Genomic DNA, 1,153,433 nt, shown 5'->3' on the forward strand with positions numbered 1-1,153,433 from the left:
GGGGGAAGGAGTGAAAAATGTGTTTGGTGGTGAGATCCCACTGGAGATTTACAGCATCCCATTGGAGATTTTCTCTTGTTTCTAAATATATTGCTTGATTAAACATTCCTTGTTATTTAAATAATTAATTATGGGTTACATGTAAAAGTACGTGAATTGCTCCCACATGATATGTGTGCACAACACACACAAAATGCTGGTGGAACGCAGCAGGCCAGGCAGCATCTATAGGAAGAAGTACAGTCGACGTTTCGGGCTGAGACCCTTCGTCAGGACTAACTGAAAGAAGAGATAGTAAGAGATTTGAAAGTGGGAGGGGAAGGGGGGAGATCCGAAATGATAGAAGGCAGGAGGGGGAGGAATGACCCTCCTGTTTTCTCCCATCATTTCAGATCTCCTCCTCCCCCTCCCAAATCTCTTACTGTCTCTTCTTTCCTGATGAAGGGTCTCAGCCCAAAACCATCACTCCAATGGCTTACTGAAAACAAAGTTAACTATTGTTTTAAGTTTAAAAATGCTTAATTGCATTAGTGCTTTAATGAATGACCATGGAGAAAATGACAAACTGATTGACCCAGCAGGAAACAGAAGGCAAAGGCAAACTTTCTTCACAAAGATCTCAACAATAACCAGCAGAATCATGACGAAAGAACACAGAACCCTTCAAGTTAAAGAGAAGGTAGTTCCACCTGAATGATATTCACACACAAGTATATATATCTCAAAAATACACTGCGAGAAAAGTCAAAATCAAAACCATAGAACAATATCTTGTTCAGCACACTGTTTGTTTAAGTTTGATACAATGCCTTGAAACAATCAAATGAAGGAAGATTCCTGTTGATTATTAAGACAGGCAGGTTACCTAAACTTCCCAATATTCTAAATTTACAGTTCAGTGTGCAAGGAAATGGCAATGAAAACAAATAAGAGTTAACTCTGTGAAACATTGTGAGTCAATCCACCAACTGAAAACAGATAAAGCTCAGATTGAAAAATAGCCACACAATGAGATGATTTCATCCAAATCTTCCTTTTGAGAAATATTGGTAGTTTTACAAGAGTGGAGAATAACAAAGTTTCCGTTCGTAACATTGATCTGTTGAATCTTTGGCTTCCCTGTTAAATATCATTTTTTTTAAACAAAAATCTTCATGTGCAAATCTTGTACTTGCATAAGTACATCACTTAGTTAATGTTTCTGCATATAGTTGGTCTCTCGAGAGGTGCCTTCCATGGTCTAGCACTGTGCTTGGGAACAAGAGGAATACAAACAGAGGAGCACAAAGCTATCCAAAAGAAGCACGGCGTATAGAAATCTTTGGGCGTGCAAGCTTGGAGCTTTCTGAAACCGAATTAGCTGTAAAGCTAATAGGAAAAAGAAAGTTGCTATGTTTAAAATTAAGAACACTCTTGTGTATGAAGCTGAAAGGGATTGTGCAGTACTTCGAACAGTGGTTCCTGGTTTGACATAACCATGTCTTATATTTCTGTTTGTGCCTTGTTCCTGTTTTACATAACTATCATCCACAAAATCAAAAATCTCCCTCATATTATCATTTCTCTCATCAGAGGTTTCTTCTCGCATTTGCTGCAATAATTTCTGTCGCTCTCTTTTCTCAGTCATTTCAATTTGTGCAAATATATTTGGAAGGGCATTGGGAAGCTTAACTCCATCGCCTTTCCCTTTTTTAATCTTTTTTGTCTTGCTTTGTTCAAATGAGACAGAGAAAAACTTTTCAATGGCTTCCTCCGTCTTCCTTTTGTCCGATTGTTTTAGAAGACGCTCAGCGGTCTTTCGAAAGTTGTCGGTGTTCAAGACTCGGGTCAAGATCTGTTTCTCCAGTTGCTGAAAAACTGACTTTGCGTGCTGAAGATTTCCCTCAACGACATTCGCATAATCTTGCGCTTCCTGCAGTGAAACATCCCTGATTGCAGAAGCCCTGTCAAAAACAATTTTCTGGCGGTCGGCTAGTACCATAGCAAAAAGTGGTTTCACGGCAGTCTGCCCTGTCAAGAGGTATACTGTATACGTTTTCTCATTTGTTGCTAAAAATATATCCACTCGATCCAAATCCCCTCGAATGCTAAAGCTTTGAATCTCCACTGAAGGTCCAAAGAAGATATAGGCTGTCCTAGTCACTGGGTACCTCAATGTGGTTGTAACGTTCACATAATGCGTTCCATTGTATGAGTACCCGCGAGGGTAGGACTTGAACGCCAGCATGGCCTTTTCACTTCTGCCTTTATCATCCATCCAGAACATTCTATACCGGCCATCCTTTTGCTGAACAAATGCCCCATTCACCCCATCTCTTGAGGTTTCCTGAAAGCCCACGTCTGTGTTGTGGAAAAAAGCACTCATTTTCTCAAGCGAGCTACCTTCTTCCAAGTGGATTTGATCCACTAACAGTAACAGCTGTGGCTCTAGGAGCAGAAGGTTCCTCTGAGAACTCTTCAGCTTCAAGCCCGGGCTATAAGCGCCCACAGCCTCTCCTCGGATAAAGACCACACCACTCTGCTCCAGAGCCGCGATGACCTGGCCGTGGCAATCCCCAGAAATGCCGTTTTTATACTTCAACCACTTTGAGTTGCACGCCTCTGTCACTTGCCCCTCCCAATGCTTGAAACAAGTGTCTGATGTGGTTGGAGAGAACATCAAAGCATTGTTGAGGAAGGTGTACTTTGGGCCGTATAAGGCCTCTGTGATAAAAGGCACGCCATTAGGCACGAACGTGAAAGAGTTCTGATCAGGGTGTTCATGCCCGGCATTGAAATTCGTCCATCCGCGAATCCACTGCGAATACTTCTTTTCATGAACAACGTCGTAAATCGCATGGCCTCCCAGTTTGCCAGATTTGAAGGACAGGAAGGGCCGATTAAGTCCTGCTGGTAAAGCACCTCCATAGGTCACGACCCCCCAATCTTCGAAGTAATGTAATTTCGGTAACCCATAATCTGCAGGTGGGACTGGAGGCAAGGAGCTGTCGTACCTGACAACAAATGAAGAAGCACCAGAACATTAGCAAGTTATTAAGCAAAACTATTTTCCAAAACATAGACAAAATAATCTAGATTTTTAAAAGTTATCCTTAAACAATTTGTAGGTACAATCAACAAAACTATTTTCAAAATGTGAATTTCAAAAAATCCACGATTTTTAAAAGTAATCTTTAAGTAATATGTAGGTGTGGTCAAAAAAACTATTCTTCAAAACGTGAATAAAAAAATGTAGAATTTTTTATAACTGTCATTTAATAACATGTAGGTACAGGGTGTTGGAGTTCAGTTCTGACGTCATCTGTAAGGAGTCAGTGTGTTCTCCCTGTGAAATTATGGGTTTTCTCTGGACACTCTGGTTACTTCCCACAGTCTGAAGACGTACCAGTTAGTAAGTTAACTTGTCATTGTAAAATATCCTGTGATTAGGCTAGGGTTAAATCAGGGGTTGTTGGGCAGGCTCAAGGGTCAAAAGGGACTGTTCCGGCACTGTATCTCAATCAATAGAAAGTTAGAAAGACTGATAAGTAAGTACAGTCAATAAAACTATATTTCAAAACGTGGATAAAAAATCTAGAATTTTAAAATGTTATCTTTAAATAGCATACAAGTATGGCTAACAAAAAATACTTCTCAAAACATGGCCAAAAGAAATCTAGATTTTAAAAAAAGTTATCCTTAAACACTCGGCGCAGTTAACAAACTCTTTTTCAAAACATGGATAAAAAAATCTAGATTTTTAAAAGCTTTAAATAACTCATAGGTACAACACAACTTCTGAACAGTGATTTTTAATCAGTATAAACAGAATTGGGTGGCGGGATGGAGACACATCTCTACTAAAAGAGGTAAAAGGTGCTCCTTCCCTCCACTAGCCTGCAGGTCACCCCTGGGCAAGGTGTAGCATCTGCATAGTCCTTGATCAGGGTCATGCGAAGCCATGGTAGCAGGTGATGCATAAAACAAATCCTAGTAATGCGACCACTGACGCCAGGCAGACAATCTCTGAAGCATGTGGTAAAGACACTGCCCACAAGAAGGCAATGTCGGAAAATTTGCCAAGAACAATCATGGTCATGGAAAGACCATGATCATTTACATCAAACAACACATAATGATGATGAATTAGATCCATTCTGCTTCAAACAGACTTACTGTTTTCTCTAGAAATATTCTTTGTTCATTTAACTGATCTTGAACTTGGAAGTAAATGCTTCATTTCATGTCTGTAGCCTAGTATCTTACTCATCCATTTTAGCAGGAAGTGTAGCATAGACTAGTAAACTTGCTGCTCTAAAAGCAGTCCCAGCCCCAGCTACACATCGCCCTAATGCTTGGTGTAAACCATATCTACTTCCCACAATCTTGCAAGATGAGTGGAAATTGGCAGTACTTCTGGCTAATAGACAATAGACAATAGGTGCAGAAGTAGACCATTCGGCCCCTCGAGTCTGCACCGCCATTCTGAGATCATGGCTGATCATTCACTATCAATACCCAGTCCCTGCCTTGTCCCCATATCCCTTGATTCCCCTATCCATCAGATATCTATCTAGCTTCTTCTTGAAAGCATCCAGAGAATTGGCCTCCACCGTCTTCCGAGGCAGTGCATTCCACACCCCCACAACTCTCTGGGAGAAGAAGTTCTTCCTCAACTCTGTTTTAAATAACTGACCTCTTATTCTCAATCCATGCCCTCTGGTAATGTTAGCCTGCTCGATGATCTCCACAGGCCATACCCCCACAGCACTCCTTATGGAGCTCAGCGAGGAGTGCATGCCACCACAAGACCATCAGAATCTGAACTAGGTTTGAAATCATTGGCATGAAATTTGGTGTTTTGTGGCAGCAGTCCATTGCAATACATAATAATAAACTGTAAATCACAATTAAAATATATAAATTAAATTTAGATAGGTAGTGCGAAAAGAGCGCAAAAATAGTGCAGTGGTGTTCATGGATTCATTGTCCATTCAGAAATCAGGTGGTTGAGAGGAATTTTTCTTGTGATCGCAAGACCCTGTTGAACAACGTGGAATGCTATCAGTCGATCCACTGATTGTGGACCAAGGACTTGGTTCTGGTGAGGACTAGGCCTCAGAGCCGTCTGTTCATAGTCACGTAGGAGGGTGGTGTCCAGGCTGGAGTTGGTCCTGCCCCCTGGTGTTCACTTGGCAAAAGGCACACATATTGAGTTTGACAGCAGATTCTTGTGACATTCATGGACTCGGGGCCTCGGACTTTTGTTTTGTGTGTCTGCATTTTACTGATATCTTATATGCGCTGGCTAGAAAGGGAGACCAACAACACTGTTCCCACTGAAATTAAAAATAAGTTTCTTCGTGGTGTTATGTAAAAAATGCATTTGAAAATATTTTTATCAATAAGCCTTACATGTTACATGTCATTTCTGTTAAGTGATGGACATGAGTAGTGCACAGGTGCACGTACGTTCTCAAAATAAAAAATGCGCTCCAGATCAAATAACGCGCTCCACATACTGGCGCGCTGTCACTGTTCTGTCCTTGTGCTGGTCGTTGTTGAGTTTTGGCACAGGGGACAATTGAATAAGAAGGAGCAGGACAAGTAGACCTGCATCTCCTACCGTTTTTGAAATAAAGACAGTCAGGAGGAGAGTGATGATGATAATATCTTGAAGGATAACAGAATTTTCAGTGCTTTAAAATAATAACTGTTACTATTAAAAAAAGCTGTATTTTATTCATTTAATTTTCAGTGTTTTAAAAGTCATTTCAATAAATAGCTAAATACCATGGGACTTCAAAGACCGATATTTTGTTGTAATGCATTTGTTCATTTTCAACTGAAATTAAAGCACATGTTTTCTACATATCCCATGATATTTTATTTTCTCTTATGAGGTGTATTACCAAAACACTCCGTCCATCTGCTCCTGGTCCGGCCCCCCTGTCAAATTTTAGAACTCTTTGTGGCCCACAAGTCAAAAAGTTTGCCCACCCCTGCCCTAGCCTGTCCAAACTCAGTCCCTTTGATCCTGGCACAAGAATATATTAAGATCAATGAGGTTGAAAGAGTAGAGAGAGAATTTTGGAAACATAGAAAACCTACAGCACAATACAGGCCCTTCAGCCCACAATAATGTGCCGAACATATACTTACTTTAGAATTTACCTAGGGTTACCCATAGCCCTCTATTTTTCTAAGCTCCGGGTACCTATCCAGGAGTCTCTTAAAAGATCCTATCATATCCACCTCCATCACCGTTGCAGACAGCCCATTCCATGCACTCACCACTCTGCGTAAAAAACTTACCCCTGACATCCCCTCTGTAGCAACCTCCAGGCACCTTAAAACTGTGTCCCCTTCTATCAATGCCTCTCATCATCTTGTACACCTCGAACAGGTCACCTCTCATCCTCCGTCACTCCCAGAAGAAAAGGCCAAGTTCACTCAACCTATTCTCATAAGGCACGCTCCCCAAATCCAGGCAACATCCTTGTAAATCTCCTCTGCACCCTTTCTATATTTACCATATCCTTCCTGTAGTGAGGTGACCAGAACTGGGCTCAGTATTCCAAATAGGGTCTGACCAGGGTCCTATAAAGTTGCAACATTACCTCTCAGCTCTTAAGCTCAATCCTGCTGTTGATGAAGGCCAATGCACCGTATGTGTTCTTAACCACAGAGTTAACCTGCACAGCAGCTTTGAGTGTCCTATGGACTCGGACCCCAAGATCCCTCTGATCCTCTACACTGCCAAGAGTCTTGCCATTAATGCAATATTCCACCATTATATTTGACCTACCAAAATGAACCACCTCATGCTTATCTGGGTCGAACTCCATCTGCTACTTCTCAGCCCAGTTTTGCATCCTATTAATGCCTCACTGTAACTTTTGACAGCCCTCCACACTATCCACAACACCTCCCAACCTTTGTGTCATCAGCAAATTTACTAACCCATCCCTCCACTTCCTCATCCGGGTCATTTATAAAAATCACAAAGAGTAAAGGTCCCAGAACAGATCCCTGAGTCACACCACTGGTCACTGACCTCCATGCAGAATATGACCCGTCTAGAACCACTCTTTGCCTTTTGTTGGCAAGTCAGTTCTGGATCCACAAAGCAATGTCTCTTTGGATCCCATGCCTCCTTACTTTCTCAATAAGCCTTATATGTGGTACCTTATCAAATGCTTTGCTAAAATCCATAAACACTACACCTATGGCTCTACCCTCATCAATGTGTTTAGTTACATCCTCAAAATATTCAATCGGGCTCATAAGGCATGACCTGCCCTTTACAAAGCCATGCTGACTACTCCTAATCATATTATGCCTCTCCAAAAGTTCATAAATCCTGCCTCTCAGGAGCTTCTCCATCAACTTACCAACCACTGAAGTAAGAAGCATAGAAAAGCTACAGCACAATACAGGCCCTTCAGCCCACAAAATTGTGCCGAACATTCTCTACCTTAGAAATTACTAGGCTTACCTTTAGCCCGCTACTTCACTAAGCTCCATGTACCTATCTAAAAGTCTCTTAAAAGACCCTATCGTATCCACCTGCACCACCTTTGCTGGCAGCCCATTCCATGCACTCACCACTCTCTGAGTAAAAAACTTACCCCTGACATCTCCTCTGTACCTACTACCCAGCACCTTTAATTTGTGTCCTCTTGTGGCAACCATTTCAGCTCTGGGAAAAAGCCTCTGACTATCCACACGATCAATGCCTCTCCTCATCTTATACACCTCTATCAGGTCACCTCTCATCCTCCAAGTTCACTCAACCTATTCTCATAAGGCATGCTCCACAATCCAAACAACACCCTTGTAAATCTCCTCTGCACCCTTTATAGACTCACTGGTCTATAATTTCCTGGGCTATCTCTACACCCTTTCTTGAATAAGGGAACAACATCTCCAATCCTCCAGAACCTCTCCCATCCCCATTGAAGATGCAAAGATCATCACCAGAGGCTCAGCAATCTCCTCCCTCGCCTCCCACAGTAGCCTGGGGTACATCTCGTCTGGTCCCGGTAACTTATCCAACTTAATGCTTTCCAAAAGCTCCAATACATCCTCTTTCTTAATGTCTATATGCTCAAGCTTTTCAGTCTGTGGTAAGTCATCCCTACAATCGCCAAGGTCCTTTCCAGTGGTGAATACTGAAGCAAAGTATTCAAAGATGGTGCTGAGACATGAAGGCCTGAGTTAGGTTCGACACGTTATCCGCACTATTGTTGTAACGTGTGGTTATACAGACCTTAAGACATAGGAGCAGAATTAGGCCATTTGGCCTATTGAGTCTGCTCTGCCACTTGATCATAACTGATTTATTTTTCCTCTCAAACCCATTCTCCTGCCTTCTCCCTGTAACCTTTGATGCCCTGATTAATCAAGAAGCTATCAACCTCCAGTTTAAATGTACTCAGTGGCTTGGCCTCCACAGCCACCTGTGGCAATTATTCCATAGATTCACCACCCTCTGGCTAAATAAATCCCTCTTCATCTCTGTTCTAAAGCAACATCCTTCTATTCTGAGACTGTGCCCTCTAGTTCTAGACCCTCCCACTATTGTAACATCCTCTGCACGTGTACTCTATCTAGTCCTTTCAATATTCCGGAGGTACTGTATACTTGTGGGTGGTGGGGTGGAGATCTGTCTCCAACAAAGAATTGTAAGGAGCTCATTACCTCCGCTAGCCTGCAGGTCACCCTTGGGCAAGGTGTAGCACCTGCTTCGCCCCCCAATCAGGGTCACGCGAAGCCATGAGTAGTGGATGGTCGTATGTGCAACTGGTTACTATCACAAGTCCTAGCTATGTGACCACTGGCTCCAAGCACACAATCTCTGAAGAGTATTGATGATGGCTGGGGTCACCCACCTTGTAAAGTCACTGCCCAGAAGAAGGCAATGGCAAACCACTTCTGCAGAAAACTTTGCCAAGAACAGTCATGGTCATGGAAAGACCACGATCACCTACGTCATACAGAACACATAATGATGATGACTCAACTTCTCTGCGCGCACCCCCCCCCCCACTACCTTTCCCAAAGATACTTTTCTCCCCCTAATCCTTTAAGAATTTCAGGACCAAATTGAGAGGTTGGACTACAGCCAAATGTAAAAGTAACTTCTGCCAGTAAGGATTTCAGTTTTGACTGTGCTGTCATTGAAATACCCAGCAATGTCATCCACCTCACGCCAGGCATATCTCTTTACTGGTGACCTTCACACAAGGACCTGGGCTGTGTGACGACAGGATCTGCTGCACAGAACTATAAGTGAGCATCACAAACATCAATATATTTCTCTGATGGAAATAACCCATCTCCCTCCTTCCACTGTCCTGAAAACAGATATTGTACATACTAAAAAAAAAGGCCAAACCTTGGCAAGAACAGACACATGCTAAGATAGACAGGACCTGGTGGTGCTGGGGAAGTGGTTAGCTACTGCTGAAAACCCACAGCTTAGGAACTTCAGGATTTAATGCAACAAACTCCCAAAATGTAGGAGGAACTCAGCAGGTCAGGTAGCATCTATGGAGGGGAATAAATAGTCGATAAAACATAGACACTGCTCGGATAGTCTCTATAGATGCTGCCCGGCCTGCTGGGTTCCTCCAGTATTTTGTGAGTGCCGCTGAAGATTTCATCCCATCTCGTCTCTTGCAATGGGATTTAAAAATAAAGTTCAAAGTAAATTTATTATCAAGGTACGTATATGTCTCCATATGTCTCCTGAGGTTAATTTTCTTGCAGGCATTCACAGTAGAATCAATGAAAAACTACACCCAAATAAAGACCGATGACGAACCAAAGTGCAAAAGAAGGCATTTTGTAAAAATAAATAAATAACACTGAGAATATGAGTGGTAGAGTTCTTGAAAGTGAGTCCATAGGTAGTTTGAAGTTCAAAGCTCGAAGCTCAAAATTCAAGTTCGAAGATCAAATTTAATTGGCATTCAACCATACATGAATACAGATAAACAAAACAGTGTTACTTTGGGGCCAAGCTGCAAACCACAGTACCTATAGTTATAGCATAACCAGAGACACCACACACCCCGGCCACTCCCTGTTTGACCCGCTGCCATCCAGCAAAAGGTTCAGGACACTAAAAGCCAGAACAAATAGACTGAGGAACAGCTTCTACCTCAGAGCTGTGGCCTCCATCACACCACTCCCACAGAACAATGACTGAAACTGTGAGCACACATATGGACTCAAATACTTGCACTAACGGCACTTTGTGCATTACTGTGATATTCTGGTACTGCTGCAACTTATTTTCTGCTACTTATCTATTTAATTCTGTTTTTCTATTACTGTCTTGTTTTTATCTACCGCTTTGTTTAATTGCCTGAGAGGAAGCCAGACAGAGTTTCATTGTATCTATGTATAATGACAATAAAGATCATTCATTCATTCATTATGCACAGAACAAGGCACATATAAGATAGCAAACACATATAAGTTTTCAGTAAAATACAGTCACACAAAAATGTATAGTCAAAAATGCTGAGTCCATGACTGCTGCAGAAAGTTGCAGTCAACTTCATACAGCCTGGGCTTTGCTGAGCGAACACTGGGGGGCAGCACCAACTCCAACTTGGACGCTGCACCACACCACCTCTGATGGGACACACCGAGTCTGACACCTCTCTCCTGGGCGGCTGTTCACAAGCAACACTGCGGCTTGAAGCCCAGCCTGTGCTGTGATTGAGGCCATGCAGCTCCCGCACCGTCCACCATGAATCAATGAATCAAGCTTGCAGCTTTCCACATTAACAACATCCAGCAGGATCTTGTGATTACTTGCTGTTAGACTGCACACCGACTTCCGACCCCTCTCTGACATGGACAGCAGTACCGTCCGTACTGTGGTGATACAAGGTGCAAAGATGTGCCAGTACATGATTGGACAGAGCACTGAGCATGCTCAAGATTGTTAGAATGTTCCAGCACATGGCTGGGTTAAGACATGTTTGTTTATTACAGTAAATAAAAGTTCTCTAATTCTTCCAGAACACGATTCTTCATTGTTAACCCACGATACATTTAGGCAGAAGCAACATAACATGGCATCAGAAGTGGGATTTTGTCTGGTGCAAAGGAAACAAGCTGTGTGTGAGCAATTATGCGAATGACTGATGGAGATCCAGTTGAATGGTGGAACAATTGCCAATAAAGTTGACTGGGCAAGAGAAAAGCGGGAATAGCAGGTTCCTATCAGTTCCGTATTCAAGGTGAGATGATTGACGTCATTGGTGTAACCAAGGGCCATGGCATCTAGGGTGTGACAAGCAGATGGTACACAAAGAAACCGAGGAAAACTCACAAAGGTCTACGTGAGGTTGCCTGTTGCCTGGTGTCCTGCCCATGTGGCTTTCCCTGTTGCTCATGCTGGTCAGAAGGGTTACCACCACCATACTGAGATTAACAAGAAGATCTACCGGATAGGAGTGGGCTTCCAGAAAAAGGATGGGAGACTAGTGAAGAACAATGCTTCTACTGAATATGATCTGACAGACAAGAGCATCAATCCTCTGGGTGGATTTCCCTGCAATGGTGAGGTGGCCAATGAATTCCTGATGGTGAAAGTTGGTACCACGAAACGTGTGCTCACTCTGCATAAGTCACTGTTGGTTCAAACAAGCTGTCGTGCTTTGGAGAAGATAGACCTGAAATTCATCGACGCCCCTTCCAAGTTTGGTCATGCTTACTTTCAGACTATTGAAGAGAAGGAGGCATTCATGGGACCACTGAAGAAGGATCGGATCGCAAAGGAAGAAGCTGCATAAATCTTGAGCCAATGACTGTAACTGGTCAATAAATAATGCATTTAAAAAGCAAACACATAATTCAACAAGACTCTATCAGTCTCTCTGTGGGTTTATGAACATGAGTAGACCTTCTAAGTGGTACATACAGTTCTTGTGTTTCCTTCTTATTATTTACATGTTTTGTCTTGTCTTCATCAGATAACTGAATCTCTGAAGTTGGCACTTTCTTAAGGTCTTTGTGATTTCTTCTTAAACTTGCTCCCTCCTCTGTTTGGACCATTTATGATCTGGGTTGTACTTCTTCAAGTACTGTAGCTTTCTGTGTCCATGTGTTCACTTTGTCTTGTATCCTCCTTGGTGCAGTTCAGGTAGTGGACGAGAACATTTGTCAAAGTATATTTTCTGCTTTGCTTTGTGTTCATCTTTCCATCTTTTCACTTGTTCACCTCCCTCTGTTCTCAGAAGGCTCTCATCCATTAGCAAATTAGATCTCAAATGTCGTCCCATCAAGAGCTGAGCAGGCAGCAATATGATCTATACCAAGTCCAACTCCTTCAGTTTCTTTGCCAATGGGGCAGACCACAGAACCATAGAACCACAGAACACTACAGCACAGTACAGGCCCTTCAGCCCTCCATGTTGTGCTGACCCATATAATCCCTAAAAAAAAGTACTAAACCCACACTACCCCATAACCCTCTATTTTTCTTTCATCCACGTGTATGTCTAAGAGGCTCTTAAATACCCCTAATGTTTTAGCCTCCACCATCATCCCTGGCAAGTCATTCCAGGCACTCACAACCCTCTGTGTAAAAAACTTACCTCTGATGTCTCCCCTAAACTTCCCTCCCTTAATTTTGTACATATGCCCTCTGGTGTTTGCTATTGGTGCCCTGGGAAACAGGTACTGACTATCCACCCTATCTATGCCTCTCATAATCTTGTAGACCTCTATCAAGTCCCCTCTCATTCTTCTACGCTCCAAAGAGAAAATCCCTGCTCTGCTAACCTTGCTTGATATGACTTGCTCTCCAAATCAGGCAAATCCTGGTAAATCTCCTCTGCACTCTCTCCATAGCTTCCACATCCTTCCTATAATGAGGTGACCAGAATTGAACACAATACTCTAAGTGCGGTCTCACCAGAGATTTGTAGAGTTGCAACATGACCTCTCTACTCTTGAACTAAATACCCCTGTTAATGAAGCCTGGCATCCCACAGGCCTTCTTAACTACCCTATCAACCTGTACAGTGACCTTGAGGGATGTATGGATTTGAACCCCAAGGTCCCTTTGTTCATCCACACTCTTAAGTAACTGACCATTAATCCTGTACTCAGTCTTCTGGTTTGTCCTTCCAAAATGCATCACCTCACACTTGTCCGGATTGAACTCATCTGCCATTTTTCTGCCCAACTCTGCAGCCTGTCAATATCCTCTTGTATCCTTCCACCACCTATAGCTCCATCCACAACTCCTCCAATCTTGGTGTCATCTGCAAACTTACTCACCCATCCTTCCGCCTCTACATCCAGGACATTTATAAAAATCACAAATAGCAGGGGTCCCAGGACAGATCCCTGCGGCACTCCACTAGTCACTGACCTCCAGGCAGAATACTTTCCTTCCACAACTACCCTCTGCTTTTCTTCCTTTACAGACCTGCAGTACTTTAAGTTCTTCATGTGCAGCAGGGTCTTGCGATCGTGAAAAAAATAAGTTTAAAAAAAGACAATGACACCTTCTGTTGGCCCCATAGATGCTGCTGCGATTGGACGCACCAACACCTTACCATACATCAATTAATGAACAATCGACCAGTCATGATTCTGTCTTTATCCCAATACCCCAGATAAAGTCTGGACTCGTACAGTGCAGGAGCACACCCTTTGCCCCACCATGTGGTTCTTTTTTTTTCCCCTGTGATGAATTGAGACTGAGGCCTTGTATCTACTCCAGCTGCTGCCAGCTTCAGGTTTGTGGACTCCATTTTGCCCTGAATGCCGATGCTTGCTTACTGTTGGCATGATTTGTTTTATTTCTCTCTCTCTGTCTATTGGGTATCGGTCTTTCTTTTGTTTTTAAATCGGGTTCTTTCAGGTTTCTTACTTTGTGGGTGCTTGCAAGCAAATGAATCCCAAGGTTGCATAACTTACACATACTTTGATAATAAATGTATTTTGAACTTTGAACTTCACCACATTAAGACTATATCCTTCTTGGTGTCTGACCAAATCTTAAGCTGAGTGACTAGATCTGGTTCCACCAACTCCTCTGGCAAGCGTATTCCAGATATCAAGAGTTCTCTGTCAAAACATAACCCTCTGATCCCTGATTTCCTGGATCATTAACTTACCACAAGAACTCTGTGTGGAGCGTGCACCATCGCTGTGCTTTGGCAGGTGACCCTGTTCCTCGCTGAATCCGATTCTTCCTGACCTGCTCTGCCAGCCAATTACCACTGCCATTGCGCATGATGTAGGTATCCAGAAACACCAGTTGGCTCTCTGGCCCGTAAAACCAGTTGTAGTTTGAATCAGCAATGCCCACAGTCCTTTGAAAACCTAGAAGACATTCCAAAAATTAAAACACAAAACTCCAATGAAAATTGAAGCTACACTCAGAGACCACCACATTATATATCTCCTGTACTTAACAAAGTGGCCCCTGAGTGTTCATTCATGGTCTTCAGCTGCTGAAGCCCATTCAGTTCAAGGTTCAATTTGTGCATTCAGAGATGCTCTTCTGTTCCCCACTGTTGTAAGAGTTACTGTCGCCTTCATAAGAGTTACTGTCGCCTTTCTGTCAGCTTGAATCAGTCTGGATATTCTTCTCTGACCTCTCTCATTATCAGGGCATTTTCACCCTCAGAACTGCCACTCACTGGATGCGTTTCACACTATTCTCTGTAAACTTTTTGTGTTTGTGTTTGAGACTGTTTGTGAAAATCCCAGGAGATCAGTAGATTTTGAGATACTCAAACCACCCTGTCCGGCACCAACAATCATTCCACAGTCAAAGTCACTGAGATCACATTTCTACCCCATTCTAATGTTTGGTCGGAACAACATCTGAACCTCTTGACCATGTCTGAATTTTTTTATGTATTGAGTTGCTACCACATGATTGACTGATTAGATATTTGCATGATCAAGCAAGTGTACAAGTGTACCGAATGAAGTGGCTACTGAGTGTAAAGCCCTGATCCGTTGCCTTGCAGCTATACCCACTCATGGGGGAGGCTTCGGGAGTAAACCCCAAGGGTAAAATCCAGAGCTGGAGTCCCTAAGGCAGTCCTTCATTGAGTTGTACGACGCTGTTGTTACCAAACTGCTGCTCCTTTGGCTTCATCAGTTGCATGGAGAGGCGCAACAGTTTGCACTCCATATTGTACTGTCAGGCTTGCATATCTAGACATGGTCGACACTGACCGATGGAGACCTCAGACACAGAGAGTGTAAAATGATCATCTAGAACCAGTAATGGAAGTCAGCAACCCAAGCCTCGAGTTCTCCTCCTACGGAATGGCCACAGACTCACTGTCCTCTCATGACCACGTTCACTGTTCACTACCTGGATACCTGGCTGCCTTGGACCATCCCACCGGGTGGGCACTCTGCAAACAGTGAAAGGTCACTCCATTAGAAGTGGAAGGGTGGGTTGGTAAGTTTGCAGATGACACAAATGCCGGTGGTGTTGTGCATAGTGTAGAAGGTTGTCCAGGATTACAATGGGGCATTGACAGAGATCGGCTGAGTAGTGGCAGATGGCGTTCAACTCAGAAAAACGTGAAGCAACTCACTTTGGAATTTTGGATTTGAATGCAGGGTCAACGGCAGAATTCTTAGCAATATGCAGGAGAAAGTGAACATGGGGTCCACACCTATTAATTTCTCAAAGTTTCCACAAAATCTGGTAAGACTGTTAAGAACGTATATGGTGTTGCTCTTCTCTAGTCAGGGGACTGAGGTCAAGACACATGAGGTAATGTTGCAGCTCTATTACACACTGGTTAGATCACACTTGGAATATTGTATTCAGATCTGGTCACTTCATGATTGGAAAGATGTCGATGCTGGGTATAGAGATTTACCAGATTGGAGAGTATGTCTTATGAAAATGAGTTTAGAGTGCTAGGGCTTTTCTCTTTGTATTGAAGCAAGACGAGATGTGACTCAATAGAGGTGACATCTTCATCATCATTACGTGCCATGTTGTATGACTTAGCCAGTCATGGTCCCATGACCATGATTGTCCTCGGCAATTTTTTCTACAGAACTGGTTTGCCACTGTCTTCTTCTGGGCAGTGTCTTTACAAGCCAGGCGATCCCAACCATTACCAATACTCTTCAGAGATAGTTTGCTTGGCGTCAGTGGTTGCACAACCAGGACTTGTTGATATCCAACACCTGCTCCCAGGGCTTCATGTGACCCTGATTGGGGGGGCGGGGGGAGCTAAATAGGTGCTACCCTTGCCCATAGGTGTCCAGCAAACTAGCAGAGAGAAGGAGCACCTTACACCTCCTTTGGTAGAGACATATCTCCACCGTGTCACCCAATAGATGAATGGACAGCAGGAGATTTTTTTCTCAGGTGGAAATGGCCAATATGAAGGAGTATAATTTTAAGGTGATTGAAGGAAAGTGTAGAGGTAAGTCTTTTCTTTACACAGGCTGGTATGTACATGGAACACTCTGCCAGGGTGGTGGAAGAGGCAGATATATTAGGGACATTTAAGAGACTCAGATAGGCAGATGGATGATAGATTTTTCTATGTGGGCTGTGTGGGAGGGAAGGGTTAGAGTAGGTTACAAGGTCAGGTCAACCTCGTGGGCCAAACAACCTGCACCGTGCTGTAGTGTCTATGTTCTTGAGCAGCCTAAACCAAAGCCCACACAGGAACACTCTGATGTTCCTTTGTCCCAATAAACAGTCAATTAAAAACAGTTAAAATGTAGCTCTGTGATTCAACATTAATTAAAACAAAGGTTAAAGCACAGTTTCATTGTTTCTTGACCACTGCAATGAACAGGGCAGTGCTAGACCTGCTGATCACAACCCACATGAAATTGAGGCCAGGCACAAGAGTTTCCGGCCTCTTGGCTCAGGATGATCATGAATTTTCCCAGGACTCCAAAATGTCTGGTCTGCAAAATGAGTGCTGAGGAGGTGGTGCCTCAAGAAGGTCCCTCACCAGCCAGGGCATGCCCTCTTGTCATTGGAGAGGAGTACGGGAGCCTAAAAATACGCAGAAGCAACCTTTTCCCCTCTGCCATCTGATTCCTGAATGGCCCATGAACAGTGCCTCATTGTCCCTCTTGTACACTATTTATTTAAACATAAAGAATAAGGATTACTTTTATGTAAATGTACTCTTTATATACACACACACACACACACTCACTTGTCATGCTCTGTCATTATGCCTCGTGTACACACCTCTTTCCCGGTGTATCTCCATGAGGGCTGATACTCTCAGGTTGGCCTTCTGATGCCTTTCCCCCCACTCACAGAGGAATATTCCATTTCTTTGTTAATGGGGACGTGTATATGTTTGTATACTGTATTTACAGTAGAAAATAGTTTATTTTGTAATGTGATTGTAATTACATTGCGGGGTGCATCATATTCCAATTCATGTGTAGCTTTACATTAACTCTGCGGGTAATTAAGGATGGTGTGTCCTGGTGCCTAATAAATGGGGCTCATTGCTGTCAGTGGTAGAGGGAGATTGAAACTGCCAGGGACCCACACTGGACAAAATTGTACGAAACTATTATTGTGTTTTCTGCTAGATACCTTTTTGTAAATATTGGCAGTTTTCTTTTCACTATCTTCGACAATTTTTGTAGGTTTAATTCGTGATGTACCTGTAAACACCGTTGCAGGTAAGTGCTGACCATTTCCCAGCCATTTTTCCTTTGGTCATAACCCACGTGTCTAACACAGAGAAATGCATCACTTGCATCAAATCGAATTAAGTCAGCAAGGACTGTGCTGGGGACAGTCCGAAGGTGTTGCCACACTTCCAGCACCAACATAGCATGCCCACAGACTCGGACTGTGTCAGGAAACAGGAGCACCTGAAGGTAACCTACCTGACCATGGGGAGAACATATAAACTCCTTACAGAGAGCGGAGAGAATTGAAACCCAGCTGCCACTGTAAAAGTGATGCCCTAATCACAACGCTCACTAGTACAGTAAATAAATAACATTTAAGGAGTGGGATTAGAGATTTAGAGGTAATTTGGGAAAGATATTTGAGAAATGCAATGAGGATCAAACTGCTCCAAGAGGCAATGGAGACAGCTACTCTCATGTAACTTAGGTAATTAGAGTCATAGAAAAGTACAACACATAAACAGGCCCTTCAGCTCATCTAGTCCATGCCAAAACATTCAGTCTGTCTAGTCCCATCGACCTGCACTGGGACCACTGCTCTCCATACCCTTACCTGTCCAAACTTCCCTTAAACATTGAGATTGAGCTAGTATGCAATACTGTCACTGGCAGCTCATTCCACACTCTCACAGCCATCAGTGAAGAAGTTTTCCCTTATGTTTCCCTTAAACATTTCAACTTTCACCCTTTACCCATGACCTCTGATTGTAGTCCCAATGAACCTCAGTGGAAAAAGCCTGCTTGCATTTATTCTATCTGTCCCCTCATAATCTGTATACCTCTATCAAATCTCCCCTGAATCTTCTATGTTCCGGAGAATAAAGTCCGATCCTATTCAATCCTTCCATATAGTTCAGATCCTCCAGTCCTGGCAACATCCTTGTAAATTTTCTCTGCACTCTTTCAGCCTTATTTACATTTTTCCTGTAGGTAGGTGACCAAAACTGCACACTGTTACATACCCCGTGGGTATCTTGTGATTGTCTTATGACCATGATGTAATTGAGTATCTTGAGATGGTGGGGTGATGTAATTTTCCCGCAAGTGTGGGGTCACATGATGTAATTTTCCCACCAGTGTGTGGTCACATGATGTAATGTTTCAACAGGTATATAAGGGGAAACCCTTGTTGTGACGCAGGTTAGTTCATTGGTTAGTTCGATAGTCAGTTCGTTCATTAGTGTTGCTGCGTATTTGTCTCATGACAGTTTCGTTTTAAAGTGGAGTTTTTACTTTCTATTGTAAGGAGCAATAACCATTGTGCCGGCAGTTTCGCCAATCGCTGCCGGTTCTGGTTTGTTGCATCTTTGATTTACCTTTACAGTCTAGTTGGAGAGTGGAGACTTTGCCAAAGTACAGGAACCCGAAGGATTGAGTAAAGTTGGTGTTGTTCGGCGGTTTTGTAAATGATCGACCTTATTGAATCTTTGTTCAGGAATAGTGACCTGCATCTGAGGTAACCCCTGCAGGATCAGGAAGGTTTGTGTAGTGTTCACCCTCCAGCAAAAAGGTCAGTTCCTTTAAGCCATTTTATTTCCTTCGTCGTGAATCCTTTGGACAAAGCATCACTCGGCTGTAGGATCAGCAGAGCATCGTTACTTCAAAGAAATCAGTTTTCAGGGAAGTCTCTCCTTACTGACTGTATAAATCACTTGGACTTTCGAATTTACCACTTTAAGACTGTGTTTGAATTTAAGAACTATTCCAGAGTTCAGCTGTTTGTCAAATTGCCGTACAGCAGTTAACTTCCGGTTAAGTTAGTCATTTGTTCACTTTGCACTTCTGTTGGGCAGAGTTTAATAAATGTTTATGTTTGTTTATAAAACCTGAGTCAATTTTATATTCATTGTCGCCGGCCACATAACAACACAATACTCCAAATTAGGCCTCACCAATGTCTTATACAACTTCAACATAACACTCCATCTCCTGTACTCAATTCTTTGATTTATGAAGGCCAATATACCAAAAGCTTTCTTTATGACCCATCTATCTATAATACCACTTTCAATTAATTATGGACCTTTATTCCCAGATCCCTTTGTTCTACAGCACTCCTCAGTGCCCTACCGTTCACTGTGTAGGACCTACCCTGGTTGGTCCTACCAGAGTGAGAAACCTCGCACTTGTCTGCATTAAATTCTACCTGCCATTTTTCAGCCCATGTTTCCAGCTGGTCCCAATCCAGCTGCAAGCCCTGATAGTCTTCCTCACTGTCCACCGCACCCCCAATTTTGGTGTCATCCGGAAGTTTGCTGATCCAGTTAGTCACATTATCATCCAGATCATTGATATGGATGACAAACAACAATGGACCCAGCACTCAGCAGGCCTCCATCTATGACCACTCATTGGCTTCTTCCACAAAGCCAACGTCTAACCCAATATCCTATCTCATCATGAATGCTGAGCAACTAAGCCTTCTTGACCAACCTATAAAGGACCTTATCAAATGCCATGTAGATAACATCCAATGCCTTGCCTTCATCAGTTTTCCTGGTAACTTCTTTGAAGAACTCCATAAGATTTGTTAGACATGACCTATCATGCACAAAGCCATGCTGACTATCCTAAACCATTCCATGTCTAGCCAAATACTTATATATCTGGTCCCTTAGAATACATTCCAATAACTTTCCCACTACTGATGTCAAATTCACCCTTCACAGATGACATCTAGTAGTAGTCCCACCCAACCTCAGTGGAAAAAGCCTGCTTGAATTTATTCTATCTATACCCTTCATAATTTGCATATCAAATCTCCCCTTAATTCACCCTGAAGTTTGAGAAGGAGAAGGTCAGGTATATCAGTATTACAGTGGAGTAAAGGGAATTACAGAGGTTTGAGAGCTGGCCAGAATTGATGGGAAAAGAACACTGGCAGGGATGATGGCAGAGCAGCAACGGCTGGAATTTCTGGAAGCAGTTTGGAAGGCACAGGATATATACATTGCAAAGAGGAAGAAGTATTCTAAAGGTACAATAACTGTGGCTAACAAAATAAGTCTTGTGGTCTAAATCTTCTACATTCCAGGGAATAAAGTCCTGGCCTATTCAATTGTTCCTGTACTCAGTACTTCGATTTTTGAATGCCAATGTGCCAGAAGCTCTTTTCACATCACTTAGATGAATACTTGGCCTGGAGGGCTGCAGGCCAAGTACTGGAACATGGAATGAGTATAGACAGAGACTTGATGGCCAACATTATCTCAGTGGACTGAAGGTCCTGTCTCCACATTAGATAGCCCAATAACAATGACATGATGACCCTTACCTGGAAGCACAGTCCTATAATAGAACGCAAAATGCTGCTTAACCCAGGGATGACTGAAATGGCTGATGTTGAAATGCCTTTTCACCAGAAACATGTACTGGAACAGAGATCTTGTGGTGTAACTGCCATAAGCCACACCTTCGTTCAAGGATCCATCCTTAATGTCCTTTAGCAAAACCATCGACCTCTCCAGAATAACGATAACCTGTTTTGCCCATAAGTAAGCTTCTTGGAGAAAACCTGAAGGGGTTAAAATAAGAAAGAAGCCATTGAGTAAGGCAACATAATAACTTGCTCAATTTGGCACTTTCAAAGCATACCCAATACTACTTGTGAGCAGTTGTGGAATTTTCTGTTCAGTAACATTAATTAGAAATGGGAGGAGTTCCAGAGAACTGGGAGGTTGATCATCTCATTCCCGTCTTCAAAATGGAAGAATGAACAAGCCTGAGAACTCTGGAAAACTTTTGTAATGCGACTGCTTAACATGAAAAAGAAAAAAATCTAACCATGCCAGTAACCTTCCTGTAATACCACGAGCTCTTAACTTGGTAAGCAGCCTCATGTGTGGCACCTTGTCAAAGGCCTTCTGAAAATCCAAACATACAACATTCACTGCATCCCCTTTATCTATCCTACAAGTAATCTCCTCAAAAAATTCCAATAGTTTCATCAGGCAGGAACCTTAAGGAAACCATGCTGACCTTGTCCTATCTTGTCCTGGGTTTTGTGTGTGTTGCTCAAGATTTCAGCATTCACAGACCCACTTGTGATTATATTGGGTAAAAATAATCCTCACTGAAAGATGTAATAGAAAAAAGTAGCCATGAACTAAAAACATGATATATTTGACCATCTCAATGATTTATTTTAAAGAAAAAGTAAGTTTATTCGAAGGTAATGTGACATTCTTTCAGTGTCCACTTTAATGGGTATCTCCTGTACCTAATAGAGTGGCCATTGGGTGTAACTCTGTGGTTTTCTGCTACTGTAGCCCATCTACTTCAAGTTTTGACATCTTGTGCATTCATAGATGCTCTTCTTTCCACCACTGTTGTAATGCATGGTTATTTGAGTTACTGCCACCTTCCTGGCAGTTTGAACCAATCTGGCTATTCTCCTTTCACCTCTCTCATTAACAAGGCATTTTCATGCACAGAACTGCTGCTCACTGGATGCTGTTTGCTTTTTGCACCATTCTCTGTAAATCACAGAGAAAATCCCAGGAGATCAGCAGTTTCTGAGATACTCAAACGACCCAGTCTGGCACCAACAATCATTCCATGGTGAAAGTCACTAAGATGACATTTCTACCCCATTCTGATATTTGGTCTGAACCTCTTGACCATGTCTGCATGCATTTATGCATTGAGTTATTGTCAGGTGTACCTAATAAAATGGCCACTGTGTGTATATGTGTGACACTGTGTGTCACATGGTATGAGTAGAATCACCTGCAGCTTAATGTGAAAAAGACTAAGGAGCTGGTAGTGGACCTGAGGAGGGCTAAGACCCCGGTGACCCCTGTTTCCATCCAAGAGGTAAGTGTGGACATGGTGGAGGATTACAAATACCTGGGAATACGAATTGACAATAAACTGAACTGGTCAAAGAACACTGAGGCTGTCTACAAGAAGGGTCAGAGCCGTCTCTATTTCCTGAGGAGACTGAGGTCCTTTAACATCTGCCGGACGATGCTGAGGATGTTCTACGGGTGGCCAGTGCCATCATGTTTGCTGTTGTGTGCTGGGGCAGCAGGCTGAGGGTGGCAGACACCAACAGAATCAACAAACTCATTCGTAAGGCCAGTGAATTTGTGGGGGTGGAACTGGACTCTCTGACGGTGGTATCTGAAAAGAGGATGCTGTCCAAGTTGCATGCCATCTTGGACAATGTCTCCCATCCACTCCATAATGTACTGGTTAGGCACAGGAGTACATTCAGCCAGAGACTCATTCCACCGAGATGTAACACTGAGCGTCATAGGAAGTCATTCCTGCCCGTGGCCATCAAACTTTACAACTCCTCCCTTGGAGTGTCAGACACCCTGAGCCAATAGACTGGTCCTGGACTTATTTCCTCTTGGCACGATTTACCTATTATTATTTAATTATTTATGGTTTTTTATTGCTATATTTCTACACTATTCTTGGTTGGTGCAACTGTAACAAAACCCAATTTCCCTCGGGATCAGTAAAGTATGTCTGTCTGTCTATATATTCTGTTTGTGGTTTCAGAAAACCTTTGATAAGTATCATGTTGTAATGTCAATATGATTGCAGTTTATGACACAGATCTGAACATGCGATAGTAGTCTGGAATTAAAGAACTGCAGCAATTTAGCTACAGAGGCGAATGCAGATGAAAATGTCTAAATGAGAATCAGTGCTGGAGCCACTGTGGAGTTGTCGAGTCAAATACCTACCACTGTGCACTACGTGTCTATTCTCACTATCACCAACAGGCTGGAGATGGGTCCAGAAACATCAGGCCCCGCATCACCAGATTCAGGAATAGTTATTACCCTACGACCATCAGGGTCCTGAACCGGCATGGATAACTGTACTCTTCACGACTCTGAACTGATTTTACAACCTACAGACTCACTTTTCAGGACTCCTTACAACTCAAGTTTTCAGTATTATTTTTCTATTTGCACAAATTGCCATCTTCTGCACGTTGGCTGGTTGCCATTCTTTGTTCATGTATTGTTTTTTAAAATTCTATTGTTTTTTTTTATTTTCCTCCAAATGTCTGCAAGAAATGAATCTGACTGTAGGATATGGTAACATACTCTATGTGTACTTTGATAATATAATACTTAGACATTTGATACACTGGAATCCAAAAAAAAGTGAGTTCCTCTCCCATGATGGAGAAATTTCATTATGAAATCTCACTTCACCTCACAACCTAATTTTTTGAATGAGAATCACATGGAAAGTACTATCAATTCTGGCAGTTATGTGTTAAATAATGGATGGCCCAATAATTTTTCAAGTATGGTAATTTGTTCTAGAATACCATATTTTGGGATAAATATCAAGTCACTTTCAGGCACTCTTCATCTCGTTCTCAATATTTATTGCTTATTTATTTAGTACACTAGTTGAGTGCTCAAGTTGGTGTGGTCTTTCATTGATTCTGCTAAGGTTATTATTCTATTATGAATTTTTGAGTATGCCCGCAAGAAAATAAATCCCAGGGTGTCATATACATATGTACTTTGATAGTAAATTTATCTTTAAACTTGGAAATATTTTAAAAGGTTTAATTGATACATTTTTGGTAAAATATATCCTTTGTTGATTGTTGTGAGATGGTATGCTTTGTGAAAATAGCAGTAATTAAAAAGATATGCATATTTCAAGGATAGTTTCCTGGCCAGTTTCTGTAAGTGGATTCCTTCCCTTGAAACAAACTTTGAACTGAATGGCCCAGTACTGCGTTCCCAATGTAACAGCAGCACCCCCTAGTGGTATCTCTTCTTTTTATCTTTTCACATGTATCACAACTTTTGCAAAGATTTGAAGTGAACTGATTAAACAGTTCACAGAAATGCATTAGGGGTAAACATATGAGAAGCATTTGGTGGTTCTGTACCTGTATTCACTGGAGTTTAGAAGAATGAGGGGATAGATCTTTTGAAAGGCCTAGATGAGTGGATGTGGAGAGGATGTTTCCCATCTTGCAGAGAGGAGGGGGTGCTTGAGGACCAGAAGATACAGGCTCAGAATACAAGGATGTCCCTTTAGAACGAAGATGAGCTGGGGGTGATGAACGTGTGGAATTCATTGCCACAGACAACTGTGGAGGCCAAGCCATTGGGTATATCAGAATCAGAATCAGACTTTAATCGCCAAGTACCTGTGCACATACAAGGAATTTACTTCCAGCAGATGTTGTCTCTCTGCTCATAACAGATGATAAATATAAATGAAAATATAGATTATGCATACAAGTAGTGCAATCCAAGCAATAGTTAGCCGACAGTTAACCGGCAGTTAACTGTTCAGCAAAGTGACCGCAGTAGGGAAAAAACTTCTCCAGTACCTATTAGTCTTAGTCTGGAGGGATCTGAAGCGCCTACCAGATGGAAGCAGTTCAAACTGTTCGTGCGCAGGATGGGAGGAGTCCTTTATGATGTTCCCTGCCCTCTTCTTCAACCTGGAAGAGTACAGGTCCACAATAGAGGGCAGGGAGGCTCCAATGATGTGCTCGGCAGTCCTCACTGTGCGCTGTAGTCTGGTTCTATCCTGCTTGGTGGCTGCTCCAAGCCACATAGTGATGGGGGTGCACAGGACAGACTCAATGACTACAGTGTAGAACTGCAGCAGCAATTCCTGAGGCAGACCATATTTCCTCAAGAGCCGCAGGAAGTACATCCGCTGCTGGGCCTTCTTCAGGATGGAGCTGATGTTCTGCTCCCACTTCAGATCCTGAGAGATGGTGGTTCCCAGGAACCTGAAGTTCTCCACGGTGGACACAGGGCTGCCAAGGACTGTGAGGGGGGACATAACGGGGGGGATGTCTCCTGAAATCCACTATCATCTCCTTTGTCTTGAGCGTGTTCAGCTCCAGATTGTTCCGACTGCACCAGAGCTTGATAGGTTCTAGATTAGTAAGGCTATTGAAGGTTATGGGGAGCAGGCAGGAGAATGGGGTTGAGAGGTATAATAAATCAGCCATGATTGAACAGTGGAACAGACTCGATGAGCAAAATTGCCTAATTCTACCTCTAACTGTACCGCAGCATTAAGGCCAGGACCAACAGGCCTGGACAGCTTCTTCCACCAGGCCATCAGACTGATTAGTTCATGCTGATAACATTGTACTTCCATGTTATAGTAACTGTACATACAATCTATTATAAATTACTATAAATTGCACATTTAGACAGAGACGTAAAGGTTTTTACTCATGTATGTGAAGGATGCAAGTAATAAAGTCAATTCAATATCCTATGGTCTTATGGGAAAGGTGTTTTCCCTACTTTAAGCACTTTAGGAACATATGCGAGCGATGTTAAACCTGATTCTGATATGGGTCTCTATTGTGGACTGAGAGTGGGAAGGGGGCAGGGAGAGGGGAATCATGGTTGCTAAAAGGGGAGGGGAGCGGGTAGCACCAGAGAGGCATTCAGAAAGGATCAGAAAAACAATTGTTTGGAATCAAATGGCCTTGCCTATTGTCTCAGGGCTGGGTGTATCTGCACCCACACCACCCCCTGTCCCTGGCAATCCTTCTCTGCCATCTGCCCCACACCCCTCCTGCAGTACTCCAGTCTCGCCATTCCCAACATCCTTTGTTCTCACCAGATTTACAAACACATTGGCTGCAACATGTTGACAAATACAGTACTGTGCAAAAGTCTTAAGCACCCGAGCTTTATATTTGTGCCTAAGACTTTTGCACGGTATGGTACGTCAGTGATATTAAACCTGATTCTGAAGTGACGTCAGACTCAAATCATTTAGCCAAGGTTCTGATCACACTCTCCCATGACAATGAACACAGCTCGGCATAAGACTTAAAACAACTTTTAGGTAAACTAATTGAAATACTAATTATTTTAGATCCTGCTGCTTCCATTTTAAACCTGACTGCTTTGTATTCCTTATTGGATAGGACAGATCGGTCATTTGCTTCTCCAGCCCGGATTTCTAAGCTGCTGTCTGGGAGGAATAGGATGCCAGTGCCCTGGTATCCGTGGTGGGACATCGACCTCTTTGTTGCTACTCCCGATGCTGTCGTTTTGTCAGGGCCTTTGCACGACTGAGCCGGGTACCTTCCTACCTTAGGTGGGTCTCTACTAATACAGTGAGAGATGCCGAACCAATATATCAATTCAGCAATGCAGTTTTAATAGAATACACAGTGTGTTGCCACCGGGCAGTAAACTGAGCTGACTGTTGTTTTAGCTCATGTCGGACTCACACGAGAGTTAGAGATAAAGTGCTGCTCTGCAGATAATCTCATCCCTGAACCCTATGTTAGAGCATCTAGGGGCTAAGGGAATGGCTTGGTACACTTCATTTGAATGAAGCTAACAGTCCTGTGCAACTAACTTCAAAGTTCAAAGCACATTTATTATTAAAGTACATGCATGTCACCATAAACCCTGAGATTATGTCTTCTTATGGGCACGCTCAATAAATCCATATAATACTACCCATAACAGGATCAGTGAAAGACCCCACCAACTTGGGTGTCCAACCAGTGGGCACAAGACAACAAACAGTGCAAATACAAAAAGAAAGGTAATAATAGTAAATAAATAAGCAACAAGCAATGAGAACGTGAGATGAAGAGTCCTTGAAAGTGAGTCAATAGGTAGCAGGATCATTTCAATGATGGGTAAGTAAAGTCTACTTTACACAGCCTCAGAATAGAGGGACATCCTTTTAGAACAGAGATGTGGAGGAATTTCTTTAGCCAGAGAATGGTGAATCTGTGGAATTCTTTGCCACAGGAAACTGTGGAGGCCAAGTCTTTATGTATATTTAAAGCAGAGGTTGACAGATTCTTGATTGGTCAGGGCGTGAAGGGATACAGCAGAAAGCAGGAGATTGGGGCTGAAAGGAAAATTGGATCAACCATGATAAAATGGCAAAGCAAACTCGATGGGCTGAGTGGCCTAATCCTGTCCGATGTCTTATGCTCTTAGAATGTCTGAATGATTTCACTCCATTTTAAGTATTTAATTATTTCTTAGAATTCTAGACTTCATAATTATTTAAAGGTGACTAGTCTTTAAATGTGGCTGACTATTAGAGACTATTATAAAACCTCCAATTTTTCTGCCAAGTTATCTAAGACCATCAGAGTGGTCTGGGGCAGTGGCTCAGCCATAATGCTCAGGTTGCATTGTGGGTTACCTCTTAGGTGTGGTCAAGAAGAAAATCTAGGCAGGTGATTGCTGCAGGTCACCAACTTATGCAGCACAGAAACAGGCCCAACGGTCCAAGCCAACCTGCCTCATCCAAGTCAGTCACATTTGCCAGCACTTGGACCATAAACTTCTTAGCCATTCCAAAGCATGTACCTGTCCAGCTGTCTTTTAAAAGTTGTTAATCTGCATCCCGCAATCACTTCCTCTGGTACCTTGTTCCACATAGATGTCACTCTTTGTGTTAAAATAAAAGTTAGCACTCAATTTTGTGTTAAACCAATGCCCTCAGTTTTTTCCCCAGGTTTGGGGGATGAAGAACTAGAGTGCATTCACTCTGTGAATTTATACACTTCAAGAAGATCACCCCTGATTCCTACGCTCTAATGCCTTGCATGCCCAACTTCTTCATATAACTCAATCCCTCAAATCCTGGAATAAACCTTGGAAATTTTTTTTGCACTCTTTCCAGTTTAGAAACATCTTTCCTACAGCAGGCAACCAAAACGGAACACAATATTCCAAGTGCAGCCTCACCAACCAGTGTTCTATACATCCACATCATGGCCTTCTATTCACAAGACAAAGCCTTCTTCACCATATTGTCCACCAGTGACATCACTTCCTAGCAACCTTGTATCCCAAGGTCCCCTGCAGATGTTCTGCAGGGCCATGATGTTCACTGTGGAAGTCCTACCTAGATCCGACTTTCCAAGATGAAATATCTCTCACTTAACCAAATTAAATTCTATTTGCCATTCCTTGGCCACTTATTCAGCTGATCAAAATTCTCCTGTAATTTTTATAACCTTCATTCTCCACTATACCAACTATTCTAATGTTGTCTTCAAATGTACTAACCAAACTTACATTCTTATCCACATCATTGACAAACAACAATAGGTCCAACAGTGATCCCCGAGGCACACCACAACTCACTGGCCTCCAGTATGAGAAACAACCTTCAACCATCACCCCCTCTCCTCTCTACCACTGAGCTAATTCTGTACCCATTTAGCTTAGTCCCCATGGATTCCATGCGATGCAACCTTCCAGAGCAGCTTACCATATGGAATCTTATCAAAGACCTTAAAGAAGCCCATATCAACTATGTCTACCAACCCATCCTCATCAGCTTTCTTGGTCACCTCAAGAAATCTCCAAGAGAGCCACCACCTCGTCGTAGTGTTTGGAGGCTTGCGTGCCTCCATGACCTGGAGAGCTATGTTGGCTGGAGTTAGAGCCTTGTGCTTTGAATCTTGGTAGGGTCACCCATACCAAACGGGTCAAAGGAAAGAGATCAGCCTACGAGTGGTCCACCAGTCCTCAGGTTTAGGGGTTCATCTCAGGACTAACAACCCTGACTGGTCAAAAAAAATTGCTATGGAAACAGCAATGAGGAATCCTTTTATACAGACAGAGTTGAAGGACCTTCATTGCTGCCCTAACTACCAGAGGTGTAACAGGCAGTAAGTCAGTCTACAAGAAACTCAATCAAGTTTGGAAGACATGATCTTATATACATGAAGACACTCTACGTCTAATCAACAGCTGTCTTTACAGATGTATCCCTCAGAATCCTCTCTAATAACTTCCCTACCACAGACATTACAGCCTGTAGTTCTCAGATTTTTCTTTGCCTATAACAGGTGAGGAATCAGTGCAACAGGATAGGTTTAGCATATTTGGCTCCTTAAGTTATCAATAGTCTTTTTTCTCATTGTGCTTTGTGTTAACTCCCCCATCATTAGAAACACTTGGTTAAGAGGTTTATTAAACCCCACCTATTCCAATATTCTCACCGGTTTACTAAATGAGCTTTTGGACACTGCACAATAACAACACATTTGCAGACTATGTTTCAGAAAACTATGCAAAGTGAAGTAATTCAATCAGGAAAAATATTTTCATTTAAAAGGTAACTGGAACTTTCAAGTCTAAAATCCAGCAGCTCTAAGTACTCATTTAAGAATCTTATAATAATCCCATTTTCTTTTATTCTCCCCATTTCCAAAGCAACTCGCCTAAGGTTTTACGATCGCTTGCAGACGAGGGATAATTTTGCGGTGACCCACCAACCAGCATTTCTTTGGGATGTGGGAAGGAACTGGAGAACCTGGAGGAGATCCATAGGTCATAGAGAGAAAATGCAGACTCTATACAGACTCAGCCAGCGTCAGGACTGAATGCTGTTCTCTGGCACCGTGAGGCAGTGGCTCCACCAACTATGCCACCCAGTCCTTCCTGCAACTTCTCTCTACATTACTTACTACCTTTTTAATTGTCAGAATCTGCCACAGTCAACTATTTCTTGCCAAAACCTACAAGTAAATATTCCTTTTAGACCAGGAGTTCCCAACCTGGGATCCACAGACCCATAAGTCCATAAGGCATAGGAGCAAGATTGGGCCATTTCGGCCCATTAAGTCTGCTCTGCCATTTAATCATGGCTGACTTATTTTCCCTCTCAACCCCGCTCTCCAGCCTTCTCCCCAAAACCCTTGACATTCTGCTGATCAAGGACCAATCAAGCTCCACTTTAAATACCTCCAGTGACTTACCTCGATAGCTGCCTGTGCCAATGGATCCCACAAATTCACTACCCTCTGGCTAAAGAAATTCCTCCTCATCTTGGTTTGAAAGGGAAGTCCCTCTATTCTGAGGATGTTGTATCTGGTTCTAGACTCTCCCACTATTGGAAGCATCCTCTCCATGTCTGCTGTATCCAGACCTTTCAATATTTGGTAGCTTTTAACAACATCCCCTCTCATTCTTCTAAACTCCAATGAGTACAGGCCCAGAGGCATCAAACGCTTCTTATACATTAATACTTCCACTCCTGGGATTACCCTCATGAACATTTCCTCTGGACCGTCTCCAATGCCAGCACATCCTTTCTTAGATAAGCAACCTGAAACTGCTAAATGTGGTCTGACCAACACATTATAAATCCTCAGCATTACATTCCTGCTTTTATATTCTCATCCACTTGAAATGAACGCTAACATTGCACTTGCCATCCTTAATAAAAAGTAAATTATACGTAAACTAATATAAAATCTGTAATGAGTTTGTACGTTCTCCCCAGGACCACATGGGCTTCCTCCAAGTGCTCTGGTTTCTTTGTATATTCTAAAGACATACAGGTTAGTAGGTTAATTGGTCATATATGTATAATTAGCCAGAATGGGCTCATTGGGTGAAAGGGCCTGTTACTGTTCTGTATATATCTCTAAATAAATAAAATGTAATCAAGTGGGTCCAGTAAAAAAGTTATAGAGAGGTGGTTAAACTTCTTGGTTTAGTTTACAATAAACTGACATTAGACGGCAGTCTCTTGCATTTATTTTGGCGAAGATTTTGGAACTTTAGTAAAGTGATTTACGTGGTATTTCCATCTGAGGCGTAACTGGCAGAAGCTAAGAGAGATAAGGTTCTTAGGAATTAATTGCACATCCAGCACTGAAACAAACGCTCTCCATCAGCCTTTCTGTTGGTTAATTGCCATAACTGAGCTGAGGGATGGAACAGAATGCACACAGCAGCCACAGCAGTGCATGTGGGAGTTTTGTTGGTTCCTCATGTGTCAGGGACGACCACAGGCATAAGCTGTTGTGACGGCTACTCCACTCCCAGAGATCTGGGGCGTGACTTTAATCCCCAAAAACCTGTGACTTTATCCACGCCTTTCCTATGATTGTGCTTATTCCTAATTCTACCATCTCTAACCCTCTTAACTCAGAATCAGAGTCTGGTCTCACTGAAATATGTTACAAAATTAACTGTTTTGGACCAGAACACACAGGAGCAGAATAAGGCCATCCAGCCCATTGAGTCTGATTTATGACCCCTCACTCCATTCTCCTGCCTTCTCTCTATAACCTTTGACCCCTTGATTAATTAAGAAACTATCAACCTCCACCTTAAATATGCCCAACCACTTGGCCTCCACAGCCGTCTATGGCAAAGAATTCAACAAATTCACCACCCTTTGGCTGAAGAAAATTTTCCTCATTCCTGTTTTAAATGGGACATTCCTCTATTCTGAGGCTGTGCTCTCCACATCCAATCTATCCAGACCATTCAATATTTGATAGGTTTTAATGAGATCCCTCACTTTCTTCTAAACTCCAGCAAGTACAGGCCAAGTTCCGAATGGTCCTCATATGTTAACTTTTTCATTCCTGGCATCATTCTGGTGAATCTCCTCTAGACGCTCTCCAATGCCAGCGCACCATTTCTCAGATAAGGGGACCAAAACTGCTCACAATACTCAGTCAATAAGTTCAGTCTGTCCAAAGCTTCAGCATTACATCCTTGCTTTTGTATTCTAGTCCTCTCAAAATGAATGCTAACACTGCACTTGCCTTCCTTACCACTGACTCAACTAGTGCTCTCGGGTCCTAGGCACATCCACTAACGAAAGGCCTAGATAGAGGCTGGTGGGGCAGTAGGTGACAATGTAGTGAGGCAGATGTGCGCAAAATGGAAGAGATTAGGTTGAGGGTAGTGTTGATGGTGGTGGAAGAGAAGCCCTTTTCGTTGAAGGAGGACATCTTCGTTCTGGAATGAAATGACTCATCCTGAGAGCAGATGCATGGAGACAAGAGAAATTGAGAGAAGGGGATGGCACTGTTACAAGTAACAGGGTGGGAAGAGGTATAGTCCAGGTAGCTGTGAGAGTCCATGGGTTTATAATAGACATCAGTAGATAAGCTGTCTCCAGAGATAGAGACAGGGAGATTGAGAAAGGGGAAAGGAAACAGCATTATGAAGGGCCCCATGCACCCCTCATACAATCGCTTCTCCCTCCTGCCGTCTGGGAAAAGGCTCCAAAGCATTTGGGCTCTTACGACCAGACTACGTAACAGTTTCTTCCCCCAAGCTATCAGACTCTTCAATACCCGAAGCCTGGACTGACAACTTGCCCTACTGTCCTGTTTATTACTTATTGTAATGCCTGCACTGTTTTTGTGCACTTTATGCAGTCCAGTGTAGGTCTGTAGTCTAGTATAGCTTTCTCTGTATTTTTTTTATTACGTAGTTCAGTCTAGTTTTTGTACTGTGTCATGTAAACCATGGTCCTGAAAAACATTGTCTCATTTTTACTATGCACTGTACCAGCAGTTATGGTCGAAATGACAATAAAAGTTGACTTGACTTGAAAATGGACCCAGTAAAATTGAGGGCAGGGTGGATGTTGGAGGCAAAGTGGATGAAGTCGTCGAGCTCTGCTTGGGTGCAGGAAGCAGCAGCACGACGGCTGTCAACGTAGCATAGGAAAAGCTGGGGAGTGATACCAGCGTAGGTTTGAAACATAGAATGTTGACATAGCCAATAAACAGGCAGGCAAAGCTGGGACTCATGCGAGTACCCATGGCTACACCTTTTGTTTCAAGGAAGTGGGAGGAAGCAAAGGAGAAATTATTGAGAGCGAGGACAAGTTCCACCAGATAGAGGAGAGTGGTGGTGGAGGAGAAATGGTTGGGTCTGGTGTCCAGAAAGAAACAGAGAAGCCTTCCCATGGGGGATGGAGGTGTATAGGGACTGGACATTCATGGTGAAAATAAGACGCTCAGGGCCAGGGAACTTGAAATCATTGAAAAGAGTGTGTGAAACGTCACGGATGTAGATAGGAAGGGCTGAACCAGGCAGGAACAAAACTGAGCTGAGGTGTGCAGATATGAGTTCAGTGAGGCAGTTCACACATCTGCTCTCACTCCCATCTTCCTGCTGCCCCACCAGGGATAGGGTTCTTTTTGTCCTCATCTCCCACCCCACAAACCTCCATGTCCAGCTCACTATTCTCCAGAACAGCATCAATGGAAAAAAGTACAGTCGATGTTTCGAGCCGCCACCCTTCAGTGGGACTCCTTTCCATAGATGCTGCCTGGCTTGCTAAGCTTCTCCAGCATTTTGTGTGTGTTGCCAAGCATATCTTTCCCTCTCCACCACTTTCTGCTTTCCACAGGGACCACTCCCCACACAACTACATTTTCCCCACCGCTCTCCCTCCTGGCACTTATCCTTGCAAGCGGAACAAGTGCTGCACCTGCCCTTGCACCTCCTCCCTCACTACCATTCAGGGTCTAAACTGTATACGGCACTTCGCCTGTAAGTCTGTTGAGGCCATTTACTGTGTCCAGTGCTCCTGGTTTGGCCTCTTGTATATTGGTGAGACCTGACGTAAATTGGGAGATCTTTGATGAATGCCTACACTCCGTCCGCCAGAAAAAGTGAGATCTCCCAGTGACCACACGTTTTGATTCCACTTCCCATTCCCATTCCAACATGTCAGTCCATGGCCTCCTCTACTGTCACGATGAGGCCACCCTCAGGCTGGATCTGGACCTTATATTGCACCTGGGCAGCCTCCAACCTGATGGCATGAACATTGATTTCTCAAACTTCTGGTAATTCCCCTCTCCTGCTCCTTCACCATTTCCCATCCACTTTTCCCTCTCTCCCCCTATCTCTTTACCTGCCCATTACCGCCCCCTGGTGCTCCTCCCCCTTTTCTTTCTTCCATGTCTTCTCCTATCAGATTCCTCCTTCTCCAGCCCTGTATCTCGTTCAGCAATCAACTTCCCAGCTCTTTACTTCACACTTCTCCCCTCTCCCAGTTTCACCTATCACCTGTGTGTCTCCCTCCCCTCACCCCCACCTTTCTAATCCTGACTCCTCATTTTTTTCTCTCCAGTTCTGATGAAGGGTCTTTCTTGGCCCAAAACGTCAATGGTTTACTCCTTTCCATAGATGCTGCCTGGTCTGCTGAGTTCCCCGAACATTTTGTGTGTGTTTGTTGACAGGGAATCCAATGCCATCACAGCAGGACCAGTTAGGCAGCAGGTCAGAGAACAAACACTTTGGCATTGGGATCTGATACAAGTTTGGGCACAGGCAGCTGAGTTCTGGATGAGATCACATTTCCACTGTTTGAAAGATGCGGACAGCATTGGGTCTCAAGGTGATAAAGGCACAGATGAACCTTGCAATAGAAAGTCGACTGGGTTAGGTCAAGAGGCAGGCAAAAATAACGACATACAAGGAAAGGACAGGCAACCAGCCATATATTTCTTTAACACACAGAAAATGCTAGAGGAACTCAGCAATTCAGGCATAATTGGTGGAGCAGAATAAACACTGAAGTTTGGGACAAATGTTCCAGTGTCTGCAGAATCTATTATGTCACCTATTTATCTCTATGGGATAATACAAGGATCTCTCAGGATTCTGGCAAGTGACACACATATAGCCTGAATCTTTATCTCTTTCAGCTTGGAATAGGGTTGTGAGGGGCAGAGATCTGGCTGGAACTCAGCCTTTCAAGTTATTTATGTCTCCCTCTGCCTTGGCAGGTTAGAGACTAGGCTCCTAGTGCAATTTCTCACCAGGTCTGTGAGCAATTAAAATGAAGCCTACACAGTTATGGTGCCACAAATAGCCTCATCTAAACATTTCCTACACATTAGCTTTCTTTTGATACAAAATGCACATAGATTTATGAGTGTAATCTCAATGCTGTACAAAAATATTTGGAAAATCTATTTCCATTTTGCACAAGTTTATGCCATCTGTTTCACATAAGCAATCATTACCATTAGCACTTTTATGCCAGAGATTTCAAAAGGAATTAAAAGCTTTAAATTGTATATGCTCAAGGGAATGCAACACATCAAATAGGCGGAGAAATCATAGCTTACCAAGACACCAATTTGCAAGATGCACTTTCTCTCTCTCCGCCTCCCTCTACCTCCTCCGCTCTCTCTTTCTCTCTTCCTCACACTCGCTCCTTCCTTGCCCCTGTCTCCCTCGCTCCTCCACCCTCTCTCTCCCTCACTCTCTCTCCTTCTCTCCCTCTCTTTCCCCCTCGGTCTCCCATACTCCCTCTCTCTTCCTCCCTCCCTCTCTCCCCTTCCCTCCATCTCCATGAGACTCTTCTATCTTTTTATTGCCAATGTAGAAATAGAAGATATTTTTACTGACACCTCCCCAAGAAAACACTTCATGTAAATGATTTCTCACACTGCTGTAAATGCTGTTGAAGTAGTACAATTTTCAAGTTAGAATGCTCACACCAGTGAAATCTGTTTCAGAAGTTTACAGAAATCCAAACGCTTAATTTGTTACTCCACATCCATGACACAAGCAAAATGTGTTTGCGGATGGCGCGAGATTGATAGGAGGAAAATGTTGATCCATAACGTGTCAAATTTCTTCTAAGAGCACATCAGGTATTTACTCAAAGAGGACAAAAGCCTTTTGTAGACGAATAATCCAGTGGGCTCCATTAATCTTCGCACATGAGACTCTGCTGCACACTGTACAAGGATTTGTTAAAAGATCCTCTCAAAGAGCTTTATGTACACTGGAAATAGATAAGACAATAAGACATAGGAGCAGAATTAGGCCATCTGGCCCATTGAATCAGCTCCACCATTTGACCATGGCTGATTTATTATCCCTCTCAACCGCATCCTCCTGCCTTCTCCCCATAACCTTTAATGCCCTTGCTAATCAAGAATCTATCAACTTCTGCTTTGACTAATCTGTTGGAGTTTTTTGAGGGTGTAACAGGGATGTTAGACGAGAGTAAGCCAGTGGATGTTGTGTACCTAGATTTTCAGAAGGCATTCGATAAGGTGGCACATAGGAGATTGGTGAGTAAAATCAGAGCTCATGGCATTGGGGGCAGGGTTTCAACATGGATAGAAAACTGGTTGGCAGATAGAAAGCAAAGGGTAGCAGTGAATGGGTGTTTCTCGGACTGGCTGGAGGTGACTAGTGGGGTACCACAGGGCTCTGTATTGGGACCACAGCTATTTACGATTTATATCAACAATTTAGATGAGGGCATTGAAAACTATATCAGCAAGTTTGCTGACGATACTAAACTGGGTGGCAGTGTGACATGCGAAGAGGACATTAGGAGAATACAGGGAGACTTGGATAGGCTGGGTGAGTGGGCAGATACTTGGCAGATGTCATTCAATGTGAATAAATGTGAAGTTATCCACTTTGGAAGCAGGAACAAGAGGGCAGAGTATTGTCTGAACGGTGTAGAGTTAGGTAAGGGAGAAATGCAAAGAGACCTAGGAGTCCTAGTTCATCAGTCAATGAAGGTGAATGAGCAAGTGCAACAGGCAGTGAAGAGGGCAAATGGATTGTTGGCCTTTATTACAAGGGGAATTGAGTACAAGAGCAAGGATGTCCTTTTGCATTTGTACAGGGCCCTGGTGAGACCACACCTGGAATATTGTGTACAGTTTTGGTCTCCAGGTTTGAGGAAGGACATTCTGGCAATTGAGGAAGTGCAGCGTAGATTCACTTGGTTGATTCCTGGGATGGCAGGGCTGTCTTACGCAGAGAGATTGGAGAGATTGGGCTTGTACACACTGGAATTGAGGAGATTGAGAGGGGATCTGATTGAAACATTTAAGATAATTAAAGGATTTGATAGGATTGAGGCAGAAAATATGTTCTAGATGTTGGGAGAGTCCAGTACCAGAGGGCATGGATTGAGAATAAGAGGTCAGTTATTTAAAACAGAGTTGAGGAAGAACTTCTTCTCCCAGAGAGTTGCACTGGAATGCACTGCCTTGGAAGACGGTGGAGGCCAATTCTCTGGATGCTTTCAAGAAGGAGCTAGATAGATATCTGATGGATAGGGGAATCAAGGGATATGGGGACAAGGCAGGGACTGGGTATTGATAGTGAATGATCAGTCATGATCTCAGAATGGCGGTGCAGACTCGAGGGGCCGAATGGTCTACTTCTGCACCTATTGTCTATTGTCTATTGTTTATCTATAAATATACCCAATAACCTGGCTTCCACAGCAGCCTGTAGCAATTAGTCCCACAGATTCGCCAGTCTCTGGCTAAAGAAATTCCTCCTCATCTCCATTCAAAAGGGTTATCCTTCTATTCTGAGATTGTGCCCTCTGGTCTTAGACTCTCCCACTACAGGAAACATCCTCTCCATATCCACTCTATTTAGGCCTTTCAATATTCCACATCTATTCCATCTCGGCCTTTCAATATTCAATGAGATGACCCCTCATTTTTCTAAACTCCAGCAAGTACAGGCCCAGAGCCAAACATTTCTTAAACATTAACTCTTACATTCCTGGTGTTAATTATCTCTGAAGCCTCTCCAATGTCAGCACATCCCTTCTTAGATAAGGGGCCCAAAACTGCTCACAATACTCGAAGTGTAGTCTGAACTCTGATTTACAAAACATTAGATACATACTCTTTCTAAAAAGAAAATACTATTTTATGATGGTATAGCTTAATTTCAAGATTCAAGATCACTTATCATCGTTCTTCTGTAGACGACGGCAAAGGAGATCAAAATGATTGTTACTTTGGCTCTGATGCAGCATTAGAAAAAACATAATAACTAACTATAAAAAGAACACAATAAAAAAAAAGAACAAAAAAACACAACAAATAAATTGCTTGAAGTCTCCTGCAATTACAAAGAGATGGTGCAGATGCTTGTTTTGCAGAGAAATGATGATACTGTACAGCTGTCGCAGTGCATCCCTGGAGTTAGTGCTCGAGGTTATTGTGACACCATTACACCTTGGGCTGTTCCGGAGTTCAGAATTCAATTCCGGCACCATTCCGTACGGAGAACGTGGAATGTGTGAGCTTTCCCACAACTGTTCTGGTTTCCTCCCACAGTCCAAAGACATGACAGGTAGGTTAACTGGTCATTGTGAATTGTCCTGTAATTAGGTTGGTCGGGTTTGTCGAGGGCTGCTCACCACACATTAGGCCAGAGTCTCCAGTGCATAGTTGTCACTTATTCTTGCAGAAATCCCTGCTCATCATATCTCCAAAATGATGGCACCAGCGTAGAAACATGGAGAATAAAAAAGAAAATAATTTAAAAATAAACTCAAGAGATTCAGCAGAAGCCGGAACTCTTGAGCAACACACACTAAACACTGGAGGAACTCAGCAAGTCAAGCAGCATCTGTGGACTGGAATAAACAGTCGATGTTTCAGGCCAAGGTGCGTCATCAGGACTCCATCAGCATCTTTAATCGTTTAAAAAATGCTATTGTTAAGCATCTTGAAATGAAATCAGAGAAAGCACTGTCTTGCCACTTAAAATAATTTATGATGATACAGTTATTACAGCGCAAATGCCAAGAACTTGTGTGCAGACATCAAAACATAAACTGATATCATTTGGATTTCATTTAAATGTTGGAATTGACTGGTATGCACAAATTCACTTTGAAAATCTGAATTAAAAACTGGGTAAACAGTTAAATCAGAAGTAAACAAGAATCATTGGTGTTTCCAATTAATTGCCAGGCCCAGATTGACAATAAATGGAGTTCAAAGTAAGTTCATTATCAAAGAATGCATTCCATATTCAACTTTGAAATTCATCATCCTGCAGACTCCCACAAGATAAAGAATCCATGAAAAACCACAAAGACTGACATCATCCAATGTGCAGAAAAAGAACAAATAATAAAAAAGTAAAGAATTAACACTTAGAACATGTACTACCAGGTCCCCAAAAGTGAGGATTGTGAATGTGGAGGTGGAAGAGGCTTCAAAGGAATATGTTTAGGCTGGGTGAGTGGGTGGGAACATGGCAGAAGGAATGTAAAATAGTAAGTGCTCATCCACTTCGGTTCTCATGAAAGAAAAATGAAATGTTTGTCAAATGGTGAGAGATTTGTCTTGATGTTCAAAATGAGCTGGGTGTACTTATACACAAATCATTTAAGGCCCACATGGAGATGTAGCAGGCAAGCAGGAAGCCAAGTGAGCTGTTATTCTTTACATCAATGCTTCTTTACTCCAGAGGGTGGTGTATCAGTGGAATTCATTGCCACAGACAGCTGTGAAGGTCAAGTCATTGGGTCTATTTAAAGCGGAGGTTGTTAGGTTCTTGATTAGCAAAGTTGTCAAAAGTTACAGGCGGGGTGGGGGCAGGCGAGAAGGCAGGAGAATGCTTTTCACTGTACCTCAGGATGTGACAATATTAAACCAACTTTACTTCTGATAACCAGCACAACATACCTTGATTCAAGAGAACCAGGCTTCCTGTCAACAAGGCCACACAGTTGGTGGGTTGATGATTGTGCAGATACTGAAATCCCCATCCACGACTGAAAGACTTCTCGTACATGTACTGGGAGGCGTCACTGATGACTTCTAAATACCTTTCCTGCTGAGTTTTGTTCAGTCGGTCATACAGAAAGTCATACGCAGTGGCAAAACCCACGAGTGAGTGAGCGAGTGGAACCTCATCCCATGCAGCGTCCTTGACAAGCCTTTGAAGGAGAAAAATATCGTGAACATAACGCAGTGCCAAAATCATCACATTGTTTGACTTTATTGTGTTGGAGTCTGATAGTTCTGATCTGACGTTCCTTCAGAAGTCAAGAGGCATAAAACTTCACTATCATTTCACTAAGCACTAAAAAAGGAAAGAGAATTGAAAATGGGGAATAGTGTGAGGCAAAGAGGTGAAGGAGAAGAAGAAGCAAAGATGAAAGATGGTGCACCAACATGCTCGGCCTTTCTTACACCACAGATAAGAGACAGTCCATTCAAATTTGAAGGTATGAGTTAACCAATCAGATAGCCCTTATTCAAATAATGTGACACCAAAGAAACTTCCAGAATAATACAAATAAGTGTAACCACTAGGAACAATTGTACATACATACTGTGACCTCTGGGAAACATACTGAACAATTACATGTATATAGGTTGTTATATAAAATACAAGCAAGTACAAATTGTTAAACTGCAAAAAAAATTATACAGTTTAATCCAACATTTGTAACGTGTTGCTTTTTATTTGCTAAATCAAAAATAGGCATGAGTTGTTTCATCAGTAATGTGCTAATTAAGGATAATTGTAAACTCACAATTCACAGCAAGAATGACTGGCAATGTAAGGCACTCCAAATCTTGTGGTTTGTCTCCATCACTGCCCAAAAATGAATTTATTCTAATATGAGGCATCACCAAAGCAATGAATTAGGAGGAAAAATTGAAAGGAGGAGAAAACTTTGTAGCTGTTTTTTTTTTTGGACTTTATAGTTTTTTTTCCAGAAAGAAATTGAAACAAAAATAGGAAGGTTTAATTGATTTTTTTTCTTTAATATCAGTGAATTAGAGTAGAAAACATTATTCACCCAAATCTGGAACTCTATCAAATGTTGAAAGACCTTGACTGGATGTAGAAAGGACATTCCCTATAGTGGGAGAATCCAAGACCAGAAGGCACAGCCTCAGAATTGAAGGATGTCCCTTTAAAATTGAAATGAGGATGGATTTCTTTAGCGATAGGGTGGTGAATATATGGAATTCATTGCCACAGATGGCTGTGCAGGCCAAGTCATTGGATATATTTAAATAGTAGTTTAGTCATTTCTTGTGCCAAAGGTTATGGGGAGCCAAAGGTCATGGGAAGAAGGCTGGAGAATAGGGTTGAGAAGAATAATGAATCAGCCATGATGGAATGCAGGAGAAACTCAATGGGCTGAATGGCCTAATTCAATTAGTGTTTAGGTGGAAAATACCCTTCAGCCTACAGAACACTGCTATTGTGATTTATTTTAGCAGAATATCATTGTAGTGAGCTGTCCTTGGTGGGCGTACAAAATGCTAGATAGATCATTATTTGACTTCTCCACTAGTGAAGGAAACATGACGAGTGTACTCTTTATCAGAAGCAGTGCTGTGGCAAATGAGATGCTGCAAATCAAGATGTACTGAAACCAAAAGAATACAACATTTTGAATATAAAAGCGAGGATATAATGTTGAGACTTTATAAAGCACTGGCAAGACCTCACTTGGAGTATTGTGAGTAGGTTTGAGCCCCTTATCTCAGAAAGGATGTGATGAAACTGGAGAGGGTTCAAAGGAGGTTCACAAAAATGATTCCTGGTTTGAATGGCTTGCCATGTGAGAAACGTTTGATTGCTCTGGGCCTGTATTCACAAAAATTCAGAAGAATCAAGGGTGACCTCATTGAAATCTATCATATAATGAAAGGCTTTGATAGAGTGGATGTTTCCTGTGGTGGGAGAGTCTAAGACCAGAAGACACAACCTCAGGATAGAGGAGTATCTCTTTAGAGCAGAGATAAGGAGGAATTGTTTTAGTGAATCTGTAGAATTCATTGCCACAGGCAGCTGTGGAGGCTGAGTGTTTATGTATATTTAAGGCAAAGATTGATAGATCCTTGATTGGTCAGGACATGAAGGGATAAAGGGAGAAGGCAGGAGATTGGGGTTGAGAGGGAAAAGGATTAGCCACAATGAAATGTTAGAGCAGACTTGCTGGCCCAAATGGCCAAATTCTGTTCCTATATCTTGTGGTCTAAAAGACACAATGCCAAATTCACCCAAGTTCTTTGCATAGTTTTTACTTATGGCTCGGACAGATTTCATTCACTATTAATGTGAACAACTCTCTGGAAACTGGTGTTCCTCCAACATTAGCACTCAGCATTCTAACTTCACTACTTCAGAGTCAGGCTCAGTTACTTAACACACGGACATTGAAGATCACAGTGAAATGTGTGGTTTGCGTTAACAAGTAACACAGCTGCGGACGTCTGGAGGGTGGCAAGCAGTCCACAAAAGTCACCACACGTTCCAGCATCAACATAGCATGCCCACAGTTGTGTATTTATTAATTCAATAATATTTGAATAATCTTGTATATATATTGGTTGATTAAGCATTCTTGTTTGTTTAAATTATTAATTTTGCTTTATATGTATAAATATGTGAATTGCATACGTCATCACACTACCAGCTGATCTGCACAAGTCTCAATTAAAGTAAAAGCCGAAGTTAGACTTGAGGTTTGCTCCCCTGTGTCTGCCTTTGAGTTAGTTTAATATTTTGAAGTTAAAAAACAAGACACCCACAGTGTTCAGCAGAACAGCAACACAATAGCACCAAAATAACCACAGCAAAACAAGTCCCTTTCTTCCCTCTCACATACCAACCCACCCAAACTCTCACTCACACAGACACACATTATGTGTGAAAATCCCAGGAGATCAGCAGTTTGTGAGATTCTCATTGCATTCTCATTCTGAGATTCTCATGACATGCATTGTCCAGCATGTCATTCCAAGGTCAAAGTCATTTAGCTCGAATTTTTCCCCCATTCTGATGCTCAAAGTTCAAAGTAATTTTATTATCAAAGTACATATACAGCTCTGAGATTCATTTTCTTGTGGGAATACTCAATAAATCGAAAGAATAATAACCGTAACAACATCATTGAAACATCGCTCAAGTTGGGTGTTCAACCACAGTACAGAAGACAATAAATTGTGCAAATACAAAAAGAAGAAACAATAAATAAACAAATAAATAAATAAGCAAGCAATAAATATTGAGAATGTGAAGTGAAGAGTCCTTGAAAGTGAGTCCATTGCTTGTGGGAACATTTCTATGATGGGGCAAATGAAGTTAACCACTTTGTTTTGAGATCCTGATGGTCTGAACAACAACTGAATCTCTCGACCAAAGTTCCCTCTAAGGCATGCGCTTGCACTTGTCTTTCGCTCCTAGCGCACAAAGAATTTAAACTGCACACAAAAGGTTGTCACCCTCTACCTCGTTGGCATGTTAAGTATATTCCACAATCATACACAATCACATTTCCTTTTTTCATTTCTGACACGGATGGCACTGACAACACGGAGTTCACGATAATTTGTCTGCAGATTTTAGAACTGGCTTATTTATACTGCTTTTATTGAAGAAACTATTCAGTGCACACATTGTTGTCATTGAACAAAAAAAAATGAACAGCACAAGATTTTCGCACGCACTTGTCCTTATTAATTAGAGGGAACATTGTTCTCAACCATGTCTGCATGTTTTTATATATTGACATGCTGCCACATGACTGGCTGCGTAGATATTTGAATTAACGGTGTGTACCTAATAAAGTGGCAATTGAGTGTAAATGGAAGGGTATGCTGAATATATCACAAATATTTTCCCGACAACATTAATATCTCAGTCAAACAGAGTTCGAATGCAAGACCACAACTCTTTGCACTGCCATCAATGGAGGCCCATTTCACTGTTTGCAAACAAAATTCATCTGGCTTGTTGAGTTCCTCCAGCATTGTGTGTTGTGGCTGTGTGAGAGAGTGAGTGAGAGAAATGGGAGAGGGAGTGAGAAAGAGAGAACGAGAGTGAGAGTATGAGTTTGTGAGTGAGAGTGTGAGAGAGTGATAGTGAGCATGAGTGTGAGTGTGTCTGTCCCAGTTACATCAAATTAGATTTGTCTTTTCTTTCTTCCCCACAAAGTCTGGCAATGAATACAATGAATGCACTATGTTTGCGAGAAACATATGAATAATACAGGACCAGTGACTTATATAATGGGTTTCATTAGCCCAGAAAGATCATTTCACACATGTGGAGAATGCAAGATTTATATAACACTGTCTATTCTTTCCTATTCCTGGAGCACATCTTTCCAGAGCATCACAAAATAGAGTGCTCAGTTATCCTGTTTATAACTAAAAGTATTAAATAATTCAGAGGACTACATTGGTGGTGAAAGATATCTGACTTGGATTAATGGACAAAAATGCATTTATGTAACACCTTTCCTAAACATGTCTCAACTGTTTCACCTCCAGATGAGCTCAATGCCTTCTACGCTTGCTTTGACTATCAAAACATGGAGGAACCATCACAAACTCACATAACCCCTGATGATTCTGTGATTTCAGTCTCTGAGGCCGACATTCAAAGTAAATTTGATTATCAAAGTACATATATGTCATCATATACAACACTGACATTCATTTTTCTGCAGGCATACTCATCAATTCTATAGAATAACGATAACAGGGTCAATGAAAGATCAACCAGTATGTAGAAGACAACAAACTATGCAAATGCAAATTATGAGAACATGATAAAACAAGATAAAGAGTCCTTAAAGTGAGATCATTTGTTGTACTTGTGGGAACATCTCAATGGATGAGCAAGTGAATGCAGTTATCCTATTTTGTTCAGGAGCCTGATGGTTGAGGGGTAGTAACTGTTCTTAAACCAGCTGGTACGAGTCTTGAGGCTCTTGTACCTTTAACTTGAAGGCAGCAACAAGAAGAGAGCATGGGCTGGGTGGTGGGATCTCTGATGATGGAAGCTGCTGTAATACGGCAGCTTTTCTCAATATGCGAGCATCCTTCAGGAGGTGGAACCCATGAAAAACAACCAGCCCAGACAAGGTATCTGGCCAAGTACTAAAGGCTTGTGCTAATCAATTTACTGTATCTTTAATCTCTCACTGCAGCAGTATGACACACCACCTGCTTCAATCAGGCTTCAGTTAGACCGGTGCCTAAGAATGTGGTGAACTGCCTCTACGACTATCATCCACAGTGATGAAGTGGATAGGGTCTGGTAATAAAACATATCAACACCTGCTGAGAAGTGACTTAAGTCTGCTTCAATTTCCCTACCAGAACAACAGGTCCATAGCAGATGACATCTCATTGGCACTTCACTCAACCCCAGACAGCAAAGGTACGTATTTCAGGATGCTCTACCTTGACTCCAGCTTAATATTCAATACCGTCATCCCCTCTAAGCTCATCAGTAAGCTTCAGAACCTTAATATCTGTTTGTGCAATTGGATACTTGATTTCCTCACTTACAGACCACAGTCAGTTTGGATTGGCAACAACATCTCCTCCATGATGTCTATCAGCACAGGTACATCACAAGGCTGTCTGCTTTACGCCCAGGGCTGTGCTCCAATGCGGTAAGCAAATTTGCTGGCGACACCACTGACATAGGCCTGATCAAAGCCCTAGCAGATTCACAAACCACACATTAGCGTTAGGGTTTTTATTTATTATTATTTAAAATCAATTAATTATTTACATTAATCTTGATGTTTTACAGTATTTCTGAACATTAGTGATAGTTAAGCATTACAGAACAGTACAGGCAATGTGGCCTGCTGTGTTGTGCCAAACTTTTAACCTAGTCTGATCAAGCAATCCTTCCCTCCTACATAGCCCTCTATTTCATCCATGTGCCCATCTAGGAGTTTATTAAATGCCCTTAATGTAACCTGCCCCTAGCAAGGTGTTCGACGCACTCACTGCCCTGTATAGAAATGGTACCTCTGACATTGCCCATATACTTTCCTCCAAACACCTTAAAATTATGCTGGCTTGTCATAAGATCATAAGATCTAGGAGAATTAGATCATTTGCTCGATTGAGTCTGCTCTGCCATTTCATCATAGCTGATCCAATTTTCCTCTCAGTCCCAATCTCCTGTCGTCACCCTGAATCCCTTCATACCCGGACCATCAAGAATCTTGCAATGTCAACCTTAAACATACCCAATGACTTGCCCTCTATGGCTGTCTATGGCAAAGAATTCCACAGATTCACCAGGCCAGACTCAGTACTAGAGACTCAACCAGAATCAGAATCAGAATCAGGTTTATTATCACCGGCATGTGATGTGAAATTTGTTAACTTAGCAGCAGCAGCTCAGTGCATAATATAGCAGCAGCATAATATAGAAGAGAAAAAAATTAGTAATAAATAAATAAATAAATTGCAGTATACATATATTGAATAGATTAAAAAACGTGCAAGAAACAGAAATACTGTATGTTTAAAAAAAGTGAGGTAGTATCCAAGTATTCAATGTCCATTTAGGAATCAGGTGGCAGAGGAGAAGCTGTTCCTGAATTGCTGGGTGTGTGCCTTCAGGCTTCTGGGTCTCCTACCTGATGGTAACAGTGAGAAAAGGGCATGCCCTGGGTGCTGGAGGTCCTTAATAATGGACGCTGCCTTTCTGAGACACCGCTCCCTGAAGATGCCTTGGGTACTTTGTAAGCTAGTACCCAAGATGGAGCTGATGAGATTTACAATCTTCTGCAGCTTCTTCACAGGAATACATCACAGTCTTGCAGCTTAGGATAACCTACCAATAAAATTAATTGATGTTTAAGGCACAGACTGTGTGCCAATTATGCCTTTCAATTTACTCCCTACTGGAAGCATGGAGTAAATTTTTTGAAGAAAATATGGAAGATTTGTGGTAAACTGGATCAGCAAGCTTATGAATGACACCAAGATTGGGAGTGTATCAGACAGTGAGGAAGGCTATCAAATCTTGCAGTGGGATCTGGACCAGCTGAAAAATGGCAGATAGAATTTAATACAGACAAGTGTGAGATGTTATACTTTGGGAGGACAAGACAGGGCAGGACATCCACATGGGCACTGAGTAGTGCAATAGAACAGAAGAATACAGCTTCTCAGTTCCCTCAAAGTGACATCACAGATTGAGTACATTGTTCTTCATAAATCAAAGTATTAAGCACAAGAGTTGGAATGTTGTATTGAAGTTGTATAACTAAGGCCTAATTTAAAAGATTGTGTGCAGTTCTGGTCACCTACAACAAGAAAGGTATTAATAACTTTGAAAGAATGCAGAAACAATTTACAAGGATGTTGCCAATACATGAGGACCAGAGTATCAGGAAAGGGTGAATAGTTTAGGACTATTCGCTGGAGTTTAGGAGAATGAGGGGAGATATGATAGAGCTATGCAAAATTATGAGGGGGACAGATAGGGTCATAGCAGCATCTCTACTTTCTACGGAGGCTGAGAAAAGTCCATCTCCCACTCCCCATCTTCACCACTTTCTACAGAGGATGTATCGAGAGCATCCTGAGTAGCTGCATCAATGCCTGGTTCAGAAATTACACCGTCTCAGATCGCAAGACCCTGCAGTGGATAGTGAGGTCAGCAGAGAAGATCAACGGGGTCTCTCTTCCCGCTATTACAGACATTTACACCACACACTGCTCCCACAAAGCTAACAGCATTGTGAAGGACCCCACACACCCCTCACACAAACTCTTCTCCCTCCTGCCATCTGGTAAAAGGTACCGAAGCATTCAGGTTTTCATGACCAGACTGTGCAACAGTTTCTTCCCCCAAGTCATCAGATTCCTCAATACTCAGAGTCTAGACTGACATCTACATCATTTATTATTATATTGAAATTTGTCCTCTACTGTGCCTATTGTCTTGTTCATTAATGGTTGTACTGTCCTGCACTGTTTTGTGCACTTTATACTGTCCTGGGCAGGTCTGTAGTCTATTACAGTTTTTATGTAGTCTAGTGTAGTCTTGTGCTGTCTCACATAGCCTAGTGTAGTTTTCTATTGTTTAATGTAGCACCAGGGTCCTGGAGGAACTTTGCTTCATTTTTACTGTGTACTGTACTAGCAGTTTATGGTGGAAATGACAATAAACTAGACTGGACTTGATATCATGATGAAGTGTCTCTGCACCAAACATTGACTGTTCACTCTTTTCCTTCGATGCTGCCTGACCTGCTGAGTTCCTCCAGCTTTTTGTGCATGGCGCTCTGGATTTCCAGTATCGGCATATTTTCTTATGTTTGTGATTTATTATTCTATATCCATATTTTAACCTCTTAACTTTAATTTTTATATTTTTTTATAATTGTTGAATGTTGTTTTGGTGTTGAATGTCACACCGACGCACCACAGCAAATTCCTAATACTTGTAAGTGTATATGACAAATAAAGATGACCCTTGATCCGCACCGTTCCCCCGTACACAGGCCATAACCCCCACTCCCAGTTTTTCTTCATCCACGTATCTGAGAGTCTCTTAAATATCCCTGTTGTATCTGCCTCTACCACCAGTACGTTCTCGGCACCTCTGAAAAAAAAAACTACCTACCTCTGTCATTTCCCCTCATTTTTCCTCCACTGACCTTAAAATAATGCATCAGAGTGAAGACCAGTAGATACTGTATAGGAGCAGATTTAAGCCATTTGGTCCATTGAGTCTACTTCGCCATTCCATCATGGCTGATCCCGGATCCCACTCAAACCCCTACACCAGCTTTCTTGCCATATCCTTTGATGTCCTGACCGATCAGGAAACTATCAACTTCTGCCTTAAATATAAGCACAGACTTGGCCTCCACTGCAGTCTGTGGCACAGCATTCCACAGATTCACTACTCCCTGGCTAAAAATGTTCCTCCTTATCTCTGTTCTAAAAGGTCAACCCTCAATTTTGAGGCTGTGCTCTCTGGTTATGGATACCCCCACCATAGGAAAAAATCCTCTCCACATCCACCTTATCTAGTCCTTTCAACATTCGGTGGGCTTCAATGAGATCTTCCCACGCATTCTTCTAAATTCCAGTGAGTACACACCCAAAGCTGCCAAACGCTCCTCATATGTTAACCCCTTCATTCCCAGTATCATCCTCGTGAACCTCCTCTGGACTCCCTCCAATGACAACATGCCCTTTCTGAGATATGGGGCCCAAAACTGTTGACAGTGCACCAAGTGTGGCCTGACTAGTGTCTTAAAAAGGCTCAGCATTATCTCCTTGCTGTTATATTCTATTCACCTTGAAATAAATGCCAACATTGCATTTAGCCATTACTTTACCACAGACTCAACCTGTAAATTAACCTTCTGAGAGTCTTGCACGAGGATTCCCAAGTCCCTCTGCACCTCTGATGTTTGAATCCTCTCCCTATTTAAATAGTCCGCACTATTGTTCCTTTTACCAAAATGCATTATCGTACGATTCCCAACACTGTATTCCATCTGACACTTTCTTGCCCATTCTTCCACTTTGTCTAAGTCCTGCTACAATTGCATTGCTTCCTCAGCACTACTTACCCCTTCACCTGTCATCGTATCATCCACAAAATTTGCCACAAAGTCATCAATTCCATTATCTAAATCAATGACAAACAATGTGAAAAGTAATGATGCCAATACTGACCCCTGAGGAACACCACTAGTCACTGGCAGTCACCCAGAGAAGGTCCCCTCCTGCCTGTCAGCCATTCCTCTATCCATGCCAGTATCTTCATCTTGTTAAGCAGCCTCATGTGTGGCACCTTATCAAATGCCCTCTAAAAACCCAAGTAAATGACATCTACTGCCTCTCCTTTGTCCACCCTGCTTGTTACTTCCTCTAAGAACTCTGCCAGATTTGTCATTTGAACTAATGCATCGGTTCAAGAACCTGATGGCTGAGGAGTAATAACTGCTCCTGAGCCGGGTGATGTGAGTCCTGAAACTCCTGCACTTTTCTCCTGATTGCAGCAGTGAGAAGGGAACTTGCCCTGAGTAATTGGGGGTCCCTTGACGATGGATGCTGCTTCCCTGTGATAGCACTCCATGTAGGTGTGCTCAATGGTGGGGAGGGCTTTACCTGAGATGGACTGGGCCATATCCACTACCTTTCGTAGGATTTTCCATTCAAAGACACTGGGTTTCTATACCAGGCTCTGATACAGCCAGTCATCTATAGAAGTGCAGTCTTCCGGTGCAACATAGCATGTCTATAACTCACTAACCCCTAACCCCTAAGTATGTTTTTGGAATGTGGGAGGTAACCAGAGCACCCAGAGGAAACCTACATGGTCATGGGAGAACAGATTCCTTACAGACACCGGCAGGAATCAAACACCAATCAGTGATCGCTGGTGCTGTAATTAGCTACGTTGCGGCGTTAAGACCTCAGTAGCCATTCCCTCACTGGGCTGCTGAGGAATCCCACACACAGACCAATAACGGACCAGACTGACAGGTGGTTTATTAAATTTAGATTTCACAATGAGTCTACTTGTCTTTGGGATTCATTGATAAAGGAACTTCTAAATGTCAGTGGATGCAAAGAAAATATGCTTCAAACACAGGAAATCTGAACCTAACCAGAAAATGTTGAAAACACGCAATGAGTCAGACAGCATCTGTAGGAAGAACAAAGTTAACATTCCAGGTTGATGATTTTTTATCAGAATATAAAATCTTGCGGAAAAATATTTAAGGCTGCAGAGAAGAAACAAAACCTAATGTAAATCTGAGAAAGTTAATCTTCCACAGAGAATTATAGTCCTCAGAATTCAGTAACCGACAATTCCTGTTTTCTTGTCAGAAACAGTCAGTTTTGACGGAAAGCCACTGAGCATTTTTTCTCTCTCTTCAGCAGCCGTCTGTTTCTCACGCTCTTTTTGGTTCTGGATTTCCAGTAATCACCATGGTCGGCATTACACACTTACAGCACATTTCTCATGATCATTATTCATCTCCTTCTGTTTACAGATGTCCTAACAGATCGCCCATGGTCAACAAACATCCATTACCCTCTCAAACAGCATTACCAGCACTTGTGTCACTGGTCCCCATGGTCCCCAGTCTATCACAGGGATCGCAGGAGGCGGCAGTGGGTTGTTGACTCAGCTAGCACCATCACAGGCACAACTGCCCCCACCCCACCCATCATCGAGGACATCTTCAAAAGACATTAAGGACTCTCATCATCCAGGATCTGCAATCTTCTCATTACTGTACTGTTGTGTATTTGCAACCCATCTTAGTACTGAAATAGATAGTGCATATATCAGGACAGGATGCTTGATGCTCTGAACGTGTCTTTATTTCTCATTCTCACTTCCATGCTCCCTCACATCACGTGTTGCTCAGTCCCAGGCTGATGACATCATCACTATACTTGCCAAGTGTCGGACTGCATTAACTGACCGTACTATTTCAATACATGACATGTCCTGCCATCAGGGAGGAGGCACAAGAGCAAGAAAGCCCACATTCAGTAACTTAGGAACAGCTTCTTCCCCTCCACTATCAGATTTCTGAACGGTCCACTTTATCATTTCCTGTTAGAGTCACTTCATGTACAGACACTCCTGCACCTGGCATCACTTAATGTACATACAATCAGTCTATGCAAGTAAGCTTATCTTATCTATATACGGCCACACTCAAACAGTTCCTTGTGCATCACAAACACAAGAAAGCCCGCAGCTGCTGGAGCAACGCAGCATCTATGGAAATCAATAAGCAGTCGACTCTTTGGGCCCTGACCCCTCATCAGAACGGGGATGAAGGGCCTGAAGAAGGGTCTCAGCCCGACACATTGACCACCAAGAACCAAAATATAAAGCCCTGAATCCAGCTAGCACAGTCCTCCAGGTCATTGAAGCTCACCAGCCAACAAACCACGGCAAGTTTGTGGATCCAACAGAGCTCTAAAATAACCCAAACTCCAAAATATTCAGTCCTGATGAAGTGTGCCAACTGTTTACTCCTTTCCATAGATGCTGCCTGACCTGCTCAGTTCCTTGTACATTGTGTTTTATAGGATTACTTTTAAATTTATTGCATTTCTATGCTTATGTTTTTTTGATGCCGCATCAGATCTAGAGTAACATTCATCTTTACACTTGTGTACTGAAGAAATACAATAAACAATTCTGAATCTTGAACACTTTGTTATTCCTTGTCTTTACACCGTTTATATATTGTTGTAATTTAAAGATGTTCACCTTTTTGCTGCAGTATTACAACAAAGTTCTTGTCATATGTTAGTGTTAATGAATCTGATTCTTTTTCCCCATGTTGACTTCAGCCATCCTCTCTGCAACGTTAAGCACACTTACATTAAGTGGCCATGCTATTAGGTACACTAGTTCATTAATACCAATATCTAACCAACCCATCATGTGGCAGCAGCTTACTGCACAAGAAGCAGGCAGACATGGTCAAGAGGTTCAATTGTTGTTCAGACCGAACATCAGAATGGGGAAGAAATGTGATCCAGGTGACTTTGACTGTGGAATGATTGCCAGTGCCAGACGGGGTGTCTGCTCATCTCAGAAACCGTTTTGCTCTCCTGGGATTTTAAATGCACAGCAGTCTCTAGCGCACTGGTGCCCAGCCGTGGTTCATGGCATGATCCAACAAGCAAGGGGTCTATGGACCCCTGCTCTAGAGTTTACAGAGAAACAAAAAAACACACATCCAGTGAGAGGCAGCTCTATAGGTGAAAACACTTTGTTAATGACAGAAGTCAGGGGAGAACGGCCAGACTGGTTGAGGTAGACAGGAAGTTGACAGTAACTCAAATAACCACACATTACAACAGTGGAGTGCAGAAGAGTATTTCCTGAAGGGGACAGGCTACAGTAGAAGACCATGAACATACACTGAGAGGCCACATTATTAGGTACAGGATGAACTTGATAAAGTGGCTACTGAGTGTATTTGTCCACTTTCACAGTTTTGATGAAAAATTCTGATCCTGGAATGTTATCTCTCTTTTCTTTTCCCATAGATATTACCCATCTTGCCGAGTATTCCCTGCATTTTCTATGGGTTTGTTCTCGAGTATCTGTAAACTTTCCTCTGGAATAGCCAAATGCACACAATTGGAATGCTCTAAGCTAGTACTGTCACAGCAGACTAGCTCCTTAACAACTGGGAAGGACAATACTGGCACATAAGGTATTTGTCATACCACCAGGGAACACATTTGGCAAAGAACACACACAAAATGCTGGTGGAACACAGCAGGTCAGGCAGCATCTATAAGGAGAAGCACTGTTGACGTTTCGGGTCGAGACCCTTCGTCAGGACTCCTGACTTTGTCAGGTCTCGGCCCGAAACGTCAACAGTGCTTCTCCTTATAGATGCTGCCTGGCCTGCTGTGTTCCACCAGCATTTTGTGTGTGTTGTTTGAATTTCCAGCATCTGCTGATTTCCTCACATTTGGCAAAGAGCGGTATTAAATTACAGCAAGCCCAAAGCTGCCTAGCTGAGTAATATAAAATATTACGTTAAAATAAACTTAACAGAATCATAGAATAATTCAGAAAAGAAAGTTATATACTTAAGTGGGACCTTTGACAGAGGTAACTATTACTACTTCTGCCATTCTGAGAATATCAATATGTTATTTGACATTTGATTCATTGAAAACAATTCATCATCCCATCATTATGTGCCGTGCTTTCTGATGTGGGGGATTGTGGTCTCAGAACCATGATTGTTTTTGGTAAATTTTTCTGCCATTGCCTACTTCTCAGCAGTGCCTTTGCAAGATGGGTGACCCCAGCCATTATCATTACTCTTCAGAGATTGTCTGCCTGGTGTCAGTGGTTACATAACCAGGACGTGACGTGCACCAGCTGCTCGTACAACCATCCGCCACCTGCTCCCGTGGTTTCATGTGACCCTGACTGGGGGGTCACTGCAGGTGTTACCGAGGGTGACCTGCAGGCGAGCGGAGGGAAGAAAATGAACCTCAGGGTAGTATACACTGTTCCCTCTGAAATGAGCAGCTGCACAGCCACACAGTAACTGAAATGCTCCTGTGCACAAAGCCTCTGTTGCTGCACAGCTGGTAGTTTTTTTTAATATAATGTTTTATTAAAGTGCTGCACTGTTTTCAGGCCATGTAAACATTTCCTGCTCAGAGCAATAGTTGGTCATTGAAATTGTAAAAAAAAAAGTATTTTGTGACAAGTACAAAATGCTAGAGGAAGACGGAAGGTCAGGTAGCATCTAGGGTCAGTCAACGTTTCGGGCCGAGACCCTTCATCCGAACTGGAAAAAGAGATGAGACATCAGAGTAAGGGGGGGGGAGGAAAGGTAGCAGGTATAGGTGAAACCGAGATGCAGTGGGGGTGGGAAGAGGTGAAGTAAAGAGCTGTGAGGTCGGTTGGTGGAAGAGATAAAGGGCTGGAGAGGGGGAGTGTGATAGGAGAGGACAGAAGGCCGTGGTGGAAAAGGAAGGGGGAGGAGCACCAGAGGAAGGTGATAGGCAGGTATGGAGATAAGGTGAGAGAGGGAAACAGCCTCTTAAAAGTTTCTTCTCCCGGGCAGTTAATCTGTTCAACCATTCTAGTTAAAGCCCTCATCCCCCACCCTCTATGTATTATCCCAGTCACTGTTCTGTCCTGTAAACACTTTAAATCCCTTGTTATAATGTTCTTTACATTGCAAATACATCCTGTTATTTTTGCACATTTTATTCTATTGTCTTCTAACTTTATTTTACGGGACTGTGCAAAGTCATATATTTTAAATAATTTTATGTATTGTACTGTACAAAAACATGAAAAACAAATTTCATGACACATGTGAGAGATGATAAAAAACCTGATTCTGATATGGATCTCTATTGTGGACTGAGAGTGGGAAGGGAGCAGGGAGAGGGGTATCATGGAGGACAAAAAGGGAAGGGAGAGGGGAGGGAACATTACTGGGATCATTATTGATCATCACAGATCAGTAAACCATTTGCTTGGAATCAAATGACTTTGCCTGGTGACTCAGGACTGGGTGTGTCTGCACCCATGCCACTCCCTCCCCCAGTACTCCTTCTCTCTTCCCAGTCCCTCACTCCACCCTTGCCAATCCCAAATTATCCTGATATCACCACTGATAAAACTTCAATTCCAATCATCTCCCTAACTCCTGAAACTAACAGCAAGAAATTAAGTGTTTCCCATCCTAGACAATATCTGAGCTGTTCCACCGACCCCACCTCCCCACAGAATGTTCTGAGTCCTTCCTGTCACCACAAAGACACTAGGTTAGTAACTGCCTATGGATCCAGTGACCATACAATCAAGGCCACTGTCACTTTCTCCTCTAACAGTACCTCCTGAAGTGTGTCTGTATGATATTACACAGCCAGAATTTTAATTGATTTCACTACTGAGACACACTGATAAAAGCTTCAAACCAGACGAAATTCTAATCCGCCTTTACATTAGTATTAGCTTACATTTTTAGAACTCCGTTATGAATTCCAAGAAGAAACATGAGTATCTGCTTTGACGTATAACTGAATTAAGTGTACTTAGCTATCACTGAACCAGGAAGTTAGTGAGGCCCTCCCCTACTCGAGGTCAACCAAGGATGATGCATCCGAGCTATCTACAGTTATTGGTGCAGAGGCTGACGAGACCAATGCAAGACCAGCAGTCTCTGTTGCAAAGGTTGCATCTGCAAGGGTTCTCAGCTCTGCTGGAGATACAACGGTCCTTTCTATGGGCCCGTTTGAATTTAGCGGCCCCCACCCAGCAAAGGCTCCTCTTATTCCTACTCTTTGCTTCCTGCCAGTCAGATAATCTTCAATCCATACTGGTATCTTTCCTGAAATACCACAGGCTTTTATCTTGTTAAGCAGCCTCGTAAGTGGCATCTTGTCAAAACCATTATGAAAATCCAAGTGTACAACATTCACTAATTCTCCTTTGTCTATCCAGCTTGTTATTTCCTCAAATAATTCCAACAGATCTGTCAGGCAAGATTCCCCCTTAAGGAAACCATGCTGACTTTGGCCTATTTTATCATGTGCCACCAAGTACCCTGAAACCTCATCATTAACAATTGACTCCAACATCTTTCCAAGCACCAAGGCCAGACGAACTGGCCTATAACTTCCTTCCTCCTGCCTCCTTCCTTCTTAAAGAGTGGAGCAACATTTGCGATTTTCCAGTCCTCAGGAAACATTTCAGAATCTAGTTATTCCTGAAGTATCATTACTAATGCCTCCTCAATCTCTTTCAGAATCTTTGTGCTAGATTATCTGGGAGAGTCTAGGATTCATGTTCACAGCCTCAGATTACAAAGATGACCTCTTAGAACTAAGACAAGGAGGAAATTTTTTTAGCCAGAGGGTGGTGAATCTGTGGAATTCATCAGCACAGGGCAAGTCATTGAGTATACTTAAAGTGGAGGCTGACAGGTTCTTGATTAGGGAGGGTATCAAAGCAGGAGAATGTGTTTAAGAGGGATAATAAATTGAATGATAGGCCAAATGGCCTAATTTGGCTCCTTTCACCAATGCTGAAATCTGGAGCAAAATGACCTCAGCAGTTCAGGCAGCATATGTAGAGGGAAATGAGCTGTTGCTGTTTGGAGTGACACCTTCCATCAGGAGTTTAACGTTTATTTTATTTATTTAGTGATACAGCCTGGAGTAGGCTATTCCAGCCCTTCGAGCAACGCCGCCCTAATAACCCTGAATTAACCCTAGCCTAATCGCCAGACGATTTACAATGACCAATTAACCTATCAATTATTCCTCCTGCTGCTCTGGACTGTGGGAGGAAACCAGAGCACCAGGAGGAAACCCACACAGTCACGGGGAGAACATGCAAACTCCTTATGGGCAGCAGTAGTGGAAATTGAACCAGGGTGGCTGATACTGTAAAGCATTGTGCTAACCAGTACGCTACCGTGTCGCCAAGAACTTTCTAAGTTAATATTGCCCCATCATTCAGTGCCCTCATGCCTTCATAACTTGAGCTTATATTTCAAAGCTAGCGCCTTGCAGGATTTACCTCAACATCTATTCAAAAGTTCAAAGGTCAAAGTATATATTTTTTTTTATCTATGTACACCATAGTGTATGCAACCTTGAGATTCATCTTCTTGCAGAAAGCCACAAAGCAAAGCAACATAACAAAATCTGTGAAGAACTCCAGACACAAAGCACCCAATGTGTGAAAAATAGAACAAATTGTGCAAAGAGTAAATAATCCAACACACAGAATGTGACCAGCAGAGTCCCCGAAAGCGAGTCCACAAAAAGTCCAGGAGCCTGATGGTTGTAGGGCACACCAATAGATCTCTGATACCTTATTTACAGTAACCAACTAAATCCAAATCAAATCAGTTCTGGTTGCTTTGTTATAGTTGTGGAAAGTTGTTAAAGAGGGCAAAGGAGATTTAACAGGGTTTAACAAGATATTTAAGAGGTGGCTTCCTCTTGTGCAAAGATAAGGCCACCCTCGGTGGAGGAGCAACACTTCATATTCTGTCTGGGTACTTTCCAACCTGATGGCATGAATACCAATTTCTCCTTCCGGCAAAAAAATGTATTCACTTCTTCTTTTTGCCATTCTTTTGCCTCTTCTCACCTGCCTCCTTCCTTCCATTCTCCTATGGTCCAGTCTCCTCTCTCCTATCAGACTTCTTTACCAACTCTTTAACTTTCCTGTCACCTTTTATTTATCCTCCTTCCCCTCCCCCCACCTTTTTTAATTCTGGCATCTTCCCCCTTCCTTCTCAGTCCTGAAGAAGGGTCTCGGCCTGAAAAGTTGACTGTTTATTCATTTCCACAGATGCTACCTGACCTGCTGAGTTTGTTTATGTTACTTTGGATTTTCAGCATATGCAGACTTTCTCATGTTTATGACTTAACAGGAGGTTGCTTAGATTAAAGAGCACCTTGAATGAGCTGGAGCTGGAGCTTTTCTCTTTGGAACGAAGGAAGATGAGAGTTGACTTGATAGAGGTGCACAAGATGGACAGCCAGCACCTTTTCCCCAGAGCAGCAATGGCTAATACAAGAGAACATGACGTGACGGTGATTGGAGTAATGCATGGGGGGGGATGTCAAAGGTATTTATTTTTTATTTACATAGAGTGGAATGGACTGCCATTCCATAGAGGGGAGTGGTAGAGACAGATGCATCAAAATACATTAGGGTGGCACAGTACCACAGTGATTAGCACAACGCTTTACGGTGCTAGTGACCCGGGTTCAATTCCCACCGCTGCCTGTAATGAGTTTGTACATTCTCACCATGACAGCATAGGTTTCCTCCTGCCACAGTCCAACGACATACCAGTTGGTAGGTTAATTGGTCATTGTAAATCGTCCTATGATTGGGCTAGGGTTAAATCAAGGGATTACTGGGCAACATGGCTTAAAGGGCCAGAAGGGCTTACTCCTCGCAGTATCTCTCAATAAATAAATAATCAGAATCAGATTTATCTTCACCAGCATGTGTCCTGAAATTGGTTAACTTAGTAACAGCAGTTCGATGCAATACATCATATAGAAGAGAAAAATAAAATAAAATACTAATAATAAATACATATAGTTTATGTATAATGAATAGATTAAAAATCGTGCAAAAGCATAAACACTATATATTAAAAAAGTGAGGTAGTGCTCAATGTCTATTTAGAAATCAAATGGCAGAGGGGAAGAAGCTGTTCCTGAATTGCTGAGTGTGTGCCTTTAGGCTTCTGTATCTCCTACCTGATGGTAACAGTGAGAAAAGGGCTTGCCCTGGGTGCTGGAGGTCTTTAATAATGGATACTGTCTTTCTGAGACATTGCTCACTGATGGTACCCAAGATGGAGCCGAGTAAATTTACAACCCTCTGCAGCTTCTTTTGGTCCTGTGCAGTAGCCCCCAACCCACCCCCCCCCCCCCCCAATAGCAGACAGTGGTGCAGCCAGTCAGAATGCTCAGGAGTCTCCCAGATAGGAACATAGATAATAGAAAAACAGAAGTATGTGTGGGTGGGAAATTTTAGATTGGCCTTTGAGTAGATTAAAAGGTTAGCACACCATAGGCTAAAGGGCCTGTACTGTGTTATGTTCTATATTTTCTCTCATGTAAACATGCAACAAAATCAAACAAGCTTTCAAACGGAGGCAGGCTGAGCCTCTTAACCCTGCTTTCACTGGAAAAGACAAAGTCAAGGAAGCTTTGAGACGATAGCCAGCAACTGTGGTACCTCAAGGCTTTCTCTTCTTCCCAAGTGAATCCTCGCACACCAAGAATAATCCTTGCTGACAAATCATCAAAATTAATGAATGACAGCAAGAATGAAAGTAAGAGTCAGAGTCAGAAATCCATGAGTTTCACATGAAATTCTGGGTAAATTCTACACTGTCACTGTTGAAGGCTTGCTGTGGCAGTACTGGAGGAAGGTCCTGCTTGCCCGTCCAGATGAGTACCAAACATGGCATGTTAACTTAATGTCCTGACGTGTTCTCCAGCTCATATTGGATATGTTTCTGAGAGGTTTCATCAAATGACTTCCCACCTTTGGCAGTTATTTAATATGTCTCCATTTCTGATATCCAGATTTCCTGCAACTTTAAGGGTGCAACTCATTAGCTACTTTAAGGGTGTATTTGTCCACTTCAAATCACTCCAATTTCTATGTGAACCAATATGTAGACGTAATGGATAAATTACTAGTTTTTAAATACATCTAAGTATTTTCTCTAGTTGTCTGCAGCAGTGATAAGAAAATTAAGCTTTGAGTTGTAATTTTGCATTCCTACACAAGCCAAACAAAAAGCTTAATGTACAGACTAACCTTCAGGCTAAACGAAGAGAAAATCATTTATAGTGTAGATACGAAACAAGCTGATGTCAATTCAAAACTTCCTCCTGCTTTGGTCATTCTGAATTCTTTTCAAATAAATGCAGACTGGTATGGTAGCGTAGTGGTTAGCATAACACTTTACCATACAGGCGACCCGGGTTCAATTACCACTACTGCCTGTAAACAGTTTGTACTATCTCGCCATGGCCACATGGGCTTTCTCTGGGCACTCCAGTTTCATCCCTACGACGCACCAGTTAGTAGGTTAATTAGTCATAGTAAATTGTCCCATGATTAGACTAGGATTAACTCGGGGGATTGCTCAGTGGTGTGGTTCAAAGGGCCAGAAGGACCTATTCCGTGCTGTATCACAAAAAATACATTAACTGGGAAGTGTACAACATGGTGACATTGAAGAGGATTCAAAGGAAGTTCACGAAAATGATTCTGGGTTAGAAACTTTCGTATGAGGACTGTTTGATGGCTCTGCACCTGTATACACTGGAATTCAGAAGAATGAGGGGTGTCCTCATTGAAAGCTGTGGAATGGTGAAAGGCTTTGATAGAGTGGATGTGGAGAGGATGTTTCCTGCAGTGGGAGACTGGGGCTGAGAAGGAAATGCACCAACCATGATGAAATGGTGGAGCAGATTTGATGGACCAAATGGCTTAATTCTCCTCCTATATCTTGTGGTAAAAGACTCATTTGTGCATGTAGCAAAATTAAGCCACTCCATAAAACACATGCTTCAAAAAAATCAAAACAAGAATCTACCAACTAGGCTGAGATGCCATCCTCGCCATGTAGTCCATGGCAAGCTCCACAGCATCTGTTCGCTCCGGAAACAAGACACAGAACATAGACAAGACGCCCAGGTTGTTGCCATAGATTTCATTCCATCGAGCGCTGAATTGTTTGGGGTCCCAGGGAGGCAGATATTCCTTTGGGTTTGATAGCATGACCTGTATGGCGTCCCAAATACTGTTCGCAATGTGCCGGTGAGTAGTTTTAGCCTTGAGTCGCAGATCTTCCACATCGCCTTTACTGAAGTACAGCATTGGGTGACCATCGTAATTCCCATTCATAAAGTGGATGCTGCCACCAATTGTTGTCTGTGTCAAAAGGGAGAAGTAACTTATCAAAATTATCACTGGTACTCCATGTGTGTAAATCTTCATTGTGGCAGCAGCTCCCCAAATCCCACTTGCAACCGAATCATCTTCAGCAACCCTAGAAAAGAAGGAAAAAAGAGCACATCACAAAACAATACTACCATCCCATGTAGTGTTCAATGTTTCAAGTCAAGACCCTTCCTGATGAAGGGTCATCATTCCTTTCCACAGATGCTGTCTAATCTATTAGACAGATTCTGTGACAGAATCTGTCTAATAAGTTCCTCCAGCATTTCATAAACACCAGCGGTTTTGCAGATGTTGGAACTCCAGAGTAATACATACAAAATACTGGAAGAACTTAGCAAGCCAGGCAGCATCTATGAAGAGGAATATTCAATGTTTTGGGCTGAGACCCTTCCTGATGAAGGGACTTAGCTCAAAATGTTGACTCTTTCTTCCTCTCCGTAGATGATGCTTGACCTGCCGAGTTCCTCCAGCATTTCATAAACACCAGCGATTTTGCAGATGTTGGAACTCCAGAGAAATAGACACAAAACACTGGAGGAACCCAGCAAGTCGGGCAACATCATCCATGGAGAGAAATAAAGAGCCGGTATTTCGGGCTGAGATCTTTCATCTGGACTGATGAAGAGATTAGACATTATATTACCTGTGGTTTTTATGGCAAGTTAGTCAGAAGTCAGCTGTTTCATGGTGCAAAGGTATAAAGTTGGAATGTGGTGAGGGTTTAAGAAATAGACCAGTGCAAGAGCAAGGGGCTCAGATGGGGTGGAGTTTGTTAGGTGTGTTCAGGAAGGTTTCTTGACACAATATGTAGATAAACCTACAAGAGGAGAGGCTGTACTTGATCTGGTATTGGGAAACGAACCTGGTCAGGTGTCAGATCTCTCAGCAGGAGAGCATTTTGGAGATAGTGGGAATTCAAAATCTCCCACAATGACAACTCTGCTTTTATTACACCTTTCCAGGATATGTTTCCCTATCTGCACTTCAATATCCCTGTTACTATTGGGTGGTCTATAAAAAAAAACACCCAGTAAAGTTATTGACCCCTTCCTGTTCCTAACCTCCACCCACAGAGACTCCGTAGACAATCCCTCCATGGCATCCACCTTTTCTGCAGCTGTGACACAATCTCTGATCAACAGTGCCATGCCCCCACCTCTTTTGCCTCCCTCCCTGTCCTTTCTGAAACACCTAAAACCCAGCACTTGAAGTACCCATTCCTGTCCCTGAGCCATCCAAGTCTCTGTAATGGCCACCACATCATAGCTTCAAGTACTGATCCACACTCTAAGCTCAACCGCTTTGTTCACGATACTCCTTGCGTTAAAATAGACACATCTCAAACCATCGGTCTCAGCGCATCCCTTCCCTATCACCTGCTTATCCTCCCTCTCGCACAGTCTCCAAGCTTTCTCTATTTGTGAGCTAACCTCCTCTTCCCCAGTCTCTTCAGTTTGGTTCCCACCCCCCAACAATTCTAGCTTAAATTCTCCCCAGTAGCCTTAGCAAACCTCCCTGCCAGGATATTGGTCCCCCTGGGATTTAAGTGCAACCTGACTTTTTGTACAGGGCACACCTACCCCAGGAGAGGTCCCAATGATCAAGAAACTTGAATCCCTGCCCCCTGCTCCAATCCCTCAGCCACTTATTTATCCTCCACCTCACTCTATTCCTATACTCACTGTCGCGTGGCAGAGGCAGTAATCCCAGGACCTTTGAGGTCCTGCTCTCAACTTCTTTCCTAACTCCCTGTGGTCTGTTTTCAGGACCTCTTCCCTTTTTCTGCCTATGTATGGATGTTTGAATGTATTCAGGTAAGGCTGAATGACAATTAAATGTGAATTGAAATGTGATCTGAATGACTTGACTGTGGAATGGTTGTATCTTAGTTCCTGCTGGTGTCATGGGATTTTCACACACAAGAGTCTCTAAAGTTTATAGAAAATGGTACGAGAAACAAAAAAAAAACAGCGGCACTTCTGAAAATGCTTTGTTAATGACAGAGGTCAGAGGCAATTGGCCAGACGTTCAAGATAAGAGGAATTGACAGTGTGGATAGTCAGAGGCTTTTTGCTGGGGCTGAAATGGCTAACACGAGAGGGCACAATTTTAAGGTGCTTGGAAGGTGACAGTAACTCAAATAGCCACATGTTATAACAGTGATGTGCAGAAGAGCATCTCTGAAGCCATAACAAGTCAAACCTTGAAGTAGCTGGGCTACAGCCGCAGAAGACCTCACTGGGTTTCATTTCATTCCTGTGCCTGATAACGTGGGCACTTTCCAACTTAAATTTCCAACTTAAGTCAAATGATGGTTATGTACATACTTTAAGGAACTGACTGTTCCAATGAACTTTTCAACTCCAGTCTGCCATCATATTTGATGAATAACTTTTCCATTTCTACATTTACAGATTTTTGTTGTTCATTTTCTATGGTACTCACTTCAAAAATAACTCGACCATGTACTCACTAATTTTTCATAATAAGTGCAAATACTGAGTAGTTTTGTGAATTTGCAATGCTGGCATTTAACAGTCAGCCAAGGAGCAAGTCAGGAATTCAGCCAAACCACTGGAATTTTTCACCTATTAACATTCAAAAAGGTGGTGAATTGTATAATGCTCACCGCCCTCTGCACCTGACTTCCCAAAAAGTATTTCTGGCACAGGAGACTTGGAAGTTAAAACAAAATGACGCACTTCACCAAGAGGACCACAACCTTGTTGTGGGGTTTGGAGGCTTGCGTGCCTCAGCGTCCCAGACAGCTATGTTGGCTGGTCAGGGCCTTGTTCTTTGACTCCTGATGGGTGATCCAGGACAAAGGGCAGAGGCCAGACTAAGAGTGGCCCACTCGTTCAGGGGTTCAGTTCAGGGCTAACAACCCTGACTGGTAAAACAAAATTGTTGTGGAAACAGCAATGAAGAATCCTTCTACATCTGAGTGTGATGGCATGGACAGACAGGGATGGAGGACCTCCACTGCTTCCCTAAATGCCAGCGGCATAATGGGCAGTAAGTAAACAGGTGGGTACACAATGCAAGAAAAATGGAGGCTTGTGGCAATGAGGGAAGGTACAGATTGATCATGGAGTAGTTGATATAAATCAGTGCAACCTCGTGGTGGAAAGGCCAGTACTGTGCTGTACTGATTCAAGTTCTATGTCCTAGTTCCTTCAACTAGCTGCTCTCTCCCTAGACTAAGACTTACTCTGAATCAATAAGAATACCCCTTATTATCTGAACTTCAATGAATATAAAGAGAGTTTAAAGCAGGGGTAGGCAACCTTAAGCACAAATAATTTTCTAGCATGCATTATTCATTAATTCAAGGCAATACATAACTAGATGTATCTAAGTGGTTAATTCCCATTTTTCAAGTTACTTATGGCATTTATCTGGCCTTCCGTATGCTCATTAATACACGATCCGGCCCAAGGAAGCACAAAGGTTGCCGACCCCTGGTTTAAAGAGTAGCCTCATTTGTCACATTGTATATTGAAATATAGCATTAAACGTGTCACTTGTGTCAACTACAGTCTGAGGATGTGCTGGGGGCAGCCTGCAAGTGTTGCCATGCTTCCAGCACCAACATAACATGTTAACAACCTAACATCTTGGGACTGTGGGAGGAAATCCACAGGTCATGGGGAGAACATAGAAACTCTTTACGGACGGCGGCTGGATTTGAACCTCAATTAGTAATCGCTGGTGCTGGAAAGTGTTGCTCTAAATGCTACACTACCATGCACCCAGCCTATTACACACACAAACACAAGAGATTCTGCAGAAGTCCTGATGAAGATTCTCAGCCTGAAGCATTGACTGTTTGCCCTTTTCCATAGACGCTGCCTGGCCTGCTGAGATCCTCCAGCATTTTGCCTGTGTTGCTTTAGATTTCCAGCATCTGCTGATTTCCTCATGCTTGAGATTCTGCAGAAGCTGGAAATCCAGAGAAACAAACACATAATGGAGGAACTCAGCAGGCCAGGCAACATCTCTGGAAAAGGGTAAACAGTCAGATTCATCCAGTGATCTTTCTCTCTACTGCCTTCCATGCAAGTAGAACCCTCTGGAAATAACAAGACCAAAACTTACATGCAGTCCTCCAGCTACAGTACTACCCAAACCGTTGTAGCTGGACTTACAAACCTTGGTGCTCTTATTTTTACTAACAGGGTGCTACAATAGGCTTAGTCTCTCGATTAATAAAGATAGCAAACATTTGCAGACTAGTTATGATCTCCCCCCCCCCAGCATCCCATTAATTAGTTTGCCAACTTAAAAATCGCCCAATTATCCTAGTTTTCTGTAAGTTTGCCAATCCTCGAATGCATGCCAATCAAAGGAATTGAAGAGGCAGAATAAATACTTTCCTGCCATCTCGTGGGAGGGTAGTTTGAGATTTCCATAACGGGAGTTGCAGCCTATTTTCCCAGGCTACAGCCCAGCTCCTTTGGTAGTTGTCTGGAGTCTTACTCAAAAATTCCATATTAAATCCATGAGGAATACAATCTGTAAACTAGCCTCATGTTCTACGCCAGTAACAAACCAAAATAGGACAGCCTTGGATGATATAATGATTTCTGTCAGTTCAAGAAAATCATTAAAAAGACAAATAAAGAATACTTTGAATTATTACATTGATTCCAATTTAGGCATCTCTTTTATTGGGTCACAGAAACAAGCTCTTCGTCCCATCTAGTCCATGTTGAGCCATTAATCTATCTAGTCCCATCAACTTACACCTTGACCATAGCCCTCTCTGCCCTTCCTATCCATGTATCTATCAAAAATTTCTCTTAAATATTGAAATTGACCCCACATCCACCACGTGCTGGCAGCTCATTCCACACTCTCACCACCCTCTGAGTGATGTTCCCCTCATGTTCCTCTTAAACTTTTTACCTTTTACCCTTAACCCATGACCTCTAGTTGTAGTCCCACCCTATCTCAATGGAAACTTCCTCCTCTCTCCCCACCTTCTTACCCTGATTTCTCCCCTTCATTTCCAGTCCTGACGAAGGGTCTCAGTCTGAAACGTCTACTCTATTACACCTCTATTAAATTTCCTTGCAATCTCCCCCTTTGTGTTATTTTAATTTCAGAGACACAGCACAGTAACAGGCCCTTCTGGCAGAATTAACCCACACCACCAATCACACCCACATAACCGACGAACCTGTCTGTGGGAGGAAACCAGAACACCCGTGGGAAACCTACACATTGACAGGGAGAATGGACAAGCACCTTGAGGACAGCATCGGCAAGCATTAGAGGATTGATTGGCTAACCAGCATAAAACTGAAAGTTGGGATAATTAGGCCATTTTAAAGCTGACAAACTATAATCAGATGCTGGGAGATCATAACTGATCTGCAAAGCTAACTATCCTTACTAATCAAGGGACCAATTATGGTAGCATTCTATTGGTAAAAATTATAAGTCGCTGGTACTAATACAGCATTGTTCTAACAACTATGCTCTTGCTTTGTCTCCTTCCAGAGTCGTTTGAAACTGTATATTCCAAATATCAGCCTCGGACAATGTGAAGAGATATCAGGTGCACAGGTCAACAGTATTTCTCAAACACCTTTAAAGGTATGAACAGATCATTAATCTCGGCGATTAGTGAGACACTGTTACTGTAAATCAATTACTGATCTAGCAGATGATATATCTCAAATAGGGAGCATTGCTTTGTAACTTCAAAAATTAATCTAATTCAGAGGAAGACCTGTTGACATCTGTTGGACTCTGCTGCTCTTCTTGTTCTGTTGATAATTATCGAGTCTGTCTATACGTTCACATGTATTTAAGTTTGATTATTGACCTTGACACACATGACCGTTCTGCTACATGTTGATTGCTCAAGGTTGTTTACACTATTGTAAATTGTTGGTTGTTATTGTGTTGTTTGCTATTGTATTGTACTATGTTTAATGCCTGACATCGAACAACAATCAATTCTGGTATGTTTCACATACTGGTAATAAAGTGATTTTGATTGTTATAAACAAAACCTAGCCGCTAATTCTTATTGTAAATTGAAATCAGCAATCAGTTTGATGTTGAAGTCAGAGCTTTGCAAAGTAAAGTGACCAGGAGACTCATCTCCATTGGTCAAACGCAATACAGTTGGGTTATAAACAAGAGAAAATCTGCAGAAGCTGGAAATCCAAGCAACACACACAAAATACTGGAGGAACTCAGCTGGCTAGGTAGCATCTATGGAAAAAAAGTACAGAAGATGTTTTGAGCAGCGACCCTTCAGCAGGACTGGAGAAAGATCTTAGGCCAAAACATCGACTGTACTCTTTTCCATAGATGCTGCCTGGCCTGCTGAGTTCCTCCAGCATTTTGTGTGTGTTACAGTGGGATAATGTCACTTAGCATATCAGACACGATTACAAATTGGGATAAGGCTTAAAATTTTCTTTTATGTTTACGGTTTTGAGGACAGGGAATCCAATACAATCACAACATGACCAGTTAGTCAGCAGGTCAGGGAACAAACTTCTTGGCATTGAGATCTGATACAAGTTTGGGCACAGGCAGCTGAGTTCTGGATGAGATCACATTTCCACTGTTTGCAACATGTGGACAGCATTGGAATAGTTGGGTCTCAAGATGATATGTTTCACATACTGGCAATAAAGTGATTTTGATTCTGAGGTTTAAATAAATGCAACTGTTTTCTATCTGAAAATGGAAGACCTAGTAAAAATCAAGTCATTAACTTACCGACAGAAAGCTGGCAGATATTAGGTAGAGGACAAGATTTACAACCTATCAAGTTAACGAACAATAAAATCTCTTACTGATGATAAATTAGACTATTCAAAAAAGTTTAAAGAGCTGCAAAACACCTCAAAAGGAATTAAAAGTTAAACATATAAATGCCAAAGAATTTTAATGCATGAACTGATGCCTGCACCATGAAATTATATTCAGGGTCTTATCATTATGGTTGAACCCTCATTTGTATATTTTAGTAGAACTCTCATCTATACGAGGAGGTCAGAGCCTCTATGAAAACCAAAATGTCAGGAGAACCAGACTGGAACAGAGCTGTACTCTAAAATTGCTACACACTGTTTCACAAGCATCTGAAGGAAAGGAACAGTGTTAATTATTTGTTACAACAGGCATTTAAAATGAACACAGAAGTACTTTGTTAACAGTTCATGTAAAGCAATCATGGGTGTTTGAATGTTTTAAAAATCAACTTAATATGTCACCTCCAACACTGTTGTGTTAATAAGCAGAGTCTGTCTGAACGCGATGGCATGCAACTTGATTTCCACCCACTTGATGTATGAGCAGACAGCAAAACATGGGAACAATTACATTGTCAAGGTCATTACTTTCGGTTTATATACCCCAGCAGATCAATTTTACAAAGGCTATGCAATTGCCATTTTTTGGCTAGTACATTAAATGTTTTCCCATGGCTTGTATGTTGTGTAATTAAATGATAAGCTTTTCAATAAGTATTTTTTGCTTTCAATAAACCTCCTCCCTCACCTCCATTCATGCCCCAAACAATCCTTTCAGATGAGGCAACATTTCTCTGGTGACCTGCTGGGACAATCCTGTCCAGCACTCCCAGTGTAGCCCCCTCTACTTTGGTGAATTAGGGGATTGCTTTATCGAGCACCTCCGCTCAATCTGCCAGAATTTTAATCCCACTTCCCATTGCAACATATTTGCCTCCTCTTGTGCCATGATAAGGCCACCCTCAGGGATGGAACAGCCTGGGTATATTCCATCTGGGTAGCCTCCAACCTCATGGCATGAATATCTCCTTCCAGTTAAAAAAAATTCACTCCTGCTCTTCTCTTCTTCTAATACCCACTCTGGCTCCTTACCTCTTCTCATCCGCCCATCATCTCCCCCTTCCTTTTCCCTCCTTTCCTTTACCTTTCCCACCCACCTGGCTTCACCCATCACCCATCACCTCTTTCCCTTCCCCCCATGTTTATTCTGGCATCTTCTCCTTCCTTTCCAGTCCTGGAGGGGGACTCGGCCCAAAACATCAACCGTTTACTCATTTCCATAGATATGCTGCATTTAGTACCTTGGTCCCAGAGGAACATTGCTTCATTTAGCTGTATTCATGTCTGCGTTGAATGACAATAAACTTGGACTTAAACCGGACAATGTGCAGTGTGGAACTGATGACTATATGAATTTGCAGATTCCAAAACCACCCATCCCCATTCCATATCATGTTCTTGCCATAGCTCAGCTGCTCCTGAAACTGCATACATTCCATAGTAACATTCAACAATCCTGGGTACCACATCTGTTCCTATTCTCTCTAACCTACTAAATGATCCTCTCAAAGAACTTCAGGCATACTGGAAATAGAAAAGTCCGTAAGACTTAAGAGCAGAATTAGGCCATTCAGCTCCAAGAGTCTGCTCTGCTATTCATGACTGAGTTATTCTCCTTCTCAACCCCATTCTCCTGACTTCTTGCAATTCCTACTAACGTAACGCTCTGGTAAAGGTTTCACTGGTGATGTAATGGTTTTTGTGTAGCAGCAGTATTTGGGTTATGGCTAGAGATAACGGGGGCTTTGGAATGTGTTTTGTCCAATGAGGGGAGTGTTGTTTTTCCTCATTGTGTGCCCAAGAATGAGGTGATCCGGCAAGAGATGAAGAGAGAAGACACTAGAAAAGAGAGGTTGTCAACAGCAGGATGGAGTGGACTTGGTGTGGGGCTGGGAGTCGATGAAACCCAGGCCAATCGATGGAGGACCTGCAGAGGGGTAACTATGAGCTCCAACATGCACATTAGACTGTTTCATTAAAGTGGGCCTTTTTTTTTGTTCTACTTTACTAACCCTTTAGTCAAATTAAGAATTAAAGAGTTAGTACACTAATTGCGTACAGTGTACTGTCGGTTATTTCGTGGTACTGATTTGTAATGGGGGAATAGATCACACAGCATCCACACAAACAAGAGGTTTTGCACCTCAGATTTCACACGTTTGGTGGTGCCAGAGACTGTCTTCCCAAGGCTAACATTCTGGCCAAACCTGAGGGTTACACTAATTAAAAACCTATCGAACTCCACTTTAAATTTACCCAATGACTTGAGCTCCACAAACATACATGGCAAGGAATTCCACAGATTCACCACACTCTGGCCAAAGAAATCATTCCCATCTCTGTTCTAAAAGGACATCCTTGTATTCTGAGGTTGTGTCCTCTGGTTCTAGACTCTCCCACTATTGGAAACATCCTCTCAAACTTCTCCAGACAAAATCTCTGCTCTTCTCCCACCCAAGCTTTGTGAGTATCCCTGATTCTAGTTGCTCATTGCAAATAACTATGCCTTTAGCTACCAACATCACAATGTCTGGAATTCCCTATAACAACCTTGAACCTTTTGTTTCTTTCTTTGAAATGCTCCTGAAATCTGACCTTTTTGACTAAACCATGGTTCACTTGCCTCGATATACAAAGGTATCTCAGTGCTACGTTTGGCACCAGAAGGATGCCGACACTTGCCCGTTGCTCCCAGCACATATCCAGACTGTTGGCTGTTAACACAAAGGACACTGTATGTCACATTCATGGTGTATTCCATTCATAAAGATTCTGCAGCTGCTGGAAATCCAGAGCAACACTCACTGCTGGAGGAACTCAGCAGGTCAGGCAACATCTAAGGAGATGAATAAACAGTTGATGTTTTGGGCCAAGTCCCAATGAAGGGTCTCAGCGTGAAATATCAACTGCGATGTCCTCTCTTTAGATGCTGTCTGACCTGTTGTGTACCACCAGCATTTTGTGGGTTTCACTGTATGTTTCATTTACATATCACAAATTAGCCTGAGGTAGATGTGTAGTGGAGAGTATACTGACTGACTGCATGACTGCCTGGTAGGGAAATACCAATGGCCCTGAATGGGAAATCCTACAAAAAGTAGTGGATACAGCCCAGTCCATCATGGATAAAGCTCTCCCAACCATTGAGCACAGCTACATGAAAAACTGTCTCAGGAAACCAGCATTCATCATCAGGGACACTCACCACTCTCTTCTCACTTCTACCATCAGGAAGGTGGTACAGGAGCATCAGGATTCACACCACCAGGTTGGGGAACAGATATTACCCCTCATGAACCAAAGGTTCTTCACTTACCCAATCATTGAAATGTTCCCACAACCATGTTCTCAATATTTATTGCTTACTTATTATTATTATTTCTTTCTTTTTGTATTTGCACAGTATATACGTTGATAACAAAATGTACTTTGAACTTTGAAATTAAGTTAGTCTTAACTTAGTTTATTTTTAAGTAGTAATGTTACTGAAAAGCACAGAGACATTTTCCTGTTACAGGGAGATATTGCTGGAAATTGTTCTGCTTCTCATTCCCCATGTGGCAGCTATCTGGAGCTGTCAAAACAAGCTGATGCAATCTCTAAATTAGTTTCATTTATGTGTGCTGGCAAATTAAAACTTTACTTTCAAACAAGCTAACACCACTCATCATAGTTTGGTCGCTGCGCAAAAACAAGATTCCACAAATCTATTACTTTAATTCTATTGAACATTAAGTTCTGACAAAAGAAAAATCATTCAGATCGCAATGCAAACTTCGAATGTGTGCTCTGCATTCCTGTTCTGACGAAAGCCAGAAATATGGGCTGGAGCTTATCTGAAATTCAACTAAGATCTTAAAAATATATCATGCAAAGATCATTTTAACAAACACAGGATGCATTTTCACACACTCATTTATGGCTTGAAAATGTCAACATTATTTTTCCAGCGCAACATCTTGAATGAGCAGATTGGAACGGAGATACAACTTCAAACAATGAGTCTGACCCCTTTAAATAAAGATCGTCAGTCCACTGATGATGCCATAGCTTCCACATTTGTCGTCGCCATTTCCCGCCTGGAAAATGGTGTCTCATACACCAGGATGCTGTTTATCAGCTTTAGCTCAGCAGTAAGTATGACCACCCCTCAGAAACTGGTAGGTAAACTGTCCTCATAGGGACTTGACGCCTCTCTCTGTAACTGAAAGACAACAGTGAGACTGTACTGGCAGTAACATCTCTAGATCCATCACACTGAGCACCAGCACTCACCAGGTCTGTGTGCTGTTCATGTTACTGATTCATGGCTGTGCTGTTAGATCCCTGATCACACCGAATCATCATGTTCGCTGATGACACAAAACAGTGGCTGGCCTCACCAATGACAACGAGACAGCATACAGAGAGGGGATAGAGTGACTGGTAGAATGGTGCGAGCACAACAACTAGAGTCTCAACATGGACAAGACCAGGGATGATTGCGGACTTCAGGAAGGTCCAGGCTGACCGTTCCTCATTGCACACACATGGCTTCTCCGTAGTAAGATTTACGAGCACCAGGTTTGGCGTGCACATGTTCTGCATATGTTAATCAAAATGGCTTCTTTGTTTGTTAAAAGAAAAACTGCTTCTTTGTTATGCTAACTGCTGAGGGAGTGTTTCTTGCAGAGCATTCTCTAAGCTTGTTGCAGCTGGTTTAGGTTTAAATTGTATTCATTTGTTAACCAATTGGGTTGGGTGTTATTTTCTCCTGTGGGTCTGGGAGCTGGGATTTCACGGTCTTTTCAAGAGTCGGGGAGAAGATGGCGAAGAAGGTGGACGTGTGCCGCACTGCTCGGTTGACCACTGAGGGTGGTCTCAGGTGCAGGGTCGTGGAGGTCGGAGGAGAGCGAAGAGAGGTCGAACAGTTCGATGGTTGAGCTCCAACGATGTGCACTAAATTGACTGAACTCTGATAAGTTTTGGCACCTTTTCTTTATTTTCTTTTCCTTCATATATACTATATCGTTATTAATCACTTAGTTCGAGTGTATTTCATAAAGTGTATTCTGTAACCGTACCCAGTGTGAGCTTGATATTGTGTGTGCGATGTTGCGTTAACGTGTATTCCACAGCATCTGCGAATACAGGAGGGGGTGTTTGGCAGGTGGCTGGAATTTTCTCCCTAGACATATACCAGCCTGGCGTGTAAGCGTTACACACATAATGGACAACCTCACTGGTCCCTCGACGTAACTTCTTTGGTCAAAAGGGTCGAGAGAGCATTGCGTCGTCTTCACTTCTTGAGGGGATAGAGATGAGTGAGGTTCAAAGCCCACCCCCCCCCCCCCATAATTCTAACCAATTTTCATAGCAGCAACATCCTGACCAGCAGCTTCACTATGTGGTACAGGAATCGCAAGACCCTACAAAGGGTTGTGAGTACTGCTGAGAGGATCATGAGTGTCTCTCTCCATCCAGGAGCACTACGTATACAAGGCCCTCAGCTTTGTCAATGATCCCTCCTATCCATCCAACAATCTTTTAGACCCACTACCATCAGGCAGAAAATACCAATGCATTAAAACAAAACCTGTTAGGATGGGAATCAGCTTCTTCCACCAGGCTGTTAGACTAATGAACTCCCTGCCGCCATTCAGGTCTCATCACACATGAAGCGCCAGTAGGGTTATACTGTTCACTTTTTAACTTGTGTAATTACTTGGTGATGTGTTGTGTGTAAGTTATACGTACAGATTGACAGGTTTACGATACACCGTCAGGATAGAGTCTCTCAAAGAGCAGAGGTGGAGGAGTATGCCTCGTGATCAACTCTTCTTGGTGCACAAATATATCAGTCACAATGAATTGCTGTCCCCCAATTCTGCTCACCAGACCTGGAATATCTAGCAGTTAAGTGCCGTCCTTTTTACCAGCCACGGGAGTTTTCTGGGGTCATTTTAGTAGCAGTATACATTCCACCTCAGGCCAATGTCAAGGAGGCTTTAGATGATCTGAGCAATGGGATCAACATGCACGAAACAGAGCACCCTAATGCCTTCACCATCGTTTTGGGAAATTTTAACCAGGCCAGTCTGAAAAAAATCACTAAGCAATTACTATCAACAGATGACTTGCAATATCAGAGGAAGCAACACACTGGACCATTGCTACACCACCATCAAGAATGCCTACTGTGCTATTCCACGCCCTCACTTCAGGAAGTCTGATCACCTGGCTGTACTTCTACTCCCTGAGTACAGGCAGAGACTGAAGACTGCAGCATCAGTAGTGAGGACCAAGAAGGTATGGACAAGGGAAGCACAGGAGCACCTACAGGACTGCTTTGAATCAGTGGACTGGACTGTACTCAGGGATTCATCTTCAAACACGGATGAGTTTGGTTTAGTTGTTACCGATTTCATTAAAACCTGTGTGAATGAGTGTGTGCCTACAAAGACTTACTGTACATTCCTAAGCCAAAAGCCATGGATGAACCAAGAGGTACATCACCTGCTGAACACATACCAATCCTCACAGAGGGAGCAGAAGCAGAGAGAATGACTAGCTTCAAGTTCCTGGGTGTTAAGATCTCTGAGGATCTAACCTGGTCCCAACGTATCGAAGTAGTTATAAAGAAGGCAAAACAGCCTTCTTTATTAGGAGTTTGAAGAGATTTGGTACGTCAACAAGTACACTCAAAAAGCTCTATAGATGTATCGCAGAGAGCATTCTGACAGGCTGCATCACTGTCTGGTCTGGGGGAGCTACTGCACAGGACCAAAAGAAGCTGCTGAAGATTGGAAATCTAGTCAGCTCCATCTTGGGTAAAAGCCTACAAAGTACCCAGGGCATCTTTAGGGAGCGGTGCCTCAGAGAGGCAGCATCCATTATTAAAGACCTCCAGCACCCAGGGCATGCCCTTTTCTCACTGTTACCATCAGGTAGGAGGCACACATTCAGTGATTCAGGAACAGCTTCTTTCCCTCTGCCATCCCATCCCTAAATGGACATTGAAGCTTTGGACACTACCTCACTTTTAAAAAAAAATATACAGTATTTCTGTTTTTGCACATTTTTTAATCTATTCAGTACGTATACTGTAATTGATTTACTTATTTACAAACATTTGTATTTATTCCCCCCCCCCTCTTCTTATACTATGTATTGCATTGAACTGCTTCTTAGTTAACAAATTTCACATCACATGCCAGTGATAACAAACCTGATTCTGATTCTGTGTTGAACACTTTGGCTTGGAGGAATATTGTTTCACTTGTTCGTATAGATGCGCACAATTGAATGACAATAAACTGAACTTAAAGTTACAGGAAATGGAGGATAAAGTTGCCAGGTTCAGGGCTGGGAGCTTTCTAGCTTGGCCTCTCATACATTCTACTTCTTCTTTACCCCTCCAACCACCCCCCCTGCCAATATTACAAGACTCCTATTGTCTTCTCCTGCACTTCAACCACATCTGTTTGATCAGTCATTAGCACCAAAACATCGTGGATGTGTGACATCATCATTCACATTAAAACCAGCCTGAGAAACATAAATCCACATACTCCAATTACAGCGTCCTGGTGAAAAGTACTTCAAAAGAATAGTAAAATTCTCAAGAAAACAATAAGTATGTACATCATTACCAAGGAGAAGTGCTGCTTTGTAGGCAATAAGCACAAGTAGAAACTTGTTTTAAAGGATTAAGGCTGGTATTCAACATTTCACAATGTCTTTACTCAAAAGAAAATCCTCTTGACATATAATTCCAGCAAGTAAAAAAAACTCAGTGTTCAACATTCCAGCAAACTTCTCTCTTTTGCTATTGAAATCAGCACTGACACATCACTGAGTTTTCATGGGATTCAAGAAAACAGAAAAAAAAGAACAGTTGACAATGAAAGGAAAGATTCAAATTTCAAAGTAGGCAGTATACAACCCCAAAGTTTATCTTCCTCAGATCTTACCACTGGTGCTGTAACAGTGGCTATCCCTATTACGGCCACTGTAAATGGTCTTCGGTATGTAGGTGAGTGGTAGAATTCAGGGGCTTACAGGAATGTGTGAAAAATAAATTGATACTAATTTAAACCAATACTCAATACACAGTGCAGCATTGTTGAACCAAAAGGACTAGAGGCACAGAATTAGCAGAAAGCAATGAGCTGTCCAGTAAGATGGTGGCACATTCAATCACAGCAGCTTTTACAGGGTCAACCAAAGGTGTTATTGTTCATTTTAAACATTTTTTTTACCATCGCAAGACCCTGCTAGACATTAAGATCATAAATGACTACAGGTCTGCCCCATTAATGAGTCACCCATTACCGTAAAAACTGAAGGAGCTGGACCAGGTGTGGACTGTACTGCTCCCTGCGTCAGAGGAGTCAGTCGGCAAAAGTGATGTGCAGTCTAACAGCAGGTGATCACCTTAGTGACTTTTTGTGTGATTGCAACACCCTGCTGAACAGTATCAATGTGGAATGCTGCAAGTCTGACTTGCTGATTCACTGGCGGACGGTGGGGGAGCTGCCTGACCTTAGTCGTAGCGAGGACCAGGCCTTGAGCCGCAGTCTCGCCTGTTTACAACTGCCTAGCAGAGAGGCGTCGAAGTCAGTGCTCTCCACTGCTTTCAGAGACGGTATGGGGTGGCATCCAAGCTGAAATCGGTGCAGATACGAGTGTTCGCTTGGCAGTAGATAAGCTGTATTGTGTTTGCTTGCAGATTCATGGACTCAGGCACTTTTTTTTTTGATGTCACAGTATTTTACCGATATCTCATATGTGCTTTGCACCTAGGCCCTGGAGTAATGCTGTTCCAGTCGGCTGGATTCATGGATGGTTGAATGACAATTAAACTTGAACTTGTTCTGACGAAGGCTCTCGGTCAGAGTGCTGCCTGGCTTGCTGAGTTCCTCCAGCACTTTGTGTGTGTGTGTGTTGCTTAGGTTGCCAGCATCTGTGGATTTTTTTCATCTTTAACCTTGAACTTGACTTGTCTGCTACAATTTTTTAAATATTCAGAACCATTTAAAAGAGAACAATCGAAGCATGCCACTACAAAAATGTTTGAAAGCTGAAACAAACCACAACAATTTTAAGACAAGCCAATTAAAACTCGCCTAGTTCCTTGTCGCTGCTTCTCTGTACAGAAACAAATTATTTGGGTAGATTCCCAAGCTCAAGTGCATGACAATTTCTGAAACTTCCACAGATAGTCCAACACAGAATGCTGGGGGAACAGCCATCAAGTTTTGAACTTCCATTTTTCACAAATGCAAGGGTGAAGAGTCCAAACATATTAGCACATGGAGAAATGCTGGCAGTCCCAATGGTACCAACAAATGTACCAACAGAGAAACTGTGTTTGAAAAATCACAGTCACGTTGTTGTGACTAATGCCACCCTCTGGAAATAGCTGTTCTGGAACCAAGGTACTCAACCTTACTTAGAGAAACCAGCAACAGCATAACTTAAGATGCTCTACTTCATTAAAAGCAATAGGGACTGCAGAGTATCACAGTGGTTGGCATAACTTTTACAGCACCAGTAACCTCGGTTCAATTCTGAAAGGAGTTTGTACGTTCTGCCTGAAACCACTTGGGCTTCCTCCTGGTGCTCCGGCACCTTCAAACATCACAAAGACACACGGGTTAGGGTTAGTGAGTTGTGGGCATGCGATGTTCATGCCAGAAACAATGCAACACTTGCGGGTTGCCCGTAGCTTATCATTGGATTGAGTTGGTTGCTGATGCAAATGACACATTTCACTATCTGCTTTGATGTTTCAACAACGCTAATCTTTAAAACACCATCTGGTTCCAATATCTAGCTTCATGCATTCCGTAGAACTGAAGAAATGATTAGCAAGGTAGCATATCAACATAAAACTTAAACAGGAAGAAGTCTGCAGATGCTGGAAATACAAAGCAACACACACACACAATGTTTGAGGAACTCAGGGGGTCAGAGAGCATTTACAGAAATTAGTAAACTGCCAACGTTTCCTATTGAAACCCTTCTTCGGGACAGGAAATGAAGGGGGAAGATGCCACACTAAAAAGTGGGGGAGTGGGGAGGATAGCTGGAAGGTGATAGATAAAACCAGGTGGGTAGGAAAGGTAAAGGGCTGGAGGGGAAGGAATCTGATAGGAGAGGACAGTGCACCGGAGAAAGGGAAGGAGGAGTGGATTGGTGGGGGAGGGGGGAGTAGGCAAGTGAGAAGAGATAAGAGGCCAGAGTGAGGAACAGAAGAAAAGGAGAGAGAAAAATCTTTTTACCAGAAGGAGAAATCAATGTTCATGTTGTCAGGTTGGAAGCCATTCAGACGGAATATGAGGCGCTGAGTATATTCATCCATAGAATATGACACACAGGTGAACTAATAATATAGCCTTGCCCCTTACAGGTTTTTCAGCTTATTCAAAAGAAACACTGGGCAGAAAATTGCTTTTCATCTGATTTTAACTTTTTTTTAACTTAAAGACCTTTATGGATGAAAACAGGCAACAGGACTGTGAATACTTCTTTTTAAAAAATGTGCTTACAAAGCAAAAATTTCCTTACCTTTTCTGCATACTCATTGTGACTGGCCATTGCAAACCAGACCGATGACACAGTAGTTCAATAGTTCCATTCAATATCAGAGAAATGGACACAATATACATCCTAACATTCTTATTTCTTTCCAGAAATTCTCGAAAAGAGTGCCCCAAAGAATGAGTTAAAATGTTAGAACCCCAAAAGCCCCCCCAAACTCTCCCCATCCTGCATACAAGCAGCAGCAAAGCAAATGCATTCCCCCCCTTCAGCAAAAATGGCAACAGCACCCTTCCACCCACTAGGCAAGGCCCCCAAACAAAGGCCATGATCTGCCAATCTGCCCTACAACCCGACAATTTGACAAACCACAGGCTCTCTCTCTCTCTTCCTAATAAAGGGGAAAGGAGGTGTCCCCTTTCACAGTGAGAGGGGAGACACAAAACAACTTGCTGACAGTAATAAGCATCTATAGAATTAATACTACAATCCTTGTTTCCTGGAACTCATAATGATTACCTCAGAGACAGGCACGTCTAACTATACTGAGAAAAGTCCTTTAATTCTTGTGGCACAATTATGCTTTTGTACTTTCATGAACCTTGCTTGAATTAAAAGATTAAAAATTCCATCTATTATTTTAATGAGACATGAGAGCAGATTTAGGCCATTTGACACATCGAGTCTGCTCTACCATTCAATCCTAGCTGATCCTTTTCCCCTCCTCCTCAATCCTACTCCCCAGCCTTCTCCCCGTAACCTTTCATACAGTGTTCAATCAAGAACCTATCAAGCTCTGCCTTAAATACACCCAACAACTTGGCCTCCACAGCAGCCTGCGGTAATAAATTCCACAAATTTACCACCCTCTGGCTGAAGCCATTTCTCTGCATTTCTGTTTTAAATGGACATCCTTCTGTCCTGAGGCTGTGCTGTCTTGTCCTAGAATACCCCACCATGGGAAACATCCTTTCCACATCTACTCTGTCTAGGCCTTTCAATATTCACAAGGTTTCAATGAGATCCCTCCTTGTCCTTTCAGCGAGTACAGACCCAGAGCCATCAAACGTTCCTTGTACGATAACCCTTTCATTCCTGGAATCATCTTGTGGACCTCCTCTGAACCTTCTCCAAAGCCAGCATATCCAAATCTTTTCTTCAATGGAGAACCCTAAACTGTTCACAATACTCAAGGTGAGGCCTCACCACTACCTTATAAATCCTCAGCATCACATTCTTGCTCTTGTATTCTAGACCTCTTGAAATTAATGCTAACACTGCATTTGCCTTCTTTACCACTGACTCCACCTGCAAGTTAACCTTTAAGGTGTTCTGCACAAGGACTCCCAAGCCCCTTTGCAGCTCATATTTGGCACTCTAAAATGCCATCTCATCGGCATTCAACAAACTCACCATCTTGAGACCACTGACAACCCAATTTTCCCAATCGATCTGCATGTCAAAATCTCCAATGACTATCAGAACATGCCTTTTCTATTTCCCATTGTAATCTTCAGTCCACATACCAGCTATTGTTTGGAGGCCTGTGTATAACTGCCATCAGGGTCCTTTTACCTTTGCAGCTTCTTAACTCAATCTACAAGGATTCAACAATTTTCCAATCCTATGTCACATCTTTCTATTGATTTGATGCCATTCTTTACCAGCAGAGCCACACCACCCCCTCTGCCTACCTTCCTATCCCTCTGATACAACGTGAAGCCTTGGTCATTCAGTTCCCAATTATAACCATCCTTCAGCCACGACTCAGACATGGCCACAATATCATGCCTGATGATCTGTAACAGTACAAAAAGATCATCCACCATATTTCTTACCTTGCATGCATTGAGATATAGCACTTTGAGTATTGTATTTGCTCCTCTTCTTGATTCTGAATCCCTAATGTACTGATACTTGCCCTGCTGGCTGCAATTTTGTCCTATCATCTGCCAACCATTCCTGACAACCTGACTGCATGCTTTTTCACCATCCGTACTATCCCGAGTCCCTTCACCCCTATTTATCACACACACATCGAAACATGCAGTGAATGAAAAGTGTTGTTTGCATCAGTCAGCAACAATCTGAAGATGTGCTGGGGGCAGCCAGCAAGTGTCGACACACTTCCAGTGCCAACAAAGCATACCCACAACTGATATCTAACTCGCACATCTTTCACAAGTGGAAGCGCCCAGAGGAAACCCACATAGTCATAGGAAGAACATACAAACTCCTCACAGATGCTAACTACTAAGTTACCCTGCTGCTTATTTCACTGTAACTCCTCCGCAATATGTGGGTTAACTTCCCAAGACTCAGTAATCACATTCTGATTTTTAATTAATTGTCACATCTAACACTTAACCAATCGACTGTCTTAACAGTATAGCTGCATTAGCTTCCATTCAGCTAGCAAACTGAAGATGCCACAATTGCATCATGTTTACTAAGATATCGTGCGAAATTTGATCAACTTGAGCTTACAATTAATTGATCAGGCACCAAGCAGTAAGAACATGACATGATAAATGATTGAGAACAGGTTAAAGTTATCATGGTTTGGAGGTGAAGAGAGGTAGGCATTTGGCCCTATCAGTCTCAAACTGGTATTTCAGGGAACAACTTCCTGAGCAGCTGCATCACTGACTGGTTCGGAAACTACACCATCTCAGATCGCAAGACCCTGCAGCGGATAGTGAGGTCAGCTGAGAAGATCATTGGGGTCTCTCTTCCTGCCATCACGGACATTTACACTACACACTGCATCCGCAAAGGAAACACCATTATGAAGGACCCCATGCACCCCTCATACAATTTCTTCTTCCTCCTGCCATCTGGGAAAAGGCTCCGAAGCATTCGGGTTGTCATGACCAGACTATGTAACAGTTTCTCCCCCCAAGCTATCAGACTCCTCAATACCTAAAGCCTGGACTGACACCTTGCCCTACTGTCCTGTTTATTATTTATTGTAAATGCCTGCACTTTTTTTGTGCACTTTATGCAGTCCTGTGTAGGTCTGTAGTCTAGTGTAGCTTTCTCTGTGTTGTTTTTTTTATTACATTGTTCAGTCTAGTTTTTTGTACTGTGTCATGTAACACCATGGTCTTGAAAAACATTGTCTCATTTTTACTATGCACTGTACCAGCAGTTATGGTCGAAATGACAATAAAAGTGACTTGACTTGAACTTTATTCATCAACAATTTGCATCATTTTGGCGTGCCATGTAACAAAAAAAAACAAGATTCAACAATTATGAAGAATAAAGTTCAAAGTAAATTTGTTATCAAAGTGCATACATGTCACCATATACAACCCTGAAATTCATTTCTTTTTGGGCATACTCAATAAATCCAAGCAAGATACAGCAATGGAATGATTGAAAGACTACACCCAACAAGTCGGAGAAACAATCGATAAGCAAAAGACAACAAACTGAAATACTAAAGAAACAAAAAAAAGATAAACAAGCAATAAATATCAAAGACATGCAATCAGGAATCCTTGAAGGGATTGTGATAAACAGTTCAGAGATGGGGCAAGTGAATTTGAGTCAAGTTCAGGAGCCTGATGGTTGAGGGGTGGTAACTGTTACTGAACCTTGTGATGTGAGTCCTGTGGCTCCTGTACCTTTTTCCTGATGGCACCAGCAAGAAGTGTACATGTCCTGGGTGGTGGGGATACCTGATGATGGATGTTGCTTTCCTACAACGGCACACAGTATAGATGTGCTAATAGTGGGAATGACTTTACCCATGATAGACTGGCATGTATCTACTACATTTTGTAGGATTTTCCATTCAAGGGCATTGGTGTTTCCATGCCAGGCTTGATTCAACCAGTCAATATACTCTCTGCTATGCATCTATAGAAGTTTTTCAAAGTTTTAGGTGTCATGTCAAAACTTCTCAAACTTCTAAGGAAGTAAAGGCGCTGCAGTGTTCTCTTCATAATTGACCAGAACAGATCTTCTGAAATGATAACACTGAGGAATTTAAAGATGCTGACCCTCTCCACCTCTGATCCCCCAAAGAGGCCTGGCTCATGGACCTCCAGTGTCCTCCTGAAGTCAATAATCAGCTCTTTGGTCTTTCTGACATTGAGTGAGAGGTTGTTGTTGTGGCACCACTCAGAGATTTTCATTCTTCCTTCTCTATGCTGATTTGTCACCACCTCTGATTTGCCCAATGACAGTGGTGTTGCAGCAAACTTAAGTATGGCACTGGAGCTATGCTTAGCCACACAGTCATAAGTATAAAGTGAGTGGAGCGGGGGGCTAAGCACACAGGCTCGTGGTGCACCTGTGCTGATGGAGATCGTGGAGGAGATGTTGTTCCCAATTCGAACTGATTTGGAGTCTGCAAGTGAGGAGATCGAGGATCCAATTGCACAAGGAGATTTTGAGGTCAATGTCTTGAATGTTAGTTTTGAGGTAATGATATTATTGAGTGCTGAGCTGTAGTCAATAAAATGCATCCTCATGTGTGCATCTTTGTCGTCCAGATGTTCCAGGGCTGAGTGAAGAGTCAATGAAATGGCATCTATTGTTGACCTGTGGTGCTGATAGGCAAATAGGAACAGATCCAAGTCACTTCTCAGGCAGGAATTAATGTGTTTCATCACCAACCTCTCAAAACACTTCATCAAAGTGGATGCAAGTGTTACCGTATGGTAGTCACAGAGGCAAGTTACCACATGCTTCTTAAACACCTGCAGAATTCAAGGCTGCTTGAAGCAGATGAGTACCTCAGACTGCCAAAAGCAATAAAGAATTATATAAAAATAATGTTAGAAGTAATGAGTTTATTATTCAGAACTTAAGTTCACAGCCTCAGTTCAGTGCAGAGATGAGTAAACCTCACTGAGCAGCAAGCCGAACACCAGTCTGTCCCTCACCTCTGGCCCAACACCCGAACCTTTTCAATCTGGCCTGGCACTTTGGCCCATACCCAACCTTTCCAACTGTGTTTAAAAACTGGTCAAATGTTGGCTCATCCCTCGCTCTTGGGCATGGGCCCTGCTGCCCTGCCTTGGCTTGCCTTGGATCCACTGCTCCAAGTCTGCTTCGGCAACGGCCATACATTGACTCGTTCCTCACTCTCGGGCCCAGACCCCAACGGCTTGATTCAGCCTGTACCTGTCATGCCGCAACGGCCCTACACCTTCAGTACTTCAACTCACACCTCAAAAATGCAGGTCGTACAGGTGGAGGTGTTGATCAGCCAGACAGTTTGGGGAAAGTAATTATTACTGAGTCTGGTGGTCCTGGTGTGGATGCTATGTAGCCTCCTCATGACCAGAACTTTAATGAACTATTTAAATTTTAATCTTAGTGCATGGGAAGATGAAGGATGCAATTTTCAAGTACTCTGACATCAGACCCCTTCAGTTTATCTTCTAGATAACACAATCCAAACTTTATAATTTACTATATTATCATTGAGCATGGATATTCGCTGCCAACTCTAGCATATGTAGACAAAGGCAACATGCCTGGAGATGGAGTCTAAGCTCAGCTGAAAGCAAAGTGACTGCATGGTGGTCATCTTCTGCACCAGAAGCTTCCAGAGAAAGAACATATTACAACAGATTTTTCTGATTTCCCTTGTATTAAAGGTACATTATAATTTCACGTGCAATTCCAAACCAAGTATCCAATCTGATTTCCAGAGAAGATGACATTTCATAGTTCCAACATTTTCCTTCCCCGCCCCATTATCTCAACTAGCATTAGCAGCGCCTGGATTATTCGGAATCAGAATCACTGGTACATGTCATGATGTTTGATGTTTTGCCACAACAGTAACAGGCAATACATAAAAAAAGATACAAGTTACGATAAGAAATAGAAAATACAAATGAGTAGAGCAACATAGTAGTGTTCATGGACCATTCTGAAATCTGATGGCAATTATCTTTGCCAGTCTCCCCTTCTTTGAAGCTTCAAGCACTTTCGATTTCGAATTTTTCTAGGTTCATATGATGACAAGTGATCAACTTCCACAGATTCTACTGAACCTGTTACCAAATATTCCAAAATGGTTCACAAGAAGAGAAAGCTTAATTAACTAACTAGTCAGTGTACTGATAATAATACTCTGACCTAAAGAGAAAATTAAGTGCAACAATATTAACATATTTAGAAAATTTATTCTAATATAGTTCCCCATGCAGTTTTTATTCAACCTTAGTTTTCCCATAAATAAGCTGAACATACAAGTTGCATTCTATTTAAATCTAAAAGCATTTAAAAATTCCTCAGTCACAGGAGCAGGACTATGTCCATCGAGTCTACTGCAAGGCTGATTTATTATCCCTCTCAACCCCAAGTCCATTACTGGGAGAAGGTAGTCTTTGACACTCTGATTAATCAAAAACCTATCAACAGCGTTAAATATACCCAATGACTTGGCCTGCATAGCTGTTTGTGGCAATGAATTCCAGAGATTCACCTACCCTCTGTCTAAAGAAATTTCTCCTCATCTTTGTTCTAAACGGATAAGCCTCTATTCTGAGCCTGTGTCCTCCGCTCCTAGATTTGCCTACGATAGGAAACATCCTCTCCATGTCCACTCTGTCTAGGCCTTTCAACATTCGATAGGTTTCAATGAGATCAACAACCCCCCACTTCTAAACTCCAGTGAGTACAGGCCCAAAGCTATCAAATGCTCCTCATATATTAACCCTTTCATTCCTGGAATCACTCGTGAGCCTCCTCTGGATGCAATGCCAGCACAATTTTTCCTTCGATAAGGGGCCCCAAAACTGCTCACGATATTCCAAATGCAGTCTGATCGACGCCTTATAAAGCCTCAGCATTACATCCTTACTTTTGTATTCTTGTTCTCTCAAAATAAATGCTAACATTGCACTTGCCTTCCTTACGACTGACTCAACCTGCAAGTTAACCTTTTCTGCACAAAAACTCCCAAGCCCCTTTACACCTCTGATTTTTTAATTTTCTCCCCATTTTGAAATAGTCCATGCCTTTATTCCTTCTGCCAGACTGCATTACCATGCACTTCCCAACACTATGTACAATCTGCCACATCCTTCCCGTTCCTCCGATCTTCTGCAGACAAGCAGCTTTCTCAGCACTACCTGCTGCTCCACCTATCTTCGTATCGTCCGCGAGCTTGGCCACAAAGCCATCAAATCCTTCATCCAATCATTGACATATAACATGAAATGAAGCAGTCTGAACACCGACCCCTGCAGAACACCATTCATCAATGACAACCAACCAGAAAAAGCCCCCTTTATTCCCACTCTCTACATCCTGTCAATCAGCCAACCTTCTATCCATGGTAGTACTTTTCCTTTAATACCAGCCTCATGTGTGGTACCTTGTCAAAAACCTTCTGAAAATTCAAATAAACAATATTCAGTGACTCACCTTTGTCTATTTCCTGTTTGCTATTTCCTCAAAGAATTCCAACAGATTTGTCAGCCACGATTTTCCCTTGAGGAAACCATGCTGACTATGGCCTATTTTACAATATGCCTCCAAGTACTCTGAAACCTTATCCTTAATAATAGACTCCAATATCTTCCCAACCACTGAAATCAGGCTAAATGGCCTGTAATTTCCTTTCTTTTGCCTCCCTTCCTTCTTGAAGAGTGGAGGGACAATTACAATTTTCCAGTCCTTAGGAGACATTCCAGAATCTAGTGATTCTTGAAAGATCACTTTTAATTTTCAGCTAGTTCTTTCAGAATCCTGAGCTGTAGTCCATCTACTCCAGGTGACTTATCTACCTTCAGGCTTCCCAAGCATCATCTCCTTAGTGTTAGCAACAACACTCACTTTTAGCCCTTGACTCTCTCACATCTGGCATTTTACTGGTCTTCCATGGTGAAAACTGATACAAAATATTTACTCAGTTTGTCCACTATTTCTTTGTCTCCGCCTACCCTCCTATTACTACCTTTCCAGCATCAATTTCCTGTGGTCCAATATCCAGCCTCATCTCTCTTTCACTCTTTATATATCAGCAACTTTTTATATCCTCTTTTATGTTATTGGCTAGCTTACCTTCATATTTCATCTTTTCTCTCTTAAATGTTTTCTATATTTTATATCCTCTCTTTTGCTTTTACATTGTTTTTGACTTTCCTTGTCAGCCATGCTTGCCTCATCCTCCTTTTATAATATTCTTCCTCTCTGGACTTAAAATAATTTTTGCATATTTTTCATAATTTACTTTGCAGTTATTTCCTGATGCAATGTTGTGACACCAAACCTCGACAGTACCTGCCTCCCAGAAGATGCTGCTGGTCCGGCTGAATTCATCTAGCACATATTTGTGACTGCAGTACAAAGTATTTTGGGTACCACAGGGTGATACACATTAGGTAGCATCCAAATTATATGCTGAAAGCCTCAGTATTCCCCGAGATAGATACATTAAGGGCAATTACTACTGGATGAGAACAGCAACTCTGACAGTCTCAAAATGGAATAAAAGTGATTTTTTTGGCTTCCTTACAATTTACTGGTAAAACATGGAGGAAAACTTTTTGATGTTGAAAATTAGTTTTATTGAGGGATAAAAATAGATTAAGCTACAAACACCTGGCAGATTTAGAATACATCACAACCTATTGACAATTTTCACCTGGATGCAGTAATCCATTTTGGAGTATAGCGTTTTGAAACGTGGGAAAAGTTAATTCAACAGATTTGCGCCACTACCTACCACCACCTACCACCACCAAGGATGGCAGGCACATGGGAACACCAGGACCTGAAACTTCCCTACAAAGTTCAAAGTTAATTTTATTATGAAAGTACATTTATGTCACCAGATACAACCCTGAGATTCATTTTCTTGCGAGCATATTCAATAAATCTATAGAATAATAACAATGACAGAATCAATGAAAGACTGCCCATCTAGGGTGTTCAACAAAAGTGCAGAAGACAACAAACTGTGCAAACGCAAAAGAAAGAAATAATAATATAAAATAATAGAGAACAGTAGACGAAGAGTCCTTCAAAGTGAGTCCATTGGCTGTGGGAACACTTCAGTGATGGGGCAAGTGAAGTTAATCCATTCTGTTCAAGAGCCTTATGGTTGAGGGTAATAACTGTTTCTGAACCTGGTGGCGTATGTCCTGAGGCTCCTGCACCTTCTTCCTGATGGCAGCAGTGAGAAGAGAGCATGACCTGTATTACAAACATCATGTTTGTAATATGCTGCTGTACCTTCATTGTCACTGGGTGCGTTCATTGTAACCTGCAACATGAAGGGCTGAGAGGCTGGCCGTGGCTCACATTAAATCCAGCCTCTCACATAACTTCAACCCACTGCCGATATAGGTCCATGGCAAGATGTCAGCTCCGGGCCCTCCCTACACTCATCTCTGGACCATCTGGACAGTAAAGACACCAATGTTAAACGACTGGTTATCTAGTGCAGCTCATTCCAAGTAAACTCATCTCCAAACTCCTTGTCCTCATGGATTCAGCACCTCCCTTTGCAACTGGATCTTGGCTTCCTGGCCAACAGAGCCCAGTCAGACAGGGTCAGCAGCTCGGCCATGATTACTCTCAGCATTGGATCCCCAGCCTCCCACTCTGCTCCCTATACACTCATGGCTGCATGGCCGGATTCCTCTCTTGCATCTCAAATAACGATGAATCAGAACTTGGAGTTAGACAGCCTGGTGACATGGTGTCATGACAACCTTCCTCTCAATGTCAACCAAAAGAGCTGGTCATTGACTTGAGGAGGTGGAGTGGTGCACATGCTGTTGTTCACATCAACAGTGCTGAGATCTACAGTGTTCATAGTTTCAAGTTCCTTGGAGCAAACATCATTTATCGCCTCTCCTGGCTCTACTATGTTAATGCCAGGAAGAAGAAATCTCACTAATGCCTCTACTTCCTCAGGAGCTATAGAAAATTTGCCAATATTTAACAATGCACTATAAAAAAATATTCTATCAGACATATCATCATCATGCTGTGTCATAAGACACGGGCAGTCATAACCTATCACCATGATTGTTCTTGGCAAATTCTTCTACAGAAGTGGTTTGCCAGTGCCTTCTTCTGGGCAGTGTCTTTACAAGACAGGTGACCCCAGTCACTGTAAATACTCTTCATAGATTGTCTGCCTGGTGTCATTGCTTCCATAACCAGGACTTGTGATAGGTACCAGCTGCTCATATGACCATCCACCACCTACTCGCTGATCGGAGGGCTAAGCAGGTGCCACACCTTGCCCAAGGGTGATCTGCAGGCTGACAGAGCGAAGGAATACCTTACTTCTCCTCAGGCTGAGACATAGCTCCATCCCACCACCCAATCAGACATATCACAACTTGGTACAGCAACTACAGAAACCAGTTTCACCTCCAAGGTGTGTGTCTACACTTCTTGCTACCTTGATTAAGCAGCTAGCAAAATTAAAGATGTCACTGATCCAGATGTTCTCCACCATTTGATCATGATTGACATAATATTCCTCACAACCCCATTGGCCTGCCTTCCCTCCATACTCTTTTCTCCTTCAGAGGCGGAGTGAAGTCAAGATGGCCCTAAACAGTGACTCCTTTGCTTGCATCTTCGGAAACAGCTCTAATTCTATCTTTGATACCTCATTTTTATCCCTTTCAAGGTTCGTTTGAAGTTACCTGGAGTTACATGCTGACATCAGTTCTTTATGGGAATGAACCCGCTCTCAGGGCCTCATGACCGGCCATTTTTTGATATCCCCAAGGACGCAGCCTGGAAGACGAGCACGCCTTCAGGTTTCTGATTTCCATGGCTCGGGAGACGTGCTGATTCTAGGCTGGTGCTTCTGACTGAAGCGCCGCGGGAGAAAACAGAACATCGTGAGCAGCGGGTCAGCTGCCGGGGTTGTGTGACTGTAGAGCTGCGCCTTTCTGGGCGTGATGCAACAGACTTTTAACATCATAAATCAATGAGTTGTTTATGTCTTATGATGCCACAAGCTCAGGGAGACCTTCATCCCTCTGCTACAAGACTATTGAATTGTTTCCTGTGATGATGTGATTCACACTTGTTCTCACAACCTAACTTGCTAGGACCTTGCACCTTATTGTCTACCTGCACTTTCTCTGTAACTATTAGATCATAAGATATAGGAGCAGAATTAGGCCATTTGGCCCATCGAGTCTTCTCTGGCATTTCATCATGGCTGATCCATTTTCCCTCTCAGCACCAATCTCTACCTTAAATATACCCAATGACTCAGCTGCCACACCAACCTTTGGCAACGAATTCCACAGATTCACCACACTCCTCATCTCCTTTCTAAAAGGACACCCTTCTATTCTGAGGTTGTGTTCTCTAACCTTAGACTCCCCCACCACAAGAAACATCCTTTCCACATCCACTCTATCAAGGCTTTTCAACATTGGATATGTTTCAATAAGGTCACCCCTCATTCTTCAGAATTCTAGTGAGGAGAGTCCCAGAACCATCAAATTCTCTTCATATGATAAGCCTATCGATCCCAATATCATTTTTTTGAACCTCCTTTGAACCCTCTCCAATGCACATCCTTTCTTAGATGAGAGTCCCAAAACTGCTCAATGCAAGCAACGATAAAGCAATTTACCATTTATGCAGAGCTCCAAAGTTTTCAATAGTGTAATTAGTGATGGAAAATAAATACTGAGCTTCTCATAAGCCTCAAACCACTAAATTAAAAAACAGAAACTTTGGGATTGGGAATGTATTTGAAGCAAAAATAGGAAATAATCTAGTTCATTCGCTTGCTATACTGTGTTCATTGACGTGGGCGATCATGGTGTGTCCATGACTATGATTGTTCTTGGCAAATTTTTCTACAGAAATGGACTGCCACTACCTTCATCTGGATGGTTAATCTAGTCGGTGTTGGATGAGTGAAGAATAGATTGTGGGGGGGGTGGGGGTGAGAAAGACTATTGTAAGTTTTCATACAAGGTTGAACTCTTATTAATCTGAGTGTATATAAAATGGCAAACGATGAAAATCTGCAAGTATTGAGAAACATTGAGGCAAGTTATGTTATTTTGGGTTGGAGATGTTCTATCAGAAATATGAAAATTATAAATCTATGGCAGTGCTGGCTTTATGTAGGATAAAATACATTCACCTGAAGTAAGCCTGAGAGGTAATTTCTCTGCACTGAAGGTAGGGAGTACCTGGAACAATCTGCTGGAGGAAGTGGGCAAGGTAGGTACAATTTAAGAGGTATCTGAACAGCTACAAGGAAGGGAGGGTCTTGGAAGATTATGGGCCGAACAAGGGTAGCTGGAACTGGCAGGATGGATGCTGTGGCTGGCATGGGCCAGTGGGATGAAGGGCCTGTTTCTGTGTCGTATAACAACATGGACTCTACAACTCCAGACTGAATCAAAGAAACTTTAAAAAAGTCAAATACCAGATCAGGTGGCAGAAAACAAAATCAGAAATTCAGAAATGTGACTTCAGATTGGACTGCTTGATTATCTGAAAGTGCTGAATTTGGTGTTAGTTTCCTGGGGCTTAGCCAAAAGGACCACAACCTTGGTGTGGTTTGAAGGCTACATGCCTCAATGACCTGGAGAACTATGTTGGTTGGAGTCAGGGCCTTATGCTTTAGCTCTTGGCAGAGTCAATTATGCCAAACAGATCAAAAGGTAGAGGCCAGACTAAGAGAGGTCCTTCGGACCTCCAAGTTTGGGGGTTCAGCTCAGGGCTAACAACCCTGACTGGTAAAACAAAACTGTTACAGAAACAGTAATGAAGATCCTTCTACATCTGAGTGCTGTAGTATTTCTGGGTCTCCAAATGGGACCTGCATGACTGACGTAAGTAACAAGATGAAGGAAGCCCTGAACACCACCAGAGATGGAGGATCTCTACTGCTGCCCTAAATGCCAGTGGCGTAATAGTAAGAATTCTATTTTATACTTGAATAACCACCCTCTGGATTTCATGAATAAAGAGTTGTGAATCTTGAGCAATACACACAAAAAGCTGGAGGAACATGCATTTCATGGACACGCATTTAAATTAAAAGCAAAAGAAAGAAACTCATACTTCGATTTAACACCACCAGAGAAGAAGGATATTCATTACTGCCCAAAACGCCAGGAGCATAACAATTAACATGACAGGCATCCAGAAATTCATGGTCATTTTGTGTAACATATAGAGGCATTGTGGAAAGCAGTAACTAATCTATCTTGTGTTTCAACTTTAGATAGTATTGAGGGGAAGACCTACTGGGGGAAGCCACAGAGACCAGGTCTCTGGCACTGAGTCTGGTGCTGTGGCTCAGAAGAGCAGAGAGATGAAGGGGACTGCAGTGTTGATAGGAGATTCCTTAGTCAGTGGAACAGAGATGAGGTTCTGTGGGCACAATGGAGAAAACCAGATGGTACGTTGCTGGATCAGGGATGTCTCAGATTGAGTCCATGGCATTCTCAAGAGGAAGTATCGGCAGACAAAAGTCTTGGTACATATTGGCAATGATGACATAGGCAGACAAGGTGAGGAGGTCCTGAAGAGAGATTTCAGGGAGCTAGGTAGAAAGAGAAGAAACAGGACCTCCAGGGTAGTAATCTCTTGATTGCAGCCTGTGCTACACGCCAGTGATGGCAGAAACAGAATGATATGGCAAGTGGATGTGTGGTTGAGGAACTGGTGCAGGGAGCAGGTAATCAGATTTATGGATCATTGGGATCTCTTCTGGAGAAGGTACGAACTCTACAAAAAAAGGGACACCTGAACCAGTGGGGGACCTTTGCAGGCAGGTTGACTAGAGTTGTTCAGAAGGATTTAAACTAATTTAGCAGGGGATAGGAACCATAGTGATCGTACTAAAGACGAGGTAGTTGGTTTACAAGCACAGGCAATGTGTAGTGAGGAGATGCTGTTGATTGGGCAAAATTGCAGTCAACTGGATGAGTTGCAACATAAAAGGCGGTCAGAATCAAAAAGGGTGAATACAGGACTGAAGGTGTTGTATTTGAATGCACGCAGTATACGGCATAAGGTATATGAACTCATAGCATAGTTACAGATTGGCAGGTACGTTGTTGAATCATGGTTGAAAGAAGATTACAGTTGGGAGCTTAATGTCCAAGGATACTCATTGTATTAAAAGGACAGATTGGAAGGCAGAGGGGAAAGCATTGCTCTGTTGGTAAAAAATGAAATTAGAAGAGGTGACATATCAGAAAGTGTTGAACATTGCGGACAGAGCTAAGGAGCTGGATGGGTAAACCCAAAGAAAACCTGATGGGAGTTGTATACAGACCACCCCCAAACAGTAGCAGGGAGACAGAAAATGCATGCCAAAAGGTCAACAGTCATGGGGGTTTCAATATGCAGGAAAATTGAGAAAATCAGGCTAGTGCTGGATTCCAAGAGGAGGAGTTTCCAGAATATCTACAAGATGGCTTTTAGGAGCAACTTGTGATTGAGCCCACTAGAGGATCAGTTATTCAGGAATGGATGTTGTGTAATGAACTGGAACTGACTAGACAGCCTCGTAAAATAACCCTTAGGGGCAAGAGATAATAATATGATCAAATTCGCCCTAAAATCTGGGAAGGACAAGCTAAGGCCAGATGCATCATCATCACAGCAGAGTAAAGGGAATTACAGAAGCATGAGAGAGGAGTTGGCCAGGATTGATTGGAAAAGAACACTGGCAGGGATGACAGCAGAGCAGCAATGGCTGGAATTTCTGGAAGTAATTTGGAAGGCACAGGATGTATACATCTCAAAGTGGAAGAAATATTCCAAAAGCAAGATGACACAATTGTGATGAACAACAGAAATCAAAGACAAAAAAAACAAAGAGAGGGTATGTAATAGAGCAAAAATTAGTTGAAGTTAAAGGATTGGTAAGCTATTAAGAACCAACAGAAGGTAACTAAAAAGGACAATAAGGAGGAAATGATGGAATATGAAAACAAGCTAGCTAATAATATTAAAGAGAATACCAAAAGATTCTTCAGATACATAAAGTGTAAAAGAGAAGTGAGGGTGGATATCAGACTGCTGGAAAATGATGCTGGAGAGGTAGTAATGGGAGACAAGGAAATACCAGATGAACTGAGTAAGTATTTTGCATCAGTCTTCACAATGGAAGACACTAACAGTTTGTAAAAGTTCCAGGTGTTGGGGACATGAAGTGTGTGAAGTTAACGTTGCTAGAGAGAAGGTTCTTGGGAAACTGAAAGGTCTGCAGATAGTCGTCACCTGGAACAAATAGTGTATACCCCAGGGCTCTGAAAGAGGTGACTGAAGATATTGTAGAGGCATTAGTAATGATCCTTCAAGAATGGTTCTGGAAGACTAGAAAATTGCAAATGTCACTCCACTCTTCAAGAAGTGAGAGAGGCAGAAGAAAGGAAACTATAAGTCAGTTAGTCAGACCTCAGTGATTGGGAAGCTGTTGGAGTCAACTATTAATGATGTGTTCTCAGGATACTTGGAGTCATGTGATAAAATAGGCCATAGTCAGCATGGTTTCCTCAAGGGAAAATCTTGTCTGATAAATCCGTTTCCAAAATTCTTTGAATAAATAACATGCAGGATAGACAGGGGAGAATTGGTTGATGTTGTGCACTTGGAATTTCAGAAGCCCTTTGACAAGGTGGCACAAATGAGGCTGCTTAACAAGTTATGAGCCCATGGTAATACAAGAAAGATTCTAGCATGGATAAAGCAGTGGCTGATTGGCAGGAGGCACAAAGTGGGAATGAAGGGAGCCTTTTCTGGTTGGCTACGAGAGACTAGTGGTGTTCTAGAGACGTCTGTGTTGTGACCAATTCTTTTTATGTTATACGTCAATGATTTGGAAGGCTTTGTTGCAAAGTTTGCAGACAATATAAAGATAGGTGGAGAGGCAGGTAATTTGAAGAAGTAGAGAGGCTACAGAAGGTCTGACAGATTGGGAGAATGGGCAAGGAAGTGGCAGGTGGAATATAGTGTTGGGAAGTGTACAATCATGCACTTTGGCAGAAGAAATGAAAGATGACTATTTTCTACATGGAGAGAAAATACAAAAATCTGAGGCAGAAAGGTACTAGGGAGTCCTTGGGTAGGATTCCCTAAAAGGTTAATTTGCAGGTTGAGTCTGTGGTGAGGAAGGCAAATGATGTTAGCATTCATTTCAAGATGACTAGAATATAAAGGAAGGGTGTAATGTTGAGACTTTATAAAGCACTGGTGATACCTCACTTGGAGTATTGTGAGCAGGTTTGGGCCCCTTAGAAAGGATGTGCTGAAACTTGAGAGGGTTCAAAGGAAGTTCATGAAACTGATTCCAAGATTGAATGGCTTGTCATATGAAGAGTGTTTGATGGCTCTGGGCCTGTATTCACTACAATTCAGAAGAATGAGAGAATGAGGGGTGACCTAATTGAAAGCTATCAAATGATGAAAGCCTCGAGAGTGGATGTGGAGAGGATATTTCTTTTGGTTGGAGAGTCTAAGACCAAAGGACACAGCCTCAGAATAGAGCCTTAGAATGGAGATGAGGAGGAATTTCTTTTGCCAGAGAGTAGTAAACCTATAGAATTTTCTATCACAGGCAGTCATGGAGGCCAAGTCTTTAAGTTTATTTAAGGCAAAGTCAGATAGATTCTTGATTGGTCAGGGTATGAAGTGTTACATGGAGAAGGGAGGAGTTTGGAGCCAAGAGGAAAATCGGACCAGCCATGATGAAATGGCAGAACTGACTTGATGGGTCAAATGGCCTAATTCTGCACCTATATCTTGGGGTCTTATGGTCTTTCCAAATGCCGTACATTAAATTAGATGTTCAACAAGCAAGTTACTAAGTGTGCTTGGGACAAATTGAAGAAAGACAGAGGAGATAAAAATCAAAATTGAAAGAAGATAAAAGTATCCCAAAGTTATTTTTGGTATTTTTCAATTTGTATGGACAGACGGTTTTAATCTATCCAAGGCAGTACAAACAAAACAGCAAAATAAGGCACAAATGAATGCAGAAGTGATCAAATTAGGCTTTATAGAAAAGCCGGCAGATTGTTCCCGGCTCAGTCTCTGGCACATTGGATTTCAGTCTCCTTATACTGATATCTCCTCTCGACGTGCCACAACGTGCCTCGTTTACTTGGCAATCTTTTCAATCTCCCTGGGTCATTAGCTTTTGTTCTCTCTGCCCATCCCATTTTCTCTGTAACCTGCTTAATTTCGACCTTTTCTTGATTTTGATCTATAATATTAAATTGGTTCCCTAAGGTTGTCATAACCAGGGGAGGCTGTGAGGACAATCTCCCACTACCTATTAAATGGTGTGCGCCTCAAATAGCCTCTGACAACCAAGTCCAGCTCCTGGCCTTCACATGTGGCTTAGCTACCAAGCCTGGCGGATCTGTTTCTACCGATAGGAGAAGGGGCAAAGGCGGGTTACCGGTGTCTTTAAACCAGTTATTTCAGGCAGATGAGGCTTATCAGTCATAGTTGGCAGCTCATTTAGGAGAAGGAAAACTGATTTTAAACCTCCACTGCCTTGCTGCTATACCTGCTTATGAGTACAGCTCAGGGAGTAAACCCCAAGGGAAACGTCTGAAGTTAGTGTCCCTAAGGCAGTCCTACATAGAGTTCTATGCTGACTGGCAAATCCTGTGATCTTGCTGGTGCCAAACTGTATCGGTCTCTGCCATTCCTTTGGAACCGTCAGCTGCATGGAGAGGTAGAGCCTGCAACAAGGGCAGCAGCTTGCCTTCCACATTGTACTGCCCAAGCTCGTGTTTCTAGACAGCTACGATGCAAATCCATGGTCAACCCTGGCCAACGGAGGACTCACTCAGTGTTAATTCTGATTCTCTCTGCCGATGCGTTCATTTCCAGCAACTACTGTACGTTCCTGTTGAATTTTGAGAATCTTGTCTTAGCCTGAATTCACCACTGAAATACTATAGTGTAGCCGATTCTCATTTACTATTGCAATCAAGCACTTTCCTTGTGGTTTTGAATATTCTGTCTGTATGGATGCCCTAGGCCATCGCTGTAAATTATAAACACAAGAGATTCCACAGATGCTGGAATACCAGAACAGGGCACACACTGGAGGAACTGGACAGGTCAGCCAGCATCTGTAGAGGATTTTGGACTGGCCTGAAAGGCGGACTGTTTATCCCCTTCCATAGATGCTATTAACCTACTGAGCAGCTCCAGCTTTGCGTGTATTACGGTAAATCAGAACTTTTTTTTTGTTTAATAGCGTTTCCAGTACACAAGAACAAAATAATTGTTACTCGGGAACCGACGCAGCACAGAAGAAACACCAGCTATATGTAAGACAGTTGATTTACATAGATAGTCCATAAAGTGAATCTGCATAAAGGAGTGTCTGCACATAAGATGACTCTGACGGGAAATAATAAAGTATGGTGGTGGGCTGGTTTAGTGGTTTAGTTGGTGAGCCGTACTGCTTGGCGAAAGTGACTGGTGGTCCTGGCGTGAATGCTAACGTAACCTTTTCCCGATGGGAGTGGGACAAACAGTCCATGGGCAGGGTAGGTGGGATCATTCAGATTAGAGGCTGGAGAAATAAAAGCTATTCAACGGCTGTGGCAAGTTTAAGATGTCCTTCGCACCGTTCAAGGGATAGGTATAAGTTTTGTCCGCGTCCCTGCGGTTTACACGGTAGCGAAGAACCAGCATAAACACAGAAGAGCGAAAGTCCCCCTTGGTGAAACGCAGGCTTCAGTAGCTCCACATGCTGAAGACGTTGTTAATACGGAGCAGATGCTGCCATAGGATTTCCCGTTCCATTTATTTCTACAGTACAACTCCATCTCCCTAACAGGATGGAAAGTGTAAGCCAAGGGGATAACTGCAAACGTCAAGCACACTGTAGAACCGTGCACTTTAAGAAACATTTGGGCTCCAAACTTTCACAACGATCTGCTCTCTTCATGCGATCAAGCTCTAAAAATGGGTAAACTACCTATGGGGGGGGGGGGGTAACCCTCTCACCCTTTCCTGCCCTGCCACATATTCTCGGCACCAGACCGCGGAGGTCCTTAATGTTTATTTCTCAACCCACGGTCAAATCAGAACTCCGGAGTCTGTACGTCTGGGAGGAATCTCTGCCCCCCCCCCCCTTTGCAAGGCTACCCTCCCGTAGTCCACCCGCAGCCGTGGCGACTGCTCCCCACCGCAAACAATCGGGGGGTAACAACCGAGTCCGCGTCTCCCCGCCTGAGCCAGCAACATCCACCGCAATCCCCTCTCCGTCGCCGAAACCCAGTCCACAACCCGCGACCTCCAAAACAGGCTGGAGCGAGCCCGCGTTAACCCGTTGTGCGCCACGAGTTGCCGATTTAAAAGGCTTACGGCGAAAGTTTGGTCCAGCTGGCGGGGAAGCCCGGGAGGAGGTGGTGGTAGTGGACAGGGTGGATTCTGCCAAGTCCCCGGGGCACCATCACTTCTTTCACACGGGAAGACGCACTGTAAAACGCGCGCACACAGACAGACACTCACACTCAACTTGGGAGGGGGGGTGAACGTGGACGCAAAACCCCCGGCCCACTAAACACATCACTGGAGATTCTCGTTACCTTTCTTATTTTTCTCCTTCCGCCGCGGGGATGCGAGCTGAGGTTCGTTTGACAAGTGGCGTCGCCCCCGCTGCCGCCAAGAGCGGGACTTAAGGGGCGAGAAGAAAGGTCGTCGGTCGCTGCCATTCCCGAGGACGGGACATTTTTCCAGCTGATGGTGAAGAGCGGGAGCTTTTCAAGGAGGAGTGAGGGGCTGAGGAGGAGGAAGAGGGAGGCGACGTCACCCTCCGGTGATTGGTGACTAGAGGGAAGGTGGGAGGGACGGAGGGCGGGTGGTGGGGAAGATCTCCCCTTACATCGCCACTTCGATCGGGGACGGGTGCGAGTAGGAGTTATAGAGTCCGAGACTCCCCCCGCCCCGTCTAAAACTTCAGGAGGTGAGAGTAAGGTGCTGAAGTTTAGCAAGAAAGGGCAGGTGCGGATGGGCGAACTGATCTGGGGTCGGGGATTCCGCGGGAAGGGATGTTAGGAGCCAAAACCAGAGGGCAAGGTGACCATCAGTATTAGGAAGAGAGATTGGTTGGGGGAGGGAGAAGGAGGCAGGGAAGGGCCAACGTGAGCACATATGTCGGGAGAAGGTCCTGATCAAATTTCAAAAACAACACGCTAATATGTAAATAAAAACAACAGAAGGAGGCATTGGAGATCGAAGAAGGCGACCCCCATCGCCCAAGATATGCCCTCTTCTCATTACTACCATCTAGGAGGAGGTATAGGAGTCTGAAGGCACACGTTCAGCGTTTTAGGAATAGCTTCTTTTCCTCCACCAACAGATTTTTGAATGGACAATGAACTCAGTATTTTCCCTCTCTTTCTGCACTCCTTTATATATATATGTATATATATATTTCTTATCGTAATTTATAATGCTTTTATTATAAATTGCAATGTACTGCTGTGGCAAAGAAACAAATTTCATGACATGGCTGTGATATTAAACCTGATTCTGATTAAGAAATAATGTCTGCAACGAAATGATTCGTGAGGCAGATAGAATTGTCCATTCCAAGAAGAAAATATGGTGGATTGTGAAAACTCGGAATTAAAAATAAACTATGTGGTTGTCAGTACCTGGGGAGATGGAAAAGCTGATATTTTAGGGATTTCAACAAGGAAACTGCAGATACTGGAAATTTGAAATCACCGGATCCGGCAGCATCTGTGGAAAGAGAAAAAGGATATAGAGACAAAATATTCATCAATATCTACTAACCACAGCCACCACTCACTGTTGCTCACACTACACCAACATAGGTGCATCCTAGATTGGCCACCCCGAGGAAGCAGCAATAGAAAACCCTTTAGGAAAAGGGGTCCTCATCAGGGGGTCAAAGGTGGAGGGGGTCAGCAACCGTAAATTCTTCAGTGTTGCCATTTTTTGAGAATCTGTCCTGGGCGCTGCACATAAATGCAATTACAATGAAAGTACAGCAGCACCTCTTCTTTCTGAGAAGATTGTAAAGATCCGGCATGACATCTAAAACTTTGAGAAATCTCTATAGATGTGTGCTGCCAGTATATTGACATCACAGTTGGTATGGAAACACCAATGTCCTTGAATGGAAAATCCTACAAAAAGTGGAGGATACGGCCGAGTCCATCATGGGTAAAGCCCTCCCCACCCATGACTGCAGCTATATTTCATCAGGAGTATGAGGAGATTCAGTATGTCACCAAAGACACTCGCAAATTTCTACAGATGTATCATGGAGAGCATTCTACCTGTCTGCATCACTTTCTGATATGGTGGGTGGGGAAGGGGCTACTGCACAGGATCGAAATAAGCTGCAGAGAGTTGTAAACTTAGTCAGTTCCTTCAGGATATCTTCAAGGAGTGATGCCTCAAAAAGGCAGCGTCTATCTTTGAGGATCCCCATCACCCAGAGCATGGGCTTCTCTCATTGCTACCATCAGGTAGGAGATACAGAAGCCTGAAGGCACACACTCAGTGATTCAGGAACAGCTTTTTCCCCTCTGCCATCTGATTTCTGAATGGACATTGAACCCATGAACACCAAACTCATGTATTGGTCACTCCTATTTTTTGCACTACTTATTTAATTTAGCTACTTAATATATATACTTACTGTAATTCACATTTTTTTCTATTATTTGCATTGTATTGTACTGCTGCTGCAAAGTCAATAAATTCCATGACATATGCTGGTGATATTAAACCTGATTCTGATTCTGATTCATTCCTTTGCATCACTTAATTCCACTGTTCCTGAACTATTTTTCAGCACATGCAGTTTTCTTAAAGCATGGGACAAACCCATTGAGCCAACATATTCACACAGACCAAGATGACCATCAAGCTAGTCCCATTTGCCCGTGTTTGACCTATGTCCGTTATGAGCCCTGTGGGCCTGTTTGTTAATTATTATCTAGAGCCATTAAGCCTTTGTGCTTTCTGATTATGTTTATTTTGACTGGCACGGGTTTTCAGTGTACTGTGATTTTTTTTAAAGCGGACTCCCAATTTGCACATATTGTGGGGTCCTGGTGTTTCAAGAATGATTTATTTCACTGTTTCGCTTGGCCAAGCCATCGATGGAATTCTTGTGAGTAATCTCTTGTTTTTGTCTCTACCTGGGAGTCTGTCACTGCTCTGTACCCGGGTTTATTTATTTGTCAATATCCCTCTCAACCATTCCTATCCATGTACTTGTCCAGATATCCTTTAAATGTTAATATTGTTCCTGCCTCAATCGTTTGCTCTGGCAATACACACCAGCTTGTGTGTGAAGAAGTTGCCTTGAAAACCTATCTGTTATCTCCCTTGAAACCTGTCAAATATTGAAAGCTCTAGATAGAGTGGATGTTTCCATTAGTGGGAGAGTCTAGGACCAGAGGACATAACCTCAGAATAGAAGGAGGTCCCTTTGCAACAGAGATGAGGAGGAATTTCTTTGGTCGTAGGGTGGAGAATCTGTGGCACTCATTGCCACAGAGGGCTGTGGAGGCCAAGTCATTGGGTATATTTAAAATGGAGGTTAATAGGTTCCTGATTAGTAAGGGCATCAAAGGTTACAGGGAGAAGGCAGGAGAATGTGGTGAGAGGGGTAATAAATCAACTATGTTGGAATGATGGAGAAGACTCAATGGGCTGAAAGGCTTAATTCTGCCTCTGTGACTCATGGTCTTATGGTCTAGTTGTACCTCAGGTGTTCTTGAAATAGTTCCCTAATCAACTTGAACTTCTGCCCTCCAGTTTTTGATACCCTTTCCACGGGAAAAAGATAGTTTGCATGTTATTTTCATACATTTTTGGTGGCTCAGTGAGTCTGATAATAATGAATGTGATCATATAAAAGCAAGGATGTAATGCTGGGGCTTTATAGAGCACTAGTGAGCAGTTTTGGGCCCCTTTTCTAAGAAAGGATGTATTGGTATTGGAGAGGGTTCAAAGGAGGTTCATGAAAATAATTGTGGGATTCAAATGCTTGTCATATGAAGAGCATTTGATGGCTCTGTGCCTCTACACTGGAATTCAGAAGAATGAGGGGCGACTTCATTGAAACCCATTGAATGTTGAAAGGCCTCAAAAGAGTGGATGTGAAGAGGATGCTGGTGTCTAAGACCAGAGGACACAGTCTCAGAATAGAAGGGTGTCCTTTTAGAATGAGGATGAGGAGGAATTTATTTAGCCAGAGTGAGCCTTGTTTTTGAAACTGTTGGACCCTGTGACTTACAGTCTGTAGTTTGATCGAGTGAACTAGTGCTCTGCTGTCCCTGAGAAATCTCCAGGAGAGAAATGTCTGCCAATAAGGAGAAGCTCAGAGAAGAGACAACAGTCCATGATCAACTTCATTTCTTGCCAATTAAAGCACTGAGGAAATCTGAAACATCGAGGCAAATGCAGAGGAGAGCGAGTGGGTTCTTGGAGAGCTTGCTGGTTCATGTCACTTTCCTCAGTGCCATTGGAGGGGCCTTTGATTTGAGTCGCTGTCTTCGGAGGGGCATCTGGCTGAGGTCGCTGCCCTCAGAGCGGCTACTGTGCCCCAGTGATGTTATCAAAATTCTGAGATTCGTGAATTGGGCTGTAGAATAAACTAAGTGTAGTTCATATTGGCCCCTTTCAGTTCTATGGATTTTTGGGTGTCTCGCCCATTCTGTCTTGTTCCGGATTGGTGGGCTAGGAGTTTGGGTGATCTGTTAGATTTTGTGTGAGGGAGGACTGGGGGTGTTTGGGGTTGGTGAGTTTTTGTTTCCTTTTCATTTCGCACAGGGGGAAGGATTGATGTCTTCCTTTCAACAACTTACATGATTTTCTGTACTCTATGGATATCTGGAGAAGGCAGATTTCAGAGTCATTTTCTGCATACACACTTAGGTCATAAAGTGAACTTTTGTATCCTTGAACCTCTGGAAGTCATTGCTACAAGCAGCTGTGGAAGCCAAGTCATTGGGTATTTTTAAGGTAGAGGTTGATAGATTCTTGATTTGTCAGGGAATTAAAGAATACAGGGAAGAGGCAGGAAATATGGGAAATGAATCTGACGTGATGAAATGGTGGAGAAGACTCAATGGGCCAAATGGCCTAATTATTCCCCTATATTTTATGGTCTTATCATTGGGGAAAAAGAGAGTTAAATATACAAGATTCTGCAAATGCTGGATATCCAGAGCAACATACACAGAGTGCTGGAGGAACTCTACTTAACCTGCTGAGTTCATCCAGTTTTGTGTGTGTGTTATGGGGAGGTTTTAGATTATTTGGCTACGGCTGTTTTCCTGACAAATTTGTACCACAAAGGCTGCCATTTTCCCCTTCACAATTTTGCAGTATTTCCTACTTCCATTTCAGCAGTACTGCATCTCACACAGTGGTGGCTTTTCCCCATGAATTCTTCAGTTTTCATGATGTAAGTCTATCACTATTTTAGGTATTTGTATAGTTCTTCTATCAGGGCAATGTTTTCCCAAATGAGTGCAAAAGATAAGCAACTCTGAGTTCACTACTTGAAAGAAATCTGGCTTTAGAAAAATTGGCAACTTTATTTGTTAGCTCTCTGCTTCCAAAACAAATTGTTTACAAAATCACTTGAATGCAGGATATCTAGGAGAACAAGTCACAGAATTGGAAGACTCCATTTTCATGTCTTTCTATTTCCTCACTTCTGATGGGATCTCATAGAGTCATAGTGTACTACAGCAGAGAAACAGGCCCTTCAGCCCATCTAGTCCATGTTTCATTATTCTGCCTAATGCCATCTGCTCTTAGACCATGGCTCTCCAGACCCATTCAGTCTATGTACTTATCCAAACTTCTCTTAAATGGTGAAATTGAACCTGCATCCATCACTTCCACTGGCAGCCCATTCCATATTCTCATCACTCTCTGTGTGAGGTTACCCCTAATTTTCCCTTAAGTATTTCACCTTTCATCTCTAACCCATGACATCTAGTTCTAGTCTCACTCAATCTGAATAGAAAAAGCCTTTCTGCATTTAAGTCAAGTCAAGTAAAGTTTATTGTCATTTCAACCACAAACTGCTGGTACAGTACACAGTAAAAATGAAACAAAGTTCCTCCAGGACCCTGGATTTACATGAAACAACACAAGACTACACTAGACTACATAAAACAACATAAAAACTGTAATAGACTGCAGACCTGCACAGGACAACATAAAGTGCACAAAACAGTGAAGGGCAGTACAATAATTAATAAACAAGACAATAAGCACAGTAGAGGACAAATTACAAAATAATAATAAATGATGTAGATGTCAGTCTAGACCAGGGGTGGGCAAACTTTTTGACTTGTGGGCCACAAAGGGTTCTAAAATTTGACAGGGGGGCCGGACCAGGAGCAGATGGACGGAGTGTTTTGGTAATACACCTCATAAGAGAAAATAAAATATCATGGGATATGTAGAAAACATGTGCTTTAATTTCAATTGAAAATGAACAAATGCATTACAACAAAATATCTGTCTTTGAAGTCCCATGGTATTTCGCTATTTATTGAAATAACTTTTAAAACACTGAAAATTAAATGAATAAAATGCAGCTTTTTTAATAGTAACAGTTATTATTTTAAAGCACTGAAAATTCTGATATCCTTCAAGATATTATCATCATCACTCTCCTCCTGACTGTCTTTATTTCAAAAACGGTAGGAGATGCAGGTCTACTTGTGCTGCTCCTTCTTATTCAATTGTCCCCTGTGCCAAAACTCAACAACGACCAGCACAAAGACAGAACAGTGACAGCGCACCAGTATGCGGAGCACGTTATTTGATCTGGAGCACATTTTTTATTTTGAGAACATACGTGCACCTGCGCACTACTCATGTCCATCACTTGACAGAAATGACATGTAACATGTAAGGCTTATTGAAAAAAATATTTTCAAATGCATTTTTTACATAACACAACGAAGAAACTTATTTTTAATTTCAGTGGGAACAGTGTTGCTGGTCTCCCTTTTTAGCCAGCGCATCAAAGTCTGGATTTAGTTTTGTTGTGGCGATTCTCAGGATGGATCTGAGGTGTTGGTCAGTTAACTTGGATCTGTGGCTGGCTTTGTTGATGTTCATGACATTGAACGCCTGTTCACACAAATAGGTCGAGCTGAACAAAGAGTAAAGCGCAAATGTGGAGTAATACGCTGCACCTCAACAAAGGTCAATGTGTAGCGGTGTGCTACATGCAGCGCTAAAATTACGACACAGAGTCGGTAACTGCAGTCGAAGAAAAAAACTTTATTCGAAATCCCCAGCCTCACTTTTAAGCCTCCCTCAACCTGCCCCCCGTGGCGCAGAGGCTCCAAAGCCCTGTGCTCGCAAAATCTCCCTTAGCCGGAACGCTGGCTAATTGTGATCCGGTTCGGATGTGCCAGGAAATGGGTCGCCACAAATGTATATAGAGTGCATCATCTATTGGGAAAACGCCAGAATTGCGGGGAAAAAAAACGTTAACAAGGTTTATTAATATAATTTCATCAAGTTCTGCGGACCGGATTAAAAAGCTTAACAGGCCGCATATGGCCCGCGGGCTGTAGTTTGCCCATGCCTGGTCTAGACTCTGGGTATTGTGGAGTCTGATGACTTGGGGGAAGAAACTATTGCACAGTCTGGTCATGAGAGCCTGAATGCTTCAGTACCTTTTACCAGATGGCAGGAGGGAGAAGAGTTTGTGTGAGGGGTGCGTGGGGTCCTTCACTATAATGTTAGCTTTGCGGGTGTAGCGTGTGGTGTAAATGTCTGTAATAGCGGGAAGAGAGACCCCGATGATCTTCTCAGCTGACCTCATTATCCACTGCAGGGTCTTGCGATCCGAGACGGTGCAATTTCTGAACCAGGCAGTGATGCAGCTACTCAGAATGCTCTCGATACATCCTCTGTAGAAAGTGGTGAAGATGGGGAGTGGGAGATGGACTTTTCTCAGCCTCCGTAGAAAATAGAGATGCTGCTATGACCCTATCTGTCCCCCTCATAATTTTGCATAGCTCTATCATATCTCCCCTCATTCTCCTAAACTCCAGCGAATAGTCCTAAACTATTCACCCTTTCCTGATACTCTGGTCCTCATGTATTGGCAACATCCTTGTAAATTTTTTCTGCATTCTTTCAAAGTTATTAATACCTTTCTTGTTGTAGGTGACCAGAACTGCACACAATCCTTTAAATTAGGCCTTAGTTATACAACTTCAATACAACATTCCAACTCTTGTGCTTAATACTTTGATTTATGAAGAACAATGTACTCAATCTGTGATGTCAGTTTGAGGGAACTGAGAAGCTGTATTCTTCTGTTCTATTGCACTACTCAGTGCCCATGTGGATGTCCTGCCCTGTCTTGTCCTCCCAAAGTGTAACATCTCACACTTGTCTGTATTAAATTCTATCTGCCATTTTTCAGCTGGTCCAGATCCCACTGCAAGATTTGATAGCCTTCCTCACTGTCTGATACACTCCCAATCTTGGTGTCATTCATAAGCTTGCTGATCCAGTTTACCACAAATCTTTCATATTTTCTTCAAAAAATTTACTCCATGTAGGGAGTAAATTGAAAGGCATAATTGGCACACAGTCTGTGCCTTAAACCTCAATTAATTTTATTGGTAGGTTATCCTAAGCTGCAAGACTGTGAAGATCAGTTCCCCATCATTCACTTGTTCATTATGCCAGAGTTTTAAAGAGATGCAACATCACCTCACAGCAACTGAACCCAGTACCCTGTCTATTGAAGGCCAATACACGGCAAGTTTCCTCTCATTCTAGAAGAAATAGAAAGCAAGCACAGACTATTTTGCCTTTCAAGCCTGTTCTACCATTCATGAAGATCATATCCGATCTTCTAACTCAACCAAGACTACTTTATCAGTCTGAAACATGCAGAGTTGCCTGAATGTAGGACCAGTCAAGCAACCTGTCTACCTGCTTAATCAGCAATCTGAAATATAGGCGTAACTGGAAAGGTGGAAAGGGAATGGTAAGTCTGGTGATCAAAGCAGAATCAACAAATTGTATTTATATAAATCCTTTAATGAAGTTAAATATCCTGAGGGACTTCAGACAAGCACCAACAAGCAAAACATGACTAAGCTACATACGGAGAATCTAGAAGACACTAAGCTAAGTCAGTTAGATAGGTTTTAACTGTGTGAAAAAAGAAAGCAAAGCATAGAGTTTTAAGGAGGAAATTCAAGTGTTTTGGCAATGGAATATCTTAAAGTCTTTGAATAAATAAAATAAATCATATAGTCAGGATCTCCAGGAACAGCTTGAAAGACATGGATGGTGCCCTGTAGATGACCCAGTTCCTTGCCAATGTCACTGACTGAAGTGCCGTTGGAGATCGAAACATTGAAACAGCAGGCACACACAGCCTCTCTCTCACTATCTCTCTATCTCCCCCTCAGCCAATTCATAGCACAGCAAAAAATAATGCATATAATTTGTAAAATTCGGTCTCTATAGGTACACAGTTGAGTGAATTCTGTGATAATAACTATTAGAACATTTTCTGGATGTAGAGTGTATAGAAAAACTTCAGCAACTAACTTCAGCCACCAATCCTCAGATCTGAATATGGACTGTAGATTAACTTTAATCTGGACATACACTGTAGCTCTGGACAATGGATTCCTAAGAGTTGTGTATCATAGTTAATTGGAAGACCAGACAATGCTATGGTACTTATGGTATTGATATAGATAGAGAATTGGTTGGCAGACAGGAAGCAAAGAGTGGGAATAAACGGGACCTTTTCAGAATGGCAGGCAGTGACTAGTGGGGTACCGCAAGGCTCAGTGCTGGGACCCCAGTTGTTTACAATATATATTAATGATTTAGATGAGGGAATTAAATGCAGCATCACCAAGTTTGCGGATGACATGAAGCTGGGCGGTGGTGTTAGCTGTGAGGAGGATGCTAAGAGGATGCAGGGTGACTTGGATAGTTTAGGTGAGTGGGCAAATTCATGGCAGATGCAATTTAATGTGGATAAATGTGAGGTTATCCACTTTGGTTGCAAGAACAGGAAAACAGATTATTATCTGAACGGTGGCCGATTAGGAAAAGGGGAGATGCGACGAGACCTGGGTGTCATTGTACACCAGTCATTGAAGGTGGGCATGCAGGTACAGCAGGCGGTGAAAAAGGCAAATGGTATGTTGGCATTCATAGCAAAAGGATTTGAGTACAGGAGCAGGGAGGTTCTACTGCAGCTGTACAAGGCCTTGGTGAGACTGCACCTAGAATATTGTGTGCAGTTTTGGTCCCCTAATCTGAGGAAAGACATTCTTGCCATAGAGGGAGTACAGAGAAGGTTCACCAGATTGATTCCTGGGATGGCAGGACTTTCATATGAAAAAGACTGGATCGACTAGGCTTATACTGACTGGAATTTAGAAGATTGAGGGGGGATCTTATTGAAATGTATACAATTCTAAAAGGATTAGACAGGCTAGATGCAGGAAGATTGTTTCCGATGTTGGGGAAGTCCAGAACGTGTGGTCACAGTTTAAGGATAAAGGGGAAGCCTTTTAGGACCGAGATGAAGAAAAACTTCTTCACACAGAGAGTGGTGAATCTGTGGAATTCTCTGCCACAGGAAACAGTTGAGGCCGGTTCATTGGCTATATTTAAGGGGGAGTTAGATATGGCCCTTGTGGCTAAAGGGATCAGGGGGTATGGAGAGAAAGCAGGTACAGGGTTCTGAGTTGGAAGATCAGCCATGATCATACTGAGTGGCGGTGCAGGCTCGAAGGGCCGAATGGCCTACTCCTGCACCTATTTTCTATGTTTCTATGCTGACTTAAAATTAATTTGTGTGTCTGTGGTGTGGATGCGAAGAAGGAATTGTGAAAGTTATGCAGTATCTAACTCAAAGGAAAGCATTGTAGATATATTGTGAATATACAATTGTCCTTTGACCTTTTAGCATCTAAAATGTCGTGTAATATTGGGTTGAGCAGGCCTCTTCCTCTGAAAGAGTTTCAACATGATGCCTAAATTTTAGCCTGTATAGACACACAGTTGAGTGAATTTTGTGATAATAATCAATTAGCTGTACTTACTTAAGTCTATCACCCCTACTGGGGTATAGGCCCCCAACAGCAGCTCACCAGAGCCTGGCCCAGTCTTTCAAGTTGTCCCCAAGTGTACCCTATCTTTGAAGATCCTTCCTCTCCCAAGGCCAAAGTCTTTGGAGCTTATGTTCAAAGATCAAAGTAAATTTATTAACAGAGTACAAATATGTCACCACATAAAACCCTGAGACTCATTTCCCTGCGGGCATACTCAGCAAATCTATAGAATAGTAGCTATAACAGGATCAATGAAAGATCAACCAGAGTGCAGAATACATCAAACTATGCAAATGCAAATATAAATAAATAGCAATAAACAATAAGAACATGAGATAATGAGATAAAGAGTCCTTGGTTGGGAGATCATTGGTTGTGGGAAGATCTCAATGGATAGGCAAGTAAGTGTAGTTATCCCCGTTTGTTTTAGAGCCTGATGGTTGAGGGGTAGTAACTATTCTTGAACCCAGAGGTGTGAGTACTGAGGGTCTTGTACCTTCTACCTGATGGAAGCAGCAAGGAAAGAGAATGATCTGGATGCTGCTTTCCTACAACAATGTTTCATGTAGATGCACTCAGTGGTTGGGAGGGCTTTACCTGTGATGTACTGGGCTGAAGCCTCCACCTTTTGTAGTTGGCATTTCTGCAGCTCTGGGTTTTTACAAGGTGGGGTTGCTTGCCCCGTGCCCAACCCTCCTCCTTTCACAGCCAGGTTTGGGATCATCCGTGGTGGAGTTAACTCTCTACTGTACTTCTATAGAAATCTGCTGGAGCCTTTGGCGACGTACTTGATCTCCTTAGCTGACAACGAAGCAGAGCTGCGTGGGTGCCTTCTTCGCAATTGCATTGAGATATTGGACCAACGACAGATCCCCTGAGATATTGACGCCCAAGGTTTGAAGCTACTTTCCCTTTCCACCACTGACCGCTCAAGGCAGATTACATTTTTAGTGTCCTGTTTTCTTTGGTTGGTCCTCATTTTCTAAAACTTACATCAGGCATTCTCGCTATTGTGTGTCATATTGGTGTTTTCTGCAATAATTTGCAGTGCTTTCCTTGCAGGCTCTTCAATTCCACGACTCTTCCACAAAAAGATTGGTTTTGTACATTTGAGTGCAATTCCCATATGCATTTGGGCAGGTCTGTTTTGATTCCCGGCATGTGGTTTATTCCAGCTGTTTTTTGGAATGTATATTCTGGCAGAATATTTGCCAATTTAACAAGATGCTCAATTTTCCAGGTGAGATTCAATTTCCACCATTGCTTTGTTGAGAAAGGCTCTGAAATATTTTACTTTCTTGAAACTGAAACAATGATGTTATGCACTGTGTTGTATGATGTGGGTGATCATAATCTTTCCATGATCATGATTGTTCTTCATAAATTCTTCTACAGAAGTGGTTTGGCATTACCTTCTTCTGGGCAGTGTCTTTACAAGATGGGTGACCTCAACCATTATCAATACTCTTCAGGGATTGTCTGCCTGGTGTCAGTGGTCACATAACCAGGACTTGTGATATGCACCGGCTGCTCATACGACCATCCACCACCTGCCCCATGGATTCAAGTGACCCTGACCGAGGGTCAAGCAGGTTCTACATCTTGCCCAAGGGTGAACCGCAGGCTAGCAGAGGGAGAGAGTGCCTCACACCTCCTTTGGTAGCAATGTACCTCCACCTCACCACCCACTTTGTTGGTAAGATACCAATTTTTGTCATTCCAGCTGATTGGGCACAGACCTCGATAGGATAGTAACATGAACGTAGGATTAGCAACAGGGTCATCCTGCTTCAGTGCTGTTGGTGACAGAGCTGAGACCATTGTCGTAATCTCATTTCACTATTAGAAGCAAACATAATTGCACAGGGAGATCTTCGGATGGTTTATCCTCAGATCATCATTCAGAGAGCCACAGGAAAGGCTCTCTCCACCTCTGTGCACATCTACAAGGAGCACTGCCGCAAGAAAGCAGCATCCATCATCAAGGAGACCTCCACCCAAGTCTTGCTCTCCTGTCATCAGGAAGGAGGTACGGGAGCCTTAGGACCCACACTGTCAGGTTCGACAACAGTTATTGCCCCACAACCACCAGGCTCCTGAACCAGTGTGGATAACTTCACTCATCTCAACTCTGAACTGATTCCACAACCTATGGACTCACTTTCAAGGTCTCTACAACTTATTCTCTTGGTGTTATTTATTTTGTACTTGCACAGTTTTTCTTCTTTTGCACGTCGATTTGTTATCAGTGTTTGGTGTGTAGCTTTTCATTGATTCCATTGTTTTTCTTTGTTCTATGGTGAATGCCTGCAAGAAAATGAATCTCATTTTATATAGAAGTATATTGTTCAGCCTCTATTTTTTTATCCTTTGCTCTTCTCACTTCATAAATCTTTTTCATTTCTGCTGCAGTTGGAGGCTGTCCTTGTTTGGAGATGGAATAAAGGGAGTGTTATGCTTCTTCAGTCCTAACACCAATTGGCCAAAACCTATAAACTAAATCCTTTTCCCTCATGTTGACATCGATAGAAGAAATCAGATATGTGCCCAGTAACGTTTCATGAGAGAGATGTGCTATTGCAAGAAACTCTGTGAAGCAGTATCCAAATTTTAGTTCTACTCTTATACACAGAAAAATACTATCTATTTTGTATATAAGTCTTGTAGTAGAGTTTAATACTGTATATAAAAATCATCGTTAACAAAAAACTTCAGTGAGTTCTGTGACAGGTCATGAAACTACGTTCTTTAAATCAAGTCCAGATTTAATAAAGATTAAAATTAGCATCCTTTAATTCCTCATCACACATTCAGTTACAAACAAGATTTTCTGAACTCTGAGAAAGGATTCACGATGGAATTATTAACTTGGCTTCTGCCTTCACTGCTACCGAGTGGCTAGTTGTGTATTTTTCTGTTTCTATTCAGATTTCTGGCTTTCGTGGTATTTTGATCTCTGCTCATATTCTCTTCATCTGGTATACTGGCAGCAGAGCACATTATCCTGAAATTAATCTGCTCAATCCTGTGTTATGCCAAACAAAACCAATTTTTTTAAAAGATCAGTCCTTACAAACAATATTTTCCAGAAGCGGACTTCTCCAGAAATGGAACAGAGAGGCTGACTTTTCTCTTTCTATCTGTTTATTATAGTAAAATAGATTATTTTCATCACTGTTTCTTAAAAGTTTCTTTTATTAGACATGCTAATTTTTGTTCTTCTATTGTTATTAACACTTACGAGTAAATTGGCTTCATAAGACCATAAGGCATAGGAGCAGAATTAGGCCATTTGGCCCATCAAGTCTGCCCCGTCGTTCAATCATGGCTGGCCCTTTGCTCCCCTCCTCAGCCTCACTCCCTGGCATTCTCCCAGTAACCTTTGATGCTGTGTCAAATCAAGAACTTGTCAAGCTCTGCCTTAAATACACCCAACAAACTGGCTCCACAGCTGCCTGTGGTTATAAATTCCACAAATTCACCACCCTCTGGCTAAAGACATTTCTCTGCATCTCTGTTTTAAATGGATGTGCCTCTATTCTGAGTCTGTGCCCTCTTGTCCTCTGTGTCCCCAGGGATATCTGCCAGAAGAGAGATTGGTGGGGAGGGATGAATGGACGAAGGAATCACGGAGGGTGTGATCCCTGCAGTAAGTGTTTTGTGATCGGATCCCATTGAAGATACTGGAAGTTGCAGAGAATGCTGTGTTGGATGCAGAGGGTCATGGGGTGGTAGGTGAGGATAAAAGGAACTCTATTCCTGTTAAGGTAGCGGGAAGATGGGTTGAGCACGGACGTCCGGGAAATGGAGGAGATGCGGGTGAGGGCAGTAGTAGTGGTAGAGGAAGGTAAATACCATTCTATGAAGAAGAAGGACATCTCTGATGTCCTGGAAAGGAAAGCTGATCTAGGGAACAGATGCAGTGGTGATGACAAGGGAATAGCTTTTTGACAGGAGACAGGGTGGGAAGAGGATTAGTCAAGATAGCCATGGGGATTGATTGGTTTATAAAAGATGTTGGTAGACAGTTTGTCTCCAGAGATGGAGACAGAGAGATCGAGTAAAAGGAAAGAGGTGTCAAAAATGGACCAAGTGAATTTAAGGGCAGGGTGGAAGTTGGAGGCAAAGCTGGTGAAATTGACGAGCTCAGCATGAGTGCAAGCAGCAGCACAGATGCAGTCGTTAATGTAGCGGAGGAAGAGTTGGGGAGCCTTACCAGGGAAGACTTGAAGCATGGACTATTTGCGTGGCTAGCGAAAAGGCATGTGTAACTGGGGCCAGTGCAGGTGCCCATGACTACCCCTTGAATTTGGAGAAAGTGGAAAGAGCAGAAAGAGAAATTGTTGAGGCTGAGGACTAGTTCTGCGAGACGGATGAGGCTGTTGGTGTAGGGGAACTGGCTGGAACTTTAGTTGAGAAAAAAGGGGCTAGCTTTAAAGCCTTCTTGATGAGGGATAGAATTCTGCAGGGACTGGACATCCATGGTGAAAATGAGGCTGTCAGAGCCAAGGAATTGAAAATTGTTGAGGAGAACAACAGCATGTCAGGTGTCATGGATGCAGGTGGGACAGGACTGAGCCAAGGCGAATAGGATGGAAGCAAGGTATGAGGACAACCAAGGGGATAGAATAGAATCAAGGTGTGGAGACATGAGTTCAGTGGGGCAGGAAGAGCCAGAAAAAAATAGGCCTACCTGGACAGTAGGATTTGTGGATGTTTGGTAGCATGTAGAAAGGAGAAGTGTAGGGTAAGGGAACTATGAATTTGGTGGCAGTGGATAGGAGTTTTCCAGAGTTGTTAAGCATCTCCATCTATCTGCCAGAATTGAGATTACCCAGTGGCCAAATATTTTCATTCCTAATCCCATTCCCATTCCAACATGTCGCTCCATGGTCTCCGCTTTTGTCAAGATGAGACCTCTTACCTCTTCTCCTCACTTGTCTATCACCTCCTCCTGGTGCTCTTCCTTTCATTTCTCCCATGGTCCATTCTCCTCTCCTATCAGATTCCTTCTTCTCCAGCCCTTTACCTTTCCCACCCACCTGGCTTCACCCATCATCTTCTAGCTTATCCTCCATCCCCTCTCATCACCTTCTTATTCTGGCATCTTCCCCCTTCCTTTCCAGTCCTGAAGAACCATCTCATCTAGCAGAAGTGATGGGCCAAATGGCCCAATCCTGCTCCATTGTCTTATCCTGAAACATCAACTGTTCATTCATTTCCGTAGATGCTGCCTGACTTGCTGAGTTCCTCCAGTGTTTTCTGTCGGTTGCTCTGAATTTCCAGCATCTGCAGAATCTCTTGTGTTTAAAATTTTGCAGTATTTGACAGGAGTTTTTAAAGCTGATTGGTCAAAGGAACCTTTGATTTTTAAAAGTGATTTAGCAATAGCTAAAGTTTGCATGTTCCAGCAAAGTTCTGGATGACATGAAAAAATAATTATGGTCGAGTAGCACTTACAGTATATCCACAGTGGGGAAATGTTTTGAGAGGTGGAGAGGGTCAGCAATTTTAAAGTCCTCAATGTTATTATTTTAGAGTATTGATCCTGAGCCCAGCAGCACCTATATGCAATATCGATGAAAGCATGGCTGTGCCTCTACATCGTTAGGAGTCTGCGAAAATTCAGCACGACATCTAAAACTTTGACAAACTTCTATAGATGTGTGGTGGAGAGTATATTGACTGGCTGCATCATAGCTTGAAACACCAATGCCCTTGAATGAAAAATCCTACAAAATGTAGTGGATGTAGCCCAGTCCATCATGAGTAAAGTTCTCCCCACCATTGAGCACATCTACACAAAGTATTGTTGCACGAAAGCACCATCCCCCACCACCCAGGACATGCTCTTTCCTCGCTGCTGCCTTCAGGACCCATAGCACCTCTTTCAGGAACAGTTATTACCTCTCAATCATCAGGCTTTTGAACCAAACTTGATAACTTCACCCAGCTTCACTTGCTCCATCATTGAAATGATCCCACAACCTATAGAGTCACTTTCCAGGATTCTTCATCTCGATATTTATTCATTTTTTGTTATCATTATTTCACAGTTTGATTTTTTTTCACTCTGGTTGAACACTCAAGTTGGTGTGGTCTTTCATTGATTGTCCTATTGTTATTATACTATTAGGGATTTATTGAGTATGCCCACAAGAGAATGAATCTCAGGATTGTATACAGAGATGTATGTGTGTTTTGATATTAAATTTACTTTGAGCTTTAATATAGAGGATCTGGTAGTGAAAATGAAGGAAGCATCAGTCAGCTAAAAGCAGTTGAAATCAAGTGAATCGCTGAGGGAATTTAAGGGATGCAGGAGTATAGTCAAAAAGGACAAAATTACAGTATCTAGTGGTTCCAATGTGCAAATTTACAAGATGCATTGTAGTAACTCATCCAGGGCAAAAGTTACTTTAGCAGCAAATCCTCTGCTTGAGAAAAGCTAGTTATAATCATTTGTGAGCTGGAGGAACGCCTGTGTGGATGAGTGTGTGCCTACAAAGACTTACTGCGCATTCCCAAACCAAAAACCATGGATGAACTGGGAAGTATGTCATCTGCTGAAGGCTAGATCTGTGGTATTTATGTCTGGCGACCCAGGCCTGTACCAGAAAACCAGGTATGATGTGCAGAGGGCTATTTCAAGGGCAAAAAGATAACTTCTAACAAGATTGGAGGTGACATCCGATGCACAGCAACTCTGGCAGGGCTTGCAAGACATTACTTCCTGCAAAGCGAAACCCAATAGCATGAACAGCACCAATGCTTCACTACCAGATGAACTCAATGCCTTCTCTGCCCACTTTGAAAGGGAGATCACAACTACAGCTGTGAAGATTCCTGCTGCTCCTGATGACCCTGTGATCTCTGTCTCAGAGGCCGAAGTTAAGCTGTTTTTAAAGAGAGTGAACCCTCGCAAGGTGGAAGGTCCCAACGGAGTACCTGGTAAGGCTCTGAAAACCTGTGCTAACCAACCAGACATCTTTAACCTCTCACTGATATGGGCAGAAGTTCCCACTTCCTTCAAAAAGGTAACAATTACACCAATGCCTAAGAAGGATAACGTGAGCTGCCTTAATGACTATTGCTCGGTAGCACTCACATCTACAGTGATGAAATACTTCGAGAGGTTGGTCCTGCCTAGAGTCAACTCCTGCCTCAGCAAGGACCTGGACCCATTGCAATTTGCCTATCACCACAATAGGTCAACGCAACGGCAGGTGCAATCTCTATGGCTCTCCACACGGCTTTAGGCCACTTGGACAACACAATCACCTACGTCAGGATGCTGTTCATCGACTATAGCTCAGCATTTAATTCCGTCATTCCCATGTTCCTGATTGAGAATTTGCAGAACCTGGACCTCTGTGCCTCCTTCTGTAATTGGATCCTCAACTTTCTAATCAGAAGACCACCTTCTGTTTGGATTGGTGATAATATCTCCTCCTCGCTGACAATGAATGCTGGTGCACCTCAGGGGTGTGTGCTTATCCCACTGCTCTACTCTCTATATACCCATGACTGTATGGCTAGGCATAGCTGAAATACCATCTATAAATTTGCTGATGGTAGAATCTCAGGTGGTGACAAGATGGTATACAGGATTGAGGTATGCCAACTAGTGGAGTGGTGCCACAGCAGCAACCTGACACTCAACGTCAATAAAACGAAAGAGCTGATTGTGGACTTCAGGAAGGGTAAAACGAAGGAACACATACTAATCCTCATAGAGGGATCAGAAGTGGAGAGAGTGAGCAGTTTCAAGTTTCTGGGTATCAAGATCTCTGAGGATCTAACTTGGTCCTAACATATTGATGCAGTTATAAAGAAGGCAAGAGAGTGGCTATACTTTATTAGGAGTGTGAAGAGATTTGTTATGTCAACAAATACACTCAAAAACTTCTACAGGTGTGCTGTGGAGAGCATTCTGACAGGTGGCATCACTGTCTGGTATGGAGGGGCTACTGTACAGGACCGAAAGAAGCTGCAGAGGGTCGTAAGTTTAGTGGGGTACCAGGCTACAAAGTACCCAGGACATCTTCAAGGAGTGGTGTCTCAGAAAGGCAGTGTCCATTATTAAGGACCTTTAGCACACAGGGCATGCCCTTTTCTCACTGTTACCATCAGGTAGGAGGTACAGAAGCCTGAAGGCACACACTCAGCCATTCAGGAACAGCTTCTTCCCCTCTGCCAACTGATTCCTAAATGGATATTGAACCCTTGGACACTACCTCACTTTTAAAAAAAAATATTATTTCTTTTTTTTTGCATGATTTAAAATATATTCACTATACATATACTGTATAAAGTGTATTGAATAAGAATTATTTATTATTACCATTATTTTTTTTTCTAGATTATGTATTGCATTAAATTGCTACTGCTAAGTTAACAGATTTCACGTCACATGCTGGTGATAATAAACCTGATTCTAATTCTGACTAGTAAAGGCAGAGACCTGGGAGAAGCACCGATCTTCTATTTCTGCCCTGAATAAATAAAGTTTAACATGTCTTTCAAAGAGCTTATGTTTCATCCATTTTACTGGACAAGCCACTTATTGAAGACTGAAGCAGATAGTCCATTCTGAGGCCTGTTATAGCAAATAACTGGCAGAGGTTGGGAAGCAATTATATTGTCTGAGTAGCCTCCAACCTGACGTCATGAATATTGATTTCTCCTTCTGGTTAAAAAAAAACTCCTTTTCCTCCCATCTTTGATTCTCCACCTTGGCCCCCTTCCTCTTCTCACCTCCTGGGTCCCCTCCTCCTTTCCTTTCTCTCATGGTCCACTCTCCTCTCCTATCAGATTTCTTCTTTCCCAGCCTCCCCACCCACCACCTTTTTATTCTGTCACCTTTCCCCTTCCTTTCCTGTCCTGAAGAAGTGACATGGCCCAAAACGTTAACTGTTTATTCATTTCCACAGGTGCTGTCTGACCTGCTGAGTTCCTCCAGCATTTTGTGTGTGTGCTTCTCTTATCACTTTCTAGCAATCTTCCATTCCCTCCCTATCTTTTCATTCCATTGTCTTCCCCCTTCCTTTCCAGTCTTGACTTCTCTGCCTGCGTACAATGCTCCTTTGGTCGACATCTACTGTATAGATCATGAAACCATGTATTTCACTTCTTTTATGTCCTTTATGTTTGTTTTTTGTTGAATGTGATTCTGGAACTGTTGGGAGCCTTTGATTTGCAGTTTGGAGCACGCTTAGGTGTCTCCAAGAGGATTCCAGGAGACAGAGCAGCGTGTATGCATCTCATGGCAAGAAGACTGTCGGATCGTGTGCAAGCCAATTTTCAACTGCATTTCTCCGACTATATTAATGGGGGAGATTGAAACATTTAGGCGAATGTGGAAGATGAGCACCAGCTGCCTGACTTTTGATCACTGGTGGGATCGCTCTGCTAACGGAGAGGGGAGACTGCCTTTTGATCGCTGGTGGGATCGCTCTGCTACTGGAGAGGAGGAAGGCTGCCACTGTGCCCGGAGAATGTTACCCAGTTTATCTGCATTTTGGATATGGACTTGAACTATAGATTTTTTTCAGGCTTATAGTTCCCTTAAATTCAGTGTTTATCGCCCGATCTTTCTCATATTTTTGTTTGCAAGGGAGGGGATTTGGGGGTTGATGATCATGCTGCCATTCTTTCCTTTCTTGGTATCGTGGTTGTCTGGCGGCTAAGAATTTCAGTGGTGTATACTTAGATAATAAATGAACCTTTGAACTTTGAACCTTTCAGGGTCTCGGCCCGAAACGACTGTTAATTCATTTCCTTAGATACTGCCTGACCTGCTGAGTTCCTTCAGCATTTTGAGTGTGTTTACAGAGGCAAAGATTTAAGTGTGTATTGAAAGCTTCCTTGAAGGACATGACCTACCCCATGGCAGTAGGGATCCCTAGACCAAGAGGATTCAAAATGAAAGAAGAATATGTGGAATGGCATTGACAACATGTGAATCTATCCATTGGGAGCATTCAGCGTTTTGTTCTTAAATATCAACTCTGTATCTCTTTTTTGACCTGCCTTTTTTTATTTCATTTCAGCAACTTAGATTTTTGTTTGATTTTTCTGTCACTTCAGGCAGTACCTTTCAATGAACTGAAGAATTAACTGTTGCTGATCAATCTCTCAGACACCTATAAATATTAACTCATGTGGAAGCTTGTCCTTCAGAATTTTATTGTAGACTTTATTAAAACTTAAGTTACTGTTCATTCACACAAAATGCTGGTAGAACACAGCAGGCTAGGCAGCATCCACTATGCTGCCTAGCCTGCTGTGTTCTACCAGCATTTTGTGTGTGTGTTGTTTGAATTTCCAGCATCTGCAGATTTCCTCATGTTTACTGTTCATTCATTCGTTTTGTGCCATGTCGTGGCTATCATGACCATAATTGTTCTTATAGACAATAGACAATAGGTACAGAAGTAGACCATTTGGCCCTTCGAGCCTGCACCGCCATTTTGAGATCATGGCTGATCATCTACTATCAATACCCAGTTCCTGCCTTGTCCCCATATCCCTTGATTCCCCTATCCATAAGATACCTATCTAGCTCCTTCTTGAAAGCATTCAGAGAATTGGCCTCCACTACCTTCCGAGACAGTGCATTCCAAACCCCCGCAACTCCCTGGGAGAAGTTTTTCCTTAACTCTGTCCTAAATGACCTACCCCTTATTCTCAAATCATGCCCTCTGGTACTGGACTCTCCCAGCATCTGGAACATATTTCCTGCCTCTATTTTATCCAATCCCTTAATAATCTTATATGTTTCAATTAGATCCCCCCTCAATCTCCTTAATTCCAGTGTGTACAAGCCCAGTCTCTCTAACGTCTCTGCGTAAGACAGTCCAGACATCCCAGGAATTAACCTCATGAATCTACGCTGCACTTCCTCTACAGCCAGGATGTCCTTCCTTAACCCTGGAGACCAAAACTATACACAATACTCCAGGTGTGGTCTCACCAGGGCTCTGTACAAATGCAAGAGGATTTCCTTGCTCTTGTACTCAATTCCCTTTGTAATAAAGACCAACATCCCATTAGCCTTCTTCACTGCCTGCTGCACTTGCCCATTCACCTTCAGTGACTGATGAACAAGGACTCCTAGATCTCTTTGTATTTCTCCCTTACCTAACTCTACACCGTTCAGATAGTAATCTGCTTTCCTGTTCTTACTCCCAAAGTGGATAACCTCACACTTACTCACATTAAACGTCATCTGCCAAGTATCTGCCCACTCACCCAGCCTATCCAAGTCACCCTGAATTCTCCTAACATCCTCATCACATGTCACACTGCCACCCAGCTTAGTATCATCAGCAAATTTGCTGATGTTATTCTCAATGCCTTCATCTAAATCATTGACGTAAATCGTTGGAAACTTGGAAAATTGTTCTGCAGAAGTGGTTTGCCATTGCTGCCTTCTGGGCAGTGTCTTTACAAGACGGGTGACCCCAGCCATTATCAATACTCTTCAGATGTCTGTCTGGCATCAGTGGTCACATAACCAGGACTTGTCATCTGCACCAGCTGCTCATATGACCATCCACCACCGACTGCCATGGTTTCACATGACCAGGATTAGGGGGCTAAGCACTTTGCCCAAAGGTGACCTGCAGGCTGGTGAAGAGAAGGAGCATCTTACCTCTCCTTTGGTATAGACATACCGTATCTCCATCCTTCTACCATAATTACTGTAAATATCACAAATTTAACTTACATTTCTTTTCTAAATCCAAGCATCCCCCTTTTTCCCTTAATTTATTTGACATTTCAAGATTCAAGATTGTTTAACATTGTCAAGGGTATATTTAAGGGAGAGGTTGATAGATTCTTGATTAGTCAGGGCATGAAGGGATACGGGGAGAAGATATTTTTTGGACTCAGCCAAAATAAAAGTTAACTCTGCTAAATGCCTTTCTGAAGCAAAATCTGGTGCTTGGTTAAAAAAATGCCTCAAAGTACATTATGTTTGTGAAAAAAAAAGTGATGAATATAATTTCCTCATTCTTTGACATTTAACGTAAACTGCATTGGAAGTTCTATGATTGGTTAAGCTTGGCAAACGCTGGCAGTAAAATAAAGATTACAAAGCTCTTATTCACAAATTGCGACACAGTGTGTGCAATCACAGAGAGCTAGAAATTATAAATCATTCAAGTCAGGCATTTTAACTACAAAGTACTGTATTTGTGGATATTTTCTGCTTAATGTGTAATTTACTTTTCTGTAATGTAGATTTTATTTATTTATTGAGCGGGGAGTGGGCTTTTCCAGTCCTTCGAGCCAGGCTGCCAGCAATCCCCTGATTTAATCCTAGCCTTGTCATGGGACAATTTACAATGACTAATGAACCTATCAACCAGTATGCCTTTGAACTGTGGGAGGAAACCTGAGCACCTTGAGGAAACATAAGCTGTCTCGGTGAGAACTTGCAAAATCCTTACAGAATTGAACCCAGGTCACTTGTACTGTAAAGCATGCTAATCACTATACTACCAAGATGCCATACTTAGGACATTGTCAGAGTGGTGATATTAAGGCTTTAGCTCTTTGGAGTTTCGAGAAGAGAGGCTTCACTCAGAGAAGACAAAGCTCAAGGTTTTTCCCTTGTCTTCTTTATACTGCTCAGCTACGACAGTAAAAATGCCAGGCAGGATAGTGCAATGCTCTTCCTGCGGGATGTGGGAAGGCAGGGAGACCTCCAGTGTCCCTTATGACTACAACTGGGAGAGGAGGATCCAACTGCAGCTTCTAACAAACAGCGTTAAGGAGTTGGAGCTGGTACTGGATGAACTCTGGATCATTCGGGAGGTTGTAGGGCTGATAGATAGGACATATAGAGAGGTAGTTACACCCAAGGTACAGGACACAGGAAACTGGGTGACAGTCAGGAAGGGGAAAGGAGCCAGTGCAGAATACCCCTCTGGCCATCCTCCTCAACAACAGGTATATCACTTTGGATACTGTCTAGGGGATGACCTAAGAGAGGAAAGTCACAGTGGTTGGGTCTCTGACACTGAGTCTGCCTCTGTGACTCAGATGGGAAGGGGGAGAAGGAGGCATGCTGTGGTGATAAGGGATTGTTAGTTCGGGGAACAGGCAAGAGGTTCTGTGATGCAAGAACAAAATTCCCAGATTGTATCTTGCCTCCAGGGTGCCAGAGTCCAGGTTTAATCATATTGAGTTCTCAGCATTCTTAAGTGGGAGGGTGAACAGCCAGAAGTCATGGTCCATGTAGGTACCAACAACAAGAGTAGGGCAGATGATGAGGTTCTGCATAGGGATTTCAGGGAGTTTGGTGCTAAGTTATAAGGCAACCTCCGGGGTTGTGATCTCAGGATCGCCACCAATGTCATGTGCTAGTGAAGCTAGAACTAGAAAGATTAGACAGTTTAATATGTGGTGAAGGAGTTGATGTAGGAGGTAGGACATGAGATTTTTGGGTTATAGGTTTCTCTTCCAGGAAACCCGGGACCTATAGAGAAGGGGCAGTTTGCACCTTAACTGGAGTGGGACTAATATCCTATCTGGAAGGTTTGTTAATGCAGCATGGTGGGGTGTAAACTAGAGTTGCAAGAGGATGGGAACCTGAGTGCCAGAACAGTTAGTGGAGTAGTTGTGGAGGCAGATGTTGGTAAGACTTCAGACAGAGTTAGGAGTAGGTAGATTTGAGAAAGCAGAGAGGCTACAGAAGGACTTAGATTAGGAGAATGGGCAAAGAAGTAGCAGATGGAATACTGTGTCAGGAAGTGTGTGGTCATGCACTTTGGTAGAAAAAAATGAAAGGATTGACAGTTGTCTAAATGGAAATAAAATACAACAAACTGAGGTGCAAAGGGACTTGGGAGTTCTTGTGCAGGATTCCCTAAAGGTTAAATGGCAGGTTGAGTCTGTGGTGAGGAAGGCAAATGTGATGTTAGCATTCATTTCCAGAGGAATAGAATATAAAAGCAAGAATGTAATGTTGAAACTTTAAAAAGCACTGGTGAGGCCTCACTTGGAGTATTGTGAGCGGGTCTGGGCCCCTTAGAATAATAATATTAAGTGTTTTATTGATCCCGAATGGGAAATTCTTTAATTACAGCAGCATTTAAAAACACACCTAACAGTGTGCAGACTTAACTGATAATAAAGTATAGAAAGGATGTGCTGAAATAAATTGGATGCTAGATTTAAGGACTGGACAGCTAAAGGAATAACAGTTCTTTGCAACATAATGAAAGAAGGAACACTTCAGTTTTGAAATGCTTAAAGAGAAACACTTATTAGAAAAACAAGATTTTTATCGGTATTTACAGATGCGACAATATGTTAATAAGACGCTTAAAAATGTAACCAAGGCAAATACATGCTTGATGGAGCTCTTTAGAAAAGCAGATAATTCAGATAACGGTAGTAGAATTATTTCAAGCATGTATAAGGGGTTGTCAAATCTTAAAACACATTTGACTTCATACGTTAAAACAAAATGGGAGAAGGAGGGAGGTATAATTATATCTGAGGAAGAATGGACAATAATATGGAGGTAGCAATGTAAGTGTACCAGTTCACAGAAATGGAGGGAGTTTGGATGGAGAAACTTGATAAGATATTTTATTACACCCTCTCAGAAATCCCATTATGATAGTAACCTCCCTGTTTGCTAGAGAAATTCTGGAAATCAAAATGCAAATCATTATCATATTTTTTGGGACTGCCCGGTTATCAAAGACTATTGGAGGGGGATATACAATGCCCTACAAGACATCTTTAAATGTGAAATACCCTCAGAGAGTAAGACCATATATTTTGGATATATACCTCAAGAATGGTTGAAAGATAAATATTTAATGAACGTACTGTTGGTGGCTGGTAAAAAGACTCTTACTAGGAAATGGTTATCACAGGAGAGCCCAACTTTAAATGCATGGATGGAAATTACAATGGATGCTTACAAAATGGAGAAGATAACAGCATCTGTTAATCATAAGCTGAAACAATTTGATTCATACTGGGGAAGAATGGTTTAACTACATAATGCCTCATAGGCCTGACTTTATTCTCACAAATCAATGAATCTGTTGTAAAAAAAAATCACTCCCTACTTGTACATAGTTCTTTCCTTTTGCTTGTTTTTTCTTTCCGCTCTTTTCTATAAGTGTATACCTCAGATAAGTACTTTGTGGAGATTTGTGATATATATGATTATATGATATTTATGTACAATGTCTGAAATACATCTTATGGAAATGTTTGTTTGATGATGAACTTCAATAAAAAAATAAATTGCAAAAGAAAGGATGTGCTGAAACTGTAGAGGGTTCAAAGGAAGTTCAAATGAATCCACCATTGAATGACTTGTCATATAAAGAGTGTCTGATGGCTCTGGGCCTGTGTCCACTAGAATTCAGAAGAATAATGGGTGATCTCATTGAAACCTATTGAACGGTGGAAGACCTTGATAGGGTGTAAGTTTCTGATGATGGGAGAGTCTAAGACCAGAGGAACAGCCTCAGAATAGAAGGAGAAGGATAAGCCTTTAGAACGGAGATGAGGAGGAATTTCTTCAGTCGGAGGGTGGTGACGCTGTGGAATTCTTTGCCAAGGGCAGTTCTGATGACTCCAAACAGTGGAAGAGCATGCAAGGTAACCACAATCACCAGGATTACCTTCTAATTGTGGATCTTTTCAGATTCCAGTAACATTTCAACAGAGAAGCAAATTAGATCAAACTTTAGTGCAAGCCTGTAAGACTAGAGGAGCTGAATTAGGCCATTCAGCCCATCAAGTTTGTTCTGCCTTTTAATCATGGCTGATTTATCCCAACCCCATTCTTCTGCCTTCTCCCCATAACCCTTGATGCCCTTACTGATTAAGAATCTATCTACCTTTGGTTTAAATATACCCTATGACTTGGCTTCTGCAGCCATTATGGCAATTAATTCTACAGATTTACCACCTTCTGTATAAAACATTCCTCCTCATCTCTGTTCGAAAGGCTTATCCTTCTATTCTGAAGCTGTATCCTCTAGACCTAGACTCTTAGAAATAATCATCTCCTCGTTCACTTTATCCAGGCTTTTCAATATTTAGTAAGACTTCCACCCACCCATATACCTTGGCAAAAGACACAAACTAAAAGTGCACTCTTTATCCCTCAAGGTCTATCTGAATGGTGGTTTGCTGGGGTGAATTATATGATGAACTTGTATTACTTTCTGACGATCCATGCTGAAACCAAATAAAAGGTGATGATGAGAAGGTGTACAGGAGCGAGATATACCAACTAGGAGTAGTGTCATAGCAACAACCTTACACTCAGTGTCTGTAAGACCAAAGAGCTGATTGTGGACTTCAGCAAAAATAAGATGAGGGAACACAGACCAGTCCTCAGAGAGCCTTCAGAAGTGGAGAGAGCGAGCAATTTCAAGTCCCTGGGTGTTAATATCTCTGAGGACTGAACCTGGTCCTAAGATATCGATGCAGATATAAAGAAAGGAAGACAGCAGCTATATTTCATTAAGAGTTTGAGGAGAACATTCAAACTGGCTGCATCCCTGTGTTGTATGGGGGAGCTACTGCACAGGATTGAAGTGAGCTGCGGAGAGTTGTAAAATTAGTCAGTTCCATCATGGATACAAGCCTCTGTGGTATCCATGACATCTTCAAGAAGTGATGCCTCAAAAAGGTGGCGTCCATCACTAAGGACTCCCAGCACCCAGGACATGCCCTCTACTCATTGCTACCACCAGGAAGGAGGTTCAGAAGCCTGAAGGCACACACTCAACAATTCAGGAACCGCTTCTTCCTCTCCATCGTCTGATTTCTGAATAGACGTTGAACCCATGAACATTAAACCTCACTACTTTTTTATTTTTATTTTTGAACAACTTATTTAACTATAGTGGTCCTGCCTCTGGCACAGAGGTTGAACCCTCAACTAGAAAGGGGAGGAGGGAAGAGAAGAGAGCGATAGTTTTAGGGGACTCTATAGTTAGGGGGGCAGATAGGAGATTTTGTGGGGCAGATCGGGAGTCTCGGATGGTATGTTGCCTCCCTGGTGCCAGGGTCCGGGACATCTCAGATCGGGTGCAGGCTATTCTTGAGAGTGAGGGCATGAACCCAGATGTAGTGGTCCATGTAGGGACCAATGATGTAGTAAGGTGAGTGAGGGGGTCCTGCTTAGAGAGTTCAGGGAGTTAGGAGTGAAGCTGAAAGGCAGGACCTCCAGGGTGACAATCTCGGGATTGCTACCTGTGCCACGTGCGAGTGAGGCGAAGAATAGAATGATTATGCACATCAATACGAGGCTGAGAGCATGGTGCAGGAAGGAAGGGTTCAGGTTTTTGGATAATTGGTCTTTGTTCCAGGGACATTGGGATCTGTTTCGAAGGGATGGTCTACATCTGAACCGGAGGGGTACTAACATTCTTGCAGGAGTATTTGCCAGTGCTGCTCGGGGGGGTTTAAACTAGATGTGCAGGGGGCAGGGATCCAGATCCAGAGGGTTAGTCAGAAAGTGCATGGGGTTAAATGTGTACAAGGTTTGGGTGATCTTGAGAAGGTCATCAAAATTCAGGGTGCAATTTGCCCGATGGAAGTTCAAGGAGCTGGGTTAGGTACAGTAGACAGTGTTTTAAGCAAAGAGAGGAGGAATGGGCTAAGAATTCTATACTTGAATGCGCGTAGTGTCAGAAATAAGACAGATGAGCTTGAAGCTCAGATGAAAATGGGGAACTACGATATTGTTGGGATAACGGAGACATGGCTGCAAGGGGATCAGGCCTGGGTATTGAGTGTACCAGGGTATACGTGCTATCGTAGAGACAGAAATATGGGAAGAGGGGGTGGGGTGGCCCTGTTGGTGAGGAATGAGATTCAGTCCTTAGCAAGAGGTGACTTGGGAACAGGGGAAGTAGAGTCTGTGTGGATTGAGCTGAGGAACAGTAAGGGTAAAAAGACCCTAATGGGTGTTGTGTACAGGCCCCCAAACAGTAGCTTGGATATTGGGTACAAGTTGATTAGGGAGTTAACATTGGCATGTGCTAAAGGTAATGCAGTCGTTATGGGAAATTTCAACATGCAGGTGGACTGGGAGAATCAGGTAGGTGCTGGACCCCAGGATAGGGAGTTTGTGGAGTGTCTAAGGGATGTATTTTTGGAACAGCTTGTGCTTGAGCCAACCAGGAACGAGGCTATTTTGGACCTGGTGATGTGTAATGAACAGGAATTGATAAGTGATCTTGAAGTAAAGGAGCCATTAGGAAGTAGTGATCATAACATGATAAGTTTTTATCTACAATTTGAGAGGGATAGGGGCAGATCAGAGGTGTCAGTGTTGCAATTAAATAAAGGAGACTACGGAGCCATGAGGGATGAGCTGGCCAAAGTTAAATGGGCAGATGCCCTGGCAGGAAAGACAGTGGATCAGCAGTGGCAGATATTCTTGGGCATAATACAAAAGATGCAAATGCAGTTCATTCCAATGAGAAGGAAGGATTCAAAGAGGGGGAAGGGGCCACAGTGGTTGACAAAGGAAGTCAGAGATTGTATAGCATTAAAGAAAAAGAAGTATGACAGGGCTAAGATGAGTGGGAATACAGAGGATTGGGAAAGTTTTAAGGAACAGCAGATCTTAACTAAAAAAGCAATACGGAGAGAAAAAATCAGGTATGAGCTCAGAAATAGCCAGGAATATAAAAGGGGATAGCAAAAGCTTTTTTAGCTATGTGAAGAGAAAGAAGATAGTTACGAACAATGTTGGCCCCTTGAAGAATGAATTGGGAGAAATTGTTATGGGAAACAGGGAAATGGCAACAGAATTTAATGCATACTTTAGATCTGTCTTCACCAGGGAGGACACAAGCAATCTCCCAGATGTATAGATGGGCCAGGGTCATAAGATATCAGAGGAATTGAGACAGATTGACATTAGGAAAGAAACTGTGATGAGTAGACTGGTAGGACTGAAGGCTAATAAATCCCCGGGTCCAGATGGTCTGCATCCGAGGGTTCTAAAAGAGGTGGCTCAGGAAATTGCGGATGCATTGGTAATCATTTTCCAATGTTCCTTAGATTCAGGATCAGTTCCTGAAGATTGGAGAGTGGCTAATGTTGTCCCACTTTTCAAGAAGGGAGGGAAGGAGAAAATGGAGAACTATCGCCCTGTTAGCCTAACGTCAGTCGTGGGGAAGATGCTTGAGTCCATTATTAAGGACGAAATAGTGGCACATCTAGATGGCAGAAATAGGATTAGGCCGAGCCAGCATGGATTTACCAAGGGCAAATCATGCTTGACTAATCTGTTGGAGTTTTTTGAGGGTGTAACAAGGATGTTAGATGAGGGTAAGCCAGTAGATGTTGTGTATCTAGATTTTCAGAAGGCATTCGATAAGGTGCCATATAGGAGATTGGTGAGTAAAATCAGAGCTCATGGCATTGGGGGCAGGGTTTCAACATGGATAGAAAACTGGTTGGCAGATAGAAAGCAAAGGGTAGCAGTGAATGGGTGTTTCTCAGACTGGCTGGAGGTGACTAGTGGGGTACCACAGGGCTCTGTATTGGGACCACAGCTCTTTACGATTTATGTCAATGATTTAGATGAGGGCATTGAAAACTATATCAGCAAGTTTGCTGACAATACTAAACTGGGTGGCAGTGTGACATGCGAAGAGGACGTTAGGAGAATACAGGGAGACTTGGATAGGCTGAGTGAGTGGGCAGATACTTGGCAGATGTCATTCAATGTGAATAAATGTGAAGTTATCCACTTTGGAAGCTGGAACAAGAGGGCAGAGTATTGTCTGAACGGTGTCGAGTTAGGTAAGGGAGAAATGCCAAGAGACCTAGGAGTCCTAGTTCACCAGTCAATGAAGGTGAATGAGCAAGTGCAACAGGCAGTGAAGAGGGCAAATGGAATGTTGACCTTTGTTACAAGGGGAATTGAATACAAGAGCAAGGATGTTCTTTTGCATTTGTACAGGGCCCTGGTGAGACCACACCTGGAATATTGTGTACAGTTTTGGTCTCCAGGTTTAAGGAAGGACATTCTGGCAATTGAGGAAGTGCAGCGTAGATTCACTAGGTTGATTCCTGGGATGGCAGGGCTGTCTTACGCAGAGAGATTGGAGAGATTGGGCTTGTACACGCTGGAATTGAGGAGATTGAGAGGGGATCTGATTGAAACGTTTAAGATAATTAAAGGATTTGATAGGATTGAGGCAGGAAATATGTTCCAGATGTTGGGAGAGTCCAGTACCAGAGGGCATGGATTGAGAATAAGAGGTCAGTTATTTAAAACAGAGTTGAGGAAGAGCTTCTTCTCCCAGAGAGTTGTGGAGGTGTGGAATGCACTGCCTCGGAAGACGGTGGAGGCCAATTCTCTGGATGCTTTCAAGAAGGAGCTGGATAGATATCTGATGGATAGGGGAATCAAGGGATATGGGGACAAGGCAGGGACTGGGTATTGATAGTGAATGATCAGCCATGATCTCAGAATGGCGGTGCAGACTCGAGGGGCCGAATGGTCTACTTCTGCACCTATTGTCTATTGTCTATATACTTATTGTCATTTGCTGTTTTTCTCAATATTATCATGTATTGCATTGAACTGTTGTGACTAAGTTAACAAACATCACGATTTATGCTGGTGATATTAAACCTGATTCTGGTTCTATAAAATTACACACCAGAGGTGAAAAGATTTCTCTTGAAGATTTAATTTGGAACACATTTTTTAGCCTTTTTATTTTAAGATAGAAAACCAAAAATGAAGCTGATGTTTACATGTTGATTGAGACAGCTCACATCACCTTAACAAATTACATTGGAAACAGAGTAACTGTTACAATGCTTTGTTGACCATGTTTAGACTTAACGCAGTTACTGAGACTTGAAGCAGACTACAATATGTGCATCCAACAATTGCAAGATCAATATTTTTCTACAAATACTAAAGTTTAATCAATTATTTGTCAGATCTATTCACTAAATATTGAAAAATACTTCTATCAATGTGAAAAGTCAATACTTGCAAACCTTCTTATGTAGCACAATACAGTTGTTTTGCCCTTGTGCTGGAACACAGCAAAAATTATCACTGAAATGACATTTGGTCCAAATATAGAGTTTCATGATCTACGTTAAAGAGTTAGCAAAATAATTATCCTGTCCCCAACATTACAGCAGTGTCTATAGAGAGATGTTTATTTTACACTGTATTTTACATTCTACATCCATAAAATATTTGACAGTGTAATAGATTTCTAAATAGACAACTCGGTCAGTATCCATGTGGCAATGCAATTGATGCCATTTGATTGGAACATGAGTAATATGGTTCACAGGGAAACATTTCAATTTGATTCCAATGTAAATACCAGTTGACCATTGCACTTTACTTGAAAAAAGTACATGGTAAACACTTTGAAAGAATTAACAAGCTTACAACATGATCAAATCAATCACACCAAAACACATTATTGCATTACTGCTGTGTGAGTTTATTGTGACCAAAATGTCACCACAGTTCTTCCAACTTCACTTCCTTGTAAATCAAAAAAGGTTTGCCAAATATTCTCATTAATATAGTGCCCCTGTTTAAATGGAGTTACATTACTTCCACCAGTGTCACAATCACCAGGCTTATACTATAGTTAGACTGATTTATGCTACTCTTACAACCATTAACACTGAAAGAGGAATTAAAAAAAATAAAGATATAACAGCTTTTTTTTAAAAAATAAAACCATTAGTTTAGCTGATTCTAAATGCACTTAACAGTACGGAAACGTCTCTTATGGAGGTAATGCACAGTAGCCACACTAGGGACAAAACATGTGTTGCTTTGGAGAGGGTCTTGCTTTTCTTCACAAGCTGAGATAACAGCTCTCGCATGCTTATTCTTGTGTGATTGGTTCACTGGATCTTGGAACGAGGGGCACGGGTGGCCTTGGATAGTATCCAGTGGATCTTGGCTTACCTGGACAAAACCTGGGGAACTTGTGATCAAGTGACAAATCTGCAAAGAAACAAGAGTTCATTGGCACAGTTGGATATATTATGTCTAGCAGACTTAGGTTTTGCAGTTAGAGACAGAAAGTGAGAATAGCAACAGTATATTTCCAAGTCAGAGTTAAAAGTTGAAATATTATACTTACACTTTAAGTACCCCGCTTGTTAATGCAAATATTTAATCAAACTTCAAAGTAAATCTATTATCAAAGTATATACATGTCACCATATACCACCCTGAGATTCATTTACTTGTGGGCATACTCAATAAATCCAAAAACAATAATAGAATCAATGAAAGACCACACTAACCAATGTGCAAAAGACAACAAACTGAGCAAATAAAAAAAATAATAATCATAAATAAAGAAGCAATAAATATCGAGAACATGCGATGAAGCGTCCTTGAAAGATGATTCATAGCTGTGGGAACATGTTAGTGATGGGGCAAGTGAAATTGAGTGAAGTTATCCGCTTTGGTTCAAGAGCCTGATGGTTGAGGGTTAATAACTGTTCCTGGTGTGAGTCCTGAGGCTTCTGTAATGTCTACCAGATGGCAACAGTGAGAAGAGAGTATGGCTTGGGTGTGGGGGTTCCTGATCATTGCTGCTTTCCTGCTTCACAATGATGCAGGAAAATCAGCCAATTATATAGTAACAACTCAATGCATAAAAGCATGCAGATATGGTCAAGAGGTTCAGTTGTTGTTCAGACCAAACATTAAAGTGGGGAAGAAATGTGATGTAAGTGACTTTGACTGTGGAATGATTGTTGGTGCCAGACGGGGCAGTTTGAGTATCTCAGAAGCTGCTGATCTCCTGGGATTTTCACACACAACGGTCTCTAGAGTTTACAGGGAATGGAATGAAAAACAACAGAAAATCCAGTAATTGGCAGTTCTGTGGGTGAAAATGCCTTATTACTGAGAGAGGTCCGAGGAGAATGACCAGACTGGTTCAAGCTGACAGGAAGGTGACAGTTCACATGTTACAACAGTGGTGTGCAGAAGAGCATTTCTGAAAGCACACCACTTTGAACCTTGAAGTGGTTGGGCTACAACAACAGAAGACCACACTCGGTTCCAATCCTGTACCTAATAGTCACTGAGTATATAAGTACTTCAATAATAAATTTATTTTGAATATAGTGGTGCTAGAAAGTTTGTGAACCCTGTAGGATTTTCTCTGTTTCTGCATAAATATGACCTAAAATGTGATCAGATCTTCATGTAAGTCCTAAAGCTAGATTAAGAGAACCCAATTAAATAAATAATGCAAAAAACATTATGCTTGTTCACTTATTTATTGAGAAAAATGACCCAATATTACGTGTACTTGTTGGAAAAAGTATGTGACCCTTTGCTTTCAGTAACGTGTGTGACTCCCTTGTACATCAATAACTTCAACAGAAGGTTTCCAGTAACTGTTGATCTGTCCTGCACATCGGCTTTGAGCAACTTAAGGCCATTCCTCTTTATAAAACTGCTTTAGCTCTGGGATGTTGGTCTTTTGCAAACTTGAGACATGCAGCAATTTTTTTTGGAGAGCAGTGGTTTCCTCCGTGATGTCCTTCCATAACATCATTATTATTCAGTGCTTTTCTTTTAGTAAACACATGAACAGAAACTTTAGCAAGTTCTAGGGATTTCTGCAGGTCTTCTGCTGTTACCCTTGGGTTCTTTTTCACCTTCTTCAGCTTTGCATGTTGTGCTCTACATATGATCTTTGCAGGATGCCCTCTCTTAAAGAGAGTAGCAACAGTACTGAGTTTCCTCCATTTGTAGACAATTTCTCTTACTATGGACTGATGAACACTCAGGTCTTTAAGAATGCTTTTGTAACCTTTTACAGCTTCATGCATCTCTACGATACTTTTCCTAAGGTCCTCTGAAAGTTGTTTTTATCGAAACATGGTGCACATAAACACATCTTTCTTGAGAAGTGCAGGCTCTGTCAGTAACCTGACTTTGTGTCTTTTTTTATAGGGCAGGGCACCTCTACACCTCCAATCTCATCTCATTCATTGGAACAATTGACTCCAAATAGCTTTTGTAGAAGGCATTATCCCAAAGGCTGATATACCTTTTCCAACAAATACATGTAATATTGGATAATTTTTCTTAATAAATAAATAAACAAGTATAATGTTTTTGTGTTATTTATTTAATTGGGTTCCTTTTAACTAGTTTTAGGACATACATGAAGATTTGATCATATTTTAGTTCATATTTATGCAGAAATAGAGACCATTCTACAGGGTGGACAAACTTCCTAGCACACACTGTACCGTATAGCAGCACCACTGTACTGTTATACTATATAGTATAGCACCACTGTATTTCCTGTCTTGAGAGGAAATACTCAGGAAGACATTGCAGCATTATTGAAGAGATAAGTAGTTTACAGACCTGAAAGATGTTATACATTTAACAACTTATTAAGAAGGTACAGAGACAGTGAAAAGTAGGAGAGGATAAGGAAAAGAGTTGAATTTTTGATTGGTTTGTAATAGTATTCATTAATAATCCTATTCATTGTGTGATAGGATTTTTTTTTGTTTGGCATAGAATTAAAGCAAAAATATGCTCAAAAGCTAAACTCTAAAATTAAAGCAACTGCCTTGAATTATGTAGATAACTGACTACTCTTAGAAGTTTGATGGAGTTCAGATACATTGCCTTTGAAGGAGAACTTGTGGGATTCTGATATGAGATCACTTGAACTTTGTCACGCATAATAAGTGTATTCTTTTCAACTTTCCACAAGTATGACATAGCCAACCTTTCTCATCCTGTTCAGATTTGACAGATTCAGTTCAGACTAAAATCAGGGGGCTAACTGTTGGAGCTGTGTCAAGATACTTGTTTCAAATGATTGCTTTATTCCAGTATTCTTTCTGAAACATTTGAAATGAAGATTTCAGAGTTGGGTGCAACAAGTATTTAGAATGGGCTGTAATACTTTAAATTCTTTGCAAGGATATTGGTAAAATCCTAGGAAATTGACAGGTCAAGATTTGTATTGAAGTAGTAAACACAAGAGGTTCTGCTGATGCTGGAAATCAGAGCAAAATGTTGGGGGGCCTCAGCAGGTCAGGTATTTCTATGGAGGGGAATAAACAGTCAACATTTTGGCCAAGATCCTTTCTTAAAATGAGGATGAAGGGCCTGATGAAGGATCATAGCCTAAAACATTGACTGTATATTCCTCTCCATAGAAGCTGCCTAGCCTGCTGAGCATTTTGTGTCTGTTCTTTGGTACTTACGTTCTCACAGTGTGGCAACTTTGCACTCAGTTTGTGAATAAGAAATTTGAAAAAGAAATTGGCAAGGGGTTTTCTTGAGCATTCCCAATAGCAGAGTGCAGTCACTTAACAAGTTTACATTATACTGACAAAGTTATTGAATCAATAAAATTAAATCAAATCAAGTTTAATTTTCATTCATACCATACATGGATACAGCCAAACTAGATAGCAATAACCAGAAGACATCAGCCATTGCTCTTTAATAGGTTGTTAGTAAATTTTAGATGTTATTTGTGTGTTGTTTGATTCCTGAACCTAAACCTTGAGACATCCTATCTTAAAAGGTACCGGTTTTGGGAATTATTGATTATTATTATATTTTTTTGTATTTGCACAGTTTTTCTCCTGTTACACACTGGTTGCTTGTCAGTCTTTGTTTGTGTGAAGTTTTTCATTGATTCTGTTGCATTTCTTTGAATGCCCTTGGATGAAGTCCAAGCTTCATGAGTTTTATTAATTATGTTATAGTGTGCACCTATTGTAATAGAAAGTTGGATTTACTGTTAGGCCTGTGGACGATCACTTTACTCTGAAATCAGGACCCAGCTCTCCCCACCATTGAGCACATCTACACGGAGTGCTGAAGCAGAAAAGCAGCATCCATCATCAGGTAGCCCCACCACCCAGGTCGTGCTCTCTTCTCACAACACCAGGTCCAGGAACAGTTATTACCCCACAACCATTAGGTTTTGAACCAGAGGAGATAACTTCACTCACCCTATCACTGAACTGTTCTCACAACCTGTTCCCTCACTTTCATCTCACTTTATTGATGTTTATTGCTTATTTAAATTGTTTTGTATTTGTACAGTTTGCTGTCTTTTGCATGTTGGTTGTTTGTCTATCCTGATGGGTGCAGTGTTTCATTGATTCCATTGTGATTCTTGGATTTACTGTGACTGCCCACAAAAACAAATCTCATGGTTGTATATAGTTCTTTGATAGTACATTTACTTTGAACTTCTGAGTTTTTTACTACGTTACTTAATTAAGCCTTCTTGTTGCCACCATTTTATTATCAAAATGTAGTTTTACTGGTAATATCATCACCCTGAGAATGTAAAAGCTGTATTAGATTCCTGCTCAGGTAGATCAGATTTGACTGGTTTCCTGGTGTGCACCAGTTTTTAATGAATTCCCTGTTATTTCAAACACCAAATCTGTGTGATATTTCTGTATCTCCTTCCTGATGATAGAAAGACTACCATCAAGGAGGAGATACAGGAGCTTGAAGACACCCACTCAACATTTTCAATGTGTTAGGAACAGCTTTTTGCCATCCACCATCTAATTTCTGAATGGTCCACGAACCCATGAACACTACCTCAATATTTCTGCTCTATATTTTGGCGCTACATATATACTGCATACAGTATATACTACTTACTTAAAATTTTCTATGCATTTCTTATTGTAATTCATAGCATATTTTAGGTACTGCACTGTACTGTTGCAAAACAACGAATTTCAGTGATAATAAACCTGATTCTGATTTGAAATTGGAAGTTTGGCTCCATTTTTGCCAATGTGCTCTAGACTATTGTGTTAAATTAAAACCAGCTGAGATGTTAAGCTATGTTACCGTACATAACTGTGTAATTGTTATGTCCCTGTGATTATCTTGTTAACAGTTAGATTGCTTCTGATCTGAGGATTACTTAAGGCACAGATACAGAGGTAGATATAACTCCAATATAAAATTCCGACGTTGATACCGAAGAACTGGTAAAATGTCAACTAAAAACAGAAAAAGGATACACTCAGCAGGTCTGGCCATATTTGTGTGCAGGGAAATACAGTTAACACTTCAGGAGGAAAAATCTTGGTCAGAATCTTTTTAGGATCTGCAGTTGCTTTTCATTCTCATTTACTTGTAAGATTCAGAATCTGGCAAAGTTCCAAAAATAAAGTACTAATAAAAATACAACTGAAAAGGAGATCAGAGGTAAACAGCATTCTTTAAGGCAAGTAATTAAGTTAAAACCCTTCATATTATTTTGGATTCCGGGAGCTGTTGTAACATGGTTTAGTAAAGGAGCAAAATCCTGAAGTATATTGAAGCACACAAATGCAAATACGAATTTTCAAAGTCAAAGGAAATTTATTATCTAAGTAACATATACCAGATGTTACAAGACTTCTCTGAGATTCAATTTCTTGTAGGCATATACAGGAAAATAAAGAAATACAGTAGAGTTTATGAAAAACTACGCACAAAGACTGACAGACTACCAGTGTGCAAAAGAAGACAAATCGTGCAAACAAACAAGTAAATAAATAAATACAGAGTTCCTTGAAGTTGTTATAGCCGGGGGTGTTAATGGGGATAAACTCCCACTACCTACTTCATGCTCCCAACGGCGTGCATCTCAAATAGCCTCTGACAACCAAGTCCAGCTCCTGGCCTTCTCATGTGTCTTAGCTACTGAGCTCAGTGGAACTGTTTCTAGTTACAGGAGAAGGGGAAAAGACAGGTTACTGGGACCTTAAAACTTCGGGGCTCGTCAGCTGTGGTTGGCAGCTCATTGGGAAGAAGGAAAACTCTGATCTCAAACCTCAGCTGCCTTGCAGCTATACCCACTCATGGGGAAGGCTTCAGGAGTAAACCCTAAGAAAGAATATGGAGTTGGAGTCCTTAAGAGAGTCCTGCTTTGAGTTCAATGCTGATTGGCAACTCCAGCAATGCTGCTGTTCCTAAACTGTATCAGTCTCTGCCATTCCTTTGGATTCATCAGCTACATTGAGAGGGGGAGCCTGTTGCCTGGGCAACAGCTTGTTCTCCCTATCCTGCTGCCCTGGTTTGTGTATCACGAAGACAGCTGGAACATAACATTTATTGTCAATCCTGGCCAACAGAGGATTTCAGTAAGTAAATACTGAGAAGGTGAGTTGTAGAGTCGTTGGAAATGAGTCTGTAGGTTGTGGAAATGAAATTATCCACACTGGTTCAGGAGTCTGATGTTTGAAGGGTAATAACTGTTCCTAAACCTGGTGGTATCTGACTTAAGTCTTTTATAGCTCCTGCCCGATGGTAGCAGTGAGAAGAGAGCATGGCCTGGATGGTGGGACTCCTTGATGATGGATGCTGCTTCTGCTGCTGTAGCCCATCTACTTCAAGGTTCAATGTGTTGTGCATTCAGTGATGCTCTTCTGCACACCACTGTTGTGATGCATGCTTACTTGGGTTACTGTCAGCTTAAACCAGTCTGGCCATCCTCCACTCATCTCTCTTATTAACAAAGTATTTTCATCCACAGATCCGCCACTTGCTGGATGGTTTCTATTTCTCACACCATTCTCTGTGAATCCTAGAGACTGTGGTTGGAAAAATCCCTGGAGATCAGCAGTTTCTGAGACACTGCAAACCATTCTGTCTAGCAGTGACACTCATTCCACAATCAAAGTCACTTAGATCACATTTCTTCCCCATTCTGATGTTTGGTCTGAACAACAACTGAACCCCTTGACCATGCCTGCATATTTTTATGCATTAAGTTGCTGCCACATGATTGGCTCATTGGATATTTGCATTAATGAGCAGGTGTACAAGATGTCACTTAAAAATTTTCAAAAATGGGAAAAAAATTAGATAAACAAATTTGTCCAGTTTTAATAAAAACCAGGTCTAGATGAAAGGTCTAACCTGAAACATCAAATGCCCACTTCTATTTGCAGAGCTGCCTGAACCATTGATTCCCTCCTGCAGCTGCTTTTATTTACCAAAATGTTAACAATTACAATCTCCACAGATGCTGCCTGACCTGCTGAGTATTCCAGCATTTTCCATTTCTAGAGCCACTGCCTTTTTTAAAGATCAATAAACAAAAAGCAATGCATTAAGATAACATAAAATATGCACAATTCTATTAGCTGTAAAATATGAAACATATGGACAAGTCAATCAGTACCTGTAAAACTCTGAGGTACATATATATCTAGGGTACCTAAGACTTTTGCACAGTATCGTAGTAATTTTATGTATTGCATTGCACTGCTGGTGCAAATAAAAAACAAATTTCATGACATATGTGAGTGATGATAAACCTGATTCTGATATGGGTCTCTATTGTGGACTGAGAGGGGAAAGGGGCAGGAAGAAGGAAATCATGGTTGGGAAAAGGGAGAAGGAGTGGAGTGGAAGCCAGAAGCACTGGAGAGACATTCTGTAATGATCAATAGACCAATTGTTGGAAATCAAATGACTTGCCTGATGTTTCAGGGCTGGGCGTGTCTGTACTTGTACCACCCACCTGCCCCGGCACTGCTTCTCTGTCACTTAGCCCATAACTCTCCCACGAAGCTCCACCCATGCCATTCCCAACATCCTTTGCTCCTGCCAGATATACAAATTCACTCTCCATTCCACGTTGACAAATGCAGCACTGTGCAGATATAAAGAAATGACAGTATCTCATTAACACAAGAGATTCTGCAGACGCTGGAAATCCAGAGTAACACATACAAAATACTGGAGGAACTTAGCAGGCCAGGCAGCATCCATGGAGAGGAGTAAGTGACCAATGTTTTGGGCCAAGACCCTTTATCAGGAGTCCCGATGAAGGGTCTTGGCCCAAACTGTCAACTGTTAATTCTTCTCCATAGATACTACCTGACCTGCTGAGATCCCCCAGCATTTTGTGTGTGTTGCTCTGGATTTCATTGTACGATCTTAGTTTTGAACATACAGATGCTATTTGTTTAATAGAAATTTACTGCAGTACCATCCCCACTGTACGAGCCATGCATTTTAGTTTTGTCATTGCTTGTTATAAGTAATAGCTGTGGATGCTGAAAGTAGAAAGGTAGTCAAAGATTTATTATATTAAGAACCACAGGAAATCCTACTTTTATCTTTCCATTCATCTCATAATTTGTTAAAATTAACTTTAGCTTGTAAATGCCATGATGCATCATAGACTATATCGGAGGCTTAAAATACCACCACAGTCTGGATTGAGTTAACTACAATTCCAGTGAAGTGCTATAGATTGTAAAATCATTGTGGGAATCTCACAGTTTCAGCCTTGCTAGTCAACACTTGTCTATTATGAATAAAACATTAAATAAAATGTCCAGTAACCTCGATTATCAGGCTAAGTTGTGTAGACCGTGGCTAAAGTAAATGCAGGGTGGTCACAAAAGTTGAAACACAGAATGCTTTCAGATCCAAGATTAAATCCCAAAGGCACTGGAACATTTTTATTATGCGAGGTTATTAGATGACTTGGTGCTAATTACATCCACAATAAAGAGACGATAAGCCTCGTGATGAATGCAACATTGTTTTCCAATATTGCAGATATCTTCCCAGCACAGTTTATTTAGATTTTATCAGTTATTAATAGATATAAACATTTTTAAAGGTCATTTGCAGATCTGAGAAGGAATTAATGCAAAATACACAGAAGTGGTGACATTTAGTCTAATTTCATGATTCAAGGTTGTTTAATGTAATTTTCAGTACTCAAGTGTAAAGGAGAATGAGATAATTGTTGCTCCAGATCCAATGCAGCACAAAAAAACACAAGATAAAGAACATAATATTAAAAATACACAATAAATACAGTAAACATGAAAAAATCTGCAGATGCTGGAAATTGAAGCAACACACACAAAATGCTGGTGGAACACAGCAGGCCAGGCAGCATCTATAGGAAGAAGCACTGTCGACCTTTCGGGCCGAGACCCGAAAACGTCATGGCCCAAAACGTCAAATGTACTTTTTTCCATAGATGCTGGTTGACCTGCTGAGTTCCTCCAGCATTCTGTGTGTGTTGCGAATGGTGGGAATGTTAGGAATGGTGAAGGTGGAGCACTGCTGGAAGGGTGTGGGACAGGTGGCAGAGAAGGAGTACCAGAGGAAAGGGATTGCGCAAGTACAGACACAATGAGCCCTGAGACACTAGGCAAGTAATTTAATTCCAATCAATTGGTCTATTGATCATCACAGAATATCTCTCTGGTGCTTCCTGCTCCCTTCCCCTCCCTCCCTTCCAATTTTCCCAACCATGATTCCCCTCTCCCTGCCCCCTTCCCACTCTCAGTCCACAATAGAGACCCATATCAGAATTAGGTTTATCATCACTCACATATGTCATGAAATTTGTTTCTTTTGTAGCATCAGTGCAGTGCAATCCATAAAATTATGATGGTACTATACAAAAAGTCTTTGGCATTCTAGCTATATATAGCTAGGGAATTCTGGGATGTAAAGGAGGCTGCCCTCAGGTATTGAACAGAGATGTGAAAGTAAAGTTATTTGAAAATAAAAAAATAGGTGTCCTTGTTGTTTGAGGGTTAACAGTGGTAGCAGAGGATGGCTTCTAATTATAGGATCCCATCAGTTTATTATTTATTGTAAATGTCTGCACTTTTTTTGTGCACTTTATGCAGTCCAGTGTAGGTCTGTAGTCTAGTGTAGCTTTCTCTGTGTTATTTTTTATTTCGTAGTTCAGTCTAGTTTTTTGTACTGTGTCATGTAACACCATGGTCCTGAAAAATGTTGCCTCATTTTTACTATGTTCTGTACCAGCAGTTATGGTTGAAATGACAATAAAAATGACTTGAGTATTTGATGAGAGCAAGCCCTATGAAAGCTGGAAAAATGAATCTGGAATATGGATGTGTTATAGAACTGGTGAAAACAAAGCAAGCCTTGGCTGTTGTGTTGTCGTTTTCGGGAAGAGCAAGAGAGACTGCGCTGGGAATTTTGGTGGAAGACTTAAACAAAGATGATGTCATGAATGTGCTAATAAATACACTTGACTCTGAGGTTTTGAAGGAAGAAAAGGATTGGAATAATGAGGCATATTCAGACAACAAAATTTATAGAGAAATTCTAAAAATATGGCTGATGATATTATCAATTTTGAACAAGAGTGCAGTTACATGTGTAAATACAGAATAGAACTTCCTGATGCTGTATTAGCTCTTAAATTGTTGGGTACTGTGTGTCTAGACATAAAAGACAGATTGTGGGCATTAACTGTATGTACAGAACTTACACTTACATCAATGAAATCAGCACTGAAGAGGACTTTTGGAGAAAAGGCCACTAAGACAACAGTCAGAATTAACTTGAGTCAGGAAATGGCATACTTCATTGAGCAGAAACAAGAGTATAGCAAGCGTAGATCCCAGAGTGACCAGACAAGGGTACCATTACCTGGCACAAATCTATTAAACAAGTATGGCAGGAGATTGAAAAGTGTGGTTTTTCAAAGTGCTTACTATTGGGCAAGAAACTGCACAGCATCGAACAAGTTAGGCCTACTGCTGAAAATAATAAATCTGAAATGTAGAAGAGTGCCATATTATATTGTTTGTGAAGGAGTCACTTACTAATGCAGAGACATCTAAGGCAGAGATTTTGATGATAGAGTCCCAAGGATCTGCTGTTATTGACACAACATGCACACCCAGAGTGTGTGAAGAAAAACGGCCTGAAAGCTATGTAAGTGAATTAAACCAGGATGAAGTGCAGAAATTGGTGAACACAGATATATCTAGTAACAAAGCATTCCAATTTGGAGATGGAAAGATTGTACATTCCACCAAAAGAACGAAAATTCCCGCAAAAATAGGGCAGACCAAATGTTACATCGAAACAGAGGTGACACCAGTGAACATTCCATTATGACTGAGTAAATCTTCCCTAAAGAAAGCAGGAGCAGTACTGGATATGGAGAACGATCAAGCAACAATGTCTCAACACCTCTTGAGCTCACCAGTCCTGGACACTACTGTGTGAACATTCTAGATAAAGGCATCACTGAGAACCAATGTGAGAATGAAGTACTAACTGTCACACAAAACATGGCCACAGATGAGAAATGCAAAGTGCTGCTCAGACTTCACAAGCAGTTTGGACACACTTCAATGATAGACTTCAGAAACTGCTCAGGAGTTCAGGGAACAAAGATGCAGATTATTTTTCCTTTCTAAAACAGATAATTGACAGCTGGAAGTCTCACCTGCAGTTGGTCTGCACTAGCATCTGAATACAATGAAACAGTAGCTGTAGACCTACATGAATTGGAGCAAAGAGTGTGATATCTCCGCATCATTGATGAGTTCACATACTTCAGTGCTGGTAGCACTGTAAATACAAAGAGACCCTCGGAGATAGTAAAAAACTAAATGCATTCCTGGATATGGCAGAAAACTTCAACATCGAAACAAAGACAACAGTGGCATATAGTCCTTGGAATAATGGATTTCTGGAGTGACACAATCAAACACTTACTGAAATAGTGAAGGTAAAGAAAAGCAATGACTGTGATTGGAACACAGCCCTACACTGGGCCCTTATGACAAAGAATATCATGCACAATGTACATGGCCATAGCCCGTATCAATTGGTGTTCGGCCAGAATCCAAACCTTCCATCTGTTCTGGTTGACAGATCACTTGCTCTAGAGGGCCCTACAAGGAGTGAATGGGTTGGGAAAAATATTTCAGCACTGCATGCATCAAGGAAGGCTTACACTGAGGCAGAGTGTTCAGAGAGAATTCAAAGAGCAGAGAGGACACAGGTCCGTCCTACAAATGACAAATATGACACAGGGGACAAAGTATATTACAAAAGAGCAGACTGTACAGAATGGAAAGGTCCTGGTGTTGTCATTGGCCAGGATAGAGTTGTGGTATTGGTGAGACATGGAGGTACATATGTGAGAGAGCATCATTCCAGACTACGTAAAGCACAATCTGAAAACTATCTGAACTCCATAGAGAATGAAACAAAAAATGAAAAGCACTTACCTGGCACACAGTCACATGGAACAGAGAGGGTTGAGGAGAGGGCAGCTAAGGACACAACAGAGTTGCTCAACAGTGGCATAGACAGTGCTGAAGCCAGTGCAGTTGGGAACTCAATAGAGATGCCTGAACAGAAATTATCACAAGTGCAAAGACAGCATGGAAGTTTCAGCCTTAAAATAGGACAATCTATGAGATTTGTAGACCAAAACACTGGTATCTAATACAAAGCTGAAGTCTTAGGACAAGCAGGTAAAGACATTTGGAGAAACAAAAATTGGTACAACTTGAATTACCTAGAACCAGTCACGCTTGCTGGCACTGCAGGGTCAGTCGACATGTTACGTGTAGACGAACTTCATATAGAATCAAGTATAAAGCAGGCTGGACCATCTGAGAAATATCAAGATGAAGATGTCCTAGTAACTAAAGAGGTGCCGTCTGAATCAGCAAAACAGAATGGAATCAGAAGTTGGAGAAATAATGGAGTGTTTGAGGAAGCTAGAGAGAAAAGACAATGTCTACAAGAAACCATGTGCCACCCAGCAGGATGCAGCCCACACTGAAGCTGAAATGAGCAACTTAGGTCAAATATAGATCAGACAAGGTAGGACAGACCTGACATCATGTTTGATGTCTGCAACTTAGTACCAGCACAAAAAATGCCACAGTACAAACTTTACATAAGGCCAACAAGATAGTGCCAGAATTCGATCTGACAAAGTAGCCTTCAAACAGCTTGGAAAAGATAGTTCACTGAGGCTCGATGCCTCACTTGGAAATCTTCCTGATGGAGGTACTCAAGGGGGGCATTTTATTGTACTGATGGGAGAAGAGGGAAGATTTTCACCTCTCTGTTGGCAATCAAGTGTTTGATTCATTTTCTTCCCCAAAGATGTCACCTTAAAGCAAATTTATTCACTCTAAATTTAATACTAACTCTAAATTATACTTATACAGGCACAAACTGTGGGTATATATGTAAACTGAAGGGATATCTTGCTCAAAACATGTCTTTATGAAGGGTGATTTTGCAATGACACCCAAGTCTGAGTAACAGACCTGGAGGTCATGATGTACAGTAGTACCCTGTAAGAGACTATTTTCTACTCATTGACCTCGGCAGAAAAAAAAATACATGCACTTGTCAACATTACAGATGATCACTAACTATTCTTAACCTACCACTGTCCCACCAATCTCATTGCTACCATCAGGAAGGAGGTACAGAAGCCTGAAGGCACATACTCAATGATTCAGGAACAGCTTCTTCCCCTCTGCCATTAGGTTTTTGAATGGACAGTGAACCCATGAACACTACCTCATTCCTTTTTCTGTACTAGTTTAATATATATATTTATATCTACTGTAATTCTCAATTTTTAATATTATGTATTATATTGAACTTCTGCCACAGAAACAACAAATTTCATGACATATACCAGTGATATTAAACCTGATTCTGATTCTACTCCTTTATCCAGAGTTCAAAGTAAATTCATTATCAAAATACACTTATGTCTGCCACAACTATAATGAGCTATTATAGAATACTTCAACCATAGCTTTTAGTAGCAAAGTGGCAGGGTGGAGCTATGTCTCTACCAAAGGTGGTGTCAGAAGTGGTGTCTGCTAGCCTGCAGGGCAAGGTGTATCACCTGCTTAGCCCCTGATCAGGGTCACATGAGGTATGGGAGCAGCTGGCGGATGCTGCACATCAGAAGTCCTGGTTATGCGACTAGTGATGCCAGACAAGCAGTCTCTGTACAGTACCGATAATGGGTGAGGTCACCCATCTTGTAAAGACACTGCCCAGAAGAAGGCAGCCCATTTCTGTAGAAAAATTTGCCAAGAACATGCATGGTGATGGAAAGACCATGATCACTCACATCATGTGACACTTCATAACGACAATGACGGTGTATATGTCACTATATACTATCCTGAGATTCATTTTCTTGTGGGCATTCACAGGAAACATAATAATGAAAAACTACACACAAAGATATACAAACAACCAATGTGCAACCACTCCTAATGTAAAGAACTACTTTTTTCTTTATGTTCTTTCACTGAGATTTCTTCATCTGGATTAGGTTTAGCTTTATTCCCCTTGGGCTTGAATGACCTGCTGACTCCAGTTTCCATTTTCTGTTGCCCTTCTGCTACTGATAGAAATGATAAGGTTCCTTCAGGGCTCCTGGCAGTAGGCTTCTGTAAACATGAGTATGGTGGAGGTTACTTACCTTCCTTTGGGAGATTCCTCCACTCAGCACAGTGCAAACCCTTATCATAAATCATAATTAAACTCACACTAATCTTACTAATGTGGGTCACATTCCTGAGGCTATACAGTATGCTAGAAATTGCAAACAGTTGTGTTTTGTATACACATTATGTGAAAGCCTTAATTCTATCTCTCCAATCTGTACAACATTTCCGACACAGCTTAATTGAGAAGTGAAAGCCAAGTTGGCGAAATTGGACATGGTCTGTTGAGCTGAAGATGAGCTTGCTTAGAGAACACAAGCTGTGCTTCTGCGCTCACTGCGTAATGGAACAGGTAGGTAGGGTCACACAGAAAGCTTTTGGCATGTTGGCCTTCATAAATCAAACTACAGAGTACAGGAGATGGGATGTTGTGTTGAAATTGCATGAGACATTCATTTTGGAGTAAGTACTGTGTGCAGTTTTGGTTTCCACCTACAGGGAAGATGTAAATAAGGTTGAAAGAGCGCAGAGAAAATTTACAAGGAAGTTACCAAGATTGGCGGGTCTGAGTATGCGGAAAAATTGAATAGGTTAGGACTTTTTTTCTTGGAATGTAGAAGATTTGAGAGGAAATTTGACAGAGGTATACAAAATTATGAGGGGTATAGATACAGTAAATGCAAGCAGGCTATTTTCACTGAGGTTGGGTGGGACTACAACTAGAGGTCATGGGTTAAGGGTGAAAGGTGAAATATTGAAGTTTAACTCAAAGGGAAACTTCTTCACTCAGAGGGCAGTGAGAGTGTGGAATGAGTTGCCAACACAAGGGGCATAGGCGACCTCAATTTCAATGTTTCAGGGAAGTTTGGATAGGTACATGAATGGGAGGGGTATGGAGGGTTATGGTCTGGCTGCCGGTTGATTGGACTTGTTTTGTTGTTCCACTCCGTGCCTTGTGGCACATCGGGTGGGAACTTTGCTGTATTTTTTTAATGAGGCTGAGTTGCTAACTCAACATTCAATTCTGCATGTATAGAAAGCATGCAAGGAGCTGGCTGCATTCAAACCTGGGGCCATTCCCCTCAAAGTCTGGTGCAGATGTCACTAAACCACCGGCTGGCTTGGGTCAGTGGGAGGAGACAGCTTAAATGGTTTGGCATGGAGTAGAAGAGTCAAAGGGGCTGTTTCTGTGCTGTACTTACCTAGGAGTCTGACTCTATTACAACTGCAGTTGGATATGGAAGTAACAAAAAAGGTTATCAGAGTAAGATCTGATGAGTTTGGTACAAGGTGTTAAGTAAGAATGTCATACAAATCTGATTGCCACAGTTCAGCTGACCAACCACAGTGTGTTTCATTATCAGATGTTTGAAATTCATACCATCGGCAGTTGTGATTCTACCTCAAATGCATCCCAGCATATGTCTATAGTCACCCTTATCTTCATTGAATTAGGATGGTGGGGTGGAGATAAGTCTCTAGTAAAGGAGGTGTAAGGTGCTCCTTCCCTCCACTAGCCTGCAAGTCACCTTTTGATATGGTGTAGCACCTGATTAGCACCCCACCACAACCCCGATCAGGGTCACTTGGAGCCATGGAAGCAGGTGTTGGATGGTTGTATGAGCAATTGGTGCATATCACAAGTTCTGGTTATGTGATCACTGACACCAGGCAGACAATCTCTGAAGAGTATTGATAATGGCTGGGGGTCACCCGTCTTGTAAAGACACTGCCCAGAAGGCAGCAATGGCAAACCACTTCTGTAGAAAAAATTGCCAAGAATAATCATGGGTCATGGAAAGACCATAATCATCTATGTTTTAAGACATGGCACATAATGAATAAACAATAATTGAATTAATTTTAACTGTGGGTGGAAAATTCGGAGACTAGTTAGGTTTCCTTGTAAAACCCATTTTTCTGCGATCAATACATCATGTTAGTGAGTTGTTATAGAATATTACAATCTTAGCTTTTAGTAGCAGTGGATTTCAGGGCCTGACCTGCAGGTAGCATTTTAGTGACTTAACTGAAATCATGGGGGGGTACGATAATGTAGTGGCTAGTGCAAAACTTTACAGTGTCAGCTGTAAGATCAGGGTTCAATCCCTGCTGCTCTGTGTAAGAAGTTTGTAAGTTCTCCCCATACAGACTTCCTTTGGGTGCTCCAGTTTCCTCCAACATTCCAAAAGGGGTGCAGTGGTGCTAGAAAGTTTATGAACTTTGTAGAATTTTCTCTGTTTCTGCATAAATACCACCTAAAATGTGATCGGATCTTCATGTAATTCCTAAAACTAGATAAAGATGACCCAATTGAATGAATAACACAAAAATTATACTTATTCATTTATTTAAGAAAAATGAACCAAAATTCCATGCATTTGTTGGAAAAGGTATGTGCTCCCTATTGTGATAGATGTAACAATGGAAAAGCTTCACTGATTCATATGTTTTGGACATGCCCAAGTCTTGAAAAATACTGGAAGGAAGTATTTCAAACTTTCTCTGTATTTTTCAAAGTAGATTTTAAGCCTAACCCTTTGACTGCCTTATTCGGTATTGTTGGAGGAAAAGATATTATTTTGAAGACATCCGATCTGCACATCTTGGCTTTTATTTCTCTTATAGCTAGGAGGGCGCTTTTGCTTAAATGGAAGGAGATAGTTCTGCCTACTCATGCTCAATGGTTACATGATGTTTTTTATTTATATATATATCATATAACAATTACAGCACGGAAACAGGCCATCTCGGCCCTTCTAGTCTGTGTTACGTCACGCTTAAGTTTAGAGAAGATCTGCTGTTCAATTTCTGAATCTAGTCAAGACTTTCAAATATTGTGGGGACTATTTTTGAACTATTTTCAAAACCTTTGATTTGCTGTTAAAGTACAGATGTTGACTAATAACATATTTTACTATAGGATAAGGATTTTTTTCCTTTTTTCTTTCTTTACCAAACAGCTTCGATCTTGGTAGGGGGCTTAGATTCTTTTTTTGTATAATAAAATTATCACACTTCAATATTACGATTTGATTTAATTTAATTTAATTTACATGAATATAGGGTAATGAGATTGCAAGTGTGATTCAAATATAATGTATTTGGTATTATTTTATCTTTTTTGACTTACAATATATATCTTCTTGTACTCTGTATTCTTCTATGTAGAAATTAATAAAAATATTGAAAGTGGAAAAAGTATGTGAATCTCTGAGGTAATGCCTTCTACAAAAGTTATTTGGAGTTAGGTGTTTCATTCAATAGGATCAGATTGGAGGTGCCCTGCTCTATAAAAAGGACATATTAAGTCAGGTTACTCAAGGATCTGTTTATGTGGACTATGCCGTGATCAAAACAACTTTTAAAGGATCCTAAAAGAAGAATTGTAGAGATGCATGAAGCAGGAAAAGGCTACAAAACCATTTCTAAAGACCTGGGTGTTCATCAGTCCACAGTAAGAGTAATTGTCTACAAATGGAGGAAACTCAGTACTGTTACTATCCTCCCTAGGAGTGGGCATCTTGCAAAGATCACACCAAGAGCATGACATACAATGCTGAAGGAGGTGAAAAACAACCTAAGAGCAACAGCAAGACCTGCAGAAATCTCTAGAACTTACTAAAATCTCTGTTCATGTGTCCACAATAAGAAAAAACTGAACAAGAGTGCTCATGGAAGGACAACATGGAGGAAACCACTGCTCTCCAAAAAAAAACACACTGCTGTATGTCTCAAGTTTGCAAAAGACCATCTGCATGTTCTACAATGCTTCTGGGACATTGTTCTGTAGACAGATGAGACAAAAGTTGAACTTTTTGACAGAAATGCATATTGCTATGTTTGGAGGAAAAAGGGTACTGCACGTTCACACCAAAACCTCATCCCAACGGTGAGCCATGGTGAAAGGAGCATCATGGCTTGATTCTGCTTTGCTGCCTCAGGGCCTAGATGGCTTGTGATCATTGAGGGAACAATGAATTCAAAATTGCATCAAGACATTTTATAGGAGAATGTCAGGGTAGCAGCCCGTCACCTGAAGGTTAATAGAAGTTGGAGAATGCAACAAGACAATGATCCGAAAGACAAGAGTAACAGTAACAACAGAATAATTTATAAAGAAGAAAATTTGTGTTTTGGAATGGCCGAGTCAAAGTCCTGACCTGATTCCTATGGAAGATTGTGGAAGGACCTGAAGCAAGCAGTTTGTGCAAGCAGTTCACCAACATCCCAGAGCTGAAGCAGTTTTGTAAGGAGGAATGGCCTAAAATTCCTCCAAGCCGATGTGCAGGGCTTATTCACAGTTACTGGAAATGTTTGGCTGAAGTTATTACTGTATGAGGGGGGTTCACACCAGTTACTGAAAGCACAGGTTTACATATTTTTTCCAATAAATATATGCAATATTGGATATTTTTTCTCAATAAACAAATAAACAAGCATAATGTTTTGTGTTATTTATTTAATTGAGTTCTTTTTATCTAGTTTTATGTAGGAATAGAGAAAATTCTACAGGGTTCACAAACTTTCTAGCAGCACTGTGCAGGTTAGGTAGTAAGCTGCAGGATGCTATATTAGTACTAGAAACTGTGGACTGCACTGGTGTCACAAAAAAAACAAATTTCATGACATATGTGAGTGATGATAAACCTGATTCTGATATGGGTCTCTATTGTGGACTGAGGAAAAGGGTGGGGGGGGGAGGGGAATCATGGTTGAGAAAAGGGGAGAGGAGCAGGGAGGGAACAAGAAGCACCAGAGAGGCATTCTGTTGTGATCAATAAACTGATTGTTTGGAATCAAATAACCTTGCCTGGTGACTCAGGGCTGGGTATATCTGCACCCACACAAATCCTAAGTCCTGGCACTCCTTCGCTGCCAACGTGCCCTTACCCTTTCTGCAGTGCTCCACCTTCACCATTCCTAACATCCTTTGCTCCTGCCAGATTTACAAACTCACTCTTTGCTCCATGTTGATAAATACAGTGCTGTGCAAAAGTCTATGCAATTTCCCCCCCAGGATTACAGTCCTCCATTCAAGGCATCATCCTGGTGAATCTCTTCTGCACTCTCTCTGTTGCTACCACATTCTTCCAGTAGTGTAGCGACAAGAACTATACACAACTGTGTGCACAAGTGTGTTCTAACCAATGGTTTGTACAACTACAATGGGACTTCTCACTTGATACTCAAAGCCATGGCCTCAAGACAAGTGTATCAAATATCTTCTTCACTACCTATCTACCCGTGTCTTCATTTACTGGGAGTTCTGCATTGGACTCCAATGTCCCTCTCTGATCCTAAGATCCCTGAAATTTACTTGATTATTTCCTACTAATATTTGACTTTCCAAAGTGTGTTACCTCACATTTGTTTGGATTAAATTCTATTTTTACCTTAAACACTGAGGGAAAAATAAAGACTGTTATTTCTATTTTCTTTGCATGAATTGCAGCGGTGACTGTGCTATTAGCTCTAACAAATTAGCAGTGGTGTGAAAATAACCACAAAAGTTAATCATCCGAATAATTGATGCCTTTGCCATTTTTGAACTCAGCTATGTGGAAGTTCATTCCTGTTTGCCAATATGAAATGCACATTATAACTTACTGGAATGTATTTTTTCATCTCTGAAATTTGTTATTATTGAAATCAAAAGATTGTAACTGGAATGGGCTTCAGAAAGGGTTTTCTTCATAAAGAAACACACACCAGTCCTCAGAGAGGGATCAGAAGTGGAAAGGGTGAACTATTTCAAGTTCCTGGGGGTCAATGTCTCTGAAGAGTTATGCTGGACCCAACATATCAATGCAGCTACCAAGAAGTTATGACAATGGCTGTTTTCATTGGGAGTTTGAGTTTGTCTTCAGAGACACTCACAGATTTCTACAGGTGTACTGTAGAGAGCATTTTAACTGGCTGCATCGCGGTCTGGTATGGAATTGGAGGGGGAGCTACTGCACAGGATCAAACTAAGCTGCTTAGAGTTGTAAACTTAGTCAGTTCCATCATGGGCACTAGCCTCCTTAGTATCCAGGACATCTTCAAGGAACAATGCCTCAGAAAGGAAGCATCCATCATTAAGTACTATTAATACCCAGGTCATGCCTTGTTCTCATTGCTACAATCAGGAAGGAGGTCTGTGAAGAAGTTCTATTCGAAGTGGGGACCTTTCTTGTCATATTTTGGCAGTGTAAAGGAATTACCTACTAGTTGAGGGCATCTGATTGTACTTGGGAAGTTGCCTCTCTTTTAACACGCATATGGTTTACGTCACAGGGCGGTTGATGAATTGTAATATGAGTGTATTCTGAATCATCTGACATGTTGTGGATGTGTGTGGGCCTTCATCTTGAAGTAGTGTGGGGGTATGGCTGTGAAATGTCCTTACTTGTATTTGTGAAGTGTTGTATTGTAAATACATTAGCTGCCATGGTATGTTCGGGGAGAGCGGGTGAGAGGACGTTTGTTTAGGGGTAAGATACAAAAGCAAAATGGATTAAAATGTAATCCATTATGTATTCTGTATTGTGTCATTCCTTCAATAAAAATATATTAGAAAAAAAAAGGAAGGAGGTACAGAAGCCTGAAGGCACACACTCAATGATTCAGGAATAGCTTCTTCCCTCTGCCATCAGATTTCTGAAAGGGCACTGAACTCATTAAAACACCTCACTATTTTTTATATCTATTTTTGCACTACTTATTTAATTTAACTATTCTACACACACACACACACACACACTCTCACTACAGTATGTTTTTTCTCTATTATTATGTATTGCATTGGACAGCTGCTACAAAGACAACAAATTTCATGACATATGCCGGTGATATTCAACCTGATTCTGATTCTGAAGTAAGTTAGGGTTGTAGTTTTCTCATCCATCAATAGAAAACTGTGTATGATTTTGTAAATGCAGTGTAATGAGTAGCCATGACGAATTGCACATTACTGCTACCAACCAACAACATATCTTCACCCAAATCTCCTGAAAAGTATAAACAGTTCCGGCTTGAATCAAAGCTGCCAGCTATTGATAGCAGCTGGGGAATTCGCTTCAAATACTGTACATGCTGATCCAACCTCCTAAGCATGTGAAATATTGCCTACGTACAAAAGAGTTAGAGTTCTGTGGGAGGATGTGCATAGCACAAAGGTAGGAAGGGAGGGGCAAGAAACAAGCAAGAGCAGCTAAAAATGAACAGTTGACAACTTACAAACTAATTTAAGATTTATTATTCTGAAACTGGTTTGGAGTTGAAGAGGTGACATGGGCCATGTCCATGTCTCATCTCTCTCTCTCTCTCTTACATCTGGCAGCTGCAGTAGTTCATCTTTAGAAATCTTGACAGAAAAGAAAAGTCACAGTGACGTCTCTGAAGACTGATCAGATGAGGGGATTCTTAAGAAATGCAGGGAAAATGTCTAGACATGCATGGTGGATTATGAAAGCTGCACAGACATTTTTCATTTTCTAGAAATGGGAAGGAAAGCAAAACCCTGCCTGTCAGGTTTGCCTGCAGCAGCGGAATTCGATATTTTGCAGAACTAACCCTACAATAGAATCCTCTCCTGTAACATCAAATACTGAAGAATACTGATGATTAAACTGTTAAGTTTAGAATGTGCTGTCTGTGGTCAAATTTTCGATTTACCATTGTATGTCCAAGGAATGTAATTCTGGCCTAGGCAAGCAGAAATACTAAAGCCCCTCCAGCCCCATCAACATCTCCAGCCCACCTTCCCATGCCTGACAATAGTGTATCCTCAGGTTTACCGAAGTGAAGGTTGTGAGTCTGAAAAACAAACAGGCTCCTTGTTTTTCTTGGAATTGGAACCAGTTCAGTATTGTCACATGTACCAAGGCACAATGGGAAGTTTAGATTTTTGTGCCCCACCATACATTACATTTCATCACATTAGTAAATTTCACTAATTATTGTAAATTTATTTATTTTTATTATTTTACTATCAAAGTCCATACATGTTGCAATGTACATTGCTGAGATCCATTTTCTTACAGGCATACTCAGCAAATCCATAGAATAGTAACAGAATCAATGAAAGGGCAACAACAGTGCAGAAGCCAACAAACCACACAAATGCAAATATATAGTAATAAACAACAAGAACACGAAATAAGAAGATAAAGAGCCCTTACATTGAGAGCATTGGCTGCACTGTTGGGAACATCTCAAAGTGAGAATAGCCACCCCATTTTCTTCACACCTGATGGGTGAGGGGCAGTAACTGTTCTTGAACCCAGTGGTGTCATTCCTGAGGCTCCTGTACCTGATGGAGAGAAGAGAATGGCTGGGGTGGTGGGGATCTCTGATGATGGATGCTGCTTTCTGTTTGTATTTGCAGTTTGTTGTCTTTTGCACACTGGTTGGTCACTCAAATTTGTTCGGTCTTTCATTGATACTATTATGGTACTATTTCTGCTATGGATTTATAGAGTATGCCTGCATGAATGGATCTCAGGATTGTATATGGCGACATATATGTAATTTGATAATAAATTTACTTTGAACGTAGAAAAAGGAAAAGCAATAACAGAATGTAGTAAAAAACACAAAATGCTGGCAGAACTCAGCAGGCCAGACGGCATCTATGGGAGGAGGCAATAACGACGTTTCGAGCCGAAACCCTTCATCAGGTCACCCCCACCCCCGATGAAGGGTTTCGGCCCGAAATGTCGTTATTGCCTCCTCCCATAGATGCTGTCTGGCCTGCTGAGTTCTGCCAGCATTTTGTGTTTTTTATTTATTTCTAGCATCTGCAGATTCATTCGTGTTGCCAACAGAACGTAGTGTTACAGTTACAGAGCAAGTCCAGCAAGAGGTAGACAATAAGGTCCAAGGGCCCATGAGGAGGTACATTCTGAGGTCAAGAGTTCACCTTTAATGAATACAAGGTCCATACAATGGTCAATCAAAAACACGAGGAAGTCTGGAGATGCTGGAAATCCAAAGCAACACATGCAAAATGATAGAAGAACTCAGCAAGTCAGGCAGGATCTATGGAAATAAATAGTCAATGTTTTGGGCACAGCCCCTTTTTCAGGACTGAGGAGGAAGGGCAAGATGCCAGAGTGAAAACGATGAGGGGGGGGAGGGGAAAGAGGCTAGCTGCAAGTTGATAGGTGAAGCCAGGTGGGTGGGAAAGGTAAAGGGCTGGAGAGGAAGGAATTTGTTGGGGAGGAGAGTGGACCATAGGAGAAGGGGAGAAGGGGAGCCAGGGGGTAGTAATAGGCAGGTGAGAAGAAGTACCGGTAAAAGTTCAGAGTGGAGAATAGAGAAAGGGGGAGGGGATTTGCTCACCAGAAGGAGAAAACAATATTCATGCTTTCAAGTTTGTAGCAACTCAGATGGAATATAAGGTGTTGCTCCTCCTCCCTGAGGGTGGCCTCATTTTGGGACAAGTGGAGGCCATGGTGTGACATGTCAGAATGGGAGTGGGAATGCAATCGAAATGTTTGGCTACCGGAAAGTCTCACTTGTGGCGGATGGAGTGGAGGTGCTCCACAAAGTGATCCCCTAATTTACCACAGGTCTCACCAGTGTAGAGGGGTCCAGTGCATTGGGAGCACTGGACACAATAGGCAACCCCAGCAGATACACAGATTCACTTGGAAGGACTGTTTGGGGCCCTGAATGCAGGTGATGGAGGAGGTGAATGGGCACATTCTCCCTCAACAGTCTTTTAACAGCCAGATAGAAATAATCTTCGAGCATGGTTCTGTATATTTTGCATGTAGTTACTCCAGATTACCTAGTAAATGCAAGGCGAAGCTCATTTGTACTTCAGATAATGAATTAAATACTCTGTTCCACATTAACAGGTTACATTTCAAAGGGTTTCCTGTCATTCAACACAATTAACACAATGTCAATGTACTGAAAGAACATGAATTTCATTGGTGTGGAGACATCTTGAAACAAGTTTTTTGATGGACTGAAGCCTGTAGTGGAAGAATTTTCAGTTCAACAGTCTGCTGGAGGAGCTCAGTGGGTTCTGTGGGGGAGGGGTGGGAAAGGAATTGTCGATGTTTTGGCACTAAACAGTGATTGTTTATTCACTTCCACAGATGTTTGCACAGTAGCGTAGCAATTAGCGCAATACTATTACAGTGACCCAGGTTCAATGACACATATATATTTATATATCTATCTCAGTATGCACTGCGTGGCTCAGTAATATAGTGGTAACTATTACAACGCAAACAATCGGGGTTCAATTCCCACCGCTGTTCATAAGGGGCTTGTACGTGTGGGTTTCTTCTGGGAGCTCTGGTTTCCTCCCACAGTCCAAAAATGTGTGGGTTAGTAGGTTAATTGATCACATGGGTGTAAATGGGTGGTGTGGCCAGTTACTGTGTTGTAAATCTAAATAAATTGCTGAGTTCCTCCAGCCCTTTGTGTGTGTGTGTAGCAGCTCCTATTTCCATTTTCTGTCATTTTGTTTCTTACCTGCAATAGCCTGCAGGCTGGGAATGGCGATGGTGCTGTAAGTGTTAATGTTGCTGCTGCACCATGTGTGAACCTGGGTTTCACCTTCACCTTCGAGCCCTGTGACACCATCCACAAAGTAGGAGCCCCACCGCTCAGACACCACTGGCCACGTACTCTGTCTCGTGCCCTGTGAACAAGATAACAGGGTGAATGACTGACAGTTTTATAAAGCTATTTACTGTTTTAGTTATTTATCTATCAGCAATAAATAACTAAATCATTTAATTATAAAGATGGCACTGTAAATGGTGACTATTTGCATACAGCTCCAAAGGGAATCATCAAATATTCCCACACTTTGCTGTTTGCATTACTTATTCAACCCCATTGAAAGCTTTCATGTTTTATTGTTTTACAACATTGAATTACAGTGGATTTAATTTGGCTTTTTTTGGACACTGATCTACAGAGGAAGACCCTTTTGTGTCAAAGTGAAAACAGATCTCTACAAAGTGATCCAAATAAATTACAAAAATAAAACACAAAATAATGTTACAGCTGTATAAGACCTTATTTGGACCCCATTTGGAGTATTGTATTCAGCTCTGGTCACCTCACCACAGGAAGGATGTGGATACTATAGAAAGAGTGCAGAGGAGATTTACAAGGATGTTGCCTGAATTGGAGAGCATGACTTATGAGAATAGATTGAGTGAATGTAGCCTTTTCTCCTTGGAGCAACGGAAGATGAGAGGACACCTGATACAGGCATATAAGATGATGAGAGGCATTGATTGTGTGGATAACATAGAAAACCTACAGCACAATACAGGCCCTTCAGCCCACAAAGCTGAGCTGAACATGTCTTTACCTTAGAACTACCTAGGCATACCCACAGCCTTCTACTTTTCTAAGCACTATGTATCTGTCCAGGAGTCTCTTAAAAGACTCAATTGTTTCCACCTCCACTACCGCCGCTGGCAGCCCATTCCATGCACTTACCACTCTCTGCGTAAAAAAGCTTACCCCTGACATCTCCTCTGTACCTACTTCCAAGCACCTTAAAAATATCCCTTCTTGTGCTAGCCATTTCAGCCCCAGGAAAAGGCCTCTGACTCACGATCAACGCCTCTCATTATCTTGTACACCTCTATCAGGTCACCTCTCATCCTCTGTCGCTCCAAGGAGAAAAGGCCAAGTTCACTCAACCTATTCACATAAGCCATGCTCCCCAATCCAAATAACATCCTTGTAAATCTCCTCTGCACCATTTCTATGGTTTCCACATCCTTCCTGTAGTGAGGTGACCAGAACTGAGCACAGTACTCTAAGTGGGATCTGACCAGGATCCTATATAACTGCAACGTTACCTCTCAGCTCTTAAACTCAATCCCATGATTGATGAAGACCAATGCATCGTATGCCTTCTTAACCACAGAGTCAACCTGCGCAGCAGCTTTGAGTGTCTTATGGACTCGGACTCCAAGATCCCTCTGATCCTCCACACTGCCAAGCATCTTGCCATTAATGCTATATTCTGCCATCATATTTGACCTACCAAAATGAACCACCTCACACTTATCTGGGTTGAACACCATCTGCCATTTCTCAGCCCAGTTTTGCATCCGATCAATGTCCCGCTATAACCTCTGACAGCCCTCCACACTATCCACAACACCCCCAACCTTTGTGTCACCAGCAAATTTACTAACCCATCCTTCCACTTCCTCATCCAGGTCATTTATAAAATTCACAAAGAGTAGGGGTCCCAGAACAGATCCCCAAGGCACACCACTGGTCACTGACCTCCATGCAGAACATGACCCGTCTACAACCACACTTTGCCTTCTGTTGGCAAGTCAGTTTTGGATCCACAAAGCAATGTTCCCTTGGATCCCATGCCTCCTTACTTTCTCAATAAGCCTTATATGTGGTACCTTATCAAATACCTTGCTGAAATCCATATACACTACATCTACGGCTCTACCCTCATCAATGTGTTTAGTCACATCCTCAAAATATTCAATCAGGCTCATAAGGCACGACCAGCCTTTGACAAAGCCATGCTGGCTGACTATTCCTAATCATATTATGCCTCTCCAAAAGTTCATAAATCCTACCTCTCAGGATCTTCTCCATCAACTTACCAACCACTGAAATAAGACTCACTGGTCTATAATTTCCTGGGCTATCCCTACTCCTTTTCTTGAATAAAGGAACAACATCCACAACCCTCCAATCTTCCGGAACCTCTCCTGTCCTCATTGATGATGCAAAGATCATTGCCAGAGGCTCAGCAATCTCCTCCCTCACTTCACACAGTAGCCTGGGGAACATCCCGTCTGGTCCCTGGTGACTTATCCAACTTGATGCTTTCCAAAAGCTCCAGCACATCCTCTTCCTTAATATCTACATACTCAAGCTTTTCAGTCTGCTGCTAGTCATCCCTACAATCGCCAAGATCCTTTCCATAGTGAATACTGAAGCAAAGTATTCATTAAGTACCTCTGCTATCTCCTCCGGTTCCATACATTCTTCTCCACTGTCACATTTGATTGGTCCTATTTTCTCTTCACATACTTGTAGAATGGCTTGGGATTTTCCTTAATCCTGTCCGCCAAGGCCTTCTCATGGCCCCTTCTGGCTCTCCTAATTTTATTCTTGAGCTCATTCCTGCTCGCCTTGTAATCTTCTAGGTATCTATCAATACCTAGATTTTTGACTAAATTTTAAACAGTCTTTTTACACCACGGTTCCTGTACCCTACCATCTTTTCCCCGTCTCATTGGAACGTATCTACACAGAACCCCACATAAATATTCCCTGAACATTTGTCATGTTACTTCCATATGTTTCCCTGAGAACATCTGTTTCCAATTTTTGCTTCCAAGTTCCTGCCTGATAGTCTCATATTTCCCCTTACTCCAATTAAATGTTTCCCGAACTTGTCTGTTCCTAACCCTCTCCAAAACTAAGGTAAAGAAGATAGAATTGTAATCACTATCTCCAAAATAATCTCCCACTGAGAGACCTGACACCTGACCCCGTTCATTACCCAATACTGGATCAAATACAGCCTCTCCTCTTGTGGGCTTATCTACACATTGTGTTAAGAAACCTTCCTGAACACACCTAACAAACTCCACCCCATCTAAACCCCTCACTCTAGGGAGATGCCAATCAATATTTGGGAAATTAAAATCTCCCACCACAACAACCCTGTTATTATTACGCCTTTCCAGAATCTGTCTCCCTATCTGCTCCTCAGTGCCCTTGTTACTATTGGGTGGTCTATAAAAAAACACCCAGTAGAGTTATTCCTACTCCTAACTTCCACTCACTGAGACTCCGTAGAAACCCCTCCATGACTTCCTCCTTTTCTGCAGCCTTGACACAATCTCTGATCAGACCACCAGATCTCTGATGCTCCCACCACTTTTGCCTCCCTCCCTGTCCTTTCTGAAACATCTAAAGCCTGGCACTTGAAGAAACCATTACTGCCCCTGAGCCATCCAAGAAATGGCCACAACATCATAGCTCCAAGCTTATCTGCTTTATTCATGATACTCCTTGCATTAAAATAGATACATCTCAAACCATTGGTCTGAGTGCATCCCTTCTCGATCACCTGCCTATCCTCCCTTTTGCACCGTCTCCAAACTTTCTCTATTTGTGAGCCAACCTCCCTTTCCTCTGTCACTTCAGTTTAGTTCCCACCCCACAGCAATTCTAGTTTAAACTCTCCCCAACAACCTTTGCAAACCTCACCAACAGGATATTGGTCCCCCTCAGATTCAAGTGCAACCCATCCTTTTTGTACAGGTCACACCTGCCCCAGAAGAGGTCCCAATGATCCAGAAATCTGAATCCCTGCCCCCCGCTCCAATCCCTCAGCCACACACTTATCCTCCACCTCATTCTATTCCTATTCTCATTGTCACGTGGCACAGGCAGTAATCCCCAGATTACCACCTTTGAGGTCCTACTTCTAAACTTCTTCATAACTCCCTGTAGTCTGTTTTCAGGACCTCCTCCCTTTTCCTACCTATGTCGTTGGTACCAACATGCACCACGACCTCTGCTTGTTCTCCTTCCCACTTCAGGATATCATGGACGCGATCAGAAACATCCTGGACCCAGGCATTTGGGAAGCAAACTACCATCCGCCTTTCTTTCCTGCGTCCACAGAATTGTCTGTCTGACCCCCCAATATAGAGTCCCCTATCACTGCTGCTATCCTCTTCCTTTCCCTACCCTTCTGAGCCACAGGGCCAGACTCTGTGCCAGAGCCTTTTTCCCAGGGTTGAAATGGCTAATGTGAGGGGAAATAGTTTTAAGGTGCTTGGAAATAGGTACAACGGAAATGTCAGAGGTAAGTTTTTCACACAGAGAGTGGTGTGTGTGTGGAATGCACTGCCTGCAATGGTGGTAGAGGCGGATACAATAGGGTCTTTTAAGAGACTCTTACGGAAATGAAGATTAGAAAAATAGAGGGCCATGCGGTAGAGAAATTCTAGGCAGTTTCTAGAGTAGGTTACATGGTCGGCACAACATTGTGGGCCGAAGGGCCTGTAACGTGCTGTAGATTTTCTATATTCTATGTTCTAATTGTTTACATAAGTATTCACCCCCTCTAGTACAATATACAAAGTCATCACTGGTACAGCCAATTGGTTTTGGAAGTCACCTAATTAGTTTAATGGATATCTGTCTTTGGAGACTTGTGTGCATTCAAGGTGTTTCAACTGATTAGTGAAAATACACCTGTATCTGGAAGGTCCAACTGCTGGTGGATCAGTTTCCTGGCAAAAACTACATCATGAAGACAAAAGAACACTCCAAGCAACTCTGCAAAAAGGTTATTGAAAAGCACAAGTCAGGAAAAGGATGCAAGAAAATTTCCAAGTTGCTGAATATCCCTTGCAGTACAGTTAAGTCAATCATTAAGAAATGGGAAGAATATGGCACAGATGTAAAACTGCCTAAGGCAGGTTATCTCCCAAAACAGAAAGACCATGCAAGAAGGGGACTAGTGAGGGAGGCCACCAGGAGACCTATGACAACTCTGGAGGAGTTCCAAGCTTCAGTGGCTGAGATGGGAGAGACTGCGCATATAACTGTTGCCTGGGTGCTTCACCAATTACAACTTTATGGGAGAGTGACAAAGAGAAAGCCACTGTTGAAAAAATCTCATAAGAAATCTCAGCTAGAGTTTGCCAGAAGGCACGTGGGAGACTCTGATGTCAGCTGGAAGAAGGTTCTATGGCCTGATGAAACCAAAATTGAGCTTATTGACCATCAGATTAAACACTGCACATAATCAAAAGCACACCATCCATTAAGCATGGTGGCAGCTGCATCATGGTAGGGGGTAAAATGAATGCAGCAAAATAAAGAGAAATCCAGGAGGAAAACCAGATGCAGTCTGCAACAGAACTGTGGTTTGGGAGAAGATTTGTTTTCCAGCAAGACAATGACCCTAAGTATAAAGCCAAAGCCACACAGGAATGGTTTAAAAACAATAAAGTTAATGTCCTAGAATGGCCAAGTCAGAGTCCAGATCTCAATCCTATTGAACATTTATGGCTGGACTTGAAAAGGGCTATTCGCTCATGATCCCTACGCAATCTGACAGAGCTTGAGCAGTTTCGCAAATAAGAATGGGGAAAAATTGCAGTGACCAGATTTGCAAACTTGATAGAGACCTACCCACACAGACTCGCTGTAATTGCTGCCAAAGGTGGATCTACTAAGTACTGACTTGAAAGGGGTGAATACTTAATGCAATCAATTATTTTGTGTTTTATATCTGTAATTAATTGAGATCACTTTGTAGAGATCTGTTTCTACTTTGAGAGAAAAGAGTCTTTTTCTGTTTATCAGTGTCAAAAAAAGTCGAATTAAAAACATGAAAACTTCCAAGAGGGCTGAACACTTTTTATATGCACTATACTACCCTGAGATTCATTTTCTTAGTAACATATGTTAATTATATTAAACCTGATTGTGATTACTATTATTAATTCCAAATACAAGAAAATCTGCAGATGCTGGAAATCCAAGCAATACCCACAAAATGCTCGAAGAACTCAGGAGAAAACGGTTTGGGCTGAGATCTTTCATTATGAAGGGTCTCGGCCCAAAACATTGACTGTTTACTCATTTCCATAGCTGCTGCCTGACCTGCTGAGTTCCTTCAGCATTTTGCGTGTGTTACTATTATTATTTTATTTGTATTTACATAGCTTATCTTTCGCATGTTGGTTGTTTGTCGGGCTTTGTGTGTCATTTTTCTTGATTCTATTGTATTTCCTCTTTCTACTGTGAACGCCTGCATGAAAATAAATCTCAGTGCAGTATATGGTGACATACACATACTTCGGTAATAAATTTACTTTGATCTTTGAAGGATGGCTACTACATTTTGACCTTTCTCCCTCGCTGAAATATTGGATTACTTTAAAAATTGTATTTATGAGCAGACTGTTTGCCATCATCATTATGTGCTGTGTCGTATGACGTGGATGATCATGGTTCTTGGCAAATTTTTCTGCAGAAGTGATTTGCCATTGCCTTCTTCTGGGCAGTGTCTTTACAAGACGGGTGACCGTAGCCATTATCAATACTCTTCAGAGATTGTCTGCCTGGCATCAGTGGCCACATAACCAGGACTTGGGATATACACCAGCTGCTCACATGATGACCGCCACCTGCTCCCATGACTTCATGTGACATTGATCAGGCGGAGGTGGGTGGGGTTGCTAAGCACGTACTACTCCTTGCCCAAGGATGACTTGCAGGCTAATGGAGGGAAGGAGGGGCCTACACCTCATCACACACACACACACACACACACACACACACACAAACCCCCTCCCCCTCCCATATATGGTACATACTTCGATAAGAAATTTACTTTAAGTTTGACATTTGACATAATCATTTCTTTGGAGTTACGTAATTTGGAACTATACTCAGATATGGTAAAAAGACATTCTAAGCGATAGACTCAAGAAATATTTTATATGGCAGTTAAATAATATGTTCACTGCAAAAGTAAAAATAAAGTCCACTTCCTGGTTTTTAGTCCTGGAAGTTATAAAAGTGATGAAGTATTGCAGTAAAGAAACCTCAAGGACTGAATTAAGCGAAACCACTTACACACTCCCTATGGAGTTCAATACAATCATACAAAAATGTATTGGCACCTGATTAATATTTCTAAGTTCCCCATCACTCTGAAGCATAGGAAAATAGGAAGGTATATAATGCTTATCTAACAAGCTAGAAACAAGGGAAAATTGCAGAAGGTCTCTGAAAGGATTAGACTATTGGGTCGAAAACAGTTTCTTTCTGTAACGTGCTTTCTGAAGTTGTTTTATCATTGTACTAGCTCAATTATTTCATGTAGCAGCTATTCTGCTGCCATTATGTTTGTGTCATTATCTGAGAATGTAAACTTCCCACAGCTGGGAATAATCAATTGCACCTTATTAGAATGAAGGCAGTTTAAATAAATTACATTTCTCTGTCAGGCCATGGGTTTTGATCGTGCCATATGGATTATATATTAGACTAGCTTTATTTGTCACACGTACGTTGAAACATACAGTGAAATATATAGTCACGTGTTAACAACCAACACTTTCCGAGGATTGTGCTGGGGGCAGCCCACAAGTGTTGTCATGCTCTGGCGCCAGTGTAGCATGCCAAGAGTTCATTAGACCTAACCAGCATCCTCTTTGACTTTCTACCATCAGGAAGGAGACTCCAATGCATGAAAACAAGAAAAGTAGGGATGGTAAACAGTCTCTTCTCTCAGGCCATTAGGTTTCTGAACTCCCGGCCGCATCACATTCAAAGTGTCACTGGTTAACCTGTTCTGTACTTTACAGTATTTAATTTATGCACTTCACTTTGTTTGTTTATGCATAATTCATCTGTAGATTTTATCCTTTCTTTCACAGGTTATTGTGTTATATGTACAACTGTGCTTTGCATCCTGGTCTGGAGAAACATTGTCTCGTATGACAGCCTACATGTACAGAGTTAAATGACAATAAATTTGACTTGACTTCTTTGGGAAACGGGAGGAAACCGGAGCACCCAAAGGAAATCCACGTGGCACAGGGAGAACGTACAAACTTCTTACAGACAGCGGCAGAGTTGAACCTTGATTGGCGATCGCAGACACTAAAGTGAATGCGCTAACCGCTGTGCAACCATGCTGCTTTTAAAGGAACATGCACATCTTTTTCAAAGTCACGGTTTGAAGAATACTTGGTGTTTTTGTGTAGTTAAATGTAATGTAGAGGAAGGCATGACAGACTTCAATTAAATGAATGGCCAGCAATTCCACTTTACCTGATATTAGTATGGGAAGAAATGTTAGAAAGTACTCATTCTTACACTTCACTTGTTAATATGGGGTTGCTAATGTTTACATAAACAGCAAGATCAGGGAAAAAAGGTCCCAAAATACTGTGCTTCCTCAGAACCAGATATTTATACTCAAAAATATCATAGCAAACAACATTTTTTAAACACAAGAGCCTCTGCAGATGCTGGAAATTTAAATAACAAACACACACACACACAAGATGCTGGAGGAACTCAGCAGTTCAGGCAGTGCCTATGGAAAGGAATAACCAGTCGACCGTTTAGGCTGATGAAGAGTGTAGGCCCAGAATGTCGAGTGTGTATTCATTTCTATAAATGTTGCCTGACCTGCTGAGTATTGTGTGTGTTACTCGAGATTAAAAAAAACTTCTATGAATGTGTTATGACCTGTACAAAAAGGATGGGTTACTCCTGAACCCAAAGGAGTCCAATATCCTAGCAAGCACGTTTAATAGGGCTGTTACGGAGGGTTAATTTTGCAGGGGGATGAGAACCGGAGTGAAGGGGAAAACAGAAATAAGTCAAAGATAGCATGCAACAGAGATGATAGAAAGGACAGGCAGGAGATGACGCATAATCACAGCCAGTGGATTGAATTACAGGACGATAGAGGTGTGGTGCAGTTAAAACAGAAAGCAACAAATACTGGACAGAAAGTGTTGTATTTGAATGCATGCAGCAGAAGAAGTACAATGGAGGATCTTGAAATTGAGCTATAGATTGGCAAGTATGACATTGTGGCCATCTCTGAAACTTGGCTAAAGGATGGCTGCCATTGGGAGCTGAACGTCCAAGGATATACGGTGTATCAGAATGATAGGTTAGTAGGCAGAGGGGGTGGTGTGGCTCTGTGTATAAGTAATAATATTAAATCATTAGAAAGGGATGACATAGGTTTGGAAGGTGTAGAGTCTCTATGGGTCGAGTTAAGAAATGGCGAGGGTAAAAGGACCCTAATGACAGTTGTATACAGGCCTCTGAACAGCAGCTGGGATGTGGATTACAAATTACAGCAGGAGATAGAAAAGGCGTGTCAGAAGGGCAATGTCATGATAATCGTTGGGGATTTTAACATCAAGGTGGATTTTGAAAACCAGGTCAGTACTGGACCTCAAGAGAGAGAATATGTAGAATGTCTAAGGGATGACTTTTTAGAACAGCTTGTTGTTGAGCCCACTAGGAGATCAGCTGTGCTGGATTGGGTGCTGTGCAATGATCTGGAGGTGATAAGAGAGCTTAAGGTTAAGGAACCCTTAGGGAACAGTGATCACAATACGATCGAGTTCACTTTGAAATTTGAGGAGGAGAAACTAAATTCAAATGTGTCATTATTTCAGTGGAATAAAGGAAATTACAATGGCATGAAAGGGGAAGTGGCCAAGGTTGACTGGAAAGGGATACTAGCAGGAAGGACAGCAGAGTAGCAATGGCTGGAGTTTCTGTGAAAAATGAGGGAAGACAGATATATTCCAAAAAAGGAAGAAATTTTCGAATGGAAGAAGGACATTACCATAGCTGACAAGTGAAGTCAGAGCCAAAGTACAAGCAAAAGAGAGGGCATACAAGGAAGCCAAAGCTAGTAGGAAGATAGAGGTTTGGGAAGCTTTAAGCACCTTCAGAAGAAAACTAAGAAGGTCATTAGGAAGGAAAACATGAATTATGAAAGGAAGCTGTTGACTAATATCAAAGAAGATACGAAAAGCTTTTTTGAATATATAAAAAGAGAGTTGAGGGTAGATATAGGACCAATAGAAAATGATGCTGGAATATTGTAATGAAAGATACAGAAATGGCAGAGGAACTGAATGTGTATTTTGCATCAGTCTTCACAGTGAAAGACATCTGCAGTATACCAGACATGCAAGAGTGGCAAGGAAGTGAAGTACATGTAGTGAAAATTACGACTGAGAAGGTGCTCAGGAAGCTTAATGTGGATGGATAAATCTCCTGGACCTGATGGAATGAATCCTTGGGTAATGAAGGAAGTAGCTGGAGAAATTGTGGCGGCATTAACAATGATCTTTCAGGAATCAATAGATTCTGGCATTGTACTGGATGACTGGAAAATTGCAAATGTTACTCCGCTATTGAAGTAGGGTGGGAGGCAGCAGAAAGGAAAATGTAGACCTGTTAACCTGACATCAGTGGTTGGGAAGTTGTTGGAATCGATTGTTAGGGATGAGATTTCAGAATACCTGGAAGCACGTGATAAGATAGGCCAAAGCCAGTGTGGTTTCCTGAAAGTAAAATCCTGCCTGATTAACCTACTGCAATTCTTTGAGGAAATTACAAGCAGGATAGTCAAAGGAGATGCAGTGGATGTGGTGTACTTGGATCTTCAGAAGGCCTTTGACAAGGCGCCGCACACAAGGCTGTTTAGCAAGATAAGAGCCCCTGGAATTACAGGGAAGTTACTTCCATGGGTGGAGCCTTGGCTGTTTGGCAGAAAACAGAGAGTGGGAATAAAGGGATCCTATTCTGGCTGGCTGCTGGTTACCAGTGGAGTTCCACAGGGGGTGGTGTTGGGACCGCAGCTTTTTCCAATGCATGTCAATGTCTTGGACTATGGCGATTAATGGATTTGTGGCTAAATTTCCTGATGATACATAGATTGGGGAGGGGTTAGTGTTGAGGAAACAGAGAGCCTGCAGAGGTACTTAGAATGGGCAAAGAAGTGGCAAATGAAATACAATGTTGGAATGCGTATTGTCATGCACTTTGGGTGGAAGAAATAAATGGGCAGACTATTATTTGGATGGGGAGAGAATTCAAAATGCTGAGGTGCAAAGGGACTTGGGAGTCCTTGTGCAGGATACCCTAAAGGCTCATCTCCAGGTTGAATCGGTGGCGTAGAAGGCGAATGCAATGTTGGCATTCATTTTTAGAGGTATAGAATATAAGAGCAGGGATGTGATGTTGAGGCTCTATAAAGCACATGTGAGACCACACGGAGTATTGTGTGCAGTTTTGGGCTCATTATTGTATACAGACATTGGAGTGGGTTCACAGAAGATGCATGAGAATGATTCCAGGAATGAAAGGGTTACCGTATGAGGAATGTCTGGCAGCTTTTGGGCTGTATTCCCTGGAGTTCAGGAGAAATAGGGGAAATCTCATAGAAACATTCTGAATGTTAAAAGGCCTGAACAGATTAGATATGGCAAAGTTATTTCCCATGGGAGGGAAGTCTAGGACAAGAGGGCACAACTTCAGGATTGAAGGATGTCCATTTAGAACAGCGATGCGGAGAAATTACTTTAGTCAGAGGGTGGTAAATCTGTGGAATTTGTTGCCACAGGTGGCTGTGGAGGCCAAGTCATTGGGTGCATTTAAGGCAGAGGTAGATAGATTCTTGATTAGCCAGGGCATCAAAGCGTACGGGGAGAAGGCAGGGGAGTGGGGATGACTGGAAGAATTGGATCAGCCCATGATTGAATGGCAGAGTGGACTCGATGGGCCAAATGGCCTACTTCTGCTCCTATATCTTATGGTCTCACCCTGTCTGGCACCAACAATAATCAATCCACAGTCAAAGTCACTTAGTTCACATTTCTTCCCCATTCTGATATTTTGTCTGAACAATCACTGAACATTTTGACAGCAGCTGCATGCTTTTATGCACTGAGTAGCTGCCACACGATTGACTGATTAGATATTTGCATTAAAGAGTAGATGTTCAGGGGTACCTAGTACAATGGCCATTGAACGTAGATTCTTTAAAGATTCAATGCTATTTTAGTTTCTACATTCACCCCATATATACGCTCCAATCTTTATTATATTTCCTGTAAAATTGTAAAAATGTTCAACGAAATTGACTTTTACTTCTCGATTTGCCTTCTCTGAGAAGTTTCAATTTGATTATCTGCTAAAGCAGTTTGTTGACATGGCTTGTTTTAGATGTCACACATCAGCAAGGGAGCACAGCTTAATTCTTTTGGCATATATCCCTTTGAACTCATTGGGAGTATGCAGACTGGAAAATCCAAAACATAATCTTCACATGTAAACTACAGCTCTTCCTGCTTTGTTTGTCCAAACCAATTATAATTATATTGTTTTGGATACTTACTTCATATTTTCCTTTCTTCTCCTGTGGCTGAGAGTCTTGCCTTTCCACTGTAACTTGTTGACTGGCTTCAACTTCCAGCTCCTCCAGGACCAGAACTGTTTCACAGTTGTTGTAGCTGTGGGCTGGAAAAATATCTGAGCGCATACTGTCACCAAAGTAAACGACCTGTGGATTGAACATCAGATATCACTTTGACATCTCATGAGAATAAGACCAGATCAATGATGAGTAAGAAAGATGTTTATAACTCGTAGATTTAAAAAGGAGACCAGAAAACCAAGAGGCTTATTTTCCGATTGTAAATTGATCCATAAATTGGTAGGCCAAATTTGTTGTATTGTGTCCATTTCTAGTGTCTTCCCTACAGAAAAGATGTCAGTAAGATTGAGGGAGTCCAGAGAAAACTTACAAGGATGTTGCCAGGACTTGAGGACCTGAGTTAAAGGGAAAGATTGAATAGGTTAGGACTTTATTCCCGAGAGCGTAGGAGAATGAAGGGAGATTTGATAGAGATATACAAAATTATGAGGGGTATTGATAGGCAAAATGCAAGCAGGGTTTTTCCACTGAGGTTGGGTGGGACTACAACTGGAGGTCATGGGTTAAGAGTGAAAGGTGAAATGTTTAAGGGGAACATGAGGGGAAATTTCTTCACTCAGAGGGTGGTGAGACTGTAGAACGAGCTGGCAGTACAAGTGGTGCATGTTATTTCGATTTCAACATTTAAAAGAAGTTTGGATAGGCACATGGATGCTGGGGGCATGGTGGGCTATGGCTCAGGTGCAGGTCAATGGGAGTAGGCAGGTTAATAGTTTGGCAAGGACTAGATGAGCTGAAGTTCGTATTTCTGTGCTGTAGAAATGATTGATGTAACTATATGGAGCACGGGGCAGCACAGCAGTGTAGTGGTTTACACAACGCTTTACAGTAAGTGACCCAGGTTCAATTCCCATCACTGCCTGTAAGGAGTTTGTGTTCTACCCGTGACGGCTGGGATTCCTCCAGGTTTCAGTTTACTTTCACAGTCCCAAGACGTACCAGTTGATAGGTTAATTGGTCATTGTAAGTCGTCCCATGATTAGGCTAGGATTAAATCAGAATTGCTGGGCAATGCGGTTCAAAGGGCCAGAAGGGACTATTTTGCGCTGTATCTCAATTTAAAAAGAGGAATAAAGGTAGTTTTCTATGCAGGTGACCTATATGGCCAGGTAATTATTACTTTGCTGAAGGACCTCCAATCTGAAACATTATTTCTGTTTTTCATCTGTCGATGCTGCCTGACCTAATGAGTGTTTTCAGCATTTTCTGTTTCTGTTTCAGATTTCCATCATCTGTACTTTGTAAAATTTTACTTATTCTATAAACCATATAACCATATAACAATCACAGCATGGAAACAGGCCATCTTGGCCCTCCTAGTTCGTGCCGAACTCTTAATCTCACCTAGTCCCACCTACCCGCACTCAGCCCATAACCCTCCACTCCTTTCCTGTCCATATACCTATCCAATTTTGCCTTAAATGACACAACTGAACTAGCCTCTACTACTTCTACAGGAAGCTCATTCCACACAGCTATCACTCTCTGAGTAAAGAAATACCCCCTCGTGTTTCCCTTAAACTTCTGCCCCCTAACTCTCAAATCATGTCCTCTCGTTTGAATCTCCCCTACTCTCAATGGAAACAGCCTATTCATGTCAACTCTATCTATCCCTCTCAAAATTTTAAATACCTCGATCAAATCCCCCCTCAACCTTCTACGCTCCAATGAATAGACTACTTGCATGATTTTCCTGCAGGTGAATATTAAGCTTTGCAAATGAAAATCTTTCTTTATTCCAGCCTTATTCCAGTTAATATTACACTTACCATGTGCAAATCAAATGAATGAATATGACATATTTTTATAATACTGTTTACATTATAAAAACTGTACATGGTGATATTTATATATTTATGCAAATTTTATTTCATATCTACTTTTAACCTTTTTTATCCTTTATAATTATTGAATGCTGTTGTTTTTTGTTGTATTTTCCACCAACATATATATGCACTGTGTATAGCAAATGAAGTTGAAATTTGATGCTTATTGGAAAGAAATATTTTCGGTACCTTTAAATTGGAAGTTTTTTTTGTTTGGTTCCTGTAAGTGGCAAAATGTCAGCTTTCAATTTTTTAATGAAAACAACAGCTGGCTAAAAGTTTTAGGAAAAGAACTTCTTTGAGAAGATGAGCATTTCAATTCAACCAAAATTACACAGAGCACTTACACATTTGCATGAAAAACAGGGAAAGGCCCAAACCAGCAGGTGAAGTCATCTGAAATGCTCACTGTCATTTATTAGAAATGCAACTACAACTTCTGATATCGGCAGATGATTAAACTTTGCAGATTTAAGCCTGTTCCCTGAGGTGGGATACTCAACAATAAAAACATTTGGCGGTTTGGCTCTGCATTCAGAAGTATTGAGCAGTACAAAGTTCCCAAGCTAATTTTAACGCAGAAAGTTAAAATTTGTTCACTTCAGTCAAAAAAAAAATTTCAATTGGCAGAAAAAAGCCTTAGTTACTTCCAGTATTTTAGTTTGTCTTTTTCATATTCTCTTTATTTTATTTCAATATCTCTGCCTAATATAAAATTAACTCACACAAACCATGAGAATTATAACCAAACACCTCTAAGCCAAAATCCTGTCTAAATATTCACTGAATTCAGAATTGGCATTTTTCGTTTTACAATTTGTCACTGTAATTGGCTTCTTCCCCTTTACCATCAGATTTCTGAATGGGCAATGAATCCATGAACACTTCCTTACTTGTTTTTTTCCCCTCTCTTTTTGCATTACTTTTAAAATTTAGTTTTTCATATATACTAAGTGTAATTTACAGTTTTATTATTAGGTATTCCAATGCTTTTTCAAAACACCAAATTTCATGATAGTTTGTCACTGGAATGGCACCATTAATTTCAGTTTTCATGGTTCACAGATGAGCTCTCTGATCACCGACTCCGGTTACCACTTTGCAAAATAATATTAGCAGTAACAGAAGACACCATTCACTGGTTGGACACTGCAAGCGAATGAGCTAATTCACATACCATGAATGGAACCAGAATAATCTCAGATTCAGAATCAGAATCAGGGTTAATATGATCGGTATACATCATGAAATTTGTTGCTTTGAAAAAGCATTGGAATACCTAATAATAAAAAACTATAAATTACAATAAATATTTAAACATATATGAAAAATTAAATTTAAAAAGCAGTGCAAAAAGAGAGGGGTAAAAAACAAGTAAGGAAGTGTTCATGGATTCATTGCCCATTCAGAAATCTGATGGCGGAGGGGAAGACGCCAATTACAGTGACAAATTGTAAAACGAAAAATGCCAATTCTGAATTCAGTGAACATTTAGACAGTATTTTGGCTTAGGGTGATAATCCTCATGGTTTGTGTGAGTTAATTTTATATTGGACAGAGATATCGAAATAAAACAAAGAAAATATGAAAAAGACAAAATAAAAAGAGATAGGCAGAGAATATGTGTGGTTTCAGGCTCCTGTACCTCCTCCTCGATAGTAGCAATGAGAAGAGGGCATAGTGATGGGGATCGTTAATGATGGATGCTGCCTTTTTGAGGCACTGCCTTTTGAAGGTGTCGGCAGTGCTGGGGAGGCTAATGCCCATGCTGGAGCTGGCTGAGTTTACAGCTTTCTGCAGCTTTTCCAATCCTGTCCACTGGCCCCTCCATACCAGATGGTGATACAATTAGTTATAATGCTCTCCACAGTACATCTGTAGAAAATTGCAAGTGTCTTTGGTGCCATTCCAAGTCTCCTCAAAGTTCCAATATAACTGCAGTTGTGCCTTCTTTCTAATTGCATCAATATGTTGGGCCCAGAATAGATCTTCAGAGATGATGACACCCAGGAACTGGAAACTGCCCAGCCTTTCCAGAGCAGGTGATAGAGAGGAACTATAAACAAGTAGTCACACTGGGATCTTGGGAGACAGATAAGTGGGTAACAGTCAGGAGAGGAAAGGGCAGGAGTCAGAGGCTAGAGAGTACCCGTGTGGCTGTCCCCCTTAACAATAAGTACTCCTGTTTGAGTACTGTTGGGAGGAGGCGGGGTGGCCTACCTGGGGGAAGCAATAGTGGCCGTGCCTCTGGCACAGAGTCTGGCCTTGTGGCTCAGAAGGGTAGGGAAAGGAAGAAGGCAGCAGTTATCGGGGACTCTGCGGTTAGGGGATCAGACAGGTGATTCTGTGGACAGAGGAAAGAAATGCAGCTAGTAGTTTGTCTTGCAGGTGCCAGGGTCCGGGATGTTTCTGATCGTGTCCACGACCTCTTAAAGTGGGAAGGTGAACACCCAGAGGTTGTGGTATGTATCGGAACCAACAACATAGGCAGGAAAAGGGAGGAGGTCCTGAAAACAGACTACAGGGAGTTAGGAAAGAAGTTGAGAAGCAGGACCTCAAAGGTAGCAATCTTGGGATTACTGCCTCTGCCACGCCAACAGTGAGTATAGGAATGGAGTGAGGTGAGGGATAAATACGTGGCTAGGGATTGGAGCAGGGGGCAGGGATTCAAAAAGGACGGATTGCCCTTGAATTCAAAGGGGACCAATATCCTGGCAGGGAGGTTTGTTAAGGCTATTGGGGAAAGTTTAAACTAGAATTGCTGGGGGATGGGAACCAACTTGAAGAGATGGGAGAAGGGGCGGTTGGCTCACATATAGAGAAAGCCTGGAGACAGTGCGAGAGGGAGAATAGGCAGGTGATAGAGAGGGATACGCTCACACTGATGGTCTGAGATGCGTCTACTTTAATGCAAGAAAGATCATGAGAAAAGTGGACGAGCTTAGAGCGTGGATCAGCACTTGGAGCTATGATGTTGTGGCCATTACACAGACTTGGATGGTGCAGGGGCAGGAATGGCTACTTCAAGTGCCAGGCTTTAGATGTTTCAGAAAGGACAGGGAGGCAGGCAAAAGAAGGCATTTTCAGAAGGCATTTGATAAGGTCCCACATAGGAGATTGGTGGGTAAAATCAAAGCTCATGGCATTGGGGGGAAGACATTGACATGGATAGAAAACTGGTTGGCAGATAGAAAGCAAAGGGTAGCGGTGAATGGGTGTTTCTCGGAATGGCAGGTGGTGACTAGTGGGGTGCCACAGGGCTCGGTATTGGGACCACAGCTGTTTACAATTTACGTCAATGATTTAGATGAAGGCATTGAGAATAACATCAGCAAGTTTGCTGGTGATACTAAGCTGGGTGGCATTGTGACATGTGATGAGGATGTTAGGAGAATTCAGGGTGACTTGGATAGGCTGGGTGAGTGGGCAGATACTTGGCAGATGACGTTTCATGTGAATAAGTGTGAGGTTATCCACTTTGGGAGTAAGAACAGGAAGGCAGATTATTATCTGAACGGTGTAAAGCTAGGTAAGGGAGAAATACAAAGAGATCTAGGAGTCCTTGTTCATCAATCACTGAAAGTGAATGAGCAAGTGCAGAAGGCAATGAAGAAGGCTAATGGAATGTTGGCCTTTATTACAAAGGGAATTGAGTACAAGAGCAAGGAAATCCTCCTGCATTTGTACAGAGCCCTGGTGAGACCACACCTGGAGTATTGTATACAGTTTTGGTCTCCAGGGTTAAGGAAGGACATCCTGGCTGTAGAGGAAGTGCAGCATAGATTCACAAGGTTAATTCCTGGGATGCCAGGACTGTCTTACACAGAGAGGTTAGAGAGACTGGGCTTGTACACGCTGGAATTAAGGAGATTGAGAGGGGATCTGATTGCAACATATAAGATTATTAAGGGATTGGACAAGATAGAGGCAGGAAATATGTTCCAGATGCTGGGACAGTCCAGTACCAGAGGGCATGGTTTGAGAATAAGGGGTAGGTCATTTAGGACAGAGTTAAGGAAAAACTTCTTCTCCCAGAGAGTTGTGGGGGTCTGGAATGCACTGCCTCGGAAGGCAGTGGAGGCCAATTCTCTGGATGCTTTTAAGAAGGAGCTAGATAGATATCTTATGGATAGGGGAATCAAGGGATATGGGGACAAGGCAGGAACCGGGTATTGATAGTAGATGATCAGCCATGATCTCAGAATGGCGGTGCAGGCTTGAAGGGCCGAATGGTCTACTTCTGCACCTATTGTCTATTGTCTATAAAAGAGGTGGGGGTGTGGCACTGCTGATCAGAGATTGCGTCACGGCTGCAGAAAAGGAGGAAGTCATGGAGGGATTGTCTACTGAGTCTCTTTGGGTAGAAATTATAAACAGGAAGGGGTCAATAACTCTACTGGGTGTTTTTTTATAGACCACCCAATAGTAACAGGGACACCAAGGAGCAGACAGGGAGCCAGATTCTGGAAAGGTGCAATAATAACAGGGTTGTTGTGGTAGGAGATTTTAATTTCCCAAATATTGATTGGCATCTCCCTAGAATGAGGGGTTTAGATGGGGTAGAGTTTGTTAGGTTGTCAGGAAGGTTTCCTGACACAATATTTAGATACACCTACAAGAGGAGAGGCTGTACTTGATCTGGCATTGGGAAAGGAACCTGGTAAGGTGTCAGGTCTTCCAGTGGGAAAGCACTTTGGAGATTGTGATCAGAATTCTACCTCCTTTACCATAGCATTGGAGAGGGATAGGAACAGACAAGTCAGGAAAGCGTTTAATTGGAGGAAGGGGAAATATGAGGCTATCATGCAGGAACTTGGAAGCATAAATTGGAAACAGATGTTCTCAGGGAAATGTACGGCAGAAATGTGGCAAATGTTCAGGGGATATATACATGGCATTCAGCATAGGTACGTTCCAATGTTACAGGGAAAGGATGGTACAGGAACCGCGGTGTACAAAGGCTGTTGAAAATCTAGTCAAGAGAAAAGAAAAGCTTACGAAAGGTTCAAAAAACTAGGTAATGATAGAGATCTAGAAGCTTATAAGGCAAGCAGGAAGGAGCTTAAGAATGAAATTAGGAGAGTCAGAAGGGGCCTTAGCAAGCAGGATAAAAGAAAACCCCAAGTCACTCTACAAGTATGTGAAGAGCAAGAGGATAAGATGTCAGGGAACAATCAAATGTGATAGTGTTGAAGTGTGTATGGAATCGGAAGAGATAGCTGTGGTACTTAATGAATACTTTGCTTCAATATTCACTATGGAAAAGGATCTTGGCGATTGTAGGGATGACTCACAATGGATTGAAAATCTTGAACATATAGACATTAAGAAAGAGGACATGCTGGAGCTTTTGGAAAGCATCAAGTTGGATAAGTCTCTGGGACTGGACTGGACGAGATGTACACCAGCAGTTATGGTCGAAATGGCAATAAAAGTGACTTATTGTGAGGGAGGAGATTGTTGAGCCTCTGGCAATGATCTTTGCATCATCAATGGGGATGGGGGAGGTTCCGGAGGATTGAAGGGTTGAGTATATTGTTTCCTTATTCAAGTAAGGGAGTAGAGATAGCCCAGGAAATTATAGACCAATGAGTCTTACTTCAGTGGTTGTTATGTTGATGGAAAATATCCTGAGAGGCAGGATTTATGAACATTTGGAGAGACATAATATGATTAAGAATAGTCAGCATGGCTTTGTGAAGGGCAGGTTGTGCCTTACGAGCCTGATTGACTTTTTTGAGGATGTGACTAAACACATTGATGAAGGTAGGGCAGTAGATGTGTGTATATGGATTTCAGCAAGGCATTTGATAAGGTACCCCATGCAAGGCTTATTCAGAAAGTAAAGAGGCATGGGGTTCAAGGGGACCCTGCTTTGTGGATCCAGAACTGGCTTGCCCATGCAAGGCAAAGACTGGTTGTAGACGAGTCATATTCTGCATGGAAATCAGTGACCACTGGTGCGCCTCGGGGATCTGTTCTGGGACCCCTTCTCTTCATGATTTTTATAAATGACCTGGATGAGGAAGTGGAGGGATGGGTTAGTAAATTTGCCAATGATGCAAAGGTTGGGGGTGTTGTGGATAGTGTGGAGTGCTGTCAGAGGTTACACTGGGACATTGATAGGATGCAAAACTGAGCTGAGAAGTGGCAGATGGAGTTCAACCCAAATAACTGTAAAATGGTTCATTTTGGTAGGTCAAATATGATGACAGAATATAGTATTAATTGTAAGACTTTTGGCAGTGTGGAGGATCAGAGGGATATTGGGGTCCGAGTCCATAGGACGCTCAAAGCTGCTGCGCAGATTGACACTTTGGTTAAGAAGGCATACGGTGTATTGGCCTTCATCAAATGTGGGATTGAGTTTAGGAGCCAACAGGTAATGTTGCAGCTATATAGGACCCTGATCAGACCCCACATGGAGTACTGTGCTCAGTTCTGGTCACCTCACTACAGGAAGGATGTGGAAACTGTAGAAAGGGTGCAGAGGAGATTTACAAGGATGTTGTCTGGAATCGGGAGCATGCCTTATGAGAATAGGTTGAGTGAACTTGGCCTTTTCTCCTTGGAGCGACGGAGGATGAGAGGTGACCTGATTGAGGTGTACAAGATAATGAGAGGCATGGATCGTGTGGATAGTCAGAGGCCTTTTCCTGGGGCTGAAATGGCTAGCACAAGAGGGGATATTTTAAAGGTGCTTGGAAGTAGGTACAGAGGAGGTTTCAGGGTTAATTTTTAAACGCAGACAGTGGTGAGTGCATGGAATGGGCTGCCAGTGACAGTGGTGGAGGCAGATATGATAGGATCTTTCAAGAGACTCCCGGATAGGTACATGGAGCTTAGAAAAATAAAGGGCTATGATTACTCAGATAATTTCTAAAGTAAGTGCATCTTTGGCCAGCATTGTGGGCTGAATGGTCTGTACTGTGTTGTAGGTTTTCTATGTTTCTATGTTTCCACTGCTGATCCCCATTGAGGACTGGTGTGTGTTCCCTCTACTTCCCCTTCCTGAAGTCCACAGCAACTCCTTAAGCTTACTGATGTTGAGTGCAAGGTTGTTGGTGACACCACTCAACCAGTTCATGTATATTTCTTCACCAACTGAAATTCTGCCAACAATAGTAATTATAAACAGCATTCGAGCTGTCCCTTGCCACACAGCCGTCATCTCTTGGATACTTACACAGCACTACAGCAGCTCTGTAGCGCGGATTCTTTAAGTATACTTTCCTCGTACCTCTGCCAGATCCCACAGATCTAGTACCAGTGGGTGAAATTTGCAAAGTAGATTTCAGGACCCATGCTAGTATGGAAAAGATAAACAAGTGGTTGCCAGACAGGTAGATTTATTCACTAAAATGTCTATGAGTTATAGAAAGAAAACAGTATGGTATTGAATGCTTAAGCTCATATTTATTTGGACTTTTTCCAGAATGCTGTTTTGAGGGGATTCTGGAAAACATGTAATCAGTTATAAAACAGAGTCTTTAATTTAAAATTGATTATTTTGCTACTGGTGTGTTTAGTACATTCTACGCAAATCAGAAAGTCTGGTTGTGACCAGTCCCTTTTTAAAATAAGAAACTAACTCTGTTCATGTTAGACAACACAGGAAGCTTCCTGATGATTTAGTGAGTTTATCCTTAAAAGCAGCTAAAACTAGAGGCCAGAAATTTCCAGATATATGTTCGCACTGATTGATGTCAACATTTCTTTAAAGAAATATAATAATTAACTTGAGCTTTCCTGGATTTAATGAGGGGATATTTATCAAAATAGTCATTTCTGTTCATAATTTATTTAGTGATATTGTGTAGAGTAAGCCCTTCGAGCCACACTGCCAAAGCACCCCCGACACATGCAATTAACCCTGACCTAATCACAGGACAATTTACAATGACCAGTTAATCTTCCTGGTATGCCTTTGGACTATGGGAGGAAACTGGAGCGCCTGGAGAAAATGCACGCATTCCCTGGGGAAGGAATACAGAGACTCCTTACAGAATGGCGCTGGAATTGAACTCTGAACTCCGGAATGCCCTGAGATGTAACAGCATTGTGCTAACCGCTACGGCAAAATGGTGCCCAATTGTTCATTATTACAATGAATAATTGCTGTGAGCACGTATGGATGAAGAGACGTATTTGAGGTCTTAAGGACGAAGATGAAGGCACAGATTCAGTAAGTTTAAGGAGGGAATTCTAGAGTGTGGAGCTAGAACACCGAGGATTCATTGCCAATGTCCTCGGTAAAGGACAGAAGAATGGCATAGATAAGAGTAGATAGACAATATCTTTTTCCCATTAAAATGTCTATTACCAGAGGGCATGCATTTAAGGGGAGAGGGGGTAATTTCAAAGGAGATGTAAGTTTTTTTTTACTCAGAGTGGTGGGTGCCTGGAATGTGCTTCCTGGGGTGTGGTGCAAATATAATAGGGACTTTTAAGTGACGTTTAGATAGGCACATGAATGTGAGGAAAATGGAAGGAATCAGGATCAGCTTTAATATCACTGTTGGGACATTTGTTGTTCTGCAGCAGCATTACATTGCAATGCATAATAATAAAAACTGTTAATTACAGTAAGCTTATATTTTAAAAAAACTTATATCAGTAGTGAAAAAGAGAAAACAAAGTAGTGAGGTAGCGTTCATGGATTCAATGTCCATTCAGAAATTGGATGGCAGAGGAGAAGATGTTCCTGAATCGTTGAGTGTGTGCCTACAGATATGGACAATTGATAAACAGAAGAGATTAGTTTAAACGGCCATTTGATCACTAATTTAATTGGTTTGTCACAACGGGCCTGTGGGCCTTTCCCTGTGCTGTATTTTCTCTGTTCTGAGGATAAGAATGGGGAGGCTTCGCATAGAAATTTCAACGTATACATACTTTGAAATAGCCACAGCTTTGGATGACAGAACCAGATGTCAACATTGACTAACCAAATCTCGAAACAGAAAAGCATGCTTTGATTTGGTCCAGTCATCTGAACCTTCGATACAGTCAAAGAGGCAGTCAGTGCACATCGGCAAAAATCCTTTAAAGAATTGTCTATTTGTGTCTAATTGTCTGCATTGTCTATTCTTGTCTCTATCCCACAGAAAACCAGCTGGTCCAGCCTGGCCATCACCAGAGCAGTAAAGAATCAAAAAAAGCCATAGGTCAACATGGCTTGGGAGCAGACAGTATGCTTGCCTAATTTCAAACCTCAGAGAGGAAATTCTGTGATAAATTTCCATATCCAGGTAGATGGGGATCGCAGAAATGGGGATGGGGATCATGACCACCTTGAAGAAAGGAGACATATTAATGGAATGATCCAGATTCATTTGGTTACCACACGAATAGTACACTGAAACATACAATGAAATGTGTTGTTCGCCTTAACAACCAACACAACCTTAAGTACACGCTGTCAACTTAGCCAGCCCACGATGAAATTAGCTAATGAGCTGTCAGCAGAAGTGGTGGGTGTGGGTTTGATTCCAACACTTAAGATAAATTTGAATACATACGTGGATGGGAGGGGTATGGAGGGTGCAGGTCGATAGGACTAGGCAGAATAATAGTTTGGCATGGGCTAGATGAAGAGAAGGGCTTGTTTCTGCGCTATATTGTTCTATGATTCTATGACTCCACACAGGTTTCTGCTTTTCACAAACTAATTTTCTTTTTTTTTACTTTAATTTGCTGCAGTGTGATGCCATGATCAACTTTATAGCTATTTTGCACAACTTAACAAAAGACAATTTACGACCTGCAAAAATCCTATTCTTTCTCCCACTTAGATGGTCAAGGCAACAACTTCAAAGGGTCAACCACTATCTTTAAGTTTTAATTGATGTATCTATTGTGGATCTTCCTTATCTTTGCTTCAGGGAAAGCCCTAGTCAGGGTCCTTCCCAACCAACTCTATCCAGCAGCTGAAACACTGCTCCCCAAACTGCAGTGAGTATTCTGTTCATTTTGTAGCACCACTGATATAATCCACACCGTGCATCATCTTCAAGTAAAACACAGGTACTTTAATGCACTTCACTGTATTCTACATTCAGTCATTTTTTATTCCTTGTGTACTATCTCAACTTAACTTGGATATTAACAATCTGTCTAAATTAAACATATATTTAAGTTATATGTTTACAGTTTCAGTTAACTATCATTCAAAAAGATTATAAGATATAGTGATAGAATTAGGCCTTTTGGCCCATTGAATCTGCTCTGCTGTTCCATTATGGCTGATTTATTATTCTCTTAACCGCATTCTACTGCCTTCTCCATATAACCTTTGGCATCCTTATAGTTATGAACCTATCAACCTCCACTTTAAATAAACCCAATGGTCTGGCCTCTATAGCTGTCCATGGCAATGAATTCCACAGATTCATCATCCTCTGGCTAAAAAAAAATCCACCACATCTCTGTTCTAAAGGGACGTCCTTTTATTTCTGAAGATGTGCCCTCTTGTCATGGACTCAAGCAATACAGAAAACATCCTCTCCATGTACACTCTTTCGATATTTGATAGGTTTCAATTAGATCCCAGCAAATTCTTTTGAACTCCAGTGAGTACAGGCCCAGAGTCATCAAATACTCCTCATTTGCTAACCTTTCCATTTCTGAAATCACTCTCATGAACATCCTCTGGACCCTCTCCAATACAAGTCAAGTCAAGTCACTTTTTATTGTCATTTCGACCATAATTGCTGGTACAGTACACAGTACATAATTGCTGGTACAGTACACAGTAAAAATGAGACAACATTTTTCAGGATCATGGTGCTACATGAATCAATACAAAAACTAGACTGAACTACGTAAAAATAACACAGAAATAAAAGCTACACTAGACTACAGACCTACCCAGGACCTCATAAAGTGCACAAAACAGTGCAGGCATTGCGATAAATAACAAACAAGACAATAGGCACAGTAGAGGGCAATAAGTTGGTGTCAGTCTAGACTCGGGGTATTGAGGAGTCTGATGGCTTGGGGGAAGAAACTGTTGCACCGTCTGGTCATGAGAGCCAGAATGCTTCAATGCCTTTTCCCTGACGGCAGGAGGGAGAACAGTTTGTATGAGGGGTGCGTGGGGTCCTTCATAATGCTGTTTGCTTTGCAGATGCAGCATGTAGTGTAAATGTCTGTAATGGTGGGAAGAGAGACCCCGATGATCTTCTCAGCTGACCTCACTATCTGCTGCAGGGTCTTGGGATCCGAGATAGTGCAATTCCTGAACCAGGCAGTGATGCAGTTGCTCAGAATGTTCTCGATACATCCTCTGTAGAATGTGGTGAGGATGGGGGGTTTGGGGGGGGGGGGGTTGTAGATGGACTTTCCTCAGCCTTCACAGACAGTAGAGACACTGCTGGGCTTCCTTTGCTATGGAGCTGGTGTTAAGGGACCAGGTGAACCCCAAGAAATATGGTGATCTTAACGATCTCTACTGAGGAGCCGTCGATGTTCAGCAGAGAGTGGTCGCTCCGTGCCCTCCTAAAGTCAACAAACATCTCTTTTGTTTTGTTCACATTCAGAGACAGGTTGTTGGCTCTGCACCAGTTCGTTAGCCGCTGCACCTCCTCTCTGTATGCTGACTTGTCATTCTTCCTGATGAGACCCACCACGGTCGTGTCATCGGTGAACTTGATGATGTGGTTCGAGCTGTGTGTTGCAGCACAGTTGTGGGTCAGCAGAGTGAACAGCAGTGGACTGAACACACAGCCCTGGGGGGCCCCCGTGCTCAGTGTGATGGTGTTGGAGATGCTGCCTCCAACCAGCATATAAAAAGTATTCACCGCTCCCCCCCCCGGAAGTTTTCATGTTTTATTGTTTTACAACATTGAATCACAGTGCATTTAATTTCACTTTTTTGACATCGATCAACTGAAAAAGACTTTTCAGTCAAAGAGAAAACAGATCTCTACAAAGTGATCTAAATTAATTACAAATATAAAAAAAGTAATTGCATAAGTATTCATTCCCTTTAATATGACACACCAAATCATCACTGGCACAGCTAATTGGTTTTATAAGTCACATAATTAATTAAATGGAGATCTGTTTTTGGAGACCTGTGTACAGTCAAGGTGTTTCAATTGATTATACTAAAAATACGTCTGTATCTGGAAGGTCCAACTGCTGGTGAGTGAGTATCCCTCAAACCAATACCATGAAGACAAAAGAACAATCAAAGCAACTCCACAAAAAAGCTAAGTCAGGAAGATGGATACAAGAAAATTTCCTAGTCACTGAATATCCCTTGTAGTACAGATAAGTCAATCGTCAAGAAATAGAAAGAATATGGCACAGCTGTAAATCTGCCAAGAGCAGGCTGTCCTCAAAAACTGAGACACTGTACAAGAAGGTTAGTAAATTTGCTGATGACACAAAGGTTGGAGGTGCTGTGGATAGTGTGGAGGGCTGTCAGAGGTTACAGTGGGAAATTGATAGGATACAAAACTGGGCTGAGAAGTGGCAGATGGAGTTCAACCCAGGTAAGTGTGAAGAGGTTCATTTTGGTAGGTCAAATATGATGACGGAATATAGTATTAATGGTAAAACTCCTGGCAGTGTGGAGGATCAGAGGGATCTTGGCTCTGTGGTTAAGAAGGCATACGGTGCATTGGCCTTCATCAATTGAGGGATTGAGTTTAGAAGCTGAGAGGTAATGTTGCAGCGATACAGGAGCCTGGTCAGACCCCACCTGGAGTACTGTGCTCAGTTCTGGTCACCTCACTACAAGAAGGACGTGGAAACCATAGAAAAGGTGCAGAGGAGATTTACAAGGATGTTGCCCAGATTGGGGAGCATGCCTTATGAGAATAGGTTGAGTGAACTCGATCTTTCTTCCTTGGAGCGATGTAGGATGAGAGGTGACCTGATAGAAGTGTATAAGATGATGACAGGCATTGATTGTGTGGATAGTCAGAGGCTTTTTCCCAGGGCTGAAATGGCTAGCACGAGAGGACACAGATTTAAGCTGCTTGGAAGCAGTACAGAGGAGATGTCAGGGGTAAGTTTTTTTACGCAGAGTGGTGAGTCCGTGGAATGGCCTTTTGGCGATGGGGATGGAGGCGGAAACAATAGGGTCTTTTAAGAGAATCCTGGATGGTTACATGGAGCTCAGAAAAACAGAGGGCTATGGGTAACCCTAGATAATTTCTAAGGAAAGGACATGTTCGGCACAGCTTTGTGGGCTGTAGGTTTTCTCAGGGGACTAGTGAGGGAGGCCACCGAGAGACCTATGACAATTCTGGAGGAGTTAGAAGCATCAGTGGCTGAGATGGGAGAGAATGCACATACAACTGTTGCCCAGGAGCTCCACCATTTGCAGCTTCATGGGAGAGTGGCAAAGAGAAAGCCACAATTGAAAAAAAATCATATGAAATCTCAGCTGGTGTTTGCCAGAAGGCATGTGGGAGACTCTGAAGTCAGTGGGAAGAAGGTTCTGTGGTCTGATTAAACCAAAATTGAGCTTCTTGGCCATCAGATGGAAGTCTATGTTTGGTGTAAGCCAAACACTGCATATCATCAAAAACACACCATCCCTACAGTGAAGCATGGTGATGATTGATCGTGCTGTGAGGATGCTTCACTGCAGCAGAACTTGGAAGGCTTGTGAGGGTAAAGGGTAAAATGAATGCAGAAAAATAGAGGGAATTCCAGGAGGAAAACCTGATGCAGTCTGCAAGAGAACCGTGACTTGGGAGAAGATTTGTTTTCCAACAAGACAATGACCCCAAGTATAAGGCCTAGGCCTCACAGGAATAGGTTAAAAACACCAAAGTTAATGCCCTGGAGCAGCTAAGTCAGAGTCCAACCCTCAATCCAATTGAGAATTTGTGGCTGGAGTTGAAAAAGGCTGTTCACTGACGATTCCCATGCAATCTGACAGAGCTTAAGCATTTTTGTAAAGAAGAGTGGGGAGTTTCCAGATGTGCAAAGCTGATAGAGACCTATCCAAACGGACTGTAATTGCTGTCAAAGGTGCATTTACTAAATACTGACTTGAAGGGGGGTGAGTAATTACGTAATCTATTATTTTATGTTTATAAATTTAGACCAATTTATAGAAATTTGTTTTCACTGCGACACAAAAGTTTTTTCTGTTAATCAGTGTTGAAAAGGTCAAATTAAATCTGCTGTTATTCAATATTGTAAAACTATAAAAAACATGAACATTTCTGGGGTGGGGTGGTATGTCTTTGGACTGTGAGAGGAAACCCACGATATCACAGGGAGAACGTACAAGCAGCGGTGGGAATTGAATCAGATTGCTGGTGTTGTAAAGTGTTGTGCTAACCACTACATTACAGTTCTGTCCTGTTTGCAGATTGAGTTCCAAGTTATTGTTGACTGGATACTGTGAAGGCTATGGGCCTGGACAAAATCCCGGTAATAGACCTGAAGACTTGTGCCCTAGAACTTGTCACACCAGTACAGCTACAACACTGCCGTTTAGCCAGCAATGTGGAAAATTGTCCAGGTATGTTCTGTACACAAGAAACAGGATGCCCAACCTAGCCAATTACTGCCCTATCAGCCTACTCTCAATCATCAGCAAAGTAATGGAAGGGGTCATCAACAGTGCTGTCATGCAACACCTACTCAGCAATAACCTGCTTACGGATGCCCAGTTTGGGTTCTGTCAAGGCCACTCATCCTGACCTCATCATCTCCTAGGTCCAAACATTGACCAAAGAGCTAAGTACCAGAGGTGAGGTAAGAGTGATAGCCCTCAACATCAAGACAGCATTTGACCGAGTATGGTATCAAGGTGCCCGAACTAAAATAGAGTCAATGCGAATTAGAGGGGAAACCCTCTGCTGGCTGAAATCATACCTGACCCAAAGGAAGATGGTTGTAGTGGTTGGAGGTCAATCATCTCATCCTCAGGACATCACTAAAGCTGTTCCTCAGGGAAGTGTCCTCGAACCAACCATCTTCAGCTGCTTCATCAATGACCTGTCTTCTGTCATAAGGTCGGAGTGCAGATGTTTTCAAATGACTGCTCAGTGTTCTGCACTATTCATGACTCTTCAGATACTGAAGTAGTTCATACCCAAATGAAGCAGGGCCTGGACAATATCCAGGTTTGGACTGACAAGCGGCAAGTACATTCGAGCCACGCAAGTGCCAGGCAATGATCATCTTCAACAATAGAGACTCTAACCATCATCCTTTGACATTCAGTGGCATCATCATCACTGAATGCCCTACTATCAACTTCCTGGGAGTTACCATTGACAAGAAACTGAACTGGTCTAGCCATATAAATACTGTAGCTACCAGAGCAGGACAAAGGTTAATAATCCTGTGACGTGTCACTCACCTCTTAACTCCCTAAATCCTGCCCACCATCTACAAGGCCCAGATCAGGAGTGTAATGGAATACTCGTCACTTGCTTGGATGAGTGCAGCTCTATCAACACTCAACAAGCTTGACACAATCCAGTACAAGGCAGCCCACTTGATTGGTACCCCTTCCACAAGCATCCAACCCCTCCACCATTTGAGGAACAATTGCAGCAGCGTGTACTATCTACGAGATGCACTGTAACAACACACCGAAGTTTCTAAGGTAACACCTTCCAGACCCATGATCACTACCATCTAGAAAATTTCGAGAGCAGCAGATACCTGGGAACACCACCATTTGGAACTCCCCTTCCAAGTCACCACTATCCTGACTTGGAAATATATCGCCATTTCTTCATTGTCGCTGGGTCGAAATCATGGAATTCCCTCCCTAACAGCACCGTGGGTGTACCTACACCTTGGGGATTCCAGCAGTTCAAGAAGGCAGCTCATCACCACCTTCTCAAGGGTAAATTGTGATGGGCAATAAATGCTGGCTTAGCTGGCGATGCCCACATCCCATAAATTAATAAAGAAAAGTCACTCAGACATCGAAGATACTGGGTTTTACATTCACAAAACAAAGTCCTCAACCAGCCTGCCCTGTATGGATAAACTCCTACAATGTTTAACACCAGATATATCATACCTCAAGTTTCAATTGAGATTGTGATGTACAGAAAGACATAAACAAAATACAATTTACAAGTCTAAAACATCTTTTTATATTGCAGACTGAATCAGTGCTGAATTATTATTACTGGACTATTCTTATTTCGTGAGCTTTTTAAGCAGAAACCAGCTGTTCCTCTTGGCATCTGAGCTAAGCACAATAAAGACATAAGAGCAAAGCTAATTAAATAAAAGCAGTTTCTCCAGGAAATGAATGAAAGCAGCAGATATAACATATTACCAGGTAGGTGACAAAAGGCATTTGCTGATCTTGTGAACTGCATGGCACCTAATTCCAACAGCGGAGCATAATGAACTTCCACTAGCTGTATCCTTTCTATTGCTTACACCTGGAAGTTCAATGAAGGGGAGACTGGGTGGCTGGAGGTGAAAACTGATTCTATTAAAAAAGCTAATCACTTCAATTCTATAAGTGGCTTGAAAGCTGTGCTGATGACTCCCCTTTCTCTTTCTTCTATGGTCCACTGTCCTCCCTCTTCAGATTCCTCCACCTCTTCTATTATCACCTCACCATTTCTCACTTCATCCCCTCTCCTCCACCCACCCTCCCCCTCACCTGGACTCATCTATCACCTGCAGTTTGTACTCCTTCCCTCCCCCCCCCCACCCCACCTTCTTATTCTGGCTTTTGCCCCCTTACTTTCAGCCTGCCACATCAGCTGTTTATTCATCTACATTGGTGGTGAAAATGATTCTGTGATTGAAAGATTATTATTATGAGGAGCTTTGGAATTCAGAAGAATGAGGAGGGATCTTCTTGAAACCTATTGAACGTTGAAAGGCCTCAATAGAGTGGATGTGGAGAAGATGTTTCCTATGGTGGGTGAGTCTAAGACCAGAGGAAATAGCTTTAAAATAGAGGAATGTCCATTTAGGATGGAATTAAGGAGGAATTTCTTTAGACAGAGTGGTGAATCTGTGGAATTCATTGCCACAGGCAGCTGTGGAGGCCAAGTCCTTATGTATATTTAAGGCAGAGGCTGACGGATCCTTGATTAGTCAGGGCATGAAGGGATTTGGGGAGAATGCAGGTGATTGGGGCTGAGATGGAAATGGATCAGAGCAGACTCGATAGGCCAAATGACCTAATTCTGCTCCTATATTTTATGGTCTTATAGATGCTGCCTGATCTCCTGAGTTCCTCCCGCACTTTGTGTGTGTGGCTCTGATCACTCCTCCTATTTTTCACTTTTAGGCTCATGATTGCCATACCTCAGGGTCCATATAATTTGATTTTAGCAAATCCTCTGATATTTGTGATGCATTGCTTGGAGTATTTTCTTGATCTCCTACTGGTATGGTGGCTGAATGGTTGCAGAAAACTAGTGTCTGTATCTGATTGTGCTGAAGCTGTTCTTTGGATGGATTTCAGTTTATCATATTTGTCCAAGGATCATCACCTCTTCTCTGAGGATCAGAATCTTGTCATGGTAGAGAGGCGAGTGAGTTTCTGCGATCCTGAGAGAGATGCTGATTGGAGCTTAGCAGTAAGCAAGCTATAAGACAGATAATGGAGGCTACTGGGACCGGATCAAAATAAAGTTCAGAGACTTGTAAACTTAGTGAGCTCCATCATGGGCACGAGACTCCAAAGCATACAGGACCTGCCCTCTTCTCATTGCTACCATCAGGGAGGAGGTACAGAAGTCTGAAGGCACACACTCAATGATTCAGGAACAGCTTCTTCCCTTCTGCCATCGATTTCTGAATAGACATTGAATGCTCAAACAATACCTCACTACTTTTTATATTTTTATTTTTGCACTACTTATTTAACTATTTTATATATATATAAACTATGAATTACAGTATTTTATATATATACTTACTGTAATTCATAGTTTTTTTCTATTATTATGTATTGCATTGTACTGCTCCCATAAAGACAACAAATTTCATGACATATACTGGTGATTTGGTAAACCTGATTCTGATCAACATTTCCACCATCTACCCTGGCCTTCCACATCACCACTACTTTATCACTTCCCGTTGGTCACTTTATGTACAGACACTTCTGTGGCATCAATTTATAGACATATAATTAATCTATGCATATAAGCTATTTTATGTATTTATATTTATTGTTTTTTAAAAATTATTATGTTCTTTATTGTGCTACATCGGATCCAGAATAACAATTATTTCGTTCTCCCTTATGCTCGTGTATTGGAAATGACATTAAACAATCTTGAGTCTGAGCTTCTGGTAGGGTCATCCATGGTGATAAGGTCAAGGGGAGGTTCCAGACAAAGAATGGTCCAACCAAGACCTCGAGCTGGTAGAAGATGATGGCAGTGAAGGCAGAAGAAGGCTGCAGTAGTGAAGGATCCCCAGCTGTCTTGCATTCTGTGCTTCTGGACACTGATCCCAATCTGTCAAAGACTATGTAATGGCTGTCCATGCATAAGCCTCCCCACTTTAAACAAAATCACAGACTGGTGCTCTCCATTTAGGGAATCCTTCCCAACGTCCTGGATTCAGTCCCATGGTGATCAGCATTTCAATCCTTTGCAGTAGCCTGCCCCTACCCAACATTTCCAGATGGTGATGAAGCCAGTTAGAATGTTCTCCAAGGTACACCTGTAGAAATTTGTGAGTGTTTTTGGTGACTCTGAACTGAACCCTCAATGTGCAGAGTGACTTTCACGGACTTTTTGCAACTGATGTTCTCAGTATTATTTATTTGCACAATTTGTCTTCTTTGCACATCAATTGTTTTTCAGTCTTCATTTGCTTATAGAAAGCAAATACATAAATGCAAAGATTGACAAACCAAATAGAAACTGTGTAGATTCTATCATTCTATCATAAATTATAATTTTTTTAATACTTTCTGTAAATGCCTGCAAGAAAATGAATCTCAAGGTAGTACTGTAAATGGTAGCATAAACATACTTCGATAATAAATTTACTTTGAACTTTGATGTGCAGAATTTGTGCAAACTCCAAATGCCTGGAAGACAAATCCCCACAAAATCAAATTTGTGATGAACATCTCCAAGGCAAGCTATTTGAATTAACCTGGTAAAAAACTGAAAGGCAGATCAGAAGACAAGTTAATGAAGGGCGTAATTGTATTGGGCTTACAGTGATTCCAAGTGAATAGGCAATATGGCCAGCTAACTGGAAATCTTATTAAGAGTAGAATAATTGAACAAGGAGTATTGGTCATGTCAATTAAAGACACATGGTATTATAGTAGCTCATCATTCTGCAGATGCTGGAAATCCACGTCAACACACACAAAATGCTGGAGGAACTCAGTAGGTCAGGCAGGAATAAACAGTTGATGTTACTGTTGTGTTTTTCAGAATCAAGTTTAATGTACCCAGCATATATTGTGAAATTTGTTGGCCCTGATTCTGATTCTGAAACACACAACAGTAACACCGAATGTTTATTCATTCCCATAGATGTATTTAATATTTCAGTAGAATTTACATAATAATGTAAATATACGGTTTGATTAAGCATTCTTGTTTGTTTATATAATTTATTACAGACTATGTGTAAAAATAAGTGAATTGAATTCGTCATCACACCACCATGTGATATGTATTTGCCTCACTTAAAGTAAAAACAATCCAAGACTTGCATCTCTCAGTTCCCTTGTCTTCCTTTCAATTAGTTTTATGTTTTAGATTTACAAAACATAAGTTTTGGGTTGAGGCCCTTCTTCAGGACTGGAGAGGAAGGGGGAAGATGGCAGAATAAAAAGACTGGGGGGGGGGGCGGTAGGAGGATAGCTGGAAGGAGAAAGGTGAAGCCAGGTAGGTGGGAAAGATATTCAGCCGGAGAGGATGGAATCTGATAGAAGAGGACAGTGGACCATCACCTCCTTCTGGTGTCCCTCCTCCTTCGCATTCTCCTATGAGGACTTGAGTTACAGGGGAAGTTTGAATAGATTAGGAGTTCATTCCCTAGAACACAGAAGATTGAGGGGGAATCTGATAGGGGTATAAAAAATTATTGGGTGTACAGATAGGGGAAGTGGAAGTAACCTCTTTCCACTGACATTGGGTGAGACTTGAACAGAGGGCTTAGGGTGAAAGGTGACATGTTTAAGACCATAAGATGTAGGAGCAGAATTAGGCCTTTTGGACCATTGAGTCTACTTGATGTTTTATTCATTTCCGGGGAGGGGATCATGAGAGGAATCTTCTTCACTCAGAGGGTGATGAGAGTGTGGAACAAGCTGCCAGCACAAGTGGTGGCTGCAGGGTCAATTTCAACACTTAAGAGAAATTTAGATAGGTACATAGATGGAGGGCTATGGTCCCGGTACAGGTCAATGGGACTAGACAGATTAATGGTTTGCATGGACTAAATGGTCAAAAGGTCCTAACTCTGTGCTGTGCTCACCTAAGGATATGAGGCAAGAGTCACCATACATTCCAGTGCCAAAATGACATGGCTACAATGTTCTACAGAACAACAACAAACAACAAACAAAACTAACTATGGATGAACACAGCTGAGCAGATTAGTGTTTCTACCACACGGTTATATATCCTTCATTACATTGCAGTTCAAAATGTGACAGTCTGAGTGATTCAGTGTAGCAAACTTCCTTCAGCTAGGCTTCCCCCATGCCTACCACCATAAGGAATGTGAGACAGTGGAACCACTGTTATCTGCATGTGCCCTGTCAAGTTACACGCAGTCCTAAAATTTTCTCCCTGTTATTACTGAAAGAGAAACTTCAGCGCAGCTACCATGGTGGTTAAATGGGAAGACCTATCTTCATAGGGAAACTTTAACTGGCACCTATATCTGACGAAAAGTACTTGTTCATTTGGAGATACAGTATTATAATAGGTCCTTCCAGACCAACAAGACTTCACCGCCCAATTAAACCCATGTGACCAATTGACCCAGTAACCTGTATCTTTGGAACGAGGGAGGAAACTGGAGCACAAGGAGGACACCCTCGCAGATGCAGGGAAAATGTACAAACTGATATTTTGTAACTTCAAAACATTAAACTAATTCAAAGGAAGACAAGAGAGTCCAGGAATGCGAGTCCAACATTGTATTTACTTTAAACAAACTGTGGTAGTGTGATGATGTATGCTATTCACTTATTTTTACATATAAGCTGTAACGAATTACTTAAACAAACAAGATTGCTTAATCAACTATACACACACACCCATATAAAACACAAGATAACTCTCTTATTACACAGCACAAACTTCTTACAGACAGTGGAAGAATTCAACACGGTCTCTGGCGCTGTAGTAGTATGCGTCCTTGCCGCCCCATCCTACACTGAGAACTGATATACTGACTGACTGTCTGAACTGAACTGACTCAGTGGCCACTTTATCAGGCACCTCCTGTACCTAATTAAATGGCCACTGAGTGTAGCCTCATGGTCTTCTGCTGTTGCAGCCCATCCACTTCAAGGTTCACTGAGCTGTGCATTCAGAGTTGCTCTTCTGCACACCACTGTTTTAATACATGTTTTTTTTTTTGAGTTACTGTCACCTTCCTGTCAACTTGAACCAGCCTGGCCATTCTCTTCTGACCTCTCTCATTAAAAAAGTGTTTTCAGAACTGCTGTTCACAGGATGTTTTCTGTTTTTCACACCATTCTCCGTAAACTGTAGAGACTGCTGTGCATGAAAATCCCAGGAGCTCAGCAGTTTCTGAGATACTCAAACCACCCCATCTGGCACCAACAATCATTCCACAGTCAAAGTCATTTAGATTACACTTCTCTCCCATTCTGATGTTAGATCTGAAGGGCAACAACTGAACTTTTTGACCATGTCTGCATGCTTTTATGCATTGACTTGCTGCCACATTAGATTTTTGCATTAATGAGCGGATGTTCAGACATACCTTGGAAAGTGACCACCGAATATAGATAAATCAATTCTCAGTGTCTGCTGCTGTCTCAATGTGACAGCTGTTTTATTACAACAGCATTACTGTTGTGAGATTCATTTTATGCTGACAGAGTCTTCTGGCTTCAACACACACACACTTCTGGCAATTAATTTCAGTTTACAGAGCTATTATGCTCTTAAACACTTGTTTACAGAATACAAGTCAAACTTGCTCTGAGTAGGCATTACACCAAAAACCTTTCCACTAAAATGATCCACTTCATCCCAAGGCAAACTAATATATTTAACATTGTTCTTCATACATGATTGCATTGATTCGTTCAGCAGCTTGGATGAATTCCAATTGTTGAAAATATTCACTTTATTAAGAGCACACTGAGGGATAAATTATATGACTTTTTCTCTTTCCATTCTAACTACCTTGACAAGCAACCAATTCATGAATGCTTCGACCACAGCAATGCAAGTCATCAACTGAGTAATCCCAGTTTCCCATCAGGTTCAGACTGGATACCAAAGTTCAAAGTTCAAGTTGATTGTAAAGGATGTGGTTTTGGGGTACTTGGAGGCATAGTCATAGTCAGCATAGTTTCCTGAAGGGAAAATCTTGCCTGACAAATCTATTGGAGATCTTTGAAGAAATAACAAGCAGGGTAGACAAAGGAGAATCAGTGGATGTTGTGTACTTGGGTTTTCAGAGGGCTTTTGACGAAGTGCCACACAGGAGGCTCCTTAACAAGTCAAGAGCCCATTATAGCATGGATAAAGCAGTGGCTGGTTGGCAGGAGGCAAAGAGTGGAAATAAAGGGAGCCTTTCCTGGTTAACATAAGAACATAAGAAATTGGAGCAGGAGTAGGCCATCTGGCTCATCAAGCCTGGTCTGCTATTCAATAAGATCATCACTGATCTGGATATGGACTCATCTCCACCTACCTGCCTTTTCCCCATAACCCTTAATTCCCCTACTATGCAAAAATCTATCTAACCTTGTCTTAAATATATTTACTGAGGTAGCTTCCACAGCTTCATTGGGCAGAGAATTCCACAGATTCAACCCTCTTGGGGGAAAGTAGTTCCTCATCTCCACCCTCAAACCTTGAGGCATGTCCTCTAGCTCTAGTCTCACCGAGCAGTGAAAACAACTTTCCTGCCTCTATCTTATTGATCCCTTTCATAATTTTATGTTTCTATAACATCTCCTCTCATTCTTCAGGTTGGCTGCCAATGTCTGGTTGTGTTCCACAGGGGTCTGTGTTGGGAGTGCTTCTTTTTACGTTATATGTCAATAACTGGATTGATGGAATTGATGGTTTTGTTGCAAATTTTGTGGATGATACGAAGGTAGGTAGAGGGGCAGGTACTTTTGGGTAAGTGGAGAGGCTACAGGAGGACTTGGACAGATTAGGACAATGGGCAAAGGAATGGTAGATGGAATACAGTATTGGGAAGTGTATGGTCATGCACTTTGGTAGATCAAATAAAAGGGTAAACTATTTTTAAAAGCAGAGAAAATTAAACAATCTGTGGTGCAAAGAGACCTGGGGAGTGCTTGTGCAGGATTCCTTAAAGATTCATTTGCAGGTTGAGTCGTTTGTGAGGAAGGCACATGCAATGTTAGCATTAATTTCAAGAGGACTAGAATATAAAAGCAAGAATGTAATAGACAATAGACAATAGGTGCAGAAGCAGACCATTCGGCCCCTCGAGTCTGCACCGCCATTCTGAGATCATGGCTGATCATTCACTATCAATACCCAGTCCCTGCCTTGTCCCCATATCCCTTGATTCCCCTATCCATCAGATATCTATCTAGCTCCTTCTTGAAAGCTTGTTGAGGTTTTACTGGTGAGGCCTCACCTGGAGCATTGTGAGCAGTTCTGGACCCCTTATCTTAGAAAGGGTGCTAACACTGTAGAGAGCTCAAAGGAGGTTCACAAAAATGATCCCAGGATTGAATGGTTTGTCATATGAATAGCATTTGATAGCTCTAAGCCTGTATTCACTGGAACTCAGAATGAGGAGTGACCTAATCGAATGTTGTAAGGCTTCAATGGATTGGATGTGGAGAGGATGTTTCCTATGGTGGGAAAGTCTCAGACTAGAGGACACAGCCTCATAATAGAGGGGATGAAGAGGAATTTCTTTAGCTAAAGAGTGGTTAATCTGTGGAATTTGTTCTCACAGGCAGCTATGGATGCCAGGTTTTTAACGTATATTTCGAAATCAGGTAACTTAGAAGCAGCAGTTCAATGCAATACATAATCTATAGAGAGACAGAAAACTAATAATAATATAAAATAAAATATAATAATACATAAACAAGTAAATCAATTACATATATTGAATAGATCATTTTAAAAAAACAAAAACACTGTATATTAAAAAAAGTGAGGTAGTGTCCAAAGCTTCAAAGTCCATTCAGGAATTGGAAGGCAGAGGGGAAGAAGCTGTTCCGGAATCTCTGAGTGTGTGCCTTCAGGCTTCTGTATCTCCAACCTGATGGTAACAGTGAGAAAAGGGCATACCCTGGGTGCTGGAGATCTCTAACAATGGATGCTACCTTTCTGAGATACCGCTCCTTGAAAGATGTCTTGGGTACTTCGTAGGCCAGTGCCCAGAATGGAGCTGACTAGATTTACAACCTTCTGCAGCTTCTTTCGATCCTGTGCAGTAGACCCTCCATACCAGATAGTGATGCAGCCTGTCAGAATGCTCTCCATGGTACAACTATAGAAGTTTTTGACTGTATTTGTTGACATGCCAAATTGCTTCAAACTCCTAATACAGTAAAGTGGGTTGACAAGTTTGCAGACGACACAAAGGTTGGTGGTGTTGTGGATAGGGTTGAGGATTGTCGAAGATTGCAGACAGACATTGATAGGATGCAGAAGTGGGCTGAGAAGTGGCAGACGGAGTTCAACCCGGAGAAGTGTGAGGTGGTACACTTTGGAAGGACAAACTCCAAAGCAGAGTACAAAGTAAATGGCAGGATACTTGGGAGTGTGGAGGAGCAGAGGGATCTGGGGGTACATGTCCACAGATTCCTGAAAGTTGCCTCACAGGTAGATAGGGTAGTTAAGAAAGTTTATGGAGTACTAGCCTTCATAAGTTGAGGGACAGAGTTTAAGAGTCACGGGGTAATGATGCAGCTCTGTAAAACTCTGGTTAGGCCACACTTGGAGTACTGTGTTCAGTTCTGGTTGCCTTACTATAGGAAGGATGTGGAAGCATTGGAAAGGGTACAGAAGAAATTTACCAGGATGCTGCCTGGTTTCGAGAGTATGGATTATGATCAGAGATTAAGGGAGCTAGGGCTTTACTCTCTGGAGAGGAGAAGGATGAGAGGAGACATGAGAGAGGTATACAAGATATTAAGAGGAATAGATAGGGTGGACAGCCAGCACCTCTTCCTCAGGGCACCGCTTCTCAATACAAGATGACATGGCTTTAAGGTAAGGGGAGGAAAGTTCAAGGGTGATATTAGAGGAAGGTTCTTTACTTAGTGAGTGGTTGATGCGTGGAATGCACAGCCTGAGTCACCAGCCTCTGGATCCAGCATATTATCCTTCACAACTTCTGTTACCTTCAACAGGACCCCACCACTAAGCACATCTTTCCCTCTATACCCCTCCCTGCTTTTCACAGGGATCGTTCCCTCCATGACTGCCTGGTCTACATGTCCCTCCCCACAGATCTCCCACCTGTTACTTATCCATGCAAGCGTTGCTACACCTGTCCCTACACCTCCTCTCCACCATTCAGTGCTCCAAACAGTCCTTCCAGGTGAGGCAACGCTTCACTTGTGAGTCTGTTGGGGTCATCTATTGCATCCGGTGCTCCCGGTGTGGCCTCCTCTACATCGGCGAGACCGAACGCAGATAGGGGGACTGCTTCGTCGACCACCTCCGCTCTGTCCGCCACAACAGACAGGATCTCCTGGTTGCTACCTACTTCAACCCTGCTTCCCATTCCCATTCAGATATGTCCATACATGGCCTCCTCTACTGCCACGATGAGGCCAAACTCAGATTGGAGGAGCAACATCTCATATACCGTCTGGGTAGTATCCAGCCCCTTGGTATGAAAATCGAATTCTCCAACTTTCGGTAATTCCCTCCCTCCCCCTTCCCCCATCCCACTTTCACTCTGCCTCCTCTTCCAGCTGCCTATCATCTCTCATGATTCTGTCTCCTTCTACTACCCATAGTGCTTTCCCCTTACATTCCTTCTTTACCTCTCCGGCCTATCCCCTCCCTGCTTCCCCTCCCCCACCCCTTGATCTTTCCTTTGATTGGTTTTTCACCTGGCACCTTCCACCCTCCCCCCACCTTCTTTATAGGGCCCCTGTCCCCTCCTTCTTCAGACAGATTCTTGATTTGTCAGGGCATGAGGGGATATTAGGGCTGAGAGGGAAAATGGATCAGCCATGATGAAATGGTGGAGCAGACCTAATGGGCCAGATGGCCTAATTCTGCTCCTATATATTATGGGCTCATGGTAAATATATTATCTAAATATGTACATGTCACCATATACAAATCTAAGATTAATTTTCTTGCAGGAATTCTCAGTAGATACAAAGAAATACAGCAGAATGAATGTAAAACTGCACAAAAACAAAGACTGATAAACAATCAATGTGCAAAAGAAGGCAAACTGCAAATACAAAAAATTACAAATAAGAATAAATAGATGAATAACACTGTGAACATGAGTTGTAGAGTCCTTGAAAGTGAGTCCATGCTTTGCAGAATGAGTTAAGTGTTGAGGTGAGTGAAGTTATCTACAGTGAATCAGGAGCTTATTACTTGAGGGGTTATAACTGTTACTGAACCTGACAGTGTGTGACCCAAGGCTTCTGTACTTCCTTCCCAGTGGTAGCGGTGAGAAGAGAGCATGTCCTGGATGATGGGGTCCTTGATGATGTAGTCTGCTTTCTTGTGGCAGTGCTCCTTGTAGATATGCTCAATGGTAGGGAAGGCTTTGCCTGTGATGGACTGAGCTGTAACCATTACTTTTTATAGGCTTTTCCATTTTTGGGCACTGATGCTTCCATACCAGGTTGTGATGCAACCAGTCAGCATACACTACACTATGCATCCACAGAAGTTTGTCAGGGTTTCAGATGACATGCTGAACCTGCGCAAACTTCAAAGAAAGTAGAGGCATAACCTCAGCCCATTGATTGATCATGAAAAACACTTTAACACCATACCAATCTATACACATGGTGGTGAGGTTGAGATACTTCTCTAGCAAAAGAGTTATAAGGCACTCCTTCCTTCCTTCCTTCCACTAGCCAGGTGCAGCACCTACTTAACCTCCCCTGCCCCACCCTGAAGCCATGGGAGCACATGGTGGATGGCCATATGAGCAGCTGGTGAATATTACAAGTCCTGGTTATATGAACACTAATGCCAGGCAATCTCTGAAGATTATTTATAATGGCTGGGATAACCCATCTTGTAAAGACGCTCATGGCTCTTGACAACCTTTTTTTACAGAAATGGCTTGCCATTGCCGTCTTCTGGGCAGTGCCCTTACAAAACCATGATCACCTGCGTTATATGTCGTGGCACATAATTATGATGATTACTCAGAAGGCCTATGAGTGGAATAGAGTTAACGGGCTGGAGATTGTGCTTTGATGGCTCCAATCTAATGTACTAGGTGGAAATTTAATACTCCCAAGAGGAGGCAGACGTCTTGATTTTCCACACATGCAGTCCAAGGAAGTTCACAAACTTCCACAGATTACGCAGCACTTAAACGGATTTTGCCTGCTGCACTGGTTCATCCAGCCTTTTAATTAAGCAGGAGGATAAGGCAGTGGTCCAAGGTTTATTTATTGCTCATTTATTGAAATACTGCACTGTATAGGCTCTTGTGGCCCTTTAAACTCTTCAAGGCCTTCAAGCTGCGCTGCCCAGCAATTCCCTGATTTAATCTGAGCCTAATAATAGGACAATTATCAATTTACAAAAAACAATTAACCTACCCACCAGTACGTCTTTGGACTGTGGGAGGAAACTGGAGAATCCGGAGGAAACACACAGAGTTACGGGGAGAATGTAAAAATTCCTCACAGGCAGCAGCTGGAATTGAACCTGCTTCACTGGTACTGTAAAGCAGTGTGCACTACCGTACCAGCGCACTCAGAGGAAACCTATGCGGTCAAGGGGAGAACGTACAACTCCTTATAGGCAGTGGTGAGAATCGAAGTAGGATCGTTTGTCCTGTTAGGTGTTATACCAACTTAATTTATATATGATCTAATAGAGGTGACTTAATTTGCTTGTGTTGTTTTCCAGCATTTCTTATGTTTTCAAATTTTTCTTGTTTATTTTACTGTTTATTACTTTAGTTTTAACAGCATTACAGTATTTTAAATTTGTTTTTGAATGTCACAGACATTCAGATGCCATAAGACCATAAGATATAGGAGCAGAATTAGGCCATTTGGCCCATCGAGCCCGCTCCACCATTTAGTCATGGCTGATCCAATTTTCCTCTCAGCCCCAATCACCTGCCTTCTTCCCCTATCCCTCCATGCTCTGACCAATCAAATATCTATCAAACTCTGCTTTAAAGTATACATAAACACTTGGCCTCCATAGCTGGTCTGTGGCAAAGAATTCCATAGATTCACTACTCCCTGCCTGAAGTAGTTCCTCCTCATATCCATTCTAAACAGACACCCCTCTATTCTGAGGCTGTATCCTCTGGTCTTAGACTCTCCCACCATAGGAAACATCCCCTCCACATCCACTCCATCAAGGCCTTTCATTTCTTCTACCGAAGTGCATCACCATACATCTCTCAACATTGTATTCCATCTGCCATTTCTTTGCCCATTCTCCTAATCTGTCTAAGTCCTTCAGTAGCCTCTCTACTTCCTCAAAACTGCCTACCCCTCCACTGATCTTCATATCATCTGTAAACTTTGCAACAAAGCTATCAATTCCATCATCCAAATCATTGACATAACATAAAAAGAATAGGTTCCCTGTGGAGCACCATTAGTCACAGGCAGCCAGTCAGAAAAGGCTCCCTTTATTCCCACTCTTTGGGACAACCTGCCAACCAGTCACTGCTTTATCCATGCTAGAATCTTTCCTGTAATACCATGGCCTCACAACTTGTTAAGCAGCCTCATATGTGGCACTTTGTCAAAGGCCTTCTGAAAATCCAAGTCCACAACATCAATCGATTCTCTATTGTCTATTCTGCTTGTTATTTCTTCACAGAATTCCAACAAATTTGTCAGGCAAGATTTTCCCTTGAGGAAACCAAGCTGACTATGGTCTATTTTATCATGAGCCTCAAGTACTGTGAGACTTAATCCTAAATAATCAACTCCAACATCTTCCCAACCACTAAGGTCTGACTAACTGGTCTATAGTTTCACTTCTTCTGCCACTCTCCCTTCTTGAAGAGTGGAGTGCCATTTGCAATTTTCCAATCTTCCGGAAACATTCCAGAATCTAAACCTCTTCAGCATTGTTTTCTACCTGTCTGATATCCAGTCTCACCTCTCTTTTATCCCTTATGTATCTGAAGAAACTTTTGGTATCCTGTTTAATATTATTCTTTAGCTTACTTTCGTATTCCATGTTTACCTTCTCAATTAATTTTTAGTTGCCTTCTGTTGGTTTCTAAAATCTTCCCAATCCTCTAACTTCCCACTAATTAACTTCCACATTGTGCTAGATTTTCCAATGCATTAGGTAGTAATAAACAGGTTCTTCTGGCACGCTTTTCACGTTGGACAGTGCAGCCCCGAATTTCATCGCAGCTTCAGCAGCATGGGTGAGGAGGATGGGAGAGCTTGGGATCTGTCATACCATTTGGGGCTCCTAACCTGGGGTCCACAGATTCCTTGCTTAATGGTATTGGTCTATGGCATAGAAAAGGTTGGGAAGCCCCGCTCTAAGAAATGATAAGTGATGCCCTGAAACAAAAGAGACAAAGAGGAATATTCTACTTTCTTGTGTCATTTATCTGCAATAAATTCTCAGCATTACCTTTGGCTCAGCCTTTCCAGTTATCTTCTTCAGTAGTTCATTAAGGTGACTCCAGTTGCCTTGTGAGTACCAGCCAGGTTGCTCAAGAGAGGGAAGAGGCTCTCGTTCCTCATCATTAACTGTGAATGAATCAAAAGGTACATCAAAAAATATTACATTTCAGAGTCAGAATCAGTGACATACAGTATGTCATGAAATTTGTTGTTGTGGGACAGCAGTACATTGCAAGATGAAAATAAGACATAAATATTACTGTAACTTACAATGAAACAGAAATTAAATAAATAGTGCAAAAGAGGACAGTTCATGGACCATTCAGAAATCTGATAGCAGAGGGGAAGAAGCTGTTGAGTGTGCATCTTCAGGTTCCTGTACCTCTTCCCCAATGGTAGTAATGAGAAGAGGGCACGTCCCAGAGAGTTAGTGTCCTTAATGATAAAAGCCACATTCCTGAGGCAACACCTTTTGGAGATGTTCTCGATATTTGGGAGAGTTGTGCACATAATGTAACTGACCTAGCCTACAATCCTTTGCAGCCTCTTTCAACCTTGTGTATTGGAGCCTGCATACCAGGTGGTGATGCAACTAGTTAGAATGCTCTCCATGGCACATCTGTCGAAGTTTGCTGAAGCTTATGAAGTATAGTTAATGAAGTACTTCCTTGATTTGTTTACATAACACTGATGCTTGGAATTAACAAGTTGTTTAAGAAGATCAAATTGCTTCATCCTTCACAGTTTGTGATATACTCTCATTTGAATGCTGCAAAGATGAATCATTCCAAGCATTTTGACACTTGTGAATTCCACATTTACACCAGAGCAATACTCTGGCTATTTAAGATGTCTTTCGCTTGCTGAGTACCTTAATCTATACTTCCTACCTTTTAAGATCTAGGCATTGTGAGAATATTACAGCACACTGATCATCAGGCTTTGATACAGAAAGAAACTGAAGCCCAAAGGGTCTATAATGGTTCAATTGTTCAAAGGTTCCATTCAATACCAGAGAATAGATACAGTTTACAACCTGAAATTCTTTCTCTTCACAGACATCCATGGAACAGAAAAAAAAACAAAGAACGAATGACAGGAAGATGTTAGAACCCCAAAGCTCTCTTCCCTCCTCCTATGTACAAACAACAGCATAAGCATTAACCCTCCCTCCTCCCCCTCCTTCCACCTCCCTCAGCAAAAGCATCATCCCCCCCACCCCCAAGCACGCAAGCAAAAGCAAAGTCTCAAAGAGATCGTGGCCTAGAGTCATCAAAAACCACAGTTCATCCCAACAGTTCAACATGCCACAGACTCTCTCTTTCTCTCTCACAAACAAGGGAGAGTTACCGCTCCTGCGACAGTGAGAGGGGAGACCAACAGCATGCTGTTTTAACGTTACAGTCTGCAGTGTCGTTTATTTCATCAGCAAATTCAAAGCTCAAAGTAAAATTTATTATTAAATATTACTATATGCTATCCGGAGATTCATTTTCTTACAGCCATTTACAGGAAAATAAAGAAATACAACCCATAAACAAAGTTTGATGAATAACCAATGTTGAAAAGATGGTGCAAATAGAACATAAGTTGCAAAAGCCCTTGAATATGCATTTGTAGGTATTGGAATCAGTTCCGAGTTGTGAGTGAAGTAATTTTCACCTGTTTAAAAGCCTTATGGTTGGGGGTAATAACTGTTGCTGGACCTGGTGCTGTGGTATCTCCTGCCTGATGATTGTAACAAGAAGAGAGCATCAAGGTTAAAGTCGAAGTACATTTATTATCTAAGTACGTACATAGAATACAACTCTGAGATTCGTCTTCCCACAGGCAGCCACAAAACAAACACCATGGAATCCATTCCAGAAAACATCAAACACACAATACATGAAAAAAGAACAGATTGCACGAACAGCATAAAGCAAGTATATGAAACATCAAAACAGGAATCACGTAGCATTCCATTTGGTTCAGTTCGGTGCTGCACCAAGAGCCAATGCAGACCGCAGAGCCATTCTTCACCGAAGCTCCCAGGTGTGCATCCATCACTTTGTCCAAACTGCTCAAAAGCAGCAAAAAAAAGAGCAGCCAGAATTCAGAAACCTTATAGTCCCCCAATGAGTCCACAGACTCACAGACCAATCCCTGCAACATGGATCCCAAGACGCCTGCATTCTCCTCCGACGGCACCAGCAAGGCAGAGAGGAAGACCAGCCAAACGCAGGCAGATGGCGCTGAACACCCGCCCATCCTCCACTGTCGTCGACTTCAGCCTTGCTCTACACCTCATTAGAGAGAAGCAATGTAGCCCAATCATGTGATCGTGTCCCATCTCCAGGCTTCCAGGCCTCCTGGCCACACATTTCACCCCAAGCCTCACCAAACTCCCTCAGAGACAGCAAAACATCGGATCGGTCAATCGGCCCAAAAGCACGCCATCAAAATCAAAATGTAACTCACAAGCTCCAATTGCACACACAGCTTTGTTGTAGAATCATATCTAAAAGAAAAGGAGTGAAAGAAGTAGTTTCGTGAACTGTCTGCAGGATGCCACCATTAGTCACTTTGTTTGCTGGCACCATCTTGTAGCGTGGCCTGGATGATGCATCTCTGATGATGGAAGTTGCTTTCTTGTGGGAATTCTCCATGTACACGTGCTCTATGGTGGGGAGGGCTTTGTTTGTGATGAACTGGCCTGTATCCACCACTTCCTGTAGATTTGTTTATTAATACAAAGTCTATTATTTGATATTTTGTTTGCTGCTATTTGGTTGTGTGTTTAAACAAGCGGATCAACAAATTCATCGAATTAACTGTAACTGGCAAATGTATAAAGAGTCTAACCCAGTATGTCAATTAAAAATTTTGAACCGTTTACTTAAAAAACTGGAGCTCTGCAAAATATTGTAACTGACTTAGAAACATACGGATTTGGCACTAGAATTCTTACCTAGACTTGATACAATTCTTACTTGCCAGGTCTTGCTAAAATGTTAATCAGTCTGCATTTCACAGCAGGCTGAAGTGGTCCTGTGGAATGCCAGTGTCCAGTCCACACTGGAGGTGATCCTTGGTTATCCTGTCAGGATTTAAGCCTGGCGACTGATCCAACTCCATCCCTACCCATACAAAACTTGCTGCTAGCTAATAGTCAAGGTAATAATTCTGAATCTTACTCAGTAATACATAGATGATTGTCTGGCTTGCATTGCAATAATGTGCTGGAAAATGGCCAGTAATATAATTTGTCCCACTCCCATCAGGGAGGAGGCTACATCGCATCTATGCTAGGACCCAGACCCCAAAACATTTACTTACCCCAGTAATAAGGCTGATTAAACCCTCCACCCACTAACACACCCCTCCACACTCACTAACCCACAACTCCACACTTACTAACCAACCTCTCCACACCCATATTTGTCATCTATATCAATGATTTGGATGATAATGTGGCAAATTGGATCAGCAAATTTGCTGATGCTACAAAGATTGGAGGTGTAGTGGACAGTGAGGAAGGTTTTCAAAGCTTACAGAGGGATTTGGACCAGTTGGAGGAATGGGCTGAAAAATGGCAGATGGAGTTTAATGCAGACAAGTGGAAGGTATTGCACTTCGGAGGGTCAAACCAAGGCAGAACATACAAGGTAAATGGTAGGACACTGAGGAGTGCAGTAGAACAGAGGGATCTGGGAGTACAGATACATAATTCCCTATAAGTGGCGTCACAAGTATATAGGGTTGTAAAGAGAGCTTTTGGTACATTGGCCTTTATAAATCAAAATATTGAGTATGAGTTGGAATGTAATGGTGAGGTTGTATAAGACATTGGTGAGACCGAATTTGGAGTATTGCGTGCAGTTTTGGTATTACAGGAAGGATATTAATAAGGTTGAAAGAGTGCAGAGAAGGTTTACAAGGATGTTGCCGGGACTTGAGAAACTGAGTTACAGAGAAAGGTTGAATAGGTTAGGACTTTATTCCCTGAAGCATAGGAGAATGAGAGGTGATTTGATAGAGGTGTATAAAATTATGATGGGTATAGATAGAGTGAATGCAAGCAGGCTTTTTCCACTGAGGCCAGGGGAGAAAAAAACCAGAGGACATGGGTTAAGGGTGAAGGCGGAAAAGTTTAAAGGGAACATTGGGGGGGCTTCTTCATGCAGAGAGTGATGGGAGTGTGGAATGAGCTGCCAGGTGAAGTGGTGAATGTGGGCTCACTTTTGACATTTAAGAAAAACTTGGACAGGTACATGGATGAGAGGTGTTTGGAGGGATATGGCCCAGGTGCAGGTCAGTGAGACTAAACAAAAAAAAATGGTTTGGCACAGCCAAGAAGGGCCAAAAGGCCTGATCCTGTGCTGTCCTGTTCTATGGTTCTATGGTTCTACCAACTAACCCACCCCTCCATACCCCCAACTACTTTATCATTTCCTGTCAGAGTCACCTTATGTACAGACACTTCTGTGCCTGGTGTTATTTTATGTATACAGTATAAGCCATCTTACGTATTTATATTTATTGTGTTTTGTTATTAATATTGTGTTCTTTATCTTATTGTGTTTTTTGTGCTGCACTAGATCCGGAGTAACAATTATTTTGTTCTTTTTTACTCTTGTGCACTGGAAATTACATTAAACAATATTGAATTTGAATCTCGCTAAGACAATTCTACAGAGTGATTTATTTGACTTCAACACACATTCTTTATTTTATTTACTGAGTGAATATAAATTATATCAAGTTTCTTATGTGGTAATACCATCAGAAATATCAACGTGTGATAGGATACTGAATATAAAACATATTTTGTGATGTGTCTTAGTCATATTTCTGGGGAAAATGCAATTAAACCATATCATGCTCTCATCGCATTCCACAGACCCAAAAGAATTCTGAAGCAGTTTAACATTCTTTCGGGCAGTCAAAAATCTGGCTGAGTGGTGTGTGTACAAAATACTGGTTAACTCTTTGTCTCACATTGGTCTGGCATTTTTCAGATAGCAATCAATCTCTCTTGCTTAGGTATTGTATTGTGGAACTCATGTCTGCCTGCAAGAAGGCACATAAACTTCCCAGCTTTCCACCTCTTTCCTTCACCCCATCCTCCTCTCCTGGGTTCACCTATCATCTGTCACCTTGTAGTTCTTCCTTTCTTCCCCCACGTTCTTATTCTGACTTTTCCTCTTCCTTTTCAGTACTGAAGATGGGTCTTGGCCCAGAACGTCAACTGTTTATTCTTTTCCATAGATGCTGCCTGAACTGCTGAGTTCCTCCAGCATGTTGTGTGTGTTCTGGATTTCCAGCATGTTGCTAAGCATTTCCAGTATCTGTAGGTAATCTCATGTTTTTAAGGCATATTAATAGTTAGGCGGGACTGGTACATAACTGTTACGTGTCCAAAGGCCATATTTCTACTCTTGATTGTGTTAGTGCTGTCTGAAAACTACAGGAATGGGTTCTTTCACTGTATTCAAACTGCATCTTCTGAAACATACTAAATTCATAGTTGTTCACCCATTAGCAATAGAATGATGGAAGTAAGAAACACTTAATCCGAGCTAACTTGATTGATCTTATCTTTGATTTAAAGTTGAAATCCTCCTGGTTTGTTCATTTTTGTGCTCTAAGAGGCTTTAACTTAAATACTAGGCCAAAAGGGAATTTCTGCTTTTTCTATCTTTTAAGTATATCAGATATTCAATTTTTAATCCGAATGCCAATGGAATGTTACCATGAACATAAGATGTAGGAGCAAAAATAGGCTAGATGGCCATTTGAGTTTGCCCTGGGTCTTGGTTGACTTAACATACCGCTCAACACCATTCTCCCGCCTTCTCCTCATAAGCTCTAATGCCTAACTGATAAATCTCCAGTTTAAATATACCCAATGATTTGGCCTCTACAGCTGTCTGTGGTAATGAATTCCAGATTCACCACCAACTATTGGAAACATCCCCTTCATGTCCACTCTATCGCGTCCTTTCAATTTTTTTCAGGCTTCAATGTTATTCCCCTCCCCCATTCTTCTGAACTCCAGCGAGCAGAGTCCCAGAGCCATCAAACACTTCTCATATACTAACCCTTTCATTCCCAGAAGCAGTCTGTATGGTGAAGATATGAAGAGAGCCAGTTGTACAAGATATGACCCTATAATGATATTGTTCCAAGAGAGAATGGTGAATGATTTGCACAGAAACTTGCAGGTGCATCTGCTGTTCTTGTTCATCTTAGATGTTGTGCAGCAACACATAAAATGCTGGAGAAACTCAGCAGGTCAGGCAGCATCTATGAAGGGAAAAAGACAGTTGGTGCTTTGGGTTGAGTCCCTCTGTTTAAGTGTTGTGGATTTGGAAGGTACCATCAAAGAAGGCAGATGAGATGCTGGGATACAATTCAACTGATTTTGAAATTATATTCTGCATTCCTGTATCCAGAGAAGAATAAGCAAAGATTTGATAGAAGTATATGAAATAATGAGGAATACAGATAGGGTAAATGCTAACAGGCTTTTTCCACTGAGTTTGGGAGAGACTGGAACTAAAGGTCCTAAGTTTAGGGTGAAAGGTGAAATATTTAAGGGGAATGTTTTGGGGCACCTCTCTCAGAGTGTGGTGTGGGTATGGAATGAGCTGCTAGCGCAAGTGGTGGATGTTAGAGAGATTTGGATCATGGATGGAAGAAGTATGCTCCAGTGTGTAAGTCGATGGGACTAGGCAGAGCAACAGTTCCACACAGACTGGAAGGGTCAAAGGGCCTATTTTTGTGCTGATAGATAGATAGATAGTATTCCAAGCAGTCTTCTGAAGAACGCCACAATCAGTTGGAAAATATTTGTTCATAGTGAATTACCGCTTTTGCTCCTTTAGCCAGATTTTTATCTGTATCGTCACAGAACCTTTTACTCCACAAGCTGACCAATATTTTATCTGAAGCTATGCCAAACACCTGAAAAATCACATAAATGACCATTAATATTCCACCACTCTCTTGACTAGTGCCTTGTGGATGGTGGAAATACTTCAGAGAATTGGATCAGTGAGTCACTTGCTGCAGAACACCCACCTCTCTCCACAATTAGATGAAAATTTAAAAACTGCAGATTCTGTAAATTTGATACTGAGAAAACTGGAAATGTTGTATTAGGATGGGCCACTTTTGCTGTAAGTTCACCTGTAATATCTGTTTAGTTTTTTTTCTATCAAAATATCACTGTCTGATCTCAGAATTCGAATCAGTTTTATTTTCACTGATGTAAGTTGTGAAAATTTTGTTTTGTGGAAGCAGTACAGTGCAATACATAAACTGACTAAGTTACAATAAGAAATATGAAAAAACAATAAGAGAGCAAAAAGTGAGATAGCATTCATTGCCCATTCAGAAATCTGATGCGGGGGGGTAAGAAGCTGTTCCTTAAATGTTGAATGTCTGTCTTCAGGCTCCTATGCCTCCTCCCTGATGGCAAATAATTAGAAGGCATGTCCTGGATAATGGAGGTCCTTAATGATGGATGCTGTCTTCTTGAGGCATTGCCTATTGAAGTTGTCCATGATTCCTGGCCACCTCCAGAATTATTCATCTGAGAAACAGCTCTTTTCTGAATTTCACAGCATGAGTTAGTGCTAGAGTCAATAACCATAGCTAATCAATTAGCAAAGTCTGGTAGGGAGGGGCCACTGGACAGGTTCGGAAAAAGTTGTAGGAAGTTGTAAACTCAGCCATCCCCATCTTGGGCACTTGCTTTGCACCAGTGAGGACATTTTCAAAAGGCAATGGCCTCAAAAAAACTGGCATCCACCAGTAAGGACATTCATCACCCAGGACATTGCTACTCATTGCCACCATCAAGGAGGAGGTACAGGAGCCTGAAGACACACGTTCAACATTTTAGGAACAGCATCTTCCCCTCTGTTGTCAGATTTCTGAATGGACAATGAATCCATGGACAATACTTCACTATTCTTTTTCTCTTTTTGCTCTCTTAATTTATATATATATTTCTTATTATTGGCGCGTGGCCTAGTGGGCAAGGCATCAGACTAGTAACCTGAAGGTCACTGGTTCGAGCCTCAGCTGAGGCAGCGTGTTTGTGCCCTTGAGCAAGGCACTTAACAACACATTGCTCTGCGACGTCACCGGTGCCAAGCTGCATGGGTCCTCGTGCCCTTCCCTTGGACAACATCGGTGGCGTGGAGAGGGGAAGGCCTGCAGCTTGGGCAACTGCCAGTCTCCCATACAACCCTGCCCAGGCCTGCGCCCTGGAAACTCCAGGCGTAGATCCATGGTCTCTCGAGACCGACGGATGCCACCACTAATATTTCTTATTGTAATTTATAGTTTTTTTTTATTACGTATTGCACTGTACTGCTGCCACAAAACAACAAATTTCATGACATATGCCAGTGATATTAAACAAGATTCTGAGTTTCAGTAGAACTAAACCGAGTCAACATAGTTCTATAAAGGACACATCACTTTAGATAAATCTGCTCGAGTTCCATGAGGATACCATTGCCAAAGTAGATGGAGAAGAATCTGTAGATGAGATGTATTTGGAACTCAAGAAAGTGTTGACAGGGTACAGGGTACAAGTTAAGAGCTCACAGTACTGGGAGAATTGTCTTGGCATGCATTGAAATTACTTATCACATTGAAAACATGAGACATTCTGTAGGAGCAGAATTAGGCCATTCAGCCCATTGAATGTACTCCATAGCTAATGTATTAATAAATAATGTATTAATCCTCTGAACCTTGTTCTCCTGACTTTCAAACAAAACTGGAATAAGACCTTAACACCATAAGATATAGGAGCAGAAGTAGGTCATTTGGCCCTTTCAGCCTGCTCTGCCATTTAATCCAATTCTTCCAGGAATCCCCACTCCCCTGCCTTCTCCCCATACCCTTTGATGCCCTGGCTAATCAAGAACCTATCTATCTCTGCCTTAAATGCACCCAATAACTTGGCCTCCACAGCCACTTGTGGCAACAAATTCCACAGATTTACCACCCTCTGACTGAAGTAATTTCTCCACATATTTGTTCTAAATGGACATCCTTCAATCCTGAAGTTGTGCCCTCTTGTCCTAGACTCCCCTCCCATGGGAAATAACTGCAGTATCTAAGCTGTTCAGGCATTTTACCATTTGGAATGTTTCTATGAGATCCTGCTCATAGGTCAAATAGGAGATTCCAGGACTTTTCATCAGGTACAGCTTAATTTACTTATTAATCAATTGTACATCGAAATATACAGTGAAATGAGTTATTTGTTTTGATAACCAGCGGCAGCCTGCAAATGTTGCCACACTTGCCAGTGCCAACATATTATTGGTTTTGGGATTGGTTATTATTGTCACTTGCACCAAGATACAGTGAAAAGTTTGTTTCACATACTGTTCATACAGATCAAATCACTAGAGTGCATTGAGCTAGAGTAAGGTAAATCAATAACAATAACACAAAATGCCATCTTACCACGGCAGCAAGATAACGTGTTACCTTTCTGAAAAGACTCTAACTTTTCTTAGTCTGTGGGAATATTTGACAGTGAGCCTATTTTTATAAACATAAGAAAGTCTGCAGATCCAAAAACAACCCACACAAAATGCTGAAGGAACTCAGCAGGTCAGGCAGAGTCTATGGAAAAGAGTAAACAGCCAAGGTTTCGGATCAAGACCATTCATCAGGACTGAGGAGGAAGGGAGAAGATGTCAGAATAAGAAGGTGGGCGGAGGGGAAGGAGTCTAGCTAGAAGGTGGCAGGTGAAGCCAAGTGGGTGGGAAAGATAAAAAGCTGGAGAAGAAAGACTGATAGGAGAGGAGAGTGGACCATATGAGAAAGGGAAGTAAGAGGAGACCCAGGATAAGTAATAGGCAGGTAAGAAGTGAAAGGTCAGAGTGCGGAATAAAGGAAGGGAAGCGGGACTTGTCTTCACGATCATTCAAATTATTTCCAAAATTATTCAAAATGTTCAAATCACTGTTTTCACAGAGACATTTAAACAAAGACAAAATGTCTATTCTTCCCATTTAATATAGCTAGACTGCTTTTCATTTGAACACCATGTAGCACTTTATCTGAGAACTGACATTGGAGAGGGTCCAGGTCCTGAGGAGGTTCACAAGAATGATTCCAGGAATGAAAGAGTTAACATACCAGGAGAGTTTGATAGTTCTGGACCTGTGCTCACTAGTATTTAGAAGAATGATGGGGGAAATCACATTGAAAGCTATTGAATATTGAAATAACTGGATAATTTGGACGTGGAAAATATGTTTCCTATAGTGGGGGGGGGCACAATTTACAAAATTGTGAGGGGTATAGATTGGGTAAATGCAAGCAAGCTTTTTCCTCAGAGTTTGTGTGGGACTACAACCAGAGGCTATGGGTTAACGGTGAAAGGTAAAAAGTTAAGGGGAATGTGAGAGGAAACTTCTTTAATCAGAGGATGGTGAGAGTGTGGAATGAACTGCCAGCACAAGTGGCGCATGCAAGCTCAACTTCAACATTTCAGAGAAGTACATGGATGGTAGGGGTATGGAGGGCTATGGTCTGGGTGAAGGTCAATGGGAGTAGGAAGTTTAAATGGTTCAACATGGACTGGATGGGCCAAAGAGCCTGTTTTTGTGCTGTTCTTTTCTATGACTCTTGCACTAGATGGCACAACCTCAAAATAGAAGGATGTCCCTTTAGGAAAGAGATGAGGAGGAATTCCTTTAGCAAGAGGGTGATGATCTGTGGAAATCATCACCACAGACAGCCATGGAGGCCAAGTTACTGAATATATTTAAAGCAGAGGTTGATGGGTTCTTGATCAGTAAGGACATCAAAGGTTATGGGGAGAAGGCAGAAGAATGAGACTGAAAGAGATAATATATCAGCCATAATTGAATAGTGGAGGAGACCTGATGGGCCAAATGGCCTCGTTCCGCTCCTATGTCTTAAGGTCTTTATACAAGCTTGAACAGCAGTAAATGTAAAAAGTATGAATTTTTCTTTCATAAACTTTGACACAGTAAGCTCAAATAACTGACGTCATATTGGTATTAAAGACACCCTTCTCTTTGCTTGTGGGTTTCATATTGTTACAAGAGCCATATGCTGCTCGGAGACAGCAGCTGAGCTTTTGATGCATTGGAAAGATTTTCAGGCACAGGCGTACATGATGTGGTTGGGCTGTACGGAAAACCATTTGGCCTGCTGCACAATAAGGTTTTGAGACTTGAGGTCAGAAGCAGTGTAGATGATCCAGACCTCAGCCGCACATCTGGAGTAGATCAAACCATAGTTCATGTGAATGTAGTCTAAATGCAATTATATTAACCTAAGGAGCTTCCCTGATAAATATTAATTAATATGCTGTTATCATTTATTCACAAGTATCCCAGAATATAAGAAAATTATGTAGTATTTTTACTTATTTATTTAGAGATACAGCATGATAACAGGACCTTCCAGCCCAACAAAGCTGTGCTGCACTACTGAACCCATGCAACCCATTAATCTACCAATTCGTATGTCTTTGACCATAACACCATAAGACATAGGAGCAGAATTAGACCATTTAGCTCATCGGGTCTGCTCCATCATTCGATTATCCCTTTCAACCTCATTCTCCTGCCTTCTCTCCCAAAACCTTTGATGCCCTTACTAATCAACGATCTATCAACCTCCGCTTTAAATATATGCAATGAAATGGCCTCCCCAGCTGTCTGTGGTGATAAAATTCCACAGGTTCACCATCTTCTGCATAAAGAAGTTCCTCCTCATTTCTGTTGTAAAGTTTGGGTGCTCCAGCGCTCGGCAGTCTCCAAGAGAGTCTGGGTAGTAGAGGCTGCGTGTGCACACTTTATAGCGGGCAAGCTCCAGGATGGGTGCAAGCTGATGTTTGGCTCTATTTCGCCAATTATAGCTTCCATTGTTCACCGAGCAACGAGAGACATTGAAGCATCGAGGTGAGTGCAGAGGATGAGTGCTGGCTGCACCCAGAGAGAGTTGTCTAAAACTTCTTGTGTATTTTGGATTTGGACTTTGGACTACTCGGCATGGACTAGAAGGGCTGAGATGGCCTGTTTCCGTGCTGTAATTGTTATATGGTTATATAGGCTCTTTTTTATCAGTCTTATAGTTTTTCTATGTGTTTTATCACCCGATATTTTTTGCCTGATCCGTTTTATTTGCTTTTTTTTGTACGGGAGGAGGGATTTGGGGGGGGGGGGGGGTAAATGTGCCTATCCGTTTTGTTCTATTATTTTTGCAGGCAGGAGGGGTTTGGGGAATTGATGATCACGGTGCTTTTCTCTTCTTCCTTGGTTTCATGGTTACCTGAAGAATTGAAGAATTTCAGAATTGTATACTTTGATACTAAATCGACCTTTGAACCTTTGTTCTTATTTGATGGATGTCGCCCCCTGACCAACACAGCAGCAAATTCTTAATACATGTAAATATATATGGTGAATAGAGTTGATCCTGTGACAGGAGACCTAGTGTGAGGACAGTTAGGACCCAAGTGCTGAATATCCAAGACTAAAATGGAGACAGGGTTCTAAACTAGACTCTAGATGAGAATCTAAAGTTGAGCTGATGACTGATCACCGCACCTCAGTTCATGTGCTCTTTAAGTATTAAAATCCTGGCGCCAAAACATGGCCGCCAGTTAGTAGGGCAGGCTGGATCTTTACAGGGGTCACATCCGCAATCCATATTACTGAGAGTTAAGAGCATCTAAACCCTTTAGGTTGGCACGGTTGGGGTGCGTGTCGTAACAGATCCTTGATGATAGCAATTTGAGAGCCACATTCAAGCAGAGAGTGAAGTGGAAGAAGCCAGAAGTATTTGGAGCTCAATTGAAAGAGCAGTGTTCCAAATGGGCCCTCACCAAAACGTCATACAGAAACACAATCTTGCTCTTTGTTTCGTGTTTGATAACATGTTCTGGAATGACAACAAATTGTACAATGAACTGATTTTTAAGTAGAAGTTTTCTTTACTGTTTCATTCAAAATTGCAATAAATCTGGCATGTAGGTTACATTAAAACAATTAACATACCAAACATTTGAGTGTAACGCAGAAGGCAATTAGTGCTACAACCGGATGGGGAAAAAATGACCATTTACAAGTAAATGTCTACATTCCTCATTCTGTGAGTTTGAACTGAAGGTCAAACACACCATAAATATTGGCAGGGGGTCGAGGCCAAAACAAGCAGATGCTCACAGCTGCTTAATGTCTTAGTTTCTGTCACCCAGCAATCTCAGCAAAGCAATTTGCCAGAATGTTATCCTGCCTAACTATTTTGATGTTTTTAGGATCCTAGGAATTGCAGAGTGTTGAAGAATTCTAACTCCAAATTATGAGGGTATAGATAGGGTTAATGCAAGCAGGATTTTTTTCCACTGAGGTTGGCTGAGACTACAACTAAATGACATGGGTTCAGGGTGAAGGGGGACTCAAGAGGGAATTTCTTTACTCAAAGGGTGATGTGAATGTGGAGCAAACTGCCAGAGAAGTGGTGGATGCAGGTTTGATTTCAATGTTTAAGAGAAGCTTGGACAAGTACATGGATGAGAGGGATATGGAGGACTAGGGTCCAGGTGCAGGTCAACGGCACTAGGCAGATTAATGGTTCAGAGTAGATAGGCCGAAGGGCCTGGTTCTGTGCTATAGTTCTCTATGACTCTTTAAGGGAACCTGAGGGGGGACTTCTTCACTCAGAGGGTGGTGAGCGTTTGGAATGAGCTGCCAATGGATGTGGTGGATGTGGGTTTGATTTCAACATTTAAGAAAAGTTATGGGTAAGTACATGGATGGGAGGGATATGAAGAGTGCAAGCCAATGGGACCAAGCAAAATAACAGTTTGGCATGGACTAGATGGGCCAAAGGGCCTGTGTCTGTAATGGCTTATGACGTGTGCCTTCAGGCTTCTGTACCTCCTTCCTGATGACAGCAACGAGAAGAGGGCATGCCCTGGGTGATGGGGATCCTTAATGATGGACACTGCCTTTCTGAGGCCTCAGTCATTGAAGATATCCTGGACACAACGGAGGCTAGTGCACTTGATGGAGCTGAAAAATTTTTCAACTCTCTGCAGCTTATTTTGATGCTATGCAGTAGCTTCACCAACTCCCCCCCCCCCCCCCCCCCACCATACAAGACGGTGATACAGCTTGTTAGAATGCTTCTTCACCACCACCCCCCTGGATAGGGCGCCAGTCCATCGCGAGGTTAACCCCCAGCATTTAGCAGGTACCCATTTTCAGCTGGGTGGACTGGAGCAATGTGTGGTTAAGTGCCTTGCTCAAGGACACAACACACTGCATCGGCTGGGGCTCGAACTCACGACTTTCAGATCGCTAGTCCAACGCCTTAACCACTTGGCCACACGCCATACTAAATATCCTCAAACTCCTAATGAAATATAGTCTCTGTTGGTATCCCAACAGCAACAAGTTTTGTCATAAAAAAAAGGAATTTAAGTGCCCGAAAAACACCAGGATTCTTCTAAATGTGTTAATATTACTGGATAATGAATCATGCCATAATGTCCAGTCATCATTGTGAGCCGTGTTGTATGATATGGGCGATTATGGTCTTCTCTCTATCCACGACCATGACTGTTCTTGGTAAATTTTTCTGCAGAAGTGGTTTGCTATTGCGTTCTTCTAGGCAGTGTCTTTACAAGATGGGTGACCCCAGGCATTATCAATACTCTTCAGAGAATATCTGCCTGGTGTCAGTGGTCGCATAACCACGACTTGTGATATGCACCAGCTGCTCATACAACCATGGTTTCATGCGACTCTGATCAAGTGGGGATGGGGAAGGGGCTAAGCAGATGCTACACTTGTCCACGGGTGACCCGCAGTCTAGCGGAGAGGAGCTCCTTAGACCTCCTTTCTCCTCCACCCTGCAACCCGATTCCAGTCTCTATCTCTCAGTGAATTACTTTAATCCTGTCTCTTCAATATTCTTATTCTATGTTAAAGACCATTTTCTCTTGCTAACGCATTGAAAATTACTGTGTCTTTTCCACCTGCTTTCATGTATCCACCCATAAAATTGATTTTAAGGTTTCTTTTCGTCAGTGCAAACGGTCTCACTTCCCCTCATAATTCTGGTCTCTCGGTGGAGCCGGAGGTAGATATAGGAAAAGTGAGGGACCAGGATAAATATAGTTAAAACTTTAAAATGAACTGTTCAAATTTTGCTGTCTTGGAGAGCAGGCACCAGGGCAGAGGTAATGATGAATAGAACTGATGAGGGGCAATAGTAATTGGGACAGATATGCTGTTTTTGTGCTGGTTCAATACTCTTAACCCTCCAGGTGCGTTTTCACTGGGCAACACCACTATTTCTACAAAAAATGAAATTATATTCATTTACAGAATTAGCTTTGAATTGGACCAACCGGATTTATTATAAAATTCTGGTCACAAAGTCAGTCAAAATAAACTGAATTTCTTAAATACAAACAGATTAGCTGTTAGTCCTTAGCCTCCTCTGATGCCAGGATGAGGCCATCCTCAGAATGGAGGAGCAACATCTTATATTTCGTCTGAGTAGCATCCAACCTGATGGCATGAATGTTGATTTCTCTTTGAGGTAAAAAACATTCCCTCAAACTCCCCTCTTCATCTATTCCCCTCTCTGGCCTCTGACCTCATCTCACTGCATTTCACCAACCCATGTATCCCCTCCTCCTTCCCTTTCTCCTAGGATCCACTGCCCTCTCCTAACAGATCTCTTCCTCTCCTGCCCTTTATCTTCCCTACCCACCTGGGTTCATCCACCACCTTCTAGCTATCCTTCTTCCCCTCTCCCCTACTTTTAATTCTGGCATGTTACCCCTTCCTTGACAGTCCTAAAGAAGGGTCTCAGCCCAAAACAGTGACTGTTTATTCATTTCCATAGATGCTGCTTGACCTGCTGATTTCCTCCAGCATTTTGTGTGTGTTGCTCTGGATTTCCAGCATCTGCAGACTTCCTTGTTTTTAAAGATTAGCTATATTCGTCACATGCAGTTTCTTAACTCTACACACAAGACTTCATCTTCTAATCCTATGTCATGTCTTTCTAAGGATTTGATTTAATTTTTTTTTTACCAAGAGAGCCACCCCACCCCTCGCTACCTACCTGCCTGTCTTTGTATATTCTTGGATGTTAAGCTCCCAACCATGATCTCCTTTCAGCCACTAATCAACGATACCCACAACATCATAACCTGCCAATCTCTAATTATGCTACAAGATCATCAACTTTCTACCGCACACTGCGTGCATTCAAATATAACACCTTCATATTATTAAGCTCTCCTGATTCTTTGAATAAGTACTACTTAGTATAACCTGGGTGGTACAAAAAATATTGAGATAGATGTGGAAGCAGAAGACAGACTTCTAAGATATGTGAAACCACATTTTCACTTTTCCATGTAGATGGCAAGGAATTCTATATTTGAATAACATCTGAAAAACAAGAGTTAAAGATTTGAAACAGATGCTCTGTTGTGTCTGCATTTCATTCTGAAAACTTTTAAGCCATATCAACTTGGTGCCATTGAATTTTAACTCAAAGCTAGGCGCCTCACATTTACGTTGGATTTGACTTTTCTTGTCAACCACGGTTGTGTCATCCTGTAGCGGTGTGCTACAAGCAGCGCTAAAATTACGACACGGAGTCGGTAGCTGCAGTCGAAGGAAAAACTTTATTCGAAAACTTCAGCCTCACTTTTAAGCCTCTGTCAACCGGCCCCCCATGGCGAAGAGGCTCCAAAGCTCTGTGCTCGCAAACCCCCGTAGGCTATCTAATTGTGAGTCGGTTCGGATACGCTAGGAAATGAGGTGCTACATAACCCCCCCCCAGAACCGGCGATACACCCCCCAATGTCCACAGCCTGGGCCAGAACCTGCTTGGGAGGTCGGCCTCTGCGCCGAGGCGCCGGAAACTCGGCCGGTTGCGCCAGGTCCACATGGGCCGGCTTGAGGCGGTCCACCGTGAAAACCTCCTCCTTCCCCCCAACGTCCAGCACGAACGTGGACCCGTTGTTCCGGAGCACCGTAAACGGCCCCTCGTATGGCCGCTGCAGCGGTGGCCGATGCCCGCCCCTTCGTACAAACACAAACTTACAGTTCCGTAGGTCTTTGGGTACGCAGGTCGGGTGCCGCCCATGCTGTGAAGTGGGTATGGGGGCCAGGTTACCGAGCTTCTCGCGAAGTCTGCCCAGGACTGCAGCGGGTTCTTCCTCTTGCCCCCTCGGGGCTGGTAGGAACTCCCCGGGGACGGCCAGGGGCGCGCCGTATACCAACTCGGCCGACGAGGCGTGCAGGTCGTCCTTGGGCGCTGTGCGGATGCCGAGAAGGACCCAGGGAAGCTCGTCCGCCCAGTTGGCTCCTCGCAGGCGGGCCATGAGGGCCGACTTCAGGTGACGGTGGAAACGCTCCACTAGCCCGTTCGACTGCGGGTGGTAGGCAGTGGTGTGGTGCAGCTGAGTCCCCAAAAGGCTGGCCATAGCTGACCACAGGCTGGAGGTGAACTGGGCGCCTCTGTCGGAGGTAATGTGGGCTGGTACACCAAAGCGGGATATCCAGGTGGCGAGCAGGGCTCGGGCGCAAGATTCGGAGGTGGTGTCGGTGAGCGGGACCGCCTCTGGCCATCTCGTGAACCGGTCCACGATAGTCAGGAGGTAACGCGCTCCGCGCGACACTGGCAGGGGGCCCACGATATCCACATGAATGTGGTCGAAACGCTGGTGGGCGGGATGGAACTGCTGCGGTGGGGCTTTGGTGTGCCGCTGAACCTTGGCCGTCTGGCAGTGCATGCACGTTCTGGCCCATTCACTGACCTGTTTGCGGAGACCGTGCCAAACGAACCTGCTGGAAACCAGCCGGACAGTTGTCCGGATGGAGGGATGCGCCAAGTTATGAATGGAGTCGAAAACACGTCGCCGCCAGGCTGCGGGGACGACTGGACGGGGCTGGTCGGTGGCGACGTCACAGAGTAGGGTCCTCTCACCTGGGCCCACGGGGAGGTCCTGGAGCTGCAAACCAGAGACTGCAGTCCTGTAACTCGGAATCTCCTCATCTACCTGCTGTGCCTCTGCCAGTGCCTCAAAGTCTACCCCTTGGGAAAGGGCATGAACGGTAGGGCGAGAGAGCGCATCCGCCACGACATTGTCCTTACCCGAGACGTGCCGGACATCCGTTGTGTATTCAGAGATGTAGGACAGGTGGCGTTGCTGGCGGGATGACCAGGGGTCGGATGCTTTCGTAAACGCAAAGGTAAGCGGTTTGTGGTCCGTGAACGCGGTGAAGGGCCGACCTTCTAGGAAGTACCTGAAATGCCGGATTGCCAGGTAGAGCGCCAACAGTTCCCGGTCAAAAGCACTGTACTTGAGCTCGGGTGGCCGCAGGTGTTTGCTGAAAAACGCCAGGGGTTGCCAGCGACCTGCGATGAGCTGCTCCAGCACCCCACCGACTGCCGTGTTTGATGCGTCCACTGTGAGGGCGGTAGGGGTGTCCATTCTGGGATGTACTAGCATTGCGGCGTCAGCCAAAGCTTCCTTCGTTTGAACGAAAGCGGCGGCGGACTCCTCGTCCCAGGTAATGTCCTTGCTCGGACCCGACATCAGGGCGAACAGGGGGCGCATGATCCGGGCAGCTGAAGGGAGGAAGCGGCGGTAGAAATTGACCATACCTACGAATTCCTGAAGGCCTTTGATCGTGGTGGGTCGGGGGAAGTGGCGGACCGCATCTACCTTAGCGGGCAGAGGGGCTGCCCCGTCTTTAGTAATCCTGTGGCCCAGGAAGTCAATGGTATCAAGTCCGAACTGGCATTTGGCAGGGTTGATTGTAAGACCGTACTCACTCAGTCGGGCGCAGAGTTGACGGAGGTGGGACAGATGCTCCTGACGACTGCCGCTGGCTATGAGGATGTCATCCAAATAGATGAACGCGAAGTCCAGGTCCCGTCCCACCGCGTCCATTAACCGCTGGAACGTCTGTGCGGCATTCTTCAGGCCGAACGGCATGCGGAGGAACTCGAAGAGGCCAAACGGGGTGATGAGAGCCGTTTTGGGGACGTCGTCAGGATGCATCGGGATTTGATGGTACCCTCGGACAAGGTCGACCTTGGAGAAGATCCGGGCGCCGTGCAGGTTTGCCGCAAAGTCCTGAATGTGCGGCACAGGGTAGCGGTCCGGTGTGGTAGCCTCGTTCAGCCTGCGGTAGTCGCCGCACGGTCTCCAGCCCCCCGTCGCTTTGGGCACCATGTGCAGGGGGGAAGCCCAGGGGCTGTCGGACCGCCGGATGATCCCCAATTCCTCCATTCTCTGGAACTCCTCCTTCGCCAGTCGGAGCTTGTCCGGGGGAAGCCGCCGAGCACGGGCATGGAGGGGTGGTCCCTGTGTCGGGATGTGGTGCTGTACGCCGTGCCTGGGCATGGCTGCTGTGAACTGCGATGCCAGAACCGATGGGAACTCCGCCAGGACCCTGGTGAAGTCGTTGTCGGACAGCGTGATGGAGCCGAGGTGAGGGGCTGGCAACTGGGCCGCGCCCAGGGAGAACGTCTGAAAGGTCTCGGCGTGTACCAGTCTCTTCCTGGGCAGGTCAACCAGCAGGCTGTGAGCTCGCAAAAAATCCGCACCCAGAAGCGGTTGGGCTACGGCGGCCAGTGTGAAGTCCCACGTGAACTGGCTGGGGCCGAACAGTAGCTGCACCTGACGGGTGCCATAGGTCCTTACTGTGCTGCCATTCGCGGCCCTCAGGGGGGGACCCGGTGCCCTGCTGCGGGTGTCGTAACTCGTCGGAGGTAAAACGCTGATCTCAGCCCCAGTATCGACCAAAAACCGGCGTCCCGACCTTCTATCCCACACATACAGGAGGCTATCCCGATGGCCAGCCGCCGTAGCCATCAGCGGCGGCTGGCCCTGGCGTTTCCCGGGAACTTGCAGGGCGGGCGGCAACGGCGGGCTTCTGCGCCCCACCGCTGGTGGTAGAAGCACCAGTGGTCATTGGGCCGGGGGTTAGTGGGCTCTGCGGCCGGGCCTGGACTGGTTTGCTGCCGGGAGCGTGGCTGGGAGATCTGTGCGATGGACGCCCCGCTCACCTTTTTGGCGTTCCACAGCAAGTCCGCCCGGGCTGCCACCTTCCGGGGGTCACTGAAATCCGCGTCGGACAGCAGCAGGCGTATGTCCTCGGGCAGCTGCTCCAGGAATGCCTGCTCAAACATGAGGCCTGTGTGTCCCTCGGCCAGAGACAACATCTCGTTCATTAAAGCCGATGGAGGTCTGTCGCCCAAGCCACCCAGGTGCAGTAAACGGGCAGCCCGCTCGCGCCCTGAGAGTCCGAAAGTCCTGAGGAGCAGGGCTTTGAATTCCGTGTACTTGCCGTCTGCCGGGGGCGACTGTACGAACTCCGCGACCTGGGCAGCTGTGTCCTGGTCGAGGGAGCCCACCACGTAGTAGTAGCGGGTGTCTTCTGAGGTGATCCGGCGAACGTGGAATTGGGCTTTGGCTTGCTGGAACCATAGGTCCGGGCGCTGTGTCCAGAAACCCGGCAGTTTCAACGAAACCGCATGAACAGAGGCGGCGTCGGTTTTCTGGTCCAAAAATCGTTTGGACCGTCGGGGTCACCAATTGTAGCGGTGTGCTACAAGCAGCGCTAAAATTACGACACGGAGTCGGTAGCTGCAGTCGAAGGAAAAACTTTATTCGAAAACTTCAGCCTCACTTTTAAGCCTCTGTCAACCGGCCCCCCATGGCGAAGAGGCTCCAAAGCTCTGTGCTCGCAAACCCCCGTAGGCTATCTAATTGTGAGTCGGTTCGGATACGCTAGGAAATGAGGCGCTACAATCCTGCCTTTAGAATACTTCCTTCTTCTCGGGATGTACATATCCTGCACCTTACGAGTTGCTCCCAAAAGCTCTAATAATAGCTGTTCTGCCATTATCCGCGCCAATGTTCTTTTCCAATGAATTTTGATTAGCTCCTCTCTCATGCCTCTGTAACTCCTTTTACTCCACTGTAATACTGATGCATTTGAACTTTGCTTTTCTCCTTTTCAAATTGCAGAATTCTATTATATAATGATCATTTCCCCCAAGGGTTACTTTACCTTAACCTCCCTAATCAATTCCAGTTCATTGCACAACACCCAGAACGGAATAGCTGATTCTGCCCCCCCACCCCCCACAGTGGGCTCAACCATGAGCTACTCTAAAAAGCCATCTCATGGGCATTCTAGAAATATGCCCTCTTGTGATCCAGCACCAACCTGATTTTCCCAATCTATCTGCATATTGAAATCTCCCATAACATTATCCTTTTGGCATGCATTTTGTTTCTCCCATTGTAATTTGTAGACCATGTCTTTACTACTATTTGGGGGTCTGTATGTAATCCTCATCAAGGTCTTTTTACCTCTTAGCTGTACCTTGCTAGCAGTCTCACGACACACTACCTAATCCTCAGCACTATCAGTCTGGTTCCCATCCCCCTGCCAAATTAGTTTAAACCCTCCTGAACAGCTCTAGCAAACTTGCCTGCAAGGATATTGATCCCTCTTGGGTTCAAGTATAACCCATCCCGTTTGTACAGGTCAGACCTTTCCCAGAGGACATTCCAATGATCCATTAATCTGAACCTCACCCCCTCTGCACCAGTTCCTCAGCCATGTATTCATCTGCCAAATTATCCTATTCTTACCCTTACTGGCAGGGGCAGCAATCCAGATATTACTACCCCGGAGGTCCTGTTTTTCAGCTTTCTACATTGCTCCCTAAAAGCTCTCTTCAGGACCTCCTATCTATGTCACTGCTGCCAATATATACCAAGTCTTCTGGCTGATTACCCTACCCCTCCCCAAAGGAATGCCATGGACCCTATCCGAGATATTCCTGACCCAGGCACCAGGGAAGCAACATTCTATCTGGGTCTCTCTATCACACACACAGAATCTACAGAATAAACCGCTGCACATTACCAATGACATGAAGCATCATTGTGATATACGCATCACCAGCAGACCAATTACCATACCTTCTCCATATGTACCACTTCTGGGTCTCCCAGGAATGTCCTAACTTTTTAATGCTAGAGGAAAAAAAAACGCATGGAAATGCAACAGAGCACCTTTAAAAGAGCAGTCCCATTCTGACATGTCGGTCTGTGACCACCTCCACAGCCACAGTGAGGTCACTCTCAGATTGAAGAGCAACACCTCATATTGTGTCTTCCAACCTGATGGGGTGAACACACCTTCCAACCCTGTCATCTTTTTCTAATGATTCAATTTCATTTTTTTTTACCAATATTGCAATGCAGCCCCCCTGCCTTCCTGATTATCCTTTCAACACAATGTGTATTGTTATGAGTGATGAACAGACCTGATGGACAAGAGTTAACCATCCCCCCCGAGAACCACAAACTATTACTGTTGCTATGCTGACCATGAGAAAGAGACGAAAAACAAGCAAGAACATCGGCGACAGATAAGAAAGAGAGGGACATTGCTGATTAACCGTATTGTGACTCCTTTTTGAATTATTGCCTGTTTCGCTGTAAGGACATTAGTTTGCTCATTAACATTCCTCAGGTGATAGTAGGCCTTATTTGACGGACACAGTCATTCAGGAGTGATGGATAGCTTAGACCCCGTGAGTAAGGGATAAAAGACAGGTCTGGAGAGACACTCTCCAGACATGCCAGTGGACCAAGATTGAGTGTTGGAACCCACAAGAAAGGTGGGGGCTTCGGAGACCGAACCAGGAGATCGGTCAGTATAACTCACAGTGTCAAAGCAGGGCCGGTGGGGACGTGTGTGTGTCCACTCATGCCAGAGTGATGAGTCCACCACAGAAGAACGGTCTAGCAGAAGGACAGAGAGGTCATAACTGAATGACCACACCAATACAACAGATTAAGAAAGCAAAGGAAGGATTGCCTGACTGTAGCTGTTACATCTCGCTTGCTCTCTCTCTCTCTCTCCAACGATTACAATACAACCATAACTATGCCAGCACTCATGAACTAAACTGAACTTTATACTATTCTATGACAATTCATTTATACGTTTCAATAAGATCCCCCCTCAATCTTCTAAATGAGTATAAGCCTAGTCGATCCAGTCTTTCTTCATATGAAAGTCCTGCCATCCCAGGAATCAATCTGGTGAACCTTCTCTGTACTCCCTCTATGGCAAGAATGTCTTTTCTCAGATTAGGGGACCAAAACTGCACACAATGTTCTAGGTGCGGTCTCACCAAGGCCTTGTACAACTGCAGTAGAACCTCCCTGTTCCTGTACTCAAATCCTCTTGCTATGAATGCCAACATACCATTTGCCTTTTTCACCGCCTGCTGTACCTGTATGCCCACTTTCAATGACTGGTGTACAATGACACCCAGGTCTCGTTGCACCTCCCCTTTTCCTAATCGGCCACCATTCAGATAATAATCTGTTTTCCTGTTCTTGCAACCAAAGTGGATAACCTCACATTTATCCACATTAAATTGCATTTGCCATGAACTTGCCCACTCACCTAACCTATCCAAGTCACCCTGCATCCTCTTAGCATCCTCCTCACAGCTAACACTGCCGCCCAGCTTCGTGTCATCTGCAAACTTGGAGATGCTGCATTTAATTCCCTCATCTAAATCATTAATATATATTGTAAACAACTGGGGTCCCAGCACTGAGCCTTGCGGTATCCCACAAGTCACTGCCTGCCATTCTGAAAAGGTCCCGTTTATTCCCACTCTTTGCTTCCTGTCTGCCAACCAATTCTCTATCCACATCAATACCTTACCTGCAATACCGTGAGCTTTAAGTTTGCACACTAATCTCCTGGTTGAAGGATAAACAGGTTGAAACAGGTTGAAGGATGACTTGTGAATTCAGACTGTGTGAATGGGTGGGAACACAGACAGAAAACAATGTATAAAAACATGAGTAATAGTAGATTCAAGCGAATTCTGTTGATTTCTAGAAGTTCCAGATGAATCAGACTCACTGGTCATCTGGATTTGGTTATGCCTCCCAAATGATAGTTAGCTGAAGCTTTAAATATTTTAATATAAGCAATCATTTACTTCAGCCCCTGCATTCTGCATAACTACCTTGAGAAGAGAGATTTGCAGTGTGTTATTTTGGCTTTGTCTGCTTTCCTATTCATTTAGTAATTTGGGGTGAGTTTGTCCTGATTACTCTTCTGTACAAACAGCTGGAACAGGTCACTTGCCCATTAAAACGGATTCTGATTCTGAATTTGACTAATTAACCTACAAACCAGTACATCTTTGGATTGCAGGAGGAAACCCAGAAGCAACACATGCGGTCATGGGGAGAATCCTTAGAGGCAGCGACAGGAATTGAACCTGGATTACCTGTACTGTAAAGCACTGTGCTAACCACTAAGCTAAAGTGCCGCTCCTAATTTTTCTATCAGGGAAATAACTCCTGCCTGAGAAGAGACTTGGATCTGCTCCAGTTTGCCTACTGGCACAACAGGTCCACGGCAGATGCCACTTCATTGGCTCTTCACTCAACCCTGAACAATCTGATCAGGATGCAATTTGTTGACTACAGTTTGGCATTCAATACTGTCACACCCTCAAAACTAATCAATAAGTTTCAAGACCTTGGCATCAATACCTCCTTGTGTAATTGGATCATTGATTTCCTTGCAAACCTCAGTCAGTTTGGATTGGCAACAACATCTTCCCCATGATCACTACCAGCACAGGTGCACCACAAGGCTGAGTGTGTAGCTCCCTGCTCTACTCTATACTTACGACTGTGTGGCTAAGCACAGCTTCAGAGCCATTTTTTAGTCTGCTGGCAACACCACTGTAGTTGTTTGAATCAAAGGTGGTGACGAATCAACATAGAGGAGGGAGAATGAAAATCTGAGTGGTGTCACAACAACTTCTTACTCAATGTCAGCTAGACTAAACAGCTGATTATTGACTTCAGGAGCAGAAAACCAGAGGTCTGTGAGCCAGTTCCCATTGTGGAATCAGAGGTGGAAATGGTCAGCAACTTTTAATTCATCAGTGATCTCACTTCAGAGGATCTGTCTTGAGCCCAGCACATGTGCAATTATGAAGAAAGCACAGCAATGCCTCTACTTTCTTAAGAGCATGAAGCAGGGGAAGAGAATCAGAGTCAGGTTTATTATCACCAGCATATGACGTGAAATTTGCAGCAGCAGTTCAATGGAATACATAATCTAGCAGAGAAAAAAAATAAGCAAAATAAAAGTAATAATAAATAAACAAGTAAATCAATTATGTATATTGAATAGATTAAAAAACATGCAAAAACAGAAATACTGTACATTAAAAAAGTGAGGTAATGTCCAAAGATTCAATGTCCATTTATGAATTAGATGGCAGAGGGGAAGACACTGTTCCGGAAGCTGACCAGATGTATAACCTTCTGCAGCTTCTTTTGGTCTTGTGCAGTAGTCCTTTCATTCCAGACAGTGATGCAGCCTGTCAGAATGCTCTTCACAGTACAACTATAGAAGTTTTGAGAGTATTTGTTGACATGCCAAATCTCTTCAAACTCCTAATAAAGTATAGCCACGGTCTTGCCTTCTTTATAACTACAAAAATATGTTGGGACCAGGTGAGATCCTCAGAGATCATGGCACCCAGGAACTTGAAGCTGCTCACTCTCTCCACTTCTGATGTCATGCAGCAGCAGTTCATTGCAACACATAATTTTAAAAAATTTAAATTACTGTAAGTAGTATACATAGCGGCACACCTGAGGACTGGGAGAAACTCAGAGTCCAGCAGAGGAGGACAAAGGGCTTAATTTGGAAAGGGAAAATAGATTATGAGAGAAAGCTGGCAGGGAACATAAAAACTGATTGTAAAAGCTTTTATAGACATGTGAAAAGAAAAAAGATTGGTTAAGACAAATGTAGGTCCCTTACAGTCAGAAACAGGTGAATTGATCATAGGGAACAAGGACATGTCAGACCAATTGAATAACTACTTTGGTTTTGTCTTCACTAAGGAGAACATAAATAATCTTCCAGAAATAGTAGGGGACTGAGGGCCTAGTGAGATGGAGGAACTGAGGGAAATACATGTTAGTAGGGAAGTGGTGTTAGGTAAATTGAAGGGATTAAAGGCAGATAAATCCCCAGGGCCAGATGGTCTGCATCCCAGAGTGCTTAAGGAAGTAGCCCAAGAAATAGTGGATGCATTAGTGATAATTTTTCAAAACTCCTTAGATTCTGGATTAGTTCCTGAGGAGTGGAGGGTGGCTAATGTAACTCCACTTTTTAAAAAAGGAGGGAGAGAAAAACCAGGGAATTATAGACCAGCTAGCCTGTCATCGGTGGTGGGGAAAATGCTAAGAGTTGGTTATCAACGATGTGATAACAGCGCATTTGGAAAGAGGTGAAATCATTGGACAAAGTCAGCATGGATTTGTAAAAGAAAAATCATGTCTGACGAATCTTATAGAATTTTTTGAAGATGTAACTAATTGAGTGGATGAGGAAAACCAGTGGATGTGGTATATTTGGATTTTCAAAAGGCTTTTGACAAGGTCCCACACAGGAGATTAGTGTGCAAACTTAAAGCACACAGTATTGGGGGTATGGTATTGATGTGGATAGAGAATTGGTTGGCAGACAGGAAGCAAAGAGTGGGAATAAACGGGACCTTTTCAGAATGGCAGGCAGTGACTGGTGGGGTACTGCAAGGCTCAGTGCTGGGACCCCAGTTGTTTAATATATATTAATGATTTAGATGAGGGAATTAAATGCAGCATCTCCAAGTTTGCAGATGACACAAAGCTGGGTGGCGGTGTTAGTTGTGAGGAGGATGCTAAGAGGATGCAGGGTGACTTGGATAGGTTAGGTGAGTGGGCAAATTCCTGGGATGGCAGGACTTTCATATGAAGAAAGACTGGATCCACTAGGCTTTTACTCACTGGAATTTAGAAGATTGAGGGGGGGGATCTAATTGAAAAGTATAGAATTCTAAAGGGATTGGACAGGCTAGATTGTTTCCGATGATGGGGAAGTCCAGAACGCAGGGTCACAGTTTAAGGATAAAGGGGAAGCCTTTTAGGACCGAGATGAGGAAAAACGTCTTTACACAGAGAGTGGTGAATCTGTGGAATTCTCTGCCACAGGAAACAGTTGAGGCCAGTTAATTGGCTATATTTAAGAGGGAGTTAGATATGGCCCTTGTGGCTAAAGGGATCAGGGGGTATGAAGAGAAAGCAGGTACAGGGTTTTGAGTTGGATGATCAGCCATGTTCATACTGAATGGCTGTACAGGTTCGAAGGGCCAAATGGCCTACTCTTGCACCTATTTTCTATGTTTCTATATATACTGTATTTAACAAGTTAAATAAGTAGTGCTAAAAGAGAATAATATTGACAAACTTCTACTGATGTGTGGTGCAGAGTATATTGACTGGCTGCATCACAGCCTGGGATAGAAACATCAATGCCCTTGAAAGAAAAATACTACAAAATGTAGTAGATACACCTCAGTCCATCATGGGCAAAGCCCCCTCTACCATTGAGCACATCTACATGAAATACTGTCGTAGGAAAGTAACATTCATCATCAAGGACTCCCAAGATCTAGGTCATGCTCTCTTTTCACTGCTACCATCAGGAAGAAGGTACAGGACTCTCATCACCAGGTTCAGGAACAGTTATTACCCCTCAAGCATCACACTCTTGAACCAGATGGAATAACTTCACACAACTTCACTTGCCCCATCACTGAACTGTTTCCATATGCTCTAGTCTCACTTTCAAGGACTTGTCATCTCATATTCTTGATATTTATTACTTATTAATTTATTATTATTATTATTATTTCCTTTCTTTCTTTCTGTTTGTACTTGTGCAACCTGTTGTCATTTGCACACTAGTTGTCTGCCCTGTTGGCATGGTTTTTCATTGATTCTATTATGGTTATTTGATTGATTGAGTATGCCTGCAAGAAAATTAATCTCAGGGTTGATTATGGTAACATATATGTACTTTGATAATAAATTTAATTTGAACTTCAAGTTTCACAAACATATATAAGAGAGTGTTTTCTTCAAAATTATTTCCATTGTGGGTTTAATACACGTACTGATACTGAGGCTGTATTGTGGTAAATAGTCTGTATTCTTAGATAACAAATATTTTAGTGGAATTAATATAGAGAAGATCAAAAATAACAAAATGGACTATCTGACAAAGTTAATCACACTGAGAACCTCCTAAACCTAATGGCCAAACTGCAAAAACACATTCCTCTCTGTCTTTGGGTTGACAGCCAGCCAGTAGGACAGACAGCCTTGTCTATTTAGTTGGCAAGATGGAGAGTCTATAGAGGAAGCCACAGCCAAGGTCCTTGGAAAGGGTTATACTTGGAAGTTCACTCCCACTCATCCTAAATTTTGAATAAATAACCCATCGAAAGCAAATTAACGTTAAAGCTCTGGAGAAACCACAGAAATGGCAGGATTGAAAGCTGTCAAAACAAAATAAATTAAGAAGAATGTTGGAGTAACTGGGCAAGCAGACAGCATCTATGGACGGGAATAAACAGTCAACATTTCAGATTGGGGCTCCTCATATAGTCCTAATGAAGCGTGTCAGCCTGAAATGCTCCGCCATAGATGCAGTCTGCTTTCCTGAATGACCTCCAATACCTTGTGTGTAGTTGTCAAGATTTCCAGCATTTGCAGAATGTACTGTCCTTCTGAACAAAATACAATCTTCACATTTAACACTCATAAGGAAATATAAATAAGACCATTAGACATAGGAGCAGAATTAGGCCATCTGGCCCTTTGAGTCTGCTCTGCCATTCAATCATGGCTGATCTTTTTTTTCCTCCTCAACCCAAGTTCCCAGCCTTCTCTCCATAACCTTTGGTACCACGTCCAGTCAATAACCTATCAATCTCTGCCTTAAGTACATCCAACTACCTGACCTCCACAGCTGCATGTGGAGGGGCCACTACAGGGACCATTTATTGATGCAAAAACAGTTCAAAGTTCAAAGTACATTTATTATCAAAAGTATGTATAAATTATACAACCTTGAGATTCATCTGCTTACAGGCAGCCACGGAACAAGAAACCTGAAAGAACCCAATTTTAATAAGAAGACCAACACCCAATGCGCAGAGAGAGAGAAGTAGAAAACAAATCATGCAAACAATAAAGCAAGCATCGGCATTCAGAACAAAACTGAGTCCATAAACCTGAAGCCGAGAGCAGCTGGAATAGGCCCATAGTCTCAGTGTCAGCTCATCACACAGAAGGGCAAATCGCCAAGAAGCTCGCAGACTCTAAGCACAGAGCAGCCAGAGTACAGCACAGCCTCAGCGCTGATCGCTGTGCTGAGTGCTCTTAAAATTTGTATTGTAAGAAGATCTTACATTTGCTGAGAAGGTTTTTGGTGGCTCATTCCTGAGATTTAAACTTCTTTTTCACTGTTGTTGTTGTTGTTATCACATTTACAGAGCATCTGGGGTGTGGTTTTCAGACTGACATCACTGGTGACGTATGAGGTCTTTAGCAGATAATATAAATGCCTGTACACTGTTGGATTCAACAGGCAAGCTGACTGCTTATCTCTCTTGTCAGTTTAGCAAGGGCAGTAAGGGACAAAGGAAAACCGTATGACATAGGAGCAGATTTAAGCCATTCAGCCCATCAAGTCTGCTCTGCCATTCCATCATGACTGACTTATTTTCCCTCTCAACCCTATTCTCTTGCTTTCTTCCCATAACCTTTGATACCCTTACTAATTAAATACCTATCAACCTCCACTTTAAATGTACCTAATGAGTTGGCCTCCACAGCCTTCTGTGGCAAAAGATTCCACAGATTCACCACCCTCTGGCTAAAGAAATTTCTGCTCATCTCTACTCTAAAAGGACCCTTAATCTGAGTCTATTCCCTCAGACTCTTGCACTATTGGAAACATACTCTCCACTTCTAGGCTAGGCTATTCAATGTTCAGTAGCTTTAGGAGCATGTACAAGGTCCATAAGTATTAATTTTTCTGGAGGCTCGTAGAACCACCAGCAGTTAGTCATTGGAATAACCCCAAGTCCAGGAGTTCTGTCAAATATTATAGTCCTAGCTTCATTGACATATTTAAAAAGCTGTATCTATTACTTTGATGCATTGCTAGAATTCCCTCTTTGTTCCTGTTACAAATTAAGATTGTAGTGGGATGGAAGAGGACACAGCTTTTGATGCAGATGGTGGAACTATGAATAATGAGCCAAAGGAACAGGTAAATTGCTTACTTCCAGGGGCCTGCCTGATGAGGTGACACTTCACCTGCGAGTCTGTTGGGGTCATCTACTGTACCAGGTGCTTCCAGTGAGGCCTCCAGTACATAGGTGAGAATCAACATAGATTGGGAGACCGATTTGTCGAGCACATTTGCTCCAACCGCCACAAAAAGTGAGATTTCCCAGTGGCCACCCATTTCAATTCTACTTCCCATTTCCATTCTGACAAGTCAGTCCATGGCCTCTTCTATGCACTCCGGTGGAGAAGCAACACTTTAAATTCTGTCCAGCCTAATGGCATAAACATTGATTTCTTGAACTTCCTTTCACCATCCCTCATTATTGTTTTCCTCTTGCCACCTTCTCTCCTTACTTGCCCATCACCTCTCTCTGGTGCCCCTCCCCTTCCATTTCTTCCACGGTCTTTTTGCCCTCTCCAATCAGATTCCCTTTTCTCCAGTACTCACTATTGTCTGCATTAAATTCCATACCTACCCCAATGATTCCACCAATCAACTTCCTAGTTCTTTACTACACCCCTTACCCCTCTCGCAGTTTCACCTATCACCTGCAACCTTGTACTTCTTCCTTCTCTCCCTCGCCACCTTCTTATTCTGACTTCTCCCCCCATCCTTCCTAGTTCTGATGAAGGGTCTCAACCCAAAAAGTGGACTGTTTATTCCCATCTATAGGAGCTGCCTGGCCTGCTGAGCTCCTCCAGCACATTGTGTGTATTACTTCATATTATTTGGCTTTGGTGTGATCTTTTCAATTATGTGCTTTAAGTTTATCTTTAAATGTTTATTTTTCAATTTCCTAATGTGGTTAAATGGATCAGCAAATTTGTGGATGACACCAAGATTGAGGGTTTAGTGGAGAATGAGGAAATCTATTATGAATTGCAGAGGGATCAGCTGGAAAAATGGTAGATGGAATTTAATATAGACAATTGGGAGTTGTTGCACTTTGGTAGGAACAACCAGGGTAGGTCTTAAACCGTGAATGGTAGGCCACTGAGAAATATGGTACAACAGAGGGATCTGGGAATACAGGTAAATAATTCATTGTAAGTGGTGTCACTGGTAGATAGGGTCATAAAGAAAGTTTTTGACACACTGGCCTTCATATATCAATGTATTGAGTACAGAAGATGGGATGTTATGTTGAAGTTGGATAAGACATTGGTGAGGCCTAATTTGGAGTTTTGTATGCAGTTACGGTCACCGACTTACCTACTTACAGGAAAGATGTAAACAAAGTTGAAAGAGGGCAGAGAAAATTTACAAGGATTTTGCCGGGTTTGGAGGACCTGAGTTATAAGGAAAGTTTGAATAGGTTATGACTGTATTCTTTAGAATGTAGAAGATTGAGAGAAGATTCAATAGAGGGATACAAAATTCTGAGGGGTATAGATAGGGTAAATGCAAGCAAGTTTTTTCCACTAAGGTTGGGTGGGACTACAACCAGAAGTCATGGATTAAGGGTGAAAGGTAAGAAGTTTGAGGGGAACTTGAAGGGAAATTTCTTCATTCCGAGGGTTGTGAGAGTGTGGAATGAGCTGCTAGCACAAGTAGTGCATGTGAGCTTGATTTCAACGGTTAAGAGAAATTTAGATAGCTACATGGATAGAAGGGATATGGAGGACTATGGTCCTGGTGGAGGTTGATGGAGGTAGGCAGTTTAAAAAGTTTTAGCATGGACTAGATGGCCCAAAGGTCCTGTTTCTGTGCTGTATTTCTCTATGACTTTAAACATTTGAATAACTTCTATTCTTTTTAGACCATAAGACTATAATCTTTAGCTCCAACATGTTGAGCACAGGTACCCAACAAGGTTGTGTTCGCAGCTCACTGCTGACTGCATTGGACCAGTCCTGATGAAATATAGCTACTGTCTTGCCTTCTTTATAACTGCATTGATAGGTTTTGACCAGGTTATAGCCTCAGAGATACTGACACCCAGGAACCTCATTCTTTCAACTCCTGATCCCTCTGTGAGAGTTGGTGTATATTCCCTTGTTTTGCCCCTTTGGCTCATTGTAAATTGTCCCGTGATTAGTCGGGGGATTGCTGGGCAGCGCAGTTTGAAGAGCTTTCTCCACCCTGTATCTCAATTAAGTAAATAAATAAAATTGAAATTCTTGGGAGTAAAAGAAGCAATGATACAAGTGAAGGAGAAGCAGGCAGACAATAATAATTCATCAGCAAACATAATTAAAAACATTTTATCTGCTCTTTACCATACCGCAGCTTGCTTTGAATAAATTAGCTGTGACATTTCCTGCATTACAACAGTAAGTACATCTCAACATCTCCAAAGTACTTCACTGGTTGTGAAGCTCATGGTGGCATTCTGAAAGGAACATAGAAGGACGCAATATAATATTTTCCTTTTGTTTTTCAGACTGGAAGGAAGTTTGCAGTAGTATCCCACAGGAATTAAAATTAGAACCACATCTCTTTGGTTTTTACAAATAATGAGGACTCTGGCAGAGGCAACATAATATCAGAGTTCATTCAGGACACAATGCTTGGAATTCTAGTAAACAACGAGGAGGAGAGGAATAGGTTTCAGTGATGGTATTTAAAAATTATTCATCAAGCTGCTAACTTCAAAATTCTGAATGCCCTGGTAATTTTTTTAAAACTATTGAATGTTAAAAGCAGGGCATCTATCAAACAATAGATTGCTGACTGCCTGAGATGTTTCTTTAGCTTGAATCTAATTGTACTTTGGGGATAGAATAAATATTTTAATTGTTCATGGAAAATTTATCTAATTGCTTATTTCACTGGAGACTCGTTACGCTTGAAAATCCTGTCTCTTAAGGTCCGAATCCAAATGTAGGATTTTCAACTGCAACAGTTTAAAGAAATGTGCTTTTGTTACCAGCTATGACTAAACAAGATATTAGCACACTTGTCTTTGAATTAGATGCTTAGTTTTAAGTCCTACTCCAGAAGTCAGCATAAAATCTAAACAAATGCTTCAATTCACTTACGGTAATATAACTTTTGTAACTTATAAAATTTAACTTTGAACAATAACTTACAATAATTTCCCCTCTCCACTTCCTCTGTTCCCCCATTCTGGCTTCCCTCTTACCTCTTCTCTTCTCACCTGCTTATCACCCCCGATGCCCCTCCTTCTTTCCTTTCTCTCAAGGTCCACTCTCCTCTACTCTCAGATTCGTTCTTCTTCAACCTATCACCTTCCAGATTCTCACTTCCTACCCAAACACGCATGGCTGTACACCACTTGACCCTCTAAGAATTTGGATGCTGACTTAAAGGCAACACAGACCTGTAATTGCTCAGTCTTTACCTTTTCTCTTCACTTGGTTTCACCTATCACCTTCTAGCTTGTACTCCATCCCTGGCCCCCATGTTCTTACTCTGGCTTCTTCACCCTTTCTTTCCCGTCCTGATGAAGGGTTCCGATCTGAAACATCGACTGTTCATTCCTTTTGATAGATACTGCCTGACTTGCTGACTTCCATCATCTTGTGTCTGTTACTCCAATGCATTGTTGGAAAAGTGTGGCATTCTGGTCAAAATTTTGAACTGTGGCCCCCAAAAACCCATTTGTGGATGAAGCACAATGTTGAAAGAAAAGGAAGTATAGAGATTTGCATCTTTAAAAAGTTCACAAAAATCAGATGATATGATCATAATTTTATTGTTATTTGCAAGGCAATGGCTCGGCAATTGTATAACCTACTAAATATCATATATAAATTTGTATGTTTCTATGTTTCTGAATGGTCCATCAACTCATAAAGACTATCTCGTTATTCTTCTTTTGCATTATTTATTTTTGCAACTTATAGAAACTTTTATGTCTTGTACACTACAGCTGAGATAAAACAACAATTTCATGACATCAGTGGTACTAAAACTGATCTGAAGCAGCCTTTGTTGTTTTTACAATGGAAAGCATCTATTAATTCCTAATAAACTTTGGAGATAAAATTACAGATTAATGACAAGAGGAAATCTGTAGATGCTGAAAATCCAAAGCAACACACATAAAATGCTGGAGGAACTCAGCAGGTCAGGCAGCATCTATGGAAATGAGTCAATGTTTCGGGCCGAGACCCTTCTTCTGGACAGACTACTGAACTTTGATTTCTTCTTTTGGGAAAAATATTTTCTATCCTTTACCTCTTCTTCTATTTCTTACTCTGGCTTCTTAACCATTTTCCCCTCCCACCTGCTGTACCCCTTCTTCCCCTTTTCATCTCCCATTAGATTCCTTCTTCTCCATCCCATTCCCACCCACATGGCTTCACCAGTCGCCTTCCAGCTATCCTCCTTTCCCTCCCTCTGCCTTTTTATTCTGGCGTCTTCCCCCTTCCTTTCCAGTCCTGTAGAAGGCTCTCGGTCCGAATTGTCGACTAGTTATTAATTTCCATAGATGCTGCTTGATCTGCTGAGTTGCTCCAGTATTTTGTGTGTGTTGCTTAATGAACAGGTTCAGTTTTCTGAAAATTTTCTTTAAGGACTAGGAAATATTGTTTGGCTTATTGCAGTAGTAGACATAACATCAGAATGACTACATGTAGTACATATTCCTCGCGGGGGCTACAAAATGTTAGAATATTAGGATCAAGGGTACTAAAATATTTTTTTAAAACCAACATTTTGCTTATAGTGACATATCAGATCATGAATCTCATGTTTTGTATGCATTCATTTCTTTTCATTGGTATTCTCAGCAAGTAAAGTAAATTTTAATTTGCCCTGTCTCTTAGACTGCTGGGAAGTGTACGGTAAAGATCCCCAGGAGTATTCGAGGGCCAGTACTTTTCTTAATGCATAACATATCTTGGAGTTGGGTGTACAGGACATAATTTTTAAATCTACTGACCTCACAAAATGTGGAGGCATGGCTATCTGTGAGGAATGTAATCTGAGGCACAGTTTTAAAATAAAAGGATGTCCCTTTACAGCAAAGATGAAGAGGAATTTCTTTAGCCAGAGGGTGGTGAATCTGTGGAATTCAAGGCAAGTTACTGGGTAAGATTACAGGGAGAAGGCAGAAGAATGGGGTTGAGAGGGATAATAAATCAGCCATCATGGTCAGCCTTATTCTGCTTCTATGTCTTATGGAAATCAATAAACTTCAAGTACAAACAAGACGGCGAAATGAAGAGAAAGATTGATGAGTAAGCAGACAAAATGTTATGTTTAAAAATGTAAAGTCGGTGGAGGAAGTGGAGCAGGCATGAGTAAGAAAATAATAAAAATATTATTATTAAAAATGGTTCAAACACACACAAAATGCTGGAAGAACTCAAGTGTCCAATACTAAAAATGTTACAAGATGGAAGTTTGGGAATACATTGCATAGTTCTTTGAAAATGGTAGGACAAGTTGAGGAACTCTGAGCTTTATAAGTAGAAGCACATGAGTAAGAAAATCATAAAAATATTATTATTAAAAAAACTGGTTCAAACACACACAAAATGTTGGAAGAACTCAGGCAGCATTAATGGAATTGAATAAACAATTGAGTTTTCAAGCCGAGACACAACTGAGTTCTTCATCCAATTCTGTGCACTGGATTTTAGGAAAGAAGTGAAAACTTTACAGATTGTGCAGAAGACATTTACTAAGACTATTTCAGGGGTGAGAACTTTCAGCTCAATGTGAGTTGCCCTGAGAATCTAGCCTTGGTTTCCTTGGAAAGAGGAGGCTGTGTGGAAACCACACATAAAGGCATTTAAATCATGAAGTATTATGGTCAGGGTAGGGTGGATATAATCTGCTTGTATTGCCATAAGTGTTAAGAATCAAGGGACAGGGAAGACATCTGAATAGTAATAATATCAAAAGTAAGATGAGGAAAATATATTTACATGCTGATATACTTGCAAACCTCCCCCCTGGAAAACTGCCTTTTCCACCAGCTCCCTTTAGGAAAGTACTATAAGACCATTTAAACAGAAACTTCACACTATCTTAAAAGTTTCTTCCCACAGGCAGTTAATCTAATCAACATTCTCATTAGCCCCTTCCCCTTGACCCCTCTATCTATTACCTCAGTTACTGTGCTACACTGTAAGCACTTCAAACCATTTTAAACCCAGGTGGTTAATCTGGGCAAGAATGTGGCAAGTTAAACACAGTGTTGGAAAATACATGGTCATGCACACTGGTAGAAGAAATAGAACAGCAGGCTTTTTCTAAATGGGAAGAAATCCAAAAATCTGAGATGCAAAGGGTGTGGGAGTCATCATGCAGAATACTCTGAAGGTTAACTTTCAGGTAGAATAAATGCAATATGAACATTCATTTCAAGGGGTCTAGAATACAAGAGCAGGGATGTGATGCTGAGGTTTTATAAGGCACTGGTGAGGCCTCACCTTGAGTATTGTGTACAGTTTTGGGCTCCTTAACAAAGAAAAGATATACTGGCATTGGAGAGGATTCAGATAAGATTCACAAAGTTGATTCTGGGAATGAAAGGGCTATCACATGAAGAACATTTGATGGCTCTAGGTCTGTACTCATTAGAATTCAGAAGGATGATGGAGGATCTCATTGAAATCTTTTGAATGTTGAAAGACCTAGACAAAGTAGATGTAGAAAGGATATTTCCCATGGTGGTGGAGTCTAGGATATGAGAGCAGAGCCTTAGGATAGAAGGGTGTCCATTTAAAACAGAGATGCAGAGAAATATTTTCAGTCAGAGAGTTGTGAATTTGTGGAATTTACTACATAAGATCATAAGACCATAAAATATAGGAGCAGAAGTAGGCCATTCAACTCATCAAGTCTGCTCCGCCATTCAAGCATGGGCTGATCCAATTCCTCCAATCATCCCCACTCCCCTGTCTTCTCCCACAGGCAGCGGTGGCGGACAGGTCATTAGGCGTATTTAGGGCAGAACTTAATTGGACACAACATTAAAGGATACAGGGAGAAGGCCGGAGAGTGGGGCTGAGGAGGGGAAATAAGGATCAGCCATGACTGTACGACGCAGCAGACTCAATGAGCCAAAAGGCCTAATTCTGCTCCTATGTCTTATGATCTTATAGTCTTATGATATAAATAAGCATCTGAAAAGAGGGAAGTGGAAGGGGTTATGTGAGACCAGATAATTGCTCTTGTATAGAGTTTGTTTGGACTTAACTGGTTGCATTCCATGCTGTGACCGGTTTGCAATTTGCGCTTTATTTTTTTTCTCAGTTTGACTATGACTTACAGATGCTGGAAAGAAAACTACTAGATTGAGCATTCTGAATATGGAGATCTCACACCACATTTCAGCAGCACTATTAATAGGCAAAAGTGGTCCAAAGGAGTTTTGCAGTTTATGCAATCCATAAACTGGCAGATAAGGCTGCACACCAGAACCACTCACGCAATAAAATTATATTTACTTTACATCGGGAAATAAAGAGGGCTGAAGTAAAGCAGATAAAAAGTGCAAATGAAATACAGAAACAGTAAACACTAATTAGAGGAAATGCCATTTACTTCCTGAGGAGATTGAGGAAAACCCAATTTTTAAAGGAAGTTTGGGAATATCTTGACCCGCCATATCACCATCTGTTATGGGAATTAGAACATAAGCCACAGGAGCAGAATTTGGCCATTTGGCCCATCAAGTCTGCTCTAACATGGCTGATCCAATTTTCTTCTCAGCCGTAATCTTCTGCCTTCTGCCCGTATCCCTTCATATTGTGACCAATCAAATATCTATCAATGTACATAATGACTTGGCCTCCACAGCTGCCTGTGGCAAAGAATTGCACAGATTCACCACTCTCTGCCCGAAGTAGTTCCCCCTCATCTCTGTTCTAAACAGACACCCCTGTATTCTAAGGCTGTATCATCTGCTTAGACTATCCCACCATAGGAAACATCATCCCCCCCCCCCACATCCACTCTGTCAAAGCCTTTCACCATTCGATAGGTTTCAATGAGGTCACCCCTCATTCTTATGAATTCCAACGAACATAGACCCAGAACCATCAAATGCTCTTCATGTGACAAGCCATTCAATATTAGAATCATCTTTGTGAACTTCCTATGAACCCTCTCCAGTTTCCTTTCTGAGAGAAAGGGCTCCAAACTGCTCACAACACTCCAACTGAGGCCTCACCAGTGCTTCATAAAGTCTCAACATTACATCCTTGCTTTTATATTCTAGCCGTCTTGAAATGAATGTGAACATTGCATTTGCCTTCCTCATCACAGACTCAACCTGAAAATTAACCTTTCAAAGGTTTCAAAGGTAAATTTAATGTCAGAGAAATGTATACAATATACATCCTGAAATGCTTTATCTTCGCAACCATCCATGAGAACAGAGGAGTGCCCCAAAGAATGAATGGCAGCTAAATGTTAGAAACCCAAAGTCACCCCCAGCTCCTCTCCCTCCTGCCTGTAAGCGGCAACAAGCAACAATCTCAACCCATCAGCAAAAATCCTGCACAAGGACTCCCAAGACTCTTTGCACCTCAGTTTTTTGCATTTTCTCTCTACTTAGAAAATAGTCAACCTTTTCATTTCTTCTACCAGAGTGCATAATGATACATTTCCTGACACTGTATTCCATCTGCCATTTCTTTACCCATTCTCCTAATCTAAGTCCTTCTGTAGCTTCTCTACTTCTCTTTTACACTTTGTGTAGCTGAAGAAACTTTTCATATTATAACTTTTCATATCCCCTTTCATATTATTGACTAGCTTACTTTCGTATTCTCTATGAATTGAAAACCATCTGACTGCAAGACCCTACAAAGGACTCTGACTGTTGAGAGGATCATAAGGGTTTCTCTTCCATCCATCCAAGATATTTATCAGGAACACTGCATATACAGGATCATTAGTATTGCCCACGATCCCTCCCATCCATCCAACAATCTCTTTGACCCCCCTACCATCAAGCAGGAGGAACTGGAACACTAGGACAAGAACTCTTAGGATGAGAAACTGCTTCTTCCCCCAGGCTGTGAAATGACTGAACTCCCTGCCACCACTCAGGTCTTAATATGTATGAAGCGCCAATAGCATTTATTACTGTACTGTTACTTTCTGACGTATTGTAAATGTGCCCTATTATTTGTTCATTTATCTGTGGTAATATTACTTTTGTGTTTTGTGTGAGTTATATGTACTGTGTTGTGCATCTTGGTCTGGAGGAACGTTTTGTTTGACGGTATGTATGTATATGGTTGAATGACAATACACTTGAACTTGAAACAATTCTTTGATGTACAGGAATAGCTCTGGTAGTAGCAATGGGATTTCATGTGAATTTTCCTTTCTTGTTTTAACCAATTGATGGTGGCATATAGATGGCATGAAGAACAGTGAACCAAAGTAGTTTTCCTGGTTAACCTACTGAATATTGAAAGGCCTAGATAAAGTGGATGCTGCCTATAATGGGGGAATCTAGTACCAGAATGCATTGCCTCAGAATAGAGGGATGTCCATTTAGAACAGAAATGAGGAGGAATTTCTTTAGGCAGAGGGTGGTGAATCTGTGTAATTCATTGCCACAGTTGACTGACGAAGCCAAGTCATTGAGTACAATTAAAGCAAAGGTTGATGGATTCTTGATTAGTCAGGGTGTCAAAGGTTACAGGGAGAAGGCAGGAGAACTGAGTTGGGAGGGATAATGAATCCAGCATGACGGAATAGAGATGCAGCCACAATGGACCAAATGGCCTAATTCTACTCCCACGTCTTATGTCTTAGAGTGAGGAAGAGGTTGAAGCAAGAATGTTTACTGTAATGGCATCTGCTCAAGGGATATGCTGTTAAAGAACAGGGAAGGGTACTTAAATGAGTGATACACCTATGTTTAACTTTAAATATTTGTGGCTAATGTTAAAGCAATTTCACTGTTATGTGTACATAGATGTTCTTGTAAAGTTCATTACTGATGTAAACCACTCGTTATCTCTTAGTTCTTAATGGAAATTTGCTGAAATACTTAGCCACATAACTTCTTTGACACTGAAATTTACTTTTAAGAATATGCATTCTTCTTGTTTTAGATTTGAATCACGATTTGAGATTTTAGAAAAAAAGTATATTGATGGACCTGCTGAGAAGTTTCAAAATACAAAAATACTGAAGATGGAAATCTGAAATGAAAACGTGGCAAGCAGCCAACAGGTCAGGCAGTAGAGTTGATCCCCCCCATAAGGGTTAAGGAAATTTGTCCTTACCGAATTCACAAATTACTATCCAACAATACAAGATCTGGAATAAAAATCTTTCCTATGGAATTTATGTCAATAATAAATTGACAGAAACAACAATTTTTACTTTCAGTCACTAAATACTGTGATGGAAGTAAGATTTGGAAATAACACCACCTTCCTGACTGGGTTGGTAGTCACAGCCAAATCCCTCCTTTGCTGCACACTTTCCAGTCAATGGAGATGTCAACAGATGTCCCAGAGTGCAGCTCTGCAACACTGTATGTATGTTGAGGCAGTTTTACTGACGCACTACATTCAGATATATTCCCACTGCTGCCTGTAAGAAGTTTGTACATTCTCTCCATAACCACATAGGTTGCCCTGGGTGTTCTGGTTTCTTCCCACATTCCAAGGACTTGCAGATTAATAAGTTGTCGGCATACTGTGTTGCCGCAGGAAGCATGTCAACACTTGCGGGCAGCCCTCTGCACATCTCGGACTGTGTTGGTCATTGACTCAAATCACACATTTAACAGTATGTGCGGATGTGCATGTGACAAATAAAGCTAATCATTAATCTCTACATACTTGTCTTCAATGCCATTCACTTCCAGATCCAGAGGTTTAAAACTCAACCTCTTCAACTAGTCCCTACTTTAAACACAGGCACCTCACTCAGTACTTTCCATCACCATCAAAACCAATTCACATATTAGTATCATGTCCTTGTGAGAGCCTGTTTGTTCTGTCCCCATATTAACAACACTGACAGAATTAAATAAGCCTTTTCATTAAAGAAGGAATACTTTGCTGTCACTTACTCTTACGTTGACTAATAAACACGAGAAAGGCACAATGTTCCTTTGCTTTTAACTTCATTGCAAAGTAAAACCACTTTATGCTGGATTTGTGGCATTTTGTGTGGCAGTTGTAATATAACTTAGTATTAGGTTGAGAGAATTATTCAAACTGGAAAATGACTCTTGCTGGTATCCTTATGTGGTTTGAGATGTGAGTCTTATTTGATTACACTCCTCACTCCAGAAGGATGGTTACCTGTCATGTAGCTAAGTTTCAAAGTTCAAAGTAAATTTATTATCAAAGTATGTATATGTCACCCTGAGATTCACAATGTGATAAAATATCAAGTAGAATCATTGGAAAAACTACACCACACCAAATAATAAAGAATTATGACTAATCTGTTATTACTGACAGGACAATCCATAATAACTATCTGTATATATTACAGGATAAAGAAACAAGAACAACCTACCTAGCCACTCCAAACAACATAACATACAGAAATCAGTAAGTGAAAAACACCGGAAATATGCTGAATTAAAAGAGAAAATTGAAGGACCATGGAACTTGAACATAGAATACATTGCCTCAATAGTAATCTACAATTAGACCAACACAGCAATATTTATGTAAATCTCCAGAGAAGTACAATATTAAACACCACTAGAATAGTCTGAAAGTTCCTGGCTATTGAGAAATGGGTGTGCTTGGCTATGCCCATACCTCAGGTTTTACCAGCTTGAGCTGAGAAAAAATAAAAATAATAATAATAAATTACATATTCATATTCTGTATAATACTGAAAATGAGTTGTAGAGTTCTTGGTTCATAGGTTGCATTCAATATATATCAACCAAGAGATTTAACAGCTGAACAGAATCTTACAAAAAGAAAACATATACCTGTGAAGCTAACAAGTCAAGAATATCTTGGCAAATGGAAGTACACTGATATGCAGGCTTGTCATTTAAGCGGAGTGTGTATGCAACAATCCTTTACTTGCAAGAAAGCATTAGTTAAGAGAATTCATTCATTTCCTCCATTTACTACTATCTATTCCCTCCTTTTTTGATCTTTAACTTCCCTTTCAATGCCTTGGAATCAGAAAGGAATATTGTTGTACTCCAATGTAGAGCAGCCAACAGCAGCTGATAGTGCTTACACACTGGTGACGTTGTAAATTTGGCAAAGCTTCATCTCATGGATCTAATCCAACGTTTTTTTAAATAATCTGAATAGACCTCCTCACAATACTAACACAAGGTACAGTTCCAGGTCTATGGCATAATGATTGCAGCCTGTGACACTCACACTGGGATGAAGGAAACAAGAAGTTCTCCAGTTTCAGGGAATTCATTGACGGGGGTTAAAGGCCCTGTCTATGCTTACTTACGTCAATCAATCCACTCAGAATCCTTGTAACACACAAATAACATGCATGACATTCTCTTCAACCCATTCATACAATTTACTTCAATGGTCATTCCAAATAACTTGTTCATAAATCTAATTTCTTTCTCTAAGCTGGTGGTTCCCTACCTTGGTTAATCATAGGGGTCCCTGGCATAAAAAAGGTTTGGAACTCCTGCTGTAAGCCCAATAATATTAAGACAATATAGTGGAAAGGAGCTATTTTCTAAGAATTGATCAAAATGACAGTAACAGATTTTTTAAAGATGAGACTCTGCAGATGCTAGAAATCAGTATCTTCAGGCATCAGGCATCTTCCACCTTCCTTTCGGAATCAGAATCAGGTTTATTATCACTGGCATATGTTGTGAAATTAGTTAACTTAGTAACAGCAGTTCAATACAATACATAATATAGATGAAGAAAAATCAATCATAGTATACATCTAATTAAAGATCGTGCAAAAATAGAAATAATATGTATTAAAAAGTGAGGTAGTGTCCAATGTCTTCCGGTTATGAAGTTGAGGATCCAATTGCAGAAGGAGGTACAGAGGCCCAGGTTCTGTAATTTCTCAATCAGGATTGTGGGAATGATGGTGTTAAATGCTGAGCTATAATCAATGAAGGGTCCTGATGAAGGGTTTTGGCCCAAGATGTCAACTTGTTACTCTTTTCTGTAGCTGCTAACTGACCTGCTAAGTTCTCCAGCACTTTGTGTTAATTTTAAATTAATTTTTATTTTTTTTTCTAGAGATGCAGCACAGTAACAGGCCTTTCTGGCTCAATTGCAACCATGTGACCAATTGAACTACGAACCCTTTCGAATGCGGGAGGAAACCAGAGTAGCAAAGGAAACTCACGAGGTCACAGGGAGAACGTACAGACAATGTCAGAATTAAACCCGATCGTAGGCTCTATAATATCACTATGCTACCATAACCTCTAGCTGTAGACTCGCCCAACTTCAAGAGAAAAAACCTATTCACCCTATCTATACCCATGAAATTTTTGTATCCCTCTATAAGATCTTCCCTTATTCTCCTACACCCCAGGGAATAAATGAACCTATTCAACCTATCCTTATAACTCAGTCCTCAAGTCCTGTCAACGCCCTTGTAAATTTTCCCTGTATTCTTTCAAGCTTTTTGATATTTTTTCTGTAGGTATGATGTTAACAGGGGAACAGCTGCAGAATGGCAAACACAACACAGATTATGGACAAATGTGGGATATAAATAGCAACATAAAACCTGTGGTGAGGCCGTATTTAGAGCAGGAATGCAGTCATCCATTGTCCCATGCAGGAAATATGCCCTTTAAGTGATATTTTTTGGCAACACTGACTATACTTCATGCTCGCCACTCTCTAGGTGCCTCGATGGCTTGAGGACAGTCGACAGTACTGTGCAAAAGTCTTAGGCACATTTATATACAGGATGCCTAAGACATGCCCAGCACTGTAGTAATTTTATGTGTTGCACTGTACTGCTGCCATGAAAGAAAATTCATGACATATGTGAGTGATGATAAACCTGATTGTGGTTAGGGTCTCTATTGTGGACTGAGGGTGGGAAGCGGTAGGGAGAGGGGAATGAAGGCTGAGAAAAGGTGAAGGGTGAGGGGAGAGGGCAGGAAGCACCAGAGAGACATTCTGTAATGATCAATAAGCCAATTGCTTGGAATATGATGAGCTTGCCTGGTGTCTCCGGGCTGGGTGTGTCTGCACCCTTGCCGTGCCCCACCCCTTGCGCTCCTTCTCTGCCACATGTCCCACACCCTTACCGCCACTCCCAACATGCTTTGCTCCTGTCAGATTTACAAACTCGCTCTCTGCTCCACATTGATGAATACAGTACTGTGCAAAAGTCTTAGGCACCCCAGGTACAGAAATGTGCCTAAGACTTTAGCACAGTGCTGTATTGAAATTAAATTTTTAATGACCCATTATATAGTAACTATTGCAGATTTCCAAAGCAGCAATAGTAAACTGAGGTTAGAGCTGATGGTAAATTTCTGAATATGCATTCCCTGTGGGACTCTTGCCTTCTGACATTGGATGTTCTGCTGTGCGTTCTGTATCCAGTCAGAGATTCACAGAGTGCAGAAACAGGCCCTTCTAGTCCACGAGGTACTGTTAATCTGACTCATTCCATTGACTGACAGCTGGACCTTGGCCCATCATGTCCTCCCATCCACGTGCTGATCCAAACCTCTGAGAGAAGAAGCTCGCCCTCAGGCTCCCCTCAAATATTTTACCTTTCATGCTTAAGCTATGACTTCTCATTCTAGTCTCACCCAACCTCGGTGAGAATAGCCTGCATGCATGTTTTTTTGTACTCTTTTAAAATAATGATTGTCGGTCACGGCAGGATTTTTGATAAGAAGGTAAGAAACAGAAGCAGAAGAAGGGCAGGCAGCTTCTTTTCCCTGTATCACCGTTCAACTAAATCACTGATCTTCTACCTCAGCACCACTTTCGTCTACTAATTCCACATCCTTTCATTCTCTTAATATCTAATAGCTTATTGATCTCTGTTGAATATACTCAGCTACTGACACTGCATGGACCTTTTGGACTGTGAATACAAAGATACAGTGTCTTTGAGAGGATCATCGAGGTCTCTCTTCCACCCATTCGAGATATCTATCAGGAGTGCTGCGTATGTGAGGCCCTTCGCATTGTTAAGGATCCCTTTCATCTGTCCCACAATCTCTTTGACCCCCTACCATTAGGCAAGAGGTACCGTAGCGCTCCGACAAGGACTGTTAGGATGGAAAACAAATTTTTCTCCCAGGCCATAAGACTACTGAACTCCTGCCATCACCCAGGTCTCATCACTTATGAAGTGCCAGTAGTGTCATACTGTTTACTTTTTAGCTTGTGTTATAAATGGATCGTATGCTAAATGCCATATGCTTCTGGAATATATTTAATTATTTGCTCATTCATTTGTCGTGATATTACTCAAGAGTTGTGTGTGTGTTTACTGTATGGTGTTGTGCACCTTGTATATGGTTGAACAACAATAAATTTGAACTTAAAGTGTAGAACCATAGAACATTACAGCACAGAAACAAGCCTTTTGGTCCTTCTTGGCTGTGCCGAACCATTTTTCTGCCTAATCCCACTGACCTGCATCTGGCCCATTGCCCTCCATACACCTCTCATCCATGTACCTGTCCAAGTTTTTCTTAAATGTTAAAAGTGAGCCCTCATTCACCACTTCAACTGGCAGCTCATTCCACACTCCCACCACTCTCTGTGTGAAGAAGCTCCCCCTAATTTTCCCCTTAAACTTTTTCCCCTTCACCCTCAACCCATGTCCTCTGTTTTTTTTCTCCCCTAGCCTCAGTGGAAAAAGCCTGCTTGCATTCACTCTATCTATACCCATCATAATTTTGTACACCTCTATCAAATCTCCCCTCATTCTTCTGTACTCCAGGGAATAAAGTCCTAACCTATTCAACCTTTCTCTGTAACTCAGTTTCTCAAGTCCTGGCAACATCCTTGTAAACCTTCTCTGCACTCTTTCAACCTTATTAATATCCTTCCTGTAATTTGGTGACCAAAACTGCACACAATACTCCAAAGTCGGCCTCTTCAATGCCTTATACAACCTCACCGTAACATTCCAACTCTTATACTCAATACTTTGATTTATAAAGGCAAATGTGCCAAAAGCTCTCTTTACGACCCTATTTTAGTATACTTTCTTTTGGGCTCTATAGTTCACATTATGATGTGTTCCTGGCTTCTTCTAGTGGCTCCTTCTTTGTTGCTATTCTGTGTGATTTTGAGTGGGTCAGACTGGCTGTGCGGCCTGCAGATAACTAATGATGCAGCGCCAGATTGAACTAAACTGATGCCTCCACTCTTCTGATGACTTTGTGGTTTTGTGTGTCATATTCTGTTTTTTTTCTCTCATTTCTTTTGCTGTTTGCACAATTTTTTGTGCGCATGGGGGGGGGGGTTACTGCTTTTTTGAATAGGTTCTATGGTTTTCTTTGTTTCATGGCTGTCTGTGTGAAGAGAAATCTCAGGGTTGTACACGGCATACATACTTTGATTCACAGCCTGAATGCCCAGCCCCTCCCCCACCCCGTTTTGAGTCTCTGACGCTTGCTTCTAGGCATCACCGTGAGGAGAAATATCTCTTCAAAGCTCCATGTTGAGTGAAATCACCATTTACTCTTTTATATAGTCAAAAGACTAAAAGCCTCCTGCTTAACTTTCCTCCAAGGACAAACTTCCCATGCCAGGAATCAATGTGGTGAATCATGATTGTAACTAATCTCTACTGTAACTATATCCGACCTTTGGGAGGTGAACATATCTGTATACGTAATTCCTGCTGCAGGCTGACCAAGCTATAACTTGCCTTTATTCCAGTACTCAGTTAATCTTTTCTCATTGTTTGTGTACACGATCCCCCCACTTTCCAATCAACAATCTTTCACCATTTAAAATATGCTTTGCCTTCCTCTCATTTTTTTACCAAAGCAGATGACCTCACATTTGTCCATATTATATTTCATTTGCTAGGTCATCAGCAAATTGCCGATATTCATTTGAATTCTCTCTGCGCTCTTTTCACAACTCTCAAAGCCCTTCAGCTCTGTAACAGCAGTAAATCGTTAGATATATTACACTCACAGCTGTGGTTCTTGTAAAAATTGTCTCATCACATTCTTCCAACCTGTCAACGACTCTTTCAGTCCACACCGTTATTCCATCCATTAACCATTTCTTGATCCACTTACCTACTGATCCTACAGCCTCCAATTTTATTAAATAACCACTTGTGTGGCACCTTATTAATGGCTCTCAGATGAAATAAACCACGTCTACCTCAGTTTGTTATTAGTAATATATGTTTCTCAGAGTCAAACAAACCTCCAAGAGGACCACAAGCTTGTCATAAGGTTTGGAGGATTGCATGTCTCAATCACCCGGAGAGCTATGTTTGCTGGGGTCAGAGCTTAATGCTTTGGCTCTTGGTAGGATCACCCATGTCAAACAGTTCAAAGGGTAGAGGGCAGACGAAGATACAGGGCCTCCAGGATTGGGGGTTCAACTCAAGGCTAACAAGCCTGACCAGTAAAACAAAATTGTTACAGAAACACCAATGAAGAATCCTTCTACATCTGAATGTGATGGTATTCCTGAGTCTCCACCTGGAATAAGCATGAATGACAGTGGTGAAAACTGAGCTACTGATATGACGAAGGAGGTCCTGAACACCACCAGGTATGGAGGATCTTCACTGCTGCCCTAAGCACCAACCGTGTAACAGGCAGCAGCAGTAGTAGAGTCAAACAACAACCAGGAAAAATAGTTCTCAAAAATGATTACAAAGAGAAGTTAAAATCAATCATATAAAAAGGCTTGTAACACTGCCAAAAATACCATCGTCTAAAATTGGATACATTTCAGCAAAGGAAGAGCAAGAGTTTGAAAACTGAGAAGGAAAGAAATGAGGCGAGAATAAAAATAAATGGCAAAAAAACAGTTCTGTAAATTAGCACAGGATTAGCGTTGATCCCTCTTTGCAGCTTTGCACTGTGAATATTTCCATCATTTTCTCTTTCTGTTTCAGGTTTCTAGCATATTTCGTTTTCTGCTTCTCAATAAGAAAAACTACAGATATATCTTTAGATTTGTTTTTTTTTTACATTGTCTCCTTTCCCTCCATCTGATCTTCAAAGAGACTAAAATCATCATCTTCTGTTACTCTTCTCCCCTTTTCCCAAAATTAAAACAATTTTCAACTCTAAGTTACACCATTTCTAATGAAAGGAGACTAATTTCAAACCTTAAAATTTGTTTCTCTCTCCACAGATGCTGCCTGGCTTGCTGAGTATCTCTAGTTTTATTTTAGATTTTAGACCATAACACCATATGACATAGGAGCAGAATTAGGCCATTTGGCCCATCAAGTCTGCTCTGCCATTCAATCATGGCTGATCCTTTTTTTCCTGCCTCTGCCCCACTGCCCGGCCTTTTCCCCGTAACCTTTGATGTTGTGTCCAATCATGAACCTATCAAGCTCTGCCTTAAATACACTTAATGGCCTGCCCTCCACAGCTGCCTGTGGGAGCAGGCAGGGGAGTGGGGATGACTGGAAGAATTGATTGAATGGTGGAGCAGACTCAATAGGCCAAATGACCTACTTCTGCGTCTATATCTTATGATCTTATGTTATAAATTCTACAAATTCACCGCTGTCTGGCAAAAGAAATTTCTCTGCATCTCTATTTTGAATGGATGACCCTCTATCCTGAAGCTCTGCTCTGTTATCCTAAACTCTCCCACCATGGGAAACATTCTTTCCACAGCTACTCTGTCTACTTGCAAGTTAACCTTAAGTTGTTCTGCACAAGTCTCCCAAGTCCCTTTGCAACTCAGCTTTTTGGATTTTCTCCCCAGTTGGAAAATAGTCTGCACATTTATTTCTTCTACCAAAGTACATGACCATGGATTGTATTCCATTTGCCACTTTCTTGCTCATTCTCCTAATCTGTCTAAGTCCTCCTGCATCCTACCTGTTTCCTCAACACTACCTGCCCCTCCACCAATCTTCGTATTATCTGAATATTTGGCAATAAAGCCATCTATTCCATCATCTGAATCATTTATATACAGAATAAAAAGAAGTGGTCCCAACACCGATGCCTGCAGAACCTAACTCATCACTGGCAGCCAACCAGAAAATAATCCTTTTATTCCCACTCGCTGCCTCCTACCAATCAGCCAATGCTCTAACCATGCTAATAATTTTCCTGTAATACCATGGGCTCTTAACTTGATAAGCAGCCTCATGTGTGCCACCTTGTAAAAGGCCTTCTGAAAGTCCAAATATACAACATCCACTGCATTCCCTTTATCTAGCCTACTTGTAATCTCCTCAAAGAATTCCAACAGGTTCCTTTAAGAAAACCATGTTGACTTTGTCCTATCTTGTCCTGCGTCACCAAATACTCCATAACATCATCCTTAACAATTGACTCCAACATCTTCCCAACCACTGAGGTCAGGCTAACTGGTCTATAAATTCCTTCCTGTTGCCTTTCTCCTTTCTTAAATAGAAGAGTTTGCAATTTTCCAGTCCTCTGGCACCATGCTAGAGTCCATTGATTTTTGAAAGAGCAATACTAATGCCTCCACAATCTCTAACGCTACCTCTTTCAAAACCGTAGGGTGCAGTTCATCTGGTCTGGGTGACTTATGTACCCTTAGGTCTTTCAGCTTTCTGAGTACATTCTCCCTTGTAATAGTAAATGCACCCACTTTTCCCTCACACCCTTCAACATCTGGAGGACTGTTAGTGTCTTCCATTGTGAAGACTGATGCGAAATACTCATTTAGTTCATCTGCCATCTCCTTAGACCCTGTTATTATGTCTTCAGCCTCATTTTCTAGTGGTCCCATATCCATTCTCAACTCTCTTTTATTATTTTACCTACCTGAAAAAGCTTTTACTATCCACTTTGATATTGTTTGCTAGCTTGCTTTCATAGTTCATCTTTTCTCTCCTAATGATTTTTTTAGTTGCTCTCTGTAGGTTTTTAAAAGCTTCCCAATCCTCTGTCTTCCCACTAATTTTAGTGTTGTTGTAAACCCTCTCTTTTGCTTTTACATTAGCTTTGACTTCCCTTGTCAGTCACAGTTGTACTGTTTTGCCATTATTTGTTTTTGGAATACATCTATCCTACAAGTTCCTCATTTTCCCAAAAACTCACACTGTTACTGCTGTGCTCTCATCCCTGTCAGAAGCTATGCCACCCTCTGTCTACTTTCCTATCCCTCCGACACAAATTGTAATGTAGATTTTCAGCATTTCTGGCAGTTCTTGCCCTGGTAATTGGAAATGAAGTCTTTTAATGGTGAGACACAAATCAGGCAAGATCACTGTCAAATTCCCAAAATACCCTTATGCATATTCAGAAACTGTATAAACATACTACAGGTTGAGTACACATTATCCCAAATGCTTGGGGTCGGAAGTGTTTTGGTTTTCAGATTTTTGAATATAGAGTTTCTGACTCTGAACCTAGGCACTACTGGTAAGTTGTCTTCGACTTTAAAAAGTTCAGTGTTCAAAGTACATTTATTATCCAGGTATGTACATTACATAAAATCTTGAGATTACAGGCAGCCACATTACAAAGAAACCCAAAAGAAACCATTAACAAGACTGTCAAATACCCAATGTGTAGAAAAAAAATCATGGAAACAACAAAAGCAAGCAAATAACATTCAGAACTGAAGCGCATGAGTGAGTTCACAGCCACAAAGCTCATCTCAGCCGATCCAGCAGCCTGTTAATTGTAGACAACGGCCTCATTTTAGCACAGAGGCGAGTAAATCACGCAGGCAGTGAGCTGAACACCAGTTTGTCGATCTCCCCTGACCCCAACACCCTGACTAGTTCAATCTAAACAGTGGGTTGTTCCTCACTCTTGGACCTGGACCCTGCCACCTCAATATGTTGTGAGGCCTGGGACCAGCCAATTGATTATTGAAAGGAATAGGAAATTCTCAAGCAGTTTGTTTCTTTTAAAAACTTCCTGTTCTATATCTAAGCATTTCTTGATATGAAATCTAGTTTGCTGGTTTATGAGAAAAATTGTTCCAACAGTGAACAAAGATCAAATAAATAATGGAAATACTTCTATAAACAGTTTAAGCAATTTTAAAAATTGTTTAAAAAATAGCTCTACCTATAGACTAATTGTCTTCCTGTGGTATTTGTAACAATTTACTTATTTCAGAGTAACTATCACCCCTTTACTATAAACATCCTATAATTGCATTTTTTTCCACATTTATTTTCATGTTTTCCTCTGCTTCCTTCAGGCATTTACTGAATAGTGAAGTAAATGTTCTTCAAGCATGTCTGGGAATAATGTTAAGGAAAAGTCTGCAACACCTTTATTGATTTATTGAGATACAGCACAAAACAGGCCCTTCCAGCCCTTCGCGCTGTGACGCCCAGCAATTGCTCGATTTAAACCCAGCCTTGTCATAGCACAATTTACAATGACCAATTAAACTATCAACTGGTATGCTTTTGGACTGTGGGAGGGAACTGGAGCACCTGGAGAAAACCCATGCGTTCATGGGAAGAATGTACAAACAATGGGGTGATGTGAACCTGGGTCACTGGTACTGTAAAGTGTTGTGCTAATCACTATATTACCCTGCTGCCCATTGGACTGTTGCAGTTCATTAACTCCACAATGAGCCATAATTATTAAACACAAAGTACACTGCAGATGCTGTGGTCAAATCAACACGTATAAACAAGCTGGATGAACTCAGCAGGTCGAGCATCATCCATTGAAACGAGCAGTCAACATTTTGGGCCAAGACCCTTCGTCAGGATTGAAGGAGGAGGGGGCAGAGGCCCTATAAAGAAGGTGGGGGGAGGGTGGAAGCTGCCAGGTGAAAAACCAATCAGAGGAAAGATCAAGGGGGTGAGGGAGGGGAAGCAGAGAGGGGATAGGCCGGAGAGGTGAAGAAGGAATGTAAGGGGAAAGCACCATGGGTAGTAGAAGAAGGCAGAATCATGAGAGATGATAGGCAGCCAGAAGAGGAGGCAGAGTGGATGGGGGGAGAGGGAGGGAGGGAATTACCAGAAGTTGAAGAATTCGATGTTCATACCAAGGGGCTGGAGACTGGCAGACAGAGCAGAGGTGAGACCCGACGCAGACTGTGGGACCGCTTCATCGAGCACCTCCGCTCAACAGACAGGATCTCCCGGTTGCCACCCACTTCAACTCTGCTTCACATTCCCATTTGAATATGTCCATACATGGCCTCCTCTACTGCCATGATGAGGCCAAACTCAGGTTGGAGGAGCAACACCTCATATACCATCTGGGTAGTCTCCAGCTCTGCACTTTGGCTTTATTCTGTATTCTGTTATTCTTTAACATTGTTCTACCTCAATGATTTGAGGTGTATGAACAGTATGCAAGACAAACTTTTCACTGGATCTTTTTACAATTATCAGTCATGAACTAATTCCAATTCCAGTTCCAGCTCCGAGAAAGGAAAGTCATCAATGAATAAGCTATCAGAAGATTATTTCTATTGGTTGCAAGCAGATGTCTGCGGTGAGTTTTTTTTTACGCAGAGAGTGGTGAGTGTGTGGAATGGGCTGCCAGCAGCTGTGGTGGAGCTGGATACGATAGGGTCTTTTAAGAGACCTTTGCACAGATACATGGAGCTTAGAAAAATAGAGGGCTATGGGTAACCCTAGGTAATTTCTAAAGTAAGTACATGTTTGGCACAGCATTATGGGCCGAAGGGCCTATATTGTGCTGCAGGTTTTCTATGTTTCTATGTTTTCTATGTTATATGACTTTGCCTAAGAGGAATCTGGAGTAGTGGAAAGATTCTGAAAGCAATATTTTGATTTCGAAGCAGAACTCTGGATGTTAAAGAAATCAGTAACAATTCTAATATAAATAATTCACTTAATGTAAAGACCTTGAAAAACCAAATTCACAATAAAGAATCAAATTTCATGCATAATGCTTTAGTGAACTATTTTTTGGCTAATTTGCATTTCAAATATCTAAATATGGTCCTATTCATATACGCTGGAGACACAAGAGATTCTGTAGATGCTGGAAATCTTGAGCAACACATACAAAATGCTGGAGGAACTCAGCAGGTCAAGCAGCATCCATAGAAGGAAATAAATAGTTCAGAAGTACAAAGTTTAAAGTATCTTTTATTATTAAAGTATGTATTTTTTTCAACCTTGAGAGTCGTCTCCTCACAGGCAGGCACAAAACAAAATAGAATCCATTAAAACCAAGAGTCTATCCAAACACCAAGTGCGCAGAGAGAAAGGAAATAAACAAATTGTGCAAACAATAAAAGCAAGCAAACAGTATTCAGAACTGAAGTTCACAAAGCCAGGCATTAATGCAGCCATGTCAAAAGTCTGCTGGTTGCAGGTCGCAGTCTCAGCCCAGCAGAGTCGAGCAAATCCTATGGAGCAGCAAGCTGAACTGTCCTGTTTCTCACCTCCAACCATGACACCCAACGATTCCAATCTGGCCCAGCGCTTAAATCGTTCCTCACCACGGGCTTGGGCTCCACCACTTCAATACGGCCAATACCTAACCTCTTGAATTTGGCTTAGTTCTTAAATCGATCAAACCTCGCATGTTTCCTCCCCTCACGTCATCTCCACTGCATCAAATTTCCTCCAAGTGCACTCTAGCAACTCCAATCCGGACATGCTGCAATTGTCCTGCCCCAGTGAGAGTCCAGCCACACCACCAAAATGCCAGATTCAGCTCAAGGTCCAACAGGGAGGTTGCAGGCCATTGTTTACGGCATCCTTTACCAAAGAAGTGTGAAAAGTAGATGTTTCTGCCCACAGAAAAACAATCTCACTTGGGTTGCACTTGGAGACATATATGTACTGATAATAAATTTTACTTTGAACTTCTTTTCCATTTCTGATTATGGGTCATGGGTCGAATCTCCACAGATGCTGCCTGACCTGCTGAGTTCTTCCAGCATTTGTTGTGTGTGTTGTTATACACATTGGTTTGAATGACAATATAAATTTTAAAGAAAACTGTTTCCAGTGTTTCAGTAGGTAGGGCCGGTAAAATGGATGGAACTTAATCATTACAATTCAGAACCAAGATGAGAATTTTTCAATACAAGTTTCAAACGGAAATTAACATTAACCTGAAAAACCCTCCCTAACATTTTTTAAATATAGTCATAGTATCATAGAAAAGTACAGCACAGAAACAGGCCTTTTGGCCCATCTAGTCCATGCCAAACCATTTAAACTGCCTGCTCCAATCAACCTGCATAGCCCTCCATATCCCTACCATCCAAACTTTTCTTAAATGCTGAAATTGAACTTGCATACACCTCTTGCACTGACAGCTTGTTCCACACTCTCATGACCCTCTGAGTGAAGAAGGTTCCCTTCATGATCCCCTTAAACTTTTCACCCTTCACCCTTAACCCATGACCTCCGGCTGTAGTCCTGCCCAACCCCAGTGGAAAAAAAGCCTGAAATGTGCCTGGAGTTCAGGCCGATTAAGCACCTTATTTTACCAAAAAGGATCCCTTGCAATGAACTTAGAAGAGACAGAACAAATTCCTCCCATTTCTTCATTGTATTGGAATTACTTTGGAAATAATAAGATAATTTGTTAAACAAGATTAACTTGTAAAAACTGCAGAGAAACAAGTCTCAGAAATGCTCCAGAGCAGCCCATCATGGTATTTTAGAAAGACTCAATATTTAACACTTCTTATACATTAAAATGTTTTCACAGTCATAAAGCTAATAACTATGTTTTGCTGTTGGACCACCACTTATGAGAACCTCACAAAAATCTATTGCCAATCTGCTACCTTCTAGCAAAGTACTGTATGTGCTGTGATTTACAATGTGTGCCAGTTCATGCAAATTCCTAAGCTTCGTTTTTTCAGAAAATAAAAGCTTCAGTCCATTTGCTACAAAACATAAGGGTTGTTTTTTTTACACACTGCAGCCAGCTGCCTGCTGGGACTTGTACATGCAGCCCAGGTCAGGAATTTGAATCATTTCCTTTGCCAGGGAAGCCCCAACCTCAAGTAAATGTGGGAAGAATATTCATTGGTACAGAGCAGTCAAACAGTGCACAGATAACCAAGAGGCAGGAGATGCTACATTCAACAAGATCAGTTTAACAACTGCAATAATAAAATGCTGGAAGAAATCAGTGTCTACAGAGGGAATAAATTGTCAACGTTTTAGGCCGAGACCCTTCAGCCCCACAGTTCAGGCCGATCGTGGTGCCCACCTAGCTTGTCCCAATTTCTTACAACACACACAAAATGCTGGAAGAACACAGCAGGTCAGGCAGCATCTCTGGAGGAAAATAAACAGATGACACTTCAGGCCATGAGATCTGATGAAGGGTCTCAGCCTGGAACATCAACTGTTTATTCCCTCTATAGATACCGCCTAAGATCTAATAAACCAATACTCCTTATAATTTTGTATACCTCTGTAAGATATCATCTCATTCCCTACTGGTTAAGAAGCCATACAGTGTATTGGCCTTCATCAACCGTGGAATTGAGTTTAGGAGCCGAGAGGGAATGTTACAGCTATATAGGACCTTTGATCAGACCCCACTTGGAGTACTGCGTTCAGTTCTGCTCACCTCACTACAGGAAGAACATGGAAACCATAGAAAGGGTGCAGAGGAGATTTACAAGGATGTTGCCTGGATTGGGGAGCATGGCTTATGAGAGAAGGTTGAGTGAACTTGGCCTTTTCTGTTTAGAGCGACGGAGGATGAGAGGTGACCTGATAGAGGTGTATAAGATGATGAGAGGCACTGATTGTGTGGATAGTCAGAGTCTTTTTCCTAGGACTGAAATGGTTAACACAAGAGGACACAGCTTTAAGGTGCTTGGAAGTAGGTACAGAGGAGATGTCAGGGGTAAGTTTTTGTATGCAGAGACTGGTTAGTGCATGGAATGGGCTGCCGGCAACAGTGGTGAAGGTGGATACAATAGGGTCTTTTAAGCGTCTCCTGGATAGGCACATGGAGCTTAGAAAAATAGAGGGCTTTGGGTAATCCTAGGTTAATTTCTAAAGTAAGTACATGTTCGGCACAGCATTGTGGGCTGAAGGGCCTGTATTGTACAGTAGGTTTTCTATGTTTCTACTCTCCAGAGAATAACGTAACATGGATAACTTTGCTAAATTTAACACTGCACTAATTCCACAATTTATGAACCCCCCCCCTTCAAGGATCTACAACCAGTTTTCAGCATTATTTACTTTACTCATTCGTTTACTTATTTTTTGCTTTTGCATATTTTCTCTTCTTTTGCATATTTGTTGTTTGCCATTCCTTGTGTAGTTTTTTCATTGATTCTACTGCATTTCTTTGTTGTACTTTGTGAATGCCCGTAAGAAAATGAATTTCAGTGTAGTAAGTAGGGAAATATATGTACTTTGATAATAAATTTACTTTGAACTTTGAAGCTATTCAACCTTTACCAATTACTCAGGTCCTCAAAGGCCAGCATCATCCTTCTAAATTTTCTTTGTCCTCTTTCAATCTTATTAATATCTTTACTTGAAACATTTTTGATTCCGTTACCTTGTTCGATAGGATATTCCAATCATTTATCATTGATTAAAGGAGTGTCTGGGTTGGCTTTGTTGCGAACCCTGAGCCCGTGCACACAAAAGCCACCAGTCTGCACATTCACCCATTTGGGACCTCCTGTCGCACCTGTGATTCAGGATGTGGGTTCTGCAGGGCTCACAGAACTGAAACTCAAACCAATCATCCTCTAAACGAAACTAATGCCTAGCAAGGACTTTGTTTTATACTTCCCTTTCAGAAATTTTTACCTTACAACATCATAAATGTCCTTTAAACATATTACTTGACAAAAGGAACTGAACATGTAGGACAAAAGATTCAGGGAAAGCTAGGAAAATTAAATATAAATCGAAAACAACAGTGGTGGCAGCGGATACAATAGAAAACAATTGAAGAACTAGCATTAATACAGACATGGATTTTGTGAACACGTCAGGCAGGATCCGAGACCTTTTATCAGTCCTGATGAGGGCTATTGTTCATCTCTCTCCATAGATGCTGCCTGATCTGCTGAGTTCCTCCAGCATTTTGTATGTGTTACATTGGTGAATCTCTTGCACAGCATAATCTGTTTCTACAGCACCAGAAAGAAGCTGTCAATGTATTAGATGATTGAATCAGCTAATCTTTAATGAATTATATAAAATGATCCCTTATTTGTGCCATCAATTAAAAACATACTGGATAGCAAAAGCTATACTCTAGACCTTAAGGAACACAGGTCTCCTTACAAAGGTGACCAGCATCTGAAATTAATGGAATATAACAGCCAAGAAGTCCCAAATATTTGTTGTGGTGTTGACAGGCTGTTGTATCCTTAATTTTCAAGAGAATTGAAGGCAAGCTTTCCAAAACACAAAATACACTCAATGGTCACTTTACTGGAATGAAGCAGTCACTGAGTGTATGTTCACGGTCTTCTGCTGCTGTAGCCCAACAACTTCAAGGTTCAACGTGTTGTATGCTCAGAGACACTGATCTGCACACGGCTGTCGTAACACGTGGTTATTTGAAATGCTGCTGCATTCCTGTCAGCTTGAATCAGTCTGCACATTCTCCTCTGACCTTTCTCATTAACAATGCATTTTTTGCCCACAGGACTGCTGCTCAGATGCTTTTTGTTCCTCGCACCATTGTCCATAAACTCTAGAGACTGTTATGAGTGAAGATCAGCAGTTTCTGAGATACTCAGACCACCCTGTCTGGCACCAACAATCATTTTACAGTCAAAATCACTTACAACACATTTCTTCCCCATTTAGATATTTGGTCTGAACAACAACTGAATCTCTTGACTATGTCTGCATGTTTTAACGCACTGAGTTGCTGCCACATGATTAGCTGATTAGATATTTGTATTAATGAGCAGGTGGACAGGTGTACCTAATAAAGAGGCCACTGAGTATATATTGTAGTTAACACGAAGAAATCTGCAGATGCTGGAAATTCAAGTAACACATACAAAATGCTGCTGGAACACAGCAGGCCAGGCAACATCTATAGGAAGAAGCACTGTCGACGTTTCGGGCCGAGACCCTTCGTCAGGACTAACCGAAAGGAAAGATAGTAAGAGATTTGAAAGTAGGAAGGCGAGGGGGAAATGCGAAATGATAGGGGAAGACCGGAGGGGGTGGGGTGAAGCTGAGAGCTGGAAAGGTGATTGGCAAAACGGATACAGAGCTGGAGAAGGGAATGGATCATGGGACGGGAGGCCTAGGGAGAAAGAAAGGGGGAGGGGAGACGTCAACAGTGCTTCTCCCTATAGATGCTGCTTGGCCTGCTGTGTTTCACCAGCATTTTGTGTGTCCTGCATATATTGTAGTTTTCTAACTGAGATAAAACTGTTTCTGGTTAACAAAACTAGAGACTCTAAGGTACTTGTAAGGACTTGTTAAAGCATTGCTCTGAAAGCATTCCACATTGAATCCCTCCAAAGCTCTTGAAAACAGAGGTCTCTCATGTACAAGGGTCATTATGACAGAAACAAGATCCGGCCTGCAGTTGGGCAGAGGGTGACTGGCAATTGGTTGGCAGGGGTTGGCCTTTTAACTTTTAATTGTATTCATTTTTTGTGGTTCTCAGTCAGTTCATGTGCTGACAAGTTGAATGTGATTTACATATTTTTGATTGATGAGGCTAGGTTTGATTCATAAATTTCAAAAGGGCCTAAACTAGTTTTATTTTCATACAAGAGTGAAAGAGCCAGAGAGAACTGTTAGAATCCACAAACATATGCAGCCATTACGGACTAGGCAAATTAGTAGTTTGGCATAAACCAGATGGACCAAAAGGCCTGTTTCTAAACTATGTGTTCAATGACTCTTCTGCGACTCTATAATTCCACGGCCTCAGCATTACAGTTGAATTAGCAGGACACTAATGAGGTCAGTTCCTTGATATGATTAAAGACATTACATTAATTTCTGAGGATTTTACAACTTACCAAGAGTTCGAAAAGGTCTTTGCTGCGGTAATTGTGTAAAGAATCCTGGTTTCAAAGCATTTGTGATTATGATATCAAATATTTCTTCAAAGTCTTCTCTGAAAAAGGAAGTAAAATACTTAATCATCAGTAAGTATTTCAATCCAATCAAATTATAAAAATTATAAATCAACATAATCTGAAATACATTATTAATGATAGATTAACAAAGATATGGCCAAATTAATGCTTCTGTTGGCTATACTGTTCGTATATTAAATACACCAATTTTATATTAACATTCAAAATAAAAATTTATAGATACTGTAAATCTGAATGTGCCAGAAATAGTCAGAAGGGTGGACGCTCAAAGTTCAAATTTATTATCAAAGTACCTATATGTTACCATATAGAACCCTGAGATTCATTTTCTTGCGGGCATTCACAGTAAATACAAGAAACACAATAGAATTAATGAAAGATCACACACACCCAGCAGGGGGACAAACAAACAATGTGCAAAGAAAAAAACAACAACAAACTGGACAAATACAAAGAGAAAGAGAAGGAATAATAATAGTGATATACTGTAAACAACTAATAAATATCAAGAACATGAGATGAAGAGTCCTTGAAGGTGAGTCCAAAGGTTATGGGAACAGTTCAGTGATGGGACAAGTGAAGTGGAGTGAAGTTATCCCCTTCATTTCAAGGGGTAATAACTATTCCTGAACCTGGTGGTGTGGGTCCTGAGACTCCTGTCCCTTCTTCCTGACGGCAACAGTGAGAAGAGAGCATGATTAGGTTGCTGGGGGGGGGGGGGGGGGTCATTGATGATGGTGCTGCTTTTCTGCAACAAGTCTCTGTGCAGATATGCTCAATGGTGGGGAGCACTTTACCCATGATGGACAGGACCACACACACTACTTTCATTGTCAGATTTCCTGTACAAGGATGGTGCGTGGCCAAGCGGTTAAGGTGTTGGACTAGCGATCTGAAGGTCTTGAGTTTGAGCCTCAGCCGAGGTAGCGTGTTGTGTCCTTGAGCAAGACACTTAACCACACATTGCTCCAGTCCACCCAGCTGAAAATGGGTGGGACTGAAAATGCTGGGAGTTAACCTCATTATAGACTGAAAATGGGTGGGACTGAAAATGCTGGGAGTTAACCTCATTATAGACTGGCATCCTATCCAGGAGGGAGTCTTGTACTCTCAGTCGCTTCAAGCATCAGGCATAAGCACCGGCCTGATGAGCCTATAAGGCTCGGGACAGACTTTCACTGTACAAGGGCTTTGATGCAACTAGTCAATATACCCTCCACAATACATCTGCAGAAGCCTGTCAACATCTTAGATGACATGCCAAATCTTCCCGAGCTCAAAGAAAGTAGAGATGCTTTCTTCATAATGGTACTTACATGCTGGGCCCAGGACAGATTCTCTGAAATGATAACTCCAAGGAATTTAAATTTGCTGATCTCCGACTGAGGACCGGCTCATGAACCTCTGCTTTCCTTCTCGTGAAGTCAATAACCAGCTTATTAGTCTTGCTGACATTGAGTAAGAGATGGCACCACTCAGCTAGGTGTTCAATCTCCCTTCTATAGGCTGATTTATCACCCCCTTTGATTTGGTCAATGATAGTGACGATATGGACATGGAGCTGGCTTCACCTCACAGTCAGAAGTATAAAGCTTAAATGTTGATGCATTTTTGACAATAATACATCTAGCTATTCATAGTTTCCTTTTCAAAACGTTATAAAGATTGGATAGCTTACATGAAATAGAATCATAGAGTCACAGAGCACTGCAGAGCAGAAACAGGCTCCTTGGCCCATCCAGTCAATACTGAACCATTCACCTGCCCAGATGCATCCATCTGCTCCTGATCCAAAGCCTTCCATACTCTCCCATCCATGTACGTATGCAAATTTTTCTTAAATATTTAACTTGAACTTGTATTCACCACTTCCACTGGCAGGTTGTTTCACACTCACACGACCCTCTGAGTGAAGAAGTTGCCCCTCATGTTCCCCTTAAACAGTTAACCTTTCACTCCTAGCCCATGACCTCTAGTTGTAGTCCCACCAATTTCAGTGGAAAAGGCCTGTTTGCATTTACCCTATCTATACCCTTTATAATAATGTGGTATACTTCAATCAAATCTACCCTCAATCTTTTACATTCTAGGGAATAAAGCCCTTACATATTTAACCATTCCCTATATCTTGTGTCCTCAAGACCACGGAACATTCCCTAGAGTGCAGGAAAATGAGGGGAGATTTGATAGTGGTATACAAACTTATGAGTGGTATAGCTAGCAGAAAGCAAGCAGACTTTTTCCACTGAGGTTGAGTGACACTAGAACTAGAAGTCAGGGGTTAAGGGGAACATGAGGGGTAACTTCTTAACTCAGAGGGTCATGAGAGTGTAGAATGAGCTGCCAGTGGATGTAGGATTGATTTGAAGTCGTCAAGTCACTTTGTATTGTCATTTTGACCATAACTGCTAGTACAGTACATAGTAAAAATGAGACATTTTTTCAGGACCATGGTGTTACATGACACAGTACAAAAACTAGACTGAACTATGTAAAAAAACAACAGAAAAAAAACAACTACACTAGACTACAGACCTACCCAGGACTGCATGAAGTGCACAAAACAGTGCAGGCATTACAATAAATAATAGACAAGACAATAGGGCAGGAAGGTGTCAGTTCAGGCTCTGGGTATTGAGGAGTCTGATGGCTTGGGGGAAGAAACTGTTACATAGTCTGGTTGTGAGAGCCCGAATGCTTCGGTGCCTTTTCCCAGACAGCAGGAGAGAGAAGAGTTTGTATGAGGGGTGCGTGGGTCCTTCATAATGCTGTTTGCTTTGCGGATGCACCGTGTAGTGTAAATGTCTGTAATGGTGGGAAGAGAGACCCCGATGATCTTCTCAGCTGACCTCACTATCTGTTGCAGGGTCTTGCGATCCGAGATGGTGCAATTTCTGAACCAGGCAGTGATGCAGCTGCTCAGGATACTCTCAATACAACCCCTATAGAATGTGATGAGGATGGGGGGAGGGAGATGAACTTTCCCTGGCCTTCGCAGAAAGTAGAGACGCTGCTGGGCTTTCTTTGCTATGGAGCTGGTGTTGAGGGACCAGGTGAGATTCTCCACCAGGTGAACACCAATAAATTTGGTGCTCTTAACGATTTCAACATTGAAGAAAAATTTGGATAGGTTCATAGATGGAAATGATATGGAGGGTATGATCCAGGTGCAGGTCGATAGAACCAGGCAGATTAATAGCTTGGCATGCGCTAGATAGGCCGAATGGCCTGTTTCTGTGATGAGGTTCTCTAAGACTCTATAGGTCTACGACTCTAGATCATAGGTCAACAACCTGTAATGTTATCTCTTTGACCTGTTAGGTATTTCCAATGTTTTCCTTTATTTTAGATATCAGCAGTTGCTGTGTTCTGTCTCCCAGAGTTCCTTTCTCCTCCAATCTCCTACATTTTCTTCAATTTACATCTCTTCCAGCCACATTATCTGTAGTGAACATCTGTTTACCAGATCCTCTCAGCACACACCATCATCTATGTATCATTCAATCTCTCTTGATCTCCACTACCTCACAGACTTCCCTCTGTTCCCTCCAGTCTTCCACCCCTTCAAGGATCAAGGATTGACTTTATTCACTCTATATATTTACATGCAGCAGGAATTTGCTGTTGGCGCAACCTGTAACAGAAATTATTCACAACTATAAAGAATACAGAATTATATAAAAAATAAAGTTAGAGTTTAATCAAGACGTACAAAAAAGCTGGATGAACTCAGCAGGTCGGGCAGCATCCGTTGAAAGAAGCAGTCAACGTTTCGGGTTGAGTGTTCTGACGAAGGGTTGCGACCCGAAATGTTGACTGCTTCTTTCAACGGATGCTGCCCGACCTGCTGAGTTCATCCAGCTTTTTTGTACGTCTTGATTTGACCACAGCATCTGCAGTGTATTTTGTGTTTACTAAAGTTAAGAGGTGAAAGTACAGATAGGGAATAAAATGTACATAAATACATACTAAATACTACAATGTAAAGAGCATTATAAAAAGTTGAAAGTGAAAGCTTTTCTATAGCTTATGAGAATTTATCAATTGGTCACCATGGTTGGAATTTGACCTAGCATTTTTTGTTTCCAGTTCTGATTTCCAGCAGCTGTAGATTTTGCTTGTTCATCTTTGGTGAATAGAAAGGTCCCACCACAGTGAAGATTTTAGATGATTCTGATAACATTCTTAGACTGGTACAGGTAAGTTCAACTCATCATCACTTTTGATCCTGAGGTGACTACTGTTGCCTTCCAAGTCGATTTCCAAGTTTGTTTACTCTTTCCAGGGAATACTGCCCAGAGATATGCCTGAACTCTTGAAATATCAGAACTTCATTGATTTAAGAACCAAGCTGAATTGGAAGGGTTGGGTCCTGCCCTGAAGGAGGCAATGGAGCACAAGGATGAGCAAATACCTGAGGCCTGGATGAGTTAAATGCCAGGCAAGATTGAAATGATTGGGGTTTTGGTGTCGGAGGCAAGAGTCAGGCCAGTTTGGCTTACTGCTCTGCAAAGTTTCCTTATCTCTGTACTGGACTATCTCTGCCTTCTTGATAGAGTAGAGGGATAGATAAATATGGGTATAGACTAAGAACAATGATCATCTAATGATCAATACTGTCGCTGGGCAAGTCAGAAAGAAACTCTACCCAGCAACAGGTGATGTACTAGACATTGTTCTCTGAAAATGCTAGAACATTTTGAGGTTTAACTAAAAATGGGAAGGATAGCATAGGGCACAGAACATTCGAAAGAAAGGGGTAGAATGCAGGACTGAAAGTGCTGTATTTAAATACAGGAAGCACTTGGAATAAGGTAGATGACCTCATGGTGCAATTAAAGATTGGTTGGTATGACATCGTGGGCAACACTGAGTTGTGGCTGAAAGAAGGTCATAGTTGGGAGCTTATCATTAGAGGATATCCTTTGTATCGAAAGGACAGACAAGAAGGCATAGACCGTGGCATGGCTTTGTTGGTAAGAGATGGAATTACATTTTTAGAAAGTGGTGACAGGGTCAGAGAATGTTGTATCTTTGTGGGTGGAGTTAAGAAATTGCAAAGGTAAACAAAACATGAGAACCACATATATAGGCCTCCAAATAGTAGCCAAGATGTGGGATTGAGATTACAAAGGGAGCTGGAAAAGGCATGTAATAAGGATAATGACACAATTGTAATGGAGGACTTCAATATGCATAGGGATTGGAAAAATCAGGTTGATGTGGGATCGTAGTAGAGAGAAATTGTGGTATGTCTTCATGATGGCTTTTTAGAGTAGCTTGTGCTTGAGTCTACTCTGGGACAGTCTATCTTAGATTGGATGTTGTGTACCCAGATCTTATTAAGGGAGCTTAACATAAAGGAACCCTCAGGAGGCAGTGATCATAATATGATTGAATTCATTCTGCAATTTGAGAGGGAGAAGCATAACTCACATGTATCAGTATCATAATGGAATAACGGAGATTACAGAGGCATGAGAGAGGAGCTTGCCCAGGTGGATTGGAGGAAGATACTGGCAGGGATGACAGCAGAGCAGAGATGGCTGAGGTTTCTGGGAATATTTCACAAGGCAGGCACAAGATAGATATGCCCTACAGAGGAAAAAGTTCTCAAATGGCAGGGGGAAGCAACCGTGGCTGACAAAGGAAGTTAAGGACTGCTTAAAAGCCAAAGAAAGGGCATATAATGTAGCAAAAGTAACTAAAAAAGCTATAAGAAGAGAAAAGATGAAATATGAGGGCAAACCAACCAATAATATAAAGCAAGATACTAAAAGTTTTATCAATTATATAAAGAGTAAAAGGGAGGTGAGAGTTAATGTTGGACCACTAGAAAATAATGCTGGTGAGGTAGTAATGGGGGACAAAGAAATGGCGGATAAACTTAATGCGTACTTCTGCCATCACTGTGGAAGACACTAGCAGTGTGCCAGAGATCCATGAGTGTCAGGGAGCAGAAGTGAGCGCCATTGCTATTACAGAGGGAAAAGTGCAAGGCAAACTCAAAGATCTTAATGTGTATAAGTCACCTGGGCCAGATGGACTACATCCCAGAGTCCTGAGAGAGGTTGCTGAAGAGATAACCGATGCATTGGTCATGATCTTTCAAGAATCATTTGATTCCGGCATGGTCCCTGAGGACTGGAAGATTGCAAATGTCACTCCATTCTTTAACAAGGGAGGAAGGCAAAAGAAGGGAAATTATAGGCCAGTTAGCCGAACCTCAATGGTTGGAGAAGTGTTGGAATCTACTATTAAAGATGAGGTTTCAGGATACTTGAGAATAATAATAAAATAAGTCAAAGTCAGGATGGTTTCTGTAAAGGGAAATCTTGCCTGACAAATCTATTAAGAGTTCTTTGAGGAAGTAACTGGCAGGGTAGACAAAGGAGAGGCATAGATGTCATTTACTTGGATTTCCAGAAGGCGTTTTATAAGGTGCCACACATGATGTTGCTTAAAATTCTATAGCGTTACAGGAAAAATATTGGCATGGATAGCAGAATGGGTGACAGGCAGGAGGCAGCAAGTGGAAATAACAGCTGTTCTGCATCCAGGTAGAATGCTTTCTATGGTGCAGCGATAACATTTCAAATTAAAAGTGTTTCTTGTCTATTAACTGCAGTTAAACAATTTAACTACATCAAAACCACAAAACTCCTTCTCCTTCCCCTTTCCTAGTGTATCAGCATATATTCACTTGTCTGATTTTCCATTTGACACTACTTCCTTATTTCTATTCTGCAACGTATAACGGATTTTGTTTATGACAGCAGAATTTCCATAAATAACTTGTGATATTAAGACAGATGCAAAATGAAATTCAATACTCCAAAAGTTAATATTGACCAATTAGAAAAATTTAATGGCAAACTTTCATCAACAAGGTACATTTCCAAGATGTATGTTTGGATGTGTGGTCAGATTTAGTAGACAGAATATAAGTAATCTCTCAGGAAACTACGAGCAGAACTGATCAGATAGGCAATTTATTAATCAGTTATATTATAAATAATTTCACTCCCACGGTGTCAGAGGCTTCGTGCATTTTATCAGATGGATAACTTCACTCACCTCAATACTCAACTGATCCCACAACCTGCAGACTCACTTTTAAAGACTGTACAACTTAAGTTCTCAGTATTAAATATCTATCTATTGTATCTTATTTTTATTTGCACAGTTCACCTTCTTTTTCACATTGGTTGTTTGTCAATGTGTAGTTTTTCATTGATTCTATTGAACTTCTTTGTTCTCCTGTGAAAGCCTGCAAGAAAATAAATCTTGGGGAAGTATATGGTGACATATATCCCTGTGCCTTAACAGCTGGGGAAAAAGCCTCACAGATAGCAAAGCCACAGCACCAGCTTGCCATAAGACCATAAGACCGTAAGATATAGGAGCAGAAGTAGGCCATTAGAGTTTCATTAGAGTAGGTCATTCAATCATAACTGATCCAATTCTTCCAGTCATGCCCACTCCCCTGCCTTCTCCCCATACCCTTTGATGCTAATCAAGAACCTGTCTATCTCTGCCTTAAATACATCCAATGACTTGGCTTCCACAGCCATTCGTGGCAACAAATTCCACAGAGTTACCACCCTTTGACTAAAGTAATTTCTCTGAATCTCTGTTCTAAATAGATGTTCTTCAATCCTGAAGTCGTGCCCTCTTGTCCTAAACTCCCCTACCATGGAAAATAACTTTGTCATATCTAATCTATTCAGAATGTTTCTCTGAGATCCCCCCTCATTCTCCTGAACTCCAGGGAATATAACACAAAAGCTGCCAGACGTTCCTCATACGGTAATTTTCTCATTCTTGGAAACATTCTTGTGAATCTTCTCTGAACCCTCTCCAATGTCAGTATATCCTTTCTAAAACAAGGAGCTCAAAACTGCACACAATAATTCATGAAGTCTCACAAGTGCCTTTTAGAGCCTCACCATCACATCCCTCCTCTTATATTCTATACCTCTAGAAATGAATGTCAACATTGCATTCGCCTTCTTCACCACCGACTCAACCTGGAGGTTAACCTTTAGGGTATCCTGCACAAGGACTCAGAAGTCCCTTTGCATCTCTGCATTTTGAATTCTCTCCCCATCTAAATAATAGTCTGCCCAGTTATTTCTTCCACCAAAGTACATTATCATACACTTTCCAACAGTGTATTTCATTTGCCACTTCTTTGCCATTCCCCTAAACTATCTAAGTCTTTCTGCAGGATCTCTGTTTCCTCAACACTACCTGCTCCTCCACCTACCTTTGTACCATTAGTTCATTTAAATGTCCTGGCCACATCAGCCCATTTCTTCTCTTGAGACACCTCTCCATACAGCACGCAGGATTTAAACCAGCAAGAACAAGAGCTGGCAAGCTCATGGAACCTGAGTGGTGAATGCTGACAGGAATAATTGAAAACATATAGGGTGGTGTGGTAACATAGCACAGCAGATCTCATTGAAATGTGGTGAATATTGAAATGCCAAGATATTGGATGATTCCAATATTGGGGGAGCCTGGATCCAGAGGGCACAGGCTCAGAATACAAGGATTTCCCTTTAGAACAGAAGTGAAGAAGAATTTCTTCAGCAGAGGGTGGAGAATCTGTGTATTCATTGCCATAGACGGATGTAGGGGCCAAGTTATTAGACATATTTGGAACAAACATTCAGAGTTTCTTAATCAGTAAGGGCATCAAAGTTTATGAGGAGAAGGCAGCAGAATGGGGCTGAGAGGGATAATAAATCAGCCATGATGGAATACTGGAGCAGACTCAATGATCTGAATGGCCTGATTCTGCTCTATGTCTTATGATTGCAGTTGGTGCAGTGCTTTATAATGACAGTGATGATTGATCGGGATTCAATTATAGGTAAGGAGTTTGTACATTTTCCCTGTGACTGCGTGGGTTTCCTCCAGGTTCACTGGTTTCCTCCCACATTCCAAAGACGTACAGGTTAGGGTTAGTAAGTCGTGGGCCTTCTATGTTGGCACAGGAAGTGTGGTGACACTGGCAGGCTCAGTCCAGCACACCCTTGGACTGTGTTGGTTGTCGATGCAAATAATGCATTTCACATTGTTTTGATGTTTCAATGTTCATGTGACAAATAAAGCTAATCCATCTTATTGGCAAAGGCACGATAGCATAGTGGTTAGCACAATGCTTTCCAGTACCAGCGACCCAGGTTCAATTCCTGCCAATGTCTGTAAGGTGTTTGAATGTGGTCCCTGTGACTGCATGGGTTTTTTCCCACAGGTTAATTGGTCATTGTAAATTGTCCCGTGGTTAGGTTAGGGTTAAATTGAGGTTTGTTGGAGGGTGTGACACAAAGGGCCAGAAGGGCTGATTCTGCACTGTAGCTCAATAAATAATCAATCGATCAACCCTCTCTTCTTGCTGCTGCAGGATCTTCATTCAGATGTTTCATTCAGTGTTTCCAGGTGTTGTGTGGCACCGGTTCAGCAGGTAAGTTTCCAGGTGCTGGGGTAAGCAACTGCAGTAGTTCAGGCTGACCTGTTGGATTCCATGTGGAGGTCAGCTGTGGATCGCGGCTGGAAAATCACAAACCAGCTTGGTTAGAATCTTCGGGAATGTTGCTTTCAGTCCAGCTGACACAAGTGAGGGGTAATTGCCAACAGCTTGCTACAGAATTGCTGGAAGTTCCCTGTAAATTGATTCCCTGTAACTCTGCGTTTCTTTCCACATATATTAGCTGGCTTGCTGGATATTTCCATTTGTGTTAGTTGCGCAAATGCCTGTGGATCAGCTGCTTTTAGGCGGACACTGTTCTTCATTAGTCAAAATTTGTGTTTAATCCAATGTTCCTGTTTGTTACAAGGATTGAGCGAATCCTCCTGAAACTCTTTCTGACATCCAAGGGAATCACAGAACAAATTTCTGATCCTGTGCAATGAAGCCTCCATCGCAGATGGTGATGCAACTGGTCAAAATGCTTTCCACATTATATCTACAGAAACTTACAAGAATCTTTGGTAACACACTAGGTCGACTTTATGATTTTGACAAAGAACAGCTGTGATTCAGGCTTTATTCTGAAGTCACACATTGTGATTTTATTTTTGCACTTTTACTAGATAAACATTTATAGCCCATGTCACTCTGTCACAATTTTGTCCAATCATCCGAGAATGACAGCCCTGCAGCACGTAAACTCAATGAGAAGAGTGTAATTGCAGTCTGGCATGCTTTGTACAGGCATCTTCCATTAAAAAAGTGGATACATGCATTCATAATGGAAGCAGAAGAAAGGAACTGTGCTATGGAGAGTGTGTGTAAACACACCCCTTACACACACACATACACAAACAAATATTGCCTTGTCACTCTACTGTTGTTGTGCTGAGTATACGCACTTCAGTGTCTTCACCCGTATATTCTAATAATGGGTCCTTTATGGTGCCTTTCCCGCCATTCACGGCTGAGTATTTCATTTCTTTAGCAATGAGGATGTATGGATATGTATATATTGTTTGTATACTGTATTTAAGGTAGATACTTCTATTTCTTTTGTTATACGATTGTAACTACATTGTGGTTCATAAAAATGGCCTGAAGGATCATTGGGGACTCGAGTCACCCCAACCACAAACTGTTCCAGCTGCTACCATCTGGGAAACAGTACTGCAGCATAAAAGCCAGAACTAACGGGCTCTGGGACAGCTTCTTCCACTGGGCCATCAGACTGATTCACTCACACTGATATTTGTATTGTATTTCTATGCTATACTGACAGTCCTATTGTGCATACTATTTATTACAAATTGCACATTGCACATTTAGACAGAGACATAACATAAAGATTCTTATTCCTCATGTATATGTAGGATGTAAATAATACAGCCAATTCAACCTGCATCTAGCACTTCACTGGCAGTTCGTTCCACACTCACACCTCCCTCACAGTGAAGAAGTGCCTCCTAAGCTTTCCACAGCAATAGCTTATTATATGAAGAAGACTAAGCAGCCAGTTCTTCGGCAACAAAGCAGGAAGGAAGCATAACATTTTAATATTTTCAGAAATTGTGGAATAATATGAAACCATATAAGAGCTGAAATACCAGTAATGTTTAAAGGATAGTGATTTTTTTTTTGCTATTTTAAAAAGCACAAGATTTTGAAATAATTATCGGATACTGCTGATCCCAAGGGATTGCTGATGAAATATTCCATAGTGGGTTGATTCAAGGTCAAGGGGAAACGTCTGAGTCATCTGTTTGATTTTCATCTGCGGCATCTACACACTCATCAGTCCAACCATGACTGGTCTTCTGACCCTGCTGAAGGCAGATGCACTCTGGCACTTTTTGACTGAGTTGTACTTGGAGTTGAACACAGACATCGTGAAGAACATGACAGGGAGAAAGACAGGAAAGGAATGGAGGGTTATGGACTGAGTGCGGGTCAGTGGGATTAGGTGAGTGTAAGCATCGGCACGGACTAGAAGGGCCAAGATGGCCTGTTTCTGTGCTGTAATTGTTATATGGTTATATCAATAAAGCAGCCAAGGATGCTGGGACTGAGGACATTCTTCTGAGGAAGCTGAAGAGCACTTCAACAGGAATGAAATGAAAGGAAGAGAAGAAAACACACACACTTACACACATCCACACAGTACTTAAAGAGAAAATAAAAAGTTTGAATAAGAAACGCTGAATAGATAAGTGTGACATATCAAACCCCATGGTGAAAAACAAACCATTAAAGACACTTAGGAGATGCAGGGAGTAGCTGAAGAGATGGTAAGTGAAGCAGGAGAAATAGAAACAAATGGAAATTAGCAACAACTGTAAAAATCTCCATTGGCACTACCTTCCATTGGTCCTTCACAAACACATTTACCCATTCCCACTTCTCTCTCTTCTACCACTTATGCAAGATTTCCAAAATGCCTACTATGTGCCTTTACAGAGATCAAAGGTTCAATTTCAGTAATGAAACATAGAAAACCTACAGCACAATACAGGCCCTTCAGCCCACAAAGTTGTGCCGAACTTGTCCTCATCTTAGAAAGAGCGTTACCTGTAGTCCTCTATTTTTCTGAGCTCCATGTACCTATCCAGGAGTCTCTTAAAAGACCCTATCATATCCACATCCACCACCGTTGCCAGCAGCCCATTCCATGCACTCACCACTCTCTGCATAAAAAACTTAATGGATGGTAGGCAGGTCCCATATCATGGGAGTTATCTACAGGCTCCCAAACAGCAGTCTGGATGTAGGGTGTAAGTTGAATGAAGAGTTAAAATTGGCATATCGCAAAGGTAATGATACAGTTGTCATGGGGGATTTCAACATGCAGGTAGACTGGGAGAATCAGAATGGTACTGGACCCCAAGAAAGGGAATTTGTGGAGTGCCTCCGAGATAGATTCTTAGAACAACTTGTACTGGAGCCTACCAGGGAGAAGGCAATTCTAGATTTAGTGTTGTGCAATGAACCGGATTTGATCAGGGACCTTGAGGTAAAGGAACCATTAGGAGGTAGTGATTATAATATGATATGTTTTAACCTACAATTTGAGAAGGAGAAGGGAAAATCGGATGTGTCAGTATTACAGTTGAACAAAGGGAACTATGGAACTATGAGGAAGGAGCTGGCCAAAGGTCAGTGGAACAATTCCTAGCAGGGAAGACAGTGGAACAAAAATGGCAGGCATTTCTGGGAATGACGGAGAAGGTGCAGGATCGGTTCATTCCAAAGAGGAAGAAAGATCCCAAGGGGAGTAAGGGGCGGCCGTGGCTGATGAAGGAAGTAAAGGGCAGTATAAAAATAAAAGAGAAGCATAATATAGCAAAGATGAGCAGGAAACCGGAGGGCTGGGAAGTTTTTAAAGAGCAACAGAAGGTAACAAAAAAGGCAATACGCCAAGAAAAAATGAGGTACGAAGGTAAACTAGCCAAGAATATAAAGGAGGATAGTAAAAGCTTCTTTAGGTATGTGAATTGCAAAAAAATAGTTAAGATCAAAATTGGGCCATTGAAGATAGAAACGGGTGAATTTGTTATGGGGAACAAGGAAATGGCAGATGAGTTGAACAGGTACTTTGGATCTGTCTTCACTAGGCAAGACACAAACAATCTCCCAGATGTAATAGAGGCCAAAGGAACTAGGGTAAAGGATGAACTGAAGGAAATTTATATTAGGCAAGAAACGGTGTTGGATAGACTGTTGAGTCTGAAGGCTGATAAGTCCCCGAGACCTGATGGTCTGCATCCCAGGGTACTTAAAGAGGTGGCTCTAGAAATCGTGGATGCATTGGTAATCATTTTCCAATGTTCTATAGATTCAGGAACAGTTCCTGCTGATTGGAGGGTGGCTAATGTTGTCCCACTTTTCAAGAAAGGAGGGAGAGAGAAAACAGGGATTATAGGCCGGTTAGCCTGACGTCAGCAGTGGGAAAGATGCTGGAGTCAATTATAAAAGAGGAAATTATGACACATTTGGATAGCATTAGAAGGATCAGTCTGAGTCAGCATGGATTTATGAAGGGAAAATCATGCTTGACTAATCTTCTGGAGTTTTTTGAGGATGTAACTATGAAAATGGACAAGGGAGAGCAAGTGGATGTAGTGTACCAGGACTTCCAGAAAGCTTCTGATAAAGTCCCACATAGGAGATTAGTGGGCAAAATTAGGGCACATAGTATTGGGGTAGAGTACTGACATGGATTGAAAATTAGCTGGCTGACAGGAAACAAAGAGTAGTGATTAACGGGTCCCTTTCGGAATGGCAGGCTGTGACCAGGCTGGGTACCATAAGGTTCAGTGCTGGGACCGCAGCTGTTTACAATATACATTAATGATTTAGATGAGGGGATTAAAAAGTAACATTAGCAAATTTGCTGATGACACAAAGCTGCGTGGCAGTGTGAAATGTCAGGAGGATGTTATAAGAATGCAGGGTGACTTGGACAGGTTGGGTGAGTGGGCAAATGTATGGCAGATGCAGTTTAATGTGGATAAATGTGAGGTTATCCACTTTGGTGGCAAGAACAGGAAGGCAGATTACTATCTAAATAGAGTCAAGTTAGGAAAAGGGGAAGTACAACGAGATCTAGGTGTTCTTGTACATCAGTCAATGAAAGCAAGCATGCAGGTACAGCAGGCAGTGAGGAAAGCTAATGGCATGCTGGCTTTTATAACAAGAGGAATTGAATATAGGACTAAAGAGGTCCTTCTGCAGCCATACAGGGCCCTGGTGAGACCCCACCTGGAGTACTGTGTGCAGTTTTGGTCTCCAAATTTGAGGAAGGTCATTCTTGCTATTGAGGGAGTGAAGCGTAGGTTCACAAGGTTAATTCCCGGAATAGTGGGACTGTCATATGCTGAAAGATTGGAGCGACTGGGCTTGTATACACTGGAATTTAGAAGGATGAGAGGGGATCTGATTGAAACATATAAGATTATTAAGGCATTGGACACGCTGGAGGCAGGAAGCATGTTCCCGCTGATGGGTGAGTCCAGAACTAGAGGCCACAGTTTAAGAATAAGGGGTAGGCCATTTAGGACAGAGAGGCGGAAAAACTTTTTCACCCAGAGAGTGGTGGATATGTGCAATGCTCTGCCCCAGAAGGCAGTGGAAGCCAAGTCTCTGGATGCATTCAAGAGAGAGTTAGATAGAGCTCTTATAGATAGGAGGGTCAAGGGATATAGGGAGAAGGCAGGAACGGGGTACTGATTGTGTATGATCAGCCATGATCACAGTGCATGGCATTGCTGGCTAGAAGGGCCAAATGGCCTACTCCTGCACTTACTGTCTATTGTCTATTATTGTCATATTTCCTTTTTTTAAATCACTGAGTTCGTATCATTTAGACCAAAAGATCGTAAGACACAAGAGCAGAATTAGGTCATTTGGTCCATCGAATCTGCCCTGCCATTCCATCGTGGAAATTTACAACTCCTCTAAACCTGTTTCATACAATGTCTAGGACATAGTTGTAGGACAAAGACTAACTCACTGAGCATGTGCTATACAGGACCTTCTATAATACAGTGACTGTGAGTTATAAGGAAAGATCGAATAGTTATGACGTTATTCCTTGGAATGTAGAAGATTGAGAGGAGATTTGATAGAGGTATACAAAATTATGAGGGCTATAGACAGGGTAAATGCAAGTGGGCTTTTTCCACTGAGGTTGGGTGGGACTACAACTCCAGGTCATGGGTTAAAGATGAAAGATGAAAAGTTTAAGGGGAACATGAGGAGAAACTTCTTCACTCAGAGAGTCATCAGAGTGTGGAACAAGCTGCCAGTGCAACTGGTGCGTGCAAGTTTGATTTCAACGTTTAAGAGAACTTTGGATAGGTACATGGATGATAGAGGTATGGAGGCTGTGGTCCTGGAGCAGGTTGATGAGAGTAGTTAGCTTAAATGGTTGAGCATGAACTAGGTGGGCTTATGGACCTGTTTCTGTACTGTACTTTTCTATGATTCTATGACCCTATAACATATCAAACCCATCCCTAACATCTCGGACAAGAGGGCGCGACTTCAGCATTGAAGGACATCCATTTAGAACAGAGATATGGAGAAATTACTTTAGTCAGAGGGCGGTAAGTTTATGGAATTTGTTGCCACGAGTGGCTGTGGAGGCCAAATCATTGGGTGCATTTAAGGCAGAGATAGATAGGTTCTTGATTAGCCAGGGCATCAAAGGGTATGGGGAGAAGGCAGGGGAGTGAAAGAATTGGATCAACCCATGATTGAATGGTGGAACACAGTCGATGGGTTGAATGGCCTACTTTTGCTCCTATATCTTATGGTCTTAATGGAAGGACAATCTTGGCACCAGTTACAATAGTTAAAAATACATTGTTAGAATTAAGGGCAAATATTAACAAGTATTTTGTAGCCCTATTTTAGGAGATATAAATAAGTAATTAGTCACGTGACATTTATATCTTAACCAAAACTATCACCCTCACCATCAATATCCTAGGATTCACAAGTAACAGAAGATCCACATACACATCTAAATACACAAGGACACAGATTAATATATCATGGAAAGCAGCGGAGCTTCCATAAACTCCATCTACACTTACTTCTGCTTCAGAAAAACTGCCACATAATAAAAAACCCAACCCACTCCAGACATTCTGTCTTTCCCCTTTCCCACTGAGCAGAAGGTATAAAATTCTGAAAGTACATACCACCAGGCTTAAGTACATCTTCTATCCCACTACTATAAGACTATTGAAGGGTCACCTAGCACAATAAAATGCACACACAATCTAATTTGCACCGTTCTGCCTACTTGCACTGCACTTTGTCTGTACTGTAACATTTTATTCTGCATTCTGTGATTGTTTTACCTTGTACTACTTCAATGCACTGTGTAATGAATTGATCTGTATGGACTTCATGGTAGCCCATGCTTCTGTAGCCCATTTACTTCAGGATTCGATATGTTGTGCATTCAGTGACGCTCTTATGCACACCACTGTTGTAACACGTAGCTTTTTGGGTTACTTCACCTTCCTGTCAGCTTGAACTAATGTGGCAATACTCCTCTGACACTACATTTTCGCCCAAAGAACTGCCACTCACTAAATGTTTTTTGCACCATTCTCTGTAAGCTCTAGAGACCTGACAGTAAAAATCCAAGATCAGCGGCTTCTGTGAAACTCAAACCACCCATCTGGCATCAACAATCATTCCACAGTCAAAGTCATTTACATCACATTTCTTCCCCCATTCTGATATCTGGTCTGAACAACAACTGAACCTCTTGACCACATCTGCATGCTTTTATGCATTCAGTGCCAGCGATCCCGGATCTGGGTTCAATTCCTGCCTCTGTCTGTAAGGAGTTTGTACGTTCTCCCTTCCACTGGGTGCTCCAGTTTCCTCCCACGTTCCGAAAAACTTGCAGATATGGTTAGTGAGTTGTGGGCATGCTATGTTGGTGCTGGAAGCAGGCTGCCCAGCACAATCCTTGATTTGAAGAAAGTTATATATTTCACTGTATGTTACAATGTTTTGACGTAGAAATAAACCTAATATTATAATTTTATATCAAAGTTCATTATAGTTTGACCCAATTTTTAAAACATTCCATATGTTAACAACTTCAGTCAAAGCAAGATAAAATCCACAGCTGATGATATTCTAACTTGATTAGTGGCTAAACTTTTGCACTTTTGAAATTGTCAAATTGCATGAACAATGGTGGGATGAACTTGATCTTCAAGGAATTTAAGACAGGTGACGTAAAATCACAGATCAGCCCAATTACTGCAATTAATATCGCTCAGTAGTTTGAAGAGTTCTATGTTGATAATCTGTGAAGGGTGAAAAATGCAGCTTAAACCTACAGCTGTACAATAGTGAGGGAAACTATATTTGATAGCCCACAGAAATGTGTACCTGTTCTTAATTTGAGATTAACTCATCTTTTGACTGCAATGCTGGTTGCTTAATAATAAGGTTAAGGTCGACCATGGATGGAGAGTGGCAAATCTGTGGAATTTGTTGCCACGAGCAGCTGTGGAGGCCAAGTGATTGAGTGCATTTAAGGCAGAGATAGATAGGTTCTTGATTAGCCAGGGCATCAAAGGGTATGGGGTGAAAGCAGGGGAGTGGGGATGATTGGAAGAATTGGATCAGCCCATGTTTGAATGGCAGAGCAGACTCGATGGACCGAATAGTCTACTTCTGCTCCTATATCTTATGGTCTTATGAGTCTGCTCTGCCATTCCATCATAGCTGATTAATCTTCCTTCTTAAACTCATTTTCCAGCCTTCTCCTTGTAACCTCTGATGGCTAACCAAGAACCTATCACCCTCCACTTTAAATATATTCAATGACTTGGCCTCCACAAGTGTCTATAGTAATGAATTGCACAGATTCATCACCCTCTGGCAAAAGAAATTCTTCTTCATCTCTGCTCAAAAGGGGCTTCTTTCTATTCTGAGGCTTTGTCTTCTGGTCTGCGACTCCCCCACTATTGGAAACATCATCCCCATGTCTACTCTGTCTAGGCTTTTCAATATTAGGTGAGTATAACACAGGTCAGAAAGGGAACATCACAATCTTCCTGGCCATCTTCACTGTTCACAGGACATGCAACATTTCTCTGCCTCTCACACCTTTCCATCACATCCTCTCCCCAACTACCCACCATCTTGCACCACTGCTCTGCACAATTAAATCTTCTTGATGAAGCTCAGGAGAGGTGAGAAGTACTTTTGATTTTAAAATTCTTAATGAACATTCAGTACTAGGTTAAACATGGAAAGAACTACTTGGTACTCTCCAATATCAGGAAAAGTCTGGAGACACAAGAGACTGCAGAAACTGGAACATGAAGCAACACACAAACCATTGGAGAAACTTAACAGGTCAGCCAGCATCCATGGAATAAATCTCAGAGACCTCCTTTACACAATAAGGGAAATGTAACTGAGATACAAGAGCCTCAATGATTTAGGAATAGCTTCACCCCCTCCGCCATCAGATTTCTGAATGGACAAAGAACCCATGCCACCCCCGAGTCCTTTTTCAGGAGTCCTTGATCCTGAAGTGAAATGACACATGATGTACGTATGATAAATAAATCTGAATCTGAAGAAGTCCTGAAGATGGGTCTTGGCCTAAAATGTTAACTGTTTGTTCATTTCTATGGATTTCTGCCTGACCTGCTGAGTTCCTTCAGTATTTTGTGTGTGTTGATTTAATGTTGTATTTTCATCATATTTTAATACTATTAAACATTTCAATGGGCAATTTCCTCAGGCAGCAAACGGACCACAGCGGTCACACTATATCTTTTTTCTCCTTTTTCTCTTTTTGCCTTACATATTTATATATTTATTTCTTATTGTAATTTACAGTATATATTTTCCTTATTATGTATTGCAATGCACTGCTGCCACAAAACAACGTTTTGCCACATATGCCAGTGTTATTAAATTTGATTCTTATTCTAATGATTTGACCACACTGGCTCCAACCAAGATGAATGAAATTTTGTTGCCTCGGTTACAATGTCAGCTGCTGTCAATTACTGATAGGCTGTATTTGTCACACGAATATTGAAACATACAGTGAAATGCCACATTTGCAACAAATCAATTCAGCAAGGATATATGTATGTCACCATATGCAGCCCCGAGATCCACTACGCTTGCAAGACCATCACAGCATGCCCACAATTTACTAATCCTAAACTGTACATCTTTGAAATGTGGGAGAAAATTGGAGCACCTGGACGAAACAGGGAGCAGGATTTATTGCCGATTTTACAGCTGCTGGTGCTGCAGTAATGTTAACCCAGGTGCTATGCTACCACTCTACCTTGTGCTCATAATGATGCGCTTGCCACTTTGGTGCTAGAGAGTGGTTATGGCATCAGGAACAGTGACCTGAATATCCTGAAGAAATATTACAGAACAAAATGAAAACCAATCTGTTCATCGATGATCCAAAAGCAGCTTCGTATTAAACAGTCTGAGGATCGACCCTGTGCCCAGCATATTGATGTGGTTACAAAGAAGGCACATTAGTGGTTATACTTCATTATGAGTCTGAGAAGATTTGGTATGTCACCGAAGACAATCACAAATTTCTACAGATGTACCGTGGAGAACATTTTAACTGGCTACCTCACTGTCTGGTATGGGGTGGGGGGGCTGCACAGGATCAAAGTCAGCTGCAGAGAGACGTAAACTTGGACAGCTCCAGCTCCGTCATGCGTGCTAGCCTCCCTAGCATCCAAGACATCCTCAAGGAGCGATGTCGCAAAAGGGTGGCTCCATCATTAAAGATACCCATCACCCAGGACATGACCTCTTCTCATTGCTACCATCAGTAAGGGCATACAGAAGCCTGAAGGCACACACTACTTATTTAACATTCTTTCTTTCTTTATATAAATTAATTACTGTAAGTATAGATTAAAATTAGTGCAAAACATAAAGAATATAAACAAAGGTGAGGGTTTAATGTCCATTTAGGAACTGGATGGCAGAGTGAATTGTTGAGTGTGTACCTCCAGGCTTCTGCTCCTCCTTCCTGACAGTAACATTGAAAAGTGGGCATGTCTTAGGTGATAGAGGGTCTTTAATAATGGATACTGCCTTTTTGAGGCATCACTCCTTGAAGATGTCTTGGCTACTACAGAGGCTTGTACCCAAGATGGAGCTGACTAATTTTACAACTTTCTGTAGCTTCTTCTGGTCCTGTGCAGTAGCCTCTCTCCCTTATCAGACAATGATGCAGCTTGTCAGAATGCTCTCCACAGAACATCTATAGAAGTTTTCAAGTGTTTTGGGTGACAAATCAAATTTCCTCAATCCCTTAATGAAATATAGCCGCCGTCTTGCCTTCCTTATAGTTACATTGATATGTTGGGACCCGGTTAGATCCTCAGAGATCCCTCGTCTTACCCTTTCTGAAGTCCATAATCAGCTCTTTGGTCTTGCTGACATTGAGTGCCAGGTTGTTTCTGTGACACCACTCAATCAGCTCCTGTATACCCTCACTCCTGATAAGATTTCACTCCTGTATACCCTCTCATCTCCATTTGAAATTCTACCAACAATGATTGTATCATCAGCAAATTTATAGATGGCATTTGAGCTATGCCTAGCCACACGGTCAAGGATTTACAGTGAGCAGAGCAGTGGGCTAAGCACACCTCCCCCACCCGTGGCGTGCCAACATTAATCATCAGCAAGGAGATATTATTACCAATCTGCACAGATTGTGGTCTTCTGGTTAGGAAGTCAAGGATTCAATTGCAAAGGGAGATAACGTGACCCAGTTTCTGAAGCTTATCAATCAGGACTGTCGGAATGATGGTATTAAATGCTGAGCTACAGTCAACGAACAGAAAATAGGAAACATAGAAAATAGGTGCAGAAGTAGGCCATTCGGCCCTTCGAACAGCACTCTGATATAGGTGCTTGTATTATCCAGGTGATCTAAGGCCGTGTGATGAGCCATTGAGATTGAGTCTGCTGTAGACCTATTGTGGCAATAGGTAAATTGCAGTGGGTCCAGTTCCTTGCTGAGACAAGAGTTCATTCTAGCCACGACCAACCTCTCAAAACATTTAATAACTGTAGATGTGAGTGCTACTGGATGAGTCATTAAGGTAGTTCACACTACTCTACTTAGTCACTAGTACAAAAGTTACCTTTTTGAAGCAAGTGGGAACTTGCAATCGTAGCAGTGAGAAGTTAAAAATATCCTTAAATATTCCCACTAGTTGGTTGGCACAAGTTTTCAGAGCCTTACCAGGTATTGCACCTGGGCCTGCCGCTTTGCATGGGTTCACCCTCCTGAAAAACAGCCTACCATCAGCATCCGAGACAGAGATCACAGGGCTATCGAGTGCAGCAGGGATGTTCACAGCTGTAGTTATATTCTCCCTTTCAAAGTGAGCGTAGAAGAGCTCATCTGGTAGTGAAGCATCGCTGCCATTCATGCTATTGGTAAGAAGTAATGTTTTGCAAACCCCACCAGAGTTGACTTGCATCCGATGTTACCCCCAACCTCACTCAGAATTGTTTCTTCACTCTTGGAATAGCCCTCCACAAGTCATACCTAGTTTTCAAGTACAGTCATGGTTCACCAGACTTAGATGCCACAGATCTAGCCTTCAGCATACAACATACTTCCTGGTTCATCCACGACTGTTGGCTTGGAAATGTACAGCAAGTTTTCATAGGCACACATTCATCCCTACAGGTTTTAATGAAGTCAGTAACAACTGGGGCATACTCATCCAGATTTGAAGAGAGATCTCTGAATACAGTCCAGTCCATCGATTCAAAGCAGTCCTGTAAGCGCACCTGGGTTTCCCTGGTCCATACTTCTTAGTCCTCACTACTGGTGCTGCAGTCTTCATTCTTCGCTTCTCCTCAGGGAGTAGAAGAACAGCCAGGTGATCAGACTTCCCGAAGAGTGGGCGTGGGATAACATTGGAGGCACTCTTGAACTTAGTGTAACAGTATATTGTTTCCACAGTTACTACAAGTGATTTGCTGGTGGTAATTATTTAGTGACTTTACTCTTACTGTAATTCAGTTTTTATTATTATGTATTGCAATGTACTGCTGCATATAACAACAATTTCACGAGATATGCTAATGATATTCTGTTCATAATTACTGAGTCGGACATCCTTGTTGGCTGTTCTTGTTTCAGGTTCGGATTCAGATTCAAATTTATTTATCACATATATATTGAAACATACAGTAAAATACATCATTTGCATTAACAACCAAATGTGGTGAACTACGTGTGCCTGTCTGGACACGCCCCCTGCTGACTGCTCCTGTGGCTCCTCCCACAGACCCCTGTATAAAGGCGATCTGAGGCCTGACGCTCGGCCTCAGTCTCCAGGACGTAGTATGATGGTCACTGCTTTCTGGTTCCTTCTTCCAGTCAATAAAAGCCGATATCTCGCCTTACGTCTCAGAGTGAGTTATTGATGGTGCATCACCAACACAACCAAGGATGTGCTGTTGGTAGCTCACATGTGTCGCTACATTGTCATTTAAAGTAAAATTGGATAGGTATATGGACAGGAAAGGAATGGGCTGAGTGCAGGCCAGTGGGACTAGGTGAGAGTAAGCGTTTGGCACGGAATAGGAAGGCTGAGATGGGCTGTTCCCATGCTGTAATTGTTATATGGTTATATGTTATATGGTTACACATTCCTATGCAAGCACAGCATGCCTACAATATTGAGCAAATGACACAAAAAACAAAACAACAGCAAAACAATTCCTTTCCTTACCCACCCAGCTACCAATTCACACACACAAAGACAGGTCTGCAACTTAGAACAGGCCACCTCTGGGCCTCCAGTCCTTTGCTCCGGACTTACATCAAGCTTCCAACCACAGATTTCACCTCAGGGTCCTGAATTGGACCTTTGGACCTAACACCCCTGGACTCGCCAATAACAGGTTTGACTGATAATGGTTTTCCTATTGACTGAAACTGTAATTTTATATGAAAATATCTTTTCTGGGAAGTATTGAAAATTCTACTCACAAGGACAATAAATTCCAGCAAATGAAATCACGCAGCATTTATGCAACAGTAATCTCATTACTGTGGCATTGAAGACCTCAGCATGGGTGCTGCACTGTTTGGCCCTTAAAGTTCCAGATTACTATATCCATTATTTTCCAAACCAATTCATCCATATATTTCAGAAACTGTACTAATATGCTTCTTCTCTACTTAAACAGGTAGATTTATCTGCTTGCAGATTTATGTCATGTGTGTCACTAAATGCCCATGATTGACTCCATATCTCACTGATCTCACTGATTAAAGCACTGAGGAAGATTGAAATTAACAAGGATGAAAGCAGAAGGTGAGCGGGTGTCCAGAACCATCTACCTGCGAGTGACCAGTCTCTATCTTGCTCTCATCTGCTGTTCCAGGAGCAAGGTGCCTGCAGTTGATCGGTCTCTCTCTCCCACTCGCTCAATGCTGTCGGAACCTGGTGCTGAAGTCCTGGGTCTTGGGCGAGGTTTAGTGGACACAGTTTATGGTTTGGGCTCTGTAGTTCCTGTTATCACGTTCTCTGGTTTCTGTTTGCTTCTCTTTTGTTTTTAGCTATTTTGTGTGATTTTGATTGAGGCAGACTGGGTCTGCAGCCTGCAGTCAACGAACGACACAGCACTAGATTAAGCAGAAATGAGCTGAATTGAATATGCCTTGGCTGCTTTGATAACTCTGTGATTTGAGGCTTTATATCAGTGTTTTTCACTGCTTTTTTGCCATCTGTACAATTTGTTCTTTTTTTTGTGCACATTGGATGTTTGATGTTTTGCTTTGAATGGGTTCCGTGGTATTTCAGATAGAGGGCCGTCCTTTTAGAACAGAGATCTGTATGAATGTCTTTAGCCAGAGAGTGTGGAATTTGTTGCCATAGGCGGCTGTGGAGGCCAAGTCATTGGGTGTATTTAACTCGAAAGTTGATAGATTTGATCATGTAAAGAAGGTACTGTCTTTTTACTGTCTTATTCCCTTTTATGGTTAAAGTGTAGCGGTGTGCTACATGCAGCGCTAAAATAACGACACAGAGTCGGTAAACTGCAATTAAAGATGATTTTATTCAAACTTCACAGCCTTGCTTTAAAGCCTCCCTCATCCCACCCTCCCCGGGCGCGGATGCTCTAAGGCAGGGGTGTCAAACTCATTTTAGGTCACGGGCCGGATTGGGCAAAATGCAGCTTCATGCGGGCCGGATCAGTCGGGCGCGTGTGAACGCAGCTTTCATTGCCTCCGTTTTTTCAGCCTGTTCTCGTGTGTCTTAGTCTCTGCTATAACTACTAAGTGTTTCACTTCACAAATTCCATTTCTTATGAAGAAGACTGCTGAGCAAGCATTATTTTTATGATTGGTATTAACTTACAATCATAGGCTTCATATTGCCGGGCCATTAATAATTAAAATAATAGATCTATCTAAAATGATCTCGCGGGCCGGATATAATTGTATGCCGGGCCGGATATGGCCCGCGGGCCTTGAGTTTGACACCTATGCTCTAAGGGACACATACTCACAAACCCCCGCAGGCTTTTTCCCTTTGTTGCGGACCTGGCCTTTGTGCCTGCGCGCTGGCTATTTGTGAACAGGTTTGAGTGCGCTAGAAAGTGGGTCGCTACATAACCCCCCACCCCCAGAACCGGCGATACATCCCAATATCCAAAGTCTGGGAGGTCAGCCTCTGCGCCGCGGTGCCGGAAACTCGACCGGTTGCGCCAGGTCCACATGGGCCGTTTGAGTTGGTCCACCGTGAAAACCTCCTCTTTCCCCACAACGTCCAGCACAAACGTGGACCCGTTGTTCCTGAGCACCATGAACGCAGGTCGGGTTCTGCCCATGCTGCGAAGTGGGTATGGGGGCCAGTCACCGAGCCTCTCGCGTAGTCTGTCCAGGACTGCTGCGGGTTCTTCCTCTTGCCCCCTTGGGCTGGTATGAACTCCCCGGGGACGACCAGGGGTGCGCCATACACCAACTCGGCCGACGAGGCGTGCAGGTCGTCTTTGGGCGCTGTGCGGATGCCGAGTAGGACACAGGGAAGCTCGTCCGCCCAGTTAGCTCCTCGCAGGCGGGCCATGAGAGCCGACTTTAGGTGACGGTGGAAACGCTCCATTAGTCCGTTCGACTGTGGGTGGTAGGCAGTGGTGTGGTGCAGCTGAGTCCCCAAAAGGCTGGCCATAGCTGACCACAGGCTGGAGGTGAACTGGGCGCCTCTGTCGGAGGTAATGTGGGCCGGTACACCAATGCGGGACACCCAGGTGGTGATCAGTGCCCGGGCGCAAGATTCGGAGGTGGTGTCCCTGAGCGGGATCACCTCTGGCCTTCTTGTGAACCGGTCCACGATAGTCAGGAGGTGCCGTGCTCCGCGCGACACTGGCAGGAGGCCCACAATATCCACGTGAATGCGGTTGAAACGCCGGTGGGTGGGGTGGAACTGCTACGGCAGAGCTTTGGTGTGCCACTGCACCTTGGCCGTCTGGCAGTGCACGCACGTTCTGGCCCATTCACTGACCTGCTTGCGGAGTCCTTGCCAAATGAATCGGTTGGCTACCAGCCAGACAGTTGTCCTGATGGAGGGGTGCGCTAAGTTATGAATGGAGTCGAAAACGCGGTGCTGCCAGTTTGTCGGGACGATGGGATGGGGCTGGCCGGTGGCGACGTCACAGAGTAGGGTCCTCTCACCTGGGCCTACGGGGAGGTCCTGGAGCTGCAAACCGGAGACTGTTCTGTAACTAGGGATCTCCTCGTCTGCCTGCTGTGCCTCTGCCAGTGCCTCAAAGTCTACCCCTTGGGAAAGGGCATGAATGTTAGGGCGAGAGAGCGCATCCGCCACGACATTGTCCTTACCCGAGACGTGCCAGACATCCGTCGTGTATTCAGAGATGTAGGACAGATGGTGCTGCTGGCGGGACGACCAGGGATCAGACACCTTCGTGAACGTAAAGGTAAGCGGCTTGTGGTCCGTGAATGCGGTGAAGGGCCTACCTTCTAAGAAGTATCTGAAATGCTGGATTGCCAGGTATAGCGCCAACAGTTCCCGGTCGAAAGCACTGTATTTGAGCTCGGGTGGCCGCAGGTGTTTGCTGAAAAACGCCAGGGGTTGCCAGCGCCCCTCGATGAGTTGTTCCAGCACCCCACCGACTGCCGTGTTAGATGCGTCCACTGTGAGGGCGGTAGAGATGTCCATTCTGGGGTGCACTAGCATCGCGACGTTCGCCAAGGCTTCCTTCGTTTGAATGAAAGCGGCGGCGGACTCCTCGCCCCAGGCAATGTCCTTGCCCAGAGACGACAGCAGGGCGAGCGGGGGCGCATGATTCAGGCAGCTGAACGGAGGAAGCGGTGGTAGAAATTGACCATACCTACGAACTCCTGAAGGCCTTCGATCGTGGTGGGTCGGGGGAAATGGCGGACCACATCTACCTTAGTGGGCAGAGGGGTTGCCCTGTCTTTAGTAATCCTGTGGCCCAGAAAGTCAATGGTGTCGAGCCCGAACTGGCATTTGGCCGGGTTGATTGTTAGACCGTATTCACTCAGTTGGGCGTAGAGTTGACGGAGGTGGGACAGATGCTCCTGACGACTGCTGCTGACTATGAGGATGTTGTCGAAATAGATGAATGCGAAGTCCAGGTCGCGTCCCACTGCGTCCATTAACCGCTGGAACGTCTGTGCGGCATTCTTCAGGCCGAACGGCATGCGGAGGAACTCGAAAAGGCCGAACAGGGTGATGAGAGCCGTTTTGGGGACGTTGTCCGGATGCATTGGGATTTGATGGTATCCTCGGACGAGGTCTACCTTGGAGAAGATCCGTGCACCGTGCAGGTTTGCTGCAAAGTCCTGAATGTGCGGCACAGGGTAGTGGTCCGGTGTGGTAGCCTCGTTCAGCCTGCTGTAGTCGCCGCACGGTCTCCGGCCCCCTGTCGCTTTGGGCACCATGTGCAGGGGGAAGGCCCATGGGCTGCTGGACCGCCGGATGACCCCAATTCCTCCATCCTCTTGAACTCCTCCTTCGCCAGTCGGAGCTTGTCCAGGGGAAGCCGCCGAGCACGGGCGTGGAGGGGTGGTCCCTGGGTCGGGATGTGGTGCTGTACGCTGTGTCGGGGCATGGCTGCCGTGAACTGCGGTGCCAGAACCGATGGGAAATCCGCCAGGATTCTGGTGAAGTCGTTGTCGGACAGCATGATGGAGCCGAGGTGTGGGGCTGGCAACTGGGCTTCTCACAGGGAGAACATCTGAAAGGTCTCGGCGTGGACCAGCCTCCGCCTCGGCAGGTCGACCAGCAGGCTGTGAGCCCACAAAAAATCCGCGCCCAGAAGCGGTTGGCCTACGGCAGCCAGTGTGAAGTCCCACGTGAACTGGCTGGAGCCGAACTGTAGCTGCACCGTACGGGTGCCGTAGGTCCTTACCGTGCTGCCGTTCACGGCCCTTGGGGGGGGACCCAGTGCCCTGTTGCGGGTGTCGTAACTCGTCGGAGGTAAGACGCTGACCTTGGAACCGGTGTCAACCAAAAACGGCGTCCCGACCTCTTGTCCCACACATACAGGAGGCTATCCCGACGACCAGCCGCCGTAGCCATCAGCGGCGGCTGGCCCTGGCATTTCCCGGGAACTGGCAGGGCGGGCGACAATGGCAGGCTTCTACACCCCACCGCTGGTGGTAGAAACACCAGTGTTCGTTGGGCTCCCCACCCCTGCCTCGGGGGCTAGCGGGCTCTGTGGCCAGGCCTTGACTGGTTTGCTGCTGGGAGTGTGGCCTATTGATCTGTGCGATGGACGCCCCACTCACCTTCTTGGCATTCCACAGCAAGTCCGTCCGGGCTGCCACCTTCCGGGGGTCGCTGAAATCCGCGTCGGACAGCAGCAGGCGTATGTCCTCGGGCATCTGCTCCAGGAATGCCTGCTCAAACATGAGGCAGGGTGTGTGTCTGCCAGCCAAAGACAACATCTCATTCAGTAAAGCCGAAGAAGGTCTGTCTCCCAAGCCATCCAGGTGCAGTAAGGGGGCAGCCTGCTTGTGCTGTGAGAGTCCAAAAGTCCTTAGGAGCAGGGCTTTGAATTCCGTGTACTTGCCGTCCACTGGGGGAGACCGTACGAACTCCGCAACCTGGTCCGCTGTGTCCTGGTCGAGGGAGCTCACCACATAGTAGTAACATGTGTCCTCTGAGGTTATCTGCCGAACGTGGAATTGGGCTTCTGCTTGCTGGAACCATAGGTGAGGTCGCAGCATCCAGAAGCTTGGCAGTTTCAACGAAACCGCATGAACAGATACGGTGTCGGTCATCTCCGGTTCAAAAATCGTTTGGACCGTTGGGGTCACCAATTGTAGCGGTGTGCTACACACAGCGCTAAAATAACGACACGGAGTCGGTAAACTGCAATTAAAGATGATTTTATTCGAACTTCACAGCCTTGCTTTAAAGCCTCCCTCATCCCGCCCTCCCCGGGCGCGGATGCTCTAAGGGACACGTACTCACAAACCCCCGCAGGCTTTTTCCCTTTGTTGCGGACCTGGCCTTTGTGCCTGCACGCTGGCTATTTGTGAGCCGGTTCGAGTGCGCTAGGAAGTGGGTGGCCACAAAAGGATATTAAGGCTAAAAGGTTGATAGCTGTTCTGCTAAATAAGCAATTTTTAGTTAGTCACGTACATGAAGTATGGTAGACTGTACTGTTCCCTTTTTGTTTAAGATTGTTCCTGCTTTGTCATTAAACTGTGGTCAAAACTGACTTGAGCGGGCATTTGCACCGAACATATGGACTAATACTGTCAGCTTGCTGTGCTGAATGCCTAAGGGGAAGTACTTCGAATGTTGTCATAATTGTTAGAAGTTCTTCAAAATACCTGTATAATAGGGATGGTATCTGCATGTAACATAGAGATCCTGGGAGGTCCGGTCCACAGTAGATCTCAGATCTCTCGCCGGCTGAAGTTACAATAAGAAGAAGAAACGGTTGATTGAAATTATACGGTGTCTGACTTGACTTAATTCCACGGATTCTTGATTAGTCAGGGTGTGAAAGGTTATGGGGAGAAGGCAGGAGATTGGGGCTGAGAGGGAAAATAGATCAGCCATGATGAAATGGCAGAGTAGACTCTATGGGCCAAATCTGCTCCTGTATCTTATGGTCTTACAGTTTTCTGGTTTTAAATTGCTATCTGAGTTTGGAGTATTTGAGCTTTATATTACATAAAAAGGGTTGGGATTAGATCCATAAATCAATCATTTCAACTGAGCAGATAATAAAGCTCTAGAAATCACAGCTATAATTGATCCAAGGTGAGAACTAACTCAGGTGGCAGGCAGTTTTTCTTCTCTCAAAGGATTACGGATGACATAGAGCGGGTCAACAATTGGCTTCACATGCAATGATTTGGTTACTTTACAGGAAATCTACACCCATTTCTGTATAGGCAACAGTCAGCACATTCAAAAACTTGCTGGCATTTGGGTGGAAACAAACGTAGCGGTTACAGCCCAGTCCTTCACTGGCACAGCCCTCCCCACCATTGAGCACCGATACAAGGAGCACTGCCATAAGAAAGCAGTATTAGTCATCAAGGACCCCACCCTCCCGGCCCTCACTACTGCCACTCTGTGTCAGTTTTTGTTTATGTGTAGTTTTGTGATTCTATTATAGTTCTTAGTTCTACTGTGAATCATCATTATGTGCCATGCCTTATGATGTGGGTGATCATGGTCTTTCCATGACCATGATTATTCTTGGCAAATTTTTCTACAGAAGTGGTTTGCCATTGCCTTCTTCTGACCAGTATCTTTACAAAGCAAGTGACCACAGCCATTGTCAATACTCTTCAGAGATTGTCTGCCTGGCATCAGTGGTCTCACACCCAGGACTTGTGATCTGCACCAGCTGCTCATATGACCATCCACACCTGCTCCCACGGCTTCACGTGACCCTGATCGGGTGGGTTAAGCAGCAGCTACTCCTTGCCTGAGGCTAGCAGAGGAAAGGGGTGCCTTTTATACTTCCTTTGGTAGAGATGTATCTCCACCCCACCACCATTCACTACTGTGAATGTCTGCAAGAAAATGAACCTTGGGGCAGTATATGGTGACATATATGTACTTCAATAATAAATTTACTTTGAATCTCTATATCAGGACTGAGACTGGTTGGGAGGGGGCAGATCCTGACAATTCCTTTTTGCTCACAGATGCTGCTCAACCCACTGAGTTCCTTCAGCAAATTGCTTGTTACTCAGAATGTCAGCATCTGCAGTCTCTTGTGCATACATTCAAAAGCTCGTATGTAATGCTCCTTTTTAAATTCAGTTTTGGCGCATGGACATTTTTGGCAAAACTAGTACTTATCACACATGCATATATAGCTCTAGCTGTGTGAAGCCAATGTGAGCGGATATTGTTGGGTTTTCAGGTGTAATTTAGCTCTTCTTGAAAATGGAACAATGAATCGTGACTAGTGTTAGGCTGTATTCATTAGCTAGGGTATATAACAAATATTAAATTCAACAGCAGCCAGTCTTCAGATTTGAATATGGATGCAGATTGAATTTAAAACGTAGCTCAGAACAATGGGCTTCCTGGAGCTGCAGGTTGAGGGTCAATCGCAAGCAAAGAAACACTCCACTTCGACCTCAAATGTCTGCATATGCATGAATGTGGCCCTGTGTCGGAGGAGATTAACGGTCATTTTGGGCATTTTGGAGTGTGGGTGCAAAGATGAGGTGTTTGAAAATGATCTGTAATTCAAAGAAAGCATTGTAGATACATTGTAACTATAGAATTGTCCTGCTATTCCCTTTGATCTTTAGCATATAAAAATGGTATGCAATATTGGGTCATGAGGCCTCTTCCTCCAAGAATGTCTCAATATGATGCATGCTGCTCATTGTTGTTGAGTAAGACACTCCTGTATCCACTAGCTTCAGTGTCTTTCCCGTGGCTTTGTTCACGTTACAATTAGATTGCACAATCAATAATGACTAGATGTACTGTAATACTAGAATGGTGAATTATGTTAAAAACAGGCAGGATGAATTAATGGGCCACATCCTACACGGTATGCATTGTTCATGAATGCAATCACTTGATCCCCATTGGCTGAGTATCCAAAATTCTTACCAATGAAAGCAGATCATTCAACTTTGGCTGTAATAACTGCGATGGCTGTGAAACATCTGCACTTCACATCATCGACATTTCGCTGAAATCACTCCTGTTCCATACATTACTCATTGCAATACAATGCGATATCCCCCTTCAGGAGGCACACAGCAGAAACAGAAACTGACAAGTTTCACTGGACATGCATGTGACGGATTTACAGCTCAAGGATGGAAATTAGTGTACTGAAAGGAGACAAACCTTTAAACAAAGGCTTTGCAAATTGATTTGTTTAGTGGGTCACAAGGAATAAAGACAAGTATTGCAATGAAAAGTATAATCCTGAAACAAAAGATGATTTCCACGAAAAGAAACTTTTCTAAGCATTCATTCATAAACAGCAATATCTTAATGATTCATTTGCTCACTTAATACAATTTTGTGGAAGACTGGCAGAAACCCCGGGGAAATGCTGTAATCTGTCCAACTACATTACAAATATCAGAATAAATTTCCACAGTACCACAGGTGCAGAACAGGAAAGCATTTGAAAAATGGTATGGTTCGTCATTTACATCATTTCTCCTGGGACTCTGCCAATCATCCAGCAAATTTATGACAGGAAATTGGGGAAAAACATGGCAGAAATTACTATTGTATAAGGGAATATACTGTATCAGGACCCTGAAGAAGGCTCTCAGCCTGAAATGTCAACTGTTTATTACACCCCATACTTCTGGCCTGATCTCCAACATTTAACAACACACACAAAACGCTGAAAAGGTCAGGCAGCATCTATGGAAAAGCACAAACAGTCAACGTTTCAGCTGAGACCCTTTTTTCACAAACGGAAAGGGGAAAAGAGACCAGACTAAAAAGGTGGGGGAAGGGGAAGGAGGATAGCTAGAAAGTCATAAGTGAAGCCAGGTAGGTGGGAAAGATAAAGGGTTGGAGAGGAGGGAATGTGACGGGGAAGAGAGTGGACCATCAGAGAAAGGGAAAGAGGGGACCCGGGGGGAGGCGATAGGCAAGTGAGAAGATGTAAGATGCCACACTGAGGAATAGAAGGATTTAGTGTGTGTTTTTGGGTTCAATTCCCACTGCTGTCTGTGAGGAGTTTGTATGTTCTCCCCGTGACCATGTGGGTTTCCTCCGGGTGCTCCGGATTCATTCTAAACAGTTATCTATTGAGACATACAACGTGGGACAGACCTTTCTGACCCAATGAGACACACTGCTCAGAAACTCACCTATTTAGCCCAAACCGAATCACAGGACAATTTACAATGACCAATTAACATATAACCTTTGTCTTTGTACTGCGGGAGGAAATCGGAGAAAACACACGCACTCACAGGAAGACCATACAAATCTCTTGCAGACGATGCAAGAATTGAACTTGAAACTCGATACCCCAAGCTGGAGTAGCACCATGCTATCCTACAGTGGTGCTCATATCGGCCCAGCGTGATAATGATTGTTCCTACACTAAGAATTCTTGCAACTTCTCTGAATGACAATTAAGCACAGACCTGTGAGGAACTACTTCCTAAAAACTGGCTGTGTTCCCACACTAAGAATTCTTGCAACTTCTCTGAATGACAATTAAGCACAGACCTGTGAGGAACTACTTCCTAAAAACTGGCTGATAGCTGGTTAATAGCTCATGTCATCTGGGAAAGTGATTGAAGTCAAAGGTTTGTTATTTTTCAAAAACATCAGCTACACTGATGTGATATGAAACAACTGCTTGCCAGAAGCAATCAAATTTGGTGTCTGGGCAACATTGAGTGAGAGTCTGATTTGAAACAGGAAAATGATATTAACCTCTGAATAATTCCAATTTTAAAATTATCTTATAGCTTTTCTTAGTTATTTTCTTGATGAATGCCATATGGAATAGTTGGAAATAACAAGATAACTTCAAGTGTGGAAGTGGGGATACTGTTATCAACATTCACAACACGCTGGAGGAACTCAGCAGGTTGGGCAGCATCTGTGGAAACGAACAGTCAACGTTTCGGGATGAGACCCTTCCTCAGGACTGAAGAGGGAGGGGGGCAAGGGCCCTGTAAAGAAGGTGGGGGACGGTGGGAAGGAGAAGGCTGGTAGGTGTCAGGTAAAAAACCAGTAAGGGGAAAGATCAAGGTGTGGGAGAGGGGAAACAGGGAGGGGATAGGCAGGAAAGGTGAAGAAGCAATGTAAGGGGAAAGAACTATGGGTAGTAGAAGGAGGCAGAAGCATGAGGGAGGTGATAGGCAGCTGGAGGAGGAAGCAGAGTGAAACTGAGATGGGATTACCGGAAGCTGGAGAATTCAATGTTCATGCCAAGGGGCTGGAGACTACCCAGATGGTATATGAGGTGTTGCTCCTCCAACCTGAGTTTGGCCTCATCATGGCAGTAGAGGAGGCCGTGTATGGACATATTCGAATGGGAATGTGAAGCAGAGTTGAAGTGGGTGGCAACCGGGAGATCCTGTCTGTTGAGGCGTTCGGAGTGGAGGTGCTCGACAAAGCAGTCCCCCAATTTGCATCGGGTCTCACCGATGTGGAGGAGGCCGCACTGAGAGCACCGGATGCAATAGATGACCCCAACAGACTCACAAGTGAAGTGTTGCCTCACCTGGAAGGTCTGTTTGGGGCCCTGAATGGTGGTAAGAGAGGAGGTGTATGGATAGGTGTAGCACTTACACTTGCAGGGGTAAGTGCCAGGTGGGAGATCTGTGAGGAGGGACGTGTGGACCAGGGTGTCATGGAGGGAATGATCCCTGCAGAAAGCGGAGAGGGGTAGAGAGGGAAAGATGTGCTTAGTGGTGGGGTCCAGTTGAAGGTGGCGGAAATTGTGGAGGATAATGTACTGGATCCGGAGGCTGGTGGGGCGGTAGATGAGGACAAGGGGAACTCTGTCCCTGTTGTGGTGACGGGAGGATGGGGTGAGGGCTGAAGTGCAGGAAATGGAGGAGATGCCGGTGAGAGCTCCCGGTGCGGCATCCTCTACATCAGTGAGACCCAACGCAGATTGGGGGACCACTTCGTCGAGCACCTCCGCTCCGCCCGCCACATTAGACAGGGTCTCCTGGTTGCCACCCACTTCAACTCTGCTTCACATTCCTATCTGGATATGTCCATACATGGCCTCCTCTACTGCCATGATGAGGCCAAACTCAGGTTGGAGAAACAACAACTCATATACTGCCTTGGTAGTTTCCAGCCCCTTGGCATGAACATTGAATTCTCCAACTTCCGGTAACTCCCTCACCCTCCCTTTCCCCATCCTAGTTTCACTCTGCTTCCTCCTCCAGCTGCCTATCACCTCCCTTATGGTTCTGTCTCCTTCTACTACCCATAGTGCTTTCCCCTTACATTCCTTCATCACCTTTCCTGCCTATCCCCTCCCTGCTTCCCCTCCCCCACCCCTTGATTTTCCCATTACTGGTTTTTCACCTATCACCTACCAGCCTTCTCCTTCCCACCCTCCCCCACCTTCTTTATAGGGCCTCTGCCCCCTCCCTCTTCAGTCCTGACGAAGGGTCTCAGCCCGAAACATTGACTGTTCAATTCCACGGATGCTGCCCGACCTGCTGAGTTCCTCCAGCGTGTTGTGCGCGTTGCTTTAGCCCCAGCATTTGCAGAGTACTTTCTGGTATCAACATTGGCTGCAAAGTTGTAGGTTGTAAAGTTCTACTCAAAGCATGGCATTTTATTTCATAATTTAAAAGTCTTTTTTAATGTAAAAGGAACAGAAATAAAGAAATTGTAATGAAAATTCCATTATTGACTATGTTGTTGGAGGTTAAGTACAAAGACAATTAGTCAGTGCTGGGAGCCCAAAGGAGTGTCCTGGGTTTGGAAGAGTGTCTGTGTGGATGGTGTGTGGGAGCGAGGGAGTGAGGGAGGAGGGTGTGTGGATGGTGTGTGGGTGTGAGTGAGGGAGGGAAGAGTGTCTGTGTGGATGGTGTGTGGGAGCGAGGGAGTGAGGGAGGGAAGAGGGTCTGTGTGGATGGTGTGTGGGAGGGAGGGAGTGAGGGAGTGAGGGAAGAGTGTGTGGATGGTGTGTGAGAGGGAGGAAAGAGGCTTGTTTTACTGTTGCTGTTTCGTTGCTTATTATGTTCACATCTTTAAGCTGTCCTGCTTGTTAATACAAGCGACACATTTCGCTGCATGCTTCCCCATAATAAATAAATTAATCTGAATATTAATTGCCCTGCAAATTTTAGCCATAACACATCCTGAATTAGACTCATCTTGAACTGTATGGCTGCACGGTGGGATGAGTTCAATGGATCACTGGTGGATGATAAAGAAGATACAACTTCATCAAAATTCAGCACATTAGTTTAGTATGCTCAACTATCCACTCCTGTTTATGTTTACTGTATTGTAAGATGACAGGGTCACAATCCTGTACCGAAGTTATAAGCAGGGGAGAGGAGAATCAAATCTGGAGATCTCTGCAGAAGCAAATGTGTGAAGTATTCAATAGCAACATCCACAAAATGGAATATGAAGAAGGGAGTGCTTAGTGATCTACAAGGAAAAGTAAATCAAGTAACAGATTTAAGCACGGAGCTAGATTACAAAGGTTAATCGAGGCCAAGGGTGAAGTACATACAAATCGATGTTCAGCTCCCTCCGTGAGGCTTTACGCGGCTCAGCATTAAACTGACTCTGCGGCTATCGGCACGCGTCTCAGTAACTGTGGACTCATTTTCAGGGACTCTACAGTTTATGTTCTGTGTGGTATTTATTTACTGTTTTAGTTGTTCACACAACTTGTTTTTTGCACACATTGGACTTTTGACGGTCTTTGCTATATGAGGTTCTTCGTAGATTCTTTTGTGTTTCTTTGTTTAGTGGCTGCCTGTAAGGAGATGAATCTCAAGGTTGTATCTGGTACACACACTTTGACAATAAACGTAATTTGAGTAAGTTGTCCTTTGCCATTAGGCTATGTTGGGTTTCTGTACTCACCCTAGAATGTGCTCACAGAGCAGTCTGCAGTAGTCACTGTGCGAGCTGGTGATCAACAGCAACACTTTCCCAGCGTTTTTCAGTCTCCTCAGCCAATCTTTCACTGATTCTGAGCAACGGAGTAAATATTTTTCTGGATTCTTTTTCACCGATGGAAAATATATTCCAGAATCTTCTGTTTTAATAGAAAAGACAGATTACAGCCATTATTAAATGATTCATTGCAATGATGTTCAAATTACTATCTTAACTGGCACATTGAACTCTCTAAACATATTTGATATCTGGCATGTCAAATATACTTTCTACCCAGAGTCACAAAATTAACTCTGTAAGTTTTCTTATATTACAGTGTGACTGTAATATTTCATTGTTAGTACGCCGTCAGCATCTATAATATTCAGCTGAGGATATCAACAAGCAACCATGCTCATCAGGGTTATGGGTATAAGACATCTACTTTCTCAGAAGTTTGGGAAGATTCAGAAAGACACCTAAAACTTCAACAAACTTCTATAGATGCGCAGTGGAGAGCACATTGACTGGCTCCATCACGGCCTGACGTGCAAACACCAATGCCCTTGAACGGAAAATCAAACAAAAAGTTATGGATACAGCCCAATCCACCACGGGTAAAGCCCTCTGCATCATCGAGCACATCTACAAGCAGCCTCCCACCATCAAGAACCCCCACAATCCAGGCCATGCACACTCTCACTGCGGCCACAACAGGAGCCTCAGGACGTCACCCCGAGGTTCAGCAATAGTTGTTACCCCTCAGCTATCAGGCTTTTGAACCACAGGGGATAACTCCACTCAACCCAACTTGGAACAGATTCAACAACCTATAGATTCACTTTCAAGGAACTGATGTTCTCAATATTTGTTGTTTATTTCTTTATTATTATTATATTGTTTTTTCCTTGTATTGACACTTATTTTTTTAGCACATTGATTGTCTTTGACGTGTGCAGTTTTTCATTGATTCTATCGTATTTCTTTGTTCTACTGTAATTGCTTGCAAAAAAAAGAACTCAGGATAGCATATGGTGACACAGATGTACTTTGATAACACGTTTACCTTTGAACTCTGAACTTTAATGTCAAAGGCTATATCTTCTAGATGAATGTGATTTCATGAAGAGAGACAATAAAGAAGTCAACAAGGTTTCCTTAAGGAATAATCTTGCCTGACAGATCTTTTGGGATACGTTGAGACAAAGGACAAGCAGAGGATGTTAATTTCTTGGATTTTCTTAAGTCTACTGATAAGATGCTACAATTGAGGCTAGTAAAGGCCCATGGTATCACAGGAAAGATATTAGCATGGGTGGAAGATTGGCTGATTGGTAGAAGCAACAAGTGGGAATAAAGGGGGCCTTTCTGGTTGATTGTTGGTGACTAGTAGTGTCCTGCTGGGGTTGGTGTTGGGTCTGCTACTTTAGCTAGAGGGTGGTAATTGCTACAGGCAGCTGCGCAGGCCGGGTCAGTGGGTATATTTAAAGCAAAGGTTGATCGGTTCTTCATTAGTCAGGGTGTCAAAGGTTATGGAGGGAAGGCAGGAGAATGGGTCTGAGAGGGAAAATCAATCAGCCATGATCGAATGGTGGAGCAAAAGCAATGAGCTTGGGCTGAATGGTCTAATTCTGCTCCTATGGTCTTAAGGAAAGGGGCTTGTTACTGATTTGAATTGAATTGAATTGACTTTATTACCTACATCCTTCATATACATGAGGAGTAAAAACCTTAGATGTGCAATATGCAATTTATAGTAATTTATAATAAATAGTATGTACAACAGGACAGAAACAAGATGTTTAAATATGAACAGTCAATATAACATAGAAATACAGTTCTGTCAGCATGAATTAAGCAGTCTGGTGGCCTGGTGGAAGAAGCTGTGTCAGAACCTGTTGGTCCTGGCTTCTATGCTGCAGTACCACTTCCCAGATGGTAGCAGCTGGAATAGTTTGTGGTTGGAGTGACTCGGGTCACTAACGATCCTTTGGGCCCTTTTTACACACCTGTCTTTGTAAATGTCCTGAATAGTAGGAAGTTCACAACTACAGATGCGCTGGGCTGTCAACTCCACTCTCTGAAGAGCCCTATGATTGAGGTAAGTAGAGTTCCCATACAAAGCAGTGATTCAGTTAGTCAGGATGTTCTCAATTGTGCCTCTGTAGAAAGTTCTTAGGACTTGGCGGACCCATAACAAACTTCTTTAACTGTCTGAGGTGAAAGAGGCACTGTTGTTTATTTCCAAGCAACTGTACAGAAAGAAATGATGAATTTTCACAGCTCACCTGAAAATTAAACATTCCTGCTCATGATCATGAAATATGTGCTCCTTTGCATACCATTTCTAGTCAGGTGATGTAGAGTTTAGACCATAAGATATAGGAGCAGAAGTAGGCCATTCGGCCCATCAAGTCTGTTCCACCAATCGTGGGCTGATCCAATTCTTCCAGTCATCCCCACTGCCCTGCCTTCTGCCTATACTCTTTGATGCCCTGGCTAATCAAGAACCTGTCTATCTCTGTCTTAAATGCACCCAATGTCTTGGCCTCCACAGCTGCTCATAGCAACAAATTCCACAGATTTACCACCCTCCAACTAAAGTAATTTCTCTACATCTCTGTTCTAAATGGACGTCCTTCAATCCTGAAGTCATGCCTTCTTGTCCTAGACTCCCCTATTGTGGGAAATAACTTTACTATATCTAATCTGTTCAGGCATTTTAACATTTGGAATGTTTCTATGTGATTCCCCTTCATTCTCCTGAACTCCAGCAAATACAGCCTAACAGCTGCCAGACGTTCCTCACACGGTAACACCTTCATTCCTGAAGTAATTCTTGTGAATATTCTCTGAACTCTTTCCCAATGTCAGTATACCCTTTCTAAAATAAGGAGCCCAAAACTGCACACAATACTCCAAGTGTGGTCTCACGAGTGCCTTATAGAGCTTCAATATCACATCCCTGTCCTCATATTCTATACCTCTAGAAATGAATGCCAACATTACATTTGCCTTCACAACTGACTCAACCTGGAGGTTAATGTTTAGGGTATTTTGCTCAAGGACTCCCAAGTCCCTTTGCATCTCTCCCTTTTGAATTCTCTCCCCATCTAAATGATAGTCTGCCCATTTATTTCTTCCACCAAAGTGCATGACTATGCACTTTCCAACATTGTATTTCATTTTCCATTTATTTGCCCTTTCCCCTAAACTATCTAAGTCTCTCTGCAGGCTCTCTGTTTTCACAACACTATCCACTCCTCCACCTATCTTTGGATTATCAGCAAATTTAGCCACAAATCCGTTAATCCCATAGTCCAAATCATTGACATACATTATAAAAAGCAGTGGCCCCAACACCGATCCCTGTGGAACTCCACTGGTAACCAGCAGCCAGCCAGAATAGGATCCCTTTATTCCTACTCTCTGTTTTCTGCTGATCAGCCAATTTACCACCCATGCTAGTAACTCCCCTGTAATTTCACGGGCTCTTATCTTGCTAAGCAGCCTCATGTGCGGCACCTTGTCAAAGGACTTCTGAAAATCCAAGTATACCACATTCACTGCATCTCCTTTGTCTATCCTACATGTCATTTCCTCAAAAAATTGCAGTAGGTTGGTCAGGCAGGATTTGCCTTTCAGGGAACCATGCTGGTTTTGGCCTATCTTGCCATGTGCTTCCCGGTGTTTAGGAATCTCATCCCTAACAATTGATTCCAACAATTTCCCAATCAATGTTGTCAGGCTAACAGGTCTATAGTTTCCCTTCTGCTGCCTCCCACCCTTTTGAAATAGCAGAGTAACATTTACAATTTTCTAGTCATCCGGTACACTGCCAGAATCTATCGATTCTTGAAAGATCATTGGTAATGCCTCTGCAATCTCTCCAGCTACTTTCTTCAGAACCCGAGGGTGCATTCCATCAGGTCCAGGTGATTTATCCACCCTCAGACCATTAAGCTTCCTGGGCATCTCCTCAGTCGCAATTTTCACTGCACTTACTTCTCTTCCCTGACACTCTTAAATGTCTGGTATCCTGCAGATTTCTTCCACTGTGAAGACTGAAGCAAAATACGCATTCAGTTCCTCTGCCATCTCTGCATCTCTCATTACAATATCTCTAGCGTCATTTTGTATTGGTCCTATATCTACCCTCAACTCTCTTTTTATATATTCAAAAAAGCTTTTGGTATCTTCTTTGATATTAGTCGCCAGCTTCCTTTCATAATTCATCTTTTTCTTCCTAAAGACTTTTTTAGTTTCCTTCCGCAAGTTTTTAAAAGCTCCCCAATCCTCTGTCTTCTACTAGCTTTGACTTCCTTGTATGCCCTCTCTTTTGCTTTTACTTTGGCTCTGATTTCACTTGTCAGCCACGATAGTGTCCTTCTTCCATTTGAAAATTTCTTCTTGTTTGGAAAGTATCTGTCTTGCACTTCCCTCATTTTTCGCAGACACTCCAGCCATTGCTGCTCTGCTGTCCTTCCTGCAAGTGTCCCTTTCCAGTCAACCTTGGCCAGTTCCCCTCTCATGCCGTTGTAATTTCCTTTATTCCACTGAAATACCGACACATTGGAATTTAGTTTCTTCTTCTCAAATTTCAAAGTGAACTCAATCATATTGTGATCACTGTTCCCTAAGGGTTTCTTAACCTTAAGCTCTCTTATCACCTCTGGATCACTGGACAACACCCAATCCAGCACAGCTGATCCCTTAGTGAGCTCAACAACAAGCTGTTCTAAAAAGCCATCCCTTAGACATTCTACAAATTCGCTCTCGAGGTCCAGTACTGGCCTGGTTTTCCCATTCCAGTTTTATGTTAAAATCCCCAATGATTATCATGACATTGCCCTTCTGACACACCTTTTCTATCTCCTGCTGTAATTTGAAATCCACATCCTGGCTGCTGTTTGGAGGCCTGTATACAACTGTCATTAGGAATTTCTTAACTCAACCCATAGAGGCTCTATACATTCCAATCCTATGTCATCCCTTTCTAATGATTTAATATTATTTCTTATACACAGGGCAACACCACCCCCTCTGCCTACTAACCTGTCAAGAGTTTGCACTGGCTTGGCTGGAGAACTTGTGCTCCTGTCTCTGTGATTATGGACAGCCAAAATGCTCCACGTACCTTTTAGAGTCATAGAAAAATACAGCACAGAAACAGGCCCTTTGGCCCATCTAGTCAGTGCCAAACTAGGGCCTTAAGATCAATCTACTCCTGATCCACACAGCCCTCTTTCTTTCTTTCATCTATGTGCCTCAGAATCTCTTAAATGTCACTAAATGTCTCTACCACTACCCCTGCATTGAAAAGTTAATACTTAATATTTTCATTACTTTGATCAAATTTAGGAAAATATACCATAAAGGCCGAGACTCTTCATCGGGTCTCATATAAAGACAACATTCAAAATAGTTTCTACAGCCTGCACAACAAAAACAAAAACTATGTAATTCATACATCAACAAACCTTGTATGCAATTAGACAGAAATAACTATATGGAAACAGCAAACACGTGGAAATCTGTAGATGCTGGAAATTCAAACAACAACACACACAAAATGCTGGTGGAACACAGCAGGCCAGGCAGCATCTACAGGGAGAAATGTCAACAGCGCTTCTCCCTATAGATGCTGCCTGGCTTGCTGTGTTCCACCAGCATTTTGTGTGTGTTGTTATATGGAAACAGACTGGTTAGTGCAACCAGGAAATGTTGGTGAATATCTATTATTTATTTATTGAGATACAACGCAGAACAGGCCCTTCCAGCTATTCGAGCTGCGACATTCAGCAGTCCCCCGATTTTAATCCTAGCCTAATCATGGGACAATTTACAATGACCGATTAACATACCGATAAATACGGGTTTGGATTGTGGGAGGAAGCCGAAGCACCTGGAGGAAATGGGAAGAACTTACAAATTGTTTGTGGGCAGCGGTGGGAATTGAACCTCAATCGCCGATACTGTGAATTGTGCTAACCACTATGCTACCATGCTGCTCCAACTGTATATGGGGGCTGGACTCGTACGCATTCCTAGGCAGGACAACCCACCACAAACCAATAGAGACAGGAGATTCCTGATCTATGTTTTGGCTGTGAATACAGTTTTAAATTCTGTAGATAATTGACTACATTTGGTTGTGATTTAGGCTCACAATCTGTCACAGGCTGTGGCTTTTTCATTTTTCTAAAATGTTGAAGTGACTCATCTGGCTTGTATTCAAACTGTTTTCCAAAGCAGTCACTTAATATGGTTCTGATAATGAGGGAGGTTTAACAAACATTTTTAAAACAGATAGTCAGCACAAATAAAGCTTTATATTATATCTATTTTTCTTCAGCACTTTTCCTCAATGTTAAAATCTTTTTCCTCCATGTTATTTTCTTCTTCTTCTCCTGAAAGGAGATGAAGCATTTCCTCAATTAAGTGGCTAAATGGTTAACCCATGAAGTGCTCTGTTCTCATTACCACCATCAGGGAGGAGATACAGGAGACTGAAGAGCCACACTCAATACTTTAGAAACGGCTTCTTCCCCTCCACCATCAGATTCCTAAATGGACAATAAATCCACCCGTGAACACTGAGGTCGAGGTTGAACACGGATGTTGTGTCCTATCTGTCTACATGATACACAAGCCAGGACAATACAATATGGAGTCCAAGCTGTTGCCCATGCAGCTGATGAATCCAAAAGAGCATCAGAGACTGACACAGTTTAGCACCAGTGTTATTGCAGGAGATGAAATGAACATAGATCTGCCTTAGATACTCCAGCTCTGGAGTTTTCCTCGGCGTTCACTCCTGAAACCTTCCTCATGAGTGGGAGTAGCTGTGAGGCAGTGGATGTTTAAGATCAGAGTCTCCCTTCTCTTCGATGAGCTGCCAACCACGGCTGACGAGCCCCAACTGCCTGAAGCAACTGGTTTTAAGGCACCAATAACCTGCCTTTGCCCGGTCTCCTGTCAGTAGAAACAGTTTTGCCAGGCTTTGTAGCTAAACCACATGTGAAGTCCAGCAGCTAGACTTGGTTGTCAGAGGTTAAGACGCACACCATTGGGATTATTTAATAGATAACGGGAGCTTATCGCCACTCACCGCTACCGTGACACTGTAATTTCCTTTGGGACCAATAAAATATCTGTCTATCTATCTATCCATCTATCTATCTATATATCAGTCTCCCCGGCGATGATATTAAACCATGAACATTACTTCACTAGCTTTGCTCTCTTTTTGCACTAAATTTTAAAAATATATTTCTTATTGTAATTTTTAGTTTTTTATGTATTGCACTGTACTGCTGTTGCAGAACAACAAATCTCATGACATATGTCAGTGATAATAAACCTGATCCTGATTCTGAACCTTTCCGATACTGTTCCGAAGCAAAGGGGCATGGAAGAACAGAGCATGTCCTTTAGAAATCACATCCAATTCTTCCTACCATTCTTAAAGGTGTTTTTTGATGCTGTGAGTTGGCCCTCTCTCAAGAGGTTATTTAACAACGTTCACTTGGACATACAAATATTTTCCAGCAGGAAGCACTGGTTAGCAATCACAGATGTGAGTTGTTGGCAGTTATTGTTACCCTGAGAGTCAATGGAATTTCAGCCAATTCCTGCCAGCACTGAACACCTATTGAAAGATCAACCAACCAAACACTGACAATGCACCAGACCAGGTTTATACTATCTCACCAGAGTACCTCTGGAGCTGAATATTATACACTGATTTGTTGCCAGGAAACAGAGTAGTACAGCGTGAAACCAGGCCACTCGGCCCAACAAATCCATGCTGTCTTGGGGCCAGAGAGGGGAGTTTGGAGTCAGGTTGGGGTTTAGGGACAAGAATGTGGGGGAGTTAGAGCTCAGGCCAGTGCCTAGGCCTCCAAACCACAACTGCGTTCGAAGGCTGGTCACAGGGACATGTGACAAAGAATATTTGTTGCATGATGGGCTAGTCATAGAATCATAGAAAGGTACAGCACGCAAACAGGTACTTTGGTTTATCTAGTCCATGCTGACCCATTTAAACTGCCTACTCCAATCGACCTGCACTGGGACCATAGTCCTCCATACCCCTCCCATCCATGTATCTATCCAAACTTCTCTTAAACATTGAAATTGAGCTTGCATGCACCCCTTCTGCTGACAGCTCATTCCACACTCTCACAACCCTCTGAGAGACGAACTTTCCCTTCATGTTCTCCTTAAATCCTTTCACTTTTCACCCTTCACCCATGACACCTGGTTGTAGTCTCACCCAACCTCAGTGGAAAAAGCCTGCTTGCATTTCCCCTTTCTATGTTCCTCATTACTTTCTACACCCCTATCAAATATCCTTTCAATTTTCCATGTTCCAATGAATAAAATCCTAATCTATTCAATCTTTCCTCATAACTCAGGTCCTCCATAAATGACAACATCCTTGTAAATTTTCCCTGTATTTTTTCAACTTTATTTACATTTTTCCTGTAAGTAGCTGACCAAAACTGCACACAATACTCTAAATCAGGTCTCACCAATGTCTTATACAAATTCAAGATAGCGTCCCATTTCTTGTACTCAATACATTAATTTTATGAAGATCAGTGTGTCAAAAGGTTTCTTTATGACCCTGTCCATCTGTGATAAATTTACTTTCAATGAATTATGGACCTGTATTCTCAGATCCCCCTGTTGTGCCACTCTCCTCAATGCCTTGCTGTGTAAGTTCACTGTGTAGGACCTACCATGGTGGGTCTACATTAAACTCCATCTGCCATTTTCAGCGCCATTTTAACAGTTGTTTCAAATCTCGCTGCAAGCCATGATGGTTTTCCTCACTGTCCACTACATCACCGATCCTCATGACATCCGCAAGTTTGCTGATCCAGATTGCTGACCACAGATGACAAACAACAATGGACCCAGCAGCGATTCCTGTGCCACTCCTCTAGAAGGATAGTGAGGACAAGGACAAGTACCCCCCCTCCCCCACCAAACCCACAAGGCAGCAAGTTGTCAGCGAGTTTCAGAGATCATAGTTCTGTACAGGCAGAATGCATGGTTGACGGTGACCCCCTAAGTATGCAAGAGTTCGAGCCTCACATTCAGCAAGTCTAGAGCTCGAGGCCTGGAATTTGGGAGTTTGAGGTCCTCATTCATCACTATCAGCGAGTCCTGAGGTTGATACCTAAGACCGAAGCCCAAAGGGTTGATCTGGAAGTCGAGGCCCAACAGCCACAATCATGAGTTTGTGACTCCACTGGGGAAGTCAAAGACTCCTTGACTGCAAATCTGCGAACCCACGAGTCCATTGGAGGTTGGGGGCCAGAGACAGTCTGTCCTGTGTTTGATGGACTGTCTGTACTCTCCACAACAATGTGACTTATTTTGCTGTTGTTGCTTTGTTGTTTGTTGTGCTCTGTGTTGTTCTGCCGAGCACAGTGGGCATGTTATGTTGGTGTCAGTATGTGTACTGACATTAATGGGGTGTCCCCAGCACATCATTAGCTTGTATTAGTTGTTAATGCAATTGACGCATTTCACAGTATGTTTCGATGTATGTGTGATAAATAAATGAATCTGAATCTGAACAGTGGGCATCATTTGGTACCAATGCCATCACACAGCATTTGATTCATTATCCCCTTTGCCTAAGGGATTCAAGTGTTCATCTTGACACTCCTTAAATGCTGTGAGCAACTCCGCGTCAACCTCCCTCTCTAGATCTAAAAGTATGTTTTTCCTCATTGGTGCAGGTTTACCTAGAGCTCAACTTTGTGCAGATTCCAGATAGTCCCAATGATAACCTTAAATTTGAAATAATACATAACAAGATTCAACCTTTGACAGAACATTTTGAACAACTAAAAAGTCAATGCATTTATTTTGAGGCAATAGATTTCCTCTAAAATGGCAGCACACTTGGTTGCAGCGGCATCTTGGGGGTCAACCTAAGGTGTTACTGTCCTTTTTTAATGTATTTTCTACGCTTGCAAGACCCTCCTGGACGTTAAAAATTTAAAAGTACTGCAGATCTACCCCATCAGCAGGCTGGTTGTTGGTGGAGAAACTGAAGGAGCTGGACTTGGTGCAGATTGTGCTGCAGCCTGCACCAGACAGGCGATGGAGGAAGGTGCGCGAAGGTGGTGTGCAGTCTAACAGTGGGAGATCGGGTTAGTCGCTTTTCTCGTGATCACATGACCCCGTTGGACATTGTTAATGTGGAATGCTGGAAGTTTGATTCACTGATTCATTAGCAAACGGCGGGCAGAGCTGTGTTGCCTCATTCATAGAGAGGACTGGCTCTCAAGCTGCAGTGTCACCTATTTACAGCCACCCAGGACAGGCATTGGAGTCAGTGTGCTCCACCAGAGCCGGTGTGAAACACTGTTGACACTGGAACCAGTGCTGCCCCCAAGTGCTCACTGCAGGTCCTGCAACATTCATAGACTTATGAAGGAATTCTAGTGAATACTGGCCCAGAACCATCAAATGCTCATAATATGCTAAGCCATTCAATCCTGGAATCATTTTTGTGAACCTCCTTTGAACTCCCTCTAATGTCAGCACATCCTTTCTTAGATACGGGGCCCAAAACTGTTCACAATACTCCAAGTGAGGCCTCACCAGTCCTTAATAAAGTCTCAACATTATATCCCTACTTCTATATTCTAGCCCTCTTGAAAAGAATGCTAACATCGCATTTGCCTTATTCATGGGTATTCATGTACGGCAGAATGACTGTCAAATTTGAACTATGAACTATGAACATTACACTCCAAAACTGTTGTTACCTTTTTGATGTTTACATATGGGAAGTTTAATATGGAAACCCTGAAGTCATTGTCTGCATTTTAGCAAAAGTTCAGGAACATATGAATGGATTTCACTGTAAAATTTCCTACAATAATACAATTTAAGGTATATGGTCTAATCTGGTTTTTCATAGTGCACACATTGTAACTATTGCTCACAAAACATGATGGTTCTAATCAACACATTTTATATATGTCAACTATTATTAATTCAAATACTGTAATTGTTTTAAAATATGACATTTTAAAATAACTATTTCACATTTGAGTAGTTTGTGATATTTCAACTTCTAACTTAAGTTGATATTTGTTTAATAATTTGTAAAATTTTCACTAAAACTATGCTTTTATCTTCCAGCTTTCAGTCAAGTTGATGAATTAGATAAATGTGATTGGCAGTTCAACACGTTGAGGATACCCTCCCTGGTAGATGCAAGTGATCCAACTGAACTGACACGATGGCAAAAGAAGTCAAAATGGGGATGTTGTCATGCAGCATTCGTAAAACCTAAAGTGGAGGTCAGTACTTTAAAACCGACCGCATGATTAATAGCATTTAAAAATTCCTCTTCTTCTTTTTGGTGATGGGTTTAAATTGTAGCTTTTCATGTTACCAACACAAGCTAGTGGAAATAGTTTTTCCAAATTCACATGATCAAATCTCCCCAAAATTTTGAATTCCCATTAGATCTCCTCTATGAATTTTTCACTAATTAAAACTGCTCTAGTTTCCCGTATATTCTCACAACTAAAACTTTCCTTTGTAAATATCCAAATTGCTTATTTAAATGCACCTCACCTCCTTCATTTTAAAGGAAACACCACAAGACACCAGCCATCTGCAGGATGTAGTATCAAAACTATATTATCTTCAGGTACTTCAACTCTGAACTGATTTCACCACCTACAGACTCACTTTCAACAACTCTTTCAATGACTCTTCATCTCATGCCTTTGATATTTATTATTATTATTATTATCTTTTTTCTTTATGTAGTTACACAGTTTGTTTTCTGTTGCACATTGGTTAGGGTCAGTCATTCTTGGATTCTTTGTGATTCTAGTAATGACTGTGGTTGCCCACAAGAAAATTAATCCTCAGGGTTGTATATGGTGCCATATATGTACTTTGATAACTAAATTACTTTGAACTTCGAACTTAAATAAAGCTTTCACTTAGTTCTGTTTAGGGGAAATTGTGAATAATCATGCCCATACCTCATTATTGTGCATCAATCATTCTCAAGTAAGCCCATATCATCAGGTCTATAGTGTTGCAATGTGTACAAATGGCTGATTAGACCAATCTGGGTTTCAAAGTTCCTTCCATACTGGTAGCATCACTAGTTCCTGATTTGAAAGATTCTCCTTTCCTCTTTGCTTGCTCTGTTCCGGCTTCCTCACACTGAATGAGCAAACAGTATAGTCCCTGCTCTCTCCCCCAGTCGTATGTATCAGTCAACATTCCCTCTAATTCTTTTGTACAGCTGCACGGAGCAACCCTTGCACTGTGCAGGAAATTGTTACATGGCCTGAAAACTTAAATGATTTTTTTTGTGTGGACGGCATTGGGATTCAGTGGGCTGGCAGTTTATTAGCAATAATCTACTGACTTCATTTCTGTGTTTATTGTTGCAATTTGTAACAGTGTTGTAACTTAAAACACTGACAGTGTAAATATGTTGAAGCTATAAAAGATTTCAAAGTAAAGGTTGTGGTACATGTATTATTTATAAAATCTGTGGATTATATTCATTAACACATAAGTAACTACAGGGTATTTTACAATTGCATTAACTTGAGATCTCAAAATTATATTAGCATATTTTCTAAATATATTAACATTATATTGAAGAAATATTGTTGCAGCTGTGCAGCAACGAAGGCTATGTGCATAGCAGCATTCAGCTACCATGCAGCCACACACCCGCACAGTGGTATCAATGTTGAATTTTTCGTAGAGTCTGTAGAGTATCTTTTCTATCCGTCAGTCAGCTTGCCACGGTATTCTATCATCAGACATCCGCCCCACCTGATCAGTGATCTTCCAGCAATGATGGGAGGTTTGTATGTGACAGATTTGGTGTGTCTTGAATCTTTTCTTTTAATTAGTGGAATGTTCACAGTGGAGATCTAATGAGGATTCAACATTTTGGGGAGATTTGATCATTTGGAAAAACTATTTCCACCAGCCTGTGTCGGTAACATAAAAAAAAAGTTTAATTTAAAACCGTCACCAAAAGTAAGATTACAACTCAGGTAATTTTGTGGTCAGTTACGAAGGTTAATCTCCAGTTTGGTTTCTGAATAGATGTTAAGTACTCTGCACAGACAAGTCATGTGGAAGTGCTTAAGTAGTCTGACATGTCTGCTGGTCATACCTTATCGGTGTCACAGCCAAAAATCAATTTCAGCAAGTGAAGTGTAACAACTGTGTACAGTAATGCAGCAGTAGCATTCACTGGTAGCGCATTGTGGAAGCATGCCATACCTGCTTGCAGCATGACCGAGACAGCATCCAGGCTTGGCCTTGCAACACAATGTGTCAGTGTCGGCAGTGGAAAGGGACAGCAGATTTAGGATCATTATCAAAGATCAACTTTATTTCCTATCTAGATTTACATGTATTAGGAATTTGCTGTGGTGTGTCGGTGCAACATGCACCAAGAGTATTCAACAATTATACAGAATAAAGAATTATATAAAGTAAATTTAAAAGTACGGATATGGAATTAAATGTGCAAAAATGCATAAATAAAATGCAGGGAACATTATAGGTTTAAAGTGTTTACAGTGCAGTGACTGAGGCAACAGATAAAGGAGGGTGGAGGTTGGCTAACTAGAATGGTTGATCAGATTAACTGCCAGTGTGGGAAAAAACTTTTAATATAGTTTTAAGCTTTTGTTTTAACACCACTACAGTGCTTTCAATATCAAAGCAAAATGAGGGAAGACTCAAAACTACGGAACTGTGGTTTTTGAGAAGAATGATGAAAATATCATGGAAGGACAGAGTAACAAGTGAGGAAGTGTTGTGAAAAGCCAGAATAAGAAGAGAGCTGAAATCATCAATCAGGAAATAGCAGCTAGAATGGCTGAGACATATACTGAGGATAGAGAAGCTTGAACATCTTTCAGTGATGGGAAAAGCTGATGAAAGTAGCAGTCAACGGCAAGGGATGGACAGTCATGAGTTTTGAACAGTTTATTAGGACTTCTCAGATTAAAGTCAGATGGAAGGCTATGATCATCCGTCATACAACACTGCACACGATGATGAGGATGAGTGCTTTCTAGAGAGGAGCTTTACAGGGTGGGTAGTGTCTGCAATGTAAATCATTCGGAATGCCTAGCCAATACATTAGATAGGTCTTTGGTGACATATCAAATCTCCTCAAACTCCTAATAAAGTATAATGCCTGGCATGCCTTCATGATTGCAGCAATAGATTGGGCCCAGTATATATCCTCTGAGTTGTTGATGCCTAGGTTCAATTCTACAGTGCCATCATAGTCCTCATGTCATCCTCGCATCAGCCATTACTGGTTTGGTGCAGTATCTTCTTACAGTATATGAAAATTCAGTTCCAACGAAGGGTCTTCAAGCGGAAATGTTAAGTTTGCTTTTCCTTTCACTGATCTTCCCAACCTGCTGTGTGTTAGCGGCACTTTCCATTTATTAGATATACATAATTATGAAGGGTATAGATAGAGTTGATGCAAGGAGGCTTTTTCCACTGAGGTTGGGTAGAACTACAACCAGAGGTCATGGGTTAAGAGTAAAAGGTGAAAGGTTTAAGGGGAACATGAGGGGAAACTTCACTCAGACGTTGGTGAGAGTGTGGAACGAGCTGCCAGCAGAAGGTGGACATGAGTTCGATTTCAATGTTTAAGAGAAGTTTGGATAATGGATGGTTTGCGTATGGAGGGCTATGGTCCTGCTGCAGGTCAATGGGATTGGGCAGTTTAAACGGTTTAGGCATGTACAAGATGGGCCAAAGGGCCTTTCAGTGCCGTACTTCTTTTATGACTCTATACTTCAGCATTTGGAATAAAATTCATCACTTGTATGGCGGAGAATTAAAAAAGAACCCTTCTTAAGAGGAATTAGATAATCGCACTAAATGCAGGCTTTGTTGGGGATACACATATCTATAGGAAGGAGAAAAAGAAAGCTCTCTCAGGCCTTTCAAGACAATTAACAATGAAAACTTTCTTGGTTACCACAATAATGTTGTCTGTGGGATTTTCCCTGTTCTCCAAAATGCAAAGATTGGCCAGGTGCTGCAAACAGCTGCAGTTGTAAATTGTTTAAATTAAATTCCAAACACGAGCGATTCTGCAGATGCTGGAAATCCTGAGCAACACACACAAAATGCTGGAGAAACTCAGCAGGTCAGGCAGCATCTATGGAGGAGGGGAATAAACAGTCAATGTTTTGGGTCAAGACCCTTCATCAGGACTGGAAAGGAAGGGGGCCAGAAGTCAGAATAAAAGAGCTGGTAAAAGGGGGAAGGGTACAAGCTGGCTGGTGATGACTGACTCCAGTGGGTAGGGGAGAGGGATGAAGTGAGAAGCTCGGAGGGGATATATGCAAAAAGTAAAGGGCTGTAGAAGACGTAGTCTGAAAAGAGAGCACAGTGGACCTTCAATGAAAGGGAAGGAGAAGAACCAGAGGAAGCTGAGAGGAGAAGAGCGAAAGGGTAACCAGAATAGGGAATAGAAAAAAGAGGAATGATGGTGGGAGAAATTTCCAAAGAAAGAAAAATTGATGTTTGTGTCATCAGTTTAGAGGCTATCAAGACAGAAAATGAGGTGTTGTTCCTGCAACCTAAGAGTGGCCTTATCATGGAAGTAGAGGAGGACATGGATAAGAATATGAAGACAGACCTGATGAAGGGTCTTGAACCAAAACATCAACTGTTTATTCCCCTCCTCCATAGATGCTGCCCAGCGTGCTGTGTTCTTCTAGCATTTTGTGTGTAAATTAAATTCCTAATGCCCCTCCAATTGGACCAAGCTTACATGACAAATACTGCAATTTTTTGTGTTGTTAGTGCACTGCACAAGCTTCCTACAGTAACTAGTCAAACACTAAAGGTTTGACAGAGTTCTCCCTTCCTTTCCAGTCCGTGAAAGCACCGACAGTTCGTTTATTTCCATAGATGCTGCCTAACGGCTGAGTTCCTCCAGCATTTTGTGTGTTTGCTATGTACAATAGCTCCCCTCAGTGGCATGAATGTAAACTTCAAGTGCACGTGCACAGAATGTGTGGACTGTGATCACTGAAAGAGAAAGTTTGAACTGGACAACTCACACTCCATTCAGCCAATCCCCCACACAATCATTAAAGTGCTATTCATCAGCTACATATTTACTGCCACTCCAGGGAACTGTTAATTTTATTTTGTGTTTCTCTAAGTGATTCAACAAGCAGTATGCACATTAAAGCTCTAGTTTACAGGCTATCATGAGGAAATCAATATCACAGATTTGTAGCATGTTGCTCGGGGTGGGGGGAATTGGGGAGAGGAGATGGGAAGTGCAAGCCCATGATACAACTAAAATTACCACTTCTATTTATTTTTATTTACACATACAGCATAGTAACAGGCTCTTCCAGCCCAACAAGCCCTCACTACCCAATTAAATCCATGTGATCAATTAACCTGCTACCCCCTATCTCTTTGGAATGTGGGAGGAAACTAGAGCACCCAGAGGAAGCCTTTGTGGTCACAGGGAGAGTGTACAAACTTCTTAGAGACAGCTGAGAACCGAACCTGAGTCAGAATCAGAATCAGGTTTATTATCACCAGCATGTGGTGAAATTTCTTAACTTAGCAGCAGCAGTTCAATGCAATATATCATCTAGTATGGAAAACAAAATAATAATGAATAAAATAAAATAATAATAATAATAATAATAAATAAATAAATAAATTGCATATATAGAATAGATTTAAAAGGTGCAAAAACAGAAACACTGTACTGTGTATTAAAAACATGTGAGGTAGTGTTCAAAGATTCAATGTGCATTTAGGAATCGGATGGCAGAGGAGAAGAAGCTGTTCCTGAATCACTGAGTGTGTGCCTTCAGGCTTCTCTATCTCCTACTTGATGGTAACAGTGAGAAAAGGGTTTGCCCTGGGTGCTGGAGGTCTTTAATAATGGACGCTGACTTTCTGAGACACTGCTCCCTAAAGATGTCCTGTGTACTTTGTAGGCTAGTACCCAAGATGGAGCTGACTAGATTTACAACCTTCTGCAGCTCCTTTTGGTCCTGTGCAGTAGCCCCTCCATACCAGACAGTGATGCAACCTGTCAGAATGCTCTCCACGGTACAATTATAGAAGTTTTTGAGTGTATTTGTTGACATGCCAAATCTCTTCAAACTCTTACTAAAGTATAGCCACTGCTTTGCCTTCTTTATAACTACATCAATATGTTGGGACCAGGTTAGATCCTCAGAGATCTTGACACCCAGGAACTTGAAGCTGCTCACTCTCTCCATTTCTGATCCCTCTATGAGGATTGGTATGTGTTCCTTCGTCTTACCCTTCCTGAAGTCCACAATCAGCTTTTTGTCTTACTGACATTGAGTGCCAGGTTGTTGCTGCGGCACCACTCCTCTAGTTGGCATATCTCACTCCTGTACACCCTCTCATCGCCACCTGAGATTCTACTAACAATGGTTGTATTGTCAGCAAATTTGTAGGTGGTATTTGAGCTATGCCTAGCCACACAGTCATGTGTACACAGAGAACAGAGCAGTGTGCTAAGCACACACCCCGAGGTGCGCCAGTTTTGATTGTCAGCGAGGAGGATATGTTATCACCAATCCGCACAGATTGTTGTCTTCTGGTTAGGAAGTCGAGGATCCAGTTACAGAGGGACATACAGAGACCCAAGTTCTGCAACTTCTCAATCAGGTTTGTGGGAATGATGGTATTAAATGCCGAGCTATAGTCGATGAACAGCATCCTGACGTAGGCATTTGTGTCACTGGCACTGTAATAGTGTTAGACTGACTGCTATGCCACTGTTGCTGCCTGATAGATACATGGGTACGAACAAAGGGAAAAATGACTGGAGTTGCTTAGTACAAGGATATGCAAGGATATTTATTAGGTACATCTAAAATCAAACTTACAAAAATAGTGAAAACAGTGAAATGGTACCAACATTTACAAAAAGATATCAACTATGAACTCAACTCCCATCATCCGTCCCTCCTGATTGGTTATTCCTCAACCTATCAGGTTTCCGCCATCCCACCTTGACTTTGACAACACTGAATTATTGTGTTGACCAATGGCTTTTGGGACTGTCAAGTGAAGGGAGACATAGAAATAAGACTAGAGAATAATCAGGACCATGTTGGATTCAAAACTGTTCAGACTAACAGGAAACCGACACATTTGAAATAGATACCTGGACTCTTGAGTGCAGGGTTACTAAAAGCTGGATATATAACAGCAGCAAATTAGAGGCTCGCAATCTTGTCCACATTCTTGGGAATCTACACTGTACTACTTATATTTTCTCAAGAGAAGTGGGTATTACATGCAGGATTTGTCAGTAATACCTTCATTTTGCAATAAAAAAAAAGCATTCTAATGGAACCTAATTAAAACCAAGAGAAAATCTGCAGATGCTGGAAATCCAAGCAATACACACAAAATGCTGGAGGAACTCATCAGGCCAGGAAGCATCTATGGAAAAGAGTACAGTTGACATTACAGGCTGAGACCCTCTGGCAGGACTGGAGAAAAAAAGATGAACAGTAGAGTTCCCCCTCCTGGAATCACATATCACCTTGTGTTTCTCCCTCCCCTCCTTTTAACTTTTAACTCTACTCATCTTTTTTTCTCAAGCCCTACTTAAGGAACTCGGCCTGAAACATCGACTGTACTCTTCTTTCATAGAGGCTGCCTGGCCTGCTGAGTTCTCCCAATATTTTGTGTGTGTTTCTAGTGGAACCTGCTGCCCAAGCCAATTTCTAGGATTTAATATTTAGTGTAAACCCCACACAGTTTCTGACATCAGGTCAAAGATTTAAATTAAAAGTATATCTTATTCTTGTTTCTGTTTCAAAGATTATCATACAATGTGACTTAACAGCAGCGTTACAGTAAGAGCTTAGCTTGGAAGCAGAAAGTGACGGATTCCAAATCCATATCTGCCTGTTCCTCAGACATCTGATGCATTCTCAACATGCACCATGTGAAACAATCTACTATTCCATGGAGTTGGGCCTAACTCCCAAATAAGCCTACATTTATCTTGGTGGGTCACCTTTATAACTTCTCTTTGTGCAGCCTGCATCCCTTCCTATTGTCTTTCACAGTTTGTCTACTTGAGCAGCAGGTGACTTTCAAAGGCTCGACTGCCTTCTTTGTTTATTTCCCATTCTGTTTTTAAAAGCCTTTAGCTTCTAAAAATCATAGTCATAGAAAAGTACAGCATAGAAATAGCCGCTTTGGTCCACTTACTTCGTCCTGAACTATTTGAACTGCCTACTCCCATGGACCTTATCTCTCCATACCCCTACCATCCACGTATCTATCCAAACTTCTTTTAAACATTGAAATCAGGCTCACTTATACCATTTGTGCTGGCAGCTCGCTCCACACTCTCACGACTCTCTGAATGAAGAAATTTCCCCTCATGTCCTCTTTAAATTTTTCACCTTTCACCTTTAACTCATAATCTTTGGTCGTAGTCCCATCCAACTTCAGTGGAAAAAGCCTGCTTGCATTTACCCTATCTATACCTCTCATAATTTTGTATACCCTTATCAAATCTCCACTCAGTCTTCCACGTCCCAAGGAATAAAGTCATAACGCACTCAATCTTTCCTTAAAACTCAGGTCCTCCAGACCCAACAACATTAGTGTGCAGGATTTTAAATATGACAGTGAGAGGCGTCTTTTTCAAAGTCCAAAACAAATAAAAACAAAAGATCTGGAAGAACAGAATACTGGACTATCCAGAGTAACACACTCAAAATGCTGGAGGAACTCAGTAGGTCAGGCAAAATCTATGGAAAAGAATAAACAGTTGACATTCCAGGCCAAGCTGATGTAATTGTCACTTACAGAATCTCTTGAGTTTATGTCTGGACCATCAAAGCAGGTTAAGCAGCTTTAGTGATATATATAGAAATACTGACATTTTGAATGTGGACTTTTCATAACAAAGTTATTGTATGAATACAAACTTCTTTGTTTATGTTAAGATTTTCACTCACTGCCCTACAACATTGAGTTGATTAACGATCCCAGCTAAATATTAGCAACTTGCTTCAACTCCGTCTGATTGTGCCTGCCTATAAAACTGATCTCTCTATAAATACTTCCTGCACCTTCCCCAGGCTACAGACATGTACCCAAATTCCACACCCACACCAGCTACGTGCATTTCTTCCAATGAAATCTGGCCCTGTTGGACAACACATGTTGAATATAATTGCCTTCTCTCAAACTTGCCAAGACGCACATCTGAGTACACACAGCAACCCTCAACTTCATCGCCTGAACTCCTTCAAAATGTAACTATAAATAAATATCCAATGCCTACAATATTTTTGTGAATATAAATCCTGACAAAAGATCCAGTTTTATGCATTGCATTTGCAACAAAACCAAAATAAATACAGTACTGTGCAAAAGTCTTAGGCACACATATATAGCTAGGGAGTGGAAGACTTTTGCACAGTACTGTAGTAATTTTATGTATTGCACTGTACTGCTGCTGCAAAGCAAAACAAATTTCAAGACATATGAGTGATGATAACCTTGATTCTGATATGGGTCTCTATTGTGGACTGAGAGTGGGAAGGAGGCAGGGAGAGGGGAGTTATGGGTGGGAAAAGGGGAAAGGAGCAGGAAGCACCAAAGGGACATTCTGTAATGATCAATAAATCAATTGTTTGGCATCAAATGACCTTGCCTGGTGTCTCAAGGCTGGGTGTGTCTGCACCTGTGCCACCCATCCTCCCTACCCTTGGCATTCTTTTCCTGTAACCTATCCCTCGTCCTTCTCGCGGCGCCCCGCCATCACCATTCCCAGCACCCTTTGCTCCCATTAGATTTACAAACTTGCTCTCCGCTCCACGTTGGCAAATACAGCACTGTGAAAAAGTCTCAGACACCCTAGCTATATACATGAGCCTTAGACTTTTTCAGAGATGTATATATTCAAAGTTTTGCACGTTCATTTTACAGAAGAAAGTAGTCATGACCACAGACATGAAGGATCATGCTCCTGAACCAGTATGGATAACTTCACTCTGAACTGATTCCATACTCAATGAACTCACTTTCAAGTTCTCAATTTTTTTATTTTCTTCTTATTATTTTATTTTGTATTGGCACAGATTGCCTTCCTTTGCACATTGGTTGGCTGCTAGTCTGTGTGTGTAGTTTTCCAATGCTGATCCACTGTGAATACCTACAAGAAAATCTGCGGAATTCATTGCCACACGTGGCTGTAGATGCTATATCATTGGGTATATTCAAGGCAGAGGTTGATAGATTCTTAATTGGTCAGGGCATTAAGGGATGCGGGGAGAAGGTAGGAAATTGGGGCAAAGGGAAATGGATCAGCCATGATGAAATGGCAGAAGACACTCGATAGGCCAAATGGCCTAATTCTGCTCCTATATCCTGACCTATATGGTCCAAAGCCAATCAGGGTAGTGTATGTTGAAGAAGACTGACATTAATACTGTAATAAATTTACTTTGAACTTTGAATATTGTATTCTTCCAATATCTGCCGTTCCCTTCCTTGGGTGATTATTGTTGCTGCACTGGCAAAGTTAAAACCTCATCCGTACAAACAGAAGATGCATTCAGTAAATGAAAACATATCAGGACACACTGATTCCACTTCAACCAAATGAGATGTTCTAAGGGTTCCAATTACTGTACTTAAGAAGCACAGAGTGACTGTAAATAGGAAATAGTAACCTCACGGACAGGAATAGTGAATTCTTGGCACAGAGAGATAATTGGATGAGGATGTAGTAAAGAGATATGGAGTTTACTATCACCTACTACAGCAAATTTAAGGTCAGGTGCTATTAAAAGAAATTCGGCACCATGTTGGATCCTGATGCTTTTGAGATACAAAGGTTCTTCAGAAGTTAAGAAAGGGGCATGAAACTTGTTGCTTCCGATCATTTAATTGTCACAAGAACACAGACAAAGGGAGAAGAAGCACAAAGAGAGAGCACAAGGTATAGGAACAGTATTATGCCATCCAGCACATCGAGTCTGCTCTGCCATTTCACTCTGACTGATTCACTTCCTCAGCCCCAATCTCCTGCCTTCTCCCCATATCCCTTCCTGCCCTGACTAACCAAGAACCTATTAAGTTCTGCTTTAAATATACCCAATGACTTGGCCTCCACAGCCACCTGTGGCAATGAATTCCACAGATTCACCACTCTCTGACTAAAGAAATTCCTCCTCATCTCAGAGCTAAAAGGACAGCCCTCTATTCTGAGGCTGTGTCTTTTGGTCTTAGATTCCCAGCAGAGGAAACATCCTCTTCACATTTACTCTACTGAGGCCTTTCAACATTCAATGGGTTTCAATGAGATCCCCCCTCAACTCCAGTGAGTACTGACCTAGAGCCATCAACTGCTCAGAGAGAATGAAGGGGGGGGGGGAGGAGGAGGGAGGGAGGGAGGGAAATGTGGAGAGAGAGAGAGAGAGAGAGAGAGAATGAAGAGAGAATGAAGAGAGAATGAAAGAGAAAAAATGAAAGAGAATGAGATAATGAGAGACAATGAAAGAAAATGAAGAGAGAATAAAAGAGAAAGAAACGAAAGGGAGATAAAAAGAGAATGAGAGAGAAAGAAAATGAAAGAGAGGAGAGAATGAAAGAGAGAATGAGTGAGAATGAAAGACAGCAAATGAGAGAGATATATAGAATGAAAGAGAGGGAATTAAAGAGAGAGGGAGAATGAAAGAAAGAATGAGAGAGAGGAAGGGGGGGTTAGGGAGGTAAGCGTAGGGGGAAGATCAGGGAAACAAAGGTGATCTGGTTTTACACTAAATTCCATTGACAGCCAGATTCAAGTCATATGATACCCGCCACTGCAATCTCGATGTTTCCAGAAAAATACATGCGCAGCTGTAATCACCGAAAAACTCCCAGAACAATCACATGAATACTGGTGATTATATAGAAACAGAAACATATCGGTGCAGCTACAAAGAAGGCACAACAGCAGCTATATTTCATCAGGACTTTGAGGACATTTAGTTTGTCAACAAAAACAAATCTCTACAGATATACACTGGAGAGCATTCTAACTGTATCACTGCCTGGTATGGGGAGGGGGCTACTGCACAGAATCGAAAGAAGTGACATTGAGTTGTAAACTTAGTCAGCTCCATAATGGGCACTAGCCTCTGTAATATCCAGGTCATCGTCTATAACAGGATCAAAAATGAAAGAGCAAATAGAGCATAGAAGACAACAAACTGCAAATGTAAATACAAATAAATAGCTGAATCAGTGCCTTTACAGTCCACTTGTTAATCCACATGCAGAATGAGCAATCTAGGGTTGTAAAGGACTCTTTATACAAGTGTTAGGGGAAATTCACCCAAAAAGGAACTAAAAAAGTTAAAAGAAATTTAGTGACAATGTCAGACAGCAGAGGAGCAAACCCCTACTATTCGCTTGCCCCCTCTCCACCTTGATTCAGAGTCACAACATGTAAATGCAATTAGAAAGAAAGCACAGCAGTGCCTCTACTTTCTTAGGAGTTTGTGGAGATTCAGCACGACATCAAAATCTTTGACAAACTTGGATACATGTGTCATAGAGAGTTTACTGACTGGCTGCATCACAGCCTGGTATGGAAATGTCCTTGAACGGAAAATCCAACGAAAAGTAGTGGATTTGGCCCAGTCCATCACAGGTAAAGCCCTCCCAACCATTGAGCACATCTACATGAAATGTTGCCGCAGGAAAGCAGCATCCATCATCAGAGATCCTCACCACCCAAGCCATGCACTTTTCTCGCTGTTGCCGTCAGGTAAAAGTTTCAAGAGCTTCAGGACTCGCACTACCAGGTTCAAGAACAACTACTGCCCCTCAGCCATCAGGCTCTTAAACAAAAGTGGACAACTACACTCACTTGCCCATCCATTGAAACACACGCAGAACTTAGCAGACCAGGCAGCACCTATAGAAAAGAGTAAACAGTTGACAGTTCAGGCTGTGACCCTTCATCAGGACTGGATTTCCAGTATCTGCAAATTCTCTTATGTTAATGCCCTTTCATTGAGGTGCTCCCACAACCAATGATCTCACCTTAAGGACTCTTTAATCTTGTTATCTCATGTTCTTGTTATTTATTTGTATTTATTTTTGCATAGTTTGTTGTCTTCTATGCTCTACTCGATCTTTCATTGATATAGAATAATTACTATTCTGTAGGTTGGCTGAGTATGCCCGCAGGAAAATGAACCTCAGGGTTGGGTTCTATGTGGTGACATGTATGTTCCGTGATAATAAACTTTACTTTGAACTTTGAACAACTCCCAACTAGTCCTAGTCACAACTCTGCCCCCAAAACTGCCAGTGCAAGACAAGCAACACAACATATGGAAAGGGACACAAACATTGATTCAAACATCAGCTGACATCTAATGTCCAAATATTGAAAGCAAATTTCACAACCAACATGTCAAAATCACTTCGAAAAAGTGTTAAATAACACTCATCTGAGAGGAACAGCTGGCTTCTTTTCTCCCCCAACAAATGGCTACCAGATGTGTGATTAAAGCATTTGGAGGAGAAAGGAAATTTAATCCTGGGAAAACAACAGAGAAAATGTTTCCAGGTAAATGGTGTTTGTACTGGCATTCCAACATTACTGCACTTTGATTTCAGGAATGACATATGGTCCATTAGCATGTTTAACCTCTTCAACACTTGAGTTGTTTTAAAACCGGTTTGTTTTCTGTCACAAAATGACAGTGCGGCACTGTTAGCTCGCCTTGCCTCTCACTCAAGGAAGGCTGCACATTGTTATCACATCCAGAGATACAGCAAGCTGTGGCCCTTCCATTTTGTTTGGACAGGCATTAAGGAAAAACAGACCTGTGCAATAAAAACAAACATTATGTTCCTTTAAAAGAGGAAAAAGGCTCTTAATGTATTTTTGAAAAAAAAAATGAACATCGGGAAGTACGAGGGTAATAGTCATTCAGTTCGTTAAGATGGACATTTCAGAAAAGCAAGCACATACAATAAAAACCACAAGATACAGTAATAGAATGAGGCCATTTGTCCCATTGAGTGTGCTCTGCCATTCCATCATACCTAATTTATTACCCCTCTCAACACCATACTGAATGGTTCAATTTCAGGTTGTATTCTGTATATACACTCTGATACTAAAATGAACCATTGAACCCCATTCTCTGGCCCCTCCTCTTCACCTTTGATATCCTTACAAATTATGTAAGGATACCAACCTCCCCTTTAAATATACCCAGTTACTGGGCCTCCATAGCAGGCATTGCAATGAATTCAACAGATTCACAACCCTCTCTTAAAGCAGGTCTTCCTCATCTTTGTTCAAACATTATATTTTTCCTTCAGAAGTGGAAAAAGGCTCCTGATGTATTTTAAGACCTTATGTTTAAAAATGGACACTGGGAAGTAGAGATGTCAGTAGCTAGGGAAGGGAACATAGATCTCAGCATTAGATAGAAATGAAAACACTCCAGAAAATATTTATAAGTGGTGGGGATGTGGAACTCACCACCTGAAAAGATAGTGGAAGTAAAATCCTTTTCTACACTCAACCGGACACTTCAAGACACATGACACAAGAACATAATATATAGGAGCAGAATTAGGCAATTTGGCCCATCAAGTCTACTCTGCCATTTCATCATGGGTGATTCAATTTTCCCTCTCAGCCCCAAACTCCTGCCTTCTCCCCATATCCCTTTATGTCCAGACTAATCAAGAACCTATCAACCTCTGCTTTAAATATAACCAATGACCCCACCGCTGCCTGTGGCGACGAATTCCATAGATTCACCACTCTCTGGCTAAATAAATTCTGCCTGATCTCTGTTCTGAAAGCACGCCCCTCTATTCTAAAGCTATGTCTTCTGGTCTTAGACTCCCCAACCATAGGAAATATCCTCTCCACATCCACTCTATCAAGGCCTTTCACCTTTTAACATTTGGTAAGTTTCAATGAGATCACCCCGCATTCTTCTGAATTCCAGTGAGTAGAGGCCAAGGGCCATCAAAGTCTCCTCATATTAACAGCCTTTCATATAACCATATAACAATCACAGCACGGAAACAGGCCATCTCAGCCCTTCTAGTCCGTGCCGAACGCTTACTCTCACCTAGTCCCACTGACCCGCACTCAGCCCATAACCCTCCATTCCTTTCCTGTCCATATACCCATCCAATTTTTTTTTTAATGACAATATCGAACCTGCCTCTACCACTTCTACTGGAAGCTCGTTCCACACAGCTACCACTCTCTGAGTAAAGAAATTCCCCCTCGTGTTACACTTAAACTTTTGCCCCTTAACTCTCAGCTCACGTCCTCTTGTTTGAATCATTCCTACTCTCAATGGAAAAAGCCTATCCACGTCAACTCTATCTATCCCCCTCATAATTTTAAATACCTCTATCAAGTCCCCCCTCAATCTTCTACGCTCCAAAGAATAAAGACCTAACTTGCTCAACCTTTCTCTGTAACTTAGGTGATGAAACCCAGCCAATGTTCTAATAAATCTCCTCTTTACTCTCTCTATTTTGTTGACATCTTTCCTATAATTGGGTGACCAGAACTGTACAGAATACTCCAAATTTGGAGTATTTTCAAAATCAAAAATTCCAAATTTTCAATCCTGGAATCATTTCGTGAACCTCCTTTGTACCCTCTCCAAGATCAACACATCCTTTCTTAGATAAGGGGCCCAGAACTGCTCACAATACTCCAACTGAGGCCTGAACAGTGCTTTATAAAGTCTTAACATTACATCCTTGCTTTTATATTCTAGCCCTCTTGAAACGAATGCTAACATTTTCCTTGTGGCCCATTGAATTGAAAGTGGGATTAAGAATAAAGATTAACTTTATTTGTCACATACATCAAAACATACAGTAAAATGCGCAATTCACATCAAATCAGATCAATGGGGATTGTGCACTTCAAGTCAAGTCACTTTATATTGTCATTTCAACCATAACTGTCTTTTGGGACCATGGTGCTGCATGAAATGATACAAAAACTACACTGAACTATGTAAAAATAGCACAGAGAAAAACTACACTAGACTACAGACCTACCCAGGACTGCATAAAGTGCACAAAACAGTGCAGGTATTACAATAAATAATAAACAAGACAACAGGCACAGTAGAGGGCTTAGTAAGTTGGTGTCAGTCCAGGCTTCGGGTATTGAGGAGTCCGATAGCTTGGGGGAAGAAACTGTTACATAGTCTGGTCGTGAGAGCCCGAATGCTTCGGTGACTTTTCCCAAATGGCAGGAGGGAGAAGAGTTTGTATGAGGGGTGCGTGGGGTCCTTCATAATGCTGTTTGCTTTGCGGATGCAGCGTGTAGTGTAAATGTCTGTAATGGCAAGAAGAGAGAAGAGAGACTCAGAGGGAACCCACAGGGTCACAGGGAGAACATACAAACACCTGACACATAGCAGTGGGAATTGAACCCTGATCAGTGATCGCTGGCACCGTAAAGCGTTCAAGTAATTCAAAAGTATATTTAAGAGAAATTGTGGAAGAATTTTCTGCCGCTCATAAAAAGTTGTCAATGATCTTAGGTCCCACCAAGTACTTTAAAATAATGTGCTAACCACTACACAACTGTTGTGCCCTTGAATTGGCAAATGAATAAGAAATAGTTTATTGTGCATTAACAGCACAACATTATCTAAAGTGATAACTGGAAGTCAAACATGCAAACTTGAATTCAGAGCCTATACTCATTAGAAATGTTGGAAGGTACTTCCTTTTTAAGAAAAAAATATTTCAACTGTTGCTTTCCTTGTTATATTTCATTCTCAGTACATCTTAGATATCATTCAGATTAGTAAGCCATGGACATGAGAGATTGCAGTTGTTGGAAATCCAAAGCAACACAGACCAAATGCTGGAGGAACTCAGCAGGTCAGGCAGCATCTATGGAATTGAAACAGTCAATGTTTCAGTCCGAGACCCTTCTTCAGGATTGGAAAGGAAGGGGGAAGATGACAGAATAAAAAGGTTGGGGGGGGGGGGGAAAGGACTGGAGAGGAAAGAATCTGATAGGAGAGGAGAGTGGATATAAGAGAAAGGGAACAGTGGGGAATCGAAGAAGAGAGGAGGGGGCAGAGGGAATTATTTTACCAGAAGGTGAAGGAAGGTAAACTATTTGTCATAATAAGCATCACACCTTTGAATTTCTTTATTAATATTTAATAATTTTAATAATATTTCAGTAATTCAAAAATATTAGTCAGAGCTTTTAATTCTGCACAATAGTTCCATTTCATTTGTCCTGTTTAAGTTTGATCCACTCCCGGCCACAAGGTGGCGGTAGAACATAAACTGAACTCATGAACTATGACGAGTCCCCGGGGTGTTTTTTTGGTGAGAAATCATTCTTTCTATGTGGTGTAAATTGTCAGTCAAATTCCACTCTAATATTAAACTCTATTTCATGCCATCTACCTTGTTGCTGAACCAGGGCCTTCTATTTATAATCGCTAGGAGATGAGAGGGGAGTAATACTGTGTATTACTTTTAACCATTTACAATTTTTTTTGCCCGAGTTCTCAAGATCAGGATTGGGTTTAATATCACTGACATATGTTGTGACATCTGTTGTTTTGCAACAGCAGTGAAGGGCAATAAATAAAAAAACTGTAAATTAAAACAAGGTGTGTGTGTGTGTGTGTGTGTGTGTGTGTGTGTGTGTGTGTGTAAAGAAATTAAATAAGTAATGCAAAAAAATAGTGAGGTAGTGTTCATGAGTTGGTTAAAAGTCCATTCAGAAATCTGATGGTGGAGAGGAAGAAGCTGTTCCTAAAATGTTAAGCGTCTGTCTTCAAGCTCCTGTACCTCCTCTCCAATGGCAGTAAAGAGAAGAGGACATGTCCTGGGTGAGTTATGAGGAACATTAGGATAACACTCCTTCATCTATCCTGCCTGCACTCCCAGAGAGGTGTAAAGCAGGGGTTCCCAACCTTTTTTATGCCATGGCCTAATACTATTAACCACGTGGTCCATGGACCCCAGACTGTAAACTCCTGGTTTAGAAGGATATGGCCCAAACACAGTCAAATGGGACTAACTCAGATGGTTGTCATGAACAGAGGGACTGTTTCCATGCTCTAGGACTCTATGACTCAAAGTGGGGTTAAGGCAAGGGTCTGATAGATGGATTGGGACGCCAGGTATGAGAAGAAAACAGTGACTCAGAGTAAGTTGAGGGAATTTATTTGCTGAGAAGGGAGGAGGCAGATTAGGATTTAGCATTAATCTTTGGTATGGAAACAGACGTAGAAGAAGCTTATCCTATCTCCTCACTCCATATTCAGCCATATACCTTTTAAGGTACAATACTGTGCAAAGTTTTAGGCACATATATATACCTGGGGTGCCTAAGACTTCTGCACAGAACCGTAGTAATTTAACATATTGCAATGTACTGCTGCCAAAGAAAAGAATACAAATTTCATGACATATGTGAGTGATGATAAACCTGATTCTGATATGGGTCTCTACTGTGGACTGAGAGTGGGAAGGGAGCAGGAAGAGGGGAATCATGGTTGATAAAATGGGAAAGGGGGAGGTGGGGAAGCACTAAGTACCAGGGAGACATTCTGTAATGATCCACAGATTCACTGTCTGCCGCAAGAAATTCCTCCTCATCTCCATTCTAAAAATACACCAACTATTCTGAGGCTGCGTCCTCTGATCATAGACTCTCCCACCAGAGGAAACATTTTCTCCACATTCACTCTATCGAGGCCTCTCACCATTCGATAGGTTTCAGTTAGGTCACTCCTTATTCTTCTGAATTCCAGTGAATACAGGCCCAGAGCCATCAAATGCTCTTCATATGACAAGCTGTCCAATCCTAGAAACATTTTTGTAAATCTCTTTTGAATCCTCTCCAGTTCGAGCACATCCTTTCTAAGATAAGAGGCCAAAATCTGCTCCCAATACTCCGGTAAAGCTTCACCAGTTCTTTATAAAGTGTCAACATTACATCCTTGCTTTTAATTTCTAGTCTTCTTGAAATGAATGCTAACATTGCATTTGTCTTCCTCACCATAGACTCAACCCGCAAATTAAACTTTTGGGAATCCTGCACAAGGACTCCCAAGTCCCTTTGCACCTCAGCTTGTTGTATTTTGTCTCCATGTACAAAGTAGTCAACCCTTTTCACTTCTTCTCCTTGAGTGGACGACCGTATACTTCCTGACACTGCATTCCATCTGACATCTCTTTGCCCAATCCCCTAATCTGTCTCTCTACTTCCTTAAAATCACCAACCCCTCCTCCTATCTTCGTATTGTCTGCAAAGTTTGCAACAAAGCCATCAATTCCATCACCCAAATCATTGACATACAACATAAAAGGAATTCAACTGTTGTAAAGCTGGATAAATGCCCAGGGAAACCCAAATGGGTACACCAATGCTTGCACCAACAACCATCTTTGTGAACAATACCTTTGCCTCCAACAGGTCCAAGTTTCACCCTTTTTTAACATTCCGAGTGGCACATTTCTGGCATGGAGTCTGCTTGCATACCCAGCTCACCAAACTGGATAATTCAGCATCTGTGTACGAGTCTTAAAAACTGGACTGGTACCAGAAAAGTTCATGCCTCTGTTATTTGAATTTCAAGATTGTTTTCATGAGTGATTTTGACCATGGAATGACTGTTGGTGCCAGATGGGGTGGTCTGAGTATCTCAGAAACTGCTGATCTTCTGGGATTTTCACTCACAACAGTTTCTCCAGTTTACAAAGAATGGTGTGAAAAACAAAAAAAAAACATCCTGTGAGTGGCAGTTCTGTGGGTGAAAATACCTTGTTAACTGGAGAATGGCCAGAGGAATCAGGGAAGAATGGCCAGACTGGTTCAGTAACTCAAATAACCACAATTTGCAGAAGTGGTGCATAGAAGAGCATCTCTGAGTGCCCAACACGTCGAACCTTGAAGTGGATGGTCTAAAGCAACAGAAGACCACGGACATCACTCAGTGGCCACTTTATTAGGTACAGGAGGCAGTTAATAAAGTGCACACTGAGCGTATTTCACTCAACAAGCTGAACGTTATGAGTTACTCTTTATGCTGGTGGCGAGGTCCATTTCTGTCGGTGACGACTGAATCACAGCATGACATAACCTCCTGTATTTATACCATGATGAAAATAGTTTTCAGACAGGGTGGTGAACATGTCAATATAAAATTATAAATTACAGAAAATAACTCAGACTTCAAGGAGTAGTCCAAAGGGCTGAAGACAAGGAAAGATGAAAGAATTTACTACTGTGGTGAATACAGAGATTAGGAAACATAGTCAATTATTTTGCAATTTCCATGTTTATTCTTATAATAGTGGAAAAATAACAGTGAATTCTTTACCCATCTGTTGCTTTTCTGTGTCAATGTTTGAAAGGTGTCTGCTAAAAGAGAAAAGAGAAATGAGGAATATATTTGAAATAACAAGAGATTGAAAGTTGTTGGTGTTTGGAGATACCTGGGTTCCTCCTGCAAGTTAATTTCCAGGTTCAGCAAGCAATTAGGAAAGCAAATGGCCTTTAATTGCAAGAGAGTTTGAGTACAAGAGTAGAGAAACTTGCTTGATTACATGATTTATACTCTACTCCTGCAGTCATCAAGCTCTGGTAAGACTGCAGCTTCAATGGAAGGGTGCCCACCAGCATAGTGGTTAGCACAATAGTTTTACAGTGATTGGGTTTTGATTCCTGCTGCTGCCTGTAAGGACATGGGGTTTCATCCATGCCCTGATTTTTTCCTACATTCCAAAGACATACATAGCTAGGGTATGTTGTATGATATGGCCTCCTCTTGTGCCACAATGATGTCTCAACCCAAAACGTCAACTGTTTATTCATTTCCATAGACGCTGCCTGACCTCCTGGGTTCCTCCAGAAATTTATATGTGTGTTGCTTCATATGTCCAACATCTGCAGAATTTCTTCTGCTGATAATCCATTAACCTCTTTTTGAATAGGAATACATTTTAGATAAAACAGTAGAAAGCAAACTTACTTACGCAAGAGGAATAATGCAATTATATCCTGTGCACTCAAGTGGGCTGATTAGACCTTGTGTTAATGAAAGATGGCGGCTCAGTGTTTTTGCTGTCATCCTCAGTGAGAGCTTGCTGTGCAAGGAGGGGAGGAGGTATATCTAAGTAGGTTTTTACAATTGCTATCAATCTCCATAGGTTAAAGGGTGCACTTGAATGGTGCTTTAAGAAACATATCATGACTGAGTTGCCGCATACAACTTACCTGAGGATCATTGTCTTGTGGTGGAGAGGCTTGTGAGTTCCTAAGATCCCAAGAGCGATGCTGTCGGGAGTTTAGATCCTGGCAGCGTCACGCATGGCGGTAAGGTCAAGCGGGAGGCTCCGGACAAAGAACGATCCAACCATAACCCCAACAGTGGAGCTGGTGGAGGATGAGGACACATCACAATGGCAGTGAAGGCAGAGGAAGGCTGCAGCAGGGAAGAGTCACCGGACCCTGACCCTGACCTGTCAAGAACCGTCTGATGGCTGCCTGTGCATCAGCCTCCCCATGTTACACAAAGCCAGCCCCAGGTGTTCTCCATTAAGGGAATTCACTGACAACCTCTTAGGAGAAAGTCATACTCGACTCGAGTGATTGCAAACATGCATGCCACCATAGCAATTACGGAGTACCCAGTAGGCCACTGTGGTCCTCAAGCCCGATGCACGACAGAATAAGTTCACGGTGGATCTGACTGTAACCCTAGATTCACAAAGTCCTCTTTCAGCCTTACCTACCTCTGTCTTAAAATCACACAATCACCCTCCTTCCACATCTAAAGCATTAAAACTGTAAAACTGCACTAGCATACTGAACCACTCACTTGAGAACTATAAAGGGAAACAGAGAACCTTTAGGTTTGAAATTCAACCTTAGGAGAGGCAAAAGTTATACTCACAAATCAGCAGAGGCATGCAATGTGTGGCTAATTTTGTTATTACGAGCTTTGTACCTTTACTGAGTTTGAATTTAACTCCTATATTTCTTTCCTTTGCACACTGGTAGTTTGTCAGTCTTCGTTTGTGTGTAGCTTAACCATGATTCAGTTGTATTTCTTTGATCTATGTGAATGCCTGTAAGAAGATGAATTTCAGGGTTGGACCTATATGGTGACATATCTGTACCTTGATAATAAATATACTTTGAACTTATATTTTGCAGAGAGTTGCTAGTTCTAAAATTTGGAATTACCCAATCATAAATTGATTCTCTTATGTAAAGATTGAGAGATGTAATGCAAATTGGGAGTGAATCTCCTCAAATATTTTAATGAGCCCTGATATAGGATCTCAAACCAACACACTGACTGTCCCTTTGTCTCCGCAGAGTTTCAGATTCAGAATTAGATTTATTTATCACAAGTACCTTGTAATGTACAGTGAAATGTGTCGTCTGTGTTAACATCCTATGTACCCAGTGATGTACTAAGGAGCAGCCTATAAGTGTCAACACACATTCTGGCATCAAAATAGTATATCCACCATGTTTAGTAGAACAACACAGAACATACTAAGTGACAAAGCAACAACAAAATAATACTGTACCCGCTTCTCCCTCTCACCTACCCATGCACATGCACTGTTTTCTAACCCCAGGAAAGCCCGCCTTCACCCTCCAGCAGAATCCTGGATTCACAGATATCAGGCCTTCAACTTCCCCAGCAGACCCACAGAGATTTACAGATACTGGCCTTTGGGCTTCTCTAGTAGACTCATAGGTTCACAGGTATTGGAACTTCAGCTTCAAAAGTAGACTCACAGAGATTCACAGATATTGGACCTTGGGCTTCCCCAGTAAACCCGTGGATTTGCAAACATTGGTCCTTTGATTTCCTCAGTGGACTCACAGAGATTCATTGACCCAGGTTCTGGCATCAGCCCTTGACTCCAGGACTTCCAATCTGGCCTCAGCTTCCAGCCAATTCAAAGTGTTTCTTCACCCTCTAAGTCCTTCCAACAGTTTGTTTGTTTTTTCTCCAGTTTCCAGCGTATACAGCGTCGTGTATCTGCACAATTATTTTCCATCCTCACCAGGATTTCCATGGTGGTTATGGTAGACGTTGACGAGTGGGAGAATTCCCCGAAGAGATTCTCCCTGTGCAGTGACTATAAAACCATAAGACACATGAGCAGAGTAAGGTCATACGTCCCTTCAAGTGCTCCGCCACTTCATCATGGCCGATTTATTATGCATCTTAAACCCATTCTCCTGCCTTCTCTCCACTACCTTTCATGCCCTAACTAAACAAGAAACTACCAATCTCAGCTTTAAATATAACAAATGACTTGGCCTCCAGAGCAGCTGTGAATTCCAGATTCACCACCGCCTGGCGAAAGAAATTCCTCCTCATCTCTGTTCCAATTCTGAGGCTGTGCCTCTTTGCCATAGACTCCCCCACCACAGGAAACTTTCTCTCTACATCCACTCTATCTAGGCCTTTCGGTATTTGATAAGATTTCAATAAGATCACCCCCCCCCCCTCATTCTTCCAAATTTCAGTGAGTAGAGGCCTAGAGCTATCAATCATTGCTCATATGAAAAGTCTTTCATTTCCAGAATCATTCTTATGAACTTCCTCTGAACCGTCACCAATGTCAGCACATATCTTCTTAAATAAGGGACCCAAAATTGCTCACAATACTCTGTGAAACATCACCAGTGCCTTATACAGCCTCAGCATTACATCCTTGCTTTTATATTCTACTGCTCTCAAAATGAATGCTAACATTGCATTTGCTGAGGAAAGCAGTGAAGAGGAAATCACTGTCTCAATCTGCAAATTAACCTTCAGGAAATCCTAACATGAGGACTCCCAAATCCCGTTGCACCTCAGATTTTTGAATTTTCTCCCAATTTAGAAAATAGTCTATTCTTTTATTCCTTCTTTCAAAATGCATGACCATACACTTCCTGACACTGTATTTCATCTTCCACTGGCCATTCTGCTAATCTGTCCAAATCCTTCTTCAACTGTCCCTGCCCCTCCACTCATATTGTCCACAAACTTGGCCACAAAACCATCAATTCTATCATCCAAATCATTGACATACAATGTAAAAAGAAGCAGTTCCATTAATAACCCCTGCAGAACACTAATAGTAACCGGCAACAAATCAGAAAAGGCTCCCAGTATTCCCGCTCTTTGCCTCCTGAAAATCAGCTGAAGCTCTACACATGCTAGTATCTTTCCTGTAATATCATGGATTCTTAACTTGCTTTGCAAACTCATGTGCGGCACCTTATCAAAAGCCTTCTGAAAGTCCAAGTACACAAGTTCCACCGATTTTTCCTTTGTCTCTCCTGCTTGCTATTCCCTCAAAGAATTCCAATAGATTTGTCAGGCAAGGTTTTCCCTTGCGGAAACCATGCTTATTATGGCCTATCTTATCATGTTCCTCCAAGTACTCCAAAACCCCATCCTTAAGAATTGATTTCAACATCATCCCAACCACTGAGGTCAGACTAATTGGCTTATAATTTCTTTTCTTCTGTCTTTCTCCCTTCATATGATGTGTAGTTTTTCAGTCCTCCAGAACCGTTCCAGAATCTGGTGATTCTTAAAAAATCATTACTATTGCCTTCAGAATCTCTTCAGCCACCTCTTTTAGAACCCTGGAATGTACACCATCTGGTCCAGGTGATTTATCTACCTTCACACCTTTCAGTTTCCCAAGCACCATCTCCCTGGTAAAAGCAATTGCATTCACTTCTGTCCCGTGACACTCTCAAACTTCCAGCATACTGTTGTTCAAAGATGCACCAGGAATTTGTATTGTACAAAAGCATCAGCAGCTCAACTACGGCCACAGGATGGCAGCACATCCTTGTCTAAGCCCATGCATGTTTGGAGCGACAAGCCTCAATGCCAGTCACAGACAGCAGATGGCGCTGTTGTGCTGTGGTATCATATTTCATTGTTAAATCCGCTATATCAACAGATCATCTGATTTTGCCGTTCAACTCAATATTTTTCATTTTTATATCACCTAATCTACTGTACTTTCTTCTTTACAATTTAGACCATAAGGCAGAATTAGGGCATTTGGCCCACTGAGTCTGCTCCACCTTTCATCATTGCTGATTTATTATTCCTCTCAATCCCATTCTCCAGCCTTCTGTCCGTAACCTTTGACACCCTGACTCTGCTTTAAATATACACAATGACTTGACCTCCACAACTGTCTTTGGATCGGATTCCACAGATTCACCACCCTCTGGCTAAAGAAATTCCTCCTCGTCTCTGTTCTAAATCGACTCCCCTCTATTCTTAGGCTGTGTCCTCTGGTCTTAGACTCCCTCACTTTAGGAAAAATCCCCTCCGCATCTACTCTATCTAGGCCTTTCAATATTCGAAAGACCTGGATAGAGCAAGAGCTATTGCATATTCTACTTCAGTTCACAATGGTAGAGCAGATTTGACAATGGGATATAATACCACAGCACAATAGCGCCATCTGCTGTGTGTCACTGTAAAGGCAGGCTTGAACCTCAATAACAAGCTCTACATCTGCAGCGACTTGACACGGATGTGATGCCTTACAATCATACCACACAGTAACATGGAAGGTAAAGGTGAAAATATAAACACCAGAGATTCTGCAGATGTTGGGAATCCAGAGCAACACACACAAAATGCTGGAGGAACTCAGCTGCTCAGACAGTATCTATGGAGAGGATCAAATAGTTGATGTTTCAGACTGAGAGGAAAGTGAAAGGTGGATCTCATGAATTTTAATATCAATTCACCCAGCGCATTCCAAAGTATATTTAGTATTTAAGTAACATATGTAACTGTATATCACTGAGATTCATTTTCTTGCATGCATTCAGAGTGGATACAAAGAAACAAACAGAATCAATAATAAACTGTACACAAAGACAACCAAATGTGCAAAAAACAACAAATTGTGCAAATACAGAAAGAGAAACAAAATAATAATAATAAATAAGTAATGAATAATATTGATAATGAGTTGTAGAATCCTTGAAAGTTAGTCGAAAGGTTGTGGAATCAATCAGTTCAGAGTTGGGGTAAGTGAACATAGATCTTAGAAAACCTACAACACAATACAGGCTCTTCAGCCCACAAAGCTGTGCTGAACGTGTACTTACCTTAGAAATTACCTAGGGTTACCCAAAGCCCTCTATTTTTCTAAACTCCATGTACCTATCCAAGAGTCTCTTAAAAGACCCTATCGTATCTGCCTCCACCACCGTCACCGGCAGCCCATTCCACACACTCACCACTCTGCATAAAAAACTTACCCCTGACATCTCCTTTGTACCTACTTCCAAGCACCTTAAAACTGTGCCCTCTCGTGCTAGCCATTTCAGCCCCGGGAAAAAGTCTCTGACTATCCACACGATCAATGTCTCTCATCATCTTATACACCTCTATCAGGTCATCTCTCATCCTCCTTCGCTCCAAGGAGAAAAGCCCAAGTTCACTCAACCTATTCTCATAGGGCATGCTCCACAATCCAGGCAACATCCTTGTAAATCTCCTCTGCACCCTTTCTATAGTTTCCACATCCTTCCTGTAGTGAGGTGACCAGAACTAAGCACAGTACTCCAAGTGGGGTCTGACCAGGGTCCTATATAGTTGCAACATTACCTCTCGGCTCCTGAATTCAATCCCATGATTGATGAAGGCCAATGCACTGTATGCCTTCTTAACCACAGAGGCAATCTGGCCAGCAGCTTTGAGTGTCCTATGGACTCGGACCCCACATCCCTCTGATTCTTCACACTGCCAAGAGTCTTACCATTAACACTATATTCTGCCATCATATTTGACCTACCAAAATGAACCATCTCACACTCCATTTGCCATTTCTCAGCCCAATTTTGCATCCTATCGATACCCCGCTGTAACCTCCGACAGCCCTCCTCCACACTATCCACAACACCTGCAACTTTTGTGTCATCAGCAAACTTACTAACCCATCCCTCCACTTCCTCATCCAGTAATTTATAAATATCATAAAGAGTAGGGGTCCCAGAACAGACCCCTGAGGCACTCCACTGATCACTGACCTCCATAGTTCTGGTTCCCATCTATTTTCTGTTTACATGACATTAAAATGCTTTTTATCTGCAGGCAAAATGGAGATAGGCATTTGTGAAGTACAATATTTCTATTCCATCATACAAATGCTGAATTTCAACCTCACCGAGTTCCTGATCACGATGGAAAAGTATTGGCAGAATCCACACAGCTTCCCTCAGGAGATCCACCTGCGACCATTAGGGTATTGACTGGCGTGGTGCCATTTGCTAGAGAACAAGTCACCCATTTGTCCCCTCCTGAAGGAATGCTGAAAGTCCCTGTTGGATCCTGGCAATAAGTAAATATTTGAACCATGCAGGGTAGGGAATGATTAAAAAAACTCATCTTATTAAACCTGGGATACCAAGCAGTCAACAAACTGCTTTATTTTAAACATATTAAAATCACTCGTTCAGACTCTGACATATGAATTGTGTATAGTTTTAACTGCTCAATGAAAGATCTGTGACTTTTTTTCATTTGATTTAATATTGCTATAATGACAAATAATCACAGGAATTTGCAGACAGAAGTTAGAACATAACAGGAAGGCACAAAATAAGACTGTTACTATCTGCTTATTCTCCAAGGATTCTTTTCACAGTATATAATTATATAAGCTATTTTAGATATATAATTAAATACTATTTTATTTAATTAACTGTTATTTAATTATATAATTAAATGCTACTTTATTTAATATTAAAAATTGAAGTATATAATTATACTTTTATTATTTTTAAATATTTCATTTACTTAAGAACATAAGAGATAGGAGCAGGAGTAGGCCAATCGGCCCCTCAAGCCTGCTCCGCCATTCGATAAGATCATGGCTGATCCAATCTTAACTCTTTAACATACAAAACCACAAGATATAGGAACAGAATTAGGCTATTCAGCCCACCAACTCTAAACAGATTACAAGAAATAGGAGTTGGAGTAGGCCATTCAAACCTGCTCCACCATTCAATAAAGTCATGGCTGATCTGGCCGTGGACTCATCTCCAGCTACCTGCCTTTTCCCCATAACCCTTAATTCCCCTACCATGCAAAAACCTATCCAACCTTGTCTTAAATATATTTAGTGAGCTAGCCTCCTCTGCTTCATTGAGCAGAGACTTTCACAGATTCACCATTCTCTGGGAAAAGTATTTCATCCTCATCTCCATCCTAAATTTACTCTTCCAAATCTTGAGGTTATGTCCCTAGCTTTAGTCTCACCTACCAGTGGAAACAACTTTCCTGCCCCTATCTTATAACCATATAACCATATAACAATTACAGCACGGAAACCGGCCATCTCGGCCCTTCTAGTCCGTGCTGAACGTTTACTCTCACCTAGTCCCACTGACCCGCACTCAGCCCATAACCCTCCATTCCTTTCCTGTCCATATACCCATCCAATTTTTTTTTAAATGACAATACTGAACCTCCTTCTACCACTTCTACTGGAAGCTCGTTCCACACAGCTACCACTCTGAGTAAAGAAATTCCCCCTCGTGTTACCCTTAAACTTTTGTCCCCTAACTCTCAAATCATCTCCTCTTGTTTGAATCTCCCCTACTCTCAATGGAAAAAGCCTATCCACGTCAACTCGATCTGTCCCCCTCATTATTTTAAATACCTCAATCAAGTCCCCCCTCAACCTTCTACGCTCCAAAGAATAAAGACCTAACTTGTTTAGCCTTTTCCTGTAACCTTGATGCTGAAAACCAGGTAACATTCTAGTAAATCCTCTCTGTACTCTCCAATTTTGTTGATATCTTTCCTATAATTCGACGACCAGAACTGTACACAATACTCCAAATTCGGCCTTACCAATACCTTGTACAATTTTAACATTACATCCCAACTTCTATACTTAATGCTCTTATCTTATCTATTGTTTTCATAATTTTATATATTTCTATAACATCTCTCATTCTTCTGAATTCCAGTGAGTACAGTCCCAGGCGACTCAACCTCTCCTCACAGTCTAACCCCCTCATCTCTGGAATCAGCCTGGTGAACCTCCTCTGCACCGCCTCCAAAGCCAGTATATCCTTCCTCAAGTATGGAGACCAGAACTGCACACAGTACTCCAGGTGCGGCCTCACCAGTACACTGTGCAGTTGCAGCAAAACCTCCCTGTTCTTACATTCAAACCAATCCCTCAAGAAATGAAGGTCAACACCCTATTTCCCTTCTTGATAGCCTGCTGCACCTGCAAACCAACCTTTTGTGATTCATGTGCAAACACTCCCAAGTCCCTCTGCACAGCAGCATGCTGCAATGTTTTACCACTTAAACAATAATCTGCTCTTCCATTTTTCCTTCCAAAGTGGATGACCTCACATTTAGCTCCGCCATTCTGTGATGGCTGATGTAATAGACCGATAACTAGGGGAAGTCAGGAGATTGGGGCTAAGAGGAAAATTGGATCATCCATAATGAGGTGGTGGAGCAGACTCGATCAGCCAAATAGCCGAACTCTGCTCCCATGTGTCTAAATTGTAATTTCCTAAGTAATGGTGACTATGGCTCTCAGTTAGTCAGAAAGAAACACAAGTAGAAACCATAGAGTCATCAGGATACTTACAGGCCCTTTGGCCACTGACTCCCTGCTAGCCATCAGGCAACTAATTCCACTTCCCAGCACTTATAATGTGTTTATGCCAATGCATTTCACCTGCTCATCTAAATATTTCTTAAATATTGAAAATTACCTGGCTCCACTATTCCCTCAAGATGACCACCCCCCAGCACTACATACTGTACACATTACCTAGTGTCACTTTATGTACATTAAATCAGTCTATGTACATTGTGTTCTATAGGATTGCTATTTATTTATTGTTTTTTATAATGTTATTGATTGATTGAGATACAGTGCCCTTCTACCCTTTGAAATGTGCTGCCCAGCAGCAGCTCCCCAAGAGTGTGTTTTTTATAAGTTGCGTTTGATCTGAGTAACAATCATTTCATTCTCCTTTGCATCTGTGTACTGAAGAATGGCAATAAACAATCCTGAGTCTTGAAATGCATTTCAGATTTAAACCACCCTCTTTAAACTTTCATACAATTGTCTGAATAGGTATATAGATTTTCAATTAATCAGGGCATTAAAGGTTGTGGGGAAAAGGCAGGAGAACGGGGTAGAGAGGGGTAATATATCAGTCATGATAGAATGGGAGAACAGACTCGATGTGTTGAATGATCTACTCCTGCTCCCACGTCTTATGGTCTTAAAAGAAGTTTGACTCCTCTCTAATCCCCTAAGAAAAGAATTTTTCCTACTCTTTTCTCTATCTCTACCCTATAATTTTGAGTACCTCAGTGAGGTAACACCTCAGCCTCCTCTTCACCAAGGGAATCAATTCTAATCAATCCAATCTCCCTACACAACTGAAATGCTCCATCCCAGGCGACATCTGCACCCTCTCCAGTACAATCACACAGTTTCTATACTGTACTGAACAGAACTGCTCATAATAGTTCAGCTACAGAATAAAGTTATACTATAACATCCTTGCTCTAACATTCAAATGAAGGCAAATATCCTGTATGCCTTCCTATTCACCTATGTTATTGCTTTCAGGGATCCTTGGACATGTGTGTCAAGGTCTCTCTGTTCCTCAGTACATCCTAGAGATTTATCATTTATTCTGTATATTCTGGGCAAGTTTCTCTAAAGTTCAACACTTCATATTTTTCCCTGTCCAACCTGACAACTCATCAATATAGTTCTGTAACTGCAGTTCTGTCTCCTCACTACCATAAGACCACAAGACATTGGAACAGAATTAGGCCATTCAGTCCATCAAGTATGCATTCAATCATTGCTGATTTATTTTCCCTATCAATACCTTTCCCCTATAATCTTTGACACCATTACTAATCAAAAACCTATCAACCTCAGTTTTAAATATGACTTAGCCTCAATACCACCACCAATTTCGAATCATCTGCAGATTTACTAGTCATACCTCCGGCATTCATATCCATTGTTCAGTTGTAATTTATGACTTGGAGGCAATGTACAATGACCTGTGCTTGTTATGTTGTAGATTTATTCTTTCATTTGTTCAGTATCTGCAGTATATCATAGTCTAGGACCAAAGGGCATTGCCTCAGAATAGAGGAGTGTCTATTTAGAACAGAGATGAAGAGGCATTTCTTTCAACAGACAGTGAAATTTGTTGCCACAGACGGCTGTTAATGGGTATATTTATGGCAGAGGTTGATAGGCTCTTGATCATCAAATATATCAGCCATGATGGAATGGCTGAGCAGATTCGACGGGCCATACGGGCTAGTTCTGCTCCTATGCCTTACGGTCTTATAACTTGAAGCTTTCTAAGTAGAAATAAAATCTGAACAGGTTGACTTAAGACAATTCACTAAGCTAAATCTAGACAGTGGCCACACACAGTTGTAAACCACGTGACGTTTTGATCAATCCTCTCACTTTCTCTAGGCTTGAGGGGTAACCATGGGCCCCAGTTCTGCCTGCCACTTCTCTGGCTATGTGGAACAATCCATATTCTGAGCCTTCTGCAGTAATACTCCCAACTCTTCCTCTGCTACGTTGACAACTGTATTGGTGCTGCTTCATGCATCCATGATGAGTTTGTTAATTTCATCAACTTTGCCTCTAACTTCCACCTTGCCTTTAAATTCACTTGGTCCATTTCTGACACCTCCCTCCCCTTTTTTGACCTTTCTGTCTCCACCTCTGAGACAAACAGTCAACAGACATCTTTTATAAACCTACCAATTCCCACTGTCCTCTGTAAAAAGGCTACCCTTTTCGCAGTTCCTTCACCTCGGCCACATCTGTTCCCAGGATGTGACTTTCCATTCCAGGACGTCAGAAATGTTCTCCTTCTTCAGAAAACAGGCTTTCCCATTCGCCACTATTGACCATAAGATATAGAAGCAGAAGTAGGCCATTCAGCCCGTCATTGAGTCTGCTCTGCCATTCAATCATGGGCTGATCCAATTCTTCCAGTCATCCCCACTCCCCTGCTTTTGCACCATACCCTTTCATTCCCTGGCTAATCAAGAACCTATCTATTTCTGCCTTAAATGCACCCAATGACTTGGCCTCACCAAGTCATTATTGATGCTGCCCTCACCAGCATCTCCTCCTTTACCCAAACATCCACACTCATCCCATCTTCCCATTACCTTAACAGTGATAGAGTACCACCCCATGAGATTCCACATCCAACACATTATTCTCCAAACCTCGTGCCATCTCCAAAGGGATCATACAACCAAACATATCTTTACTTCTCCCCCTTTTTCCACTTTCCACTAATCGTCCCTCCCCACTAATCTCACCCCCGGCACTTATCCCTGCAAGCTGCCTAAATGCTACACCTGCCCGTTCATCTCTCATCTACATTCAGGGTCCCAAAGAGTTCTTCCCGGTGAGGCAATGTTTCACCTGCTGGGGTAATGTATTATATCCGGAGCTCCCGATGCGGCCTCCTCTACATTGATGAGACTGGTTCTAAATTGGGGGGGGGGGGGGGGGGGGACACTTCATCAAGAACCTCTGTTCCATCTGCCAAAAGCAGAACTTCTCATGGGCAAACAATTTAATTCCAGTTCCCATTCCCATTCGGACATAGTGATCCATTTACTCCTCCTGTGATTTGGATTCGGAATCCTGACTAGTTTATTGACAAAAAGCTGACCCTTGGCATATTTGAAGAAACAATCTTCTTCTTTTGTCATTTAAACTCCCAAGTAACATTCAGTAAAACTTTGTGGCACTACCCACACTATTCAAAAGACTAAAGAAACCCTCTCTCGCTGCTCCCCATCTATAATTTCTTCGGCCCTTCAACTTTTCGATCATATTTTGACCCAGACCCTTACAGCCCTTTTGCCAATCACCTTTCCAGCTCTTAGTTTCATCCCTCCCCCTCCTGTCTTCTCCTATCATTTCGGATTTCCCCTTCCCCTCCCCCTCCTACTTTCAAATCTCTTACTATCTTTTCTTTCAGTTAGTCCTGACGAAGGGTCTCGGCCCAAAACGTCAACAGATGCCACCTGGCCTGCTGCGCTCCACCACTTTGGTAGAAGAAATAAACGTGTAGACTATTTTCTAAATGGAGAGAAAATTCAAAAACATGTGGTGCATATGGGTCTAGTGCAGAATTCTCTAAAGGTTAATTTGCAAGTTGAATTGGTGGTGGGAAGGCAAATGCAATGTTGGTCTTCATCGCAGGAGAACTAGAATATAAAAGCAAGGATGTAATGCTGAGGCTAAATAAAGCACTGGTGACGCCTCACTTGGAGTTTTGTGAGCAGTTTTGGGCCCCTCATCTAAGAAAGGTTGTGCTGACACTGGAGAGGGCCCAGAGGTTCACAAAAACTATCCCAGGAATGAAAGGGTTAATGTATGAGGCATGTTTGATGGCTCTGGGCATGTATTCACTGGAGTTTAGAAGAATGGAGCTGGTGGGGGGGGGGGGCATCTCATTAAAACCTATCGAATATTGAAAGGCCTAGATAGAGTGGATGAGGAGAGAATGTATCCTTTCGTAGGGAAGTCTAGGACCAGAGGGCACAGCCTCAAAGTGGAGGGACATTAGGATAGAGATCAATCCTGATGCTAGGTTTGCCATAACTGTGATTCTTCTGTAGTTGGCACCATTGCCATCACACTTGGAAACATTTCTGCGGAGCCGGAAGAATGGACGAAATCCTCATTCCAAAGGACTAGTAAACAGATGTGCTGTCAGAACGACTTGCCCCTAGCAGCTTCCCCACAGGAAAGGTCATATACAGCCAGGAGTCCGTTTATTTTTATTTCTACTGTTTCTGAATGACGTCTTTTTAATTGAATTCCTATTCCTTCCAAAGGCACTCAACTGCCAGGTACCTTGAAAATATTTTCACTTTTGTGTCTAAATGCACAGGCACTGCACAATTCTGAGGCGGAGTGGTTTAGAAAACGTTAACTTTTATTCTTCCAGTTATGGTAAAATCATTAGCCAATACACTCTACATGGTAAAGTCTCTAAGCTGTAAACTAAATCACCAGCAAGGAGCGGGAGGAGGCCACTCAGCCTCTCAAGCCTGGCCTGTCATTCACTATGATTCAAAGATTCAAGGTAGATTTATCATCAAAAGTACCTACATAGAATGCAACGCTGAGATCCAACCTCCCACAGGCAGCCACAAAACAAAGACCATGGAACCCGCTCAACAAATTATCAAACACCCAATGCGCAAATGAAGAACATATTGCACAAACAGCAAAAAGCAAGCAGGCAAGACATAGATTATCAAACAGGAGTCCAGCAGAGTTCAGTTTAGCGCTGCGCCGCTAGCTCACTGAAGTGCCCCAGTCAACATAGATTACTTCAATGACAAAACAGAAAATAAAATAGTAAACAGAATCCAGGAACACATGCAACTTAAACCCCCTAAGTACACAAAAATGGGTCCACAGCCTTTCAAGTCAATCCTTGCAACATGACTCCTGTACTTTCCTCTGACACCAGCTAGCGGGAGGGAGAGGAAGACCCGTCAAACGCTGGCAGGCGGTGCCGAACACCCGCCCACCCGGTTCTCTCATCCTCGTTGACTTCAACCTTGCTCGCGCCTCAATCAGAAAGAAGCAATGGAGTCAATCATGGGCTCATGCCTCGTTTCCAGGCCTCCAGGCTGCACACTCTACAGCAAACCTCAACGAACTCCCTTGGAGACAGCAAAACCCTAGATTGCTCAATCAGGCCAAAAACACACCATCAAAATTTAAATTACAGGTTCCAATCACACACATCTTAGTAGTAGAATAATATTTGAAAAAATAAGTAGTTTTGTAAATAGCCTGCAGGATGCCACCATTGGTGGCTTGTTCGCTGGGGCCATCTTGAACCATCTTGAAACATGAGGTGGGTCGTGTCTTGTCTGTCTCATCTTCTCTTCATTGCCTGTTGCCATTGCCCTTGATTTTATGATGTCTCAAAAATAAAATTACCTACTCCAGCTTCAAATACACCTATTGATGCAGCCTCTAACAGCCTCTAGAGTAGTGAATTCTGGGGATTCAGCACCTTCTTGAGAGGGAAAATATAACCATCTGTGATGGAATGGTGGATGGAGCAGATGAATTAATCACAGTCTTATGGTCTTCCAAAAGAAGGAATTCCAGCCTGCACATTGATGACTCATGGGCCTGAAGTCGAGTCCTACTGTTCCAAACTATTCACTCAGTCACCACTTGGTTAGATCAGCTTGATGACAGATTTGGGGAAGCATTTACCATCCAGCCTCTCATTATTCCACAGCTCAAAATTAAAAGGAGAATGAGAATAAATTATTTTCCTGCTTCAATGTGTTGTGCCTAACACCTTTGGGACAGTAATGAAAACACTGCAGCTAAACGTTGGTAGTGCAGCGGTTAGCATAGAGCTGTTATGGCACTGGTGACCCAGGTTCAGTTCCGGCCACTGTCTGTAAGGAGTTTGTACATTCTCCCTGTACCTGCATGGGTTTCCTCTGGGTGCTCGGGTTTCCTCCCACAATCCAAAGGTGTATGGGTTAGTTGTTCACATGTGTAACTGGGCACCACAGGTGTAACCGGGCGGCACAGGCTTATTGAGCCAGAAGTGCCTGTTACAGTCCTGAATCCTGAATCTTTCAAAATAAAAAAAGTTCCATGTTTGTTTCCATTTGAAGTAACGAAAGTCAACCACAAGTACCATTCCAGTACAAGGTGTTCTCCCTGTTCAAAGCCTCAAACCAGTGTTGGAGCCAATGAAGCATTTTGGAAATACAGTCATTGTTGCATGTTGGGAACAGGATAAAGAGCTGCATTCCAAGTCTTACATAGCTGAAACCAACAAGGGAAATTGGCTGCGATTGCTATATAAAATAGAAAACTCAAACTGCACAAACAGGATGAATTTTCACTCTGGTGCCAGGTTTGCAACAACTGTGATTCTTCTACAGTGAACACTATCACCATCACGTTTGGAAGCATTTCTGTGAAGCCGGAAGAATGGCTGAATGGGAGTGATAATGCCCTGGACCGACAAAAAGCTGCAGAGGGTTGTAAACTCAGACAGCTTCATCATGGACCCAAGCCTCCCCACCATTGAGGACATCTTCAAAAAGTGATGCATCAAAATGGCAGCATCTGTCATGAAGGACTATCGCCATCTGAGGCATGGCCTCTTCTCGTTACTACTATCAGGGAGGAGGGACAGGAGCCCGAAGATCCACACACCACATTTTAGAAACACCTTCCAAACCCCCGCTATCAGATTTCGGAACGGTCCATAAACCCATGAACACCACCTCACTATTTGCTCTTCTATAATTCATATTGTAACTTATCATAGTTTTTATGTATTATACAGTGCCTCTGCCACAAAACAACAAATTTCACAACATACTTCAGTGATGATAAATCTGATTCTGAAATCTGCATTCTAAAGTAGCTGTAAGCAGGTGTGTTGACAGGACGGTTTGCCAAAGGAATTTGCAACTTCCCACAGGAAAGGTCATTTACAGCTAGGACACAGCTGAAACATTTGAAACCATAAAACTGGAAGTTACTGACTGGATATAACAGTCTTCTTTCAGTAAATTTAATGCTTTTATGGCAGTGAAGGGTGTCAGCCTGAAACATCAACCCTTTACTTGTTTCCATAAATGCTACCTAACCTGTTGAGTTCTCCCAGCATTTTGCGTGTGTCACTCTGGATTTCCAGCATTTCCAGAACTTCTTGTCTTTATGACAATGATGTACTTGTTGGGTGGGGGTAAAAGGTTTGATTAAGGTCTGATACTGTCAAATATCCTGCATATTTGCACACCTGTGGTTATCAGGAAAACTAAATGAAGCTTGTACGACCATCATAACACAGTGTTTTATTAATTATTTGGCCATCCCTGCCTGCTACCTGTCCATAGGACCAGAATTAGAACATTCACACACTGAGTCTGCTCCACCGTCTCTTCATGGCTGAGCTATTATCCCTCTCAATCCCATTCTCCAGCCTTCTCCCCATAACCTTTGACACCCTTACTCATCGAGAACCTATCAATCTCCACTTTAAATCTACCTAACACTTGGCTTCCACAATGAATTCCACAGAATCATCACCCTCTGGCTAAAGAAATTTCTCCTCACCTCTGTTCTAATGGGACGTCCCTTTAAATCAAAGTCAAAGTAAAATTCATGTACGTATGTGTCACCATCTATACATGAGATTCATCTTCCCACAGGTATTTTACAGGAAAATAAAACAATACACTAAAATTTATGAAAAACTTTACATAAAAAAGACTGAAAATGATCAGTTTGCAGAAAAAGACAAATTCTGGAAATAAGAAATAAATAATACTGAGAACTGAATTGTAGAATCTTCAAAAATGAGTCTGTAGGTTGTGGAATCAGTTCAGAGTTGGGTTGAGTGAAGTTATCCTCGCCGGTTCAGGAATGTGATGGTTGTAGGGTAACCATGATGGTTGCATTCTGAGGCTGCGCTCTCTGGTAATTCAGGACTGTGACAGCAAACATACACCAGAAACACCAGGGCTTTGGTGTCATGAATTACCTTGCCTGGCATCTCAGTGTTTCTTCCTTAAAGTTCACATTTCAAGCTAAATTTATTGTCAAAGTACACAATATGTACTTTGTTGGTGATGTGTTGGTGCGTGGTCTAGTGGGCAAGGCATCAGACTAGTAACCTGAAGGTCACTGGTTCGAGCCTCAACTAAGGCAGCGTCTTTGTGTCCTTGAACAAGGCACTTAACAACACATTGCTCTGCGACGTCACTGGTACCAAGCTGCATGGGTCCTCGTGCCCTTCCCTTGGACAACATCGGTGGCGTGGAGAGGGAAAGGCCTGCAGCTTGGGCAACTGCCGGTCTCCCATACAACCCTGCCCAGGCCTGGAAACTCCAGACGCAGATCCATGGTCTCTCGAGACTGATGGATGCCACCACACAATATGTCACCACATACAATCCTGAGATTCATTTTCAGTAGAATAGTACAATAGAATATATGAAAACTACATGCAAAGACTTACGGACAACCAATGTGTGGAATAAGACAAACTATGCACATATGTACAAAACAAATACCTTAATAATAATAAATACTATATATAGTAAATAAATAACACTGAGAACATGAGTTGTAGAGTCCTTGAAAGTGAGTCTGTAGGTTGTGGAATCAGTTCAGAGTTGAGGTGAGTGAAGTTATCCACACTGGTTCAGGAGCCTGATGCTTGAAGGGTAACAACTGTTCCTGAACCTGGTGGTGTGGACTAAGGCTCTTGTACCCACTTCCTGATGGCAGCATTTCCTGGGTGGTGGGGGGGTCTTCCCACCATCCAAGCCATAAGTGAAAGATGCAAAATGCTCTAATGTTAAATTTGCACACCGAGCTCATCAGCACAAATGGCCCAGCTCCTGATGAGGCCAAAAAGACATTATGCTCTGACCCTGCCTCCTGTCCAAAACAAAGACAACTGATCCTCCTTAACAGAAACCAAAGGTACATGGACCTCTGAAAGGGTTTAAAAATTCAAACAAAAAGAGCTGGAAATATTCCGAGAGTCAGGCAGCTTCTGTGATAAATGAAATAGCATGAACGTTACATCCAAACTTAAGGAAGAAAGAAGTACAATGTATTTTAGACAATAGACAATAGACAATAGAAGTTACTGAGATGGCTCATTTAACAGGGAAGGAACTGGGAAATCCTCACATTCCATTGGCAAACAAAGTTAAAAGTTAATATTCTAAAAGCCTATATCCCAACTTTAAGTTGGAAGGCACATCATCTGTTTGCCCGACACCAATTTCTTAGAGTAAGCACCATATGGCAAGAGGGTTCCAGGAAGACCCAGAATACTCTTTGAGCATGTTCACAACATTTTCATCAAAAATAGCCTCACCAATTCATGGAAATTCTTGGCTCATGAGCTCAACCATAGAATCAAAACACAAAAAGAAGCCACTGCCTGTTCCATTTGAGAAAAAGCCTAATGATAATAATAAGTTAATAATAAATAGCAACCGAAGGAAGCCAGCTGGCCACTTATGCCTACTTATGCTCTGTGGCATCTACTTCCAGATGACCAGACTCAATCTCATTCCAAACACAACTTCTCCATCTTCCATGAGATTCTCCAGAGCTGGGGAATGCCTTCAACAAGATTTGAAAACATTGTTGAAACCTTTGCTCTGCCCATTTTAAAACAATTGCCACAACTAGTTTGGAGTAACAGGTCAGATTGACAAATCCAGACATTAGGTTTGCCTGTCCGTTAGAGATGGCTTAGTGGAATTACAGCCTGGAACAGGTTGATCACGTGTTAGAAAACGTGGCTTTTGACCAAAGAAAGAAAATGGCTGAAGTCGCTGAGCACCTTTGTGCAAGGGTGGACAATAGGTGCATCAAAAATCAAACTTACAAAAAATTAGTGAAAATAGCAAAACAAAAACTGCTAATATTTACAAAAAATATCTACCTTTTAAAAATTACCTTAGAAAAATAGAGGGCTATGCATAACCCTAGGTAATTTCTAAAGTAAGTACATGTTTGCCACAGCATTGTAGACCCAAGGGCCTGTATTGTGCAGTAGGTTTTCTGTTTCTATGTTTACCAAAAAAAAATTATAGCCACATACTTTGTCCAGTATGAACTCCTTGACCTCTTACTCCCTTATTAAGAACGAGGTGCCCATTTATTTTAGGTGTCAGGACATGTCATCTTTAATTACTCACAAAGTTAACATAAGATGACACATGAATTAGAATATGATGCATCCCACAGTGTAGTTACAATCACATTACAAAATGATCCAAAGTATCTACCTTAAATATAGTATACAAACAATATATACTCATTCACACACAAACACTGGAGAAACCCAGCAGGTCAGGACGCATCTATGCAGAGGAATGAAAATCCTTGACCCAAAATGTTGACTGTTTATTAATTTCCACTGGCACCTCAAAACCAGTTGCTTTGGGCAGGTGGGGCTTGTCAGCCCTTGACGGCAGCCTGCCTAGGTGAAGGAAAACACTGAATTTAACCCTCCGCTGCCTTGCGACCATACCCACCCATGGGAAAAGCTTCAGGAGTAAATCTGCAGCAGGGGTCCCTTAGGAAGTTTGATGCAATTTCATTCTGGCAACCTCTGCGATGACACTGGTGCCAAGCTGTATCAGCGCTTGCCCTTCCCTTGGACTACATCAGTGATGTGGAGAGGGGGAACCCGCTGCATGGGCAACAGCCGGTTCTTCAAATCTTCCCACCCAGGCTTGCACCCTGGAGAGGAAACAGTCCACCAGAGACACAAACCTGTGATCCCCTGGGATCGACGGCTGCCTCCAAGAAGACATAATGAGCATTCTATATTTACTTCCAAGATATCAGTGATTTAATTTAAACTGTATTAAAAGACTAAAAGAATTAAAGGGAAAAGGAGTGATTTTGTTTCACCCAGAGAGTAGCAGAATCTTAAACTCTGAAAGGATGGTGGAAATAAAAACCATCATATTGAAAGAGTACTCAGATGTGAACCTTATATTGACCGTGAAACACTCTGGGACACATTAGTGGTCAAAGTTCCCATGAAAATAACTTGCTTTTGAAAGAATAATGTGTACCACTTTAGTTATTGGATGAATGAACAATTATATAAGCAGCTATTTAAGTATGGAATGTATTCTTTAGCATATCACGTAACAAGATTACAAGAGCAAAATAATGTGAACAAGATGTGGACTACTTGTCTAAAAGTTTTGGAGAGTATTCTGATTGAAGACATGGGTTGTCCCCTGCTGGGCTTATTGGTCTGCCCACCATCAACAACAGCTTTCATCATCACGCCAGACAGCACTATATAGAAACCAAAGATACAAACCAAAAGGCAAAACTGGTTTTGGGAAATGTGGCAACATGTAAAAACAATGAATGTACTGAAGGGCAGAAATACCAAATGAAAGAAAATACATGAACATCCTTGTTTTGTTTCAGCTTTATAAAACCCCAGCTAGGCCACATCTGGAGTATTGCCTACAGTTCTGGTTGCCCCATTAAAGGAAGGATGTTGAGGCTTTGGGGAAGGTGCAGAAGACAATTACCAGGATGCCGAGTGGATTAGAAGGCATGTCCTATAATGAGTGCTTGGACAAACTTGGGTTGTTTCCTAAAGAGCGGCAGAGGCTGAGGAGAGATCTGATAGGAGTTTATAAAATTATGAGAGGCATAGATAGACAGACAGCATCTTTCCCAGGGTTGAAATGTCTAATACCAGAGTGCATGGATTTAAAGGTGGGGGGGGGGGGGGTGGTAAGTTCAAAGGAGATGTAAGGGGCAAGTTTTTTTTTACACAGAGAATGGTGGGTGCCTGGGCAGATACGTTAGAAGCTCCTAGGAAACGGTTAGATAGACATATGAATCTTAAGAAAATCAGGCTATGGACATCGTGTAGGCAGAAGTGATGAGTTTAGTTAGCCATTTGATTTCTGATTTAGGGCCTATTCCAGTGCTGTACAGTTCTCTGATCTATTTTCTATGCTATCATAGGAATTTAAAGAGAACAGATCTACCCCAAAAGCTGCTGATGAACCTTTATTGATGTGTAATAGAGGGTACACAGACCTACTGCATAACAGTATGGTAAACTAGCTGCAACAAGATTGACCAAACTTCACCTCAGTGAGTGATCAAGACTGCACAAAACACTTTAGGACACAACCACCAGATATGGAAACCATCTACAACTCACACTGTCTACAGCAGGCTCCCAGCATCACAACCAACTCAACCCACCTAGCAATTGCCTTTTCAGTCCCCTACCATCTGGCAGGAGCTCCTGAGACATCTCTGCAAGGACATCCAGACTGAAAAACAACTTTTTCCCCTGGGCTGTTGAATATCTGAACAATGCTCACACCCCCACCCACCTACCCAGAGTCCATTGGCACGATGGACAATCTCTTAAGTGCAATACATCGGCATGTGAAATATTTGGGGTTAAATGGGGCAGTTAACTTTCTTTGATTTCAGAGCTCTTTTAAAAAAAACATCTCAGCTTTCATTCTTAATGCTGTTTATATTAAACATTGTACTTCATAACATGACCATGTGCAACCAAGGCAGCCACTGTTTCTTTTTTTAGAGTTGATGTTCTTAATGCAGTTGTAATTTAGATCCCACTCTAAATATTTTAAGTGTAGTCATTGTGCCAGTGCGATGTTTTGCATGGATTGGACAGGCACTGCAATCTACTTGTCCTCAGAAATGACAAGAAAGCTCAACTAATTCAGTTCTATTTCATGCTACGTGGAAGAGAGAGAAACAAATGGCAAAATTTCAGTACTGAAGCGAAAATCAAGAAATGGTGTCACTAAGAAATCAATAAACAAGAGCATAAAACAAAGGAGCAGAATTAGGCAACTTGGCCTGTCGAGTTTGCTCCGCCATTTCATCATGGCTGATCCGTTTCCCTCTCAGCCCCAATCTCCTGCTTTCTCCCCGTATCTCCTTATGCCCTGACTAATCAAGAATCTATCAACTTATGCCTTAAATATCATGAAACACAACAACATTCATTACTAAACAAGGTTATGCCATTGTAATAATGATACAAATGTTCAGAAATCATTAAAATCCCTTGAATAGGGAGGGTATTAAAATACATTCATATGGTATTTCCCGCATTAGTTTGACAGTAAATGTCATAAGCAAATCATGTGATGTAAGTTCAAAGTTCAAAGCAAATTTATTATCAAAGTGTCATCATATCACCATATAAAATCCTGACATTCATTTTCTTTTAGGTATTCACAACAGAACAAAGAAATATAATAGAATTAATGAAAAGCTACACACAAAGACCACTGTCTATTTGAAATACAACTATGTCACAACATTGAATGTTATTTGTGAAAAATATTAAGGAGGATATTTTTGTTCCTGACTTTTCATGGCAAAACACACAATACTCAATTTTGTAAAGGCGTGACCACACAAAACTGATTAGAGATGACCTCTTTCTTTAAGGCTACATGATGTCATTGAAGTGGATTCCTGGGATTGATTCAGCAATCATAAGAAATCTAAAAATCTGAATGGGTGCAGGGAAAGTAATATTCCTCTTGGGACAGATTTCATGGATTGAAGCATTCTGCTGCGGCAATGTATTATCCACCTCATTTGATGCCTGACAGTAATTATGGTTGTTGTTGTTCCCTTTCTCACCTTCTGACACATTTGGTTACATTTTTGCTGTTCCGTAGCATTTGACTGCTTTTTACAAGGCCGAGTTGCTAGCTTGACACTCAACTCAGCATGGATGGTAAGCATACAAGGAACCGGCTGGATTTGAATTCGGGACCTTTCATCTCAAAGTCCATTGCTAATGCCACTACACCACCAGCCAGCTAGTAATTATGGTGTTGCAAGGTAATCAGAAGCCAAGGCCAACAAAACACTGAATAATGAGATCTAGATGTGAGACAAATTCAGAAAAGAATCACATTCTGACATAGATGATTGATTCAGTGCCAATATCTAGGAAACCATACAATCAGTGGTGTAAAATGGAGGTAACATTGTGGCAGCCAATAGGATAGTTGCAATGGGACAAAAATGGTTGAAACGGGGGAGACTGGAATAGGGTTATTGAAGTAGGGGTATGGAGTATGGAGTGCTATGGTCCAGGTGAAGATCAATGGGACCAGGCAAAATAACTGTTTGGCACAGACAATACAGTGTTCTATGACTCTGTGAGAATAGAAGGAATAGGTGGGAGCTGAGTCTTGGGAATGGGATTTAATTTTTAATCAAATTCTGGAACTGAGATTGCAAGTACGAGTCACAGAAGTCATAGAAAAGTACAGCACAGAAACAGGCCATTCAGTCCATCTAGTCTGTGCCAAACCATTTAAACTGCCTACTCCCATCGACTTGCACCAGGATCATAGCCCTATCCATATACCTATCCAACTTTGCTTAAACATTGAAATAAATCTTGCGTGCACCACTTGCGCTGGCAGCACGTACCACACTCTCACCGACCTCTGAGAGAAGTTTCCCCTCGTGTCTCCTTAAACTTTTCACCTTTCACCCTTAACCCATGACTTCTAATTGTAGTCACACCAAATCTCAGTGGAAAAACCATGCTTCCATTTACTCTATCCATCGCCGTTGTCGTCTGTACCCTTAGTGCCTAGGTGGCAAATGGGGCCTCACTCTATCTATACACCCTCCTAATTTTGTGTACCTCTAGTACTGATCTAGGACCAACACTTGCAAGGAGAGATGCTGAGTCTGGGATTTCAGTGCAAGGGAATTGGCAAAGATCAGGACTGATTACCTTATGTCTTCACAGGTAACATACTGTGATGTATTGTAATATACTGTGCAAGGTATGATTGTGTAGTGTATACATTGTCTTTGCAATTAAGTTTTACCTGCTATTTACATACTATGAAACATTTGTTGGATTTATACATCGCCGGCAACAATCAAAGCAATTCAAATTTCTAAAGTTTAAAGTACATTTATTATCAAAGTATGTATACTATATACAAGCTTAAGATTTGTCTCCTCACAGGCAGCCACAAAACAAAGAAACCCCATGGAGCCCATTAAAAAAGAACACCATCAAACACCCAATCTGCAAAAAAAAGGAACAAATCATACAGAACATAAAAAGTAAGCAAATAAAATTTAGTTCATTTAGAAATTTTAGAAAATTTAGTTCATGGAAGTGAGTTCACAGCCGTGAAGCCAGTCACCACTGCAGCTAGTCAGGAACCCGTCAGTTGCAGACCACAGCCTCAGTTCAGCGCAGAGAAGAATAAATTTTGTGGAGTAGTGAGCTGAACAGGCCCTTTCCTCGCCTCCAAACCCGACCTTTTCAATCAGGCCCGGCGCTTAAATTGGTCAAAACACTGGCTCGTTCCTCATACCCAGGCCCTGCCACTTCGATGCGCCCTCACATCCCATCAAATCGATTCAGCCCATACCTGAGCTTTCTGACCTGGCCCAGTACTTAAATCAGTCAAACATCGGCTTGCTCTTCTCTCGGGCTTGGGTCCTGCCGCCTTGATTTGGCCTTGTCTTGGCTCTACCATTTCAAATCTACTCCAACCATGGCTAGTCATTGGCTCATTCCTCACTGTTGGGCCCGGGCTCAGCCCCGCTGCCTCGATTCAGCCCACATTGCAACTGTCATGCTTCTTTGAGACTTCAGCTCACACCGCAAAAATGCCAAGTCGTACAGGCGGTTCAAAAGCTCAACTCCAAAAGGGAAGCTACAAGCTATTAAATTGCAGTGACAGTTTCCTGATAAAGTATGATTAATAGAGTAGTTCATAGTTTTAATGTAGTAGTATAAGGCAACTGCCTTGTAGGGAAAATGTTTTAAGAGGATTATGTGTATTTTCCTTCTTACTTATTAATATTAATGTTTAGAATTCAGTTCAATTCAGCAGTCATTCTAATCTGGTAAGGTACAACTTGCAATAAAAAATGGGTTCAAAGCAGACTTCTATACATTTTTTAATAAAAGGGACCCACTTCAAAGTAAGAATTTATTTTTATTGACCTGCAAAGCATAGCTCAGTTATGTCATGATTAGTCCTTTCATCAAACTCTGAGGTGTTATAGATTTGCAATCTTTCTCAATTCATGGCTTATTCCTGGTTATTTTGGTTCATCTAAGCTCTCCTCTTCCTAATCATCCTAACCTGCGTCCCCAAACATAAGTACAACCTCATCACATAGAATGAACAAAGAAAAAGAAGTCCTTTTTTTCACCATCAAACCAATCCCAGACTACTACTTAATTGTGCACATTGTCCATGAAGTGTCTGCTCATGGAGTGAGACAACAAAAGTTACATTAAACGTTAACTATATTTGCTTGGCATTGTGGCTATCTATTCAAGGTTCCCAATAATTGCAGTCCATGTGCTGTAATTAACTATGAGCCATCAAGTCTTCCACATGCGGGTGCCTACGATGATGATACCATTGATGGTCAACAGTATGACTGAATGGACCCATTCCAAACCACAGAAATCCATAACCTAAACACAGGAGATTCTGCAGATGCTGGAAATCCAAAGCAACACACACACAAAATGCTGGAAGAACTCAGCAAGTCAGACAGCATTTATGGAAGGGAATAAATGGTTGACGTTTTGGGTTGAGACCCTTCACTGGGGCTCATAACCTAAGTTGTTTTGCTTCCAGTGCAGTGTGTTCTGAGTGTTTAACAATACCCAAAACAAAATCCATACATTTGATTCTTTTCATTATTACTTTGTGCAAATTGACAACAACCATTAGGACTGTGATATAGATTCATTTATTCCATACTGATTATTTATGTGAACAGTTGTGGCAAGTTAAAGCTTCCAGCAATAAATTTTTACTTCAGATATTCATTTCAGTTTTGAAATAATGTAAAAATACACATTGAAATTGCTTTTGATAGAATTAATAAAATTCTTAATCATTAAATTTTAAACACATTGCAATAGTTCTACTGACTGTTTTTGATGAAAGGTCATTGTCCTGAAATATTAATTCTATCATCTCTCACTGGGTCAGTGGTGGCATTCTTTGTTTAATTCCTTCTGGCAGTTGACTTTGCAATACCTCATATTCTGTCTGGATTGCCCTCAGACTGATAACATCTTTTCTCTAACTTCTGTTAATTTCTACCCTCCCTCTTCTCTATTTTTCAATTGCCCATTCTGGCTCCCCTGTTACCCCATCTCTTCTCACCTGCCCATCACTTTCCACTGGTGCCCTTCCTCCCCAGTGGTGCTCTCTCTTCTCCTATCAAATTCCTTTTTCTTCAACCCTTTACCTTTACCACCTATCACTTTCCAGCTTCTTATTTCATTCCCCTTGCCCCACTCACCTATCTTCCCTCTTACCTGGTGTCATCTATCACCTGCCGCTTCTACAGCTATCACTCCCCCCACTTATTCTGGCTTCTTCCCCTTCCTTCCCAGTACTCGGCCCGAACATCCGATGATTCCCCTCTTATAGGTGTTGCCTAACCTGCTGAGTTCCTCCCCCATTGTGTGTGTACATTTCTGTACATAATTAGCCATTTACAAATCAATTTAAGCTTCATCCATGCATTAGGGATGGGCAACAGTTCAGGGATCATATTTGTGTGTCTCCTTTTTCAGCAGGGCCTAGAAATGCACCACAGAAATACAGAAAAGCACACTTAAAGGATATATATTCTTAAATTTATCGCTCTGCCAAGTGGTGAGTAATTAAACTGCTCCACTTTCTTGAAGTGTGAGGACTGTGTCATTCTTCATTGACTCATAATTTTCAATAAAATGTTATAATTGACCATTTTAAAGTAAAATAAAATATCTAAAAGACTGGAAGTAATGTACTGCATGTCAAAAATTAATACATTCTGGGACAATGCCTTCAGACCATCAGACTAGATTAGTAATGAATGTGCTACACTTGTACATGGTTCCTTCAGGTTGTCGCAGCTGGCTGTGGAGGGAGGCAGTGAGGACAAGCTGCCACTACCTATTAAATGCTCCCAATGGCGTGCGCCTCAAATAGCCTCTGACAACCAAGTCCAGCTCCTGGATTTCACATGTGGCTTAGCTAACGCTGACTGAACCTTTTCTACTGAAGGGAAAAAGGGGCAAAGTTTGGTAACTGGTGCCTTAAAACCAGTCACTTAGGGCATTTCAAACCTCCACTGCCTTGTGGTTATACCCTCTCATGGGGAAGTCTTCGGCAGTAAACCCCGAGAGAAATATCTGAATCTGAAGTCCCTAAGGCAGTCCTACTTTGAGTGCAAAGCTGAATGGCAACTCCTGCGATGCTGCTGCTGCCAAACTGTATCAGTCTCTGCTGTACCTTTGGTTTCATCAGATGTGTGGAGAGGGGAAGTTTGCTACTAGGACAACAGCTTGCTTTCCATATTGTACTGCTCTGGCTTGTGCATCTAGACAGCTAGGACACAACATCCACGGTTGACCCTGTCCAACAGAGACCTTAGAAATTTGTACATACCATTCCACACAATACTGATCTCCATCACTGTCATAACACCTGGACACAAATAATACAATGAAGGAATACTGACAACACAGCTTAATTTCTGACTCTGTACTTGGGTGAATGAAAAACACTTCTCCTCAGGGATCACAAGATTGCACGATTAAGCCTTGACTATTGTGTGCCAGATCGCTGGGTTCAAGTCACCTGCAGGGAATCAATGCCCAGTCAAATGCAAAGAAGTTAAATCACCACTGAAAACGTGGAATTCAACTACCCTCCAAATTATACTTCCCTTTAATTGGTGACTGGAAGCAAATTCGTATTGCTAGTTGGTCCCTCTGTTGCCCTTGGATCTATGCTGAGAATCTGAGTGATGTCCACCATCAGACTCCAAGTGTGAATGGTTCATCCTGAACAAGCAGTGAAATGACAGATAACACACACAAAATGCTGGAGGAACTCAGCAGGTCAGGTAGTATCAATGGAAATGAACAAACAGTTGACATTTTGGGCTTAGACCTTCAGGACTGAGAAGAAAGGGGAAAGAGGACAGAATAAGAAGGTGTGGGAAGGGGAAGGACAATAGCTAGAAGGTGACAGGTAAAGCCTGGTAGGTATGAAAGTTAAAGGGTTGGAGAGATGGGAAAAAGAGGGGATGGGGAAGAAATTATCTAAAATTTTACAACTCTCTGCAGCTTATTCCAATCCTGTGCAGTAGCAACCCCACCCCCCTTGCCAGACAGTGACACAGCCAGCTAGAATGCTCTCCACAGTACATCTGTAGAAATTTGCAAATGTCTATATTCAACATGTTGCCCTGATCTAACAAAATACAATAAATGGCTACTTAATAAGGTACACCGGTACCCTTGCTCATTAATGCAAATACATAAATTGCCAAACAGGTGGTGGCAATTCAATGTATTAAAAAAATGCAGACACAGTCAAGCGGTTCAGCTGTTGTTCTGGCCGAACATCAGAATGATGAAGAAATCTGACCTTTTGAAATGTGATCATTCCATGGTCAAATGTGACTTTGAACGTGGAATGTTTGTTGGTGGCAGACAGGATGGCTTAAGTGTTTCAGAAATTGCTGAACTCCTAAGATTTTCACACACAACAGTCTCTGGAATGGTACAGAGAATGGTGTGAAAAACAAAAAAAAATTCAGTGAGCGACAGTTCTGTGGGCGAAAATGTCTTGTTAATGAGAGAGGTCAGAAGAGAACGCCCACATCAAGCTGACAGAAAGGCGACAATAAATCAAATAACCATGCGTTACAACAGTAGTGCGCAAAAGAGCATATGTGAATGCACAACACATCGAACTGGAAGTGGATGAGCTACAACAGCAGAAGACCATACCAGGTTCCATTCCTGTACTGAAGAAAGCGGCCATTGCGTGTACGTTTGAAAGAACAAGAGAAAACACTGGAGGAAACTAGGAGAGGAAAAATGATGCATCAAAGGAGAAATACATTTATTTTAATGACAAAACTACATTACACAGTCTGTTGTCTTTGATATCCAATGGCAACGTATACACATTTCAAAAAATATCACCACCCTATTCCCAAAAAAGCAGAGCACATATCCATTTTTATAAAAGGGTGGAGTGAAGTAATGGATTGCAGTATGGTTGAGAGTGAGCACGACAAAATATTCAGACATATTAATTAACTAGATTGCAAAAGAAGGAACTGCATCCTAGACTCAATAATGAATACTTAAGGCGCATGTCTCAGTGTCTGAGGTATGATAAATAAGTGGCAAGAACATGTGATTGCAGTATGTGCCAGGGTGAAGCGGTCTGTAGATTTCAAGCAACATCATTTTCAACTTCTCCGCACAGTGAAATAACTTCAAAAGCGCTGCTCTTAAAGTTTTATTTATAAGAACCAAACATTAGGGAAAAAAGTGCTCCTGTACAAACTAACTGGAGAATGATTTCTAACTTGTAAAGGTTAAAAAAAAGATAATTTCAGGACAACATTTCTAGGTTGATGTCAGACAACCTAGTAATGCAACAATCCTGTTATAGGTAGCAGACGCTGAATGGGAACATGCCCAGTCTAATCACATTTTGCTCCACCTAAAACTAAAGACATTTAATGACAAGCCTGCAACATGCCCAAAACTGAATGCAAAAATGCATAATGTCAATGTTGAAAGCTGAAAATCTGAGCTAAGATATCCATCACTACCGGTACTGACAATTACAATACAAATCCATTGGCACCTTCACAATGCTGTACATCACTAAAGATGTTGAGATGCTGCGAGTTTTTGAGTGAGACTTTGCCAAAATAAGCTGACTGATGAACAGTAAATTCTTTTAAAATACCAATCTTTCTCCTTTTTAAGCAAGTTATAGTTAAACAATTTTTAAACAAATTGAGAGGCATAGATACTGTTGACAAACAAAATCTTTTTTCTAAGAGTTGACATGTCTAAGGTACAAGTGAGGTGAGGGGATGTGAGGGGGAAAGATTTTTACATAGAGAGTGGCGGAATGAGTTGCCTGGGGTGGTGGTAGAGAAAGATACATTAGACTTCTAAGAGACATTTAGAAAGCACATGAATGTGAGAAATTTGGAAGGATACAGACATTGTGTAGGCAGAAAACATTAGTTAATTATTTGATCACTAATTCATTTTGGTTTGGTCAGCCATTAATTTAGATTACTAACAAGGTTTGCAGCATCATGCAAATGAGTGCACACCACACCAGTCAGGTTGGATTAGTGTCTCTGGACACCTACCCATGTCTTTGAACCTGTTTCATTCCAAGAGACGTTTAAAGCTCTATCAACCTCTGTGTTCAATATTAAAATTATTTTGATAGTCAGAGAGATTCCAGGGAGGGATAGCACCTCTGGTGAAGGGGCTTGTTGTGTCCATTCTGGGGAAGCTCACTCACCTTTGCTCTGCACCAAACACTCAGTTCTCACCTGTGTCTCAAAGTACGGTAGTTGTTGCATGCGACAGCGACAACAGCTCAGTACCACTTCAACCGGCAGCTAAACCAGGTAAGGGTAGTCAGTGGCCTCATACTCCAAAGAGATAGGGACATACCTGTCCTAGCATGCAAAGTCAGCTCCAGTGGACTGGGCAGATGAGATCTACAGAGATATCCAATGGCAAGGAAGGTGATACTGCAATGCTCCATTGAGAGTGAAGGGCACGACAAGGCACAGAAGATGTCATGGTCATCCACTGAAACCAAGGAAGGCCTCCAGTCTGTGACACGGTATACCACTGGATTGGACTTCTGAGGTTGAGAGAGCGGAACTGCTGCAGTTCAAAGGCGTTTCCACTTTAAAAACTTCTCTGGTACAGGTTTCCTGTCATTGTCAGACACAATGAACAACCACCACTGAAAATGGTTATTAATCCAAAAGTGAAAACTCTGCTGGAACTTTACAGTCAATTAGATCTAACAAGGTACAATTTGTTGTTTGGACTTAAATACAGATCAAAGCATTAATCTGGTGTGGGACCACATTGCACAGCTTCAGCCGATGATACCAAAGTTCAAAGTAAGTTTCTACAACCCTGAGATACAGTTTCTTGCTTGCAATCACAGTAAATTCAAGAAATACAACAGAATCAAAGAAAGACTGCTTCCAACAGGATGGCAACAACCAGAGTATGTAAAAAAAAACAAACTGTGCAAATATAAAAAAGAAAGAGAAAAATAATAATAATAATCATCATCATCATAAATGGAAGAGTTGAACACCTGGCTCAGAGTTGGAGACCTCTTCCCAGAAGCAGTGACAATACAGAACCACGTGATTGACACAATTCTTCAATCGCCCTCCTGTTCAAACCCAACCTCAGCACACCAGTCCAGATGCAGAGACACCCAATGCTCCCTCAGCACCAACTCCTCCCCTCTTACCTCCTCACCCCTCCAGTTCAACACGTGGATGAACAACCAAGGCTACCTCTGTCTATGTTCCCTCCCTGCTCTGCACCTACCATCCACACCTCCACATGCCAACTGTTACTGCCCTGATTTTCACCTCCCACCTTCCACCAATCGCTCTGTCATCATGGACTCACCTTCACTACTGAGCAGGTGAGAAGGGCTCTGGGGAAACTCAGATGCAGCAAAGCATTGGGATTGGATGGTGTGAACTCCAAGGTTCTGAGCTCTCCAGCGCATTTTCAATCGGAGTCTCAGCTTGGGAGGTTCCTGACTGTGTGGAAAACATCACGTGTGGCCCTAGTACCCAAGAAGGGCCAACCAAAAATCCTGAATGACTACCGTCCAGTGATCCTGACCTCACACATCATAAAGACTCTAGAGAGGCTGGTCCTGGCTCACCTCCAACCCCTGGTCAGATCAGCCCTCAACCCCCTACAATTTGCCTACCAGGAGCACACTGGAGTCAATGATGCTATCATCTACCTGCTGAACAGAGCCGACTCCCATTGGGATAAACAGGATAGCACTGTGAGGATCTTTTTTTTATTTCTCAAGTGCCTTCAATACAATACAGCCCTCATTACTGGGGGAAAGCAATCACTCCCTCAGCAATAACCAAAGCAGCTGGTTGTGGACTACAGGAGGAATGGAGACAGGCTAGCCCCTATTGACATCAATGAATCTGGGGTTGACAGAGGGATCAGCTTTAAGTTCCTCCGCATAAACATCACTGAGGATCTCATGTGGTCTGTACATACTGGCTGTGTGGTGAAAAAAGCACAACAGTGCCTCTTTTATCTCAGAGGGTTGAAGAAGTTTGGTATGGGTCCCCAAACGCTACGACTTACTACAGGGTCACAAATGAGAGCATCCTGACTGGCTGCATCACTGGCTAGTATGGAAACAGTACCTCCCTGAATTGCTGGACTCTACAGACAGTGTGAACTTCACACTATTCAGGACATTTACAGAGAGGGGTGTATAAAAAAGGCCCAACCACAAACTGTTCCAGCTGCTACCATCCGGGAAACGGTACCGCAGCAAAAAAGCCAGGACCAACAGGCTCCGGGACAGCTTCTTCCACCAGGCCATCAGACTGATTAATTCACTCTGATACAATTGTATTTCTAGGCTATACTGACTGCCCTGTTGTGCATACTATTTATTACAAATGACTATAAATTGCACATTTAGACAGAGATGTAACATAAAGAGTTTTACTCCTCATGTACGTAAGTAATAAAGTCAATTAATTTCAAAAGCTCCGTTCAGTACACATTGGCACTTCCATTGTATCTAGGATAATGGACTACCTGACTGGCAGACCACAGTATTTGTGACTTCAAAGCTGCGTGTCAGACATGGCAGTAAGCAGCATGGGGGCTCCACAGGGGACTTTATTGGTTCCCTTCCTGTTTGCACTGTATACCTCAGACTTTAGATACAACACTGAGTCATGTCATCTGCAGAAATTTTCTGATGACTCAGCAATAGTTGGGTGTATAAAGGGAGAATGGGAAGATGAATACAGGGCCCTGTTGGAGGACTTTGTCAAAATGGTGCAGCTCAACATTAGTAAGATAAAGGAGATGGTGATGGACTTTAGGAAGACAAAGCCTGCACTGCTCCCTTTTACTATTGATGGTCAGGATGTGAATGGGATGAGGATCTACAATTACCGGAGGGTGCACCTGAATGACAGACTTGAGTGAAGCACTAACACAGAGGCTGTGGACAAGAAGGGCCAAGTCGCCTCTACTTCCTGAGGAGACTGAGGTCCTTTGGAGAATGCAGGCCTTTCCGTCACATGTTCTACCAGTCTGTTGTCACCAGTACAATCTTCTATGCAGTGGTGCGCTGGGGCAATGGCATCAACATGGGTGATGCCAACAGGCTCAATAAACTGATTAGAAAGACTGGCTCTGTTATAGGAGTCAAACTGGACACACTGGAGGCTGTGGTGGAACAAAGGACCCTCTGGAAAATCCTAGCAATTCTGGACAATGTTTCTCACTCTCTGCATGCCACCTTGGCTGAACAGAGAAGCACTTTTAGTAATAGACTAGGACAACTGTGTTGCTCCAAAAAGTGCTATATGAGGTCACTCTTACCCTCGGCCATTAGGCTCTATAATGAGTCAACCTATAGCCGGGGAAGTGATAACCCCCTCCTGTTAGACTGCTTATGGTAACTTACTCTTTATTCTTTCTACTACTCTTCTAAGATTTATATCTGTGCTCTTGTAATTTCCTTTGGGATCAATAAAGTATCTATCTATCTATCTTATAAAAGACTAACAAATTCAAGATGATAAATGCAAAAAATGATCCAAGAGAAACCAGAAACAATCCAAGACATTACAGGATCCTACAGCAGTTTAACTCAATCTGATTATTTACTCATGCACAATTATGTGGTAAAAATCATTCACCAAAATCTTGCTTTAAAATGCATACTCATAACAGACAACGTACCTTACTATAAATGCAGGCCTAATCCAGTTTTAGATTCAGAGTCCTACAAATTAAATTACAACCCATTCATTATTACAGATAGAGCAATCCATAATAACTGTCTGGATATAATAATACAGAATAAACAAGCAAGCACAACCTACTTAATGGATGTAGCTATTCCAAACATACATAACATACAGAAATCAGTAAGTGAAAAACACCAAAATAATGCTTTATTAGACATGGAAATGGAAAGACTATGGAACACGGACAGGGTATATACTGTCTCAATAGTATTATCTACAACTGGTATCTTCCCAAATGCACCACACAATAGCATTAAACAATTAGGCCTACACAGCAATATTTATGTAAATCTCCAGGAAGTCACAGCACTAAACACCACTAGAGTAGTTTGAAAGTTCCTAATAATTGAGAAGAGTGTGCTTGGCTACACCGATACCTCATGTTTTACAAGCTTGAGCTGAGAAAAAGTTAAAATAATGACAATAGATAAGCATTAAGTATCAAGAACATGAGCTGACGAGCAGCATATAAAAATGTACACCAGAAAAGATGAATCCATATTTTTATTTTTTATTTTATTGAGATACTGCATGGAATAGGCCCTTCCAGCCCTTCAAGCCACACCACCAGCAAACCCCTGATTTAATCCTAACCTAATCACAGGACAATTTACAATGACCAATGAACCTACCATCCGATATGTGTGCGGACTGTGGGAGGAAACTGGGGCACACATTTTAGAATAACACGGGGAGATTTCACTGAAACCTACTGAATGGTGAAAGGACTAGATAAACTGGATGTGGAAAGGATGTTCCCTATGGTGGGATATCCAGAACCGGAAGGCACAGTATCAAAATTGCAGAGTGACCTTTTAGAGCTGAGGTAAGGAGGAATTTTTAGCAAGAGAGTAGTGAATCTGTGGAATGCTCTGCTGCAGACTGCAGTGGAGGCCACGTCTATGGGTATATTTAAGCCGAAAGTTGATAACTACCCGATTGGTCAGGTCATCAAAGGACATGGGGAACAGGCAGGTGTATGGGGTTGAGTGGAATCCGGAATCAGCCATTATGGAATGGCAGAGCAGACTCGATAGGCTGAAGGCCTAATTCTGCTCTTATGTCCTATTGTCACCCAGATGAAAACCACGTGGTCAGGGGAGAACATACGAAATATTGTAGGAATTGAACCTGAAGAAGAGAAAATGGGCAGATGCTAGAAATCCAAGTAACACATACAAAATGCTGGAGGAGCTCAGCAGGCCAGGCAGCATCTATGGAAAAGAGAAACAGACAGACAGACAGACATACTTTATTGATCCCGAGGCAAATTGGGTTTCGTTACAGTCGCACCAACCAAGAATAGTGTAGAAATATAGCAATATAAAACCATAAATAATTAAATAATAAGTTAATCATGCCAAGTAGAAATAAGTCCAGGACCAGCCTATTGGCTCAGGGTGTCTGACACTCCAAAGGAGGAGTTGTAAAGTTTGATGGCCAAAGGCAGGAATGACTTCCTATGACACTCAGTGTTGCATCTCCGTGGAATGAGTCTCTGGCTGAACGTACTCCTGTGCCTAACCGGTACATTATGGAGTGGACGTGAGTTATTGTCCAAGATGGTATGCAACTTGGACAGCATCCTCTTTTCAGATACCACCATCAGAGAGTCCAGTTCCACCCCCACAACATCACTGGCCTTACGAATGAGTTCGTTGATTCTGTTGGTGTCTGCTACCCTTAGCCTGCTGCCCCAGCACACAACAGCAAACATGATAGCACTGGCCACCACAGACTCGTAGAACATCCTCAGCATTGTCCAGCAGATGTTAAAGGACCTTAATCTCCTCAGGAAGTAGAGACAGCTCTGACCTTTCTGGAAGACAGCCTCAGTGTTCTTTCACCAGTCCAGTTTATTGTCAATTCATATCCCCCAGTATTTGTAACCCTCCACCATGTCTACGCTGACCCCTTGGATGGAAACAGGGGTCATCGGTGCCTTAGCCCTCCTCAGGTCCACCACCAGCTCCTTAGTCTTGTTCACATTAAGCTGCAGATGATTCTGCTCACACCATATGACAAAGTTTCCCACTGTAGCCCTGTACTCCACCTCATCTCCCTTGCTGATGCATCCAACTATGGCAGAGTCATCAGAAAACTTCTGAAGATGGCAAGACTCTGTGCAGTAGTTGAAGTCTGAGGTGTAGATGGTGAAGAGAAAGGGAGACAGGACAGACCCCTGTGGAGCCCCAGTGCTGCTGACCACTCTGTCTGACACACAGTGTTGCAAGCGCATGTACTGTGGTCTGCCAGTCAGGTAATCAATAATCCATGACACCAGGGAAACATCCACCTGCATCACTGTCAGCTTCTCACCCAGCAGAGCAGGGTGGATGATGTTGAACACACTGCAGAAGCCAAAAAACAGTCGACATTTCAGGCCGAGACCCTTCATCAGGACTGCCTGATGTAGGAATTGAACACAGGTCGCTGCTTCTGTAAAGTATTGTGCTAACCACTACGCTGCCGTGTCTATGTCACTCTACCACTGGAAACAGTGGTATGCAGCGACTTAGAATCCAAACTCTGTTATTGCTTCGAACTTTGAACAATAAGTATTACACTCTAATGTGGCTTTCTGACTCACCACAAACATTAATGTAGGTCAAATTCCTCTCAGGTGATTATGAATTTTCTAGGAGCTAGATGGGTCAACAGTGGTAAATCTTTGTTTCATTACAGATTTAGATAAACACCTCATAATTTAGAGAAACTGCACAACTAACTTAGCAACCACGAAAGACTGCAAAAAAGTCAAATATGAATTATGTTGCCCAGAAAAATTGAGTACAATTTTGCCGCTTTGGGAACAGTTCTTTTTTCTTCCCCTTCTTGCTTTGCACAAAGATTTTAAAGAGATTAACTTTGTCACATGTACATTGAACGTGTTGTTTGTGTCAGCAAGATCTGTGCTGGGGGCAGCCTGTATGTGTCACCACGCTTCCGGAACCACATAGCATGCCCACAACTTTCTGACTCTAACCGTACATCTTTGGAATGTGGAAGCAATCTGGAACTACTGGAGGAATCTCACGCAGTCAAGAAGAGAACATACAAAGTCCTTACAGACAGCAGTGGGCTTCATAGAACCTACAACGTAGCAATCTACAGCACATTACTAGCCCTTCGGCACACAATGTTGTTGTAATCTACTCTAGAAACTGTCAAGAATTACCCTAGCACATAGCTCACTACTGTTTTTCTAAGCTCCATGTACCTATCTAAGAGTCTCTTAAAAGACCCTATTGTATCTGTCTCCACCATCATCGCCAGCAGTTTTATCCACGCACCCACCAGTCTCTGCGTGAAAAACTTATCCCTGACATCTCCTCTGCACTTACTTCCAAGCACCTTAAAACTATTCCCCCTCATATTAGCCATTACAGCCCTGAGAGAAACCCTCTGACTATCCACACGATCAATGCCTCTCCACATCTTATGCACCTCTATCAGGTCACCTTTCATCCTCCGTCACTCCAAGGAGAAAAGGCCAAGTTCACTCAACCTATTCTCATAAGTCACAGTCTCCAATTGAGGCAACATCCTTGTAAATCTCCTCTAAACTCTTTCTATAGTATCCTCATCCTTCCTGTATTGAGGTGACCAGAACAGAACACAGTATTCCAAGTGGGGTCTGACCAAGTTTTTATATAGCTGTAACATTACCCCATGGTTCTTGAAACTCAATCCCACGGCTGATGAAAGCCAACTCATCAAATGCCTTCTTAATGACACTGTCAACCTCCGCAGCAGCTTTGAGTGTCCTATGGACACGAACCCCAAGATTGCTCTGATCCTCCACACTGCCAAGAGTCTTAACAGTAATACTATATTGTCTTCAAATTTGACTTACCAAAATGAACCACTTCACACTTATCTGGGTTCAACTCCATCTGCCACTTTTTAGACCAGTTCTGCATACTATCAACATCCCAGTGTAACCTTTGACAGCCCTCCAGACTATCCACGACATTGCCAACCTTTGTGTCCTGAGCAAACTTACTAACCCACCCTCCTGATGAAGGGTTTCGGCCTGAAATGTCGTCACTACTTCCTCCCATAGATGCTGTCTGGCCTGCTGAGTTCTGCCAGCACTTTGTGTTTTTCTTTAACCCACCCTTCTACTTCTTCATCCAGGTCATTTACAAAAATCACAAACAGGAGGGGTCCCAGTCAGATCCCTGTGGAATGAGCCTTGCATGGAGAACCTTAATGCCTTACTGAAATCCTGCTCTATCTTCATCAATGCATTTTGTTACATCCTCAAAGAATTCAAGCAGGTTCATAAGGCACAACCTGCCCATGACAAAGCCATGCTGACTATCCATAATCAGATTATGTCTCTCCAAATGCTCATAAATCCTGCCTCTCAGGATCTTCTTCAACAACTTGCCCATCAATGAAGTAAGACTCACTGGTCTATATAATTTCCTGGGTTATGTCTACTGCTTTTCAACCCTCCAATAGTTCTCCTATCACTATTGATGATGCAAAGCTCATAGCCAGAGGCTCAGTTATCTCCTCCCTGGCTTTCCACGGTAGCCTGGGGTATATCTCATCTGATCCTGGTGACTATCTAACTTAATGCTTTTCAAAAGCTCCAGCATTTCCTCGTCCTTAGTGTCTATATGCTCAAGCATTTCAGTCGTTATAAGTAATCCCCACAATTGCCGACCTTTCCCCTGTTGAATACTGAAGCAAAGTATTCATTAAGTACCTCCACTACCTCCGTTGACTCCATACACATGTTTCCACTGTCACAGCTGATTAGTCCTATACTCACAGCTCGTCCTTTTGCTCTTCACATAGTTGCAGAATGTCTTGAAGTTTTCCTTAATCCTACTCACCAAAATATTCTCATGGCCCCTTCTAGCTCTCCTAATTTCATTCTTAAGCTCTTTCCTGGCAACCTCGCAATTTTCTAGAACTTTACCAATACTTAGTGTCTTGAAACTTTGATAAGCTTTTCTTTTCTTCTCAACTAGATTTTCCACATCCTTTGTACACCATGGTTCTTTTACCCTACCATCCCTTCTTGCCTCAATGAAATGTACCTATGCAGAATGCCATGCAAATGTTCCCTGAACATTTGCCACATTTCTGCCATGCACTTCTCTGACAACATCTGCTCCCATTTTATGCCCCAAGTTCCTGCCTAGTAGCATTATATTTCCCCCTACCCTAATTAAATGTTTCTCCAAATTGTCTGCTTCTATCCCTCTCCAATGTTACGGTAAAGAAGATAGAGTTATGATCACTACCTCCAAAATGCTCTTCCACTGAGAGATCTGACACCTGACCAGGTTCATTTCACAATACCAGATCAAGTACAGCCTCTCCACTAGTTAGCTTACCTACTTATTGAGTCAGGAAACCTTCCTGAACACACCTAACAAACTCCACCCCATCTAAACCCCTCAAAGAGATGCCAGTCAATGTTAGGAAAGTTAAAATCACCCATCGCAACAAGCCTATTACTATTGCACAGTTCCAGGATCTGCTTCCCTATCAGCTCCTTGATGACCCTGTAATTATTGGGGGGTCTATAAAAAACACCCAGTAGTTATTGCTCCTTTCCTGTTTCCTGAGAAGAGAGAACATTTGGGGTGTTGGGGTCTTTGATTATGTTGGCTGCTTTATAGCATCCATGGAGGGGAGTCTGGTTTCCATGGCGTGTGGAGCTGTGTCCACATCTCCAGTTTTTTGTGGTCATGTACAGATCAGTTGCGATACGAAGCAGTAATGCAGACAAAAGGACACATCTATAAAAATTGTTAAGGTTCAACAGTGACACGCCAGAATTCTTTAGTCTCCCAAGGAATGAGTGAATAGTAGTGGTTAACTGGTAAAAGATTCAACAATCATATTGTTTCATTCACATCTGTGCAGTATACTATTGAATCACAGTGGGGTCTGACTCAGTCAAGTCAATAATTTACCAGAACAGGATATGAATATTCTGAATGTGACTCAGCATAGGGTCTCAGCAACATAAAGATCGAAAATCTAAACAATGTTGAACACAACATTTAATTAAGCAACATTTTACTGGGAAGTTGGCCATGGAACAGGTCAAACATATAGTTTGAAAAATATTCACATATTTCTGCAGTGTGTGCCAGTAACTTCACAACAGAAATCTTGACCATAATTTATTAAATATTATAAAACATGGTGAGAACAATATTAATACTGCAACACATTTTTCCATTCTGATATTTTGGGTTGTTAATCTACAGAAAATTCACTATTTAAATTCAAGTTATTGTGATGATTGTCAGGCTCGGTAAACAATGTACTTCTTGCGGTAGTTGGTAAAATTTCATCTGCACCACAATACAAAGGTACAGTTCTACACTGTCATAGAAAGCATCCTCATATCAGCCATTACTATCTGGTTTGACATAGCATCTTCTCACAATATATGAAAACTACAGTCAACTGTCAGAAACATGAGAAAATCTGTAGATGCTGGAAATCCAAGCAACACACACAAAATCCTGGAGAAACTCAGCAGGCCAGGTAGCATTTTCGGCAGATACCCTTCATCAGGACCGGAAAAAAAAGATGAGGCGTCTAAAATAGTACAGAACAAAAATAATACACTAATCTTGCTTGAAATGTTGAAAAGAAAGTTTCGTCTTTAACTTTAGGATTTTTGGAGATCAGTTCATCTTCTACTCACTTAACTATTCACAGTAACAGAAACTTTGACCAGGGGTGCCCAAACTTTTGCATGCCACTGTATATGGCTATATGGAGCATGGTCAGTATCATAATACTGTTTACTTTTAACTTGTAATGTAAATGCACATATTATTTGTTAATTTGTTAGTGGTAATGTTATGGATTATGTATGTGTACTGTGTTGTGCACCTTGATCAGGAGGAATGTTGCTTTGCTTGGTGGTACACATGTGTATGGTTGAATGAACTTGAAACCAAAGCCCCTGTCAGAAACCTATGCCCTACTCTATTGCCCCACAGTATATTACAAAGGTACAACTCAAAAGGGTTTGTAACAGCAAAGATGGATGCAACAGAATATTATTAAAAATCAGAATCAGAATCAAGACCAGGCTTATAATTACTGGCAAATGTCATGAAATGTATTGTTTTGTATTACTGAGGCCCTCCAATGGTCGAAGTCAATCACGACTGCTGCGCAAGGCCACATGACATGTAAGACAGGACGGTACAATATGGAGAAAAAGCAGCTAATAAATACAAAGGAGTGGCAGAAGCCAATACAGTTTGGCACCAGTGGCATCGGGGTTTCATCACAAACACCATCTGCCAGGGGTGACTGGTTTTAAGGCACCAGTAACCCAATTTTACTCTTTCTCCAGTCAGGAATAACAGTTTTGCTGCAATTAGTAGCTAAGCCACACATGAAAGCCAGGAGCTGGTCTTGGTTGTCAGAGACTATCTGAGATGCACACACACTATTGAAAGTATTTAATAGGTAGTGGAAGCTTCCCCCGATTACCACCCCCGGCTGTAGGTCCATAGGTTGTGGAATCAGTTCAGTGCTGGGATACACGTGTGTATCCACACTGGTTCAGGAGCACTGGTGAAAAAGCTGAACTATAAATATGATTGCAAAAGTAATTCATGAGCTATCAGCTACCCCACAGAGGAAGTGATCCAGGCTCAGAATGGTACAAGAATTGCTGGTCATACATTCAACTTTGTTCTGGAAAGTGATGAGGATTTTCACAGTGCAAGGAAAATTCAAGGAACTTAACCAGGAATTGAGTCAGACTGGTGAAGAAGATTTACTTCAGTTGTCACACATACGTCGAAACATCAAGACGTATAGTTGAATATGTCATTTGTGCCAATTCCCAACACAGTCTGAAGATTGTGCTGGGGGTAACCATATTCCCAGTGCTAACATAGCATTCTCATAGCTTACTAACCTGAACCTGCATGCCTTTGGAACGTGGGAGAAGTCCCAGGTGGTCACTGGAGATAATGTACAGATTCTTTACAAACAACAGTGGAAATTGAACCCCAATCAGTGATTGGGGTAAAGAATGCTGTAAAGTATTCTACTACAATACAGCTCCAAGTTATCATCTGGCCTGGATAAGGAAATAACAAATTCAACAATCTCCTTATTCTAGGGAATTTCACCTTGTTCACCAGTTCAATGAAGTCATCTGTCCTGCAGTTTTTTTTTCCTTTTTGGACTATAGGACATAAGACCTAGATACAGAATTAGATCATGTGGCCCACCGAGCCTACACTGTCATTCCATAATGGCTGATTTATTATTCCCCTCAACCCTATTCTCCTACCATGTTGCCTGGATTGGGGAGCATGCCGTATGAGAATAGGTTGAGTGAACTTGGCCTTTTCTCCTTGGAGCGATGGAGATTGAGAGGTGACCTGATAGAGGTGTAAAGGATGATGAGAGGCATTGATCATGTGGATAGTCAGAGGCTTTTTCCCAGGGCTGAAATGGCTAGCATGAGAGGGCACAGTTTTAAGATGCTTAGAAATAGGTACAGAGGAGATGTCAGGGGTAAGTTTTTTATGCAGAGAGTGGTGAGTGTGTGGAATGGGCTGCCGGCGACAGTGGTGGAGGCGATTTCAATAGGGTCTTTTATGAGACTCCTGGACAGGTACATGGAGCTCTGAAAAATAGAGGGCTATGGGTAACCCTAGGTAATTTCTAAGGTAAGGACATGTTCAGCACAGCTTTGTGGGCCGAAGGGCTTGTATTGTGCTGTAGGGTTTCTGTTTCTATGTAACCTTTGACACCTTGATTAATCAAGAACCTAACAACCTCTACCTTAAATCTACCCAATGTCTTTTTAAACCCTCCATTACTGCTAAGACCTAATCACAAATGAACTCATCTTGACCTGGTCACTCCATCCAAGCTCTTCTCCAAACTGTCACTCTGGGCTTCTCTTTTTATTAAAACAAAATGCTTGGACTACACCTGCATTTTTTTCACCCCGACATACTGTAGCATGTAGATATCAAAGTATTACTCTGCTGCTCACAGAAAACTGGCCAATAGTAATGATAAGGAGGGTGAGATGGGGGTAATTCCAACGGAGATGCGAGCAACAGCTTTTTACACAGACAATGGTGATGTTTGGAATGCGCTGCCTGGGGTAATGTTGGAAGCAAATACATTAGGAACTTTGAAGACAGGCACATGAATGTGAGGGAAAAGAAAGGATTTGGACATTGTGTAGGCAGAAAGGATTAGTTTAGTTGGCCATTTAATAACCATTTATTTAGTTCAGCATGAGACTGTGGGCCAAAGGGCCTGTTCCTGGGGTGTACTGTTCTACATTCTATTAAAGTAGCACACTGGACCATACCACAAAGAATTTAAATTAAATTTTCAGTCATCAATTTAAACTGGAATTAACTATTCCTCCTGTTTACAGGAGGGAGAGATAGACCTAATTATTATAAGGTTCACAATAAATAACACCGAAAGTTTTGATTGCAACACCCAAGAAAGATTTTTGGAAGGAACAGTGGGAATGATTAATGGTCTGTGTCTTCCTCTGCGGTGAGGACAAGCATATTCGGACATGATTGAGAGTTGCCAAGTTAAAGTTGCAATTTTCTGCTTCCTGCATCATAAAACCAGCAAGCAATTCCACTGTATATTTGTTCTGCATCTATATAACAAAATTTTTATGTCTGCACCATCTCTATATTTTTTACAAGAATTATTCCCCTGGGAATGAAAGACTAAGTATGAGGATAGTTGTCATTTCTAGGCCTTTACTCGATGGAGTTTAAAAGGATGAGGGAGAATCTCTTTGAAACCTACCAAATACTGAGAGGCCCAGATACAGTGGTCACAGAAAGGATATTTCCATTAGTAGGAGTGTCTAGAATTTGAGGGTACAGCCTCAGAATAAAGAAAAGTGCCTTTAAAAACTAAGGTGAGGAGATTTGTTATGTCATCAAAGCAGATGTTAGCAGATTTCAACAGATGTTCAAAGAAGAACATTCTGACTGGTTCAACACACACAAAATGCTGGAGGAACTCAGCAAGTCAGGCAGCTGCTATGGAAATGAACAGAAGGGGCACAGGAGAAGGTGACTGGCAGGTAATGGAAGAGCTGAGAGGCCTGAGTAGGGAATGGAAGGGCGGTGGGGGAAAGGGAATCCATTTTTTACCAGAAAGAGAAATTAATGTTCATGCCAGCAAGTTGGAACATGACACATTGCTCCTCTTTAAGGACCTCTCCACCCAGGTTATGCCTTTTTCTCATTGCTACCATCAGGGAGGAGGTACAGGAGCCTGAAGACACACCTTTTAGGAACAGCTTCTTCCCTTCCGCCATCAGATTTATGAATGGTCTATGAATAATACCTCTTTTTGCACTAAACCCATTTTAACTTATATTAATGTTTTGTACATATTGCATTGTACTGCTACCACAAAACAACAAATTTATTGGATTTTAGGGTTTTTAAATCTGATTGATTGAGATGGTTGTTCCCAGTCTACGGTGGCTTGAATGATATAGAATGGGTGATGGTGAGAGTGGGTCCTATAGGTGTGCTGCAAATGACTGTCACGGAGAAAGCTGTATGTTTAGAGATTTGATTAGCTCTTCAGAACATAAGAAATATCAGCAAACATGGGCATGTACAGTAGCTGCTTGAGCCTATTTCTTCTTTCAAGTTGGTTTGATGGCAGCAATTCAATTTCCTCCTGTTCATGACAATTTCCAATGACCAGTTAAGCTACCAACCGGTATATTTTAGGAATGTGGGTGGAATCTCATGCCATTACATGGAGAATGTACAAACTCCTTACAGCAGAGTGTATGTGAGAGATAGTAACAAAGGATTAGAAAGATGGCTGATTGAAATTAGGTTAGGGGGGGCGAGGAAAAAACAGAATGATAAAAATAAAAAGGCCTTGGAGACATGTGGACCAACGCACAACAGTAGATGAATTGATAGAGAACGTGTCCCAGAATGTATAACTATGGGAGAAATCAGAGGCCGGTCCAAGTTACAAACAGAGGTCAGAAAGCAGGAAGCACTAAAGAATCTGAAGTCAATGTCTGAAGATCTGTGGCAATACTAAACCATTTTATAGATGGCATAGAGTGACCACAAACCAGTGTCGGGACTTGGAGACAGTTGTGGAGAGGCAATGGATTCATTAGCCATCAAAGGAGCCGTGGGTGGATGGTTTACGCAGAGTGAGAACATGAGAAGAATTTAGCTCGCTGATCTTCATGTCCCCAATTCCTGATACCTGCTACCATCTGATGCTGGATTAGCCTTTCAGAAAACAAACTAAAATACCAGATTACATCAGTTATGTTTTAAATTACTGAGACAATTCCTAAATACAAGATGCTGGAAATCTAGAGCAACACACATGAAATGCTGGAGGAACTCAGCAAGTCAGGCAGCATCTATGGAGAGAAAGGGAGAGAGAGAGAGAGAGAGAGAGAGAGAGAGAGAGAGAGAGAGAGAAATCTATTTATTTATTTATTGTGATATAGCACGAAGTAGGCCCTTCTGGCCCTTCGAGTTAAGCTACCCAGAAATCCCGATTTAATTCTAACCTAATGGCGAGACAATTTACAACCTATGAACCAGTACGTCTTTGGACCATGGAAGGAAACCAGAGCACCCGGAGGAAACCCATGCAGTCACAGACAGAACATACAAACTGCTTACAGACAGCACTGGGAATTGAAGCCAAATCACCTGTACCGTAAAGAGTTTTGCAAACCACCTCACTACCGTGGCACCCAAAAAGGATGGGAAACCCTGATTTGGGGTACAGTGTGGAACAGACCCTTTAGGACCAGCAACCCAAGCCTAACAATAGTACAATTTACAACGGCCAATAAAATTACCAACTGGTACACCTTTGGACTGTGGGAGGAAACCCATGCAGTTCACGGGCAGAACATTCAAACTCTTTACAGACAGCTCCAATTTCACTTTGGGCCCCACAAACATTGCTGCCTCTTGAATCAATAAATAAAGTCCACTCTTGTGCCTTCAGAATTATTGCCTTGTAAAATGTAATTCTCCAAACAGGCCCCTGAGTGATTCAGATTCACTGTGGAGAGCAGAACAAAGAGGATACATTTTGTAGACGTGGTTGTACATATATTTATTAATATCTGTTGGTTGTCCATCGTATCCAACCATGACAGGAAACTTGTGCAGGAGAGGTTTTCAGATTGATTGCCTTATAAAATGCATTTCTCTGAACAGGCCTCCTCCACATTGGTGAGACCTATCATAAATTATCGAGCTCCTCTTCTCCATCTGCCACCAGCGGAACTTTTCAGTGGCCAAGCATTTCAATTCCCATTCTTATTTCAACATGTCGGTCCATGGCCTCCTCTTGGACCAAGATGAGGGGGCACCCTCAGGATGGAGGAGTAACTCCTTATATCCTGTCCGGGTAGCCTCAAACCTCCTTTCAGTAAAAAGATATTCCATCCAAGTTAAATGGTTTGATAATCAGACTGAATTTTTGATAAGCAATGTAGCATACAAGGGAAGCACAAATTCAGAAAACTAACCATTCATCTACACTTAGTTCAATGAAAGTTAATTTAAGGTAAAGTTGCTCTAAAAATTAGTAATCCTCTGTTCACCTTTGACTAGAATCCAAATCAAATGGCACTAAAATTATTTAGGACTATCTCTTAAAATTAGGCCTTAATTTATGTGTTGGCACCCAGTATTATCACAGTGGAAATCTGGCTGCAATTTCTATTGCTTTCAAGTATATTACATTTGCTGGATTTCAGAGCAATCTCACAAGACCCATTCCTCCAATGACGCCTCTGTAATCCATTTTCCACATGTCCATCAAATCCCACACCAACCCAACTCCTCAAAACATCTGAAGCCGTGCAGACTTGGAGCAATCTACAGTAGCCACGTAACCTACCAACCAGCATGGGATCTGGGAGGAACCCAGAACATACTGAGAGAACCCACACGGTTGTAAGTAGAATGTGAAAACTACATGCAGGCAGAACCAGAACTAGAATCAGTAGCATATGCCATGAAATTTGTTGTTTTGTGTCAGCAATACATAATAGGAAAACGATAAATTACAACAAGAAATATATAATGCCTAAAAAAAGTATTCACACCCCCTTGGAAGTGTTCATGTTTTATTGTTTAACAACATTGAATTATTGTGGACTTAATTTGGCTTTTTTGACACTTACCAACAAAAAAACTCTTTTACCTCTTTTGTGAAAATAGATCTCTGCAAAGTGATCTAAATTAATTATAAATATAAAACACCAAATAGTTGATTGCATAAGCATTCACTCCGACCAAATCATCTCTGGTGCAGCCGAAGGGGTTTAGAAGTCACATAATTAATTAAATGGAGATCTTTTTTTCAAGACCTGTGTGCAGTCAAGGTGTTTCAATTGATTGCAGTAAAAGTACACCTGTATCTGGAAGGTCCAACTGCTGAAGAGTCCATTTCCTGGCAAAAACTACACCATGAAGACAAAGGAACACTCCAAGCAACTCCACGAAAAGATTATTGAAAAGCACAAGTCAGAAAATGGATACAAGAACATTTCCGAGTCAGTGAATATCCATTGGAGTATAGTTAAGTCAATCATCAAGAAAGGGGAAGAATGTGGCTCAGATGTAAATCCTGCCTACAGCAGGTCATCCTCAAAAACTCAGTGACGGTGCAAGAAGGGGACTAGTTAGGGAAGTAACCAAAAGATCTGACAACTCTGGAGGAGTTACAAACTTCAGTGGCTGAGATAGGAGAAACTGCGCATACAAAAACTGTTGCCCAGGTGTTTCACGAGTCACAGCTTTATGGGAGAGCGGCAAAGAGAAAGCCACTGTTGAAAAAAAAAATCACATGAAATCTAGGCTAGAGCTTGCCAGAAGGTATGTTTGCCAGACTCTGAAGAAGGTTCAGCTAGAAGAAGGTTCTATGGTCTAACGAAACCAAAGCTTTTGATCATTAGAATAAATGCTATGTTTGGCTTACACCAAACACTACACATCATCAAACACACACCATCCCTACAGCATAGTGTATGCATCGTGCTGTGGGGATGCTTCAATGCAGCCAGCCCAGGAAGGCTTGTTAAGGTAGAGGACAAAATGAATGCAGCAAAATACAGGGAAATCCTAGAGGAAAACCTGATGCTGTCTGCAATAGAATTGTGACTTGGGAGAAGATTTGTTTCCAGCAAGATAATCACCCCAGCATAAAGCCAAAGTCTCACGGGAATGGCTTAAAAACAAAAAAGGTTAATGTCCAGGAGTGGCCAAATCAGATTCCAGACTTCAATCCAATTGGCAATTTGTGGCTGGACTTGAAAAGGGCTGTTCACTCGCAATCCCTATGCAATCTGACAGAACTTGAGCAGTTTTGTAAAGAAGAATGGGGAGAAGTTGCAGTGATGTGCAAAGCTGAGTGTCTTTAGGTTCCTGTACCTCCTCTTTGACGGTGGCAATGCAACGAGGGCAGGTGCTGGGTGTCGGGGGTCCTTTATGATAGATGCCTCCATTTTGAGGCATTGACTTTTGAAGGTGTCCTGGATGTTAGTGCCCATGATGCACCAGGCTGAGCTGGCAACTTGCAGGCAGTTACCCAAGACCAGGAACAGGATTAAATGCAAGGTGTTATAAAGCAGTGACTTGTCTGAGTTGCTATGCCATTTTCAGCAGACTTTGGCAGATTCACAATCTTTTATGAGGGACAAAAATGGACTAAAGATAGCGAATATGAATTGCCTCATAAAGATACTGTAAACAGTCCATAGTCTCCTTTACTGCCAAGATGAGGTCATTCTCAGGCTGGAGGAGCAACACCTTATATTTGGTCTGGGTAGACTCCAACAAGATGGCATGAAGATTGATTTCTCTAACTTTTTGCCATCCACCCCCCCCAACCCACTTTCCAACTTCTTCCATTCCCCATGCTTTTGGCCCGAATCATCAACTGTACTTTTATCCATAGATGCTGTCTGACCTGCTGAGTTCCTCCAGCATTTTGTGTGTGTTGCTCGGATTTCCAGCATCTGCATATTTTCTCTTGTTTCTGGCTCCCCTCTTACCTCTTCTCTTCTCCTTACCTCGCCCAGTAGCTCTCCTCCTTCCCCCTCTCCCAGGATTCTCGCTCCTCTCCTATCAGATTCCTACTTTTTTCAGCCTCTTTCCACCTATCACCTCCCAGCTTCTTCCTTCATATCCTTCTCCCACCCACCTGGCTTCACCCATCACCGTCCAGCTCCTATTCCTATCCCTTCTCCCCCATTCTCTTCCTGGCTTCTTCTCCCTTTCATTCCATTCCTCACAAAGGGTCATGACCCAGAACATCAACCGTTTATTCATTTCCATAGATGCTGCCTGACCTGCTGAGTTCCTCCAGCATTCTGTGTCTGTTACTTTGGAAATATACTTTTGTTCTTACACTGTTGTTTCGTGAAATCCTGGAACATCCCATGACCTTTGCCATGCAGACTGCACTGGTTCAAGAAGATGACCACCATCAGCTCCTCAAGAGCAATTAGTGATGGACAATAAATCCTGGTCTTGCAAACATCACCCACATCCCATTAAATAAGAAACTGTGAATTTAACTTGGATCAGAATCACTGTATTCAGACCACCGGAAAGGCCTCCTCCACATTATTACTCATGTCCTGATGCAATGGAATGTGTGACCAGGTTGGAAGTGTTTAAACAAGCATTTGACTGACAATAAGAAATGGAAGTTTATTGCTTAACTATGAAACTCCATGTTAAACCAACCATTAAACAAGTAAATTGCACACATAAACCAAGAAAACTAGGAAGAGATAAAAAAAACAGCTTCAAAAAATTAGCAATCAGAGATTTCTAACTTATATAAGTTCTGATTTGTAACTTGAGCAGTCAACATCTAGGACTTTGCTTTACTGGTATGGAAGTTAAAGCTTTATTGATCTACCTAATTAATTTAGTTAATTTGTCGCTTTAATTAATAGTTTATTCACTTATCTATTTATTTATTCTTTTCCACTCATCTTTATATATTTATTTATTTATCTATTTCTTTCTTTAAAAAATACAGCGTGGAACAGGCCCTTCTAGCCCAACGAGCTGCACCATCCAATAAACTACTGATTTAACAGTGACATAATGACAGGACAATTTAATAAACTATTGGCTGGTATATCTTTGTACTGTGAGTGGAAACCAGTGCACCTGGAGGAAACCCACGATGTCTCAGGTAAAATTTGCAAACTCCTTACAGACGACAATTGACTCCAAACTCAGGAACATTCGAAAATGTAACTGAGTCATGCTAACAGGAAGCTTGGAATTAGTCATCATATGCGGTCACCCTCACAGTTTTGCTTAATCGAGATTAAAGTCTAATTGTCATTCAGGATTGTAGTAGACCAACCAGACCCTGACCTTGCAGAATTGCTTCAGTAATCCAATTCACCGTTCCCTCTCCAAACCCACTAAACAGAGACTGCGCCCTTATTCATCTAATTTCTTTTCAATGATGATTGTATTCACCCCCGCCAAATAACATTTTAACTCCTCAATATCTTCAATATTCCAGCCATTTCCCAAATTCTAGCTACCACAGAATAGAGAATAAAGAGCATGTTTTGTGCTGAGGCCCTTCATCAGGACTGGAAAGGAAGAGGGAGAACTCCAGAATAAGATGTGGGAGGGGAAGAGGAGAAGTTGGAAGGCAATAGGGAAAACCAGCAAAGGGGGAGGAGATTGGGTGGGGGATGGGGGGAATGAAGTGAGAATCTGGGAGGTGATCTGTAGAAAAGGTAAAGATTTGAAGATAATGAAATCTGGTAGAAGGGGAGAGTGGACCACAGGAGAAATCCCTTTCCAGTTCTGATGAAGGATCTTGGCCCAAATTATTGGCTGCCTATCCTACTGAATTCTTCCAGCACTGTATTTTGAATGTGTTGCTCTGGATTTCCAACATCTGCAGAATCTCTTGTGTTTATGGTTAGGCTACTCTTTATGCTTTTGTTCAATGGATTCACTCTCTTTGTTCACTCTCAGTTAATGTCCTCTCCAGATCTGCCTAATGGTCAGGAATAAACTTGGAGCATTTGTGTAAAGGGGATTTCTTCTTTTTTCTTTGTTACTATGTATGTAATCAAAAGGGCTTCTTTTGTTTTGTTAAAAGCAGGAATGTTTCTTTGTTGCGAGAGAGTGCTGGGAGAATTGTATTCCTTTGTAAACCAAATGGGGATTAATGTTCTTTCTTCTGAGTATGTAAGCTTTTGTTGACGGGCTTTTGGGGAGATCGGCGCGAGGGGGTCGAGAGAGAGGACGCAATGCTGTAAGCTGGGCGAGGATCGGACCCCAGCGAGGGTCCGAGGCCGGGAGGTACTCCGAGGAGGGGTGGGGGGGATGAAGCTAGATGTGCTTGGTTGACCACTCGGAGGGTCCTGAGCTGCGAGTCGAGTTCAGAGGGGATTGAATGGTGGCCAGAAGACTTCAGAAATTGAGCTCCAACAGTTGTGCACGAAGTGGTTTGGACTTTGATAAGTTTGGCGCCTTTTCTTTATTTTTCTCTTCATATATACTGTATCGTTATTAATCACTTAGTTATAGTAACCTTTATAAATTGTACTCATTTAATCGCATATGGTGTACTGTCTGTTTTTGGGCGAGGCGGGGACATCACACAGCATCCACACCAGCTGATTACCCAGTTTGGCAGGGCCGAAGGCTGCTTCCCCCCCAGACGGAAACGAGCTGAGCGAGCCTGAGGCGACCCGGGGGTTACATTTGGGAAAGGCATTATAGCATAATTGCTTAAAGAGTAATTGTCTTAATATTTTTTATTACTCGGATTCCTTTCCACATACAGTGCTGTGCAAAAGTCTTAGATACATCTATACAGCTAGGAAGCTTAACATTTTTGTACAGTACTGTCGTAATTTTTTGTATTGCATTGTAATGCTTCTGCAAAAAAAAAACAAATTTCATGACATACAGTGGCATGCAAAAGTTTGGGCACCCCGGTCAAATTTTCTGTTACTGTGAATAGCTCAGCGAGTAAAAGATGATCTGATTTCCAAAAGGCATAAAGTTAAAGATGACACATTTCTTTAATATTTTAAGTAAGCTTACTTTTTTATTTCTATCTTTTAGTTTCAAAATAACAAAAAAGGAAAATGGCCCCAAAGTAAAAGTTTGGGCACGCTGCATGATTGGTACTTAGTAACACCCCCTTTGACAAGTATCACAGCTTGTAAACGCTTTCTGTAGCCAGCTAAGAGTCTTTCAATTCTTGTTTGGGGGATTTTCATCCATTCTTCCTTGCAAAAGGTTTCTAGTTCTGTGAGATTCTTGGGCTGTCTTGCATGCACTACTCTTTTGAGGTCTATCCACAGATGTTTAGGTCGGGGGACTGTGAGGACCATGGCAAAACCTTCAGCTTGCACCTCTTGAGGTAGTCCATTGTGGATTTTGAGGTGTGCTTACGATCATTGTCCTGTTGTAGAAGCCAACCTCTTTCCATCCTCAGCTTTTTTACAGCCGGTGTGATGATTGCTTCCAGAATTTGCTGGTATTTAATTGAATTCATTCTTCCCTCTACCAGTGAAATGTTCCCCGTACCACTGGCTGCAATACAAGCCCAAAGCATGATCGATCCACCGTCATGCTTAACAGTTGGAGAGGTGTTCTTTTCATGAAATTTTGCACCTTTTTTTCTCCAAACATACCTTTGCCCATTGCGGCCAAAAAGTTCTATTTTAACTTCATCAGTTAAAATCTAAATAAGCCTGATACATTTTGGAAACAAGTCCTGTGGACTGAGTAAAATGCAATATAATAGCGAGAAAAAAACTGAATTACAGTAAGTATATATAAAAATAATTAAATAAAATACAAAAATAGTGAGGTAGTTTTCATGGGTTCAGTGTCCATTCAGAAAACAGAAATGACGTCCAAACAGATATAAAAACCAAACATTCCGAGGACACACCACAATCAAGAGCGCACCAACGATATTTTTCATTTTATTTTATTTTATTTATTTACAGAGATACAGTGTGGAAAAGGCACTTGTGGCCCTTTAAGCTGCAGCACCCAGCAATCCTCCAATTTAATCCTAACTGAATCATGGGACAATTTACAATGACTAACTAACATTCCAAGTGGTACGTCTTTGGACTGTGGAAGGAATCTAGAGCACATGGTGGAAAACCACGTGGTCGTGGGGAAAATGTACGAGCTCCTTACAAGCAACGGTGGGAATTGAACACAAGTCGCATGCACTGTAAGGTGTTGTGTTAACCACGACACTATCATGTCTCCCAATGTCTCCTAACTGTTCAGGAAGACTTATAGTATGAGCACACTGATGACATCTCCTCACATGGTGACAAAACGTTTGTAGGTAAATTGCCAAAATCGGTGAACAACTTAACTCAACTCCCATCAATGTCTTCTGCCTCTTAGCTTCACTTGGACTAAATCCATACCTTAATTTTCCAACATAATATCATCTCTGCCTGTTGCATTTCGTTCCTTACTAGCATCACCCCATAACCTTAGACTTATGCTTACTAGATACAAATATCCTTAGTCACTCTACTGTCATGGCTCTGTCATGTTAATCACTTCACATCCATTGGCAATATCCACCTCATGACAAATGATTCACATATTTAGAAAGAGCACCTTAACAGTTTCCTTAACTTTTTAGACATTTCTGTTTTGTACTCTGGATCTATTTGACACATTGCAACTTTTTCTTGCCTGAATTTAATTTGTTAATGCACTTTTTTTTTTGTATATTCTGTCCTCTCTTGACACAAAGCAATTACAAACAACATCCACTGTACTTTTTGAGTTTTGTGTTTAGCTTTGATCTGACCAAAGTGGTCTCTCTACTGGGAAAAAAACCCCTCCCTCAGACGTTTGTGGTTGAATTTGGGGCTTTAAACCAAACAATCATCATAGTTCATATGGCTAACTGAAGAATACATTTGAATTTGCGCTGTGACCTTTATGCATTCTATTTTTCAATTCAAATGAAAGGGATACATTAATGTCATAAAATCAAGGAGAAAACAGAAGCAAACCCAGACAATGTAGTTTTGACTTCACCACATGGGAAATAAGCTGACAAAGCAGAGAGCTCCTTGCCCATAGTGAACTCTTCTCATTTCAATGAAATATCAACTTAGAGCATAGAACATAGAAACATTAAAACCTACAGCACAATACAGGCCCTTCGACCCACAATGATGTGCCAAACATGAACTTACTTTAGAAATTACCTTGTGTTACCCATAGTCCTCCATTTTTCTAACCTCCATGTACCTATCCAGAAGCCTCTTAAAAAACCCTATCATATCCACCTCCACCACCATGTCCAGCAGCCCATTCCACGCACTTATCACTCTTTGCATTAAAAAAACTTACTCCTGACATCTCCTCTGTACCTACCTCCAAGCACCTTAAAACTGTGACCTCTCATGTTAGCCATTTCAGCCCTGGGAAAAAGCCTTTGACTATCCACACAGTCAATGCCTCTCATCATCTTATACACCTCTATCAGGTCACCTCTCATCCTCCATCACTCCAAGGAGAAAAGGCCAAGTTCACTCAACCTACTCTCATAAGGCATGCTCCCCAATCCAGGCAACATCTTTGTAAATCTCCTCTGCACCCTTTCTATAGTTTCCACATCCTTCCTGCAGTAACGTGACCAGAATTGAGCACAGTACTCCAAGTGGGGTCTGACCAGAGTCCTATATAGCTGTAACATTAAAGCCAATGTGGATTTAGGGCTGGAAGAGCAAATACTGACATGATTTTTTTACTTTGAGGCAACTTCAGGAGAAGGAGGTAGAATAGCAGCAACCATTGTACATTGCCTTGGTTGATTTCTCACAAGCATTTGATACAGTGGACAGAGAAATACTCTGGGAAGTGCTCAAAACTTATGGCTGTCCAGATAGGCTGGTTACAATGATCAAGTTGTTTCATGAGAACATGTCTGGCAAAGTATCTATCGGAGGAGACATCAGCGAAGCCTTCGTCATCAACCACAGGGTAAAACAGGGATGCGTTCTTGCTCCAACCTTGTTCACACTGTATTTTGCTGAAATAATGGACCATAACTTGGACAAAGGTGTGTACATCAGGACTCACTCGATGGAAAATTGTTCAACCTGTCAAGACTCAAAGCCTCAACCAAATCAAGAGAGATAAGTATCAGAGAGCTTCTGTATGCAGACGACTCAGACCTGGTTGCTACTGATATTAATGTGATTCAAGAATTGTAGATTGCTTCTAGTTTGCTGCCACTCTTTTCGGCCCAAGAATCAATGTCTCCAAAACCGAACTTATGTACCAGCCTCCTCCTCTGTGTAGTCCCAGTGACCCCAATAGCCTTTCTGGCCATAAAAACTTAATTTCACAATTGTGGAATCTTGCTTCTTCAGTGCCTTTTGTTAATAAAAATGAATATTTTATTTGTCTTTATCTCTTTTCTAAATACCATTTACCTTTCTATCTCTCTATATATCCAGCTGAACATGGATCATATTTAATACACTCAATGGCCACCTTATTAGGCACACCTGTACAGTGGCTCATCAATACAAACATCTTATCAGCCAAACATGTAAAGGCAACTCAATGCAAAAAAAGCATGTAGACATGGTCAAGAGGTTCTGTTGTTCTTCAGACTAAGACCAAACATCAGAATGGGGAAGAAATGTGATCTAAGTGACTTTGATCATGGACTGATTATTGGTAACAGTAACTCAGAAACATGTCAAACATACATGGATGGGCTACAGCAGATGACGACACACTGGGTTCCACAGCTGTACCTAATAAAGTGGCTAGTCATTATATATATTTCCTGATTTCGATACACTAAGCTTTGGTGAACATTTTTTGGTCCACTTTATTGAACAATCTTGTAGATCCCTTCCCAGCTCTCACAGGCGTCCTCCAGAACCCACCTTGTTAATTTGGACATGCCCAGAGCAAAAGCATCATGCATGATGATGCTGAATAGCACAGCAGGCACTAGGACCAAGTGGCCTACTCCATCTTTATTCCTCTTCTTATGTCCCCAGTGTAAGCAGCCAACTGATGCATCAGGACTCTACCACTGATTAGACAATTGTCTCTGGAGCCGACTCCACTGGAATATGCAGTGGACAACAAGGTATCATGAATGGGAACGAGCCTGGGTGTAAGATATTCCCCCAGGATATTTATTTGTTTTTGTTTATTCTGAAACAGTCACGGGAAGAACGTACAAGCTCCTTACAGGCAGCAGCGGGAATTGAACCCAGGTAGCCTGTACTGTAAAGCATTGTGCTAACCACTATGCTACCATACTGCCCCTAGTAAAAATGATCAGTCTTTACTGAAGGAATCTTATCATCAAAGGAGGGTTGAATCCAGGCTACAAGGTAAGCGCGCCGTTATTACAACTTGGGTGTCAAAATTCGGAGTGCGATCCTGGTGTCCTCTGTAAGAAGTCTGGGTTTTCTTTCAGTGGAATGTGTAGGTTTTCCCCGGGTGCCCAGCTTTCTTCCCACAGTCCAAAGACATACTGGTGAGGTTACCTGGTTATTGTAAATTGTCCTGTGATTATTGATATTGTTCCTGTAGGTAGGTGACCAGAACTGCACAAAATACTCCAAATTTGGCCTCTCCAATGTCTAATACAACTTCAACATAATATCCTGACTCCTGTACTCAACATTCTGATATATAAAGGGCTTTACAAGCCTATATAACACAGATGCAATTTTCAAGGAATTATTGATCTGTATTCCTAGATCCCTTTGTTTTACTGCACTCCTTAGTACCCTACCACTCACTGTGTAAGTCTTATCCTGGTGTGTCCTGCCAAATCGCAACACCTCACACTTGTTTGTATTAAATTCCATCTGCCACTTTCAGCATATTTTCCCAGTTGGCCCAGATCATGAGTCAGATGGATGATTAATTTCCCATATGGCTCTTCTGCTCAGTCAATGAGAAGACTGTACTTTTGATCGAGATTATAACAAGAAAAGTGAGAAATTCTAAACAGATTAATAATTTATTTTATTTTACAGATACCATCTGACCCTCTGAGGTATTCCAAGATATTCTATTTTTATTGCAGGTTTCTTAGTATAATTTTTGCATTAATTCCTTTTCCCACTATTGCGGCCAAACCAAAACAATTGTCACTGCCTATGTTCCAAAGTCAAAGGTATGCATTCAATCCTTTATTAACAATTAGCAAACATACAATCTTGAAGTGATGAAACTTAAGTGTACCCAAGTGTAATCTAAGCATAACTGAGCGTTATTGAGTGGTCAGCAAAAAATATTACATTTGCCAGTCCCCAGCTACCTACAAAATGCAACTAACAAAGCATGAAGACATAACTTATTCCCTTGGCTTTTACCACACCCACAATCATGTGACTAGTTACTTGTTAATTAGCAGTGTCATGGTGTTGAAGGATTTGATCAGTCCATCGTGGAAAAGGGCATCACCATGCATTTGACACAACTGACAAAATAAAATCGGAAAGCAGGGGTAACAACACGGACAGAGGTCAATTAGTGCAGCACCCCTTTGATTATTCTATTTAGTAAGTCCTTGGTGTTGTTTTGCAATTAATCAACGTGGCAGTACAGCAGTTTGCACAAGGCTTTACAGTGCTAGTGATCACTGATCAATCATTGGGGGTACAGTTCCTGTTGCTGTCTGCAAGAAGTTTGTATATTCTCGCTGTGAGCATGTCATTTTTTTCTGGGTTCTCTGAGGACAGCACCATAGTGCAGTGTAGTGGTTAGCATAATATTTTACAGTATAGGTGATGTGGGTTCAATTCCTGCCACTGCCTATTTCCCCGTGACCTTGTAGGCTTTCTTTAGGTGCCCTGGTTTCCTCCCACAATCCAAAATCATACTAGTTAGAAGGCCAATTGGTCTTTCTAATTTGTCTTGTGACTAGGTTAGGATTAACCCAGAAGATTGCTGGGCAGGGTGGCTCGATGGGCGTATACCATGCTGTATCTCGAAACTCAAGTAATGCAAAAAGAGAGAAAAAAAAGTAAAGAGGTAGTGTTTATAGGTTCAATATCCCTTCAGAAATCTGATGGCAGAGGGGAAGAAGCTGTTCCTGAATCATTGAGTGTGTGTTTTCAGGTTCTTGTACCTCCTCCCTGATGGCAGTAATGAGAAGAGGACATGTCCTGAGTGAGAGAGCTCTTTAATGATGGATGCCACCTTCTTGAGGCTTCGCTCCTTGAAGATATCCTGGATGATGAGGAGCTTACAGGTATTATGTATTTGTAATCATAAATTGTGTGGAGAGTTGAGGCTTGATGATGAGCACCTGAAAAGTAATGTTGACGGTGATATGTAGTAGACTTGAAGCAGTGATTTCCTCAAGAAATCCTGATCTTGTTAAAGGAGGGGTTAGGAGTTTTTGTAATTATCTCCAGATTAGTTGCACAAACCAGACTTCGCCATGCCCTTCTGCTTCAATGGCATTGTGGTTTTACAATTGTTTTTGTATAATCCAGTGGGAATGGGTGTGTTGGGAATCCTTTTTTAAAACATTTTTTTAAAAAACAATGTTTTCCAGAATTAAACACAAATTTAACACCAGCCAAATATATTTGAAGGCTTAGTTCCTGCCTTAAAATCCCTTCAGAAAATCCAAATGTTGCTATAAGGTTCCCACCTATGCAAAGTTCAAATATATTTATCATCAAAGAATATATACAACCTTGAGATTCATCTTCTTGCAGACAGCAACAAAACAAAGAAACACCATAAGAGCCGTTTAAAGAAAACACCCACACAACAAGAACATCAGACACGCAAAAAAGAGGAACAAATCACGCAAGCAGCAATGAGTGAATAAATAACACTCAAAATGTTAAATATCAAACTCTGTACTGGACATGTAAGAAAAATCTTCAAATTAAATGATACTTGTATAGAAGTGGTCTATGTTATTCTGCAAGATCAGTCGTGATATAGAACATAGAACAGTACAGGGCTGACAATGTTGAGCTGACCCTTTAACCTAATCAGAATCATGTTTAATATCACCAGCATATGTTGTGAAATTTGTTATTTTTTTCTCAGCTCAAGCTGATAAAACCTGAGGAACCAGCAATTGCTTGGAACCTTCGGATTATTTTAGTGGAGTTCAGTATTGTGGCTTTTGGGAGAATTACATAAATATTGCCATGTAGGTTTAATTATTTAATGCTATTGTGTAGTGACTTTGGGATGATACTAGCTGTAGATATTACTATTGGGACAATGTATTCCATAGTCTTGCAATTTCCTCTTTTAATTCAGCGTATTTGTGGTGTTTTTCCACTTACTGATTTCTGAATGTTGTGAGAGTCTTGGAATGGCTATACCTATAAAGTAAGTTTTTCATCCTATATTTATTATTATTATTTTTATTTGCACAGTTTATCTTCTTTTACACATCAGTTGTTCGGTCAATCTTTTTGTGTAGTTTGTCATTAATTCTATTGTATTTCTTTGCACAACTGCGAATGCCTACAAAAAGTGAATCTCAGAGTATTTTATGGTGACATATGTATTTTGATAATAAATTTACTACGTTTTTTTGAACTTCGAATTGGTTGTTCATTTAAGTAAAGTCTCTGCTATAACAAAGCATTTCTTTATTATATGTCATTGTTTGGTTTTGTCACATAGAAATCAGGCAAATATATTTGTGATGCCGCTGACTTGAATGCTGAAATGACCTGAATGAACAAAATGGATTCCAAAGATTGCCTGCCTCTGAAAAATCAGACAGTGATGTTAATCCAGCAATAATATGTCACTGTAATGTATCAAAAGTCTATTGATAGATAAGGAGACTTATGTACACTGACTGGTAACTTTATTGGGTACATCCTGAACCTAATAAACTGGCCACTGAGTGTATGTTTGTGGTCTTCCGCTGCTGTAGCCTGTCCAATTCAAGTTTTGACATGTTGTGCATTCATGGTCTTCTGTACACCATTGTTATAATGCGTAGTTACTGTCACTTTCCTGTCAGCTTGAACCAGTCTGGTCATTCTCCTCTGAACTCTCTCATTAACAAAGTGTTTTCACCCACAAAACTGTGGCTCACTGGACATTTTCTGTTTTTTGCACCATTCTCTGTAAACTCTAGAGATGGTTATGTGTGAAAATCTCAGGAGATCAGCAGTTTCTGAGATAATCAACCAACCTGTCTGGCACCAACATTCATTCTGTGGTCAAAGTCACTTAGATCACAGTTCTTCCCCAACCTTATGTTTGGTCTGAGGAATAACTGAACTGCTTGACCATGTCTGCATGCTTTTATGCATTGAGTTGCTGCTACCTGATTGGTTGATTAGATATTGGCATTAAGTTGCAGGTGTACCTAATAAAATGGCTACCAAGTGCATATCTCTGTGCAAATATTGTTACTACACACCTTCAGGGGTGCATGAGCCCCTACCTCTGCAGCAACCTGGCATCCCTCCACAGACCACCCTCGTCTTCTGAACACACTGGCCTCCAGGTCCCTATGGACCAATTCTCCAGTGCCAGCAAAGGAAGCGTGGGGCAAAAAAATAAATAAATATTATAATTCCAAGGTTGGGAGAAAAAGAAAACAAAAATACATACAGAGCCCTTAAATGGCATTAAACAGTAGTCTGGAAAATCTGTGGTGCTTTTAATGGCTCTTCTGCCTGTACGCCTACTAACTTCCCAACCATTTCCTCCCTGCTTTAAATTTAAATGAGCCGTCAAAGTCACCAATATCACCTCATATATTTACACAGGCATACTTAACTATGTCAATATTCCATTTATTTTAGCCTGCCATGGAAGCACAGTACATACAAATTATTTCTAATTCCTATCTCGTCATCCCTTCAGAAAAAAACCATAATGTTTTATTTTTCTGCTGTCCTTAGTCTACAGATTCAAAACACAACCACTAAAATAATGCAAAGGTAAGATCTGCAGAGTTGCTTTGATTGAATTTATCTTTAAAACTGCAGTTTGGCCTTTCAGTTTGATCTTTAAAGTGACAAGGCCAATATTTATTTTTCATTTCTAATTACCCCTGAAAAAGTCATGCTGAATCACACTCATAAACATCAAAGTCCTCTAATGAAATACTTCCAAAAGCTTTTTGAGAATCCACTACAGGAGTTTGAGTGACAGCAAATAAGGAGCAATGAGAGAGTGCTGTCAAATTGTGTTCAAAGTGCACGTGATGATGGTGTCATATATCTGCTGCCCTAATCCTTCTTACTGGTGTAGATGATCACAGTTTCCTCTGAGCTGTACTGGTGCACAGTCACTCAGTAACTGAAATACCCCCACGCACACAGCCGTTGTTACTGCGCAGCTTGAAATGTCTTCTTATAGAATTTTGAAATCTATGTTAATGTAATTGTGAAAAACTCTGTAATTATGTTAATAAATATGATTTTTAAAGTTTCTAAATAATAAACGTACCACAAACTTTGCTCTGAAACATTTTAGAGCTTCAACGTATTTACAGTGTCAGTGTTTCAAATTACAAACTGTGACAATAAACACAGAATGGAAGTTGGTCGCTCATTGTTAATAAACTGATTACCGACACCATCTGATCAAAACATTTTACATTTGCCATTGTCCCTGTGTGTTGTTCCGATTACTTGAGATTGTTTACTTACGTTATGAGTTGTGGTTTGTGTTTATTTAATGTGCATATTACAAGAAAACCTTTAAAGTGCCATGCAGTTTTCAGGCTGTGTAATTCTCTTCGTTGCTCAGACCAATGAAGAGAATGTCAGAGATAATTGATTTGAAAGGAGTTGCTGAAGGCTAGATGGGTAACTGTGAAGTATTTTCAGTTATTTCCATATTGTTCCTGCATTTCTGTTTTAAGTATCACCCCTTCCCCCCACCCTTATGACCAGCCCATCACCTCCCTTTAATTCAGCACCTCCTTCCCTTTATTCTATGGTTCATTGTCCTCTCCGATCAGACTTCTTTACTTCTCTCACCTATCCCCTCCCATCTTCTCACTTTATCTACCCTCTTCCACCCACCTACCTTCCTCTCATGCCTGGTTTCACCTACCACCTGCCCACACCTTCTTATTCTGGCTTCAGCCCCCTTTCTCTTTCAGTCTGAGTGTCAGCCCAAAAAGTTGACTCTTTATTCATTTCCATAGATGCCACCTGACCTATGGAGTTCCTCCAGCATTTTGGGTGTGTTGCTCAAGTTTTCCAGCATCTGCTAAATCTCTTGAGTTTCTTTCTTCACATTCTTACAGCTACAGGTCATAGTTTCATGGTTTTGGCCAAATTTGTGCAAAAATAAATAATTTACACGGTATACAAACCTACCTCAAATCCATCCTGCAAAAGTACTTTTCAAAAAGAGCTGGGTGGGAAACATAAAATTAAATTTTGCCAAGAACAGTATGCAATTGCTGGTTAGAAATAAACAGATGCCTTTGGTTTTCTGAGCTTTCAATCACCATTGCAGACTTCTTTAATTTTTCTGTACCTAAAATAGTTCATGATTTTTAGTTGTACACACAATCGTGACCACTTAATTCTGAGTTGATTTCCATTGACCAAAACACAGAGTTAAATCATCATTTGAGTAAAGATGATAGTAAACATTTATAATGAAAAATTAAAAGCACCTAAAGTCAAAAGAGGAAACTACCAGGTGATAAGACATGAAATAAAAGCGGTAGTATGCTGAGATGGACAATTGCAATTTTCCATGCCATGAACAAGTTACAGGTTGGACTGCATAATTTCTAATGTCTTTATGAGGCCATAAGACATAAGAACAGAAATAGTCTATTTAACCAATCACGTCTGCTCTGCCACTCAATCATAGCTGATCCCTTTTTTCCCTGCTCAGCCCCACTCCCCGGCCTTCTCCCCATAACCTTTGATGTTGTGTCCAGTCAAGACCTATCAAGCTCTGCCTTAGAACACGTCCAACAACCTGGCCCTCCACAGCTGCCTGTAGTAACAAATTCCACAAATTCACCACCTTATGGCTAAAGAAATCTCTCTGCATTTCTGTTTTAAATGGATATCCTCTATCCTGAGGCTGTACCCTCTTGTCCTAAACCCCCACCCACCCAACCATGGGAAACATCTTTTCCATATCTACTTTGTTTAAGCCTTTCAATATTCAAAAGGTTTAAATGAGATCCATCCTCATCCTTCTAAATTCCAGAGAGTACAGACCCAGAGCTATCAAACACTTCTCATGTGATAACCCCTTTGTTTCCAGAGAGATCCTTGTGAACCTCCTCTGAACCCTCTCCAATGCCAGCACATTTTTTCTTAAATGAGAAGGCAAAAACTGTTCACAATACTCAAGGTGAGGCCTCACCAGTGCCTTTTAAAGACTCAGTACCAGATCCCTGTGCTTGTATTCTAGACCTCTTGAAATGAATGCTAATATTGCATTTGCCTTTCTCAACACTAACTCCACCTGCAAGTTAACATTTAAGTTGTTCTGCACAAGGACTCCCTAGTCCCTTTGCATCTCAGATTTTCTGGATTTTCTCCCATTTGGAAAACAGCCTGAATATTTACATCCACTACCAAAGAGCACGACCATGCATTTTCCAACATTGTCCTTCATTTACCACTTTCTTGCACATTCTCATAATCTGTATATGTCCTTCTGCAGCCTACGTGTTTCCTCAACACTACCTGCTCCTCCACCAATCTTCCTATCATCTGAAAATTTGGTAACAAAGCCATCTATTCCATTATCTAAAGCATTGATATACAGCATAAAAAGAAGTGGTTCTAACACCGACACCTGCGGAACACCACTAGTCACTGGCAGCCAATCAGAACTCACTGCTTCCTACCAATCAGTCAATGCACTAACCATGCCAATAACTTTCCTGTAATACCATGGGCTCTTAACTTGATAAGCAGCCTTATGTGTGACACCTTGTCAAAGACCTTCTGAAAGTCCAAATTTACAAAATCCACTGCATTCCCTTTATCTACCCTACTTGTAATCTCCTCAAAGGATTCCAATAGCTTTGTCAGAAAAGATTTTCCCTTAAGGAAATCATGCTGACTTTGTTCTATCTTGTCCTGTGTCAACAAGTACTCCATAACCTCATCCTTAACAATTGTCTCTAACATCTTCCCAACCACTATGGTCATGCTAACTGGTCTATAATTTTCTTTCTACTGCTTCCCTCCTTTCTTAAAGAGTGGACATATTTTTTCTTTCAGGTTGCTTTCGTTTAACTCACTGGCATATCCATTCTCTTAATAGAGTAAAGATTAGTGAGCTAAACTCCATTTTCTCCCTCCACAGGTGCTGCCTTACTTGAATAATTTTAGTACTGCACACAAAATGTTGGAGGAGCACAGCAGGTCAGGCAGCATCTATAGAAAAAAGTGAACAGCCAAGATCCTTCTTCAGGACTGAAGAGTATAAACTCATGAAGGGGATAGATAAGAAAGAGGCAGGAAAGTTGTTTCAACTGGTAAGTGAGACTAGAACTAGGGGACATAGCCTCAAAATTTGGGGGAGTAAATTTAGGACAGAGATGAGGTGGAACTGCTTTTCTCAAAGAGTGGTAAATCTATGGAATAAACTGTCAATGTTTCAGACCAGGACTCTTCATCAAGACCCGATTCCTCTCCATTGATGCTGCCTCACTTTGTCAAGTTCCTTCAGCGTTGTGTGTATGTGCATGTGTTGCTCAAGATTTCTCTTGTCTTACTGAATATTTTCAGCATTATTTTTTATACCCAAATCTTTAAGCTTCTATATTTAAAGTCTCACTCATTATCCAAAGTGCTCAAACTTAATGTAACCTGAGTGAAGTCTACAGTTAAATTACACAGTAAATTAGAGATGATAGTCTAACCAATTGGCTCAACATTTTTCCTTAAGAATGAACGATTAACATCAATAGCAAATAAAACTTTACAACACACATGAAATGCTGGAGGAACTCAGCTGGCCAGGCAGTATCTATGGAAAAGAATAAACAGTCGATGTTTCGGGCTGAAACCCTTCATGAAGACTAGAAAGGAAGGGAGAAGTCAGAATAAAAAGGTAGGTGAGGAAGAATTACAATGTGGTAGGTGATATGTGAAATCAGAGGGGAGAGGGATCAAAGTAAAGTGCTGGGAAGTTAATTGGTGAAAAAGATAAAGGGCTGGAGAAGGTGGAATCTGATAGGAGAGGACACAAGACCATAGAAGAAAGGGAAGGGGAGGAGCACCAGAGGGTGGTGATGAGGTAAGATGAGAACGTGTGAGAGGGAAACAAGAATGGAGAATGATGAAGGGGGTGGAGGGACAATAACTGGAAGTTCGAGAAAATTTTACAAGTTCTGTTGGCATGTGGTAATTGTCATGCATGGTTTCAGTTTGTCAATTGGCAAGATACAAATTGGGGCTCGGCATTTCATTTCACTTTTCCTATCACTAATTAGAGAAAATCTAATATGATCAACCATTACACTCTTATATCATTTTTAATGCAACACATTATGAAGTTACAATAAATTTATATTATAGATTTTACATATAGGATCCGGAACCCTAAATTATTAAGAGTATGCTTCCAATTTGACTAACATCACTTGTGCTGAAATAGACCTATAGGTCTATCTCATTGATTCATGACATCAAAAAATGAAAAATGCAGACCTTCCATCTGATCTCTGTATGAGGACTTAGTAGGACAATCTTTCACAAATCTATACATACCATGCTGGCATAAATCTATTTCAGCAGCAACAGTAGTTGTCCTCATGATCTTCTCATTGAGTCCAGTGCCACAGTGGGCACCACAGTATGTAGTGTAGTGGTAAACACAAAGCTAATACAGCTTGTCACGTCAAGAGATCAGAGTTCAATTCTGACATGGTTTTCTAAAGAGCCTCTGTACATCATCCCAGTGACCACGTAGGCCTTCCCTGCATGCTCCTGCTTCCTTTCACAGTAGAAAGATGTACTGGGTATGTTAATTAGTCACAAGGAAGAACTTCAATAGACAATAGACAGTAAGTGCAGGAGTAGGCCATTTGGCCCTTCTAGCCAGCACCGCCATTCACTGTGATCATGGCTGATCATACATAATCAGTACCCCCTTCCTGCCCTCTCCCCATATCCCTTGACCCTGCTATCTATAAGAGTTCTATCTAACTCTCTCTTGAATGCATCCAGAGACTTGGCCTCCACTGCCTTCTGGGGCAGAGCATTCCACATATCCACCACTCTCTGGGTGAAAAAGTTTTTCCGCATCATTTCTTTAGCTGGAGGGAGGTGAATCTGTGGAATTTGTTGCCACAGGCAGCTGTAGCGGCCAAGTCAATGGGTATACTTAAGGCAGAGGTTGATAGATTCTTGATTAGTCAGAGCATAAAGGGATAAGGGAAAAGGCAGGAGATTGGGGCTAAGAGAGAAATGTATCAGTCATGAAAAATGGCAAAGCAGACTCGACGGGCCAACTGGTCTAATTCTGCTCCTATATTTTATGGTCTTATTGTAACTGGTTCTTTGATTTGGTTAGGGTTAATTGGGATTGTGGGGTTATTGGGGCAGCGTAGTTCAAAAGGACAGAAGGACCTACGCTGTACTGAATCCCCATATGCCTTCGTGCCCTGACCACTGTATGTTTTGATGTACATGTGACAAATAAGGCTAAAAAGAATAGCTTCAACACCTTTGACTGCTTACCCAGCTTATCCACCTCTGGTCAAATTCTTCAGCAGCTTTACATGACAAGGATCTATTGATTACTATGATAGGTAATCAACTGTTATAAATTGGGATTTTCCTTGTTTTAGCTAAAGTCAAGTTTAAATAGGAGTCACAATTAGGGAAGGTATTGTACCTATGTCAGCTGGAAACAAGTTCAACAGAATGATAATGGTCACAAAGAAAATCAGATTTAAAGAAAACTAAAAGGAATATGATCCTAGGAATTTGAAACAAAAACAGAAAATGCTGGAAACAGTCAAGCAGCATCTGTGGAAAGTGAAACAGTTACCATTTCATGTCTGGGGTCCTTCATCAGAATAATAATGGGTCAATGAATGGGGAGAAGTCTGTTCTTGTGAACCTTCTGAACAGGTTCAGGAAGTTATAACCCCTCAACCATTAGGGTTCTTGAACCGGTGCGTTTTACTTCACGCACCCCAACACTGATCTGATTCCACAACCTATGGAGTCATTTTCAAGGGCTGTACCATTCTTGTTCTCAGTTTTTATTTATTACTTCAAGTTCAAGTACAAGTTTTATTGTCATTTGACTATGCATACGTATAACCAAATGAAACACTGTTCCTGCTGAAGGATTTTGGCCCAAACCTTTGAATGTGCTCTTTTACATAGAGGCTGTCTGGCCTGCTGAGTTTCTCCAGCATTTTGGGTGTGTAGCTTGGATTTCCAGTATCTGTTAATTTTCTCTTGTTTGTTAAACAATGATCCTCTAGTCTACAATGCAACCACAAAACATAAATCACACACAACACATAAAGCAAGATATTAACGCAATAATTTAATAAAATATAATTTTATTATACTATTATCTTGATTTTTCTTTTTGTATCTGCACAATTTGTTGTCTTTTGCACATTGGATGTTTGTCTACCTTTTGTGTCTCCTTTTCATTTATTCTATTGTGTTTCTTTCTATTTACTGTGAATGTTTACAAAAAATTAATCTCAGGGTAGTATATGGTGACATACACAGTACTTTGAGAATAAATTTACTTTGAACTTCTATCTACCAGTTATATGATTGTTTAAAATTAACCACGAATATGCAGAGAATCAGTCTATTACACAGCGTTGCAAGACTGTACAATAACAATAAAATATTACTGGTTTGGACAATAACAGTAAAAAAATTGAAACTTCCATGATAAGGGCTACACTACAAGATGTTCTTCACCAGACCCTCTGGTTCCCATCTCTTAAGTACATCCTTCTGCAGATTCCAGTGTCACAGCACAGCCAATTAAAAGTCAAAAGTGTAACATAATTGGGCTGGTTTGGATACCTCTCTGGAATTCTTCCAAACCAAGTGGACCTCAGAAACCAATGGTGGATAAAAGCTAAGACAGGAAAACAAACAGTAGTCTGACTAACCAGATGTGAGAATTAGGATAGAGCTTCTGGAATTAATGGAGACACAGTATTGCCCATGTTTACCAAAATTATAGCTTTTGCTTTTTGGTTGCACCGCCTCTAAGACAATCTGCCATCCATTGCAGATGACCGTAAGTCAAGGATATAACTAGTGAAGATGGCCATTTAGTTTCGCAGTTCACTATGGTCACAATCTTCTTAAAGGCTGCTTCTACTTCACTCATGAACACAGAGGACAGTTATGGTTGGTGGAGAAGGGATCACTTGTCCTATACATTCCACAGGTTTTAATCTTTGAGACATGAAATTCCTCTGGGAGCAAACGTAATCAAAATATGAAACACGATCTTTGTTAGCTAGTTATGATTTTGTTTGGCAGATTAGACGGAAGAAACCGCAGGCGAGAAATTCTCCTGAGTAGCACAACTATGTTATGGGCCACACGACATATTTTATCTTAAAACCAGCTGTCTTCTGTACATGTATAGCTCACCTAGGTAAACATTAGTGTGGTCCTCCATATGTTACTAGGTGATGTATACACAGTAGCTACATCAACTGGCTGCAATTGATAATGTTGCTGTGACATTTCCACATGAGGTTTAGGAGATTTGGTATGTCACCAAAGACTCAAGCAAATTTCAGCAGATGTACTGTAGAGAGCACTCTGACAGGTTGCATCACCTGACACGGAGAGAGCACAGCACGCGATCAGGAATAGCTGCAGAGGGTTGTAAACTTAGTCAGCTCCATCATGAGCATTAGCTTCCCCAGCATCGGGGACATCCTCAAGAAGTCAGCATCCATCAATAAGGACACCCTCCACCCAGTACATGCCCTTATGCCCTTCTGTTATCACTCAACTTCACTTGTCCCATCATTGAAATGTCCTCACAACCAATGGATTTACTTTCAAGGACTTTTCATCTCATATTCTCGATATTTATTGCTCATTTATTTATTATTATTGTTTCTTATTTTTGTATTTGCAGAGTTTGTGGTCTTCTGCACTCTGGTTGAATAGTCTAGTTGGGCAGTCTTTCATTGATTCTGTTCTATTTACTATTCTATAGATTTGTTGAGTATGCCCACAAAAAAAATCTCAGGTTTGTATATGGTGACATACATACTTTTGATAATAAACTTTACTTTGGACAGTGAACTTTGAGAGAATATAGGCGCACACTCAATGAATTAGGAAAAGCTGCATCCCATCCGCCATCAGAGTTTTGAAGAGACAATGAACCCAGGAACACTAACTCATTATGTTTACTCTCTTCTACTTATTTAATTGTAGTTATATAATTTGTCACTGACAGAAAAGTTAAAAAGATTGCAGATGCTGAAAATCCAAAATAAAATTGGAAACATTCATAGGTGAGGCAGGATCTGTACAGAAAGAAATAGGGTCAATGCTTCAGGTTGAAAACTCTTCATTAACGAAAAACGTCAACTTTGTGTAGTCATGAAGGATTCCTTCTTTTGACCATAAACCATAGGAGCAGAATGAGGCTATTCAACCCATTGAGTCTCTCAGCCATTTCATCATGGCTGATCCAGTTCCCTCTCAACCCCATTCTCCTGCCTTCTCCCCATAACCGTTCATGCTCTGATTAATCAAGAATCTATCAACCTCCACCCTAAATGCACCCAATGACCTGGCCTCCACAGCTGCCTGTGGCAACAAACTCCACAGATTCACCACCATCCAGCTAAAGATATTCCTCCTCATCTCTGTTCTAAATGCATGTCCCTCTATTTTGAGGCTGTGCCCTCTGGTCCTAAACTCCCCCACCAAAGGAAACATCCCCCTTCACATCCACACTTTCAAAATTTGATAGAATTGAATGAGCTCCCCCCACCCACCAATCTTCTAAACTCCAGTGAGTAGAGGTCCTCAGCCTTCTTGAGTGATTTATCCTTCTCTCAGCTTGAACCATGAACATTCACAACCTCGGTTCCTATCCTTAATTAACATTCTAACATCAAAGATTCTTCTTCATTAGGATCTCTGATGACATACCTCCTGCTGTTGAAACTCTCACATTTGCATTTCATGTTCCCAGGTTTACTCCACTGCTCATCTGCATGATTCTCTGTCCTGAGGTTTTCCACCATCCATATTACCATCTCGCACATCCCACCTCTTATCCATTGTCAATAAATTGCACTGGTTCTTGCATCACCCTCTTCATTGTCTCACCCTTCCCTATCTCTGTAACTCAAAAATAGGGGCCTGACTCTCTTTATCTCATTACTGACATCCATTCTCTCCAACATCCACACATCAAACTCTCCCTCTAAACCCCTCCATTTCACATTGTCAACCAACTTTTCCCAAATTTCCTCCTATTCAGCCCATCAAGCTTTTGCCAGCTCTATAAGCAATGCGATCAATTCTATCTCACATCCCCACCTCCTCTTACTTACCTGCAAGCCAATCTTCCTTATACACCATCTATTCCATTCTGATCTTTCTACTTGCACGATATACTGTGAATATTCACAATCACTAATTAATCTACAAGTCAACGTGACTATAGCATATGGGAGGACACTCAGCACATAAGGGAAATCCAAGCATTCACAAGGAGAATATTCCCTCTCTCTTCCTTCTTAAACTGGGTTCTGCCCTGTCTTTCTAGCCCTGATGAAGGGTTTCAGCTCAAAACATCAACTGTTTATTCCACCCATAGCTGTTGCCTGACTTGCTGAGTTCCTCTAACATTTTGAGTGTGATGCTCAGCATTTCCAGTATCTCCAGAAACTCCTGAATATATGACAGGGAAAATATAGAACAGGTTTGATCACCCCACCCAATAACCTGGTCTCTGCCCCATTGGTGTTTCATCTGGTTAAGCCTGCGTGAAATATCTTGCGGGTGTTCACTCGTTCGTTATGTGCTATGTCATATGATGTAGATGATCATGGTCTTTCCAGGACCATGATTGTTCTTGGCAAATTTTTCTATAGATGCCACTGCCATCTTCTGGACAGTGTCTTTACAACTATTATCAATACTCTTCGGAGATTGTCTGCCTGGTGTCAGTGGTTGCATAACCAGAACTTGTGTTGTGCACCAGCTACTCATACGACCATCCACCACCTGTTTCCATGGCTTCACGTGACTCTGATCGGGGTGGGGGGGGGGGGGGCGAAGAGGTGCTAAGCAGGTGCTACATCTTGCCCAATGGTGACCTGCAGGCTAGTGGAGGGAAGGAGTGCCTTACACCTTTGGTAGAGACGTATCCCAACCCTCCCCTCCACTACCTTGGAGTCTTACCTGGATAGAAATCATCATGTACGACCTGACCTTTGCTGAAGCTGTTGTTTATATGTCTAATAAATTCTTTAGTTTACACATATGTTTTCCTAAGATGGCCTTTGGATGGATGGATGTTATTATTTACAGATCCACAGATGAAGATGACTAGCTTCTAAACCAGTCTATGGATCTTGAGATGAATTTGGGACCTATCAACTTCACCAGGTGGAGCAACAGATACTAGACAGGGCAGGTAGCTGTGTAGAAAAGGATGTGGTGCACACTTCCAATCATCTTAGATATGTATCCATGAGCACCAGGAAGTGTCTTAAGATGCTTGCTGTCTTTCTGTAGACTCCTTCTCCCTTTTGATTGGCTTTGGACCAGACTTACTAACAGTTATGTGAGCACATGACATTTTCTTTCAAGCAAGGTGTGAGAACATCCTTGAAGAATTTCCTCTTTCCACCAAGCCTTGTCCTGCCTTGATAAGAGTTCCGAGTCAAGATTTTTCTTCAGGAGCCTAGCACCGTTCTTGATTAGCAAAGGTGTCAAGGTTATAGGGAGAATGCTGGAGAATGGGGTTGAGATAGAAAATAAATCAGCTATGATTGAATGGCAGAGCTGACTTGATGGACTGTGTGGCCTAATCTTCTCCTGTGCCTTATGGTCTGGGTGGCGGTGTGGAGATATGCCTCTACCAAACGAGGTGTAATGCACGGCACTCCTTCCCACTGCTAGCCTGCAGGCCAGTCTTGGGCAAGATGTAGCAACTGCTTAGCCCTCCGATCAGTTATGGGAGCAGCTGGTGAACATCACAAGTCCTGGTTATGTGACTACCGATGCCAAGCAGACAATCTCTGAGGAGAACTGATAATAGCTGGGGTTACCCGTCTTGTGAAGACACTACCCAGAAGGAGGCAATGGCCAGTTTTCCAAAGACAGTCACGGTCAAGGACCATAGCCATACGACACAGCACATAATGAACAAATTAATGCCTTATGGACCCTGGAGCAAAATGGCCTGGCCATATATGCTGACTGAGTGTAGCTAGGAGCTCAGTGCTGAGGATGTGGGCCTGGGAGGGAGCACTGATTTTTGTTCACATATTCAACCAATGCATGTTGGATGACTTAGTAGATTCAACACAAAGGCACCTCTCCAGTGCTCTGACCTGTCTGCTGTAGGTAGCCTACGTCTTAAAAGCATACTGATGGGGAAGCAATTACAACTGCCTGGTAAACCATGTTGAGTTTGAGGTTTTGTTCTTTAAACACTTTTCCTCAGACAGCCAAGAACTGTGTTGGTTCAGTGGAGACAGTGGTGAATTTTATCATCAGTGTCTGCATTTACTGAGAAGTGGCTCCCAAAATGCTGAAACTGGTCCACACTTTCTGAAGTCACCTTGTGCACCTTTACTTTAGGAGGTACTGTTCTACAGGCGGGACAGGTTGGAAGAGATCTCTTGTTTTACAGATATTCAGTGATCTCTCATCTACTCAAGAAGTCAATGGCAACTTGAGAAAGGTCTCAGTCTGAAATGTTGACTCTTTATTCCTCTTCATAGGTGATTCCAGCATCTGCAGAATCTTTTGTGTTTATAAACGGTAAGTTACAGCTTGGCCTTTGAGCCTGCACAAATACAAGCATCATCTGTGTACTAAACACAAGAGATTCTGCAGATGTTCAAAACCCAGAGTAACAAACACTAATGCCAGAGAAACTCAGCAGATTAAACAACATCTATGAAATGGAATAAACAGTCAACATTTTGGGCCAAGACTCTTCATCATCTGTGTCCCGAAGTTCAATAAGTGGATTTTTGGAAGTTCTGAGGTGCAAGCAACAAAGATTGTACAGCTTCCAAATAGTTCAGCTCCAGCAGGAAGTTTGTTGGATGTGAAGGGCAATACTGAAGCTCGAAAGATTAAGTAGATTTATCTGATAACAAATTCTTGCTTAACCCAAGGCTGCACTGACCTTTGGACTTTGGGACATGGTCACTGGAACCATGGCTGGCACATCATTTTGTGGTACCAGCAACACAGCAGTAAATTTCCTGGAACAATCACATTTGATAATCACAGTGCCTCTAAGCTGCAAACTGAGCATTTGAAATCCTGGTTGTTCTCTGCTGCAGGAATAATGAGCTAGATTTTCCTGTGGGTACACATTGGGCAAGAACTTTCACCAGCAACACACACAAAATGCTGGAGGGACTCAGCAGGTCAGGCTGTATCTACAGAAAAGAGTAAACAGTTGACGATTCGGACTGAGACCCCTCTTCAGGACTGAAAGGAAGGGAGAAGAAGTCAGAACAAGAAGGTGGGGGAGGGGACGAAGAAGTACAAGATGGTAGGTGATAGATGAGACCGAGAGAAGGGGAGAGGATGAAGTAAATAACTGGGAAGTTGATTGGTGACAGAGATAAAGGGCTGGAGAGAATCTGATTGGAGAGAACAGAAGGCCATGGGAAAAACGGAAGGGGGAGGAGCACCAGAGAGAGGTGATGGGCAGGAAAGGAGATAAGTTGAGAGAGGGAAACAAGAATGGAGAATGGGCAATTACTGTAAGTTAGAGACATCAGTGTTCATGCCAACAGGTTGGAGGTTAACTAGACAAAATATAAGGTGTTGCTCTGCCAACCTGAATGTGACCTCATCATTTTTCAACGTCTGCAGATGTTCTCGTGCGATGAACCTTCACTAAGCCAACTCTATTGAAATTAATAGTGGCTCTGATTGCAGTTAGAAAATATTAGAAAAATAGTGAAAATCAAAAAAGGCATGTCATATTAGGGAAAGCAATATCTAAGTTAACAATACTGAGGTTCTGACTGAAAATATTTTTTAAAACTGCAGCTGGTGGAGATGTCAATCAAAAACATTAAATGCTGCCGCATTTTCGACCATCTGACATAGGAGCAGAATTAGGCAATTCAGCCCATTGATTTTGCTCCATTTACTGGTTATCATTAACCTCAATGTCATTGATAGTCAGACGATGCCCCTTACTTAGTCAATTCACAGTTGATTCATGCATACCTCTTGCCAAGCTAGAAGTAGAAAGAATGTTTTAGAAAAAAAAGTCCTTTGTCAAGTTATTAATCTTAATTGGATATCTGCAGAAACTTGTAGCTAACTGTGTCATTCTACTGAGTAGTCACCCCGGAGCTCTTTAAATCCTATGTAGGTTGAATGAAACAAAGTTTGTTATGAAAAGATTTGAGCAAGTTTCTATCTTTTCATTTGAGTAATGTTCCAGACAGCCACACAGGGTCAAGGTGGACCAAAATACATAAAATAACATTGACTTACGAGTGTACTAATTGAGTATTAATTTTAGAAATTTTATTGAAACATTAAAAATGTTACTACAAAGATCCGAAAAACTGATTTTGATGACATGCACATAAATAGCATTTGAGGGAAGCTCTCTATAATAGAATCAGGCCACATTAAAGAACTTATTTATGATATTCCACTTATATTGACCATTAGGTGGTGCCAACAGGAAAAAAAGCAATAGAACAGATGGGTAACACAGTCTAGACTCACTTTTTACGTACGCAGGGAGTGTTGTTAGCAAAGATGATTTTGTACTCCTTTATTTCATATTCTAGTTGCGAAATGCCTTCTCAGACACAGACGTGCAATTTTTACCAGACTATAATTTAGGGTTTTAGCACATCTTAATTAAAACTACACACAGGTCATGTGAAAAGTATCCCCAATCTTCCTGTGATGTTTGGAATTTTCTTTGAACAGAAGATTTAAAGACACATTTAATTCCCTCAAATTTTAATTTAAAAATATTTAGGTTTCTTGTTCCCCAGCAGAATAGAATATTTGATTGCAATGCTTACAGGCACTCAAAGCCCACTGAGTAGAACCATAGAACCATAGAACATTACAGCACAGAAACAGGCCTTTTGGCCCTTCTTGGCTGTGCCGAACCATTTTTCTGCCTAGTCCCACTGACCTGCACCTGGACCATACCCCTCCATACACCTCTCATCCATGTACCTGTCTAAGTTTTTCTTAAATGTTAAAAGTGAGCCAGCATTTACCACTTCATCTGGCAGTTCATTCCACCCTCCCACCACTCTCTGTGTGAAGAAGCCCCCCCCCAATGTTCCCTTTAGAAGAATTGTTTATTTTATCAAACTTAAGTAGGTTCTTAAAAGTTACACAAGCTACAACTTGGAACCTTAACGTATGTGAAATTTAATCTAACTAATTAATTATAGGAGGGCAGAGCTTACGATGATGGCACCTAACAGCGACTCCTTTGCCTGCATCTTCAGAAACAGCTCTATTTCTATCTTCAATATCTCTCTTTTCCCTTTTCAAGGTTCTTTTTAAGACCCTGACCTGGAGATACACACTGACTTCAGTTCTTTGAGGGAATGGGACCTGCTTTCAGGGTCTCACAACCAGCCTCGTTTCGATATGCCAAGGATGTGGCCCAGAAGACTAGTATGCCTTCAGGATGCCGGATTTTCATGGCTCTGGAGCCCTTCACTGTGAAATGTGGACATCCGTACCCCAAGTAGCCTTTGGGTACTGCAAGTCTGTGTCTTTATTGATGCCTTGCTGCACACTTGAGTGCTCGGGGGAGGGTGCCAATGCTTTTTTGCTGGTGGGTGAGGAGGGGTCGTCACTTTTCTGCTGCTTATGCATGGGAGGGTGAAGCTGCGGGGGACTTCGGGATTCTAACATTTAACTGTCCTTGGGGCACTCCTCTGTTTTCGTGAATGTTTGCAAAGAAAAAGAATTTCAGGATGTATATTATATACATTTAGAAACACAGAAAGCATACAGCACATTACGGGACCGTCGGCCCACAAAGGTGTACCAAACATGTCCCTACCTTAGAACTACCTAGGCTTTACGAGCCCTCTATTTTTCTAAGCTCCATGCAGCCATCCAGGAGTCTCTTAAAAGACCCTATCGTTTCTGCCTCCACCACCGCCGCCGGCAGCCCATTCCACGCACTCACCACTCTCTCCATAAAAGACATACTCCTGACATCTCCTCTGTACCTACTTCCAATCACCTTAAAACTGTGCCCTCTCATGCTAGCTATTTCAGCCCTGGGGAAAAGCCTCTAACTATCCACATGATCAATGCCTCTCATTATCTTGTACATTTCTTAAACATTAAATGTACCTTTTGAAACCTAACCCATAAAAAATCATGGTACCCTCTCTTAAATGTCCTTGAGGCCCTCCGTTGGTTGGGATCGACCATGAATATTGTGTCCCTGCTGTCTACATAATATACACATCAGGGCAGTATGATATGGAGAACCCCGTGTAGCAGGCTCCTTTTCTCCGCATAGCTGATGAAGCCAAAGGAACGGTGGAGACCGATACAGCTTGGCACCGGTGGTTTAGCAGGAGTTGCCAATCAGTGTTACACTCAAGATTGGACTGTCTTAGGGACTCCAGCTCTGGATTTGCTCCCGAAACCTTCCCCACGAGTGGGTATAGTCACAAGGCAGCGGAGGTTTGAGATCAGATTTTTCATTCTCCAAGATGACTTGCCAACCTCAACTGACAAGCCTGGTCTGCCCAAAGTGACAGGTTTTAAGGCGCCAGTAACCTGCCTTTGCCCCTTCTCCTGTCAGTAAAAACAGTTCCACAGGGCTAAGCTACACGTGAAGGCCAAGAGCTGGACAGATGTCTGAGGCTATTTGAGATGCATTCCACTGGGAGCATTTAATAGGTAGTGGGAGCTTATTCCCCCAGCTATAACAACCTAAATGTCCTTTATATATCATAATCACACAAATTAACTAACAGTACTGGCCCAAATTGATATTCAGTGTGCAACCAATTTAATATTTAGTTGACATTCATTGTGCAACTGGTGTATAATTGCACATAGTGTATCTATCTATTTATTTACAAATACAGCATGGAACAGGCCCTTTTTGGTCTTATGAGCTGTACCGCACAGCAGCCAAACTATTTAACACTCGCCTAATCACAGGACAATCTTAAACTGCTAGCCAGTACATCTTTGAAATGCAGGAGAAAACTGGAACACCCAGTGGAAACCCATGCGGTCACAGGGAGAACTTACCACCTCTTTACAGATGGTGACAGAATTGAACTCTGAACTGGAAACTGTAAAAGTGGTGCACTAACCTTTATACTACAATGATGCCCCTGCTTTGAAGATAGTTCAGAGAAGAAATGTGTCATCACTACCTGGGAAGTGAATATCAGATCCTCTCAGTATTAATTGAGTGACGTAAGGTGCTATCAAGCAACACTTGCTCAGCTGTCTTGATCTAGTTACTTCAGCCAGAGGATGGGGCTTAGGGATGGTCACTGATGATGTACAATGTTCAACTCCACAGTAAATGAAACAGTGCATGTCTGACTGCAGCCAGACAGGGCTAATATGTGGCAAGTAATATTGGTGCCACAAAAATGTTAGGCAACAATTCTCTCTAATAACAGAGTCTAACCACCAATGCTTGAAATTCAATGGCACTACCTTCACGGAATCCCCCACCATTAAAATCCAGGAGTTTAATATTGACTAGAAATTCAAATGGACCAGTCACATAAATATTGTGGCTACAAGAACAGGTCAGAGGGTGTGCAACCTGTGGTGACTGACTCACCTTCTAACACCACAAAACCCTTACACTGTCTACAAAGCATAAATCAGGAATGTAAGGAATACTGTCCATCTGCTTAAGTGAATGCAGCCCCAACACAGTCTAGAACAAAGCAGGCCACTTGAATGAGAACCCTTGAGCATTAATTCTGATCACCAACAAATCACTGCAGGCATGCGCATCATCTACAAAAAAAGCAATGCGTCTGTTCACCTAAACTTATCAGAAAGCAATCCTTGACCTCAACCATCAAGTAGGGCAATTTCTCCCACATCTAGCAGTTTCTCCCCCTCCACATTTTTCTTTTTCCTTTCCCAATTTGGCTCCCCTTTAACCCTCTCTTTTCACCTGCCTATTACCTCCCTCTGGTGCCCCTCTTCATTAACATTCTCCCATTGTCCATTTTCCAATCCTGGTGGCACTCCAACCTTTCTCTTCACCTCCTCTGCCATCATGACCTGCCCATCACCTTCCTCCAGTTCACCACCTCTACTCCTTCCCTTCATTCCGTGGTCCACTGTCTTCTCCTATTATATTCCTTTTTCTTTGGCCCTTTTACCTCTTTCACCAATCTCTTGGCAGCTTCTCTCCTCATCCCCTCACTTGCACACCTACCTTCCTCCTCACACAGTTGTACCAATCACCTTCCAGCTTGTACTCTTTTCCCTCCCCCTACCTTATTCTGACCCCTTACTTTCCAGTCTTGATGAAGGATCTTGACCCAAAATACCAACTGTTTACTACCCCACAACCACCAGGCTCTTGAACAAAGGAACTAATTACACTCATTTGCCCATCCATTGTGATGTTTGCACCAATGATCACACTTTAAGGACTCATCACATTATCTCATGTTATTGTTATTTATTGCTATTATATTTGCATTTGCACAGTTTGCTCTCTTCTTCACTCTAGTTGATTGTTCATTGATCCTGTTATAGTTACTATTCTATAGATTTGCTGAGTATGGTTGCAGGAAAATGAACGTCAGGGTTGTATATGGTGACACAAATGTAGTTTGAACTTTCCATAGATGCTGCCAGATCAGCTGAGATCTTGCAGCATTTTTTATGCGTTACTCTGGAGTTTCATCTCCTGCAGAACCTCTTGTAGTTAGAACAATGACAGTGGTACTTGGGAAGATTATTTGTAGCTCTTGACTTAATACTACGCTCTCCTGAGTTGTAAGTTCCTTCAACGTCTCCAGGTCTACTCGTGGGACCTTATTATCCAATATTCCCCAGTAAACCTGCAAGGTTCAAGAAGGTGGCTCTGCATCATGCTCTGAAGAATCAATCAAGTCAAGTTTATTGCCATTAAACTATACTCATGTGTACCGTCAAATGAGACGTTTCTCTGAACCAGGATGTAAAAACACCATAACACCATAAGACACAGGAGCAGAATTAGGCCATTCAGCCCCACGAATCTGCTCCACCATTCCAACATGGCTGATCCCAGATCCCACTCAACCCCATTCACATGGCTTCTCACCATATTCTTTGATGTCTGACTGATCAGAAAACTATCAACTTTCACCTTAAACATACCTACAGTGTTGGCCTCTACCAGAGTCTGTGGCAGAGCATTACACAGATTCACTGCTCTCTGGCTAAAAAAAAATCCTCCTTACCTCTGTTCTAAAGAGTTGCCCATCAATTTTGAGAGTACTGCACATAACACACAATAACTTATGAAAGTAAGAATAAAATCTACAGAGAAATTACACATAAATAAATTAAGTATATTAAGTACATGTTGTGAGGTCCAGAACAGATTAATCAGTTACACTTTGAATATGATGCAGCAGGGAGCTCAGAATTGAATGGCATGAGGGAAGAAACTGACCATTTTTGTTTCTATGCATTGGAGTCTCCCTCCTGAGGATGCTGTATGGATGGGTGGGATACTTGATAATACTGAGATCCCTGCATACGCAACAATCCTGATAAGTGTCCCCGAAGGATGGTAGGGAGACCCCTATGATCCTTTCAAATGCTCTGACAGTCCTTTGTTGGGACTTCAGGTCCGATGCTTGGCTCCTCCCATATCAGATGAAGATGTAGCTTGTCTGGATGCTCTCAATGGTTGTGTGTGTGTGTGTGTGTGTGTGTGTGTGTGTGTGTGTGTGTGTGTGTGTGTGTGAGAGAGAGAGAGAGAGAGAGAGCGCTCAAGCCTTTCCTGAGGAAGTGGATTTACCACTGTGCCTTCTTGTTCAGGGAGGTGATAGTGAGGGACTGGTGAGGTCATCCATGGTGTGGACTCTCTCTGCAGAGTAGTCATGTATTCACAGAGGGGCTGGTTCCACCTTCCTGAAATCCATAATGATTTTCTTTGTCTTCTCCACGTTCAAACTTTAGTTGTTCTTTTCAAATCAGTCCACCAGATGCTCCACGTCCTCTCTGTACTCTGTCTCATCATCGTTCAGAACAAGCAATAAACGCAAGTCTTGCCAGCAGTACTCACATTGCATTAGTCACATTCCTTGACGGGTTCCATTGTTTGAAGTCTGTTCAGTTCCAATAACCACCCATTGGATTTATCAGATTTTCCCTCAAGCATTCAATTCCATTAATGCCCACACAATTTTTCTTAGGAGGGTAACACAACTTATTGCTCATATTTCAGCATCTGCAGAAAGGCACATTTGTGCTTCCAATTCTCAACTTAATTAATTTTTTAACCCAGACTAAACAAAATATAAAGAAGTATGGTTTAATACAAGATACATAAAATCCCAAGTTAATGTACTCACATATGAATCTATACAATACTTAGTTTATCTTACTTCATATCTAGTAAATTTGAAAATAACAATGGACTTTGTTGGTTAAAATACAAGTACACTTTTGCATTCTATGAGCAACACCATAAAGTTATGCATAAATCATAAGGCAATTTAAACATTTTTAGTCTGTCATCTGTTGACAGACAACGAATGGAAGGGAAAAACAAATTGCAGGTCAGCCCACAAATCTTACACAGAATGGAACATTGATGATAGCCTTTCACTTGCCAGAAAACAGCCAGAGGCAAAGTTAAATATAGTGCTAGAATCTTTGGCAGCAATCAAATTTATATAAACTGGTAGATCTCCTGTGGTAATGTTCACAGGCAGTCTAGGATGTGGAGTGTGGCCTCTGGTATTTACCACAGTCCTGTCACAATTTAACTAAGACAGCAAATCAGCCATTGCTCTCCATAATAAAGTTACTGAAGCAATGCGAAAGAAATATAGGAAAAATACTGCACTCAATGATAATACAAAGTAGATGCTTCACAAACATCGCAAGTAAAGAAATATAATTTCTTTTTACTTTACAGAACTTGCTCAAAATATACAAATCTATTTCAGTTTTCCTTCCCTTGAGGCCACAGTTGGCACAGCTCGTAGGGCTGCTACCTCACAACTCCAGGGTTTGATCCTGACCTCGAGTGCTGTCTGTGTGGACTTTGCACATTATCCCTGTGATCATGTGGGTTTCCTCCGGATGCTCCAGTTTCTTCCCACATGCGAAAAATTGTGTAGGATGATCGGTTATAACTGGCTGCAATAGTTTGTCCTTTACGTGTAGGTGACTGAGAGAACCTTAGGACAAAGGAGAGGGTTAGGGTTAGGGTTAGGGAGAAAAATGCTTTCACACATGCTTTGCAGGTATGAAGATTAACGATCACCCTCTTCTATGCTTCAATCAGAGGTGTCATTGACTTGGTGCTAAACCTGCAAATGTACACATGCAGGAGAGTCTGACACATCCTGCAAGGTTGCCTGCAGGGTCATGGTGATTTTTAAAGTTCAAAGTAAACTTAATATCCAAGTACATATTTGTCAGCATATACTCCCTTCAGATTCACTTTATTTACAGGCATTTACAGTAGAACAAAGAAATACAATTGGATCAGTGAAGAACTACACACGAAGACTGACAAATAACCAATGTGGAAAAGAAGACAAAATGTACAATTAGTAATAAATAAATGAATGAATGAATGCTGAGAACACGAGTTGTAGAGTCATTTGAAAGTGAGTCCATAGGTTGTGGAATCAGTTCAGTGAGTGTTGTGGTGAATGAAGTTATCCATGCCAGTTCAGAAGCCTGATGTTTGTGGAATAATAACCTTGATTCTGGAATGAGGGTACTTTAGGCTAACAAATTTTCCAGTGGTCCTACATATTTAAAATCAAACAGGACGCTTGATGGAGATGACCTAAAGAATTGTGGCAAAGAAACTTGATAAATATGTTGGAACAATAACATAGCCTTGTTTGACACCAGACTACATTGAAACCAGATCTGTTGCACACCCACTGGTAAAGACTATGACTAACAGTACATCATAAATAATTTCTGGAACAACTCAACTATGACAGAGCTAAATAGTTTGAGATTGAAGAAGACCATGGTGCTGCACCTAGTAATCTATTGCAGCCAGCATGCCTGATGAGCATGTCTACTATGCCTCTGGATGGAGAGTACCCACACTGTAATTTCAGGAGAACCTTTTTGACCACTGGGAGTGTGTGGGTGAGGAAGACTGTGACAATAACTTTCCTTTCTATACTGATCACAAACTGAGGATCCATCATTATGGTATCTCCACCATCTCCTGCAAGACCACACCTGGGAAGAGAAAGAAACTGAAGCTGCAGATTTGTGACTGAAGCTTCTCACCAGTCAGTCTCGAAACTACACAGAGATACTGTCTACTCATGAGGCCTTCTTGTTTCTCAGTTGGCATTTGACCTGTTTTGGACCTGTAGGTCAGGGGGGCAGCGAACTTGATGGATTGTTGTGGGATGGATCAAGGCCACTAAGGATAGGGTTGCAGTTGATGAGATTTTCAAAATGCTCCATCTTACGGATGTTAATAGCTCCATATTCTTGTAAATGTACTTTGTACTCTTTGGGCTTGACCTTGGGAGTGTTGGGGATTATTCTGAAGTTATGACATTATGGATAGCATAAGTAAAAATTAAATGGAATGAGAACCAGTCTTCAGGAAGTAAAAGTTGTCCACAATTTAACTTCCAACTGATATTTTGTGGCTAGTGAAACCAAACAGTGGGTGTGGGACATTCTGATTCTGTCCCACTGAATCTTGTCAAGGAAAGACAATAGATCAGGGCTTCCAAACCTTTTTTTATGCCAAGGCCCTCACCGTTAACCAAGAGGTCCGTGGATCCCAGTTTAGGTACCCCTGCAATAGATGAATATTCCAAAAACAAGAGATTCTGCAGATGCTGGAAATTCAGAGCAATACGCACAAAATGCTGGAGGAACTTAGCAGTTCAGGTAACATCTATGGAAATGAATAAAACAATTGATGTTTCAGGCTGAGACTCTTCATCAGGTCTGTTGTTAGCATACTGTTAAAGGTACCCTGCCCAATTAATCTACAGTTTAGGAATGATCTGTTTTAATACCAGAAGACTATAAAATATAACAGCCGAATTAGGCCACTTGGCTCATTGAGTCTGCTCCACCATTTCAAGGCTGATCCATTTTCCTTCTCATTCCCAGTCTCCTGCCTTCTCTCCATAACCCTTCATGCTAATCAAGAATCTATCAACCTCTGCCTTAAGTATTCACGTTGCCTGTGGCAACAAATTCCACGGATTTTCTCACTTAATCTTCTGGTTAGCCGAACAACAATTCAGTAACGAAAGGGGTATATTTTGGGTGCAACGCACACAAAATGCTGGAGAAAATCAGCAGGCCAGGCAGCATCTTTGGAAAAGAGTACAGTCAACGTTTCAGGCCAAAATCCTTTGGCAGGATCAATATTTAGGGTTTCAGCCCGAAACTTCGGCTGTAGATTTTCTCTTGTTTGTATATTTTGGGTGACTGACTTTTGGAACAGAGACCCGTACTGAATATTCAAAGTGGTTCTGCTAGTTGGGACGTGCTACCATTTTAAATATGTAAATACATAAATTTACCAGACAATACTCCAAGTGTTAAAGTTATAACAATTATAATTATAGCAATTGAAACTGGCACAGTTTTCTTGGGATAAGAATGGTTTGGTACTTTTTATATGAACAAAAATAGATATTGATCAGCTTTACAAATTATGGAAAGACTTGTTTTCATAAAGTGCATTTTTTTATTTTTCCAAAATACTGTACAGCCTCTGAAGTGGTTTTGAAGTGTATTCATTGTTTCGGAAAATAACTTGCATTGACAGCAAGTTCTGAAGGTAAAAGGCACAATCTTTCCTTAGTGACTGAATACGTTTGGAGCAAACCATCCAGGAGAACTCCTCTGAACCACAGTCAAATTGATGTGCCAAAAGGCCCCTTTCTCTGCTGTAACTGTTCAATGATTCTCTTCAAAACGAGTCCAAACATTAATTTTCTTCCATCTCAAAATTATCAGTATACCACCACTGAAAATTAGACCAAAGGGTAATAAATGAATTCCTGGGAATTTCTCCAAGGAAAAGAGTAGACTGGGGAATGAAAAACAGAATACTGAAAGAACTCACTGGGTCAAGCTGCATCTGTGGAAGCAAAAAGTGCAAATTGATAGCCCTGACCTATTGAACAAATCATCCAGAACTCCCTTTATCAGAATTATTACCAACAAACTCTGCATGAATGGTCCAACTCTAAAATAGATATCAATAGATGTAAAAAATTTATAAGACCATAAAATATAGGAGCAGAATTAAACCACTGAGTATGCTCCACCATTTCATCATGGCTGATCCATTTTCCTCTGAGTCCCAGTTTCCTGCCCCCTACCCATATCCCTATAAACAGATCTGAAGTCAAGTAACTGTTCTATTTAGTGCAATCATTTACTGAAGGAATATTAAACATACTTACAATGTTGGGAAAGCATGTTTCTTCTCTGCACAAAAAACATTGACAAGTAATGCCATATTTAAATAAATCAATCTATACGCAGACTTTAATTGTAATTCCCATCTATACAAATGCATGATGAATATCTATTTTCACAGTTTCCCACATTATGCTTTTATTTTTAGGTTCCTATCGCTGAATTGACATTTGTCCATAATGTGAGCGCTATGGTGCCTGCTAATTTAGAAAGTCCAGGAATCAAAGCCCAGGCTTTTAAAAAGATACGGTAACATTATAACATATTACTGTAAAGCAAGCATTAAGATGGTATTCATTTAAAGGATAAACTGTAACTTTATATGTGGTTCGGGCACTACCCTTTGATGTTTTTAATGTTTAAAGCAAAACCACATACCAATTTAGTTTTGGTTCTCGGAAACAGTCAAAAATGATTGTTATTTCTGAAATAAGAAAAATACATTTTGACCATAAAAATTATTTAATTGTCTCCCTAAGCAACAGAGCCAACAAGAGTTAATTGCAAACATTCTTCATTTCTTCTCTCTCTCTATGCTTCTAATAGAGATGAGACCTGGCAGTATTATTTGACACTGTTGCCATCAGGAAGAAGGTATAGGAGCCTCAGGACTCACACCATCAAGTTCAGGAACAGTTATTCAGTTATTGCCCCTCAACAATCAGGCTCTTGAACCAATGGGGATAACTTCACTCCTCCCATTGCTGAAATGTTCCTACAACCAAGGACTCATTTTCAAAGACTCCTCATCTCACATCCTTGATATTAATTGCTTATTTATTATTATTGTTATTTCTTTTTTTCTATTTGCACAACTTGTTGTGTCTGCACGCTGGATGAACACCTGATTTGGCACTGTCTTTCATTGATTCTGTTATAGTTATTATTCTTTAGATTTATTCAGTATGTCTGCAAGAAAATGAATCTCTGGGTTGTAGCTGGTGAGATACATTTACTTTGATAATAAATTTACTTTGAACTTTGAACTATTTTTTTTCAGATTCAAGATTCTGGTTTCTGCATGAGTGGGCAATAATTCCAGTGGCTTCTTCACATAGATGTTAAGTTTCTCAACCTTGTTTCAAAGCATTCTAACATTATACATGAAAATTGATAAAAATCAAGTATTTAGTTTGTGTATCTTTTTAAAAATTTGCCACTAAATTAGATAAACAAGGAAGATATTTTATTATTACGTCCTTTCTTTTACCTTCCACAAATGCAGATTATAAAAAAACCTTCCATCTCCATGACTTATTGGATTTCCTTATGTGTGAATAAATATTTAGCAGGATATTTTTAGAGCTGTTTTACTGAAATCATTCAATAATACCAAACAACTGGACTGTACACCAGAGACAAACAACAAGCTCAGCTTCAAATGTGTAATTATTAAGCTTCAAAACACTACTTTAGGTTTAGGCAAAAATTCACCACAGTGAGGTCCTATTTGAAATATGGAAGCTCTCATCAACAATCTTCACATGGTTAAATGTTCTGTTTCAAAGTTAGTTTACAAATATTTATAAAAATAAACATAATTGCAATATAGGTTGGCTTCTAATTTTGGTGTGGTTGAAGACCAACTTACTGGAATCTTGTGGCCTAATGATCTTTATCTTGGCACCTATTGACCTTCTGTTCCTGGCATTTATCATTAAAATACACTAATATTTTTGCTTTATTTCTGGTGGTAAGGGATGAGGGGTTTGAAAAGCAAAGTTTTTATTTGAATGCATCTTGGTTCAAATTCTGGTATATTCACAACTGATTTGTATCAAACAGAAGGTATACTTTGAAGAATGGTAGGTGGATCCCAAAACAGGGATGGTAATGGGTAGCATCCAACCCGATAGCATGAACTTCGATTTTTCTAACTGAGCAATTTCACCCCCTTCCCCTTTCTCTCATTTTCCATCATCCATTCTGGCTTCCCCCTTACCCCTTCTCCTCATCTGCCCATCATTTCCCTCTGGTGTCCCTCTTCCTTCCCTTTCTCTCACAGTCCACTGTCCTCTCCTATCAGATTCATTCTTCTTCAGCTCTTTTAACTCTTCCATCAATTAACTCACAGCTTTTCTCTTCATTGCCTCACAACCAACCTACCCACCTTTCCCCTGACATGGCTTCACCTGTCAAGATTGTACTCCTCCCCTTCCTCCTACCTTATTCTGTCTTGCTTTTCCTTTTCTTTCCAGTCCTGATGTAGTCCACAACATTGACTATTTATTCCTCTCTATAGATGCTGCCTGTCCTGCTAAGTTCCTCTAGCATTTTGTGCTTGTTGCTCTAGATTTCCAGCATCTGCAGAACCTCTTGCATTTATGGTAATTAAATGCCAGCTCTATCAATAGAATGAATAATTTACATGTTCACAGATTACTGTCCATTCCATTAGGCCAGACCACAAGGTATAGGAGCCCATTGATTCCAAATTGCCCTGAACAAAACAGTTTGCATGACACTTAGAGGTGCAGAAAGTTGTGACTGACAACTGAAAGCTGAAAGCTGTTGATTAACTGGTAAAAAATGAAATCAAATGAAAGAGGTGACATAGCGTAGGAAAGTGTGGAATTATTGTGGATACAGCTAAGGAACTTCAAGGGTAAAAAGATCCCGATGTGAATTGTATACAGACCCTCCAAACAGTAGTAAAGATGTGGCAATGGGAGAGAGAAAATGCCTGCCCATAGGGCAATGTTACAATAGAGTCATGAGGGACTTCAATATCCAAGTACACTGGGAAAATAAGGTTGGTGCTGGATTCCAGGAGGGTGAGTTTCTAGAGGGGAGAACATACAAACTCTGGTTTGTATGGTTACCAGTTTTAAGGAGCCAGTAACCCGCCTTTGCCCCTTATGGTACTATAATACTAATTCTAATGCCCTTCCCTTGGACAGCATTGGTGGCGTGGAGAGGGGAGACTTGCAGCTTGGGCAACTGCCGGTCCTCCATTAAAATAAAACCTTGTCCAGGCTTGCACCCTGGAAACTTTCCAAGGTGCAAATCCACGGTCTATCGAGACTAACACTACACTATAGTATAGTAATAATACATAAATATTAATAATACTATAGTATAGTAATAGTATTCACAATACTATTTGTAATCAGAAAGAAGTGGTATGATTCTTGTCCATTAATTTTCTTGTTGCTGCTGTCCTTCAGTCCATGGTAGAGATCCACAAGTCTCTAGAATCTGGGCCAAAAGATTTAAGTACAATAAAAATCCCAACAACTCCACAAAGACAATGTCAAACATTTGTTGATTATTAAATCTTGAAAAATAAGAGCAGATGTTTTCTTCCTAGTACCGTATCGTGTACACTGACACTATACCAAATGGGTATGGATTAGGAGCTGAATCAATTTGAGCTCTCATTTAATTACTCATGATACTGTAGGATGTTAATGCAAACTTTCATCAATTTTATTTTACAGCAGAAGCATAATCTCTACTCAGTGTTAATATTCCATCTAAAAAAAATCCAGATTTTTAGTAGTTGAAGGAGAAAGACAATTTTAAAAATGGTACAGTACTGTGCAAAAATCTTAAGCATATATGTCGAACTAAGGTGTCTGACTTTTTCACAGAACTGTAGTAATTTTATGTATTACACTGTACTACTGTCACAAAAAAATTACATTTCATGACATATGTGAGTGATAATAAACCTGGTTCTGGGTCTCTATTGTGGACTGAGAGAGGGATGGGAGACATGGAGAGAGGAATCATGGTTGGGAAAAGGGGAAGTGGGGAGGGAACGGGAAGCACCAGAGAGACATTCTGTAACGAACAACAAACCAAGTCTTGGAATCAAATGACCTTGCTTGGTGTCTCAGGGCAGGGTGTGTCTGCATTAATGCCACCCTGCACCCCTGGCACTCTTTGCCAATTGTCCCACACTCATCTCGCAGCGCTCCACACTCGTCATTTACTCAAGCCAAATTTACTCTCGCTCTCCACTCCACGTACTGTGCAAAAGTCTTAGTTACCATAACCATATTACTGTATGTGTGCACAGTACAGGCAGTCCCCGGGTTAAGTACGAGTTCTGTTCCTGAGTCCGTCTTTAAGTCGGATTTGTATATAAGTTGGAACAAGTACACCCAGTATTATTTAGCGTCAGTTAGTCAAACGTTTGTCTTAGTATATAGTATATATTTTACCTTTCTATGCATATAAAACACGTAATTATTGTATGTATTCCAATAATTAAACCACTGCGTTGCTTAACAATAATTGTAGCTTTTATCGGGACAGGGCCTTTCACGTGTTCCATTATTCTTACTTTATCCGTTATCCTTTAAAATTGTTCCGATCATTGACCTAACTGTAGCCTAACGCTTTTTCAATGACCGATGGCGTTTCACCTCTTTCCAAATGCTTTATTATTTCTACTTTATTTTCAATCACGATCGCTTCCCGTCAATGGAACAGAAACACTGCGGGCAGCAGGTCCCAAGCTGTGCCGGCTCCTAAGGTCCGCTGGGTCCTAAGGACCACCGCACTAAGACAGGTTAAATGGGACAAGTGGGGTCTGTGCTGGGTTTGGGTATTTGATCTTCCACAATATTCCACGTGGGAATTTAAAATGGAGGTGGCAGTGTTTTTTTTTACGAGGTTGAGTTTTGAGCTCGATATCAAGGATGGTATGGGAGTCACTGGATCAACATCAACCCGGCACAGGAGTGGTCTGTCACTGGATTGAACTCAAGTCCGGCACTGATCTCACTGCGCCACCAGCCAACCGGAACGGGAGGGCGGGATCAGGGTGAATCTTACTAAGAAAAATTTAAGCCAATACAAAGTTAAACACTCAACGGCAATGACTTAAAATGGCGCACAGTGTCGCAATCCAACTTAAAATGGCGGACAGCATTGTGTTCTGACTTAAAATGGCAGACGGCGTTCTCCTTCCTCGGTTCGTAAGTATGAGTTGTCCGTAAGTCGTACGTTCGTAACTCGGGGACTACCTGTATGTGTATGACTTTACCACAGTACTGTATTTTTTTCAGATGAATGAGATAAAGCTTAACAAATACTATAACAAAATACTGTAATTCTCTGTTAAATCTGAAAGCCTATTAAACTAAGACTCAAATTAGTACAGTGCAAGGTATTGGAATTTAACATTTAAATTGCTTTACTGTTGACAGAATATTAGATGTAGTTGGGCAGTAATTACAGGTTAGCTTTAAGCTGAAGATACAATCTGCTCAATGCTGTAGTGAACTGATTGTATAAAGGGGTGGCATAGTAACGCAGTGGTTAGCGTAATACATTACAACACCAGTTAAGAAACACCAAGGTGCAATTTCTGCTGCTGTCTGTGAGGAGTCTGTAATTTCTCCACATGACTGTGTGCGTTTCCTCCTGGTGCTCCAGTTTTTTCGCACATGTCACCAGAAGCACGGCGGCACTTGTGGGGGCTACACCCAGCACGTCTTTGCATTGTGTGGGTCACTGACACAAATAATGCATTTCACTGCATGTTCTGATGTTTTAATGTACATGTGACATATAAAGCCTATTTCCTCTAAACCAAGTTACAATTGCATTGTTTAGTAAGAGTGCAAAACCGGTTGAAAATGTTGAAGTTCAAAGTAAATTTATTACCAAAGTACATATATGTTACCATATGCAACTTTGTGATTCATTTTCTTGTGGGCATACTCAGGAAATCCATGATAGACTAATAAACATAATAGAATCAATGAAAGACCGCACCAACAGGACAAACAACCAGTATCCAAAAGACAACAAACTGGTCAAATACAAAAAGAAAGAAATAATAATCAATAAAAAAGCAATAAGTATTGAGAACACAAGAGTCCTTGAAAGTGAGTCCGTTGGTTGTGGATTATTATTAGGCAATAATATTAACAATATGTAAAAACCTTTTAGATGACACTCAGATCTGAAGTAAGTTGCGTAAGGCAAGTCAAGGGAAGAAAAGCATGAAGACCCATTAAGTGCAACGTGAAACCAAAATACGGAATCTGTTGCTTAGAGACAGATGCCAGACTGTAAACTGCTGACAGTGAGAGACTTCAAAGTACGTTGTAGGTGTTTCAATGTTATTTGCACCAAGGTTTTCTAACTGCATTTACAATGAGGTTAGAGGACAGTGAAGATGTTCAAAAAGTTCATTTACTTATTTAGAAATTAAGTGCGGGACAGGCCTTTCCTACCCTTCAAGGCACAAAGCCTGCAACCCTCAATTTAACCCTAGCCTTATCACAGGACAATTTAGTATGAACAATTAACCTCGTAACTGGTATATCTTTGGATTGTGGGAGGAAACTGGAGCACTTGGAGAACACCCATGCACTCACGGGAAGGATTTATGGACTTTTTACAGAGGACACTGGGACAGAACTCCGAACTCCGACGCCCCATGCTATAATAGCGTCACACTAAACTCTACACTACTGTAGCGGCCCATCTTGATTCAATATATATTTTAGCCATGCTGAAGTACAAAGATGAAAGATCCAAAATTGCTTTAAATATATGGAATATGGATATATAATTTCATAAAGTTCTATAAAATAACACAAGGATCAATTAATCAGAGTAAATAAAAGGAAATGATTGTCAATAGAACAGCCGTCCATCTCTCCATCAGATGGGAGTAACCATAATTATTTCAGATCACACTGTTAATTTACAATTCATCTGCTGTAACTGTATCATTATCATCAAAACCTTCATATCATCTTTTGTTTGAAAAAATCCAGTAATGAAATAAGATCTTTTTTTTAAAGTCACAAATATGAGAAACTCTGCAGATGTTGCAAATCCAAAACAACATAGATAAAATGCTGGAGGGACCCAATAGTAGGCCAGGCAACAGGTTACAACAGGATTCGCAAGATTAGAACAGGATTGGAAAGTACAAAGGGAAAGAAAAAAATTACATTTAATTATTCAAGTGTTTTATTGTTCTTGATTATTTAAAAACAGATAATAATGAGTAAGGATAACCGTAGTAACAGGAACCTACAAAGAAGTAAAGAAATAGAAGGCTTATAGGGCCTTTGAGCTGATTTATTCATTTTATTAAAGCACAGCAGGAGATCATTGGCCTCAATTCCACCTTCTGTTTACTTCACACTTCCTGAACCATCTACCTGCCATCAATCTGAATGAGTCCCAGGAATGGTTGGGAGTCATGAGGGCTGGTGACCACCCCACCTCCTCCTGGTCACTGGGGTCAGACATCTGTACAAGTCTGGAAACAAAGTTCCCTCTAATTTTTTTCTCACAGCTGCGCAGACCAACCATTGCTCTGAGCAGGAAATTTTTACATAGCATGAAAGCTGCGCGATACTTTAAACTTTTTGCATTATGTATATCATGAATATTTAAAATAAAATTGAAAAATCACATGCTTTTGATGTTTATTATTTCTAGCTGCTTCCAATTGCAGCTGCACAGCAACAAAGGCTTTATGTGCAGGAGTATTTTAGGTACTGCGCGGCCATGCACACACGCAGCTTAGAGGGAACTGTGTCTGGAAGTCAAGGCTCAAAAGTAGAGGTCCAAAGATCAAACACAGCAAAATCTGGAGGACAAAGCTGCAAGTTGAAGTCTGAAGGTTGAAGACAGAGGTAGAGGCCTGAAGCTCCAAAGGAGACATGAGGGCGCAGGTCACCAGCGCCAGAGGTCCAAGCAAATCCAGAAGTCGAGCCTCGAAGATCAAACCCATGATTAGTGTCCTGGGGTGAAGTCTGAAGTTGGAGGCACGATGTCTGCAGTCTAAGAATCAGGGCCCAACGACTAGAGGCCAGAGGGAGCCTATCCTGGGGTTGTGGTGAACTATGTGCCTGTCGGGACACGCCCCTGCTGACTGCTCCTGTGGCTCCTCCCACAGGCCCCTGTATAAAGGAGACCTGCGGCCTGAAGATCGGCCTCAGTCTCCAGGACCTTGTATGATAGACACTCACTCCTGGTTCCTTCTTCCAGTCAATAAAAGCCGATATCTCGCCTACGTCTCAGTGTGAGTTATTGATGGTGCATCAATTTTATTGACTGGAAGTTTTAAAACATGGAACCCGTTTTGCGTCCGGACCGGTTGGATTTGGACCCTCAAGACCCTGACGCGGCTCTCGCTTTTGAACACTGGCTTGCATGCTTCCAATCGTCCTTGGCGGAGCTTCGTGCGACTGAACCCGCCGTTATGCACAGAATCCTACTCTCGAGGGTCTCCTCCAAAGTTTACTCCTTTATCCGGGACCTGCCGACCTACGAAGGGGCACTGGACGCCCTCAAACGACAGTACCTGCGGCCGGTGAACACCGTCTACGCAAGACATCGCTTAGCTACCCGGCAACAGCGGCCTGGCGAATCGTGCGCTGAGTTTCTCCGAGCACTACAGACACTCGTCCGAGCTTGTGACTGCAAGACGCTCACGGCAGAACAGCATGCGGAGCTGCTGGTGCGAGACGCCTTTGTGACGGGACTGAGGTCAGTGTACATGCGCCAGCGACTGCTGGAGAACTCGGATCTTACCTTAAGCTCGGCGATAGAGAAGGCCAATGCTCTAGAAGCTGCGCGGCATAACGCCGACGCTGTCCAGTCGCGCGATTCCCCGCCGGTTTCGTGGACGCCTCAGACCCCGCCACCGCCGGCTCCCGGGAGCGAATTCGCCAACGCCGCCGCCAGTCGCCATTCCACGAGCTCCCCGACCCAGACCACGGCTGTGGCCCGTAAGAAACTCGTGCTTTGTTATTTCTGTGGCCAAAAGAAACATCCTCGACAACGCTGTCCAGCGCGAGAAGCGACCTGCTCCAGCTGCGGAAAGCGGGGCCACTTCGCCAAGGTCTGTAAGTCTCAACCTCGAGCGGAGTGCAGCGCTGCGGGTGAAACGTGGGGGCCGCCATCTTGCATGCCGGGATGTGGGCGGCCATCTTTGTCGACGTCAGCACGCCCCGCCCCCGATCCTCGGATGCTGACCGGGTACCCCGGATGTGAGCGGCCATCTTTGTCGGCGTCAGCATGCCCCGCCCCCGACCCTCCGATGCTGACCGGGTACCCCGACGGCGATCCAACTCTGGCCACTGTGACTCTCGACCAAAGCGCCCCACACCAGCTTGCAAGATCCATGATGGACATCCAGGTGGAGGGGCATTGGACTGGATGCCTGTTTGACACGGGCAGCACTGGGAGTTTTATTCACCCGGACACAGTGCGACGCTGCGGACTTGCAACGCGGCCGGTCAGTCGGAGGTTCCATTTGGCCTCTGGGTCGCAGTCCGCAGACATCCGGGCGGGTTGTGTAGCGACTTTGGTGGTGCAAGGCACAGAATATCGGGACTTTGAACTGCTGGTCATGCCTAATCTGTGTGCACCTGTGCTATTGGGGCTGGACTTCCAGAGCCATCTCGAAAGTGTGACTATGGTATACGACGGGCCCCTCCCACCACTCACTGTCAAGAATCCTCAGTTTTGTGGGACTTCTTCACATGCCCCGCTACTGACCACACACACACACGGACACACACATCCCATCCAGAACCAGGCCAACAGCTGCGCTACCGACACTTGCAGCCTCTCCACTCTCAAGATCCCTCCCCCACCGCTGTTCGCCAACCTGACCCCCGACTGTAAACCTGTGGCAACCAAAAGCAGGAGGTACAGCGCGGGGGACCGGGCCTTCATTCAGTCGGAGGTGCAGCGGCTGCTCAGGGAGGGGATCATTGAGCCGAGCACAAGCCCTTGGAGGGCCCAGGTGGTTGTTGTTCGGACTGGGCAGAAAAATAGGATGGTGGTGGACTATAGTCAAACCATCAATAGGTTTACGCAGCTTGACGCATACCCCCTACCCCGCATCGCGGATATGGTCAACCAGATTGCTCAGTATAAGGTGTACTCGACAATAGATCTGAAATCCGCTTATCACCAGCTCCCCATCTGCCCAGAGGACCGCCCCTACACCGCCTTCGAGGCGGGCGGCAGGCTCTATCACTTCCTGCGCGTCCCTTTCGGTGTCACGAATGGTGTCTCTGTCTTCCAGAGGGAAATGGACCGGATGGTGGACCAGTACCAACTGCAGGCCACATTTCCCTATCTGGATAACATCAGCATCTGTGGTCATGACAGGCCAGATCACGACGCCAACCTCCAACGGTTTCTCCAAGTGGCCGCAGCTCTGAACCTTACTTATAACAGGGACAAGTGTGTTTTTGGTACCACCCGCCTTGCTATACTTGGGTATGTCATGGAAAACGGGGTTATTGGGCCTGATCCCGAACGTATGCGCCCCCTGTTAGAGCTCCCTCTTCCCACCACTCTCAAGGCCCTCAGACGGTGCCTGGGGTTTTTTTCCTATTACGCCCAATGGGTCCCCCATTACGCAGACAAGGCTCGCCCCCTGGTCAAGTCTACCTCGTTTCCCCTCTCTGCTGAGGCCTGCGCGGCCTTCAACTGCATTAAAGCGGACATTGCCAAAGCTACGATGCATGCAGTGGACGAGACCGCTCCCTTCCAAGTGGAGTGTGATGCCTCCGATTTCGCTCTGGCTGCTACCCTTAATCAGGAAGGCAGACCAGTAGCATTCTTTTCTCGCACCCTCCAAGGCTCTGAAATTCGGCACTCCGCGGTGGAGAAAGAAGCCCAGGCCATAGTGGAGGCTGTTAGGCACTGGAGGCACTATCTTGCTGGCAAAAGATTCACTGTGCTGACCGACCAGCGCTCGGTTGCGTTCCTGTTCAGCAACCAACAGCGGGGCAAGATCAAAAATGATAAGATTTTGCGGTGGAGGATAGAACTCTCCACCTACACCTATGATATCCTGTACCGGCCTGGCAGACTCAATGAGCCCCCTGATGCCCTATCCCGGGGAACATGTGCTAGCACACAGCTCGACCGGCTGTACGCCCTTCATGCACAACTTTGCCATCCGGGGGTCACCCGATTTTACCATTTTGTGAAAGCTCGGAACCTGCCGTACTCCCTGGAGGACATCAGGACGATGACCAGGGACTGCCAAATTTGTGCCGAGTGCAAACCGCACTTCTACTGTCCTGACACGGCACAACTTGTCAAGGCCACCCGCCCTTTTGAACGCCTGAGTGTTGACTTTAAGGGCCCCCTTCCCTCCACTGACTGCAATGTCTATTTTCTCAGTGTTATTGACGAGTTCTCACGGTTCCCCTTTGCCATCCCCTGCCCCGACACCACTGCCACGTCCGTCATAAAAGCCCTGCGCCAGCTCTTCACTCTGTTCGGGTATCCCTGCTATATCCACAGTGATAGAGGGTCCTCCTTTATGAGTGAGGAGCTGCGCCAGTACTTGCTAGCTAGGGGCATTGCTACCAGTCGGACCACGAGTTATAATCCCCGGGGTAATGGCCAGGTAGAGCGGGAGAATGCCACAGTGTGGAAGGCCACACTTTTAGCCCTTAAGTCCAAAGGGTTGCCGGTCTCTCGATGGCAGGAGGTCCTCCCTGAGGCACTGCACTCTATCCGCTCTCTGTTATGAACGTCCACCAATGCCACCCCTCACGAACGCCTATTCTCTTTTCCCAGGAAGTCTGTCACTGGGACCACCCTACCAGTTTGGCTGATGTCCCCGGGGCCAGTGCTGCTCCGGAAACATGTGAGGAGCAATAAATACTCCCCGCTGGTGGAGAGGGTTCACCTTCTCCATGCGAACCCCCAGTATGCTTACGTGGTCTTACCTGATGGGCGGGAGGACACGGTCTCCATCCGCGACCTGGCACCCGCAGGTGCAGCAGACCACTACCCTGAAGGCTCTCCGGTAACTGTGAACCCCGCACCAGAGGTGACACCGTACTCACCAGGCCCTACACAGACTCCTCACGACACTTGTATACCGGGCGTTTCGTACGCATTTATACCAGGCGCCTCGCACATGCATGAGGGATCACCGGCGCCTAGTGGGCAAGAACACGCGCAACCCCCGTCCCCTGTGCAATCGCCAATGTTGCCGGCACCTATGCGGTCACAGCCGGTGCTACGTAGATCGCAGCGACAGATTCGACCGCCTGATCGGCTTGACTTGTAAGAACCTTCGCTACATGAGGACTTTTTCAAACGAAGGGGGGGGTGAATGTGGTGAACTATGTGCCTGTCGGGACACGCCCCTGCTGACTGCTCCTGTGGCTCCTCCCACAGGCCCCTGTATAAAGGAGACCTGCGGCCTGAAGATCGGCCTCAGTCTCCAGGACCTTGTATGATAGACACTCACTCCTGGTTCCTTCTTCCAGTCAATAAAAGCCGATATCTCGCCTACGTCTCAGTGTGAGTTATTGATGGTGCATCAGGGGTTGAAGGTCTATCTGGGCTGTGCATGCGTGAAAGATGGGTGGGGGGCTTGATTTGCTATTGTTGTTTTGTTTTGTTGATTTTGTGTTAACCTGCTGAACGCTGCGGGCATGCTATGTTGGCACTGCAATGTGTAGCAACATTTGTGGCCTGCTCCCAGCACATCAACATATCTTATATCGTTGTTAATGCAAATGACACATTTCACTGTATGTTTCAAACAAAATAGATCAATACAACAGAATCTGAACCTACTTAGTAGTTAATAACCACAACCATAGAAAAATACATGACCTTCTGAGTAAATGTTATTCCACCCCTCTGTCTCTGAGACTATGTATAACGGCAAAAACTAATCCAAAACAATTGTCGCAAGCCTGCGATCACCACAGGGTTGTTATACTTGAATGACACACCCTCAAACCCAATGAAATGATTGTTTCAAAGAGTCGAATTCCTTATTTTGATCCTTTATTAGCAACTAGCGAATATACAATTAAGTATTATTGAGCAACATTAAGCAGTCAGCAAAGATATGACTTCCACTGGACCCAAGCTACATTCTACCACAAAATAAATGAGGATATGTAACGTATTCTCTTAGCTTTTTCCATAATAAACGCACAACAGAGAATACAAAGCAAATAGAGAACAGACACATGACTCCCCTCACTTATGCTTGCATATTCTTGACTCCATTTCCAAAAAAAACATTGTCACTGTATCTACCTTGTCAAACTTATCACCCTGTCTCATCCAATCCCACTCCAATACTTCATCGGCTTCAATACTTTTTCTCCGTATTTCTATACTCCAGAGAGAACAAACTTAACCTTCCTTCACAAGATAATTGCTTTCTCCTTGGAACCAATCCAGTGAACATTGCCTGCGCTGCAAACTGCTTTGGAAATACCCTTCAGGGAAAAAAATACCATGTGCCATGATTTTCTGGTCTGGCCTTCATGCAACTGAACTTGCCTGCCCTCTAAAACAGCTCAGTCAGCGTTTCTATTCAAGAAACAATGTTGTGTATACACCCCAAACCTTTTCTCCATCTTTCTCACAAAAATGCAGTACCTCACCTCCACTAGATTAGCGCTGCAGTGAAGCTAATCTACAGGGAAAACTGCTCAAACTTCAACACAAGAGATTCTACAGGTACTGGAAATCAAAGCCACACACACAAAAGGCTGGAGGAACGCAACAGGTCAGGAGAAGAATAAACAGTCCATGTTTTGGGCCGAGGCCCTCCTTCAGGACTAGAAAATTAAGGGGAAAAGGCCAGAGTAAGAAGATGGGGGAGGGGAAGGAGTATAAACTAGGTGAAGCCGGGGGGGGGGGGGGGGGGGGTGGAAGAGGTCTTGACCCCGAACTGCTTATAAACTGTGAAGGTTTATACATTTCCATAGATGCTGCCTGACATGCTGAGTTTCTCCAGCATTCTGTGTGTGTTGCTCTGTTCAACCTACATTGCTTCCACTACAGAATGAACTTCAGATTTAGAACTTGTCCTTTTGTCTATTCATAAGCCAAACTCCAAGTCACCAATGACAGATATAACAGAGATTTTTTTTTGTGTGCTATACTCTGCCAGAGCCTCAGCGACCTCTTATTTTTTCAAGTGGTTGTCTTGGAGGAAAGATTCCGTGAGTGGTCCCCCATGTCCCTCTCACAGCGCAGTGTTTTTTTTAAGAGGTTGAATTGCGAACTCAGCACTCAACCTGGCACAGATGGTAAGCATGTCCGGGAGCGGCCTGACTGGATTCCAACTCGGGAACCTTTGCTCCGGAGTCTGGCGCTGATGTCACTGTGGAAAAAGAGATTAGGCTTATATCAAACATCAAAAGCTTCTCGTGCCAGACTGTTGCCACAGCACAACATAGGCCTAAAACAATAAAAGCAAACAACAGCACCACTTCCTACATCTTGGCAGCCACCACTCAGTGAAAAGCATACAGTGAAATTTATTATCACTTCCAATGGGTCAGAACAGTCTTTGGCAGTTTGAAGAAAAGAGCATTGGAAGATTAAGCCCTCAAAATTAGCATAAAGCTCATGGTCTACTGGGCAGCAAGGATCCTTTCTGGGTCTTGGACTCGCAGACACCTTAAAGCACTGGAGAGGTACCATAAATGTAGTCTCATACAGAAACTATCAAATCCACTGGGGGGGGGGGGGGGGGGAACAGATGACCTGATGCTCGTACCCTCTCTCTGACCTAAACTAAGGTTCAAATCCCACTCAACTGGCTCTGATGAACAGATAGCATGCTCCCATGGCCAGCACCAGACTCAGAACAGGCACTTTACTCAGAGCTGGGTCATGGCTATGGATTGCCAGGAATACAAAAGAAACACTTGAAAGATGCTGTCAAACCTTCCTTGGCGAATGGCACTGACTCATATAAATCCCTGGCTCCTGACTTCTCAAGATGACAGTGGAGTATCCACAATGGAACTGAAACCCCAAAGGCTCCTGGATAGGAAAATACAGAAAGCCAGCCCAAAAAAAAGACAAGTGCACCACATCCTATGCCATCTACACACCTTCTCTTCACCCATGCTCATGGACAATGTCATCAACCAGAATCCACAGAACTAGACCATAAAAAGAGTGTCCTCTAGTCCAGGGGTTGGAGGATGGGGGCAGGGCTGGAATATAGACAGAAAGAAGGGTGTGTGTGTGTGTGTGTGTGTGTGTGTGTGTGTGTGTGTGTGTGTGAGAGAGAGAGAGAGAGAGAGAGAGAGAGAGAGCACGTGCACACAAGCAAAAGAGAGAAGGCAAGACAAATAAGAGGAAAACACAATATTAAATTATATGTAAAAAAAACTATAAAGAAATGTTTGGTTTCCTGAGGTTTCCTTCAACTAAATAATTAGGTTTTTTTAAACAGGAAAAAAACAAGACAGGAACTTGGAAACAGGAGATTCCGTTCCAGTTTTGTGTAAGTTCCAATCACAGTCAATATTAAAGAAACATAATTGAGATCTTACAATTTTTAGCATGAAATAACTCACACTTCACTCTTTGAGATCCTTAGCTTTTTTGCTTCCAGACAATCCTCTCAAATTCCAGAAAATCTGTGGAATTCATTGTCACAGGTGGCTATGGAGGCCAAGTCATTGGGTATATTTAAGGCAAAGGTTGACAGATTCTTGGTTAATCAGGGCAAGAAGGGATATGGGGAGAAGGTAGGAGACTGGAGCTGAGAGGGAAAAGAATGGCTCAGCCATGATAAAATGGCAGAGCAGACAATGGGCCAAATGGCCTAATTCTGCTCCTATATCCCAAGGTCTTAAAAGCAACATTTGCTAGCATTATTATAAGATGAAATCCAAGTGGTGGTTTACTCCATTCACATTGCAAATATTACCACAGAATAAGCCAGAACAATTAGAAAACACATTTCCAGTGATTTTTGAATATGAACGAGAAAGGCATATGTGTAATTAAACAGCTGTGCTGAATGTTTTCCATTTGGGTTTGGGAACATTCGAGCAAAATTTTATATTTTCTCCATTCTAAAGATAAAGATTAACTTTACTTGGAAAATTGAAACATACTGTGGAATGTGCCGATTGTGTCAACGATCGCCGTAGTCCAATGCTGTGCTGGGGGCAGCCCGCAAGCATTACCATGCTTCCGGTGCCCACATAGTATGGCCGCAACTTACTAGCCCTAACCTGTATGTTTTTGGAATGTGGTAGGTCTTTTAAATGTGTGAAGAAACCAGAGCACCCAGAGGAATCCCATGCGGTCATGGGGGGAGAAAGTACAACTTTTATTTGTACTCTAGACTGTAAATAAAAACTCCAGATAGCTTGGTTTTCAATGTGAGGCAAAAGCCTTAGGTTTTCAATACCGCTAAAGGCAACATTGGTAAAGTCAGTCAAATGGTAAAAGGAAAAACAGATGCTTTTCAGCATGCTCCTGACACTCACCCTCAGTCCTCGTGCCAATCCCACATCCCTATGTTATGGTTCAATGCTCACTGGCAGTGTTCTGGTACCTCCTAACACAATGTCTACAACCAAGTATCAACAATTTATTCATGTCCAAGTTAAATATCTTTTGCTAACATTATCACAGAGACTTGCGTTTTCTCTCAGATTCAAGTTTCTAAGCATTTATATTCACAGCATCTAATGGAATTAAAAAGGATTTTAATACTGAGATGTCTTCTCAAAGCTCAATATTCAATGTTATCAAATACGTGTATACAATATACAAATTAGGAGCAGGACTATGTGACCCAGCCAGCTTCATGACATTATTACATGACGTTATTACATCTTGAGGCGTTGGAGCTTGGAGGCCCATTCCAGTGTCCTCTGTAGGAAAGCTTGTGCATTCCTTCCCATGTATGCATGGGTTTCCACCAGGTGCTCCAACTTCCTTGCATAGTCCAAAGATGTACTGGTTAGAAGGTTAATTTGTCATTGTAAATTGCCCTGTGATTTTGCTAGGCTTAAATCAGTGAATTGCTGAGCAGCTCGGCTCGAAGGGCAGCAAGGGCCTATTTAATGCTGTATCTCTAAATAAAATTAATAAAATGAAAAGGTAACTTTTAATTTGATTGCACCCTTGTCATTGCATTCCTATTTTTCCCAGTAACTATTCACTAATCAAGATTCTGGCTTAAAAATACCAAAATCACTGGTCCCACTGTCCTGAGGAGTAGAGTTCCAAAGACTCCCAATCTTCTAAGAAAAAACAGCTATCGGATATAATCTAGGAGCAAGAATTTCTGGAGATTTTATACCCTTCACGTACTTAAATAGATCAAAGGCCAATTTATTCACACACTGGTCATTATACAAGTAGATTCTAAGTTGATACATTTACGAAAATCTTCTACCATATGCACGTCATCTAATAAGAAAAGTCCTGTGCAAAATGGTGATGGGCTTGCTATATCCTAGAAACAATCAATGCTGTCTGAAGGACAGACTAGCAGGAAGCTTGCCTGTAGTGCAAAGATATGGAATCCACTTATTGCTGATGCAACATTCTGACATGTCCAACAGGGCCAGTTGCCTATGTCTGGCATCAGGCAAATCAACACATCAATACAAATTTACTTTTAATAGACCTGGTCAGTTATGAAAATGACCTGGTATGGAAACACCAATGCCCAGGAATGGAAAAGCTTACAGAGAGTGGTGGATACAGCCTAGTCCATCACAGGAAATGCCCCTGTGCTGTCACAAAAAGCAACGTCCATCATCAGGGACTCCCACCATGCTCTCTTCTTGCTACTACCATTGAGAAGGACGTACTCAAGCCTTATGTTCCACACTAGGTTCAGGGATAGTTATTACTCTACAACCATCAAGCTTCTGAACCAGTTTGGATAACTTCATTCACCTCAACTCTGAACTGATTACAGACTCACTTTCAAGCATTATACAACACAAGAATACAATTCATGTTCCCAATATTATTTATATTTGCAAATTTTGCCTTCTTTTGCACATTAGTTGTTAGTCTTTGTTTATATATTTTTTCATAAAGTCTATTGTATTTCTTTATTTTCCTGAATGCCTACAAGAAAATGAATTGCAACATCGTCTATGGTGACACAAACATACTTTGACAATAAATTGACTTTGACAGTACCGCAACAGCTGGTTCGGAAAGATTACTCATTCTAACACTTGGAGCAAATGACAAGACAGAGCAGAAACTCATAACCTGATATAATCTGGGCCATGCTGCAAACATGGTCATAGAAATTGAAGCATAGAGCAAAAAGGTCAATCCTCTGTGGGTTGACCTGATTTACCATTCGTTTGCTATGACTGAGTCAGTCAGTTTTGCTGTTGAGGCAGATAGTGGTTACTCCACTTACATCAGATGAAAATGTTGTTGAACATTCAAAGTAGAATTTACAAAAGCCCATCAGGAGTTGGAAGAAGGAGGATGAGAGTAAATAAAATTAGAAAACCACAAGATTGGTGTTGCAGATAATGTTGCAAAATTGTAAGAACTAGCTAAAAAACAGCATAAATATGCTTGTAAAACATATCTTAAAAATGCACAGTTAGGTAACAAAGCACATTGCTTGACATCACCTACAAGAAAAAACCTGCAGATGCTGGAAATCCAAACAACACATACAAAATGCTGGAGGAACTCAGGCCAAGCAGCATCTATGGAAAAGAGTACAGTCGACGTTTTGTGCCGAGAGCTGATGAAGGGTCTCGGCCCGAAATGTCAACTGTACTCTTTTTCATAGATGTTGCCTGACCTGTTGAGTTCCTCCAGCATTTTGTGTGTGTTGCTTGACCTTGTTACTTGTTTCTTTAAAGAGTAATGTGTAGTGAACAAAGCTGGATTTGCCTTGCGGTTTGGGACTACATGCTATGAAAACATTTATTTCTCTGTTACAAAAGAACAACATGGTAGATTCCATTCTGGAACATCCAAATATTTATGCTCCCACTGAATGGCTTGAATTTTTCATTACCCCATTTCGAAAGCACTACAATAGCATTGTAAGTGATCCTAAGAACCCTGAAGAAGTTTGCAGAACAGTACTGCAGGGTTTTGTCGCAAAAATAACACTGGCAGTTAAGAATATGGTGTTCCCCTGAAGAAGTTTAAATCTTCTCCAGCCGGGTACAGGTATCGATTTTAACTAATGTTTTGATGACAAACTCTGCAATCTTCATCAGAGATGATGCCTAGGTCTGTCTAGTCCGGTGGTATTTATACCCTGTCGTCAGTCCTTCCTGATTGGTTAGTCTATACCCCCATCACCCATCCTTCCTGGTTGGTTGGTCCTCATCCAGTCAAGTTTCCACTGTCTGACCTTGTTTACAATCGAATTCAAGTTTTTACTTAGAACGAGTACCAGGAGACAAGAGGGCTGACTATTCCAGGTGAAGAGCCAGTTGTCTATTCATGTTGATGTCCAGAGCAGAATGATGCTCTCAAATCAATACTTGGCTAGCTCACTGTAGAATGCATTTAGCCACCAGAGAAACCACCCCGGAATGCAACCTCACGGACTTAGGGATGATGTCCTTGTTCCGGAATCTCAAAAGGAAGGCTAAAGTACAAAGAAGCCTTGCCTTCTCTTTACCCAATGATTCAAAGTGACAAATATTGCAATGAACTTCCTCCCCGTAGAGGTCAGTGATCAAAGATCTATTGCTTTCCTAGTGTATATGATGAATAAACCTTCCCAGGTCTCCAGTTGGGTACAGATATCCATTTTAACCAACGTTTTGATGATAAACTCTGGCATCTGCATCAGAGATGATGTTTGGGCATGTCTATTTCACACCACTTATTTATTTATTTATTTTTTACACTGTATATTTTTTATTGTAATTTATAGTGAATTTTATACATTGCCACAAAACAACAAATTTCACGACATATGTAGTGATAATAAACCTGATTCTAATTCTTAAAAGACAGCAGAACAATGAGGTAGTGTTCATAGATTGATGGACTGTTCTGAAATCTGATGGCAGAAGGGAAGAAGCTGTTCCTAAAATTTCATTGTGTATCTTCAGGATGATACATTTTCTGATAGTAGAGATGAGAAGAGGGAATGTCCTGAATAGCTACAGTCCTTGAAGATGGATGTCAATTTAACAAAGGGCGCCAGAGAACGGCGACTCTTTGTATGAAGTTCCTATTTGAAATCATCACAGCTGATCTAAGCTGTCTGTGGGATGGAGAATTTCACTAAAATACCCAGATTGTGCAACAATTGTTCCACTCCATTCAATCAATTGTCAAAGGAACAATCCTGTTTTATTTCATAACAAAAACAAAAAATGCAGGAAAAAACCCAGCTAGTCACAAAATCTGTGGAAAATACTAAAGCTTTGAGTCTACAACCTTTCATCAGAACGGGGATGATTTAAATTTTGTTTAAATTTAAGTTAAAGGACTTTTTGGTCTGAAGACTCTTGATACTGGACTTAAGTTATTCACTGCCAAGGTGAACAGATTCAGAGAAACAAAAGTCCTTTAAGCAAAACCACAAACAAGTAACAAAACATTTCTAACAGATCTTGCATGGTTAATTGTTCTTTTGACCACTGTTACATATGAAACGTATGTTTAGCATTTATAAAAAAAGAAAGCTAAAGTTGGAAAGGAAAACAGAGGAGGAACTGAGATGTTACAAACTAAGCATTTAACCAATGGGGCTAACATAGTCAGTGTATATTTATAAATGCATGATATTTTCATAGCTTCATACCAAAAATTATAAAATGTTTCAACAAACCTCTAGGATTGAAATGAGCTGTAAAGAGTTGTAAACTCAGTCAGCTCCATCATGGGCACTAGCCTGCGTAGTATTCAGGTGATGCCTCAAAAAGGTGTTGTCCATCATTAAGGATCTCCACCACCCAGGTCATGCCTTGTTCTCATTGCTATCATCAGGAAAGAGGTACAGAAGCCTGAAGACACACACTGAACAATTCAGGAACAGCTTCTTCCCCTTTGCCATCAGACTTCTGAATAGATGTTGAACCCATGAATACTACTTCTCTATTTGTTTTTATTCCTATTTTTGAAAACCTTTAATTTAACTATTTATTTACAGTTTCTCTTTCTTCCCTCCTATTTTTTTCTCTATTTTGTTTTTTCTCTTTTGTGTATTTTATGTATTTTTTCCCCTTTTCTTTAACTTTGTTGCACTTTTAAACCTATGGATGATCTAATGTGTTTTCTTTTAATTCTGTAAAAGCAATAAAGAGATGTTTAAAAAAACTAGGGAAATCAAGAAGGGAACATCTGAGCAGTGGCCATTCATTATGTTTCATAAAAATTAATTTAAACATGTTGCCCAGGTACTATAACTGGACAATTATTTAAATTAAGCTTAATTTTATGTATAAATTAGAATTTCAGTTTTGTTTAAATAAATGTAGAAACATTTGAAAAAAAGATGTGAAATGCAACAATTCTAAAGAGAAGTTTAGATATATTTTCTGCAAATGAGAATTAACTTGAAGCATAAAACATACAGTAACTGTCATAACTGGAGGGGGTGTGGAGGGTGTTAGTGGGGATCAGTTCCCACCACCTATTAAATGCTACCAGAGACCAGTATCAGCTTCTGGTCTTCACACAGACTTGTTGGCTCAAAATGACATTCTTTTCAACCATAAAGATGGAAGCTCTGGAGGATCTCAGGAAGAACACTATTGGCTTATTCATATTTTCAGAATAAATCAAAACACCAAATAGCAAGCACGAGGAAATCTGCAGATGCTGGAAATTCAAACAACACACTCAAAATTTTGGTGGAACGCAGCAGGCCAGGCAGCATCTATAGGAAGAAGTACAGTCGACGTTTTGGGCCAAGATCCTTCGTCAGGACTAATTGAAAGAAGAAATAGTAAGTGATTTGAAAATGGGAGGGGGAGGGGGAGATCTGAAATGATGGGAGAAGACAGGAGGGGGAAGGATGAAGCCAAGAGCTGGAAAGTTGATTGGCAAAAGGGATACAGAGCTGGAGAAGGGAGAGGATCATGGGATGGGAGGCCTAGGGAGAAAGGGGGAGGGGAGCACCAGAGGGAGATGTGAGACGACACTTCACCTGTGAGCTGGTGTGATAGACTGTGTCCAGTGCTCCCGGTGTGGACTTTTATATATTGGTGAGACCTGACGCAGACTGGGAGACCGTTTCACTGAACACCCACGCTCTGTCCGCCAGAGAAAGCAGGATCTTCCAGTGGCCACACATTTCAATTCCACGTCCCATTCCCATTCTGATATGTCTATCCATGGCCTCCTCTACCGTCAAGATGAAGCTGCACTCAGGTTGGAGGAACAATACCTTATATACCGGCTGGGTAGCCTCCAACCTGATGGCACGAACATTGATTTCTCTAACTTCCGTTAATGAACCTCCTCTTCTTACCCCATCCCTAGTTTATTTATTTGTTTATTTACTTATTTTCTCCCTTTTTTCTCTCTCTCTTTTTCTCTCTCTGTCCCTCTCACAATCACTCCTTGCCTGTTCTCCATCTCCCTCTGCTGCTCCCCTCCCCCTTTCTTTCTCCCTAGACCTCCCGTCCCATGATCCTCTCCCTTCTCCAGCTCTGTATCCCTTTTGCCAATCACCTTTCCAGCTCTTAGTTTCATCCCTCCCCCTCCCACTTTCAAATCTCTTACTATCTCTTCTTTCAGTTAGTCCTGACAAAGGGTATCGGCCCAAAACGTCGAATGTACTTCTTCCTATAGATGCTGCCTGGCCTGCTGCGTTCCACCAGCACTTTGTGTGTGTTGCACCAAATAGCAAAGAGGCATTTGTGAAATTAACAATACTTTAGTATGTTCTCAGGGTGGCAAATTTGACAAATTCTGGACTGTCTACATAATGTATGGGAAGACATGTTTGTGAAATAAAGCAGGAACATAAAGTCAAAAACTATGAGGTTACCCAATAAATATAACAGGACTTCAAAAGATAACATTTGTTTGGATCTAGAATCAAAATTGTTAGAGTGTGGACTTTGGTTCAATTAGAGCAATTTTTGCCTTTTAATATTTAGACAATAAAGCTGAAAAGTTTTATAAATAGTAATGCGATCACTCGAGTTGAGTTTGATGTTCTCCTAAGGGGTTCCTTTGGAATATTTTTTCTCAACCAAGGAAAAATTTCTTTAGCCAGAAGGTGGTGAATCTATGGCATCTATTGCAAAGATGGCTGTGCAGGCAAAGTCATTGGGTATATTTAAGGAGGTAGGTTCTTGATTAATCAGTGCATCAAAGGTTACAGGGAAAAGGCAGAAGAATGCTGTTGAAAGGGAAAATAAATCAGTCATGATTGAATGGTGAAACAGACCCAGTGGGCTGATTGACCTAATTCTGCTGCTATGTCTTATGGGTTCTCTATTGGTGGACCTTCAGGTGCCTGTTGAGGACAAATCGAGATCCACACATTTTGGTGACTGGGGCTTTCAAACCCCACAATACTTCCCCCTTCAAAATTTTAAGTTAAAAGTAAATTTGTTATCAAAATACATATATGTCACCATAAAGAACTCTCAGATTAATTTTCTTGTGGGCAATCAGGAAACACAATACAATCAATGAAAAACCACACCTAACAGGATTGACAAGTAACCAATGAGGAAAAAGGAAAAAGAAAGAAGGAAGGAGGAAGAAGAAAGGAGGAGGGAGGAGTAGGAAGAAAGGACGAGGAAGAAGGGATGATTAGGGAGGAGTAGGAGGGAGGAGGGAGGGGGAGAAGGGGAAGGAAGAATAATAAGCATTAAGTATCAATAACATGAGATGAAAGGTCCTTGAAAGTGAGTCCATAGGTTGCAAGAACAATACAGTGATGGAGCACATATTAATAAATTTACTTTTAATTTCAAAGTTTGAAGGGGGAAGGATTGTGAGGTGTGAAAGCTCCTCTAAATCAAATGCCTGATGATTGAGGGGTAACTACTGTTCCTGAATCTGGTGGTGCATGTCCTAGGGCTCCAGTAGCTGCCTTCTGATGGCAGCAGTGAGAAGAGAAAATGGGCTGGGTGGTAAGGATGCTCTTTTCCTTTGACAATGCTCCATGTAGATAGGTTGGGCTTTAACTGTGATAGGCTGGGCCATATCCAGAACATTTTGTAGGATTTTTAATTCAAAGGCATTGGTGTTTTCATGCCAAGCTGTGATGCAACCAGTCAATATACTCTGCACCACACATCTACAGAAGTTTGTCAAAGTTTAAGATTTCATGTTGAATCTTTACAAACTACTAAGAAAATAGAGGTGCTGCCGAGCTTTCTTTGTATTGGCACTTACGTGTTGGACCCAGGACGGATGATCTGAAATAAAAATACTGAGGAATTTAAAGTTGTTGATCTTCTCAACCTTTGATCCCCCAATAAGAACTAGCTCATGGACCTCCAGTTTCCTCCTCTTGAAGTCAATAATCATGTCATTGGTTTTGATGAGACTGAGTGCAAGGTTGATCTGGCACCACTCAGCCCCAGATTTTCAATTGTCCTCCTATATGCTGATTCAGCACTATCTTTGATTCACCCAACGACTGATGTTGTCATCGAACTTAAATATGTCATTGGAGCTGTGCTTTGTCTCAGAGTCATATAGGTAAATCAAGTAGAGCAGGGGGCTAAGCACACATCTTTGTGGTGCATCTGTGCTGATGGTGATTGTGGAGGAGATTCTGTTGCCAGTCCAAATTGACTGGGGCCTGCAAGTGAAGAAATCGAGGATCTATTTGCATAAAGGGATATTGAGGCCTAGGTCTTTAAGTTTATTGATTAGCTTTGAGGGGATGATAGCATTAAATTCGAAGCTGTAGTCACTTGCTGATTGCCATGGAACTTAATCTGGGATGTTCGGGTTAATTGATTAAATGGAGAAGACCTGTGTGTGACTTTGTTTAATGTCAGGAGATTAATAAGTGGTCCTTGGCAGATCAGGGTCAGGGTTCAGTGGCTAGGAATGCAGCCTTCTCCCACCTTCACTGCCATTGTGCAATGTCATCATCTTCCACCAGCTCCACTGCTGAGGATCGCTCATTGCCAGGAACCTTCTCCTTGCCAATGATGACCAAGGAGCTAAACTCCAGATAGCGTCGCTCTCAGAATCTCAGGAACACACATGCCCTTCCACCATGACACAGTGACAATCCTCAGATGGTTGGACTTCAATATTTAGTACTATAAGTCTGATCTAATCCAAAGCTTTGACAGCAATAAAGCCTATTGAACTATTTCACAAAATATAGTCAAATGAAAATTTGGAAATCTATCTTTTTATGTGAATGATAAAAATTCCCATAATGAATTTTAGTCATCAGAGATCCCCACCATCCCAGCCATGCCCTTACTTTTGCTGCTGCCATCTGGTAGAAGGTACAAGAGCCTCAGGACTCAAAATCAGAATCAGATTTATTATCACCTGCATGTGTCGTTAAATTTGTTAACTTAGCAGCAGCAGTTCTCAAACCACCAGGTTCAAAAACAGTACTAACCCTCAACCATCAGGTTCTTGAACAAAAGGGGATAACTACAGTCACTTGCCCCATCCACTGAGATGTTCCCACAACCAATGTTCTCACTTTAAGGACTCTTTATCAGGTTATCTCTTGTTCTCATTATTTATTGTTATTTATTGGCATTTGCGAGTTTGTTGTCTTCTGCACTCTGGTCGATCTTTGATTGATCCTGTTACAGTTACTGTTTGAGAGATTTACTGAGTATGCCCACAGGAAAATGTATCTCAGGCTTATATATGTGTAGCTTGATAATAGAATTTACTTTGAACTTTGAGAGCCATCACAATATGCTTCACATACATCGATTAACTGCTGTTGTGGAAGTGAGCACACACAGTGGCAGTTTCGATAAACTCCACTCATCTATTTTTCTGTTGATGAGGACTAGGACAGAAATGTTGGTTGGACATAGCATGAAGCCACAACATATTTTAAATTGAGAGACTAACATTTTACAGCATATGAATATCATTAATCATTTTCTGAACAACCTTGGTCATATTCCAGATGATAATCAATATGGTGTAGCATATGCCTTTCTGAGTGGGAGATCTGTTGGTTTTTGTGAGTGGGAGAGGGGATTGGGATTTGGTGCTGTTGGCACTGTTCTTTTTTGCGGGGGAGTGGGTTGGGGTTTTGAGTTCCAGCTACTGTTTTCTGTATGGAGGATCTGTTAGATTTTTAGTGCAAGGAAGGGGATGGGGGCTTGGGGTTTGTGGGTTTTGTTTCTTTTTCCTTTTCCTGTGGGGGAAGGGGTTGATGTCTTATCTATCAATGATTCCCATGGTTTCTGTATTTCATGGCTATCTGGAGAAGATGAATATCAGAGTTGGATTGCACATGCATTCTTTGACAATAAAATGAACCTTTGATTTGACAACCTACCAAATTTCTCAACTGCTCTGCTTAATGGGAAGATTATTAGTCTTTACCAGGTACTAAGAGTTCCAGTGGCCCACGTACAATCCTGAGCCATACTGCTGAGTGGAATTCGCACACTCTCCTTGGTTGAAACAAAAGAGAAGATTGGTACTTCAGGTTGGCTGCTTGTTTGAAGGTTTGTTCGCCAAGCCTGGAGGTCACAAACATTTCACAAACTGGTCGAGGTGACATCATCAGAGTATAATTGAGTGTTATTTCTGCTGAGTGCTTGCGTTTATATTGGCCTGACTCATTGTTCTAATTGGTTGACTGTCTTGCTGGCTGCTAGCCCCTGCTAGGTCCTGGCCAACCAGATAGCTGAACGACCTCCACTGGCCCGGATCCCTGGTTATCAGTCATTATGGGCGTGGTTCCTCGGATGTCCATGGCTCACTCCTCAGCCCCGAACCCACAGGCACTTTGGTTTGTAATTTGTGTCCAGTTCAACATGCTTCTTAAGAGATTCTCATTGATCTTCCTGCATCAGTTTTCTCAAGATACTCAGGTTTTCACATCCTGTTAGGATTGGCGGGGTTGAGTGGTGGGAAGGAAGGGAAAACTAGATGGGCACATGCAAGGAGCGAGTTACAGAGGAAAAATACTGGAGGACTGAGATGAGGGGATTGCTTTGAGCACCTGCACATACCTACTAACCAATGAGCTCATTCCCTCTCATTAGTGAAAACCTACTGTACAGAATCCTATTCTTACACCTGGAAATATATAATGTGTCAGAATGTTCTAAAAGAGTTGTAATAGCAGCAACAAGTCACAGAAAGAAAACTCATTCAACATGACAAAATGGGAGTATAAAAATGACAATGAAAACAATAAAACAACACACGCAAAACACCGGAGCAATTCAGCAGGTCAGGCAGCATCTATAGCAATTAGTGAACAGTCAAGACCCTTCAGGTCAAGACCCTTCATCTGGACTGAAGGAGGGGGGGAAATGCCAGAATTTAAGGTAGGGGAAGAGGGATTGGAGGCTAGCAGGAAGGTGATAGCTGAAGCCAGGTGGGTGGGAAAGGTCAAGAGCTAGAGAAGAAAGAGTCTGATAGGAGAGCAGTGTGGACAAGAGATGAAAGGAAGGGAGGAGAGGACCCAGGGAAAAGTAAAAGGCAGGTGAGAAGAGGTAAAAGGACAGAATAAGAAATAGTGGGAGGGGAGGGAATTTTTGTTCACCCGAAGGAGAAATCGATATTCATACCATCAAGCTGAAGAGTACCCAGACACAATATAAGGTATTGCTGCCTCATCTTGGCACAAAAAGAGGCCATGGATCGACACATCGGAATGGGAATGAGAATCAAAATTAAAATATTTGGCCACCAGGAAGTTCATCTTGTGGCGGATGGCTACAATAAACATTATCGGAGTGAGGTAGTAAAATAAACAAAATTTAAGTAAAATTATATGTGCATTAAAACAGTTCCCTACTATACATTGGTTATCAACACTTGTAATCGGTAAACCAATGGAAGCTATCATAATTTAGGAGTATCACAAAACGTGAAGAACCAATACAACGTCAATCAGATGTTGGTAATACATTCAACTTAAAGTTTAATACATTCAGTTTAAATTTCAAAATAACTTTATTATCTAAGTACATATATACCACTATATAATACTTTAAGATCTTGCAGGCATTTACAGGAAAATAAAGGAATGCAATAGAATTTATGAAAATCTATGACTGACTTATGAATAACAAAGTGCAAAAGAAGACAAATCAAGCAAATGATAAAGTATATATAGATAAAAACAGTATACCTCCCCGAGATTTATTTTCTTGTGGACATACTCAATAAATCTATAGACTAATAACCATAAAAGAATCAATGCAATCAATGAAAAAACACCCAGCTTGGGCGTTCAACAAGAGTGCAGAAGATAACAAGCTAAAAATACAGAAAGAAATAATAAATAAGCAATAAATATCAAGAACATGAGATGAAGAGTCATTGAAATGGAGTCTATTGGTTGTGGGAACATCAAAAGAAGTAAATACATAATACTGAGTTATAGAGTCCTTGAAAGAGAGTCAGTGGTTGTGATACTTCAAAATAGCCTCCAGCTTGTCCTTTCTATAGTTTGCTTTCCTTTTATCACCTGCAATTCCCATTAAACAATAATACAAATAATTCTATGCTACATGCTGACTGCTCATTCACGTTTGGTATTTGGCTTTGGGCAATCAAAAGTCAAAATCTAATCTGATATCTTTTTCACTTACTGATTAACTAATACAGAAAACAGAGTTGAGCTGAGGAGACCCAGACCTTAAATAAAAACTTCATACATTGGCACTCTGGTAATGTAAAAAACTGAGTCCTATCAAAAGCTCGCAAATTCAAAGTGGAATTCATAAAAGAAAAAGTAACATTTTATAATAAATAAACAGCTAGGTGAAGATTTTGGCCACAAGTGCAGTAATCTGGGAATAAAAAAATATAATTTTAACAATTTGCTGAAGTCCTGGAAACTGCTGCACAGATCAAGACTAAGATGTACGCTGCCCGTGACTTAACCATCATTAAAAGTATTGGCCAAAAAAAAATCATCCTTTTTTGTAGTGAATCTGTGGGCTAAACTGTAGCTCATGCATTTATTAATCCCGTACATCGGCAAATTATTTTTACTAAAATTAGCATTAAAAATGAGTTACATCTTCCATTTTCTCATCCATAAAGTACAATAGTTCAGGCCACAGAATTCCCAAAGAGCACTGATAGGGCTCTCTCCCTATAATTGCTGTATTTTCCATTTTAACCCACACACTGCTTCTGCCCTCCTTTCCTCAACCTCCGTGAAAAGCTATGATGGATCCAAGTGGCTTTAATAACCCATTAAAAGCCATTTTCCTTTCACAATTAAACATTCTGGAAAGTATTTCCATCTATTGGCACAACCCCCACTAACAAAGCTTTGCACTTTGTCCTAGATGATGAACTGTCCCATCCCTCAATCCCTTAACCCTGCTGATGTGCCTTTTCCACCTACTTCATGTGTAGTACTTCTCTTCCTTGTTCTTTCGGTTTCTCTCCCATTTCCCCGTTTCTTTATAATTTTGTCTCTTACCAAAAGACTATAAGATATGGAAGCAGAATTAGGTCATTCAACCAATCAAGTCTGCTCCACCTTTCAATCATGGCTGATTCCCAGGAATGTGTTTGAATCTTACATTTCTCAGGGACACTGAGCATGTTCTTGAATCTTCCTCTGTCCAGTAGCAATCTTTTCCTGAAACAAAGCTCAGAACAGAGCATCAGAATCTGGCCTGCGAAAGGACCCCAATGCTGGTTTGCTTGTCCTTTCAGAAAACTGACGATTTTTGCAAACACAACACTAAAAGCATTTATCCAGCACCCCACGGTTCTTGCTGAAGTTAGTGCAGACATCAGAAGTATACAGTACAGTGGCATAGAGGTTACTGCGATGCACCTCAGGGGTTTAGAGCTTGGAGCTCAATTCTGGCAGCACAGTATTGTTTTCAATTCTGGTCTCCTCATTATAGGAAGGATGTGGAAGCTATGGAGAGAGTGCAGAGGAGATTTACCAGGATTTGCCTGGTTTGGAGAACAAGTCATATGAAGCAAGGTTAGCAGAGCTCAGACTTTTCTCTTTGGAGTGTAGAAGAATGAGAGGGGACTTGATAGAGATCTACAAGATTATGAGAGGCATAGATAGGGTGGATAGTCAGTACCTGTTTCCCAGGGCACCAATAGCAAACACCAGAGGACATAGGAACAAAATTAAGGGAGGGAAGTTTGGGGAGACATTACGGGTAAGTTTTTTTACACAGAGGGTTGTGAGTGCCTGAAATGACTTGCCAGGGATGGTGGTGGAGGCTAAAACATCAGGGGTATTTAAGAGCCTCTTGGACAGGCACATGGATGAAAAAAAAATGGAGGGTTATGGGGTAGTGTGGGTTTAGTACTTTTTTTTAAGGATTATATGGGTTGGCACAACATGGAGGGCTGAAGGGCCTATACTGTGCTGTAGTGTTCTATGGTAAGGAGTTTGTATGTTCTCCCTGTGACCAAGTGGGTTTCCTCTGTGTGCTCTGATTTCCTCTCACAGTCCAAAGACATACCAGTTAGTAGGTGAATTGGTCATTGTAAATTGTTCTGCGATTAGGGTAGAGTTAAATAAGTGGGTTAATGGGCAGCATGGCTGGTTGGGCCATTAAGGCTAGTTCTGCATTTGCACCTCTAAATAATTAAATAAATAAAATGAATATAAAAAGCTATTCCTCAATTGTCCCCATTAGCATCCAAACCTCTGCCCTCTTTTTCGTACTTGTCTTCATTCACCCCTTCTCCTGGATACTGATTACTCTCTGCCAAATTACCATCTGACAGTCCACTGATTTCTCAGCTGATCATGCCATTGACAATCCATCCAGATAAAGAAACTCAAATTGTAACTGTTCCTCCATGCAAGGTGATGAAAGTCTGAGGAATGCCTTATAATATCTATTTCTGTGACTTTTATGGCCCGATCCTGACCCATTGGGTGCGGCTTTAATTTTAGGAAGAATCAATTCCTTTACGTCTTTTTCTTACAAAAGTGGTTCTGCTACTATTGGAGCCTGTGACCCACATTTTGGGGGTGCGCTTTCAGGCTGATTGAGCAATCCAGCATTTATTGTCTCTGAGGGTGGCAAATAGCTTTGAGAACAAGAAGCCTGGAAATGGGGTGTGAGCCAATAATCCACTTAATTTCTCACTGATTAAAACAACTAGGAAGACAGAAATCATCAAGGCATGAGCAGAACGTGAGTGGGTGTTCAGCACCATCTACCAGGTCACTGCTGCTGGAGGAAGGTGTCTGCATGTCTCATTTGCTGCTCTCGGAGGAACAGCTCTGCATTCGAATGGCCTCCATCCCCCACAGTGTTGTTGGAGGAAGGTGCAGGAGTGCTAAATTGAACTAGAAGTGAGTTGAAATTGAATGTGCCTGGACACCTTCAATGACTTTTGTCAGCTGGTGTTTTAAATTCTGTGTGTTTTACCCCTTCTTTTTGCCATTTCTGTGCTTTATTTTTTTGCACGGGTGGGGGTGGCGGTCTGATGTTTTTCTCTGAATGGGTTCCATGGTTTTTCTTTGTTTTGTGGCTGTCCATGGGAAAATGAATCTTGGGGTTGCATACTGCCTACATGTATTTTGAACTTTGAATAAATTGATTGCAATGAGCAGCTCACCCTTTGAATAGATTATCTTTTCCAATAGCGTAGAAAGCTGGAAGTGAACGTTACGCCTTGTAATTCATGAACAGGCAGTGTGATAAAGCAAAGAAGGAATGTGTCCTCGGTTGCTAACCACACACAAACAAATTAAAAACAGTTCTTTATTGCATTCTCATTTCTGAAATCCACAATGCCATTGACGTCAGAGCCTACATTTCTGATGAGTAAAATGCATAACCAATATTGTACCACCTGTAAGGCACTGGAACTGAGGAAGAAATCGAGACATGCAAGTCTGAGGCATATGCTGTCTGTCTGAATAGTTTGATTATTATCTCTTGTTTTGCGTTAAAATGATTTAATTACTTACCGCATCTGCCCGTGACTAATAGTCATGCCGTGAATCTGGACTTGACTGAAGTTCAAGTTCAGAGTAAATTTATTACCAAAGTACATCATACCTGTATGTTACTATAAATTATATAGAGATATTTGTTTTGCAGGCATTTATAGGGAAAAAATAAAAAATACAACAGAATATTCACCAAAAATTACACTTAACCAAACAACCAATGTGCAAAAGAAGCCAAACTGCGAATAAAATAAATAATACTGAGAACATGAGTTGTAAAGAGCCTTGAAAGTGAGTTTGTAGGTTGTAGAATCAGCTCTGAGCTGTAATTCATACTGGTTCAGGAGCCTGATAGTTATCAGGAAATAACTGTTCTTGAACCTGGTGGTGTGGCACCTAAGGCATCTGTACCTCCTTCCCAATGATAGTAGTGAGAAGAGAGCAAGGTCTGGATGGTGGGACCCTTTTTCCAAGATACCTTCCTTCAGCTTTTGTACAAGCATCAACTCATACAGCTTTCCCCATTCTATGATTCGCACACATCTCCTCTCCCTTGAGGATTATTTTTCACTAATCCTGTTTGGATTATTACAAACTTGTCATCTCTGAACTAATGATCTGCTCCATCATTCTTCCCCTAATTTCAGTAAATGTTGGCTCTCATGTCCCTAGTTAATCTCTAGTCTTTTATCTCTAAAGAAGTCCATTATATGTAAGTTTCGCTTCACAAATCAATACTTGTCCTAAGGCTTTTTGTTTAATGAAATCATGTGCAATAGACATGACGCTATTGATTATTCCATTAGACACTTGATGTGTCTACAGTGCAATGCAGTGACTGAGGAAAAAGATAGAGAGGGCAGTGGTGGTGGTTAACTAGAATGGTTGATCAGATTTCTAAGATAATGTGAAGTTTTGTTTTAATAGCCCTATAGTGCCTTCCAGAAGGGAGCTATCACAAAAGGCATTTTGCTGGCAGGGTGGTGTTCGCAATGATATTTTCTATCCGCTTTCTTATCCTGGACACATGGAAAGACTGTGGTGATTGTAGACTGCACCTAATAACATTTTCTTGAACATTTATTGCAAGGAACAAAAAAACTTGCCCCCTTTATCTCATTTCAGCTAAGCTTTTCCCAACGAATTTTCTTTCCTGGTGACATTGTTGGGTATAGTCATCTTCATTATGCAAGTTCAAATCTACCAACCCCAACATGCTTTACAAACTGCTACAGCTGAAGTTTGCTGGGTCTGTTTTCAAAGTCCTAAGTGTATTGTGGACTCTCTAATCTGTGGTTATCTCCACAACACCTCCAAATTATAATCCTAATGGGTTTCCTCAGAAAAGACATGAATAAATGAGACTACAGTACAGGTGACTCAGGTTCATTTCCCACCGCTGCCTGTAAGGAGTCAGTACATTCTCCACGTGACTACATGGGTTTCTTCCAGGTGCTCTGGTTTCCTCCCACATTTCAAAGATGTACTAGTTGGTAAGTTAATTAGTCATTGTAACTTGTTCCATGATTAAACTAGGGTTAAATCAGGGGATTGCTGAGTGGTCAGAGGGCTGGAAAGGCCTATTCCACGATGTAAATAAATAAATTTAGTTTGCAATATGATAGTAAAAGAGAACAGATATAGAAACATAGAAACACAGAAAATAGGTGCAGGAGTAGGCCATTCAGCCCTTCGAGCCTGCACCGCCATTCTGTATGATCATGGCTGATCATCCAACTCAGAACCCTGTACCTGCTTTCTCTCCATATCCTCTGATCCCTTTAGCCACATGGGCCATATCTAACTTCCTCTTAAATATAGCCAATGAACCGGCCTCAACTGTTTGCTGTGGCAGAGAATTCCACAGATTCACCACTCTCTGTGTGAAGACGTTCTTTCTCATCTCGGTCCTAAAAGGCTTCCCCTTTATCCTTAAACTGTGACCCCTCGTTCTGAACTTCCCCAACATCGGAAGCAATCTTCCTGCATCTAGCCTGTCCAATCCCTTTAGAATTTTATACGTTTCAATAAGATTCCCCCTCAATCTTCTAAATTCCAGTGAGTATAAGCCTAGTCAATCCAGTCTTTCTTCATATGAAAGTCCTGCCATTCCAGGAATCAATCTGGTGAATCTTCTCTGTACTCCCTCTATGGCAAGAATGTCTTTCCTCAGATTAGGGGACCAAAATTGCACACAATACTCTAGGTGCGGTCTCACCAAGGCCTTGTACAACTGCAGTAGAACCTCCCTGCTCCTGTACTCAAATCCTTTTGCTATGAATGCCAACATACCATTTGCCTTTTTCACCGCCTGCTGTACCTACATGCCCACCTTCAATGACTGGTGTACAATGACACCCAGATCTCGTTGCATCTCCCCTTTTCCTAATCGGCCACCGTTCAGATAATAATCTGTTTTCCTGTTCTTGCAACCAAAGTGGATGTAGGTATATCATTACTGAATATGAAATTAGGTTTGAGAGGGGAAGAGTAGATTCACAGACTAAAATGTTAAATGAAGTTCAAAGGATAACAAAATAAATGTAGAGTAAACGAAGTTGATTATTAATATAAGAACAATGGGCAGTATTAATTAAAGTTCTTGGTAAATGACAAAACACATATACCTTAAAAGTAAAAAGACACATTCTGTATCACAATCAAAATATGATGTGAGATTAACAATTGATAAGAAAAAACAGGCACAAATGTAATGGAAAATGGAAAGTAAAAAGATTGAATGGAAAAATATGACATAACATGACAAAATAAGAAACAAGTGGTTCTCTATATGCATATTCAGATTCAGATTTATCACATGTGTAGTGACTACTTGAAAAACAACAATAAAATCATTTGACTTTTCTTGCAAAAATAATTGGATCAAAGATTAACATAATTGAATGAAATTCAAACAGAGATGAATGGTAAAAGCTGAGCGTAATTGGATCAAATTCAAACAAGAATGAACAGTCATGTCACCAAGCAGATGAACTGGTGATTATATTCGTATTATTTGAACCATCACCCATCACCAAGCATTGCATGCCACCCAAACCCATGTAACAAATCACACCTTAACCCAGAGTGAGGATACGCAACATAAATACAATACAGACTGACAAGTCGATACACAGCTCCTACAACATGTACTTCAAAGCCTACAGTGAAATGCATTGTTTGCTTTGATGACCAACATACCCAAGGAAGTTCTGAGGGCCGCCCGCAAGTGTCACCACACATTCCAGTGGCAACATAGCAGGCCCACCATATGTTCTTCAACACGTAGTTCTAAAGAGTGTGTTAATCATATTTGTCATCACCGAGAGTGAACATACTCTTAGACACGTGAGATCCAATAAAACAAAATCATTAGGTGATAATAGAAAAGTACATCCAATCCAAGGAAGACATATCAGAAAAATTTGATCAAGACGTGCTGTGATATTGAGAAATGTGGAGGGGTTCAATCATCACCAAGTGAGTAGCATTCATCATTTACTCAAGTCAAAAGATTGCAGGCTTGAACACCATTCTTGAGACTTGTGCACACAACAATCTTGGCTGCCATCACACAGTAATAGTGAGCAGACACTGCAATGTGGAGGTATCAGCCAATAGATGTATTTATGTCTTAGTTCCATGGATGTTGATGGAAATTAATTACAGAAACAAGAAAACTGCTGGTCAATTCCCTTGTGACTTAGAACATAGAATAGTACAGCACATTACAGGCCCTTCGGCCCACAATGTTGTGCCGACCCTCAAACCCTGCCTCCCATTTAACCCCCCAGCTCAAATTCCTCCATATACCTGTCTAGTAGTCTCTTAAACTTCACTAGTGTATCTGCCTCCATCTGACTTGTTAGTGACCATCTCTTTCTGTTTCTTGTTACACTCCTTGTTCTCACATAATCATAATTTTGTTATGGCAACCGTGCAACAAGGGAGCATGCATTGAATGGCAGCTAGTTTTGATCAAGCAGATTGGAATTTCCACATGCATAACTTATATATATTTAGATTACTATGTCTGAGACAAGCTTTAATAGATCTGTGGTAGTTCCCACTATGCTTCACAAGTATAGTTGATGTTTAAATCCAATCAAAGTATGCAAGTCATTCACAACTCAATCCAAAAAGCTATTCCACATTTGTGTCTGCAGTAAGGAGAGCAATGCCAATGAAGGCAAGGCAACTCAAAACCAAAGAAACCACAGACCTGATAAAACCTGTCAATGGGAAAAACGAAGCAGCATAATTGGTATTTCCACTTGAAAGGAGGAGCTTCTGAATGTACTGTTGTGTGAGTAAGCATTCTCTTATAAAAAGCAACATGTATAGTTTCAGAAAAGATTTCTTCATTGGACACCCCACTATTTCAAAGGATAAATTATTGGGTGACTGCACTGAATCAAGATTTTGAAGATTTTAAAATGTCGGTATGTTTATTAAACTTTAATTGTCATTCTAGTTCTATGGTACTACATTACTTATTAACAGAATAATAGGTTTCTCAAATTTAAAGTACTCTACATACCAAATACACTGAGAGACCACTGTTAAGCAATAGATAAGAGAGTCTGCAGATGCTGAAAATCCAGAGTAACACGCACTAAATGCGGAGGAGTTCAAGAGGTCAGACAGCATCTACGGAAAGGAATAAACAGTCAACATTTCAGACGAGACCCTTCTTCAGAACTGATAAAGTTCACACTTACTGAGTCTTGATGAAGGATCTCAGTCCAAAACGTTGACTGTTTATTCCTTTCCATAGATGCTGCCTAACCTGTTGATTTCCTCCAGCATTTTGTGTGTGTTAGCATAAGAACTTAAATGTTGTCATTGTTAGCAGTTTTAAAACTATGATATTAACTTTTCAAATATTGAAGAAGGAGAATGCAACAATTCACAATTCTTGCAATGTATTATTTTCTTACAGATAATTTATATCCTGCAATAGTTTTATCTTGAATACAGTGCTATTCTGGGTTTATAAATAACTACATTGGTTCACAAATTCCTTTCTATCAATATTCAAAATATCTATATTACAGATCTTAACAAAAAAGATGGCTCCAAAAGAGGCTGGTGCATATCTGTTGCTATTAACTGCTACCTTGGTCAATGGACTTGGATATCATAGATATACTAATGGTAAGTGTTTATGTTGTAGTCATTGTGAGTTTTAATAAATTAAATCATTCAAAATGACAGCTCTGTGCAGCTCTGTTGAATCTTCGGGTCTTTGTTTCTTTTCTCTGAATGATAGTTTGGGCAACTAATTTTAATTTTAATTTTCTTCCCATGAACTTTATTTTTCTATATCCTCGATGCAAGGTCCTCAGATTGCACATAGCTAAATTGAGCAGAGAAACCTTTAAAGCATCTATCTGCTGATGCACTTTTCCAGACAACATGGAATATAAAAGGGCTCAGAATGGCATATTCTGTCCCTCCTGAAACCAAACACTTCACCAACTCCTCAGACAACTAGGGTGAGACTGGGTCACTCCTGCACAAACTTGCAGCCAAGTAATTACTGGTATAACAGGCAGGCACTCTGCTTCATCCATCCATATTATAATTCCAATTGTCTTTGTAAACATAGGCAGAATGAAATGGTCGACCACCACAATTGGCAAATATCAAGCAACGGGATATTATCCTTGCAGATCAAAGCCCGTAGCAGCAACTTTCTTAAGTGGACTATGTTAATGCTGTGCAATTCTTGTGATAAGTAACTAAGAAAGTTATATAAAAATAGATTTTCTTCAGATACTTTGTCATCATATTGGCTTATTTAAACTTCAAAAGTCTGGAAGATCTTCAACAAAGCTTTACTTTTGAAATGGCAAAAGTCATTGCTAATAAACTGATGAATGTCTGATACTGAATATGATGAAAGGTCAGAGGTTGCAATAAAATCATGATAAAAGTAAAGGAAAATCTGTGTCTGCACAAATCGAGTCGTATCTATTTTTAATGTAAATTCCAATTTGAATTACGTTAGTTCAAACTCTGTGCTACAAAACTGGCATACACATGTCAGAAAAAGGTCAGCTCATTGGTGTTGAATAATGAAGAGAGCAGGTTAGGTATTAAATGGTGTTAGGTTCGATACTGTTCAAATTTAAATTAGTATGGCTCGGTCACAGAATTTGTTTTCTAATTGAAAAGTGCAACTGGATGTTTTACAGTGTTAAGCATGCCACATGGCACATGTTGTCATTGATGTACATAATCCATAGGGAGCGACTTTATTGTTGAAAAGTAACTCATCTAAGCTAAACCAAATGTATTTACATAACAGCAAATTGCACCATACTTGATAAAAAATATGTAGCTTACTGAAATCTAGTGTAAAATCAAAAAATAAATTCTGAATTGTACTTATCCTTAGGAAAGAATTATAAAAAGTATCTGAGAATTTCCGCAACTCTGGTTAAGTAGGACCAGGACAAAATTTCTATGTTACTTACACCCAATGTTCCAAGACTTAGACGAGAGGTATAATAACTTAATTTCAACACTGTTTTGGCAAAGCTTTCAAGAAATTTTATCCAAATGGCTTTAAACAATCATAATGCCACAACCGAGGAAAAAGCAAATCAAGAAAAGCAACATGTTAGTAGCACTGACACATTCCTAAACTTAAAATTATCTTTCAATTACCTCCCCAATACAAGGCATAAGCATCACAAACCATGGTCATTGCTGACTGCTCTGCATTAATAATGTGATTAATTGTGATACTCTATTTGTGGGATGTAAATTTGCCGCGTGTTTAAAGATCAAACAAAATTTATTATCAAAGTACATAAATATAACCATATACAACCCTGAGCTTCTTTTTCTTGTGGGCGTACTCAATAAATCTATAGAATAATAACCATAACAGAAACAATGAAAGACTGCCCAATGAAAGCATTCAACCTGAGTGCAGAAGACAACAAATTGTGCAATTATAAAAAGAAAGAAATAATAATAATAAATAAATAAACAATAAATTCTGAAGACAAAAGATGAAGAGTCCTTAAAAGTGAGTCCATAGTTGTGGGAACATTTCAATGATGAAGTTGAAGTTGAGTGAAGTTGATGACTGAAGGGTAATAACTGTTCCTGAACTTGGTGGTGTTGGTCCTGAGGCTCTTGTACCTTCTTCCTGATGACAGCAGTGAGAAGAGAGAATGTTCTGCATAGTAGGGTCCTTGATGATGATGCTTTACAAATCCAAGTCTTTCAGTTTTCTTTCCAAATCCAAAACATGCAGTCCTGACAAAGGGTCTCGGCCCAAAACATCGACAGTGCTTCTTCCTATAGATGCTGCCTGGCTTGCTGCGTTCCACCAGCATTTTGTGTGTGTTGCCTGCTGGTTATTTGTTTTTTATTAATGTTCCTGATAGAGTTGGGTTGCAGATGAATCATTTAGTGAGATGAACACAGTTAGATGCAAATCCTTATTGTGAACATTCTGAGTTCTATCAGGGGCAAGGTACTGAACAGATGCAAGACCATTAACAGGGGATAACGAACTGAGTATGATATTTACTTATTACAAAGTGGTAAAAATAAGAGGCACAGTTCCACCCTACTATTAACCATCATTGAAAATTAGAGTTTGGTAGTGGTTTATTATTGTCACATGTACTGGGATACAGTGAAAAGTGCTGCTTTGTTTGCAGCCATCCAAACAGAATCCACATCATTATTAAAAAGGAAAATAGATTACAAAAAATAGTATTTCAGTTGCAGAGAAAGTGTAGTACAGGAAGACACTACATTATAAGGCCCACAACAAGGTACATTGCCGGATCAAGTATTTATCTTTCAACATAGGAGAGATCTGATAGAAGTGGGATAGAAACTATCCTTACACGTGGTGGTACATGCTCTCAAATGTTTATATCTTCTGTCCGACAGGAAAGAGGGGAGGGTAGAGGAGAATGAATCAGCAGGGAGTTCGGGGTCCCAGTTTCTGTTGGCTGTTCTTTTGAATCTGCAGTACGCAAAGACAGAGCAGATGGAGGGCAGGCTGCACTTCACAATGGGCTGGGCCGCATTCAACACTCAAAAATCATAAATCAGTGCACAATAGATCAGGATCCATTTAGAACTCACAAATCACACATCAGTGGATCTCCATGGAGGGAGGAGGTTCTTGTTTCTGTTGGCTGTTTTTCTGAATCAGAAGGAACTGTAGACAGAGTGGATGGAGAACAAGCTGCAGTGCACAATGGAATGGGCCGCGTTCATAACACTCTTGGGCAGAACAGTTGCCATACCAAAGATTCAAAGTTGAGGTTATTGTCATATGCACAGGTCCAATGAAAACACTGAAGCAGCATTAGAGGCATATAGTGTCGTGTAAGCAGTTTTCATAAGAAAAACATAATTAAACATTAGCTATACACTATTTTTACAAGAAGAAAACAATTATAATAAAATTGCAAAGGATATTTTGGTGCAAGATAGTCAAGGAGTTGTTGAACTGTAGTGATAAGGGCCTGCTGGTTGATTCAAGAATTGAATGGTAGAAGGGAAGTAGCTTTTCTTAAATGTAGTGGTGTGGGACTTCAAGCTCCTGTACCTCTTGTGAAAAGATGGCATGGCCCAGATGATGGAGGTCTTTAATGATGAACACTGAGGCACTGCTTCCTGATGCTAAAAAGTTGTAAGGCATCCATATAGTGGGCTTTCTATGGTGAGTCTGTAAAAATTGTTAAGAGTCATCCAGAACATGGTAATTTTTTTTTAATCTTCTGAAGAAGTAGATGTGCCATAAACTGATACCAATAGCAAGCTGTGTCCATGCTGGACATGTTCATCAGGAACAGACACAGAGGGTATATCTTGTTTTCCCTCTGCACCTTGATAATGGGCAGCAATTACTAGGCAAAGCTGAAAGTGGGCTTTGTTTCCTGTTAAATCTTTGAAAAGTTTTAAGAAATACTTCTAGAAGCTATTAAGAGTAAAATAATATTTTGTACATAGTTAATTAAATCTTATTGTAATTATAAACCATTAAAATGTTAAAGGAACATAATTTTTAAAAAAATAATGGCCAATAATCGCTACAGAAATGAATGAAGTCATCAATCCTACATCAAGACCCAAATACTATGCAAACCTGAAACAAAAGTAATACAGGCAAATTAAAGAAACAAGAAGTTTACAAAATAATAGGTACCATATAGATATTAAAACTTACAGTGAGGCATCAGTTGCTAATAATCAGTTATTGTTAATGACCAGAAGGAAAAAAACTACCATGGCAATAATGAAACAAAATAATTGTGTTTAAAGTTCTTCTTAAGTACACACTTAATTTAAATTATAAGACCGTAAGATACAGGAGCAGAATTAGTCCACTTGACCCATCAAGTCCGTTGTGCCATTTCATCATGGCTGATCAACTTTCCCTCTCAGCCCCAATCTCCTGCTTTCTCCCCATATCCCATCATGCCCTGACTAAGCAAGAATCTATCAAACTCTGTCTTAAGTATATCTAAGGACTTGCCCTCCAAGTTGCCTGTTGCAACAAATTTTAGAGATTCGCTATTCTATGGCTAAATAATATTTCCTCATTTCTGTTCTAAATGGATGTCTCTTAATTTTGAGGTGATGTCCTCTGGTCTTAGACTCTCCCTGCCACAAGAAACATCTCCACATCCACTCTATCAAGGCCTTTATTTTTTATTATTTTGCAATATTTCTAGGAGTAATTATTCTGGCTGAATCTTATGGCATCATCCAGCTGCAATATCTTGGTTTATTTTCAACAGCTTGAGTAACAGACCTTGGCCTTTCAGCTGAGTTTCTCAAATGAAACTCTTTCCAAACAAAAGTAATGTGCTCCTATTAAGAATAAATATGATCAAACTTACTATTATAATACTATTTAGTTTGCTTTGAAAAAATCTAACATAACCAGTGTGCTTTGCAGTTATTTTAGATTAGGGAATCTAATTATTGTTAAGAAAGAATATTTTATTAGTTCCACATAATAGATTCATGAATGGCAAGTCTTTCCGCTGCTCATAATTGGTTAAATATTAACCCACGTGATCCTGACGTGGCTTAGTCAGAAGGGTGTGGTGCAGTGTTCATGGTCAATCCAGACAGTCCAGTGTAACGAATGTGGCTTTGCCAGTGGTTAAGATATCTGTGCCTGTGAACTCAATTCAACCCAAAGGCATTTTGTTTATTAAGGAGATAAAATAAAAACTAAAAAAATGTAAAACAGGTTGCGTAAGTATCATTAAAATATAAAAAGAATTGTCAATGGTAACCTTGCTTTAATTAACTAAAAACATAATTCTTATTATATACATAATATAGTCTATTGTATTTTACGTCTAACAATATATTCTTAATATCTAACTTTAACCATAAAGAGAGAAAAAAATAGAAGTCAATATTAGTTCTTCATTGCAGGTTTGAAAAGAACTGTATGTAAAATATGGGTTCATTTTTTGATTTTCTGTTTACTTTTTATTCATATACAGCTTGATTAAAATCAGCACTAAAATAATTTAGCAAGGCAGGGAAATGGCTCAAGTAATTGGGTCAAAAATGTTTTACTACAGAACTGATACCAACTTCAGCCATTGCTTCTCTGTTGTTATCTCTGCTAGTGTCCACTACCAATGAACTTTGATCAGCTCCTCTCACATGCCTCTTTTTACCCACTGTAATACTGATACATCTGACTTTAGTTTCTCCTTCTTAAATTGCAAGGTGAAGTCTATCATATTACACTCACTGTCATCTAAGGGTATCTTTACCTTAAGCTCCCTAATCAAATCCGGTCCATTTCACAACACCTAATCCAGAATAGCCTTTTCCCTAGTGGGCTCAACTACAAGCTGCTCTAACATGCTATCTTATAAGCATTCTACAAATTCTCCCTCTTGGGATCCAGCACCAACCTGATTTTCTACAATCTACCTGCATATTGAAATCCCCCATGTGTATGGTAACATTTCCCTTTTGACATATGCTTTCTGTCTCATGTTGTTATTTGTAGCCCATATTCTGGGTACTGTTTGGAGGCCCATATATAACTTCCGTCAGAAATTAAAGGTCATCAGGGAGTTAAAGTTTGAACATAAATCAAAAGTTGGCTTGGCGATCAAAAGATGTACCCTTTTTTTAATGAGTTACTAAATACAAACTTTTAATGCAACATTAGTTACATGCGAGGAGGTGAGAGAATTTTAACCATGATATTCATATTTCTTCTTCACTAGGAACATGAATGAACATAAATTATTGCAGAACTGCCAAAAGATCATTTGTGGCAATCCAGTTCTAGATATTACTTCTGTGCTTGTATGTGAACCCAAAGTAACAAATGAAAATATTCATCAAGTTCCATAGTGCTTTGTTGACTTTTCCAAAACAGGTCAACGAAGCATAGATCGAAGTTCTGAAAGTTCGGAAGAAAACCGCGTGTCTATCCCCGGAGGTGAGAAGTAGGCTTGTATTACACAGAGAATTGCATTGTCCATTAATAATTCTTAATAGAAGTAAGATTATTGTAGGGGAATAAGAAATCTAGTTTATTTACATGATGTGTTCTTGTCACATCAACTCCAATTATGCCCTTAATTTGTTAGTAAACTTTCCTATCAATTTTACTCACTTAATGACTCACTTAATTTTACTCACTTAATGACTTCCTCAGAACAATTTACTAAACAAATGTGCTGCGCCACTTATCATTGTAATGTTAGGTAAATGATTTAAAACTCCAACTTTCCAGATTTCCATTACTATCAGTTTTCTGTCATCATCTCTCGTCTCTGCAAACACATCTTTCCACAATTACCAGTTCTTCTTTTTACCATTAGATCACTAATTATAAAACACTGTCACTGAGTTCTTGGAGTCGCAAAGAAATTGTGATTTGCCCCAACTATTAAAATCGGCTACAATATTCAAAGTTCAAAGTAAATATAGAAATATAATAGAAGTTTACAAAAACCTGTACAGAAATAGACAAAATGTATCAACCAAGGTCTAAAAGAAGGTGAACTATACAACTAAAATGATAAGTCGTTACTACATTGTTCCTAGTGACAAAGTGTTAGGGGAGCATTAAAGTGGATGGTATGTTGCTGCTGAGTTATGCTTTGTTGAAACTGTTAGCTGTTAAGGTATGCTTGGATCAACATCAGCATCCTATGCTTTGTTTTGCTGTAAAACTGTTAACACTGTTAAGGTATGCTTGGATCCTGTGCTTTCTCAATGGGAGGAATTTTCTTTCAATTTGTTTCACTACTACTAGACTTCTATTCCTCAATACACTCTACCCAGTCAGAATAGGGGGACATCAATTTAAAACAGAAATGAGGAGGAGTCTCTTGAGCCAGAGGGTAATGAATTTGTGGAATTCATTGTCACAGATGGCTGTGGAGGCCAAGACTTTGGATTATATTTAAGGCAACATTTGATAGGTTCTTGATTAGCTAAGGTTATGGGGAAAAAGCACGATAAAGGGGTTGAGAGTAATAATAAGTCAGCCATGATGGAATGGCAGAGCAGACTCAATGGGCCAAATGGCCTAATTCTGCTCTTAAGATCAATACTCTATGTACTTATGGATCACTTGATACCCACAGCAACTAAAAAGTATAGTGAAACATGAAATCTGAAGTAAAAACACAAGATTCTAGAGATACCTGCCATAAATCTCCAGCAATTTCTGTTTTTGTTATGTCATGTAGCTTTAGCCTAGTGACAGTCTGAACAAGACAGAGAAATAACAGGACACAGAAACTCAAATGTACTGACAGCTTCATCTAAAAAGCAAAGCAAGCCAACTGGAGCTCATTTTGACATCAAAAATCAGAGTTGAAATTTTCTCATTTGGATGGCACTCAGAGCAAGAGTAAGATTTCAGGTCTCAATATCGCAACAAGACTATGAAATCTTTGAAGGGGGTGCGAAGTAATTTACCAGGATGATAACAGAACTTGAAGATTTTCCACTGTCAAGAAGACCGAGCAGACTGAGGCACACTTCTCTGAAGAAGACAAAAGGTAAAACCAACCTGGTACAGATCCATAACATAATGAAACGGTTTAACTGGGTAAACTTGGAGAAGTTTGCCAACAGTTGCAGCCATCAGTTCCTGGACTTCTGGCCAGATGCATAGACTATTAATCAGGGAGAGCTAAACAAGTAGTTATGCATCATGCTGTGGCCTTTTTCTGTGCTGTTGCAACAACTTAACTACTAGCACTATATCATAGGCAGAGGTGGGGAAAGTGATCACAATGATGAACAAAAGGGAATAAAAATTTCTAAACACAAAGAGATTCTGCAGATAGTGAAAATATTGAGCAACACACACAAAATGCTTGAGGAATTCAGCAAGTCAGGCAGCATCCATGCAGGGGAATGAATAGTCAACGTTTCAGGCCGACACCATTCATCAGGATTCTATTCTAGCATGGGGCAGAAAATTACATCTATGGACTGCTGTAAATTTTCAATCAACTAAGTATTTATTAGACTTTGTCACAGGTGTTATACAGGTAATAATGAAGGCAATTTCTGCAGAGCCAAGTTTCTAAAAACAGTCATGTTGTCGTGATGAGATACATTGAAATTTGAGGTATAATTATTGCCCAGGATATCCTTTGGTTCATTCTGAAAAAGAACAATGGATCTTTTCTTCCCCAAAGACACAGCCTGACCTGTTGAATTCCCCTGGCTTTTTGTGCTTGCTGCTAAAGATGAACCGGATCTCTGTATAATATCATGGTTAAATGAAGCCACCTCTGACATTCTGGTAATCCCACAGCACCACAGTGAAATGTCGGCCTATATATCCACGCCCAAGTATCTGGACTGGAAGTTGGCCTCATAAGGGGAAGGGATACAAACCTGGCATTAATATACAATTCCTTCTACGTATATAAACCTGGGAAAGTAGAACTTCTAAATTATTAAAACCAAATCTGTTACAAGAATTTGTGTAACAGCAGAATAACTGTCTCAAGTTCTTCCAATAAACTTACTCATACTCCATTATTTTTTATAAAGCTGCTAAATATCTGCTTCTTTACTGGTATAGCTCATGCTAATAAGTTACTAACTTTTGTAAATATGTAAGAAAGAAAAATCATCATAAGCCTCACATTTCTGTGCATTTCTATTCATTTCTTGAAATAGACCTTACGGTCATAAGATACAGGAGCAGAATGAGGCCATTTGGCCCAACACTTCCACTCCGCCATCTCATCACGGCTGGTCCATCTCTCTCTCAGCCCCAATCTCCAGCCTTCTCCCCATATTCATTCATGCCCTGACTAATCAAGAATCTATCAACCTCTGCCTTAAATATATCCAACGACCTGGCCTCTACAGCTGACGGTGGCAACAAATGCCACAGATACCCCACTGATTGGCTAAAGAAGTTCCTCTTCATCTCTATTCTAAATTGACATCCCTCTATTTTGAGGCTGTGTTCTCTGGTCTTAGACTCCCCCACCATAGGAACCATCCTCTCCAAATCTACTCTATTAAGGAGTTTCAACATTTAATAAGACCCCCTTCATCCCTCTGGATTCCACTGATAAGTTTTGTGAACCTCCTTTGAACACTCTTTAATGTCAGCACATCCTTTCTTAAATAAGGGGCCCAAAACTGCTCACAATACTTCAAATGAGGCCTCACCAGCGTCTTATAAAGCCTTAACATTACATCCTTGCTTCTACATTCTCAAAGGTTCAAAGTAAATTTTATCATCATAGGACAATAAGATCACCACATCCAATCCTGAGATTCTTTATCCCGCAGGCATACTCAGCAAATCTATGTAATCCTCTAAAATGTACATCCTTAAAAAGGGTAATATTGAAATCAGTACAACCCTTATAATGTAGCAATATAAATATAGTCAATACCATAATCTAAACTAGATCTCTTCATTTTGTATTAACAGTGAGATGGCATCGAGGACCACAAGGTCCACGAGGATACCCTGGTCCACCAGGTCCACCAGGATACCCAGGAAAACCAGGTGCTGGAATTCAAGGTCCGCCAGGCCCAACAGGGCAGCCAGGCCCACAGGGGCTGCCAGGCATAGGGAAGCAGGGTGCTCCAGGACCACCAGGAAAGACAGGTGAAAGAGGCGACCAGGGACCAAAAGGCAACTTGGGATCTCCTGGCATGCAAGGACAGAAAGGTTCACCAGGTCCAAGAGGATTTCCAGGGCCAAATGGATTGTCCATTCCTGGTAAACCAGGCGCGCCCGGGCCATCAGGTGCTACAGGACCAATAGGTCCACCTGGTGAGAAAGGAGAACCAGGGAACCCTGGTCCAATTGGTGAAAAGGGAGAAAGAGGAGTTGGAATACCGGGCCGTGCAGGTGAAAGGGGTCCTCCTGGACCACCAGGACCACAAGGAATTCGTGGTGAAACAGGATATGGAAAACCAGGAGTGACAGGCCTTCCTGGAAAGCCAGGAGAGAAAGGTGAAAAAGGCTCACCAGGTTCACCTGGATTTTCAGGTGCACCAGGTCAAAAAGGGCCCCCTGGGTTACCTGGACCACCAGGTATTGGAAAGTCTGGAGAAGATGGTAGACCAGGGTTACCAGGACCTCCTGGACCTGATGGTCCACCTGGTGCCCAAGGTGTACCCGGTGAACCTGGACTTCCAGGTTTTGGGAGACCGGGTCCACCAGGACCTAAAGGGGACCCAGGTACTCCAGGCCCTGCCGGATATCCTGGAGAGAAAGGCGAGAAAGGTGTCGCGGGTAATCCTGGAGCCTCTGGACTTTTAGGACCATCTGGTCCACCTGGGCCTGAAGGTCTACAAGGTGCACCCGGTCCACCTGGAGCACCAGGAGCTAAAGGGGCACAGGGCTCAGCAGGCGCTCAAGGTTATCAGGGACCAAAGGGTGAGATGGGTCCAGGGGGTGCCCCAGGCAAGTCAGGAATTCCAGGAGAACCTGGTCTGCCAGGACCTGAAGGTCCAATGGGACCACCTGGCCAAAAGGGTGCCATTGGACCCATTGGCCCACCTGGAAAAACAGGTGAACCTGGTGCTCAAGGTCTTCCAGGGCCACCAGGATTTGCCGGTGAGGTTGGAATGGATGGGCCCCCTGGACCTCCTGGTTCAAGAGGCCCTCCTGGTTACCAAGGACCACCAGGATTCCCTGGTGAAAAAGGAGATCCAGGACCTCCAGGGCCACCAGGACTACCAGGTCTTTCTGCTGGCTTCCTTGAAAAGTTACCTGAAGGAGCACCTGGTCCTCCAGGTCCAGAAGGTCCTCCAGGTCCACCTGGCCCACCTGGTCCACCTGGGCCTCCGGGGGAAAGTGCACAAACAGGAAAGTATGGGGGCTACAATGGCTTCACAGAAGCAGGTGGGGCAAATTCATATCCAGCTTTTACAGCCATCCTTTCAGAATCCTACCCAGCAACACGACAACCAATAGTATTTGATAAAATATTAGCCAATCAAAACAATGACTATGATCCAACAACTGGAATATTTACGTGTAAAACGCCAGGTATCTATCAATTCACTTACCATTTACAAGTCAAAGGAGGAAATGTTTGGGTTGGACTGTTCAAAAATCATGAACCCATAATGTACACATATGACGACTATACAGAGGGTTACGTTGATCAAGCCTCAGGGAGTTCTATAATACATTTACGTGAAAATGACCAAGTTTATGTTGAGTTACCTTCAGTTGAGTCCAATGGCTTATATTCATCTGATTATATGCATTCATCCTTCTCGGGATTTTTAATTAGTCAAACTATTTGATGCATGTCAATTATACTGGCAACTTTCCTGGTCGCCCACATCACCTACAAACATCCCAACCCCCACTGCAGCAATGAGTAGTTTCTACATGTTTGTGGAATGCTGCCAATTCACACAGAATACTTTTCAAAAAAGCTTCACAACTAAAATGTTCTGGGTGGCTTGCTGGATGGAGCCTGTGGGTGAACATTTCCCAACCCTCTTCTATCCAAGGTGAGCTAATGCTGAAACTCCTTTCCACAGCGCTTTATGAAACTGCCCCATTACTGTCTGTGGCTAAATGACAATTAGACTTTTCACTATGATCTTTAAAGTTCAGGGAAAATATATCACTAAATTCATATCTATTGCCCACTGTTTCAAAGGAGAATTACTGCCATTCAGTCAACACCACCCTAGCAAAGAAAGACAGCAGAGAATTGATGTAATTTCAAATGTCTTAGTTAAAAATGTTTCTTACAGAATTTATCACAGTCAATCACATAATGGCTCACTGATCAATGATTATTTTCATCCATAACCCTTCAGATAGAACATACAGGGTCTTTCCAAATATTTACAACATGCAACCATTCCTCCTGGCAGCAAGAGAACCCAGAGTGTTACAATGAATTAGGTTTCAAGCAGCAAGTGCACATGTTTTGAAATAAGCTGACAAAGAAGTTTGACTTTGCTATGTTAAACTGAAGTATCACAATAGATCCTCATTTTTTAAAAAAGCTAGTACTTTAGTATTTTCCACACAGAACGACTCAAAACCAATCTATTCAACGCCAATTATTATTTAAAGGTTTGTCAAATTCTTAATTTACAAATGAATTATTCCAGAATTAAATCACAGGGAGGTGCTATGGATAATAGAAACCCATTTATAACTATAACAGGACTCAGCTGACAATATTGTACAGAAAACAAGTATGTTGAACATTTTTTATAAACCCAAGGGCTTACTACCAAAAAAATAAAAACTGTATTGAAATGCATTAATAGTCACAAAGCATTTTATTATTTCAAAATATGCATAAAAATAAAACTGTTTATGATGTTACTCTGAATTCGGCTTGCTTCTATTCATCGAGAATTACACAGAATTTGGCCATGCTGAGCCACATATTGGCAAGATGGGTACATGGCTTCTGAGAAAGTATGGGGGAAGTTAAGTAGAGGTGGAGGGTAGAGATGAACATTTCGATGACTTGCATTGAGCAGGTAGGAATGGATGAGCCTGCTGGTGGAGCTCACCTGCTCTCAGGGGTTCCCAACCTGAGGTCCACAGATCACTTGGTTAATGGTAGGGGCCCATGGCATAAAAGAGGTTGGAAATCACTGCTTTAGATGACATTGGTCACTTGCAAGGTCCTCTACTCAGTAGAGTCTACTGCACTGTGCTCAGCAGCTCCTGTGATTACTTTTTACCATTTGGTTGAAGAAGCTTCATTTTCCAAGAAGAGGAACAAACTAATAAAGCTCAGTCTAAAACAAGACAATGTCCAAAAACAACCTAACTAACTAAAGGAAATGAAGCTTTACAAAGTGAATTTACCAGAGTAAAGGCATTCATCTAGATGTCATCAGGTGTTATATGATAAGATAAAATGTTATTTATCTCAAAAGAAATTATTGTTGCAATAAATAATCTCAATTATTTATTGAGATACACTGTGGAACAGACCCTCTGGCCCTTCAAGACGTGCTGTCCAGCAATCCCCTAATTTAATCCTAGCCTAATCATGGGGCAATTTACAATGACCAATTGACCTGCCAACTGGTACGTCTTTGGATTGTGGGAGGAAACCAGAGGACCAGAGGAAACCCATGCAGTCAGGGGGAGAATGTACAAAGTGATGTTTTTGAAAATATTTTAGATATTCAATTGGTTTTTGAAAGATCAGTTGTATTTGACACATGTACATTGAAACTTCGGAACATACAGTGAAATGTATTGTTTGTGTTAAATCAAATAAGCAAAGATTGTAAGGGGACAGCCCACAATAGCATGCCCCCAACTTACTAAATCTAATCATAACATCTTTGGAATGTGGGATCAAACTGCAGCACCTGGAAGAAACCCACATGGTCAAGTGGAGAATGAGCAGACTTCACAGACAGTAGTGGGAATCAGTGATCACTAACACTGTAAAGCAATGCACTAACTACTACACAACTGTGCTGCTCTTAGATGTTTGATTATTTCTGATCAACAAATAAATTATGCACCATGACACTATGCACAAGGATTGGTCAGGAACATCACGATTCAAACCATTTTCACTTTGTTAATTTTCACCTTGTGCAGTACCTCACTAAATGCCCATGTGAACTCCATAAGAATGTTCTCAAATATTTAAAAACTTCATATGCTGGAAACATGTAACACAAGCAGGAAGCGGTCACACAGCTGGTCAGGGGAGAGAAAGGGAGTTAACATTTCAGGCCAAAGACGTTTCAGTTGAACTGGGAGGGGAGAAAACCAAGCTAGTTTCTAAGTTACAGAAAGCATGAGGAAGAAGTGAATATATCGGATAATGTAAGGCCAGGATTACACTGGATATTAGTGGTACACAAAATCCTCCAGCTAATGAGACAATGGAGGTAAGAATAAAAACACAAAATGCTGGCAGAACACAGCAGGCCAACCAGCATCTATGGGAAGAGATAGTGACGACGTTTCGGGCCAAAACCCTTCATCAGGAGTGAAGTAACATGGGATGGTCGAGGGAGGATTAAGAATTGGGGGGAGGGATGAAGTAGAGAGCTGAGAAGTGATAGGCTGGAGGGAAATGGGCTGGGGGAAGGTGGAGAATTATGGGAAATAAAAGAGAAAGAAAGGTAGGACTGGGGGTAGATTATAGTAAGGGGGGAAAAGAGAGAGAAAGAGAACCAGACTAAAATTATAGATAGGGATGGGGTAAGGGTATCAATGGAGTTCTGTGAGTTGAATGTTCATGCTGGCAGGTAGGAGGCTACCTAGGCGGGAGATAAGGTATTGCTCCATTGACCTGCGTGTGGCCTCATCTTGACGGTAGAGGAGGCCATGGACAGACATACCGGAGTGGGAGTGGTCTGTGGAATTGAAGTGTGTGGCCACAGGGAGATCTGCTGGAGGTAAGAAACACATTTTCTAGTAATTCATCAACAAGATGACCTCTTTTACAGCTTAAATCTAGTTACCCTAAATTCCCTTTGTACTGTCCATCCTTCACTCTCACTGCAACTTACAACTAACTCAATTTTTCTCTGTCCCAATTCAAAAGGGTCGTCAACCTGAAGTATTATCTACTTCTCTCTTCACTAATGCTTACAACCTGCTGTTTCTAGCCTTTCATGCTCAGACATACTGTATCTGCACCTCCATGCTCTAATTTAACTCAGATTAGTCTGACATTACTACCTTTAAAGTCAATTCATGTTACCTTGCATCAGCTCATATTTATTCAAGTACATAGTTATTATTCCTCAACCATCAGGCTTTTGAACCAGGTGGGATAATTTCACTAAATCCAACACTGAACTGTTCCCACAACCTATGGACTCACTTTCATGGATTCTTCATCTCATGTTCTCAATATTTATTGCTTATTTATGTATTATTATTATTTTGCTCGATATTTTTATCTTAATATTTAATTATTGGTTGTGATTGATTAATTGATTGAGATGCAGCATGAATAGGCTCAATTGGCCCTTTGAGCCACAACACCGAGAAACCCACCTATTAACCCTCATTGAGCATTAACCCTAGCCTAATCAGGGGGAACTTACAATGACCAACTAACCTACCAACCAGCACATCTTTGAACTGTGGCACCTGGGTGAAACCCAAACAATCATGTGGAGAAAGTACAAACTCCTTTGAGACAACATTGGGAATTGAACCCAGGTCATTGGTACTGTAAAGCGTTGTGCTAACCGGTACGCTAACATGCTGTCTTTTGCACACCTCGTTGAACACCCAATTTGGCACAGGTTTTATTGATTCTATTATGGTTATTTTTCTATTATAGATTTACTGTGAATGTCCACAAGAAAATGAATCACAAGGTTGTATATGGTGACATACATGTGCTTTGATAATAAATTTACTTTGATCTTTGAAGAACTCAAGCACTTTCCTCCTGAAAACAGATTCCAAGCATCTTCCTGGAACTAACAAAACTGAAAGATATACATAGAAACATAGAAAATAGGTGCAGGTGTAGGCCATTCAGCCCTTCGAGCCTGCACCACCATTCAGTATGATCATGACTGATCATCCAACTCAGAACCCATTACCTGCTTTCTCTCCATAGCCCCTGATCCCTTTAGCCACAAGGGCTGTATCTAACTCCCTCTTAAATATAGCCAATGAACCGGCCTCAACTGTTTCCTGTGGCAGAGAATTCCACAGATTCACCACGCTCTGTGTGAAGAAGTTTTTCCTCATCTCGGTCCTAAAAGGCTTCCCCTTTATCCTTAAACTGTGACCCCTGATTCTGGACTCCCCCAACATTGGAAACAATCTTCCTGCATCTAGCCTGTCCAATCCCTTTAGAATTTTATACGTTTCAATAAGACCCCCCCCCCCTTCAATCTTCTAAATTCCAGCGAGTATAAGCCTAGATACAAGAGAAAATCTGCAATGCTATAAAACCAAGCAACACACACAAAATGCTGGAGGCACTCAGCAGGCCAGGCAGTATCTATGGAAAAAAGTACAGTCGGTGTTTCAGGCCGAGACCCTTCAGCAGGACTTCATAGGGTCTCCGCTCAAAACATTAACGAAACTGAAAGATAGATAGTTCCGCCTTCATTTTACCTTAAAATTAAAAAACTGCATTAACTTTTTTGTCAAATCAACAAGCATTAATCTCATGAACGTTTAAAAAAAAAACAGAAAATTACAGACTAAGCATCTGCAATGTCATTTCTACTACCCTAAGGTGCAAGCAATCAGATCTTGGATATTTGTCTCCCTTATATCCCATTACTACATCAAACACCATTTTGTGCCTTTAGCCTCCTTGTGCAACTGGTGCAATCCTGTTCCACTGTGTAAAAGTTATGCATGTAATATATCAAACATTTTCTTTTATAGAATATGGTATTGAATACTACTTTGACACAATTGGTTCACATTACCCTAGCTCTCCTCATATCTATGAAAACTTTTAATATAGGCTTTCAGAACTATTGTAAACTTGCTCACTTCACTCTAGTTCCTTTTTCTGTGTCCCTCTTTTTCTGTATTGATAGGAAAATAGATCAGCCATGATGAAATGGCCGAGCAGATTCGATTGACAAAAAGGCCGAATTCTGTTCCTATTTCTCTTCACTTCATGTACAGGTAGTGGCAATGGAAATTGGAATGAGGTAATAGTTAGAAGGTTAAAATGACAGCACAAAATCAAAATCATTGGTACAAGAGCACTGTGGTTAGATGAATGAACTGTTTTTCAGTGACTTGGAATATTAATGCAAATCAAGTTCAAAACCCACCAAAACAACTACGAGATTCAAAGTCAAGTAACAATGTAAGTATTGAATGAAAAGTTGGTTCTTTATAGACAGTAGGTGCAGGAGTAGGCCATTTGGCCCTTTGAGCCAGCACCGCCATTCAATGTGATCATGGCTGATCATCTACAATCAGTACCCCATTCCTGCCTTCTCCCCATATCCCTGTTGATGATGTCATCCTTTCAATGATGACAAAAATGATCATAACATCCATTTGGTTTACAAATTCCCTACAGGGAAAAAAACCTGCTGCTCTCCGTGTGACACCAGATCAACACTGGCATGGCTGTTTTTTAATGGCCCTTTGAAATGGCCAAGCCAGACACAGAAGTCAAAGGATATATTGGAATGGGAAAAGAACATTGGCCTTGCTGCAATCACTCAAGAAAAAGAAATTAAAAACAAAGTCAGCATATGATTAACCCACTATATCATAGGAGGGTGCCACAGTAGTGTAGCATTTGTTGAGTGCCATCAACCTTACGACAACCCCATGGATAGTGTAGTTGTCCACAGGGTTTTTGTGGCAAGATACGGAAGTAAATGGCCAGGCCTTTCTTCCATGGAGATACTGCCTGAGGTTAGGACCCACCCCGATTCAAACACAGGCCCATCTACCCCAAAGCCCTGATGCTGCTACACCACTGGGCGGCCCAAGCGTACCAGTTAGTGTGATGCTATTACAACGGAATTCAGAGTTCAATTCTGATGCCAGCTGTAAAAAATCTTCACCGGGTGCTCTGTTTCCTCCCACATTCCAGAGACCCACCACTTTGTAGGTTAATTGTAAATTGTCCAGTGACTAGGCTAATGTTAAAATGTGGGGCATTGGGCAGTGTGGCCCATTGGACTGGAAGGGCCTGTTCCACATTGCATCTTTAAATAAAATGACATAAAAATACATCAGACTGTGCAGAAACAGAATATTGGTAAATATGTTTGACTTCAATTGAAAAAAGGTATGAATATGGTTTACCACAACTCACTGCTAAATCTCTTGGTATGCATGAATGGCTAGCGACTCTTCAAAGTTAAGAATTTAAAATCTGAAATCACAATACATATAGATTTTAAAAATGCTATATTGCCAAGGGAGATAGTTGAGTGTGTTTAAAGAGCCAGTCAGTTAGTTTAGTGGTTTAAGATGAAAGGCTAATGTTGCATTCTAATGCCAACAGGTGGGAGATCATAAATTTTGGAGCTAAACCAGTGATACAGAAGACACTCAATGGAAAAATTCTACAGGATGTAAATCAGCTGGAACATCTAAAAAACTTCAAATGAATAAGACCATAAAATACAGGAGCAGAAGTAGGCCATTCAGCCCACCGAGTCTGCTGTGCCATTCAATCATGGACTGATCCAATTCTTCCAGTCATCCCCACTCCCGTCTTCTCCCCATATCCTTTGATGCCCTGGCTAATCAAGAACCTATCTATCTCTGCCTTAAGTACACCCAATGACTTGGCACCCACAGCTGACAGCCACTCATGGTAACAAATTCCACAGATTTACCACCCTTTGACTAAAGTAATGTCTCCGCATATCTGTTCTAAATGGACATTCTTCAATCCTGAAGTTGTGCCCTCTTGCCCTAGACTCCCCTACCATGGGAAATAACTTTGCCATATTTAATCTTTTCAGGTCTTCTAACATTATGAAATCCCCCCTCATTCTCCTGAGCTCCAGGGAATACAGCCCAAGAGCTGCCAAACATTCCTCATATGATAACCCTTTCATTCCTGAAATCATGCTTATCAATCTTCTTTGAAAGGTCTCCAATGTCAGTATATCCTTTCTAAAATAAAGAGCCCAAAACTACACATAATACTCCATGTGTGGTCTCACGAGTGCCTTATAGACATCACACCCCTGCTCTTATATTCTATACCTCTAGAAATGAATACCAACATTGCATTTGCCTTCTTCACCACCGACTCAACCTGAAGCTTTAGGCTATCCTGCACAAGGACTCCCAAGTGTCTTTGTATCTCTGCATTTTGAATTCTCTCCCCAACTAAATAATAGTCTGTCCATTTATTTCTTCCACCAAAGTGCATGACCATACACTTTCCAACATTGTATTTCATTTGCTACTTCTTTGCCCATTCCCCTAAACTATCTAAGTCTCTCTGCAGGCTCTCTGTTTCCTCAACACTAGCTGCTCTTCCACCTACCTTTGTATCATCAGCAAATTTAGCCACAAATCCATTAATCCCATAGTCCAAATTATTGACACACATTGTAAAAAGCAGCAGTCCCAACACCGATCCCTATGGAAATCCACTGGTAATGGCAGCCAGCCAGAATAGGATTCCTTTATTCCCACTCTCTGTTTTCTGCCAATCAGCCAATGCTCCACCCATGCCAGTAACTTCCCTGTAATTCCATGGGCTCATATCTTGCTAAGCAGCCTCATGTGTGGCAGCTTGTCAAAGGCCTTCTGAAAATCCAAGTACACCACATCCACTGCATCTCCTTTGTCTACTCTGCTTGTAATTTGCTCAAAAAATTACAGTAGGTTTGGCAGGCAGGATTTTCCTTTCAGGAGACCATGCTGGCTTTGGCCTATCTTGTCATGTGCCTCCAGGTACTCCATAATCTCATCCCTAACAATCGCTTCCAACAACTTCCCTTTCTGCTGCCTCCTACCTCCTCCTACTGGAAAATGTAATAGAGGAATTACATTTTCCAGTCATCCGGTACAATGAAAGAAGTTATTGATTCTTGAAAGATCATTGTTAATGCCTCCGCAATCTCTCCAGCTACTTCCTTTAGAACCTGAAAGTGCATTCCATCAGGTCCAGGAGATTTATCCACCCTCAGACTATTAAGCTTCCTGAGCATCTTCTCATTCGTAATTTTCACTGCACATAATCCTGATACTCTTGAACGTCTCTTGAACATACTGCATATGTCTTCCGCTGTGAAGACTGATGCAAAATACACATTCAGTTCCCCTCCCATCTCTGCGTCTCTCATTACAATATCTCCAGTGTCATTTTCTATTGGTCCTCTATCTACCCTTGACTCTCCTTTACCCTTTATATACTTAAAAAAGCTCTTAATATCTTATTTGATATTAGCCACCAGCTTCCTTTCATAATTCATCTTTTCCTTCCTAATGAACAGAACTTAAAAATCTGAATATAAAAGAATTAAAAGTATGTTTGGCTCTACAAACAACTCCATAAAAATTAATGATAATTCTGCATAAAGCATGTACCTCAAAACATGAAAGCATACAAAGAAATGTATAGTTTGCGTCAACAACCAACACAGTCTGAGGATGTGCTGGGGCCAGCCTGCTAGTGTCACCATGCTTCTGTCATCAACATTCTATATCCTCAACTTATTAACTCCAAACTATATGTTGTTGGAAGAAGGGAACCAAAGCACACAAAGGAAAAGCACACAGTCACAAGGAGAATTATGAACTCGTACCACACCATGATGGGAACTGAACTCCATTTGCTGCCATTATAAAGTGTGCTATTATGCCATTATGCTCCCCTGAAAGGGGACATCAATTTTCAATTGTTAATGAAAAGACAAAGGATAAAGCCCAGAGAAATTTCTTAGTGAAAGGTAGCCAGATACCACATAAGGAAGTGCAGGAAGAGACCTTTGTCTTATTAAACTGAGATACACCCTATCAGTGAGTTTGCCATGGTGTGAGTGCAGTGGAAGTTATTTGAGCATTGGCACTCTCTGAAAGCGCCGTGATTACTGCCAACAAATTGGGTTTGGATCTCCATGGCTTGCTGGTTGTGATCACAAATAAGTTGTATATTGAGCAAATAGAAGCTGTTCAAAGACGATGCTGACCTATGATAGTGAGCAGGTAGTGACACTACAGTTGGTAAAGTTATAGAGTGTGACAACTGATGGAGAAAATCCTCAGTAATCAGACAGCAGAGCATTTCTGCGGTTTTGTCCACTTTATTCCCCTATACCGGGGGTCGGCAACCTGCGGCTCCCGAGCCATTTGTGGCTCTTTCACCTCTGTGCTGCGGCTCCCTGTGGCTTTGGGAAATAATTGGTCAGTATTTAATTAAAATGTATTTTATGTTAGTTTGTTAGCTTTTGAAATGTAATTCTAAATTTGAAGATTATGGTGATCTTGTACAATCTAAGTGTGGCGACACATTTCCTGGCACATCCAAAACGGCTCACAATTAGCCAGCATTCAGGCTAAGGGAGATAGCCTACGGGGGTTTGTGAGTACGCGTCTTTTGCAGCATCTGCGTCCATGGGGGCTGGGTTGAGGGAGGCTTAAAAGCAAGGCTGTTTAGTTCGAATAAAGTTATTCGACTGCAGTTTACTGACTGCATGAGCACACCGCTACAACGTGTTTTTATCGCTATTAATATACGTCACCACTGCCAATACCTGACACCCGCCAGTGCGCGATTTCTTTAATTTTTCGATCCATGGAGAATTCTAAAAAAAGAAAAGTGACTGAAGAAAACAGAACGTTTAATGATACGTGGACAGATTCATTTGCTTTCACTGTTGACGAGACTGGTTTACCGGTATGCTTAATATGCAATGAGAAACTAGCAAACAACAAAAAGTCAAATGTCGCAAGGCATTTCCAGAATAAACACGCAGCCTTTGCTCAAAAATATCCGGATGGAGATGAGAGAAAAAAAGCCGTTTCGGAACTGATGCGGAAGGTTGATCTGAGCAAAAATCATTTCCAGAAATGGATGAAGTCTGGAAAATCAACGACATACGCCAGTTATATTGCCGCTCAGGAAATAGTCAGGCACGGGAAGCAGTTTACAGATGGTGAATATATAAAAGAATCTTTCATTAAGATTTCAGAACATCTATTCACGGACTTTAAAAACAAGAGTGAAATTGTGCAGAAAATCAGGGATATGCCCCTCTCTGCAAAGACTGTCAAAGACAGAACCATAAAAATGGCAGAAGACATCACAAGACAGCAAATTAAAGACATCAATTCAGCTGTGGCCTACTCGATTGCCTGTGACGAGTCTAAAGACAAAGGTGATATTGAACAAATAGCGTTGTTCTGCCGGTATGTAAACTCTGCCGGGCCACAGGAAGAACTGATTGAGTTGATACCTCTAAAAGACCAAACACGGGGGGAGGACATCTGTGAGGCTGTCTTGAATTGTTTAAGAGCCAAAGGAATAAAGACCACCCATCTGGTGTCAGTAGCTACTGATGGGGCGCCGAATATGACGGGAACGCACAAGGGATTTGTGGCTTTACTGCAGAAGTCGCTGGACAGAAAGCTGCTGACTTTTCACTGCATCTTGCACCAAGAGGCACTGTGCGCTCAAACATTTCCTCCGGAATGCACAGAAGTAATGGATGTTGTCATTCAGATTGTCAATAAAATAATGGCAAAAAGTTTAAATCACCGTCAATTCCGTTTGTTACTGGACGAGCTGGAAAGCGCATATTCTGATCTCCTGCTGCACAACAAAGTCCGGTGGCTGTCCAAAGGGGAGGTGCTGAAACGCTTTGTCGCGTGTCTGGAAGAAGTGAAAACTTTCCTGGGCAGCAAAGGGCTCAACTTTCCTGAGCTGGAACAGCCAGAGTGGCTGGAAAAGCTACACTTCATGGTAGACATGACAGCGCACCTGAACACGCTGAACACAGCTCTTCAACGGGGTAAGGACGTACAGCCCTGCACATGTTGGAGGATGTTTTGGCATTCGAGCGCAAGTTGACGTTGCTTGCCAGAGATTTACAGAAAGGCACATTGTCTCACTTCCCCAATTTGAGAGAGTTCAAACAAGGTCACGACATGATAAATTCGGAGTATTTACATTCTGCAATCATCGCAATGCAAACATCGTTTGGGAAACGCTTCTGTGAGTTCAGAGAGGAAAAAAAACACATTATCCTTCCCGGTCACTCCCCTAAGCATCGATCCATCCCTACTAAATACGACTGCATTGTCAGGTGTGAGTCAACCTGAACAAGTATGATAAATATTTTAATTGCCTATTATTTTACGTATATTCATGTTTTCATTGTTCAGTGAAATAGTCCTTTTATTTTTCAGGTTGACAGCTGGCTGACGTTATTTTTGGTTTGCTGCTGGCGGCAAATTTAAGTTTGGTGTTTTTCATAAATACAAGGACTCAAATAGACGTTGAGTATTTTACTTAAAAGTAACCTTCAACCCAACGTCTTTTTTTCGGAGTTCAAAATGTTTTTGTTGCATGCAGAAATGTAATTTCATTTTCTCTGCAGGAGTTCATCAATTTCATAAATGCAACACATTATAGTTTGTTTATACATAGCATAAAGGCCAAACAAAACGTTGTATGCAGTGTTATTTCATTTTAAATGTCAAGCGGGTTTTGCGGCTCCCAGTGTTTTCTTTTCTGTGGGAAACGGGTCCAAGTGGCTCTTTCAGTGGTAAAGGTTGCTGACCCCTGCCCTATACCTTACATTTTAATTCTCATTACCAGTACATTTTATTTAAATTTTGTTTCAATCGGCCTGTTTATCATTAAAGCAAGGTTTGAGGTTTAGGTTAAACACTGGTCAGACTGATGGTATGAAAGTTCCTTCTGTCCACTAACACTATTGGCCCATTGTGCAATGAGCTGAGATCACCTCAATCCAATTTCAACAATAAATTAAAGCTAATTCCAAACTATTTAGCAGTAACACATGAAGAGGCCACCCAATAAGGGAAATGGAAGCCTATGTTACACTGGCATAGCTGGATACTGACAGAACATAAAGAAAAGAATCAAGATTCATTTATTATCAAAGAATGTATAAATTATACAACCATGGAATTTGCTTCCTCACAGGTAGCCACAAAGCAACAAACCTGAAAGAACACGGTTATGAAGAGAGAAATGACCATCATGGAGAGCAGGTGAAATCAGTTCTGATCCCAACCAACCCCTTCTTTCCAGTCTATCTGGGCCAGCGTTAGAATTGACCCAACAAAGGATCAGCGAAAGGCTCTGCGCTCTGGAGAGATGCTTTAACCTAGATCTGGTTATGGTGTGGCTGATGGAGTGGAAATGGGAAGAGTTTCACTTTCCAACAGTAAGTAATAACCTCACAATATGTGAAAGTGCAACAATTTTATTTCACAATAAACAATAGAGTTAGATTAATATCCAGTTATTAACACCAAGATAAAGGGAGATAATCTTTTGAATTAAATTGTTTTTTCCAATCATGATTACTTTAAGGTACACATGTAACAGAACTGAAGAATGCTTATGGAATTAAAAAAGTTGAGACTGGGTAATAGAAATGCCAGCAAATGTGATCACTGAAGCAAGCTCATTTCAGCAAAATAAGATAAAATTTGAAAATCTTTGCTGAGAACATTAGGAGTGCAAGAGTGAGTAGATAAGGGAAGAAACATAACTGAATATTTATACAGAAATAATATAAATTATATATTTGAAATACTCTGGTTTCCTCGGCTGAGTAAGTCAAGGGACCCACCAGAAGTGTGAGATTGAGGCGTGAGCCCCCTCCCCAACCCCGTTTGTGTGGATGCTGTGAAATTCACTACCCAGTTACAAATTAATGCCACAAAATTACAGACAATACGCTGCATACTATTAAAGAAATTATATTTATGAATCTAACTTGGGGGTTAGTAAAGAATAACAAAAAGAAAAAGGCCCATTCTAATTAAACAGTTAGATCTGCACAAGTTGGAGTTCATCTTGAACTTCTCTGTCACTCACGCGCTGGGCCCTCAGTCAACGTGAAAGCACACACCGCCTTCCGAATGTTGCTCGCAATCCATCTGGATCGTATGCTATGACCGGTTCTCCCCAGTGTCCTCTCTCTTTATCTCCTCGTGAACAAAAGCCCAAGACCAACCTTATCGTCCCTCACCAAGAGAAACCTCCCGCTAATTGGACGGCACACATTCCACATTATCCCTTATTTTCAATAATAATCCAAACAAGCTGAAAGCAGAACAAACAGCTCTTACAGAGCTGCTAAATGAAATAACTACAAGTATAACAGTAAAAGTGTCAACCAGTGCACTTCCTATATTATTACATAGGATTTAGAATCCTAAACACCACACCCACAAAGTGCTGGAGGTATTCAGTAGGTCAGGCAGCATCCATGGATATGAATAAACAGTCGATATTTCAGATCAAAGGATTATCTCCCTTTATACAGAGGGATGCTAGCCAATAATATAAAAGAAAATAACAAAAGTTTTTTCTGTTATATAAAAAGAGGGCGAATGTGGGTATCAAACCACTGGAAGATTACGCTGGAGAGGTAGTAATGTGGGACAAAGAAATGGCGGATACACTTAATAAGTATTTTGTGTCAGTCTTCATTGTGGAAGACACCAGCGATATGCCAGAAATTAAGGCGTATCAAGTGTAGTTGCTATGACTAAGGAGGTGGTGTTTGGGAAGCTGAAGATCTGAAGATAGATAAGTCACCTGGACCAGATGGACTGCACCCCAGGGTTCTAAAAGACATAGCTGAAGAGATTGTGGAGGCATTAGTAATGATCTTCCAAGAAATTTGGGAGTAGTTCAGGAGAACTGGAATATTGCAAATGACACTCTACTCATTAAGAAGGGAGGTGGAAGAAAGGAAATTATAGACCAGATAACTTGAGCTTAGTGGTTAGGAAGATGCTGGAGTCTATCATTAAAGGATGTGGTTTTGGGAAACTTGGAGACACATGACAAAATAGGCAAAAGTCAGCAGTTTCCTTTAGGGGAAATCTTGCCTGACTAATCTGTTGGACTTCCTTGAGGAAACAACAGACAGGATAGACAAAGGAGAATCAGTGGATGTTGTTTACTTGGATTTTCAGAAAGCCTTTTGACAAGGTACCACACATGAGGTTGCTTAACAAGAGGCCATATTATTACAAGAAAAAATACTAGCATGGATACAAGATTGGTTGACTGGTGGGAAGCAAAGAGAGAGAATAAAGCAAACCTTTTCTGGTTGGTTGCTGAGCACCGATGGTGTTCCTCCCAGATTGGTGTTGGGACCATTTCTTTTTGCATTATATGTCAATGATGGAATTGATGGTTTTCTGGCTAAGTTTGCAGATGTTATAATGACAGGTGGAGGGGCAGGTTGTGTTGAGGAAACAGGGAATCTACAGAAGGACTTGGACAGATTGGGAGAATGGGCAAAGAAGTGGCAAATAGAATATTGTGCAGGCAAGTGTATGGCCATGAACTTTGGTAGAAGGAATAGAGGTGTAGAGTATTTTCTAAATGCAGAGGAAATTTAAAAAAAAACAGAGGTGCAAAGTGACTTGGAAGCTCTTGTGCAGGATTAACTTGCAGGTTGAGTTGATAGTAAGGAATGCAAATGCAATGTTAGCATTCACTTTTAGACTAGAAAATAAAAGTAAGGATGTAATATTGAGACTGCATTTGGAGTACTGTGAGCAGTTTTGGGCATGTTATCTGAGAAAAGATGTGCTGGCATTGGAAAGTCCAGAGAAGGTTCACAAGAATGAATCCAGGAAAGAAAAGGTTAGCTTTTGAGGAGTGTTTGATGGCTCTGGGCATGTACTCATTGGCACTTCAAAGAATCGGAGGAGACCTCATTCAAAGCTATCAAATATTGAAAGGCCTAGATAGAATGGATGTGGAGAGGATATTTCTGATAGTGAATGAGTCTAGGACCAGAGGATACAGCCCCAGAATAGAGCAGAGGTTCCCAACCTGGGGATCACAGACCCTCTTGCTTAATGGTATTGTTCTAAGGCATAAAAAGGCGTGGAATCCCTGGAATAGGGGGATATCCATTTAGAACAGAGATGAGGAGGAATTTCATCAACCACAGGGCAGTGAATCTGTGGAATTTATTGCCACAGATGGCTGTGCAGGCCAAGTCATTGAGTATACTTAAAGCATAGGTTGATAGGCTTTAAATTAGTTAGTGTGTCAAAGGTTACGGAAATAAGGCAGGAGAATGGGTCAATGACGATGGTGTGGCGGAACAGGCTCAATGGACTGAATGGCCTAATTCTGCTCCTATGTCTTATGATCTTAATACTCAGCTTTATTTAATTACAATTTACTATATACTTATTATTATTATTTGTTTTTTTTATTGTATCCCCACAGTTTGTCTTCTTTTGCACAGATTGTTTGGCAGTCTTTGTTTCTGTGTACTGTAATGCCCTGGTTAAAATTTCTACTGCTATGCTGTGAGGTATTTTATTTTAGCAGTTTTCTGTAAAGGCAGCACGTCCTGTGGGTAAGAGTGTTTTGGCTTCAGCTAAAGATAAGGAGCCTTGTTGTCCAATTTTGTAATGTTCTGTTGGCCAATTATAAGTTACTGCCCATTGGAAGATTTGGGAGAGCTGTGCAGGATCAGATTTATTAAGGATAGTGGTTTGGTTTGGGTCTTTTTGCAGGAGCTGCTGAGTGCAGCACAAGTGAAGATGCCGCAGAATGCCATTCAAAGGCGTACATCTGCTTGTAAGAAATTATTTGTGCAGATGAATGGCTCCAAGAAGGAAGTGCCAATACTCCTGAGTGAGCCATTTCATTCAAAATCATCTTCGAAGGAAGTTCGAACTATGGTTGGGTACCTTCACACAGAATGTGGGTTCAGCACATATGTAAAACGAGATACCTGACTATTCCAGAAATGAGCTCCAATGTTTACTTTGATAATAAATTTACTTTGAACTTTATCAGCTAACTATACATTATGTGGCATATACTTAATTGCTGAAACCTGAAGTGCAATTTTGTTTGTGCCTTGCCAAGTTTGGAGCTATATTCCACAGTATCTCATTCAGCCTTTCCTCACTGATTCAGAATGCTGCTTTTAATCTTTCAAATGAGAATTTATGCTTTAGATCAAAGAAGTACTTTTGCTACGTTTTCTCATTCCCTTTGTCACTTTGTAGAATCTTAGCAAACTAGACCACAAAACAGGCCCTTCGGCCATATAGTTTGTACATAAATGTTATTCTGCTTGGCACCAATACCATGGCCACCATACTCCTTCCATCCATATACTTATCTAAACATTTCTCAAACGTTGCAGTTCAATCTGCATCGACCACTTCCACTGACAGTTCGTTCCACTCACCAGCCTCTGAGTGAAGAAGTTCCTTTTAAATATTTCACTTCTCACCCTTAACCTTTAGCTCTAGACTCACCCAACCTCAGTGGAAAAAGCTTGCATGTATTTACCCTATCTGTACCCATCATAATTTTGTATACCTCTATCAAATCTTCCCTCATTCTCCTACACTCCAGGGAATAAAGTCCTAACCTATTCCCAACCTTTCCCTATAACTCAAGTCAAGTCCCAGCAAGATCCTTGTAATTTTTTTCTTATTGCACACAAGGATCCACATTTGGCCTCACCAATATCACACACAACTTAAACATAAAATCGTGACTCCTGTACTCAATACGCTGATTTATAAAGACCAATGGGCCAAAAGCTCCCTTGCCACCCTATCTACCTATGACATAGCTTCCAAGGCATTATGGATCCGCATTCCCAGATTCCTTTGTTACCAGAATTTATGCTTTCTCTCATTTCCATTCCGGCTCCCCTCTTACCACTTCTCTTCTCTTCAAAGTTCAAAGTAAATGTATTATTTGTTTAAGGCACAGTGACGTAGGCTTTACATTACAGGGCGATCTTGGTTCAATTCCCATACCTGTCTGAAAGGAGTTTGAATGGTCTCCGGGTGCTTGTAAATTGTCCCGTGATTAGACTAGGATTAAAACTTCGGGGGGGGGGGGTGCTGCTGGGCAGCGTGGCTCAAAGGGCTTAGTCCATGCTGTATCTCTAAATAAATAAATTATCACACTATCTCTCTGGTGCCCCTCCTCCTTCCCTATTTCCCATGGTCCACTCTCCTCTCCAATCAGATTCCTTCTTCAGCTTTTTAACTCTTCCGCCTATCAGCTCCCAGCTTCTTACTTCATATCCCCTCTTCTCACACAGCAGCTTGTACTCCTTCCCCTCCCTCACCTTATTATTCTGGCCTCTTTACCCTTCCATTCCAGTCCTGATGAAGAGTCTCAGCCCAAAATGTTGACCATTTATTCCTCTCCAGGGACGCTGCTTGACCTGCCAAGTTCTTCCAGCATTTTATGCTTAGCCCTTCCATCGTGATATAACATTAAATAATTGAAATCTGTATCAATGTGGCAATTTAATTTGCCTCAGCAGACATATTTGTGGTGTCTCTGTGTAATAAGGCTAATTGAGGACAAAATTATCAGTAATTTTCTTTCTCCTTCATGCACATTTTGGCTGAGTGCAGCCAAATCCATTTTAATTTGATCTTTTACATCATTACAAGGAAGTTATTTTCATCCTACTCATTTGACGTTATTTAGAACCAGATTCCAGGTGTGGAATATATTTAATTGATCCCTCTGCAAATTGTTTTCATAGAATACTGCCAGTCCAGTTGACTTGATCATTGGTAAGATGGAAGGTGGGGAGCTGCGTGGCCTCAGTGATTCTGAAGACCAGGCCCTTATGCTGTGGTGTTGTTGCAGCCGCCCAGGGGAGGTGATACTGGAGGCAGTGTGGTTCAGCGAGCATCGATGCTGGACTGGGGGGGCTGGCCCCTCCAGTGTTAGTTCAGTGGAAGACATATGGATTGCCATCATCTGTGGCTGCACTGGTGCATGATGAGGACTGCTGTATGCTCATTCTTGCAGAAACGTGACTCCAGGACACTGTTCCATGAACTAATAACCTACAGGCCAGGACATTCAGGGACTTGGGCCGTATGACATGTTTTGATGACTGTTATATTTTACTGCTACTGTAATTATATCTTCTGTATGTGCTGTGTGTACAGTGCAAGGTTGTTGCTGCGACACCACTCCACTAGTTGGCAAATCTCACTTCTGTACACCCTCTCATCTCTCTCTGAGATTCTCCCAACAATGGTTATATCATCAGCAAATTTATAGATGGTATGCCTAGCCACACAGACATGGGTACAGAGAGAGTAGAGCAGTGGGCTAAGAACACACCACTGAAGTGCACCAGTTTTGATTGTCAGTGAGGAGGAGATATTATCACCAATCTGCACAGATTGTGATCTATTGGTTAGGAAATCGAGGATCCAATTGCAGAGGAAGGTACAGAGGCCCAGTTTCTGCAGCTTATCAATCAGGATTGTGGGAATGATGGTCATAAATGCTGAGCTATAGTCAATGAACAGCATCCTAATATAGGTGTTTGATTGTCCAGGTGGTCTTAGGCTGTGTGAAGAGCTATTGAGATTCCGTCTTCTTTTGACCTATTTTGGTGATAGGCAAATTGCAGTGGGTCCAAGTCCTTGCTGAGGCAGGAGTTCAGTCTAGTCATGACCAACCTCTCAAAGCATTTCATCACTGTAAATGTGAGTGCTACTGGGCAATAATTATTAAGGCAACTCGCATTATTCTTCTTAGGCTCTGCTATAATTGTTGCCTTTTTGAAGCAAGTGGGAACTTCCGCCCTTAGCAGACAGAGAACCTGTCCCGGACCCAGCATGCAAGTGCAATTACGAAGAAAGCACAGCAGCACCTCTACTGCCTTATTACTTCCTTATTATTTCAGGATTACTCCCTAAAACCTGGCTGGTGTGTTTATGGTCATTTTTAATCTCTCCCTTTCCCACTGTGTAGTGCCCTCCTGTTTCAAATGGTTCATCATTGTTCCTGTACCTAAGAAAACCAAAGTAGCTTGCTTGAACGATGGTTGCCCTGTCACACTCATCTCAATCATAAGCAAATGCTCTGAGAGGCTGGTTAAAGTCTATATCTGCAGCATGCTACCATTCACATTGGACCCCTACAATTCACCTAATGAAACCAATCTACCAATGACAACATAGCGACAGCACTACACACCTTCCTCACTCACCTGGAGAAGAGGGATGCATACATTAGAATGCTGTTCTTGGACTATAGTTCAGCATTCAACACCATAACTCCCTGCAGACTTGACAGGAAGCTCAGAGACCTTGGCCTGCACCCTACCTTGTGCAGATGGATCCTAGACATCCTTTCGTATAGCTGACAGGTGACAAGGATAGGCTCCCTCACCTCTGCCCCTCAACAAAGGTACCCCCCCCAGGGTTGTGTTCTGAGTACCCTCCTCCACTCCCTTACACCCACACTGTACTGCCGCACACAGCTCCAATCTGCGGATCAAATGCGCAGATAACACAACCTTGATCGGCCTTATTTCTAGTGGTAATGAGACAGCCTACAGAGGAGAGGGTGACACTCTGACACAGTGGTGCTGAGATAACAACCTCTCCCTCAATGTCCAGGAAACAAAAGCGATGATTGTGGATTACAGGAGGAATGGAGACAGGCTTGACCCAATCAACATCAATGGGTCTGCAGTTGAGACGGCGAGTAGTTGAAAGCTCCTTGGTACAGGTGTTACCCGCTTTACAAATGTTCACTTTATGCCACTTCGCTTTTACAAAAGACCTATATTAGTAATCTGTTTTCGCATTGCAAAGAGGATTTTCACTTCTACGAAAAATTTTCCCATATAAATTAATGGTTCTTCACTTTACGCCATTTCAGCTTAAGAAAGGTTTCATAGGAACACTTTACCTTTGTAAAGGGGGTGTATACACATCACCGATGATCTCACCTGGACTGTACACAACAGTTTTGCGACAAAAAAAAAAGCACAATAGCGTCTCTTCCACCTCAGGCAACTGAAGAAATTCAGCATGAGCCCCCAAATCCTCGAGACCTTCTACAGGGGCACCATTGAGAGCATACTGACTGGCTGTATCACACTCTGGCACGGGAATTGCACCAAACTTGATCACTGGGTACTGCAGAGAGTGGTATGGACAGCCCAGCACATCTGTAGATGTGAACTTCCCTCTACTGAGAACACTTATAACAGCAGGTGCAGAAAGTAGGCCTGGAAGATAATCAGGGATACCAGTCGCCCCAACAATAAACTGTTTCAGCTGCCTCCATCTGGCAAATGCTACCGCAGCATTAAAGCCAGGACCAACAGACTACAGGACAGCTTCTTTCTGCAAGCCATTAATCTTTTAAATTCACATGTCTGTACATTACAATGGAGGCATAACGCAAAGATTTTCACTCCCTCATGTTGTGGGATGGATGTAAGATTTAAATAAATTCTAAATTCTATTGGGCATGACATTTAAAACTTTGACAAACTTCTATAGATGTTTGGTGGAGAGTATTTTGACAGGCTACATCACAGCCTGGTATGGAAACATCAATTCCCTTGAATGGAAAATCTTACAAAAAGTAGCAGGTACAATCCAGTCCATCATGGGTAAAGCCCTCTCCACTACTGCACATCCACGGGGCACTGTCGCAGTAAAGCAACAATCCATGTTCAATGCAAAGGACATAGGACATATAATTCCTATAGTCAGATGAAGGTTTTTATGCAAAATGTAACAGATCCAATAAGTGTCGCTGGTAATAGTGGGGGCGTGGGGGAGTGTGAAATGCAATTTCTAATCCAGTTTTGCAAAAAACACCGATATTACTTGGTTTATGGTCAAGAAATGTGAACTTTAAGGTAACAGAACAGAAGACATTTAAGAAATGATTCAAGAAAGTCAGAATGAACATGTTCTTTCACAGAAAAAGGTTTGTATTGTCAAATCTGAAGTCCTTTGGATTACAAAATATACTGAGGATAGGTGTGCAGATACATAAAAAAGCCAAAAAATAGCAAGGGTCTTGCCCTTAAGCATCAATTGCTTATTCATTTCCATAGATGCTGCGGGATCTGCTGATTTCCGACAGCATTTTTTGTGTGTTGCTTTGGATTTCCAGCATCTACAGGCTTTCTCATGTTTATAAATAATATTTTTTTCTATAGTTAAGGTACAAAAAGTACAAAAGGGATATTATGTTGAAATTGTTTAAAATGTTGGTGAGGCCTAATTTGGAGTAGTGTGTGCAGTTTTGCTCATGTACCTACAGGAAATATGCAAATAAGGTTATAAGAATACAGAGAAAATTTACAAGCATTTTGCTGGGAGTAGAGGAACTCAGTTATAAAGAAAGATTGAAAAGGTTAGGACTTTATTCTCTACTATGTAGAAGACTGAGGAGAGATTTGATAGAAGCATACAAAATCATGAAAAGTATAGATAAGTTAAATGCAAGCAGGCTTTTTTCTACTGAGTTTGGAGAACCTGAGGGGGAACTTCATTTAGTGGGTGGTGAGAATGTGAAGCAAGTTGCCAGCACAAGTAGTGGATGCAATTTTGAATTGAAGGTTTGAGAGAAGTTTGGATAGATACATGGATGGGAGAGCTATGGAGGACTACGGTATAGGTGCAGGTCAATGGAAGTAAGCAGTTCAAATGTTTTGACATGGACTAGATGGGCTGAAGAGCCTGTTTCTGTGCTGCAGTTTTTCATGATTCTTAAAAACAACTTGTGTGTGAAAGTGGGGATAAGTGAAAGGCTCATATGAAATATTTCATAATTGTCTCAACAAAGGAGGGGGATGATATCAATGCTATTTGTGAAATGGAACTATTGTGAAATGTTGGATTGGATAAGCATAGTTAACATAAAGGATGTATGAAGGAGCTTGATATCTTTGACAATGAATAATTTGTAGGTCTGGATGAAACTGCGGAGGCTGTGAATACACATTTTCAAATCCTGTAAGTACAGAGCATTGGTGGATTACTAATGTTGTTTAAAAAGGGAAAAAGGAATAAACCAAGTAATTACTACTCTCTCTACACTCATGACTGTGTGGCTAGGCACAGCTCAAATGCAATCTATAAATTTGCCGATTACACAACTGTTGGCAGAATCTCAGATAGTGGCAAGGAGGTGCAAAGAAGTGAAATAGGCTGGCTGGTTGAGTGGTGCTGCAACAACAACCTTTCATCAGTAAAGACCAAAAAAAATTGATCATGGACTTCAGGAAGGGGAAGTTGGGAGAACACACATGAGCCCTCATTAGGAGGTCAACAGTGGTAAGCGTGTGCAACTTCTGGGTGTCAACATCTCTGAAGATTGATCCTGGGCCCAACATATTTTCAAAATTACAAAGAAGGCATGCCAGTGGCTGTATTTCATTAGGAGTCTGAGGAGATTTAGTACGTCACCAAGGGCTCTAGCAAATTTCTACAGATGTACCATGGAGAGCATTCTAACTAGTTATATCTCACCAACTGGTATGGAGGAACCACTGCACAGGGTTGGAAAAAGCTGCAGAGGGTTATAAACTTAGCCATCTCCATCATGGACACTAGCCTCCTCACCTATCAAGGACATTTTCAAAAGATGATCCCTGAAGAAGGCAGGATCCATCATTAAGAACCTTCAATATGAATGTTAAAAGCCCTAAACAGATTAGATATGGAAAAGTTATTTCCCAAGATAGGGGAGCCTAGGACAAGAGGGCATGACTCCAGGATTGAAGGACATCATATAGGACAGAGATGCGGAGAAATTACTTCAGTCAGAGGGTGGTAAATCTGTGGAATTTGTTGCCATGAGTGGCTTGAGGCCAAGTCATTGGTGCATTTAAGGCAGAGATAGATAGGGTCTTGATTAGCCAGGGCATCAAAGGCGAAGGCAGGGGAGTTGGGGTGACTGGAAGAACTGGATAAGCCATGATTGAATGGTGGAGCAGATCCAATGGGCCGAATGGCCCACTTCTGCTCCTATATCTTATGGTCTTATGGTCTAACATCCAACACGCCTTTTTCTCATTACCACCAGGGAGGAGGCAGAAGAGGCTCAAGGCACGCACTCAATGTTTTAGGAACATCTTTTTCCCCTCCGCAACTTAGATCTCTGAGTGGTCCATGAATCCATGAATAGGATCTCACTACTTTGCTCTTCTTTTGCACTATTTAATGCATATTTCTTATTGTAACATAGTATTTTATGGATTGTCATTGCACTGTACTGCTGCCTCAAAACAGCAAATTTAATGACATACTCATAGAGACCACTTTATTAGGTACATATTAACGCAAATATCTAATCAGCAACTCAATCCGTAAAAGCATTGAAACGTAATTAAGTAGTTCAGCTTTTGTTCAGACCAAACATCAGAATGGGGAACAACTGTGATCTAAGAGACTTTGTTCATGCCAGATGGGGAGTATCTGCTATCCTGGGATTTTCACACATAACAGTCTCTAGAGTTTGCAAAGAACAAAGCAACATCCATTGAGTGGCAGTTCTGTGGGTGAAAATGCCTTGTTAACAAGTGAAGTCAGAGGAGAACGGCCAGACTGGTTCAAGCTGACAGGAATGGGACAGTAACTCAAATAACCATGCGTGGCAATAGCAATGTGCAGAAGAGCATTTCTGAACACACAACACATCGAACCTTGAAGTGGATGGGCTACAGCAGCAGAAGGCCACAAACCTATAAAATGGCCACTTTATTAGGTAGAGAAGGTACATAATAAAGTGGCCTGTATATTATTGATTACAACTTAAGTGCAGACAGGCACAACAAACAGTAGACTGAAGATACAAAATATGGTTGTGTGGTCACCAGTGAAAACAGTTCTTGATAAATGGTATTGGGCAATACAGTCAGGGGAGTGCAGCAAGGAGGGTAATACAATAAAATGGAGGGTTTTGCTTGGTGCAGCAGAACAGGGAGACTTTGAAGTGTGTGCCCATGGATCCCTTAGGGCAGCAGGACTGGCTAAAAATATGGTTAAAAAGGAACAACGGATGTTTTATATCTTGGTAGTGCAAAAAATGGGAAGTTATTCTAGAACTCTATACTGCATTTGTTAGGACACAGCTGGACCGCTGTGCTCCATTTTGGTCACCACATAACAGGAAGGATGCGATTGCATTGGTCAAAGATTTTGCTGTGTGGCCATGAGGGAAGCCTGAATAAGCTATGGTTGTTTTCTTTGGTGAGGAGGCTAAAGGGCATTTAGATGAAACATATAAAAATTTGAGAGGCCAACTAGAGGAAATCAGAAGATTCTATTTCTCCATGCAGATGTGTCATAAACCAAAGAAATTAGATTTAAAGTAATTATAGGAGTTCAAAGCAAAATGAGGAAAGCTTAAACTATCAGAATAAGTGGTAGTGGGAGAAACCCAAAATAAATTTGAACAATGTGCTACTGAAGACCTGCGACCTGGATGGAATACAAACTAGGTGCTGAAAGCTGGGACCAAGCTAGACTGTCCTACTTGACTGACGGTGGTCAAATGGCATTCTTCTATGTTGTGCATTTTATGATTCAATAAAATACATTTGCTACACAAGCTTCATTCTTTTGATGGCACTCATAATTACTTCAGCAGTGGTTAGTGAATCAATATGATCAGCAACATGTAAATTAATTTGGTCATTAATATCATTTTTTGTTGCCCTTAATAAGAATACTCCATTCTATCAATTCCTCTTCTTCCCCCAACCTACATCTTACATCATCACTCCATGAAATCATGATTTCCTTTTCTTTTGATATCTTTTACCGGAATTCAAAATTCTCAATCATTCCTTTTTACCCTGCACAGTATTCAGATATTCAAATTCCAATTTTGCATTAGAATGCATTATTTTTTCATTTAATTGACATTTCCCTTTCTTCAGCCTTGGCTCAGTTACACAAAATTAAAAACTTGAAAACAAAATGTAGTACATTAGACCAGCTACTGCTCTAGGTAAATATTGTTATGCTTCATACTGCTGGAGAATACAAACATAATGATGTGTGGGCTATGAAAGCTCATTACTTAGTTACATTTCTTTCACAATTAAGCAATTATTTAGACCACCCATTTAACCTATTTGTGGATTTACCAGCCATAAACATGTTCCTGTAAACATGCTTTGTACCCCAAGGTCTGAAATATAATCTTACGAGAGTTCTTTGCTCTATAAAACTGCAGTGAAAATCAAAGGAGCTATTGCAAGTTGCTCCTGCAATGAAACATAAAATACTGTTTGCAAGATCAGAACACAGAACAAGGAAAATTACAGCACATTAAAGGCCCTTTGATCCACGTTGTTCAATGGTTCATTTTCATATCAGAATGTATACAGGATACAACCTGAAATTCTTAGTCTTTGCAGACATCCAGGAAACATAAAAAAACCCAAAGAATGAATGACAGAAAGACATCATTCTCAAAGTCGCCCTTCACCCTCCCCCACGTAAGCAGCAGTAAATGGTTCAATCCCTCCCCCACTTGCTAAAGCAAAAGCATTAACCCCCACCACCCACCATGCAAGCAATAGCAAAGCCTCCAAAGAGATCATGATCTAGAGTCCATCAAAAGAATTGCTGTCCATCCCAACACTTTGACATCTCAGACAGGCTCTCTCTCACTACAGAGGGAGAGACAGATATTGCTCCTGTTGGTTTTGCTGCTCCAATCTGTTGCATCAGTTCATTGAGCCCCCTGATCACCAGGCTCTCAATATGCTGATCTTTTAACCTACAAGATCAACTAATTTCACCCTCCCATTTTCTTTTATCTATGTCTTTAGTTGTTTCTTAAATGTCCCTGATGTATCTGCTTCTGTAACTGCCCCTGCCAGGGTGTTCTACACACTCATGTCTCTGTGTTAAAACAAAACCTCTGGCATCCCCTCTATGTTTTCCATCATTCACCTTAAAATTTTGCCCTCTCATTTTAGCCATGCCTGCTCTGGGAAGTTATTGGTTGTCCACTCTATCATATTATGCACTTCTATCATGTCACCTCTCATCCACCTTTACTCCAAAGAGAAAAACCTTACCTTACTCAACCTATCCTCATAAGAGATTTTACTCAGTAAGAGTCATTACTCCAGGCAAAATTTTTCAAATATTGCTCTATTTACAAAATCAGCAGTCTTCCTTAAAATAAAAGGATTACCACAGTTATGTAAACCAGATGAGTATTTGGATAGGTATTAAGACAGTGAAACACACTAATAATTGCTCTAATTAATTTCCCTATCAAATATCAGTGTTAACTGAAGCATCTTGAGGTGAACATCTCATGAGTTTGAAACTGCATGATATTGATACACAAAAGCTCATTTCCTACCATTCCTTGATCAGCATTTAATGATTCTATGCACAGATCATACCCATGTTCAGTTCTGGTTGCCTCATAAAAGGAAAGATATGAAGGCTTTAAAGATGGTACAGAGGAGACTTAAAAGGAAGCTGCCTGGATTAGACAGCATGCCTCATGAGGATGGGTTGAGTGAGCTAGGGCTTAACTCTTTGAGTGAAGGAGGCTAAGAGGTGACTTCACAGAAGTGTACAAGATGATTAGAGGTATTTATTGCCTTTCCCTTAGGGTGGAAATGAATAACGTTGGACAACAAATTTTTCATGTGTTGCTTCCTCATAATTCTTTTTGTTTATGATAAATCACTTGAAGCTGAATACAAATAGAGTTTCAGACAACTTGTATCATATAGGAATTTGGAGAAAGAAGGAAAAAAATTGAACATTATGCATTTAATTGCATTATGCTGCTGACGCTGTTCAATAGTTCAACTAAACTTAAAATGTTTTGTTGATGATTTTCATTTGTACTCAGTGTCTTAAACTTCTCGCTTAAGTGTCCTACAATAATCAGCCAGCATTGATGGATCCCAGCCGCCTTGATACATGTTTCTCCATGTCCTGGTGAAACCTTTCACCATGCTTGTCACTGACAGCGCCAAGATTTGCAGGGAAGAAGTCTAAATGCGAATGTAGCAAAATGAATCTTCAGTGACACTTTAGCAAGGTAAGTGGGTAAGTGGACTTTTTTGATTTGTGGACTTGCATTTTTTGAGGAACAGAGACCAAGTCTGTCTGGTTAGTACTTTGCTCTGGGTGTCAGATGTGGGAGTCCTGGGAATCTTCCGGTCTCCCAGATGGCCACATCTGCGCCAGATGCACCAAGATGCAGCTTCTGAGAGACCGTGTTGGGGATCTGGAGCTGTGGCTCAATGACCTACAGCTTATTTGGGAAAGTGAGCAGGAGAGAGATAGGAACTACAAGGAGTTAGTCACCCAGAGGCTGTAGGAGTTAGATAAGTGAGTGACTGTCAAGGAAGGATGGGAAGAGCTCAAATAGCAGAGAGCACCCTGTGGCCATAGACAACATAGAACATAGAATAGTACAGCACAGTACAGACCCTTTGGCCCAAAATGTTGTGGCGACACTTAAACCCTGCCCTCTATATAACTCCCCACCTTAAATTCCTTCATATACATGTCTAGTAGTCTCTTGAATTTCACTAGTTTACTTACCTCCACTACTGACTCAAGCATTGCATTCCACACACCAACCACTCTCTGAGTAAAAAACCTCACTAATTGTTATCTCGCTTTGGATGCTGTTGAGGGGGGTGACCTGACAGAGGATGACCACACCAATTGGGTCTCTGGCACTGAGCCAGGTTCTGTGCTGCAAAAGGGAGAGAAGATGATGAGGAATTTGGTAATGATAGGGTATTGGGAAGGTTTTTAAATCTTGCAGAAGGAAACTGTCATTCGGCAGAGAAAGATGAATTATGAGAGGAAACTGGCAACTAATATCAAAGAGGATACTAAAAGCTTTTTAAGTATATAAGGGTAAAAGACAGTTTAGGGTAGATATAGGACCAATAGAAAATGACACTGGAGATATTGTAATGGGAGACACAGTCTTCACAGTGGAAGACATCTGCAAGCACACTAGACATTCATGGGTATCAGAGAAGTGAGGTATGTGCAGCGAAAATTACAACTGAGAAAGTGCTCAGGAATCTTAATGGTCTGAGGGTGGATAAATCCCCTGGACCTGATGGAATGCACCCTCGGAAGTAGCTGGAGATTTCGGAGGCATTAACAATTATCTTTCAAGAATCGATAGATTCTGGCATTGTACCAAATGACTGGAAAATTGCAAATGTTACTCTGCTATTTAAGAAGGTTGGGAGGCAGCAGAATTGAAACAACAGACCTGTTAGCCTGACATCAGTGGTTGGGAATTCATTGAAATTGATTGTTAGGGATGAGATTATGGAGTACCTGGAGGCACATGACAAGATAGGCCAAAACCAGCATGGTTTCCTGAAAGAAGAATTCTGCCTGACTAACCTACTGTAATTTTTTGAGCAAATTACAAGCAGGGTAGACAAAGGAGATGCAGTGGATGTGGTGTACTTGGATTTTCAGAAAGCAAGTGCACATGAGGCTGCTTAGCAAGGTAAGATCCCATGGAATTACAGGGGAGATACTAGCATGGGTGCAGCATCGGTTAATCAGCAGAAAACAGAGAGTGGGAATAAAGGAATCCTACTTTTGGTGGATGCCAGTTACCACTGGAGTTCCACAAGGGTCGGTGTTGGGACCGCTGCTTTTTATGATGTATGCCAATGAGATAATGGACTATCGGATTAATGGATTTGTGGCTAAATTTACCGATGATACAAAGACAGGTGGGGGAGCGGGTAGTGTTGAGGAAAAAGAAAGCCTGCAGAGAGACTTAGATAGTTTAGGGGAATGGGCAAAAGGAAGGACAAGCCAATGATTGGTTATGAATGCAGACAGAGCAAAGAGCTATATTGAAGCAAAATGTAAAAGGGTGAAGAATGCAGGACTGAAGATGCTGTATTAAAATGTGTGTAGTATTCGGAATAAGTGGACAAGCTCATGGCGCAATTAGAGATCGGTTGGTACGACATTGTGGGCATCACCAAGTCGTGGCTGAAAGAAGGCCATAGCTGGGAGTGTAATATTCAGATAGTTGGTACCTGAAACTTCCTTTCTCTCTGGGTCTCTCTAGAAAACCGTCTTGTTAGCCCCTTGCTAACAGCCACTGGATTCCACAATGATAAACCAACTTTCTCCAGCTTCATCCGTCTAAGGTGCGTACAGCTTTGGTCCCGCCAACTCTGAGAGTTTGAGATGTCTCAAACACCCAAACCCTGGTTTGTGTGAATGCTGTGTGATTTACTATCCCCGGCAAGAAATAATAGATCATACACTGCATACAATTATAAAGAAGTGTATCTAAGAATGTTAATCTTAGCAAGGTTATTAAATGAAAGAAAGAAAAAAACAACAAGAGCCCATACTCTTAAACAGTCAAATGTGCACTGAAGTTGGAACTCATCTTGAACTTGTCTGTCACTCACGCGCTGGACCCTTGGTCTATGTGAAAGCACACACCACCTTCTGACTGTCGCTCGAAATCCATCGCGAACAAACAGGTCTCCTTGAAGCCTTGCATTTGCATGAAGCACCTTGTGCAACAGGGACGGCATCTTCAGCCATTTTTTTTGTCTACTCCCAGCTCCCACCAACAAAGACCTCTCCCTCCAAACTCTATCATTCTACCATCTACAGGGCTGACACCACATTCCTAAGTTGTATAACAAGCATCTTATCTCAACTCAAATCAAATCATGCTGAAAGCAGAACAGATGGCTAAAATGAAATACAGTCAACCTTCACTAATCCAACTACCTGTAATCCGGTTCCTTCGATAATCCAACACTGATATCAAATTTCTTGGACCACCGTACCAATCTGCTGCGCATTGTTTTGGTTGCGCTCGATCTGTACACATGTTGGCACGCTCTTGTAAGCACAGACAGGCAATTCCTGCTTGTTTTCCTGCATTTATTAATATCATTTGCTCTATTTTAGCCCCAATTATGGCCCCAGTGAGTAAAGGAAATGCACCTCATGCTGAGAAGCAAAAAAAATGCACACTATCCATTAAAGATAAGGCTGAACTCTAGAAAAATTTGACAGTGTTGTATCGCTGAAAAGCTTGTGCGAGTGTTACAACATTGGCTCTTCCACAGTGTACGATATAAAGAAACAGAAAGAAAAAACTGCTCAAAGAAACAGATCTGCGTAAGAAAAACAATGAAAAATAGAAGAAGTTCAGAATTAGATAAAGTTCTGATAACGTGGTTTAATCTTCGTGTAAGTGAAGGTGTTGAATTCTCTGGAGATATGGTGAAGGAACAAGCAAAGATGTTCCATGAAGAACTAGGACTAGATTATAACTGTGACTATAGTGAAGGCTAGCTTCATTGGTTCAAGCAGTGTCATGGCTTACAGTTTTGTGCAGTGTGTGGTGAAAAACATTCAGCAGACAAGGAAGCAGCAGCAGAGTTTGTTGAACACAAGGAAGCAGCAGCAGAAACAAAGAAAATAAGTGCAGGAGTAGGCCATTCAGCCCTTCGAGCCTGCACCACCATTCAGTATGATCATGGCTGATCGTCCAACTCAGAACCCTGCACCTGCTTTCTTTCCATACCCCCGATCCCTTTAGCCACAAGGGCCATATCTAACTTCCTCTTAAATATAGTCAATGAACCGGCCTCAACTGTTTCCTGTGGCAGAGAATTCCACAGATTCACCCCTCTCTGTGTGAAGAAGTTTTTCCACATCTCGGTCCTAAAAGGCTTCCCATTTATCCTTAAACTATGACCCCTCGTTCTGGAATTTCTCAACATCAGAAACAATCTTCCTGCATCTAGCCTGTCCAACCCCTTTAGAATTTTATACGTTTCAATAAGATCCTCCCTCAATCTTCTAAATTCCAGTGAGTATAAGCCTAGTCGATACAGTCTTTCTTTATGAAAGTCCTGCCATCCCAGGAATCAATCTGGTGAACCTTCTCTGAACTCCCTCTATGGCAAGAATGATTTTCCTCAGATTAGGGGACCAAAACTGCACATAATATTCTAGGTGCGGTCTCACCAAGGCCTTGTACAACTGCAGTAGAACCTCCTTGCTCCTGTACTCAAATCCTTTTGCTATGAATGCCAACATACCATTTGCCTTTTTCACCGCCTGCTGTACCTGCATGCCCACCTTCAATGACTGGTGTACAATGACACCCAGGTCTTGTTGCATCTCCCCTTTTCCTAATCGGCCACCGTTCAGATAATAATCTGTTTTCCTGTTCTTGCAACCAAAGTGGATAACCTCACATTTATCCACATTAACTTGCACCTGCCATGAATTTGCCCACTCACCTAACCTATCCAAGTCACCCTGCATCCTCTTAGCATCCTCTTCACAGCTAACACCGCCGCCCAGCTTCATGTCATCCGCAAACTTGGTGATGCTGCATTTAATTTCCTCGTTTAAATCATTAATATATATTGTAAACAACTGGGGTTTCAGCACTGAGCCTTGCGGTATCCCACAAGTCACTGCCTGCCATTCTGAAAAGGTCCCATTTACTCCCACTCTTTGCTTCCTGTCTGCCAACCAATTCTCTGTCCACATCAATACCATACCCCCAATACCGTGTGCTTTAAGTTTGCACACTAATCTCCTGTGTGGGACCTTGTCAAAAGCCTTTTGAAAATCTAAATATACCACATCCACTGGCTCTCCCCTATCCACTCTACTAGTTACATCTTCAAAAATTTCTATAAGATTCATCAGACATGATTTTCCTTTCACAAATCCATACTGACTTTGTCCAATGATTTCACCTCTTTCCAAATGTGCTGTTACCACATCTTTGATAACCGACTCTAGCATTTTCCCCACTACCGATGTCAGACTAACCGGTCTATAATTCCCCAGTTTCTCTCTTCCTCCTTTTTCAAAAAGTGGGGTTACATTAGCCACCCTCCAATCCTCAGGAACTAATCCAGAATCTAAGGAGTTTTGAAAAATTATCACTAATGCATCCACTATTTCTTGGGCTACTTCCTTTAAGCACTCTGGGATGCAGTTTGTTGAAGAAACTATTGTGCCAGTTTCAGCACCAGTTACTGATGCTTCACTTATTTTTCAAGATGAAGATGTTGATGATCCTGACAACCCCACACTTGCAGACATGTAACTTTGCCTGAAGGTATATTAAACTTCTCACTTTAGAAACGGAAGTGCTCAACTTTTCCTGTAATTTTACCTGTACCCTTTATTTTAACTGTGCCTGTACAGTATATTACTTAATTAGAATTTCACTTGCTACTCATTTAATATTTCTATTTCATTATTATCTAACTTGTACTGATTTACATGATATTTTAAAGGTACGATGAGGCGGTTAGCTGTTGCTTAATATGATGCTTCTGTAATTCGGCATTTTCACTAATCGGGAACTCCTCAGCTCCCAGTGATGCAGGATTATAGAAGGTCGACAGCAAAGCAGTGAAAATCTTAACCAGAGCGTTACATATGGAAAGGACAGGCAAGATGGCATAGGCGGTGGTGTGGCTCTGGTGGTAAAGGATGGAACTACTTTAGAAAGAGGTAACTTAGGGTCAGAGAATGTTGAATCTTTGTGGGTGGAGTTAAGAAACTGCAAGGGTAGAAAAAAACATCATGGAAACCATATATAGGCCTCCAAATAGCAACCAAGAGGTAGGGTTGAGATTATAAAGGGAACTGGAAAAGGCATATAACAAAGGTAATGAAACCATTTTAATGGGGGGGCCTTCAATATACAAAGGGATTGGGAAAATCAGGTTGGTGTTGGATTGCAAGAGAGGGAATTTGTTGAATGCCTACAAGATGGCTTTTTTGAGCAGCTTGTGCTTAAGCCTTCTCGGGGAAAGGCTATCTTAGATTGGGTGTTGTGTAATAACCCAGATCTCTCTCAGGAGCTTAATCTAAAGAAACTCTTTTGAATACTGTGATCATGATATGATTGAATTCATACTGCAATTGCAGAGGGAGAAGTACAACTCACATGTATCTGTATTACAATGGAATAAAGGGAATTACAGAAGCATGAGAGAGGAGCTTGCCCAGGTGAATTGGAGGAGAATGCTGGCAGGGATGACAGCAGAGCAGAGATAAGTGAAGTTTCTGGGAATAGTTCACAAGGTGCAAGATAGATATGTTCCATAGAGGAAGAAGTTCTCAAAAGGCAGGGGTTGACAAAGGAAGATAAGGACAGCACATAAGCCAAAAAAAAGGGCATATAAGGTAGCAAACGTGAGTGGGATGTTGGATGATTGAAAAGCTCTTAAAATCCAACAAAAGGCAACTAAAACGCTAAAAGAAGGGAAATATGCAATATGACGGCAAACTAGCCAATAATATAAAGCAGAATACTATTATTAACAATGAGGTTTTGTGGTACTTGGAGACTAATAATAAAAGATGTCAAAGTCTCTATGGTTTCTGTAAATGGATATGTTGCCTGACAAATCTGTTAAGAGTTCTTCAAGGAAGTAACTAGCAGGGTGGACAAAGGAGAGGTAGTGGATGTCATTTACTTGGATTTTCAGAAGGCATTTGATAAGGTGCCACACATGAGACTGTTTAATAAGATAAAATCCTATGACATAACAGGAAAGATACTGGCATGGATAGAGGAATGGCTGACAGCCAGAAAGGGGCTTTTCTAGTTGGTTGCCAGTGACTAGTGGTGTTTCTCAGGGGTCAGTATTATGACCGCTAAATTTCACATTGTTTGTCAATGATTTGGATAATGGAATTGACAGCTTTGTGACAAAGTTTGCTGATGATACAAAGATGGGCGGAGAAGTAGGTAGAGCTGAGGAAACGATGTAATTTCAGCAGGACTTAGACAAATGGGAAGAATGGGCAAAAAGGTAGCAGATGGAATACAGGGTTGGGAAATGTATGATATTGCATTTTGGTAAAAGGAGCAATAGTGTGGACTATTATCTGAATGGGGAAAAGGTTCAAACATCAGAGGTGTAGAGTAACGTAGGAATCCTCGGGAAAGACTCCCAGAAGGTTAATTTACAGGTTGAATCTACAGTAAAAAGGGCAAATGCAAATTTGGAATTTATTTCAAGGGGAATAGAATATAAAAGCAAGGAGATAATGCTGAGCCTTTATAAGACATTAGTCAGGCCCCACTTGGAGTATTTGCCAACAGTTTTGGGCTAATTTCTCAGAAAGAATGTGTTGTCATTGGAGAGAGTCCAGAGCAGGTTTATGAGGATGATTACAGGAATGAAGGAATTAACATACAAGGTGCATTTGGCGGCTTTAGGCCTGTACTCACTGGAATTTAGAAGAATGCAAGGATCTCATTGAAATCTACCTAATGTTGAAAAGACAAGATGTGGGTGGATGTGGAGAGGATGTTTTCTCTGGTGGGGGCACTCAATACTAGAGGGCACAGCTGCAAAATTAAGAACAGAGGTAAGGAGGATTTTTTTTAGCCGGAGAGTAGTGAATCTGTGGAATTCTCTGCCACAGACTGGAGTGGAGGACGTCCATGGGTATATTTAAGGCGGAAGTTGATAGTTTCCTGACTGGTCAGGGCATCAAAGGATATGGGGAGAAGGCAAGTGCATGGAATTGAGTAGGATCCAGGATCAGCCATGATGGAATAGCACAGCAGACTTCATGGGCTGAATGGCGTAATTCTGCTCCTATGTCATATGGTCTAAGAAGAAACTGAGAGCATACAACCGAGGACCAAAGGACCAGGTAACATCCTGACTGTTCCATTGAACACCTCGATTGGGGAGGTATAGCTGTAAAGGTGAGTGTTCCTAGAATGTAAGGGCAGAGAGTGGGAGCAGTACAGTTTGAAGGAGTGGCTGAAAGTACTTTATGTGTGTTGGTCCGGATTTCCAGCATCTGCAGAATCTCTTGCTTTCACCTCAGACCCAGCTGCAGTTAGGCCAATTGGCCAAAAATTACCCGGGTATTTCCTGTTCTCAAAAAGCAGAGCTAATCGATGATTACTTACTAACCAGCTGAACATCAATCGTCGGCAATGTGACGGAACATAACACTTGCAATACAATAACCCATGCCTATTGCCAATTTTCACATTTGTTAAGACGACTGACTCCTGTCTCCATTGCAGCCTTGATCCATATGTAAACCAAGAAGGAAGTGAGATGATAATGATAGCACTTACCACAAAGGCAGCACTTGATTGGGTGAGATTTCAAGTCAGTGAAGCCAGTTCATCTATAAGTTACCCAGAGATTGGAGATATGGCTTCCACAAAGGAAAACAACTGTAGTTATTGGACCTCAATCATAGAAACCACTACTGGAGTTGCTCAGGGATGTTCCCCAGACTCAACTATCTTTAGCTACTTCATCAATAACCTTCCTTCAGCATGAGGTCAAATGTCCAGGACTATTGCAGGTACAGGAACAGTTATCACCCTTCAACCATCAAGCTTCTGAACCAGTGTGAATAGAATCATAGAAACCTACAGCACATTACAGGCCAGCCCACAATGTTCTGCTGACCATGTAACCTACTCAAGAAACTGCCTAGAATTACCCTACCGCATAGCCCTCTATTTTTCTAAGCTCCTCAACACTGAACTGATTCCACAACCTTGAGACTTTCAAGGCCTCCACAACTCATGTTCTCAGTATAACTTATTTATGTACTATTGTTTTTGTTTTGTAAGTCTACATTGGTTGTAAGTCTTTGAGTGTAGTTTTTCATTGATTCTACTGTATTTCTTTGTCCAACTGTGAACACTTTCATGAAAATGAATCTCAGGGTAGTATGAGAATAGCTATATGACTTTGGATACAATTGTGAGGGATGACCTACCAGGGGAATTCCACAGAGACTGGGTTATTGGCACTGAGCAAAGAAATACAACACAACAGTCAATCTAACTTAGAAATACAATTGTATCAGTATGAACTAATCAGTCTGATTGCATGATGGAAGAAGCTGTCCTGGAGCCTGTTGGTCCAGGCTTTAACGCTGCAGTACCGTAACTCGGATGGAAGCAGCTGGAACAGTTTGTGGTTGGGGTGACTCAGGTCCCCAATGACCCTTCGGGCCCTTTTCACACACCTGTCGCTGTAAATGTCCTAAATAGTGGGAAGTTCACATCCAGAGATGTGCTCAGCTGTCCCAACAGGTATCACCTGTTCAATGGTGATGGTTTGCACCTGAACCCGAGGGGAACCAATACTCTTGTGAGTAGGTCTTCTGGAGCTGTTAGGGAAGGTTTAAACTGATTTCATGGGGTGGGGTGGGGTGGGGCAACCGGAGTGAAGAGACTCAGGATAGGACTCAAATTAGCTAGTTTGATTATCATATTTAAATCAGTAATTTGTGTAATTTCAGGTAAATCAGCAAATATCAGCAAAGATACTTATCAAACTATGTGAATAAAAGACTTCTAATCTTATAGGGTGGCACGGCAGCATAGTGGTTAGCACAACACTTTACAGTACCAGTGACGCAGGTTCATTGCTGTCTGTAAGGAGTTTGTACGTTCTCCCTGTGACCACGTGGGTTTTCTCCAGGCACTCCAGTTTCCTCTCACAGTGCAAAGACATGCCAGATGGTAGGTTAATTGGTCATTGTAAATTGTCCAGTGATTAGACAAGGGTTAAAAGGGATTTGTTTTCTGATTAGCCAGATGCTATAAGGTAATTAAATGTTAAAAGAAAAACTTACGTGGATTAGATTAATTAAAAACTGAAGAATGTTTTCAGTAATGTCTTTGTGAGAAAGTACTGAAATATTGCAATATGGTCCCTCAGTACTCAGAATTTGAAATATTGGGAAAAAATATTGAAGATTTATCACAAATGCAGAAAACTGTCTGCATAGTAATGTTGGACACCAGTCTGAAAGGAGACAACATACCAGAACAAAACCACCAACCTGATGCATTTTTAAAGTTAAAAGAAAACTGCATAGTTATTACCTCCATTTAAAGGGAGGAGTTTTAAAATTCACAGTTGTCTATGTCGTAGTCTCTCATATATAAGTACCAGCATTTATAATTTTGAAAGCATTTCTGCTTCAGATGTTCCAAGATATCAGGGAATAATTCAATAGGGATGCAAAACTGAAACACGGTTCAGAAGAGAAAACATGCCGGTATGTTGCATTTCAATTTTTAATTATGTTAGCATGCAAAGGAGCAAGACACCTTGTCACAGATTTCAATTAGTTTCAAATGGGTTGGATTACTTTATATCCATATTTCTCCCTTTATAGTTCTCTGCAAATTTATTTTGAAGTGATGATTGGAAACATAGACACTAAGAGAGATATCAAATGAGGTGATGGTTTAATTCATCTGTCATTTGGCCTAATCAAGACTTTTCAAAAATCTATACTGTATCTTATGGATGATGTCTGGAGTAGTGGTGCACTGCCTAAGGTGGTGGCAGAGGCAGATACATTCACAACTTTTAAGAGACGCTTAGATAGGCACATGAATGTGAAGAAAAATGGAAGGATTTGGCCATTGTGTAGGCAGAAGAGATGAGTTTAAATGGCCATTGAGATATATATATATGTTTTATTGTCATTTCAAATTTTCATTTTGATAGTAATCTTCATTATGCCATTAAATATTAATTATTCCATATGTAAGTGATTATAAATAAATTTCTATTAAAACCTTTACAGACTATGTCTTCAAGTATGATTTCAAAGGAAATTGTTGCACTTCTGATGTCTATATCGGTTACCGTGGTTTATGGAGTTGGATATAAAACCTACAATCAATCACCCTATAATACAAAAAGTCTTGGTAAGTTTTCATCTCTTAAGGAAACAACTGTCTGAGATTGCTGTCATTTACACTAATTATAAGATGAACCAATTTCAGCTACTGTACTATGTAGTATAGCCCCAGCTGAAGTTACTAGTTTACAGTCAATCTGGATGATATTTTTGTTTTAAATTTTACATATGATAAGATTTAGTGAAAATGATTCTTCACTCCGCCCTTGCTCAAATGAACTAATAGGTAAGGCACTTACAATTTCACCTCACTCAAATTCTAATTTACGTATTTCCCAGGAAAACCTGAAGATCCTATTCCCAGGAGATTCTCTGATCTCCTAAAAAAATGACTTGAATTATATGAATGAATATAAATAACTTCACATATACATCTTCTGCTGTCTAGTTGGTGGGAGTTCAGAGATTAATATCAAATACAATCAATACCTTTGTTTCGTTTCACAGCAACCCAAAGTATTTTTCTTTAAAGGTTTCCTAATTCTACGAGGTGCATACCTATTTGCCATACAAACAGTTGCTGCTGCTTATGCGGAACAATTGTTTTTTAACCTTGAGCATTCAAGCTCATGAGAGCCTCACCACATGTTTCTGCACGCACCTGGTGAAGAGGCATCCGGCTTAAATGATTTACTGTGACAATGGCAAATATTGATTTTATAAGATGAAGGTCAGATGTGCAAAAGGCCCTGCATACTGGCAGGATTACATCCACTGCACCCCTGTTGCTTCTTTGCTATGGAGATCTTGTCTACTGGTCCGCCTGACAGATGTGTTCAACCTCCTTCAAAGCTCCATAACACTTAAGCCATGGCAACCATTTAATGACCAACAATGCTGAGCAGTGTGCAAGCTGTTCTCAATATTATTTAGTACTTATTAGTTTTTTTGTATCTATACAATTTGTCTTCTTTTGCAAATCAATTGTTTGTCGGTCTGTGTTTGTGTGTAGTTTTTCATTTACTGTGTTTTTTCATACCTACTGTGAATACCAATAAAAAATGAATCACAGGGTGACATATACATAGCTTGATAATAAATTTACATTGAACTTGGAACTTTGAGTACAATTCTTGTGTACAATCATAAAATGAAGCCTTGTGCTAGTCTGTGTGTACACTCTACACCATCATCTATTCATGGCAATGTTGCCTAATATCTTTTATGACCTCACTGGATCCAAATAGGCAATTAAGAAAAACATCTTATTTAGGATTCCTCAGGCATTTCATATCTCAGTGAGCATCTGAGGCACCAAAGCAGAGGCTCGATATGGTAAAACCTTCTTAGCCTGTCCTTCGGCATCTTTTACCACTATTTTTCTGAACCCTCTGGATCTTCCTATTTTTATCCTGAACTCTCGGAGACTTCATTTGTGCACTCCATAAGAAAACACGGAGAATTCCCCCACTCACCATTGATGTCCGTACCTGGAATTTGTATGTTCTGCTGGCTACTAGTATGAACTGCTCAACATGTTTTGGAACATACCAAGTTACCAAGAATGTGCTGATCACAAATAAGAGGAAATCTGTAGATGCTGGAAATCAAACTAATACACACAAAATGCTAGAGGAACTCAGCAGGCCAATCAGCATCTATGAAAAAGAGAAAAGAGTTGACATTTTGGGCCAAGACCCTTTATTAGAACTAGAAAAAAGATTAGAAGACTTCTAATATCCTTGTTCCAGTCCTGATGAAAGGTCTCAGCCCGAAACTTTGACTGTTTACTCTCTTCCAAGAATGTGCTGATACCTGATCCAACCCCTGGAAGAGTGTGTAACCTGACAGTATACTGCATATTCACAGTTATGTTCTTTTGTAGTGCAAAGTCCAACCCCACCTTATGTATAGACAGGAAATTAGCAGACAGCCCAATTCTTCATGTTATTAGTAAAACAACTTGTCCTACCAATCACAAGCTATGTCCACACTAGACTGGATAATTTTGAAAAAGCCGGTTTCGCGTAATAACAATAGGTGTCCACACCAAGTGTTTTTGAAAATACCTTTGTCCACATTAAAACGGGTATTTGGGCGCATCTCCTCCTATTGGGCAAGCACAGGACACATCTACAGAAAACGAGCGACATATTTGGTGTTGAATCTCGCCGTAAAAGACTTGGTGCGCATTTGTCCAGTTACAGACTAGAAAAACTTCAAAGGAAATTGCCAAACGACGGACAGCTGTTGGCTCTCACGCATGAGGACTTAAAACAAAAAAAAATACTGGTGCGTATGTAGGCAACCGACAGGGAGTTCACAGACAGTATGACTCCGCTGAAGACAAACATTGAAAAACTGACTAACTCTGTTGCAGAAGGATTTGCCACGATGAGGAATATGATGGCTCCCCACCAGTACTTTTCACTGCCACAATACCAGCCTCACAGCCTCTACAATAGCTACACATACAGACACACAGACCCCGGGTGGCCCCACCAACATCTTCCCCACTCTCACAGAGAGATCACCCTAGAAACATTTCCTGCAGCCATAGTCTCTTCACCGATGAAAGGGACGACAGCTACAACTAAATGCAATAAGGCTTGTTACTGGGCAAAAGTGAAATTTGATGTTACCTCATTTGTTTGCCTTTACTTTTGCCATGTCTTTCTGTATTATTTTGCTGTATTAACATTTGCAATAAAACAAGTTACTGGGCAAAAGTGATTTTATTTTTACCTGAGTAAAAGTGAAACTTACAATTTTCCTTTTTTGGCCTTAACATTTCATGTCTATGTCAAGCATAAGCTACTACTTAAAAATGACATTTTGGAAGTAGTGACAATTGCATCTATTGAATGTTTCAACAAGCAATATATTAATAAAGCACCTTGTTAAATGTATAAAACATGTCTGCATCAGTGTTATCTTGTATTTCCATACAATGTTACATTAGGCAGTTACACATCTCTTGTCAGAGAAGCACTTGCATAAATAGGTAAACCAACTTCATACGAGCAAGGACAGAAAAGAGGGCAAAGTGAGTATACTTATTTATTCAGTAAGTTATGGGTCAAAGTATTTCGTGAGTACATTCTGAACTCGTCTGGTTTCAGTCTTGTTGCCGTCTGTTCTGAAATTGTTAAGTTTTGTGGGGGGTTGAAATTCTCTGTTCATACTGCAAAGCTGCAGTAACATTCTGCTCAGGGACAGTTTCCTGGAGCCGTCCGCCATTATTGTGGTGTTGGAGGTTGCATTCAAGAAAACAATAAAATGCCGCACTGCCAACACCATCTGTTCTGGCATGTCATGTCAGCATTTTTAAAAAGCTTTGGTTACCCCGTACACACTAAGCCGCTCAATCGGCGTTTTCATATTTACATACTCCAGACAGCATTTTAGAAAAGCTCCATTTTCAGGGTAGGAAAACGCTGTTTCAGTGTGGACGGAGGGTCAAAACAAAAAGACAAAGCTTCAGCTATGGACTTATCAGGTCTAGTGTGGACATAACCTTAGGGTTAATAAATTGTGGGTATGCAACGTTGATGCCAGAAGCATGGCGACACTTGCAAGCTGATCCCACGTCCCCAAACTGTGAAATATCACATTTCACAGTATGTTTGGATGCTTCAGTGTACATGCGACAAATAAAGCTAATCTTTATCTGGATTAGCAGATCAACAGCTCCCTTCCAAGAAAATCTTAAAATATTAATGAGAACCGAGAGCATTTAACTGACTCATGCCTCAGGCTACCAACATTGTGGAGGCTTGTTTTATCTTGTGGAGTCTCTCTTTCAGAAAGTAGCATTTCCCTGAACAAAGGATTTAGCACTCTTCATTCAGATTTGGAAAGTAATCTGTGAAAGCTCTGAAAACAGAATTTATGTTCATTTGTGATCAGCAAATTAGTAAAATGAAGAGGAGATATCTCAAAAGTCACCTAAGATATGTAAAAAGCCTGAAAAGAGCAATGCCATGAAGTTAATTTTTTTCTAGAAATGTTACTGGTATTAAAGTGTAATAATTTTAAACAGGTAGGAGGTAAAGCATTGTAGAAAAATGTGAGCACAACAACTTGAATCTCAGTGTGGTCAAGACTAAATACGTAGATGATTGTGCACTTTAGTGAAGTGCAGGCTGATAACTCCTCACTGCACATGAATGGCTGCTCGCTGGAGACTAGGAACACCAGGATTCTCCTGGTACCTCAACCCACTGCTTTAATCAAGAAAGCACTGCAGCATCTCAACCCATGCCCCACACCATTCTAACCAATTTTTACAGAAGTACCGTTGAGAGTGTTCTGACCAGTTCAGTCTCAGAAAGGCAGCTTCCCTTATTAAGGACCTCCAGCACCCAGGGCCTGCCCTTTTCTCATTGTTACCATCAGAAAGGAGGTACAGAAGCCTGAAGGCACCCAATCAGTGATTCAGGAACAGCTTCTTCCCCTCTGCCATCCAATTCCTAAATGGACATTGAATCTTTGGACACTACCTCACTTATTTTTAAATATACAATATTTCTGTTTTTGCATTTTAAAAAGTCTATTCAACATACATATAGTGTAATTGACCGATCTATTTATTATCATTTATTTTATTATTATTATTTATTTCTCTGCTAGATTATGTATTGCATTGAACTGCTGCTACTATATTAACAAATTTCACATCACATGCCGGTGATCATAAACCCGATTCTGATTCTATCTGGTATGGGAACTGCTCGGCATCCGAACACAAAACCCTATAGACAATTCTGAGGACTGCTGAGAGGATCATCATAATCAGGTTTAATATTACTGCCATAAGTCATGAAATTTCTTGTCATGCAGCAGTCATACATTGTAATTCATAATCATAAAAGCTGTAAATTACAGTAGAAGTGTATATATATAAGATAATAAGATAAAGGAACAAAATTAGGCCATTTGTACAGAGGCTCAGGTTTTTGGAGATTTTGATTAGAAATGCAGCTATGATTGTGTTAAATGCTGAGCTATAGTCAATAAATATCCACCTGACATCACTGGTGTCTCTCTTGCACACATACAAATCTTTTTCGGGAGCGCTAGGTACTCAGAAGTCTTAGCATTGTCCTCCACAATTTCTTTGACCCCCTACCATCAGGCAGGAGGTAGCAGAGCATTAGGACAATAACTGTTAGAATGCAGAACAGCTTCTTCCGTCAGGCCATCAGACTACTGATCTCCCTGCCACCCAGGTCTCATCACTTATGAGGTGCCAATAGTGTTACACTATTTACTTTTTGACTTGAGTTGTAAATGTACCTGATGCTAAATGTCAATCTTCTGGAATATATTATACTATTCATTAATTTGTTTGTGGTACTATTACTTCATTTATTGTATGTCTGTTATATGTACTCCGTTGTGCTCTTTGGTCCGGAGGAGCATTGTTTGCTTTGGCAGTATACATATATACGGTTGAATGGCAATAAGCTTTAACTTGAAGTTTTAGCCAAACTATTTAACACAGGTAACCTAGCAATAAGTGTGCCCACTTTGGCTTATCACTGATTGGGAGATATTCCTTCTCCCACTCAGTTCTTCAGTCCTCAGGTGTTTTACTCTTGAGCCAGTTACACAAAAGATCTTCAAATCTGCTGAAAATCTAGACAGCAGGATGAGGTATTTGTAAGATTCCAATGTATAAGCTGGTTACTGGACAATATTAAAAATTTCAAAGGAGTAGTCTGTTTAAAACTCAGAATGAAAAAGCAAAATGAAGTAAACATAGAAACATAGAAAACCTACAGCACAATACAGGCCCTTCAGCCCACAAGGTTGTGCCGAGCATGTCCCTACCTTAGAAATTACTAGGCTTACATATAGCCCTCTATTTTAATAAGCTCCATGTACCTACCCAAAAGTCTCTTAAAAGATCCTATCGTATCCACCTCCACCACCATTGCCGGCAGCCGATTCCACACACTCACCACTCTCTAAGTAAAACTCTTACCCCTGACATCTCCTCTGTACCTACTCCCCAGCACCTTAAACCTGTGTCCTCTTTTGGCAACCATTTCAGCCCTGGGGAAAAGCCTCTGAATATCCACATGATCAACGACTCTCAACATCTTATACATCTCTATCAGGTCACCTCTCAACCTCCGTCACTCCAAGGAGAAAAGGCCGAGTTCACTCAAGCTATCCTCATAAGGCATGCTCCTCAATTCAGGCAACATTCTTGTAAATCTCCTCTGCACCCTTTCTATGGCTTCCTGTAGTGAGGCGACCAAAACTGAGCATAGTACTCCAAGTGGGGTCTGACCAGGGTCCTATATAGCTGCAACATTACCTGTCGGCTCCTAAACTCAGTCCCACGATTGATGAAGGCCAATACGCTGTATGCCTTCTTTACCATTGAGTCAACCTGTGCAGCTGCTTTGAGCATCCTATGGACTCAGACTTCAAAATCCCTCTGATCCTCCACACTGCCAAGAGTCTTACCATTAATGCTATTTTCTGCCATCATATTTGACCTACCAAAATGAACCACTTCACACTTATCAATGTCCAGTTGTAACCTCTGACAGCCCTCCACACTATCCACAACACCTCCAACCTTAGTGTCATCAGCAAACTTACTAACCCATCCCTCCACTTCCTCATCCAGGTCATTTATAAAAATGACTAAGAGTAAGGGTCTCAGAACAGATCCCTGAGGCACTCCACTGGTGACCGACCTCCATGCAGAATATGACATGCCTTCTGTGGGCAAGCCAGTTCTGGATCCACAAAGCAATGTCCCCTTGGATCCCATGCCTCCTTACTTTCTCAATAAGCATTACATGGGGTACCTTATCAAATGCCTTGCTGAAATCCATATACACTACATCTACTGCTCTTCCTTCATCAATATGTTTAGTCACATCCTCAAAAACTGTAGTTGCAAAATCTTTTTTGAGAGAAAAAATTTATCTATATTCTACCTTTTTAAAAATGTTTCATATTAACCTGAAATAGGTATATATTAACCAATATGTACATCCAGAAAGGAAATAAAGTGGTAATAAACTGAAATGCATGACAAACTGAAAAACTGACAAAAATGTTGATGTCATGTGCCAGTTCTTATTCAGAAATTTAATCATATTGTGCTGGTTTTCAATGAAATATGTTCATGCAGGTTATGAAGTAAAAGGCAATCAGTACCAGAATCCAGAAGAAAATGCAAAGGGAATCATGGGTAAGGAACATCAATGTTTAAAGGGGAACAAATGTAAACTTTTCCTTGAAATATTTTTTGTGAAGCTGTGGATGCTTTTGTTTAAACAGTGTATGACAAGCAGTAAGACGTGGTTTCTTGAAAGGACATGGTGTTTGACAAGTTGACTACAGTTTGTGGAGTATGTAATAAATTAAGCAGGTAAAGGTAATGAGTGGTTCAAGTATATTTCTATCTCCATAAGGCATCTGATAATGTGCCTCAAAAATGGTTATGCAGAGGGTAAGAAAGTTGTGGGTTATAAAATTACTGGGATTGCAATTTAACAAATTGACAGTAGTCAGATATAAATGGGTCATTTTCAGATTGGCAGTCAGAAACCAGTGGGTGCCACATGGCCTAGCACTGAGACCTCAGCAATGCCCTATCTATATTAATGACTTCGATGAAGGAACTAAAAGTAGTGTGGCTAACTTTGCTTCAGGGTCAAATATAAGTAAATCCTCAAGTGGTAAGGAGGTACCTCCAAAGCCCAAAGGGCTCGAGATCACTGAAGATCCTAAGTCCTCTAATAAATAAATAAATCAGCAGAGTAGTGCACCTCAGAATGTCCAATTTATCTTTACAAGATTAACAAATTTAGTTTCATACAGCTACCACAATGTATTCATTAAAATAATCCAAAGCATTATTCATAATCTTAGTAAAAAAAATACGTGTCCAATTGTTTCCAGGGCCACAAAGACATCCTCTGGAGCTATGACTCAAAACACCTCCAAGATTTTCCCTGAAACTACAGTTTACCCTATCTAAAATCAGAAGATATTCATGTTGAGTCCACTGCATCACTTGTCCTCATATCCCTGATCTCTCCAGGCTGACGGATAAAATATGCCATCCTCCCTCATTGCCTTCCCACTTAGCCAACTCTATTAGATTGCTTCACTCTTCCTTAAATGCACTCATCACCTTTTCAATGGAATTTCTTCTACCATCATAGTCAACCCTGGATTTCCCCAAGGATGTCATCCTGGCTGCCATCCCATTACATACCTCCTGACATCATGCACAGGAATGGATATCATCGGCCTCTGTGTATGCTGACAACATGCATAGGTAACTGCACAGACCTTGTCTACACCACATCATTATCACCATGGTCTTAAAAGTGTCTGACATCAATTTGCGGAAAATTGATTCTAACTGAATGCTGAATCCACTGAAGGGTGTTCTCTGTTGCTAAAGATTCCATTGCTCCCGCTGGCCAGACGCTGAGGTTGAATCAGACAGTTTTATAATCTTGGCATCCTGTTTTACCCAGGCTGAGTCGCAAACTGCATACCATATTTATCAAGACCCTGTGCCCTGCTGCTGACTTCAAATGTCACCTCTCCTGTTGTTCAAACCCTTCTAAATGTATTCCTTCTAAATTCACCATGAAGATACTTAAAATACAGGTGAGAGAAATGCAGACTGCCCTTCAAACTTGGGGCATGGGTGAATTCACACATACCATGGTCAAGGATACGTAAACATCCTGTGTACTTATGGCTAGCTGACTCATCTGTAATCTGCTCACCAACACCGTTCAGCTTCTGCCAACCGTACTGGAGTCAAGACTTGAATCCATACACAGACATTATCAGAAGCATGAGAGTAACTGACCTAAATATCAAAGCAACAATTGGCTGAGTACAGCGCAAACTAGCAAATGAGATTTATTTTAAAAAATCCTTCAGTGACTGGAATTTTAGAAGTTTCACAAAAAAAGAAGCAGTTGGCAAAGTTAATCAGCACTGTGACGATTTTTCACCAGAGTGTCCCTGGGCCAATCATCATCAGCTACTTCATGAATGACTGTCCATCTGATGGGAGTCTATCAGGAACTCCCAACACGGGGGGCACAAACACCTTGCTAAATGGCATTGGTCCATGACATTAAAATGGTTGGGAACATCTAGTATACCTGACAATACTATTGCATTTATCTTATCAATAACCAATTCTAGTAATGAAGCAGCATTCACCAATAAACAAAAGGATATTAATTAACCCCAAGTTGGGTCAACAGATGAGATGAATTTTATCTGTTCCTATGTGCCAACATTAACCATACCCAATATGAATGCCAAATAACGTGCCCCTGACCTGCATAATGTCATGTCATAGCTGGAGCACCTAAAGGCACAGTGCCTAGAAAAAGTATTCACCGCCTCTTGGAAATTTTCATGTTTTATTGTTTTACGACATTGAATCACAATGAATTTAATTTGGCTTTATGACACTGATCACCAGAAGAAGACTCTTCCGTGTCAAAAGGAAAACAGATCTTTACAAAGTGACAGAAATTAATTACAAATATAAAACACAAAATAATTGATTGCTTAAGAAATCAATCCCTCTAATATGACACACTAAATCATCACTGGTGCAGCCAATTGGTTTTAGAAGTCATATAATTAGTTAAATTGAAATCTGTTTTTGGAGACCTGCACAGTTAAGGATTTTCAATTGAATATAGTAAAAATACCCCTGTCTGTGGAAGATCAAACAAGTCAGGAGATGGATACAAGAAAATTTCCACGTCACTGAATATTCCTCGGAGTACAGTTAATTTAATCATCAAGAAATGGAAAGAATATGGCACAGCATAAATCTGCAAAGAGCAGGCCATCATCAAAAACTGAGTGACCGTGCAAGAAGAGGACAAGTGAGGGAGGCCACCAAGCCAGAGGTATGACAACTTTGGGGGAGTTACTCGCTTCAGTGGCTGAGACGGGAGAAACTGTGCATACAACTGTTGCCCGGGTGCTTCACCAGTCGCAGCTCTATGGGACGGTGGCAAAAAAAAGCCACTATTGAAGAAGCTCAAAGGTTTCAAAGGTACATTCAATGTCAGAGCAACGTAAACAATTTACATCCTGAAATGCTTTTTCTTCACAACCATCCATGAAAACAGAGGAATGTCCCAAGGAATGAATGACAATTAAATGTTAAAACCCTAAAGTGCCCCCAGCTCCCCTCCCTCCCGCGTGTAAGCGGCAACAAACATGATCCCCTTTCCTCCAAGGGCAAAACTAAAGCACTGGCACCCATCACCGAGCACTCACTGAGCAAAATCAACAGCGAAGACACAGACTTGCAGTACTCCAAAGACTACGTGTTCACCGGTATTTGATATACCACAGGTTTTCCCTCTCTCCCTAATAAGGGAGAAAGAAATTTCTCCATTTCACAGCGGGGAGACATATCAATCAACTTGCTGGTTTACGATGTTAAAAGTCTGTTGCGACGCTTTTTCCGAACTCTCTGCCCACAGACCTAGGGTCTTTGGGCACACAGCCAAAGATCTTCAGGCTCCCACAACACACTCACTGAACACCGACCTTCGATCCGGCCATCTCCAGAGCCCCGAGATCCTAGGCCTCCATAGGTGAGCCAAACTCCTAAGCCGTGCCATTGGCATGTCAGATAATGGCCAGTCATGAAATCCCGAGAGTGGGTTGCATTCCACGTAAAGAACTGAAGTCAGCATGCAACTTCAGTTCAGGGTCTTCAAAAGAACCCTGAAAGGGGAAAGTAGAGATATTAAAGTTGGAAATAGAGCTGTTTCTGAAGATTCAAGCAAAGGAGTCACCGTTTAGTGCCATCTTGACTAAGCTCTGCCCTCCGAACTCACATGAAATCTTGGCTAGAGTTTGCCAGAAGACATGTAGGAGACTCTTAAGTCAGTTGGTAGAAGGTTCTATGGTCTGCTAAAACGAAAATAGAGCTTTTTCACCATTAGACCAAACTCCGCACATCATCAGAAAAAAAAACACCACCACAATGAAGCATGGTGGTGGCTGCATCATGCTGTGGGCATGTTTCACTGTAGCAGGCGCTGGAAGGCTTATGAAGGTAGAGGATAAAATTAATGCAGTAAAATACAAGGAAATCCTGGAGGAAAACCTAATGCAGTCTGCAACAGAACTGTGACTTGGGAGAAGATTTGTTTTCCAGCAAGACAATGACCCCAAGCATAAAGCCAGAGCTACACAAGAATGGCTTAAAAACAACAAAGTTAATGTCCAGGAGTGGTAGGTCAGAATCCACACTGTAGTGATATCACGTGTCAGAATGTGATTGGACAGAGTTTGGAGCATGCACAGAAATAACAGAATGATCTAGAAACTTGTATGGTTAAAATGTGGTTGCTGTTTGCTGTTAAATAAAAGTTCCAGTTACGTTCTTCCAGAATATGGTTTGTTCATGGTACATATAAAGAACGCAACATAGAATCAGAAGTCGGTCTGGGAGAATAATACGGAAACAGGATAATTGAAGATAATCGAAGAAAATAAAGAGTGCGAACAGCTTTGGTGTTTGCTAACAGCTTTACAAATGGAAGGGTTGCAAACTCCAAAAACTCTTCAGCTAACTGGTAACGTAGCACAGAACTGGAGAAGATTTGAAATTTATTTATCAGCAATCAGCGCAGATAAAAAATCGGAAAAAACGAGAGCTGCCATTCTACTCCACATGATTGGTGGCAATGCAATTGAGGTATATAACCATTTTACTTTTGAGAATGGAGATCATTTGAATCTAAAAGTGATTATTGACAAGTTTGAAGCATTTTGTATACCAAAGTGCAATGTGACGTATGAACAGTACAAATTCTTGACCTGTCGGCACAGAGCTGGTCAAACGATTGATCAATTCATTACCGAGCTGAAAAACTGCAGTAAAACATGCGAGTTTGCAGAACTGACAGACTCTCTCATTAAAGACAGAATTGTTTGCAGCATTCTGGATAACGCTCTGAGAGAAAGACTCATAAGAGAACCAGATGTAAATTTGGAAAAAGCTTTGATTCTCTGCAAAGTTTCGGAATCCGTGACGTCGCAGGCTAAAGAGCTTTTTATTGAGAGCTACGTAGACGCTGTAAAGGTGCAAACCTATTAGAAAAAATAATGAATCAGCAACAAAACTGACAGAGAGCAAAGCGTTGTTTGAAAGAAAAAAACATTGTCATCACTGTGGGCAGGAGCACTGACCTAAAAAGTGTCCAGTGTGTGGAAAAATATGCAATCACTGCGGTAAGAGTAATCATTTTTCACGCTGTTGCAGAAATAGAAAGGAAATAAAATACATTAATGAAGCGCTTGAAAATGAACTTGAGGAGTTTTATATAGATGTGCTTTGTGAAAATAAAGTAAGAATGACTGGACTATTCTATTGCAAGTGAACCAAAACAATATTCTGTTTAAATTGGATACTGGAGCACAAGTAACCATTAATTGTAGAATCTGAGTTCAATGCATTAAAGCCAAGACCAATGTTACATCAGACAAATATAAAAGTGACTGGGTATTCAGGTGCAGACATTCCAGTTTAAGGAACATGTGTGGCAAAAGCATCACACAAGAATATTGTGCACACACTTTTATTTGTGGTGGTGCCAAAAAATGAACAGTCAATACTGGGTTTATCTGCCTGTGAGAGACTGAATTTGGTGAAGAGTCTTAGTCCTGGACAGTGACACAGAGTCAGAATACAGTGACTTGACAAAAGAGCGAGAGAGAACAGAATTTGATTCCAACGTGGCAAAAGTAAAAGAAGTCATAAAGAAAAATCCCAGACCCATCCCTTTGTTACCAGAATGTGACAAAGCACTGCCACCAAAACCAAACTTGCCGGTACAGTACAATACTGATCTGAAGCCAAAGAGTAACAAGAATCAGGATCCAATTGAAGAAGTGAAAGCACGTGAAGAAATCAAGAATTTTATTGAAATTATGAAGTCTCAGCATAAAAAAGAGATTACACAGTTAATGAATGAATTGCGATTTCTTCTCAAAGACCTCAAGAAAGAGCAAACTTCAGAGTTTCAGTTAACTGATGCAGACCAGACAAAACATGAAATAACGAAACACAAGAACTGTGTGAACCACTTAGAAGGTCTACTCATGTTCGTAAACCCTCAGAAACTGATAGAGGCATATTAAATTATGCATTTGTTTTGATTAAGGTTGCTAAGGCTTTTCAGTTTAAGGAAAGGAAGATGTGGTGATATCATGTGTCAGAACGTGATTGGACAGAGTTCGGAGCATGCGCTGAAATGACAAAATGATCTAGAATCTTGTATGGTTAAAATATAGTTGCTGTATGCTGTTAAATATAAGTTCTAGTTATGTTCTTCCAGAACATGGTTTCTTAGTAACACACGGTACATATAAAGAACGTATAACCCTTACCCAACAGGCTGGTATATGTCTAGGGGAAAAGGAGATCCTGCCACTCACCAACCCCACCTCCCGTACACGCAGGTGCTGTGAGAATCAAGTTTATGCCACGCGCACACACACAATATCAAACTCACACCAGATACCGTTATGGAATACACTTTAAAGATTTTACTAAAACTAAAAGAGTACTATGCAATACAGTATATATGAAGGAAAAGAAAATAAAGTAAAAGGCGCCAACTTATCAAAGTTCAGACAGTTTAGTGCACATTGTTGGAGCTCATCCATCGAACCATTCGACCCCTCGTCACTTTCCTCTGACCTCCAGGTCCTCGCACCTGGGACCACCCCGGTGGTCGACTGAGCAGTGCAGCGCACGTCCACCTTCCTCGGCATCCTCTTCCCGACTCCTCTGAAAAGTCCGCGAAAACCCCCAAGCTCCCAACCTCACAAGACAAAATAACATTCCCCACTGGTTAACAAACAAATACAATCCCGATATCAGCAAGTCTAAAGCTAAACAACTGCGAGAGAAAGCACTTATCATACAAAGAAACATTCCTACTCTTAACAAAACAAAGAAGTCATTTTGATTAACATATACAGTACATTGTACAAACGCAATGCACACCTCAATCCAGTTGAGAATTTGCAGCTGGACATTTAAAGCGCTGTTCACTCAAGATCTCTATGCAATCTGAAAGAGTTTAAGCAGTTTTGTAAAGATACATGGGGTAAAATTGCACTGTCCAGATGTTCAAAGCTGAGAGACCTATCAACACAGATTCAAGGCTGTAATTGCTGCCAAAGATACAACTACTAAATAATGACTTGAAGGAGGTGAATACTTATACACTCAAGTATTTTGTGTTTTATATTTGTAATTAACTTATATCACATTCTAAAGATCTGTTTTCACTTTGACACAGAAGAGCCTTTTTCTGGGTAGATCAGTGTCAAAAAAGCTAAATTAAATCCACTGTGATTCAATGTTGTAAAACAATAAAACATGAAAACTTCCAAAAGAGGTGAATACTTTAATAGGACTGTACATAAGTACATACATCCAGATGAACAGCACCCTAGAGTTCTGAAAGAGGAAGCAGTAGACATTGGGAAGGCATTAATAATGATCTTTCAAAAATCACTGGAGTCTGGCATGATTCCAGAGGACTGAAAAAATTGCAAATGGCACTTGACTTAACACAAGTTCTTTAGACAGATTAAGAGAACCGGCAAGAAAGTGGCAAATGAAATACGCTGTAGGAAAATACATGGTCATGACCTTTAGTAGTAGAAATAGATATACAGACTACTTACAAACTGTGGAGAAATCCAAAAATCTAAGATGAAAAGGGACTTGGGAGCCCTTGTGCAGAACAAGATAAAGTTTAAGTTGCAGGGTGAGTCGGTACTGAGGAAGGCAGATGCAATGTTGGCATTCATTTCAAGAATACAAGAAAAAGGATGTGATGCTGAAGCTTTATAAGGCAGTGGTGAGGCCTCACCTTGAGTATTGGGAACAGTTTTGGGCTCCTCTCCTAAGAAAAGAAGTGCTGGCATTGGAGAGGGTTCAGAGGGATGTTAACAAGAATGATTCCATAAGACCATAGGACTATAAGTCATAGGAGCAGAATTAGGCCATCTGACCCATCGAGCCTGCTCCACCATTGAATCATGGCTGATCCTCTTCTTATCTCCTCTTCAACCAGTTCCCGGACTTCTCCCAGTAACCTTTGATGCCATGGCTAATCAAGAGCCTATCTATCTCTGCCTTAAATACACCCAGCGACCTGGCCTCCACAGCTGCACATGGCAACAAATTCCACAACTTCACCACCCTTTGGCTAAAGAAATTTCTCCACATCTCTGTTTTGAAAGGGTGCCCCTCTAACCTGAGGCTGTGCCCTCCTACCATGGGAAATATCCTTTACATATCTACTCTGTCTAAGCCTTTCAACATTCAATGAGATTCCCCCCCATCCTTCAGAATTCCAGCGGGTACAAAACCAGAGCCTTCTTGTATAGTTACGTGACCATGGTTTCATTTACTGTGCGTGTCACTTTAAAATGTCTGGATGAGGCGGGACTATGACATCAGTATAACAAGTTGCAACAGACCGCTGGGACATTCAGAAGAAAGAAAAGAGTGTGGAGGCTTTGGACCGCAAGCTGCTGGAAGTAGCTTGCTGCAACGATGGGTAAAGTCTGATACTTTCCCATGCCCAAAGGACTGGGTTGATAAACAGCACACCTTGCACATTGGATATGTGACTGTCACTTTGTATGATCCATACGTGGATTTTGTTGGAGTATCCTGTGGCAACCATTTTTGTTAACCCTTACATGGTTCTGGGTATGTTATGTGGTAACCACTTGTGCTAAAGGAATATTCCGTGACTGTCAACTTTGTGATATTTCTACGTAGATTTTGGGATGACTTGACAGATAGGATCTTCAGCAACTGTTACTTTGGTTTCCCAGTGTGGAACCTGTGGAATTCTTCGTGATCCTCCTCTCTATACAATAAGGTGGATTTACAAGTTTCTCCCCTCATTTATTTCATGGATTACTGGACCTTTCTAGTTTGCCATCTCAAGACTTTTAAGAACTGTTCCTAAGCTTGACAGTTTGGGAGCCACACACATACTGTTAACTCCCATTCATTTCACTTAGTCGCTTATATTTTAAGTAGTAACTAATAAATATAGTGGTTTTAACATTAAAACCTGACTCAATTTGTGATTTATTGCTGCTGGTATGTAACAGTATCATAACCCATTCATTCCTGGAATCATCCTTGTGAACCTCCTCTGGGTCCTCTCCAATGGCAGCACATCTTTTTGAAGGTGAGGGTCCCAAAACTGTTCACAATGCTCAAGGTGAGGCCTTTCCAATACCTCATAAAGCCTCAGCATCATATCCTTGCTCTTGTACTCTTGAAATGAATGCTAACACGGCATTTGCCTTTCTCAACATTGACTTGACCTGCAAGTTAACCTTTAGGGTGTTCTCTACAAAGACTCCCAAGTCCCTCTGCATCTCAGATTTTTGGATTTTCTCACTGTTTAGAAAATAGTCCGCCCATTAATTTCTGCTACCAAAGCAAATGCATGGGTTATCATTTGAGGAACGCTTGATGGCTTTGGGCTTGTATTCACTGGAATTTAGAAGGATGAAGGGGGATCTCATTGGAACCTTTTGTGAGTTGAAAAGCCTAGACAGAATAGGTGTGGAAAGGATGTCTCCCATGTGGGGGAATCTAGGACAAGAGGACACAGATTCAGGATAGAGAGGCATCCATTTAAAACAGAGATGCGGAGAAACATCTTTTGCCAGATGCAGGTGAATTTGTGGAATTTGTTACTACAGGCAGCTGTGGAGGCCAGGTCGTTGGGTATATTTTAAGGCAGAGATTGATAAGCCATGATTGAATGGCAGAGCAGACTCAATGGGCCAAGTGGCCTAATTCTGTTCTGACATCTTATGGTTTTATGGTCTTATATCTATCGTTTCTCTGCATTAAACCGCTTGGAACATTATCTTCATTAATATCATAATGAAAGAGGACAGGCAAGATGCACTAAAATGAGTCTCTCAAAGACTCCACCATCCACAAGATAAAAAGATGAAGATTAGCCTCATTTGTCACACATACATTGGCTCTTAAGGTTGTCCTAGACAGGGTAGTGTTGGGGATAAGCTCCCACTACCTATAAAAGTGCTCCAAATGGTGTGTGTCTCCAACAGCCTCGACAACCAAGTCTAACACTTGGCCTTCACGTATGGCTTAGCTACTAGGCCCGGCAAAACAGTTTCTACTGACAAGAGAAGGAGCAACGGCGCCAAGAGAGAAGCAGACCAACGGCGCCTCAAAACCAGTTGCCTTTCATCAGCCTAGGATGGCAGCCCGCCTAGGAGAAGGAAAACTCTGATTTTAAACATCCACTGCCTTGCGGCCATACCCATCCATGGGAAAGGCTTTGGGAGTAAACCCCGAAGAAGAAATCCAGAGCCGGGGTCCCTAAAGCAATTTGATGTTGTTTACAACTTCAGTCTGGCAACCTCTACAACAACACTGGTGCCAAGCTATATCAGCACCTGCTCTTCCCTCGGACTACATCAGTGACATGGGGGGGGGGGGGGAACCTGCTGCATGGGCAACAGCAGGTTCTTCAAATCTTCCCACCCAGGTTTGCACCCGGAGAGGACACAGTCCACAAGAGGCGCAAACCCAAGACCCCCTGGGATTGACGGCTGCCTACTACATTAAAACATGCAGTGAAAGGCATCGTTTGCATCAATGACCAACACCGTCCAAGAATGTGGTGAGGGGAAGCCTGAAAGAGTCGGCATGCTTCCGGCAGCAACATAGCATAACTGTACATTTTTGGAATGTTGAAAGAAGCCAAAGGACCTGAAGGAAATCCACCTAGTCACGTAGAGAACATGCAGATTCCTGACAGCAGTGGAATTGAACACCAGTCATTAGCACTGTAAAATATTACACTAACCACTATGCTAATGCACAAGCCAGAAGTTTTAAGATGTCTTCAAGGTGCTCAATGTTCTTCACATTGACCCTATTTACTGGATTGACCAGACTGACACCACTCACTGTGGTGTTCATCATGGGAGCATTGCAGCTTCAGCAAACATATGTAGTTTTCTACATTTTCTGTTTTCCTGGGACTCTCGTGGGGAAATCTGAATCAATTAATCCATATATGTCAAACTCAAGGCCCGTGGGCCAAATCCGGCCCGCAGTGGAATTATCTTTGGCCTGCGAGATAATATCTAATTACTATTAAAGCTGGCCCCAGTAATCGAAGCGCCTATGGCGTATGATATGGCTAATGCTGAGTTTATTCAGGTACCAGGTTTTCAGGGTTTTTAGTGTTTATTCGGCAGTCTTCTTCATAAGAAACGGAATTTGTAAAGTGAAACACTTTGTAGTTATAGCAGAGACTGAGACACATGAGAGCAGGCTGAAAAAACGGAGGCAACGAAAGCTGCGTTTGTACACGTCTGACTGATCCGGCCCGCATGAAGCTGCATTTTGCTCAATCCGGCCTGTGACCTAAAATGAGTTTGACACCCCTGAATCAATCAATAAATAAATAAATATAAAGATAAAAATATCAAGCAAAAGATTGAAAGATCAGAGATTAAGGGAGCTAGGGCTTTACTCTTTGGAGAGAAGGAGGAAGAGAGGAAACATGATAGAGGTGTACAAGATATTAAGAGGAATAGACAGAGTGGACAGCCAGCGCCTCTTCCCCAGGGCACCACTGCTCAGTACAAGAGGACATGGCTTTAAGGTAAGGGGTGGAAAGTTCAAGGGGGATATTAGAGGAAGGGTTTTTACTCAGAGAGTGGTTGATGCGTGGAATGCACTGCCTGAGTCAGTGGTGGAGGCAGACACACTTGTGAAATTTAAGAGACTACTAGACAGCTGTATAGAGGAATTTAAGGTGGAGAGTTATACGGGAGGCAGGGTTTGAGGGTCAGCACAACATTGTGGGCCAAATGGCCTGTACTGCGCTGATTTGTTCTATAACAACTCCACTTCTCCCTTCAAAGCTCACTAAGCTTTCCAAACATGAAAGAACCACAAAAGTTGCAACACCTCACAAAGCTAATACAAACAGTCTTCCACGGTGTTCCCTAAATCTCAGGATTAAATTAAAACCTGTTGTAGGGTTTGGGGGCTTGTGTGCATCAATCACCCAGAGAGCTATGTTAATTTGAGTCGGGGCTTCTTGCTTTGCTCTTGGTAGCATCACTCATGCTAAACAGGTCAAAGAGTAGAGGCCATTCTAATAGTGGTCCACTGGTCCTCAGGTTCGGGAGTTCAGCTCAGGGCTAACAACCCTTACTGGTAAAACAAAATTGTTACAGAAACAGCAATGAAGAATCCTTCTACATCTGAGTGTGATGGTATTCTTGAGTCTCCAGCTTGGACTTGTAAGACTGACTGTAGTGAAAACTGAAAGGAAGCTACTGACATGATGAAGCTGCCACAGATGAAAGACCTTCATCGCTGCCCCAAATGCCAGCAGCAAAACAGACAGTAAGTAAGTAAGCCAAATAAATGCGAAAGAGGTACTCTAGCTTAAATGCATTCTATGATTTAAGGAAAGTTTCTTAAGAAAAGTGATGGTGCTAACAGCAACTGATACCTTACAGAGATACTCAGCCCGTATTAAATACAACTCAAAGTAGCATGAGGAAAAGAAAATTATAATTGCCAAGGATGCTTTGTGCACTAAACTAATTATTTCTTTTCCTTTGGCTGTCCTTGCAAAGTCACTGAGTGTTCATGCATTTCCTCCAGATCAGTGGTACTTTGTAATGGAGGTTGGTATCTCCTGTTACTTTTATTTGCCAACTTCCCTATGGGGTTTTCAGTAAATATCCCAGAACAAAGTCCTCCAGTGTCTCACTACTTCTGTCAAACTTCCTAACCAAAGGAAGAAACAGGATGCTTTCTGTCGTCTTGAAGGATCAGTACACAAATTCCTAAACAATGGTGTTGCTTTCCAAACCACTACATTTTACCCAGAAACTGCCACAGTCCAAATTCCATATTGCACTGTTTTTTTCACATTTGAACCTTATGCAATGATGCTGAAACCAATGATGCTAAGCACGTTCACGGACAGTTCTTAGTTACTGCCTGGTACACTGCTGGCGTTTAGGAGAGCAATGAATGTCACCCATCTCTGTCTGTCCTTGGCCATCTTCTCTATTGTGCCCCAGGTGTGGCTCAGGGTTTCAAGGCTTCATTCATTGTGCAAGTAGCTTCCTCTCAATTTTCACTACTGTCAGTCATGCAAACCCTGAATGGAGACTCAGGAATACTCTCACACAGCTATATGGTTCTTAGAACATAGAAAACCCACAGCACAATACAGGTCCTTCAGCCCACAAAGCTATGCCAAACATGTCTTTATTCTTTGGAGCGTAGAAGGTTGAAGGGGGACGATAGAGGTATTAGAGATACCTTGATAGAGATTACTATCTAAATGGAGTCAAATTAGGAAAAGGGGAAGTACAACGAGACCTAGCTGTTCTTGTACATCAGTCGATGAAAGCAAGCATGCAGTTACAGCAGGCAGTGAGGAAAGCTAATGGCATGCTGGCCTTTATAACAAGAGGAATTGAGTATCGGAGTAAAGAGGTCCTTCTGCAGCTGTACAGGGCCCTGGTGAGACCCCACCTGGAGTACTGTGTGCCGTTTTGGTCTCCAAATTTGAGGAAGGACATTCTTGCTATTGAGGGAGTGCAGTGTAGGTTCACAAGGTTAATTCCCGGAATGGTGGGACTGTCATATGTTGAAAGATTGGAGCGACTGGGCTTGTAAACACTGGAATTTAGAAGGATGAGAGGGGATCTGATTGAAACATATAAGATTATTAAGGGCAAACACGAGGAAATCTGCAGATGCTGGAAATTCAAACAACAACACACACAAAATGCTGGTAGAACACAGCAGGCCAGGCAGCATCTATAGGGAGATTATTAAGGGATTGGACATGCTGGAGGCAGGAAGCATGTTCCCGCTGATGGGTGAGTCCCGAACTGGAGGCCACAGTTTAAGAATAAGGGGTAGGCCATTTAGAACAGAGATGCGGAAAAACTTTTTCACCCAGAGAGTGGTGGATATGTGGAATGCTCTGCCCCAGAAGGCAGTGGAGGCCAAGTCTCTGGATGCATTCAAGAGAGAGTTAGATAGAGCTCTTACAGATAGCAGGGTCAAGGGATATGGGGAGAGGGCAGGAACGAGGTACTGACTGTGTATAATCAGCCATGATAACAGTGAATGGCCTACTCCTGCAGCTACTGTCTATTGTCTATTAAAATAATGAGGGGGATAAATCGAGTTGACATAGAAAGGCTTTTTCCTTTGAGAGTAGGGGAGATTCAAACAAGAGGACATGATTTGAGAGTTGGGGGCAAAAGTTTAAGGGTAACATGAGGGGGAATTTCTTTACTCAGAGAGTGGTAGCTATGTGGAATGAGCTTCCAGTAGAAGTGGTAGAGGCAGGTTCAGTATTGTCATTTAAAGTAAAATTGGATAGGTATATGGACAGGAAAGGAATGGAGGGTTATGGGCTGAGTGCTGGTCAGTGGGATTAGGTGAGAGTAAGTGTTCGGCACAGACTAGAAGGGCCGAGATGGCCTGTTTCTGTGCTGTAATTGTTATATTGTTATATATGTCCTTACCTGAGAAATTACCTAGGGTTACCCATAGCCTTCTATTCTTCTGAGCTTCATATACCTGTCCAGGAGTCTCTTAAAAGACCGTATCGAATTCCCCTTCACCACCGTCGCCGGCAGCCCATTCCATGCACTCACCACTCTGTGCATAAAAAATTTACCCCTGACATCTCCTCTGTACCTACTTCCAAGTACCTTAAAACTGTGCCCTCTCATGCTAGCCATTTCAGCCTGGGAAAAAGCCTCTGACTATCCAAATGATCAATGCCTCTCATCATCTTATATACCTCTATCAGGTCACTTGTCATCCTCCATCGTCCAAGGAAAAAAGCCGAGTTCACTCAAACTATTCTCATAAGGCATGCTCCCCATTCCAGGCAACATCCTTGTAAATCTCCTCTGCACCCTTTCTATGGTTTCCACATCCTTCCTATAGTGAGGTGTCCAGAACTGAGCATGGTACTCCAAGTGGAGTCTGACCAGGGTCCTATGTAGCTGCAACATTACCTCTTGGCTCCTAAACTCAATCCCACACTTGATGAAGGCCAATGCACCATATGCTTTCTTCATTGCTATTTCCATAACAATTTTTTTGACCAGTCAGGGTTGTTAGCCCAGAGCTGACTCCTGAACCAGGAGGATCGGTGGACACCTCTTAGTCTCACTTCTACCCTTTGACCAAGAGTCAAAGCACAAGGCTCTGACTTCAGCCGACATAGCTCTCTGGGTCATTGAGGCATGCAAGTTTCCAAAGCCTATGACAAGATTATGTTCCTCTTGGAGGATGGACAATTGACTGGACATGTAATCTGCTTGCACTGTGTAGTTTTTGGAAGATTCAATGAAGAATTTTCCATAAAAATAGATCAGCAAAGTATTAACAACATATATTTTTCAGGAATTGAACACGAAATTAGGCAGGTCATGTTCAGTACTACAGTGCATTCTGTGCACTTCACCTGCAAATCTGCTGGGATCATCCATGTGTCCAGTGCACCCAATGTGACCTCCTTTACATTAGTGAGACCCATCGTAAATTGGGGGACCACTTTGTCCAGCAGTCCACACTATCCGCCACGTGGGACTTTCCGGTGGTCCAACATTTTAATTCCCATTCCAGTTCCGACGTGTTGATCCATAGCCTCCTTCACAGTGGAGGAGCAGCATCCTTATATTCCATCTTGATACCCAGCAACCTGTTAGTATGAACACCAATTTCTCCTTCTGGTGAATATATCTCTCTCCCCACCTTCTTTCCACAATCTGACCTTTCACTTCTTCTCACCTGCCTATTATTTCCCCATTCCACCCCCCCCCCCCCTGGGGTCCCCTCCTCCTTCCCCTTCTCCTGTAGTCTACTCTCCTCACCTTTTAGATTTCTCCTTCTCCAGCCCTTGACATTACCCACCCATCCGGTTTCACCTAACAACTTTCAGCTAACCTCTTTCCCCTATCCCACCCCCCCCCCCCCCACACACAACTTTTTATTCTGGCATTTCCCTTTCTTCTCAATCCTGAAGATGCGTCTCAGCTCAAAATATCAGCCGTTTATTCTTTTCCACATGTGCAGCCTGACCTGCTGAGTTCCTCCAGCATTTTGTGTCTGATACAATGCATTGATGAGAAAATTTCTGAATTACTTTCCTTTTCCTCAATTAAGAAAGAATGAGAATGGGAACAGATTACATAAAGGCTTACTAGACTAATAACAGGAATATGTGGGTTGGATTCTGAGGGCAGATTAGAAGAGTAGCAAGTGACTTCAATTAAATTCACAACATCTTGTCTGGTCTTGATAGAATGGACATGGAGAGGGTGAAATATACAAGATCCTCTGTGGTCTTGATAGAGTGCACATAGAGAGGAATTTGCCTGCTGTGGAAAAATCAGAAGTAGATGTCACTGTTAGAAAATTAAAGGTCACCATTTAAGAGAGTTGAGACTTTTTTATCTCAGAGGACCAAAAGTTTTGGAAGTTACAAAGAATGCTGGAAGAAAATATCTTAAATATTTTTAAAGTGAAAGGTAGATATGTTCCTGACAAGGAAGAGAATAAAAGGTTCATGTAGAAAGATGGAAAGTTGAAGCTACAATTGGTCAAGTTCATTTGTCATTCAACCGTTCATAAGCATCTATGAATACTTTACATCCAAAGGAAACAGTGTTACTCCAGGGCCAAGGTGCAAAACATTGTACAAACAGTCATTCACAGCACAAGACATATATAACACATGTAAAACAGTAGTAAAATACAGTCACACAAAAAATATATAGTCCAAGTCACTGAGTCTTTGAATCAAGCTTGAGTTCATTCATTGGCAAAGGATGGCCAAAGTTGAAGTGGCCTACACCCAACTTGAATGGATTGTGATTCTCTGAGAAAATATAATTTCCAAATTCAACATTATCTTTCATTTATGATACGGTAAATTGTACATAAAGCAAATTAGTGATGCATTTTTCAAAGTTCAAAGTAAATTTATTATCAATGTTCATATATGTCACTATCTACAACCAGAGATTCATTTCCTCATGGGGATATTCAGTAAATCCAATAACTATGATAAAATCATTGAAAGACTGCATCAACAGGGCTGACAACCAGTGTGCAAAAGACAACAAACTAGAAGGGAAAAATTAATAGGAGCTCTATGACTCTAATTAATAAATAAGCAATAAATATTGAGAACAAGAGATGAAGAGACCTTGGAAGTATATTTCTGTATTCAACTTCTAATAAATGACCATATTAAACTTAACTACTAGCTACTGTTATGCTTTAAATTATATACTTACACAAGTCAAAAGTTAATATAATCACTTAGATCCTTTAAGTAAACAGAGCAAGACTGAATAGTTATAGCTGTTAAAATTGATATTTTTCATAGAAATTCACATGTGATTAATAAAAACATCATAAACAATGCAATATAAAGTGCCTAAAGGCCAATTTATACTCCTGCGTCGAATCTACGCCATAGGGTTACGTACATCTCCCCAAAAAGTAACTCATGCATCGCTGTGACACAGACTGCAACAATTGTGATTGGTCCGCTTGATAGCATCGCATTTCCTCCTATGCATTTCTGGTTGCTTTTTCTCCGCCATGTCTGTACACCGATGCGAAACAGCTGAACCAACTCGTCAAATCTACCTGCCGACATGCAAAAACGTTTGAAATGCATTTCCTCGTCCATGCCTCTCACGAAGAAACTCAACACAGTGGCATAGAAACCCCACCGCCAACTAGTGTTTTGGTGCTCACCAACGCGTGCTCGCTACGGCGTAGAGTCTACGCAGATGTATAAAGCAGGCCTATGTGTAGCCCATACGCAGAAGTATAAATCAGCCTTAACAGAGAACATAATACAAATGTGTAAAAGTCAATTGCACATTGCAGAAATGTGACACAGAAAAGAACAGTAAATGCTAAAATACACTTACTCAGGCAGCACCCAGAAAGAGAAAGACAAAGTAACACTTCAGGGTTGCTGACTTTTACCAGAACTATGCAGATTGTCTTTTATTAATTTAACATTGCCTTACTTCCATCTAATCCCAGACCTAGCCACATCTTTTTCATTCCCTTTCTTCCCACTTAAAATCTATAACGTCTATGTCATTCCTGTTCTGATGGAATCATCTCCACAATTAGTAGGATCAAAAATACAACATTGACAAAATGGACAACAAGTAACAATCTAGCAAGAAAATACAGTACTCTGCAAAAATCTTAGGCACATATAATGTGCAAAAGTACAGTGAAGGAGCTTTAGACTTGCACAGTACCGCAATCATTTTATGTATTGCATTGTATTGCTGCTGCAAAAAAAACTAACCTACTGTATGTGTGTGTGTGTGTGAGTGTGTGTGTGTGTGTGTGTGTGTGTGTGTGTGTGTGTGTGTGTGTGTGTGTGTGTATATATATATATTTTTTAAATGTATATATATATATATGTACATACACACACACAAACACCCACACCCACCCCTAAGACTTTTGTAAAATACTGTAATATCAAAACACCCTTAAAAATTACTTTAGCAGATGTAATTTATAGAACTCAAGCTCTCTCAACTTTATAGCACAGTATGCTGTTTAAGCATTTACTTTATTAAATTTTTGTTAAACAATTTTTAAAAGCTACATTTCAACAACAAGCTTTAACTAATTGAGTACACAATTTTTATTTTTTGCCTATATTTTCCCACTTTGCATAGAATTAGCTTGTTTTGGGAAATTGGCTTCCATATCTAAGATTGAAATGCAGTTGATTAGCATGCTACTAAACATAATATTCTCCCTGGTCGAGTGAAAGTAGCCTGTTTTTTGACAAAGTAATTTATTTTTAAAAGACAGCTGTATTCTCTGATTTTAAATTTGAGCTTTATTAAGGGTTAGAATGAGTTATCATGCAAAATCAAGGTGTCTATTTTAAATAATTGAAAATTCCTGTAGAATAACCATGTAGAAGCCCCATTTATCAGTTGCACTAGCTTGATTACAAATAAAAGCTTTCAAAATATGTCCATCAGAATCTTGGAGCTGAATGAAGTTGCTCCTCAAAGGTCCATAAAATGGTATTTAGTTGTCCATATGGTATGGGAAATTTTGTGGGCAAGACTGGTTCCTCATGCTATAGTTTTTAAATAATGCAAAAGGCTAGAGAAATTCAGACAGTACTTAAGGACATTTGAGACTGCCATTCCATAACCTTTAGACGACAGGCAGCTTGGAATAAAATAGTACAAAAAATCAATACAAACAAGCAGAAAATCTTGCACCTTAGTTCTAACATTGTTCAAATTGTGTTTTAAGTTTTACACTTCTCAAATAGGTATTCTTCTCACTTGCCCATGATCTCCCTCTGTGTCCCCTCCTCCTTCCCCTTCTCCCCGGTCCACTCTCCTCTCCAATCAGATTCCTTCTTGTTCAGCTCTTTAACTCTGCCACCTATCATCTCCCAGCTTCCTACCTCATTACCCCCCCCCCCCCAATTTGTGTCTCACCTGGTCTCATCTATCACCTGCCACCCGTCCAGTCCAAAAGAAGGGTCTTAGCCCAAAATATCCGTGTTTATTCTTCTCCATACATGCTGCCTGACCTGCTGATTTCCTCCAGCATTTTGCATGTGTTGCTCTGAGTTTCCAGCAACTGCAGAATATCTTGTGTTTATGAAAGATGACTTGTTTTAGTTTTGCTCATAATTCTAGTTTAAACTAGAATCAAAATTAACCATAAAAACAGGCTATACTGAGATGCATCTTTCTAACTTCAACAGTGAGGGGAGATCCAGGGTTACCTGGACCCCCTGGACCTCCAGGACCACCCGGACTCCCAGGCCAAGTGGGATATCCAGGCAAGCCAGGTGTTGGGCAGAAAGGAGCTCCTGGCGATCCAGGACCACCAGGACCACAAGGACTCAGCTTTAAGGGAATTCCAGGTACTCCAGGTGCACCAGGACAGCCAGGAAGAATAGGATATCCTGGACCAAAAGGTGATCCAGGAATTCAAGGGATACAGGGGCAGAGAGGCAGTCCAGGGCCCCCAGGAAATCCTGGGCCAGCTGGGCTGTCAGTGGTTGGTAAACCAGGTCCACCAGGTGCAGGGGGATCTCCAGGAGCCCCTGGGCTACCTGGAGCAAAGGGACATCCGGGTTATCCTGGTCCTGCTGGGCAAAAAGGGGAAAGAGGAATTGGTATCCCAGGGCCTACAGGCGAGAAAGGACCTCCAGGTTCCCCGGGGTCACCAGGAATCCCAGGACCAGTGGGATTGAGTGCACCTGGAGCACCTGGTCGTCCTGGGGAACCAGGAAAAAAGGGTGAAATGGGGTCCCCAGGCCCATCTGGTTTCACAGGTGCACCAGGTCAAAAGGGGCCACCAGGACCACCTGGACTACCTGGAATTGGAAAGCCTGGAGTGAATGGTTCACCAGGATTACCAGGAACCCCTGGTCATAAAGGTCATCCTGGCTTACAAGGTTTGCCAGGGGCACCAGGCTTGCCAGGCATTGGAAAGCCAGGTCAACCAGGATCCAAAGGAGAACCTGGTCCAGTTGGTTATACTGGTTATCCTGGAAAGAAAGGAGAGATGGGACCAATCGGCAAACCAGGTCTGCCAGGATTAATGGGACCAGCTGGTCTACCAGGATCAGAAGGTCCCAGAGGTTTACAAGGGATCCCTGGTTCACCAGGAATGAAAGGGGCACAAGGGCATATGGGTATACAAGGGTACCAAGGGACAAAGGGTGAGAGAGGTCCAACTGGTAGTCCAGGTACATCAGGATTTCCAGGGAAACCCGGTCCACCAGGTCTACCAGGAATAATTGGATCTGCAGGCCCAAAAGGTGATCCTGGCCTTCCTGGCCCATCTGGTAAACCAGGAAGCCCTGGTGCTCCTGGTCCTCAAGGTCCATTGGGCTTTCCAGGTCCAATAGGTCTGAGGGGACCTGTGGGAGCACCTGGTCACAAAGGCTTGCCTGGTCTGCAAGGTGCACAAGGGCTTCCGGGAAATAAAGGTGATCCAGGAACTCCTGGCCTCCCAGGACCTCCAGGTATTGTCAGCAGACAGTTAATCACGGGATCACCAGGAGCACCGGGTAAAAATGGAGAAGTAGGTCCTCCAGGTCCACCAGGACCTCCCGGCCCACCAGGTTTACCTGGTGAAATTTTTGTCCAACCAGAAAAATCTGTACAGCCACCATCTGGATTATTAAGCCCTATTCCAGCTTTTACAGCCATTCTATCTCGGCCATATCCACCAGTAGGTCAACCAATTATATTTGACATATTAGTGACCAATTCAAATAACAACTACAATCCATCATCTGGAGTATTTGTGTGTGAAATACCAGGGCTTTACCAATTTAGCTACCATGTACAAATCAAGGGGGCAAATGTCTGGGTTGCATTATATAAAAATGGAAAACCCATTCTACAGACATATGATGATTACACCGCAGGGCATGTTGATCAGGCCTCAGGTAATGCTATAGTACACCTACATGAAAATGACCAAGTCTATGTATTACTACCTTCAGAGCAAGCCAATGGTTTATATTCATCTGATGAGAAACAGTCAACTTTCTCAGGGTTTTTAATTAGCCCTTCATAATTTGCATCATGCTAATACATCTGAACAGGTTTGAGACAACAAACACCACTCAATAAACAATGCAACCTCATTAAGGAAACAATAGAGGCCAAAAAGGGACAATTACTTATAACAACAATCAAACTAATACCACCTCTGTTATTTTAATATGAGGTATATCTGTATAACACTTCATATACTGCACTCTAAATCTAAGTTTACTAAATATAATATAATTTATATATGCACTGATGTACAAGATACACAAAATGAACCAGAAAACTTGTATGCATTTTGAGAGCTTGTTACCTTCCTGAAGAAAAAACATGTCGTAAAAACTAAAAAGGTGTTCAGCCTGTATGATATTTTTATTTTCCTCTTCCAAATCAGAATCTTTGAGGAAATTACATTAAAGTAAGATGTATGTTTGATCACATGATATTAAGTATTTTGTACCCTAAACAAGATTGTAATCATTTTCAGTGATAGTGTTGCTCATGGAATTACACTAATTATTTTATTTCCATATTTTCTCTCTTTCATCATTAATGTACACTAGTTCAGAGTTCATCAATTTTAGTTATTTGGTTTATAATCAAAAGCTGTTTTTTTCCGTTTAAAATACTTTAAATGTGTTTATTCCAAAGAAAATGCAACTTTTTTCATGAGTAGCTTTTTTTAATGTAAAGAAATTTTCTTTGTTCTTTTTTGTCATTGCCATTCATGGAATCTTCAATAGGTACATTTAATGTCTGAGAACTTTATACATTCTGAAATTCTTTTTCTTGTGTTCGCTGGTTATCCATCAGCCAACTTGACAGTGAACATCCCTAATCCACCAATGGCAATTTCAAAGTAAATGTATAATCATAGAATGCATATTGTGACCCATACAGTATGTACTTTAAACTTTGAATGTATATGTTACCATACACTTCCTTGAGACAGATTTTTTTGCAGGCATGTACAAGAAAATAAAGAAATACAATGCAATTTATGAAAAACTATACATAAAGACTGACAAACAACCTTTGTGCAAAAGAGTTGGACGAATTACAAAAGATAACACTGAGGTCATGAGTTGTAGAGCAGAAGGTGAGAGGATGAGTAAATGTATTGGTCTCAGTATTCTAGATCAGAATTCGAGTGAAGATTGTGGGAATGTGCATGCGCCTTGCACCTTGCAAAAGAAGGCAGCCTAGCAATTGTTCGACTACTTTCAATAACATCTGGAGGCACAGAAGAAAGACCAGCTGATTCAAACTGCAGAAAAGCTGCTAGCATTGATGGAACAATATTTCAGATTATCAGAGATAGAAAAGAAATGCACATGGAAAGCTCGTATAAGTTTAACAACATCCAGCATATTGTTTTGTATTACCATACTTATATATTTATTGCAACGTCAAATAAATTTTTAAAATCTAATCAGCTCTTTATTCGTCCATTCTTTACAAACAACTATTTTAAAATTATGAATTCACCAGTTTATTCATAATACCGATTGTCACCTTGAAATCATAAAATTTCTCTGCTTCTTATTGTAAATGTAGAAATTCAATGAAACGATCAGATTTCAGAACCATAGACACAAGACTTTCTGCAGATGCTGGAAATCTAGAGCAATGTACAAAATATGCTGGAGCTCAGCAGCTCCGGCAGTATCTATGGATGGGAATAAACAGTCAATATTTCAGGACTGATCAAAAGTCTCAGACTGAAGCATCAACTGTTTATTCCCTTCCATAGATTCTACCAGACCTGCTGAGCTCTTCCAACACACTACAGTAACCACAGTGACATTCACAGAAGTTATACTTCATTTGCACAAAAACAACAAAAATGGAACATAAGTGTTTAGAACAATAGTTATCCAAGAACAAATCTAAAGCAAGCATTACCTAGGTTTGTATAGAATGGCCACCCCAGTATGTACAGTAGGTATAATTGTTCAGTTCATAATGATTTAATGCCTTTAATAGCACAGACAGAGGAAATCATTTAATTGGTTGTGCAAATCTTAGAAATCCAAATACATCAAATACCCTTTCCAAGTTTTGAACAACAAAATGATTTCAAAGAATAAAACAGCACAGAAACCGGGTAGAATTGAGAATGGGCTGCCTGAGGAGAGTAAATTTGAACCAGTGAAAAACTTGCTTGCATACTGTTCAGACATATTGGTTCATTACAACTGTGCATTGAGGTGGTACAGGGTAAAATAAAAATTAAGTGGAGAATAAGGTGTTACAGTTACAGAAAAAGTGCAGTGCAGGTACATAATAAAGAAAAAGATCGCCGTGAGGTAGAGGTAGATTGTGAGTTCATAAGTTCACCTTACTGTAAGACCATGAAACCATTAGATATCAGTGCAGAATTAGGCCCATCGAGTCTACTCAGCCATTGAATCATGGGTTGACCATAAAACATAGAAGCAAGATTTAGCCATTCAGCCCATCAAGTCTGATCCACTATTCCATCATGGCTGAGCCCAGATCCCATTCAACTCCATACACCTGTCTTCTTACAATATCCTTTCATGCCCTGATCAATCAGGCAACTATCAGCTTCCACATTAAATATACCCATGGACTTGTCCTCCAATGATGTCTGTGGCAGAGCATTCCACAGATTTACTACACTCTGGCAAAAAAAAATCCCTCTGCACCTCTGTTCTAAAAGGTCACCTCAGGTTTACGGCTGTGCCCTCTTGTTCTGGATACCCCTAACATAGGAAACATCCTCTCCACACCCACCCTATCCAGTTCTTTCAACATTTGGTAGGTTTCAATGAGATCCCCAGCAGTCTTCTAAATTCCAGTGAGTACAGGCCCTCATATGTCAACCCCTTCATTCCTGGAATCATCCACATGAACCTCCTCTGGACTCTCTCCATTGACAACACCTCTTTTCTGATATATGGGGCCCAAAACTGTTGGCAATATTCCATGTGTGGCCTCACTAGTGTCTTAAAAAGTCTCAGCATTATCTCCTTTCTTTTATATTCTACCCCCCTTGAAATAAATGCCAACATTGCATTTGCCTTCCCTATAACATACTCAACGTGTAAATTAACTTTCTGGGAGTCTTGCACAAGGACTCCTAAGTCCCTCTGCACCTCTGATGTTTGAACCTTCTCCCCATTTAGATAACACTCTGCACTATTGTTCCTTTTCCCAAAATGCTTTATTAAATATTTCCCAACACTGCATTCCATCTGCCACTTTTTTATCCATTCTTCCAATCTGTCTAAGCCCTGCTACAATTGCACTGCTTCCTCAGCACTAACAACCCTTTACCTAATTTCATATCATCTGTAAGCTTTGCTACAAAGCCGTTAATTCCGTTATCCAAATCAATGATAAACAATGTGAAAAGTAGATTTCCCAGTACCCTGAGGAACACCACTAGTCACTGGCAGCCAACCAGAAAAAGCCCCCTTTATTCCCACTCGCTGCCTCCTGCCTGTCAGTCATTCCTCTATCCATGCCAGTATCTTTCCTGTAATGTCATATGATTTTATCTTGTTAAGCAGCTTCATGTGACACACCTTATCAAATGTCTTCTGATAATCCAAGTAACTGACATCCACAGCCTCTCCTTTGTTACTTCTCGAAGAACAGGATCGTCAAGCAAGATTTTCTTTAAAGAAACCATGCTGACTTTGACTTATTTTATCATTCGTTTCCAAGCACCCGAAACCTCATCCATAATAGTAGACTCCAACACTTTCCCAACCACTGAGGTTAGGCTAACTGGCCTATAATTTCCTTTCTTTTGCCTTCCTCCCTTCTTAAAGAGTGGAGTGAAATTTGCTGATCCATTTTCCCTCTCAGCGCCAATCTCCTGCTGTCTCCCTTATCCCTTCACGCCCTGACTAATGAAGTAGCTATCAACCTCTGCCTTAAATAAACAAAATGACGTGACCTCCACGGCATTATGTGGCAATGAATGCTACAGATTCACCATTCTCTGGCTAAAGAAATTCCTCCTTATCTACATTGTAAATGGACATCCCTCTATACCAGGGGTGGGCAAACTTTTTGACTTGAGGGCCACAAAGGGTTCTAAAATTTGACAGGGGGGCCGGACCAGGAGCAGATGGACGAAATGTTTTGGTAATACACCTCATAAGAGAAAATAAAATATCATGGGATATGTAGAAAACATGTGCTTTAATTTCAATTGAAAATGAACAAATGCATTACAACAAAATATCTGTCTTTGAAGTCCCATGGTATTTAGCTATTTATTGAAATGACTTTTAAAACACAGAAAATTAAATGAATAAAATACAGCTTTTTTAATAGTAACAGTTATTATTTTAAAGCACTGAAAATTCTGTTATCCTTCAAGATATTATCATCATCACTCTCCTCCTGACTGTCTTTATTTCAAAAACGGTAGGAGATGCAGGTCTACTTGTCCTGCTCCTTCTTATTCAATTGTCCCCTGTTCCAAAACTGTGACAGCGCGCCAGTATGCGGAGCTCTGTGCTCGCAAATCCCCGCAGGCTATCTCCCTTAGTCAGAACGCTGGCTAATTGTGAGCCGGTTCGGATGTGCCAGGAAATGGGTTGCCACAAGGTCCCAAAGTAAAGTGCAAATGTGGAGTAATACGCTGCACCTCAACAAAGGTCAATGTATATAGAGTGCGTCATCTATTGGGAAAACGCCAGAATTGCGGGGAAAAAATGTTAACAAGGTTTATTAATATAATTTCATCAAGTTCTGCGGGCCGGATTAAAAAGCTTAACTGGCCGCATATGGCCCGCGGGCCGTAGTTTGCCCATGCCTGCTCTATACTGAGGCTGCATCCTCTGGTCTTGGACTCCCCCCACCATAGGAAACATCCTCTCCAAATCCACTCTATCAAGGCCAGTCAACATTTCATAGGTTTCAATGAGATCATCCCTCATTGTACAAGGAAACAATTCAATTTCCTTGTTACAGGTGGGTAGAAGCTGTCCTTGAGTCTGGTGGAATGCCTTTACAGGCTTTTTAAGGAAATAACTGGCAGGATAGACAAAGGAGAGTCAGTGAATGTTGTTCATTTGGATTTTCAGAAGGCCTTTGACCTGAGGCTGCTTAACAAAATACAGCCCATGGAATTACAGTATAGGAAAGGTACTAGCATGGAGGCAGAGAATGGGAATAAAGGGAGCCTTTTCTAGTTGATTGTTGGTGACTAGTGGTGTTCTACAGAGGTCAGTGTAGGGACTGCTTCATTTCACGTAATAGATCAATGATTGGATGAAGGAGTTCATGGATCTGTGGCCAAGTTTGTGGACGATAACAAGACAGATGGAGGGGCAGGTAGTGTTGAGGAAGCATGGTGTCTACAGAAGAACATAGACAGATTGGGGGAGTGGGGAAAGAAGCAGCAGATAGATTGAAATGTAGGGAAGTGCACGGCCATCCACTTTGGCAGAAGAAATAAAGGCGTGAACGACTTTTTAACTGGGGATAGTGGGGGGGGGGGGGACTTCAAAAATCCGAGGTCCAGAATTCCCTACAGGTTAATTTGCGGTTTGAGTTGCTGGTAGGGAAGGCAAATGCAATGTCAGTATTCATTTCGAGAGGAGTAGAATACTCAAAGCAAGAATGTAATGCTGAAACTTTATAAGGTATTGGCCAGACCACTTGGGGTAGTGGGTAGTGTGAGCAGTTTTGAGCCAGTTATCTAAAAAAAGATGTGCTGGCTTTGGAGAAGGCCAGATTATACAATGTACCTCCAGACAATTGTGCATAACACAGTACATATAATTCACACACAACACATTAAATAATATTACCACAAATGAAATAGTAAATAATAAAATACGTTCTAGAAAATATGATGCTAGCATAAGGATATTCCAGAAGACTGATGTTAGCATAAGGGAACATACAAAATTTCTTAGCCTCCTGAGGAAGTAGAGGAACTGATGAACTTTCTTGGCTGTGGCGACTACACGGTTAGACCAGGAAAGGTGTTTGTGACCATTCCTGTGATTAAGCACTCTTTACAAATTTGGCTCCAGTTCCGCAACTTTTTTAATCTTAAAAAAATTTAAACTTTGTATTTTAATTTATCGTAATTACTTTTGTAAACCTTCTTTGAGTGATCCAATTTTTTTTACTTTGGAAAAATAAAGGTATTAATTCTTTTTTGGATTTACTTAAAGAAGGCAGATTGATGTCTTTGAGCATTAGTTGATAAATATTCTCTCTCTTATTCACACTTTTTACAATACCTTCAAGTTAGACATTTTTTACAAAAATATTTAAGTAGTTTTCCTTGCATATTAAAGGCTGACCTGTTAGATACTATTATGAGTATGAACCCTTCGATGAAGGGTTCTATTGGAAGAATTTATAATTTATTATTACAATGGGATAAGCCTCCTTTATTTAAGATTAAACTGGATTGGGAAAAGGAACTCAATTTGATTTTTATATGGGAGGACTGGACGCGGATTCAGAAGCTGGTTAACTCTTCTTCGATCTGTGCTAGTCATTCACTGATTCAATTTAAAATTGTACATCGTTACCATTTGATGAAGGAGAGACTCTCTAAAATATTTCCCAATGTTGATAGTTATTGTGATAGATGTAAAACTGAGATAGCTACATTGACACATATGTTCTGGTCATGTTCTATACTGGAATAGTTCTGGAAGTCAGTCTTCTCAACAACTTCTAAAGCACTCAGAATTAACCTACAACCTAATAAATTGACTGCGCTTTTTGGAATAATTCCTCAAAATATCCATGGTATTTCTGTATCTGACCAACATGTTATTGCATTTGTTACACTGATAGCTAGGAGGGCCATTTTGTTGAAGTGGAAGGATATCAGCTCCTACTTTGTCAAGTGATGTCTTAATTTGGAGAAAATTAGAAGTCGAACCTTTGAACCTTTATTTGATTTTGAGAAAAGATGGGGCTCATTTGCTTGCTATTATCATTTGAGCTAATTGATTGATCTTCTCCATGATCTAATTGTAAATTTTTTTGATATAATTTTCTTTCTTGCTGGCAGTTTGATGTTTATTTTTAGAAGCTTTTTGTATGACGCATGGCTCCGGGGTTATACTCTTAATGGTTTTTTCCCACTTTTTTGCTTAGTAGGGTTTTTTTGAGGCTCCTGTGCCTTCTTTCTGAAAACAGCAGTGAGAAAGAACATGACCCGGCTGTTGGTGGTACTTGATGATGACTGTTGCTCTCCTGTGACAGCATTCAATGTAGATGGGTTCAATGGTAGGGAGGGCTTTAACCATGATGGACTGGACCATATCCACTACTTTTTGTAAGATTTTCTATACAAGGGCAGTGGTATATCCATACCAGGCCAGGATGCAACAAGTAAATATACTCTACATCACATATCTAGAAGTTTGTCTATACTAAAAAAGGCCAGAAGCAAAGACATAGAAGTGCACAAAGGGAGGTCTACTGCTTTGAACCCAACCCAAGATCATTAATGCAGATGGGACATGACACAAGATCATAAAAGATGAACTGGCAAAGGAAGAAAAATGACTATGGGAATGGGATGAGGTGGTTGCATGAGGCTGCAAATGGCTGTATCTCTATAGTGATTTAAATACATTGATTTCACATTTAAAGTGTTAAGTGGAGGGGACTAGTTAGGTCCAAGAGCATAGGGTAGGTGAGTGAGCAAGACATGACAGAATTGGGAAAGAAAAGGTTGATTTTCCTTCTCACTGCATCAGATACCTGGATCAGCACAGACTAGGAATAGTTAACAGTCCTTCAGCACAACCTAAAATAAACATCAGTTTGCTGCACCTCTTAATCACCCACGAAAATCAACACTCAGACTTCAAAATAATCAAGACGGCTTCCGATAACCTAAAGACAAAGGATGGAATGAAACATGAGAAATTATAACTTTAAAGGAATATTTTAAAATACTCTAAACTGCAGAGGTAATGGAGAACAGAACAGGCTCATGAGTACATTTATTATTGGGAAAGTAATTCGGGGTTGAATTAACAATTGAATATGCTCTGGGGAAAGAGGTCGATAAAAAGGATAGAAGGCATGAGGACTGAGCCAATATTCACTAAATAGGGTGTGCCATTGAGGTCCAATGTGCTTTTCTTGCTCCTAACTTTGCAATATTCCAACCACTAACTCAAACAACTTGGAGTAAAAATAGGTAACATCTGTAAAAAGTTAAAAATGCAGTGACCAAACTTTTAAAATTTGCTTTTAAATAGCCAGTGCAACTTCAATAGTTCTCTACCAATTAACAGCTCAAACAAGTGAATTTCCCATTAATTTCGACTGATTTTAAATCGCAGATATAGAATGCTGGATCAGTATTCCGTACTCTCCCTTTAGAGACACTAGGTTGCAGATATGAGTTGTAATATCTGAGGAAATTAATGCAGTAATAATCAAGAAATATGTTTTGAGTGATATGTTAAGTAAGACTGCTATCTGGCTATTCACAAAATAAGTAATTTCTGCTTCCTCATTGACACATCTAACTAAAAACAGCAAAAATGTATTGTCTGGATTGGGGAGCATGCCTTATGAGAAAAGTTGAGTTAACTTGATCTTTTCTCCTTGGAGCGATGGAGGATGAGAGGTGACCTGATAGAGGTATATAAGATGATGAGAGGCATTGATCATGTGGATAGTCAGAGGCTTTTTCCCAGGGCTGAAATGGCTAACACAAGAGGGCGCAGTTTTAAGGCGCTTAGAAGTAGGTACAGAGGAGATGTCAGAGGTAGTTTTTTTTATGCAGAGAGTGGTGAGTACGTGGAACGGGCTGCCGGTGACAGTTATGGAGGCAGATACGATAGGGTCTTTTAATTAAGAGACTCCGTGATAGGTACATGGAGCTTAGAAATATAGAGAGCTAGGTAATTTCTAAAGTAAGTACACGTTTGGAACAGCACTGTGGGCCGAAGGGCCTGTATCGTGCTGTAGGTTTTCTATGTTTCTATTAATCGCAAGGTTTAAGCTTTACATAAATAATGATTACCCCAACAATAATGACACAACAAGTTATAAGGCAGCATAAGTGTAATAGGATTATTGCCCTGTGTGCAGACTGGACTTTGACAACCTCCCACCGTAACATCAGCAGATGCTGCAAGACTAGAGGTCTATGATCAGTACTCATCAAAGGATCACAAGTGGAACGAGTCAGCAACTTTAAATTTCTTGGTGTTATTATTTCAGTGGACCTGCCCTGAGCCCAGTTCATAAGTGCAATTAGGAAGAAAGGAGGGCAATGCCTCTACGTCATGAGGAGTTTGCAAAATTCAGCCTGGCATCTAACATGTTGACGAACTCTAAAGATAGACTGGATGCATCACAACCTAGAATGGAAACACTAATGTCTTTAAGCAGAAAATCCTACAAAAAGTAGTTTATATCACCCAGTCCAAAAACCCTCCCCACCATTGAGCACATTGACAGGAAAAGTTGCCACAGGAAAGCAGCATCCATCATCAGGGACCCACATCACTCAAGACATGCTCTCTTCTTGCTGCTGCCATCAGTAAGAAGGTACAGGAGCCTCTGTACTCACATCACCAGGTTCAGGAACAGTTACTACCCATCAACCATCAGGCTCTTGAACCAAAGGGGACAACTTCACTCGCCCCATCACTGAAATGCTCCCACAACCTATGGACCAATGGATTTTTTGACAGAGATCAACAGAAAATGACTCTTTCATGTCAAAGTGAAAACAGATCTCTACAAAATTATCTAAATTAATTACAAATATAAAACACAAAATAATTGATAGCATAAGTATGCACCCCCTTCAAGTCAGTATTTAGTAGATGCACCTTTAGCAGCAATTACAGTCTTGAGTCTCTGTGGATAGGTCTCTATCAGCTTTGCACATCTGAACGCTGGAATTTTTCTTCATTCTTCTTTACAAAATTGCTCAAGCTCTGTCTGATTGTATGGGGATTGTAAGTGAGCAGCCCCTTTCATGCCCAGCCACAAATTCCCAATTAGATTGAGGTGTGGACTCTGACTTGCCACTCCATTAACTTTGTTGTTTATAAGCCATTCCTGTATAGCTTTGACTTTATACTTGGGGTCATTGCTTGCTGCAAGACAAATCTTCTCCCAGGTCATAGCTCTCTTGCAGGCTGCATCAGGTTTTCCTCCAGGATTTCCCTGTATTTTGAAGTATTCATTTTATCCCCTACCTTCCAAGGCCTGCTGCAGTGAAGTATCCCCACAGCAAGATGCAGTCACCACCATGCTTCACAGTAGAGATGGTGTGTTTTCGATGATGTGTGGTATTTGGCTTACGCCAAACATAGCATTTAGTCTGATGCCCAAAAAGCTCAATTTTGCTTTCATCAGACCATAGAACCTTCTTCCAACTGACTTCAGAGTCTCCCACATGCCTTCTGGCAAGTACTAGCCAAGATTTCACATGAGTTTTTTCCACAATGACTTTCTCTTTGCCACTCTCCCATAAAGCTGCGGCTGGAGAATCATCCAGGCAACAGCCGTTGTTTGTGGAGTCTCTCCCACCTCAGCTGCTGAAGAGTTTAACTCCTTCAGATTTGTTATAGATCTCTTGGTAGTCTCCCTCACTAGTCCCCTTCATGCCCCGTCATTCAATTTTTGAGGACGGCCTGCTGTAGGCAGATTTACAGCTGTGCCATATTCTTTCCAGTTCTTGATGATTGATGTAACTGAAATCCAAGGGATATTAAGTGACTTGAAATTTTTCTTGTACCCATCTCCTGACTTTTGCTTTTTAATAAGCTTTTTGCAGAGTTGCTTAGTGTGTTCATCTTCATTGTGTAGGCTTTTCCAGGATACTGATTCACCAGCAGTTTGACCTTCCAGATGCAGGTGTATTTTTACTACATTCTATTGAAACAGCATGACTACACACAGGTCTCCAAAATCAGTTCACCATTGAACTAATTATGTGACTTCTAAAACTAATTGGCTCCACCAGTCATAATTTCGTGTGTTATAATAAGGGGGGGGGGGTGAATATTCATGTAATCAATTATTTTGTGTTTTATATTTGTAATTAATTTAGATCACTTTGTAGAGATCTGTTTTCACTTTGACACAAAAGAGACATTTTCTGTTGATCAGTGTCAAAAAAGCCAAATTAACTCCACTGTGATACAATGTTGTAAAATAATATAACATGAATATTTCCAAGGGGGATAACAATTTTTTACAGGCATGGTGTACATATATTTATTGCCTTATAATATATATAAATTATCAGGCCCTTAAGTTAATTGAACTTTTAAAGGTTAGGATTAGTATTCAAGGGTATGGACTAATGACTGACAAATTAAGTTTGGGAGCACAATAGTCATGGTAAACTTGAATGATTAGTCGTTCAATGGTGACCTACAAGTGTCACCACATACTGAACTATTGATGCTTGTGTGAGATATATGTTGGCTTAACTTAAGCTGTTGGGCATAAAGGTATTTGAGACACTGTATTATTCAACACTCTCACCTAAGTAGAACTAAAATATAAATATATTAAAGATTATATCTATCAATGAAAATGCTTTTAGTATCATGGCTCTTATTTGTAGAAAAGTTTGTACAGCACATTGTAAAGGCTGACGTATAACTTACAATTTATTTTAAGTCAAGGGCACCACCAACTGGTGTCTTTCTTAAACTGCTAGAGTTAAATTCAGCATTAGTCATTTTTGGAATATTCAGTCATAAATTGTGCAACAATATAATTACAGTATCAATGCATTTTTGATATTAGATATCATGAAATTAACTCAACAATAAAGCAACAGCCAAAAAAGACAAAAATTAGCATTTCTTTATATAAAACATGAATTAAAATATCTCCAATATTTATAGATTTATCAATATAGTCTCATACCATTGTGAATTTCATTAAATTCTGCTGTCCTAAATCTTTGTTTAATAGCTTAGTTTCCTTTCATCCGTTACAGTATTCTAGTCACCCAACATAGTTTTGTTTTAACTACATATGTGTTTTCTCATAATATTTGCACTTTATTAAAGTCACAATCTGCCTTTTATACTGAAAATCCTAATAATGTCTCAATATTTTCTGATACTTATTTCTTGAAGATGTGGTACTGCTGTTTGAATTACTTCCAACAAAATAGTAATTTCATTCTTCTGTCCGGAGTCAGTAAAAAGAAATAATACATTCAAAAATGTAATATTAGGCAACCACAATAAGAACAAATTGAATAAAGGAGAGCTACTATCAAGTGTCAACACCTGATATGCTGTCATCCAAGATTAATGTCCTTTGGTAAATAAACTAAATAGGGCACATGACACATGTAATGCAAAATTCATAATCAATGATAAGTAAACTAGATTGGAAAATTAACTTCCTAATCAATACAAGACTGTAGGAAGTTATTGTCTTCAATAGCACCATAAACATTATATTAACACTATGTTACATGCATTCAATCCATCAAAGTTAACAATGCTTGAACATCATTCTGTTAAGTTTTTTCTCTACACTGGTAACAGGTACTTATTCCAGACGGTTACCTCCATGCAAATCTTCAACAACATTCATATATTTAAGGTTCAAAGAAAGGTTATTTTTTCACATACAGTATATATCTTCTGGAATAACTTCATATGTGCTGAAGAGCATCTGCATTTCTGAAATACAATTTTAAAAAAACAGTAACTTCTACTTCATAGCATTTTCAGTTTATTTCACCAATAATGTTCTGGCAAAACTACTTAAAATGCTGAAGCTACACTATTGGAGAGATTTACTCAGTCTGCATCTGTGCTTTGGAATTAAAGAAGGTTGTTGCTCAATGCCATGCTACTGTTAGGCCAGTTAAACATAAAGAAATTAGACAGGCTGGAAAAGTGTCATATTTGGTTTCAGAATTGCAAAGATAGAGGAGGTAATTCTTCCCAGTCCTTACTGTAATTAAAACTTCTTCAAGTGAAAACAATTGAACATTGAAAACAATCTTCAAGCGTAGATTGATTTTCAGTAGGTCAGGGTAGGCAATGGATTACATGTAATGAATGCTTATTAAACACTTTGCTGAATACCATGAAATCTCTCATAATAATTAAAATTTCATCCTTCATTTTCAAAATCATAGACAAGAAACTTCAGGTATTCAGCACCGGTGAGACTATACCCCATTTCAGCCTTAACACTTTGAAAGAAAGGGAATGGAGGAAAATGTTTCAGGTTGAGAGCGGAGATGGATCATTTAGCAATATCTACCACTGTTCAAAACTTGTTTTTGGAGAAAATGATTTTCATGAAGCATAAAGTGCATATTCTGCCTTTTCATGCCTATATTCCTCCAGGAAGTATGGAAAACATAAAACCCAAATTCATCCTCACCCATGTCTATGCTCTACATGAATCCCCTTTTACCATCTTCATCTTATTCTGTAAATCATGACATTTCATCCTTTTCTACCTTATTTTGTTGTTTAATATTCTCTTAACTACATTTATATTCTTTGCCTCTAATATACCTGGTATAAGTTTCATACTCTAAACACAGTTTATCCAGAATGTTATGTCAGGGATTAATATTGATATATAATCATCCTCAGCTTTCAAAATCAAGCAGAAAGTGCTTTTGTTTACTATTTCAAAACTTTTCTTAATATTAAAGATTTGCGTCAAGGAACCCCCCCCCCCTCAGTTGTATTCCGTTCAAAACGCTCTCTGTACCGCCAATTTATTTTACACCTTTGATTATTGTAGTGACTATATGTACAGTGATTCAAACGTGGTTAGTTATTTATAATTAAGGTAACGGCTTGTCTTCCAGTTCTACGTCTCCAGAAATGAACAGTAAAGCTTTGTCTTTTATCGCTTTATAAACCAATTTCTCTACTTCAAGTGACCTGCATATTGCTACAGAATAAAAGAAAGCAGTTTATCTATTCTTTTTACTTAATGCATCATCTCACATGAATTAATTAATTCTGAAAATAGTTTATCAATTTTCTGCTGTTTGATTTGTGTCATCATTTAAAATATTTAAATTGCTTAAGGAAGAGTTTTGCATTAATCAGCAATTAACAAATTCAATTTGGAAATTTGAATAGCACATCGACTGTGTGATTTCGACAGATCAATTTTCACAATTTCACTCAATGGTAGCTTTGAACAAAAAAGTATTTTTATTAGAAATACAATCAGGAGTTGCTTTGAAACCACTGTTCCTCATTTGAATTTGTAACAAGTCTGCATAAGGTGCAACCCAATGCCAAAGGAGGCAGGGGAAGCTCAAACCACAAGAAATCCACTAACCTGATTTAACTTTTCCATGGTAAAAAAATGTATTCCATAATTAGCACTTGCACTTTTCAAAAGGAGGAGTTGACAAATTTAACGACATGTCAAGAACTCTCTCCTATATAAATAGAGCAGTGGGCATCATTTTGGAAGCACTGCTCCAACTGACATTCCACAATTTCAGAAGATAATCCATTTGGGATACTACATTGCCTGTGGAACCAAATTATGCTGGTAAGTTTGAACTTTCATTTGTAATCAATTCTGTAAGCATACAAAAAAGCATTTACGAGTAAGGGTAACGCTGCTCATGATTAACGAATCTGTGATGCTATTCTGTTGAAACTTGAATTTTCAGTTTAGCTTGTAAACTTTCTGAATCAATTTATCATAGAATTATTATGCAAAAGCATATTAAAATTGGCCATTATTACTAAGGCCTCTCAGAATTACTTCAAATCGTTCCTAATTAGAATTACAGCATGCAGTATAAAAATACCTTGAACTTTGCAATAATTTTGGACATGATTAACAAAAAATTTGATTGATTAAAAACAAAACCACCCTATTTTCTAATATTTTCTGTTAATGTTCTACAGATTTAAGCTTCAAACATGGATTCAAAACAGATCTGTGCTCTTTTGTTGTTGGTATCGGTGACTCTGGTCTACGGAACAGGATTTAATAGATATGCTTATTTACGCAAAAATATAAAAAGGCAAGGGGGTGAGTTAAAAGATTTCACCTTTTAAATTTTTGCTATACTTTATTTTATATTTTGGTAACCCAAGTGAGACGAACTTAGTAAGTTTAATTTTAAATGCTTCTTATGTCAAATTCTGCCTCATATATCCAGTTTTTTGTTGGTTCCTCAAATTACTTCTGTGACTCTAAGTTGTGAGACAAAGATATTTAGTTTCTGTTCTGTTCAGCTCCTCAGTCTTATGTTGACCTCCACTATAGAATTTCCACACTCACATTAATATCAGTTTAAGTCCACTGAGATCGAGAAAGTGAACACCATAGAACAGGAGTAGAGATTTTGCATAGTTGTTTTGTAGCACTGAGAGCAAGAACTCCTGCACTTGTCCATGCCTAGACCATAACTTATTTAAACGTCAATGTGGCTTGTGGCTGTGTTTACTTTACGTTCCTCAGTAAACATTCATGACATATTGCAAGGTGCAACACATGATGACTGCAGCAGTATAAACACATGCATGCAAACACACTGAAGGGCTTAGACAAGTTAAATAATATAAGCAAGAATTTTAACATATTAGAAACACATTTAAATAGCAAAATAAATTTAATTATGCAATTTCTAAATTAGTTAAACTCTTGTGTTTCTAATATGTTAAAATTCTTGCTTATATTATTTAAATGTTAGCAAATATTATAGAAATATAACTTATTAAATTATCAATTTTCCATTTTGTAGGGGGCATAATATTTAAATGAACATATGCAAAATAATCTATATGGTATGCAAAATTAATCCAAGCTATATAAAATATGTGAAAAATAATAATTATTGACCTTCATTGATAAATTAGTAAATAATTTCCATTAGATTTCAATTAGTAGGAACTAATTGAAAATGCTATAATTTTCATATTTATCAAAGCTGGGGCCCCAGATATCTTTTGCATTGAAAATGACAAAAGAGTATCCTTCAATAAAATACTGAGGGATCACAATCAAAGTGCTCAAAAAGATAGGAAGTGCAAGCAAGGTGCTCTGAAACATTTTTTGATAAAGTATGGTCTGAACTGAGTTGAATTCAGCTCTCACACCCCATCTGTCTGCACAATTGTTTTGGCCCAGATGTGGATGATGGGATAAAATTAACTCTATACTGGGAAATATTTAGCAAGGACTTGGTGGCAAGTAAGCTTTGGGCAGTGCGCAGTTAACTCCCCACCCAGGAATGCCCCCAAGACACTTTAATAGGAGGCAAGGTAACATGGGGCAGCATGGTAGCATAGTGGTTAGCACAACGCTTTACAGTTGCTGTCTGTAAGGAGCTTGTAGGGTCTCCCTGTGACCCTGTGAGTTTTGAGTTTTCTCCAGGCACCCCAGTTTTCTCCCACAATCCAAACAGGTTAATTGGTCTTTATAAATTGTCCCCTGATTATGCTAGGGTTAAATTAATAACTTGCTGTGCGGCGTGACTTGAAGGGCCAAAAGGTGCCTACTCCACACTGTACCTCAATAAATAAATATATAGAGGTTGGTGGGCAGAGCCTCAACTTCCTGTCAGTCAATGAAGAAAGTATAAAAACTCGGTCTATCATATTCAGAGTCAAATAAACTATTAAAATTACTGGAGAATAGATTTTGAAATGCTAAAAAAATTAAAATGTGAAATTCTATTGCTCACTAGTCAAGTAAATACTATTGTCGTACCTACAGCCGTCAGAATCCCAGTTTAATGTTGGGGAATTCCACCCCCTGCTGTTGGACTCTATGTGGAGTTTATCAATGGAATGACAGACGTTCTACCACCTTTTCACTCAACACTCTCCACGTGTATTTACTCTGGAAGGCCTGAATTCTGGCAGATCATTTCAGAACTGCCAGTCACAACCAACATAATTCAATCCAATATTTCTAAAGATGTCCAGAGCAAAAAGTTTTTTTATTAAGTGCAATTGTGAACAATATCCAATCCATTAATTGATTGTCTTCATCTTTCCACTAATATGCACAGTAGAAATAAGAAAATAAAATATTCATAAGTATGAGTTAGTTTCCCGTTTTAGAATAAGCACAATCAGCTCCTTTTCCAATCTACAGACTGGAAGCAATTAGTAATAAAAACTTGTAAACAAACTGTTGCACTAGTGAATATCAAACATTTTACAGTCAGCTTTGGCTCAATGGCAATAACTTAGCTTCTGAAGCATATGGCCATGGGTTTAGGCCCTGAGTTTACAACCCAGACCCACATTTCAGTGTACAGATGAAGGAAAGATGAATTTTCAAAAAATGGATGAGCAGTTTAATAGAAAATCTTACTTGGTGTTATTTTTTAAAACTTGAGGTGTTTTGGTTAATATTTGTCTTTCAAGCAGCAGCCTTAAAATAAAATTATCTCGTTTGTCTTGTTGGTGTACATGGCAGTTTGCGAACACTGGATGCTGTATATAATTTAATGTGTCTGAAGTACTTTTAAAATGCACCATTGTCATAAAAGATATTATTTAAATAGCACTTTACTCTTTATTCGTTAGCAATTTTATACATCATTGCCTCTTCTAGCAAGTCAAGGAATGGACTCACTTGTTGACTTTAGTAGCTTACTGTTATTCTTAGACAATAACTGCATAAAATAAAAGTCCAGCAGGTATCACTTTCATTTTCTGCTTAATGGTGAATGGAACATAAAATTAAATGTTTACGTTTCAATTAAAAGAATTAAGCCTGGGTAACTAAATCAAATGTTGTCATAAGTAGGTCTAAATTGGAGTCACATCAAATTAATAGGATTACTATCAGCTGAAGCAAAACTTGCCTAGAGGCATTTATGCATTGCTAAGAGAAGTATTAGCATAAATACAAGATTTTTTTATCCTTTGGTCCCCATTATTTCTATAACGAGTATAATTAGCCAGAATAAATTAGCATTTTATAAAATATGTAATAATCAATTATGACTTCAAACATAATGCAAGTGGGAAACATATTACCCGTAGATGAAATTCATACATATGTACTTTTCTTTATGCTCTGATCTTTACTTGAATGCAGATCTGTACACAAAGTGTCATGATAAAGTTCAAATATATTCTCTGTAAAATTTGGCATATTTAAGAAAGCATTTTATGCATCTTTGTAGCAGCATTCTTTGGCATTAGGGTTAACCAAAAAGCCTTGGTATATAGACATTTGGATTTCATTTAGGGTTCCATTTAGGGTAGATACAATGTTCATACTAATATGCCAATATTTGGATTTACTACTACTTAAGGAAGATTTACTAGCACTGTATTAAGAAAAAATCCTCCTGACGAAAGCAATCCAGATGAGAATGTTTTTTTTTATTTTCTTACTGAGATACAGTGCAAAATAGGCCCTTCCGATCCCTTGAGCCACATTACCCAGCAAACCCCAACTTAACCCTAAGCTAATCGTGGGACACCCTCAAAAGAACCACAACCTTGTCACAGAGTTTTGAGGCTTGCACGCCTCAGTGACCCAGAGAACTATGTTGACTGGAGTCAGGGTCTTGGTAGGGTCACCCATGCTAAACAGGTCAAAGGGTAGAAGCCAAAGTAAGAGTGGTCCACCCGTCCTCCATATTCAGGGGCTTAGCTTATCATAAAAATTAGCTGATCATAAAAACTGTTATGATAATAGCAATGAAGAATTCTTCTGTATCTGTGTGGAATGGTATGGATAGACAAATGCAAGACCTTCAGTGCTGCCCTAAATGCCAGCAAAGTAACAGGCAGTAAGTAATCATGAGGCAATTTACAATAACGAATTAACCTACCAACTGGTACATCTTTGAACCATGGTAGAAATCCACAGTACTCAGAGGAAACCCACACAACCACAAGGAGAAGATACAAACACCTTACAGACAGCAGCAGGAAGTTAACTTGGATCACTGGTACTATAAAGCGTTGTGTTAACCACTAGGCTCCAGTGCCACCCTATATATGATGGAAGTCCCATAATGCCTAAAGATAACATGCAATCTTTCTTTAGAACAGTACAGGATCCATTCCTTTAGTATAAAGGCTGAAATTTGACGAAAACATGATGTCTACCACAACGATGGCAAATGGATGAAAGAAAAATAGAGGGTTGTGCGGGAACAGTTAGATTGACCCCCTTCTCCAGCCTGTTATCTCCTTCACCAATCAACTTCCAGCTCTTTACTTCACCCCCTACCCCCTCGTTTGCCACCTTCCTCCCCTCCCCCCATGAACTTACTCTGACTTTTTTCTTCCCAATCCTGATAAAGGGTCTCAGCCTGAAATGTCAACGGTGCGCTCTTTTCCATATATGCTTCCTGTCCTGCTGAGTTCCTCCAGCATTTTGGGTGTGTTGTTTGGATTTCCAGCATCTGCAGATTTTCTTGTATTTGTGGAGATTCAGATTGCTCTTGGAGTAGGTTAAAAGGTCAGCACAGCATCATGGGCCAAAGTGCTGTGCTGTACTGTTCTATGTTCTAAATTAATCTGTGCTTTACTGCTTAGGTAAATAGTAAAATCACGGTGCTGGTATTGGAGGAGGCATGGATTGGCGACCTTGCACTGACTAGTAACTAGTGATTAGTGAGCCATTTGAGCTTGATGTTCACCCCCCTTTGGAGCTGTCCCTCGCTGTAGGCTGCATATACACTCATTGACTGGAAAGCCAGTACCCATTTGATCAAACAAGTTCAGTGAGCTGCAGCATTTGGCCAAATACAAATAACATGGCTCCACCTTAGAGTTTACCAGCTGCTAAAGCTGTCATTTAAACTGAATGTTTGTAAGTGTCCTGGACTATTCCTCTTCCCACCCTGTCTCTTGCAAAAATGCTATCCCCTTCTCGCAATTCCTCCTTCTCCGCCGCATCTGATCGCAGGATGAGGCTTTTCATTTCAGGACGAAGGAGATGTCTTCCTTTTTTAAACAAAGGGGATATCATCCACCATCAACTCTGCTCTCAAACACATCTCTCCCATTTCATGCACATCTGCTCTCACCCCATCTGCCCACCACCCCACTCGGAATAGGGTTCCCCTTGTCCTCACCTAATCCAGGTCCAACATATAATTCTCCATAATTTCTGCCACCGCCAATGCCCACTACCAAGCACACCTTTCCCTCCCCCACTCTTTCTGCTTTCCGCAGGGATCGCTCCCTATGTCTTGTCCATCCATCTCCTCCATCCCTACCCACTGATCTCCCTCCTGGCACTTATCCTTGTAAGTGGAACAAGTGCTACACCTGCCCTTACACTTCCTCCCTCACCACCATTCAGGGCCCCAGACAGTCCTTCCAGGTGATGCGACACTTCTCCTGTGAGTCGGCTGGTGTGGTATACTGTGTCCGGTACTCCCGTTGCGGTCATTTATATATTGGTGAAATCCGATGCAGACTGGGAGACCATTTGGATCTCCCAGTGGCCACACATTTTAATTCCACATTCCATTCCCATTCTTATATGTCTATCCATGACCTCCTCTACTGTCAAGATGAAGCCACACTCAGGTTGGAGGAACAACACCTTATATTCCGTCTGAGTAGACTCCAACCTGATGGCATGAACATTGATTTCTCTAACTTTCGTTAATGCCCCTCCTCCCCTTCTTACCCCATCCCTTATTTATTTATTTAGTCCCCCTACTTTTTTTTCTCTCTCTGTCCATCACTCTTTGCCTGTTCTCCATTTCCCTCTGGTGCTCCCCTCCCCCTTTCTTTCTCCCTAGGTCTCCTGTCCCATGATCCTCTCCCTTCTCCAGCTCTGTATCCCTTTTGCCAATCACCTTTCCAGCTCTTAGCTTCACCCCACCCCCTCCGGTCTTCTCCTATCATTTCGGTCTTCACTTAAAATTTTAAAGGAGTTTTATTAACATTTTATTTAAAAATTAAGTATTAAAATGTTAAACATTAAAGTCTTAAAATATTTCTGCAAAATTAAAGATATTTAAATAAAATGGATCAAATTAAATAAAAATACCTATAAACACCAGAGATTCTGTAGATGCTGGAAATCTTGAGCAGCACACACAATATGCTGAAGAAACTCAGCAGGTCATTCAGCATCAATGGAGGGGAATATAACCAGTTGTTGTTTTGGGCCAAGTCTCTTCAGCAGGACTGGGAAGGCAGGTGGCAGATGGCAGATTAAGATGGTGGGGGGAATGGGAGGAGTACAAGCTGACAGGTGATAGATGACACAAGGCATCGGGGGAAGTGGCTGGGTAAAGGAAGGAGATTGAAGCAAAAAGCTGTGAGCTGGTGGGTAGAAGAGGTAACGGGCTGAAGAAGCAGGAATCCTGGACAGTGGACCATGGAACGAAAGGAGTCAGGGCACCAGAGGGAGGTGATGAGCAGGTAAGGAGAAGGGGTCAGAAGGGACCCAATAAGAGGAATGGGAAAAAAACAGAAATGGAAAAGGGGAGAAATTACCAGAGTTAGAGAATCAATATGCATTCCGTCAGCTTCGAGGCTACCCAGACAAAATATGGGTGCTGCTCCTCCAACCTAAGAGTGGCCACAACATGGCAGTAGAGGAGGCCATGAACTGACATGTCAGAATAGGAATGGGAAGTCAAAATTGAAGTGGAATTCCTGCCTTTTATGGCAGACAGGCAGAAAGTGCTCGATGAAATGATCCCCTCTTCTAAGTCAGTTCTCACCGATGTAGAGGAAGCGGTACCGGGGAACTGGATATAGATATTTTTGGAGGAACGACTCACCTGAAAATGACATTTCAATGCCCGAAACATTCATTCCAGTGAGCAACCAACCACAAACACACTGCCCCTTTCCCTTCTGCCTCCTTTGTCAATTCATGGAGCTAGTTATTGAAGTCCAAAGTGAAAATAAATTCAGCTTCTTGCTGAATTCAACAGTCAATACCAGCTACCTTTACATTGTGCTTTTGTTTCTAAATTACTAAGCATATTCTGACAATCTGTAAATGCCCAGGTGGAAACACCACTCTCACTAACGTTTGCATGATAAATTAACACTAAAACAAGAAAAAAATGTGAAGATAGCCTAAGAGACCGAAAAACATTATAACTATCCTTTCTTCAAACCAAAGACATAAAGATGTATCAGGGTGAAGCACAAAGAGTTAAATTAAAGTAGGTGTTTCTGCTGGGTTTATAATGTTTTGTTTTCTACTCACGGCGACCATTTAAAAGCTCAAAGCATCACTTAAAAATACTGTAAAAATTGTGCATTTCGTATCTACAATTTCATCTTGTTGAAACAGATTTTGAGAGAAATACTTTTGCACTTCAACAGGAATCTTTTAGTGGTGAACAATGTAGCAAACAGCAACCAGGCATCGCATAACCAATATAGATCACAACACCAGCAGAGAATACCAGGCCAATGTCATCTCAACAGTCATGGCACTCATTTCCTTAACAGACCTTCCCTCCACAGCTTCCAATCTTAGCCAATCAAAGCCTGTTTCTATTTTCTGCCCAAAATCCACAAAGAGAACTGCACATTGTTTTTGAAATTAGTTCTTCCTACCTTGACTCTATCTATTCTCCTCTAGTTTGGCCACTTCCCACTTATACCCATGGCACCTCCAATGTCCTCCACCATTTTCACCATCTCCAATTCCCTGGTCCCAACAAATTTGTCCTCATTATGGGCATACAATCTCATTACACCTCCATCCCAAATTGGGATGGTCTGTGGGCCAAACTGTTCCCTTCCACCTACACCCTTTCGCCTGGTTCTCATTTTAAACAATTTTTCACTCATCTCTACTCATTTCCTCCAGATGTAGCTAAGACTACTTACAAGTTCTGCCTGTCTTTTTGTGGAACATATTGAATGGCCTTTATTTCAGTCTTTCAGCTCTTTTTCTAGCTCATTGATGACTGCAACACAGCTGCCTCCTGCATTCAAGTAGAATCCAACAGCTTCATTACTTTTGCTACCAATTTCCACCATACCCTCATCTTCACATAGTCAATTTCTGACTCTACTTTTCTTTTTTTCTGGCGATAGGCCAGCTATTAACATCTATTACAAGTCTACTGACACCCACAGCTATCTGAATTACCTTTTGTGCCACCCTACCTCCTGCAAGGACCCTAATCCATTCTCCCAGATCCTCTCCTTCTGGCATACAATCAGGTACAGGAAGTACCTAATAAAGTGGATTCTGAGGTATGTTCATGGTCTTCTATTACTGTAGGTCAGCCACGCCAATGTTTAATGTGTTGTGCATTCAGAGATTGTCTTCTGCACACCACTGTTGTAACACATTTGGGTGACTGTTGCCTTCCTTTCAGCCTTAACCACTCTGGCCATTCTCTAAACTCTCATTAACGAGTGTTTTCACCCACAGAACTACCACTGACTAGATGTTTTTTGTTTTACACACCATTTCTGTAAACTCTAGAGACTGCTAAGCATGAAAAACCCAGGAGATCAGCAATCCAGCAGTTTGAGATAGTCAAACCATCCCACCTGGCACCAAATTCACCATCAAAGTCACTTTGATCAATATTTTCCCCATTTTTGATGTTTGTTCTAAATGCAAACTAACCTCTTGACCATATCTGCATGCCTTTATGCATTCAGTTGCTGCCACATGATTGGCTGATTAGATATCTGCATTAATAAGCACATGTACTGGTGTACCTAATAAAGTGGCCACCTGGTTAAGTTGCTCCATCGATGAGAGTTTCCATACAGGTGCCTCTGACATGTCTTCTTTCTGAACAATGAATTCCCTCTACCAGTATTAACAAAGCTTTTGACCACACCTCTTTGATCAGCACATCTCCTCCAAGAGAGAACAAGGACAGAGTTTCCTTTGATCCTCACATTCCATGCCACCAACATATAACATATAACAGATCATTCTCCATGATTTCCAACAATTTCAAGCAGATTCAACCATCAGACACACCCCCTTTTCCCCAGTCAACATTTTGCAAGGACCCCCCCCCCAGGACTCCTAAGGGTCACTCTTCCATTCCGATCAAACACCTTTTTATGGTACTTTCCCTTGAAATGCTAGGGATGCAACATCTGTCCATTCATTTCTTCCCTTGCACCATCAAAAAACCTGAACAGTCTTTCCAAGTGATTCATGTCCACATCTTCCAATCATGTGTACTTCTTTCGGTGTACACAATGTAGTCTTCTCTACACTGGAGAAAGCAAACTGGATCATCACTTGTGGAATTTCAGATAACTTGATTTCGCAGTCTGTATGAGTCATCCATGTGTAATATTAGGTCAGCTTGTTTTTTTGAACTCTCTAGGACTGAAGGAGATGCCTAGACCAACCTGCTGGGCGTCCTCTTGCTCTGCATTTCATAACTGCTTTTGACTATACTCGCACCCTCTAACTGTACCGTTCACCCACTGACCAGATAGCCTTGCTCAAAAACCTTCTTTATAAAAGATAAAGCATCACTCAGAGCAGTGTTTTGAATACAGGATTGTGAGGTGTGAGGTGCAGATTTTGTGAGATTCAACATGATGGCAGGATTCTTTGCAACATTTATGAAAAGGGTTATCTTGGGATCCTTAAAAGTGACTGCACAGATTGATCGGGTTGTAGAGAAAGGGTATCAGCACTTAGTTCAAGAGCCATGAAGTGACTTTATAGTTATATGAAGCTCTGATAAGGCCATATTTAGGGTATTGTGTTCAATTCCTTCATTAAAGAAAGGACGAGGCAGCTTTGAAGAGGAAGGAAGCTGCAGAGGAGGCCTACTAGGATGCCAACTGGTTTAGAGGACATGTGCTGTGAAGGGAGGATAAATTAGGGCTGTTTAGATAGATATGTGATGAGACAAGATTTTATATGTTTATAAAATTATGTGTGGCATAGTTAGATAGCTAGTATCTTTTTGAAAGTATAGAAATGTCTAGTACAAGAAAGCATGTATTTAAGGTGAGAGGGAGAACAGTACAAAGCAGATGTGCAAGGCAAGTTCTTTTTGTTACAGAGAGTGCTGCGGACCTAGAATGCATTGTCATGGATTATGATAAAGGTAGAGAGAATACCAGCATTTAAGGGACTGTTAGATAGGCACATGAATATGCAGAGAAGAGAGAATATGGTCAATGTGTCTGGAAAGGGGATTTGATCATATTAATCAGAAGTCATTAGTATATCAAATCACAAACTGAAAATCTGCAGATGCTGGAAATCCAAGGAACACACACAAAATGCTGGAGGCACTCAGCAGGCAAGGCAGCATCTATGGAAAAAAGTACAGTCGACATTTCCACAGATGCTACCTGGCCGGCTGAGATCCTCCAACATTTTGTGTATGTTACAGTCATTAGTTTAATTAGTTTGGCACAATATCACAGGCCAATAGACCTTTCCTATATTGTACCATCCCATGTTCTACTTTCCAAGAGCTAAATAATTTGTATAACAATCCTGTTCACAATGTATAACAAAGCAATCTTGCACAGAATCATTTCTGATATCACTATATCAGTTATTTCACTTACTAAATTCAAGCTAAGTTTGACACATACTAGAGCTATATTACAGACAGCAATAAACATTATTGGCAGTAGCTGACCTTGATTTCAAAGTGCAGAACAATGGATTATCTCACAGCATGAACCTGTGGAAACTACTTTGAGAATTTGGCCTAACATTATTAAGAGCCTTCTGTTTCTTAAGGAATTTCAAATGGGGTGACCAACACAACAAAATCAGAACAAAAATGATATTCAGTTAGTCACATCCCAATGCAATGAATGGATCAGAACCTTCCTTCAGATGTGAGCTGACAATGCATGGAATTCAAATTGGTTTATTACTGTCACAAATACCGAGCTACATTGAAAAGCTTATCTTGTATATTGTTAATACAGATCAGATCATTACACAGTGCGCTGAGGTAGAACAAAGTGGAACTAATGATGCAGAATAGAGTAACAGCAACAGAGAAACAAAAAATGCCAACTCAAAACTGATGTAAAAAAGAAATATGAATTTGATATTTTTACAGGTCATTCCAATAACGATTTAGTGGGAAGACCCATCTTGTTCTAAAATTGGGAGGATGTACTGGTCATGATCTTTCAAGAATCACTTGATTCTGACATGGTCCCGGAGGACTAGAGGATTGCAAATACCACTCTTTAAGAAGGGAGGAAAACAAAAGAAAGTAAATTATAGGCCAGTTAGCATAACCTCAGTGGTTGGGAAAGTATTGGAAACTATTATCAAGGCTGAGGTTTCAGGGTACTTGGAGATTAATAATGGTGTGCCTCAGGAATCTGTTCTGGGACCCCTACTCTGTGATTTTTATAAATGACCTGGATGAGGAAGTGGAGGGATGGGTTAGTAAATTTGCTGATGACACAAAGGTTGGGGGTGTTGTGGATAGTGTGGAGTGCTGTCAGAGGTTACAACTGGACATTGGTAGGATGCAAAACTGAACTGAGAAGTGGCAGATGGAGTTCAACCCAGATAAGTATGAGGTGGCTCATTCTGGTAGGTCAAATATTATGGCAGAATATAGCAGTACCGGTAAGACTCATGGCAGTGTGGAGGAGCAGAGGGACATTCAAAGCTGCTACACAGGTTGACTCCGTGGTTAAGAAGGCATATGGTGCATTGGCCTTCATCAATCGTGGGATTGAGTTTAAGAGCCAAGAGGTCATGTTGCTGCTATATAGGACCCTGGTCAGACCCCACTTGGAGTTGTGTGCTCAATTCTAGTTGCCTCACTACAGGAAGCCATAGAAAGGGTGCAGAGAAGATTTACAAGAATGTTGCCTGAATAGGGGAGCATGCCTTATGAGGAGAGGTTGAGTGAACTCAGCCTTTTCTCCTTGGAGAGACAGAGGATGAGAGGTAAGCTGATAGAGATGTACAAGATAATGAGAGGCATTGATCATGTGGATAGTCAGAGGCTTTTCCCCAGGGCTGAAATGGCTAGCACGAGAGGGCATAGTTTTAAGGTGCTTGGAAGTAGATACAGAGGAGATGTCAGGAGTAAGTTTTTTTTTACGCAGAGAGTGGTGAGTGCATGGAATAGGCTGCTGGCAGCGGTGGTGGAGGTAGAAACGATACGGACTTTTAAGAGACACCTGGATGGCTACATGGAGCTTAGAAAAATAGAGGACTACGGGTAGAGCCTAGGTAGTTATAAGGTAAGACCATGTTCGGCTCAGCTTGGTGGGCCGAAGGGCCTGTATTGTGCTGCATGTTTTCTATGTTTCTATAATAAAATAAGTCAAAATCAGGATGGTTTCTGTAAAGGGAAATCTCGCCTGACTAATCTGTTAGAATTCTTTAATAAATTAACAAGCAGGGTGGACAAAGGAGAGGCAATGGATGCCACTTACTTGGAAAATCAGTAAGTATTTGATAAAGTGCTACACATGAGGCTGCTTAACAAGATAAAATCCTACGGCGTTACAGAAAGGTTAGAGAAATGGCTGACAGGCAGGAGGCAGCACGTGGCAACAAAAGCAAAGATGTGATGCCGAGGCTTTGTAAAGCACTAGTGAGGCCTCACCTTGAGTATTGTGAACAGTTTTGGGCCTCTCATCTTCAACAAGGTGTGCTGGCATTGGAGAGGGTCCAGAGGAGGTTCACAAGGATGATTCCAGGAATGACAGGGTTATCATATGAGGAACGTTTGATGGCTCTGGACTCACTGGAATTCAGTAGGATAAGGGGAGAATCTCACTGAAACCTTTCGAATGTTGAAAGGCCTAGACAGAGCAGATGTGGAAAGGATGTTTCCATGATGGGAGAGTCTAAGACAAGAGAGCACAGCCTCAGGATAGAGTGATGCCCTTTCAAAACAGAGATATGGAGAAATTTCTTTAGCCAAGGGGTGGTGAATTTGTAGCATTTGTTGCCTCATGCAGGTCATTGGGTGTATTTAAGGCAGAGATTGATAGGTTCTTGATTGGACATGGCTTCAAAGGTTATGGGGAGAAGGCTAGGAAATGGGGTTAAGGAGAAGATAGTAAAAGGAATCAGCCATGATTGATTGATGGACCAGACTTGATGGGCCAGATGGCCTAATTCTGCTCCTAAGTCATATGACCCTATGGAAGAAAGGGGGCCTTTTCTGGTTGGCTGCCAGTGACTATTGGTGTTCCTCAGGGGGTCAGCACTGGTGCCGCTACTTTTCACATTGTTTGTTTCAAGCAGAATAGAATATAAAAGTTAGCAGACAATGCTGAAACTTTATAAGACACTAATCAGGCCACACTTGGAGTATTGTCAACAGTTTTGGACCCCATATCTCAGAAAAGATGTGTTGTCATTGGAGAGAGCACACAGGAAGTTCAAGAGGATTATTCTGGAAATGAAGGGGTTAACATATGAGGTGCATTTGGCAGCTTTGCACTCACTGGAATTTAGAAGAATATGGAGGGATCTTATTAAAACCTACCAAATGTTGAAAGGACCAGCTAGGGCAAATATGGAGAGGATGGTTCCTGTGGTGGGTATCCAGAACTAAAGGGTACAGCCGCAAAATTGAGGGCGACCTTTTAGAATAGAGATAAAGAGAATTTTTTTTCAGCCAGAGGGTAGTGAATCTGTGGAATGCTCTGCTACAAACAGTAGTGGAGGCCAAGTCTGTGGTTATATTTAAGGTGGAAGTTCATAATTTCCTGATCAGTCAGGGCATCAAAGGATGTGTTGAGAAAGCAGGTACATGGAGTTGAGCGGAATCTGGGATCAGCCACGATGGAACTTTGGAGCAGACTCGATGGGCTGAATGGCCCAATTCTACTCCAATGCCTTATGGTCTTATGGATTATCTTTGTGTGAATTAATGCCAAGTGGTGGAGAAGCCAGAACAAGTCCTGTTCAGAGAACGGCTGAAAAATCCCTGACAGCTCTCTAGGCGATGCCCCAAAATTTCTCAGCAATCTAAAGAACCATAGAACACTACAGCACAGAAAACAGGCCATTCGGCCCTTCTAGTCTGTGCCGAAACTTTATTCCGCTTGTCCCACTGACCTACACCAGTCCATTACTCTCCAGACATCTCCCATCCATGTAGCTATCCAAATTATTCTTAAAACTTAAGAGCGAGCCTCAATCCTAACAGTTGAGATGCCTATAAAAACACAAAATGCTGGCAGAACTCAGCAGGCCAGACAGCAACTATGGAAGGAGGTCGTGACGACATTTCCAGCCGAAACCCTTCATCAGGAGTTGAGATGCCTAAATGTTTTTGAATCAACACATAAAAAGCTATCAAAATTCACTTAAACAATAAAAAATGCTTAGAACAGTTTTAATGGTTAAAAACATTACAAACTAAAATTTGCAAATTAATTCAAGCCTATACTTGTCCTTCAGGCACTCCCAGTCAGCTGAATGAGTTCAATCATCCTCAATCAGTGCCAAGATGCTGAAGGCTCAGCAGGCAAATTCCTCAGTTGAAAATTTACTGTGAAATTTGAGAAATTCATATTCTGTTGCTGCTAGACTCCATAATGAGTTGGAAGTTAACAGGAGCAATCTAGTGGCATCATGTTAGTGCTACCTCAGATGACAACTGCTTTAAGTCTGCCTAATCTCTGCATGGTTCTCCAGTTTCCTCACAATTCTTAAAGATACACTGGGAGATTAATTGTTTTGTGTAAGCAGAGTTGTTGGGTATCAGAGAAAATGAGAAAAGTTTTAGCAAACAGGGAAATCAAGTGCAGAGGAATGAGAGAAATGGGATTGGTCTACTGACAGCCTGAATGGACTCAATCAGTCAAATGCCCTCCTTCAGTCAGGTACACAGCTGGGAAAACTGCACAAGAACCCTGCCAGCAGGTTTGAGGCTTCTGTGCTCATGGCAAGGTCCTGAACTTGCTTACATGCACAAGAGAAAATATGTGCAGCTCTGCACACTCTGGTCTTTTAACATTCAAAAACACCCCAAGATGTGCAAATAAATTCTTGTTAAAATATTCAAAATATCCTAAATCACTCAAGTAACTATGAGAATTCTGAAATGGTTCTTGGACAATTTTAAATATGTACGACAAATTAATTGTTCATCAGAGAGCATTTTAGAATCAATTTTAAAAATAAAATCAGAGGTTCATGCACATTCTCCTATTATTGTTTCTTACATCTGTTATTTTGGTCTCTACGAAATTCACAATTTAATTGTCTGGCATAAATTAAATCTCCACCCCAGAAGTCTAGCAGCAATTTGTTCACAGCATTCTTTCTCTCACTATCACTCCTTCACAAAATTTGAACCATTCTGTTCTTGATTATTTCACATACATTAAAAATGTTGGCTCAATTCTCTGCAGTACTTGTAAACAATCTCATGACTCAATGTAATACTGGAGCTTTATTTTCTGTAATCTGATTGTCACTGGTATTGCCACCACTCATTGTTCATCCTTCCGTGCAATAGGGAGTGGGTAGCTGATGAAGATTTTTCTCTTAGTGTTGGGTGAGATAGCAAGATTTACCAGCAGAGACAATGATGGCATGCCAAAAGTTATTTGTTTTCAGACAAGGCATTACAGCTCAGAAAGGCCCACTTCTCTCACATGCCTTAAGCTATTCCTGATGCCTCACTACTTTTAGTATTTGTCCAGATCTGAGTGTTCTGCCTCATCCATCCTATCAGGTAGAGCTGTGCACCTGCAGATATGAAGCCACAGATGACAGATCCTGACTACCTGCGACTGGACTACATTGATGGTCTGATGATGGTGCACTTCCTTCAAAGGCTTTATCTAATCGTTTTGAAATATTTCTGATATTTAAAAACAAGATGAAATACAGGTTTCCCCCGCGATCCAAAGGTACAGCGTTCCTATGAAACCGTTTATAAGCCGAAATGTTGTAAAGCGAAGAAGCAATTACCATTATTTTATATGGGAAAAATTTTTGAGCATTCCCAGACCCAAAAAAATAACCTACCAAATCATACCAAATAACACATAAAACCTAAAATAACACTAACATATAGTAAAAGCAGGAATGATATGATAAATATACACCCTATATAAAGTAGAAATATTGTAAGTAGTGTAGTTTCACTTATCAAAATCGGGAAGACAACGAGCCAAAATCGATTTGGAGAAAAAAACCGGCACATATACGCATATGCACATACATGCATGTGCAAAGAACAGCCCGCACAAGGCTTCACGGTCATTGTTGTCTTTCTCAGGGTAAATACACGTATAAAGTGGGCGTCTTTTTCTCGTAAAAGCGAAAATCCTCTTTAGTTAGCGAAAACAGGTACTAATGTAGGTCTTTTGTAACAGCGAGTTGTCATAAAGCAAACATTCGAGAAGCAGGGGACACCCGTATATTCAAATAATGAGGATGTATTTTAAAAATCAATTTACTGAAAAATTGGGTTTAATTGATGGGAATTAATTTAAAACATTAAGGCTACATAAAAACAAGTAAACAAGCTAGCACTTGCTATTTTTAACCCAGTTCATCACTCGACACATGCCAGTCAGCTCCTCCAATACACACATCTAACTTCCACATGGAGGCCAAGAACAAGATGGTTTACAAACAGTAGCTGGTTAGCAGTTCTCCATGGAACCACTTGCTAGCAAGTAGCACTGTCTGGCCAATAAAAATAGAGCCTCTGCCTATTCTGAAAGAAATGTTGAACTTTGTGAAGAGGAGAGTGTTTTTCTTAAACTTTGCCACCAGTTGTTCTCAAACAACATTAAGAATAAGTTAACCATTCAATTCAAAGATTGCTGTCTGCAACTTGGCAACTGGATTTTATTACAGATAAGCATTTTGTAACATCCTTGTATGGAAAATGTGCTATACAGATACAAGATCTTTACACTCTTATAGAAACAATAGCTTTATAAAAAGGTTGTTCTTTTTTGTGGTACAAACCTTTTTCCTGTCTTTTCCAAACTAGATTATCATGTGAAAGGATATGATGCTCAATATTCTGAAGAAGAAGAAGAAGGAGAACGAGAAGACAGTGATGATAGCAGAGGTGGGTAACACTATATATGTTTCGAATAAATGATCCATCAAAAACCACGAGGAAGACATACATAAAAAACAAGAAATAGGAGCGGGAGTCCACCATCCAGTTCATCGAGCCTGCACTTCCATTCAATAAGATCATGGCCGACCTGGCCATAGGCTCAGCTCACTCCACCTGACATTTCCCCATAACCCTTAATTAACCTGCTATGCAAAACTCTCTCATTGAGATACTTGGAACAGATTTTCAAACTCGCATCCAGAAATCAAACTGTTTGCAAACTGAGCAATATTCATAATTTCTGAATAAATTATTCTAAATTAATAGTTCTATCTGTAATGTACATTCACAACTCAAAAATTGCATGATTCTATTAGACTGCTTTTAATGGTAGGCATGATAAAATATAACCGCTTTAATTTCTTAATTACAGATTTTGAAGCTCAACAAGGACCATACGGCATACGAGGGCCACAGGGCCCACGAGGACCACCAGGCCCTCAAGGCCCAATGGGTCCTCCTGGAATAAGTGGCAGGGGGGCACCTGGAGCCCCTGGCAAACCTGGAAGTCCAGGGCCACCAGGAATTTCGGCTGCGGGAAAGCCAGGAATCCCAGGTGCACCAGGAAGACCAGGTGTAACAGGAGCCCCAGGAGCAAAAGGCGACAGAGGACCCCAGGGGATTCCAGGGCCAATTGGCAAAGCAGGGCCCATGGGATATCCAGGGCCAGCAGGGTTATCTGTTGCCGGAAAACCAGGGCTTCAAGGGCCTACAGGGCCTACAGGAGCACCTGGACGACAAGGGGAAAGGGGAATGACAGGACCCATGGGTCTCCCAGGTGCAAAGGGGGATAGGGGAGTGGGAATGCCTGGGCTTCCCGGCGGCAGAGGAGAAACAGGTCCTCAGGGGCCACCAGGCCAACCTGGACCAGCAGGAAGAGGTGCACCTGGCGCACCTGGTCACCCAGGTCTAATGGGTGAAAAGGGGGCCAAGGGTTCACCTGGTCCAACAGGATATACAGGTGCACCAGGCCCTAAAGGACCAGCAGGAAGTCCTGGATTACCTGGATATGGAAAACCTGGAAAACCAGGTGCACCAGGAATGCCTGGAGCTCCTGGATACAAGGGTTCCGCTGGTCCACAGGGCTTGCCCGGTGCACCTGGACTGCCTGGTTTTGGAAAACCAGGGCTACCAGGGCCCAAAGGAGAAGCTGGTGTTGCAGGTGTTCCTGGTTACCCTGGTGAGAAAGGAGAGATGGGCGCAGCTGGGGCAACTGGAGCTCCTGGAGCCAGAGGTTTACCAGGACCAACCGGATCACAGGGCCCAAGAGGCTCAGCAGGTGCAACAGGTGCACCTGGAGAGAAAGGTCCTATGGGGCCCATTGGTCGGTCTGGATATCCAGGAGCCAAGGGTGAGATGGGTCCTGCTGGTGCCCCTGGAAAATCAGGAATGCCTGGAATGCCAGGTGCACCTGGCCAAGAAGGACGAGGGGGAGCACCTGGAGCCAAAGGCAGCATGGGACCAGCTGGTGCACCTGGTAAACCAGGAAGCCCTGGCCGTCCTGGTAGTCAAGGACCAGTCGGGTACCCTGGTGAAGCAGGGGCAAGAGGAACGGCAGGGTCACCTGGTCCAAGAGGTCCAGCTGGACCAGCTGGTTCTCCAGGGTTTCCTGGAGAGAAAGGAGATCCAGGACGTCCTGGTTCACCTGGTCCTCCTGGACAATTTTACGGGAAGATGAGCAGTGGCGCACCTGGACCAGAAGGACCACCAGGCCCTCCAGGTCAACCAGGTCCTCCTGGCCCACCAGGTCCACCAGCAGAAATGATTATGTCCCCAGGAAAGTACAATTATAATGGTTACATTAAATCAGGAGAGCCATCAGGTGGGATGCTCAGTCCATATCCTGCCTTTACTGCTATTCTTTCCCACTCATATTACCGTACCGGGGAACCAATCGTGTTTGACAAATTAGTGACCAATTCAAATAGGAACTACGATCCAACAACCGGAATTTTCACATGTGAAATATCTGGTCTCTATCAGTTTAGTTATCAGGTGCAAGTCAAGGGAGCAAATGTTTGGGTTGGATTATACAAAAATGATCAGCCTGTGATGTATTCATATGATGACTACACAGAAGGTTATATTGATCAGGTCTCAGGAAGTGTGACCTTGTACCTAGATGAAAATGATCAAGTCCATGTTCAGTTACCTACAGAAGAGTCTAATGGTTTATATTCTTCAGACCTCATGCACTCAGCATTCTCAGGGTTTCTAATTGTTCACTCATGATGTGCACCAGCTTGGAAATATCCAATGGTGTGCTGAATACTCTATTCTGAGTGAGGAACAACACAATGTAGTTAACAGAACAAATTCATAAAGGATCAAACATACTTATTGTTATATTAAGAAGTATCCTGTTCTGACCAGTAAACAGTTGTGTTGTTTTCATTTACCAAACGTCATCTGTCTGAAACAAAGCCTTCAGGTTTAGGATATGCACCTTGGAAACAGAAGTATATTGTTCTTCTGATGAAATAATTATCCAAAAAAATTCTGAATATATGCATTAAATTCTTTTACTAAAAGGGTCTTGTCACTTCAAAATTTAATTGTTCCTTTGAGTTAAACATTTTGATTGCCCATTTTTGCAGAAAATGTTTGTATAAAAATGTATTTTGGTGCTTGAAATTTATTTTATCACCCTTAACAACTAACCACCTCAGTCCGATTCAGCTAAAAATAATCTGGAAATTTCTGTTATTTTCAATGCTATTACACACATACAAATATTTCAGTGTTTGTCTTTTAACTGTGTCAAGAACTGTCTACCACCATTACTTCATGTATTTCAATAGCAAATTACTTATTACGCTATTCAAACTGTAAAAAGCATATTATAAATTCCGGATAAATTTAATGACATTGATAATATATGCATTCTCCAAAAATATACATACATTTGAAATACAAGCATGTAAATTTTACTGCAGCAGATAATAAGATATTTTGTTTTGTAATTGACCAGTTAAAAAGTGGATTTCTCAAATCTGGCAAAATTACAAATGCATTTTTGTTACTGTGCACTTAAATAAATGATGATTGTTACAAATGTTATGACTTCATTGGAGATTCTCAGAAGCACAACATCACTAATTAAATTCATAAGTTGGCCTCTGTTCAGGAGGATATATCATGCCAATATTGAGTTAAATAATTGCAAAACGTGGATGGTCATTACGATTATATTTTTCATCACGTACACGCCCTTACAAAACCAGCTTAGATTCTAGAACAGGGGTTCCCAACCTGGGATTCATGGATCCCTTGCTTAATAGTATTGGTCCATGGCATTAAAAAGGCTGGGAACCCCTGTTCTAGAACATAAATTACATGAATGGTGTTTTATGATAAATATTAGCTGTTGTATTTCACTTAGAAAATCTAAAATAATAAGTTAATAGACACATCTTTTTCCTCTAAATCAGTATTGCAGAATAGGCAAACATGAATCTCGAAAGCACAACTTTCTGGTATTTCTCATCACTCCAGGACCAAATACAAAATGAAAATAAAATTTTTCATCAAGGTAGGAATGATGAAAAGTTTCTGTTCATTCTTCGGCATTCCATGTTGCAAATGAGACAGGAATCAAAATGTTGACCTTCATTTGAAAATAAGTCACTGATGGAAACTACAATGCTAATCCCAGCAGGCCCCCAATTATGCTCATATAATTGAGTAATATGTATTCATGTAACACCTTCAACAAACAGAACTATTTCCAGTTGTCTCACAGTTGTATAACTATACACAATTTGTCACTGAGCCACAAAGAAATGCATCAAGGTAGGAGTGGCAAGATTACAGATGTAGGATTAAGCCATGGAAGAATTTTAAAAGGAGACTGAGAATTTGATAACTTAGGTAATGTCCAGCAGGGAGTCAATGTGCATCAACAAACACAGAATGATAACAATGAGACTAGGTACAGGCAGGGTTTATATGAACTTGAATTTTGCAGACGATAGAAGATAGAATCCCAACAGGATGAACATTGAAAGTTGATTCTTGGAAAACAAGCATGGATAAGGGGTCACCAGAGAATGAGGCACCCCACCCCTCTCATCTCAAAAGTATTAGCAACTCCTTCATTAATTTTAAAATATATCGATCTAGCAAATATGATTAGAAGAGGGAAAAATTCTTGCCTGAGTTCTAATGTTTCTATTGCCACCACAATTTTGAGCTAAAATGATGGAATGGATGGTCCAAAAGATCTTAATATTTGTTATGCCTCATACAGATGACAACATAATGCCAACAAATGGCAGCACCGGGAGTTAATATGTTGCCATGAGGTCTTATCTTTTGAGAAGGAGGACCACACTGTTGGAGTTAGCCTTCCATACTCGCTTCTTTGTTGATCTCGATTTCTAGGTAACTACAGCTTTTCCATGACATTCAAGTGTACCCAGAAAAGTTGTGAGAAGTCAGAATGGGGAAGAGAGCTAAGGAAATGAAAAGGAAAGAAAGGGACAGAATTTTGAACAGGCCAATTTTGATGGCATCAGAAATAAACTGGCAAGTGTGGATTGGGACAAGCTGTTTTCTGGCAAAGGTGTATTTGGTATGTGGGAGGCCTTCAAAAATGAAATTTTGAAAGTACAAAGCTTATACATGCCTGTCAGCATAAAAGGTAAAGATAACAGGTGTAGCTACCTTGGTTTTCATGAGGTATTGAGGCCCTGTTAAGAAAAACAAGGAGGTACATAGCAGGTATATGCAGGTAGGAACAAATGATGTGCTTATGGAGCATAAGAAATGCAAGATAACACTTAAGAAAGAATTCAGGATGGCTAAAAAAAGGCATAAGGTTGCCCTAGCAGACAAGGTGAAGGAGGATCCAAAGGGATTCTACAGATATGTTAAGAGCAAAAGGATCACAAGGGACAAAATTGGTCCTCTAGAAGGTTAGAATGATAATCAATCAAGGGAGCCAAGCAGGATGAGGTGGGTGGAGGATCTTGAATGTTTTTTTTTTGCATCTGTATTTACTCAGGAAACAGACACAGAGTAGGGTAGTAGTGAGGCAAAGCAGCAGCGAGGTCATGAACCTATACAGATTACAGAGGAAGAGGTGTTTGCTGTCTTGAGGCAAATTAGGCAGGATAAATCCCCAGGGCCTGACAAGGAGTTCCCTCGGACCCTGTGGGAGTATGGGAGACAAGTGCAAAAATTGCAGAGACAGTTTCATAAATATTTAAATCATCCTCGGTGACAGGTGAAGTGCCAGAGATATGGTGGATAGGTAATGTTGTCCACTGTATGAAGAAAGGCTCCAAAGATAAACCAGGAAGTTGTAGGCCAGTGAGCCTGTCATCAGTAGTGGGAAAGTTATTGGAAGGTATTCCAATGGACAAGATATATGAGTATTTGGATGGACTTGGAGTGATTAAGGATAGTCAGCAAGACTTCATGTGAGGTATGTCATGTCTAACCAATCTTATAGAGATTTTATTATAGAGTTACCAGAAAAGTTGACTAAGACAAGGCAGTGGATGAGGTAGTAAATTGGATTAGACATTGGCTTTGTGGTACTAGATGGTTGCCCCTCTGACTGGAGGCCTGTGACTAGCGGAGTGTTGCAGGAAGAAGAGAAAATCTGCAGATGCTGGAAATCCAAGCAGGCCAGGCAGTATCTATAGAAAAAAGCACAGTTGACATTTCAGGCCGAAACCTTCCGGCAGGACTGGAGAAAAAAAAGCTGAGGGGTAGATTTGAAAGGTGGGGGGAGGGGAGAGAGTAACACCAGGTGATAAGTGAAATTTGGAGGGGGAGGGATGAAGCAAAGAGCTAGGAAGTTGATTGGTGAAAGAGACAGAAAGCCATGAATGAGAGAAAAAGGGGGAAGGGTAGGAGCACCAGAGGGAGGTGATGGGCGGGCTAGGAGATAACATGAGATAGAGATAAGGGGATGGGAAATGGTGAAGAGAGGAGGGGAAGGCATTACTGGAAGTTTGAGAAATCAATGTTCATGCCATCAGGTTGGAAGCTACCCAAACAGAATACAAGTGTGGCCTTATCCCACAGTGGAGAAGGCCATGGATAGACATATTGGAATGGGAATGAGAAGTTGAAATAAATTGGGTGACAACGCCGAGGTCCCACTTGTTCTGCAGACAGAGTAGCAGTCTCTCAATCTGCGTCGGGTCTCACCGATATATAAGAGGCCAGACCGGAAGCACCAAACACAGTATATGACCCCAATAGACTCACAAGTAAAGTGTTGCCTCACCTGGGAGGACTGTTTGGGGCCCTGCATGGTAGTGAGGGAGGAGGTGTAGGGGCAGGTGTAGCACTTGTTCTAGCACATAATTCTCCGAAACTTCCACCACCTCCAACTGTATCCTAACACCAAACACATCTTCCCCACCTCCCCCTTCCCACTTTCTGCTTTCCACAGAGACGGATTCCTACATGTCTCCTACGTCCATTCATCCCTACTGATCTCCCTCCTGGCACTTATCTTTGCAAGTGGAACAAGTGCTACACCTTTTATAATATTTATTTACTTCCTGTAATTCAAAGCTTTTTTCTCTATTGTTATGTATTGTATTGTACTGCTGCCGCAAAGACAACTAATTTTATGACATTTGCCGGTGATGTTAAACCTGATTCTGAAGTTTGGCATGTAACTCTCACCAATTTTTAGAGATGTATCATAGAAAACATTCTTACGCATCACAGATTGGTATAGTAACTACTCTGCTCAAGACCACAAGAAACTGCAGAGTTGTGGACCAAGCCCAGTCTGTCATGAAAACATCCTCCCCTCCATGCCCTCTGTCTACAATTCCTACCTGGGAAAAGTAACCAGCATAATCAAAGATCTCTCCTCCCATACACGTCTTTTCTTCCCCTTCCATCATGCAGAAGATAGAAGATCATGCAAACCACCACACCCAAGGATAGCCTCTATCCCACTCTTACATGCCTCTTGAACTGATGAAGATGAATTCTCAACCTCACAATCTACCTCATCATGGCCCATGCACCTTACTATCTACCTGCAGTGCACTTCCTCTGTAACTGTAACACCTCTGACCTCTCCCTATACTTTCCTCCAATCTCCTTAAAATGATGCCCCCTTGTATTAGCCATAATCATATGATCATTTATCAAATATATATTGTTATGAACCCCGTAACTGGGTGTCTTACCAGCAAAGATAGGAGTGTCCATTGGAGTCTGGTGATACTATTTTCAACAGTATTTATTAGTAAAAATACACAAAAATAATATCAACGCAAATATACAGATAATATACGTCATCAATACTAAACCTAAAAGTGCGGGTATAATAATAATCAATAAGAAATAAGCTCTATCGTTGTCTAGGCGATAATGAATTGTCAGATGGAAATATAAAGTTCAGTTCAGTTCATGCAGGCAGTGTTGATCGCTGTGTTGCAATTGTTGGAGAGAGAGAGAGAGAGAACAGTAACAGCTATTGACTTGCCGACTTTCCTTTACGATCTTGATCCGTCGATGCGTTGTTGTTGTGGCCATTCACGCATGATCCCTCCGTCCAGTAGCTAGACAGTTCCATGGTGGACTCGTCACCCAGGCAAGGGTGGACACACACACAAGCCCCCACCGGTTTGGTGGCATCTCTCCTGGTGCGTCTGAGGGGTGTTCCCCAGACCCTACTTTTCTCCCCACTCACGGGGTCTCAGGTGTCAATCAGGTTGGGATGATACAACCCATCAAACCCGCCCCCTCTGGTTGCCCCCTGAGGGGTTTCAATGAATAGAACAGTACTCAATACACAATCCTTCTCCAAGAGACAATAGCAGTAATCAGTGCTTTTGTTAGGAGGAGACATTCCACTTTGTGTATCTCTACGTTGTCTCTCTCTCATTAACTGACATTAACTGACAATAACAACTATCTTTTGCTGTTATCTCTTTCATTTCCTTGGTATCAGACCTGAAATAGTAGTGATTTTGCAATTCTCAAAAAGGGGGGGGGGGGGCGACTTTGCACCTTTCTGCCCATCAGAGTTGCTCCTCATTCGTAACAATACTTATGAGACATACTAACCTGTGTGTTCAAATCTTCATCAAATGTTATGGTTACATAAAGGAAATGCACTGCCAAGTGGGCTAGCCCTTAAAATTTAACCCTTATATATATTTTTTAATAGAGCCATCGGGATGTTTTGGGGACAGTACATGGATTGAATGGCTAGGTTGGGGTTTAGGGACAAGGATGAGAAGGAGTTAGAGATCAGAGGCAGCAGATCAAGATTTTGAGTCCAGGTTGGAGCACTCTACAGTTGAAAATCAATGAACCCCAAGTTGGTGAACCCCAGACCAGGTCAGAGGTCCATATGAAGCAGCTAATCCTGGGTACAAGTGGTGGTCACAAGTTTTGGTGACCCCACAGGTCACGGGGTGAGAGGTTGGTGTCTCTGGAAGAGGTCTGGAAGTCAAGGTCTGTGATTAGCGAGCTGGAAGGTCAAACCCATAAGTCAAAAAAAGTTCTGTGGTCAAAACCTGGATGTCGGTGAAGTTTGCAGGGCAAAGCTGAAGGTTGACGTCTAAAGCACAGTGAAAGTAAAAGACCAGAAACAAGAGAAAATCTGAAGATGCTGGAAATCTGAGCAACACACACAAAATCTTGGAGGATCTCAGCAGGCCAGACAGCATCTATGAAAAAAGTACAGTTGATGTTTTGAGCCAAAACCTTTCAACAGGACTAGAGGAGAAAAAGCAGAGGAGTAGATTTAAAAGGTGGGGAGAGGGGAGAGAGAACCACCAGGTGATACGGGAAACCTGGAGGGGGAGGAATGAAGAAAAGAGCTGTGAAGATGGTTGGTGAAAGAGACAGAAGGCCATGGAAGAAAGAAAAAGGGGGAAGGAGCACCTGAGGAAGGCAACGGGCGGGTAAGGAGATGGGTGAGACAGGGAAAAGGGAGTGGGAAATGGAGAAGGGGGTGTTGGACAGCATTACTGGAAGTTTGAAAAATCAATGTTTGTGCCATCAGGTTGGAAGCTACCCAAACAGAATATAAGGTGTTGTTCCCCCAACCTAAATGTGGCCTCATCACGATGGTGGAAGAGACCATAAATGGACAAATTGGAACGGGAATGGGAAGTGGAATTAAAATGGGTGGCCATCAGGGGATCCCATTTATTCTGGAAAATGGAGCACAGATGCTCAACGAAGCGGTCTCCCAATCTACGGCGGATTTCACTGATGTACAGGAGGCCACACCGGGAGCATCGAACACAGTAAAGGACCCCAACAGACTCAGAGTTGGTGTCGCCTCACCTGAAAGAACTGTTTAGGGTCCTGGATGGTTGTGAGGGAGGAGGTGCAGGGGCAGGTGTAGCACTTGTTCTGCTTGCAAGGTAAGTTCCAGGAGGGAGATCAGTGGGGAGGAACCTACCACCCCACCAGCCTCCATGTCTAGCACATAATTCTCTGAAACCTCTGTCACCTACAACTGGACCCCACCAGCAAGCACATCTTCCCCCCTCCCCCACTTTCTGCTTTCCGCAGGGATCGCTCCCTATGCAACTCCCTTGTCTGTTCGTCCCTCCCCACTGTTGTCCCTTTATTCGTCATATATGCCGGAAAAGCAGTTGGTCCTTTTTCAGCTAGATTCAGATTTATCACGTATACAGTACATTGAAACATGCAGTAAAATGCATCATTTGTCTTAACAACACATCAATGAAACAGAAAATGCTAGAGGAACTCAGAAGGTCAAGCAACATCTATGGAAAAGACTAAAAGCTGTCGACATTTCAGGCTGAGAAGGAAAGGGGAAGATGCCAGAATAAAAAAATATGGGAAGGGAAAGGAGGCTAGCTGGAAGGTGCTAGGTGAAGCCAGGTATAGGGCTGAAGAAGGAATCTGATAGGAGAGGAGAGCAAACCATTGGAGAAAGGAAAGGAGGAGACCCGGGGTAGGTAATAGGCAGGTGAGAAGAGGTACAATGGAAATAGAAGAGGGGGGCATTTTTTTTAATCAAAAGTTGAAATCGATATTCATGCCATCAGGTTGGAGGCTACCGAGACAGAATATAAGGTGTTGGTCTTCCAGCCTGACGGTGGCCTCATCGTGACACAAGCAGAGGTCATGGAGCAACATGTCAGAACGAGAATGGGAATCGTAATTAAGATGCTTGGCCACCAGGAAGCTCTGCTTGTGGCAACTAGAATGGGGGTGATTGACGAGGTGGGTCCCCCAATTTATGATGGGTCTCACCAAAGGAGAGCAGGTTGCATTGGAAACACTGGACACAATAGATGGCCCCAACAGATTCACACTATAGATGTGTTGTGGGCTGCCTCCAAGTATTGCCACATATTCTGGCACCAACATAGCATGTCCACAATGCTCGCTAGAACACAGAATCCAACACACATTCCAACAAGTTATATGTACTGTGTTGTGCACTGTGTTCTGGAGGGATGTTGTTTCATTTGGCGGTATACATATGTACGGTTGAATGACAAAACAAAACAGCAAAAAGAGCCCTGTTCCTCCCTCTCAACTATCCACACACTCAGACAGTCTTCCAACTCCAGGACATGCCATCGGGCCTCAAGTCTCCGGTCTCCATGCTTTGGGCTTGGACTTTGACTTCTGGACCTCACAATGACACCATTGGTGACATTAATTTTAGCCTCCAATCTAACAACTTGAACCTTGTAATCTGTATAACTGTGGGTGTGTCCTTCCTCAAACCTGGAGACCAAAACTGTACACAATATTCCAGGTGTGGTCTCACCAGGGCCCTGTACAAATGCAAAAGAACATCCTTGCTCTTGTATTCAATTCCAACATTCCATTTGCCCTCTTCACTGCCTGTTGCACTTACTCATTCACCTTCATTGACTGATGAACTAGGACTCCTAGGTCTCTTTGCATTTCTCCCTTACCTAACTCTACACCATTCAGACAATACTCTGCCCTCTTGTTCCTGCTTCCAAAGTGGATAACTTCACATTTATTCACATTGAATGACATCTGCCAAGTATCTGCCCACTCACCCAGCCTATCCAAGTCTCCCTGTATTCTCCTAACGTCCTCTTCGCATGTCACACTGCCACCCAGTTTAGTATCATCAGCAAACTTGCTGATATAGTTTTCAATGCCCTCATCTAAATCGTTGACATAAATCGTAAAGAGCTGTGCTCCCAATACAGAGCCCTGTGGTACCCCACTAGTCACCTCCAGCCAGTCTGAGAAACACCCATTCACTGCTACCCTTTGCTTTCTATCTGCCAACCAGTTTTCTATCCATGTTGAAACCCTGCCCCCAATGCCACGAGCTCTGATTTTACTCACCAATCTCCTATGTGGCACCTTATCGAATGCCTTCTGAAAATCTAGGTACACAACATCCACTGGCTTACCCTCGTCTAACATCCTTGTTACACCCTCAAAAACTCCAACAGATTAGTCAAGCATGATTTGCCCTTGGTAAATCCATGCTGGCTCGGCCTAATCCTATTTCTGCCATCAAGATGTGCCACTATTTCGTCCTTAATAATGGACTCAAGCATCTTCCCCATGACTGACGTTAGGCTAACAGGGCAATAGTTCTCCGTTTTCTCCTTTCCTCCCTTCTTGAAAAGTGGGATAACATTAGCCACTCTCCAATCTTCAGGAACTGATCCTGAACCTAAGGAACATTGGAAAATGATTACCAATGCATCCTCAATTTCCTGAGCCACCTCTTTTAGAACCCTCGGATGCAGACCATCTGGACCCGGGGATTTATTAGCCTTCAGTCCTACCAGTCTACTCATCACAGTTTCTTTCCTAATGTCAATCTGTCTCAATTCCTCTGATATCTTATGACCCTGGCCCATCCATACATCTGGGAGATTGCTTGTGTCCTCCCTGGTGAAGACAGATCTAAAGTACGCATTAAATTCTGTTGCCATTTCCCCGTTTCCCATAACAATTTCTCCCAATCCATTCTTCAAGGGGCCAACATTGTTCTTAACTATCTTCTTTCTCTTCACATTGCTAAAAAAGCTTTTGCTATCGCCTTTTATATTCCTGGCTAGACTGAGCTCATACCTGATTTTTTCTCTCAGTATTGCTTTTTTAGTTAAGATTTGCTGTACCTTAAAACTTTCCCCATCATCTGTATTCCCACTCATCTTGGCCCTGTCATACTTCTTTTTCTTTAATGCTATACCATCTCTGACTTCCTTTGTCAACCACTGTGGCCCCTTCCCCCTCTTTGAATCCTTCCTTCTCATTGGAATGAACAGCTTTTGCATCTTTTGTATTATCCCCAAGAATATCTGCCACTGCTGATCCACTGTCTTTCCTGCCAGGGCATCCGCCCATTTAACTTTGGCCAGCTCTTCCCTCATGGCTCCGTAGTCTCCTTTATTTAATTGCAACACTGACACCTCTGATCTGCCCTTATCCCTCTCAAATTGTAGATAAAAACTTATCATGTTATGATCACTACTTCCTAATGGCTCCTTTACTTCAAGATCACTTATCAATTCCTGTTCATTACACATTACCAAGTCCAAAATAGCCTCGTTCCTTGGCTCAAGCACAAGCTGTTCCAAAAATACATCCCTTAGACCAGGGGTCAGCAACCTTTACCACTGAAAGAGCCATTTGGACCTGTTTCCCACAGAAAAGAAAACACTGGGAGCCACAAAACCCATTTGACATTTAAAATGAAATAACACTGCATACAACGTTTTTTTTGCCTTTATGATATGTATAAACAAACTATAATGTGTTGCATTTATGAAATCGATGAACTCCTGCAGAGAAAACGAAATTATATTTCTGCATGCAACAAAAACATTTTGAACTCCGAAAAAAAGACGTTGGGTTGAAGGTTACTTTTAAGTAAAATATTCAATATCTATTTGAGTCCTTCTTGTATTTATGAAAAATGCCAAGCTTAAATTTTCCACCAGCAGCAAACCAAAAATAACGTCAGCCAGCTGTCAACCTGAAAAATAAAAGGACTATTTCACTGAACAATGAAAAAATATGAATATACATAAAATAATAGGCAATTAAAATATTTATCATACTTGGTTAATGGGATTTCTGCTCCTGGACCTCAGCGCACAGCGTCTGCACATTAGGGCTGTATGACGTCACCTTCATCTTTACACAGGATCGCAAGCTGTCATCTGTGAGGCGTGCGCGATGTTTGTCTTTAATAAAGTTCATGTTGGAGAACACCTGCTCACATACATATGTGGATCCAAAGGTCGACAGGACTCCAAGCGCATACTTTTTAATGTTTACATAAATGTCAGGGATAGCATTCCATGTGTCGATTAGGGGAGGTTTTCAATATCACTCCATTTGTGATTCTGAGCAAGAACGGCCTTCTGACGGGCAACATCTTCAAGGTCTGCTGTCAAGCGTCTAAACTTCAACACCCATATGTCTGTCGGCTATGTCGGCCAGTTTTATCTCAAGATCAGGTTGACTCACACCTGCCAATGCAGTCATATTCAGTAGGGATGGATCGATGCTTAGGGGAGTGACCGGGAAGGATAATGTGTTTTTTTCCTCTTTGAACTCACGGAAGCATCTCCCAAACGATGTTTGCATTGCGATGATTGCAGAATGTAAATACTCCGAATTTATCATGTCGTGACCTTGTTTGAACTCTCTCAAATTGGGGAAGTGAGACAATGTGCCTTTCTGTAAATCTCTGGCAAGCACTGGCAACTTGCGCTCGAATGCCAAAACATCCTCCAACATGTGTAGGACTGTACGTCCTTTCCCCTGAAGAGCTGTGTTCAGCGTGTTCAGGTGCGCTGTCATGTCTACCATGAAGTGTAGATTTTCCAGCTACTTTGGCTGTTCCAGCTCAGGAAAGGTGAGCCCTTTGCTGCCCAGGAAAGTTTTCACTTCTTCCAGACACGCGACAAAGCGTTTCAGCACCTCCCCTCTGGACAGCCAGCGATAAAAACACGTTGTAGCGGTGTGCTACACGCAGTCAGTAAAATGCAGTCAAAGATAACTTTATTCGAACTAAACAGCCTTGCTTTTAAGCCTCCCTCAACCCACCCCTCATGGGCGCGGATGCTCCAAAAGACACGTACTCACAAACCCCCATAGGCTATCTCCCTTAGCATGAACGCTGGCTAATTGTGAGCCGGTTCGGATGTGCCAGGAAATGGGTCGGCACAACATTTTATTTAGATTGTACAAGATCACCATAATCTTCAAATTTAGAATTACATTTCAAAAACCAACAAACTAACATAAAATACATTTTAATTAAATACTGACCATTTATTTTCCAAAGCCACAGGGAGCCGCAGCACAGAGATGAAAGAGTCGCATGCGGCTCCAGAGCCGCGGGTTGCCGACCCCCGCCTTAGACACTCCACAAACTCCCTATCCTGGGGTCCAGCACCTACCTGATTCTCCCAGTTCACCTGCATGTTGAAATTTCCCATAACGACTGCATTACTTTTAGCACATGCCAATGTTAACTCCCTATTCAACTTGTACCCAATATCCACGCTACTGTTTGGGGGCCTGTACACAACACCCATTAGAGTCTTTTTACCCTTACTGTTCCTCAGCTCAATCCACACAGACTCTACTTCCCCTGTTCCCAAGTCACCTCTTGCTAAGGACTGAATCTCATTCCTCACCAACAGGGCCACCCCACCCCCTCTTCCCATATTTCTGTCTCTACGATAGCACATATACCCTGCTACACTCAATTCCCAGGCCTGATCCCCTTGCAGCCATGTCTCCGTTATCCCAACAATATCGTAGTTCCCCATTTTCATCTGAGCGTCAAGCTCATCTGTCTTATTTCTGACACTATGCGCATTCAAGTATAGAATTCTTAGCCCATTCCTCCTCTCTTTGCTTAAAACACTGTCTATTGTACCTAACCCAGCTCCTTGAACTTCCATCGGGCTAGTTGCACCTTGAATTTTGACGACCTTCTCACGATCAGCCAAACCTTCTACACATTTAACCCCATGCTCCTTCTGACCAACCCTCTGTACATGTAACTTTTCCAACACACGTTCTGCCTCACCTTTCTCCTTTACACAATTAATATTTGGGAAACGTGTATTCCCCACCTGTCCCTTATCCTTCATCATATCATCTTCTCTTGTAATCTGGATCCCTGCCCCCTGCATATCTAGTTTAACCCCCCTCCCCCGAGCAGCACTGGCAAACATTCCTGCAAGAATGTTAGTACCCCTCCGGTTCAGATGTAGACCGTCCCTTCGAAACAGATCCCAATGTCCCTGGAACAAAGACCAATTATCCAAAAACCTGAACCCTTCCTTCCTGCACCATGCTCTCAGCCTCATATTAATGTGCATAATCATTCTATTCTTCGCCTCACTCGCACGTGGCACAGGTAGCAATCCCGAGATTGTCACCCTGGAGGTCCTGCCTTTCAGCTTCACTCCTAACTCCCTGAACTCTCTAAGCAGGACCCCCTCACTCACCTTACCTACATCGTTGGTCCCTACATGGACCACTAGATCTGGGTTCATGCCCTCGTCCTCAAGAATAGCCTGCACCCGATCTGAGATGTCCCGGAGCCTGGCACCAGGGAGGCAACATACCATCTGAGACTCCCGATCTGCCCCACAAAATCTCCTATCTGCCCTCTGGACTATAGAATCCCCTAAAACTATCGCTCTCTTCTCTTCCCTCCTCCCCTTTCTAGTTGAGGGTTCAACCTCTGTGCCAGAGGCAGGACCACTACAACTCATTCCTGGTAGGTCATCCCCATCAACAGTATCCAGTACGGTATACTTATTGTTAATGGGAATGGCCGCAGGGGTGCTCTGCTCTCTCTGCCTACTCCCCCTGCCTCTCTGGACCGTCACCCATCTGTCTACATCTTGGATTTTTGGTGTGACTACCTCCTGATAGGTAGATACCTACCTCTATCTATCTCTGCCTCTGCCTCCCGAATGATCCGTAGTTCATCCAGCTCCCGCTCCAACTCCCTAACTCGGGCTGATAGGAGCTGCAGCTGGACGCACCTTTTGCAGGTGTGGCCATCAGGGACAACTGTGTTGACCCTGACTTCCCACATACTGCATACGGAGCACACCACTGCTCTAACTGTCTCCCCCATACCTGAACTGGATTAATAGAATAAGTCTAAAAAGCACCGAGCGACCTTACCTTCTACCCCTCAGCGAGCAATCACACAGGCTTACTGAAGTCCCCTTATGCCGAAGCCCACTTAGCCAAAGCCCAGGACTCTGCTTCCACGGACTCCGCTGCCCGCTCTGAAAAGAAGTCCTGCCTTATAAAGTGCACACTCGACGCTGACGTCACTCGTGCCTGCGCAGTTCCCCCTCCTCCACAGGTATTGACCAGGTAGGCTTAAATCCTACCTACAACAGTCGAATTCTCTGAGCTCCCAGCTGAATCACAAGCTGTTAACTCCCGATTCAAAAAGTATAAGCCTAGTTGATCCAGTCTTTCTTCATATGAAAGTCTTGCCATCCCAGGAATCAATCTGGTGAACCTTCTCTGTCCTCCCTCTATGGCAAGAATGTCTTTCCTCAGATTAGGGGACCAAAACTGCACACAATACTCTAGGTGCGGTCTCACCAAGGCCTTGTACAACTGCAGTAGAATCTCCCTGCTCCTGTACTCAAATCCTTTTGCTATGAATGCCAACATACCATTTGCCTTTTTCACCGCCTGCTGTACCTGCATGCCCACCTTCAATGACTGGTGTACAATGACACCCAGTACCCAAATGAATCTGGTACTGTTAGATTGACTGTTATGTATTTCCCAATGAGTAACAGAGTCATGGAACAAGAAAAGGCTGCTTTGGCTCAGCTGATCCTTGCTGACCAAAATGCCCAGATAAGGTAGTCCCATTTGCTCATGCTTGACTCATATCAAAATCTTTCCTAACAATATAATTGTCCAAGCATCTTTCCAATCAATCAAACTATGCCTTAAATATACAAAACCTTGACCTCCACAGTTGGTCTGTGGCAAAGAATTCCAAAGATTCACCACTCTCTGGCTAAAGAAATTCCTCCTCATCTCCATTCTAAAAGGATGCCACTCTGTTCTGAGACTTGTCCTCTAGTCTTAAACTCCCCCACCATAGGAAACATCCTCTCCACATCCACTCTATCAAGGCATTTCACCATTCTATAGGTTTCAATGAGATCACCCCTCATTCTTCTGAATTCTAGTGAATGTCTAGGGCGGGGGTCGGCAACCCGCGGCTCCGGAGCCACATGTGGCTCTTTTACGTCTGTGCTGCGGCTCCCTGTTGCTTTGGGAAATAATTGGTTGTGGCAACCCTTTTCCTGGCACATCCGAACCGACTCACAATAAGATAGCCTACGGGGGTTTGCGAGCACAGAGCTTTGGAGCCTCTGCGCCATTGGGGGGGGGGGGCAGGTTGAGGGAGGCTTAAAAGTGAGGCTGAAGATTTCGAATAAAGTTTTTTCCTTCGACTGCAGTTACCGACTCCGTGTCGTAATTTTAGCGCTGCGTGTAGCACACCGCTACATGGTCAGTATTTAATTAAAATGTATTTTATGTTAGTTTGTTAGTTTTTGAAATGTAAATCTAAATTTGAAGATTATGGTGATCTTGTACAATCTAAATAAGACGTTGTGGCGACCCATTTCCTGACACATCCGAACCGGCTCACAATTAGCCAGCGTTCAGGCTAAGGGAGATAGCCTACGGGGGTTTGTGAGTACGTATCTTTTGCAGCATCCGCGCCCATGGGGGGCGGGTTGAGGGAGGCTTAAAAGCAAGGCTGTTTAGTTCGAATAAAGCTATCTTTGACTGCAGTTTACTGACTGCGTGTAGCAACCGCTACAACGTGTTTTTATCGCTGGCTGTCCAGAGGGGAGGTGCTGAAACGCTTTGTCGCGCGTCTGGAAGAAGTGAAAACTTCCCTGGGCAGCAAAGGGCTCAGCTTTCCTGAGCTGGAACAGCCAGAGTGGCTGGAAAAGCTACACTTCATGGTAGACATGACAGCGCACCTGAACACGCTGAACACAGCTCTTCAACGGGGTAAGGACGTACAGCCCTGCACATGTTGGAGGATGTTTTGGCATTCGAGCGCAAGTTGACGTTGCTTGCCAGAGATTTACAGAAAGGCACATTGTCTCACTTCCCCAATTTGAGAGAGTTCAAACAATGTCACGACATGATAAATTCGGAGTATTTACATTCTGCAATCATCGCAATGCAAACATCGTTTGGGAAACGCTTCTGTGAGTTCAGAGAGGAAAAAAACACATTATCCTTCCCGGTCACTCCCCTAAGCATCGATCCATCCCTACTGAATACGACTGCATTGTCAGGAGTGAGTCAACCTGACCAAGTATGATAAATATTTTAATTGCGTATTATTTTACGTATATTCATATGTTTTCATTGTTCAGTGAAATAGTCCTTTTATTTTTCAGGTTGACAGCTGGCTGAGGTTATTTTTGGTTTGCTGCTGGCGGCAAATTTAAGTTTGGCGTTTTTCATAAATACAAGAAGGACTCAAATAGACGTTGAGTATTTTACTTAAAAGTAACCTTCAACCCAACGTCTTTTTTTCGGAGTTCAAAATGTTTTTGTTGCATGCAGAAATGTAATTTCGTTTTCTCTGCAGGAGTTCATCAATTTCATAAATGCAACACATTATAATTTGTTTATACATAGCATAAAGGCAAAACAAAACGTTGTATGCAGTGTTATTTCATTTTAAATGTCAAACGGGTTTTGCGGCTCCCAGTGTTTTCTTTTCTGTGGGAAACGGGTCCAAGTGGCTCTTTCAGTGGTAAAGGTTGCTGACCCCTGGTCTAGGGACATCAATTGCTTTCAATCCATTCAAGCCATTCAATACTAGAATTATTTTCATGAGCCTCCTTTGAACCCTCTCCAGTTTCAGCACAACCTTTCAAAGATAAGGGGCCCAAAACTGCTCACAATACTCCAAGTGATGCCTCCGCCAGTGCTTTATAAAGTCTCAACCATACATCCTTGCTTTTATATTCTGGTCCTCTGGAAATGAAGCTAATATTGCACTTGCCTTCCTCACCACAGATACAATAAGTAAATTAACTTTCAGGGAATCCTGAACAGGGACTACCAAGACCCTTTGCACCTCAGTTTTTTCTATTTTCTCTCCATTTAGAAAATAGTTAACCCTTTCATTTCTTCTACCAAGGTGCGTGACCATACACTTCCTGACACCGTATTCCATCTATCATTTCTTTCCTCTTTCTCGTAATCTGTCCTTCTGTAGCCTCTCTACTTCCTCAAAAAACTTACCTTCATATCGTCTGCAAACTTTGCAACAGAGTTATTAATTCCATCATCCAAATCATTGACATATAACATAAAAAGAATCTGTCCCAACACAGGCCCACGTGGAGCTTTCCCAAGCTGTTGCCTTATCCCAGTCCCTCAGTCCTGGCAACATTCATGTAATTCTTTTCTGCACTCCCTGCAGCCTAGTATCATCATTCCACAAGCAGGGTGACCAAAACTGAACACAATACTCACTAGCATTATGTCGAGCAACGTAATATCGTAACACCTGTACTCAGTGCTCTGACTGATGAAGACCAGTATGGCAAAAGAATTCTTCACCACACTTAGACTGGACTGCACCACATTATTATGGGTCTAATGATGAAGGAGCCTCAGTCTTTTGACTTTATTCAAGAGGATCAGGATACTGGTTGCCTCTGAAAATGTGAACAAGACTATTACAGGAATAGACAATTATAATATGTCACCAAAGTAGAGAAATCAATTTAATATAGGGGATTGAGAAGAAATCCTGAACTGTCAATGCAGGATTGGCAATTAGTAGGAAAAATATAGTCTGAATCGATACTGTGCTGTGCAGTTAGAAACATGAATCCAAACCACAACACTGCCTATCTGCTGCCAGTATTAGCACATTACCTTAGGATAGGAAGGACTTGATATTTTAATACTTTTATTTTAATTGACACCTAACTAATTACCATGGATAATTTGTCCACATAGGAGCTAATAACATGCTAACAAGAAAATTCGCCCAGGGCGTGTGAGGAATAAAGGTGTAAATTACTAAAGCTGGAAATGGTATATGATTTGGATTAAATGGTATATGATTTGAACTATATTCAAATTAGCACAAAATAAAACAGATTAGAGGAATTAATTGAGTGATTCAAAGAATGGTATGGTAGAAAGTAGTTTTGATTTAAGGACACAGAAGTGGTATTGGTGAAGTCCCATAAAGACAAACTTCATTTTAATTGAGTTGTGATCAGTGTTCTGACAAATTGAATAAATACAGCTAAGTGTGTGTGCACATGTCTAATACTTTACCTTCTTATTAATGGTTCAAAGACCATCAACAAGCTGGGGTTCCAGGGATGTGGTGAAGTTAGCTTCTTCAACAATTATCTCCCAGATGCACACACATCACTGTGATGAAGTGCTTTGAAAGGATGGTCATGGCCAGAATCAACTCAGTCCTAAGCAAGCATCTGGACTCACTGCAATTTGCCTATCACTGCAACAGGTCTATAGCAGAGGCAATCTCACTGACTCTCCACTCAGATTTGAATCAACTATTCAGGTTGCTGTTTATAAGACTAAAGAATTGATTGTGGAATTCAGGAAGGGGAAGTCGAGGGAACACACGTCAATCCTCATTTTGGGATCAGCAGTAGAAAGGATGAGGAGTTTCAAGTTCCTGGATGTCAACATCTCTGAAGATCTATCCCAGGCCCAACATAGTGAGGATATTTGGTATGTCACCAACAACAAACAAATTTCTATAGATGTACTATAGGGAGCATTTTAACTGGTTGCAACACTATCTGGTATGGAGGGGCCACTGCACAGGATTAGAAAAAGCTAAAGAGAGTTGCATACTCAACCAGCTCCATCATGGGGACTAGTCTTCCCATCACTGAGGATACCTTCAAAAGGTGACACCTCAGAAAGGCAGATATTGATAAACCCTTCTTTTGGAAACTGCAAAGCCATTTCTCCATTAACACATATAATTAGCGCATTAATTTACACTAATATTAATTGACAGCTGATTTAGTTACTAAGGAAAACCCACTGTACAGCTAATGCAATGTCATTGATTAAGGATTTAACATACCAGTAATGTTAATCTCATATTCCTACAACACACTGTTAGAACTGTACAACAATACAGACAGTTGAGAAGATACATGGCAATCTAGACACACTGCAAATTTCTACAAATGTACGGGTCTAGAGCATTTACGATGGTTGCATCACAATGTGGTAATGAAGTTTCAATGGACAGGATTGCATGGGACTTGAGAGGGTGTGGATTCAGCAGCTTCATCAAAGGCACGATTCTCCCCCTCCCATAGAAGTGGTATCTCAAGGAAGTAGCATCCATTACTAATGACTTTCACCATCCAGGACATGTCTATCCATGGAAGGAGGTAAAGCAGCCTGAAGTTCCACATTCGATTATTTAAGAACAGCTTCTTGTCATCCACCATTAGATTTCTGATTTCTGAATGGTACACAAACCCATGCACACTACCTTGTTTTCTTCTTCTTTTTGTTAGGTGCCTGGCAAACCTGAATTTTTCACTACTGTTATATATCTAATTATTTAGGGCATACAGTTATGCATTTCAACATTCATTACATATTTTAAGTGATCTCCAATTTATTTTTAGAATTATAAGATGTGGGACAACAAAACTTAGTAAAATAAAGGGTGATAGGTAAGCCTAGTAATTTCTACGGTAGGGACATGTTCGGCACATCTTTGTGGGTCGAAGGGCCTGTATTGTGCTGTAGGCTTTCTATGTTTCTATGTTTTAACTTACAGTTGTACTACATATTTAAAGGTGACTAAATAATAACATTAGCACAACTAAATAAAGTCCACTAATTTTTGCTTGAACTGATGATGTAAGCATAATTTTACATTCTTGATGTGATTTATTGCTTATTCAATTTCAGTTCCTACACCAAAGATTACTCTATATGTTTTAAAGAAAACAAAAACCCCTCACAATCCCACATACTAGTTAGCTCAACTGGTACCCTAGCAGGTATGAAAGATGGTGCATCCAATCAGAACTAGTAAATTGGAACAGCTAATGATTAAAATTTTGAGTGCTATTAGTGAGATCTTAGCTTGAAAATGACAAACACAAGAGATAATGCAGATACTGGAGATCCAGAGTGCTGGAAGAACTCAACAGGTCAAACATGATCTGTGGAGAGGAATAAAGAGCCGAGGGCTGAGACCACAACTGTGACTAAATGCAATAATAGCCTCTTAGTGCTTTAATTAATGGTTAGTTGAACACAATTAAATTGCCTAATATTTTTAAACTGGAAGTCATCTACCAGTATCTACCATGTATTACAGTAGTTCAAATGGATAACAATTGAATTGAATAAAATTGAATTAATTTTATTATTTACTTCCTTCATGTACATGTAAAAACCTTTAAGTTACGTCTCCATCTAAATGTGCAATGTGCAACTTATAGTAATTTATAATAAATAGTATTTATAACAGGATAGTCATCATAACTTAGAAATAGAATTGTGTCAGTTTGAATTAAGCAGTCTGATGGCCTGGTGGAAGAAGCTGTCCTGGAGCCTGGCTTTTATGCCGCGGTACCGTTTCTCGGATGAAACAGTTTGTGGTTGGGGTGATTTAGGTCCCCAATTATCCTTTAGGCCCTTTTTAAACACCTGTCATTGTAAATGTCCTGAATAGTGGGAAGTTCACATCTACAGATGCACTGGGCTGTCCGCACCACTCCCTGCGATTGAGGTAAGTACAGTTTCCATACCAGGCAGTAAGGCAGTCAGTCAGGATGCTCTCAATTGTGCACCGACAGAAAGTTCTTGAGATTTGGGGGCCCACACCAAACTTCTTCAACCATCTGAGGTAAAAGAGGCACAGTTGTGTCTTTTTCACCACACAGCTGGCATGTTCAGACCATGTGAGATCCTCGGTGATCTTTATGCTGAGGAACTTAAAGCTGTTCACTTTCACAACCCTAGATCCATTTATGTCAATTCTGGCTAGCCTGTCTCCATTCCTCGTGTGCCAGCTCCTTTGTTTTTGCGACATTTAGAGAGAGGTTGTTTCCTTGACACCACTTTGTCAGGGTAATGACTTCTTCTCTGTAGGCTGCCTCATTATTATTTGAGATTAGGCCAATCAGTGTAGAGTTGTCAGCAAATTTAATTAGTAGACTAGAGCTGTGTGTGGCGACACAGTCATGGGTATACAGAGAGTAAAGGAGGGGGCTTAGTGCACAGCCCTGAGGGGCACCTGTGTTGAGGGTCAGAGGGGCAGAGATGAGAGAGCCCACTCTTACCACCTGCTGGCAATCTGACAGGAAGTCCAGGATCCAGCTGCACAAGACAAGGTGAAGGCCGAAGTCTCTGAGCTTCTTGTCGAGCCTGGAGGGAATTATGGTGTTGAAAGCTGAGCTGTAGTCCAGGAACAGTATTCTCACATAAGCATCCCTCTTCTCCAGATGTGCAAGGACAGCGTGTAGAGCTGTGGCTATTGCGCCATCTGTCGATCGGCAATGCAATGATATCCACGTGGAGGTCCATGAGCTAGTCCTCATTGATGGATCAGAGATAGAGAGGGTCAGCAACTTGAAATTCCTCTGTGATAATATTTCAGAGGACCCTGTCCTGGAATCAGCAAGTAAGTGCAATTGCAAAGAAAGCATGGCAGCACCCCTATTCCTCAGGAGTCTGTGGAGATTCCGCATGACATCTAAAACATTGCGAAATTTCTATAGGTGCATAGTGGGGAATATACTGACTGGCTACATCATAGCCTGGTATGGAAATGCCAATGTCCTTGAACAGAAAAGTCTACAAAAAGTAGTGGATTTGGCCCAGTACATCACAGGTAAAGCCCTCCCAACCACTGAGCACATCTATATGAAACACTGTCACAGGGAAGCAGAATCGATCATCAGAGACCCCCGCCATGCAGGTCATGCTCCCTTCTCACTGCTTCCATCAGGTAGAAGGTACAATAGCCTCAGGACTTGTACCACCAAGTTCAAGAACAGTTTCTACCCCTCAGCTATCAGGCTCCTAAATAAAGGGAATCACTACACTCACTTCCTCCATCATTGAGATGTTACCACAACCAGTGATCTCACTTTAAGGACTCTTTATCTCATTATCTCATTATTTATTGCTAGTTATTTATGTTTGCATTTGCACAGTTTGTCGTCTTCTGCACTCTACTTGATCTTTCATTGATCCTGTTATAGTTACTATTCTGAAAGTTTGCTGAGTATATCCACAAGAAAATAAATCTTAGGGTTGTACATGATGATATATATGTATTTACTCTGCTAATAAATTTACTTTACTTCACACAACAAAAGGGCATGTATTAGAAATTTGCTGTGGTGTATAGGCCAGGGTGTGACATGCAACAAAAAACATTCAGCAATTATAAAGAATAAAGAATTATAAAAAAAAACAAAGTAATAGGTTAAAGGATGGATATGGAATAAAATGGTCATAAATACATAAATACCAGCATGTATTTATAAGTATTTATAATGTAAACAGCATTATAAAAAGTGTTTTAAAGTCTCTCTCCTTTATGACCTTCAGTTTTTGTACATAATTTTAAATTATGGGACAAGAAGAAGAACATAATTTAAATTGTAATTAGGGTTCCGATTTTTTTAAGAGCACTAAATTAAACTGGATTTGTTTTTGCATTAATTTGCAACTTAAGATCACAAACTAGAACATGAGACTTGAGAAATTAAGCTCTAAATAGGATGAAGCATAGTCTTTACGAAGACTGTACTTTGTGTAAAATAGTACCAGTTCATCTGTCATTTGGTTTTCAACATTTTTATGTACTTGTCTTTAATTTGTTCAGGAGGTAAAAACAAGCTGCAATGGTTTGTATATAGTAACACATCCCAGCACAGAATTTAACCAGATACTCACAAATGGGATGTGTTTTGTTTCATAATGTAGCCTGTGGGACAAAATACAAAAAGCAAAATTGGAAAAGGAGTAACTACATAAATTTAAATTCTAGATGCATATCGTCATGCTCTAGAACGGGTACTCAGTATATCCCACAGAACTTAGAGATTCAGTTCAGAAATGCATCAAGAATATTTATCTCTGTAATTAAGATTCCAAAAAGACATTCAGCATATGATCCAAGCTACAGAGAAATATGAATCCATGCGAATAAAGGAGACCCATTGGTATTATGTATTTCACCACGATTTGTAATATTACAAGAATTTCAAAATTTCAAAAATTGATTCTTTAATATGAATCCAAAGTAATCATTTAACTTCATCCATTTTAGAATTAAATTTATTTCTATACCTGAGACTTTGCAGTCATTCAAAGTTTAGATAAAGCTTTTAAGTTTGAACAGAATTTAAATATTAATGCAAATTAGCAAGCCACAAGTAACTTATTCCACCCTATTTATGGGTGATTTCACCATTATAGATCACAGAGTACAGCATGATGACTCTAACTCCAACCCACACTACTTTAAAACGCTTTTGCTCCTTCATCCATGTAGAATAATTACTTTTTATTCTAGAACTAAATTCTGATATCCCCAAGATATGGATTTCAAAAATCATTACCAGTCAGTGGTGCTGACACACTAGATAGGAGATGAGATACAGATTCAGAATAATTTATTTATCACATGTACATCAAAGCCAACAGTGAAATGCACTATTTACATTAACAACTAACACAACCTAAGATTTCATGTCACCATTGGACCCCTTATCTAAGAAAAGGTGTGCTGGCATTGGAGGCTCCACAGGAGGATCATGAGAATAATACCAGGAATGAAAAGGTTAACATATGAGGCATGTTTGATGGCTCTGGGCCTGTATTCGATTGAATTTAGAAGAATGGGGGGGGCCCAGGGGTGAATCAGATTGAAATCTACTGACTAATGAAAGTCTTAGATAGAGTGGACATGGAAAGGATGTTCTCTGTAGTGGAAGAGGCTAGGACCAGAGGACACGGCCTCGGAATAGGAGATCCCTTTCAAACAGAGATGAGGAGGAATTTTTTGGGCAGATGGTGATAAAGCTCTGAAATTCACTGTAATAGATAACCGTAGAGGCCAAGTTACCAGGTATATTTAAACGGGTAGTTGATGGGTTCTTTGACAAGAACCTTAGAAGTGCAGGAGTGATTCGGTTCTTGATTAGTAAGGGGGTCAAAGATTACAGGGAGAAGGCAGGAGAAAGAGGTTGAGGGAAACTAAATCAGCCATGATCAAATGATGAATCAGGCCCAATGGACTGAATGACCTCAAACAAGAGAAAATCTGCAGATGCTGGAAATCCAAGCAACACACACAAAATGCTGGAGGAACTTGGCAGGATCAATGAAAAAGTATTAGTTGACGTTTTGGGCCAAGACCTTTCAGCAAGACTGGAGGAAAAGAGCTGAGGAGTAGATTCAAAAGGTGGGGGAAGGGCAGAGAGAAAGACAAGGTGATAGATAAAACTTGGAGGGAGAGGAAGCAAAGAACTAGGAAGTTGATTGGTGCATGTGGTCAAAGAGTCGAATGGCTGCAGAGATCACAGCGGGGGAGCAGTGAGAGAGGGTTTTACTGAACTCCCGTCGAATGGAAAATTTTAACTTCTTCAGGGTAGACTTCCTGGAGAGACTTTGCAATGTAGCGTGACCATGGGCTGAATGACCTAATTCTGCTGACATGTCTTAAGGACTTACGTTCATATTAAAAATCAACAGACACAATTACCAAAAAATACAATTTTCTTTAATGTTGTCAAGACTTTAGAAGGATGGAAATGCATGATTATTAAATAATTTCTATTGCCAAAGACTACTCCTAAAGAATGCAAAACAACACTGACCACGAGGAACTCCCTAACTTGATGCAACATTTTGATATTTTTAAAAAAAGTACAGACTTCCTAATTAATGCTTCCATTTTAACAGGAGGAGCCATGAAATTAGCTGTAGAACCACCTCTATATAAATACAACGGGATTCATCTTTTTAAAGTATACTTAAGATACTCTTCATCCAGGTCAATTTGTTGGAAATCTTTTACAGAAGCAAGTCCACGAAGACCACAAACACTGGTATGTTTGTTTAGAATTTTGTTCAGGGTTTTGTTAACATGCAGAAGAATATGGAAATCTGGGTTTTAGTTCACTAACTTCATCAGCATTACATTGTGTGTCCTTTAAACACTCTTAATATGATCATGTGTCAAAATCTTGCAGCCAAACTATTGAGTACTGACATTTCGCTTAGATATTAATGTTCTGGGAAACATAGGTTGTAAAATCATACCCGGCACATAACATCTTTCAGATATGATTATAAATACCATTAATTGTTTCAAAGGGCACCACATAAGAGACACAAAATAAAACAACTTGTAAGGGCTTTCAAATCAAAAGATTTAGATTACTCAATCTCTTGAATTTTCCTCTTTCCATTGATGTGACTGAAATACCAGGCAAATTTTGAAAAAGGCAACTGTTCATCACAGTCATTTTTGCTTGTGTAAAAACTGGAGGGAAATACATTCCATTCAACTAATTTGTTAATCCAATATCCTTGAATCATGTTTTCCTTTAACACTTCTCAATATTGTTTTTCTTTACATTACAGGTGCAACATGGTTTCAAAAGAAATTAGTGCACTTCTGCTGTTGCTGCCACTGCACCTGGTTTATGGAACTGATCTTATCAGATATGTATATCCAGCTTATAATATAAAAAGCTATGGGAGTAAGTCTATACCTTATACTTAAATATTTCTATGGAACAGTTACATCTTAACTATTCTGATAGGGAGATAAAGATGACAAAATTAGCTGTCATCTCAATGCAAGCTGATCACTGTTCTTCGTTTTAACTGTCTGTCTAGGTACCATATCCGATGCGGACGTTGGTGACCATGGTTTTCCATACAGATCTATCCCTTGTTCTTTGGATGACTTCCATTTCCTCGATGTGTAGCCACCTAGCTAGGCTTTTGATGTACATAAGCCGAGGTCTTCCTCTAGGTTTGCTTCCCTCGATCTTTCCAGAGAGTATGAGTTTTTCTAGTTCATCTCTCCACATGATGTGTCCTAGGAATCTGAGTTGTCTTTCTCTTATTGTTGGTATGAGTGATTTAACTCCTTGAGCTCTTCAGAGAACTTCTTCATTTGATGTGTGTGTAGTCCATGATATTGTTAACACTCTCCTATAGAACCATAATACAGCTGCTTCTAGTCTCTTTTCCATTGCTGGGGAATGGTCCAGCATTCCCTTCCATAAGTCAGGATAGAATAAATGTAGCACTGCAGTGTTCTGTTTTTAGTGTACATGCTCATCTTTCTGTCTGTTAATATGGTCTTCATTTTTGGGAAAGCTTCTTTCGCCATTGCGAAATATATATTTGATATCTGTGCCACACCTGCCATCACGTGTTATTTGGCTGCCAAGATACCTGAATTCGTTGATTTGTGTGATGTTTGTATTTCCGATCTTGATCACACATTGTGGGATGTTTGTCTTTCTGGAGATGACCATGCTTTCTGTCTTCTTGGTGTTGATTGAGAGGCGTCTGCAATTACTTTCTGCTGCCACTGTAGTGAGTAGTTGGCATGAAGGGATACGCACAGATCGAAAGAGATTGGGGCTGAGAGGGAAATTAGATCCGCCACGGCAGAGCAGACTTGATGGACCAAGTGGCCTAATTCTGCTCCTATATCTTATGGTCTTATAGAAATATACCACCTGGCTGGGTGCTTGTGGGTTCTAACCTCATTCTTAAGCACATTACAAAGTCACGTACAGTGTACTTCAGTGCAGTACAGAGGAAATGCTGTATTGTCTAAGGTGCTACTTTTTGTATAAAATTTTAAAATCAGATTCCAATTCAGAAGAATAAAATTAAAACTGGACCCAAGTACAGCTAACCCAAAATTAACTTTGACCCGAGAACTGGGATCATTTCTAAATCTAATCTGACCATCAATTATGCTATTAATCTGTTTGAAATGATAGCGACAAATCTGGTCATTCAAAGAAATTATCCATGGATAAAGTACTGAGCCTGGCTGAAATAGCAGAGTCTGACTCAACCCAAATCAAACCTAAACATTTCAACATACACATTGTCGACTTGAACACAAAATATGTACTGTATGCCATAGGGTTCCACCTGGCTCACTTAGTGCTTACATAGTTCTGTGTAAAAGAAGAGTGTTGTTCTAATAATATTCTGGACAATTTGTATCGCTCAATTAATACTGTCAAAACAGAGTTACTAACCACGCATGCTTCACTGAGTAAAAGTTAACTGATATACTTACTAGCATAATCACTGCAATTATATTCCAGTGATTGCTAATAAGCTGCAAGTGTTTTAAGGCATCCTGAAGATGAGAATGATATCTTAGTTCTTCATTCTTTAATATAGTTTTCAGCAGGCAAGCTTACAGTTACTGTTATAAACACAAGAGATTCTGCAGATGCTGAACATCCACAGCAACACACATGAAATGTTGCAGGAACTCAGCAGGTCAGGTAGCATCTATGGAAATTAATAAACAGGTGGTGTTTCAGGCCAAGGCCCTTCATCAGCACAGAAGGGTCTTGGACAAAACTGTCAACAGTTTATTAATTTCCATAGACTCTGCCTAATCTGTTGAGTTCCTCCAGTATTTTGTGTTACTGTCACTGTGATCAGTTACTTTTGACTACAAACTGTACCTGTTCATAACTATTTACATACACAAATCACTCATAAATACCATTGTGCACATGCTTTAAATTGTTTGCACCCACCTCCAATCAGGACTAGTCCAATCACAATTCACCCTGGTAGAGGAGCCACTTTTCTGCTTTCACATGATCAGATAAACACATGTATGGGCATAGCATGACTTCTTTCCTTTCTGACAGAAACCATGCCATGTTTATGAGCTACAACCTTTATTTTTCTCTAGCTATATCACAAGGAGCAAACTATGCAAGGGGACATACATGTATGGAAGGATCCTTGATTGGATTGTTTCTATAAGCACTGATTGCCACCCTTTTGATTTTATTTGCTGAAATTGCAGCTTCTCTACCTTGTCCACCTTACAGGACCCTGATTCCCTCCCTTTCCCCTGTTTTTCCTCATTGCCGTAGCAACCTACAAGGTTACCATGGAGAGTGCACTTCAACAAAGCTGAACCACTTCCTTCAGCAAAGAGTATGCAATTCATGCAAAAGCTACAGACTCTGCAAGCAATTCGTTTCTGCAAATGAACAGATTGTGTTCTATCACTTCTAAACAAGAAGGAAACAAAAATAATTCCGTATCATGAGAATTTCCAAAATTTTGTCGGAAACCCCAATTTAGTGTTAACATCATAGAGAAAACATATTTCACATGTCAATAAGCTGTGAACTTCAGTTTCTCGGCCACTGAGAAAATTGGACACCAACATGCAAAAGAATTTCTAATTTTCTAATTTCCTTGGCTGAAAAATTATAAAATACCATAAAATGCCTATAGAGTAGCTTCCTGTAGTAAAAGATTTGTAAGCTTACATTAACTCTAAGTACTGTTAAATTACATAAGGGCAATTAATAACATGAACTAAACCTTCATTAAACTAATACTTGATCTTAAAAGATCAATTTTTGCAAAGATAAACAGAAAATTAACGTATCTTCAATCTGTATATATTCCCAGAAGTAAAGCTAGAATAAAGATAAGTAGGTTTAATAAGGGACCTAAAAATTCACAAGCTAATTATGTATCTCAAAAATAAATAAAATCAAGAGTTTTCACAAGTCATAAACACAAGAGATTCTGCAGATACTGAAAATCCAAAATAACATATACAAAATGCTGGAGGAACTTAGCAGGTCAGGCAGCATTCATGGAAAGGAATAAACATTCGATGTTTTGGGCCGAGAACCTTCATTGGGATCTCCAAATGGTCCTGAAGAAAGGTTTCAGATCTAAACGTAAAAGTGTTAGTTTTTTCCATAGATGCTGCCTGACTAGCTGAATTACACCAGCATTTTGTGTTTTCACAAGTCTAATCAAATTTGTTGATGCAATTTTACCCCAAAGAAAATTAAATTAAATACTTTTTCTTATTTTGATTTTAATTATGGAATAGTTTAGCTTTAATGGGAAGCTGACACTGAACACCTATGCTCTGTCCGCCAGAGAAAGGAGGATCTCCCAGTGGCCACACATTTTAATTCCACATCCCATTCCCATTCTGATATGTCTACCCATGGCCTCCTCTACTGTCAAGATGAAGCCACACTCAGGTTGGAGGAACAACACCTTATATACCGGCTGGGTAGCCTCCAACCTGATGGCACGAACATTGACTTCTCTAACTTCCGTTAAAGCCCCTAACCCCTTCTTACCCCATCCCTGATTTATTCAGTTTTTTCCCCTCCTCTTCTTTTCTCTCTCTTTCCCCATCGCTCTTCCTGTTCTCCATCTCCCTCCGGTGCTCCCCTCCCCCTTTCTTTCTTCCTAGGCCTCCCATCCCATGGTCCTTTCCCTTCTCTAGCTCTGTATCCCTTTTGCCAATCACCTTTCCAGCTCTCAGTTTCACCCCACCCGCTCCGGTCTTCTCCTATCATTTCACATTTCCCTCTCCCCCTCCTACTTTCAAATCTCTTACTATCTTTCCTTTCAGTTAGCCCTGACGAAGGGTCTCGGCCCGAAACGTCGACTGTGCTTCTTCCTATAGATGCTGCCTGGCCTGCTGTGTTCCACCAGCATTTTGTGTGTGTTGCTTGTAACATTAGTTATTCCTTTATCCATGGGTGCTGCCTAATCTGCTGACTCTTTCCCAGAATTTTCCATTTTCATTTCATATTCCCATTTACAGTTTATATTTTCATTTTTGTTTTGATTTTAACCTGATCCACTTTAGGGCTCTGCCTACTAAGCTGAGTGATATTTTCCATTACTAGCATAATTTTATAGAAAAAAACAATGTCCATTCAATGGTCCAGAACTATATAAAAAAGTGGTTTACTTTTTGTGAATCAGAAAATGTTGACTTGTAGGTCCTGATCCACAGAAGTGAGGCCCAATGCAACAGGAGCAACAAAGTGGGTTTAAGACAGTTGCCACAGAAGGGCTAAAATGCCTTTAACAGTTTGCCATTAAACCTATCACATATCAAGTGCTATCCAAATTTAAAATCAATTAAATAAAATTATTATTGAAATTAAAAAAGTTAGATCACAAAACACCTTAAAGCACTGAAAAGTTAAAACATTAAAATAAATTCAGTTAGAAAATAAGATTATATTATCCTCATCACTCACAGCTATTCCACGTCATTTAATTTAATGCAATCACTTGTTTTCTGCCATAGTTTCAAAAATGGCTCAGGGGCTCTGATAAAATTCCTCAGTTTAAGTATGGGGAAACTGCTCCATTACTGGACTCAAAAAGTACGATGTCACAGTGAAACTCAAGAAACACCAGCAATTCTCATACACATACGTGGGGCTTCTTCATTCAAAGAGAAATCCCATTCTCAGTGGCACTCACCCCAAATTGCAATGATAGATCTGAGCAGAATTGTCAATACTTTGCACAAGATTCTGTTTAATGTGACACAGAAAAAGTAACAATGATCAAACATATGTCACATAGGTATTCTAAAGCAATCAGAGCAAATTCCTTTTCTATCAGTCCCATCTAGAGATAAATGTGTCACAAAGGTGGTATATCGTGGTGGAAACTTAACTGTAATACAGTGTTCCAAACAGGAATGGCATGGTAACACTTTAAAGCAAGGGACAAGATACTAAATCTCACACAGATTTGTCAATTAAGACCTTAAGACCATTAAGAAAAGTAGCAGAATTAGGCCATTTGGCTCATTGAGTCTGCTCCAACATTTCATCACAGCTGATTCATCTTCCCTCTCGGCCCCGAACTCCGGCCTTCATGCCCTGACTTATCAAGAAGAATAATCATGTAAAATAACCATGTTGCAATGTAGTCTTATTGTAGCTATTTGATCATTTTTTTTACAGACATTAATTACAGCCTTATACAAATGAGATTATCCAGAACACAATAAAGTGTTAACGATAATTGACTGGTGACAAATTTCTATGACATTTAATTTTGAGAAAAAGTTTGAACAGATTATTAAAAATGTTTATTCATTTCTGGAATAACAAACTGACAAAAATCAAAGGGATAAACTATTTAAATCACAGCAAAGTGCAGTAAAGCTCCTGAATTATTGTAGCTTATCACCAGGTTATACAAAAATAGTTTTCCTCAATAATGCTTAATATTGAACTTATAATGGTCCTTTGTTAAAAATCAAACCACTAAAAGATTATAATTAAGAATATGTAGTTATGTAATTTTATATCATTAATATTTTATATCATTAATTATCTATAGCCTGAGGTATCAATTAATCAAAATTCAGGCTCTATTACACTGCTCAACTGCCATTATATGTCTTGGTGAAAGATGAAAGAACTCATAAGGCCCTGGCAGAATTATTATTTCATTTCAATTTGAGGTGTGTAACATCTAATTTTTAATGATTTTAAGACTCAAGTTTTCCCAGACTTAGAAATACTACATTTTGCATGCACTACTATGGTATTCTTGCAGGAAAGGGTGACTAGACAGAAAATGCAGCATTCATACCTAATCTTACCCAGAACAAATGTTTTCCTTTGACAAGAAGATGGCCATATCTATAAAACTGCCAAGTGGCTTCATGATCATCGTGATGCCCTGGAGATCTGGAAGTTCATGGCTGTCTAATTAACTAGAGATTACACTATGATTTATCAGAATCAGAGTCAGTTTTATTATCCAGGGCACGTATCGTGCAATTTGTTAACTTAGCAGCAGTTCAATCCAATACAAAATATAGAATAATAATAATAATAAGTAAATCTATTATAATATACATATATTGAATAGATTAAAAATCACACAAAAATATTTAAAAAGTGAGGTAGTCTCCAAGGGTTCAATGTCCATTTAGGAATCAGATGGCAGAAGGGAAGAAGCTGTTCCTGAATTGCTGAGTGTGCGCCTTCAAGCTTCTGTCCCTCCTACCTGATGGTAACAGTGAGAAATGGGCATGGCTAGTGTGCTGGAGTTCTTTCATAATGGAATCTGCCTTTCTAAGACACCGCTCCTTGAAGATATCCTGGGTACTTTGTAGGCTAGTACCCAAGATGGAGCTGACCAAATTTACAAACCTCCGCAGCATCCTGGGCAGTAACCACAACCCCCCCCCCCCCCACCCCCAGACAGTCATGCAGCCTGTCAGAATTCTCTCCATGGTACACTTATATAAGTTTTTGAGTGTATTTGCTGACATGCCAAATCTCTTCAAACTCCGAATAAAGTATAGTCGCTGTCTTGCTTTCTTTATAAATGCATCAATATGTTGGGACCAGGTTAGATCCTCAGAGATCTTGATACCCAGTAACTTGAAACTACTCACTCTCTCCACTTCTGATCCCTCTGAGGATTGGTATGTGTTCCTTCATCTTACTCTTCCTGAAGTCCACAATCGGCTCTTTCGTCTTACTGACATTGAGTGCCAGGTTGTTTCTGCGACGCCACTCCACTAGTTGGCATATCTCGCTCATGTATGCCCTCTCATCACCATTTGAGATTCTACCAACAATAGCTGTATCTTCAGCAAATTTATAGATTTATTTTCCTAACTAACTACTTTTTGCAACAAAGAATCCTAAATCAAAATCCTTATTAATAGAGATTAATATTACTGCAGTGTTTATTTGAAATAAGTAGCTAAATTATGCTCTTTGCAAATAAGTCTAATTACAGAAAATATGGCCTGGTTTAAGAATTTTAAGTTAGCATCAATGGGAAAGGTAATTTACACAAATAATCAATAATAAAACTAATTAAAACATTTACAAGTTTAGTTGATTGCCGAGCTTGGCAAAACATTTACAGATGTTTTGGGCTCCACACAAGAGGCCATCATCAGTGCACAATTGAGGGTATTGTCTCCTTAGAGTGCTGGCTTATATACTCCTCTGGAGTCCAAATGGATATTGATTAAACATTGTGATCTGGTTGGCTGGTTCAAAACACCGTGAAATGTTGAGCAGTAGAAGATTCCGATTGGCTAGCTTCGAGGGAGGTCCATTGGCTGTCCAGATTCCAAATGGACCTCCCTCGAAGCTAGCCAATCAGAATCTTCTACTGCTCAACATTTCACGGTGTTTTGAACCAGCCAACCAGATCACAATGTCTGATTAATATCCATTCAGACCCCAGAGGAATATATAAACCAACATTCTGAAGAGGCAACACCCCTAACTGTGCACTGATGATGGCTTCTCGATTGCAGCCAAAACATCTGCAAGTATTTTGCCAAGATAGGCAATCAACCAAACTTCCAAATAGCCAACCTGAGCTACTGATATTCCATAATAAGTCAAAGTAAAGCACAGCTGTTTATACTGGGCCTCAATTCTCTGAGAATATTATAGCAGATTCACAACTTTTGTTAATGCTTTTATTAACAATTTTAAGAAAAGCAATCAGTGGCATGGATGACTTGAGTTATCACTGTCTTGTACTTTTTGTAACTTGCTGCCCCATAAAAATACAAACATCACTGGATTTATAATTAAATTCAAATCACACTCACTGCAATAATCCCACAATTTCTCAAAAAGCATTTATCTCAGAATTTTTAGTAATAGCGTAAACAAGACTTGGGAACTTGTTATAAGTTTCCCAGAAAAATGAGGACCCATTTGTAATTTCTAAACCTGACACGCCATTTAGAAATGGAGGCTCAGAAATTAAAGATTCCGGAAGACTGTAAATAGTTTCTAAATGTTTCTTTCCTGTTCTTTTCTCCCTTTATGTTTAGTCTCTCCCCAATTTCATCTTTCCTACCATCTACTTTTCTGATTTCAATCTGGGAACAACCCATTTCCTTCCAGGCAGTTTCAATTTTTTCTCTACTTATTACCTTCATTGATTAAGGAGGAAAGTCTCAGATTGCCATTAACTTTATCACATTATTATTACTTTACATCTCCAATGTCTGGTGGTAAATAAAAGGTAAAAACCAATCCTCATCGATAGATAAGATACTTTATTGTTCCCAAAGGAAATGCAATATGAAGTTACATTACAAACTCATACATTTCAATCTCCATAAACAGGATAAGTGGAAAATAAACGTTTCAGAATCAGAATCAGGTTTATTATCACCAGCATGTGACGTGAAATTTGTTAACTTAGCAGCAGTAGTTCACTGCACTACATAATCTAGCAGAGAGAGGGAAAATAATAATAAAATAAAACATAATAATAAATAAACAAGTAAATCAATTATGTATATTGAATAGATTATTAAAAGATGTGCAAAAACAGAAATACAGTATATTTAAAAAAGTGAGGAAGAGATTCCACCTGATATTCTACCAACGATGGTTGTATAGTCAGCAAATTTGTAGGTGGTATTTGAACTATGCCTAGCCACACAATCATGTGTATATAGAGAGTAGAGCAGTGGACTAAGTACACACCCCTGAGGTGCACCAGTGTTGATCATCAGCAAACAGTATGTTATCACCAATCCACACAGATTGTGGTCTTCCGGTTAGGAAGTTGAGGATCCAATGACAGAGGGAGGTACAGAGGCCCAGGTTCTGTAAATTCTCAGTGGGAATGATAGTATTAAATGCTGAGCTATAGTCGATGAACAGCATTCTGACGTAGGTGGTTGTGTTGTCTAAAGCCGTGTGAAGAGCCATGGAGACTGCATCTGCTGTTGACCTATTGTGACTATAGGCAAATTGCAATGGGTCCAGGACCTTGCTGAGGCAGGAGTTCAGTCTAGTCATAACCAATCTCTCAAAGCATTTTATCACTGTCGATGTGAGTGCTACCGGGTGATAGTCATTAAGGCAGCCCACATTATTCTTCTTAGGCACTGTTGTTGCCTTTTTGAAGTAAGTGGGAACTTCTGCCCATAGCAGTGAGAGGTTGAAAATGTCCTTGAATACTCCCGCTAGTTGGTTGGCACAGGATTTCATCTTACTTTAAATATCACCAGTAATGGCAGAGATGCATAACATTGAAATACTTGCATTGTCAGTTAATGAGAAGGGAAAAGAATACTGGCAATGATCCCAGGAACGGAAGGGTTAACTAGGAGAAGCATTTGATGGCTGTGCCTGTACTCACTGGAGTTTGGAAGAATGAGTAGGAATTTCACTGAAACTGGTGACCACTCAGAAAATTACAGGAGCATGCTGCCCAGAATCTCAACTTTATCTTATTCTTTGTACTCTGGAGCTTTTGATTAGAGAAGGTGTTTACCTTAGATTTTATATTTTTCAAAATTTCTTCCTGTAGTTTACTGATAAATCTCAACAAAAATTGGAACATAAATCCATTGCCTCGACTGTCGCAATGAGGCCACACTCAGATTCAAGGAATCCATGACCTTCTCTACTGTCACAATGAGGCCACACTCAGGATGGAGGAACAAGACCTAATATTCCGTCTGGGTAGTCTCCAACCTGATGGGATAAACTTTGATTTCTCGAACTTCCAGTAATGCTCCCACCCTACTCGTTCACCATTTCCCATCCCTTTTTCCCTCTCCAACCTTAACTCGTTGCATGCCCATCACCTCCCTCTGGTGTTCCTCTCCCATTTTCTTTTTTTCCATGGCCTTCTCTACTCTCCTATCAGACTCCCCTTTCTCCAGCTCTGTATCACTTTTACCAATAAACTTTCCAGCTCTTTACTTCATCCCTCACGGTCCCGGTTTCACCTATCACTGTGTATTCCCTCTCCCACCATTTAAATCTACCCCTCATCTTTTTTCCTCCAGTCCTACCAAAGGGTCTCAGCCCAAAACATCAATTGTACTTTTTTCCATTGATGCTGCCTGGCCTGCTGAGTTCCTCCAGGATTTTATGTGTGTATTTTGGGAACATAAGAACTTGTTTATTCTTAACTGAACAAAATAACCACTTTTTCAACTAAATGAGCTACTTCATATCGATATTCTGAAAGTCATATCTGAAAAAAATTGTTATTCATCAGGAATGTTAAAAGTCCTTCCAAAGTTGTATAACAAATTTACATACACCTATAACATGGAGCAAAATTTAAAAAATAAAATAGTAACTTGTCTTGTGTTTATGTTTTCAAAAACAGATAATGAAATAAATTTGCACCATTCAGCAAGTAACGAAGACAGTGGGCATAACAGCAACTCAAAATCTGCAAGTAAGCTACATTCAATATTTATTAGCAGGGCTTATAATTGAAAATTAGCATCTCTGCTTCAGGGTAATGTACCTAGATTAGACAGGGATGAGTTTTTAGGAGGCTGCATTAATGTGGATTGCTTCATATTTTGAAAAAAATGGAAAAGCAGGAATACTACAAACTGTGGATTGCAGACCACATCAACAAAACAGACCCATTGAGGCTAAAATGGTGGTAGATGTGTAATATTTCATTGAATTAATTCCTAGGATGACAGGGCTGTCCAATACAGAGACAGCAACTTAAATTGGCATAAATTCTTGGGTGACGATTAATTTATGATTTTATTGAAACATACAAGATTCCCATACCAACGACATGCTAGTAGATGTTTCCTAAGAGGCAAATATTCAAGGGGCCTTCCAATCACAGACATGAGAAAATCTGCAGATGCTGGAAATCCAACTAACACACACAAAGTGCTAGAGGAACTCAGCAGGCCAGTCAGCATCTTTCGGAAAGAGTACTGTTGACATTTCAGGCTGAGACCCTTCAGCAGGACTGAGGAAAGAAAAGGTGAGGAGTCAAGAGTCAGAGGATGGGGGGTGGGAGAAACACAAGGTGTTAGGTCAAACTGGTGGTGGGGGGGCAGTGAGGGGTGAAGTAAAGAGTTGGTGAGTTGATTTGTGAAAGAGATACAGGGCCGGAGAATGGGAAATCTAAGAGGAAAGGAAAGAAGGCCATAGAAGAAAGAAAAAGGGGTAAGACACCAGAGAGAGGCGATTGGCAGGCAAGAAGATAAAGTGGAAGAGGGAAAAGGGGATGGGAAACAGAGAAGAAGGGGGCATTATTGGAAGTTCGAGAAATCAATGTTCCTGTTGGAGATGGTGGAGGTTAGAGAAAATTATGTGCTGGACACGAAGGCTGGTGCAGTGGTAAGTAGGACAAAAGGAACCCTATCCCTGGTGGGGTGGTAGGAGGGTGGAGTGAGGCAAATTTGACTTTTCTAGTCATCTGCTTTCTTCCAAATTCCATCCAAATAACACAGGATTCTGAACTCAGGTTTTTGTTTGGTGCAAAGCTTTACAGTCATAGAGCATGCAAGAAGGTTCCTCTCATTTTTCACCTCTATGTAGTGATTTGAAAATTCTGACCCATATTCACACATTTTTCAGTGTGACATCTATCTCTTCCACGGTCAGTCTCTGCTTGCAACATCTACAGCTCCAGCTCAACCTAGTACGTGTGGTCCATTGCTTCACCAACATCAGAGCCTGCAATCAACTTCCCCATATATCCTAGAAACTTATGTATTTATTTATTTACTGAGATACAGCACAGAATAGGCCCTTCCAGCATTTTGAGCTGTACTACACAGCAGCTGCCAATTTAACTCTAGCTCAGGGGTCAACCTTTTTCTTCATTCCATGGAGCCTTACCATTAACTGAGGAGTTAGAGGACCCAGGTTAGGAACCCCTGGCTCAGCCTAATCATGGGACAATTTACAATGACCAAATAACCTACTAATTGGTACATCTTTGGACTGTGGGTGGAATCCAGAGCATCTGGAGGAAACCTCTGCGGTCAAGGGGAGAACATATAGACTTCTTACAGACAGCGATGGGGAATTGAACCCAGGTTGCTGGGTTGTGCTAACCACTATGCTACCATACTGCCGCATGTATCCTTTGATCCCACTTCCATGCTTACTAAAATGACAACCCAAGTAATGTCCAGATTGAAATGACATCCTAAAAGCCTCAAGTTCAAAAATCAGCCTCTCTAGTTTCTCATTTATGGTGTTAATGGTAAGACTCTTGGCAGTGTGGAGGATCAGAGGGATCTTGGGTCCGAGTCCATAGGACACTCACAGCTGCTGCGCAGGTTGACTCTGTGGTTAAGAAGGCATACAGTGCATTTCCTTCATCAATTGTAGGATTGAGTTTAAGAGCCGAGAGGTAATATTGCAGCTGTATAGGACCCTGGTCAGACCCCATTTGGAGTACTGTGCTCAGTTCTGGTCGCCACATTATAGGAAGGATGTGGAAACCATAGCAAGGGAGCAGAGGAGATTTTCAAGGATGTTGCCTGGATTGGGAATAGGTTGAGTTAACTCGGCCTATTTTCGTTGGAGCAACGGAGGATGAGAGGTGACCTGATAGAGGTGTACAAGATGATGAGAGGCATTGATCTTGTGGATAGTCAGAGACTTTTTCCCAGGGCTGAGATGGCTAGCACGAGAGGGAACAGTTATAAGGTGCTTGGAAGCAGGTACAGAGGAGATGTCAAGGGTAAATTTTTTTACACAAAAAGTGGTGAGTGCGTGGAACAGGCTGCCAGCTGTCGCGGTGGTGGAGATGGATACAATAGGGTCTTTTAAGAGACTTCTGGATAGGTACATGGAGCTTAGAAAAATAGAGAGCTATGGGTAACCCTAGGTTATTTCTAAGGTAGGGACATGTTCGGCACAACTTTGTGGGCCGAAGGGCTGTATTATGCTGTAGGTTTTCTATGTTTCTATGTTTCATTTTACTCCAACTCAGGCATGGCAAAGCCAGTAAAGTACTTTGGTAGTGCAGGAAACAGAAACATAGAACCCTAACCACAGAGTCAACCTGCACAGCTGCTTTGAGTGTCCTATGGACTCGGGCTACAAGATCTCTCTGATCTTCCAAACTGTCAAGAGTCTTACCATTAATACTATATTATGCCATCATATTTGACCTACCAAAAATGAACCACTTCACACTTATCTGGGTTGAACTCCATCTGCCACTTCTCAGCCCAGTTTTGCATCCTATCAATGTCCCGCTGTAACCTCTGACAGCCCTCCACACTATCCACAACACCTCCAACTTTTGTGACATCAGCAAACTTACAAACCCATCCCTCCATTTCCTCATCCAGGTCATATTTAAAAATCCCGAAGAGTAAGGGTCCCTGAACAGATCCCTGAGTCACACCACTGGTCACTGACCTCCATGCAGAATATGATCCATCTACAACCACTCTTTGCCATCTGTGGGCAAGCCAGTTCTGGATCCACAAAGCAATGTCCCCTTTGATCCCATGCCTTCTTACTTTCTCAATAAGCCTTGTATGGGGTACTTTATCAAATGCCTTGCTGAAATCCATATACACTACATCTACTGCTCTTCCTTTATCAATGTGTTTAGTCACATCCTCAAAAAAATGTAATCAGGCTCGTAAGGCATGACCTGCCCTTTACAAAGCCATGCTGACTACTCCTAATCATATTATACCTCTCCAAATGTTCATAAATTCTGCCTCTCAGGATCTTCTCCATCAACTTACCAACCACTAAAGTAAGACTCACTGGTCTATAATTTCCTGAGCTGTATCTACTCCCTTTCTTGAATAAGTGATCAACACCCGCATCCCTCCAATCTTCTGGAGCCTCTCCTGTCCCCATTGATGACGCAAAGATCATCACCAGAGGCTCAGCATTCTCCTCCCTCACCTCCCACAGTAGCCTGGGGTACATTTTGTCCAGTCACTACTACAATCACTAAGATCCTTTTCCAATCACTAAGATACTTTTAGTGATCTAAGAAGTTAGTGTCTTGAGTTCATATTCTATGACACTGTAGGATGTGTAAAACTCTCAGTGATTTCCAAAAGGAAATGGTGAATGGCAGTGGTTACGTACATTTCCACCGCAGGCATTAGTTACATTGGCCTAAGGATAGGCACCAGCTGTCACTTCCCAATTTGTCTTCTGTTACCACATCAGGTTTTGGTATGACGAAAATTCCATTTTTAGACACTATAAATACATAATCTACAAAGTTTTTTCCATTAAGGTACCTTAAAATCAATATTAAATCTCACAAAAAAGTCAGAGGTGCTTTTGGAATGTGTATTTTTTTTTCAAAAATAACAATCCACACATTGAAGCATGCCAGTTACTTGTAATTTAAGAAAAGAATAATGCTGCCATTTTGTGAAAAAAGTCATCCCAATGATGAACTACTGGAGGATCAAGGTATCAAACGTAAACCATACCACCTGTGCCAAATAAATCAGGAACCCAATCCACCACAATTTACAAACAAAAATAGTTGACAAATCATCATGTAAAGATGCTTCCCAACATTATAGACATTTATGTTTGTAGACTCCTGTAAATAAAAACTGCTTTGATAATCAAAAACAAGAGAAAATCTGCAGATGCTGGAAATCCACACACACACACACACACACACACACACACACACACACACACACACACACACATACACACACACACACACACACACACACACACACACACACACACACACACACACACACACACACACACACACCACCCCCCAAACATTAACTGTACTCTTTTCCATTGATGCTGCCTGGCTTGCTGAGTTCCTCCAGCACTGTATGTGTGTTGTTTTGATAATCGATTTGGTTTAGGTCAAGATCTGGCTATTCAATTTCATGACTACAGACTGCAAGTCTATTACATCCAATAAATTGTGTAAAACTATCACATAGTTGCTGTAATATCTTCATGTGTACTTCTTACTTTTCCAAAAAGCAATTCAGTTCATGTTTAATGCATTATTATTAACATGCAATTCTAGGTGGTAAAAGATTTATAAATTAAACAACCTTGAGATTCATCTCCTTACAGGCAGCCGCAAAACAAGAAACCCAAAAGAACCCATTAAAAAAAGACCAACAAACACCCAATGAGCAGAGAGAGAGAGAGAAAACAAATTGTGCAAACAATAGAAGCAAACGACATTCAAAATGGAAATTTTGTTCTTTAATTTTTGATCTTTAATACAAAGAACGTGGAGTCATACAGCATGGAAAGAGACCTTTTGGTTCATTGACTACTATGGGCACCCATCCCTTACTGATCCTACCTCCCAGCACTTAGTCTGAGACCTTCTTTGTCTTAAGAACTTTAAATGCTTGTGTGGACACTTAATGCCATCAGCTTCAACCCCCCTCTCTGGCATTGCATTTCAGACATGTACCACTCTAAGTATTTAAAGGTCCCCCTAAATTCATTCCCCTTACCCAAAATGTATGTCCTTGAGTTCTATTCACATCTGACCTAGCTTCCTCAGGTCCTCATGAGAGTTATTGGCTCGAAGTACTGACTGTTTATTTCCCTCCATAGATGCTGGCTGGCCTGCTGAGCTCATCCAACATCTTGTGTGTGTGTGGACATTAATCAATCCATCTTCATGTATCTTCTTTATTCCTGGAGACCTGCACTGAAATTCATCACTGAACTCTCCAAAGTCTACTTCCTTTGTGAATGATGTATAGATAATCACTCCTATACTTTTGGCTTTACACACAGATTGCTCAAGTTGTCTGATTGGGTCTTACTTTTTCGCCCAGGTCATTCTTCTTCAGCACCTTTAAATTCACCTTAATTCTGACTACCCATGATTTCCTTTGACTATCATATTCCTCCTAATCTCCTCTTAAAGCATTTCCCTGCACTTTTAATACTTCAAAGTCCAAAGTACATTTATTATCAAAGTATCTAAACATTATACAACCTTCTTTACACATCCCTAAATATTCAGGATCCCTATACTTACTTTTCACTCCCTCCACACTAGCTTTTACCCATACTGGAAAATCTTGGCCTTGAAATTTTGCTATTTCTTCTTTACTAGCTGACCAATGAGCAGATGAATCAAACCTGCAGGTAGATGCACCCAGTCCATCTTTACCAGGTTCTCTCACATTAATGAAATTGATCTTCCCTCAGTTTAAAGGGAACACGAGTGAATCTGCAGATGCTAGAAATAAATAAAAACACAAAATTCTGGCAGCACTCAGCAGGCCAGACAGCATCTATGGGAGGAAGTAGTGACGACGTTTCGGGCTGAAACCCTTCATCAGGAGTGAAGTAACTTTTTTGCCCTGGTTATTCTTCTTCAGCCCCTTTAAATTCACCATAATTCTGACTACCCATGATTTCCTTTGACCATCGTATTCCTCCTAATCTCCTTTTAAAGCATTTCCCTGCACTTTTAATACTTCAAAGTCCAAAGTACATTTATTATCAAAGTATCAAAGTACTTCACTCCTGATGAAGGGTTTTGGCCCGAAACATCGTCACTACCTCTTCCCATAGGTGCTGTCTGGCCTGCTGAGTTCTGCCAGCATTTTGTGTTTTTATTCCCTCAGTTTAATACATTTATACTGGACCAGGGTAGGGTGCAGATATGTCTCTACCAAAGGAGGTGTAAGGTGCTCCTTCCCTCCTCTAGCCTGCAAGTCACCCTTGGGCAAGTATAGCACCAGCTTAGCTTCCCTCATCAGAGTCACATGAAGCCATGGGACAAGGTGATGGAAGGTCGTATGAGCAGCTGGTGAATATCACAAGCCCTGGTTATGCAACCACTGATGTCAGGCAGACAATCTCTGAAGTATATTGATAATGGCAGAAATCATCCACCTTGTAAAGACACTGCTCAGAAGAAGGCAATGGCAAACCACTTCTGCAGAAAATTTGCCAATGATCGCCCACATCATACGGCATGGCACTTAATGAACAAACGAACGATGCTGGTCCATCTCCATCTTTTTCCACAGAATACGGTCACCGTCTCCAAAATGATCTCATGCAGACACTCCCCCCCCCCCCCATTTGACCGCAAGATAAGGTCAAGTAATACTCCTTCACCCACTGTTCTATCTAAATACTGCATGAAAATGTTCTCCTAGACACTTCAAAAATTCAATCCTTTCTGAGCATTTGAAGCTTATTCAATTTCAGTGTATACTTGGGTAATTAGAATCCCACAGTATATTAATTTATTTTACTGAATCTCTCTGATATGTGCCTATACTAGAGAGGATGAGAGGTGACCTGATAGAGGTGTTTAAGATGATGAGAGCCATCAATCGTGTGGATAGTCAGGGGCTTTATCCCAGAGCTGAAATGGCTAACATGAGAAGGCACAGTTTTAAGATGCTTGGAAGAAGGTACAGAGGAGAGGTCAGGGGTAAGTGTTTTTTTATGCAGAAAGTGGTGAGTGCGTGGAATGGGCTGCCGGTGACAGTGGTGGAGGTGGATACAATAGGGTCTTTTAAGTGATTCTTGGATAGGTACATGGAGCTTTTAAAAATAGAGGGCTATGGGTAACTCTAGGTAATTTCTAAGTAAATACACGTTCGTCACAGCATTGTGGGCTGCAGAGCCTGTATTGTGCTGTAGCTTTTCTATGTTTCTATATCCAAACCTGTACCTTCTGTAAACCGTTAGGAGGTCTGTAACATAGCCCGTGCAAAACAACAACACACTTTGTTTTCCTAATGTCAACCTACATGGTCTCGCTTGAGAAGCATTTTACGATATCCTCCATCAATAGTGCAATCTTTGACTAACAGTGCCATACCTACTTCCCTTTTATCTACCCCTCTGTTGTTCCTTCACCCATATCTCACTGATGGAACCCTGTTTACTTAAAGCTTTGAGTTCATCAATACTTTTTGTATTAAAATATATGCAATTTAGCTTGGAGTTCACTTGTGCGCACTTAGATATATTGTGCCAATCATAATTTAAGACTCACAAAAGAAAATATTTAAATGCCAGTCAGTGCCCTTTCAGTCTTCAGGTCAAGATTTCTGCCCACTTATAGAGCACATAACAGTACAGTACTGGACAGGCCATTAAGCCCATGTTGTTTTATTGATCCTGATGCCATATTCATTACTACAAGAGAGGTCCTTGCAAAGATGGGCCCCACAAAAGCATTGTGATTTGCGCAACATTATTACAGCTCAGGACATCAGAGTCACTGTAAGGAGTTTCTGTATGTCCTCCTCATGGAATGTGTGGGTTTTCCCTGGGTGCCCTGGTTTCCTCCTAGAGTCCAAAGGCATACTGGGTAGATTAACTGGTCATTGTAGATTGACAGGGTTGTCAGGAGTTGCTAGGGCAGTGTAGCCCAAAGGGTCAGAAGTGCCTGTTTTGTGCTATATCGCTAAATAAATAAATAACCTACATCATCCATATCCCTCCATTCCTTTCATCATTGTCCCTATCTAATTCTACCAAAGTTTTTTTCCTCGCTCTGGATAAAAAAAACTCCCACCCTCAAACCCCAATCTTAAAAGCATTTGCTCTGGTATTTGACAATTCTACCCTGTTGAAAAGATTCTGACAGACTACTCTCTCTATGCCTCTCATCATTCTAAAGACCTCTGTCAAGTTTGACCTTGGCCTGTCTGCAAGAAGATGGATCTCAGAGTTGTATATGGAATACATACATTGATAATAAATGTATTTTAAACTTCGAACACTATTAGGGAGAACAACTTATGTTTGTCAAACCACTCCTTCTATCTCATACCCTGTAAATCAGGCAGCACCCTGGTAACCCCTTCTGCATTCTCTCCACCTTCTCTTCATCCTTCCTAATGCAGAAACTAGAACTATACACAATACTCCAAATGAGGTCTGACTAAAATTTTATATAGTTGCAGCATAACTCTATTACTCTTATACTCACTGCCTCTTCCAAAAAAGCCAAGCATGCCATATGCCTCCTTATCTTGTCATTCTAGTATTTTATAGTTCTCGTTAATAAAACTGTAAAGTTACTCTGGTGCAACACTGGATTTAATGTCTGTGTTACAGCCTAGAAGTAAACTCAGGCCAACATACATGTTTTACCTATCTCTTTTTCTTGGATGAATCTCCAAAATCACCTCAACTTCCTAACTTTACCTGAAGCTGTGCAGAATTAAAACTATCTTATCATTAAGGTTATAATCTCTTCCCGTCCTGCCAAACCTAACGTCTTCAAAAGAACTAAACTGTACAAATACTTGTGAGAACTAAACCTTACAAATCTTTCCTCAACTGACCCTTGCACAGTTTGGACACCCCGTTACAGGAAGGATGTGGAGGTTTTGGAAAGTGTACATAAGAGGTTCACCAGAATGCTGCCTAGGCTAGAAATTATCAGCTAAGCAGGAGAGACTAAACAAACTTAGATAGTTTCCTCTGGAGTGACAAAGGTTGAGGGGAGGCCTGATAGAAGTTTACCTGTAGTGCACTTTCTCCGGAGCTCTACACTTTATTCTCCATCCTGTTCTCTTTTTTTAACCTGGTTCTACCTCAGTGCACTGTGTAATGATTTGATCTGTAAGAACAATATGCAAGACAAGCATTTCACTGTATCTCAGTACATGTGACAATAATAAGCTACTTCCGAGTTTTAAATTTATGAGAGGCAGAGATAGTCTGAGCATTTTCCCCCAGGACAGAAATGGCAGATACTAGAGGAAAAGCTTTAAGGTGTGAAGGGGAATTTATTTTACACACATGCAGAATGTAGGCACCTGACAGCACATGAACGTGGAAAGCAGACACATAATGGGGTTTAATGAGCATTTAGACAGCACATGAATATGTGGGGAACGAAGGGATATGGATCATTTGAAGGCAGATGGGATAGTTTAGTTTGGCATTACGACCGGTGCAGATATCAGAGACTTAAGTGCCTGTTCCTGCGCTGCTCTCTTCAATGTTACGTGATTTTGTATTTAGAGAAGGGAGGGAGTTAAAAACAACAACAACCTTATTTTGTTTTTCTTCCTCAAAATAGGTAATGAATTAAAAGGACGTGGAAACAATGGCCACTCTAATTCTGCAAGTAAGATCCATTCATTAATTATATTATGAGCTATGCAAATAAAAACTTTCTTACTCTTCTTCACTCTCAAAGATCAATTAAAACACATTCCTCTTAATATTTATATCAACTATAATTAAAAAAAACTCATGCTTTTGGCTATGTTTTGTTTCTTTCATAAAATAGGTCATGAAGTAAAGGGAAAGTATGCGTTCAAGATTGATGACAATTCTGAAAGTAAGTAAGCTTTAATTTTGCCTGTACCATAAATTTAATCATTGATGAAGACTCATTTTTCTCCTATAGTAAAGGCTTTGCTTACCAATTGTAGATACAAAACATCAGAAGAAATAAAGAAATTTTAAATATTAGTCAGGTTTTGTGTTTTTTTACCTGTCCATTTCCAGTAGGATTTGTTTGAGGTGCAATCTTAATCTGCTCAAATATTTCCTCATATTAGAATTTGAAATGTGATGGAGAATAAAACTGCAAAGTAGGAATATCTTTTCCTGTTTTGCATTTGTTTAACAATCCTGATTGCCAGAATTTACATTTTGAATCTGCTTTGACAGATATGATACTGTACCTCAAATCCATGCTTAGGTACTTGTCCTGAATCTCTGAATGAAAGGAGGTAAAAACATATATTGTACCTTTTGAGCAATTAGTCAGCACCAGCTTAAGTGACTGGCCATCAAAATTTTACCAGACCTCATCTTTCACTTACTGATCACTTTGAACTCCTGTTAACCCCAAGTACCACACCAGGAGAGAGATGACTTTGAGAAAACCTTCTGGGTTCAGCAATATTATGTTAGGATTAAAAAATATCAATATTATTTAACAAAGGGAAAGAAAATTAGTTGGATATCGACAATGACAACCTTCCAGGCAATCAATTTTATCAATTGATAAAAAGAACTAGCATGCATTTGTGGTTTGACAAACTTAGTTGAATATTTTGAGGAAGTCACTGGCATGGTGGGTACTGGTGTGCTCAGGATGTTGTCTATATTGATTTCCAGAAAGTATTTGATAAGTTACCAAAAACTATCAATAATAATTATTTTGCATGTATGCATTCCAAGCCAAGCAAGAGCATTAAAGTTGACTGGCATCCGCACATGGAGCTTGTCTTGAATTTAGTCAGTGAGCACTCTTTGACAATATATGCTGATAGGCATCACATCTGCAGCCTGGATTTTCTCAACAATCCCTACAATACCAAATGCAAAAATATCGTGATTGTTCAGGTAACACACAGAAGGTGCTGGAGGAACTCAAAAAGCCAGGCAGCCAGCACCTACGGAAAAGTAAATAGTCAACATTTCAGGTCAAAACCCATCATCAGGACTGGAAAGGAAAGGGATGTCAGACTAAGAAGGTGGGGGATGGGAGGAAGTAGTAAAAGGGGGTAATGTGGGAGGGGGAGGGGTGAAGTAAAGAGCTGGGAAGTTGATTGGTTAAATAGATAAAGGGCTGGAGAATGGGGAATCTGACAGGAGAGGACAGAAGACCATGGAAGAAAGGGAAGGCCTCTTGAAAGTTCAAGTACTGTTTCAGAAGAGTATAGTGAAAACTAAAGGAATACTTGAAATTAGGATTAACCTTGTGATATAAATTTGTTTATGATTGGGAAGTAGAGGGAAAAAAAACTGGACACCAGGTTGCAGGATGGACCAAAAGTTGTTAACCAAGGATCTGTACCAAGATATCAGAAACTCATTAAATTTGCAAACAATACACAATTGATAATCACAGTGTTATATTGGTGGGAAAGGAAGTTTAACAGATGCATAGATATACTAATTAGGCTAACCATGACAAACGGAACACAATATGAGCAAGCATGAGTTTGTTGGTTATAAACCTAAGAAAGAATGCTTTCTTAACAGCGAGGGGCCAGCAGCTGTGAAAGCAAAAATGATCAAAGGTTCAGCTTGAAAGGCTCGTTCCTACATTTCCCTATAAGGACACTGTTCATAAAATCAACCCAAGGACTTTGAAATTATTACCTTATATTTGATAATTAATCTTAAATTTCAAAGTTCAAAATTCAAAGTATAACTTATTATCAGAGTGCATACATGTCATCACATATAACCCTAAGATTTATTTTCTGTGGAGTATTTGATTAATTTACGTTGAATAGGAACATAGAAATCATAGTACTGAACTTTCTGAACAACGTGCATTATTAATTTCCATCATTTCCCATCATTTCATCATCAGAATCAGGTTTATTATAAACCAGCATGTGACGTGACATTTATTACCTTAGCAGTGGCAGTTCAATGCAATACATAATATAGAAGAGAAAATATAAACAAATACATACATACATACATACATACATACTTACATACATAAATAAATAAATAAATAAATAGGTTCGAATAACTAAGTAAATGAGTTATGGAAAATAAAGATTTTTTTCTACAGCACTGAAAAACAATAGAATGAACAAAAATAAACATATTTTTCTAAAAGAGATGCTCAGGTAACAATCACAACACACACAAAATGCTGAAGGATCTCAGCAGGTCAGGCAGCATCTATGGAAATGAATGGACCATCGACGTTTCAGGCTGAAACCTTCTCAAATCATTTCTGTTTCCCCTGAAGATTAATCAATGGTCACAGAACTGGTTAACACAATACTAAATGCATAAAGGTTTGAGTTACTATTCGTAACTGTTCACATTATGTAACTTTTCTTTATTTTTTATAAAATAAATATGTAAAAACATCAAACCTATTATGAAATTTTAAATGAAATATTATTAGTAATTACATATAACAGATTGATAACAAAGTCCAATATCAAAACCTATACAGAAAATAAGCAGATAAAGAATTCTAATTTTACTTTGCACAATGTGGCAATAGATCATTCCATTTATTTTAAGAAATATGTTACATTTTGTATTCATGATAAATATAAATAACCACATCAAAATATTAGTGGTTTCCAGAACCGAATATACACCAGGATTAGTGCGTGGGTTGGTGATTTACAAATGGACTTTTCTTTCCCTGAACTTTTTGAAACAGGTTATTCAGTTTTGCATAAAGCACTGGCTCATGACCTGAGTTCTATTTCAGTCCTTGGACTTAAGTGCTTAAGTATGATTCACCTTCACTACTTCTTGCCAGTTTCAATCTATCTGGTTACTAATTCTGCAAGCGTAAAAGGTAACTTAAATTCAAAGGCACTTTTGTAAATGGAACACCCACCAAGAAGGAAGTAATAACTACCACAAAATAAATTGCTGTAGCCCATCCAATATCTGATGTCAATGTTTCAAGCACTCACTCAGTTACTGAAAACTTCTATCAGCAGTAAAGTTGGGTTTACCCTACCATGTTCACAAATTAATGCCTTGGCCCCGGGACCACTTTCCAGCTCATGATAACCTCTCATATTTAGATCCATTATCTCCTAAATTTTCTAGTTTAACTCTATAACTGAACTGCTGATTGATATGCTCTGTAAAGGCAATTTTCCTTATCTATCAATTGCATTTGCGGCATCTTTCAATCCTCTTTATGTATTATCCAATGAGGGAAAAAACTGCATACATATGCCGTTTTTGTCAGAACATTCATAGACAATAAACTCTTTTTGAAAAGTGGTTTATAACACTGAGAATTGGTTCAGGCCTAGGGTACTCAGTTCTTTCACCCAGCTTTGCCTTTTAATTAGATCATAGCTCTTGACCTTTGGCTTCAACTCTTCTTTCAGGCCAAGTCATCAAAAATATAATTCAATCTTGCATATATTTAATGTTTTGCATTCTAAGATCTTTGAAGGGGAAAACTGCAGGGAGTCACACTTTGAGAGCAAGATTTGTCACACTAAGCTCAAAGTCCAAAGTAAATTTCAATGTTCAAAATAAATTTATCACCCAAGTACATAAATGTCACCAAATACTATCCTGGTGTGAGTTTCTGGGAAAAGTGAGGAAGGTACAGGATAGATGCATTCCAAAACAAAGAAATAATCGAGTAGCAAAATAGTACAACCATGGCTGACATAGAAACCTATCAGCAGTAAAGTTGGTTTTACCCTACCACGTTCACAAATTAATGCCTTGGCCCCGGGACCACTTTCCAGCTCATGATAACCTCTCATATTTAAATCCATTATCTCCTAAATTTTCTAGTTTAACTCTATAACTGAACTGCTGATTGATATGCTCTGTAAAGGCAATTTTCCTTATCTATCAATTGCATTTGCGGCAGAGCATATCAATCAGCAGTTCAGTTATAGAGTTAAACTAGAAAATTTAGGAGATAATGGATTTAAATATGAGAGGTTATCATGAGCTGGAAAGTGGTCCCAGGGCCAAGGCATTAATTTGTGAACATGGTAGGGTAAACCCAACTTTACTGCTGATAGAAGTTTTCAGTAACTGAGTGAGTGCTTGAAACATTGACATCAGATATTGGATGTGCTACAGCAATTTATTTTGTGATAGTTACTGTGGGCCCTTCGACCCACAATACTGTAACCTAATCCAGAAACTCCTAGGATTACCTTACTGCCTAGCCCTCTATTTTTCAAAGTTCCATGTACTAAGAGTCTCTTAAAAGACCCTGTTGTATCCACCTCACCACTGTCACGAGCAGTGCATTCCACACACCCACCACTCTCTGTGTGAAAAACTTACCCCTGACATCCCCTCTGTACCTACTTCCAAGCTCCTTAAAACAGTGCCCCCTTGTGTTAGCCATTTCAGCCCTGGGAAAAAGCCTCCGGATATCCACACAATCAATGCTTCATCAAAGTTATGTAAAAGCAAAGGCATACATAAAAGCAAAAATTAGCAGGAAGATAGAGAAACTTTTAAAAACCTACAGAGAGCAACTAAAAGAGGGAAAAGATTAAATATGAAAGCAATTTAGTAAACAATAGCAAAGTGGATAGTAAAAGCTTGAAGAACGTGAAAAATAAAGAGAGATGAGAGTGGATATAGAGCTGCAAGAAAATGAGAGGAGAAATAATAACGGGGGACAAGGAGATGGCAGTAAAACTAAATTAATATTTTGCATCAGCCTTCACTGTGGAAGACACTAGCACTGTGCCAGATGTTGAAGGGTGTGAGGGAAGAGAAGTGGGTGCAGTTACTATTACGAGGGAGAAGGAGCTTAAAAAGCCGTAAGACTTAAAGGTACATAAGTCACCCAGATCAGACGAACTGCACCCTAGGGTTCTAAAAGAGGTAGCAGCAGAGATTGGGGAGGCATTAGTAATGATCTTTCAAAAATCACTGGACTCTGACATGGTGCCAGAGGACTGGTAAATTGCAAATGTCACTCCACTCTTTAAGAAAGGAGTAAATTTGCAGACAGGAAATTAGAGACCAGTTAGTCTGACCTCAGTGGTTGGGATGATGTTGGAGTTAATTTTTAAGGATGAGGTTATGGAATACTTGGTGACACAGGACATGATAGGACAAAGTCAGCATGATTTCCTGAAGGGAAAATCTTGCCTGACGAACCTGTTAAGAGTTCCTTGAGGAGATTACAACATAAAGGGGATGCAGTGGATTTTGTTTATCTGGACTTTCAGAAGGCCTTTGACAAGGCGCCACACATGAGGCTGCTTACCAAGTTAAGAGCCCATGGTATTACAGGGAAGTTACTGGCATGGTTAGAGCAACAGTCCCCAACCACCGAGCTGTGGACCAGTACCATGCCGCGAGGAAACGATATGATTTGGCGATGTGAAACAATATGAGTCAGCTGCACCTTTCCTCATTCCCTGTCATGCCCACTGTTGAACTTATTGCCAGCTGGTTACCCGAGGCCAATCAGTGATCCCTGGCACGAGGGTATCACTGCGCCTAGGCAACTGATTACCTCGCGTGTGTTCAAGTGCCGTTGCTACTGGCCTGGAGCGTGGACAGATGGGAGCAGCCTCTAAATCTGTTTAGCACAATGAGCACTCGTGGGGAACTCAGTGCTAAAGTAATCTCAGACTACCTAATTCGGGCTCAGAATTTCATAAGTAGCAGAGCGGCTACCTCGCTGCAATCTACTGAAAGTCATCCCTTGAGCCAAACTTTTGCCGGCCGATAGATCCTACCTACCTACAAGGGGGGCAGGTGCGCACCCTGTTGCACTCCTAAATCTGTCGGTTGCTCTCTCCGGACTGCGACAGCCGCGGCCCTGGCACGGGGACCTCTGGCCCTTACTTTGTCCTCTCACCCCACCCACAACCAGCCGCACCTGGCCAAGGCATCTGGCGGGAGACAGGAGGCTGGAGTTCAGGCCCAGAGGCTGTCTAATGAGACAATGAAGCCCTCAAAACTGCTTCGGCATCTTGAGTCCAAGCACCCTGCAGTTAAAGACTGTTACGTTTTTTGAGCAAGAAAAACGTGAGCAAGCGAGACAGAAGCTAGAGGTGAGAGCAATGAAAACTAAATTGCAGAATAGACTGGACATAAGGAACCCCCTTCGAATATCGCTGTCTCCCATCAGTCCACAATGGGACCATCTTGTTGCAAGGAAACAAGCCCAGGGCTCCCACTGATTCAGCAATATTGGTGTGTTGCGATGATTTTATATGTTCATACGAGGAAAATATGCGCTGTGTGTTTAATATCCAAATGTTACTTAAAATGTTATGCTGCTATTGACTTATAAATGAGTTATAATTGACTTATCACTATATCATGCAAGGAAAATATGCGCTGCGTGTTTAATATTAAATTTGTTAGATAAACCCTTTTCGAAACGAAATTGAGTGCATTAGCCACTTATAAGTGACATAGTTGACTTATCACCTATATTCCGGTCATGATTAACATGCCCCCCCCCCACCCCCCATCGGCTGGTCTGCAAGAATACTGTCAATATTAAACCGGTCCGTGGTGCAAAAAAGGTTGGTGACCCCTGGCTTAGAGCATCGGCTGTTTGGTAGGATGCAGTAAGTGGGAATGAAAGGATCCCTTTCTAATTGGCTGCCAGTGACAAGATGGCTTTGTTGTCAAGTTTGCAGATGATATAAAAAGTGGTGTTGGGCCAGGTTAGTGTTGAGGAAACAGGTAGGTTGTAGAAGGATCTAGATAGATTAGTAGAATAGGCAAGAGAATGGCAAATGAAATTCAATGTTGGAAAATGCATGGTCATGTACTTTGGTAGTAGAAATAAATGTGCAAGCTGTTTTCTAAACGGGGAGAAAATCCAAAAATCTGAGATGCAAAGGGACCTTGTGCAGAACACCCTGAAGATTAACCTGCAGGTCAAGTTGGTGGTGAGGAAGGCAAATGCAATGTTAGCATTCATTTCCAGAGGTCTACAATACAAGAGCAGGGATGTGATGCTGAGGCTTTATAAGGCAAAAGCGAGGCTTCACCTTGAGTATTTTGAATCGTTTTGGGCTCCTCATTTAAAAAAAGATGTGCTGGCATTGGAAGGGGTTCAGGGGAGGTTCACAAGGATGATTCCAGGAAAAATGGGTTATCATATGAGGTACATTTGATAGTTCTGGGTCTGTACTTGTTGGAATTTTGAGGGATGTGGGGGGAATCTCATTTCAATCTTTTGAATGTTGAAAGGCCTAGACTGAGTAGATGTGGAAAGGTTGTTTCCCATGATGGGAGAGTCTAGGGCAAGAGGGCACAGCCTCAGGATAGATGGGTGTCTATTTAAAACAGAAATGTGAAGAAATTTTTTAAGCTGGAAGGTGGTGAATTTGTGGAATTTGTTACCACAGACAGCCGTGGAGGCCAGGTTGTTGGGTGTATTTAAGACAGAGCTTAATGGATTCTTGATTGGACATGGCATCAAAGGTTATGACGAAAAGGCCGGGGAGTGGAGCTAAGGAGAGGAAAAAAGGATCTGCTACAATTGAATGGCAGAATAGACTTGATGGGCCAAATGGCCTAATTCTGCTCCTATATCTTATGGTCTAAGGTGGAGCAGGAATATACGGGAGTTGGGCAGACTGTTTATTAGGGAGACACCACAAGGATCAGTACTATACCCTCAAGTTTGCTGATATACAAATCAAAGTAGCAAAGTGAGCTGTAATGCTATAGAGAATCTGGTTTAAGATGGCACTGGTAAAGCACAGAGACGACTTGCTGGCAGCAAAACAACTGTTAATTACTGTACACTTTTTCTCAAAAATGATCACTGTGATCAGAAGCCTGTAACCTTCCTTTTGAGTTGAGCTTTTGAATCACCTGTAAAACCTTGGCATTTTTTGCGATGTAAACTGAAATTTTGAAGGTGCAGGGCAGGGTGATTGCAGCATGGTGTATACAGACCAAATCAAGGTGGCGGGGCCTGGGCCTGAGACTGGGAAACAAACCAATGTTTGTCTGCTGGAGTGGACTTGGAGGCAATTCCAAGCGGCATAATAGAAACAAGGCAGCAGAGCCCAGGCCCGAGAGTGATGAACAAGCAGAGGTTTGACTAATTTAAGTGAATTGGAAAGGTCGGGTATGAGCCGAATCGAGTTGGTGGGTTCCAGGCCTGAGGGCATATCAATGTGCAGGGCCTGGATCAAAGAGCAATGATTAACTGCTGTTTGGCCGTTTTATGTGCCAGGCCAAATTGCAGCAGACAAAAGATGTTAGCTATTACTGAAGGCTGCTGGAATACTAAAGAAAGGAAGTCTAGCTTATAATTTAGAGACTTTTTTGTGTGAAAACTTTGATATATTTGTGTGCACTTTAGTTCTCTACCTATAGAAATATAGTCATCCTGGAGGACACTCATTAGATTAACCCTTGGGATGAGGATATTGTCTTATGAATACAGAAAGACAAATCAGGGTCTATATTCATGGAACTTAGGAGCACATGATCTCACTGAGAGCTACAGCACTGTGAGCAACTGACAAAGTGGATCTCAAAAGCTGCTCCCTTCAGCTAGACAGACTAGAACTACAAAGTAGAGGCTCAGGACCAAGAGCTGACCATTTACCAATGAAATAAGAACTTTTTCTAGTCAACAGTTATAAATTTTTAGTCTTCACTACTATAGAGGGCACAAAGGGAGCACAGGGCAGCAAAATAGACTTCAGGTACATGATCAGCCATGATTTTACAGAATGATTGATTAGGCTTGAGGGACCATGTAGCCTCTTCCAGCTTGTCAGTTCTTGAGTTCTCAGATGTAAGGTTTACTATCAAGTCAGAATAGTATCAATCCTGTTCCTTGGAACTATCCTTGATTTCAAAGATCCAAGTAAAATCCATGCTCAGTTATAAGTTCAATTCGCTCCTTAAAGTCTTAAAAATTCGACAGAATTTTTCTGCTACTCATAGCACTATTGGGCAGGCACAGATTAGTTTCAATAAACAACTTCTATGTGTAAATATGAACAATGATTATAAACAAGCTGTTTAATGACAAGTTCTTGGGAATAGGATCCCAGCTGATTTATCACTGAACTCATAGCGCCTGCAAATATACACTCCTTCCAGCAGATGTCAGTATCTCACAATGAACCTTAACCATCTCTGAGTGTTCAATATACTGCATCATCCATACTATCTTACTAATCTAACAGTTAACATGATTACTAAGTTATGATTCCATTATACTGCACCATAACCATGTATATTTCCCTATCTATTTATTACGTATAATTGTTCTTAAGATATGCTGATAAAAAGGTTGATCTTCCCTTCAGTATTCAGGAGCACTGATACCAATCATCATGAAGTGCATCTGAAAGTGCTCTGAGAATGGCACATATCAAAAACTCCATTCCTGCCATACTGGACACTGACTACAATGACAGAACCTCTCTACAATAGGTGCCAAAGCATCTATCATGCATCTGGCCCTGACACACCTAGAAAAGAAGGATCCATCTTATCCCTTTTCTCTCTCTTAATACCCATTGCCTTCCCTTTCCAGTCCCAGTCCTGATACAGGGCCTTAATTCAAAACACTGATGATTCCTTATAGTCCAACACTAACAAAGGCTGCTCGACCTACTAAATTCCACTGGCAGTTGGGTTTTTTTGCTCCAGATTCCATTCTTCTGTCTCAAGTACAAGATCTAACAAGATATTCTTGGACATATTTGCAAATAAGAATCCTGGAAGTAGCTGTCTTCATAGCTAGTCCATTGAAAATAGTACCTAGTGAGAGATTACAGAGGAAACTTAAGAATTAATAAAGAGATTATATGTATTTTCCAAATACATCCACCTACACACCCAATATAAACCAACTTTTCAAAGTATGCAAGAGCAAAGAATAGTGCAAGATGATTACTGAAAAACAGCTGTTAACCCTACCTTATGCAGCAAAGGCATTGAAAATGTATTAACTTTTCATGTTAAGTTTGGCTGACTGTTTTTATAAAAGTGTGTGGAGTAAATAATTGTCCCACAAATGTCAATTCCAACTTAGATTAAACATTAGATAAAATAAAAATAAATCAATTCAATGCTTAATTGATATTTGAAGAGAAATGGTTCTGAAACAATAGTAATAAAATCACAAAAGGTTTCTCAAGAAAATGGGAGAAAGGTTGCTTCAATTCTGGCAATAAGTAATGTGTCATTTTAGTTATGTAACAGTGTTCTTAAGATCATTGCACAGAATAAAGTAATAAAAGAATTATAAAGGGTCTGCAACTTACCAAATTTGCCTCCTATCCCTGATCTCTTTGGTCAGCAAAAATTCACCCACTTAAAATTTAAACACTGGTGAGCAGGAACCATTATATTTCTGTGTTTACCACTTGCGTGCAGACATTTTCATTTTGTGCTCTAGATAGAGAATTACTTTACCAATGTGCTGAGGTTATGGTGCTGCACTAATAAATAATTTTGCAAGATCATGTTCTACTACATCAAGCTGAATTCAATTGTGATGAAGTTCAATGGAACACTGAAACCCTTCTGGAAAAAAAGATCACCACCACCTTTTCGCAGCCTGCCGCATAGCAGATCCCAGTTCCAAACTGTAGTTAATATTTTTCCTTCTCTGAATTCAATAGGCATGCTATCCAGTTATAAGTAACTTCAATGGAATTGAATAATAACAGAAAAAAAGATAAAAAAAACCAACAAAGTGGTCATCAAGAAAGGGGGTTAGCAATCTCAGTTTGGGGCTGACAACCATTTGGGGAGAGTCATCCTATCAAATGTGCAATTAGAACACATAATCCAAACTGAAGTCTGCAGCTGTGTGCAGTTTTGGTCTCCAAATTTGAGGAAGGACATTCTTGCTATTAAGGGGGTGCAGCATAGGTTCGCGAGCTAAATTCCCGGAATGGCAGGACTGTCATATGTTGAAAGATTGGAGTGACTAAGCTTGTATACACTTGAATTTAGAAGGATGAAAGGGGATCTGATTGAAATGTATAAGATTATGAAGGGACTAGACACGCTAGAGGCAGGGAACATGTTCCCAGTGTTGGGGGAGTCCAGAACCAGAGGCCACAGTTTAAGAATAAGGGGTAGGCCATTTAGAACGGAGTTGAGGAAAAACTTTTTCGCCCAGAGAGTTGTGGACCTGTGGAATCTCCTGCCTCGGAAGGCAGAAAGAGTTAGATAGAGCTCTTAAAGATAGCGGAGTTAAGGGATATGGAGAGAAGGAAGGAATAGGGTACTGATTGTGGATGATCAGCCATGATCACAGTGAATTTCAGTGCTGGCTCAAAGGGCCAAGTGGCCTACTCCTGCATTTATTGCCTATTGTCTATTGAAGTCCATAAATCAAACTGGATAGATGCATATGATACAATTTATACTTCTCTAAAAAACACAATGACAAATTGTTATACCTGAGGTTTCATGATATTACACTGGGTCATTTATAGTATCAAACTACATTGGAGACTTACAAAAGGTTGTACACTAACTATATTTATCAAAACAGGTCAGCAGGTGAAGGGTCAATATTCAAGGAGATCCTCTGAAGAGAATAGGCAGAATGGTCACTCCAATTCTGGCAGTAAGTATCACATTATTTTGTCAGTTACAACATAATTATCGTTTATGAGACTCTTGACATTAGATATTTGCCAGGCATTCACTGTGAAAGTGAGGTAAAATTGTGTGAATTGAATGCGAACTTAAAGACTGTAGGGTAGCCTAGTTGTAATAGTATTCTACAAGTAACCATATATGTTGCAAGTTCATACTCCATGAGAAGTTTCAAAACTGAACTGGTATTGTCATCAAATCACTTAGACTGTTTAGAGAAACCAATACCTCACTCAGTGCCCTCAGGAAAGGTCATTTGCATCCTCCTTCTCAGTCCAGCAATGCTAGTGATTCCAATCATCTCTGAAATAGCTGTGGACACTATGCAGTTATAAACAATTGCATGAGAATAAAACCTGATGAACTTAAAGGTATCTGTTCCATGGAACACAAGAAATTCCACCCCAGTCAAACTATCAAGAACAGGTCTATATATTCACATTAGGAGAGCCACCTGCAGATTTGTGCATTATAAAAATCTTTCCAATGTAAGTCTGTATCTAAGATATAATACTGTAAAAATTATTGAGCTCATAGCTGTTAGAACATAGAAATCTACAGCTCATTACAGGCCCTTCAGCCCACAATGTTGTGCCAACCACGTAATCTACTCTAGAAACTGCCTAGAATTTCCCTACTGCCTAGCCCTCTATTTTTCTAAGTTCCATGTACCTATCTAAGGGTCTCTTAAAAGACCCAGTTGTATCTGCCTCCATTGGCTGTGTGAAAAACTTACCCCTGACATCTCCTCTGTACTTACTTCCAAGCACCTTCAGCCATTTCATTAGCCATTTCAGCCGTGAGAAAAGCTTTCTGGCTATCCACATGACCTATGCTTTTCATCATCTTTACCTCTATCAAATTACTTCTCATCCTCCGTCACTCCAAGGAGAAAAGATCAAGTTTGCTCAACCCATTCTCATAAGGCACGCTCTCCAATCCAGGCAACATCCTTGTAAATCTCTCTCTATAGTATCCACATCCTTCCTATAGTGAGGTGACCAGAACTGAGCACAGTACTCCAAGTGGAAGTATGGTCTTATTTAGCTTTAACATTACCTCATGGCTCTTGAACTCAATTCCACGGATGATTAAGTTCATCACACTATACACCTTAACAATAGTCAACCTGCACAGCAGTTTTGAGTGCCCTGTGGACACGGACCCCAAGATCTTGCTGATCCTCTACACACTACCAAGAGCCTTACCATAAATATTATACTCTGTCTTCAAAATTGACCTGCCTAAATGAGCCACTTCACACTTATCTGGGTTGAACTCCATCTGCCACCTCTCAGCCCAGTTCTGCATCCTATCAATGTCTCACTGTAACCTTTGACAACCCTCCAGACTATCCACAAAACCCCAAACTTTTGTGTCATCAGCAAACTTACTAACCCATCCTTCTACTTGCTCATATCATTGATAAAAATCACAAAGAGGAGGATTCTCAGAACAGATCCCTGCAGAGCACCTCAAGGGAAGTTAGTGAATTAGTAAAAAAGTTGACAAATGCTCAAACCTAAAGAGAAATGCACCAATTGTCAATTTATTTCACTTTCAGGTCACCAGGTGAAGGGCCAGTATTCAAGGAGATCCTCTGAAGGAAATAGACAAAATGGTCATTCTAATTCTGGCAGAAAGTAGCATGTTATAGAACACTTTCCATGATGAGAGAGTCTAGGACAAGAGGACACAGCCTCAGGATAGAGAGGTGTCCATTTAAAACAGAAATGCAGAGAAATTTCTTTAGCCAGAGGGTGGTGAATTTATGAAGTATATTATCACAGGCAGCTGTGGAGGCCAAGTCATGGGTGAATTTAAGGCAGAGCTTGATAGGTTCTTGATTGGACGCAGCATCAAAGGTTGTGGGGAGAAGGCTGGCGAGTGGGGCTAAGGAAAGGAAAAAAGGCTTAGCCATGATTGAATGATGGAGCAGACTTGATGAGCCAAATGGCATAAATCTGCTCCTATGTTTTTGTGGTTTCTATGTCAGTTTGGACATGATTATCCTTTACAGAAGTCTTCATGTTGGATGTTCAGCACCAGTACAAACAAATATTCACTGTACAAGTGAGATAAATTTGTGTTAAATCAGAGTGAACTTTGACCCCAGAGTAGCCTAGTGGTAACTACCAAAAGAAGTTTCAAAACTGAATAGGATTTCCAGCAATTAATTAGAACAAATATGAGAAACAATACATCAATTCCTTCAAGAAAACAGCAGCCTTCCTATGGATCCCAGGTTGGGAACTCCTGCTCTAGTGGTTCTTTGTAAGAACAATTCCTACTTATACTATTTTTTACTTGTATATACCTGAGCAAATAATTGTTGGCAAAATTAGTTAATTAATGAAAAACTAACAAGTATTCAATCCAAAAGAGAAATTCACCAATTACACTTTCAGGTCACCAAGTGAAGGGCCAATTTTCAAGGAGATCCTCTGAAGAAAACACGCAGAATCATCACTCCAATTCTGGCAGTAAGTAACATGTTATTATGTCAGCTAGGTCAAGACTGTTCCTTACAAGAGTCCACATATTGGATGTTCCGCGTCAGCACAAATATTTACCGTGTAAATGAGGTAAATTTTTGTGAAATGAATGTGAATGCAGAGTAGCCTAGTAGGTTAAAGTACTATATCCATATGTTGCAAATTCAGGCCCCACCATGAGAAATTTCAAAACGGAACTGGGATTTTCATCAATTCGTTTGGACTGTTACATGAAAATATCTCGGCCCCATCAGGAAAGAAAGCTTATATCTTCCTTCTCAGAACAGCAATATTAGTGATTCCAAATTATCTTTGAAATAGCTGAGGAGACCATCCAGTTATAAGTCACAGAGAGGAATAAAACCTAAAGACTCAATGAAAATGTATCAACACAATGAAAACACAAAGCAATTCCATGCCAGTCAAACTGTCAAGAACTGTGGTGTACTATCTATTCACAATTATAGAGTTGCCTACAGATTTGTCCATTCAGAGCCCTTTCTAAAATAAGTTTGTCAAACCAAATACTAACATTTTCTGCTGTAAATTACATTGGGCAAGTGGTTACTGGTGAAAAAAAAACAAGGGGAAAGTTCACCAACTGTCAACTTATTACGCATTCAGGTCACCAGGTTAAGGGTCATTATTCAAGGAGATCCTCTGAAGAAGGCACCCAGAATAGTCACTTCAATTCTGGAAGTAAGTAACACTTCAAATTAATCAGGATAATTTGACAGTTAGGATATGAATATCCTTTACAGGAGTGTACACATTGAATGCTTAGCACCAGTTGACACAAGTGAGGTAACTATGTTAAATTAACGTGAACTTAAAGACTGCAGAATAATCCAGTGGCAATGGTACTACATAAGCAAAGGACAATATGCAAATTCAAACCCTACCACAAATAGTTGAAAACCTAAATTGTAATTCTCCTCAATTAATTTAGACTAATGAGAATCCAGAAACAGTTCCTTCAGGGAAGACAGCTAATCCCCCTTCCGAGTCTGGCACTGTCAGAGATACACATTACAGTATCTCCAATAAGTAACTATATAACCATATAACAATCACAGCACGGAAACAGGCCATCTCGGCCCTCCTAGTCCGTGCCGAACTCTTAATCTCACCTAGTCCCACCTACCCACACTCAGCCCATAACCCCCCACTCCTTTCCTGTCCATATACCTATCCAATTTTACCTTAAATGACACAAGTGAACTGGCCTTATATAGTTATATAGTTATAACTCATTGTGCAGGAATGACACCTAATGACCTTAAGGGTATCTGCTCTACGAAAATGCAAAATCAGTCCCATCCGAGATAAAATGAAAAGAATTGGGTTACCGTTCAGAAAGGACAGGGAGAGAGGCAAAAGAGGTGGGGAACTGTTGATCAGGGATTGTGTCACGGCTGCAGAAAAGGAGGAAGTGATAGAGAGGTTGTCTCTGGAGTCTCTGTGGGTGGAGGTTAGGAACAGGAAGGGGTCAATAACTTTACTGGGTGTTTTTTATAGGCCACCCAATAGTAACAGGGACATCGAGGAGCAGATAGGGAAACCGATTCTGGAAAGCTGTAATAATAACAGGGTTGTCGTGGCGGGAGGTTTTATCTTCCTAAATATTGATTGGCATCTCCCTAGAATGAGGTGGAGTTTGTTAGGCGTGTTCAGGAAGGTTTCTTGATACAATATGTAGATAAGCCTACAAGAGGAGAGGCTGTACTTGATCTGGTATTGGGAAGTGAATCTGGTCAGGTGTCAGGTCTCTCAGTGGGAGAGCATTTTGGAGATAGTGATCATAATTCTATCTCTTTTATAATAGCATTGGAGAGGGATAGGAACAGACAAAGGTAAAGGTTTAATTGAAATAAAGGGAAATATAAGGCAATCAGGCAGGAATTTGGAAGCATAATTTGGAAACAGATGTTCTCAGGGAAACATACAGAAATGTGGCAAATGTTGAGGAGATACTTGTGTGCGGTTCTACATAGGTACATTCTGATAAGACAGGGAAAGGATGGTAGGGTACAGGAATCGTGGTGTACAAAGGCTGTTGTAAATCTAGTCAAGAAAAAAGAAGTGCTTACGAAAGGTTCAAAAAACTAGGTAATGATAGAGATCTAGATTATAAAGCCAGCAGGAAGGAACTTGAGAATGAAATTAAAGGGAGCCAAAAGGGGCCATGAGAAGGTCTTGGCGGACAGGATTAAGGAAAACCCCAAGGCATTCTACAAGTATGTGAAGAGCAAGAGGATAACACATGAGTGAATAGGACCAATCAAGTGCGACAGTGGAAAAGAGAGTATGGAACCGGAAAAGATAACAGAGGTACTTAATGAACACTTCCCTCAATATTCACTATGGAAAAGGACCTTGGCAATTGTAGGGATGACTTGCAGTGGATTGAAAAGCATGAGCATGTAGATATTAAGGAAGAGGTTGTGCTGGAGCTTCTGCAAAGCATCAGGTTCGTTAAGTCACCAAGACCGGAAGGGATGTACCTCAGGCTACAGTGGGAAGCAACGGAGGAGGTTGCTGAGCCTCTAGTGATGATCTTTGCATTATCAATAAGGACAGGAGAGGTTCTGGAGGATTGGTGGGTTGTGGATGTTGTTCCCTTATTCAAGAAAGGGAGTAGGGATAGCCCAAGAAATTATAGGCCAGTGATTCTTACTTCAATGGTTGGTAAGTTGATGGAGAAGATAGAGGCAGGATTTATAAACATTTGGAGAGGTATAATATGATTAAGAATAGTCAGCATGGCTTTATCAAAGGTAGGTCGTACCTTATGAGGCTGATAACATTTTTTGAGGATGTGACAAAATACATTGATGAAGGTAGAGCTGTAGATGTAGTGTATATAGATTTCAGCAAGGCAGTTGATAAAGTACCCCTGCAAGGCTTATAGAGCAAGTAAGGAGGCATGGGATCCAAGGGGACATTGCTTTGTGGATCCAGAACTGGCTTGCCCACAGAAGGCAAAGAGTGGTTATACATGGGTCATATTCTGCATGGAGGTCGGTGATCAGTGATGTGCCTCAGGGATCTGTTCTGGGACTCCTACTCTTCGTGTTTTTTATAAATAACCTGGATGAGGAAGTGGAAGGATGGGTTTGTAAGTTCACTGATGACACATAGGTTGGGGGTGCTGTGAATAATGTGGAGGGCTGTCAAAGGTTACAATGGGACATTGATAGGATGCAAAACTGGGCTGAGAAGTGGCAGATGGAGTTAAATCCAGGTAAGTGTGAAATATTTGAAAGGTCAAATATGATGGCAGAATAGAGTATTAATAGTAAGACTCTTGGCAGTGTGGAGGATCAAAGGGATCTTGGGGCTACGCAGGTTGACTCGGTGGTTAAGAAGGCATACGGTGCATTGGCCTTCATCGACCGTGGGATTGAGTTTAAGGGCCGAGAGGTAATGTTGTAGCTATATAGGACCCTGGTCAGACTCCACTTGGGAGTACTATGCTCAATTCTGGTCACCTCACTACAGGAAGGACGTGGAAACCATAGAAAGGCTGCACAGGAGATTTACAAGGATGTTGCCCGGATTGGGGAGCATGCCTTATGAGAATAGGTTGAGTGAACTCAGCCTTTCCTGCTTGGAGCAACAGAGGATGAGAGGTGTCCTGATAGAAGTGTACAAGATAATGAGAGGCATTGATTGTGTGGATAGTCAGTGGCTTTTCCCCAGGGCTGAAATGGCTAGCATGAAAGGGCACAGTTTTAAGATGCTTGGGAATAGGTACAGAGGAGATGCCAGGGGTAAGTTTTCTTAAGCAGAGAGTGGCGAGTGCGTGGAATGTGCTGCCGTCGGCAGCAGTGGATGCAGATACGATAGGGTCTTTTAAGAGACTCCTGGATGGCTACATGGAGCTTAGAAAAATAGAGGAATATGGATAAGCCTAGGTAATTCTAAGGTAAGGACATTTGGCAAAGCTTTGTGGGCCGAAAGGCCTGTATTGTGCCATAGGTTTTCTGTGTTTCTATGTTCACAGCAGAACTACCTACAGATTTGAACATTAAAAGCTGCTCTATCCATTGGAAGCTTGTCAGAATAAATACTAACATTATCTGCTATAAAATTCATTCAGCATATAGTTATTGGTGATAAAAAGGTAAAAAATGAACAAATGCTCCAACCAAAAGATAAGTTCACCAATTGTCAATTTATTACACATTAAGGTCACCAGACTAAGGGCCAGTATTCAAGGAGATCTACCGAAGAAGACACCCACAGTAGTCACTTTGATTCTGGAAGTAAGTAACATGTTGATTTAGTCAGTTCAGATATAATTATGCTTTAAAAGAATCTACATATTGAATGTTTAGCACTAGCTGAAACAAGTATTTACTGTGTAAGTGAGGTAACTTTGTGCTAAATTAAGGTGAATTTAAAGACCGCAGAAAAATGCAGTGGCAATGACACTACATGAGTAACCCACCCTACCATGAATAGTTGTAAAATCAAACTGGGATTCTCCTCAATTAGTGTGGACTTATGACACAAACCTATATCCCGTTCCTTCAGGGAAGACAGGCTGGAACCTTCTTACCAGTGACTCAAATTATCTCCAAAATGGTTGATGCCAAAATGTCATTGTGCAGGAATAAAACCCAATGATCTTAAGGGTATCTGCTCCATATAAAAATCAATCCCATCTCTGTCAAACTGACAAAAACTGGCTATCTGTTCATAACAGAACTGCCTACAGATTTGTATATTAAAACCCACTCTTGCCAATGGAAAGCAACACACACAAAATGCTGTAGGAACTCAGCAGGTCAGGCAGCATCTATGGAAATGAGTAAACGGTTGACATTTTGGGCCAGGACCCTTCTTCAGAACTAAGAAGGAAAGGGGAAGATGCCAGTATTAATGGAAGTTTGTCAAAACAATTACTACTGAGTTTAAGAGCAGAGAGGTAATGTTGCAGCAATATAGGACCCTGATAAAGACCCCACTTGGAGTACTGTGCTCAATTCTGGTCGCCTCTCTACAGGAATGATGTGGAAAGGGTACAGAGGAGAATTACAAGGATGTTGCCTGGATTGGGGAGCATGCCTTATGAGAATAGGTTGAGTAAACTCGGCCTTTTCTCCTTGGAGCGATGGAGGATGAGAGGTGACCTGATAGAGGTGTACAAGATAATGAGAAACATTGATCATGTGGATAGTCAGAGATTTTTTTGCAGGGCTGAAATGGCTAGCACGAGAGGGCATAGTTTTAAGGTGCTTGGAAGTAGGTACCAAGGAGATGTCAAGGGTAAGTTTTTTTACGCAGAGAATGGTGAGTGCGTGGAATGGGCTGCCGGCGGAAACGATAGGGTCTTTTAAGAGACTCCTGGATGGATATATGGAGCTTAAAAAATAGAGGGCTATGGGTAAGCCTAGGTAGTTCTAAGGTAAGGACATGTTCGGCACAGCTTTGTGGGCCGAAGGGCCTGTATTGTGCTGTAGGTTTTCTATATTTCTATGTTTCTACTTATACTAACATTTTTCACTTAAAATCCATTGAGCAAATAGTTTTATTGGTAAAATGAACAAATAGGTGAATAAATAATGCTTAAATTAAATGAGGGAAATTCACCAGTTTTCAATGTATTACACTTTCAGGTTACCAGGTCAAGGGTCAGTATTCAAGGAGATCCTCTGAAGAACACACCCAGTATGGTCATTTCAGTTCTGGGAGTAAGTAACAAAATTTGGCAAATTTGTTTATAATTGTCATATATAACACCAAGGTACAGAGAAAAAAAAACTGTCTTACAGGTAGATCACAGTAAAAACAATAATAGAATGCACATAAACTGGTACAATTACAGAGAAAATGCAGTGCAGTAAACAATTCCATCTTTCCATATAGTGGGTGTAACGTCAACCTGAAAACACAAGTCGTTGAGAGGCTAAGTGAGGGAGTATTGCACTGTACGGCACATTTCCAGTGAACTGAATTCCAACTCAAAAAAGTACATTTAATCCTTTATTACATGATGATGACATCGACTCAGGCCTGAGAGGCCAGTGTTGAATATTTTCATGCCTTATAAGGCGCAGAACGAAAGACTCCTCACAAGACATTTCGCAGTATTTTATTTATTTTATGAGGTCGAGTTGTGAGCTCAACTGGATTCAAACCTGTGAACCTCCGTTCCGGAGTCCAGCACTGATGTCACTACGCCACCAGCCGGCCAATTTGATGGTTATTACAAACCATCAATAAAATCATTTGATTCTTCCCATAAATCCAGTGAAACAAAACGAGTGAGGTGAGCGTAACTGGATCAAATTCAAACAAAGATGAGCAGTCAAAAATAAACATAATTGGATCAAGTTCAAACAAATACAAGAGTGGTTAACAAAGAAAATCTGCTTCCCACTCATCCCCTCTCTGTGCCACAATGAAGGTAAACAGGTGACTATATTCATTTATCTCTAACGCCACCTAAACCCAGGTAACAAATTACCTTAACCTAGAATGAGGATGTGCAACACAAATACAATATAGACTAACAATAAATAGATACAAGGCTCCTACAATGGGACAGCATCTGTCTTCTAGCCTGGTGGTATAAGCTTTCAGTTTTTTTTCTGCCCAATGAGAGTGGGGTGAGGGGGAGGGATGGAGAGAATATTGGATGGAGGGGTGGGTGGGGTCATTGATTATGCTGGCTGCAAGGAGATCCTGAAAGGGAGACTGGTTTCTGCTATGTAATAAGCCATGTCCACAACATATTGCAATTTTTCATGGTCACAGGCAGAGCAGATGCCAGACCAAGCCAGGATGCATCCAGATAGGAAGCTTTCTATGGTGCATTGACAAAAAATTGGTAAGAGTCAAAGAGACATGCTCAATTTCTTAAGCCTACTGAGGAACCTGAGGTGCTTTTGAGCTTTCTTGGCAATAGTGTTGTGTGGACAACAACAATGTTCATTCTTAAGAACTTGAAGCTCTCAACCTCGTCACCACTGATGTAAATAGGAGTGTGTACCACAAACTTCCTGAAGTCAATGACCAACTCCTTTGTTGTGCTGACATTGTAGGAAAGGTTGTTGTCAAACCGCTTTATTTCAGTTTCAATCTCATAAATCACTAACAAGAGAAAATCTGCAGATGCTGAAAATCTGAGCAACACACACAAAATGCTGGAGGAACTCAGCAGGCCAGGCAGCATCTATATAAAGAAGTACAGTCGACATTTCCGGCTGAAACCCTTCGGCAGGACTGGAGGAAAAAATGCTGAGGAGTAAATTTGAAAGGTGTGGAGAGAGGAGAGAGAAACATCAGGCAATCAGTGAAACTCACTTCCCCCGGTGCCTCCCCCCACCCCTTTTCTCCTTTCTTCTGTAGCCTTCTGTCTCTTTCACCGATCAACTTCCTAGCTCTTTGCTTCATCCCTCCCGCTTCTAATTTCACCTATCGCCTGGCGTTTCTCTCTCCCCTCCCTCCACCTTTCAAATCTACTCTGCAGTTCTTTTTCTCCAGTCCTGCCAAAGGATCGTGGCCCGAAACATCGACCGTACTTTTTTCCAGAGATGCTGCCAGCCTGCTGAGTTCCTCCAGCATTTTGTGTTTGTTATTCTCATAAATGTTAGTTTTATCAGATGCTGCATGGTTTTGGATTAGTACCAGAGCAAACAAGAATTTACCATTCAAGAATAGTATACATGTATGCGATGATTAAGGTAAGTGCTGCATAACAGCCCATTGTCATGGCACAATGCTCGTTTGCAAACCCTATTGTAGCAAAGCAGAATTCAATTCAAATTATTGTAAAAACTATCAGGGAAGGAAACTGCCATCTTTACTCCATTAAATGCAAACCAATCCAGGTTGGCACTAGGTAATTAACCTAAAATAACCAAATAGGCCAGTAATTTATAGATATTGCAAGATAAGGTGGTCATATTACTGGAATGGTAACCGGAAAAGTGAACCACTGATCTGGAGATATAACTGCAAATCCACCAAACCAACTGGATAGCTCAAATAAAGACCAGTCTATCACATGTTCATCACTTCCTTCCATCCAATCTGTCTTCATGGTGTGTTGCTTCAGGAAGACTAGTATAATCATCAAGGATTCCTGTCATTCTGGCTATTCCTTTTTCTCTCCTCTACTTCCTGGCAAAAGATACAGGAGGTTGAAAGATCAGACATCCACACTTAAAGAACACCTTCTTCGCCACTGCTGTCAAACTCTCAAACCCATCAACTCTGTCACACTCCTTTCCTGGTGTTGCTGCCACATTCTCATTCACTTTACTCTACCTCTCTTGGTAGTTCTGCTATTGACACTTCTGGTACCTTTGTATTGCATTACTTTTGCAGTCCATCAGATTGCCTGAGGAACTCTGGATCACTTTGCTGTTCTGTGCTTTTATTGTACTTACGGTTGTATTTAATTACCATGTAGACGGTTTACTGTGAGCATCATGCAAGCAATGATTTTCATTACACTCTGGTTTATATTACAATACACTATTCTAGTCAAATCTAAAAATAAAATTTGACACAAAGGTCCATATCAGAAACGATGATCATGAAACTTCACACCACATTAAAAACCAATCTGATTTATCTATACATTTTGTGGAAGGAGAACTACATACATAGTTAGACTAACACATGATTCTATCATTACTAATGCAATTGAATCTTAACTATCTTCTAAATTCAGAAGCAATCAGGGATTATCAATAATTGCCAGAATTGCAGCAATATCCGTATTCCATGAACAAATAAAATAAATGTCTTCAGCGTGCACCCATTTTTGCATTAGTAAAAAAATATATAACCCCAGTGGACTTGGTAAATCCTAGACATGTTGGTAGAACAGCCTGTCAGAGAGGCACTTGAAAATTTGAAATTCACCACCTATAATAGATTAAAGGCAATTAATTCAAAGTTCAGTTCAAATTTCAAAGGAAATTCATTATCAAAGTACATAAATGTCACAAATACAACCCTGAGATTCATTATCTTGCAGGCATACTCAATAAATCCAATAACCATAATAGAATCAATGAAAGACTGAATTTACAAAGTGGACAAACAGTGTGCAAGAGACAGCAAGCTGCAAATATGAAAAGAAAGAAGGAAAAAATAAAGAATGAATGAATGAATAAATAAATAAACAAACAGTAAATACCCAGAACATGAGATGAAGAGTTCTTGAAAGTGAGTCCATAGGTTTTGGGAACAGTTCAATGATGGGGCAAGCGAGGTTGAGTGAAGTATCCCCTTGGGTTTAGGTCCAATTGCTTGAAGGATAATAACTGTTCCTGAACTTGTTGATGTGATTCCTGAGGCTCCTATACCTTCTTCCTGATGGAAGCAGCAAGAAGAAAACATGCCCTGTGTGGTGGGGGGGCCTGATGATGGAGACTGCTTCCCTGCAAAAACATTCCATGTGGATGTGCTGAATCGTGGGGTAGGCTTTACCCATGATGGACTGGACTGTATCCACTATCTTTTGTAGGATTTTCCATTCAAGGGCACTGGTCTTTCATATTTCAAATTTTGCTACTAAAGTGATTGGTCATGAAACAACCTTTTGTTTCAGCTTAAGAATCTTACCTTATGTAGTATATATTGGCAAATGTTCAAACTAGAATCAAAGGCTTCTTCAAATTTGAACTTATTCTACTCTCCAAAAACAGCAAATCCGGAAAAGGGCCACTATTCAAGGAGATCGTCTTCTGAAGAAAACAATCAGGGTGCAGATGCTAACTCAACAAGTAAGCTTTTTTTTCAACAAAATAAAATGTCAAAATCTGAAATTAAAATGCAAATCTGAATACTATACTATCCTTCTACATGACAACTGACATGTTCTTTTAGATTTCAATTGTTTTACATACAATTCAAAGCACAGACTTGGTCTACACTATCTCTTTTATACAACAAACTCGGTGTCCAAAGCATTAATCTACTGAATATTTCACTGCACCTTTTTCCTGTGATAAATATATCAATTGGAGAAAAGAGTTCCAACTGTATTCCAGTTCCATTTTCACAAGTACAGTAATCCGTATAATCCAGATAAGATGACTCCACTCTTGTACTCAAATCCTCTTGTAGTCAATGCAATCATACCATTTCCCTTCTTCTGAATTGCTTGCTGTACACGTTTGCTAACTTAGTGATTCCCATACAAAGAATCCAGCTCTCAATGAGCACCAACACCTTTTAATCTATCATAATTTACAAAGTACTCCCCCCTTTATATTTTCTCTATTTAAGATGACTTCACATATTTTTCACTTTGTATTCCAAATCACACATCCTTGCCCATTTATTTTATCCCCTAAAGAACTTCTGCACTCCCCTCACTGCAACTTCACTTTCTTCATGTCAGATAGTAAAGATGGAAATAATAGTTGATCCTCATCCAAAACACTGATATAGAATGCAAACACCAAACTTCAGTACAAATCCCAGGAACATCCCACTGGTCACAGCTTCATAACTTAAAAGTTACCAATTTTTATTCTCTTGTTACCAATATGCAATGCATATCAATGTTATCCTGCAGTAATCTGTTCTCTAATTTTGTTTAATAATCAAACATTTGCTTAAGTTATGGTAGGATCAGTATGAGGTGCAATTAATGAAGTCACAATTCAATGTCACATTATGTTTAATACTCCCTCAAGATTCTCAGGGCACACCTGGCAGTGGATTAACAATCTGTTCTATGTTGCAACTTCTCCAAATCCTTTCTCACTATTGATAACTCCCAAGGTCCTCTGAATCAATTACAATAGCATAGAGTAAAAAAGTAAAGATGATATTGAATGAGCCGAGAAACTGTCTGATAAATGAACTTTTGTGCCACCATAAATTCTGGTGTGCTAAGTAATAACTTCTTAATTCTCCCTCAAGGAGAACATATACCTCTCAGTTATACTTCCAGTGTTAAAGGTCTTGTGCTTCTCACTTTGAATCAAATTTATCACTGATATATAAGAACACAAGAGATTCTGCAGATGCTGGAAAGTCAGAGCAACATACACAAAATGCTGGAGCAAACCAACAGGCCAGGCAGCCTCTATGGAAATGAATAAAGATCCTTCATCAGGACCAGAAAGGGAGGGGGAAGATGCCAGAAGAAAAAGGTGGAGGAGGGGAAGAAGGACAAGCTAGAAGGTGATAGGTGAAGCCAGCTTGGTGTGGGGTGGGGGTGATTGAAGTAAGAAGTAAGAAGTTGGGAGGTGTTTGGTGAAAAAGTCAAAGGGGTGAAGAAGGAATCAGAAGAGTGGATGATGGGAGAAAGGGAAAAGGAGGAGCAGCACCAGGGCAAGGTGATAATTAGGAGAGGAGAAAAGGTAAGAGGTCAAAGAGGGGAATAGAAGATGAGGGAAGGGGGAGAAAAAAACAGTAGTACTGGAAAGAGAAATCAATGTTCATCCTATGAGGTCAGAGGCTACTGAGACAGAAGTAAGGTGTTGTTCCTCCACCCTGAGAGTGGCCTCATTATGGCAGAAGAAGAGGCCATGGATAACATGTCAGAAGGGGAATGGACATAGGAATTAAAATGGTTGGACACCAACACCAGGAAATTCTGCTTTTGACGGATGGAGTGCAGGTGTTCAACGAAAGTAGAAGAGGTTGTATCAAGAGCACCAGATACAGTAGACAACCCTAACAGATACACAAGTGAAGTGATGCCTAACACTGATATGATCAAGAGCAAAGCCTGTTCAACTATCTCTTAAAACATTGCAACTATTTTTTCAGTTAACCAATTTGGCTATATCGTGCTTTAGCAACCAAATCCACAATTTTCTTCTCAAAATTAATGCTCCAAAAAGAAGTAAATAACTAAAATCAATATTTGCATTTTAGTTGATAAACATTAAGTACAAAATGCTTCTTTGTTTCTTTCTCAAATAGGTGACGAATCTAATGACCAAGATTCAGAAGACAATGAAACTAATAACGATTCTGATTCCTCTTCCTCGTCTTCCTCAGGTAATAAGATACAAAACTGTATGCAGAACAGAGGAGATTTTTTAAACAATATTAAGATCATATATTAAGAATCCATTGCACATTCTCTTTTTACTAACTTGATTAACTGATCAAGCATCCACTTCTCTGAAAATTTAAGAAGGATTCCGCTTATCTTTTTCATTATGGATTCAAATCAACATTCAACCACTTCAGAGTTCCTCTGAGTTTGGAGTAAAATTTTCAAGACTTGTTTTTCCAAGCACTAGCCTTACCCCAAGAATGGGAATGGGGAAATCAAAATGTGATAAATATTTAAGGGCACAATTAAATACAATATAAACTTAGAAAAACAAATAGAAAATAGAAGTAGTGGAAAATCTAAGCAGAGTCAAAGAAATCATTGTCTGTCAGACACTTTACAAAGTATAGGCTAATATGCTTTTCACATTAATTGTATTCAAAGCTACCAAGTGGAAAGGTGATAGCAGCCGAAAGAATAAAAATCAGAATCAGAATCAGGTTTACTATCACTGGAATGTGACATGAAATCTGTCAACTTAGCAACAGCAGTTCAATGCAATACATAATATAGAAGGAAAAACATTTAAAATTAATTAATTATTTTTTTCTTTTAAGTCCGGTAGTGTCAAAGGGATCAATGTCCACCTAGGAAGTTGAGGCTAATGTCATGGGGAGGTATTCTCCCCACCCATCCCATCACCCAAGGGTAGAAAATGCAAATGAATAGTACGATTGGAAGAGGCCATGAGGATGTGGTCAGAGTAGCCTTGCAAGTCTATGTACATATCATTTCAATTCCTAATTGAGGTATGCTCCTGGGAGAATAAAGACCATAAATTTGGTCAGAAACCAAGTACATCAAATCATTTTATACCAGATGAATGCAACAGAATATATTACAAACCAACAGAGTCTTAGAAATGGCGTTAATGGGGATTATCAGCAAGGCATCTCATTCCCCAGACTCTATATAGGGGATGCGGCTCAAAACACTACCTATTTTAACTTTATTAATACTTGTTACCTAACTGGGAAGGTAAAACCTAACCCTCTTTCCCACTTGGTTAAAATAAATTTAAAAACCAACAAACACACCGAAATGTATGGTTAACTTCTAAGATGTCAACCAAAGGAGGTTTCTTATTAAGTACTTCAACACTAAAAAGTTTGCTGTACTACTTGCAAATATTACATACTTGCATCATGTCCTATTCATCCTTATTAAATTGAATTCACTTCAGCAGTAAACACAGACATTTTCATTAAAAATACTTTATATGGCACACACAGGCAAGTACAGAAAAACATGCACAATTTAGTAACAGTGTTCTAAAGTGTTAATCTAAGTGAACTTTATTTCTTTTTAACAGAAGAACAAGATGGAGAGCCAGGACCACCTGGCCCACCTGGGCCACCTGGTCCACCAGGATACCCAGGAAAGCCAGGATTTGGGCTACCGGGGCATCCTGGTAAACCTGGGCCACCAGGGCCACAAGGATTATCAGCTGTTGGAAAACCAGGCCATCCAGGAGAAGCAGGAAGGCCAGGTGTGCCAGGAACTCCTGGACGAAAAGGGGAAAAGGGAGCCCCAGGGAAGCAAGGACCAAGAGGGCCTCCAGGACCGAGTGGGCCTCCTGGACCAGCTGGGTTATCTGTCATTGGTAAACCAGGTGCTAAAGGAGAACCAGGTCAACCAGGAACACTTGGATTTCCTGGAAGAAAAGGGAACCCAGGATATCCAGGTCAACCTGGGCCAAAAGGGGATATGGGTATTGGAAGTCCAGGGCGACCTGGTGATAAAGGTCCTCCTGGACCACGAGGTCCACCAGGTCTACCTGGACCACAAGGTAAAGGACACCCAGGATTGCCTGGTCCTAAAGGTGAACCAGGTCACAAAGGTGAAAAAGGATCACCAGGAGAGTCAGGAAGGCCAGGAAAACCAGGCCAAAATGGTCCACCCGGACCACCTGGAAAACAAGGGATTGGACTACCTGGAGCAAGAGGACCTTCAGGAATTCCTGGGAAGAAAGGCCACCCTGGTCTACAAGGCTTGCCAGGTACTCCTGGACTACCAGGCTTAGGAAAACCAGGACTGCCAGGAATAAAAGGACATCCAGGTTTACCTGGTGAAGCTGGAAAACCAGGAGAGAAAGGACAGCATGGCTCACCTGGAGAACCTGGACCACGAGGTTCAGTGGGACCAGCAGGGTCACCAGGACCAAAAGGCCCAAAGGGTCCACCTGGTGCAGTTGGTGCACCAGGAGAAAAGGGTCATCCAGGATTGATGGGTCCAAAAGGGCAGGCAGGCTCAAAAGGTGAGCCAGGATCAACTGGAGAGCGAGGACCACCGGGGCCCCCTGGAAAACCAGGATCAAAAGGTGATAAAGGACTACCAGGTCCAGAGGGTAAAAAAGGTGATAAGGGACTTATTGGACCACGTGGAAAACCAGGCAGTGCAGGTAGAATAGGGCCTCAAGGACCTCAAGGCCATCCAGGTGAACCTGGAAAAAAAGGACTTCCGGGAACACCTGGCCCAAAAGGCTTAATTGGGCTTCCAGGCTCTCCAGGCCATCCAGGAGTAAAAGGAGATCCAGGGGTTCCAGGAACACAAGGTCCTCCAGGCCCCCCAGGTAAATTTAATGGAAAAGTCATTGAAGGACCACAAGGTCCACCTGGACCAAAAGGACCAAGTGGGCCACCAGGCAGTCCAGGACTTCCTGGTCCAGCAGGCCCACCTGGTGAAATTATTATGCACACCGGAAAATATTTAGGCTATCATGGCTATATCAACTCAGATGATGTAGTGAATCCTGTTCCAGCATTTACTGCCATTCTTTCTCAGCCATTTCATTCAACGGATGAACCAATAGTCTTTGACAAAATATTGATCAATTCAAATAACAACTATAATCCATCAAATGGAATTTTTACATGTGAAATAACAGGCATCTACCAATTTTTTTATCACGTACACGTCAAGGAGGCAAACGTTTGGGTTGGTTTATATAAAAACAATGAGCCTGTAATGTATACATATGATGAATATTCACCACAATATGTTGATCATGCCTCAGGAACTGCCATTTTACATTTAAATGATGGTGACAAAGTGTATGTAAAACTACCAGCAAAAAAGTCTAATGGCTTATATTCTTCTGAATATATGTATTCATCTTTTACTGGATTGTTAATTACACCATCATGATGTGTGTCAATCTTAACAGGCAAAGTTGTGAGTCTATATCTGACACAGTCAGATGACATTGTAGGGTGAATTTATGAAAGTGACATAAATACCCAAAGAATGGCAAACCAAGAAATCATTGCAGTATTTTTAAAGGACAGGCATGCATTCCAGGGAACTAATCATTCCTATAAAGATCAAAATAATATATTTGCTGACAGCATGACAATTTATTTCTAATTTGTGTGTACGTTATGAAGAAAAAGTATGATCATTTGAGAAATATAGAATCAAAAATTATATGCCTTCATGACCATCCATTTTTTAAAATTTAATGTTCTAACATTGATCGTGTTTATGGCATAATTCACTGTTTAAGAACAGGATAATTTTGTTAATATCTTTGCAAATGACATCAATATGAAAAACATTTTTTCTAGATATGTAATACTAGCTTTTGTATTGCATTTACACTTCAACTGCAACACTGGTGAAATTAAGTTCTGTAAATCTGGAAGTTTAATATCAGCTTTCAGGACACCATCAAGATAAGCCTAAGGTTCTGAATTTCCATTTCAGTGACACAACTCTTTTGCACAAGTGTTACGGCACTGCACCCTCATAAAACGTCTCAAAGCTTCTTTCATTGTAATCCACCTAAAGTAGTTTGCAATGTTTATTATTTGTAATTTAATGCTTGAAATTCTAAGAACTTCGGGGATTAAATTAAGTTGTACAATTTTCACATTTTAGTGTATTACTATTATTTCCGCAAAACAATAAACACCCTGAACAATACTATGATTCAATTGTTCCATTTATATCTTTTCTGTTCAACATTAAACCAAACACCAAAAGAAAACTGACAATTTTTCATGGTAAAATTGTAATAATGCTCCTAAAAGAATAAACAAAAGATTTTCACACAATATTGCTAACACCTTCAATAAGCATTTTTTAATTGTTAAAATATTATGGCAGGTCTAAATGTTTATATGTTCATTTTACTTCCAATTGCAAAAGTCTCTATCTCAATTATATGCTAATCAGCATGTGATTATTTAATTTTACAACAAACTGAACATGTACTGGGTAAATTTCAATAATATAGAGGCTCAATAGTTACTGACAGAACTTACAGAAATCACATTTTATACAAATTCTCCCGTTCATTTTAAAGCATTTTTCAAGATGGTAATAATAAACTATTTCACGTTCATGATCACGAACATCAACTGACTGCAAAGTGGCATGACTAGTCTTTACCCATGAAGATCAAGAGGGGAACAAATTCGACTGGACATCGGTGAAAGTCATGAAATAAGCAAACATGCAGCATGCAAGAGAAATCCTAGAAGCATGGTTATCCGCAATCAATTCCATAAACAGACATGTAGACCTCGATCCCAGTTATAAGCCAAGGCGGATAAAAACATTTCCAGATGACTAGTTCACCAGGCGATCAGCAACCAGATCCCCTCCCTACGTCACAACTGGGTTCCCATAATGATGACCAATCAACTACTTCATTAAGTATATAAACGCCAAGCATTCAAAGGACACATCACAAGTGAATAGCACACCGATGATGTCTCCTCATTTGGTGACGAAATGTTTACAAATGGATTGCCAAGATCAGAAAACAACTCAACCTAACCATCAACCACCTGAGCTACACATTTTCCATGTTAGTTCCATATTTCATAGTGCTTATAACTGACTGAATACAATATGTATTCCATGTGTTGAACTATGAGTAGTGTTAGACTGAATAACTGATGGATGAAAGAATTAAAGCAAGTGTATGTAAAACGATACAATATGCTCGGGTAAACATACATTTCTGACTTGCAGACAGTTCTCTGGAACAGAACCCTTACATAACCTGGATACTGCCTATGCTACCAGACTGAAGTGACCTCAGAAAGTTTGTTGTTGCTTTTAAACCACATGACTTGGTGACTTTACAAACTTTTAAATTTACAAACCCTGCGCAAGTTGCTTATCTTGGGCAATTTGTTCATACTAAATAGTATAAATAACTAGCCTATATCCACAAAAATAATCAAAGATGCCATATAGATCTGAAACATCTTTTCCATGCACAAATTGGTGAAAGCATCATCACATGATGATGTATTTAAGAATCTTTACTGGAACACTGAACCTTAAGTAACAGATTTCAATAAAGCTCTTAATCAAATTAATTTTAAAAAATAAACAAAATACTTCAATAATTTCTGCATTTCCTTCTAATGAATGTAACTTTTTACATATGTTCACCATAAATAACAAAGCAGTTTCATGGATAATATTTTGTTCTGTTACCATGGATATTTCATTTTTTATTACTCTATTGCTTTGCTCTGCATTTAACATGCTGCATGTATAAAATTATTGGACAATCTCCTGCAATGTCAAATTCACAGAGAGCAGATTTTAAGAAAATTTGAGCCCAGATGAAATTAGCCTCCATTTGCAACAATTTTCTGCCAGATTATTTGCCCATTGACAGCACCTAAATACTTTAAATAATGAAATAAATGAATGGAAAGCCGAAAATTATGTTAAAGCAACAGAGTTCCACAGTCAGCTACAATAGAAATTAAAAATGAAATAGGCAAAAACATTCCATAAAAGACGAGAAAAGTAATACTTGCCTATTTTTACCCATTTTTTCTCTCTATTATTATGTAATTGCAATGCACCGCTGCCACAAAGGCAAAATATTTCATGACATATGCTGGTGATATTAAACCCAATTCTGTTCTGGTTCTGGTACAATTATTTAACACATTTCATCCTTTGTCCAACTTTCACATACCATATAAGGTCCTAATAAAAACAACCATTAAGAGCTTTGAAGCTGTACACATTCAAGCTAGCCCAATATAAAATTCAAGCTAATAGAGATCATATGAATTATAATACCATTATTATCTTATTCTTGATTACATAAAGTAATTTAAGTGCAACTTGGAGAAAGATAAATTGTTCTTGAATGGGTGAACTGCCATCTTGTTGGGTCCCATTCCAACTTTTGCTACATGCTACACTTTACAGCCAAGCAATTTTTTGTAATACATTTCTAATGCATATTTAATTTTTCAAATATTATTGCTCTTATACTTACACCCATTTTCCACAACCAGCACTTTCACAATGATTGAAAGAGAGAGCACATCCAAAGATGAATAAGTGAACAAGATTGAATGAGAATGAAAGAACAGGATATCAACATAAGGAGGACACACAAGACTGGATCACCAGGGATGGAATGCATTTGCAAGTGAAAAATAATTTTATTTTCATGAGAACATATGGAAAAATGAGAAATAAAAGAAAAATCCATTGTGTTAAGTAATACCCAGCTTACATAGATCATACATCATTCAGTAAATGCGAAATCCCAATAGATTTGAAATGATGTTCACAGAAGAAGATCACACTGAGCCGTTACTGTGGTTTTCTGATCATTAACTTTCTAGCAACTCAATTAGAATCACAGAGTAATGGGACAAAAAAAAAATCACTCCAAATGAGACAGGATATGATGATACATATTGCAATGTACTGCTCCTACAACATATGCCAGTGATATTAAACCTGATTCTGTTCCTGAACTGGTCTTCCAAAATCAACCTTTCCATTTTTTTTGTCTTACAGGAGCCATTTTTGTTGAAAATTGGATGATATTGGGTGGCCTCTGGGCTGCCTCCATTGCATTATTCTGGAGAAATCAGGTTATTGACTATGTTTGTAACCATACCTTCTTCCTCTGTTGTTCATGTTGTCTAACCATACTGTCAGAGATGTTCACTGCATTCTAAATATCAACTTGTACAACATAGAAACAGAAGATATAGATAATTCATACCTTTGATATTGTAGGGAAAGTGGAACATAGAACATAGAAAACCTACAGCACAATACAGGCACTTTGGCCCACAAAGCTGTGCTGAATATATCCTTACCTGAGAAATGACCTAGGGTTACCCATAGCCTTCTATTTTTCTGAGCTCCATGTATCCATCAAGGAGTCTCTTAAAAGACCCTATCGTATCCACCTCCACGACTGTCGTTGACAACCCATTCCATACACTCACCATTCTCTGTGTAAGAAACTTACCCCTGACATCTCTTCTGTACCTACTTCCAAGCACCTTAAAACTGTGCCATCTTGTTCTAGCCATTTCAGCCTTGGGTAAAAGCCTCTGACTATCCAAATGTTCAATGCTTCTCATTATCTTGTACACCTCTATCAGGTCACCTCTCATCCTCCGTCGCCCCTGAATCTATTCTCATAAGGCATGCGCCCCAATCCAGGTAACATCCTTGTAAATCCCTCTGCACCCTTTCTATGATTTCCACATCCTTCCTATAGTGAGGTGAGCAGAACTGAACACAGTACTCCAAGTGGGGACTGACCAGGGTCCTATAAAGCTGCAACATTACCTCTTGGCTCCTAAACTCAATCCCACGATTGATGAAGGCCAATACACCATATGCCTTCTTAACCACAGAGTCAACCTGCACAGCTGCTTTGAGTGCCCAATGGACTCGGACCCCAAGATCCCACTGATCCTCCAGGCTGCCAAGAGTCTTACCATTAATACTATATTCTGTCATCATGCTTGACCTACCAAAATGAACCACCTCACACTTATCTGGGTTGAACTCCATCTGCCACTTCTCAGCCCAATTTTGCATCCTATCAATGTCCTGCTGTACCCTCTGACAGCCCTCCACACTATCCACAATACCTCCAACCTTTGTGTCATCAGCAAATTCACTAGCCCCCTCCCAGTCAGGGTGTCATCAGCAAATTTACTAACCATTTTACAAACTCTCACATCCTTGCTATGTACTTATATATTTTCTGCTGTTATTTCAGGTTTTTTTTAAATTTTACTTTATTATATGCTTTGTACTTTTCTGCAAGACACAAGTTAATTTGCACTATTTGCAAACATTCAAATCAGTCCTTCATGACCAAGAACAAGATTTATCACTCTCTGTGGTTTTTTCCATTATTAAAGTAAGATTTTCTGTACTTGACATAAGGGTACTATCTTTCAATGATTCTGTCTTTGGTTTTAAGATCAGTATTATTACTATTTCAAAGGCCTGTTACTGCAAGACTGAAATCATGTCGGTCTTCTACAGACTAATTTAAAATTTTGACAATGTATTTTTTGTTGTAGTCCATAAATTAACAGATTTATTTTGGTCTCACATGCAATAGTGTTAGATTTAAACTACCTAAATCTGTGTATTAATTGTGTACAGCAGGAGCTTCTCACATTTATTGCAACTGATTTGTTTCTCTCCAATTGATGTTCTAGGTTCATGATGGAGTTTTGGCTGTTGTGCTGGTGACCATGAACTTAATTTGTGCTTTTAATTTGACTTCCACATGATAATGAAGATGCCTAGGCATTTAATTATTTTGTGTACTACTTGCTACTCCCGTGATGAATATCATAATTAAATGATTACAAAGTGATACATACCTTTTTTACATTCTATTAAATAATAGTCATTCAATTATGCTTTATCTTAAATTATTTAAATATTCAAATAGTCTTCAGACACTAAATAATATTAACTGCTAAATACCTTATTTAGTTTATTTTGAGGCAAATTCAAGTCTGGAAATTTGAGAGAAATAAAATGTTAAGTTACAAAGTACTGTGATCAGACTACAAGTAATGCACACTCAAGGAACACAATATATTTTTAAATAGAACAACAGTTCAGAAAAACTATATTTCAGTTCACCAAATCTAGCTTAACCTCTCCAAACGATACTAATTCCCTTTTACTCCTTGGCCAAATTCAGATAACATTCCAATGTTAGGCAATATAAGAACAATCCAAATCACTGTTCTTATCTGCCTTCAGATTTAAACACCACTTCCACAAAAATGCCTTTAGCATACCTATAAGGAAAACCTATTCCACACTACATTTGCCCCTTTAAAGCCAATATTGGCTTTGGTTAACTCATGAATTAATTTTCCATTGGTCTGACTTCCACCTTTTAATGATTTATTTCCCAATTTCTGCTGCCACCAGAATATTTTCAGTACTCAATTTCAATCTTAACGTGACCAGGTCCCAAAAAGGCATGGGTTCCCAGCCTGCAGTCCACAGACTTCTCAGTTAATGGTAGGGGTCAATGGCCATAAAAATAGTTGGGAACCCCTGCTCCACCATTCTTTTTTCTAGTTTAATGTGTTTTATCTTCTCTCACTTAGATCCACTTAACATGGTACATGCATTGGTAGTTAAGTAACAGACCTATCATCCAATGGCCCACGAATTCATTGGAGATTGCCAATGGAAAGACTAACTAGCATCAGATCGGGGCATATGTATGTTCCAATGAGGTAGGGAAAGGATGGTAGGGTACAGGAACCATGGTGTACAAAGGCTGTTGTAAATCTAGCCAAGAAGAACAGCTTACAAAAGGTTCAAAAAATTAGGTAATGATAGAGATCTAGAAGATTTTAAGACTGGCAGGAGGGAGCTTAAGAATGAAATTAGGAGAGCCAAAAGGGGCCATGAGAAGGCTTTACGAGACAGGATTAAGGAAAACCCCAAGGCATTCTACAAGTATGTGAAGAGCAAGAGGATAAGACGTTTTGAGAGAAAAGGACCAATCAAGTGCGACAGTGGAAAAGTGTGTACGGAACCGGAGCAGATAACGGAGGTAATTAATGAATACTTTGCGTCAGTATTCACTATGGAAAAGGATCTTGCCGATTGTAGGGATTACTTACAGTGGTCTGAAAAGCTTGAGCATGTGGAAATTACGGAACAAGATGTGCTGGAGCTTCTGGAAAGCATCAAGTTGGAAAAGTCACTGGGACCGGACAAAATGTACCCCAGGCTACTGTGGGAGGTGAGAGAGGAGATTGCTGAGCCTCTGGCGATATTAACTGCATCATCAACAGGGATGGGAGAGGTTCCAGATGATTGGAGGGTTGCGGACATTGTTCCATTATTCAATAAAGGGAATAGAGATAGCGCAGGAAATTATAGACCACTGAGTCTTACTTCAGTGTTTGGTAAATTGATGGAGAAGATCCTGAGAGGCAGGATTTATGAACATTTGGAGAGGTATAATATGATAAGGAATAGTCAACATGGCTTTGTCAAAGGCAGGTCGTGCCTTACGAGCCTGATTGCATTTTTTGAGGATGTAACTAAACACATTGATGAAGGTAGAGCAGTACATGTAGTGTACATGAAATTCAGCAAGGCATTTGCTCAGGTACCCCCATGCAAGGCTTATTGAAAAAGTAAGGACGCATATGATCCAAGGGGACATTGATTTGTGGAAACAGAACTGGTTTGCCCACAGAAGGCAAAGAGTGGTTGTAGATGGGTCATATTCTGCATGGAGGTCAGTGACCAGTGGTGTGCCTCAGGGATCTGTTCTGGGACCCTTTCTCTTAGTGATTTTTATAAATGACCTGGATGAGGATGTGGAGGGATGGATTAGTAAATTTGCTGATGACACAAAGGTTGGGGGTGCTGTGGATAGTGTGGAGGGCTGTCAGAGGTTACAGTGGGAGATTGATAGGATGCAAAACTGCGCTGAGAAATGGCAGGTGGAGTTCAACCCAGATAAGTGTGAGGTGGTTCATTTTGGTAGGTAAAATATGATGGCAGAATATAGTATTATAAGACTCTTGGCAGTTGGAGGATCAGAGGGATCTTGGGGTCCGAGTCCATTGGGCACTCAAAGCTGTTGAGCAGGTTGACTCTGTGGTTAAGAAGGAATACAGTGCGTTGGCCTTCATCAATTGTGGGATCAAGTTTAGGAGCTGAGAGGTAATGTTGCAGCTATATAGGACCCTGGACCCTGGTCAGACCTCACTTGCAGTACTGTGCTCAGTTCTGGTCGCCTCACTACAGGAAGGATGTGGAAACCATAGAAAGGGTGCAGAGGATATTTACAAGAATATTGCCCGGATTGAGAATATGTCGAGTGAACTCGGCCTTTTCTCCTTGAAGCGATGGAGGATGAGAAGTGACCTGATGACAAGATGATGAGAGGCATTGATCATGTGGATAGTCAGAGGCTTTTTCCCAGTGCTGAAACGGCTAACATGAGAGGGCACAGTTTTAAGGTGCTTGGAAGCAGGTACAGAGGAGATGTCAGGAGTGCATGGAATGGGCTGCTCCACTGGTGCAGGTGGATAGGGTCTTTTAAAAGACACCTGGATAGGTACATGGAGTTTAGAAAAATAGAGGGCTATGGGTAACCCTAGGTAATTTCTAAGGTAAGTACATGTTCAGCACAGCTTTGTGGGCTGAAGAGCCTGTATTGTGCTGCAGGTTTTTCTGTTTCCATGTTCCAGATCAACACAATCTATCCAGATGGATTGGCCAAGCAAACTTGAATGCACCTCTCACATTCTTTTAAGTTATTTTGTAGAAGGAAAATAACAAACCAGAATTGAAAATGTGAACCATATAAATTACTACTGATGAGAGGAACCAGAAAATTACCAATGAGCATCCACTAACAATTTAAGTAAAAATCCAACTCAACTCTAACCAGTCCAAAATGATGAAGTGCAAACCTATCAATAAAATAACTGAAATAATACAAGTGCATTAATTGATCTCTTGTGCTATTAGCTTTCTTGAAAATGCAGAGAGATTTGTCAGGATGGTGCCCAAATTAGAGAACATGTTTGAGGCTGAGTGATCTTTGGAGGAAGATGAGAGGCAATTTGATAGAGATGTATAAGATTCGAAGAAGCATAGATAGAGTGAGCAGTCAGAGCCTCTTTTCCAGGGTGGCAATGGTTAATATCAGAGGGCATAGTGAGTGATGGAAAAGTTTGGAGGAGATTATACACAGAGAGATTGTTAAGAACCTGCAATGGACTGCTGGGGGTGATGGTGAAGGCTGGTACAACAGGGACATTTAGGAGATTCTTCAATATTGTAGGTACACAGTCGAAAGAACAAAAGAGGGTTATGGACTATGTAGGAGGGAAGGGATAGATTGATCATAAAAGGTCAGCACAACATTGTGGGCCACACAGCCCATACTCTACTGATGTCTCTGTTTTATGTTCTTAAATTTCTTAAAATCATAAAATGGTGAAATATAATCAGGGAATACCTCTACCAGAGATATCAAGTTAAATCACCAGCATCTCAACATCCCTGGAGCAGACTTAATCAATCTGCTCTACAATCAGCAGTCCGAGCAAGACCAAAGTTCAACTGTTTCCATTATCTGCCAGTGCCAGTAGGATCTGCTAGGGTAGCTACTAAGACTATTTGAGGAAACTTGGAGGTCTAATTTCAAAAACATTATCCAGAAAAGCTTATACTGAAAATACTTAAAGGTTATTTGTGTGTAAGCTTGTGGGTCATTTTGACTTTAGGTAATGGAATAGAAAACCAGGCAGCAAACCTAACACCACCCACTTTCCACTATTCCAAAATCAAAATGACCTTATTGAAGGGTAAATGAGTGGGCAGACAAAGCATCCCTTCAACATCTTCAACACGTACTTGCTGCAGATTATATGTGTGTCAAAGTTCTGATAAAATAAAATTTGAGTCTTTGCAAAAAAAATATTTACTGGACAATCTTTACAACATTTCAACTAAACATTTTCTTTTAGCTATAAAAATGTATCAAGTTGAAAGGCAAAGATAAAGATAAAGACATATTCAGAGAAAAGCACATCATGATGCATGTCAACAAACCAACTACAAATACTGAACCTAATGTGTCCAGAGATTGCTTAGAAAAATTCTAACATTGTACAGCCAGATATAAGTCTATCCAGCAGATTACTAAAACCAAGTTTATAATTGCTGCCACAATGCTCTCTGGGAGATTCTGCTGTGCACAAATTTGTTGCTGTATATCCTTTATTGCAACATTGACTACTACACTTTAAAAGATGATCTGCAAAGCATTCTGATCCTTCAAACCTTAAGCAGTGAATTACATCATAATCACTAGACTCCATACTTTCCAGGATATCTTCAAGGGGTGATGCCTCAAAAAAGGCAGCATCCATTATTAAGGACCCCCTGCCCTGTTCTCATTCCTACCGTCTGGAAGGAGGTACAGTAGCATGGATGCACATGCACAATGACTCAGGAATAGCTTCTTCCCCTCTGCCATCCATTTCTGAATGAGCAATAAACTCATGAACACTACATCATTACATTTTTAAGTATTATATATATTTAATACTTGAGGTATTGATCATGGGGATGAAGAATTGATTGTGTGGATAGTCAGAGGCTTCTTCCTAGGACTGAAATAACTAGCAGAAGAGGACATGGAAGTAGGTACAGAGGAGATGTCAGGGGTAAGTTTTTTATACAGAGAGTGGTGAGTGCATGAGTGCTGGCAGCAGTGGTGGAGGCGGAAACGACAGGGTCTTTTCAGAGACTCTTGGATAGGTCGATGGAGCTTCAAAAAATAGAGGGCTATGGGTAAGCCTAGGTAATTTCTAAAGTAAGGACATGTTCGGCACAGCTTTATGCATTGCAATGTACTGCGGCTACAAAGTCAACAAATTTCATAACATATGCCAGTGATATTAAAACTGATTCTGATACGAACCCAATCACATTTCTACAGTGGGCTAAAACTTGGTAGAACTGAAGAAGAAGATGAAGTAAATTAAATAAAACATGTTTAAACATAAAAAAAGAAATGACAGTGTGCCTTTGCACCTGCACAGGGAATTTCTGTCAAATTTCTACAGTCTATTATAATTAAAATAATGAGCCAATTAAATGATTTACAGAAGTTCTCACTGTTATAAAAGGATGAAAGAAATTATGACTTGCTGCATGAGCTACAAGTGGCTGCTATTTCACTGTGGAAAAATTGCTGTTGAAACAATCTACAAGCTCTTAAAAGATATTATTTATACATATAGTTATTCTTTCAAATAGCACAAAATTTCACAAGCATTTAAGAAATATTTTTAAAATGTATGTGAAACTTCCCCTGCATCTTAATTTTATGAAGTGTAGTATTGATAATGCTTAAGTAAATAGCAAAATATTTAACAAGTTAACGGAGCTTTTCAGCTTTGCTGTTTGCAGTCAGAATATTGAATGTGATTGGGTGCACAGGCATTTTGATGTCAACATTGTAAACTGATGACTAGTGTTTCTTCTGAACTGGTACCCAATTACCACTGTTACTTTGGGAATATGAAATCATACCAATATCTCTGATAAATCTTTCACTCCAGTTTTCATCAAGGTTAGAGGCGAGTGCTGTCATTCACTGTTGAATGCAAAGTCCACGCCAAAGTCTTTCAAGCAATATCTATCCACATTATAATAGCAGTATAATTTGCCAAAAGCTGCGTGCCAGAAGTTAGAGTTGAAAAGTAGTGAACAGAAATGAGAAAAGGCAATAACAACCTTTTGTATGCATGCTACAGGTTACACATACACAAACATTATAATCAACCTCCCTTTGCCAAAAGGAAAAAATAACACTTACAATGTAATTAAGCAATTTTGAAAACTTGGGAATTATAACAGAAAAGATCTTCCTGTATTGTAAAGGATCATTATGTAACACAAATAGCAGCATTACAAAAAAAGAAAAGCAGAGAACTGAAAAACAAGGGAAACGGAAGACTGTACAACACAGTAATAACATCTCATTACTTCAGTACATCAACACAATCCAACAATATAGTCCATTCCAAATAAAACTGATATATATAATCTCTAAGCACATCCTGTCTTATATTGAAAGTCACACTTACTGGTTAGATTTGAAAGGTAGCATACCTTTCATATTATTTTTTAAAGTCATCCAGATAATACACTTTAACCCTCAACTTTCTGATTATCAATTATTTTGCAGTTACGTTATCTTTAGAGCAAACTGAGAGACTGGCAGAAATTGATATGTTAAACTTTGGTTTCAAATACTTTTTCTTCTCTATAGTTACCTTCCCTGATACATTTGTTTAACTAGCAGAAGCAGAGTCACAATGCAAAGTTAGTAACTGATGGAATCATGCCATTAAAGAATGAATGACAAAATTAGAATACTAATTCATTTCTGTGTGAGAAAAAGCCTCACTAATCCAGCCCAACATCCAGGTTTAAAATCAATATTTTCACTGCTTCCTAAAATAGTTAAAAATGATCTGCCCCCTATTTGGATGATAAACTAACTGCACGCGATAGATACTAATCCTTAAGATGGCAAGGAAGCTCTAACCACAAGCAGCCCACTAGGCTGACCTCACCTTCTGACGCAAGAAATACATGTAAACATAAAATTCATAATTAGCACTTATGTTTTGAAAAGGAGGAGTTAAAAGATTTCAGTTGTCCAGAGCTAAAGTCTCCCAGATATAAATACATGACATTCTGCTTAAAAGTCAAATCTCCATTACCCATTGCAGAGATCAATCACCAGGGAAAACTGGACTGAAGCAAGGTTCTGAGATCTAAATTATGCTGGTACGTTCGAACTTCATTTTATGCTACTGTTTACTTGGAGTACCAGGATGCCAAAGATCAATTTCTGTATGCATATGTTGAGATTAACACACCAATCAGTCTGCTTGCTAGCACACTGCATTATGTGCATCAGTTCAGGTTGCACGCAGCCATACAGTTCAGCTGGAGGGTGCAGAAGTGTATTGGTAAAGTAACATTTTCAGCATCTACATATTATCTGAGTGCAAGTGAGACCTTTCAGAATACCTTAAAAGCTTTATTGCAAAACGTAAAGAAATAAATGTTTTCTTAAATTGGTAATGTATTCAGAATCAAATTTAATATTACCAGCAGATGTTATGAAATGTTTTATTGTGCAGCAGCAGTATAATGCAATATATAATAAATTATTACGGTAAACATATATATATATATGAAAAGGTTAAATCAAACAAGTGATGCTTAAAGAGAAAAAAGAATGAAGTAGTGTTCATGGGTTCCATGTCTATTCAGAAATCTAGTAGCAGAGGGGAAGGAGCTCTTCCTGAATCATTGAGCATGTATATTCATTAGAGTATAGAAGAATGAGAGGGGATCTCATAGAAACATTTCAAATGTTGAAAGGGTTGGACAGAGTAGATGTGGAAAGGCTGTTTCCCTTGGTGGGTGAGTCCAGGACCAGAGGCCACAATCTTAGAATTAGAGGGGACCCATTTAAAACAGAGATGAGGAGAATTTTTTTTTAGCCAGAGGGTCGTGGAATTATGGAATTCATTGCCACATACAGCTGTGGAGGCCCGATCATTGGGGGTGTTTAAAGAGGAGATTGATAGGTATCTAATTAGTCAGCGTATCAAGTGATATGGGGAAAAAGCCAGAAATTGGAACTAGATGGGAGAATAGTGGTGCTCATGGTGCAGTGGCGGAACAGACTCGATGGGCCAAATGGCCTACTTCTGCTCCTTTGTTTTGTGATCTTATGATCCTGTATCTTTTCTCTGATGGTAGCAATGAGAAGAGGGCATGTCCTGGGTGATGGAGGTCCTTTATAAAGGATGCCACCTATTTGAGGCATCTCTCCTTGAAGGTGTCCTGGATGCTGGGCAGGCACATGATGGAGTTGAGTCCACAATTTTCTGCAGCTTATTTCGATCACAATACCACAATACCAGACGGTGATGCAGCCAGTTAGAATGGTCTCCATAGCACATCTGTAAAAATTTGCGAGTGTCTTTGTTGACATACGAAATCTCCTCAAACTTCAAATGAAATATAGCTGCTGTCAAGCCTTCTTTGTTGGAGCCTGGATAGATCCTCAGAGATGTTGAAATCCAGTAACTTGAAATTGCTCACCTTTCCACTTCTGCTCCCTTGATGAGAACTGGTGTATATTCCCTTGTCTTACGCTTTTTGAAGTCCACAATCAATTCTTTGGTCTTAGTGACATTGACTGCAAGGTTGTTACTGTGACACCACTCAACAAGCTGATGTATGTTGCTCCTGTACACCTTCTCATCACCATCAGAAATTTTGCCAATAATAGTTGCCTTGTCAGCAAATTTATGGATGGTATTTGAGCTGTTCCTAGCCATACAGTCATGGGTGTAGAGAGAGTTAAGCGGTGGGCTAAGCACATATCCTTGAGGTGTGCGAGTATTGATTATCAATGAGGTGGAGACTTTATTTCCCTTGGCAGTCTATGAGGAGGAAGTCAAGGATCCAGTTGCAGAGGGAGGTACAGAGGCCCAGGTTTTGGAAGTTTTTGATCAGAACTGTAGGAATAACTGCGTTATAAGCTGAGCTGTAGTCAATTAACAGCAGCTTGTTGTAACTATTACAATTGTCCAGGTGATCTAAGGCCACGTGAAGACTCAATGAGATCTCATCCGCTGTGGATCTATTGTAACAATAGGCAAACTTTAGTGCATCTCGGTTCCTGCTTACACAGGAGTTGTTTCTAGCCATAGCCAATCTCTCAAAACACTTCACCATAGATTTAGGCTAAAAGATCTAATAATCAATTCTATTTAAGCTCAACTCATGCATTTCTACTGAATATACTTAAATTACTCTGGACCTTGTTTTATTAATATTTGCAAAATCATTTATCAACTACAGATCTGATCTACAACCATGGTATCAAAACAAATTATTGCGCTTTTATTACTTCTCACCCTGACCTTGGCCTACGGAAAGGGCCACAAGACTCACCAATGGAAAACCAACGGGGGTAAGCTTGAACTTAAGACAAATGATACTTACACTGGTTCATAAAAGTCAAAACTGAACAAGCTGAACTTTATTATTTTGTCAATGACACATCTTAAACATTCAAAAATAAAATTTAGTTGACAAAAAACAAAACTGTTCCACTACAATAGGTTCTCTACTCAATTCAAAAGTTCCTTTGTATAGTACATCCCTTACTGATATTCTCCTGCTACTATACTTAAATCACTATCACCATTTGAAATAGCTAATAGATCAAGAGGGATATGTACAGGAAGAAAATAAAATTAATGTCTTGATTTAATGACCTTTTATCACAACTAATAATAAATAATTCCATATACTGGATTTCTGAAAACAGTTAATTTTTTTTTTAAACCTTAATCCCTTTCATTCTTTACAGGTGGTGCTTGACCTGGTGACATTTTCAGCATTATATAATAACTTTAGACTTTCAGCTTCTGTAGTATTTCACTTTTCTTTTACCATGGGCAGTACGTATATGCATTTTGTACTCCAGGCATACATTATTCAACCAATTTTTTTGATATGCAGAGTTATACGTACTTCATTTATATACACACTATCCTATAAATACATTATTATATACATAAGGCAACAACTTTCCACCACTTTACTATTCACACATACTGTACAGATTATTTGCCTGGGAAGACTGGAGGTAACTTTTGTTTCATACTAACAATGTGAAACAGAAGTGGAGATATGAGCAGTGTTAAGGATACAAAAAAAGATCAAAGTCAGTGCATGAAAAACAACATGGCAGCCAAAATACAATGTGCAAAATGTAAAGTTATCCATTACAGTAGTAATAAACAGAAATATTTAAAACATTTGAACCTGAGATTGGGAATGGCTGATGATCAAGAACTGAGTGTCCTTCTACATAAGTTACTGAAAGCTAACTTGTCAGGGAGTCAGGCAATTAGGAAGCAAATGATTTAGAATCATGGAAAAGTACAGCACAGAAACAGGTCATTCAGCCCATCCAGTCCAGGCCGAACCATTCAAACTGCCTACTCCCATCGACCTGCACCAGGATGATTGGCCTCCATATCCTTACTATCCATCTATCTATCCATACTTTGCTTAAACATTGAAATCAATCTCACATGCACCACTTGCACTGGCAGCTCACAGCACACTCTAAGTGAGAAGTTTCCCCTTATATTCCCCTTAAACATTTCACATTTCACCCTTAACCCAAGACCTCTAATTGTCGTCACATCAAATCTCAGTGGAAAAAGCATGCTTGTATCTATACCCCTCATAATTTTGTTTAGCTCAATCAAATCTCCTCTCAATCTTCTACCTTCCAAGGAATAAAGTCCTAAACTATTCAGTCTTTCCTTTTTAACTCAGGTTTTATTGCAGTAGGATTTGAGTACAAAGGTAATTTATTCTCAAATTCATCTTTCTGCAATTGTGTCGGGCTTTGATGAGATCACACCTGAAATACTGATAACAATTTTGATCTCCTTACCTTAAAAATGGATTTGCTTTCTAGCCAAGGGTACAGCAACTGTAAATGTATCATAAAAGATCAGATTAAGTAGTCTGAGTTTCTATTTAAAATAAAGGAGAGAGGTGATTTTATAGAAACATAAAAATACATGATGTCTCAGTAAGGCAGATTCTGGGAGGATACCTTGACTCAAATTAGAACCAGGGGTCACGATCTTAAACCTCCGTACCAAAAAAATATTATGGAGTCTCAGTTATTGGTGGCATTCAGAACTGAGGTTGATGCATTCCTTATTAACAGATAGTAATGGAAAAAAAGAAAATGGTAATGGGCAGAAGATTGATTAGCCATGATCACATGAATGGCAGAGAGACTCACAAGTCCAAATGGCCTACTTTTACTCCTATTTCTTACGTTCCCATGTTTGTACAGACACTCAGCATTCTTTGGCATTAAATAGTCAGGATCGAAGATTCTAAGTTATTGATAAATAGAAATGATCTTGGGATCCTTTACCCACTTAACTTATGGTTACTTTCATCAACCAGATGCACGTGTAAGAGTACGAGACAATGATCACACTTGCAAAAATCAGGAAGCACTTATAACAGGGGTTCCCAGCCTTTTTTAATGCCATGGGCCCTTTACCATTAACTGAGGAGTCCATGGACTAAAAGTTGGGAACCCCTAACTTACAAAAATTGGACATCATCCAAAGTACTTAAGAAGCCAGTGTTATGCTTGCATTCTAGTTACACAAATGAGTTATATATCACTGAATTTGGCTACATCTCACTGGCCTTTTTTCAAAGCCTAGCTTTTACGTTTTGTAGTTAACGTTTTCAATGCTTGCCAACCTCCACAAACCCTACCGCCAGAAATGTGAGTGTGAGCACGTCTTACTTTATTATAATCTATCATGCTTGAACTGGGTACTAAGATGGTCCCCACAAATATTACACAGTATGATGCCTTTCTTTGCTCCAGCAAACTACATGAAAACTAGAATAAGTGAATATTATATTCTAATTAAATACTTAAGAAGGTGCTGCTTAAGATTTTAGCTTTAAAAAATTTTCAAACATAACAAATAACAAATTTTTGATTAACTTTAATATTTTACTTATTTTCTAAAATGGGGTGATTCAGATGGAAATGATTCAGGTGGAAGTGACTCGGGTGAAAATGACGCAGATGAAAATGAAACAGATGGAAATGACTGGGATGGAGATGATTCAAACAGCAACGAAGGTGGTAAGTTTGACTTGCATTGTTTGAATCTTCATACAAATACTACATTATTTTTAAATGTAAATAATAGTTTTCTATTATAAACCACAGTGTGGATTTTGCAACTGCAACAAAATCAAAACTATCAATGTTAAACTATTAAACTAACATTAACTTCAGAGTTTCTGAGTTTGTATTTGTAGAATCCCAAAGCTGCTTCAGATATTTAATGTCTCTCCATTGTCAACATAGCTTTGCACCTTTCTCCAAAAAAAAATCAAAAATGTTATGCTGTGCATGTGGGATAATAGTTTAATGTGAAAGTAAGCATTTTCCAGTGATATTAAACCAGATTCTGAAACATCTTGGTCATTTTTTTTATCCCCAACACTAATATTATGCACAAAGAACACAATTTCCCATTTTCTATTTTCCTTGGTTGATCAGGCAGTTTGATGACATCATCCCTGCTGAACACATGTAACAGTTTTGAATAGACACCTAAAAGACATGGGAAAAGCAGAAGTCGAAAACACAAAGATTGACGTTAGAAAGAAAGCATTGCCTCGCCTATTACAGTTTAATTCCCTTCTATCCTCAAACAGTAAAATAATTACAGATAGAAAACAAAACCAGATTTTTATTGTGGCCAATAATTGAACATTTCAGCCCTCAGGGCTGTGTACTAAGCCCCCTCCTTTACTCCCTGTATACCCATGACTGTGTTGCCACCCACAGCTCTAATTTGCTAATTCAATTTGCCAATGACACAATATTGATTGGCCTAATCTCAAGCAACAAACGAGGTGGCCTAAAGTCATCCCTCTGACACAGTGGTGTCAAGAAAACCACCTCTCCCTCAATGTCACAAAAACAAAGGAGTTGATTGTGGATTACAGGAGGAATGGAGACCGGCTAACCCCTAGTGACATCAATGATTTGGGGTTGAGAGGATAAACAGCCTTAAGTTCCTCGGCATCCATATCACCGAGGATCTCATGCGGTATGTACACACCAGTTGTGTGAAAAAGGCACAACAGCGCCTCTTTCATCTCAGACGGTTGAGGAAGTTTGGTATGGGCCCCCAAATCCTTAGAACTTTCTACAGGGTCACAATTGAGAGCATGCTGACTGGTTGTATCACTGCCTGGTATGGGAACTGTACCTCCTTAATCACAGGATTCTGCAGAGAGTGGTGCGGACAGCCCAGCGTATCTGTAGTTGTGAATTTCTCATGATTCAGGACATTTACAAAGACAGGTGTGTAAAAAGGGCCCGAAGGATCACTGGGGACCTGAGTCGCCCCAATCACAATCTATTCCAACTGCTGTAATTCCGGAATCAGTACCACAGCATAAAAGACAGGACCAACGGGCTCTGAGATAACTTCTTCCACCAGGCCATAAGACTGATTAACTCACGCTGCTTTGAGTGTATTTCTATGTTACATTGACTGTTCTATTTATTATAAATTATATTATACATTTAGACGGAAACATAACGTAAAGATTTTTACTCCTCATGTATGTGAAGTATGTAAGAAATAAATTCAACTCAATTCAAAATTCAAAATAACTGAATTGGCAATAATTGGCACGAAAGTTTTCTTTTACAACAAAAAAGAAATTCCAATGCAATGTTGCATATGTAGCCTAAACATATCAATTTCATATTAATGATGATCAGGTAAAAAAACCAATAGAAGTGTGAGCAAAATAAAGCAGTAGATGCACAATTATTTTGTTGCAAGACACTAGTATGATGCCAGTCACAGAGTATGGAAACAAGCCCTGCAGACCAGTTTGTCCCTACTGATCAAGATACCCATCTCAGATAGTCCTGTATGCCTGCATTTGGCCCACATCTCTCTAAACCAGGGGTTCACAATATTTTATGCCATAGATCCCTACCATTAACCAAAGAGCCCTGCTCTAAACAATTCCTATCCATGTACATGTCTAAATGTACTTAATATGTAGTTATTGTACCCAGCTCAGCCACTTTCACTAGCATTCCATTTCATAGGTACAGAGGAGATGTCAGGGGTAAGATTTTTATGCAGGGAGTGGTAAGTGCGTGGAATGGGCTTCAGGTGATGGTGGTGGAAGCGGATACAATAGGGTCTTTCAAGAAACTCCTGGACAGGTACGTGGCACTCAGAAAAATAGAGGGCTATTACCCTAGGTAAGGGCATGTTTGGCTCAGCTTTGTGGGCCAAAGAGTCTGTATTATGCTGTAGGTTTTCTATGTTTCTATGTACACATGCACCACCCTTTTGTGTGAAGAAGTGACCCCTCGGGTTCCCTCCACACTATATCTTTTCATATTTGATTCCCTTTTCCTGAGGTTAAATCTGTGTCCATTTTCCTTACCCATACCTCTCATAATAGTATAGACATCGAGAAGGTCATCATTTCTCAGGCTCCTATGCTCCCAAGACTAAAGTCCTACCATACCCAACTGTTCCTTATAATTAAGACCCTGGAATCCTGGCAAGATTCTTTGCACTCTTTCCATCTTAGTGGTATCTTACCTAAAACGGACAACAAACACAATTCCATGTGCAACCTCATCAAAATCTTGTACGATGCCAGTGCCCTTAAAACTCTATTAATGGTAACTGCAAACAGAAAATATTATGCATTATTTGATTACTCAATGATTTCTTCAATCTTCCAAATGGTAAGCAGGGTTCTTACTCTGACGTAGTCACAGGTAGATTTGGTTACTTATCAGGTTAAGCTGCTCCCACAGGATGAACAACAATAGAGGATTATCATCTATGTGGAAAGTAAAACCGATTCTTTATCATGTATTATTCTTACTCTTTAATCAATTCCATACAACCATAACTGAAACACATAGCAATTTAAATCACAATGCATATTGATTCTTCTTTTATATACACGACGTAAGAACCACCACTCTTTGGCTTTGGGAAGAGCTGTTCCTCCTTGGCTCTATCCTAAATTTACTCCGCCAAACCTTGAGGCTATGTCCCCTAGTTCTAGTTCAGTGGAAACAACTTTCCTGCTTCGATCTTATCTATCCCCCTCATAATTTTATATGCTTCTACAAGATCTCCTCATTCTTCTGAATGCCAACAAGTCCCATTCAACTCAATCTCTCCTCATTGTCTGACCCCCTCATGTCCGTAATGACTGCACAAATACATTTATTTTTACTTAAAAACTGTAAAATTTAAGCTGCTCAGAAGGAAAAATAAATCATGTTTATTCAAAACATTTAAACAACATATTTCTCAAATACTTACTCCTCCACTGAAGAAAAAGATGGCCTTCATATTCCCTAAAGTTACGTGAATCTTCATTTAATGTGGGAAATCCGTAGAATGACAAAGAAAAATTAAATTATGACTAAATCTTCAATGGTACCTTTGTGCTCTCTCAAAATCACGTTTAGTTTTGCATAGAATTACAACTAAAGACTTAACCATGGATATTCAAGAAAATCTGTTAATTTCTGTTAATCTATTAATATTATTCAACAATCTCACTCCACATGGAGAATTAATAACAATCTTCCTTTCATATCCTTGGACTAGAGAAAGGGTAATTGAACTTCAGCTGTAACTGTAGGCACCAGTGGGGGCAAAAATAGACCAAAAGGTTGGAATGAAAGGCTATATAAGAAAAATAAAGTTGTAGTCCTGTCACACTGCAAGGGAAAGGAATCACAAAAATCAGAACATGATTGTGAGCAGAAAGAAACAACTACGCTACTGTAAGGACAAACCACAGCATGATTTTTAAATTAAACTTCTAAGTAACTAATACGATCTGCATTTGATTGTTTAAAAGCAGCTTTAGAAAGAATAGAAGGCAAAATCACCAAATGAAGTGAAATTAAACTGAACACTTACTGAAAATAAATTGAGAGAAAAATTGGAGAAAATTAGACACAATTTTTGACAGAAACATTGAAAGAATATTTCTACAAACAATATGTCGTTAATGAAAAAAATTAGGTTCTATGAGGCAAGTTAATTTAGAAGTGAATTTCCATCAGGAAATAAAATTAATTTGCTACACCACTTACAAAATTTGAATAAAATGCAAGCATTTACTAACCCTGACTTTTAACAATATCGCTGAGTACTTTTCATAATCTGCTTGATATCCAGTTTACAACTGCATGCAGACCTGTAGTTTTTTTAATCAACCATTTTGATTGAGAGCAAAATATTCTTTAATGCACTGGATGGCAAACAACATTCAATATAAACAGCCTGAAATTAAATTTCAAGAGATAAATGGGAGATGAAGCAAAAGTGGAACCTCGATTAAATTAGTTGACACCCATAACAAAAAGGTGAGAATTTATTGCTGGGCATAGTTTTCGTCAGAAGAATTTATTCAGCTATACTAGCCAAGGGAAGAAAGAGTCACCAGCAAAACAAGCTTTGCTGGAGAATGCTATGGATAGGTGTGTGAAAAACTGCAGATAGGTTCAGAAGAACGGCTTGGGCTGAAATCTCTTCAGAGCTTTGGAATGTGCGGACAGTATCTTAGAGACTTAAATATGGAGCTAAGCTAAAGAAAAGCATGGGGATGGGAAAGTGACATTATCAACAACTTTAAAGAGGAAATGTAGATTGGAAATGGAGCAGCAATATTCAGTGTGTAAGTGTGTTTATTTATAACGGAGTGATGGTGGTTTTAAAATGAATGAATAAGTAGATCCTGAGAGGAACATACTATTTACAACGGAAGGAAAGGGTTAGCCAATAAGCTCAGGCAATATGTTCTAGCCTCACGAGCCAATCCACATACTGTAACAGGATTAAGAAATAATTCTGTTTCCTGTTCATATTTTAATGGTAACTACCACATCACCATTCAGAATTAGAATAAGGTTTAAAATCACCATCATATATTGTGAAATCTGTTAACTTTGCAGCAGCAATACAATGCAATATATGATTCATATAGAAAAAAAGCTTGTGAATTATGCATATTCAATTGTTAACTTAAATAAGTAGTGCAAAAACAGAAATAAATAAGGAGTGAGGTAGTGTTCCTGGGTTTAATATCCAAAACAAGAACTATGACCAGGAACTTGGTCAAACCAGTTATATAAAGCTCATGGTGTGGGGGGGCGGAGGTAGAGAGAAAGGTCAAGGGAAGATTTGAGAGTTGGAATTCTGATGCCCACACAAAAACAGCTAAAGGAACAATAACTAATAATGGAATGATGGCAGAAATACACCTCACCAAGAGGCACAATCATCAGACCAGTGCTGAATTGAATTTCTGCTGATGACAAATTTTTAGGAACGAACATAAGAAGCTTAATTTCAGGCTTGAGATGAATTTAAAAAGCAGAGTGCTGGTATTTTATGGGTAAAACAATTCACAATAACTGTGACTTAGATCAGGAATATTTTTTTAAAATAACAAATAAAAATTATTATTTTGTGAGTAAATCTAAAGTATATTTTCTTTCTTTCTGCAAAAGGAATAAAACGTGGACCACGTGGACCACGTGGGCCTCGTGGGCCCCCTGGTCCACCAGGGTCACCTGGTCAAGCTGGAAGACCAGGTATCGGAATGCCAGGACCTCCTGGTAAACCTGGACCACAAGGACCAGAGGGAAAATCATTTCCAGGAAAACCAGGCAGTCCAGGAGCCCCAGGAAAACCAGGTGCAAGTGGATACCCTGGAGAGAAAGGTGACAGGGGATCTCCTGGGAAACAAGGAGAAAGAGGCAGTCCAGGGCCAAGGGGATCTTCTGGGCCTCCTGGATTGTCAATTCCAGGTAAACCAGGTCCCCAAGGAGCAAGAGGTTATCCAGGAGCAACAGGGTCACCTGGAGAGAACGGAAAACCAGGAAGTCCCGGTCATCCAGGGCCAAAGGGAGAAAGGGGCTCAGGAGCTCCAGGGCACCCAGGAGTTAAAGGTGCTCCAGGACCAACAGGGCCTCCGGGTGAACCCGGATCAAATGGAATTGGACGTCCTGGGCTTGCTGGTTCCCCTGGTAAAACAGGTGCAAAGGGTGAAAAGGGTGCTCCAGGTTCCCAGGGAATGCCAGGAGCACAAGGCCAGAGAGGACCACCAGGACCATCTGGACAACCAGGACATGGAAAGCCTGGAGCAAATGGAAGACCAGGGCCAACAGGAGCTCCAGGACCAAAGGGCTCAAGGGGTAAAGAAGGTTTGACAGGTGCACCTGGATTGCCAGGCATTGGAAAACCCGGAAGTCAAGGTCCAAAAGGAGAGCGTGGTCCTGCAGGTGCAAATGGTTACCCTGGAGAACAAGGGAAAAAAGGAGAAAGAGGACAGCCTGGAGCTCCAGGGGCTGCTGGAAAAGCTGGTTCACCAGGAGAACAAGGTCCAAGAGGGTTACCAGGACCTGCTGGTGCATCAGGATCAAGAGGTCCTCCAGGACCATCAGGTCCACAAGGGTATCCAGGATCAAAAGGACTACCAGGGCCAAGTGGCGCACCAGGAACACCAGGGTCTCCAGGTCAACCTGGAAGGCCAGGCTCACAGGGACAACAAGGTCCACCTGGTCAAAAGGGTGACACAGGTGCAGCTGGATCACCAGGTAAATCAGGTATCCCAGGTTCTCCAGGACCTTCTGGGCCACCTGGATTTCCAGGTAAAGAAGGAATGAGAGGTGCCCCTGGACCGTCTGGTCCACGAGGACCATCTGGATCACAAGGGTCCCCTGGATACCCTGGAGAAAAGGGAGATCCAGGTCCTCCTGGGCCACCTGGAAAACCAGGTGAATATTATGGAAAAATACCTGCTGGGCTACCTGGTTCACCTGGACGACAAGGCCCCCCAGGCCCTCCAGGACGTCCTGGTCCACCAGGCCCACCAGGAAGAATGATTGTTCGATCAGGAAAACATGATGATGACGATGATGATGATGATGACTCCAGCATGTCAGAGGAAGCTAGTTCTATTCCAGCATTTACAGCCATGCTGTCTAGTTCATATTCATCAACAGGCAAACCAGTGAAATTTGATAGAATATTAATTAATTCTAATGATAATTATGATCCATCAACTGGAATCTTTACATGTGATGTACCCGGCATCTATCAATTTTCTTATCACATACAAGTCCAAGGAGCAAATGTCTGGGTTGGATTATACAAAAATGGTAAAGCTGTAATGTACACATATGATGACTATAAAAAAGGCTACATTGATCAAGCTTCAGGAAGTGCTATATTACATCTGCACAAAGATGATCAAGTTTATATTCAATTACCTTCAAAAGATTCCAATGGGTTGTATTCATCACAGGATAAAACTTCTTCCTTTTCAGGGTATCTAATTGCCCAATCATGATGTACATTAACTGAAATGGGAGATGGAAATGACTAATATTGTGACTCTATTTTGATCAGAAGAACAGAATCCTGATTAGAGATGAAATTCAGATGAATAGCAGTGGGAAAGATCATATTAACAATGTGCTTTTGCACGGAGCAAAAGTTTGTTCTGCTGTCATTATTTCTGTTAATAAAATGTTTCTTAAAACAAAATCCTTAAAATATCATGAACTTTTCAGTTGTTTTACAAATACTGAATGCTAGTTGTACTGCCCTCACTGAGGTGTTGCAACATCAGCTAGACAGTCAGCCAAACTCCTTTCAAAAATGACATGAGAGTAAGGATATAGCATCCTAGCTCCTTGGGTTTATTGCAGAATCAATGGCATGACATAGTGAATAAGGAGTGAAATTGAAAAGTGACAAAAAACAGTATAATTAAAACATTGTTCCATTCACACAAGAAAATATACACAGAGTAAGAACTTAGTCCTGCAGGTAAATATCATAAGATTCTGACAAGTAAATACTACAGGAAAATAGTATGTGTAAACCATTACCATTTAAGTGAGTGACTAATAAACTCAAATTTAACATTCTATACAGAAAAAATTTATTGATACATTTAATAAAATGTATCTACTAAACAATCTAACATCAACTTACAAACAACGCTTCTGCTGGAGAAACAACAGGATAGATTTAGACAGACACTGCCTTAGTTCCTAACATAAATCTCTGGCCTTCTGCCTGGCAAGTAACACAATGCAGATCTGAATCTGTTCATTTCAAAATAAAAGCTGAGTGTGCTAAATTACACAGATAAAAATAAATCAATTTCCAGAAGGGCAGAATGCAAGTTATGTTCGGTGCACTCCTATTGATAGCTCTTCTATTCCAGCAGTATCAATTAATACAGTTTAACAAGTGCTTTTTAAAGATGATGAGGTGCAGTAGTTTTTAACACTTCATTCATTTTACTACAAATAGAAACATAGAAAATAGGTGCAAGAGTAGGCCATTCAGCCCTTCGAGCCTGCACCGCCATTCAGTATGATCATGGCTGATCATCCAACTCAGAACCCTGTACCTGCTTTCTCTCTGTACCCCCGATCCCTTTAGCCACAAGGGCCATATCTAACTTCCTCTTAAATATAGCCAATGAACTGGACTCAACTGCTTCCTGTGGCAGAGAATTCCACAGATTCACCACTCTCTGTGTGAAGAAGTTTTTCCTCATCTTGGTCCTAAAAGGCTTCCCCTTTATCCTTAAACTCTGACCCTGTGTTCTGGACTTCCCCAACATCGGAAACAATCTTCCTGCATCTAGCCTGTCCAATCCCTTTAGAATTTTATACGTTTCAATAAGATCCCCCCTCAATCTTCTAAATTCCAGTGAGTATAAGCCTAGTCGATCCAGTCTTTATTCATATGAAAGCCCTGCCATCCCAGGAATCAATCTGGTGAACCTTCTTTGTACTCCTTCTATGACAAGAATGTCTTTCCTCAGATTACGGGACCAAAACTGCACACAATACTCTAGGTGCGGTCTCACCAAGGCCTTGTACAACTGCAGTAGAACCTCCCTGCTCCTGTACTCAAATCCTTTTGCTATGAATGCCAACATACCATTTGCCCTTTTCACCGCCTGCTGTACCTGCATGCCCACCTTCAATGACTGGTGTACAATGACACCCAGGTCTCGTTGCACCTCCCCTTTTCCTAATCGGCCACCGTTCAGATAATAATCTGTTTTCCTGTTCTTGCAACCAAAGTGGATAACCTCACATTTATCCACATTAAATTGCATCTGCCATGAATTTGCCCACTCACCTAACCTATCCAAGTCACCCTGCATCCTCTTAGCATCCTCCTCACAGCTAACACTGCCGCCCAGCTTCGTGTCATCTGCAAACTTGGAGATGCTGCATTTAATTCCCTCATCTAAATCATTAATATATATTGTAAACAACTGGGGTCCCAGCACTGAGCCTTGCGGTATCCCACTAGTCACTGCCTGCCATTCTGAGAAGGTCCCGTTTACTCCCACTCATTGCTTCCTGTCTGCCAACCAATTCTCTATCCACATCAATAACATACCCCCAATACTGTGTGCTTTAAGTTTGCACACTAATCTCCTATGTGGGACCTTGTCAAAAGCCTTTTGAAAATCTAAATATACCACATCCACTGGCTCTCCCCTATCCACTCTACTAGTTACATCTTCAAAAAATTCTATAGGATTCGTCATACATGATTTTCCTTTCACAAATCCATGCTGACTTTATCCGATGATTTCACCTCTTTCCAAATGAGCTGTTATCACATCTTTGATAACCGACTCTAGCATTTTCTCCACCACCGATGTCAGACTCACCGGTCTATAATTCCCCGGTTTTTCTCTCCCTCCTTTTTTAAAAAGTGGGGTTTCATTAGCCACCCTCCAATCCTCAGGAACTAATCCAGAATCTAAGGGGTTTTGAAAAATTATCACTAATGCATCCACTATTTCTTGGGCTACTTCCTTAAGCACTCTGGGATGCAGACCATCTGGCCCTGGGGATTTATCTGCCTTTAATCCCTTCAATTTACCTAACACCACTTCCCTACTAACATGTATTTCCCTCAGTTCCTCCATCTCACTAGACTCTCGGTCCCTTACTATTTCTGGAATAATAATAATAACAATATTATTAATAATAATAATGCATTAGAACAAAAAAGAATTTTAGCTTGCATCTTACTGAACACATACATTGAGAGAAATATATGCAGCAGGTCAACAATTAGACATTGCACCTCAGCTCACACTTTCATTCTTACACTTCCTGAACATATAAACTAATTACACTGGAGCTTGGAAAGTCCCATTATGAACTTAAGCAAACAGGGTATACAACTGGACACTTTTTAGAAATTACTGCTAAAGCGTATTCACTTTTCAACAAGTGACATGGCCAGTAGATATTTGCCATGCTTAACTGTCCTTAAGGAGGTTTTAAGCCACCTTCTTGAACCATTGCAGTTCAAATGTTCTGGTGAACTTGCTCAAGAATGTTGTTTGGTATGGTGTCTTCTCATACATCAGCTGCCCTTGTCCTTTTTCATAACAGAAGAAGGTGCTGGTTTGGAAAATGCTGTCCAGCAGGTTTGTAGATGATGCATTGATGACAGAGGGAATAAATGTTCAGGATGATGGATAGGGTGCCAATCAAACACCCTACTTAGGCCTGGTGTTAAATTTCTCGAGCACTTCTGGAGATGTATCAATCCAGGCATGTATTAAGCATCATAGCACTCCCCTGAAAGGTTTTAGGGTTTCAGGAAAGTCACCTACTACTATATAGCTGGCATCTGATCTCTTCTCATAACAACATTACTCATATAGGTAGACTACTTACTTACTTACTTAGATATATGGCATGGAACAGGTCCTTCCAGCACGACAAGCTGCACCGCCCAGCAAACCATCTAGTCTAATCAGAAGACAATTTACAATTTAAAATTAACTCTCTAACTAGTATGCATTTGGAATATGGGAAGGAACAATAGCACCTGGAGGAAACCCACACACTCACTGGAAGGATGTACAAACTTCTTAAAGATGACATTAGAATTGAACTCCAAACTCAATGCCCCATGCTGTAATAGTGTCTCGCTAACCACCATTGTGCCCCATTTGAGATTCTGGTCAAGGGATGTTGATGGTGGGTACACCAGCAAAAGTACTGTCATTGAACATCAAGAGTGTTTAGAGAGACTTGCTCTTGTTGGAGGTAGTCATTGGCAGGCAACTTTTTTGGGGCAAATATTCCTCGCCTTTCACCCTAATGCCCATACTTACTGTTCATTATGCCACTGGCATTTAGGGCAGCAATGTAAGTCCTCCCTCTGTATCTGTATCGAAGGATTCTTCATTGCTTCAAAATTCCGCAACATTTTTTTTGACCAGTCAGGGTCAAATCTGCAGGGCTGATGGACCATACTTTCTGACCCCTACCCTTTGACCTGTTTGGCATGGGTGACCCTAACAGGAGCCCAAAGCATAAGGCCCTGACTCTGGCCAACATAGCTCTCTAGGTTATTGAAGTGTGCAAGCCTCCAACAAGGTTGTGGTCTTCTTGGAGGCCTAATGCCCTTGCCTGAACATTATCGAAGTCATGCTCAAGTAGGTGTCATCTGAGGAATTGTGTCTTGAATGGAACATTGATTGATAAAACAGCTTAAAATAGCCGGGCCTAGGACACTGACCAAAAAAATCTCAACCTGGTCACTGAATGAGAAATAGAGAATAATTAAGTATTGATTTAAATAGATTAATTTATATTAACCTAGACACAAGTAGAGAGTGAAATAATGAAACTGTGGCCATGTGAGAGATGGTAGAAACAAAGACAGACAAAGATGTTGCTTGGACTAGTAATGTCAAAACTATACCATAACTGAGTACAGTTGTTGTCTAGCATGCAAATGTAGCAACATCATATCCTTCAAAGCTAATTGCAATGGTACATCTCACTCTGCCATCACAACCTTCTTCAAGTCAGTGTAAACTTTAATAATTGATAAATAATAGCATCATTAGTCTTCTCAATATTTTCATCATAAAACCTGCCCTATTATTTAAGTACAAAGCATACAGAAAGTGGCAGATCATTGATTTTATTTGACAGGTTCATGTTATATTTCTTTTGCTGTTTTTTTGCAGTATATTAACTATTCTTTAAAAACTATGTCCTCAGACCTTAGGACAGGTGACCATACTTCTACTAATTTCATGGGAAAAGCTAGCACTGGTCCTCAAGTTAAAATCCTCAGCTAGGGAAAGGCTAATTTCAATGGCATTTTTCTGCCACTATTTTTACCAACAAGATAAATGAAATCATTCCAATTTTTGACAAGTGTCTCAATTCATCTACAGTTGGAAATTTGCACAAAATGATTACCATTTTCATCTGTATAACAATTATTATTTCTCAATATGATCCATTGCATTTAGAATTTTGAAGTGTTTAAGATCCAGTAAGTACAGAAAAGAGCTCTACTCTTCTATAATTGTACTATTTGATTGTGTTTATACTTAGGTCAAATGAAATAGGAATGCCGCAAATACAGATTATATTCAGTGCAGTTACTTAAGTATTCAATGTCTTGAAAAGCTATAAAAGTTTAATCATTTCAAGGTTTATTAAATCAGCCAGCTGGTGGCATCCACACTGGACTTCAAGGTGAGTGGTCTGAGGTTCGAATCCGGCCAGCTCCTTCCATGATTTCCATGATTGCTGGGTTGAACATCAATCTAGCAACTCAGCCTCATATGAAACAGACAAATCATAGCATTATAGAATCATAGAAATCTACAGCACATTACAGGCCCTTCAGCCCACAATGTTGTGCTGACCACTGATGTAACCTACTCAAAAAACTGCCTAGAATTACCCTACCGCATAGCCATTTTTCTAAGCTCCGTGTACCTACCTGACAGTCTCTTCAAAGACCATAATGTATTCACCTCTACCACTGTCGCCGGCAGTGCATTCCACACACCCACCACGCTGTGTAAAAAACTTACCTCCAACATCCCCCTTGTATGTACTTCGAAGCACCTTAAAAATATGCTTCCTCGTGTTTGCCATTTCAGCCTTGGGAAAATGCTTAAGAAACAGCAAGGTTACAACCAATTCACCACAAGGCACGGAGAAGGAACCAAAAAAAAAAGTTTATTAAAGCCAAATGGTCAGAAAATATCTTAGTGTTTAAGAACCTGTAAATACTGCCTACTAAAAATAAACTCCTATAACAGGTAACGATCAGCCATATATGACTCCAGCTCAAGTAGTTTTAAGTCAGAGTAAGAAAGCTGTGTAGTAATGAGGATGCAGCAGCTACTAATAAAAATGGTTAGCACTGAATCATTCTTTCCTGATTACATAGTTATTCAAAAGAATCAGAAAAGAATGTAACAAGACTCATTTAGTCAAACACACTTTGTGGAAAGACAAAATAGTAACAAAATAGTACATGTAAAGATAAAATAACTTTTCTGGCTTATACCATATTTCTTAATAAATCTGAAAAAGATAATACACTAGAAAGTATTATCTCCAGGGACTATGAGCATAAGTAGTATCAGAGGAGATTACAGAACAAAGCTTAAGAATTCGCTATGGAAACAAAAGAAGCAGTGTTTTTATTTTATTTATTTTTATACTGAAAATAATGTTACAAATTTAGAAAGCTCCTTGATGTCTGTCTCCTGTCTGCCTAGTAGGCTATCCCAAGGCCTCTGGATCCAATTTCAGAATCAGGTTTAATATCACCGGCATGTCATGAAATTTGCCGACTTTGCAGCAGCAATGCAATGCAATACATAACAATAGAGAAAAAAATGAAACATATGCACTGTATATATGTATAAATTAATAGTTAAATTAAATACAGCAAAATAAGAAGTGAGATAGTGTTAATGGGTTCAATGTCGATTCAGAAATCAGATGACAGAGAGGAAGAAGCTGTTCCTGAATTGTTAAGTGCATCCCTTCAGGCTTCTGTACTTCATTCCGGATGGTGGCAATGAGAACAAAGCATGATCCAAAAGTCTACTTACATATCCTAAAGAATGTCATGTTATTCAACACTTGAATTACTCTTTTTACTGTGGTTGTCACTAAAATACCTAAGATTCACCAAGCAACAGCCAAAAGGACTATTAAGTGATGATCATGCAACATCAATACTAAGTAGATGTGGTGTAATTACAAGGCAGGTGGAGCTGCATGACAAACAGACTGGTTGCTTTGTCTACAAAATAAACAACTCGAAGCACCATTGCATGTAGGCGCCCACAAGTAATTTGTGCCTTGAACAACCTGATAGAATTCAGCCCATTAATAAGTATTAACAAATGTTGATTCCACTTTGTCCTTACAGACAAATAATATTTTCATTGCTACCAGTCAAAACTTATTAATATGGGCAAAGCAAAATGAGAGCATTGGGTACTTACTTTTCTAGACCTGCTTTGTCCAGAGAGGAATTGTGAATAATTAATTCTGTACATCCTTCTGGTGTACAGTGACGGACATTGACAATTAAGGGTGGGAAACAAGCAAAGTTCAGCAAGTTAAAATCTGATAAACTTTTAAAATTATAAAACAGGTTTTCCTCATTTGTCGTGTATCAGCTTCAACATTAACAGGAACATCTGTATTTTTTTCTCCAAATCTACAGTTTTCAATTATTTTATACTTATTTAAGCAAGACAAACACTTCAAGGTTTCACATACATTTATGTCGCACATGCTACTTCAGGCTCACCAAGATTTGCGAAAAGTACAGCAGTTATTATAGATTTTGTTTTGTACTTCAGAAGTTTAGCAATGAAATAATCAAGAAACAACAATCAAGCTCAAAATCAGATTTATTACCACTGACTTCAATGGGAAATTTATTTTTTAAATGGCAACAGTACAGTGCAAATACAAAAAATTACTGTAATTGTCAAGAATAAATAAATAGTTCAAAGAACATAATGACAAACTGGTGTTCATGGACCATTCAGAAATCCAATGGCAGAGGGGAGGAAGCTGTTTCTGAATCATTGGTGTGGGTTTTCAGGTCCCTGTACCTCATTCCCAATGGTAGTACTATGAAGAGAGCATGTCCTATTGGTGAGGAACCTTAATGATGGATGCCACCTTCTTGAAGCACTGACGCTTGAAGATATCTTCACTGGTGGGGTTGTTTATGCCCTCAATTAACTGAGCTACCCACTGCAGTATCTTACAATCCTGTGCATTGAGGCCTCCATACCAGGTATGAGGCAGCCAGTCAGAAGGCTCACCACCATACATTCATAGTCTTTGGTGACATACTGAATTCCTCAAACTCCATTCTAATAAAGTAGAGCCACGAGTGTGCTCCCTTTGAAATTGCATCAATATGTTGGACTCAGTATTGATCCTCCAAGATGCTAATGCCTGGAACTTGAAGCTTTCCACTACTGACACCTCAACATGTTTTTTCCACGTCTCCCTTCTTGAACTCCATAATCAACTCCTTTGTCTTGCTGACGTTGAGTGGAAGCTGATATATTGTTATGGTACCAGTCAACCAGTCGACCCATCTCACTCTTACATGCCTCCTCATCACCATCTGAGATTCCACCAGCAACGGTGATTGCATTGGTGAATTTATAGAGTTTCGTTTAGTCTCATACTCATGAGAGTAGAACAGTCTGTTAGGCACACAGCCTTGTGGTGTGCCTTCCCCCATTTAATTGTTACTTTAATAAACCTGATTATTAATTTGTAAATACATTATCCAAAAATTTAAAAATGAATCTTACATCAATTCCACCCCATAAATTACATTGACTCCAAATATTCATAGGTTCATTTTATTTTCAAGGTACGCATGTACAACTCCAGATAGCCATGAAATACAGAAAAAACATGGGCTTACTGAAAGAAAAGACATCAACTCCACCCCCCACCCCGGCACAAAAATGAAAAAGAAAAAAAACTCACAAACCCCGAACCCCTCTCCCTTGCAGAGAAAAAAACAGCGACAATAACATAAAATCCCCAAACCCCTCCTCTTCAGAAAAACAGTGACAATGCCTCAAATTCCCAACACCCTCCTCCTCAGAAAAAAAGGTAACAACAGCAGCAAGTCCCCAACCCCCTCACTCGCAGCAAAGAACAGTGAAAATATCATCACATCAGAGAGTAAACACATTCTCCAAAAGAAATAAATTTGGATCAACTTAATACTAGATGTAATGTGCCTAATACTTGTAAAGCATATTACTAACTTGTTCATTTGTATCTCCATTATTTGCAAAAGTGCTAATTCCTTGCATAAAGGTCAAAGGCTAGTTCCCCACTGACTCATGGAGCGGTGAAGCAAAACCTGCTTTGAACCATGGTCACTACTCCTAGTAGCCTATTAAGTCCCTTGTGCTTGTAGGTATATCTAGAACTATGTATTTTATTAACCTGAATGTAAAGTAAATACACAAACATGAGAATATCTGCAGATGCTGGAAATCCAAAGCAACACACACTAAATGCTACAGGAACTCAGCAAGCCAGGCAGCATCTATTGAAAAGAATAGTGACAGGATATAATCACGAAATGTTATCCAACAAGACAAGCCCTGCCTATAAAACAACTGAATAAAACAAACATCTCTCTACACCACTGCCTGACGCCAAGCTGGTTGACAATTACGTCTAAAGCTTCATAGTTTTAACACACAAAGCCCCAGCATTTTGTGTATATTGAAAAGTCAATACAGATTTGCCAGTGTTAATTTGCTGGAGAGATGTCCTGATCATAAAATGTGAGGTTCTTAATGGTGGAAAGACATAATCATGAGATGTTATACAACATAATCACCTACAGACAAGCCCTGCCTATAAAACAGCTGAATAAAACAAACATCCCTTTTAACCACTACCTGAAGCCAAGCTGGTTGACAATTACATCTTAAACTTTAAAGTTTTAACTAGAACAACCATTCAGATATTCACAAATAATTCAAAATATAACATTAATTAATGGTTAGTTAATTCCTTGTCTTTGCTCTCTATTGGAACAAATGGACTCAGTGTTCCTGTGCCAGGTCTCATCTGGTAAACCCTTGGAAACTGCAACATTCACTCTCTGTTTCTTCACCGGGCTCCACGGATAAAACCACAGCAAAGTACAGCCAACAAGTTCAGGACATTAGCATTCATGTAGAATCCACAAAACTATGCAACTTGCCAGCATTCCCTAGCAAGCTCCAGTCCATTGAGAACTAGAGCAATATGGTAGGACCCAACAAGTGTACATATTTGACATTTAAAAGGGAATCAAAAGTGCTAATTTTCATATATGCTTGTCTCTTCATCAGGATTTCCTCCTTCAGTGTGGAGAGAACAACTAAGAATCAGATATTTTACAAAGTATTAAGTATTTGACCTCATTCACAACAAAGCTCTCCAATTTCCTACTATAACCCTAACAGTGTTCGACCATTATTGCCTGAACATGGATAACATCAAGCCTGTTATCTGGTTTGATATATTATGACATAATAATGTTTTAACCATATTTACAAATAAAGTTCACCAAGTCAAACCAAAAACCAAACTCAATATGCTTTATCAGCAAATATGGGCACTTAGAGTTGGAATATCCCTGGGAGGTTGTAATCATGAAGGTCCACCCATTCTCTTCACAATCAAATAATTTTGTACAAAAATAAATGAAAGCAAACAAAAATGAGCCAAAGGAAATGAAAGAACTCATACAATGATGAAATTTAGGATTCAAAGTTTTCAACAATCATTCATGCACAAGGTATTATATTCTTAAGCATTTGCAATCACATCAAAGTGTCAAGTTTATAGAAGCGTATACTGATGTGCCAAACAACAACTAGCCAAAGAAAATGCAATAATTTTTTTAAAATCCACTTAACAAGTTAACAACAGAAAATTGATATTTATTGCTTATCTAAAATTAAATTATAATGAGCCAAGATATAATCAAACATGGGGGCATATAATACAAACAAAAATCAGATATAATGCCAAGAAATTAATCAATTGCGCACACACTTCTTCAATCTATTGAGTGAAAAGTAAACAGTGCATCACAATTAAATCATTCTCAGATAAAAATTAACAAGAATTCCACCATCGTGTTTTATTGTATTACTAGAATAAACAAAAAGTGGAAACTATTCCTTTGTAAATGTCAAAATTACTTAAATCAGTACTTTTTCACATGACATAACTGACTTGTACAACAGCACACGATTTAATGCATTTGACATCTGATGCAAAGGTCCTTATTCACAAGGTATGTCAAATGTATTATCAAAACTGGTCCTGAAAGGAGATCCAATCATAAAACTATATAGAACAGCAAGAATAGCCAAGCTTCAAATAGTCTTCAAACCACCAAATAAAATTACTGATACAATATTCATCTGAAATATTGCCACATCAAGACCTATTTGCCACAAAATTTGTGAGTAATTGTGTATTATTAAGAGGAAATAATGTCTTACCTTTGAAGGCAGAAGCTTTGTAATTGAATTCAATGGAAGCAATAACATCCTTCCAGAATTCATATTTCTTCACATTTCTATTCTGTGAAAAAGCAATGATTTAAAGTTTTAACAACCTGCTCAATGGTTCAATTATTAGTGTTCTCACAAGCAGCTAAGATCAAGTTAACTGTATTTAAAAAGTGGATACATGATCTGAAAGATTGAAAGTTAGAAATCACTCCATTAAATGGTTCCAGCCTTTATAGGTAGCGTATATGTGTTCCATGAGTATCCAAAATGAAGGATCAGATTAAATCTATTACACAGCAAGTACCTCCCGTAACAATTGACAAATGTACCCCATCCACAATATTTGCAAAAACCTACTCCTCATAATTAGAACTTTGAGGTTGTGGAACACAACAGGATGAATGAGATCAAAGCAAATCAATACACATTGCATTACTGTCCTCTAATGTCAAGATGAAACCACACTCAGGTTGGAGGAACAATACCTTATATTCTGTCTGGGTAGCCTCCAACCTGATGGCATGAACATTGATTTCTCTAACTTCCGTTAATGCCCCTTCTCCCCTTCTTACTCCATCCCTTATTTATCTATCTATAAAATCCATCTATCTATCTATCTATCTATCTATCTATTTATTTATTTATTTATTTATTTTCCCCCTTTTTTTTCTCTCTCTCTCTCTGTCCCTCACACAATCATTCCTTGCCTGCTCTCCATCTTCCTCTGGTGCTCCCCTTCCCCTTTCTTCCTCCCTAAGCCTCCCGTCCCATGCTGCTCTCCCTTCTCTAGCTTGCCCTTTTGCCAATCAACCTCCAGCTCTTAGCTTCATCCCTCTGCCTCCTGTCTTCTCCTATCATTTTGGATCTCCCCCTTCCCCTCCCACTTTCAAATCTCTTACTATCTTTTCTTTCAGTTAGTCCTGACAAAGGGTCTCGACCCAAAACATCAACTGTACTTCTTCCTATAGATGCTGCCTGGCCTGCTGCGCTCCACCAGCATTTTGTGTGTGTTGCTTGAATTTCCAGTATCTGCAGATTCCCTTGTGTTTACATTATATTACAGTTAATTGGAAGACATCGGAACCAGTACTTCATGGCCCAATTACAGCTACCACAATTAGCTGAAGTTTCATGAAACTAGGTAAAAAGGTATTAAAAAAAATGTTTAACTGGTCAACAAATTATGTACTTAAAAGGAATATAGAATAAATTAGAACATTGCCAATATTACAATAGCACTAGAACTGTGTATTAATTCCTAATTGTTATCGATGGTGGAATTCATGCAGTATATGCCACATTCTGTTGATTGACTGTATAGCTATTTACAGATCCCGCATAGTCAGCAATGGGTAGGCAACCACCTCCCTGAATATGCTCCAGTTTGTGTTTTCGGAACAGTCCTGTAATGTTGAAGTGGTTTTTTCTGGCAAGATGTTTATCTCCCTTTGAGCTCCACCCACCGTAGCAATCACCTATTCTCCAAATTGTCATCAGCGAAACGCTACAAGTCCATCATCACCAGGATGACACATCATCTCCGAAGGTTTCCTGTAGCTAACCAGCTTCTCAACAAAACTCACCCAGGTGTAATACCCTAACAGTCCCTGCACGACATCCGTTAAATGGTCTTTCCTGCTCTCCTTGTTCTGTTGATTCCTTTAATCAGTAGTCTGCTTGCAGAAATTTAGCATAATAGATAAGTGGCAAGAGTATACAAAACAGGAGTGAGGAGCAACTTTGTAAAGACCACCATGTTGGTGTAAATCAGGGCGAATATGTTCTCAACTCTGGAAGCAAAGTCAACATGCTGACAGAATTTAGGCAGGACTGTTTTTAAATTAACATGGTTGAAGTTAACGAACTGGCTAATTTTACAAGTTTCGGCAACTTACTTTGATCTTGTGCAATATCTGCCCGCCACCCCAATGCAGGCAGTCAGAGGCTCTCCACAGTACATTTGTGGAAGTTTTTGAGTGTTTTAGGTGACAAACTAAATCCCCTCAAGCTGCTAATGAAATATAGCTGTTGTTTTGCCTTCTTTATAGGTGCATCAATATGCTGTGTCCACATTAGGTCCTCAGAGTTACTGATACCCAAGAATTTGAAATCGGTCACTCCTCCACTTCTGATTCCTCTATGAGGATTGGTTTGTGTTTCCTCATCTTACCCTTTCTGAAGTCCATAATCAGCTCTTTGGACTTGCTAACATTGAGAATGGTATCAACTTGGAGATTAATACTATCAAGACAGTGGAAATGAGGACTGACTTCTGCCAACAACACCCTGTGGTCGAGTTATTCAAATTCCTAGGAACGATCGTTACCAATGAAATGAAGTGGGCCAAGCATGTTACGCTCATCACCAGGAAAGGTCAACAGAGATTGCTCTTCCTACGCCAGCCTAGGAAATTCAACACCTTGGGGCACACCCTGATGAATTTCAATTTAGCCATTATTGGGAATGTTGCAACCAGCTCAATCACTGTTTGGTTTCACATCACCTCCTCTCTCTCGATTGCAGTGAGTGGTCCACTCAGTGGAGAAGATCATTGACTATCAGCTACCAATTACCAGAGCAAAGAAAAAAGCTGAAAAATTACTGCTGACTCCACCCACCGTGGCAGTCAACTATTCTCCAAATTGCCATCAGCGAGACACTACAAGTCCATTAACACCAGAAAGACAAATCATCTCCGAAGGTTTCCTTTAGCTATCCAGCTTCTTAACAAAACCCACCCAGGTGTAATAGTTAACTGTCCCTGCAGAACATCCGTTAAATAGTTTCTCCTGCTCTCTTTGTTCTGTTGACAATTAATTTCTCCGTTCATATGTTCATGTTTATTTCAGTTTGATTATTGACATTTGTGTTAATTGGTGATTGCTCAACAATTATTTGCATTATTATCTTGTAAATTGTTGGTTGCTATTGTGTTCTCTGTTATGGTATTGTCGTGATTTATGCTTGGCATTGAACCACAATCAATTCTGGTATGTTGCACATACTGGCAATAAAGTGGTTCTGATTCTGATTCTGAAAGGAAGAAGAGCGTTATAATATTTTTAGTCCCTGGGATTTGTGCTTAGAAGCTCTTTGACTAGTTACAAGTAATCAAATATTCAAAGATGTTCTACAAGTTGGGATGTGCTACCATTGTACATTTGTAATTCTGCAAAGTTACCTGACTATATTTAAAATCTTGAGATTAAATAGGTGATTAAATACACTGTAACTGCAGTTAATTGTTCATTGTTATCTTTGTGTTTAAAAGGTATAAAATATTGTGTTACGACTGTGAAATGTTCTTAAGACTTTCTCCCCAGAAGTCCTGCTGTGTGATTAAAGACTCTTATACTTGCCAATTACAGCTTCTGTGTGGTTCTCAAGAACATTTAGGAGTTTGTCCAAGGTACATTTGTGACTCGCTATGTGGCCAGCAACTTCAATAGTCTGAGGGACTGCATATTTTTAATAGCTCCTTAGATCTATACAGGCCAACAATTATAGGGCATTAAGTATTAGAAGATGGCAGTGGTGAACTGGCAGATATAAAAGACTGTTTCTGAGTGTACACACACATAATCAAATATCAGACACTATTTAGTAGTTTGGTGAGACAGGGCAATGAGTTGCAAAAGGTTGTTACTGACTATTCAGCATGTCAGAAGGTTGTGTGTGTACACGTTCAGAAAACAGTAAAAAAGTTTGTTCAAACATTATGTGCCATGTTGCATATAATGGGCAATCATAGTCTTACCCATGACCAATGTTCCCTCTAATTTGTAATTACCAGTGTGTGTAAAAATCTTATGCTGTGCAATTTTTTGCCCTGTGATAACAACACGAGCACAGTGAATTGTATATATAGAGGTATTCATATTAACAGCTACCAGAACACTGTCAATAAGGACTTTGATCTCTCTTGGTTTGATCGTTTTCTCGCATTCATCTGCACTTTCACAGCCCTGTAGTGTGTAATGAAAGATTTTCTTGCTACACATGTTGCACATTGTCCATATGATTTGCTTGCTGAAGGACCAGCCGCCACCTGCTCCAATGGCTTCAGGTGACGCTGATCTGGGATGGGGGTGGGGGACTAAGCAGAGGTTACACCTTGTTTAAGGGTGACCTGCAGGCTAGCAGAGGGAAGATGTGCTTTATACCTCCTTTGGTAGAAACGTATCTCCACCCCGACATCTTGTATAGTTGTATGTGTGAGGGAGAGTGTGGGAGAGTGAGGGAGAGTGTGAGAGGTGAGTGATAGTGTGAGGGAGAGAGTGTGGGGGGACAGAAAGGAGGCTGTCTTAATACGCACGGCAGAGGATGGTGCTCGGAGAAGCTGTGCCGGAGGAGATGGTCGTTGGCTCGGAGGTTCAACAGACTCAGAGTCCTTTCGACAGACTCAGGTTGCTTTCGGTGTGTGCTGAGTCTGCGAGGCTGGTTTCAACGGAGCTTCCACTGTGGCTGCGTCTGCAAGGCTGAGTCGGGCAGCGCCTTGGAAGTCCATAGCGGGGGTATTCCCTTCTGCCGCCGATGTGGGATGGCAAGTCTGTCGGGACCCTGGGAACTTGTGGAAACTGTGGCGATTTCTTTTGAACTTACAGTCCTTCAACATCTTGGACTATTTTTACTGTGCCCATAGTCTGTTTTTTTATCAATTATGCTATTGTTTGCACTGTTGTAACTATATGTTGTAATTATGTGGTTTTGTGCAGGTCTTATAGCTTTAGTTTTTGGTCTTGTTTTTGTCTAGTGGATTTGGAGCTCCTTTCCGGGGAACGCACTAGACAGTAGCGCGATAATAATACGCAGCAGCCTTTCCGGACTCTGGATTGGGGATTGCTGAACGTTACATGGATTTTCTGGTGTAGTCTGTTTTGTCATATGCTTTTGTGATATCATTCTGGGGGAACGTTGTCTCATTTTTTAACTGCATTGCATTTGTGGTTTCTAAATGACAATAAACTGAATCTGAATCTGAATGGGAAACTTCCTTTCCACATCTACTCTGTAAAGGCCTTCCAACATACAAAAGGTTTCAATGGGATTCCGCAGCCCCCATCCTTCTAAATTGCAGCAAGTATGAACTCAGAGCCATCAAACATGCCTCATATGATAACCCTTTCATTCCCAGAATCATCCCTGTGAACCTTCCCTGAACCCTCTCCAATGCCAGCACATCTTTTATTAAATAAGGAGCCTAAAACTGTTCACAATACTCAAAGATTGGCTTCACCAGTGCCTTATAAAGCCTGAGCATCACATCCCTGCTCTTAAATTCTAGACCTCTTGAAATGAATGCATTTGTCTTCCTCACCACTGACTAAACCTGCAAATTAACCTTCTGCAGAAGGACTCCGGAGTCCCTTTGTATCTTAGACTTTTAGATTTTCCCCCCAATTACAAAATAGTCTGCACATGTATTTCTTCTATCAAAGTGCGTGACCATACATTTTCCAACATTGTATTTCATTTGCCACTTTCTTGCCCATTCTCCTAATCTGTCTTAGCCTTTCTGCAGCCTACCTGTTTCCTCAACACTACTCGCCCTTCCACTAATGTTCATATCATCTGCAAACGTACTAAAAAAGCCATCTATTCCATCATCTATATGCATAAAAGGAAGCAGTCCCAACACCAACCCCTGAGGAATACCACTGTTCACTGGAAACCAACCATAAAAGGATCCTTTTATTCTCCCTCACTGCCTCCTATCAATTAGCCAATGCTCTAACTACGTTAGTAACAATCCTGGAATACCTTGGGCAATTAGCTTGGTAAGCAGCCTCACGAGTGGCATCTTGTGAAAGGCCTTCTCAAAACATCCACTGCTTTACCTTCATTTATCCTACTCGTAATTTTCCCAAAGAATTCCTACAGGTTCATCAGGCAAGATTTTCCCTCAAGGAAACCATGCTATCTTTGTCCTATCTTGTCCTGTGTCACCAAGTACTCCCTAACCTCAGCTGTAACAACTGACTCCAACATCTTCCCAATCATTGAAGTCAGGTTTAACTGGTCTATAATTTCCTTTCTGCTGCCTTCCTCTTTCCTTAAAGTGTGGGGTGACACTTGCAATTTTCCAGTACTCCAAAACTATGCCAGAGTCCAATGATTCTGGATTCTGGAAAGATCATTTCTAATGCATCCAAACTCTACCACTACCTCTTTCAGAAGCCTAGGGTGCAGTTCATCTGGTCCAGATACCTATCTACCTTCAAGTCTTTCAGCTTTTTTGTAATAGTAACTACACTCACTTCTCTTCCCTCACCCCCTTCAATACTTGGCACACTACCAGTGAATTCCACAGTGAAGACTGATACAAAATACTCATTTAGTTCACCTGCCATCTCATTACCATGCCACCCCCATTATTACTTCTCCAGCCTCATTTTCTAGCAGTTTTATCTCCCTTTTATTTTTGATATACTTTTTCTATCCATCTTGATATCATTTGCCAGCTTGGTTTCATGTTTCATCTTTTCCCTCCAATGCTCTCTGTAGGTTTTAAAACATTTTCCAATCCTCTATCTTCCCAATAATTTTTGCTTTGTTGCATGCCTCCTCTTTTGCTTTTAGCTTTGACTTCCCTTGACAGCCTCAGTTGTACTATTTGCCATTAAGCATGTCTTTCTTTTTGGAATACATCTCTCTTCCACCTTCCTCATTTTTCTCAGAAACTCATGCCATTGCAGCTCTGCTGTCATCCCTGCCAGCATCTCCTAAGGGTTCCTTTACTTTAAGCACCCTAATCGCCTCTGATTCATTACACAACACCCAATCCAGTAGGCTCAATGACAAACTGCTCTAAAAAGCCATCTCATAGGCACCTAACAAATTCACTCTCTTGGGATCCAATGCCAACTGATTTTCCCAATCCACCAGCACATTAAAATCTCCCATGACTATCATAACATTGCCCTTTTGACATATCTTTTCTATTTCCCATTGTAATCTGTAGTCCACAGCTCATCTACTGTTTGGATGCCTGTCTAAAACTGCCTTTTGCCTTTTACCTTTGCAGTTTCTTACCCATAAGGATTCAACATCTTCCGATCCTATTTCACATCTTTCTAATGATTTAAAGATTTATTGGCAGAGCCACACCACCCCCTCTGCCTGCCTTCCTAATCCTCCGATACAATATGTAACCTTGCACATTCAGCTCCCAACTACAGCCGTGATTCAATGATTGCCACATCATACCCGAGAAACTGTAAAAGTGCAACAAGATTATCCACCTTATTTCTTATATTCTGTGCTTGAGATATAACACTTTGAGTACTGCTATTTGCTAACCTTATTGATTCTTCATCCCTAATACACTGATACTCAGCCTGCTGGCTGCAATTTCACCCTAGAATCAGCCTCCCCTTCCTGACAGATTGCACACTATATTTCTATTCTTACCATCTGTCCTATCTTGAGTCCCTTCACTCCAGTTCCCATCCCCCTGCCTGATGAGTTTAAACCCTCCCCAATAGCTCTAACAAACCTGCCTGCGAGAATATTGGTCCTCCTTGGCTTCAGGTCATACCTCCCCCTGAAGAGATCCCAATGATCCAAGAACCTGAATCCCTTCCCCCTGCACCAGCTTTTCAGCCACACAGTTTATCTGCCAAAACATCCCTGTTTCTACCCTCACTGGCTCGTGGCACAGGTAGCAATCCAGAAATTAATACACTGGAGGTCCTGCAACTCAACTTTCCACCTAGCTCTCTAAATTCTCTCTTCAGGACTTCATTGCTTTTCCTTCCTATGTCATTGCTACCAACATGTTAAAATAGACATGGGGGACTTCAATATGCAGGTAGATCAGGATAATCAAGTTGGTGCTGGATTTCCGGGGGGGGGGGGGGGGCATTTTTTTCGAGCAATTCATGGTTGAGGCCACTAAAGGATTGACTATTCAGGATTGGGTGTTGTGCAATGAACCAGAATTGATAAGAGAGCTTAAAATAAAAGGGCAAGTGATCATCATATGATCGAATGCACCCTGAAATTTGAGAAGGAGAAGTTAAAGTCAGATGTATCAGTATTACAATGGAGTAAAGGGAATTACACAAGCATGAGAGAGTAATTGGCCAGAATTGATGGGAAAAGAACACTAGCAGTGAATACGGCAGAGGAGCAATGGCTGGAATTTCTGGAAGCAATTCAGAAGCACAGGATATATATATATCTCAAAGAGGAAAACATATTCAAAAGAAAAGATGACTCAGCCATAGCTAACAAGAGAAGTCAAAGCCAATATAAAAGCCAAAGAGAAGACATATAGAGGAAAAATTCTTGGTAAGTTAGAGGATTGGGAATCTTTTTTAAAAACAGCAGAACGCAACTAAAAAAGTCATTAAGAAGGTAAAGATGGAAGACAAAAGTGCTAGAAAATAAGATTTTTAAAATTATATTTATTTATTAAATTTTAGAAAATTACAAAGAATAAATGTGATGATAAAAAAAGTGAGAAAAATAATATTGACCCTCCCCCCTCCCCTTAACCCTCCCCCCCTTAACCCTTATCTAAAGAAAGGAAAAAAAGAGAGAAAGATTGCCTGGATATCGAAGGATCCCCACATGCTCCATGGAGTTCAAAATAATTTAAATATTTATTTTTACTTTCCCCAATTACTTTATAATTTTATCTTCAAAGGACCTATGCATTTAATCCTATCTTTTGTAAGTATGGGAGCCAAATTTTCAAAAATATATCATATCCATTTCTTAGATTGTATGTGATTTTTTCAAGTGGAATACAACTATGTATTTCATTATTCCAATGATCCATAGTTAAATATAAATCAGATTTCCAAGTAACTGCGATAACTTTTTTGGCTACTGCCAATGCAATTTTTATTAATTTTTTCTGATACTTATTCAATTTAAGTTTCGGTATTGTCCCTTCAATGTCTCCTAATAAAAATAATACTGGACTATGTGGGAGATGTATTCCAGTAATTTGTTCCAATAAAAGTCTTAGATTTATCCAAAATGGTTGAATTTTAAAACAAGACCAAGTAGAATGTAAAAAAGTACCAATTTCTTGATTACATCGAAAACATTGGTCAGACATATTTGAATTTAATCTATTTATTTTCTGTGGTGTTATATATAATTGATGTAAAAAATTATATTGTATTAATCTAAGTTGAACATTTATTGTATTTCTCATATTATCAGAACATAATCTTGACCAGTTTTTTCCATCAATTTTAACATTCAAATCAGATTCCCATTTTTGTCGTTTTATGAATTCCTAATTCAATTGTCTGTTTTTGAATCAAATTATACATACAAGATATAATTTTTTTAATTTTTCCTTTTTGAATTAATATTTCTATTTCACTAGATTTTGGCATCAACATTGTTTGACCCAGCTTTTCTTGTAAATAAGCCTTTAATTGAAAATAACAGAAGAGTATTATTTGATATTTTATATTTAGTTTTTAATTGATCAAATGACATCAATATACCTCCTTCAAAACAATCACCTACATATTTAATCCCCTTTTGGAACCAATTATGTAAAAGTTTATTATCCATTGTAAAAGGAATAAGCCTATTTTGAATTAAAGTACTTTTTGCTAATAAAGATTTCCTTATCTCATCGTCCATATTTACCTTATTCCATAAATCAATCAAGTGTCTTAATATAGGAGATTCTTTTTTTTCCCTTATTCATTTGGATTCCCATTTATAAATAAAGTCTTCTGGTATGTTTTCTCCTATCTTATCTAATTCTATTCTAATCCATGCCAGTTTTTCTTCATCAAAAAAAGACGCTATAAATCTAAGTTGATTTGCTTTATAATGATTCTTAAAATCTGGAAGTTGTAACCCTCCTAAATCAAATTTACATGTCAATTTTTCCAATGATATTCTTGACATCTTTCCTTTCCAAAGAAATTTCCTTACATTCAGTTCTTGAAAAAACTTGTGAGGTAATTGTATTGGTAAAGTTTGAAATAAATATTGCAATCTAGGAAATATATTCATTTTTACAGCATTAACTCTACCTATTAATGTTATTGGTAACATCATCCATTTATCAAGATCCTCTTTTTTTTAATAATGGCAAATAATTTTGTTTATATAAATTTTTTACATCATTATCAACTCTAATACCTAAATATTTATCCCGTTTATTGACCATCGAAATTGAGTTACTAATTGACATTAATTATAATTTCCTTTAGTAAGGGGTAAAATTTTACTTTTATCCCAATTTACTTTATACCCTGATACTTTCCCATATTCTTCCAATCTAAAAGATAATCTTTGCAAAGATTGCAATGGGTTTGTTAAATAAATCAAAACATCATCATCAAATAAATTAATCTTATATTTTTCTTGATTAACTCTAAAGCCCCCAATGTCTGAATCTGTTCTAATTAATTCAGCTAATGGTTCTATTGCCAATACAAATAAAGCATGTGATAATGGACAGTTAATTGTCTAGTTGACCTCGTTAAGCAAAATGGTGTTCAAATCTGACCATTTGTAACTACTTTAGCTTGAGGATTAGTATTTAAGGTTTTAATCCATTGTATAAAAGATTTTCCTAACTCATATTTTCCCAATACCTTAAATAAAAAATCCCATTCCAATCTATCAAATGCTTTTTCTGGATCCAAAGCAACTGCCACACTCATTTCCTCTCTCTTTTGTGCCAAATGAATTATACTAAGTAACCGGGTAATATTATCCATTGATTGTCTGTTTTTAATAAAACCTGTTTGATCCATATGTATTAATTTTGGTAAATATTTAGATATTCTATTAGATAAAATTTTTGCTATTATTTTATAATCTGTATTCAACAAAGAAATAGGCCTATATGATGTTGGTTTTAAAGGATCTCTATCTTTTTTTGGCAATACAGTTATGATCGCTGTTAAAAAAGATTGTGGGAGTTTATGCATTCTTTCCACTTGGTATATTACTTCCATAAAAGGAGAAATTAATAAATCTTTAATTTTTTTATAAAATTCAGGAGGAAAACCATCTTCTCCTGGGGATTTATTACTCTGAAGTGATCCTAACACTTCTTCAACCTCTTTTAATGTAAACGGCATATCTAATCCTTTCTGTTCTTCCAAATTTAATTTTGGAAGGGTTATTTGTGATAAGAATTTATCTATCTCAGCTCTTATTTTGTGATTCTGATTGATATAGTTCAGTATAAAATTTTTTTAAAGTTTCATTAATTTCTAAAGGTTTATAAGTAACCTTATTTACACTTCTTCTAATTGCATTTGTTGTTTTAGAAGCCTGTTCTTTTTTCAACTGCCAAGCAAGAATTTTATGTGATCTTTCACCTAATTTGTAATATTTCTGTTTAGTTCTCATTAATTACTTTTTCTGTACGATATGTCTAGAGTGTATTATATTGTAGTTTTTTATTAACAAGTTGTCTTTGTTTTTCTTCTGACATATATCTTTGAGATATATGATAACTTTATGATATCTTTTTCCAATTGATCTATTTCTGCCATGTATTCCTTCTTAATTTTAGATGTATAACTTATAATCTAACCCCTTATATATGCTTTCATCGCTTCCCATAATACAATTTTATCCTCAACTGAATATAAATTTGTATCCAAAAAAAATGAATCTGTTTTTTCATAAAATCACAAAAATCTTGACATTTTAATAAAATTGAATTAAATCTCCATCTATAAATCGATTCCTCCTTATCCATCATTATCATTGTCATTATCAAGGGGGAATGATCTGACAGCATTCTTGCTTTATATTCCACACTTTTCACTCTATCTTGAATATTTTTGATAATAAAAAAAATCAATCCCTGAGTAAGTTTTATGTCTATTTGAATAAAATGAATAATCTCTTTCTCTTGGATTAATTTTCCTCCATATATCAATCAGGTTTAAATCTTTCATTAATGATAAAGTTAGTTTTATTACTTTTGATTTTATAGCAATTTTAGTTGACCTATCCAAAACTGGATCTAAACAAAAATTAAAATCTCCACCTATTAATATTTTATCATGTGCATCAGCCAAGTTCAAAAAAACTTCTTGTATGAATTTTGCATCATTTTCATTTGGTGCATAAATGTTCATAAAAGTCCATAATTCTGAAAAAAATTTGACAATGTATAATCACATATCTCCCTCCAGAATCAATTATTACATTTTGTATCTTAATTGGTAAAGATTTATTAACCAAAATTGCAACTCCTCTCGATTTTGAATTAAGTGAAGCTGCAATGACATTTCCAACCCAATCCCTCTTTAATTTCTTATGTTCTGTTTCTGATAAATGTGTTCCTTGTAAAAAAGCTATATCTCCTTTCATTTTCTTAATATATGTTAAAACTCTTTTTCTTTTCACAGGTCCATTAATTCCATTAACATTAAAACTTAAAAAATTAAGTAAATTAATCATTCATAATATCTTGGGAACTCTTTAAAATTCTCCATGTTGCTATGAGTTTCTCCCCAACCATCCAGGCAAAAAAAATAAAAATAAAAGAAAGATAACTAATATATAAGAAAAAAAAACAAAGTACCCCCCACTAATGTTGCGAATAAAAAGAACACAACATTACCCCCCCCCCCCATTTTATGGGTCATGGCAATCACCATGATTGTACACGTGAAACTCGCAGCCATCGATCAGGAGCTCTTCCAGCTCCCCCGCAAATAAAAGCAAATATATTAGTGAAGAAAAAAATAATCAATGTCTCTACTCCCAATTAATACTCAACTTTTTTTTTATATAAATGTCCCTCAAGTCCACCTTGTTTCAGTCTTCATCATTAGTCCATTTCATTTCTATAATTCTTTACTTCTCTTCGTGGACATCAGGAAGTTCTTGTACAAATTTCTCCGCTTTCCGGTAGTCAACGAAAAATCTTCTTTCTTTGTTATCCAGGAAAATTATCAATTTTGCTGGATAGCTCAATAAAAATTTATAGCCCTTTTCCCATAAAGATTTTTTCACTGGATTAAATTCCTTCCGCCTCTTCAGAAGATCGTAACTTATGTCTGGATTTAAAAAAACACTCTTTTCCCTCCTATTATCAATGGCCCATTTCTCTTTTTAGCACCTTGAATAGCTGCTTTCAAGATCATTTCTTTATCTTGGTACCTTAAACATTTAATCAAAATTGATCTTGGATTTTGATCTTGTTGAGGTCTTGGTCTTAAAGCTCAGTGTGCTCTTTCAATTTCAATTACTTGGCTTCCTTCTTTCATTTCCAACATTTTCGGAATCCATTCTTGAAAGAATTTTATTGGATTTTCTCCCTCTGTACCTTCCATAAGACCAACAATTTTGATATTATTTCATCTACTAGAATTTTCAAGCGCATCTATTTTTTCCAACATCCGTTTTCTTTCTATTGTCCAGACAAGATTATTATCTTCTATCTTATCTATTCTTTCAGTGTTTTCTTCCACTTTTACTTCCATCTCTTTAACTTTATTATCCATCTTCATTTGTTTTTCCACCACATTATCGAGTTTTTTCTGCATCCTTCTTATAGCTTTTAATTCATTCATAATATATATCAGGATATCTTTTATGTCTCCTTTAATCTCTTCCTTCTTTTCCTCTTCCTCTTCCTCTGAATTTCCCAAAGAGTCTGAGTCCACTTCCGATTCACTTCTGGTTCCACTTCCAGCCATAGCTGGGATTTGCAGTTTTGTTAATATCTGTTCATGCATACTTTCGCGCATGCGTTGTTCTTGCCGTTTCTTCTTAGAGACCGCCGACATTGCTGCAACTTCCTGTCTCGCATCATCAGAAGTGCATCACGTGATCGCCGGAAGGCGATCCAACTTGAGTCCGAGGCTTCGCTGGGACGGTTAGGCTTTTTTCCCCGCCGATTTGCGTAGTCTTCGAAGTAGTAGCTTTCTTCTGTTTCGGTTTAGGAGCCATATCAAAAGATAATCCTGAGTTACTTATAAATAGTTTCTAGTAGACATTTGTTAACTCTTCTTCATTTAAACCCTATTTCATTACTTTTTACGAGGGAACTGGATTCCCAACGTCTCGACCCTACGTCATCACGTGACGCCCCCATGCTAACAAATAATATTAAAGAAGATACCAAAAGTTTCTTCAGATACATAAAGTGTAGGAAAGGGACAAGAGTAGACATTATACCACTGGAAAACAATGCAGGAGAAGTAATAATAGGGGTCAACAAAATGACATATGAACTGATAAGTATTTTGCATCAGTCTTCACTGTGGAAGACACTAGCAGTATAATGGAAGTTCCAGGTGGCAAGGTTCATGAAGTGTGTGAAGTTACCATAATTAGAGAGAAGTTTCTTGGGAAACTAAAAGATCTGAAAGTAGATAAACCTCCTAGGCCAGATAGTGTACGCCCCAGGGTTCTGAAGGAGGTGGCTGAGGAGATTGTGGTGGGATTAGTAATGATCTTTCAAGAATCACTAGATTCTGGAATGATTCCAGATGAATAGAAAATTGCAAATGTCAATCCATTCTACAAGAAGGGAGAGAGGCAGAAGACAGGAACGTATAGGCCAGTTAGTCAAGTCAAGTCAAGTCACTTTTATTGTCATTTCAACCATAACTGCTGGTACAGTACATAGTAAAAATGAGACAATGTTTTTCAGGACCATGGTGTTACATGACACAGTACAAAAACTAGACTGAACTATGTAAAAAACAACACAGAGAAAAAAAACTACACTAGACTACAGACCTACCCAGGACTGCATAAGGTGCACAAAACAGTGCAGGCATTACAATAAATAATAAACAGGACAGTAGGGCAAGGTTTCAGTCCAGGCTCCAGGTATTGAGGAGTCTGATGGCTTAGGGGAAGAAACTGTTACGTAGTCTGGTCGTGAGAACCCGAATGCTTTGGTGCCTTTTCCCAGACGACAGGAGGGAGAAGAGATTGTATGAGGAGTGCATGGGGTCCTTCATAATGCTGTTTGCTTTGCGGATGCAGCATGTAGCGCGTAGTGTAAATGTCCATGATGGCGGGAAGAGAGACCCTGATGACCTCAGTGGTGGGGAAGATGTTAGAGCCGATTATTAAGAATGAGGTCTCAGGGCACTTGGAGGCACATGATAAAATAGTCTGTAGTCAGCATGGTTTCCTCAAGGGAAAATCTTGTCCAACAAATCTGTTTGAATACTTTGAAAGAAGTAACAAACAAAATAGACAAAGGAGAATCGGTTTATGTTCTGTACTGTACTTAGCTTTTCAAAAGGCCTCTGACAAAGTGCCACCCATGAGGCTGTTTGACAAGCTGTGAGCCCATGGTATTACAGGAAAGATTCTAGCATGGATAAAGCAGTGGCTGATTTGCAGGAGGCAAAGGTTGAGAATAAAGGGAGCCTTTTCTGTTTGGCTGCTGGTGTCTAGTGGTGTTCCACAGAAGTCTGTGGTGGGACCAATTCTTTTTATGTTATATGTCAGTGATTTGGATGATGGAAAGTTGGCAGGTGGGATGAAGATAGTTTTGAGGAAGTAGAGTGGAATTAGATGGACTTAGACAGATTAGGAGAATGGGCAAGAAAACTGTAGATGGAATACATTTTTGGGATTGTCTGGTCATGCAGTTTGGTAGAAGAAATGAAAGGATTTACTATTTTCTAAATGGAGAGAAAATACAAAAACCCAAGGTGCAAAAAGGGATTTGGGAGTCCTCGTGCAAGATTCTGTAAAGATTAATTTGCAGGTTGAAGTCTGCTGAAGAAAGCAAATGCAATTTTAGCATTCACTGCAAGAGGACTAGAACATAAAAGCAATTTTGAAACTTTATAAATCACTGATGATGCCTCACTTGGAATACTGCAAGCAAGTCTGGGCCCCTTATCTTAGAAAGGATGTGCTGAAACTGGACAGGTTTCAAAAAAGGCTCATGAAAATGATTCCAGGATTGAATGGCTCGTCATATAAAGACTGTTTGATGGCTCTGGGTCTGTATTCACTAGAATTCAGAAGAATGAGGGGTGACCTCATTAAAACCTATCGAATGGTGAAAGGCCTTTATAGGATGGATGTGGATAGGATGTTTTCTATAATGAGAGTCTAAGACCAGAGGACACACCCTCAGAATAGAGGGGTGTCCTTTTCGAACGAAGATGAGAAGGAATTTCTTTAGCTAGAGATTGGTGAATCTGTGGAATTCTTTGCTACATGCAGCTGTAGAGGGCAACTCTTTACGTACATTTAAGGCAGAGATTGACAATTCTTGACTGGTTAAGACACAAAGGGATACAGGGTGAAAGCAGGAGATTGGAGCTGAGACGAAAATTGGATCAGCCATGACGAAATGGTGGAGCAACTTCCATGGATTTAATTCTGCTCCAATACCTTCTGGTCTTATATACAGCTTCTATGAGGCTCAGTTTAGTCAATTACAACACTGGTCTATTTATAAGATAGACAGAGAGGTAAAAGAGGTAACAAAAGACTGGAGCTTTGCAGCTGAAGAGGAAATACCATTTTTCAGGTAGCAAAGTTAAAAATAACACAAAATATCTTGGGTGTGGCATCATTTGATGGAGCTTTAAATAGAAAATAAAGTTGCTCCTTAGTGAAAAGCTTTGTCAAATAGTCAAGGTTTGAAATTCCTGATGGGTACCCAGGCACTCAGAAAAGCATACAATATTATTGCTCTTCAAATAGGCCATTTTTCTTTTAATCAACAGTTGTGCAAAGTAATTTTCAGCCATTAAAATAAAGATTAGAATGACAAGTTAGACCTTCCAGTTTTAATTTCTGAAAACTTGGACAAGATATGTGCAATCTCAATTCTCATTTCAAGATGATATGTGAACGTTAACTCTTTAACAACAAAATCTGAAGGCGTATAACACTAATTGTCTTAACTAGTTAAGTATAATTTTGCTGATTTTCAGTATTTATGCCTATTGTTTATATCCCAAATTTTAAAATTATAGGAAAAAAATATAAATGGTTAAAGATTTCAAGAGTCGTGCTTTCTTTACAGCTGTAGTAGAATATTTATACAAAACATGCTGCTTTTCTAGGATCAAAATCAGAATCAGAATAAATGATTTAATTTACAGTAAGTAACCAGTATGAGATGATGGTATGGATAGCCTTTAGAGTGCTGCAACTTCCATGACTCAATGAGGAAAAAGTGTAAGAACTTAAAGCCTTTCTCACCTGATCTAATAGATCCACTACCCGTGCACACAGCAAAGCTCCTGGCAGATCAAAATAATTATCATAGAAATGATATTTGCCTGAGAAAAAGGAGAAAAAAGGCCAATCAAAATCTCTCTTTTATATATTCTTCTTTATTGTGAAATATAAGTAATGCATTGCAAACTTGTCAAATTAACTATCTCTACAATTAATTCTTATCTGTAGAAATAAATAATTACATTAATTCAGAATTGTACTCTTTTTGAGGAAATTTATTTCCTTCTGTTAACATTTAAATTAAATACTTAAAGAACCTTCACAAATGTAAATAGAGTGGATTCCAGTCAATTGGGCTGTTTATTTGGGACACCAGACCATTTATTTGGGGCAGGACACTGTTGCAGAACAGTTTCCAACTAGCGTAAGTGGCATGCACTTGAATGGCTGTTAGACTCTACACTCTGCTTAGGCAATCAATTTTCAAATAGCTTGTGTTTGTGTTCAAAAAGCAGTGATTTTTGTCACTGATAGTAGGCAAGAAATAAGCAGTAGGACAATGTGGAACTGTTCTGCACACTATGGTTTCAAGCATTCAATGACTTGGAGATTTCAGAAATGGCTGAGAGTGAAATTGAAAGGATTGCACTAGTTCAGCAAGTTAGGATTTACAAAGGTAACGACAATCATCTTGATTGCTACAATGAAAATGAAGATTTGGAAGATGCAATCATCTGAAGTATTGTGTTATGGCAGTCTATTATCTACAATAGGTGACTGTGCAAATTGTTTATTTATAGTCAATCCAAAAGAACATGGCAGATGAATTTCTGCATGGATAACTATTAAGAACTAATGCACAGTTTTATGGCACTGTTGAGGTATTGGTTGGGTTCCAATTTGTTCTGTATTTCATGAAAATACATAATTTGTTACTCGGTTAAACTGTAGTTTGTCCTTTTTTTAAATATCTTTGAACTATTTCCATACAACTTTGACTAATTAGGGCAGCTGCTTAATTGGGTCAAACTGCAAACACGAGGAAATCTAGGAATTCAAACAACACACACAAAATGCTGGTGGAACACAGCAGGCCAGGCAGCATCTATAAGGAGAAGCACAGTTGACGTTTCGGGCCGAGACTCTTCGTCAGGACTAACTGAAAGGAAAGATAGTAAGAGATTAGAAAGTAGTAGGGGGAGGGGGAAATGCGAAATGATAGGAGAAGATCAGAGGGGGTGGGATGAAGCTAAGAGCTGGAAAGGTGATTGGAGAAAGTGATACAGAGCTGGAGAAGGGAAATGATCATGGGACTGGAGGTCTCAGGAGAAAGAAAGGGGTGGGGAGCACCAGAGGGAGATGGAGAACAGGCAGAGTGATGGGCACAGAGAGAGAAAAAAAAACAAACAACTAAATATGTCAGGAGCAGGGTAAGAAAGGGAGGGGCATTAACGGAAGTTAGAAAAGTCAATGTTCATGCCATCAGGTTGGAGACTACCCAGCCGGTATATAAAGTGTTGTTTCTCCAACCTGAGTGTGGATTCATTTTGACAGTAGAGGAGGCCATGGATAGACATATCAGAATGGGAATGGGACGTGGAATTAAAATGTGTGGCCACTGGGAGATCCTGCTTTCTCTGGCAGACCAAGCATAGGTGTTGAGCGAATCTCTTAGTATCTTTCCTTTCAGTTAGTCCTGACGAAGGGTTTCGGCCCAAAACATCAATAGTGCTTCTCCTTATAAATGCTGCCTGGCCTGCTGTGTTCCACCAGCATTTTGTGTGTGTGGGTCAAACTGTACTGGTCCCAATTAACCAGAAACTGCTCCTCATCTTTTTTCCTCCAGTCTTGCTGAAGGAACTGGAGAAACATCAACTGTACTCTTTTCCATAGATGCTGCCTGGCCTCCTGAGTTCCACCAGCATTTTGTGTGTGTTAACCAGAATCCACTGTACTTTAAAAAGTGAAATCAATTAAATGCATCCTTTTAGTCATCTTGCTTCATACCTGAACGTGCAAAAACACCATTGATGGTTTTGAAGTGTTTCCATTTTCTCTTCTTTCCATATGTTTCCAATATCTCTTCTGCTGTTAAAATTCTTGTGCCATGACTAGCCCTATTTGAAACAAGTGAGATCCTACAGTTCTAGATTTCATTTGTACAAAAAGCATATAGCATACTGCTTGATTACTAAATTCAATACAGTCTTGCTGATAAATAGAACAGATAATTTCTAGGCTTTCTAATTTATAAATTATAATTATACTGACACACAGGAACCAATGTAATAGTATTGAACACATATTCCATGCTCCTCAGAAAGCAGATTTTCTGATTCAGCAGCATGGAAAAAATTGTCTAACTCGAGTCAAGAAAGAAGTTCAGTCCTAACTTGTCATTTCAACATTAAAAACAGTAGGGATATATATAATTTAACATGAAACACAAAAAAAAATCAGTTAGTTGCCTTTTTTTTATACCTTGCAATTTAATAGAAAAGGGTCTCATACTCAAAACGTATTCACCCCACCTTGAAAGATTTTATGTTTTATTGATTTACAGCATTGAATCACAGTGAATTTAAGTAGGCTTTTTTGACACTGATCAACAGAAAAATAGACTTTCATATCAAAGTGAAAACAGATCTCTACAATGTGATCTAAATGTATTACAAATATAAATTACAAAACAATTGACTGCACAAGCATTCACCCCCTGCAAGTCAGTATTCAGAAGATGCATCTTTGGCAGCAATTCAACCCAGATAAGTGTGAAGTGGTTCATTTTGGTAGGTCAAATATGATGGCAGAATATAGTATTAATGGTAAGACTCTTGGTAGTGTGAAGGATCAGAAGGATCTTGGGGTCCAAGTCCATAGGACGCTCAAAGCAGCTGCACAGGTTGACTCTGTGGTTAAGAAAGCATACGGTGTATTGGTCTTCATCTGTCGTGGAATTGAATTTAGGAGCCGAGAGGTAACGTTGCAGCTACACTACAGGAAGGATGTGGAAACCATAGAAAGGGTGAAGAGGAGATTTACAAGGATGTTGCCTGGATTGGGGAGCATGCCTTATGAGAATAGGTTGAGTGAACTTGGCCTTTTCTCGGAGCGACGAAGGATGAGAGATGACCTGAAGAGGTGTACAAGACAATGAGAGGCATTGATCATGGGGATAGTCACAGGCTTTTTCCCAGGGCTGAAATAGTTGCCACAAGAGGACACAGGTTTAAGGTGCTTGGGAGTAGGTACAGAGGAGATGTCAAGAGTAAGTTCTTTTATGCTGAGAGTGGTGAGTACATGGAATGGGCTGCCAGCAACGGTGGTGGAGGCGGATAAGACAGGGTCTTTTAAAGACTTTTGGATGGGTACATGGAGCTTAGAAAAATAGAGGGCTATGGGTAAGCCTAGCAATTTCTAAGGAAGGGACATGTTCAGCACAACGTTGTGGGCCAAAGGGGCTGTATGGTGCTGCAGGTTTTCTATTTTTCTATGTTTCTAATTACAGCCTTTTGTAAGAATGAGAGAAAATTGCAGTGTCCAGATGTGCACTGATAGAGATCTATCTACACAGACCCAATTGTTCCCCATTCTTCTTTACAAAACTGATCAAGCTCTATCAAAGTGAAAGTAGATCTCTACAATGTGATCTAAATTAATTACAAATATAATAAACAAAATAATTAATTGCATAAGTACTCACCCCCTTCAAGTCAGTATTTAGTAGATGCACCTTTGGGAGCTAGACTTGCACATCTGGATACTGCAATATTTCTCATTCTTACAAAACTGCATAAGCTCTGTCAGATTGCATGGGGTTCATGAGTGAACAGCCCTTTTCAAGTCCAGCCATAATTTCTCAATTCGACTGAGGTCCAGATTCTGACCCGGCCACTCCAAGACATTAGCGTTCTTGTTTTTAATCCATTCCGGTGTAACTTTGGTTCTATGGGTGGGGTCATTGTCTTGCTGGAAAACAAATCTCCCCAGTCTTAGTTCTCTTGCAGACTGCATCATGTTTTCCTCCAGGATTTCCCTCTATTTTGCTGCAATCATTTTACCCTCTACCTTCAGAAGCTTTCCAAGACCTGATGCAGTGATGAATCCCCATAGTATGATGCAGCCACCACCATGCTTCACAATAGGAATGGTGTGTTTTTGATGATGTGCAGTGTTTAGCTTACACCAAACATAGTGTTCAGTCTGATGGCCAAAAAGCTCAATTTTGGTTTCATCAGACCATAGAACCTTCTTCCAGCTGACTTCAAAGTCACTCACATGCTTCTAACCGAGATTTTATGAGATTTCTTTCAACAGCAACTTTCTCTTCGACACTCTCCCATAGAGCTGCCATAAAGGTGAAGCACCCAGTCAACAGTTGTTGTACGTGCAGTCTCTCGCATCTCAGTTTACAACTCCTTTATAGTTGCCATAGGTCTCTTGGTGGCCTTATGGTTTTCAATAACCTTTTCGCGGTGTTGCTTTCAATGTTCTTTTGCCTTCATAGTGTAGTTTTCACTAGGATACTGACTCACCAGCAGTTGAATTTTCCAGATACAGGTGTATTTTTACTACAATCAATTGGAGCACCTTGACTGCACACAGGTCTGCAAAAGCAGATCTCCATATGACCAATTATGTGATTTCTAAAACCAACTAGTTTTGATTTGGTGTGTCATATTAAAGAGAATAAATATGCATGTAATCAATTATTTTGTGTTATATATTTGTACTGTGGTAATTAATTTAGATCTCTTTGTAGAGATCTGTTTTCACTTTGACATGAAAGAGTCTTTTTCTGTTAATCAGTGTCAAAAACAGCCAAATTAAATTCACTGTGATTCAATGTTGTAAAACGATAAAACATGAAAACCTCCCGGGGAGGGGGAGGGGTGTAAATCCTTTCATAGGCATCGTATAAAACAGGCTCAAGGCATATCCAAGCTTCTTTACAAAATCGGACGTTCTCCCTTGGCATTTCAGGACTACACCATTAGAGAAACCAAAACCCAAATAACATTGAATTGCATCAGAAAACAATACCTTTAAAGTGTGCCAAACAGTTAAGGACATACAAATAAATTGCAACAAAACTACAGCAAAACGGTCAGAGAATTAGCACTTAAAATTGAATAAAGATTAATTTAAGAAGGTGTATTTTGGTCATAGGGATGGAGAAAGGCAACATAATCTTATATAGTTCTGTCTGTAAGCCAATTTCTCTGTAAATCAAAAACATCCATTTCCATACTGACCCATATTGTATACACTCGGTACAAATCTTTCATTTCAATGAATGATTACGCTTAGACACCCATAATGAAAGTAATGGAATTTATCCTGAATTCAGTCATTAACTGGTACCATGAAGCAAAATCCAATTATCATCACTAGAGTCATAGACATAGAGTCATAGAAAAGCACAGCACAGAAACAGGCCCTTCAGCCCTTTTAGCCTATGCCAAACCATTTAAACTACCTAGTTCCATTGAGCACACCCTCCATACCCCTACAATCCATGTACCTATCCTAACTTCTCTTAAACACTGAAATTGAGCTTGCATGCACCAGTTATGCTGGCAGCTTGTTCCACACTCTCACGACCATCTGGGTGAAGATGTTTCCCCTCATGCTCCCTTTAACTATTTCACCTTTCACCCTTAACCTATGACCGCTGGTTATAGTCCTACTAGCTTGAAAGAGTGCTTTAAAATGTATGAGAAAATTTGTGCTAAGTCACGCTTCTGTAAATCCACGATACAGTCGACTCTCTTTATCCGCGGGTTCCGCATGCGCGGATTCAACCAACCGCGGATTGGGAAAACCCGGAAGTTCTCTCTCCAGCACTCATTGTTTGAGCATGTACAGACTACTTTTTCTTGTCATTATTCCCTAAACAATACAGTATAACAACTATTTACATAGCATTTACATTGTATTAGTTATTATAAATAATCTGGAGATGATTTAAAAATACAGACAGTCCCCGAGTTATTAACTAGTTCTGTTCCTGAGTCTGTCTTTAAGTCGGATTTGAAGTCAGAACAGGTACACATGGTATTATTTAGTGTCAGTTAGTCAAACGTTTGTCTTAGTATATAGTATATATTTTACCCTTCTATGCATATAAAACACTTAAGAAATGTATGCATTTCAAACCACTACGTTGTTTAGTAATAATTGTAGCTTTCATCGGGGCAGGGCCTTTCACATGCTCCATTAAAATTGTTCCGATCGTTGACCGACTGTAGCCTGAGGAATAGATAGAGTGGACAGCCAGCGCCTCTTCCCCAGGGCACCACCGCTCAGTACAAGAGGACACGGCTTTAAGATAAGGGGAGGGAAGTTCAAGGGGGATATTAGAGGAAGCTTTTTCACTCAGAGAGTGGTTGGTGCAAGGAATGCACTGCCTGAGTCAGTGGTGGAGGCAGATACACTAGTGAAATTTAAGAGACTACTAGACAGGTATATGGAGGAATTTAAGATGGGGGGTTATATGGGAGGCAGGGTTTGAGGGTCAGCGCAACATTGTGGGCCAAAGGGCCTGTAATGTGCTGTACTATTCTATGTTCTATGTTCTAACGCCTTTCCAATGACCAATGGCATTTCACCTCTTTCCGATAGCTTTATTACTTCTTTATTTTCAATCGTGATCGTTATTATTTTTGTGAACAGAAACACTGCTGATTCAGAGCTGCGCTGGGTCCTAAAGTCCATCACACTGAGACAGGTTAAGTAAGGTCCGGGGTTCCGCTGGGTCCTAAAGACCACCACACTGAGACAGGTTAAATAGGGGACTTGAGCATCTGCATTTTTTGGTATCCGCGGGGGGTCCTGGAACCAATACCCTGTGGATAAGGAGGGCTGACTGTATATGAGCAGAAAGACACCATTCAGCCTATTGAGTCAGCTGTACCATTCAATCATAACCAAAGTTTCATTTCTCAACCCATTTCTCCCATCTTCTCCCCATTACCCTTAATCCCCATACCAATCAAGAATCCAGCAATCTCTGATTTAAATGCAGCTAATGACTTAACCTTAACAGCCCTCTGAGGCAATGAATTCCAAAGTCACTACTCTCTAGCTAAAGTCAGGTCATTCATCACCCCAGGAAATTCTGTTTCTCCTTACCTAGTGAAGTGCAATATTCTGATAATACAATTAATTCCAATAAAGTTATCACATCATGAGTTGGATATGTACTGCTATTCCTCCGGCATCACAGATCAAGATTTTGGAATTTCTTAACCTTTCCTGCCTTCAACAGAAAACTGCAGCAGTTCAGGAGAAAAAAAAGTACTATCACATTTGGAGAAAAAAATAGGAGTTAGTACAATTTAGCATAGTGTTGCAGGCACCACTTTAGTCTTTAACCCAATTACATTTTAATGAAGCTAGAAGTTACGTGGTAGTAACACAACAGTGAAAATATAAAATCACAGTACAACTAATTTCATGAAATTCCTTGCTCATTATAAATAAGACAATCAAGTAATAATTACCTCAGAACAGTCCCATCTTCACCTAGCTTCAGTAAATTTCCATCTTCCAAGTCCAAAAGCAATCCTTTGAAACTGCCATAAGAATAAATCACATTAAAGGGTGACAAAGTGGAAATCTAAAATTTTGATCAAGAGATTTGATGACTTCAATCTATTTAGTTTTCTCTAGTCTTGACTTCATCATTTCAGAGCTAGATGATGCATCACCTTTATAAACATTTTGCCCAATACAAAGTCAATGGGAAACACACTATAAATAGCTCAGAAACATGAAAGCTACACTTGTATGATTGCTACAGTACTTCATGGGTTTTTTTGCAACACTGTTCAAATCATCATCAGGACCCAATTTTCTTCCAAATGGAAGGTCCCTGGCTTTAGTAATATCACTCTAATTTGTTTCAAAATTTCAATACAAAAATGATTTTAAATTTTGAATACTTGACTTTATCAACTACAGTTTATATAAAATAATTGAATTTAGATTCTGAGTTTGGCCTCTCAAAGTCAAAACCCTACTGGCCTGTCATGAGAGGTGAAAACATCCAACAGGGCTGTATCCTAAGCCCCCCCCCCCACCGCCTTTACTCTCTGTATACCCATGACTGTGTCGCCACCCACAGCTACAATCTGTTAAGTAAATTTGGAGGATCAGAGACAAGCTCACCCCTAGTGACATCAATGGATCTGGGGTTAAGAGGGTGAACAGCTTCAAGTCCTCAGTATACATATCACCAAGGACCTCACTTGGTCTGTACATACCAGCTGTGTGGTGAAAAAAGCACAACAGTGCCTCTTTCACCTCAGACAGTTGAAGTTTGGCATGAATCCCCAAATCCTATTGAATTTCTTCATGTGTAAAACTGAGAGCACACTGACTGTCTGTATCTCTGGCTGGTATGGGAACTGTACTTCCCTCACTCGCAGGGCTCTGCAGAGAGTGGTGCGGACAGCCCAACACATTTGTGGATGTGAACTTCCCACTAATCAGGACGTTTACAGTGACATTTGTGTAAAAAGGGCCCAAAGGATCATTGGGGACTCAAGTCATCCCAACCACAAACTGTTCCAGCTGCTCCCATCCAGGAAATTGTACCGCAGCATTAAAGCCTGGACCAACAGGCTCCGGGACAGCTTCTTCCATCAGGCCATCAGACTGATTAATTCATGCTGACACAATTATATTTCTATGTCATATTGACTGTTCTGTTGTACATCTTACTATTCATACAATTTATTACAAATTACTCTAATTTGCACATTGCACATTCAGACAGAGACATAAAGATTTTTACTCCTCAAGTATGCGAAGGATGTAAGAAATAAAGTCAATTCAATTCAATCAATTTTCATGCTAGAGTTCACAACAATAGTTGTTCTATTGATATTAGAGATGAACCAAAGATTAATACGATCACTCTGACTACAGGCAGTGTATTCCTTAACAAATATCCACTATTTCGATAACCTTTCTTTAACATTTGAAATGCAACACAAATTTGAATACAACACACATACATTGGACCATGAGGAAATAATCCTGTACATTGTTCCAAATCACGGAGTATCCTATTTATAAATACATTACTGAGTAACAGTGGCATTGTGGTTACATTCTACAATATTATAATCTTTGACTAATCAGCTAAAACAAGTGTACAAATTCTATCACAGCTGCTTCAGAATTTAAAATCAGCATTAGTGTCCATACTCAAGTACTTGCCAAATTCTATCTGGTTAGCATATTCCCACTGATCTACCTCAGACACAAGTGTGACAAGAGCTAGACCTGCCTTTACACTTCTTCCCTTCACCTGCGTCCACTGGGGTCATCTACTGTAGGCAGCGTGGTCTCCTCTACATTGGTGAAAAATAACACAGATTGGAGGGCCACTTTGTCGAGCACTTTCATTCTATCTGCCACATAAGGCAGGATCTCAGTGGGTTACTTATTTTAATTTGACTTTACATTCCTATTGAGACCACCCCCTTTGGTGGTGCCAGAAGGCCAAATTTAGATTGGAGGAGCAACATGTATTCTGTCTCAGTAGCCTCCAACCTGATGGCATGAAGATCAATTTCTCTAACTTCTGGATATTCCTCCCCCTTTACATACAACCTCTCATGGTCTCAGAACACATCCAGCACATTGGCGGCTGGAAAATGCAACCATTGAACATCCATTCTCACGTCATTCTACAGACGCACAGCAGAGAGCATCCTCGAAGCTGCATCAGTGCTTGGTATGTATGGAAAATGCATTGCGGCAGACAGAAAGATAATACAACAGGAAGTCAAACTGCCCAACACATCACTGGCACCAGCCTACCCGCTCGTCAGACATATAGACACAAAGGTGCTGGAAAAGGGCCAGTAACATCATGAAAGTTTACACACACTCTGCTCATGTCCCACTGTAACCTCTGACAGCCCTCCACACTATCCACAACACCTCCAACCTTTGTGTCATCAGCAAACTTATTAACCCATCCTTCTACTTCCTCATCCAGGTCATTTATAAAAATCACAGAGAAAGGGTCGCAGAACAGATCCCTGAGGCACACCACTGGTCACCGACCTTCATGAAGAATATGACCCGTCTACAACCACTCTTTGCCTTCTGTGAGCAAGCCAATCCTGGATCCACAAAGCAATGTCCCCTTGGATCCCATGCCTCCTTACTTTCTCAATAAGCCTTGCATGAGGTACCTATCAAATTCCATGATGAAATCCATATAACACTACATCTATTGCTCTACCTTCATCAACGTGGTGAGTCACATCCTCAAAAAACTCAGTCAGGTTCATACTACCTTTGACAAAGCCATGCTGACTATTCCTAATCATATTATGCCTCTCCAAATGTTCATAAATCCTGCTTCTCAGGATCTTCTTCCATCAACTTACCAACAACTGAAGTAAGACTTACTGGTCTGTAATTTCCTGGGCTATCACTACTCCCTTTCTTGAATAAGGGATGAACATCTGCAACCCGCCAATCCTCTGGAACCTCTCCCATCCCCATTGATGATGCAAAGATCATTGCCAGAGGCTCAGCAATCACCTCCCTCGCCTCCCACAGTAGCCTGGGGTACATTTCATCCGGTCCCGGTGACTTATCCAATTGATGCTTTCCAAAAGCTCCAGCATGTCCTCTTTCTTAATGTCTATATGCTCAAGCTTTTCAATCTGCTGTAAGTCATCCCTACAATCGTCAAGATCCTTTTCTGTAGTGAATACTGAAGCAAAGTATTCATTAAGTACCTCTGCTATCTCCTCTGGTTCCATACACACTTTTCTACTTTCACACTTGATTGGTCCTAATCTCTCAGGACTTATCCTCTTGCTCTACACATAGTTGTAGAATGCCTTGGAGTTTTCTTTAATCCTGCTTGTCAAAGCCTTCTCATGGCCCCTTCTGGTTCTCCTAATTTCAGTCTTAAGCTCCTTCCTGCTAGCCTTATAATCTTCTAGATCTCTATCAATACCTAGTTTTTTGAACCCTTCATCAGCTTTTCTTTTCTTCTTCACTAGACTTTCAACAGTCTTTGTACACCACGGTTCCTGTACCCTACCATCCTTACCCTGTCTCATTAGAACATACCTATGCAGAATGTCACATAAATATCCCCTGAACATTTGCCACATTTCTTCCATACATTTCCCTGGGAACATCTGTTCCCAATTTATGCGCCCAAGTTCCTGTCTGATAGCTTCAGATTTCCCCTTACTCCAATTAAACACTTCCATAACGTCTGTTCCTACCCTTCTCCGATGCTAAAGGAGATAGAATTGTGATCGCTATCTCCAAAAATCTCTCCCACTGAGAGACCTGACACCTGACCAGGTTCATTTCCCAATACCAAATCAAGTACAGCCTCTCCTCGTGTAGGCTTATCTACATATTGTGTCAGGAAACCTTCCTGAACACACATAACAAAATATACCCCTGCTTCTTGATGTCCCTATTACTATTGGGCGGTCTATAAAAAATACCCAGTAGAGTTATTGACCCCTTCCTGTTCCTAACTTCCACCCACAGAGATTCAGTAGACAATCCCTCCATGATTTGCTTGTTTTCTGCAACTGTGACAATATATCTGATCAGTAGTGCCATACTCCCACTTCTTTTGCCTCCCTCCCTGACCTTTCTAAAGCATCTAACACCTGGCACTCTAAATAACCATTCCTGCCCCTGAGCCATCCAAGTCTCTGTAATGGCCACAACACCACAGCTCCAAGTACTGAGCCACGCTCTCAGCTCATACACTTTGTTCATGATGCTTCTCGCATTAAAATAGACACATCTCAAACCATCGGTCTGAGCGTATCCCTTCTCTATCACCCGCCTATCCTCCCTCTCATACTGTCTCCAAGCTTTCTCTATTTGTGAGCCAACTGCCCCTTCCTCCATCTCTTCAGTTCAGCTCCGGTTTCTCTCCAGAAAGAAAGAAAAAAATCATGCCAACAATAAAAATAAGAAAATTGCATTTAGTACGCAAATTAATCCTCAGACATGGAGCCTGGAGCAGGCTCACAGCCTCACTGTCACCCTCAGTTCAGCACATCATGGAGTAAATGTTGCGGAGCCCGCCGACAGGGAGGCCACAGCCTCAGTGCAGTGAACAGTTGAGTCAACATCACGAAGCAGCAGGCAGAACCAGCCTGAGCCTCGCCTCTGCTCCTGACAACTGACCCGGCGTTTAGAGTTGCAAGAAAAAGTTTGTGAATCCTTTGAATTACACGATTTTCTACATTAACTACTCATAAAATGTGGTCTGATCTTCATCTAGTATTAGACAAAAACAATCTAACGCACAAACACAATTGTACTTTTCATGTCTTTATTGAACACATTGCTTAATCATTCAAAGTCCAGGCTGGATAAAGGATGAGAACCCCTGTACTGTTGATTTACTTTTTGATCATTGTCTTGTTGCATCATTCAACTTCTATTAAGCTTCAGGTGATGGACTGCTATACTGACATTGTCCTGTAAAATTAATTGATACAATTTTGAATTCATTGTCCCCTCAATGGCTGTAAGCTTTCCAGGTCCTGAGGCACCAAAGCAGCACCAAACCATGATGCTCCACCATGCTTCACAGCTGGGGTGAGGTTTTGGTGTTGGTGTACAGTGTCCTTTTCTCTCCAAATAAATTGGTGTGCATTTCTGACAAGAAGTTCACCTTTTGTCTCATCTGTCCACAGACCATTGTCCCAGAAGCATTGTGGAACATCCAGATGGTATTTTGCAAACTTGAGACGTGCAGCAATGTTTTATTTTGAGAGCAGTGGTTTCCTCCATGGTATCCTTCCATGAACACCATTCTTGTTCAATGTTTCTCCTATAGTGGACTCATGAACAGAGACTTCAACAAGATCTAGAGATTCCTGTAGGTTTTTGCTGTTGCTCTTGTGTTCTTTTTCACTTCCTTTTTGTTTTTTCACATCCTTTTTGCATGTTGTGCTATTGGTGCACTCTTTGCAGGATGCACATTCCTAGGGAGAGTAGAAACAGTACTGAATTTCCTCCATTCATAGTTAATTTCTCTTACAGAGGACTGATGAATATTCAGGACTTCAGAAATGCTTTTGAAGCCTTTTCAAGCTTTTTGCATCTCTACAATTCTTCTAAATTCCTCTGAAAGTTGTTTAGATTGACACATGATGCACATTCAAAGATCTTTCTTGAGAAGAGCAGGTTCTGTCAGTAACTTTGAGATTTGGAACGAAGTACAGAATAGTTCCTCATGGTCTAATGTGTGTCTTTTTGATAGGGCAGGGCACCTTTACAACCCACACCTCCAATCTCATCCTGTTGATTGGAACACCTGACTCCAAATAGTTTTTGTAGAAGGCATTACCCCAGAGTTCACATACTACTTTGAACCTAGACTGTGATTGTTTAAGTGGTGTACTCAGTATTGACAAGAGAAGTACAATTGTTTGTGTGTTATTAGTTTAGGCAGATTGTGTTTGTCTATTATTCCGACAAATGGAGATCAAACCACATTTTATGAGTAATTAATGTAAAAACCCAGGGTTCACAAACTTTTTCTTGCACCAGTAAATCATCCAAACATTAGATCATTCCCTGCTCTAAGATCAGGGCCCTGTCACTTCAATATGCTCAGGGCCTAGACCCCACCACTGCATTCAGGTCCATACACAACTTTTCCAAATCAACCTGCCACTTATATCGACCAAACATCGCTTTCTGTTTAGATGGATAGACCCCGAATCTCCTCCACTTTGCACAACCTTTCTCCATCTCAAATATGCCTCGACCCTGTTCGAACTTCTCGAACACGCCTTGACCTCTCTCTAACTCCACCTCGTACACGTACACTTACACTTCAGCTCTCAACTCAGCCTCTTCATTGTTTGATCATTTACCATAATCTGACTCCCTCCAGTATTTTGCGTGTTGTTGTAGTTAACACATTATGTTTAGAGACCAAGCGTCACTCTTAACCTCTGGAATGCATGACTACATAACTCCAATACCCACATTTCCTGAATAAATGTAAAAGAAAGATTTTCAAGGTGACTAAATCACCACAATAAGCCAAATTCTATGCTTACCAAATGATACTTCAATGGTTTTACGAAAAGTATTGTGGCTTTGACTTATCCGTTCTTTCACCATGTTAAATGGCTTCAAAAATAATTATTTTTGCACCTGCAGCTAGCACTGTAAATAAGACCGGTATAGCGATGTGCTACACACAGAGCTAGAAATAACGACACGCAGTCTGCAAGCTGCAATCGAGACTAGTTTATTCAAACTTCGCGGCACTGGCTTTTACGCAGTTCCGTTCCTGCCCTCTCCAGGCGGAAATGACGTCAGAGGTGCATTACAAAAGTCTCTTCCCGCGAGCGGGTTTTCTCCCCTTGCTGGTGAAGAAGAAGGCCCAGCGCAATTTTGTGAGCTGGTTCGCCTGTGTAGAAAGTGGGTCGCCACACCGGCTCATGAAATGGTCTGACTGATGACAGATGCTTGCTAATGTCACAAGTACCAGGCAAAATTTGTGGTAGCAAACTATCATTTTCCTCTCTGGGAAGGCAAAATTTATCACTAAGCCCTCTAACTCAAGAGAGAGTTAATTTTCCACATTTGTCCCTACTCACAGCTAACTACAAAATGTACTCCTAAAGGACAAACAGATAAGGGTTGCAAAAAGCAGCAAATCAGAGATAATGGATAAAAAAAGCAGCAGCCCAAATTTAAGTAGCATTCCAACTTCTAGAACACCTTTTCCTATCTTCAGGCCTATACAATCCACCCTTTAATTGGATTTCAGCTTTCTCCACAACCAGTGATTTATCCCACCACCCCACCACAGACATTACCCCTATCACTTTACCTGTCCATTCTACAGCCTTGAATGTCAATGCAAAATATTCTGATGGCCACACCTCACCCTCTTCAATATTACCCCTCAACTGTAGCTTTCTTCACATTTTAGTTACCAAATATTGAAAGCCTCTGAACCAGGGGTTCCCAACCATTTTTTTATGCCATGAACCATTAAGCAAGGGGTCCATGGACCCGAGGCTGGCAAACCCTGTTTGCCACGCAGCCAATCAGTGACAAGATTTCCTCCACACATCACAACTGAATTTCCAAAATGACGCCCAATCAGCTAATTGAAAAGTATATGAAGGCCAAACATTCGGAGGACACACCACAATCAACAGCACACTGATGATGTCTTCTCGCATGGTGACAAAAAGTTTGCAAGTAAATTGCCAAAATCAGAGAGCAACTCAACCCAAGCTCTGCTCGAAACAGACATATGGAAGTCATGCATAACCACTGTTCATTTTAAATCAGAGCAGTACCCGTAAATGTGAAAGGAACAGTTGCAAAATTATTAAAATACCACATTGAGACAGCAATTTAACTCTAGGACAATGCCTCGAGTTCCCCAGGACAGTTTCCTAGCTTATTCAATTGCTTCAAACCTTCTGGCACATCAAAGACACAAAGCCTAATTATCTTGCTGTATATTTAGTGAGAGGAGTTGACAAAGAAGCTGAGAGATTAATTCCACCTTTTAAATAGAAAAATACTTTGGTTCTAGCCACTATAATTTTTGCCTAATGCTTGAAATTATCATCATCATTACCACTGTAATTGCTTGTTTGGGTTTACAGTTTATCTGTAGATGTAATAGCTTACTTAATACTTTCAAAACTACTAATATTTTCAGAAACATGTGGCATTGCCACAGAATGGATGATATGCGTGATTTTTTAATGAGAAAAAGAGACTGAAACATAAAGCTCAAAAATCTGGCAATTGTGCAGGATTATAAACCAAGTGATCTTTCCTCCATCACACTGTCAATTGTGAGGAAACATTTTGTTTCTTTACTAATCATTACATACTGAACCAATCTTTGCCCTGACGCCACAAAGACCAGATTCAAAGTTCAAAACTTTTAAGTAAATTTATTAGCACAGTTCATATATGTAATCATATACAATCCTGAGATTCATTTTCTTGTGGGCATACTCAATTAAGTCCACAACAGAAAAATAACCATTATAGAATCAATGGAAGACTGCACTAACGTTCAACTGGTGTGCAAAAGACAACAAACTGCAAATACAAAAATAATTAAGTAATCATAATTTTAAAAAAGCAATAAATATCAAGAACATGAGATGAAGAGTCCATAAGTTGTCTTCTCTGTGGATTGTTACCTTGTTGTGGTGGAGCAGCTTGTGTGGTCCTGAGATCCTGATAGCGATGCCACCTGGAGCATTGCTCCTGATAGGGTCACCCATGGCAGTAAGGTCGAGGGTGAGGTCCCTGACAAAGAACAATCCAACCAAGACCTCAATGGTGGAACAAGCGGACAAAGTTACTTTGAACTCAATGGCTGTGAAGGCGGATGAAGGCTGCAACAAATCCACCAGCTCCAATCGTCATGGTTTCCATGCCAATATAATCAGTTGCTTGATTTGTGAAGTATCGTGTGCTTCTTGGAGTGCAACATCAAGTACATGTTAAACAAATACACGCACAGGCGTCTTCACTCTGTGGGATCAACGGAACGAAGACCATCACCTTCGACCTCAAGGGATAACCATGACAACCATAGGTTGTGAGAATATTTCAATAATGGGACAAGTGAAGTTGACTGAAGTTATCCCCTTTTCTTCAAGAACCTGATGGTTGAGGGTAATAACTGTTTCTGAACCTGGTTGTGTGATGCCCGAGGCTCCTGTACCTTCTTCCTGGTGGCAGCAGCAAGAATCAAGCACAACCAGGGTTGTGGGGGTCCCTGATGGTGGACACTGCTTTCCTGCAACACTTTGTGCAGATGCGCTATATGATAAGGAGGCTTTACCTGTGATAAATATTAAGATGGGTAATGTTCATATTGCACAACTCCAGACAATGGCCACCTCTTGCAAGCATATTTGAACTACTTCCCCTGTCATTTAGTGACTTTATCATTATCAAGTCCGACATCAACAATATTCTGCATTGATAAGCTGATTCGAAGGATGAGCCACGCTAGTGCACCACAAAGCTGAAGCACAACGTGCTTCAGACAGGGTTGCAGTCAGAGATGCAGTTGGAGAGGAATCGTTGTGGAAGAGTTTCAATGCCCATCCGCCTAACCCATGTGAGAGGGAGGATCGCTCCAAGTACCAAGCTAATTTGGTAAAATTGAAAATGACTTCAAGCCGGGCGACCCAGACGTTTCACTGTGCCGGGGTCCAGGCCCTACAGCAAGGCACTCCCTGTGCTTGGGCAATTTAAACACTGGTCAGAGTAGACTGGAAAGTCTGAGGGTTGGGACCGGAGGCGAGGGTCAGGCTGATTCCACTCGCTCTCCCATGTTGTTCATTCAGCTCTCGGCGGTGAACTGCTTCTGTTGCTGTGCTACTGAGACTGAGGCTTAGGCTTACTCCGGCTGCTCCAAGGAACCGACCTAAGGACTCAATATGAGTCAGACGCTGTTCCTTGGTTATATTGTTTGCAAGTGTAATGCCCTGGGAAAGGTTTCACTGCTAGTTGTAATGGTTTCTTTGCAGCAGCAGTGTTTGGGTCACGACTAGAGATAACAGAGGCTTTGGAATGTGCACTGTCCAATGAGGAGAGGGTTTTCTTTCTTGTGTGTCCGACAGCAAGAAATGTTTTTGTTCGTCGGGAGATGAAGAGAAGATGCCGGAACGGAGAAGTTACAGACTACAGGGCGGATGAACTTGGAATGGAGCCGGGAGTCGACAACACCAGGGGGAAATCGATGGAGAATAGACAGGAAAATCGTGAGCTCCAATGTGCACATTAGACTGTTTCCTTAAAATAGGCCCTTTTCCTTTTTGTTTTCTTTCCTAACCCTATAGTCAAATTAAGAATCATAAAACTCAATTGTCTAATTGCACATGGTGTACTGTCTGATATTTCATGGTACTGATTTATAACTGGGTTACACATCACAGCATCCATACAAACGAGCTTTCACAAGTTTGGTGGGGCCGGAAACTGTCATCCCTTAACTAACACTGCTGGCTAAACCCAAGGATTACAATTGTAGGGTATCATTCTGGGATTGATTTCGTTGAATGCTGTGTGATTGCCCTAAGGTAGGTTGTGTGTTTAAGTCTATGCTGGTATGGATGCTGCTGGGGTGGAGCGTGGTGTGCCTCCGTGGGGTTACCAATGACTAATGCATGCGTGTTGAGTGGGGTAGGTATTCATACTCCAGATGAATTGCTAATTCGACTGTTAAGTTCTGTTAAAGTTGTCAGCAAAATTATGATTGCAGGGTGAAGGTATGACAAAATGGTGGGCACAGACCTCGTTTTACTTCAGACTAGCGCTGACGTAAGGGCAATGGAGCTGCCTGATACTATCGGCACCCCAGTTGAAAGGGAGTCATAGCCTGTCCGTACTTTCAAGGAGGAGGAGAGCACAACAGAGTGAGCCAAATCACAAATCAAATTTCCCTTAGCTGGGGGCGGAGACTTCAAAGACAGGGTTCTATCATTTCTGAGGAGTAAGGGGAAGCTGTAGTTGGATTTGGAATATCTAATTAGTCCCTGTTCCCCAGGGAGGAATGAGAATTCTGAGTTAGTATCTGCTCCTACCTCTCTGGTGAATAAATGGAAAAATGCCCAGATCTGAAGTCCCAGCTATGGTAAGCTCAGCCTATTCTCAGGAACAAAGCCCACTCCTAAAGGGGAAGAGGAGTATGAGACTTGGGCAGAGCAGACCTCTCAGTTGCTCTGATGACGTAAAGCGGCAGAGATTGCTTGAGAGTTTGAAGGAGCGGGTTTGTTACGTACCCCATAACTGGGTCTCTGACCAGCAGAGAAAGACGAATCCGTTGGAGTCTGGTGGTACCAAACTAAAGGTGTTCATTAGTAAACTACACAATACAATATCAAAAATGCAAATACACATATAAAACAAGTTAGCAGTAATAAACCTAAAAGTGTAGGAATAATAATAATCAATAATAAACAAGCTCTATCGATGTCTAGGGGCAAATGAATTGTCATAGGAAAGTATAGAGTTCAGTTCATAAATGCTGAGGTGGTTATGATTGTTGCATTGAAATCGTTGGAGAGAGAAAGAGAGAGCGAGCAAGATGTAACAGCAACAGCTGCGGCAGGCAAACCTTTTGTGGCTTTCTTAATCCGTCATGTCGTTGTGGCCATTCAGTTATGACCCCTCCGTTCTCAGTGAGACCGTTCTTCCGTGGTGGACTCGTCACTTTGGCATGAGTGGACACACACACAAGTCCCCACTGGCCCTGCTGTAACACTGTGAGCTTTACTGACCGATCTTCTGGTTCTGTCTCCAAAGCCCCTACCTTTCTGTGGGTTCCCAACACTCAGTCAGTGTCCACTGGTGTGTCTGAAGGGTGTCTCTCCAGACCTGTCTTTTATCCCCACTCACGGGGTCTCAGCTATCCATCAACTCTGAATAACCGTGTCCATCAAATCAGGCCACTCCTGCTATCTCCTGAGGAATGTTAATGAGCAAAGTAAAGTCCTTGTAGTAAATAATCCAGGAAGAGTCACAATACAGTAAAGCAACAGTTTCTCTCCCCCTCTTATCTGTAGCAAATGTTCTTGCCTGGGCTTTATCTCTCTCTCTCATGAGCAGCACAGCAACAATAGTTCGTAGTTCTCAGGAGGGGAATTGGGAATGGCTAACCCTGCACTCCATTGACTATCAGGTCTGTCATCACTCATAACAGGTTGCTTACGTTGTGAGCGCCGTGAAGTCCCGGTACCCCCAGCCAATGCTGCCGATTACAAGGGAGCACTGGAAAATGCATTTGTCACGACAGGAAGCCCAATGGACCTCATGACGGGGTTTCAGAACATGCGTCAGGAGAAGGGGGAAAAGCTTTCTGCCTACACCTTTCAGCTAGAGAGGCCGCTAAAGTGCTTGCGGCACAGAGGGGCCATTCAGGTGGCTGAGGTGGATCAGTTAAGAATAGACCAGATAGCAAAGGATGCCCAGTCCCAGGACCTGATCACTTGGGGTCTCTGACTGTTTCGTAAGAGGCGCTCCCCTCCCTTGTCTGTTGAGCTGATCAGAGAAGTACAAGAGGAAGAGAATGCATCAAAGGCGTGGGAGGCCTCCATCAGCAGGGTACAGTCGCTGCGGTGAAGTGACCACGATAGCCTGGCTAGGGAGTGATAGAGGAAGTTGCGGTAGAGTTAAGAACTCCAGTTGTTATCAGCGGGTGTGAACCCACACCCCAAATATCATGGAGCTGATATGGAGGCAGGTCTTCTAAGGGGATGGACTATGCGGAGGGCTGCTAGCAGCCAGTGTCACGTGAGAAGGGGAGCGGACAGAGTGTGAAGAACAGAAAAACCCTTGGAAAGTGAGTCCCCGGGTACCTAAGCAGAGAGTCATTAGGAAAACTTAAAAGAGACCCAGTGAGGGGGTGGCTGGTGCATCGGGGTGGGGGAGGGAACACATTCCCTGCAACAGATCAAGGAACACCCTCCAGTAAAGAACCATATTCCTGAAGGCTTAGTGGGCCAAGCTCCAGTATATCACTACAAATAGTGGGTATTTATGCGAGAGCCATACTTAACATAAGGTCACAGGTCACTTTGCAGTACCATTCATTTTACAACCAATATTTGTGTATAAGATGATGAGAGGCATTGATTGCATGAATAGTCAGAGGGGGTAAGTTTTTTTTAACACAGAGTGCGTGGAATGGGCTGCCGGCAACGGTGGTGAAAGCAGATACCACAGAGCACTACAGCACAGTACAGGCCCTTCAGCCCTCCATGATGTGCCGACCCATATAATCCTTAAAAAAAAGTACTAAACCCACACTACCCCATAACCCTCCATTTTTCTTTCATCCTTGTGCCTGTCCAAGAGGCTCTTAAATACCCCTAATGTTTTAGCCTCCACCACCATCCCTGGCAAGTCATTCCAGGCATTCACAACCCTCTGTGTAAAAAAACCCCTGATGTCTCCCCTAAACTTCCCTCCCTTAATTTTGTACATATGCCCTCTGGTGTTTGCTATTGGTGCCCTGGGAAACAGGTACTGACTATCCACCCTATCTATGCCTCTCATAATCTTGTAGACTTCTATCAAGTCCCCTCTCATTCTTCTACGCTCCAAAGAGAAAAGTCCCAGCTCTGCTAACCTTGCTTCATATGACTTGTTCTCCAATCCAGGCAACATCCTGGTAAATCTCCTCTGCACCCTCTCCATAGCTTCCACATCCTTCCTATAATGAGGTGACCAGAACTGAACACAGTACTCTAAAGTGCAGTCTCACCAGAGATTTGTAGAGTTGCAACATGACTTCTCTACTCTTGAACTCAATCCCCCTGTTAATGAAGCCTAGCATCCCATAGGCCTTCTTAACTACCCTAAAAACCTGTGCACTGACCTTGAGGGATGTATGGATTTGAACCCCAAGATCCCTTTGTTCATCCACACTCTTAAGTAACTGACCATTAATCCTGTACTCGGTCTTCTGGTTTGCCCTTCCAAAATGCATCACCTCACACTTATCCGGATTGAAATCCATCTGCTATTTTTCTGCCCAACTCTGCAGCCTGTCTATATCCTTTTGTAACCTTTGACAACCTATAGCTCCATCCACAATTCCTCCAATCTTCGTGTCATCCGCAAACTTACTCACCCATCCTTCCACCTCTACATCCAGGTCATTTATAAAAATCACAAATAGCAGGGGTCCCAGGACAGAACCCCGTGGCACTCCACTCCTCACCAACTTCCAGGCAGAATACTTTCTTTCCACAACTACCCTCTGCTTTCTTCTTTTAAGCCAATTTTTTATCCAAACAGCCAAGGTTCCACTTATCCCATGCCTCATGACTTTCTGGATGAGTCTCTCATGAGGGACCTTGTCAAATGCTTTGCTAAAGTCCATGTAGACCGCATCCACTGCCCTACCCTCATCAATTTCTTTTGTTACCTCTTCAAAAAACTCAATCAGGCTCATGAGGCATGAACTTCCCTTCACAAAGCCATGTTGACTATTCATGAGTAGACTGTACTTCTCCAAATGCTCGTAGATCCTATCCTTAAGAATCCTTTCCAGTAGTTTGCATACCACCAACGTAAGACTCACCAGTCTATAGTTCCCAGGTTTCTCCCTATTACCTTTTTAAACAAGGGAACTACATTTGCCATTCTCCAGTCCTCCGGCACTTCCCCTGCAGCCAAAGAGGATTCAAAAATCATAGCTAATGCTCCTGCAATCTTTTCTCTCAATTCCCACAACAACCTGGGGTGTATCATATCTGGCCCTGGGGATTTATCAATCTTAATGTATTTAAAAACATCCAGCACTTCTTCTTCCTTAATCTTCAACTTGTCCAGCACACAGGCTCGCTCTACTTCGACCTCATTCTGATCAAGATCCTTTTCACTTGTGAATACTGAAGCAAAGTATTCATTTAGGACCTCCCCAACCTCCTCCGCTTCCAAGCACATGTTGCCCTCTTTATCCTTTAGTGGTCCCACCTTCGTTCTCATCATCCTCCTATTCTTCACATACGCATAGAATGCCTTGGGGTTCTCCTTAATCCTACAAGCCAAGGCCTTCTCATGCCCCCTTCGAGCTCTCCTAAGTCCTTTATTTAGCTCCTTCCTGGCTACCCTATATTTCTCATAAGCCCCTCCTACTTCCTGCTTCTTGTATCTAACATATGCTTCCTTTTTCCTCTTGAAGAATTGCCTCACATGTTTCATCAGCCATGGTTCCTTTTTCCTACCAGTTTTCCCTTGCCTCAGTGGGACAAACCTATCCTGAACCCAGCTCAAGTAGTCCCTAAACTTCTCCCACAGTAATTCGGTGCTTTCCCCTTTGAGCATCTGTTTCCAATTTACTCTCGGTCGTTCCTGTCTCATCCCTTCAAAGTTAGCCCTTCCCCAGTTAAGCACTTTACCATTTCATCTGATTTTATCCCTTTCCAAAGCTATGCTGAAGCTAAGGGAGTTGTGGTCACTCCCACCAAAATGCTCCCCCACCAAGAGGTCTATCACCTGACCAGGTGCATTACCCAGAACTAGATCCAGTATAGCCTCTCCTCTCATCAGCCGGTCCACATACTGTGTCAGGAATCCTTTTTTTTGAAAACTTTTTTTATTGCATTTTTAAATAGTTACAAAGTAAAGTATGAAAAAAAATGTATATAACCCTTACCCCCTCCCCTTAACCCCTCCCCCTAACTGCCCTATAGAAAAAAAAAGAGAAAGAAAGAAAAAAGAAGGAAGAAAGAATGCCTGGTTGTTGGATCTCCACATGCTCCATGGAATTCGTAATAACTTTAACATGTATATTTATTTCTTTCCCCTAATAACCAATTGTTTCATCTTCAGAGCATCTATATATTTAATCCTGTCTTTTGTAAATAAGGGCTCCAAATTTTCAGAAATGTTTCATATTTATCTCTTAAATTATAAGTAATTTTTTTTAATGGAATACAGCCATAGATTTCTTTCTTCCAAGAGTCTATACTTCAATACGTATCCGATTTCCAAGTAACTGCAATAGCTTTTTTGGCTACTGCCAGTGCAATTTTTATAAATTCTTTCTGATATGTATTTAGTTTGAGTTTCGGTTTTATCCCTTCAATATCACCTAGTAAAAGTATAATTTGATTCAAAGACAGGCAATTAAACAAGGAGTCCATAAGTCAAGACAAAAATGGGAAAGTGATTTGAATATTAAAATTGAAGAAACAAATTGGTCAAGACTATGTCTTGATAGTATGACAAATACAATAAATGTTTGGTTAAGATTAGTGCAGTATAATTTTCTACATCAATTATATATTACACCACAAAAAGTAAAAAAATTAAATCCAAATTTATCAGATCAGTGTTTCCGATGTAACCAGGAAACTGGTACTTTTTTACATTCGACATGGTCTTGCTCTAAAATTCAACCTTTTTGGACAAATTTAAGACTTTTACTGGAACAAATTACAGGAACACAATTTCCTCATAATCCAATATTACTTTTACTAGGAATCCTTCTTGAACACACCTGACAAATTCAGCCCCATCTATCTCCCTTGCACTCAGGAGGTGCCAGTCAATATGAGGGAAGTTGAAATCATCCATAATTACTACCCTGTATTTTGTGCACCATTCTAAAATCTGCCTACTTATCTGCTCCACAGTATCCCGAGGGCTATTTGGCGGCCTATAGACTACTCCCAGCACAGTGATTGATCGCTTCCTATTTCTGTCTTCCACCCAAACCAACTCAGTGGACACTCCCTCTGCAGCGCCTTGCCTTTCTATAGCCGTGATACTATCCCTGACCAGCAATGCCACTCTCCCCCCCCCCCCTTTTCTACCTCCCATCCTCCTCCTTTTAAAACACCTGAAGCCCCGGGACCTGCATCATCCAATCCTGCCCTTCCTCCAACCAAGTTTCAGTAACGGCCACAACATCGTAGTTCCATGTACTAATCCATGCTCTAAGTTCATCCTCCTTGTCCCTAATACTCCTAGCATTGAAATAGACACATTTCAACCCCTTTAACTGGCTACAATTATGTTCTGCCCCCTGCCTTGTCCTTCCTCATCAACTCAGAACTCAGAATACGATAAGATCTTTTAAGAGACTCCTGGATAGGTAAAAAAATAGAGGGCTATGGATAACCGAGGTAATTTCTAAGTAAGCACATGTTCAGCACAGCATTGTGGGCAGAAGCACCTGTATCATGCTGTAGGTTTTCTATGTTTCTATGTTTGACGCTTTTACCATTGACGCCATTCAGTGCACTAGAGATCTGGGGTCTTAGTTCTGGTGACGATCTGGATGATGGTTATTTCTCAGTGAAGCTGGAGTTTTCAGAGGCCAATGTGAGAGTGGCTGAGGCCCTTGATACATTAGTGCTAGATTGTCTGGACTCCATTGAGAAGGGCAGAGTTTCAATTCTTGTGGGGACCAACACTCCTACTGTGAAAAGCCTCGTAGGAACCTGCAAGGAGAAAGCTGGAGAGAGCTTCCTGAGAATATTGTCCGTTCGCCCAGTTTTTTGAGTTGCTTTGAGGAAGTGCATGGCTGCATTGGACTAGATAATGAGTTTAGATGAGGGACTGTCTGGTTCACCCAGTCCAAGCCAATCATGCTACGGCCCGGGGAAGTAATTTCCCAAATTTCCCAGAATGCCCGAGGGTGATCCTCTTGGTGGATGCTCCAGAAGACCATGAAGAGGAGTCAGGAGTGCCGGCTGGGGTACTGGTTAAGTCCGAACTGCTGAAGCCCTTGGTTGTACAGGCGGAGAATCTCACCTGGTTCCTCAACACCAGCTCCATAGCAAAGAAAGCCCAGCAGCGTCTCTACTTTCTGCAAAGGCTGAGGAAAGTCGATCTCCCACTCCCCACATCCTCATCACATTCTACAGGGGTTGTACTGAGAGCATCCTGACCAGCTGCATCACTACCTGGTTCGGAAATTGTACCACCTCGGATCAAAAGACCCTGCAGCTGATAGTGAGATCAGCAGAGAAGATCATCGGGGTCTCTCTTCCCGTCATTATGGATATTAACACTATACACAGCACAACCCCTCAACACCCCTCAAACACTTCTCCCTCCTGCCGTCTGGGAAAAGGCACCGAAGCATTCGGGCTCTCACAACCAGACTTTGTAAGTTTCTTCCCCCAAGCTAACAGACTCCTCAATACCCAGAGCCTGGACTGACACCTTACTGCCCTATTGTCTTGTTCATTATTTATTGTAATGCCTGCACTGTTTGGTGAACTTCATGCAGTCCTGGGTAGGTCTGTAGTCTAGTGTAGTTTTTTTTTCTGTGTTGTTTTTTACATAGTTCAATGTAGTTTTTGTACTGTGTCATGTAACACCATGGTCCTGAAAAACATTGTCTCATTTTTGCTGTGTACTGTACCAGCAGTTATGGTCGAAATGACAATAAAAAGCCACTTGACTTGAACAGGATGACAGTGATTGCCAGGAACACTACGAAGAGGGAGGTCACTTTCAAGCAGGCAATGCTCTGGGTGCATCTTCTCCCTGTGACAGTAATGTCTAGTGAGACAAGCCAGGAAGAAACTATTGGAAAAAGGGGGAAAGTTGACAGCTGAGTCATCCAACTTCAAGGACTCCCCGGTACCTGCAGGTTGGAAGAGGAAGTTGGTAGAGAAGATGTTGAAGCTGGAAGGTATCTTTTCCACTGACGAATTTGATGTGGGCTGTTTCAAGAGCACTCATCACATTATCCCGGTGGCCAAGGACACCCAATTTGAGAGAGGTCACGGCATCTGGTCCCTGCAGCGTTGGAAGATGTTCGACAGCATTTCTATAAGTTGAAGGAAGCTGGGATCAAGACCGAGTCCCTAAGCTCCTATGCATCCCCAATAGTAATAGCCAGAGAGAGGAAAGAGGAAGTACGGATGAGTGTGGACTATAGGACTCTGAACAAGCGTACCGTCCCCGACCAGTATACGGTCCCAAGAATCGAAGACGCACTGGCCTGTCTGAGTGGTGCAAAGTGGTTCAGTGTGCTCAACTTGAGGAGTAGATATTACCAGATCCCCATGAGTGAGGCTGACAAAGAGAAAACGGCATTTATATGTCCACTGGAATTCTTCCAGTTTGAAAGGATGTCCCAGGGCATATCGGGAGCCCCTGTAACCTTCCAGCGGGTCATGGAGAAAACAGTGGGGGATATGAACTTAATTGAGGTATTGATGTATCTAGATAACCTCAGAGTGTTTGGGTCCATCTTGGAAGAACATGAAGCAAGGCTGCTGAAGTAGCTGAGCCACCTGAAAGCTGAAGGGTTAAAACTTACCCTGGACATGTGCTAGTTCTTCAAGATGTCTGTTAACTATGTTGGGCACATAGTCTCACGGGATGGAGTCGCTAAATATCTGTCTAAGATAGAGGCAGTGACCACCTGGCCAAGACCCCAGACTGTGAGCACCAGGCACTGGTTCTGTGGTTACTATCAGAGGTTTGTGAAGGGCTACGTGAAAGAGGGATCTTGGGGACTGAGTCCATAGGACACACAAAGCTGCTGCACAAGTTGACTCTGTGATTTCAAAAGCATATGGTGCACTGGCCTTCATCAATCATGGGGTTGAGTTTAGGAGCTGAGAGGTAATCTTCCAGCTATATAGGACCCTGATCAGACCCCACTTGGAGAACTGTGCTCAGTTCTGGTCGCCTCACTACAGGAAGGATGTGGAAAGCATAGAAAGAGTGCAGAGGAGATTTACAAGGATGTTGCCTGGATTGGGGAGAATGCCTTATGAGAATAGTTTGAGTGAACTCGGGCTTTTCTCCTTGGAGCGACTGAGGATGGGAGGTGACTTGATAGAGGTGTACAAGATGAGAGGACTTTGATCATATGTATAGTCCGAGGCTTTCTCCCAGGGCTGAAATGGCAAGCATGAGAGGGCACAGTTTTAAGGTGCTTAGAAGATGGAGGAGATGTCAGAGGTAAGTTTTTTTACACAGAGAGTGGTGAGTGCGTTGAATGGGCTGCCAGCGACAGTGGTGGAAGCGGATACGATAGGGTCTTTTAAGAGACTCCTGGACAGGTATATGGACAGGTACAGAGGGCTATGGGTAACCCTAGGTAAATGCTCAGGTAAGGACATGTTCGACACAGCTTTGTGGGCTGAAAGGCCTGTATTGTGGAAGCTTTCTAGATTTCTATGTTTTTATGAAAGTGAGTCACCCGTTGAATCAGCTTCTGTGTGGTTACCCTCCCTTGGGGAAGGAAGGGAGGAAGGCAAAAGGAGAGGAGGGTAAAGAGTAGCTTCGCCATTGAGAGCCTTTTAAACTGAGGTGGGATGTGAAATGTGAGGAGGCCTTTCAGTCGCTGAAGGACATGCTGACCCAGGTGCCTGTGCTGACTTTTGCAGAACCCTGATTTCCATATGTACTGCATATGGATGCCAGCAGAGAGGGCTTAGGGGGTGTTTTGTATCAGGATCAGGACACTGGGTTGAGACCTTCTGTGTTTGTCAACCGGAGTCTGTTGCCTTCTGAGAAAAACTATCCGACGCACAAGTATTGAAATGGGCTGTGGTGGATAAGCTGAGAGACTACCTCTGTGGTGCCAAGTTTGAGGTGAGGACGGACAACAATCCCCTTAACTTGTATCCTGAACTTGGCAAAATTGGATGCCACAGGCCATCGGTGGTTAGCGGTGTTGTCTACCTATGATTTCAGCCTGAAGTATTGGCCAGGGAGCAGGAACATTGATGCTGATGCTTTGTCCCAACGTACACATGAAGGGCTGGACAGGGATGACGGGTGAGAGAGCGTTCCTGCCCTGGGGGGGTGAAAGCCAGATGTCAGTTCACCATTACGGTGAAGGCAGATGGAAAGCAAGGGCAGGGTCAAGAGGTAGATCAATTGGGAGCTTCTGATGATGCCATTCCACAATTTTACTGTAACCTGACTGCTCTGAAGACAAACCAGTTGCTGGAATAGAGTCCTGGGGAAGTGGCAGCTGCTCAGTGAGATGACCTGGACATCAATACCATTTGGTCAGCAGTCGAAAGGAAGACATGGATCAGGCACAGAAGATGAAACATGCGTGGGTACCTCCATTTGGCCTAGGTTGGAGTTGCGGAACCAGATCCTATACCGCGTCAGGTCACCTCCGGACCTACCTCGGCATTCCCAGCTGGTTCTGCCTGAGAAGTATCAGAGTGTAATGAAGAAACCATGATTTGGACATTTGGAGGTTGAAAAGACCTATGGATTGCTCAGAGACTGGTTCTACTGGCCCTAAATGAAGCCACAGGTCAAGGAATACTGCAAGTCGTGCATTCGATGCATATGGTAGGGGCCTATGTGCAGAGTGCGGAGCCCCTGGACCTGGTGTGCATGGATTTCCTGTAACATGGCGAATATCTTAGTCATCACAGATCACTACACCAGGTATGTGTAGGGTTTCCCTACCAAGGTAAAGTGTTATGGGAGAAGTATTTCATCTATTATAGCCTCCCCTGGTGGATACACACTGATCAGGAATGGGATTTCGAGAGTAGGCTCATCCGTGAGTTACTGACTATGCTTGGAGTCAAGAAGTCGAGGACTTCTCCCTGTCATCTGCAGGGTGATCCCCAGCCCAAGAGGTTTAATCGGGCTTTGCTAGACATACTCGGGACCTTGGAGATCAGCAAGAAGATTAACATATTAGACCAAAATGAAGCTACGGAAACTTGCTGTATATTCTGCTGTTTGGGCGCAAGGCAAGGTTGCCCACTGACCTTTGTTTTGGGACTGAAGAGGGCGACCTACCAGCGAAGACTTATCTGAAGTTTGTGTCTGATATGAGAAGGGAGTTGAAAAAGGCTTATGCATTAGCTGGGGCCGCAGCTGCCAAGCAGAATCAAGGAAATAAGAGGAAGAATGATCAAAAGGTAAGGTTCTCCCAATTCCTTCTGGAATTCCTCCTTGGAGCCTACACCTAGTAAGAGGACTCTGTGGTGATGCGGGGCGACTACAGGACCAACAGCAGGAGAGATTAGGCCAGCCTCCACCCGAGTGGGATACTGATTCGGAGGATGAGGACATGGGGGTGTGGTATATGCTGCCTTTTGTTAACTCCCCACCAACTGAGGAAGAGACCTCCAACCCCCTCAACCCCCTTCTCACGCAGAGTTAAGAGAAATTGGGGTGAGGGGGCTAGTTATGGACAGCCTGGGGTGCAGTGGGACCCTGCATGGGATGAAGGGAGGCTCAGCCAAGGGACAGAGGATTCCAAGTTGCAGGTGGGCACAAGAGATAGGCCGGAGGAAGCCTCGCCAGGTAGACCAGAAGTATCCCAAGTAGTGTAGGAACATGAAAAGGTATCTGAGGGGGGAATGGAGGTCTCAGAGAATTAGGAAACCACCGGATAGGCTGGCCTCTGTAGAACCAGGGTCCACAATGTGGCTCCTACCGCTGTGGGGAACTATGTCACTGCCTTTTACACCTGGGATGGACTTTGTGCTTTGCAGGAAGCATTGGCAAGTTATCTCAAAGTTATGAAGGCAGGACTAAATTTGGTAGGGGGGTGGGGAGTATAATGTCTGGGAAAGGTTTCCCTGCTAATGTTATGGTTTCACTGTAGCAGCAGTGTTTGGGTTAGGACTAGAGATAACGGGGGCTATGAAATGTGTGCTGTCCAATGAGGGGAGTGTTTTTTTTCTTGTGTGCCCGAGAGTGAAGTATTCATGTTCTTTTGTTCCGTGGAAGATGGAGAGAGAAGATGCCAGAATGGAGAGGACAGCGTGGACTTGGAATGGGGCCGGGAGTCGACAATGCCTGGGAGAAATGGATGGAGAACGAACAGACATGAAAACCATGAGCTCCAATGTGCACATTAGACTGTTTCATTAAAATGGGCCCTTTTTCTTTTTGTTTTCTTTACTAACCTATAGTCTATTTAAGAATTATAAAGCTCAATCATTTAATTGCATATGGTGCATTGTCCGATATTTTGTGGTACTGATTTGTAACAGGGTAACACATCATGCAGCATCCACACAAACAAGATATCACAAGCTTGGCGGGGACAGAGACTGTCTTCGGCCGCTGGCCGAATCTGAAAGTTACACGTGATTTTTTTTTTCTCTTCCCTGTACAGTGGTTTTTGTCTTTCTTTTTATTTTAAATTGGTTTCTTCAGATTTCTTGCTTTTGTGGCTGCCTGAGAGCAGGGAAATCTCAAGGTGTATAAATTAAAGATCCTTTGAACCACAGAACCTTAGAATATTACAGCACAGTACAGGCCCTTCAGCCCTCCATGTTGTGTCGACCCATATAATCCTTACAAAAAGTACTAAATCCACACTGCCCCATAACCCTTTATTTTTCTTTCATCCATGTGCCCGTCCAAGAAGCTTTTAAATATCCCTAATGTTTTAGCCTCCACCACCATCCCTGGCAAGTCATTCCAGGCACTCACAACCCTCTGTGTAAAAAACTTACCTCTGATGTCTCCCCTAAACTTCCCTCCCTTAATTTTGTAGATAATCCCTCTGGTGTTTGCTATTGGTGTCCTGGGAAACAGGTACTGACTATCCACCCTATCTAAGCCTCTCATAATCTTGTAGACCTCTTTCAAGTCCCCTCTTATTCTTCTACACTCCAAAGAGAAAAGTCCCAGCTCTGCTAACCTTGCTTCATATGACTTGTTCTCCAATCCAGGCAACATCCTGGTAAATCTCCTCTGCACCCTCTCCATAGCTTCCACATCCTTCCTATAATGAGGTGACCAGAACTGAACACAATACTCTAAGTGCAGTCTCACCAGATTTGTAGAGTTGCAACATGACCTCTCTACTCTTGAACTCAATCCCCTTGTTAATGAAGCCTGGCATCTCATAGGCCTTCTTAACTACCCTATCAACCTGTGCAGTGACCTTGAGAGATGTATGGATTTGAACCCCAAGATCCCTTTGTTCATCCACACTCTTAAGTAGCTGACCATTAATCCTGTACTGAGTCTTCTGGTTTCTCCTTCCAAAATGTATCACCTCACACTTGTCCGGATTGAACTCCATCTGCCATTTTTCTGCCCAACTCTGCAGCCTGTCTATATCCTTTTGTAACCTTCGACAACCTACAGCTCCATCCACAACTCCTACAATCTTCGTGTCATCCACAAACTTACTCACCCATCCTTCCACCTCTACATCCAGGTCATTTATAAAAATCACAAATAGCAGGGGTCCCAGGACAGATCCCTGCAGCACTCCACTAGTCACCAACTTCCAGGCAGAATACTTTCCTTCCACAACTACCCTCTGCTTTCTTCCTTTAAGCCAATTTTTTATTCAAACAACCAAGGTTCCATTTATCCCATGCCTCATGACTTTCTGGATGAGTCTCTCATGAGGGACCTTGTCAAATGCTTTGCTAAAGTCCATGTAGACCGCATCCACTGCCCTACCCTCATCAATTTCTTTTGTTACCTCTTCAAAAAACTCAATCAGGCTCATGAGGCATGAACTTCCCTTCACAAAGCCATGTTGACTATTCATGAGTAGACTGTACTTCTCCAAATGCTCGTAGATCCTATCCTTAAGAATCCTTTCCAGTAGTTTGCATACCACCGACATAAGACTCACCGATCTATAGTTCCCAGATTTCTCCCTATTACCTTTTTTAAATAAGGGAACTACATTTGCCATTCTCCAGTCCTCCAGCACTTCCTCTGCAGCCAAAGAATTCAAAGATCATAGCTAATGCTCCTGCGATCTTTTCTCTCAATTCCCACAACAACCTGGGAATGTATCCTACATCCGGCCCTGGGGATTTAGCAATCTTGATGTTTTTAAGAAGAACCAGCACTTCTTCTTCCATAATCTCCACATTGTCCAGCACACATGCCTGCTCTATTTCGACCTCACCTTGATCAAGATCCTTTTCACTTGGGAATACTGAAGCAAAGAATTAATTTAGGACCTCCCCAACCTCCTCTGCCTCCAGGCACATTTTGCCCTCTTTATCCTTTAGAACCTTTGTTCTCATCACCTTCCTGTTTTTCACATACGCATAGAACGCCTTGGGGTTCTCCTTAATCCTACATGCCAAGGCCTTCTCATGCCCCCTTAGAGCTCTCCTAAGTCCTTTCTTTAACTCCTTCCAGGCTACCCTATATTTCTCATGAGCCCTTCCTACTTCCAGCTTCTTTTATCTAACATATGCTTCCTTTTTTCTCTTGACGAGTTGCCTCACATGTTTCGTCAGCCACGTTTCCCTTTTCCTTGCTTCAGTGGGACAAATCTATCCTGAACTCAGCTCAAGTGGTCCCTAAACTTCTCCCACATTACTTCGGTGCTTTTCCCTTTGAACATCTGTTTCCAATTTACTCTCCGTCATTCCTGCCTCATCCCTTCAAAGTTAGCCCTTCTCCAGTTAAGCACTTTACCATTTCATCTAATTTTATCCCTTTCCATAGCTATGCTGAAGCTAAGGGAGTTGTGGTCACTCCCACCAAAATGCTCCCCCACCACGAGGCCTATCACCTGACCAGGTGCATTACCCAGAACTAGATCCAGTATAGCCTCTCCTCTCGCTGGCCAGTCCACATACTGTGTCAGGAATCCTTCTTGAACACACCGGACAAAGTCAGCCCCATCTATCTCCCTTGCACTCAAGAGGTTCCAGTCAATATGAGGGAAGTTGAAATCACCCATAATTACCTCCCTGTATTTTGTGCACCATTCTAAAATCTGCCTACTTATCTGCTCCTCGGTGTCCTGAGGGCTATTTGGCGGCCTATAGACTACTCCCAGCACAGTGATTGATCGCTTCCTATTTCTGACTTCCACCCAAACCGACTCAGTGGACACTCCCTCTGCAGCGTCTATAGCCGTGATACTATCCCTGATCAGCAATGCCTCTCCCACCCCCTTTTCTACCTCCCATCCTACTCCTTTTAAAACACCTGAATCCCCGGGGCCTGCATCATCCAATGCTGCCCTTCCTCCAACCAAGTTTCAGTAACGGCCACAACATCATAGTTCCACGTACTAATCCATGCTCTAAGTTCATCCTCCTTGTTCCTAATACTCCTAGCATTGAAATAGACACATTTCAACCCCTTTAACTGGTTACAATTATGTTCTGTCCCCTGCCTGTCCTTCTTCATCAACTCAGAACTCTTAGCATCATGCCCTACATTAATTCCTGCACTCACATTCTGATTTCCACGCCCCTGCCAAACTAGCTTAAACCCTCCCCAACAGCTCTATCAAACCTGCCCACCAGGATATTGGTCCCCCACGGATTCAAGTGCAACCCGTCCTTTTTGTACAGGTCACACCTGCCCCAAAAGAGATCCCAATGATCCAGAAATCTGAATCCCTGCCCCCTGCTCCATTCCCTCAGCCACACATTTATCCTCCACCTCATTCTATTCCTATTCGCACCGTTGCATGGCACCGGCAGTAATCCCAAGATTACTACCTTGAGGTCCTGCTTTTCAACTTCCTTCCTAACTCCCTGTAGTCTTCTTTCAGGACCTCTTCCCATTTCCTACCTATGTCATTGGTACCAATATGTACCACGACCTCTGGCTGTTCTCCCTCCCACCACAGGATATCTTTAATGCGATCAGAAACATCCCGGATCCTGGCACCTGGGAGGTAAACTACCATCCGAGTTTCTTTCCTGCATCCACAGAATCACCTGTCTGACCCCCTGACTATAGAGTCCCCTATCACTACTGCCTTCCTCTTCCTTTCCCTACCCTTCTGAGCCACAGGGCCAGACTGTGCCAGAGGCATGGCCACTGTCACTTCCCCCAGGTAGGCTGTCCTCCGCCAACAGTACTTAAACAGGAGTACTTATTGTCAAGGAATACTCTCTAGTACCTGACTCTTCCTCTTCCCTCTCCTGACTGTGACCCATTTCTTTGTCCCCCGTTGTCCCAGAGTGACCACCCGCCTCTAACTCCCCTCTATCACCTCCTCACTCTCCCTGACCAGACGAAGTTCATCGAGCTGCAGTTCCAGTTCCCTAACATGGTCTCTTAGAAGTTGCATCTCAATGCACTGGTGCAGATGTGACCATCCGGGACGCCGGGAGACTCCAGGACCTACCACATCTGACACCGACCACAGAAAACCAGCCTCACACACATACTATTTCCTTTTGCAATCAACAACCACCTCGCCTCATCCCGTTACCGCCGAAGCCCATTGAGCCGAAGCCCATTGAGCCAAAGCCCTTTCACTCTGCTGCCTCTCACTCCACAGCCCGCTCCCAACGCTGCCCGCTGGATATAGCTGCCTTCTTTTTAAACTGTTCACGTTCAACTGGCGCATCTGCAGTCAGGCCTCTCTCTTCCCCTGAGAACTCAAAATGTCTTCCTGCTGGAAATCCTTAGGTGCTCTCCCGCTGCCTTCATGTTCCGAATTATTTGGTAATAAATAAACGTTGAATTTTTGATTAGTGTAAGAAATAGTTGTTTACACGTCTGTTACGATTCAGCAACAATGAATATGGAATTGAGACAGGTTTTTTTTAATGAACAAGTAAAACTTTTATTAAACACTGCTCAAAAAAAATCCAAAAGTAAACAAACGACTAACTTAACCATAAGTCAGCTGCTATACGGCAGCTCGAACAGTCCTTAAACGAGAAATGCGAACGCAGTTCTTAAAAGTAGTAAATGCAAAAGTCCAAATGATTTACACAGTCAATTAGGAGAGATTTTCCTAGAAGTAACGAATTCCTCGACATCACGATGCTACTGCTGATCCCAGCCGAACTATATCTTGCCCGAAGGATCTACGACAAAGGAAGTAAAAATGGCTTTAATGGCTTTTCCTTTTGGTGAATAGCTCACTGCTCCAGTCCTTTCTGCTCTTACAGCAGGGACCATTGTGGATGCAGGTTACTACTTTCTGAATGAAGATTCCATAAGGTTGATCCTGTATTACTGCCAACACCAACTTTACTTGATCCTTCAGCTTCCCGAACTTTGATAATTCTTCACTCTCCGACTGGACCTTAGCTGGCAGCGATTTTCAGAACTGCCGGCAGAACGATTCTTACAGTAGAAATTAAAACTCCACTTTAAAACGAAACTGTGTCATAAAATCAAATATGCAGCAGAACGGAGTCACTAACGACTTAAGCCACGAACTGACCTGCGTCACAGCTAGGGGTTCTCCTTTTGTACCTGTTGAAAGAGGCCATCACATGACCTCTCACTGGCAGGAAAATTACGTCACTCTGCCATCACAAGACCATTACAACATGCCCAGCAGAGCCTCATTTACATCATGGTCATGTGACAGACACAAGATGCCCACGGGTTATGTAACATGTCACCAACATTAAGTTATTTGATAAATGTTAATAGCGCAGATAGTGACTTAATAATCTTTCAAAGATTTTCTATCAAAAAGATTCTGTTAAAATGGATCTGACATCAGCTCAGAGTAGAAAAGGTTACTTTGCAGTGACTTGAGCCAGAGCACCTAAACCAAATAAAAGGAGATCAAAGCAGTGAGGCAAGCAGTGGGTGCAAACAGGTGTTGGATTTGTCTCTAGACATATCATTGTTCTTGTAGTTAAACATTCCTACATTTGTTTGTGTTTTTATATAATCATCTATATACATGTGATTGTTCAGGATGTTTCTCAGTGGTTACGGTTGCCTCTCTATTTTTCTGAAAGCTTCTTAGTTTCAGTGGCAGCAGTCACATTACTTGAATCTGGCTGTTTAATTGGTTAATTGTTACCTTTTGGAATTTCAATGGAATCAGTGATCAGGTATAAGAAGACAAGTCCATCTTTGTTCATTCTCTTTTTTTTCTCCTCCATAGGCTCTCTTCCTCTGCTTGCTCTTCTCTTTCCTGTCTCTCACCATGCTTCTCCTTTTATCGCCTTTGTTCTTAAAATTATCGGAAGCCACAAGTTTCATGCCTTATTCTTAATTTGCAAAGAATCTTTGGATCACAAAAGTAGCAGAATTCAGCACAGGTACATGAAATTTTCAGCCCTGGTTGAACACATTTGCCCTCATCTAATAACTTACTTCCATGATAAAGTTTCATTTAACTGGTTTCATTTTCATCTATAATGTAATTAAAAAATCTCAGCAATTAATTATTTTCCAACACTAATCTGGAGTCGTCCAAAGATCTATCCTGCTTAAGTAGTTAGTGAAAACAAGTGCTCTCGCAACAGTTAAGTACCACCTAGATGAGCGCTTGGAACACATAAAAAGCAATAGACCAAGTGCTGGTAAATGAGATTAATCTAGATAGATACTTGATGGTCAACGTGCTAGGCCAACATGCCTGTTTCGGTATTGTACGTCCGCTTCTCCCCATCCAGCAGCCACAACTCTTAACAAAATTGATCCCTCAGAGACATGTAATTGCACTTTGCACTGAAGTTTCCAATTCTACCCCACCTCCATTATCTTAATAAGAACATAAGAAATAGAAGCAGGAGTAGGCCATCCGGCCCATCGAGACTGCCCCGCCATTCAATAAGATCATGGCTAATCTGTCCATAAACTCAGTTCCATCTACCTGCCTTTTCCCCATAACCCTCAATTCCCTTACTATGTAAACCTACCAATTATAGGCCTGTCAGTTTGACGTCAGTGGTGAGTAAATTAATGGAAAGTATTCTTAGAGATGGTATATAAAATTATCTGGAAAGACAGGGTCTGATCAGGAACAGTCAGCATGGATTTGTGTATGGAAGGTCATGTTTGACAAATCTTATTGAATTTTTTGAAGAGGTTACGAGGAAAGTTGACGAAGGTAAAGCAGTGGATGTTGTCTACATGGACTTCAGTAAGGCCTTTGACAAGGTTCCGCACAGGTTAGTTAGGAAGGTTCAATCGTTAGGTATTAATATTGAAGTAGTAAAATGGATTCAACAGTGGCTGGATGGGAGATGCCAGAGAGTAGTGGTGGATAACTGTTTGTCAGGTTGGAGGCCGGTGACTAGTGGTGTGCCTCAGGGATCTGTACTGGGTCCAATGTTGTTTGCCATATACATTAATGATCTGGATGATGGGGTGGTAAATTGGATTAGTAAGTATGCAGATGATACTAAGGTAGGTGGCGCTGTGGATAATGAAGGTTTTCGAAGCTTGCAGAGAGATTTAGGCCAGTTAGAAGAGTGGGCTGAATGATAGCAGATGGAGTTTAATGCTGATAAGTGTGAGGTACTACATTTTAGTAGGAATAATCCAAATAGGACATACATGGTAAATGGTAGGGCATTGAAAAATGCAGTAGAACAGAGTGATCTAAGAATAATGGTGCATAGTTCCCTGAAGGGAACCTTACACCTTACTAAAATCCATATAGACAACATCCACTGTCCTACCCTCATCAATCTCTCTCATCATATTGTCAAAAAACTCAATCAAGTTGGTAAGGCACAAACTGCCATGCACAAAGCCATGGTGGCTCTCCCTAAATAGCCATGGGTTTCCAAATGTTCATATATCCTACCTCTAAGAATTTTCTCTAGCAATTTCACTACAATTAATGTGAGAGCCTTTGGTCTATAGTTCCCAGGATTTTCTCTTATTCCCTTCCTAAATAGAGGTACAACATTAGTCACTCGCCTCTTCTCCAGGTCCTAGCCTGTGGCTAGAGAGGACACAAAGATACTGGTCAAGGGCCCAGCCATCTCATCTTTTGCCTTCTTCAATAACCTGGGGTAATTCCCATCAGCCCCTGAGGACCTCTCCACTTTTATACTCCTTAGGAAGTCCAACACTTCCTTCTCCTTGAATTCTAAATGTCCTATTGTATTTATACACTCAGCACTGATCTCCTGGTCCTCCATGTCTTTATCCTTGATAAACACTGAAACGAAGTACTCATTAAGTACCTCACTCATTTTCTCTGCACCCAAGCAAATTTTCCCCCTTCATCCTGGAGTGGTCCCATCCGCTCCCTAGTTATCCTTGATGTATGTACAGAATGCCTTAATCCAACTTGCCAAGGACCCTCCTGGCTATCCTAATTCTCATTAGTTTTTTTCTAGCTTCTTTATATTCCTTTATATGTCCTTTTTGATCCTGACTTCTGAAGCTTTATATACTTTTCCTTTTTCTTGACTAAATTCATCAGCTCTCTGGACATCCAAGTTTCTCTTATATTCCTGTCCTTCCTTCTAACAGGAATGTACCTTAGACACCCTCCACGTATCTGACGTGAACTTGCTAGTAGAAATCAATTAGTGTGCCCTTTAAAACTTTCAATCCGATCAAGATTGAACCTCTATCTGAATAGAATATTCTTACACTTTCCACATATTTCTGATGACATTCATACTAGAAGTCTACTACTTCTTAAAATGTTTTCTTCAATATGAATGGAACTTGTTTTCACAGATGTCCTTAAGTCAATTCTGCCCAGAAATTGGAACTATTTCATAGCCATTCTTTCATGCCTGTGCAATGAATGACATCAAAATTTGGCAAGACTGATTTGAAAGGAGAGAGGGAGAGGGGGAGGGGGAAAGAAAGAGATAAAGACAATTAATTTAATCATTCACAGGAATTTGCCTGTCTTCTGAATGTTACAGTATTATGGAAGCTCATCTGTATGGATAGGTGTCCATAAAGCTAGGCAATTGTAGCTAGTGGATGGCTTGTATGCAGCAACTTGAGCTTTGGTGATAAATTTCTAAAGATTTCCCACTCCCTGTGTGAAGACATTTCTCCTCAATCAGTCTTAATTATCTAATCCTTGCCTAGACCAGGGTTTCCCAACCTTTTTTTATGCCAAAGACCCCCACCATTAACTAAGGGGTCCGTGGACCCAAGGTGGGTATCCCCTGCCCCAAGCAGTGATTCTGGATTGAGTACAGAAGAGCACAGCTCAGCACAAGGCTCTTAAGCAACCACGATGCCAATATAAATTAAGCACATTTGTATGCACAAGGTCCAAGATATTAAAATAGCTCGTAAATAGTTGAGGCCTCATAATTAATCCACGTAGCACTCAATATCAAAACAAAAATAACCCATTGATTCCAACATTCTCTGACAGATGGGTAACTTTATTGTACGACTACAGTGCAGAAGTCTTGCTACATTATACAGGATGTTTGAGTGACATCATTTAGAAGTAATGTGTATTGTTCTGAACTCCACACCGAAGTTCAAAGTCACCATATACAACCCTGAGCTTCTTTTTCCATACTCAGCAAATCTACAGAATAGTAACTGTAAACAGGATCGATGAACAACAAACTGTGCAGATATAAATAAATACCAATAAATAACGAGAGCATAAAATAACAAGATAAAGAGACTTAAAGTCAGACCATTGGTTGTGGGAACACCAGAAATAGATATGAGTGCAGTTAACCCCTTTTGTTCAAGAGCTTGATGGTTGAGGGGTAGCAACTGTTCTTGAACCTGATGGTGTGAGTCCTGACGCTCTTGTTCTTTCTACCTGATGGCAGCAGTGAGAAAAGTCTGGGTGGTAAGGATCTTTGACGATGGATGCTGCTTTTCTACGGCAACATTTCATGTAGATGTGCTCAATGGTTGAGAGGGCTTTACCAATGATGTACTAGGCTGAATCCACTATCTTTTGTAGGATTTTCCATTCAAAGACATTGGTGTTTCCATACCAGGCCCTAATAGAGACTGCACACTTTCCATCACACATAGAAACATAGAAAACCTACAGCACAATACAAGCCCTCTGGCCCACAAAGCTGTGCCGAACATCTATAGGTTTGCCAAGGTTTTTAATGACATGCCAAATCTCCGCAGACTCCTGAGGAAGTAAAGATGCTGCATGCTTTCTTTGCAACTACATTTATATAATGTGTCCAGGACTGGTCGTCTGAGATAGTAACACCCAGGAATTTAAAGTTACTGACCCTCTCCATCTCTGATCCTCCGATAAGTACTGGCTCATGGACCTCTGGTTTCCCTCTTCTACAGTAAACAATCAGTTCCTTGATCTTGTTGACATTGACTGAGAGGTTGTTATTACACCAAATTTTCTGTCTCTCTCCTGTATGCTGATTCACCACCACCTTTGATACAGCCCACAACAGTGATGTCATCAGCAAACTTGTATATGATGTTGGAGCAGTACTTAGCCACACAGTCATAGGTGTAAAGCAAGTAGAGCAGGGGCTAAGAACACATTTGAGCTGATGGAGAATGTGGAGGAGATATTTTGCAAATTCAAACTGACTGGGGTCTGCAAGTGAGGAAATCTAGGATCCAATTGCGCAAGGAGGTATTGAGGTCCAGGTCTTCAAGTTTATTGATTAGTTTTGAGGGATGACGGTATTATGTGCTGAACTGTAATTGATAAAGAGCATCCTGACGTATGCATCTTTGGTGTCCAAATGTTCCAGAGTTCCGTGAAGCCAACGAGATGGCATCTGCTACGCACTTGTTGCTTCGGTAGGGAAATTGGAGCAGTCACCACTCAGACAGGAGCTTATATGTTTCAACACCAGCCTCTCAAAACACTTCATCACTGTGGATACAAGAGTCACTGGGTGATAGTCATTGAGGCAGGTTAGCAAGCTCTTCTTGGGCACCAGTAAGATTGAAACCTGGCGGAAGCATGTGGGTACCATATGGGAAGCATGTGGAGTGAGAGGACAAAGATATCTGTGAACACACTAGTCAGTTGGTCAGCACAAGTTTTCAGTACTCAACCAGGTACTCTGTTCGGACCAGATGCTTTCCTTGGATTCACTCTCTTAAAAGCATGTCATCATCAGATACTGAGATCAAAGGATCACTGGGAGATATTGGGGTGCGCAGTGGTCTCTCCCTGTTCTGGTGATCAAAGCAAACATAGAAGGCATTGAGCTCATTTGGAAGCAAAGCTCTGCTGTCCCCCATGTTGCTAGATTTAACTTTCTAGGTTATGGCATTCAAACCCTGGCACAGCTGTCAAGCATCCTCATTTATTCCAGTCTAACCCAGAATCTCCACTTCACCCATGAGATGGCTTTCCTGAGGTCATATCTACACCTCTTGTAGCTTTCTTGATTTCTATACTTGAATGCCTCTAAATTGGTCCTCAACAATTTCTGGATTTCATGGTTCATCCAACGCTTCTGTTTGGGGTAAACGCTGAACGCTGTTTTAATAAAGTCTGTTACAACACAGGTGAAGTAATTCAGATATTCAGACAAGTGCTTGAACACAACCCAGTCCACTGACTCAAGGCAATCCTGTAACCGTTCCTCTGCCTTGCATGACGACCTCTTAGCTAAACACAAAGTACACTGCAGATGCTGTGGTCAAATCAACACGTACAACAAGCTGGAGGAACTCAGCAGGTTGGACATCATCCATGGAAACAAACAGTCAACGTTTCAGGCTGAGACCCTTCGTCAGGACTGAAATGTTGACTGTTTGTTTCCACAGATGCTGCCCAACCTGCTGAGTTCCTCCAGCTTGTTGTACGTATACCACCTCTTAGCTGTCTTGATCTCTGAAGCCTTGCTTTTTAGGCTGTCTGTATGCAGGTAGTAGGAGTACAACCAAATGATCTGATTTGCCAAAATGTGGTCTAGAAAAGGAAAGATAGGCATTCCTTATCGTACTGTAGCAGTGGTCTAGAGTGTTGGGACCTCTGGTGCAATAGGTTACGTGCTGGTGATAATTGCACAGGGTTTTCTTCAAAGAGGCCTGGTTAAAATCACCAACTATAATTTGAAATGCATTGGGATGGGCTGTAACTTGCCTGCAGATGACATCTCGCAGTTTTGCAAGTTTTAGAATTAGTATGGCATTGATCAAAAGATTAATTCCTCAAATAAAAGACATGTCCCACAAAGGGAGAATGATTAAGATTGCCAAAGCTCACTGGAGATCATAAAAAAAAGTGATCTGATTGTGATAGGTTTCTTTGGAATTGATGAGGTACATGGCAAAAACCAGCTCTTCTAGTTGGAGAGTAAAAAAATATCAGGAAGATTTTACTTATTTATTTAGAGATACAGTATTGGACAGGCCCTTAGAGCCCAATGGGTACATCACCCAGCAATCTGCCTAATCACAGGACAACCTACTAACTGATATATCTTTGAACTGAGGGAGGAAACCCACATGCTCATGGGAAGAACGTACAAACTTCTTAAAGACAACAATCGAATTGAACTCTGAACTCCAATGCCCTGAGCTTCTATAATGTCATGCTAACTGCTATGCTACTATGGCACCCCTCTATAGAAGTTGGCCCTCTAGAAATGGGAAATGAAAACTGTCTTGACATCTAAATTTGTAAGTTTTTTAAAACCTCAGATGATTTCAAATGCTCAGTGAGTATAGTTGAATCAGGATATGGAGATTAGACAATGAAGTATGCAAGATACAGGATCAGTGAAGGTCATACTAAATGACAAAACTAGCTCGAGGTGAAATATTAGACAATCGTGCATTGAAATCTTACATTCTTAACTTCATGCCAAAGACTGAATCATTTAAAATTGTTGCCTATCATTAAATCTTTGCTTAAAAACAAGACAATTGCAACCAATGAAACCAACACAAGCCGTGATTTTGCATTAAAATATCACACATTGAATAGCTCCATTCATTCTACCTACATTGTGGTTACACTACCCATACATGCACATCCAAAGATTCTAAATACATTTATTATCAAAGTATGTATAAATTACACAACCTTGAGATTTGTTTACTTATAGGCAGCCACGAAGCAAGAAACCCAAAGAACCAAAGTAAAGAGAGGCCTACAGTACGCAATGCACAGAGAAAGAGGGGAAAAAAAACACAAATCATGCAAACAATAGAAGCATTTCAAACTAATTCGAATTTCATAGATTCAATTCCACAGAGCAGTCAAAATAGGCCCAAACCTCGATCTCAGTTCACCATATAGTGAAACAACTCACAGCAAGGCTCACAGACACAAAGTACGGTAACCAAAGCAGTTCACAGCTTCAGCACCATGGAGAGAGGAGTGAACAGCATTGGAGCAGCGAAATCAGCCCAACTCTTGCCACCAGTTCCGACACCCTGCTTTTCCACCCTGGACAGGCGTTTAAATTGCCAGACACTGGGTAGTGCCCTGCTGTTAGACCTGAGCCCAGCTCTGGGCCTAGACTTTGTAGCCCAACCCCAAACAGGTTTAATCTATTAATTTGCTAAAATTAGAAAACATTGAAAAAATTATACTAGATTATTGGAAGTAACCCCAAGCGAAATTCTCAAAACTACAAATGTTGCTATCATGTTCATCATGTCGGTAAAGCTGTGCCCACAACTTGTAGGCAAAATAATATTGACCTTATTGCAATGATGATGATAATAATGTGTAACTCATTTAGAAATTTGTAAGGAAGAGATGGGCATAAAGCAGAAACAGACATAAATGGCTTGGATGGATTAAAAAGGCATGGTGTCTCGACTTGAGGCGAGGTCGAGCCAGTTCTGTTCACTGGTCCATGCCATTTACTTCGCTCTCCACGGCACAGAGCCTGAGGTTGTGAGACGGTTCCAGCTGCTCTAGGTTTGTGTCTGCAAGTTCCACGACAATTTGCTCTGCTGTGCAATGACCTGAGGCCGAGGCCTGCCCTGGGGGCTCTAGATTCCATGGTTGCAAGCTCTGCGACTATTTGCACTGCTGTGTGATGAACTGAGGCTGAGGGCTGGCTCTGGCTGCTCGGGGCTTTGTGTCTATGGAGTCATTTTTGGTCTGAAACCATTGCTTGCTTTTATTGTTTGCACAACGTGTTTTTTTTTCCTCTGTTCGCATTAGATATCCATTAGAATTTTTTAATGGGGTTTTTCCAATTTCTTGTTTTGTGTTGCCTGTAAGGAGATGAATCTCATAGTCGTATAGTTCATACATAAACAATATATGTACTTTTTTGAGTTTCACTCATCTTGAAGAAATGGCAGCTCACTAATACTGTCTCTTTATCCTTCAAGCAGTTGGACATTTACTCAATTAATACTAATTAAATTTGCTGTTGAAAACAAGGATTTAAAAACACAAGAATATAGAACATATAGATGCCCAAGACATTACAGGCCTTTGAGCCCACAATGTCGTGCCGACCATGCAGCCTACTCTTAAAAACTGCCTAGAATTTCCCAAGTGCATAGCCCTCTAATTTTCTAAGCTTTTAAAAGACCCTACTGTACCCTCTTTCACCACTGCTGCTGGCAGTGTATTACATGCGTCCACTACTCTGTGTGGAAAAACTTACCCCTAGCATCCCCTCGATACCTATTTCCAAGCACCTTAAAACTATGCCCCCTCGTATTAGTTATTTCAGCCCTGGGAAACAACTTCTGGCTATCCACGCGATCAATGCCCCTCATTATCTTATACACCTCTATCAGGTCCACCTCTCATCGCTCCAAGGAGAAAAGGCCAAGTACACTCAACCTGTTCTCATAACGTACTCTCTCCAATCCAGGCATAGTAAATCTCCTCTGCACTCTCCCCATAGTATCCACATCCTTCCTGTAGTGAGGTGACCAGAACTGAACACAGTATTCCAAGTGGGGTCTAACCAAGGTCTTGTATACCATTAACATTACCTCACAGCTCTTAAACTCAATCCCACAGATGATGAATGCCAACACACCATACACCTTCTTAACAACACTGTCAACCTGCGCACCAGCTTTGAGTGTCTTATTGACACGGACTCCAAGATCGCTCAGATTCTCCACACTGCCAAGAGTCTTACCATTTGTATTATATTCAGTCTTCAAATTGGACCTATCAAAATGAACCACTTCACACTTACCTGGGTTGAACTCCATCTGCCACTTCTCAACCCAGTTTTGCATCCTATCAATGTCCCGCTGTAACCTCTTACAGCGCTCCATACTATCCACAACACCTCCAACTTTTGTGCCATCAGCAAACTTACTAACCCAGCCTTTTACTTCTTCATCCAGGACATTTATAAAAATCACAAAGATAATTGTTACCAGAACAGATCTGTGGAAATCAATTAGTCACCAACCTCAATGCAGAATATGGACCATCTACACTCACCCTTTACCCTGAAGAAGTTCAAATCTTCTCTTCGACGGGAGTTCAGTGAGACCCTCGCTCATTGCCCACCCTCCATTATCTCTGCCTCTCTCCATCTCTTCAACCACATCCTGACCCAGACACCGTACCATAGCCATGTCTCGTTTTTGGGAATGTGTCTCCGCTGCCATCTCATACTGAAGGGATTCCAGCTTCGGTTCCAGGCTTCCCAGTTCGGGCCCAGCAAGGATCCCAGGTACCGCCATTTTGTTAAACGACGCTCCCTCTGCTTCTCCCGTCGGATTCTCCAAGCCACGCTTACCGCCATGCAGAGATACCTACGGTTCCTATCATTGTCTCTGCCACCACTCCTAGCCAAGGTACAGGACCTCCCAGTTGCCACCCACTTCAACTCTGCCTCTCATTCCCATCTAGATATGTCCATACATGGCCTCCTCTACCACCATGATGAGGCCAAACTCAGGTTAGGGGAGTAACACTGAATTCTCCAATTTCCAGTAATTCCCTCCCCCTTCCCCTATCCCAGGTCCCTCTCTACCTCTCTCCCCTTTCAACTTTCTGCTTCTTTATCTCTACAGTTCTTTCATGCTTATCCCCCCCCCCCTTTATCTTTCCTCTGATTGGTTTTCCACCTGGCGCCTCTAGTCCCTACACCCTCCCCTATCTCTACTACTGGGCTTCGGCCCGCTCTTCCCCCCCATTCCTGATGAAGGGTCTCGGCCCGAAACGTTGGCTACTCTTTTCTCACAGGTGCTGCCTGACCTGCTGAGTTCTTCCAGTGTTGTGTACGTATTCTCTGTCACCCTTTGCCTTCTGTAGGCAAACCAATTCTGGATCCACAAAGCAAGGTGTCCTTGGATTCCACGTCTCCTTGCTTTCTGAAGGAGCATTACATGGGGAATCTTATCAAGTGCCTTAATGAAATCCATATACACTACATCCACTGATCTATCCATGTGTTTGGCTACATCCTCAAACAATTCAAACATGCTCATAAGCCACAACCTGCCCTTGACCATGTTGACCATCCTTAATCAGATTATGTCTCTCCAAATGCCCATAAATCCTGCCTCTCAAGATCTTCTCCAACAACTTGCCCACCACTGAAGTCAGACTCACTGGTCTATAATTTCCTGGGTTATCTCTACTCCCTTTCTTGAACAAGGAAACAACATTTCCAACCCTCCAATCTTCCAGTACTAATCCCATCTCTATTGATGATGCAAAGATCACTGTAAGAGGTTCAACAATCTCCTCCCTCACTTCCCACAGCAGCCTGTATATCTCATCCAGTCCTGATGACTGATCCAACTTAATGCTTTTCCAAACCTCCATCACGTCCTCTTTCTTAATGTCTATGTGCTCTAGCATTTCAGTTCACTGTAAGTCATCCCCACAATTGCCAAGGTCTTTTTCCCTGGTGAATACTGAAGCAAAGTATTCATTAAGTACCTCTGCTACCTCCTCTGACTCCACACACACGTTTCCTCTATCACACCTGATTGGTCTTATTCTCTTACGGCTCATTCTCTTGCTCTTCACATACTTATAGAAAGTCTTGCGGTTTTCCTTAATCCTGCTCACCAAGGCCTTTTCATGGCCCCTTCTGGCTCTTCTAATTCCATTCTTAAGCTCCTTCTTGGTACCCTTGTAATTTTCTGGAGATCTAACAGTACCTAGTTACTTGAACCTTTTGTAAGCTTTTCTTTTCTTCTTAACTAGATTTTCTACCTACTTTGTACACCATGGTTCTTTAACTCTACCATCCTTTCCCTGCCTCAATGGAACATACCTCTGCAGGACACCATACTAATGTTCCGTGTACACTTCCCTGAGAACATCTGCTCCCAAGTTCCTGCCTAATAGCATCATATTTCCCCTTACTCCAATTAAATGTTTCCCCAATTTTCTGTTCCTATCCCTCTCCAAAGTTGTGGTGAAGGAGATAGTGGTCACTAACTCCAAAATGCTCTCCTCCCAAGAGATCTGACACCTGACCAGGTACATTTCCCAATACCAGATCAAGTACAGCCTCTCCTCTAGTTGGCTTATCTACATATTGCACCAGGAAACCTTCCAGAACACATTTAACAAACTCCACCCCACCTAAACCCCTTGCACTAAAGCGATGCCAATCAATATTAGGAAAGTTAAAATCTCCCACCACAACAGCCCTTTTATTATTTCACCGTTCCAGAATCTGGTCCTCTATCTGCTCCCTGATATCTTTGTTACAATTGGGGAGTCTATAAAAAACACAGTAGAGTTATTGCCCCTTTCCTGTTTCTGATTTCCACTCACACTTATTCAGTAGACCATCCCTCCATGACTTCCTCCTTTTCTGCAGCCATGACACTATCCTAATTTGCAATGCCACGCCCCCACCTCTTTTGCTTCCCTCTCTGTTCTTTTTGAAACATCTAAAGCCTGGTACACTCAGCAGCCATAATGTTAAATGCTTTGTCTCCCCCTACCACCTTCCTGCCCCAACTAAATATCATTGCTTTCACACAACAATCCTTACACTTCAGTCAGTAACGATCAAAATGAAAATATTTAACTTGGAATTTGTTCTTATTTTGGTCTCACCCAAAATTTTTGTAATTTTTATAGAGTAAAGGCAAGTAGCCTTTCTTTTAAGCACCTATAAACAGTGAAGAGAAAAAGACTTACCAAAAATCCCAAGAGTCTGGAGTCACTGTCATAAGCTTCCGGTCATAGCCTTTCTGTTCAACTAAGTACTGAGCAAAGCTGTCATATATTAGCTGGAATAAAAACAAAGTTTACAATAAATACTGGCAATATCATGTGTCTTTGATGATATAACAAGAGTGCTAACTAGAAATTACAGAGTAACCACAAACTTGTGTCCTCATGAAATACTTCACTTTGTATATATAACTTTTTAGAGACAAGACTCATTTCAGAAGTTTTTGTTCAGCTGTTTGCAATTTTGAGAATAATCTTAACACTGTAACTACTATTTCACACTTCTATTTGGTAATAATTTGTAGTTAATAATATAAATAATTATTCTTTTATTTCTTATCAATAAGGAATACTTAACTAAATCAAGAGGAACATACTTACATTTTACAACAAACTTTTTTACAAAAAGTTTGTTTTGTGATTGTAATTGAGCCTCTCAATTGAAATATTTGAAATTAAAGAACATTTACAGTCTCACAAATTAGATGCTACTGTGGTGCTAGAAAGTTTGTGAACATGGTAGAATTTTTTCTATTTCTGCATAAATATGACCTAAAATGTGGTCAGATCTTCACTCGTCCTAAAACTAGATAAAGAGAATCCAATTAAATAAATGACACAAAAACATTATACTTGTTCATTTATTTATTGAGGAAAAACAATCCAATGTTTTTGGACTGCTGAACACTCAGGTCTTTAAAAATGCTTTTGTAGCCTTTTCCAACTTCATACATCTCTACAATTCTTTTTTTAAGGTCCTCTGAAAGTTATTTTGATCAAGCCATGATGCACATTCCATGCATTTGTTGGAAAAAGCATATGGACCTTTGTTTTCATTAACTGGTGTGACCCCCTTGTACAGCAATAACTTCAGCCAAACTGTTGATCAGCCCTGCACATCAGCTTGGATGAATTTTAGGCCATTCCTCCTCACAAAACTGATTCAAATCTGGGATGTTAGGGGCTTCCTTGCATGAACTGCTTGCTTCAGGTCCTTCCATGACATTCCTGTAGGATTAAGGTCAGTACTTTAACTCTGCCTTTCCAAATCACAAATTTTCTTCTGATTAAACCATTCTTGTCATTAATTTACTTGTCTTTCAGATCATTGTCTTGTTGCATTATCCAATTTCTATGAAGCTTCAGGTAACAGACTGCTACCTTGACATTCTCCTGTAAAATGTATTGATAAAATTTGAATTCATTGTTCCCTCAACAATTGCGAGCTGTCTAGGCCCTGAGGCAGCAAAGCAGCCCCAAACGAGGATGCTTTTTCCAGTATGCTTCATAATTGGTATGAGGTTTTGGTGTTGTTGTGCAGTGCCCTTTTACCTCCAAACATAGCAATGTACATTTCTGCCAAAAAGTTGAGTTCTTGTTTCATCTGTCCACAGAACATTGTCCCAGAAGCATTGTAGAACATCCAGATGGTCTTTTGCAAAGTTGAGACATGCAATTTTAAGAGAACAGTGGTTTCCTCCACAGGTACTTCCAATGAGACCATTCTTGGTCAGCGTTTTTCTTATAGTGGACACATGAACTGAGACTTTAACAGTTTTAGAGATTTCTGCAGGTCTTTTGCTATTATCCTTGGGTACTTTTTCACTTCCTTCAGCATTGCACATAATGCTCTTGCTGTGATCTTTGCTGGATGCCCACTCCTAGGGAGAACAGCAACAGTACAGTTCCCCCATTTGTACACAATTTCTCTTATTGCAGACTGCTGAACACTCAGGTCTTTAAAAATGCTTTTGTAGCCTTTTCCAACTTCATACATCTCTACAATTCTTTTTTTAAGGTCCTCTAAAAGTTATTTTGATCAAGGCATGATGCACATAAACAGAGCAGGCTGTGTCAGTAACCTGACTTTGTGTGTCTTTTTGTATAGTGCAGGGCACCTCGACAACCCACACCTCCAATATCATCTTATTGACTGGAACACCTGACTTCAAATAGCTTTTGTAGAAGGCATTACCCCAGAAGTTCACATATGTTTTCCAACAAATACATGTATTATTGGATCATTTTTTCCTCAATAAATAAATGAACAAGTAAAATGCTTTTGTGTTATTTATTTAATTGGGTTCTCTATCTAGTTTTAGAACTAGTTTTAGTTTTAGGACTTGTGTAAAGAGCGGATCACCACTGCACATCCAAATGGCTACACATGCTGAAGTTCAAATCCACATTTTCCCCAGCAAAGCCAAGATGCAACAGAAAAATCTACTTTCCACAAGAGCATGCACATCCCTTGAAGCTGTGCCAATACTGTTTAGGCCCTCAAAATTTTAAACAAATATAAAATTGTACACTAGGAAGTTCTTTGTGTTTCATCTGGAAACTACATTTATCAGTCCAAACTATTTGGATGAAATTTGGCCTCTCTACAGTGGCTTTAAATGAATGTCTATGCTAAACCATTATAGAAAATAAAACTGATAATTTTAACTGCAGACAGGATAGTTCCAAGGGTTTAATAATTGTGGTACTTAAAAACAGGATCATTCTCTACACTGTAAAATATTCAACTCTCAGATAATGATTTGGGAGGAAGAATTGGCATCCCTCATTGTTATAAACAGATCAAGAGTTTAAAAAAGAGAAATCTACATATAAAGACCTGAATAACTACATCTAAAATACTTTTCTCTAGTTATATAATTTTAAAAATGAATCTTTCACTTTTAATTAAAAGGCACCCACTCAAGAGCCAAATGATTGTTGTATCATTGTATGACTACGCCACAATGATGTCAGTATCCAACACATAAGAGGCATGCATCTTCTATTACTATTCCACTTTTAAATTGTTTGGACAATACAAGAGTTTGCAACAAATGTACCTACCCCAGATAATCTCTCTTCTCACCTCCCATCAGGTGAAGCCTGAAAGCACATACCACTGGGTTCAAGAACAGCTTCTACCCTGCTGTTATAAGACAATTGAATAGTCCTTTTTATGATTAGATGAACACTTGAGCTTACAATCTTCCTCATTATGGTCTTGCAACTTATTGACTGCCTGCACTGCACTTTGTCTGTAACTGTAGCACTTTATGCTGCTTTCAGATATTGGTAGTACCTCAATCCACTTTTGTAATGAAAAAATCTGTACAGATAACATACACAACAGCAGTCTTCCAATATAACTCAGTACACATGACAATAATAAACTAAGTACTAAACCATTCAGGTGCCACATAACAATTCTTGTTGAATGGCTGATACAATTATCAATTATGTTACTGCTGCTTAACTCTAAAGCAGGGGTTCCCAACCTGAGGTCCTTGGTTGGGAACCCCTGCTCTAAAGGATCAATTCCATCTTAAAACAAATTTTCCCACTTCAATATATTAGTTGAAATTTGCAAGAAATAAGCATTCAACAAAAAAAACTGATGAATTAATTTCTACTTTTCCCATTGGTGTCTTCTTGGAAGGCCTTCCTGTAAACAATCTTAAATAAAAATCTTTTACAAGACAAATCACTACTGAGTGACAGTCTAACAAGTATTACCCCAAGAAGATATTGAAAATTATGATTAAAAGAGCTGCAGATACATAAAAATACTTGAATACTTAATGATCTTCAAATATGGATGACTAGACACTTACATCTTGCTTGAAACTTATGAAATTTCAATTATATGTTCAAGTACATCAGTTCATAATTACTGCAAGCAACTGGAAGAGTTTCACATTCTCCTCATTAATTAATGCAAGCTCTGTTGCCTGGAAACAAGTTTCACTGATATAAAATTATGAAAGCCAGAATTCAACGCATGACCTAATGGTACAAAATATACACTCTAATATTATCATAAAGCCAGGGGACCAATCTCAGGTCAACGAGTGGACAAGATGATGCCAGAAAAATCAACAGGCATAGCTAAAGACATTCAACAATTTTTTTTGCTTGAGCGTATAGACATTAAGAAAGAGAATGTGCTGCAGCTTTTGAAAGATATTAAGCTAGATAAGTTGCCAGGACCAGGTGAGGTATACTTCAGGCTACTGTGGGAAGCAAGGGAGGAGATTGCTAAGCCTCTTTGCATCATCAATAGCTACAGAAGTATTGGAGGATTGGAGAGGTGCAAACGTTGATCCCTTGTTCAAGAAAGGGAATAGAGATAACCATGGAAATTATAAACCAGTAAGTCTTACCTTAGTGGTGGCAAGTTATTGGGAGAAAATCCTGAGAGGCAGGATTTATGAACAATTGAAGAGACATGATCTGGTTAGGGATAGTCAATATGGCTTTGTCAAGGGCAAGTCGGGCCTGATTGATTTGAGGATGTAACAAAACACACTGATGAAGGTAGAGCAGTGGATGTAGTGTACATAGATTTCAGTAAGACATTTGATAAGACTCCCCATGCAAGGCTCCTTCAGAAAGTAAAGAGGCATACGATCCAAGGAGGCCTTGCTTTGTGGATCCAGAATTGGCTTGCCCACAGAAGGCAAAGGGTCATTGGAGATAGTTCATTTTCTGCATGGAGGAAGGTGACCAGTGCTGTTCTGCAGGGATCTGTTCTGAAAACAATTCTCTTTGTGATTTTTATAAATGACCTGGATAAGGAAATAGGAGAGGGGGCTAGTAAATTTGCAAAGAAGTTGGGAGTGTTGTGGATAGTCTGGAGGGTTGTCAGAGGTTACAGCAGGACAGCAATAGGATGCAGAACTAGACTGAGAAGTGGCAGATGGAGTTCAACCCAGATAAGTGTGAAGTGGTTCATTTTGGTAGGTCCAATTTGAAGACTGAATATAATATTAATGGCAAGACTCTTGGCAGCATGGAGAATCAGCAAGATCTTGGGGTCTGTGTCCAAAGGATTCTCAAAGCTGCTGGGCAGGTTGACAGTGTGGTTAAGAAGGCATACAGTGTGATGGCCTTCATCAACCATAGGATTTTCAAGAGCCATGAGGTAATGTTAAAACTAGATAACACCTTAGTTAGATCCCACTTGGAGTACTGTATTCAGTTCTGGTCACCTCATTAAAGGAAGGATGTGGATATATAGAGAGAGTGCAGAAAAGATTTACAAGATGTTGCCTGGATTAGAGAGCATGCCTTATGAGAATAGGTTGAGTGAACTTGGCCTTTTCTCCTTAGAGTGACAGAAAGCAGCAGGGCTGAGAACAAGGGTAATTATAGAGGTACTTTTTCAGACAGAGAGGAGTGAGTGTATGGAATGCACTGCCAGCGAAGGCAGTAGAGATGGATACATTACTGTCTTCTAAGAGAGTCTTAGATAGGTATATGGAGCTTAGAAAAATAGAGAGCTATGTGGTAGGGAAATTTGAGGCAGTTTCTCGAGTACGTTATATGGTCGTCACAACATTGTGGGCTGAAGGGCTTGTAATGTGCTGTAGATTTCTATGTTCTATCATCCTTGGATAACTTCCATGCACTTTTCTCTGGTCCCACAAGAAGTTCTTTGAAGTGCCTGTCAATGATGAACTGTTTGATTTGTGGACCAACAAAAATGCCTTCTTTTATCTTGACATTGGTTATTCTGAATTCTTGAATTATCAATTGGAATAACAAATACAAGTGATTTTTATAAAATAGTGTGCCTCTTTAGGTCTAGTATAGGTCTAGTTTAGGTCTCAACTTAAGTCTAGTATACTGTACAATTACAGTATATACTTTATTGATCCTAAATGAAATTACAGTATCACAGTAGCATTACAAGTGCACAGATAAACAAATATTAGAAGTGAAGTGAGAAAGAATAAAAAAAAATAAGTTACATCTAACAGTGTAACAGAAGGGGATCATCCCTTCCCCGGCTATAGGTTGACCCATTATAGAGCATAACCACCAAGGATAAAAATACCCTCATATAGTGCTCTTTGGAACAGTGTGGTTGTCTAAATCTATTACTAAAAGTGCTCCTCTGTCCAGCCAAGGTAGAATGCAGAGGGTGAGAAACGTGGTCAAGAATTGCCAGGATTTTACGGAGTGTCCTTTGTTCTACTGCAGCCTCCATTGAGTCCAGTTTGACTCCTATAATAAAGCCAGCCTTTCTGATCAGTTTACTAAGCCTGTTGGCATCACCCATGTTGATGCCATTGCCCCAGCACACCAATGCATAGAAGATTGTACTGGTGACAACAGACTGGTAGAACATGTGAAAGAGGCCTGCACACTCCAAAGAACCTCAGTCTCCTCAGGAAGTAGAGGTGACTTGGCCCTTCTTGTACACAGCCTCTATGTCGCTGCTCCAAGTCTGTCATCCAGGTGGATCCCCAGGTACATGCAGGTCCTCACCACATCCACATATTCAACAGAAACAGGGAGCAGTACAGGCTTACTATTCCTAACGTCCAACACCATCTCCGTTGTCTTACTGATATTGAGCTGCAGATGATTCAGCTTGCACCATTTGACAAAATCCTCCACCAGGTCCCTGTATTTGTCCTCTCGTCCTCCCTCTTTCACCCAACTATTGCTGAGTCATCAGAGAATTTCTGCAGATGACATGACTCAGTGTTGTATCTGAAGTCCAAGGTATACAGGGTAAACAGGAAGGGAACCAATACAGTCCCCCATTGGACTGTCATTCTCTAGGAATACTCATTAAAATCACAAATTTCACAGCTGAATTTAAGTAAAACTCCATTAATCTGCTGATTGTTCAGCATCAGCCTCACAATGTGCCAATTCCCATGCTCCAGCAAGCTGAGGGCCAAGTTCACACGCTCCTTTTAAATGCTCTAGGAATTCAGAATCAGGTTTAATACCACAGGCATGTCGTGAAATATGTCAATTTAGCAGCAGCAGTACATATAATACATGATAATAGGGGAAAATAAATAAGTAAATCAATTACAGTAAATATATATATATATATATATATATATATATATAAATAGTTACATTAAAAATAGTACAAAAACAGAAATAATATTTAAAAAATGGTGAGGTAGCAATTAAGGATTCAATACCCATTTGGTAATCAGATGGCAGAGGGGAAGAAGCTGTTCCTGAATCGCTGTGTGTGCCTGACAATAACAATGAGCAGGCATGTCCTGTGTGAATTGAATTGACTTTATTTCTTACATCCTTCACATACAAGAGGAGTAAAGATCTTTATGTCTCCGTCTACATGTGCAATCATAGTAATTTATAATAACTTACAATAACTAGAACAGTCAATCTAACATAGAAATACACTCAAATCAACATGAGTTTATCAGTCTGATGGCCTGGTGGAAGAAGCTGTGTCAGAACCTGTTGGTCCTGGCTTTTATGCTGTGGTACCGTTTCCCAGATGTAGCAGCTGGAATAGATTGTGGTTGGGGTGACTTTGGTCCCCACTGTTCCTTTGGACTCTTTTTTTTTCCACACCTGTCTTTGTAAATGTCCTGAAACATGGGAAGTTCACAACTACAGATGCACTGGGCTGTCCGCACCACCCTCTGCAGAGTCCTACGATTAAGGGAGGTACAATTCCCATACCAGGCAGTGATGCAACCAGTCAGGATTCTCTCAACTGTGCCCCTGTAGAAAGTTCTTGCGATTTGGAGGTTCATACCAAACTTTCTCAACCATTTGAGGTGAAAGAGATGCTGTTATGTACCGTGTGGTATCAGACATCCTAGTTAAACAAAAGGACATCAGGAGAAAAACCTTCTAACTGTTGCAATCATACCACTGTTTTGGATTTCAATCATCTCAGTCCCAGGAAATCCCTTCAAAAATTCCTCAGCCCTACCATCAATGATTTTTATTCCATCATGAAATCAAAAATATACATTTGCAAATTGTTGCACTCCAGATATGCAAAATCCAGAAAATGCTCAAGCATGGCTAATAAGTGGAAAGCAACATTTATGCCACTGGAACTTCATATATTGACCATCTCTTTAAGAGTGAATCTAACCACTTCTAAAAGAATTTTCTTCAGAGACTGGCATGTATACACTTCCACATCCATTAACATCAATATTTGAGGAATTATCATGAAACTCAATTGGCCAGTTAGATAAATACAGCAGATGTGAAAGCTAATCTAAAGCAAAATGACCTTTTAATAAAAGGATCAATGCATTTCCACCAGCTACAATTCATGTCACATGCATGAAGAAATACTCTCCACTTGCTTGAACAAGTGCTGCTCCACCACCATCCAAAACAAAGCAACCCACTTAGTTTAGTTCCCATCCACCATAACCGTGTTGCAGATTGTGGTTAACTCCTTGCCCTATAAACTGCAGTTACTAATCAAAATTTACACAGCATCATCTCCCAGAACAATGACCCATACCAGCAAGGAGACCAGACACATAAAATACTTGCCTAGTTCCTTTCTAGCTCATAGACCATCTTGACCTAGGAATGTATTGCCATCCATTCATTATCTCCAGGTCTAAATCTTTGAACTTCTATCTGAATGTAATGTGGGAGTACTTTCATTGGAAAAGTTAAAAAGGCTCATCAACATCTTCTCAAGAATATTGAAGAATGAGCATTACACACTGGCCTTGCCTGCAACATTCACATCACATACAACTTCTTCGCCTCTGTCACTTTTGTGGGCCATATCAAAGGTGATGATAAACCAGCATACAGGAGATTGAAAATTTGCCTGAGCAGTGCCATAACAACAACTTCTCATTCAAAGTCAGCAAGACCAAGAAACTGGTTCTAGACTTTAGGAAAGGAAACCAGAGGTCCATAAGCCAGTACTCATCAGAAGATCAGAGTAGAAAAGGGGTAGTAAATTTAAATTCCTGGACCATACTATTTCAGAGGACCTCTCCTGGACCCAGCCTGTAAATGCAAATGCAAAGAAAGCATGACAGCACCTCTACTTCCTTAGGACTCTGCAGAGATTCAACATGACATCACAAACTTTGAAAACTTCTAAAGATGTGCAGTGGAGAGTGTATTAACAAGCTGCATCACTGCCTGTTATGGAAACACAAATGCCTTTGAACAGAAAATCTCACAATAAGATTTTTTTCGGCCCAGTACACCACGGGTAAAGCCTTCCCAACCACTGAGCATATCTACATGAAATGCTGTCATAGGAAAACAGCACCCAAAATCAGAGATCCTCACTACCCAGGCTATGCCTTTTTCTTGCTGCTTCCATCAGGGAAAAGGTACAAGAGCCTCAGGACTAGCACCAATAGGTTCAAGAACAATTAATAGCCCTCAACTATCAGGCTCTTGAACAAACAGGATAACTACACTCACTTGAGATGTTCCCACAACCAATGATCTCACTTTAAGGACTCTATCTCATGTTCTTGTTATTTAATGCTATTTATTTATATTTGCATTTGCACAGTTCATTGTCATCTGCACTCTGGTTGATCTTTCATTGATCCTGCTATAGTTGCTATTCTATAGATTTGCTGAGTATGCCCACAGGAAACCAATATCTGAATGGACATTAAACCCATCTCTACTTTTTATCTTTTTCTCCTTTTGCACTACTTATTTAACATTATATTATATATATATATATATACTGCAAATCAGCTTTTTATTATGTATGGTAATGTACTGCCACCTAACAACAAATTTCACAACATTTGCCAGTGATATTAAACATGATTCTGATAGAATGAATAATAAGTATCCCAAGTGCAGGACAGTATGGACCAGAACTAGCCATACTTTTAACTACAAAATTAGACTATTCCAAATGCAATACCCATCCACTGAAACCTTCTAAATGAAATGCAACTGTATCACAGCAAAACAGAGCACTACCTGTCAGATTCTGTACACAAAAAACTGGACAAATCCAATCTTACCAATTGATGCCTTATCAGTGGACTATCAGCAAACGGAGAAGCTTCCAGCTTTACTTATCAATAAAAGGAGAAATTCTACAGTTGCTGTAAGTCCAAAGCAACACACACAAAATGCTAGGGGATCTCAGCAAGTCAGGCAGCATCATGGAAATGATTAACAGCCGGCGTTTCTGGCCCCCGTGCTTCTTCTGGACTCAATGACTTGCCCACATGAAGAAATGTTAAAAATGCACCTTTAATCCCTACCACCGATGCCGCCGTTTGAGTGACCTTGTAGTGTATAACTTTCCTACTATATTGGGAGTGGAGTTCAAGACAAATCAATTTACCGCATAACTGGATACTCCGGGATGTGCACCGGATTGATCAACTAAGCCCCAACCACCATTCATTCTTGCGTTCCACTTTCGCTGAAAATATTGTGCAGTAGGGGCAGGTGCAGGCAAAGCAACTACAAGAGAAATAGTTCAAAGGCTTTGAAGAAATTTAATGTTACCCCCTCCCACAACCCTATCCTCGCCGTTGGAGATCTAAAACATGTCGAGTAATGGCCTGTCGCGTACGAGTAACAGGACGTAAAGTTGGATTCGGTGCTAAAATTCCTGTATTGCTATGGGTGGGTGGGAGATGGAGGGGGCGTGGTAAAGGGTGTCACGTTTATAAATTCAGTTACTTTCAGTAAATGCTCCGGTCTGATATCAGAGGGAATCTCGAGGGGGAAACGACTGCAAAACATAAACAAGCCGAGCCTCGCCGACGGTGTTCATGTTGCCGCGCTGCTGATACAGGCGGCAGCTGCTTGTATCTTCCCCGTCGCCACCGCCGGTACGGAGCAGGGCCGCGCTGCCGCTTCCTCAGCCCGCCGGGCTCGGCGCTTCAGCCGCGGCTTCAGACGTTACCCGCAGTGTGGGCCGGGCCGGAGGTGGGGAGCAGCACCCCCGCCGCCAACAGACTCACCGCAAAGGTGCTGGTCACGTTGTACCGGCACAGGGTATGGTCCAGGTCGAAGCCGATCACATCACAGTCAGCCAGCGAGAAGTATTCGGCCATGGCGACGGCGGCCCACAGCAAGCTCCCTCCCTCCTTCCTGCCCGCCCGCCCTCCGCACTGACTTGACTGCCGCAGCACGCGCGTCAACGCCACCGTGGGAAGGAGGAGAGGGGGGAGGGGAGGGGCCCCGAGTACCGCGGGAGGGGGGCCATGTGACCTGTGCACTCACACCTGCCATCATCCTCTCTGCCCACAGCAACAGGTGGGTGAGGCCCGAGTGCTCTGGGTGAACAGCGAAGGGAATGGCCAGGACGCCAGAAATGTGGCCCTTGTTGAGATTACTGTCACACTGCACAAGTAGTGGAGTGAGGCGTTCTCTGGGATCAAGGACTCCAGTGAGAAGGGTCCAGATGATTGGTGAATGGGCATGGGATTACAGCCAGAGCGCACAATGCTGGTACCCCTGAGTACAAAAGTGTTGACGGGGCATCTCGTGGAGAGGATTCTGCATCAAGGGTTGCCAGCTGAGAAAGTGGTATTACAGAGGGAGTATCATTACTGGATGTGTGATCCTCATTTGGGAAAGGTCTTTACCCCCATGGGAAGGTCTTAATTAACCAATCCAGTGTAGTGCCTGAATACTCTAGGCTGAGGACTCTGCATCTGACAGTCTGGAAGCAAATTAGGAGATCGATGGATACAGGATTTGGTGTTTGGGTACTGGATGAACATCCTCCAGGGTAAGTGTACTTTGCATCCGAGGGTATGTTCAAATGGGAAGTGGCCACTGCATCTACTAAAACCGTTCCTGAGGAACTACCATCAGGATCTGGCCTGACACCGGCGATACCTCTCTTTTTTAAAAAAAAAATGATGTCATGAGATGCTTACAAACATAAAAAATATAATTATAAGACAACTAAACCTGGATGGAGTTATGTCTTTACCATAGGAGCTGGAAGGTGTTCCCTCCCTCTGCTAGTCTGCAGGTCACCCTTGGGCAAGGTGTAGCATCTGCTTACAGCACATTCCCCCACCTATCCTAAATTGTGAAGCCATGGGAGCAGGTGTTGGATGATCATATGAGCACCTGGTGCATATCACAAGGTCCTGGTTATGTGACCACTGACACCAGGCAGACAATCTCTGAAGAGCACTGATAATGGCTGGCGTCACCCATCTTGTAAAGACACTGGTTAAAAGAAGGCAATAGCAAACCACTTTGGTAGAAAAATTTGCCAGGAACAATCATGGTCACTGAAAGGCAATGATATCCTACCTCATATAATATGGCACATAATGAACAAAAGAAATCTGAGCCAAGACTCAATGGAGGTCGCAGCTCAATGCCATTGTGAGAAAAACCATTACTACCATTAGAGTGAATGAACAAATGAAAGAATAAATCTGACAGCACAACAAGCACAGGTACATTGTACAAGGTACAAGAAAAAATTGTACAGGTAGAAGGAACACATACCAATCCTAATTGAGGGATCAGAAGTGCAGAGAGTGAGCGGTTTCAAGTTCCTGGGCATCAGGATCTCTGAGGATTTAGCCTGGTCTCAACATATCAATGTAGTTATAAAGAAGGCGGGGTGGCAGCTGTGCTTCATTAGGAATTTGAAGAGATTTGGCATGTCAACAAATACACTCAAAAACTTCTATAGTTGTTGTATGGAGAGCATTCTGGCAGGCTGCATCACTGTCTGGTATGGGGGGGTGTGGCTTCTGCTCAGGATCAACAGAAGCTGCAGAGTGTTATAAATTTAGTCAGCTCCATCTTGGGTACTAGACTACAAATTACCTAGGACATCTTCAGGGGGTGGTGTCTCAGAAAGGCTGTGTCCATTATTAAGGACCTCCAGCACCCAGGGCATGCCCTTTTCTCACTGTTAACATCAAGTAGGAGATACAGAAGCCTGAAGGTACACACTCAGCGACTCAGGAACAGCTTCTTCCCCTCTGCTATCTGATTCCTAAATGGACATTGAACCCTTGGACACTACCTCACTTTTTAATATACAGTATTTCTGTTTTTGCACATTTTTAATCTATTCAATATATGTATATTGTAATTGATTCACTAATACTTTATTTAATTTATTATTGATATTTCTGTATTATGTATTGCATTGAACTGCTGCTGCTAAGTTAACAAATTTCACATCACAAGCCAGTGATAATAAACCTGCCTCTGAATCATAAATTACAACACCCGAACAGTGGATATGAATGTTGCAGGTGTTAGTAAGTCTGCAAATGAAACAAAATGGTGGTGGTATTGAGGCTAAGTCATTAGGTTGACTTTATGTACAGGTTGATGGGCTCTTGATTGTTAAGGGTGTCAAGTGTTATGGGGAGAAGGCAGGAGAATGGGATGGAAAGGGAAAATCAATCAACTATAATTGAATGGTGTGCAGAATCAATGGGTCAAATGGCTTAATTTTGCTCCTATACCTTATGGTCTTCTCGTCCAAGGGCATTTCTAACACTATGCTGGAATGTATAACACAAAATGTATAAGGAATTTACCAGGTCAGGCAGCATCAATGAAAGAAAATAAATACTGTATGGAGGTTGTACTTCCCACTCTCACTGCTCCCCATCTGTGAACTCTGCTGCCCTCTTACTCACCCAGACCCACTACCACAGCCACATATCCTTCCAGGAAACTTGTAAATTCCTTCTTCTCCAGCCCTTTATCTTTTGGCTTCACCTATCACCTTCTAGCTAGCCTCCTTCCCTCCACCCACCTTTTTATTCTGAAATCTCCCCCCTTTCATTTTAGTCCTAAAGACAGATCTGGGACTGAAACATTGACTGTTTATTAATAGGTTCTGCTTGACCTGCTGAGTTCCTCCATCATTTTGTTTGTGATGCTATGGATTTCTAGCATCTACAGACTTTCTCATGTTCATGACGTTGAGGTAGGTTAGAAATTCTGCCCGTGGAAGCTCATAGTTGACAATATGCACATCTTGATGCTATAAGTTGACCCTTTAGACCATAAGGCCATAATACATAGGAGAAAAGGCCATTTGGCCCATTGAGTCTGCTCCGTCATTCTATCATGACTAACCTTTGATGCTATGTTCAATCAAGAAACTATCAATCTCTGCCTTAAATACACCCAACAACCTGGCTTCCACATCTGCTTGTGGCAACAATTCCACATCCTTTGCTAAAGAAATTTCTCCACATCTCTGTCTTGAAAGGACGTCCCTCTATCCTGAGGCTGTGCCCTCTTGTCCTAGACTCTCCCACCATGGGAAGCATCCTTCCCACATCTACTCCATCTAAGTTTCACTGAGATCCCCCCTCCCCCCCTTCCTCCTGATTTCCAGCGAGTATAGACCTAGAACTATCAAGCGTTCCTCATATGGTAATGCTTATGTTCCTGGAATCATCCTTGTGAACCTCCACTGGACCCTCACCAATGCCAGCACATCTTTTCTAAGATGACTGCCCAAAACTGTTGACAATACTCAAGGTGAGGCCTCACCAATGTTGATGCTCTTGTATTATAGACCTCTTGAAATGAATGCTAACATGGCATTAGCCTTCCTCACCACTGACTCTGCCTGCAAGTTAACCTACAGGGTGTTCTGCATAGGAACTCCCAAGTCGCTCTGCATCTCAGATTCCTGGATTTTCTCCCTGTTAAGAAAATAGTCTGCACATTTATTTCTACTACCAAAGTGCATGACCGTACATTTCCCAAAATTGTATTTCATTTGCCATTCTCTTGCCCAATCCCCTAATCTGTCTAAGTCCTTCTATATCTTACCTGTTCCCTCCACCAATCTTCATATTATCTGCAAACTGGGCAACAAAGCCATCTATTCCATCATCAAAATCATTTATATGCAGCATAAAAAGAAGTGGTCCCAACACCAACCCCTGTGGAACACCACTAGTCACTGGCAGCCAACCAGAAAAGGATCCTTTTACTCCCTCGCGCTACCTCCTACTAATTAGCCAATGCTCTAACCATGTCAGTAATTTTCCTGTAATACCATGGGTTCTTAACTTGATAAGCAGCCTCATGTGTGGCATCCCATCAAAGGCCAAATTACAGTATCCACTGCATCCCCTTTATCTATCCTACTTGTAATCTCCTCAAAGAATTCCAATAGGTTCGTCAGGCAGGATTTTTCCTGAAGGAAACCATGCTGACTTTGTACTGTCTTGTCCTGTGTCAAATACTCCAACACCTCATCCTTAACAATTGACTCCAACATCTTCCCAACCACTGAGGTCAGGCTAACTGGTCTATAATTTCTTTTCTGCTGCCTTTCTCCTTACTTAATTAATTTTATTAACGACCTGGATATGGTAGTAGAAGGGTGGGTTGGCAAGTCTGCAGATGACACAAAGGTTGGTGGTGTTGAGATAGTGTAGAGGATTGTCGAAGATTGCAGAGAGACATTGATAGGATGCAGAAGTGGGCCGAGAAGTGGCAGATGGAGTTCAACCCAAAGAAGTGTGAGGTGGTACACTTTGGAAGGACAAACTCCAAGGCAGAGTACAAAGTAAACGGCAGGATACTTGGTAGAGTGGAGGAGCAGAGGGATCTGGGGGTACATATCCACAGATCCCTGAAAGTTGCCTCATAGGTAGATAGGGTAGTTAAGAAAGCTTATGGGGTATTAGCTTTCATAAGTTAAGGGATAGAGTTTAAGAGACACAATGTAATGATGCAGCTCTATAAAGCTCTAGTTAGGCCACACTTGGAGTACTGTGTCCAGTTCTGGTCGCCTCACTATGGGAAGGATGTGGAAGCATTGGAAAGGGTACAGAGGAGATTTACCAGGATGCAGCCTGGTTTAGAGAGTATGGATTATGATCAGAGATTAAGGGAGCTAGGGCTTTACTCTTTGGAGAGGAGGAAGATGAGAGGAGACATGATAGAGGTGTACAAGATATTAAGAGGAATAGATAGAGTGGACAGCCAGTGCCTCTTCCCCAGGGCACCACTGCTCAGTACAAGAGGACATGGCTTTAAGGTAAGGGGAGAGAAGTTTAAGGGGGATATTAGAGGAAGGTTTTTCACTCAGAGAGCAGTTGGTGCACTGCCTGAGTCAGATACACTAGTGAAGTTTAAGAGACTACTAGACCGGTATATGGAGGGATTTAAGGTGGGGGGGATATATGGGAGGCAGGGTTTGAGGGTTCAGCACAACATTGTGGGCCGAGGGGCCCGGATTGTGCTGTACTATTCTATGTTCTATGTTTAAAGAGTGGTGTGACATTTGCAATTTTCCAGTTCTCTGGTACCATCATCTTGGAAAGATCATTTCTAATACCTCCACAATCTATAACACTACCTCTTTCAGAACCCTGGGGTGCAGTTCCCCTGGTCCAGGTGGCTTATGTACCTTTAGGTCTTTCAGCTTTTTGAGCCCCTTCTCTCTTGTAACAGTAACTGCACCCGCTTCTCTTCCTTCACACACTACAACATCAGGTATACTGTTAGTGGCTTCCATAGTGAGGACACTTCAGTTGCAAGAACAACATCAGGAGACCACTTGCCTCTACCAGAATGGCCAACGAGAAGAATATTGAATGAGCTAAATGGGTTTGATGAGCTAAATGGTATGCACCTTCTCACACCACAGGAGATTCTGCAGTTGATGGAAATCTAGGTGAACACACACAAAATGCTGAAGGAACTCAGCAAGTCAGGCAGCATCTATGGTGGGGAATAAACAGTTGACATTTTAAGCCAAGACCTTTCCTCAGGACAATTACAGAGTGCAGGTCCTGATGAAGTGTCACAGCCCAAAATGTTGACCATTTATTCACCTCTATGGATGCTGCCTGGCCTACTGAGTTCAAACATTTTGTATGTAGCTGCTTCTCTCTTCGTCTCTATGAAACTTCCCAATAGGGTCACATTTCTCTGATTAAAAGACTGAGAAGACTGGACAGTGTGACAAAACCTGGGTTTTGTAATCAACTATAACCATGGTTACCAGCAGCACCAACACAACTGCTCAGAATGACTGCGCAAAAATAAAACAACTTAAAGGTTTTCTGTTTCATTGGAAACATTGATACAAAAGACATCCTTTTGTTAAATCTTCAGATTTAAATTTTACAAGTTTTTCACTTTCAGACAATTAGTTCCTATAGGACAGTGCCAAAAGCAGAAAGATGTTTACTGTGTTTTTAGTTACAACATGGTGTTGTTAGAACAGCAAATAGGAGGGAGATTGAAAATCTGGCTGAGTGGTGCCACAACAACAACTTACCAAGAACAAGATTATTGACCTTAAGAGGAGAAAACTGGAGGTCAATAAGCCAGTGTTCATTGGGAATCAGAGGTGGAGAGAGTCAGCAATGTCAGCAACATTAAGTTCCTCGGTATTACCATTTCAGAGGATTTGTTCCTGGGCCCAGCACATAAATGTCATTAGAAAGGAAGAATTTGTTTGTTTATTTATTTATTTATTTTACAGCTGCATGGACCAACCACTGCTCTGCGCCTGAAAACGGCGTGGCACTTTAATTAAACATATACAAAAGAAAATTCCAGCAGTGCAGCAACAAAGGCTATACGCATGGAAGCATTTCAGTTACTGTGCAGTCACATGCCTGTGTAGTTAGAGGGAACAGCAGTCCTCAGCCCTTTCTACTCCCTAAATACTCATGACTACAGCCAGATTCTCCTCCAACTCCATTTGCACATTTGCAAATGACCCCACCACAGTGGGCTGCATCTCAAGTAATGATGACTCAGAGTACGAGATGCAGATAGAGAGCTGACTGACATGGTGTCATGACAACACCCTTTCCCCAATGTCAGCAAAACATTGCTGACTTTGGTTTTAGGAAGTTTGCTGGTCCCACACTCCTGTTTACATCAATGGTGCTAAGCTCAAAAATTCTGTGAGCTTCAACTTATTCAGAGTGAACATCTGCAACAGCTTGCCATGACCAAGAAAGCTCAGCAGTTCCCTTACTTCCTCAGGAAGCTAACCACCAACTTTTAATGTTAAGAAAGATCTCTCTTGGAGCGTCCCAATCTGGGGTCCATGGACCCCTTGGTTAATGGTAGGGTCCATGCATTAAGAAGAAGTTGGGAACCCCTGATCTATCTGGATGTATCATGGTTTTTGTATGACAATCAGCAGAAAACTGTTGACACTCTAGGTGACAGAAAACAACTTCCCCTTAGTGGATTCTGTCCTCACTCCTCGCTGCCCTGGAAAAGCATCCAGCATAATCAAAGACCCCTGCCCACTTTGAGCATTCTCTCTTCTCCTCCCTCCCATCAAAAAAAAGATACAAAAGCCCATACCAACAGGCTCAAGAAAAGCTATCCCTCTGTTACAAGGCTGTTGAATAGTATAACATAGCTGATCCACCTCGTTATGATCTTACACCTTATTGTCTCCATGCACTGCACTTTATCTGTAACTAACACTTTATTCTGCACTCTGTTTTTGTTTTACTTATTACTAGCATAATGCCCTGTTAGTCATAGAGAACTACAGCCCAGAAATAGACTCTTCAGTCCACCTAGTCCATGCCGAGCCATTTAAACTGCCTATTCCCATCAATCTTACCTGGACCATAATCCTCTATACCCCACCCATCCATGTACTTATCGAAAACTTCTCTTAAACTTTGAAATCAAAATCACATCCACCATTTGTGCTGGCAGCTCATTCCACACTCTCACCACCCTCTTGAGTGAAGAAGTTTCCCCTCATATTCCCCTTGAACTTTTCACCTTTCACCCTTAACACATGACCTCTAGTTGTAAACAAAACACACACAAAATGCTGGAGGCAGTCCAGGCAGCATCTATTGCAAAAAAATACCATCAATGTTTCGGGCAGAGACCCTTCCGCAGGACAGGAGAGAAAAAGATGAGGAGTAGATTGTAAAGGTCGGGGAGAGGAGAGAGAACCAGCAGGTGATAGGTGAAACCGGGAGGCGCAGTATGAAGTAAAGAGCTAAGAAGCTGATTGGTGAAAGAGATGCAGGGCTGGGGAAGGGAGAGTGTGATAGGAGAGGACAGAACCATGGAGGAAAGAAAAAGAGGAGGAGCACCTGAGAGAGGCGATGGGCAGGCAAGGAAATAAGCTGAGAAAGGGAAAAGGAGATGGGGAATGGTGAAGTGGGGTGGGGGGGGGAATGCCTGCTTGGATGTACCCTATCTATAACCCTCATAATTTTGTATACCTCTATCAAAGCTTCCCTCAATCTTCTAAATTCTAGGGAATAAAGTTCTAACCTAATCAATCTTTCCTTAAACTCAGGTCCTCCAGTCCCAGCAACATCCTTTATCAATTTTATTAAAGTACAATTAAAATTGCAGATCAATTACTTTCCTCAGAAATGGAAACTGGAAAGAAAAGTTTTAAGTTGTAAAGAGGTGAAGAAATGGCAAGAACAAAGTGAATATCAGTGTAAGGATGGTAACCAATTGTCCAATGCTTTCAGAGCAATCAAATTAATATATAGAAGAGTCATAGAAAAGTATAGCTCAGAAACAGCCCCTTCAGCCCATCTAGTCCATGCCGAAATCATTTAAACTGCTTACTCCCATTGACCTGCAAGGAGAGAAAAAAAGCAAAGAACAAGCTGCATTTGTCAGAAAACGAACATAGAATTTGCCAGAAATCTGAAACAATGCTGTAATAATACACAGCAGCATTTTTGGAGGGAAAAATAACAAATTAATGTTTAAGGTGGATGACCTTATAACAGAACTAACTCGTAACAACGCAAACAGGAAGTGCTAATTATCTGAAATTTTTGACATATATTAATTCTAAGATGCTCTAAAATGTCTAGTAATGGCGCTGTACCTAACATTGAGATTCGTTGAAATAGCACAGCAGGCCAAAAACTCAGAGACTGGAATTTGAGTGGGATGGAGAATAAAAGTAACAAAAAAAAGTTTCCTTGTTCTAGAAACATAGAAAACCTAAAGTGCAATACAGGCCCTTCAGTCCACAATTCTGTACCAAACATGTACTTACTTTAGAAATTACCTAGAGTTACTCAGAGCCCTCTATTTTTCTAAGCTCCATGTACCTATCCAGGAGTCTCTTAAAAGACCCTGTTGTAGCGGCCTCCACCACCATCAGCGGCGGCCCATTCCATGCACTCACCACTCTCTGTGTAAAAAAACTTACCCCAACATCCCTTCTGTACCTACTTCCAAGCACCTTAAAACTGTGCCCTCTCGTTAAGCCACTTCTGCCCTGGGAAAAAGCCTCTGACTATCCACACAATCAATGCCTCTCATCATCTTATACACCTAAGATTAAAGACATTTCTGATTAAAGTTGGACTCAAAACATGTAGTACTTAGAAGTCTTTTATGTACTACATGTTTTGATTAGGCACCATGTTTTATTAATTAGGCATCTGTGAATGCATTATGTCAACTGGCCAACTTTCCTCTTTCTCCAATAGAAAGTACTAATACTGATAATAATACTGTTAACTGTTACACAAACACAAGAATATCTGCAGAAACTGGAAATCCAAGGCAAAACACACAAAACACTAAAGCATCCTGACTGGCTGTATCACTGCCTGATAATGGGAACTACACCAATCTTGATTGCTTGGCACTGCAGAGAGTGGTACAGACAGCTCAGTGCATCTGTGGATGTGAACTTTCCTCCATTGAGCAGCAGGTGCATAAAGAAGGTCTGGAGGATCATCGGGGACACCAGTCACCCCAAGCACAAACTTTTTCAGCTGCTTCCGCCTGGCAAACAGTACCAACAAGCGATGGGACAGCCTCTTTCTACAAACCATTAGAATTCTAAATTGACATGTTTAAACATTATAACAGAATCATAACAGAAAGATTTTTTACTCCCTAATGTTGTGGGATGGATGTAAGATTTAAATTCAAATTCAGTTCAGGCAGCATCTATGGAGAAGAAGAATGAAAATTATCCACTTTTCCACTGAGGTTGGGTGACCAGTGGTCATGGGTGAAAAGTGAAATGTTTAAGGAGAACATGAGTGCAAACTTCTTCACTCAGAGATGGTGAGTATGTGCAAGTGGTGCATGTAAGCTCAATTTCAATGTTTAAGAGAAGTTTTGGATAGGTACATGGATGGTAGGGGTATGGAAGACTATGATCTCTCTGCAGGTTTATGGGAGTATGCAGTTTAAATGGTTCAGCACAGAGTAGATGGGCCAAATGGCCTGTTTCTGTGCTCTACTACTCTATGACTCTGTGTACCTATATTTGTTCATTGAACTGAGGATGGCAAGCATGGTTGTTCCCTGTGGAGATCGGCTGCAGAGGTTTCCCAGCCAAATCAGCACAGCAGTAGTTGTCAACTCTGGGCCTGGATGAAAGGAGCAAAAAACTAGCAGCTCGTAGGATGGGGGAAGAGGCAGAATGAGCCTCTTGTTGGATTTGGAGTAGGCGAGAGGAGGGAGGCTGGAAGCCAGGAGCAGATGGGCAGTGATTTGCCCACCACTGCCGGCCCACCAACTGGAGAGTGTCGTGGTTAAGGGTTGAAACACTCTGTGAGGTTGGGAACCACCTGATGACATCTGCTCCTGGCTGAAGGCTAGTTACCTCATAAAGTGTTTGGAGATTGCACCCTAACAGGTGTATGTAACAAGGAAGTTTTCATTTATTATTGTTTTATGGCATTGAATCACAGTGCATTTAATTTGGCTTTTTTGATAAAAAGAAAACTCTCTTTCATGTCAAAGTGAAAACAGATCTCTACAAAGTGTTCTAATTTAATTACAAATATAAAACACTAAATAATTGATTGTATAAGTATTCATCCCCCTTTTAATATGACACACCAAATCATCACTTGTGCAGCCAATTGGTTTTAGAAGTCACATGATTAGTCAAATAGAGACCTGTGTGCAGACAAGGTGTTTCAATTGATTGTAGTAAAAGTGCACCTGTATCTGGGAGGTCTAACTGCTGGTGAGTCCTTATCCTGGCAAAAACTACACCATGAAGACAAAAGAACACTCTAAACAACTCCACAAAATGTTATTGAAAAGCACAAATCAGGAGATGGATACAAGAATATTTCCAAGTCACTGAATATCCCTCGGAGTACAGTTAAGTCAATCAACAAGAAATGGAAAGAATATGGCACAGCTGTAAATCTGCATAGATTAGGCCAGAGGTCGGCAACCTGCGGCTCCGGAGCCACATGCGGCTCTTTCATCTCTGTGATGCGGCTCCCCGTGGTTTGTTAGCTTTTGAAATGTAATTCGAAATTTGAAGATTATGGTGATCTTGTACAATCTGAAAACTTTGTGGAGACACCATTTCCTGGCACATCCGAACCGGCTCACAATTAGCCACCGTTCCGGCTAAGGGAGATAGTCTATGGGGGTTTGTGAGTACGTGTCTTTTGGAGCATCCGCACCCACGGGGACGGGTTGAGGGAGGCTTTAAAGCAAGGCTGTTTAGTTCGAATAAAGTTACCTTTGACTGCAGTCTTTATTTTAGCGCTACATGTAGCACACCGCTACAACGTGTTTTTTTATCGCTAGTAATATACATCACAACTGCCAATGCCTGACACCCGCCAGTGCGCGCATTCTTTTAATTCTTCGATCCAAGGTAGGCTAACTATGGAGTAACCTTCAACCCAACGTCTTTTTTTTGGAGTTCAAAGTGTTTTTGTTGCATGCAGAAATGTAATTTCGTTTTCTCTGCAGGAGTTCATCAATTTCATAAATGCAACACATTATAGTTTGTTTATACATAGCATAAAGCCAAAAAAAACCCGTTGTATGAAGTGTTATTTCATTTTGTGGCTCCCAGTGTTTTCTTTTCTGTGGGAAATGGGTCCATATTGGGTCTTTCAGTGGTAAACGTTGCCGACCCCTGGATTAGGCTGTCCTCAAGAACTGAGTGACCATGCAAGAAGGGGACTAGTGAGGGAGGCCACCAAGAGACCCCTGACAACTCTGGCGGAGTTACAAGCTTCAGTGGCTGAGATGGGAGAGACTGTGCATACAACAACTGTTACCTGGGTGCTTCACCAGTCACAACTTTATGGGAGAGTGGCAAAGAGAAAGCCACTGTTGAAAAAAAAACTCCCATGAAATCTTGGCTAGAGTTTGCCAGAAGGCATATGAAAAACTCTGAAGTCAGCTGGAAGAAGGTTCTATGGTCTGATGAAACCAAAATTGATTTTTTTGTCCATCAGTCTAAACGCTACTTTGGCATAAGTCAAACACTACACATTATCAAAAACTCACCGTCCCTACTGTGAAGCATGGTGGTGAATGCGTCATGCTGTGGGGATGTTTCACTGCAACAGGCCAAGGAAGACGTGAAATTAGAGGGCAAAATAAATTCAGCGAATTACAGGGAAATCCTGGAGGAAAGCCTGATACAGTCTGCAAGAGAACTGAGTCTTGGGAGAAGATTTGTTTTCTAGCAAGACAATGATTCCAAGCATAAAGCCAAAGCTACACAGGAATGGCTTAAAAACAATAACATCCTGGAGTGGCCAAGTTAGAGTCCAGATCTCAGTCTAATTGAGAAATTGTGGCTGGACTTGAAAAGGGCTGTTCACTCATGATGCCTGTGCAATTTGACAGGGCTTGATCAGTTTTGTAAAGAAGAATGGGGGAAAATTGCAGTGTCCAGATGTACAAAGCTGATAGAGACCTATCTACACAGACTCAAGGCTGTAATTGCTGCCAAAGGTACAACTACTGAATTCTGACTTGAAGGGGGTGAATGCTTGTGCAATCAATTATTTTGTGTTTTATATTTCTAATTAATTTAGATCACATTGTAGAGATCTGTTTTCACTTCGATATGAAAGAGTCTTTTTCTGTTGTCAGTGTCAAAAAAGCCAAATTAAATCCAATGTGATTCAATGTTATAAAGCAATAAAACATGAAAACTTCCAAGGGGCATGAATACTTTTTATAGGCACTGTAGCAGGAATCAATTCATTGTCTTCACACTTGTATGATGTACTCAAATACATCATTTTCATGTACTTTTGGGTAAATGGAGCTCGTCAGCCTGGGAAAGCAGTCCATCTAAGAGAGGGGAAACTCTGATTTCAAACCTCTGCTGCCTTGCGACCATACCCACTCATGGGAAAGGCTTAGGGAGTAAACCCTGAGGACAAATCCAGAGCTGGAGTCCCTAAGGCAGTCCGACGTTGCCTTCAACCTCATTTTTGGCAACTCCTGTAATGACACAGGTGCCAAGCTGTATCGGCCCTTGCCTTTCCCTTGGACAACATCGGTGTTATGGAGAGGGGAGACTCACTTCATGGGCAACTGCCAGTCTTCCATGCAACCTTGCCCAGGCCTGTGTCCTGGAGAGGACGCAGATCCATGGTCTTGTGAGAATAACGGATGCCACACAATGATGTATTAATGTATATTAATATCTGTCTTTGACAAAGAAGATGCTTTGGGTAATTTTTTCATTTCATACCAAATGCTGTTTTGGATTACAATCTTTCACTACTTCACCACAATTCCATTGCTGAGTCTCAGATTTATCCACCCTGACTTGTTCATTTAGTCCATAAGACATAGGAGCAGAATTAGGCCATCTGACCCATCGAGTCTGCTCTGCCATTCAAACATGGCTGATACTGTTTTTCTGAGTTCTCCTCAACCCCAGTTCTTGGTCCTCTCCCTGTAACTTTTGATGCCATGTCCAATCAAGAACCTATCAATCTCTGCCGTAATTGCACCCAATGATGTGAAAGAGGCATTAGTCATAATTGTTTCACTTGTCTTGAATCATTAGCTTTACCTCAGTTGTTGCTCTTCCACCCTTCCCTTCGTACTGAGCTGTACCAAGTTCATTAGTGTCCAAAGACAATGGTTCAAGTTTCTTTCAGTGGTTCCATTTAAAATAAGAGAATGTAGACAATGAAATTCTTACTCTTCACAGACATCCACGGAATCAGAAGAAAGCCCCAAAGAATGAATGACAGAAAAACATTAAAACCCCCAAAGTCCCCTCATCCCCCCACACACAAGCAGTAGCAATGCATGAACTCCCCCCTCACTACGTCCCCCACTTGTTCCAGCAGGAAGAATCAGGTACCACCATCCATCAAACAAGCAATAGCAAAGCCCAAAAGAGAGACTATGATCTGCAGATTAACAAAATCTATTGTTCACCTGACAATTTGACAACGATTTGAAATTAAAATGGTAATAAAATTTAGTGTTATATGGTAATTGAAGAAAAAGTCATAAAATCCATGATTTATTATGAAGTAACCGAGGGACACTTGTTTCTTGAAGGCTACTTTAATGCCTACATAAATCTCTACTCCATTGGAAGTAGGATGAAAAGAAAATTACAATGACTATTTGATACTATGAAATAGCATAAAATTCTCAAACAAGTCTGAATATGGTCTAATGTTGGCCTTAAATTCTTCTGGTATTCCAGTACAGCAATGGTTCATCCCATTCTCTCCATTACCCCTATTGAGGCATAGACCACTGACTGCAGCTCACCCGAGTCCTGTGTCCTGGGCCAGGCTTTCAAGTTGTCTCCAGGTGTAGCCCATCTTCTAGGATCCTTCCTCACCCAGGATTGAGGTCGTTGGAGCTTCTGCTGTTGTTTCTGCAGCTGTGAGTTTTTGAGAATGGGGTTGCCATCCTGTGCCCAACCATCCTCCTTTCACAGCCAGGCTTAGTAGAGTTCGTCTCATTATTTTACTGATATACTCCAGTGTTGTGTAAGTACTTATATATCTGTTCCCAATACATTTGCAGTGCACGTCAAGGAGAACAACTAATTTTGTTTTGACATGCACTCCTTGGAATGTCTAAACCAGCAATGGTCATAGTGGTCCCTTGTGAACTATTGGTCTGCATTAAGGCAAACTGACGCCACTTCTTCAAAATTCTCAGCAATACTTGACCTAAAAACTCCTGGGATGTAATGCTGAGGCTTTACAAGGAATTGGTCAGACTACATCTGGAGTATAGTGAGCAGCTTTGGCTCCCTTATCTAAGAAAGGATGTGCTGGCATTGAAGAAGGTCCAGAGGAGGTTCACAAGAATTATCCCAGGAATGAAAGGGTTAACAAATGAGGCGCATTTGATAGCTCTGGGTGGGTGTGTACTTGCTGGAGTTTCAAAGAATGAGGAAGGAACTCAATGAAACTTTTGGAATATTGAAAGACGTAGATAGAGTGGGCGTTGAAAGGATGTTTCTAATTGTAGCAAAGTCTAGGACCAAAGGGCACAGCCTAAGAATACAAGGAAATCCCTTTAGAACAGAGATGAGGATGAATTTCCTTAGCCAGAGGGCAGCGTATCTGTGGAAATCATTATCGAAAATGGCTGAGAGACCAAGTTATTGGGTATATTTAACTGGAAGTCAATAGGTTCTTGATTTGTAAGGACCTGAATGTGTATGCTGCAGTTGTTACCAACTTCATTAAAACCTGTGTGGATGTGTGTGTGCCTACAAAGACTTACTGCACATTCCCAAATCAAAAACCATGGATGGATCAGGAGGTACATCGAATGCTAAAGGCCAAATCTGTGGCATTCAATTCTGGTGATCCAGGCCTGTACCAGAAAACCAGGTATGATCTACGGAGGGTTATTTCAAGGGCAAAGAGATAATTTTGAATGAGATTGGAGGTGACATTAGATGCACGACAACTCTGGCAGGGCTCGCAAAACATTAATTCTTACAAAACAAAACTCAATATCATGAATAGCAGCGATGCTTCACTACCAGATGAATTCAATGCCTTCTTTGAAAGAGAGAATACAGCTATGAAGATCCCTGCTGCATCTGATAACCTTGTGATCTCTGTCTCAGAGGCCTATGTTGGGCTGACTTTAAAAAGAGTGAACCCTCACAAGTTGGAAGGCTCCGACAGAGTCCCTGGTAAGGCTTTGAAAACCTGTGCCAACTAACCAGTGGGAGTATTCAAAGACATCTTCAACCTCTCAATACTACAGGCGGAAGTTCCCACTTGCTTCAAAAAGGCAACAATTTATACCAGTGCCTAAGAAGAATAATGTGGGCTGCCTTAATGACTGTCACCCAATAGCACTCACATCTACAGTGATGAAATGCTTTGAGAGGTTGATTATGACGAGACTGAACTCCTGCCTCAGCAAGGACCTGGACCTGTTGTACTTTGCCTGTCACTACAATAGGTCAACGGCAGACACAATCTCAATGGCTCTTCATGCAGCTTTAGACCACCTGGACAACACAAACACCTACGTCAGGATTCTGTTCATTGACTATAGCTCAGCATTTAATACCATCATTCCCACAAACCTGATTGAGAAGTTGCAGAACCTGGGCTTCGGTACCTCCCTCTGCAAATGGATCCTCGACTTCCTAACCAGAAGACCACAATCTGTGCATACTGGTGATAACATATCCGCCTCGCTGACAATCAACATTGGTGCAGCTCAGGAGTGTGTGCTTAGTCCACTGCTCTATTCTCACTGTACCCATGACTGTGTGGCTAGGCATAGTTCAAGTACCATCTTATGATACTCAGGTGCTGATGAAAGGACGTACAGGGGTGAGATATGCCAGCTAGTGGAGTGGTGTCTTAGCAACAACCTGGCCCTCAACATCAGTAAGACGAAAGAGCTGATTGTGGACTTCCAGAAAGGTAAGTCGAAGGACCACATACAAATCCTCATAGATGGATCAGAAGTGGAGAGAGTGAGCAGTTTCAAGTTCCTGGGTGTTAAGATCTCTGGGGATCTAACACTGGTCGCAACATATTGGTGCAGTTATAAAGATGGCAAGATAGTGGCTATACTTTACTAGGAGTTTGAAGAGATTTGGTATGTCAACAAATGCACTCAAAAACTTCTATAGATGTACTGTGAGAGCATTCTGACAGGCTGCATCACCGTTTGGTATGGAAGGGCTACTGAACAGGACCAAAAGAAGCTGCAGAAAATTGTAAATCTAGTCAGTTCCATCTTGGGTACTTGCCTACAAAGTACCCAGGACATCTTCAGGGAGTGGTGTCTCAGAAAGGCAGCGTCCATTATTAAGGACCTTCAGCACCCAGGGCATGCCCTTTTCTCACTGTTACCATCAGGTAGGAGGTACAGAAGCCTGAAGGCACATACCCAGTGATTCAGGAACTGCTTCTTCCCCTCTGCCATCCGATTCCTAAATGGACTCTTGGACACTACCTCACTTCTTAAAAAATATATAGTATATCTGTTTTTTACATGATTTTTAATCTATTCAATATACATATACTGTAAAAAGTATACTGGATAAGATTTACTTATTATTATTATTGTCATTATTATTATTATTGTTGTTATTTTTTTTTCTATATTGTGTACTGCATTGAACTGCTGCTACTACGTTAACAAATTTCACATGACATGCCGGAGATAATAAACCTGATTCTGATTCTGACATCAAAGGTCACAGGGAGAGGGCAGGAAAATAGGGTTAAGGGGGATAAAAAAGCAGCCATGCTGAGATGGTGGAGCATACTCAATAAGTCAAAGCTCCTATGTCTTTTGGTCTTATCACCTTCATGTTGATGATACTAGAATGTTTTGTATGCTGTTCATATAAAATATATTTTCTGAAAACACCTGGGGCAACAACTCAGTGTGCGTTGGTCAGATGACTACACAGTCTTTCCATTGTTGTTTGATTGTAAGCCTCCATTGGCACATTATTTATTTATTTATGATTTTTTTTTCTTCTATATTATGTATTGCATTGGATTGCTGCCTCTAAGTTAAAAAATTTCACGACACATGCCAGTGATAATAAACCCGATTCTGATTCATTGATTTTGTTTACAGTTACTGTTCCATAGATTTGTTAAGTATGCCCGCAGGAAAACAAATTATCAGGGCTGTGTGTGGTGATATGTATGTACTCTGATAATAAATTTTACTTTTACTTTTGAACTTTGAAATTCTGGAAATCCAGACCCACGCAGAAAATGCTGGGGGATTGCAGCAGGACAGGTAGTGCCTAAGGAAAGGAATTAAACAGATGGCGTTTCAGGCCGAGACCGTTCGTCGGGACTCAAAAGGAAGGGGGAGAAAACCAAAATAAGAAGGAGGGGGTGAGAGGACGAGTACAGCGAGCAGGTGATAGGAGAAACCAGGTGAGGGGGAAGATGGGTGGGTGTGGAGGGGTGGGATGATGTGAAAAGTTGGAAGATGATAAGTGGAAGAAATAAAAGGCTGAAGAAGAAAGAATTTGATAGGAGAGGAGAATGGACCACAGGAGAAAGAGAATGGGGAGGTAAGGAGAAGAGAAAGGGTAAGAAGGGGGCTAGAAAATGGAATGGAAAGACAGAGTAGGGCAAGAGTAGAAATGACTGGAAGTTACAGAAATTGATGTTCATGCTGTCAGCTTAGAGGCTACCAAGATGGAATGGGAGGTTTTGCTCCTCTAACCTAAGAGTGGCCTCATCATTACAGTAGAGGAGGCCATGGAATCACATATCGGTATGGGAATTGGAAGTTGAATTAAAATGGGTGGCCACTGGGAAAACCACCATTTGTGGTGGATGGAACGAAGGTGTTTGACCATTCATCTGGTGTCCATGATCATATTAACTTTTACTAAAAATGTTACGACTCATATGCTATAGGACAAATAAGTTAAACTTTTCCTACATTGATGAAGTCTTTCCTGTTGCATGTTTGTTGAAAATCGATGCTCTTATGAAGTTGGTGCAAGCACCATTCTAAGTTGGCAAAATCTAGAATAATGATGATTCCATCCCAGAAAGAACCAAACCAAAGCAATATTATCTGAATTTTGTATTGCATGAAAACAGATTGTTATCCATTAGCGTCTACCTAATGGATGAACAATAAATTCCTAAAACTAAATGAAGATAAAATTAAAATACTTCTGGTTGGTCTCAAGCCAAATGAGATAAACTTGGGAACTTGGCTCCGCTTGCAAAAATCAGAAGTAACTGGCCTGGGGATTACTCTTGATTCATATTTGAATTTTAAATCTCACATAAAGAAAGTGACCAGAGCAGCATTTCTATACTTCAGAAATATTACAAAGGGATATCCATTTTGGTCACATAATGATGCTGAAAAACTAATTCATGCCTTTATATCGAAAAGACGAGATAACTGCAATTTACTGGCCAACAGAGGAGCTGAAGGCAGTGTGGACAGGGCCAACGAACTTAACCTGTTCTTCAACAGATTTGACACTGTGGCCCCTGCCCATCCCCCACACAATTCATCTATTGTCGGCCCCCAACCAACACATACTCCACTCTCCCCTCCTACCCCTCCTCACAGCCCCACACCCTGCTCTCATGAGTACACCCCTCCTACACCCGAAACCACCACGGTGGGCTTCACAGCTGAACAGGTGAGAAGACAGCTGAAACGTCTCCACCCAAGCAAGGCTGCGGGCCGAGATGGTGTCAGCCCCAGGGTGCTCAAGGCCTGTGCCCCCCAGCTATGTGGAGTACTTCACCATGTCTTCAACCTGAGCCTGAGTCTCCAGAAGGTTCCTGTGCTGTGGAAGACGTCCTGCCCCGTTTCTGTACCGAAGATGCCGCGCCCCAGTGGCTCCAATGACTACAGACCTCCCACATCATGGACCTTGGAGAGACTTGTTCTAGAGCAGCTCCGGCCTATGGTTAGGCCACACTTAGACCCCCTCCAGATCGCCTATCAGCCCCTATCAGGAGTTGAGGATGCCATAGTCTACTTGCTGAACCATGTCTACGCCCACCTAGACAAGCCGGCGAGTACTGTGAGGATCATGTTTTTTGACTTCTCCAGTGCGTTCAACACCATCCACCCTGCTCTGCTAGGTGAGAAGCTGACAGTGATGCAGGTGGATGCTTCCCTGGTGTCATGGATTATTGATTACCTGACTGGCAGACCACAGTACATGCGCTTGCAACACTGTGTGTCAGACAGAGTGGTCAGCAGCACTGGGGCTCCACAGGGGTCTGTCCTGTCTCCCTTTCTCTTCATCATCTACACCTCAGACTTCAACTACTGCACAGAGTCTTGCCATCTTCAGAAGTTTTCTGATGACTCTGCCATAGTTGGATTCATCAGCAAGGGAGATGAGACTGAGTACAGGGCTACGGTGGGAAACTTTGTCACATGGTGCGAGCAGAATCATCTGCAGCTTAATGTGAAAAAGACTAAGGAGCTTGTGATGGACCTGAGGAGGGCTAAGGCACTGGTGACCCCGTTTCCATCCAAGGAGTCAGTGTGGACATGGTGGAGGATTACAAATACCTGGGGATACGAATTGGCAATAAACTGGACTGGTCAAAGAACACTAAGGCTGTCTACAAAAAGGGTCACAGCCGTCTCTATTTCCTGAGGAGACTGAGGTCCTTTAACATCTGCCGGAAGATGCTGAGGATGTTCTACAAGGCTGTGGTGGCCAGTGCTATCATGTTTGCTGTTGTGTGCTGGGGCAGCAGGCTGATGGTAGCAGACACCAACAGAATCAACAAACTCATTCGTAAGGCCAGTGATGTTGTGGGGGTGGAACTGGACTCTCTGACGGTGGTGTCTGAAAAGTGGATGCTGTCCAAGTTGCATGCCATCTTGGACAATGACTCCCATCCACTCCATAATGTACTGGTTAGACACAGGAGTACATTCGGCCAGAGACTCATTCCACTGAGATGTAACACTGAGCGTCATAGGAAGTCATCCCTGCCTGTGGCCATCAAACTTTACAACTCCTCCCTCGGAGTGTCAGACACCCTGAGCCAATAGGCTAGTGCTGGACTTATTTCCACTTGGCATGATTAACTTATTATTATTTAATTATTAATGGTTTTATATTGCTATATTTCTTCACTATTGGTAGGTGCGGCTGTAACGAAACCCAATTTCCCCTCGGGATCAATAAAGAATGTCTGTCTGTCTGTCTGTCTGTCTGTCTTCCAATACAGTCTAATGACAAAAATCAACTCATTCAGAACAACACTGCTACACATTTACCCAAAATTGAGATGAGGGAAAACATCACTCCCATCCTAGCTATTCTGCATTGGCTTCCTGGATCTTTTAGAATTGATTTTAAAGTTTTATTATTTGTTTCTAAAGCTCATACTGGTGTGGGACCAGAGTATATCACAAAATATCTTTCATTTTATAATTCTGTTTCTTCCACCAATTTCTTAAATAAACAATCTCCCTCAAAAGAAAATTAGCAGGTTATCTTCTTTGAACTATGCTCCTAAACTGTGGAGTTCCATACCTAAAGCTATAAAGTTCAAAGTAAAATTATTATCAAAGTACATATATGTCACCATATACAACCCTGAGATTCGTTTTCTTACAGGTATCACATTTTCTTGCTGGCATACTCAATAAATTCATAGAATAATAGCCAACATAGAATCGATAAAAGACTGCACCAAAAGGGCAGACAAGCAGTACGCAAAAGACAAAAGATTGCGCAAATATACAAATAAATAAATAATAATAAATTAAAAGATAGTAAATTACAAGATTTAAAAGTACATTGCTTAAAGGGAAATTACATGCTGCTGATTGCTGTGAGAGTAATTCGAAAGAGGTATATTTAGAAGAATTGACCACAGCCGGTAGAACAGGAATGCAGAATCAGTTGACACTTTTAGACGTCATCTCAAAACGTATTTTATTTAGCCTTGCTTTTAACTAACATCCTTTTGTCTTTTATTCTCATGTCTATTTTTATATTTTTAATTTTATTTCCATTCTAAGCCATTGTAAAACACGTTGTATGAAAAGTGCTCTATAAATAGGCATCCGTTAGTCTCGTGAGACCATGGATTTGCGCTTTGGAAAGTTTCCAGGGCGCAGGCCTGGGCAGGGTTGTATGGGAGACTGGCAGTTGCCCATGCTGCAAGTCTCCCCTCTCCACGCCACTGATGTTGTCCAAGGGAAGGGCAAGGGCAAGGGCCAATACAGCTTGGCAATGTGTGGTTGACTCCCTTGCTCAAGGATACAACATGCTGCCTTAGCTGAGGCTCGAACTAGCGACCTTCAGATCACTAGGCCAACACCTTAACCGCTTGGCCACGTGCCAACATGCTGTATAAATAAAGTTATTAATATTATTGTTATCTTCAGAATAAGATACACCACCTCTGCACCTCCCACCCACCCACCCACCCACCCACTCATGCACAGAATTATGCCTCCAACCCCAGGGCAGGCTGCCTCTAGGTCAACCATGGACTCACAGGCTCACAGACATCGGGGATATAGTGTTCAGATTGAACACAGGTCTGGACTAGCTGGAAAATAAAAGTCTCAAGAATATTGTTAGAACACTATACCCATCACTTTAGACCACGTTTGTCCCAGGACTCTGATATCCAAGTATTAAATCAGAATCAGGGTTGTTATCACCGGCATGTGTCATGAAATATATTAACTTACCAGCAGCATTCAATACAATACATAATATAGAAGGAAAAAAAAGTAAAAATAAATAATAAGTAAATCAATTACAGTCTATATATATTGAATAGATTAAAAATCATGCAAAAACAGAAGTAATATATATTAAAAAGTGAGCTTGTGTTCATGGGTTCAATATCCATTTAGTAATCATATGACAGAAGGAAAGAAGCTGTTCCAGAATCGCTGAGTGTGTGCCTTCAGGCTTCTGTACCTCCTACCTGATGGTAACAGTGAGAAAACCATATGGAAGGTTAGTTAGGAAGGTTCAATCGTTAGGTATTAATATTGAAGTAGTAAAATGGATTCAACAGTGGCTGGATGGGAAATGCCAGAGAGTAGTGGTGGATAACTGTATGTCAGGTTGGAGGCTGGTGACTAGTGGTGTGCCTCAGGGATCTGTACTGGGTCAATGTTGTTTGTCATACATTAATGATCTGGATGAGGGGGTGGTAAAATGGATTAGTAAGTATGCAGATGATACTAAGGCAGGTGGCGTTGTGGATAATGAAGTAGGTTTTCAAAGCTTGCAGAAAGATTTAGGCCCGTTAGAAGAGTGGGCTGAACGATGGCAGATGGAGTTTAATGCTGATAAGTGTGAGATGCTACATTTTGGTAGGAATAAACCAAATAACACACACATGGTAAATGGTAGGGCATTGTAGTAGAACAGAGTGATCTAGGAATAATGGTGCATAGTTCCCTGAAGGTGGAATCTCATAGGGTGGTGAAGAAAGCCTTTGGAATGCTGGCCTTTATAAATCAGAGCATTGAGTATAGGAGTTGGGATGTAATGTTAAAATTGTACAAGGCTTTGGTAAATCCGAATTTGGAATTTGGAGTGCACAGTTCTGGTCACCGAATTATAGGAAAGATGTTAACAAAATAGAGAGAGTATAGAGAAGATTTACTAGAATGTTACCTGGGTTTCAGCACCTAAGTTACAGGGAAAGGTTGAACAAGTTAGGTCTTTGTTCTTTGGAGCATAGAAGGTTGGGGGGGACTTGATAGAGGTATTTAAAATTATGAGGGAGATAGATAGAGTTGACATGGATAGCTTTTTCCATTGAGAGTAGGGGAGATTCAAACAAGAGGACATGAGTTGAGAGTTAGGGGACAAAAGTTTAAGGGTCACTCGAGGGGGAATTTCTTTACTCAGAGAGTGGTAGCTGTGTGGAACGAGCTTCCAGTAGAAGTGGTAGAGGCAGGTTCGGTATTGTCATTTAAAGTAAAATTGGATAGGTATATGGACAGGAAAGGAATGGAGGGTTATGGGCTGAGTGCGGGCAAGTGGGACTAGGTGAGAGTAAGCGTTTGGCATTGACTAGAAGGGCTGAGATGGCCTGTTTCCGTGCTGTAATTGTTATATGGTTATAAAATGGCATGCCCAGGGTGCTGGGGGCCCTTAATAATGGACGCTGCCTTTCTGAGACACCGCTCCTTGAAGATGTCCTGGGTATTTTGTAGGTTAGTACCCAAGATGGAGCCAACTAAATTTATGACCCTCTGCAGTTCCTTTAGTCTGTGCAGTAGCTACCCCATACCAGACAGAGATGCAGCCTGTCAGAATGTTCTCCACAAGTTTTTGAATGTTTCTGTTGATATACCAAACTCCTTAATATAGTCACTCTCACTCTCTGCACTTCTGATCCCTCTCTGAGGATTGGTATGTGGTCCTTTGTCTTACTCTGCCTGTAGTCCACAATCAGCTCTTTCGTCTTACTGACATTAAGTGCAAGGTTGTTGCTGCGATATCCCTCCACTTATTAGTATATCTCGCTCCTGTACGTCCTTTCATTTCCATCTGAGATTCTACCAACAATGGTTGTATCATCAGCAAATTCATAGATGGTATTTGAGCTATGCCTAGCCACACAGTCATGGGTATAGAAAAAGTAGAGCAGTGGGCTAAGCACACACCCCTGAGGTGCATCAGTGTTGATTGTCAGTGAGAAGGAGATATTATCACCAATCCGCACAGATTGTGGTCTTCTGATTAGGAAGTTGCAGAAGGAAGTACAGAGGCCCAGGTTCTGCAATTTCTCAATCATGATTGTGGGAATGATGATATTAAATGCTGAGCTATAGTTGATGAACAGCATCCTGACATAGGTGTTCGTGTTGTCCAGGTGGTCTAAAGCTGCGTGAAGAGCCATTGAGATTGTATCTGCTATAAACCTATTGTGGTGATAGGCAAATTGCAGTGGGTCCAGGTCCTTGCTGAGGCAGGAGTTCAGTCTAGTCATGATCAACCTCTCAAAGCATTTCATCACTGTCAATGTGGTTGCTACTGGGCGATAGTCATTAAAGCAGCTCACATTCTTCTTCTTATGCACTGGTATAATTGTTGCTGTTTTGAAGCAAGTAGGAACTTCTGCCCATAGCAGTGAGAGGCTGAAAATGTTCTTGAATATTCCCACCAGTTTGTTGACAGAAGTTTTCAGAGCCTTACCAGGTACTCCATTTGGACCTTCCGCCTTGCGAGGGATTGCCTTCTTTAAAGACAGCCTAACATCAGCCTCTGAGACAGAGATCACAGGGTCTCTGGGTGCAACAGGGATTTTCAGTTGTAGTTATATTCTCCCTTTCAAAGTAGGCATAGAAGGCGTTGAGTTCATCTGTGAAGCATTGCTGCTATTCATGCTATTGGGTTTCACTTTGTAGGACGTTAACCCTGCCAGAGTTATAATGCATCTGATGCTGCCTCCAAACTCATTCGAAATTGTTATACCATTTTAATAGGAAGAGAGAGTTGGCTGAAACACAAGCAATGTTCTCAGCCTGTAACAAGGCTTGCATGTTATTCACATTCCATGTGCTGAGGATGCAGATGCAATTTATGGCCAACAGTAATGCTTATGTGGGGAAAGGAAATGTACTGTGGATGAATGGGCTGAAGTGAGGGAATCAAAGAAAGTGATTTTCCTCACAGAAATATGTTCCAAGGTAAATTGGTCATTAGTTTAATATTTCCACAGAAAGCTAAAGACATGCCTCATGCAGAAATAGTACAAAGTGTCTTAACTAACAGCAGTTTGAAATGGTCGAGAGCTAAATTTGGCACACCTAATTAGAAAATAGAAGAAGTGGGTAAATTGTTAAACTGAAAGATCTATCAAGCATTGCAACTCAGGAGAATTGTAAGTTGTATACTTTGAGGTCAATTCATATGCAGTGAGTGATCTCGGTATTAGAATTAGAATCAATTTGGATCAAGCTGAGCTGTTGGTTCAGACGGTCACTCTGAAAGATGGTTTTAAACTGGAAAGAGTGCATCAAAGATGGACAAGGACATTCAGGATCAGGTTTAATATATTATGAAATTTGTTGCTTTTCGGTAGCAGTACAATGTAATATATTAAAATACTATAAATTACAATAATATTAAATTAAGTAAGTTGTGCAAAAAGAGATCAAAATAATGAGATAGTGTTTGTGGTTTATTGTTCATTCAGAAATCTGATGGCGGGTAGGAAGAAGCAATTCCTAAAATGGTGATTGTGTGTTTTCTGTCTCCTCTACCTCCTTTCTGATAGTAATAAAATGCATGTTCATGTACTTTGGCAGTAGAAATAAATGTGCGGACTATTTTCTAACCTGCCAGAGCTCTTTGGGAATGTGACTAGAAGAATAGATAAGAACATGACAAATGGTCCTTTAAGTTAGTCCTGACGAAGGGTCTCGGCCCGAAACGTCGACAGCACTTCTCCCTATAGATGCTGCCTGACCTGCTGCGTTCCACCAGCATTTTGTGTGTGTTGAGATGGATTAAACAATTACTTTGCTGCCTTCACAGACAAACCTGCCAGGCATATAAGAGACAACCAAGAGAAAATCTGCAGATTCTGGAAATCTGAGTGTAATGCCCTGGTTCATATTTTACTGTTATGCTGTATGTATTTCATTTTAGCAATTCTGTAAGAGCAGTCTGCTCTGTTTTCAGCTTGTTTGTGTTATTGTGTTAAAGATAAGAGGTGAGGAGAATTGAGTGCCATCCAATTAGGATGGTCGAATTTAGTGGAAGTTTCTCTGGTGAGGGACACTAAAGCTGGGCTTGGGGCTTTTGTTTGAGAGGGGATGAAGAGGGACGATGCAGGAGAGAAGAGGTCATAGGATTCACCCCGAGCGGGACTGTGATTTGATGAAGCCCGGGGTGTGGTCAATTGTGGATCGATGATTTGGAGAAACTGTGAGCTCCAATTTGTGCATATTAGACTGCTTCATTAGAATGGGACCTTTTCTTTCTTTGTTCTTTTCCTTACTAACCCTTTAGTCAAATTAATAATCATAAAGATAATCTTTTAATTGCATGCAGTGTACTCTCTCTGTTATTTCATGGCACTAATTTGTAACAGGGTACCAAATTACACAGCATCCACTCAAACAGGGGTTTGGGTGTGGCAGCACGCCTCAATCTCACGAGTTTGGCAGAGCCAGAGGTTGGCATCCCTCGACTTATGCAGCCAAGGAAACCAGGAGGTTTCACGAACAACACACATAAAATGCTGGAGGAACTCAGCAAGCTGGCAGCATCTATGGAAAAAAGTACAGTTGACATTTTATGCCGAAATCCTTCGGCAGGAATATATAAGAGAATTTAGATTCTAGTCAGAGTAATAGATTAGTCAACAGATAGCTGAAGAGAAATTGGTAAGCTTGAAAACTGATACACCCCAAGAGTCTGATTTTTGAAAGAGTTGCCTTTCGAGATAGTGGAGACTATGTTTAAAATCTTCCCAAATCAAATAAATTCTGAAGTTATTCCTTGTGGATCCTTGTCAATAGGGAAGTAATCACAGACAGGGGCAAACAGATGGAGAGGGGGTAGAACATTAGTTCAACCTCTACTCCAGGGTGAACACTGTCATCACCTCAGCCCTGGACACCATTGAGCCGCCAACAAAGAACTGGGTACCGAGCAGACCCTAAAGGAGCTCAGGAAGATGATCGGCAACTTGACACCAAGCAATGATGGGATTCTCCAAGGCCTGATCAAGCACTGCATGACTCCCCTACTGCACCCACTGCATGAAGTCCTCTGTCAGTGCTGGCAGGAAGGAGCTGTACCGCAGGATATGAGGGACACCATGATTTTTACACTCTACAAAAACAAAGGCAAGACATAGAAGCACCTCCAGTTATTACCATTAATAAATTCAAACTAGATGTTGTTCATCAGTAACAACCCCTCCTTTGATGCAGAAATTGACCAGTACATCAGGAAGGCTGCAACAACTCTTGACCACCTCACCACGAGTCTAGGCGAACTCTCGTCAAAACAAAGATGGCAGTGTACAATGCTTGTGTCACTAGCACACAGCTGTACAGCAGTAAGACCTGGACAACATACACCGAGCAAGAGAGAACACCTTCCATTTAAGGTGCCTTCATCTCATCTTGGGCATCTCTTGGAGAGACAAAGTACCCAGTGCTAAGATTCTCTCTTGTGCCAGGCCACAGGCAGTGCTGCAGCAACAATATTAATAGTTAAAACACAACATTCAAAGGAAGCCAATGTGAGCCTATTAGTCAAAAAAAAGGAAGAGAGAAAATAGGGAACAAGTCTATTATCAGTGGTAGGGAAATTGCTGGAATCTGTCACAAAGGATGTAGTGACAGATCAGAATGTAATGAAAGAATAATACCTAGATCCATCATTATTATTTTCCATGTCGTGTGACGTGGGCGGTCATAGTCTTATGATCATGATTGTTCTTGGCAAATCTTTCTACAGAAGTGGTTTGCCAATTATAAAATGCCTGACTCCAGCCATTATCAATACTCTTCAGAGATTGTCTGCCTGACATCAGTGGTCTGATAACCAGGACTTGTGATGTGCACCAGCTGCCCATACGACCATCCATGGGCAGCTGGTGATTGTGGGGCTAGGCAGGTGCTACACCTTGCTCAAGGGTGACCTACAGAGGGAAGGAATGCCTTGCACCTCCTTTGGTAGAGACGTATCTCCACCCTGTCACTCTATCAATTATATTAAATAATATAAATATGGATTTAGTGAATGGTGAAGCAGTTGGAATATTGCTAAACCTAATTCTTACACTCGTAAAGAGACAAAAGAATCTAATCCCATAATCTTTACAGTTATGTAATGGTGCTCAGCCTCTGGCTTATGTAAACATTATGGGAATTCACAGCTACATATAGCTGCAGACGCTATGTCATTGGGTATATTTAAAGCAGTTAGATTCTTCATTAGTCAGGGCATTAAAGATTATGGGAAAAAAGCAGAGGAGTGGGGTTGAGAGGGAAAACAAATCAGCCATGATCGAATAGTGAAACAGACTTGATGGGCTGAAAGGTGTACTTTTGCTCCTGTGTTTTGTGGTCTCATAATATGTTCTGGGAATGAAAAGTAAGTGGGAGGAAGAGTAAGAAGGCGAAGGGAGGGGAAGGAGTACAAGCTGGAAGGTCGGTGGATGGGGAGAGAGGAGATGAAGTGAGAAGCTAGAGGGTAATATGTGGAAAAGGTAATGGACTGAAGAAGAGAGAATCTGATAGAAGAGGAGAGTTAACCATGGGTGAAAGGGAAGAACTGGCAGAGAGAGAGGAGATGGGCAGATGAGGAAGTTATTCCTCTCTATAGAAGTTGATCCCATGGGTTTCCTCTTGGTGCTCTGGTTTCCTCCTACATTCAAAGACAGATTGATAAGTAGGTTAATTAGTCACATGGGTGTAATTGGGTCTTCTGTCCAATAGAGAGGGGATATTGAATACTGAAAGGCCTAGATAAAGTGGATGTAGAGAGGATGTTTCCTATAGTGGTGTCTAGAACTAGAAGGCACTGTTGAATTCGATATTGTGGGAGAGTGCAGAGCACACCAGGATTGCAGCCTTACAGGATATTTAACTGAACTTTATTGATAATGCTGCTTGTACAGTATGTAAACTCCTCTAATGTGGGAGTGGCTAACTTAGTGGCATAGAATAACCCTATTAACTACCACCACATCATCCCCTCTTGAAAAAAAATGAAAACTAGGTATGTACTTCCTGTCTATAGAAGTGCATTGAAGTTATAGTCACGTTGAATGATCCAGTTCACCTTACCCCCAGCACATAACTTATGTGCCTTACTGATGCGCCATCAATAACTCACACTGAGACGTAAGGCGAGATATCGGCTTTTATTGACTGGAAGAAGGAACCAGGAGTGAGTGTCTATCATACAATGTCGTGGAGACTGAGGCCGAGCGTCAGGCCGCAGATCTCCTTTATACAGGGGCCTGTGGGAGGAGCCACAGGAGCAGTCAGCAGGGGCATGTCCCGACAGGCACATAGTTCACCACACTTACATAAACATAAGAAAGAACTGCCAACATAATAATTATTTTTCTCTTTGTTTTAAGTCACTCTCTCTTTGTTTTCCTCCTTTTTTTCAAGAACAGTCTCATTTTGTAAAATATTTTCAACATCAGAACTCTTAAAAAGTCACTAAATCTAATGGAGGTCAGGGTCAACTACCTGAACACTCCAACAGAGTGAGAGGATTATTCTGCCTCTTTAGTCATTTGCCCTAAACTATTAGGTTATGGAGCATATCTCTGTGGCAGGACAAATAAACGACCCAATCTGATGTCAGGTCCTGAAAGTTATGGAGCAAATGGAGTTTCTTGAACACCTGAGTCCACTTTAGGTAAATGGTTGTCATAAAGATCAGGCCACTCTATTTCTTTCCATACCTTTTGTTAAGTTTGAAGGCACATGAGCACGTCTTTTCCACCTGATTTCACCTTGAGATGTTCTGATCACAAACAATTGTGGTTCATGCTGCCGAACTATTGTTCCTTTGGTGAATTGGTCTAAAACCCAAACAGGTTTACCACTCCTGAGGAACAACAAAGATTTTGCCCTGTGAAGGAGATCATGCACGCTCTTCATTTTCACACGCAGTTGTCTCAAAATTTCTCGCTTTGTCTAAGTTTGTAAGTGAGTTTGGAGAAGAGAAGGAAGAAAAGACGGACCTGTTGTCAGTCTCCGGCCCATTGACAGCATTCCCAACAGGTGTGGAGCAATAAACTAGCAGTGCTCTATAGAAGTCTTTTGCCTTCAGCAGGAGACGCTTAACAGTTTACACTGCTCTTTCTGCTTCTCCATCTACCTGTGGGTCGCATAAACTGCTTGTCTGGTGTTTGACCTCATCGTCCTTATCAAAGTCTTTGAATTCTGAGCAGCTGAATTGTGGACCATTGTCTGAAACAAGTGTCTGTTATTTCCTGGTGACCGAATACAGCTTTCAGGTGCTGTATAACTGCAGATGAGGATGTAGAAGACAGCTTGGACACCTCAGAATTCCAAGAGTAGTAATCTACAGTGAGATGAGATTTAATCACAAACAAAATAAACTCTGTAGATGCTGGAAATCCAAGTGACACACACAACATGCTGGAGGAACTCAGCAGACTAGGCAGCATCTATGGAAAAGAGGTCCTTCTGAAGGGTCTCGGCCTGAAATGTCATTCCCCTCTTTAAGAAAGGGGGAAGGCAGCAGAAAGGAAATTACACACCAATTAGCTGGATCGCAGTGGTTGGGAAGATGTTGGAGTCAATTGTTAAGGATGAGGTTATGGAGTATTTGATGACACAGGACAAGATAGGACAAAGTCAGAATGGTTTCCTTAAGAGAAAATCTTGCCTGATGAACCTGTTGGAATTCTTGGAGGAGATTACATGAAGGATAGATAAATCTTCTTAGACCTCCTGAAGAATTTCTTTTGTTGGACAGAGCTCTTTGACGTGAAATGGAAACTTGCTGCATCTCCTGCAGCTGGACATTCTACCTACTGCTGGTTTCACTTGCCTGTTTTGTTTGAGCTGATTTCTACTGTCACCTGTTTCTGTAGAGTTTCTGAGTGCACCTTGCTTGTATCCTTTTTGTACAGCTTCTGGCTTTACCTCATTTTTGTGCCTGAGTTCTGTCTGTTACTGACAAATGTTCTAACTTAACCTGACATTAGTAATATGTTTCTCTAGTGTGAGATTTGCCTGCAACTGAAGTCTCTCTGACAATTTGGTGACAACACTCCTGTCTCCAATGAACTCATCTCTCAGATCTCCAAACGCAGGGACAGGGTTTACATTGCTGTGATGAAGTAATTTATTCTTTCAGCTGACTCCTGTTTCCTGGAGTTGAACTTTGTTGTCTCATATACGCTTTTCTATGAAGTATTCTTTGAAAATGTCCTGCACTCTTTTGTATTCCTTTTTCTGAGCATCTGCCAGTCCTAATCCACCCATGGTGTCATCTGCTTTTTCACCCATATCAGTATATATTACTTGATGTTCTTCTGAAGCCTGAGTGAGATTGTTTTTCAACCCAAATCTCCAAACCATCTGAGCCATCGCTCAAAGTCCCCTGGTTTAGAGAAATCAAATGTCTTGGTGGTTAGGGGGTGGGGTTTATTAGGTTGTATTAGTTGTGGGCATTTGCTCAATTTTCCTGATTGTTTGTTTATTATTTTATTTATTTGAAGTACAAAAGTCTTCTTTGCTTTCGCTGAGAGTTTGTCTGATTTCTCTGCTGTGTCTGTGTCTGTGTGCATTTCCCCAGGCTAGTGGCCCACAGGTTACTACAACATATAGACTTTTGAGTCTAGCTAGAAGACAACCCTGACACTTTCTCAGCTCAGCTTTAGCCTTATGGTACATGCTTTCAGCAACTAGGCTAATAACTCTCGGGATATTTTTCATAGATTTTTGTGAACAAGAACAGACTTACTGTAAATTCTTTCTTGTTGGGGATCTCACTTGGTCTGTAGCACCAATTCATTCATCATCATCATCCATTTCTGACACCTTGTTGTCCTCGATATTGAGGGATAGTGAACACACCAGGACACCAGCACGCAGGATATTCAATTGAACTTTATTGATAATGTTGCTTGTACAATGTGAACTCCTCCCATGTGGGAGTGCCTAATTGAGTGGCAGTGGAGTAACCTTTTAACTACTACCACAGAATACAAGGTTATCACAAAGATAAGGATGAATTTCTTTGGGCAGAGGGTGATTATTCTGTGGAATTCATTGCCACAGATGGCTGTGGAGGCCAAGGCATTGGGTAGATTCTTGATTGGCAATGGTGTTAAAAGATATGGAGAGAAGGTATGAGTATGGGATTGAGGGGGTTTAATAAATCAGCCATGATGCAAAGGCGGAGAAGGTTTTTTGGGCTGAATAGCCTAATTCTGCTCCTATGGCCCTATGGAGAAGGGAGCCTTGCGCTGGCTGCTTTACTGAGGCAGTGAGAAAAGTAGAGAGTGTCTTCAGAAGGGAGGCTGGTTCCTGTGATGTGCTGAGCTGCATCCACGACTCTCTGCAGTTTTTCGTAGCTGAGTCCATAACTCTTGTCAATATTGTTAGTAAAGAATCTCTATATGTATAATTCCTCAAAAACCTTTAGTGCTGATTCCATTAGTGCTCTTATTCCTGAGATCATATTGTGAGAGCTCCAAGTAAGTATGATCCAAACTGACCAAGAACAGAGTAAAGGGGGTCAATAGCCCGTCATGTGCCATCCTTTAAATAACAATCCACAACAATTTATCCAATTTATACTTACGGACTCTATCATGCATACTGCTTGATTCCACTCCTTACCCAATGTTACCCAATTTCCATTTAAAATATGTACTCAGACTTCAGTGCTCCAACAACATCTTCGATGATTATTCACCCAGCAACTTACCTTCAATGATTTATTCACAAATTTATACACCCATGCTCTACCCCCTTGGTCCTGTGTGGCTTAGTATTCATCCATCTGATTTTTAAAAATCATCTTTGTTGTGATAACTTTCCCAAAGGCTTTCCACAGCTTGTTTCAACCAGGACATTGACTGTCCCTTGTCTTGGGGATTAAGAGGAAGTAAAAATACCTTTTTTGATTTTGCCTTTGTAATGAAAGAAATATGTTTCTTTCAGATATTTCAAATTCACATTAACTACATGGATATATTAAATTCTTTATTTTACACTTTTCAGAATCAGAATCAGGTTTATTATCACCGGCATGTGACATGGAATTTGTTAACTTAGCAGAGGCAGTTCAATGCAATACATTATCTAGCAGAGAGAGAAAAATAATAATAAACAAGTAAATCAATTGCATTGATTGAAAAAACATGTAAATACAAAAATACTGTATATTTAAAAAAAGTGAGGTAGTGTCCAAAGATTCAATATTCATTTAGGAATTGGATGGTAGAGAAGAAGAAGCTGTTTCTGAATCGCTGAGTGTGTGCCTTCAGGCTTCTGTACCTCCTACCTGATGGTAACAGTGAGAAAAGGGCATCCCCTGGGTGCTGGAGGTCCTTAATAATGGACACTGCCTTTCTGAGACACCGCACCCTAAAGATGTCCTGGGTACTTTGTAGGCTGGTACTCCAGATGGAGCTGACTGGATTTACAACCTTCTGCAGCTTATTTCAGTCCTGTGCAGTAGCCCCTCCATTCCAGACAGTGATGCAGCCTGTCAGAATGCTCTCCACGGTACAACTATATAAGTTTTTGAGTGTATTTGTTGACATACCAAATCTCTTCAAACTCCTGTGTTATGATCCCAGCCCCCTCCTTTGTGAGAATCGCAAGAGCACCCGTCGAAAGGGGTGGGGGTCAGTAGACCCAGTCGGAGAGAGAGAGAGAGAGACGTGCCAAATTGCAGGTACCACCAGGGATACAGAATAAAGACAACAGCGACTATTGTCTCATGGAGACCACGTGAAAAGCCCTTAGGCAAGGTGGGCTGGTTGAGAGAGAGATTGCATCATCCCAACCTGATTGACACCTGCGACCTCGTGAGGAAGTATAAAGGAGAGTCTCAGGGGGACAGCCCTCAGACGCACCCAGACACAAGAGAGTGATCCCGCAGTAGCGGGATGCCATTCATAAGGAAGCCACGTGCGTTAGATTCCGGGATTGGAATTTGTGGCTGGAATCACAGAAAACCGCTTTTAACTAACATCGGGGAGAGGAAACCAACGCTCCCCCGATTTCACGGAAGATTCATCAAGACTCGGCAAGTTCTATCTCTTCTCCCCCCAATCTCTCTCTCTCAGTCGCCCCACGCAAAACGCAGCGATTTTTCAAAGGGCTGAGGCCCGCAGACTTTCAGAGTGACTTTTATATTTCCAACGGACAATCTATTAACCCCTAGACACCAGCAGAGCTCACTTCTAAATGATGATGATTACTATACCCGCGCTTTAGATTGAATGTTGACGATGTGCACTATCTGAATGTATGTATTAACACTACTTTTGTGTCCCTTTATAAATAAAAACGTTTGAAAATAGTGACAACAGACTTCAACAGACCTCTCTATCTTTGCTGGTAAGTTATCCAGTTACGGGATACGTAACACCTGATAAAGTATAGCCACTGTCTTGCCTTCTTTATGACTACATCAATATCCTAGGACCAGGTTAGATCCTCAGAGATCTTGACACCTAGGAACTTGAAGCTGCTGACTCTCTCCAATTCTGATCCCTCCATGATGATTGGTATGTGTCTTACCCTTCCGGAAGTCCACAATCAGCTCTTTCGTCTTACCCTAGAGAACTCCCATGGTAGGTAAAAAGGATGGCACTTTAGTGCTGGATATTCCAGGTCTGGTGAGCAGAATTGGGACGGCACTGATATATTTGTGCACCAAGGAGAGTTGATCATGAGGCATACTCCTCCACCACTGCTTTTGGGAGACTCTATAGATCTATCCTGATGGTGTATAGTAAACCCGTCAATCTGAATCGCTGCATCCAGTATGGAAAGGGTTAACCAGGATTCTGTGAAACAAAGGACACATGCAGTCCTAATGTCCCTCTGATTCAGCACCCTGTCTCTGAGATCATTGATTTTATTAACCAGAGACTGCATTTTTTAAAATACATATTTTTTTTGCTATCTGAGAACTCTTCTCGGATTGGCTGGTGGGCCAGCTGGATAAAGAGCTGAAACCCAACAGAAGCCATCCTCAGGAAATGTTAGCCCCACAGCAGAGGATTTGCTGGATCTTTGTATGCAACTTTCTTTGATGTCTGCAATATTTGCTGTTATTTTGCCCTAATGACATAATCCAGGCCATTGAATAATTGCCCCTAATAAAGAACAGGTGAGGACCATCCAAAAACGCTTACAAGAAGAAGAGATAGATACCTATAGAAATACTAAGAGTGGTTGGGTCACCTCAACCAGAATCATGTCAGCCATTAACCAAGAGTAAGATCATGAGGTGAAAAACTAGATGATGAGCTCAGAAAGATTGTAGAATAAGAATCAAAGTTTTAAAAAGTAAGTGTGGTGAACTATGTGCCTGTCGGGAAACGCCCCTGGCTGACTGCTCCTGTGGCTCCTCCCACAGGCCCCTGTATAAAGGAGATCTGCGGCCTGACGCTCGGCCTCAGTCTCCAGGACATTGTATGATAGACACTCACTCCTGGTTCCTTCTTCCAGTCAATAAAAGCCGATATCTCGCCTTACGTCTCAGTGTGAGTTATTGATGGTGCATCAGTAAGTTTATTATCAAAGTACATATATCTTACCATATACAATCATGAAATTCATGTTTGGTGGCACTCATAGTAAAAACAAAGAAAAAACAATGGAATCAGTGAAAAATGGCACACAACTTGATGGACAAACAGCTACTGTGCAAAACATGACAAACTGTGTAAATACAAAATAATAATAATAAATAAGCAATAAATGTCAAGAACATGAAATGAAGAGTCTTTGAAAGTGAGTCCATGGATTGTGTTCAGTTCAGTGCTGGGATGAGTGAAGTTATCCCCTTCAGCTTTAAGAGTCTGTTGGTAAAGGAGTAATAACCGTTCCTGAAACTGGACTGTTTTAATAAAATTGACTGTTGCTCGCAGTACTTTCACAAGTTGATAGCTGTCTTGGTTTCGTTTTTAAAATACCTTGTCGCCAATGTTATGTTTTATAACTTCAAAATGCTAAACTAATTCAAAGGGTCCAAATTGCAGGTCTGACTTAAAGTTTACTTTAAGTGAGGCACACACGTATCATTTGGTAGCATGATGATGTACGCAATTAATGTATTTATACATTATTTAAACAAACAAGAATGATTAATCAAACAATATATCGTATATACAAGATTACTGAAAAATTACTAAAATATTAAATAAACAACAATAGATAATAGACAATAGGTGCAGGAGTAGGCCATTCGGCTCTTTGAGCCAGCACCGCCATTCACTGTGATCATGGCTGATCATCCACAATCAATACCCTGTTCCTGCCTTCTCCCCATATCCCTTGACTCCGCTATCTTTAAGAGCTCTGTCTAACTCTTTCTTGAAAGCATCCAGAGAATTAGCCTCCACTGCCTTCTGAGACAGAGCATTCTACAGATCCACAATTCTCTAGGTAGAAAAGTTTTTCCTCAATTCTGTTCTAAATGGCCTACCCCTTATTCTTAAACTATGTCCTCTGGTTCTGGACTCCCCCAACATCGGGAACATGTTTCCTGCCTCTAGCGTGTCCAGTCCCTTAATAATCTTATATGTTTCAATCAGATCCCCTGGAACTTCTAAGTTCCAGTGTATACAAGCCCAGGAATTAACCTTGTGAGCCTACGCTGCACTCCCTCAATAGCAAGAATGTCCTTCCTCAAATTTGGAGACGAAAACTGCACACAATACTCCAGGTGTGGTCTCACCAGGGCCCTGTACAACTGCAGAAGGACCTCTTTGCTCCTATACTCAACTCCCTTTGTTCTGAAGGCCAACATACCATTAACTTTCTTCACTGTCTGCTGAACCTGCATGCTTACTTTCAGTGACTGATGAACAAGGACACCCAGATCTCATTGTACTTCCCCTTTTCCTAACTTGACACTATTCAGATAGTAATCTGCCTTCCTGTTCTTGCCACCAAAGTGGACAACCTCACATTTATCCACATTAAACTGCATTTGCCATGCATCTGCCCACTCACCCTGCATTCTCATAACATCCTCCTCACATTTCATACTGCCACCCAGCTTTGTGTCATCTGCAAATTTGCTAATGTTACTTTTAATTTCTTCATCTAAATCATTAATGTATATTGTAAATAGCTGCAGTCCCAGCAAAAGCCTTGCAGTACCCCACTAGTCACTGCCTGCCATTCTGAAAGGGACCCATTAATCCCTACTCTTTGTTTTCTCCCTGCCAACCAATTTTCTATCCATGTCAGTACCCTACCCCCAATACCATGTGCTCTAAATTTGCCCACTAATCTCCTATGTGGGACCTTATCAAAGGCTTTCTGAAAGTCCAGGTACACTACATCCACTGGCTCTCCCTTGTCCATTTTCATAGTTACATCCTCAAAAAATTCCAGAAGATCAGTCAAGCATGATTTCCCCTTTGTAAATCCATGCTGACTTGAACCAATCCTGTTACTGCTATCCAAATGTGCCACTATTTCATCCTTTATAATTGACTCCAGCATCTTCCCCACCACTGATGTCAGGCTAACTGGTCTATAATTCCCTGTTTTTCTCTCTCCCTCCTTTCTTAAAAAGTGGGATAGCATTAGCTACCCTCCAATCCACAGGAACTTATTCTGAATCTATAGAACATTGGAAAATGATTACCAATGCATCCACAATTTCTAGAGTCACCTCCGTAAGTACCCTGGGATGCAGACCATCAGGCCCTGGGGATTTATCAGCCTTTAGTCCCATCAGTCTACCCAACACCATTTTCTGCCTAATGTGAATTTCCTTCGGTTCCTCCGTTACCCTAGGTCCTCTGGCCACTATTACATCTGGGAGATTATTTGTGTCTTCCCTAGTGAAGACAGATCCAGAGTACCTGTTCAACTCCTCTGCCATTTCTTGTTCCCCATAATAAATTCACCGGTTTCTGTCTTTAAGGGCCCAACTTTGTTCTTAACTAATTTTTTCCTCTTCACATACCTAAAGAAGCTTTTACTATCCTCCTTTATATTCTTGGCTAGCTTACCTTTGTACCTCATCTTTTCTCCCTGTATTGCCTTTTTTGTTATCTTCTGTTGCTCCTTAAAAGTTTCCCAATCCTCTGGCTTCTTGCTCATCTTTGCTATGTTATACTTCTCTTTTATTTTATACTGTCCTTGACTTCCCTTGTCAGCCACGGTCACCCCCTACTCCCCTTAGAATCTTTCTTCCTCTTTGGAATGAACTGATCCTGCACCTTCTGTATTATTCCCAGAAATACTGTCATTGTTGTTCCACTGTCATCCCTGCTAGGGTATCCTTCCAGTCAACATGAGGGAGGCTCCTCCCTCATGTCTCCATAGTCCCCTTTGTTCAACTGTAATACTGACACTTCTGATTTTCCCTTCTTCTCAAATTGCAGATTAAAGCTTATCATATTATGATCACTACCTCATAATGGCATAGGTTAAGGGTGAAAGGTGAAATGTTTAAGGGGAACATGATTGGTAAATTCTTCACAGAGTGTCGTGAGAGTGTGGAATGAGCTGCCAGTGGAAGAGGTGGATGTGGTGTAGATTTCAATATTTAAGAGAAATTTGGATAGATACATGGATGGGAGGGGTATGGAGACCTGTGATCCAGGTGCAGCTCGATGGGACTATACAGATTAAAGGTATGGCACAGTTTTTGCTGTGCTCTAGTGTTTGATGACTCAATGACTAACAAATCTACATGTTCATTCAAAAATTATATAGCATAATGAGAACTGAAAAACAGAAGAGTGGAAACCTCTAAGAAACAAAAGTACGAAGAATGCAAACATCCAGAAAGGACAAGGTACCCAGAACATCAGACAATTATGGTGGACAGATGTGACATGATGTTTATTGCTCTGATGTTGCATTGAACATCGACCATAAAACAGCACAGTGTAGGACCTTCGGTCCACAATGTTGTACCAATCTTAAAACCTGCTCCAAGATTAATCTAACCCTTCCCTCCTTTGGTGTAGAAACTCAATTTTTCTGTCATCCAAAAGTTCAAAAGTAAAATTTATTATCAAAGTACTTATTCAATATTCATTTTTTGTGGGGTTACTCAATGAATTCATAACAGAATAATAAACAAAACAAAATCAATGAAGGACTGCCCTACTGGAGTGTTCAACCAGAGTTCAGAAGAGAACAGTCTGTGAAAATAGAAAAATAAGAAATAATGATAATGTTAGAAAAGGGGAGAAAGTTGACTACTGAGCTATTCAACCTTGGGGACTCTCCAGTTCCTGCAGGTTAGAAGAGGAGATTAGTAGAGAAGATGTTGAAGCTTGAAGGTGTCTTTTCCACTGATGAGTTCTATGTGGGTTGTTCCAAGAGCATGTGTCACACTATTCGGGTGACTGAGGATACCCCATTCAGAGAAAGGTCATGGCGACTGGCCCCTGCAGAGGTGGAGGATGCTTGGCAGCATTTGTGTGTAAGTTGAAGGAAGCTGGGATCATCACCGAGTCCCGAAGCTCCTATGCGTCCCCAATAGTAGTGGCCAGAAAGAAGAATTGGAAGGTACGGTTGTGTGTGGACTATAGGACTGTGAACAAGCGCACCATCCCTGACCAGCATACTGTCCAGAGGATTGCAGATGCGCTGGCCTGCCTGAGTGGTGTGAAATGGTTCAGTGTGCTGGGCTTGAGGAGTGGATATTACCAGATCCCCATGAGAGAGGCCGACAAAGAGAAAATGGCATTTATACATCCTCTGGTATTTTTGCAGTTCGAAAGGATGCCCCAGGGCATCACAGAAGCCTAAAACCTTCCAGCGGGTCATGGAGAAGACAGTGGGGGATATGAACCTGCTTGAGGTATTGGACCTCATAATATTTGGATCCACCTTGGAAGAACAGGAAGCGAGGCTGCTGAAGGTGCTGGACCACCTGAAAGCTGAAGGGTTAAAACTTTCCCTGGACTTACTCTGGACAAGCGCCAGTTCTGCGAAATGTCTGTTAGCTATGTTGGGCACATAGTCTTACGGGATGGCGTAGCTAGTAATCCAGCTAAGACAGAGGCGGTGACCACTTGGCCAAGACCCCAGACTGAGTGCTTTGCACTCGTTCTTCGGGTTCTGTGGTTACTATTGGAGGTTTGTGAAGGGCTAAGCGAAAGTGAGTCACCCATTGAGTTAGCTTCTGTGCGGTTACTATCCCTTGAGGAAGAAAAGGAGTGGGAGAAAAGGACCAGGAGGGTGGAGGGTATCTTAGCCTATCGGAGCCCTTTGGACTGAGGTGGGATGCAAATTTTGAGGAGGCCTTTCAGTCACTGAAGGAGCTGCTGACCCAGGCACCAGTGCTGGTTTTTGTGGACCCTCAATTGCCATATGTACCGCACACAGATGCCAGCCTAGAGGGTTTAGGGGGCGTCCTGTATCAGATCAGGGCACTGGGTTGAGGCCCGTTGTGTTTGTCAGCCAGTGTCTGTCGCCCTCTGAGAAAACCTATCCCATACACAAGTTGGAATTTCTAGCGTTGAAATGGGTGGTGGTGGATAAGCTGAGTAACTACCTAAATGGGGCCAAGTTTGAGGTGAGGACGGACAACAACCCTCTAACTTATATTCTGACCTCGGCGAAACTGGATGCCACAGGCCATCGGTGGTTGGCAGCGTTGTCTGCCTATGATTTCAGCCTGAAGTACTGGCCGGGAAGCAGGAACGTTGATGCTGATGTTTTGTCCTGATGGGTGCATGAGGGACTGGTCAGGGACGGGGAGTGGGAGAGCATTCCTGCCCCGGGGGTGAAGGCCATGTGTCAGTTTGCCACCACCGAGAGGGCAGAGGGAAAGGAGGGAGCAGGATCGAGCGGTGGATCGATTGGGAGCTTCTGATGATGCCATTCCCCAAGTTTACTGTAACCTGACAGCTCTGAAGACAAATCGGCTGCCAGAATTGAGTTCTGCGGAAGTGGCAGCTGCTTAGCAAGATGATCCGGGCATTGGAACCATTTGGTCAGCGGTTGAAAAGGGAGAGATGGCTCAGGCGGAGAAGATGAAACACACCGATCCGGTCTCCATTACTGTGAGAATGGTTTCGGTTGCAGTTGTGGAACCAGATCTTATACCGGATCATGTCACCCCCGGACCGACCTCGGCATTGCCAGCTGGTTCTGCCGGAGTAGTATCAGAGGATTGCGTTGAAGTCACCTCATGGTGATTCTGGACATTTGGGGGTGGAGAAAACCTATGGATTGCTCAGAAACCGGTTTTACTGGCCCCAGATGAAGTTGGAGGTCGAAGAATACTGCAAGTCGTGCATTCAATGCATATGTCGGAAGACACTGCCTACGCGGGCAGCTCCTTTGTCCCACTTGCGGGGCCTATGGACCTGGTGTGTATGGATTTCCTGTCAATAGAACCTGATGCCAGCAACACGGCGAATGTCTTAGTCATCACAAACCACTACACCAGAAATAGAAAAAGAAGAAATAATGATCATAAATAAATAAGCAATATATATTGAGAACATGAGATGAAGAGTCTTTGAAAGTGAGTTCATTGATCGTGGGAACATTTCAATGCTGGGGCAAGTGAAATTACCCCAGTTGGTTCGAGAGCCTGGTGGGTGAGGGGTAGTAACTGTTCTTGAGCCAGGTTATGTGAGTCCTGAAGCTTTTGTACCTTTTTTCTGATGGCAGCAATGAGAAGGGAGCATGTCCCAGGTGGTGGGGCTGCCTGATGATGGATATTGCTTTCCTGAGACAGCATTTCATGTTGATGTGCTCAATAGTTGGGAGGGCTTTACCTGTGATGGAATGGGCCATATCCACCACTTTTTGAGGGATAGATACTCCACGTACCTATCTAAGAGTTTTTTACATGCTCCTAATGTATCTATGTCCACCACCATCACATGTACTCACCACTTTCTGCGTAAAGAACCTACCTTGATACCCTCTGTTACACATTGTAAGGTTTCACTGCTAATGTAATGGCTTCTCTGTAATGTTCCACTGCTGAGGTAATGGTTTCTCTGTAGTGTTACGAACCCCGTAACTGGGTCACTTACCAGCAAAGATAGAGAGGTCCGTTGAAGTCTGATGATACTATTTTTAACAGTATTTATTCGTAAAAATACACAAAAATAATATCAATGCAAATATACAGATAATATATGTCATCAATACTAAATCTAAAAGTGCAGGTATAATAATAATCAATAAGAAATAAGCTCTATCATTGTCTAGGGATAATGAATTGTCCAGTGGAAATATACAGTTCACTGCAGTTCCACAAGCTGCCGTCTTTTGGTTGTCGCTGTGTTGCACTTTGTTGGAGAGAGAGAGAAATAGGAATAGAATGGGAACAGTTACCGCTACGGGTTTTCCAACCTTTATTATTTTGATCCGTCAGGAGTCTCGTTGTCGTGGCCTTTCACTTGTGGCCTCTCCTTTAGCTAAAGCTGTTCTTCCATGGTGAGCCCGCCAACCCAGGCAAGGGAAGGACGCACAAGAGCCCCCACCGGCTGTCGCTATTAAACGCAATCATGGGATTTCTAGCATTTCTCCTGGTGCGTCTAAAGGGGTTGTTCCCCAGCCCCTCTTTTATCCTTACTCGCGGGGTCTCAGATGTCAATCAGGTTGGGATGATGCAATCCCTCAACCAGCCCACTCTGGTCGTCCCCTGAGGGGCTTCAATGAATAATACAGTACTCAATACGCAAACCGTCTCCAAGAGACAATAGCCATTATCAGTGGTTTTGTTTCGCTGAGGCCAGGACACATTCCAAACCTTGTGGATTCTGCATGTCTCTCTCTCATTTCCTGGGTCCCAGACCTGAATTAATAGCGATCTTGCGATTCTCAAAAAGGAGGGGGTGACTTTGTACCCTTCGGCCCCTCAGAGTTGCTGTACATTCATAACAGTAGCAGCAAAGTTTGGGTTATAACTAGAGATAACGGGACATGCTAGCCAATGAGCAAAATGTTATTGTTTCTTGTGTATCTGGGAGCTGGGAATTTGCGGGTCTTTTGCTGGGGAGAGATGAGGAGAGAAGACATGAATGGAGAGACTTGGTAGATTGCCGGAAGGAGTGGACTTGGACCGAGGGTCCGAAGGTCAGCGACGGTCAGAGGAGGTCAATGGTGGACAAACGGCCTTATCAGTGAGCTCCAATCTTGTGCAATAGACTACTTCATGAGAATGGGCCCTTTTTCTTTTTTGTTTTCTCTACTAACCATATTGTCAAATTAAGAATTATAAAGCTCAATCGTTTATCACATATTGTGTACTGTTTGTTACTTCAGGGTACTGATCTGTAACAGAGAACACATTGCACAGCAACAACCCAAATGAGATTTCTAAAGTTTGGCTGGGCTGGGGGCCTAGCATCCCCTATATTAAGCCATTAACCAAAGCGAGAGTTACACTTCCAACAGTCTCCTTAAAATTATACCATCTGGTATTAGCTATGTCTGCACTGGGATAAAGTGTCTGGCCAGTCACTCTAGGCTGTAGTATACCTCTATCAAGTCACCCATGAATTAGTCTAATCTTGAGCAATACACAATTGCTCACTCCGGGACAGGGCGCAGCCAGACATGGTTGTTGTCAAGACAGACATCATGAATTGAAGTTTGCATAACTTGGAAATTACTATCAAGAAGGTAAATAAACTTTGTTTCATGTACTCCTACCTGACGTGACTTGTTCATAAAAAAGTGTCATATTCAGCGCAGACATAATTATGTAGTAGGGATTCTTCATGATTTAATTTGCTAAATTACTCAGTGAATAATCCTCATATAAACACAGCAACCTGCCATTCTATCAGATTCACTATGTCTACCAGAACTGGAAAGTAGACACCCCACACTGACAGAGGTAATGTCCTGGCACTTATTTAACTTTATCTAAAATTTCAGTGTAGTTTGCCAGCATTTCTTTCATCCAAATGCTTTTTTTTAGGTGTATTCTGACACTGTCTTTTTATTCATTCAGAGAGCTAGGTCTGTAAACATGGAAGGAGGAGAAATAGTTGCATTTCTACTGATGGCTTCTGTGATCATTGTCTCGGGAACAAATTACTGTGGTAGGTTTAATTGTATAAAATCTCATTGCAAAATGTGTGATCTTTTGAAGATTTTTTCTTTTTTTGAAAATGCCTTAAATTGATATGGAAACTGAAAGTAAATACTTTATTTCTTTGCTGTCTCTGCTCTGGAAGTTTTCCTCCCACATGGCAAAGAGTTGTGTTAGGTGATTAGTCACTGTGAATTGCCCTGAGGGTACAGGCAAGTGGTGGAACCTAGGGGAGTTGATGGAAGTGTGGAGAGAATAACTTTAGTGAAAAAAGGTCAGTATAAATTTGGTCAGACTCCCGAACCTATGTTGAGTTTAATACTGACTGGCATCTTCTGCAGTGCTGCTGGTGCCAAAGTTGTTATGTTTTGTAACTCCAAAACATAAAATTGATCAAAAGGAAAACCAAGGAATCAGGAATGCAAGTCTTACTTTAAGTGAAGGGTGCACTTATCACCTGGTGGCATGATGACGTATGCCATTTATGTACTTTTACACATAACCCTAAATGTATTATAGACAATAGACAATAGGTGCAGAAGTAGACCATTCGGCCCCTTGAGTCTGCACCTCCATTCTGAGATCTTGGCTGATCATTCACTATCAATACCCAGTCCCTGCCTTGTCCCCATATCCCTTGATTCCCCTATCCATCAGATATCTATCTAGCTCCTTCTTGAAAGCATCCAGAGAATTGGCCTCCACCATCTTCTGAGGCAGTGCATTCCACACCTCCACAACTCTCTGGGAGAAGAAGTTTTTCCTCAACTCTGTTTTAAATAACTGACCTCTTATTCTCAATCCATGCCCTCTGGTACTGGACTCTCCCAACATCTGGAACATATTTCCTGCCTCAATCCTATCAAATCCTTTAATTATTTTAAACGTTTCAATCAGATCCCCTCTCAATCTCCTCAATTCCAGTGTGTACAAGCCCAATTTCTCCAATCTCTCTGCGTAAGACAGCCCTGCCATCCCAGGAATCAACCTAGTGAATCTATGCTGCACTTCCTCAATTGCCAGAATGTCCTTCCTTAAACCTGGAGACCAAAACTGTACACAATATTCCAGGTGTGGTCTCACCAGGGCCCTGTACAAATTCAAAAGGACATCCTTGCTCTAGTACTCAATTCCCCTTGTAATAAAGGCCAACATTCCATTTGCCCTCTTCACTGCCTGTTGCACTTGCTCATTCACCTTCATTGACTGATGAACTAGGACTCCTAGGTCTCTTTGCATTTCTCCCTTACCTAACTCTACACCGTTCAGACAATACTCTGCCCTCTTGTTCCTGCTTCCAAAGTGGATAACTTCACATTTATTCACATTGAATGACATCTGCCAAGTATCTGCCCACTCACCCAGCCTATCCAAGTCTCCCTGTATTCTCCTAACGTCCTCTTCGCATGTCACACTGCCACCCAGTTTAGTATTGTCAGCAAACTTGCTGATATAGTTTTCAATGCCCTCATCTAAATCGTTGACATAAATCGTAAAGAGCTGTGCTCCCAATACAGAGCCCTGTGGTACCCCACCAGCCAGTCCGAGAAACACCCATTCACTGCTACCCTTTGCTTTCTATCTGCCAACCAGTTTTCTATCCATGTTGAAACCCTGCCCCCAATGCCATGAGCTCTGATTTTACTCACCAATCTCCTATCTCCAATCTCCAATCTCCTATTATGTAAACAACGAAGAATGCTCAAATGATATATTTGCAATATCACAGAAATATTACTGGAATATTAAATACACTACAAAACTCTATTGTTCTCTGCCATCCCTTTGGATTCATCAGCTGCGGGGAGGGGTGACATCTGTTGCATGAGTAACAGCTTGCTCTCCATATCATACTGCCCTGGCTTGAGCATCGCATAGACAGCTAGGACACAAAATCCATGGTCAACCCTGACCAATGGAGGGCCTCAAGATTTGGGAGACTGAAAGACTTATTTCTTTGCTGTTTGAGTCTATGACATGGAATGGGAAGAAATTATTTGGGCGTGTTTTATTTAATCAATTATAAACTGATAATATAAATAAATTTCCAATAAATTTTTACTATCTTATATACAAAAAAGCTAATAATTTTATTTATAATGTTATTATAAAGTACCTTCTAATATGGGAATGTACTGCTTAGAGGAGTAGTCTTTGCAAGATGATATGTTGTCAGATTTCTCTCATCTTTAAAATCCCTTGACCACTCTCTCATTATAATACAACTCTAAAACCTTTAACATAAATATACTACTATTTCACAAAAAGATAAATGATGGTATAAAAGATAGGGTTCAAAAGGCAAATAATAAAATGGAAAAAGCAGATTCTAACAAAGACAGAGCAAATTTGAAAACTGGAAGGAAAGCCAAACTGTCACATAATAAATCCTCATATTAAAGATAAAATAAACATCATCTACTTTGATATTATTCCTAATTGTTCTTGACAAATTAAGTCTTTTGATTGTTTCCTATCAAATTAATAACTTGTTTTAGAATAGTTACAGGCTGTTACCCTTGAGCAAAATACTACAGATGCTGGAAATCTGAAATAAAAGGGAAAATGCAGAAAATACTCAGGAAACCCAACAGCGTCTCATGCCAGAATTCTGACTGAGCTGTTGAGTATTCACATCATTTTCAGTTTTATGGAAGATAGTAGTAGCCTGACACACCAGTTCTGTCAAAACACACACTATGAAATGCGCAGTTATCTGCTATTTGCTGTTCCTGGGGGACCCAGCATAGAATCATAGAGTTATAGAAAAGTACAGCACAAAAATAAGTCCTTCAACCTATCTAGTCTGTGCCGAACCGTTTAAACTGCCTACTCCCATTGACTTGCACTGTGACCATAACCCTCCATACCCTAACATCTATGTATCTATCCAAACTTTTCTTAAACATTGAAATTCAGCTGGCATGCATCACTTGCACTGGCAGCTCATACCACACTCTCTCAACCCTCTGAGTGAAGAAGTTTCCCCTCATGTTCCCCTTAAACCTTTCACCTCTCACCCTTAACCCATGACATTTAGTTGTAGACTTGTTGTAGTATGGATGTAGAAAATCAATTTCATCACTGACATCTGTATTTCTTCCTTGTTCCCTCATGCTATTTAATATGCTATTTATTCAAGTTTCTATTTTACCGAAGAGAAGAAAATTCTATCTTCCATTTTATTTATTATTTTAAAACCATTTGCCAATTCTGCCCGTGAACAGTATGTTTACATTGCAGCAAACTAGTATTGACAGTGTGTCTTCAGAGTAAGGAAACAAACTGATCCTAGGGGTGATGACGTCAACTTCTACAGGAATGGTGATGTTATGGAGAGGGTGTTTTCCTTTGATAGGTTTTGACCCTGTAAAGTAGGTTAGTCTTTCATAGATCTAGACATAGGTTCAAAATTTAGTCCACCTTTAGAGGTAGGATCTCTTGGTGATCATCCATTTCAATTCAGCTTCACAGTACTATTTTGACATGTCAATCCACGGCCTCAACTATCACCATGTTGGGAGGAGCAATACTTAATATTCCATTTGATTAGCCTCCAACCACATGCATGAACATTCTGGTGCTTTTTCCTCCTTCTTTCTTTTTCTACTTCCCATTCCGGATCTCATCTCATACCTTCCCTTCTCCTCACTTGCCCATCACCCCCCTCTGGTGCACCTCCTCTGTTCATTTCTTTCATGGCCCTCTACTATTTGATTCTTCCTTCTTCAGCTCTTTACCTCTTCCACCTATCATCTCCCAGCTTCTCACTTCATCCCCCTCCCCACCTCATCTCACCTACCACCTGCCAGCTTGTACTCCCTCCCTTCCCCTCTCACCTTGTTCTGGCATCTTCCCCCTTCCTTTCCAGTCCTGAAGAAGGTTCTCAGCCCAAAATGCCAACAGTTTATTCCTCCTGATAGATGTTGCCGGAGTTGCTGAGTTCCTCCTTCATTTTGTGCTTGTTGCTCAAGATTCAGCATCTGCAGAATCTCTCGAGCTCAAAATTTATCAGCAGTTCCCTTGAGCGATTCCTAACAGTAATGTGGTGAGCATTTGGTCCGTGATGACAGATGAGAGAGACTCGTTTAGCTCAACTGCTGGTTTTATTGGGACAAAAGCTCAAAAACACTAAGACCCGGGGAGAGAAGCTGCTCAGTCACATACAGACAGGGGAGGTGATTGTTACACACCCCGTAATGTGGGTTATGCTGCACTGTGGCAGGCTGCTGTGAGACTGAAGGTGGTTATTGCTATGCCTACTGCATCCACTTCCTGGAGCTGCCCTCCCGGAGAGGCACGGCTGCAGTGCCGAGGTAGAGTGTTGCCCCCGGCACATCCACATGGGCGCCCAGCAGGACAGCAGGTTGGTCCAGGCCAATGATACAGGACTCTCAGATGTCAGTGAGCCACACCTTGTGCCCCACTGTGACGTGCAGCCACCTCTCCCTCTCATCACCGCACAGTCGCTGGAGACAGGAGCTAGCTGGACTGCCATCGCTGTCCACCCAGGTGGGGTTGGCTGGCCCGTGTTGGGGAGAACACCAGGACGGATGATAGTGATGGTTGACCCTGTGTCCACCAACACTTGGCATCTGATGCCCTCCACCATGCAGTCCACGTATAAGCCTTGCTCCTCACCCAAACGGCCCATCTGGAGGGGCAACAATGGAGGGGTTCTGCTGGAGGTCTCTGGTGGTGCTGCCCACTTGGCATTTCCTGATGGCTGGGCTGTGGTAGTCCCAAGGCACATGGCAGAAATTGCTCTGTAGCCCACTGTAGGGTTGGTGCGGCGGTGGTCAGGTCCATCTCACAGGCTCCTCCTCATCAGTAATTGCTTCTGCTCTCTCCACCACTGCCAGCACCTTGGCCGGCGATGATGGTGATGTCAGGCAAACGTGCAGCCGAAGGCGCTCCGGAGTCAGCGCCTTTATAAAGGCGTGGAGGGCAAACTCTTCCTGGGCCGCGGGAGGGGACTGGGGGTAGCCATGCTCTGGGAAGGCACAATGCTCGGTCCCAGGTCCTCCCAGTGCCCCAAATTTGGGAGCCTGGCCCAAAGGTGTGGGGAGGCATACTGCTTGACTTATTCCCCAGGTCTTCAGGCTCTCCATCCAACATTGTAACCATAAGACCATAAGACATAGGAGCAGAATTAGCCATTTGGCTCATTGAGTCTGCTCCACTATTCAATCCTGGCTGATCCTTTTTTTCTATCTCTTCCTCAACCCAGTTCCTGGCCTTCTCGCTGTAACCGTTGATGCCGTGTCCAATCAAAAACCCATCAATCTCTGCCTTAAATACACCCAATGACCTGGCCTTCCCAGCTGCATGTGGTAACAAATTCCACAAATTCATCACCCTTTGGCTAAAGAAATTTCTCCACGTCTCTGTTTTGAAAGGGCACCCCTCTATCCTGAGGCTGTGCCCTCTTGTCCTAGACTCTCCCACTATGGGAAATATCCTTTCCACATCTACTCTGTCTAGGCCTTTCAACATTCAAAAGGTTTATATAGGATCCCCTCATCCTTCTGAATTCCAGCAAGTACAGACCCAGAGCCATCAAACGTCCCTCATATGATAACCCTTTCATTCCTGGAATCATCTTTGTGAACCTCCTCTGGACCCTCTCCAATGCCAGCACATCTTTTCTAAGATGACAGGCCCAAAACTGTTCACAATACTCAAGGTGAGGCCTCACCAGTGCCTTATAAAGCCTCAGCATCACATCCTTGCTCTGATATTCTAGTCCACTCGAAATGAATGTTAACATGGCATTTGGCTTCCTCACCACTGACTTAACCTGCACGTTAACCTTCAGGGTGTTCTGTATAAGGACTCCCAAGTCCCTTTGCATCTCAGATTCCAGGATTTTCTGCCCATTTAGAAAATAGTCTGCAAATTTATTTCTAGTCAAATTAAGTCAAGTCACTTTTATTGTCATTTCGACCATAACTGCTGGTACAGTACGTAGTAAAAATGCGACAATGTTTTTCAGGACCATGGTGTTATATGACACAGTACAAAAACTAGACTGAACTACACAAAAAAAAACACAGAGAAAGCTACACTAGACCACAGGACTGCGTAAAGTGCACAAAAACAGTGCAGGCATTACAATAGATAATAAACAGCAACCAAAGCATTTTACAACATTGAAAATCTTCAATCTTGCTGTTAATTTCTAATCCCACTCCTGACACCAATGAGGTGAGCATTTGGTTCATGATGATAGACAAGAGAAGCTCATTTAGCTCGACTGTGAGTTCTATTGTGATGAACACACAAACAGACCGGGCGCTATGACCGGGGGAGAGACCCCACTCAGTCACATACAGATGGGGGAGGTGATTATTACACATTCCGGTTGCAGTCAGGGTGACCCACAAACACACAAGCCAATAACTAAAATCCGAGCTAAAATGTAGCAATACATGTATTTCAAACATCCCGCCATAATCCCATGAAAGCATTTTAAAACAAGAACAATAAATAGCGCTGGCTACTAAGTATGGATATTGTGTGGATATTGGGTACAAGTTGATTAGGGAGTTAACATTGGCATGTGCTAAAGGTAATGCAGTCGTTATGGGAGATTTCAACATGCAGGTGAATTGGGAGAATCAGGTAGGTGCTGGACCCCAGGATAGGGAGTTTGTGGAGTGTCTAAGGGATGTATTTTTGGAACAGCTTGTGCTTGAGCCAACCAGGAACGAGGCTATTTTGGACTTGGTGATGTGTAATGAACAGGAATTGATAAGTGATCTTGAAGTAAAGGAGCCATTAGGAAGTAGTGATCATAACATGATAAGTTTTTATCTACAATTTGAGAGGGATAAGGGCAGATCAGAGGTGTCAGTGTTGCAATTAAGTAAAGGAGACTACGGAGCCATGAGGGAAGAGCTGGCCAAAGTTAAATGGGCGGATGCCCTGGCAGGAAAGACAGTGGATCAGCAGTGGCAGATATTCTTGGGGATAATACAAAAGATGCAAAAGCTGTTCATTCCAATGAGAAGGAAGGATTCAAAGAGGGGGAAGGGGCCACAGTGGTTGACAAAGGAAGTCAGAGATTGTATAACATTAAAGAAAAAGAAGTATGACAGGGCTAAGATGAGTGGGAATACAGATGATTGGGAAAGTTATAAGGAACAGCAGATCTTAACTAAAAAAGCAATACGGAGAGAAAAAATCAGGTATGAGCTCAGTCTAGCCAGGAATATAAAAGGGGATAGCAAAAGCTTTTTTAGCTATGTGAAGAGAAAGAAGATAGTTAAGAACAATGTTGGCCCCTTGAAGAATGAATTGGGAGAAATTGTTATGAGAAACAGGGAAATGGCAACAGAATTTAATGCATACTTTAGATCTGTCTTCACCAGGGAGGACACAAGCAATCTCCCAGATGTATGGATGGGCCAGGGTCATAAGATATCAGAGGAATTGAAACAGATTGACATTAGGAAAGAAACTGTGATGAGTAGACTGATAGGACTGAAGGCTAATAAATCCCCGGGTCCAGATGGTCTGCGTCCGAGGGTTCTAAAAGAGGTGGCTCAGGAAATTGCGGATGCATTGGTAATCATTTTCCAATGTTCCTTAGATTCAGGATCAGTTCCTGAAGATTGGAGAGTGGCTAATGTTATCCCACTTTTCAAGAAGGGAGAGAAGGAGAAAACGGAGAACTATCGCCCTGCTAGCCTAACGTCAGTCGTGGGGAAGATGCTTGAGTCCGTTATTAAGGACAAAATAGTGGCATATCTTGATGGCAGTAATAGAATTAGGCCAAGCCAGCGTGGATTTACCAAGGGCAAATCATGCTTGACTAATCTGTTGGAGTTTTTTGAGGGTGTAACAAGGATGTTAGACGAGGGTAAGCCAGTGGATGTAGTGTACCTAGATTTTCAGAAGGCATTCGATAAGGTGCCACATAGGAGATTGGTGAGTAAAATCAGAGCTCATGGCATTGGGGGCAGGGTTTCAACATGGATAGAAAACTGGTTGGCAGATAGAAAGCAAAGGGTAGCAGTGAATGGGTGTTTCTCGGACTGGCTGGAGGTGACTAGTGAGGTACCACAGGGCTCTGTATTGGGAGCACAGCTCTTTACGATTTATGTCAACGATTTAGATGAGGGCATTGAAAACTATATCAGCAAGTTTGCTGATGATACTAAACTGGGTGGCAGTGTGACATACGAAGAGGACGTTAGGAGAATACAGGGAGACTTGGATAGGCTGGGTGAGTGGGCAGATACTTGAATAAATGTGAAGTTATCCACTTTGGAAGCAGGAACAAGAGGGCAGAGTATTGTCTGAACGGTGTAGAGTTAGGTAAGGGAGAAATGCAAAGAGACCTAGAAGTCCTAGTTCATCAGTCAATGAAGGTGAATGAGCAAGTGCAACAGGCAGTGAAGAGGGCAAATGGAATGTTGACTTTTATTACAAGGGGAATTGAGTACAAGAGCAAGGATGTCCTTTTGCATTTGTACAAGGCCCTGGTGAGACCACACCTGGAATATTGTGTACAGTTTTGGTCTCCAGGTTTAAGGAAGGAAATTCTGGCAATTGAGGAAGTGCAGCGTAGATTCACTAGGTTGATTCCTGGGATGGCAGGGCTGTCTTACGCAGAGAGATTGGAGAGATTGGGCTTGTACACACTGGAATTGAGGAGATTGAGAGGGGATCTGATTGAAACGTTTAAGATAATTAAAAGATTTGATAGGATTGAGGCAGGAAATATGTTCCAGATGTTGGGAGAGTCCAGTACCAGAGGGCATGGATTGAGAATAAGAGGTCAGTTATTTAAAACAGAGTTGAGGAAAAACATCTTCTCCCAGTGTGGTGAACTATGTGCCTGTCGGGACACGCCCCTGCTGACTGCTCCTGTGGCTCCTCCCACAGGCCCCTGTATAAAGGAGACCTGCGGCCTGAAGATCGGCCTCAGTCTCCAGGACCTTGTATGATAGACACTCACTCCTGGTTCCTTCTTCCAGTCAATAAAAGCCGATATCTCGCCTACGTCTCAGTGTGAGTTATTGATGGTGCATCAATTTTATTGACTGGAAGTTTTAAAACATGGAACCCGTTTTGCGTCCGGACCGGTTGGATTTGGACCCTCAAGACCCTGACGCAGCTCTCGCTTTTGAACACTGGCTTGCATGCTTCCAATCGTACTTGGCGGAGCTTCGTGCGACTGAACCCGCCGTTATGCACAGAATCCTACTCTCGAGGGTCTCCTCCAAAGTTTACTCCTTTATCCGGGACCTGCCGACCTACGAAGGGGCACTGGACGCCCTCAAACGACAGTACCTGCGGCCGGTGAACACCGTCTACGCAAGACATCGCTTAGCTACCCGGCAACAGCGGCCTGGCGAATCGTGCGCTGAGTTTCTCCGAGCACTACAGACACTCGTCCGAGCTTGTGACTGCAAGACGCTCACGGCAGAACAGCATGCGGAGCTGCTGGTGCGAGACGCCTTTGTGACGGGACTGAGGTCAGTGTACATGCGCCAGGGGCTGCTGGAGAACTCGGATCTTACCTTAAGCTCGGCGATAGAGAAGGCCAACGCTCTAGAAGCTGCGCGGCATAACGCCGACGCTGTCCAGTCGCGCGATTCCCCGCCGGTTTCGTGGACGCCTCAGACCCCGCCACCGCCGGCTCCCGGGAGCGAATTCGCCAACGCCGCCGCCAGTCGCCATTCCACGAGCTCCCCGACCCAGACCACGGCTGTGGCCCGTAAGAAACTCGTGCTTTGTTATTTCTGTGGCCAAAAGAAACATCCTCGACAACGCTGTCCAGCGCGAGAAGCGACCTGCTCCAGCTGCGGAAAGCGGGGCCACTTCGCCAAGTTCTGTAAGTCTCAACCTCGAGCGGAGTGCAGCGCTGCGGGTGAAACGTGGGGGCCGCCATCTTGCATGCCGGGATGTGGGCGGCCATCTTTGTCGACGTCAGCACGCCCCGCCCCCGATCCTCGGATGCTGACCGGGTACCCCGGATGTGAGCGGCCATCTTTGTCGGCGTCAGCATGCCCCACCCCCGACCCTCCGATGCTGACCGGGTACCCCGACGGCGATCCAACTCTGGCCACTGTGACTCTCGACCAAAGCGCCCCACACCAGCTTGCAAGGTCCATGATGGACATCCAGGTGGAGGGGCACTGGACTGGATGCCTGTTTGACACGGGCAGCACTGGGAGTTTTATTCACCCAGACACAGTGCAACGCTGCGGACTTGCAACGCGGCCGGTCAGTCGGAGGTTCCATTTGGCCTCTGGGTCGCAGTCCGCAGACATCCGGGCGGGTTGTGTAGCGACTTTGGTGGTGCAAGGCACAGAATATCGGGACTTTGAACTGCTGGTCATGCCTAATCTGTGTGCACCTGTGCTATTGGGGCTGGACTTCCAGAGCCATCTCGAAAGTGTGACTATGGTATACGACGGGCCCCTCCCACCACTCACTGTCAAGAATCCTCAGTTTTGTGGGACTTCTTCACATACCCCGCTACTGACCACACACACACACGGACACACACATCCCATCCAGAACCAGGCCAACAGCTGCGCTACCGACACTTGCAGCCTCTCCACTCTCAAGATCCCTCCCCCACCGCTGTTCGCCAACCTGACTCCCGACTGTAAACCTGTGGCAACCAAAAGCAGGAGGTACAGCGCGGGGGACCGGGCCTTCATTCAGTCGGAGGTGCAGCGGCTGCTCAGGGAGGGGATCATTGAGCCGAGCACAAGCCCTTGGAGGGCCCAGGTGGTTGTTGTTCGGACTGGGCAGAAAAATAGGATGGTGGTGGACTATAGTCAAACCATCAATAGGTTTACGCAGCTTGACGCATACCCCCTACCCCGCATCGCGGATATGGTCAACCAGATTGCTCAGTATAAGGTGTACTCGACAATAGATCTGAAATCCGCTTATCACCAGCTCCCCATCTGCCCAGAGGACCGCCCCTACACCGCCTTCGAGGCGGGCGGCCGGCTCTATCACTTCCTGCGCGTCCCTTTCGGTGTCACGAATGGTGTCTCTGTCTTCCAGAGGGAAATGGACCGGATGGTGGACCAGTACCAACTGCAGGCCACATTTCCCTATCTGGATAACATCACCATCTGTGGTCATGACAGGCCAGATCACGACGCCAACCTCCAACGGTTTCTCCAAGTGGCCGCAGCTCTGAACCTTACTTATAACAGGGACAAGTGTGTTTTTGGTACCACCCGCCTTGCTATACTTGGGTATGTCGTGGAAAACGGGGTTATTGGGCCTGATCCCGAACGTATGCGCCCCCTGTTAGAGCTCCCTCTTCCCACCACTCTCAAGGCCCTCAGACGGTGCCTGGGGTTTTTTTCCTATTACGCCCAATGGGTCCCCCATTACGCAGACAAGGCTTGCCCCCTGGTCAAGTCTACCTCGTTTCCCCTCTCTGCTGAGGCCTGCGCGGCCTTCAACTGCATTAAAGCGGACATTGCCAAAGCTACGATGCATGCAGTGGACGAGACCGCTCCCTTCCAAGTGGAGTGTGATGCCTCCGATTTCGCTCTGGCTGCTACCCTTAATCAGGAAGGCAGACCAGTAGCATTCTTTTCTCGCACCCTCCAAGGCTCTGAAATTCGGCACTCCGCGGTGGAGAAAGAAGCCCAGGCCATAGTGGAAGCTGTTAGGCACTGGAGGCACTATCTTGCTGGCAAAAGATTCACTGTGCTGACCGACCAGCGCTCGGTTGCGTTCCTGTTCAGCAACCAACAGCGGGGCAAGATCAAAAATGATAAGATTTTGCGGTGGAGGATAGAACTCTCCACCTACACCTATGATATCCTGTACCGGCCTGGCAGACTCAATTAGCCCCCTGATGCCCTATCCCGGGGAACATGTGCTAGCACACAGCTCGACCGGCTGTACGCCCTTCATGCACAACTTTGCCATCCGGGGGTCACCCGATTTTACCATTTTGTGAAAGCTCGGAACCTGCCGTACTCCCTGGAGGACATCAGGACGATGACCAGGGACTGCCAAATTTGTGCCGAGTGCAAACCGCACTTCTATTGTCCTGACACGGCACAACTTGTCAAGGCCACCCGCCCTTTTGAACGCCTGAGTGTTGACTTTAAGGGCCCCCTTCCCTCCACTGACCGCAATGTCTATTTTCTCAGTGTTATTGACGAGTTCTCACGGTTCCCCTTTGCCATCCCCTGCCCCGACACCACTGCCACGTCCGTCATAAAAGCCCTGCGCCAGCTCTTCACTCTGTTCGGGTATCCCTGCTATATCCACAGTGATAGAGGGTCCTCCTTTATGAGTGAGGAGCTGCGCCAGTACTTGCTAGCTAGGGGCATTGCTACCAGTCGGACCACGAGTTATAATCCCCGGGGTAATGGCCAGGTAGAGCGGGAGAATGCCACAGTGTGGAAGGCCACACTTTTAGCCCTTAAGTCCAAAGGGTTGCCGGTCTCTCGATGGCAGGAGGTCCTCCCTGAGGCACTGCACTCTATCCGCTCTCTGTTATGTACGTCCACCAATGCCACCCCTCACGAACGCCTATTCTCTTTTCCCAGGAAGTCTGTCACTGGGACCACCCTACCAGTTTGGCTGACGTCCCCGGGGCCAGTGCTGCTCCGGAAACATGTGAGGAGCAATAAATACTCCCCGCTGGTGGAGAGGGTTCACCTTCTCCATGCGAACCCCCAGTATGCTTACGTGGTCTTACCTGATGGGCGGGAGGACACGGTCTCCATCCGCGACCTGGCACCCGCAGGTGCAGCAGACCACTACCCTGAAGGCTCTCCGGTAACTGTGATCCCTGCACCAGAGGTGACACCGTACTCACCAGGCCCTACACAGACTCCTCACGACACTTGTATACCGGGCGTTTCGTACGCATTTATACCAGGCGCCTCGCACATGCATGAGGGATCACCGGCGCCTAGTGGGCAAGAACACGCGCAACCCCCGTCCCCTGTGCAATCGCCAATGTTGCCGGCACCTATGCGGTCACAGCCGGTGCTACGTAGATCGCAGCGACAGATTCGACCGCCTGATCGGCTTGACTTGTAAGAACCTTCGCTACATGAGGACTTTTTCAAACGAAGGGGGGGTGAATGTGGTGAACTATGTGCCTGTCGGGACACGCCCCTGCTGACTGCTCCTGTGGCTCCTCCCACAGGCCCCTATATAAAGGAGACCTGCGGCCTGAAGATCGGCCTCAGTCTCCAGGACCTTGTATGATAGACACTCACTCCTGGTTCCTTCTTCCAGTCAATAAAAGCCGATATCTCGCCTACGTCTCAGTGTGAGTTATTGATGGTGCATCACCCAGAGAGTTGTGGAGGTGTGGAATGCACTGCCTCGGAAGATGGTGGAGGCCAGTTCTCTGGATGCTTTCAAGAAGGAGCTAGATAGCTATCTGATGGATAGGGGAATCAAGGGATATGGGGACAAGGCAGGGACTGGGTATTGATAGTGAATGATCAGCCATGATCTCAGAATGGCGGTGCAGACTCGAGGGGCCGAATGGTCTACTTCTGCACCTATTGTCTATTGTCTATTGCCTCTGTTGTATGCTGGGTGGGTCTGTCGACCAAACCCTCCTGGAGTCCCACAGTATTGTTACTCCAAATCCCTTTAAGGTTTTTTTTAAAGATGTTGCAATTCCCTTTCAAGTTTCACAAGGAACGTTGGGAGACAGCCAGACGTTGCTAATTAGACTTAGCAGGGTGGATCTGATGATGTAACTGACAGGTGTTGGTTGGTGCAATGCAGGTGTAGTCTGCAAAATGCCATTGCAATTTCAGTGATAAACAGCACGCAGGGGAAGTGTAAGATGTTGGTTTTCCGATGTAATTAAGTGATTTTTTAAAAAATGGCTTACTAGTAATGCAAGGGTCCTGGTGAAAATGCACCAGGAATAATATGTATATGTTGTTATGTTTGTTCTTAATAAAGGCAAACTTGCGTGCGTAAAAACGCTAGCACATTTTATTCACAGGACACTCTATTAATGGCTTCAGCTCCTCACAAGTACGTGCAACTAGCTTGTGACTTCAGTTCAACCTGAATGCTTGCAACCGGCTCACTAGTGTCACTTTCAGTCCCAGGCTGAACTGCATGCATTGCACCCTGGGAAGTTCTATATTATATACACTCATGGCTGGTGTACATGCTCAAGGAAGGAGATCAGTGCAATAGCAATGCAACACAGGGTCAGTAGACGGATTCCTGGGATGCAGGGTGTTTCCAATGTGAGGTCTGGGCCCGTGGTGCTTCTTTTCTGTAGAAGCTTTGAAAGGGAAAATAAAAAGGAAAAAAAAATGCAGGCTTTGAAAGGGAGAATAAAATTACACCTGTGCGAATCCCTGCAGCATCCAGTGACCCTGTGATCTCTGTCTTGGAGGCTGACGTCAAAACATGCTTATCTATCTATGTATTTAGTTAACTGTTTATTTATTTGTTTGTTTGTTTGTTTGCTTTCTCTTTTGTATTTGCACATTAGTTGTTTGTCCATTCAATTGGGTTCGGTTCTTCACTGATTCTATTGTATTTTTTAGACTTACTGTGTTTGCCTGCAAGAAAATGAATCTCAGTGTTGAATATGGTGATATATATGTAGAACATAGAATAGTACGGCACAGTACAGGCCATTTGGCCCATAATGTTGTGCCAACCCTTAAACCCTGCCTCCCATACATCCCCCCCCCCACCTTAAATTCCTCCATACACCTGTCTAGTAGTCTCTTAAATTTCACCAGTGTATCTTCCTCCACCATAGACTCAGGCAGTGAATTCCACGTACCAACCACTCTCTGAGTAAAAAACCTTCCTCTAATATCCCCCTTGAAATTCCCACCCCTTACCTTAAAGCCATGTCCTCTTGTATTGAACAGTGGTGCCCTGGGGAAGAGGCACTGGCTGTCCACTCTATCTATTCCTCTTAATATCTTGTACACCTCTATCATGTCTCCTCTCATCCTCCTCCTCTCCAAAGAGTAAAGCCCTAGCTCCCTTAATCTCTGATCATAATGCATACTCTCTAAACCAGGCTGCATCCTGGTAAATCTCCTCTGTACCCTTTCCAATGCTTCCACATCCTTCCCATAGTGAGGCGACCAGAACTGGACACAGTACTCCAAGTGTGGCCTCACCAGAGTTTTATAGAGCTGCATCATTACCTCGCGACTCTTAAACTCTATCCCTCAACTTATGAAAGCTAACACCCCATAAGCTTTCTTAACTACCCTATCTACCTGTGAGGCAACTTTCAGGGATCTGTGGACATGTACCCCCAGATCCCTCTGCTGCTCCACACTACCAAGTATCCTGCCATTTACTTTGTACTCTGCCTTGGAGTTTGGCCTTCCAAAGTGTACCACCTCACACTTCCCGGGTTGAACTCCATCTGCCACTTCTCAGCCCACTTCTGCATCCTATCAATGTCTCTCTGCAATCTTTGACAATCCTCTACACTATCTACAACACCACCAACCTTTGTGCCGTCTGCAAACTTGCCAACTCACCCTTCTACCCCCCACATCCAGGTCGTTAATAAAAGTCACGAAAAGTAGAGGTCCCAGAATCGATCCTTGTGGAATGCCACTAGTCACAACCCTCCAATCTGAAAGTACTCCCTCCACTATGATCCTCTGCTCTCTGCAGGCAAGCCAATTCTGAACCCACCTGGCCAAACTTCCCTGGATACCATGCCTTCTGAATTTCTGAATAAGCCTACCTTTTGGAACCTTATCAAATACTTTACTAAGATTCATGTAGATCACATCCACTGCACTACCCTCATCTATATGCCTGGTCACCTCCTCAAAGAACTCTATCAGGCTTGTTAGGCACGATCTGCCCTTCACAAAGCCATGCTGACTGTCCCTGATCAGATCATGATTCTCAAAATGCCCATAGATCCTATCTCTAAGAATCTTTTCCAACAGCTTTCCCACCACACACATAAGGCTCACTGGTCTATAATCACCCAGGCTATCCCTGCTACCTTTTTTGAACAAGGGAACAACATTCGCCTCCCTCCAATCCAACGTACCATTCCCGTGGACAACAAGGACATAAAGATCCTAACCAGAGGCTCAGCAATCTCTTCCCTCACCACGTGGAGCAGCCTGGGGAATATTCCATCAGACCCTGGGAGCTTATTCATAATAATGTATTTTAACAACTCCAACACCTCCTCTCCCTTAATATTAACATGCTCCAGAACTTCAACCTCACTCATATTGTCCTCACCATCATCAAGTTCCTTCTCATTGGTGAATACCGAAGAGAAGTATTCATTGAGGACCTCATTCACTTCCACAGCCTCCAGGCACATCTTCCCATCTTTATCTCTAATCAGTCCTACCTTCACTCCTGTCATCCTTTTGTTCTTCACATAATTGTAGAATGCCTTGGGGTTTTCCCTTACCCTACTTGCCAAGGTCTTCTCATGCCCCCTTCTTGCTCTCCTCAGCCCCTTCTTAAGCTCCTTTCTTGCTACCCTATATTCCTCAATAGCCCCATCTGGTCCTTATTTACTAAACCTCATGTAGGCTGCCTTCTTCCACCTGACTAGATTTTCCACCTCACTTGTCACCCATGGTTCCTTCATCCTACCATTCTTTGTCTTCCTCACTGGGACAAATTTATTCCTAACATCCTGCAAGAGATCCCTCAACATTGACCACATGTCTGTAGTACATTTCGCTGCAAAAACATCATCCCAATTCACACCCGCAAGTTCTAACCTCATAGCCTCATAATTTTCCCTTCCCCAATTAAAAATTTTCCTGTCCTCTCTGATTCTAACCTTTTCCATGATAATGTTAAAGGCCAGGAAGCGGTGATCACTGTCCCCCAGATGCTCACCCGCTGACAGATCTGTGACCTGACCCAGTTCGTACCTAATACTAGATCTAGTATGGCATTCCCCCTAGTCGGCCTGTCAACATACTGTGACAGGAATCTGTCCTGGACACACTTAACAAACTCTGCCCCATCTAAACCCTTGGAACTAATCAGGTGCCAATCAATATTAGGGAAGTTAAAGTCACCCATGATAACAACCCTGTTATTTTTGCACCTTTCCAAAATCTGCCTCCCAATCTGCTCCTCGGTACCTCTGCTGCTACCAGGGGGCCTATTGAATATTCCCAACAGAGTAACTGCTCCCTTCCTGTTCCTGACTTTCACCCACCCTTTCTGTAGCTGTAATAATATCCCTGACCAGTAATGCCACCCCTCCTCCCCTTTTCCCCTCTCTCTATCCCTTTTAAAGCACTAAAATCCAGGAATATTGAGAATCCATTCCTGCCCTGATGCCAGCCAAGTCTCTGTAATGGCCACCACATTATAATTCCATATATGTATCCAAGCTCTCAGTTCATCACCTTTGTTCCTGATGCTTCTTGCATTGAAGTACACACACTTTAGCCCTTCTACCTTACTTCCTTTACACCCTTTATTCTGTTTCTCTTTCCTCAAAACCTCTTTATATGTTAGATCAGGCTTTACTCCATGCACTACACTTGCAGCTCTCGCATGACCTTTATCCTCCTCCACCTTACTATCTGCTCCAACACTCTGGTTCCCCTCCCCCTGAAAATCTAGGTTAAACCTCCCGGAGCAGCACTAGCAAACCTGCCCGCAAATATGTTAGTCCCCCTCCAGTTCAGGTGCAACCCAACATGTCGGAACAGGTCCCACCTTTCCTGGAACAAGGCGCAATTGTCCAGAAATGTGAAGCCCTCCGTCCTGCACCAACTCCTTAGCCACGCATTTAGCTGCATTTTCTTCCTATTTTTAGCCTCGCTAGTGCATGGTACTGGTAGTAATCCTGAGATTGCAACCCTGGAGGTCCTGTCCTTCAACTTTGCACCTAACTCCCTAAACTCTCTGATGTACCATCAATAACCCTCCAAGACGTGAGGCGAGATATAGGCTTTTATTGGCTGGAAGAAAGAACAAGCAGCAATTGACCACCATACTACATCCTGGAGACTGAGGGCAGGTCTCAGGCTTCAATTGCCTTTATACCGGGGTCTGTGGGAGGAGCCATGGTCAGTAGGAGGAGCCACAGGAGCTGTCAGCAGAGGGAGCATGTCCAGACAGGTATATGTAGTTCACCACACTCTCTTTGCAGGAACTCCACCTTCTTCCTATCCACGTCATTGGTCCCTACATGGACCACGACATCTGGCACCCTCCCTCCTGAGCATACCGAGAACTGGATCCGAGATATCGCGGACCCTGGCGCCAGTGAGTCAACAGACCGTTCTAGATTTTTGATCTCTCCCACAGATCCTCTTATCTGTCCCCCTAACTATCGAATCCCCGATCACTACTGCTCCCCTCTTTTCCCTCGTTCCCTTCTGAGCTGTGGGTCCAGTCTCGGTGCCAGAGATGCGACCACTACAACTTGTCTCTGGTAGGTTGTCCCCACCAACAATATCCAAAACGCTATACTTATTATTGATGGGAATAGCCATGGGGTGCTCTGCTCTTCCTGTCTATTCCCCTTCCCTCTCCTGACAGTCACCCAGCTACCTGTCTCCTGACTGTTAGGGGTGACTATCTCACTGAAACTCCTGTCTATTTCTGCCTCTGCCTCCCGAATGATCCGAAGTTCATTCAGCTCCAGTTCCAGTTCCCTAACTTGGTTTGCCAGGAGCTGCAGCTGGTTTTTGCAGGTGTAGTCATCAGGGACAATTGTGCTCGCCCTGACTTCCCACATACCACAAACGGAGCACCCGACTGCCCTAACTGCTTTCTCCATTACCTGTTTCTAAGTTAATTAGATTAATTAAAGGAGCTTACCTAGACTTACCTCACTGGGAGCAAGCTTGTTCTTAGCCTCTGCTTGCCGAAGCCTCTCAAGCCAAAGCCTTCCTACTCTGTTTCCCACTACTCCGTTGCCCACTCCGTTAATCTGCTTACTTTTTAAACTCTCTCACTGTCTTAGAGGCTGACCTGCACAAGCTTTAATAATTTCACGCACTTTGATGTACTTTGATAATAAATTTACTTTGAACTATGAACTTTGAACAGAGTTAGTTTCTCAATGAGACAGTTCTGTTTGGTGGTGTTTGTGTTGTTCTGCTGAGCATTGTGGGTATGCTATGTTGGTGCCAGAATGTGTGGCAGCACTTGCAGGCTGCCCCCAGCACATCATTCGGTTGTGTTGGTTGTTAATGCTTACGATGCATTTCACTGTATGTTTCAATGTATGTGTGATACTCACTGAATCCGAACTGAGAACAGAGGGCATAATTTTACAATTAGAATCTAGCAAATTGACTGTGGAATGAAATTATTACCAGGCATTCACAGACCAGAAGTAAAACATTTGCCACAATAAGGTGCGATAAAGTTACTGGTCAGGAGATCTGAATTAATAACCCAGCCGTGGGAATTCAAATCTAATTTTATCACTATCTTCAGTGAATAACTTGACAAGAAATACTCTCACGTACCACAGACGTGAGAAATCTGAAATAAGAGCAGAAAATCCTAGAAGAGAAATGCAGACAAAATGCCAGGTTACTGAATTTTCATCAAAAGTAAGAAAGGAATTACAGCCAGTGACAGATATACAGATCACTTTGGCAAGGGTGATATTGAACTTCAAGTGGAGAACCAGTGAAGTTTCCATCTCACAATCCCTCTGCCTTTCTATCTTTGACGTAGTCTAGAGTAACTCAGCACAATCTGTATCAAAGAACCTTACAACCTTCAGGACTGCAAAGTGACTTCAACAATTTCTGATAATCATCACTTTGTGTTGAAACTTACATAGCCAGTCTGATGTAACTCAGAATCAGGTTTAATATAGCCGACATATGTCAAGGAGTTTGTTAGCTTTGCAGCAGTACAATACAATAGATAATAATAGAAAAGAAAATCTGTGTATTACAGTAAATATATATAGAGTAGTTAACTGAATAATGCAAAAATAGAAATAAAAAAATTGTGAGGTAGTGTTCTTGGGTTCAATGTCCTTTCAGAGATCGGATGGCAGAGGGGAAGAAGCTGTTCCTGAATCACTGAGTGTGTGCCTTCAGGCTTCTGTGTCTCCGCCCTGATGGTAGCAATGAGAAGAGGACATGTCTTGGGTGATGGGGGTCCCTAATTAGATGGACGGTGCCTTTTTGAGACAGCTCTCCTTGAAAATGTCCTGATTACTACAGAGGCTAGTGGACCTGACTGATTTTACAACTCTCTGCAGCATACTTCGATCCTGTGCAGTAGCTCCCCCACCCCCACCCCCAATACCAGACAGTGACGCAGCCAGTCAGAATGCTCTCCACAGTACATCTGTAGAAATTTAAGTGTTTTACGTGACATACCAAAACTCCTCAAACCCCTAATATTAACCTCCATTATTAGCTCAGTCTTTGTCAACCTCAGAGGCTACCATCTTGCTGAGAACTAAGCATTGTCTTTTACTTCAGATTTCCAGCAACTGCTATGTGCTGTAGCTCTGTCCAGCTTTGTTTTTTTTAATCCTCCTTCTCTCTCCTCTCTGTCCTCATTTGTCTCTCTTAATTTTATTCTTCTCCTCCTCCAGACAGATCAGCTGTGATTAATAACTACTCACCCAGACAGCACCAAAGACAATCTTGGTCTCTAACCAATCACTTTGTTGTCTCCACAACGTAAAATGTGTGCATTTTCCCACTTTTCCAAGCTGTGGTGAAAGCCTGAAATATGACCTCTGATTTTCCCCTTCACGGTGGCTGCTTGACCTGCTCCGTATTTCCCGTATCTTTTGATTTTCTAGCACAAATATTAGCCTGAGTAACGATGACAATAATCCTTCAGGACTGCTGTTCAAATTGATTCAGCTCAGCAGCACCAATCCTGAGAATCAGAATCAGGTTTCATATCACTGGTATATGTTGTGAAATTTGTTGTTTTGTGGCAGCAGTTCAGTACAATACATTATAATAAAAACTGTAAATAACAATAAATATATAAAAAAGTAAATAAATAGAGCAAAATGACAGAAAAATAGTGATGTAATGTTCATGAGTTCATGGTCAGTTCAGAAATCTGAAACTACTCCTGAAACACTGAGTGTGTGCCTTCAGGCTCCTGTACCTCCCAGCTGGTGGTAGCAATGAGAAGAGACCATAAGACCATAGGATATAGGAGAAGAAGTAGGCCATTTGGCCCATTGAGTCTGCTTCACCATTCAAACATGGGCTAGGCATAGCTCAAATACCATCTATAAATTTGCTGACGATACAACCATTGTTGGTGGCATCTCAGGTGGTGACAAGAGGGTGTACAGGGGTGAGATTTGCCAACTAGAGGAGTGATGCTGCAGCAGCAACCTGGCACTCAACATCAGTAAGATGAAAGAGCTGATTGTGGACTTCAGGAAGGGTAAGACAAAGGAACACATACCAGTCCGCATGGAGGGATCAGAAGTGGAGAGAGTGAGCAGTTTCAAGTTCCTGGGTGTCAAAATCTGACGTGGCCCCAACATATCGATGTAGTTATAAAGAAGTCAAGACAGCAGCTATACTTTATTAGGAGTTTGAAGAGATTTGGCATGTCAAGAAATACACTCAAAAACTTCTATAGTTGTACCTTGGAGAGCATTCTGACAGGCTGCATCACCGTCTGCTATGGAGGGGCTTCTGCACAGGACCAAAAGAAGTTGCAGAAGGTTGAAAAACTAGTCAGCTCCATCTTGGGTACCAGCTTACAAAGTACCCAGGACATCTTCAAGGCGTGGTATCTCAGAAAGGCAGTGTCCATTATTAAGGACCTCCAGTATGCCTTTTTCTCACTGTTACCATCAGGTAGGAGGTACAGAAGCCTGAAGGCACACACTCAGCGATTCAGGAACAACTTCTTCCCCTCTGCCACCCGATTCCTAAATGGACATTGAATCTTTGGACACTACCTCACTTTTTTTTAATATACAGTATTTCTGTTTTTGCATGCTTTTTTAATCTATTCAATATACACAATTGAGTTACTTGTTTATTATTTTTTTATTATTTTAATTTTTTTCTCTTCTGTTAGATTATGTATTGCATTGAACTGCAGCCGCTAAGTTAACAAATTCCATGTCACATGCCGGTGATAATAAACCTGATTCTGATTCTGATTCCTGGAATCATTCTTGTGAATCTTCTCTGAACCCTCCCCAATGTCAGTAACTCCACACATTACTCCAAATGTGGTCTTATGAGTGCCTTATAAAGCCTCAACATCACATCCCTACTCTTATATTCTATACCTCTAGAAATGAATGCCAACATTGCATTTGCCTTTTTCACCACCGACTCAACCTGGAGGTTAACCTTTCGGGTATCCTGCACAAGGACTCCTAAGCCCCTTTGCATCTCTGCATTTTGAATTATCTCCTCATCTAAATAATAGTCTTTCCATTTATTTCTTCCACTAAAGTGCATGACCATACACTTTCCAACATTGTATTTTATTTGCTACTTCTTTGCCCATTCCCCTAAACTATCTAAGTCTCTCTGCAGGCTCTCTGTTTCCTCAACACTATCCGCTCCTCCACCTATCTTTGTATCGTCCGCAAATTTAGCCACAAATCCATTAATCACTTTGTCCAAATCAATTGACATACATTGTAAAAAGCAGTGGTCCTAACACCAGCCCCTGTGGAACCGGGAGCCAGCCAGAATAGGATACCTTTAATCCCACTCTCTGTTTTCTGCTAACCAGCCAATACTCCACCCATGCTAGTAACTCCCCTGTAATTCTATGGGCTTTTATCTTGCTAAGCAGCCTCATGTGCGTCACCTTGTCAAAAGCCTTCTGAAAATACAAGTACACCACGTCTACTGCATCTCCTTTGTCTTCCCTGCTTGTAATTTCATCAAGGAATTACAGTAGGTTTGTCTGGCAGGATTTTCCTTTCAGGAAACCATGCTGGTTTTGGTTTATCTTGTTATGTGCCTCCAGGTACTCCATAATCTCATCCCTAACAATTGATTCCAACAACTTCCCAACCACCGATGCCAGGCTAACAGGTCTATAGTTTCTGCAGATGCTGGGGTCAAAGCAACACTCATAACACACTGGAGGAACTCAGCAGGTCGGGTAGCATTCGTGGAAATGAACATTCAACGTTTCAGGCTGAGCCCCTTCATCAGGACTGAAGAGGGAGGGGGCAGGGGCCCTATAAAGAAGGTGGGGGGGCATGGGAAGGAGAAGGCTGGTAGGTGCCAGGTGAAAAACTAATAAGAGGAAAGGTCAAGGGGTGGGGGAAGGGAATCAGGAGGGGATAGACAGGAAAGGTGAAGAAGGAATGTAAGGAGAAAGCACGATGGGTAGTAGAAGAAGGCAGAATCATGAGAGAGGTGATAGGCAGCTGAAGTAGGAGGCAGAGTGAAACTGGGATGGGAGAAGGAAGATGTAGGGAATTACCAGAAGCTGGAGAATTCAATGTTCATGCCAAGGGTCTGGAGACTATCCAGATGGTATATGAGGTGTTGCTCCTCCAACCTGAGTTTGGCCTCATCATGGCAGTAGAGGAGGCCATGTATGGACATATCCAAATGGAAATGTGAAGGTCTATAGTTTCCTTTCTGCTGCCTCCCACCCTTCTTAAATAGTGGAGTAACATTTGCAATTTTCCAGTCATCTGGTACAATACCAGAATCTATCGATTCTTGAAAGATTATTGTTAATGCCTCCGCAATCTCTGCAGCTACTTCCTTTTAGAACCCGAGTGTGCATTCCATCAGATCCGGGAGATTTATCCACCCTCAGACTATTAAGCTTCCTGAGCACCTTCTCAGTCGTAATTTTCACTGACTTCACCTCCTTGCCACTCTTGAATGTCCAGTATACTGCAGGTGTCTTCCACTGTGAAGACTGATGCAAAATACACATTCAGTTCCTCTGCCATCTCTGTGTCTCTCATTACAATATCTCCAGCATCATTTTCTATTGGTCTTATATCTAACCTTGACTTTCTTTTACCCTTTATATACTTAAAAAAACTTTTAGTATCTTCTTTGATATTAGTTGCAAGCTTCTTTTCATAATTCATCTTTTCCTTCCTAATGACCTTTTTGGTTTCCTTCTGCAAGTTTTAAAAAGCTTCCCAATCCTCTGTCTTCCCATTAGCTTTGGCTTCCTTGTATGCCCTCTCTTTTGCTTTTACTTTGGTTCTGACTTCACTTGTCAGCCACGGTAGTGTCCTTCTTCCATTCGAAAATTTCTTCTTGTTTGGAAAATATCTGTCTTGCACTTCCCTCATTTTTCACAGACACTCCAGCCATTGCTGCTCTGCTGTCCTTCCTGCAAGTGTCCCTTTCCAGTCAACCTTGGCCAGTTCCCCTCTCATGCCGTTGTAATTTCCTTTATTCCAGTGGAATACCAACACATTGGAATTTAGTTTCTCCTTCTCAAATTTCAAAGCGAACTTGATCATATTGTGATCACTGTTCCCTAAGGGTTCCTTAACCTTGAGCTCTCTTATCACCTCGAATCACTGGACAACACCCAATCCAGCACAGCCGATCCCCTAATGGGCTCAACAAGAAGTTGTTCTAAAAAGCCATCTCTTAAATATTCTACAAACTCTCTCTATTGAGATCCAGTACTGGCCTGGTTTTCTCAATCCACTTTCATGTTAAAATCCCCAGAGATAACCATGACATTGCCCTTCTGACATGCCTTTTCTATCTCCTGCTGTAATTTGTAATCCACATCCTGTCTGCTATTTAGAGGCCTGTATACAACTGCCATTAGGGTCCTTTTACCCTTTCTATTTCTTAACTCAACCCATAGAGACTCTACACCTTCCACACCTATGTCACCCCTTTCTAATGATTTAATATTATTACTTATACACAGAGCCACACCACCCCCTCTGCCTACTAACCTATCATTCTGAAACACCGTATATCCTTGGATGTTCAGCTCCCAATGGCAGCCATCCTTTAGCCAAGTTTCAGAGATGGCCACAACGTCATACTTGTCAATCTATAGCTGAATTTCAAGATCATCCATTTTATTTCTTATGCTATATGCATTCAAATATAACACTTTCAGTCCAGTATTTGTTGCTTTCTGTTTTAACTGCACCATGCCTCTATTGCCCTGTAACTCATCCCACTAGCTGTGATTATGCCTCATCTCCTGCCTGTCCTTTCTATCATCTCTATTGCATGTTACCTTTGCTTTCTTTCTGTTTTCCCCTTCCTCAGCCCTATCACTCTGGTTCTCACCCCCCTGCCAAATTAGTTTAAACCCTCCCTAACAGTTCTATTAAACCTGCCTGCTGGGATATTGGACCCCTTTGAGATCAGGTGTAACCCATCCATTTTTTACAGGTCATACCTCCCCCTGATCCAGGAACCTGAAGCCCTGTTCCCTACACCAGTCTCTCAGCCACACATTAATATGCCTGATCATGCTATTCTTGCACTCATTAGCACGTGGCACAGGCAGCAATCCTGAGATTACTACCCTGGAGGTCCTGCTTTTCAGCTTCCTACCCAACTCCCTGTAATCTCTCTTAAGGATCTGCTCCCTTTTTCTACCTATGTCATTGGTACCAACGTATACCAAGACTTCTGGCTGTTCACCCTCTCCCTTCAGAATACTCTGCATCTGATCCAAGACATCCCATACCCTGGCACCTGAGAGGCAACACACCATGTGGGTATCTCTATCAGGCTGACAGAACTTCCTGTCTGTTCCCCTCACTATGGAATCCCCTATGACTACTGCATTCCTCATCTTCTCTGCCTTCTGCACCACAGAACCAGACTCAGTGCCACAGACCCGATCACCGTGGTCGTCCTCTGTCAGGTCACCCCCCTCAACAGCATCAAAAATGAGATAATGATTACTGAGGGGGATGGCCACAGGAGTGTTCTCTACTATCTGAGTTCTTCCCTTCCCTCCCTTTACAGTCACCCACTTGTCTAACTCCTGCAGCCTCGGGGTGACTAACTCCCAGTAGCTCCTATATATCTCCTGCTCACTTCCTCTAATAAGCTGTAGGTCATCAAATCGCAGCTCCAGATCCCTAACATGGTCTCTCAGAAGCTGCACCTTGGTGCACCTGGCGCAGATGTGGCCATCTGGGAGAAAGGAAGATTCTCAGGATTCCCACATCTGACACCCAGAGCAAAGTTCTAACCCGGCAGATATGCTCTCTATTCCTCAAAAAATGCAAGGAAAAAAACAAAGCCCATTTACCCACTTGCCTCGCCGAAGCCCGAATGAGCCAAAGCCCTACTACTCTAACTCAGACCACCCGTCGATGACTCTCTGTTGGTGACCGCACCGCTAGGCAGTGTCTCCCTTTTATGCCTGAACCTTCCCTATTCTCCAACTCACATTTGTGCTCTGGTTGTAGCCGAGTTCCCACAAAGCTTTCCCCTTTGAAACTTTGCTCCCGGACCTGTGCACTGCCTCCTCCCTTGTAGCTCTCCAACTCACGATTGGTGCGCCACTTATAGAGGGCATGTCCTGGGTGATGGGGGGGGGGGGGGGGTCCTTCGTGATGGATGCTGCCGTTTGAAGGTGTCCTGGTTGCTGGGGAGGATAGTTCCATGATGGAAGCTGGCTGAGTTAACAACCTTCTTTCCAATCCTGTGCTGTCACCCTTTCATACCAGACAGTGATGCAGCCAGTTAGAATGCACTCCATGGTACATCTGTGGAAATTTGTGAGAGTCTTTAGTGTCATACCAAGTTTCTTCAAACTGCTAATGAAATATAGCTACAGCCATGTCTTCTTTGTAATTGCATCAATATGCTGGGCTCAGGATAGATCTTCAGATTACAGGTTACAGGGAGACAGCAGACGAATGGCATTGAGAGGGATAATAAATCAGCCATGATCAAATGGGAGTTCAGAGTTGATGGGCTGGATAGCCTAATGCTGTTCTTATATCTTATGGTCTTATGGACTATAGAAGTACAATATTATGCAAAAGTCTTAGGCATCATTATTTAATTATTTATGGTTTTATGTTGCTATATTTCTTCACTATTCTTGGTTGGTGTGGCTGTAATGAAACCCAGTTTCCCTCGGGATCAATAAAGTATGTCTGTCTGTCTGTCTGACATATATATAGTTTGTGTGCCTAAGTCATTTGCACAGAACTGTTGCACTGTACTACTGCTGTTGCTTAAAAAAAAACAGATTACATGACATATGTGAGTGATGATAAACCTGATTCTGATATGGGTCTCTGTTGTACTATGTACTATGCAAAAGTCTTAGGTATATATATATATATATATATATTACCAGCAGGACATTCTGTAATGTTCAATAAACCGATTGTTTGTAATCAAACGACCTTAACTGGTTTTCAGGATTTGGGTGTGTCTGCACCAGCATCACCCTCCAGCCTTGACACTCCTTCTCTGCCACCTGTCCTAGACTCCTCCCATGATGCTCCACCTTTCTAATCTCAACATCCTTTTCTCCCAGCATATTTACAAACACACTCCACAGTCTTAGGCTCCCTCGCTTTGCATATGTACGTAAGACTTTTGCACAGTATGGTACATGACTGGGATAGCATAGAATTAGATAAAGTATATCACTAAAAGTTTAATCAGCAAATGTTGATTTGCATAAGCACTGTAAGCACAATGTTCAGTATTAGTATCTGTGAAGAGCAACATTCTCTCTAACTTTTTTTACAACTGTGAGAGCCAACCATTTCTCTTGAGATGGAAGGTTTTACATGGCCTGAAAACGGAAACGGACCACTTCTTTTTATGCTGTGTATCAGTGATTTAGATGATTGAATAGATGGTTTGGTTACCAAGTTTGTAGATGATACGAAGATTGGTGGAGGAGCAGGTAGTGTTGAAGAAACAGGTAAGCTACAGAAGGACTTAGACAGATTAGGGGATTGGGCAAGAGAATGGCAAATGAAATACAATGTTGGAAAATGCATGGTTATGCAATTTGGTAGTAGAAATAAATGTGCAGACTATTTTCTAAATGGGGAGAAAATCCAAAAATCTGAGATGCAGTGGGACTTGGGAGTCCTTGTGCAGAACACCCTGAAGGTTAACTTACAGGTTGAGTTGGTGGTGAGGAAGGTAAATGCAATGTGTGTATTCATTTCAAAAGGTCTTGAATACAAGAGCAGGGATGTGGTGCTGAGGCTTTATAAGGCACTGGTGAAGCCTCACCTTGAGTATTATGCTCTTCATCTAAGAAAAGATGTGCTGACATTGGAGAGGACTCAGAGGAGGTTCACAAGGATGATTCTAGGATTGATAAGTTTATTATGCGAAGAACGTTTGATGGCTCTGGGTCTGCACTCGCTGGAATTTAGAAGGATGGGGGGGGTCATTAAAATCTTTCAGATGTTGAAAGGGCTAGACAGAGTAGAAGTGGAAAGGATGCTTCCCATGGTGGTGGAAATTTAGGACAAGAGGGCACAGCCTCAGAATAGAGGAATTTAAAATACAGAATTGAAGAAATTTCTTTAGCCAGAGGGTGGTGAATTTGTGGAATTTATTATCACAGGCAGCTCATTGGCTGTATTTAAGCCAGAGCTTGATTGGAAATGGCAACAGAAGTTATGGGGAGAAGGCTGGAGAGAGGGGTTGTGGGTGGAAAAAAAAGGATCAGCTATGATTGAATGGAGGAGCAGACTTAATGAGCCAAATGGCTTAATTCTGCTCCTGTGTCGTATGGTTGTATGATCTAAAACTTCACGGCACTTTAATAAAGCATTATATAAAAGAAGATTCATCTGTGTGGCAACAAAGGCTATGTGCATGGGAGCATCTGAGTTACTGTGTAGCCATGCACCCACTCTGTTTAGAGGGAACAGTGGTGAAGAGAAGCAGAAATTTTTACTTATCCTTCATAAAACAAGAATAGCCCAGAAATTACAGTGATTTTGTGACAAATTTGACATGGAAAATTTTCTGATTCTTTTAAGAGAACAATTGATCAAGCTGGGAATGCAGCACATAAGAAAAGGCTGGAAACTCTCTTCTGGTATTCTGGTTGGGTGGGGCTACAATGAGAGGTCATGGGTTTAAGTGTGAAAGGTGAAAAGTTTAAGGGGGAGCTTCTTCACTCAGAGGGTAATAGACAATAATAGACAATAGACAATAGGTGCAGGAGTAGGCCATTCAGCCCTTTGAGCCAGCACCGCCATTCAATGTGATCATGGGTAGTGAAAGTATGGAATGAATTGCCAGCGCAGGTGGTTCATGCAAATTCAATTACAGCGTTTAAGATAAGTACATGGATGGTAGGGATATGGAGGGCTGTGGTCTGTGTGCAATTCAATGGGATTAGGCAGTTTCAATGTTTGGCATGGACTAGATGGGCTGAAGGGCCTGTTTCCGTGTTGTACTTTCTCTGAATCTATGGTTCTAACCTTGGCACTGTGTTTGTTGTGATTGTGACTCATTTAGTTTCTGTTGTGGTAAATGTATGTTACTCAGATAGGCTGTGCATATGGATTCCATGAATGCTTTTGGAGCCTCCGGTTATAGAGAGACAGAGCTGGATCAGCAATCGGAAGCCCAGATGGAACTGAACATTACACCATCAGGAGCATGTCACAGTATCAGACAATGTTCCAGCTCACTGGAAACTATTGACTTCACTCAGACTGTCTTAACATCACAATCGGCTTTGTTATCACTGACATAAGTTGTGAAATTTGATTTGCAGCAACAGTACAGTGCAATACAAGTTACAATAAGAAATATCTAAAATTGGTGATCATTTGGTTAAAGGGAAGAAGCCGTTCCTAAAACATTGATGTGTGTGTCTTCAGACACCACGGGTGATATAATCCACCTCCGGGGACACCATGGACAGCCTCAACGGCAGCTCTCACTGAAAATGATGGAAAACATCAAATATTTTCGTTTTAGCCTGGCACGAGAGATTTCAGTGATCTCTTTGGTAGTGGTGTACATTCCACCTCCGGCTCTCGATGAATTGAGTGACGTATCAATAGGTATGAAATAACACTTCCTGATGCCTCCCCCATCATTCTGGGAGATATAAACCAGGACTGCTTGATAAAGTCACTAAATAATTATTATCAACAAATCACCCATAGAACCAAAGGAAATAACACACTGGACCACTGTCACGTTAAGTTCAAGAGTGCCTACCATGCTATCCCACGCCCGCACTTTGGAAAGTCTCATCACCTGGCTGTACTTCTACTCCCTGAGTACAGACAGAGAGTGAATACTGCAGCACCGGTAGTGAGGACCAAGAAGGTTTGGACCAGGAAGGCACAGGAGCACCTACAGGACTGCATTGAATCAGTGGACTGGACTGTGTTCAGGGAGCTATCTTTAAGCCTGAATGAGTATGCTACAGTTGTCACTGACTTCATTAAAGCCTGTGTGGATGAGTGTGTGCTGTACATTCCCAAACCAAAAGCCATGGATGAAGCAGAAGGTTTGTAGTCTGCTGAGGGATAGATCTGTCGCATTTAAGTCTGGCATTCTAGGTCTGTATAAGAAAACCAGGTATGATTTGCGGAGGGCTATTTCGAGAGCCAAGAAACAATTCTGAGTGAGGTTAAATGTGACATCGGATGCACGTCAACTCTGGCAGGATTTGCAAAACATTATTTCCTATAAAGCAAAACTCAACATCATCAATGGCAGTGATGCTTCACTACCAGATGAGCTCAACACCTTTTATGCTCGCTTTGAAAGGGAGAACCAGACCACAGCTATGAGGGTCCCTGCGGCACCCAACCCTGTGGTCTTTGTCCTCAGGCTGTCTTTCAGGAGGGTGAAACCTTACAAGGCAGCAGGGCCCAATAGAGGACCTGGTAAGGCTCTGGAAACCTGTGCCAACCAACTGGCAGGAGTGTTCAAAGATACTTTCAATCTCTTGCTGCTACACTTGGAAGTTCCCACCTCCTTCAAAATGTCTATTGTCCGGTAGCACTCACACCTACAGTGATGAAATGCTTCGAGAGGTTGGTCCTGCCTAGAGTCAACTCCTGCCTCAGCAAGGACCTGGATCCACTGCGACTTGCCTATGGCCACAATAGCTCAATGGCAGAAGCAATCTCAATGGCTCTCCACACACGGCATTGGATCACCCGGACAATACACACACCTACGTCAGGATGCTCTTTATAGACCATAGCTCAGCATTTAACACCATTATTCCTACAGTCCTAACCAAAAATCTACAGAACATGGGCCTCTGTTCCTCTCTCTGCAACTGGATCCGCGACTTCCTAACTGGAAGACCACAATCTGTGTGAAATGGAAACAACATCTCCACCTTGCTGACAATCAACACTGGCACTCCACAGGGATGTGTGCTTAGCCCACTGCTCTCTCTACACCCATGACTGTGTGGCTAGGCATAGCTTCAATGCCATCTATAAATTTGCTGATGATACAACCATTGTTGGCAGAGTTTCAGATGGTGACAAGAGGCTGTCCAGGAATGAGATATACCAGCTGGTTGAGTGGTGCTGCAGCAACAACCTTGCACTCAACGTCAGGAAGACCGAAGAGCTGATTATGGACTTCAGGAAGGGTAAGACGAAGGAGAACATACCAATCCTCATAGAGAGATCAGAAATGGAGAGAGTGAGTGGAGAAGTGGAGAGAATTTCAAGTTCCTGGTTGTCAATATCTCTGAGGACCTAGCTTAGATGCGACATACTGATGCTGCTTACAAAGAAGGCAAGACAGCAGCTATATTTCATTAGGAGTCTGAGGAGATTTGGTTTGTCAGCTAAATACTTGAAAAGTTCCATGGAGAGCATTCTGACAGGCTACGTGACCATCTGGTATGAGGGGTTCAGGTGGGGGCTACTGCATAAGATCAAAAAAAGTTGTAGAAACTTGTAAAATTAGTCAACTCCATCATGGGTACCAACCTCTGTAATGTCTAAAACAACTTCAAGGAGCGGTGCCTTAGGATGGTGCTATCCATCATTAAGTATCCTCACCACCCAGGACATGCCCTCTTCACACTGTTACTATTGGGAAGGATGCACAGAAGTCTGAAGGCACACACTCAGTGATTCAGGAACAGCTTCTTCCCCTCTGCCATCTGATTACTAAATGGACATTGAACCCTATAAGACAACTTCACTACTTTTTTATTTCTGTTATTTGCACTACTTATTTTAACTTAACTATTTAATAGGCATATATGAAATGTAATAGTTTTTTTCTCTATATTTGTTTATCAAGTATTTCATCGTACTAGTACAGTAAAAGTTACCAAATTTCGCTGTATATGGCAATTATATTAAATCTGATTCTGATATGATAAAACATTTTAAAATAGCAGTGCAAAATAAGTAGTGTAAAAAAGAGCATAAAGTGAAGTTGTGTTCATAGCTTCATGATCTATTCCAAAATCTGATGGTAGATGGAAGAGCTAGTCCGAAAACATTGAGTTTGTGTCTTCAGGCACCTACAGTTCTTAAAACAAAATATAAAAAGTAGTTGAGTAAAATAAGTAGTGCAACTAGAGTGCAGAAAGTGAGGTTGTGTTCATGGTCTAGTCAGAAATCTGATGTTGGAGAGGAAGAAACTGTTCCTGAAACATTGAGAATGTTTCTTCAGATTCCGGTACCACCTCCTTGATGGTAGCAATGAGACGAAGGCTTGTCCTGGTTGGTGAGGGTTTTTTAATGATGGATGCCCTCTTTTTGAGGCATTGACTTTTGAAGATGTTCCCAATAGTGGGAGGCTAGTGCCTATGATGGAGCCAGCTGAGTTTACAATCATCTGCAGTGTTTTCTGATCCTGTGCGTTGGTGCCTCCAAATCAGCCAGTGATAAACCAGTGAGGATGCCCTCCATGGCATACCCTCCACTAGTCCTCATTCTGATCTTTTACCCCTTATCACCTCCCTGGGCCCCCTCGTCTTCCTTCCCTTTCTCCTATGGTCCACTCCACCCTCCCTTCTTCTCCAGCCCTTTATCGTTCATACCCACCTGGCTTCAATTATCACTTTTTAGCTATCCTCTTTCCCCTCGCTCCCCCAACTTTTTATTCTGGCATCTTCCCCTTTCCTTTTCAGTCCTGAAGAAGGATCTTGACCCAAAACATCGACTGTTTATTGCTCTCCCTAGATACTGCTTGACCACCTACCCCACCCCCCCCCACCCCAAGTTCCTCCAGCATTTTGAATATGTTGCTCTGGCTTTCCCGCATCTGCAGAATCTCTTCAGATTCAGATTCAGTTCATTGTCATTTAGAAACCACAAATGCAATGCAGTTAAAGAATGAGACAACATTCCTCCAGAAAGATATCACAAAAGCATATGACAAAACAGACTACACCAGAAAATCCATGTAACGTTTGACAATCCCCAATCCAGAGTCCGGAGAAGCTGCTGCATATTAATATTGCACTACCATCTTAGCCATCTTATGTTTATGATTAGGGCCGTGAAAAGCAACCTTTGGAGAAAAAGATTATCACTAATTTTACTCATTTTAATTATTTTTGACATTCAAGACATATAATAATCTTTTAACAATGATATAAATAATTAACAAAAATTGAAATGACCCTTTCTTAATAATGAGTTAACTAAAATCACAAATATTAATTGACCTTCCTTGCTGTTCTCTAAATCATTATCTACAAACTATCGCTTTATGCCTGGCCTGCCACAGTATTTGAGTGGCGATGCCCCGACATTATGCTGGGGTTGTTAGCGAGAGTAGGTGCTGCTGTTGGACTCCATGAGCCTATTGCAACAGTACAAACAGGACAGTCTGCACCTGGACTGGACTGGAACCAATGTCCTAGGGCGGGGGTCGGCAACCCGCGGCTCCTTCATTTCTATGCTGCGGCTCCCTGTGGCTTTGGAAAATAAATGGTGAGTATTTAATTAAAATGTATTTTATGTTAGTTTGTTAGTTTTTGAAATGTAATTCTAAATTTGAAGATTATGGTGATCTTGTACAATCTAAATAAAACGTTGTGGTGACCCATTTCCTGGCACATCCGAACCAGCTCACAATTAGCCAGCGTTCAGGCTAAGGGAGATAGCCTACGTTTGTGAGTATGTGTCTTTTGGAGCATCCGCGCCCATGGGGGGCGAGTTGAGGGAGGCTTAAAAGCAAGGCTGTTTAGTTCGAATAAAGTTATCTTTGACTGCAGTTTACTGACTGCGTGTAGCACACCGGTACAATGTGTCTTTATCGCTATTAAAATATGTCACCACTGCCAATGCCTGACACCCGCCAGTGCGCGATTTCTTTAATTTTTCGATCCAAGGTAGGCTAACTATGGAGAATTCTAAAAAAAGAAAAGTGACTGAAGAAAACAGAACGTTTAATGATACGTGGACAGATTCATTTGCTTTCACTGTTGACGAGACTGGTTTACCGGTATGCTTAATATGCAATGAGAAACTAGCAAACAACAAAAAGTCAAATGTTGCAAGACATTTCCAGAATAAACACGCAGCCTTTGCTCAAAAATATCCGGATGGAGATGAGAGAAAAAAAGCCGTTTTGGAACTGATGTGGAAGGTTGATCTGAGCAAAAATCATTTCAAGAAGTGGATGAAGTCTGGAAAATCAACTACATACGCTAGTTATGTTGCCGCTCAGGCCAAGAGGCACTGTGCGCTCAAACATTTCCTCCGGAATGCACAGAAGTAATGGATGTTGTCATTCAGATTGTCAATAAAATAATGGCAAAAAGTTTAAATCACCGTCAATTCCATGTGTTACTGGATGAGCTGGAAAGCGCATATTCTGATCTCCTGCTGCACAACAAACTCTGATGGCTGTCCAGAGGGGAGGTGCTGAAACGCTTTGTCGCGTGTCTGGAAGAAGTGAAAACGTTCCTGGGCAGCAAAGGGCTCACCTTTCCTGAGCTGGAACAGCCAGAGTGGCTGGAAAAGCTACACTTCATGGTAGACATGACAGCGCACCTGAACACGCGGAACACAGCTCTTCAGGGGAAAGGACGTACAGCCCTACACATGTTGGAGGATGTTTTGGCATTCGAGCACAAGTTGCCAGTGCTTGCCAGAGATTTACAGAAAGGCACATTGTCTCACTTCCCCAATTTGAGAGAGTTCAAACAAGGTCACGACATGATAAATTCGGAGTATTTACATTCTGCAATCATCGCAATGCAAACATCGTTTGGGAAGTGCTTCTGTGAGTTCAGAGAGGAAAAAAACACATTATCCTTCCCGGTCGCTCCCCTAAGCATCGATCCTTCCCTACTGAATACGACTGCATTGGCAGGTGTGAGTCAACCTGATCTTGAGATGGAACTGGCCGACATAGCCGACAAAGACATATGGGTGTCCAAGTTTAGATGCTTGACAGCAGACCTTGAAGATGTTGCCCGTCAGAAGGCCGTTCTTGCTCAGAATCACAAATGGAGTGGTATTGAAAACCTCCCCAACCCGGACAAACTTGTGTTCGACACATGGAATGCTATCCCCGACATTTATGTAAACATTAAAAAGTATGCACTTGGAGTCCTGTCGATCTTTGGATCCACATATGTACGTGAGCAGGTGTTCTCCAACATGAACTTTATTAAAAACAAACATCGCGCACGCCTCACAGATGACAACTTGTGATCCTGTGTAAAGATGAAGGTGACATCATACAGCCCTGATGTGCAGACGCTGTGCGCTGAGGTCCAGGAGCAGAAATCCCATTAACCAAGTATGATAAATATTTTAATTGCCTATTATTTTATGTATATTCATATTTTTTCATTGTTCAGTGAAATAGTTTTATTTTTCAGGTTGACAGCTGGCTGACGTTATTTTTGGTTTGCTGATGGCGGAAAATTTAAGTTCGGCGTTTTTCATAAATACAAGAAGGACTCAAATAGTCATTGAGTATTTTACTTAAAAATAACCTTCAACCCAACGTCTTTTTTTTGGGGTTCAAAATGTTTTTGTTGCATGCAGAAATGTAATTTCATTTTCTCTGCAGGAGTTCATCGATTTCATAAATGCAACACATTATAGTTTGTTTATACATAGCATAAAGGCAAAAAAAACATTGTATGCAGTGTTATTTCATTTTAAATGTCAAACGGGTTTTGCAGCTCCCAGTGTTTTCTTTTCTGTGGGAAACGGGTCCAAATGGCTCTTTCAGTGGTAAAGGTTGCTGACCCCTGTAGGGGGAGCGTTTGCTACTGCTGTTCAGGAGGATTTAAACTAAAGTGTTAGCGGGATGGGAACAAGTGCGGAGAGACAGAAGGGTATAAAATGAGGGTAGAAGCAAAAAGTAGTAAGGTAAAAAGTAAAAGTGGCAGGCAGGCAAATCCAGGACAAAAATCAAAAAGGGCCACTTTTCAACATAATTGTATGAGGGCTAAGAGTGTTGTAAAAACAAGCCTGAAGGCTTTGTGTGTCAATGCGAGGAGCATTCATAACAAGGTGGATGAATTGAATGTGCAGATAGTTATTAATGAATATGATATAGTTGGGATCACAGAGACATAGCTCCCGGGTGATCAAGGATGGGAGATAAACATCCAGGGATATTCAATATTCAGGAGGGATAGAGAGGAAAGAAAAGGAGGTGGGGTAGCTTTGCAGGTTAGAGAAGAGATTAACGCAATAGAAAGGAAGGACATTAGCCTGGAGGATGTGGAATCGATATGGGTGGAGCTGCATAACACTAAGGGGCAGAAAACGCTGGTGGGAGTTGTGTACAGGCCACCTAACAGTAGTAGTGAGGTTGGGGATGGCATTAAACAGGAAATTAAAAATGTGTGCTATGAAGGAACAGTAGTTACAATGGGTGACTTCAATCTACATATAGATTGGGTGAACCAAATTGGTAAGGGTGCTGAGGAAGAGGATTTCTTGGAATGTATGCGGGATGGTTTTCTGAACCAACATGTCGAGGAACCAACTAGAGAGCAGGCCATTCTAGATTGGGTATTGAGCAATAAGGAAGGGTTAGTTAGCAATCTTGTCGTGCGAGGCCCCTTGGGTAAGGGTGACCATAATATGGTGGAATTCTTCATTAAGATGGAGAGTGACATAGTTAATTCAGAAACAAAGGTATTGAACTTAAAGAAGAGTACCTTTGAAGGTATGAGACGTGAATTAGCTAAGATAGACTGGCAAATGATACTTAAAGGGTTGACGGTGGATATGCAATGGCAAGCATTTAAAGGTCGCATGGATGAACTACAACAATTGTTTATCCCAGTTTGGCAAAAGAATAAACCAGGGAAGGTAGTGCACCCGTGACTGACAAGGGAAATTAGGGATAGTATCAAGTCCAAAGAAGAAACATACAAATTAACCAGAAAAAGTGGCACACCTGAGGACTGGGAGAAATTCAGAGACCAGCAGAGGAGGACAAAGGGCTTAATTAGGAAAGGGAAAAAAGATTATGAGAGAAAGCTGGCAGGGAACATAAAAACTGACCGTAAAAGCTTTTATAGATATGTGAAAAGAAAAAGATTGGTCAAGACAAATGTAGGTCCTTTACAATCAGAAATAGGTGAATTGATCATAAGGAACAAGGACATGGCAGACCAATTGAATAACTACCTTGGTTCTGTCTTCACTAAGAAAAACATAAATAATCTTCCGGAAATAGTGGGGGCCGAGGGTCTAGTGAGATGGGGGAACTGAGGGAAATACATGTTAGTAGGGAAGTGGTGTTAGGTAAATTGAAGGGATTAAAGGCAGATAAATCCCCAGTGCCAGATGGTCATCCCAGCATCCCAGAGTGCTTACCGAAGTAGCCCAAGAAATAGTGGATGCATTAGTGATAATTTTTCAAAACTCCTTAGATTCTGGATTAGTTCCTGAGGATTGGAGAGTGGCTAATGTAAACCCACTTTTTAAAAAAGGAGGGAGAGAGAAATCGGGGAATTATAGACCAGTTAGCCTGTCATCGGTGGTGGGGAAAATGCTAGAGTCGGTTATCAAAGATGTGATAACAGCATATTTGGAAAGAGGTGAAATTATTGGACAACGTCGGCATGGATTTGTGAAAGGAAAATCACGTCTGACAAATCTTATAGAAATTTTTGAAGATGTAACTAGTAGAGTGGATAGGAGAGAGCCAGTGGATGTGGTATATTTGGATTTTCAAAACACTTTTGACAAGGTCCCACACAGGAGATTACTGTGCAAACTTAAAGTACACGGTATTGGGGGTATGGTATTGATGTGGATAGAGAATTGGTTGGCAGACAGGAAGCAAAGAGTGGGAGTAAACTGGACCTTTTCAGAATGGCAGGCAGTGACTAGTGGGGTACCGCAAGGCTCTGTGCTGGGACCCCAGTTGTTTACAATATATATTAATGATTTAGACGAGGGAATTAAATGCAGTATCTCCAAGTTTGCGGATGACACGAAGCTGGGCGGCGGTGTTAGCTGTGAGGAGGATGCTAAGAGGATGCAGGGTGACTTGGATAGGTTAGGTGAGTGGGAAAATTCATGGCAGATACAATTTAATGTGGATAAATGTGAGGTTATCCACTTTGGTTGCAAGAACAGGAAAACAGATTTATATCTAAATGTTGGCCGATTAGGAAAAGGGGAGGTGCAACGAGACCTGGGTGTCATTGTACACCAGTCATTGAAGGTGGGCATGCAGGTACAGCAGGCGGTGAAAAAGGCAAATGGTATGTTGGCATTCATAGCAAGAGGATTCGAGTACTGGAGCAGGGAGGTTATACTGCAGTTGTACAAGGCCTTGGTGAGACCACACCTGGAGTATTGTGTGCAGTTTTGGTCCCCTAATTTGAGGAAAGACATTCTTGCCATAGAGGGAGTACAAAGAAGGTTCACCAGATTGATTCCTGGGATGGCAGGACTTTCATATGAAGAAAGACTGGATCGACTAGGCTTATACTCATTGGAATTTAGAAGATTGAGGGGGGATCTTATTGAAATGTATAAAATTCTATAGGGATTGGACAGGCTAGATGCAGGAAGATTGTTTCCGATGTTGGGGAAGTCCAGAACGAGGGGTCACAGTTTAAGGATAAAGGGGAAGCCTTTTAGGACCGAGATGAGGAAAAACTTCTTCACACAGAGAGTGGTGAATCTGTGGAATTCTCTGCCACAGGAAACAGTTGAGGCCGGTTCATTGGCTATATTTAAGAGGAAGTTAGATATGGCCCTTGTGTCTAAAGGGATCGGGGGTATGGAGAGAAAGCAGGTACAGGGTTCTGAGTTGGATGATCAGCCATGATCATACTGAATGGCGGTGCAGGCTTGAAGTGCCGAATGGCCTACTCCTGGACCTATTTTCTATGTTTCTATGAAATCTCAGCACTGAAACATTCAGACACGGGCTTCCGAATTTACACCGGCACTTGCTTTAATTTGTACAACAGGGGTTCTGTATCACTGCAACTAACAGAGTTTGGCTCAAAGTATTTTACAGATTTAATTTTTTTTGCAGCAGGAAGCTTCAGAAAAATGTAATACAGTAGCTATATTTTTATTCAGTTTGGTTGCACGTGTGTGAAAAATAATTGTTGACTGATTTTTGCACAGTACAACAGCACCATCCGCTGGTCAGTATCTGATATCGCAAACTATTCTATGTTCCCGTAAAAAACACAAAGTGCTGGCAGAACTCAGCAGGCCAGACACCATCTATGGAAGGAGGTAATAACGACGTTTCGGGCCGAAACCCTTCATCAGGAGGGAAGTAACATGGGATGGTCGATGGGGGATAAGAAGTGGGGGGAGGAATAAAGTAGAGAGCTGGGAAGTGATAGGCTGGAGGGAAATAGGCTGGGGGGGGGTGAAGGTGGAGAATTATGGGAAATAAAAGAGAAAGAAAGGTAGGGCTGGGGGGAGATTATAGTGAGGGGGGAAAAGAGAGAAAAAGAGAACCAGACTAAAATAATAGATAGGGATGGGGGTAAGGGGGGGGGGGCAGGGGTATCAACGGAGGTCAGTGAGTTGGATGTTCATGCCGGCAGGAAGGAGGCTACCTAGGCGGGAGATAAGGTATTGCTCCATCGACCTGCGTGTGGCCTCATCTTGACGGTAGAGGAGGCCATGGACAGACATGTCGGAGTGGGAGTGGTCTGTGGAATTGAAGTGTGTGGTCATGGGGAGATCCCACCACTGCTGGAGGACCGAGCGTCGGTGTTCAGCGAAACGGTCTCCCAGTCTGCAGCGGGTCTCCCCAATGTATAAATGGCCACATCGGGAGCACTGGATACAATATATCACTCCAGCTGACTTGCAGGGGAAGTGGTGCCTCACCTGAAAGGACTGTCTGCGGCCTGGGATGGTGGTGAGAGAAGAAGTGTGGGGGCAGGTGTAGCACTTCCGTTTGCAGGGATGAGTGCCCGGAGGGAGATTTGTGGGGAGGGATAGGTGGGAATGGACAAGGGAGTCGAGTAGTCTCTATGTTCCTGTATCAGCTTTTTGACTGTGTTCCTGTTCCCCGTTCTGCCTGGCTGTCTGTGGTTTTCTTCTCTCTTCTAAGTAGTCTTGGGGTTGAGAATAACTTGCATCAGTTCCAGTACTGTGAGATCAAGGTGCGGCATTCACCATTTCAGTGAAACACGTGGGATAAGAGATGCTTGCTTGGTCGGGCTGGTGGACAAATTGTTTCGGATTTTTAAAATTATAGACATTTGAGGTGTTCGATATGTTCCTCGATAACATTAGGGGTGCAGTGCCAATGTTTTAGGTGCTGGAGCTGTACTATGGAGTGATTGGTAAGTTTGTGGTCTACTCCTTACATGCACCTGCAGTTCAACTCTTTTGATTATGTGATTATGCAGAAAGTTTGAAATTAATAACTTTGGGGATATTTATTGCTAGGTTTTCTAAAATTGACTCCTTCCACCCTAGGCCACGAACTTATCAATCACCTCTTGTATGTCACACCCTGCTTGTGTGCCTGCTTATTTCCTGTACCAAGAAATTTCCTTGCCCCATTCATGTAATGAGCAGGTATGTACACAAATTGGGTGTGACATAAATATATATGAATAGGACTTCTTATAATGTCAAGCGCTAAATCAAGATGAAAGAAATACAGCTCCACAGAAATATAGTGATAAGTACTACTTTATATTCTAATGACATATTCAAATTTCATTAGAAACGGGGATGGTGCCGGAGGATTGGCGTATTGCTCATGTGGTTCCATTGTTTAAAAAGGGTTCTAAGAGTAAACCTAGCAATTATAGGCCTGTAAGTTTGACGTCAGTGGTAGGTAAATTAATGCAAAGTATTCTTAGAGATGGTATATGTTATTATCTGGATAGACAGGGTCTGATTAGGGACAATCAACATGGATTTGTGCATGGAATGTCATGTTTGACAAATCTTATTGAATTTTTTGAAGAGGTTACTAGGAAAGTTGATGAGGATAAAGCAGTGGATGTTGTCTATATGGACTTCAGTAAGGCCTTTGACAAGGTTCCACACAGAAGGTTAGTTAGGAAGGCTCAATCGTTAGGTATTAATATTCAAATAGTAAAATGGATTCAACAGTGGCTGGATGGGAGATGCCAGAGAGTATTGGTGGATAACTGTTTGTCAGGTTGGAGGTCGGTGACTAGTTGTGTGCCTCAGGGATCTGTACTGGGTCCACTATTGTTTGTCATATAATCTGGATGTTGGGGTCATAAATTGGATTAGTAAATTTGCAGATGATACTAAGATAAGTGGTGTTGTGGATAATGGAGTAGGTTTTCAAAGCTTGCAGAGAGATTTAGGCCAGTTAGAAGAGTGGGCTGAACGATGGCAGATGGAGTTTAATGCTGATAAGTGTGAAGTGCTACATTCTGGTAGGACTAATCCAAATAGGACGTACATGGTAAATGGTAGGGCATTGAAGAATGCAGTAGAACAGAATGATCTGGGAATAATGATGCATAGTTCCCTGAAGGCGGAATCTCATATGGATAGGGTGGTGAAGAAAGCTTTTGGTATGCTGGCTTTTATAAATCGGAGCATTGAGTATAGGAGTTGGGATGTAATGTTAAATTTGTACAAGGCATTGGTGAGGCCAAATTTGGAGTATTATGTACAGTTCTGGTCACCAAATTATAGGAAAGATGTCAACAAAATAGAGAGAGTACAGAGGAGATTTACTGGAATGTTACCTGGGTTTCAGCATCTAAGTTACAGGGAAAGGTTGAACAAGTTAGGTCTTTATTCTTTGGAGCGTAGAAGGTTGAGGGAGGACTTGATAGAGGTATTTAAAATTATGAGGGGGAAATATAGAGTTGACATGGATAGGCTTTTTCCATTAAGAGTAGGGGAGATTCAAACAAGAGGACATGAATTGAGAATTAGGGGGCAAAAGTTTAGGGGTAACACGAGGGGGAACTTCTTTACTCAGAGAGTGGTAGCTGTGTAGGACAAGCTTCCAGTAGAAGTGGTAGAGGCAGTTTCGATATTGTCTTTAAAAAAAAAATTGGATAGGTATATGGACAGGAAAGGAATGGAGGGTTATGCGCTGAGTGCAGGTCAGTGGGACTAGGTGAGAGTAAGCATTCAGCACGGACTAGAAGGGCCAAGACGGCCTGTTTCCATGCTGTAGTTGTTATATGGTTAAATGGTAAGACATTAACAAGATTATAGCCAATCACTACATTTCAGTGTATAACTGGGACAATTAAACATATAATACTTAATTTAATAATATAACAAAGTATTGCATGGTTGCACTCAATAATTATCATTAAAAATTTATGAGAAAAGAACGTCTGATGAACTATTGCTAAAGCCATAAATATTGCTGAATATTAGTATCAAAAGCGGTAGGTTGGCAATTCTGCCTCGTACTGTTTCTCTCACAGAAATGGTTGGACAGGAAGTGTACCTATGTGTGTTGATACTCACAATATCCTCACACGCCGGGTATTACATGGTTAGACCAATACAGATCCTGTTTAGTCTTTAAATATATAAAAAGTTAAAGAAGCTTGTATCTTTACATAAATTATTATCGCACCTATACGAATAAAAAATATCGTATTTTGGAAGTGGCAAATGTTAACAGGGGAGGAGAGCAACCATTTGGGAGGTTTGGAAATGCATTTCATCTCATTCATTGCCTCACTAAATTACTCTTTGTCATATCAACACAAAGAGAAGAAGAGCCTCTTTCCAATCAGCTATAGTTGGTGGAGCTAGAGCAAGGAGTTGATCCGCTATTAATGATAGTTGAAATTACATAAAACTAGCTTATAGCCTAGAAAATGTTTTTTTTCTCCATTTGGCTTGTAAACATAAACTAAATTCACTTTATCTAGGTGTAGAAGAGGATTTTGGATGATTACCTTGAATATGTCATGAAAATCAGGCGGAAGATAAGTGAGCTGTGAATTTTTCTTTCATTATTTTCAACTTTTAACCTTAGGTTTCAATGTTCATTCCTTGCTTAATATAGCTCCTTCCTGGAATCCAATGGTACCCACTGGAAAGAGCGGAAAAATGCTCACACTTGTGTACAGTCATGCCTCGGCTGGAGAGAGATTGAGGATCTGTGAAATGGCAGGAGGCTACAGCAGGGTATGCTGGGAAAACAACAGGTCAAGCGAGGACGAATTTCACAAATACCTAAATAAAAACAGTCACAGCTTCAGGATTTCACCAAAACCGATTAAATATCCTAACTTAACGTTATTAGTGGTATTTTCCCCACCAGCCATCACCCCCTCTCCACAACCCCTGCTTCTGTAAAATTCCCTCTATTTAATATGCGGCCATTGTTAAATTCCCCGTTTGTTTATCTTGACTTTTTTTACAGAGGTGCCAGAGCAGTGCTCCGGTGAGCTGTGGCAGCACTGGAACCCTGCTCAATATTCCTGGCTCGTGCATTTGCGTAGACCTGGGACAGGGAAAATTTCCAAATGCCTACCACGTTATTTTTTTCAAGCAGACGATGTTTTCTTTGGCTAATTGTTGACTTCAGGAGGAGGAAACCAGGGATCCACGAGCCAGATCTATGGAAGGATCTGAGGTGGAGAGAGTCAGTAACTTCCTCCATGTTATTATTTTAGAGGACATATCCTGGACCCAGCACATAAGTGCAATTAGGTAAAAAAAAACACAGCAGCACCTCTCCTTCCAATGGAGTTCACAGAGATTCGGCATGAGATCTAAAATTTTGACAAACTTCTATAGGTGTGCAGTGTAGAGTATAATGGCTGTCTGCATCACAGCCTGGTATGGAAACACCAATGCCCTTGAACGGAAAGTCCTACAAAAAGTAATGATGAACTTTCTTGACTGTGCTTGTAAATGCTATATTACTTAGTAAATTATAGAAAGCAAATGAGTAAATCACATAACCATTACATAATAATTTCAATCCCAAATAATCATCTACAGTCGTTTGTCATCTATATTGAATACTGGACGATAACATGGTCCATTTGCTGTTAATATCGGGACTTTGTGAAACGGAAACATCTCTTTTAGGGAGAAAGAGAGAAAAGGGTGAACGAGTAGTCTTTGGGCTACTGCAAGTCTGTGTCTTTGCTGCTCACGGGGGTGCTTGGTGGTGGGTGCTGATGCTTTTTGGTGCTGGTGGAGGAAGGGCAATCATTGCTTTGCTGCTGTTCACGCGTGGAGGGGTAGCTGGGGGGACTGTTGGGTTCTAACATTCTTTGGGGGCACTCTGTTTTCATGGATGGTTGCAAAGGAAAAGCATTTCAGGATGTATATTGTACATATTTCTGACATTAAATGTACCTTTGAAACCTTTGAAAGATTGGGGGTGTAGCAGACAGTGAGTGACACTATCAAAGCTTCCAGTGGGATCTGGACCAGCTGGAAAAATGGCAGATGGAATTTAGTGTGAGATGTTGCACTTTCAGAGGACAAACCAGGGTAGATCTTACACAGTGAACAAACAGTAGGGCATTGAGGAGTTCGGTCGGAAAAGGGGATCTGGGAATACAGGTCCAAAAGTCATTGAAATGGTGTCATAGGTTTTCTAGGGTTGTAAAGAAAACTTTTGACATATTGGTCTTCATTGAACAATGTACTGAGTACAGGAGATGGGACATTTGTTGGAGTTGTATTAGATGCTGATGAAGCCTAATTTGGAGTATTATGTGCAGCTTTGGTCACCCACCTACAGGAATGATGTAAATAAGGTTGAAAGATACTGAGAAAATTTACAAGGAAGTTGCCGGAACTTGAGGATCATGTTTAAGGGGAACGTGAGGGGAAACGGCTTCACTTGAAGGGTGCTGAGTGTGGGGAATGAGCTGCTAGTGCAAGTGGAGGATGTAATTTTGATTTCAACTACTAAGAGAAGTTTGGATAAGTACTTGGATGATAGGGGTATGGAGTACTATGGTCCGGGTGCAGGTCAATGGGACAAGGCAGTTTATATAGTTCAGCACAGACTAGAGAGGCTGAAGGACCTGTTTCTGTACTGTACTTTTCTATGACTCTATGAAAAGTCAGAAGTTGTGGAAACTGGGGAATTAAAAGTCAGGCAAAACTTTCAGAGAGTTTATTATCCCTTTGAAGCACAACTGTAACTTCAATGTGCTGTGTGAAAAGTAATCAATGAGTGAATTGAACTGAATTTATTGATTTCACGAAGTTGTAACTTTTATGGGGGTGGCAAACAGCACAGCTAAATTACACCAGTTGTTCTAGGATTAGGAAATGAATTACAGCAAAGAATAGCAGAAAAAGATGATATATAGTATTAAAATTGTATCAGTGGGTAGGTAATAGTGCATATATGTTTGGGATATGTTAGTATCATGTACTCTTAGAGCTGTGCTTCAAGTTATGAGGCAGAAGCTAGTAGACAGGTGACTATCTGTCAAGGTAGCAAAAACAAGCAAAAACATGATCAGTCAGTCGATGGGATTTTGCAGAATAGTAACTTGGCACTGACTAGATAGGCTGTAGGGCCTATGTGCTATAGTGCTCTATGACAACGTGAGTTAAAAGGAAAAATAATAAGCCAATTCGAAAGAGTATCTGTTATTAAGAGAAAGGGATTGATAACTTCTTGGTATTAATCAATTGACTGGATGAAATATTCTGGGTACCATACCACTCTGGAGAACAGAACTGGTCTTGGGTAAAAAAAAATGCATTTTTAAGTGCTTTTTGAAATAAAAGGAACAATTGTGCATTGCTTATTCCTCTACACCGGACACAGTCAAATAACAAACTGGCAAAAAGAGTAAAAATCACCGGAGGAGCTTTGAAGAATTACACATTTATTTGTTTATTTATTTATTTATTGAGATATGGCGCAGTATAGGCCCTTCCAGCCCTTTGAGCTGCACCATCAGCAATCCCCCAATTTAACCCTTGCCTAATCACAGGATAATTTACAGTGACCAATTAACCTACTAACTGGTATTTCTTTGGACTGTGGGAGGAAACCCACACGGTCACAGGGAGAACGTACAAACATATTACAGGAGAAGACAGCATCAGGATACCTGGCTGTTTCTGTAGCAATTTGTCTGTTTTCTTATGAGGCAAAGTTGCTAGTTCTGGAAAGCGCACAAGGAGCCAGCCAGATTCAAACCCGGGACCACTTGCTTCAAAGTCCGGTGCTGATGCCACTATACCACCGGCTGGTGGGAAATAAACCATTGGTCACCAGTCTTGCCCAGCTAAAAATGATGCTACCTTTCATTACAGGTTGTACTTCTGCTGAGCTGCGAAGTATAGAAATCTCAACCAGACTGACCTTGGCTCCCCAAATCTTGAGAGTTGAAAGCAGAGGAGAGGCCTTTGAGGGGCAAACTCCTGTAAGAAATTTGTACATTCTTGTTGTGACCACATAGGTTTCCTCCAAGTGTTCTGGTTTCCTCCCATAATCCGAAGAAGTACCAGTTGGTAGGTTAACTGGTCGTTGTGAATTGTCATGTGATTAAGCTAGGGTTAAGTCAGAGGATTGCTGGGCCACATGACAGGGAGGGCCTATTCCGTATGGTATCTCGACAAATAAATTCATTTATTGATCAGTACAGAATGTCTCCCTGGTGCTTCCCTCTCTGGCCTCTCTCCCTTCCCATTTTTCCAACCATGATTCCCCTCTCCCTGCCCCCTCTCCACTCTCAGTCCACAACAGAGACCTATGTCGGAATCAAGTTTATCATATGTCAGGAAATTTGATTACTTTTCTTGTGGCAGCAGTACAGAGAAATGCATCAAATAACTAAAGTATTGTGCAAAAGTCTTTGGCACCCGAGCTATATAAGTGTGCCTAAAGACTTTTGCACAGTCCTGTGTATATATATTTAAAATGGCTTCAGGATTCTCTTTATCCTACTTGCCAAAGTCAATTAATGACTATATTTTGCCCTCTTAATTTCTTCTTTATTCTTTTTTCCCCACATCCTCTATAAACCAAGTGACTCATTAGCTATGGTAGCCTAGCAGTTACAGCACAGTGATGGGGCTCCAACTCCTGCTGCTCGCCATGAAGGGTTTGCTCTCTCCGTGTCTGTGCGGGATTCCTCCGGATGCTCATGTTCCCCCACCCTCCTGAGACGTACAGGTTAGGGTTAGCGAGTTGTGGGCATGCAACGTTGGTGCCAGAAGCTTGGTGGCACTTGCCCCCAGCATACCCTCGGTCATTGACACAAGCGATGCGGTTTCTGTCGGTTTCTAGGTCTTGACGTGCATGTGACATTAAAACTCATCTTTAAATCCTCTCTTTAGTACAATTTGCTTTATCTGGCATACATTTCCTTCCTTTCCCTAATCAAATATTTCATAAATCAGACTCAGTCTAAATGAGGTTTAATATCACTGGCTTGAAATTTGTTTTGTGACAGCAGTCTGCTGCATTACAAAATAATAAAAAGCATAAAAATTAAGTTAAATAAGTACAGTAGTACAAAAGGAGAAACAAAAATATATAAAATCTAAGTAGTGTTTATGGGGTCACTGTCCATTCAGAACTGATGGGAGAGGTGAAGAAGCTGCTCCTGAAGTGTTGAGTGTGCACCTCATGCTCCTGTACTCCTCCTTGAGGGTAGCAATGAAAAAAGGGCATGCCCTGGGTGATGAAGGTTTTTAATGATGGCTGCCGCCTTTTTGAGGCCAATTCATGAACCAAGATTCCGTAAACTTGCCACAAACAGAAGATCTGCAGGTGCTGGAAATCCAAGCAACACACAGAAAATGCTAGAGGAACTCAGCAGACCAGGCAGATCTATGGAAAAACGTACAGTCCATGTTTCCATAGATGCTGCCTGGCCTGCTGGGTTCCTCCAACATTTTGTGTGTGTTCCTTTAATTTGCCATGTTTTGCCTCTTACCCTGCAGGGACGGGCTTACCCTGAACTCTTATTACTTTGTTTTTAAATGCCTTGCACTTGTCAGAACTTGTTTTCAGCCCTAGTTGCATTTCCGAATTTACCTCCACCAGGCCCAGAGTTACATCATCAAAATCTGTTTTCCTCGGGTTTGGGGCACACCTGGAGGACCAACTTTACATTTTTTCCATGATTTACTATAATCTTACTGAACTATGATCACTGTTCTCAATCACCTGCCTAGGATAAGGTGCCTGCCTAGGATCATTCCCCAAGATAAGGTCTATAAATTCACCAATAAAACATAAAAGCATAGAAATCCTACAGCACAATACAGGCCCTTCGGCCCACAAAGCTGTGCTGAACATGTCCTTACCTTAGAACTACCTAGGCTTACCCATAGCCCTCTATTTTTAAAAGCTTCATGTACCTATCCAGGAGTCTCTTAAAAGATCCTATCATTTCCACCTCCACCACTGCCTCCAGCAGCCTATTCCATGCACTCACCACTCTCTGCGTAAAATACTTATCACTGACATCTCCTCTGTACCTATTTCCAAGCACCTTAAAACTATGCCTCTCATGCTAACCATTTCAGCCCTGGGGAAAAGCCTCTGACTATCCACATGGTCAATGCCTCTTATTATCTTGTACACCTCTAACAGCTCACCTCTTATTCTCCGTCACTCCAAGGAGAAAAGGCTGAATTCACTCAACCTATTCTCATAAGACATGCTCCCCAATCCAAGCAACGTCCTTGTAAATCTCCTCTGCACCCTTCCAATGGTTTCCACGTCCTTCCTGTAGTGAGGCGACCAGAACTGAGCACAGTACTCCAAGTGGGGTCTGACCGGGGTCCTATATAGCTGCAACATTACCTCTCGGCTCTTAAACTCAATCCCACGATTGATGAAGGCCAATGAATTGTATGCTTTTTTAACCATAGACACAACTATTGTTGGTAGAACATCAGGCAGTGACAAGAAGGTGTACAGGACTGAGACAGATCAGCTGGTTGAGTGTTGTCGCAACAATAACCTTCCACTCAACATCTGTAAGGCCAAGGAATTGATTGTGGACTTCAGGAAAGGGAAGTCAAGGGAACACATACCAGTTCTCATCAAGGGGGTCAGCAGCAGAAAGGGTGAGCAGTTTCAAGTTCCTAGTTGTCAACATCGATAAAGATCTATCTTGGGCCCAAAATATGAATGTAATTACAAAGGAGGCACACCAGCAACTAGATTGCATTAAGATTTTGAGGAGATTTAGTCTGTCACCAAAGCCGCCAGCAAATTACTACTGGTGTACCATGGAGAGCATTCTAACTGGTTGCTTCACTGGTTGTCTGGGGGTGCCAATGCACAGGATCAGAAAACGTGCTGAGGGTTGTAGGCTCCATTATACACACTAGCCTCCCCACCACTGCCTCATGAAGATGGCACTGGTCATTACAGAATCCCACTACCATGGACTTGGCCTCTTCTCATTGTTACTGAGAAAGCATGAGATCCTTAAAACACGCTCAATATTTTAGGAACAGCCTTTTCACCTTCACCATCCCAATTCTGAATGGACAATGAATCCATGAACTATATTGCAGCCTTTTCACATTACCTATCTCTTTATTTATTTATTAGCTGTCTCTTTATTTACATATTTCTTTACATGCAGTTTCAAAAGCCCTTCCCGAATGCCCTTTGTATTATTGAGATACAGTATCGAGCAAACCCTTCTGGCCCTTTGAGCCACACCACCCAGCAGCCCCTGATTTAACCCCAGCCTACGCAGGACAATTAGAATTAACCCACCAGCTGGTCCGTCTTTGGACCGTGGGAGGAAATCGGACCACCTGAAGAAAACTCTCACGGCCACGGGGAGAATGTAAAAACCCCTTACAGACAGTGGTGGGAATTACTTGCAGTATTTATTTTTTTAATTTTTTATTGTAACCTGTAGTATTTTTTCTGTATTGCACTGTACTTCAACAAAATTCACAGTCCTTGATAATAAACCTGATTCTGATTTTAATTCTGTGATCTCTGTAATGTCTCTGACTTCAATTTCTCCAGCACTGCCTGGTGTACCTTCAGCTCTGAGATTCATCTTCCTGTTTCTTCTCAAGGTACTTTCTAAAACTCATCCCCTCGACCTGGCTTTTAGCCATCTACTTAAATACCTAGTTGTTCTGAAAAGGTTACCGATGAGGAATGTTTGGCAGCTCTTGGGCAGTTTTCCCTGGAGTTTAGGAGAATGAGGGGGGATCTCATAGAAACATTCCGAATGTTAAAAGGCCTGAACAGATTAGATATAGCAAAGTTATTTCCCATGGTAGGGGATTCTAGGACAAGAGGACACGACTTCAGGATTGAAGGACGTCTATTTAGAACAGAGATGCAGAGAAATTACTTTAGTCAGAGGGTGGTAAAACTGTGGAATTTGTTGCCACGAGCAGTTGTGGCCAAGTCATTGGGTGTATTAAAGACAGAGATAGATAGGTTCTTGATTAGCCAGGGTGTCAAAAGGTATAGGGTGAAGGTAGGGGAGTGGGGATGACTGGAAGAATTGGATTAGCACATGATTGAATGACAAAGCAGACTCAATGGGCCAAATAGCCTATTTCTGCTCCTATATCTTATGGTCTTATGGTCTTTCAAACTTTCTATGTTAAATCTACTACATAAAGAATGCAAGTTGAACACTTTGCAACACACACAAAATGCTGGAGGAACTCAGCAGGCCAGACAGCATCTAGGAAAAGAGTACAGTCAACGTTTCAAACGTCAATGGTACTCTTTTCCTAGATACCACCTGGCCTGCTGAGTTCCTCCAGCGTTTTGTGTATGTTGCTCGGATTTCCAGCATCTAGATTTTCTCTTGTTTGAAGTTGAACTCTTTATCTGGCAGAAGGAAATAATGGATCAAAGTAGGCATTGCTTTGGAAACTGAAAACAGGATCAGACAGATACATTTAAAGAGATTATTAAAGAAGAGAGAGGAATGAGAGAGGAATTAAAAGAGAGAGAAATGAGGTGGAGATCTGCCAGGAATGGCAGCAGTAGGGCTTAGAAAGGGCTGAAAAACTGAATGGTGGGAGCTGAGGAAGGGGATTGTGACTCTAGAGGTTACTTTCGAACAAACCAAAAATGCTCAGAGACTAAGTTCAGGTGGGGGGAGGGGAGGTGTAGTTGACACTGTATGATGCGCTCTCCAAATAACAGCTCCAAAGTCAATGTATATTCGATCCTTTGTTGAGAAACCGGCAAAGACAAACTATCGTGCAACGATAAAACCAATGAAACTAAACTAGTGGTACTCTAAGCATATTCAAACATACTTACCTCTGCACCTCCAGTCCTCAGCCCTGAACTCTGACTCGCAGAACTGGGCCTCAAACTTTGGGCTTCACCCCAGGACTCACTGGTCATGGATTTGACCTTTGGGCCTAAACTCCAGGACTTACTGATCATGAATTTGACCTTTGGGCCTGTAGAACACTTTTGGGCCTGTAGAACACTTCTGCTGGGTCACAGTATGAAGTGTTTTCTTCAGTGGCCAGCAGTGGAAGATGTGACAAATCATCAACATTGCTGTGTTGTTTGGTACCCTTGAACTCTATATCATAAGAGTGGGCTCCTAGGAGTAGTGCCCAACATTGTAACCAGGTAGCAGTCATCACTGGAATTCCTGTCCTGGGATTGAAAATGGACACAAGGGGGCTGGTGATCTGTCACTAACAAAAACTTTTGTCTGTAGAGGTAGCGATGGAACTTCTTATTCCCCATACTAGACTAAGGACCTCTCAGTCGATCCATGCGTAGTTGTGTTCTGCACTTGTCAGTGATCTTGAAGCAAACGCAATCAGACACTTAGATCCATCTTTCATAGTGTGTGACAAAATGGCTCCAATGCCATAACAGGATGCATCACACACCAGTCTGATGGGCAAGGATGGGTCCTAATGGGTGAGCAGTTCATCGGATGTTATTAGTCTCTTTGTTTCCTTGAGTGCTTTTTCACATCTTTCTGGCCATTCCCACTTTGCTCCTGTCTGTAACAGTGCGTTCAATGGATGCAGCACTGTAGCAATGTTTGGGAGAAACTAGAGGTAATAGTTTACAAGGCCAGAATTGAACTGGCTGAAAAAGCAACACCAAGATTCCATAAAGTGCCTTACGCACTACGTCCTAAAGTGGATGCTGAACTTCAGAGTTTGGAGGTGTCTGGAATTCTCTCCAAGGTTGAATGGAGTGATTGGGCCATGAACATTGTCCCGGGATCAGGAAAGGGAAGGCCGCATATGTGGGGATAAGTTTGCCTATGTAGGGATTTCAAAGTGAGCACCACCCTGGTGCTGTGTACTGTGCAATATCCTCTGCCATGAATAGAAGACATGTTTGCATCTTTGGCAGGCGGGGAGAGGTTTTCAAAGATAGACTTGTCACAAGCCTATCCTCAAATGGAGATTGAAGAGTCAAGCAGAAAATTCCTCACAATCAACACACACAAGGATCTGTTCCACTAGAATTGTCTCATCGTTGGCGTCGATTCAGCTTCAGCAATTCGGCAAACAGCAATGGACCAGGTGCTCCAAGGTATCCCAGAAACACAATATTACCTTGACAACATCATCGTGACTGGCAAGTGTGATGAAGAGCAGCTACAGAACTTTGGTTAAGTGCTTACCAGGCTGAGTGAGTGTGGTCTGTGCACAAAGTGAGAGAAATGTGAGTGTGCCAAGAATGAAATCTCATTTTGTGGACATGGCATTGACAAGCATGTCACAAGAGAAGACTGAAGCAGTGCTACAGGCAGCCAAACCAGAAAATGTGTCACAACTCAGGTCATACTTGTGCCGTGTAAACTACTACCACCAGTTTCTCCCAAACATTGCTCCAGCACATCCCATACTGGCTGCCAAGTTGTTGTGTCTGTGCACAACTACATATCGACTAAGTAAAAGCATGCTTGAGAGAGATGGCTTTAATTGGTGTATTCACATAGCAGCAAGAGAGGGAAAGAGAGAGAGAGAGAGAGAGAGAACAATGCACATGTGTAGATAACAGTGCACTTGCAGACTGCAGATCAATACATAGTGCTAAGTGGGGGGGGGGGTATCATCGCTCTAAAAGAAATAGATCCATACATTGCAATGGTCTGTTTTGATGTACACATGATAAGTAAATGAATCTGAGTCTGAATATACAAGACAAACACACAGAGTCAGTGGTTTTATGAATGGGAAATTGTTTGGGAGTCATTTGCTTGAGGTCTTTGATCTTTTAGAATGGATACAGGGGCAACAATGGATGGAATATATTTCAATTTTCTGAAGGCACTTTTTCTTCCTAGAAAGTCATGAGTTTTTGCTGTTCTTAATCCTGGGGATCTGAAAATTAGGTCTCTGAACAGTGGCTCACGGATTAAGGGGAGAGTGGTGGAAGTGGGTATTCAGGGCTAGATTCAGGACAGGAAAGCAGCATCCATTATTAAAGACCCTCACTATGCAGGCCATACTCACTTCCTGCTACAGTGATCAGGCAGGAGGTTTAGAAGGTTTAGCTCCATAAATAAATGAATGTAAATCTGGGAAAACTGCTTCGATTGAACTAGCTGTGTCTTTTATCTCCCACCTAAATTCATGTTCCACTAATCAAATTGTAAGCTTGACTTTGTTCAAATCCTAGGTCCATGCATAACTGGGATTTAGTATTATATGAAATCCAGTCAAAGACATCAGCTGCTGAAGCATTGTCCATTACAATTCATTATTCACATTTATGAGATGTTACAACATTAAAGTGAAAATCACAGAGAGTTCATTCAGACAACAGTGGTGCTAATGCTGCATAGAAACCCACTCCTATAGTCTGTTATATAATCTTGTCAGCAGACAAGAGCTTCTCATCCTTCTTTCTCATATTTTGCAAGCTTCTGTTTACAAGTCACTATGACTGTCCAGATGAGAGACCATGACTTTTGAGGACAGGTTGAATGAACTTGAGCTTTACTCATTGGAGCGAAGGAGGATGAGAGGAGACTTGATAAAGGCATACAAGATGATGACAGGCATAGACTAAGTGGACAGCTAAAGACTTTTCCACAGGGTAGAAGTGGCTAATGTAAGGGGGCATAATTTTAAGGTGTTTGGAAGAAAGTATAGGAGGTTAGAAATATCTTATATAGAGGGTGAGGGGTGCATGGAATACACTACCAGGGATGGTGGTAGAGGCAGATACATTAGGGACACTTAAGGAGCTCTTGGATCATTCAAGTTCAAATTCATGTTCAAGTTTATTGTCGTCTGGCTGTACATTCAAATGAAACAACTTTCCTCTCGACCACATTGCACCCACACAACATACATCAAAAGCAGCACATAAAAGCAAAATATTGCCATAAATAAATTAATAAAATATAATTCAGAATGCATGGACGATAGAAAAATGGATGGCAATGTTGGAGGGAAGGGTTCGATTGGTCGTGTAGTAGACTAAAAGGCTAGCATAATATTGTGGGCTGAAGGACCTGTACTATGCTGTAGTGCTGTATGTTCTATATTTGAACTACTCCTGGCACTGCAACTACATTTCTTTGGCCTCAGGACTTCCCCGCGTAATTGGTGTAGCAGATAGTGTATCACTTTACAGCACCACAGATCACTGATCGGCGCTCAGTTCTCACCACTGAGGAGTTTATAAATTCCCCCTGTGATCATGAGGGTTTCCTTTGGGTGCTGCAGCTCCGTCCCACATTTCAAAGACATACGGATTAGTGTTATGGGTGTGCTATGTTGTTCCCAGAAGTGTGGCAACACTCGCGAGCTGCTCAGGGCAATCCGTGCTGATTTGATTTGATGTAAACAACGGATTTCACTGTGTCTTTCAATGTACATGTGACAAATACAGCTAATCCTTGATCAAGATTTGAAATTTTTTTTGGAAGTGTTAGATTTGTGGAAAATGATACTGGATTTACATGCTCGTTGGCATATTATAACTAGTCCTTATTTCTTTTCACAGGAATCAGAGGTTGGCCGGGTTTGCCTGGAGTAAGAGGTCCACCAGGACCAAGAGGTACAATGAGTAGAGGTACCCCAGGTCTGCCTGGATCAGATGGTCAGCAAGGACTACCAGGAGTATCCTATGTGGGAAGGCCAGGAATACCAGGAATTCCAGGAGCAAAAGGTGAAGGAGGACTCTGTGGAGTATCGGGTGACGTGGGACCTCTGGGATTACAAGGAGAGGAAGGTGAACAGGGAGCACACGGTTCTCCCGGTGTGAACGCGATCTCACAAGGTGGCAAGTCAGGTTCTCCAGGGCCACCAGGATCTCCAGGACCTAAAGGCAAACGTGGAATCAGTGGAGAACCAGGGCTGCCGGGTTTTCATGGAGAAAAAGGGAACATCGGGATTGGCCTTCTTGGAAGAAAAGGAGAGAAGGGTTACCCAGGGCCACAGGGGATGTCAGGACCTCTTGGAGAAGGAGTTGAAGGGATGCCAGGTGTCCCTGGTACTGTTGGTACTGTGGGAGAGAAAGGTGATGTGGGAAACCCTGGTGAACCTGGTATCCCCGGGCTGCCTGGCGAAAGAGGAATACAAGGTCTTCCAGGGATCTCAGTATCAATAGCAGGAGCAAATAGAAAACAAGCAGTTGCTGGCCTTCCTGGGATAAAGGGTCCTCCTGGCCCAAAGGGTGTCAGGGGTAAACCTGGGTCACCAGCTCTTGGAGAACCAGGGTTACCAGGTATAAATGGTGATCCTGGCCCTTGGGGCTTGTACGGTAATCCTGGTGAGAAAGGGGATCCAGGAATAGATGGACAATTTGGTATTGCAGGGCCCAGAGGAGCTCCAGGACCCATAGGTCCAATGGGAGAGCAGGGACTTTCAGGCCCAACCGGCTATCCTGGGCCTTCGGGAGATCCTGGGGAAATCGGGCTGCAAGGACTCCCCGGATTACTGGGTGAGGAAGGACCATCAGGATATCCTGAGATAGCAGGAAGTCGAGGAGAAGAAGGTACCCGAGGCCCACAGGGACAACGAGGACCACCTGGTCCACAAGGTGATAAAGGATCCAGTGGTATTCTTGGTAAGTTAGGGATAAAAGGCCTTCCTGGTTTTCGAGGGCCTTTAGGGCACCAAGGTGCTCAAGGATCGGAGGGACCTTGTGGAAATATTGGTGACCGGGGTGTATTTGGGCCTCAAGGTCTTCCAGGGCTAAAAGGATTGAGAGGGGATACAGGACTACCTGGGCCTTCAGGCCAACCCAACCTTCTCCAGTTTGGAATTCTGCTGGAGGAAGCAGATGGTGGTGTGGAAATACAGGGATCACCAGGACCTCAAGGACCCTCTGGACCACCAGGACCTCCGGGTCCACCAGGGCCAGCTGGAGAAACAAATATATTGTCCAACACTTACCCTAATTTGCAGCAGATCTCAGGGGTGTGTAATACTGGTCAAGGCTTTAAAGCCAGTCTCTCTACCCCATACCCTAGAGCAGGATCTCCAATAGCTTTTGACAGAATACAATACAATGAAGCCAATATCTATGATTCAGAGACAGGAATTTTCACATGTCAAATACCTGGCATCTACTATTTCTCCTATCACATCCACGTCAGAGACAGAAGTGTTCTAATTGGATTATATAAAAATGGCAAACCAATTCTGTACACGTATGATGATTACAAAGAAAGAAAGATTGACCATGCCTCAGGGAGTGTGGTACTCGAGCTTCAAGAAATCGATAAAATATATTTACAATTGCCAGTAGAAAGGTTTGGTGGTTTGTATTCCTCCAGTATAATGCAATCGTCCTTCTCAGGATTTCTGATTCACCAAACCAATCCAATGTAATAGGTAGAGTTATATTCCTTACATTCTGTCTGGGTAGCCTCCAACTTGATGCTATGAACATTGATTTTTTGAACTTCTGGTAATTGCCCCCTGTCCTTCCTTCACCATTCCCCATTCCTATTCCCTCTCTCAACTTCTCTCCTTACCTGCTCATTCCCTCCCTCAGCTGCTCCTCCCACTTCCCTTTCTTCCATGTTCTTCTATCTTCTCCTATCAGATTCCCCCTTTTCTAGCCCTTTATCTTCTTCGCCAATCAACTACATCTTTCTACTTCACCCTGCCTCCTGTCTCATCCATCACCTACCACCTTATATTTGTTCATCTCCTACCCCCATCTTCTTACTCTGACTTCTCTTTCTTTCCAGTCCTGATGAAGAGTCTCAGCCAAAAGCATCGACTGTTTACTCTTTTCCATAGATGCTGCCTGGCCTGCTGAGCTCCTCCAGCATTTTCTGTGTTGTAGTAGGTAGAGTTGTGAGTTAATAATCACAGCTGTATTGCAATCTTAACAAAGGAATCACATTCTTTTTCATTGTAAATATGGAAAAGGCTTTTATTATCTCTAACACCATCATGTGAAGCTGCTTTAGTCATGAATTGTTGCTGTTGTTCTTCTTAAGCCCACCACAGGCCACTGGCAGCAGTTTGTCAGAGTCCTCTGTCCTGGGCCAGACTTTCAAGTTGTCCCCAGGTGTAACCCATCTTTGAAGATCCTTCCTCTCCCAGGGATGAGGTCTTTGGAGCCTTTGTTGGCGATTCTGTAGCACTGGGTTAATATGGGATGGGGTTGCTAGCTCCATGCCAAACCTCCTCCTTTCACAGATGTGCCTGGGACCATCCATGGTGGAGTTATGAATTGTATGTGGGACTCATAGTTAAATTTTAACAAGCCTAAAAATGCAGATATTTCCATTTATCTTTGAACACATTTCCAACAATAAAAATATATTTTCTCTTAGCTAGACCTCAGTTTTAGTGCTTAATAGTATTTTAATTGTATTTTCAGCTCTTTTCCAATTTATTATTTATACCACATATTATAAGGAGCCACCTAATAAATTGGCCACTGAGTGTATGTTTGTAGTCTTCTGCTGCTGTAATCCATCTAGATTCAACGTGTAAGCATTCAGAGATGTTCCTCTGCACACCACCGTTCGTAACGCATGGTTATTTGAGTTACTATCACCTTCCTGTCAGCTTGAACCAGTTTTGCCATTCTCCTCTGACCTCTCTCATTACCAAGGCGATTTTAGCCACGGAAATGCCTCTTACTGGATGCATTTTGTTTCTTGCACCATTCACTGTAAACGCTGGAGACTGTAAAGCATGAAAATCCCAGGAGATCAGCAGCTTCTCAGATACTCAATCCATCTGACACCAACAATCATTCTGCAGTGAGAATCACTTATTTCATCTCCATTCTGATGTTTGGTTTGAACAACTGAACCTCTTGACCATGTCTGCATGCTTTTATGCATCGAGTTGCTGCCATGTGATGAGCTGATTAGATTTTGCATTAATAAGCAGGTGTATAGATGCATGTAATTAAGTTGTCACTGAATGTGTATTAAATGTTTATATATACTGTGGTTCAATAATAATAATATTAATACTATTTAGAATTATAAAAAGAAAATAAATTACAATTTTGTAACATTGATGAGTCAGTTTTGAGAATTTGGTTCCAGATGATAATTCAATCACATACCCGCATCCAACATGCTTTAATAAGTCAAATGTGTCAGAAAATAAATGTAGTGATCCAAATCTTTAGAGCAAGAACACAGAATAATCAGTGGTTTCTCTGAAATCTTAAATGTGCATGGACATCTGTAATCATCTGATTATAGAAACATGGAAACATAGAAAATCTACAGCACATTACAGGCCCTTCAGCCCACAATGTTGTGACGACCATGTAACCTACTCTAGAAGCCGCCTAGAATTTCCCTACTGCATAGCCCTCTATTTTTCTAAGTTCCATGTACCTATCTAAGATTCTCTTAAAAGATCCTATTGTTTCCGCAAAAGACTCTATTGTATCCAATTGTGATTTATGTCACAAGATCTAAAGTTGTCACCATGAATACCTACGTTTTAGATTTTTATTCATTTTGAAGATCTGTATGTTATATGAATAAATTGTGATTGTGTCATTATGTCTCTTGGACCTTTACTCTTGCAACAATTTACTATTTCAATTTTGCGCTATCATTTTGTTCACTGTGAATTAAACATTCAAATTTTTCTTTGACTTGCACAATTTTTAGGTGCAATAACAACTTTTCTCACAAGTATTTTACATCTGAAACAGTGAATGAATCTATGTGACATATTTCACAAAAAGTTCCAGTTTAAACATTAAAAATTTGCAAACCAATTAAAAGGATGTTTATTATATATACACTCACCTTATTGGGTACACCTGAAACTAATAAAGTGAGTAGAGCGAGAGATAGAACATAGAAGAGTACAGCCCAGGAACAGGCTATTCAGCCCACAATGTTGTACTGAATCAACTAAGAAGCAAAACAAAAACACCGATCCCTCCCAGCGACACCAGGTCCAAATCCCTCCATCTTCCTTACATATATGTGCCTATCCAAATGTCTCTACAAAGCCTATAATGTACAGGTATCTGCCTCTTCCACCATACCAGGCAGTGCATTCCAGGCATCCACAACTCTCTGAGTGAAAACATTTACCCCTTGAACCTACCTCTTCTCACCTTCAGTGCATGTCCCCTGGAATTAAATATCTCAACCCTAGGAAACAGATACTCTCTGTCCACTCTACCTATGCCTTTCATAATCTTATAAATCTCTGTCAGATCTCCTCTCAGCCTCCGGCTTTCCAGAGAAAACAACCCAAGTTTATCCAGCCTCTTATTATAGCACATGCCCCCTAAACCAGGTAGTATCTTGCGAAACTTCATATACATCGAAATAGAGAGAGAGGGGAAACAGGTAGGATGTAGAAGGATTTATACAGATTGTGAGCATGGACAAGAAAGTGGCAAATGAAATACAATGTTTGAAAATGCATGGCCATGCATTTGGTAGAAAAAATGTGCCGACTATTTTCTAGATGAGGAAAAGATCCAGGAATCTGAGATGCAGAGAGACCTGGGAGTCCTTGTGAAGAACACCCTGAAGGTTAACTTGCAGGTTCAGTTGGTGGTGAGGAAGGCAAATGCCATGTTAGCATTCACTTCAAGAGGTCTAGAATATAAGAGCAAGGATATGATGCTGAGGCTTTATAAAGCACTGGTGAGGCCTCACCTTGAGTATTGTGAACTGTTTTGGGCTCCTCAACTTAGAAAAGATGTGCTGACATTGGAGAGGGTCCAGAGGAGGTTCACAAGGATGATTCCAGGAATGAAAGGGTTATCATATGAGAAACGTTTGATGGCACTGGGTCTATACTCGCTGGAATTTAGAAGGATGAGGGGAGATCTAATTGAAACCTTTTGAATGTTGAAAGGCCTAGACTGAGTAGATGTAGAAAAGATGTTTCCCATGGTGGGAGAGTCTAGGACAAGAGGGCATAGCCTCAGGATAGAGGGGTGCCCTTTCAAAATAGAGATGCGGAGAAATTTCTTCAGCCAAAGGGTGGTGAATTTGTGGAATTTGTTGCCACATGCAGCTGTGGAGACCAGGTCATTGGATGTACTTAAAGCAGAGATTGATAGACTCTTGATTGGACATGGCATCAAAGGTTACAGGGAGAAGGCCAGGAACTGATGTCGAGGAGGAAAAAGAAAAAAAAAAGATCAGCCATGATTGAATGGCGGAGCAGACTCGATTGGCCAGATGGCCTAATTCTGCTCCTATGTCTTATGGTCTTATGTCTTATGGAATAGAGGAAAAGGGAACTAGTTCAAAGTTCAAAGCAAATTTATTATCAAAGTACTGTATATGTCACCATATACTACCCTGAGATTCATTTTCTTACAGATATTCGCAGTAGAACAAAGAAATACAATAGAATCAATGAAAACTACAAAGACTGACAAACAACCAATATGTAAAAGAAGACAAACTATGCAAAGACAAAAAGAATAAATAAGTAAATAACTAATACTGAGACCAGATTGTAGAGTCTTTGAAAATGAATCTTGTTGGAGATGGATCCCACCACCAAGCACATCTTTCCCTCCCTCCCACTTTCTGCATTTTGCATGTAACTCCCTTGTCCTTCATCCCTTCCACTGATTCCCCTCCTGGTGCTTATCCTTGCAAGTGGAACAAGTGTTGAACATGCCCTTACATCTCCTCCCTCACTATCATTCAGAGCCCTAAACAGTCTTTCTAAGTGAGGCAACACTTCACCTGAGAGTCTGTTGGGGTCATATACTGTGTCTGGTGATCCCGGTGTGGCATCCTGTATATTGGTGAGACCCAACAAAGATTGGAAGAACATTCACCAAGCACCTATGCTACATCTGCCAGAAAGAGTGGGACCTCCCAGTTATCACCCATCTTAATTCCACTTCCCATTCCCATATGTCTATCCATGACTTCCTCTACTGTTGCGATGAGGCCACTCTCAGGTTGGAGGAGCACCACCTTATATTCTGTTTGGATAGCCTCCACCCTGATGACATGACCATCAATTTCTCAAACTTCCGATAATTGCCCCCCCCCCCAAACTTCATCATTCCTCATCTCTCTTTCCCTCTCTCACCTTATCTCCTTGCCTGCCCAGCTCTGGTGCTCCTCCCCCTTTTTCTTTCCCCCAGGCCCTTCTGTCCTCTCCTATTAGATTCCCCCTTCTCCAGCCCTGTATCTCTTGGCAACAATCAACTTGCCAACTCTTCTTTCACCCCTCTCCTTCCCGGTTTCACCTATCACCTTGAGTTTCACCCTCCCCTCCCCCCCCCCCCACCTTTTAACTCCACTCCTCATCTTTTTTTCTGCAGTCCCGCTGAAGGGTCTCAGCCTGAAGCATCATCTGTATTCTCTCTATAGATGCTGCCCAGCCTGCTGAGTTCCTCCAGCATTTTGTGCGTGTTGCTTGGAGTTCCAGCATCTGCAGGTTTTCTCTTGTTTGCAATTGAAGCTCTGACTCCAGCTAACATAGCTTTCCGGATCATTGAGGCAAGCAAGCCTCCAAGCATAACCAGAAGGTTGTGGTCCTCTTGGAGAAAGCGAGTGTAAAGGAGAATTAAATGATTTTTACTCTCGATCTGATATAGCATAAAACACACAATAAGCATAAAGAACACAACAAACATCATATAAATGTGGATCTATAAAACACATTGTAAAAGTAACTGAGTGTAACCATATATGCATAAGAATAGTTTATACTGTAAATATAGGCTGTATGTACCTAAAATAGAGTGAAAGTGAAAACAGTGACTGTCAGTGCAGGTAAGAGGTGTGGAGTGTGAGTGTAAGTGGCAGTGAACGGGCTGCTGAAGGGTTGTGGAGAGGAGTGGCTGATGTGGATGTAATGGTGGGGGTGGTGCGCTTGGCGAAGAGCTGGTTTAGTGAACGGAAGTGTTCAACAGCCTGGCAGCTTCAGGGAACTGATTTTGAGCCCAGTGATCCCGGTGTGGATGCTTCATAGCCTCTTCCCTGGTGGAAGTCGGACAGACAGTCCAGAAGCAGGGAGAGTGGGATCCTTTATGACATTGCTGGCCTTTTCCCAGCACCTTTTAAAGCAGAGGTTGAAAGGTTCTTGATTAGTAAGTGGGTCAAAATTAGAGGTAAAAGGCAGGAAGATGGGGTTGAGAGGGAAATTAAGTTGATCAAAAGGCCGAATAGACTCAAAGGGCCAATATGACCAATTCTGCTCCTTTTTCTTATGGTCTTACGGTCTATCTGCACATTGACATGATCTGACTTCTGTACAGTTAATGATATTCCTTTGTCTCTGGGCCTCTCCTTCACAAAACCCAGAAGCCAAGTGTACCCCTGGACATCTGGTCTACATTTCCAAACTCCACTTTACCTGGCTAGTTGGTGATTTGGCTGTGCATAATATTAGTCCATCATGCAGTCACTTCACAAGCCAGAATGTTCATCTAAACCCCAGAAAATTAGTTTGCCGCCATGAAATCAAACATTGATTATTTGTAAATTGTTCATAATATACAAAGGCATGATATGCATTGATATTATTTTCTGCTTGTCTCTACATACTTGGGCAACTGTCTACCCTCTGCAAAGAGTCAAAACCTTTTTCTTTGACCAGCGGCCAATCCAGACATTGGAAGTGTGGAGAGGAGGGGACTTCAATCAGGTCCACTGCCCAAGGATAAAAGGCAGGAGCAGGTCACTGGTTTTGACCAGTGGCCAATCAGTGTTTTGGATTAATTAGTAAGAGCAAATTGAAGGAAGGCAGGGGCAAGCGCAGCGGCTGTTGTCTGAGTAGACATAGCGAGGTGATCTTAAGGCTTCAGCTCTTTGAGGCTTCCTTCAGGGACAGCAAAGAAAAGTAAAACTCAAGTTTTTTTCCTTCTCTTCTTTATATCTGCTCAGCTAGGGCAGCAGAAATGCCAGGCAGGATAGTGAAATGATCCTCTTGCGGGTCATGGGAAGGCAGGGAGACCTCCAGTGTTCCTGACGACTACAATTGTGAGCTGTGCATCCAGCTACAGCTTCTAACCATGTTAAGGAGTTGGTGCTGGAACTGGGTGAACTCCAGATCATTTGGGAGGCTGTAGGGGTGACAGATAGGACATACAGACAGTACACAGGAAACCGGGTGACAGTCAGCAAGTGGAAGGACTAGAGTCAACCCCTCAACAACAGACAAGTTACTTTGGATACTGTCAAGGGGGGATAATCCAGCAGAGGGAAATCACAGTGGTTGGGTCTCTGGCAATGAGTCTGCCTCTGTGACTCAGAAGGGAAGGGGGCAGAAGAAGCGCACTGTGGTGACAGGGGATCGTTCGTTAGGGGAACTGACAGGAGGTTTTGTTGTGAAAATGAGATGAGCCTGTTGCCTCCAGGGTCCAGGATATCTCTAATTGAGTCCTCAGCATTTCTAAGTGGGAGGGTGAACAGCCAGAAGACATGGGTAGGACGAGTGACAAGGTTTTGCAGAGGGAGTTCAGGAGTTAGGTACTAAATAGAAGGGCAGGATCTCTGGGGTGTGATCTCATGATTGCTACCTGTGCCAGCTGCTAGTGAGGCTAGAACAGGGAACTTTATACAGATTAATACGTGGCTAAGGGGTTGATGTATGAGAGAAGGCATAAGATTTTTTGGATTACTAGGCTCTCTTCCAGGGAAGGTGGAATCTGTACAGAAGGGACAGTTTGCATCTAAACTGGAGGGGGACTAATATCCTTGCAGGCAGGTTTATTAATGCTGCACGGTGGGGTTTAAACTAGAGTTGCAGGGGAATGGGAACCCGAATGCCAGAACAGTAAGTGGAGAGGTTGAGGAGACAGATGTTGATAAGACTTCAGACAAAGTTAGGAACCTTAAGGTTGAGTATGGTGTGACTAGTGTCCTAAGCTGCATATATTTCAATGCAAGAAGTATCGTAGGAAGGGCGGATAATAGTGTTAAGGGTGAGGTAGCTGGTTTACAGAGGCAATTATGTCATGAGGAGAGTCTGTTGATAGGGCAAAATTGCAGTCAATAGGATGAGTTGCAAAGTAAAAGGCAGAAAAAATCCGAAAGGGTGAATACAGCACTGAAGGTGTTGTATCTGAACGTGCATACTATACAGAATAAGATAGATGAACTTGCAGCACAGTTGCAGATGGGTAGATACGATGTGGCATCACTTGGAGATTACAGCTGGGAGCTTAATGTCTAAGGATACACATTGTATCGAAAGGATCAGCAAGAAAGCAGAGAGGGTGGCATTGCTCTGTTGGTACAAATGAAATCAAATCATTGGAAAGCGGTGACATAGGGTTAGAAGGTGTTGAATCATTGTGGATGGGGCTAAGGAACTGCAAGGGTAAAAAGACCCTGATGGGAGTATATACAGATCCTCAAACAGTAGTAAGAATGTGGCCTAAAAATTACAACTGGAGATAGAAAATAATGTCAAAAGGGCAAAGTGACAATAGTCATGGGGGACTTCAATATGCAGGTAGATTGGGAAATTCAGGTTGGTGCTGGATTACAGGAGGGGGCATTTCTGGAGTGCCTATGAGATGGCTTTTTAGAACAGATCGTGGTTCAGCCCACTTGGGGATCAGCTGTTCGGGATCGGGTGTTTTGCAATGAACCAGATCTGAGTCAGACCCCACTTGGAGTACTGTGCTCATTTCTGATCGCCTCAATACAGGAAGGGTATGGAAACCATAGAAAGGGTGCAGAGGAGATTTACAAGGATGTTGCCTGGATTGGGGAGCATGCTTTATGAAAACTGGGTTGAGTGAACTCGACCTTTTCTCCTTGAGCAATGGAGGATGAGAGGTGACCTGATAGAGGTGTATAAGATGATGAGAGGCATTGATTATGTGGGTAGTCAGAGGCTTTTTCCCAGGGCTGAAATGGTTGCCACAAGAGGACACAGTTTTAAGGTGTTTGGAAGTAGGTACAGAGGATACGTCAGAGGTAAGTTTTGTGTGGAATGGGCTGCCGGCAACAGTGGTGTTGGCAGATATGATTGGGACTTTTAAGAGAGTTTTGGATAGGTACATGAAGCTTAGAAAAAAAAAGAGGGGTATGGGTAACCCTAGTAATTTCTAAGGTGGGGACATGTTTGGCACAACTTTGTGGGCTGAAGGGCCTGTATTGTGCTGTAGGTTTTCTATGTTTCTAATTGATTAGAGAGCTTAAGGTAAAAGAACCCTTGGGGCAAGTGATCATCATATGATCAAATTCATCCTGAAATTTGAGGAGAAGCTAAAGTCAGATTTAAAGTCAGTATTAAACGGGAGTAAAGGAATGAGGGAGGATTTGACCAGAATTGATTGGAAAAGAACACTGGCAGGGATGTCAGCACAGCAGCAATGGCTGGAATTTCTGGAAGCAATTTGGAAGGCACAGGATATGTACATCCCAAAGAGGAAGAAGTATTCCAAAGGAAAGATGATGCAAGTGTAGCTAACAAGGGAAGTCAAAGCCAACATAAAAGCCAAAGAAAGGGCATGTATACAGAAAAGATCAGTGGGAAGTTAGAGGATTGGGAAACTTTTAAAAACCAACAGAAGGCAATGAAAAAGTCATTAAGAAGGTAAAGATGGAATATGAAGGTAAGCTAGTCAATAATATTAAAAAGGATATCAAAAGTTTCTAAAAGTAAAAGAGATGAGAGTGGACATTGGACTGCTGGAAACCATGCTGGGGACGTAGTTTTGGGGGAACAATGAACTAGCGGATGAACTGAATAAGTATTTTGCATCAGTCTTCACTGCAGAAGACTCTGGCAGTATGGTGGAATCTCCAGTTGTCATGAGGTGTGCAAAGTTACCATAACTAGAGAGAAGGTTCTTGGGAAACTGAAAGATCTGAAGGTAGACAAGTCACCTGGACCAGATGGTGTACACCCCAGAGTTCTGAAAGGGGTGACTGGAGAGGGCATGAAGGCACTAGTAATGATCTTTCAAGAATCACTAGATAGCTTTCAATGTCTCAGTAAAGCAGCCAGCATAAACACTGAAAATTCTCTCTTTTGCCCTCTCCCATTGGGCAGAAGATACAAAAGCACGTACCATCAGCCTCAAGGACAATTTCTATCCCACTGTTATATGGCCATTGTACAGTATGAGATGAACTCTCACTTCACAACTTACCTTGAGCTTCATCTGCCTGCACTGCCCTTCCTCGGTGATTGTAACTCTTTAATCTGTATCCTCTTCCCCCTCCCTCTTTGTACTGATGTGGTGAAAGGACCTGTATGGATGGCAGACAAGACAATGTTTCTACATTGCACTTCGGTACATGTGACTGTAATAAACCAGTTATCAGAGCACAGTAGTGTAGTGTTTAGCTCAACAGTACCAGCCACCCCGGTTCAATTCTCGCTGCTGTCAACAAGGAATTTGTGCATTCGCCCCGTGACTGCAAGGGTTTCTTCGGGTGTTCCAGTTGCCTCCCAAAGACAGCCGAGGATTGAATTGGTGATTGTAAATCATCCTGTGATTAGGCTAAGATTAAATCGGGGTATTACTGGGTGTCCAATCACAAATACAAGAAAATCCGCAGGTGCTGGAAAACCAAGCAAGGCACACAAAATGCTGGAGGAACTCAGCAGGTCTGGCAGAAAAAGAGTACAGTAAGCGTTTAGTGCAGAGACCCAAACATCATCTGTACTCTTTTCCATAAATCATTGGCTGGCGTGGCTGGAAGGGCCAGGGAGGCCTGTTCCGCGCTGCATCTCAATCAACCAATCATTTCCCCAGACTCCTCGACATCGATGATCAAAAGTCTGGACAAGTAATCTGTTTTATGGAAAACTGAGGCTCCGAGAGTCATAACCACGGTGAACGGAGTATGTTACTGATCATGAGGAATTTAATGTCTGGGTCTATCTGCATGGGTTCACCCCGCAAGACTTAGGCACATCTCGATTCATTCAGCATCTCCCTCAACATCATGCTTAGCACCTCTGCTTCTCTTCAGAACGCAGACCACCTTACGAGTTTGGAATCCCATTCATTGTCCTAAGGGTAATCGATCCACAGCTGCGGGCACTGAAATCCAGGACGGAGGCGGAGGAGTACTTCTCTTCGAGAGATTCCGCGGCTGCTGGAAGCTGAGCCCTGTATTCGGCAGCAGCGCGTCGGAACAGGCAGACTCTTTTAACTTGAGAGGTAGAGCAGGCTGTATGAAGTTCATAAATTCGAGTTCATTTCTTGAGGCCGACACTCGTATCTCTCCCCAATTTAGTCCAAAATCCTCAGGCTGTCAATATTGGTGGCAGATCAACACCTCCAGACTTTATCACCTCCTGTCAGAGTCACCTTATGTACAGGCACTCCAGTACCCAACGTCACTTTTGGACATACAATCAATCTATGTATATAAGGTATCTTAGGGACATAGAAACATAGAAAAGTGCAGCACAGAAACAGGACCTTCGGCCCATCTAGTACCTGCCGAACATTTTATGTATTTATATTTATTATGTTTTTTTTAAATTATTGTGTTCTTATCGTATTGTTTTTTTGTGCTCCTCAGATCCAGTGACAGTTATTTCATACTTCTATTCTGGGAATGACATTAAACGATCTGGAATCTTGAATGCACAATTTAAGTGCAATGGCATGTCTCCTTTGTTAAGGACACCCCTTTCTTTAAACATTCCACAGGCAAATCAGCACTGACCGGACCAGGAAATAGAGTTTTTTCACAGTGTGCGGGGACGTTACCTAGCTGAGCCTGTTCGGTACGGGTAAGGTGTGTTTACTCGATGTCAAAGTTTCAGTGCAGATTCCTACCACCTTTTTTCCCTGGCGAAAACACTTCCTGGTTCGAGATCCAAGTGCAGGGAGCGTTCTCAGTAGAAGGCCAATGGAACGCGCACAAGGAGTCCGCTTTCTTTTATACTGTAAAAGCTTTTACTTTACATGTATATATATCTTTTAAAAACGACGATTTGTTGCAAGTTGGCTGTTCTCCGATGTGATTTTGGCGCGCAGATTAAATAAACAGCAACACCATGGGGAATTTCATTCGGACTCGCTGTGTCTGGCTGAAGTGCATCTGCCCGTGTGTTTTCAAGAAGCCCAAGACCACCGAGCCGGAGTTGCCGGTGACGGCGGTCAGAAGCACTGTCACATTCCCCCGTCCGCTGCCCGCCGAACCGGCTCAGGCGTTGTCGGTCCCCGACAGGCGCAAGATCTACGTGGCTCTGTACGACTACTCGGCTCGCACGCCCGAGGACTTGAGCTTCGAGATGGGCGAAAGGCTGGAGGTGATCGATCAGTCGCTGCACAACTGGTGGCTGGCGCGCTCGCTGAAGCGGGGGGACGACAGGCAGGGGTACATCCCCAGCAACTACGTGGCGCTCGACCGCAGCATAGAGGCAGAGCCGTGAGTACCGAGCTGTTACGTTCAGCCGTAGACAGGTGTCTGTGTTCCAGAGAGCACGGTTATTCACTGCTGTCCGACCACAGTAAAAATGGACCTTTGTCACGCTGGTACAAACTACCACGTCATCGGTACCAGTGGTCAGTTAGAAAGGTTGAAATAGGATAACTCCAGACGACTTCTGAACCCCGATCAGTGACCGTAAAACATAGGAACAGAATTAGGCCATTCGGCCCATCGGGTCTGCTCTGTCATTCCACCATGGCTGATTTATTATCCATCTCGACTCCATTCTCCAGCTTTCTCCTCGTGACCTTTGACGCCCTTACCAATCAAGAACCTATCAGCCTCCGTTTTAGATATACCTGTACTCAGTGACTTGGGCGCCACACCTGTCTTTGGCGATGAGTTCTACAGATTCACCGCCAAAATTCCTCATCACCTCTGTCCTAAAGGGACGTCCTTCTATTCTGAGGATGTTCTAGGCGCTCCCACTTGGATGCGCATCTATGTAACTCTCCCTGGAGCTGAAATTCACTCCCTTGTCCCAATCAAAAGCAAGGCACACATGGAATAAGTGATGGGATGCTCTCAGAGAGCCTTGAACACTACTCTTCACATAGATTGTATCTTTGCTTTTCGATTTGCACTTCAGGAAGTGGCGCTTTTGGAAAGGACTTCGAAATGATGGACACAGTTTGAATGCGCTGGTTCACATAACGAAATGGCACATTAGTTACTAAAATGATAATCTTTCAGCAATAGTTTCCATATGCTGCAGACCAGGAAACAATGTATGGCTCTTGATTGGTAAGGGCGTCAAAGCTTACTGGGAGAAGGGAGGAGAATGGGGTTGAGGGGGTTAATAAATCAGCCATGTTGGAATGGTGGAGCAGGCTCAGCAGGCCGAATGGCCTAATTCTCCTGATATGTTTTATGCTCTTATGGAGTGAATACTATTGTTGCAGGCCGCTGATATTTTGTGGGTAATTTAAATTAACAATGATACACAAATATATTAATGTTTGCTGAGGATTTGTTTGCTGTTTTTGTCATCTTAGCCTGATGCTAAGTAATTTATAGAATCTCCACTTGAAAAATGTGGTGACATTAATTTCATAAAAGCACTTACTGGTAATCTCATTAAGATGGTATACATTCAATGGCTACTTCATTAGGTACCTTCTGTACCTTATACAGTGGCTACTGAGTGTATGTTCATAGTCTTCTGCTGCTGTAGCGCATCCACTTCAAGGGTTGACATGTTGTACGTTCAGAGATGCTCTTTTGCACACCACTGTTGTAAAGCATGATTATTTGAGTTACTGTCGCATTCCTGTCAGCTTGAACCAGTCTGGCCATTCTCCTCTGGTCTCTCTTGTTAACAAGGTGTTTTTGCCCACATAACTGCCACTCAATTGGTGATTTTTTTTTTTGCCTTTCGCACCATTTACTGTGCATGAAAATCCCAGGACATTAGCAGTTTCTGAGATACTCCCCGTATGGCACCAACAATCATTCCACAGAGAAAATTACTTATATTACATTTCTTCCCCATTCTGATGTTTGGTCTGAACAGCAACTGAAACTCCTGGCCATGTCTGCATGCGATTATGCACTGAGGTGCTGCCACATGATGGCGGATCAGTTATTTGCATTAATGAGCAGATGTACAGGTGTACAGAAGTGCCTAATGAACTGGCCACTGAGTGGATGTGATTGAGGTTCAGCTTTTGGTTTATACTGTTCCATGTCGACTGTGTTGCTCTGCATTTCCAGCTCCTGCACAATCTCGTGTTTTTACATAGTTCTTTTTTAAATGCCCAAATACTTGAGCCAGAATAACTATGGAAAGTTAACAAAGAAGTAGATGACATTTTATGACATACAGAGGAGATTAACAGGCTGAAGCAAAGGTCAAAGTCAGGTGTAAAGATGGGTTCTAAATCTGTCAGCAGGAGAAAATTTGGAATATATGCTCAGAGTTGTGAAATAATTCCAGCATTAATTAAGTCACCAAATCTAAAAATAGAAAAATTCATATGATTTTTATTTTACTGATCACCGAATTATAGGAAAGATGTCAACAAAATAGAGAGAGTACAGAGAAGATTACAGCATAGAGAGTACAGAGAACAAGTTAGGTCTTTATTCTTCGGAGCGTAGAAGGTTGAAGGGGGAATTGATAGAGGTATTTAAAATTATGAGGGGGATAGATAGAGTTGACGTGGATAGGCTTTTTCCATTGAGAATAGGGAAGATTCAAACAAGACAAGAGAACATGAGTTGAGAGTTAGGGAGCAAAAGTTTAGGGATAACACAAGGAGGAATTTCTTTACTCATAGAGTGGTAGCTGTGTGGAATGAGCTTCCAGTAGAAGTGGTAGAGGCAGGTTTGGTATTGTCATTTCAAGTAAAATTGGATAGGTATATGGACAGGAAAGGAATGGAGGGCAATGGGCTGAGTGCAGGTCAGTGGGACTAGGTAAGAGTAAGCATTCGGCATGGACTAGGAGGGCTGAGATGGCCTGTTTCCGTACTGTAATTGTTATATGGTTATACGGTTAAATTAAATCATCATATGCAGCAACCGCTAGCTGCATGTGTGTGTGGCTGCACAGTTACTGAAATGCTCCCACACATAGCCTTTGTTGCTGATCAGCTGAAATTGAAAAAAAGTTTATGAAACATGAATGATTTTATTTGATATATCCTTTAATTAATAAATAAAATTTGAAGTACGCTATTTTTCAATTTCCATTCTAAATATTCACTGTATGCATATTACAAAAGCTAGAGTCACAGAGTCATAGATAAATACAGCACAGAAACAGGCCCTTTGGCCCATTTAGTCCTTGCCAAACCATTTAAGCTGCCTAGTTCCATCTACCTGCAGCTGGACCATAGATTTCCATATCCTTGCCATCCATGTATCTATCCAAACTTCCCCTAGTGGTGAAATCGAGCTCGCATCCACCACTTGAACTGGCAGCTCGTTTAAAGTGCTGTACAGTTTTCAGGCTGTGTAGAGAAAAAATCCTGCTCAGAACAATAGCTGGTCTGCACAGTTGTAAAAAAAAACTTCGAGGAACCTTGGTGGCATCTGAATTCCCTCGACTGAAAGCAGTTTTGAATCTTCTGCCAGGTATATGGGGATGGCACAGGTTACGATAGATTTTCTGTTCATCTGTGGTTTGAAACGATACAATAAACTCTTGAATACAACTTCTGAAATCTTTATTCCTCCTTTCATTTCTATAATAAAAGTAAACACTTATTTTGCAAGGGCAGTGTAAATTTTGGAGTTCCTCTCCACGCCTTAAGATGCATTGGGTGGCAACCTTGCCATTTTGTTAGCATTTTTTTTCTCCTTTTTTTATGTGGCTGAGTTTCTAGATCGATGCTCGGCCCAGTACGTCTGGCAAGGAGCCAGCCATATTTGAACCCAGGACCATTCACCTCGAAGTCCAGTGCAGATCCCACGACACCACCAGCCAGCGATTAGTATAAGTGGGACTGCTTTAGTATGTCCTGTTTTATCGTGTCATTTGTCTTTCATGTTAGATATGTCTTATGAGGGATAAAATCTTCACTTTATTTCAGCTTGGAACCCCTTTCATAAATGGCTTATAAAACTATTTGAAATACTTCCATGATTTCAGAAAGCAAACTAGAATGTGTTGATAAAGTTGCCAGGAATCATCTCACATATTGATTCCTCAGGAAAGAGAAAGCTGTTAGAGCTCAGTGCATCGGAGTTTGGAGTTGAATGCCCGAGCTTTCCTCAGGGTGCCCCGGTTTCCCCCCACATTCTAAAGGATTGCCAGTTAGTAGATTAATTAGATATTGTAAATTGTCCTGTAATTAGGCTAGTGATTAGCTGAGGCTCGTTGGGCTGGAAGGGCCTGTTCTGTGCTGTATCTCTAAATACAGTAACATGCAAAAGTCTTTGGCACACATATATACGTAACTAGGTGCCTGGGGCATTTGTACAATACTGTATTTATCAACGTGGAACGGAGAACGAGTTTGTAAATCTGGTGGGAGCAAAGAATGTTGGGAATGACGAGGGTAGAGCGTCGTGAGAGGGGTGTGGGACAGGTGGCAGAGAAGGAGTACTGGGGCAGACAGATGGGCAAGTGCAAACACATCAAGTCCTGTGCTCAATGTAGTACGTGATTCCATAATCAGCTTAAAAACATTGTGGTCCCTAGACACTTGTTCATACGTATGAGGAGTGGATAAGTCAGATGTTTGTAACACAGAGGATATGTATCAAGGATTACGTTCTGATGGAAAGTTAAAAAAAAACAAATACAATTTCAAAATGCTGGCCAATTTGTATTGGTTTGTGAGACTTTGTGAGCTAGATCAAACACAGAAAAGAAACAGTCAACATTCAGCTTCCCCAGTATGTGCTTATGAGTCAATTCCTCTCTTCTGCTGACTTTCCATTTCAGATTACCTCATTGAAGCAGGTCTTTTAATGAAAGCACCTAAATTACTTTGACAATTAGTTATGGCAGTAAATGCCATGCTTGTTTGCTTTTTCTTTTCAAAAAGACCTCTTTAATACATTTGATGACTACAGGCAATCCCTGAGTTACGAACATCTGACTTACGAACTGAGGAAGGAGAAGGCTGTCCACCATTTTAAGTAATTGCCGTTGACACTGTGTTGAGTGTGTATTTGGCTTAAACTTTTCTTAGCAAGATTCACGCTGAACCCCACCCCCTCCTTTTCCAGTCAGCACCGCCCCCACTTGTCCCATCTAACCTGTCTCAGTGCGGTGCACTTTAGGACCCGGGGAATTCAGTGTGGTGGACTTTAGGACCCGGTGGAGCTCGGTCCCGCCGCCCGCGGTTGCTGCTGAATCCGTGGTGTTTCTGTCCCGTTGACGGAAAATGATCACGATTGAAAATAAAGTGGAAGTAATAAAGCCATCGGAAAGAGGTGAAAAAGGTCATTGGAAAAGCGTTAGGCTACGTCGGTCAACGATCGGAATAATTTTAAAGGATAAAGTCAGAATAATGGAGCATGTGAAAGGCCCTGCCCCGATGGAAGTTACAATTATTACTAAGCAATGCAGTGGTTTAATTATTGAAATACATACGTTTCTTAAGTGTTTTATATGCATAGAAAGATAAAATATATACTATATACTAAGACAAACGTTTGACTAACTGACACTAAATAATACCAGATGTATCTATTCCAACTTATGTACAAATTTGACTTAAAAAAGGACTCAGGAACAGAACTCCTTCATAACCCAATGACTGCCTGTATTATAAATTTTTGTACTTTCAACAGAATAAGTTTTACATATTCATTGAAAACATTTATTTATTTATTGAGATGCAGATGGCCCTTCTGGCCTTTCGAGCCACGTCACCCAGCATCCCCAGATTTAACCCTAGACTAATCATGGGACAATTTACAATGACCGATTAATCTACCTTTGGACTGTGGAAGGAAACTGGAGCACTCGGAGGAAACCCACACAGTCATGGGGAGAAGGTACAAATTCCCTACAGGCAGCGACGGGAATTGAACCCGTGTCCCTTGTGCCAACCGCTATGCTCACAAGCCACCCTCTTAAGGGTCTCAGCTCAAAATATTGACTGTTCATTCATTTTCGTAGATGCTGCCTGACTTGCTGAGTTCCTCCAACATTTTGTGTGTTCACTTTTAAAATATCCTTAGTTTCTTTCTTAACGTCCAGTGCTCTATTCTTGGGAACATCCCAATGAAGCTATACTGCATCATAATCCCTTAATAGATAGGCAACAATGGGCAATTTAAAGTAATCTGTAAGATCAAGTAACTACTTCCTTTTGTACTTGTCAGAATCAGGATTAACATACGTTCATGAATTTCGATGTTTTGCAGCAGTAGTACAGTGTGTAATGCCCTGGTTCACGTCTTTACTACAATGCTGTAGGTATTTCATTTAGCAGCTCTGTAAGAGCCGTCTGTTCTGCTTTCAGCCTGTTTGGGTTATTGTTGAAGATAAGGGATGATGTGGAATGTGTACCGTCCAATTAGTGGGAGGCTTTCTTGGTGAGGGACAATAAGGTAGGTCTTGGGCTTTTGTCTGAGAGGAGATGAAGAGAGAGGACACTGGGGAGAACTGGTCATAGCATACGATCCAGTGGAGACCCGTTTGATCGGGATGGATTGCGAGTGACGTTCGGAAGGTAGTGTGTGCTTTCACGTTGACCGATGGCCCAGCGCGTGAGTGACAGAGAAGTTCATGATGAACTCCAGCTTGTGCACATCTAATCATTTAATTAGAATGGGCTCTTTTCTTTTAGTTATTCTTTACTAACCCTTTAATTAAGATTCATAAATAGAGTTCCTTTAATCGTATGAAGTGTACTGTCTGTTATTAATTTGTAGCAAAGACACAACATCCACACAAACCGGGGTTTGGAGTGGGATCGAGCGCTCCTCAATCTCACGGGTTTGGCGGGACTGGCGGTTGTCTTCCGGAGAGTTACGTAGCCAAGGAAACCAGGGTGTTTCAAGTGTAAAACGTAAAAATACTTAGTATAAATTACATCAAGAATTATGAAAAATAGAAATAGCAAGTGCAAAAAGTGAAGCAATATTTCATAATCAGAATCAGAATTAGGTTTAATATCACCACAATATGTCATAAAATTTGTTTACTTTGCCGCAGCAATACAGAAATGCGTAATAATAAAAAACTGTAAATTACAGTAAGAAATATACTGTATACATATTAAAAAGGTGAAATTGAATAAGTAGTGCAAAACGTGAGAAAATGGGTTCAACGTCTGTTTAGATATTTGATAGCAAAGGGAAGAAGCTGTTCCTGAATCATTGAGTGTGTGCCATCAAGCTCCTGTACCTCCTCCCTGATGGTAATGAGAACAGGGCATGTCCTGGGTGTTAGGGATCCTGAATGATGGATGCCAACTTTCTGAGGCATCACTCCTTGAAGATGTCCTGGATACTACGGAAGCTAGTGCCCATGATGGAGCTGAGTAATTTTACAACTCTCTGCAGCTTATTTCGATTCTATACAGTAACCACCCCCCATGACCCTCCCCAATTCCCCCATACCAGACAGTGATGCAGCCAGTTAGAAAGCCCTCCAAATATTTATATCAAATTGGGACATCTTTAACTAGCTCCACTGGCACGTGCTGTGGCTGACATCTCTCACAATTTGTGGTTCATATCAAACTGATTCTTGCAATCATGCTTCACTTTTTAGTAGGTTTTCTTTCGTATTGCTTGAAAACAAATGATATTCGATATCATTTGCTATTATCTGTTCCTTATCCACAGACTTGTTTATCATATCCCTGCAGTCTTTCTGGATTCATCATACCGTATATGTGATACATTAAGAGGACCCCAAAATAGATATTAAAAAAATGTTCATGAGTACATTATGCAACTTCGAGGTTTGTCTCCTAGGAGAGCCACGAAACAAAGAAACCCAGTTGAACCTGTTAAAAAAAGATCATCAAACACCCAGTGTGCAGGGAGAAAAAAAACAAATCCTGCAAGCAATAAACGCCAGTAGATAGTGTTCTGAACTGAAGTCCACAAAGAGAGTCCGTCCCCAGAGCCTCAGTTCAGCGCAGAGTGGAGCAGTGAGTGGAACCGGGCTGTCTCTCACCTCAGGCCCCAACGCCCTGGCCTTTTCAATCTGGCCCAGTGTTCAAACACTAGTTCAGCTGCTTCGACATGCCTGGACCCCACTACCTCTTCTGGCGCGGTGCTTAAATCGATCAAAGCTTTCTCTGCACATCAGGTATGAGTGTTCATTTTTTCTTTAATTGGGTTCTTTTGGGTGTCTTGCTTTCTGGCTGCCCATAAGTAAACAAATTTCAAGGTTGTATAAATGGTTGATTTTTGATAATAAATGTACTTTGAAGCTTTGGACTTTGAAACCTTGGGTCTTCCTCGCGCTCGGCGATGGGATTGCTGCCTCGCCTTGCCTCAGTTTTGCCACATCGAATTGGCGCCAGATCCAAAGGGAAGTTACAGACTATTGCTTGTGATTATCATTTGCCAGAAGAATAGTGATTAAGAAAGTACTTAGTTGTTTTCTTTGTTCGCTGAGATTCACCAGCGCCAACTTAAACTGGAAACCGTTGTTTGCATTAACCATCAATAGAAACAACATAAATCATGGTGTAACACCATGTCTGTCCAGTCCAAGAGGCATGTCTTTACCTCTCCTCTTTGCTGTTTACCCATCTCCTTATCTAGAAGGCCATACACAATATGAAATCATGTACTATGAACTTTACTATTAAAGGGTTTCCTCCAGGTGTTCCAGTTACCTCCCAAACACATACCGGTTGGTAGGTTAATTAGTCATTATAACTCATTCTGTGATTAGGACAGTGTTAAACAGGAGGTTGCTGGGCAACAAAGCTCAAAGGGCCAGAAGGGCTTGTTCTGTGCTTTATCTCAATAAATAAATAAAATGATTAGGGGATGCATATAATAGAAACAGCAATTTATAGCAATGCAGAGCCTTCAGTATTGTTACATATTCACAGATGTTCCATCACCAAGGGACACAAGCCACACAAGGGAGGTATCAGCTGAAAGTCTGACCATTCTAGGTTTTGCTGGGGTAAAGGAATGGGGGTGGGTGACTGCTGGGAAATATTTAAACCAGAAATGGGAAAAGCGAGACACTTTTGCTGTCAACGAGGGGAAGTATGTAAATATGACATAGGAAGGGCAAAAATAATTCTATGAGGCTATCAGAACTCAGGACATGGAAGAGAAATCATTGCTGATAATTCTGTGGTTCTCTGAGGATCTTATTGAAATCTATTGAATATTGAAAGGACTGGATATAGTAAACATGGAGAGGATGGAATTGGAGAGACTACAGTCAGAGGGCACAGCCTCAGAATAGAGCAAGGGTTCCCAACCTGGAGTTCATGGACCCCTTTCTTAATGGTATTGTACCATGGCATGAAAAGGTTGGAAGCCCTGAAGTAGAGGAACGTCCACTTATAACACTACTACCCATGCTGCAAACTCTCCCTCTCCATGTATCTGATAAACCGAAAGGAATGGCAAAGACTGAGTAGCAAAGTGATTAGCAGTATGTTCAGACTTATGGATGTAAAGGAATGCAAGAAAAAATGGTGCCTGATTTAGGAGTTCAAAGTAGACCAAGTTATCAAGTAAATGAACTAAGTTATCTCCTCTGCTTTGGTGAAAAATGTTGTAAGTTGGGAGACTGCTTTGTCAAACACCTCCGCACCAACCCCCCCAAGTGGGACTTCCCAGTGGCCAAACATTTTAATTCCAATCCCCATTCCCGTTCTGATGTGTCGACTCATGGCCTACTCATGGGTGGAGAAGATATACTCCAACCTGATGGTATGAATATCAATTTCTTCTTCCAGTAAACAATTTCTCCCTCCAGTAAACAATTTCTCCCCTTCCCCTGTTCTGTTGTTCCCTAAACTGACCTATTTCCTCTGCTCCCCTGCCAATGACTATCCCCTGGATCCCCTCCTCCTTCCCTTCTCCTGTGGTCCACTCTCCTCGTCTATCAGATTTCTCCTTCTACAGTCCTTGACCTTGTCCACCCACCTGGCTTCACCTATCAACTTCCAGCTAGCTTCTTTCCCTCCCCCCAACATTTTTTTTCTGACATCTTCCCCCTTCCTTTCCAGCCCTGAAGGATGGTCTCAGCCCAAAACATCGACTGTTTACTCACGACCGTAGTCAACCGTAGTTGCTGCCTGACCTGCCGAGGTCCTCCAGCATTTTATGTGTATTGCTTTGGATTTCCTGCATCTGCAGACTTTCTCGTGTTTATGAGTTATCAAATGTTCTGTTGTACGTTTTTATTTGCTTTTGGTTCCTAGTATTCAGTTTCTGATTCTTTTTTCAACAGTTACAGCAATACATATTTGAAATGTTGATAAAGTAAGTTTGTGATATGCTTCAGACAATTTCCCTGGTAACCTCATTTGAAAATGCTAATAGCTTCAGTTTTGATTTCAGCACAAGCCTGTTAAAAATGATTAATGTGTTCCCAATTCTAGATGCTGCATGCACCAGCTGGTCGCAAGATACTAATAGTCTCTCTGCGGAGTTATTGCCATATGAGGCTACACCTGTGAGAAATAGTGCTTGCCTTTTCCTTTTGATTCAATTATGATAAAGTAAACAAGGTAGTGAGACCACATCAAAGAGTGCCTGAGCAGTTGAAAATGCCATTAGCGCATTGGCCGCATCTGCAAGTTTGCTTTGCTTGATGCTGTGCTCCTTAATTCAATTGTGATTTATTTGACTGAACGCTTTGGTCCTGAAGCTGGCCAGGAAATGATTGTGAAACAAATTACAGCAGTTATGCTGACTTCTATTTCAGACTGAAGGAACTGCGCTCTTTATCACTGCTCCCTCTATAGCACCGCAGGTGCACGGCCACGCGGTAACGGAACTGCTCCCATGCACGTAGCCTTTGTTGCCGCGCCGTTGGAATTACCTTTTTTATAATATTTTATTAAAGTGCCGTGCTCTTTTCAGGCCAAGGAAAAATACGCAGCCGTAAAAAAAAAAGGAGGGAATATTGTTCCTAATCAGTGAAACACTATGTCACAAGATGAACTACACAACTTTGTCATTTGAGTAATCACGGGCGAGGATTCAGACTTTGATTGTGGTGTATTACTAGCAATAAGGTGCATTCTATAAAGTAATATATCAAAGATACAGTAGCAACAGCCCTTGGGGAAATTAACGAGGGAAACATTGGGAAGAATATGAGATTGAACATTAATTTACATTAAAGATATTATAGCTATAATATAGAAATCATTTGGTGAATCGGGTGTTTATTTAATTAGAGATACAGCATTGATTAGGCCCTTTGAGCCAAGCCAAGAGCAACCCACTGATTCAATCCTAGCCTAATCACGGGACAGTTTACAATGAGTAGTTAACCTGGCAACCGGTACCTCTTTGGACTGTAGGATGAAAGAGGAGCACCTGGAGGAAACCCACAGGTTCATGGGAGGATGTACAGCCTCCTTACAGATGACAATGGAACTCCTTACAGCTCCAATCTCCGATGTCCCGAGCTGTAATAGTGTCATGCTAACCGATATACTATCATGGTGCCTGTGATGGTATTGGGTTCACTGTCTGCAAAACTCAAAAGAAGATTTTAATCCCTATCCAATATAGGTATCTACGTGCACTCTCACTATAGAGAGGTGGTACTGAATCCACTTACTCTTTTCAAACCAATTTACTGCCATGCCCAGTGCCTGCGGCGAGGTCTAGATGCCAATATTCACCACTAGAATGCTAAGGCTCCCCCTCCCTACCAAGGTGGAGATAACTAGTTAATGAAGGGCAGTTTATTTTATTTTTAATGATACATGTTTAAATTTAGACAAATAGTTCTTAACACACATTTAAAGCTTGCAGAGTATTTCTGATTTATAAAAGATTTCCAAATTCCTTTGACTTTGAATAAAAAAGCAGTTTACTTTCTGAAAGTTTCTGCCAGTCATGACCCAAAGTAAAATCACCTAGCAACAGCAGTTCTAAAATTTTTTTTTAATTATTTTTTTTTATACATTTTCTACATTGCTACAGATAAAAAACCCCCAGATCGAAATGAAGAACATTAATACAGTGCAAAAATAAACATACAATAATAATATAATACAAAAGAAGATAATTGAGAAAGCACCCAAATTGAAGATATGTAAAATTGGTATCCTCCCCAAGCCCCGCAACAAAAAAGAACTCCAGACCAACCACAACACAATATAGAGAGTATACGTCAGGACATTCAACCCCCCAAAACTGTAAATACACTTAGCAACAGAAGATATTAATGCCTACTACCAAAAAAAAAGGAGCTGAAAGCAAGGGACCGAAAAAAAAAACCTTAGTTAAGAGGAAGGTTATGAAAGTACTCAATAAAAGGTCCCCAGACCTTATGGAACTTCGTATCCGAATTAAGAACTGAGTAATGAATTTTTTCAAGGTCTAAGCAGGACATAATATCATTAAGCCATTGAGCATTCGTGGGCGGGGCAACATCTCTCCATCTAAGGAGGATTAAATGTCTAGCTAGGAGAGAAGCAAAAGATAATATTCGACACTTAGTCAAACTCAGACGTAAATCTGTCTCACCCAAAAAACCAAACAATGCAATTAAAGGGTTAGGTTCTAGGTGGTGATTCAGAATATAAGATAACGTTATGATGAGATCGTTCCAAAATTTCCCCAAGCTAGGACAAAACCAGTACTTATGAATAAGAGAGGCCTCGCCCCTTTTGCATTTATCACAGAGAGGACTAATGTTAGGGTAAAATCAAGATAGCTTAGATTTAGACATATGGGCTCTATGAACAATCTTAAACTGTAAAAGGCAATGGTGAGCACAAAGAGAGATTGAATTAACCGATTTGACAATCGAGTCCCAAGTCTCATCAGTTAAGGAGATATTTAAATCATGCTCCTAAGCCATTCTAATTTTATCCACAGGGGCACGCCGTAAGGATGCTAATTTATCACGAATAAATGATATTAAACCTTTACCTAGTGGATTAATAGAAAGAAATAAATCCATAACATTTTTCTCAGGCATTTCAGGGAAGTTAGGAATTAAAGGATTAATAAAGTGTCTAATTTGGAGATATCTAAAAAAATGAGCATTGGGCAGATTGAACTTAGCAGAGAGCTGTTGAAAAGATGCGATGTGATTATCAATAAAAAGATCTTCAAAATGTCTAATGCCCTTCCTATACCAATCATGGAATGCTGAATCATATGTAGTAGGTAAAAAAAGGTGATTATGTAAGATAGGGCTAGAAAAAAGAAAAACCATGGAAACCATAAAGTTGCCTAAACTGAGCCCATATACGCAAAGTGTGTCTAACAAGAGGATTAACAAGCAGTTCTAAAATTAAACTTCAGTGTTTTTGACATTAGTTCAAAACTCAAGAGGTTATGTGAGTTCAAAAGTCAAGTGGTTATGTTGCAAATTTATTATAGAACTCTGGTTGGACCACATCTGGACCATTGCATACAGTTCTAGTCACCCACAATAGGAAGGATGTTGAAGCTTTTGGAGAGCATGCAGAAGATGTTTAGCAGGATGCTCTCTGGTTTAGTGGACGTGAGTTACAACAAGAGGTTGGACAAACTTGGGTTGTTTTCTCTGGAGTGTTGGAGGCTGAGGGTGGATCTGATGTAGTTTATATGATCATGAGATGAATAGATAGAGTAGATCGGGAGTATCTTTCTCCAAGGGTAGAAATCTCTAATACAAGAGGGCATGCATTGAAAGTGAGAAGGGGTAGGTTCAAACCAGATGTGAGTAGAGGAGACCTGGAATGCACTCCTTGGTATGGTGGTGGAGACAAAGACATTAGAAGCTTTTAAGTGATGTATAGACAGGCACTTGGATATAAGGAAGATGGAGGGATATGGACATTGTGTAGGTAGGAGGGATTAGTGTTTGGATGTTTTTGATTTTAATTTTAGATGTTTCAGCACAACAATGTGGGCTGACTGGCCTGTTCCTGTGCTGTACTCTTCTACGTTATATATTTTATAACCTCCGCTCAGCTTCTAGACAGACAGATTCAATTTCTTAAAATTTTATTTTGTTTCGAGATACAGTCCTTCCAGCCCTTCAAGTTGGACCCTAAAGCGCAATCTCTGACAACCCTGATTTAACCCTGACCTAAGAAACGGCATGGAACGAGTCTTTTTGGCCCAACAAGCCAAGCTGTCAAGTAACTTGTCTATTTAATCCCAGCCTAATCACAGGACAATTTACAATGACCAATTCACCTACTAACCAGTACATCTTTGGAGTGTGGGAGGAAACCAGGGCACCTGGAGTAAACCCACACATTCATGGGAGGACAGACAGACTCCCTCAGATAAGGTCTGAATCGGACCCTGTGCTGTAATAGTGTTACACTAACTGCTACGCTACTGTGGCACCCTTTCCAGGATTTGTGAAAAGTACCTAATACCTGTCCAACCCAATTGATTTTATTTTGGTGGAGTACACTTGCATGATAATTATCTGTATCAAATGATGAAGAAAACATTCATTTTTTGGGTCACTGTTTGAAATCTTCCCAATCCTCAGACTTGATTCTTTGTAGTAGTGATGCGAATGGACAATGTGTCAACGAATAGATAAATCTGTGACAGATGAAATTCATTGTGAGCAGGATTCAGAATCAGGTTTCATATCACCGGCACGCAGTATGCCTGTGATGGGAAGAACTTGGGAGTAAACTCCGAGGAAAAATCTGGAGCTGGAGTCCCTAAGGCAGTCCTAGGTTGAGTTCAACACTGACTGGCAACTTCTGCAACACCGCGAGTGTCAAACTGTATCAGACTTTGCCATTCCTTTGGGTTCATCAGATGCATGGACAGGGGGAGCTTACTACATGGGCAACAGCTTGCTCTCCATATTGTACTGCCCAGGCTTGTGTATCATGCAGACAGCTGGTTCGTAATATCCACGGTTGAACCCAACCACCGGAGAGCTCACAGACATTGAATACATATAATAAACACTATAAATAACAATAGGAAGTATATATAAATATAATTAAATAAGTACTGCAAAATATCGGAATACTGAGGTAATGTTCATGAGTCCATTGTTCATTCAGAAATCTGATGGCAGAGGGGAAGAAGCTGTTCCTGAAACATTGAGAGTGTGTCTTCGAGCGATCCATATTCGATCTAGCAAAAGTGAATAAGATTCTTAATGACAAAAAGAATGACAATAGAATAGATAATAGACAATAGGTGCAGGGGTAGGCCATTCAGCCCTTCGAGCCAGTACCGCCATTCAATGTGAACATGGCTGATCATCCACAATCAGTACCCCGTTCCTGCCTTCTCCCCATATCCCTTGACTCCACTATCTTTAAGAGCTCTATTTAACTTTTTCAAGTCAAGTCAAGTTAAGTCAAATCACTTTTTATTGTCATTTTGGCCATAACTGCTGGTACAGTACATAGTAAAAACGAGACAACGTTTTTCAGGACCATGGTGCTACATGAATAATACAAAAACTACTCTAGACTACAGACCTACCCAGGACTGCATAAAGTACACAGAACAGTGCAGGCATTACAATAAATAATAAACAAGACAATAGGTACAGTAGAAGTCAGTAGGTTGGTAGTCCAATGTTACATAAATAATCAGCTGAATGGCGGCACCTAGGACTCCGTCCGTTTCTGTACTCACGCTGAGTATTTCGTTGCCACAGATGTAGTCCAATTTAATGTCCATTCGAGAGCAGAATGGTCGGGAGGGCCGGCTGGCTAGGGCTTACTTTTTCCTGGCACAGACTCCTGCCCACTCACCTCGCTTCTGCTTCCTCGCACACTGCTTACACTGCCTCCACCTCCAGCCACTGGCAGCAGGCGACTCCCAGGACTGCAGGCCTGATTCCGTCAGCAAGCCAAGCATCCAGAGAATTGGCCTCCACTGCCTTCTGAGGCAGCGCATTCCATAGATCCACAACTCTCTGGGTGAAGAAGTTTTTCCTCAACTCCATTCTAAATGGCCTACTCCTTATTCTTAAACTGTGGAATGGCCTAGCCTTTATTTTTAAACTGTGGTGAAAGTGAAATTAAATGGTGAAAGTGGAGGAGCAAAAGAGTTTTCTGCAGCTGTACGCATAAGACAAAGGAAGGAAAAGCCATCTAATGGATTAATTCAAAGGTTTCAAAGGTACATTTAATGTTAGAGAAAGGTATACAATATACATCCTGAAATTCTTTTTCTTTGTAACTATCCACGAAAACAGAGGAGTGCCCTAAAGAATGAATGACAGTTAAATGTTAGAACCCCAAAGCCCCTCCAGCTCCCCATCCCACGTGTAAGCAGCAGCAAAGCGACGATCCTCCCTCCCCCACTGGCAAAAAAAGCGCCCCCCACCGAGCACTCAATCGTGCAGCAAAGCATCAATAAAGACACAGACTTGCATTGCCCCAAAGACTATTTGTTCACCCAGTAATTCAACATACCAAGTGAACGAGTATTTAGAACATTTGCTCTCAACGCTATGTGGTTGAAGCATGGAAATAAGGAAGTAAGAAACTTGCTGGAATTAAAATGCATCTGCTGACCAGAATTTGGTCAACACCTGTTTTGAGTGTTAATTTAGGCAAGGAAAACAGGTTTCTAAGGAACACTGTAGAAATTCATCGTATTGTTATGGGTTTTAAAAGGTGCAATGAGGTTGTGTTGCAAAAATTCAGCTTGTATTTCTTCCTTGTTTGAGAAAGTTATCAGGATTAACGTCTTTAAATATTGAAGGTATTTGATAGAATAAATATGAGAAACTGTTCCCTTTAATTTGGGGATGTGGAAGATGTGGGCAAAATTTTCAAAATTAGAGTAAGCCCATGGCAATGAAACCAGGGAGCAGCTTGTATCAGGAACCGTAGCAGAAAATCTGGAACTCATTTTCAGAGAAGCTGTTGTTGAAAGGTCATTGAAATTATTGCATTGATCAACAGATTTAATTTGATAAGGAAAAATGTTATCAAGGTTGAAAGAGCAAGAGAAAATTAACAAGGACGTTGCTGGACTGGAGGAACTGAGCTTTAAGGAAAGACTGAGTAGGTTAGGATTTTATTCCTTGGAAAGTAGAGGATTGAGAGGAGATTTGATAGAGGTATACAAAATTATGAGGAGTATAAAAAGGGAAAATGCAAGCAGGCTTTTTCTAGTGAGGTAGGGTGGGACTACAACTAGAGGTTATGGGTTAAGGGTGAAAGCTGAAAACTTTAAGGGGACCACGAGGGGAAGCTTCTTCATTCAGAGGGTGGTGACAGTATGGAATGAGCTGCCAGCGCAAGAAGTGCATGCGAGCATGACAACATTTAAGAGAGGTTTGGATAGGTACATGGATAGTAAGGGCATGGAGAACTATGTTCCCGGTGCAGGTCGATGGGAGTAGGCAGTTTAAGTGGTTCGCCGTGGACTAGATGGGCCAAAGGACCTGTTTCGGTGTTGTACTTTGCTATGACTCTGTGTTGCTTAAAGAGAATGGGGGATTAAGAACTGTTATGTTTTTAAACTCCAAAACGTAAATTAATCGACATAAAAACAAGGGAGCCCGAGAGATGCACACCTTGTTTTTGATTTTACTTTAAGCGAGGTTCGCATGTATGACATGGTGTCGTGATGACGTATGCCATTCACATACTTTTATATATAACCCATAACTAATTATTTCAATAAACAGGAATGCTTAATCAAACAATACATTTACAATATTACTCAAATATTACTGAAATATTAAATACACGCCATGGACCATTTGCTGATCTGCTTTAGTTCAATACTGCATGTTACCTGTTTGGAGTTTGCATGCTCTATACCAGGGCTTCTCAACTTTTTTATGCCATGGACCTCTTTGGCAGTACTATGGAACTGTTCTCAGAATAATCTATTGAAATATATAAAATAAAATACATAGGATTACAAAATAAACCAATTATATTGAAATACAGTTAACAAAATGTTAAAAACACATTTGTAATATAGTAATGCATTCATAATTGAAAGAATGCTAAAGAATGTTAGAAGTTACTGAAAATGAAGATGTAAATTTTTTTCCCATCCAAGTCCATGGACTCATGAGGGTTAGGAACCCCTGTTCGATGCTGTGTGGATTTCCTCTGGGTGCTCCCATTTCTCTCCGCATCCTGCAGGTAGTTGGGTAAATTGCCCACTGTGTGTAAGCTGTTAGTTGATGGGAATGTGCAAAGGATAAAGAAAAGGGATAAAAGTGAGTGGAAGGTTAGTGCAAATGGGTGTTGATGGTCGGCACACACTCAGTGGGCTGAAGTGCTTGCTTCTGTTTTTTTTTCTCTATGACTATATGATAATGGTAACACGGAAAGAGGCAAAATATACTCTTGTTGATGGATAATATTGATTTGCAAAAGGAAGGTTCAAATTCCATGTTGGTGACATGGGGGAGCCATCCACTGAGTTTCTGGCTTCTTCCCCCCTTCCTTTCCAATCCTGATGAAGGGTCTCAGCCCGAAACATCGACTATTCTTTCATTCTCAGAGATGCTGCCTGACCTGCTGAGTTCCTTCAGTATTTTGTGTGTGTAGCTATACATTGAGTAGGTCCTTGTTTTCTCAAAGCCCAAATGATTCCGGGGATCAACACTTGGACATACAAATTCAATGCCAAAGTTAAACTTCAAAATGAGCCAAAATTGAAACAGGTTTTATGAAATAGAAATTGTCCATGTAGAATCTATTTCCAAACCTGATTTAAAAATGCAGATATTTGAACTGAAATTGAAATTATTTTATTAATGTCATATGTACCGAGGTACAGTGGAAACTTTGTACTGCCACTGTTCATGTAGATACAGCAGGTTCATAGAACATAGAATACAGAAAACCTACAGCTCAATACAGGCCCTTCAGCCCACACAGCTGTGCCGAACATGTCCTTACTTTAGAAATTACCTATGGTTACCCATAGCCCTCTATTTTTCTGAGCTCCATGTACCTGTCCAGGAGTCTCTTAAAAGACCCTATGGTATCCGCCTCCATCACCATCGCTGGCAGCACATTCCACACACTCACCACTCTCTGCATAAAAAACTTACCCCGACATCTCCTCTGTACCTATTTCCAAGCACCGTAAAACTGTGCCCTCTTGTGCTAGCCATTTCAGCCCTGGGAAAAAGCTTCTGACTATCCACATAATCAGCTCTTGGATTGTATTCATTAGAGTATAGAAGAATGAGAGGGGATCTCATAGAAACATTTCGAATGTTGAAAGGGTTGGACAGAGTAGATGTGGAAAGGCTGTTCCCCTTGGTAGGTGAGTCCAAGACAAGAGGTCACAGTCTTAGAATTAGAGGGTACCCATTTAAAACACCGATGAAGAGAAATTTTTTCAGCCAGAGGGTCATGGATTTATGAAATTCGTTGCCACATACAGCTGTGGAGGCCCAGTCATTGAGGGTTTTTAAGGAGGAGATTGACAGGTATCTAATTAGTCAGGGTATCAAGGGATATGGGAAAAAAGCCGGAAATTGGAACTAGACGGGAGAATAATTTAGCTCATGGTGGAGTGGCGGAGCAGACTCGATGGGCTGAATGGCCTACTTCTGCTCCTTTGTCTTGTGATCTTGATCCATGCCTCTCATCATCTAATATACCTCTATCAGGTCATCTCTCATTCTCCGTCGCTCCAAGGAGAAAAGGCTGAGTTCACTCAACCTATTCTCATAAGGCATGTTCCCCAATCCAGGCAACATCCTTGCAAATCTCCTCTGCACCCTTTCTATGGTTTCCACATCCTTCCTGTAGTGAGGTGACCAGAACTGAGCACAGTTCTCCACGTGGGGTCTGACCAGGGTCCTATATAGCTGCAATATTACCTCTCAGCTCCTAAACTCGATCCCACGATTGATGAAGACTGATGTACTGTATGCTTTCTTAACCACAGAGCCAACCTGCGCAGCAGATTTGAGCATCCTATGGACTTGGACCCCAAGATCCCTCTGATCCTCCACACTGTCAAGGTTCATGTAAGAAACTCATAGATAGGCACATAGATGGTAGAAATACAGAGGAGGGAAGGCTCGGATCAATCATAGTCAGCACAATATCACAGGTGACGAGCCTGTACTGTGCTGTAATGCGCTAAAGTATATTTTATGTTCTAGATCAAATCATTACACAAGTGATTGAGGTTCATTCATTCATTAAGTGCCTGGTCGATCATGGTCGTGACCATGATTGTTCTTGTCAAATTTTTCTACTGAAGTGGTTTGTCACTGCCTTCTTCTGGGCAGTGTCTTTATAAGATGGGTGACCTCAGCCATTATTAATACTTTTCAGAGATTGTCTGCCTGGCATCAGTGATCACATAACCAGGACTTGTGATATGTACCAGCTGCTCATACGATCAGGGGGTTAAGCAGGTGCTACACCTTGTCCAGGGGAGACCTGCAGGCTAGTGGAGGGAAGGAGTGCCTTACACCTCCTTTAGTAGAGACGCATCTCCACCCCACCACCCATCTGAGATAGTGCAGTGTAACACAATATCAGAGTGCAGAATAAATGAAACATTTACGGAGAAGGTGCCGTGTAGGTGGAGGATAAGGGCAGACTCAGAACGAGGTAGTCTGTGAGGAGTAGTGTTGACCTTTGTTTCCTCTGCCAAATGGGAGAGGGGAGAAGGGGAAATGTTTGGATTGGGTGAAGCTGGCTGCCTTACTGAGGCAGGAAGTATAGACAGAGCCCATGGAGGGGAGACTGGAATCTGGGATTAAAAGCAGCCAGTATAAGACGGCATGTTTCAGAAATCAATGAGCCTGCTTCAGCCCTAGTGTGGACTGATAAGTGACTGTGATGGCAGAGTTGTGAAGCCTAAGGATTAGCTTTATTTGTCACATGTACATTGAAGAATACAGGGAAATGCACTGTTTGTGTCAATGGCCAACAAAGTCCAAAGGTTGTTCTGGGGCAGCCCTCAAGTGTCATTATGTTTCAATTGCCAACACCGCATACCCACAGCTTACTAACTCGTACACCCTTGATTTGAGAGAACCAGAGCACTTGGAGGAAACCTAAACGGTCATGGGGAGAATGTACAAACTCCTTCCAGACTGCTGCAGTGTTGAACCTGGGTCAGTAGCACTCTAGAGCGTTACGCTACAGAACAGGAGCCCTCATTTGGTTCATTGAATCGATTGAGATCTTCTTTTCTCCTCCCACCTTGCTATTGCACTTTTGTGACCTTTCCCCCATGCAGAGGAGTTTCAGAGCCTGTCCACCTAAACTAGGAGCAAGCTTCAATCGATCCAGGCGCCAGGCTAATCCCACGGTTAGGATTCGTGCATTGTGAGTAGGCTATGTTGGTGCTGGAAGGGTAGCTGCTCAGCACAATCCTCACTGAATTGATTTGACACAAATGATGCATTTCACTCTATGTTTCAGTGTACATATCATAAATAAAGCTGATGTTTAATCTTTAATATACAGTATTAGAAAATTCAATAGCCTCTAATCTTCTTAGCATATTCTTTCATTCATTAATTTATGTCTGTACCTTCATTGGTCTGTCTGTATCCCTAGATCACTTTGTGCCTGTGTCTCATTTAAAGTCATTAATTTTATTTCATTTTCCTTCAGGATTACCTGTACTGCAAAAATGGCAGCATCCATATTATTGAGTCACTTCTAATTCCTGAGTCTAAGCTACTTTATGGAAATTATGAAACACGTAGGGCAAGGTGTCGCACTTGCTTAGTCCCCGGAAAGGGATGTGTGAAGCCATGGGAGCAGGTGGTGGATGGTTGTATGAGCAGCTGATGCACATCACAAGCCCTGGTTATGTGGCCACAGACGCCAGCCAGATAATTTCTGAAGAGTATTGATAATGACTGGGGTCATCCGTCTTGTAAAGACACTGCCCAGAAGAGGGTAATGGCAAACCACTTCTGTAGAAAAAATTTGCCAAGAACAATCACAGTCGTGGAAAGACCACAGTCGCTTACATCATTTGGCACGGTCAATATCACACCCACTTTAGTAATCTTTTCCCATCTTTCTGTTACCTTTTCAAAGAATTCGATCAGACTAAACAAGCATGAACTTTTTCAAATCAAAGTTGTGAATTTTTGTTTAGTGGCAGCAGCATGGTGTAGGCATAATAAGCAACTGTAGGTTACAATAAAAAGAGATAGATGTAGTGAAAAAGAGAAGTAGCAAGGTGGTGTTCATGGATTCATTGTGTGTTCAGAAATCTGATGACAAAGGGATGGAAGATGTTCTCAAAATGCTGAGTATGGTTTTTCAGGCCCCTGTACTTTATCCCTGATAGTAGTAATGAGAAGAGGGCATGTCCTGGATGGTGAAGGTCTTTACTGGTGGGTGCCACCTCTTGAGGCACCGCCTTCAGTAGATACCCTCAACAATGGGGAGGATTATGCCCATCATGGAGCTGGCTGGGTCTATGACTCTGAGCCCATGGATGACCCTGTGTATTGGTGCCACCCATCAGAATGCTGTCCACAGTGCATCTGTAGAAATACGTTGGACTCCTCGGTGACATTACAAATCTCCTCAAACTTCCAAAGAAGTATGGCCACTGGTGTGCCTTCGTCACGACTACGTTAAATGGTGGGCCTAGGATCGATCAGCTGAGGTATTTACTCAGATTTCAGGAATTTTACATTTTTTACCAGAGGGTCAAATGAGACAGTTCATGGTAATATATCACAATGCTTCACTTTTACATCATTTTCCCTGATTAGATTAGATTAGATTCAACTTTATTGTCATTGTGCCGAGTACAGATACAAAGCCAAATGAAATGCAGTTAGCATCTAACCAGAAATGCAAAGAATGGTGGTATTTACAAAATAACTGCGAAGAAAAAGTAAGATGATATTACCATGGTCTGATGATGGTGTTTTGATCTCTTGAGCTGGGCATTCAGGTAAAGTTCACTCTTGAACTGTTGGAACGTGAACAATGCATTTCAAAAGCTTATGTGTAAAATCTGTTGAGTCAGGTGGATGTAAGAGATATCCCATTACACGGTTGGAATTCAAATGAAGGAATTGCCACTATCCTGACAAAAATTTTGCTCTCCTTCAGGTGAAAGATTAGGCAAAGGCTTTTAATGAAAGCTCTGATGAAACAGCGTTCTGTTACACAAACCAAGTAATATTGTTATAACAGATAAATCGGCAGAAGACGAGCTGAATTGTGGACGACTGCATTTTCTGCCATATTCGTGTAAATGTATATTTTTGAGTGACTGTATTTTACTGTTATATGTGCTTGCTGTCTGCTATGTGCTGTGTTTGATTTTTGGTGTTTTGTTTTGCACCTTGGCCCCAGAGTAACACTGTTTTATTGTATGGTTGAATAACAAACTCTGAACTATGAACTGACTGATTAGGTTATTCTAATTTGTACTGCACAGCTGCTGCTGCAAGAAAATTCAAAATGTAGGTTGGTGATAATAATCCTGCTACTAGAAGATCACTTGTATGGAAAATGTTGGGTATATTTCCCAAAATAAACAAATAATTTTACCTCAAAGCAGATCACTCTATTTGGAAAATTGCCGGTCATTTATTGGTGCTTTTGCAGTTTAATTATACAAAATTACTGAGGCAGCAGTAATCTACTTTAAAAACAGCAATAGTGTGATCACTTGAGTTGAGTATGATGTTCTCCTAGGGCTTGTCTATTGGTGGGTCCTCAGTGCTGTTCCCTCTGAGCTACGCGGGTGTATGCTCCCGCGCACATAAACCTTGATGCCACACTGCTGAAATTGGACGCAGCTAGAAAAAGTTTATGAAACGTGAAAGATTTTCTCTGTTGTATTGTATTTCATTATACCCTTCAATTAATGATTAAAATCAAAAGTATATGTTTCTTGGCTCGATATCTTGAATTACGTTACTTGCTATTTTTGAATGTTTGCTTGCTATTTTGAATGTTTTGTACCTTGGCCCCAGAGGAATGCTGTCTTGTTCAGCTGTATCTGTGCATGGTTTGAATGCTAATTAAACTTGATTTGATTTGAGTTTGGAGGAACTCAACAGGTCAGGCGGTGTCTATGGAGATGAATAAACATGCAATGTTTTGGGCCAAGACCCTTCTTTTGAGCTGAGCAGAAAAGGGGAAGGTGCCACAATAAATGGTGGGGGAGGGGAAAGAGGCTAGCTGGAAGGTGATGGGTGAAACCAGGTGGATGGGGAAGGGCTAGAGAAGAAAGAAACTAATAGGAGAGAAGAAAGGGAAGAAGGAGGTGACAGGGAAAGTAATAGTGGTGGCACCCGTTGGTTTGGAGAGACCATGGATCTGCACCTGGAGTTTCCAGGCCTGGGCAGGGTTGTATGGGAGACCGGCAGTTGCACAAGCTGCAGGCCTTCCCCTCTCCACGCCACCGATGTTGTCCAAGGGAAGGGCACTAGGACCCATGCAGCTTGGCTGTCGGTGACGTCGCAGAGCAATGTGTTGTTAAGTGCCTTGCTCAAGGACACAAACACGCTGCCTCAGCTGAGGCTCGAACCAGTGACCTTCAGGTTACTAGTCTGATGCCTTGCCCACTAGGCCACGCGCCAACACATGGGAAAGTAATAGACAGGTGAGAAGTGAAAGGTCAGGGTAGCGAATGGGGGAGGGGGATTGTAAACCAAAAGGAGAATCAGGTTGGAGGGTACCCAGTGGGAATATAAGATTTTGCTCCTCCACCATGAGGGTACAAGATGAGGCCATGGATTGACACATCGGAATGGGAATGCCTATACAAAACAAGCCCATGCTTCTGATATTCCAACCTGAATATCAATTTCTCCTTTTGGTCTATAGATAATGGTGTGTGTGTGTGTGTGTGTGTAAAATGAGGTACAGTACTGTGCAAAAGGCTTAGGCACACATAGCTAGACATTTGCACAGTACTGTATTTATCAATGTGGAGCAGAGTATGAGTTTGTAAGTCTGGCAGGAGCAAAGGATATAGGGAATGGTGAGGGTGGAGCACTGTGGGAGGGGTGTAGGACACAGGTGGTTGAAAAGGAGTGTCAAGGATTGTGGGTGGTGGTGGTGCAGGTGCAGACAGAATCAGCCCTGAGACACCAGGCAAGGTCATTTGATTGGAAGCTATTAGCTTATTGATCATTACAGAATGTCCTTCTGGTGCTTCCCACTCCCTCCCTTTCACTTCCCCTTTTCCCAAACATGAGACCCTTCTCCCTGTCCCTTTTGCACTCTTGGTCTGCAGTAGAGACCCAAATCAGAATCAGATTTAATCATCACTCACATATGTCATGAAATTTGTGTGTGTGTGTGTTTTACTCGAGACTTCCAGCGTCTGCTCAGTTTCTTGTGTCAATGGTTAGACCCGCGGCTGTTCTGTGCAGCGTGAGGAAGATAGATATTGGATTGCTGGAGCAGCAACAGCAGCAGGTAGAGAGCCAGTTAAGAGAATGGCAGATCATAGTTAAAGGAGGAAAGAAGAACATGATTTATTAACCAAGTGAGATTAAGTGGACAGGCAGGGAGGGGTATGGAGGGCAATTGTCCCGGGGCAGGTTGATGGGAGTAGGCCATTTAAATGGTTTGATGGGCCAAAGAGCCTGTTTCTGTGCTGTACTTAAAAATTACAATAAATTACTATAAAACATGTGTAAAATAAATAATTAGTACAAAAAGAGAGCAAGGTGTGAGGTATTGTTCATGGGTTTATGGACCAATCAGAAAGCTGATGGTTCAAAGTTCAAAATAAAATTATTATCAGAGTACGTACATGTCACCACATACACACCTGAGATTCCTTTTCTGCAAGCAGACTTAGCAAATCAATCGAAAGTTACTGTAAAAGAGAGCAATGTACAACAAACTTTGCAAATGCAAATATAAATAAATAGCAATTAATAACATGAAATAATAAGATAAAAAGTCCTTAAAGTGAGACTGTTAGTTGTGGGAACACCAGAAATAGAATGTGTAGTTATCCCCTTTTGTTCAGGAGCCTGATGGTGGAGGGGTAGAAGCTGTTGAGTGTGTGTCTTCAGGCTTGCTCTACATCCCTGATTGCAGCAATTGTCAAGTTATTAAAGTATTACCTAAACACTTGAAATGTTTAAGTGTACAAAAATAATTTTAAAAAACTTGATTTATTGTGTAACTGAATATGTTCCTCTCCTTTGAATTGAATGCATTCTCTCTCTCCTCAACAAACAATTCCCAGCAAAGATAGTAGTGAGCTGTGGACGGTTCACACCGTGTTTCCAGATTACTGTCAGTGACACCCAAACAAGGACCTTTCAGGAAGATTATGTTAACTCTCCTCAACTCTTTCCTCAGTATTGTCAGCATTTTCTGTTTTATTTCAGAATTTCCTGTGAGTAAAATCAGGCCTGTGAGCTTTCAGGCTGCACAGTAGCATGGTGGTTTACCCCAACACTGTGAGAGTACCAGAGACCCAGGTACCCAGGGAGCTTGTACATCCTCTCTGTGACTGCGTAGGTTTCCCCTGGGTTTTCTGGTTTTTTCTCACATTCTAAAGATGCACGGGTTATTTGGGTAACTGGTCACATGGGTTGGGCTGGAAGGGCCTGTTATTGTGTCTCTAGATAAAAAGTTTTAAACATGGGATTCTTTTCTTGCTGCAACGATGGTCACTGGTCAAATATTAGTATTTGCCTTCTTCATACTCACCGGGAGATACAGTCAAGTTGATGTAACACATACGCAGGCCTGAGGTTAAATCTTATAGAACAAAGTCAAGAACCCTTCATCATAGAGTCATGCAAAACAGAAAGAGGCCCTTGCGTCTGCTAAGTCTATGCAAACCTATCCTGCAGCTGGGTGACTACGGAGAAACCCACCGCTGGCCCATATGAAGTCTTCTTAACTCTCCTTCATTTTGCTTCACCAAGTTACAATTATTGAGGAACAACTGCGATATGAAATATCTTTTCATTTTAATCTTTCCCATCCTGAGAGAGATCATGCGAGCTCGATTTCAACGTTTAAGAGAAGTTTGGATAGGTACATACAGTAGATGGTAGGGGTATGGAAGGTTATGGTCCCAGTCCCTGTCTATGGGAGTAGGTAGTTTAAATGGTTCGGCATGGACTAGACAGGCCAAAGGGCCAACTTCTGCAGCTGTACTTTTCTATGACTCTGTCTGTCGTCATATAATTTAATGCTGTGCCTCTATGACCAGTGATGCTGACAGATCAAAGGGAGGCTATTTAACTTGCAAACAAGAAAATTTGCACATGCTGGAAATCCGAGCAACACAACACAAAATGCTGAAGGAACTCAGCAGATCAGGCATCACCTAGTAAAAGAGTTCAGTCAACATTTCAGGCCGAAACCCTTCAGCAGGACTCTTGCGTTCTTTCTGTACTTAGTAATATTTTTCTAAAAGAATATAAAATAGCCACTTAGCTCTATTTCTCATTCTGAGTTATCAGCCTATGTGTTAAAATGACTAATTATTCGAATGCCATGGACTCTCAGAGCGAACAGAGAACATACCATTTGATTAATATCCTATTAAAGCAAACAATGGCTCAGGCACTGTTTGCTGAAAGGAATGTTTCACGTGAAGAGAACATGTTGCCTAACACTGGGTGTTCCCATTAACGAGTCTCTTCTGTACAACTGGCATATGCTTTGAACCATAGAACAGTACAGCACAGAAAACAGGCCATTCAGCTCTTCTAGTCTGTGCCGAAACTTTATTCCACTAGTCCCATTGACCTGCACCCAGTCCATAACCCTCCAGACCTCTCCCATCCATGTATCTATCCAATTTATTCTTAAAACTTAAGTGAGCCCGCATTTACATCAGATGGCAGCTTGTTTCACACTCCCACCACTCTCTGAGTGAAGAAGTTCCCCCTAAACCTTTCCCCTTTCACCTTAAAGCCAGGTCCTCTCGCTTTGAGGGATATTGTACGGCATCACTGCACCGTGGTGTATGGGATGTCCAGGGTGGGGTGATTTCCTCTGGTGAAGGAACTTGTCTTGTCCATTCACTCTCCTTTGGTCCCTATTGGACACTCAGCTCTCACCTGTGGCTCCAAGTAGCTGATTGAGTGTGACAGCGGCTCCACCCCGACGGGCGAGGGTAGGCAGCAGCCTCACACTCTGGCCAGATAAGGACATGCCTGTCATAGCATGCAAAGTCAGCTCCGGAAGACTTGGTGGATGAAATTTACAGTGAGATCCAACAGCTAGGAAGGTGGTTCTGTAACACTCCGTGGAGAGCGCAGAGCATGTCATGGCCATCCACAGCAACCAAGGAAGACCCCAGTTCGTGATGCTTATTTGTACCACTGGATCCGAATTTCTGAGGCTAAGAGAGTGGAACTGCCCCAGTGCAATGGCTTTTCCACTTTAAAAACTCTCCCGCACAGGTTTCCTGTCATCGTCAGACACGATGGACAACCACCACTGCACGACAATCAGGCAGCAGGAGAAAGTCTATTCAAATCAAGTTAAGTTGAAAAAATATACTTTATGATTCTGATTATTTTAAATATTGAATCTATTCTGAAAACATTATGAACATGTTCAATCAGAATCAGAATAAGTTTTAAAATCACTGGCAAACGTGGAGAAATTTGATGTGCTGCCTCCCATACCTAATGAAGTGGCTGTTGAGTGTTCACTGTAGGCCATCCACTCTAAGGTTCGATGAGTCATGCGTTCAGGTATGCTCTTCTGCACACTGTTATAACAGGTAGTTATTTGAGTTACGGTCCATTCTCCTCGGACCTCTGTCATTAACGGGGCATTTTTGCCCACACAGCTGCCGCTCACTGGATTAATTTTGTTTGTCATGCTGTTCTCTGTAAACTCTAGAGCAGGGGTTCCCAACCATTTTCATGCCATGCACCAATACCATTAAACAACAGGCCTGTAGACACCAGGAGACCAGCATTCTCTGAGATACTCAGACCACCCCTTCTGGCACCAGCAATCATTCCATGGTCAAAGCCACTTTGACCACATTTCTTCTCTGTTCTGATATTTGGTGTGAAAAACAACTGAACCTTTTGACCATGCCTGCATGCTTTTATGTATTGAGTTGCTGCCACATGATTGGCTGATTATATATTTGCATTAATGAGCAGGTGGATTCAGTGGCCACTGAGTGTTTATGTCCGAAGATTATGGAAAATCACTGACACTTTGGTTTCGGAGAAAGTCCGGCTGGCTGATCTGTCTGTGTCCTTTTGTCACTTTGCCCCTTAATCTGTCTGTGCCGTGCTGCGTAAGGGATATTGCTCTGGGTTGTATATTAACAGCCAATCTACTGATGTTGCAAGAATGTTTTGATTTTGTCTCTGCAGATCTCTGCTCATAACCTGTAGCTTCACTGTGGTAGTAATTCTTTGCCAGCTGAAATATTCATGAGATTTACGAGGATGTTATCATGACTAGAGGGCCTGAGTCACAGGGAGAGATTGGCCAAGCTTCTTTCTTATATGCAGGAGAATGAGAGGTGACCGTACAGAAACTAAGTTACGAAAGGCATAGATAAGGTAGGTGGTAATAGTCTTTTTCCCAAATAAGGAGTCCAAAGGGGCAGAGGTTTAGGATTTGTGGCTAAATTTATGGACAATACAAAGATAGGTGGAGGAGCGGGTAGTGTTGAGGAAACAGAGAGCCTGCAGAGAGACTTAAATAGTTTAGGGGAATGGACAAAGAAGTGGCAAATGAAATACAATGTTGGAAAGAGTATGGTCATGCACTTTGGTGGAAGAAATAAATGGGCAGACTATTACTTAGATGGGGAGAGAATTCAAAATGCAGAGATGCAAAGGCACTTGGGAGTCCTTGTGCACGATGCCCAAAAGGTTAACCTCCAGGTTGAGTCAGTTGTGAAGAAGGCCAATGCAATGTTGGTATTCACTTCTAGAGATACAGAATATAAAAGCAGGGATGTGATGTTCAGGCTCTGTAAGGCACTTGTGAGACCACATTTGGGAGTATTGTGTGCAGTTTTGGGCTCCTTATTTTAGAAAGGATATACTGACATTGGAGAGGGTTCAGAGAAGATTAACAAGAATGATTCCAGGAATGAAAGGGTTACTGTATGAGGAACATCTGGCAGCTCTTGGGCTGTATTCCCTGGAGTTCAGGAGAATGAGGGGGGATCTCATAGAAACATTCTGAATGTTATAAGGCCTGAACAGATTAGATATGGCAAAGTTACTTCTCATGGCAGGGGATTCTAGGACAAGAAGGCATGACTTCAGGATTGAAGGACATCCATTTAGAACAGATATGCGGAGAAATTACTTTAGTCAGATGGTGGTAAATCTGTGGAATTTGTTGCCACAAGCAACAAATCTCATGACTATAGAGGCCAAGTCATTGGGTGTATTTAAGGCAGAGATAGATAGGTTCTTGATTAGCCAGGGAGTCAAAGGGTATGGGGTGAAGGCAGGGGAGTGGGGATGACTGGAAGAATTGGATCAGCCCATGGTTGAATGACAGAACAAACTTGATGGGCCGAATGGCCTACTTCTGCTCCTATGTCCTATGGTCCTATAAGAGGGGAAAGATTTAAAAGGAGCTTGAAGGGAAACTTTTTCACGGAGGGGGTGGTGAGTATACGGAGTGAGCTGCCAGAGGAAACAGTTGAGGCAGGTACAGTGGCATCATTGAAGGAGCACTTGGATCAGTACACAGAGGGCAGGGCTTAGAGGGACATGGGCTGAACACAACAAATCGGGATTAACTGTGGTCAGGATGGATGAGTGGGGCTCAATGTTCTCTGTCTATGCTGCACTGTTGCATTGGTTCAAGAATATTTTAACGGTGTTTTATGCACTTCTATAAAACCCTGATCAGACCACACTTGGAATATTGTGTTTAGTTCTGGTTACCTCATTATCAGAAGGATGTGGAAACTTAAGCAGATGAGATTTATTGTGATGTTGTCTGAATTGGAGAGCATATCTTGTAAGACCATAAGATATAGGAACAGAATTAGGCCATTAGCCCTATCAGGTCTGCTCTGGCATTTAATCATAGCTGATCCAATTTTCCTCTCAGCTTCAATCTCCCCTTATTCCTTCATGTCTTGACCAATCAAGAATCTATCAACCTCTTCCTTAAATATACATAAAGACTTGGTCTCCACAGCTGCCTGTGGCAAAGAATTCCACAGATTCACCATTCTCTGGCTAAAAAAATTCCTTCTCACCTCCATTCTAAAAAGACACCCCTCTATTCTGAGGCTGTGTCCTCTGGCCTTAGAATCTTTCATCTTAGGAAACTTCCTCTCCATATTGACTCTATCAAAGCCATTCACCATTTGATAGGTTTCAATGAGGCCACCCCTCATTCTCTTGAATTCTAGTGAATACAGGCCTAGAGTCATCAAATGCTTTTCATATGACAAGCCATTCATTCCTGGAATAATTTTCATGAATTTCCTTTGAATCCTTTCCAGTTTCATCACATCCTTTCTAAGACAAGGGGCCAAAAACTGCGCACAATACTCCAAGTAAGGCCTCACCAGTACATCCTTGCTTTTATATTCTAGTCCTCTTGAAATGAATGTTAACATCACATTTGTCTTCCTCACCGGAGACTCAACCTGCAAATTAACCTTTTGGGAATCTTGCGCAAGGACTCCCAAGTTCCTTTGCACCTCAGTCTTTTGTATTTTCTCTCCATTTAGAACATAGTCAGTCCTTTCATTTCTTTTATCGAAGTGCACAACCATACACTTCGTACCACTGTATTCCATCTGCTATTTCTTTGTCCATTCTCTGAATCTGTCTTCAGTGCTTATGTAGCCTCACTACTTCCTCAAAACTATTTGCCCCTCCATCTATCTTCATATCATCTGAAGACTTTGCAACAAAGCCATCAATTCCATCATCCAAATCATTGACATATAACATGAAAAGAATCGGTCCCAGCACATACCACTGTGGAACACCACTAGTCACTGGCAGACAACCAGAAAAGGCCCCCTTTATTCCCACTCTTTACCTCCTGCCAATTAGCCATTGCTTTATCCATGCTAGAAATTCACCATAGGCTTGTAACTTGTTAAGCAGCCTCATGTGTGGCACCTTGTCAAGGGCCTTCTGAAAATCCAAGTACAAAATATCAACTGGTTCTCCTTTGTTTATCCTGCTTGTTATTCCTTCAAAGAATTCCAACGTGTATGTCAGGCAAGATTTTCCTTAAGGAAACCATGTTAACTATGGCTTATTTTATCATGTATCTCCAAGTACCCTGGACCTCATCCTTAATAATTGACTCCACTGTCTTCCCAACCTCTGAGGTCAGACCAACTGGCGGAGTGTTTCCTTTCTTGTGCCTCTCTCCCTTCTTGAAGAGTGGAGTGACATTTGCAAGTTTCCAGTCTTCTAGAACCATTCCAGAATCTAGTGATTTTTGAAAGATCATTACTAAAGCCTCCATGATCTCTTCAGCCACCTCTTTCCAAACTCTCGGGTGCACACCAGGTGACTTATCTACCTTCAGACCTTTCAGTTTCCCAAGAACCTTCCCTCTAGTTGAAATGGTGTCCTTGTTCATCTTCATGAGCTGAGACTAGCAAGAGTGGATGGTGCCTTCTGCACACTAGCTGATGCTTGTGCAGCCTGGTTGACAGTTTTCTTCCTGTTTGGCCAATGTAGTACTTGTTGCAGTCACTACACTGGAGTTTGTAGATAATATTTGTGTTATCAGTTGCATTTTGTTGAGCTTTGGGTTTTGATAGGTTCCTCCTCAATGTTGCAGTCGGTTTGTGAGCATCTGGAGACAGAATCTGAAATGGTGCAATAATATTAGGGTTATTGTGATTTTAACTTTCTTAATATTGACAGGGATCTCCTTAGAGCAAGGGGTTCAGATGGGGTGGAGTTTGTTAGGTGTGTTTGGGAAGGTTTCCTGACACAATATGTAGATAAGCCAACTAGAGGAGAGGCTGTACTTGATTTGGTATTGGGAAATTAATCTGGTCAGGTGTCAGATCTTTTGGTGGGAGAGCATTTTGGAGGTAGATGTCACAACTCTATCTCCTTTACCATAGTGCGGAGATGGATAGGAGCAGACGATTTGGGAAAACATTTTTAATTGGAGTAGGGAGAAATACAATGCTATTAGGCAAGAACTTGGGAACAGATGTATTCAGAGAAATGCACAGCAGAAATGTGGCAATATTTTCATTTATATTTATCATCTGTTATGAGCAGAGAGACAACATCTGCCGGAAGTAAATTCCTTGTATGTGTACAGGTACTTGGCGATTAAAGTCTGATTCTGATTCTGATGTTCCATTGAGACAGGGAAATGATGGTAGGGTAAAAAGACCCATGGCATACAAAGGATGTAGAAAATCTCGTTAAGAAGAAAAGAAAAGCTTACGAAAGGTTCAAGAAACTAAGTACTGTTAGAGCTCAAGAAAATTACAAAGCTGCCAGGAAGGAGTTCGTGAATGAAATTAGGAGAGCCTTAAAGGGCCATGAGATGACCTCGGTGAGCAGGATTAAGGAAAACACCAAGGCATTCTACAAGTATGTGAAGAGCAATAGGATGATCCGTGTGAGAATAAGACCAATCAGGAGCAATAGTGGAAATGTGTGCATAGACTTAGAGAAGGTAGTGGAGTTACTTAATGAATACTGTACTTCAGTATTCACTACAGGAAAGGACCTTGGCAATTGTGGGGATAATTTACAGCGGACTGAAATGCTTGAGCATATAAACATTAAGAAAGAGGATGTGTTTGAACATTTGAAAGATATTAAGTTAGATAAATCACCAGAACTGGATGAGATATACTCCAGGCTACTGTGGGAAGCAAGGGAGAAGTTTGCTGAGCCTCTGGTAATGGTCTTTGCATCCTCAATAGGGATGGGATAAGTACCAGAGGATTGGAAGGTTGCAAATGTTGTTGCTTTGTTCAAGAAAAGGAGTAGAGATAATCCAGGAAATAAAGAGCAAGGAAGTGATGCTGAGGCTTTATAAGGCACCTTGAGTATTGTGAACTGTTTTGGGCCCCCCATCTTAGAAAAGATGAGTTGGCATTGGAAAGTGTCTAGAAGAGGTTCACAAGGATGATTCCAGGAATGAAAAGGTTATCATGTGAGGAACGTTTGATGGCTCTGGGTCTGTACTTGCTGGAATTCAGAAGGATAAGGGGGGATCTCATTGAAACCTTCCAAATGTTGAAAGGTCTAGACAGAGTAGATGAGGAAAGGATGTTTCCCTGGTAGGAAAGTCTAGGATAAGAGGGCACAGCTTCAGGATGGAGGGGCACCCTTTCAAAACAGAGATGTGGAGAAATTTCTTTAACCAAAGGGTGGTGAATTTGTGGAATTTATTGCCACATGCAGCTGTGGTCATTGGGTGTACTTAAGGCAGAGATTGATAGGTTCTTGATTGGACATGGCATCAAAGGTTACGAGGAGAAGGCTGGGAACTGGGGCTGAGGAGGAATAAAAAAAAACGATGAGCCATGATTGAATGGTGGGGCAGACTCGATGGGCCAAGTGGCTAATTCTGCTCCTATGTCTTATGGTCTTATGGAAATTTAGACCAGTGAGTCTTACTTCAGTTGTTGGAGAAGATCCTGAGAGGCAGGATTTACGAGCATTTGGAGAGACATAATCTGATTAGGGATAGTCAGCATGGTTTTGTCAAAGGCAGGGTGTGTCTTAAGAGCCTGATTGAACTCTTTGAGGATGTAACAAAACACACTGATGAAGATAGAGCAGTGAATATAGTGTATATGGATTTCGGTAAGGTATTTGAAAAGGTTCCCCACGTAAGACTCATTCAGAAACTAAGGCATAGGATCCAAGGAGACCTTGCTTTGTGGCTTGCCCACAGAAAGCGAAGGGTGGTTATAGAAGGTTTGTATTCTGCATGGAGGATGGTGACCAGTGGTGTGCCTCAGGGATCTGATTTGGAATCCCTCCTCTTTGTGATTTTTATAAATGACCTAGATGAGGAAGTAGAAGGGTGGTTAGTAAGTTTGCTGATGACACAAGAGTTAGGGGTGTTGTGGATAGTCTAGGGGGCTGTGAGACATTACAGTGGGACATTGATAGAATGTAGAACTAGAATGAGAAGTGGCAGGTGCAATTCAACACAGTTAAGTGTGAAGTGGTTCATTTCAGTAGGTCAATTTTGATGATGGAATATAATATTAATAGTAAGACTCTTGCAGTGTAGAGGATCATCGAGATCTTGAGGATCTGTGTCCGTAGGACACTCAAAGCTGCTGTTCAGGTTGTCAGTCTTGTTAAGAAGGTGTATAGTGTGTTGGCCTTCATCAACTATGGGATTAATGAGGTAATGTTAAAGCTATATAAGACCTGAGTTAGTCCCCACTTTGAATACTGTGTTCAGTTCTGATCGCCTCACTACAGGAAGGAGGTGGAAACCATTGTGCAGAGGAGATTTACAAGGATGTTTTCTGGATTGGGGAGCATGCCTTATGAAAACGGGTTGTGTGAACTCGGCCTTTTCTCCTTGGAGCGACTGAGGATGAGAGGTGACCTGATACAGGTGTATAAGTTTTGTAGCCTGGTGAAAAGTACACACTCAGGACAACAAATACTTTTTTGTGTTTTAATTCCTTTGTCTGTTTTAGATGTTTTAGTGCCGGAAGAGGGTCTTAAAACAAAACAAATGACTTTACAATCAGTTCCTGCTATTACAATCTCCGTTTAACCTTCGATCCACACACTTGTGTATCAACGGATTGTGTATGCAGTATAAAAAAACATAAAGAAAACCGCACAAAACTAATACAGTACTAATACGGTGGTGGCAATTCCGAAGGAACACAATACAAACACCATTAGAATCCCCCCAACCCTGGACCTTAAACACAGCAGTGAAAATGAAAGCGAACACACCTCATCTAAAACGTCTACTCCTGTACGCGCTGAACTTTCAAACAGAGACTGAACATTCACGTTACACTGTTACATTCACAGTCGGTCTTGAGACAATAAAGTTAGACAAAAGGTACACTTTGGCACAACTTTTACACGATATTGCCTGGTAGTTAAATTACGGGAAGACTGACCTACTTGGCCAGTGAGGAACTTCACACAAGTCACACTATCCGCTCATGAAAATCTAAAGCATCCACATATAAAACATGTCAGATTACCGATATTCTCGATTCACCAACAAGCATAAATGAATTCACATGGATATTGTCAATTAATATTCACTTTTTCTCAGCATGCCCCGTATTTCTGGGATGAACTTAATCCCAAAGCCCCACCAGCTTCCTCTGCAGAAAACAAAATCAAAAGCAAAAGGAAACTATCCTGTGCGTGCGTAATGACGTCACCATCTCCACTTAAAGGCGCGGACAACTATTCTAGCATTACCCGAATGAATGTCTGAGTACGCTTTTTAATGATAATGAATAGCATTCAATGGTCACCTGGTTGCATAAGATATGAGGGGCATTGATCAGATAGTCAGAGGCTTTTTCCCAGGACTGAAATGGCTAACACGAGGTGGCACAGTCAGGTTTTAGGCTTGTAGGTAGGGGGATGTCAGCTGGATGTCAGGGGGTTTTTACAGAGGGTGGTGGATTCATTAGATGCACGGCCAGCGATGGTGGTGGAGGCAGATACAACTGGGTCTTTTAAGAGACTCTTAGATAGGTATATGGAACTTAGAAAAATAGACAGCTATGCAGTAGGGTAATTCTAGGCAGTTTCTAGAGTAGGTTACATGGTCAGCACAACATTGTGGGCTGAAGGGCCTGTAATATGATGTAATTTCATCATGTTAACTGTGATATGTTGCTGAAACAGTCTTGCTGTCGTTTATACGTACCGCATTGGCCAAACAGGAAGAAAACTATCATGAGGACAAAGAAGGACACCATTTCAACTGGATGACAGCCAGAGTCTTGATCAAGCAAGAACAAGAACTGAACAAGAATTTCTCAAAGTGTGGTTCTCTGCAGAGGGATCTATCAACAACCACATTGAGAAAAGAGAAGCAGCCATGTCGGCAATCAATGAGTAGCAAGTAACATCGGGATCTGGGCAGTGAAGCACATATTTCCAATGGACCTTGAATCTAGCCCGTTAAGATCTTTTGCTGCTAAACTGTTCACAGTGTTTGAACCAGCCAACCGGATCATGACGTTCAAACAATTTCCATTCGGACTCTGGAGGAGTATATGAACTGACATTCTGAGGAGACAATCCTTCATCTGTGCACAGACGATAGCTTCTCAGTGGGAGCAAAACATCTGCAAACGTTGTGCCAAGCTTGGTAATCAACTAAACTTGCACAATATAAGTAAATTATGAGGAGAGTTTGAGCGAGGTAGGGCTTTTCTCTTTGGAGCAAAGGAGAATGAGAGGTGAATGTATAGAGGTATACCAGATGATGAGTGTGGAAAGCCCAAGATTTTTCTTCAGGGTAGAAATGGCTAATAAAAGTTGGCATAATTTTAATGTCAAAACATGAGAAATTCTAAAGATGCTGGAAATCCGGAGCAACACACACAAGATGATGGAGGGACTCACCAGCCTAAGTGAACTTGTCTATTCCCTAAAGCAAGGTGCTATCAAATTCAGTGTTTCAAGCAGCAGGCCATTTCCTGGATGCATCACTGTATCTTTTCAATGTGGATTGGAAAGTGTAGTTGTCAGTCATTGAATCTAAATTTTTAAAGTTCAAATTATGTTTATTATCAAAGTATGTATAAATAAGGAGACTAACCTCAAGGTTGTATAATCAAAGTATGTATAAATTATACAACCTTGAGGTTAGTCTCCTTACAGGCAGCCACATAACAAAAAAACCTGAAAGAAACCAACAAAAAAAAACAACATCCAATGTGCAGAGAGAGAGAGCAAAACAACAAATCCTGCAAACAATAAAAGGAAGCAACAGCATCCAAAACAAAATTGAGTCCGTAGACCCGAAGCCTGGAGCAGCGGGAGTAGGTGCACAGCCTTAGCCTCTGTTCATCACAGTGGGGCAAACCATTGAAAGCTCACAGACTCGAAGCCCAGTGCAGCCGGAGCAGGACACAGCTTCAGTTCTGAGGAGAGCAGAGCTAACATTGCAAAGCAGCGAGCAAAAAGGGCCCGACCCTTGCCTCCGTCTCAACACCCTGCCTTTTCAGTCCATCTGGCTTGGTGATTAACTTGTCCAAAGATCGGGTCATCCCCTGCACTAGGACCCGGGCCCTGCTGCATCAATACGCCCTGCCGCTATGTTCTGGTCCATACCTTGCCTTTCCAAATTGACCATAAGACACAGGAGCAGAATTAGGCCATTCAGCCCATCAAGTCTGCTCCACCAGTCCACTATGGCTGATCCCAGATCCCATTCAACTCATACGCATGCCTGCCTTCTCGCTGTATCTTTTGATGCCCTGCCCAATCAGGAAATAATCATATTCCACCTTAAATATACCCACAGTCTTGGCCTCCACCACAGTCTGTGGCAGAGTATTCCACAGATTTACTACTCTCAGGCTAAAATAAATTCCTCCTCACCTCTGTTTGAAAAGTTTGCCTTCAATTTTGAGGCTGTGCCTTACAGTTCTGGATACCCCTACCACAGGAAACATCCTGTGATGTTTTAAGAGACTCCTGGATAGGTACATGGAGCTTATAAAAATAGAGGGCTATGGGGAACCCTAGTAATTTCTAAGATAAGGACATGTTCGACACAACTTTGTGGGCCGTAAGGCCTGTATTGTGCTGTGAGTTTTCTATGTTTCTATCCTCTCCACATCCACCCTATCTAGTCCTTTCAACATTCGATAGGTTTCAATGAGATCCCCCTGCATTTTCTAAATTTCACTGCGTACAGACCCAAAGCTGCCAAACGCTCCTCATATGTTAACCCCTTCATTCCCAGAATCATCCTCGTGTTCCTCCTCTGGACTCCGTCCAGTGATAATACACCCTTTCTGAGATATGCGGCCAAAAACTGTTGACAGTACTCCAAGTGCAGCCTGACCAGTGTCTTATAAAGGCTCAGCACTATCTGTTTGCTTTTATATTCTAATCCCCTTGAAATAAATGACAACATTACATTTGCCCTCTTTACCACAGACTCAACCTGGAAGTCTTGCACAAGGACTCCTAAGTTCGTCAGTATCTCTGATATTTGAACCTTCTCCCCATTTAGATAATAGTACGCACTATTGTTCCTTTTACCAAACTGCATTATGATACATTTCCCAACACTGTATTACACTGACCTGGTGCTTAGATTGGTTCAACCTTACTAAATGGTCTGAACATTACTGCAGATGACGGCATTCAGGACACAGACATCAGGAAACAGAAAATCTATTCGTTGCTTTCTCTAATTTAGCCTCTGCATCACCATTCAGTACAGAGTTGCCACTGCACAGGATCGGAAAATGCCGTGAGGGTTATAAACTCAGCTAGCTCCATCATGGGCACCAGGTTCCCTGCCATCGAGAGCATTCTCAACAGGCAATGACTCTAGAAAGTGGCACTTGTCTCTTAGGACCCTCACCATCCAGGACATGCCCTCTTCACAACAGGGAAGAGTTACAGGAGCCTGAGAAACACACTCAACAATTCAGAAACAGCCTTTTCTTCTTCACCATCAGATTCCTGAATGCATCATGAACTTATGAACAGACCCTTATTTTTGCTCTCATTTTGCATTTTTTGAAAGATATTGATTATTGTAACTTATCATAATTCTTTATGTCTTGCATTGTACTGCTGCTGCAGGATAATAAATTTCACAACATATGTCAGTGATAATAAATATGATTCTGGTCGCCTTAACTTATAGAGCTTGGTGTGTGAAGTCTTAAAGAGCATCTGTCTATGTGATGGAGGAAAACATATTAAAAACAGTTGTGGCCAACAGACGTTTTCTGTTTAGCTTCACTGATAGCTGGGAATGGTTCCAATAACTCACTGTCCTTCATTCATACCATGCTGCCAAACCATAATGATTGAATTTTGACTTTATCTTTTAAAAGTTTCTCTGCTGACTGCAGCATAATCCCTTTGTCAGGCAAATATTGCTCTTGGCATTTGTCCCTATTTGATGAGCTGGAAACACATGTCTCATTCATAGTCTGATTCCTAATTGGTTTACTGCTGTTATATAGACCGAGATACAGCATAAAGGTTTTGGTTCTGCTCCCCAGACGTGACTCTTTGATCATCGTGTCGCACAATGATTCTACAGAATTCGAGTGAAGCTTAGGAAATCCAAGATACAGCTCTGTCACAGAATGAAATGGAAAAATAATGTGAGCCGATTTCACGTATTATCCGTGGGGTTGCAGCTGAAAGGAGGGCATAACTCTCCAAACCCGATCTGCCAGTTCATTTGTAATTGCAAGAAAGCAATAATCAAAATGTCACTCGGTTTAATTTTGAGGTTGTGTGTACAGTGGATTCCAGTTAACTGGGACACAGCAAGGCCAGTACATTTTGGCCCAATTAAGTGGATGTTGCAATTAGCAGAAGTTTCATGGAAATAGTTAAAAGGGTATTAAGAAGATAAAGTGAGTAATAAATTATGTATTTAGATAAAATACAGAACAAGTTAGAACATTACCAATGGTACCACAGTTCTAGAAATTTAATTACTAGTTCCTAATAGTTATCGACAGAGTGTCTGCTGCCACGTTCTGTTGATTGATTGTAAATTAACAAAATCAATGCAGACACTGGTGCAGATCAGGGATTGCCTTCATATAATACTATTGATAAGTGCATCCTCCAAATCTTTACTTTCATTGTAACTTTCAATATGATTGTCAATTCCTTCAAATACTTTGAAGTTCCTCACTTACTGAAATAGTGAAATTGTTTCAATTTCACTCCCAGGCTTTTTTGGCATCTCCAAGCCTGAATGCTAAATCCACAGTGAGCAAAACGGTTCTGAATTATCTTACCGCTAATTTCTCCTCAACTATCAGTGACAAAAAAGAATCATTGCTTTTTGTTTAAAAGCTTAGTATTCTGGATGAGGTAATAAATTAGATTAGACATTGGCTTTGTGGAAGAAGCCAGAGAGTGATTGTAGATGGTTGCCTCTCTGACTGGAGGCCTGGGCCTACTGTTGTCCCACAGGGTTCAGTGCAGGGTCTTTTGTTGTTTGTCATCTGTATCAATGATGTGGATGATAATGTGGTTAACTGGATCAGCAAATTTACAGGTGACACCAGGACTGAGTTGTAGTGGACTGTGAGGAAGTCTATCATGGCTTGCAGAGAGATTTGCATCAGCTGGAAAAATGGACTGAAAAATGGCAGATGGAATTCAATAACACAGGAGTGAGGTTTGCACTTTGGTAGGACCAACCAGTGTAGGTCTTACGCAGTGAACAATAAACTACTGAGGAGTGTGGTAGAACAAGTGGGTCTAAGAATGAGGGTCCATATTTTGTTGAAAGTGGTGTCATGGTAGATAGGGCATAAAGAAAGCTTTGGGCACTTTGGCCTTAATAAATCAATGTATTGAGCACAGAAGAAGGGATGTTATGTTGAAGTTGTATAAGACATTGGTGAGGCCTAATTTGGAGTATTGTGTGCAGTTTTGGTCACCTACCTAGAGGAAAGATGTAAACAAGGTTGAAAGAGTCCAGAGAAAATTTACAATGATGTTGCCAGGTCTGGAGGACCTGAGTTATCAGGAAGGATTGAAAAGGTTAGGACTATGTTCTTTAGAATGTGGAAGATTGAGAGAAGATCTGATAGAGGTATACAAAATTATGAGGGCTATAGGTATGAAGTTGGGTGAGAGTATACAACCAGAGGTCATAGGTTAAAGATGAAAGGAGAGAATTTTAAAGGGAACATGAGGGGAAACTTCTTCACTCAGAAGGTCGTGAGAGTGTGCAGTTAACTGCCAGCAGAAGTGGCTCATGGGAGCTTGATTTCAACATTTAAGAGAAGTTTGGATAGGTACATGGATGGTAGAGATATAGAGGGCAATGGTCCTGATGCAGGTCATTGGGATTAGGCAGGTTAAATGATTTTGACATGGACTAGATGGGCCAAAAGGCCTGTTTCTGTGCTGTATTTCTCTATGACTTTAATAAAAACTCATGCAACTGATACTATTTAAAAGCTGATCGTTCTAAGTACACTGAAGCTTCACAAGTGCAAGTGACAACTGCTAGTTGGAACCTATATGGCAATACTCTGCTGCCCCAATTAAGTGCATAGAGTCCCAAATAAATGAGGTGAATCCTGGCAATGTTCTTGATTCATTTTTGAACTTTAAGATCGTCCAAAATTAGTGGTTGCCCCAGTTAACTGTTAGCTGAAATAACTGGAATCCACTCTCAGAAATTCAGATACTGGAGGAGCAAAGGAACTTGGGATTCCTCCTGTAGGGTTTCCCAAAGGTTAGCTTGCAGCTTGAGTTGGTGGTGAGGAAGCAAATGCAATGTTAGTCATTTTGAGAGAACTAGAATACAAAAGCAAGGATGTCATGCTGAGTCTTTATAAGGCATTTCTCAGACTGCACTTGGAATATTGTGAGCAGTTTTGGGCCCCTTATCAAAGAAAGAAAGTGCAGGGACTGAAGAGAGTCCCGAGGAGATTCATGAGAATAATCCCTGGAATGAAAGGTTTATATATGAGGAGTATTTGATGGCTCTGTGTCTGTACTCAATAGAGTATAGAAGACTGAGGGGGGATTTCATTGATACCTGTTGAATATAGAAAGGGCTAGATAGAGTGGATGTGGAGAGTATGTTTCATATAGTTTCATATAGAGTCTAGGACCAGAGAGCATAGTCTCAGAACAGAAGAACCTCAAGCCAGAACACAGATGAGGAGGAATTTCTTTAACCAGATGGTGGTAAATCTGTGAAATTTATTGTCACAGACGGTTGTGGAGGCCAAGTGATTGGGTATATTTAAAGCAGACATTGAAAGGATGTAAATGTAGGGATGTAAAAGCTTAGATAGGTTCTTGATCAGTCAGGGCACCAAAGGTTATTAGGAGAAGGCGGAAGAATGGGACTGAGAGGGATAATAACTCAGTCATGATGAATGGTAGAGATGACTCCATGAGTCGGATTTCTGAATTCTGCTCCTTTGTCTTACAGTTTTATAGTCTTAAAACAGTAATTTGTGACAGCAGCCAACCATGAAGCTTCAAACTAGTATCACAGGCACAAACTGTACATACCCTCTCCCTTTGTACGGCTCATTTTTGATTTTTAGATGGAATGTTTCATGAGCCAGCAATTTGAAGGTGAGGAGAGGTGATCAGCTGCAGGCTAATCTCAGCAGGGGAGAGAAACTAGGAACCAAACCAAGAACAATCCGCTAAAGGCGACTGGATAGCCCTCAGGGGGGTATTGGGGTGAGCATATGGAGGTAGCAGTTGACAACATGGCTGAAGGCCAGAATACCTGTTGTGCTGGTTGCAAAATTACACAAAGTTGTTAAAAGATTTTCAGTTTGCTGATGCCTGTTTCTTGAATATCTGACCCACAACAATGTGTATTAGAAGGAAGTACAAGAGATTAATTTTCTTTAGGACTACGTAAATCTTACAGGATGTTGATTTTATTATAATAGTGAGTAGATTCGATTCCGCAACTCATGTTATATGTGTTTCTGGTTTCTCGTTACTTTTTTTAATTGCTATTTTGTGTGATTTTAATCGGTGCAGACTGACGCTGCGGCCTGCAGTCAACGAACGACACAGCGCTGAATTGAACAGAACTGAACTGAACTAAATTGAACACTCCTAGACTGTCTCGGGGACTTTGTGGTTCGATGTTTAATATAGTGTGTGCTTTTTTCTCGTTCTTTGGCGTAAGCGTGATTTGTTCTTTTTTTTGTGGGTTGGGTGTTTGATGTTTTCTTTGAACAGGTTCCATTTGAACGGGTTACGTGTCTGTCTGCAAGAAGACGAATCTCACGGTTGCATACTGCGCACATCCTTTGATCATAAATGTAATTAGAGTCTTTTGAAATAAATATTGGCAATGCCTAAAATGTCAGTTACAAACAAATACCATGCACACCATGGCAACTTAAAAAAAGATAACAGGTACTCTGTTATCTGCTCAACCAATACTTCCACATAAGTCTTGCACTCCTAGGAATGATCACACTTCCTCATATTTTGGGTGGAAATTTACTTACACTGCACATACACTGATGACTCATTCAGTAGCACCCACGCCATTGAGTTACAGTATCAGGATGTTTAGTCATTAATCCCACTGTTCCTAATGTTGGCGATCTATTGTCCTGATGAAAGCTCTCAGTCTGAAACGTCAACTGTTTATTTTTCTCCTGACCTGCTGAATTACTGTTCTATGCAATAACCTTAAGTATATATATATACTAGGTTGTCTTAGACTTTTACACAGTATTGTAGTAATTTTATGTATAGCACTGTACTGTTGCCGTAAAAACCCTCCAGATTTCATGACATATGTGAGTCATGAAAAACCTGATTCTGATCTGGGTCTCTGTTGTGGACTGAGAGTGGGAAGAGGGCAGAGAGAGGGGAATCATGGTTGGAAAAAGGGGAAGGGGGAAGCGGGAAAAATCAGAAAGACATGCTGTAATGATCAATAAACAAATTGTTTGGATTCAAATTACCTTGCCTGTTGTTTCAGGACTGGGTGTGTCTGCATCCACACCACTCCCATCCCTGATGTTCCTTCTCTACCACCTGCCCCACACCACCCTCCCCCCCCCCCCCCCCCCAAACTACCCGGTGCTCCACCTTCACCGTTCCGAACATTCTTTGCTTCTGCCAGATTTATAACTTCACTTTCCAGTTCAGGTTGACAAATACAGTACTGTTCCTAAGAGTTTTGTACAGTACTGAACACTGGCATTTTGTGCGTGTTGCTCAAGGTTTCCGGCGTCTGCAGAATCTCTTGTGCTTCAATACTGGAAGTACATGCACTTTCAGAGGCTTTCGTTCAGTTGAGACATTAAACAGAAGCTCTTTCAGGTCAACATAAAAGATTCCACAGTTTTTTAAAAGTAGATAGCTCAGTCCAGATTTAGCGCATAAACAATATAACAAAACATAATTAGCACATCCCTGACTCATGAATTATTTGCTATATTACCTACTTTACAAGAATGGTGACCTTTCAAAGAAAGACATTAATTGTCTGTAAAATGCTGTCAGATATCCTGAGATCAGGGATAATAATGTATAAACACAAGCCTTTATTAGCATAAGTGAGGTTCAGCTTTGGAAGGAATGAGGATGTGAAGATAAAGTTGATTAGCTTTACTTGTCACACATACTTCAAAACATACAGTGGAATACCTCATTGTCATCAACAACCAATACAGTCCAAGGAAGTGCTGGGGGCAGCCTGCAAGCGTTTTTATGCTTCTTGTGTAAAGATGGCATGCTCACAACTTACTAACACTAGCTGATATATCTTTGGAATGAGGGAGGAAACCTACACACAGTCAGAGGGAGAACATACAGACTTGTTACAGACAGCGGCAAGAATTGAAGCCCTGGGTCGGTGGTCATTGGTGCAGTAAGTTGTTGTGCTAACTGCGATGCAAAAACCCTTTTGCTGTTAGCACCGAACAATTAGTTCTCTGGATTTCCTGAATATTAAGTGTGAACAAGTCTATGTTGAACCAAAGAGATTAAGTTCCCTGTGCCCATGTGGCTGGAATATCTAAAGTAATTTCTTATTGGATGTGGCAAGGAAGCAAGGAGATTAAATTCCTGGTGCCTATGCGCCTGGAATATCAAGCGTTGAGGTAGGTTGCAGAGAGTTGTAAACTTAATCAGCTCCTTCGTGAGTACTAGCTTCCATAGTATCCAGGACATCTTCAAGGAGACATTCCCCCATGAAGGCGGCGTCCATCATTAAGTACCCCCATCACCCAGGTCATTCCTTATTCTTATTGCTACCATCAGGAAGGAGGTACAGCCACACACTGAACAACTCAGTAATAGCTTCTTCCTCTCGGCCAGCAGATTTCTGATTGGACATTGAACACATGAACACTATCTCGCTGCATTCTACTTTTTTTTATTTCTGCACTACTTATTTAATTCAACTATTTACTATATGTACACTTAATGTAATTCAGTTTTTTTCACAATTATGACGTATTGCATTGCACAACCGCTGCAAACTCAACAAATTTCACGACATATGCTGGCGATGTTAAACCTGATTCTGATTCATATTGGACATGGCATGGCAGTGGGGTGGGGAGCTGAGTTGGCAGTTGGGTGGTGGGGTTTCGTTTACCCTACTATTACCTGACTGCTTTTTACTTGAATTGTTGCAGAAATCAGTCATAGAATTATGGCTTCAAGGTATTTTTTTTTGTTTTGAGCTAAACCACAGCACCTCACCTGGGGATCATCTAATTTACACTTGAGTTGAAGTTGATATAACGCACTTCAATTTTACTGGTTACAGTTCAATACACACTAAATTTCTACATGCCAGTTCATATTAAAATCCATAAACCATTCTTTAAAGTAGTTTCATTAAATAATTTCAGCACTGCATGCTGCATTTTGATAGTTCAATATTGATAAATTAAAAAATAATTGAATCTTCAAATACTTTGTAGGTAATCTATCAGGCGAACATTCTTCCATGCTCAAATCAGGCTTGGCAGCAGCGTTCACGGTGGAAGTGGGCACTATACTTAACAAAACCTCATCTCCTGTGAAGTGCACATTCCTGCTAATTTTATTAGTTCAGCTGTGAAGATGATAAACTGAAGGTTGGAAAGACATTTTCTGGTTTATTTTAATGAAGTGAATTTCAACACCTAGTCTGGATTGATTTTTATGTTGTGCTCAGTGATGTGTCATTTCTGTCAATTGGAAGTTTGAATCAGTCCCCAAATTAAGCAGTGAATTATTTTTGCAAGGTTGCATTTTTGTATAACAGGAGGTTATTGCAGAACTTTGAATCATTTTCTATGTGCATAACTTTTCTGCTGCAGATCCACTTTAATTTTGGAAAACAATAGCAGTAATTTTAACAACTTAGCGTAGTGGTTAGCTTGGGACTGTTACAACTCGGGCATATGGAGTTCAGAGTTCAATTCCAATGCCGTTTGCAAGGAGTTTGTATGTTCTCCCAGTGAACATATGGTTTTCCTGTGGGTGCTGTTGTTGTCTCCCACATTCGAAAATGTGCCAGTTAGTACATTAATTGGTCATTGTAAGCAATGTTCTCCCTAATTTATAATGACCTGAGTAGCAGAAGTCTTGTGCCGTATAAATTTTTTGCCCAGTAACAACAAAAGTGCGTACTGAATAACTTCTTCTATAAAAACAATTCTAAAATCTTCAGACAAAACATCGCAAACTCCACATTGTCAACACCATCCGCATCAGAAACCAGAAAAGGAAATGTGATTGCACATGATCGTGAAATATACTTAACGTTCCAACGAGGTAGAGGGTGACGACCTTTTGTGCACTAGGACAGAAATGTGTGTGCATACACCTTAGAGGGAATATTGGTTGTAAATTGATCTGTGATTAGGCTAGGGTTAAATAGACTGGTTGGGTTGGAAGGGCTTGTAATCGCAAAATAAATAAAATTTGGAATTGTATAATGTACTGCTTGTTGAACAAAATGCCATGGAAGCAGGCAGACCCGTATCACTGTGAAAATCTTTAAAATAACACTTTGATCTGACCAGAGGGTGGGAATTTCTGAGTGGCTACAATAATTGTAAAGCTTCTGAGGTCTTACGGATGAATAAGGCTTCATGCAAATATGGGAGACTGCTTAAAAACAATGGTTTCAAATTAATCACCTCAACTGGAAAGAGAACTGCTAATCAGCTTCTCCTAGTGCTTTGTCTTTGATTTGTGTACATTTGTATTGCAACATGAACATCAAAACAGAAACTCAGGTGCCTGACTTCTCGAACATATTTATTTTTAAAATTAATTTTCTGGTTTACATGATCCTGAAGTATTTCTTTAAAACAAATTAAACCTTCTTGAGCAACACACACAAAACACTAGAGGAACTCAGCATGTCAGACAGCATCTATGGAGGAGAATCAATGTTTATAGTCAACATTTGTAATGTGATTGACAATATAATTTAAGTCTGTAGTACAGAGTTGACATTTTGGGCTGAGACCTATAGACGCTGCCTGACCTGCTGAGTTCCTCCAGCATTTTGTGTGTGTTGCTCTGGATTTCCAGCAGGTGCAGAATATCACTCCAAAACATAAAAACTAATAGCAAGAAAAAGATGGGAATCCAGATATAGTGTGTTTAGTTTGCTTTCACTTTAAGTGAGGGGTAGGCATATGACGTGGTAACGTCACGACGTATGCCGTTTATGTACTTCTACTTGCAACCCTCAGTTCAGCTAGCAGCTTAATCTAGGGGAAGGCAGCTCCCAGCCCGGCCAAACTTAAGAAATCTTGTTTGGGGGGATGCTGCGTGATGTGTTTTCCTGTTACAAATCAGTACCACAAAATAACAAACAGTACACAATATGCCATTAAATGACTGAGCTTTATCATTCTTAGTTTGACTATATGGTTAGTAAAGAAACAAAAAAAGAAAAAGGGTCCATTCTCATGAAACAGTCCAATGCACAATGTTGGAGCTCACAGTTCCATCCATTTGGTCTCCATCGACCTCCTCTGAGCGTAGCCGGCCCTCGGACCCTCGCTCCAAGTGCACTCTGTCCGGCAGTCTACCAACTCTCTCCATTCGCTTCTTAGCTCTTCATCGCTCCCTGACAAAAGACCGCAAAATCCCTGCTCCCAGCCTCACAAGAGAGAACAACATCACTCTCATTGGAAAGCGCATATCCCAAAGCCTCCGTTATCTCCAGTCATAACCCAAACATTGCTGCTGTAGAGAAACCATTACCTTAGCAGCGAAACATTACAGGGAGGCCATGACATTAGCAGTGAAACCTTACAGTGCGTTACATATGTATAACCTGTAATGAATTATTTAAACAAAGAATGCTTATTCAAACAATATATTTACAATATTATTGAAATATTACTGAAGTATTAAATACACATCACTTTTGCCTCCGTTAAAGCTGCTTGAGGTACTTTAATATGAGCCTTTGGAAAACGGTAGTGAATAGTTGAATGGCAGTCAGCGTGGCCTGTGAGCAGGGCCTCACAATTCACCACCTGATGCCTCATCATCACTTGTGGCAGCCTCTCCCTCATGGGATGGCCTAGGCAGGAAGGCTTGGCTTTGCAGAGCGGCAGATCAGCTGTGATTATGGGAGGCCAATCCAGGCAGTGAGCTCAGCAAGGCACACCCTCCGGTGTCGTTCTCCATGCAGTCTCTGAATTCCGTCTCTATTTGCACGAACGACAAGAATCAAATGGTCACTACATTATGGCATATTGCTAACATTCACCACTTAAACCTTGGTGTCGTTTTGAATTTGTCACCTTGCACTGAATTCACCCCTTGAAAAGAAAAAAAACATTTCAGGATGTATATTGTATACATTTCTCTGACATTAAATTGAACCTTTGCCTCTCCAACAAAGACATGTCCTCTTCTCAATGCTACCATAGGGGAGTTGTTACAGGAGCCTGAAGACACACACTCAACATCTCAGGAACAGCATCACTCTCTTGTATGGCTTTTGCTTAGGATCGAAGTAAACTGCAGAAAGTTGTAAAACTAGTCAGCTCTATCATGGGTACTAGCCTCTGAAGTATCCAGGACATCTTCAAGGAGTGATTCCTCAAAAAGGTGACATCCATCATTAAGGACCCCCATCACACAGAACATGCCCTCTTCTCTGTACTACCATCAAATGGAGGAACAGAAGCCTGAAGCCTGAGCTTCCTGTAGAAGTAGTAGAGGCCAGTTCAGTTGTGTCATTTAAGGTAAAATTGGATAGGTATATGGACAGGAAAGGAGTGGAGGGTTATGGGCTGAGTGCGGGTAGGTGGGACTAGGTGAGATTAAGAGTTCAGCACGGACTAGGAGGGCCGAGATGGCCTGTTTCCGTGCTGTGATTGTTATATGGTTATATCATTATATGGTACACACTCAATGATTCAGGAACAGCTCTGCCATCCAATTTCTGAAAAGCCATTGAACCCATGAACACGACCTCATTTTTTAATATTATTTCTGTTTTTACACTATTTTTAATTTAACTATTTAATATTTATATATATTGACTGTAATTCAGTTTTTTTTCTCTGTTATCAGGTATTGCAATGTACTGCTGCTGCAAAACAGCAAATTTCATGATGTACTGTATGTCTGTAAATTGGCCTGATTCTTAACTTCCTTTGCAAGTTTAGTCAGAATGGAAAAAAAATTGTATTTTCTTTTGTATGATTACTATAGGGTCTTTTAAGAGACTCTCAGATAGGTACATGGAACTCAGAAAAATAGAGAGCTATGCAGTAGGGAAATTCTAGGCAGCTTCCAGAGTAGGTTACATGGTCGGCACAACATTGTGGGCCGAAGGGCCTGTAATGTGCTGTAGATGTACTGTGTTTCTATATTAGAACTAGGAATGTATTCTTAAAGAGGTAATTATGAGGTTGCAGAACGGTTGGAATATTGAAGCTGTATAATGCATAATAAAAGCATTCAACCTGTTCTGCAACATTTTTCCGTATGTTTTATTGTTCCTCTTATAGACAATAGACAATAGGTGCAGGAGTAGGCCAATTGGCCCTTCGAGCCAGCACCTCCATTCAATGTGATCATGGCTGATCATCCACAATCAGTACCCCGTTCCTGCCCTCTCCCCATACCCCTTGACTCCGCTACATTTAAGAACTCTATCTAACTCTTTCTTGAAAGCATCCAGAGAATTGGCCTCCACTGCCTTCTGAGGCAGAGCATTCCATAGATCCACAACTCTGGGTGAAAAAGTTTTTCCTGAACTCAGTTCTAAATGCCCTACCCCTTATTCTTAAACTGTGGCCTCTGGTTCTGGACACCCCCAATATCAGGAACATGTTTCCTGCCTCTAGCGTGTTCAATCCCTTAATAATCTTATATGTTTCAATCAGATCCACTCTCATCCTTCTAAATTCCAGTATGTACAAGCCCAGTCGCTCTAATCTTTCAACATATGACAGTCCCATCATCCCAGGAATCAACCTCTTGTTTTGATAACTGCTTGTTGACAAGAAATCTACACTTTTTTGGGTATCGCTTGTATCTAATAAAGTGACCACTGAGAGCTTGTTCATGGTCTTCTGCTACTGTAGCCTATCCACTTCAAGGTTCAACATGTTGTGCATTCAGAGATACTCTTCTGCACACTATTGCTGTAACGTGTGGTTGTTTAAGTTACTGCCACCTTCTTATCAGCTTGAACCAGTCTGGTCAGTCTCCTCTGACCTCTTTCATTAAGAAGGCCTTTTGACCCACAGAACTGCCACTTACTGAATGTTTTTTTAAAAAATTTTGCACCATTCTCTGTTAACTCTAGAGACTGTTGCATGTGAAAATCATAACAGATCAGCAGTTTCCGAGATATGCAAACCACCCCATCTGGCACCAACGATTATCCTGCAGTCAAAGTCACTTAGATCACATTTCTTCCCTGTTTTGATATTTTGTCTGAACAACTGCTGAACAACTTGACCATGTCTGCATGTTTTTATGCCTAGAGTTGCTGCCATATGATTGACTGATTAGATATTTGGAATTAACGGACCTAATACCTAATAAAGTGGCCTCTGGCTATACTTCTCCATCAACACTGGAGGCATTTCCTTGAAATGCAACCATAATGATGTCAAGGTTTAAAGGATTAAATTCTGACTGAGTGCAGTAAGGATAATTGTGAATTATTTCCTAATTTTGCGTTTAAAAGTTTGTGTGGTAATCGAGTCAAGGCCTTTAAGGTAATTGAGATACAATGGATTACAGTGAAGATATCTTTGCCTGGAAAAGTCTTGAAGAAGTTCAAAGTGTCAGACAGCATTAATGGCCCTTTAACTAGCTGGTTCTTGGAAATGAGTGGCAAACCACGAAGGACAGGGTTGGAATCCGAAGCTTCCACAATTTCTGTAAATGACAGTTGGAGGCATTGGCCATGTGGTGGCTAAATCTGCAGATGACACAAAGTAAGCTGTAAACATAATGGAGATACCATGCAATATAGATGAGATAATTGAGTGGAAATAGATTTGGTAAACAGAATGTAGTGTAAGAGATCTGGGCATGAGTGGAAATTATATAAGTTATTTAGAAGCTAAAAGTATGTTCATATAGGGTAAGTTTTTGATGACCCCCTGCAGATTAGCAGGTGACAGAGACCTGATGTAGATTGGGGGCCTACTTTGTCGAGCACCTATGATTCATCCACAACAAGCAGGATTTCCCAGTGGCCAACCATTTAAATTCCAATCCCCACTCCCATTCCGACATGTCGCTTCATGGCCTCCTCTTCTGCTACAGTGAGACCACTTTCAGGTTGGAGGGGCAGCACCTCATTTTCCACCTGGGTAGCCTCCAACCTGATGGCACGAAAATCGATTTCTCGAACTTCTGGTAACTTCCCCCCACCTCCCCCTCCTTCTTCTTTCATTCCCCACTCTGGCTCACTTCTTATCTCTTCTCTTCTCCTTATTTGGCCATCAACTTCTGCTCGTGTTCCAACTCCTTTCCTTTCTCCAATGGCCCACTCAGATTCCTTCTTCTTCACTCTTTTCTCATTTCCACCAATCATCTCACAGCTTCTTATCATCCCCTTCCCCCTTCCACCTGGTCTTACCTATCACTTTCTAGCTTGTACTCCTCCCCTCCCCTCACCTTCCTATTCTGGCTTCTTCCTCTTTCCTTTCTAGTTCTGAAGAAGGGTCTTGCCTGATCTGCTGAGTTCCTCCATGAAAATGCGTGTCTTGCTTTGAAATAGGAATGTTGTCCTACGTGGACAGGTCAGTACTATGCCACATTTTCATACCAGATGTCTGCTGGCAGCTGCAAAGAGGAGACTGTGCTAAGTCAGTGTGTGTTCAACTGGGATGTGTGCATTTACTGGGGGTACATTTACCATTCTCTAAGAGGACCACAGTCTTGTCATGGTTTGGAGGCTTGCATCCCTCGATGTTGGCTGGAGTCAGGCTTTATGGTTTGGCTTTTGGTAGGGACATCCATGCCAAACAGGTCAAAGGGTAGAGGTCAGACTAAGGGTGGTCCGCTGGTCCTCCAGGTTCAGTGGGGGGTTCAGCAGAAGGCAAACAATCCTGACCGGTAAAACTAAACTGTTATGAAAACAGCAATGAAGAATCCTTCTACATCTGAGTGCGACAGTGTTCCAGAGTCTCCACCTGCAACTTGAGCGAACGACAGTAAACCAAGAGGAAGCTACTGACAGGATGAAGGAAGCCATGAATGCCACCAGGGGTGGAGGACCTCCATTGCTCCCCTAAACGTCAGCAGTGTAACAGACAAAAGAAGAAGAAAAAATATGTATCATGCCTAAAGTAGTTTCTGTTACTCACAGTGGAAAGCTTGAACACTAAGGATCCTGCAAAATTCCAGAGGCACATCTCTTATTCTTTCATTTTTGTGGCAGAATTAGCCTGGTTGTGAACATGCTGGCTGGTGATAAAAATAAGGTCTCCATTACTTTAAGCTTCAGTCACTTCTGAAGCTCTACCAATCATGATGAGTTCATGATGAGTTCAAAATAAGAGGAAGGAGCCTCAGTCAGTGATACTGTATTTTTCTTTTGTACGGTAGGGTAGAGTAGTGATTAACGTAACATTATTACAGTGGCAGCGACTAGCGATTGGGTTTCAGTTGCCACCGTTGTCAGTGTGGTGTTTGTGCAAACAACCCTGGACTGCGTTGGTTTTCTCTGGGTGCTCCAGTTTCCAAAGACATACGGGTAAGGTTAGCGTTAGCAGGTCATGGACAAGCTATGTTGATGCCTGAAGTGTGGTGATGCTTGCAGGCTGCCCCCAGCGCATATTCAGACAGTGTTGTTTGCTGACGCCTTTCACCCGACGCTTTTCTGACGTACATGCGGCAAGTAAAGCTAATCTTTAGTCTCAAGTCTGCAGGTTCCAAATTGATAATAATACTGACCATTCTAAAAAATGCAATCATCAGCAATTTTCTTCTTTAATGGGCCTCAACTAGGCTGTCACAAGCTATAATTAAGTTTGCCTTTGGTTCCCCCCAGCTGAGCAATTTCTTTGTTAACAATGTTCTGCATGGCTGCAGATCCATTAAGTAAACTCATTTCACTAATATTGAAAATATCTTACCGCCTATATGAAGAATATTTCAGGTGTTTGTTAACTACCCAACTTCTTGGAATGTTGGCCATTTCCCAGCTGGCAATGTGGACCTTGACATCAGGACTGGGCCAAATTTTTTAAAGCAGCGTGGATAACTTCCCTCAGCACTGAGCTGACTCCACAACCTATGGACTCACTTTCAAGGACTCCACAACTCATATTTTCAATATAATTTTTTTTAACTTCTTGATTACTAACTGCATGATCTGTCTTCTTTTACACATTAGTTCTGATGAAGGGTCTCGGCCTGAAATGTCGACTGTTTATTCTTTTCCATAGATGCTGCCTGACCTGCTGATTTCCTCCAGCACTTTGTGCGTGTTGCTGTACACATCAATTGCTTTTCTGTCTTTGTTATTTATATACTCCATGGCCACTTTATTATGTGTAGGCTGTACCTAATAAAGTGGCCATGAGTTTATGTGCACGTTCTTCTGCAGCTGTAGCCAATCCACTTCAAGGTTCAACATGTTTTGCGGTCAGAGATACACTTCTGCACACTACTGTTGTAACAAAGGTCAAAGTAAATTTTATTATCAAAGTGCATATTTGTCACCATATACAACCCTGAGATTCATTTCCTTGTGGGCACACTCAACACATTTATAGAATATGCCTATAGAACAGAATCTCAAATAATGCCTGGTTATAGGTCCTGTGCTCACAGGAATTTAGAAGAATGTGAGGGGATCTCATTGAAACGTACTGAATGTTGAAAGGACTAGATAAGGTTGATGTGGAGAGGATGTTTTCTGTGGTGTGGGGCTACCAGAACTAGAGGGCATAGCCTCAAAATTGAAGGGTGACCTTTTAGAACAGAGGTAAGGAGGAATTTTTTTTAACCAGAGAGTAGTGAATCTGTGGAATGCTCTGCCACAGAATGGAGTGAAGGCCAAGTTCATGGGTGTATTTAAGGTGGAAGTTGATCATTTCCTGATTGGTCAGTGCATCAAAGGATATGGTGAGAAGGCAGGTTTATGGGATTGAGTGGGATCTGGGATCAGCCATGATGGAATGGTGGAGCAGACTTGATGGGCTGAATGGCCTAATTCTAATCTTATGTCTTATGATTATTTGATTTACTGTCGCCTTCCCGTCAGCTTGAACCAGTCTGGCCATTCTCAACTGACCACTCTCATGGCATTCTCACCCACAGAACTGCTGCTCACTGGATGTATTTTTGATTTTTTGCACCATTCTCTGTCAACTCTATGGTCTGTTGTGCATGAAGATCCTGGAAGGTTTAAAGAAAAAACGTTTAACTTCTCTCGTTTTCCTTGTGTTGAGCCATCTTTGGACATTCAGCAAACTTATTTTTGCAAACATGAGAAAGTCTGCAGATGCTGGAAATCCAAGAACTCAGCAGATCAGGCAGCATCTATGAGAAAGAACAAACAGTCAACTCTTCAGGCCAAGACCCTTCATCGGGACTGAGAAGGAAGGGGGAGGACGCCAGAATAAAAAAGTGGTTGGAGGAGAAAGGGGCTGGCTGGAAGGTGATAGGTATAACCAGGTGAGTGGGAAAGGTCAAGGGCAGGAGAAGAAAGAATCTGATAGAACAGGCTAGTGGACAATAGGATAAAGGGAAGGAAGAGGGGACCCAGGGGGCAGGTGAGAAGAAATGAAAGGTCAGAGTGGGGAAATAAAGGAAGATGGAGGAGGAGTTTGGTGACTGGAAGGAGAAATTGATATTTATGCCATCAGATTGGAAGGGACAGAATATAAATTGTTGCTTCTCTGCCCTGAGTGCGGCCTCATCTTGGTGCAAGAGGAAGCCATGGATCAACACATTGGAATGTGAATTGTGATTAAGCTGTTTGCCCAACAGGAAATCATGCTTGTGGCAGGTGGAGCAAAGGTGTTCTACAAAGCTTTCGCAAACTGTATCTCATTTCTACAGAGGCGAAAGACACAGGACGAAGAAGAGCGAAGTTTGCTAATCATGGCAGGTTGGTCAGGACCCAACATAACTCAAGTCCATGATTTTGATTTTCTCATGAAAAAAATAGAGCATTTTTTCAAAGAACTGCTAGCTTTTAAGAAAAGTACCAGACACACTTATCATTATGAGGTAATTGGCAGGCGGTGAAGGATTGTGTATAAGCTCTGATTCATGGATGAGCTATGTTCTACCTATTGGTATAATGATATAATTCCAGTGGAAATTAGAATGAATTGTTTCAAAGTACTCCTGTTGTTTGAGAAGTACTTATGCTTTCCTGCACACCACTGTTGTAATGAGTGTTTGCACTGGACAACAAATACTTTCGAAAGTGTTGTTTCCTCAGAATTTTTTTTTGTTTATGATAGACCACTATAAGCTGAACTCAAATATAATTACAGACAATTGTATCATGTAGGAATTTGGAGAAACAAGAAACTAACTTAAATTGAATATAATGCATTTAATTGCATAACGGTGCTGACTCTTTGCAATAGTTCAACTAAGCTAAATGTGTTTTGTTGATGATTTTAATTTTTACTCAGTGTCAGAGGCTTTTGCTTAAGTGTCCAACAATAATCAGCCAGCATTGATGGATTCCAGTTGCCCTGATAACATTTCTCCATGACCACAATGTCCTGATGAAAGCTCACCATGCTTTTCACTGACAGTGCCAGGATTTGCAGGGAGGAAGTTTAAATGGGAATGTAGGAAATGAATCTTTACCTGTACTTCATGGTTTTATATTTTTGAGTTACATTCTCAACCAGCTGCAAGTAATTTGCTGCTTTGTAGATGCCAAGAAAATTTTCAACAAAATCCTTGAATGTCTTCCATGAGATTTTCTCTGGTCCTACTAGAAGTTCTTCATGGCAAACACGAGAAAATCTGCAGATGCTGGAAATTCAAGCAACACACACAAAATGCTGGTGAACGCAGCAGACCAGGCAGCATCTATAGGGAGAAGCACTGTCGACAGCGCTTCACCCTATAGATGCTGCCTGGCCTGCTGTGTTCTACCAGTATTTTGTGTGTGTTGCTAGAAGTTCTTCAAGTTGATTTATGGACCAACAAAAAAGCCCTCCTTAATCTTGGCATCAGTTATTCTTATTTGAATTATGAATTGAAATTTAAAAAATTAGGCAATTTAAAAAAATGGTGGATGATAGTGATTTTTTAATGGTGATTTTCATGATCAGCAGCCCAAAATCCATAAGACGTACCAAAAGTATTCAGGAAGCAATATCTTTGTTGTCTAATCAACACGTACAACAAGCTGGAGGAACTCAGCAGCTCGGGCAGCATCTGTGGAAATGAGCAGTCAACGTTTTGGGCCAAGACCCTTAGTCAGGACTGAAATGTTGACTTCTCATTTCCATGGATGCTGCCTGACCTGCTGAGTTCCTCCAGCTTGTTGTGTTGATTTGACCACAGCTTCTGCAGTGTACTTTGTGTTTATCTTTGTTGTCTAGTGTTGTTCAAGTTACTGTCACCTCCCTGTCAGCCTGAATCAGTCTGTCCATTCTCCTCAGAACTATCTCATTAACAAGGCATTTTTGTCGACGGAATTGTGGCTCACTGGATGTGTTCTGCTTTTTTGCACCATTGTTTGTAAACTCTAGAGACTGTTGTTCATGGAATTGCCAGATCATTTTCTGAGATAGCCAAAGTACCCCGTCTGGTACCAACACTCATTTCATAGTCAAAGCCACTCAGATCACATTTCTTAACCATTCTGATGTTTGGTTTGAATAACAACTGAACCTCATGACCATGTCTGCATGTGTTTATGCATTGAGTTGCTGTCACATGACTGGCTGATTAGATATTTCCATTAATAAGCAGATGTATAGATTACCCAATAAAGTGAGCATTAAGTATATTCAGAGTGTGTTGCTCATTAATGCAAATGATACATGCAATATATGTTTCAATATTTCATTATAGATGTAGGAAATAAAGACAATCTTTTCCAAATCTTTCTCTAAATTAAGGCAAATGAAAGGAACCCTCCAAACTAAAGTATACTTACATATCTTGCCTTATTTAGCTTGCTGATTGTGAAACTGTGATTGAAAGCTGTGACGATTGGCTGATTCACAAGGGATCAGCAGGAAACAAAAGGTAGCATCCATCTTTAACAACTCCCTTCATCTAGGACATGTCCTCTTAGACCCTAAGACATAGGAGCAGAATTAGGCCATCTGGACCATTGAGGCTGCTCTGCCATTCAATCATGGTTGATCCTTTTTTCTATCTCCTCCTCAAACCCAGTTCCTGACTTCGCCTCATAACCTTTTGATGCCATGTCCAATCAAGAACATGTCAATCTCTGCCTTAAATACACCCAACAATCTGGCCTCCACAGCTGTATGTGTCAAGGAATTACACAAATTCACCAGCCTTTGTCTAAAGAAATTTCTCCGCCTCTCTGTTTTGAAAGGGCGCCCCTCTATCCTGAGGTTATGCCCTCTTGTCCTAGACTCTCCCACCATAAGAAACATCCTTTCCACATCTACTCTGTATAGGCCTTTCAACAGAATTTCACGACATATGTTAAATTTGATTCTGATTCTGAGGGTGCACATTCAACATTTCAGGAACAGCTTCTCTGCCATCAGATTATGAATGGGCAATGAACCCACGTACAGTGTACAGCTTCACTACTTTCCCCCTCAATTTTTGCACGACTTATTTAATATATATTTTTCTTTTTTAAAATATTATTTTTAATGTATTTTGTAGTTTCTTATTATTATGTATTGCAATGTTCTGCTGCTGCAAAACAACAAATTTCATGACACATGTCGGTGATGTTAAACCAGATTGATTTCTGATGTAACATTGAGATCAAGAATTTTGGGTTGCTGAGTTCAGGGCAAAACTACTTTGCATTTTTGTATTCCAGTTTTATGTTGCAAGTTCATTGATTCTGCTTGATTACTTGTTGACAATGTGCCGCAGTGGCTCCGATCGTCAATATCCATTACACTTTATTCCGATACTTGTATATCAGAAAATTGTTTATTGATTTGTCAGCTTTCTTCTCTCTGCTGTGAATCCTAATGTCCCATTTGTCAGCCATTTATTAAGTGGTGATGCAAAGGAGATCAGGTCAGAAGGCAAATAACATGATTGAGAAAAAAAATCCTTGATGTACTGCTCAAATGATGAAACTGTTTCAGGGGTGAGGGAGGGACTAGTGCAGTGACAAAGTTCAAATTAAATTTCTTATCAAAGTACATATCGGGCACCATATACAGCCCTGAGATTCATTTTCTGGGTTAGATATGTTGACCATAGAGTGACAGAGAGACACTGCAGTTAGCACACAGCCTGAGACATCAGGTTTTCTTCTCAATTAACTTTTGACCCATAATTTAAGATCATTGTATACTGATACAGTTTTAAAAGCAATACAACTTCAAGTTCACTGTCACTCAACCATACACAAGGATACAGATAAATGAAACAATGTTCCTCATGAACCAAGGTGCAAACACAGCACATATACAGCATACACAGTAAATAATATTAACCCAATAATATTAACAGATTAAAAATAGAGTACCCTGTAGATATACAAGTTGACATAAAGTGCATATACGCGATATAGTTAAATATACAACACTATTGCTGCTACTGGTGCTGTCATAAATAACGTGTAGTGGGCAGTAGCAATTAAAGTGCAATACAGTAAGTCCATCTTCACAAATTTACATTAAGCTTCCTATGGCACCATTACTAAACAAATCACTACATGTATTGTTTCAATCCCCACTGTGGAACATTACAGATGCTAGCAGGAAGCAGTTTTGATGCATTGGCCACAACAGAATGTAGGGCTGAGGCAGCTTTTGACTGGGAGGCCAGGAGACCTGCAAACCCAAAGTTCCAGGAACAACTTTTATTTAGGGTAAGTTTTTTGCAACTCATGAGCATTTACAACTAAAATATCAACAGAGTCTAAACAGTGGTTTATTTTGTTATTGATTTAAGAAAATAATCATTTCTGAGGTCAAAGAATAAACTGCTTCAATGTGTTAATGAACTATGAATGTCCTATATAGAAGTTGTGACATTTGTGTCTTCCCTCCATGCTAAGTTTCCACTGGGACTATCGTTAACAGTTCAGAATCCCCTGAACTATTCATGCAATGACTCTTTTGCTGGTCTGAACTATTTAAAAAGAAGATATACTTAACTTAATTCAGGGGTCACATTTAGTTTCGATCTTGACCCAAGACAAGTCGAGTTTTAATTTTGATAATCACCACTGTTGGTTAAATGGTTTCTTAAAAGAATGATCTCTTGCAAATGTCTATAGAGAATAAGAAAGGTCAGATTCTTGCTAGTTGTACAGTATGTCTGCTTGCTGAAGTTCCACTCCTTACTCCAGCAGGTTACAGCATATTCATATAATTGTTGTACGTCCTCAAGTTGCATGTGTTCTCCTTCTATTGCAAAGTAAATTGGAGAGTTAGAGAGTAGAAGAGCAAACTTTATCTGTGCTTATAATTTTCTGTTTGCTGACCTCCTCCAATATCAAAAGTAGGGCCACCAGTACATTTCAGCAAGGTCATCTACCTGATTACAAGTCTGTATGGGCTTGTTAAAGGCTTATCACAGCAGACTGAAATCCTATGCTCAGTAAGCACCATTTAAATGCATGATATTGCTGAAAACTCATCTCTCACTCATATCTTCAAGTAACTGTTTGCATGTGACAGCAGCCACACCCTGGGGCACCGCTTCAACAGGTGGGCAGGTGAAGGTAGCTGGTGGCCTCACACCTTGGTGAGATAGGAACATGTCTGACCTAGCATGTGAAGTAATCTCTGGCAGACTGGGAGGATGAGATCAACAGTGAGTTCCAACGGCCAGACTGCATCAGTCCGTGGAGAGCAAAGGACATGACAAGGCACAGAAGATGTTATGGTCAACCAAGGAAAACCCCAGTTTATGACACTTGTTGTACCACTGGATCTGGACTTCTGAAGTTGAGAGATTGGAACTGCCCCAGATGCAAAGGCTTTTCCAATCGTATTAGAATCAGAATCAGGTTTAATATCAGCAGATTATGTTCTGAAATTCATTAACTTTCCAGTAACAGTGCAATGCAATGCATAATAATAGAGAAAAACCCTGTGAATATATATTTAATATATATATTAGATATTGCAATCATTCACAGTAATCCAAGGAACATAATAGAATCAATGAAAGACCGCACCCAACAATTTGGACAAATAACCAATGTGCAAAGGACAACAAACTGTGTAAATACACAAGAACAAATAATAAATAAATAAACATTAAATTTTGATAACATGAGACGAAGAGTCTTTGAAAATGAGTCCATAGGTTGTGGGAACAGTTCAGTGATGGGTTGAATGAAGTTGAGTTAAGTTATCCCATTTGGTTCAGCAGCCTGATGCTTGAGGGGTAATAACTGTTCCTAAACCTGGTGGTGTGAATCCTGAGGCTTTTGTACCTTCTTTTTGATGGCATCAGTCACAAGGAAGAAAGGCCTGATTGATGGGGGCCCTTGTTGATGGATGCTGCTTTCCTGTGCAAGTGCTCCGTGTAGGTGTGATCAAAAGTGGAGAGGACATTACCCATGATGGACTGGGCTGTATCCACTACTTTTTGCAGGATTTTCCGTTCAAGGGCATTGGTATTTCAATACTAGGCTGTGATGCAACCAGTCAATATATTCTCCACCCGATATCTGTAGAGAGTTGTCAAAGTTACAACCCTCAGCATAAATAACTTCACTCATCTCAATTCTGACCTGATCCAACAACCTAAAGACTCACTTTCAAGGATTCTTTACAACTCATGTTCTCAGTTATTTATTTCCATTTGTACGTTTGTCTTCTTTTGCACATTGTTTTTGCCATTTGTCATTGACATATAGATTTGTTTTTGTAAATTCTGTAGTATTTTATTTTTCTGTAAATGCCTGTAGGACAACTGACCTCAGGGTTATACATGAAAACATATATGTACTTCGATAAATTTTACTTTGAGTTTGACTTTGTTTCTATCCTGTAACTCTATGACTCTAAAGGTTTCCAGATTGACAACCTGTAGGTTGGCTGGAGGTTCTCCACAGTGTTTTGAAATATATCCCACAAGAACAGTTCACAAATAGATTATTTTCTGTAAGAAATGGGTTTCAGAAAATGATACTGAAAAACCCAAGTCCATTCCTTTTGGTGGAGATCTGCGAGTTCAATTCCAGCTCTGTTCTGTAGGAATCTCTGTACGTCCTCCCCATGGAATGCATGGATGTACTGGGTAGGTTAATTTGTCATTGTAAATTGTCCCATGATTAGGTTAAGGTTAAATTGGGGTTGTTGTAGGGTTGGGGGCCCCGCTTGGCTCAAAGGGCCTGAAGAGCATACTGTCCACTGTATCTATTAATCAATCTATTAATCTGTATCTATATATATTAATAAATCAATCAATCAATCAGTCAATCAATCAATCAATTAGAACAATAATTAAAGTTATCAATTAATTAATTAATTTTTTCTTTGGCTCTTAGGGGTTCGTAGATGGTGTTGATTTTGATATGTTTGTTTACAGAGCCTCAGAAGAGAACCATGCTTCTAAAAATTCTCATGCCTGCTTCATGTTTGCCTTGGCAGTGTCCCAGTTATAGTTGTGTCCTTCTCGTTTGTCATGTACAGTAGATCAGTAGATCATGTCTCCGTACCGCCCATTTGTGTTCCCGTAAATGAGTTTAGAGTTTACGTCCTGTCTGGTCAACATAGTTCTTGTTGCAGTCTCCACAGTATCTCTTGTGTTTACCATATCCTTATATGCCTGATGTCTCTCTCAAATTTGTTATTCTTTGTTTTTTTTTCACTGTCTTGTATAACTTAATTTACACACAGTTTTGATCTTTGTTAGTTGTCTGAATCTACTCTGTGCACATTTTTTGTACTTGATTGTCATTTTAAAAGCAATAATCTCAGTTTGACTCAGCTTATAAGAATACAAGTTGGCTTGCAAAATATATAGCTCAATTTAAAAATTTATTTCCACATTGACAGTTTGAAAATCAGCTTCAGAATTTGTTACAGATTTGCAGATACCGATAATATTTAGTTTGGTGTGTTTTCAATGTTTGTTCTTTGAGACGTGTTACTAATTTATTGACTTTGGAGCTTTCCTCTGTCAAAGTGGGAGAGTCCCATCTGTGTAATCATCCTCATACTCATCTTGGTTAAGGATGTAAATGTAATCTCATATTTATTTTAATATTTTGTACAGTCGGAATTATTTATTTTTTCATCCAGCACTTTATGCATAGGAAGTGCATTACCAGATTATAAGACCACAAGACCATAAGACACACAAGTAGAATTAGGTAATCTGGTCCATCAAGTCTGCTTCGCCATCTAATCATGGCTGATCCCTTTTTTATCTCCTCCTCAACCCCAGTTCCCGGCCTTCTCCCTGTAACTTTTGATACCATGTCCATTCAAGAACCTACCAACCTCTGCCTTAAATACACCCAGCGACCTGGCCTCCACAGCTGCATGTGGCAACAAATTCCACCCTTTGGCTAAAGGAATTTCTCCGCATCTCTGTTTTGAAAGGGTGCCCCTCTATCCTGAGACTGTCCCCTTTTGTCCTAGACTCTCCCACCACAGGAAACATCCTTTCCACATCTACTCTGTCTAGGCCTTTCAATATTCGAAAGGTTTCAATGAGATCTCCCCTCATTTTTCTGAATTCCAGTGAGTACAGATCCAGAGCCATCAAACGTTCCTCTTATGATAACCCTTTCATTTCTGGAATCATCCTTGTGAATCTCCTCTGGACCCTCTCCAATGCCAGCACCTCCTTTCTAAGATTAGCGGCCCAAATCTGTTTACAATACTGAAGGTCAGGTCTCACCAGTGCCTTATAAATCCTCAGCATCACATCCCTGCTCTTGTATTCTAGACCTCCTGAAATGAATGCTAACATGGCATTTGCCTTCCTCACCACCGACTCAACCTGCAAGTTAACCTTCAGGGTGTTCTGCACAAGGATTCCCCAATCCCTCTGCATCTCATATTCCTGGATTTTCTCCCTGTTTGAAAAATAACCTGCACATTTATTTCTACTACCAAAGTACATGACCATTCATTTTCCAACATTGTATTTCATTTGCCACTTTCTTATCCATTCTCCTAATCTGTCCAAGTCCTTCTGCATCCTGCCAGTTTCCTCAACACTACCTGCCCCTCCACCAAACTTTGTATCATCTGCAAACTTGGCAACAAAGCCATCTATTCTATCACCTAAATCATTGTTATACAGCATAAAAAGGAGTGGTCCCAACACCGACCCCTGTGGAACATCACTAGTCACTGGCAGCCAACCAGAAAAGGATCCCTTTATTCCCACTCACTGCCTCCTACCAATCAGCCAATGCTCTAACCATGTTAGTAACCATGGGCTCTTAACTTGGTAAGCAGCCTCATGTGTGTGTTACAGATTCAGCAAAAATAAATATATAAGAGAGGCGGGGTTGTTTTATAACAAATAAAACATTTATTAAACACTGAAAAACAAACCACTAACGTAACCGGAAATCAGCTGCTGTGTGGCAGCTTAAACAGTTCTTAAAGGAATAAAGCAAAAACAGTTCTTAAAGCGATGTTGCAAAAACAGTTCTTCAAAGTAGTACTGCAAAAGTTCAAAATGCTTACAGTCCATTAAAGGAGAGACTTTTTAGACGATTTAAATTCTCTTTCACGTCGTGTTGTTGCGGTTCCCAGTCGAACTATACTTTTCCTGGAGAATTTACGAAGATGAAAATGAAATGGCTTAAAGGCACTGACCTTTCCTTTACAAAACCGTACCCAACCATTTCTGCTATTATTCACAGGGGTTACCAAAGGGACAGCCAACAAATTCCTTCCGAATGAGGATCAAACAAGGTTGAACCTGTTTCACTGTCAAAATCGACTTTCCTCGATCTTTTAGCTCCCGAACTCCAATCTTCAGTCTCCACTGATCTTTAACTGGCAGTATTATGAAGAAACTGCCGGCAATGACCTTTTAAACTTTAAGCATTAAATAAAACTCCACCTTTCAACCAAACTGCGTCATAATATTGGACCATGCAGTGGCATGGAGTCAAAATGGCAAATCCAGCCACGAACTGCCCCTCCTCACAGGGAGGGGTCCTCCTTTTATACCCTGTAAAAAAAACCTGACACATGACCTCTACTGGCAGGAAAATGACATCACTCCACTATCACAAGACCACTACCTTAAGTCCAGTATAGCTTCAACACCACTGTCACGTGACAAGTACACGATACCCACGGGTATGTAACATGTGGCACCTTGTCAAAGGCCTTCTGAAAATCCAAATAAACAACATCCACTGCATCCCCTTTATCTATCCTACTTGTAATCTCCTCAAGGAATTCCAACAGGTTTGTCAGGCAGGATTTTCCTTGAAGGAAACCATGCTGACTTTGTACTATCTTGCTCTGTGTTACCAAGTACTCCATCACCTACCTCATCCCTAACAATTGACTGCAACATCTTCCCAACCACTGAGGTCAGGCTAACTGGTCTATAATTTCCTTTCTGCTACCTTGCTCCTTTCTTAAAGACTGGAGTAACATTTGCAATTTTCCCATCCTCTGGCACCATGTCAGTCCAATGATTTTTGAAAGATCATTTCTAATGTCACCACAATCTCTAACACTACCTCTTTCAGTTCCTAGGGTTCAGTTCCTCTGGACCGGGTGACTTAAGGTCATGGGTTAAGGGTAAAAAGTGAAATGAGTAAGGGGAACATGAGGGGAGTCTTCTTTTGGAGGTGAAAGTGTGGAATGAGCTGTCAGTGGAAGTAGTGGATATTGGTTTGGTTTTAATATTTAAGAGACAGGTACAAGGATGGGAGGGTTTGAAGGGCAATGGTCTGGGTATAGGTTGATGGGACAGGCAGATTAATAGTTTAGCATGAACTAAATGAGCTGAATGGTCTATTTCAGTGCTGTAGTGTTCTGTGACTCAATGTTTCATGAGCAGGAAGATTACAACATGGGGCTGTTGAATTTAGTCCCGAGAATGTGCCTTGGGCAGCTCGACATAATTGTTTATTTGCAGCTTTTGGTGACTTCCTGCTACGTAGTAACTTCTTTTCATTTTACTCATGCTGATCAAGATTTTCAAAACCCAGAAATGATCTGCAAATAAATGATTGTGTGTTTACTCTATTATATATGGTTATGACATGGAATCTGATAACATTCCTCTGCAATTTCTCATCATTTCCTGGTCTAAGTCAAAGTCAAGTTTATATTGTCACGCGTACAAGTCCGTATATGCACAGGTGTGATGTAGACCTTACTTGCAGCAGTATCACAGGCAAATAGCATCACATAAGCAGCGTTCACATGAAAAACACAAACATAAATTATAAGTAATACACACAAAACGCTGGAGGAACTCAGAAGGTCAGGCGGCATCTATGGAAATGAATAAACAGTCGCGTTTCAGGCCAAAACCCTTCCTTAGAGTTGACAAAGTCAACTTAGAGTCCTGACGAAGGGTCTCGGCCCGAAACGTCGACAGCGCTTCTCCCTATAGATGCTGCCTGGCCTGCTGTGTTTTCACCAGCATTTTGTGTGCGTTCCTTAGAGTTGAAGTGGAAGGGGAAGACGCCCAGATAAAAAGGTGGGGGGGGGGGGCTGGAGAGGATTGCTAGAAGGTGATAGGTGAAGCCAGGTGGGTGGGAAAGGTCAAGGGCTGGAGAAAAAGGAACCTGATAGAAGAAGAGACTGGACTATGGGAGAAAGGAAAGGATGAAGGGGCCAAGGGGAGGTGATCAGTCAGGTCAGAGGAGGTAAAAGGCCAGAGTGGGGGATAGAAGAAGAGGGGAGGGGGAGGGAACTTTTTTAAACTGGAAGTAGAACTCAATATTCATTCCATCAGGATAGAGGTCACCAAGATGGAACATAAGGTGCTGCTCCCCCACCCTGTGGGTGGCACAAGAGGAGGCCAATGGCCAACATGTCTGAACCGGAATGGGAATAGGAATTAAAATGTTTGGCTACCTGGTGGGTGGAGCAAATTGGCTTGACATAATTTATGCACGATTTTTACAAGGAAACAAGCTGGCTGGAAGCGCAGTGGCATCAGTGCCGGACTTTGGAAGCAAAGGCTCCCGAGTTCAAACCCAATCGGCCCACCCCCTCCCCCGTGCACGCTTTCCATCCGTGTTGGGTTGAGCGTCAGGCCAGCCACTCGGCCTCGTAAAAAAACAAGGCTCGAGTCAGGAACATTCATATTGTGACCCGCTTAATCTGAAAGGAGACCAATCCTGGCCAAGAAACACAATCAACAATCAAATCAAGAATCAACACAAGAAAGTCTACAGATGCTGGGATTTTGAGCAAATCACACAAAGTGCTGGGGGCAAGTCAAGTCAAGTTTATTGTCATTTCGACCACAAACTGCTGGTACAGTACACAGTAAAAATGAAACAATGTTCCTTCAGGACCATGGTGCTACATGAAACAACACAAAACTACACTAGGCTATGTAAGACAGCACAAGGCTACGCTGGACTACATAAAACAACATAAAAACTGCACTAGACTACAGACCTGCACAGGACTACATAAGGTGCACAAAACAGTGCAGGGCAGTACAACAATTAATAAACAAGACAATAGGCACAGTAGAGGGCAAATTACAATATAATAATAAATTATATAGATGGTCATTCTAGACTCTGGGTATTGGGGAGTCCGATGGCTTGGGGGAAGAAACTGTTACACAGTCTGGTTGTGAGAGCCCGAATGCTTCGGTACCTTTTGCCAGATGGCAGGAGGGAGAAGTTTGTGTGAGGGGTGCGTGGAGTCCTTCACTATACTGTTAGCTTTGCAGGTGCAGCGTGTGGTGTAAGTGTCTGTAATAGCGGGAAGAGAAACCCCGATGATCTTCTCAGCTGACCTCACTATCCGCTGCAGGGTCTTGCGATCCGAGACGGTACGATTCCCAAACCAGGCGTTGATGCAGCTGCTCAGGATGCTCTCGATACATCCTCTGTAGAATGTGATGAGGATGGAGGGGGGTGGTGGGAGATGGACTTTTCTCAGCCTTCACAACAGCTATGGATTGAAATGAAATTTTATTGAGAGACACAGCATGGTAACTGGCCCTCCCAGCCCAGAGAGCCCAGAGTTACACCCATGTGACCAGTTAACCTATCAATCTGTATGTCTGCAGAATGTGGGAGGAAACTGGAGCACTTGGATAAAGCCCACACAGTCACAGAGAGAGAGAGAGGACAAATGGAACCTAGCACTGTGTTATGCTAGTTACTCTACCTTGCCGCCCAAATTCTGAAACACATTCTGAAGATGCTGGGAACCATCTGCAGGTCAGATAGGATCGATAAAGGGGAATCATCAACCTGGAATGCTATCCATACTTTGCCACAGTTATCACCTGACCTCTGGAGCATTTCTGGAACTTTCTGCTTTTATCTCAGATTTACAGTAGGTAGCTTGCTTCCTTCTGATGGTATCTTCAGGTGCTGAAAATCCCTTGGCACCCTGTCACCCCGTTGTGAAGTTTTTATGCAAATTCTGAGCGGCAATCAGCAAGATTATCTGCCCTTGAGAAATGAAAACAGGAAATCTGTTCCGTTCCGTTGTACAGGTAGTTGCACAGATCAGCTTTGAAAATTCTTACTGATCATTTAGAACTAAAATAATATTTCAAGCATGGCAGAAAGCAATGCTGAAAGCGGCTATCTAATAACATTGGAGCTTGTCTTTCATGCGGCACTTCCTTCCAATACTGTATGAGAGAAACTAGAGGCGAAAGGAGCAACAGATCAGCATTTTCTTTCAAGTTCAAGTTTAATTGTCATTCAGCTATACATGAATATCTATGATTACAGCCAAATGAAACAGTGTTAATCTGGAGCCATGGTACAAAACACACTCCCAACAATCATACCCAGCTCAAGATACATATAACACAGATAGGATTGCACTAAACAGTCGCAGAGAAAAAAAATAATACAACCCAGGTTCCTGAGTCCTTGGATGTTGTCAGCAAGGTGAACACAATCTGCAGATGAATGCAATCCAGCTTGTTTTGCACCAAGCGAACACCAGAGGGCAGCACTAACACCAGCATGGATGCCCCACACTGCCTCCAGTGTCACCTCTACAGGGGACACTGCATCACGAGGCCTAGTCTGTGGAACAGCCAATGCCAAGTTGCTCTTCCGCCATCAGTCCTGCCAGTAAACCGGCGAGCAGGACTTGCAGCATTCCACATTATCAATGTCCTAGATAAATGATTAAGGCAATCACTCGCTGATACAGTGCTCACCATCTTAATGCACCAACTCTGTAGCACCAGGTTCAGCAACTCTAGCTCCTCGGCTCATGAGCAACTCGATAATGGGGTAGACCTCATTAGTAGTACTTCAAAGTACATGTACTTTAAGTTCTTAGTGTCCAGCAGTGTCTTGTGATCATAAAAAGGAGAAAAATACACCTTTGCAGTAGAAGCTTCTGCATCTGAGCACGCTGCCATCTTATGGAAAGATCTTTTTGGCAAAGCTAAATAGTGCGCTAAAATACACACAACGGCCATTTTATTAGGCATCTCCTTTATCTAATCAAGTGACTATTGAGTGTATGTTCGTGGTCTTCTGTTGCTGTAGCCCATCCACTTCGAAGTTTGACGTGTTGTGTATTCAGAGACGCTCTTCTGCAAACCATTGTTGTAATTTGTGGTTATTTGAGTTACTGTCACCTTGAACCAGTCTGGCCATTCTCCTCTGACCTCTCTTGTTACCAGGGTATTTTTGCTCACAGAACTGCCACTCACTGGATGTTTTTCACACCACTCTCTGTAAACTCTAGAGACTGTCGTGTGTGTAAGTCCCAGGAGACCAGCAGTTTCTGAGATACAGAAACCATCCCGGCTGACACCAGCAACATGGTCACATTAATGACGTAAGTGTTTGGTCTGAACAACAACTGAACCTCTTGACTGTGTCTATACATGTTAATGCATTGATTTGCTGCTACATGATTGGCTGATTAGGTAATTGTATCAATGAGCAGGTGTACAGGTGTACCTAATAAAGTGGCCACTGAATGTAAAAACAAATACTCATTGGGTCAGGCAGAATAGATGGAGTGAGTCAGAAAAAAAGTTAAACGTTTCTGGTTGATGATCTTTCAGCAGGACTGACTCCACCTCCATCCCTCTCTCATTTTCCATTCCTCATTCAGTTTACCCTCCTACCTCTTCCCCTCACCTGCCCATCATCTCCCCTGGGTTCCTCTCCTCCTCTCCTTTCTCCCATGATTCACTCACATCTCTCATCAGATTCCTTCAGCCCTTTACCACTCACTCTACCCCTTCACCTGACTCACCTATCCTTCCCTTCCTTGTACTCCCTCCCCTCCCCAACCACGTTCATGCACTGGCTTCTTCCCCATTTCTTTCCAATTGTAGTGAAGGGTCTCGGCTTCTCTTCATTCCCCTCCATAGCCCGACTTGCCTGGTTCCTCCAGCATTGTGTGTGTGTGTTGTGCAGTTCCTGTATTTATTTCCGACTGGGAGAATCTGCAGTACCCACCCCCCCCCCCACCCCCCAACTGCCACCCCAAACAGCAAATTGATTGGCGTGGAAGCAAAATGTAATTGTGTTCTGGCAAACATGAAGCTATCTGCTCAATCCCACAAGACTGCTTTGAGCAGCCATCAGTCCAGGATGGCTCAAACACTGTCAAGCTCTGAACGGGACCAGTTTCAATTAAGAATACGACCGTCACTGATGAATGATGAAGTTTTCCCGTAATGAGGGGAAGGATTGCAGTACCCAGCAACATTCTATGATTACAGTCACTTCAACTCTGCTGAGAGTGTAGACCATCGAACAACGCAGCACGGGGATAGGTCCTCTGGCCTGCAGTGTTGCGCCGATCTGATTGAGCTTATGACGCCTAATTAAACTGATCCCTTCTACTTGCAGAAGGGATTCTCCAGATGCTGGAAATTCCATTTATTTATTTACTGATTCAGCATGGAACAGGCCTTCCTGGCACGATGAGCCATTCTACCCAGCAACCCATCTATTTAACCCCAGCCTAATCACAGGGCAGTTTACAATGACCAGTTAACCAACTGACCGGTACGTCTTTGGACTGTGGGAGGAAACCGGAGCACCCAGAGGAGACCCACACACTCACGTAGAAACTCCTTACAGGCAGCGGTGGGAATTGAACTCCAAACGCTGGAATGTCCCGAGCTGTAGTAGTGGAGAACACACGCAACCTGGAAATCTGGGGCAACGCACAGAAGTTGCTGGAGGAGCTCAGGTCACTTCTCATGGAGGAAAACGAGCAGTCAACCTTTCGGGTCGAGTTTCTTCCTCCGGACTCCAGCATTTTGTGTGCGTGTGGCCTCTTCAGCCTGCACACTGTCCACATTCCTCCATTTTGCTCAGAATACAGATCAGGCCTTTCTGTATTAACTGTAGTGATAACAATATTGGCATCTACATTGTTCCTTTCTCACAGGTAGGTTGCACAGGTTGCCCGTGTACAAATTGTTTATTTATCTTTTTGTTCCTAAGTCAGCTTTTTCTGTGGGCTTGAACAATTCAAACCACAGCAGAATCATGAGGGTGAAAACACTCGCTGTGTCCTTATTTCATATAAATATTCAGATTTTTCAATTTCTTAAAAAAGGCTGTATTTCCTTAACATTTTCCCTTAATGTTAAATTTTAATATTAGAAGAGAAATTGAAAGTCGATACCCCTGGGCATGGCACACTGAATCTTTCAAATATTTGGGCATCATTATGCCAAAAGATTTGGCAAAATTATCAGAATGTAATTATCAGCCTTTATATAAAAAAATTAAGGAAGATGTGGCAAGATGGAACCTGATTCCTTTTTTCAGTCTCAGTTCAAGGATTGAGTCTATTAAAATGAATGTACTGCCCAGACTGTTATATCTCTTTCAGACCCTACCAACAGAGATTAATCAAAATCAATTCAATGAATGGAACAAGATGCTATCAAAGTATATTTGGCAGGGTAAAAGGCCTAGAGTTCATCTCAAAACTTTGCAATTAGCAAAGGAAAAGGGGGGATGGGGCTTGCCTTCTCTTAGAGGTTATTATTTTGCATCACAGTTGAGAGCTGTGATATGTTGGTGTAACCCATCATATGACACTCAATGGAAAAACATTGAGGAGTGGGTACTTCCCATCCCCATACAAGCAATTCTGGCTGATAACAACCTGCAAAGGTACATAAATACTATTGATAACCCATGGGTGAAATTGACTCTTAAAATATGGAAAACTACTATAAAAAATATAATCTAGAGGGAGATATTGCATTTCTTAAATGGTGTGCATATGACTTTGATTTTATACCAAATAAATTGGATGCTGAATTTAAGGACTGGATAGCTAAAGGAATAACAGTTCTTTGCAACATAATGAAAGAAGGAACACTGTTCAGTTTTGAAATGCTTAAAGAGAAACACTTATTAGAAAAACAAGATTTTTATCAGCATTTACAGATGCGACAATATTTTATTAAGACGCTTAAAAATGTAACCAAGGCAAGGACATGCTTGACAGAGCTATTTAGAAAAGCAGATAATTCAGATAATGGTAGTAGAATCATTTCAAGCATGTATAAGGGGTTGTCAAATCTTAAAACACATTCGACTTCATACATTAAAACAAAATGGGAGAAAGAAGGAAGGATAATTATATCTGAGGAAGAATGGACAACAATATGGAGATATCAATGGAAGTGTACCAGTTCACAGAAATAGAGGGAGTTTGGATGGAAAAACTTGATAAGATATTTTATTACACCCTCTCAGGAATCCCATTTTGCTCCCTGTTTGCTGGAGAAATTGTGGAAATCAAAATGCAAATCATTATCATGTTTTGGGACTGCCCTGTTATCAAAAGTTATTGGAGGGGGATACACAATGCCCTACAAGACATCTTTAAATGTGAAATACCCTTAGAGAGTAAGACCATATATTTTGGATATATACCTCAAGAATGGTTGAAAAGAGATAAATATTTAATGAATATACTGTTGGTGGCCGGTAAAAAGACTCTTACTAGGAAATGGTTATCACAGGAGAGCCCAACTTTAAATACATAGATCGAAATTACAGAGGACATTTACAAAATGGAGAAGATAACAGCATCTGTTAATCATAAGCTGGAACAATTTGATTCATACTAGGAAAAATGGTTTAACTACATAATGCCTCATAGGCCTGACTTTATTCTCACAAATCAATGAATCTGTTGTAAAAAAAAGATCACTCCCTACTTGTACATAGTTTTTTCCTTTTGCTTGTTTTTTCTTTCCACTCTTTTCTATAAGTGTGTACCTCAGATAAATACTTTGTGGAGATTGGTGATATATATGATTATATGATATATATGTACAATGTCTGAAATACATCTTATGGAAATGTTTGTTTGATGATGAACTTCAATAAAAAATAAATTACAAAAAAAGAAATTAGTTTTATTGTGTCACTTGCTACCCTTTCAAAGGCAATATTGTGGTTTTCACAGTGAACACTAAAACTTTGACAAACTTCTATTGATCCATAGCGGGGCATATCCTGACTGGTTGCATCATGGCCTGGTATGGAAATACCAAAGGCCAGGAAAGGAAATGTTTCTGGAAGGTGGTGTATATAATCCAGTCCATCACAGGCAAAACCCTCCCCACCATAGAGCACCTCTGTAAGGATCGATGCCACGAGAAAAGAGCGCTTATCCGCAAGGATGATGTCCACCATCCAGACCATGGTCTCTTCTTGCTGCTGCTGTTGGGCAGGAGTCTTAAGTTTCACATCGGCAGTATCAGGAACAGTTATTACCCCTCAGCCATCAGGCTCCTGTATCAGCATGGGTACCTTTACTCACCTCAGTGCTGAACTGGTTCTACGACCTACGGACTCAATTTCATGAATTCTATAACTCATGTTCTCAGTATTATTTATTTATTCTAATTTGCACAATTTGTTTTCTTTTGTACGTTGTTTTTTTTGTCGATTTTTATTGATGTATAAATACAAAATGCTGGAAGAGCTCAGCCTGCCAGGCAGCATCAATGGAAAAGAGTAAACAGTCCGCGTTTCGGGCCGAGACCCTTCGTCAGGACTGGAAAAAGAGAGAAGTCAGATTAAGGAGGTGGGTGGGCGAGGGGAGGAAGAAGTGCAAGGTGGTAGGTGTTAGGTGAGGGGGAAGAGTGAAGTAAAGAACTGGAATGTTGATTGGTGAAAGAGAAAAATATTATCATATATTGCATTGAACTGCTGCTCCTAAGTTAACAAATTTCTCAATACATGCTGGTGATAATAACCTGGTTCTGATTCCAATAGAGGGTGGGAGAAGGGGGGAATCTAATGGAGGGTGGAAGATCATGGAAGAAAGGAAAGTTGGAGAGGTACAGGAGGGAGATGATGGGCAGGTAAGGAGATAAATTGAGAGAGGGATTGGCAATGGGGGAACAGTGAAGGAGGACGCAATTACCAGAATTTCGAGAAATTCATGTTCAATTTATGTATAATTTCATACATTCTATTTTTTTTAAAATTTTCCTGTAAATACCTGCAAGGAAATTGATCTCAGGGTGATATATGGTGACATATACGTATTTTGATAACAAATTTACTTTGACTTTACTGCGCGACCAGGGCACACTCAGGTTAGAGGTGCAACACCTTATGTTTCATCTGGGGAGCCACCAATCTGATTGCATGAACTTTGATTTCTTCAGCGTCTGGTAATTGCCCCATCCCATTTCTTGTGTAGTCCTCAGGTTTGGCCGGCAGTGTTAGTCTAGGGAAGACAGTCTCCAGCCCCACCAATCTTGTGAAATCTCGTTTGTGTAGATGCTGTGTGATGCGTTACCCTGTTACAAATCTATACCATGAAATATCAGACAATGCACCAGATGTAATTAAATAATTGAGCTTTATAATTCGTAATTTGACTATAGGATTAGTAAAGAAAACAAAAGAAAAAGGGCCCATTTTAAGGAACTAGTCTAATGGACGCTGGAGCTCACGGTTTTCTGTCCATTAGTCACCCATCGATTTCTTCCAAGTGTCGTCGACTCCTGGACTCTCACTTCAAGTCCACTCCGTCTTGTGGTTTATGAGCTCTCTCTTCTCATGTCTTCTCACTTCATTGCTCACTGACAAAAAAATCGTGAATACCTCCTCCTGGGCGCACAATAAAGAAAAAAAAAACACTCCCCTAATTGGACGCCACACATTATCACCTGTTATCTCCAGTCATAACCCAAACACTGCTGCTACAAAGAAACCATTACATTAGCAGCGAAACCTTTCCCAAGGTGTTACACTTGTTTATCTCTTTTTGCTATCTCCTTAATTGCCCAATACCTCCCTCTGGTGCTCTTTCTCCTTCCCTTTCTTCCATGATCTTCTGCCCTTTCCTATTAGATTCCCCCTCCTCCAGCCCTTTATCTATTTCACCAATCAACTTCTCAGCTCTTATCTTCACCCCTTCCCCCTCACCTAGTTTCATCTATCATAAGCCATCTTGGACTGCTCCCTTTCCCCACCCTCTTTCCCTGACCTCATCTTCTTTTCCAGTCTTGATGAAGAGTTTCACAATACCATAATAGAACCAATGAAAGACCACCAAACTCGGGTGGGTAACCAGAGTGCAAAAGACTCTTTGAATACAAAAGAAGAAATAACAATAATAAATATATAAGCAGCAAATATTGAGAACATGAGATGAAGAGTTCTTGAAAGTGAATCATTTGTGTGTGGGAAGATTACAGTGATGGAGGAAGTGAAGTTATCTCCTTTGATTCAAGAGCCTGATGGTTGATGGGTAGTAAACTGTTCCTGAACCTGGTGGTGTGAGTCCTTATGGACAGTGGCAGGATTGTGCCCCGATTGGTGACTGCTGGTACTGGGAAGTGTTGCGCTAACTACTACATAACTGTGTCATATCATACATCACAAAGACATGCTGGGAAATTAATTGGTGATGGACAATTGCCCTATAGTGTAGGGGAGGGGCAAATGGATCCAAGGGCCTGTGTAAGATTAAAGTAGCAAGAACTGGAGTGGGGTTCATAGATTTGCTTTGCTGGGAGGCAGAATTGTCCTGAAGGGCTGAGGTATACAAACAACAATTAATGCAGAATGGATTTGGTGCAGGCCATGTTAAACTGAAAAGAAGACCTCGCTCAGATAGAAGAATATCAGCTCAGTAGTGATTGGTCACAGAGACGGTGTTGTACAGAAAGCATATGAAAGTCGACTTTATGCCTACGAGTTGCTATATGCCTATAAAAAGCAAGAATTTAATAAGGAATTGGTCAGACCACATTTGGACTATTGTCAGCAGTTCCGGGCCCCACGTCTAAGAAAGGATGTGCCAGCATTGGAGAGGGTCCAGAGGAGGTTAATAAGAATGATCCCAGGAACAGAAGGGCTAACGTATGAGGACTATTTGATGGATTTGGGCCTGTACTTGCTGGAGTTTAGAAAAACGAAGGTGGATCTCATTGAAACCTATTGAATATTGAAGGACCTAGATAGAGTGGATGTGAAAAGGATGTTTCCTATAATGGGCGTGACTAGGACCAGAGGGCACATCATCAGGATGAAAAGACGTCCCTTTTGAACGGCAACATAGAGGAATTTCTTTAGCCAGAGGTTAGTAAATCTGTAGAATTCATTGCCACAGATGGCTGTGGAAGCCAAGGTAACAGATATAATGAAAGGTTGATTGGTTTTTGATTAGTAAGGGCTTCAAAGGTTAGCCTCTCAGAAGGTGGGACAATAATTCATTCGTTGCTAATATAATGAAGGAAGGCAGAAATGTTGGGACGAAAACTTTAAAAATGGTAAAAGCTCCATTTTCTGTGCAGTTTGCCACTCAACTGATTTTCTGGACAGCACAGAGAAGAGAAAAAATTGGCAATGGCATGTTGCTTACTAGTTCAGAGCTTCTACTTAAAGCATTCTTATCTTTTCATTACAGATGGTTCTTCGGAGGGATAAAGCGTGCTGATGCAGAGAAACTGCTGATGATGACGGGAAACGGACACGGTTCCTTCCTTGTCCGAGAGAGTGAAAGCAAAGTTGGTGACTTCTCACTCTCAGGTATCATTGTTATCGTCTCTAACTGCATAAAATATTTTTGTTATTTGTGGATCTAATTGAGTCTTGTTTATAGAGCACAGCAGCATAGATGCTGGAAATCCAGAGCAGCGCACACAAAAAGCTGGAGGAACTCAGCAGGTCTGGCAGCATGTATGAAGGAGAATAAACAGTTGATGTTTCAGGATGAGAGTCATCATCCATCCTGATGAAGGGTCTTGGCCTGAAACGTTGACTGTTTATTCCCCCTCCATAGATGCTGCCTGACCTGCTGAGTTCTTCCAGCATTTTGTTTCTGTTGCCCATGCATTACTGCACTGTGGCCTATTTTAGACATGCTAATGCTTGCTGGCAGAGGTTACAGAAGCCTGAAGTCCCAGAACACCAGGTTCAGGAACAGCTACTTTCTACAACCATTAGGTTCTTGTCGAGATCCTATTGTGTACCTTTCGCTATGTTTCATAACAAAGAACCAAAAAAAAAGCACAGAATCGATCTGTTCAAAATCATGTTTATTACTTGCAAGAAGAAACATCTCCATTCCTCAATGTTTTACAGCTTACAAAGTTTGTTTTATTTTATACAATTTTTCTTGGTTGTTATCTGTTCTGGGAGTCAGTTCCTCCACTTAGCAACTGCAGTATTCAAGGACATGCAATGTACCAACCGTACCTTAGCTATACAATGAACAGTGATCAGAACATTACATGCCTCCTGTCACATATACACTCAGTATATAGCAAAGAACTCTGGGATTATACAGATTCCATTTTGTCACATTACAAGGTTAAATAGATAAAAAGTCTCAAAGTTTTGAATATATATCCACAATCCTAACTGTACCTCAGTAACAGAACAATATAGACTATGTTTTGCAAGACCATGGACCTATTTCTGATTGTGTCTGTTTGCATTTAAACTCTTGTTTCTGGTGCAGTCATTTTTCTCTCTTCACTGTCTGTACAATTTATGTTGCGTGCAGACTGTATCATTGTACCTGTGACGTTGCTGAATCAAGCTTTTCCCTGTACCTGTACCTCACCGTACATGTCTACATGACAATAAACTCGACTTCAGTTGACACGATCGAAGTGCTGGAGGAACTCAGCAGATCAGGCAGCACCTGTAGAAAAGAATAAACAGCCAACATTTCGGGCAAAACCCTTCTTCAGGACTGAGAAGGAAGCATAGAAACATAGAAAATAGGTGCAGGAGTAGGCCATTTAGCCCCTCGAGCCTGCACCGCCATTCAGTATGATCATGGCTGATCATCCAACTCAGAACCCTGTACCTGCTTTCTCTCCATACCCCCTGATCCCTTTAGCCACAAGGGCCATATCTAACTTCCCAAATATAGCCAATGAACCGGCCTCAACTGTTTACTGTGGCAGAGAATTCCACAGATTCACCACTCTCTGTGTGAAGAAGTTTTTCCTCATCTCAGTCCTAAAACCCTTTATCCTTAAACTGTGACCCCTCGTTCTGGACTTCCCCAACATCGGAAACAATCTTCCTGCATCTCCCTGTCCAATCCCTTTAGAATTTTATACATTTCAATAAGATCCCCCCTCAGTCTTCTAAATTCCAGCGAGTATAAGCCTAGTCGATCCAGGAGGAAGATGCTAGAATAAAAAGGTGGGGGAGGGGAAAGAAGCCAGCTGGAAGGTGATAGGTGAAGCCAGGGGGGGGGTGGGAAAGGTCAAGGGCTGGAGAAGAAAGAATCTGATAGGACAGGAGAGTGAACCATAGGAGGAAGGGACCAAGGGGGAAATAATAGGCAGGTAAGATGTAACAGGTCAGAGTGGGGAACAGAGGAAGGTGGGGGGGGGGGGAGCTTGTATACCAGAAGAAGAAATCGATTTTCATGCCGTTGGGTTAGAGGTTATCCAATTGGCCGTCATATTGGAGGGTAACCAGACTTCAGTTCACTTGGACTATTTTTGTGTATGTGCAAAAGCCTTAGGTACCTGAGCTATTTATCTCTCTCTCTCTCTCTCTCTCTCTCTATCTATATATATATATATATATATATATACACACACACACACATACATATAGAGTGATGACATATATAGTGTGCCTAACCAAATTGCAGTAGAAGTCCGATTGTTTGGAAATAATACCTTGCCTGTTGTCTCAGGGCTAGGAGTGTCTGTACCCACACCATCCCCCTCTTCTGGCGCTCTTTCTCTGCCACGTGCCCCACACCCTTTCCCCAGCACTGTCCTCTCACCATTCCCAACATCCTTTTCTCCCTCCAGATTTACAAACCTAATCTCCACCCCACTTTGACAAATACAGTACTGTGCAAAAGTCTTACACACACACACACAATATAGCTAGGGTGCCTATGACTTTTGCACGGTACTGTAGTGATTTTAGGTTTTGATCTGTACTGCTGCTGCAAACAGTAAGTTTTCATGACCTATGTGAACGATGATAAACCTGATTCTGATGTGGGTCTGTATTGTGGACAGAGAGTGGGAAGGGGGCAGGGAGAGGTTGGGAAAAGGGGAAGAGAGAGGGGAGGCTAATTGTTTGGATTCAAATGATCTTGTCTGTTGGCTCAGGGCTGGGTATGTCTGCGCCTGTGCCACACCCCTCATTCCTCTGCCACCAGTCAAATACCCCTCTCGTGGCACTCCACCCTCGCCATTCCTAACATCCTTTGCTTCTGCCAGATTTACAAACTCTTTCTCCACTCCATGTTGACAAATACAGGCCTGTGCAAAAGCGCTGGGCACCTTACTATTATAGCATGCCCACAACTTACTAACTGTAACCCGTACATCTTCAGACTGTGTGGGTTTCCTCCCACTTTCTGAAGGTGTATGGATCAGTAAATTGAGAGCATGCTATGTTGGCACCGAAAACAGCGCGATACTTCAGGCTGCCTCTTGAACAACCTTGGTCTGTGATTTTGCTGATGCAAACTGTGCCATTTATTATTTTGATGTTTCGGTGTACATATGACAAGTAGAGCAAATCTTATTTAAATCTAAGCTATGTTTGTATAGGACAGAGTGATGTTCTGCACCATGTGGTGTCTGGAATGAAGTTGCTTGCATTGATGGTTTCAATTTGTAATAAAGCATTCCTTAACAGCAGTTCTCCTATCTGTTGTTGGAGTCTGCTGCAATCCAAAGTCAGTTTTGGGACAAATTGCAGGTCTGTTAAAGCACATACACTATGCACTTCAAAGGAGAAATCAGTACATCACTGTGCTGGCAGGCAGAGATCTGTGTATCAGCTCAAGCGTCCCAGTCTGAAGAAGTAAGAGTAATCTTGAACTCATGATTGGATCAACCTTGTACGTCTGGTCCAGTTGTGATATTTACACTTGAGCAGTCAGGCCAACACCTCTAGCTGGGTTTGGTGAACAACACTGTAGGTTCATCAATCTGCCAAGCAACATTACTTACGTTGAAAATTCTGCTTATAACTGCTCAACTGCACACCATTCTTGTAACGTGTGGTTAGATGTGTTACCGTCACCTTCCTGTCAAGTTGAATCAGTCTGACCATTCTTCTCTGACCTTTCATTAACAAGGCATTTTCACCCACAGAACTACCACTCAGTAGATTTTGTTTTCTGTTTTTCTTTGCACTATGTTTCTGTAAACTCTAGGGACTGTTCTGCCCAGAAGATTGGCAGTTTCTCCCCATGTCATAGCAACAATCATTCTGTGGTCAAAGTCACTTAGATCATATTTCTTCCCCATTCTGATGTTTGGTCTGAACAACTGAACCTCTTGGCCATGCCTGCATGCTTTTATGCATTGACTTGCTGCTCTATGATTGGCTGATTAGAAACTTGCATTAATGAGCAGGTGTACAGGGGTAAATGATAAAGTGCCGATCGAGTGTATATGGCTATTGAGCACACTTGAACTTTACTTTCAGACAGAATAAAAATGATTTTCTTGAGTCCTTTATGTGTTATGCATCTTTCTGATTGTGCCAATACTTCATTACTTTGCTTATCTTGCACTTACGGTGTTTTCATTATCTTAGAGTCAAACAAAAATATTCAATTATGATTTTCTCTTCACAGTTCCAGAATATTTCAATTACATGGTACATAGAACTGTGATAATAGCTTGGAACAGAATGAGAATTGCTTATCGGACAGGAAGCAGAGAGGTTAGGCTTTTTGCCTGAGACCAGGCAGTCCCCACCTATATCAACAATTTGTCAGAGGTACAGAATGTCATATTTCCAGATTTGCTGTTGATACCAAACTAAGTGGGATGGTGAATATAGAGGAGGCATCAGGGAGATCTTGACAAGCTGAGTGAGTGGGCAAGAAGGTGTTGAATATAATGTGGAAAATCTGTTGGTGCACGTCAAGGAAAGATTGAAGGGTTGCTTCTACAAATGTCACTAAGGATTTACGTGTACACAGTGCAAACAATTAGACAGAGAAATAGGGTTTAATTACTGGGGAACCTCAATTGTGTAGGGCCTTAGTGAGACTGTATCTGGAATATTGGATACAGTTTTGGTCTGTTTACCTACGAAAGGGTCTATTTAGCATAGAAGGAAAGCAAGGAAGATTAACTAGGCTAGCTTCAATGCTGGTAGGTTTGCTCTTTGCGGAGAGATTGAGTGGTCTTTAGAAAGATAAGGGGAAATCTTATCGAAATCTACATAAAAAGTTTGATGGGCTAGTTGGTGTGGCACAACATTTTACAGTACCAGCAACTCAGATTCAATTCCCACCACTTCCTGTAAGAAGTTTGTACCTTCTCCCTGTGTCTGTGTGGGTTTCTCCAGGTGCTCTGATTTCCTCCCACATTACTAGTTGGTAGGTTAATTGGTCGTTGTAAATTGCCCGGTGACTAGGCTAGGATTAAATCGGGTGATTGCTCTGCGAGGCAGTTTGAAGGGCTGGAGTAGCCTATTCAGTGCTATATGTCAATAAAAAAATAAATAGATGTCAGGATTATGCCAGGGAGAAGTCTGAGGAGACTAGGACCAGGAGCTCAGTTTGATAATAGGGGATAGACAGTTTCTTCACTCAGAAGATGATGAACGTTTGCATTCCTTTACCCTGGAGGGCTCAGTCAATGTGAATCAGAATCAGAATCAGGTTTATTATCACTGACACATGTTGTGAACTTTGTCGTTTTGTGACAGCTGGACATTGCAAGACATAAAAAAACTTCAGATAGATAAATAAAAGTGCAAATGAGGAATAGTGAGGTAGTGTTCATAGACCGTTCAGAAATCTGATGGTGGAGGGGAAGAAGTTGCTCCTACAGCGTTGTGTGTGGGTCTTCAGGCTCCTGTACCTCCCCCCAACCCCCCAATGGTAGTACTGAGATGAGGGTCATTGCTAAGAAGAAGAGGAGTTTTGTTGTTTCTCTTTGAATAGGTTCTGTGTTTTTCATTGTTTTGTAGTTGTCTGTGTGAAGACAAATCTCAGGGTTGTATTCTCCATACATATTTTGATAACAAATGTACTTCGATTCTTTGCTCATTCAGAGCAGAGATTGATAGAATTCTGCTCATCATGGGAACCTTGAGATTAATTTTCTTGCAAGCAAAAACTGAAAAACACAATAAAATGTACAAAAAAACTATACATAAACAAACAACCAATGTGCCAAAGAAGACCAACTGTGGAAATATAAAGAAAATAATATTGAGAGAATGAATTGCAGAATCCTTGAAAGTGAGTCTGTGGATAATAATTACAAGCTAGTTAACATTTTTGTTATGTTGCATTATATCAATTACTGTAAATCTATGATCTCAGAAGACAATTTTCCCTTTTTTTTAGTTTTTCTCTCAGGATCTTCCACAGGACTAAATTGCTCAATCGAAACCTTCTCTGCTCTACAGGGCGCAACCTAATTTTCTTCCTTCTACCTTATGGAGGTCTCTTGCTGCAGGATTACTCTGGTAAATCTTTTCTGCATCCATGCTGAGCCAATCTGCTTCAATATAATGCGATGGCCAAAACTGACTCCCATTCTCCAACTTGTCTCTAACTTGTGGAGTATAAAGGTTAGCAATCTTCCTTGCTTTTCCATTTTTCCCTCTTCTCTATAAAGCCAAAGATTCTGTCTGCTTTTTTCAATTTCTGTCATTGTCAAAAGTCTTTTGTCTGCTCACTCTTTAGTCTCTGTGTCCCTGCATCCCCTTCAAAAATGAACCGTTTAGTTCAAATAATCTCTTCCTATTTCTTTTTCTGTAATGCATCACAGCCTCTAGACTCTTTGTCTTGTGAGGTACTTTCTCTGATGTGCAGCATTGTGGTACACTGCAGGAACTGTGGCCGGCTCCTCCATCATAATCCTTTTGCCTTTTCTCCTCATCCACTAGGTCATTGTGCTTTCACCCATTAAAAGTTCATATGAAATTTATTATCGAAGTATGTACATATCACCATATACTACCCTGAGATTCATTTTCTTGTGGGCATTCATAGTAGAGCAAAGGAATACAATAGAATCAGCAAAGAACTACATACAAACAAAGAAAGACAAGTAACCAATACGTAAAATCAGTTAATTAATATTGAGAACATGAGTTGTAGAGTCCTTGAAAGTAGGCTGATTGGTTGTGGAACTACAATTGTAGTTCATTGTTGAGCTGAGTGAAGTTAACCCTTTTGCTTCAGGATGGTTGAACCCTGATGGCTGAAGGATAAAAATTGTTCCTGGTGGTATGAGACCTAAAGCTCCTGTACCTCCTTCTGAATGGTAGCAGTGAGACCCTGAACTCCTACACGGCTTGGAAACCCATTCGTTTCCTTGATATCCTCATTTCCAGAACCTTTTCCTAATCCACGACCCTTGCATGACTGATAAAAAAATACCCACACACAAAGAGTTCTGTGTTCAGTTCTGGTCACCTCATTACCGGAAGGATGTGGATGTTATAGAAAGGATGCAGATGAGATTTACAAAGATGTTGCCTGGATTGGAGAGCATGCCTTATGAGAATAGTTGAGTGAACTTGGCCTTTTCTCCTTGGAGCAACAGAGGTTGAGAGATGACTTGATAGAAATGTGTGTATAAGATGATGAGAGTTATTGATCGTGTGAATAGCCAGAGGTTTTTATCCCAGGACTGAAATGGCTAACAAGAGGAGGCACTGTATTAAGGTACTTGGAAATACGTACATACAAGGGGGATGTCAGGGGTAAGTTTTTCACACAGAGAGTGGTGGTGTATGAAATGCACTGCCAGTGAGGGTGATAGAGGCGGATACAATAGGGTCTTTTTAGAGACTCGTAGACGAGTACATGGAGCTTAGAAAAATAGAGGGCTATGGGGTAGGGTAATTCTAGGCAGCTTCTGGAGTAGGTTACATGGTCGGCACAACATTGTGGGCCAAAGGGCCTGTAGTGGCCTGTAGATTGCTATGTTCAATGTTCTTGTTGGGCCTCACCTAGTGGGTGAAGAATGCTGAGGACTGGAATCAGAATTAGAATTGCAATGGTCCAATGTACCAAGAATGAGTGAAAAGCTCGTCTTGCATACTGTGCACTGAGGTAGAACAAGGCGGCATGCTGTTGGTGCAAGGCTTAACAGCTCTGGCTGTAAGATCAGGGTTCGATTCCTGCCGCTGTTCTTAAGGAGTTTGTATGTTCTCTCCAAGTGGATATCCTCTGTGTGCTCTGGTTTCCTCTCACAATAAGTTCTGATGGTTAGGGTTAGTGAGTTATAGGCATGCTATGTTAATGCAGCAAATGTGGTGACACTCGCAGGCTGCCCAGCACAATCCTTGCGGGTTTGATTTGACATATTTCACTGCATGTTTTGATGTACACGTGACAAATAAAGGTAATCTAATCATGATAACACATTAAGAATGCAGAATAAAGTTTAACAGCTAAGAGAAAGTGCATTGCGGGTAAACAATGAAGTGTGAGAGTATAACGGGGTCAAGAATCCAACATACTGTATTAGACAATCATTTAATAGTTTTATAAAAGCAGGTTAGAAGTTGTCCTTAAGCCTGGTGGCATGCTCTTTCAGGCTTTTGTATCTTCTGCCCAATGAAAGAAGGGAGAAGAAAGAATGCCGGGGATGTGTAGGGTCTTTGATTATGCTGGCTGCTTTACTGAGTCAGGGAGAAGTGTGGATAGAGTCCGTGGAGGGGAGGCTGGTTCCTGTGATGTGCCGAGCTGTGTCCGCAACTCTCTCCAGTTTCTTGTGATCACAGGCAGAACAGCTGTCACACTCACAAAGCCATTAAGCATCCAGATGATTTCTGTGCTGCGTAAATAAAAACTGCAAGGACACGCCAAATTAACGTCAGGAGGAAGTGGAGGCATTGGTGAGTTTTCTTGGCTGTGTCATCTCCATGGTTTGACCAGGACAGACTGTTGGTGACGGTCATTTCTAGGAACTTGAAGGTCTCAACCCGCTCAACCTCAACATAAGGTGATGAGTTGAGAACAGCGTGGAGCTAGATGATGGTGATGGCCAATGCAGGCAGGGTGCATTTGACCTTCTCATCTGTGAAAGTTTAGATCTACTGTAGTTCCATCTCTTTCATTTTATTGTTGTTCAAACCGCCTGCCTGCAAAATCCGTTTGAATAAAATATATTGTGCATTATCCTTTATTTATTTCCAATTTAATATGTAATCTGCAGTTCGTGATGGGGACGCGGTGAAACATTATAAAATCAGGCAGTTGGATGAAGGAGGCTTTTTCATTGCACGAAGATCAACATTTCAAACGCTGGCCGAGCTGGTCAACAACTACATGATGAACCAAGATGGCTTGTGTACCAGACTTCAGGTTCCATGCAGGAAGGTGAGATAAATACTCAAATTTACTACATAAAGTATTGAATCATTTATTCATTCTTAATGATCTGAACTCAATAGTAACTTCCTCCAAGAGAAACACAAACTTGCCGTAGGATTTGGAGGCTTGCGTGCCTCTATGACCCAGAGAGCTATGTTGGCTGGAGTCAGGACTTTGTACTTTGAATTTTGGTAGGGATATCCATGACAAACAGGCCAAAAATAGAGGCCAGACTAAGGGTGGTCCACCTGCCCTCCAAGTTCGGGGGATCAACTTTGGGCTAACAGGCCTGACTGGTCAGAAGAAAGAATCTGTTATGGAAACAGCAATGACAAATCCTCCTGTAGATGGGTGCAATGTTATATGGCCAAGGACAGATGGTGATGGAGGTCCTTCATTGCTGGCCAGTGGCGTAATGGGCAGTCACTAACAGCAGTATTGAGAGAATGCCTTTGCTCACCGTAAAGTTTTCTGAAGTTTTTAGATGATGTACTTGTTGATTCTAGCTTAGAAGTGCTGGCACTTCAAAATGCACAGCCCTCTAGCTGTCTAACAGCGCAAGCACCCAACGACAAGAAATAAAATGGTTCAAATGGTACAATTTAATATTGGAGAATGTATACATTATACAACCTGAAATTCTTACTCTTCACAGACATCCATGAAACAGGAAACCCCAAAGAATGAGTGATAGTAACTTCAGAACCCTAAACAAGTCAAGTCAAGTCAATTTTTATTGTCATTTTGACCATAATTGCTGGTACAGTACATAGTAAAAACGAGACAACGTTTTTTCAGGACCATGGTGCTACATGAAACAGCACAAAAGCTACACTGAACTACGTAAAAACAACACAGAAAAAACTACACTACACTACATACCTGCCCAGGAGTGCATAAAGTGCACAAAACAGTGCAGGCATTACAATAAATAATAAATGAATAATAAACAACCCCCCCACTCCCCTCCCACATATAAGCAGCAGCAGAATCATCGACCCTCACCCTCCCCTTCCCCCCCAGTTGCTCCAGCAGAAGTCGACTATATGCCCTGGAGCCCACTCCACCATTACAACCTTGGCCCACCTTAGTCCTGAGGTATACTGTGTACTGCAATGATTTGTGTATTTATCTATCTGTTGAGATCCAGTGTGGGGTAGGCCTTTCCAACCCTTCAAGCTGTGCCACCCAGCAATCCTCCAGCCTAGCCGTGGGACAATTCACAATGACCAATTAACCTGCCAATGTGGGAGGACACCAGAGCTCCCGGAGGAAATCCACGTGGTCACAGAGAGAACGTACAAGCTCCTTACAGGCAGCGGCAGGAGTTGAAACCAGGTCGCTGGTACTGCAAAATGTTGCGTCGAACACTATGCTACTGTGCCACACTGCGAACGATGAAGTAGTGGAGCAGACTCGATGGGCCAAATGGCCAAATTCTGCTCCTATATCTTATGCTCTTATGACCTGGTGAGGTGCCCTAGCATTTTGTGTGTGTTGTTACGTATTCCATGTTTGCTGATTCCCTTCTCTGAGGATTGTTATCTTGTCGTGGTGGAGAGGCTTGTGAGTTCCTGAGATCCCGAGAGCGATGCTGCCTGGAGCTTAGCCATGGGAGGGTCACCCAAGGTGGAGGCAACAGACAAAGGGCAATCCCACCAGGACCTCAGTGGGGGAGCTGGCAGAAGATGGTGACATACCACAATGGCAGTGAAGGGTCCCCAGTCATCTTGCATTCCATGAAACTGGATCCTGACCCCGATCTGTCAAAGACCATGTGGTGGCTGCCCATGTGCATAAGCCTCTCCATGTTAAGCAAAGTCACACACAGGCAAATTCCATATCAGGCAATCCACCCCTAATATCCTGGATTCCATTTGTCCCATGCAGTCATTGAGTAGCATGGAACCAGACCCCTCACACCAAACCATTAATCCCACTTTACTCTCTCCACTCACCAATTTACATCTCCTGATTCTTCCACTCATCCTCACACTGGGATCAATTTATGGCTGTCAATTTGATGTTTTTCTTTGAACGGGTTCCATGGTTTTTCGTTGTTTCGTGACTGCCTATGGGAAGGCAAATCTCAGGGCTGTATACTGTAGACCAGACTCAGAATGGAGTGGGCGTCCTTTTAGAGCAAAGATCAAAAGGAATTTCTTTAGCCAGAGAGTGGTGAATCTGTGGTATTCATTGCCATAGGCAGCTGTGGAGGCCAAGACTTAATGTATAGTTAAGGCAGAGGTAGATAGTTTCCTGATCAATTAGGTCATGAAGGGTTACGGGGAGAAAGCAGGAGGTTGGGGCTGAAGGAAAATTGAATCAGCCATGATGAAATGACAGAGCAGACTCGATGAGCCAAATGGCCTCATTCTGCTCTTACATCTTCTGGTCTTTTGGTCTTATACATACTTTGATAAGAAATGTACCTTGAATCTTTGACTCACCCACCTTTGAGAAATGTGTCGGAGCAAATCAAAAGGCCACGTGGAGTTGGTGTTTGAAGTAATGGGTGATTTATTAAACAAATCTGACACTCACCAGAGCAGTCACCTGAGCACAAATTGGGTACCGCTTTAACATTTTCAGTTGATGAGATTGCCAATAAACTTACATTGTGGTAACAGGATGGAGGCGACAGGAAGACTTAAGCAGACTAGGTCTTGATTACAAAATAAAATAATTTCAACAGTTCTAACAGCAAATCCATATTTTCAATTACAACAATGAAAAGTTCAAAGTAAAATTATTATCAAACTATGTATATGTTACCATGTTACCTTAAAATTTATTTCCCTTCAGGCATTCACAGTAAAATGACATGGCGTGACAGCGTAGTGGTTAGCACAGCACCTTACAGTACCAGTGACAAGGGTTCAATTCTTGCCACTGCCTGTAAGGAGTTTGTAAGTTTTCCCTGTGACCATCTGGGTTTCCTACAGTTACTCCAGTTTCCTCCCACAGTTCAAAGATGTACTGGTTGGTAGGTTAGTTGTCCTGTGATTGGGCTAGGATTAAATTAGGGGATTGCCAAATGGCTCAAAGAACTGGAATGGCCTATTCTGCGATGTATCTCAATAAATAAAAACAAATAAAAAAAACGAAGAAATACTGTAGAATAGCATCAAAGAATAACCACATGCAAAGAAAGAGCGATGGATTCACATTATAGCATAATTAATAAAGTTCTTGAAACTTGGGTGTCGTCACTACTGCATTCCATGTCTCTGCTTTGAGGGTTTGCCTGCGGTTCCCTGAGACCACATTAGCATGATCCTCATCCTGACTTATTAATTACTGGCCCTCACTATTCTTTCTGCTGGAATATATGGGAGGAGAGAAGTGTCATGGTCCTGATTGTTTATTCCCTATCTTGCTCCCAGTTTCTGTTGATTGTGCCACGGCTCCAACCATTAATTTCCCAATTGCTTCTAATACGCTTTGACGACAGCACATCTGGTTTCCATCAAGAACTGCAGTATAAAAACTCCGGCGTCACAACCACTAGTCGCCAGTTTGTTGATCTTTTTTCCTTGAGTAAACTATGTTTCCCAACTGCTTAGAACTGTTTGTTCTAAGTTTAGCTCCAGTTTCAAGGTTTATCTATGGGACTCCGTTTCTCTGAGTCAAGGCTCCGTGACAAGGTTCCATACCAGGGCTCTGTGTCAAGTTCCCTCCTGCTTGCTGTTCGGCATTTACACCCATGTAAGCATCGAAACTCAATCTCCGTGGCCTGTGTCCTGCACTTGGGTTCGCTTCCTTCACTCCTTAGAACAAGAAGAGCCCGCTAGGAAAACAGGGGCTTGAACATGTGATTCAGGCTGACACTGAAGTTCACACTAAAGAGAGGCTACAATTCCGGAATGACTTGGACAGGTACATGGATGAGAGGTACATGGAGGGATTTGGTCCAGATGCAGGTTAGTGAGACTAGGCAGAAAGATGGTTCGGCACAGCCAAGAAGGGCCAAAAGGCCTGTTTCTGCGCTGTAATGTTCTATGGTTCTATGACTTGTTTGAGGTATAAAACATTCAACAAAGTCAGCACCACCTTGTGCGACACCACTCAATGATCATTGTAACCTCTCACCCAGTGACCTGGTCTATATCTGTCTCTCAGATGACATCACCTGAAAGAAATTGATTACTGTCGACCTCACCAATAGTCTTCTGTGAACTCGCAACAGAAAATACTGACTAGATGCCAAAAGTGCTTCAATGGTGAAGTCATAGCAGGCATTATGAGATATGCAGATATTATAAGACTAAGAGGTATGCATGCAAAGAACCAAGAACAGGAATTGCTGCATTGCAACTGCATGTTGGTCAGCACAGTAGCTGGGCATGCGTTTTTTCTCAGAAAATGATCAATTATGCTCATGCTGCTTTGGGTGATATGGTGCAAAATCCAGAGCCTATGAAACGTTGCTTCGTACCACATGGGATCACGGGAGCTGAGCTCTAGGATGTGGCTTTTGTCTGCTCACGGCGGAGACAAGCTGATGTGACGGCTGCGCTGAAGTAGCATTATGCTGCCCTGCCACCACTGTCTCTAAGAAGATTTTATGTTCTCCTTGTGACTGAGCGGGTTTCCTCTGGGTGTCAGAGAATCATAGAGTCACAGAGCAACAGGCCCTTCAACCCATCCAATCAATGCCAAAACCATTTAAACTGCCCTCTTCCACCAAGACCTTAGCCCTCTGTAACCCTACCATGTACCTATACAAACTTACAATTGAAACCGAGCTCACATGCACCACTTGCACTAGCAGCTCGTCCCACACTCTCACCACCCTCTGGGTGAAGATGTTTCCCCTCTTGTTCCTCTTAAACTTTTCACCTTTTACCCTTAACCCATGACCTGCAGTTTCCTCCCACGTTCCAAAACATACAGTTTAGTAGTTTAATTGGCGTATTTGAGTGGCACAGGTTCGCTGGGCCTGTATCTCTAATTAAAAAAAAAATAAAATTATTGACAGGTTGCTTTGTGGGTGTTTTTTTTTCCCTTCATAAATTAAAGAATTCTTTTCACAGGCTCCTTGTGCGCTATTGAAAGTTCAAAATATGTCTGACCGTCTCTTTTTTAAACCATCAGGTGGACACACCGGTTACAGTTGGATTGTCTTACAATACTGAGGACCATTGGGAAATCCCTCGTAGCTCTCTGAAGCTGGTAAAGAAATTGGGTGCAGGAACATTTGGAGAAGTATGGCAAGGAGTTTGGAATGACAGAACCCCAGTTGCCGTAAAAACACTAAAGACCGGTATGATCACTCATTTGATAACTCATTCCCACTGCTGTTTGTAAGGAGTATGTGAGTGTTGTTTTTTTTTGTAATTTTTTTTAAATTGAGGTTCATCATCAAACAAACATTTCCGTAAGATGTATTTCAGACATTGTACATATATATCACATAATCATATATATCACGTATCTCCACAAAGTATTTAATAAAATCCTAAACCATTTTTCCCAGTATGAATTAAATTGTTCCAGCTTATGATTAACAGATGCTGTTACCTTCTCCATTTTGTAAATGTCCATTGTAATTTTTTAAAGGCGTGCTGATCAGAAACTAATTATGAGGGGGGATTTATAAAATATCACCCTCATAAAATTATGAGGGGGATAGATAGAGTTGACGTGGATAGGCTTTTTCCATTGAGAGTAGGGGAGATTCAAACAAGAGGACACGAATAGAAAGTTAGGGGGCAAAAGGTTAAGGGTAACATGAGGGGGAAATTCTTCACTCAGAGAGTGGTAGCTGTGTGGAATGAGCTTCCAGTCGAAGTGGTAGATGCAGGTTCGGTATTGTCATTTAAAGCAAAATTGGATAGGTATATGGCCAGGAAAGGAATGGAAGGTTATGGGCTGAGTGCAGATCAGTGGGACTAGGTGAGAGTAAGCGTTCGGCATGGACTAGAAGGGCCGAGATAGCCAGTTTCTGTGCTGCAATTGCTATATGGTTATATGGTTAATTATTACTGTGGTAACTTCTACTTACAAAAGGACCATTTGGTAATTTTATGGCCAAAAGAACATATTTATCTGGGATGATATTTACAATCCAGAGGCTTTCAGGTACCTCGTGTGACATGGTTGGAGGAACTATATACGATGCTCACCGGAAGTAAAAACCCCGCCAACCCCGGAGCCCGCCTCTTGTTACCAACAGCTTCCCGATTACTTTTAATAATACTCACATTACAACAATTACTAAAGCAGATGTTGGCTTAGAAATGGTTCCACGTGGAAAGTATTGGGTAGGGTTCCAGAGGCTTAGACATTTTTGATATATTGTGTGCAGTTCTATTCACGCTGTTACCGGAAGGATATGGCAACTTTGGGAAGGGTACAGGAGCGGTTTAGCAACCTGCTGCCTGGATTAGAGGGTATGAGCCATTAGGAGAGGTCAGAGAAGCTTGGTTGTTTTTTTTTTCTGGAGGATTGGAGGTTGAGGGGAGACCCAATAGAGCTTTTAAAAAAGGAAGAGGGTCTATTAGATAGGGTGGGTAGTTGAATTCTTTTCCCTCAGTTAGAAATATTGAACACCAGAGGACATGTTTTTAAGGGGAGAGGGGAAAAGCTTAAAAGAAATGTTCAGGGTAAGTTTTTTTAACACAGACGAGGTGCTTTGAATAGACCGACAGGAGAAGTGGTGGAAGCTGTTTAAGAAGCCATTTGATGGACGCAAGAATGTGCAAGGAATGGAGGGATATGGATGAAGAGATTTTGTTTAAATCGGCATTGTGAGCTGTAGAGGCTGTTCTTGTGCTGTGTGGTTGTTTGTCCCATTATACCACATCCCTAAGGGCTTTGCACTTACAAATGGTTGCAAGGGGCTTTTTTTAAGGGTGGGGTAGGGGAATTGAGAGGTAAGTGACCTAGCTGGAGTTTGAGGAGATGATTTTTGGGGAAAAGTTTGTGGAAAGTATCAAATCGAGTTCTGAGGCACAATGAGGAAATCAACCAGGAGCCAGGCAGAGAAATGAAGACTTGTGGAGGGAGGTAGAAGTGGCAGTAAATGTAAGGAGGAATGAGGGGTTTATGAATGATTAAAGTTTATAAGAAGGGGTGTTAGTTGAGGATAATATCCTCAACAGTGAATCAGGTACGGGTGGTCCTTTCATTAATGCCAAAGTTCTACCCCATTTGACCAAGATCGGCATCAATGTTCTATTGAATTTAGAACATAGAAACATAGAAAACCTACAGCACAATACAGGACCTTCGGCCCACAAAGTTGTGCTGAACATGTCCCTACCTTAGAAATTACTAGACTTCCCCATATGGTCAGCTGGTGGCGCAGTGACGTCAGTGCCGCACTCCGGAATGGAGGTTCCCGGGTTTGAATCCAGTTGGGCCGTTCCCGAGTACGCTTTCCATCCATGCCGGGTCGAGTGTTGAGCTTGCAACTTGACCTCGTAAAATAACTAAGATACTGCAAAATGTCTGTGTGAGGAGTGGTGCACCACACAGTCTTTAGTTCCGCACCTTGTAAAAATGCCTGACGCTGACATCATCGTCATCATCCCCATAGCCCTCTATTTTTCTAAGCTCCATGTACCTATCCAGGGGTCTCTTAAAAGACCCTATCGTATCCGCCTCCACCACCGTTGCCGGCAGCCCAATCCACGTGCTCACTACTCTGAGTAAAAAACTTACCCCTGACATCACCCCTGTAGCTACTCCCCAGCATCTTAAACCTGTGTCCACTTGTGGCAAACATTTCAGCCCTGGGAAAAGGTCTCTGACCATCCACAAGATCAATGCTTCCAATCATCTGATACACCTCTATCAGGTCAACTCTCATCCTCCGTCGCTCCAAGGAGAAAAGGCAGAGTTCACTCAACCTGTTTTCATAAGGCATGCTTCCCAATCCAGGCAACATCCTTGTACATCTCCTCTGCACCCTTTCTATGGCTTCCACATCCTTCCTGTAGTGAGGCGACCAGAACTGTGCACAGTACTCCAAGTGGGGTCTGATCAGGGTCCTATATAGCTGCAACATTACCCCTCGGCTCCTAAATTCAGTTCCGCGATTAATGAAGGCCAATACACCGTACGCCTTCTTAACCATAGCATCAACCTGAGCAGTGCTTTGAGAATCCTATGGTCTTGGACCCCAAGATCCCTCTGATCCTCCACACTGCCAAGAGTCCTACCATTAATACTATATTTTGCCATCATACTTGACATACCAAAATGAACCATTTCACACTTATCTGGGTTGAACTCCATCTGCCGCTTCTCAGCCCAGTTTTGCATCCTATCAATGTCCCACTGTAACCTCTATCCACAACACCCCCAACCTTTGTGTCATCAGCAAACTTACTAACCCATCCCTCCACTTCCTCATCCAGGTCACTTATAAAAATCAAAAAGTGTAAGGGTTCCAGAACAGATTCCTGAGGCACCCCACTGGTGCCCGACCTTCATGCAAAATATGACCCATCTACAACCACTCTTTGCCTTCTGTGGGCAAGCCAGTTCTGGATCCACAACGCAATGTCCCCTTGGATCCCATGCCTCCTTACTTTCTCAATAAGCCTTGCATGGGGTACCTTATCAAATGCCTTGCTGAAATCCATATACACTACATCTACTACTCTTCCTTCATCAATGTGTTTAGTCACATCCTCAAAGAACTCAATCAGACTCATAAGGCACGACCTGCCCTTGACAAAGCCATGCTGACTATTCTTAATCACATTATACCTCTCCAAATGTTCAGAAATCCTGCCTCTCAGGATCTTCTCCATCAACTTACAAACCATTGAAGTAAGAATGATTGGCCTATAATTTCCTGGGCTATCTCTACCCCCTTTCTTGAATAAAGGAACAATATCCGCAACTCTCCAATCCTCCAGAACCTCTCCCGTCCACATTGATGATTCAGAGATCATCACCAGAGGCTCAGCAATCTCCTCTCTTGCCTCCCACAGTGGCCTGGAGTACATATCCTCTGGTCCCAGCGACTTATCCAACTTGATGCTTTCCAAAAGCTTCAGCACATCTTCTTTCTTAATATCTATGTGCTCAAGCTTTTCAGTCTGCTGCAAGTCATCACTAGTCACCAAGGTCCTTTTCCATAGTGAATACTGAAGCAAAGTCACCTGTTGCATACCCCTCTGATGGTGCTCCAACCTCGCCATTCCCAACATCCTTTGCTCCTGCCAGGTTTACAAGCAGGCACTCCATTCCATGTTAACAACTGGTGTACTGTGCAAAAGTCTTAGACACCCTACCTGTATTTTTGTGCAAAGTACTTTGTACTTTGTATTCATTAATCATAAACACAAGAGGTTCTTCAGTATCTGGAAATCCAGACAACACACACAAAGCACTAGAGGAACTCAGCAGGTCAGACAGCATCATGAATAAACTGTTGACATTTTGGGCCGACACTCTTAATCTGAACTGAAAAGGAAGGGGGAAGATTCCGGAATTAAAATGTGGGGAGAAGGGATGGAGGACAAGCCAGAAGGTGATAGGTGAAGCCAGGTGGGTGGGAAAGACAAAGGGCTGGAAAGGAGTCTAATAGGAGAGGAGAGTGGACAATGAGAGAAAGGGAAGAAGGAGGGGCATCAGAGGGAGGTGATATGCAGGTGTGTAGAATAGGTAAGTGGCCAGAGTGGTGAACAGAAGAAGAGGGAAAGGGAGGGAAAAAGAAAAAGATGAACAAAAACATTTCAGAAGGAGAAAACAACATTCTTGCCATCATGTTGGCAGTTACCTGGGCAGAATATGAGATGCATTAATTAATCTCCTCTTCACTTACTGCACCAAATCTAAAATAGTTTGTCCCTGGGTGGTTCCTTATCATTTTACTTTAAGAAATTATTCTGGATAGACTCTGTGAATAGGATAATTATTGCCCAGTGGCCACACATTTTAATTCCACGTCCCATTTCCATTCTGATATGTCTATATGTCTCCTCTACTGTCAAGATGAAGCCACACTCAGGTTGGAGGAACAACACCTTATATACTGGCTGGGCAGCCTCCAACCTGATGGCATGAACATTGACTTCTCTAACTTCCGTTAATGCTCCTCCTCCCCTTCTTACCCCATCCCTGACATATTTAGTTGTTTTTTTTCTCTCTGCCATCACTCTGCCTGTGCTCCATCTCCCTCTGGTGGTCCCTGCCTCCCCCTTTCTTTCTCCTGAGGCCTCCCATCCCATGATCCTTTCCCTTCTCCAGCTCTGTATCACTTTCGCCAATCACATTCCAAGCTCTTAGCTTCATCCCACCCCCTCCGGTCTTCTCCTATCATTTCGCATTCCCGCCCCCCACTACTTTCAAATCTCTTACTATCTTTCCTTTTGGTTAGTCCTGACGAAGGGTCTCGGCCCGAAACGTCAACAGTACTTCTCCTATAGATGCTGCCTGGCCTGCTGTGTTCCACCAGCATTTTATGTGTGTTGTTAGGATAATTATAATCACACATTATTATTGGGTAACTTTCTTAAAAAAATCATTATTTCTTGATTTACAAAGAAATACAATAGAATCAATGAAAAACTGCACAAAAGGACTGACAAGCGACCAATATGACAAAACAGACTATCTGCGGAAATAAAATAAATACATAAATAAATAGATAGATAGTAAGTACAAAGAACATGAATTATAGAGTCTTGAAAGTGAGGCCATAGGTCATCGAATCAGTTCAGAGTTGAGGTGAGTGAAGTTGTCCATACTGGTTCAGGAGCCTGATGATTGAAGGGTAATAACTGTTCCTGAACCTGGTAGTGTGGAACCTAAGGCTCCTCTACCTTCTTCCCAATGGCAGCAGCAAGAAGAGAGCATGGTCTGGAATGTAGGAGGCTTTACAGATAGATGCTGCTTTCTTGTAGCAGCGCTCTTTGTAGATGTGCTCAATATCCTGTGGTAGATAGGGCTGTATCCACCACTTTTTGTAGGCCTATCTGTTCTTGAGCTTTAAAAAATAATTCTGTATAGACGCTGTAAATTTGAGAATTAAAATTACCCATTATTATTGCAATAACTTCCTCACCAACACCTGTTATTTCTTGATTTATATCCCATTTTACAGATATTTAAGATATTAAATATCTTTAAGATATTTAAGGTATATAAGGTATTTAAGGTATATATATTTAAGATATATAAGGCCTTTAAGATATTTCTATAAGTGGCATGAATATCAATTTCTCCTGATTAAAAAAGGTTCCCTCCCCCTCCTCTCTTCTTCTATTCCCCTTTCTGGCCTTTTTCCTTTTCTCACCTGCCTATCACTTCCCCCGGGTCCCCTCTTCCTTCGTTTTCTTCTATCGTCCCCGCTCCTCTTCTATCAGATTCCTTCCTCTCCAGTCCTTGACCTTTCCCACCCATGTAGCTTCAGCTATCACCTTCTAACTATCCTCCTCCTCTCCCCATCTTTTTATCCTGGTGTCTTCCCCCTTCCTTTCCAGTTCTGAAGAAGGATCTCAGCCTGAAACATCCACTGTTTGTTCTGCCAGATCAGCCTGATCTGTTGAGTTCCTCCAGTATCGTGTGTGTGTGTGTGTGTGTGTGTGTGTGTGTGTGTGTGTGTGTGTGTGTGTGTGTGTGTGTGTGTGTGTGTGTTAGTCTTTGAATGACTTCTTAATCATGCAACATCTCAGAGTTTAACATGAAAGAAGCCATCAGGCCATTGAACACAATAGACATCAACATGGGCACTTGGTTGTGTGCTTTGTTCAGGCTGGAGAAAAACTGGAGACAGTTTGTTTTGAAAGTAGAAGCAGGGAACGAAAGTCATAAATGCAAAAGATGCTGCAGATGCTGGGAATCCAAAGTAGCACACACAAAATGGTGGAGGACCTCAACAGGTCAGGCAGTATCTATGAAAATGAATGAACAGTCAACATTTTGGGCAAAGACCCTTCATCAGGACTAGAAAGGAAGGGGGGAACGTAACAGAATAAAAAGGTGGAGGAAGGGGAATGAAGATAGGCGAAGTCAGGTGAGTGAGAAAGCTAAAGAGCCCGAAGCCTTGACTGTTTCCTCAGGAAAGGAAACCAATCTTAGGTGGAGTGACTTTATTGATTTATTAGGATCTTGATGAGCAGACATGCAGTACAGTGTCCTGTAAGTCATTAGAAATCATCACACACAAGCAAACCTCTTCCTTCCTTCCATGGAGATCTCTTTTCATCTCCACTTAATCGTTTCAGAAGGAGCAGAGATCAGAATTGGAAATTAATGATCTGGAAATTCATGGGATCAGTGGGATGTTTGTGTTCAGCATTTTGCTAGTTGCAAGCAGAATTTCTATCCCAGTTTATATCAGGAGACCACCATTAAGCATGGTCCTGAACCAATGTTCAATGTAACGTGATCAGCCTGGAATAGTGGTGGGCGCTGTGATCGAATCTAACTATCAATGCACTGGGACTGAAAATCTTTGGTTCACCAAGCAAGGTCACTAATTCCTTAGGTACGGATTATAATCTCCCTGTTAAATTTTCTTGTGGATCTTGCTGGGTAAGAGTGAGTGAACAGAATTTGTTTGCTGTGTACATTTTTAGGAACGATGGCCAAAGAGGACTTCCTAAGGGAGGCGCAATTAATGAAAAAACTGAGACATCCCAAGCTAATTCAGCTGTATGCTGTATGCACCATCCAAGAGCCAATTTACATTATCACTGAATTAATGAAAAATGGGAGCTTGCTTGACTATTTACACAGTAAGTATGGTGTCTTTTTAGAATCTACCAGGCGTTTGTTCAGTAGGAAGAAAGTACAATGGATACGTAGGATGTTAATTTAGCCAGACAATAGATGCTTTGCTATTAATTCCAAAGGGGAATGAAATGTAGGAAGTGAGCACCTGCTGAGGATCCCTGTGAAGTTGATGTGAGATTGTGCTCATCTAGATCGTTACCTGTGAAGAGGAATTGGCTTCTGTTTGATTTTATGGTGAGCCTGTCTCTGGGTGATTTAGAACTTATCATAAAGATGACAAAGCTTTTACACATTGAGATGTAATGTGAAGCTACCTCTATTTCTGAAGCTTGTAAAAGTAATCTAAGGCATTTAAACTTATAGTGACTGAAAGGCTGCCACTTTTTGCTCCTCTTAAGAGGGTTTAAAGCCAAATTTATTATCAAAGTATGTTCATATGCGTAATTTGTATGTTTATTTTGTATATTTATGTATTTTATTCATATGTATATGTATTAATTAGGTGGCAGGGTCAAGATGTTTGTACCAAAGATGCTTCTTTCCTCCACTAGCCTGCAGGTTACCCTTGGGCAAGGTGTAGCACCTGCTTAGCCACCAATCAGGGTCACATGAATCTATGGGAGTAGCTGTTGGATGGTTGTATGTGCAGCTGGTGCATATCACAAGTCCTGGTTATGTGACCACTGACACCAAGCAGATAATCTTTGAAGAGTATTGATCATGGCTGGGGTCACCCATCTTGTAAAGACACTGCCCAGAAGAAGGCAATGGATATGACACGGCTCATAATAATGATGATGATGATGATATGTATAAAATACACATAACGTACCTATGTTTTTGTCACCTACCTACAGGAAAGATATCATATAACCATATAACAATTACAGCATGGAAACAGGCCATCTCAGCCCTTCTAGTCCATGCCGAAAGCTTACTCTCACTTAGTCCCACTGACCTGCACTCAGCCCAAAACCCTCCATTCCTTTCCTGTCCATATACCTATCCAATTTTACTTTAAATGAACCTGCCTCTACCACTTCTACTGGAAGCTCATTCCACACAGCTACCACTCTCTGAGTAAAGAAATTCCACCTTGTGTTACCCCTAAACTTTTGCCCCCCTAACTCTCAACTCATGTCCTCTTGTTTGAATCTCCCCTACTCTCAATGGAAAAAGCCTATCAACGTCAACTCTATCTATCCCCCTCATAATTTTAAATACCTCTATCAAGTCCCCCCTCAACCTTCTATGTTCCAAAGAATAAAGACCTAACTTGTTCTCTGTACTCTGTAATCTTCTCTGTACTCTCTCTATTTTGTTGACATCTTTCCAATAATTTGGTGATCAAGAAAACAAAAATCATAAAAACAAGACCTAACTTGTTCAACCTTTCTCTGTAACTTAGGTGCTGAAACTCAGGTAACATCCTAGTAATCTTCTCTGTACTCTCTGTATTTTGTTGACATCTTTCCTATAATTCGGTGACCAGAACTGATCAATATGTCAATAAGCTTGAAAGAATGCAGAGAAATTTACAAGGATGTTGCCAGGCCTATGTTATAGAGAAAGGTTGAATAGGTTAGGACTGTATTACCCAGAGGTAGTAGAATGAGAGAAGATTTGATAGAGGTTTACAAATTTATGAGGGGTATAGATAGGATAAATGCAAGTATGCATTTTCTACTGAGGTTGGGTGAGACTAGAACTAGAGGTCATGGATTAAGGGTGAAAGGCAGGGACCATGAGGGAGAACTTCTTCACTCAGAGGGTGGTGAGAGTGTGGATCGAGCAGGCAGTACAGGTGGTGGATGTGGGTTTGATTTCAACATTTAAGAGAAATTTGGGTAGGTACATGGATGGGAGGGGTATGGAGGGCTATGGTCCAGGTGCAGATCGATTGGACTAGACATATTAATGGCTAGGTATGAACTAGATGGGCTGAAAGGCCTGTTTCTGTGCTGTAGTGTTTCTTGGCTTTATGACTATGTCACTGTACACTACCCTGAGATTTATTTTTTGCAGGCATTCGCAATAGGTTGTTACATTTTTGAGATTGTACATAAAACAAACCATATAAAAGTCCACTTGAACACACATTAGTTATAGAGAAATTCCAGAAAATTCTTTCAAAAATATTTTGGAGCAACACACACAAAATGCTGGAGGAACTCAAAAGGCCAGGCAGCATCTATGGAAAAGAGCAAACAGTTGATGTTTCGGGCTGAGACCCTTTGTTACTCTTTTCCAGCCTGCTGAGTTCCTCCAGCATTTTGTGTGTATTGCTTGGATTTCTAGAGTCTGCAGATCTTCTCTTGTTCAGAAATGTATTTGTGTTTTTGAGATTGAGAAGCTTGTGAGGCACAAAATTCATTTAAATTTACTAAATGGTATATTTGAATATCCAAAAAGGATGCTGATGTTGCAGTGTTATCTGCTTTGGACATCTGTTTGGATCGGTGTCGTTATTTTTGTAATGTATTGATCTATTGCTTTTAGAGCAATGACTCCCCCCCCCCACCCCAGCACGACATATTGATCTGTTGGCTACGCATTGTCCTCGCTGTCTTCTCTCTCACTGCAATGTGTGTACAGTATACCAGTTAAAGCCATCTCTCGCGTGCGTGCTTTCATTTAATAGATATGTAGTTGCAAAGACACAATAAATTGGCAACGAGCATGAACCTGAAAATATCACAAACTACACCGACAGTTATGGGACAAAACAGCGAGAGTTAAACAGCATGAGAAAGCCATCACAGATACTAACGAAGTACAGTGCATAATACACAGTGAAGGACGCACTGAATTTAAAGTGAAAATAATGTGGTGATGGCTTCATTTGGGAAAGTTGACAAATTTGATAGTACTAATGAAGGCTGGGAGTTATTATCGAGAGATTGCAACTGTATTGTAATGTGAACAACATGAAAGAGCAGAATGAAGTCCCTACACTTCTTAGCTTAATGGGTGCAAGAATGTACACTTTCTTACACAACCTAGTAACCCCTGCAAAGCCAGCAAGCAAGACGTTTGATGAAGTTGTTATAATTTTACAAAATCACTTGAGCCCTAATCTACTGGTAATAGCTGAGAAATTTAGATGTTACAAAAAGAACCAGTCAAAGGATGAAAACATTTCTGTATATATTGCAGAACTGTGCAAACTTCCGCAGTACTGTGACTTTAGAGATGGACTTTCTGATGCATAAACACATACAGGCTTATATGTGGTTTGTTTAGTCAAAGCACTCAAAAGAGGCTACTGTCCAAAAGATAGATGTCTTTTTTGCCAAGTTTGCAGATAATCCAAAGATTAGTGGAGGGGCAGGTAGTGCTGAAGAAACAGGAAGGCTGCAGAGGGACTTAGACAGATTAGGAAAATAACCAAGCCAGAGACAAATAAAACACAATGTTGGAAAATGCATGGACATGCACTTTGCTAGAAGAAATAAGTGTGCAGAATAAATGGGGAGAAAATCCAAAAATCTGAGATGCAAAGGGGCTTTGTGCAGTCGTTGTGCAGAACACCCTGAAGGTTAACTTGCCTGTTGAGTTGGTGGTGAGGAAGGCAAATGAAGTGTTAGCATTCATTTCAAGAGATCTAGAATGTTAGATAAAAGAGCTAGAATCTAGAAAATCAAGAGATCTAGAATGCAGGGATGTGATGCTGAGGCACTGGTGAGATCTCACCTTGAGTATTGTGACCAGTTTTGGGCTCCTTACCTAAGAAAAAAGTATGCTGGCATCGGAGAGGGTTCAGAGGAGGTTCAGAAGGATGATTCCAGGAATGAAAGGGTTACCATATGAGGAACATTTGATGGCTCTGGGCCTGTACTTGCTGGAATTTAGAAGGATAAGCGGGGAATCTCATTGGAACCTTTTAAATGTTGAAAGGCCTAGACAGAGTAGATGTGGAAAGGATGTTTCCCATGGTGGGAGAGTCTAGGACAAGAGGCCACGGCCTCAGGATAGAGGGGTGTCTATTTAAAAAGAGATACAGAGAAATTTCTTTAGCCAGAGGGTGGTGTATTTGTGGAATTTATTACCAATAGCAGCTGTGGAGTCCAAGTCTTTGGGTGTATTTAAGGCAGAGACTGATAGGTTCTTGATTGGCCACAGCATCAGAAGTTACTTGTAGAAGGCCAGGGAGTGGGACTGAGGAAGGGGAAAAAAAGGATCAGCCATAATTGACTAGTGGAGCAGACTCAATGGGCCATATGACCTAATTCTGCTCGTAGATCTTACAGTCTTGTAGTCTTATGGTCAAAAGAACCCTAACCTTAGAACAAGCATTGACCGTTGCAATATCATTAGAGACTGCAGCAAAGGATGCAGAACTACAGAAAACAGAGGTTAGAATGTGAAGTGCACAAAATGTCCCTGAAAGGTGTGTACAATGTACTGTGTATGTTAATCAAAATGGCTTCTTTGTTCTGTTTAGAGTAGGAATGCTTCTTTGTATGGTAAGTGCTTTCTGTCGCAGTTGTTTAGCTTTAGACTCGCTGATATTGGGATTGTATTCATTTGTTAACCAATGGGGAATGTTATTTTGTCTTGTGAGGCTGGGAGCTTGGGGGTTTTCGCGGTCTTTTCAGAGGAGTTGGGAGGGAGACGCCGAGGAAGGTGGACGTGCGCTGCACTGCTCGGTCGACTACCCGGGTGGTCCCAGGTGCAAGGACGTGGAGGTCGGAGGAAAGTGACAAGGGGTCGAATGGTTCGATGTTTGAGCTCCAACGATGTGCACTAAACTGACTGAACTTTGATAAGTTGGCGCCTTTTACTTTATTTTCTTTTCCTTCATATATATTGTATTGCATAGTACTCTTTTAGTTTAGTAAAATCTTTAAAGTGTATTCCATAACGGTATCTGGTGTGAGTTTGATAATGTGTGTGTGTGCGCGGCATAAACTTGATTCTCACGGCACCTGCGTGTATGGGAGTTGGGGTTAGTGAGTGGCTGGATCTCCTTTTCCCCTAGACATATACCTGCCTGTTGGGTATGTGTTACAGGTGCAAAGAGCCCAAGATGTTACCAATGTGGTAAATCCTCCCATGATGTAGATCTGTCGGTTCAAAGCAAAAGTTTGTAGAAAGTGTCACAAAGTCACAGAGAGAATGTGCAAGGCAGACAAAAAGCACAGCTGAGTGAAAAGTCTCAAACACAAAACTAAACAAATGTATAAAGTTACCAAATGTAAAACAGAATCAGATAACAGAGTCTGACAAAGGTGAATTGTCATGCCTAGAATTGCATAGTATAAACGAAGCAGATCACAAGACAATCTGGATCACAATAGATGAGACTGGTATGAAACTGAATATGGAGCTGGATACACGGTCAGCTTTGCCCATAATTCCAGAGGCTGACTGCAACAGACTATTTTCTAAGATTCCATTAGAAAAGACCTCAGTGATGCTAATGCTTACACGGATGAAAGCGGGTCTCCCAAAGGTAAACTGAAAATAAATGTGACGTATAGAGGCCAAGCACAACAGTTAGAGCTTTATGTATTGAAAAGTGAAAGACCAGCACTTTTCAGATGTGAATGGTTGTGAAAATCCAACTAGATTGCACTCAGTCAAAGCTCTCAGTGTGACATCAACAGGTCACACTAACCACAGCTGCTTAATGCTAGTGAGAAGGTGTTTGAGAAGGGGATTGGTAAACTCAAAGGCATGAAGGGCAAAACTGAACTGGATGAAAAAGCAATACCAAAATTCCATAAAGTGCATCCAGTGCCTTATGCAGAATGTCCTAAAGTGGATGCTGAACTGCAGAGCTTAGAAATATCTGGAATTCCCTCCAATATTGAGGAGAGTGATTGGGCCATGTCCATTGTCCCGGGATCAAGAAAGGGAAGGCCAGAGCCATTCGCATATGAGGGGATTTCAAGGTGAGCATCAACCTGGTGCTCTGTACTGTGTAGTATCCCCTGCCACAAATACAAGACATCTTTGCATCTTTGGCAGGTAGGGAGAGGTTTTCAAAGATTGACTTGTCACAAGCCTATCTGCAATTGGAGATTGAAGAGTCAAGCAGGATGTTCCTCACAACCAACACTCGCAAGGGGCTGTTCCAGTATAATTGTATAAAACAGAGATGCGGAAAAATTTCTTTAGCCAAAGGTGGTGAATTTGTGGAATTTGTTGCCACAGGCAGCTGTGGAGGCCAGATTGTTGGGTATATTTAAGGCAGAGTTTGATAGGTTCTTGATTGGACTTGGCATCAAGGGTCACAGGGAGAAAGCTAACAAATGGGGTTGAGGAGGAGAAGAGAAAAAGGATCAGCCATGATTGTATGGTGAAGCAGACTCGACGGGCCAAAGTGCCTAATTTTGCTCCTATGTTTTATAGTCTTATGGACATTATTGTGACTGGCAAAAATGGTGACAGCAACTTCCAGGCCCTTGGTAAAGTGCTTACCAGACTGAGTGGGTAATGTCTGCATGCAAAGAGAGAGAAATGTGTGTTTTTCAAGAATGATTCTCGTATTGTGGACATGTCATTGACAAGCTTGGCCTACAGAAGTCACCAGAGAAGATTGAAGCAATGCTCCAGGCAGCCAAACCAGGAACTGTGTCACAACTCACTTCATACTTGCGCCTGTAAACTATGACCACGGGTTTTTCCCAAACTTTGCTCCAGTGCTGCACACATTGAATGCACTGTTACAGACAGGAGCAAGGTGGGGATGGTCAGAAAGATGTGAAGGAGCATTCAAGGAAACAGAGACAAATAACATCTGATGAACTGCTCACCCATTATGACCCATCCCTGGCGTACGATGTGTCCCCTTATGGCATCGGAGCCATTTTGTCACACATTATGAAAGTTGGATCTGAACACCGAATTCCATTTGCTTCAAGATCACTCACCAAAGCAGAACGTATCTAAGCATAGATCGACCAAGAGGCCCTTGGTCTAGTATAGGGAACAAAGGAATTCCACCACTACCTCTGCAGATAAAGGTTTTCGCTAGTGACAGATCACCAGACTCTTGTGTCCATTTTCAATCCCAGCAAGGGATTTCCAGTGATGACTGCTACCTGGTTACAATATTGGGCGCTACTCCTAGGAGTCCTCTCTTATGACATAGAGTTCAAGGGTACCAAACAACACAGCCTTGCTGATGGCTTCTCACGTCTTCCACTGTTGGCATCTGAAGAGGATATGTCTTCATACCGTGACCCAGCAGAAGTCTTCACACCACATTGGTGGACCAGTTGCTGGTAAAGGGGGTTGTTGGGAGGCGTGCCTCAAAGGCCAGAAGGGCCTCCTCCGCACTGTATCTCAATAAATAAAATAATCTCTTGTGTCTAAAATGTTTTCCAATGCCTTATGATTTTGTGGTCCCTATCTAAACATTCCATATAACCATATAACCATATATGGTTATTCCCCTTTCCTTTTGCATTAAATATGACTCATCGATGCCCTTTGTAATGAGGTAAACATTAGCAACACTACAGCTCACACCCAACAATATGTGTCACTGAACCTCCTTGTTTACTGCTTATAATAGTAAAATTAAACATGGCAACAATCTTGACAAGATTCAATACTGACAGCAATGCTTAGCAGTCAGCAATATTAGGTATTACTGATCCACAATGGAAAACATAGTTTGAGGAGCAGGTTATGATGCAGAGATCTTCTTGCTTGACCAAAGTAATTTTCAAACAAGTAGATGCCATGACCATATATTAAACATAAAACGTGCAGAAGCAAACATGATATAAAATGCATTACAAACGTAAATGGAAACCAGTTCATGAACTCGATATTGCTAGGTATTGTTCAGAGCCACAGTAAGAAAACATTCATTTCATTCCACTTCTCTCCGATGACATCAGATTCATTACAACACACACAAAATGCTGGAGGAACTCAGCAGGTCAGGCAGCATCTATGGAGTGGAATAAATAGTCGACATTTAGGGTCAAGACCCTTCTTCAGGCATGGAAAGAAAGGGGGCAGTGGCCCTGTGTTGACCATGAATGTTGTGCCCCGGCTGTCTATGTGGTAAGCATGCCAGTACACAAGCCTGGGCAGTACAATATGGAGAGCAAGCTGTTGCTCATGTAGCAAGCTCCCCCTCTCCACACATCTGATGAATTCAAAGGAACAAAAGAAACTGACACAGCTTGGCACCCGCGGTCTCGCAGGAGTTGCCAGTTAACGTTGTACTCAATATAGGACTGCCTCAGGGCCTTCCAGCTCTAGATTTCTCCCTCCAGGGTTTACCCCCGAAGCCTTCCTCATGAGTGAGCTTTGAGGTCAGAGTTTACCTCTCCTACAAGAGCTGCCAACCGTGGCTGACAAATTCCTTCTGCCCAAACCAACTAGTTTTAAGGTTCCAGCAATGCACCCTTACCCCTTATCCTGCCAGTAGAAATGGTTCTGCCAGGCTTAGTAACTAAACCACATGTGAAGGTCTGGAGCTGGACTTAGCTGTCAGAGGTTATTTGAGATGCATCTCATTGGGAGCATTTAATAAGTAGTGGAAGCTTGTGCCCACTTCTACCTCTGGCTATAACAACCTTGTGGAACCAAGGGGTAAGATGCCAGAATCAAATAAGTTTGGGGGGGGTGGGGAGAGGAATGAGCCCAAACTAGAAGGTGTAAAGGAAGCCAGGTGGGTGGGAAAGGTAAAGGGCAGGAGAAACAGAATCCAATCCATTGGTGGTTTGCTGCATGTTTTTATAGTGAAAACATATGTTAACGATCCATTTTTGTACCTCATATGTGCATCCAGTGTGATGGATGCACATAAAAGGAGTGTGTGTGTGCTTGCGTGCATGTGAGTTCATGTGTGTTGAGCATGTGAGTGGGTGTATGGCTAAGTGGGTCTGTGACTGAGTGAGCGTGTAACTGAGTGAGAGAGTGAGTGTGTGTGTGAGAGAGAGAGAGGGCAAGAGACAGAGAATGAGAGGGGTTAGAATTTGGAAGCTTCCAAGCTCAACTATTGACAGCATAGTTACGAAAGGCTAAAAGAGATGGGGCTAAAGGAACACTAACTTTGCAGAGTTTGGAGAAGGTGAGAAGATTACAGGGATAGAGAAGGGTAAAACACTGGACCTGAGTTTTCCCAGTCTATACCCAGCAATACGACACTGCACGATGCAATTAACTGCTGGGCCAGCTGGGAACCACTTTATTTTTGAATGTACAAGGATGGTCATTAAGCAGTGTGCACTGATATTTACGAAGCAAAACAGCACTCCAAAATGACAGGTAACATGATGGTCCCAGACACCACTGCTTCCTGATGGGACTGCTTAGTCACATTGAAACATCATTAAGCAAGAATTAATTTAAAGCATTTGCCTCATTAGAAATTATTTGCTGAAAAGTGTGTCTTTGCAACTCCATTTCAATTAAATAAAAGCACACACGCAGGAGATGGCTTTAACTGATGTATTCACACTGCAGCAAGAGAGAGAGAGAATAATGCATATGCGTGGACAACAGATTGATACATAATGCTAAGGGTGGGGTCTTTGCTCTAAAAGAAATAGATCCATAACATTATACTTCCTCTCCCTTTAGATTAATGCAACGTATAACTGTATATGTACAAAACATTAAATTTCCCTTTCATAAACCCATATTCCCAATAAACATACTTTCACAATAACAGTCCACAAGTAGCTTCACTGTTCTAAAGGTTCAGTCTTATGGGTGGTGATCAGGTTTTTTCAGGATAGTGTCTCTGGACCTGTGGAGAGGCATCAGGTCTGGTTGATGTCCTGTCTAAGGTAATGGTTTCCGAAGTCATGTTACTGCCAGTGACATGATTACCACTGAGAGGTAAGTTCAGTGTCTGTAATGTGTTCATCTTGTTGGATGCAATCACTCAGGTAAGTTCTTCAGTGGAGTATCCAGGATCTGATCTACATGACATCTCCACATCTGATCTCCAACATCCACTGTGTACGTCAGTGGTCCAGTTCTTGTATCTATCCTACTGGATGTCCACATGTCTTCTCGGTAATCGCATGTTAGGACTTCCTGTCCTATCTTGAAGCTCCTTGCTGCTTCACGAGGCAACCGGCTGAACTGCTTAGTCTGCACTTCCCTCCGGAGGTCTGGTTTCAGGAGGTCTATGCTAGATCTCAAGTTCCTGCTCATGAACAGCATTGCAGGTGTTTGACTTGTCGTCGCATGGATGGAGTTCCAATACACAAAAAGGAAGATGTCCACTTTGTGCAGTACAGAAATGCTCTCCCAGTCCGTCGCTTTAATGGACTTCTTGAAGGTTTGGATAAATCTTTCAGCCAACCCATTCATTGTTGGGTGGTGAGAAGCTGACTTCAAATGTATGTGACTATTGTTCTTCATGAACAGTTGGAATTCTTCTGACAGGTATTGTGGTCTGCAGTCACTCACAATTTGTCCAGGTAAGCCATTTCTGGTGGCCATTGTCCTCAGAGTGGAGACGGTCTTTGCTGAGGTGGTTGACTTCATTGATATGGCCTCAGGCCATTTTGAATGAGCATCCACAGCAATCAGAAACATGGAGTCCCTGAATAGCCCAGCAAAGTCAATATGTACTCTTTGCCATGGTGACGACAGCCACTCCCATGGGTGTAACAGTGCCTGTGGGGGTGCACTTTGAACTTTTTGACATCCTGAACAGCTTTTTACCAAGAACCTGATCACCACACATAGCTCCATGTGAGGCTCTTCATCTTGACTGTACCTAGGTGTCCCTCATGCAGGTTTTCTAACATTTGGTGCACAGTTCAGAGGGACCCACAACATGAGATCCACATATCAGCTTCTTTGACATACTGACAGTTGGACTTGACTCACTGAGAACTCTGGAAACATAGAGTTTAAACCCTTCGCTAATCACGGGCAATTTACAATGACTAATTAACCTACAAACCAGTATGTCTTTGGACTGTGGTAGGAAACTGGAGCACCCAGAGGAAAGCAACATGGTCACAGGGAGAACTTACAAACTCTCTATAGGTAACGGTGAGAATTAAACCCAGGTTGCTTGTACTGTAAAGCGTTGTGATAACCTCTTTCTTTTTCTTTTTCAATCTTTTTATTGAATTTCATATATAAAAAAAACATAGTATAATAATAAATAGGTTATAAATGCATAAGACTTGAAATTGAATTAATAGTAGGATAACAATATCCTATTAAAATATCAACAGAAAAACATAGTACATTATCAATCAAGTCTATAATAATTATATGAAAAAAATAAAAATAATCATCAAAAGAAAAAGAAAAAATTATCAAAATACAGGCAAAAAATATTAAAAAAATACTAAACTAAACTAACATGGGCAATAATAACAGTTTATTTGTATATGATAGTGCCAAAAACTCCGGAACTCCATACCTGAACAAGAATAAGTAAAGAGAAGGTCTGGAAGAGGCCAAATTAATTCATATGAAAATGTCGTATGAACGGTCCCCAAGTTTCTTCAAATTTAATTGATGAGTCAAAAATAGTGCTTCTAATTTTTTCCAAGCTCAGAAAAGAAATAGTTTGAGAGAACCACTGGAACGTGGTAGGAGGATTTACTTCTTTCCAATTTTGTAATATAGACCTTCTGGCCATTAATGTTACAAAAGCCATCATTCGTCTAAGTGATAACCTCAATGCTACCATGCCACCCCATCCCCAATCCGCAAATACTGGGAACCTACTGCAACACCCAAAAAGTGCTGGAGGAATTCAGCAGGCCAGGCAGTGTCTTGTTAAATGTTTACTCCTCTCCATAGATGCTGTCCAATTTGTGGAGTTCATTCTAAGCAAGGGCAGGCGAATAAGAATTGTTGAAAGTCAAGGTGACAGGCTGTTTAATGTACAGGATATACAGCAGGGCCGGATCCTGTGTCAAAACCTTGGGTGGTTGGAGACTACTTGGAGGAGCAGACTGCTTAAAATGAGAGCGTGCTGCGTAAAGTGATCGTTTGACTTAAACAAAGAAACATTGAGAAGTTTCAGCTGTGAGAAGCTGGTAGGAAGATATCATGTAATGGTGAGGTTGTATAAGACATTGGTGAGACCGAATTTGGAATATTGTGTGCAGTTTTGGTCACCAAATTACAGGAAGGATATTAATAAGGTTGAAAGAGTGCAGAGAAGGTTTACAAGGATGTTGCTGGGACTTGAGACACTGAGTTACAGAGAAAGGTTGAATAGGTTAGGACTTTATTTCCTGGAGCGTAGGAGAGTGAGGGGTGATTTGATAGAGGTGTATAAAATTATGATGGATATAGATAGAGTGAATGCAAGCAGGTTTTTTCCACTGAGGCCAGGGGAGAAAAAAAACCAGAGGACATGGGTTAAGGGTGAAGGGGGAAAAGTTTAAAGGGAACATTAGGGGGGCTTCTTCATGCAGAGAGTGGTGGGAGTGTGGAATGAGCTGCCAGATGAAGTGGTGAATGTGGGCTCACTTTTGACATTTAAGAAAAACTTGGACAGGTACATGGATGAGAGATGTATGGAGGGATATGGCCCAGGTGCAGTTCAGTGGGACTAGGCAGAAAAATGGTTCAGCACAGCCAAGAAGGGCTAAAAGGCCTGTTTCTGTGCTGTAATGTTCTATGGTTCTATGGTTCTATGTGGTGGAAAGCATGTGTGATGGATTAGAGTGCCAGTGACCTGGGTTCAATCCCACTGCTGTCTGTAATTTTGACCGGGCACTCTGGTTTCCTTTTGCATTCCAAAGTAGTTTACTGGTTACATGGATGTAATTGGGGTTGTTGGGCCAGATTGGCCTATTATCAACTGTATCTCTCAATAAATAATTAAAACTATCAAGAAGGTTCTCTCTAAGGAATGGCTATGGCAACTGACGGAATCACTAAAAACAGCAGCATTTGTGATGAGGAGCAAAGAGAAAGATAGTATACTGTATTCCCATATGACCTTGAAGGAGGGAGCTTTGGCTCATTCTACTCCAGCTCACAGCATGTTGTTCACCAATGATTTTCACTGAAAGTTATTACCCTCACAATTCCATTAATCAATACTCCCCATCACCCTTCATTCTGCCCCCTAGATTCTACCACTCTACTTGAATTTTCAGAGGGCAGCTAACTTACTAAATGCATATTTTTGGGATGCAGGAGGAAGCTAGGGTACAAGTGGAAACATGAAACATGAAAACTCCATGCAGACAGTATCTAAGGTCAGAATTGAACCCAGGTCACTGGGGCTATGAGGTAGCAACTTTACCAGGTGGTCTAGTGTGGCACCCACTCTGCTGAATACTGAACCTCGCATCCAAGACATGACCCTTATCAGGGAGTCCAAGCACATGAAGGCACATGCTTTAAGATGGTGCTGGTGGCCAATGAAACAAACAAAACAGCTAAATATTTTGATAGCCACTCTTTTCCTGGTAAACAATCACTGCAAACAATTGTCTATAACCTCCCTTTGGACTTGGAGGCAATTTGATGTGGGCGAACTGAGGTGAGATGAAGCAGGGAGACCCTTCGCTGAGAGCAAAGGAGACCTGAGGCTTGCTCTGTTTAAGCGCCATGGCAAATTGGAAAGGTCAGGTTCAGACTGAGTCAAGGTAGCAGATTCTAGGCTTCAGAGTGTGCTGGAGTGATGATTGGACAATGATTTAGGCGCCGTGCAGAATCAGGCCCATAAGACCATAAGACACAGGGCAGAATTAGGCAATTCAGCCCATCGAGTCTTCTCCTCCATTCCATCATGGTTAATTCCAGATCCCACTCAACCCCATACACCTGCCTCCTCACCATATCCTTTGATGGCCTGACCAATCGGGAAACTATCAACTCCTGCCTTAAATATAGCCACGGACTTGGCCTCCACCACAGATTCACCATTCTTTGGCTAAAAATATTACTCCTGACCTCTGTTTTAAAAGGTCGCCACTCAATTTTGAGGCTGTGCCCTCTAGTTCTGGATACCCCCCACCATAGGAAACATCCTCTCCACATGAACCCTGTCTAGTCCTTTCAAAATTCAATAGGTTTCACTGAGATCCCTGCACATTCTTCTAAATTCCAGTGAGTATGGGTCCAAAGCTGCCAAATGCTGCTTTATGTTAACCACTTCATTCCAGGAATCATCCTCGTGAACCTCCTCTGGACTCTCTCCATTCTGAGATATGGGGCCTAGATCTCTTGACGATACGCCAACTGTGGCCTGATTAGCGTCTTATTAAGCCCCAACGTTATCTCCTTGTTTTTATATTCTATTCCACTTGAAATAAATAGCAACATGGCTTTGCCGCCTTTACCACAGACTCAACCTGTAAATTAACCATCTGGGGGTCTTGCATGAATATTCCTGTCCCTCTGCACCTCTGATATTTGAACCTTCTCCCCATTTAGATAATTATCTGCACTATTGTTTCTTTTGCCAAATATACATTATCATACATTTCCCAGAACTGTATTCCATTTGCCACTTTTTTGCCCATTCTTCCAATTTTTCTAAGTCTTGCTGCAATCACATTGCTTCCTCAGCACTACCTACCCCTCCATCTATCTTTGTATCACCTGCAAACTTTGCCACAAAGCCATCAATTCCATTATCCAAATCATTGACAAACAATGGAAAAAGTAGAAGTTCCAATACTGACTCTTGAGGAACACCACTAGTCACTGGCAGCCAACCAATAAGAGTCCCATTTATTCCCATTTGCTGCCCCCTGCCTGTCATCCATCCTCTATCCATGCCAGTATCTTTCCTGTAATGCCATAGGATTTTATCTTGTTGAGCAGCCTCATGTAGCACTTATTAAATGCCTTCTTGAAATCCAATAAAATGACATCCACTGCCTCTCCTTTGCCCTCCCTGCTTGCTACTTCCTCGAAAAATTTCCCTTTACAGAAACCATGCTGGCTTTCACTTATTTTATAATTCAACTCCAATTACCCTGAAACCTCATCCTTAATAATGGACTCCCAACACTTTCCCAAATGCTGAGGTTAGGTTAACTGGCCTATAATTTTCTTTCTTGCGTCTTCCTCCCTTCTTAAAGAATGGAGTGACATTTGTAATCTTCTAGTCCTCCAGGGCCATGCCAGAATCAAGTGATCTTGAAAGATCATGATAAATGCATCCATTATCTCTTCAGCAATCTCTCTCAGGCCTCTGGAATGTAGTCCATCAGGTCCAGGTGACTTATCCACCTTAAGTCAGGGTCGGACCGAATCGAGGTGGTGTTGTACAGGCCCCAGAGCATATTGAAGTTATTGAACCTGATGAATGGATCCATTTCAGATTGAAAAAGTCGGGGAGTCAGGACCCGGGGGAAGGGACGGGCAGGTTCAGCTCACTGCTCCCCGAGGTTTTCTTGGCTCATTGCTGGGCTACAGTTCAGTGGATGATCTCTCCATGGATTTCAGTTCAGAATGCTATTTCCTTGGGCTTAACATTTGCATGATTTGTTTCCTTCTCTCTGCATAGTGGGCGCTCGGCGCTCTTTTTTCCAATGTGTTTCTTTGTTTTGTGGCTACCCGTTAGGAGAGGAATCTCAAGGTTGTATAGTATTTACATACTTTGATAAGTGTACTTTGAGCTTTGAACATGGTAAAGCAATAACTGTTGAGATCACTGGGGGGACAGCATGTAGATGATGACAAAATACTAACTCAAGATGATTTGGATGGACATTTGTTTGCTTCATTTTGACTGCTATGTTAAATAATAAGTAGATTCTTAAATAAATGTTTCAGCTGTGAGAATAAACACAACACAGACCAGTTTTCAAGCGCAATCTCTCTCAAAATGCCTTTTATGCCTGGTGGTATCCGATGGCGGAGTGAAGATATGTCTCTGCCAAATGAGCTGTAAGGCGCTCCTTCCCTCCGCTAGCCTGCAGGTCTCCCTGGGGCAAGGAGTAGCACCTGTTTAGCACCCTGATCAGGGTCACATGAAGTCATTGGAGCAGGTGGTGGATGGTCGTGTGAACAGCTGGTGCATATCACAAGTCCTGGTTACGCGACCACTGACACTAGGCTGACAATCGCTGAAGAGTGTTGATAATGGCTGCCTGTCTGGAGGTATAGTGGCATCCACACCGGACTGCAAAGTGGGTGGTCCCGGGTTAGAATCTGACCGACTCCTTGAACGTTTTCCATCCGAACTGGGTTGAGTCATGCTAGCAACTCAGCATTGTAAAAAAACAGAGAAATGCTAAAGAAATGGTTGCCTTTGATGTGCCACAAGGCATGAGTGGAAAGGAACAATTAATAATGGCTGGGGTCTCCTGCTTTGCAAAGACACTGCCCAGACGAAGGCAATAGCAAAGCACTTCTGTGGAAAAATTTGCCAAGTACAAGCGTGGTCAGGTACAGTTAAATAGCCACGATTGCTTATGTCATACGTCATGGCACATAATGATGATGGTATCTCAAAAGGAAAGAAAAGGCTTTCCTGCTTAAAAAAAACAAGGTTATCTTTTCCAGCCTTTTCATCAGGTGGAAAGGTCATTGTCTTGATTTATTAGACTGTCTCACTCTCCATGGATGCTGCCTTACCTGCTGAATATTTCCAGCATTCAACTTTTCTGTTAGATTTTCAGCATCTGCTGGGTTTCGGATTCCTTCACTTTCGATTTCTCTGAGACATTTGAGTAGAATTACATCATTTAGCAGATCGAGTCTGCTTTGCCATTCAATCAGAGTTGATTTATTTTCTCTCTCAACTGCATTCTCCTGCCTTTTTCCCTTCACAATACCATTACTAATCAAGAACCTATCAACCCTCATTTTAAATATACCCAATAACTTGCCCTCCAGAGAGCTAGAGTCAGGTTTAATGTCACTGGCATATGTTGTGAAATTTGTTGTTACGTGGCCGCAGTACATTGCAGCACATAATAAAAGCTGTAAATAATGGTAAGAAATATCTGTAGTAAGAAAGTTAAATTAAATAAGTAGTGTAAAAAGAGAGGAAAAAAAGCAGTGAGGTAGTGTTCATGGGTCCAATCTCTATTCAGAAATCTGAGGAAGCAATTCCTGAATTGTTGAGTGTGTGCCTTCAGGATTCTGTATCTCCTCCTTAATGGTAGCAATGAGCCATCTGTAGCAAACACTTCCACGGATTCACCATCCTCTGGCTAAAGAAATTCCTCTTCATCTCTGACCTAAAGGGATATCCTTCTATTCTGAGGCTATGCTCTCTGGTTCTAGACTCTCCTTCAACTGGAAACATCCTCTGCACATCCACTCTATCTAGGCCTATCAATATTCAGTAGGTTTCAACGAGATCTCCCCTCATTCTTATAGACTTCAGCAAGTACAGGCTCAGAGCCATAAAGCATCCTCGTAAACAACAACACACACAAAATGCTGATAGAACACAGCTGGCTAGGCAGCATCTATAGGGAGAAGCGCTGTCGACGTTTTGGGCTGAGACCCTTCGGCAGGACATTAACCCTTTCATTTCCAGGACCATTCTCGGAAATCTCCTCTGGATCCTCTCCAATGGTAACGCCCAATCTGTTCTCAATACTCTTAATGCAGTCTGGACAATGCCTTTTAAAGTCTCAGCATTACATTCTTGCTTTCATATCCTAGCCATCTCTAAATGAATGCTAACATTGCATCTACCTTCCTTACTACTGACTCAACCTGCAGGTTAAGAAAGGGTCCCAAGTCCCTTTGAACGTTCGGTTTTTAAATTTTCTCCCCATTTTAAAAATAGTCTATGCCTTTAACTTTTATGTATCAAGTTGCATAGTCACACACTTGCCAGCACAGAAGTCAATCTGCCATTTATTGCCTATTCTGTTAATCTGTACATGACCTTCTGCAGATCCCCTTCTTCCGCAACACTACCCGCCCCATCACCTATCATCCACAAATTTGGCCACAAAGCAAACACCGTCATTCAGAGCAGATCGTGCTTTTTAGCAGATAAGATATCTTAAGGAGAAATGAAAATATTTTCTGAACTCTAACATTCACCATGTATTAATTTCGACAGAGAACCAGGGGTTGAGCTTGACCCTAAGTGACCTACTGGAAATGTCTGCACAGGTAGCTGCAGGAATGGCATTTCTGGAAGCTCAAAATTATATCCATCGAGACTTAGCTGCCAGGAATGTTCTGGTTGGGGAGAACAACATCTGCAAGGTAGCCGATTTTGGACTTGCCCGAGTTTTTATGGTAAGATGACAATTATTAACCTTTCGTTTCATTGCTGATTGAAGAATGATGGATTGATCGACTGAATTACCTGTTAAATGTGGGACGATGGGGATTTTGAGCCATGAGTGTGGGTAGTGGGTACTAATGAGCAAAAACATAATGGCACACTAGCATAGAATGTAGCAGCTAGAGTAACATTATTACAGCATCAGATTCAATTCTGCAGCTGACTATAAGGAGCTTGAATGTTCTCCTTGTAACTCCATGAGTTTGCTCTGACTGCTCTGCATTCCTCCTGAACTCCAAGGACGTACAGGTTGGTAGATTAATGAGTCACATGGATGTAACTGGGTAGAGAGAGCTCATTGGACAGAAAGGGCCTGTTACTGTGCTGTGTCTCTAAATAAAAAATTAAAATAAAATAAGGCAAATATATAACTATACATAGACACAACTCCACTAAAGGAGGCGCAAGGTGCTCCATCTCTCCGCTAGCCTGCAGGTCACCCCTGGGCAAGGAGTAGCACCTGCTTACCCTCCCCCCCCCCCGCCACCCCTGCCAGTCAGGGGTCACATGAAGCCATGGGTGCAGTGCTTGATGGTTGTTTGAACAGCTGATGCATATCACAACCACTGACGCCAGGCAGGCAATCTCTGAGGGGTATTGGTAATGGCTATGGTCACCCCGTCTTGTAAAGACACTGCCCAGAAGAAGACAATGGCAAAGCTCTTCTGTGGAAAAAATTGCCAAGGACAGTCATGGTCGTGGAAGGACCGTGTTTGTCCATGTCACATGACATGCCACATGATGATGATGGATGTAACTGAGCAGTGAGGGCTCGTTGAGCAAATGCTGCATCTAAGTAAATGAATAGAATAAAATAAGGTGAATAATTTGCTATCTTGCCAGTGTAATCTTGAGTGCGTTATTTAAACTGCTGGATACATCATTGCTAAGATTAGGATTTTTTTACATTATTAGGGAGATGATGATAATGTTTATGAAGCAAGAGAAGGAGCAAAATTTCCTGTAAAGTGGACTGCACCAGAAGCCATCCATTCAAATAAATTCAGCATCAAATCGGATGTTTGGTCCTTTGGAATACTGCTGTATGAGATTATCACTTATGGAAAGACGCCTTATCCAGGTTAGTTCTTCATTTCAGAACACAATTAGAATCACTGCGGTACCGTGCATGAGTCTAAGGTATATTTTAAGGTCTAAGGCTGATTTTTTGGAGTGAAGGGAGGTTTTTACTCTCGGGTTAAAGAGAGGCAAGACTGTGCAGGCATTTGACGCCAGCCAGTAGAGCGCGAAAGGTTTAAAAAGGAAAGGAATCTTCAACGGTTTTTAATTTGCAGCAAGAAGGCTGCGAGTGAACTGCTGATTTTTCGGAACAAAGGGAGTTTTTTACTACTGGGGTCAAAGAGAGGTGAGACTGCGCAGGCACATGACATAAGCCAATAGAGCGCAAAAGGTTTAAAAAGAAGACCGCCATATCCAGCGGGCAGCGGAGTGAGAGGCAGCAGAGTGGTGGGGCTTTGGCTCAATGGGCTTAGGCAGTAACGGGACGAAGCGAGGTAGGAAGTATGTGTGAGGCCAATTGTGTGTGTGCTTTGTGTCAGAATTTTCTGTGTCAGATATGAGTCTTTGAGTCAGATATGTGTCAGATATGTGTCTCCCAGCCTCCCAGGCGGCCATATCTGCAGCAGGTGTGTCGAGCTGCAGCTCCTGAGGGACCGAGTTAGGGAACTGGAGATGCAGCTCGATGACCTTCACCTAGTCAGGGAGAGCGAGGAGGTGATAGAGAGGAGTTACAGGCAGGTAGTCACACCAGGGCCATGGGAGGCAGACAAGTGGGTCACAGTCAGGAGAGGGAAGGGGAAGAGTAAGGTACTAGAGAGTACCCCAGTGGCTGCACCCCTTGACAATAAGTACTCCTGTTTGAGTACTGTTGGTGGGGGCGGAAAAGACAGCCTACCTGGGGGAAGTGACAGTGGCCGTGCCTCTGGCACCGAGTCTGGCCCTGTGGCTCAGAAGGGTAGGGAAAGGAAGAGGAAGGCAGTAGTAATAGGGGACTCTATAGTTAGGTGGTCAGATAGGCGATTCTGTGGACACAGGAAAGAAACTCGGATGGTAGTTTGCCTCCCAGGTGCCAGGGTCTGGGATGTTTTGGATCGCGTCCAAGATATCCTGTGGTGGGAGGGAGAACAGCCAGAGGTCGTGGTACATATTGGTACCAATGACATAGGTAGGAAAAGGGAAGAGGTTCTGATAAAAGAGTACAGGGAATTAGGAAGGGAGTTGGGAAGCAGGACCGCAAAGGTAGTAATTTCGGGATTACTGTCTGTGCCACGCGACAGTGAGAATAGGAATAGAGTGAGGAGGAGGATAAATGCGTGGCTGAGGGATTGGAGCAGGGGGCATGGATTAAGATTTCTGGTTCATTGGGACCTCTCCTGGGCCAGGTGGGACCTGTACAAAAAGGACGGGTTGCACTTGAATCCCAGGGGGACCAATATCCTGGTGGGGAGGTTTGCTAAAGCTACTGGGGAGAGTTTAAACTAGAATTGTTGGGGGGTGGAAACTGAACTGAAGAGACTGGGGAAGAGGAGGTTAGCTCACAAGTAGAGAAAGCTTGTAGACAGTGTGAGAGGGAGTATAGGTAGGTGATAGAGAAGGGATGCACTCAGACCAAAGGTTTGAGATGTGTCTATTTTAATTTAAGGAGTGTTGTGAACAAAGCGGATGAGCTTAGAGCATGGATCAGTTCCCTGAGGTATGATGTAGTGGACTTGGATGGCACAGGGACAGGAATGGTTACTTCAAGTGCTGGGTTTTTAGTTGTTTCAGAAAGGACAGGGAGGGAGGCAAAAGAGGTGTGGGAGTGGCACTGTTGATCACAGATAGTGTCACAGCTGCAAAAAAGGTGGACACCATGGAGGGATTGTCTACAGAGTTTCTGTGGGTGGAGGTTAGGAACAGGAAGGGGTCAATAACTTTACAGGGTGTTTTTTTTATAGGCCGCCCACTAGTAACAGGGATATCAAAGAGCAGATAGGGAAACAGATCTTGGAAAGGTGTAATAATAACAGAGTTGTCATGATGGGAGATATTAATTTCCCAAATATCGATTGGCATCTCCCTAGAGCAAGGGGTTTAGACGGGGTGGAGTTTGTTAGGTGTGTTCAGGAAGGTTTCTTGACACAGTTTGTAGATAAACCTTCAAGAGGAGAGGCTGTACTTGACAAGTTAGAAGAGTGTTTATTTGGAGTAAGGGAAATTATGAGGCTATCAGTCAGAAAATTGGAGGCTTAAATTGGAAACAGATGTTCTCAGGGAAAAGTACAGAAGAAACGTGGCAAATATTCAGGGGATATCTGTGTAGAGTTCTGTATAGGTACGTTCCAATGAGACAAGGAAGTTATGGTAGGGTACAGGAACTGTGGTGTACAAAGGCTGTAATAAATCTAATCAAGAAGAAAAGAAAAGCTTACAAAAGGTTCAGAGAGCTAGGTAATGTTAGAGATCTAGAAGATTATAAGGCTTCTAGGAAGGAGCTTAAGAAGGAAATTAGGAGAGCCAGAAGGGGCCATGAGAAGGCCTTGGTGGGCAGAATTAAGGAAAACCCCAAGGCATTCTACAAGTATGTGAAGAGCAAGTGGGTAAGACGTGAAAGAATAGGACCTATCAAATGTGACAGTAGGGAAGTGTGTATGGAACCAGAGAAAATAGCAGAGGTAATTGAATACTTTACTTCGGCATTATCAATGGGGACGGGAGAGGTTCTGGAGGATTGGAGGGTTGCGGATGTTGTTTCTTTATTCGAGAAAGAGAGTAGAGATAGCCCAGGAAATTATAGACCAGTGAGTCTTACCTCTGTGGTTGGTAAGTTGATGGAGAAGATCCTGCGAGGCAGGATTTATGAACATTTGGAGAGGTACAATATGATTAGGAGTAGTCAGCATGGCTTTGTAAAGGGCAGCTCATGCCTTACGAGCCTGATTACATTTATTGAGGATGTAACTAAACACATTGATGAAGGAAGAGTAATAGATGTAGTGTATATGGATTTAATAAGGTACCCCATGCAAGGCTTATTGAGAAAGTAGGGAGGCATGGGATCCAAGGGGATCCAGAACTGGCTTGCCCACAGAAGGCAAGGAGTGGTTGTAAAGGGGACATATTCTGCATGGGGGTCTGCACAGTGAGACACCAGTGGGGTGCCTCAGCGATCTGTTTTGGGACCCTTACTCTTCGGGATTTTTTTTTGTAATTCAGATGTTTATTATTATTTATTCTTATTTTACAGAACAGCACAGCATATCATAGAGCAGATACAGTACAGCATATCATAGAGCAGATACAGCACAGCATATCATAGAGCAGATACAGTACAGCATATCATAGAGCAGATACAGCACAGCATATCATAGAGCAGATACAGCACAGCATATCATAGAGCAGATACAGTACAGCATATTTACACAGCCATTCCATGACAGGAAAACATATAAAATTAAAAAACAGAAAAAAACTTCCAATTTAAGTTTAAATTAACATACAACCAAAATTGATCCCACGAGTCTTGCACTTTTCCCTCACTGTTAATTCTTCCCAACATGTGTTCATATGATGAAATCTTAACCATTTCCTCAGTCCATTTCCTCACAGTGGGGCATCTGGATTTTTTCCAGTTTTGCAATATAATTCTTGCAGCTGTGATGAGTCCCACCTTTCAAATAGTAAATCTGTCATTGTTTATATTAGGTATCATTGTCCTATCACCCAGGAGACACAGCCGTGGGCAGTGTAGGACCCGACCAATTCCCCAACAAATCAAGAAATTCACACCAAAATGGACGAACTTTTTTATAAATGGCCTGGGTGAGGAAGTGGTGGGATGGGTTAGTAAGTTTGCTGATGAAGCAAAGGTTGGCGGTGTTGTGGATAGTGTGGAGGGCTGTTAGAAGTTACAGCGGGACATTGATCAGATGCAAACCTGGGCTGAGAAGTGGCAGATGGATTTCAACCCAGATAAGTGTGAAGTGGTTCATTTTAGTAGGTCAAATATAATGGCAGAATATAGTATTAATGGTAAGATTCTTGGCAGCGTGGAGGATCAGAGGGATCTTGGGGTCTGAGTCCATAGGACGCTCAAAGCAGCTGTGCAGGTTGACCCTGTGATTGAGAAGGTGCATGGTGTATTGGTCTTCAATTGTGGAATTGAATTTAGGAGCCGAGAGGTAATGTTGCAGCTATATAGGACCCTCGTCAGACCCCACTTGGAGTACTGTGCTCAGTTCTGATCACTTCACTACAGAAAGGATGTGGAAACTATAGAAAGGGTGCAGAGGAGATTTACAAGGATGTTGCCTGGATTGGGGAGCATGCCTTATGAGAAGGTATTGCACTTTGTGAAGACAAACCAGGGTAGGATTTACACATTCTGAAGAAGGGTCTCAGCCTGAAATGTTAATTCATTTCCATAAATGTTGCCCTACCTTCTGAGTTCTCCAGCATTCCGTGTGTGATTTACATGGTGAGCGGAAGGGCATTGAGGAGTGTGGTGTTACAGATGGACCTGGGAATACAGATCCATAATTCCTTTAAAGTGGTTCCTCAAAAGAAGTAGATAGACTTATGAAGAGAACTTTTAGCACATTGGCCTTTATAAATCAATGTATTTAGTACAGGAGTTGGGATGTTATGTTGAAGTTGTATGAGATGTTGGTGAAGCCTAATTTGGAATATCGTATGCAGTTTTCATTGCCTACCTACAGGAAAAATGTAAATAGGATTGAAAGAGTACAGAGAAAATTTACAAGGATTTTGTCAGTTCTTGAGGACCTGAGGTATAGGGAAAGATTGAATTGGTTTGGACTTTATTTCCTAGAGTGTAGGTGAATGGGGGGAGATTTAATACAGTTATACAAAGTTATGAAGGGTATAAATAAGGTGAATGCAAGCAGGCCTTTTCCGCTGAGGTTGTGTGAGACTGGAAGTAGAAGTCACTTGTTGGAGTGAAAGGTGAAAGTTTAAGGGGAGCTTGAGGGAGGTGGTGAGCGTGTAGAACAAATTGTCAGTGGGAGTGTTGGATCTTGGCTCGATTTCAACATTTGAGAGATATTTGTATATGTTCATGAATGGGAGGGGTATAGAGGGCTATGGACCAGGTGAAGGTCGAGGATCCTGTTGCAGATTGATGAAAATAAGCAGAATAATAGTTCAGCATGTACAGTACTAGATGGGTTGAAAGGCCTGTACTATTGCGTTCTATAACTCTATGACCATAACACATGGGGGGCAGAAGTAGGCCATTTGGCTCATTGGGTCTGTTCCACCTTTTGATCACGGCTGATTTATTATCCCTCTCAGCCTCATTCTCTTGTTCTCCCCACATAACCTTTTACATGTACTTACCAAAACCTCTGCTTTTTATAGACTCATTGACTTGATCTCCACAGCCACCTGTGGCAATGAGTTCCTCATATTCACAAGCTTCTAGTTAATGAAATTTCTCCTCATCTCTATTCTAACGGGACATCCCTTTGTTTGGAAGCTGTGCCCTCTGTACCTAGACTCTCCCATATCCATTCTTGCTAGGGTTTTCAATATTCGATAGGCCAAGGTAGAGTGGATTTGTAGAAACATTTAAGTAGAGAATGAAGTAGAGAACATTTCCTGTCTGGTTTAATTTGGAATTTAATAAATCCATTTGATAGAATTGTCAAATGGTCCTTTAAAGAATTTTCAGTCAAGGAAAATACTTTTTTGAGATTTCCAGCTTATCATTTATGTTTATTTTTACAATTTTGTAATATTTGAATGTTGGTTTTTCTCCCCCCAGGAATGACAAATTATCAAGTTATCCAGGAGTTGGGGAGAGGATACAGAATGCCATGCCCTGTGGAATGCCCTTTACCACTATATGACATCATGCTGGAATGCTGGAAACAGAATGATTATGAACGACCAACATTTGAGACCCTCCAGTGGAAGCTGGAGGACTTCTTTGACACTGATCTTTCAGCGTACACAGACGCAAATGTTTTTATTAGTTAGTGTTGGCAATTTTTCTGGTCATTTTTCTTGTGATAAATTGAACTGTTTTTTAACATTCACATCTTGACATCTGTAATATAGTTTATTGGCTTAGATTTAGGCTGGTATGTGTGTATGTCATGCCACAGTGAGTACATGCACTAGCCTACAGGCTATAATGAATTCTATCTCATTGAACTTAACTTGCACATCGTTTTATACAGAGAGGGAGAGATACAGCACATTAGCAGGCCCTTCTGGCCCAAAAAGCCCGCATCGTCCAATTACACTCAAAAGACCAATTAAGCTACTAGCCTGTACATCCTTTGGAATGTGGGAGGAAACCAGACCACCCGGAGGAAACACATACGGTCATGGGGAGAACGTACAAACTCCTTACAGACAGTGGTAGGAATTGAACCCTAGCCTTACGGTTGACAGTGTAAAGTGATTGTGCTGACCGCTACGCTACCATGTCACGTTTTTTGAAGGAAGCATATCAAACCTTGTTGCTTTCATAAGTAGCTGGACTGATGTCACTGAAGTGGACTGTATGAAATGAAGAGGCCCATCAGTACTTCATGGACTGGGAAGGAAAGGATCTCAGTCTGAAATATGCTGAGATAAAGCATATTCTCAGATGTCTGGTGAGAACCAGCTGCAGTGTTCTCTCCAACAGCCCATCTATTCTTCAACATGACAATGCTCTTGTGGGCCACTTTTCACCCCTAGCCACGAGAGTGGGGTGAGAGGCAGTGTTTCAGAATGATATGGCAGGAATAATAGACAAATTGTTTATGAGCTATGTTATTTCTGGAGATATTCTTAAAAAGTCCTGTTTTGACACCAACATCTGAACTGGACGAATATAGATTTTCTTCATACCAGTCCTAGAATGCAAAGTCAGCTCCAGTGGGCTGGGCAGATGAGACCTACAGTGAGATGCAATGGCCAGAAAGGAAGTTCTGCAATGCTACATGGAGAGCGAAGGGCACGACAAGGCACAGAAGATTTCATGGTCACCCACTGCATCAAAGGAAGCCCCCAGTTCGTGATTCTTGCTTGTGCCATTGGTCCCGGACCTCTGAAGTTGTGAGAATGGAAATGCCCTGTGCAATGGCTTTTCCACTTTAAAAACTCTCCCACAGTGGTGTCCTGCCATCGTTGGACACGATGGACAGCCACCATTGACTGCACTGGAAAAGAAAATCAAGTCGGGCAGATAAAGGATACCCAAATGCTCTTTTTTTGCTGCCCCACCAAATATTTACGAAAAAGAAAACAATTTGCATTTACTACGATATAGTGCATATTTAAGGCACAATTATTCAATCCCGCTCAATTTCATTCTTATGGTTTTAGCCAAATTTTATTAGGCTCTCTCTGAATCATCTCAAGTTTTACCATCTGCGGGGAAAACAAGACTCATACATAATTTTAGTGAGTGTCATAACTAGGTATATAGTTATCAGAAGAGAAAATACTGACTGACATTTGTCCTTCATTGTTTATCTGTCAACAGATTTTGATTCATATCTCCTTCAATGATTAGTGCTCTTTTTTGCTGTGTAAATACAGAAACATTTGGTAATAATGGTCATTTAACTAAAACATCAACATCAGGTAATTACAGAATCCAATTCTATTACAATTGGTGTAGTATTGAAAGTGCCTCCAAAGAATGTATATAATTTTACATGATAGAATTATTTGCAGATAAGTGTATTTTTTATTGTGTGATTTGCAATGTATATATAGGTAAACATATATGATGAAAATTAAGATGTTAGCAATCATATCCCTTATAAGTTTTAAAGAGAAAATTATTTAAACTTCCTCTCTTTTTCAGGTTGCATTTTAAAATCTCTGGGTTAGTACCAAAATCTACTCCAACCCCCGATTCAAAATTTCTGGTTTATTGCTTGATGAAGAAAATGGTTCAATTGTTCAATAGTTCCATTTAATATCAGAGAATGTATTCAGTCTAAATATACACATTGATCTGGCCTCCACACCATTTGTGGCAATGAATTAGACAGATTAACCCACCCACTGGCTAAAGAAGTTCCTCTTCATGGATGTCCTTGTACTCTGAGACTGTGTCCTATGGTCTTAGATTCTCCCACTAATGGAAACATCCTCTCTACTTCAACTCTATCTGGGCCTTTTAATATTTGGTCAATTTCAACTAGATCTTTCTTCGTTCTTCCAAACTTCAGTGAGTACAGGCCCAGATGATCAAACACTTTCATATCTGAGATCATTCTTGTGAATATCCTCTGGACCTTGTCCAATTCCAGCTCACTTTTTCCTAGATATGGGGACCCAAACCACTCAGAATATTTCAAATGTGGTCTGATGAACACCTTATAAAACTTATGGCTTTAATATTTCAGTTTTCTTTGACTCATCAGTCCTAATGAAGAGTCTTGGCCCAAAGAGTCAGCTCTCTATTCCTCTCATAGGTGCTGCCTGACCCGATGAGTTCCTGCAGCATTTTGTGCGTGTTAATGCCAATTTAAATTTAGATTTTTTTCTGATAAATAAAAGGTGTAACTGTCATGATTTTCTTTTTTATCTTTTGATTAATTCGCAGCTTTAGCTGCTTTCTAGTGGTTACAGTGCCAAATAATAGACCAAACTAAACCATGATGAAATGGTAGAGCAGACTCGATGGGCCAAATAGCCTAACTCTGGTCTTATATCCTATGGTCTTATGGTCAAACTCAGCTGCTGAAACAGGAGTCTTAGGCTCCATGTTTCTGGCAACTGAACTTCAAATTTGATTGAGTGCAGTTCCAAATTATCGTCCCAGGACAAGTAGGGCGGATTGGACAATGTAATGTGCTGCGCTGGGGGTTCATACATACACATTACAGAATCGGGTGAAAATTTATTTGATTACTTTTGGCAATATGAACTGAAAAATAATCTTCCTTAAGGCATGGTAGCGGTAATGAACTCTACATGTATACACTTGCCAACATGAAGATCTGACGGATGATTGATAGCCGTGACTTTCAGACTTATCCTTCAGATATCCCACTTCTAATTAGTTTAGCAAGACTGTACTCTCATGTGTCCAATATTACTTGAATAATACATTAGTCTCTTTTTCATATACTGTCAGAGTTTTGGTAAAAGGAAAATTGCTAAATTAGCTATTTGATTCATTGAACAGTAAATTATATTTCTTTGCAGGTAAGATTGAATATTCAAATAGTAATATTGTACACTGATTGTACTACAGAATGCTTATGGCAAAATTTAATCATGTCAAATTATAAGTAAGGAACTGCTCCATAAATTTATCAGGCCCCAAGATTACCCTATAGGATTGAAGTGTATGAAAACTTAATATGTTCATCCATTTTAAATTCCTTTATCAGCTATTTCAGAAGAGTTGTGTAATTTAAATGGGTTAATGTGGTCCAATAAATAGCAGAGATAACTTGAAAAAGCATATGCCACATTTTAACAACAGAGTCAAGATTAATGGAAAGATCTTTTAACACATTGAGAATATTAATGTTGATCAGCAGCTCATAATACAGTTATTTAATGATTTTACTGTTTCTTTCACCTTAACCAATTAGCTGACACGTTATTTAGCATTCATTGGCTGTGTGGATCAATTATGTTAATACAATTTAATCATGCTTCACAATTTGTTAAAAAAACTCTTTGGCAATGATAGATTCATTTTTTTTGTTTAGAATTGAAGTCCCAGTGAATTTTGTACTCTGGCATGTGTTCCTGGAGATTTGTTTATTTTTTAATAATATATTTTTAAAAATCTGACAATAACATATGCTAATGATGAACATATACTTCAAATGAAAATCTTGTAATATTTCTATTTTCTGTCAATAATAAAAATGTGTTTTTTTTGTAAAAAGAGAGAAGAGTATTTTGACTATACATAATTAGGTATTTTTAGGACACTAGACTTTCAAAATCCTCTTTGAAGGGTGTTAAAATGAAATAGTGGCATTGGACGCTCACTATAACCAATTAAGAAGTGTTTCAACAATCATGGAGACTGGGGCTATAAGGAACAAAGATAAGTTTTAGTTTGGGGGTAAGATCAGCCATAAACATATTGAAAGGTGAGATCGGCTTGAGGGGGCTGACTGACCTACTTCTGCTCCTATTTGGTGTCCTTGTGAGTCATTCACTTCTACCTATCGTTATGCATTGGGTAATGCCTCCATGACTGTACAGAAAGAGAGCCTGTAATATATGTATGAAGGCATTACTATACAATACTGAGCAAAAGTCTTTGGTACATATATATAGCTAGGGTGCCTAAGACTTTTGCACAGTACCGTAGTAATTTTATATATTGCTCTGTACTGCTGCCACAAAAAAAAACCATATTTCATGACATGTGAGTGATGATAAACCTAATTCTGATATGTGTCTTTATTGTGGGCTGAGAGTGGGAAGGCTGCAGGGAGAGAGGGATCATGGTTAGGAAAAGGGGAAGGGAGAGCGGAGGGAGCAGGAAGCACCAGAGACGTTCTGTAATGATCAATAAACCAATTGTTTGGAATCAAATGATCTTGCCTGGTGTCTAAGGACTAGGTATGTCTGCATTTGTGTCACTCCCCTCCCCTGGTACTCCTTCTCAGCCACCTGTCTCGCACCCCTCCCATGGCACTCCACCCTCACCATTCCCAATATTCTTTGTCCCTGTAATACACTTTATAGTCTGCTCTCTAGCGAGGTTGTGGCCAGAGAATATAGATGAATCTATCAACGTACCCAATCATCCTCAAATCCTATCTTACATTCTCAACTGATTTACAAGCAAGAACCTACACTCAGTGCCACTCAATGTATGTTCATGGTCTTACGATGGTGGTGTATGTGAACGCAGCGACCTCTCGGAGGCCAACCAAAGGTGCTTGTTTTCTCTTTGTAAAATTTGTTTCTTACAAAACGTTGGTTCAGAGGAGCTGACCTGGGTGCTGACTGCGCTGCCCGCTACTCAGAAGCATTGAAGTTGGTATAGTATAACTGTGGGAGATTGTCTCGGACGTTTCTCTTACGATCACAAGACTCTGTTGGACAGTGATAATATAAGTTGCTGAAGACCTGTTTCGTCTGGTGGAGGGACAGTCAACAAGTGAGTTGTGTAGCCTCAGTTTAATGAGGACTATGCCTCAAGCCTTGGGTTTGGTCTGCTGCTGCAGACTAGGTGAAAGACGTTGGTTTGCACACATCCGTACGCTGCCGCGAGACAATGCAATAGATTGCCAGACATTGCCCCTCAGGCTCTTGGACTATGTATGTTTTTCCTTGGGTCAACATGCTTCTTTGCTCACTATTTTGAAGTATGCTATTCACCATTTTGAACGTTACTTGCTACTTCCAATGTTTTTCACCTTGGCCCCAGGGGAACACTATCTTATTCAGCACTATCTATGTATGGTTTGATTTAATTTGATTTAATTTGACTTGACTTGATTTCTCCTGCTGCAGCACACCCACTTCAAGGTTTGACATATACTACAGTCAGAGATGCTTTACTGCACACCACTGTTGCAATGTATGGTTATTTGAGTTAATGTCACCTTCCACAGAGTCATCACCTCTGGGTAAAGAAATCTCATCTCATCTTTGCTCTAAAGGGATGTATTTCTGTTCTGAGGTGTGCCATTTGGTCCTCTTCCCCCCCCCCCCCCCCCAGCCACTACTGGAAACATCCTCTCTGTAGACCTTAGTATGTTTCAATGAGATTCCTCCCTCATTCTTATAAACTCCAGCAAGTACAGGCCCAGAGCCATCAAACATCCTAATATGTTAACCCTTTCATTTCTGGGATTGGTCTCGGAAACCTCCTTTGCATCCTCTGCAATGGTCGCACATCCGCTCTGTCTTGGCTTTTCAATATCTGGTAGGTTTCAATGAGATCCCCCCCCTCATTCTTCTAAACTTCAGCGAGTACAGAAATAGAGCCACCAGATTTTCCCACGTGAGATCCCACAAGTCATTGCCTGAACAGGCAAGGGATCCAACAGACACAGAGAATGTTGGAGACCACAGCCTGGATGATAGGGGTCTTTGACCTATTTTAACCATTCTTCGTCCATTTAAGGTGGTATGGTTCCTGCCAATTTTAACTATGAATTGCAGATAGTTCCCATAAGTGCAGTGGAAGTTAAAATCCCTGGGACCTTGCACTCTGAGATCAGGGCTCCTTTCCACCTGTTACAGTCCTCAAGTCCTTGGAATCCCACTCAGTTAAAATCAGGCCTCTTCACCAGGAAAATGCAACTGCACCGGCAACACACGGTAATGAAAGCTGAAGTATCATTATTAGGGAGAGAGAGTTTGCTGCCAATTATCAAGTTGTAGAAATGCAGAATAATAGCGAGGTTGCAGACTGGAACATTGAAACATTGAGTTGTTGGTTTCCCCTCCCCCTTGCTGAGGAAGGAGCAATAGCTCTCTCTCTCCCTTGTCAGGGACAGAAAGAGAGCCTGGGTTATGGACTGTAGTTTTTGATGAACTTAGATCGTGGTCTCTTTGGGGGCTTTTGTATTGCTTGCTTGGTGGGTGGTGGGTGGTAATGGAAAGGGGGGTGAGGGGGTAGTGGGGAGAGTTGATGCCTTCCTGCTGCTTGTGTGTGGGAGGGGGAGGGGGACTTCAGCGTTCTAACATTTCTGTCATTCATTCTTTGTTTTTTTTTTCTGTTTTGAGGTTGCCTGTGAAAAGTAAAAATTTCAGGTTGTATACTGTATAGATTATCTGACAGGAAATTGATTTTCTCTGATATTGTGTAATCATTGAACCATTGAATTTCACTATCAAAGTATATATATGTCACTGTATATTAATTTGACATTCATTTTCTTGCAGGCAAATACAGGAAAGTAAAGAAATAAAATAGAATTTATGAAAACTAGACATAAACATAGACTGACAAGCTATCAAAGATTGATAAACATGAGAAAGACAGGATAACATTGAGGCCAAGGTGAAGAACAGTACTCTAATGGGAACAATTAATATTATGGAAGGTATCAGTTATATATAAACACGAGAAAGAAGAGCTTTGTATGGGCTGACAAACTGCTGCAATATTTCCAAAAGATGATGTTTTATGATAAGTCTACTCCACTCAACCAGTGAATAGACAGACATACAGACATACTTTATTGATCCCGAGGGAAATTGGGTTTCGTTACAGCCGCACCAACCAAGAATAGTGTAGAAATATAGCAATATAAAACCATAAATAATTAAATAATAATAAGTTAATCATGCCAAGTGGAAATACATCCAAGACCAGACTATTGGAATATTGGAAAGGACAAAGCAGATGAATGCAAATCTTAATCACAAGAGACTCTGCAGATGCTGGAAATCCATTGCAACAGACACAAAATGCTGGAGTAACCCAGCAGGTCAGGCAGCATCTGTGGAAATGAACAAGCAGTCAATGTTGCAGGACTGGAAAGAAAGGGGAATGATGCCAGAATAAAATGGTGGGGGAAGGGAAGAAGTCCAAATTAAAGGTGATAGGTGAGGCCAGGTGGGTGGGCGAAGGAAGTAAGAATCTGAAAGATGATTGGTGGAAAAGGGAAAAGACTGGAGAAGAAGGAATGTAATAAGAGGGTGAACCATGGGAGACAGGGAAGGAGGAGAAGCACCAGGGAGAGGTGCAAGGTGAGAAGAGGAGGAGTACAAGGGGGAAGGAAGATGAGTGATGGGGTTGGGGGAAGGATGTTCATGGCATTAGCTTGAAGGTTACCCAAATGGAATATGGGGCATTCCTCCTCAACCTGAGAAATCTGCTTGGTTATTATTTCTAGAATGTAATCATCATCAATACACAGAGCCATTGATATTAGGTTATATAAATTTCCAAACTTCCTTCTGATAGGATGATTAAAATAGTGAAAAACATCCAGCAGCAAGCTTATTTCTTCCTTAAGACCATAAGATGTAGGAGCAGAAGTGGGCCAATCATGGGCCAATCCAATTCTTCCAGTCATCCCCATTGCCCTGCCTTCTCCCCATACCCTTTGATGCCCTGGTTAATCAAGAACCAATCTATCTCTACCTTAAATGCACCCAATGACTTGGCCTCCACAGCCACTCATGGCAACAAATTCCACAGAATTAGCACCTTCTGACAGAATCAGGTTTATTATCACTGGCAGATGACGTGAAATTTGTTAACTTAGCAGCAGCAGTTCAATGCAATACATAATCTAGGAGAGAGAGAGAGAGAGAGAGAGAGAGAGAGAGAGAGAGAGAGAGAGAGAGAGAAAGAGAGAGAGGGGGAAAATCAATAAAATAAAACATAATAAATAAACAAGTAAATCAATTATGTATATTGAATAGATATCCTAAAAATGTGCAAAAACAGAAATACTGCATATTAAAAAAAGTGAGCTGGTGTCAAATTTAGGAATCGGATGGCAGAGGGGAAGAAGCTGTTCCTGAATCACTGAGTGTGTGCCTTCAGGCTTCTGTACCTCCTTCCTGATGGTAACAGTGAGAAAAGGGCAGGCCCTGGGTGCTGGAGGTCCTTAATAATGGATGCTGCCTTTCTGAGACACTGCTCCCTAAAGATGTCTTTGTAGGCTAGTGCCCAGGATGGAGCTGACTGAATTTACCAACTTCTGCAGCTTCTTTTTGTCCTGTGGAGTAGCCCCTCCATACCAGACAGCGATGCAGCCTGTCAGAATGCTCTCCATGGTACAACTACAGAAGTTTTTGAGTGTATTTGTTGACATGCCAAATCTCTTCAAACTCCTAATGAAGTATAGTTGCTGTCTTGTCTTCTTTATGACTACATCAATATGTTGGGACCAGGTTAGATCTTCAGAGATTTTGACACCCAGGAACTTGAAACTGCTCATTCTCCACTTCAGATCCCTCTAGGAGGATTGGTATGAGTTCCTTTGTCTCACTCATACAGCCCAAGAGCTGCCAGACATTCCTCATACAGTAACCCTTTCATTCTAGTGAATCTTCTCTGACCCCTCTCCAATAACCTTTCTAAAATAAGGAGCTCAAAACTGCACACAATACTCCGTGTGGTCTCACACGTGCTTTATAGAGACTCAACATCACATTCCTGCTCTTATATTCTATACCTCTTGATTTGAATGCCAACATTACATTCGCCTTTGTTATGAATGTACCACAGCTCTGAGGGGCCGAAGGGTGCGGGGTAGCCCCCTCCTGTATGAGAATCACAAGATCACTTGATTTGGGTCAGGAGACCCAGGAAGTGAGAGAGAGACGTGCGGAATGTCTTGCTCCCCCCAGCGATATAAAGCTACGGGAAACGGCCATTGTCTCTTGGAGACGAACTTGTGTATTACAATACTGTGCTACGTGGAAGCCCTCAGGCAAAGTGGGCTTGTTGAGGGAGGGATTGCATCACCCCCCAACCTGATTGACATCAGAGACCCTGTGAGTCAGGGTAAAAGAGGGTCTGTGGGAACAGTCCCTCAGACACACCAGAAGAAATGCTAGCGTTCCCGTAATAGCGGAAGCCGGTGGGAGGAGGCCACGTGCGTTTGGTTCCATTTGCCCTGGAACCGGTGGCTTTTACCATGGGAGACTGGCTTTAGGCTAACAACGGGGAAACCAACTCCCAACAACTCTCGAAGGATTGATATCATAAAAGGACTGGGCAAGTTTCAACCCGTCTTTCTCTAAAACCAAAACGCGGCAGCTTGAATGAACTAACAGTGACTTTTATATTTCCATCGGACAATACATTATCCCCTAGACAACGACAGAGCTATTTCTTATTGATTATTATTATACCCGCGCTTTAGATTTAGTATTGACGATGTATATTATCTGTATGTTTGCATTGATCTTATTTTTGTGTATCTTTATCAATAAATACTGTTAAAAATAGTACCATCAGACTTCAATGGACCTCTCTATCTTTGCTGGTAAGTGACCCAGTTACGGGGTACGTACCAATTGGAGGCTCGTCCGGGATTTGATACCAAATTGGAGGGCCAGTGAATCAGGCTTGTAAGTCCAAACTTGGATCTGGTTACGCGGGTAGCCAGACAGGAAACCAGCAAAGATGGACGTGGGTGAATTTATAGAAAACCCGACTCTGGAGGCGCTAGAGGCGGCCACCAAATCAGACTTGATAAATTTGGCGAAGGGGTTAAACCTCGCAGAGGTGAGGTTGGCAATGAAAAAGCGGGAGGTGCGAAGGGCAATAACTCAGTATTATATTGGGAAGAATGTGTTTGCAGCTGAGGTGTTGGAAAATATCCCTGAAAAGGTACCAGCTAGTGGGACGGCTCAGTTAGAGTTGGAGAAATTAAGGTTGGAACATGCAATTAAGGTAGAGCAGCTGGAAGCAGCTGAGAAAGAGAATGAAAGAGCTGAGAAACAAAGGGAGCATGAAATTCAGTTAAAACAGCTAGAAGCAGCTGAGAAAGAGAAAGAGAGAACCGAGAAGGAGAGAGAGAGAGAGCCAAGAAGGAGAGAGAGTATGGGGAGGCAGAGAAACAAAGGAAACATGACTTGGAGGTGGAGAAGTTAAGGCAAGGGCGAAGAGATCAAGGGTCAGACCGAGATGAGCGGTTTAATGTTAGTCGAGAGTTGAGGTTAGTACCTCTGTTCGAGGAGACGGATGTTGATAGCTATTTCTTGCTTTTTGAAAAGGTGGCAGTGAATCAGAAGTGGCCCAGAGATCAGTGGGTGGCGCTGTTACAAAGTGTGTTAACAGGGAAGGCACAGCGGGCATATACAGCGTTGGCCATGGAGGAGGAAGAGGAGGAGAGTTATGACAACGTCAAGGTGGCTATTCTCCAGAGTTATGAACTAGTACCTGAAGCGTATAGACAAAAGTTCAGAACTTTAAAGAAAGGGTGGAATCAGACGTATACCGAGTTTGCCTATGAGAAGGGTGTGCTCTTGGACCGTTGGTGCACAGCAGAGATAGTGGAGGAGGATTATTGTCGTCTCAGTGAGTTAATTCTGATTGAGGAATTTAAAGGTTGTGTTTTGGAGGATATCCGGATGTATTTGAATGAGAAGCCGAATAAGTCCATCTCAGAATTTGCTAGGTTCGCAGATGAATATGCCCTAACCCACAAGACAAAGTTTTCCTTGATTAAAAGTTCCCAGAGAGACCGTGGGAACGATTGAGAAAGCCCGCCAGCTGAGGCAGAGGTCCCGCTGGGAGCTAGTGGTAAGGTTGAGGGGGAAAGGCCAGACGGCCAGAGATTTCCGGGCTTGACCTGTTTTAATTGTGGAAAGTGGGGGGGGGGGGCATATTGCATCTAGGTGCTTTGCTCCGAGGAAAGGGACAGGAAAAGGGAAAGCAGCAGTCCCTATCGGATGTGCCGTGGTAATCAGTAAATCAACAAGAGAGCCCCGGGTAGACAGAGTATTAGAAGGGTCTGAGACTTGTCTGTCAAATGGAACCATGTCTGTGAGGGAGGGAGACCCACCAGTTCCAGTACGGATCTGGAGAGACACGGGGGGCTGAGCTGTCGTTGATCAGCAGTAAGGTACTAGATTTTGTTTGCAAGACAGGAATGGTAGCTGTGAAAGGAATACGCAAAGGGACAGAAATGGTGCCCGTACATAAGGTCATTATGGATTGTGAGCTGGTGTTTGGACCAGTTGAAATAGGGGTGCGATCAGAATTCCCGAGAACCGACGCGGACGTCCTTCTCGGTAACGATTTAGCAGGTGGTAAGGTTTGGGCAGCAATGATGATGACCAGCCGGCCGGTGAGTGTTGCGGCCCTGCCCCTAAATTCCAAGATCTATCCCGCATGCGCGATCACTCGCACCCTGTCGAGAGAGGCAGCTGAGAAAGGGAGCAGTTTAAATCCGGCCAGTTGCGATTTGGCCGAGACATTTTTACCGACCCCGTACCACGAGGGTTTAGAGGGTGGTAAAACGAAAAGTAGTAAAGTGAAAGAGGGTAAGGAAGAGGAGGTAGACCTGCCCTTAGCGAGGAGAAATGTTCTAGAGGCAGAAGATAAAGATGAGAAACAGCTAGAGCTGTTAAAAGATCCAGGGTTGGACATGGATGATCTGTCTGGTTTGGCAGAACTGTTTGAAGAAGTTGAAAATGCTAGAGGTGTTCTCGATAACGAAATGAGGGCAGTCCTAGATGAAAAGGGTGCCCTTACCTTGAAGAAGTCTGCTGGGTTGGCAGATGAGGTTGTTTCAGCCCGCGGGGTTGAGTTTACTCTGGAAGGGAGTAGCCCAGAGAGTAGCTGGGAGAATCAGGGGAAATTAGAATTTGGACCGGGTACAGGTATTGAAAGCCTGAAAGAGGCAAATGTCCTGTTTGAGTGTGTCCAAGATGTGGATGCACGTGGTACTGAACCTTGTACTGGAGCTCAGAAAAAGTCTGAGGTATTTGATTCAGTTGAAAGGGAAGGCCGTCCTTGTGGGTCAGATAAACGTGGTTCAGTGAAGAAAGTGTTAACCTTGGTAATAGTGTGAAGTGAGAGTTCCCAGGTGTTTGTGCTCGACGGTGTGTTAAGAGTTAATGCGGAGACCAAAAGTGGGGAGGTAAATATTATTATTGAAGGAAACGGGAAATATGTAGTTCCCAAATCGAATGAAGACAATTTAAAGCCTGCGGATTGCTTACAGATTGAGTTGGAAGATGACGGGGGGCCCCCCGTGCTATTGTTATTCCAGAGTGTGGTGTGAAAAGGCAGAATTTGAAATGCTGCTTGAACAAAGAGTTCGAACTGAAAACTAATAGCCTGAAGGGTCCTGAAGAGAAAGCTAGCAACTTGTGTAAAATTAAAGAATTGGGTGGAAATTCAGAAGATGGTCTAAGTTTGGGACATGGTGTTGATAAAATAACTCCTATGAAAGAAGCGGGCGAAAGCCTATTTTGCCAGGGTACCCAAGCTCCCCACATGGGAACTAACCGAAAAAGAGGCGACGGTTAATGAGGACGCCATTTTTAAATAGCAAAAGCCGGTTTTACGGGATTTCGACAAAGCATGTGAATAATAAAGACAACCCCATAGAAGCCTGCCTGTTAAGTTTGGAAGCAACAGAAAGATTAGTATTTGCGTGAACTTTTGTAGATACACATAAGCTAAGATCACAACTCCTTAGTTTTTGTTTGCTGAAGGAAAGAAATAAAAATAGGTGGTTATTAAATTGAAGTCTGATGCTACAAGACTTTAGTAAGGTACAAGATGTTAAGAGATTAAAGGAAGTGACACTGTAATCGTTAACTGTTTAGATGCTGAATTGAGTGTATAACTGTATTTCTGTAGTGAAAAGGATTGTATTGTGTTAGATTCTAAACTCCTGTAAGACTCTGTACTACTTTGTTTTCACCGATGGTGAAAACGCTTTGAAGAAAGGGGGTGTTATGAATGTACCACAGCTCTGAGGGGCCGAAGGGTGTAGGGTAGCCCCCTCCTTTGTGAGAATCGCAAGATCACTATTGATTTAGGTCAGGAGACCCAGGAAGTGAGAGAGAGACGTGCGGAATGCCTTGATCCCCCCGGCGATATAAAGCTACGGGAAACGGCCATTGTCTCTTGGAGACGAACTTGTGTATTACAATACTGTACTACGTGGAAGCCCTCAGGCAAAGTGGGCTGGTTGAGGGAGGGATTGCATCACCCCCCAACCTGTTTGACACCAGAGACCCTGTAAGTCAGGATAAAAGAGGGTCTGTGGGAACAGCCCCTCAGATGCACCAGAAGAAACACTAGCGTTCCCGTAATAGCGGAAGCTGGTGGGAGGAGGCCACGTGCGTTTGGTTCCATTTGCCCTGGAACCGGTGGCTTTTACCATGGGAGACTGGCTTTAGGCTAACAACGGGGAAACCAACTCCCAACAACTCTCGAAGGATTGATATCATAAAAGGACTGGGCAAGTTTCAACCCGTCTTTCTCTAAAACCAAAACGCGGCAGCTTGAATGAACTAACAGTGACTTTTATATTTCCATCGGACAATACATTATCCCCTAGACAACGACAGAGCTATTTCTTATTGATTATTATTATACCCGCGCTTTAGATTTAGTATTGACGACGTATATTATCTGTATGTTTGCATTGATCTTATTTTTGTGTATCTTTATCAATAAATACTGTTAAAAATAGTACCATCAGACTTCAACGGACCTCTCTATCTTTGCTGGTAAATGCCCCATTTACGGGGTACGTAACACCTTCTTCTCACCAACTCAACCTGGAGGTTAACCTTTAGGGTATTTTGCACAAGGACTCCCAAGTCCCTTTGCATCTTTACATTTTGAATTCTCTCCCCGTCTAAATAATAGTCTGCTCATTTATTTCTTCCACCAAAGTGCATGACCACACGCTTTCTAACATTGTATTTCATTTGCCACTTCTTTGCCTAATCCCCTAAACTATCTAAGTCTCTCTGCAGGCTCTCTGTTTCCTCAACACTATCCGCTCCTCCACCTATCTTTGTATCATTGGCACATTTAGCTACAGATCCATTAATTCTATAGCCCAAATCATTGACATACATTGTAAAAAGCAACGGTCCCAACAGTGGCTTCTGTGGAACTCCACTGGTAATGGCAGCCAGCCAGAATAGGATCCCTTTATTCCCACTGTCTGTTTTCTGCTGATCAGCCAATTCTCCACCCATGCTTGTAACTTCCATGTAATTCCATGGGCTCTTATCTTGCTAAGCAGCCTCATGTGTGGCACCTTGACAATGGCCTTCAATACCACATCCACTGCTTCTCTTTCATCTACCTTGCTTGTACTTACCTCAAAAATTGCAGTAGGTTAGTCAGGCAGTATTTTCCTTTGCTGGCTTTGGCCTATCTTGTCATATGCCGCCAGGTACCCCGTAATCTCATCCCTAACAATTGATTCCAACAACTTCCTAACCACTGATGTCAGGCTAAGAGGTCTGTAGATTCCTTTCTGCTGCCTCCCACCCTTCTTAAATAGCGGAGTAACATTTGCAATTTTCCAGTCATCTGGTACAATGCCAGAATCTATTGATTCTTGAAAGATCATTGTTAATGCCTCTGCAATCTCCCCAGCTACTTCCTTCAGAACCCAAGAGTGCATTCCATCAGGTCCAGGAGATTTATCCACCTTCAGACCATTAAGCTTCTAGAGCACCTTCTGAATCGTAATTTTCACTGCACATAATTCACTTCCCTGACACTCTTGAATGTCTGGTATACTGCAGATGTCTTCCACTGTGAAGACTGATGGAAAATACACATTCAGTTCCTCTGCCATCTCTGCATCTCTCATTACAGTATCTCCAGTGTCATTTTCTATTGGTCCTATATATACCCTCGACTCTGTTTTACCCTTCATATACTTAAAAAGCTTTGAGTGTCTTCTTTGATATTTGTCACCATATTCCTTTCATAATTCATCTTCTCCTTCCTAATGACCTTCTTAGTTTCCTTCTGTAAATTTTTAAAAGCTTCCCAATCCTCTATCTTGCCATTAGCTTTTGCTTCCTTGTATGCCCTCTCTTTTGCTTTTACTTTGGCTCTGACCTCACTTATCAGCCATGATAGTGTCCTTCTTCCATTTGAAAATGTCTTCTTATTTGGAACACATCTGTCTTGCACTTCCCTCATTTTTCACAGAAACTCCAGCCATTACTTCTCTTCTGTCCTTCCTGCGAGTGTAGTACAGCACATTACAGGCCCTTTGGCCCACAATGTTGTGCCGACCCTCAAACCCTGCCTCCCAAATAACCCTCCGCCTTAAATTCCTCCATATACCTGTCTAGTAGTCTCTTAAACTTCACTTGTGTATCCGCTTCCACCACTGACTCAAGCAGTGCATTCCACGCACCAACCACTCTCTGAGTGAAAAACCATCCTCTAATATCCCACTTGAACTTCCCTCCCCTACCTTAAAGCCATGTCCTCTTGTACTGAGCAATGGTGCCCTGGGGAAGAGGCGCTGGCTGTCCACTCTGTCTATTCCTCTTAATATATTGTACACCTCTATCATGTCTCCTCTCATCCTCCTTCTCTCCAAAGAGTAAAGCCCTAGCTCCCTTAACCTCTGATCATAATCCGTACTCTCTAAACCAGGCAGCATCCTGGTAAATCTCCTCTGAATCCTTTCCAGTGCTTCCACATCCTTCCTATACTGAGGCGACCAGAACTGGACACAGTACTCCAAGTGTGGCCTAACTAGAGTTTTATAGATCTGCATCATTACATCGCGACTCTTAAACCCTATCCCTCGACTTATGAAAGCTAACACCCCATAAGCTTTCTTACCTACCCTATCTATCTGTGAGGCAACTTTCGGGGACATGTGGACATGTACCCCCAGATCCTTCTGCTCCTCCACACTACCAAGTATCCTGCCATTTACTTTGTACTCTGCCTTGGAGATTGTCCTTCCAAAGTGTACCACCTCACACTTCTCCAGGTTGAACTCCATCTGCCACTTCTCAGCCCATTTATGCATCCTATCAATGTCTCTCTGCAATCTTTGACAATCCTGTACACTATCTACAACACCACCAACCTTTGTGTCGTCTGCAAACTTGCCAACCCACCCTTCTACCCCCACATCCAGGTCGCTAATAAAAATCACAAAAAGTAGAGGTCCCAGAACAGATCCTTGTGGGACACCACTAGTCACAACCCTCCAATTTGAATGTACTCCCTCCACCATGAACCTCTGCCTTCTACAGGCAAGCCAATTCCAAATCCACCTGGCCAAACCTCCCTGGATCTCATGCCTTCTGACTTTCTGAATAAGCCTACCATGTGGAACCTTGTCAAATGCCTTACTAAAATCCATGTAGATCACATCCACTGCTCTACCCTCATCTATATGCCTGGTCACCTCCTCAAAGAACTCTATCAGGCTTGTTAGACACGATCTGCCCTTCACAAAGCCATGCTGACTGTCCCTGATCAGACAATGATTCTCTAAATGCCCATAGATCATATCTCTAAGACTCTTTTCCAATAGCTTTCCCAGCACAGATGTAAGGCTCACTGGTCTATAATTACCTGGACTATCCCTACTACCTTTTTGAACAAGGGGACAACATTCGCCTCCCTCCAATCCACTTGCCTCCAGTCCACTTTGGTCAGTTTCCCTCTCATGCCATTGCAATTTCCTTTATTCCACTGAAATACCGACATATTGGGTCTTATTTTCTCCTTCTGAAATTTCAAAGTGAACTTGGTCATATTGTGGTCACTGTTCCCTAAGAGTTCCTTAACCTGAAGCTCTCTTATCACCTCCGGATCATTGCACAACACCCAATCCAGTACAACTGATCCCCTAGTGGGCTCAACAACAAGCTGTTTGAAAAAGCCATCCCTTAAGCATTCTACATATTCTCTCTCTTGAGGTCCAGTACTGACCTGGTTTTCTCAATCCACTTTCATGTTAAAATCCCCAATGATTATCATGACTTTGCCCTTCTGACACACCTTTTCTATCTCCTGCTGTAATTTGTAATCCACATCCCGGCTGCTGTTTGGAAGCCTGTATACAACTGTCATTAGGTCCTTTTACCCTTGCCTTTTCAGGCAGTGAAGAAAGCTAATGGCATGCTGGCCTTTATAACAAGAGGAATTGAGTATAGGAGTAAAGAGGTCCTTCTGCAGCTGTACAGGGCCCTGGTGAGACCCCACCTGGAGTATTGTGTGCCGTTTTGGTCTCCAAACTTGAAGAAGGACATTCTTGCTATTGATGGAGTGCAGCGTAGGTTCACAAGGTTAATTCCCGGAATGGCGGGACTGTCATATGTTGAAAGATTGGAGCGACTGGGCTTGTATACACTGGAATTTAGGATGAGAGGGGATCTGATTGAAACATATAAGATTATTAAGGGATTGGACATGCTGGAGGCAGGAAGCATGTTCCCATTGATGGGTGAGTCCAGAACTAAAGGCCACAGTTTAAGAATAAGGGGTAGGCCATTTAGAACAGAGATGCGGAAAAACCTTTTCACCCAGAGAGTGGTGGATATGTGGAATGCTCTGCCCCAGAAGGTAGTGGAGGCCAAGTCTCTGGATGCATTCAAGAGAGAGTTAGATAGAGCTCTTATAGATAGTGGGGTCAAGGGATATGGGGAGAGGGCAGGAACGGGGTACTGATTGTGTATGATCAGCCATGATCACAGTGAATGGCGATGCTGGCTAGAAGGGCCGAATGGCCTACTCCTGCACCTACTGTCTATTGTCTATTGTCTATGGATTCAACCCATTGAGACTCTACACCTTCCAATCCCATGTCATCCATTTCTAATGATTTAATATTACATCTTACACACAGGGCCACACCACCCCTCTGCCTACTATCCTATCTTTCCGATACACTGTATATACTTGGACGTTCTGCTCCCAATGGCAACCATCCTTTAGCCAAGTTTCAGAGATGGCCACAACGTCATACTTGCCAATCTATAGTAGAATTTCAAGAGCAAACATTTTATTTCTTGAGTGCATTCAAATATAACACTTCCAGTCCAGTATTTGTTGTTTTCTGTTTTAACTGCACCACTCCTTTAGTGCCCTGTAACTCATCCTACTAGCTGTGATTATGCCTCATCTCATGCCTGTCCTTTCTATCATCTATCATCTCCTTTGATTTATTTCTATTTTCCCCTTCCTCAGTCCTGTCACTCCAGTTCCTATCCCCTGCCAAATTAGCTTAAACTCTCCCTTACAGCTCTATTAAACCTGCCTGCTAGGATATTGGACCCCTTTAAGTTCAGGTGTAACCCATCCATTTTTTACAGGTCGTATCTCCCCCAGAAGAGGCCCCAATAATCCAGGAATCTGAAGCCCTGCCCCCTACACCAGTCTCTCAGCCTCACATTAACATCCCTGATCATGCTATTCTTGCACTCATTAGCACGTGGCACAGGCAGCAATCCTGAGATTACTACCCTGGAGGTCCTGCTTTTCAGCTTCCTACCCAACTCCCTGAATTCCATCTTCAAGACCTCCTCCCTTTTTCTACCTATGTCATTGGTTCCAACATGTACCAAGACATCTGGCTGTTCACTTGCTCCCTTTAGCAGACTCCGTACACGATCCAAGACATCCCATACCCTGGCGCCTGGGAGGCAACACACCATGCGGGTATCTCTACAAGCTGACAGATTTCCTGTCTGTTCCCCTCACTATGGAAACCGCTATGACTACCGCATTCCTCATCTTCCTCTTTCCCTTCTGCACCATGGAACCAGGCTTAGTGCCAGAGACCAGGTAGCCAAACTGGGAAGAAATGTACTTGCTTTGCATTAGTCAATGAACCCATGAACTCAATTTCAAGGCCTCTTCACCTCATTCTCTTGCTATTTATTTATTATTATTATTTCTTTCTCTTTGTAGTTACCCAGTTCGTTGTCTATTGCACACTCGTTGAATGGCCAGTTCATGTGATCTGTCACTAATTCTATTATGGTTATTATTCTATTATGGATTTATTGAGTCTGCCCAGAAAAAAATAAATCTCAAGGTTGTCATGGTGACATATATCTACTTTGTTAATAAATTTATTTTGAATTTTGAACTTTGTAGTGGCTCAATGCTCCATCAAGAAAGTTATAGCGTCATAGAGTAATACAGAATGGGAACAGCCCCATCTCATCCATGCTATACCAGATGCCATATAAGCCACTCCTATTTGAACCTTATTTGGTCCCTGTTTCAAGACAAATGAATGGTCAAATAATCAAATTTCATGACATATGTCAGTGATAATAAACCAGATTTTAAATTCTGATTCTGGTTCAGAAGTATAAAATGGATTCTTGAATTTACAATCTACTTTGTTGTGACCTTGCACCTTCAGCAAGGATCACTGCCATCCACATCATGCTTTCTCCTCTTTGCTGCCACCAGAAAGGAGGTACAGGAGCCTAAAGTTCCACACCATCAGGGTCGGGAACAGTTATTACCCCCTCCTGAACCAGAAGGGGTATCTTCACTCAATTTCACTCACCCCAGCACTGTACTGATTTCACAACCGATGCACAATGTATGAACTCAGTTTTAAGAATTCTGCATCTCATGTTCTTGAAATTTATTACTTAATTATTTATTGCATTTGTTGCTACTTTTTTCCTTTTTGTACTTGCAGCTTGTATTCTTTTGTACTTTGGTTGTTTGTATTTGTTGTGTGTGCTTTCATTGACTTTATTGTGTTTCTTTGTATTTATTGTGAATGCCCACAGAAATGAATCTCAGGGTAGTGTGTGGTGACATATATTTACTTTGATAATAAATTTACTTTGAACATTTATTGTGTATGTGCACTACACTTTCTCTGTAGTTAATACACTTTATTCTACCTTGTATATTGGAACACGTGACAATAATAAGCACATTTTGATTGCAATTCCAATTCAAGTTCCAAATCCTTTCCCATCCATGTGCCTATCCAAATGTCTTTTAAATATTGTTAATGCAGGGATATGAAAAATATAACAGTATACAATATAGGGCAGCACACGTGAGGTTTAGGAAGCAAGGGTGAACTACACTAGTGAAGTTTAAGAGACCACTAGACAGGTATATGGAGGAATTTAAGGTGGGGGGTTATATGGGAGGCAGGGTTTGAGGGTCGGCACAACATTGTGGGCCGAAGGGGCTGTAATGTGCTGTACTATTCTGTGTTCTAGTATCAAAGTTCAAAGTAAATTTATTATCAAAGCACTTGCATGTTACCAGGTACTACCTTGAGATTCATTTTCTTGCCATCATTTTCAGGAAATATAAAGAAATGCAGTAGAATCTATGAAAAGCCGTACGAAAATGACTGAAAAACAGCCGATCTGTAGTGGAAGACAAACTGTGCAAATAACAGTAAAATTCTAAGAACATGAGGTTAAAGAGCTTTTTTGAAGTGAGTCCAAAGGTTGTAGAATCGGTTCAGAGGTGTGGTGATTGAAGTTATTCATGCCAGTTCAGAAACTAGATGGTTGAAGGTAATAACTGTTCCTGAACCTGGTGTGTGACCTGAAGCTTCTGTACCTTCTGCTCAATTGTAGTAGCGAGAATAGAGTACATGGATGATGAGCGTCTTTGATAGTATATGATACTTGTGTAAAAGAGCCAGCATTGTTATGGCATTCTATGGCATTGTTCAAGTGAACCATAGATTAAATAGCCAAAATTTTGTCCCTATTTAGTGGCGACTAATGCTTTATGAGATAGTGCCAGTGCATTATACTCTCTGAAATGGACACTCAGTGGCCACTTTATTAGGTACAAATGTACAACTGCTTGTTAACTATCTAATCAGCCAATCATGTTGCAGCAACACAACATGTAAAAACATGCAGACATGGTCAAGAGGCTCAGTTGTTGTTCAGACTAAATATCAGAATGGGGAAGAAATGAGATCTAAGTGACTTTGACTGTGGAATGATTGTTGGTACCAGACGGGGTGGTTTGAGTATCTCAGAAACTGCTGATCTCCCGGGATTTTCATGCAGAACAGTCTCTAGAGTTTACAGAGAATGGTGTGAAAAACAAAAAAAATCCAGTGAGCAGCATTTCTGTGGGTGAAAACATCTTGTTAATGTGAGAGGTCAGAGGAGAATGGCCAGATGGTTCAGGATCAGAATCAAACTGACAGGATGGCGATAATAACTCAAATAACCACGCATATTACAACAATGGTAGATAGAAGAATATCTCTGAGTGTACAATATGTTGAACCTTGAAATGGATGGGCTACAGCAGCAGAAGACCACACCAGGACCCATTACCATACCTAATAAACTGGCCACAGAGTGTCTTTCATTCATTCTAGATGGCATAAATTTTCTAGTCAGAATTTAATATGATGATATTATAATAATGCAAATTTATTGGTACTAACTGAGGATGAATTTCTTGGCATTGCTCCCTTTATATCAAATAATAATAGCAAAATGTGACATAGAAATTGCAATGTAGACGATGCCGCAGTGAGTCACTCCAACACTGACAAGATGTGCACACTATTAGTAACGTTTGAAATATGCATGTTGAGGATAAAGACAAACTAAAAGACAGTGGAATTGCATTTTTGTTCAACCTGTCATTACTGTCAGGCCAGCTCAGCACTTCTCATTCTAAATTTGTAAATGTATCTGTCTTTTTTCTGACAGCAAACAGGTCAAAGAGAGGCCCCCCAAAAAAAATCAATGTGAGGTGTTTTCACTAAGCATCTGAAATATAGAAATATTGTGAAAACTAAAATCAAGTGCATTTGCTATCTCAGATACAACTCTGAGATTGGTCCTCCCACAGCAGCCATGAAACAAAGAAACACCATGAAACCGGTTAAAGAAAACATCAAACACAAAACGTGCAAATAAAGGAACAAATTCTGATCTTTAGCAGGCTATTCGAACTAATAATTCACAGATTTGAACATAGCAGCTGTGAAAGAGGTGAGTTTGTTTTGGGCGACATAGGAGGCTGTAGGTTCAGATTCTTATTCAGATATATCTATCACACGCAGGGAAATGCGTTGTTTGGCCAAGAACTAACGCTCGTAAGGACGTCCAATCACAAGCAAGAGAATATCTGCAGATGCTGGAAATCCGAGCAGCACACACAAAATGCTGCAGGAACTCAGCAGGCCAGGCAGCACCTATGGAAAAGAATAAACAATCAATGTTTCGGGCCGAAACCTTTCATCAGGACTGGAAAAGAAGGTGAGAAGTCACAGTAAGATAATGGGGGGAGGGAAGGAAGTACAAGGTGGTAGGTGACAGGTGAAATTGGGAGGGGGAGGGAAGAGGTAAAGAGCTGTGAAGTTGAAGAAGGGCGGATCTGATTGGAAGACCATGGGAGAAAGGGAAGGGACAAAAGCAGCCAAGGAAGGTGTTGGGCAGGTAAGGAGATAAGATGAGAGAGTGAAATGGGAATGAGGAATGTTAAAGGAGACGGGGGAGGAAGTATATACCAGAAGTTTGAGAAATCGATGTTCATGCCATCAGGTTGGATGGAATATTGGGTGTTGTTTCTCCAACCTGAATGACATATGACATACAGTAGGAACAGCAGTAGGCCATTCGGCCCATCAAGTCTATGTGGCCTCAGTGGCAGTAGAGGAAGCCATGGACTGACATGGAATGGGAAATGGAAGTACAATTGAAATGGGTGGCTACCAGGAGATCCTGCTTTTTTCTGGAGGATGAAGTGTAGGTGTTTGGTGAAGCAGTCTTGCAATCTATCTCATCTCTCACTGATATACAGGAGGCCACACTGGGAGCACCAGAAACAGTAGAAGACCCCAGAAGACTCACAACTGAAGTGTCGCCTCACCTGGAAGGACTCTCTGGGGCCCTGAATGGTTGTGAGAGAGGAGATGTAGGGGCAGGCAGAGCACTTGTTCAACAAGACAGGGCATTGTGCTTGGTGAAGCAATCCCCCAAGGGTAACAATCTCCAATCTTCAGTCTCCAATCTCCAGTCTTCCAGATTCCAATCTCCAATCTCCAGTCTTCCAGATTCCAGTCTCCAATCTCCAGACCTTCAGTTTCTAGTCTGCACTCACTGGGTTTTGGCTTCAGGACTAATGATCAACCTTTGAGCTTCAATGGGACCTTGAACTCCAGGCAGAAATTTGGGAAATAGGTCCGATGCCTCTGGCTGAAAGGTCTGAAAATGGTGGGTATGTCTGAAAATATTGAATTTACCACAGGAGTTACTTAAATTACAACAATTATGCTAAATAGCGACTTCTCTAGTACACACATTTCAAGTTTTTGTTTTTCTTGCTATTTCAGCAGCTTTGGGGCATCAGGTTGTTAAATTGTTCACTTGTCATCCAACATCAAGCCCAATTATTTCACACCAAAACAAGACATGTTTTTTCCCTTTCTCAGTGATGCTTGTTAAAGGTAATTGGTTTATTTTTGTCACCTGTACTATGGTACAGTGAAATTTATTTTTGCTTGCATGCCATCCAGACAGATTATAATTGGTGTTACAGATACAGAGAAAGTGCTATGTAGCTGGAAAATAATGTGCAATGACTGCCGTGCGGTACTTTGAGAGATCAAGAGTTCACCTTCATTGTACAAGAGGTCCATTCAGGAGTCTTGTAACAGCAGAATGAAGTTGTCTTTGATCCTGGTCGCACATGTCCTCAAACTTCTGTATCTTCTGCCTGATGGGAGGGGGAGAATAGAAAATAATTGAGTTGGTGGTATCCTTGATTCGGTCTGCTGCTTTCCCAAAGAACCAGAATGTGCAAAGTTCAAAGGAAATTTATTATCAAAGTGTATGCCACCATATACCAAGCTGTGATGCAGCCGCTCGATATATTCTCCACAACACATCTATAGAAGTTTGCCAGAGTTTTAGATGTCATGCCGAATCTTTGCAAATTCCTAAGGAAGTAGAGTCAATAGTCATCTCCTTGGTCTTACTGACAGTAACAGCTGGCAGTATCTCAAGGGTTCGATTCTTGTCAGCCACTTGTGGTATGTAAACTGCGGTCAAGATCACAGATGAGAACACCCTAGTAAACAGAATGTACAGAATTTGACCATTAGGTATCAAATTTGGGAGTACTTGAGTTCAACAAAACATTGAAGCACCGAGAGTTTATCGTGAAACTCAGGAATCAGCAGTTCAGTCTATTCGTTAAATTGAGAAGCCCTCTGTTTTGACTGCTGTATTGAGAGTGCTGGGAGAAAGCCATCCAGATGGGATACCTTGTATGATGAATCTGTAAAAAATTGATGAAAACCATCGTGGATGTGCCACATGTTCTTAGCCTTCTGTGAAAATAGCAGTGTTAGAGTGGGTTCTTGGAAAAAGCATCCATAAGACATAGGAGCAGAAATAGGCTCCACTATTCCCAGGTGGCTCATCCCAGATCCCACTCAACCCCATACACCTGCCTTCTTGCCATAACCTTTGATGTCCTGGCCAATCAGGAAACTATCGACTTCTGCCTTAAGTATACCCTTGGACTTGACCTCCACCATAGTCTGTGACTGAGCATTCTACAGATTCACCACTCTCTAGCAAAAAAAAAATTCCTCCTTACTTCTGTTCTAAAAAGTCACCCCTCAATTTTGAGGCTGTGCCCACAAGTTCTGGATATCCCTACCTTAGGAAACATCCTCTCCCATCCACCCTCTCTAGTCCTTCCACCATTCAGTAGGATTGGATGAGATCCCCCAGCATTCTTCTAAATTCCAGTTAGTACAGGCCCAAAGGTGCCAAACAGTCTTCATATGTTAACCCCTTCATTTCAGGAGTCTTCCTCGTGAACTACCTCTGGACCACCTCATGAACCACCTCTGAGAAATTGGGCTCAAAACTGTTGACAGTACTCCAAGTGTGGCCTGACTAGAGTCTTATAAAGCCTCAGCATTATTCCTTGCTTTTAAATTCTATTCCCCTTGAAATAAATGCCAACATTGCATTTGCCTTTTTTACCACAGACTCAACCTGTAAATTAACATTCTGGGAGTCTTGAAGAAGGACTCTAAGCCCCTCTGCACCTCTGATGTTTGAACCTTCTCCCCATTTATATAATAGTCTGCACTATTGTCACTTTTTCCAAAATACATTATCATACATTTCCCAACACTGTATTCCTTCTGCCACTTTTTTGCCCATTCTTCCAATTTGTCTATGTTCTGCTGCAATCACATTGCTTCCTCAGCACTACCTACCCCACCACCTATCTTCATACCATCTGCAAACTTTGCCACAAAGCCATCAATTCCATTATCCAAATCATTGACAAACAATGGAAAAAGTAGAGGTCCCAATACTGACCCTTGAGGAGCATCACTAGTCACTGGCAGCCGACCAGAAAAGGTCCCTTTTATTGCCACTCGCTGCCCCCTGCCTGTCAGCCATTCCTCAATCTATGCCAATATCTTTCCTGTAATGCCATAGGATTTTATCTTGTTAAGCAGCCTCATGTGGCACTTTATCAAATGCTTTCTGAAATCCAAGTAAATAACATCCACTGCCTCTCCTTTGTTCACCCTACTTGTTACTTCAAAGGTTCAAAGGTCCAATTTAATGTCAGAGAAATGTATACAATATACATCCTGAAATGCTTCTTATTCGCAAAAATCCATGAAAACAGAGAAGTGCCCCAAAGAATAAATGACAGATAAATGTAAGAACCCTGAAGACCCCTCCCCAGCTCCCCTCCCTCCTGCATGTAAGCAGCCACGAGCAACAGCCCCCCTCTCCCCACTGGCAAATAAAGAAGCAAGCATCGGTACTACCACCGATCACTCAAGCGTGAGCAAAGCAATTGCAAAGACACAGGCTTGCAGTTACCTTAAAGACCACATTTCACCTGGCATCCAACATATCGCAGGTTCTCTCTCTCTCCCTAATCAGGGAGAAAGAGGTGTCTCTGTTTTCCCAGCGGGCAGGGAGACATAACAAACAACTCGCTGGTTTACGATGTTGGAAGTCCGTTATGTCACTTTTTTTTGAGCTCTGTGCCTGAAGATTGCAAAGATCCTGGGTCTTCGGGCCCACAGCAGATACCCCGACTCCCCCTTTGACACACGGGTCTCCTGCCATGACACTGACCCTTGATCTGCCCGTCTCCAGACCCCTGAGATCTTAAGCTTCTGAATTCGAGTCGGACCCTCAGGTCAAACTCTTGGCGTGCCGAACAACAGCCAGTCCCTATATCACGAGACCAGGTCCCAAAAGAACCCTGAAAGGGAAAAATAAAGATATTAAAGAGGGAAATAGAGCTGTTTCAGAAGATGCAAGCAAAAGAGTCGCCGGTTAGCACCATCTTAACTTTGCTCCGCCTACCCGAAGAACTTCCTCGAAGAACTCTAACAGATTTGTCAAGCAAGATTTGCCTCTACAGAAACCGTGCTGACTTTGATTTATTTTACCATTAATCTCCAAGTACCCTGAAATCTCATTCTTAATAATATACTCCAACACTTTCCCAACCACTAAGGTTAGGCTAACTGACCAATAATTTCCTTTCTTTAGTCTTCCTCCCTTCTTAAAGAATAAAGCGACATTTGCAATCTTCCAGTCCTCTGGGACCATGCCAGAATCAGGTGATTCTTGAAAGATCATGACCAATGCATCTGTTATCTCTTCAGCAACCTCCCTCGGGACTCTGGGATGTGGTCCATCTGGCCCAGGTGACTTATCCATATGGCTAGACCAGGACAAATTGTTTGTGATATTTGCATTTCAGAACTTGAAGCTTTCAGCTTTGTTCATCTGAACACCATTGATACAGACTATAAGATCATAATACCATAAGATATAGGAGAAGAATTAGGCCATTTGGTCCTTTGAGTCTGCTCTGCTATTTCATCATGGCTGATCCATTTCCTTTTCAACCCCATTCTCCTGCCTTCTCTATAAGACCATAAGATATAGGAGAAGAATTAGGCCATTTGGTCCTTTGAGTCTGCTCTGCTATTTCATCATGGCTGATCCCAGATCCCATTCAACCCCATACACCTGCCCTCTCACCATATCCCTTGGATGCACTGATCAATCAGGAATCCATCAACTTCCACTTTGAATGTACCCATGGACTTGATCTCCACCGTAGTCTGTGGCTGAGCTTTCCACAGATTCACAACTCTATGGCTAAAAAAGTTTCTCCTTATTTCTGTTCTGAAAGGTCACCCCTCAATTTTGACCCTGTGCCCTCTCATTCTGGATAACCCCTCAAGAGGAAACATCCTCTCCACATCCATGTTATCTACTCCTTTCCTTTACCTCCACATAATCTTTCACCCCTTGACTCATCAAGAACATATTAACCTCTGCCTTACATACCCCCACTGTTGCCTGTGGCAATGAATTCTACTGATATACTCTGGACAAAGAAATTCCTCTTCATCTCCGATCTAAACAGATGTCCCTCTATTCTGAGGCTGTGCCCTCTGGTTCTAGACTCCCCCACTAACAGAAACATCCTCTCCATGTCCACTCTATCTTGGCCTTTCAACATTTGATAAGTTTTAATGAGATCCCCCTCATTCTTCTAAATTCCACTGAGTAAAGACCCAGAGCTATCAATCACTCTTCATTCGACAAGCCTTTCATTCTCTGAATCATTCTTATAAACCTCCTCCTCCTCTGAACCAGAGGTCCAATCAGCATTGGGAGCAGAGCACTTTGAAGAGTTTACTCGCAGGTCAACGAAGCTAGTATAAAAGGAGAGCTTTGCAGGTATTCGGACATCCCAGAGGTCCAATCAGTGTTGGGAGCAGAGCACAGTAAATTAAATAAAAGTGCAGATGGGGCAAGCAGGGCAGCCATTGGTGTGAGCAGACGAGCGGTGAGAGCAGGAGCGTCAGGCTTTGACTCAAGAGCCTTCAATGAGAAGAGGTTGAGGCCTTATTATCAGGTTAGAGGTTTTGGTCTTGGTTGTACAGTGCAGGCAGGATGGCAGATATGATAGTGGAATGCTCCTCCTGTAGGATGTGGGACCTGATTGTCTCCTTGATGACTACACCTGCAGGAAGTGCAGCCAACTCCAGCTCCTGAAAGACCACATTAAGGAGCTGGAGATGGAGTTGGATGAACTACAGATCATCCGAGAGACAGAGCAATTGATAGATACAACTTTTGAGCAGCTGGTTACACCCAGTGAGCAGAATTTGGGGAGTAGATGGGTGAACACCGAGAGAGGAAAAAGGAGAAGGAAGTCAGTGTAGGGTCCCCTTGTGGCTATTCCCTTCAGTAACAGATATACCCCTTTGGAAACTGATGAGGGGGGAGACCTGTCCGGGCAAGGCAGCAGCAGCCAGACCAACAGCACTGTGGTCGGCTCAGAGCCTCAGAAGGGAAGGGTGAAGCCAGGCCGAGCAATAGTCAAAGCGGACTCGATAATTAGGGGGACTTACAGGAGATCAGCAAAAGAGACACTAGGATAGTGTGTTGCCTCCTGGGTGCTAGGGTCCAGGATATCTCATAGCTGTCGCAGAATATTCTTAAAGGGGAGCTTGAGCAGGAGAGGGGTAGAGGTCCTGAACAGTAAGTTTAGGGAGTTAGGAAGGAGGCTGAAGAGCAGGACCTCCAAGGTAGTAATCTCCGGATTACTCCCAGTGGCACGAGCTAGTGAAGGTCAGAACAGGAAGATAACACAGATGAATGAGTGGCTGAGGAGATGGTGCAGGGGGCAGGGTTTCAAGTTCTTGGATCATCGGAATCCTTTTTGGGGTAGGGGTGACCTGTACCAATGGGACGGGCTGCACCTGAACTGGAGGGGGACCAATATCCCGGGAGGGAGGTTTGCTAATACTGCGAGAGAGGGTTTAAAAGAGGTTTGCAAGGGTTTGAGAACTGAAGTGAAGAGGCAGAGGATGGGGTGGTTGGTGCACAAGTAGTGACAACTTGTAGGGAGTTTATGAGGAAGGATAGGCAGATGATAGAGCAAAGGAGCGCTCAGCCAGATGATTTGAAATGTGTCTATTTTAATGTCAGGACGATCATGGGAAAGGTGGGTGAACTTAAAGTGTGGATCAATATGTGGCCATGACAGAGACTTGGGTGACTCAGGGGCAGGAATGGCTGCTGAGTGTGCCGGGCTTTAGATGTTTCAAAAAGAACAGGGAGGGAGGCAAAAGATGTGGGGGAGTGGCATTACTAATCAGGGATAGTATCACAGCTGCAGAAAAGGAGGAAGTCATGGAGAGATTGTCTACTCAGGAAAGGGGCATTAATTCTACTGGAATTTTTTAATAGGCTCTGCAGTAGTAACAGGGATATCGAGGAGCAGATAGGGAGGCAGATTCTGGAACGGTGCAATAATAATAGGGTTGTTGTGATGGGAAAATTTAATTTTCTTAGTATTGACTGGCATCTCCTTAAAGCAAGGGGTTTAGCTGGGGTGGAGTTTGTTAGGTGTGTTTAGGAAGTTTTCCTGACACAATATGTAGATAAGCCAACTAGAGGAGAGGCTGTACTTGATTTGGTATTGGGAAATGAATCTGGTCAGGTGTCAGATCTCTCAGTGGGAGAGCAATTTGGAGGTAGTGATCACAACTCTGTCTCCTTTACCATAGTGCTGAAGAGGAATAGGAGCAGACAATTTGTGAAAACATTTAATTGGGGTAGGGGGAATATATGATGCTATTTGGCAGGAACTTCGGAACATAAATTGGGAGCAGATGTTCTCAGGGAAATGCATGGCAGAAATGTAGCAAATATTCAGGGAATTTTTGCATAGAATTCTGCATTGGTATGTTCCATTGAAACAGGGAAAGGACGGTAGGCTAAAAGAACCATGGTGTACAAAGGATGTAGAAAATCTAGTTAAGAAGAAAAGAAAAGCTTACGAAAGGTTCAAGAAACTAGGTACTGTTAAAGCTCTAGAAAATCCCAAGGGTGCCAGGAAGGAGCTCAAGAATGAAATTAGGAGAGCTAGAAAGGGCCATGAGAAGGCCTTGGTGAGCAGGATTAAGAAAAACTCCCAGACATTCTACAAGTATGCGAAGAGCAAGAGGATGAGCCGTGTGAGAATAGGACCAATCTGGAGCGAGAGTGAAAACATGTGCATGAAGCCAGAGGAAGTAGCGGAGTTACTTAATGAATACTTTGCTTCAGTATTCACCAGGGAAAAAGACCTTGGCAATTGTGGGGATGACTTATAGCGGACTGAAATGCTTGAGATATAGATATTAAGAAAGAGGATGTGCTGGAGCTTTTGAAAGTTACTACATTAGATAAGTAGCCAGGACTGGACGAGATACTACTCTGGGAAGTGAAGGAGGAGGTTGCTAAGCCTCTGGCGATGATCTTTGCATCATCACTAGGGACAGGAGAAATACCAGATGATTGGAAGGTTGCAAATGTTGTTCCCTTGTTTAAGAAAGGGAGTAGAGATAACCCAGGACATTATAGACCAGTGAGGCTTACTTCAGTGGTCGCAAGCTGTTGGAATAGATCTTGAGAGGGACGATTTATGAGCATTTGGAGAGACACAATCTGACTAGGGATAGTCAGCATGGCTTTGTCAAGGGCAGGTCGTGCCCCATAAACCTGATTCAAACTGGAAATCCTGCACAAGGTCTCCCAAGTCCTTTTGCACCTTAGATTTTTGAATTTTCACCCCGCTTAGAAAATAGACCTGTAAAGGGAAATTGTTTTCTTTTGCATGTGGAGTGGTTGATTGAGTATCTATTGTCATTGGCTCATAGAGAAGAAGAGGCACGTGAAGAGCCTGCAAGGTAAGTTAATTTTCAGGTTGAGTCAGTGGTAAAGAAGGCAAATGCAACGTTAGCGTTCATTTTGAGAGGACTGAAATATAAAAGCAAGGATAGAATGTTGAGGCTTCATAAAGCACTGGTGAGGCCTCACTTGGAGTATTGTGAGCAGTTTTGGGCCCCGTATCTTAGAAAGGATGTGCTGAAACTGGAGAGGGTTCAAAGGAGGTTCCTGGAAATGATTCTGGGACTGAAAGGATATGAAGAGCATTTGATGTCTCTGGGTCTGCACTCATTGGAAGTCAGAACACTGAGGGGTGACCTCATTGAAACCTATCGAATGCTGAAAGGCCTCGATAGAGTGAATGTAAAGAGGATGTTTCATAAGACCAGAGGACACAGCCTCATAATAGAGTGACATCCATTTAGAATGAAGATGAGGAGGGATTTCTTTCACCAGAGAGTGGAGAATCTGTGGAATTTGTTGCCACAGGCGACTGTGGAGGCCAAGCCATTGCATATATGTAAGGCAATGCTTGATAAATTCTTGATTGATCAGTGCATAAAGGGATATGGGGAGATGGCAGGAGATTGTTGGCTGAGAGGAAAATTGGATCAACAAAGATGAAACAATGGAGTAGACTCAATGGGCCAAATGGCCTAGTTCTGCTCCTATATCTAATGAACTTATGGTAAGTTAAATCATTACACCAGAAGGAGGATGAATAATTCACTGTAATGTATCCTTGGGCCTTGGGAGAAAATCAATATCCATATTCAAGACAAATTAGATATTTAGTGGAGATATCTTGCCCTTTTGTCTTAATCTATGTCTTTACCCGGTGTTTTTAGATGCCATTAATTTAATTTAATTTAATTTTATTTAGTGATACATTATGATAACCAGCCCAATGGGTCCAAGCAGCCCAATTACACCCATGTGACCAATTAGCCTCTAAGCTGTATGTCTTTGCAATGTAGGAGAAAACCAGAGCACTTGGAGGAAACCCACACAGTCACTGGGAATTGTTGGTCTAACTTCATAGTGCGTAGAACATAGAACAGTAGGAACAGGCCCTTCAGCCCATAATGTTGTGTTGAACCAGCGAATAAGTAAATCAGAAACTTCCAATCCCTCCTACCTACACAAAGTCCATCTTCCGCACGTTCATGTGCATATCTAAGTGTCTCTTAAAAGCCTCTAACTTATTTTCCTCTGTCACCATACCAGGCAGTGCATTCCAAGCATCCACTATTCTCTGAGTAAGATACTTACCCCTCACATCCCCCTTGAACCTACCACCTCTCACCTTCAATGCATGCCCTCTGGTATTAGAAATTTCTACGCTGGGAAAAATATACTCCCTGTGTTCTCTTTCTATGCTTCCCCTAATCTTTTAAACCTCTATCAGATTTCCTCTCTGTCTCTGCCGCTCACGAGGAAACAAATCAAGTTTATCCAGCCTTTTGTGATAGCACACGCCCTCTAAACCAGGCAGCATCCTGGTGAAACTCTTCTGCACCCTCCCCAAAGCCTCAACATCCTTCCTATAGTGGAGTGACCAGAACTGTAGGCAATAGTCCAGATGTGACCTTACCAGAGTTTCATAAAGTTGCAACATAACCTCTTGACTTTTGAACTCAGTGTCTTGACTAATAAAAGCAAGCATTCCATAAGCCTTCTTAACCATCCTATCGACCAGTGTAGCTGCTTTCATGGAGCTATGAACTTGGACTATGAATCTCTCCACTCAGTAATACTGTATAAGGATCTTGCCCTTAACAGTGTACTGTCCCCTTGCATTTGCCCTGTTGAAGTACAACATCTCATATTTATCTGGGTTAAACTCCATCTGCCATTACTCTGCCCATATCTGTAACATATTGTGCTGTATTCTTTGCCAGTCATCTACACTGTCCAGAACTCCACCAATCTTGGTATCATACGCAAACTTACTAACCTACCGATCTACATTTTCATCCAGGTCATTTATGTACATCACAAACAGCAGATGATGGGTCTCAGCCCTAAATGTCAACAGTTTATTCCCCTCCATTATTGCTGAGTTCTTCCAACATTTTGTGGGTTGCCTTGGTGGTAAAGTTCTATAGCAGTTTGTGTATTACTTTTTCATGAACTAATTCCTTCTTCATGAGGTAATATGCTTGTTTTAAAGGCTCACATGCACTGACTGTTTGAAAGACTCTTTAAAATAGTGATGGATATTAACTTCTGCAGCTAGCTATATTTCTGCATTTAATTTTGAAGGCAATACTGAATTACTTTAACTGCCTAAAGGTTAATCACTGCTGTTTACCTGAAAAACATCATATTTGTTGCTGTCAGTAACTCCAGTTGAACTCTGTCATTTTGTGTGTTTTCCCCTAGCTGTCAGTCTGTGGTTTTGTATTGTCATGTGCTCCTGTCCCCACTCCTGCTCTACTCCAGCCCTACTTCAGCCCCTGTATCACTGAGTACTCCGCCTCTTGTCTGTTTCTCATTATTACCTGTATTGCTGCCACCTGTGTCTCATTGTGCTCCACCTATCATCTGCCTCTCTGTTTATTGCTCAGTGTATTTCAGTCCTGCGGCAACTCCTGTGATGTTGCTAGCACCAAACTGTATTGACTTTTGTTGTTCCTTTGGACCTGTCATCAACATGGAGAGGGGGGTCTCACTGCATGGGCAACAGACGGATCTCCACCTCAACTCTGCCCTGGCTTGCACTCTGGAGAAGCCACTCTCAATGACTACCAGAGGCACGGTACCCATGGTTGACCATGTCCGACCGAGGCCACATATTTCAGTCCTGTGTTTTCACCTGCTTGTTACCAGATTGTGCCAGTGAATTTTCCTGAGCCTTTCCAGCATTCGTGTCTGTACTCTGTCCGTCTGAATCTCGACTCTGCCTGTTTCCTGATTCTGGTGTTTGGATTTCTCTGGATGTTTTGATCTCTGCCTGAACTTTGACACTGACTTTGTTTGCACCTCTGGATTTGTTACTCAATTAATATCACTGTGTGCACAGTACTGGGTCTGCGATTTGATCCTGTGGAAAGCTGCCAGTATGTGAGTGGGCCAATGAAGGAGTGGAGCTTTGAGGCTTTGACTCAAGAGGCGGAGGATGAGCTTGTTCCCAGTTAGTCTTTACAATGCCTCCTGAGATGGTGATGTGCCTCTCCTGTGAGATGTGGCAGTCTTGGGGGACCTCCCCTCTCCCTCAGTCACATCTGCCAGAAGTGCTTGCGGCTGGGTGATCTGGAAGACCGTGTGAGGAATCTGGAGCAGCAGCTGGATGACCTTCGACTCATAAGGGAGAATGAGGCCGTCATCGATGAGAGCTACAGGGAAGTAGTCACACCTAGGCTGCTGGAAGCAGGTTGTTGGGTGACAGTCCGAGGGGGGAAAGCGAAGGAGAGTAGACAGGTAGTGTAGAGCACCCCTGTAGCCATTCCCCTGAATAACAAGTTTACCGTCCTGGATACTGTTGGTGAGGATGACCGACCAGGTGTGAGCCACGGTGGCAGGGCCTCCGGCACTGAGTCTGACCCTGTGGTGCAGAAGGATGGGATGGGGAAGAGGAGAGCTGTCGTCATTGGAGACTCTATAGTCGGGGGAGCAGACAGGACATTTTGTGGGCGTGAGAAGAAAACCCACATGGTTTGTTGCCTCCTAGGTGCCAGGGTCCAGGATGTCTCTGACCAGGTGCATGACATCCTGGTACAAGAGGGAAAGCAACTAGAAGTCGTGATACATGTTGGGACCAACGACATAGGCAGGAAGAGGGATGAGGTCCTGAAGTGTGAGATTCGGGAACTAGGCAGAAGGCTGAAGAACAGGACCTCAAGGGTGGCGTTCTCAGGATTGCTGCCAGTGCTACGTGATAGTGATGGTAAGAATTGGAGGAGATGGCAGTTGAATGCGTGGCTGAGGAGTTGGTGCAGGGGGCAGGGTTTTAGATTTTTGGACCATTGGGATCTCTTCTGGGGAAGGTGGGACCTGTACAGATTGGATGGGTTGCACTTGAACTCGAGGGGGAGCAATATCCTTGCAGGTAGGTTTGCTAACATGGTTTGGGAGGGTTTAAACTAATTTGCAAGGGGGAGGGGACCTGGAGCGATAGAGCAGTGAAAGAAGTGCATAGATTAAAGACAGATTTAACATGTAGAGAAGCTTTGAGGAAAGAGAAGCAGAATAAAGGGTGTAAAGGAAGTAAGGTAGAAGGGCTAAAGTGTGTGTACTTCAATGCAAGAAGCATTAGGAACAGAGGTGATGAACTGAGAGCTTGGATACATACATGGAATTATGATGTAGTGGCCATTACGGAGACTTGGCTGGCACCAGGGCAGGAATGGATTCTCAATATTCCTGGATTTCAGTGCTTTAAAAGGGATGGGGGGGTGGGAGGAGAGAAGGGGAGGAGGTGTGGCATTACTGGTCAGGGATACTATTGCAGCTACAGAAAGGGTGGGTAATGTAGCAGTATCCTCTCTTGAGTCAGTATGGGTGGAAGCAAGGAACAGGAAGGGAGCAGTTACTCTACTGGGGGTATTCTATAGGCCCCCTGGTAGCAGCAGAGATTTTGGAAAGGTGCAAAAAATAAGTGTTGTTATCATGGGTGACTTTAACTTCCCTAATATTGATTGGCACCTGATTAGTTCCAAGGGTTTAGGTGGGGCAGAGTTTAAGTGTGTCCAGGATGGATTCCTGTCACAGTATGTTGACAGGCCGACTGGGGGAATGCCGTATTAGATCTAGTATTAGGTAATGAACCGGGTCAGATCACAGATCTCTCAGTGGGTGAGCATCTGGGGGACAGTGGCCACCGTTCCCTGGCCTTTAGCATTATCATGGAAAAGGATAGAATCAGAGAGGACAGGAAAATTTTTAATTGGGGAAGGGCAAATTATGAGGCTATAAGGCTAGAACTTGCGGGTGTGAATAGAGATGATGTTTTTGCAGGGAGATGTACTATGGACATGCGGTTGATGTTTAAGGATCTCTTGCAGGATGTTAGGGATAAATTTGTCCCGGTGAGGAAGATAAAGAATGGTAGGGTGAAGGAACCATGGGTGACAGGTGAAGTGGAAAATCTAGTCACGTGGAAGAAGGCAGCATACATGAGGTTTAGGAAGCAAGGATCAGATGGGCCTATTGAGGAATATAGGGTAGCAAGAAAGGAGCTTAAGAAGGGGCTGAGAAGAACAAGAAGGCGGCATGAGAAGGCCTTGGCAAGTAGCGTAAGGGAAAACCCCAAGGCATTCTTCAATTATGTGAAGAACAAAAAGGTGACAGGAGTGAAAATAGGACTGATTAGAGATAAAGGCGGGAAGATGTGCCTGGAGGCTGTGGAAGTGAGTGAGGTCCTCAATGAATACTTCTCTTCGGTATTCACCACTGAGAGGGAACTTGATGACAGTGAGCACAATATGAGTGAAGTTGATGTTCTGGAGCATGTTAATTTTAAGGGAGAGGATGTGTTGGAGTTGTTAAAATCCATTAGGACAGATAGGTCACTGGGGCCTGATGGAATATTTCCCAAGCTGCTCCATGAGGTGATGGAAGAAATTGCTGAGCCTCCGGCTAGGATCTTTATGTCCTCGTTGTCCATGGGAATGGTACTGGAGGATTGGAGGGAGGCGAATGTTGTCCCCTTTTTCAAAAAAGGTAGTAGGGGTAGTCTGGTAATTATAGACCAGTGAGCCTTACGTCTGTGCTGGGAAAGCTGTTGGAAAAGATTCTTAGAGATAGGATCTATGGGCATTTAGAGAATCATGGTCTGATCAGGGACAGTCAGCATGGCTTTGAAGGGCAGATCATGCCTAACAAGCCTGATAGAGTTCTTTGAGGAGGTGACCAGGCATATAGATGAGGATAGTGCAGTGGATGGAATTTACATGGATTTTAGTAAGGCATTTGACAAGGTTCCACACGGTAGACTTATTCAGAAAGTCAGAAGGGATGGGATCCAGGGAAGTTTGGCCAGGTGGATTCAGAATTGGCTTGCCTGCAGAAGGCAGAGGTTCATGGTGGAGGGAGTACATTCAGATTGGTGCATTGTGACTAGTGGTGTCCCACAAGGATCTGTTCTGGGACCTCTACTTTTCGTGATTTTTATTAACGACCTGGATGTGGAGGTAGAAGGATGGGTTGACAAGTCTGCAGATGACACAAAGGTTGGTGGTGTTGTAGATAGTGTAGAGGATTGTTGAAGATTGCAGAGAGTCATTGATAGGATGCAAAAGTGGGCTGAGAAATGGCAGATGGAGTTCAACCTGGAGAAGTGTGAGGTGGTACACTTTGGAAGGACAAACTCCAAGGCAGAGTACAAAGTAAATGGCAGAATACTTGGCAGGGTGGAGGAGCAGAGGGATCTGGGGGTACATGTCCACAGACCCCTGAACGTTGCCTCCCAGGTAGACAGGGTAGTTAAGAAAGCTTATGGGGTGTTAGCTTTCATAAGTCGAGTGATAGAGTTCAAGAGTCGCGATGTAATGATGCATCTCTATAAAACTCTTGTTAGGCCACACTTGGAGTACTGTGTCCAATTCTGGTCGCCTCACTGTAGGAAGGATGTGGAAGCATTGGAAAGGATACAGAGGAGATTTACCAGGATGTTGCCTGATTTAGAGAGTATGGATTATGATCAGAGATTAAGGGAGCTAGGGCTTTACTCTTTGGAGAGAAGGAGGATGAGAGGAGACATGATAGAGGTGTACAAGATATTAAGAGGAATAGACAGAGTGGACAGCCAGCGCCTCTTCCCCAGGCCACCACTGCTCAGTACAAGAGGACATGGCTTTAAGGTAAGGGGAGGGAAGTTCAAGGTGGATATTAGAGGGAGGTTTTTCACTCAGTGCTTGGTATGTGGAATGCACTGCCTGAGTCAGTGGTGGAGGCAGATACACTAGTGAAGTTTAAGAGACTACTAGACAGGTATATGGAGCAATTTAAGGTGGGGGGTTATATGGGAGGCAGGGTTTGAGGGTTGGTGCAACGTTGTGGGCCAAAGGGGCTGTAATGTGCTGTACTATTCTATGTTCTATCCCTGCTCCAGTGTCCTGACAGTTGCATTATTTCATAAATCAATATAATTATTTTATATCCTGACTTCAGATATGTGAAGGGAACAACTATCTACCCTTACCATTCAAACAGAAATATTTATCACATGAATAATTTTATATTGCTCTACTAGACTGTACATGGATTTTATAGATTTATCTAACTCAAATGGCTTTTACCAGACAAATTTCTGTCCAAATACACTCCGTGTCCACTTTATTAGACACCCTTTGCACCTAATAATGTGATCACTGAGTGTACGTGCATGGTTTCTGCTGCTGTACCCCATCCACTTCAAGGTTCGACATGTTCTGTGTTTAGAGATGTTCTTCTGCACACCATTGTGGTTATCAGCTTGACCCAGTCTGGCCAGTCTCCTCTGACTTCTCCCATTAACAAGGGATTTTCATCCACAGAACTGCCACTCACTGCAAGTTTGTTTGTTTCTCACACCATTCTCTGTAAACTCTAGAGACTGTCGTGCATGAAAATCCCAGGAAATCAGCAGTTTCTGAGATACTCAAACCACCCCGTCTGGCACCAGCATTCTATGCTCAAAAACACTTGGATCACATTTCTTCCCCATTCTGATATTTGGTCTGAACAACAACTGAACCTCTTGACCATGTCTACATGCTTTTATGCTTTGAGTTGCTGCCACATGTTTGGCTGATTAGATATTTGCATTAATGAGCAGGTGTACCTAATAAAGTGGACACTGATTGTTAGAGCTTCTTGAGATTTGCTCTATGTTAAGCAATTAACTATCTAGAAATGCTTCATTAAATTGATATGCAATATTTATAGAGTGTATTTTTCTCCCCAGTAGTCACTTTAAATCATCAATCAAGACACTAACAATGGCTATATTGCAAAGTTAAAGTGTTGCAGGGTAAATTTCAGAACTATTAACTGCTGATCACAACCCACAGAATGAAATTGTAAGGAAGAAATACGTAATGTTATACAATCTATTGTTCATAATATGGGCAGTAAAAGATATAGCTGAATCTGTCTGAGACGGTAGTATTGCCTACGGCTTTCAGTTATGTACATGACCCACCGAAGCTCTCTCACTGTGTCTTGTGACATCTCCCCTGCTCCATAATACCACGCTCAATCCCAGCCATTGACCAATTACTTTCTAATCATAGTCTGTACATGAACCTCAGTTATAATAAAATTCGTATCTGATTATTGGTGGATTTACAAAACAGCTGGGAACTGTAAATATTATCAGTACTGTAATGGTTCCTCCTACATTCTTGGTCTTTTGGAGTCGTCTCCTTGGAGTATATTGATATATTTTATTCATCAGGAGGTGACCACAGGGTCAGTATTGTATAGCAACTGTAACAATTGAGAGCAGACATTTCAAGAAGTCAATGTATATTACGCCTCAGTCTTGTGTGTCACATAACATTTTGAACCCCATTCAAAGTTCAGAAGCAACCTTATATGGAAAATTTATCAGAGAAAAATAATGCTTACATGCATCTCCTACTGTTACCATGCTAAAATTTCTGTTTCTTTAACCATAGGCCTGATAAAGTAATGGGTAACTCTGTACCAGCAAACTTCAGGAGCCCAGCCATAGATTCTGAGCTGAGAAAGTGATGTGCTGTATGGTCAGATCAAAGTTCTTTGGTGTGAGGCCTGCTGAGGTCCCATTGAAAACTGGGGTAGCACATTAGCATAATACTATTACAGTGCCAACGTCCTCAGTTCAATTCCTGCCCATGACCACATTCCAAAGATGTATGGGTTAGTAGGTGAATTGGTTGCATGGGTGTCATTGGATGGCAAAGGGTTCATTGGGCCAGAAGGTCCTGTTATCACACTGTATCTCTAAATAAAATTTTAACAAGTGATTGGCATATTAAAACTGAAAGGTGTTTGGGTTGCTGCTAAGATCACGTCTGGAAGACTGTGTACAGTTTTGTTCATCTATTGATTTGTTTGTTGAGATACAGCACAGAATAGGCACTTCTGGCGCTCTCCAGCAACCTCCTGATTTTACCCTAGCCTAATCACGGGACAATTTACAGCGACCAATTAACCAACCAATCGATTCCATCTTTTTGGAGCATGGGAGGAAACCAGAGCACCCGAAGGAAAGCCAAGCGGTTGTGGGGAAGAATGTATAGCCTCCTTACAGGCAGCGCTGGGAATTGAACCCAGGTCACCTGCACTATAAAGTGTTCTGCTAACCACTATGCCCCTTAAGGAAGGAGATCCCTGCATTGTAGATTGTACAATGAAGTGAGTGGACTTATATAGGAGGAAAGTTTGAACCGGTTGAGTTTGTACTCATCGAAGTTGTGGAGAAAGGTGGTCAGTCTTACTGAAACATGTAAGGTTCTGAGAGAGCTTGACAAGGTGCAGGGTGGCACGAGTTAACGCAGCACTACTAAAGCGCCAACAACCCAGGTTCAATTCCAAAAACCGCCTGTGAGGAGATTGTACATAGAAATCTACAGCATATTACAACAACACACAACAATGTTGTGCTGACCATGTAACCTACTCTAGAAACTGCCTGAGAATTACTTTACTACATAGCCCTCTATTTTTCCAAGCTCCATGTACTGATCTAAGAGTCTCTTAAAAATCCCTACCTCTACTGTGCATTCCACACACCCGCCACTCTCTGTGTGAAAACTTATCTCTGACATCCCCCTTGTACACACTTCCAAGCACCTTAAAACAATACCCTCTTGTGTTAGACATTTCAGTCCTGGGAAAAAGCCTTTGGCTATCCGCACGATTAATGCCTCTCATCATCTTATACACCTCTATCAGGGCACCTCTCATCCTCCGTCGCTCCAAGGAGAAAAGGCCAAGTTCACTCAACCTATTCTCAAAAGTCATCCAATCCAGGCAACATCCTTGTAAGTCTCTGCACTCTCTCTATAGTATCCATATACTTCCTGTTTTGAGGTGACCAGAACTGAACACAGTACTCCAAGTGGGGTCTAAATAAGGTCTTATATAGCTGTAACGTTACCACACGGCTCTTGAACTCAGTCCCATGGTTGATGAAGGCCATCATACCATATGCCTTGTTAACAACACTGTCAACCTGTGCAGCAGCTTTGAGTGTCCTATAGACATGGACCCCAAGATCTCTCTGATCCTCCACACTGCCAAGAGTTTTACAGTTAATATCATATTCCTGTCTTCAAAGTTGGCCTACCAAAATGAACCACTTCACATGGACATGGACCCCAAGATCCAGATAAGTGTGAGGTTGTTCATTTTGGTAGGTCAAATATGATGGCAGAATATAGCATTAATGGTAAGACTCTTGGCAGTGTGGAGGATCAGAGGGATCTTGGGGTCCGAGTCCATAGGACACTCAAAGCTGCGGTGCAGGTTGACTCTGTGGTGAAGAAGGCATACGATGTATTGGCCTTCATCAACCGTGGGATTGAGTTTAAGAGCTGAGACATAATGTTGCAGCTATAAAGGACCCTGCTCAGACCTCACTTGTGCTCAGTTCTGGTTGCCTCACTCCAGGAAGGACATGGAAACCATAGAAAGGGTACAGAGGAGATTTACCTGGATGTTGCCTGGATTGGGGAGCATGCCTTATGAAAATAGGTTGAGTGAACTCGGCCTTTTCTCCTTGGAGTGATGGAGGATGAGAGGTGACCTGATAGAGGTGTACAAGATGATGAGAAGCATTGATCACGTGGATAGTCAAGGCTTTTTCCTAGGGATGAAATAGCTGGAACAAGAGGGCATAGATTTAAGGTGCTTAGAAGTAGGTACAGAGGAGATGTCAGGGGTAAGTTTTTTTTACTCAGAGTGGTGAGTACGTGGAATGGGCTGGTGGTGGTGGTGGTGGAGGCAGAAACGATAGGGTCTTTTAAGAGACTCCTGGATAGGTATATGGAGCTTAAAAAAATAGAGGGCTATGGGCAACCCTAGGTAATTTCTAAGGTAGGGACATGTTCGGCACAATTTTGAGGAGTGCAGAGCTTGTATTTTGCTGTAGGTTTTCTATGTTTCTAAGTTTCTACCTCTCTGATCCTCTACACTGCCAGGAGTCTTACTGTTAATACCTTACAATGTCTTCAAATTTGCCCTACCAAAATGAACCACTTCACCCTTATTTGGGTTGAACTCCATCTGCCCAGTTCTGCATCCTATTGATGTCCCGCTGTAACCTCTAACAACCCACCAGACTATCCACAGCTTTGTATCATCAGCAAACTTACGAACACTTACTTTACGCTTCTCCCTGTGATCACATGGGTTTCCTCTCACATTCCAAAGACATATGGGTTAGAGTTAGTAAGTCGCGAGCATGCTGTGTTGGCCTCAGAGGCATGGTGACACCTGTGGGCTGTCCCCAGCACATCCTCGGACTGTGTTGGTTATTCACATAAAATGATGCATTTCCCAGTGTTCCAATATACATGTGAGAAACAAAGCTAATCTTTATATCTTTAAAGAGGCAGACTTCAGACCTTTCAGTTTCCCAAGAATATTCTGTCTATTTATGCTAACTTCACACACTTCATGATCCCTGACACCTGGAACTTCCACCGTACTGCTAGTGTCTTCCACAGTGAAGATTGATGGAGAATACTTATTCAGTTTGTCCACCATTTTATTGTCCTCTATTACTATCTCTCCAGCATCGTTTCCAGTGGTCTGACAGCCACTCTTGCCTCACTTTTACACTTTATGTATCAAAAGAAACTCTTGGTATCCTCTTTAATACTATTGGCTAGCTTACTTTCATATTCCATCTTTACCATCTTAACAACTTTTTAATTGCTACTGTAGGTTTTTAAAAGCTCCAAATCCTCTAACTTTGCACTAATTTTTGCTCTATTATATGTTCTCTCTTTGGCTTTTATGTTGGCTTTGATTTCTCTTGTTAGCCACAGCTGAGTCACCTTTCCTTAAGAAGACTTCTTCCTCTTTGGGATGTATATATCCTGTGCTTCTGAATTGCTTCCAGAAATTCCAGCCATTGCTGCTCTGCCATCATCCCTGCCAGTGTTCTTTTCCCATCAATTCTGGCCAACTCCTCTCTTGAGTTTAATAGGTTAATTGGTCACATGGGTATATTTGGGCAGGGAGGACTGATTACCATGCTGTATCTCTAAATAAATAATACAGATAAGAACTTAATGAACAGCAAGAGGGTCAAAGAGAACTCTGCTGAACTTGTGTGACAGTTGGGGGTAGGGCACTCAGGAGTTTAGGAACAGCTTCATTCCCTCTGCCACCAGCTTTCAGAACACTACCTCACTATTCAACTCCTGCACTATTTATTGAAGACTTCCATCACTCTCTCAGCACCATCTAAGTACATACCTGAACATATCTGGAAACAGTAGGGAACGCTGTAGACTCCTTCCATTCCTTTCATTTTGGGATTTAAGAATCAAAGTTGTTAAATATCATTTCCATTACACAAGTGTAAAGGAGTATGAAATAACTGTTACTCTAGATCTGATGTAGCACAAAAAAACCACAATAAGATACTGAATACAATAATAGAAAAGTATAATAAATATTATACAATGAGTACATCAGACAGCTTATATACAGTACATGGATTGATTATATGTCCATAAAGCGATGGTGGGCACATGAGTATTTGCATGTAGGTGACTCGGAGAGGAAATAATAGAGTAGTGGTGATGGGGTGGGTCAGAGGATGAAAGTGTTGATTAGCCTTATTGCTTGGGGAAAGTAATGGTTTTTGAGTCTGGTTATCGTGGTGTTGATGCTACGTAGCCTCCTCCCTGATGGGAGTGGGACAAACAGTCCATGAGCATGGTGGGTGGGATCCTTCATGATGTTACTGGCCCTTTTCCAGCACCTTTCTGTATGTATGTCCTTGATGGTGGGTAGGCTGGTGACGGTGATGGGTTGATCAGTTTCAACTACCCGTTGTAGAGGCTTCCTGTCTGCCACAGTGCAGTCTAGGAACCACAGTGACACAGCATGTTAGCATGCTCTCCACTGCACATTTCGAAAGATGAGTATAGATGTGCATTGTCCAGCTCTCTTCAGAAAGGAGAGGCAGGGCAAGGATAGGAGAAGGGCTAAGAATTGAAAGTAAAGTTATTATCACAGTATGTCTATGTCACCATTTACTGGTCTATCCAGAGATTCAGTTTCTTAAGACCATAAGATTGGAGCAGAATTAGGCCATTTGGCCCAACGAGTCACTCTTGGCTGATCCTTGTCTGTCTCAGCCCCAGTCTCCTACCTTCTCCCCATATCCCTTCATGCCCTGACTGATCAAGAACCTATCAACTTCTGCCTTAAATATACCCGATGACTTGGCCTCCACAGTAACGGATTCTACAGATTATCAGGCTAAAGGAGTTCCTCCTCATCTCCTTTCTAAAAGGACACCCTTCTACTCTGAAGCTCTGTCCTCTAGTCTTAGTCTCTCCCACCAGAGGAAACACCCTCTTCACATCCACTCTTTTGCAGACTTTAAACATTTGATAGGTTTCAATGAAATTCCCCCTCATTTTCTTGCAGGCATTCACAGTAGATACAAAGAAATATAATGGAATCAATGAAAAACTATGCAAATACTACAAAAATTTCAATAAGCAGACTGTGGCATCAAGAACAATTTGTTTCCACTTCATTTTGTGGTTTTGATCTGACTGAAGCTGATGACGGATAGGAGGGTGTAGTTTTTCTTTGATTCTACTGTACCTTTTTGTTCTACTGTGAATGCCTGCAAGAACATGAAAGGCCAAATGTTCCTGAAAGTCATCGAGGATACTGCATTTTCACAGATCCTTTGAGTAACCTCTTGGATCTTTACTCTGTCTGGACACCTCTTCTTGTGACAGAACTTGGTACAGTAGTGTCTTTCTGTGCCGCAGCAAAGAGTAAATTCCTTTTCTGTGAAGGTTAAAGCTGCTTTTCAGATGCTGGCCAGCAGGTGGGGGTATAGATCACAATAAAACTGGAATTTCTGCTGTGACTCTTATGAGTGCTCCAAAATGACAAAATTACAATGCCAGAAAGACTTGTTAAAAAGTGTATGTTTTCCAAAGTCATTTATTAATCATGGATAATGCCATAATATAGACACCATATATTAATTATATGAGTAAGAAAGGCCTGGTAGGTTTTCCGACATGCCTTCAGGTGCAGCTACTGTGCACTGGGACCATGGACTAACTTCATCCTAAACTTGCATCTTGCAAAAAAATTAAATTAATTTTTCATTTCTTCTATAGATGATTTTCAATGACCAGAACCAATGACAAATTATACCTGTTCCTCGATATTCCCCTGAGGAATTTTTTACATGTTTTTTTGCTGACTTTTATACTTTGTTATCCATATGAAAAGCAGTTTAAGAAGGTGACCTACAGCCAAATATATGTGCACCCACCCCACACCTCCCATTCCTCTTTGTGCAATTACGAAGAAAGCATTGCAGTGCTTCTACTTCCTCGAGGTTTGCGAAGGTTCGGCAAGACATCTAAAATTTTGACAAGCTTCCATAAATGTGTGGTGGACATATTGCTGACTGCATCACAGCCTGCTAAGGAAACATCAGTGCCCATGAATGGAAAATCCTACAAAGAGTAGTGGGTTCGGCCTAGTCCATCACTGATAAAACCCTCCCCACCACAGAGCACATCTGCATGGAGCATTGTCTCGGCAAAATCTATCATCAGGGACTCCCCCACCCAGGTCATGCTCTCTTCTCACTGCTGCCATTGGGAGTCTAAGGAGTTACACCACCAGGTTCGGGAACAGTTATTACCCCTCAACCAAAGGGGTTCAACTTCATATGCCCCATGATTGAAACGTTTCTATGACCAATGTACTCACTTTCAATGACTCGTCACCTCATGTTCTCGATATTTATTGCTTCTTTATTAATTGTTGTTATTATTATATTTTTCTTTCTTTTTGTGTTTGCACACTTTGTTGGACACTGCCTGGCCACCCTATTGGTGTGGACTTCCATTGATTCCATTATGGTTATTGTAGTTATTGTGTATGCCCACAAGAAAATGAATCTCCGTGTTGTAAATAGTGACATATTTGGAGTTTGATAATAAGTTTACTTTGAAGTTTGAACTTCAATAGTGGTCTCCTTTGAAGAGGTAGGAACCTCAGTTTGATGTAGGAAGAGGTTAAAAATGGGCTCAGTACACCCACCAGCTGATCTCTGCAGGGTCTCCATCTGGGCTCAATATTTCCTGTGTGTTCACTCTCCAGAAGACTGATCTAACATCCGTGACAATGACTGTGGGAAGAGTTGGTCCAGTGGGCACTGGCTGTTGCTCTCAAGAATATTGTAATGTTGCATATTATGTCAAGCACCATCTCATCTAAGAAGAGTGGTCACTGTTTATTCATCTCCATAGATGCTGCCTGACCTGCTGAGTTCCTCCAGCACTTTTTGTGTGTTGCTCAGCATCTCATCTAACCTTTTTTTGTGTAGTCTTGTGTAAACAGTTGCATGAAGTGCTATCACAGGAAAGCAGCATCCATCTTCAGGGATTCCACCACCCAAGATATGTTCTCTTCTCACTACTGCCATCAGGAAGAAGGTACAAGAGCCCCAGGACTCAGACCACCAGGTTTAGGAACAGTTACTACCCCTCAGCCATTAGGCTCCTGAACTAAAGGGATACTCTCACTGACTTTACTTGCTCCACCATTGAAATGTTCTCACAGCCTATAGACTCACTTTCAAGGACTCTTCGTCTCATTTTCTTGATATTTATTGCTTATTTATTTATTATTATTGTTATTTTTTTTGTATTTGTACAGTTTGTTGTCTTCTGCACTCTGGTTTAATGCTGTAGTTGGATGGTCTTTCAGTACTTTTGTTAAAGTTATTTTTCTATAGGTTTATTGAGTATTCCCACAACAAAATAAATTGCAGGACTGTATGTGGTAATATATAGATACTGTAATAATAAAATTTAATTTGAACTTTGAATCTTGAGCTTTGTAGTTGATCACAGCTTCTTCATGTCAGATTTCAGGGCAATTCCCAACTGTAGTTTTTAGTGAGACATTAATCAGATCTATTCTTGGAGGGCAGTCTTTGTAAAAATGGGGCAAAATTCATTGATGAGATTTCAAACCGCACTTTCATATTTCCATTTGATGCATGATCTAAAGTATTGGAAGGAGACTCCAAACACAACTACCATCTCAAATACTCCTCCTTCACCCTTACAGAACCACGACACCTGCTCAGCTGGGAGGGGGAGGTGGGGGTGGGAACTTGTTATCAGGCAATTTTGCTCTAAGCACCATAACTACCAAGATATACCCATTGGTCAGCCATTTTAATTACACTTCCCATTCCCACGCTGACATGTCTCTTATGTCCTTCTCTACTGCCATGTTAAGGCCAGATGCAGACTGGAGGAGCAATATCTGACATTCCTTCATGGTATTCTCCAACCTGACTGCATTGATTTCTCTAACTTCTGATAATTACTCCTTTCAGTTTCTTCTTATCACCTTAAGCCCTTTACCCCCTTCTTTCCCTTCTCCCATCCTCATAGCCTGCTTTTACCTATCTCTCTCTGGTTTCAAACATCCTTCCTCATATTGTCTTCTTTATCAGATTCCTTCTTCATCCCTTTTCCTCTTCCAAATATCACCTCCCAGCATCTCACATCATACCGTTTTTCACCTCCTCATGGCTTCTTCCCTCTCACCTGCTTTCTCCTATCACTTGCCAGTTTGAACTCCTTCCATTCCCTCCACCTTCTTATTCTGGCTTCTGCACCCCCTGCCTTCCTTTCTGTTCCTGATGAAAGGGCTCAGCCCAAAACGTTGACTGTTTATTCCTCTCCATGGATACTACCGAATTCCACCAGTGCTCTGTGTATTTTCCATTTGGGTTTTTGTTTTTAATTGCACATGCAGGGTTGATAGACACTGCAGCAACACTCTAACTGCAAATTCCGAGGTCATTTAAGCTTCTTGTGTAACTCTTGTGGTCATTACATAATTACAACAGGCTGGTATCTTAATTAAGGTAATTAATTTACTTGCAATGTTAGCAAAAGCTCAAAATTGGCCATTGTAAATACCAGCACATTTACAACATAATGACCCTTTGCATTCAAGGACAACAGTTATTGCAGCCTTCAATTTCTAAACCTAATATCTTTTTCAAGTTATTATAATACTCGGAGACCCCTTTTAACCTTCGACAACTAGAAAATGTGGGATCCTAAAGACATTCAATTGCCCTATCTTGAAACTGTGAAAAAATTCTCTTCCTACATGATGAAGATGGTCTGTTTTCTGACAAAGATAATTCATTTTTGCTACCCGCTAGCTACAAGTTAATCATCAGAAATACCAATGGATTTACAAGTCATATGACTTTCCCCAGTAAAGGTTATTTGCAAAAGAATTCAGAATCAGAATCAGAATCTAGTTTAATATCACTGGCATATGTCATAAGATTTGTTGTTATGTGGCAGCAGTACATTGCAATACATAACAATAGTAACTGTGAATTACAGTAAGAAGTATATATATTTTAAAAAGTTGAATTAAATATGTAGTGCAAAAAGAGGAAAAAAAAGTAGTGAGGTAGTGTTCATAGATTCAAAGTCCATTCAGAAATCAGATGGCAGAGGGGAAGGAGCTATTCCTGAATCATTGAGTGTGTGCCTTCAGGCTCCTGTACCTCCTCCCTGATGGTGGCAATGAGAAGAGGGCATGTCCTGGGCGATGGGGGTCCTTAATGATTTTGAGAATGCTGGGGAGGCAAGTGTCTATGATGGAGATGACTGAATTCACTACTTTCTTCACTTTATTTCAATCATCTGTAGTGCGCCCAGCCAATGGTACTGTTGAATCAGGATTGTGGGTTTGGCAAGTGAGATAGGAAATGCTGACTACAAACAGGTGCACTAATCATTTATTTACAAATGGTAAAAATTCGACCCAACTTTCATTTTCACGAAATTACGGAAACTACAAGGCTGAATATTTAATAAACATACATACATTCAGCAAACGTGTGTGGAGCATACATTCCCAATGGTCACATGCAGCACTTACCTTAAACAAAGGGAGAGAGAGAACCTTCCACACTCGCTCTCTACATACCCAGGATATTTGAAATTGGACACCAGGCTGCTAACCAATGGAAAAAGCAGCTGCAGTTTCTAAACTAACCAATCTCAACAAAGCAACTTGTGGCAATCAGAATAAGCCACACCCCTCGAAGGACACTTTATCAGTTGGTAATGCAGCCAATTTGAATGCTGTTCATAGTACTTCTGTAAAAATTTGCGAGTGTTCTTGGTGACATACCAAATCTGTTCAAACTCCTAATGAAATACAGCCATTGTTGTGTCTTCTTTATAACTGCATCGAAGTGTTGGACCTAGGATAGATCATCAAAGATGTTGACACTCAGGAACTTAAACTGTTCACTCTTTCCACTTCTGATTCTTTAATGAGGACTGGTGTGTGTTTCCTTGCCTTATCTTTTTATAAGTCCACAATCTATTTTTTCATCTTACTGATGTTGCGAGTAAGGTTAGCTTTAAAATTCAGTACCTATTTTTATACTTTGAGTATAACAATAAGAACGTACAATTTAAGTCTTGTAATCATAAGGTATTGTGGAGATCCTTCCAGGTCTTTTGAAAGCTACTTAAATCAACATTATGATATCTTTAGCATGAGAATTTCAACTCAGAAATGGATTTTTGACACTTGGAAAAATAGGACAAAGTGAGTTAAAATTACACTATTTATGCTGGGAAACTGGTGATACAGATTCAGATTCATTTATTTATCAGGTGTACGTCAAAACATATAGTGAAATGAGTCATTTGTGTTAACAACCAACACAACCGAAGGATGTGCTGGGGGCATCCCACAAGTGTCATCACACATTTTGGTGCCAACACAGCATGCCCACAGTTCTCAGCAGAACAACAACAACAACAACAGAGAAACAAGCCACATTCCTCCCACACACACACACACACACACACACACACAGCATGAAGTTAAAGTGAAATATTCATAACATGGCCAAAACCAAACATATTTATAATAACAATTTGCACTGGTATTTTGCTGCATAGTGTCTTAGAACAGGACAGCTGGTGTAGACAGCAGCTTTGAACTGAAGAAAAAAATAGAGCTCAGGTGTCCAATCTACATTGAATTGGACAATAATGTTAATTTGCCCTTAGTTCTACACATAGAACATAATACATCACAACTCAGTACAAGGCTTTCAGCCCACTGTGATACCAGATATTCACTTCTGGCCAAACAGCTGCTTGGTTTTTTGCTGATCTTCCTTTCTAAACTCTGTACCTGCCACTTGTAAGATCACAAACAGATGTCAGTAACTTCCCATCTAACAATTGTTTGACCTCAGGTCATAAACAGGAGCCAGTGTTCAGTTTTTAAAATATAAATGGAAAGCAGTAACCTGTTTGAAGTTAAAACAACTACTGTCTATTGAACAGTTTTACAAACAAACTTAGTCGATATTGGATGCTCTTTCTGCGAGAAGTAAGATTTAGCTCACAAAACCTCATTTATTACTGCTTAAGATGCAATATAAGAGAATGGACTGTTTAATTTGGATTGTTTCAAGCAGACAAGCTGACTCCAAGTTGCTTAGATCAAAGAAGCTTGCATAACTATATGGATATTATCATTGACAATATCAAAATAACTGATGTGTTTATAGTTGGAAGTTTATGTACTTCAGGAAGTAAGCTTTACAGCATTAAATCTAAACTGTGAAGCTGAGCTCTATGTCTCCAAAATGTTTTTAGAACATTTGTATTAAAACAGTACCTGTGGAAATATCATATGTGTGAAGTCCCCCAAGCAGTCAAAAAAGAGGATAAATGTAGAAAGCGGTTCAGGCTTATGAGGAGTGCTTGAAGAATATCAAGAAGATTAATAGGAAAATGGGGTGACTAGAATTTATTTCTCTGGCTTCAGCTTCTGTGGTGGACAATTCATTCATCTGTATTATTGTTTATCTTTTTAGTTTCTAAGAATTGTACTTATGTTTTTGAAATCCTTTCTGCTTTCGAAATGATTTGTAAGGTAGAAATCCTCTGTGAGTTTTAAATGTATTTTAAGAACACAGAACATAGAACATAGAAATCTACAGCATATTACAGGCCCTTTGTCCCACTATGATGTGCTGACCATGTAACCTACTCTAGAAACTGCTTAGAATTACCCTACCGCATAGCCCTCTATTTTTCTAAGCTCTATGTACCAATCTAAAAGTCTCTTAAAAGACCCTATTGTATCCACCTCTACCACCATCACTAACATTGTATTCAATGCACTCACCACTCTCTGTGTGAAAAACTTACCTCTGACATCCCCTCTGTACCTACTTCCAAGCACCTCAGAACTATGCCCCCTTGTGGTAGCCATTTCAGCCCTGGGAAAAAGCCTCTGGCTATCCACATGATCAATGCCTCTCATCATCTTATACACCTCAATCAGGTCACCTCTCATCCTTCATCGCTCCAAGGAGAAAAGGCCAAGTTCACTCAACCTATTCTTGTAAGGCATGCTCTCCAAACCAGGCAACATCCTTGTAAATCTCCTCTGCACTCTCTCTATAGTGTCCACATATCCTTCCTATAGTGAGGTGACCAGAACTGAACACAGTACTCCAAGTGGAATCTGACCAAAGTCTTGTTTGGATTTAAAGGCGTATCACTGAAAATAAATTAATTGTGTTTTAACTGTTTTGTTAGCTGGACGTATCTTCTCCTTGGTGGAGGGGGGACCTACTGCTCAAATATTGAGTATTGGCAACTACGCTCTCTGTGGAGAATAAACAGGGAAGTACACTAGTCTTTGACGGATAGGTAGTTACAGTATAACCTCACTTTAGTAACGGTACTCATGACTATTTATACCATTAAGGTTTAAAATCTATGTTTGAGTGTCAAACTGCGCAGTCTGAAAACCCAAAACCATCACACCGTGATGTGTGCTGACCTGTTAACCTACTCGAAGATCAATCTAATCTTTCCTTCCTATGTAACCTTCCAATTTTCTGTCATCCATCCTCTATCTAAGAGTTCCTTAAATTTCTCTAATTTATCTTCCTCGATCACTGTCCATGGCAGGACATCCACCACTCTGTGTAAAGAACTTACCTCTAACATCCCTCCTGCAGTTTCCTCCAATCGTCTTAAATTTGTGCCCCCTCTTATCAGCCATTTCTGCCTTGGGAAGAAGTTTCTCGTTGTCCACTCAATCTATGTCTCTTATAATCTTGTTTACCTGTATCAGGTCACCTCTCATCCTCCTTTGCTCCAAAGAGAAAAGCTTTATGTCATGAAATTTGTTGTTTTGTGGCAGCAGTAGAGCTCAAGACATAAAATTGCTATAAATTACAGTAAAAAAAGTTTAAAAAGAACAGAAGAGGAAAAGAGAGGTAGTGTTCATGGCCTGTTCAGAAATCTGATGGCAGAGGTGAAGAAGCTGTTCCTGAAGTGGTGAGTTTGGCTCTTCTATCTCCTCTCTGATAGTAGTAATGAGAAGATGGCTGACAGTAATGAGAAGAGAAGAGAAAAATGTTGTATTTCTGGTCTAAATGAAGTCAAAAGCAGACTCTAGTCTTTAAAACAAATCATCTCACACTCCCTGACAGACATAGGAACCCTTGATAATATTCCACTGTCGTGTTCTTATATGATCCCCCTCCCTTTCACCACAAATACAATGACATCATCAGCACACGAGGGATGGTCATGTGATTTGCTTCATGTGCTAATGAACACTGAGTGGTGCAAAGTGGACTGGGGTGGGGGAGAGGGGGTTAGCTTGGAAAATTCAATCAGATGTTTGGCTGGTTCATGAAATTTTGTCAAATAGTCAAGGTTGCAGCCACCATTTACTGGCAAGTGTGGGCAGGGGTCAGATCTGATGACTCCCTCTGAATGTTCATTAAGAATCTCCAAGTTTTACTTTGGGGGCACTCTGAGAGATTTATAGGACTAAAGAGGATGAGGGCTCCCCCACCTTCTTATTCCGGTGTCTTCCCCCTTCCCTCTCAGTCCTGAAGAAGTGTCTTGGCCCAAAATGTTGACTGTCTATTCAGTTCCTTAGTTGTTGCCTGACCTGCTGAGTTCCTCCAGCATTTTGTGTGTGTTGCTTTGGATCTCCAGCATCTGCAGATCTTCTCCTGTTTATAATGAGCTAATTATTGTCAAGAGGAACAAGATGATGCAGAACATATTATCCGGGAAACTATTCAGCAAGTTTCTCAAATGGTTCCAACACCTAACATTCTATTTGTCATTCTTAGGAACATACTTTGCAGTTTCTATCTGGCTTCAGTGTTTACACTGCTTTGATGTGTTGTTTAATGAATGTGTTGTCAACTAGTTCATAAACATCCCTAACCTTGAACATCTGTCCCTTCCTTGTAATCCAGTGCCTTGATAAGCCACTTTGGTTATCTGAATGCAAATAAAGACAGGTAATGCTGGAGTAACAAGGCATAAACACAAGAGATTCTAGAGATGCTGGAAGTCCAAAGCAACACACACAAAATGCTGGAGGAACTCAGCAGGTCAGGCAGCATTTATAGAGATGTATAAACCGTCAATGTTTCAGGCTGAGAACCTTCTTCAGGCCTGGAAAGGAAGGGGGGGAAGACACCAGAATAAAAAAATAGGGAGAGGGGAAGGAGGCTAGCTAGAAAGTGATAGATGAAACCAGGTGGGTAGGAAAGATAAAGGGCTGGAGAAGAAGGATAATTGGCTGTGGTAGCGAGACCGGATGAGTACATGGTTGAAGAGTCAGAGGGCAGCAGAGATCACAGAGAGGAAGCAGGAAGAGAGGGTTTCACTAAACTCCCATTGAAGAGAAGATTTAAACAACTTCAAGGTAGGCGTCCCTCAAAGAGACTTCGCGGTGGAGCAGCAAATCATAAACACAAGAATGCTGGAAATAGAAACGTGTTGGGAAGTTTGAATTTAACATTCCCTTTAACGCTAACTGATCTGCTGTCAGGTAATTCTTTAATGTGATTAGCTGTCCATCAAGCAATTAGGATCTGGAATCAGTTCAAGTGAGGCCTGTCAGCAAAAGGGAATCTTTCTCCATGACGATGAGAAAATATTTGTGGGAGCTTTCCTTTCGGTCAAAGGATGGCACTATTGTTTTACCACTGATTGAAAATTCTGCACTAATTTCAGATGAATTCTTGCAAATCCCTAGATTTACATCAACCTCTCATAAACACAAGAGATTCTGCAGAGGCTGGAAATCCAGAGCAACGCACACAAAATGCTGGAGGAACTCAGCAGGTCAGGCAGCATCTATGGAGAAGAATAAACAATCAACGTTTCAGGCTGAGACCTTTCTTCAATTTTTCAAATTTTGTTCCATAGGTTATAATAAATGAGCAGAGAATTGCCATGCAAATCAACTCCTTTTAATTGAAGGTGATACTCCCTGTTGCTTATTTTTAGTTCTCGTTGAGAAACCATACAGGAAAGCATTTGATTCCTCTTTCTTCTTATGTTCTTAATAATTAATTCAGATCCTTTTGTTCTTCCAGAAAGCATTACTTCATTTCATCTGTTGTTGGCACTGAGACAACTCAGATTAATGAAAGGGTGAGTATTCTCCCACACCAAGTTGCAAATATTGTTAAGCATTTGAATAAAACAAATTTTAATGTTTCTTTACAATGAAATTTTGGGAAATAAGAAGAAAGGCATGAAGAGTTTGCAACGTTTCTGATAAATTCAGTCGTCGTATAGCAGAGAGAGTAATTTCCATTAGTCCATCAGGCCCTCTACAAAAGCAGAATAGTTGGGCATGGGGCTAGCAAATCCATCTTGTAAAAACCCAGAGCTGCAGAAAAACCAGCAGTAGCTCCAAAGATCTCATCCCTGGGAGTGGAAGAATCTACGAAGAAGAACTGCTCCAAGGGACAATTTGAAAGACCAGCTCAGGATAGTGGGCGCTGCTGAGCTGCAGTTGGAGGCCTGTGCCCCCTGTAGGGGTAAGATCAGAAGACATAGGAGCAGATTTGGGCCATTCAGTCCATCCAGTCTGCACTGCTGTTTGATCATGGCTGATTTATTATCTCTCTCAACCCCATTCTCTACTTTCTCCCTGTAGCCTTTGATGCCCTTACTAACTAAGAACCTATCAACTTCTGCTTTAAATATACCCGATGACATGGCAACCACATCTGTCTGTGGCATTGAGCGTGCTAACCTTCTTTGGCTTATGTATGAAACATAGAAAACCTACAGCACAGTACAGGCCCTTCGGCTCACAATGCTGTGCCAAACATGTACTTACTTTAGAAATTAACTAGGCTTACATACAGCCCTCTAGTTGTCTAAGCTCCATGTACCCATCCAGGGGTCTCTTAAAAGACCCGTTTGTATCTGCCTCCACCACAGTCGCTGGCAGCCCATTCCACGCACTTACCATTCTCTGCATAAAAATCTTACCCCTGATATCCCCTTTGTACACTCTTCCAAGCAACTTAAAACCGTGCCCTAAAAAAACCCACAAAAACCCTTCGGGTTTTGGCCTGAAATGTCGTCACTACCTCCTCCCACAGATGCTGTCTGGCCTGCTGAGTTCTGCCAGCATTTTGTGTTTTTATTTATTTCCAGCATCTGCAGATTCACTCGTGCACCTTTAAAACTGCCCTCTTGTGCTAGTCATTTCAGCCCGGGGGAAAAGCCTCTGACTATCCACACGATCAACGCCTCTCATCATCTTATAGACCTCTATTAGGTCACCTCTCATCCTCCGTCGCTCCAAGCAGAAAGGCCGAGTTCACTCATTCTCGTGAGGCATGCTCCCCAATCCAGGCAACATCCTTGTAAATCTCTGCACTCTTTCTATGGTTTCCACATCCTTCCTGTAGTGAGGTGACCAGAACTGAGCACAGTACTCCAAGTGGGGTCTGACCGGGGTCCTATATAGCTGTAACATTACCTCTTGGCTCTTGAACTCAATCCCATAGTTGATGACTCTGTGACCTTCTTAACCACAGAGTCAATCTGCGCAGCTGCTTTGAGTGTCCCATACACTTGGACCCCAAGATCCCTCTGATCCTCCACACTGCCAAGAGTCTTACCACTAATGCTAAATTCTGTCATCATATTTGACCTACTAAAATGAGCCACCTTGCACTTATCTGGGTTGAACTCCATCTGCCACTTCTCAGCCCAGTTTTGCATCCTATTGATGTCCTACTGTAACCTCTGACAGCCCTTCACACTGTCCACAACACCCCCGACCTTTGTGTCATCCGCAAATTTACTAACCCATCCATCCACTTCCTCATCCAGGACATTTATAAAAATCACAAAGAGTAGGGGTCCCAGAACAGATCCCTGAGGCACACCACTGGTCACTAACCTCCATGCAGAATATGACCCGTCTACAACCACTCTTTGCCTTCTGTGGGCAAGCCAGTTCTGGATCCACAAAGCAATGTCCCCTTGGATCCCATGCCTCCTTACTTTCTCGGTGAGTCTTCTATGGGGTACCTTATCAAATGCCTTGCTGAAAACCATATACACTACATCTACTACTCTACCTTCATCAATGTGTTTATCCTCAAAAAATTCAATCAGGCTCGTAAGGCACAACCTGCCTTTGACAAAGCCATGCTGACTATTCCTAATCATATTATGCCTCTCCAAATGTTCATAAATCCTGCCTCTCAGGATCTTCTCCATCAACTTACCAACAACTGAAGTAAGACTCACTGGTCTATAATTTCCTGGGCTAGCTCTACTCCCTTTCTTGAATAAGGGAACAACATCTGCAACCCTCCAATCCTCTGGAACCTCTCCCCTCACCATTGGTTTCTCTGCATAGCAGCACTGAGAGTTAGCAATACAGCAATGTTTACCACATTTTACAGCTTCGGAATGGTGAAATCTTGTTCCTTGTATTCCTCTTAAAATTTATAACTGCAATATTTTTGCCATGCAATTCAGCTTAGTAGTTTTAAATATACTTTACAATGCTCTGCTGAAGACATCCATCTTTGTGATGGCCAAGGCTAGAATTGCTTTTAGTGCGAACAGAACACGAGCAGCAATGTAATAAAAAAAAAGTTAAAAACAAATTGGCAATCTTCAATGCGAAAAGAGATGGAGTTTATATTTCATCTTAATGAAGCTTTCAGATTTCCAGCACCCGCAGTATCTTGACTCCAACATAGGAAAGCAACAATACAGACCTTCCTCCCAGGGTCATATCAGGGTTCTGTTCTGCAAACTGTTTAAACCTGAACTGTTTGCAAGTCAGAACTGCAGCTGTGAACCGGCCTGCTGAGTGGCAGAAGCAAATCAATGCTGCTGACTCTATTGTGTTTCTTTGTACTGACTGAGAGTGGCCGCAAGAGAATGGATCGCAGGCTAGTATATGGTGACACGTATGCTCTTTGACCTCTGAGAGGATCACAACCTTGTCATGGTTTAGAGGCTTGAGTGCCTCAATAACCCGGACACAAGGCTTTATGCTTTAGCTTTTGGTAGGGTCACTCATGCCAAACAGGCCAAAGTGTAGAGGCCTGTCTAGGGGTGGTCCACTGGTCCTCCAAGTTTGGGTGGGGGGAGGTGGGGCTCACGTGGAAGGTTCAGGAGAGGGCTAACAATCCTAAATGATAGAACAAAACTGTTACGGTAACAGCAATGAAGAATCCTTCTGCATCTGTGTGCGATGGTATCCCTAGACTCTTCTCGGGACTGATGTGACTGACAATAGTGACGGAGAGAGGAAGCTACTGACACAGTGAAGGAAGCCCTGAGCACCTCCAGGGATGGACGACTTTCATCGCTGCCCTAAGTACCAGCCAGCACCATTATGGGTAGTAAGACATGTACTTCGATAATAAACTGAGTTTGAACTTTGTTATCTCAAATGCTCATTCCTTGTACTGTAAGGTGGGATGACCTGTATATTAAATATACAAGCAAGGTGGGACCAAGTGGCCATTGAGCTTATGCTACAAAATTATTAAAATACTGTACAATATACAAAATTAGGAATAAATTAGAAGATATCTGCTTGTATAATATCTAAAACATCACATATCTTTATTTTATTTCAGAAGATCCTGGAATCGTTTTTTCACATTAAGACCATAAGACTATAAGACACAGGAGCAGAATTAGACCATTTGGCCCATTGAGTTTGCTCTGCCATTCCATCATGGCTGATCCTTTTTTTCCCCTCCTCAGCCCCATTTCCCGGCATTCTCCCCGTAACCTTTGAGCCTTGCCCAATCAAGAACCTGTCAATCTCTGCCTTAAATACACCCAATGACCTGACCTCCACAGCTGCCTGTGGTAACAAATTCCACAAATTCATCACCCTCCGGCTAATGAAATTTCTCCGCATCTCTGTTTTAAATGGATACTCCTCTATCCTGAGGCTGTGTCTTCTTGTCCTATACCCCCCCACCATGGGAAACAACCTTTCCATATCTTCTCTATCTTGGCCTTTCAACATTCCAAAGGTTTCAATGAGATACTCCCCCTCATCCTTATAAATTCCAGCAAGTACAGACCCAATGCCATCTAACATTCCTCGTATGATAACCCTTTCATTCCTGGATTCATCCTTGTGTACCTCCTCTGGATCCTCTCCAAAGTCAGTACACCTTTACTAAGATGAGAGGCCCAAAACTGTTCATAATACTCGAGGTGAGGCCTCACCAGTGCCTTATAAAGCCTCAGCATCACACCCCTGCTCTTGTATTCTAGACCTCTTGAAATGAATGCAAACATGGCATTTGCCTTCCTCACCACCGACTCTACCTGCAAGTTAACCTTCAAGGTGTTCTGCACAAGGATTTTGCATCCCAGATTTTGGATTTTCTCCCCATTTAAAAAAGTCTACACAATTATTTCTACTACCAAAGTTAATGAGCATGCATTTTCCAACATTGTGTTTCATTTGCCTCTTTCTTATAATCAAAGTATGTATACATTATACAACCTGGAGGTATCTCTTTGGAAATTCCTGGTGTGGACTATCCAATACTGCAACTCTTGAACAAGTATACTTTTGAGAGAAAACTTGCACAAATTTCTAACACTGATGAGCTCTGTGTTGACAACTATAAGACTCTACCAGTGAGAACATCTGGCCATGCTCTGATCTGAATTTTGTAGTATTTGGGTACAACAGCTGAGACTTCAAATGCTCTATCACAGTTGTGCTTATGTTTTACCCACAACCTTACACTCTGCTTCACAGAAGTAGTAACTGATGATTTCTTTCTATTGTAGAGCCCAACAATTACAAGTGTTCAAAAATGTTTTATCTTTCTAAGGACACTTACATTCACTTTATGGGGAGTTCTCTTTTTCCCTTGTAGCTTAAGTAGATAATCAATGCCAACAGCTTGTGCAGCTGTCTGCTGTTTCCCTAGGTAAGATATGAAGCTATTGATCCCTTGGTCAAATCAGAAAGAAAGGTGAGTGAATTCCCGGGGAAATTCTCTTCAAACTTTAAAAGATTTGATTGAGTTAAGTTACACTGTACACACTCAGTGATTTGATGTACTATATCACAGGTTCAGGATACCTCCCAATTTATTGATCTTGGTGATGTTTTCATATAGAAATGCTTAGTGAAGATGGTGCGGTTTCTAGAATGACAGGATAAAAGGCCTTTTGCACATAAGATGTGGATAGATTTTAAAGTTATCACAGAATAAAATACAATATTGTGCAGAGAGGACCACAGGATTATTGTTTTAAACATATGGTGCACTTCCTTAAGAGAGCAGGTCTTTTTTTTTATAGAATTTGACATAACTATAATTATACAGGATTTAGGTATCCTGACTAACACTCCAGTTCAGAAATTGGCAATAACGCCCCTTAAAGCTGCCTGCCAACCACCATAAAAACCTCAGGAGAAGATGCAGACATTTAGATCCGTACTGGGAAGACAAAGGGAACAATGTTCTAATTGCACGGTTGGGCAGCTCAGGGTCTTGGAGGACTGGTGGACCACTCTTAGCCTGGCTTCTACCCTTTGATCCATTTGACAGGGGTGACCCTGCCAAGAGCCAAAGCACAAAGCCCTCCAGCCAGCAGAGCTGTCCAGGTCTTAGGACTGGACTGTGGTTCACATTATGATGTGTTTCTAGTTTCTGGTCGCTCCCTTTCTTGTTGTTGTTTTTAGGTGACTTTGAATCGGGGCGACCTGTAGACAATGAAAACTGAGATGAACTGAATGTGGACTCTGGTTTTTGTGCTTTATATTCTGTGTTTTTTGTCCATTCTTTTTTGTTGCTGTTCGCACGATTTGTTTTTTGCACTTGAGGGGTTTGATGATTTTCTTTGAAAAGTTTCCACGGTTTTCTTTATTTCATGGCTGTTGGGGAAGATGAATCTCAGAGTCGTATACTGCATACATACTTTGATAATAAATGTATATTGAATCTTCGGATTTTCACACGAGAACCAAAAACTGGTTTAAGCACTGGGAAAATGTTCAGGCAAATTTATTTAGTCCTGATGAAGGGTCCTTGACCTATAAAGCTGTCAGCTTTCACTTTCTGCAGATGCTGTTTGACTAGCTGAGTTTTTTCAGTAATTTTCTTCTTGTTTTAACGACCACTCTGGTGGCTTCACCTCTTTTCTTCAAAGAAAGACCTATCCATCAGGTGGAAGACTCCAGGATAATTGATGATGATTTCAAATACTTGCTTCACTGCTGGATTTTGGGTCAGCAGTTAGGGAACGGATACACCACAGACTTGTGCTGAAAGCTCAGTATTATTTACTTACTTTTTTTATTACTAACCTCTTTATTTATTGCCTCTTCTGGTAAGATGGTGGTGTGCATGGTCATTGTGGCCTCTCTGGGTGCAACTAAAGGTGAGATTGTTCATCCTTTACAACTTTTTTATGATTGGAAGACAACGCTGGACGTTAAGAACATCACGTACTTCAGGTCTACTCCGTCAAGCTGGAGGACAGAGGAGCTGGACTTGCTGCTACAGTCACCCAGGGATGAAATCGACAGAGGTAGTGCACAATCCAACAAACGGCTCGAATGATTGTCCTGGATGTTTTTATTGTGAACACAATTACCTGTTGGACATTGGTAATGTAGAATACTGCTAGTCCGTTTCACTGGTTCATTGACATTGCCTCAGTTTTTGTGTTAACCAGGCCTTCATGTTGCAGGGTCACCTGTTGCAGCCACTCTGGGGAGGAGATGCCAGAGGCACCCATGGGTGCACTGGATTCCTTGCTGGGTTAGGGGCTGGCCCTCTTCCTTTAGTAATGACCTTCAGTGTTTGCGCAGTGGGAGTCAAGCTGGACTGCATTCATTAGGGCCCTGGGCTCTACTATCTTCTTGCATGATTCTCGGCTCTTCTGCTATTGTAAATATATGTGCTACAGTGCTTATGAAAGGTATTCACCCCCTTCTTTGGAAGTTTTCATGTTTTGTTGTTTTATAACACTGAATCACAGTGGATTTAATTGGCTTTTTTGACACTGATCAACAGAAAAATGCTCCTTTGTGTCAAATGAAAACACCTCCACAAAATAATTTAAATTAATTACAAATGTAAAACACAAAATAATTGATTGCATAAGTATTCATCCCCTTTGAGTCAGTGTTTAGTAGAAGCACCTTTGGCAACAATTACAGCTTTGAGTCTGTGTGGATAGGTCTGTATCAGCTTGGCATATCTAGACACTGCAATTGTTTCCCCCTTCTATACAAAACTGCTCAAGCTCTGTCAGATTGCACAGGGATCATGAGTGAACAGCCACAAATTTTCTTTTTTTTCCGTAATTTATTTTTTTATTGAAGTTCATCATCAAACAAACATTTCCATAAGATGTATTTCAGACATTGTACATATATATCATATAATCATATTTATCACAAATCTCCACAAAGTATTTATCTGAGGTATACACTTATAGAGAAGAGTGGAAAGAAAAACCAAGCAAAGGAAAGAACTATGTACAAGTAGGGAGTGATTTTTATTTTACAACAGATTCATTGATTTGTGAGAATAAAATCAGGCCTATGAGGCATTATGTAGTTAAACCATTTTTCCCAGTATGAATCAAATTGTTCCAGCTTATGATTAACAGATGCTGTTATCTTCTCCATTTTGTAAATGTCCATTGTAATTTTGATCTATGTATTTAAAATCGCGCTCTCCTGTGATAACCATTTCCTAGTAAGAGTCTTTTCATTAGCCACCAAAAGTATATTCATTAAATATTTATCTCTTTTCAACCATTCTTGAGGTATATATCCAAAATATCTGGTCTTACTCTCTAAGGGTATTTCATATTTAAAGATGTCTTGTAGGGCATTGTGTATCCCCCTCCAATAGTTTTTGATAACAGGGCAGTCCCAAAAAATGATAATGATTTTCATTTTGACATCCACAATTTCTCCAGCAAACAGGGAGGTTACAAATTTTCAATAGGATTGAGATCTGGACTCTGACTTGGCCACTCCAGGACATTAACTTTGTTGTTTTTAAGCCATTTCCATGCAGTTTTGACATAATGCTTGGGATCATTGACTGGAAAACAAATCTTCTCCCAAGTCACAGTTCTCTTGCTGAGTGCATCAGGTTTTCCTCCAGGATTTCCCTGTATTTTGCTGCATTCATTTTACCCTCTACCTTCACACGTCTTCCAGATCCTGCTGCAGTGAAGCATCCCCACAGCATGATGCAGCCATCACCATGTTTCACGGTAGGGATGGTGTGTTTTTGATGTGTGGCAAACATACTTACATCCAAACATGACTTACGCCAAACATAGCATTTAGTCTGAAGGCCAAAAAGCTCAATTTTGGTTTCAACAGAGCATAGAACCTTCTTCCATCTGACTTCAGAGTCTCCAACAAGCCTTCTGACAAACACTAGCCAAGATCTCATGTGAGTTTTTTTCAACAGTAGCTTTCTCTTTGCCATTCTCCCATAAAGCTGTGACTGGTGAAGCATCTGGGTAACAGTTGTTGTATGCGCAGTCTCTCCCATCTCAGCCACTGAAGCTTGTAACTCCTCCAGAGTTGTCATAGGTCTCTTGGTGGCCTCCCTCACTAGTCCCCTTCTTGCACAGCCACTCAGATTTTGAGGACGGCCTCTTCTAGCCTGATTTACAGCTGTGCCATAGTCTTTCCAATTCTTGATGATTGATTTAACTGTACTCCAATGGATGTTTGGTGACTTGGAAATTTTCCTGTATCCCTCTCCTGACCTGTTTTTCAATAACCTTTTCACAGAGTTGCTTGGAGTGTTCTTTTGTCTTCATGGTGTAGTTCTTGCCAGGATACTGACTCACCAGCCATTGGACCTTCCAGATACAGATGTATTTTTACTACAATCAATTGAAACACCTTGACTGTGCACTAGTGATTTCCATTTAACTAATTACGAGACTTAAAAAAACCAATTGGCTGCACCAGTGTTGATTTGGCATGTCATATTAACGGGGGTGAATACTTATGTAATTTACTACTTAATGTTTTATATTTGTAATTGATTTAGATCACTTTCTAGAGATCTGTTTCCACTTTGACATGAAAGAGTCTTTTTCTGTTGATCAGTACCAAAAAAAGCCAAATTAAATCCACCGTGATTCAATGTTGTAAAACAATAAAACATGAAATCTCTCGGGGGGGGGGGGGTTGGTGGGGGAATGAATACTTTTCATAGGCAATATATATGTACTATGTGCTCTGTGTTCCACTGTTGGTGTACTCTTTTGCACCATGGCCCTGGAGAACGTTGTTTCATGTGCATGTTTGAGTGACACACTTGGACTTGAACTTATTATTTGCACACACAACTTGTGTTTTGCACATCAATTGTTTGTCAGTCATTGTTATTTATAGTTTTCATGAATTCTATTACATTCCTGGAAATGCCTGCAAGAAAACAAATCTCTGTATACTGCACAGTGACACATATAGCATGTGTTTTGATAACAAATTTACTCTAAGCTTTTTATTGAGGTACAGCACGGAACAGGCCCTTCTGGCTCTATGAGGCACACCTCCCTGCAACCCCTGATTTAGCCCTAGCCCAATCACAGGACAATGTACAATAACCAATTAACCAGTACGTCTTTGTACTGTGAGAGGAAACAGGAGCACCGGGAGAAAACCTGCGCGGTCACGGGGAGAACTTACAAGCTCCTTACAGGCAGAGGCATCATGGAACCTGGGGTGCTGGTATTGTAAACTGTTGTGATAACCACGTACTATCATGCTGGCCCACAGCTTTGAACTTTGACGCAGCTATCCAGTCCACCCTGAAGGACTGCTCCTACGTTTGAGGCCTTCAATCTTTCCCAATTACAAGCTTTGATATCGTGGTCACCATTAGCTGTGTGTTGAATGCTGTTCGTTAAACCTCGTTGCCCCCATGTGTAAATGCTTGTGTGCAGAGGATGATGATATAACTTCTAAGAAACTTCCAGTGAGCAATTGACAGATAAAGGACTCTCAATATCACGCAAGGCTATTAGAATATCCTGGTGATATATGGTTAGGGTCAGAATCCTGTATCCTGAATCGTTTATACGTTATGTACTATCGGTACTGTCCTCCTGTTCTCGCTTGGTGGGAGACAAACTAGATTGTGTTTGTCTTTGGCTGAACCAGCGTGTGTGAGTTATTCTTGCAGGAACTCTGCTCTCTGCTCTCTCTCCCACACTGCCTCCGGCACAACATCTGATGTGAGCGATCACAGTCTTCCCATGACCATGGGATTTGTTCTTGGCAAACTTTTCTACAGAAGTGCTTAGCCACTGTCTTCTTGTGGGCAGCGTCTTTACAAGACAGCCATTATCAATACTCTTCAGAGATTGCCTGGCATCAGTGGTCGTATAACCAGAACTTGCGGTATACAGCAGCCACTCATATGACCATCCACCACCTGCTCCCATGGCTTCACGTGACCCTGATTGGGAGCTAAGCTGGCACTACACCTTGCCCAAGGGTAACCCGCAGACTGGCAGAGAGAAGGAGCACTTGCACCTCCTATGGTAGAAATGTAGCTCCACCCTGTCACCTATTGGATCCCGAGTACTTTCCTGGGTATTTTATTCTGACAGAGTTTGAGAAAAGTGGGTGAAGTGTGAATGTGCCTAATTTCTGCTGCTTATGATTTCTGTTCCGTCATAATGGATGGGAAATCAGGTGGCACTGATATGCAATTAAGGATATGCACCTACACAAAAAAAAGCGACATGTACTTCCATTGAGGAGGGCAGCCCAATAGTGTAGCGCTTAACACAACACTTTGTAGTGCTGGCAGGAAGATTGGGGCTCACTTCTGCTGTTTTCTGTAAGGAGTTTGTACATTCTCCCCATAACTGCAAACAGTTCCTGCAGGTGCTCCAGTTTCAACCCACATTCCAAAGACTTACTGTTAGGGTTAGTGAGTTGTGGGCCTGCTATGTTAGTACCAGAAACATGGCCCAACACAATCCTCATTGATGTGATGTGACACAAATGGTACATTTACTGTATGTTTTGATGTACGTGTGACAAATAAAATTAATCTTTAATCTTTAATAATTGTTATCAATTGCACTTAAAGTTATTTCTACTTAGTATGAATATCCCTCTAAGGTTAAACAATTTTGCCTAAAGCATTCTAACTTAGTTTATGCTTGTATATTTAACCTTAAATGAATACCATTGCCTTTAATGTACAGTATGTTAAAGCAAACTTACAGTTGCCATCTGAAAGCCCTGGAACAATACTACTAAAGATCCTTATTCTGAGGATCATCTGGAAGGACAGACGCACCAACACCAGTGTACTGGCGGAAACCAACATGAACAGCATCTCCACCACAATAAAGCAACACCAGCTCCAACAGATAGGTCATGTCATCAGGGCCTAACTCGTTTCTCCCCAAACAGATCCTTTACTCCCAGCTGAAGGAAAGCCAGCGAGCCGCTGCGGGGCAGAGGAATGCTTCAAACGTAACGTCAGAATCAGCCTGAAGAAATCCAGCATCACACCTAAAGACCGGGAAGACATTGCACTCAACGGATACATCTGGAGGAAATCTGTTCAAGGGAGCTGAACCACATGAGTAGTGTGCCACAGAGAATAAGCAGCAGCTGTGAAAGGAGAGGCTGAACACGCAAAAGCCCCAACCTCAAACCACAGCCACCACTTACTCTGCATCAGAACATGCGGATCCCAGATCGACCTCTGCAACCAGCTGAAGACCCAACAGTAGACAACTCCTTTGGACAGGGGCTCCCAACTATTTTTATACCATGGAGCCTTACCATTAACCAAGGGGTCTGTGGACCCCAGTCTGGGAGCCTCTGACTTAGGAGAACTTCATACTTGATTCGAGTGATTACGCTACCTCTGTTGTTTTAAAGCAATGCAACCCTTTTATTCTTTCAACTGATATGATGCTATTTTTTCTCAGCAATTGATGTGATTCCAGTAAAAACTACAATTCAGGCCTATTTCCCTTTCAGCTTTCAATGACTTGGTGACATGTGGACAATGAATCCACACACATTAATAAAAGAAGAGCAAATATTGTGAAGAGGAACATCTGGCCTGATTGGGCTAAGTCCATTTTTAACATCTGCTCAGCAAATGCCAGACTCTTAAGACTGTTGGTACACCTGCTCTACATACGCCAGTATCCATGGGTTCAGGTGGGGGGCATTCCTACATCATTAGGCAATCATTTTGGGACCAGTAGGTTGCAATTCTCACTCTGCATCAATCAAAATGGAAACTTCTACAGTTTTGTGCACCTCTTGGGGAAAACTGCCAAGAATTCATTTTTAATGTAAATTGGATTTTTGTGACCTCAGGAATCAGGAATAAAATCAAATAAAAACGTGTATCTAATTGTAAAAGTAACGTAGACCTCACGAATATATTTAAGGTCATTTTGTATTAAGTTCCTTTAACTTTATCTCAGTGGGGTAATAAACGACGAATGACCCAGTTACTTTTGTATTTACCTGCAGTTCTCCCATAAATCAGTGTACTGCAATGAACTGCAATATGAATAAATACTGGAAAGTCTTTTAAAACCCATCAGTCAGACAAATATAGTGGACCATGTGACATCAATAATGGGTTGATTAGCAATGGCTTACCCAGGAGATTTAAACTACTGTGTGTTCATTAGAAGCAGTGAAAACTGAAAAAGATTTAGCTTTCGATGGAATCGAGTGATTATACAGTACTTCTTAATTGCAACCTTGCATTATCTAATACTCATTACGATTTAGAATTGAGTCAGTTGTTTCAAAGAAAAGGCCATTCTACAATGAAATTAAATATGTTAGAACCAATGTTAAGCATTTTAATAAATTCTTCTACATTGACAACTTTTTTTTTCATATTCAGCAGTCCAAATGTGCTCAAATTTTCTTATTATGCTCCAAACATCACTTTTTTGCTTTCTGCCTTTTACTGTAAGCACATTAACATTTTATCTTTTCAGAATCAGGGTCAAGTTTAATATCACTGGCAGACGCTGTGAAATTTGTTGTCTTTGCGGCAGCAGCACAATGCAATACATAATAGAAAAAATAATTACAGTAAGTACAGAGATTTATATATATAATAGTTGAATTTAAATAAGTAGTGCAAAAATAAAAGAAAAAGTAGTGAGGTAGTATTCATGGGTTCAATGTATATTCAGAATTTGGATGACAGAGGGGAAGAAGCTGTTCCTGAAGAGTTGAATGTGTGCCTTCAGACTTCTGTACCTCCTTCCTTATGGTAGTAATGAGAAAAGGTCATGTTCTTGGTGATCGGGATCCTTAATGTTGGATGCTGTCTTTCTGAGGCACCACACCTTGAAGGGGTCCTGGATACTACAAAGGCTAGTGCTGACTAAGTTCTCAATTCCTTGAACCTTATTTTAATCCTGTGCAGTAGCCCCTTCCTCCAGTATCAGTACCTAGATTTTCAGAAGGCATTCGATAAGGTGCCACATAGGAGATTGGTGAGTAAAATCAGAGCTCATGGCATTGGGGGCAGGGTTTCAACATGGATAGAAAACTGGTTGGCAGATAGAAAGCAAAGGGTAGCAGTGAATGGGTGTTTCTCAGACTGGCTGGAGGTGACTAGTGGGGTACCACAGGGCTCTGTATTGGGACCACAGCTCTTTACGATTTATGTCAATGATTTAGATGAGGGCATTGAAAACTATATCAGCAAGTTTGCTGACGATACTAAACTGGGTGGCAGTGTGACATGCGAAGAGGACGTTAGGAGAATACAGGGAGACTTGGATAGGCTGAGTGAGTGGGCAGATACTTGGCAGATGTAATTCAATGTGAATAAATGTGAAGTTATCCACTTTGGAAGCTGGAACAAGAGGGCAGAGTATTGTCTGAACGGTGTCGAGTTAGGTAAGGGAGAAATGCAAAGAGACCTAGGAGTCCTAGTTCACCAGTCAATGAAGGTGAATGAGCAAGTGCAACAGGCAGTGAAGAGGGCAAATGGAATGTTGGCCTTTGTTACAAGGGGAATTGAATACAAGAGCAAGGATGTTCTTTTGCATTTGTACAGGGCCCTGGTGAGACCACACCTGGAATATTGTGTACAGTTTTGGTCTCCAGGTTTAAGGAAGGACATTCTGGCAATTGAGGAAGTGCAGCGTAGATTCACTAGGTTGATTCCTGGGATGGCAGGGCTGTCTTACGCAGAGAGATTGGAGAGATTGGGCTTGTACACGCTGGAATTGAGGAGATTGAGAGGGGATCTGATTGAAACGTTTAAGATAATTAAAGGATTTGATAGGATTGAGGCAGGAAATATGTTCCAGATGTTGGGAGAGTCCAGTACCAGAGGGCATGGATTGAGAATAAGAGGTCAGTTATTTAAAACAGAGTTGAGGAAGAGCTTCTTCTCCCAGAGAGTTGTGGAGGTGTGGAATGCACTGCCTCGGAAGACGGTGGAGGCCAATTCTCTGGATGCTTTCAAGAAGGAGCTGGATAGATATCTGATGGATACGGGAATCAAGGGATATGGGGACAAGGCAGGGACTGGGTATTGATAGTGAATGATCAGCCATGATCTCAGAATGGCGGTGCAGACTCGAGGGGCCGAATGGTCTACTTCTGCACCTATTGTCTATTGTCTATTGTCTATAATGATTCAGCCAGTTAGGATGCTCTCCACTGTACATCTGTAGAAATTTGCAAGTGTCCTTGCTGACATACTAAATCTCCTCAAGCCCCTAATGAAATATACCCTCTGTTGTGCCTTCTTTGTAGCTGCATCAATATGTTAGACCCAGGATAGATCCTCAGAGATATTGACACCCAAGAACTTGAAATTGCTCATTCTCTCCACTTTTGTTCAGACTATGAGGATTGGTGTGTGTTCCTGAATGTGCTGGGGTGAATTCCCTGTAGGAAGGTGGGAAACTGCTATCTTAGTAATTTCAAGGACAAGAGGTAAATGAACACACATTTTAAGACATAGAATTGCCCAGACCTTTTCCATACTCCCCTTGCCATAGGTCTTTCTAATCTCACCTCCAGTGCTATATCTCAGGTCTTCCTTGTGGCCTTGTGTGATTAAGCTGGAAGCTATCTGTCATGATATTCCTGAAGTGGATGTAATTGGACATAAATGGAAGCCTAACAATCAGTGTGATGCCTTTACAGCTTGGGCTGTCAAAGATCATTTGTAAGGAGCTTGTACCCATGAACACATGGGTTTCCTCTACATGCTCTGGTTTCCTCCCAAAGTCACACCTGTTAGTAGGTTAATTGGTCATTAGGCTAGGATGTGGGTTGCTGGGTGGTGTGGCTCATTGGGATGGAAGGGCTTGTTCCATGCTGTTATTTCTAAATAAATAAAATCAAAAATAAACAACAGTTTAGATGATAAACAAGAACAGATCTGCAGATGCTGAAAGCGTCGGCTGTACTTTTTTCCATAGATGCTGCCTGGCCTGCTGAGTTCCTCCAGCATTTTATGTATGTTGAACAGTTTAGATAAATATATTTACAACAAATAGAAGTGATTAAAAATTATAAACTTTGTTATGCAATCTCTTAAAATGCCATAAATTAAAGACAAACTAAAGTAAGAAGGAATATTGCAAACCATTCAAAGGAATTGAACTGCGTGCATATCGAAGCTAAATCTCTAATCTCTGATGTAGAGTCAATAGGAATAAAGTGTTTTCATTCTCAAAGTTCAAAGTAAATTTATTATCAAAGTACACAAACATCACCAATGAGCAAAAGAGAAGCTGTGCAAATGCTAAAAGAAAAAGTAAAGAAATTATAATAATAAATAAATAAGCAATAAATATTGAGAACATGAGATGAAGAGTCCTTGAAAGTGAGTCCATAGGTTGTGGGAACATTTCAATGATGGGGCAAATTAAATTGAATGAAGTTATCCCCTTTGATTCAAGAGCGTCATGCTTGAGGGTTAGTAACTTCCCTGAGCCCGATGGCAGCAGCAAGAAGAGAGTATGATTTGGTCGATAGGGTTCACTGATGATGGATCCTGCTTTCCTGCAACAATACTCCATGAAGATGTGTTGAATCATGTGGAGGGCTTTACCCATGATCAACTGTTGATGGACTGTGCCATATCCGCTTATTTTTGTAGGATTTTCCATTCAAGGTAATTGGTGCTTGCAGCCAGTCAATATGCTCTTCATCACTCATCTATAGAAGTTGTTCAAAGTTTTAGATGTCATGCTGAATCCTCACAAACTCATAAGGAAGTAGAGGAGCTGTCATGCTTCCTGCATATTTGCACGTACATGCTGGGCCCAGGTCCTCTGAAATGATAATACTATGAAATTTAAAGTTGCTGACCATCTCCACCTTTGATCCTTGATGAGGACTGGCTCATGGACCTCCATTTTCCTTCTCCTGAAGTCAATAATCAACTCCTTGGTCTTGCTGACATTGACCATAAGATATAGGAGCAAAAGTAGGCCATTTGGCCCATCAAGTCTGCTCTGCCATTCATTCATGGGCTGATTTAATTCTTCCAGCCATCCCCACTCTCCTGCCTTCTCCCTTTGACGCCCTGGCTAATCAAGAACCTATCTATCCCTGCCTTATATGCACCCAATGACCAGGCATCCACAGCCCCTGGTGGCAACAAATTCCACAGATTTACCACCCTCTGACTAAAGTAATTTCTCTGCATCTCTGTTCTAAATTGATATCCTTCAATCCTGAAATCATGCCCTCTTGTCCTAGACTCCCCTACCATGGGAAATAACTTTGCCATATCTAATCTGTTCAGCCTTTTAACATTCAGAATGTTTCTATGAGATCCTTCCTTATTCTCCTGAATTCCAGGGAAGATAACCCAAGGGCTGCCAGATGTTCCTCATATGATAACCCTTCCATTTCTGGAATCATTCTTGTGAATCTTCATCTGGACACTTGTGTTACCTCATTTGTGTTGAGTGAGAGGTCGTTGTGGCACCACTCAGCCAGATTCTCTGAACTCAGGAGGTTTCTGCACACTCAGTGATGAGTCTAGCAGTGGTTTGAGAGGTCAGATATATTGGCCTCCATGCCCTGCTGCTTCCCAGAAGAGTCCCTCTTGCCAAGAGTCACTTTGTCACTTTATTCTTTCTTGTCAGTCACCTTATGTACAGATACTCCTGCATCTAGCGTCAATTTATGTACATGCAGTCAGTCAACGTATGTAAGCTAACCTTATGAAGGGATGGCCACACTCAACACTTTATGTTTTTGAAGATGCTTTTATTTTGTTTTTATGCTTATTGTGTTTTTTAAAAATTAAGCGTTGGATCTGGGATACAATCATTTTGTTCTCCTTTACCCTCGTGTACTGAAGAATGGTAATAAATAATCTTGAATCTTGAATCCATAACGCTGAGACCCACCACCGAGCAGATTCTGAGCTGCGGAGCCAACACAAAGAGAGGGCGTGACTGATGGTTCGTTATAGACGTGAAAAGAAAATGATGAGAGCATTACGATCTATTCATTTTGAATGTGATGTTCTACAAGAATCTAGCTGCAGTGGCACTTCACAGAGATATAAAAGGATAATTAAATGCTCAAAGATTAAGTAAATCGACATTAACTTGGAAAAGAGATCATTTGTGCTCATAGAAGAAATGGAAAAAGCGTGAATATTTTGTAAGCGGCGAGGAAACGAAAAATGGTTGGTATTGAAAGAAACCTGGCGGTCCTTGACACCACACACTGGAAGTGAACGTGAACATGGAGGAACAACAAGTATTTGGGTGCTGGGCTTTATTGCAGGGTAGAGATATATTGCCTTGATTACATTGAGCCCTGACGAGACTACATCTAGATTGCTGTGTACAAACCTGGCTTTCCTCCCTAAGAAAGGAGCTATTTATGAGAGAGACTGTTTGCTGGATTGGCGGATCAGTTATGTGAGAAGAGATGAAGTAGACTGAGCACATAGACTTGTGAGCTCAAAGGAGTAATGCCGAGATACCTCCTAGGATATGCTGGGACACCTCATCAGTGATGTAACCTGTGGTCATTGGGTGTTTTGGGTCTTTCAACATCAACCACCCTCACCCAGTTGGCCCAGCCAGGGTTGATCAGGTCTTGGATTGTGTCCCAGCAACACTGTGGACCATGGGTCATGCCTCATGATCTTTGCAAGCAATTAAAGTTCTCTGATTTCATCACATCATCATGAGCCTTGACGTGGTCATTTTGTCAGAAACCTTAAAGTGGGTGGTTATGGTAGACCTGACAGTGCGTTGGGAAGACTCGAGTCAGGAAGCAGTCGAAGGTAAGAAACCAGGAGCTGGCAGAGCAGTGCCAGAGACATGAATGAAGGGCTTGATATGAGCCTATAGAGGTGGGTCGTAGAGGTCTTGCTGGCTGCTCACTGTGCAGAACCAACTCTATCCTTGGCATTACGGGGACTGGAAAGAAAAAAAGCAATCAGGCTGCTAACCAAGCTATGTAAGGAATCCCAGTAGAATGCCTGCAATTTTTGTGGGGGTTGGTTGGGGTCGAGCACCAAGGCTCACAGTCTAAAAATAAAAGGACAGAAACAAAGAGGCATTTCTTCATCCAGGAGTAGCAAATATTTGGTATTTTTACCCAAGTGATTCACAAACATAGTCCTGAACAAGTTCCAGACAGAGAATGATAATTTTAAAATGCTAAGGGGATAGAAAGGGGATATGTACTCCAGGACAGCAGTGGTGAGTTAAAAGAGCAGCAGTAATCTATTTGAATGGTGGAGCACATAGAATGATCGATCGGCCTTCTTCTCCTTCTGTTTCTTATGTATTTTTTCTAAGAAGTTATCTAGACCTTTCAACATTCAGTAGGCTTCCACCACCAATTGTGGAAATGAAGTGCACAGCTTCACCATTCTCTGGCTAAGGAAATTCCTTCACATCTCTGTTCTAAGGTGAAATCCCTCTATTCTGAGGCTGTGCCCTTTGATCTTAGACTCCCCCACTATAGGAAACAACTTTGTCTACATTCAAAGTATCTATGCCTTTCTATATTTAATTGGTTTCAATGAAATCCCCCCTCATTCTTCTAAGCTCCAGTGAGTACAAGCCCATAGTACTTATGGTCTTTATCAGGTCTGGATGAAAGGTCTCAGCCGAAAATGTTCTCTTTATTTCTCTCTATTGATGTTGCCTGACCTACTGAGTTCCTCCAGCTTTTTTTGTGTGTTACTCTGGATTTCCAGCATCTGCAGAATCTACTGTGTTTACCTCTGGGAGGTCCAACTTCGTGCTGTCAGATCTGTTCTGAATATATTCCTCCGCAATATTATGTTGTATGAGAGAGGTCTTCACAAGGTCTGTACATTGATCAGTCCTATCAATACCAGTTCTGTAAGAGGTAGGTAGACGAGAAAGAGTTCATATAGATTGGTTCATTTATAACCTGCCAGAGTCTCATTTTAATGTCTGTATTATCAAGAATCAGCCAGTTCAGTCAGTTGTCACACCACCTAGCAACTCTTGATAATGGACATTAAAGTTTACCACCAGAGTATATTTCATGCTCTTGCTGTATTCAGTGTTTCTTCTCAGTGTTGTTGAACATGGAGAGGGATTGATTCATAGGCTGAGGGAGAAATATAGGCAAAAGAGGTTTTCTTGCTCATGTGACCTGATGCCACGAGAACTCGTCTGGTTTGGATTGGGGCAGCTCTGTAGTGTAGCGGTTAGCACAATCACTCTGAAGCGCCAGAGTTCAATTCCCGCTGCTTTCTGTAAGGGTTTTGTACATTCTCCCTGTGACTGTGTGGGTTTTCTCTGGGTGTTCCAGTTTCCTCCCATATCCCAAAGACATTAGGCTTGGGGTAGTGAGTCGTGGCCATGCTATGTTGGCACCAGGAGAGAGGCGACACTTGCCCCAGCGCAATCCTTACACTATGTTGGTCATTGATACAAAAAATGCATTTCACTTATGTTTGGATGGTTTGATGTACATGGGACAAATAAAGCTAATTTCTCTCTAATCACTTCGGATTCAATTTTGTTAACTCCCAGAGCTACCTTGGCCTGAGTATTATTGTTCCGCCCTTGTTGGTGGGATAGGATATGTTCCAAGTATCATAGTGTAGGGCAGGGGTCAGCAACCTTTACCACTGAAAGAGCCACTTGGACCCGTTTCCCACAGAAAAGAAAACACTGGGAGCCGCAAAACCCGTTTGACATTTAAAATGAAATAACACTGCATACAACGATTTGTTTTGCCTTTATGCTATGTATAAACAAACTATAATGTGTTGCATTTATGAAATTGATGAACTCCTGCAGAGAAAACGAAATTACATTTCTGCATGCAACAAAAACATTTTGAACTCCGAAAAAAAGACGTTGGGTTGAAGGTTACTTTTAAGTAAAATACTCAACGTCTATTTGAGTCCTTCTTGTATTTATGAAAAACGCCAAACTTAAATTTGCCGCCAGCAGCAAACCAAAAATAACGTCAGCCAGCTGTCAACCTGAAAAATAAAAGGACTATTTCACTGAACAATGAAAACATATGAATATACGTAAAATAATAGGCAATTAAAATATTTATCATACTTGTTCAGGTTGACTCACACCTGACAATGCAGTCGTATTCAGTAGGGATGGATCGATGCTTAGGGGAGTGACCGGGAAGGATAATGTGTTTTTTTCCTCTCTGAACTCACAGAAGCGTTTCCCAAACGATGTTTGCATTGCAATGATTGCAGAATGTAAATACTCCGAATTTATCATGTCGTGACCTTGTTTGAACTCTCTCAAATTGGGGAAGTGAGACAATGTGCCTTTCTGTAAATCTCTGGCAAGCAACGTCAACTTGCGCTGGAATGCCAAAACATCCTCCAACATGTGCAGGGCTGTACGTCCTTACCCCGTTGAAGAGCTGTGTTCAGCGTGTTCAGGTGCGCTGTCATGTCTACCATGAAGTGTAGCTTTTCCAGCCACTCTGGCTGTTCCAGCTCAGGAAAGGTGAGCCCTTTGCTGCCCAGGTAAGTTTTCTCTTCTTCCAGACACGCGACAAAGCGTTTCAGCACCTCCCCTCTGGACAGCCAGCGATAAAAACACGTTGTAGCGGTTGCTACACGCAGTCAGTAAACTGCAGTCAAAGATAGCTTTATTCAAACTAAACAGCCTTGCTTTTAAGCCTTCCTCAACCCGCCCCCCATGGGCGCGGATGCTGCAAAAGGCACGTACTCACAAACCCCCGTAGGCTATCTCCCTTAGCCTGAGCGCTGGCTAATTGTGAGCCGGTTCGGATGTGTCAGGAAATGGGTCGCCACAACGTCTTATTTAGATTGTACAAGATCACCATAATCTTCAAATTTAGAATTACATTTCAAAAACTAACAAACTAACATAAAATACATTTTAATTAAATACTGACCATGTAGCGGTGTGCTACACGCAGCGCTAAAATTACGACACGGAGTCGGTAACTGCAGTCGAAGGAAAAAACTTTATTTGAAATCTTCAGCCTCACTTTTAAGCCTCCCTCAACCTGCCCCCCATGGCGCAGAGGCTCCAAAGCTCTGTGCTCGCAAACCCCCGTAGGCTATCTAATAGTGAGTCGGTTCGGATGTGCCAGGAAAAGGGTCGCCACAACCAATTATTTCCCAAAGCAACAGGGAGCCGCAGCACAGACGTAAAAGAGCCACATGTGGCTCCGGAGCCGCGGGTTGCCGACCCCCGGTGTAGGGGTCTGGTACAGTGTCTGATGTATTTCTGTGAGGATGCCTCCTGACCTAGATACCAGTCCCAACATACAAACAAGCTGGGTGAACTCAGCAGGTCAGGCAGCATCCGTTGAAATGAGCAGTCAACGTTTCGGGCCAAGACCCTTCATTGACTTCTCATTTCAATGGATGCTGCCCGACCTGCTGAGTTCATCCAGCTTGTTTGTGTGTGTTGATTTGACCACAGCATCTGCAATGTACTTTGTGTTTACCAGTCCTAACATATTGTGAGAAGGTCTGGTTTAGGTTAATCTACTTTGCTGTAGCTCGGTTCATACCAGTTAATAGATCATGCTCATTTTCCTTCGAGATAAAGGTGGTATTTCAAGAAAATTGGTAGTTAGCATCAAACATTACAGAACAGTACAGATCCTTGGCCCACGACGATGTGCTGACCTTTTGACCTACTCCAATCTAACCCTTCTTTTCTACGTAGCCCTTTACTTTTCAATCATCCAAGTGCCTATTTAAAAATTTCTTAAATATCCATGAAGTCCTTTGTTGTTGTCATCTACATCAATGATCTGGATGATAATGTGGTTAACTGGATCAGCAAATTTGTGGATGACATCAAGATTGGGGGTGTAGTGGACTGTGAGGAAGACTATCATGGCTTGCAGAGGGATCTGCATCAGCTGGAAAAGTGGGCTGGAAAATGGCAGAAGGAACTTAATGAAGACAATTGTGAGGTGTTGCACTTTGGTAGGAACAACCAGGGTAGGTCTTACACAGTGAAAGTTAGGGTACTGAGGAGTGTGGTAGAACAAAGCGATCTGGGAATACAGGTATTTAATTCATTGGAAGTGGTGTCACAGGTAGATAGAGGGTAAAGAAATTTTTTGGCACACTGGCCTTCTTATATCAATATTGAGTACAGAAGATGGGATGTTATGTTGAAGCTGTATAAGACATGGGTGAGGCCTAATTTGGAGCATTGTGTGCAGTTTTTGTCACTTTACCTTCAGGAAAGATGTAAACAAGGTTGAAAGAGTGCAGAGAAAATTTACAAGGATGTTGCTAGGTCTGGAGGACCTGAGTTATAAGAACAGATTGAATAGGTTAGGGCTGTATTCTTTAGAAGACTGAGGGGAGATTTTATAGTGGTATACAAAATTCTGAGGGATACAGATAGGGTGAATGCAAGCAGGCTTTTTCCACTGAGGTTGGGTGCGACTACAACCAGAGTTTGTGGGTTAAGGGTGAAAGGCAAAAAATCTAAGGGAATCATGAGGGGGAAAGTTCTTTACTCAGACGGTAGTGAGTGTGGAATGAGCTGCAAGTGCAAGTAGTGTATGTGAGCACAATTTCAACATTTGAGATATTTGGATAGGTACATGGATAGTAAGCATATGGAGAGCTACAGTCCCGATGTAGGTTGATTGGATTAGGAAGTTTAAATGGTTTCAGTGTTGACCAGATGGGCCACATGTTCTGTGCTGTACTGCTCTATGACTTGACTTAATTTAGGACCATCTTTGGGACTTATTGTTATCTTAGTAACTTTTGGTCATGTTTGAACAACCAAATTAAATACATTTACAGTATTCAATAGTTTAACTTTCACAAGGTATATATACAATGAACTTATTCAAAATATTTCTTATGAACATAAATAGTCTTGCTACCCTATTTTCTTAGATTCCTTCTGCTTTTAAGCCTATCACCCCTACTGAGGCAAGGGCCATTGGCAGCAGCTCATCAGAGTCCTCAGTTCCTGGGCCTTGATTGGCCCCATGGCTTTGTTTTCTCCACACAACTTCATATATCTTCTCAGCCAAGATCAATCCTCTCCCAGGGATGAGGTCTTTTGGAGAATCTGTTTGTGTTCTTTATAGCTCTGGGTTGCTACAGGATGGGGTTGTTAGCTGAAGCCTAACCCTCCTCCTTTCACAGCCATGCTTGGGACTGTCCAGGGTGAAATCTTTTTCCTTACTTTTGGATTCATATTAATACTTACCTTGCAGGATAGAAACTTCTGATAACAATGTATTCTCAACCAAATGTCAGAACCAAAAAGACAATTAGAACAAATACACAGAAGAATTCAGATGTCGGAATATTTTTGGAGTAAGGAGATCCATTTAAATTCAATAAAGTTAAATGAAGAACAAAGTTGAAATCTCAAAGATGACAATCTACATAGCTTTGAATTAAAATAAACATCTTTTTTCAGATCTGAAATGCCAATTAAGAAAGGCAACTCACCAAGATCATGAAAAATACATGATATTTCTTTGAAACAAGTAATGAATTATTTACCAAATTAGAACTGACAAGGGGAAAAGAGTGAGCGTCTGATCTAAAGATAAAAAAATTGCACTTGAATATCTTAGGTTGAATAAAATATTCAGACCTGTGGAGAACTATGGAGAATGATATTTCTAAAAGATCACTCTTCGTATATAGCTTTACTTTACAAGATGCTTCTTGGTGTTAACTTAATTTTCTCCAAAGACTTTCAAGGTTGTGTTCAACATTGTACCCAATGTCAGGGAAGCCAAAGAACTGATTGTGGACTTCAGATAGGATAAGACGAGGGAACACATACTGGCCCTCATAGAGGCATCATTATATGAGGCCTATCAGCAGTGTCAACAGAGCTTTACCAAGAGGGATTTCTCACAGGTCAGTGGCGGTGATATAAAAAGGGACCTTTGAGTGCATTTGTCCATTGTCCGTAGCCTATCAGCGGCTCCAACATGAGCAACAATCATGAGTTAAATAGCAGGGAAGGTTTGGGCATAAAAGGGTGACACTGCCTAGCGGAGTGGTCATCGATGGTGTGATCTGAGACAGAGTGGTGGGGCTTTGGCTCATTCAGGCTTTGCTGATAACAGGTTGAGGTTAAGGTACTGATGCTCTATCAATAACTCTGGGAGATTGGAAGTAGAGTAAATAACAATTAACAGTGAAAACGGAGCACAACCATGTTGGATGACTGTGGGAGGAGCAGTGCCCCAATCACCTTTATACAGGGTCTGAGGGAGGAGCCACATGAGCAGTCAGCAGAGGGGTGTGTCCAGACAGGTATATATGATTTACCATAGGTACCAACAACATAGGTAGGAAAAGGGACTGCAGTGAAAAAAGACTACAGGGAGTTAGGAAAGAAGTTGAGAAGCAGGACCTCAAAGGCAGTGGTCTCGGGATTACTGCCTGTGCCATGCGAGAATAGGAATAGAATGGGGTGGAGGATAAATGCGTGGCTGAGGGATTGGAGCAGGGGGCAGGGATTCAGAATTCTGGATCATTGGGACCTCTTTTGGGGCAGGTGTGAACTGTACAAAAAGGATGGGTTTCATTTGAATCTGAGGGGGACGAATATCCTGGCAGGGAGGTTTGCAAAGGCTATTGGGGAGAGTTTAAACTAGAATTGCTGGGGGTGGGAACTGAACCGAAGAGACTGGGGAAGAGGCGGTTGGTCACAAATAGAGAAAGCTTGGAGACAGTGTGTGAGGGAGGATAGGCAGGTGATATAGAAGGGAAACACTCAGACTGATGGCTTGAATTGTGTCTATTTTAATGCAAGAAGCATCATGAACTAAACGGATGAGCTTAGAGCATGGATCAGTACTTGGAGCTATGATGTTGTGGCCATTACAGAGACTTGGATGGCTCAGGGACAGGATTGGTTACTTTAGAGTGCTAGGCTTTATGTGTTTCAGAAAGGATAGGGAGGGAGGCAAAAGAGGTGGGGGCATAGTACTGTCATGGCTGCAGAAAAGGAGGAAGTCATGGAAGGATTGTCTACAGAGTCTCTGTGGGTAGAAGTTAGAGACAGGAAGGGGTCAATATGTTTTTTATAAACCACCTAATAGGTACAGGGACATCGAGGAACAGATAGGGAGACAAATGCTGGAAAGGTGTAATAATAACAGGGGTGGGAGGATTTAATTTTCCAAATATCGATTGGCATCTCCCTAGAGTGAAGGGTTTAGATGGGGTGGAGTTTGTTAGGTGAGTTCAGGAAGGTTTCCTGACACAATATGTAGATAAGCCTACAAGAGGAGAGACTGTACTTCATCTGGTATTGGGAAATGAACCTGGTCAGGTGTCAGATCTCTCAGTGGGAGAGCATTTTGGAGATAGTGATTGCAATTCTATCTCCTTTGCCATAGCATTGGAGAGAGATAGGAAGAGACAAGTTAGAAAAATGTTTAACTGGAGTTTAAGGGGAATTATGAAGCTATCAGTCAGAGAAATGAATGGCAGAAATGTGGCAAATGTTCAGGGGATATTTGAGTGACGTTCTGCATAGGTACTTTCTGATGAGACAAGGAAAGGATGGTAGGGTACAGGAACTGTGGTGCACAAAGGTTGTTGAAAATCTAGTCAAGAAAGAAAAAAAACCTGGTAATGATAGAGATCTAGAAGATTATAAGGCTAACGGAAAGGAGCTTAAGAATGTAATTAGTAGAGCCAGAAGGGATCATGAGATGGCCTTGGTGAGCAGGATTCAGGAGAACACCAAGGCATTCTACAAGTATGTGAAGAGCAAGAGGATAAGACATGAAAGAAAACGACCAATCAACTGTGACAGTAGAAAAGTGTGTATGGAACCATAGGAGGTAGCAGAGGTACTTAATGAATACTTTACTTCAGTATTCACTACGGAAAAGGATCTCAACGATTGTAGGGATAACTTACAGCAGATTGAAAAGCTTGACCATTTAGACCATATAACCATATAACAATCACAGCACAGAAACAGGCCATCTCGGCCCTCCTAGTCCGTGCTGAACTCTTAATCTCATCTAGTCCCACCTACCCGCACTTAGCCCATAACCCTCCACTCCTTTCCTATCCATATACCTATCCAATTTTACCTTAAATGACACAACTGAACTGGCCTCTACTACTTCTACAGGAAGCTCATTCCACACTGCTATCACTCTCTGAGTAAAGAAATACCCCCTTGTGTTTCCCTTAAACTTCTGCCCCCTAACTCTCAAATCATGTCCTCTCGTTTGAATCTCCCCTATTCTCAATGGAAACAGCCTATTCACGTCAACTCTATCTATCCCTCTCAAAATTTTAAATACCTCGATCAAATCCCCCCTCAACCTTCTACGCTCCAATGAATAGAGACCTAACTTGTTCAACCTTTCTCTGTAACTTTAGTGCTGAAACCCAGGTAACATCCTAGTAAATCGTCTCTGCACTCTCTCTAATTTATTGATATCTTTCCTATAATTCGGTGACCAGAACTGCACACAATATTCCAAATTTGGCCTTACCAATGCCTTGTACAATTTTAACATTACATCCCAACTTCTGTACTCAATGCTTTGATTTATAAAGGCCAGCGTTCCAAAAGCCTTCTTCACCACCCTATCTACATGAGACTCCACCTTCAGGGAACTATGCACTGTTATTCCTAGATCTCTCTGTTCCTCTGCATTCCTCAATGCCCTACCATTTCCCCTGTATGTTCTATTTGGATTATTCCTGCCAAAATGTAGAACCTCACACTTCTCAGCACTAAACTCCATCTGCCAACTTCAGCCCATTCTTCTAACCAGCATAAATCTCCCTGCAAGCTTTGAAAACCCACCTCATTATCCACAACACCTCCTACCTTAGTATCATCGGCATACTTACTAATCCAATTTACCACTCCATCATCCAGATCATTTATGTATATTACAAACAACATTGGGCCCAAAACAGATCCCTGAGGCACCCCGCTAGTCACCGGCCTCCATCCCGATAAACAATTATCCACCACTACTCTCTGGCATCTCCCATCTAGCCGCTGTTGAATCCATTTTATTACTCCAGCATTAATACCTAACGACTGAACCTTCTTAACTAACCTTCCATGTGGAACTTTGTCAAAGGCTTTGCTGAAGTCCATATAGACTACATCCACTGCCTTACCCTCGTCAACATTCCTCGTAACTTCTTCAAAAAATTCAATAAGGTTTGTCAATCATGACCTTCCACGCACAAATCCATGCTGGCTACTCCTAATCAGATCCTGTCTATCCAGATAATTATTGATACTATCTCTAAGAATACTTTCCATTAATTTACCCACCACTGATGTCAAACTGACAGGTCTATAATTGCTAGGCTTACTTCTAGAACCCTTTTTAAACAATGGAACCACATGAGCAAGACGCCAATCCTCCGGCACAATCCCCGTTTCTAATGACATCTTAAAGATCTCCGTCAGAGCTCCTGCTATTTCTACACAAACTTCCCTCAAGGTCCTGGGGAATATCCTGTCCGGACCCGGAGATTTATCCACTTTTAAATTTCTTAAAAGCGCAAGTACTTCCACCTCTTTAATTGTCATAGGTTCCATAACTTCCTTACTTGTTTCCCACACCTTAGACAATTCAATATCCTTCTCCTTAGTGAATACTGAAGAGAAGAAATTGTTCAAAATCTCTCCCATCTCCTTCGGTTCCACACATAGCTGACCACTCTGATTCTCTAAGGAGCCAATTTTATCCCTCACTATCCTCTTGCTTTTAATATAACTGTAGAAACCTTTCGGATTTACTTTCACCTTATTTGCCAAACCAACCTCGTATCATCTTTTAGCTTTTCTAATCTCTTTCTTAAGATTCCTTTTACATTCTTTATATTCCTCGAGCAATTCCTTTACTCCATGCTGCCTATATCTATTGTAGACATCCCTCTTTTTCTGAACCAAATTTCTAATATCCCTTGAAAACCATGGTGCTTTCAAACCTTTAACCTTTCCTTTCAACCTAACAGGAACATAAAGATTCTGTACCCTCATAATTTCACCCTTAAATGACCTCCATTTCTCTATTATATCCTTCCCATAAAACAACTTGACCCAATCCACTCTCTCTAAATCCCTTCACATCTCCTCAAAGTTAGCCTTTCTCCAATCAAAAATCTCAACTCTAGGTCCTGTCCTGTCCTTCTCCATAATTATATTGAAGCTATAATATATTGACGTTAAGAAAGAGGATGTGCTGGAGCTCTTGGAAAGCAGCAAGTTGGATAAATCTCTGGGACTGGACGAGATGTATCCGAAGGTAATGTGGGAGGCGAGGGAGGAGATTGCTGAGCCTCTGACAATGATCTTTGTATCATCAATGGGGACGGGAGAGGTTCTGGAGGATTGGAGGGTTGCAACTGTTGTTCCCTTATTCAAGAAAGTGAGTAGGGATAGCCCAGGAAATTATAGACCAGTGAGTCTTGAGAGGCAGGATTTATGAACATTTGTAGAGGCATAATATGATTTGGGATAGTCAGCATGGCTTTGTCAAAGGCAGGTCATGCCTTACAAGCCTAATTGAATTTTTTGAGGATGTGACTAAACACATTGAAGGTAGAGCAGTAGATGTAGTGTATATGGATTTCAGCAAGGCATTTGATAAGGTACCCCGTGCAAGGCTTATTGAGCAAGTAAGGAGGCATGGGATCCAAGGGTACCTTACTTTGTGGATCTAGAACTGGCTTGCTCACAGAAGACAAAGACAGGTTATAAACAGGTCATATTCTGTATGGAGGTCGGTGACCAGTGGTGTGCCTCAGGGATCTGTTCTGGGATCCCTACTCCTTGTGATTTTTATAAATGACCTGGATGAGGAAGTGGAGGGATGGGTCAGTAAATTTGCTGATGACACAAAGGTTGTGGATGTTGTGGATAGTGTGGAGGACTGTTAGAGGTTACAGTGGGTCATTGATAGGATGCAAAACTGGGCTGAGAAGTGGCAGATGGAGCTCAACCCAGGTAAGTGTGAGGTGGGTCATTTTGGTAGGTCAAATATGATGGTAGAATAAAGTATTAATAGTAAGACCCTTGGCAGTGTGGAGTTCAGAGGGATCTTGGGGTCCGGGTCCATAGCACACTGAAAGCTGCTGCGCAGTTTGACTGTGTGGTTCAGAGGCCATACGGTGCATTGGCCTTCATCAACCGTGGGATTGAGTTTAAGAACCGAGAGGTAATGTTGCAGCTATATAGGACCCTGGTCAGACCCCATTTGGAGTACTGTGCTCAGTTCTGGTCACCTCACTACAGGGAGAATGTGGAAACTGTATTATAGAGAGAGTGCAAAGATTTACAAGGATGTTGCCTGGATTGGGAGCATGCCTTATAGGTTGACTGAACTCTGCCTTTTCTCCTTGGAGCTTCATGATGAGAGGTGACCTGATAGAGGTGTATGAGACAATGAGAGGCATTGATCATGTAGATAGTCAGAGGCTTTTTCCCAGGTATGAAATGGCTAACAGGAGACGGCACAGGTTTAATGTGCTGGGGAGCAGCTACAGAGAAGATGTCAGGGGTAAGTTTTTTACGCAGAGAGTGGTGAGTGCGTGGAATGGGCTGCCAGCGACAGTGGTGGAGGCGGATATAATGGGGTCTTTTAAGAGACTTTTGGATGGGTACATGGAGCTTAGAAAAATAGAGGGCTATGGGTAACTGTAGGTAATTTCTATGGTAAGTACATGTTTGGCACAGCACTGTGGGCTGAAGGGGTTTCCATGTTTCTATGTTTCTAGAAGTGGAAAGAGTGAACAATTTCATGTTCCTGCTTGTCAATGTCTCTGTGGACCTAACCTGGACCCAACACATTGACACAGCTACAAAGAAGGCAGGACAGCAGCTATATTTCATTAGGAGTCTGAGGAGATTTGGTATGTCACAAAAAACGTTCTAAAATTTCTGCAGAGACCATTCTAACTGACTACATCACCATCTGGTATTTGGGGGGGGGGGTCTGCCACTGCACAGAATTGAAATAAGCTACAGAGAGTTGTAAACTTAGTCAACTCCATCATGAGCAGCAGACTCCATAGCATCCAGGGCAACTTGAGCAGTGATGCCTCAAAAAAGTAGTATCCATCATTAAGGACCCCTATCACCCAAATCATGTCCTCTTCTCATTGTTGCCATCAGGAAGGAAGTGCAGGAGCCTGAAGGCACACACTCGATGATTCAGGAACAGCTTCTTCCCCTCTGCCATCTGATTTCCGAATGGACATTGAACCCTTGAACTCTATCTCACTACTTTTTTAAAGTTTCTATTTTTGCAATAATGATTTAATTTAATTCTTTTTTTATATATATACTTACTGTAATTCCGTTTTTCTCCATTGCATTGTACTGCTGCTGCACATTCAACAAACTCCATGACATATGCCGATGATATTAAACCTGATTCTGATATATTTACCAATTTGTTATTCATTGTTGTACTTTAGAAGTTGAACACACTTCACACTACAATCCCTTTTATTCCACTTATTGGTTGTGGTAATGCTTCTAACATTTTAGAGACATCAATCAAACTGTATGTACTTTTCCCTGGACAGATTGATAGCTGGAACAATACATGATAACAGCACTATGTTTATAACCCAGTGTTAATGTTTAGAGATTGAAGTTGGATTCCTGCTTGTAGATCAGACTTCACAGCAAACAATTGTACCTCAGTGTTTCAGCAGTCTTTTCCCAAGACCTACCCACAGCTGAAAAGTAAATATATAATGTATAACGAGGACAGTTGCATACCTGTCGCCCCAGAGTGGATCAGAGCCAATGCACTCCACCAGGGGCAGTGAGGTGTGGTGTCCACGTTGGAGTCAGTGCTGCCCCCTTGTGTTTGCTCAGCAGAAGACAAGTTCTGTTTTGGTCAAATGTAGTTTGAAGGCGTGAGTTTAGATTCCGTTATTGTGTGACTGTGAGACCATTTGTGCTTAGTATGTTGTGTGTCCTTTGTGCTGTGTGTGACTGTTGGTACTGTGTTTTGCACCTTAACCCCAGAGTAATGCTGTTTTGTTTGACTGCATTCATGAGTATTCATGAATGCTTGAATGGCAACCAGACTTGAAGTGAATTGATAATATGTACTTTATGAAAAATTAGTACAAAGGTGTCACTGCAAAATGTTACCACCTTACACTAAATTCTGTGCTGGCTGCCATGGTCTAGTATAATTTCTCCTGACCCCCAAACCTATCAGTATACCGAAAATAATGAATTTTCCCAGTGTGTATTACTTCAATGGACACGAATAGCAATGTGCTATTTCCACAGACAGGTATTGTTCCAGGAACTGAGAACTGTGTGCAAGTGTCAGCTATGAAATGTGTACAGTTATGGATGACAATATGAGAGTTTAGTAAAGAACAGAATTTGTGCATGCTGTTGGGAAGACCCAAAGACATCTCAGTCTGGAAGCTTGCGTGATCACCGAGCTTGGCAAAATCGAGAAGCCATCATCAGTGTGCAGTTGAAGTCAACAACACACTGATGGTATCTTCTTGATTGGAGCCAAAACATCTGCAAACATTTTGCCAAGCTCGGCAATCAACCAAACTTCCGAACTTCCTAACAGCCAACCTGAGCTGCCAATGTTCCACAATATTTCAAAGATCTCAGTCTATTAGCAGCCAGTACAGAGGTTAAAGAAGCAGCTGACTAACTAATAATGGGAGAAGGAAGCCACATGTATCTATCAGGCATAGATTTCCAAGAATCCACAAGACTATAGGATATTAAAGCAAAATTATGGCATTTGGCCCATTGAGTCTGCTCTGCCGTTCTCTCATATCTGATTTATTACTCCTCTCGATTCCATTGTTTTGCCTTCTCCTCGTAACCTTTGTTGCCCTTCCTAATTAGGAATCTATCAAGTTCTGCTATAAATGTACCCATTGACTTAGTCTCACAACTGTGCGTGGCAATGGATTCCACAGGTTCACCAACCACTGGCTAAAGAAATTCCTTCTCATCTCTTTTCTAAAGGGACATTCTTCTTTTCTGAGGCAGTGCTGCTCAGTCCTGGACTCTCCCACAAAAGGGAATATTCTCTTCACTTCCACTCCCTCCAGGCCTGGCACTATTTGATAGATTTCAATGACCCCCCCCCCCCCCTCCCCATTCTTCTCAGCTGCTGTGAGTGGAGGCTCAGAACTTCAAATGCTCCTCATGCATTAACTCTTTCATTCTGAGAATCATTCTTGCAAACCTCCTCTGGACCCTCTGCAATGCCAGCTCTCTTAGATATAGCTTGAACAACTGTACCTTGCACTTGAAGCCCACCATGGACCATCTTTTCTTCTTCAGATCATGTCAGGAGGAAGGATTAGCATCAACTAATCATTGTTCCTGGGGAATTAGAGCAGCTGGCTTGTCTCATGAGAGTATGCAATAGAAGAAAATAAAACAAGTCATGTGGTAGAATGATTAAGAAATAATATTGAAAATACCGAGCAACACAAACAAAATGCTGGAGGAACTCAGCAGGCCAGGCAACATCTAGGAAAAGTGTAAACAGTCAACATTTCAGGCTGAAGCTCCTAACAGGAGCTTCTAAAATCACTGTTAGCAGTTCAGACACTATTTTGATTTACATGTTTTTGAAATTAGACCCCAAACTGGAAAACGTCAGGAAATGCAGGAAACAGATGATACTCATATTTAGTATTTGAATCTACTGCTCTCTGCCTGATAGGATTTCTTTTGTCCAAAAATTATATCATGATCAAACATACCTTCTTCAGCCGATGATTAGTGAGTCAAGGTCGACCTGGATGGGAAAGGCAGCTTCCCGGAGCAAATAGCTTTCACCACATTGCGTCCAGATATAATCGTATGGTCTAACAGCAGTAGAGAAGTGGTTATTGGTGAACTCACAGTCCCCTGGGAAGACAACATCGATGAAGCCCATGAGCCCAAGTTAACCAAGTATGCAGAATTAAGATCAGAGTGCAGAGACAGAGGGTGGAAGGTCTCATGCTATCCATTCGAAGTAGGTTGCTGTGGCTTTATTGCGTTCACTTTCCAGAAGTGGCTGCGTGACCTTGGCTTGACTAGAAGAGAGATCAAGTCAACCAGCTGGGCTGTAGCTGAGGCAGCAGAGACAGGATCATCATGGGTGTGGATCAAGTACGTCCAGAGAGGCAGGTAGTTTATCAATCTTTTGCAAACCCTTCAGTAGTTGCATAGACACCTGAAGAGTAGACTATCTGTTGGATGGAAGCAACCAATAACTCTGATAGAGGCAGATGCCGAGTTGTTAAGCTCACCAGTGGGAGGTGGTGCTTTAGCACTGCTGGCCCACCACCTCGAGGGAGTCTTGATCATAATCGGGCCGAAACTCCTGAGGACAGGAGGCAGATCAACTGATGACCCCACTGATGATAGCACAGGACAGTTAACATCTTAGTCCACGTGTATTTTCAATTCTGGTAAGAGGTCTTTGCACACTTTGAATGACACTGCCTGAACAGAAAATTTTGATTCTTTAGAAATCTCTGTCCTTTCAGAGATGATGCCAGTAATGCGCAGGAGTCCTCCAGCACCTTGTTTGTAAGGCCACTTTTATGCACAGGGCAAGAGAGAGTGGCAAGGAGTGATTCATCCTGCAGTGGCCATTTCAGATGGATCAACACTCACAAGAGGGGTCTTTGAAGATTAATACTTGGTGAGTTGGGCATCCTCTCCTTCAAGAAGTTTGATGATGATCTTCACTCCACATTTGATTAGATTAGCTTTATTATATCAAAGGATTGAAGCATGCAGTGAAATGCATCATTTGTGTGAACAGCCAACACGCTACACATCTGCCCTGGAGGCAGCCCGCAAGTGTGCCGCAATTTTCTCTGAGAAACTCTGCTGGCAGCTTGAGCCTCAAAAGGAGCGAGTAGGAGTCCATTTTTAGCCTGGACAGTAAGCATTCGTGATATAGAAAATGAATGCTCACGATAGTGTTTGGGGTGCAAATCATTCGTTCGTTATGTGTTGTGTTGTATGACATGGACAATTACGGTTTTTCCTTGACCATGATTGTTCTTGGCTAATTTTTCCGCAGAAGTGGTTGGCTATAACCTTCTTCTGGGCAGTGTCTTTACAAGATGGGAGACCCCATCAATTATCAGTACTCTTCTGAGATTGTCTGCCTGGCGTCAGTGGTCATATAACCAGGACTTGGGATATGCACCAGCTGCTCATACAACCATCTACCACCTGCTTCCTTGGCTTCACGTGATCCTGATCAGGGGACTAAGCATTTGCTACACCTTATCCAAGGGGGACCTGTAGGCGACTGGAGGGAATGAGTGCCTCATACCTCCTTTGGTAGAGATGTATTTCCACCCTGCCACCCAGGGGTGCAACTCAATACATTAATTAGTTCTGGGTAATTGATGGTCTTCTTCACAACTATTGGAGCTGCAATCATCCAGATGGATGGAGAATATTCCAGCATATTCCTGATTTCTGCCTTATAAATAGTGGACTGGCTGATCAGAGTCATGAGCATAGCCATTCACTTCTCTCCTTGCAAAACTATGTACAGTATGTGACAGGCTCACATGAGTTTCGGTAGTAATGCCAATGAAAATCAAGGGTAGCTGGTTAGAATCTCTCTCTTGTTTGTCACTGCCATTGATCAGCTCATGTCTAAATGCTAAACATTAGAGACTCTGCAGATGCTGGAAACCCAGAGCAGCAGAGACAAAAATCTGGATGAACTCTGCAGCTCTGGCAGCACCTATGAAGAGGAATAAACAGTCAACGTTTCAGGCCAAAATTTTGGGTTGAAGGAGCTCAGCAGGAATAAACTATTGATGTTTCCTTCTGAGACCCTTCAACAGTTACAATAAATAAAGAATAAATACATAAGTAGATCGATGGTGAAAACTAGGAGCAGTGTTGTTAATAGAGCTTTTACCAGTGGTCAATCAGCGTTTAGGATTAATTAGTAAGAGCAAATTAAAGGAAGGCAGGGGCAAGTGCAGCAGGCGTCGTCTGAGTAGACAGAGTCAGAGTGGGGATTTGAAGGCTTTAGCTCTTCGAGGCTTCATTGAGGAGAGGCTTCACTCACAGAAAGCAAAGCTCAAGTTCTCTTCTTTATATCTGTTCAGCTAGGGAGAGATACCAGGCAGGATAGTGCAATGCTCCTCTTGCTGTGGGACCTCCAGTGTCCCTGACGACTGCAACTGTGAGAAGTGCATTCGTCTGCAACTTCTAACAAATCAAGTTAAGGAGCTGGAGCTGGACTGGATGAACTTTGGATCATTCGGGAGGATGATGGGGTGATAGAGAGGACATGTAGAGAGGAAGTCATACCCAAGGTGCAGGACACAGGAAACTGAGTGACAGTCAGGAAGGGGAAAGGGGTTAAGGAGCCAGTACAGAATACCCCTGTGGCCATTCCTCACAACAACAGGTATATCACTTCGGATATTGTCAGTAAGTCACAGTGGTCGGGTTTCTGGCACTGAGTCTACCTCTGTGACTCAGAAGGGACGGTTGGGGAGAAGAGGCACACTGTGGTGATAGGGGAATTGTTAGTTAGGGGAACAAAAAGGAGGTTCTGTGACTGAGAACCCATTTCCCGGATGGTATGTGGTTTCCTGGGTGCCAGGGTCTGGGATATCTCAGATCGACTCCTCAGCATTCTTAAGTGGGAGGGTGAACAACCGGAAGTTATGGTCCAATGATAAAGATAGGGCAAGTGATGAGGTTCTGTGTAAGGAGTTCAGGGAGTTAGATGCTAAAGGGAAAGGCCTCCAGGGCTGTGATCTCAGGATTGCTACCCATGCCATTTGCTAGTGAGGCCAGAACTACGAAGATTATTAGGTTTAATACATAGCTAAGGAATTGGTATTGGAGGGAGGGCAAAAGATTTTTGGATCATTGGGCTCTCTTCCAGGGAAGGTGGGACCTGAACAGAAGAGACAGTTTGTACCTGAACTGGAGGGGGACTAATATCTTAGTGGGGGATAATGCTGCACGGTGGGGTTTAAACTAGAGTTGCGGGGGGTGGGAACCAGAGTGCCAGGACAGTTAGTGGAGAGGCTGTGGAGGCTGATGTTGGTCAGACCTCAGGCAAAGTTAGAAATCAAAAGGTTGAGCATGGTGCAACAAAATCAAAAAGGGTGAACACAGGACTGAAGGTGTGGTATCCGAATGTATATGGAATAAGGTAGAGGAACTTGCAGCACAGTTACAGATTGGCAGGTATGATATTGTAGACACCTCTGAATCATGGCTGAATGATTATAGCTGGGAGCTTAGTGTCCAGGGATACACATTGTACCGAAAGGATAGGCAGGAATGAAATCAAATCATTAGAAACAGGTGACATAGGGCTGGAAGATGTTGAATCATTGTGGATAGAATTAAGGAACTGCAAGGGTAAAAAGACCCTGATGGGGGTTATATACAGACCCTGAAACAATAGTGAGGATGTGGCCTCCAAATTACAACAGGAGATAGAAACTGCATGCCAAAAGGGCAATGTTACAATAGTCATGGATGACTTCAATATGCAGGGGTAAATTGGGAAAATCAGGTTGGTGCTGGATTCCAGGAGGGGGTGTTTCTTGATGCCAATGAAATGGCTTGTTAAAGCAGCTGGTGGTTGAGCCCAAGACGGGACCAGCTAGTTTGGATTGGATATTGAGCAATGAACCAGAATTGATTAGGGAGCTTAAGGTAAAAGAACCCTTAGGGGAGAATGTGATTATAATCAGGTCCACCCTGAAATTTGAGGAGGAGTGAAAGTTAGATATATTGGTAATACAGTGGAGTAAAAGGAATTACAGAGGCATGAGAGAGGAGTTGGCCAGAATTGATTGGAAAAGAACACTGGCAGGGATGACAACAGAGCAACAATGGCTGGAAATTCTGGGAGCAATTCGGATGCACGGGATTTATACATCCTCAAGAGGAAAAGGAGGATGAACTAATAGAGGATGAACCGAATAAGTATTTTGAGTGCTTCAGCTTTCAGTTAATTGAATCTGCGGCCTGGAGTGGACTGCCCTGGGACTGGAGTCCTGTCTGTGTGTGTAAGATGGGATGGGAAAAGCTCTTGTTTTGCTGTTGTTGTTCATGTCTTGCTTTGTTGTTAATGTTGTTGCTGTTTGTGTTGTTCTGTGGAATATTATAGGCACGCTATGTTGTCGCTGAAATGTGTGGCGATACTAGGCTGTCCCCAAATACATCCCTGAGTGTGCTGGTTTGTAAAACCCTCCCAACCATTGAGTACATCTACATGAAATGCTGTCATAGGAAAGCAGCATCCATCACCAGGGACTCCCACCTCTCAGACGTGCTCCCTTCTCCCTTCTGCCATCAGCTGGAAGAACCTCAGGACTCGTACCACCAGGTTCAGGAACAGTTATTACCTGTCAACCATCAGGCTTTTGAACAAAAGGGGATAAGTACACTCACTTGCCCCATCATTGAAATGTTCCTACAACCAATTATCTCACTTTAAAGACTCCTTATTTCAGTATCTCATGTACCCAATATTTATTGCTAATGAATTTATGTGATTGTTAATTCATCATTAACTTGCATTTGCACAGTTTGTTGTCTTCTGCACTTTGGTTGATCTTTCATTGATCCTGTTATAGTTACTATTCTATAGATTTGTTGTATATGCCCATAAGAAAATGAATCTCAGGGTTGTTAAATAGTGACATATATGTACTTTGATAATAGAGTTTACTTTGAGCTTTGAGATAACACGTTTCATTGTATGTTTCAATGTACATGTGATAAATAAATCTGAATCTGAACGTGATAAGAAATGGAACAGTTCCAAACATCGTATTTCGATTCTGTGCCAACAGTATCTTCTGAAAGTCAAGTTTAATTCAGCAGGAAGTGGAAGGGTTAACATGAGGATAAGTGACTGATTAGTACTTACACAAGTCCCTCTGTGGTAACTGACACTTATATTTGACATATTTGAAAGGAAAAAATTGACTTTCGGTTGTACTTTTTAAAATGAAATGCACTCTCCTGTGACTGTTCTAGTTCTGCCCATTGCTTGTGCGATATATAGCTCATATTGCAGATCTGTCTGAGTCTTTAGATGAAATAGATTAAACATACGTCCATATTTCTACTCAGCATGTAATAGAGTTTTTATCGTCCATTTGTTATTCAGCGGCAGTTTGGGGACCTGACCCTCAGGCATGTTTTCAGATTAGGAAAGGTACATGTGAAATAGCTCACCACCTCAAAATCACTCGTGATCAGCCATAAATATGAGGTCACCTGTGTCACCCATAGCTTGAGTACAAGTGGAAATAATGTGTGTGTCATATTTATTGTTCGATATTGTCCGGAAGTCAAAGGATTAATTTGCCAAATTTGCTAGAAATCACAACTTGATATCAGTTTATCAACAATCAACAATTAATTCTGAATGCTGCTGAGGACATGCATTACAGTAGAAATACATGTGTGTATACACACACACACACACACACACACACACACACTCACACACTCACACACTCACACACACACACACACACACACACACTTGCACACAATCACACACACACTAGCTACTTTATTTGATACACCCATATAACCAGCTTCTTAATGAGAATATCATGTACCTAATGAGAATATCATGTGGTAGCAGCTCCATGCAAAAAAGCCTGCAGACATGGTAAAGAGGTTCCGTTGTTGTTCAGACCAAACATCAAATGGAGAAGAAGTGTGATCTAAGTGACTTTGACCTTGGACTAATTGTAGGTAATTGTAGCTGCCAGATGGGGTGACTTGAGTATGTTAGAAACTGTTGATCTCCTGGAATTTTCATGCACTGGTCTCCAGAGTTTACAGAGAACGGTGCAAAAAACAAAAAACAAAAAAAGCATCCAGTGAGCAGTAGTTCTGTGGGTAAATGGGAGATGTCAGAGGAGAATAACCAGGCTAGTTCAAGTTGACAGGAAGGTGACAGTAACTCAAGTAACTACGCATTACAACAACGCTGTGCAGAAGAGCATCTCTGAGCACACATCACATTGAGACCTAAAGTGGGTGGTTATGACATCAGTTACAAATCATTGTCCTTGTCTGAAACACTTCTGTGAAGTCTATTGCCTTCAGTTGATGTGCAAAATGGAATTGTTGATCTAATGCTCAGGAACTGAAATACCTGGATGGACCATGGCGGTGTAGAAGAATCATCAATGTTACTACAGCTCAGAGCATTCAGAGTTCCGAGTTCAGTTCTGGCACTGTCTATAAGGAGTTTTATATTCTCCCCTTGGAATGTGTAGATTTCCACCCACAGTCCAAAGACGTACCAGTTAGTAGGTTAATTGGTCATTGTAAATTGTCTTGTGATTAGGCTAGGGTTAAGTAGGTGGGTCGTTGGGTGGTGTGGCTCATTGGGGCAGAATGGCCTGTTCTGCACGGTATTGCTAAACAAACAAACAACAAACAAATAAATAAATAAATTCTCTACCGTCAAAGTGAAATTAATTAGGCTGCAATTACCTGGTTATCGCTTCCTCTATTATCAAACAATGTTACAGTATTAACTATCCCACAATAACTCTGCTGTAACTCAAAAGGATTGTATTCAGAACTTGATTTATTATTTTACAGCCTATGATACATTTTGTCTGTGCCTGTGCCTGTGCCTGGCAAATGATCCTTTTTCAACAGGGGCAAAAAAACGACAACCGTAGTTAATCTCAGCTGATGAATCTGCGGTGTCGCCTGTTTTGCAGCTGCCCAGGGGGTGGTGCCAGAGTCGGACGCTCCACCAGAGTGCTGGAGGTACCCACGTGGAGCTGGTGCTGGCCCCCAGTGTTTGCTCGGGAGAAGACAAATTGTTTGATTGCAGACTGCTGCAGCATTCATGGAGTCAGGGACTTGGATATTTTTTTGTGTGTGACTGTATTTTACTGATATCTTATATATGCTGTATACGCTTTGTGTGGCTGTTGGTACTGGGTTTTGCAACTTGGCCCTCGAGTAACACTGTTTTGTTTGGCTGTATGGTTGAATGACAATTAAACTTGAACTTCATGTCAATGAATGATTAAGTGCTACAACTGAGGGTGATTTGGCAGCATAGGATTCAGTGGAATAGTTTGAAACTTTCAAATAGAATTGGCTACAACTCGATATACAGTATTTGATGTTCATAGCATTTGTCATTCAGCTTGTATTCTGATTACTCCTTATCAGTTTCCATGAGTTGATATACTTACTTTGGGATTACTGATCATCTGTTACTCAAAAAGAGTTAGTCAGATCACAACCTGAAGAAGTTAATGAAGTACAAAATGTTCTATTCATGATATGAGTGAAGAAGCATAACAATCTATTCAGTGAAATGGATTGTCGCTTCCACACACAATGCGTCCACTAACATGATGGATGTGAAATTCTTCAAAGCTGCTGCAGTTTTGTTCTGCAAATGTAAATAGGACAGAGATTCAACAGAAATCCCATGTAGCAGCAACTCCAATGAAGGGCAGGAACAATGTTGTCAAATTCTCTTATACTATACAACAAAACAAAGCAAGAATTACATTAACAAATACAGCTCTCCCAATCTTAGAACATCCCAAAGCACGTTAGTTTAATGAAGCACCTCTGAAATGTGGTGTCTGCTGTACTGCAAGGTTGGAATTACTTCTGTGCAGGATAAGGCTTCAGGAGGGATAAGTCTGGAGCTGGAGTCCCTAAGACAGTCCTACGCTAATTTTAACAATAACTGGTATCTCCTGTGATGCTGCTGGTGCCAAACTGTATTGGTTTCTGCTGTTCCTTTGGCCTCACCAGACGTGAGGAGGGGAAACCTGCTGCATGGGCAACAGCTTGCTCTCCATACTGTACTGCCCATGCTTACGTATCCAGACAGCTAGGACACAACATCCATGGTAGACCTTGACTGACGGAGACCTTCAGCATTATACTACACAAGATCGAATCAGTTCACTTAACCCTTTTTGTTCTAAAACTGATGATCTTGGAACAGATCCATTGTTGCTGATCTCAGTACATGAAGACCAGAAGGATACCACTTTAACTAGGACAGCACAGAGCTTCTACTGCAGGCAAACATGAAGCAGGCATCAGAATTTCTGAAAGCATGATTCTCCTCTGATAACTTAGTAAACAAACATATCGAATCAGATCCCACTTACAAACCCCTGAGAGCCAAAGAAACACAAGCCAATTGAATTAAAAAGGTCAACCAAGGCGGACACCACAACATTATACACCTCCGCCTGGCCTACCAATATTCACCACGAACCTAAGCAGTTGCCTTTCACTATATGGCTGGTTTCCTAAACAACAACCAGCTGCTGCTTTCAAAAACAGTACCTGCCTCCTTTTTCAGAAAGTGCATTTCAAATCCCGAGTCCACATTCATTTTACATACAGATCCACTTCCATGACCCTTACCTGAAATAGCTGCATCCAGGCTAATGGAAAATGTAATCTCACTACATATCGACATGATCGGATCAGGTATAATTTTCCTCTTGACTCCTTTTGAAAGCAATCTCATCAAAAGTGTTAAGACATAAAACATATTTTTCCATCAATACTGCCTTTGTTGTATTTTCCATTCTGTAGTTTGATTTGCTGCTGGTAAATGCTTCTGTGACCTTGCCCATAATGAGTTGAGCAATAAAATTTGTATATGAGTTCGCAGGTGCGATTAACATTAGAAACGAATCACTTTTTGACAAGACCAGAAAGAAAGTGAAACTATACTATATAGGACCCTGGTCAGACCCCACTTGGAGTACTGTACTCAGTTCTGGTCGCCTCACTACAGGAAGGATGTGGAAGCCATAGAAAGGGTGCAGAGGAGATTTACAAGGATGTTGCCTGGATTGGGGAGCATGCCTTATGAGAATAGGTTGAGTGAACTCGGCCTTTTCTCCTTGGAGTGACGGAGGATGAAAGGTGACCTGATAGATGTGTATAAGATGATGAGAGGCATTAATCATGTGGATAGTCAGAGGCTTTTTCCCAGAGCTGAAATGGCTAGCATGAGAGGGCACAGTTTTAAGGCGCTTGGAAGTAGGTACCGAGGAGATGTCAGGGGTAAGTTTTTTATGCAGAGAGTGGTGAGTGCCTGGAATGGGCTGCTGGTGACTGTGGTAGAGGTGGATACGATAGGGTCTTTTAAGAGACTCCTGGATAGGTATATGGAGCTTAGAAAAATAGAGGGCTATGGGTAAGCCTAGGTAATTTCTAAGGTAAGGACATGTTCAGTATAGCTTTGTGGGCCAAAGGGCCTGTATTGTACTGTAGGGTTTCTATGTTTCTATGTTTTGATATCCTACTCTCTGAAATATCAATGTTTGTTAAAAGTTGGTTGCCCCTCTGTGAATTCTTCTCTATGATTGGCTACTCAAATCTGCTCAATGATATCACTGAAGGTGGATGATAGCAAACAGTTTGAACAAAACCTTAACCTGCAATAGAGAATTCATGTTTCAGAGATTAGGAGATCAGGAGATCTTCATGGGTGGCTTTTGTTAACATCTGTATTAAGTACTATCACTTCATCATTGGAAAGGGTACAGAGGAGATTTACTGGGATGCTGCCTGGTTTAGAGAGTATGTGTTATGATCAGAGATTAAGGAAGCTAGGGCTTTACTCTTTGGAGAGAAGGAGGATGAGAGGAGACATGATAGAGGTGTACAAGATATTAAGAGGAATAGACAGAGTGGACAGCCAGCGCCTCTTCCCCAGGGCACCACTGCTCAGTACAAGAGGACATGGCTTTAAAGTAAGGGGAGGGAAGTTCAAGGGGGATATTAGAGGAAGGTTTTTCACTCAGAGAGTGGTTGGTGCATGGAATGCACTGCCTGAGTCAGTGGTGGAGGCAGACACACTAGTGAAGTTTAAGAGATGGCTAGACATGTATATGGAGGAATTTAAGGTGGGGGGGTTATATGGGAGGCTGGGTTTAAGGGTTGGCACAACATTGTGGGCTGAAGGGCCTATACTATGCTGTACTATTCTATGTTCTATGTTCTATCAATGACTATAATCCATCTTCAATAGCATCATCAAAATGGCTAATCTGTTCTGATGAGGCTGTTCAAGGCAATAATGTTGGCTGGTTCTCCTTTCATCTTCAATAAATATTTTCTCCTCCACGCCACCCAAACCTCATACTCAGATTAGCGATAACAGAATTCTAGTGATAACAATTAACCTATAGACCAGATTCAAGTGGTGTGACACCTCCTACTGAATGCTAAGACATTTCTAGAGAAATACAGGACACTGTACCTTTGGAAAATTCACTGAAAAATTGCATGTGTATAGGTGATTAAATAAAAATACAAGCAAGCAAAGGAAAGTTGAACTACTAGAAAGTACAAGGAAAATAACAATTAAACATTCTAATCCAATTAAGTTTCGGTTATGTGATTAGGTTCTGCAAAGAAGCTCAATCTTACATTCATTTGACTCCGGGCTGATTGTTATCATCCCTTTCATGCCTTGTGGTGTATTGGGCAGCCACTTATGTAGCATTATGCTTTTTTACAAGGCCAAGTTGCCAGCTCAATGCTCAAACCAGCACAGATGGAAAGTGCGCAAGGCGCTGGCCGGATTCGAACCCAGAACGACTCACCTTGAAGTTCGGTGCAGATGCCACTGGACCACTGGTCAGCTAGCTGAGGTGTGAGTGTGCTGCCAAGGGAACCAGAAAACTCCCAAGTGATTTTTTAATTGCAATATCTTTAAGGAATAATGATTTCACTCCTCCAGCATGAATCAAAAAGAGCAAAATATAATTTTGGTGTGAAGTTACATATACTTTTAAGAACCCTTTAGAAAATATCTCCTATCTTCTGTTTTAATCATTTGAAAACAGATGTGAGAGCACAGAGAAACAGCTGGAAATCTCCAGGAAGACCTTCTTCGTTGCTGCTGCTGCTGTGAGGTCCGGGTCTCTGCTGGGAATAACAGGCCCCCAGTCCTCGGGGTTGCATTGCCGATGGCCGTTGGCGAGGTCATCTTAATACACTCGGCAGAGGATGGTGCTCGGAGAAGCTGTGCCAGAGGGGATGGTCCGAGGCTCGGAGGTTCAACGGACACGGAGTTGGCTGCGGTCAGGTCACTTTCATTGTATACTGCATCTGCGAGGCTGAGTCCAGCGGTGCCATGGAAGTCCATAGTGGGGGTATTTCGTTCTGCCACCGGCGTGGGATGGCGAGTCTGTCGGGACCCTGGGGACTTGTGGAATCTGTGTGGTGGTTTCTTTTGAACTTACAGTCTTTTAACATCTTTGGACTATTTTTACTGTGCCCATGGTCTGTTTTTTTTATCAATTATGCTATTGTTTGCTCTGTTGTAACTATATGTTGTAACTATGTGATTTTGTGCAGGTCTTGTAGCTTTAGTTTTTGGTCTTGTTTTGTCTGGTGGGATTGGAGCTCCTTTCCGGGGAACGCGCTAAGACGGTAGCGTGATATTAATACGCAGCAGCCTCTCTGGACTCTGGATTGGGGATTGCCAAACGTTACATGGATTTTCTGGTGTAGTCTGTTTTGTCATATGCTTTTGTGATACCATTCTGGAGGAACGTTGTCTCATTTTTTAACTGCATTGCATTTATGGTTTCTAAATGACAATAAACTGAATCTGAATCGGAAAAGACTTTTATCCTCATGGAAGCAACAGGCAGATGCCCAGCCTCATTTCCTTCTACTTTCCAAAATAGGGCTTAAGAAAAGTTTCCTCGATAAACTTAACATATACTGATCCTCAAATCCCTCAGCAATTTGGCAGTCTCGGTGAAGGTTCAACATCATTATGTGCCATGTTGTATGACATGGACGATCATTGCCTTTTGACCATGATCGTTCTTGACAATTTTCTTCTACGGAAACCTTTGCCTTCTCTGCACAGTGGTCTGCATAGTGGCTTGTGTGAAACTTTATCGTTCAAGCAAATGCGGTTCAATTCCAACTGCCGTCCACAAGGAGTTTGAATGTTCTCCCTCAGTCAGCTTCCTCTGGCTGCTCTGATTTCCTCCTACATACCAAAAGCCTACAGGTTAGTGAGTTGTGGGCATGCTATGTTGGTGCCAGAATCATGGCGACACCTATGAGCAGCCATAGTAAATCCTCAGACTGTCTTGGTCATTGATGCAGATGACACATTTTACTGTAAGCTTTGATGCCTTAATGTCATCATTGTTATATACTGTGTCGTATGACGTGGGCAATCATGGTCTATCCATGACCATGACCGTCCTTGGCAAATTTTCCTACGAAAGTGGTTTATTGTTGCCTTCTACTGGGCAATGTGTATATAAGATGGGTGATCCTAGCCATTATCAATAGTCTCCAGAGGTTGTCTGCTTAGCATTAGTGGTCGCATAACCAGGACTTGTGATATGCACCAGCTGCTCATATGACCATCCAGCACCTGGTCCCATGGCTTCATGTGACCCTGATCAGTGGGGGTGGGAGGGGCTAAGCCAGTGCTACACCTTGCCCAAGGATGACCTGCAGGCTAGTGTAGGGAAGGAGTGCCTTACACCTCCTTTGGTAGAGACGTATCTCCATCCTGCCATCAGACTGTCAAGATTAGGCACATTAAAACCACTTACAATCAGTACCTCGCACAAAATGCTGGTGGAACGCAGCAGGCAAGGCAGCATCTATAGGAAGAAGCACTGTCGACGTTTTGGGCCGAGACCCTTCGTCAGGACTAACAAGGACTAACGAAGGGTCTCGGCCTGAAACGTCGACTGTGCTTCTCTCTATAGAAGCTGCCTGGCCTGCTGTGTTCCACCAGCATTTTGTGTGTGTTGCTTGAATTTCCAGCATCTGCAGATTTCCTTGCGCTTACAATCAGTATCTGAATATTTCTCCACCTATCTGTAATTTATCTGCATATTGGCTCCTGATGATATTATTTCACCTACACTGAGAAACCAAGCTCCCATTGCTTGGCCATTTTACAGAACATCTCTGTTCTGCTGGTAAGGGTGACTCTGAGGTTCCAGTTTTCTGTCACTTCCACTCTCAATCTGACCTGTCCTTGACCTCCTATAATTTACCAATTAAGGTCACTATAAACTTGGCAAACAATACCTCAAATCTGCCTAGGCAGATCACTGCTCTCAAACTCAACATTTCAGAAAACTTGCATTTCTAACTTATGTCAGAACAAGCCAGTTCTGATGTTGGACCATCCACTCAGTTCAATATTAATTCTTTATCTTTCCACTAAACTGATTAATTTGAACATTCTCTTTTAATGTGAATTACCAGCAATGGCTGTGAAGTGAAACTCAACATTTCTCATATTGTTTGTTGGGATGTTTCCTTTTGCTTCCACCTTTGTCCTGCACCAGATACAGGAGAAGTATTGTGAACAGAACATTGACCTGACCAAGACCTTTGACACAGTCAGCCACGATGGTCTCCGGAAGTTTCTATCGATGCCTGGCTGTCCTCTGAAATGCTTCACCATCCTGCTGCAGCTCCACGAAGGCCAATGTGGTCAGGTTAAACACAATGGTGACCTGTCTGACCCATTCCCATCAGTACTGGTGTGAAACGAGGCTGCGCTTTGGCACCAACACTCTTTGCCATCCTTTCAACATAATGCTACAGGAAGCCAAAGAGACCACCTCGGAGAGCATCAACATTCGGTTCCACGCTGACGGAAATGTCTTCATCCTCTACTGCCTTCTCGCCCAAACAAAACCCATGCAAGAGCCCATTCTCGAGCTACTATATGTGGATGACCGTGCTCTTCTCACGCACATAGAGGACACGCTGCAAGCTGCAGTCACTCAATTTTGCCAAGGCTGCAAGGGCTTTCAGGTTAACGGTCAGTCTGAAGAAAACAATGATCCTCCATCAGAAGCTCCTTTGTGGTGTTCACAACCCACGTCAGATCACCACAGATGACCACCCTCTCACCACAACGATGCTACGGTAGTAAGGGATGTTGACAATTGACTTTCCAGAGCCAGCAGTGCCCTCAGGCGCCTTCAGAAACAAGTGTGGATGAACCGCCAGCTGCATATGTCTAAAAAAATCCAGGTGGATTGTCACAACACTGCTATAACGGCTCCGAAGCCTGGGTCTTGTACCGCAAGCAAATCCGGTTGCTCAAGCACTTCCATCAGCTCTGCCTCACGGGTATCAGCCAGCAGGATTGTGTCTCCAACAATGAGGTCCTGGAGAAGGCTCAGCTTCCATGCATTGAAGCCACTTTGCTGGCCAGGCCTTGCTTCTCGCATGGACAACTCCAGGTTACTAAAAGCAGTGCTGTACGGAGAGCTCTCTCAGCGCAGGAGAGATCGTGGTGCCCCATGCAAGAGGGACAAAGACCAACTTAAGCAGCAGCTCCCTCAGGCAAATATCGAGGTCAACGAGTGGAAGCAGCCGGCTTGTGACAGAGAGCGCTGGAGAAAGCTGACCCACGGAGCAGCCAAGAATCTGCGGAATCCAGAAGAGCGGCGGCTGAAGAGAAGATGAGACAGAGGAAGGTTCCTACTATCCAAGTGCCCACATCCCAGCTGTTCCCATGTCCCTACTGCTCCAGAGTCTGCAGATCCAGAATTGCCTTTACAGTCACCAACGATCATGCCGTTGTTCCTGAGGACTCTTCTTTTCTCCTGATCTTCACAAGCGAAGAGCCAGACATCACCATCATCATCACTTCTGCATTCAATCATTTCTCGCTCCATATAGCCCAGGGGTCGGCAACCCGCGGCTCTTTCATATCTGTGCTGCGGCTCCCTGTGGCTTTGGAAAATAAATGAGTATTTAATTAAAATGTATTTTATGTTAGTTTGTTAGTTTTTGAAATGTAATTCTAAATTTGAAGATTACGGTGATCTTGCACAATCTAAATAAAACGTGATTTTTGTCGCTATTAATATACGTCACCACTGCCAATGCCTGACACCTGCCAGTGCGCGATTTCTTTAATTTTTTGATCCAAGGTAGGCTAACTATGGAGAATTCTAAAAAAAGAAAAGTGACTGAAGAAAACAGAATGTTTAATGATACGTGGGCAGATTAATTTGCTTTCACTGCTGACGAGACTGGTTTACCGGTATGCTTAATATGCAATGAGAAACTAGCAAACAACAAAAAGTCAAAAGTCGCAAGACATTTCCAGAATAAACACGCAGCCTTTGCTAAAAAATATCCGGATGGAGATGAGAGAAAAAAAGCCGTTTCGGAACTGATGCGGAAGGTTGATCTGAGCAAAAATCACTTCAAGAAGTGGATGAAGTCTGGAAAATCAACGACATATGCTAGTTTTGTTGCCGCTCGGGAAATAGTCAGGCACGGGAAGCAGTTTACGGATGGTGAATAAATAAAAGAATCTTTCATTAAGATTTCAGAAAATCTATTCACGGACTTTAAAAACAAGAGTGAAATTGTGCAGAAAATCAGGGATATGCCCCTCTCTGCAAAGACTGTCAAAGACAGAACCATAAAAATGGCAGAAGACATCACAAGACAGCAAATTAAAGACATCAATTCAGCTGTGGCCTACTCGATTGCCTGTGACGAGTCTAAAGACAAAGGTGATATTGAACAAATAGCGCTGTTCTGCCGTTATGTAAACTCTGCCAGGCCACAGGAAGAAATGATTGAGTTGATACCTCTAAAAGGCCAAACACGGGGGGAGGACATCTGTGAGGCTGTCTTGAATTGTTTAAGAGCCGAAGGAACAAAGACCACCCACCTGGTGTCAGTAGCTACTGATGGGGCACCAAGTATGACAGGAGCGCACAAGGGATTTGTGGCTTTACTGCAGAAGTCACTGGACAGAAAGCTGCTGACTTTTCACTGCATCTTGCACCAAGAGGCACTGTAAACATTTCCTCCAGAATGCGCAGAAGTAATGGATGTTGTCATTCAGATTGTCAATAAAATAATGGCAAAAAGTTTAAATCACCTTCAATTCCGTTTGTTACCTGACGAGCTGGAAAGCGCATATTCTGAGCTCCTGCTGCACAACAAAGTCCGGCGGCTGTCCAGAGGGGAGGTGCTGAAACGCTTTGTCGCATGTCTGGAAGAAGTGAAAACTTTCCTGGGCAGCAAAGGGCTCACCTTTCCTGAGCTGGAACAGCCAGAGTGGCTGGAAAAGATACACTTCATGGTGGGCATGACAGCGCACCTGAACACGCTGAACACAGCTCTTCAGGGGAAAGGACGCACAGCCCTGCACATGTTGGGGGATGTTTTGGCATTCGAGCGCAAGTTAACAGTGCTTGCCAGAGATTTACAGAAAGGCACATTGTCTCACTTCCCCAATTTGAGAGAGTTCAAACAAGCTCACGACATGATATTCGGAGTATTTACATTCTGCAATCATCGCAATGCAAACATTGTTTGGGAAACACTTCTGTGAGTTCAGGGAGGAAAAAAACACATTATCCTTCCTGGTCACTCCCCTGAGCATCGATCCATCCCTACTGAATACGACTGCATTGGCAGGTGTGAGTCAACCTGATCTTGAGATGGAACTGGCCGACATAGCCGACAAAGACATATGGGTGTCCAAGTTTAGACGCTTGACAGCAGACCTTGAAGATGTTGCCCGTCAGAAGGCCGTTCTTGCTCAGAATCACAAATGGAGTGATATTGAAAACCTCCCCAAACCGGACAAACTTGTGTTCGAAACATGGAATGCTATCCTCGACATTTATGTAAACATTAAAAAGTATGCGCTTGGAGTCCTGTCGATCTTTGGATCCACATATGTATGTGAGCAGGTGTACTCCAACATGAACTTTATTAAAAACAATCATTGCGCACGCCTCACAGATGACAGCTTGTGATCCTATGTAAAGATGAAGGTGACGTCATACAGCCCTGATGTTGAGAGGCTGTGCGCTGAGGTCCAGGAGCAGAAATCCCATTAACCAAGTATGATAAATATTTTAATTGCTTATTATTTTAAGTATATTCATATTTTTTCATTGTTTAGTGAAATAGTCCTTTTATTTTTCAGGTTGACAGAGGGCTGACGTTATTTTTGGTTTGCTGCTGGCGGACAATTTAAGTTCGGCATTTTTCATAAATACAAGAAGGACTCAAATAGACATTGAGTATTTTACGTAAAAGTAACTTTCAACCCTACGTCTTTTTTCAGAGTTCAAAATGTTTTTGTTGCATGCAGAAATGTAATTTTGTTTTCTCTGCAGGAGTTCTTCGATTTCATAAATGTAACAACTTATAGTTTGTTTATACATAGCATAAAGGCAAAAAAAAAGTTGTATGCAGTGTTATTTCATTTTAAATGTCAAACAGGTTTTGTGGCTCCCAGTGTTTTCTTTTCTGTGGGAACCGGGTCCAAATGGCTCTTGCAGTGGTAAAGGTTGCCAACCCCTGATATAGCCTGTTTCTCCCAGAGAGATCAGCAATGATTAACCAGCATTCGCCACTTATGTGGTCGAAACATTATTTGTGTCCCTGGTTTTTCTTGGTTCTCTCACAAACATTCCCTCTGTTCTCCCACAATTACTCTCACCACCACCCTCAAAAACACAGGAGGTTCTGCAGATGCCAGAAACACTTTGTGTTGAAAATAGAAGCAGGGAAAGAAAGTTAAAAATGCAAAAGATTCTGCAATGAAATCCAGAGTAACACACACACACAATGCTGGAAGAATTCAGCAGGTCAGGCAGCATCTGTAGAAGGGAATAAACAATTGACATTTCGGCCATAACCTGATGATGGGCTTCAGCCCAAAATGTCAACCTGCTCAGGTCTCCGCCCCTCTGCAACTTGCAAATACTTGTTTTCTCATGTTTCCACTTCTAATGAAACATCACCAAATTGATTGATTGGAAGTATTTTCTGTTGCTTGGCTATCTAACCACTGAGTAGTTTTAGTAGAATGAGTTGTTGGGTGAGCACAGAAAATTATTACCTATTTTAAATCATCCCAACTTAGATTTTTTGAACCTTTCAAACAAGCATACTTACTCCATCACCCGCCATTGAATCAATAGTAACACGAAGGTGTGATATGGCAAACTTCCAACATCGATAAGAGATTTAAAGATCAATCCTTGTGTCAGTAAGGGTCACCTGTAATAATCGAATAATAATTTACTGGTTTATTTAAAATGTAATAGTTTTTAATAAAATGGAAATACTTGAATGAAATTAATTTAATATATAATTAGCACCCTTAGGCAATCATTAAACCTTTGAAAATTAATACGCTACAAATGCAAGAAAGATAAGGTTCAGACCAGCTTTATTTTTATCCAAAGAATGAACACTTTAAAATGTATTTGCCATTCTCAATTGAAAGGCAGTGCTGTGATATGATGAGGTCGTTCTCTATTTCCAATCATTTAAAAAAAATTGGCAAAAATAATAAAATAATAAAAATAATTCTGAAAATTCCTTCATTGGAAGTGACTTTGAGTTTTGCTTGGGAACAGGAAATATGGGCTTATTTATTTACTTTTCAGAATTCTATTTGGCCAATCAGAATCAGAATCAGGTTTATTGTCACTGACATATTTCAGGAGATACGTTGTTTTGCAGCAACAGTAAAATTCAATAGATAAGTAAGAATTATTATTACCTACATCAGACATATGTATTATAAGGATTAGGCTCTCTATATTATAACCATCAGGCTCCTAACCAGCATGGATACCTTTACTTATTCCATCACTGAACTGATTAAGTGATTATTAAAGACCTCCAGCACCCAGGTTATGCCCTTTTCTCACTGTTTCCATCAGGTAGGTGGTACAGAAGCCTGAAGGTACACACTCAGTGATTCAGGAACAGCTTCTTCCCTTCTGCCATCTGATTCCTAAATGGACATTGGATCTTTGGATACTACCTCATTTTTTAAAAATATATAGTATTTCTGTTTTAGCAAGTTTTTAAAAATCTATTCAATATATGTAGTTGTATTACTTGTTTATTTATTATTATGATTTTTATTTTATTTATTATTATTATTATTCTCTCTCTGCTAGATTGTGTATTGCATTGAACTGCTGCTGCTAAGTTAACAAATTTCACATCACATGCCGGAGATAATAAACCTGATTCTGATTCTGATTCCACAAACTACGAGCTTACTTTGCAGGATTCTACAACTCATGTTCTCAATATTTGTAATTTATTTATGTATCTATTACTATTATTTTTCTTTGCAGTATTATTGATTTTTGCACATTAGTTCTTTGTCCATCTTTGTGGGTAGTTTTCCACTGATTCTATTGTGTTTCTTAATATTTACTGTGAGTACCCACAAGAAAAGGAATCTCATGGTGGTAAAAAGTGATTTTGGACTTGGATAATAAATTTACTTCAAACTTATAATAGGTTCCAAAACCTGTGGATTAACTTACAAGGATTCTACAACTTATTTATTATTACTATTATTTTGTTTTTTATTGGCACAGTTTACCTTCTTTTATAAATGTGTTATTTGTCAGTCTATGTGTGTATTTTTGTGGATTCTATTTTATTCCTTTGCTCTACTGTGAATGCCTGCAACAAGGTGAATCTCAGAGTAGTATATGCCTCATCCTTTGTCCATTCTGTCTGTTAGTTTCTCAAAAAATTCCAACAGAATTTGTCAGGCAGGATTTTCCCTTGGGGACGCCATGCTGATTTTGGCCTATTTTATCATGTGCCTCCAAGTACCCTGAGACCTCATCCTTAACAATCAACTCCAACATCTTCCCAACCACTGAGTTCAGACCAATTGTCTACAATTTTCTTCCTCCTGCTTCCCTCCTTTCTTGAAAAGTGGGCTGACTTGTACAATAGCAACACCAGTGAATCTGCAGATGCTGGAAATAAATAAAAACACAAAATGCTGGCAGAACTCAGGGCCGAAACATCGTCACTACATCCTCCCATAGATGCTGTCTGGCCTGCTGAGTTCTGCCAGCATTTTGTGTTTTTTATTGACTTGTACAATATTCCAGTCCAGTCGAACCATGTCAGAATCTAGTGATTCTTGAAAGAATTTTACTAATGCCTGCTCATCTCTTCTGCTACCTCCTTCAGAACCATGGAATATAGTCCTTTTGTTCCAGGTGACTTGTTACCTTCACACCTTTCAGCTTCTCAAGTACCTTCTTCCTAGAAATAGCATTTGCACTCACTTCTGACCCCTGACTGTGTTGAACTTCTAGTGTCTAGCATACTGCTAGTGTCTTCCAGAGTGAAGATTGATACAAAATTCTTAATTTGTTCACCATTTCCTTGGTCCCCCATTACTATGCCTCCAGTGCCATTTTCCAGTTGTCCAATATCTACTCTCTTTTACTCTTTATATATCTGAAAAGACATTTGGTATCCTCTTTGATATTATTGGCTAGCTTACCTTCTTACCTTCAGTCCTGATGAAGGGTCGTGGCCCGAAATGTCAACAGTGCTTCAACTTATAGGTGCTGCCTGGCCTGCTGTGTTCCACCAGCATTTTGTGTGTGTTGTTACCTTCTTATTTAATCTTTTTGCTCCTTACGGCTTTTTTTGGTTGTTTTCTTACTATAGTTTACGGTTTAGTTTATTATGCAGCAATGTATTGCTGCATAATAATAAATTTGGTGACATATGCCAGTGATACTAAACTTGATTCTGATTATGTTCCTCACTCATGGACCTGTGTTGTCTCCTCTCTCACCCCAGATTGCCGGAAAAAAGGTCAACTCTTTATTTCTTTCCATAGATGCTGACTGACCTGCTCATATTCCCGGCAACTTGTGTGTGATAGTCCGGATTTCTAGCATCTGTAGAATCTCTTGTGTTCAGAATCAAAATCAGCTTTAATATCACTGGCATATGTCAAGAAGTTAAATTAGCGGCAGCAGTATAATGTAATACATGGTAATATATGTAGTTAAAGAAGTAAATCAATTACCATAAATATATATATGCATTTTAAAAAGTTAAATTAAAAATAGAGCCAAAACAGAAGTAATAAAAAAAGTGAGGTGGGTTGAATGTTCATTTAGGAATCGGATGGTGGAGGGGAAAATGCTGGTCCTGAATCGCTAATTGTGCACCCTCTGTACCTTCTTCCTGAAGGTAACAATGAAGTGCGGGTGTGTCCTGGGTGATGCGGGATCCTTAAAACTGGACGCCGCCTTTCTGAGGAACTGCTCCCTGAAGATGTCTTGAATACTCCAGAGGCTAGTACCCATCTATGGAGGCTAGTTCTCAAGCCAAGTATGTGGAGCAGTGAGGGAGCAGCAACTACTAAAAATCAAACAAAAAAAAACAATTGTGGAGCTGTAGTTAGTGCTTCTGAAGCTCTGGTGTTTCATTTAGTGCAGGCACTTGCATTCCAGTAGCTTTTCTGTTTATGTACAGACATCAAAGAGATCCCTGGAAGAAAGTTTTTGAGAATATTCCTCCAATTAGGCTGATTGAGAATTTTGAGGCTTCTAAAAAGCCCAAGCGTTCATCCAAAATGGCGATTGCTAAAAATTAAATAAAGACCAGCTGGATGTCAAAGATGTAAGTGCCAAGGAGCTCGTCTTCACAGGATAGAGGGTGCCTTGAGGAAGGGAGGCGAGTTAGATGTTTTAGGTACCAAGAATCTATTTTAGCTGTGTAGATGGCAGCCCAGTGGAAGCAAGACAATTTCAGATGCAGGTCTCTTTGTAAGATTTAGCTCTTTATGTGTACTGGTTGTTGTTAGAGAAACAGTTTGTTTGTTGGATGTGGGCATCTTTAGCAAGGCCAGACTTAGTTGCCCATTCCTAATAGACCTGAAGAAGGTTTTGGTGAACTGTGTTGTGGAACTGCTGTCACCCTGATGAAAGTACTTCCACAGAGCTACTGATTGGTGAGCTTCATGATTTAGACTCATAGGCAAATGAGGGAATAATGATGGGCTTCCATGTCAGGAAGGTGTGTCTCTTGTGGAGAATATTGCACCATATTTGTGCCTTGTAGATGCTAGAAAGATTTTTGGGCATCAGGAGGAGAGTCATTCCTCGCAGGAAGAAGGTACAGGAGCTTCAGGACCTGCAGCACCAAGATCAGGAAGAATTATTACCCCTTAACCATCAGACTTTGAACTAGAGGGCATAACTGCCCTCAACTTCACCTGCAACATCACTGAACTATTCCCACAACCTATGGACTCACTTACAAGGATGCTTCATCTCATGTTCTCGATATTTATGTATTTTTTCTTATGATGATGTTCAATTTTGCTCAGCAAAAGCTGGTAAAACCTGAGCTAAGGGCATAGTCACACACATTTATTTCTCATTTGCAAGGAACTTTCAGACTATTCTAGTGGTGTTTAGTATTGTGGCTATCTGAAGATTTACATAAATATTGCTGTGTAGGCCTAATTGCTTGATGCTATTGATGTTATTATTGTTATTTCTTTTTTTGCACATGATTTTGGCCATTTATTTATTTATTGACTTATTGAGATACAGCACAGAGTAGGCCTGACCGGCCCTTCGAGCTGTTCTGACTTAACCTCTGATTTAATCCTAGCATAATCACAGGACAACTTACAATGACCGATTAACCTGCCAACTGGTATGTCTTTGGACTGTGGGAGGAAACTGGAGCACTTGGAGGAAACTCACGTGGTCCTGGGAGTATGTACAAACTCCTTACTGGGAGCGGTGGGAATTGAACCTGGTTTGCCTGTACTGTAAAGCTTTGTGCTAACCACTACGCTACGGTGCCACCCCTCGATGGTTGTTACCTGGCTCTTCTGCAATCTGTGATACTTGTTATTTATCAGCCCATACCTGAATGTTGCGTGCATGTGGTTATGTCCAGTTTCATTTGCTGGGTGGTTATGAGCGGAATTGAACACTGACTGAACAACTTCATTTCTGATCTTTAGAGGCAAGAAATATCATTGATGAAGCAGCTCAAGATGGCTGAACTGAGTTCATTGTCTTGCAGAGGGGTATCCTGGGGCTAGGCTGATGGATCTCCAATAAACTAGACATGACATGTGGTGTTCTGCAGTGGTTGTTGTTGGAGCTGCTTTTTTCACATTATATGTCAGTGATTTAGATGATGGAATTGATGGCTTTGTGACCAAGTTTGCGGATGATGTGAAGAGCAGCAGGTCACGTTGAGAAAGCAGGGAGTCTGCAGAAGGTCTTTAGCAGATTGGGAGAATGGGTAAAGAAGTTGCAGATGGTTTCGAATGTAGGGAAATGCATGATCATGCATGGTGGTAGAAGGAATAGAGATGTAGACTATTTTTTAAATGGGGAGAAAATTAAAAAATCAGAGATGCAAAGGGACTTGGGAGTCTTTGTGCAGGATTTCCTAAAGGTTAACTTGTGGGTTGAATCAATGGTAAGGAAGGCAAGTGCAATGTTAGCATTCATTTCAAGAGGACTAGAATATAAGAGCAAGGATCTAATGCTGAGGCTTTATAAGGCACTGATCAGACCACATTTGGAGTACCGAGAGCAGTTTTGGGCCCTTTATCTAAGAAAGTGTGTGTTGGCATTGGAGAGGGTCCTGAAGAATTTCCCGAAAATGATTCTGGGAATGCTGGGAATGAAAGGGTTAACACATGAGGAGTGTTGATGGCTCTGGGCCTGTACTTGCTGCAGTTCTGAAGAATGGGGAAGGCGGGGAAATTTCATTGAAGCCTATTTAATACTGAAGGCCTGAATATAATGGATGTGGAGAAGATGCTTCCTATGATGGTGGGATCTAGCACTAGAGGGTACAGCATCAGGATAGAAGGACGTCCGCTTAGAACAGAGATGAGGAGAATCTTCTTTAGCCAAAGGGTAGTGGAATCTATGGAATTCATTACCACAGTTGCCTGTGAAAGCCAAGAGATTGGCCATATTTAAAGTGGAGGTTGATAGGCTCTTGATTAATCTGGGCGTCAAAGGCTATGGGGGAGAAAGTAAGAGAATGGGGTTGAAAGGGATAAAAAGTCAGCCATGTTGGAATGACTCCATCCACTTGCTGGGTGGTGTGGCTCATATCTTTAATGGACTAGATTAATCACCGTATGCATTTACATGTATGAAGAATTTGTTGTGCAGTGTTGCTCAGGGTGTGACATTCAATTAAAATCAAGAATGTCCAACAATTATAAATAAATAATTATAGAAGCTAGAGGTTAAAGTATGAATTCGAATAAATATGTGGATAAATACATAAATACCAGCATGTATTTTCAATGTAAACAGCATTATACAAAGGAGTTTAAAGAGTTTACAGTGCAGTGACTGAGGTAATAGATGGGGTGGGGTGGAGGTGCTAGCTAGAATAATTGATCAGATTAACTGTGTGGGGAAAAAGCTTTTAAGATAGCATAATGTTTTTGTTTTGAGAGCGCAACTGTGCTTTCCAAAAGAGAGCTTTTGGAAAAGGCAGTTAGCAGGGTGGGTAGTGCCTCCAAAATTTTCTCCCTGCGTCTTTGTCCTGGATACATACTGATCCTGCTGCAATGGTAGACTGCAGCCAATGGCCAGAGATTACCTAGCTCTTTGTTGGAGAACACTGCCAATTATTTTAGAATCGCAGTATCTGCAGTTTTCTTGATTGCCAATTAAAGCTATACTGTCAAATTTATGTGAAATGTGTTCTGCAGAGTAATGAGGGAGAGAGCTCTATCCAATAATGAAAATGCTAATCCAGCTCCACCTCCCCATCCCTTAGCTGTTTGGAGAAAATATATCCCTTAGCTGTACTATGTTCTATACCCAGTGGACATTTTATTAGGTACACCTGTACATCTGCTCATTATACCGATATCTAATCAGCCAATCATGTGGCAGCAATTCAATGCATAAAAGGCATGGTCAAAAGATTCACTTGTTGTTGAGACCAAACGTCAGAATGGGGGAGAAAGTGACTTTGACAGTGGAATGATTGTTGGTGACAGATGGGGTGGTTTGAGTATCTCAGAAACTGCTGGCGTCCTGGGATTTTCACTCACAACAGTATTTAGGGATTACAAGGAATCATGAGAAAAACAAAAAAAAAAAACAAATCAGGTGAGTGGCAGCTCTGTGAATGAAAATGCCTTGTTAATGAGAGGTCAGAGGAGAATGGCCAGGCTGGTTCAAGCTGACAGGAAGGTGACAGTAACTCAAGTAACCATGCATTACAAGAGTGTGTGCAGAAGAGCATCTGTGAATGCACAACATGTCAAACCTTGAAGTGGATGAGCTACAGTAGCAGATGACCATGAACGTACACTCAGTGGCCAATTGATTAGGTAGAGGAGGTAGCTGAGTAATAAAGTGGCCACTGTAATGCAGTTAGTTCATGTGCCATTGCTTGAGTTTGCCTTCATCATGTATGCTTCAACAGGAGGGCAGTGTTCTAACCTGAAGGCCATCCTTCAGACATTTGACATAAGGTTGGATCTCTCGGTTGTGATGCATGTTACTTTTCAGAATAATGCTGATGTCACTTGGCAAATGGGTTGCCTGTCCTTCGATGCTAGAGAGTGGGGAATGAACCAAAGTTTGGCCAATGCAGGAGTGGACTTGGAGGCAATTCGATGCAGCAGAGCCAAAGCGAGGAGGAGCCTTAGCCCGAGAGCGAGGAAAGATCCAAAGTTTGATTGATTTAAACACTGAGCCGAATTGGAAAGTTCATGTACGTGCTGTATGGCGGTGGCAGGGCCCGTGCCCAAGAGCCTATCAAAGTGCCACGGGTCAGGACTGAGAGCGAGGAATGATCTGAGTCGTTGGATGATTTAAGCGCCAGGCCAGATTGTTGGGGCCCAAGGCGAGGATGCACTGGTTTAGCTCACTGCCCTGCGAGGTTAACTTCTCTCTGCACTGAACCGAGACTGTGGCCTGCAACAAACTGTATCGGCTGAAGTAAGGTCTGGCTGTGGACTCGCTTTTGTGAACTCCAGTTCAGACTGCTGTTTGCTTATTTTTCTTGTTCTCCTGATCTGTTTTTTTCTTCTTTGCTATGTTCTTCTTTTGTTTTAATGGTTTCTGTTGGGTATCTTTGTTTTGACGTTGCCTGTAAGGAGACGAACAAAGTATAAAGTAGATATACTTTGATAATAAATGTACTTTGAACTTTCAATAGGCCACGACAACCTTGTGCTTCAGGATTTACATGTAGCTACTGCCAACATGTAATGAACAGCTGGAGAGGACGTGTACTGCTACTACATGAAAGTAAGTTAAACTACTGATGCTGGGAATCAGAAATAAAATAGGAGTTGCTGGAAGCACTCATTGGGGCAGATAGAGTTTGTGGAAAGAGACAGAAAGGTTTCTAGAAAGATACAGGTTTCTACAGCACATTATAGGCCCTTCTGCCCATGATGTTATGCCAACCACGTAACCTACACTAGAAACTGGTCCTTGACTCACCCATGAAAGGAAAGTTGCTCTCCTTATCTAGGCCTTTCAACATTCTGTAGGTTTCAATGAGATCTCTCCTCATTCTTCTAAACTCCAGTGAGTACAGGCCCAAAGCCATGGTCAAGGAATTCCTGTGACACTTTGTTTATTGTGACATTTAATGTTGTACATTTTTTAAGCTTTTCAGTGTTTAAAAACCTGAAACATGAAATTTATTTATTTATTATGAAATTTATTTATTGAGACACCACACAGTCCTGGCTCTTCTGGCTCATTGAGTCATGTTGCCAAACAACCCCAATTTAATGCTCAACTAATCATGGAACAATTTACAATGAGCAATTAACCTACTAACTGGTATGTCTTTGGACTGTGGGAGGAAACTGGAACACCTGGAGGAAACCCTCTTAGTCAATGGGAGAATGTACAAACTCCTTATAGAGTGGCGGAAATTGAACCTGGGTTGCTAGTACTGTAAAGCATTGGGCTAACCACAATTAATTGGTCTTTGATGGTTTCAGCTCAGAATTTAGAACACCTGAATCAAAGTGTAATGTAATTGGAAGTGAAAGCAAGCAAGATGAAAGAACATTAGCTTGTGAATTGGTAATATGCTTTAATGAGTTTACTGATATCATACTCATCAAAATATAAAACATTGTTTATTGATTTTTCTATCCACAACATATTTTGAATTTGAGATGTCCAAATGGCCTTGTAGACAGAGGGAAAAACTACCAGGAACAATACATCTTTCCATTGCTTCATTACATCTTTGGGCAAACAATATAAAGTACTACAGTACTGTTGAAAGACTCTGGCATATTTAAGGAGGAGGTCACAAGGCCATACCTCAGCCCTTGGACCATATTATTTCTTCTGTTCTTTGGGGAGTTCTAAAACTATTTCAGAAATGTGGGTGAGCATTTTCTGATTACAATTAGCGCCTACTTCCTATTATGCTGTTAGTGTTTAGGTCAGCATTGAAGGTGAGCTGAAGCCCTGAACCTGGAGGGCTGGTTGATAGTAGGTACAGAAGGGATGTCAAGGGTAATTTTTCACACAGAGAGTAGTGGGTGCGTGGAATGCACTGCCAGCACCATCATGATCATGTATCCTACTCTAGAAACTGCTCATAATTACCCTACCGCATAGCCCTCTATTTTTCAAAGCTCCATGTACCTATCTCAGAGTCTCTTAAAAGACCCCATTGTAATCGCCTTCACCACTGCCTTAGACTGGCCTCTACCCTTGTGGTAAACCATGTATATAGGTTGTAACTGGGTTATCTGTCTGGACATGCCTGGACACGACCCTCTGCTGACTGCTCCTGTGGCTCCTCCCACAGACCCCTGTATAAAGGTGATTGTGTCACTGCTCCTCCCACAGTCCAAGACAACCATACAGCATGGATGTGGATCCATTTTACTGCTAATAAAAGCCTTTCAGTATTTACTCTACTTCCAGTCTTTTGGAGTAATTGTTAGTGCATTAATTTTATTAGCAGTAATTTTAAGGCACGGAGCACGTCCTGGGACCCAACAAGTTAGACCGCGACCTGCAAACACCTGAGGCCGGAGATGCTTTCGAACTCTGGCTAGCCTGCTTCGAATCATACCTGGAGGAGATTGAAATGACCGAGTCCGCCGCAAAGCGCAGAGTTCTCCTCTCCAGGGTCAGTCCACAGGTCTACTCGATGATTAGAGACCAGCCGAGTTACGACAGCGCGACAAGCACCCTCAGAAGACAATACCTGCGGCCCGTAAATACCGTCTATGCACAACATCGCTTAGCGACACAGCAGCAGCAGCCTGGAGAGTCGAGTGCTGAGTTTGTCCGGGCCCTACAGACACTTGTGTGGGCCTGCGATTGCTGGAGGCTGACGGCCGAACAGCATGCGGAGCTCCTAGTGAGGGACGCCTTTGTCACAGGGATCAGGTCAGCGTACGTGCGCCGGCGACTGCTGGAACACGCCGATCTTACCTTATGTTCGACGATTGATGGGCCAGAGGACACGGTCTCCATCCGCAACCTGACGCCTGCAGGAGCTCCAGACCCCTACCCTGAACACTCCAGGGTGACTATGAACCCTGTACCCACCGATGTATATACCCACGAGACACCGCGCACTCCAAGCCCTACACAGACACCTCATGACACTCCCGTACCGGGCGCCATGCACACACATGAGGGGTTACTGACGCCTAACGGGCTGGCACCTCAAGTCAGGCCGAAGCCAGCACAACCACCGTCACCGGTGCAATCACAGCCGTTGCAGGCCCTTCAGCCCACAATGTTGTGCTGACCATGTAACCTATTCTAGAAACTGCCAAGAATTTCCCTACTGCATAGCCTTCTATTTTTCTAAGCTCCATGTATATATTTAAGAGTCTCATAAAAGACCCTATTGTATCCACTTTCACCAGTGCCGCTGGCAGTGCATTCTACACACCCACCACTCTCTGTGTGAAAAACTTATCCCTGGCACCTCCTCTGTACCTACTTCCAAGCACCTTAAAACTGTGCCCCCTCATGTTAGCCATGTCAGGCTATCAACATGACCAATGCCTCTCATCATCTTATACTCCTCCATCAGGTCACCTCTCAACCTCCGTCACTCCAAGGAGAAAAGGCCAAATTCACTCAGCCTATTTTCATAAGGCATGCTCGCCAATCCAGGCAACATCCTTGTAAATCTCCTCTGCACCCTTTGTATAGTTTTCACATCCTTCCCGTAGTGAGGTGACCATAACTGAGCAAGGTACTGCAAGTGAGGTCTGGCCAAGGTCTTATATTGCTGTAACATTACCTCACGGCTCTTGAACTTTATCCCACGGCTGATGAAAACGAACACATCATTTTAATAACACTATCAACCTGCGCAGCAACTTTGAGTGTCCTATGGACATGGACCCCAGGATCTCTCTCATTCTCCACACTACCATTAATAATATATTTTGTCTTCAAATCTGACCTATCAGAATGAACTACTTCACATTTATTTGGGTTGAACTCCATCAGCCACTTCTCAGCCCAGTTCCATATCCTATCGATGTCCCGTTGTAACCTCTCACAGCCCTCCAGAGTTTCCACAACACCCCCAACTTCTGTGTCATCAGCAAACTTACTAACCCACCCCTCTATTTCCTCAAGCAGGTCACTTATAAAAAATCTCAGAGAGGAAGGGTCCCAGAACAGATCCCTGCAGAACACCACTGGTCACCAAATTCGATGCAGAATACGAACCACCTACAACCACCGATTCTAAATCCACAAAGCAAAGTCTCCTTGAATGCCATGCCTCATTACTTTCTGAATGAGCCTTGCATGGGAAACCTTATCAAATGCCTTACTGAAATCCATATACACTACATTCACTGCTTTATCTTCATCAGTGTGTTTTGTTACATCCTTAAAGAATTAAATCAGGCTCATAGAGCATGATCTGCTCTTGACAAATCCATGCTGACTATCCATAATCGGATTATGTCTCTCCAAATGTTCATAAATCCTGCCTCTCAGGATCTTCTCTAATAACCTGCCCACCACTGAAGTAAGACTCACTGGTCTATAATTTCCTGGGTTATCTCTACTCCCTTTCTTGAACAAGGGAACAACATTTGCAAACCTCTAACCCTCTGGTACTTCTCCTGTTCCTATTGCTGATGCAAAGATCATCGTCAGAGGCTCAGCAATCTCCTCCCTCACTTCCCACAGTGGTCTGGGGTACAGCTCATTCAGTCCCAGTGACTTATCCAACTTGATGCTTTTCAAAAGCTCCAGTACATCCTCTTTCTTAACATCTATATGCTCAAGCGTTTCCCGTCTGGTGTAAACCATTTACAACATAGAATCCCACGCCTGACTTGCTGATAAACTAGCAGCTTTCTAAATGTGGTTTTACCTCCAGTTTTGATACTCTTGTCTAAACCAAATTCATCTGTCTACCTTTCAAAGACTCCTACAATCCAGCTCTTGTATTATTATATAAATCCAAGTCGTAGGTGAAAATATTAGGTGTTGGTGAATCAGTTATCTACTGCCTCATTTTGACGCTTTTGCTTTCCCTACCAACGTCACAGTGGGATTGCCAACTCCAAACTCACCTCTTTAAAGAAGCTGGCTTGTGTATTTATTGATGGTGTTCCACGACTGTTGTCATTAACTTTCTTGCAGAAGCCATTCCAGGTGATAATGTAAGCAGTTTCCTTTCCCCCGAACCGTTCCCATGCATTTCAAAAGTGCATTCAACTCTATCTCACGATAAAAAACACACCTTCAAACTGTTTATAGTGGTTGAGCGGAATGGAATCGCATACTCTTCTCTGGGATTCTGAATGTGTGTCTTGCTTCCAGATTCATTTATTTATCAGATCAACATCGAGATATACAGTGAAATGCATTCTTTGTGTTAAACACCAGAACTCAGGATGAGCTGTAGGGGACAGCCTGCAAGTGTCACCACACACTCAGGCACCAACAGAGCATGGCCACCAGCGTTCTGCAGAACAGCACAAGCAGCAACAGCAACATCTTCCCGGGCCTTTTTTCATCTTTCCTATAGCCCAGTTCGAATCTATCAGATGCATCTTCCTGTTGTTCCCACTACCATAACGAAAACTGAAAGAATCACATTGCTTGTGTCTGAAACTGCATTTAATTGTTTTATTCCCCCCCACCATCACTTCAGTCTTTCCTTCAGTACCGAGGTTCTCCACTATTGGCCCTATCAGTGCAACGATTCTTGCTTGGATCAGCTGTTCAATTTACAATTGTAGCCAAAACCACAGCTCTGACTTGGAAATTCCTCAAAGATCCCTCCCATACACAATCTGACTTCTAGACCTAGTCTGCTTCCTCATTTCTATTCTGTGCAAACATCAGAGGACATTGGTGAGGTTCTTTTATTCTGCATGAATACATTCCTTTAAGAAAACAAACTGTTCAAGTATTTGGAGAGTATGAAGGCAATAAAGAGTTTGTGGTTTATGCTTTGAGGGCAGTTAACTTTGTGATGGCATGATTTTTTATGCTTTTTGTCCTATTTTCATAGATTCAGAAAACATTTATCATCAAACTACGTATGCAGTATACAACCCTGAGACTTGTCTTCCCGCAGACAGCCACAAAACAAAGAAACACCATGGAACCCATTTAAAGAAGACATCAAAAACGAACAAATTGCTTAAACAGCACAACGTGAGTGAATAATACAGAATAATGAAATCAAAACAGAGAGTCCATGAAACAGTGAGGGAGCACATCAGTTGAGTGCTGTGTCACTGCAGGCTGCAGACTCAGTACATCACAATCAAAATAGCAATAAAAAAAAAAGGAGTACCCAGGACCCAGAAACACGTACAACAAGAACTTCAGAGTCCTCTAAAAACAAGACCAATTCATAAACCATGCTGATCAAACCTTGCCCAAGACCCAAGACTCCTGCGCTTCCCTTCGGCAATGGTGAGCGAGACAGGAGGAGAGGGAAACCAGTCAAATGGCACTCAAGACCCGCTCGTGTTCTGCTCTCATCTCTGTGGATTTCAATTTTGCTTGACACTTTAATCAGTGAGCCGGTTGAGAATTGGAGCCAATCATGGGTTTGCACACACTCCGTTCTCAACCTCATCGAATTCCCTCGGAGATAGCAAAAGCACCTGATTGCTCAGTAACTTACTGACTCCAATCACACACAGATGAGTAGTAGAACTATATTTAAAAGAAGAAGGAGAAGAAGTAGTTTCATGAACTGTCCGCAGGACATCGTCATTAGTTGCACTGGTTGCTGGCGCTGTCTTGCCCATCACCAGATCCATTTTCTTTCCCTCTGCTTCTTTGAATCATATTAGGGTTTTCTCATTAATCACAAGCTGTTGTATCAAAGCTGAAAGCCTGTTTCACTATGTGTACATGAGGCACTTCTAATTGGCCATCCTTGCAGCTGATGAAAGTTTCCATGGCAAAGAACTCAGTAAAATATTCTCCAGCTTGTCGAATTTAAATAAACTTAGTGTCACATTGATGCATAACAAAAAGTGTTTTAAATTATGCCCTGAATCTTTTGCATGCATGGTACAGAACTTCATTAAATATACAGCACAATGTTTAGATATATAATTATATTAGCAATAATAACCAAGAAAATTTGAATTTATTTCATGTTTAGGTAGAGTACCTACAATAGAGAGTTGAAGTCCTCTATTGGTAGGTGTTGATGTTGTGCTCCAGCTGTCTATGTGATATGCCAGCCAGGGCAGTACAATACGGAGAGCAGCTATTGCCCATATTGCAGGATGCCCACCTCGACACAGCTGATGCACCTAAAGGAATGGCAGAGGTTGTTACAGCTTGGCACCAGTGGCATTGCAGGAGTTGCCAGTCAGCATTGAACTCAACATAGGAATGCCTTAGGGCTCCAGCTCTGGATTATTCCTTGAGGTTTACTCCCAAAGCCTTTCCCATGAGTGGGTATAGCTGCAAGGCAGTGGAGGCATCGCCTCTGTCTGGTGCTCCTCCCCCTTCCCTTTCTTCCATGGTCTTCTGTCCTCTCCTATCAGATTCCTCCTTCTCCAGCCCTGTATCTCTTTCACTATTCAACGTTCCAGCTCTTTACTTCACCCTCTCTCTCTCTCTCTCAGCGTCACTAATCGCCTGCCACCTTATATTTCTTCCTCCGCTCCCCCACCTTCTTGTTCTGATTCCTTCCCCCTTCCTTCCCAGACCTGTCAGCCCAAAACATCGACTGCTTATTCTTTTCCACATAATGACGATAGACAATAGGTGCAGGAGTAGGCCATTTGGCCTTTCAAGCCAGCACTGCCATTCAATGTGATCATGGCTGATCATCCATAATGATGAGCCATGAGTCCCAGACCTGCCCGTGGTGACTGGTTTAAGGCACCAGTAACCCAAATTGGCCTCTTCTCCTGTCAGTTGAAATTGTTCTGTCAGTCATAGTAGCTAAGCCACATGTGAAGGCCAGGAGCTGGACTGACTTTATTACTTACATCCTTCATATACACGAAGAGTAGAAATCTTTATGTTATGTCTCTGTCTAAATGTGCAATTTATAGTAATTTATAATAAATAGTATGCACAACTGGATAGTCAGTATAACACAGAAATTCAGTTGTGTCAGCATGAATTAATCAGTCTGATGGCCTGGTGGAAGAAGCTGTTCCGGAGCCTGTTGGTCCTGGGATTTATACTGTGGTACTGCTAGAACAGTTTGTGGTTGGGGTGACTTGGGTCCCCAATAATCCTTTGGGCCCTTTTTACACACCTGTCTCTGTAAGTGTCCTGAATCATGGAAAGTTCACATCTACAGTTGCAATGGGCTGTCTACACCACTTTCTGCAGAGTTCTGTGTTTGAGGGAAGTACAGTTCCCATACCAGGCAGTGATGCAGCCAGTCAGGATGTTCTCAATTGTGCTCCTATAGAATGTTCTTCGGATTTGGGGGCCCATATCAAACTTGTGGCTTTTTCACCACACAGCCAGTAAGTACAGACCACATGAGATCCTCGTTGATGTTTATGCCGAGGAATTTATAGCTGCTCCCCCTCTCCTCAGCTCCATTGATGTCAATAGGGGTTAGCCTGTTTCCAGTCCTCCTGTAGTCCACAACCAGCTCCTTTGTTTTTGCGACACTGAGGGATTGTTGTTTTCTTGACACCACTGTGTCAGGGTGATGACTCCTTCTCTGTAGGCTGCCTCATTGTTATTTGAGATTAGGCCAATCAGTGTAGCATTGTCAACAAATTTAACTAGCAGATTGGAGCTGTGGGTGGCGACACAGTCATGGGTATACAAAGAGTGAAGGAGGGGACTTAGTAAACAGTCCTGAGGGGCACCTGTGTTGAGGGTCAGAGGGGCAGAGTTGAGGGAGCCCACTCTCTACCATCTGCCGGCAATCTGACAGGAAGTCCAGGATCCAGCGGCACAAGGCAGGGTGAAGGTTGAGGTCTGTGAGCTTCTTGTTGAGCCTGGAGGGAATTATGGTGTTGAATGCTGAACTGTAGTCCAAGAACAGCATTCTAACATAAGCATCCTTCTTCTCCAGATGTGTAAGGACAGTATGTAGAGCTGTGACTATTGTGTTATCTGTTGATCGGTTGTGTCGGTAGATGAATTGTAGGGGGTCCAGTGTGGGTGGTAGCAAGCTGCAGATGTAGTCCTTGACCAGTTTCTCAAAGCATTTGCTCAGAGGCTACTTGATGCACATGCCATTGGGAACATTTAATGTGTAGAGGGAGCTCAGCCCACTCACTTCCCCAACTAGGACAACCTTAAGGAACCAATAGACACTTAGTGAAGGATAAAATTGTATCTGTTTAATTTTACAGAATTAGATAAGATACAGTATATTACGAAGTGAATATTTCCATTCACTTGGAGGCTGGAGAGTTTAATTTTCAGTTTTTTTTCCTGGAATATATATCAGGCATTGAAGGTCAAAATATATTTACATAATGTTTACATTTATCCATTTCTGTTGCAGTCTTCAGGAGGTGCTGCCACTGCATCTATCATCAGAGGTGTCCGGCATCCAGCCCATGTCACCTTTTCACAGTTATAGAAGTCTGAAGTCCCACACAGCCATGTTCAAGATCAGCTGTTTCACCTTAACCATTTGGTTCTTGAACTAACTGGCAAGTCAGTGTTGCTGAGCAGAGAGATCTTGGGATCCAAGTTCACAACCCCTTGTAAGTGGCTACACTGAACAATAAAGTGGTTAGGAAGGCTTCCAGATTGCTTGCTTTTACAGAATTAGTGTAGGCATTGACTTCAAAGGTCTGGTGGTTATGTTGCAACTTTATAAACTCTGGTTAGGCCACTTCTGGAGTATTGCAGACTGTTACGAAATGTAACGTTTTAGAAATGAACCAGCAGCAATAGATTATACATGGAGTCTGGTTTTGATGTTAAATCCACTATCTTTATTAGTAACCACTAGTAATATAGTAGCTAAACAAGATAAACAAAAGTTAACTGTGTTATGTGTATATGTGTGTGTAAATATAACTCCCGAACTGTTGAGCTTGGGGGAACAAGGCTTAGAGTCTTGAGATGGTAAAGTATGAAAGTTCAGTAATCCACGTAATAAATGATGGGAGAGAAATATTTGTAATCCACGTTGTAACGGAGAGAAAAGTTAAGTACGAAGTATTCCACAGGTTCCACGCTGGAAACAAAATAACAGTCGCTGTAGATCTTGTCCGTTCCAAATCCACATTTGAATTATCACCCAAAGTGGTCTGTCACAGGAATATCGTCTTCGAATGGTTATCACACAACATTCCCAGGCAAGGGCTACACAAGTGGTCCCACACAAGATATCCTAAAATCCACTCCTTTGGATTATACGAAGCAACAGTCACAAATTCATTGTGCACTGTGTGCCGATGTTTAACCCAATCTTTAGGGCATCGAAGAGTTCCAAACCATAGCAATGAAGTTTCAGCTTGTCTGTCCAGTCTCCTGTCTTACAACTGACAGTCTCTCTCTCTCTCTCTGTGTCTGTGTAAAAATCTGAAACAAACCGCTTCAGCCTGTGACTGATGTCATAGTCCCGCCTCCATCAGGCACTTAAAGTGACAGTCGACAATAAACAAAACCCGTGGGTTCATAACACAGGCTGTTCTGGTCGCCCCACTGTAGGAAGAACGTTGAGGCTTTGGAGAGGGTGCAGAAGAGGTTCACCAGGTGGCAGTCTGGTTTGGAGCTATCATGAGAGTCTGGATAAACTTGGGTTGTTTTCTCTGATGTGCCAAGTGTTACGAATGTGCAGCAACTCTGAGCGTTTCTCCTTTTTGAGAATCGCAAGATTGCTATTAATTCGGGTCTGGGACCCAGGAAATGAGAGAGAATCCTCAAGGTTTTGGAATGTATCCTGGCCTCAGCAAGACAAAGCCACGGATAATGGCCATTGTCTCTTGGAGATGGAATTGTGTATTGAGTACTGTCCCATTCACTGAAGCCCTCAGGGGACGACCAGAGTAGGCTGGTTGAGGGATTGCATCATCCCAACCTGATTGACATCTGAGACCCTGTGAGTAAGGATAAAAGCGGGTCTGGGGAACAACCCCTTCAGGCGCACCAGAAGAAACGCTCGAAATCCCGTGACAGCGTTTAATAGCAACAGCCAGTGGAGGGCTCGCGTGCGTCCTTTTCCCTTGCCTGGGAATTGGCGGGCTCGCCACGGAAAACGGCTTTAGCTAAAAGAGAGGCCACACCAACGGAACTCTCGAAGGATCGAAATCATAAAAAGGAAAAGCTGGCAAGTTTCTAAAAATCCCTCTCTTGACTCCAACCAAAGGCTGCAGCCTGAATGAAATGAGTGACCTTTATATTTCCATCGGACAATACATTACCCTCTAGACAACAATAGAGCTATTTCTTATTGATTATTATTATACCCGCACTTTTAGATTTAGTATTGACGACGTATATTATCTGTATGTTTGCATTGATATTATTTTTGTGTATTTTTACTAATAAATACTGCTAAAAATAGTACCATCAGACTTCAACGGACCTCTCTATCTTTGCTGGTAAGTGACCCAGTTACGGGGTTCGTAACACAAGGCTGAGGGAAGGTCTGATAGAGGTTCATAAGTTTATGAGAAGCCTAGATGTAGTAGATAGGGAGTATCTGTTCCCCTGGGTAGAAATACCTAATACCAGAGGACAGGCATTGAAGGTGAGGGGGCTAGGTTTAATGAGGATGTGAGGCATAAGCTTTTTTTTTCTCTCAGAGAGTGGTGGATGCCTGGAATGCACTGCCTGGTATGGTGATAGAGGCAAATACATTAGAGATTTCTAAGAGATGTTTGGATAGGTACATGGATGTAAGGACATTGTGTAGTGTTAGTGTTTGGGTGGTTTCGATGTGCTCTTTAGCTGTTTGGCACAACATCATGGCCGAAGGGCCTGTTCCTGTGCTGTACTGTTCTATGTTCTAAAAGACTTCCTGCTGCTCAGCCTTTTGTGCAGTGAGCTCTTCGGTGTTGTGTGGGGGGGCCAGAGAGCATTGGAATCCAAGCTGTTTAGAGCATCTGAATTGGTTAATTGTTATTTTACAAGAGCCGTTAATCTTTTAGGGTTCCTTTTGTTTTACTTAAGCGATTCGCTCTTTGTAATGTGATCTCCTGGTACTTTCTGTTTAAGCTTGTTAAGTTGATTTTGATTGGCTGGGGGATTCTGCTTTACTTGTATTATTTAAGCATAGTCCTGATCAGCACGGTTCGCGGGGTCCTAGTTTTGAGGGTGTTCCATCTTGTGGTGTCACTCAGCTGAGCCAGCGCTGTTCTGCTGGAATTCTTATGAATTTTTCATCTCTGCTTTGGAGCCTGTCTTTTCCCTGCATTTGGGTTCTGACAGTGCCAGTGCACATCGTGACACTTTTGGCTTTTACTTCAATGTAACAAATAGGCATTAAAGTTGCTGCAAAGACAATCTCTCACTCAACATCAGCAAAAGCAAAAAGATGATTGTTGACTTCAGAAAGGAACATGAGTGTCTACATTGGGGAATTGGAGGTGACAGGAGCAGCTTTAAATTGCTGGTTATTAACATATCAGATTGCTTGTCCTGGACCCAACACAAAGAGATAATCGTAATGAAAGCATACCAGTGTCTTTGCTTTCTCATGAGATTGAGGAGATTGTTTGAAGCATCCTAACTGATTGCATCATGGTCTAGTACAGTAATCTGAATGCCCAGGAACATCTGAAGCTGCAGAGAGTGGAGGGGTCTGTCCATTACACACAAGAGACTCTGCAGATGCTGGAAATCCAGAACAACACACAAAATGCTGGAGGAAGAGGCTGTAAGCTGGAAATGTCAGCTGTTTATTCCTCTCCATAGTTTTTGCCCAATGTATCATAGACACACCCTTCCCCATCATTGGTAGTATCTACAGGAGCTGCTGCCTCAACATCCGTAATTAACCACCTCCACCATCTAGACAATGCCATCTTTTCATAGTTACAGAATTCTGAAATTCCACACAACCATGTTCAGGAACAGCTATTTTCCTCTAACCCTTTGGCCCTTGAACTAACAAGTGAAACCCTAAAGACTGTAGTTTAACAAGACTATAGCCACTGGTAACTTGGCCCTAAAATGGATTTTTGTTTGCTCTAATTGTATTCTTTCTTGTAAAACTTATGTTTAATTCATGTTTTTTTTCTTGGGAATGCTTTAATGATGTTATGTGCCCTTTAATGCTATTTCAAGTAAGATTTTCATTGCATCTGTGCATACTTGTACTTGCAGATATGACTATATAAAATTGACTTTGACTTTGACTTTCAAGCTATATGGGGTAGCTGGAAAACAGGTAAATAAATCTTTTTAAACGGAGTGCTAGAGGAGCAGGAACAGTGTTTTGTTCCTTTACTCTCCCAACCTTGGGCTTACCTTTGAAACATTGCCAGCAAGCCAATCTGTTTCAATTCTCCTTACAGTGACAGGGGTTCTGCTGCTGGACAATGACAAATGCTGGCAGCTTGCTGTAATTATTAAGGCATGAGAGTAATTTTGTAAGTTTCTGGCCTCTAGCCTCTGGTGTGTATCTGCCCATTTCTTGTTTGTTATTTGTCAATTTTTGTTAATATATAATTTTTCATAAGTTCTATTGTATTTCTTTATTTTTCTAAAAATGCCTGCTAGAAATAGAATTATTTTCATACTTTGATAATAAATTTTACTTTGACTTGATTTTGCAGTCTACTAATCTTTCAGGACAAATAAATTGTGGGGAAGGGCTGGGAATCAAATCTCTCTCTCTCTCTCTCTGTCTTTCTCATAGAGTCACAGGGCTTTGCCCTAGTCCATGTCAAGCCATTAATCTGCCTAGTCCTATCGACCTGCACCTGGACTCAACCCATGGCCCTTCATATCCCCCCATCCACGTACTTATCTAAATTTCCCTTAAGTGTTGAAATCAAACATGCATTCACAACTTGTGCTGGCAGCTCGTTTCACGCCCTCACCACCCTCTGAGTGAAGAAGATTCCCCTCATGTTCCCTTAAACAGTTTACCTTTTAACCTTAACCTTTCACCCAACCTCAGGGGAAAAGGTCTGCTTGCATTTACCCTATCTATATCTCTCATAATTTTGTATACCTCTATCAAATCTCCACTCAATCTTCTACACTCTAGCGAATAACGTCCTAGCCTATTCAACCTTTCCCTATAACTCAGGTCCTCAAGTCCCAGCAGCATCCTTGTAAATTTTCTTTGCACTCTTTTAATCTTATTTACATCTTCCCTGCAGGTAGGTGATCAAAACAGCAAACAATACTCCAAAGATGAGAAAAACAACAGGTGCTTGAAATCCATGCTGGAGGAACTCAGCAGGCCAGGCAATACCTATGGAATTGTATGGATGTCCCATGTCCTGATCTATGTCTATGTCCTAATCAGAATCAGAATCAGACTTTAATCGCCAAGTACCTGTGCACATACAAGGAATTTACTTCTGGCAGATGTTGTCTCTCTGCTCTTAACAATAATAATGATAAATATAAATGAAAATATAGATTATACATACAAGTAGTGCAATCCAAGTAATAGTTAGCCGACAGTAGGGACCGCAGTAGGGAAAAAACTTCTCCAGTGCCTATTAGTCTTAGTCTGGAGGGATCTGAAGCGCCTACCAGATGGAAGCAGTTTAAACAGTCCGTGCGCAGGATGGGAGGAATCCTTTATGATGTTCCCCGCCCTCTTCTTCAACCTGGAAGAGTACAGGTCCACAATAGAGGGCAGGGAGGCTCCAATGATGCGCTCGGCAGTCCTCACTGTGCGCTGTAGTCTGGTTCTATCCTGCTTGGTGGCGGCTCCAAACCACACAGTGATGGAGTTGACTTGAAACACCGACTGTTTGCTCTTCTCCACAGATGTGCCTGGCCTGCTGAGTTCCTCCAGCATGTTGTGTGAGTCACAACAATCATCCAAATTTGATCTCACCCATGTCTTATGCAATTTCAACATATCATCCCAATTCTTGTACTCAATACTTTGATTTATGTAGGCTAATCTGCCAAAAGCTTTCTTTATGACCCTATCTACCTGTAATGTCACTTTTGGATCTGCTTTCCCAGATCCATCTGTTCTACTGCACTCCTCAGTGCCCTGTCACTCACCATTTAACTCCTACCCCGCTTTGGCCTCCCAAAGTAAATCTTGCACTCACCTCCATTAATTTCCTGCTGGTCCAGATCTTGCCGCAAGATTTAATAGTCTTCCTTGCTGTGCGCTGCAACATCTTTGTGCCATCCACAAATTTGCTGATCCAGTTAACCACATCGCCACCCAAATCATTGATAAAGATGACAAACAACAGCAGACCCAGCACTGATACCTGCAGCACACCACTAGTTGTAGGTCTCCAGTCCGACAGGCAACCATCTACTACCACTCTCTGACTTCTCCCACAAAGCCAATGTCTAATCCAATTTACAAAGTCATCTTAAATGCCTAGCGACTGAACTTTCTTGACCAACCTTCCATGTGAGACCTTGTCAAATGCCTTGCTAAGGTCCATATAGACAACATCCACTGCATTGCCTTCATCAATGTTTCTGGTAACTTCTTCAAAAAACTCTATAAGTTTGGCTAGACATGATGTACCATGCACAAAGCCATATTGACTATCCCTAATCAGTTCTGCCTAATTAAATACCTATATATCCGGTCCTTCAAAATACTTTTCAATAACTTTCCCACACTACTGTACTGATGTCAGGCTCACCAGCCTGTAATTTTCTGGTTTATTCTTGGAGTATTTCTTAAACAATGGAACAACATTAGCTATCCTCCAATCTCCTGGCACTTCACCTGCGGCTAAGGGTATTTTAAATATCTCTGCTAGGGCCCCTGCAGTATCTACACTTGCCTCCTGCAGGGTCTGAGGGAGCACCTTGTCAGGCTTGGGGACTTATTCACCCTAATTTGCCTCAAGGCAGCAAGAACCTCCTCTTTTGTAATCTGCATAGGATCCATGGCCTCCTGCTGCTTTGCCTCACTTCTATAGACTCTGTGTCCATCTTCCAAATAAATACAGATGCAAAAAAATCTATTACGATCTCCCCCATGTTCCATGCATAGAAGACCACTCTGGCCTTCCAAAGGACCGATTCTGTCCCTTGCTATCCTTCTCCTCTTAACGTATCTGTAAAAGCCCTTAGGATTCTCCTTCACCTTTACTGCCAGGGCAACCTCATGCCTTCTTTTAGTCCTCGTGATTTCTTTCTTAAGTGTTCTCTTGCATTTCTTATACTCCTTAAGTCCTTATGTGTTCCTACCTGCCTATACTCACTTTGCACCTTCTTTTTCTTAACCACAACCTCAATATCTCTAGAAAACCAATAATCCCTAAACTTGTTATCCTCATCTGACAGGAACGTATAAACCCTATACTCTCAAGCCTTCACTTTCGAAGGGCTTCCGCTTACCAAGTACACCTTTACTGGAAGACAACCTGTTCCAATCCACAATTGCCAGATCCGTTCTGAAACCATCAAAACTGGCCTTTCTCCAATTTAGAATCTCAATCCAAAGACCAGACATATGCTTTTCCATAATTACCTTGAAACTAATGGCTTTATGGTGGCAAAGTGTTCCCCTACACAAACCTCTTGTCACCTGCTCTGTTTCATAGCTGATCAAGTATTTCTGGGACTTCTACGTACCGAGGAAGGAAACTTTTCTGAACATATTTGACAAACTCTATCCCATCTATAGAAACATTATAGTGGGTGATTTTTTTCTTTCCATGTTTTGACTGGGGCTCCCATACTGTGAAAGGACTATTTGGGATAGAGTTTGTCAAACGTGTTCAGGAAACTTTTCTGAATGTTCCTTGCAACTGTCTGCAACCTCTCTACAAATTTGTTCCTCTAAATCCCATGGACAGTTGGGTGGTCTTTAATATAATCCTATAAACATAGTCATACCTTTCTTATTGTTCAGTTCTACCCATAAGGCCTCACTAGGAGAGCTCTCCGGTCTGACCTGTCTGAGCACTGCCATGACATTTTTCTTGATGACTGCTGCTCCCCTTCCACTTTAACCGCTCCCACTTTAAAACAGAAGAACCCAGTACCACTGAGCTGCCAATCTTGCCCTTCCTACAAGTAGGTCTCATGAATGACTGCAATGTCATAATTCCACATGCTGATCCATGCTCTGAGCTCATATGCCTTTCCAGCAATACCTGCTGCAGTTCAGAACGTTGGTCCCACCATGCTCAATATTTTGATTCCTGACTTTGTACATAGGCTTAACAGCATCTTTCTCCACAACTACCCATGTTCGTTATGCTAGCAAACCTTTCTGCTCAGATTTAGTCTCCCTTGAGCTCAGGTACAAGCTATCCTTTCCTTGGAAGAGAGACCATTGATCCAAAAATCTGAAGCCCTCCCTCTTGCACCATCACCTTTGCCAAGGGTTAAAATGTATGATCTTCCTATTTGTAGCATGTGGCATGGGTAGCAATGCTGAGATCACAACTCTGGAGGCCCCATCCTTTAACTTAGCACCAAACTCCCTGAACTTACTTTGTGGAACTTAGTCACCCCTCCTACCCATGTCATTGGTACCGAAGTGGAGCACAACCCCTGCCAACTCACCCTCTCACATTCTTATGCTTATGATCTTGATCTGAGATATCCTTGACCCTGGCCACCGGGAGCCAACACACCATCTGGGAATCTCATTCTCATCCACCAAACCTCCTTTCTGATCACCTAATCAATGAATCACCTACAACTGTAGCTCACCTTTCCTACCTCCTTTCCTTCTGAGCTACGGACGTGGACTCAGTGCCAATGGCCTGACTGCTGTGGCTTTCCTCTGCTAGGTCATCCACCGAAACTATCCAGAGCCTCAACCTGTTGTTGAGGGGAACGTCCACAGGGTTACTCTGCACTGTCTGCCTACATTTCCCCCCCTCCTGACTGTCACCCAGTTACCTGTTTCCTTTCCCTTGAGTGTAGCTATCTCCATGTATATTCTGGCTATCAAATGCTCAGCATTCTGAATGATCCGGAGTTCATCCACTTCCAGCTCCAGCTCCTTATCACAGTCTGTTAGAAACTGCAGCTGGATGCACTTCTTGTAGGTCATCGAGTCATAGAGAAGTACAGCACAGGAACTGTGCTCATTTAGTCAATGCAAAGCCATTTAAACTGTCTCCATCCACCAACCTGCACTGTGCCATAGCCCTCCATACCAGAGCATCCATGTACTTATTCAAACTTCTCTTGAATATTGAATTAAACATGTACCGTAACACTTGCTCTGGCAAACACGAGGAAATCTGCAGCTTGTTCCATACTCTCGGGTGTAGTGGTCAGGGATACTGGAGATCTCCCTGCCTTTCCATTACTCACAAGAGGAGCATTCCACTACCCTGCCTGGTTTCTCCATGTTTCTGAATGTACAATAAAAAGAAAGAAAGAATAAGTAATGACAAAATCTACCAATCGCTGAAGTCTTAATGAGCCAAATCCTCAACTCAGCACTCTGAAGCTCACCTGCTCACACAAAGACCACTTCACTTAAACCTAACGTCTGTTATTGGATCTTGCCAAGTGCCTAATTATTTGCACTTATGTGTCTCCTCCCTCCAAGAAGACCGCGACCTTGCAGTGGTTTGGAGGCTTGAGTGCACCAGTGATCTGGAGATCTATGTTGGCTGGAGTCAGGGCCTTATACCTTGGCTCTTCGTTGGATCACCCATGCTGAACAAGACAAAGGGTAGAGGCCAGACTAGGACTGGTCCTCTGGTCCTGCAGGTTCAGTGGGGGATGGTGGGTGGGGGGTTCAGCTCAGGGCTAACAACTCTGACTGGTAAAACAAAATTGTTTTGAAAATGGCAATGAAGAATCCTTCTGCATCTGAGTATGATGGATATTCTTGAGTCTCCATCCAGGACTTGCGTGACTGACAGTAGTGAAAACCAAATAGGAAGCTACTGACATGTTGAAGGAAGCCCTGAACATCACCAGAGATGGAGGACCTTCATTGCTGCCCGAAACACTTGTGGCATAATGGGCAGTAAGAAAGAGGAATATCTCCTTGGGAACTGTGGTGTACAAAATGTGCTGACTGCCCCTACTCACATCTTTCAAACTCTCTCTCCCTCTATGCCATCTAATGTTCTTTTGGGAAGTGTAGTGCACAAAATGTGCTGACGACCCCTGCTTGTTTCTTTTAAGCTCTCTCTATGTAATCCAATGTCTCCTTGGAAACTGTGATGTGCAAGATGTATCTCCCTATGGAAATAATTCAGAGGATGTGTAGCTTGGGTGGTTAATGGTTGGGTTGAGTTGTTTTGCGATCTTGGTAATTTACTTGCAAACGTTTCATCATCATGCGAAGAAATCACTGCTCATTGTGGTGTGTTGTCCTAATGCTTGGCTTTTATATACTTTTCAATCAGCTGATTGGACATCATTTTGGAAACTCAATTGAGATGTGGGGAGGAAACTTCAACCAAAATTGGCTGTGTAGCAAACTTCATGCATTGTGGTCAGGAATTTTGCCTGCTTCGGCTCATAAATGTGATTGAAGTCTACGTATTTGTCTCCAGAATTGTTCTCAGAAAACCAGACTCCTAGGAATTCTCTTGCATGCTGTGTGTTTGCTTGCGCTGTGACTCTCACTGACACCCAGTCAAGTTTGCACCTCTCTCGATCTTCACAGGTAGAGACCAGGTCAGGCTGTTTTACAGCCAGTTGATGTTCATGGATCCTTGTAGATAGTTTTCTCCCGGTTTGGCCAATGTAATAGTTGCTGCAGTCCCTGCATTGAATTTTGTAGACCACACTGGTCTTGTCTAATAGCTTGGTTCATTCTTTTGGACTGCAAAGTGCCCTTCTCAATGTTGCTGTTGGCTTATGCACAAACACAGAATTTCAGTTGCACCAACACAGTTGCACTTCAGGGATGCATGTTTAGCCCACTGTTCTACCCTCTCCAAACTCTTTACTGTGCGGCTAAACACAACTTGAACACCATATGTAAGTTTTCCCATGCCACAACTGCTGTTGGAAGAACCTCAGATGGCGATGAGGAGGCAAGAGTGAGATAGATTGGCTGGCTGAGTGCTGTCACAACAATAATCTTGCACTCAATGTCAGAAAGACTAAGGAATTCATTGTGGACTTCAGAAAGGGGAAGTTGAGAGAACACACACCAGTCCTTATTGAGGAACGAACGCTGGAAAGGGTGAGCATTTTCACGTTCCTGGGTATCAACATCTCAGAGGAATAACACTAAACCCAACATACTAATGCAATCACAAGGAAACCACTACTTCGTTAGTACTTGAGCAGATTTTGTATGTCACCAAGGACTCTGGGAAACTTCTACAGATGCACCATAGAGAGCATTCTGATTGGTTTCATCACTGCCTGGTATGGAGGCTCCTCTGTGCAGGATCAAAAGCAACTGCAGAGTGTTGTAGACTCAGCCGGTTCCTTCATGAGTACAGCCCTCCACACCATTAAGGACACCTTCAAAAGCTGATACCTCAGGAAGTCGGCATCCATTATTATGGACCCTCACCATCCAGGACATGCCCTCTTCTCATTACTACCATCAGAGAGGAGGTATGAGAGCCTGAAGACCCACTTTCACCATTTTAGGAACAACTTCTTCCTCTACATCATCAAGTTTATGAATGGTCCTTGAACCAAAGAACACTATCTTGCTGTGCCTCTTTTGTACTATTTACTTATTTATGCACTTCTGTAAATTTTATATCTCCAACTAAAATACTGCCTTAGAACAGCAATCTCGATGACAATTGACAGTGATAATTAACCAGACTCAGATTCTGAATACTCTGGACAACAAATTTTTTTTGAAAGCTTCGCTTCCTCAGAAATATTTTCTGTTTATGTTAGATCACTTGAAGCTGAACTCAATTATAATTTCAGAATACTTGTACCACTAGGAATTTGAAGAAATGAGAAATGAGCTTTCATTGAATATAATGCGGTTAATTGCATAATGGTGCTGATGCTTTGCAATAGATCAACTAAGCTAACATGCTTTATTGATGATTTTCATTTGTACTTGGTATCTGAGGCTTCTTGCTTGAGTGTCCAACAGTAATCAACCAGTATTGACGGATTTCAGTTACCGTGATACCTTTGCTCCATGATTGCAATGTCCTGATGAAACTTTTCACCATGGTTGTCACTGACAGCTCCAAGATTTGTAGGGAAGAAGTCTAAATGGGAATGCAGAAAATGAATCTTTGGTGATATGTTGCACTTCATGGTTTCATCTTACATTGTGGGCAACATTTTAATTTACTTAAATTATGAATTGAAATAACAAATCTAGGTGATTTTTTTAAAAATGGTGCATGGCAGGAAAATTATGTGGTGATTTTCATGATCATCAGCTCAAAATCCAATGAGATACACCCAAAAGTATTCAGGAAGCAAAATCTTTGTTGTCCAGTGAAATCGTTCAATGTAAGGAAAAAAAGGACTCGTATTTCAAATTAATCTAGGTTGAAAGAAGCGAAAGTTGCTTAAAATAGATGATATATAAATGATTTCAAGACGATATTCCAACTGATTATTTTGTTCTGTATTCTATGCTGAGGTAATCAAAAAGCATAATGTTGCTTTAATGACCCATGGAATTGCAAATAAAGCTGACACTTAAGAAACGAAAAGATGATCATACTTTGTTTTTGAGGATTATAAGACTATAAATCTCCTCTGTTAATGGACTCACCATCAAAAGAGTGCTAGTAATGTTCAACAAATGGAGCTAATATTACATTGCGTACATTGACACATGCATTTACTTATGAATTTCCCAAAGAATTACTTGTATTAATTAGATAACTTGATGCTTCATCCAATTTACACCGAGCCCCTGAAAAATATGATTAAATTAGAACCATGAGCTAATAGTCTACATGTATGGATTATAAATTAGGATTCTTTTACTTACTGCCTGTTGCACCACTGGCGTTTAGGGTAGCAATGAGTGCCCTCCATTTCTGGCTGTCCATATTGTCACACACAGATGCAGACGGATTCTTCCTTGTTCTTTCTGTAACAATGTTTTGTAACCAGTCACTGTTGTTAGCCCTGAGCTGAACCCCTGAACCTGGAGGACCAGGTGTCTATCCTTTGACCTGTTTGGCATGTGTGACTCTGTGCAAGAGCCGAAGCACAAGCCTGATTCTAGCCAAATAGCTCTCTGGATTATTGAGGCGCACATGCCTCCAAATCCTACGACAATGCTGTGGACCTCTTGGGGGCAGAATACTTTTAGTTATTGGAAAAATACTTTACACAATAGTCCATCGTCAGCCTACAGAGAGAGTTAGATAGTTCAGGGGAATGGGCAAAGAAGTGGCAAATGAAATACAATGTTGGAAAGTATATGGTCATGCACTTTGGTAGACAAAATAAATGGGCAGACTGTTATTTAGATGGGGGGAGAATTCAAAATGCAGAATTACAAAGGGACTTGGGAGTTCTTGTGCCCGATACCCTAAAGTTTAACCTCCAGGTTTAGTCGGTGGTGAAGAAGGCGAATGCAATGCTGGCATTCATTTCTAGAGGTATACAACATAAGAGTAGAGATGTGATGTTGAGGCTCTATAAGGCACTCGTGAGACCTTGGAGAAAAATAGATATAATATAAAGCTTTATTTGTGCTGACTATCTGTTTTAAAAATGTTTGTTGAACCTCCCTCATTATCAGAACCATATTAAGTGACTACTTGGGAAAACAGTTTGAATACAAGCCAGATGAGTCACTTCAACATTTTAGAAAAATGAAAAAGCCACAGCCTGTGACAGATTGTGAGCCTAAATCACAACCAAATGTAGTCAATTATCTACAGAACTTAAAACTGTATTCACGGCCAAAACATAGATCAGGAATCTCCTGTCTCTATTGGTTTGTGGTGGGTTGTCCTGCCTAGGAACGTGTACGAGTCCAGCCCCCATATACAGTTGGAGCAGCATGGTAGCATAGTGGTTAGCACAATTCACAGTATCGGCGATTGAGGTTCAATTCCCACCGCTGCCCACAAACAATTTGTAAGTTCTTCCCATTTCCTCCAGGTGCTCCGGCTTCCTCTCACAATCCAAACCCGTATTTATCGGTAGGTTAATCGGTCATTGTAAATTGTCCCATGATTAGGCTAGGATTAAAATCGGGGGACTGCTGAATGTCGCAGCTCGAATAGCTAGAAGGGCCTGTTCTGCGTTGTATCTCAATAAATAAATAATAGATATTCACCAACATTTCCTGGTTGCACTTACCAGTCTGTTTCCATATAACAACACACACAAAATGCTGGTGGAACACAGCAGGCCAGGCAGCATCTATCGGGAGAAGCGCTGTTGATGTTTCTCCCTATAGATGCTGCCTGGCCTGCTGTGTTCCACCAGCATTTTGTGTGTGCTGTTTGAATTTCCAGCATCTACAGATTTCCACATGTTTGCTGTTTCCATATAGTTATTTCTGTCTAATTGTATACAAGGTTTGTTGATGTATGAATTACATAGTTTTTGTTTTTGTTGTGCAGGCTGTAGAAACTATTTTGAATGTTGTCTTTATATGAGTCCCGATGAAGAGTCTCAGCCTTTATGGTATATTTTCCTAAATTTGATCAAAGTAATGAAAATATTAAGTATTAACTTTTCAATGCAGGGGTAGTGGTAGAGACATTTAGTGACATTTAAGAGACTCTGAGGCACATAGATGAAAGAAAGAAAGAGGGCTGGGTGGATCAGGAGTAGATTGATCTTAAGACCCTAGTTTGGCACTGACTAGATGGGCCAAAGGGCCTGTTTCTGTGCTGTATTTTTCTATGACTCTAAAAGGTACGTGGAGCATTTTGGCTGTCCATAATCACAGAGACAGGAGCACAAGTTCTCCAGCCAAGCCAGTGCAAACTCTTGACAGGTTAGTAGGCAGAGGGGGTGGTGTTGCCCTGTGTATAAGAAATAATATTAAATCATTAGAAAGGGATGACATTGGATTGGAATGTGTAGAGTCTCTATGGGTTGAGTTAAGAAATTCCTAATGACAGTTGTATACAGGCCTCCAAACAGCAGCCAGGATGTGGATTTCAAATTACAGCAGGAGATAGAAAAGGTGTGTCAGAAGGGCAATGTCATGATAATCGTTGGGGATTTTAACATAAAACTGGAATGGGAAAACCAGGCCAGTACTGGACCTCAAGAGAGCGAATTTGTAGAATGTCTAAGGGATGGCTTTTTAGAACAGCTTGTTGTTGAGCTCACTAAGGGATCAGCTGTGCTGGATTGGGTGTTGTCCAGTGATCCAGAGATGATAAGAGAGCTTAAGGTTAAGAAACCCTGAGCAAACAGTTATCACAATATGATTGAGTTCACTTTGAAATTTGAGAAGAAGAAACTAAATTCCAATGTGTCGGTATTTCAGTGGAATAAAGGAAATTACAACGGCATGAGAGGGGAACTGGCCAAGGTTGACTGGAAAGGGACACTTGCAGGAAGGACAGCAGAGCAGCAATGGCTGGAGTGTCTGTGAAAAATGAGGGAAGTGCAAGACAGATACTTTCCAAACAAGAAGAAATTTTCGAATGGAGGAAGGACACTACCGTGGCTGACAAGTGAAATCAGAGCCAAAGTAAAAGCAAAAGAGAGGGCATACAAGGAAGTCAAAGCTAGTAGAAGACAGAGGATTGGGGAGCTTTTAAAAACTTGCGGAAGGAAACTAAAAAAATCTTTAGGAAGAAAAAGATGAATTATGAAAGGAAGCTGGCGACTAATATCAAAGAAGATACCAAAAGCTTTTTTGAATACATAAAAAGAGAGTTGAGGGTAGATATAGGACCAATACACAATGACGCTAGAGATATTGTAATGAGAGATGCAGAGATAGCAGAGGAACTGAATGCGTATTTTGCTTCAGTCTTCACAGTGGAAGAAATCTGCAGGATACCAGACATTTAAGAGTGTCAGGGAAGAGAAGTATGTGCAGTGAAAATTGCGACTGAGGAGATGCCCAGGAAGCTTAATGGTCTGAGGGTGGATAAATCACCTGGACCTGATGGAATGCACCCTCAGGTTCTGAAGAAAGTAGCTGGAGAGATTGCAGAGGCATTAACAATGATCTTTCAAGAATCGATAGATTCTGGCAGTGTACCGGATGACTAGAAAATTGTAAATGTTACTCTGCTATTTCAAAAGGGTGGGAGGCAGCATAAGGGAAACTATAGACCTGTTAGCCTGACATCATTGATTGGGAAATTGTTGGAATCGATTGTTAGGGATGAGATTACCGAATACCGGGAAGCACATGGCAAGATAGGCCAAAACCAGCATGGTTCCCTGAAAGGCAAATCCTGCCTGACCAACCTACTGCAATTTTTTGAGGCAATGACATGTAGGATAGACAAAGAAGATGCAGTGGATGTTGTGTACTTGGATTTTCAGAAGGCCTTTGACAAGGTGCCGCACATGAGGCTGCTTAGCAAGATAAGAGCCTGTGAAATTACAGGGGAGTTACGAGCATGGGTGGTAAATTGGCTGATCAGCAGAAAACAGAGAGTAGGAATAAAGGGATCCTATTCTGGCTGGCTGCTGGTTACCAGTGGAGTTCCACAGGGATCGGTGTTGGGACCACTGCTTTTTATAATGTATGTCAATGATTTGGACTATGGGATTAATGGATTTGTGGCTAAATTTGCTGATAATACAAAGATAGGTAGAGGAGCGGATAGTGTTGTGAAAACAGAGAGCCTGCAGAGAGACTTAGATAGTTTAGGGGAAAGGGCAAATAAATGGAAAATGAAATACATTGTTGGAAAGTGTATGGTCATGCACTTTGGTGGAAGAAATAAATGGGCAGACTATCATTTAGATGGGGAGATAATTCAAAAGGGAGAGATGCAAAGGGACTTGGGAGTCCTTGAGCAAAATACCCTAAACATTAACCTCCAGGTTGAGTCAGTGGTGAAGGCAAATGTAATGCTCACATTCATTTCTAGAGGTATAGAATATAAGGACAGGGATGTGATATTGAAGCTCTATAAGGCACTCGTGAGACCACACTTGGAATATTGTGTGCAGTTTGGGGCTCCTTATTTTAGAAAGGGTATACTGACATTGGAGAGGGTTCAGAGAAGATTCACGAGAATGATTCCAGGAAGGAAAAGGTTACCGTATGAGGAACGTCTGACAGCTCTTGGGCTGTATTCCCTGTTCAGGAGAATGAGAGGTGATCTCATAGAAACACTCCGAATGTTAAAAGCCCTGAACAGATTAGACATAGCAAAGTAATTTCCCATGGTAGGGGAGTCTAGGACAAGAAGGCACAACTTCAGGATTGAAGGGAATTCATTTAGAACAGAGATGCCGAAAAATTACTTTAGTCAGAGGGTGGTAAAACTGTGAAATATTTTACCATGAGCAGCTGTGAAGGTCAAGTCATTGGGTGCATTTACGACAGAGATAGATAGGTTCTTGATCAGGGGGGTGGGGATGACTGGAAGAATTGGATCAGCCCATGATTGAATGGTGGAGCAGACTCAATGGGCTGAATGGCCTACTTCTGCTCCTATATCTTATGGTCTTATTTAATGTTGAGGCTTTATAAAGTACTAGTGAGACTTCACTTGGAATATTATGAGCAGTTTTGGGCCCCTTATCTTAGATAGGATGTGCTGAAACTGGAGAGGGTTCAAAGGAAGTTCACAAAAATGATTCCAGAATTGAATAGCTTATCATATGAAGATCATTTGGTGGCTCTGGACCTGTATTCACTCTAATTCAGAAGAATGAGGGTCAACCTAATTGAATCCTATCGAATGGTGAAAGGCCTTGATAGAATGGATGTGGAGAAGGTATTTTCTATAGTGGAGAAATCTAAGACCAGAAGACACAGCCTCATAATAGAGGGGTGTTGCTTCATAATAGAGATTAGGAAGAATTTCTTTAACCAGAGAGGGGTGGATCAGTGGAACTCATTACCACAGGCTGCAGTGGAGGCCAAGTCATTGGGTATATTTAAAGCAGAGGTTGATAGGTTCTTCAGCCAACACGAGGAAATCTGCAGATGCTGGAAATTCAAACAACACACACAAAATGACGAAGGGTCTCAGCCCAAAACGTCGATAGTGCTTCTCCTTATAGATGCTGTCTGGCCTGCTGTGTTCCACCAGCATTTTGTGTGTGTTGTTAATAGGTCCTTGATTAGTCTGGATATTAAGGGACACAGGGAGAAGGCAGGAGGTTGGGGCTGAGAGAAAAAGTGATGAGTCATGATGAAATGACCGAGCAGACTCGATGAGCCAAATGGCCTAATTCTGCTCCTATATCTTATGGTCTGCTGCTAGTAATATTTAATTCTCATTCAACAGATACATTGTCAGTGGCCTAAATGTAATGATGATTGAATATATGATGTAAGAATTAATTATTCAGCATTTCACAGAGTAGATATATAAGTGGTACTATAGAAAGAGTAGCTGTGTTGATGGACTGAGGTGAGGGAACAGCCAAGCTGTAGATGGGTCTACGCCGGGGTGAGGAAACAGGTTGGTAGCAGGACACACTGAGGGAGAACCAGGCTGACAGAAGGGCTGGGTCAACTTGTAATCAACCAGCATATTTGATCAATGGGCAGACTATCAAATCTGACATTCTGAATGGGGTAATACAGTTCTCACTGGAATGTTTTTCTATTGCATACAGATTTCATTAAAGAGCATATCTAATAACACTGGACAACAGATATTTTTGAAAGTGTTACTTCCTCAGAATTGTTTTTGTTTATGATAAACTGCTTGAAGCTGAACACAAGTATAATTTCAAACTACATGTAACATGTAGGAATTTATTGAATATTAACTTTTATTGAATATAATGTGTTTAATTGCAAAATGGTGCTGACACCTTGCAATCATACAGCACAGGAACAAACTCCTTGGCCCATCTAGCCCATGCCAAAACTATTTAAAATGACTACTCCCGTCAGCCTGCATCCGGACCATAGCCCTCCATCCATGTACCTATCCAAACTTCTCTTAAAAGTTGAAATCGAGCTCACATGCACCACTTGTGCTAGAATTCTTGTTTCCTTTATTGTCTGCAACCAACAGGATGTCTGGAAGGAAAGAACAAAATGAAGCAGGGATGAGGTAGACTTGCTTTTTTCTTGGAGGCTTTATGAATATTCAGTATTTTCTATACTACAGAGTTCAAGATGCTGAGTCAATAAGGCTTAATCAGTCAGATAGGCAACACAAGTTGAAATTATAAAATAACCTTCTCCGCTCTCCATGTCCTATTTCACATGGTCTTATGTTCTTAAGAAGGGAAAAGAGTTCACAAACCAAAAGCAAATGGTGGTAAAAGCATTATTTCATATATAGGGGTGGCACACTAGTGTTACAGTCAGCGCAGCACTTCACAGTGATCAGCGATCGGGTTCAATTCCCACCTCTGTCTGTAAGGAATTTGTATATTGTATTGAGACTGTGTGGGTTTCCTCTGGGTGCTCTGGTTTCCTCCCATATTCCATAGACATGCAGTTAAAGTCAGTGAATTGTGTGCATGCTATGTTGACACTAGAAGCATGGTGACAGTTGCTAGCTGCCCAGCACAATGCTCACTGTTTTGATTTGATGCAAATGACACCTTTTACAGTCTTCTCTGTGTACACATGAAAAATAAAGCTAATCTGATCTAATTGACCAGATCTAATTGATCTAATTTTTCAGTTCTGGCTTCTCCCCACCCCCAACTCCTTTCCAGTCCTGTTGAAGGGTCGTGGTCTAAATTATCATAGGTGCTGTCTGACTTGTTGAGTTCCTCCAGCATTATGTGTGTGTTGCTCAAAAATGTCAGCATCCGCAGGTACCTCCTGTGTTAACTTTTTTAATGCTTGATAGCTGAAGGGCAGGTAGTGACGAGGAAACGGAGTCTGCAGAAAGACTTGTAGTGGTTGGGAGAATGGGAAATGAAGTGGCAGATGGAATAAAGTATAGGGAAGTATATGGTGATGCACTTTGGTTGAAGGAATAGAGGCATAGACTATTTTCTGAATGGGGATAGAATATGGAAATCAGAAAACTTGTGAGTCCTTGTGCTGGATTCCCTAAAATGTATCCTGCAGATTGAGTTGCTAGTAAGCAAGACAAATGCACTCGTTTCAGGTGGGTTAGAATACAAAAGCAAGGATGTTAGACTGCAGCTTATAAGCTGTTGGCCACAAACAAGAGAAAATCTGCAAACAATAGAAGTCTAAGCAACACACACAAAATACTGGAGGAACTCAGCAGACCAGGCAGCATCCATGGAAAAAAATACAGTTGATGTTTTGGGCCAGGAGGCATGCCAACGGGTCTCGGCCTGAAACGTCAACTGTGCTTTTTTGTGTGTGTTGCTAAGCTGTTGGCCAGCCCACGTTTGGAGTATTGTGAGCAGTTTTAGGTCCTATAATTAAGAAAGAATGTGTTGGTGTTGCAGAGGATTCAGAGAACATTTACAAGAATGATACTGGAAATAAAAAGATTAACACATGAGGGGTAATTGATGGTGGAGGGCCTGTACTCACTGGAATTTAGTAGAATGAGGAGTAATCACAGTGAAACCTATCAAATATTGAAGGGCCTGGATAGAGTGGATGTGGGGAGGATGATTTCAATAGTGAGGAGACTTCCATCAGCGGGCACAGCCTCAGAATAGAAGGATCTCTCTTTAGAACAGAGATGAGGAGGAATTTCTTTAGCCAGATGAATATATTGCCATATGCAGCTGTGGTGACAAAGTCATTGGGTATATTTAAAGCAGAGGTTGATAGGTGCTTGATTGGTAAGGAATCAAAGGTTAAGAGAGAAAAATAAGCCGGATGTAATTGAGTAGCGGAGCAGACTTGATGGGATGAATGGCCTCATTCTGCTCCTGAAATTTATGACTTTATGGTCTCTTTGAGTGTGCCTTTTCCAATTTCCTTTTCCTTGCATCAGTAATGATATGCTTCATTCTAACAAATTGTGGGTTGTACTAAGGGTAATAGTTCTGCCTTGAACCATCTCCTTAACATTCTGCCTATATGATTATACGATTGGATTTGGTAAGGATAATACACAGCTTGGAAAAAAAATCTATGACTGAATTGTTTTCTGTTAAATCTTTTACATCATGGCAATACAATGGATTCTTTTTGTCAATCTGTTAGGAATTGTGGAGGTCACAGAAAGGGGCAGCTACGTTTCTGTGTCTGCTGGAATGTGGTGCTGTTTCTGAGTACGTTCTACAAGGACAAGTGTTCACTCATGTTTCACTTAACACCTTTTGGACAGGTACAATCACCCAATTAGCTACCAGTGTGAAAATATTTATCTTAGCGGCTATTCCACGAAACAATTATTGGAAAAGATTACTGTAAGTCTCAAAGGATCAGTAAAAAATAATGATACAATCTCAGGTAAAAGCAAAGCATAGAAAACATGAGTTTTATCTGTTGTAATATGAATATTATTAACACTATAAATGCAGTTTTATTACTAATAGTTTTGGGTAATTGGTAAAAAAAAAACTGCAAATCTACCTCTCCCAAATGTTAAAATGTTTAATTCCATCCAGTCTAAAAAGATTCGTAGCGCAGTACAGGCCCTTCGTTAACTTGTACGACAACTTTAATGGATCAATGGATGTGAACTTCAAGCCTCTTTGCTACGCTGCTAAGAAGTCTGCCATTATCTATGTATTCTGGCCTCAAGTTTGACCTTCCAAAGTGAACCACTTCACACTTTTCCAGATTGAACTGCATCTGTCACTTCTCAGCCCAGTCCTGCATCCTATCAATGTCCTGCTGTAACATCTGCATCCACTGGGCACAACTCCACCAACTTTTGTGTCATCTGCAAACATACTAACCCACTGTTCTGCTTCCCATCCAGGTTATTTATAAAAATCACAAGGAACGGGGTACCAGAGGAGATCCCCTGTGGAACACCACTGGTCACTGATCTCCAGGCAGAATACACTGTATCTTCAACCACCACCTGCCCTTTATGGGCAAGCCAGTTCTGAATCCACACAGCTGTTACCCTGGCTCCCATGCCTCCTGACTTTCGGAATTATCCTCCCATGGGAAACAATCACAACGTGCGCTGGCAATGTCAGAACCCAAGTGCGGAGGAAAGACAGATTCCAATGTAGAGACCATGACCAGAGTTTATTCAAAAGAAGTCCAACAGAACATCGGTGGTTCAGCTGAGCAGCACCGTGAGATATAACATTTTCAAAACTCGAACCCAATGATTAGCGCTAATTGGATGTCCACTTAAATATACAAATAACATCGAATCCCTGAGACTATCAAAATAAACAAGTTTAAACAGAAAGCACCAGGAGACCATATTACAAAGAGGTAGTTGCTATGAGAAAAACACACAAGGAACTCGATATGATTAATGACTAACCAATTCAGGTGCTCTAAAAATCTCTGAAGCCAGTGCTCTCTGGCTCCTCACACAGGCCAGAAGAGCTCATTACAAGAAACCTTGTGAAATGCCTGCAACACAGGCATTTTTTATGGAAAGGTGTCCATTCGATGATTCAGGCTGAGACATTTCATCCGGACTGGAAAAAAAAAAGATGAGGAAGTAGCGACTGTACTCTTTTCCACAGATGCTGCCTGGCCTGCTGAGTTCTTCCAGCATTTTTTTTTTGTGTTTCTTGATATCCAGCATCTGCAGATTTTCTCTAGGCTATGAACTGAATCCATATATGCTGCATTCACTGCTCTACCTTCATCAATGTGCTTTATTGCATCCTCCAGGAATTCAATCAGGCTCATGAAGCAATTGTCTACCCCTCACAAAGCCACGCTGACTATCCCTAATCAGACTAACACGTACAAACAAGCTGGATGAACTCAGCAGGTCAGGCAGCATCCGTTGAAACGAGCAGTCAATGTTTCGCGTCGAACACCTCCGCTCCGTCCACTACAACAGACGGGATCTCCCGGTTGCCACCCACTTCAACTCTGCTTCACATTCCCATTCGGATATGTCCATACGTGGCCTCCTCTACTGCCGTGATGAGGCCAAACTTTGGTTGGAGGAGCAACATCTCATATACCATCTGGGTAGTCTCCAGCCCCTTGGCATGAACATTGAATTCTCCAACTTCTGGTAATTCCCTCCCTCTCCCTTCCCCCATCCCACTTTCACTCTGCCTCCTTTAATAGCTGCCTATCACCTCTCTCATGATTCTGCCTTCTTCTACTACCCATAGTGCTTTTCCCTTACATTCCTTCTTCACCTCTCCTGCCTATCCCCTCCCTGTTTCCCCTCCCCCATCCCTTGATCTTTCCTCTGATTGGTTTTTCACCTGGCACCTTCCCCTCCTCCTTCAGTCCTGACGAAGGGTCTCAGCCCGAAACGTTGACTGCTCGTTTCAACTGATGCTGTCCGACCTGCTGAGTTCGTCCAGCTTGTTAGTACATGTTGATTTGACCACAACATCTACAGTGTGTTTCCTAATCAGACTACACTTCTCCAAACATTCATAAATCCTATCTCTAAGAATCTTTTCCAATAATTTGTACACTGAAGTAAGACTCAGTGGTCCATAATTCCAAGGGTTATCCCTCCTCCCTTTCTTGAATAAAGGAATACCATTTACCACCCTCCATTCATCTGGTACTATTCCTGTTGCCAGGGCATCACAAAGATTACCACCAAAGAAGCAGCAATCCTTTCCCTCACTTCCTGTAGTATTACCCCAGGGACTTATCTCTACTAATGTTTTTCAAAAGTTCCAGCATTCCTCTTTCTTAACATCGATGTGATGTAACATATCAACCTGTTTTACAGTCCTCTCAGATGGCAAGATGGCTTTTCTTTAGGGATGAAGTTAATTCATGTCAGTCTGCCACTACAAGCTACACTCAGTAACCACTTTAAAAGATACCACCTATACCTAGTGCTATATCAAGTGCTTCTTCCTAGTCTTCTGCTGCTGTGGCCCATCCACTTCAAGGTTCGATGTGTTGTGCATTCAGAGATACTTTTCTGCACACCACTGTTGTAGCACGTAGTTATTTGAGTTACTGTCGCCTTCCTGTCAGCTTGAACCAGCCTGGCCATTCTCCTCTGACCTCTCTCATTAATAAGGTGCTTATGCCCACAGATCTTCTGCTCACTAGATTCTTTTGTTGCTTGTGCTATTCTCTGCAAACTCTAGAGACTGCTTTGCATGCAAATCCCAGGAGATCAGCAGTTTCTGAGATACTCAAATCACCCCATCTGGCACCAACAATTATACCACAATCAAAGTAATTTATATCATATTTCTTCCCCATTCTGATGTTTGGTCTGAACAACTGAACCTCTTGACCCTGTCTGCATGCTTTTATGCATTGAGTTGCTGCCAGGTGATTGGTTGATTAGGTATTTGCATTAACAAGCAGGTGTACATGAGGTCCCTAATAAAGTGGCCACTGAGTGTACCTTTTAATTGCAATTAAGATTATTCAAAATATACAAGATTAAGCATATCTGAGGTTTAAAAAGCAGAAACTAATGTATTTGAAGGTATGATTAGCTATAATTTCTTCTTGAAAATAAGAATCTCAAAATGGGAAAATATTATTCACATTCAGAAACAGGAAAACAGGTAATTGGCAAAATGTGCAAGGGAAAAGAATGCAATGCACGGAAAATGCTGGAGCATCTGTGGAAGAGTACAGTCGACATTTCAGGCCAAGACCCTTCAGTAGGACTGGGAAAGAAAAGGATGATGAATCAGAGTTCGAGGGGAGGGGTGAAGTAAAGATCTGCTAAGTTGATTGGTGAAAGAGATACACGGCTATAGGAGAGGACAGAAGGCCGTGGAAGAAAGAAAAAGGGGGAGGGGCACTAGGGGGAGATGATGGGCAAGCAAGGAGATAAGATGAGAGAAGGAAAAGGGGATGGGGAATAGAGAAGTGTGGGGGGGTGGGGAGGACATTACCGAAAGTTCTAGAAATCGAAGTTCATGCCATCAGCTTGGAGGCTACCCAGGCGGAATATAAGATGTCGCTCCTCCAACCGGAGTGTGGCTTCATCGAGACAGTCATGGATGGACATGTCGGATTGCGAATGGGGAGTGGAATTAAAATGGATGCCCACTGCAAGGTCATATCATATTCCAATAAAGTCAAAGAATCAGGTCCTGTACCAATTTTGAAAACAGATTTGGATATGTTGTCAAAAAAAGTAATACTAGAAGGGTTATGGCGAAACTATTAAATTCTTTTTTTAAAAAACAATCATATTTGATTGGGTAAACGCTTCCAGTGTGTTAAGATAATTCAATCCAGTTTCAAGGTCCAGTTTAATAATGTTCACTCTTTCCTTCCTTATACCTCTTCACTTTGTTTGCTTTGAATCAAAAACTGAACAAATTCCTCACTGATTTGATCTACTAATTAAAAATCATCAACACACACACACACACACACAAAATGCTGGAGGAACTCAGCAGGTGAGACAGCATCTATGGAAACTAATAAAGAAAGAGAAAAGATGTTGGAATAAAAAGATGAGGTGGGAGGGTAAGGAGGACAAACTAGAAGATGATAGGTGAAGCCAGGTGTGTGGGAAAGGTAAAGGGCTGGAGAAGAAGGAATCTGATTGGAGAAGAGAGTCACCATTGTAGTGGAGGTCATATCAGTAGCCCCAGACACAATGGGCGACCCCAGCAGGTTGTCAGGTGAGGTGTTGCCTCACCTGGAAGGACTGTTCGAGGCCCTGAATAGAAGTAAGGAAGGAGGTTAATTGGCAAGTATAGCATTTTGGTTGTTTGCAGGGTATGTGTTGGGAGGGAGACTAGTGGGGAAGTGGCAAGAGAATCATGGATGGAGTGAAAAGTGAAGGGCAGGAGGTAAAGATACATTTAGTGGAAGGAAATCATTGAAGATGGAGGAATTTGTGGAAATGGTGAGTTGAATGTAGAGGCTCATTGTGTGGTAGGTGAGGACAAGAGGACCTCTATCCCTGTTAAGGTGGCGAAATGATATCCTGGAAATGGAGGAGATATGGGTGAGGGTAACAACAATGGTGGAGGAAGGGGAACTGCGATCTTTGAAGAATGAGGACATCTCTGTTGTCCCCTGGAAACAGGTGTGGCAAAAACGAAGGAAATGATAGCGTTCCTGTCAGTTGTAGCAACACCTGATGGCAGTATGTGTTACATGAGAATGGCTATTGTATTAGGGAACACACGCACAATGCCGGAGGAATTCAGCAGGTCAGGCAGCATCTATAGAGTGAATAAACTGTTGAAGTTTTCAGTCAAGACCCTTCATGAGAACTGGATTGAATTAAACTGTATTGAAGAAGTTAGTTTGTTCTTTGGATGCTGGTGATGATGGGAATAGATTTGTAGACGGTGAGAAGTTATCTGGCTTCTTCTCAAAGTTCAAAGTAAATTTATTATCAAAGTACACATGTCACCCTGAAATTCATTTTCTTGTGGGTATTCACAGTAAATACAAAGACACACACACACACACACACACCAACAAACTGTGCAAATTTTTAAAAAAAGAAATAATAATAATAATAAATAATAATTAAGCAATAAGTACTGACAACATGAGATGGAGTCCTTGAAATGATATCCTAAGGATGCTGCCTGGAAAAAGAGCATGCCTTCAGGGTTCCGGGTTTTCATGGCTCTGGGGCTGTGCTGATTCTAGGCCGGTGCCCCTGACTGAAGACCAGAAGACCTTCATAAGACCAGAAGGCCATATGGTATAGGAACAGAATTAGGCTATTTGGCCCATCGAGGCTGTTCCACCATCCAATTTCCCGGCCTTCTCCCTGTAACCTTTGATGCCATGTCCAATCAGGAATCTATCAATCTCTGCCTTGAATACACCCAACAACCTGGCCTCCACAGCTGCACGTGGCAATAAATTTGACAAATTTCTCTGCATACACGAGGAAATCTGCAAATGCTGGAAATTCAAGCAACACACACAAAATGCTGGTGGAATGCAGCAGGTCAGGCAGCATCTATAGGGAGAAGCACAGTCGACGTTTTGGGCTGAGACCCTTCGTCAGAACTGCATTTGCAAATTTCTCCGCATCTCTGTTTTGAGTGGATGCCCCTCTATCTTGAGGCTGTGCCCTCTTGTCCTTGACTCTCCCACCTTAGGAAACATCCTTTCCACATCTACTCTGTCTAGTCCTTTCAAAAGGTTTCAATGAGATCCCCCCTCATCCTTCTAAATTCCAGTCAGTACAGACGCAGAGCTATCAAACGTTCCTCGTATGATAACTCTTTTATTCCTGGAATTATCCTTGTGAACTTCCTCTGGACCCTCTCCAATACCAGTACAACTCTTCTAAGATGAGGAACCCAAAACTGTTCACAATACTCAAGGCAAGGCCTCACCAGTGCCTTGTAAAACCTCAGCATCACATCCCTGCTCTTGTATTCTAGACCTCTTGAAATGAATGCTAACATTGCATTTGCCTTCCTCACCACCAACTCTAACTGCAAGTTAACCTTTAGGATGTTCTGCACAAGGACGCCCAAGTCCCTTTGCATATCAGATTTTTGGATTTTCTCCCCATTTAGAAAGTGCTCTGCACATTTATTTCTATTATCAAAGTGCATGACCATGCAATTTCTGACGTTTCATTCCATTTGCCACTTACTTGCTCATTCTCCTAATCTGTCTAAGTCTTTCTGCATCCTACCTGTTTCCTCAACATTACCTGCCCTTCAACCAATCTTTGTCTCATCTGCAAACTTGGCAACAAAGCCATCTATTTCACCATCTAAATCATTTATATACAGAATAAAAAGAAGCAGTTCCAACACCGATCCCTGCTGGATACCACTAGTCACTGGCAGCCAACTAGACAAGGATCCTTTTATTCCCACTCACTGCCTTCTTCCAATCAGTCAATGCTTTAACCATCTTAGTAACTTTCCTGTAATACCACGGGCTCTTAGCTTGGTAAGCAGCCTTATGAGTAGCATTTTGTCAAAGGCCTTCTGAAAGTCCAAATATATAACATCCCCTTTATCTATCCTACTTGTAATTTCCTCAAAGAATTCCAACAGGTTCGTCGGGCAGGATTTTCCCTGAAGGAAACCATGCTGACTTTTTCTACCTCATCCTGCGTCACCAAGTCCTTAACAATTGACTCTAAGATCTTCCCAACCACTGAGGTCAGGCTAACTGGTCTACAATTTCCTTTCTGCTGCCTTCCTCCTTTCTTAAAGAGTGGAGTGACATTTGCAATTTTCCAGTCCTCTGGCACCATGTCAGTCCAATGATTTTTGAAAGATCATTTAGATCATTTGAAAAATCACCGCTGCCTCTATCTCCAAACTCTAATCTCTGTCTCGGGAGAACATGGAACATCAGGAGCCGCGGGTTAGCTGCTGAAGGTTGTGTGACTGGAGAGCTACGTCATTTTGGTGCCGACTCTCCAGGCGCAGGGCTCAGGAAAAGCGACAAAACAGACTTTTAACATTGTAAATCAGAGAGTTGTTTGCCATATCCCTCCTATCACTGTGAATAGGGGACACCTCTTTTTCCCTTTTTTGGGGTGGAGAGAGAACGCGTGTGCGCCTGTGGCATGTCGAATTACCTAGTGAGCGAATAGTTTTTTGGGGTACTGCAAGTCTGTGCTTTGCTGCACACTTGAGTGCATGGTGGAAAGTGCTGATGCTTTTTTGCTGGTGGAGTAGGGGGGGTTCATTGCTTTGCATGGGAGGGGGAATTGGGGGGACTTTGGGGTTCAAACATTTTAATTATCATTCATTCTTGGGGCACTTCTCTGTTTTTGAGGATGTCTGTGAAGGAAATCAATTTCAGGATGTATATTGTATACATTTCTCTGACATTAAATGTACCTTTGAAGCCTATTGAAACCATAGATTGTGGGAACAGTTCAGCCTTGGGATGAGTGAATTTTTCCCTTTAGTTCCAGACCCTGATGGTTGAGTGGTATTAACTTTTTTGAACCTGGTGGTGTGAGTTTTGAGGCTCCCGTACCTTCTTCATTTTGGCAGCAGCAGGAAGAGGGCATGTCCTGGGTAGTGGGGACCCTTGATGTTGCTTTCCCACAACAGCCTTTCATGTAGATGTGCTCAGTGGTGGGGAGGTGATGGTAGCCGTGAGAAGAGAGCATGATCTAAGTGGTGGGGTCTCTTATGATGGGTGCTGCTTTCTTGTGACACCGTTTCATGTAGGTGCTCAGTGGTTTTACTCATGATAGACTGGGTCATACCACTACATTTTCTGGGATTTTCTATTCAGGGGTATTGGATTTTTCATACCAGGCTGTGCTGCAGCCAGTCAATACACTCTCCATCACACACCTATAGAAATTTGTCAAAGTCTTAGATGTCATGCTGATTCTTCGCAAACTTCTAAGGAGATAGAGGTGCTTCCATTTTATCTTCATAATTGCACTTACATGCTGGGCCCAGGACAGGTCCTTTGAAACTAGACAGTGTTGAGGTGAGTAAGTTGAGTGAGGTTGTCCGCTTTGGTTTAAGGGATAATAGCTGTTCCTGAACATGGTGGTGTGGGTCCTGAGGCTCCTCTACCCTCTTCCTGATAACAGCAGCAAGAAGTGTGCGTGACCTGGGAGCTGGGGGACCTTGATGATGGATGCTGCTTGGCTGTTCTAAATCAAAGTAAATCAGGCCGGCTGTGTCCACAGGAGGACCCACTGCAGGGTGAAATGTTTTAATTTCTTCTGGAACAAACTCTGGCTACAAATTCTCCATTGATAATTAGTGTAAGAATCTAAGCAGAACTTAATTCAGTATTGACATGTTGTGTATAATCCAGCAGTTGCCTTAGCTGTTAACAAAATCAATTGACAAAACCATTAGTAAATCCTATCAGCCTGCTTGTTAAATTTCACAGATGATGTTTAGTCAACAACATACTTGCAAAGGACTGATGTTTACACAGATTTTTCCAGATGATTATGGCAGGGTGATATTTGAAGATTCCCATCTGTGATTTAAAAAGAGAAAGAGAATGTTGAGGATAATTTTGTATCTGTTTAACCACTGAAGAATTGGAGTTAGATTGATATATACTTTGAAATTTCCTTTTATGGCTTCATTTCAATGAATTCTTGGAGTCATAGAACATGGCAGCAGTAGAAACAGGCCCTTTGGCCCATCTAGTCCATTTGAACTATTATTCTGCCAAGTTTCTTCGACTTGCACTCGGACCATAGCCTTCCATACTCCTCCCATATAGTTACCTATCGAAATTTCTCTTAAATGTTGGAATCAAACCTGCATCCACCACTTGCACCACTTCCTCTGGCTGCTCGTTCCACACTCTCACCACCCTCTGAGTGAAGAAGTTCCCCTCAGAATCCCCTTAAACATTTCACTTTTCAACCTTAACCCATGACGTGTAGTTCTAGTCTCACCCATTATCAGTGGAAAAAGCCTGTCTGTATTTGCCCTATTTTAATTAAGTGTATTCACAAATATTTTCATTTGGGACGGGAAGCCAGCAAGATTGGGCTATTTCCCTGAGTGCCTATGATGCACCACGTCCCAATGACAACGAAAATAAAAAGTCTATAGAAAGTGGTGGATCCATCACAGGTAAAGCCCTCCCCATCAATAACAAAAGAACATCTTAGTTGCTGGAAATCCAAGAAACCCACACAGGGTGCTGGAGGAACTCAGCAGACTAGGCTGCATCTATGGAAAAGAGTATAGTTGATGTTTTGGGCCAAGACTCTTCAACAGGACTGGTAAAAAAGATGAGGAGTCAGAGTAAGAAGATGGAGGGAGGTGAGGAAGAATCCATCATTGAGCATATTTACACGGAGCACATTGTCCCAGTTTGGATATAAAGGTGCTGTGTTGTTTTCCATTTCAAATCCTAAAACCATAAAATATAGGAGCAGAATTAGGCTATTTCGCCCATCAAGTCTGCTCTGCCATTTCATCATAGCTGATTCTTTTCCTTCTCAGCCCTAATCTCCTGCCTTCTCCCTTCATGCCCTGACAAATCAAAAATATATCAACCTCTGCCTTAAATATCTCCAATGATTTGGCCTCCACACCCACTTGTGGGAACAAATTCCACAGATTCACCACTCTATGGCTATAAAAATTCCTCTTCATCTCTGTTCTAAAAGGATGTCAGTGTATTCTGAAGCTGTGTCCTCTGGTCTTAGACTCCCCACCATAGGAAACAGCCTCTCCACATCCAGTCTATCGAGGTATTTCAACATTTCACAAACAAGAGAAAATCTGCAGTTGCTGGAAATCAAAGCAACACACACAAAATACTGGAGGATCTCAGCAGGCCTGGCAGCATCTATGGGAAAAAGTACAGTTGATGTTTACGGCAGAAGCCCTTCAATATTTGATAGATTTCAATGAGGTCACCCCTCATTCTTCTGAATTCCAGTGAGTAGAGGACCAGAGTGAACAAACGCTCCTCATATGACAAGTCTTTCAATCCCGGAATCATTTTTGTGAATTTCCTTTAAACCTTCTCCAATGTCAGCACATCTTTTCTTCCATAAGGAGCCCTGCTCAAAATGAAAATCTCTGTACAAGGGTGAGCAGTGCTTTACACCAAGTAGCTATTGAAACTCCAGGAGAAGAAAATTATAGCAGCACTTAGCCAAAGAAGACATTGAAGGAAATGGAGTAGAAACAGAAGAATATTGTTGGAGCGGTGAGATGCCACCACTAAGCACATAATGCACACAATAGTGTACTTAGATATACGGTGTGCAAGTTGTAAGTCTGATAACCAGAGACCAATCCAAAATCGGTTAACATCAAGCATACTGACTGTCTTGCAGCTTTATGGTCTCTTTCAGTGAGATGTCAGATGCAAGCTGAAGACAGAAGTGTCTGCTGTGTTGGGAGCATGAAATTGAGGAGCAGGATGGCTTAGTAGATGCATTTTCAGTACTCAGGACATGGATTCAATTCTGCCTCTGTCTGTAAAGAGTTTCTATGTTCTCCCTGTGACTTCCGGGTGCTCCAGTTTCCTCCCACATTTCAAAACAAGGTTAGTAGGTTAATTGCTCACATGGGTGTCACAGGGCAACACAGGTACATTGAGCCATAATGGCCTGCAAATGTGCATCTATCTCAATGTCTTATCTTGTCCAACCACTGCCACTGGGCTATAAAAGTGCAGGAGCACAAGGACACATATGCTGCCTCGGCTGAGGCTTGAACTAATGTCCTTCAGATCACCAACCCAAAGCCTTAACCACTTGGCCACATACCAACATGGTTAATCTATCTAAATTATTCAGCTTAGGTCACTGAAACTCTGGCTGAGATCTGATTGAAGAGGAGAATAGTATTAGTGGCTGCAGTGAATGGGATAAGGAACAGGCAAATGTGTGCTTCAAATACAAACCAGAGCTGGTTTGGTGCGATAGGAGGAGAGGATAATAAGCGAGGTACAAACTGTGTGGGCATTTTGATTATGGGCAGGGAGGAATTTCATCATGGTATTGGGGAAAACATGGAGAAATGAAGAGTAGTATTCTTCCTTGTTTCTGCTGTGAGATCTTTTGGAATGTGCCTTGCAATGTTGTAGACCATAGGACATAGAAATAGAGTTAGGTCCTTCAGTCCATCAAGTCTGCTCTGCCTTCTTCCAGTTACCTTATCATGGCTGATCCATTTCCCTTTCAACCCCACTTTCTTGCCTTCTCCCCATAACCTTTCACACCCTGACTAATCAAGAACTCACCAACATCCACCTTAAATTCAGCCAGTGACATGGCCTCCACAGCTGCTTGTGGCAATGAATTCCGCAGATTCACTAACCTCTGGCTAAAGGGATTCCTCCTCATCTCCGTTCCTCAGTTCTGAGGCTCTCCCCTCTGGTAGGGCTTGGAGCTGACTGCCTCAGACACTATTCTGCATGCCTTGTTTACATCCCACTTACAAATTTTCCTCCTAGCAACTGGAAAGGGAACCTCTCTCCTCAGATTCACCTCATTGAAAGTGTCTCCATGAGACTGCAAAGGAGTTAAATCATAGAACATAGAATAGTGCAGCACAGGACAGGCCCTTCAGCCCCAAATGTTGTGCCGACCTTTTAACCTACTTTGCTCACTCACTGGACCAAACCATACTTTGGGTTAAAATCATTCCCACAAATGTCATTGCAATTGACTTGATTTTGCTCTATTAGAAAATGAAATATCACAAATAAAACACAGCAGATTGCATTTGTACTGATGCAGTACATAAATAATTGTGGTCTATTCACTTACTTACTGAATAATATACTTTTAACAGAGATGATGATGTAAACAGTATAAAACAACTTTTATTACTTCAGTTTTACTCACCTATCGGAGAAAACCTCTTATGGGTTTAAATTAAGAAAAAGAATTATAACAACATGTCAATAAATCAAAGAATTGAAACTTTTAAGGCCTGTAAATGTGATTGCAAGGCACTTTCCTCAGTGCTGTAGTACTGAGAGTGCACTTTAGTCATGATGAAATGTGATAATGACTATTTCCATCATCTGGAAACTCAGCCCTGGCCTTCTAGCATCAGTAGTGCTTGCTTCTCTGACACATTTTCAGTGGGGAAATCAGCCCATGTTGTCTCAAGAGCAAGCAGTATTGGTCAATTCTGAATGGTTGTGTTATTACAGTACAGCACTGCAATGAGATATTGCTTATATAAATCTCAGAATTAGAAATGCAATCAGGTCTATTATCATAAACACAAGAGATTCTGCAGATGCTGGAAATTTTGAGAAACACACACAAAATGCTGGAGGAGCTCAGCAATTCAGCAGCATTTACATGGGGGAATAAACAGTCCTGATGAAAGATTTCAGCCTGAAACATTGACTGTTTATTTCCCTTCATAGCTTCTGCCTGACCTGCTGAGGGGCAAGCCTTAAGAGAATAGGTTGAGTGAACTTGGCCTTTTTCCCTTGGAGTGACAGAGGATGAGAGGTGACCTGATAGAGGTGTACAAGATAATGCGAGCCATTGATCGTGCGGATAGTCAGAGGCTTTTTCCCAGGCTGAAATGGCTAGCACAAGAAGGCACAGTTTTAAAGTGCTTGGAATTATGTACAGAGGAGATGTCAGGGATAAGTTTTTATGCAGAGAGTGGTGAGTGCCTGGAATGTGCTGCCGGTAACTGTGGTGGAGGCTGATACGATAGGGTTTTTTAAGAGACTCCTGGATAGGTTCATGGAGCTCAGAAAAATAGAGGGCTATGGGTAACCTTGAGTAATTTCTAAGGTAAGGACATGTTCGGCACAGCATTGTGGGCCGAAGGGCCTGTATTGTGCTGTGGGTTTTCTATGTTTCTATTAAAGAAGATTATTGCCATGCCATGGGGCACAGCAATAGCATCATGGTTAGCGTGATGCTATTACAGCTTGGGTCATCAGAGTTCGGAGTTCAATTCTGACATCATCTGTAAGGAGCTTGTACGCTCCTCCCCATGAATGACTGGGTTTCATCCGTGTGCTCAGCCTTCCTCCTACAGTCCAAAGACATGCTAGTTAGTAGGTTAATCCATCATTTTAAATTGTACCATGATTAGACTAGGGCTAAAAACTGTAGGTGGGTTGCTGAGCAGTGCAGCTTGTCGAGCTGAAGGACTTGCTCTGCTTCTATCTCTTTTTCAGAATCAGAATCAGGTTTATTATCACCGGCATGTGACGTGAAATTCATTAACTTAGCAGCAGTCCAATCCAATACATTATTCAGCAGACAGAGAGAGAAAAAAATAATGATAAATAAAATAAAACATAACATAAATAAACAAGTAAATCAATTCCATATATTAAATAGATTTTTTAAAAATGTGCAGAAACAGAAATGCTGTATTGTGGTGACCCACTTTCTGCGCAGGCGAACCGGCTCACAAATAGCCAGCGTACGGGGGGAGACTTTGGTAATGCACCTCCGACGTCACTTCCGCCCCGATTGGGCGGGCACTAAGGATTTAAATACCAGCACCGCGAAGTTTGAACAAACTAGTCTCGAAACGACTTACCGACTGCCTGTCGTTATTTCAGCGCTGTGTGTAGCACATCGCTACATTGGTGACCCCAACGGTCCAAATGGGATTTGGACCAAAGATGACCAACTCTTCATCTGTTCACGCAGTTTCGCTCAAACTGCCGACTTTCTGGACGCTGCAACCACATGTGTGGTTTAGCCAAGCAGAAGCCCAGTTCCAGATTTGGCAGATATCCTCTGATTCCACACGTTACTACCACGTGGTGAGCACCCTTGACCAGGAGACAGCCGCCCAGGTTGCGGATTTCATACAGTCGCCCCTGGAAGAAGGCAAATATGAAGCATCCAAAGTGCTGCTCATTGGGACCTTTGGCCTCTCACGGCGTGAGCGGGGTGCCCGCCTGCTTCACCTGGACAGTTTGGGAGACAGACTGCCGTCATCATTGATGAACGAGATGCTGTCCCTGGCTGATGGACGCAAGCCCTGCCTCATGTTTGAGCAAGTGTTCCTGGAGCAACTGCCTGAGGATATACACCTGGTGCTGGCCGACGCAGATCTCAGCGACCCCCAGAAGGTGGCGGCCCGGGAAGACATGCTATGGGAAGCCAAGAGGGAGAGCGTGGCATCTGTCGGTCAGATTACCAGGCCACGCGCCCAACAGCAGACCAAAGCTGGCCCGGCAAGGGAGCGCACACAACACAGAGGCAGGAGTGAAGAGGCCAGTGAACAGTGGTGTTTCTACCACCAGCGGTGGGGCACAAAGGCCCGCCGTTGTCGCCCGCCCTGCAAGGGCCAGGGCCAGGGCCAGCTGCCGCTGATGACTATGGCGGCTGGCCACCAGAACAGCCTTTTGTACATCTGGGACGAACGGTCGGAACACTGCTTCTTGGTCGACACTGGAGTGGAAATCAGCGTCTTGCCCCCGACAGGGTACGACACCCACAACAGGAAGCCAGGACCCACCCTGAGGGCTGCAAATGGCAGCATGATACGGACCTATGGCACCCGCACAGTGCAGCTGCAGTTTGGCGGCAGCTGGTTCACGTGGGTCTTCACACTGGCCGCCGTGGCCCAACCACTCCTAGGGGTGGACTTCTTGCGAGCTCACAGCCTGCTGGTCGACTTGCAAGGGAAAAGACTGGTACATGCCGAGACTTTCCAGACATTCTCTCTGGGTGTAGCCAAGTTGCCAGCCCCACACCTGGACTCCATCACACTGTCGGACAATGAATTCACCAGAATCCTGGTGGACTTTCCATCGATTCTGGCACCGTAGTTCACGGCAGCCATGCCCAGACATGGGGTACAGCACCACATTCCGACCCAGGGACCACCCCTCCACTCCCGTGCACGAGGGTTCCCCCCGGAAAAGCTCCGCCTGGTGAAGAAGGAGTTCAAGAGGATGGAGGAATTGGGGATCGTATGGAGGTCCGACAGCCCATGGGCCTCCCCTCTGCACATGGTACCCAAAGCAGCCGGGGGTTGGAGACCATGTGGTGACTACCGCAGACTGAATGAGGCTACCACTCCAGACCGCTACCCCGTGCCACACATACAGGACTTTGCAGCAAACCTGCATGGGGCAAGAATATTTTCCAAAGTAGACCTCGTCCGGGGATACCATCAAATCCCAGTGCATCCTGAAGACATCCCCAAAACAGCACTCATCACCCCATTCGGCCTGTTCGAGTTCCTCCGAATGCCGTTCAGCCTGAAGAATGCTGCACAGACGTTCCAGCGGCTAATGGATGCGGTGGGACGCGACCTGGACTTTGCGTACATCTATTTGGACAACATCCTTATAGTCAGCAGTAGTCGTCAGGAGCATCTGTCCCACCTCCGCCAGCTCTACTCCCGCCTGAGTGATTTCGGCCTCACGATCAACCCAGCCAAATGCCAGTTCGGTCTCGATACCATTGACTTCCTGGGCCACAGGATTACCAAAGACGGGGCAAAACCTCTGCCTGCCAAGGTAGATGCAATGCACCACTTTGCCAGGCCCAACACGGTCAAAGCCCTGCAGGAGTTTATTGGTATGGTGAACTTCTACCACCGTTTCCTCCCCTCAGCAGCCCGTATCATGCACCCTTTGTTCACCCTGATGTCAGGTAAAGGCAAGGACATTACTTGCGATGAGGAAGCCTTGACAGATGCCGCGATGCTGGTGCACCCCAGAATGGACATTCCAACCACCCTCACGGTGGATGCATCCAACACAGCAGTCGGTGGGGTGCTGGAGCAGCTCATCGAGGGGCACTGGCAACCCCTGGAGCTCTTCAGCAAGCACCTACGACCACCCGAACTCAAGTACAGTGCTTTCGACCGGGAGCTGTTGGCACTGTATCTAGCAATCCGGCATTACGTTCACTGACCACAAACCGTTGACCTTTGCATTCACGAAGGTGTCCGATCCCCGGTCGGCTCGCCAGCAGCGACATCTGACCTACATCTCTGAGTACACGACGGACATCCAGCATGTCTCGGGAAAGGACGACGTCGTGGCAGATGCACTCTCCAGACCAGCTGTCCAGGCCCTGTTCCCAGGGGTGGACTATGCAGCACTGGCAGAGGCGCAGCAGGCAGACAACGAGATGCCCAGCTACAGGACCGCAGTCTCGGGTTTGCAGCTGCAGGACTTTCTCATAGGCCCAGGTGATAGGACCCTCCTGTGCAACGTGGCTACCGGCCAACCTCGCCCCATCGTCCTGGCAGCTTGGAGGCGGCAAGTTTTCGACTCCATACATGGTTTGATGCACCCATCTATCAGGACAACCGTCCGGCTGGTCTCCAGCAAGTTCGCGTGGCACGGACTTTGCAAGCAAGTCAGTGAATGGGCCAGAACGTGCGCGCAGTGCCAAACAGCCAAGGTGCAGCGGCACACTAAAGCCCCGCCACAGCAGTTCGAACCCACCCACTGGAGGTTCGACCACATTCATGTAGATATCATGGGCCCCCTACCAGTGTCCCGAGGAGCGTGGTACCTCCTAACTATGGTAGACCGATTTACGAGGTGGCCAAAGGCGGTCCTCCTCACCAACACATCTGCCGATTCCTGCACCCGAGCACTGATTGCAACCGGGGTAGCACGCTTCGGGGTACTGACCCACATTACCTCCAACAGAGGTGCCCAGTTCACCTCCAGCCTGTGGTCAGTTGTGGCCAGTCTGTTGGGAACGCAGCTGCACCACACAACTGCCTTGTGGTGAACTACATATACCAGTCTGGACACGCCCCCTGCTGACTGCTCCTGTGGTTCCTCCCACAGGCCCCTGTATAAAGGCGATCTGAGGCCTGACGCTCGGCCTCAGTCTCCAGGACATAGTATGATGGACACTCACTCCTGGTTCCTTCTTCCAGTCAATAAAAACCGATATCTCGCCTTACGTCTCAGTGTGAGTTATTGATGGTGCATCAATTTTATTGACTGGAAGTTTTAAAACATGGAAACCGTTTTACGTCTGGAAAGATTGGATTTGGACCCCCAAGACCCTGAAGCAGCTCTTGCTTTTGAACTCTGGCTTGCATGCTTTCAATCATACTTGGAGGAGGTTAGTGCAACTGAACCCGCTGTTATGCACAGAATTCTCCTCTCGAGGGTCACCCCGAAAGTTTATTCATTCATCAGAGACCTGCCGACCTACGAAGGGGCACTGGACGCCCTCAAAAGACAGTACCTGCGGCTGGTGAACACCGTCTACGCAAGACATCGCTTAGCTACGCGACGACAACAGCCTGGAGAGTCAAGCGCTGAGTTTCTCTGAGCCCTACAGACACTCGTCTGAACTTGTGACTGCAAAACGCTCAAGGCAGAACAGCATGCGGAGCTGCTAGTACGAGGTTCCTTTGTGACAGGACTGAGGTCAGTGTACGTGCGTCAGAGGTTGCCGGATAAAGCCGATCTTACCTTATGCTCAGCGATCGAGACGGCTGACACTCTGGAGGCTGCTCTGCACAGTGCTGATGCTGTCCAGCCACGCGATTCCCTGCTGGTTCCATGGACGCCTCAGACCCCGCCGCCGCCGGTTCCCGTGAGCGAATTCACCAACGCCGCTGCCAGTCGTGATTCCACGAGCTCCCCAAACCCAACCATGGCTGCGGCCCGTCAAAAGCCCATGCTGTGTTATTTCTGTGGAGTCGGAAAACATCCCCGAAAATGCTGCCCGGCGCGAGAAGCGGCCTGCTCCAGCTGCGGAAAGCGGGGCCATTTCGCCAAGGTCTGTAAGTCTAAACTACGAGCGGAGTGCAGCGCTACGGGTGAGACATGGGGGCCGCCATCTTGCATGCCCGGATGTGGGCAGCCATCTTTGACTGCATCAACATGCCCCGCCCCCGACCCGCTGGTGTTTACCGGGTACCAAGACGGTTCAACTCTGGCCACCGTAACCCTCGACCAAAGCGCCCCACACCAGCTTGCAAGGTCAATGATGGACATCCTGGTGGAGGGGCACAGGACTAGATGCCTGTTTGATACAGGCAGCACTGAGAGTTTTATTGACCCGGACACAGTGCAACGCTGTGGACTAGTGACACAGCCGGTAAGTCAGAGGATCAATTTGGCTTCTGGGTCGCATTCCACAGACACCCGGACAGGTTGTGTAGTGATATTGGTGATGCAAAGCACAGAATATCAGAACTTTGCGCTACTGGTCATGCCTAAACTGTGCACACCTGTGCTATTGGGGCTGGACTTCCAGAACCATCTCAAAAGTGTGACTATGGCATATGACGGGCCCCTCCCACTACTCACTGTCAGGAATCCTCAGTTTGGTGGGACTTCATCACTACTGACCACACACACACACCGGCCCACACATCCCACCCAGCACCATGCCGACAGCTATGCTACCGACACCACTTGCAGCCTCTCCACCCTCAAGATCCCTCCCCCACCGCTGTTCGCCAACCTGACCCCCGACTGTAAACCTGTGGCAACTAAAAGCAGGAGGTACAGCGCGGGGGACAGGGCCTTCATTCAGTCAGAGGTGCAGCGGCTGCTCAGGGAGGGGATCATTGAGCCAAGCACGAGTCCTTGGAGGGCCCAGGTGGTTGTTGTTTGGACTGGGCAGAAAGATAGGATGACTTCCAGCCTGTGGTCAGCTGTGGCCATCCTGTTGGGAACGCAGCTGCACCACACAACTGCCTACCACCCGCAGTCGAACGGACTAGTGGAACGCTTCCACCGTCACTTGAAGTCAGCTCTCATGGCCCGCCTGAAAGGACCTAACTGGGTGGACGAGCTTTCCTGGATCCTGCTTGGAATTTGTGCAGCGCCCAAAGAGGATCTGCACGCCTTGTCGGCCGAGTTCGTGTATGGCGCACCCCTGGCCGTCCCGGGAGAGTTCATACCAGCCCCAAGGGGGCAAGAGGAAGAACCCGCAGCAGTCCTGGACAGACCATGCGAAAGGCTCGGCAACCTGGCCCCCGTGCCAACTTCACAGCACGGACGGACCCCGACCCATGCACCCAAAGACCTGCAGAACTGTAAGTTTGTGTTATACGAAGGGGTGGACACCGGGCACCACTACAGCGGCCGTACGAGGGGCCGTTCAAGGTGATCAACAACAACGGGTTCACATTTGTGCTGGACATTGGGGGGAAAGAGGAGGTTTTCACGGTGGACCAACTCAAACCAGCCCGGTCGAGGTTCAGGCACCGCGGCACAGAGGCAGACCTCCTAACCAGAGGCTGATCCAGACTGGGGACATTGGGGGTGTATCGCCGGTTCTGGGGTGGGTGGGGGGTTATGTGGCGACCCACTTTCTGCGCAGGCGAACCGGCTCACAAATAGCCAGCGCGCGGGGGGAGACTTTGGTAATGCACCTCTGACGTCATTTCTGCCCAGAGTGGGCAGGTGCTAGGGATTAAATGCCAGCGCCGCAAAGTTTGAATAAACTAGTCTCGAAACGACTTACCGACTGCGTGTCATTATTTCAGCGCTGTGTGTAGCACATCGCTACAGTGTAATAAAAAAAGTGGGGTCGTGTCCAAGGAGTCAATGTCCATTTAGGAATTGGATGGCAGAGGGGAAGAAGCTGTTCAGGCTCCTGTACCTCCTACCTGATGGTAACAGTGAGAAAAGGGCATGCCCTGGGTGCTGGAGGTCCTTAATAATGGACGCTGCCTTTCTGAGACACAGCTCCTTGAAGATGTCCTGGGTACTTTGTAGGCTAGTACCCAAGATGGACCTGACTAGATATACAATCTTCTGCAGCTTCTTTTGGTCCTGTGCAGTAGCCCCTCCATACTAAACAGTGATGCAGCCTGTCAGAATGCTCTCCACAGTACAACTATAGAAGTTTTTGAGTGTATTTGTTGACGTGCCAAATCATGTACATCAAAACAAATTGAAATGTATTGCTTGCGTCATCATATTTTCCTCTGATGACTGGCATCACCAGGCGCTTCACCCTGAGATCATGCCCTGTACCCCATAGTCCCCCATCGTCTGATCATCAGCAGACTCCAACTAGCACTGTGCTGTAATCAGTGGCTCCTCCCCAGTACCACACTGTGATCACTGGTCATCTCGCTCACACATCCTCTGACCACTAACCCTGTAACCCGTATTTTGTGGCCCGTAATTGTCACACGTACGTCGAAACATGCGGTGAAATGTGCTTTTGCATCAACCGTCAAAGGAGTTTGAGGATGTGCTGGATGGGGCCAGCCCGCAAGTGTCTCCGGGCGCCCGGTGCCAACATAACATGCTCGCAGCTCACCCGTATGTCTTTGGAATGTGCTGGAACCCAGAGCACCCGGAGGAAACCAATGCGATCAATGGGGAGAACATGCAAACTCCTTACAAATAGTGGTGGGAATGGAACCTCATTTACTGGCATTGTAAAGTGCTATGCTAACCATTTCACAACCACTTGAATGAAGAGTGATTCTGATAGAAGAGGCGATAGATGGAGATGTCAGAAGTTATGGGGGATGATGTGCTTGTGGGGTGGTAGGTAAGGACAAAGCGAACCCTATTGCTCTTTTTCTTTCTTCTTCTTTAGCCATTTACCTCTTCCACCTATCCCTTCCCAGTTTCTTATGTGGGGGGGGGGGGGGGGACAGGTGTCATGATGGTAACTCTGCTCTTATTTTGCAATCTACTGCTTCAGAATCTCCTCAAGCCATGAATAGCCTGTCTGCCATTGTTAAGGGTGTAGTATTATTAATAGTTGTGAAATAATAGAAGTTTTATGTCTCAAATTAAGCCATCATGCCAGCAGACCCATTGCGTGATTAATTTTTGCAAGGTGTATGTTTCAAATGTGGCAGTTGATTTTAAGCTAGTCTCTCTCCAAAGTGCAGCAAACTGCTAAACAAAAGCACAAAAGTTTAAGAATTTTTCCAATAAAACAAATCTATATTGCTTTTAAAACACTTGCATCACCCATTTTTGTGAAAATCGAAGTGATAAAATATATCTAATAGGCGACTTTGTGCAATTAGCATAATTTCACAACCATTCTGCATAAGAGAACGACTTTGCCTAGAGCAGCTTAATTCTGCCAGAATATTTGCAATTCAAGAGTTGTAATAATGGTATTTCTAGATGCTGAAGCACTCAGCACCCTGACAAGAATTTAAGTATCCCATCACTGGGTGAGTAACGTTTTTAAAGTTACCTGCAATAGAAGAAATGCCCCTGCTTTTCACTTCAGATACTGTCACTTGTTTCCAAAGATATACAGGAGATTATCCTTCTTCCCTGCAAAATACAAACCCTGTGAAGGCAAAGGTCGCTGAAAAGTTCAAACAACCAGTCAGAGCTCAATAGAGGAGCAGTGACTCCGAATGATGGAATAACTCGATGAAACATACCAGTACTGCTGAGAACCTTGCTAATGGCTTTCACTGGGGAATCAGGGCAGCTTCCTGCCAGAACAGATAGATGCTTTGCTCATTATATTGTGCCGTAAACATGTTCGTGTCTCGCTTGTGAATTGATCGCCTAATAGATGAATGTCTGCCCCGGTTACTCGAAGGCAGTTATTGTAACCAGGCTTGCCGTGCTTATCTTGTGGTCACTTTCATTAGCTCAGCTCAGGCTCTTTTGACCTGCTATTAGTGACTCCTAATTTAATTTTCTTTCTCTCTGGTGTCATGGGTTATTTTTCTCGATTTGATTACATATCTAATTTGTAAGCTCTATCAGTGTAAGTTAATTCAGTGGCACAATATAAGCTCTGCTTTAAGATTAACACAATACGGCTATTTATCCTTGGTAATCTCTAATTCGAGTTACTTGGATTCAACTGGATATAAAGTAGAATCATAGAGAAGTACAGCATAGAAACAGGCCCTTTGGCCCATCTAGTCCCATGCCAAAACCTTTTAAATTGCATATTCTCATTGACCTGAACCGGGACCATAGCCCCCCTATCTCCCTACTATCCATGTACCTACACAAACTTCTCTTAAACGTTGAAATCAAGCTTGCTTGTACCGCTTGTGTTGGCAGCTCATTCCACACTCTCATGATCCTCTGAGCTCCGATGCCTGTCCCTGGCGACACCCTAGCCTGAGGCCCAGACCCGTACCTGCAAGCCAACCGCACAGAGTATAGTTGGAACTGTACGTATAAAGTCCAGATTCCTCAGTCCATTGAAGTCTTGAATTGACCAACAGAGCTTGTCTTCCGATGAGAGAACACTGGCGGGGTGGGGGCCAGCACCTTCCTTCATTTGGTATTTTACAAGTTCAATATTTGTTTTGCTTTTTCTAATAACAATGCAAGCAGAATGTAATTCCTTTGTTATAAAATTTCTGATTATCTTTGGAAGTTTCTAATAAAAATCATTGATATTTTTTGGTCAATATTAACGATAGTGCTTCTTGCTTCACTACTCTCTCCACTTCTGATACATTTATGAGGATGTGGTAAACTATGTGTATACCTGTCTGGACACACCCCTCTGCTGACTGCTCCTGTGGCTCCTCCCACAGACCCCTGGATAAAGGCGATTGGGGCACTGCTCCTCCCTCAGTCTTCAACATGGTCGTGCTCCCTTTATCGCTGTTAATAAAAGCCTATCGTTCACTTCCAGTCTCCTAGAGTTATCGATGGTGCATCAGAGGACTGGTGTGTGTGTGTGTGTGTTCCCCTGTCTTATTCTTTCTGAAGTCCACAATTAGTTCCTAAGAATACTCTGCATGCTTTATGTGTGGTGCTGTTGTAAACAGTACTGGGCAAAAGTCTTAGGCATATATGTATAAATAGCTAGTGTGCCAAGATTTTGCACAGTACAGTATTTGTCACTCACACAAAATGCTGGTGGAACGCAGCAGGCCAGGCAGCATCTATAGGAAGAAGCACTGTTGACGTTTTGGGCCGAGACCCTTCGCTAGGACTCACGAAGGGTCTTGGCCCAAAACGTCAACAGTGCTTCTTCCTATAGATGCTGCCTGGCTTGCTGCATTCCACCAGGATTTTGTGTGTGTTGCTTGAATTTCCAGCACCTGCAAATTTCCTCGTGTTTGGGTATTTGTCACTGTTCAGTGGAAAGCGAGTTTGTAAATCTGGTGGGACAAAGGATGCTGGGAATGGCAAGATTGGAGCACTGTCAGAGGTGTGTGGGACAGGTGGCAGAGAAGGAATACCAGGGTGGAGGCTGCACCAGGCAATGGCATTTGATGCCAATCATTTGGTTTATTGATCATTACAGAAAATTTCTCTTGTGCTTCCCACTCTCTTTCTTCTCCCTTTCCCTTTTCCTAACCATGATGCCCTTCTCCCTGCCCCCTTCCCACTCTCAGTCCACAATGGAGACCCATACCAGAATCAGGTTTGTCATCGTTCATATTGGTTATGAATTTTGTATTTTTTGCAGCATCAGCAGCACATAAAATTACTTCAGTACTGTGTAAAAGTCTTAGGCACCCTAACTATATATACGTGCCCAAGACCTTTGCACATTACTGTATAGGATGATAAGATTGTAGCAAGATCTTCGAGACAGTAGGCACTTGAGTGAACAGAATCAGATGTTATGAATCAGTTAATCAGCTTGTGAAATTGGCTGCACAGTGACTGAGAAAGGGGTGTAAATCGAAATTGATGAATTCATTCGCAAATCAGGCATAGAAAGAAAAGTTATAGAACACAGAACATAGGACAGACAGGCCATTTGGCCCATGATGTTGTGTCGAATCTGATGCCAATTTATACTGAATATTCATCACTGTATTTCATCCACATCCCTTCATTTCCTTCATATTCATGTCTCTATCTTAAAGTGTTTTAAACTCCATCAAACTGCATGATTCCACTAATACCCCAATAACCTATTCCAACCTGTGTATAAATATCATTAAACTTACCATCTCTAACTGTACAAAAATGCCTTTATATACATGACTGGGGGTATAGCTCAGTGGTAGAGCATTTGACTGCAGATCAAGAGGTCCCTGGTTCAAATCCAGGTGCCCCCTTCTCATTATTTTTGACTTCAAAATTACCCTGTATTTCAATTCTCGGGAGCCGTCTCAATGGGCCAAATTAACCAATTCTGTTCCTATACCTTTTCATCTTAAGGACGTTTCTACCTCCGGAAAAAGATTCCCTCTTGTCCTGCCTATGCCTCTGGTAATTATAAAAATCTTAATGAAGTCTCCGATGCTCC

General features: G+C 41.8%; 8 protein-coding genes, 4 long non-coding RNA genes, 1 other non-coding gene and 1 pseudogene across 27 annotated transcripts; 8 read left to right on the top strand and 6 right to left on the bottom strand.

Annotated features, from left to right (window-relative positions):
* Window positions 1-771: 771 nt before the first annotated feature.
* Window positions 772-98,138, bottom strand: dse (dermatan sulfate epimerase). Of its 3 annotated transcripts, XM_059981435.1 has the most exons (6): window positions 97,927-98,138; window positions 60,643-61,098; window positions 39,896-40,149; window positions 20,954-21,193; window positions 14,133-14,340; window positions 772-2,993 (listed from the first exon to the last, which is right to left on the bottom strand). In XM_059981435.1, the coding sequence occupies exons 2-6, from the start codon at window positions 61,044-61,046 to the stop codon at window positions 1,241-1,243; spliced, it is 2,859 nt and encodes a 952-aa protein (XP_059837418.1). In that variant the 5' UTR covers window positions 61,047-61,098; window positions 97,927-98,138; the 3' UTR covers window positions 772-1,240. The 3 variants fall into 3 exon arrangements, with proteins under 3 accessions (XP_059837418.1, XP_059837419.1, XP_059837420.1); XM_059981436.1 differs by lacking the exon at window positions 60,643-61,098; XM_059981437.1 differs by lacking the exon at window positions 97,927-98,138 and having other exon boundaries at window positions 60,647-60,764.
* Window positions 11,067-11,824, top strand: LOC132400251 (large ribosomal subunit protein uL3-like; annotated as a pseudogene).
* A 31,036-nt stretch (window positions 98,139-129,174) lies between the features above and the next one.
* Window positions 129,175-748,375, bottom strand: nt5dc1 (5'-nucleotidase domain containing 1). Its single transcript, XM_059981450.1, has 12 exons — window positions 748,209-748,375; window positions 737,443-737,534; window positions 696,770-696,841; window positions 691,272-691,381; window positions 689,286-689,365; window positions 672,126-672,207; window positions 294,990-295,164; window positions 258,810-258,907; window positions 199,545-199,663; window positions 167,681-167,845; window positions 155,227-155,395; window positions 129,175-130,480 (listed from the first exon to the last, which is right to left on the bottom strand). The coding sequence occupies exons 1-12, from the start codon at window positions 748,299-748,301 to the stop codon at window positions 130,359-130,361; spliced, it is 1,377 nt and encodes a 458-aa protein (XP_059837433.1). The 5' UTR covers window positions 748,302-748,375; the 3' UTR covers window positions 129,175-130,358.
* On the top strand, window positions 442,642-461,243 carry LOC132400456 (collagen alpha-1(X) chain-like). Of its 9 annotated transcripts, XM_059981439.1 has the most exons (5): window positions 442,643-442,801; window positions 447,571-447,710; window positions 448,462-448,561; window positions 454,812-454,874; window positions 458,361-461,243. In XM_059981439.1, the coding sequence occupies exons 2-5, from the start codon at window positions 447,699-447,701 to the stop codon at window positions 460,193-460,195; spliced, it is 2,010 nt and encodes a 669-aa protein (XP_059837422.1). In that variant the 5' UTR covers window positions 442,643-442,801; window positions 447,571-447,698; the 3' UTR covers window positions 460,196-461,243. The 9 variants fall into 9 exon arrangements, with proteins under 9 accessions (XP_059837427.1, XP_059837429.1, XP_059837422.1 ...); XM_059981444.1 differs by lacking the exon at window positions 454,812-454,874 and having other exon boundaries at window positions 442,642-442,801; XM_059981442.1 differs by lacking the exon at window positions 447,571-447,710.
* On the top strand, window positions 469,565-472,039 carry LOC132400459 (general transcription factor II-I repeat domain-containing protein 2-like). Its single transcript, XM_059981452.1, has 2 exons — window positions 469,565-471,631; window positions 471,735-472,039. The coding sequence occupies exon 1, from the start codon at window positions 470,122-470,124 to the stop codon at window positions 471,394-471,396; it is 1,275 nt and encodes a 424-aa protein (XP_059837435.1). The 5' UTR covers window positions 469,565-470,121; the 3' UTR covers window positions 471,397-471,631; window positions 471,735-472,039.
* Window positions 497,436-561,343, top strand: LOC132400241 (collagen alpha-1(X) chain-like). Its single transcript, XM_059981220.1, has 7 exons — window positions 497,436-497,441; window positions 497,979-498,102; window positions 505,195-505,254; window positions 520,748-520,777; window positions 524,969-526,789; window positions 558,628-558,708; window positions 559,136-561,343. The coding sequence occupies exons 1-7, from the start codon at window positions 497,436-497,438 to the stop codon at window positions 560,992-560,994; spliced, it is 3,981 nt and encodes a 1,326-aa protein (XP_059837203.1). The 3' UTR covers window positions 560,995-561,343.
* LOC132400455 (collagen alpha-1(X) chain-like) lies at window positions 586,442-636,353 on the top strand. Its single transcript, XM_059981438.1, has 10 exons — window positions 586,442-586,553; window positions 597,007-597,078; window positions 606,673-606,720; window positions 606,886-606,936; window positions 618,559-618,633; window positions 621,074-621,148; window positions 621,785-621,859; window positions 630,832-630,909; window positions 633,068-633,145; window positions 634,519-636,353. The coding sequence occupies exons 1-10, from the start codon at window positions 586,442-586,444 to the stop codon at window positions 636,351-636,353; spliced, it is 2,499 nt and encodes an 832-aa protein (XP_059837421.1).
* Window positions 748,376-832,219: 83,844 nt separating the features above from the next.
* Window positions 832,220-850,589, top strand: LOC132400460 (collagen alpha-1(X) chain-like). The gene is made up of 2 exons (XM_059981453.1): window positions 832,220-832,229; window positions 847,873-850,589. Exons 1-2 carry the CDS (start codon window positions 832,220-832,222, stop codon window positions 849,702-849,704), a joined length of 1,842 nt encoding a protein of 613 aa, XP_059837436.1. The 3' UTR covers window positions 849,705-850,589.
* Window positions 850,590-853,582: 2,993 nt separating this feature from the next.
* Window positions 853,583-859,734, bottom strand: LOC132400461 (uncharacterized). The gene is made up of 3 exons (XR_009514252.1): window positions 859,625-859,734; window positions 859,417-859,516; window positions 853,583-854,843 (listed from the first exon to the last, which is right to left on the bottom strand). It is a non-coding gene; the product is annotated as an uncharacterized LOC132400461 (long non-coding RNA).
* frk (fyn-related Src family tyrosine kinase) lies at window positions 859,492-989,154 on the top strand. Its single transcript, XM_059981449.1, has 8 exons — window positions 859,492-861,658; window positions 938,513-938,634; window positions 947,244-947,407; window positions 952,499-952,667; window positions 959,944-960,102; window positions 978,054-978,235; window positions 979,200-979,365; window positions 985,069-989,154. Exons 1-8 carry the CDS (start codon window positions 861,285-861,287, stop codon window positions 985,281-985,283), a joined length of 1,551 nt encoding a protein of 516 aa, XP_059837432.1. The 5' UTR covers window positions 859,492-861,284; the 3' UTR covers window positions 985,284-989,154.
* LOC132400462 (uncharacterized) lies at window positions 873,027-890,239 on the bottom strand. Its single transcript, XR_009514253.1, has 3 exons — window positions 889,278-890,239; window positions 879,044-879,137; window positions 873,027-876,409 (listed from the first exon to the last, which is right to left on the bottom strand). It is a non-coding gene; the product is annotated as an uncharacterized LOC132400462 (long non-coding RNA).
* A 15,480-nt stretch (window positions 989,155-1,004,634) lies between the features above and the next one.
* On the bottom strand, window positions 1,004,635-1,034,587 carry LOC132400464 (uncharacterized). 3 transcript variants are annotated; one of them, XR_009514259.1, is made up of 4 exons: window positions 1,034,511-1,034,587; window positions 1,011,519-1,011,909; window positions 1,009,273-1,009,371; window positions 1,004,635-1,008,879 (listed from the first exon to the last, which is right to left on the bottom strand). It is a non-coding gene; the product is annotated as an uncharacterized LOC132400464 (long non-coding RNA). The 3 variants fall into 3 exon arrangements; XR_009514257.1 differs by lacking the exon at window positions 1,034,511-1,034,587 and having other exon boundaries at window positions 1,004,635-1,007,848; window positions 1,008,526-1,008,879; window positions 1,011,519-1,015,299; XR_009514258.1 differs by lacking the exon at window positions 1,034,511-1,034,587 and having other exon boundaries at window positions 1,011,519-1,015,299.
* A 21,919-nt stretch (window positions 1,034,588-1,056,506) lies between these two features.
* On the bottom strand, window positions 1,056,507-1,082,086 carry LOC132400463 (uncharacterized). 3 transcript variants are annotated; one of them, XR_009514255.1, is made up of 4 exons: window positions 1,081,889-1,082,086; window positions 1,060,361-1,060,452; window positions 1,059,209-1,059,329; window positions 1,056,507-1,057,384 (listed from the first exon to the last, which is right to left on the bottom strand). It is a non-coding gene; the product is annotated as an uncharacterized LOC132400463 (long non-coding RNA). The 3 variants fall into 3 exon arrangements; XR_009514256.1 differs by lacking the exon at window positions 1,081,889-1,082,086 and adding an exon at window positions 1,072,730-1,073,129; XR_009514254.1 differs by lacking the exon at window positions 1,060,361-1,060,452.
* A 71,084-nt stretch (window positions 1,082,087-1,153,170) lies between these two features.
* trnac-gca (transfer RNA cysteine (anticodon GCA)) lies at window positions 1,153,171-1,153,242 on the top strand. Its single transcript has one exon. It is a non-coding gene; the product is annotated as a tRNA-Cys (tRNA).
* The last annotated feature ends 191 nt before the right edge of the window (window positions 1,153,243-1,153,433 follow it).

The sequence above is a fragment of the Hypanus sabinus genome, chromosome 10 (assembly GCF_030144855.1).
Source record: "Hypanus sabinus isolate sHypSab1 chromosome 10, sHypSab1.hap1, whole genome shotgun sequence".
Taxonomy (NCBI): Eukaryota; Metazoa; Chordata; class Chondrichthyes; order Myliobatiformes; family Dasyatidae; genus Hypanus; species Hypanus sabinus.

Excerpts from the sequence above, each read along its gene's own strand:
- dse (XM_059981435.1), bottom strand. The coding sequence starts at position 61,046 with ATGAAGATTTACACACATGGAGTACCAGTGATAATTTTGATAAGTTAC. Across the intron at positions 40,150-60,642 it reads ATGGCATCTCAGCCTAGTTG|GCTTGTCAAGGACGCTGCAT; the intron begins GTAGATTCTTGT and ends TCTCCTTCAAAG. Across the intron at positions 2,994-14,132 it reads CTCCACACAGAGTTCTTGTG|GTACGACAGCTCCTTGCCTC; the intron begins GTAAGTTAATGA and ends ATTTGTTGTCAG.
- LOC132400456 (XM_059981439.1), top strand. Across the intron at positions 448,562-454,811 it reads ATATCATAGATATACTAATG|GTCAACGAAGCATAGATCGA; the intron begins GTAAGTGTTTAT and ends TTTCCAAAACAG. Across the intron at positions 454,875-458,360 it reads CCGCGTGTCTATCCCCGGAG|TGAGATGGCATCGAGGACCA; the intron begins GTGAGAAGTAGG and ends TTGTATTAACAG.
- LOC132400459 (XM_059981452.1), top strand. The coding sequence starts at position 470,122 with ATGGAGAATTCTAAAAAAAGAAAAGTGACTGAAGAAAACAGAACGTTT.
- LOC132400241 (XM_059981220.1), top strand. Across the intron at positions 498,103-505,194 it reads CTATAATACAAAAAGTCTTG|GTTATGAAGTAAAAGGCAAT; the intron begins GTAAGTTTTCAT and ends ATGTTCATGCAG. Across the intron at positions 558,709-559,135 it reads AGACAGTGATGATAGCAGAG|ATTTTGAAGCTCAACAAGGA; the intron begins GTGGGTAACACT and ends TCTTAATTACAG.
- LOC132400455 (XM_059981438.1), top strand. The coding sequence starts at position 586,442 with ATGGTTTCAAAAGAAATTAGTGCACTTCTGCTGTTGCTGCCACTGCAC. Across the intron at positions 606,937-618,558 it reads GATTGATGACAATTCTGAAA|GTCAGCAGGTGAAGGGTCAA; the intron begins GTAAGTAAGCTT and ends TTATCAAAACAG. Across the intron at positions 630,910-633,067 it reads TGCAGATGCTAACTCAACAA|GTGACGAATCTAATGACCAA; the intron begins GTAAGCTTTTTT and ends TTTCTCAAATAG.
- nt5dc1 (XM_059981450.1), bottom strand. The coding sequence starts at position 748,301 with ATGGCCGAATACTTCTCGCTGGCTGACTGTGATGTGATCGGCTTCGAC. Across the intron at positions 696,842-737,442 it reads CCAGACTCTTGGGATTTTTG|TTTCAAAGGATTGCTTTTGG; the intron begins GTAAGTCTTTTT and ends TTCTTATGGCAG. Across the intron at positions 691,382-696,769 it reads GAAGATGGGACTGTTCTGAG|GGCTAGTCATGGCACAAGAA; the intron begins GTAATTATTACT and ends TGTTTCAAATAG.
- frk (XM_059981449.1), top strand. The coding sequence starts at position 861,285 with ATGGGGAATTTCATTCGGACTCGCTGTGTCTGGCTGAAGTGCATCTGC. Across the intron at positions 960,103-978,053 it reads CTTGCTTGACTATTTACACA|AGAACCAGGGGTTGAGCTTG; the intron begins GTAAGTATGGTG and ends TAATTTCGACAG. Across the intron at positions 979,366-985,068 it reads TGGAAAGACGCCTTATCCAG|GAATGACAAATTATCAAGTT; the intron begins GTTAGTTCTTCA and ends TTCTCCCCCCAG.